This window comes from Emydura macquarii, unplaced genomic scaffold (assembly GCF_026122565.2).
Source record: "Emydura macquarii macquarii isolate MOO-44397 ecotype Brisbane River unplaced genomic scaffold, CSIRO-AGI_Emac_v2 contig_1477, whole genome shotgun sequence".
NCBI lineage: Eukaryota > Metazoa > Chordata > Testudines > Chelidae > Emydura > Emydura macquarii.
The window spans coordinates 24413737-25274873 of record NW_027131614.1 but is presented as its reverse complement, the minus strand read 5'-3'; the positions used below and the strand labels follow the sequence as shown (position 1 = coordinate 25274873).

The 861137-nt window shown below is 41.6% G+C and overlaps 7 protein-coding genes, 2 long non-coding RNA genes and 1 other non-coding gene across 26 annotated transcripts; 5 read left to right on the top strand and 5 right to left on the bottom strand.

Moving 5' to 3' along the window:
- The first annotated feature begins 41271 nt into the window (after positions 1 to 41271).
- LOC137156874 (uncharacterized) lies at positions 41272 to 49248 on the top strand. Its single transcript, XR_010920936.1, has 3 exons — positions 41272 to 41408; positions 48299 to 48354; positions 48994 to 49248. It is a non-coding gene; the product is annotated as an uncharacterized lncRNA (long non-coding RNA).
- Positions 49249 to 53662: 4414 nt separating this feature from the next.
- MAPRE2 (microtubule associated protein RP/EB family member 2) lies at positions 53663 to 181382 on the top strand. Of its 9 annotated transcripts, none has more exons than XM_067553813.1 (9): positions 53878 to 53938; positions 80516 to 80577; positions 97476 to 97937; positions 123315 to 123442; positions 140428 to 140573; positions 144497 to 144710; positions 159552 to 159691; positions 170200 to 170358; positions 178112 to 181382. In XM_067553813.1, exons 4-9 carry the CDS (start codon positions 123322 to 123324, stop codon positions 178181 to 178183), a joined length of 852 nt encoding a protein of 283 aa, XP_067409914.1. In that variant the 5' UTR covers positions 53878 to 53938; positions 80516 to 80577; positions 97476 to 97937; positions 123315 to 123321; the 3' UTR covers positions 178184 to 181382. The 9 variants fall into 9 exon arrangements, with proteins under 9 accessions (XP_067409917.1, XP_067409914.1, XP_067409910.1 ...); XM_067553809.1 differs by having other exon boundaries at positions 97476 to 98393; XM_067553811.1 differs by lacking the exon at positions 53878 to 53938 and adding an exon at positions 54417 to 54453 and having other exon boundaries at positions 97476 to 98393.
- A 3621-nt stretch (positions 181383 to 185003) lies between these two features.
- Positions 185004 to 253306, bottom strand: LOC137156873 (ethanolaminephosphotransferase 1-like). The gene is made up of 10 exons (XM_067553880.1): positions 253213 to 253306; positions 236432 to 236500; positions 231220 to 231328; positions 228469 to 228543; positions 223339 to 223607; positions 214613 to 214721; positions 195367 to 195415; positions 192334 to 192514; positions 186609 to 186791; positions 185004 to 185291 (listed from the first exon to the last, which is right to left on the bottom strand). Exons 1-10 carry the CDS (start codon positions 253267 to 253269, stop codon positions 185226 to 185228), a joined length of 1167 nt encoding a protein of 388 aa, XP_067409981.1. The 5' UTR covers positions 253270 to 253306; the 3' UTR covers positions 185004 to 185225.
- A 2226-nt stretch (positions 253307 to 255532) lies between these two features.
- Positions 255533 to 591086, top strand: SPIDR (scaffold protein involved in DNA repair). Of its 4 annotated transcripts, XM_067553802.1 has the most exons (22): positions 255762 to 255776; positions 275243 to 275518; positions 285860 to 286015; positions 287255 to 287333; positions 289971 to 290153; positions 298698 to 298864; positions 364122 to 364384; positions 378169 to 378269; positions 396048 to 396264; positions 475209 to 475419; positions 477429 to 477703; positions 477877 to 477981; positions 543893 to 544051; positions 564688 to 564775; positions 567145 to 567288; positions 567390 to 567449; positions 576499 to 576709; positions 577795 to 577947; positions 586403 to 586496; positions 587789 to 587903; positions 588473 to 588526; positions 590445 to 591086. In XM_067553802.1, exons 2-22 carry the CDS (start codon positions 275504 to 275506, stop codon positions 590571 to 590573), a joined length of 2979 nt encoding a protein of 992 aa, XP_067409903.1. In that variant the 5' UTR covers positions 255762 to 255776; positions 275243 to 275503; the 3' UTR covers positions 590574 to 591086. The 4 variants fall into 4 exon arrangements, with proteins under 4 accessions (XP_067409906.1, XP_067409905.1, XP_067409903.1 ...); XM_067553805.1 differs by lacking the exon at positions 275243 to 275518 and having other exon boundaries at positions 255533 to 255776; positions 285900 to 286015; XM_067553804.1 differs by lacking the exon at positions 275243 to 275518 and having other exon boundaries at positions 255533 to 255776.
- A 1660-nt stretch (positions 591087 to 592746) lies between these two features.
- On the bottom strand, positions 592747 to 594514 carry CEBPD (CCAAT enhancer binding protein delta). Its single transcript, XM_067553806.1, has one exon. The coding sequence runs from the start codon at positions 594209 to 594211 to the stop codon at positions 593267 to 593269; it is 945 nt and encodes a 314-aa protein (XP_067409907.1). The 5' UTR covers positions 594212 to 594514; the 3' UTR covers positions 592747 to 593266.
- Positions 594515 to 594782: 268 nt separating this feature from the next.
- Positions 594783 to 622828, top strand: LOC137156771 (uncharacterized). 3 transcript variants are annotated; one of them, XR_010920880.1, is made up of 5 exons: positions 594783 to 596243; positions 596366 to 596499; positions 599870 to 599922; positions 602312 to 603172; positions 622617 to 622828. It is a non-coding gene; the product is annotated as an uncharacterized lncRNA (long non-coding RNA). The 3 variants fall into 3 exon arrangements; XR_010920881.1 differs by lacking the exon at positions 622617 to 622828 and adding an exon at positions 614062 to 616301; XR_010920879.1 differs by lacking the exon at positions 622617 to 622828 and having other exon boundaries at positions 602312 to 602562; positions 603083 to 603219.
- PRKDC (protein kinase, DNA-activated, catalytic subunit) lies at positions 597452 to 770755 on the bottom strand. Of its 3 annotated transcripts, XM_067553799.1 has the most exons (87): positions 770480 to 770755; positions 760776 to 760852; positions 760569 to 760661; positions 759224 to 759298; positions 758105 to 758213; positions 757019 to 757131; positions 756429 to 756528; positions 755802 to 755857; positions 755678 to 755708; positions 752429 to 752586; positions 752044 to 752190; positions 750833 to 750997; positions 749461 to 749629; positions 748367 to 748416; positions 745967 to 746104; positions 745326 to 745475; positions 744765 to 744880; positions 743638 to 743797; positions 742044 to 742130; positions 740234 to 740353; positions 739643 to 739802; positions 738653 to 738756; positions 736730 to 736820; positions 735108 to 735271; positions 734126 to 734278; positions 732537 to 732644; positions 725277 to 725503; positions 724625 to 724719; positions 715642 to 715741; positions 714578 to 714711; positions 713797 to 714051; positions 712412 to 712638; positions 711230 to 711438; positions 710916 to 711048; positions 708419 to 708577; positions 707765 to 707968; positions 700571 to 700756; positions 699518 to 699622; positions 698362 to 698529; positions 697371 to 697498; positions 694816 to 695023; positions 693203 to 693381; positions 692196 to 692364; positions 690994 to 691059; positions 690367 to 690439; positions 689457 to 689605; positions 687921 to 688058; positions 687023 to 687142; positions 685799 to 685942; positions 683755 to 683906; positions 682920 to 683051; positions 682282 to 682393; positions 680972 to 681096; positions 680584 to 680733; positions 679918 to 680091; positions 663728 to 663826; positions 661696 to 661906; positions 661011 to 661200; positions 660354 to 660569; positions 657879 to 657991; positions 651438 to 651569; positions 650072 to 650251; positions 640941 to 641149; positions 640290 to 640428; positions 639368 to 639556; positions 638526 to 638750; positions 637985 to 638093; positions 637164 to 637275; positions 634791 to 634980; positions 632257 to 632431; positions 631952 to 632142; positions 629043 to 629223; positions 628174 to 628334; positions 625983 to 626194; positions 624387 to 624474; positions 623543 to 623686; positions 615337 to 615538; positions 614635 to 614702; positions 614005 to 614225; positions 613380 to 613472; positions 609082 to 609171; positions 607750 to 607821; positions 607462 to 607663; positions 606744 to 606932; positions 605673 to 605812; positions 604045 to 604369; positions 597452 to 597764 (listed from the first exon to the last, which is right to left on the bottom strand). In XM_067553799.1, exons 1-86 carry the CDS (start codon positions 770646 to 770648, stop codon positions 604165 to 604167), a joined length of 12432 nt encoding a protein of 4143 aa, XP_067409900.1. In that variant the 5' UTR covers positions 770649 to 770755; the 3' UTR covers positions 597452 to 597764; positions 604045 to 604164. The 3 variants fall into 3 exon arrangements, with proteins under 3 accessions (XP_067409900.1, XP_067409902.1, XP_067409901.1); XM_067553800.1 differs by lacking the exons at positions 597452 to 597764; positions 604045 to 604369; positions 605673 to 605812; ... (1 more) ...; positions 607462 to 607663; positions 607750 to 607821 and having other exon boundaries at positions 609113 to 609171; positions 613380 to 613467; XM_067553801.1 differs by lacking the exons at positions 597452 to 597764; positions 744765 to 744880; positions 745967 to 746104; ... (12 more) ...; positions 760776 to 760852; positions 770480 to 770755 and having other exon boundaries at positions 604134 to 604369; positions 745326 to 745469.
- Positions 770756 to 771366: 611 nt separating this feature from the next.
- MCM4 (minichromosome maintenance complex component 4) lies at positions 771367 to 792297 on the top strand. 2 transcript variants are annotated; one of them, XM_067553797.1, is made up of 17 exons: positions 771367 to 771431; positions 771758 to 771859; positions 773325 to 773489; positions 774807 to 774970; positions 775058 to 775156; positions 777349 to 777444; positions 777530 to 777625; positions 779396 to 779534; positions 780019 to 780239; positions 780898 to 781018; positions 782162 to 782421; positions 786333 to 786698; positions 787112 to 787239; positions 788788 to 788995; positions 790249 to 790477; positions 790903 to 791036; positions 791947 to 792297. In XM_067553797.1, exons 2-17 carry the CDS (start codon positions 771787 to 771789, stop codon positions 792037 to 792039), a joined length of 2592 nt encoding a protein of 863 aa, XP_067409898.1. In that variant the 5' UTR covers positions 771367 to 771431; positions 771758 to 771786; the 3' UTR covers positions 792040 to 792297. The 2 variants fall into 2 exon arrangements, with proteins under 2 accessions (XP_067409898.1, XP_067409899.1); XM_067553798.1 differs by lacking the exon at positions 771367 to 771431 and having other exon boundaries at positions 771511 to 771859.
- Positions 792298 to 811063: 18766 nt separating this feature from the next.
- Positions 811064 to 811136, bottom strand: TRNAA-AGC (transfer RNA alanine (anticodon AGC)). Its single transcript has one exon. It is a non-coding gene; the product is annotated as a tRNA-Ala (tRNA).
- Positions 811137 to 832175: 21039 nt separating this feature from the next.
- On the bottom strand, positions 832176 to 843895 carry LOC137156872 (uncharacterized). The gene is made up of 9 exons (XM_067553879.1): positions 843805 to 843895; positions 842901 to 842961; positions 841803 to 841911; positions 838174 to 838697; positions 837495 to 837580; positions 836844 to 836984; positions 836099 to 836170; positions 832979 to 833099; positions 832176 to 832599 (listed from the first exon to the last, which is right to left on the bottom strand). The coding sequence occupies exons 1-9, from the start codon at positions 843815 to 843817 to the stop codon at positions 832566 to 832568; spliced, it is 1161 nt and encodes a 386-aa protein (XP_067409980.1). The 5' UTR covers positions 843818 to 843895; the 3' UTR covers positions 832176 to 832565.
- Positions 843896 to 861137: the final 17242 nt, after the last annotated feature.

The following is an 861137-nucleotide window of genomic DNA, read 5'->3' as shown; positions in this document are numbered from 1 at the left end:
AGAATTTTATGTATTTTGGGATCCCTTTAGCCAAATGCCCAGCTAATCCATAGATTAAAGCCTTCCCTTGTCTTTTTATGAATAACTGCCGCGCATTGGTCATGTGGGGATTAGCATGGACAGTCTATTCTGCAACTGCCACATACCTGTTCATTCGGTTTGCAACAGAGAAAGCCACAGGCATTAGGATTCCTGCTTCCCATTTGTGTCATGAGAGAATCAGAAGCTAAAGGTACTCCTTTGAGAGTTGTCCAGATGGGGGTCCCGTTCTTGGATAAGCATGTTTTCTGGCCCATGAATTTGGAGCTTTATAGATAGCAGTGTCCATTGGGAGCTGCTGTCCCCTCACGCAGGGTTCCACGTGCCAGCCTCCCTTTATTTCCAGCTGACTCCCCAAGGTGTAGTGCAGTCTGTGCTTACTCCGTGTCCTCTCGGCTTCCCTCATGATTTGTTTTTCTGCTGTGGGTGTTACTTTTTGTATGCATTAGCTAGTCAGTCAGTTTTTCATTTAAAAACTGATTTATGTCACTCCAGTCTTGTTCCTTTGTGATGCAAATGGAGGGAGGAACCACAACTGAGCATAACATCTTGTGTACCAAGTGCACATATTAAGCATCATCCACTGCCTAACCCTCTAGAGCTGCTTCTCCTTTTGTTGGGCTGGTTTTTGTTTTTCCCTCCATAGGTGATGGAACTGCAGAGGAATATTGGCTAAAGTAGCTATTATGCAGCATATACAGCATAAAAGACTCTGATCAACAGAAAACAGTGCCTCCCTCTGGAGTCCCTCCTCCCAGCCACTGCCTCCCCACCAGCTGCCTGCCTTTTATTGCGCCTTCCTGCCCTTAACATTATCCTCTCATCCTCCTACACCTTTCCACTCACTACCCCTTGGAGTCCTCCCACTCACTGCTCCTTTCTGGTCACCTTTTTTGGTCACCCTTCCTGCTGATGAGAAGGCAGAAGGCTGATGTACTGGCAGGGACCAGGGGGCTCACCTCTTCCCCACCCCTCTACCTACCTCAGGGCCAAGCGGACAGTTGCAGTGGAGAGAGAGAGAAGCAGCTTCCTTATGACTATATCCTGCTATACCTCAGGAATTAAGGGCTGGGCTCTGACAAGGAGCTGAACCTCGCCTAGGAGGAGCTGAGTTCAGGCAGCCGTGAAGCAGTGAAGGAGAAGACTAGTCAGAGGTTTGAAGAGGCCAGAAATGAATTGTCACAGGAGACAGGAAGCCAAAAATGGCTGAATTGGTGAAGAACGGGGAAGGGTGCCTAAGAATTGCTAGAAGGGGACTGCGAATGGAACTGAAGAGGGTGGAGGGAGACTAATGAAATGTGCATGTGTGTGACTGAAATGATATTGAACTGGCACATGAATTGAGCTATAGAGGGTTGGAGGAGGGCATGAAATACCGAACTGATGAGTTGGGGGATTTTTTTATATGATATTGAATTGAAGGAAGGCTGAGAAATGAAGGGCTGGGGGCAAAACACTGACGTATATTAGAAAAGGGGGCAAGAACTGAATTGTCTGGGTGAGGAAGAACCTAGAATTGCTTAATTTGGGGTCAAGGAGTAAGAATTGGTGAATGAGGGGTTGAAAATTGATTGTCGGGGGTCAGAAGGGATGTAGAGGGCTAGGATGGAGGACCAGCGATTGGCATTTGGAAGGGGGAGCAGAACCAGGAAATGGCTTGCATGAAATAAGAAGTAAGGAAAGGAAATGAAGAAAGGATGGACTGGCTAGATAAATCAAATGGTCTCGAGAGGGAGGAGCATGAGTTTATACAATGAAAGCAGTGACTGGATTGTAGCTGTATGGTGTGTAAATTTGGAATCAAGGCGATAAAGCAAAGGAGCGAAAGAAAGACTGAAAAGCATAAATAGGGAGAGAAACTATTTGGTTTTCTGTAACTGGGAGAGAAATACATGCGGGCCTCTGTAGCCCTCTGCTTCTGGTGCTCAGTGTCAGTGTGCTGTTTGCCAATTTTATATAACATAATTTACTACTAGCAAATCATTCTGATGATAAAATTCCAGTCAAATTCCCAGTAGACTTGCTTTTTTTTTTCCCCCTCACAACATTTGACAATGGCTAGGCAGCTGGTATGTTGGGATAGCTGCACATTATGCTAATTGCTAATGGTCTCTGTTACCTTGTGTTTCCCTGTCCGTTTGTTGTATCTACTGTTTGTGGCTCATCATATACTTAAGACTGTAAGGTCTTTGAGGCAGGGACCATCTTGTCTTTATGTGTGTGTGTGTGTGTCCAGTGCTTGGCACAATGGTGCTTGTTGTCAAATTGGGACTTCTGGGTGCTACCACAAGACAAATAATTAATAACATCATATAAATATTTGGTTTTAAATGCTTTATAAGCTGAAAATGTGAGAAAGTGCATATGGAATTTTAACACTTTAATTTTTGGCTTTGCCTCCCACAATTATCCTAGAGCCTTCCCCGCTTCAGATTGGGGAGCTAAAGGCCTGACAATTCTGCTGCCTCCTTTGAGTTCGCACATTTCAAAATACTTATAGAAAGTTGTTTATTGGTTCCCCACACCTCCCCCTGACCTGCTGTTTGGTCAAACTACACCAATTTAATTTTTGTTCTCTGCACTCTCTCCAAATCTGCCTTGCAGTACAATGCTACTGTAGCTAGAGCCAAGGACGTGCTGAATTTCAGAAAAATCAGCTCATCACTGTGCACTTCTGTACTTAGAGTGGGTGCCATTACAGTTTGACAACCACACACACAGCGATGTGGGCTATACTTAGATACCAACCTACTGCAATCACTACAGAGCCCAAAATGTCATTTTTAAATAGCACTCACCATACACCTGCTATATCATTTTTAATTGTGCCACAAACAAGTGTGTGTTTGCGCTCTGCTAATTTGCTTTCAGAGCCCAAACCGTCATGCAGCTTGAAGTCCCTGAGCAGACAGAGGCTTTTAAAGTCCTCTTTGTTTTTGCTGAAAAGCCCATATTAGAGCTGGTGCATGGAATAATTAACACTCCAGAGGACCCTGCTTCTAGGGAATCAGCGCTTCACTACTTGCTGGCTGCATATGTTTGTTTGAAGCACACTAAGCAGAAATACAATTTTTTAAATTTACTTCAGGGCTAAGTTCTCACAAATGCACCAATTTCATTCATAAAAATAACAAAAGACAATGTAGAAATATTTTCTAGAGTCATTGTTATGAGACACAGATGCAGGCCAAATTTCTTTTTAGCACATTGCACAATGTTATTTTTGGTACACAAGAAGTTATACGCCATTGTGGATTTTTCCACATCTGCAATCCCAAAGGAAGCAAGACTCAAGTGGCTTGAAACAAAACACATAAGATCAATGTTAAACCAGATATTCATTGGCCAGTTACAACTTTCCTGGTGAGATCATTCACATCACATGGTAAGTAATGGATATCTATAATCTGCTATTCTAACACTGTCTCAACAGCCAGTGCTTTTCCTACAGAGATTAGGAATCAGGTTCATCCTTGGTATAATGCCATTGGCAGCAGCAGACTCACAGCAGGGAGGAGTTTTTCCTAGTACCTCTCTTGTCTTGATAGAGGAACTGCATTTATTCAACACTGTAATAAGAACTTGCCTAATAACTGCAGGGCACTTTCCCCCAAAGCTGATCTAATTAATGATTTTCATGTCTCAGTCACCTAACAGGTAGAATGGGAAATTAACTGCATATCGAGGAAAGCACAACTTAGATTAATTTTTAATTAATTAGATTAATTTTATCATGAAGTTATACATTGTATTGTAATGTTAAAAGCCAGCAAAATAAAAACAAAAACACCTTTTCTCCTTCACAGTTTCCCCTTCCTTAGACACAATTGTACCCACTAAGTAGCCTGGTAGTGATAACAAAATTCCCACTACAATTCCCACCATTACTGCAGCTACTTGATCTTTCCAATTATGTTATGATTCTGTGGAATCTAAAACTGATGCACTTCATCTAAAAAGTGCAGTTCCTACAGTGTTTTTAAAAACAAGACATTGAAGCCAAACCTCAGTGTTGAATTAAAAAAATCATTGCCACTGGATGTAAAACAGCCAAGGTAACTTAGGTTTCTTCCAAACCAGCTAGCTACAGTTTAACAGCGTGGGAAAGGCATTCACCTGCTTGACGTCAGTTTTTACACAGTTATGTCTTATTCTGTTACCATGTTAAAAGCTAAAGGTTTTTGTTTGTATAAGTTATGAGCTGTAGAAACAAACAAGCTCCTCTAAAGATCCAGAAGGGAGAAGAGAGAAAAATTTACTTGTTAGATTTAGACTGCTATGATTATTTAGATGTTTATATTCTAACAATGAGTTAGAAACTCAGGTGTACTCTGTTTACTCATGGGCACACATCTACTGATGAATTTATTCCCTGTTACGGTAAATAGGAGCTTGCGTTCCATCTTTATTTCACATGGTGTATGGCAAGACAGGATGGATCACCTGATGATCACCTGTTCTGTTCAGTCCCTCTGAAGCACCTGGCATTGGCCACTATCAGAAGCCTATCTACCGGGCTAGATGGACTATTGTCCTGACCCATTATGGTAATTCTTACGTTCTTACCTGCTTGTCAGATGCTATGACAATCCATCTTAGCCATTTGTATTAATCTGTCTGGTCTCAGGCCACTGATTTGCTTGTAAGTAAAGTTTAGTGCTTATGAAAGATGCTTGACTACTGGCATTGGAAACTGAAGTCTTCTGGTTACTAATAAAACAGATACAGCTGCAGTGCAAGTTTCCTCACATTAGCCCCCTATCATTATCCTCTAGAGACAATGGCCTGGTCTACACTGACGACTTAGGTCAACTTAAACGCCCTTAATTCGATTTAATTACACCCACATCCACACTGGCACCACTGTTAATTCGAATTAAGGTGCCTGTAAAATTGATTTAATAAGACCGCGTCTGCAAGTGGTGTAGTGCCTAATTCGAATTTGTTAAATTGATTTAGTGTTAGTGTAGACACAACGGGAATCTGTAGGTGAAAGAGTGGTCCAGTTTTCTTCACACTCACTCCTGAGTATTTATACTCAGCTCGCCGATTCACTGGGTTGCCAACTATGTTAGCAGCTTGCATGATGTGAATTGTGCCATTCCACTTGCCTGAGATACTAAACTTCTTTCACACAGACCAGCAAGTAAATTAGTTATTATGTCTTATTTGTATTCTAAAAGCATGCAGAGGCCACAATGGAGATCAAGGTCTCAGTGTGGTAGGCACACTGAAATCACAGAGTAAGAAGTGGTTACAGGGTACTGCTCCAAAATCTTACCATCTGAATTAAGACAGCACAACAAAAAGAATGTGGAAGAGGATAAAAGTGATAGGAACATATGATTATGTGAACAAGCAATGGGAACAATTAACGGGCCTTAAAAAACAAATTTGCTCAATATATAAATAAACAGGAGCTATTAATTGTATCAATAATCCCCGATGTCCACCTTCCTAGCCTGTATTAAAGAGTAGAGAAAGAGAAAGAGAAAGAAAGGGATCCTATAACCTTGTTGATGGAAATATTGCTCCCTGTCTCTTATACGTCATTTTGTTGTTTTTCTTACCAAAATAAGTTGTTACTCTACAAAAAAGATTTTATTAGAGCTGGGAGGACTTACTTGTGCATATGAAGCAGCAGTACTGCCACTAAATTCCCATTCCAGAATGTTGTAGGAGCAAGTCTAAAGCACAAAGAGTTCAGACTGATTTTTCAGGTTGTGGGTTGAGCCAGCAGTAATTAAAAGAAACTTGGTAAGGTTTACAAACCAAGGCACAGAGTTTTAAAGGTATTTAGGCACCGTTGCACTCAGCTTTGCAATGCCTAACTGATTTACAAGCTAAATCTGTTAAGCATTGCAACACTGAGCACAGCAACATCTATATACCTTTAAAAATCTGGGCCTGACTAAATTTGACTTGGAAGTCATTAGCAGAAAATGACACAGTATGACAGATGTCCTTTTTCAGAGATTCCCCTTTACTATAGCCCATTTGAAATGGGTGGAATTGACACAAATAAATTGCCTGTGCATGGGTTTTTAGTATAATGGGAAGGTTTATTAATCAAAAGTTTTCCATACCATATATCCTAAAAATAACTATCCAGGTGCCTCGTATTTTCTGTGATTCAACATTCATTGAAAATGTGGTGGTTTTCCCCTCCGGAGCTGCAGAATTATTTTTCTAGGAACATCTGTTTTCAAGGAAATGTTGGCAGCCTTCAAAAATGAAGTCAGATTACCAGAATTAAAGATAACAACCTTGTCTATTTTAATTCATACATTGCTTCCTCCATTTCTCTGACTGCCTAAAATCGTATGGTACATTAATGAGGTCTGAAACAAATTACAGTGCCTGAAGATCTAGCACTAAATGGGCAAGGTAAACATAGGAAACTACATTTGATCAGGAATCCCCAATATATTCGCTTCCTAAAGTCCTGCATATAGACATCAAAATTCTAAACAGCAAGTGAATCTCTTACAAAAAAAATTGGGAATAAGGAGAATGAATTAACAAAGAATTTAAGTTTAGTAATACGGTTTGTTGAGTTCATTAACTGATGAAGCTTTTCTGTCTCTCAGTTACACTTGCCCTTATTTATATCAGTGACCTAATACTATGATAGCATGTCAAAAATTAATATTAGAAAAGATGACTAACAAAGGCCATTTCCTATAGTGAAATATTGGTCTGATCCAGTTCCCATTGAAGTCAATGGCAAAACGCACATTCTTTTCAGCGGCACAGGATCAGGCCCTATATGATGCTCCAGAAGGTCTGTGCTAATTCTGTGCAGTATGGATGTCATACAACTGAAAAGCCAGAGGTTAGTGAACAATGAGCAAAAGGCAGATAAAACAGTCACACTTATAACACCTAATAGGTGATGGCCCTTCTTCAGCAGTGTACTCCCTGGCAAGAGAATGCACGATCAGGCAGCCATGTGTAATGGAGTAGAAAATTCCTGTTTAAGCACTGAACACTGTGACAGGGTGGGCTTACCCCGCACTGAAAGAGTTAAACCCTTGCTATGGCCAGCCGAAGTCCCACCCCCTAGCTGTGCTGGCATGCTTCAACTGCTGCCCCAATATAAAAGTGAGCAGCCCAGCTCATTCCAGGCAGACCATTGAGGAGAAAGGATGCTTGGTGGAGGCTCCAAACAGGGAGCCGCTTCAGCCCCCAGCTAAGGGAACCAGAGGCCCTGGAAACCCGAATGGAGATCCGCTGCCCACCGGCCGACTGCCCAGAGTCAGACATCCAGGGAGATACCAACACCAGGGAACCTGAAGGCCCCAGTGAGACCCGGATGACAGATGAGACCTGGTAGGAAGTAGCCCAGAGAGACGGTGTGAATGGTATTTCTCGCCCAAGCTAGGTCAGCATGTTGCGGTGGGATCCCCGCTGACCAGGGTGGTGACCACCTCCCATCATGGACAGGGCCCTGGGTTGAGATGTGGTGGAGTCGGGTGGGTCTGCATCCCCCTGCCCCCTCTGCAACTCTTCTTGGGGTGACAGCAACCCCCTACCTGAGCATCTGACTGCAGAGGTGTGTGAACCCCTGCCATAGCTACAGACTGCTTGCTTTCCCTGCCCTGCCTAAGGGTTGGGGCTATAAACCATTTGCCACCCTGCCCTGCTCGAGGGCCTGGGCTATACATTGACTCTGGCCATTGGTCCCTATTGCCTCACAGCCCCGCCTCAAGGGTGACTATTGACGTGGACCACTAGGCCTCACAGCCCCGCCCTGAGGGCAGTCACCGTGACTCAGACCCTTGAAACATATGGCCATAAGGGGACCAGTCTTGTAGACTGCGCCTGCAGAGATGCCCTACTCCTGCTTCACCCCCCCCCACAGGGGGTACAAGGTGGGCTTACCCCACAACAAACACTTTTTGCTCAGTATAGCAAAGCACTATAGCTGGTGTTTAACTTTATGCACACAGGTAGCACAATTAACTTTAAGTAGATGTTTAACTTCTTTGCTGGATCAGAACTTATAATTATTTGGATTTTTTTTTTAAATGTAGTGTCAAAACGTAGTAAAAAGGGCACATGAGTCCTGCTAAAAGGCAGGAATGACCTTGCAAGAAATCATTTCAGAAGAGCTACAAATCCATGGGCTCCTTAGCATAGACTATTCTTGCACAGATGGGTTGTATGGAGACTAGCTACTGGTCCCTGCTACAGCACATTATTCTTCGAAAAGGCTAGAGGGAGGTTGTAACCATTGCAGCCAGTCTCGCAGAGGGGAAAATCCAGCTTTTTTCTACTCCCTTGACAGTGAACTAGTGCAGTTCCACTATGTGAAGTATCGCTGGGGTGCAGACAGCTGCTCAGGACAAGTTCCTTTCATGACAGTATGCTTGGGACAGGGCAATCGCAGTTCCAAAGCATCTGTTGTGATATACGCTCTTTCTTCTCCCCCACATGCGGTACAGTGTAAGGGCCCACCAATGCTACTCCAGCCTTGAGATGGACTGAGCTCCACAGCCGGGGGCTGGGGTAATGATTCCTTCCTGCAACCCCCTCTAACTCTTCCCAGACTGGCCACTCTGAATGAGCCCTGAGCAGAGGCATTGCCTCACGGAGATCTGCTTTTCTAATATTGAAGACTGGAACCTCTTTGCACTGGTACTCCTGAGAGAGAAGCTTCTTCCACCTGATCGTCTTTGTTCAAAGTTGGTCATTCACCTGTCCTTGTCTAAAGGCACTTTGAAATCCTTTGATAAGAACATCTATATTAGAGCTGAGTGACGAATGTAAGTATTTTCTGTGAACATTTTTGAAAGAGAAAATGAGTGGGTGTACACACACAGCAATTTTGTGTTTTCATTGAAGTTTGCAAGAAACTAAGTAACATGTAACAAATGGGAAAAATGGTAAATAGATAACAATAGATATAAATTAGAACTTATGAAGTGGACTGGAAGGGAAACTGTTTTCCTGTCCTGCAAGAATTAAAGATAGGAATATAATTAATGCCAATCAGTATGGTTTTCCTGAAAATAAGTCTTGTCACACAAACCTGATTTCATTCATTGGGAAGATTACATGTTTTGTTGACAAAGGTAATGGTGTAGGTATAATATACTTAGGCTTTGTAAGAAATTCAATTTAGTACCACACAACATTTAATTAAAAAATTAGTACTATACAATATCAATAAAGCACACATTAAATGGGTTAAGAACTAGCTAAGTGACAGATCATGAAAAGTAATATTAATGGGGAACCTTCACTGAATGGGGAAGTTACCACTGGGGTTCTGCAAGTCTTGGCACTAGCCCCTGTGCTATTTAACATTTTCATTAAGGACTGGGAAGTAAATAAAACTCACTGCTGCTAATGTCTGCGGATGACACAAATATTGGTGGAGTAATAATAATAATAATGAGGACAGAATGATCTGAATCGCTTGGGTAAGGTGAGCCCATTCAAACAAAATGTATTTTAAGACAGCCAAATCAATGTAATAATCTAGGAACGAGGCATTCAGGCCATACCTATAGAATGGTGGACTGCATTCTGGAAAGCAGTGACTCGGAAGAGGATTTAGGGGTCATAGTGGACAAGCAACTTAACATGAGCTCCCAATGCAATGCTGTGGCAAAAAGGACTAATGCAATCTTTGGATGTATAAACAGGTGAGTAGGAGTAAGGAGGTGGTTTTACTCTGTACAGGGCATTGGTGAAACTGATACTGAAACATTGTATACAGTTCTGGTGTCCATGTTTTAAGAACTTTCTTTAAGAAGAAAAGCCACAAAAATGATTTGAGGGGTGAAGAAAATGCCTTGTAGTCAGAGACTTAATAAACTCAAGCTGTTTAGCTTATCAAAAAGAAAGTTGAGAGGCGGCTTGATTAGTGTAGAAAATAACAAGAACCAATGGCTGGAAACTGAAGCCAGAAAAATTCAAATTAGAAATAAGGCACAAAGTTTTAATAGGGAGGGTGATTTTTGGAACATACAACCAAAGGAAGTGGTAAATTCTCCATCTCTCAATATCTTCAAGACTGGGTGCCTTCCTAGAAGATACGCTTTTGTCAAACAACTTATTGGGCTCAACACATGGGTAACATGGTGAAATTTTCTGGCCTGTGATATTCTGGAGGTCTAATGGTCCCTTCTGGCCTTAAGTGTATGAATCTGTGACTATTTTATTAGTAAGCTCTTTGAGGCAGGGACTTCTCTTAGTTCGTTTCTGTATAGCATCCAGTGCAGTGAGGTCCTGACCTTGTCTGGGACCTTTGGATGCTATCGCTATGCAAATAAAAAATCTTATTTTCCTCCTTGCGGGTGGTCGTGAGATGGTAAATAGTTCTTTTGTCTTTTCACATCTCATCTGGTATACAAGCCTCATTAATCAGTAACTGCACTTGTCCCTTCTTTTTGGCTCACTTATTGTTAGGGAAATGTAGCTTTGACCTGTCCCCATAATGGGATAAAAGCCAGTGCTATTAACCTAACCTTCTCCTTCTGTGTGGACATTTCTGGTAGCACTGGTTTACCTTTAACTGTATCCCCTCAAACTTTTAGATCTATTTAGCCTGGCATGTAGCTATGGAAGAGGGTTAGCTGCTGCAAAAGCTGAAACTCTAGGTCTGCTCTAAGGGAATTGTCTCCCACTCCTGGTGAAGTTGGTTAGCCAGTATTCACAGCCTCCTGGGGTAAGAAAAATAAGCCAATTATTAGGAACTGATGATTGTTTATTAGCTGGAAGTCTCTCTCCACATGGTACCCAAGCTGCTGATGACTCAACACAGAGGTCTCTTTAATATCCTGGTAAGGTGAGGTGGGACGGAATCCTCAAAAGTAATAGAAAAGGACAGGAAAAAGAAGGTAACATACCATTCTCTCCTTTGTCTCGCAAGAATTATTGGGTTTTAGCTGTGTGTTTATTAGGTTGCAGCTGCTGGGGTTTTTTACCACTTTTATGCTAAACGTAATATGTCTCCTTGTGTGGCAATATATCCAACAACCAGTTTTCGTTTGGCAGGTTATTTCTACTCCAATAGCTGTGTACAAGGAATTCTGGCTATCTGAATAGCAATGCTCTCAGAAATATCGAGGGCAACTAGATCACACACGCACCACATCTTTACTTTTAACCCTAATCAATTACCCAGCACTTGAATCGTAGAACAAGAAAGCCAGTTGTCTGAATTAATGACAAGATGGTTGGAGTTTTCACGGTTAAAGTACTGCCTCCATACAGTGCATCTTCTAACCTTTAAAACATTACCAGCTAATGCAAACTGGTGCATCTTCACTGATGTCAGTGGAGTTATGGTAATCTACATCAGCTGAGGATCTGGTCCCCTATATTAAATGAGCTGCGGATAGGTAATCTGACCCTACAACCTCAACATCCACCATAGAGTCCACACAGTCATTCTCATTGAGGAGGCAGTGCAGGGTGCTGAGGGACAGTGGCAGCTTCCTTCAGACCTCAGGTTTTGGTTCACTAAATTCTACACAAGTCAGAAGAAGTCAAATGCATCTATGTTTGACAAAGAGGAGGATATATCCTAAAGGGTCTTAGTTTTTCCCCTGCTCAGAGAGCTGACAGCCCAGTGCAAAACTGCAACTATACAAGCTAGACAAAGGGAAAGGAAAATCTGTTCCAATAATAACAGAATGTGCACAAAAATGTAAATATGTATGTATTTCTTTTATGCACAAACATTAAGCAACCATTGGCAAATCTCTGATCTAGGGAAACCTGCCGCACTGTCACGCACTCTCTCCCAGCAGTGAGCAGCTACTAACACAAAGGCAGTTACATGACAGAGGCATAAAACTGGAGTATTTAAAGAAAAATATCCAAAAAAAAAATACAATAAACTGAAAACACTGGATCTTATTTACTGATGCTGAGGACTTTTCTGTAGCGATAAATAATTGCAGGACTGGAAAAGCAACAAAACATTTTAATGGCAAGTGCACAGAAAATGACAAGCACAGATTTTTGGCATTACAAGATTTTGGCATTTGGGGTTTTTGAACAGCCCTTTTTGTTACATGCAGAGACAATGGCCCTAGTGTCTTGTGAGCCAATTCATTAAAACTCTGTACAGTCCTCACACACACACTCCTCCCATTCTCCCAGCAGTTACAGCTAATGTATGATTTGGATCAGAAAGCTGACCTCTTTATTTGGTCCATGTTCCTTCTGGTTGTCAATAGATCTGCTGTAACTACAGAGCAGTGGTGAATGAGAATAGGAATTAACAAAAAGCACTTTGGGGCTATTTTGAATAAGAAGAATTTCCCTGTATTTTACTTGGATAAGCATAATTAGCTCATTAGGATGAATAACTTGCAACGTTGGACTGAAGGATATAGCAGAGTCCAGGATCCTTTTATACTCATGAGTCAGGGCAAGTTTTCCTAATCGTGATTTGGAATTTATACATTGCAGCCTTGATCCCATTGTTTTACTTCTCTTGTTTCTTCTCCCTTATCAGTCATGTTGCCAAATCTTACCCCTTTTTCCTCTATGATGTCTCCAACAACCAACCCATTCTTCTCCCTCCCCACTGTTTAGTATCCTTGTCTAGGCCTCAAATTCAAACCACCATCTCCCTGGGCTTCCTTGCATTTTACCTATCCTTCATGCATCTAAAACATTGCTGCAAAAATAAGCTACCTTGTTCAACACTCTGACCATATCTGCTGCTCTTCTGAATTACCATTCTTGCATCTTTCAACAAGCAGGCTTCCCATCCAACAAGGTCTCCAATCTATGTACTGCGCAGGCTTGACTTTAGCCTGACAAATGGTCAAATCACATCTCAGAATTTAGCCAGATTTGGAAGACATTAAATGTGACCTATGAGGAGGACCTATCTGAAGAAAAGCAATTTGGTTTGTGCACTTTTTGCTACTCCTTGTATATAACAAAGGCCTAGAGGTTTAGGGTTTTTTTCTCAAAAGTTTTCTTTCTTGTTTTCTACATTAGAAATGTAGGTCTTATCTAGCCTCAAAAGCGCTTTAGTGACTAGAGATCTAGACTCTCATGACTTCACAACAATCAATCAGTTTAAAAGTTTTAGAGCCTGATGTGATGGTGCACATAATTTATGACCAATTTAAGTTCCTTTTACACTGCCAGAGTGTTGTAAAGGAGACTGTGCGTAAATGAGAAACAGGCCCAAGATTTGTTTTTGGTTAATACCTATTTAGCTGCAATGACAAAAGAACATTTTGGAGAATGCCTTTGGTAAAGGTCAAACACCCAATCCCTACAATAAAAGCTGTGACAGCTGGGATTCCCAGGAGTTCGTTTCCTGCAAAAGCTAAGAAGACCGGACGTGGCATCTCTGATATTTCTAAAGTAACATAACAAGCAGATTTTTTTTTAACAAAACCTCTGAACCTTCTTAAATGGATCGAAGACATGATTAAAAAGCATGCAATGCATTTAACATGTATTTAAATGTATTTTAATGTCACATATTTTTACTCTAAATATGTATCGTTTTCATTACAGAGAGTTTTCACTCTCCTGACATTAATTAAGGGGCTTTTCCCTACCCTCCAAACACACAGGAGGAGTGTAAAGTTTTGTAAAATGTGGCATATAAATATATCATCTCTATTGCAGAAAATTACTTCAGCACAATGATCCAAATAACACTTATATAAAAAAGAACATCTCAGTCAATGAGCCACTACAACCATTTAAAGAAACCTAACAGAGAGAGAGAGAGAGAAACACCAGCTGGCTCTCGACCCTGTACTGGTCTCATTATTTTATAAATTACGCATCCGAATTGCAAATTGAAGTTTAATATAGAACATTTGCTCAAGATGCAAATATTCACATAATTACTTGCAAAATATTTTTTTAACTGTCCATTAAAAGAGGTCAATTCTCCACTGAAATGCTACAAGCCATGTTCTCCTCTTTGTAACAGCAGTGTAACTGCAATGGAGCTAACAGGTTATACATGCATAACTAAGGAGACTATGACCCTATACTTACAGTTACGTGCAGGCATGAACAGGTTATGCTTATTTGCCTTTCTTTACACCCTAATTAAAGTATAAAGAGTCTGCACATTCAGTAGATTTCCAGAGAGATGTCACTAAAATAAAGACACCTAAAAACCACACACAAAAAAAGCCATAAACAGTGTGCATAATAAAAAATAAAAATTATTTGTATAAATGGAGCTTGATCCTGTAGGCAAAATTTCCACTGAAGTCAAGATTGGGATTATTCTGTGATATTCACATTGAATTTACTCTAGGTTGCCTTTCAAGGCTCTGATTTACAAAACCAAGTTGCTCTAAGATTTAATCCTTTTGTCATTTTCTAATTGCAGGGCAAAAAGAGGGCATCTTAAAGAATGCATAATGCAGCAATGTAGAGCACTTTTTCATAGATTCCAAGGACTGAAGGGATCATTGTGATCATCCAGTCTAACCTCCTGTAAAATACAGGCCGCAGAACTTCCCCAAAAATAATTCCTAGAGCCATATCTTTTAGAAAAACATCCAATCTTCATTTAATTATTGTCAGTGATGGAGAATTCACCATGACCCTTGATAAATTGTTCCAATAGTTAATTATTCTCACTGTTAAAAATTTACACCTTATTCCCAATCTGAATTTGTCTAGCTTCAACTTCCAGCCATTGGATTGTGTTATACCAATCTCCGCTACATTATTAAATCCATTATTAAATATTTGTTCCCCATGTTGGTACCTACAGTTTGGAATCAAGTCACCCCTTAACCTTCTCTTTTGTTAAGCTAAATAGATTGAGCTCCCTGAGTCTATCATTATAAGGCATGTTTTCCAATCCTTTAATCATCCTTGTGGATCTTCTCTGAATCATCTCCAATTTATCAACAGCCTTCTTGAATTATGGACATCAGAATTGGATAGCAGCGGTTGCACCAGCACCAAACACAGAGGTTAAATAACCTCTCTATTCCTAGTAGGATGTAAAATATAGTTTAATTTTAAAATCTGTTTAAATGTTCTAAAAATAGTACATTTAAATGGTTAAATGCTAAGGGGGTGAGCGTGCTGGGCAGCTCTCACTCGCAGGGAGCTGAGCTGAACCAAGCCCAGCTGCGGCTCGCCCCCGCACTGGGCTCCGTACCATTCACGGGGATCCGAGCCCAGATGCAGTTTGCCCCTGCAGTGAGCAGGGATCCGAGCCGAGCTGCGGCTCCCCTCACCCCCTGTAACACACACACACCCCGGCCGCTCGCAGGGAGCTGAGCCCAGCTGTGGATCACCCCCGGCACTGGGCTCTGCACCTCCCCGCTGCTCAAAGGGAGCTGAGCCCAGCTGCAGCTACCCCCCACACTGCACTCTGCACCTCCCCGCCGCTCGCAGGGAGCTGAGCCCAGCTGTGGCTCAACCCCGGCACTGGGCTCTGCACCTCCCCGCCAAAGGGAGCTGAGCCCAGCTGCAGCTACCCCCTACACTGCGCTCTGCGCTTCCCCCACCAGTGAGAGCTGACCAGCTGCTCTGACTGGCAGGGAGCCAACCCAGCAGCTGCTCCCTTCTGCCCCCAGTTTAAATGGTAATCAGCTGTTTAAAACGTTTAAACAGCTGATTACCGTTTAAACATTTAAATGGTTAACCTTTTATATCCCTAATTCCTACTCGAGATTCTCCAGTTTATGCATCCAAGGATCTCATTAGCCTTTTTGGCCACACTATTGCACAGTGCGATCATGTTCAGCTGATTAGCCACACTGACCCAAAATTGTTTTCAGGGCCACTGCTTTCCAAGATACAGTCCCTCATCCTATTAGTATGACCTACAATCTTTGTTTGTACATTGTTCCTTCCTAGATGTATACATTTAGCTGTATTAAAATGCATATTGGTTGCTTGTGCCCAGTTTACCAGGTGATACAGGTTACTCTGAATTAGTGACCAGTCCTCTTTGATATTTACCACTCCCCCAATTTTTGTGTCATCTGTAAACTTTATCAGTGATAATTTTTATGTTTTCTTCTAGGTCCCTGATAAAGATGTTAAATAGGGTAAGGCTAAGAACCAATCCACACTGGACCACACATCTGCTCGATGATGATTCCCTGTTTACTGTTACACTTTGAGAGCTGTCAGTGAGCCAACTTTTAATTCATTTAATATGTGCCATGTTAATTTTATATCTTTCTAATTTTTTCATCAAATTGTCATGCATTATCAAGTCAAATGCCCTATAGAAGTCTAAGTATATTACATTAATTCTATCAACAAAATTTGTAATCTCATAAAAAAAATCAATTTAGTTTGACAGGATCTATTTTCCATAAATCCATGTTGATTGGCAATAATTATATTACCCTCCTTTAATACTTTATTAATCAAATCTTGTATCAGCTGTGACATATCTTGCCAGGGATTAATGTCAGACTGATGGCCCTATAATTAGTATAATAATAATAATATATAAAAAGCCATCCTATTACCCTTCTAAACTATTGGCACAACATTAGTTTTCTTCCAGTCTTCTGAAACTTACCTGGTGGTCTAAGACTTATTGAAACTCAGCATTAATAGGTCAGCAATCTCTCATCCAGCTATTTTAAAACTTTAGGATGCAAGTTATCTGGATCTGATGATTTTAAATGTCTGACTTTAGTAGCTGCTGTTTAACATCCTCCTGAGATACTAGTGCAATGGAAAAAGTGTTGTCTGTTTTTTTCCCAAATACAGAACAGAATTATTTATTGAATACTTCTACCTTTTCTGCATTATTATTTATAATTCTACCATTTCCATTTAGTAATGGGCCAATACACTGTTAGGATTCTTTTCGTTCCTAATACACTTAAAAGACTCCTTCTTATTGTCCTTAACTCTGCTGGGCATAGATTTCTCCTTGTGTCTCTGCTTCCCTTATCAATTTTTGACAATTCTTAGCTTCTGATTTATCCTAATTATTATCAACTTCCCTTTTCTTCCATTTGTTATATATATTGTTTTATAGCTACTGTCACTTCCCTGTTAAAACAGGCCACTTTTTTAAGCAATACAGCATTCTTTCTTGATTGTGGGATTGTGGCTTTTGGATCATCTAGTAAAGTGCTCTTAAACAATTCCCAATTGTCATTCACATTTTTCTGATTAAATTTTTCCTCCCAGCTGATCTGGCTTAATTGTTTTCAGCTTTGTGAAAATTGACCTTTTAAAGCACCAAATATATATATATCATGGGTCTGGACTTTATTTTGTTTGCACATTATAAATGTGATCAGGTCATGATCACTTAAGTTACCATTTATTTTTGGTTCTGTGATCAGTTTCTCTTCTTCTGTCAAGATGAAGTCCTACTATAGAATTTCCCTGTGTTGGATGCAGCAGTTTTTGAGTTAAGAAATTGTCATCTATAATGCTTAGAAATGCCAACATGTTTTAGTACTGGCCTCATGAGACCTCCAGTGTATGTCACTTAAATTGAAGTCCCCTGTGACTATGCAGCTTTTTTTCCTATGCATTATAGATAGGTGCATAAGGAGCCACTCATCTTGTTCCCTAGTGTGATCTGGTGGTCTGTAGAAGACCAATACCCCATCTTGTCCTCATCTTTTGGGACATTGATTTGTCAGCATTCAAGATCATTTGCTTTTGAGTTTTCTGTGACTCAGAAGCAGGTAATGCCATTTTTGACCTAGAGTGCTACTCTCCCTCCCATTGCGCCCACGCAATCTTTCCTAAATAGATTATAACCATTAATTATAACATTCCAATCATGGGAATTTTCCCACCAGGTTTCAATAATAGCAGCTAGATCAAATTTATGCTCAAATGAGCAATTCCAATTCCTCTTGTTTGTTACCCAGGCTTCTAGCATTGATGGATTAAAGATTAAAGAATTTCTTCTCTACATGTCCTTTGATTCCTTGATTAATTTCATTCTCAACATCTCAGTTTTTTGCTCATTGATTGCTCATATCTTCCCTCTTTTTATCCTCCATTTTGTTATTAATGTAATGCCGCCTTGACTATTCTAGCCAGTCTATCCCTGAAGATTGACTCCCCTTCTACTGAGATGGAAGCCATCCAAACTATACACCTCCCTCTCTCCATAGAAGGTGGACCATTGTTCCACAAAACCAAAATCTTACACTATTTATCTAGCCACTGGTTCACTTCCAGAAACTTCTGCCTGCCTCTTCCTTTGCTCATGGGACAGAAAGGATCTCAGAAGATCACATGAACATTCTTCTTCAGCATGCCCCGAATCCCCTGAAGCATCTATTATATGTGAGATATCCCAAGAATTAGTGTCGTTAGTGCCCATGAACCATCTCCAATGCATCCGTTCCTGCCAACTTCAAAAGTCTACCTAATCTTAGAGTGATATCTCATGTCTTGGCTCTGAGAAGGTAGCATACCATCATGTTCTCCATCTGTCCCTTGCAGAACATTCTTTCGATTCTTCTGAGTATACACAGAGAATATATATTTGGATACACAGAGAACTCTTTGTGGACAAGCTTGATTTTCTTACAGGTTGGACCAACCTGCCATTCCCAGGTGTGTCCCATACATTCCTCCATTTCCTTGGATCACTGGGTCTTGAGCAGTATCTTCCACAGTTTCTACTTTGAGGACCTGGTATTGATTAGAATCTTCTGGCTGCGTGGAGCTCCTCCTAGTCCTCTTCTTTCAGGTGACTACAGCTGCCCATCCTCATCTATCTGCAGCCATGTAGAACGCTGCTGTGACCTATTATCTCTGGTGGTTACGAACTGCAAGGCTGCCTCTCTGACATCCTTTCCCTCCCCCCAAGTCCTTGATGGAGAGCTCTTTTCTTGCTTGAACCTGTGATACTGATTTTTTTTAAATCTGGCTGTCTAGGAACAAATCAGCTTCTCTGATTGACTCATTGACTATTGATTCTCTGATTGACTCTACTCCAATCCAGGAATCTTCTGCTCCAGCACAGCAACCAACTTGCACTTCATGCAAGTCCCTTCTGGCTTTGGCAAAAAATAAAATATTGCACGTCCATTGCAGGTCACCACGACTGTTCCATTACTGGCCACCTTGAAATCACACACAGACCTGAACCTGGAACAAAAATCACAATCCTTCTCTAAACTGCCTCCAAAACTCTCCTGTTAGCTGCCTCTGTGAGAGACTTTCCTGCCAGGTTCAACTCTATGTGTGATTTCAAGACTGTTCACAATTGAACACTTTGCCTGGAAAGTGACTTTTTATTCCTAGTTTCCTTGCTTGGCTCAGATCAGCTCCACTCCCCATCACCAGGGAGAGATTCACCATATTGAGACTTCAAACAGCAGAGCTGATCAAAGCTCTAAGGGTTAGAGCCTTGCGGCCTGTACCAAAGCACTGATCAAAGCATAAGGGTTTTCTCCGCTGCTGTCTGTAGGAAAAGGCAATAAACGTATTCCAAAAATAACTAAATCAGACTGACAGACGTGGATTTTTGTGTCTTCCTTGCAAAAAAAAAAAAACCCAATCCTCACAAATATTTGCTTATGACTGTTGTAGCATCAGAGGTTTTCCTAATCCTTGATGATTTTTTTTTTAATAAACCAAAAATGTTTCCCACAAGGTTTTAAATCTCCCAATTCTGGGCTCCCTCTTGTAAATCATACTGTTGAATGTTTTTGCAAGTGGCAGCACAAGTATACAGTAATCCACAGTGCAGAGAAATCCCCCTGCAGAGATTTCCTAGGTCCAAAAGGCTATCCAGGCTGAGCAAAGCCCCAAACTGTATAGTTTGTTCTACAGAGTTTCTATTAATATAGTAAAAAGAGAATTAGCCATAGATCTGAGAAACCTCTCCCAGAGAGTACGGTCAGAACAGTATACTTCACTGCAACAATCCCTGCATTCCACTGCATTGTTAATTGAGACTATGGCCACCAAGTACTCTTCACCCCCTCCTCCACCCATACGCGGCACATAGTAGAAATAGACAACTAATAAAGACATATTATGTCAATGATTCGATAATTTTTTCTCCATGGAGCTCTCCAAGTGGCCTAGCCCCATTCCCAAGATCTCTTCCCAGGCTGTTGTCTAGAAAACCTTTCTCTGGAGACTCCTTCTCCTGAAGTGCATGCTAGGGGAGAGGGAGAAGCTTGTACTCAGCTTCTGCAGCTCACCATCCTAGCTCCTGAAGCCTTGACTACTGCACTGTCGTCCAAACAGTCTAGCTGCCTAGCCTTCACTTATGATTCCCCCCATTCCCTGTATGCAAACTGGTCTCTAAGTCTGGCTCCCCAGCTCAGTCCATAGAGCAGTGCAGGGAGCATGCACTTGAATTAACTTCCCTTTGTGGGGAAAGTTACAGAACAAGTGGCAGCTGCAAATAGGTCCCAGCAGGGGGCAGGAGACAGTGACCTGGCTGCAGCAAAATGCCACCAACCTGCCTCAACAGGTGGGGGGCAGGCAGTGTGTGGGGACAGTTCCAGCAGCAACAGAGGAGACACTTGCTGAGGCCCATAAGGTAGCTCCTCCCCATCCTGGGAGTCTCTGGCACTCACTGGCTAGATGGGAGGAAGAGGTGCCTATTGGCCAGCATTTCCCAGCTCCCAGGATTTAAATTAGAGTGGGACCCATGTGGATCCACTTTTGGTTTTGTCCCAGCAGCCCCACTCTACCCACCCCAAACCGGGAACAGGAACCTGGTCTGATAGATGCTGCAGGTGTAGCCGATTGCCCATTTGGGGGTCAGGAAGGAATTGTTTGTCCCTTAGGCCAATTGGCAGGGGACCAGGGAGTTTTTTCCTTCCTCATAGCACCTTCCAGCCACAGTGAGTCAGTACCCAACTGAGGTATTTGTGTTGAGTTGTTAATTCACTGCAACTCACAGCACTCTCCAGTCACAGTGGGTCAGTACTTAACTGAGGTATTTGTGTTGAGTTGTTAATTCACTGCAACTCACAGCACTCTCCAGTCACAGTGGGTCAGTACCTAACTGAGGTACATGGGTTGAGTTGTTAATTCACTGCAACTCACAGCACCCTCCAGTCACAGTGGGTCAGTACCTAACTGAGGTACATGGGTTGAGTTGTTAATTCACTGCAACTTGCAGCCAGTTTCCTGTGCAGTTACAAGGATAACATGAACAGTTCCCAGAAGTAAAAGGCATTTTGTGATGGGCCTTGGGCTCACTGGATAAGGGGTGAGACCTTGTGGTCTTCACGGGCTGCGGTCCCCATCCTTCTGTACCCTGTGTCCCTCTTGTGAGGGGGAAGATAGTAGGACTCAGAGAAAGCTGAGTCTTGGAATAGGCTGAAGAGACCCTACGCTGAGTTACGAGTTATATGGCAAGAAGCCCTGTAACCCTTGTACAAGTTATGGATTATGGGATAGGATACAGAGGGTAAAAAGCCCTATAACCTCACACTGGAATCAATTAAGTACCTGGTATAGAAGAGTAAGGGTGATGGGTGGGTAATGCCCCTCCCTCCTCTGTGCTAAAGTTTAATAAAAGCTGCAGCCTGCTACTTAATTCCATGCATGTGTCTGTTCTTTTGGTGCTATGTCTGCATCAAATAGCAAAATAATCCTTAAAAAATGCTGAATTCCATAGCATCTTGGAAAACTCTTTAAATCTACAGACTCTAGACTGAGATGCCCTGACTGTGTTGAATGGAGCAGCTAATACCACTCAGAGCTACTGTTTCAGCAAATTCCAGAGCTGCAGAATTGTGGACTACGCGGTACCCTGTCTACTGAGTGATTGAATGAGAGGTACAACTTTTCTGTATGCTGCACTCAAATATTCAAACTATAGCCTTCAACACAAGTGGAGATGAATTTGGAAAACCTACAAGGGCATGTCATGTTTGCTAACTACTGATTTTAGATTAGCATACCATAAATAGTTTGGGATTTTACACAGGGTACTTCACTGTCTCTGTGACATCCCTAAGGGTCACTTCCCCTCATTATACAGCTCCACTACACAACCTTTGTTTAGGCTTCCATCCTGTCAGAAAAGATCCTATAAACACTGCTCATTAAATGGCCAGAAAGTTTGTTCTGGGTGATGTGGGGCGCTGATTTTTTTTTTTTTCCCCTTGCTGTCTGATCTGTAATCAAGCTGTAATTGTGCTACTGCATTTCTATGTTCTGTGAACTTAATTGACGGACCAAAAGCATGATGAAAGAATTTGAATTTGAGGCTAACTGAGACGTTTATTGAATTCTCGCTCTCCCCACCCCCACCCTGCATCCTATTGTTCTCCACAATGTGCATGCTAGGTGCATTTCAATCTGAACTAAAGACAGATAATCGAGTAGTTAAAAAGGGATAATAGCCATATCTTCGGTAGCCTCAAACTGGCTTCTAACACAGTTCTAGAGAGAATTTTACCAGCTATTGACAACAAGGAGATGCCCCAATAGTTGTTGCAGGATCGTCTGTTACCTTTCCGCCTGTAGAAGTGAACAATGGATGCATCCTTGTACTCCTGGGGTATAGTTCCTTGAGTACACATTGACCAAAAAATTCAGTCAGTTTCAAAACCACATGCACGCCTCCAGCTTTATAGACTTTTGCCAGTATAGCATCTGCTCCAGGTGCTTTGCCATTTGCCAGCAGGTCAATTGCTTTCATAGTTTCAGTCAGCACAGGGGCGATCAGCAAGAGATATGTTGATATCAATCTGGGGCAGTCGATCAGTTGTCTCCTTGCTAATAGATGATTGTTGATTGAGGATGTTGTTAAAGTGTTCTGCCCACCTTTGCAGTATCTTGCAGTGTGGTGCCCTCAGCACTCAGCATTGGAGATGTTCCTGATGACTGTGGTCCATAGATTGTCCTCAGAGAATCATAGACATTCTTCATCTCATTCCTGTTTCTATGGGACTGAATCTCATCTACCTTGTTGCTTAGCCATGAGTTTTGCATCTCTCTAAGTTTGCTTTGGATAGTCCTCTTGATGTTGTTGAAGGCTGCCTTTTTAGATGTTGAAGTGCTGTCTCCTAAACAGGCCTTCTGGAGCCAATGTTTCTTGTTCAATAGTCTCCCTGTATCAGGGTCGTTTTCATCAAATCAATCTTGATGTTTACGTGTGATGAAGCTGTATTGGATGCAGCTGAGTACACAGTTTCTAAAGGATGCCCAGTCCTATTTTGGCCTAAAATATTAGTTCCCTCCAGTTTGAGGACAACATTTTCTCCCTGTATTATGAATTACAGTACATGTCACATTACCAAATTTAAAATCAAACAAACAAGCTCTGTGATGAAACTGAAATTTTAGTGCAGAACTGGTTCATTTTGCATCTTGGCTCTAGAGAAGTGTTAAGTAACTAAGATCTACAAGCTAAACTAGACTAAAGATAGGGTAGCACTAAGGAAATCTCCTATTCCTCTGGTTCTCTAGCAGCTCCAGAAATTGATATTAGTCAAATTGCTCAGGTATTATTAATTATTTGTATTACTGAAGTGCCTAGGCATGGCTGGATTTAGGGGCAGGCAACCCAGACAACTGTCTGAGGTGCTGGGCTTAGTGGGGCACCTGGCTCAGGGTGCTGTTTTTGTTGTTAGCGACAAAAGGGAAAATAGAATGTTTGAAGTAAAATGTTTCAGGTATTCCATATGTGGATTCATTTTTCACTAACCTTCTAGAATGTTCCCGACCTTTGTACAAGCTCATGGAACCTTCCAGACTTTCTGAAAACTGCATTTTCCTTGAACCTCCTAGAATGTTGTCAGCCATGCCCTAGTGAGAATATAAGGGGTGGGGTGTCGCCAGTCAGTCAGTGAGATATAATAATGAGGTGCAATAAAATGAAATCCCAGCTGCGATACTGTAAACCTTGTTTTACTGTGTAATTCTTAAAATTAAAAAGTTTCTATAAGCTAAGAGGAAATGAATTTTTTTAATTTGCTTACATATGGCATGAATAAATACAGATTTACAGATCCTAGCGTGCAAATTTATCGTCATATATGACAGAGTTAAATCATGTATGCGAATTTTGCATCCAAGTCATGAAATGGGCTACAAATGCAATAAAAAATAAGGTGTTCAATAGTTTAAGAAATGAAGAGTGGGGCACTGAAGATGCTCCTCGCCCATTTGGTCTAGGGCCGGCTCAATGCCAAGGAGCCTAAACATGGACCAGGGTCCCCTGTGCCAGAGTCTGTACAAACACAAAACAAAGAGACTGTCCCTACCCCAAGGAGGGTACCATCGCAATCAAATTCCTCTCTTTCCCTTATTCCCATTTAGGCCAGGTCTGCACTGAAAAATTCAGTTGACCCAGCTACATCACTCAGAGCTAGCTACTTCTTCTCAGGGAGGTAGATCGCTGTAGTGAGTGTTACGGTTGCACAGCTGCAGCATTTATAGTGAAGACATAGTGAAGACACTACAGCCTAAGTTGGCAAAATTTATGTCGCTCAGGGATGTGAATATTGCACCCCCCTGAGCAACTTAAGTTACATCGACATAAGTACTTGTGTGCACAGCGCTATGTTGGTGGGCAAGCTTCTGCTGCTTGCGGGGATGAGTTATTTTATGGTGATGGGAGAGCTCTCTCGCGTTGGCAGAGGGCATCTTCATCAGACGCGCTGCAGCAACGTAGCTGTAGCAGTACAGCTGCACTGCTGCAGTGCTGTATGCATAGAAGCGGCCTTAGTCAAAGAATAAGCCAGAGATAGCAAAACTACCATTGACATTGATTTCAGTGCCAGTAAGATCAGATCCCAGGATTACACCCACACTGGGACCTGATCTTATAAACCCACTCAGGCAAGCAGTCCTGTTAAAATCAATGGGTCTGATTCATCTTTGCCCTGCACCTCCTTTAGGCTTAATAGAAAGGGAGACATAAAGCTTCCATATCTGGTCACTGGGTAATTCCTTTAGTGTCATGCCTGACCACTAGCAGTGCCCTGCATAGGGAATTACTGGGGGCATGGCCAGAGAGAATGGCCTGTAAGTGGAGTTCTGCAGCACTCCAGCTCTTCTTGTCTTACCAGAATAGCCCCTTAGGAAACAATCAGACATAAGGGCAGCCTATCAGACTCCTTTAACTTCAGTGAAGGCCTGGAAGACCCCTGGCCTGGCCCAGTATGAAAAAGGCACATAGGTAGTAAAAAGCCACCTTCGCCCCATGACCTCTTCAGGTCTATCGTTGCGTGGAATTCAGTGAAAAGCTGAATCCGGCCCAATGTGACTTCAACGTGACAACTGCAGGCTTTGGCCTCTAGTTGCTGCTGTGCAATTTCCTACCAACATTCTATAGCCATATCACATTTCATCTGTCCAAGCTATGTAATAACCGGCAAAGGCCACCGTAAACAAGAATCATCATTAACAAATGTTGACTATTCATTGAAGCTGGCCGTCTTCAGTTTCCACAATTAATATATTAACTATTCAGTGTAACTGTTTCTTTAATTCCTGTAGCATTACAATAGAAGTCACTGGAAAGCTCATATGACATCAGCATTAACCATATCAAATGAGCTCACCATCTCACAGTATCAACAACAACAATTTCTGACTGGGACAATATTTTAAGGTCTCATCCAGCAGGTATTCTTCTTTGTATAACCAATTATTAATTGGAACAGGGGCTACAACCTGGGTCTCTCAGATGAGGGCCCTAAGTGTCAGACTAGGATGGCTCGATCTGACTGTCTCCAAAGAACAGGCTGACCTGCAGAGGCATGTTCTATGAGAAGTTGAGTTCCAAGTCCTTATTAGTAATGGAAATTACTTACACACACACACACACACACACACACGCATTTCTCCATAAATTCAACATCTGGTATCTTAGGTTCAATATGTATACAAGATTCTTTAATATAGATACTGTCTGGTAAAACTTTATTTATTTTAAGATGTACATTATATCAGCTCTCTAGTATGGTAATATGAGGTTCAGTTTTAATCTAGTTATTTGGCTTTTGTTTATACAGTATCTTAAGACACTTCTGAAGTGAAAATGCCTTTCAGCATTTTTTTTTTTTTTGTGATGTTAAGACTGCACCTGAGACTCAATGTTTTTAAATCGTTCCTTCAACATCTTTTTAAAAAATAAGCATTCCAGGCTCTGAAATAGTATAGGTCTGAAGTGTGAAACTTATTCCATCATCTTCTATTTTAAATTAAAAGGTATGATTGAGCTCAAACAAAAGTTGTGAGCCTGATCCAGGAATTACTGGGTGAAATTCTATGGCCTGTGCAGGTCAGACTGTTCTTTGGGGACACAAGAGTGAGCCCTCCTAATCTGACACTTAGGGCACTCATCTGAGATAGCCAGGTTGTAGCCCCTCTTCCACTTAATAATTGGTTATACAAAGAAGAACACCTTCAGCAAGAGAAATTAGGAGAACCACATCCCAGAATGCTCTATAATTCTCAGTTAGGGAATGCACCTATAACATAGGAGACTCAAGTTCAAATCTTTGCTCTGAATGAGGATTTGAACACAGGTCTCCTACTTTCCCCGTGAGTCCACTAGCCACAAGGCTATAGGGGGGATGCCACCACCCCTGCCTCCTGTGAATTTAGTGCCCCCTTGCTCTCCTCAGGTTTTGTGGGGGCACTGACACTAATTCATATCAAATTCATAAATAGTTTTGGTTGACCCAAAACTGCATTTTTTGACAAATGAACTATTCCTTTAAAAAGTTTCACCCAGATCTAACAGGAAGGAAGACGCAGAAGCCTCTTCCCTTGTGGAAGCAGCAGGAAAGGCCTCTCCATAACACTCAATGGGGCACTAGGAAAAAAGACTCACTAATGCACTGTGCTATACACCAAGGGGTATGTTTTTAGGGGGAAATGTTTGGACCCGGAGCCCATCACATTGTTTGCTGTGAATAGCAGCAAGGAGCAACAAAGGGCCATTTCCTCAGCTGAAGGTAATTGTCATAGCTCCATTAACTCCATATAGCCATGACAACTTACACAAGTTATGGCTCTGACCCCAAGTGTCTTATCTAGTGGTTAGGAATCCTCTCCTTGCCGGCAGGATTTGACATTGGCCAAACTGGGAAAAAATTAAAGTGATGGTTCTCCTTCAAGCTTAGCCCACAATTATAGGTCCACCCACTTAGGCCACAAAAAAGATGGTGCAAATCACTGAACTAAGATCATGCCTTGATCAGTAGTGAAACCCTTAATGATGTTGACCTTTACATTATCATCACTAGCACTGATACTGCATTGACATGAATGGGGCAGTTCACCATTGTTTCAGGTTATTGATTTGCATCCAGCTCAGATTTTAGATTTTTTCTTTTCATACACGTAAAGGAGAAAGGATTAATTTAATTTAAAAATAAATGCTTAGATTCTAGACTTAGATCTTAGATTGCAGAATATGTGGTATGTAATGCCAAATGGAATTTGTGCCAGCTAGAACCTTTGATAGCTCCCCATTATTAAATGACAAAAAAAATATAAAGCAGCTTATTTATAAAAGTATAAAGTATAATTCTCAAATAACTGTTCTGTTACACATACTCTGGTTTCTGATTGACTAAAGCACATAGTAAATCCGTTTTTTGCTAAATCAGTCAGAGTATAACAGGTCAGTAGCAAGCATAATGAGCAACTGTCAATCTATTGTAGGCAACAGCCATCAGACAAAATGATTACATCAGTTTAAATCATGGGCTTTAGAAAAGCACGAATCTGGTTGATTGATAAGGAATCTAAGTGTGGGTATTGGTATGACAGCATCTGTCAGGCCAAATTAGCCAGTTTGCCCTCTCAACGATCATTGCCCACCCCAGGGAAGAAAATTAGTAAGGAAACATCCCTTCCATCTCCTAGATCTAGTCTCCTAACATCGGTGTTTGATTTTTGTAAATTGCTGCTTTCTGTGCTCATCAATCATTGGAAAGAGCAGCACAATTATATATGCATGTATTTTACATGCACAGTCTACCACTCGTTTTCCCATTCCACCTTGGGACAAACCTGAGACGTTTTGATGTTAATAAAAGGTAGAGGCACCTCACCCAGGATAATCTGGTGGTTAGGGCACCCACCTCAGCTGTAGGAAATGCAGATTCTAGTCCATGTTCTGCATAACTGGGAGTAAAGCTTTGAACCACTGTCTCCTACATCTGATGTGAATGAGCTAGGCTATTGGAGGATTGTTTACTCTCTATTGCTCCTGTTGGAGCTGTTCCACTTTGTAAAAAAGTAAAGCTGTAAAAATGCTCAAAAAATCAGAACACATATTTAAAAAAACCAATTTATTAAAAAAACCTCATGGTTTTTAAACCAATCTCATGATTTTGAGGGGCCTGACTCATGATTGTCTGAACTGTGGGCATGGCAATACTGTTGCCCCCTTGAGCAGAGCAGAGCACACCCTACCCAACTCCTTCCAGCTGTCACAGTTCCTTTCTAATCTCCACCTTATTCCTACAAAGGGAGGACCCGGGTGACCTCCTGCACTTGCTAATGCCCCTTCTCTGGGGAGAAAGTCTCTTTCCCAACATTTCCAGTACACTGCCTCCCTTCCTAAACTACCAGCCACCCAAAAATAGAAGGGTGCCACGTTACTGTTTTCCATTATTTCACACCTACCACCTCCTAACCCATTAGGGAAGAGAGAACACTGTGCCAGTGCAACTGAGAGGGGAGTGGTCAGCACCTTGCCTTTGCCTCACACCTGTATAGTTTTCAGCAGTACAGGAGAGAAAGCCATGCTCCTGACTTGTTTTCCATCACCGCTGCCTCCCAGGCACAGCAACTCAGTGCATGTCTGCTGCAACCAAGCGTGATATAAGGCCTATGGCCGGAGGTAGATAGCTAATGCTATGATGGGTGAGTTAATAGCCATGGATGCTGCTGTGTTTCAGAAATCAATGGGCACTGCATATATGCAACTAATGGCCAATTTGGGATAGAGGTTGCAACTCACAAACTCTGTTAAACTGTGAATTCTGTGTTACAGTTTTGCTATCCTGTCAATAGCTTAATGTTCTGGGCTGATGCATGTTGAACATTACAGAAGAGGAATATACACAATGTTTCTAATTATCTGTCTTGTTCCCCTGTGGGCGCAAGGAAATGGTGGCAGCAATGTTATTTTCTCACTACTCTCATGTTACTACTTTCATGCTATTATCCTGTTTACATATTTGTACACTGACTCGGAAAGTTTGATAGTATTGTTATCCTAATCCCTCCTTTGCTGAAACCCACAAATGGGTGCTAATGTGCAAATCACTGTCCCAAATTGCTTTAAAAATGTTGAGGCCAAATCCTGCTCTAGCTGAGCAATGATGCTGCCTGCAACATCCTCTGCTATGAAATGTAGGGTTCTGTGGGGGAAGACATCACTCTGTGGTATTTGCTGTGCTTTTCCTCTGAGCAAGAGCACTCTGTGAGTCCATTTCTGTTAGTTAAAGGCTGACTATAATGCTGTCTTGGTGTCCGAGCATGTCCTCTAAGACAGTGGTTTTCTACCAGGGGTATGCAGAGGTCTTCAAGGGGACCTCTACATACTCTTCTTGATATTTGCTTACTTTTACTTCATATAAAGCACTAGTGAAGTACAAACTAAATACAGACAATGCCTTGTGTATGCTGCTTTCTGTAGTGTACACTGAAATGTAAGTACAATACTTATATTCCAATTGATTTATTTTATAATTTATATGGTAAAATGAGAAAGTAAGCAATTTTTCTGTAAATAGTGTGCTGTGGTACTTTTCTATTTTTATGTCTGATTTTTGTAAGTAAGTAGTTTTTTAAATGAGATGAAACCTGGGGTACACAAGACAAATCAGACTCCTGAAAGGGGTACCGTAATCTGGAAAGGTTGAGAGCCACTGCTCTAAGCCACACAGACCCCATACTCCTGAGGGAACGTAGTGAGGAGGCTGGTGCATTAGCCAACCTCCCATTGTATGTGTGTTTACATGGAGAAGAGGAGGAGAAAAGCTATCTATGCCCTTTGCACACTAGCCTAACATAGGGCAGGATGTTTGCTTCTAAGTATCTGCCTGACATCTCTTGTCATGTTGGTTAATTTCCTTAATAAAAATAACATGTTACTTTCAGATGCTGGGATGCTCATTTTACGCACGTGGCCTTGCCCTTACAGGGAAATCCACTTTTATGCGTTTGTAATATTCAGTGTGTGGGAAAGGTTTGAACAAAAGGGTCACACTTTAGGGGGTCTAGGCGGAAGAGTCTGTGCCCACTAGAACACATTCCCCTCCAGAGCTTGGAATAGAACCCAAGCTTCCTGAGTCTTGCCATTCCTCTGATGATAGCACATAGCTGTGATACCCTGGCACAGTGTCGTATCCCCTCCAATGCTGGTCCACAGAAGGTTTTAACTACTATTGCTACCAGGTACTCCATTAGCTCAAGCACCATCTGTGTGGTCGAGCTAAAGGTTCCAACCCTGCTGTGGACCCAGGTAGGTGTTAATATGGTGCCACATGCTGGACGATCTATGTTTTTCAGTTTGTTTCATTTAACATTTAGGAACACTTTAAAACTATGTTTTAAAAAAAACCATTAAGAGTGAAGAGTCAAGCACACAGAAGTTAGGACATGGCAGAATTACAGTTGCCAGTACACCCATCATTCAGCCTCTTTGTGCGTGTGCATTATGACTGTCTCGACATGCTCACATTCTGTTTTCTACAGGACCCCTGCCTCATTCGGTGCCCAGAATGAACCTGCTTGGAGGATAAGCGGGGGTTCTGTAGCATAGGAGACTGCTGTCTGAAGTTGGAAGGTAGGCAGGGTTGCAGGAAGAGAGAGGATAGCTTCATGGTTAAGTCAGTTGAATGTCACTCCGGACAACCGGATTTTATCTGTCTCTGCCACACAGTTCTTATGTCACTTAAACCGAACATTTTGCTGATCGTCACTCACTGCGTGCCTGACTGTTGAGAGCTGAGGTTTGATGTGCAAAAGTGCTAGGTGCTCTCAGCTGCAGCTGAGGTCAGTGGGAGCTATGCTTTGAACAGGTAAAGTGCTATATAATGCTAAGTACTCTGAAAAATCAGTTTCTAGTGTCTGAAATTAGGCACCGAAAACTAGTGGATATTTTTTACCTTCATCTCACTATGCTTCAGTTGCCCCTTTGTAAAATGGGGCTGATAATAGCCCTTCACCTCACAGGAGTGCTGTGAAGATACATTAATTCACATTTGTGAAGCAATCCATATAGCGATGAGCAGAGCTGTTGGGAATTTTCTGGTGACCCAAGTTTTCATCAGAAAATGCTGATTCGTTGACCCTGCCATGAGGACTACACTCGGACTAGGAACCTCAGAGCTTCTGGGTCTGCAGGTCCTTGGAAGCCCTGCTAATTAATGGCAGCAAGGAAATGGATGGCTCTCTTAGTTGGTCATTTCCAGACTTTTTTACCTTTTGGGTTTTTAAGAAGTGTAAAGTTTTTGGACAAAAGGTGCAATTCATTGGGAGTGTTAGCAGCATTCAGTTGAAACACCTCTTCCACCTTAAGTTTTTGTGGCTTCTGTAGCACATTTGTATCTTTTTGCTGAACGTGCTTCTTAATTTTTAAAAATAGGTAATATGTCAAGTTGTTTGGTGTCTGGAAAAGCTTCCTTTCTTTATAAAAGATTACACTAGCCTTTTAGCTGGTACTGCACCAGAGTAAAAATACAATCAAGCAATGAGACTCAGGCAGCACCTTTCCTGGCTGGTGATAGCATGATTCAGGTGGTTGGATAAGGTAAATAGATGAAGACTTTAAAGCTGTATTTGAAGAAGGGGGTGGGGGGAGAGAAGAGAGAGAGAAATTAGCTGAAACTTTGAAGTTCTAATCCCAAGTGTAAAGCATCAGGGTGCTGGTGTTGCAGTTAGAAGGAGCACATATTGAACCATGTAAAGTTCCCAGAAACATTCAGGCACTTAACTAAAGGTTCAGGGACCTGCCAAGTAGGAATTTTTCTACTGATGTCAGTAGAACCAGAATTTCACTCTCTGACCTCTGTATAGGATAATGGTCTTTGTAATGTTTTTAAATCACTCAGGAGTCAGGTTAATCAGCAGAGATGGTTCAGCACTTATTTGATTGCACAAGCACTCAGCTCCGTTTGAGTCTGCTCAGAATTCTGCAAACAGACTGGGCATGATCAGGGGCTTAGCATAGATATTAGCATAGTCACTCCTATATTAACATTACTTAATTTGCATAATCTCACCTTTACTAGCAACATACCTGTCTGACCAGCTATGCCAGGGCCAGTCACAAAGCTCTTCCATTGCCACCAGTAGGAGTTGGGGAAATAATAGTAATTTATAATAAATTTTTTTTTAAATGAAATGTAAAATAATCATGATGCTTTGTGGTTCAGGCACTGGACTGGGACTTCGAAGACCTAGGTTTAGTTCCTAGATCTGCCATGGACTTTGTCTGACCTGGGGAAAGCGACTTATCTCTCTGTCTCAGTTGCCCACCAATAAAATGAGGCAATAATAATTTCTTCTATCCTTTGCCTGCCTTGTCTATTTAGAAGGTAAGTCAAATTATTAATAAATAATAGACACACTCTCAAGTGTCTCTGCCTGTTATGTTTCCCCTCCCCTCACTCCTTTCCCCTTTAAATCTCTGTCCCTGCTCTTACTCCAGCTCTCCTCCACTTCAGTCTTGACTGTCCCCAACACCTTAAAACTACAAAGTTCTAAAAATAAACATGCAACTGGCATAATGTCTAGTTTTTACCCTGTAAAGGGAGTCATGCCAGAGAGTCCATGAAGTCCACTAGGGACTCTGCTGTTACTATTGATTTTTAGGTGGAAGGTGCTCAGACACTATGATGATGGGCAGCAATATAAAACCCTAAGATAGGTAAATGGTTGTACTGCACCTAGCACAATGGAATGCCAAACTTGACTGGGGCCTGCAGCAGTATCTCAATATAGATACATTTTTGCATTTGCTCACAGTTCTGTATCAGTACAGCTGCTACCAGAGTCTGAAGCAGTGGTTCCAAACGTTTTTCTGCCGTGGCACACCTTGATACCTTTAATTATTTTGAGGCACACCACTATATAGTCTCCAAATGAACTCCTGAATATTCATTAGCCCATTCAGAACTCTTCAAGTAGTTTTTCAAAAAATCCCATGGCACACCTGCTCAAGTCTGAGGGTTGGGAAACACTGGTCTGGAGTGTTGCTGCAGCTGTGTGGTTGCAATACCACTGAAATTTGATCCTCCAGCCCTTTGCCCAGACAGAGGGGCAGACGGGGCAAATGTCAGCCAGTGGAATTGCAACCTGGTGCACAGGGTAACACCACCACTCAAATTTGGCCTGGCAGGTGGAGGGGCAGCCAGGACAAATGGTGGTGTGACCTGGCTCATAGACAGTCTGTTCCCATAGAGGGGAGGGCAGTGGAGTCTGCTGAGAACTTGATTCATGGAGGCACTTGATCATGCACTAGGTGGGTAAGAGAGAAGGGAGACTCCCTGCCTGGGGGAGGCCCAGAGTCCCTGCTGGAGGATGGGGAATGAGCAGGGACTGGAATGGGGTCCCTGCCCCGGAGCAGGGACTGGAATTTGCACTGCCAAGAAATATCTGAATGGGTGCCACTGCACTGAGCCCCCCTCTTCCACAGTGAGTGAGTTGTGGAAGTAGCCCCTTGGGTGTCAGTGAGGAACGATTGCCTCTGAAAAAGCAGGGTTGTATCTTCATCCCAGGATATGCAACAAATCATGAATAAATGCAGCACTGCCCCTAGATACAGTGAGAACATGCAGGGAGGCTTCAGAGTGGAGAAATAATTTTCGGAATATGATGTCCCAATAGCTGAAGATTTGCCTTGGCCCAGCTCCTAAGTCTGTAAACAATATACTGTATTAACACGTTGGCACGCATTCAGCCAATCCAATACACAGCTTTATTTCAGCAGGGAGAGCTCTTTTACAACCTACCATATGTCAGGGACTTCCCAAGGCTAAGATACTGTGGAATACATTTTCAGCTCCTGCTGTCTGTTCTGGCCTGATCCATTGCGGTGAATGGAAGGGCTCCCATTGACTGCAGTGGACATTGGATCAGGAGCTATGATCATGTGCAAAAATATATAAACACCTGCTTGGCACTTTCAATTGTTTCGGTGGATTTTCAGGATACACATTTTTTCAGTTGTGTGTGTATAGGTGTTGGATGATTTCAAGTGTATGCACAGATGTTAGAAATATTTGCTCATGTGTGCTCGGGTTTGCGCCTGTAAAGTTTGGGGAATGTGTATGTGCGCACAATTTTGTGCATCCAAATATGGAGGCCTTTTTTGAAAACATAGTCCAATGGGTACCTTACCTGCCTGGTGGTGAATCTCCTGCACTGTGGTATTTTAGCACTTCTCCTTCTCCCCCCTACATTGTGCAATGCATCAAAAAGAGGAATTACCAGAGGAATTATCTGCCAAAAATGTAAATCAATTATTTTACATGTAAAATCAGCTTGTTTTAGTGGGCAAAATAGCTCCAAGACCATACAATGGGCTACTGTAGCATAAATGAAGATGCACACTAATACTGATAAAAACGTATTATTGGCAGAGCCTCCTGTTGTTCATAGATTGAAAAACAAACTACTACATGGAGGAGGTTGGTCACCCCAATTACTCCTTTGGTTGCTAGTTGGATTTCACTTTGACCGGCATGTCAATGTGAAAGAGAGGAATAGCCCAAGGGTTAGATCTCTGGATCAAATTCACATTGACATTAGCAGGGGCAGCTCCCATAGGGAGTTCCACCTGCTTACACGTAACTTAAATTCATTCCTCCACATCTAGATGTATGAGTGATCTGTTCCTCGTTGTATGTTTATGAACCAGGCAATAGCAAGGCCTCTGATCTCTATTGTATAAGGGAGTGAATGATCAGTAAAATCAGCCATATATAGCTGTAAATCACAGAAGGAAGTGGAGACAATGTGGCATGCATACCTTCTTTTCCTGAGGCCTAGCAGCCCCTCTGTATCACATCTCTAACATTAGAACACATCAGGTATGATCGGTGGTGAGCTGCACGGCACAGAGCCAAGGAGTAGCCCCACTACACAAAATGCTGGACTCCCCATACTGGCAGAAGTGCAAGCATCACACAGTGGTGATACTAAGCATGCCAAGATCATGCCTATTAAAGACACTCTTCCGTATCACATGTACAGTTCTTACTCACTGCATCAGCTTCTGACTTACAGCTTCTATGTCGTCAGATGGAAGTAGTGCATAGTTATGGATCAATGCCAGCACAGCCACAGAGCCATCTGTAGTACTATGGGGATAGCAGGGCAGGATATTGTATAGACAGACTGGCTCTCTGAAGGAATGTGATCCGTTCTGTGGGATTAGGGCTTGGATTTCCAATGGATCACTATGCTACATATGATTAGGAGGCCTTGTGAATCATAGATCACAGAAGCCATGAGGAGCAATACTGTAGTATTAGTAGATGACAGAACAAGGAGTAGTGGTCTCAAGTTGCAGTGGGGGAGGTCTAGGTTGGATATTAGGAAAAAAGTTTTTCACTGGTGAAGCACTGGAATGGGTTACCTAGGGAGATGGTGGAACCTCCATCTTTAGAGGTTTTTAAGCTGCGGTTTGACAAAGCCCTGGCTGGGATGATTTAGGTGAGGTTAGTCCTACTTTGACCAGGGGGTTGGACTAGATGACCTCCTGAGGTCCCTTCCAACTCTATGATTCCACTATGTGTACACACTTACGTGTGGGAGTCTGTTGGCGCCACTGTAAAATGTGGTAAACCATCTTTAGATGCATAGGAACAATTCTTGCCCCATTGACTCTATCACCAAACCTAACATTTTTCAACATTGCCACACAAAAAAATGCTTGGGTTGAGCACACAGTCAAGTGGAATTCAAGTAAATGGAGCTGGATAAACTATTTGCAGTGAACTATTTATTCTGCAGATTTAATCCTTTTTCTGTTTGTGAATTATCTGTGAACAGACTTCAGGATTTATGGTTTGCTATTCTAAATTATTTAATGAATGCTTTATATGAATACATTTCAGCCTAGGGATTGCTCTTGAATTTTGTGTAACTATTGCTGTGATTTGCTGTCTGTGCTATGATTGCTCACACACATCGAAATATACTGTTTTTGCTTTATAAGCTGTTTAAGACTTTATAAACAGGAGGAGGGTTGGAATAAGACAGTCGTGATGAGAACATTTGCATGAACACATAAGAGGCCTGTATCTCAGATGAGAAGAAATTAGAGGGAATTAACTTATTTAAAAATAGCAGTATTTGACATTTTTATAGCACCTGCTACCCAAGGAACTTAAAGCATTCCTTACACATGAATTAATTACCACAAATCTCTCCAAGGTAGGTGCTGTTATCCCCATTTTAGAGAAGAGGAAGCTCTGGCACAGAGAAGTTAAGGGACTTGCCCTTTGTGACAGGAAAAAAAATCTGTGATCCAGCTACAGAATTGAACTGAAGTCTCTCACCACCAAGCTTTGTTCCTTAACCACAGGACCATTCTTCATTTTTCAAAGTATTGCCATCTGACAAGCAACAAAAGCATGCGGAACTAAAGTGGTTTTATTTTATTTTTTCATTTTGCTTTTTTTATGACTCTTCACCTAAAAATTTAAGATTCAAATTTAGGTGTCACATGGAACTTTCTACCCAGTGATTATCTGTCCTGCACCTACCCATTCACTTTTCTGAAAACAAAAAATTGTATCAATAGACCATGTTAATTTTCATCTTCAGAAGTGATGTCTTTGCTCACATTTCTGTAATCAAGTATGTTCTATTAATGAAAATAGATTGTGTTGCATTTCTGCTTCACTGGCTAAGAGAAACAAGCCATGAACTGATCATATCTCATCCTGGCCAAGGGAGATAATGAAAGAGATGCTTAAATCTGCTTCCCATACAGTCTGATAATTTTGAACAATATCTTTTTTCCTCCTGTCTCCTGGGAGAATGACTTATTAATCAGAACTTCAAAAGAAAGGGGGGGTGGGGAATAAAGTTACATTTAATGCAATGTTGTGGGCCAAATCCACAAATTGATTTAGTTTTACTCCAACATTGCTCCATTGATTTCAATGAAGTCACCAGTGTGTAAATCTGTCTTTTTCTTGGAACATTTTGGTTTGATTCATATAAGACGACATTAAAAACATGTTTTAGTTCTTGTAAAATTCATGTATGAAAGTTAGGAGAGGAAACCCCAAGCCTATTTTAAAAATAAAATAAACTATCAAGGGGCTTCAAGCACTTTTAGCATTCTTGAGAGGGGAAAATAGATGGGGAAAAATATATTGTTCTGTAATGCTGCTAAAGACTTTTCCAAAAATCTGAGCTATTTTCTACCTAAAGTAACAAAGCAGCAGTCCAGTCTACTGTGCCTCCAGCGTCTCAAAAACTTTTTGTCAACAGAAGTAACTTGCTTATTTTCCCCATTTCCTATGTTCCATTTTGGATTTTCCTCTACATATCAGATGAGTATTTAATTAGCCAGTATTGCCAACCCCAATCACTAGTTAGGCCCTCCAAAATCATGAGATTTGGGGTTATTTTATTTGCACCTTCAAGGTTCACATTTTTAGTTTTCTGTACAACTATGAGGGCTAGAAATTTACTTTTTTTGGTGGTTGTGGTTATTGGGAGTTTGTTTTGTGTTTTTTAATGAAAGCTGAGATTCTTTGTAATCATTTTACTCCAGGAGATAGGGCTTTAAGCAAGACACCAAATATTGTGACACATGATAAAATCATGAGAGTTGGCAGCACTGATACACAGGGAACAATATATATAGATGAGTATTATTTACATATAATTTGCAGTCCCTTCTAACAGATTAATGGTTCTTGTGTAAGAATTTTTATGCATGGAGCCCTTGGAAATGAGTATAAGATGACATCACTGATAGACAAATGTAGCTACAACATTCATTTTTCTTAACTTTACCTACACAGTTACATTTTTTACTTTAAATTACGCAAGTGAGACAATCTTCATGGCATGATATCCCTGCCAAAGATTCTCACCGACAATATCACCTGATAAATCTTTTCTTGCTTGGCTTTTTTGTTTTTATCCCGTGTTCCCTGGATTGCAAACCACTCCATTATTTCTGTTTTATGCTGGACTCATTTCCTGCCCATACAGGGCTGTCGAACAGAAGAAATCTTTATTGGGTGAGCCCAAACGACATCACCCATCCCTTCTCACAGCACAGCAACAGATTGTGGTATTGTGATTTTGCATCATGATACAACATCATAACATAGAGGTAGTGCTTCTGTGTTGGCACAAAGAACAGCTTGTGGCAGTCACAGATGGAATTTGGAAACTTGATGGTGAGCCAATAAGCCTGTTAAAGTAGAGGGGATGCCCTTAGTTGGAGTAGTACTTTTGCATGCACGGGCTTTAATGGGATTGCATCAATGTATAAGTACCATACGGCTCAGTGTGAGTAAGTTGTAGAATCAGCTCCTGAAGTAGATGATTGCTTGTTCAGCTGCTGCACTGGGAAAGTGGCCTTAGTCCTTAGAGCTGTGCATGTTAAAACTTCTATTGCAGTAATGAGTACTTGGCAGGGCTACATTAGAAGCTGCCCTGCAGCTCATTATCTTTATTCAGATGCATGTTTATTTCCCTATTTTTTCTCTAGAAAGTATTCCTTGCAGTCGACCTTTAGCCTGAAAAACTACCAAGGGATCCCCACAGAATGTCCCATAGTCAGGGACCTACCAAATTCACTGCCATGAAAAACGCATCACAGGCCATGAAATCTAGTCTCCCCGTGCAATCTGATCTTTTGTGTACTTTTACCCCCAGATTTCACAGGGGAGACCCCAGTTTCTCAAACTGGGGGGCCGGACACAAAAGGGATTGCAAGGTTATTGTAGGGGGGGGGTAACCTTCAGAGCCAGGCAGCCAGAGAACAGCCACAGAGTAGTTCCTGCTGGCTGGGCACCTAGCTGCAGGCAGTGCTTCCACCAGCACAGTGCAGAAGTAAGGGTGACAATACCGCTATTCCCCTACAATAGCCTTGCGACCCCCCCCAAACTCCTTTTTAGGTTGGGACTCCCACAGTTACAACACTGAAATTTCAGATTTAAATATCTGAAACCATGAAATTTAAGTTTTGGGTTTGTTTGTTTGTTTGTTTTTTTAAATCCTATGACCATGACATTTACCAGAATGGTCCGTGAATTTGGTAGGGCCCTACCCAGAGCTCTGTGGTTAGCGTGCTCTCCTGAGAGGTAGGATTTGAACAGGTGTTTCCCTTTCCTCTTCTAGCAGAGGGGGGAATTGAACATGGGCCTTGCAAATCCCAGGTGAGTACTCTAAAGTTGTAAGGCCACTACCTCCTCCCCCGCAACCCTTGTTTTGTGTGGTGTAAGGCCTAACTCATTCCCACAAGAAGCAGATTAGGCACCTAAGTTGCCTGACCTTCCCGGTGACAGGTTCCTGTTTGTAGAGCACAAGCAGAGATAGGTGCCCCGGCTTAGGGGTGTGTGTGTGTGTGTGTGCGTAAGAGAGAGAGAGCAGCTAGTTGTCAGCATCTCCCATTAGCTAGCTTTGCTGTTTCTGCCCCCTGGCTTTTGTGGATTGCTTTCTAAGGCTTTTGCAGATTTCATTCTAAGGCACCAGTCTCGCCACTCTTCATTGTATGGGGAACCTAGGGGCCTAACTCAGCTTTGTGAATTAGTGTTGCCCTGGTGATGCTGTAGATACCCAAAAGTTAGGCGTCCTGATGCTCAGCATTGCAACAGTCCTTTCATGGATCCTGACCCAAGTTTCCGCTGGGCAAGAACGGGATGTCTGTGTGTATTTGTAGTCAGACTCTACGCCTGAGGTGGAGGCTTTAGTCTAGCTACAGTCAAACAGCCCAGTCCAACGTTTGATTTACTTCTTATGTTACTGGGAAGATATTCATACTGATGTTTATTTCAAATAGGTTCCCCAGCTTTTTAGGTTCAAAGGTCATTGTCTTTATTCAGGGGCATGTCATTTCCCTTTTATTGTTTTAGAAAGTGTTCCTTGCCTAACACTCTAACTGCAGGATGGAAAGTCCTGTGTGAAGCTGGGTATTGCTGATGTAAATTGTATTGTCCTATGAGAGAGGACTTAGTCATTTATTAGTTTCCTTATTGCTCCCTGTAATGAGTGAAAATACATATTCATGTCAATAACTTGAAGTTTAATAAAAACAAACTTTAATATCAACAGACTGGTTGTGATTTGAACTCCTTACACAAAATCTGCAATCTAATTGGAAAATATTATTTTTTATTCTCTTATTGTTACTCCTTCTGTTAGGAGATGAAGTCAAATGTGCATTCACGGTGCCGTACAGAATTAATTCTCTTAGAGAACAAAGAAACACATGGCAGCATGACAAACAATGTTAGTTTTTTGAGGGTTTTTTTTTTTTTTTTTCAAAAGCTCTATTGACTGGTGATATTCAGTCCTAATATCTAGACTCTTCCACCACTATTAGTTTTATTCCTTGTTGATTCATTTAGACAAGATCTGATGCAGCTTTCTAAACAGTTCATGTACTTTTCATGGCTTTCTTCTGAGATATTGAAACAGGAGTTCTTTCATTATCTGTACTTACTAATTCAGGGATTTTTATGTCAGATGCCATAGACTGAACCACATTAACCTGTGATGCTCATCATGTGAATTAATTTGTTTGAGAATGGAAGTGATCCCAGCTGGTATGAAAATCTGAAATGACTTCTGAATCACAACAGAGAGAAAAATTGACATTGTGTTTCAGATTAGACAATTGCTTGGTCTGTTCCTTTTGCCTTACCCCGTTATTTCATTGCTTCTATTACTGAGGGCTGTGGAAAAAAGAATATAGCTCTTTCCCACATTAGTGTCAGTGAGAAGTACAAATCATCTTAAAGAAAATTATTTTTTAAAGAATTTTAACCTCTGAGCCAGACTGTCCTGCATGAGAGGGAAAAACAAGGTAACGAGCAGTTATCTCCATGAGTTTCAACTCAGTTTCCTCCTCCTCATTCCATCACAGGCAGGCTTTGTCCCAGTTATAATGCAGGCCCCTTTGGCCCCTTGCGCAAGCAGATGTCCAATGATCTGCATGGCTCTTGGGACACTTGTGAAACATCAGGACTGTTTGCAAGGCTGCCCAAGCTAATGACTCTCTAAGGAGAACACGTTTCCTTTAAAAGACATTTAATCTGCCCATTGCTGCCTTCCCTGTGGCTGCTCAGCTGTAGCAGTTCCAAGCAAGGGTTACCAATGCTGGGACAGTATTTGCTCCTAATCAGATATCTACCAGGTCTTCAGAGGAGCATACCATGGAGAATGTCTGTTCTGTGCCTGCCCTGCCTCTGGATGAGTGAGCCTCTCCTTCCACATGTGCTCCCCATCATCACATCTGACAGGTACCATCATGATAGGCATCCACTCACATTCGTGGAGATGTCTACATGGCCTTAAAAAGATGTTTCTTTCTTTTTTTAAAATTGTAACCTCCATGAAAGCTTAAAATGCAGTTCTTTCCCTGCTTCACCTATTTCTGTTTTGACAAATATTTTTCTTCTGTTGCTAATGAAGCTGAAATAATCTGAGTGTTTTTTGGTTTTTTTTTGTTTGTTTCTTTCCTTGGTTATGCACCATCTGTATCATGAGGATCTGATCCAGAAATCTCATGGCTAGTGAGGCAGCAGCCAGAAGCCTGACAACGGGCCACTGGGGTTGACAAACCCTGATAGTTCAAGCCATGATAAGTGCCAATGGGAAGACAAACTCCAATAACCTGCACTAGCTACCCATAGTAAGAGTCTGCCCAAACCTTTCATCTTCACGACCTACAATGAACCAAAACAGATTATCCAAGATGTCTGCATCACTTTGGGAATAAGCTTAGTTAGGTCCTGATTCAAGAAAGCATTCCAATTCAGGAAAGTACCAGTACATGTGCTTCAGAGCTCACACAGTGTATATTATTTCAATATGGGTGCAGGAGAGGAGGGGTGTTTGTTTGGGGTGGGGGATGGGAATTAATCATATTTCTTGTCACCAATGTGATGAATATTTGAATCTGGAAAAGATTCTTCTCTAGAAAATCATTTTAAGATAAGTCATATTTCACCCCAGGTCACATTTGACCCTATTGATAGCATCCCTTTTTCAATGCATTCTTAAAAGTAATTGGTTCCTTCAGATGTTGAGCAGAAAGAGTGTACCAGTGTATCTAGGATAGCAGTAAAAACACAATATTGTATCCTAAAGAATATTCCTTCAGAATTGTTGCAGTTCAGCTTGCCTTGCTGCAGTAGAACATTTCCAATGATTAGCTACATACATCCTGAGCCAGCCTTAGGCAAAGGTGAATCTCTAACAATTTATACTTCAGTGCACAATACTAGGAGGTATACTATTGTCATTTTACATACTGTATCTCACATAGGGCATGTGATGGGAGGAGCTACACATCCACTAAAGGTGTTTATTATTTAATATATATATATATTATTGTAACTAATCTTGAATATTTCATATTCATTTGAACATAAAAACATTTAAAATTTTACAAAAAAATGATTAGAAGGGACTGCAGTTATGTGACCCTCTCCTGCTTGACTGCTTGTTACACTGAAACTCCATACAGCAAAACCTCAGAGTTACAATGTTTGCAACTCTGAACAAAACGTTATGGTAGTTCTTTCAAAAGTTTATAACTGAACACTGACTTAATACCGCTTTGAAACTTTACTATGCAGAAGAAAAATTCTGCTTTTAACCACCTTAATTTAAATGAAACAAGCACATAAATAGTTTCCTTACCTTGTCAAATCTTTTTTAAGCTACTAAAAAATAAAGGGAAAGTTTATGTTTAGCTGTAGTACTGTGCTGTACTGTATTTGCATGTCTGGTTTTGGGGGTTTTTTTTTGGTCTTTGCTGCTGCCTGATTGCATGCTTTTGGTTACAAATGAGGTGTGTGACCAGTCAGTTTGTAACTCTGGTATTCGTATCTCTGAAGTTCTACTATACTTGATATGTACTGGCTTAGAGCCTGATCTTTCTAGGAGCTGAGCACTCTCAACTCCCATTGACTTCAAATTGCCTGTAGAGCATGATGGAGCATGAAAGCAGTGATGTGCATGCCTCTGGGGTACTCCTGGAATCCAAAAAAGAAACAAGTTTTAAAGCCCCTAATATGTTGAATGCTAGGGTTGGTTGAAAACATTCTGTCAAAACTGTCTGATGGAAAAACAGGGATTTTTGACTAAATTCATTTTTGTGGAAACTGCTTTTTGTGCTTTATTGTAGTCTCAAAACATTTTGGTTTTAGAGCTTAATGAAGAATCAAAATTTCCCATGGACAAAAATAACATTTTCCAACCAGCTCTATTGAATGCTGCTTTTAATCAGACTATTGGTGGCATTTAGCAGGTATTGCTAAAGTCGAGGGAAATTTAATAATTCTTTATGCTGTTCACCTTTAATTAGGCATTATATATTTTGTGGAAAGTTTAGTTTTGCCACTATAGGTCCAGTTCAATACCTATTAAAGTCAATGGAAGGACTCAATGATTTTAATAGGAATTAGATCAGACATTCTGCACATAGCACATTTTTGGGCATGGTAAATGAATAACAATAATACTACATCCAACTCCTACAATTAATTAAGTAGTAGATGAAGGAGTAGAAAAACAAGAGCATATGGTTTTAGTCTGTATGCCTAAACTGAAATTGGATACCTTAGCAGAATGAACAAATAAAATATTACTCCAGGAAGGAAATCAAAGTGTGTGTTTCTGGATTCAGAAGGATTGCCTTGTGGTTAAGACAACTCATTGGAACAGAGCAGCTCTGCATTCTTGTTCTTGCTGTGCTACTGGCTTCCTGTGTGACCATGGGCAAGTCATACAGGCCTGACATTTCAAAAGCATCCTCTTTTGCTAAGAAACCTAGGTGTCTCAAATTGAAGCATCCAAAATGAGTAGACATTTTTGAAAACTTGGGCCTTTATCTCTCTGCGCCTCAGCTTCTCTTCTTCAAAATGAGGATAATCATAGAAAAGTAGGGCTGGAAAGGACCTTGAGAAGCCACCCCCCTTCACTGAGGCAGGACCATATATACCTAGACCATCCCTGACAGGCTTTTGTCTTATCTGTTCCTAAAAACTTCCATTGCAAGGATTCCTCAATCTCCTTCGGCAGCCTATTCTGGTACTTAACTATCCTTATAGTTTGGAAGTTTTTCCTAATCTTCTTCTCATCCCAAAGCAACTTTACAGACACGGGGAGCAGTACAGCATCACCATTCATTCTTGTCCAGCCTGGTCATGCCCCTGCATATAATGTCTTGCCATCTAGTCATTGGTCAGTCTAGGCTGAGCAGACCTTGTTTGTGTTTGAATTATCTTCTTTGGTTTTCCATCATCTGTTTGTCTTCTACAATGTCCCCACCACCATAAACTTTTTGATTGCACCCTGTAAAGTGTTCACTTGCTGCAGATGTACATTGTTGTGGCTGGGAATGGGAATTAGCTTTCCCCTGGTCCAGCACCCCCTTCTCTTGGTTGACCATGTAGTGGCCCCACTCCCTCTTCATGACTCAGCCCTCCAGCCAAGTCACTATATCAGTGTTTCTCAACCTGGGGGTTGTGACAGTTTTAAGAGGGGTCGCAAGTGCAGAGCTGGTATTGGGGGTGGCAAGAAAGGCAATTGCCTGGAGCCACAGGGGCGCCATGAAACTAAGTTACATGCCTCAGCCCCGTGGGGGTGGGACTCAGGCTTCAGGGGTACAGTAGTTTGGAAAGGTTAAGAACCACTGCACTATGTTACCCTGGAAGGAGGAGATAATAAAGTCCCACCAGACAAGCTGTCCATGTGCCATCTCAAGCAGTCTTCTGTTTCAACTCCAGATCCTGGGCCACTTTGCCTGTGGCTGGTAGGGGAACCCAGGCCTGCCAGTTACTTTGGGTTCCAGACCAGAGACCCTACGACTAGCAACCAAGGTCTGCTCAGTCTCAGATGATGATCCTGTTTCCCTGGGCTCCCTTCCTACCCTACCTCTGGGTTTACCCCTGGAGCATCCTCTGCTCCCTGTGGCTACTTCACCCCACTCAGGCTCTTGTCAAATTTCCTAGTCCAGGGCAGAACCCCAGGGCTTATTCTCCCCCTGGATCACCACCTTGTCCCTGACTAATTCCCTTTTCTTCTCAGAAGTCATGGCAGACCTCCTCCTTGCAGTCCCTTCCTAATCTCACTTATTGACTTTATAATCTTCTCATCTTGGCTTCACAATTAGGCCCTGCCAAACCCTGGTTCCCCTCCAGGTGCAGCATCTAAGGTTAATGAGCTCATCCTGATCCACATTAACCTGCTCAGGGTTTAGGCGGGGTGGACACTCATCACACAGTCAATCCCATACCCTGATTTCACATCCTGCTTGCCTTCTAACTTCTTCATTTGGCTTAAAATCATTCCACTTTACACCTGCCATTTTCCGAAAAACTCTCAATTTTACTGCTTCCAGCCTTCTGATGACTGTTTTGTTTAATGCAGCTGCTGCCAGACCATAGAGTAATATTCTTAGTACACTGGTTCGATAAATTTTCACTTTGGCACCAAACATATTTTCATCAGTCTGTAATTTCATCAATTTCTTTGCAGCACTTACAGCTAAAGCACATCTCCTTTTAGCCTTGTCCTTGGTGCACCCATCAGACCTGATCAAGCTTCCTAGGTACACATAAGATTTTATTTGTTCTACAACTTCACCGGTGCGGTATTTCAACACTTGATCTCTTGTCCCTTTTCCAAGAAGCAACCACTTTATCTTCTTGGCATTTCCATGTAAGTCCAAATCGACTACACCCATTTTCCAAGGTAGTGAAGAGTATTATCATTAATTCAAACATGTCTGCCAGTTGTTCTGTCATCTGCATAAACTAAGGTGCTTAACTCTAGGTCATCCAATGTCATGTCCTCCAACTCATCTAACTTTCTTAATGTCCATTTTAACAACCTGATGAAAAATTATGGTGATTCCTTGCCCCCTTCTCTTACACCAAACTTTGAATTGAACCAGTTGCTTAATTTCCCACCAATTCTTATGGCATAACAGGAGTCTTCCTACATAACTATTATAATTGCAGTTTTCTTATCTGCAACTCCTTATGATTTTACTACTTTCCAGATGTTTCCCTCCAAACTGAATCAAATGTCTTTATGAAGTTGATGAAAATAGCAAACATCTTTAATCCTCCATTCTCACTTTTCCCCCCCATTAATTGTTGGAGTGTGAATATCTGATCAGTACCTGGTCTGAAGCTGTTCTGGCCCTTGCCTACTACTTCCTCTAAACCTGGCCTTACTGTGTTAACCATTACTTTCAACATGATTTTTTCCCCCAGTACTGACAATAAGCTTATACTGTACCTCTATAAATATTCATATCAGCGGTATCTCCTTTCTTCAGGATTGGTACAACTATTGCCTTTATCCAGTCTGGTACCTCCAATTGCTCCCATACCTTCTTATGTATTCTTCCTAATGCTTTTGATAGTACTTGTCCTTCCGGTTTTCAGAAACTCAGCTGTTATGTTGTCTATTCCTGCAGCTTTCCCATTTTTAACTCCCTTCACTGCTCTTTCTTCTTCTGATGGTGGTTCAGTGTTGGTATCCATTCTGTCTTGCAAACTGACTTGTGCATCTAGCATGTGTGCATCCGGATGAACTGTAGAGTTCAGCACTTTATCAAAATCATTTCTCCATACTTCCAGCACTACTTCTGCATTTGTTGTCGGTTCACAGGTATCCTTTTTCACTGCTTGCATTGTTGGCCTGATTGTGTTTCCATATACAGCATATCATTTTCATACCTTTTTTTTTTCTTGATACCTCCTCTAGTTGAACCTGTTCTTTCCAGAACTTTTACTTGTCCAATCTTTGTGACTGCTTCATGGCTTTGCGCAGTGTTTTTACTTTATTCGCTTTCCCAGCAGTCTTGGCTTGTTTACACTCTTCCAGTAATGTTTTTGTTTGTTTCATTGTTTGTCCAGCTTTTCCTTGTTTACTTACATCTTCCAATAATTTCCTCAACTGTATTTTATACTGGTTCCTTGAATATTTGCCATTCAGTTTGTAGTGGGATGTCTTTATCATTGCATTTTAATGGCCTGAAATGCTCTCAACACATCACCTTGTATGTCTCCCTCACAGAGCTATCCTTTAACTTATCAAGATCAAATTTGGCTCCACTTGTACCCATCTTCTTTTTGGACTTCAATTTATTCTTAATCTTTCCCATTAGTAGTTCTTGCTACAGTGGGTGATTCTATAGACTCTAACATCCAAGAGTGACCATCTATAACTTTTACTGACAATAATGTGATCAATCTTGTTTCTATGGAACTCACCACATGGTCAAACCATAACCTCTTGCATATCTTTGTGGGGAAGCCAATTACCACTATTGATCACTTTGTGCATCTCACAGCAAGTTCTTAACCTTTCCCCATTATTGTTAGCTGTCCCATTCTGTGTGATCCAACACTATTCATTTGCTTATCATGTCCACTACCAACCTTTGCATCCATATCTCTCATTGTCAAAATCCTATCACGATCAGGAATTTTGTCTACAATGCTACCTAGCTGTTGATAAAAACTGTCCACTTCCTCTTCTGATTCTTCTATTGGTGTGTAACTGCAAATCACGGGTGTGCATAATTTACTGTAGGAAGTAGTGAACCTTGCTATGAGGTTCTGTTCAGACACCGGTTTTCACCTGGTCCATGAAGTACCTGTTCTCTTGTCCACTGCTAAAGCAATCGCATCTCTCTGATTTGTTTGTCCCCTGGAATGTCCAGAATACAGGAAAGTACATTTTTCAAATATGAGCTCTCCAGTACCCAGCTAATTGTCTCTTGTGTGGCAACAAAATAAATTTGTAACTTCCTTATCTCCGCTGCTACTAGCTCAGTCTGGCCTTGAGCGAACAGGGTTCTAACATTCCAGCTCACAATAAATGTAATATGTTTTGGCTGTTATCCAAAATATCCTAATATATAACCTAAAACTCCCTTGCTGCAAATTAAGATGATTACTTTTTGTCCTGACAACAGAGGACATAGAGAACAACTGATCACTATCCTCCTTATAACAGTCCGTATGTAGTTGAAGACTGGTATCAGGTCCCCCCCTCAGTCGTCTTGTCTCAAGACTAAACATGCCCGGTTTTTAACCTTTCCTCATAGGTCATGTTTTCTACACCATTTTATCATTTTTGTTCCTTTCCTCTGGACTCTCTCCAGGTTGTCCACATCTTTCTTGAAGTATGATGCCTAAAACTGAGACATCATCATCAGTGGTGAGTAGCGTGGAACAATTACCTCCCCTGTCTTACGTATGACCTTCATCTTAATACACCCCAGAATATTAGCCTCTTTTGCAACTGCATCACATTGATTCATATTCATTTTGTGATCTACTATAACCCCCAGATCCTTTTCTGCAGTACTACTGCCTAATCAGTTATTCCCCATTTTGATTTTTCCTTCATAAGTGTAGTACTTTGCCCTTGTCTTTTATTAAATTTAATCTTTAATTTAATTCAACAATTTGTCTAGGTCACCCTTGATGCCTCCCTATCTCACAGGCAAGCTGTGAGGATAAACTCACTGATGTAGCTGGGAAACTCAGATACCTCCATGATGAGTACCATAGAAAAACACATACATAAATATCACATGCTATAAGACTGAGATAAGACTCTTTTAGGAGGTGACATATAAGGAGAACATGATTATTGTCACTAGCATATGGGGAGACAAAGCATGAATAAATCTGGCAGTTTTTCATGGACTTTAAAAAAAATAAGAACCTGTGATCTCAAATATCAGTTTTGTTAAAGATTTATTTGGATGCTCCTTTTTTAACGTTGTACCTGGCATCTTGGTAATGTGTCCCTTTAGCTTTCTTTTATTTGTATTTCTTCTTTGATAACCAGAATGTTAAGTCATCATAAAAGAAAAAAAATAATCCATGAAGAGTAACAAGGAAGAGTAGCCCGCCGAAGACTGTATATACGTCTTATCCTGAATTGGGATTTGCTGTTGTTTCCTACTCCCCTGCTCCCCTCGCCTCTATTTACAAATTTAGATTTTGCTTTCTGCAAAACCTTCTGAACATTCTTACTAGTCAACTCATGGGCTAGTACATTCTTGGAAAGAATACAAAAGGGGAATGAGCACAGTTAAAATAAATTCACTACAAAATTCAAACTAATGTTCACTGAACCGTTATTTTGTGCCATATTTTCCCAGCTCTAGTTATAGTCTGTTCAATCCCCGGAATCAGGATGTGTGTGTGTGGTGTGTGTGTTTGTGTGTGTGTGTGTGTGTGTGTGTGTGTGTGTGTGTGTGTGTGTGTGTGTGTGTGTGTGTGTGTGTGTATAATCTGTTTGAGGACATGCTGGGCAGTTACAGACTTTTTCCTATTGCTGTACTGTTTGTTTTTGTTTTTGGGGGGTGGAGGGCGAAGACTAATGCCATCAGCCAAATCACACTAACATAGTTAACTAGCCATTTTCCTGCTCAGCAAGTTAGAGATTTGTTCATCAAAAGGGTGGAAGCTTCTCTCACTTGCTGAACAGAAACAGAGTAGCATTCTCTGAAACGCTTCCAGTTCCACGCCCAGGGCCAGTTAGACAGGCAGAACTGCAGGATCTGAATGTGTGGATGAGACGACAGCGTAAGGAGGGGAGGGGGTTAGGAACTGGGGAACCTTTTGAGAAAGAGGGAGCCTATACAGGAAGGAGGGGCTCCACCTAAACCAAAATGAAACCGGACTGGTGGCATGTAAAATTAAAAAGGTCATAGAGCAGATTTTTAACTAAGGCCTGGGGGAAAGCCGCCCAGTGCGGGGGAAGATATGGTTTGGACATCCCTTAGGGGAGGATCTATTAATGGAGATTCTCTATATCCCAATAAGGAGGAGAGGATGGAAGAAGCTAAAATAGGGGTAGGACCTGATGAGAAACAGTCAAATGAAAAAGAGTCCCATTCACTTGCATCACATAAGCGTAGACAGCTAAAAAGTGACAGTTTTTTAAAGTGCTTGTATACAAATGCTAGAAGTCTAAATACTACGATGGGTGAACTTGAGTGCCTCATATTAAAGGAGGATATTGATATAATAGTCATCACAGAAACTTGGTGGAATAAGGATAATCAATGGGCCACAGTAGTACCAGGGTACAAAATATATCAGGACAGAATAGGTCATACTGGTGAGGGGGTGGCACTATATGTGAAAGAAAGCATAGAGTCACATTAAATAAAAATCTTAAATGAACCAAACTGTGCCATAGCAGCTCTATGGATAGTAATTCCATGCTTGAATAATAAGAATATAGCAGTAAGGATATACTACCGACCACCTGCTCAGGATGGTGATAGTGACTGTGAAATACTCAAGGAGATTAGAGAGGCTATAAAAATAAAAAACTCGATAATAATGGGGGATTTCAGATGATACAAAACTACTAAGGATAGTTAAGTCCAAAGCAGATTATCAAGAGTTACAGAAGGGTCTCTCACAAAACTAGGTGAGTAGGCAACAAAATGGAATTCAGTGTTGATAAATGCAAAGTAATGCACATTGGAAAACATAATCCCAACTATACATATAAAATGATAGTCTAAATTAACTGTTACAACTCAAAAAGGAGATCTTGGTGGTGGCGTAGCTACTTCTCTGAAAACATCCACACAATGTGCAACAGTGGCAGTCAAAAAAACTAACCCACGGGTGGGAATCATTAGGAAAGGGAGAGATAATATGACAGAAAATATCGTATTGCCTCTTTATAAATCCATGGTATGCCCACATCTTGAATACGGAGTGCAGATCTGGTTGCCTCATCTCAAAAAAGATTTATTAGAATTGGAAAAGGTACTGAAAAGGGCAACAAAAATTATTAGGGGGTATGAAAAAGCTTCCATATGAGCAGAGATTAATAAGAGTGGGACTTTTCAGCTTGGAAAAGAGACAGCTAAGGAGGCAATATGATAGAGATCTATAAAATCATGACTGGTGTGGAGAAAGTAAATAAGGAAGTGTTATTTACTCCTTCTCATAACACAAAAATGAGGGATCACCAAATGAAATTAATAGGCAGGAGGTTTAAGACAAACAAAAGGAAGCATTTATTCACACAACACACAGTCAAACTATGGAACTCCTTGCCAGAGGATGTTGTGAAGGCCAAGACTATAACAGGGTTCAAAAAGAACTAGATAAATTCATGGTGGACAGGTCCATCAATGGCTATTAGCTAGGATCGGCAGGGATTGCTGTTTGCAAGAGACTGGGAATGACTGATGGGATGGATCACGTGAGGATTACCTATTCTGTTCATTCCCTCTGAAGCACCTGGCATTAGCCCCCGTTGGAAGACAGGATGCTGAGCTAGATGGACCATTGGTCTGAGCCAGTCTTGCCATTCTTATAGTTAATTGAGAGTGTTAATTACCCACAGAATTATATGGTTATTTATACTCATTACAATATCCATATCAAAACTGAAACAATGTCATACCCCCAAAGTAATACAAGTGTTGGACACCTGAGTTGGGCAGGCCATGTGGTCATTAGCACAGAATCACCTCATGGAACAAGTCAGCTGAAGAAGGAGATTTCAAGTATACGGGTGGTGTGACAGATATTGAAATCCCATGCATTTTCCTTGGTGACCATATTATATCAAGTTGATGTATCATTTTGGGCCAGGACTTGTATGGAACTCTAAGGGGGGAAGTTTATCACAGCTCCTCCAGGAACCAAAAACTGGTGGAGGTAAGGGAGAATTCAGGTGAATCACTTTGGTTGTAAACAGCTCCTGAAAAGTACCACATGTTGGGGAGACGTATATATAGTGGGTCAATCTTGGATTTCCACAGATCAACAGACAAAGAAAGGTTTTTGATCTAAAAGGCTGGGTTTAAACTGATTCAGGGCCTTCTCTGCTCCAGCAAAGGGACAGAACCTTCTGTCCAATGGGGGCTCCATTCTTGCAGAAGGAATCAGAGCTAGTGCAAGTATGTCTCCTCAAGTGGGAATTACACCCCCAGCTTCACATGTAAACATACCCTAAATTTGCAGTCAAATAACCTGAAAAAATAACCCTAAGATGTATGAACTGCCCTCATTCATTGCAATGGAGTATTAACTCTGATACCCAAGTATAACAATTTCAATGTCAACACTTGATTATTTCACTGTGGATCATGTCAGCAGAAAAAGGCAGCTAACATGCTTAACCAGTGTGACTGAATATTACAGATGTAGATATTGGCTGGATATTATATGACTAATTTGGTCAGACAGTCCATCCTCCAGTCTGTACAGGACGGTTCTATACCCTACTGTATTATTCTCTCTAATATTTCTAGTGCTTTATCCAGTCTTGTTTTAAATGAGTCAAGCAATAGGGCTACCCTAACTTCAGGATATAATTCCATATTCTTCTGGATCTCACTAGAAGGAAATTTTTAATCTAGCTATAACTCAGTGCACAAAGTGAACTTTGAGGGAAAAAGAGGTCAGCAATTATCAAAGAGAAGGCATCGAGGGGGAACCACCAGGTACTGGGACATAACTAATTTCATCACTATTTGTTCCTACTTCAAACCCTTGTTCATGGTGTTGTGTGTTGCCCTTACAAAGACAGGAAAACCAGGGGGAAAGGTACAGAAGAGATTACATATCCTCAATGTTTAATTTCGTTTATATAGACATGAAAGCTTAAACCAGCTTACATAAAATGCTAGAGCCTATGTGGGCAGAATTTCACTAATGGTCCATCTGTGAAGCAATTTATTAAAGACAGGGTGTTGACAGCTTCATAAGGGAACCTCATTTCTTGGGAACAGGCTGTTTGGGTTCTTATCTTGTGCCCATGGTACAACATGAACTACAGGTTACATCATGGGTTATTGTGGTGTGTGCAACTTCAGGGCAAAATAAGGCAAAGATAACACATCCTACAAACAGTCATGCCTAGAAGTACAGTGTAGTCACCACAGCACTTTGATACTATGGAGATAGGCCTGCTATAAAAATCATAAGATGAAGAGAATAACTTCCCTGACCTACGCAGGAACTAGATTTTTGTGCATCACTCTTCACAGGAACCTGTCCTTAGATTGTATTATCTTAGCTAGACTGAAAGACCCTTGGGTCATGGACCTTGTCTTCTCCCTGTAAAGCACTTAAGCTCAGGTTTAGTGCTATGTATCAATAATAATGAACAGGTGATACAGCAGCGCTGTGTAGAAGGGTGGGCAAGCGGTTTATTTAGGGCCGTTTTTCCTTTGATTATTGATAAAAATATATCAATCCACTGGCACGATATTATGCAGGTGGTAGGGGTGGGGGCATATTTTCCCTAGGTTTCTAGCTGCCAGCTACGGCTGAGAAGTTTTCGTGTAGCTGTCCTTCAGGACAGGCCCTGGAAACACAGCAACACAGGGGCAGCGCTAGAGAGAAGAAAACATCAGGCTGCCCGGGCTCCGCCGCCGCCGAGGATGGGCCTGGAGATAAGGAAGGGGGGGGGGGGGGAGAGGGCCGCTGCTCACAGCTGTGACAAAGCCATTCCTCCGCCACTGGCGGCCACGCACTGCACACTCCTCCTCTCCCCACTTCCTCTGCGGGCTGGGCGATTCTTCCCGCTCGCCTCCTCCCTGCCGCGGCGGGGCCGCCCATCCCCGGAGCGTTCCAGAGCCCAGCGGCCGCCGGGGGCTTGCCCGGCTGGTTCACGTGGCTCTCGGGGTGGAGCGGCTGGCGAGGCGCCGGGAGGTGGGAGGAGACAACAAAGCCCAGCTGTCAACAGCGACTGGGGGAGCGAGCCGGGCGAGGGAAAGCGGCAGCGGCGGCGGCCCGGGAGGAGGCAGGTGAGTCAAGTGCATTTAAAGCTGTACCGGCGCCTGGGTGGGGTGTGAGGGGCAAATGGCCAGCCGCGGTTGGGGGCGTCCGCGCGGCTGCGGCGGGAGCGGGGAGGCGGCTGACCGGTGCAAGAAGTTGCCAGTGCCCGGCGCCCGCTGTTCCTCGCAGCCACAGATGCCGTGTGGACTCCCGCCCAGCTTTAACCCCGTGTGGCTCGGGAGCAGCGCGCGCGCGCGGTCCCCTCCGCCCCCGCGGGCCGAGAGCGGCTGGGGTGGGAAGGGAAGAGGCGCTTGCCACGCTGGCAGAGAGCGAGCCGATCCCCGGCGCTCACCCCCCACACCGGGAAAGGAGGTGCGGAGGGCAAACGGCGGAGCAAGCCGTTCTCTGTACAGCGCCTTGCCCAGCAGGGTGTGGGCGGGCCGGCGCCGTTTGCAAAGCGCGCGCGCGTGCGCGGGGGGGGAGGGGAAACCGGAGTGCAAGGCACGTGTGTTGCACGGCGTGGAGCTGTCAAGAGCCGGCAGAGGTACAAAGAGCGCTGGGTTCGGCAGGCAGTGCCGCCGCTGCTGCCTGCCGCGGGAGTCACCATCCTCGCGCTGGGTGGCTCGCCCCTTTCGCAGCGTGCATTGCTTTGCTTGCTGGGCAGTCACTCAGAGGGCGGTGCGGGGGGGACGGGTGTCTTCCTCTGCTAGAGGAGGGTGAAGTGGCTGGAGTCTGAGCCTCCGTCCTCAACTAGACACATCAACCGGTCAAGCAGCTGCCTAACCTGCTCTGGACGGTTTATGGTTGCACTGGGCGCAGGGGTTGGTTTGTCACAGTGACCTATTTTAAGATGAGCGCTCAGTTTACAGAGCCAGGATAGCAAATATATCAATCGCCCACGTGCGGAGGGTTCAGCTTCATTTGGAGAAGGGTCTGGGAGGGAGGGAGGTTGTGTGTGTGAAAGGGTAATTTCAAACGTTCAGCAAAAGGTCACTACTTCAAACCGATCTGCTGGGGAAATCCACTTAGCCAGAGTCCGGTGGGAAATAGACCCCGTGTGTCAGATAAATGAGTACGTAAAAGAGCACTGACATAGTTTCCTGCTATACCTGCTTTGTATTCCAGTACTTAAGCTACTAGAGCCATGCTTTGAGTATCAAGGGCTCTGCTGGAGAGGGAAACAAAAATCTTTTCCTGTATTGAGTTAAGGTGCATCCCAGGAGTAGTTCTGATTATTTGAGTTTGAAGTCAGCTTCGTGCATCCGCTTTTATTTGTGGTAATCGTCCTGGCCAGCTTTTATCATTCAGAGAGAGAGAGAGAGAGAGAGAGAGAGAGACTAATAAAAGATTCAGTGGATAAAGTGCACAGCTGTTTGAACATTAACTGGTGTGACCTCACCAGCTAGTTAACATCCATGAGTCCCTTGTGTCCTGAAACAGCTGATGTGTTTTCTCCCCTGCTGCTCTCAGAACCTGTGTCTATCTGCTCTAGACTTCCTCAGGAAATATTCCACTGTGTCACTAATGCAGCCTAGCAATGATGACAGTGCTAGCTATCTAGCCTAGGCAGGGTGCTGACATTTTTACCACCCTGTTGCTGGAACATTGCTTTAGAGTAAGAAGGAGAGACCTAAAATAAACCAGCTACAGCACATGTTGCAGAGTATAGTAGACTTAAAAAGAAGGCTTACAATATGTTCATTGGCATGGGGTATACTTGTAAGAGCAACTTCTACTGATACAGGGATCAGAAGCACTCAGATTTGATTTACAGGTTTTACCATTACTACTGAGTGGCTTGAGATCCATGTCTGCCATTTATTGCTCCTGTTTTGCTTTTATAAAAAAAAAAGTGCTGTAGTCTTGTAAACAAACAAGCAGATTAATGTAATTGCCTACAATTGTTTAAAGAGCTCCCTTATTTTTTTCATGTCCTAAAAAAATTTGATGGAGACCTTGAACTTCTTGTCACAAGGTAATTTTAAATATAACAACCTAATCAGAGTTTTTCCATTGTGGTTTTCTGTCTTGTCTACATTATAACATTTAGGGAAACCTCCCACCTTTCCATTACAGCTGGTCCAGGTCCACTGATGCTAGCAATGATGGGAGTGCTGCTATAGACAGGACTCAAGTGGCCACTTGGTTTTTACCACTGTGGTATCTAGACCTACTCCAAGGAGGGCTAAATAGTACTGTGGTAAAAATGTTCCAGAGGGGTATATGCATATGATGATCCTATGTTTCCCATTTCTACCTCTGCATCTGATGAAGTGAGCTGAGCCTCACGAAAGCTTATGCCTGCTAAAATTAAATGTTAGTCTTTAAAGTGCCACAGAATTTTTTTTTTTTTTTTTGTGGTAAAAATGCTGCTAGTGCAATGATAGAAGATCTTTTTTTAAAAAAAAGTCTAGTAAAGACAAGCCTTTATCTGTAGATCTGAAAGGACTGTACAAAGGAGGGGCAAGTATTATTATATCTACATTACAATTGGGGAAACTGAGGCACAGAGAGATTAAATGATCCCCAGTGACACATGATAGGTCATTACCAGAGCCAATCCCCCTCCCCCTCCAGGTCTCTTGACTCCAAGTTCATGGCCCTATCCACCAACCTGTGTGCTTAATTAAGTGCTGCAATATTGTAGTGAAAGTTACATAAGTGTTGAGTTTCAGGGTGCATGGACATTCAGATAAGAGTTTAACATTTAAGAGAAGGTTGCCATCATTGCTATGATACAAACAAACTTTTGGGTGATTTTTGTCATTAGCTCCTTACTCGGCTCACAGGGTTTCACACTGCTGTATCATTAAAGAAGACTCATTCCTTCTGCATTAAACTAAAGCAGTATATACCATTTGCACATTGCTGCCAAGTCTATAATTACTGTTCAAGGCAGGTTTCTGTACTTCTGGTAAAAGAAGTGTAAAAGGAACAATTCAGAATGCTGATTAATAGTACAGATCAGGGAGCTGTAAAGCTAATTACAGGGAATGCACCTAAGAGAGACTGAATCAGCATGTTGTATTCAGTGATGGGGCGTAGCCATCTCAGTGCATAGAAAGTTGCAGTAATAACAGTAGGGATATTAACACCTATGGAAGCTGCATGCTGTACGTACAATAGTGTAGAGTATGTGATGTTCGTAAAACTGTTCCTCCCATTTGCAACTATTTTCTGCCATGGCTAATCTGTTTCATTCACAGATCTCCCCTTTTTAATAATGCAGAAAAAACCTCATTGTTTCTGTGGTGAATGGTGAAAATAAGAAAACTCATTCTCTGGACTGGTATTTCCTTTTACCTGCCTCTCTCCAAATTGTGGAGTGAAAAAACAGAAGATTTTCATAACGGTATAAACCTGTAATATAAACAATAAAATCCAAAGAAAGATTGTTACATGTTGCGGCTATTCTGCTTAATTTTAAGAAACGACAAAAAGTAAAAGAAAGCAGAGGTCACACTTCAATAATGTAATACAAGCAGATTTGAAACAAACCATTAACATTTTCCTGTTTAGAGGGCAGCATAATATTCAGCTAACATCACATCCATATTTAGTTTTGCTATCTTTTAAAAAAATAATTTATTTGTTAAAAATATGGCTTGTTCAAAACATCTAAATGAACACTAATGCATGATAGGAAAAAGTGTCAATATTTTGAGTGGTGTATACAGGGAGGTAATTGAAGGAGTATCCCTTCAGAATTCTTGTCAGGTCTTGGTCACTTTGTGGCAGAGGATGTCTAGCCTTAGAAAACAAAACATTGCAGAGAAAGCTGTCCATTTCAGTATTTTACACACTTTGTTTTTATTTTGTCTTAGTCTTGGAAACATTCTATCCTTTTTTATACACACAATTCCAGAGGTTAATTTATGAATGAGACAAGGTGGGTGAGGTAATATTTTTCATTGGACCAACTTCTGTTAGTGAGAGAGACAAACTTTCAAGCTTACACAGAGCTCTTCATTTGTGAATGATAGATTCATTTATCTCTGTAACCACAACTGTCATTGCAGCATGCCTAAGTCATGAGTCAAGTTCCTGGAAAAATTAGTGTAAATGCCTTTTTTTTTTTTTAAAAAACAAGACTGGTTACTTCTGCTACTGACTTCTCCTGTTTGTGAACACAGACCCACAAGCTTGGGATGGGCTTTTACTCAAGGAATGAAAAGGAAGGCAAATGGAGACTTTGCACCTTATGCTCCTCACAAAGGAGCTGGTAACAATCATGCCTGGATTCAAGGGTTGCTCCCTGGTAGTGCTACAGGATGTTGTAGTAACAGGTGAATTCCAGGAGGTATTGTACATTCATGAGGTAGGCCATGCTTTTTGGTGGTCTGGCTGGGGCAGTGCAGTTGCAATTTCACCTCACCCTAATACAGAAGTCTGATTGAGGGTGCATTTTGGCCCCTAGACAGACTGCCTACATTTTCAGAAGTGACCAGTGCTTTTGGGTGCTCAACTTGAGATACTTTCCAGGAGCCTGATTTTCTGATCACCCACTTTCTGTCACTTCTGAAAGTCAGACCCCTTTCAAGTGCCTCAAATTGGACATCTGACATTAATAGCCACTTCTGAAAACTTAGGTCTAACTGTATAAACAGACCAGGCTTGATCCTGCAAGTATAGTTGAAAGAAGCAAGCACTACAGGTGAGTAGATAGCACGCCATAGGATTGATTTTAACCTGATGAGGTGCCTGTTTATGACATACCTGCACATCTTGGGTGTGTTTCAACTTAAAGGAATGTAGATATTTTTCTATGATCTCACTTTACGGGAGGTGCCGTGACATAATTTGGCAAACAGCTCTAACTGGCTGCACCAGAACTTTCTGATGCTGAATATGGATAAAGCTGCATTTCTATTAGGTTTTGGCAATTGGTCATGTGTCTCGTGATTGTTCTCTCAAGGTTAATTCTTCCTGCATTATGTCTGTGTCAACGATAAGGAACAGGAGTCTTCTGTAATGCCTTTGCTTCTCAGTAGTGCTTGCCAGATGGTGTTCAGTTGCCACACAAACAAATAAAACCTAATATTTCAAATCTTAAATCTGACTCTATCGGGAGCTAAAACTGAGTCATGCTTTCATTTCTCATCTTGGTTGTTGCAACTCAAAATAATCTCTACTGCTTATCTCCATCTCTTTTGGCCAATGCTTCCAGTCCCTGAGTTCTACTGCAACTTTAATTGATCGCTGCTCCAGTCACTAGTTAAGCTTCTGGGCAAGAAACTGAGTTCATTGCTGCTGAAAATTCCAAATGTAACCTTTGTCAGTCACCTTTAAAGGGCCTTTAAACTCAACGTAATTTTAGCTACAAAATGTCATTCATATTTGTCTTTAAAGTAACCAGTGCCCCAAACTTCCCCCTCTTCTTAAACAGAGGCAATTACATGTTTGAAACTTCATCCCTTGGGACTCCTATACATTCAAATCTCAAAATCATTTCTAATTCTTTTAGAAAACTAAGTAACTTTTCAAGCTACTCAGTGGTACCTTGGGACACTATCATGTTAAACTTCCAGTTGTCTCAAGAAGAGTTGGGCTGGGTCACTATATATATAGATATATGAGACAGCTGAGAAAAATGCAGATGTTGCAGAAAGTAGTGTTGATGACTGTGTAGGTAGCACTGTTCCCCTCTGAATCATTAATGAACCAGTGCCCCACTATGGCATAGTGATACATGTGTTGTGATTGGGTAATGCTTACCTGACAGCTTGACTAGTAGCTTATTAAACGTTTCATGGCACTTTCCACAAGGATAGCTGTACACATCTGGGGCCTGGCCCAAGTATTCTGCCTACATGGATTCTTGTCACTTTAACTGGAGTTGATTTTTTTCCTTAAGCAATGGGGGTAGTGTGCACATGTCTACTTTCACTCCAGTGGGGTCATAAGTGGCTTCTGATTTAGGATTTTGCAATTTTAGAATTTAGAAGCAGATTCCGTCAGATTCAGTATTTCACGGGAAGTCAGCTCCTTCAGCTACTGCTGACCTGATGGGCAAACCCTAAAGTTTCTGCAGAAGCCAATATTTTTTTAAATAGCTAGTTTCGGGGTAAATGTTATACATTTTAGAGGGCTCAGAAGCCTGTAAATAATTAATGTTCAGTTAAGATTGTAAGGGGTGAAAAATGTCTTAGTCCTCAATAGCACAATACATATGAAATCACAAGCATTCAGTTTGTACCAGTTATCACCTTACCATTACCATGGAAAAAGCCACATAACACTGTGAAATAGGATTCCTTGCACAGATTGGAGGGGTGAGAAGAATCTGTTACACTTAAGGTGATCAGAGATGAGCCTTAGACATCTGAACTGTTCAAGCCAAGTAAACTCATTTATGGATTTAGCCATGAAACCCTTAAAAAAATCTTCAAAGAAAAATACCTGCCTTTGACCTCAGCATGTATTCCTAGAGTTGTGCAACACTTGGAAGCAGCAATATGAAATAGCAGAGCATACCATAATGGCTTGTAGGGCTACTCTTTCTTCCACTGGAATCTTATACAGAACATGCCTTCATGTAGTAGCCATCTTTCACTTAAATTGCACTCCAATTTATTTATGAGAGGAAGGATGGTTTTACAGATAGCATTGACCAGAAGTCAGAAAAATCTAGGATCTGTTCCTGGTTGTGCCAGAGACATTGTGACCCTTGAAAAGCACTGTCACATTTCACTGTACCTCAGCATCCCCGTCTGACAGGGATAATTCCACCCTTCCTCAGCCTTCAAGTCTAGGCAAACACCATCTTCCTACTTATACCTCTGCTCCTATTTCCTCCTCCCCCCCCCCATCTTGCTTTATTTACTCTGCATTAGGCTCCTAACTATTCTCTTTGCATGTTTTCTTATTCTAGTCTCCTTGCCTTCTTTGTTACCACTTCTTAATTTAGAAACCATCTGTGTCTTGTTAATTACCACCCTCTGATTCATGTCCCACCTTATACCTGCAAAGCCTTTGTTCTACCAGTTAATTATATACCATTAAAAGAATGAGTTCTATCCTTGTGGAGATTAGTGACTGTTTCATTAAAACTGACTTGTTTGCTCCTTGGCCTTCTGCAGTCTGTGCATTACTGTGTTCAGTTCTGCTACTAAATATATTCTCAGGACAATTTTAAATCAGACTGAGAAGGAAAATAGCATCCATTTTGGTCAGATCAGTAGCCTAAAAGTTCAGAGTACATACTAATACAGTGAGTAAACAAACAGCTTCACCGTGGTAGGCATTATGACGTTAGTGTTGGAAATATTGCAGAAAATTATTATTTATTACACCAGCAGTGCAACACCAATAAAAGATTTTAAATTGATTCCCATTGTGCTTCCACAACATTCACAATAGTAGCAAACTCTTCACATTTTAAGGAGAAAGCAGATAGATTTAAAACAGTTCTAATTTTCCACTGGATTCCTGAACGGTCAGTGACAGAGATGACATCCATTAACAAGATGGCAAATTTCAGCAATAGGCTCCAATACAAAATTTGTTTATGATGGCAAAAGTTTGATCTTGTGTATATCTGGGTGGCCCGATAAATTAATTTCCCCACTATCACCATCACCATTTGCACATAGGTTCCTTTGCTTTCTAAATAAATTGGAAACTTGGGCATACATAGCGACACCATTAATGTTAATGGGAGCTAAGTTAATACACCAAGAAGAGAACAAATAAGATGGTCTGTAAATAGATTAGGTACATAGGGGATATTTTTAATTCAGAGCTCCTACCTTATCAGGCTTACTGCTGAAACAGAAATCAAGTTACCAGACTGCTCCAACAAAACGAGAACTTCTCCTGGCACTCAGTCCTCTGAATAGCATCATGAGCATCAGAATCTTCCTAGATGGCTTACTGTCTAGGCAAAATGTCCAAATATTAATAGCCGCTTTCCTGATCAATAGATTAAAGTGGTAGGACTATATTAAAGATCATTGATATTTAAAGTATTTTTACAGATACAGATATAGAAGACATTGATGTCATTGAACATAAGATTTGTTTAATTAAGGTTTCACTTGTTTGAGAGGGTAGTATAACTTGAGCTTTTAATCCAACAATTGATTGTGGTGAGTCAGATCTTGGCCACTATGAATTTTGGTAACTTTTTAAAGTCAGTATAAGAAATTCAGATACTTTCCCCTCTGCAGCACCTCCAGTGCCCTACTTCACCAACCACAATCCTTCTGGGCTGCACTCATTGTTAGAAAGCAGTAAGTTTGGAAATACAGGAACACTAGTCAAAGTGTTCCAACACGTGATCATGAGTAGGACTGGCCAGAAAACACTATTCTGTGAATATTTTCAAGGTTTTGAAACTTGTTTTTGTTCCAGTGCAGAACAAAAATAAGGCCTTTCAAAATTTTTTATGAAAAAAAATCAGACACCCTCCCCCATCCCAGATAGTTCAGTATCCCAGTAGTTAGGGCACTGGCCTGTGATGCAGGAAATCCAAGTTCAAGTCCCTGCTTTAAAGCAGAGTTTTTCATCCCAGATCTCTCTGACTCAGGCACCAGGGTTTCCCATATCCCGAGCCAGTGCCTTAACCATCAGATTGTAGAGTCTTTTCTTTCTTCCATCCTCCCTTGCCAAAAAAAGAAATATCTTGGGCTGGAGAAACCTTCCCAAGGAAATGTTGCAACAGGTATATTTCCACAAAATATTTTGGTTTTGACAAACCAGCATTTTTCAAAAGAAAAATATGTTATCAGGTTTTTTTTTGGATGAGCTCCAGTCATGAGAATGGTGCCTAGACCTCAGGGATTCAGTAACAAACCCCATAAAAAGCACTAGAGATCAGCATTTCTGCAGCAGACACAATATTACATCTAACAGTGAGAGAGAAAGGGTGAAGAAAATACGTGAAAAGAAGACACCCATTTGCTAGATTTTGAATCCTAACTTTGGAATCCATTGTCTCCTGAGATATTTTTGAAAGGTGGCAACCTGAGATTCATGCCAACAAACACCACTTACCTCTTATTCTTGTTTTCCTAATTGAACGTCAGGTGATTTAGCCCTTCCCATGACTCCTGCTATTTCTGTTACTAAGTGTGCCCATCAGTCAGCATCCTCATCGGATAAACAGCAGTGCCTCTGCAGGACAGACTTTTCTCCATTTGCCTTCTGCCTGTACCTCAGTTGCTCATTCTTTCTGCATACCCTATTGGGAGTTTTCATCCTTCATCTGCTCTCCATTTCTTGCTCTAACTCTTTGCCTCTTTATTCCCTGACCTCACCACCTCACTTCCATTTACTCTGTGATCCCATCTCACCCCAGGGATCACTCTCTGTGGATCCCTCCAGTCTGCCCCCTCAATCTGTACCTTCCTTCTGTGGTTTCCTGCTTGTAATTCTGCCTTTGCTCAGACTTTTCAAAAGTGAGTGCTCCAGCATCTTCAGTTTTATCCTCAGTTTCTTCTATTTAGCACATAGTCCTGCACATACATTGGTTCTCTACTTGGTAATCAGCACTTGCCGCTTTGCCTGAACATGTTGCCAGGCAGGGAAGCAGAGACAGAAACAAAGGAGGACTTATGTTATAACATGGTTTTTCAATCTGGCCCCACTGTCTACAGAATCCAGCAATACTACTCCTTGGCCAAAGAAGTTACTCATATGGATGCTCCACTTTACGCAATTCAGGAGTTAACCACATTGCTGTCATATCACCACAGACCCTCTGTCCCATGGAGCAGAAGGTTGGAAATGGAAATTTAACCTAGATCTTCCACATGGCACTGGGAACTATTAGCACTAGGTTAGCTCTACAGTTTAATTATTAAACATTGCAATTTCAGTCCCTATTGGGACCCAGGTTCTGATGCTATTTAACATCTCTTACAATGTTAGTTGCTCATGGAAGTTTTGTACCTAATTCTCTAGACTCTGCATGGGATAGCTAGCAAAACTCAAATTGATTTCAATAGAACTCCATGCTGTATTTTACTGTAGTTCATTCTCAGGTCTAGTCTACACTAGAAAAGGTTTGTGCCATAGCTATACCAGCAAACCCTTCTAATATAGATGCAGCTTCTACTGATAAAAAAATGCTTTTGCTGGTGTAACTTATACCAAGTCCCTAAAGGAAATAAGCCATACTGACAAAGACTTTTTTGCTCATATAACTACATCTAAACTAGGGGTTTTGCTAGTATAAAAGTTACATTAAAAATCATCCTAATAAACAGTTATAAAAGTTTCTAGTGTACACCTGGCCTTAGCATCAAGATCAAGGATTGTAAAAGGCTCCAAAGATACTCACCTTCCATATTTAATACTTTTAGAACCTAGTATGGCTTTTAGCAACTGAAATAGTTGATCCTTTACAAATTAAAGTATAATTTGTTCTGAGATCTCCCCAACCTAATACTTCAAATTGAGTAGGGCCTCAATTAGATAGTGCACAATTTTACCCACTCAAAAGCAAAACAATTTGATATTTACACCTCATCTGATTTTTAACTTAGCTTGCCTCCCGCATCATTTCTCCCCTCAACCTTCTATACACCCCATTTGGTTCTCCCATTATCACTTGGGAAGAACAGCAACTACAAGTAAATGGGATTTCCACTGATTATACCAAAATTGACCTACATCAGTAATACCTGGGGGGAATATTATTGTTTGTACTATCATAGCACCAATCATGTATCAAGAATCCACTGTACAAACAGAACAAAAAAAAAAACAGTCTCTTCTCTAAAGAGCTATCGAGGGAAGAAGCTTACTCCAGGACTACAACTCCACTTTCAGAAAAACTTAAAGCCATGGCAAGAGAAGAACTTGTCTGTTTCTCACAGTGCACTAGTATTCTGTGGACATGTATCTAAAGTATTTATCTACATTAGGCATTTATATGGCCATCATCTTGGAGCTTCAATATTTTAATGCAGCTATCTTCATAACACCCCGTGAGGTAAGGAGGTACTATCATGCCCATGATGATACAGACTGGGGACTAAGCTACAGTGAGGGTAGGGCCCAGAGCCTCACGAGTATTTAGGAACCTAACTCCTATTGACTTCAATGGGAGTTAGATGCCAAAATACTTGTGAGGATCTGTGTTTAAATGACTTGCCCAAGTTCATAGACAAAGACTGTGGTGAAGCAGGGAATTGAACTAGAGTCTCAAAGGCTAGTGTTCTAACCACAAGATCAGCCTTCCTTTTATTAAATTTAATTCAAATTATTAGCACTAAGTTAGAGGAAATTACTTAAATAAGGTTTCATAATTGGCAGTTTACATAGCTCTACTGGGTAATCTGGGAAGCTGCCTTTGAATTTACAGATCTATTTCCTCCTCTTTCACTGTGCTCAGTTTCTGGCAAGGGACAGCTCAATAGGATGTGGTCTCCTTCCCCAAATTAGCATTCAGCAACAGGCAATCTCTAAACAAAGTGAACAACTTTTGTAGCTCAGATAAACTCTACTGAATTTTGTAATTCAGCCACCAAAGAAGGCCAAACTATGAACGTTCAGCCACAGATGGAGACATGGGTCATCTATGCTATAAGAAATTAGGGTTAAAGTCAAAAGTAGTATTTGATATCACTTTGTCTGCATTGTAGAAACCCAACAGTAGTGATAGTGAAAGTTCGTACAATAGCTCATTTAGCAGAGCTTCCTGTTATCATGAGGATTTCTTCTTTTTTTCAACTGACATTTCAAGTCAGTTTTCTTTGAGGGGAAGGAGGGTACTAATTTTAGTGCTCTGATTCTAAAAATGCATATTGGAGTTTTGATTAATTTGTAATGGCCAATTTAGCATTTACAGAGAAATGATCAATGTCACTTTTGTTGAGAAGTGATACATATTTTTCTTCCAATACCTAGTTTTATTTTAAAAATTTCTAAAGAGTATGGAGCAAGCTGACCAATCTAATTCGGAAACAAAACTCATTTCTTCACATAAAGAAGCAAAGATCAGAACTGTTGTCTCTCATAACAACCATTACTTGTGCAGATCCTGTTAATAAGTGCATAATCACCTATTCACTCCCTTGAAAGCACACCAGATGATAGTCAGAGACACTAGAAATGTGGCTGGAATCTTGCCAAGTAGCTCAAGAACTCAGATTTCACATCAGCTTTCATTACAGAATGGTCAGGATCACCTCACATATTTAATAGAAGCATAAAGTTAATAAGTCAAAATAAAGGGCTATGAATACTAAAGATAATTTAAGACCATTAAGGTAGTGACTATATGTCTTGAAAAGACATAAGCTGTTGCTTTTTTTTTTTTTCCCTTGAGGAAAGATAGTTAAACTAGACCAGAAAACTACTAAAATAACCATCTTGGTGAAATTTCTTGTAAGCTAGCTCAGTGCAATGATTCAATAGTATTTACCAGTGATTTTGCTCATATAACAGGCTATAGAGAGATAAGAGTTTATTAATAAGGCTCCCTTTCACACTGGGCTGAGGTTGACCATGGAGCACCACAAAGTGAACGGATACATTAAGTGATCAATAGAGTATGCCTCTTTAAAAGAATACACATCCTCATAAAAAGTTGACAATAAAACCTACTAGATATAGCCATATTTTAGCACTAACCTGCTTGATTTTTGCAAAACAGTTAAGCCTTAAAACAAGAACTACTCCCTACATTACCAACCTGAGTACATAAAGTAAAAGTAAGTATAAACTATACATTCATTCAACCTACTTCTCCCATTTCTAGGTAACTCAAAGGCATAGCAAGCTCATAGAATTCTAAATAGCTGCTCAAAAATCTTTTTATAGCAGCTCCCAAATTCTGGGTGGGATTAGGGGGGCGGAGCTAACCCCATAAGCAGGTTCATAAAAGGGGGTGCCTTTCCAGGGAAATCTACAAGTTAATAGTAATTTGAGTGTTTTGTAGTGAGGTCCCCCCCCCCCCTCTGGTTTTTCCTTCCCTGCTCTTATGCAAAAACACTGTAAATCTTCCCCCAGTGGGGATGATTCTTTAAATAGCTCTCTAAATACATCATACAGCCAACAATGTAAGGTAAGTCATGGAGATTGCTTTACCACATCTCATTCCCTTTTAATATAAAACAATTTTCCTGCCCTTAGCTATGGAGCTAAAAACAATGTGGCTTTCCTTCTACAGCATATTAAAGGATTTTTATTTTTACTGCCCTCTGATTTTGAGTTTTGTTCTCCATAGCCTGTTCTCCTATAAAGCTAACTTGGGGGAGCAAAACTTAAGCTTAACCCCTGCTTCTTAACTTAATAAAGTTGCAAGTTTCCCCTTTCTACAGGCTCTGCCTGAATTTTGAGGGCTAATTCACAACTTCCTACTGTACCAGTCATAGGTGCCTCCAACACCCCTCACCCCCTTATTTCTGTTCCTTTAAAGAATACCTCTTTAAAATGTATTGCTAAAGGATTTAATCTAATCACTGTATTCCCTTCCTATGGAGCACCTGCCCTGGACATCCACCCCACACTTACATAATTAGTTGCAACTTCATGGCCTAACCCCCATTTCATGTCCACCTCAACTAAGCTCCCAACCTTCTGTGGAGAATGTGGGAGGGAAAACCCCCTCTTTGCCTTAGCTAATCTGGCAAGAAAAGAAAACATTCTTTCCTAGCCCCCCTTGAGAGGAGCAACCTGGTATTTAACTCCTTCCCTGCTCTCCCTGGGCCAGGTGAAAGGATTTTTCCTGCACTAGCATGGACCTAAATAGTTTCCCCTCTCTTCCGGTCACTTAGGAGGTATTTGTGGGGGGGAGATGGGTCATCTCCATGCTGACCTGGTATAATACTGCCACAGCAAGTCACTCTCTAGCTCTTAAAGGGGAACACACCTTTTCCAACAAGCCAGACAACAGCCTCCACCACTTAATGTGCTGCGTTGTCCACCTTACTGATACTGCATTTTTTTCACTTATGCCATCACTAAACTTGTAGTGTGTTTAACTTGAATTATGTGGCCACACTTGTCCCCTATCATCAATATTAATCTATGTAGTGTATTCTGAGGGCTGATGCACAATATTGTAATAATAAAATGTCAATAGCTGAGAAGGTAGAGTATCAGTCTAATAGCATAACAATCCAGTGCAGATGAGATTTGTTGGCTTTGTTCTTATACAAGCTGTCTTGATACTCTTGGGCAATGCAGTTGGGTTGTTTGTGGGCATTTTTAATTGCATGATATTTGATTTCAGTCAGTGCTTAGATGCCTTCCAATACATGCTCTGAAATTGATATAGGACTAAATTTTCAATAGCTACAAGATAATTTTGGGTGTCTCTGTTTTTTGGATTTTCTGCTTGATCTTCAGAGGATGGAGTCCTCAGCACTTTCTGAAAACCAGGTCCCTTTAAGCTTTCTGAAATTAGGTACTCCAGTCACCACTTTTGAAAATGTAGGCCTAAATAATACACTAATTTGTAATATCTGCCATTAAAGAACGGATGTAGGAATTAAAATAAGTTATAAACTAGTTTTTTCCAATGTTAACATCTGAGGAATGTTGACAGAAAGAAAAACATTTATTTATTGCAGTTCAGAAAACCAACTGCAGTTCATCCCGGAGAGAATCTGGTTTATGACCCTTGACTTTGGACTGTCCAGCTGCCATTTTTACATGCTAGCAACATGGTCGCTGCTAAGAGAAGACTTAAAAGCAAATTTCAAATTAAAACATGTAAAATTATATTTAAGTTTATAATTCTATTTGATAAATTGTCTGTGAACTCCTTCGAATAATACGTTTGTGAAGTCTAATAATAGTCTAACGACAAACCCTTGTCTATCTTTTCAAAACCTTGAATGCCATTATTCCCTCCTGATTTATGGTTCATGTTTTGTGAATTTATACAGTATATATACATTTTCCCTATAAATATTCTTTTGAAAATATATTTATATAATATGTACACAGCTTTAATGTTTGAATGATTCTTCTCTTTGGCTTTCCTATAACTACCTTCGAGGCTTTTTAGCATCCTGCATGAGAACTGTTCTGTTGGTTTGCTAAGTAATAAATGTGGGGGGGAAAAGCCCATGAAAATTTAGATTACAGTAACTTATATTGCATGTACACTATCAAATATCAAGTATGAAATATGAAAGAATGACCCTCACTATAACAAATATGTTGGGATGCAAGCCATTTGTTCAGAATACTGTGCAGTAGTTATGATTTAGGGACCGGGTTCATTATTGCCATTCGTTATTATGAAGGGCATTATAGCGAGGGTGCTCTGTTCTTTGCTATCAGAAGATCCAAGCAAGAAAAACTGGCTTTCATGTTTTTGGGTGGACTCTCAAGCCAGTTTTTCTCTGCCTTTCTCCCAGATTTGATTGTAGGAATCTTCTGTCCATCATGATCACACTGCTGTGTTCAGGGCCAATCTGTAGACTTTTTAGAAAAGGTTATTGAAAATTTCTGGGGATGGTCCCAAAACGTACGATACATGTTTATGAAGTGTGTTAGTATTCCTCCCACCAAAGCTTAAAGCTGCAGGGAGCCCAGCTGCTTTTGCTGGAGTTGATGCATGGTTGACAATGGTTAAAACAATTCTGAGGGATAATTGCCTGGATAAACTGCAGGACTGGAGTATGCCAGGCTCTTAGCCACGTGAGGGCTTTGTGTGCATCCTGGTGAACTTCAGCACTGAAGTGTTTTACAAACAGAAACTGATTGTCACTGCCACCCATGAGGTAGCTATTATCCCTGTTTTTGAAGTAAGGAAATTGCAACAGTCGTTAAATGACTTGACTAAGCCCACAGTAGAAGCCTGTGTTAGAACTGAGCTTAAAACACAGGAGTACCATGCTCCATTTCTGCACTTATCCACTAGATCCCACTGCCTCTCGTACTGTATAGGTGCCTCTCCCTGTGGGCAAGGTCACTAACATTGACTATGTAGCATAGGAGCTGGCTCAGCTGCATGAAGCTTGCAGGAAGGGAGCTTGCATCAGCGCTAGTGTCTTGGGTGGAAGACTTGGTGGTTTTCCCATCTCTCCCACTGGCTGTGAGCTGATCTGCATTCCTCAAAGCAAACAAGAAACCTGTTGGCATCTGTTGCCGGATTCTTAATATATTGTGATCTTCTGTGGGAGGGCAGTAGTGATGAAATTCTAACCCTAGTGAATGTTTTACATTTGTTTTAAATTTTCAAAACTGTCTTCCTAAGGAAGACTAGAAATTTAGCTCAAAATTTTCCAACTACAGCCCAGTCTAAATCCACATTTCCACACCTAAATACAGTAGCCTTATATTCAGAAGTGCTGAGCTGACTTCAGTGGAAGATGTAAGTGTGCAGAGCCTCTGAAAATTCAGCTGCTTAGTTGGGTGCTTAAATGTAGGCACCCAAGCTGAAAAATAATGGCCCTCTTTTTAAATGAAATCTAAGAGCCTTTAAATTTCTAGGTCCCAAAATCAGGGATACTTCACAGATCCTAAAGCCAGCTCTGGATTCAAGCTTCAGCAAAACTTACTTCATATCATTGAAGTCTCATAAAATAACAGCTTTTCCACATGCTTCAAACCAGCTGTGTATGAAACATACAAGGATTCTAGAACTGTTATAGCACCCGTGACACTTTCATGAGAAGGGGGCTTTTGCATTTTCCTGATCACATCATTGGACCAATCATTCTGTTACAGAGGCTTTTACTTTATGGTGTGTTCTCACATCAGAATCCTGGATATCTAACCAAAGATACTTAGGAGTATCCCTCAAGGGGGCGGGGGGAAAAGCAACAGAAAAGCTAAGGAGAGGCTCTTATTCTCCCTAGAGAAGAAATGCCTGAGACTGTAATAAAAAATTAACATGTCAGCCAACCTCCCCGTCTCTTATGTTGCTGCAGACTGTCACTGGAATCAGGGTTTTTTTAAACTTTAATTCTGGTGGCAATATCTCTTTCCAATTTCTAACCATGCAAATAAGCCAATATTCCCATCACAATGCAGAAGCCTAAAGTTCAGCCTTGTAGCATCTTGTGGAGGTAGGAGTCAACACTGTTAAACAAGGCTATAAGAATATTTAGTACCACTGCAAATATCAATGAATAAAAATTGCTAAAAATGGATATGCCAGCCATCCAGCTGTCTTGTGAAATGTTGCTTAATCAGAGACACCTATGAAGAGTATTTGTCAAATATTTGAAGGCCACATAAGTGAAAGATGTGTTGTGACTAGTATAACACGAACAACCTGCATATTTAGAATAATGTATCAACTCTTCATTGTGGTGCAGAAGCTACAAGTGACACATGAACATGATCAGACAGAGAAATACTACAATGCGGTTCTCAAGTGACAGGGAACTTATTATGTGGGTCATGGAATTGAGGATTTGCTGGACAACAAGAAATGTTGGTCTGACTGATGATAGCATTATCATTTGTCTTTATTTGAAAGGAACTAGTAGCTACTGGTACCGCTTTTTGTCAGTCAAGACAATAAGTCACACAGAAGGGCTGGAAGGAATGCTGATCTCTTACAGTATTTCCTATGAATGAGTTAGAAAAACTCTAACCACCTCCTTGTGTGTTTGCCTGTTGCATTGCAGATCGTACTATGCTTCATTCTATTCAATGGAGGGAAAAAATGCAAATGTTCCTGACCTTATGATATATCCTCAAGAAATATCTCTTCTCACATTAATTTGTCCTCCCCCTACCCTGACTAGAAATTGAGAGTTTGGACAAGGAATTTTTTATTATAAGCAGTTTTCAACCTAAGGTGTTAATGTCTATTTGCAACTTCTGTCGCTTGAAGACTTGGTATAACTTGTCATGCAAGCTGGCTTACATGAGAAACAGACTGACCAGCGTATTTCATGAATGTAATGGTCATTTGAAACTGTTGCCTAGTGGATTTTGCTTTTAATTACCCCAGACTGCAGCAATCCTTTAAGGGACTCTCAGGGTATTTTAAACTCCTTTTAGCTTGTGGTGAGATTGTGATATCCTTGCTCACAGTGATTAGGACCTTACTGCTCATTTAGTACCATTGAAGTCAATGGAACTGTTTGAGGAGTAAGAACTTACTCCTTCTGACAGAGCGCATCAGAAAATGGCCCTTAATGTTTAATATCCCATTGAAGCTAGAATCTATTTACGAACATTTCTGTTTCACCACGGCGCTCACACTGACTGGTTTACTGTTGGGTGGCTCATGATCATGAATACTGGCTTGCAGCCTTTGTTTCAGAAAAGCAATTTTCTTGCACTGGCAGTGGGATAGACTTGATTTCCTAATAGTTCTAACTTTCCATGCAATGGCTTATTTGAGGATTTTGGAAGAGAAGGGCATGAGAAATCAAATGGACTGTACACACAGCTAAGAGAGAATCAAATAATATACCTAGAAACCTTAACACCTTTCAAGCATCTCTGTTGTCCCTTCTTTTTCACAGGTATGGTAGTACTACAGGTATAGTAGTACTTTTCTAATTCCCTGTAATTGTATTAATCTGTCACAAAGTATCAGTGATGAGAAGGGCAGTTGGTAGATCTAAAAGGGGATATGAACTAAGAAAAGTTTGGGAACCTCTGTTCTAGAGAGTCATGAAGACTTCAGTTGCCTGAACACAAATTTAAAGTCTTTTGGGCTTAGCCAGGTAACTTACAATTTCTGTCCCTAAGTGACTATTTCACCAAAACTGATCTGATCTAATTATGATAACTACAATATGCATTCATATTTAAGTTGCCTCTTCTAATGTTTTTGAACAGTGTTGAATTTCTTAGGGCATCATATTCAGTAGTAAATTGGACAATATGGAAGCACATGAAAAACTGTGTGTTTGTAATGTAGTGGTGGATTTTGTTGACCCACCTTGTTCACAGGGTTGAACAAACACTGCCTGGGAATGCTGACTGATTCTTCCTGACTCACTGTGGTGGGTGTGGCTCAGTATTTCCAGCAGAGAGATGAGGGAGATGAGTATGGCTCTTTGAGCAGAGTGAACTAGGGTCTATGGTGGAGAGGTCTCTTCAGGGAAATCCTAAAAACAGCTAGTCTGGGGTGGAAAGCATAGGTTGAGGCTTACAATGGAGTTAACAATAAAGCTAGTGGGAGGGATATTCAGACTAAATAGTGTGCACATTAACTCTGTTCAGAATAGAGTGGAAACTCCACTTGCTTATGTAGATGTTGTTGGGCCGTTTAAAGAAATGATTTGCACACTTAAGAATTGTAATACACCTCAGTTCTGAGCAGCAATATCTAGTAAAGGTACTTGCCATTGCAGACTAACAGTGCTAAAAGAAGTTTGTTATATGACTAAATGTATAAGAAGTAGGGGGTCTGATCCTGCAGCCCCTTATTTATGTTCAAACAGATGTGTGTTTAGTGAGTAAATGATTTGTTTATCTAGCACAGTTTACTATAATTGTTAGGCTGAAAAGTGCTATTGGCTGCCATCAAGGGAGTCTTGGTTCCAAAGACAGTCACAGACCTCACTGAAGCCAACAGGCATGCCACACTTCCAAGTTCAGCTGGAGCTGAACATTTCACTTAATAAAAATAGATGGAGACTGTGGGGCAACTGCCTGAGGCACGAGGCTGCACAGTGGGTCAGCTGTATGAACTGAATGGTTTACCTGGTTGCAATCGCAGGGGTTAGGATGTCTGTTGCTGCCTGTGTCTGTCAGAGACAAAGGGCCAGGAGAAGTTCTGAGTGTGACCCTAAGAGAAAGCAGGGGGGCAGGTCCTGGGGCACATAACCATAGATGGCACATACCTCTTCAATTTGGGGAGGCTGGTTCCCCCTCCCCCCTCTCCCGAGGTCCTGCCCATGCTTGGCCCCCTCCCACAAGGCCCCCTGCCTGTGCTGCTCACTCCCCTCTTTTGTGCCCCTTCTTCCCACCCCGCTCCACCTCCACCCCTGAGCCCACCCCCCCACTTGCTCCTGCGGGGAGTGTGGGGTGGGGAGCAGAGGTGAGAAAAGGTGAAGCACAGGCGGGACTTCGGGGGCAGAGGCCGAGCAGGAGCTTCTGGTGTTGGCTTAGCCTGCCTCCCCAAGCCTCTTATACCCGCCACGCATGCACATAACTTGTTGGAGTGGCACACTGGCAGATTTTTGAGCAAGGGAACTGCCTGCTACTGTTTGCTGTGTGCTGGGGAACAGGACTTTGTAAATAAACAAGAATACAGCACAAATAAACCTGACTCACATAATCAATTCCTCTTCTTAACAGTAACAACTCTGCAAGGCCCTGAGTTTTGGCTACTCATTTGGGCCAAAGGGGCAATGTTATTTTCTAGTTATAAAAAACTGGCACATTTAGAAATTCAGTGAACTCTAGGAGAAGCACATATGGGTGGTGGAAGGGCTACATTAGAAAGGCACAATGATGAAAGTTAGCCACCTTTCAGTTTTCTGGATTTTTCAGTTCTTACTTTATTGGCCCTATTTTGTTTCCATAAATCTTTCTGAATACTAAAAACTTTGTCTATAAATGAAAAGCTACTGTGGCCTGCTGAGTATTGTATATAAAACCCCTTAACAACTGATAAATACTGGGCGTGCATTAACACTAGGTCAGAGTCCAAAGGAGCTATTCCAGCCATTTAAGTGATGTCAGTGTTCTTACTTACAACCTGGCCAGCACACAGAAAACAGTATGAACGTATGGGAAAGGCAGAAGGGGGAATAACTGGGCAGCTGAACTCTGTACAATGCAGCAATGATTTTTTTGAACAGATTTAAATGAGGAGATTGTGGTGGTTCAGCAAACCAGGAGTGGGAGAGCTCTCCCTGGATAAGCAAATAAGAAATGGGCTGTTCTCTCTGATATCAGAACTCATGCAGGGATTTAAATTCAGCCTGAAACCATAGAATCTTTTTGGTTTTTCCCTTTATTTTCTTTACACTCTTTTCTACTGAATGGAAAAGAATTGTTGTTTTCAGTTAATACTCTGGGCTATGCATGTTATGATATATCTGGACACACATGAGTTAAGGTGACCCAAGAAATTGCTTAGACCAGGGATCATCAATAGGCAGACCACAGGCCGAAACCCGGACCACCAAATTATTTTGAATGGACCATTACATTTTTTTATTTACTTATTATTATTCCTATTTTATTTATTTATTGTTGTGTGAAAAATGTTTCTCTGGAGTCTGGACCTTGACCAAGAAATTTGGACCTTGACAAAAAATAGACTACCCCGGGCTTAGACTAAATACCTTAATAGCTACCTTTATGTCTACCAAACTGATTTGCTTCAATAAGGCCAGTAGTTCTAAAGGTAGGAACATTGTAAACTATCAAAATAATTTTGAAAGTTGCATACTCAGTTTGCTGTGAATTAATTTACTATGCCTCGCTAAGAGTATAGTACGTCTTTAAACAAAATTTTCCCATCATGCAATATTCAGTAATTTATAATCCTTCAGAAATAGCTTTGGTAATTCAAAAATCAATGATTGCTAATTCTCATCTGGCTCTCCATGTTAAGTTTCTAACTGTAGTAGTCTTTGCAGTAGCTGTGACTTAAAGAAATGTCAGTATAATTTCTTTAAATGGGAAAAACTGAGAGTTTTTTACCTCTGCCAAACTAAAAACCCAAAGAATTTTGCTTAAACTTCCTTATTTTTTTTTTTTTAAAAACCCTGCTTATGGCAGACATAAAGCTTGAGAAATTTCAGCCACAGAAATAAATGTACTGTAACACAAAGTATGTGCAAAGGGACATATAATGGAAATTTTATCTTTAGCTATAGCAGTTACTACCAGCCATCCTCTAATAAGAAGTGTAGGTTATTTCCTGGTTGCTGATGTGCCTCATGCTCTCAACCCCACCTTGTCACTAATATTCAAGTCCTGTCCTGTGCAATGGTCATGGTTACTTTTATAAACTGTAACACATCTAACAGTCTAACATGAAATGATTAAATCTAGTAAATTTTGTTTTTGAGTTTAAAATATAGCTTCAGTCCAGTCTCAAAGAAGTAGTTCAGTGCATTCCTAAATTGAAGACTTGGGTTCAGATCCCACTATTCTTGCCTCATTGTTAGACGCATGGAGTACCAACATGGTGTGATGACATGCACTTGGGTTCAGAAGTAATACCTTAAGTTGTTAAGCATCACTAATACATGACCCAGAACAGAAATCTTATCAATTCCATTCATACTCAAATTACTAACCCAACTCTCAAAGACAGAGTACAGTCTGCTGGTTTAAAAAAAAAAAAAAAAGATCAAAACACATGTTCCATTGGTATAACCTCTGTACAGGAGCACCAGACTAGTGAACTACAACAGACAGATGCGTAACATACTCATTCAGTGATTACACACAAGATGTAGAAGCCAGCAGACATCAGACACATTGAAACTACAAGTAGGAAAGACTTTAATCAGGGTGACAGGAGAAATTGAAATGTGGACATTTTCTACTTCTGGGTACCAAATAAGAAGAGAGACTTGTTCACATGATCAAAAAGTAGGACTGCCTGCTAAAAAAGTGGTGAAGGGAAGAAACCTCTGGGAAGAAATAGTTGCAGGAAGTGTGGCAGCCTGCAATCAAATTAGAAACTAACAATAATGCAAAATGGACACACTTTATAAATTTAATCTACCCAGTTACTACTGTTAGGCCTGTCAGTTAGATAGATACTTAGTGTACTGGCTTGGCAACACTTGTCATACTAATAGTAACAGAAATTACATTAACTGACTCTGAAGGGGGATCTATGGCACCTTTCCAGCTGGAAGATAGTTGTGGTGTCTTGAAGCTTCTACAGAAAAAGGTAGGAAGCCTATAAAATCTGGGAGAGGAATTAGACCTTTATGAGAACACAAGTGTGATCTTCATTCACAGTTGCCTAGATCCTGGATCCATATATTCTATTTACATGCATCTCCATTTTAGAAGAGCTCAACCTAAGAGAATTACACTCCAATGGATGGAGCTGGCTGGCTGCTCTGTGGGGAGGAAAACTAATGCTTTAGTGAGAAAGGCTAGGATATCCTATCCACTTGTTTGTCCTTGTTCTATGCCTATTGGGTTGTTTAGTAGGACAGACTGGATTTAAGAATGTAACACTTTTCTTTTTGATCACTCAGAAGATATATTGGTGATTTTATAAACAAGTGGAGGCAAATTTTTAGCAGCCTATAGACTTTTTCATGCCAATGTGCAAGTTGAAATTAGGGCACTGGAAGGGAATCAAAACAATCAGATAAAAATGTGTTTTAAATTACTAAGGCATAAAGAGGCATGAAAAATCTGTCACATGGGAGTTGGTAATTGTCAGATGTTTGTCAGTGTCTTTCCTAGGAATAGATCTGAGTCAAATGAGGATACCTTTGATTTTTTGGAGTTGAAGGGAACACTGAATTCAGCTCTATTCCTACAATTGCTGCTGCTATTTTACCTCCCATAATATTGGTAGTTTTTAGATAGTCCAGTTAATCTTTACCAGTTTGTCTTTCATTCAGCAAAATGATCTCCTACCTCTGTGTTTGCTAGTTCACACTTTATGGCTATGACTGAGAGTATGTCCACATTCCAGTCAAAAGTATGATTGCAGCGCACAAAGAAGTGCTCATGCCAGCTTTCCCCAAAGCTAACTTGAGCAAAAATAGCAATGAAGCCATGTTAGGACAGGTGGCGGCTGCTCAAGTTTGTAACCAGGGTTAGTTTTTTTCCTTTCTGCTGTTTGATTGTCTTCAAGTGTGTGGAATTTTGTTTCCTACCTACATCTCATAGTTGCCCTCTGGGATAGGGCCAGATCTGATGGCTACAGGAGAGTAGTCTATTTGAGTCCGGGGGGGGCAGCCCGCTAAAGGGCAAAAGTAGCCAATGCAACCACCTATGCTGCTGCAGCGTCACTGCTATTGTTACTTGAGCTAGCAAATTAGATCAAAACTAGCTCAGGTATGTTTACACATGCCACAATCTCACCTCTTTGTTGCAGTGAGATATATTCTGAATTTATCCATTTCTGCAACCTGTTGTGCCTAGGGTAGTCATTCATGGTGCAAACAGTTACTGCCAGGCACTTTTGGTCCCTTTAAAATTCCCTTCCAATTGCTAAAAATTGTTTTTATAACATGTTTTCTCTTTGCATAAAGAGGTGAAGACATTCAAAGCCAAAGGAGGAAACTTCTTAGCATGCAGAGCTCCTGTCTTTTTTGTATTACAATATGTTGTATGGATTGCATCATGTAGCATTAAATTCCCAGTGCTTGAAAAAAATCTGCTTAATAGGATGGGAAGCATCCAGTCCACTGAGACAAAGAAGGACCCTGGGATTGAAATTCGAAAGAAAATACCTATCCCTGAGTCATTAAGTTCTTAAAAATACACACCCAAATGTAAAGTCACCTGATTCAATCGGTAGAGTTGAAGGGAAGGGGGGGAGGGGGGAATTTTGGCAAATAGTTTTTTTTTTCCTGAAAAATGCAGTTTTGGTTGACTTGAAATTATTCATGAATTCATTGCCATTCGTAGTCATTCATGATGACAATGAATAGTGATTGGGCCAGGAAAGAGTGAGAGTGACTCTGTAGCCTAGTGGTTAGACAATTCACCTGGGAGAGCCAAGTTCAAGTCTCTGCTCCTATGACTCACCATTCATACAAAGTGGAATTGCTTCAAAAGGAGAGAGAGAGAGGCATCTTCCCTGCCCCCTCTCTCCTGTTTTGTGAATCTAGGGCTTTTCTATATGAACACTTGGTGTGTAGCAAGCGGCAGGGGTGTAAATTTACGTTACATTAGTCTGATGCACACTAGCAATCTGTGTGGACCCTAACAGTTTCCTAGTGCATTTTGATCTTTGAAACAGGAATAGATCAAAGCACACTAGGGAATTTATAGTGCACGGCAGCAGGGGCCACATGGACAGTTAATGTACAGCAGGCTAGTTTGAGGTTTCATGTCCCAGCTTGCCACGCACTATTTATGTAGACAAGCCCTAGTTCTCCTTTGCTTTTGTTAAAATGCCCAAAATTGAAACAAAATTGAGTTAGAGTCAACAAAATATTCTTTTTGGCCTTCTCAATAATTTATAACTTTTCAATTGGCTGAAAATTTTGAAAAATTAGTTTTGGTTCAACACAAAATTAAACATTTTTCATTTTTTAGAACTGCTCGCAAAACAAAAAATGTATTATCCACCCAGCTTTAGTTAACAGCATTCTGTAACCTCACCTCTCAGCCCCACATGAACAGCTGTGGAATACAGCAATATAAGGAAAAGTAGGCAATCTACAATGTTGTCTGCCTCTCTTCTCGGACTCTTGTTCTGTTTCCTTTTCTTGACTTTTCTTTTTCTCTCTCCTTATCCCTTCTTTCTATTCCTTTTTTTCTTTGAAAAATTATTGGATTTTTTTCAAGAAGACTTAAAATGTAATAAGTTCTTATAAAGCACAGTATGTGTATGCAGTACTTTTCAAAACATTGAATAAGACACACTACCTGCCTCAGAGTTTATAACCTGACCATTTTTCTTACATTCTTGATTCATTGCATATGCTTTTCTGAAAATCTTAAATTAACAAAATTAAACTTGAACTAGATAGAGAAACATCCATCTCATGTTGTGATCTCTCTCTTTCTCTTCCTCTTGATTATTTCCCTGCTTCCTCTCCACCTTACTGCCATTTTATTATTCTCCCCCACACCCTTACCAGAGTAGAAGGAGTTAATGTAGGTAGGTGCCTTAATAGGCAAATGATTTTCAAAGCAGGTCCCTGCACTGGGCTACTTAGTGGAAGTCTGAAGTCCTGAGAGCGAAAGTTTGGGATTGTTAATTTATACAATTATTTAAAGAACCTGTATAGAATGCACTCTTCATTTATACTGTTTAACATGCTGGTGTGATTCAACAGCATATTCCATTAAACAGGCAACAGTCATGCTCTTAGTTTATGAAAAGGAAACGAAAAACTTTTTTTTTTTTTTTTTTTTTTTGGAAGTCCTACGAGTGCAACTTAACCTTTCATGTAAGGCATTGACTACATGAAAAAATTCATCATATGATGGTTCCCTTCAAAAGCTGCTCAGTTTCCGTAGGTAATTAAGTAATGTTACCTCAGTATTTTCACTATACCATAGATATTGCCTTCTCTGTATATAGGGAAGTACAGTATAGGAAACATTACATAAACTGAGGTAAAGTTATGTAGCTGCATAAGGTAAAACTAGAAAGCTTTTAAGGGCAGCCACTGCACCATAATGTAGCATTAGCGAGAATATAGTTTCTGTCTGCAGCGCACACATTTCTCAATGGTAGATCTTTTTTTAAAGTGGGTCAGAACCAGGAAGACCACAGTTTGGTGGAATGCTCGTAAATTCACAGCAATTACGTTCTTGCTGAGAAAAAGCTGGCAAAATTGAGGAGCAGAAATATAAACTCTCAATGTGGCCCTGCATAAGACCTCATAGATTTACTACTATCTAGGAGGCACATATGATTGTTGTGCAGTTGTACCAGACACTGTGCTATTGTGTGAACTCAGCTGAATTAGGGTATTGTGAGGAAGTGTTTCTCCTCTTGTTTCATTTTTAGAATAGACATGGCTGTTTCATCACTGCATATCCCATATAGACAAAGACCATTCATTATTTTTTCCTATCTCCTTCCTGGGCTAATTGTCATGTTTTCCTTCTAGTACCAAATTGCTGCAAGGAATACTTCATTCCGGCAACCAGGAAAAGTGCTTGGATGCTCAAAGTAAGTAGTTTATTTCTCTTTCTGTGGTGTGATAAAAAGTACAATATATTGTGACTGATGTTAAAAAGTAATGAGGGATTGACTTAATTGACCTGCTGTTTAAAAATGTGAACAGAATCAAAGCAACAGTTGGGTGGCATTCAGTATACCGATAGTTAGTGAGATTTTTTAAAGCAAGAATAGATAGGTACAAGTCAGAATAAGGTGGTGCATCTAAGTGGTGGTATCCATGCAATGCAAATTAATTGCAGTGAATTCACAGCTAGCAGCACCAATGACAACTCCTTCCAGAAATGTTTTTTTAAAATATTACAAATGTGTGGGGAATAAAGGAGGCGGTGGTATCATCAATAAATAGAAGCCAAAGGTGAGAGAGCAATCTTTTCTCTCCCTATCTTCCCTTTTCTTTTTTCTCTCTCCTCTTCCTTGTTTCACCCTCTTTCCTGCATCAGGAGCTTTGGTGGCAAACTATCTTATGATCTCTCTCTAATACTAATTTTATTTCATTAAGATAGTAGCTAAGTTAAAAAATAATGCTGCCTTCCCAATTTTAAATGGAGAAAGAGAGAACTAGACCAAATGGTACTGCACATGGTTAATAATGCATATCCGATAAGGAGCAGCTCTTTGTAAATTTTTAATTAGTTGTGGATTGGACACTAGGTTAATCTATCCAGCAGCCTCCAATTTGTCATGTTTGTAATTTGCATAGTCATAATTTGACTCATGTAGGAACAGCTGAGAACAATGATACAATTAGAGGTAGCTCCACAAGATGGCAATGTTTCAAAAGTCTTGAAAAAGGATATGCCCTGAACAGGAGCTGCTGTTGATAAAAGAAACATTGTCACCTTAACTTTCTTTAGTATCATTGTTATCAAATGTCTGTCTTATTACACAGCCTGAATTCTAAACTTTCTCCAAAATGGAGTCTATAATACACTATTATATAGGGTTTTTTAATAAAAACACTTTCTGGCATGCAGTGTGATACTGTCAAAGTATGTGTACATATGTATTCTCTCTCGGTAAAGTACACAGAGTACAGTTCACTGTGTGGCATTATATCTTATGTCACATATCTTAAATAGCTAGCTCCAAATGTGCGCATGGCACTTAACATATATATAAAATGACATATGCCTGCTCAGACAAACTTTTAGTTTAGAACTCACCGACAGTGTAACACCTGCCAATGCTTGAAAGTCAGTCAATGTTACCATTTATAAAGTCTGACTTTGATGGGGGCATGAGGCATGTCTCACTTACTAGAATATTTTATTTATGTTTTATATTTAAGCAAAGATGAGCCATATTTTTCCTGTCCTCTATAAATGATATTAAAGCTTGTTTCACAATGGGACTAGGGAGCTGGGTCAACTGTTGACTAAGGGTTTTGAATATCTTGAAACAGCTCAGACCTGTTTGTAAACAGGTGCTACAAATGCACCGTTGATAGTTTTTTTAGCTCGAATCAACAGGAGGGGATACCTAAAAGGTAATCAGTGGCCCCCAGAAATGTTTGCAGAGGATTGGAGTATGTTGATATAAGAACGGCCATACTGGGTCAGACCATCTAGTTCAGTATCCTGTCTTCCAACAGTGGCCAATGCCGGGTGCTTCAGAGGGAATGAACAGAACAGGTAATCATCAAGTGATCCATCCTGTTGCCCATTCCCAGCTTCTGGCATAGGTTAGCGTTAGAACAGGTCCTGGGAAATGAAGAATTGGAGCCAAATCTTGTTTAATGGGGAGAGGGGAAGGGGGAACAGTTGAAGAGGAGAAGACTGAAATGGGGATAGGAAGAGCTGCAAAGGGATAACTGCAGACATTAGAAGCTGAGAATCTCAAGTGATAAGAGCTGAGAGAATTTCAGAGCAACTAGGAGATATATGCAGTATATTTAAATGGGGAGTTTTCATACTAAGAACAGTAGACAATTGCTATAGCACAAAAGGAGTTGAAAGAGGTCTGGAATGAGTAAGAGATGAAGCAAAGGATCTGGGCCACATGAAGAAGCTGAGAAACTCAAAGCTGTGGGAATTCTAATGGATTCTCCCCTCTGCACCTTGGTTCCTTGTTGCTACTAGAGATAGGCCTGCACCAGGGGGAGTGCCTAATGTAGACTGGCCATGGCATTTTAATCACCATATTTTCTATCCTTGCTCAGAAAATGTCTGGATGACTCTATTAAAACACTCACAGCTGCAATCAACCTGGTTATACTAGTATTCCCATGGGTGGTTGTGAAACAGTAGGAAATCTGAAGAAAGCTACTAGTGTAGAGACAGCAGGGATATAGTCTGCTTTACAAAAATCTGCTTGTGACTACACATTGCCTAATAAAATTTATCTGGGACACACAGATTTCCTGGAGTGAATAGTCCCACCCTCACACCAACAGGCGGCTTTCCAGAGTATTCCCTCTGGCTGCTGCCTACTATATAGCCTTTCCTCCCAAAATCCCTGGAACTCTGTAGCACAGTGAATATCAAAATAAAATCCCAGCTAGCAGCTTTTTAATACCAGAGGTTCATTACACTACTATAAAGGTAGCTGAGCTGTAACTGTACATGGTCCAAATCCAGGTTTTACATATCAAAATGCAATGGCATTTTGTTGCACTTTCATGTTTCATTTGCAGCTCTATGGTGATTTTTGGGTTGTGGGTTTTTTTGTTTTGTTTTGTTTAGTTGTTAAAGCTGTAGGGCTAGCCATATAGGGAAGGAAGTTCAAGTGTCCAAGCAGTTTTACAACTTTCATTTAGAATACTCCCCCAGGATATGTAGAAAATGCTTTCATTTGCAGTTAAACATACAATGCATTAAGCAGGAATTTTAAATGAACAGATTTAGAATGCATTCTAACATCACAAAACTATTCCTGTTACTATGGTGCTTTATATTACAAGTTTACTTGCAGTTATTCAGTATTTTCTTGCTAGCAGTACAGACAGTCAAAAGCATCTCAATGTGGATTAGAAAACAGAATTTGTTCAGGAAAGGAACACAATAAAACAACTTCAATATCCTGATAGATTTTCCTTGCTTCACTAAAGTGAAAACTTTCTAAATCTGTATCTGATAAGAGGCTTTCATTATTTGCTCTGCTTCTTGCATGTAAAAAACTTATGCTTGGTTACTTGAAAGCAGGAAGAGTAGAGGAACACTCTTTCCTTGGGAGGGTGGGGGGAAGGTTCCTCTGCTTCTCCCGCATCTTCATTATTAGCCAAAGGGGGGGGGTCACTAAAACCAGTCACTTTAATCCATTGGCTGAATGCATTGCTTTCACAGCATTTCCATCCTGTGGAAACTGACTTGGGGTCTCCCAAAAGTCAGTGCAGGGTAACATCCTATGATAGTCACACCTACATAAAGAAACAATTATTTCATGGTCAGTTTTGATTTAACATGAGAAGAGAGCTGTAGTTTGGATCTAAATTTTGTACCTAAAGGACAAAGTTATCTTAGCTAACCAGTACTCTTTCCCTGCTTAAGTTAGTAATTGAATAGCCTGAATATCCTTTTATGGTCTTGTCTGGAAATGTTCTGAACCATAGGGTGACATTTTTTTTCCCCCACTGTCCTAATACCAGGAATTATCCCACAGTAGTTCATCAATGCAACTGACTCATCCAAAAAAAAAAAAAAACCCCAAACATCAGTATTTCTTTTAAAAATGCAACATATATATGCTTCTATTCAAAGTTAATAATGACAGTCCATTCTAATGGCCAAGCTATCAATGTTAACTATAACTCATAACTATTAAATTTATGCGTTTTTTGGTACTTGCATTATATAAAATCACCACATAATTTTATAAAATCATGAGCAAAATATATTATCATAATGTCATTGCTACACTTTTGTGTTTATAATATTTAAAAGCCAGGCTTTTAACAGTAAAGCAACTTTAATTCATAGTAAGATAATCCATTTCAGCTTACTGAATTTTGTTAGTAGCTATTCAAAACTATGCATAAAATAAATGGACAATAAAGTAAGGATGGCATCATTATATGGGCTTTTGTTAAATTGATGCTAGATTCTGATTTGTATATAGTGTTTTGCATTTTGTCCATTTCAATGAAGCATTAGTGTATTCAGAGCAGAGAATCCTCAATTGCTCTGCTGCTGTGATTCAGCGGTTTGCGAGAGTTGGCTCATTGGAAATATTTGTGGCTCAATATAGCATGCGCAGATTCTGCAGGAACAAGTTTTCATTTAATAAAAAAGTTTCTACTCTTATCACTGTAAAGAAAACCTTTCTAGTGTGAGCATTGGTGCAAACCAGTGCAGTGTTGTCTTCCTCAGTCTGCAGGCAGTTTGAAACAACCACACAGGGGCATTAATTCCCCCCAGACTAGCTCCATTAATCTTACTGGAGTGTACAAGGATACTGGTGATGCTTTAAAAGTCATCATTTACTATTTAATTGTTGATCATTTTAGCAGATGGAATGAGGTGGGAGTAAAGTGATGGGTTATTATTGGGAATTGCTGCAGGGAAGGATAGGCAGAAGGAAGAAAAGAAGGGACACGGAAAAGGGAGAGAAATGAAAAGAACATGGGGAAGAAGGAAAAACAAATAGCTGAAATAGCAGTGGTCCTAAAGATGAGCATATTTCCCACTAAGTGATGCTGGTGAATATGACAAAATACTAGACATGTTTAACTAAGTCTTTATACAGTAGCTAAATTCTATCTTCTATTCCCTCCTTGCGCAAACTTCTCCTTGATGTCAGTGGGAAATTAGGTGTGGAATGAAGAAAGCACATAGTCTTAAATGTGTTCTCCAGCTACAGGGCCATATTAAAAATGGAATTCAGCTCTCTCTACAGAATGTTTGACAGCCTGTTTTAGTTATAATCTGTTTCTTACATGAATTCTTTAAGAAATGTAGTGGGAGCATCAGATGGAGGGTCCTCTTAAAATATAGTAGTTGCTCTTAACATTTCCAATTTTGCCTTGCAAGTAGGTAACATTACTGCAGTGTAACTGAAACTTGCTTATACTAAGAATGGGGAATGTCTAGGGAATAGCATGAATGCTGAGGGAGCAGTATTTAATTTCATCAGGCAACTGAATATCAAGACAAGGGTCAGGTAGATGTGACAAATTTCTCACCTAATGTTAACTCTAAATGTTGCCTTCATGTATAAAAAGTAAATGCTAATGGCCTGCTCAGCCTATACAGAGTTGTTCTGTCATAACTAATAGTGTGACTAAGCCACAATCACATGGGTTACAGTTTTGATTACAATAAAAGGCGGTATAAAGCAGTGTTTCTCAACAACCAGTCCATGGACTGGCACCGGTCCCTGAGAACTTCCTGACACAGTATAGGAAGCTGGTCCCTGGTATCAAAAAGGTTGAGAAACACTGGTATAAAGCAAAGATTAAGGAGTAGATATTAAAAGTCCCTTTTGTGTTTCAACAGGAACCAAGTACTCTTTGACTTTGAAAATCCCCCTCCAAAAGATGATATATCTTTGTATCATGGCTGTGCTTTGATTTCTAAACTGCCCAGAAAACATTTTATTTTTCTATAAACTTATTATAGCTGGCACCTACCAGTTAAGATTTCAAAAGGGCTTCCACTGGCATTCCATGCATTTATGTAAGTCTCAAATTTGGCTCATCCTCATTAATGGTCTAATCAGAGTGCATGGGGATATACATGTGCAACGTTCTAGAAAACACTACTGCATTATATTGTATGTAAAATGAGATTAATTAATGGCTATCATTGTGCATATGTACAAAGGAGCAGAGTTAAGGCAGTTTATTCAACCTTTACTTTCACATTTCCTGACCTTATTTCTTAACTAAGACCTTAGTATTTTATTTTATTTGTATTTAACATAAAAACAAGTTACCTGTAATTCTTCATAAGTCTAAACCCCGTGTTTCACAGGTGGGTCATTGGTTAATGAAAGGAAGTAAATTTATGTACTTTCAGTATGCTCCTGTCTACCCAAAATAGAGGCACCTGCATTTTTAATAGAGTTCTTTCTTTAAGAGGAGAGAAGTGAGCTTTATATTGGATTTCTTCTGCTCTGTGTAATTTTCTTTAACCATAGTTCTTTAGCAGACATCACACTTGACCTCTATATTCTTGTTCCTGGATGTGTGGAAGTGTTAATTGAATTCTGCTGTAGCCTTTTAAAACTTTTAATTTAGTCAAATTTTAATTCCATTTAATTCTATTTTAATTTATATTTATTTGTGCATTGCTAACATCTTTCTTTCTCCTTTATGCATCCTTCCCTTCATACTTGAGCATGACTTTCTCTTATCACAGACTTCTGAAAGTCACTTATCTCTATTATTCCATCAGTCTCCATCACGACCCATGTTTTCCTCTGGCTCCTGCTAAGTTTAAATTTCAGGGCTGCAGAAAACTGTATAGCAGCTCTGCTAAGTATAATTGTCTATAGCAGGTTAGTATATAAATGCATGTAAGCAGCAACACAGAGGAGAATGTACAGTTTTAGTAAATAGACTACTTATTTCCAGTAAGCTCTATTACGGTGTTTATTAAATCGTGTGTTTAATACAACTCATAACTCTCAAATGTCTTTTAGTAAATGTCCTGCAGTTTGGATGCAAATTTCTTGACATCTTCTGCAAACCACTCGTTGTATTGGTTTTGTTACTGCAGTGTGCTAACATAAACTACAGAGCTGAAGTTCTTCATGCATAAAGTTGTTTTCTGTTCATTTGAAACTTTTTTGTTAATAACACTTAGCATTTATTCAGCACTTTGTCATCTTAGTGTTGTTCAAACATTAATCTTCATCAGTCGTGCGAAAAGGAAAAGTACTACCTTCATTTTCTATAGATGATAGACAAACTAAGACATTGGTTGCATGACTTAACTGGTCAGTGGTGGAATTGTAGTTAGAATTCTTAATTTCTGTCTCCCAGACCAGTCTTCAGTGTGCTAAGCTATTCATTCTTGCTTTCTGTGCTATCTATTTTTGCAGTCTTCTCTAACCTTCCAAAGGGTGAACCCTATGTTTTAGAAATTTAGGGGGTTTTGAGGCTTATTCACTAGCTTGTGAAGTATTTTGAGATTCTCTAGTGGAAGGCTTTGTATAACGGAAGTACATGTTTACACTAGGGCTTGCAAATATTAATCACCTAGCATTCAGAGCTATAACAGATTGGCAAACACTAAGTAGCAAGGTAGGAAATACAGATTTTTAAAATTAACTGATAGCGAAAAACTAGACATGCAGCTCAGATTAGATGTAAGCAATAAGAAGCCTGAAATGCATTTTTTAAAAGTACCTAATAGTAAGAGAACCAAGATAATTTCCGCATTCTAGATTTAGCATGGTGAAATGATTCAGTCAAGTAGATTAACAATGTTCCACAGTTCCCAATAATCTAGTATTTTGTTATATTAGCAGATTGAAGTGTATTATTGATACTTACTTTTAATGAACATTTTATATCCTTTTTTGGTTCATGTGGCTATTACATGTTAGAAATGTTAAACTTGTGGCACAGAGCTGGGAATCAGAAGACCTGTGCCACAGCCAGGGATACTTTGTGACTATAAGCAAGCCATTATGACCTGATTTTTCAGAGGCATAAGGCTTTAATGGGAGCTGCAGTTGCTCAGCACCTCTGAGAACTAGGCCATTGATATCTCTTTGCCTCAGTTTTCACAGCTGTAAAATGAAGATAACTGCCAAAGGGGTATTGAGGTGAAGTTCATTCATCTTTGTAAAGTAGGTTAAGCACCTCAGATGAAAGCACTTAAAAAAAAAAAAAAAGAAAAGAAAGAAAGAAAAGAAAAAATACACAATATTGTTGTGTAATTTCTTGATAGTGTAATTCAGTGAGATATCCAGGGAGTGGAACACTTGCTATAAATTCCTTTTCTTTAGAGCGAATATGTAATACTGTGACAAAGTGGGTGTTTTCTGTAATATTTTTATGGATCCTAAGCATGCCTAGTTTGCCTTTGTACATTGCACAGCTACCCAGGAGATGTCAAAGGGTTAATACAGCTCCTGGAACAGTGCAGGAGACAGGAGGGGTGTGTGTCACCTCCCTGTCTGGATGGAATGAATAGTCATTAAAGAATTGGCTCATACCAAGCCAAATCAAGAGAGGGTCCAGCAAGACAAAGACGCCCCAATGACTAGACAATCAAAACCTAACAGCAGGAAACCCCAGCAGGTAGGACTTGTGAACTGAGCTGGAGAAAAAGGTGTCAAGTGACTGGAAGAAGGGCTGATCTTTTGGAGGGACTCAGGAACGCAGCCATGAGGCGATGGGGGGAGAGATCCAGAGATGGAGTCCATCACAGCTTGGCTGACCCATCATCACACTGGCTAGACAAGGATGGACTGTGGCTTAAATTCACCCCTCTGTGCTAACATAAGGACTTCCAGATTCTATGTGCCAGGTGACTAATAAATGGTTAACTTTTTTTTAAGACTGCCTGTGTCACTGTGAATCTCTCTTGAGAACATTGCGTCCTGAAGGGGGACAGCAACAGCCTCCTGAAGAACTCTCGCTTGGCTGGATTTGCTGCAGGAAGCCATGGAGAGACTGGGCCTTCGGCACCAGCAATCCCTATCTCCGAGTCTTGGAGGTTATGGGTTTGGCCCTGTGGAACTGTATGGGTCCTTTGGCCCAGCACACTAAAGGAGTCACTCCCAGGAGACTGCTTAGAGCCTGGGGTATAGACCAGACCTTGTGACTCTGACAAATACTCATTGTATTAACAACATAAGAGAACTGTTCATGGAATTCTTTGTTCACAGTAAGGAAGTAATCACTTCTTAAAGTGCCAGCCTTCTATCTTCATTTTTCTTAAGCACTGATGTTATAGCTTCTTGACAGGAGTTGGCAAATGTAATGCTCATTGTGTTAGGTTACAATTCCTATGCAACTGTAACTCACAAAAATCCTACCACTGATTCCAGATCTGTTAGCACTGAATGCTGGGTTAGCTTCTAATGATCAGATTTTACTCAGTGTGATGCTTTAAACAGTTTTACTGAACAGTTCCAAAGTTTTTATATTTCCTCTGCTCCATATGTAGAATTTGTACATATGCAACAGGTATTTGTGTGAGGGGTTAAATTTCTTCTACTGTGTGCATAAATGAAATGGCCATTAACTGCAAAACATTTCAGTCAGAATCTTGCAGTATACTATGAACAGAGAATTACCAATCCCAAGAGCCAGCATTCACTTCTTTGGAATCCATTGTGTAACATCAGGGCCAACTCATATTATTCAATTCGACAAGTGAGTTACAGCATTAAAATGATTGCTTGTTGTATGTTGCCTGCCAACAAGGTAAGTGTCATAGAGATATCAGACTCCCATTTTGGACAAGTGCTCCCTTCTTTCTTTTATGTTCTTTAGAATTGTCACAAAAGCTACTAATTTTTTTAAAACCATTCACTGGATGAAAGTGCCATTTGGCTGAAAAGGCTCTCAGAGAATGTATTATAATGATCTCGTAGGGAAGAACACAAGACATGACTTCTCCATGCAGCCTCTTAAATCACTTCTTACAGGTTCTGGCATTTTTTTTCTTTTGCACTTTTCCAGCTCCAACTTACGCCACTTCCGGTAAAACTGAGGGTTTGGGAAGTGGAGAGCAGCCCTAAAATTCCCTAACAGTTTGAAATCCATGAAGAGTCCTTCTGTTATACTTCTCCCCCACTCAGATATTCTCTGCTGTTCCCCCAGGCTTCCAGCCTGATACCACATTTATTTTATAGATTCATTTTGTTTCATGTACAGTGTGGATTTCTGTAGATCTGGGCACAATGTTAAAATGAATAAAATCTGTACAACGTAAAAATTGGACCAAAGCTCAAAACAAAAACCCCTCTCTAGAACATCTTCTCTGCCTTGCACCCAATCAAGCTCTTCTCATTCCCAAAACAAGCCTGGGAATCTAGATTACCTGAGTTATCCTCCCACCCCTAAAGGTGGTCTTCAGGTATGTCTACACTGCAATAAAACACCTGTGACTGGCCTGGATCAGTTGGCTTAGCCTGTGCACTTTAAATTGCAGCATAGATGTTTGGGATCAGTTTGGAGCTAGGGCTCTGAGACCTCACGTGCTGGGGAGAGGAAAAGGGTCCCAGAGCCCGGGCTCCAGCCTGATCCTGATGGTCTATGCTGCAATTTTACAGCCCCACAACCTGAGTCCTGTGAGCCTGAGCCAGCCAACCCACACCACCATGGGTGTCTTGTTGCAGTGTAGACATACCCTTCATGTTCAGTCCTGGCAAACCAAAGTGTGGAAGCTAGTTCCTTTGTTGAGGACTCCCTGCAAAAACATTGGGCTGGATTCCGCACTTTATTATGCCAGAATAAATGTGGAGCAACTCTGAATTTTGCACTGAAATAAAACTGATGTAAATGACATAGGAATCAGGGCTTTTGTCTCCAGCCCTTTTCCGTTTACAATGAGGGATGGAGGGAAAGGTACTGCAAGCACCTCAATTGATCTCAGCCCATTTATGGCTTTCTAGGTCAAATTCAGCACTTTTAAAATTGCACCTAGAACTCAATTGAAATCTAATGCATATCACTGAACATAGGTGTAATATGCCCCCATAAGAATTCCATTCATTGTTGCTTTGTCTAGAGGTAATGCAAGGAAGAGAATCTTTTCAATTTCTCAGACTGAGCTTTTCTTCATTGGGTGTTCTCTGCTGTGCTGTAGTGCTTTGGGCAGATGGCTTTGTAATGTTCCTAAGTAGCTGGTGAAGGGTTTAGTCAAAAGAACATGCTGGATATTTGGTGCATTTTTCTTTATAACTGGGAAATATGGAGAGGTTTAGTGTACACTGAAGGCTGCATCTTTCTAGGTACAGTATCTAAGGATGGATTTTAGCTTATGGACTTTCTGGCTTTAAGTCCAATGGTGCTCAATTTGGCTTGGGGAATGTCTAACTGGAACATAATCTTTTCTAAATTGTTTTCTTCCTGTGTGAATGGAGTATATCTTGTGATCCATTGTATAGTGATGCTGCAGCAGCAGCAAGTAAATACTAATATTCTGAGTTCAGGGGGAGTATCCCCAGAATGTAATAACTTTGTTTAAAATCGCTGTTAATGTTAACCGTTTTCTGTAAGTGTCTGTGACCAAAATGTTGGGATCTGTGAGTGATCCACTGATTATTGTGGTAATTAAAGGGTGGATGCTGCTAAAATGCATGTTACCACAGGTTGGGGGAGAGAACATTAGCATGTGTATGAATTCCCTACTATGGTTAATGGTAGATCTTCAGCTGAGCATTCTTGAAAAGCCAGCTGTAAGTGGCAGGCAGCAGTCTTTCCTGTTACTTTTCCTTACAGACACAGAACACATTTTAAAAATGACACCTGACCTCTGGAATTTCAATATGCCTCATCTTTTTAAAAAACAGACATGGATTCCCTCGTGCTAATGTTGTTTATGCACGTGGTGTCATTAGGATAGACTGCTTTCTGCAGAGCAAGCAAATAATCAAAGTCTATCCTGAAGAGGCAAATTAAAACGTTTTATTAGAGGAAATGTTTAAGCACAAAATAATAAAGCGATAGTCAAGGTTCAGAAAGTATAGTAATACAACATCCGGGGTTGATATTATTACACTCCCCATCCCTGGGGAGGCTCATTCCTTATCTACATGATAGCTGAAGGGATAAGGAATTGTTTAGTAGACCTCATGCTATGTTTCTTTCTCTGCATCATGCCAGAAATAGCATTTACCATGTTGGTAAGGTAGTGTTTAAACCTAATGTGACATAAATATTAAAGAATAGAGTAAGTACCCAAGGGATTTTATCAGGTACTATGCAAACTAATAAAGTTCAGAAAAGGTCTTGGATCTAAAGTTTCATTCCAAGCATCTTAACATCACCACTGGATCATCCCTTTGGGTTAATCAGAGGGATGCTGGTCAGGTTATGGAAAAATGAGAACTGAACTCTTCTGTCTGCATAACCTAGTTTAGCGTGAATTTAAGCCACACTGTATATCACATCTGATTTGGTGTGCCCAATGTGTTGCTAACACTACTGTCAGCTGCTATTAATTCCTTTAAAATAAGCATTTATGTAACACTTGCATTTATGTGTAATGTATGTCATTATTAAAGATTAGAATACTGTACTGACAATCTGGTACAATCACATTTGTCTGTTTCACACTTCTGTTAGATGACATCTTATTGTGAGCTCCCTAACACAATAACAATTTTAACTATTTAGTAAACAGAAAACATGAACAGAAATTTATGTTCTATGTGCAGGTTGTTTGGAAAGAAAATATACACTCTGATTCAGCCTACCTTTAAGTACATGAATAGTTCTACTTTGTTTAGTGGAACTACTCGTGCTTAAAATGCGATACATGCCTAACTAGTTCATAAGGGCCTAGCTGCACAGTCAGATGTGTCCATGTCTTACTGAGCAATCATGATTTTATTATTTTAACCTTGTCCTAATCTCTTCTCCCTTTCTCACTACTTCTCCCCCCCCCTCACCCCCCATTTAGACTTCTCTCTTTAGGTTTGAGAAATACCCAACACATTTTAGGGTGCTAAAAGATCATTTTAAAAATAATTATTTTCTGAACTGTCACTTTGATTTAAAATGTCTGTTGGTTTTTCTTTAGATAATTGTTCATTCCCTTGTAGTGAATTCAAAGTCAACAAGGAATAATGACTGTTGAATGAACTAAGTAAATTGCATTGATCAGAAGTTTAGTGCATTGTTGCTTTACAAGTGACTGAGATGTTACCATCTAACACTTCCTATGAAATGAGTTTGATCTCACTCCGCTTCCCAGTGGACAATTGTCCACATCACAAAAATGGTCATAAAAACTAGCACTAATTGGCATCTTTGTCTTAGCCTTGGCAGAGAGGCCAAAGATTGAATGCATATGGAGATGGAGTCACTCATCTCTAGTGGTTAGTGGTGAGTTCTGCTGGCTGGAGTTCAGGCACATAATAGGATGGTACAGAGGATCTCACACTCTGTCTCTAACGATCTGTAGACAAACAGACAGGCCAGGTCTACTCTAGGAAAGTTTTGTTGGTATAGCTAAACTGGCAAACCCTCCTAGTACACATGCAGCTTACATTGGCAAAAAAGGGCTGTTGCCGGCATAGTTTATGCTAGTTTCTCACTTGAGCTATATTGTCAAGAGTACTTTTTTGCCAATATAAGTGGATCTCACCAGGGATTATCCGGTACAGAAATGTTGCAAAAATCACCCTCTAACCAACACTGCTACACTGGCAAAAGTTTATTTTGTAGACCTGGCCTCAGTCTTCAGGGGTTGTCCATCAGGCACCTTTTACAAGCACTAAATTATCATAAAAAAGATGGTCTAAAGTTTTTATTAGAGTATGTTTGAGGTATTTCTAAAGCCAAAAATGTTTGTTTTTTAAAAGGGCTTATATCATGAGGTTTTTTACACATCCACACTGTGGGCTTTTTATAGTAGTAATGAGACACAGAGCACTAACTACAATGGAGGTGAAAGCTCTGAGGAGAAAGCAAATAGTGTTCTGAAAAATATTGTCTTAGTTGTGGTGCTCTTTGCTGCCAGGCAGGAGAGCTGGTTTCAGATACCAGTCACACATTATCCCCATGCTGGCAAAAGTGTAGAATGCTGCCAAAAGACTTGTATTGGCTTTAGTGACTTGCTGGCTGTTTAAAATATAGTATAGTTGATTCACATCCCAGTCTTTGCTCAGAAGTAATGTGGTCTCTTATGGGTGGAGTTGAGTGGGACAGGGTAGGAACTCCCCAAGGATGTAGTACATAGGGGTAGTGGTAGAAGGAAGAGCTTGAGCATTAATCAGGCTTTCCAGGTTCTTTTTGCGTTGTTTAATTAGTGTAAATAGCACCAGTGTTTGCATTTTAATGAAACGTGCCTTCTGATCTTCCTTTGGTGGTGCTAAAAAGAATGAATTTCTGACTTGACCTACATTCTTAAAGCTGCATTTCTGTTTGTGTGTGTGTTTACTGAATGTGAAAGCTATAAAATCAGCAAGGATATACAGCCATTTCATAACTTCTATGGCTTACTGGCTTTGTTCCATGTCACTGTGTCTTAGATCTAGGGAATTCTTTGCGGAGAACTATGAATGTGGGAGGAGGAAACCTACAGGATGATTTACTGTACTTGTAGTAGTTCGCTGTACCTACAAAATGAGTTATATTTGTAGCACATGCAGTGTTTCCAAATGGAGACTCTGCCAGCCAGGCAGAAAGACATGCATATGGGACCCAAATCGCTCCCCCCCATAATTCCTCGATTGCATTAGATAAGATGTAGAAACACTGTGTTCTGTAAACAAAGGGAAACTAGAACTCTCTAACCCATTGAGTTGAACTGGAATCCTAATGTGAACACACTTGAGATTGAAATAATGCTGTAATGTTGTCTTCATCTGTTCTTCCCCATGCTGTCGCTTTGCCAGTGCATGTTTTAAGCTATTTTGGTGACCTCAGTAAAGCAGCCTGCTTCTCTGTTCTTTGCTGTTGGTGAAGAAATAAAAATGCTTTTACAAGTTAGAGGTGGCTGAATGTTTTACTGCTTACTGGTTTGACGGATCAGATAGGAATGTCTGGCAGCCAAAGACCTGCTACAGATTATTTTTATGTTGTCTATTATTATATAGCAGCTTTTGCATCTGCATTATCTCATGTATTTTTAGGGCACCTGTGAGACTTGTTTAGCAGCACTTATTTGTAAAATGGCTTAAAAAAATGTTGAAATGCTAACAATGAATTTGTTGTCTTTCCCATGTTACTTCAAGAGCATTACCAATTTAATAATAGGGTATTCTCCCCCAACCCAGTGTGGGGACATAAGGTATTTGGATATAGCCTGGGATTGGTAATTGAAAAGTCTTCCACCTTTAGGTTTCCAGCTCAAATCCAACATGGATCAATAGTAAAAGTTCCCGTCTGTCTGTTCTATGGCTTGCAAGGAGTTGGTGGTCTGTCGACTTCCTCAGAGATAGATGCCCACATTACAAAATTCACCACCGTGACTTAGGTTTAAGTAGGCTTCTCTGCAGTACAATAGGTTGTTTTGTTCTGTGCTTGAGTTGCTGCCAAATTAGTTATACTTGAACTTGACGTTTTTAAAAATCCAGAGACTATACAGTAGGTGCAACTCTGTAAGCGAAGTTAACTTTTTCCTAAGCATCAAGTCAGTCTGAAAGGTCACAAAATGATTATTTTAATTAATGAGTGAATTTTACTTTCACAGAGAGGGGAGGGGAAGTTGCTAACCCTGTCAGAAAATATAAATCTGGTCAGTGTGTTTTTATGATAGCTGAGAAAGCCGTGAGGTTTTTATTAAATCTTCTGTCACTGAGATCTAGTCACTTACTTATTTATATAAAACTTGATTTCTACTTGATCAAACACTTGATTTTAAAAGGGTGAATTTTAAGTATTTTATTTTTTTTTATTTTGAGGCCAAAAATAGCATGGGACATCTGCCCAATTACTCATACTCTTTTCCAGCTCCCAGCCTTGAGTTCCCATACAACTAATTAAAAGAGACTGTCCTCCCACACAGTTGAATGCACAGTTTTGCTTATGTGTGGGTTTTAGAATAGACTGAGAGTCATTTTAAATGGCTTGATTTTGATAAACATATATCTTTGAACCAAGGTGGGTTAACATCTCATAATGGTGGATTCAAAACTTAATTGTGGCACCCATGTGTATAGAAACAATTAACATTACTTTCTTGTTAAAAATATAAATTATTTAAAGTTGAAGATCATTTTCCTTGCTACCTTAGTTAAAACTTTCCTGCATATTTTGCCACTTCTATCTGTGGATATGCAGAGTGATTTTAGGGATAAAAGAGCCTGGGGGATAGGGAACTGTTTCTAAACTGTGGGATTGGCGGACAGGGGAGGAAGAAGAATTTAACATGGCAATTTGCATAACTGCTAATAGAATTAGCAGTGCTAGTTATTCAGTAGTCTCTCACCATATATTGGCAGCATTTCCCCTTTTTACTCCTCCACTAACAAGATTTTGAAAGGGGGAATTTATCAAACGGCTTTAGTATGTATGCTGAAATTTGAGAGAAATTTGGAAACTTAAAAATCAAGCTTAAAATGTTCATTTAAACATAGTAGCAGATGAAGCTAGAGGGTACAAAACAGTGGATTAGAGTCTCAAACCTGTTACAGGTTTAGGGGGAAACCCAATCTGAGTAGTAGACAGAGGAAAAGGGAAAGCAACTTCAGATATGGGTAGGGGGCAGGCATTAAACTTAAACCTTTATAATACGTTACAGGAGAGGGCTCAATTCTTACTTCGGATATGCAGTTACATAATATTGTACATTTAAATTCAGGCACTTTCCAATAGGGGTCAGATCTACTTTGTTTAAAAAAAGAAAAAAACAAGCCTCAAGCTGCAGCATTTTAAATTAGGTGAAGGAAGAGGAAATATTTGCATTACTGGGGATCAAATTATAAAATGCACGTTAAAATGGAAAGAAAAACCCTGGGGAAAAATAGATGTATGGGCTCTTTTCATGTTTGGATGATATCACTGCGATCTGGGCATTGTATGTGAACACAATTGTTGATGCTTCCAGGCGACTGCCACAAACCTGCGACCAAAAATAATTTGGTATCGGGGGGAGAGATGATGGTGGATTATGATATTTCAGAAACACTGGTGGTTTCCCCCCGATAAAGGTAGGACGAACAATAAATGACTGCTAGTCACATGAGGCAGGCTGAAAAGACATGTTGCATCTCTGCATCGCCTCACCGCTCAGCGCCCTGAAAATGGCTTTTTGCCAAGGCCATGCCCCCTCCCCTCCCCTCCCCTCCCCGTCACTTGAAAATCATTTTTTCTTCTCCAGGAGTAAAGCTCAAGCTCTTGCAGAAAAGATCTTGGCTCGCGGTTGGACCTTTCCTTTCTCCATTCACGGCTGCTGCCTACGGTGCGTTTGCAATACGAGGGCTGGGTGCAGCCTCGTTGTAAAAATCTCCACGGACTAGCTAAAAAAACCAGAGGGACGCCAGCTCAGTGTCTCCTCCACCCGCCGGGGCTCGGGGTCGGTCCCGCTCCCAGCAGCCAGAGAACCAGCTGAAACGAAATAAGCTGGGGGTGGGAGGGGCAGTCGGGGGGCTCCAGCCCGGCGGCGGTGCACGGGCCGCCCGCCCCCCCGTGCCTGGCTCTTTGTGTACACAGCTGCACGCCGCCGCGCGGGGCACCGAAAGGAAACGGTTAGAGGAAGAAGAACGAGGGGCTCGCGCGGGCTGGCTCCGTTCTGAGGAGGACGGAGGCGCTGACTCAGGCCGGGGCGCGCGGCAAGCCCGAGGTAGGGCCGGCCCCCTTGCGCCACGCCGCCGCGCGGCGGAGCCCTGGGCGAACCCAAGCGACCCTCTGAGTTAGCTGGTTGCTATGGTGAGAGGAGGGGGGGGAAGAGAGAGAGAGAGCGAGAAGGGGCGGGTCACATGACCAGGGTGCTGCTGCCGCTGCTGCTGCTCCGGGCGGTTTGACGTCAGCAGGCAGGGGGAGCGAGCGAGCGAGGCAGCCGCGCCGCCGCTGAGGCAAAGCAGCAGAGCCGCCCGGCGCAGCCTCTCCGCCGCCGAGCTTCCGCGCGCGAGCCAGGCAGCCGCAGCCAGCCCGTGTGGGGGGTGGGAGCGCGCGCGCCAATGCCGGGACCTACCCAAGCGCTGTCCCCCAATGGCGAGAACAACAACGACATCCTGCAGGATAACGGCACCATCATCCCCTTCAGGAAGCACACGGTGCGCGGGGAGCGTTCCTACAGGTAACCCGGGCGGGCGGGGAGAGGAGAGGATCGCCCGGCGTGCGTGTTGGGGGGGGTCGGGGGCTGCGGGCATTGCAGCAGACCGAGTCGGGGGCAGGCGGGGGGGTGTAGGAGGGGAGCGTTGCACAACAAAACACCGTGTTCCCTCGCCGGCGCGTTAAAAATAAGCCCGGACCTATTAGCCAGGGTCCTGCCAAGCCTGCATGGAAGCCTGACTCTTGGAAATAGCGGTTGTATTGTCCAGATGGAAAACATTTTGGGAGTAGACTGGCTGCCTGCAGGGGCTCCCCCCCGCCCCACACCCACACACCCACCCACCCCGCCTTCCTTGCGTATCGATAAAAATTGCAAGCGGGAGAGGGATCTGCGGAGTTGCTCAGGGGGAGCCGGGCTGCAGCGCCGGATTCCGTGTGGTGACGGGGACGATGGACAGCTGCGCGTGAAAGCAAGGCGAAGGGATGGAAGCAAAACGGCTTGTGCCTGCCTTGGTGCGTCTGTGCGAGTGTCTGCAGGAAAAATGGAATCCTCTAGATTAAACTGCAAGCCTGCGATGATGATGTTAAAGCGCCAGATTGATGGAGCTTTGTAAGAATTCTGTTCCCTGATTGGTGGAAAGCTTGACAGCAGAGGTCACGGTGTCACGCATCCACTAAAATTTCTTCCTCGAAACCCAAGCTTTATTCGAGACAAGGTGGACTGCAGCCTTTTCGAGAAGACATGGCGTATCCCTGGGCATTTGCTTTGATTCCGGTTTGTTACAGGCAACTCAGACCTTCTTTCCAGTTGGGAGGCAGTGGCATTACGTTTTTGATTGTGTGGTTTGAGGATGGTGGCGATGTTCTTTGTCGCAGTTGTAAGCATTTTTGATTAATGGTTTGGCAGGGATTGTTGGCACCATTTTTACATTAACATATCTGACAATATGGTCCAGTAGATAAGCTAATTAAAATTGTTTGCATTTTTTGATAAGGATAACAATGTAGCCTTGAATGCAACTAGTTTTATGTGTTCTGAGCTGTAGACTTAAAGGGTGATAATATGGTCAGTCCTTTAAAATTAATATGTAGTTATTTTAAATGCTGCCTTGATGACAGCAAGCTGTGCCTTTTCAGAGTACAAACATCTTTTAAAGCTCATATACTCAAACCAGCAACAGGAAATGATACTGTCCTTAAAAAGTTAGCTAAATATTTAGCTAAATGTATACTATCTCATTGCACATAGAACTGGATGAAAATAAACCTGAGTCAATTGCTCAGTTAGCCACGGAAAATCAGAGTATTTCACTTTAATTTTGATAAGGAATAACCTGGCCCTAGTAACTCAGTTATGCCAATATTTAACCTTGTAAGTGAATCTTGGCTGAATCCATACAGTCCCCAAAAATCTTATGGCTTATCACTCAAATTAATGTGGAGAGGTGACATACTTGTGGAATCCAAGTGCTTACTCTGCCCTGAATGACACACAAAAATGTAGCTTGCACTTTCTTAGAATCTTATTGCTTCCCAGAGGCCTTCATGTCTGTACAGGCATTTCCTTTATCCTGAAAGCGTTCATTGGGCTTAGTTTTAAAGCAGCATTATTAAACTACCAATAGGTTTTTCACCTTTTGTAAAGAATCATTCCTACTGGCACTAAGATTGAAGCTCTCATTTCCTAGATTTAAATTCCTGCCATGTAGCATAGTTCTGTTTGAGAGAGAGGCTGGATTTTTACTTCATGGATAAATGGAAGCATTCTGCTGCATCTTCGCAGTTGGGCTGAATTCTGGTAACAAGTAAAATCTTTTTTGATAGAAACAAGTTTAATTTTAGTCACTCCTATTTGACTTAGCGCTGTCTTTAAAGTTTTGATTAAACCCTTTGTTCAGTAAGAGCCTTCTATTGCACTGTTGCAGCAGAGACAAATCACTGTTTACGTTTAGTACTTATTCATCTACCAACAAAATAATCAGTTCTATTGATGGACAATAATGCATGTTGGAATCAACAAGACTATCCCCAAAAATTGAATTTTTGAAAAATTGATATTATAAGACTATTTGACAAATTATAGTGGAAACAAATATATCAGTTGAACAATACCTTACATGAACATTCCTAACATTTAGCCTTTCACTCAGACTAGCCAGCCCTCAGGATGTTTTAAAGCCTCTTTATCAATTCACCCTGTGAGAATGGAATGTGGCACATTACCTGTTAACACTAACACTACATATCATTTTAGGATAGTAAATGAATAATCCAATTAAATGTAATCTAGAAAGACACCTTTGTTTAGTGAATAAGCACTGGACTGGGATTTGGGAGACCTGGATTCTCTTCTTGGCTCTGCTACCAACTTGCTGTGTGACCTGGGACAAGTCGTTTTACCTGTCTGTGCCAATTTCCCTATCTATTAAATGGGGGAAATGATACTTTCATAAAGTGTTCTGAGATCTACAGATGAAAAGTGCTGCATAAGTGAAAACTAATTAATTAATTGAAACTTACAGTAAATATTTAATTAAATAGCCAAGTTGGGATTTCATCATGACATGAGATCTCATCCTTTATTTTGTTGAAGCTGCCATGAAAACTTTAAAGACTCAGCTGGTTTAGCCTGCTGAAGGAACCTGAGTTGTAGTACAATGAAAGTCCTTCTACACAACCAAATTGTTTCATTTGAAAGGTAGCACCATACCCACTAAGATCATGCTGGACTATTAGTTCTGTACTGAATTTGAGAGGAGAAAATTGCCGCTTGTATAAAATTGTCTATACAATTTCTTGTAGCTTTCTGCATTTTCTTTGTAGCTTTCATATTCAAATACTGACCAGAACAAACATCTCATAAAATCGCATCCCCAGCTGGCATGACTTTGATCGTTAGTTGGTTCCATCTATATCTAGAAATATGGATTAATTATACTGTTAAAAAGCGCAAAATATGATGTAGAAGTCAATGGTTGCGCATATCTTGTAAAAAATATACTTTCTTCTTGCAATGTAGTTTGTACAGAACACCAAATTACACTGTGCCCACTATGCTTTCATGAGGACAAATACTCTCTCTTTCTCTCTCCTGCACCATCTCAAACGTAGCCCCCATAACATACCTTAGACACTTTTATATATACACATTTTATTTTAAACAAAGGAAACGGTTGTTGATCATAATAAACAAAAGTATATTTGTTAATCTAGTGAAAAATTAGTGCTTGTACAACATTTAATATTGCCAAATAATGCCTAACTCTTGTGTAGTGCTTTTCATGTGTAGATCTCAATGTGTTTTTCAAAGGAAGTAAGTATCATTATCTCCATGTTTCAGATGATGAAACTGAGACAAAGTGACTTGGCCAAGGCCATGCAGCATTCCATGAGCAGAGCAAGGACTAGAACCCAGGTTTTCTGAGTCCCAATCCAGTGCGTGATCCATTAGGCCATGTAACAGTTTGCAGCAGCTTTGTTAGGTAGATATTATCCCCGTTTTATAGATGGGGGGAACGTGTACAGACTGGCTTGCTCTCGGTTACCTAGAGAGTCATTAACAGAGCTACTATTCAAACTCTGAAGCAGTTCCTTGTGTCCTACTCTTTGCTCAGTCCATAAGTTCATGTTGCATCTTAGAGTAAATAATTGTAAACATTAAATTTATATTACTCTTATTGAAATGCCATTTCTGGGATGGAAAGGAAGGACAAAAGGGTGTTAGTTTGATACATCTCATTCAGGAGGTTTGGCTGTAACTTTGGGTTGGAACCAAGGTGTAATAAATTTTGATGGCCAAGAATAGATTTTAGCTCCCATGAGAGAATAGCCCCATATTTGTTCATGATCATAATTCTCTGCCCTGGGGAAATGTAAGTAATTCAGTAAAGCAGCAAATCAGGACTGACAGAGCTGGGTGGGGCCATTTTTAAACAAGCATCAGCCCACAATACCCTATGCCACAATCTAGGCAATTCAATCCGTTCAGCAGCCACACACCTTTTTTGAAAGCTAAACATACAAATATTTATAATGCTTGTTAAGTTTCATATTACAAATCTGAGGTGAAATCTTTAATTCATGGAGATAGTTGAGTCTTACACCCCCTTTCTCCGGATACCACTCCTAATTTGTTTTATCTACATGTATCGGTGAAATCAGATTTATTAATTGGCCTTTAGCCCACTAGCCATATCACTTACTCCCCTACCCAAAGCTCATAAGAATGATTGTTTGAAGTTTTCAGGACTCTTTCAGGCTTGTTTGTTTGTACATACATCTTAAGTACAGATTTTATCTATATTTGCTTACTTATGAATATTTGCCTATTGTAAGTGTCGGCTTAAAGAGAAACTGGTATTTACACTGTTGATGTGTAGTTTTTCTGTGCATTTGATTCACTGATACTTTGCTCTTGGAATAAGTCTATTCCTTGAGTAGGTCTAGAGCAGTGGAATTCACCTTTTGGTACAAAATAACTGTGTTCTTTACTTTAGTATTTAAGGAGGATTTATTGCATTATCATAGTTTGGTTAGACAGAGCACAAACTCCTGCTTGCTGCACTCTAGCAAATAGTTCATTTGACTTTAAATAAGACTACAGACATGGATGAAATGGGTAGGATAGGGTTCAAAGTCTTGTTTCAAGGAATAACGGGAGAAGATACTAAATAAATTAAACAAATACTCATCTTATGGGATCGGATAAGTAAGGCTGACAGACTGCAGTGCAGTACCACATCTTTCAGTCTCTGAAAATGTAAATGCTAGCTATGACAAATGCTATGAGAAATATATATATTATAAATTAGATATAAAGGTTAGACTTTCAAAAGTGCTCAGTGTTGATCTATCTGCTCCCATTGCAGTTGACAGGAGTCTTACCTTTGACTTCAGTGGGAACAGGTTTAGACCATTGCTGAGTGCTTTTGAAAATCATATCCTCTATATTTGGCTCTAGTCCTTCTAAATATGGACTCTTTTTGATGACCCCTCTTACCTTTCAAGCATCTGAATAAAATACTACCACCATGATAAGGTAATATCCACAGGACATTACTGTGCACGTTAAATGATGACTTAAAGGAAGCAATTAGTATCCAATGTAACTTGTATAAGTGATACAAGAATTTTTCCTTACCTCTTGTCTCCTGCCTGTCTGTTGGATAACAGATGTTCTTCTGTGTTTCTCTTTATTCTCTTACTGGTTGGATTCCCATCTCATCCCAGTTCCCTTTTTTCTTTTAAAGGCTATTTTCTCCTTAAAAGTTGGAGTGCGCAAGTTCTGGTTTTGGGGTTTGGGGACACTGTTTCAATGGATATAGCCCATCTGAGAGCTCTTGCTTATAAAAATGAGCTAGAGTGGCACACCACGGATCTCTACTTAAAAATAACTTGTTTCAGCAAAACAAATGTTCTGAGTATACTCAAACACTACAGCAGATCTGTAGGGCAAGGGGCTGAGCAAGTTGGTGCAATAGCATTGCACTGGCATTTCAAAGTATAAATACTCCTCAGCCTGAAATTGTTGTAGATCCTATTCTGATTATAACTTAAATAGGTTCTCTTCAGCAAGAATCTATGACATGCAAGATAATTGAGCATTAGGTCTTGTAAGGAAGTGAAACTAAAACTCTTTTTAACGTACCACCCTCTTCTCAGCCTGCAGTCCAGTTCTGTCTGACTAAAGTGCTCTGAGTGGAATTGAGGTACATGTAGCATTCGTGGGTTTATGAAGCATCCTATGGCTAGGTGGTTTTTATTTTAAAGGTACAGCTTGTTGAGTTGCTTATTAATACGGTCAGCACCAAAATATTGTGTGGGTTCTAGCAAAAGGAGAGTAGATCTAGGATATTGGAGAATTTAACCTGATGTATCCTTTAGGAATAAGCATTTTGTCTTTGCCCCAGCTTTGTCCCCTTGTGGGGAGACATTTTTTCTAGGTACGTTTCTGCTGGTGAGGTTAGTTTTTCCTGCTGCCACTGTAGCTGGCAGTGAAAAATGCCTTAACAGAACAGGGTTGGGTAGTTTGGGGGACATAGGAGTGGGGACCTGTATGGTTTTTGCCCACAAGAAGAAAGGTAATAAGTAAATTTAGATAGGAGCAAGGTAGAAACCTTAACTGGAACTTCATCCTTTGCTGTGTGGGTGGTTAGTGAGAGAGTGAGATCCAACTGCCTTGTCACATTTTGGCTAGACTCTTAGAATAGAACCCTCTGTTCTGGCCTAGGTTCTGTGAGGTGGGAAGGACCTATTGAGGCACCAGGGAAGAGTGGGTGTGAGCCTGGCCATTGCTAACCCTTCCTCCCCCAACATAAGGAGATGAGCCACCAAACCCAGGCATCAGCTAACTCTGGAGAACAGCAAATGAAAAAACAAGAGATGGGAGTGAAGGTCAAAGGGATAAATTCAGGGATTCAGAGGGGGACACCGAGCAGAGAACCCCGGACAGCACCCACTGCTCCTCGGAGACATCCAGGCAGTGGACGTCTCCCAGAAGAACTCTGCCTAGATATGTGACTTAGGGAGGGATTGGAAGTCAGCGCCAGGAGGAGGTTAACGAGTAGGTCTTGCAACTTCGTGGGCCCACATACAGCATGTGCGTGAATCAGGAGGTGTGGGGAAAAGTGCAGCAAGAGCCTTGGGAGGAGGTTCTGGAGGAGCCAGGAGACAGGTTGCTGTCTGGCACACCCTGCATAAATGTGCGCCAAGGTCTTCTTCCAGGTACACGCCTGTGGTCATGGTGAGATGTGAGGAGTAAATGAAGATAGATCAGCCAGGAGCCTTTCCCATGTATAGGATGAGTTGGAGGATAGGGAATGAAAACTAACACAGTGTAGAGCTCTATTTGAAGCACTTATTCACTCCAAAATGTGAGTGAATTTTTTAAATGTGTAACAATTGTTTGAGAGAAATTCCTGCACTCATCCTCACTTCTTCCTCCCACTCTAAGGCAGTCATAGCTCAGGCTTGGTGAAGAAGCAGATTAGCATGTGTCAGCTTTTTATTCATGCAGACTTTTGTACCAACCCTCTTGGTGGTTTCATAATAGAAAATGAGTGGTCTCATCACATATTGTCAATCGTATTAATTTGTGTAATGAATACAACATAGTTCAAAATGAAGATCTACTATTTGCATGTAATATTCTGGCTCTGAAGCCCTTTATCTGGCTTTGCTGAGGATTAAGTTTTGTGGAATAACACATAGCACACACCAAACCACAGAAAAGGCTAGGACCGTCTGGTGAAATCATATATGTATTATAAAAGTCTGGCTTGACCAATTTGATTTCATTTTCCTTTCATGTATGTCTGTAAACAAACTAACTGAATCCTAATTCAGTTAAATCTCTTTCTCTATCACACTGTCCAAAAAGGATTGGTTCATCAAGAGGAAATGTAAACATTAATCAGTGAGGGAAGGCGCAAGGATGTAGCTTTCATAGGAAATCCTACAACTGTGCCAAACTGTGCTGCTTGGAGAGGAATGTCCCATGCAGACTATGGGCCAGATCCTGCTCTTATTTATGCTAGTTTTACACCAGTTAACTCATTTGAAATCAATGGGGCCAATTCTCACCTACTGCCTTGTCAGAAAAGAATCTCAGGTTATGAATCTGGGTGATATATGGATAGCGAGGGAAGAGAAAGGTCATAAGAATGATCTTGTGTAAATTTAGAGGTTTTAAGAGTGCATTTGAATCATATTTTAAAAAGCAGTGGAATGACCAAGAAACTGTTTCTCAAATGAAAAAATGTAACCAAGGTTTTGTCTGCAAAACAAGGCTCCTGCATCAGTAGTACTGCAGTGTGCAGCTGAGGGAAGGAATAGCCCATCATCATGTTGCTTCATTGAGATGCAGAAAATCAATTAAGAATTTGTATGTGCTCTTTTTCTGGTTTTTCTTATAGTGGTGTGGGTATACTGTGTGTGTAATGTCAGCTACTTTGTAGATACTCATTTTTCAGTATTACATTTCTTGGAAAAGCTCTAGGAGATGGTCAGTCAAAAAGGCTGTGGACAAGTGACATTTCAGAGAAGATATATTATTAGAAGTATGTAAAATGAGGATTCCTCATACAGCAGGATTTCTCTTAGTACTGTGCAAATCTGTAATCTAAAAAGCTGCGATTAGTCAGAGATGCACTTGAATGCAAATTCTTGTTTGTCACTCTGGAATGCAGAGTGCAGATTCTCAGAAGGGCTGTTAGTACTGTGTTCTAAAAAATAAAAATTTGCCCCAGGTAGATGAATACATTATTATGAAGAGCAAAACCTTTTAAGGTTAATCCCTGTGGAATTGATGCAATAGCCTCCTGATTGAGACGCATTAAAACTATATATATCCCATTAAAATATTTCAGTTAGGGTATTCAATCACTTATAAAAGGTAGCTTATCATTAAAACCATTATAGAAATCCTGAGTAATAGCTTGCTATGTGGAGGTGGAGTATATATCTCCAGTGAGAGAGAAGCCCCTTGGGAAGTTTCATTTACAGAAAGAATGCCATTTGTGAGAGTCTTGGAAACATGGATGCAATGAAATTAAAATTGGTTAAATAAAAGAGATGTGTCATACTGAAACTACAGCATTATCTCACAAATAACAGAACTCTGTTGAAATCTTGTTGTAAACAGAGAGGGATATGAGATTAACTCACTAATTTCATTAAATTTGAATGGTTTGTGCTGGGCCCAGTTGTAACACATTTTCCCCCAGTTGTCAACATTAAAAATTGTGGATGTCCTACAAAATATTACACAAGATTCATGCAGATTCTGGTTCAGAATCTGAAAACAGTTTGTTCTCAGCTGTTATATTCCTTTGTCCCAGAAATAAAAATGGAGCAGTCATTAGACATCTTTGTGTATTACTGCCTGGCATCGTTAACTGTCCAGCACAAATTCTTAAATAAAGTCCCAAACACTCCTTTCAAATTAGTGTAATTTCTTGATGTGCTCATTCTATGGTCACTAGATCACATACCATGAATTAGTACCAATTTTAGCTAATACTCCTTTCTGTTGGGTAGGGTCTGTCTTTCCAGTACTACTTGCACTATTCCCTGCCAAAGAATTACTAAATGTTAGAATATGATAGAAATGAATTGGATTCCGAACAAGATATAGTCTATACTACAAAGGCTTTGCTGGTATAGCTAACTATAACTCCAACTCTAGTGGAGGTGCTGTTTTGCCAGTACAGTTAAACCATCTTCCTGAATTAAATTATCTATATTAGCAAAAGCACTTTTGCTAATATAAGCTGCATCTGCATGGGTTGGAGGTTTACCAAAATATCTAAGTCTGTTAGGGGTGTGATTTTTTTTTTTTTTTTTTTTTTTTTCCTTCACACACCAAATAAACATAGCTAGGCCAGCAAAACTTTGTTGTGTAGACATGGCCTAAGGGTCATGAAATGAGCAGAACATTAAAAAAGTTAGTCACAAACAACTCATTATTGTTACCAAAGTGAAAGCCATCCCTTCTTATTCAAGATAACTAATTAGAAAATAGATGTAGCTATAGGTACAGTCTGTCTTTCTGCTAGGAAAAAAATTGACCTGGAGAAGGATGGTGTTATTAGAAATAACTTCTTGTAAATGTGCCACAAGGTTTTGTTTTTTTGACATTTTGTTCTCTGCCAGAATGGTGTTTCTGTTCCTGAAATGTGTTGTCACCTAATTTCATCCAACAGGACGGCAGTGTGCAAATTATAGGGAACTACTACTTTTACAGTATCGCCATAGAAAAATGACCAAACATTTATAGAGCAATGGAAAGGGGAGGGGAGTATAGAGTTTCTGCATAATAATTAAATAGTAGATTTTGATGCCAACAGATGATCTGATGACATCAAACTTTGATGCTTTTCTTAATGGAAAACAAAATATAAAATTGGCTTAAAGTTAACTGAAAGTTTAAACTCTTATCCTTAAGGAAATTCAATAAAGATCATAGCCACATCTGTTAAATCTAAATGTCATGTGACCCATGCTGTCATCTTGCACACGGGTTAATGTTGGGGGAAAAAAAGCCTGATTAGCTAATCGGCCTGTGGAGTGAACATGTTTCGTCACACAATGCTGTAAGCAGATTGTTTGACTGTCCATGGGTTTAATAAATACATATTTACAATATGCAACTTAATTTACGTATCAGAGTGCACCTATAGGTTATTATGCATGTGTAACTGTATGTTGAGGTATTTGTTGCAAGATGCAGTTATCTTCAACTAAATTGCTTGTTTGTTGTTTACAATGTTTATGGTGGGGATTGAACTCACCAATGTCACCGTGTGTCTGCTGGAAGTGTACTTTAGGAATTGACCATAAGATATTCCATGAAAGGAGGCCAAATCCTATTAAACAGTACATCCACCCTTCTCTTATCTTAAGGTGATCTAGGACATAGCTTTGCTACCCAGTCCAGATAAAAGGGGTATATCTTAACTGCCACTGGTAATTCTGTTATTGAGTATTCAGTTGCATCAAGGCACCAAGCACAATCTAAAAGAGGGATCGTCTGACAAAACTACAGCTGGTTCTTTTTTGTTTGTGTGTTCCCTTACATGGTCTAATAATTTTAAAACTGCAGGAGCTCCAAAGACTAATGCGGTTGGAGGAAATGAGATTTGATGAAAAATATCTGAGTATATTGATAGTTCCAACCAGGATGGACAGATTTAAATCAAGGCAATATAAATCATTATTTAAATCACCAAGAGGAAAGCCTTGATTTATATAATTGATTTGAATCAACTTTTCCATTTCTACTTTAGTTACTTTCTGAAGAAAGTTGCCTTCTCATTGTTTTGATACAACCACTAAAACATGTTTTACAATTAAACAGTCTTTATACTAGATTTGGTACCTCTTTTTGCTCCGTTGGTGGGCACACTGTAATTACATATATTTATTTAAGCAATTGTATAGTTTATATTTTCAGATTCTTACTAATTGTACATTATTATGTTAGAAAATGGTGCATGACATTGCATATTTACTAGATAATTAATTATTGCTCATGACTTCTATCAAACTGCATTAGGATGGTCACTGGAATTTAAACACACACAACAGCATATAAAATTTATTTTTTTTAAACAAAACAAACCTTAGATGTTTTGGATACATAAACTTTTCATATCAAAACATGTTTCGCATTTATCAACTAAATTTGATTTATTGACTAAACAGAGGGATTAGCTGTAGTCAGTGAATTAAACTGATTATTTCAGGTCAGCCTGGAAAAATTTTCAAATATGCCCCAGTGAAAGTGACTGGAGCTTAAGCTTCCATTTGCCTAAATCTCTTGAAAATGAGACAGCAGTCTCTGAAGTTACTTAGGTTGTCCTTCAGACTTTTAAAGCTAGTTGATCTCATCCTCTCCCTTCTCATTTTTATTCATAGATTGGAAGAGAGAGAAAAGTTTTCCTGCTTTTTCAACTCCCAGTCAATTTCTCAGCTTTGAATGAATTTGTCCAAATTAAGAAAATATTTTTTTCTGTGCTGTAGAAAAGGTTACTGCTGTCAAAAGCTGATTTAGCACTTCAACAAATTCTAGTTCCAGGTGCTTAACTATTGACTTCCACCAGTTCAGTGGTTTGACGTCATCAGCAAACATGTAGTGCTTGAATGGTTCACTTCCAGTCCTGAAATTTATTATGGCTGGCATGATTGGTGGGTGATTATTAGATGCACATCTCATAGTAGCATCTTCTTCAGAAGTTAGACATCTGTCCTGATGTTTTGGGGGTTGAAAATATTGGCAGGAAAATGAGTAAGTGCTTGATCCATCTGCTCTTTACTGCCTGGAATTTAACTTTGGTTGGTATTTCTTCAATGTCTCTTGAAGTTCTTTCCAAATTCAGCAGCATCAACAATACAGCAGCAAACTTTCTGCAGTTTGTCCAAGGCTATGGAAATAGGTTTCAATATATTCAGCATATCTTGTATGTTTCTCTTCAGTCCAATACTGACTACTTTGATAGTTCCATCTGTTTTGTCATGTTTTTTTTCGCAAATTGTCATCAGAATAGGTCAGTTCTTAATAAATAGCTCAAAACAGTCAACAAGTGAATTGCATTGTACATCTTGTGAGAGAATTAGTTTCCTGCTCTTTTCAATGAAGCCAAAGCAAAGCAGTTGTTTCAGAGGTATTTTGCAATTTTCGACAGCATTTTCCTTTATTCCTGGAGTTGTACTTAAGTCTTTTGGCTAAAAGATGCATCAAGTGAGCACTACATCCCATGTTGTAAGTTTTAGGTTCCCTTCGTTATCTTCTAGATTTCTTCTAATCTTTGCTACTTTTTCAGCATTGTCTGTGACAAAGCTATGAATGTGATACTTCAGTATTTGTTTGCAGTTTGTTATACTGTAGATTTTACTGCTACTTCTCTTAAGCATTCTATTATATGAGCATTTCCTGATGTAAAGACAGAAACCTGATCTTCTGTTGTGACACAAGCACATAGTACTGGATCAATGTGTACATGCTCCACCCATCAACATTCAGATTGATGGAAAATTCGTTAATGTTTTTTCACAGTGTTCAAATTTCCTTTTCATGCACTGCATCCAGCAACCTTCCAGCAATGTCTGCTCTGCCCGGAGGAGTGTAGGCTGGTTGTAATGGTTGAAACATATAAATGAAATGTTTGTTCTGAACTAGATGAGAAAGAGAATTTGGTGCTTAAATGAACCAAGCAATCTTTTCATCTATGGAGTCTTGATGGAATTTACTGTTCCTGATTATGAAATCATCCATGTTTTACTGGATGATGAAGGAAGTTTTTGTTTTTGTTTTATTGGGTTTTTTTTGAAATAGGTAATTTATTATCTGATGTATGTTTAGTTGCAGCACTGTTGGTGGTACCAGCAGGAGTCTCTAATGTTGTAGACATTGCAGATGATGGACAATCATAACCCCTGATGTCTATTCTAAGATGGACCCTGGAAAAAAAAGGTGAAAAAAGTCACTGTCACTTGCTGAGTATCACTCAGTGCACTGCTTTAAAAAAATGAGATTGTAAATGAAAGATTCCTTCTACTGCAACTGCTTGTGCCACTGTTTCAATGATATATTTTATTCTAAACTTAGTTTTATAGGGAAAATAATTAATAAATCATAAGGATTATCTAATTTCTAGCAACATACCAAACAGCTTGAAAAAGAAACATTTTTTAAATGTTAAAATTCATAAATGCCTAATAAAACTTTATGTTTAAACAGGAAACTTCACCTACCAGGTTTGATTATATTGAATAATAAAGAAATCACTTCAGAAGTCCATCAGTAACAGTAAAAAAATTAATCGATATATTCTTACAACAAACTAACATACAAATTATATTTGAACATAAACATTTTGAAATTCATAAGTAATCCACTGAAAACAGAAATGTATTTCTCTAAGCTAACATTTATTAGCATAGTAGGCAGTCCATACAGATGATGCAAAAATAAGCTTACTAATTAGTCGATCTAGGTTGTTCAGACATATTTACATCATCATCAAAGTCATTGCCTACTGAGGAGCATTTTTCATAATGTTGTTGCATTCTGACAGCCAGCTCTTGCATCTCTTCGTTGCACTGTTTACATTTGGCGTGTTCCTTTTTCACTCAGAGGTACAGGAACTTCTGGAAAATACTCCCAAATAGAGTCTCTTTTACAGCTTGCAGCCATGGCAGGTTTTTTTTTGCCATGTTCCCTGGCGTTGAAATGAACACTAGAGGCTGCACTCTGAAGAATGTCCTGCCTTGACACCCAGTGTTGCTCCTTTTTTGTTGCACACACTGCTCCCTCTCCCTTCTTTCTTAACTCTCCTACTTCTACCCTTAACACTAGAAAAACAAAGTAACAACAGTTCAAGACTTCTGCTCATGTAACCCATGTGCCATTTGCACTTCAGTATTTTATTTGTTTAGGGACAGGGTGGCAGTTGAGAAATGTTTCTGTTTGTTTGTCTGTGTATATGTGCAAGGAGACTGAGCAAGGCCATTTACTTGAAGTGCCCATCCAGAAGCAAGGGCTGGTAGTTACTGGGCAGATCAGTGTTTTTCCATGAGCTGGAAACTAAAGTTTCCGTGGTGGGTGGAGTCATAAATATTCATAGTTTGAGAACTGAGTCAATCAGAGCTCAGGTAGGGAGAAGCTATAAAATAGGAGTATGAGACCACCCACGTAGGCTCAGTGGATGACTCTGATGAGATTCGTGAAACTGGAGTCAGAGGCCAGGACCCAATGCCTGTGATGACTTCGCCCCTGTCTCTTGCATCCGGTAGCACAGTTCTTGGGTCCCCTACAGAATCAAGCCCTTAATATATGACCTGTTGTGCCATATTTATAAAGCTTAACCTCAGAATTTAGATGTTTTTCTCCCCAGTTCTTCCTTTGACTAAACAAGCATCTTTTGACTCAGAGTTTTTGATGGAGGCTCATGGATTCAGCCTATTTATTTTTTACTTAAATGTTTTAAGAGATTGTAATGGGTTTTGGCCTTAACTTATTTTGTGTTAAATTCAGATTTAATTTTAAAGATGTTTAAATTATAGTAAATTTTTCTTTTTTTAAAATAAATAACAAAATCAAGACAATCCAATTTTAAATTTAAAAAAAAATACAAGGATTTAAATTTCTTTAAAATATTTTTTATTTTTGTTTTTATCCAGCCTGATCCCAATATTTAAATTGATTCATTGTGCAGCCACAGTAAAGTAGACTAATAGACTATTGATTGGCCTGTATCAAGAAGATGTTGAGCAAACAATTTTTATAAAGGGCAATTTATTCCACGAGTGTAAAGTCCAGTTTTAGCCATTCCATATGAAGTTCATTTGGAAGTTATACAGTGTGTACACTTGAAATGAAGAATACAGTTAGAACTAGTAATATCTCTAGATTAGGAATGAATTTTTAAGTATAGAGAACATACTAACAATATTTCTATAACCAGAATCAGCTTTCAGAGTGCACCCACTGTAACGAGAGAGTATAGCATAGGCGGGCAACAAAAATGTGAGGAGAGTGACAAAAGTGATTTAGTCTCACAAGAAAAGAACGAACAGTCACATGACTGAAGTATTAAAGCCAGATAAGTCTTTTTATTAACACTGATCTGTTTGAGATTGTACAAACCAAAAGTAGGAGTTATCAGGGCTAGATTAAGACCTTTGCTCCAACAATCACATTATGTCAGAATCCAGGCTTTCATTTAATCATATATTTAATTTCTAGCTCTTACTGATGCATGTGGGAGGGAAAGCTTGAAAACATAAACCTAATGGAAGACACATGGTGTGGGCTCAGTGCTGCCATCCCATCATAGCTCTGCTGAGCTGGTGTTGGTAGGAAGGAGGTTCCACACAGTCCTCCCTTTCCTTGTTTGCAGGTGGGCTGTGGGCTGGATGCCTGCCCAGAAATAGTTGTTCTGTGGGTAGCCCCTGCCTCTAGCACCCCAAGTGTCAGGGCCATGATGCAGAGGTAAGACATTCAGGTGGGGGCTCTGGATTGCTTTAATCTGGCCCTGGGTGACATAACTATAATTTGAGAGATTAGTCATGTAAGAAGAATTTAGAACAGTGATACTCACACTGAGGATCGTGAGCTGCAAGTGGCTTTTTAATGGTCTCCTGTGGCTCTTAGCAGCACATGATATTAAAACACTGTGAAATTTAATTATTAATCCATTTATCTAAGTTATTAATCAATTAGGATGCTTTTACTATATTATTAACCATTTGTAGTTGATAAAATAATACTTGGTCAGTCATTTTCTGTCAGAATAATTTATATATATATATATATGTATATATAAAACAACTAGATATTTTCCCTGTCATGCTCTTTAAATATGAATATATAGTATTATAGTAAATAAAACAATGAATTCAAAATACTGTGGTTCTTTTGGGTAATGTTGATTGCTAATTTGGCTCCTGAACCACTGAGGTCTGAGTATCACTGATTTAGAGATATATTAGATAATGGTGACTAGGTGGAATCAAATAGCATTAATGTATCTAAACAAATATATTGGAAGACTATTTGAAATTACAGTTAGATGTTAATTAAAGGTTAGTTTAATTAAAATGAGATTTCTAAAAGTTCCAGACGGGTAGTCGTGTTAGTCTGTATACAGCAAAAACAACGAGAGTCCTGAAGCACCTTAAAGACTAACAAATTTCTGCAGGCATAAGCTTTTGTGGGCAACCCACGAAAGCTTATGCCCATAGAAATTTGTTTTTAAGGTGCTACAGGACTCTTGTTTTTGCTAAAATTAGATTTGTCTTTGCTGTTCATGCCCCTGCATCCTCTGTAACCCCAGAGTGGCTTTGTATTGGAGCACTCTTGGTCTTCTTCAGGCACAAAACATATTTAAAGTTTAAAATAAGAATTTTAATCTTAGAAATATTTGTCTTTTGAAATATGTAGGCTAGGAGCTTCAAACAGTCCTAGACATGAAGGGTTGATTCTTGACCATCTCCTGGTTCTATATAACTAGAATCATAGGAGCTGAGAATAGAAAATATTTACTGGGCCCATCTCTCTGCCAATGCAATATTGTTCCCTATGGGACCCTTTCTAATGTTAATCTTGCTTTCAGATTTCTCAAGCAATGGGGCTTTCACAATTTCCCTGGGGAGACTATTCCATAGTCAGATAGATCGCACTGTTAGGAAGTCCTTCCTAACATTTAGCCTCCGTTTTTGTGAATTTCATCCTGTTCCTGCTAGTCATTCCCTTTGTACCACTCTAAGTAGTTTCCCTTCCTCCTTGATTCGTACACCCTCATTGAATCTTCATAAATTGTTCTGTTCCTCACTCCTGCTTTGTTGTTGCTTGAATGAGCTGTACATAGCTGTTAGCAAGTATGTGTGGAGTTTGGAAACTGCTTAGGCCCACAGTGAAGATGAGTATATAGTGTTACAATATCTTATCTTGAAGCCCACATACATTAAGAGTAAGTAGTTCAGTACGTCAGTGCTCTGAATATGCAGCTGAAAATCCTGAATAGGTCAAAAATGAAATTTAATTTAGTGATTTCATCCTGCTAACTAGTTGAGTCTTGTCTATCTAAAAACTACCTTGCAATTAAACACTATTGGCAGTCTCTGAACTGGAATAGCAGAGGTGAAGATTAAAGTTAGAACTGTGAGAAAGCTTGCACAGTCCCAGCCCTTTTAGAGTTGCTGTCTGCCCACAACACCAGTTAAAGCCAGTAACAGTGGCATTTGCTCAGCATCTCTGAAAATGTGGCCTTACACATCTCAAGCTTTTGGCACTTGTAATCAAAGGCCAATTTTGAAATTAAAGGCCTGTTTTCCCATCTGTTAAATGGGGATAAAATCTTTATCTCACTTTTGTTAAAGCTCTTTGAGATCTCCCATACTGATGAAAAGCATGATGTGTAATTGCTGATTATCCTCTGTTCAGAACAAAAGATAGCAGATCAATTCTTGAATAGATTATCTGTTGCATCCAACCCAAGAGTTTAATAAAGCTGCAATGTATTTATACCATGATACCTTTAGCCTTTTATAAATTGCTCCATAGACACAGTTGTATTGTCTTCATAAGTGTGTCTAGCAAGCCTTCACTTTCAATAGGAATTGAACAACTGTATCAAGAGAATCTAAAATCCAAAGTCTGTCTTAGGTGGGTTCAAGCTTTGTTTCATTGAGGACCAACCACAGGTTTATTAATCTTCTCTTTCAAAGCTTTGCAGATGATCAGAACTCATCCTCTGTGACCTTATCTACATGTTATGTAGATCTTTAAAATCTTTCAGCTCAGATTTAATATAGGGAATGAATAAAGTACAGATGTACAATGTGGAAAGTGCTGAAACAAGGGAATTAAGTGCCATTGCCAGTGCCTAACTCATTGAAGAATTTTATAGGTTTAATTTCCTCTTCCTGGAAGGAAGCATCAGAGGAGCAATCCAGGCAAAACTCTTTGGAGCTGAAGAAGGCCTCAGCAGTAATATTTTCAATAAAGGCTGGCCAGTTTTGAAAGAGTTACCTCATTGACACTTTAAGCTTTGCCACATTAAGTTCCTTAAGGGCAGTCCTGAAAGTGTTCTTGTGTATTGATCCAACCTTCATTGTAAGACACCATTTTGTATTGTATATCAAGAATTATTGGCTCCAAGCTGCTGAGATGCATAAAAACATATACATCTCTTATTGCTATCTTAGGCTTCCCTGTCCCTGCCTTAATGATGATGAGTCTGTTTGGTGCACTGCTGCTGCCTCATAACTTGTGTGAGCTCTAGTACATGAAGCTTGAGTGCTTCAAAAACCCAATCATGTTTGTGAGCACAAGAGTCATTGTGGGTTACATAACACAACTAGTCAGAGTATGGACACTATTTGGGTGGGGATGGATTATTATAAAGCTGATGCTTGTCTCTAAAGATTAGGACCCACATCCGTTCAGGGCAAATTGCTGATACCTGTCTTCCAGTACCGTTACCCAAGCCATGATTGATTGAGTGAAACTTAACTAAAACTTCATAAATGAAGGCTGATGTGGAAGGCTGTCTACACTGAACACATCTGCATTTGATCTATCCATGTTAATTTCAAAGACATGACCACATATTCATAGATTTCAAGGTCGGAAAGGAAAGGTGATCATTTAGTTTGACCTCCTGTATAACACAAGCCATAGAACTCTCCCAAAATAACTTCTTGTTGAACTAGAGCACACCTTTAAATGAATAAATAAAAATTCCAACCTTGATTTAAAAATTGCCAGTGATGGAGAATCCAGCACGATCCTTTGGTAAATTGTTCCAGTGGTTAATTACCCTTAGTGTTAAAAATGTACACCTTATTTCTGGTATTTATTTGTCTAACTTCAACTTCCAGCCATTGGATCTTTATACAGTTATCTGCTAACTACTTAACTACAAACAGTGCATACGTAAATACATAAACACTAAAAACAGCACACAGTTGGTAGTTATGCATAAGTTAGGTCTGATATAGATTTGTCACTACAGTTTTGAAGAGCTAACAAATTTTGTATGTACTGAATCGCAACAAAATACTTGTAGTGGCAAAAAGAGGGAGGAAGAGATATGAAGAAGGTAACCAGAAATGAAAAATTGTGTCAGTTATTTATGCAGAAGTCATATTGGCATCTCAAAATATATAAAATCTAAACAACCAATTGGTCATGGCCTGTATCCTTTGGGGTGCCCTAAAATGTTTAAGAACTACATCACTTGCATGAAATTTGTAACTCGGTGCTTTGCATTATTACCTATTAACTATATTTTCACAATTGACTCATCAAATAAATGTAAAGCAAAATAAGCTTGCAAGCAGTAAGCAATGGCAAAATAATATAATGGGGTGCTATTTATTGGGCTATTCTAGAGGTTTGGGTTCCTAACCCCCAGTGGTGTGTACTGTCTGAACATTTTTTGGTCATGCTTTTAGATTTTGGGACCTGGAAGACTTATCTGAATAAAGTGGTATGGCATTTTTCTATCTAGCAAACAGCTTGCTGCTGTTGTATAATTACTCAGACCATAAAACGCTACACTTTGTGTAATGCTTAATTAAATTTGGTCCCAAACCAATCACTGAGATCCAAACACCTTAAGTTCTTTCTGGGTCAGGACATCATAGCTCTGATACAAAAATTAACATGCTATTTCAGATCTGTTGGTAACACATGAGAGTAAAATGTATAGAGGTTGATCTTCACCATTTTTAAAGGTTTGATGTATTGGCTAAGATATTGAGAGAAATATACCAAAAAAGAGGTGGTTTTTTAATCTTTGCAGCTTTTATGGGTGACCGACTAAACTAGAGAATTTGTAATGCCCACTAGATAAATCATTTCAGTTACTGGTGCTGTGACCTACAAGAAAATTGTTATTTTTTGGCAGTTTTTGGTACAGGAATATGTTGTGGCTTGAAAATTGCAGAGTTTACACTGTATGCTGGCAGGATGTGTTGCAGCTTTTTGCACAAATGGTGTATAAAAATTGTTTTAATACAGCAAGCCCCAGGAGGAGTAATTGGCCTCTCTAATGATCAAAACTGAACATTGAATCTGTACATAGTCTGTGTTAAGACAGCAGCAAAGGTCTAACCTTAAAACAGCCCACTTATACACCCCCCCCCCTTGCAATTCAGGACATCAATCATTTTTCTCCCATGGAAAAATGGCCAGTTTGAATAATAAGTTTCCCCTTTTTTTCTGCTGCCTTGGGCTATTTATTCTTTTGCACAATCTATTCATTTTAAATGGATTTCCCATATGAACCTGGGCAGTCTCACTCAGCTACATCTTGGCCTATTTGTTCATATCTTTTGCTTCCACAGCTTTCCTTTTATTCAAAATGTCTATTTTGGGTACTGTCAGGAGAGAACTCCTGGAAGGATTTCCCCTGGCATTATCAGAACAAGATTTTCCCATCTTTTTATCCATTTGTCCCTATATTTCTCCTAATTCTAGCATATATGAAGAAAGTCTTGTGTTTTTGAAAAATGGTCGTTTCATATACATTGCATAAAATGGGAAGTAAACTAATTTGGAAGTATTCTTTATTTGTTTAATTCTTTATCTGACCACTGTTACTGCTTTTGGAAGAAATAACTTTTGCTACTAACAGTTGCTTACTTTTAGGGAAAAAAAATTGCTCAGTAAATGTTTCACATTCAAAAAATTCTCTCTAAATATAACTAGATGATGATTTATCTTATCAGCATAATTATCTGTAAACATTTCTGGAGCACTTTCGTCATACAATGTAGTGCATGTTATGCCACACACGAATGTCTAGTGTTGTTTTGGATCAGAGTATATACAGTATTATCAATGGATACGCTAAACTAGTAAGACTCCGATCCATCAGGTTATTGTAAGCATGTGCATAACTTCAAGCACCTGATTAATTCTGGTACACGTACTTTGGAATAAAAGTCCCGTGGCACAGCTGTGGCTAGCTTGGGTCAGCTGACTTGGGCTCAGACCGCGGAGCTAAAAATTGCTGTGTAGACATTCGGGTTTGGTCTGTAGCCTGGGCTCTGGGACCCTCCCACTTGTGTGGACCCAGAGCTTGGGCTCCAGCCTGAGCCCAAACATTTGCACAGCAATTTTCCAACCCCGCAGCCCGAGCCCCCCAAGCCCAAGTCAGCTGACCTGGGCCAGCCTCAGGTGTTTAATTGCTGTGTAGATGTACCCAAAGAGGTCAATGAGACTCTCAGGTGCTTAGTTACTCATGTGCATAAGTGTCTTGCTGAAACAGGACCTGAATTAATATAACGTGTAAACATTGATAAGCATTAATTAACAATTATATGGATTTCAATTTAAGGGTTTCATAACTGAAATTGGTGACTTTTTCTTACGACTAGAAAATTCTCTAATTCCTATCTGTCAAAGGTCTAAGCCTCAAATTTTTGCTCTGAACTTCTACAAAGTATGCAGTTTGTAAGTTCCAGATATCTCTAGGTGTTGCTGAACTTTGTTATTGTGGTTTTGCCTAAAGACTACAGTTAGGTTGGGTACAATTGTGGTAGGCAGTGTGCAAACACATAATGAATGATAGTCCCTGTCCCAAAGAGTATACATCCATAACAGATTGAAAATGCAAACCATTGGCATGGGTAGAGTTGGTGAGCCAGGGTAACAAATATAAGATCTGCAAGTTCTTAGTTGCTTGTTCAGTAGTTGTGATCACAGCTTTCTGCCTGCTAAGCCATTATGTTGCACTTTACTAAATGTATTTTAAATTTGGGTCAGACTTTCAAAAGAGCATAGCATGTTGGATACTGTGCTCTTTAGAAAATTTGGGCTGTTACTTATAGTTTATTATTTTTTCCTGCACAGTTGTTGATTTCTAGTGATACAGCCCGTGTGAGTGTCCAAACAGGTTATGAGCATCTGAGCACCAATTTAGAACGAACTTACTTTAAATGTGAACTTAAAACTAAGCTTTTCCTTTGTTTATTTAAAAAGCAAAAAAATCTTCTCCATTGGACTAAAACTCCAGAGTGGGGCACAAAGAATTTTGTGGTATGTTGTAACGTTTCAAATGAAGAAAGAAGGGAGGATTCAGGAATGCCATATAAGCCATTGAAAATAAAGGGCCTTATCATTGTGTTGACTAAGTGAAAGTCCCCCTATAGACTTCTTGGAAAATGTCCATTTTAAAATGGGTCATATTTAAAAATTGGCATGATATGGCCAAAAATACGCACCTACATTTGTAAATATAAAATTGCTATCTCTTTAGCATGAATTTTAAGAAATTGGTTTGACTCAGATTGTAATAAAATATTTTCTTACTATTATACCAACACTATGCAAATAGGGATATTACAGAACTACTTCAGGGTATCCTTTTAAACTTCTGGTTGTTCACTTCCTTCCACAGTTTTCCTTATGTGTAGTTCTGTTTTCTGTGTAGTATAGCATGTAGCTCACGTTGCCACTGTCACTGACGATAAGCTTTGTGGGGTTTTTTTGGTTTTTTTTGTTTTTAGCAGTATTAGTTTTTGGAAGAGTGTGATAGATTTATTACTTTTTTCCTTTTTGACAGATGTAGATTTGTCTAAATGCTTTTCTCATAGGTTATGTTTGCTGGCCTCAAACTGCTGGTAGTTGATGATTATTCAGGGTCTGTTTACCATAAGAAGCAAATTAAAATTTGGAAAAACAAATTACTTTATCTTTTTTTTAAAAAAAAAAGAGTAGATCAATTTGATATGTTATCATTCAAAATTTCTTTGACTTTTTTTTTTTTTAGAGCCAACAGGTCAACTATATTATTTAATAGTAAAACTGCATTGGTGAAAATCTATTGATATTTCTTAAGCTCATAAAGGAGAAAAGGAATCCCACATGTCTCAGGGTTGGTAAACATTAAGTTCAAATTTCAGATAAGGTTCAGTAAGAGACAGAAATTTATACCTATCCAACCTCTCATCAGTTCTGGCCCGGGGAGCTAAGTTTTTCTAACAGGCTGTAATAATGGGCCTTTAAAAGTAAAAAAGGCACTCCTTGTTGCTAAATCCTTGTCAGTACTCCTCAATTCAGTCCAGATGTTGAAAAATTTGTTTCTGCTTTGAAGTTTGCCAAGTGACTGCATCTGGTACTGAGGGTTATTCAACACAACAATGGCACTATACAGGTTTCACTGACGGCTTAATTTGGCTAATAGAATCCTTACTATGAGAGAGAGTACCCAGCTTTACTCTCAGATCCGAGGCTGAGTTGCAGGGTTGGCAGTTAAACTAGCAATTTGAGCATTTTCTATAAGGAATCACTGAGGCATAAACAGTGGTTCCCCCACAAACCATGTTATTACTTCTAAGACTAAAATTACACTTTTGCTGAAGATTTAGAGCAGTTCTGCAGTTTAAGTACATCTTCCAGTACTGAAAATTCTGCAGGTTCCCAGTAGCCTGTCAATTAATATGTTAATATTAATTAATATTAATTAATTAATTATTATTGTTAATAATATTAATTAATATATGTGGAGCACTGTACAATTACAAATATGGGGAAATCTCTAGTAAAGGTCCAGGGTGTATGGATATGTAGCAAGCTTTTCCAATTCTTTTGTGGTCTGTGATGAAGCCTATGCACCTCATTTACAAATGGCTCCTCCGTTCGGACATCCATGGAAATGTTTATATTTTACTACACTGTTACATGGATTTTTGCTGATGGCAAGTTACTGCTGCTTAGAGATTTTTTTTAACTTGCAGTCAGTTTTCTGTGACAAATTATTTTGATTTTTTGCAGGGTAACATACCATACATTGTATTTAGGCAAGGCTGTGACCTCCTTCCATATTACTCCTGACCACACACTCTTTCAGCAAATACTTTGTGTGACTATAGTGTAGGCATGTCAGCAGTATATCAAAGAAAAGAATAGAATTTGGAGTCAAACTTTATAGTGAGCTGATATGCTTTTCAGCACAAAAGCAGTGGTGGAAACATATTGCACTTAATTAAAAGAAATCTGATGGATGAGTCAAAAAAGAATTTGGCTCAGTCCCCTGTAGCTAAGCTAACTGTATTGGGTCTGGAAAACTAACTAAATTAGGAAAAGCATTTCTTTTTCAGTAAAGGAAACAGGTAGAGCTCCAAATATGCTTGAGGAAGATTTACATAGAGTAAGAAGGTGCTAATTTTAGTCACCTTTATAAACAAAACCCCACTTTACACTTACAACTTTTCTTTCTTTTCATGTTTTTTCAATTATTTTCTTTTCCATTACATTCCATAATATTCAAACTTTAAGTTTTATTTTACAATAATTTGTTCTGAGCTGATGTCATGCTCAATGATTATGACCTAGATAGTTTAGTATATTTATTAATACGTAGCACTTGTAGAACATCTTATATCTTCAAAGTACCGTATGAATATTATCTAATTAGAGCACCTAGGTAAAGAAACTTGTAGCTGGGGAAACTGATACAGAGATATTAAGTGATTGCAGAATCACACAGCAGTAAGTGGCAAACAGAACTAGAACTTGGGAGTCCCAGATCCCCTGTCCTTTCCAAATTCCTTTAGACCATGCTTTGTCTGAATTACCCTTCAGTTTTGCTCCTAATTGAAGCACACTAAAAAGAATTGAATACTACGAACTTCTGTATAATAGTCCCTTCTTTAAAGATTGCCCTATACCTGTCTGCTGTAGTTGGCATGGAGAGGACCTTTGGGAAATGACCCTTTGCCAACGTGTGTTATAAAATTTAAGCGGAGTTAGCCTCCTTTCTCCAGAAAAGAGAAAAGGTTGTGTGTTTTAATGCAGGCTTTTTCTTATAGGCCATTTAATTTGTTTCCTTCATGAGCCCTTATTGAAATTACATTAAGAAAGAGAAAGTTTCATGTATTTAACAAATTCATTCAAATGCCAAGCAGATTTATTTATTTAACTTTTATTTTCTAGTTGGGGAATGGCGGTCAACGTGTATTCTACCTCTATAACCCAAGAGACTATGAGCAGACATGACATCATTGCATGGGTTAATGACATAGTAGCTTTAAACTACACAAAAGTCGAACAACTATGTTCAGGTAAGATATTATTTTAAAATACTGTATATTCATAAAAAATTAAATACTTGTTGAATCTAAAAATCTGATTTGATGAAGATTTATACCTCTAATGCCTTCTGTGTCAGAGGATAGCTCTTTTGAGGGAAGTCAGCCTGGAGAATATATATATACAACCATGTGTTTATGTAGCCAAGTTAAAAATATGTTATGGAAGGATAAGGTTGTTTGAGAATGCAAAATGAATGCAGAACATGAAGAGTGTAGAGATAGCAGCAGATACAATCAAGTAATAAAAATGATGATTAAGCAGCAAAGGAAAGGAATACAAAGGAATAGAGAGTTTATGTATTAAAAGTACAATATAGTTAGTGAAGAATGTATCTTTAAAACATTGGTATGAGACCAGGCGTTAAATTACTTAGTGAAAGTAACATTATACACAAATGGAATGGTAGGTACCCAGTTGAATAAAATACTCCAAGAGTTATTCACCAATGGTAAGTGTCCTAAAATCCTTGTTGGGGGACAAAGAAAAATATCACAGAAATATGATGTGAAATGAAGTGGGACATAGTGGGTTCGAAGGAATCATCATTTAACTGCTGCAAGGTATTCCTAAAGTCTGCCAGGCACATCTGTTGTTTCCTCTTCAATGTGACAGGCCCTTGCTGAAAACAAGTGAGATGTAGAAATACAGGAGATGTTTTGAGGAACTTTGTGATTTAATAAAAGTGGAAGTTGCAAGCTGTATGTAAAATAGCAGGTTCTTTAACTAAGTGGCAGCTCAGAACATGGAAGTTATGGGTAGTGAGTGTTGTGGCTGTTTGTGACAACATGTGCCTCTAAGGAAGAATTGCATCCTGGCTTCTGTTTGTCTTTTTCAAAATGAAAAGTGTTTCTGTGAAGGAGCTCTAATAAGATCAGTTGTTCCAAGCTCTTTACCTGGCATGCTGTGAGTTCATGTCTGCCAAGACAGTTCTTTTGGGGTACAGGACAACTGAATCCATGTCACCATTCATCAAAAATTAGATCCATTGACCAAGTTGAAATTTTATTGCAAGGATGATGATTCATTTTAGATATTTGATGTTTACCTATCACTTCTTAGGTAGATGTCCATCTCAGTCAGACTTTCATGAAAGATACAATCATTACTAACAGCCGAAAAGCTAGCTTACTGGGTACTAGAACAAATTATTAAACAATCAGTTTGTAAGCACGTAGAGGATAATAGGGTTATAAATAATAACTAGTAGGGATTTGACAAGAACAAATCATACCAAACCAACCTAATTTCCTCCTCTGACAGGGTTACTGGCCCAGTGGATGAGGGGAAGCTCTAGGCATGATATATCTTGATTTTAGTAAGGTTTTGACACAGTCCCATGTGACACTCATAAGCAAACTAGGAAAATGTGGTGTAGATGAAATTTCTATAAAATGTTGCATAATTGGGTGAAAGACCATACTCAAAGAGTAATTATCAAGGGTTCACTGTCAAACTTGAGGGGATGTTATCTAGTGGGGTCCCTCAGAGGTCCATCTTGGGTCATGAACTAGTTAATATTTTTATTAATGAGTTGGATGATGGAGTGGAGGGTATAGTTATAAAATTTGCCAGTGACACCATGCTGAAAGGCGTTGCAAGCACTTTGGAGGATGGGATTAATCCTCCATTCAACAAGATGAAATTCAGTGAAGACAAGTGCAAAGAACTACACTTAGGAAGAAAACAAATCAAATCCCCAACTACAAAATGGGGAATAACTGGCTAGGCAGTAGTACCTTTGAAAATAATCTGGGGGTTACAGTAGATCACAAATTGAATGAGTCAACAATGTGATGCAGTTTTGAAAAAAGCTAATACAATTATGGAGTGTATTAAGAGCGGGGTTGTATGTAAGAAATAGGAGATAATTGTCCTACTTATCTTGGCAGTGGTGAAGCCTCAGCTGGAACACTGTGTCCAGTTCTAGGCACCACACTTTAAGAAAGATGTGGACAAACTGTAGAGAGTCCATAGGGGACAGTAGCAAAAATGATAAAAGGTTAAAAAACATGACCTACGAGGAAAGGGTTTTTTAAAAAAACAAACAAACAAAAAAAACCCCAGAAACTTAGGCCTGTTTAGTCCTGAGAAAAGAAGACTGAGGGGAGACCTGATAAGTCTTCAAATATGTTAAGGGCTTCTACAAAGAGGATGGTGATCAATTGTTCTTCATATATACTGAAAGTAGGACAAGAAGTAATTGGATTGATTTGCAGCAAGGGAGATTTAGGGGAGATACTAAGGAAAAATGTTCCATCTATAAGGATAGTTAAGCACTGGAATGGGCTTCCAAGAGATGTTGTGGAATCCCCATCATTGAAGGTTTTTAAGAACGGGTTATACAAATGCCTATGGTGCAGGTTTACTTGGTCCTTTCTCAGTGCAGCGGGGTGGACAAGATGATGTCTGAGCCCTACGTTTCTTTGATTCTAAATTATCTGAATAAAAGCCCCACAGAACAGTCAAAGCAATCCAAAACCAATAGGAAGGAACAACCCTCCCCTTTGCAGAAATCTGTCCACTTTTCATACATAAGCAAATTTCATTATAGTACTTCTCAAAGTTGTGTTAATACAGTACAGGTTAGAGTAACTAATATAGCTACTAAACATGAATAGTTAAAAATAGTGCGTAATAGGATGTTGTTTTTGCTGAACCCAGATCTTCTTGACTTCTTTAATGAGTGTTTAGTTGAAGCAAAAACACTACACCTAGCTGGTTTTTAATTAGGTTCCATAAATTAGTCTGAATATTTGTTTTGGCAAATTGTTTCATAGTATTGGCTTCTAAATCTATAATATGACACAATAAGGTATATGAGGATCTACGCCGTCTCCCAAAATTTCAGCATTTATCACTGTTTAAGACAGGAAGCATAATGGACAGGATGAACTATTGATTTATTTCTGTATGACCTTTCAAGTGCTTCTGAAATGCCTGAAGTTAAGCTTTGAAGCTAATACCCCATCACCTTGAATATCTGCAGACTTTAAAAAAAAAAAAAAAAAAAGCTTTTGTGATATAATTCCAAACCAAACAGGGAAAAAAGGAAACTTAAAGAACACTTAAATTTGGAGAATGCAGTGAAAGTTAGAGATCCTTAAACCTCTAAGTCTGGATTGTCCGTAGTTGAGGGAGGGAGGGAAGTGCCATGAATTGGTTGTCTCGTTTCATTACTCATAGCTTCTCATAGGAACTCTTTCTGTGTCTTCCAGCAAGGATTTTAGGATGTATCACAGGTGAAGAACTGGAACAAGGCTGCTTCATCAGAGTTCTCAACCCGACCTTTTCTGTACTTAATATTAAATGAAATCTTGGATTGTATTAATTTTCAGATTCCGTCTTTGTATACTTTTTCCATTCTCCCATGTTATTTTACTTTCAAACATTGATACACCAAATTGCTTTACATTTATTTACTAATTCGGTTAGAGATTTTAGCTTTTTTTTTTCTCCTCATGCATTCTTCTACTGCCTAAATGCTCATGTAAAAATCTAAGCATAGACTCAGTCATGCATTTTTTGGTGTGAGCGAGTGTCCTTTCTACAGTCCAAAAAGATCTCAATGTCTGAAATATTGACTCTAATTCAGGTTCTCGCAAACAATTTTCATAATGTGAACCTCAGCAGTCTCATAACATTTCCCTTACCATTTGTGATTGAACAGATCATCTCCCTTACCCCTTCTCCGCCCATGCTAGTAAAGAAAATTTCTGTGGCAGTTATAGTGATTGTTTATGTGGCAAAGGAATATTAAGGAAGCACTTGCTGTATGTTTTAGTTGTCCTTTATTGCAATTTAGCGGAAGAAAACAAGGCAAACTAGCACCACGTGATGAGCCAGCTGCCTGTGGACCAACAGCAAGGGCTGCATGAACCACAGTTTGAGAACTGCTGATCTAATTCATTCATTCTAGCATTCTTTTGGCCATCGTTCCTTAACGCATTTGCAGTCTTCATGCAGCTTAGTATTAGTTTCCGTAAAATATGAGCATTTCTAGAAGACTTCAAAGGGAAAAAGGAGTGGGAAGCTTTGTAACACTTGGAAGCATTTCACAGTATTATAGTGAGCTACAGAGCGACTAAGATAACTGGATTTTATCGCCTAATATAAAACTGTAAGGGCGTTTGCCTTTTTTTTTTTTTTTTTAAAACATTAAGATTTGTAATGCAGTCTTATGCATATTCAATTTGTGTTCATTTTTGGCAATAAGAAGCAATCCAAATGCCAGATAAAGCTAACTACGGGGCCAATAAAAAAGGAAAAATTTACTGTTTGATTGCAAAACACTAAGGTCCTGTTTTGTAGAATGATGAACATCCTTGGCTCCCACTGATGCCAGCTGAAATACTGGAACTCACGTCCTGCATGCACTGGAGTAAGGCATATACTCAAGAGACAGTTTTAAACATTTTGATTATAAAGAAAAAGCAATAGGATCTGACACTGTGCCTTTAGGTAAGCTTTTGAGTTCTAAATAAAATAAATTAATATTGCAGTGAAAAGCTTAAGGTGACTCTTTTTTTAATGGAAGGAAGTTGAGCTAAGGCCACTGGATTATTTCTTCATTTTTCATTGCTGTCAATTAGTGGCTTTAATAGTGTATGTATTATAGAGAGACCAGCTTGTTTTCCAGTAGCTGGTTAGATGAATGGAGGTAGGATGAGAAGCAGTAAGGGAAGAGGCTGCTTTTACAGTTACACAGTATTTGTATTCATCTTGAGTCTTGGATGTGTTTTTGTCCTTGCTAAGTAGGTCGAGTGCAGCATAGTGTCCCCTGTGCTTTCAGAATGCCTGCTGTAAGTGTGATGTGCCAAAATGACTGGATTATGGATGAATTCAGCCCTGGAGAATCTAAATTTAGTCTGCAGCTCTGCTAATTTAGCTTTGACAACATAAACAGGGAATACTCTCCAAACATATAAATGCCTTGGAATTCTCTTAACTTTTGGTGTGGGTGGTTTGTCATTCTTGGTCTCCAGTCAAAATGGTTGGATTGGTTTTGCATTTGATTGTTGAGCTGAATTTGAAAATGCGTATCTTCAACTACATGTGTCATTACAGCATGTCAATCCACTGTGATAATGTTCTTCTAAGGATCTAGGGCATTGTAGACTCATTCCTCTATACCAAACAAAAAAGCTAACCGGTGCTAATGAATTGGGATCACTAGATGTAGCAGCCTTTTTTGTAAGGGCTAGTCTACACTTAAAACTTACAGAGGCACAATTGTATCGGTATAGCTGTGCCACTGTAAGAGCGCTTGGGTAGCTGTGTTATGTCAGAGGGAGAGACCTCTCCCACCGACATCATAAAACCATCTAAACCAGAGGCAGTAGCTGAGTTAGCGGGAGAGTGTCTCCCACAAGCACTTAATGCCGGCAAAACTTATTTCACTCGTGGGTGGTTTTTTCCACATCCTTGAGTGACAAAATTTTGCTGACATAAGTGCTAGAGTAGACAAGGCCCAAGTTACATTGGTTCAAATTAAAGGCAAACTCCATTGTCACCCTTTTCACAAGGGTCAAGTTATTTTTGTAATGAGTAAAAATAGATTTTAAATAAGACTTATAATTAATCTGTCATGAGTAAGATTGTTTTTCCTCTATTGTAAATGAACAGTTGATTGCTTATTTTTGTTAAATGGTCACTTGTGAATGTGTGGCTGTTGGTATTGGAATGTTTGTTTTAAATGAGTCCTGCAAGAGAAGACTATGTGAAAATAGAGAGGACTTGTATATTAAGAGTGTGTGTGTGTGTGAGTCCACATTGTAAAATCAACACACTATTTGGCATTTTGAATTTTTATACCATGGCACTTGTCTTCACCATGATATCTGCAAAGTCTCAATCAGCAAACTTATTTCAAGCGATGAATAGCCTGGTTAATCTGCATTTTCTTTGCTTGATTGTTGATACAAGTCCCTTCCACGCTGAGGATACTTCTGGTCACATTACAGATAAAATTGCTGGTACTCGAACTGTTTTCTTTGTCCAAAGAGGCAGAGTAACATCTGAATAGGACAAAAAATAGGTCATTTCAGGCAGCCTCACATCTGAAGGTTTTGGATATGTTGGGAGAATTTCATGCTGCAGTCTGTGCTTTGGATCCTTGTCTGTGAGGAATTACTAGATTCTTTGCTGGTGAATCTTGTCACCTTCTCCTTTGAGGAGGGCAGAATGCCAGTTGTTTTAAAAGACACACATATTGGTCCTCTTTTCAAAGAAAATCTCTTGCCACCAACAATCCATCCAAGTATTCCCGAGTGTTTTCAGCATGATAACTCTTGACTATATTTCTCATGCAATCCAGAGGGTGCAGTTGAATGTTGTTCTCCCTGTGTCTGGAACCAACTTACTTGATACTGCTTCTCCCCCAGAGGTTATACTGCCACAATGGATATCAGTGGAGCTGGGTGGTTGAGCTAAAACTCCTTCAGTATTAACATAAAGGGAAGTGTCAGCAGGGCTCCTCTGTGGGGAAATCTCAACTTTAGAATCTACTCCCCTAATACTTCCTTCGGTTTGATATACACAAATGTGTGTGCCTTCAGAGCATGCGGTAAAGACCATCTTTTTGAGCAAGGCTGAGGATGGCTGGGGGTGAAGTTTACTTGGGGATTCCACAGGTGGGAAGAAGTGTGTTTTGCAGTCTTGTGATTGTATACAAGAGAGGAGGGATGTGCTTGTTTTGCTTTAACGTTTTTTCAATGTATTTTAATTGATGGAAAAGGGTACATAAGTACTTGGGTATACGTTGCGTATGTGTTTATTTTAATCCAAATAAATAAGATTTCTTATGTGCACACTATGCTGTGGGACCCCTGTTAGACCAGTGGTTCCCAAACAGTTTGGTATGGCAGTGCAGGCAGAACTGAAACTTATTTCAGCATTGTTCTTTAGTCACACTGCAGTCCTGCAAAGTCAAGGCTGTAGTGTGACTTGAAAACATGATTAAAACACAGTTTGATCCTGTCTGTACTGTGAAACTGAATTACATTTTCAGGCACTACCATGATGTAGAGTCTCAGTGTAAGTGACTCCATAATGTCTTCCATATGGATGTTTAGCATTAAAGGAACACAGTGGATGTTGATAATCAGGTTTTAAGACCATATGCAGAACTTCATGTGGAAGCTTGCAAAGCAGCTATTCACTAAACTCTAAACAGATACCAGTTATTTTCTTTTATGGACTTTAATAGTAATTCAGCAAAAACGCAGAAGGAATAACATTTTAAAAATTGGCAACTTGGCGTATTGCTGTTAAAACTTGTGTTTCTTTCTTCTCAAACTGTCACTTTTAAAGATAAATTGCCTTTTATCCATGTGAAGCTTTTTCATTACGTGTCCTTTATGTTTTGAGAACGAATATTTCTCTTTTTTTATTTTAGCTTAAAATTATGTAATGGAACCCATTATGTCTGAGCAAAATGCTTAAAATGAGGTTTTAGGCTGGAGAAGATTTAGGAAAAACAAATTAATATAATCAATTCAGAATAAGTATTCCTGATACTAAAGTATTGAATAAGCACAGAAGGATATTTTTTATTTTATTTTTTTTATTTTTACTGAAATCCTGAAGCTAACATACACAATTTAAGGAAAGAAGAGTTTGAGTTTTTATAATCCAGAATGCATTCTTTCATTCAAGTGTTTAGTGGATACCTGGATTGCATATCACAAACCCTTAGACATATGGGTGGAAGTTTCAAAAGCATGAGTCTCATTAACTTTCATGGGACTTGTCCTCTTAAGTCAATTAGGTGCTTTTGATGTGCATTCAGTAACTTCTCTTACTCCATGGGGAAAGTGTACATTATAATACATTCCTAAGCATATGGATACTTTTTAATATCACCTTTCCGTGCTACTATGTGCCAAAGATGTTTTAAAGTGCATCCTAAGCACAGCATGAAGGTGCATGGGAACAGAAGAAACATTCCATTAGGCTTCTTCAGAAAAAACTAAACAAAAACCACTTTTTTCCCCTCAAATTTCTTAGTTAACTAAATCTGATATAGACACTAAAAGCTAGTGCCTACTCTACTATGTAGCCATTGAAAATAGGAACATTAAAATCATTTTCAGGGAAGCAATTCTAGGAAGTCTAAAAATATTAAATTATTTAGCTCTAAAACAGTTATTGCTGTACTCTGCAATTTTTTATTCTCATCGAAACTATTATGTCATGCATGCTCATTACAAGATGCTTCTTTTTGACCCATCAGTGAACACACTGGGTGTATCTCTTTGCATCAGTGTTAACACCCTTAATTTTTATGCACTGATGTTTAATGACTAACATATACAGAATTAGTGCCAGGCTTTCATTTTTAATGTATTATGTTGTGTGTTCAGTGCCCATTTTCTTCCCACAATAAAGCATGAGGATTATCAGTCTTAAATTTTCTGTTTTACATGGTCAAATTGTCACAATTTCATTGTTGTTGTAACCTGGAGGGGTTTGCATCTAATTTTTTTTATTTTTTTTTTTTATTTTAAGAGGAGCTGAAAAATCTTTAAAGAAAATAACCTCTTAAGTTTCTAATTTCTTAGTAGAATATGTGGAGACACTTAGGCCCAGATTTTTAAAGCCATTTAGGCATTGCTGTGCTCAGTGTTGCACACCTAAGTGCAAACACCTAAGTCTTTTTAGCAAGAAGCGGGGTGGGGAGAGAAACTCCATCATAACTTTTAGTTAAGTGCTTAGGATACTCACCTGGGATATGGGAGTCCCTCTGTCCAAGTCCCCTCTGTCTGAGGTGGGGAAGGGATTTGAATTAGGATCTGCTACTTCTTAAATCAATGCTCTAATCCAGGAGTTCTCATCCTTTCTTTCTGAGGCCCTCCCCCCAATAAAAAACTCCAGGATCTTATGGGATGGGTACTTTGGGGCTTCAGCTGCCAGGTGGGTGGGGGCTCAGGGCTTTAATCTTGCAGGGCACCAGGGAGTGGGACTTCTGTCCCATGGGGCTCTGGGGCTCACAGACCCCCAGGTTGAGAACTGCTGCTCTAACTAGTGGCTATAGGAAATTCTGATGTGTGCATCCCTCAGTCTCTCCTGTTGAGGCTGAGAGATACCCACTGTGGATAAAAAATGATTGGAGCAGGGGGACTGGATCCTAGGTCTTCCAACTCCCATGTAAATGCTGTCATCACTAGGCTGCAGAGTCATTCGCATGTTTGCTTGTGCACCTGTGCTCATCTTAAATCCCCCCCCTGATTCTTTCATTATTAGTTCAATGTGAAACAAGCTCAACAGGAGAGATTGAGGAAGGCCCACATCAGAATATCTCATAGCCTAATGGTTAGGGCACAAATCCATGTTCAAATCTCTTCTCGACATCATGTAGAGGGGGGGACTTGAACCTGCAGTCTCCCATATCCCTGGTGAATACCCTCGTTCTCCCCCGGCTGGTTGGTGTAAGCTTGCCTGAGGGGCCCAATCCAGTAGGTGAAGTCAGAGCATGCTTACTTGTTTGGGCCCTGCAGGTGAGTTAGGTGGAAGAATGCCCATCTTTCCCTGATTCATGATTCAGTCTGAAGCTTAGGTGTCTGGATGCCTGGCCTGGGGCTGTGGTGTGCATGCTCAAAGGCAGAAACATAGGCACTTTGGGAACTTTTACTGCAAAAATTTAGGTACTTGGCGAGTTTAGGTACCTACAGGTTTTGAAGGCAAATGAGTGGAGGTTTTATGAATTTCAGTGGGGTCTGATTCTGGGAATTAGCTGTCTAAAATGGCATTTAGGTTTCTATGTCCTCTTGTGAATCTAGCCCTTAGAAGCCTATCTCTCACTATAAGTCAGTGGGACTTAGATGCTGAAGTCACTTAAACACGTTAAAAAATGTTGCCCTAAATTACACACCATTTTAGAACAAATGAGTTCTTTCTGAATTTGCCTAGTTACTAGTTCAGGATCAAGCTTCTGTTACCATAGTTCTGACATCAGTTAATAACTTTTTTGCATTCCCCTGCAATACTGTTGTAGTCTGAGAAGTGACACTGTAAAAAGGGTGCTGTGATTTCCTCAGTATACAAGTTAAAAGGTGTTTTCTCTCCCAAACCCACAGTCTAGAATGGGATCTGAAAGTAAAGCAGGGTTCTTCTATATTCTGCATCAACATCTGTAATAAAGATCATATCCTCAGTGACATCTGTGCACACCTATTGTCTTCAGTAGCTTTGCTTTGGAGTGACTAATATTTTTAACTTGGTGCTAAGGAGTTAATATATGAAAAGAGTTGCAAAACTGTTTTGTTTGCATTAACAAGTGACTTCATCAGCTCTTCCTTGCATACCTGCCCAAATTTACCTCTTCTTAAGACTATCCAGCAAGCCCCACTACCTTCAAGCCCATCACCAGCTATCTGACCCTATCATTTAAAATGTCTGGGTTTATTAAAAATAAATTTCTTCATGTGCACAATCTCATTAACAAAATCAATATTTTTTGCTTAATTTATCAAAACTCTCTCAAGTTTAGACTGAGTCCTATCTTCCATTATCTTCTCGGGCCTACTTTGTCTTTGAAATATCCTTTGCCTTTATCATAAGCATAATCGCATGTAATTTCTGATTTTAGGACACTGGCAGATTACCAGGCATTTCATGCCCAGGGGGTATCACAATCCCAAGGGTTTTATGAAAGGCTGTCAGTAGTGTTGTCAGGAGGAAAAGGAATTTTTGGCTGTCATGCCAGAACTCTGGGCAGCAGAGTCCCAGGCCCTGTTTAAACACTGTAACACAGGCTGGGAACTAGAAGAGGGAGGTGCAAGAGCATTGGGAGGACAGAACCACTGGGATAGCCAAGAACTGTCAGGGGTTCCATGCATGGAGGTGAGCTAGTATTATAAGGATATTGGGCTATTAAGAGAAGGGCAGAAGCTGTGAATATGCAACATGGAGTTTGGGGAATCTCAGTGGGGAGAGGAGTTGACCTGGCTCCTGCTGCAGGGGATGAAAAATGACAGACAAGAAGTGTTTAGCTTATATTAAAGGACAATGTGTATAAAAAAATAATTAGGTTGTATTTTTATCAATAAAATTATTGCCTCCAAATGGGCAAACATAATTAAAAAAATATTATCTGTATAATTGTCCAAGAGTCAGATGACTGATTTCCACTTCCAACTGGAATTATTTAGGGAAGCTAACAGAGCTGCATAAATTTTTGAACAATAAAGTTGCAGGGTGCCATTTAATTTAGGAAACTAATGACCAACTCTGTAAATTCCTTCCGGGATATGGTTCTCATTTTCAACCATTTCTCCACTGTTCTTGCTCCTTTAGCAATCAGTCTCTCAATGTTTCCATTGTGAACTTTGGATTTAAATTTATATTGACTATTTAAAATAATAATAATAATAATTAATAATTGCACCCAGGCTCTCATTCAGTGCTTAGATACCATAGTGATAACCGCATTAGAGAGGGAAGCACTAAACTGTATGTGAATCATATTAAGCAACAGCAGCTCACGTCCAGTTGTGTTAGTGGAAGTGATTGATGTATTCGTTGTCCCTTTGAAATGCCACAATTCTCAGAACACAAGATTCTGGGCCTTATTAAAAATCAGAAGGCTCCAGCCTCCAGGTGTTGACCAGAAAGAGTGCAGATTGTTTTTCGGGGGTGGGGAAAAGGTGGCAGGGGGAAGGGGATGTGTGACCTGTGTGCCCTGTGCTGAAGACAAAGAAAACTTGAGTTATCAAGAAAATATTTTTTTAATGTTGGGAATGGGGTGGGGGAGGGGAAGGAGGAAAAATGTAAAACCAAGCTACTGGGAAGCAGAACAAATTATAAAACAATGTGGACAAAGTGGAAGGGATACTGGTATAAAGAGGGAAAGGAGAACGTAGAAAAGAGGAGCAGAAGATTAAATGAATTCAATATAAGAAACTAAAAGAGAGTATTGAAGGAATGTATGTAACTGAAACATTTCTAAAAGCTTATCACTTAAATATATTAATTATGGATCTGATTTTAAAGAAATGTACAGTCAGCAGCAAATGTCAGCCTTAACATTGCATATGCTGAAACATTTTAATTAAAACTTTAATCATTTGACTCTTTTACTATCAGCAATTTCTTCTTCCATGCCTTTATTCTGCCGCAGAGTCCAGTTCCTTCCCCTACTACAGTTGTCATCCTGGTTAGCATTGTGGGTGTATTCTCGTCATTTACATCTGAGGCATGCTATGTAGTCATCTGTGTGTAGGAAACTGAGAAAAAGCCATCAGCGTAGAGGACTGGTTGGCAGAACAACTCAGACACACTTCCACACACAAGTTCTGAAGACTTAATGATGTTTGGCTTTTTAGATCTTAATCATAATGGAATTTTCTCTCTGGTAGGGAAGGAAAAAATTATTCATAAGCGTCCCATGGGTCAGAAGCAGTAATATTTTGGCTTGTTAGCCTGATTCAGGACTACAAAAACAATCAACTGTAACTTTACTGTATGGGGAACTAGTTATTTTCTTCTAAATATAAATACTTGAAACAAATCCAGCTTGTGTCTTTCTGCCAGCTGTATACAACAGCATAAGCAGGCAGTGCTGCTATGTATAAAAAGCAGTTTGTTGCTATGCCACTTAATTTTAAAATGGGTATAGAATTTCTACATACTAATTGGGTCAAAAGTAGCGACCACTCGTGTAATCAACACAACCACATTTGCAAGTACTCTGTAATCTAGCCTCAGAATATTTAAGAAGTCAGTGATACTAGATCAATATGCCAGAATAACTAAAATAAGATTTACATAGAAATTCTGAATTGATTTTAATAATTGTTAAAAACCCTTTTTTATTTTGTCCCAGCACTGGTGCATCTACAAAATTCAATAACCTCTCTATTGCTGTGCTGCTGACATGGGCTCCAGGTTTGTATAATTTTTGGTGGCGCCCAGAAGGGGTCCAAGTCCTGCTTCCCACACACCTGCTTTGTATGCCCCGGGGCGGGGGGATGCCAGCTGGGCCCATGTGGGAGAGAGGTGGGACTGGGAGGTGGGGGCAGCTGCCGCGCCTCTTGAGAGTGGGACCAGCACTGGAGCAGCTCCTGGCCAGCCACTTTGTGTGTGTCAGGGGGGAGGGAGCAGAACGGCTGGGCTGTCCTGGTGGCCTCTACACTCTGCCCCTGCATGGCTGAGCACCACTGAGGCTCCATGGTCGGCCCCCCCACAGCAGCACAGAGATATTGGTGGAGCCGGGCTCAAATGTTCCTGAATATTGGTGTAACACAGGCACCACAGGCTCACGTAACTCGCCGCCTTTAAAAATAAGTTTTAAAAAAATAAGTGGAGTCCCTGGTAATATTTTCAAAAAATAAGGTGTGGAGGGGAATATAGGGGGAAATGGAGGAGATTAACCATGAGTGACAACTGTTCCGATGTGGCTGGACAGAGACAGACTAACCATGAGAGGCAGTTCTGGTGTGATTGTGCCTGTGCTGTTTTCAGGATCCATTTTTACGCTTTATAAAATAGAGAAGAGTAGGTAAAGAAGGTTTAGTTTTATTAAAATAAAGCATAATAAGTGGTAAATCTGCTATAGACTCTTTGTTCATATAAATTACGCAAGAGAGATCTATAGAGCTGGAGAATTAGTAAAATAGCTATAATAGTCCTTTTAAAATACATTGTCATGATTAGAACTTTCAGCTGCATTAAAGGGGCACAACTTAAACTAGTGAATTTGAGAGTTAATACTTGACTACTTTTATCTGCTCCTGTGTCCCTTGCCACTTTTTGTGATTTTTTTTCCCCTCTCTTCTCTGTCTGTGCCAAAACTCTCAAACATTGGGGGAAAGTGACTAACCTGACTAGGCACAAGGAACCAAAAAATAATCTGTGGTACAACCCTATGCAGGGAAGTAAAGGAACATAGGACACATCCTTACTTCCTGTATTATCTGGCAGGACACCAGCATCCATAGTGTTCAGGATACAGGCCCTATCTATGTATGAAACGTTTTCTGGACACTTGTCTTGACACACATTTGAGCTCTAATATCACTCTCCTTTCTAGAGTTGCTAATGTACGACAGCTGGTGATTGTGACTTGATGTGAGTTAGTCTTTGACATCAAATTTGGCCCATTCCACTCCACTTTGGTATTTGTTACTGTAATGCAACTTACTGTAGGGAGTGGTCTGGCAGCAGAGTGTTGTTATCGGAGACCACAGTTCAGGTCAGTGCTGTAATGTGGATGTACTGAGGGTTTCTGGCATTTGGATATTGCACAGAACCAGAACCTCCTATTGCCTGACATGAAATACAAGAGAAACAACTACCAAAATGAGGGGAAGAAGAGAACACAGGGAAGCTTCATCACAAGAGTTTCAAACCTAGTAAGCCACTTCCTGGGCTGGATGCAAAGGAATTTGTGTTACCAGCGAAAACAACAAAAGATGACTTTGCAAACACATGTATTCTTATAAAATGACAGATGTAGATAAAATGGTGAGAACCCCTCAGCACTGTGAATATCTTAAACACAAGAGGTGGTGCAGTGAGTGTCCAAGGACTCCTGACTTGTATTTGGGGGTTCGCCAGGGGGTTGAGAGAGTTTGGAGCAAACACCCTTTATATCATGAATCAGTTACACAGTTGACCCCTTAGATTGAACAAAGCGATCGCTCTATATCTGTGACCCATGAATCCTCAACTTCAAAGGAAACCTGCACATCACTTTCAAAAGGCAAGCCGGGAAGCTTAAATTCTTAACTTTGCTAGACACTAAAAATCTTTATTGAGACCATGGTTTTTAATGTCTAGCAAAGTTATGAATTTAAGCTTTCCTCTCAACAACAGAAGTTGGTCCAATAAAAAGTATTATCTCACCCACCTTGTCTCTCTAATATCCCAGGACTGACATGGCTAGAACAACACTGAATATTAAATAACTCCACATAGTAATAAATAATATACTGTAATCTAGTCAAGGCAGCTGTACAATACTGTCTCTTTCTACTCATCTTACTTTTCAGCAGTAATATTTCACATACTTTCTATTAGTGGGCATTTATTTACTAGTTTCCATGCAATATAAATGTAAGCTCTGTGCAGTTAGTCTTCTTTATAAAGCTTTATGTATGATGATGCGACTGCGTTAGCTAAGGTTTTTAACTTGCCGCAAGATTTCTGTTCCTACAGGAATTCTTTATTTTATATCTTAAGCATACCATAGCTATTGCAAGCAGCTAAGTAAAAGGTGTCTGGAAATTCAGATCCTTCCTATAAACTCCACCCACAAAGCCAGGAAGTGCAAAAATATCTCTTAAGAAATGCTGGGCAAAGAGGATATTCAAAAATGACAGCAATTTTGAGCACTGAGTCTTGGCTGCTGTTACAGCCTTGACAATAAGTCACATGAAAGCTTCATTTTCCTCTTCCTCTATGTTTTTCTTCTTTGCTGGAAGGACACAGCCCTCTGCCTCTCTTCATATGATGGTTGACTGAGTATAGAGAATAATGGGCTCTCCAGAACATGTTTGAAGCATATTGATAGAGAAGTGTGGTGAAGTTCCAACTATTGCTATCTGTGCTGTATCTCTCCTGTGGACAAATAGAGGACAATGTAGGATCCAACACATCTAGCACCTTGCAAGACTACTAACAATTGCTAAAACTTTGATTAAAAAAGAATATTTGTGGGACACAGTCAAATTGTCAAATGCAGGCACCCAAGTTGTGCTTGCCAGAATTGCCCCATACATTGGTTGATTGCACAAAACGCCCCTTTTCATAACATAAAACTTATTGTGCAAATAGTAAATAATGTGCAGTTACCTGACTTGCAGGCACAGTATAAGAGGTTGAGCATATGCACATCTGAAAGTTGACTCTTAAATATGCCAATAGGGTGGAATACTCTCCCAGGATTGAGGACATTATTGTTCCACAAATAATCTGAGTTGGGAAGTTCATAGCCCACCTGACCCTAATTTCCCCTCCTCACATTTCTAACACTTGCCACCATAATTTCATGACATTTTCATGTCTTGATAATAAAGATATTTTCCCCCCAAATGATGGTGCTGCTTTTGACATAAGGACCTTTTAAGGGAAATGTCACTAGTGTTACCTACATATTCCTAGTCAGTTCACCTCTTTTAAAATGTCCCTGCGCATTTGTGTAGCTGCACATTTTTATCCCCTGTGGCTGGCATCTAAATTTACCAAACTCTCATGCTAAATTTATTAACCCTGTTATTGTGAAAGAATTAAAGCTGGCAGCACTAAGAGGAGCCCACTATCTAAAGGCGAGGGCAGTGAGCTGATTCTGCCATTGTCTCCTTTCCCAAATATTTCCTTTTTGAGCTTTAGAGATGAAAAATTGCAGGAGTTTATTTTGGGAAGGGTGAGGGGAGAGAGAAATGGCCTTAGATGCTATAATTCTGAAACTCTGATTTCCAGCCTGTATTCATGTCACTCTGGGTTTTTGCTCTTTCTCGTTTTAAGCCACTATTTGGTTGGGTTGGCTGAGAACTGAGCAAGTTACCCTATATCTCAATGCCATAGACTTCTTAGGTTCCAAGAAACAAAAATCTTATCACTTGCTCCAGCTTGGGTAGCTGTGGGGATCTGAGGACAGCTTAGGTGGCTTCCATTTAAACTCACAGCTAGGGACTTTATTACTTGCCTACTGTGTATAGGGGTTATACTTCAGTACAACACCAGTTATGAATGGAAGAATGATTTACTTTGCATCAGTCATGGTCATCCTTTTGATGTTACACAACAGTGCTTGGGGCATTCAGACTGAATGCAAATATAGATAACAGGCCACTTATGCTATTCAACATGTAGTGGACAGGTAGGCATTGGGTACATGGCACTAGAAATGAACTACAGGAGCAGGTATTAAGCATGGTTTCTTTCCTTTCTAACTATAATGCCTCTTAGTTACAGCTGAGTGCATCAAGATTAATGTCAATGTATTTTCTCGTTATAGGAGCAGCTTACTGCCAGTTCATGGACATGTTGTTCCCAGGATGCATTAGCTTGAAGAAAGTAAAATTTCAAGCAAAGCTGGAGCATGAGTACATTCACAATTTCAAACTTCTGCAAGCATCATTTAAAAGAATGAATGTGGATAAGGTAAGTGTTTTTTTATATTTAAATAATTTTTAATGTTTTACAAAACAATTTTCTATATTGGATAGTGTACAGTGAACACTGGGAACCAAAATAAAATATATCCAGACCCAACTTCTCGAACTTAAGAGCTTGAGTTGGAGTTCTCATTTCTGTGTTTGTATTCCCTCACTGGCATTTTGACATCTAAAATGGATATTTGGGTATAAAGGGAAAAAATGTGGAAACAGGCACCCTTAGTATCCAAGGTGAAAATCTGGGCCCATAATACTTAGTTGTCAAGGAATCACAAAGTACCACTCATTAGGTCCCCAAATTCTCTAGAGGGCCTCATGATAAAATGCTGTCCATTGGAAGATCTTTAAAATGAATATATACTGAGATCTCCATGGGGTCAGGGGAAAACTCAGGGTCATTGGTGGTGACCCCTAGAATTCCCAAAATAGGTAAACAAGCATTCTGTATCTATCGTACTGAATACTACTTACTAAAGGTAGGATATGAAAAGTTGTACATTTTTAACCATTGGAACAACTTTCTAAATGTTGCTTGGTAAGTCATTAAATCAAGATTGGATGTCTTTCTTTAAATAAATAAATAAATAAACAAAACCTAGCTCAACCATAAGATATGGGCTTGATGCAGGAATAATAGAGTGAAATTCTATGGCTTGTTATGCGTGAATTCAGAGTAGGTGATCATAATTGTCCCTTCTGGCCTTAAAACGTATGAAGTCATGCAATCTATCCAGAATTTACCCCTGAAAATTACCTGTGAACAAATCAAGCCATGTCCTGCATGTCTTAAATGTAGAAAACTTACAAAACATGTAATCAGCGTTTTGTCCAAGCAGGTAGACTTTCGTAGGAAAATACACATTGACATATGAAGCTTCTTAATCTTTGTTCTTTGCTTTGTTTAGTCTCTCACCTGTTCTGCATTATTTTGTTCTGTAATACAGCTAAATATGTCTCTGCTTTTCTCTCCCTGACTTTAATCAACCATGTTGACCCATCCCCTACATTCCCCAAGCTACTTCCCCTTGATACAATCAGTATCCTATTTGCACAAAGAATATACACCTATCACACATTTCACTCAGACTAAATTTGAAGTGGTATAAGATTTAACTGTTTCTCAAAACATGAATTTGCCCTGTTTGTGTCAGCAGTACCAAAATGAGAAAGTAAACTGAATAAAAGTGAGTAAGTTCAAAATGCCGTCATGCTTTCAGTTCTGCATGAATGAAATCTCTGTATTTGTAAAGATCTGTCTGGAAAAAGATTCTATTCCTGCTTTTAACCTCTTTATTCTGAATTGTAAACTGTTTTTAAAAAAGTACTTTATTATGAATGAATGAATGTTATAGGACTTTTTGATACTCAGGATTCATTACTACTACAATGCTTCAGGTGCTTCTATTTAAAATGAATTCTTTCAGCAAAGCGTTGAAAAGCCTAATAAAGTTGACTTGTCATTTCTTTTTCTATAGGGAATAAACTAATTGTTTGCCAGTGCATCATTAAAAATACAAGCACTACAAACTAATGGGACATTGTACAAAATGTTACATGATCTGTGGTGTACAGACTAGCTCTTAATTTTTTAAAACAACTATGCTGTTGATTTAGCCTTATAATTTCTATTCCCCCTAAGACTCTGGGCACCCCTTTTCAGATTGGAGTCTCTTCTGATCCACTCAACTTTCAGCAATCTGAATTGTTGCTAAGCAAGCCAAGGTGGCACTCCCAGCATTCCTACAGTAGTCCTTATCTGCTTACTGAGACTGGGAATGCCAGTTGAATCCTGGTCTTCCACAGAGCAGTGTAGAACCCTGTCATTATGCTGCAATATTAGCACCCTATCAGTTTCATTAGGTTCTTCACGCTGGTGAAGAATTCACAAGATATTGATACAAAAGAGACTTTCTCACAGTCTCTACTATAGCTCATGAAAACTTCATGGGCAATTTCCCAAACTCTTGCATATAGACAAACCATTCTATATACAGCATATGTGGAAGGGGGGAAATTGATGAGGTCAGTCTCTGTGTTTTGAATGAATGTGTATTTCAAAAATATAGGTGAGTTTGAACTCCATTATGGCTTTTAAATCCACCCCTTCAGTAAAGAGGCAGGGTGGAGGATGCCAGTGCATAACTGTATTGGTTGGTGACATTCTTCTTGCACAGGATACAGGTAGGCAGAGGATTTTGTAGGAGTGCACCAAGGAGCAGCTCCTTTATCTTTAGAAGACATACAGTATCATGGGCACCCCACTTTAAGAAAGATGTGGACAAATTGGACAAAAAAAAAAAATTCAGAAAATATGACCTATGAGGAAAGGTTGAAAGAATTAGGCATGTGTAGTTTAGAGAAGAGAGGCTTTAGAAAGGGGACATGAGTCTTCATATATAAAAAAGGTTATTGAAAGAGAATGGTGAGCAATGGTATTCATGGCCACCCAAGGTAGGATCAGAAGTAATTGAATTCATTTCCAGCAAGGGAGATTCAGGTGAGATATTGGGGAGAACTTTAACTGTAAGGATAGTTAAGTACTGGAATAGGTTATCGAGGGAAGCTGTGGAATCCTCATCACTGGAGGATTTTAATAACAGGTTAGAGAAACACCTACCAGGGATGGTCTAGGTATACTTAATCCTGACCCCAAGGACAAGGGGATCGTCTAGAAGATAACTTGAGATGTCTTCCAGCCCTACATTTTTATGATTCTGTGAGTCTTTTCCAAACACACCTGGCACTAACTGTGCTTACATAGGCTTGCCTAATGAGAACACTTGAGATTCTGGTTCCCCACCATGCACACACACAGTGGTGCCAGAGAGGGCTTCCTGAGTTCTCTGATAGCTCCTTGCTCACTTACTCAGGGTGAGCCAGAATCTGGCCCTGTGCTTTCTGAAGAAATTGTTCATTTTTAGGACATACAACTAATTGCATGAAATATGTTAATTAAAAAATAACTGACTCCCTATAATTTGTTGTTAAAGAGGACAATAGTTCCAGATGGCTACATGCAGCCCAGTTGTCACTGAAAGCTAAAAAGAGCATATCTGAGGAAGAACAGTTGTAACGGCTTACATACAGTGGCAGAGGTCTGCACAGGCCTTATTTTAAAGCCCATCCTGAACTTGATTAGCTCATGGCTGCCCAAACCCAAGCCAAGAGTGTCAAGTTGTTGTTTTCAAACCCGACTCAACCCAGACCTCATGCTCCTTTTCCCCCTTCTCCCCAACCTGTGTCAGTACAGCCACCACCCCATTCTTAGGGCTTGGCCTGGTAGTGACTTCCCACACCCAGTGTCCACAATCCATCTCCATCACTTCCTCGTGGGTTCGTCACAATGGTGTCTGCATGTCCCAGTGCAGCTGACTCTTCCCACCTCACTGCACTGTGTGTGCTACAGCATGACAGGCATCACAGTTCCTCAGCACGCTCACTCCACAGCACAGCAAGAGGATGGCCAGCCGGAGCAGGACACTCAGCAGCCTCCACCGCCTCACCTCACTGACCCCATGGGCAGGAGGAGGTGAGGAGAAACTACCCAAGTCAAGCCCAAATGTGATGGGTTGTTTTCAGATCCAAGCTAAACCCGACACTTGTAGATGGGTCTCGTGGGGTTTGGGTCAGGTTACAAGACTCTATATTATGGCATCATAGTACTGGTACTAACTTTTTGAAGAACATGTACCATTGATAGGTTAGCTTAATGTTGCTCATGGGGGGGGGAAGGTAGAAAATGAGCATTTAACATCAGGCTGAGGAGACCCTAACCATATAACTCTAAATCCAGAATGATGCAGGAGACACCATATTGGTAGTTAAATTCTTCTTACTTTTGATAAACTGAGAAATATGTGTATACTGGCAATGTAATGTACTGGAACTTTTTCTCATTGTATCTTACAGGTGATTCCAGTGGAGAAATTGGTGAAAGGACGCTTCCAAGACAATTTAGATTTTATCCAATGGTTTAAAAAGTTCTTTGATGCCAACTATGACGGTAAAGAGTATGATCCTGTGGAGGCTCGACAAGGCCAAGATGCTCTTCCCCCACCAGATCCCGGTGAACAGATCTTTAACTTACCAAAAAAGTCCCATCATGCAAATTCCCCCACTGCAGGTATTGTAAATCTTGGAGATTTCCATTCCCTTTTTACAGAGTATGGCATAGCAATGTCTTGATCTACTGTCAATAGCTTATATAAATATGGGGTCAAATTAGAAATGGTGTTTCAACATGCAGCAACCACCCTCTTTGCGTTTGCACTTTGTGCTATCTGGGGCTTGCCATCCTAGATTACATAAATAGACTTTTTCTGGGAGTTCGTTTTGTTGTACTGTTTTGACCTGCCACATTATTACTGAGGATTTCAGTCTGGGAGGTAAATCCCATGGACTCCAAAGGTACCTAATGGTGGAGACAAAGCCAGTCGACTGTCTTTCTGTTGAACGTGGGTGATATAAATTACTCAAGAATGTAACAAATAGTTCCCCCACACACACCCTCATGTTCACAGGAAATTGCTAACGTAGTCTGGTTTTATGGTGACTGGAATACTTCCAGATCCTAAGTGCTGGCCCAAAAGCAGAAAATTGATTGATTTTGTATTTTTAAATGTGCTCATCATTCAGACACAATAATCTTCTAACTGGGCCACATACCTTTGAAGATATAAGACATTACTGTATCATTGATTTTTTTTATTATTTTTATTATTATTACTCAGCATGTATCTGAAATGGGAATAAGTACCGAAGATTCATTTCACAGTTGTCCCTATATTATCCATAAATAGTGTGGTCACAAAACAGATGCTTTTTTTAATCACTTTGACTAAACCAGGGAACAAGAGGGCAGCAAAAACCATTTAAAAATAACCCCAAACATGTAGTGCAACCTGTTGCTTTAATCTTTTTTTCGTAGTTTTGGGGGGGACCAAATCCTTTCCCAACCTGCTCTCAGACAAAGTCCCCAGGTTGTGTAGAGTCAAATATTCACCCTTTCCTGGAATTTGCCTTTAACACGGAAATTAACAATAACATAAAGTTCAGCTCAAAACTTCACTCCAGACTTAGCTGCTTCTAAAGTTCCTTCCCCAGTTCAGATCAAGGCCTAAGTCCAAGAGATGGAACACTGAACATGCTGCTCCTTCCTCTCCGTTCTATCTGTGTGGGATTGTATCACCTACCTTCATGAATTAGCAACATCCACTTAACCTTTCCCAGCAAGGTTAACATCTGCTAGCAGATTGGGGTTTTCAGGCAAACACTGCCAGCCTCATGTGCCAGGTTGGTAACATATTTTGATACATTTTGTTTTTATACATCCTCTATTTTTAACCTTTCATTCTGAATTTCTGAGGATCTGGTGCCTTTTGTGTACTTAGGAATGGCCATAGGTGTGTTGTCACATAATGTGGAAAACGTTTTTGATGCCTCCTGAACAGCTAAGCAAAAAAAACCCCTGATTTGGTGCACCACCCCCACCCTGTCCTGAATGATGATTTGGCACTCAGGTCAATATCTCTGATCGCCAGCTTTGTGTGTACTTCCCTGAGTGGTAGTTCTCTGCCCCCTTTGAAAAAGGAAAATGAAGTGTTGTTCTATTGCTAATTTCAAAGTGAACAGTTTAAAAATACTTCTTATTAATAAAATGTAAACTTAATGTGGATGGCAAAACAGACCATCAGCAGAGAGAATTAGTGAATGTTGCCAATAGCTGGAAGATCCGGAGGAAATGGAATAGCTTTCAGTATTTGAACTGGGCAAGAGAGGTGTTAGTGGTAATGTTATATCCTCATGTCTTCATGCTGCTGTTAGTTTGGAAAAGAAAATACAGTAAAAGTGAGACTGGAGGAAAAACTGAGACACGCAACATTTCCCCACTTCAAGCACTGGGTGAGACAAATAAGAGGTCTTGTGACAATTTCTAGGCAGGATTTAAGGACTCTGGAAGTACGTTGACATCCTTTTCATTAATTTAAATATAGTCCAGAATTAGCGTTTATCTGCAAAGCTATTTTGATATTTTTTCTACAAGATGCCAAATGGAGAATTTTTGTATACTTCAACATCAGTTGTCCATTATATTTAGAACTAGATTCTATGTTTAGTCAAAAGTGTTGGTAGTTCATTGGAGAATGACTTTAATCCATTGAGTAAAATATATTTTAGTTTCACCAGTATGCCATTCCTTAAGTCACGAGGGGCATGTAAACTGCATTGTCTAGAGTCCCAAGAGGAATATATCCTGTATGTATATATGCGTTATGTGACTGATCTCTTTTGACCTATTATCTCAGTAAATAAGGAGGATTAGGAAGGAAGTTACATTGGTATGGACAATGACTCTTCACAACTGAAGATAGCTGTCATAAGAGATCAGGTATACGTATACATCTGAACAGTATGTGTATGTCTGTACACACATACTATATTAGTATACTATTTTAGATTAATCTTAGATGCAATGAAAATCAAGAAATCCAAAATTATGGTTCCTCTAGCAACTGTAAATTGGCAATACTACACAGCCAGGGCCAAATCCTACCTGTATTACTCATGCAAGTACTATACCCTGTTGACTTAAATGGGACTGCTCATGTGAGTAAGATTAGTAGGATTTAGTTAGTTATATTAAGTAACGTTATCTGCATGCTTGGTATATGTGGCAAAGTAACAGTTGCTATTGAAAATAAGTTTGAATTTCCTAATATTTGGTGTACTCTAAGTTCTTTTAGAAGTTTTTAAGGTGCGGCTTGACAACCTGGCTGGGATGATTTAGTTGCGATTGGTCCTGCTTTGAGCAGGGGTTGGACTAGATGAACTCCTTTCAACCCTAATCGTCTATGATTATTTGAATGCTAAAATATTAACTCTTTAAAAATCTCAAACTTAATGTCATATTGACATAGGTTTATATTTACTTTTTTTAACCAAACATAAAAAAATAAATGGAAAGTAAAATCAAGGTGCCAGCACATTTGTTTGAATGATTGATCATTAGATTGCTTGTTCATCTCAAATTTTGCATGCTTTAAGGTTATGAAACCTAGGATGAGAAACTTAAAATTGCAGATATTAGGGCCTGGCAAAGAAACTACAAGAGCTTCTTGGTCCCATTCTGATGCTCTCTTGATGTAGGTAGGCAGTGCATTGATGACTTGGATCATGTCAGTGCAGGGATTGCCCTGAGGATTTAGTTGTGTGAATGGATAGTGATTGCATGTGCCTATAAAGATAGCTGCATTCTGTCCACTGTAATCAAATCATTTTGTGGGATTTTTCAAATGCAGTCAGCATTGATCTAACTTCGTTACTGTTAGTCAGTGATAAAGTTCCCATTTACTTCAGTGGGAACAAAGCTAGGTCAATGCTGAGCACTTTTGAAAATTCTACCATTAATACTCTTTGCATGCATGGTGCATTGTATTCATTTCTTGAGAGCTCTTTCTTAACTTACAAGCTGCTTTTAAAAGCATTTAGAAATAAAGCAGATGACTTTTGGACTATTTAACATTAATTTGCTAACAAAATGCTAAATTATACGTGTTCTCCTATTCTTCAGCAGGACTAAATCTGCTCCAAATGTGTGTGTGAACTTCATTGGGCAGATTTTCAAAAATGCTCTCAAATTGTTCTGTAATATCTGCATCTGCAAAAACTGCACTTGTATGATTGTTTGCAAATGAAATTAACCATTACACATGCAAAATAAATTCATTTTATAGTATCTCTTTTTTGGCATTTCACAAAAATGAAGGTGACATCTGGTACAAAAAATGCTAATTAGACTCTATGCGGTGTGAGTGTGCAGGTAAGCACGTACAAAAACTTTTGTGGATAGAGTTCAGAAGGTCCCTTCTGGAAATTTGGATTATGTTGGATCAGGGAGAATTTCTGAGGATGCAGATCTGTGCTTGAATGCTGATATATATAGTGCTTGGAATGTCAAAAACAGGATAGATATGTGGATGCTAAATTTATTTGTTAAAATCGAAAAAGTATAGGTTTCCTTTTAATTCTTGTTCTTATCCTTTATAAATTAGTCAAATAATTCCAAGAAATCTGAGTAATATATTTAGACATCAATAAAGATATAGATATAGAGAAATTGAATTATTATCTATTCTATCCAATTGGCAGAGATACTAATATGGATCCGCTCCACAAAATAATATTTTCTGTTTAATCAGACGCTTGTCATTTAAATCTTTTAATTATTATTCCTAATGTTCTTTCTAATATTTTGGTCTGTTTTTTCAGAAGTACAAAGAGATTTAGCTGTGAATCTCCCACTAACAAAATTAAACCGCTACATCCCTAAAGGCTGCTTTGAAAGTTTACCCCTAAAAAGATAGCTGTAACAAGCTAGAATTATTTTCAGTGTGCCTTAATCTGATGCTAGGCCCCCAGAGCCAGATGGAGTTTGGCATCTGTTTACCATTTCTGTAAATGGGTGTTTATCCATATCTGTGCAAATGCTAGGTTTGGTCCTCAACTTGCATTTAGCAGCCTAAGTTTTTTTTTGTTTGTAAAAATTAAGAAGTAGGAGGAATGTGAAAAGAAATATTAAGTTCGTTTCAAGAGTAGTGTTCCCAGGAGCTTTCTCTGACACCTTTAAAGACCAGTCGCTCTTAAAAGTCAGGGCAGGTCAAGGATAATGCAGCTTGGAATTTGCAGCATAAATAGTTCCCTACAACTAATCTTCTGTACCACCCTCATGTTGCTTTCTCTTCCTTGAGGAGGCAGAGCCAATTTGTCAGGAGCTGATAGGTAGTATGAACTATGGATGGAACTGATAATTGTACCTTTCAGACTACATTAAGTGGCAGTACTCTGGAATAAGGAACCCCCCTTCACCACATACATACTTCACTGTACGAGGGGAATAGACATGTGTTTTTTATGAGGATTGGTACCAACGGTATGTATTCCATTACAGGCTTCCCGCCAACACCATAGCTTCCTTATATATAGTGCCATCTGTCAGCTCAATATTGCTCAGATCCTTTAACGATTCTCTTATAACCTGTTTTTTTTCTCTAATGCTTGAGTAAATAGTCAACAGATGCAAGCTCAAAATTGTTGTGAGGGATTAAAATACAACTTTTTTGTTGTTGGTTGTGCCAATTTTAATTCTGCGTGTAGAAAATAGCTGAAAGCTTCATCTGATCATACTGGAGACTCTGATCAGTTTGTTGGGATTTCAGCATCTTATGCAAGCATTCCCAAATGTAAGTCAAACCTGAATAGGCCACTGTATTTTCAGGGTGGGAAGTGTCAGAAATGTGTGAACAAAAGGCAACTTAGTATGTAAATAATCGTATTAAGTTCAAATTGTGGAATATTCTTCATTCTGAAGAATGATTTGCCTTTTACTTTGAAGTATCCTGTGAGAATAGGATGGCTAAAGTACTGCCTGGAAAATACTTTGGAGGGTCACATGATGGCTAAAAATAAGCACATCTGTGACAGGGAAAATAACCAGGGCAGAATTAACTGTTTGTCCACGAACCTTTACACAGAATGAAAAAGCCGTCTGAGACCTTCTGTGCACGGAGAACTGGTGTTCTTTATAATGCTTTCTTGAAAGAGAAATATGGCATCAAACAATGCTAGGTGTGTTTATAAATTTAATTTTTGGATACAATATTTTTTCTTTATTTTTAGTGTAATAAAACTTAAATGTAGCTCTTAGTAACATGTTGATAAGCATGGAGACTTGAGTTAGCAGGAATTACTCAAAGAATTCACTTTTCTCTCTCCTCTTTCCTTTCCCATCAAAATGGTCTTGGCACCCTCCCAGTAGGTCAAACGCTGGTAATCACTGTACAGTCACATCTGTTTTATTATGTAGTTCTTCAGCCTGTCTTCTATTGTATTGTTGCAGAAGATGTAGAGTGCTGTGGGGCATAGTCTGTACAGGAGATATGTATTCTTCAAAAATTTCAAGTTTGGTGTTCAGGTAAGGAGTTGGAATACCATGGGAGACTGAAGTGGTCTTTCCACAGAATAGGTACAGCACTGACAGTGCAGGCTTTCCTGTTCCAGCTTGACATATAGTAATCACCTGTAAGAGTGAGAAGGGAGTTCAGTTTCCATGCCCATTAAAATAGTAGCATCTCTGCTAAGAGGGCCAGCAAGATTGCTACAAGATGACATAGACTACTGTTCTAGAAACTGGACTGAAAAGCTTAAAAAATATGGCACTATCAAGATGCTATAAATTTTAAACTGTATGTTTAATATTGGTCTTGTTGGGTCTCTTACTTTTTCCCCATCTCTGGTATGTCAGTATAGTTCTAATTGAGGAAATTTGTTAATAAACTATCCCTCTCTGCAGTTTTTCTTTCAGACCTCTCTTTAATGATGCACAGTTTGCTATATTCTGAATATCTAAACAAAAAAATCCCACAGACACCGTTCACAAGACATATTGACCAATTAAAAATGGCTTCTTCTGCTGCTACAAAGTGATTGAACCCATTTTACCTAAGCCATTACCTGGTAATTATGGACGGTTGAAAATTTTCAATCAAAACTGTTTTCTGATGGAACATCGGATTTTCAGTTAACCAAATTTTTCATGCCATTCAAAAATGTCAAGTTTTCCTTGAAAAATCTAAACCAGAAAAGTTTATGATTGAATTTTTTTGTTTTAGGCTGAAAAGTCAAAATTTTCCACAGGGCAAAAATCCATTTTCCAGCCAGTTCTAGAGGTAATATCTTTCTAAATGGCTTTCCCAGTCAGTTTTCAAATTGTCGTCTTCAGAGCCATCACAAGGAGGAAGTAGAACTACACCAGTCACACCCCATCCCAGAAATCTTTAATTGTGCGTACACTGGTTCACAAGTAGAGATTCCACCATGTAGTCCTGCTGGATTACTGAAGTTGAACTGAAGTCTGTTTACAAAGACTTTCTTTGACAGCTGTATGGCAAGCACAGTCAGTTTGGGGTTATCATATTCAGAGGGCAGACTCAAACTGCAAAGAGGCCAAGGGCAGTGAGAGCTGAGGGCAAGGTGAAGAGATCTGTTACTAGTGTAAAGTCCTACACCCATGGAGAGGAAATAAATAGGACAGATAGTGCCAAGCAGCTGAAACTATTGCATTTTAAGGCAAGTTTATTTCTTATCTCTATAATAGTGTCCTAATATTTAATGTAACTGTAATTCAACCCCCACATGGAATGAAAGGTGTGGATCAGTGTTGGGAGTTCTCCAAGACCTCCCTGTCTTAAGTTCTGAACAATACAAAACTTTGAGAACCACAGCTGAATTCCGTTACTGATCTTCTGACTTTCATGTGATCCAGAGGAGAAAAGATCCTTAGTCTCTGCTAAATTACTGGAGTGTGCAACCATGATAGTTCAGCATATTACATATGTTGATAAGATTTATTACTTTGAACGGTAACATTTGTTTTTAGATCAGCTGCCTCCATTCATGCCTTCTACTTTGAATTATCAGTCAAAACTTTTACTGGAAACAGTATTTTTTTTCCAGCAAATCTCTCCACGATACCTTGCAATTTACATTCCTGATGGATTCAACTGCTTCAACAACAACAACAAAAACTGCCTGAAGTGGCAAGCAGAGCATATGTGCTCTTTGATTAATATCTAATGAAAGGAGTTGAAATTGCATTGCAAAAAAAATACGCGGTTTAATGTTTATTATGTTAGGTTCTAATTATACACATACTGAAGTGATTCATTATACAGAATATAGCTCTAGGCCACTTACATAGTGTTCTATAATATAGAACAGAAGTGAGTTATTCAGAGATACAGCCAACATTCAAGAGTCAAATGCTAAGCCTCCTTTATGATACAGTTTTAAGCTGAGTGCTCACACGTTGCCCAGCTAAAGCTGCTTTGGCTGCTTGCTATGAGACTAGGAGTACACCTAATATTTCTAACATTAAGCAAATTGTGGCCAACCTGATTTTTAATGCTAAGGTGGAAGTCAGACTGTCAGTCCACCTAGGCAGTGCTGCAATTTGATCGAAGCAACTTCCAGTGGACTATGTCTAGCCCAAAGGCTGCACTTTGGCCACCCTGATATAAAGGCTTTCAGAGCTGAGAATAGCAGTGCACACCAAAATGCTGCGCTGTAACTTTCTGAGGTGGATGCTGTGGGCATGAGATGTTCATGCCCACAGTGTTCACATGGGAGAGATACAGCAGGACACTTTGGTGCGCACTGCTATTCTCACCCCTTTAGGCCAAATTGCGGGGCAGTGAAGATGTGCCTTGAGTTACACAAGCTTATTTCCTTTAGGTATGTGGCAGATTTAAGAAACAAAATGTAAGATTTTAGCGATAACTGAGAAGTTTGGTCTGAGGAAGTCAGTGGATGGAAGAGGGGCCATAAACAATGCAGTGGGGTTACCGTTTCTTTGAAGACCGAGGATTAGATTTTTGTCTTGGGACACAAATGAAATGAGTTAATCTCTGATCCCATTCAACAGGGGAAGGTGTCCCTCCACACAAACCCTCCACACAATTGAGTCTATTGGCAGAGCTGTGAGGAGAAGCATGCATGAGCTCTTATTCCCTTGTCTTTAAAACAAATGTGTGGGAAAGAGGGAGGAGACTTTCAATAATGATTTAGTTAGTAGGGAAGCTGCTAATTCAAGTGACCTTTTCTAAAGCTTAATCTTTCTGAAAGATTATTTCTTCTCAGGAGATTGTCACCAGTGTAATTTCTTATTTTCGCCCTTTATTATGAATTTGGTGGAAGAAATACTGCAGTTAATGTGAGTGAGTTCCAAATTCCACTGAAGCAATTACTATGAATAGTGAAGCAGAGTACAATGTTTCAATGTGTCCCTTCCCACTGCATTCATGCAGTTGTCACATGAGCCGAACTTCATACCATTTTCCACAAATATTAAACAAGTTACTAATTACTAAAATAGCTTCAGAGATAATTTGCCCTTTAGGTAGTCAATAGGGGTATTTTGTCTGTAGGACTACAGTTAGATTCCAGAAGTCTCATGCAGACAGAATCCTGGACCCATTAATTTGAGTACATCTACTCAGAGTATTAAGTGACCGGGCATTCTAATCTCGCATCTTTTTGTAATCCGCAATGAAAGGTTTGGGATTGTAGCAGTTTATACAACATTTAAACATTTTTAATCTGCACATAACTCCTGTTTAGCAAAAAGGAAAGAAAATAGAAGTTATAGCGAGAAATACTTAGGCATAATGTGATTGATAGTAATTATGTTTTTAGGGCATAATAAACACTGCTTGAGAATTATAATGTTTTTGATAGCTGCTCTATCCAATTTATATTACACTGTCAAGACAAAAATAATTGCTGTCTTTACAAACAGTATATGAAATGATCTTACGCCGGTGTTAATATGAGATGTAATATGGCCAGGTACAAACTAAAATGAACTGAGTGTTAATTCAAGCAGCTGTGATGCTGCTAACAAACACAATATCATGGTGTATTTGAAAACTGGGCTGTGAGCTAACATAAAATCATAACACACTGCATCAGTTTTGAGCATCCAAAGTTAACCCTGTATGACTGGGAGTTGAGGCTGCCTGATAGCATTCCAGATGTTGATAATGAGATGCCTCATCTGCCAGTGATGATCGAAAGATGCTGCTTACATGACATGATATGTAGGGGATTCGTTTAATTGTTTGCATAAAACTTCCTATTGAAAGTACCATACAACTTCCTACTGAAAGCTGAAACTACCATTCACTGCTGCCAAGACAAGAATGTATAGTCAATATTGCAATTTATTTCCGTAGCCCTAGCAAAGTGCTAGGTACTTTAGCAGACCAATAACAAAATATCTATCCCTGCTACCCAAAAGAATGGATTTATAGTTAAGATGGACAACATGCTGTTGCAGAGCAGGCTGGGGATGGGAAGCAATCAAAACTGCATTAATGAACAAAGAAATACACAGAGCATGTATCTTGTTAAGCTGTTTGGCACAAGGACTGACAGTTGCCATGAGTCACAAGAGTCACAAAAACAGCACTGCTGCCCAAAACAAGCCCAACCCATATTACATACCACCCATATTACATACCACCATTACGTCCGCCATGCTATGACTACTGGCTAGGTTTGGGGGGGCATATCTGTCCAGAAAATAGGTAGTACAGTGTGGGCCTGATGTCTGATTGGTGCCCTTGGATTCCATGCTGTACAAATAAATAATAATCCAGTCACATTGGCTGGAGTAAGTGCACAGACAAAAATTAATAATGAAGGGAAAATATGCTTTTCTCAATAAAGGAACAAGCAGGAAGATCTTGTGAAGTCTGCTGCTATTCAGCTTGGAGGAGATATCCTATTTTCTGTGTCATTTATCTTTAAATGTAAGGACTCTGCCTGTCTGCTGGGAGAATGAACAGAGGTGGGGAGAATGCTGAGGGCAATTTGAGATGAAGGATCTTAGCGTGAGAGACTGTGCTTAGTACCATGGGATTCTGGCTTGGAATCCTCATTCTAAAATAATTCATCTATACTGGAAGAACGTTTGCTCTTTGTGTTAGGAAAACATAGTGCCCCTCCACAGAGAATTCATGGAGCTATTCCAGGTTTACAGTGGAATAAATAAGGGGAAAATTTGCACTCATAGTGTTCAGTTTTGCAGCTATTAGGGCTACCAAAGCTTCCCGTTGTGAGTTCCAATTTGCAGGTACTGAACTGATTAAAAATTCTTTGGACTGAAATATTGCATTTAATCATAGTTCTGGATTGCATCTGTTACATTTTTTTATAAAATTAAGGATGTGTTGGAAATCCATTTTCCCCAACGACTTTCCCTGATATTTTAAAATATTTTAGAGTAAACATGAAGGTAAAGCTTGCTTTAATGCGTAAGATTTTCAGTTAGAGATCACTGTGCATCCTCTGCTATTCAGATTTCATTTTCAACCATCTCTAGCTCGTGCCATCTGGAGCACTCAGATTATTTAGCTTATTTAAAAACTGTATTACTGATTATGGATATCAGAACATCCTGTTCATTCAGGGCCTGATCCTGAGCAGTAGGTAGCATACCCAAACTCCTGCTGACTTCATTGTGGTTTGAAATGCTTAGTGTCACTCAGGATGAGGAATTAAAAAATCCATACACTTAATATTTTAAAACATAGTCCTTTACGTAGTTCTTTTGCTTGTGAAAGATTCCTTATGAGCAGTGTCATCAAATAGTCTCTAACCACAGGCAGGGGACAGTGTGAGCTTTCCAAGAACACACCACTCCAGTGCCTCAAACTGGAATTGAGAAGGAAAATCTAGGGATAAGTAGATAGATGTCTGTGCCTATTCAGTCCATGCTCTTTGCACATATTCAGTATGTGTGACTTTATGATTAGCTGTTTTGTGAGGTGGATTCAGGCTATTGAACGTCAAATGGTAACTTCCAGTCACATCAACATATGCTCTGTCTAGTGATTTTCACATTTGATGCGCCATACCCTATTACTCATTCCTAAAGTTATACCATCATTTTTTTTAGTTGGTATTCTAAAGGTATTAGTCTTTGCCACTGTAGGTTGCTGTTGGAGATGATAAGCCTTGGTCTTGATTTGCATAAAAAGCTATATTCAGTTATTTTCTGGTAACAAGTGTGTGTGTGTTGTAACCTGAGACATTACTGGACAAAGTGTGTCCATATTGGACTATTTTGTCACTTCTGCTGTCTCCTGTTCATCTGTAAAATCCAATTGAAAATGCCCTCTTGGGTTAAATTTACATGAACTTACTCTTACTGCTTCTTAATTTCCCTACTAGCACTGCACTTTAATTATACTGTACATTGTACTGTACTATAGAAGTGAAAAAGGGACTCGTTTCTAGAACTCCTTCTTTCCAAGTATCCAAATGTTTTCAAAACCTCCGTTCACTTTAACCTGTGACTTTAAATCATAAACTCACCTTGCCCGTCTTCTCTCCAGTGATGCATCTTCACATGCAGCATTTCTGTCCTTTCATTCACTAGTCTGCAAGGATACACATCGTACTTGTTTTTACAACGTAGAATCTTCATCTTTCTTTTCTGTTACTTTTTCTCTGCTTTTACGTTTGTATAAGTCACTGCACTAAGTTTGAAGAAGCAGTGCCTGTTAATAAGGGGGTCAACTTCCATGCAAAGAGTCTAATATCTTTCCAGGGAAAATTAAGAAGAATATTTTTCTTGCATAATCCTTTCTGTAAGAAATATGCTCAGTATGTGCATTTGAAGACAGAGACGGAGATGGAGCTCCAGGTTCTGTGAAGGCTGCTTTTACTATCAGCTTCACAGTCGTCTTGTCAATCTGGGATGGTTTTATATACTGACTATCACTGGTCCCATCTAGCTAGGTTGCCTGCAATCCCACTGAGAACTGTGTGACAGGAAGAGTGAGATTGCATCTAGGTAAAGGTTTTTTTTACAGTGGTACTAACTTCTGTTCTACCCTCTAGCTTGGACTGTCTCCCAAGTGGTGGAATTGCAAGTCTTGTTTCCTTTAAATGGCCATTTCTTATGTTTTAAGATGTTGATTTTCAAGAAGCTTTTGCAGAACTCTGAGTGGAAACAAGCCAGGAAGGAAAAGAGACACGCTGCCTTTGCCCTAGCTTTTAAAATGTTCCCACCAGCCCCTTCAAAAGCTTACCATGTTTCTGAGTGGATTATTTATCTGGTTCTTTGGGAAGAATTAGATTTAGAAACCCTGATGAAAACATTCCTATTTTACCTGTGTAAAGTATATGGTGGTGATGTGTATATAAATGGTACTGTATGAAAAATGAAGTTTATTGTCATATGGGATGCACGCATCACTTAAATGTCAGAGTAGGATCCTGGATCCCAGTAGAAGATTTGTTTTAATGAGTTGTGATTTCAGCTGTAATTAAAGTATTGACCAAGTCCTTGGGGAAAATGTTAGTGAAGATTATACACAAAGATCTGCTGGTCTCTGACAAAGGAAAAAATGGCAATTAAAGATCTTACTGTATTTGTCAGAGTACTTTACCAAATTCGACGTACTGTTCTCTTTGTGTACGAGCAGTTTGGCATCTTTAGTGTGCATTGGTGGTAGCGTCATGAACCATATTTTATTGTTCAGGAAAAGAGCTGGATTGATGACACCTGTAGATACTAAGCACTCTTTCAAAAGAATAAATGTAATTTGAGGCATGAGAACAGTGCAAGTTTCATCACCTTGCTTTACCACCTCTGTGTATGTGCTTGAACCCTGTTATCAAGGGGTGATATGGTTCATGCATGTGACTTGTAAGAACTTCAGGGTAGAAGTTGCTATATTTTGGCCAGATTGTAGTTTTCATTTTTTGTTGGCAAGATACCTTTCTGGTGTATCAATAATTTTATTTGTAACAAATATAAAAAGGATGGTAGAATTCTAGCCAAAAATGGTGCCACTAAAAGCAGATGAATTGTATAGTTGTTTATGCTCTCTGGGCTGTCGCTAGAGAATATAAAATGATGAGAAAAGACAACTCCTGGTACAGAGGCCAGTGCAGTCTATGACTAAATCACAAGAACCTAACAAGCTTGACTGAATCACCTTTCATTGCAATTCATCCCAATCAGCTTTTGAGCTTCTTGACAGAGAAGCCTGAGGACATCTTGCAGTGCATGTGTGCTTGCACGTGAGGGAAGCGAGAGGAGGAGGGAGTCTTGCTGCATCAAAGCGTATTTGTGGATTATTTAAGTTCTTTAGGTTTTTACTGTTTACTCTGTTCTTTAAAGGAAAATAGGCAACCTAACAAGCCTAATCTTTTCCCCTCAAGCCTTAAATATAATTCAGGTTGCCAGAATTCATTTCTGTGTGTTTTAATTCTGCTATGTCATTTTTGTTTAAAAACTGGCAACCTCATCGATGTAATCACATCAAAATTATGGTTTTGTGAGTGAGTGAGAGAAGGGGGGGGGTCTGGCTTCAGGAGTATGTGGTGTAAGTGACCGTTTAGGATGGTAGACAAGGTAGAGGCCATAAAGTGAGTGGTCTCATCTGAAGAATAATTGGAGTGGGACCTCCTGTGCTTTGGGAGTTGATGCTGCTAATTACAGTACACGAAACTTGGACATCTTCCACGAATGGTAAATTTAGAGACTTTAGTAATCACTCAAACCCTAAAGGAGAGAGGGGGAAAGGGAATGACACCAATGTCATATCAGTTGTCAGCCCAAGAGTGTGTATAAAGATAGTACTGGTTCTTGTATATACATTTTCCTGTGTCAGTATTTAAGCATTTGTGCATGCTTGATGCTTGTGAAAGTAGAGTACCTATATGTGCTTGGTATGGGTGCCATTTTCCGCTGGCAAAGGTGTTGCTCTACATTTGGGTACATTATCAGCTTTGCTTTTCACGTGATGTAAAAAAACCTCCTAAGCTGATCAGAAACATGATCTTTTGGCTATTGCAGCAACCGATGCTCAAGTGATGGATTTAATGCTGTTTGCATTTGCTGAATTTGTGTGATTCATGTAATGGTGTTAGTTTCTTCTCCATTTTAAATCATAGAAGCAGATAGGCTTACAAATAAAATCACCATAAATTAAATCAACTTGCCTTTCTCCAATAGATTTTTAACCACTAAAGTAATGATTTAGTTGTTGCCAGTGTCTCTGTTAAAGCTGTAAAGTAGTAGTAATTAAGGGAACTGTGGTGTTTATTCACTTTTCTTTGAGTATCCGTGAGCTATTTTGTTCTTTTAAACTGAAAGTAACATTCTTGTTATGGTATTTACTTTCATTTTCAAAAGCGTGGCAGTAAAATGAGTATCTTTCTACTTACAGCCGTAAAGTAACAGCACTAATTGTCATATGCAAATTAAACACTTTTCTCTGTATTTGGAAGGGGTAAAAAGTCAAAATTTTTCAAAAAAAAATGCTGGGCATAAATATTTAAATCTGATTTTTAAAAAGGGGTTTTCAAAACAATTTTATTCTTGTGCTTTCAGGTGCTGCTAAATCTAGTCCGGCTTCTAAACCAGGGTCCACACCTTCTCGTCCATCATCAGCAAAAAAAGCCACACCGAGCAGCTCAGCATCCAAATTGGATAAAGATTTGGAAACACAAGTCATACAACTCAGTGAACAGGTAACTTTGCTTCAACCACAGAATTAGTTGTCAGAAGCACTATGAAAGATATAAAAAGGCATAAAACTGAAGATTACTCTATACTGGTAGTAAAAGTACTGAGACGGAGCAAGACATTGAACAATTGAAAAATGAACTTTCGATTCCAGTCTGAATTATATGCACTTCACAGTGCTGAAGGATCTAACAAATGGAATAGCTCACCTAAGAACAAAAAAAAGTGATGTCATTAAAAAAATGTAACTGTAGCAGATGACTGCAGGTTGGCCAGTGTTGTACTCATATTTTAAAAAGGTGCTAAGGATGATTTTGGGAATGAGACTGGTGAATCATACTGCAGTGTGAGAGCCTCCTTAAAGATAGTTGTACTTGAATCTGTACATTACAGTTTTACTGGAATACATAGCTGCATGGTTTATAAGAGAAATTCTTGCCCCTCTAACATGTTGCATGAGTATTTAGAAAGAAAGAAAGAGAGAGAGAATTGATGGATTTTATATATTTAGATATTTTGATAATTATTTTTGCCTTGTGATGAAGAATCCAGTACTATTTTGTGAGTTAAGTCTGTCCTCTTGGATTAAAATTTACGATAAGAGGAATAATAAAAAATTATTTATTCTCACCATGGAAAGAGATTTAATAACAGGTTGACAAGAATCTGTAGTTGAAATGGGACTTTGGTGATGGTCTATACACTTTGCTATTTGGAAGGAAGACAACCAAAAGGCAAACTATCTTTTTCAACTGAGAAAAGGATGTACCTTGATTATAGTGCTTCATTAACCTATAAAACTTTGTTGCAGGATGTTACTGAAGAGTAAACTAAAATTTTAAAAATTAGACTTTTGTATTAAGAAGAGAGAGCTTGATTTTCATTTCCACTAAAGATTCTTTATACCTATTTGGCCTTAAAAAGGCCTTAAATTAGGCATAAATTCCATTTACATCTGCTTTGAGGCTCTTTCACGCTTCCAGAATGGTGTACAGGACCCTTAGTGGTTATAAGAATCAGGCCTGAATCTGTAGTTATATTAACTAGGACAGAATTACAGAGGCTGTCAGCCCTCATGCTTCAGAGCAAAGACTGTGCACCCATTTGAACAGGGCTAAACACAACAGGGCCTGGATTCTGATTGAGTCCTTGGTAAATGTTTTTTAAAAGTCTATAATGAATAAATATATAAGATAAATAATCTCTACTAGATTACTGTATGTTGGGAAAATGAAAAATACAAAACAAAACTTGAACATTATAAACTATATCCACGAATAAAGGTTCTATCTTCGAGTGATTGCTCATATGCATTCCAATGTAGGTGTGCGCGCGCCCCGTGCACAGATTCCCGGAACTTTTTTCCCTAGCAAGCCCTGCATGGCCAGCTCAGCCGCCCCCTGGAGTGCCGCGCTCATATCGCAGTATAAAGGGCGCTGCTGGCTCCGCGGGTCCCCAGTTCCTTCTTTCCGCCTGTGATGGTTGCTGGAACTATTGCCTCTTGCTGCGTGCAAGTAGCTCATTCCCTAGTTGTTTGACTGTTTTTCAAAGTTTGTTGTTCTAATAGTTGTTATAGAGTTAGTTTAGTTTGTAGTTAAGCGTTCAGTTAGAACCCCGGACGGGATTCCTTCTACGGGAGTCATGCCGGGCTCCACTGGCTTTAAGAACTGTGTCTTGTGCACCAAAGCCTTTCCTATCAGTGACCCGCATGACCGCTGTCTCCGGTGCCTTGGAGAAGAACACCGTCGAGACAAGTGCAGAATCTGCAAGTCCTTTAAGCCTCGCACCCAAAAGGAGAGGGACGCGAGGCTAAAGGCAATCCTTATGGAGTTGGCGCTCCATCCAGCCTCTGAGCCGTCCCGGTCTCCGTCGGCACCGAGTGTGTCGTTGGTGCGGAGCGCCCCCCCACCGGCCCCGCTTTCGGCACCGCAGAGGGGCTCGAAGGGGCCCAAGAAGTCGGCACGGCCCTTGGCCGCACCGGAGATCTCCCCCCGGCCCTCGCAGGGCGGCGGGAGTACGGAGACGCCCCAGCCACGGGCCGTAGAGTCTACTCCGGCACTGGGGTCTCCGCGCGGGTTGCCTCCCCCGACTCCTGGGGGTGGGGGAGTGCACCCGCAAGGACCGTCGACGCCGGAGGCATTTACTGCGGCACGAGCCCTCATGGCCATGCCTATGCCTCCGTCCCCCCCCTCGGCCGAGGGAGAAGGGACCCGCGTCTCGAGGCAAACCCGCGCTGGGTGGTCTCGGTGGTTGGAGACGTTCCCAATCCAAGTCTCCTTCCAGACGGTCACGGAGGGTGGAGAGCGTCGGCTCCCCTCCGAGCTCCGACTCTAGGTCGTCGAGCGACTCGGCACCGTGGGCGGTCCCGAGTCCGTCGCCGGAGCCGTGGGTCCAGCTCCAATGCCAGCAGGGACCAGAATTCGGACCACTCTTCGGCGCGGAGCCCGTCCCGGCACCGCTCCAGGTCACAGTCGGTAGTCTCGAAAGGCCCGGAGACTCCGATGGCCCCGGCACCGAGGCCGGCCCCGGCACCGATGGGCCCGGCACCGATGATGGGCCCGGCACCGATTGGGCCGGCACCGACATCGGGGCGGCTGGACTCCCCTCAGCGTCGCCGTCATCGGCACCGCTCTCGGTCCCGGGCGGTGAAGCGGCACCGCAAGTCCTCCCGCCGCAGGGGCAAGTCGGCTACATCGTCATCATCCTCCCCGACCTCCTCGTATCGCCGGCACCGCCGACGTCGGCACCGGTCCACGTCGTCCTCGTCCGACCGCTCCACGCGTTGGCAACATAAGCGACGCACGGCGGGCTCCGGCGACAAGAAGGTGGTGCGGCTGCATCAGCCTTCCCTGCAGGCCCCCGGGTGGACCCAAGGGCCTTGGCAGTGGCCGTATTGGGGACCCTGGAATGCCCCTATGCCCCAGGGCTCGGTGTCACTACAATCGGTGGTGGCTCCCCCAGTACCCCCGGCCCCCAAGGCTCAAGAGCAGGGTTCGGAGGATTCGGACCCAGGGGAGGGACCCTCCACTGCGCCCCTACCCTTCTCTTCCTCATCATCGCCTGATGAGGCGGCAGCCAGGGACCGTAGGGGGCCCCTGTTTGACTTCAGGGCTCATCAAGACCTCCTAAAGAGGGCTGCTGAGAACTTGGGCATGGAGTTTAAGCTCATGTCTGAGGAGGAGGACCCCCTCTTTGGGCCCTCGAGCTCTGTGGGACCCTCACGGGCGACCTTGCCAGTACATGACAATGTCATGAAGATCGCAAGGAAACTTTGGCAGACCCCCTCCTCTCTGCCCTCCACATCCAAGGGGGTGGAACGGAAATATTATGTCCCCAAGGAACCATTTGAGTTCCTCTACAACCACCCTGCACCAAGCTCCCTGGTGGTCGATGCGGCCAACCAGAGGGACCGTCAGGGGAACCAGGGTAGCACGCCCAAAGATAAGGAGGGTCGTAAGCTGGATTTATTTGGGAGGAAGATCTACTCTACTGCGGCGCTGCAGTTTAGAGTAGCGAACCACCAGGCCCTCTTTGGGAAATACAATAAAAACCTGTGGGCCTCTATGCAGAGGTTTGCCTCCCAGCTGCCCCCTGACCAGGAGGCAGACTTTTCTACTATCCTCCAGGAGGGGGCCCGCGGTTGCTACCGCTGCGCTGCAATCGGCTAGCGACGCGGCGGACACCGCAAGCAGGGCAATGGCCTCGGCGGTCGTGATGCGCCGCTGTTCGTGGCTTCAGGCTTCTGGCCTCACACAAGAGGTGCAGCAGGCCATCCAGGACTTGCCGTTTGATGGCCTGGGTCTGTTTTCGGAGAAGACAGATGACAAGCTCCACGCACTCAAGGACTCTCGGGCCACCCTGAAGTCCCTTGGGTTGTATACCCCCCAGGCCTCCAGACAGCAGTCCAGACCTCAGGCCCAGAGGCAACCACCACCCCCGCCCAGGCTGGCTCCTCGACCCGCCCAGCAGAGGAGGGGTCGTGAGCGCTACCGCGGTCCCAGCAGAGGAGGCCGCCAAGGGTCCTCTACGGGAGGCCAGCAGGGGCCTGCAAAAGGGGGTAATTCTAATAAACGTTTTTGACCCAGAGCAGGAGGGTAGTACTCTTCCTTCTCTCTGGGATCTTGGCCGGCCGTTTGCGGATAGGCTTCGCCCCTTCCTTATAGAGTGGGAAGCCATTACTACAGACCGGTGGGTCCTGGAGGTGATTGCCAAGGGGTACACCCTCCAGCTCACAGCCTCCCCCCCCAACACCCCTCCGAGGCTGTCCCCCATCGGGGATCCGGCCTCGGCCCAACTCCTGGTGCAGGAGATCGAGTATCTCCTCGTGCTGGGGGTGGTGGAAGAAGTCCCAGTGCCAGAGGAGGACAGGGGCTTTTATTCTAAATATTTCTTAATCCCCAAGGCGAAGGGAGGCCTTAGGCCCATTCTGGACCTACGTCGCCTAAATAAGTATATTAGGCGTGTTAAGTTTCGTATGGTCTCCCTCGCCACAATTATTCCGGTCCTCGACCCAGGGGATTGGTATGCCGCCCTTGACTTGAAGGATGCATACTTCCACATCTCAATATTACCGGCCCATAGGCGGTTTTTGAGGTTTGTGGTAGCGGGACGCCATTATCAGTTTCGGTCCCTACCCTTTGGGCTCTCTTCAGCACCTAGGGTTTTTACTAAATGTATGGCCGTGGTGGTGGCCCACCTGCGCCGTAGAGGTGTTCAAATCTTCCCCTACCTGGATGACTGGTTAATCAGGGGGAAGTCGAGTTCACATGTGAGACATAGTCTGCTTCTCACACACGAATTGTGCACTAGACTGGGGTTGCTTATTAATGAGCAAAGGTCCACACTCACTCCGGTGCAATGTATAGAGTTTATTGGAGCCAGGCTAGATGCGGTACAAGCCAGAGCCTTCCTCCCTCAAGCAAGGTTTGAGGCGATGGCAGCCATTATATCTGATCTCCACTTGTCCCCCGTGACGACAGCCAGGCACTGCCTGCAGCTGTTGGGACATATGGCGGCTTCTACATATGTAGTAAGACTAGCACGATTGAGGCTTAGACCTCTCCAGACGTGGTTGGCTTCGGTGTATGTACCGCACAGGCATTCTCTAACTAGTATGGTCCTGGTTCCCCCACAGGTGCTGTCGTCCCTCGATTGGTGGAGGGACCCCAGGGAAGTGATGATGGGCGTCCCCTTCAGAGAGTTTACCCCATCTGTGACGCTCATCACAGACGCATCCGATCGGGGATGGGGAGCCCACATTTCTCACGACCAGGGCACCCAGGGGCTTTGGTCACCGGAGGAGAGAGCTCTGCACATCAATGTGCGCTAGCTCAGAGCGGTCCGATTGGCCTGCAAGGCCTTCCTCCAATTCCTGAGGGGCAGGATAGTCCAAGTCCTCACGGACAATACGGCAGCCATGTTCTATGTGAACAGGCAAGGAGGGGCACGCTCCTCGGCACTCTGCCAGGAAGCTATTCGCCTCTGGGACTTCGCGGTGAGACACGGGTTTCATTTATCTGCCTCTCACCTCCCGGGGGTACGAAACAGCGAGGCGGACCGCCTCAGCAGATCTTTTTCTCCCCGCCACGAATGGTCCTTACACCAGGACATAGTGGCTTTCATCTTCCAACGGTGGGGTACTCCACGTCTGGTCCTGTTCGCTACAGCAGAGAACAGGAAATGCCCGAGGTTTTGCTCGCTCAGGGGTCGCGAGCCGGGCTCTCTGTCCGATGCCTTTTTGGTTCCCTGGACAGGGGATTTAATGTATGCATTCCCCCCTGTCCCGCTCCTGCCCCAAGTCCTCCTCAAAGTCAAGAGGGACAGGGCAGACATTATCCTGATCGCCCCAGTGTGGCCGAGGCAGCACTGGTACAGCATGCTGCTCGACCTCTCCATCACCGAACCGATTCCGCTACCCAGACGGTGCGACCTGATCTCCCAGGACCATGGGAGATTGTTACACCCCGACCTGGACTCCCTCCACCTCACCGCCTGGAGACTTTGTGGCTGACGGAGGGAGAGAGAGCCTGTTCCATGCAGGTTCAACAGGTCCTCCTGGGCAGCAGGAAGCCGTCCACGCAAGTAACATATAAGGCTAAGTGGCGGAGGTTTTCGGGGTGGGCAGAAGCGAGGGGCTTACACCCAAGCATCTCGCCTATACAGGCTATCTTGGAGTACTTACTGCAGCTTAAACTGCAGGGCCTGGCTTTGGCCTCCCTCAAGGTACACTTAGCGGCCATCTCGGCCTTCCACCAGCCCATGGAGGGCCGCTCCCTATTTTCTCACCCCATGTCGGTGAGGTTCCTTAAGGGGGTGGAGAGGACTTTCCCTCAGGTGCGGGACCCGGTGCCCCTGGGACCTCAACCTGGTCCTCAACGGGCTGATGGGTCACCCATTCGAGCCCTTAGCTACATGCTCCCTTCTCCTTTTATCATGGAAGGTGGCCTTCCTGGTGGCTATCACCTCGGCCAGAAGGGTCTCCGAACTGAGGGTGTTAACCTCGGAGCCCCCCTACACGTTTTTTTATAAGGATAAGGTCCGGCTGAGGCCTCACCCGGCTTTTATGCCTAAGGTGGTGTCTCAGTTCCACTGTAACCAGGACATTTTCCTTCCTGTGTTCTTTCCAAAACCCCATGGGTCGGAGGAGGAAAGGAGAGGACATTCGCTGGATGTCAGGCGAGCCTTGGCCTTCTATCTCGAGAGGACCAAGCCTTTCCGGAAGTCGACACAGCTCTTCGTAGCTGTGGCGGATAGGATGAAGGGCTCACCTGTCTCCACCCAGCGCATCTCCAAGTGGATTACTGCCTGCATTAAAGCATGCTATGAGCAGACAGGGGTACCCCTCCCAGGTGCGGTAAGAGCACACTCCACTAGGGCCCAGGCCTCTTCCGCAGCCTTTCTGGAGCGGGTTCCCCTGCAGGACATCTGCAGGGCAGCGACCTGGTCGTCAGTCCATACGTTCACGTCGCATTACGCCATCGTGGAACAAGCGAGGGAGGATGCAGGGTTCGGCAGAGCCGTGCTGTCAAGAGCAGGTCACCGATAACTCCTACCCTCCTCCAAGGTACGGCTATGCAATCACCTACATTGGAATGCATATGAGCAATCACTCGAAGATAGAAAACGAGGTTACTTACCAGTAACTGTTGTTCTTCGAGATGTGTTGCTCATATCCATTCCAAACCCACCCCCCGTCCCCACTGTCGGAGTTGGCAGAAAGAAGGGACTGGGGACCCGCGGAGCCAGCAGCGCCCTTTATACCGCGATATGAGCGCGGCACTCCAGGGAGCGCCTGAGCTGGCCGTGCGGGGCTTGCTAGGGAAAAAAGTTCCGGGAATCTGTGCACGGGGCGCGCACACACCTACATTGGAATGGATATGAGCAACACATCTCGAAGAACAACAGTTACTGGTAAGTAACCTTGTTTTCTCTGAAGTTGGGTATCGAAGTCTGTGATTAGGAGCCTAAATAAGTGGCCTTGTTTTTCAAAAGTGCCCAATGCTCAGCAGTTCCTATTTACTTCAGTTAGAGTTAGCAGGTGCTCAACACATTTGAAATCTTAGTCTGTATTTACAGTCTTACATTTTTGTATTTATTACTGCTTAAGCCACAGTCATATCTACCACTGACACATTTTCAACAAGTGTCTATTGCTAAAAATCCTGAGGACTCTATGCAAATGACAAACGCTGAAAGAGTCAATATGGATGATTTAAGTGAAGCAAGCAATAGTTATTGAGGAGTTAGCAAGTTTGTGTGAAGTCTTACATTTTTAAAGAGGTTATTTGTTTTTGCTAACAAGACCTTTTTAATAGTGATTGCTTGGGTGGCATCACACTATTAAACTTATAGGACCTAGTGCATCCTGTCTGCATAGCCCTCAGCTCCAAGGCAGAGAAGCAATCCTTCTAGGAGCTATGAAGCGAATTTCATGCTGCTTCCAATCTGAGTGTTGTGTAGGGAGGTAGGGAGAAGCTCCCCCACACTATAGTAACAGGTTATCCACACCTAACAAGTCCTTCATCTGCAACAGTGATCCCAATCCCCTCACTTTTTTTGGTTCACAACTAACAAAATGGCCAGAAAATCATCCCATGACTGGAATACCACAATCCTTTGTAAAGCTGCAAAATACTGTGGATATGATGGGATCATGGGACAGTTTTTCCACCCTTTTATGGGTTTGGCCAGAAAACTATCCCATGACTGGAATACCACAATGTTTTGTGGCTGCAAAATATTGGGGATATGGTGGGTCATGAGGCAGTTTTTCCACCCTTCTATGGGTTGTAGGTCAAAAAAAAGATTAAGAACCACTGCCGTTACCTTAGGTATAGGTAAAATCAGAAGATCTCAACTACTGAGGCTGTCCATATACTTTTTGGATTTTTCCACCATAGCTTATTAACATAGAAAGCTTGCTATTCTTAATGTTTTGATGACAATTTCAGGTTGCCAGGAAGTGTCTCCTGAACTGTTCCAGGTTGTTACATACTGAGAACAGCAAACATCTTGGCTGCATATTTACAACCTAAAGATTCAGGACTGTAGCTAACGTGTATTTTGTTGTGCATGCCTACAAGTGTTCAGACTATTGATTAGTCACATCAGCAGAAAGTCCAGTAGAAATGAAACACTTTTGCCTATTGCTGAATTAATTGTGTATCTCAGAGGGGCTCTTCTGTCTGGCGAAATGAAGCACAGAAATTCACTTGAATTGTAGCATGCCTTACATTAATGAGTGTATGATGCTGGCATGTAGATGAGCTGAGAAATCACAGTTGGAACAAAGGGTTCAGTAGCCTCTCACCTGGTCTTAGAATAGGAGAATTGTGGGATTCCACAATGAGAAGGGTTCGGTTATGAGGCCTGATATCTGAATGGAGAGCGCACAGAGGCCAGAGAAGGGATCAGTGGTGCAGCCAGCCATGTAACTGTGATAACATGGAACCAAGAGAATTTGTTAGACTGTACAGCCATTGCTTCAGCTCTTTTATTTGGGGCATTGGGGGAAATAAACTACTTTGCATTCTAGTACAGTGGGCTATCAAAAGGGAACTTCTTGGTACATCATCACTCAATTTGTAGTAGCTGACTTCATAGAATCATAAAAGATAGGGTTGGAAGGGACCTCAAGAGGTCATCTAGTCCAGTCCCCTGCTTAAAGCAGGACCAACCCCAACTAAGCCATCCCAGCCAGGGCTTTGTCAAGCCACACCTTAAAAACTGTGTTTTCACTTGTTATCAAGTGATTGAAATGTCAGAGAAAATGTTAATTTAGCCTATTTCTTTATAGAGAGAACTTGAGCCTGTAGAACTGATGACTTAGATTTTTGAAGTTATCTCCATTTTGAGTTGGATATGACCAGGGATACCAGTGTATTTACCATTTGGCAATCCTATCCTTAATGGACCTCAACTGCCCCTGTTATGCTGTTGTTTTCCATTAATATCCCAATAAAACCAATGGAGCAGCTGCTGTATACATAACACATGTGCTACTAAGATATTTGTAGTTAACTGTTTTGTTCACATAAAGTTATTCTTTCAAAAAATATTTGAGAGCTGTGTTCTAGTTTGTGAAACCTATTATTTTAATACAGTCAGAATAAGTTATGTGCTCAGCAATTGCAACAGGTATAGTGGTGAATTAGAGCTAGCAAACTGTATCTTGGAACTAGATTCTCATATTCAGGTGTCAGTTAAGAGAGGTATTTTGAAACTGAAGCAGACTCTAGCAAGTGGAGTACCTTGATCAACCACGTGAAAGCTGGTATTTCAGAGTTACCCGATTACATTTTACTCCAGCATAAGAGAATTCTGAAACGCAGCAACAGACCAGTTAAAAAGTGAAGAAACGGATAAGCAGCCACACACAGTATTTGGACTCAGATTAAAAAGATTTATTAGGTCATCTAAACATTGCCCTGCCAAGGCAAGATTGATAAAAGACTAAAAAAAAATTACCATAGGGAGCAAAGATAAATATTCTTAAGGAGTAGATAAATTTTAGGATAAATTTAACCTATAACAAATGCACATTAATTCAGCCAAAGTAAAAATGCGCTCATTATGAATATTGTGTTAATTGCTATCACAAGTGGGACAGCTTGGCACTTATGGCAATCTCAGCAGGGGCCTGGTTCTAAAATCAGATCCTGAGCCACTCTGTCATTATAGCTTGCTCTTGCTATGTTTTATTACAGCACTGAAACATTCCGTAGAAATGGTCCCTCCAGGGTCAGGGTTGAGGTGCATTGATGGGGTATTATGGGGAAGCCTACATTGCTTTGCCAATATTGCTCTGTGGACAAGGATTTCAGTATTCAGACAATCTGACACCTTTAACAAGTACTAAATACATCTTAAGTTTAAAGAGTTGTAAAAAAGTATATATATTCAGATTAAACCTATTATTCACTGTCTTACACTGTAGACAAAACTCACTCAGTCTGTCTCACAGGTGCCATGTGCTGTGTTCCTGTTATTGGAACATGTATGTTTTATTTTACAGGTACATTCATTAAAACTTGCACTCGAAGGCGTGGAGAAGGAAAGGGATTTCTACTTTGGAAAATTAAGGGAGATTGAACTTCTCTGCCAAGAACATGGGCAAGAAAATAATGACCTTGTCCAAAGGCTAATGGAAGTCCTTTATGCTTCAGAAGAACATGTAAGTGCAAGATATTTCTTTATTCTTGTACATTTTCATAATGAAAACAAACAGGCTTAATTTCCTTTGAGGGAATCATTGGCACCATATTCCATCAAGTTCTCTAGGTAGATCAGCACAGACTGTTGCAACCTAGTCTTCTTAACAAATGGCAATTAAAAGAAAAACCACTTTGCATCTAGAAACTAGTCATTTTTTGCTATCAGTGGGGCTCAAAGGGCTGGTAGCTTTTTAGCACTGTTGTGTAAATTTTACATGCTCTAATTTTGTTGAGAAGTTAATCTGAAACAGAAGGGGACATCATAAGCATTTTGAAGTATTTTCATATGTTCTTGTTCCTGGCTCTACTTTGTTTCTGCTGCTGCCATTATACAGAAGTTTTTGTAATCCTGTATCTTGACATGTTCATGAAAATCAGATTGCATAAATATGCTGAAATATAGAGGTTTCTAAATATCTAAAAATATTAAATTGTTTAAGCCCATATAGACATGTTCACAGATTTGCACACTGTAGGATCAATTCTAGTACAAAGAACATATTTGCTTTTTTATTTAGCATTTTTATTCTGTTGCTATAAGCAGAATTCTTCCGTGCACAAATCCCAATAATCCTCTGTCCTTTTCGATCTACCAGTGTTTCAGAATTATTTTAACTGGAAAACTAGGTAAGAATCTCACTTGCATCAGACATAGACATAGTACTGTAGACATTTAATAGAGTGGGAAGAAGAGTGCTGACAGAGGATACTGACTAAAATTCCTTAGATATGTTCAGGGGTAATGACTCCATAAGAATTTAATTGTAACTACTCGCATTCATATTCGCTAAATTCCCATGTGCACTGCTCTGAAGATTGACCCCCACCTCCTGGTCGCCAATGGACAGTAGCTTTGGTTCCAGAATGTATTTGCATCAATGTAATCTCGCTAGAACTATGGTATTGCTGACACTTCCTTATTTAGCACCTATTCTCAGAAGATATCTTCAGTAGTAGTAGTTTGTTTGTTTGTTTTAATTGTGTTGAGATAAGATTATTGGATCATTAAAAGCAAGGCTAGAGTAATTTATCTTGTACAATTTTTAAAACACTATCATGAGCTTGAAAATTGTAATTATTATCTTGATGGCACACAAGGTTAAAACTGACTGGAAGTGGGGATGGATTTGTGGAGGTTTCCTGAGGGAACATACCAATATTTCAATACTGATAGGAGCAAACGTTTTTGTTTTTTTTTTAATCAACTTGACCAGACACATGAGCAAAGACACAAGAACTGCATATATATAGTTGTCAAAGGAAATGTCTGGATGCAAAAACAGTGATGTATTTGTTAAGGGAAGCCAGAGAAATCCCTTTTTCGCATATCCCTATCACATCTGTTTGTTCGTTGGCTCAAATTGTTAAGCAATCTCCCAGCTAAAGAACGTGTGTGTTGATTCTGTTTTCTTTAGCTTTTTTTCTTGGCAAAACACATCATAACATGCAACTTACCTCACCATAGTTCTGAGACCTTTATTTGGTTCCCTTCTACTCTCCCCACTAAGAATTCAAAAACTAATCACTGCACAAGAACATTTGCCATATACAATGCACCTGAAGTCTCTTATGCAGCAGAGTCCATGGGTTTCATCTTAATATTACAGCCCTGTTCTCCCACATCTGGATACAAATAACTTCCACTGAATTATTCATATTCTGCAGTGAGAAAATTGAGCTCCTTGCTTTCCTGAGTGTCTTTCTTCCTTAGCTCTTTTTTGCTCAGTGTTGGTTTACTGAGGCAAGACATCAGCACACTAGCACTTAGAGCCAGAGATCGAGGTGCTCTGTTGCTGACAGTGGAGAAAGGTAGCTGCATATCTTGCCTACTCTTTTCTTTTGCAATTTCTTTTCTTTTCTTAGCTTGCCTTGCTTTTGAGTTCTGTTTTCTGCCTGTGCAGTGAATCTGTTCCTCATCTCCAAGTTAAATTTTCTTTTTATCGCTGAGCATTTTGTAGCTAATCCCTTGGTAACAGCAGTTAGGATTTCCTGAGCCCAAATGAAAGATAGCCTCAACTCCCAAAGCTACAAGCAGCTCCAACATTTCTGGTTTCTTGCTAATGAGTTCTTGCTCAGTCCAGCTTTGGTTTAATCTCTGGTCCAGACAGTCCCAGACTGCTAATGAGAGAGCTGGAGTGTGGGGGCTGTCAGTGAAGTGAAAGGGTTAACTTAGTGTTGTGGATGCATGTTAGATATCAAGGGCTCTCCTCAGGAAAAAAGTTATACTTAGAACAAACTGTACAAATCATTCCTGGCAAAGGCCTCATGCTTGAAATATCATTGTTTACTTTAACTTGTTTTCAGTTCATATTTCCAGTAACCTTTTGGTAGCGCTCACATGCCCTAGTTCATTGTAACTGTAATTTGACAGACGTATATTGTATTCTTTCTTAGAGATCATGTCCTATTCATACATGCCAACTGTTCTTATTCAGAACAGACAAGCCCCTATTTTTAATATCTCTTTTTTTGTAAATTTAACTTAATCCTTGTGAAAAGTTCTGGATTGACAGCACTAGAGATTGGAGCTCACCTCTCCGAGGAGCTACCCCCTATGGAAATTCTTTATAGAATTGAATACAATTTTATATGCCTGTGATAGAATTCAATATCAATTAGTTTAAAACACCTGTAAAGAATGTTCCCTATTATATTTAATAGATTTGTACAAAATTTTTTAACCTTGTTACGTTTTTGTAGAATCCTATTGGTTTCATCTGTTAAATTAATAAATTATTCATAAGGCATAACATGGTCAGTGACTTTATCAGCTTCTCTATGTTGCCTCTCTCCTGAACTGGAGACATTTTTTTAAGGATATGAATAAAGCAGCTTCCATGCTTATTCAGTGTGCAGACTTTATCTGCTGAGATAGACAATCCAGGCACCAACTTGGATGAATTGTTTTGGGTTTGATTAAACCTTTGTTTATAAGAATTTTTACTCAGTAACAAATATATGAAGAGAATAAAAACAGATCAGCCAGAGAAACATTAAATAATATTAGCAAGTAATAATCATTGATGTGTGTCTGTAAGAACAAAGCTGGATATAAAGAGAGGTGAAGAGGAAGAGTGCTGGAGTGAGCAAAAGTCTGTAAAAACTTCAGCAAAATTGCAGGAGCATTTGAGAAAAAAGACAGATACTAGGTCATAATTTTTTTAGGAATTGTATTGCTTATGACATGGATCTGCTGAGAACAGAACTGGACAGAATTGATGCTTCAGGTAGCAAGTAAAACATTTGATAGTCTGTTTAGTCTAACAGCTTTTGGTCTCTTTTGAGCGGAACTCAGTCTTATGACCCAGAATTGAAAGGCTTCATATCCAGTTATGAATCCCTGAGCCATGCAATTCTGGCTTCTTGTGAAAAATTTGCTTCTTTTGTTCTCTCTCCTAAACAGTCTAATCTGTTGCAATTCAATGGAAACTAAAGGCTTGCCATTATTTAATTGTTTTAGTACATATCTGTCCCTGTCAGTCACTCAGCTCAAGATTTTCAAGCCGTTTGTCTAAACTTAGTAATTTTTAGCACGCTACTGCTCCAATCACTCAGAAAATAGACTCCATGGTCCCAAAGTGATTGTGAATAGTGACAGCCTGACTTTCCTATTTCATTTATATAGGTACAGACTATATAAATGGAGAAATGTATGTCCAAATTTCAGAACAACTTCTTTAGGAGTGGCAAGGGCATGAGGAGAATTTGCCATTTCCAGCCCAAGGTTACCATTCATCAAGCAGACAGAACACTACCAGTCTTGTTGAGAGTCAGAGTAGGATCCCAAGCCACTTCTTAGCTCATGGACAGAAGCTTTCCCTCGTACATGTAAAAATCAGTATGTACAAGTTTATATTATCGTGTATGTATTTTCTAACTGGTGCCTCTTATAAAATCTGCAAGTCAGGGTGGATTGATTTAAATCAAAATGATTTAAATCACTGCTTTTAATCATGATTTAAATCAGCAGCCATGAAACTTGATTTAAATAATTGATTTTAATCATGTTATGTATTCATACTTTTTCATTGCTTTCCTTAAAGAAAGGTTGATTCTTGTTGCTTCGTAATAATTACAACATGTTGATTTGCAGCTAAATATAGTTGTTACCTTAAATCTGGTGTTTCTTTTTGTTAATCAGGAGGATATCTATACACATTTATTTAAATAATTATATACCTTAGCTTTTTATTAGATTAGCTTTTTGCTTGTGATTTGTGTTAAGCTCTTTTTGGATGGAAATTCAAATGCAATTAAAATGCACAAACTAGCATTTTAATTTTTTGTTAAATTAAACTGCTTTAAATATGTTGGATACATAAAAAAAAGTTTATCAAAACATGTTTTTAATTTAAAACTGATTTATTAACCCGTGTTGTCTCTAATTAGTGAATTGAACTAATTGTTTCTGATCATTATGTCCTTCAGGATTTTGGAACTTAAAGATCTCATCCTCTCAAACCTAGCATTTATTCATAGATTGATAGAGGAAAACAAACTTTCCTGCTTTTTCAACTCCCAACTGGTTTCTTAATTTGAAATAAACTAGTAACTGAACTGCACTAGTAGAATAAACTGTAATGAAGAAAATATTTTCTCTTCACCGGCAGAAGAGGCTACTGTTGTCAAAAGCTGGTGTAGCACTTCAACAAACTCAAGTTCCAGGCTCTTTGCTAGTGACTTCTACCAGTTCAGTGGTTTTGACTGTCTTTTAAAACTTGGCAGCAAACATGTACTCCTTAATATTTTAATGTTTAAATTAAATAATTTTAAGTTTATAATAAGTATTGGCCTCAACATAGGTTGTCAATTTCAAATTTAATTTTAAATAGGTGTATTTTTAAAAAATAGGTGTATTTTAACTTAAATAAAATCCCTTTTAAATAATGAAAAACACTGATTTCTCCTATTTTTTTTTATCATTGATTTAATCCACCGTGGCACATGTAGATCTTATCCGGCAGATAAACACCCAGGGAGGTCACTTTAACACCTAAGATTAGGAGTATCAATGTTGATATTTTGGCTCTTGTGAATCATTCTGTTTTTCTTTTAACTTCCCATCTTAAAAGGACCATTCCTACATGAGATTGCTCATGTGTAACTGTAGATAGATGGAGAAGGTTGAGGTTGCTGTCACTATATTCTACTGGAACACATTTTCACAGCTGCCAGCTCGGGTTTACTTATGGGGGAAATGTAGTCCTAAAGGTTAATAAGTCTTGAACCCTTGAAATTTCATTTGTGGCAACGGGCTGGTTAATATTAATGTTAAAAGCCATTTTAGCCAGATATACCAATATTAGATGTAATAAGGCCACTTCTCCTAAGAAGTCCGAATTCTTAAGCTACAATTCTCCTGATCAACACCTGGTATCTGAAAACTGTTTTTCTTTTAGCTTCCTAAATGATGGATGATGCAGTTTGTTCAATTTGGAATTTGCCTACTCTTTCCATATTTGGAAATTAGCTCAGCATTTCCACTGTGACACCAAATGTAAAAACCCTTATTCTGCTTCCCCTATCCTCTAGAAAAATATAGTTACCTGCTAAAATGTTTATTGCATAACCTGCTCTGAATTAAACTGAGAACCCTCAAATTCTCTCCATCAGACTCTTCCCCTTCCCTCTCCTTTTTTTTCCAGCCTCTACATTTGAAAATTAGCAATATTAGTTTTGGAGAATTTGTTTACACCAAACATGTATAATAAAAATTATCAAGCGCCAGCAGGTCCTGCAGAGGTATTGCATTGTTGATGAACTTGAATGCAGCTAAGCCAAGTTCTGGGTTTTTTTCCCCTCAGTCATAGTCCACTGGCTATCACTAATGTAGGGCAGAGAGGAAGGATCTTTTCAGAAAAATCATTCTCCAGAATGATAAAATCTGCTGAGACAAAGCAAGAGTCAATGGGAACACAGAAATCATGATTTAAAATTTGGTTTTTGAGTTTTACAATATCACTAAAATATTTTACTAAAATTAGTATCTTGAAATAATAAACACTGCTGATCCTTTTAGATCAGAGATTTATTTTCCTTGTAGGAAGGTCATTCTGTGAAGCATCCCTGGAGAATGTTGTACATAACTAATTATAAATCCGTTTAAAAAAATAAAAGGGTATTAATGGTGGTCCTCAGACAACAAGAGATCAGATATAACATTACTAACAGTAGCCGCTGGAGCCAATAAATGCTGAACCTAGATTTAGTCAAAGAAAATAAATATATTTTGCTATTTAATTATTCTTATGGTACATTTTGTGGATTAAATAAAACTCCTGTAAAAGTTTAGGTATCCTTTTAAACTTTTGATTTAGATTAGCGGAATCATGAGTAAAACAGCTAGGGAGAGTAGTAATATGAAAACATCTGTTTCCTAAAGTGTATCCCACTTTTGAACATGAGACTGTATTTCATGCATATGTAAAGCATGCTGGACCTTGTGCATTTTGTAATGTAATGTAGCAGATCATGCTTATATGATAATGATTAGCACTTAGCTTTGCAGGGCTGGGTAAGGTAAAGAAAATCTACTCCCTAGTGCACCTCTGCAGGAGACAGTGATACTCTACTGTAGGGGAAAGGAGGAAGAAAAACTAGAGCTGCCATCGGCACTCACCAGCCCCAGAGGGGGGCCTGTCAGGGCTGCATTGTGGTCCTGCCCCCATCAGTCTAAGCCTGGGCGTTTGTGTAATGACATGATGGGGCTTTATGAAAAACAGCAAATATTGGGGCACTTGCACTAAAATCGTGAGTTGGCAACGCTGGACTCAGACTCTTAGGAGCTGTCACTGAATTTTAAGAGACTTGCCTAAGGTAGGTGAATGACAAATCAGGGAATATGTTTCAGGGGCTCTTCATCTAGCCACTCGGCCACCTCCCCTATAAACATTAGCTTACAGAGAAACGACCTATTCTTTAATGCTCATTCATGGGAACAGTATATCACTGAGTACTGTGAAAACCTACAGCATTTGGAGGGGAATAATCCCAGTTCCCATCAGGCACAAACTGGTTAAGATAAAATCTGTATATTAACTAGTAAATGGGTTAATCTATTATAATGTAATGCCGTGGTGGATTTGTGCTTTCCTCAGCTATTAGCTGCAGCCCACACTCCTTACTAGCTGCAAGTCAAAGGATACTTGAGAAATAGAAAACAGTTTGCTACCTCCCAGAAATAAATTAACATTGATTTGTCTAAATTATTTTCTACGTTGTATAGTTTTAACTTGTTTACCACAATCACTTTGCCACAGGCCACTGTAGCGGATTGTAGTAAACATGGTCTTCTCCCAGTTTTTAGAATCTTTACGTGAAAAAGGAGAGCTACCCCAGAGTGCTCTGAAACATATTTTTCCATAAAACCGTTATGAATCATGTTACCTAGTATGCAACATTTATTCCACTGAATGAGTCTCCTTTGTACTGGAAATGAAACGCTTCAACTTTTAACCCCTTAGTCCCAGAGGTTCATCCCGTTATATTAAACAGACACACTTGCAACATAGCATGGATATTGGCAAGAAAGAGGATTCAGGAGGGTCCAATGTATCGCCTTGGTAGGGTTGAACTTATGGCTACCTGTTGTCTTCACAGGTGAATGAAAATTAGGAGCCAAACCATAGACTAGGTTAAGAGCTATGGTAATATATCAATTCAAGAGTGTCATCTGTTTAAGTCTTTTTTTTTTTTTTTTTTTTTAACATGCAGGAGAGCCACACAGAAGAGCATGAGGGCGAGGAGCAGGTTCACGATCAGGCGCAGCAGCAGGAAGAGTACTGACCTGTCCAACATCTTTGACAATTTTCATTCTGTGTGGGAACTTTCTTCTGGCGAAAGGAACGTGTGGCCTCAAACTCAAAATCAGTCACTCCCAGTCTGCCGTTAACATTTATGTACCGTAGTGAGTGCCAGCAAACCACTTCATTCTGTACCCATATTTGCCAAGATGCATTTGCAGAAGTCTTCTTTCAGTGTGTCTACCTGAGAGATCATAGGGCTACAGCACCTACTGTACATCACTGCAACTTCACCACTTGGCTGCTTGAGATTTGTTCTGCTTTTTAAAAAATATATATATTTATTTTTTCCTTTTGTCTTAAGTATGATACATTTTGTAATTTGTTCAAAAATATTTATATTGGCATCTCTTGTGGCAAGAAGTACTGTACCACTAGATGTGTTTGTCACTTGGTGGTGCTTTGGTATTTTCAAATACATCTGCCTTGGGGCATAAATTTGGTCAAACAATTGGAGCTAAGGGATACATTAGAAGTGATACTCAAGCTATAATGATGAGGTGTGTGTTGTGGAGGGAAAAGGCTTATGTTACTCACATTGTTCCTTATCCTGTATTCACAAAACAGAAGGCAAAGCAACAGTTTCCCTAATAAAGATTTAAAAACCCTGAGTGTTTTACACTAAAGCATGTTAGAAAGCTGCACGATATGTTTTTGTTTCTGAAGGATACTTAACTGTTTGAAAGTCCTGTCAACTTCCTGACTTTTCAACAGAAGATTTCCTTGCTTCTTTCTTTTGAAGACTCTATATTAGAAATTCTGTGTCTGCCTCCAGCTCAGTGCTGATTCAAGAGACAACGGTCTCCTCTCTCCTGCAACTCCATCTGCAGAATGCCATCTCTGACTTTGTATTCTGCCTCCCACCCCTACAAATGAGGATCAAATGGCTCAGCCATTCCTCTTCCCTACTCTTGCCTCTTCTCCCCTCAGCCATTCACATGTGGAAGATGAAGACTTCCTTACTGAGGCTAGGCATGTTCAAGGTTGATTAGCAGCAAGCCAGCTGCAGAACCAGTCCTGAAACTCTTAAGAGAGTCTCCTTTTAAACATTCAATGATTTGAATACTGATTGAAGGCATATTTTCCCCATTAGTGCTTAGGCCAGTTTGTATGCTTAGTGAATCAGCCTGAAGTTCTGGTAAAGAACACGTTAGCAGGGGAATCAGCTGCAAAGGACAGAAACAATTCTGTAGGCTGATTGACCGTACTACTGGATAGGCTGGGCCCACTGCAGAACCAGATCTGACTTAGACTTCTGTGCCAAGGGTGTTTCTTTCTAGTCAGGTTTCTTGTTATCCTGTTGTAAAATATGGCATTTTACAGACAGAAATATAGTATATAATGCATTTAAAAGCATTCCCTTTTTTTAAATCTTAAAATTGCACATGTTTAGTCTTTCTGAATCTCAATTGCCTTTCTTTGGCACTTGGTGTTCCTGGCTTCTGTCACTTGATTCCTTAATTCTAGATTTATTACTTTGGTTATTTGATTCAGCAGACACAAGGAAAAGTATCATCCCATGCTACGATCACTGAAAAGCTCAGTAAAACCTTCTGAAAAGTGTATCTTTTAAAATCTTTATGCAGTTGCTTTACTGATTAAGCTCCGGTACTAAATTTATACTGAAGTAGGTTTTTAAATCTAAAAAAACCCAACTTCAGTTCTCAAATCTTTTGCAGCAAAGTGATTCTAAGTTAGTTAAATGTGACCAATCACTCCTACTGAGTTTCACACCACAACCAGTGTATAAAATACCTTTAAACGTTAGAACAGGTGTTTCCATTTCCTCAATTGCTCTCTTGGGTCAGCAGCATAGTATCCAGTCTCTGTGGGTTGAAAGTGTTTTCTGGCCCTGACCCCAGCATTGATCTCACTTCCTGCCCAATAATAGTGAAAATACTGGATCCTATAATCTAGCACTTTCATTTCTGTTTTTAGCTTAATTGATTTGCTTGGTTTCAATTAAAATCCTACACATAAAGCACATTTAAAAGTGATGAGTTTTTTATAAGTATGTAAAATATATTACCATGCTCCAGCACAGATAGAAGATCCAGGATATTTTCTGTCTAAAATGTCAGCATTTAATATAATAGGAGTTCTTTCTAGTTTAACTGAATTTTAGGGCCCAGTTCTTAATTCTTTCAGTCTCCAAAACTTTCATTAGCTTATGTGGGAGTTCTGGTGGTGTAAGGAATTCAGGATCAGACCCGACACTGTTACTGGCATCAGCACCACATTGTGATCACTGATACAATTCCATTATCTTCCATTTATACACAAGCAGACATTGGAGAGTGCTTCCTTAAAAAGTGCTTTTCCAAGGCTGCAAAATGGTTTGAGTTTTCTGCTTGTGAGGTGGTTCTCGACAAAGCCGCCCTGCCCTACCCCTTTCAGCTAAAAGTATAAAAAAGCCAACCTATCCTTTCCTGAAAATTCTCCTCCTTCCTTTTCTGTCTTGTAATTGGTCCGAGGAACATAACCCTTTCACTGCTTTGTAGCAGGCAGGAAGTGAATGATGTAGGGCTCAGGGATGGTAGTTAGTTACCCTCTCAAGCCAGAGAGGCTCAACTGTCCTGAGGAGTGATACTCTGGAAGGGAATAGAGTTGTCCTCCTGCCTGGGTGAGTAACCCCACTATTCCATTATGGTTTTAATATGCATTTGTAATTACTTTTACTAAATAGCACACCATAAAGCTTTGGTTCTATATTAAATGTAAACTGAAAGGAATGTAAACATGTATTGTTAATTATAAATAGATAAGTAATGACTTAATAGATGCAAAAAGTCTTATTCAGATGTATCAGTCATTTTACATTACCCACAAATTGTCGCATGGTAGAGTAGCGTTTTTTTTGTCTCTGAATATGTGAATAACTTGACTTGCGTTTATCTTTTTACATATTTAATAAAAAAAAAAGTATATGTTAAAATCTGTGTAGCTCTAGAGACTATTCAAACCAGTTTAAAATGGTAGTTTTCTATTTATATATTAAACTGTTTCGTTATTAATTGCAAATGGGACCAAGGGAAAAAAGAAAGCCAAAAGCTTTAAAAGGAGATGTGATTCATAATGTATGTAGAAATTTCTTTTCAGGAACCCAATAACTGTATCACCCTTTCACAAATCTCAGGACGAGATGAATGAAAATATAAAAAAATAAAATAAGGTGCAGATTATTCTTTTGGCAAACTCTTTCCAGTTTCAGAGTACTAAATCTCTTGCAGCTGTAGTTTAATTTGGATGTAGGTACAGCAAAAGTAAATTAAGAGGTGAAAAGAGAATATTCTAGTGAAGATCTACAGGGAATTCCAAATGGACCTTTGCTGCAGAGGTCTAATGGTAGAGATGCCATCTTAAGTGCAACTTCTAAAAGAGATTTAAATTGGGATCAGAAATACTTGTTCTGTGTGACAAAATAGCTGAAAGAATGCATTAAAGCCAACCCCATGGATCTGACTCAGTCTCCTGTGGGAAATTGTGCTTAGCTATTTGCTGCTAAGCCTTAGGGAATAGGACTGGGAGACGGGGAATGCTTTCCTTCCTAGAGGGGAGAAGGATCTAATCTAAATTGCTCTTGATCTCCATCTAGAGGTTTATTTCAGTGTTTCATAGCAGCTTCCAAGAAAGGTGTTTTGTCCATCCGTTCAGCAACATCTTTAGCATGTAAACGAGTACATTGTGGTAGGAAAGGAGAGCAGAAGGCCATAAAGGGGTGGGCAAAAATCTAGTGACCCCACTCAGTCCAACCAGATTATGAGTTCATTGTCCCAGGGAGAAGATTATTATGGTAAATGCCCTTCATCAGAATGGGTAAGCAAATCTATGTTCTGATGTCTAACATGCCACACCATAAAGGGTATACATTTCACTTTTGTTTGAAAATAATGGTAAAACTAACCATCTGCTGTACAGATGTACCAAGTAAAAGGAGGCATGGCCTCCAGTTTATCTTCTCTGGTCCTCAGCAGACTTTGTGAAAAGTCAATCAGTGCTCATATAGTTTTGCTGTGAACAAACCGCTCTTTATTCTATTTTGTTGAGTCAAAGTTAACGTACTTTCCAAGACATTCTCTAACAGTGTAACACACACTGTACAGTGCATCATCTGCATTTATACTTCAGTTTGCCTTAATGTGGCTTGTGGTGACAGTTAATTTAAAAAAAAATGGACATAATTTGCATATATTATATAGCTTCCACATTAAATAGTACAAGAAATTAATTTACACTAAAACTCTGTGCTATGCATTTAAAAAAAATCAATACAGAAACATGGACAGCATGGTAGCATTTCAAGTTTTGTCATTTAAGTTAGAAGTGGCTTAATTTGGTGCACTGTGTTTTAGTAACTTGAAATAGTTTACTATGTATACGTACATTTCCAACAGTTTACAAATAAATGAGGGAAGAAAACAATACAAAGATAATGATCCTGATATAACTACTCTAATTGAGGTTCTAATACACTAATACTCTAATACATATTGTACTTCAAGAATTATGATGTGCTTACATTCACACAAATATTTTCCTGATATTTTTGATGGATGGATTTAAAAAAACTTTGAAACTCCATAGGTATCAAAATAGGAGATAAAACCTATATGTTCTAATATATACGGTATTTGAATTAATATTTAATCCTATCAACGAATGAGACTTCAGAATCTTTGCCTCAAACTTCAGTTTCACAGCTACATGCACTCAGGGCTTCCCCTCTAGCATCTCATTAGATACACAAGCCTTAGACCTGGTTGGCCCAGGAAGTATTCCTTCATGCAGCACTGGAATTCTGCTCTGGAGACTTCACGCTCCCTATACCTCAGAAAAGGCCTGGGGCAACCAAACCGCTAACTTTCATCTCCATCTCCACTGTCCACATGGATTAGAGGGAAGGGGACTCATCATTTCAGGAGTAAAGGCAGCACTTTCCCCAAGTGGCTGACTCAACCATTGGCTTGAATTGTGATACAAGCATAATTGACAAATACATCACACACACTTGAACAGCTGGGACTAGAACTCTGGGTCTCCAAATCCAGGTTGCTGAGTCTAAATGATATCTGAGTTGGGAGGAGCAATAGGTCCCTTGTGTCCTCTTTGGGCAGGTCAATATATTGCACTCTGTCCTGAGCACTTGCTCACTCCAGTATGATAGATTCCTATGGGAGCTAGCATACAACATACGTGGAATTTAATCACATTAATCCATAGAGATGAGTGCTTTACAAAGGTAAAATAGTTGCCCTGTCTGTAAGATGGGGAAATGTGGCAAACCAACGCAAACTTGCTGAAGGTCATACATTACATTACTGAGCTGGGAGAGTGACCTCTACCAAGAATGACTCGAGATTTGAAAGGCAGGTCAGGCCATCCGCTGTAATATGTTACACAGACTGAAATTTGAGAACGGGCAAGCCATCAACCAGCACCCTCCCAACACTCTGCAGATGTCTGAATTAGTTAATGCTTCTCTTGAGAGCCTTTGACCGGAACTGAGGATGTGGGCTTGTGTGTTGGTGGGAGAAGAGTGAAAGGAGGACAAAGCTAGAAAAATGGGTAAAGCTAGAAACAGCAAATGGATGAAATGAAAACTCAAGGAACCCTCCAATGTCTTGACTGTTGTGTGATTAACCCGTGCCTTTGGGAAGTGAAATATCGAAGTATGCTACAAACTCATCAGCCAGTCCATCAGGTTCCCCTGTGAAGTAAGTAATGCTTATCTTGTGCATGTGGAAATTGATGTGAATTTTCCAAAGCCAGAAAGCCCTTTTGGCTAGGGCAGCATGAGAGAGCCTAAGTTCAGAAGCCTGTGTTTTTACCCCAGCCAGGAGAAAAAAGCACATCAATAAAGTAAAAACAACGGGAGTTCTGTAACATGGCTACCCCTCTGGAACTAATCAATAAAGTAAGCCGTTTTCAACTACACACAAACACTTTATTTTTTAAATGTCTGTAGCCCTCTTCCCACCCCATGCCAAAATACTCCTTTCCCATCTAACCTAATTAATGTATTTTTAAATAGCAACAGGAATTTGCAACTCAATTATATGGACCAGAAGACTTACTGGCCTAGTCAACTAATTGATTCGTATGTATTGCATACATAGCTGAGGCTAAAAAATACTATTTACAAAAGATCTTACTGGCCATTCACTTTGTGTCTGTTTGGTTTTGCAAGTTTGTGTGTCCAGTTACCCTAGCATTCAGGCCCTACCTTCACAACAAGGTTAACGAATCTTCAAAGCTTTGTCGTGGACAAGTTTTCTTTTCATAAATTAGCAGCTTAGAGTGGGGTTTGTTGTGTCTTGTTACTTAGTTAAGCACCAACAATGTGCTTTGTGCTGCATAAGGCACAAATGTAAGGGCAATCCCTGCCCTGCAGCACTTGCACTCTGACAGATCAGGCAAGGCTCACTGAGAGACCTGAGAGAGTATGGAATTTAAAGGGTCTCGTTTAGCTTGCAGTTTCTTGATTCCCCTCTTCACTGATTAACTTGGTAACTGCTGTATTTGGGGCCATGTGGGAGACATGAGACTTTAGGAGGGCAATGGAGTGTGGCCGGCATACTGGAAGTTCCACGCAAATATGGCATCACTGCAGGCACATATGAGACCCAGGGAAGGACGTGAAGGTGACATCAAAACTGGCTTCATTTATGGCTGGAAGGGATGGAGAGTGGGCACTATTAGAAAAGCTCAGTGATGTAGTATAGCGTAGGACTGATTTGTGCAGCGTTTCAAAGATAGGGACAAGAAGTTTATACTTAATATTCTAGCAAAATGAAGATAGGATAGGTGGGATAGGCAATATTAGCAGCAGAATGACTAGCAATCCTTTCGTTACCGGACTAGCATTCTCTTAACACTGCTGAGTAGCTCATTGTCTCAGCACTTTGAATATATAGCCCATTATACTCTGATTATTTTAATCAATAGAGTACCACTATTTTTAATCAGACAAAACACAGATGAGAAGCTCCATGGTAGTGTTTATGCTCTGGTCACAGCAAAGATGTTCATTCTTGAATGTGTTTCTTCAAGGAAAAGATGTAAATGTTGAAATGTTTACTCAGCTGTCTCCCCTAAAAATAAATGAAAGTGGTTTGAGTGTTTTGATTAGCAAACATTATTGTACCTGCATAAAAATTCAAGGTCTCTATACTCCTGCTCACAGACGGTTTAGGTTTGGAATTCTAAGCATTAAAGCTAGTGAGTTTTGATTTTTTTAATTCCCCATGCAGTGTATTGATGGGCGATTAAGCCATTGGGGACCAGATTCACATTTGGCATAAGAAGTGGACCCTCGTATGACAGCAGTGAATCTGGTCCATATAATTCAGTTCTAAACAGTGTTATTTTGGCCTGGATTGACGTGTCTTAAACTCTATTCTGGCACTAAAATCCACACACTGACAAGGTAACCTTTTTTTTCAAGGCAGGAGGCAAAGCTTCCGTATACAGCATAGCTGTAGGTCTTAAATAAAAGCATGTCAACCAGCTATCTTCTAAATGAAATCTCCGCTATTTGGGATGTTTGCTCTTAAAGCAAAGTCAAATTAAGGCATGTTTAAGGATTATTCTACAACAGTGGTAGGACAAAATCCCATTGACTGCAGAAGAATGAATCTGATCAGTAACTCAGATGGTGATAAATGGCAAAAATACATTCAAATGGTATCCAACTAATCTGAAAACTTTTGGGAGATATTCCTGGAACATACACACAATGACTCCATGGTACCTCTATCATAGGGAGACCAGATAGCAAGTGTGAAAAATTGGGACAGGGAGTGGGGGATAATAGATGCCTATATAAGACAAAGCCCTGAATATCGGGACTGTCCCTATAAAATCAGGATGTCTGGCCATCCTACTCTAACATGGAGCTGGGGAGGGGGCATGTTGAGTGGGGGAACATAGATTAAATGTTTGGAATGCTGCTTTGCACATGCAAAACAAAATTACCATTTTTTTATGATTATGTTTTGTATTTTACTCTGTTGTAACTTCATTGGATTAATCTCCTAGGGAAGAGGCTGGGGCTGTGCAGGACACATGTAAGCTGTTACATAAAAAAACAATCAACAAAGATTGACTATGATAGTCTTAGCTGATAGTAATCATTGTCCCTGTAGTATTTTGAGCCACTAAAGATTCTGTACTTGGAGGTAAGAGATGCAGTGCCCATAATGAATAAGATTGTTTTCCTTTGGACTAAGTAAGATAAATATACAGCAAAGAATGAATTTAAAAACAATTCAAAGTATAACACTGACATACTAGTATGTCATAGTAACCACACCAAATCTGACACATGTATCTTCTCCTTCCCCACGGCCTCAGTTATAACTTTTTCTACGTCTGCAATTATGAATAAAATTATAAAAGCATATATTTACCACACAAACTCCATAGTGTACATGAGCAGCTGTAGCTAACACGGTGAATATGGCAAGTACCAGTTCCTCATTCCTGCCCAGGAGCTCTGTTACCGCTGCGTACACCACAAGAGCTAATGGAAACAGGAGCCAGTGGAAAGCTTCAGATCTGGTGTCACTCATCTGGCAAATTATTACTCTGCACTGTTGGAATAATATAAGCAGCCAGGTAAGACATATTGGGGTAATTTATTTAAAGAAAGAATGTTAGTTTGTCTGCTAGAGTATTTTCTGTTAAAAAAAAGTATGGATTAGGAAACAGGACCAGTTCCAAAACTGAGATTTACCATAAATGATTATCTTTGCTCCTTTATTGGCTATGAGTCTTACAGCACTTTATTACATATAATTTAAAACATACATTTCTTTCACGGAGACAGTGTTTTGACATCTTACACTTTGAATTTAAGAACAACTTTGCATAAAGGGAAGCTTGTTTGACACTTGTTTTCACAGACATTCATAAAATTATAATACTAAATCAAACAATCATTGGAGCAATAGATTGCATTCATGGTGTGACTAAATTTACTCTCTCTGGTTCATTATAATTAAGGGGAGAAATTGTTGTATATGCATTTGAGCTTCTTTTAAACATTATTTACTATCTTTATTGCACGTTCATACATCCTATACTTGAAAACCGAGGATTTCCTAGCAAGGTTATGGAGTGATTGGTTCAAGTAAGATTTAGTTAGGCGTCAAGGTAGAGGAATCATGGTGAGAGTGATGGAATGAACATATAAACTGCTGTATAAATCAAAAGTATTAGTGTTTCATTGAGATCCTGAAACTCTAATAAGATTGGTCTCCTTTATATTTTCACTACATAAATTCTGCTTTTCATATCCTCAACCAAAGTTTCATTCCGCTTGAAATGACTAAATACCAAACCATGAATAAAATTTACAAAAGCACCTAAGTCCTATTTTCAAAGGTGACTTAGGCTTTTACAGGCCAGATTTTTAAAGGTATTTAGGCACCTAAAGATCCAGATAGACCCCTCGTAGACTTTTCAAAAGCACCTACTTCCATTAATTCAAATGGGAATTAGTAGGATTTTCAAAAGTACTTGGTTGCCTAATTTCCATTAAATCAATAGGCTTTAGGTGCCTAGTAAGATTTTCAAAAGCACTTAGGCACCTATCCACATCTTTAGGTACTTATATACTTTTAAGAATTTGGCCCCTAGACCTGATCTAGGCTTGTAAGTTAGATTGACCTAACTACATCTCTCAGGGCTGTGGGGGAAAAAATTGTGCCCTATGTGACGTAGGCCAACCTAACCCCACCGTAGGCACAGCTAGCTACTACCTCTCAGAGACGTGGATTCCCAACAGTGATGGAAACCCACCCCCCCCCGCCATCAATGTAGGAAGCAGCTACACCATGGCTCTACAGCAGCACAGTTGCAGTACCTTAGCTGGGCTGCTGTAGTGTAGACATGGCCTAAGTCTCATTGAAAGTCAATGGGATTTAAAAGTCTAATTTTTTTTAAATGAAACTGGCTCCTAAATCACTTATGCACTTTTGAAAATGTTGCTCCTTGTCAACTTAAGTTTGTCTCAGAATTTAAAGTGGTAAAAACTAGCTATTATTAATCCTAAAATCAATAGAAATATTTTCGCAAGTTTTTTAAAAAATCAAAAGTTCATTCCCCTGTAGTGTTTGAAGTCCAGCCACTCCAGCATTGAGATTCTGAAAGTAAAGGTGACACTGAGTTCACTGGTTCATTGTGGAAGCAAAAAGAAATGCAAAAAATAAAGTATGTGAATTTATTCACATTCAGTGATGTAGAGCAGGTAAACATATTAGCTTACAATGGGGTATTGAAATTGACTGCGTCCCTTTTACAATACAGTCAATTTTAGAATTCACATAGGGAACTGCCTCATGCTTTGCAGTAAATCAACAGGAGTATGTCACAGTAAGCTTCTTATTACGGTCATAGTATCTTTTTGCTGAGCAACTGCACATAGCCAGAAGATAGAATTTGTAATGTATTGTTAATTATGTTAAATATGATTTTCCATTAAAACTTATTTGTTAAATTCTCAGTGTGTGTTTGTAATGTCTACTCACATTCCCAGTTTCCATCACAATAAATTACTTCCATTAACATAAGGCATTACCAAAATATATTGTGCATAAAGAATTGTAATTTCAGTCATTTACTGAGATATGAATTATGAGATACATTGGCCAATAAATGATATACAGTACTATTTTAAACCAGAATTATTCTAGTCACTACAGATGACAATAGAAAAAAAAAGATTAGATTTGAGTTTTTCAGATAAAAATGCAAATGGGAGATTAAGACTCTTCTTCTGATCTAATCCATTTCCCTCAGAATAGTTTCCTACAGTCCACCCTCTAGCGCTTTGGTTCCATTTGAAGTAGCTTCAGAAAGGTAGGTTCCACTATTCCCATTTCACAAGCTAATTGTGTTAGAAGTATTTTTGATAGGTTAACATTTTCTTTAATTCCATCCTGTTAAACTCATTCCTATGTGGCAACCCAGCTAATATCTCTTCCCTTAATGTTTACGCCCTTCAAATCCTACAAGTCTTTATTATTTGACTTACATTCCCCACTTAGCCATCATTTGACTATACAGTACATTTTTTTGTCTTTATTAAATTATTCAGTAGCATCTCTTTTTCTAGTTGCTGTCATATTATTGTTTTGTTTTAGTATTTATTATTATGTTCAGAAAAAACTGGCAAAATTTAGACATGGCCTGGATGAGAGGCTCTAGAGAAAGTGCAGAGCTGAAGATGATGCCCAGGTTATGGGCCTGAGTGGTGAGGATGGTTGGATGATGATGTCCATTGTAAACGAAGGGAGAAGGAACGGCTTTTGGGGGCAGGGGAATGATTAAGAATTCTGTTTTAGGTTATGATGATCATAAATGTGTGTATTCCTGTTAAGTCTTATATTTCAGTCTAGGTCCTCAATCTTCTCCCACTTTGTATGCTGTGTTAACTCCCTTTTCTTCCTTGAGTCTCAGCCATTCTGCTTATCTCAGCTCTGTCCATTTATTAGCAGTGAATCTGAAATCCCTCAGGCAGTTGCAGTCTCCACACCCAGCTCCATGCAGAGGAGGTCCAAAAGGGCTCAAACTCTCCCATCCACCATACCAAATCCTCAATATGAAGTGTTCTATTATTCTGAATGCAAATCTCTGCCTGTCTTAGGGGAGTTTCTAAGTGTGCCTGTAGTTCAAACAGAAGTGTGACATTTGCCTTTTGTGACTGTGTGCTCAGACCAGCCAATGTTACCTGAACATTTCCCAGGATTCCTTTGAGAGCTCTCAGAGGAACAGTTTTGTGTTTCAAACCAGAAGAGAAGCTTCTTGAGGTGCATGGAGTGTCTCCTGAAGGCTACGATGCTGCCTCTGCCAAAGGGGACGATTGAGTGAGAGAGGAGAAGGCCAAGAGCAGCTGGAGATGAGCTGCTGCTAGAGACCTTACATTTTTTTGGACTTGTTTTTCCACAGGTAGATGCTAAAATATTGGGAATTGTTTGTCTCTTAGAGCCTCAAATTAGAGGCCTTTCTTTTTTTTTTCCCCCGAAGGCTCCTGCTTTACCTACTTAGTCTGACATTACATGGTTTTGAGGTCAAGAAAAGCAGGATTTAAGTCAAAAGTGTCTCCTGGGCAAATAAATATGTTGTCAAAGGAATGAGAAGTACAAGATACTGGCAGGTATAAAAATGTGGGCTGCAACTTGTGGTCTTTAGGGCAGATAATGAAAACCCAATGTGTCAGAATCTCAGGGTGAAAAGCTATTGCTATGACAACCATTGCTTAGTCTCTGAAGGGAATATGTATAAAAAGTACCAGCGGAGAGGAAAAGAAAAGATGGCTTTTTTTTGCTTTTGAAATGTTAATGATTTCAATTCTATTTACACATTTTAATGGATGTAACCCTCTAATTCAGCAGTAGTTATCTCAGTAAGACAGGATCTTGAAATACATATTACACTGATTAGCTGCAATAAATTGCAGCATAACAAGAAACTTTTGGTTCATTTTGTTGTTTTTTTCCCTATAAAGTATCCTGACACTATTGTTCTTGATTGGTTGAGATGTGTATGTAATATCTGCCTATTGCCTGTCAGATTTCCCTCAGTCGCAGGAAATGCGTATTTTTCACGTAAGAACATGCACAGTTCTCTTAGAAATGTAAATGGAATGACAAATTCATACAATGAACCTTCTACCCTTGAAAAATGAGGTGCCCCTTGCACTGCTGAGTGCAGTCTCCAAGACGGAGCTAATTCAGTTGTGACTATCAAAGGCATATTTTAAAAGGATATTTGAACATCAGCACTATACATGAATATCCATTTCTGATTTTACAGAACAAATGTTTAGAGCCCTCCAATGAGAGCTCCTGGCTTCCATCCTAAACTGCCAGAATTTCACATCTCCTGTAATGCAGGAAACCTCAGTTTCTGTACATGTTACATTTCATAGTACTTCATGCCAAACTAACAACCTCTTATATGCTGTAGTAAGAAAAATGTGCACTTTATTACAATGAGCATAGTACTGATTAATCTTCATTTTCATGTAGTGAAACTGTGTACTGGAATTTATACCAGAAGTATTCTTAAAAATATACCGTAAAATGTGCATCTTCCTGTAAAACAACTGAAATATATTTACCTGTGGAAGAACAAGATTATACTGAAAAGGTGTACATAGATTTAATGCTTGTCGAACATCTCAGTACATCTGCAGCTCGCTGTATAAAGCTAATTGTTCACTTCACATAATTCTCAAAAAATCTTTTTATCCTCGTGATCAGTTACATTATTTACGTAAGTAAACATATATATTTGAACTCATACAATATCTTTTGCAGAGTGGGGGTATCTGAATTTGGTATGTTCCCACAAGTCAGTTCCACGCATGAAGCCCAGTTTTTCAGGGTTTGTGCTGGGGCAGGCAAATTTTTCAGCATAAAGCCCTGATTTAACGAAGCACTTAAGGATGTACTTAAGTCCCATTGAAGTCAAGTGCTGTCTTAAATCAAGGCCTAACCCCTGATTTCAATGAGAGCTTGAGCATTAAGAATCATGTTGTTTTATTGCATGATGTTCCATATTGCTTTTTCACACAGATTTAGCTTCCATCTACATTAGATGAAGAAAGAGGGTGCTAGGGGATAATGCAGAAGTAACATACAAGAAATTCAGAGGGCCATATCAAGGCCTAGGCATCACTTATAGCCTCAAAATATTACATATAATATAGTCCTTGTGCTGGTCCTCTAAACTGGGCTAATAGGAAGTACCCTATTACACCTTCGTGTTTCATATGTTTCATGAAATAAAGACAGCATTGTTCATAAAACCCTGGAAAGCAGACCTGAGAAAAATTTTACACTATTCGGGAATAAATATCCGAAACCCTCTACTAACACTGCTGAAAGCTTCAGGCAATTAGTGTAGTATATTTTTATAAGTGAGGGTTTAATGTAGAAATTCCATTAGACCCTTCATTCCAGTAGCACAAGAGCAGTATAAGTGCTTCTGGCATTTGTTGTTGTTGTTGTTGTTTTTTAAATAAAGTTACTTTTTTCTTTCTTTTAGTTACATTAAGTAAAAGAACAATTTAATCCTACTCATAGGATAGTGACTCTAAATATACACCATAGTCACAAAAATACTTACAATAACATTTGAGAAAACAACACCAACCATCCATAAAAACAGTCTGGTTTGTTTTGCTAATATATCACACGGCGATAAAACCACCCAGATAGTAAGGAGAGCAAACAGCAGCACGGGAGATACCAGAGGTAGAAGTCCTTCATACAAAGAATCTTTCTTCAATGTTTTCTTTAAGTATGCTCTGCAAATAAAGAAAACTATCTATTTTATGGAGTGAGATGCATGTTTTCTAATCTACACCTCCCCAATAAATTCAAAACTCTAACTTGAACAAAGTCCATAAAGCTTAACAGTTCATCTCTCAAACATTATTACCATTGTGAATGTTTTAGATATGTAAATTTTAAGAGATCCTAGGATACCTATGTAACTCTTCTTACTTGGCTAAAATTAGATTGTTTTATTCATATTAGGTAGTCTCTGATCAGCTTCACCTATTCGTCACTGTCTAGCAATAAAATACTAACCTCACATCCAGTGATTTGCAGTAGCTGTGTTTTTTTCAATTGTCATTCCATTTCATAGCAACTCCATATGCTGTGCAACTTTAACTAGAGGCTGCTGAAATGTGTTCATCCATTATACCATACTTCTTTAATGATAGCACGTTGGAGTTTATGGCTGATAGTATTATTATTTGCTTAGTTTTAGATACATTTCTACTAAGTGATTTTTTGTGGCATCACCCAGATTCTGTTGTATGTGGAATCCATTTTTAAGTAGTAAAATATAACCAAATTTGTTATTTCTTGATTGTTGATATTTTACAGTGCTTTTAAAGGGGGTAAAGAACTGACTGTTGTCTGCCAGTTAGAGGAAAGGATAAATGTAAAATTAACAGGGATTATGTCTGTATCCAGTCCTCCTTACTAACACAAAACTCCCAAAGAATATATATTAAATCAATGGGAGTTCTGCATCACTAAGGATTATATGATTGGGTCATTGATTTATACTTATGATTAAAAAGAACAACTTTACATACAGTTTATACTGAAAGATGCCTGACTACTTGCATGCATATATAACATGAATGAATCAGGTCTACTGAATTTTTTGTTTTTAAAAACAGAAAAAACCTTGCTGACAAAATATCTGATGAAGTTCAGAGTAGCAGGGTGGGGAGGAAAGAGGGCAGGTTTATCAGAAAACTTGAATTCTTAATTACCAAAGTTTCTGAGCATGACCACTAGAATCCAATACATCAGACCTTGCTGTATGTTTAGAACTACCATACTTTTCTGTTCAGAGTAGTGATATAAACCAGCAGAAGGCTTGAGAGAAGCCCTGCCAAATGATTACGTAAGAGGGAAAATGCTAAGGAAAACAAAGTGCTAAGAATGAGAGGAAAGAAAATACAGAATATTCACTAATCAGAATGCATACTAATACTACCAGGTCTCTGGTACTTTTCAGGGCTAATAAGCCCACATTTTGAATTGGATAATGCCTTACTGGTGCAGGTTCATTTTTGGGATGACACAATTACCCTGACACAGGAGACATCTCTGGTGGGAATGTACTGCAGGAAGCACAGTCCCTCTCGGAGCATCCCAGCATGCAGGTGAAGTGCAAAAGCTGCCCCATTTCTTTGGAGGGTGTCACCTACTCCAGCAGCTCAGCAAGCTGGTATGCAAAGGGGTGGGAATATGCCCATGCCTCTTCCCTGCTCTCTTGGTCTGTGTCTTTGTAAAGCACTTTGAGATCCACAGTACAAAACACACTGTGTAAGGGCTACGTATTATTTTTATATTCTATCTAAATTTAAAACTCCATAGTATTTATATTGCACTAATGCGTAGAAGCCTCAGCCCAGTTGTACTTCGCATTATATATGCATATAGTAAATGACAATCCCTGCTCCTAGGAGTTTGGGGTGTGAAACACCAGATGTAGCAGGTAGGTGAAATAAACAAGGAAATATAGGGGAGAGGGAAGGACAGTGTAACAAAAATAGGCTATTTTAGCATAGACTAGCCATATGTACAATTTCACAGATGTAATACACCAAACATTAGCAATTTGCCACCTGCCTAGCCATTATTTCATGACAGTTATCTGTCTGCTTCATGGCAGAGGTGAGCTTTAAAGAGGGATTTGAAAAAGGTTAAGATGGTGTGTTGAATGTAAGTTAATAAACAATCATAATCTATTTGTAGTGGCCAATAATATTTAGAGAAAATCATGGAGCACATTTGACTGCAAATAAAACACAGTATTATTAACCAACAGTGTACATCTGTTTAATTTGCACATTGAAGAATCAGAGTTATAAAGAAGAACTGAGTTAGACTATGGGTTTGCCTACACTTAGGCCTGGTCTATACTTACCGGCAAATTCGGCAGCACTTGACGGGAGTTACATAAGCTACGTAAAGTAGCTTATGTAACTTACGTCAACTTCCTAAATTCTCTTCTGCGTGCCATCTCCAATACGTTGCACCGACAGGAAATGTGTACCCATCAATGCAGCGTCATGCTTTTTTTGGAGGTGGTTTTACTGAATCGACTTTTGAATCTATTGAGCGGGTCTTCACTTCCACTCAATCAATCCGGATAAATCAATCTGACAGCGGCGAATTTGCCGCCATCAGTGAAGACATACCCTTAGAGCACTGCATCTGTGCTGCTGTTGCGCTTAGTGAAGAAGCTATCTATGTCAATGGGAGACCTTCTCCCATCAACACAGTGCTGTCTACACTGGGGGTTAAGTTGGTGTATCTCTGTCGCTTCAGGGTATGGATTTTCCACACCCCTTTGTGACGTAGTTATACGGATATAAGTTTGCAGAGTAGACCAAGCCTCAGTGTCTGCAGGACTGAAAGTGAGAGGGAAAAAGGAAGAGTTATAAACATGGAAAAGAAACCAATGTTACCGATTGTTTTTCAACTTTTCACACAGTACATTCTTGGGCCTGCTGCTGGCTAAACGAAACGTAGCTTTTTCAAACATTGCATTTATTTCTCTTGTGAGAAAAGCATAAAATGCAATGATTTAAGTAGGATGGTATAACACTTATGTTAATGCACTTACATATAAATGTTGTACAGCGTCTGTGGAAGTGAAAGAAATATACTGCAGCCTGGAAAGAAACAAGAGTCATATATGGTGTTTTATGGTCATGCTGTATTGATGGCATCACATTTTTATTGACATGATAACTAAGCTATTCTGCCTTGTTATGAGATAATTCTGTACTGGGCATATAAAGTGAGGTCAAAGACTGATTCCAGCAGCATAAGAGAATGTTATTTACTGTAACTGGAGGTTCTTCAAGATGTGTGGTCCTTATTTGGATTCCAGATGTGGGTGCACATGCGTGCCATTCACCAGAGCTGTTTGTAGTCCCGTTCGTTGACCTGCATGTGTGTCGTGTGTTGACCACGTGGTGCATCTGAGGCTTTAAGAGGCTGTGTGGGTTGACACCACTCCAGGTCCCTCTTACCAGCAAGCAATGGAGCCCACAGCAGAGGAGATGAAGTGCGGGTATTGGAATCCAAATAGGGGACCACACATCTCGAAGAACCTCCAGTTACAGTAAGTAAGCTTCTTCTTCTTCTTCGAGTGATGGTCCCTATATGGATTCCGGATGTGGGTGCGTAGCAAGCAGGGCTCAGCATGGAGGTGGGTGCCAGGGCTCGCAGGAAGTAACACTCTGCAAGATGGTGCAGCTAACCGCCACATCTGCCTCTGCTGCTGGGACGATGGCATAGTGAGCGGTAAAGGTGTGGATGGAGGACCACATGGCCACCTTACAAATGTCCTGCCACAGAATATCCATGAAGAAGGCCAACGTGATGATGTGGAGTGCGCCATGAGGAGGCCTTTTGAGAACATAGAGGATCAGACTGAGGTTGCAAGACAGGGTGGGCTTCCGCACTGACTGGAAGGCGTTTGAGTAGTCCACGGAGGAAGTGGGCGGTGATCGGGTGACTAAAGGTGGAGAAACTGTCCACAGGAGGGAGGGATGCGCTGAGTGCCATTGGATGGAGGAGTGGGCGAGGCTTGACCATCTAAGGTGGAAAAGGTAGTCGAGAAAGACAAAAATGGAGATGGAATCCAGAGAATAGCGGTGGTGGTGTGCCCAAGTGGTGAAATGTCACCATTTCGCTTGATAGCAGGCTCTGGAAGATGGTTGTCTACTGTGTGTGAGGGCGTCATGCAGCAGCATGGAGCAAATACTGTCTACACACGAGCTCCATCCAAATACTAAGCCATCAGGTGGAGAGGTCGATAAACTAGTATTGGTGGGGCCAACAGGGGGCTACAAGGATGATCTGTGCTCAATCGCAGTGCACCTTGCACAGGACTTATGAGAGCAGGGGGATGGGCGGGAAAGCATAGGAGAGTTCGGTGGTCCAGGGCAGGAGAAGGATGTTGCCCTAGGAGGCTGGCCCAAGGGCTCCTCCTCTGGCACAGAAGCAGGAGAGCTTGTGGTTTGTGGTGGTTGTGAATTGGTCCCAGCGCAGCAAAAGACCGAGTAGAGCATGGGATTGTGTAGCTCCCATTCATGATTGGCATAGACGGGCCTGCTGAGGAGTTGCTGGTGGTCGGGAGATGCCCAGCATGGAGGGTTCCAGAGGTGAATAGCTTCCACGCAGAAGGAGGGGGACCGGGCACTGCCCTGCTCGTTGATATACACAACTGCTGTCATGTTGTCAGAGAGCAGTTGAATGTGCAGGGATCTAATGAGGGGCAGGAACACCTGACAGTCCAGGTGGGTAGCCCGCAATTCCAGGATGTTGATCTGCATCCAAGCCTCCCTGAGTGTCCAAAGGCCTTGAGCTGTATGGCCTTCCAAGTGAGCACACCACCTGACACGCGAGGTGTCTGGTCAGAGAAGTGTAGGAAGTGGGTGGAGTAAATGGGATGCCAGCTAGGACTTTGGAAGGGTTGGTCCACCACATGAGGGAAGCCAGGATGGAGGGGGGGAGCAAGAATGGCTTGCTAGGTGATCCGTCTGCGGTTTGTAGACCAACCAGAGCTACAGTTGGAGGCAGCACATATGCAGGGGTGCATATCGTGTCACAGAGGCCACCATGTGGCCAAGGAGGGAAAGGCACCAGCAGATACATGTGCATGGATTGCGACGCAGCTGCGCGATGAGGGAGGTGAGGGTGGAAAAATGGTCTTTTGGGAGAAAAGCTCAACCTGCAAGAGAGTCCAGGTGTGCCCCAATGAAGGTGAGTGCACGGGTAGGGACAAGAACTGACTTGCCCTCAATGCAGATGCCCAGGTCAGTGAGGAGATCATGAAGGGTCTGGATAGTGGAGAGGAGATGGCTGCGAGATAGCACAACAAGAGCCAGGTGTCCAGGTAAGGGAACAAGGAGTGGTGAAGACAATGCATGTGGGCTGCAAAGACCTTCATGAACACACGGGGGGCAGTGGTGATACCAAAGGGGAGGACCCAGAACTGATAGTGAGAGTATCCCACTGTGAAATGGAGGACCTTTCGATGAGCCGAGTGGATGTCTATGTGAAAGTATGGATCCTTCATACTGAGAACTGTGAAGGAGACCCCATGGGGGAGGGATGGGATAATAAGAGGGAGCATGACTATCTGGAATCGGAACTTGCATATGAATTTGTTCAGCAACCATAGATCCAGAATGGGGCGGCAGCCACCCCCCCTTTTTTGGCACAAGAAAATAAGGGGAGTTGAATCCACGGCCAGGGTAGTGGTGCAGGACACATTCTATGACAGTGGTTCTTAACCTTTCCAAACTACTGTACACCTGAAGCCTGAGTCCCACCCCCACGGGGCTGAGGCATGTAACTTAGTTTCATGGCGCCCCTGTGGCTCCAGGCAATTGCCTTTCTTGCCACCCCCAATACCAGCTCTGCACTTGTGACCCCCTCTAAAACCCCAGGTTAAGAAACACTGTTCTATGATGTCTTCCTGGAGGAAAGTGTCTACTTCCCCTTGGAGGAGATCATGGTGGGAGGGGTCCCCATGACCATCATGGGGTGAGCAACAAGGGGGGAAAGAGGAACTCTATCAGGTACCCCAAGTGAACTATGGCCAGCACCTATCAGTTGGTGGTCATCGTGTCGCAATTGCAGGCAAACATGGCAAGACAGCCCCCAAAGACGATCTGGAGTTCCATAGGAGAGGTGGGAGAACGTTCATCTGTCTCACGGAAAGAGTCAAAATCCCTGTTTGGAGGGACTTGTGGAAAGGTCGAAGCAGCAGAAGTGGCAGCGGTGCAGTAATGGGGCCATGGCATGAGCGGACGATGACACTGCTCCTGTGGGCATTATGAGTAGGGTTGGTAGGTGATATGGGATGCGACCCACTGCTGAATGTGGGTTGGAGCCAGGAGGTAAAGATCAAGCGACCAGAGAGTGACACAGGAATCCTTGAGGGAATGGAGGAATTTGTCCGTCTTGTCACTGAAAAGTTTGTGGTTGTCAAAGGGGAGGTTCTCTAAAGTGGTCTGGACCTCTTTAAGGAAACTGGAGGCTTGGGACCAGGAATCCCATCGAAGCACCACAACGGATGCAAGACAGAAAGATGCAGTGAGAGCAGCATCAACCGAGACTTGGAGGGCCTCCTTGGCAACCAGTTTGCCCTCGTCCAGAAGTACCTGGAATGCCTGATATTTCTCCACTGGTAGTAAGGCCTGGAACTTTGACAACTTGGAGTATGAAAGGAAGTCGTACTTTGGAGGTATGCAATACGGAACTGGAGGCCCAGGTAGAAGTGAACTTTGCACCCCAGATGGTCCAGTTTTTCAGCCACCTAGTTTGGAGGGATGGCCTTGGTGTGTTCTTGCCAGGCGTGTTCAGTTGCTGCTGGACCATGAGTGAGTCAGGGGGTGGGTGGGTAATCAGTAAGTCCATACCCTTAGAAAAATGAAGTAGTGGCATTTGGCACGTTTTGGGGTTGGGGTGCAAGAAGGCAGGACATGCCAGAATGATTGGGCTGGTAGGAGAATGGTGTCATGGATAGGAAGAGCAGCGCAGGAGAGCCCAGGCGGTTGCATGATATACGGGAACTGGTTCTGCAGGTCCCGGACATCCTCTACTGGAAGGTTGAGAGCCGCAGCCATGTGTCGAAGTAGGTCATGATACTGGCTGTGGTCATCTGGAGGGGAAAGGGAAGGTGGAACGAGCACTTCATCTGGAGCCGAGGAGGCTCTAGTGAGAACCGGCGATGTCCTGAGGCTCATCATGGATGGAAAGCGGGGCAGTGTGGGTGAGGGATGGCTCGTGCTGCAGTAGCGACTGCACTTCATGGTTCCAGTAGGGGTCCCAAGCGGGCCAATAGGGTCAGGCATATAGGTTTGCTGGGCAGCAGTGGGCTCTGGGGGTATCTATACCACGCCTCAGAGGGAGGGACATACATCAGAGGGTAGGGCAGGTGCATCAAGGATGTGGGCTGTAGAATCGCGCAGGAGAGAATGAGGGGTCTGGCTCAGAGGATCACTCAGACTCTGAGGATGGTTCCGGCAGGGGTGGGGCCATTGGTATGAGGCAGAATGGAGTGGAGCATTGCACGAGCAGGCAAGGCTCATCCATCGGAAATGAAAGCCCCAAGTTGACCGGGGAGCTGGGTTGACAAGGGGAGCCAGCGTACAGCAGCATCAGCTCAGTGCGGTGTTGCCAAAATATTTGGCAAAGGTGGGAAATAATCTTTATAAGGATCCCCTTCCCCAAGTTCTTTCCCTTGATACCAGTATCTAATCACCTGTGATGGCCACCTGACCAATAACACAATGGAGATAAGATATAAAACAAACAAAGGGTATATTAAAGTAACAACTTGGTAGTTAACCCCAAAGGCATGAAGCCCAGATCCCAACACATGGACTACGTGGGTTAAAAAAAAACAATGGTAAGTAAATATCTACTTCACCACTCCCCACGGAACTAGAGAAGCTGAAGCAGAGTCAAGGATCACACGATTGGATCAGGGATTTCCAAGAGACCAACAGTACAGGAACCACGATGGAAGCAACAATGAGGATGGTAATCATGGAAGCAGAGTAGGTAGGTATCAGATACAGAAATAGGTGCACTTCTTTCATTTTTCTCTAACGATGGGACCAACACACAAGCAGGGCTGCCACTGAGGCAGGAAGCCCTTTACGCAAGGCTCAGAGCCTTCTTATGATCTAAGGTTGCTATGCAGATTTCACTAGAGTCACATGACCCTTCCTGCTTAAGTTTCCCTCCTCTACCCAGTCGCTAGGCAGGTTTCAGGAAAAGGGTGCCCACAGATCAACAAGAAGAGGGGCCAATATGGAGGATGAACAACAACACATAAAAAACCAAAATGGCGAATTAAGCCATTTGGGCATCAGCAAAGACAGGTAGCCTGGCAACTGGGGGACCAGGAGTGAGAGTCCAGAGGGGCTGGGCAGTCTCAGCAGTGCTGGAGGCGAAGGTGGCTGGAGGCAGTGCCAGTGCTTGGATTTATACTCCGGGAGAGGCTTCTTAGGAGGTGGAGCAGCCAGGTCAATGTGTCACTTCTCACCCAACTTGGTGCAACAGGACTGAGGGAATGTTCACCGGTGGTGACGGGCACCACTCCTTTGGTGGATCCACCGGTTCCAGATCCAATTGCACACATGGGCATATAACCTCCTCCATCAGGTGATACGGAGGTGACGTTCCCTAGTTTCCCGATTCTGAGGCGGAAATGAGCAGCAAATGGCACAACGGGCAATGATGTGAGCCTCGCCAAGGTAATACACACAATGTTGGTGCTCATCGCTCACAGAGAAGTATGGGCACGAAGCACAGCTTTTGAAGCCAGCTTGCTGAGACATAATCCCGGGGAAAAGGAAGAAGTCCAACCAGGGGGGAGTCCTAACTAACAACTACTGGAACTATATACAACTAGAAGAAAAATTATGTACAAACGGCAAAAAAAATCCCTACAAATTGTCTCAGAAAACTAAGAGCACTAAGGGGAACAGAGGTTCCAACTCTGGCCATGAGGCAGCCAGAGGGAACTGGAGTAGCATCACCCCACACGGCCTCTTAAAATCACGTCAACGCAAGTGCAGGTCAACAGACACTACTACAAACAGTTCCAGCTCTGGTGCATGGGGCGCATGCGCACCCACATCTGAATCTATATAAGGACTACCACTCGAAGAAGAGCCATCACTATTAGCACATATTTTTTATTAACTGAGGCTGCTGCAAATGGTTGACCATATAAATTCCTGCCTTTCATATGACAAGCAGCTGATGCTTTTAAGACACGTTCTGAGCAGAGTGTGCTGTAATGGTGTCACTAAAAGATTTCATCACCATTCAATAATTATTTGTATTACAGTAGCACCTGTGGTCTCCCCGTTTTGCTAGGCACTGTACATTCACATAACAAGAGATGGACTTACCACAAACAGCTTGCAGCTGGAATAGACAATTAACCACAAACATAGAAGCCCAATTATTTATAGATCAATGTGATTATTAGGAAAACAGTAGGTTGACAATTTAATGTACAAAGATTGTTTATATTATAATTTTATATTCCACTGCTACAATGATTGATTTTCACTATTGTAATTATTTGAATTTATTGTCATTTTGGATATTCACTTTAAAAATACAGAGATGGCTTTTTTTAAAGCTTTTCTTTGTCTTTGAGTCTGACTTAACTGGCAAAGGAATGGGGATTTCCTTGTATAAATTATGCGAGCAGCTATCTGTTTTTATGTGTATTACTATAGTGCCTAGTCATTGATCAGTACCCAACTTTGTGAGGTGCTGTAAAAACACAGAACAAAAAGATTGCCCCTATGCAAAGAGTTTACAACCTAAGTATAAGACAAGAGACAACAGATGGAAATAGATGGATGAGGGTGTACAAGGAAACAGTGAGACAATACAGATCAGCATGATGGGCAGTGGATATATGCAGTACTCCTGCGATCTTCTGTGGAGTAAATTTTCCTTTGTGTTTGTCTAGGTAGTATTTTCCTTTCTGACCGGCTATCAAGTGTTTTCCACCTGATTTATTTGTTTCTTGATGCTTCCTCTGCATAAGATTTCTTACCTCAGTCTCTATTATATGACTGGACAATTGTCATAATGTCTGTGTTTTAAAATTGTGCCAGACTAATATTTTGTTCTGAGGTAGAATTTTACTCTCTGGTGCTATAAAATTTGAGTTTATAACTTAAAATTTCCTAAAATCTTAATTATAAAAAAATGTACTGTTCAACTGGTTTCATATCAACATTTTGTAACAATTTTTGTAAAACCAAGAAAACTCAGGATACAGTAAGAAAGAGGATGTGCAAAAACAAATTTAGGATAGTATATATTGGGGTTAACATAGCACAGCAGGGTCTCTTGTCTCCTCAAGAGATTTTGGCTTTCACCAGTCAGTCGTTCGTCCCCACTACCAAAGTCTCTGGCACAATTTGGGATGATTGGCAACTCAACAAAGGAAAGCTAGAATAGCAGGGACACTGGAGTCAAGATAAAGCTGTATTAAGGAAGATTGCACTAGATACACAGAGACTAGTCAATATAGCCTGCATGGTCTTTAATAAATACCAAACTTCAATCATCTTCTGAAAGGAAAAAAGGGAAAGAAAAGAAAAAGGAACAGTTCAGATTATAATTTTTTTCGGGTGTTATTTTCTTTGATTGTTTGTTAGTCCTCATCTACCTCTCTCCTTCCCTACTCTTCCAGAAAACATTCATCCTCTATATCAAACAGCTGGAGGACTTGCAGTTTGAAGAAACATCCCAAGTATTTTATAAATATACTTATATGCATTCTCAAGCTTACTTCTCTCAGAATTGTCTGTTTAATGTGCACTGCAGCTAGCTATGTTTTCTATTAAGCAGGGAGGGTTAGTTCAATACAATCTTGAGTTACGTACAGCACTTCTAACATCTGCATCACATTAGAGCAGACATGAGACAAAACACTGACTCTTGAGGTTAAATGTAAATTTCCTGCTGCAATCCTGAAGTTTGATTTGTTATAAGAAAAGAAACCAAGAAGAACAGAAATAGAGACCAGAGCTAGAAATAGAATTCAAAGACCATTAGTTTCCAGCAATTTGTTATTTTTATGAAGTGTCATTTTAGTCAGAAATAACACACTGACCACGAATGATAGTCTTGCTAGCTAAAATTCAGTCTCCAAGAGGGGACAGCTACACCAATCACTGCTTTATACCTTTCACTCAACTTAACTTTTACCCAATTTAATCTTTTATGAGGGTGGGGGTTTCAGTGTGTGGTGGAGAGGTAGTTTTTATGAAGTTTTGAAAACTGCCCAATTTCTTCAGCACATTGCCTCCATTGTCTTTTTAGCTGAGGAGGCTTGGCTAGAGGTTGCCGTTGGAACTCATCAAGACTGTTTTTGAATTAGTGTTAAGAATTTCTTTCTGCCCAGCGGCTGAATAGCCGCTTCTGCATCAGTCTCAGCCCCACTGATCCAGGGAGCAGAAGGCATGGAATGAGAATCTAATCTAACACAATCACTCGCCATTGAACAATCCTTACTCCTGCCAAGGGGTGATTTTGGATCTTGATTTCTGAAATTCCCTAAAATCACACATTCTGTTAATATTACCTGTATTGATTGAAATCTCAAACTTTGGACATTAGAAGAAATTCTCTCAGTAGAAATCATTCATTTTTTTAAAAAACATTAGGCAACCAATGAACAGAATTGGTTTTTGAATGTTCATAATTTTGCCTAAATGTTTACACAAAAATCCTTACCACTTTTCAACCTACTCTGTTCCTGAGTTACATCTCAAAACATCACTGTGAGAAATTACCCCTATTTTATAGATAGGGAAATTATGTCGCAGATACGTGACACAGAGTAATGTAAGAAAATGCAGTGGCAAGATGAGAAGAGAACCCCAAGTCCCATTCCTGTGTGTCAGCTAGAGGATCATCCAACCCTCTTTTAGATTAATAAAATAGGCAGTTAAAATGCATTTGGATCAGTAATCCTTTTGGTCATGTCACAAAATTCTAAAAATATCCACTAAATGTTTTAGGGACATGGGCACGTTAGACACAAAGCCACTTTCTGAATTTCCCAAGCTGTTTTTGAGATTTAAGTTTTCCACTATCACAGAAGCAGCTGCAGCAGCAATATTGACACCTCAAACTCTTCTTAAGGGCTTTTGAATTCAACCCTTATCCTAACACAATCAAATGTTAGTTACTTACGTGACTATTTCTACAACAGACATTGCCATAGAGCTTACAGAAAATTAAAAACAAATTTGTCATCCTAAAGGATGACAATAATATTACTGACCCATTTTGTGCCCTATAAAAGTCTCTTGCCCTAGTCTAATGGTAATTAATTAACACTTGTTTAAACAGCCTTAGGCCATGCCCAGAAGGTCACCAAATTAGAACAAGTCCAGCGATGAGACCCTGCCCGTCACAATGTAACATATTGCTGTCATTTTTAAGCCACTGTTGTACTTGAAACCAATGTCATTTTTGTGAGGGGAGGGGGAATGGGGGAGAGAGAGATAAGGAATAGGGCTGGGCAATCCTTCTTTGCATAGTGCAGAAGCTAAGAGTTAATTTTGACTGAACTGAGCCCTTAAATGCTTGACAGTTTAGTAGCATTTCAACCTTTCATCACTAATATTGTAGAAACTGATTCTCAGTGGCTCAAATGACAATGATCCTAAGGTTACATCTATACTGCAAAAAAACAAAAATAAAAACCACAGCAGCACAGCTCAACTGACTCTGGCTTAGGGGGTTTGTGCTATTGGGTTAAAAATAGCAATGTAGATGTTCCCACATGGACTAGAGCCCAGGCTCTGAAACCCAGAAAGGGGAGAGGATCCTGGACTCCAGGCTCCAGCTATTTTCAGCCGAGCAGCTTGAGTCCCTTGTGCCCAAGTCAGTTGTCCCAGGCTCTGAGGCTCACTGCTGTACTTCTATTATTTTTTGGGCGGTGTAGATGCCTAAGTGGCCCATCTCATCACCACACTATTTTCCCTTTTGATCTCTAGATTGATAACCGTATGTTCAATGACTGCTGAAGAGTCAATTTAAAAAATGGTTCATTTACACTTACTTAGCATCTGGAAAAGTTACTTAGCAATGTTTGGAGTCTCAGAGCCTAGAAAACCTTTCCCCATCACCACCACCATATTCCACATTTTAGGGCAGCTAAACTGCTGGAATTTTTTTTTTTTTTTTAACTGCATTGAATGTTTAATGTTCCCTTGTTAAACTTTCAACATTTAGAGGCACTCGTAGCTGGAAAAGTGGCTGTTTATAGAACAGGATTGATTCTCACTGTTATGCATTTCTGGAGAAAAGAACTTTTTTGTTTTCATTTAATTTCTACTGCCACTGAGTGACTGGGCAAAGAGATTATTAACTGCTTGATAACTATAGAATCAATATTTTATTTTAAATGTAAAAGTTTGCACCACTTATGAACTGAAAAGAATCAACTTAGAAAATAATTTTAGAATTTACAAACTTGGTGTGTCTAAAGTATACAAATATTAAGCATTTTAAGCAAACAAATATATATTCACGCATACCAGTACAGCATGAATTTGCACACACAAGACATCTGATTTTACATGGAGACAGGACAGTTGTGCAAACATGCACGCTATCTGCATGTATGAAGACTCAGCATTTGCGCACACGTTTGCCACCTACGCCTTTGTCTTGGTGAGCTATATGCTAACCCACTGTAGAAGTCTAGCATAGACTGGTCATGAGATAGCTCCATACAGTACAGTATACATTGCTATCCCTTTTGAACCAAGTGATGATCTTGTGGGTTGTTTGCATTAGGAGAAGTTAATGATGGAGCCTCATAGATTTTTGATGCAGTCCTCATTATTTATGAAGGATGTACACAAAAGCCTGTTTCCCTGAACACAGTAGGAATCAAACAGGCAGCAATTTCTTTACTAACAGTTCCAAGCCTCTTTCTAGCCAGCAATCTGCCTCAAAAGCTCTCCCTCTTGTATTTCTCTCAGAGTCATGTTGCTAGTGTTTCTCTTATTGGCTGCTTCCCTGGTATGTCTCCTTATGCACAGCTGTACCAAACATTACCCAGCCCCCCTGTATTTGCCCTAAGCCCACAGAGAAACTCTCTACCTTTATATCTCAGCTTCTGTCACGCCATGCATGTTCCCTGTGTTTTGGGCATTGCCTTCTATTGTTTCTCCAAAAAGGAGCCTACCTGTTTCTTACATTTACCCTGAATGAATAGCGGCTAGCATGCACATTAGCTTCGATGGGGCTTCACCCAGCCTCCAACATAACGATACTTTCACATGCACTAAGCTGGTGAATATATTAGCTAGCACATGCTAAGAACACACTTTTAAATCCTAATTGAGCTAAAGTCTAAAGTACAGGTTTGAAAGTATATCCTTTAATATTTAACATTCAGAGCTTCCTAACGACTATTAAGAATAATTAGCTGCTTTGCAATAGAAACCACAGGAAATCAGTATGAAATGAGTTACCAATATGTACTGAAAATATATATTGGTAGTATATGCAAATAAAAAAGCAATCTTTCTCTCCCACCAGTTATCATTAGAAATGCATTTACTTTGACTATGTAGTTAGCGCTCTGCATTACTATGCAAGAGACCTGCGTTCTCACTCCTGAGGTGGACAAGAGCTTGGAGTATTCTAGAGGCAGTGGTAGACAGAACAAGTTGCTTCATTCTACTGCAATCCCTCTGGCTGAATCAAGAGGAGAGTCTGGGGACTCTGATGGGAGGTATGTCCAAGTCTCTTTGGCCAAAGGAAATTTGAATGTTCACTATGATGCAGAACATTTAAGTGGGGTAGACTATGAGGAAGGAATGCTTTATAGACTACTCTCAGGAAAGGTCTTTGAAAAATATTTCAAAGGATTAAAGTTACAAGTCATTTACTTGTACTTTAAAGGTGATAAAGAGAAAAATATCTTTCCTAAACCAAGGAAAATACGAAACTCGAAATAAAATTGTTTTCCATGATATCAAGCTATGGCCACTCTCAGTCTGTTTTGCCACTGATGTCCTGAAATATGGATAAATTCTAATACTAACAGCAGTTCTGTCAATAAAACGTTGCACTTGACTCTGCTTATGACTGTCACCTTGAATAGGACACGAAAGCCAACATTTTCAAACCAGAATGTGCAGATAGCCAATACAGCAAGCCACGACTGGATTACCCAATGAGACCAGAGATTAATTTCAGTAACAAAGCCACTATGCCAGGTTTATTGCCGACAAAGCATGTTAAAAAACGCCCTATATGTGCTACAAGTATACTTAATACATGTATGCATGTGACAAAGGACCGGCAGGACTTTCCGTTCATCATTCAGCCTGACAAAGAAAATTCCTTTAAGTCCCTCTTTTATACACTAATACAAACAATTTTTATATTGGCTCTCTGACGTGTGTAGTTGCCCCCCCTCTGATGTAGCAAGATATCACCCTTTATGTTTTACAGAGCAGGGCGGCATGTCCTTGTTGTTTTCTGAGGAATGCATGTGTACCATTCCTGTTTTGTCATGTGCTTGCATGTTCTGTGCCTAGCATTTTTTTAGGAATGTATATTTTTGCAATACCAGCGCCATTTCTTTTGATTTCTGATTTCTGCTAACTTTGCTTCATAATAACAGGGCTTAACTGCTGCCTTAGTTCAGGCTTCAGGCTTAGGTTTTAGGCCCTGGCTCATTATACTAGGCCTTATGTCTGAGGTTTTTTTATTTTTTACTACAAGAACCTACACACTTACGTTAGATAGAATAATTTTTTAGAAGAGAGCTAAACCCCCATGCTTCTGGGCATAAACCAACCACTAACTGACAGAGGTTAGGAAGAAATTTTCTCTACAGATAGGTTATTGCATAATTGTCCACTTACAGGGATTTTTGCAGTTGCCTCTGAAGCATATGGTACAGACCACTGTTAAGAGACAAGACCTGGGCCTAGGTGTTCCACTGGGCTGATCAAGTATGACAGTTCCTGTTTGGTAAGGCTTAACTGTTATGCCTTGGGCTCATCTCTATTTATTAATTATTATTATTGTTCATGTATTCATTATCAAATCAACATACACCAGGGGATGAGTGCATACCCAGAAATGGAAACTTATCTTTGCAAAATCAATGTAAATTCCAGTATAACACACTACCAAAAAAATTAACATAATTATTTTCTAAAATCATTAACCCCGCTTACAGGAGAGAGTGCATGGACCAGACCTCAGCCAGCTTTTATTACTCATTTTTCATCTGGGACTTGATCCTGCATCATGAAAGCCAATGGACACTTTGCCATTGACATCAGTGGGCACAAGATCAGACAGTTAGTATGGGATTCACAACAGGACTTAAGAGCTGCAACACTGAGCATCATGGCACCTCACTTTCAGGCATCTAGAAAATCCGAGAACAACGTTGCGATCCAGAAAGCCGAGTTAGGTCCTCTATACAATGAATGGGGAGATGCAGCTGAGAGAGATGTGTGCTAAACCCTGCCCCTCTCTTGGTGATAGGCAAGTAAACTCTGGCAGAAGAAAGGTGCCTAGCTCTGCTTAGCAATCCATGGAAAACAATCTGCTGCCAAAAGGCACTTAAGGCATTTCTTGTGAGAATGAGTTAGGCACCCACCTTGCTTCACACAAAATGGTGTGGGGGAGGTGTCCACTTTATAATTATTAGCCCAGTGGTTAGAGCACCTGCTTAGGATATGAGAGCCAGGTTCAATTCTCTCTCTGCCAGGGAGTGAGGGGGAGTGAGAGAGGATTTGAACAGGGAGAGTACTACTGAGGTATAGGACATCCTGATGAGGGGCTGCCTCAGTCTCTCCTGTTGAAACTGTTCCATGGCAAATAAATAATAAGAGAGTTTGAAACAAGAAGATTGGACCTGGGGTGTTTCACTTCCCAGGTGGATGCCCTAACTACTGATAACAGAGTCATTCACTCTCTCTCTCTCTTTGGGCCAATTACTTCCACTGTGGTTAAATACTTGAATAGTCATTGGGCCAGAAAGAGGGAGTGAGTGCATAGGAATGATCCCGAGGTCCACTAATGAGGGCACCCACCTGGGAGGTGGCAGACCCTAGGTCCAGTCCCCTTGCTGCAGTCACTTTTTCATTATTTATCCACAGAGAACAGCTTCAACGGGAGAAACTGAGGGAACGTCTTCATCAGAATATCGATGATTAGTGAACTCTCCTGAGAGGTGGAAGACCCCTTTCTCCCCCTCTGGCAGAAAGGGGGACATTGAATCTGGGTCCCTGACAAGCCAGGTGAGTGCTCTAACCACAGGGATAAGTTATAAGGTGGGTACCTTCTCCTCTAGATGGATTTAGAATGGAGCTTGATACAGTAGACAGACTCTGAAGACTCCTTCCAGATTGGGCCCCACACACAATTTAAATGGCTGAATGCCTGTCCTCCTCTGATTCTCAAATTGTTTTGGGGCTTAGGTGGGAGATAGCTGTCCAGATGCCTAGCGGGAGGCAGCAGTGAGTGCACATGCCCAGAGACAGAAACTTAGATTCTGAGGAAACTTTTATTCTAAAAAGCTTGGGCACCGAGTGGGGTTAAATGCCTACCATGTTCAGTGGGAGTTTTGTGGTTTGCAATAGAGTCAAACAGGGACTTAGAAACCTAAGTCTGGGGTTAAGTGCTTAAGTTAATTTGTGGATCCCAACCTTACTGACCAATCCCGAAGGTTTGAAACCTGCAATGATGTCTGGATTATAGAACAGCCTTCCTGTTGTGTACTTAGAGCTGCACCAACGAAACACAATGAACCCATTGTAAGTTCTAATGGCACCGCAAGCACAAGAACAATTTTCTACCCCCCCAATTTTAATTAATATTGCGGGGTGTGGGGAAGGGGAAGCATTTCTTTCTGTGCATTCAAAAGTAATTTTTTGCTTGCAAGTGAGCACATATATATATAGAATTTATGGCATATTTTTGGGTTAATTTAAGGTTCCACATTCACTTGGGAAATAATTGTTTGAAAAGGCATGTTTTTCTAAAAATTTTCATATCAATATCTGCCCTATCGTACTATGCATTGGCCTTTTGGGGGGCCTGGAGCAGCAATGACAAAATCTGTCCCAGTGTGCCCTTATGGGAGACCCTACTGAGCCAGTGTTGAGGGTCAATTGTGGTTAATCCTCACAGGGCTTTCAGTATGTCATCTGAGAGGGCCTGGCTGAGCTGAGGTAATTAGGTACAGCTGAGTCTAGTTAGGGTCTGAACTTTTAGAAGAGGCTGGGCTTCTCTCACGCTGAGAGAGAAAAGGAGTTTGTTGTCTAGATGTCAGGACAGGGAGCTCTGTAGACAGAAGAGTTGCCCTGTTTATTTTGTTTGGTGTTTATCTGAGAGTTTGTTAGGGAGCTTAAAGATTTGAGCTTCAAGATGAAAATGTGGCCAGGAACCATGAAAGTTTTGTGGTCGTGTTCACTTAGTGGCAGAAGAAATATGTAAAATACTTTAAAGAGGTTTCTCTGCTTAACCTGGGACTCCAGTGAGGTTTCTGTCCAGTGTGTTTGACCCTGGCCTTCCTACGTGCACTCCCAGCATGCCAGGTGCTTCACTGTAAAGTAAGGAAGACAGTGCCCTTGCCTGCAGATCTAACAACCTGTATCGCTGTCATTTTTGTAAATCTTGTGCACTCTCAATCCTAGTAATAAGAATTCCATTTTTAGTGCGTGAGCCTCACTCAATAAAACCACAACGTCTATTGAGAATGTGTTTAGAGTGAAGTTCACCATTAGATTATAACTGAGGAACTCCAATTGTTGAAAATCCATTACATATATTTGCAAACCCTACTCTTGCTCTTCTGATTTTCTGAAAACCTGACAGCCCAGTAGCTGTGCTTCTGTACTGTGGGGGCTGCATAGGGGGAAAAGCATGAAACTTCATTCAGATACTTTGCCAAGTATTGATCAAGCAGATACAGGTTCATTGTAAAAATGCCACCAATGATTAGTAAATGCCCCCAAATGGGTAAGTGATGCCCCAATAAGATTTAATTGGGGTCCTTGGACACAAGCTCATAAAATGCCAGTGTCTTGTTGTTTGCCATTTATAATTGCTCATGAAAGGTACTGAATTGCAAGAGAGTGGATTCTCTGATATATATATATATATATATATATATATATATATATATAGAACCAGTTCCATAAAATGCATTTGCAGTACGGGCTTTCCCACACACTCTTGCTTATGTATCAACTAATCTGAGTGAAAAGGTAGGTTAGTCTCTCTGTCTGGTCAGCCCTTTAGTGTCTGAGATTGTCACCATTTTTAACAATCATGATACAGAACGATGTGGGTGTGTGTGATGGAGTGTACCAGCCCCTCCCACCAGAGAGGGAGCCCTTAGCTTTCTCAGGGGCTAGAAAGGCCCCTCCCTGTCACACACACCCTGGCAGGAGGTGGGGCTTAAAAGCCCATCAGAGGCCTCTGAGCAGGGCAGGACAGTAGAGGGAAAAGAGACAGACATTCCCAGAGCCTGCCAGAAGGGATGCAGCTCAGCCACAGTCAGAGGGGCTTCAGGACCGCAGTACTGCTCATCATTGCTGTTTGTTGAGCCCTGCCACGCCCAGAGGGGCTTGAGGACTGCTGTACTGCTCAGCACTGTTATTTGCTGAGCCCTGCAATGCACAGGGGGGTGCTTCAGGACTGCTGTACTGCTCACCCCAGGTAGGTTGTTGGGCCCCATCGCACCTGGGAAACTCTCGAACAGCGGCATTATAGGCAGCCAGAGGCCAAACATGACTTTTCGGGGCATTGTCTGTCACAGTATGTGATACGAATCTCAGACTACTACTAACTGAGCCGAACCTACTCATTGCTGATGAACAGCTATCAAACGGTAACCACTTCTGGTCTCTATTACTGAGCCCAGATTCAAACTTGTGAGACAAAGATTGAATGTTTTCTAGCCCACCATCAGTTCCAAGGACTCTCTCATCTGCCCTCTCTTGCTCTGTGAATGTAACTGAAGAGTGCCTAAAAACAAACTTGAAGATTGATTTCTATCATTACAAGGGGCTGTAAAAACAGTAATAACGGAGCCAATTATGATAGTTTATTTGGAGGTTTTCTCATAGTTAAAAATAACCATACATATCCCAGCCATGAAATCTGTCCTGCTAAGGGCATTGTAACTACTGTATGACAGATGACATTTTAAAGGCCTCTCTGGGTTCTCGGATATGTGTAAACTGCCCAAGACAATGATGGAAAGAACATTCAGTTCTCTTGCTTCATGAATCCATTCACATCACCCTTGCTTGACAAGCATGCAATATATAAACAGAGCTGAATAACTCTTAAGTGATATTATTAAGCTTTGCTTTGAGGTGGTTTACGGTTGAGTGCGAGTGAAGAGAGGCTGCTTGTTTCTTGGGATTTTAAAGCTTTAACAGGCCTCCCTTCCACAAATCTTACTATGTTGAACAGTGTGAACTAAAGTGTCATCCATGGCTTATCAAGCATAAGGAAGGCCGTTAACTTTTCTCATTAAACTGGTTGTCATATGCCGTAATGACAGGCACACAGGAAGACAGGTGCTTGGTAAAGGAAGACTGCACTCAATGGACTAGTTCAGGATAGCATATAACACCATCACATAGCCAACTTCTGGAGAAGCTGGCATCGATCTTCTCAAAGCAAGGTGCTCTGACTTGTGCACAAATCATTCCCTATCTCATTTTCCCATTCCAGCCACCAGATGGCATTTTACGAGCATTCCCACATAAAATGAGTTGACAAATTCATGGGATATTACTGTGGCATGTTCTATTTCATATTTTTTCTTCAAAGAGCTCAAAATGGACATATTGTGGACCTGAAATAAAAGGATTATACAATTCTGGCTGTCCTTAAAAGATGATACATTGAGGGTAAAGCAAGAGAGGAAACGAAAGCACATCCTTGTACACATCCCGTCTAAAAATTATACCTATGTACAGGATCACATGAATAACTCTACTTCTTTATATTCTGTGAATTCCTGGAAGGGACAATTGAAGCTGAAGATAGTTGCCTTTAATGGTTTGTAAATAGGGAGGGGAAGGAGGAGGGGAAGAGGAGGAGTGTGTGTAAATATAATAGGCACAATTAAATTATCTCCTCAAATACATTTGTACAGCTTCTAGGGATGTCCATGGGAGATGTACACACATACCCAGGAGCTTAATTTGGCTTAAAGAGTGCAAATGTTTCCTAAGGAGCATTTCCATACTGGATGTATTAAATAGTGCATTAGAACAACTCCTCCTTTTCTTGTCTTTTCTCTTCATACTTAAATTCATTACAAATAAAAATCTAATAAATCAGGATATACAAAATTTGCATGTTAATTTCTTAACATTCCAGCTAAACCTATACGTTATTTCAGACACATTCCTGATTGCATGTTATTGAAAGCTCATGTTTTTAATCTGTTAAAAGCTAAAACTACTCCTGTTCTCTTTCCAACTGTAATACTGTCTGTTTTCTGGCTTAGGAAATTTTCAGTGCTTATATCAGAATATAGAAATAAAAGTGATTTCATCAGATAAGAAGTAATGCTAAACGTTAAGTTAGTAGGAGGAAACGCAACATTTTAGCTTTTCTGTTCTACAAATACTTTCTAAACACAAGTTTAAAAACTGAATAGCCTGCTGGTCAGGTTTACAATTTTGTCTCCTAACATTATTTAAACAGCAAAAGCTTTCATCCTTTTCACCACATCACTTTTGTACCAATAGTATCTAAGGCCCAAATCCTCAAAGCTAGTGAGGATTCTAACATCAGTTGAAATCAATAGAATTTAGGAGCTTAAATACCTTTGAGGATCTTGGCCTAAGAACCATTATACTATTGACTAAAGGGTCAAGCTCATACTAATAAACACACATAGGACGCACCCATTCCATGGCAACGTGTCTATATATATGAGAGCAATCTTACTTGTGTGACGTTAACTACATTTGAATCTTTGGAAACCTGTCACCCAAGCAGCAAAAAAGCATCAGTCCCCTGATGGAACTAAGGTTCTTCTGTTGGTCAGCTGCGAGTGCGTGAGCATCAGAAAGTGTAAACATGAGGAGGAAACATTTCTCCAAAAATTTCCATTTTGCTGTGGTAGATTCTCTAAATCACTACACTATTGACCTTACTAAACTATTCTGTAAACACATCTCTTTCAGCAGCAGATAAGTATTGTAGGAAGAAAAACAATAATTATAAAGGAAAAGAAGCAAATATGAAAAACAATATAGGTTTTCACAGCTCTGGAGACTTACCTATCAGCAAGATTACTAATATATCTGTAATATAATAACCAAATAGGAAAGGCTTGTGCCAAACTTCTACCCCAACAGCAGCAGTCAGCAGATACATTGTTATTAATATCTATGGAAAAAGGATAAAGCTGTTTTAATCTTTCACTTATAAAGGCAAATTTAAATGCATAAAAATTCACTCAGTCTACTCTAGCATAAACACAAGGGTACAAATATGCTGTTTTCCACCTCCTCCCTCCCCACACAATAGGGTCTAATCTGCAACCCAACACAATACTTGGAGGTAGAGGAGCACGTTTCCAGTACAGCCAACAAACGACTTTCAGAATAAGCTGTACAAGATGCAAGTATTGCAGGCAGGGCTGGTAGCGCTGCCTATTATTAAGGTTGCCCACACTTCCTATTATAAGACTCTGTTTTCAGTTGCCAACCTGTAACAGTTCAGGCTGAAATTTTACATGCTGGGTGTCTGTCTGAGGCTGCATTATTCTGGAAATTTTCAGCCGAAACAGTTTAGTTCTTCTTAAGAATGAGTCTGGGGAAAATATGTTAATTTGCCCATGTAAAATTCTGGTGACCATTTCTTTGAAAAGCTCTAGCACCGCCATGCTTTGCAGCAAGGACTTGCAATTTAACAGTGGGTTGGCATTTGCCAGTGATGTGCCTTTTGCCATCTCTGTGTAAATCTGCCCACATTTGGCAGACTGCCACCAGGAGGGCTGCTGAGGAGTCAGGGAGGGAGACAGGCAGGCAGGAAACCAGGAAGGTTTTGTTGCAAACCAGCCAGGCTTCTGTCAGAAATGTGTTGAAATCGAGACGTTCCCCCAGAACGTTTCAATTTTGAAGCATCAGCCGTTTTCCAACAGAAAACTGTTCTGTCAGAAAAATTTCTGACCAACTGTACTGCACATGCACTGTTTCCACAGAGCAATTGAGCAGGCTCTTGCAAGGGCAACAGGGCAAAGCTGGACTTTCCTTGAAACAGATCCTGGGATGGGGTCAGGCAGAGGAACTGAAAGCAGGGGGCCTTTCTCTCCTATGCTGTCAATGACCCCTCTGTTGGAATGCAGGCATGGAGGAGGAAGTCATTGGAGCTGAATGCAGAGTGGGCAAAAGCTGACTAGGGGAGGGAGAAGGTGGGGAGAGAAATCAGTGACTGTTACTGGAGATTGGAAGCTGGGAAGTAGGGGAGGTTGGAATAGGTAGGACAAGGAGACTGGGACCATGAACCAGTGTGAGAAATGGGGGGAAGGGAATTTAGGGACCGGTTAGATGGGGGGAAACACTGAGATCAAATAAGGCAATTTTTTTTTTCAATTTGGGAGATTCATCAAATCCTAATCTGTTTCCCAGTGATTTTGGGGTTTTGACAAATCAGCAGTTTTCAGTGGAAAACATGGTTAGTCAAAATGTCCTGACCAGCTCTACTCACAGGATCAGGTTAATTGTTTGTTATTTGTTTGCTATTTATTTGTTGTTTGTTATTCACAAAAGTGTGCTTTTCAAACTTCTTGAGAGGCAGATTTTTTTAATTAAATAAAAAGGTGAGGTCCAGGATCCATTTAAATCCATTGCAAAAAATCCCACTGCCTTCAGTGGAATAGGATTTCACCCTAGAAGCCTATCACATTATAAAATTTGAAAGGTTAAATCAAAAGCAAGGCTTAGAAATCTTGAAATTGAACTGTGCAAAAGTAAAACTATTTGTTTTTTAAAAGTATGGATTGGAGTTCACTACATTCTTGCAAAATTGTGGGTTTTTTTTTTTGACAAATTCGTGCAACATATTTTGAACAATCCTGATGTCTGTGAACATTTTAAAAGTTGCTTTTAGTAAAAATAAATAAATATATAAAAATTGCACGGTAATATTCCCAAATACTACATTATCAACTAAATTAAAAAGGGGATTGAGAGACAAGAGTTCTACTTCCACATCTGGCAATGACTAGCCTTAATAATACTTTGCACATACATAGTACTTCACCAGTATTATCTCCTTTTAGGCAGATAAAGAAACTGAGAAAGCTGTGTTAAATGACATGTCTAAGCTAACACAGCACGTCAGTGTCAGAACCATAAATACAAGCCTGGTCTTCTAACTCCCGCTAAGCTACTAGAATGCAGTGCTTCACCAGGCAAATCATTTAGTCTCTGAGCTTCATTTGTAAAAGGGGACAATAATACTCATCACAGACAAAAATCAGAGCATATGCAGTGTTTAAGATGTCCATAACCACAAGTATGTAACATTGATTCTCATTTTGCGGATTTGAAAACTCAGGGCAAGAAAGGTTACTTGCTTTTGGACTCACTGTATAGTGAAGTAAGCAACAGCCTTGGATCCAGGATACCTGAGGTCTAATCTGAGTCTAAACATGGACTTCCTATATAATCATGGTTAAGGCAATTACAGTCATTTAGTCTCAATTTTTCCATCTGTAAAATGGGGGGTTATGATACTTAATATTTGTACAATTCTGTATAAATGCAACCTATTATTAAGGCTAGTAAGTGGCAAAGGCGGAATAAAAACTCCTGCTTTGTAATTAATCACCATGTGATTTTTGAGATTTACAAAAGGGAATTTTGTGACTGACGTTTTTTGAATGCTCATATGTGCAATATGTTGCTCAGAAATTGCCTTGCTTCTCCATGTATATATTTCATATACAAGCATGCCTATGAGACTGGATATGCTACATTACACACACAAAAAATTGGCAAACTGTCTTATAACTTTCCCCAGCTCTGCTTAAAACTATAGCTATGTGAAACTCCTGACCATTCATATAAAGTCTCTACAATGCACCAAAAATCACAGCATTAATTTTATTGCAAAAAGTGAAGTCAAACTTAGTTTTATACTTTCAGTTTCATTGGGAGAATAGAATAGCATTAAGTAAATCTGCATTATAAAATGTCAATTAATTTTATGCTCACTCTTCATACATGAAACTCTAGAGAATATGAGCAAATAAAAAATCATTTAAAATGGAAGATTAGTTTTCTGCTCCCAAAATAAACATTACTTTAGAAAATAAAAGTGAAGAGCCTAGCAATCTTCTGGGTCTGATCTGAACAGATGCCAAACTTAGCCTGGTGTGAATATTTTTTCAAACTTTAACATGATGACATTATGTGCAATAAATTGATACATACAGAAACAGATACAGAATTGGTGACAGTTAAGTAATATGTTAAAAAGATCTCAAAGCAGCTTGCTATGTGTTTAGATTTGATCAGATATTCTGTAATAGAGAAAACAAACAAAAAAGAAGTTTCACGGATAAATCAATTATAATTCCACTGAAGGGCTCCTTGATTAATTCATCTAATACAGAGTGAGAGTCAGTGCAGCAGAACACTGATTCTAATGGGCCTTCCACACTTATGTCCTGATCCTGCAAAGACACACATGTGCTTAACCTTATGCACTGGGAGTAACTCCACTGACTTCCATAGATCTATTCACAATATGTAAAGTTAAATATGTGCCTAAGGTTTGTCTTGATGGAGAATTAGTGTGCAGCAAGACGGGGTGTATCTCTCCCACTGGGAGTAGATCAAAGCGCACTAGGGAACTGTTAGGGTACAGTAGTAGAGTCCATACAGCCAGTTAGTGCGCTTCAGCGAAGTGCACTGTAGATTTACACCCTAACTTGCTGTGCACAAACTCTCCATCTAAACAAGCCCTTTGCAGAATAGGGGCTGCTGGGGTTTGCGTCTCAATGTAATAATTCAACTCTTAACACTCATTCTATTTTAATACCTAGTAGAAGTGAGAAAAATATTTGGAGAAAAATGTCTTTCCAACAAAATTTGACTGTTTACAGGTTTTCTTTTGAAGCCATTCTACAAAATATCAAAGTTTTCCATGAAATTGTACATAAATATTCTTGATGTACACATGAAATTGAAAATGTTATATTTACTTAGAGTTTAAGCCATGTTGGCTGATTGTAATTGGCCACATCCTGGTTCAGTAGGGCCTGTACAGATTTTTTTTTACTGGTATAACTATTTGGATTATAGGTGTGGTTTTTTTTTTTTTTAATCTGAAATAGCTATACCAGTTCAATTCCTGGTGTTGTACTAGTAATACCGCTACCATCTTTTCAATGAATACATACTATCTGGGCATTTCTGGTGATCCATTGCAAATACTGAGAGGGTTATATGCTCCCTCACAACTGCTGTTTATTTTTTTTTAATTTTTTTTAACCTTGTTTCATCTCTTCTACTAGCAATAGTGAGTGAGAAACAAGGACACAGTGTATCCATGTAAATCACTCGAGTTCTAGCACTGCTATTACCAAAATTTATAATCTATCTGGTGGGATTGAACCTACCATTTTATTTAATTAAAGAAAAATCTCCCATCATGCTTGAGATAAGCATAAAGTCTCCGGGACTACCTACACCTACGTCTATACTGACGGCGGCAAAATCGCTGCCGCCAGATCGATCTTTCAGGATCGACTGAGCGGTCAGTGAGACCCGCTCAATTGATCAGGAAGTCGACTGAGTAAGTCTACCCCCTCAAGTAGCATCCACGGGAACAGCGCAGTGTAAACAGCACGCAGAAGGGAAGCAGAGCAGTCCACGTCAGTTACACAAACTACTCTGCGTAGTTTACGTAACTCCCATCGACTGCCGCTGAATCGCGCGGTAAGTGTGAACCAGCCCAATAAGAAGCAATAAATTCTGTGCTCCCGCTTCGGAGCTGGCTTAGAGCAGCATCAGAGTCATGGCTAGAGCTGGTCCAAAACACTTTTTTTTTTAATTATAACTTTTTTTGACCAAAATAAACTTATTTTGATTGAAATTTCCCATTTTGTCATCCAAAAACCAGAAGCCAACCATTTTTCAGTATAAACTGATGGAGCAGATGTTCACTTTTTAAGTAACATTTTCCAATAACTTTTTAAATATATTTTTTGAAAATTTTTTTTTCTTTTATTCAAACATTCAAAAATTTCCACAAGAAATTACAAATAAAAGGAAAACTTTAAATCTATAGAAATTTCCTGTGAAAAGTAAGTGGCATTTTAAAACCAATTCTAACCACTGCCCTTCCTTCACCCCTCTCCTTACGGGGTTTCTAATACCACTGTTTACTTGAATCCTTGTGCACTGGGACTAAAACTGTGTCTTGCACCAGTGTAATGTAAGGAGGCCCCTCTTCTCGCTGTCTTTTTGAATCTGCAAAGGACTAGTTGCTTTTTTGTGTTTACTGGGGAAACAAACATCATTAAGGCAGCATCCTTCTTGATATCGGATTGTTTTCTTCAATTAACAAGAAAAAGGGGAGGGGAAATTGATTAAATGAAGGGTAGTTAGTGTCTGTAATAGGCTTCCAAGGGAGACTATAAAATCCTCATTGTAGGAGACTTTTAAATACAGGTTGGAAACATCTGTCAGGGATGGTCTAAGTTTACTTGGTCCTGCCTCAGAGCAGGGGGCTGGACTTGATGACTTATCAAAGTCCCTTCCAGCCCTACATTTCTAGGATTCTATAAATATAGATGTCTTTGATCACATGTCCTTCAGAAATGTTACACCTCATATTTTCAAGTTTATGTACCATGACTTCCTAGGAATGGCTAGCTGTAATCAAAGCTAATTGGAACACCAATTACAACCAAAACTCTATAATTATATTACTAATTCTGATGAGTCATGCAGTGGCAAATAAAAGTGATCTGCATAAATTACGATAATTTCTCTGTTTATAATGAGTTTTTTTCATGATGAATCACAGCTGTTTTATATTCCAATTAAGATAGAGGCAATTACAGAGGATAGTCTGCCACTGCATAGAATAAAGTTGGATTATCATCATTTTGTGAACTTCACAATGAGGGTTAAGTTTTCATTGATCTTACACAACTGTTGTTATACAATTCTATTTAATATATTCAGTACTGTATATACTTCCTGCACACTAGGTTGAAAATGTGGCCCTGAGTGATTGGCTACCATCAATTTAAAAAGCAGGCACATTGGTAAGGAGGACTGGATCATCTCAGGGCTTGGTGTAATGGTGTAACACTGCCACTGAATTAAATTAGAGTCCTCTTCTTCTGTGCTGTTGGTGGTAATAATGATGTGCTTGCTCTTATACAGAACCTTTCATCTAAGGTTCTCAAAGTGATTTACAAATATGGGTAAGTATTGCCTCCATTTTACAGATGGAAAAACTGAAGCACAGAGAGATTAAAAGCCTGGTTCTACTACTCTTATTTGCCTTGTGTAGCACCTTTATCTGTGAGAAATGCCTTTTGTTACAATGGTACTATGCTGACAAAAAGGTACTACTAAAGTACAGAGCACGGCTGGCAGAATTGGGACCTAAGTAATTTCATTAAATTTAATACAGTGAATTAATAGCAGAGCTAATAACAGGAACCGGATCAGACTCTCCATTCTCTAGCTTCAGTCAGTGCATAACGAGTTTTACCTCAGAGACAAGTAGTATTTTCTGGAGTAAGGACACCGAGGGTTTGATCCACAAAGATACTTAGGCACTTCAGTCCTGATTTTAGACACCACTATGATCCACAAAACTCTGCTCAGCTGCTGCCTAACCCTGTAGGCCCCTAAATTCACTAGTCGCCTATGCTTTTGGCTCTGGGTGTGCTCGAAGACTGCTTATGGGATAGGGCCCCTCAGGTGAGTTCACCCAAAACAGCTGTGGTGAGAGGGGATAGGGTTCTCATCAAAGATGTGGGACACCCCTGGTTCAAATCCTCCTTCCTCCTGACCATGAGAAGGGATTTGAACAGGGATCAGCCATCTCTCAGGTGAGTGAGTGATTGGGCTATGGAGTATTCTGATGTGGGGCTCAATCAGTCTTGCCTATTGAAGTTGTTCCTCTTTAATTAAATAACTGAATAATTAAATATGAATTGGGCCAGTGAAAGAGTTAGAATGACTCTCTAGCGTAGTGGTTAAGGCACTCACCTGAGAGGCGGCTGATCCCTGTTCAAAGGGGTGAGTACCCTATCCACCAGGCTAAAGGTTATAAGGAAGCGCCTCCGTCTTCTCTCTTTTGCTTCAGGCCCTTCACACAATTTAGGCCTATATTCCCCTAGATCACGGATTGCATGCAAAGACAGGTGCCTTCCTGCAGCCCATACATAGGTGCCTATCTCTGTAAGAGGGGCACAGCTTACCGCACACCCTTCTTGTCAACATCTCTCATTGGCTAGCTTTGTGGATCATACTCTAATACACCTCTCTCTCCCCATTCATTGTCTAGATGCCTAGGTGCCTAGTCAGGCTTTGTGGATCGTAGTGTTGCTCCTGTGATTTTTCTAGAGTCTCAAAAGTTAAGCACCACGACAGTCGGGGTCACAATGCTTAAGTACCTTCGCGTATCTGGGCCCTAATATATAGCATTTGCCTTAACACCCTTTGCATCTTTTCATGTAATTTACAGATCTTTAAGTTTATTTGCTTATTACTCTAACTGTGAGTGGGTCATTATAAAAGTTACTAGAAATGAGGCATAAAAGCAAATACAGTGCTTGGCGGATTAAGTCACGGGGAAATGGGAATAAGAGTGGTCTACATTTTGTTAGCACTTTCCACCTCAGTTCATCAAAGCGCTTTACAAACACTGTTGAATTAAGCCTCACAGCACAACTATGAATTAGGAAAGTTTTATCTTTATTTTACAGATGGGGAAACTGAGGCACAGTGCTGGTGACTTGCCCAAAGTCACATGGGAAGATGGTCGCACAGCCAGAAGTACCATCCAGATCAACTGGTTCCCAGTCCTGAGCTTTAACCAGTAATAAATGTTTCCTCTCTAATAAAGCCTGATGAATCGGGGACATCCCTCTGAATTTTCAACACTGGATCACTGATGACCAGCTTTCTGTAAGTATTATATCAATCAGTATATATTATTATTTATTATTAAGTATTAATAATCGGAGTTTTAATACTTGATAGTCTTCACCCAGCTGTACCTGTCATATAGAATGAACCTTTATGGGAAGCCCTAAAGCATGATGGCAATATGATTGGTCATCAAGAGCCTGACTAGCATCTGGTTTCTGAAAGAGCTCCACCTGGAGGCAGGGTTATTAAGATAACAGAAGAAGATAGCTGATCATTGGTTAGGATTAGGGAAATCAATCAAGGAGAATGAATTCTAAGTAAAGGTACATGACTTTGTATTTTTGCATGGGTAAAATCACTTGGGAACAGTGTATGATCATTGTGCAAACAAAGTGTCATTTATAACCCTGCATTTTATATAAGGTGTGATGGACCAGTGGAAGTGAAAGCACTGGGGGTTTTAGAGCAATGATTATGGCATTTTAATAAATGGCATATGTACTAATTCATACACACACCAAAGTCTTGTGCTGGTGAAGTAACTGCTATGCTTACAGTTTTAGATAACATAATAGTTTTAGTGCATGTCACAAATCAAATCTAGCTAAATGACATTCTCATTTATGGCATCTGATTTTTATACTTGCTGCAGGCATATTTTTCCAATAAGGCAATGAAACTACAATGGTGGTGATTTGTTTGAGCATGCCCCTGTCCTCCAAGTGCACAAATATTTCTGCAGTATTTCTAGAGTCATGCTATTTCTTATTCAAATTCTTGGCCAAGTTAATTTGCCCTGAGCAATATTTTTCTCTTTTCTTTAATGCTCTTAAAACAGTAACATAGTTTTAAAAACAAGAATCATAAATGCTTACCACTTGGCTTAGATCATATCCCCAAGGAAGAAAGAGAACTCCCGTGTTATATTTTTCCCAGTGTGAAAACATGAAGTTAAGTAAGACAATGCTTAAAGATATATACATTGTGTATACAGAAATCCCAGTCCTCCCATTGTCACGTGAGCAGACAGAAAAAAAAGAGAGGATGAAGAGGGAGGTAGTCCAGCTATCCAGGCCATGGTCAAATAACTCCCCCAAAGGGCTACTGGACTGAGTCCTTCGAGCATGCTTCCCATCTATAGAGTCTGGGGGGGAGAGAGGGGAGAAAAATGAAAATAATTTTTTTTTTTTCAGATAGATTTCATGCTACTGTATGTAATAACATGGGGAAAATGTAATCATGGACTCATACCAAGAACAAATGGAGTTCTGCTCCACCAAAACTTTAGTTCTACTCCTAAAGCATTTACTTCTCCCCTCATCTAAATATTTTTCTGTTACAATCCTTCTCCCTCACAAGCTTTGCAAATAGACACTTGCATTCATTCGCCTGTCTCCCAAAGGCCTCCCTGATCTTCTGTGAAAACATTGTAGACCCAAAACATTCCTAACAGAGGTGAACAAATAACCCTAAATAATTATGATCTACCTAATTTTACCAATCTAACCTGATTATTCATGGCCAACAACTAGGACTGGATACTAATTCATAGAAAGACTAATCTTTTTATTACTTTCTTTAATTCTGGTGGAAAGATTTTTGTTGTTGTTAAAGTCTCTGTGTTGGAGTTAAATACTCATGACAATATTTGGAGTGGGTGTGGGAGAATGTTATTTATTTATTTAACACTTGGGAGGGTTAAGATGCCTATTTGTTGGCTGTATTCTAGCAGAATCCTTTAAAAAGAATAAAGAATGTTTACCTCGATCATATATTGTCAACTCTAGTTGCAGATTTATACATAGCAATATCTTATGTTCATATCTATAGACATTTTCAGTTAATTTTTGGTGTTATTCAAGGGGGAACTTGATTCAGGACACTGGGAAGAGACTGTTTCCTTCAAATAGCTTCATGAGTTCTTAAATATCTTGAAGCCAACTGACCAGGCTTATGTGATCTGCTTTTTTGTCTCATGCAAAGAATGATTGTCATGAAATAAACACTGCTGACAGTGATGATGATTGATTGATTGGTAAGGATTATAAGCCAAAACTGAGTGATCATCAACTTCCAAAGATGACCAGGCCAATCCTGTATTGTGCTATAGAGCTACAGAAATCCTGGTCAGTATATAATCTTAGCATAAATTTCAGCAATACAGTAGAAATACCGAGGCATCCTAAACACAGAGACACACAAATCTAATCTGGTTTTAAAACTGTATATGAAACTGAAAGGTCAGAACACAGGATGAATGTTGCCATGAGCAGAAGTCAGCAAGAGGGACAATCCTAGATGAAACTGCATCACTAAAGGCACTTCAGACGAGACCTGTCATGCTCATATTGTCTTTCTGGTCAGACACTGAAGAATCAAGGGAGTTGCAGAATAGATTAATGCCTGCTAGGAGGACAAAACAAGAACCCTAAATTAATTTCCCCTTTTTTCCAGCTCTATGTCTTATTTCCTTAGTTTTGAAAGTTGTTTCTGTAGTTGTAGGTGCCTGGGAGCTTCTTGTAGAGTCAGTGGTTGAGCACCAAAGTTTTCCGTAAGAATCATCTCTAGTATGCAGGTGGACAGGATTGTCAGCTATTCATGGGCAATCTTCTTGGGGAAAGCCTGGCTAGAGGCATTCAACTAATAATAAACGCGTAAGATAAAAAGAGGGTAGATCTGAGCACTCAGTGCAAAACTGAGATGTTGAGAACAAAATTGATCAAGAACACAAAGGGCATGAAGAGAAGAAATTCTTTAGTTGCCTATATGCTAATGGTAGGAGCCTGGGTAATAAACGAGGAATTGGAATTGCTCATTTATGAGCATAAATTTGATGTAGTTGGTATTACAGAAACCTGGTAGGATGATTCACAGAACTGGAATGTTAAAATCAATGGTTATAACCTATTTAGGGAGGAATGAGCTGACAAAAGGGGAGGGGGAACAGCACTCTGTCAAAAATGGCATTACCTGTTTCCAATTCATTGATAACTCAGAAGAAAATGTTCTTGAATGCTTATGGATCAATTTCCTAACAGATAAATTACAAGATGGAGTATTAGTTGGTGTCTTCTGCAGACCACCAAATTACACTAGGGAACAGAATGATCACCTCCTTATGCACCTGTCTATAATGTGTAGGAAAAAAAGCTCTGTGATCATACAGGACTTCATTTTGAGTGATCTAAGTAGGTAGGATGTCTCATGCTCCCAGTACTAAAACATCCTTGGAATTTCTAAGTATTAAAAATGACAATATCCTAACTCAAAAAGTGTTGCATCCAACATGGGAGATTCTAAATTAGATGTTGGCTTCACAGATTTAAAAGGAACGGATCACAGAATTAAAAATTAATGGTAACTTAGGCTCAACTCAAGAGATCATGACTTGATAATATTTATAATGTGCAAGCAGAATAAAGTGCAAACCAGAGAGATAAATACTTGGCGTTTTAAAAGGGTCAATTTCACAAAGTTGAAAACAGTTATGAGCCAAATCAACTGGAAGAATCTAATCAGAAAAATGTGAATGATAATTGAGAATTGTTTAAGAACACTTTAGTAGGTGGCCAATAGGCTACAATCCTACAATTGAGGAAAAGAGTGGTACTGATTAAAAAAAAAACTGGTTTAGAGCAGAAGTAAAAGCACCTATATATATATATAAACAAATGGAAGAAAGGGGAAGTTGATAGTAATGAATATAAATCAGAAACTAGGAATTGTAGAAAATCGACAAGGGAAACAAAGGGGCAGAAAGAGAAATTTATGGCCAGCAGACCTAAGGCCAATAAGAAGTTTTTTAAGGATACAAGGAACAAAAAGAATCCTTACAATGGTATTAGTCCATTAGTAGCTGGAAATGCTATAATTATAAATTCTAATCCAGAAAAGGCAAAAGTGTTCAATAAATATTTCTTTTCTATATCTGGGAAAAAACAGATGATATAGTCATATCATAACACAATTTCCATTCCACTACTATCTCAGGAGGATGTTAAACAGCAACTACTAAAGTGAGACATTTTTAAATCAGCAGATCTTGAAAACTTGCATCCCAGAGTTGTAAAAGAGCTGGCTGAGAAGCTCACTGGACCATTAATACTGTTCTTCAAGAACTCTTGGAACATTGAGAAAATTCCAGAAGATTGCAACTAAGTTAATGTTATTTCAATATTTAAAAAGGATAAAGAAGATAACTAGGATATTTTTTGGCCTTTCATCAATCCTGGGCAAGATAATAAAGCAACTGATACAGGATTCAGTTAATAAAAAATTAAAGGAGGGCAATATAATTAATGCCTATCAACATGGGTTTATGGAAAATAGCTTCTGTCAAACTAAGTGGATATCTTTTTTGATGAGAATGCAATTTTGGATGATAAAGGTAATAATGTGGATGTAATATACTTCTGTAAGGTATCTGACTCGATAACTCACAACATTGTGATTAAAAACTTAGAACAATATAAAATTAATGGCACACATTAATTTAATTAAAAATTGGCTAACTGATAGATTTCAAAATATAATTCTAAATGAGGAATCATCATCAAGTGGGTATCTTTCTAGTGATGTCCCACAGAGGTCAGTTCTTGGCCTATGCTACATAATATATTAATGACCTGGAAGAAAACATAAATTCATCATTGGTAAGGCTTGCAAATAACATACAAATTGTGGGGAAGTTGGTGGTAAATAATGAAGAGGACTGGTCACTCATTCAAAGCAATCTAGATCACATGGTAAGCTGGGCAAATGCAAACAATATACATTTTAATATGGCTAAATGTAAATGTATACAGCTAGGAACAAAGAACTAGGCCAAATTTATAGGATGGGGGACTCTATCCTGGGAAGCAGTGACTCTGAAAAGGATTTGGGGGCTGTGGTGAATAATCCACTGAACATGAGCTCTCAGTGCAACACCGCAGACAAAAGGGCTACTGCAATTCTTGAATACACAAACAGAGGAATCTTGAGCAGGAATAGAGAGGATCTTTTATCTCTGTTTGGAACTGGTGCAACTGCTGTTGGAACATCGTGTATAGTTCTGGTGTCCACAAGTCAAGAAAGCTGTTGATAAATTGGAGGGGGTTCACAGAAGAGCCTTGAGAATGAATAAAGGATTAGAAAACGTGCCGTACAATGACAGACTCAAAGAGCTGAATCTATTTAACTTGGCAAAGAGATGGTTAAGAAGAGACTTGATTCCAGTCTGTAAGTACTTATGTGGAACAAATATTTAATAAGCGGCTCCTCAGTCTAGTGGAGAAGGCATAACACAATCCAGTGGCTGGAAATTGAGGCTAGACAAATTCAGACTGGTAATAAAGCATAATTTTTTAAGAGGGAAAGTAATTAATCATTGGAACAAAATTACCAAGGAATGTGATGGATTCCCCATACCCGGAAATTTTAAAATCAAGACTGGATATTTTTCTGCAAGATATTCTCTAGGAATTATTTTGGGGAAGTTCTATGGTGTGTCTTATACAGGAGGTCAGACTAGATTATCACAATGGTCCTCTTTGGCCTTGGAGTCTAGGAATCATTTTTAAGAAAGGGCAAATGTACAGGTAAGACAAAGCTGTCCCATTCTGAAACATCCTCCCCTGCCAAAAAATACACCCAATGGTAACAATGAAATTATTTTTTTTAAGAAAGCCAAGGACAGTAGCAAGTATCACCAACAGCAATATCAGCACTTAGTGACAACTTCCCAATAAAATGGTTGGTGTTGTCATACAAGTGCAAGCAGACATTTTTTTGCAGTAAGGGAGATGAGCTAGTTATTAAGGCTGATATGGAAAGTTGCAGAATTTTGGTTTAAAAATGCATCTTTTGGGCGTTAAACATTTTCATTACATTATCAAACACCTATATTTCAGTGCTTTCAGCATAGGCCAGTAATTTATTCACAACCTTTTACTGTTTTAATTACAACACAATGGACAAAACAATATGTAGATATCAGTTATACAAGTTCTCTTATCATACTTTACCTAAAGCATAAGCACAAAAGGTGGTACAAGCACCAAACAGCCATACCCATGTTGGAACAATTCCGGGACTGGCACCTGCAAGATATGGGGATGAGTGGACGGGTGGGGAGGAATAACAGTGGTTATAACTAATGAAATCTACCTGAAAGTGTTGTGTGCTCTAGCAGATGTACACATGTGTATGTGCATATCCTCATTATGTGAAAGAGAATTAAAGCAAGATATTTTTGTGAATTGGAAGCAAAGTGCCCCATCTGCAATCTACATCGATTGCACTTCATTGAATTCAGTGAGATAATGGAGGCGCAGGGTATTTACAAGTAGGTTTATATTGTAAAGGTGGAAAAAATACAATAGATTTTTGCAGCTGAAGTGATTACATCATTGTATGAAAGTAATAATAATAATAGGACAAAAATCTTTATTCAGGTTCCGTGCAGGCTGCCCATCAACTAATTAGTTAATGTTTGTGCGATGCACTGTGTGAATTTTAAGCATTATTGTTCTTAGTAACATAAATGAGATATCTGTGCAGCTTTAATGTACAGATATGAGAGGAAAACTTTTCCCATAGAGTAGAGGGGATATAGTAGACATAGTTTCTCTTGGTTTTTGGAAAGGTGCTTGACACAGTGGTTCTTGATAGTCTTACATTTGAACTGGAAAATATAAATTGGATAGAACTACAAGATGGCTACAGACATACTATTTTTTCATCCTTGTTTATTTAAAGCATTTAGGTCCTTGCCCCAAAGAGCATGCAATCTAAATTAGACATAACCCAGTGAGGGATGTCCCAACAATGAATGTTCATATATGCAAACCTTTTCAGTTTTCTTACAGTCTGGCTGGTATACAAAAGAATACCTGTAAGTAGTGGGGAAGGTATATCTTTGCTGGACTGAGAGATGCCCAAATCTAAAGGAATATTTCTAAAGTGCTTGTATTCAAGTCTCATGTTTGCTCTTTTGAAAGCAAAGATGGCACTTGCTCACTCTCAGTAGCAAATTTTCACACTGTGACATGGGAAACAGCTGTCCAGGAAATTAAGGCTACTCTAACTGATCCTATGTATGGAGCTGATACACTAAAAAGCAGTTACTTTGCAAGGCATTGTCTATCAATAAGGAAAAAGATGGAGACTGTTTCCAAGTGAAATTAGCAGTAAGCCTGCAGGTTACAGGTATAAATTCAAATTTTGCCATTATTTATCCATGTTCATCTCAAATATCTTCAAATTCAATGGGGTTCCACAGGGTGTCAGTCAAATTAAAATTTGGTCCACCAAAAATGCCTGAGTTGAATACTGTGTGCTGCTTTCAGCACTTATTAAAATTCAGATATCTAATACTTAATGTGGATAATCATAAGGATGAGGCTAAACAAATAAGTGACTTGCTCAGCCCAGATATTTAATGCCTCTTCGCCTTTTCCTTGCACAGAGATTCACAGCAGGTATGGTTCTCTTCAAAACTGTCTTGATACACATTTGAACCACTGATCATGAGAAATACCTTCCTGGAATCAACTAAGGACATGGAAAAAACTAATGTTTCCAGAATCAAGGTTGGGTCTTTTCTATATTATCCAGGTTAAAGAAGAAGAAAAGATTTAATAGTGTGAATCACCTGGGCGGGGCGTGGATACTTGTAGTTTTGTCCAAAGATGGGCCTGTGCCACAGAGTTCAGTTACAGTTCTGAACTTTCCCAGTGTTCGGCTCCAAGAGGTTTGTAATTCAGCCTATTGCAGTCATGTAATTCATACACCTGAGACTTGTCTAGCAAAGCAAATGTTATATTCCGAACTAAGTTCTGGAAACCATATGTGTGGAGGGCAGATGAAACGCTTCAAAGATTCTCTAAAACAAAATCTGCATAAAAGCTGATTTCACCTTCGAGCAACAGGTGACTGATCATGTTGCATGGTGCCATGTTGCAAGAATGGGTGTCCATGACTTTGAGAAGAACCTTATTGTGCAGCAGGAAGCACAGCGCCAGGCACAGAAAAAACTTGCAGCTCAGTTAACACAACCCAGGCAAATGGCTCTGTGGTCAGTGTGGTAACTGTTGTTCTTCCCAAATTGGTCTACGGACCCATGCGAAAAGTACAAATTGTGATTGTTGATGCCTTCCTTGAAATCAGGTTGAGTAGTAGTAGTAATTCAATCCGTTACAGAGAGAAATTTGGATTTGGACCTGAGAAAATGTAGCTCTAAATTCATCAGCTGAGAGCAGGGAGGTGTTTTGAAACCATTTCTATAGTTTTGTATTTGGCCAGAAAAAGACTTGAATTTGGAGGTGAAACTCACTTATTTTGACATCAGAAAAAAAAAGGGAAATGAATAGTGATCTGACACAGATCTTTGAAATTAGGGTATCTGAGGTAAATGAAAAAGATCTATGGAAGGCCTGGGTTTTTCTTCTTGGTTATCTTATTTAAGAACAGACTATGACATTTGAATCCTGCTACAGTGACTACTGCTGAACCACTGAAGTCAATGGGAGATTTATTATTGACTTTAGTGTGTGCAGGATCAAACCCATAGTGCAGAAGTTGAACTAAATGACCTTCTGTGGGCCTTTGCAACTCACAGCCCTGATCCTGTAATGAGATGTGGGCAGGCAGACCCCTACATCCACACGGATCCCCACTGAAGTCAATAGGGCTTTGCGTGGGAAGAGGAAGGCAGGTATCTGCAGGAACTGGGTTTGAGTTGCTCTACAGTTGTAAAAAAACAAATGGATAATTACCTGATGCAGTGTAGTCCCAGTCATAAAAAGATAATAGAAAATAATTAATTAAAATAATCAAAAATCCAGAGACGGTTAACAAGTTAGGAGCGATCCACAGAGGCACTATCTGTAAAAAATATTTAAAAGAAAAATCACATTTGACATTAAGAAACCATATTTTAACAAAACATGTTTCAACATTTGTAGAAGCTAAAGAGAAGCATGTGTTGTTCATAAATCAAGGGTTTCTAAAATCCAAAGTCAACAAATATTTCACTATTTAAAAGTTTTTTCAAATGTCTGGAAAATACGCAAGAAAATGTATTCTAAATATTGTCTTTTTGCCTAAGTCTTTTAGTGACATTTTTATAAATGATGTAATTTAGAAATGTTCTATATGAAACATTATAGATATTTAATTATAATTCTTGTTTTCCCAAGCACTACAGTGAAAGTTTATCATGCTTTTTATACACTGGAAATGCAAGAAGACTGCAGCACCATAGTGTTGTAACTCAGCACCCAGGCAGCATTGTAAAAATCTTCCAAAGAACTCCACTCCCACACTGTAATTCTGCAACCCCTTCTTTTTCATAAATATACATTTTCAGATATGATGTAACACCCCCCCCCCCAAACAGCAGGACTTTAAAAGAGGTATCCCCTATAATAAAACAAACTCCCTATAGCAAAAAGTTCTTTCTACTCCCCCAGGACATAAATGTTCTGCACAGAGTCCTCCCTCAAGGTATAAAGATGGCTTGCATGCACATGCTGCAGTTTGGCTCCTCTTTACATACTGTCTCATTATGGGAAGGTGCTGCAGTGGACACAGACATAACAGAACTGCTCCAAGCACATTGTAAAATCATGGCATGAAGCCAAAGTCTTCCTCCAACTTTGATTTTTTTTCAAGAGGATCAGTGGAAAGTGAATAGATGTCTAACCAAGAAGGTTTATGATATCCAAAAATTGTGTAATACATTAAAGTAACATACAGTGATACTATCAGACACGAATCCATGCCTAAGAAAAATGCACTGCCAAAAGGGAAGAGCATAACTCCACTCACCAGCTAGTAATGCTCAGAACTCCCAGTTGAACCTCCTATCTACATGGATATATTGGCTGCTCTGCTAATATTCAGATACATGCTTAAACCAGCTACAATCAGGTAGTTTTCTTTCTCTTTTGGGGGTCAGACTGCATCTTTCTTGCTCTCTCTCCTTCAGTGCTGGATTCTCTTCATGTCTCTCATAATGAAGTAAAAATATGTGCATTAATGTAGGGTGAGATGACAAGTGGATGCTTTTCTTTATGTTCTGGAATACACAGATACATGTGCCATAAATAGAGTTAAACTGACACATGAAAAGCTAGACCTAATTCCTAAGCATCCATAGTCATAAATTTTGTATAGAACACCACACTTTGTTCTTTACTTGACTGGTTCTGGATGGGTTTTTTTTTTTTTTTTAAACTGCTCTAGGGGATGAGGAAGAGAGGGAAATATAGTGAACAGGGTTTCTTTGGTTTCATGGATTCAAAAAACATACAGAAGTTATTCATACCTTGTGTATGTACATGTATGAAAGTATAGCAAATTGTATAGGATAGCTGAACCAAGAGGAAAAAGATTTCTCAGTCCTCCAGGGGCACATTTTTATTACCCAATTTTTAATGAACAAATTTCAAGCAATTTGTTTCATTTCTAATAACATTCCTAAACCTCTCATTCATCTCTCTACTGTGATGTACCTTTCTGGTCACATCAGAATCAAATGTCGTACTGTGAGATGTGGGTTCATTATTATTTGATAGATTATTGCTTCTAGCCCAGTTCTTGTATTTACTCTGGATACAAAACACAAAAATAAATAATCTGAATAAATAATGGTGGTTTGCAAAATTTACCAGCTAAGGATAATATTTATTCACCCATCCTTACCATTACAATATTATTTTACTTGCCATTGGGGGAATTACTCCCCATGGTGAGCAGATGAGTAAAATTTTTTAGGGATGAGTGAGAGGAGCTGAAGTCAAACCTATTCTCAGTACTCAGAGATGAACAGTCATGGTGCCCTACTGGAAATTCTAGTTTAAAATATTCATCTGGTTCTCACTAGTCCTAGTTGGCCAACTAAGTTTTTGAACAGAGCAGCATATCTATTGGTCTACTGGTTCTGGGGGTTAGCTCCAGTAGAGAGGCGACATAACAGTTTTCAAGTACATAAAGGGTTGTTACAAGGAGGAGGGAGAAAAACTGTTCTCCTTAACTTCTAAGGATAGGACAAGAAGCAATGGGCTTAAACTACCGCAAGGACAGTTTAGGTTGGACATTAGAAAAAACTTCCTAACTGTCAGGGTAGTTAAGCACTGGCATAAATTGCCTAGGGAGGTTGTGGAATCTCCATCACTGGAGATTTTTAAGAGCAGGTTAGACAAACACCTGTCAGGGATGGTCTAGATAATGGTTGGTCCTGCCTTGAATGCTGGGGACTAGACAAGATGACCTCTTGAGGTCCCTTCCAGTCCTACAATTCTATGATTTGTTCTTGTGCCAATAGTGGCCCTTAATTTAAATAACTATTCTCTGTCCCTGGTGTTTAGCCCTCTGATGTATTTATAGCAAGCAATCATATCTCCCCTCAGCCTTTCTTTTGTTAAGCTAAACAAGCCAAGCTTCTTAAGTCTGTTCTTGTAAGGCTCAGGTGAGACATATTTAACCTATCTCTTCTGGCAATACTTCACCTAATGTAACCTAAGATTACATTAGCCTTTTTAATGGCCACACCATTGCGGTTTATAGTCATCCTGAGATCAACCAATACATCCAGGTATTGTGATCCACTATGACCCCCTGATCCCTTTCAGCAGTACTCTTTCCTAGGCAGTCATTCCCATTTTGTATGTGTGCAGTTGATTGTTCCTTCCTAACTGGAGTACTTTGCATTTTGTCCTTATTGAATTTCATTCTATTTACTTCAGACCATTTCTCCAGTTTGTCCAGATCACTCTGAATTTTAATCCTATCCTCCAACCTCTCTCAGCTTGGTATTGTCCGCAAATTTTATAAGTGCACTCTCTCTGCCATTATCTAAATAATTGAAGATATTGAACAGAACCGGGCCCAGAACAGATCCCTGAGTATAAAGGGATATAAATGGATATAAACCAGCCATCAATAAGTTTAGGCTTGAAATTAGATGAAGGTTTCTAATCAATGGAGGAATGAAGTTCTGAAGCAGCCTTCCAAGGGGAGTATTGGGTGCAAAAACGTAACTGGCTTCAAGATTGACTTTGATAACTTTATAACTTTAAACTTTATGATGTGGTTGCCTTCAATGGCATATGGTCCATCTGCGTCTGCTACTAGCAAATACCTCTAACGGCCAGAGATGGGATATTATATGGGGAGGATTTTCAGTTACTACAGAGAATTCTTTCTCAGGTGTCTAGCTGGTGTGTCTCACTTGCACACTCAGGGTCTAACTAATCACCATACTGATCTCTGTCAGACTGGCAGAGACTCTGGGGTTTTGTTTTGTTTTTTGCCTTCATTTGCACAATGGGGCATGGGTCACTTGCTAGTCTGAACTAGAGTAAGTAGTGGATTCTCTGTAACTTGAAGTATTTAAATAATGATTTGAGAACTTCAGCAAGCCAGCAAGAGGTTATGGGCCTACTGCTGGAGGGGTGGGTGAAGTTCTGTGGCTTGTGTTGTGTAAAAGGTCAGAATAAATTATCATGATGGTCAGTATGGTCCCTTCCAGCCTTAAAATCTATGCAGTCTACAGTGAACAAAAAACAGGATCAGTCAAAAGTAGACAAAGTTTTGAAAATTCTAATACACTAAGGTGGTGTTAGAAAGACAGGCCAAGATATTTTAAATATATATATATTGATCTGATTTTTAACTTGACAAAGTCCCTTTATGCCCCATGTAACAGGCTGCAGAATGTAACCTTCTTTCTGTGGAGGCCATATAGTGAAGTTGTTCCTCAGTTCCCATTCTTTCCCTCCATCTTGGTGTGCCCCTGAATATCCATGGAGTCATAATCACATGCTGCCAGTACAAAGGAATTTCTTCAGGCTTTGGGGCATAGAAAACATGTGATGATGGCACTGCTCCTCTCCTTATGTTGGGTTTTTTTAGGGAGTAGCAGGGGGAGGAGGGGAGCTTTTCTATTCCATTGATTCCCTCCATAGCATGATAGGGGACAGAAGCATCTGGTCCTAAACTGCCAACTACCAGAGTTAATTATGTTAAAATTGCTTCTTTGCATACTATCTTCTCTTCTTATTTGATCCTGAGGTGAAGTCACAGAGCTGAATTGGTGACATCACAATCATTTTCATGACAAAACACTGAGGTCATAAATATGGGATTATGATTTCATTCCTGGATCAGGCATAAGTAGTGGCTGTGTTGTTAAACAAATATGGAACGAGCAGAAAAATTACCAGCCAAATACATTCATTTCTTTATCTATATACAATGTCTGCTTTCAAGTTTGCTCCACTATAAAAATTCCCCTTTTATATGCCTCAGGTGCCTACAGATGCCATTACTTCCCTGAAGATCAATACAGAAGTACAGAGTTATATGGGAGTTATTAGCTACACTTTTACCGCAGTAGCAGTAAATCTAATTGTGAGCAGCTGTATTAAAAAAAAGAAATCCGTTGATGCCATTGCATCCAAGTGATGGCACTTCCCAACCTTTTTAGTGATCATGGTAACTGCTCCCATTTTCAGCTTGTTAAAGAAATATCCATCTCCTTAGAGCAAGTACCCTTTGGGAGAATATTAGACAGTGTTTGTTTGTACTCAGATGCACAACAGAAAGATAAAGAGATGTTGGTGGTAGAAAACATATGCTGTAGGAAAAATAAATTGTACGAAGGATAACCTTCAGTGTCTCCAAAAATTCAATAATGAGGGACGTGATGGTAACTGATGTTTTCTGTTATAATGATGACAAACACTAGTTACAACACTGGTAACAGATACATAAAAATCTAAACATACCCATCTCAAATATGTCTATCCATTCAATAAGCGCTGGTGTGGTGGGGTTTTGGGTTTTTTTGTTTTTGTTTTTATAGACTTAATTTCAGCTTTTTAAAATCAGTATCTATTGTTTAAAATGTAATCTACCTTCTGCACATTAAAACAAACTAGTGAATTATGACTGGATAGTTCCTATAAACCATAAGATTCTTACCTTTACAATTCTGTTCCAGAGGGGCTGCATAACATAGATTGATAAAGGGTTTGTGTCCACAGCACTGTACTACAAGCAAACAAACAAACGTGTAAAAATGCAAGACACTGAAAACAGCATTTAGGAAAAATCAACCTAAATTTGACTGGCATAAGTGTATTTCACACTGATTGCCACTAATGAAGTTTTAATTTAATTCAGATGTGCTGACCTGGTTTATAGTACATTGACAATAACAAATGGATTTTGTTGAAGACAAATGGAAGAAAAATATCCTCAGACTTAGATTTAAACAACACACACACACACACAGTTTTCACTTTGACAAATAAGCAGAGATCAGTTCTATAACCACTCTATGCATGGAATTCCCATTGGCTTCATAAGCTTTCTTTTTTAAATACTGAATTTTGTTTTTATGCCTTTTTTAGTTAAATTGTCTTTAGCAGCACCCTTTGAAATGTGTATTCTCAGCAGCAGTATATTGCTAGCATGCATGTGGAATTTGAAGAAAACTACAGCATTATTCTCCTTTACATCTCTTTTAGAAAACAGCAATGCAGTCTTTCATATGCCAAAATGATTATTCATGACTTCACTATGCTCATTATTGTAAGGTAATTTTTCTGGAAATGTTTTCTTACAGCAGAGACTCGTGTTACTGAAATAAAATATTCCTAAAGGCAAGATTTTTAAAGGTATATAAGTGCCATAAATTGCAGATAGATGTCAACTGGGATTTTCAAAAGCATCTAACTCCCATTCATTTCAATGGGAAAATTCCACTAGGTGTGATTTAGGTGCCTAAAATACCTTTAGAATTTCTACTCTAAATTTCCTCTTTGGATTATTGTTATCTGTTCTTGAGTTAACATTATAAGTAATTTCTTCTTCACCAGTCAGTATCAAGACAATGTAACTTGTGTAGTATTCTTAGAACCAGATCCTGCATGGGGATTTCCTAGCATAGACCCCTGCACCTGTTCAGTATTCCTTTAACTTAACTGGGAGTCAGCACAAGTGCAAGGGTCTGCTCTACCAGATCCCAGTGTTAAGATCAAGTCTTTAGTTGCTAATACTATCTGTGTCTGTCAACTCTTTAAAAACTGTCCATTGTTGGCTCTGTGAAGATGTTAGTTTTCCTTTCGGTGGAACATACAATTGTCTTTGACTTAATATATATGAACAATGTTATCATTTTATGTCAAACATAAGAAATACTAACATGGATATATTGTTTTGTCCAGACATACTTATATGGGAATTTGGTTGAGAATTGTTATGTAGATGCTTACATGCAGACACCTTTTCAGACGTGCTCACTATAGTAGCCTCATCCTCCAATCACTCACATGCTTAATTTAAAGCACGAGAGTACTCTGTGATTGCAGTGCATAAAGCAGAGGTCTTCGAAGTGTGCGTGGAGGAACATTGTTGGGGGCGTGAGAGACCTCGCCACCCCAGGACTCCAAGCAGGGAAGCCCCCCTGTCCTGGGGCTCAAAGTGGGAGCCCCTGCTGCCATGGGGCTGAAAGCAGGGAAGTCCCGCCACTCTGCTGCAGTCCTCAGCCCCAACTGTGAGCCAGCTCCCAGCCCCAGCTGGGGGAGGGTGGCAGGGGGCATAGGCAGGAGTAAGGAGGGGCACAAGGTAAAAGGTTTGAGGACCACTGGCATAAATGCTGGCAGGACTGGAGCCTAATTCTGGTGTGCTTCAGATTTTGGGTGGTCAATCTGGGACCTATTGTCTGATTTTCAGAGGTGCTGAAGGCATGAGGCTACAGAATAGAACAATTCTGTGCCAAATTCCCTTGTATTCTTCTGTGTATAAAAGTTCTACTCTAACTCTTTGTAGGCCTACTGAAGTATGAAAATACTGTATTGAATACCTGTGCGTGCACTTCTGCATAATAATGCTACGCCCAGTATCTATGTCTTCTGTAGAACAATACTGCACCAAGTACTTGGTTCTTACTTGAACAAAACAGTAGTGTTCCTGAAAGCTGAATACTTATAAGTATATTATAGGCAGGGGTGGAAGCCTACCTATTACTACGGTTGCCCAACTCCTTCCATTATAAGATTCTGTTTTCAGTTGCTTGTAAGTTTGCCAAACTTTAAACTGTTTGGGTTGAAAATATTCAAACTTATCTGCCTCAGGCTTGTTTTCTTGTTTTTTGCTTTTGAACATTTCAGCCAAAATGGTTCAGCTATTTCCCAGATCAAGGCTGGGGGAAAATATATTGTTTTGCCCATGTTAAAAAATTCTGTTGACCTTGTCTTTTATTAAATGCTGTAGCGCCCTCATGGTTTGAAGAAGAAACTTGCTATTCGGCAGGAGTTGGCCTTTGCGTCAGGGATGTGCCTTTTGCCCTCCCTGTGAAATCTGTCTACATTATAAGTCTTTGAATAATTGCAATTTGCAAATGCTCAGTAGACCTCTTCAATTTTAACAACTAAAATCTCTGAAGATTCCTGAGTTTGCTCCATTCCCTCGCGGCTCCTATTCGTGAGCAGACTATGCATGTGCAATCCACACAGAATGATTGAGCATGCCCCATCCCCATGCTCTGGGGACAACTTGTATTGACTGTGCCCAGCTGCTGTGGGTCAGGGTGCGGCCAGCCACTGGAACTGACAGTAGGGAACCAAGAGCCTCTCTCTCCTCTGCTCTCAGTGTCCCCCCTGCCAGCACCCAGGCAGTGTGGAGGAGAAAACCATCTGACTTGAATGAAAAGGGGACAAAAGGTAGATTAGTCGTAAGGGAAAAGAATAGATTAGGCCAAGAAGTTTCGTGGGGATAGAACTGGATGGGGAGAGAAACTGTGACTCAAAGTTGGAGGAGAGAGACTGGAACTAGTTGGCCCAGGACACTAGGATCTGGAGAGAAGAGGGACTGGTTCGGCAAGTAGACTTGAAGCCCGAGGGAGAAGGGAGGCTGGGACTGGAAGCTGATGGGGGAGAGGAGAGGAGGCTAAGACAAGGAGCCATAGGGGGTGGAGAATGGGGGTGAGAAAAAAGGGGAGGGAGAAATGGGAGCCCATTGTCTTAGCGGTGTGGAGACACTGAGATCAGTGAGGAGCTGGGGGAAGGGAGGAGACTGGGACTGGCTAGCCAAGGAAACGGGGGACAAGGAGTTGCAACAGGAAGGGGATACAGGACTATCTGGGTAAGGAAACTGAGATTGGGTGTGGAGGAGCGGACAGCTGGGGGGAAACTGGGGCTTGAGCTCATTCGTTAGCCTGCATGTACAGTATTCCCAATTGTAGCCACAGTACATTCTTTATCAGTGCACGCCATCTCCACAAATATTAACTGCACTGATTGATTATTTTTGTTATGGTTCTGCTTACTACTAAATAACAGAAATTTGGGATAATGCACATTTGTGCTTATTCGGACTGATGTGTGCATCAAGCCATATATCCCCTATGGCAAATTATAGTCAATTATTATATACATGGGTAGGGTGGAGGGGCGTGGAGTGCATATATATAGTGTGGGTGGGTGTGGTGTGATATTCCCTATGGCAAATGGAATAATCAGTTAGTATGTATTTGAATTACTGAGACTTCATGTAAGCCTGAAGAGTCCTAAAGTTTCCCTTTGTCCCTCCTTCCACTCCCATTCCAAGCCTCGTTGATTTTCATTTTCACAGGAAGATTTCAATGGTGGTTAGGTGCCTAAATACTTCTGCACATCTGCCCCTTGTTGCTTTTGAAAATCCCACCCTTAGGATCTCAGTTATGAACTTAGGTGCCCAACTTCAGGCTCCTATTTTTTTTGAAAATGTTGGCCTGTGTATATAAAAATATTCACACTAATGTGAATGTATCCAAAGGGTAAACAACTTTGTTTTTAACCATGACACAATTTTGTTTTGAAGTGACCAAGCTTTTATGCTACTTAGAGATAAGTTTTTAATAAAAATAATTTTAGCCCTAGATGCTGCAAACACTTATGCACATGCTTAACTTTAGGCACCTAGTTAGTTCCACTGAAGTCAATGGTACTGTTTATGTGAGTAAAATTACCTGCTAAGTGTGTGCGGAATCTGGATCTTAATCTGCAATATTTTGGTTTTTGCCATGGCAGTTTTGTAAAATTCAAATAAGTCACCCAGCTAATAGTAGTATTTTTTTAAAATCACATTTATAATTTAGTTCACTGTAAATTTTAATCTGAAATTGCAATTGCCCAAATTTGCAAATTAGTTTTACACAGCCTCAACCTACTTTAAATCAATTATTCTTTATAAATCAAGTGACTGATCGTGATGTCAATTATTTAAATAACCTTGTTTTACACTGTTCCACCCTGATGTATTGTGATTATTTTTCTTTAGGGCAAAACCTACAGCTTTAAGAGATGTCTGATGTCATCACTAGGAAGCCCAAAATACTGTAGATTGCCAGCATAAGTAATGAGAAATCTCTAATATCGTATACAAGATATCTGATGATATGCTGGACAGCGAATTCAACAAATTTAGTCATATTAAAACAAGAACAGTTCTGGTAAAAAGCAGGTAAAACTACCTGACCTTCAATCTTGCTCTTTCCTCCTCATCCACCCTCTTTTTCCATTAAGGATACCCATAAATATTAAAATACTAAAATATATATTCAATAATAATAAAATCACAGCTTTGTTGCTAAAGTACTCAGAAACTCTCCAGCACGTCTGTCTGCTCCAAGGAGAAAGCCCACGCCTGCTCATTTTCTGGAAATGTTTATATTGCTCTTAAATATAAATATGGATCTATAATATATCTACAAACAGTGAAACAAAATCAACACTTGCCAGAGAATGTAAGCATTTAAACTGCTTGTGTAAGAAAGTAAGAAAGTTTTCTTTTGGTGATAGCATCAATCCCTAATGATAACTCCAGGCATGAGTGTCAGATCTGAAATATGGGACTTGTTAGTTATTTTAAGTAAAACATCGTGGACTGCAGCAATATTCTGCCACATCACATGCAGACTTTTCAAGAACAGTTCTCCATATATGACAGGGTCACTTACAATACACTGGAAGAAGGGAGATTGTTCTTGGATGAATTGTGGACTTTCGGAAGGTGGGAGAATGTTCAAGAAGATGTGAAGAACTGGAATGGAGACCTGCTCTTTTTTATTTGCTGATCTTGTTTTAGTTAAACTGAAGAAACACATATGTATAAGCTAGATAGTACTGGGAGAGGCATTCAGATATTCTTCTGTCAAGGGAAAAAGCAGCTGATTTAAATAAGATTTGGCACAGAGCTACGGCTCTGTTCCAAAGAAAATACCCACAGTTTCAAAACCATTCACTCCCCAGAAGTTTGTTGCTCCTGGCTCTTTAGGAGACCAAATTATTCAGTAAAACAGAGGTTCCTAAATTGTGGTCTCTGAACCATTCTTGATTGTTAAATTTATTTGTGTGAGAGAGGTAAGTATTATAACCCCCTATTTTTCAGAAGGAAAAATGAGTCAGAGGTAAAAGCCCACATTCTCAAGTGCAGTCTCTAACTTTGAGTGCCCAGCTTTAGAAATGTACATATTTTCAGAGGTACTGAGCATATATAGGGGCCAATGAAGTCAAAAGAAGTTGTTTGGTGCTTAAAATTATGCTTAGCTGTCTGAAGTTAAGCACCTAAATATTAAAGCACCAATGTTAGATGCAACTTTCTAGGAGGAAAAAACACTAGAGGTCACTTATGAAAATATGCCTTTTTCAAAGTCACAGACTCTGTGACTGAGTCCTTTTAGAATCCAGATCTTTTAGTTCCAAATCCCGTGGCTTCCTCTGTGTTTAAATCAGTTGTAAATGTGGTTCTAGCAATAACAGTTTTCTTATGGTGTAGACAAGGCTTTAGACAGAGCACTAGAATACCACAATAAGGAGAAAAATGAAGGTACTGAAGAAAGTGACTGGCTCACAGTTTAAACACCAAATCCTAATGACATCAATAATACTAATAATGACCTTTGTAAAAGCTGCTAAATACAGCAGGCCTGTGGGGCTGTACTGGGGCAGAACAGATTTTGGCCCATTTTCAGCTTCCAATAAATTTGTATTGTTACAAATATAAAATAGCAATAGAATGCTCCTTGCTCTAAACCAAAGACTAAAACAAAATGATATTGCCATTATATTTATTTTAATGGAAATACCAAAGACACAGCTATATGTCTTTTAGGAGAGCAGTAATGATGGCTTTGGGAACAAGCCTTAATGGATTGGAAAAGGATTCTTAGGTGTTCTTTTACTGACACCCAAAAGAGGTGTTTCGATATATCATTTATTATAAAACAATAACACTGTTATAAAGATTCCAGTCAGGTAGAGGGGATGGGGAAAACAGCATGAGCAGTTCCACGCTGCTCCCTACTCTAAACATATTTCTGTTTGTTTAAGACAACTGGCAGCTTCTTGAAAGCCTGCTCTAGGGAGGGCTCCTCATAGAGCTAAACATGGGAACAATTCACATATATATGACTGCAGACTCAGGAAAAAGCCTGTCAGTCCATGGTTTTCTTCTCTCTGCTCCTGCAGCTTAGCTGTGCATGACTTCAAAAAGGCTTCCCCTACCCAGCGTAGTATGAATTTTGCTGAATTGCAGGAATGAAGAGAAGGCTATCACCAGGCAAAAGCGAACAAAAAACCAAGTAAATATGGGGGGGAGGGGCCAAAAGCAGACCAATGAAGGGTCAGAGAACAGACAGAAGAAGAGAAAGAGAAAATGGACAGAAAACAACTTTACTGATAATTTGTAAGAAAACATAAAATCATCACTAATAAAATTAGCAGATGATAAAAATTGGGGGAGTGGTAAATAATGAAGAGGAAAGGTCTCTGATTCAGAGTGATCTAGATCACGTGGTAAACTAGGTGAAAGCAAACGTTTTTTTAATATGGCTAATTGTAGATATCCAGATACAAGGAATGTAGGCCATATTTACAGGATGGGGGAACTCTATCCTGGGAAGCAGTGACTGAAAAAGATTTGGAGTTGTGGCGGGTAATCATCTGAACTTGTGTTCCCAGTGTGACTCTGGCCAAAAGAGCTAATGCGATCCTGGGATGCATAAACAGGGAAATCTTAAGTAGAAGAAGAGAGGTTATTTTTACCTCTGTATTTGGCACTGATGTTACCACTGCTGGAATACTGTGTCCAGTTTGAGTGCCCACCATTCACGGATGGTGATAAATTGGAGGGTTCAGAGAAGAGCTTCAAGAATGATTAAAGGATTAGAAAACATGCCTTACAGTGATAGACTCCAGTATCTCAACCTATGTAGCTTAACAAAGAGAAGGTTAAGGGGTGATTTGATTTCAATCTGTAAGTATCTACATGGGGAACAAATATTTAATAATGAGCTCTTCAGTCTACCAGAGAAAGGTATAACACAGGCCAAAGGCTGGAAGTTGAAGCTAGACAAATTCATACTGGAAATATGGCATACATTTTTAATGGTGAGAGTCATTAACCATTGGAACAATTTACCACAGGATATGGTGGATTTGCCAAATCTGGCAATTTAAAATTAAGACTGGATGTTTTTCTACAAGACATGCTCTAGGAATTATTTTGGAAAACTTCTATGACCTGTGTTATGCAGGAGGTCAGACTAGATAATCACAATGGTCCCTTCTGCCCCTGGAATCTATTAATTGTGCTGGCCATTGCACAGGCAGACTAGAATGGAGCAGAAGAGCCCAACTGTTGTCTGACCCTAAATGGGCTCCACAAATTAAAATTTGGAACCATGGTTTCATAGGGGACAGCATATAGCATCATTGGATTTTAGAACAGTGTTATAAATCTTACAGTTTTGGATCTTAATATTATATTGGAAGGTGTTAATGGTTGCCATCAAGCGTGTCTTTGATATATAGATAAATTGCAGACCCGGAAAAAGTTGATGGGTGTATTAACCATCTTTTGTTCAGGTTAAATGGAAGGAGCAATTGAATACATTTTTGTGCAGTGATAGCTGAAACAACTAAAGCTGTCACCCAAGGCACTGGACAGCATGGCAAAGCCTGAGCAGACGTCAAGGCATGTGGACCAAGCGGTTTCTCTGGGGACCAATTGCAAATGCAGGGCCTGGGGCATGAACTGGTTATAACTGTGTGTGTCTGTGTGTGAGAGGATAAAAGCTAGCAGACAGTGAGAAAAGTAATGAATATGACCCTGGGAGAAAGCTGAAAGACCTTCTTTTGACACAGTACTCACTGGAAAGGCAAACTTGGATTTCTGAATAAGGCGGCAGACTCCTGTTGTTTATTCACAGTGTACTGAGTGAAACAGGGCTTTGTGAACATTCTTTGTAAATAAACAGGCTTGCACCAGTTTCTCCTTCTAACATAAATAACCCACTAAGGCCCCAAATATTGGCCAACTGCTCAGGCCAAAAAGGAGAAACAGCAACAAAGAAATAGATTTTGTAAAAATTTACGCATAAGCAGCTCTAAATCCTTAACAATACTTTGCATTTTGGCCTGGGAAATTAAAAAATAATTAATTAATTATCACAATAGCTCTGAGAGTTACATCAGCACTATTATTTCCTTTTTACATAAAAGAAGATGATGGCACAGACAGGCTGTGACTCACCCCAGGGTCAGAAAGCCAGCAGAGACAGAGGTGAGTGTGTTGTTTATCGAAATATTTCAAATGTATATATAGAATTTAAGCATAAGTAATACAAGATTGTTCAAATAAAGAATGAATGTTTCACCTCAACTTTGTACTTAAGAGTTCATTTTTATGAAAGGAAAGAAAAGGGATTATTAGGAATTTAATGGCTAGAAAGCCTATTTCTCAGAAAAAACTAATAGTTAAAGCAGCTATATATCAGGTGGTAATCATGGATTAGGCTGAAACACACAGAAGTCAGGGTTGCATGTACCCTCTGATATTTTATGTGGAATTAGAAGTATGGCATTGTAGTACATTATTGAAAACTATAACAGTTGTTCCAACACAGGAAGGGAAGGAGCCAACTAACAGCTACAGGGGGCCTTATATGAAGGTCATAAAACACTTGAAGGCTTTAATAAACTGAATAAAATTAATCCAAGGAAGACATAAATATAATCTACAGTATTTTATAAAACAAAATAAATTACAAGCAGGATACAACTATAGAGAGAGTGGGAAGAAAACCACCAGTTTTATCCATTTTAAATTGAGAAGATAGGATTATTAGATCTTAAACTCAAAGTTGGAACATTTCCACTTTAACCGTAGGGTGTAACATTCAGAAGTACTAGCTGTTATCATTGGCCAAATATTTTTCTTAAATGTGGTTTAAGAAAAACAGGTTTTCACAGCATGCATTGGATCCAGTGCATCAGAGCTAAGGCAAATAAGAATAACTGAATTATTAAAAATCTTGAGCCAGATTCTCAGGTACACCTAAACTATGTTCAGTGCACTTGATGAGGCAGTGGATGATATGTGGCTTTACTCAACCTCCTGCCCCCATCCTGGGAATAGTGGTTCAACCCCTGGGGCAAGATACAACAGCCTCTGTGCTTCTCTAACTTGTGCCAGTTAATGGAAGACCAGCCCTTCCCATCCCTGGCCTGCGCACAAACCCAGGCAAGCCAGGAACAGGTGACAGAGTTGGCTATGCCTGTTTTACACCACTGAGTGATTCTTCTATGTTAAGTGGAATTCTGAGCTTGCTGTTTAAGCCAGCTCTCTACCACATTTGTAATGCTCAGAAACAGTAAAGAGCTCAGATACTGACAAAACAGCAAATGTGGAAAAAGAGTCACAGGCTCTGGTTTAAAGTGTTACCAAATTTGATCCAAAGGTGTGGGTCTGGATGACAGAGTACTTTGTTCAGTATTTACATTTGGGCGAAGTGAGTGTAAAGTGTACATAAAATGCTACCAAATCATTTTGCACTCCCTCAGTTTGCTTTTCACAGATATAAATGACAGTAAAAGGTGCAAAACAGTGGAGACTCAGCCTTGTCAAAACACTATGTCTAAGTGATCAGGATGAAACCTATTGTGGGGGACGGATTATCCCATATCTGTCTACTGCAGGGTTCTTACATCTTCCTCTGACGCATCTGGTGTTGGCCACAGTCAGAGACAGGATACTAAACTAGATGGATTTTGGGTTTGATCTGGTATGGCAATTCCTATATTCCTATGTGTACCTTGAAGTTTAGTGGCTAAATGCCTACTTTGCTGGCCTCACAGTATGTCTTTGTACAACTTGAGTATGGTCATCACATTTTTTCAGCTGATTGCATTTTAATAGCAGAAAAGAACCCTAACTTCTAATTTCTGTAAAATATGTATTTATTTACATTGCCACAAAGAACACAAGCAATAAAAATCAAATTAAAAATAGCTCTATCTTAGGAAAATGGGAATAGTCATATTGGATCAGAATAGTGGTGTCCATCTAGTTTAGTATCCTGCCAACAAAGGGCAGGTACTACTTCACGTATGTGAGTGGTTTCCTTCACCAACCTCTGTGAATGGGTTCCACAGAAATATTAACAAATAATTCACTTCTGCTTCACATATTTATAGCTCTGTAACTATTTTACCATCAAAACATTGATGAATAAAAAACAAGTGAAATAACCAAAATGTACAAGCACATACTAGACCAAATAGCTGGTAATTAAATTTCATGCATATTCTACCAATAAATTCCAGGCAAACTTTTTGTAACATTATCATCTCATAGTGATGATATCTCTAAACCAGTGGTTCTCAACCTTTCCAGACTATTGTACCCCTTTCAGGAGTCTGATTTGTCTTGTGTACCTCTAAGTTTCACCTCACTTAAAAACTACTTGCTTACAAAATCAGACATAAAAATATAAAAGTGTCTCAGCATATTGTTACTGAAAAATGGCTTACTTTCTCATTTTTACCATATAATTATAAAATAAATCAATTGGAATATAAATATTGTATTTACATTTCAGTGGATAGTATATAAAGCAATATAAACAAATCATTGTCTGTATGAAATTTTAGGTTGTACTGACTTTCCTAGTGCTTTCTATGTACCCTGTTGTAAAATTAGGCAAATATCTGGATCAATTGATGTACCCTTAGAAGACCTCTGCATACCCTGCAAGATTACATGTACCCCTAGTTAAGAACCACTGTTCTAAATAAGTTCCAGAGGGGTAGCCGTGTTAGTCTGTTATCAGCAAAACAACAAGAGTTTTGTGGCACCTTAAAGACTAACAAATTTGTTAGTCTTTAAGGTGCCACAGAACTCTTATTGTTCTAAACAAAGGGACACAATCAAAATATGTTGTCACTGCATTTTTATGAGAACCAACAAAACAAAAAACTTCTTTTACACTCAAATTATTTGCCTCAGAAATGAATCAGCAAACAAGAATCCTCTGTCAATTCACAGATAGAACACTGCTGTTACTGAGCTCCCTTAGGATATATACAGTAGTGCCACCATTAGGAACAAATCCTGTGATCAGTGACATTGGCAGCAACTTATATCCCATATGATTTCACTATTTTGCTATCTCATATGATTTGGTGTCTGTAAGAAAAATAATGATTGAGGCTACTTGAATACTACATTACATCAACTACCAGTAGGGCAGGAATAAGGTATAAAGTGCAAATTCTGGCATATTGCTTTAAAAATATTGACTGCAGGGGGGAGTCAGGATTTCACCTCCTGATTTACTACAGCTCTACAAAAATAATCCCAAAAAATCCGCACAGCAATTAAGGTTACTGACTGTATTGTTTTGTTTGGAACATTATACACCAACAGAGTTCTAATTAGACTTTTAATTACATAATATATCAGAGTAATATGAAAAAAATGTGAGATTTCATTCCCAAAACAGTAGGTGGTTGAATCTCTGTCTCGTTTCTAAAAGATGGCATTTATTCTCTTACTGAAAAGTTAGTTCTGGGGAGTTTGACAATCTCAGGCTTCTGCACTGCTTAAGATCATTGAAGTTTTAATTAACCTGGTTCTGAGATGCTGTGCAAAAATAATCACAACAGGCTGATCTGATGTATAGATATATCATTTTATATATATATATATATATATATATATATATATATATATATATATATAAAATGTCAAGGCAAATGGAGAACAATTTTGTCTAGAGGCACCACACTAATTAACATTACTATCTGTGATTCAATGAATACTGTTCATTAAGAAATCATATCTGATGTAGATGGGCAGTATCAGGGCCCTGAGAATTGTACAAGTCCATGACAGGGTGACCAGATGTCTCGATTTTATAAGGAGAGTCCCAATATTCTGGGCTTTTTCTGTAATAGGCACCTATTACCCCCAATACCCTGTCCCAATTTTTCACACTTGCTATCTGGTCACCCTAGTCCATGGAAAAATATACATTTAAAACCTCTTGTGCTTTCTAAACTTCCATTTTAAAACCATGTGTGAAATCCTGGCTCTGTTGAAGTCAATGGCAAAACTCCCGTTGCTTCAATAGGACCATGCTTCTAGTTAGGTTTCTAGGCCTTGCAGTTATAAAGATAGCCTTGAAAATGTGAACTGAGTTTAAATAAAAACAACGAGAGTCCTGTAGCACTTTAAAGACTAACACATTTAATTTCTGCAGGCATAGGCTTTTGTGGGCTGTAACCCACTTCGTCAGATGTAAGGAATAGAAATCACATAGGAGATGTGTGTGTGTATGTGTGTATATATATATATATACACATATCCAAGAGTAAGAAACAACAATGGGGAAGGTAGATAAAAGCAAAGTCCATTCAGTTAGAGTAGTTGAGGCCTATTCACAACCATTGATTAGGAGGTGAGAATGTGTCAACAGTGACAATTACTTCTTGTAATGAGATAACCATTCCAAGTCCCGATTCAGTAATCACAAACTTGCAGAGAAATTACTAACTCAGTTGTAATTCACTTATTTTGGTGCAAATCTGAGAATAAGTGTCCTATTTCAATTTAGCTTAAGCAGGTAAAAAATGTATTTTAAAAGATGGGAACCAAAGCTGTTAGCCTTGGAAAGCAAACGGATTACTGAATTCAGTTGGAGCACATATGCCAGGGTGGAGAGGTCATGTGTGAAAAGATCAAACTTTAATGTGAAACAGCTGACATAGAAGGATGCTTTCAATCATGGTTTGGTAATGGCAAGGTCACACCTAGCCATGTCAGATAGCCAGAAGGATACAACTGACAGACGGTGGAGCTAAAACTCTTATACGTTGAAGTTGTGGAGGATCAGACCAGCACCTTGACTCCCTGAGCATAATATGCAACTCTAGAAATGTGAACACGGTATTTTCTGATGTTGTTTCTGTAACTTAAAGGGTTTAGACCTACCTGGTAAAACTAGAGATCCTTAGACTTTCATATATTTTTTGTAATATTTATCTTTGCTTTCCTGGTGAGCTTTCAATTTTGTAACGCTGGGATATTAGACTGGTCTTGAGATAGTTCACTACTGTCTGTTCATGGAGACAAGGAGAAAACTTCTGACCTTAAGAGGTGGAAAAGTGGTCAATGGTTCCTGACCTATGAAGATTTAGTCCAGTGTGATACCACAACAGGAATTACCAAAAGGCTGATTCAGGCTGGTAAATAACATGGGGAAAGCCAGGGGCCACAGTGATGAGAGTAGGGAACCAAAGGTAACATTACCATAACTATTAGAATTATTAGATTCTGGTGGGGAAAGAGCAGAATAAAAATAGAGCACCACATTTGGCTGTCCACTTCAATTTTGTGCTCACATGCTCGCTGGCCCATGAATGCTTGCATCCACCAATAATAGAAACAGGATTCCTAAGAAGGATTCATAAAGGCTGCAAGCAGATTGGCTGAAAAGGGAACATATTATCATGGACACTCCTCTACAGGTCAGCACATCAAAGGCCTGCAAAGAGTAGACTCTACAAATTTAGGAGCCAGGAATAGGAAACAATGTTTGAGTCCTAACAGTTTTATTTTCATTCTCCTTCTGTTCAAACCCTAGTTGGCTGCAGCTTTTTAGCTATATGCAGTATGGCCCAGATCCTAGAAAGCAGCATACAGCCCAAGCATCAGGCTGTGGTCTGTTCTGCTGTACTCCTACAGGGCAACTTTGATGGTGTAGTTGCCCTACACTGGTGTAAAGAGAAGACTGGAGGATCCCTCTAGCAGTGATCCTCCAGACAAGCAATGGCTCCCCCCTCCCTCTACATGTAGCAAGCCTAAGCCAGGGGTTCCCAACCTTTTACTCAGCCATGACCCCATTTAAACACTGAAAATTTCTGGCAACCCCAGCAGACAAGTCATGGCATTGCATTGCTTATGGTATTTATATTTTTCATTTAAAACATTTAAAATAATTTAACGTTTTTTAAATAAAAATACAACATTGAATTCAAAGCCTAAAATAGCCATTTAGTCCATTTATGACATTTTACTTTTGCTTTAACTGTGGATTATATTTACTGTACGGTCATACCGTTCAACCACCCTAGATTTCACGGTTGCTAAATTGAGACTTAGAAGTGTGGGAAGGGGGCGCACTGCAGAGATTCTGGCCATTACTGCTATGTATAGGTATCCAGCAACAGCCTGCTGTAATGTAGGCTGTTCCCCGATGCTGTCTCAGTTTTTCCATGGGTGGCTCTGGCTCCCAGACCAACCCAGACACCGGAGGATACAAAAGAACTTAAAGCCACCTTATCCCTTTTCCGCTGGGCTGCAAGTTTTGTTGTGCGGCACCTCTTTAGTGCCTTGCAGTAATTGTCCTCATTCATCTCACTTAGGCCCCATCTACAACATTGTGACCACACCCCCGCCCCCGCTCTCCTGCCACAGGCAGCCCCACACTGAGCACTGTAACACCTCCCATCTCTCCTGCCCCCCCCCACACACACACACTGTGCCTCCCTCCTGTCCCAGCCCCCAGCAGTGCCTCCCTCCATTCCAGGGCTGCTGACCCGAGTCAGGCTCTGCTGGGTGACGCAATGCACCTAGGACTCACTGAAGCGGGGATGGCACATGGGCGGGGAGGACACAAAGTGAAAGGGGAGTGAGGCCGCCTGCCCGTGACCCGACCGGGCCAGAGCACCGCCCCGCAATGCCCAGTGCTCCCGGCTGCAAGCTGTCGAGCGTTTTTGTGACCCCATTTTTTATCATTATGACTCCAAATGGGGTCACAACCGCAAGGTTGGGAACCGCTGGCCTACGCTCTGCATAGTGCAAGGGGTACAGACCTCTTTTCATCCTTGCCCTCCTCCTTGCACAAAAGAACTATGCTGGTTCTGCTACCCTACCATACCGGTGAAAAGGGAGTAGGATTTGAAACTAAATATATACATAAGACATTCATGCCAAAGAAACAAATTTTTCACAAGCATAAACATGATTATTTACAAAAACTGCTTTTCACATTACAAAATGGAATTAATTGCACAAATTTTCATTTTAAGCAATGTTACTTCATTATACCTTTATAAAAAATAGTGATTATTATAGTTGGTGTCAAATCAGATCTGATAGCTATTCCCCCATGGATCTTGGTTAACTCTGAGGCTTAGCAGAAATGTCTAAATTATCATCTGTTTGCCAACATTCCTGAGTGACTTTGGTTAAATAACACTGAAATTCTTACACTGTCACTCAAAGAAAATTCTATTAAGATTTTTTTTCCCCGTGTGCATCTTTTTGCAGCTAGTTTTATTCAAGTCAACGGAGTAATATCTAATCCAAATTTATGAAGTTTTGGGAAAGATTGAGAATATATTTCAGCAAAATTGCTTAAATTACATAGTGTGCGTTTGTGCTGAAAACACTATTTTAAAAAAATACATACTCTAATGGCCTCAGTGAAGATGACGCTAGGTACTGTACCAACACATAATACCTGTTCCAAAGAGTTCACAATCCAAAAAGCTAAGACAGACACAGTAACAAACATATAAGCCTAATTACTTTTTTCTCATTTAGATTTCTCAAAGCCAACTCTCTCTCTCGCTTCCTCTTTACAGGTGAGTCAGTAAACATGCTCTAACATTGCTGACATGATGCATCCTTCTACAGTACCACTCCATAAAAATGTTTAGTTTTAACCATTCCGCCTACTTCCTCCCACACTTTTTCTTCCATGTTTTTGATGTTTTTGTTTTAAAGCCTGTTAATAACATTCACCCCGGGGCCATTTGAATTCCTCATTAGTATTCAGTTCCTACCCCCCCCCCTTGCTGACCTTCACAGTTCAGTTCAGTCAACAATTCTGGGAACACTATTTTATTTTAAATAAAAGTTATAATATATTGATTTACACATCCAAACACTGTAAAATAGTTTTATCCAACAAATGTCAACTTTCTCAAACTCAAAAAAACCCAAAACATAAACGGATCCTTAAAATCCTTAAAACTTTGCAATAGCTAAATGATCACTGAAGTAAGCAAAAGAGGTCTGGTGTTTTACCAACGTGGAAAGGCATACCAGACTTCAACGTGCCCAGAACACGGGCGTGGGTCTCACTTCTGCGGGGCAGGGGAGGGGGTCTCCTCCTCCCCCCAGACCTCCAGCTGGGAGCCTCTGCCTTGGATCCCCTAGCCAACACCCTGCAACTTTTCGGCTCCGGTAGTTCCCCGTCCCTGGCCATTCTCAGGATCAATAAAACACCCAGAGGCTGAACTGAAGCAGCCTTGGCAATGGGTTTTCGGTTCCTTCACCCCCCCCGGAAATCCAAGGAGGAGAGAAGAAAACTCGGGAGGGACACGTGGGATTGCCTCGCCTGCCTTCTCCGGGCCGGCCAGCAGCGTTACCTGGTATCGGCAGAAGCCGGCCCGCTGCTGGGCGGTGACATACTGGGGCTGCCACATGGCGCCGCGTCCGTCCGCCAGTCGGCTGGGCGCAGCCCCGCTTGGGTACCGGCGGGCGCGGCAGCTCCAGGCAGAGCTTGAGGAAGGGAGGCGAGGCAGAGGCTGGAGCGCTCGGGGAAGCGGGAGGGAGGAGAGCTGCCCTCGGGGAGCGTGTGTCAGGCTCGGACCGGCCCACAGCTCACCGCGCCCCGGCAGCGCCAGTGCCCGGGGAAGAAAGGAGGCACGGGAGGCTCCGGCGCAGTGAGAAGAGGCGATGGGGCCACTAGTCCCTTGTTACAATGAAAGGATTCATGTAGACAGCAGTGCGGAGTAGAGCGCCGCGCTCTTGTGAGGCAGTCTGGATGCAAATGGGTGCTCTCTCTGTTAACACTGGGGAGGGGGTTTTCAGTGGGGTACACAGAGGGGGCTTCTAGCTCTGGGCTAGCCCAGGATAGAAACTGGGCCTGCCGGCTAAGACCTGCCTTATTATGTATGTAAGTTATCCAAGATGATTGTTAAGGATTTCTGTCATGTAGGAATTTTTAATGTTGTTCTCCCTTCAAGATCTGCACAGCTGAATTCAGAATAAAAACGAGGCCTTTTTTGCCTGACTACTGAGAGAGGACTATTAAAACCGTGCCATTAATATGTTTAAAAACCCTCCAAGTGCTTGATCTTGCAAACACTACTATGAATAGCCCTATTGTCTTCAACTGAACCCTGTGAGGGAAGTAAGCAATATACCCTGTAGTGTTTGCAGTATCAGGCCCTCAAACTAATTTTTGTTAAATGTGTGATACAGATTAATTAATATTTGTAACGTGCTCTGAGATCCTCACAAGAAATGGCTATACACAGAAAATTGGCTTCTATGTAATATATTGAGAATACATAATGATGTGGTATAAAGTTCTGATTGCCATTCCTTTAGATTAATCTCTGCATAATACAACTCCTGATTAAGGCAACCTCCCCAAACTGCTACAGAGAAAACCATCATATCACTCATTTTGGATGCATTCTATATCTTACTTCTGTAATACAGGACAGGGAGTGATGAAGGTATGGGTATATGGTAATAAGGAGTTAAAAGGCATCTACAAATATTCAGATACACATATGTGCATGCCACCCTGCATGTACACCACACACCATGTACTGCAGTGTCTCATAAACATGGGAACTCATCCACATCACCAGGGTCTGAGATCTTATTGACCAAATGGAGTTTAACCAGACAAGTAATTAAAATAAATGATTTATATTCTGTGAGATCCTTTATGCACTAAATGTAATGCAGACAGCCAATACAATTTATTTTCACAACCTGTATATGTTTTATAGAAAATATACAGATTAACAGTACCAAGTGTAAATCGTATAAAATGGTGCTAGCTCTAGATTAATAATTAAATATTAATTATCATCTATTATTATCTATGAGGCCTGAACCAAAACCCTGCCTCCTTCTATCACATCTCTATGCTGGGCACAACCAAAACCTTGGAGCCAAACTCTCCTAAATTATGGGTTTAAAATCCAAATCTAAACTTCCCTAAAATTAGGAGCACTTGGATTTGGCCTGATAGATAGAAAATTTTCAGTTGCCAACTCAAGTCTGAATGCAGTGTTCTAATGCTGGATGTTGGTTTGGGTCTATTGATCTATGATTATTGTTATTTTGGTTTTAATACTTGTTATATTTCAGGAGCCAGCAGAGAAGGAGATAGACAGAGGCTGAGGGAGCTGATGGAAGCACAGCTGTCTGTTGTGATGGCTTTATTGTTCTGGCTGCAAAACTGAAACTAACATGAAAATTAGGCTTTGCATTGAGTAGGCAAGGAGAAAGAGGGATTGACACAAGGACCAGGGCTGTCGTAGGCAGTACTGACACATCCAATCCACTGACACATCCAATCAAATCCACTGACCTTTGATTTTTTTATCCTGCCTAAGTGTAGTATTTTGCACTTATCTTTATTAAATTTCATCTTATTGATTTCAGACAATTTCTCCAATTTATCAAGATCATTCTCAGCTCTTATCTTGGCCCCCAAAGTGCTTGTAGCCCCACTGTGACAGAGTGCTGAGAGCCAGCAGCTGACCCTGCACTCTGGTCCCTTGGGCACTAACTAGTTCCCCCAGAGAAGCCCTGATTGAGGGTTGGAAGGCTTAATTACCTAATCAGACATGGCATGATGGGCTAAGGGTCTAATTATCCCATCATCTGAAAAGATAGTTAAAAAGTATAGAAAGGTAGTACAAAATAGCAGAGAGAGGGGTTAGTAGAGTCTAGGGGAAGCTAAGTCTCTAACTGGCAAGATTGTGTCTGCCTTCTTTCTGTGGAGAAAGGGCTGAGAACTGAAGGACACTGTGGGTAGAAGTGCTGTATGGGGATTGTGATGATGGCTTAGTAGTGGATACATTAATTAAAAACTCACAGAGGTGTTGATAATCAAGAGGCATCCAGGACTGTTTGTGAGGAGTTCTAAAGTAGGAGAGGAGCCTGCCCTGTTACATCCACCCAGGTTAGTGTAATTTGCAAACTTTATATGAACTAAATTCAAAGACAATGATCTGAAAACAGATAAAAGGCAATATCTTTAACATAGTGCTAAATGAGCTTGTAGAACTCATTGCCACATGAGCGTATCTTAAGCAAATAGTGTTAGTCTTGCTTCTTTGGAATCCTGCACATCACATCTCCATGGGAGTTCTTGCCATACTGCTGTATGGATGCACCATAAAAGTTGTTTTTACAAGAAAGCAAAATCAAGTAATATAGTTGAGTTGGCAGGTGCTAATCAGTATGGGTGGGACAAAAGGTTTTGATATGGTGGTTGTAAATAGCTCTTAAGCAGAAGTCTGCACAAGGGAGGCAAGCAGGTGCATGGGCCCCTCAATAATCAGTGGGAGCCCAGAGCTCCTCTGGACCCAGGACTCTGCGGGGGGAGGGAGGGAGAAATGAGCTAGTCCCAGGGCCAAGAGGTATGGGGGAGAGTGACCTCCGGCTGGCTGGGGTCAGGGGAAGGAAGAGTGAGTTCCTGATGGGGTAGGGGCAGGGAAGAACGAGCTACAGCCAGAGGGATGGTGGGGAGGAAAGAGCAAGCTCCTGTTGGGACTCGGGGAAGGGCACAGAACGTGCCACCCAAAAGGGGTCAAAGTTAAATTTCTGTGCACACGCCTGCTCTTAAGACTAGTTCATCGCGTTTAAAACAATATGATCCCTTCTGCTATGGACAGTTGCAGGTGTAAAAATAGTTTTCACCAATCTTTTCAACACATTTTGCCCCTGCTTGTACAATGTATTACCGTAAGTGGTTTTCAAGAACAGGTTTTGAAGTGTCTGGACAAAGCAAATTTCACAGTGTAAATGAGATCTAAATGATTATATTAAAGTGATATTAATGTTTCATTTAAACCTATTAAAACAAGGAATTTCACATTTAAGGCTGAAAACGATAAAGTGCACTGTTTGTCCCTAAGTATTACAGTAAATTCTAGAAGTTGCATGATCTAAACTATTAAAGGCCAGATCCTCTGCTGGTGTAAACTGATATAGCTCCATTGAAGTCAATTTACAACTGCGGATCTGGCCTTGTATCTTCTGCCATAGTTGTAGACAAAGCAGGATATTCCATAGATGGAGTTTCAGCTTCACCTTTGAACCTTCCTGTTCATTTACTGGTTCCTGCTCCTTGAACTCAATGGTCCACTAGTTTCTGCGTATGTGTGTACGTAGTGTTGGGTGTGTGGAATTACTCTGAGCCTGATGCTTCATACCTGCCATTTGGACTGTTGTTTTGTTCAGACTATTTCTGACTTAACAGGTTCATGATCATTACATGTTTTGATTGATCACCTACCTGCGTGTGTTGCTTTGATTTCCTTGTATTTTGGGATTACTCTTCTGGGGCACATGAGAGTGTAATGTGTTGTTTATCTTCTTGAACTCAACAAGACTACTTGCCTGAGTAAGGCAAATGTCACCTTCTATAGTTTTTTCTCATGCTTCTTTTGGCTAAGCTACAAGGTTTTACATTCAACTTGATGGCATTTCTTTGTATGGCTATATAAGAACTTTTGTACGACACATCCAATCCATTCCAAAATTTCAGGGAGTGCTTAAGGCACCAGTGGGCAGAACCCTATTGATTTTGGTGAAAATAGGAAAAACCAAAAGGAGAAAATGGGGGGGGAGGCACATGTAGCCCCTAGCATCTGTTTAGCAGAGCCACAGCTTCAGCCACCTCTGTAATTCTCTCTTGATCAAAGAATCAGTTGATGGTAGACATTCTAGAAAAGAAGCCATTCCAGCATACCAATATTCCTCATCTTAGCTCTGCCCCATGTCCCAGCTGATCTTAAAATTTTTTTTTTTTCTTCCAGTTACTGGATGAACTGTGCCTGTGTACCCTCTCCAGGTCTCAGGCCTTGAGCCCATCACAGGACTTTTGGATTGAAATCATGTGATTCTGCCACTTTGCCTGGGCCCTGGTTTGCAGCATCCTGTGTATCAACTAATTTAACTCATTAAGTCTGACTTATGTCCAGACCCTGAAATTCTGTTCCCTTTGTTGCAATGACAATGGTAATCTGTAATGAGATACATTGCTTTAAGAAGGCTCTCTCTTTTATTTAGAATAAAAGCATTTAAGAGAATCTATTGTGTGTTTAAAAAAAAAAATTCCTTAAGGCTTATTCCTTGGATCTGGGAAGGCCCTGCTGCTTAGACTCCCTCCATTGCCTTTCTCTCAGGATTGTAGGAGTGAGGCTGAGAGTGGGTGTGCTTTGCTGTTCTCTCTGTGTTTCTTTCTGTTAGAGAAATGGGCTTTTGTTCTTTTGTGCCTGTTTAGTTTTGTGGTGGTTGTGGAAATTTCTTCAGTTTTATTAGACTTTCATCTGTCCTTTGGGTGGCATGGCCAGCCCAGGAGGACAGAGAGTCAATTTGTTGTGGATTCTGAGGGTTTAAACAGTGGCAATGGGTTGCGGATTTTGCCTCCAGCCACTGCTTCTCTAGGGGAGTGGATTCTAGCTGTGGAAAAAGAGATTGGATTTAAAAATGTGTGGCATATCTCCTGCAAGAGCAATGCTGTTGTTGGTTGTTAACATGCATAGCCTTGTTCAGCAGGTGGCTGTGGAGAGGATTGTTGTGCGGGGTAGTATAGTGCTCCTCTCAACACCTGCTGTTAGTCACCATCTCTAATGGGTTGGTTTGTTTGTTTGTTTTTGTTTTTAAGGAAATAAGCCACTGTCCAAAGACCTGGTGAATTATGGCAAGATCACTAGCCCTTTTAGGAGGATTCCTTTGAGCTGTAAAGCCCCCGAGGTTCAGGATATCTTGTCTTTTCATAGGCAGGTTTATGTGATATTAAAGAATGCTTCCAAAGTTTTTTGAAATTTCCCTGAAGTATAGGATTGGGGAGTGTAACTACATTGTGTTTGTTGCCACTGAGGCCAGTTTTCTTTGGGAATCTGACACATCTGGTTAATCAGTGCCCTAAGAAGAGGCAGGCTGCCCCTGGGAATGGTGACCCTGTGTTGGGAAATATGGAGGGTTTCTGAGAGTAAAGCACAGGGTGAGGTGGCTGTGGCAGAGCCTGGGTCCCAACAGGCTTCGGATGTCTTGCGGGATGTTGGTTCTGAGGGATTAGTGCCCCCTTTACAAGCAGTGGGAGATGGCATTACTGGTTCTGTGGCTCCTGACTTAGGCTCAGGCCAAGAGGCCACTATCTGCAAAATGGAGGCTGAACCTGTTGCTATGGAATGCATGACCTTGGCTGAGGATTCTGGCTTGCTGGCAAAGCCTCAAAGTAAAAAAGGCCATTGAAGGTGGAGGAGGTGCCAGTTTCTGAGGGTGCTACAGTGTGGGCTAGTTTGGTCAGTGCAGTTGGGAAGCATGCTGTTGAGGATGCTGCTGAGGGTGGTTCATTGTTTTGGGGGCATGGAGAATTCTCTGGTATTAGTTTTTGTCCCCTTGGTCCTAGCAGTGTCCTTCCTCCCATTGCTCTGAGGTTCCCCCTATTGAGGTCAGTAGTGACTCTGAATCTAAGTGTGGGGGATGATGAACTCACAGATTCTTTGGGTCCTGGACATCCTGGGAGGTGGGGGAGGAATATCCAGGACACCACTGATAGGTTTCTGGGTGAGACTAAGGGGGAAATTTGGTTTCCTGGCCTTAATCTCTTTTTGTTGTCTGTTCACTAGACTATGAGATGTGTCTCTCTGAGTTTGACAGACAGAAGGGATACTGATTGAGAAAATTGATGATCGGTGTGTGTGTCTCTGACCAATGGAAATATTGGGAATTAATGGATACTTGATACTTTTTTTTTTTTTTTTTTTTTTTTTTTTTTTTTGGGGGGGGGGGAGGGGAGGGTGGTGTCTTTTTTTTTTTTTTTTTCTGATGAATAATTTTGTATTTGGCTCTCTGAATGGGTGCAGGCACATTCAGAAAAGTGTGGCTCTTTTTGAATACCTTTCCAGATAAAGGTCAACATTTCATTTTTTGCAAGAGACGTGCACAGATTCAGGCAACCAAACCAATTGGCTTGCTAATTGGAGAGGGGAGATTCTTATGAGTCATGGTTGTATTGGAAGCATAGGGGTTGCCATTCTTTTTGCTGACAGGGTGCAGATTGATTCAGTAGTTTTTGCAGGAAGTTCTTCCAGGATGGTTAAAGCTACTTTTGAGCAATATCGTCTTTGTTTGATTGTCTTTCCCTGTAGTAGGAGCACAGACAGGTTTGGGTTTTTTTTTTTTTTTTTGGGGGGGGGGGGGACTTGGGTGCTCTTTTGACAAATTGTTTTACAAGTGATATTTTAATTTTGTGGGCAATTTTAATTGTAGTCATGAGAAATTGGATAGGAATCATTTGGAACCACCTCCATGTCAGCAACTTGAGACTCATTTACAGGCTTTTGACTTGACTGATGTTTGGCAACATTTTCAACCTTATGACAGCAGTACACCTGACTGAGTGCTAGTGCCAGCTCTTTCTCTATGGCCCCTTTAGACTCGTGTGTGTGTGTGTGTGTGTGTGTGTGTTTTTACTCATTTGTCTCATTTGTTTTCTAGTTGTATTGTTCCTACTGGGATTTCAGATAATTGGTTTGGTCCTATTTGTGTTGTCTGTCTTCTATTCAAGACCATCATGCATACTAGCATTTTAACATTCACCTTTTACAAGATGTTCTCTTTGGAACACTTTTTCAATTATTTTGGGGGCACTCAGGTTACCTCAAAGGATGTTTTCTCCTCCTCCGGGGAGGTGGGCAATGATAATACTACATTTTTGTTAGCAATATACACAGCAGACAACCCTGGGCCTTTGTTGGAGAATGGAGGTGTTAGAGTTGGGAATTGTGGAACTTGAAAATGCCTTTGATGGCAATAATGATGCTGGGTTGCATGATAGCTTGAAATATTAAAAACAGCTCTTGTGGGACCTGTTGGATAGCAAAACTCAGTGAGCACTGGTTAGGCCCTGAAATCAGGGCCTTTCTCAAATGGAAGTGCCTACTGAGGTTTTTTTTCTTTGGCCTGTAAAAGAAACATGTGGAATGGAAGTCAATTGGCCACTTCAAGATGTCTGGCCAAGTGCTTTCAGATCCTATGGGGATTAGAAACTTTGCTGTGAATTTTTTCTCAGACCTATATGCCACAGAGCCTATATCCATTTGAGAATCAGTGGCTCCTGGAGGATCTTCTGAAGATCTCAACATTGAATGTGAACAGACTTGAACAGGATCTGACAACCTTAGAATTGACTTCTGCCCTAAATGGCTTTGCGTTAGGGAAGGCACCTGATATTGGTGGTTTGCCTATTGAGTTTTATAAGGCCTTTTGGACCATTCTTGGGCCTGACCTGCTCCAGGTTTTTCAGAAGAGCATCAAAGAGAAGATGCTGCCACTCAGCTGTCATTGAATGGCTTTTATCCTGTTGTCTAAAAAGGGGGACCTGTGTCCCCACTTTGCTCCAACTATAAACTTCTTTCAAAGGCCTTGGCAAATAGACTGAAAACTGAGATTGGTTTGGTTGTGAACCCTGATCAGACCTATTGCAGTCCCAAGAGGTCCATTTTTATAAATTTTTCCTATTGTAATTACAGGCTGAAATTGCTTTCCACATCAAGTAATGTTTGATTTGCACGTTGGGTTGACTTCCCTTGATCAAGCTAAGGCTTTTAATCATGCAGATCATGGATATTTGTTTTGTACCCTCTGTGCTTTTGGTTTTAGGCCCAGGCTTGTTGTCTGCATTGTTATTGTATAATGATATAGCTTATTTAGGGTGAATGGTGTTTTGAATGCCCCCTTTGCCCTCTGTAGGGTAATCAGACAGGGAACACCACATTCTGGGTTATTGTAAGCACTTTCTATCAAGCCTTTGTTATGCATGTTGCAAAAGTGACTTTCTGGCCTTTCTCTCCCTGTTCAAGTTTGTACATCAGTGAAAGTCTCCATGTGCCGACAATGTGACTGAGTTAATTACTCATGATTGTGATGTTCATGTTTTGACTGAATGTAGCACTCTTTTGAACAGTGCTTCTCTTGCTTGCCTTCAGTGGGTCTTCTGAATTTACTTTTCATACGAGGCCATGTGTCATTGTATATGCTTGTGGTAAAGATTCATCGTTTTTCAAACACTTGTTGATTATCCCATTATGGTACAGAGAAGACAGCTTGTGATGATTGGGCTCCATCCATCCAGCCTGGTGAACTGCATTCAGCCCTCTGACTGCAAAGAGGAGGGTGATCTCCCATGGAGAATTCTTCATGTCCCCACTTTACTGTTGGGAAAGGGCAGTTGTTTTTTAATTTTATTTTCTTGGTTTTATTATGTTTCAAGTACTGATTTAATTAAAAGTGTTTTAAAAGTTGGCCCTGCTCACTCGCGCACTCTCTCTCTCGCGCTCTCTCCCTCCCTCTTCCTCCTCCCCCACCCTGAGCCAGCCTGTCTCCCTAGGTAGCTGTTGACAAGTGACCCCTTTTTCTCCCTCTGAGAGAGGTTTTCTAACTCTTTAGTATTCTTTTGATCTCTAGCCTCCCAACTTTGGCAACATAAAGCTTGCAACTTATTAGAGAGCGGAGACAGGATTCTTGAAGTTAACAGCTTGACTCATTTTTCAAACGTGTGTTGGGAGAGCCTTAGCTATATCTCTTGGGTGTTTTTTTTGTTTTGTTTGTTCTTCCCAAGAACCCCTCTTTCGTAAGAACAACACAGTCATACAAGAAATTCTAATAACCCTACCATATTACCTTACTGCCTGGGTCACTTACAATATTCTTACCATAATACGTATCAGTATTCATAGATTAACACATAGCAAGTGCAAGTCTGTCACATCTCCCTCTTTCTGGAATGGGGACACAGCCAGGATATGTCTGGTACCCTATGAACATCCACACATGCCCCTGATAACCCAAATTCACTTTCAGTCTCCTTCCCATTGATCCCATGGGAGGGATACATCTGAACAGAGTTTGTGCCCCTTAAGTTCTTTTCACCCCAATATTTCTGAACATTTGGATTGCCCAAGAGCGGGTTGGATCCCTGCAGAGCATATCTTAACCCCACAATACCTCTTGTAGAGCAGGGATCCCCAACCACTGGTAGGCGTGAACCCTCAAACTACCCCCATAGCCAAGTTACTTTCCCTGCTCCTCTTGGGTTTGCACTCTGTGTGATGGCTGTGGAGTTCCTGTGTTCTCAACATGCTATGTATGTCGTTCACACAGGATGAAGCTGAATTCGGGTTAAGTTGAACAAGTGAAACTTAAACCCTTTGCACTGCTCTGTCCATGTGTCTGAGTTGCCTCCAGACTAATTGTGTGTTCCCTTTTCTCCTGTTGTCCCATCAATAACAGTGCTCCTAGGGAATGTTGGCCCTCTAAATCTAATTTCACTGCTTAGGATACACTGAGGAGAGCAGCACTTCCTCACCCATCTGCCTCAGAGACATTTACATTTTCAGAGATTATAATGCTGTTCGAGGGAGACTTCCCCCTACCTCCTCGCTGTTGCTTGCTTTGCATTCCCCTATACAGTGGCTTAACACTTTTGGCAGGCATTGTATGGTTGGCAGTATCCTTTATCAGCCTGAAGGTCCCATCTCCCAATGGAATTTGGATTCCTAGCATGTTCAACTGTGCTTCATTTTCCCCCATTTCCACATGGAGTTTTGGATATTGCCATGCATAGCATTGGCTCTGTGATCTTTTTGAAGGATGTCTGTGATCTAGGCCCCTTGGCCTGGCTCTAATGAGTTTACACTTGAGCTCTCTGGGCTCTACCGTGCAATAACACTTCCAAACACATCAAAAAGGAATCTCCTCCAGTATCCCACTGTCAGGCTCCCAGAACCTTCTTTGATGTCTCTAATGACTTGAGCCATGTACTGAGTAATGGGGTTCATGACGGACCTTCATAGTGTCCTGCCTGCCTGCCACCACCTGCTTTGGGTACAACATGCAGAGTCTAAGGTGTAAGCAGTGCTTGTGTCCCACCACCCTATAAATGTCTCCCCATTGAGTCTCGCCTCCAATTTCCATTGGGGATCTGGCTGTATTTGACTCTCAAGGATGCAGCAGGACATATAAATAGATGACTAGTGGTGTGAACTCCGTTGCATGCATAGTGAACAGCCCCAGAGGGGATATACTCCATTGGTTAGCCTACTGCATAGGTAGGCCAGGCTGCCATCAAGTTAACTCATGCTAACTCAGCACCAGGGCCTTAGTGCATTGATTTGGGGCTGCTATCTCTCCTCCTCCCCAGCTTGGAATTATCCAGTCCGCAGCTCTGGGGCATCCCACATATTCCCTCTCCTATGATCCATGCTTGGGCCAGTCAACCTTGGTGGTTTTCTCAGAACCATCCTAATTAACAACAAACTAATCAACCAGTCTGCTTGCAGTACACAATCATGTGAACACAAATTATAAAATTGCTCTAACCCAAACATTTCATACAACTGATCTATGGTGTCCTCTCTCTATCCTTTTCCCCATTTGCAGAGGTAATCTATCTGGGTTGTCATCTCCATGTAAATTACATGTTGCTGCTTTGGAATCCACCAGAAATTTTTTTCTGTAAGCCTCAGAAGTCACTTTAAACTTAAGGAGTTTAGCTGTCTTACATTTTTCATAGTTCACAATTTCTATTCCATCCATTTGGCTTTATGTATCAAGGCCCTTTGCATCACCAATGGAGTTGGAATCAGATCCTCTCTGTGATGGGGACCTGGTGCAAATCACAAGTTTTTCCAAAGATGGTTAGATAGTTGTCTCTCTCCCTCTTCCTAACAACTTAGCACTATGCCTCACACAGAGCTGGCTTGTGGTTTACCCCCACCTACTGATTCATCTGGCCCCTTATTCCCCCGCTGCACCAGTTCCAGTTCCTGCTAACTCTCCTTTTCTCTCTCATGCTGTTGCTTGTCCCCCTCCTGTTCAGGTTGGCAATATTTGTCCTGGTCAGCAAGTCATTTCACCTTCAACCCCAGCCTCCTTTTTTTCCAGTTCTCCCTCTTGCTCTCCTTCAGTTGACAGTTTATGTTGCTCTAAGCCTAGCTAAGGGATCCTGGATGAGGTGAAGCTCAGCCATTGCCCCCACTGCTACAACATACTTTGGTGGTCCTTGGCAGGGGGAGGGGAAGAATGGAGGACTGTGGCATAAGGGGTGAACAGAGACCCTATTGTAAGGAGGCGAATGGGGCCCCCTGGCATCGGGGTGGGGTGGGAGGCACTGAGGGAAGGGAGGCATGGGAGTGCACACAGAGCCCCTGTCATGGGAGGGCATAATGGCGGGCACAGATTTGCCTGGAAAGAGGGAGAATGGGGGCTCATGGTACAGAGGGAAATGGGGGAGGTGCACACAGGCTCTGGCATGAGGGTGAGGGGGGGGGGAGGGGCAGTTTGCAACGAGTCCCTGAAATAAAGAGGAATGGGAGAGTGGCCCACAGGGTGGGGAAGAATGGAGGAATGTAAGGGCCCATGATGCTCAATAAGCTCAGCCTAAAAAAATCAGCGAAGGGTGCGATTCCCTCCACTATTAGCTCTGAATGCAAATGTGAAAATGTCAGCCATCATAAAATTAATGTGCAGAGCCTGGCAACATTGTTGTGATTCTGAGATTGTACTAGTGCAGTATGCATTGGAAAGCCCTCTGCGCTGTACAAAACTTCCCTCTGCTGGCCAGAGCAGGAGCAGCACTGGGTTCTCTTGCACAAATAGTTAGTTGCCCTATGACTTAAACAGAGAAAGTGGAGCAGTTGCAAAGACACACAAACACAATTAATATGTAGCCTCCTTCAAATACTACCTATAGTTTAAAAAAGAAGAGCAGAAGTTAATTGTTCCTCTAATGAAGGTATAAACATTCATGCAACTTGCCTTACCAAACTCTAGCACTTTCTGTTTATTGCCCATGTCCACAACCAGTCTCATGTGGTAGCTGGCTCTGAACTACATATCTTCAAGCTTATTCCCTTAAATTTATTGTGGCAGTGGCATGACACTTGTGGTGTCAAACCTTCATAATTCTCATCCTTTGATCACCAAACATTGCATGTTACTCCCCCAGATACTCAGATACTAATCACCCAGGATGTAAAAAATGGTTAATAACCTGTTCCATAATTGTTGCTCTTTGAGATGTGTTCTACATGTGCATTCCACTCTTGGTGCACACTCACCCCAAGCACAGTTATAGGAAATTTCAGTGGTTTCTGGCGGGGGAGTTTGAGCACCCTCAGTTGCCATGTGCCTCCTGCGTGCAGGTGTAAGGGCAAAGCTGCCCCCAACTCTCCTCCATTCTTTTTTGCAGGAATACTCTGATGTACAGGGGTAGAAGGGTGGGTTGTGAAATGTACATGTGCAATACATCTTGGAAAACAACAGTTACGGAACAGGTTAGTAACCATTTTCTCTTTGAGTGACTGCATATGTGCATTCCAGTCTTGGTGATTCACAAGCCGTGAAATCAGGAGATGGGATTGGAGTCTGTCTGAACAAGGACTGAAGGCCAACTTGTTCAAATCTGTCATCCTTTCTATCATTCTGAAGAAGATGTTATGGGAAGCAAATGTGTGCACTGAAGACCAAGTTGCTGTCTACAAATGTCTAGGATAGGAACTTCAGACAGGAAAGTTGCAGAGGTTACTTGTGACCATGTCAAATGTGCTGTCACTCTGCTTGGTAGAGTAACATTAAATAAATCATAGCACAAGTGAATACAGGAGACTATCCAAGATGATGTTCTCTGAGAAGAAATTGGGCTGTCTGACCGCCAGGAACAGCTGAGAAGATAAACCGAACTGCTTATCAGTTCTACCGAACTAGAATATCAACGGTCTGCTGACATCCAGTGTGTGCAGCCTTTCCTCATCTTTATTCAAGTGTTGGCTTGGGAAAGAATGATGGTAGAGATATTGCTTGGTTGATATGGAAGTTAGATACTATTTTTGAGAAAACTTTGGATGAGGATGCAGGTAAATGGTGTCTTTAAAGAAAACCGTATAAGGGAGGCCAAACACCCACCCTTCTAGTAGAAGTGATGGCCACCAAAAATGCTATCTTAATTGAAAGAAGTAGTAGGTGCAGGTTACTAAAGGTTCAAAAGGAGGCCCCATAAGCTTTGTGAATACCAAATTTAGGTCCCATGGGGGAACAGGATCTTGTACCTGAGAGTGTCACCTTTCCAGGCCTTTCAAAGATCTTACTGACATCTTATTAGAGAAGACAACGATTATCAATCTGGAAGGCCAAAATAGCTGCTAGGTGGACTTTGACAACTTATGGTCAACATTTGTTGTTTCTGGTACAACAGATTGATCCAATATATTTTGGGCTAATAATGTATCGGCAAGACTCCAGAGTGTTCAGACCAGATATGGAAATGCTTCCATTTAGATAAATAGATCTAGTAGATGACCACCTTCTATTGAACAGTACATCCTGAATCTCTTTTGAAAAAGACTTCTCCTTAGTGTCTAACCATGGAGCAAAGCCTGCAGGTTTGGGTGGAGCAGGTGCAAAATTAGGTCTGGGTCCAATGGAAGTGATATTGGAAATGTCACTGAAAGGGACAGGAGAATGGAGAACCAGTGGTGCCAAGGCCAAGCTGGGGCTATGAGTATGACTTCGGCATGCTCCAGTCAGATTTTTAGCAGTACTTTGTGAAGGCGTAGGATTGCTGGGAAAGCATACAAGAGCTTCCCTGTCCAGAGAAACAGGAAAGCACCCGTGAAGGAACCCAGGCTGTGATCCTGTAGGGGACACTGCTGGCACTTTCTGTTGGACCTTTGTTGTGAACTGGGGAGTCCCCCAGAGGACTGGAAAATGAACATGGCTACATCTGGACAGTCAGACTACTCGCCTGCTTGGGTGATCTGCACCCTCAGAAAGTAAGAGGCTTTGAGAGAGATTGAATTGGCAATGCAAAAAATCCCAGAGTTGAATCTCATCTTGGCAGAGCAGGGACGAGTGGGCCCCTCCTTCTCTGTTGAAGTAGAACATTGTTGCTGCATTCTGTGACAGAGAGCAGGCTTTATCCCTTAATATGGGACAGGAAAGCCTGACACACCAATCAGATAGCGCTCAACTCCCTGACATTAATGTGAAGGGTTAGATCCCTTGCAGGAAATCCCAGATGAGTCTCCCTCCCACCCCAGCCAAGTGCAGATGTGCTCATTATTAAGATTAGTGATTGTTTAGGAAGGACAAAGGGAATACCCGCACATACATTTGCAGGGTTTGTCCACCAATTCAGAGTGGCTAAAATGTGAGAGGGCAATCTCACTACTGTGTTCAGAGGATGAAAACTCAGTGAGGACATGGGGGCTGGCCAACTTAGTAGGTTCCTGAGATGTAGTCTGGCAAACCAGACTATGTAGGTGCAAGAGGCCATATGCCCTAGAAGTCTCATACAATTTTGTGCTGTCATGATTGGGTGAGCCTTGAAATCTAAAACGATGGATCAAGCTGTTGGAAACTTTGTCTCTAGATAGAAAGCTTTGGCTTGAGTACAATCTATTACTGCCTCCATAAATTTTATCCTCTGAACTGGAGAGAGGATCAACTTCTTTGAGTTGACCAACAGTCCCAGTGTCTTGAAAGCTGATTGGGTAAGAGTTACACTGGACAGTACCTGAACCCTGAAATGGCCTCTCACAAGACAGTTTTCCAGATAGTGCTAGCCTATCCCTTTCTGGGGAAGGCAGCTACCACTGCCATAAATTTGGTAAAATCCTGTGGAGCTGCTGACAGGCCGAAAGGCAGTGCTGTGAACTGGTAATGAGAGCTTTTTCTTGTAGTGATTTATCAAGTATCTTTTTAAGTCAAAAGGTGCCATACCAGTCTCTAGGAAGGGTTCTGGAAATGGGAATGGCTTGGGGAATGGCTTCAGGAGGGTCTGGAAATGAGGGGGAATCCCCCTCTGGTTCCAGAAAGGGCATTAGACCCCGATGTCTTCCTGGCCACACTTCTATGCCAGCGTAGGCCGCAGGATCTTGCGAGTACTCTGGGTGGTAAGGTCTAGGAGGAACACTCTATGGTTGGGAGACATAAGAACCAACTTCTGATTCAGAAGAAGAATCACCTTTTCCTGACTACGGAGAGGCCATCCCTGTCAGTGCTGGAGACTGGTGCCAAGAGTCCCAAGACAATGAAGAGAAACCATCATTGATGGTTTTCCTCTGGATGGTACCGACCAATGAGAACTCTGGGACATGAGAGGTTGAAAAGGTACTGTAGGAGCAATCTCCAACACTGCTGGAGATGCTGGAACTAATAAACTCAACAAGTCCCTTGCCACTGCTGTCTCTGGAATAGTCTCTCACTGGTGTGTGAGAGATGAAGACGGTGTCGCAGATGATAAAGGTGCCATTTTGGGCTCCCAGACTTGAGTATGCCTGCCCCAGCACTGCAGTCAATTGTGTCATATTAGCTAATGAGTGAGCGGAGGAGTGCTTTGATTTTTTTTGCCTGCACTCTTCTAGACTCTTTGTCTTCTTGCTTGGCAAACTTAGGGGGCCAGTGATAGGCTTCTCCTGGAAGTATTGTTTGAAGCCTTGTTTCTTCTTGGGTTCTGGAGAGGAACAATGATGCTGGGAGTCGCCAACATCAGATACATCTTTCTCACAGAAGCCAAAGTGCTGGGCACCCTCCTGGAGTAGTCTAAGAGCAGCCTCCATCAAAGAAACTTCAACCTAGCCACTCTGGGTACGTCTACACTGCAGTTAAACACCTATGGCTGGCCCATGCCAGCTGACCTAGGCTCACAGGGCTAGAGCTGAGTGTCTACACTGCAGTTAAACAGCCATTGGGCTGAGCTGTAGGACCCTCCCACCTCAGAGTCCTAGAGCCCAGGTTCCCACCAAAGCCTGACTGTCTACACTCCAATTAAACAGCCCCTTAGCCTGAGCCCACATGCCCACAGGTTTTTAATTGCATTGTAGAGAGACCCTCACTTCCTTGGTCCTTGCTTGAAGTCCTTACAAATCTGGCATTGATCCATAATGGGAAACTCACCCAGACACTTTAAACAACTAGAGTGTGAGTCACTCACAGGCATTAGTTTAGAGCATGAAAGACAGGGCTTGAAACCCAGTGACTGAGGCATTCCTCAATATCAACGTACAGAACCCCAACATTGGGAAACCAAAAAACTAACTCTTACTAAACAAAAAACGTATCTATTATTAACTAGCATTAAACTACTCAAACAGGTAACTATACACAACTAGATGCAGAGAGAACTTACTGAAACAAGACAAACTGATTTCAACAACTATCAGTAAGAAGAAACTGAGGGGGATTGGGACAGCTTCACCCTTTATATCTGCACACAGTGGCGTATGGCAACAGAGAACACTTGAGCTGCCCCAACCAGTACCCAGGAGGGATAAATTTCTGACAACAGTGCTCGAGGCAGGCACAAAAGAAGAGTAGAATATACATGTGCAATCACTCAAAGAATAAAGTCTGCAACACAAATGAACTGCTTCAGGCATATAAATTGCAAGAAATATTCATAAACATCAAACTGTCACTGCTACTGAGGGACAAATTCTGAAGTCTAAATCATTATTTTTTTTCCCCTTGGGTACTGAACATCCTTCCACTGAAGTTACTTGGAGTTTTGCAACCCTTTAGTCTTTACTCAGGCAAAAATCCACTAGAAAATCCTTCACCAAATGTGCAGCTCTTTAAAAGTGATTCTAAAATATTTTGTATCTTGAATGGAATATACTCTACAAAATATATTTTTGTTGTAAAATAATCACAAGTTAACAATTCAATATAAATTATAACATTTACTCCATTTAGTAAAGGTTTGGCACTCAGTACAAAGTGCCAATTCTTAAATTTTGGAAACATGTAAGAGCTACAACTTTAGAAGCATGGGAAACAGAATCCCTGAACTACATTGAATCAGATAGTTTTTTTTTTTTTTTTTCCAGCCCATAGTAACAAACTCTGTCTGAGTAGCTTTATGCTTTCTTTACTAATTACTTTATATAAAAAATAGTTTCCTCACAAGCCACATACTATTTACATATGGGTTGCAAAGTATTATTCACTTAATCCGTGCATCACAGAAAATTGTTAGTTGCTATTCCCTGTGAACGCCACCAACAGACATGGCTCCTTTGCTATGAGGAATTTACATTTTAATTTGTGTATTTCCCTTAAATATCACAGTTAAAATACAACATGTGAAATATAGATCAGGGTGGCCAAACTGTGGCTTGGGAGCAGCATGTGGCTCTTTTACAGTTAAAGTGTGGCTGACAGAGCCTCAGCACCTCCACCCCCGTTCTCCGCCTACTCCAGATTGGGGAGCTTCTGTCATGCAATGGAGGGGTGAGGGCTACAGATTTCTGCACAGCAGGGAGGTGGTGTCTCAGGGCTTCAGCCCCACAGTGGGGTGATGGGGCTAGGAGCTTTTGCCTGATGGGAAGCACCTGCTGGGTCTCTGGTGGTGGGGCTTGGGGCTTCTGCCCCGTATGGTGTGTCTGCCATCCCCCGAGCCCTCCCACGGGGCTTAAGCCCGAAGACCTGGCAGGTGTGCCCCGGCTCTTGAACTTCTGAAAATTGTTGTATGTGGCTCTGAGGGTCAGTAAGTCTAGCCACCCTTGATATATATAATATTCATTGTGTAGTGGCAGGTGCCCTTTATTTTCTGTCTCATCTCTGATCTTGAATACATCCTGGTGAAGCTATTAATTCAGGTAAATCAGGCAAATAGCAGACAAGAAATGCCATCTAGACCAGTGTGTGCATGGAGAGTTGTATGTAATTAAATGTGGCATATTCTTTTTTCCTACAAAATATTGTGTCTAATCACGTTAATGATGGCCTTTCAAAATGAACCCAAGAATGTTTTTAATGAGCTTCCTAGTGAACTTGCAAAAAAAATTACAATATTAGGAACCTTTTAAAAAGTCCCGTGAGGCTGCCAGACATATACCACCATTCCTTCTCCATTCCTCTATCGCAACATTAATTTACTTTAAAAACAGCAAAGTCTGTTGTTTTGAACACGTGGGATTTTTTTTCTGATAAATTCCTCTATTGGTTTAATATACTCTCTCCTCTTGTTTTTGTTTTTAGTAGATTTTGTACATATGACATTACTTGGATTTTATTGTTTCTAATATTGTTTGTAACAAAATTAAGTACATAAAACAAACAAGGAGAAGCCATTGGCCTGGATTATTCCCCTCTTGCAGTAAAACTGCTACAGGGGGTGAAGTTGTAGGGGAGGAAAATTCCCTGTAGTTGTGGCTGCCCTGGGACCATGGGAGGAGGAGATCTGTTGCAAAGATAATTCAAACTAATTTCTTTTTGAAGACTCTCTGTAGCATAGGAGGTGGGACACAATGTGATGTTCTTTGCGCGCGCGCGCACACACACACACACACCCCGTCTTCTTCCACGGACCCTGTACTCAGATAGGCTCTTTGGATGTGTCTATTCTGCAAAGAAAACCCTGTGGCAATGAATCTGAGTCTGGGCCAATTGATTTGGGCTCCCAGGCTCAGCTGTGGGACTAAAAATAGCAGTGTTGGTGTTTGGGCTTGGGCTTGGAGCCCAGGCTCCAAGACCATCCCCGGTTGCTGGGCTTCTTCTGCACAGAAGGGGTATAAGACTTCCTCTATGTGTGGATCTAGAGGGATGACCTTTGCCATTATTTGAAGAAAAAAAAAATTTTCCCTGTAGTTTAGTTTCAGCTGGCATAGGCTACAGTTCTATAATGCAGTAACAATAATTTTTTGTGTATTAAAGCAGATCACTTTGATATACAACTGAGCATTTGTCAGTCTGCAGATTTACTGTATCAAAGAAGGAAAGTGCTGCTACAGAAATGTGAAAATGTTATTTTTATAATTCTGTTTTGAACACAGCAAGAGGGAATATGAGCTTTAAATGACTGTGTATTGCTTGCCTACAAAATCTGTTTTAATTAGTAACAGCTATTTAAGGGAATGTGGAAAGGATGCTGGCTGTCAGGTGATCTGTAGTAGCTAAAACAACTAGAAGGCAGGATGACTGGATGTCCTAATTTACCTGGGGCAGAGTCCCAAGACTAACTACAATCTCCAGTTAACATGAATATGGCTTATAGACTTTAATGCAATTTTCCACTTGAATAGTTCCTTCCATCAAAATGTCTCAAAGTGCTTTACAAACCTTACTGAATTAAGCCACTCATTCAAGGAAGGAATCCACTATCAGGGATTGTTTATAGTAAAGGCTTTACTGAGGAAGCCCATACACAATGGACCCTGCTTGACCAATGGGGAACAGCCCCGCATGTCACATGCCTAAATCTTTTTTATGCTGGGAGAAGCTATAAAATGAGTGACATCATTTGGCCTCCCTCCCCACACAACTGAACACCTGAAGGAACATTTGGAAGACAAAAGGACTTTGAAGGGGGGAAGGGTAGCCCCAGGCAGGGAAGGCTGCCTTTAAGGAACTGCTTGTACCAGCTAACGAGGGTGAGAATTTGCTAATTCAAACCTTGTTCAGTATTATAGAATTTAGACCGCAAACTTTATTTCTTTTTACACTTACCACTTAAAATCTGTTTTTTCTATAGTGAATCTGTTTTATAATTTGACCCTTAAACAGTGTCTTGAACTGAAGTGTTTAAGAAATCTTAGCTCAGTTAACAAAAGCTGGTATATGCCTTCCCCACATTGAGTGGGGAGCAGACTAAGTAATAAACTTATCCTGGTCAGGCTTCTGATTAGGGCAGGACAGGGTAACTTCAGGGTGCGAAGCAGGGAGCTACAGTGAACTGGCTACTGCCTATATCCATGGTTTGGTTCAGGAGTGGCTCAGGAAGAGCATTCCAGGTAACTCAGTTGGGTGTGTGGCTCCACCTGCTGCTGTGTTGGGTGAAAACAGGGTCCGAAGGGGCTTGCTGTTTGTTACCCACAGAGCATTGTTGGGAGCCCACCCTAGCAGGATAGTTAAGGGGGCGCAGAGAGGTTCTACAGCTTCCAGGCTGCACCCCGGAGATTGCATCATGTCACAATGGGGTCTAAATTAGCTGTTATCACTCAAAGATCTTGGCAGTCAAAAAAACTAATGTTGTGAACCATTAGGAAAGGGATAAATAATAAGACAGTAAATATCATAATGCCACTATATACTATCTACTTCTTGTTCAGCTACTGGCTAGGACAAACAAGTTTGTTTACATTTATAGGAGATAATGCTGCCTACTTATTTACAATGTTACTTGAAAGTGAGACCAGATGTTTACATTATTGTAGCCACCACTGCAAGTTATTTAGGTACCAGAAATGCTAAACATGCATATGCTCATTGATGCTTCAACTTGCAGCCTCTAAAGTTTTATATTGTTTTGTTTGAGTGCAGTTGTTACAAATGTAGAATTATTTTTTTAAATTGCAGTCACACTACAGCTTGCATTACAGTACTTGTATAAAGTGAATTGAAGTTTTTTACAGTACAAATATTTGTAATAAATAAAGTGAGCACTGTTTTGTATTGTGTTGTAATTGCATCCAAAAATAAATTTAAATTAATATTCTATTAACTGTGCTTAAAACTGCAATAGCACCTTTTTATTGCATGGCTTTTTAAATCACACCAGCCTTACTCTTTAATCATGATCTCAGCTTATGTTTATAATTTCACAGATAGCACTAACGAGAGTCCTGTAGCACTTTAAAGATTAACAAATTTAATAGTACTGCATTTTGCCACGATAGTATTGATCAGCATGTTATGAGATTTTTTTAAAAATGATACCTCCCAGGACATGCCCTATACAAAAATTACAATCACAGGGGCGATGCAAACCCAGGAGCGCAGTCCCTTACCATCGTGTAATCATTTTCTTTTATGAAAAGGGATTGTCCCCTTTTCCCAGAAAACTCAACCTAACCCTGTGCTCTTTTGACTGCTGGAACTGGTACAGGCCTCCCTGTACCACGGAGTAGCCCTAGGTTAGGCCTAGCCCGCAAACCCCAGATGCAACAAGAGGCGCCCAACAGCTGAACCCTGTATTTAAAAAAAAAAGGGGGGGGGAGGGGAGCGAGTTAAGAGCCCGCAAGGAACCAGAGAGCATGGCTCTGGCGCACGGCCCGACACCGGCGGCATGGAGGGGACGGCGCCCGCCTAAGGGCGTCAGCGGACCCAAGGCAGGCAGGCCGGCCCCGCGTCAGTCTCGCTCAGGTGCCGGCTCGTCCCACGGCGCTGTGCTGGGGGCTGGTCCAGGCTCCGGCCGGCTCCCCTCGTCACGCCCCTCCTGAGAACAGGGGAAACTGTCGCCCTCGAGGGATAAAAAAGCGAGCCCCTCCGGTCCGCAGACTGCCAGACTCTTCCCACTGCAGGCAACGGAGGCTGGCGCCCTAGGAGGCCCCGCTGGGCAGGGCTAGCGGACCCCTCCCCCACACGCAACGTGCGCGAGTCACAAAGCGGGTCGCTCATAGGGTCTGGTCTCCACAGATCGATAAACGGAAAACGAACGCAGCCCCCCCCGTTACGTCACGCCTAATCGGAACGCCTATCCAATCGTAAGCCGCTGCGCCGCCCGAGGCGCCAAACTGGAAAGGACGGGGGCGTGACGTGATAGGAAGGGCGCAGGCCGGCCCAGTCTTCAGCCCGGGGGATGGATTTGCGGGTTCCCCGCGCCCTGTTCCTGGGCTCCCCTGTCACGTGACGAGGGAGCGGCTCTGCGGCGGCCGTTGTCGCCTGCGGGAGAGAAGAATGTCCAATAGGAAGGTACCGGCGTGTGAGCGCGAATTGCGGCGGGGCGCAGAGGCCTTGGGGAAGGGGAGTGTGGGCGTGTGAGGGGCCTGACGCCTGTCTGGGGGAAGCTGGTCACGCAGTGTCTGTCGCCCGGGCTGTGTTAGCCTCCGGCTCCGTTTGTACAGCGCCTAACACCGTTGTTGGTATTAGTTTGTTTTACCGGGAGCCCCTAGGTATATGTGGGAGCCTCAGTGCGAAGGGCTCTGGGCCCTGGTGAAATACAATATCTTAAAGATACCGGGAGAGAGCTAAATTGCTGGGGTGGCTCAGCTTTACCCAAGTACTGGCTATTTGCTGCTGTGGGGACTGCAGCATATTTGCCTTTAAATAGGGCTAGTGGAAAAAGAGAAGAACCCTGGCTGTTGTAGTCATCTTGTAAGTATTTGCAGTGCCCACGCTTACTGTTTAACCCATGATCACTTGTAGAGGGGTCTGAGAGATTCTGGTGTCAGAGCCCCTTGAGTTCTGAGCGCAGCATTATCACTAACAGAAGCTTAACTTCTGCAAACATGAATGTGTTTAACTTTAACTTCATCTTCAAATGGTGTCTACTCAGGGGCTTAAAGTTAAGCACATTCAGAATTGGCATGACATTAAAAAAACAAACACCTGACCAGCTGTCCCTATATGCTGCTAAGGTCTTTGGCATAGGCAAAGTGTAATGAAATTTTGCCTGAACATGATGTATCTACTAACTATACGTTCCTTTCAAAGGTATTTAATTATTACTTCCAAATAGCAGACAGTCTCCCCCTTCCCTTTCCCCACCATGTAGGTGCACAGGTTAATGCTTTCTCCCATTATAATAAATAAGTCTGGTAAGATTTCCTTGACCCTTTGTGTGGAAGCTGACTGTGCCCATGTTTGGATCTGATAAACTGTGATGCTTGGATTGGATTGAACCTGATTGGGTTTTTTTGTGTGTGCATTCCAATAAAAGATTAATTCATACAGGACAGAGTATCATTCATCAAGAAGCTAAAACTCTTGCAAAAGAACTCCCCAGCTACCGGTCTGTCTTCTGAAATTTTAATCTAGTTCTTGATATTTCTGGCCTCTCTCTTTGGCTGTGGCCAAGAGGGCTAATGCAATTTTTGGATGTATTAACAGGATAATATTGAGTAGGCCTAGAAAGAGTATATTTTTCTCTGTATTTGGCACTGGTGTGACTTCTGCTGGGATGTCATGTCCAGTTCTAGTGTCAACAATTTAAGAAGAATGTTGGTAAATTGGAAAGGGTTCAGAGAAGAGCTATGAGAATGATTAAAGAATGGGAAACCATGTCTTACAGTGAACATGCTGTTTACAGTCTGTCTAGTTTAACAAAGGGAAGGTTAATGGGTGACTTGATCGGAAAATTAATAAGGTCTCTTCAACCTAACAGAGAAAGGTGTAACATGATCCAAAGGCTGGAAGTTAAAATTAGGCAAATTGACCTAGAAATAAGGTGCACGCTTTTAATAGTGAGGGTAATTAACCAAGGTCTGTGGTAGATTCTCCATCACTAGAAACTTTTAAATCAAGATTGGATGTTTTTCTGAAGGAGATGCTCTAGTTACAACCTGAATTAATTCAGATAAGTTCTATGGCCTATGTTAAGCAGGAGGTCAGACCATGATCATTGATGGAAAAACTGGGCAAAAAAATTGATTTTTAATTAAAGATTTGAGGAAGGGTGGATGACACACAGCGACAGGGAAGCTGTTCCAAGAGGAAGGGCAACAGTTTCATTCATCTGGTATGTAGTTGTAAACAAAATTTTCACTACTCTAGGGAAGGGTTTAAGATGAAACCTTGCAGTTGACTTTGAGGAAAAACAATTACTCTTATTATATGGTAGTTTTGATAACTTAATTCCTTTTCAGAAACTTATCAGTACTCTTATTATTTTTATCTTCATGCACTGTATTGTGTAGATGTGTGTATTTTGGGGACCAAGGGGAAAATATTTTGGTTTTGCTTCCCCCTCGGCTTCTCTCTCCTCCCCCTCCCCACCCGACATTCTCTCCTTTCCCCCTACCCTCTGCCCATACCAACATCAAAGATCTCGTCTAACTCTGAAGACATTCTTGTGATCTTAAATAAAGGTGTACTGTATATAGATTTTATAAAGTATTTGGTCCTTAATACAGACATTGCTGCTATGAATTTGGGCAGGACTTCTGTTTGAATTGGACTATTCCTAGTTAAGGATTGGGAGGGAGAGAGAAGATTTAGGCACTTAAAATTTCAGATAACTTAATTACATTTGAGGATACGTCACTACTATTTATAAAACAGTGACCTGGATATCCCATGTACAATATAAAACTGTAATTGTTCCAAACTCATAGTTTCATAGAGCTTGAGGCCAGAAAGGACCATTAGATCATCTAGCCTAAGCTCTTGTATATCACAAACCATTACATTGCACCCAGATACCTCAATATTAAAACCAAAGACTTTAGCTAGGCCTGCCAGGTCTACACCGTAAACATACATCAGTATAACTATGTCACTCGGGTGTGAAAAATCCACACCCTAAGCAACGTAGTTATACCCCCAGCATAGATAGCACTGTGTTGACAGAAGGGCATCTCCCGTCGACATAGCTATCACCTCTCATGGAGATGGATTACACCGACAGGAGACTCTCTCCTGACAGTGTAGTACCATATTCCTTGAAGTGCTACAGTGGTGTAGCTGCAACTGTGCCACTGCAGCATTTTAAGTGTAGACCGGCCCTAAGACTAAAGATCAGTCCTCAGGTAACTAAGCTGTGTGCTGCAGGCTGAAAACAGAAGCGACCAAGGCGATATCAGTGCCTGAGGTCCCTGCAATGGCAAGGAATTGATTAGGTGAGAAATACCCAGATGATCTCAGCAGGCAAGCCATGCTTCATGCTGCAGAGGAAGGCAAAAAAACCCCCAAGGTCCCTGCCAATCTGACCTGGAGAAAATTCCTCCTTGACCCCGGCTCTGACAATCTGTATGATCCTGGGCATGTGAGCAGTCAGGCATGTAGAAAGAGGATTCTCTGTACAACTTCAGAGTACTGGTCCACCCCGTCTGGTGTCTTCTCTCAAGCTGTGGCCACTCCTTGATGCTTCAGGGAAGACAAAAAAACCAACCTAGGGTTATCTACACTCATGGTTATGCTGGCAAAACTTTGTCGCTCAGGAGTGTGACACCCCCTCCACACCCCCTTGAGCAATATAAATTTTGCTGGCATAAGCGCGAGTGTAGCCATGTTATGAGAGCTCTCCCACTGATATAATAAAACTGCCTAAACAAGTGGTGACTGCTGTCCGCTGACATAGCATGCTGTCCACACATGTGGTTATGCTGGCAAAACATATATCACCTGAGGGCGTGTGTTTTTTTTTTTCACACCCCAGAGCGACACAGTTTTGCCGGCATAACTGAGTATAGATAACTTTTTAGTACATCTAGACAATTGTGCATTTGGGGAAAAAAAATTCTTTCTGACCCCTGCAGGTGACCAAATGAAGCATGAGATCTGATTATAATCATGATCTTAATTAAGAATGCAAGTTTTATGAGCATACCGAGGGCACTGCAGGCAGTTCTCTTCTCCTCATGGTGTGTTCCAGTTTAAGGCATTTTCTGTTTTAAAAATTGTTTCATTAATGCGCATCACATTATTTTAATTTACAATTTTATTTTAGTTACAATTTCAAGTTTTGATTACATAAGACTTATAACTTAATTTAGGGTTGTACAAATAAAGTAAAACCCATTGGGCATAATACTAATATGTATTTATAATCCCGATTATTGAAATGTATGTACGTTTTGATTGAGTATTTTCTCATGGAAGTTATACATGTAATGACTCGTTTCATTTTTCAATATTATATAAACAAACATTGAAAACATTTGATTATCTGAAAGTGACAATAATGCAGAGTTGTAGACTTGAAGCATTAAGCAATCAGAAGCATGCAGCGTTGCATACTACCTGCCCAGGTCCATTTGGCCATGCAGCATTCTGTAGCAGAAGACCAACTTTCATGTGGTGGATAGATTGACTCCGCTTCAGTTCTGAGAAGGTTTGTTCTATGCTTGCTGGACATTGATGCAATTATTTTTCCTGGTTCCCTGCCTTAAACTAGGTTTAACACAGTATTTACAATGCCCTGTCCTAAATTAGTTTTTCTTGAGAAATTGCCAGGCCTGTGCTGAGCCCATAGATCTTGATCAGGATTGGGGCCTTATTATGTTGGGAGCTGTACAAAAGCGGATAGGGACGATTCACGCCATAGTAAGTTGAGAATTTAAAAAATACGAAAAGATGGTTTTTGTGTGTCCCCACCTCTTCCTCCTCCCCTCCCCTCAAGCAACATGGCAAGAGAAGCATTTTTTTAGAAAAATGTGATTGTAAAACCTCGGACTGGTGGAAGAATAGGGACTCGAGTGCAAGAGCAGGTGTAGTACTTGTCATTACGTCTCACTTCTTAAAAATAGTGACTAAATTGAAACTTGATAATATTCCTTCTTGGTTGTAGTGGCTTAGATCACTATTGTTTATGTGAATAGCCCCGGGAAAGTGTATGTTTTTCCTTTCCAGAGGAGTGAGAGGCTAGCCTTGCATGGCTGCAGTCCTGCAACCCCTTACTTAGGCCATAATTTGAGCCAGAAAAGCTCAGCATGCAAAACTTCAGCTAGAATTTTGAAAAGCGCTTAACTGCCATTCAGACACCAAAATGAGCGGCCACAGTTTCAAAAGAGTTCAGCAAATTGGATACTAAGCTTTACTGAAAACCTGTTCCCAGCTGTGGGTACTGAGCACTTGAAGTCTGCCTCCGAGCTCTTTCAAAAATGTGGCCCTCAGGGATTGATACTACCACCCTTACTTCATGAGTAGTCCCTTCGAACACTGGTAATGTCAAGGTTGATAACAGAATATAGAGTTGCAAGATCAAAAAACTACATTTTTGAAAGAGCTCAGAGGCAGACTATCAAGTGCCCATCACCCATAGCTTAGGATACGTTTTCAGTGGAGCTGAACTCTTTTGAAACTGTGGCCACTTAGGATGACAGGATCACCAAAACTTCTGTGATTGACCGTGACTGTCAATATAAGCAATCCATCCATGCCATGGGAACTAGAACTGAAATTGTCATTACCTTACTTTTTCAGTAGGACACCTCACAGAGTTAAGTACTACTCAGAGTGAATATAGGTGGGAGAACTAGGTTTTCTGTGAATAATCCTTATGCAAATATTTCTACTGACTTCAGCGGGATTGCTTGCTAACAACTTACTTAGCACGAGTAAAGGTTTGCAGAATTGGGTTCTTGTTTTTTGACATTGACAGCATGGGAGCGTTATATTAAGGGCTATGCACCCATTCTGCCTCTTGCTTTACCCTAATTACATTCTGACTTGGCTGTAGTTTATCCATTATGTAGTTGTTGAATTTTCAGTTCTTGATCCTGTAGGTTGGCTGACCATTTACCTCCCCCTCGAAATGATCACAGTGGTTGCTGCAGTATTAGCTTCTAAATTGATTACAGAGGGAGACTGATTCTGCTTCCACTTAAATCAATGGCAATATCACCTTTGACTTCATCAGAAGGAATAATCCCAGAAAGGAAATCCAAGACCTTCATGAATGGAAGGCAGCAAATATTTTTCCCTCAAACATAAGCATTCTCTCTATTTTTTGTGTAAGACTTCATTCAGAGGCCAACTTTTGTCTTCAGAAATTCTGTGCAATGTACTGATTTTTTTTGCATAACTTTTTGAGCTGTAATAAAATTTTATTTTTATGAGGAACACATTATGAATCTTTTTAATTTAGCTCTCTTGAGCCTGATTCAGCGTCTTTTCATACCAGATGTTCTGTTTCTTCATGCATAACATTCACAGATTACGCAAGATGTTATTGATATGTCCAATTTTCATGCCAGAGAGCAAAATAACTAATTTTATTGCAATCTTGTGACTAAAGAATAAGAGAATTCACTGCTGCTGCTATATTTCTTATGGGGATTAACTTTGTTACAAATATTTAGAATATTTAGAAATATTTAGAATAGGGTGAAAACTGGGAGAAACTGGACTCTTAAAATAGTATTTAAATTCTCATTTGTTTTTCCGTGTCTTAAAATATGAATTAGACTGGGGTGGTGAGGAAAGAAACAAAATCCTTAAAATTTCCCAGTCCTATAGGCCTTCTTGTTATATCCTTGGGCTGAGTTCTTAGGGCCTAGGGACTAGATCTCTTTACATTAGTGATTGTTTTAGCTTCGCGGCCCATGGCACAATTACAAGTCTTGTGCCCACAAACAAAAATGCTTACAGCTATGCAAAAGCATTGCCAGCACCCTTGCTGTTGTACTAACTTGTAACAAGACACATGTTAAGACCCTAGTGTAGACAGGGCAATATGTATCTTAACCTACGTTAGCTAGTAAGGTTCAGCCCTACCATAGAGGACAGTATGTCTACACTGCAATAAAGGACCAGTGGCTGGCTTGGGTCAGCTGACTCGGGCTGCAGGGCTATAAAATTGCAGCATAGACATTTGGGCCTGGTTGCTGAGACGCTGCAAGGGGGTGGCTCCAGAGACTGGGCCCAGGCCTGAATGTCTACACTGCAGTTTTATAGCCCCACAGCTCCAGCCTGAGTTAGCTGACACAGGCCAGCTGTGGCTGTGTCTCAGGTCTTTTATTGGAGTGTAGACGTACCCTAAGATTTCTCTCAACCAGCTGACACACATTTTAACTACAACTTGCCTTCTCAGGCTATGTTCAGACTGATGGTGGCAAAATCGCCGCCGCCAAATCGAACTTTCTTGATCAATTGAGCGGTCAGTGAGACCTGCTCAATCGATCAGGAAGTCGACTGAGTAAGTCCACCCCCTCAAGTAGCATAGCGCTGAGCCGACGGGAACACTGTTCCCGTCGGCTCAGCACAGTGAGAACAGCGCGCAGAAGGGAAGCAGAGCAGTCGACGTCAGTTTGTGTACTTTGTGTAGTTTGTGTAACTCCTGTCAACTGCCGCCGAATCGCGCAGTAAGTGTGAACCAGCCCTCAGTCTTAGAGTATATGTTTTAAAAACACATCTTTTCTTCCTGGTGTAGACATGGTCTCTGCATGCACCCTAGCTGCCTGTCTGGGGGGAGGAGAGTATGCTTTATAAAGTAGCTGTTACCCTGCTTAGTCTCATTCTAGCATGCTACTCCCTTCTCAACCAGTACCAACTCCACTACCACTGGCCTATTCTGCTGCTCTTATCGCTTTCCTACTCCATTTTATTTTTATTTGCTTTCCCCTGTGCTACACAACAGACGAAAGCAGAGGGCTTCTGTGTGCCAGGATACTTAATTAGGAGTTCAAGGACAATATGACCAAGAAATTTAATAGCAAGCAGTATATTTTTCTCTAATTTTATAAGCCCAATAAACACAGTAATAGAAACAGATTAAGAATGCTATTTTACAAAACCCTTCTTGACTTGTTTTTAATCTGGCACCAGAAAAACAGTTGATTGCAATTTACTCACGACTTTACAATGTTCCTGCTGGGAGGATGATATGGGGACATAGTTTAATTAAAAAATAGAAATTTTCTTCTTAACCAACAGAAATTTTAGATTAACTGCATTTTGATTTCCCATGATTACCATTTTATTCCTAATTGCCAGATGCAATCAGGACTACAAAAAACAAACTTTCTTTTCCCCAGTAATACTTAATACCAATATATTCATATACACATTTAAAGGGTTGTGAAAATAACTAATCCTCTTTCCTATTAACTATGAAAGATTATTTTTAATATTGAAAGTAACAGTTAAATAGACTTATTTTAAAGCACATAAGACTGAGAGAAGCCTTAGTGTAGACAGGTGCTGGAGCTGGTTCTGTTTTTCACCATTATGGTAAAATGCTGGAAACTGCTAGTGCCTGCTTCCTTTATGCCAAGGCTCACAGTGCTGGTGGTGCATTTGTAAGATTCACTAGTACAAAGTCTTACAGCACATGGGAAATCAGAATGCAGTTAATCTAAAATTTCTGTTGCTAAAGATGAACATTTCCATTTGGTAATGAAAAAATATAAAAATGACTTTAGCTGTCTTTTTAAAAGTATTGTTACAAAGAGATGATTTCTAGCTATTTACTGGCCAACAGCAATATTGTGATGCTGCATAAAATCTGTTGTTTGGGGGGGCTTATGAATGGTGATATCTATTCTAGGTAATGGCACAAACTAAACTAAAATAACTAGTTTTATATCAATATAAGACAGTTCACAAACAAAGCTGCACCAGTTTAACTAAATTGATTTAAGGTAAACTGGTACAATTTCTGTGTGTACATGAGTCCCTTGTGTTGTGTTGTGCCTTGTTACTTTCTAGTTACATTAAAAGTGAAATTCTCATGTGAGTACTCTGGAGAGAGAGGTGTATCATGATTGAGGGAGCTGTGAGATGAATGGTTCAAGTCATCTTGATATGAGCTTCCGTCTTAGAACACAGTGGTCTGTGTGTCTGCTCAGTGTGTAACTTTTAGTGCTTTGCACTCTCTGATGGTCCCCTGTTCAGAACCAAGACAAAGTCAAAGTTTTGCTTCACATCTTCAAAATCTTCCATGGAATTACCTGGGGGTACATTATCTCTTGAACGTATAATGATCTTCTATGACCACTTTCCTCCAGTGTAAATAGCAACTTCAGGAGAGAACCTTATGGGTTGCTGTCTCAGCAAATCTGGAACTCACTCCTAGAAAGTGTCAGGATGATCATGAGCTTTGCTGTCATCAGGAAAAATTGCAAAGCCCATTTATTTCACCTAATCTTTCTACAGTACAGCAATTAAAAATAAAATTAAATTAAAATCCAGGCCCTGTTGTCTGTAGGAAAGAGAGAAATATATATTGTGCTCACTTCAGAATTTTGGAAAGCATTTAAATACATGATTATAGACACCAGGAGAGCTAGATAGATAAATAGAGTCAAAGGCTGCATATATACTGCTAATGACCTTTTTGGTATAGTGTATATACTGTAGGATTTATAACTTTTTCTCTGTAGTTTTGAAATTAAGAATGTTGTATGTCCGCTTTTAACTCTGAGAGTGCAGTAGGTTCCTACTGGAAACACATGTAACAATTTAGAGATTACCTGAGTAATTCTTAAAGATTCATAGACATATGAATTGCATAAAAATAAGCATGGTGTGTAAATTGGCATGAAATTCTAAGGACATCGGATGTGCCATTTATACGCTACTTATATCAGCAGTTCTCGAACTTCAACACTTGCTGTACCACATCTAGCATTGACCAGTAATGTGCATACTACCTTCATAACTTCAATTGGTGTCATCATCATGGATTCTTATTCTGATTGTAGTCCATGTGCCACTAGTGGTATGAGTACAACAGTCTGAGAAAGGGTTTATTATGTAGAGTAACAATTTTTTTTTAAAGCTAAAAGGCATCACAATGATGATCTAATATGTCCTTCTGTATAACAGAATTTCATTCAATTCCTGCAATGGCTGGAATTACTCAGTCATGAAATGCATTGTCCTGAGTCATTCCTGTTTAGAATTAGCAGTAAAGCAGAAAATGCTATCTAGCTGAAATGATAGGTGGCATTTAGACAGACAGAATATAATGTAGTTACTGGTGATGAAATTTCCTTGGGACATTACAATTACATCTCCTATTCTTGATAAATGTTTTTGGATCTGTAATGATTGCAAGTGTTCAGGGACTTCTGTTTTCGATTTCATAAATTCCAAGGCCAGAAGGGACTATTATGATCATCTGTGGCTTTCATTATACAGGTCTGGCTAGAACTTCTATAGTTCCTTTTTAATTATAGTATATCTCTTTTTAAAGTCAAATGGCCAGTGATGGAGAATTCATCATGACCCTTGGTAAATTGTTCCAATGGTTAATTACCCTCACTGTTAAAAATGTATGTCTTCTTTAAGTCTGAATGTGTCTAGCTTCAAATTCCATCCATTGGATCCTGATATACTTTGTCTGATAGACTGACTGAAAGTTAGTTACAGACTGATCAAGTTACCCCTTAAACTTTTCTTTGTTAAACTAAACAGATTGAGCTCCTTGAGTCTATCACACTTAAGGCATATTTTCTAATCTAATTTTCTATTTATTTGTTCTCCTTGCTCTTCTCTGAACCCCCTCCAATTTTGTCAAAAAGCAGAAATTACAATTCTTTGGTAAGTATTCAAATCAAAGTGGTTATCCAGATTAACTAGACTTTATTTCACTTACAATAAAAATAAATATGAATGCTCAATAGTTTAATGGGTTTACAATTTTCTTCATAGAGGAAACGAGCTTGGGATGCTGAATGTACGTCTTTTCCAGATGAGACACCTCTAGGGTTGAGAAAAGCAAATGTTGGGACAACAGTGGCTACGTCTTCCATTTCTAGTGCGTGGCTCAGATGTGGTGATGGATTTCAGAGCACTTCCATGTTTGAGGTAAAATCTTGGTTTACCTGTGTTGTAGGCTAGAGATGCAAACTGATGATCGTAAGGCTTTCCCCCTAAATTAGCCTTTTATGTGCAATTCAAAAATAACAAACCTACAGTTTATATCAAACGTACAACAGACCTTTCAGGCTTTCATGTGGTTTGTAGCTCCTCTCCCAAGATTTCCATCAGTTGAAATGTTGATGTATTAACTGTCTTCCATCTCTTCTCCCCATGTTCGCTTATTTTGTCAGTTGTAATCCTCCTTTTGGAACACCACACAAAAGTTCTGTTAACAGCATATTGTTTTCCTGTTTCTGCCTACCTGGTCAACACAACAAGATTGCACAGGAATTTATTTTTATTCCTAAGTGTAATTCTCTGCACATGATGGATGGTATTTTACTTTTATGCTGGATAGCACTTATCATCTGGGAAGAGTCCAAGCATTTTAAAATTATATATTTATAGTATACAAGAATAATTTCATCCATTCCTGGGGTGCAATACAGCAGCTGTTTAAAAGTGCACAGCAACACTTGACAGCAGTTCACAGCTGGATTTCAGTTGATATTCCTGTTTTATGTCTCATCCAAAATGGCATTTGCGGTACCTTTACCTCTTAATACCTCACACTGATGTTTGTTCAATTCTGGCTGAGACTGAAGGAACGCTATCTACTGAATACTCTGCATCTTCTAGCAGTTGGTTTTTCCCCTGGAGTCTCTTATCCAATTACTGGCCAAGCCCATTTATGCTTGGTTTGTGAGATTTTTGTAAGAGCAGAGGCAGTACAGCTGCATGTTTCTCTTCCTACTCCTTTGAATAGGATAAGGATTATATTTTCTATCCTTCAGCCTGACCTCCAATTTTGGAATTAGGGTGAAATTGTTGCGGGGCGGCCCCCGCCCCCCCCCCCCCCCCCCCCGGTAAAATATAACGTTAGTGCTTTCGGCAGGGAGAGTTGATGTTTTCCTGACCCAGAGCAGAGATTATGCAGTGTTGAAGTTGTTCCTTGGGAAGAGTATGAGGGAATTACTCAGAATCAGTAAATCTGCTTAATATATAATGATTTAATAGAAAATAATGCCCATTGACTTGAAAGTGAACTGCCATGTTCATGTGAATAAATAATAAAATAGTTTTAAGCTATATGTACAGCGTTATGTTACAGTGATTCTTACTTTATTCCTCTAGTCATTCAGTGTGTGTATATTATAAATAATGTATATATTTTTCGTCATACAGAGTTCAGAATCTTCTGAAAAGAAGTCTAGAGCTAATAAGCATCTTGGACCACTGCTTACCTCTGCTGAAGGCACGCTAGGTATACTATAGCCATTTCCCATTAATATTGTAAAAGAGACTACAGTTTGCATTGTCCACATAAGTTTTCTCCGTTCTTACCTGTGACATTAGCTGCTTCTTGCTGCTGTCAAAGTCTGTGCATACAGAGGATGATCTCTGTAGAAGAAATAGTACTGATCCAATCTGACTTTCACCTGCATTCCTGCTATTCCTCTCACCCAACCTCCAGCTAGAGATTCTGAAGGGAAGTGGGAACCTCAGTGATTGCTCTTGCACCTGCAGAAGGAGCTCTACTAATGCTGCATATGTTGTACAGTCATATCCTGCCAGGGACTCTTTAACTTTTCACTCTTTAAAAAAAGAAGACCGTTAAAGTGTATAGATGGAAGGTGAGGCAATTGTGTACTCACTCCACTTGGAGACAGTTTAGTAAGGAGTCCAAAGGCAGAGCTGGAGGGAAAAGAAAATGGAATTCACCAGCTGGATTGATAGCAGCAGCAGTGTGCTGCTTTTGTAGCCTTTTCCCTTTGTGTGAGGACACCCATGATAATAGCATAGAGGAACTACTATCATGATAGGAATTGCGAAAATAGATGCAGCCATAACAGTGAATTTTAAGGGATGATTTAACTTTACAGTTCAAAAGTACCTAGTTAAAATGTAAAATGAATTCTAATTTGTGTTTATATATGGTAATACACTTTATCCCAAAAAAGCCCAAAATATCTTATAGACTTAATTTAGGAATGTAATCAGCTTTTGTTGAAATGCATCTATCTTGGGTGAAACATGTCAGCGTTACTATGCATTATTAGAAGAATTACATTTTGGTTTAGGACAAAAAGTGAAAAATAATGCTGTATCCAGGTGAAACTTCAGGAAGAACTTAAGTTATAATTACTTGAGATGAAGTTTGATCATTTGGCCAGGGATAGCACTCTATCCGTGTACAAAATGCTTTGGGATCATTAGTGACTACAAGTGGTAGGAGTTTCATTGCTCAGAAGGTAACACTCTAGCAGCATTGTGTTACTTATCACCTTTCTGGGGTCTTATTTTGAGGGTAAAGCGTCACCAGTGGAATCGCTAACATCATTTCCTGGACCACCCCTTGTTCCTTGGTAGTTTCCTATCTAATTACTGACATGCCGCAACCCATATCGCTTGTGAGATCTGACAGGGCCCTGTCACATTTTAGTATGTCAGAATCTGCTCTTAAATGCTGTTTTAAATTCTTCAGTCAAAATCGCTCATATTGGTCTTCTAGCTTCCCTAACCTTCCAGCCTCCCTTGCTGATCAGTCGCCTCCCCCTTGGAGAAGCAGCAGCTGCCCTACCTTGCTGCAGACTCTTTCCACATTTCCTCACAGGAGTTTGAAATCCACAACAGGTTTTACAGTCTCTCTTCCGGTGTGTCACTCCTACCGCTTTGCCTCCAGTCCTGGGAGCAGAAGGTAGCTAGTACCTCTATTACGCCATATGCCCCGGAGGCTCTGCTGCCTCTGTTAGGTTCCCTGAGTTAAAAATAAGTAAGATAAAGGGCATCTCTTTTACATGCTGTCTAGCAGTTCAAAATTATGCTTTTCCAGATTTTTGAAAGAAATCTGTGTTGAGGGTGGGAGGAGATAATTATTGCGCCCTCCCCCCCATCCTCCCGTACCTGATGCCCAACAACTGGATTTTTCAAAATGTGACATCAGACTTCATAGTGGAAGGAAATAGGAGATCTCATTTGCTTGTGCCTGCCTGGTCCATAACTGAAATTCATTGCGCTGCTAAGCCATAATCCTCCTCCTTTATATGCATTGATAGCAATGGGGGAAAGTTCCAGAGGGGTAGCCGTGTTAGTGTGTATACAGGAAAAAAACCGAGAGTCCTGTAGTACTTTAAAGACTAACCAATTTAATTTCTGCAGGCATAAGCTTTCATGGGCTGTAACCCACTTCGTCAGATGTCTGCAGAAATTAAATTGGTTAGTCATTAAAGTGCTGCAGGACTTGTTTTACCCATTTAAAAAAAAAAAAAAAAGATATTTTGGAATAGCCATCAGTTGTCTTTACGTTATCTCTACTTTACCTTGGTTTCACCAGTTGTCTGTGAATAAATAGCTGTTCTTAGTTACTCCTGAACAGCTTAATTGCCTTTTCTAATTTATGACAGTAAAAGGTGCTAAATTCTGTATCTTAACTTTTTTGTTATGATTAATGGTGAAAAATTGTTAGTTTTCTGTGTAGAAACAAAAAAATAATCCAAGAACTGATTTTAGTTGAGGCTTTAAATATTTAAAGTGTCTGTGCAGAGGTGGAATCTGGGCATGACATTGTGATCTAGAGGAATGAGCAGGAGAGTGTTTCAAGATTTCTAGTCCTGGTTCTGCTACTGACTTGCTCTGTGGCCTGTAAATGGAGATGTTAATTCTTATCTCACAGAGTTGTAATGAAGATGTATAATGCTTTATATTTTAAAAGTGTAAGTGGTAAATGCTGTAATATTTTAATATTAAGCATGGATACTCAAATAGTTGCCCTTGATGTGGGGACAGGACTTAGAATTTATTTCAGCTCAAAAAGAATGCAAGTTTAATTTTAAATTCACTAGTTTAGAAACTCATTTTGATTTGATGTTGTATACTAACACTGTCTCATGCTCTCTGATAGGAGTTTCTACAGCTGAGAACTCAGAGTTTGCTGACATAATATGGAGCTCTAGTGGCAGTGACTTGTCAGATGATGAAAATAAAATACTGATTTCAAGGTTCTATAACCAAAAGAGTCATGGTTCCAAAGCACAGAAATCTTATAGCAAGCATAACTTATTGTCAGAGGACAGGAGTAATGAAGGTAAGTTCAAATGTTTTGCAAGTGCTTTTTGGAAAGAAATCCTGTGTTTGTTGAATTTTAAATATTATACAGGAAATAATTTGAAATTATGGCAAAATGTTAAAGCTCTGATCCTGCTCCAGTTGAAATTGGTGGAAAAATTCCCCCTAACTTCGTTGGGAGCAGGAATGGGCCCTAAACAGTATTAGCAAAAATGGACCATACACAAAAAAGTATAAAATATGAGATGAAAATTGGAAAGAATGACATAGGAATAAGTTATTCAATATAGATAAAAAACTATTCACAGTATATTGAAATAGTATGACTAGCTCTTTATAGGATGGTACATTAACTCCTTTGTCCATGCTGTTAGTGGAGTTGTGAGCCTCCAGACCTTCAGTCCCCACACAACCAGTGATATTGCTTCCTGCTTTTACCCGATCTTGATTTCTCCTCTCCCTTCTACCAATGACAGTGGTGTCCCTGCAGATACAGGTGGGTGTAAATTGCACTTCCTGTGCCTATCTGATGAATCAAGCCTAGACTTCTGTGTATAGTATTTTTTTCCTGCAATTCTCTACGTCTGGTATTTTTGATCAACTTTTCTTGCTCAGCTGTGTACACAGCTCATATATAGTACAGCATGATACTTTGAGTTTCTGTCTAATAAAAGGTTTTCTCCCTGACTTAATAACAATAAATTTTCTGTTGGGTTGTTTGTTCTCTGCCCCCAGTGTCTAAAGAAAGACAAAACTGTAATTCAAGAAGAAAAATATTTGTTTTGTGCACAAATTTGTAACCATTCACCTAAATATTAACAACCAGAGCAGCATTAATCTGCATGAACCCATGTACTATTGCACATTCTTCTCTGATCTACATTAACTGATTATAGAGGGAGAACCAAAAGTAATAAAATAAACATCTAATCATTTCCTTTGTTAATACTCTCATTTAAAATATCCGGTAATTACAATAAGTATACATAGTGAACAATGAAAAGTGTGCTACAAATCTAGCCTTCCCAACTGTGGAACAAAATTCATACTTTTAATGAATGAGGTTTCTCTTCCTTGAATGTAAACCAGGGTTTAGTGGATTGCGGAAGCAGGGAGGGTGGGGAGAGGGGAGAGATGCTTTAATTTGACTTCTAATGTGTGGGGGTGTGAGAGAGAGAGATAGTGAAATAAGTTTTAACTAATATTTTTTTTTTCCTAATCTGAACAGCTTCTGAACTTCTGACTTTTCTCTGAGTAGTTAATAAACAGCAACTGGATTTCTAAATAGTTGACATTTTGTTTCTTGCATATGTCAGTTTTTCCACCCCACAGTGTCACATTTTCTCCCCTCAAAATAGTACTCCGTGCTTGAGGCAGCTATACCCTACTACAGCGTTCATGGAATCTTAGAATATTAGGGTTGGAAGGGACCTCAGGAGGTCGTCTAGTCCAACCCTCCATTCAGAGCAGGACCAACCCCAACTAAATCATCCAAGCCAGGACTTTGTCAAGTAACACCTTAAAAACCTCTATGGATGGAGATCCACCACCTCCCTAGGTAACCCATTCTAGTGCTTCACCACCCTCCTAGTGAAAAAGTTTTTCTAATATCCAGTCTAGATCTCCAATGCTACAACTTAAGACCATTGCTCCTTGTTCTGTCATCTCCCACCACTGAGAACAGCCTAGCTCCGTCCTCCCTGAAACTCCCCCTTCAGGTAGTTGAAGGCCGTTATCAAATCCCCACCCATCACTCTTCTCTTCTGCAGACTAAACAAGCCCAGTTCCTTCAGTCTCTCCTCATAAATCATTTGTTCCAGCCCCCTAATCATTTTCATTGCCCTCTGCTGGACTCTCCAATTTGTCCATATCCTTTCTGTAGTCAGGGGCCCAAAACTGGACACACAACTCCAGATGTGACCTCACCAGTGCTGAATAGAGGGGAATAATCACTTCCCTCAATATGCTGGCAATGCTCCTACTAATATAGGCCAATATGCTGTTAGCCTTCTTGGCAACAACGGCACACTGTTGACTCATATCCAGCTTCTTGTCTACTGTAAATCCCCAGGTCCTTTTCTGCAGAACTGCTGCTTAGCTAGTCAGTCCCCAGTCTGTAGCAGTGCAGCAGCATCTCTACAAGCATATGCTGTCTGAACGCCCCCTGTTCAAAATCCACCCAGATAGTTAAAGGTGCCACATATATCAGGGGATTCAGGGACGCCCGGCCCCACCCCTATGTCTCTGAGGGCTTCCACTCAGGAGGTGGAGTCGGCCTTTAACCCTCATCAACACATTTCTCCGGAGTGCGAGACTCCCTTTCCTTCTGACAAATCAGCTCAGCCAGCTGATTGTTTGATTTGCCATCAATTAGAGCTTTAGGGGCATATTGGAGAGCTCGATTCCACAGTAACCAGTGCAGGGGATTGATCCTCCCATAGCTTCGCCCTCAGCCGTGCCCTCTATTAACTCCCTCAGGGACTAAATCACCTTTCTTTGCTCCTTTGATTCTGAAAGGTGATCTGAGAAGCCAATTTTTCTGTCTGTGCAGCAGCTTTCACTTTGTGCTTATCAGGGAAGGCTTGGCTCACTAGTAAATGAGCTTGCCGAACTCTCTGTAACGGTGCCTCCCACATCATAGCTATTAAATTCAGAGTACCCAAAGCAACTTTTACTTGTGGATGTAGCCCTTCTATGAAACGAGTTGGAAAGTCTGTGTTCATAAGGTCTTGACTTTCCTCCTCATGCCCAATAGCTTGCCATAGGATCTTTTTACGTTACAAATAAGCATCAGGGCGTTCCCCTTGGGCTTGCCGATCCAAATGAAAATGTACCTCAATGTGCTTGCCAGGATCTACTACATCAAAAACATCCCTCATAAGGGTACCCCTCTGTGCTCTTTCTCATTTCTGTATATCCACGGGAAGTCCGACCTGGCTGAGACAAGCTTGGTATCCCTATCTGCTTCACCTGTGTGTCCAACTGGTGCTCAAGCTTCTGACAGTCTCTTTTGTCTCTCAGAGCCTGGGCCATGTGCTTCACCCAAACCTAGGGGTTTTTAGTCTTCAAGCATGATTCCGAGGTGGTTTGTGGGATTAGAATCCATCTACTCGACGGGAGATATTATTAAGCAATTGCAGGGAATCAACTCAAATTATTTACCTTCAGAAATGGAAGAGTTTCAACCACTGAAGTTAGTCACTGCCTTCTGCCTGAATATTCTCTGCTCTCAGCTATCTTCAATTATTTGCTGGATTTAAACTTGATTCTTCCTTTTTAATCAGTTAGCTCTATTAAGATTCATCTCACTGCAGTATCACCTTTTCGTTCCCCATGAGGGGTTTTCTATTTTTGTGCACCCTATGCCCTCAATATTTATTAAGGGTCTGGGGTATCTTTGCCACCATGTTAAGGATCCTACTCCAACTTGGGATCTCAACCTGGTACTTACAAATCTTTTATGGCAGTGGTTCTCAACCTTTCCAAACTACTGTACCCATTTCAGGTGTCTGATTTGTCTTGCGTACCCCAAGTTTCACCTCCCTTAACTACTTGCTTACAAAATCAGACAAAAATACAGAAGTGTCACAACACCCTGTTACTGACAAATTTCTTACTTTCTCATTTTTACCATATAATTATAAAATAAATCAATTGGAATATAAATATTGTACTTACATTTCACTGTATAGTGTGTATATAGAGCAGTATAAACAAGTCATTGTATGAAATTTTAGTTTGTACTGACTTCGCTAGTGCTTCTTTTACAACAGCCTACATAAGTAGGCAAATATCTAGATGAATTGAAGTACCCATTGGAAGATTTCTGTGTACCCCCAGTGGTACACATACCCCTGGTTGAGAACCACTGTTTATGGGACTTCCATTTGAACCTATGGTGATCTGCTCCTTGCTTCACTTATCTATGAAGATGGCCTTTCTAGTAACTATCACGTCAGCCCATAGGGTGCGAGAAATTGGAACCTTGATGGCAGACCCTCCATTTATATTTTTCCGAAGACAAGGTCTTCCTACAGTTGCACCCAAAGTTCTTACCTAAGATGCTGTCAGATTTCTGTCTTAAACAGTCTATTCATCTACTGGTATTTTTTTCCTTAAACCACATAAATCTGTGGGAGACTTCCCTTCATATGTTAGATGTACATCGGACATTGGCCTTTTATCTGGATAAGACCAATCAATTTTGAAATTACCTAGACTCTGCCTCCATCGCTGAACAATCAAAGGGGACCATGATCTCTTCATAGAGACCGTCGAGATGGATTTCTGGGTATATCACTACTTGCTGTGATGCAGCTGGTGCTTTGCCTCCCCTAAAGATTATAGCTCACACTACCAGATTTCAAGCAACTGCCACAGCATTACTCAAAAACATTCCAGTGTCTGAGATGTGCAGAGCTGCTACATGGGCTTCAGTGCATACCTTTTTTAAACACTGTGCCTTGGTCTATGTTGTTAGGTCTGATGCGGCAGTTGGTTCAGCTGTACTATCTTCAGTCTTGGACTTGATTCTGCAGCTGCTTCCTCCCTGTGAGAATACTGCTTGAGAGCCATCTGAAATGAAACACCGATAAGGTGTTTCTACTTGAAGAAGAAAAGGTTACTCACCGTGTGCAGTAACTGTAGTTCTTTGAAAAGTGTGTCCCTATGAGTGCTCCACTACCTGCCCTCCTTTCCCTCTGCTTTGGAATGTTCGACATACCAAGAAGAAACTCTAGGAAATTTGTCTGTGCAGCTCTGTGTGTGCTTGGAGCATGGCAGGAGGTTGGATAGAGCACATATGGGGACAAATGGATATTGCACTACTAATGGAAAATCTCCGATCAAGGGCTTGAGAGGCACATGCTCATCTCAGATGGAGCACCTGTTTGGGGGGGCACTTCTCAAAAAACCACAGTTACTGCACAAAATGAGAACTTTTTTTCCCAAAACAATGCAATAAATAAAAGAAAAAGGTAATCTGCAATCAAGATCACTAGAAGACCTCCTTTCATCTACGCCCTCTACTAGTTCACCTACTAGTTCACTAATTTTGTAGTAACTTTCTTTGGTTTTCACTGAAATAGTCCATTTTCCAGATTGTTGTCTAAAGCTGATCAGAAATCTCTTCAGCCTATCATTTCTCTCACATTATCATAAAATTGTATTGTTCCTGTCTCCCCACCCTCCTGCAGCAATTCAGTAGCAAATTTTGGAGTCTGGAGATCCTCCCCTTAGATTTTAGTTTTTAAAGACAAAATGTCCATAATTTTGTATTGTTCCTACCAAAACAACCCAAAAAACCCCCTGCTGCTATTTCCACAAGACAATATAGGCTGTTTTGTCCATACCACAATAAAAAAAAAAAAAAAAAAAGAATATTATGAAATATGTATTTTGGTGGAAATAGTCCATCAAATACATAAGTCATCAATTGAAAATCAAGAAATTACAGAAAATCCAGACCCTCTCACTCTCCCCCCAACTCTCTCTCACTGTTTTAAAAACAAAAATGTAGTGGATTCCCCCTCTGACTTTCCTGAGGCACAATACCCTACACCAGTGGTTCTCAAACTTTCCAAACTACTGTATCCCTTTCAGGAGTCTGGTTTGTCTTGCGTACCCCAAGTTTCATCAACTTGCACTACTTGCAGATGGTATAGTGCTTACAAAAGCTTTTTTCATTTTAAGCAGGGAAGTCTGGGACTTAGAAAGCTTTCTTTAAAAGAATTCTACTGGCTTACCCACATGCACAGGGTGCTTTGTCTTCAAATGTCATTGCAAATGAGCTGGCTTCATTCTGTTGTTTAATAACTTCTCTACAAAGGAACAAAGCTTGAAGTGGATTGCTATTTGTAGCTATGAATCCAAAAGCAATATATTTTTCGTAGAACTGACCATGGGATTTTTTTCAGTCATTTTCCATTTCTTACAATTTTCATTGTCACCACTACTGTCACTTTGAGCTCCTCCTTTTAAGTCTATCCATTTTTACATCATAACTGCATACACCCCATGACAACTTGAACCTCATTAACATGCTTGCATGCATCAGTACATGACATAAAAAGCACGTCTAATAAAGTGCATATATGCATGTTATGTTACCATATAATATATAGAGCAGTATAAATAAGATATTGTCTGTATGATATTTGTTTGTACTGACTTTGCTAGTGCTTTTTATGTAGCCTGTTATAAAACTAGGCCAATATCTAGATGAGTTGATGTACCCCCTGGAAGACCTCTGCTCACCCCTCTTTGAGAACCACTGCTCTACACCTTCTAAAGAAGCCATCAAATAAGTAAAGTATGTTGAATGTGGGGAAGGCAGTTTTAACCCCTTACAAATTTTTTAGAAATGAGAATTATGACAATTTTTGCAAGTGCAAAAGACAATTTTAGTGTACAGTGACTTAGTTACAGTAACTTTTATTCATTTTATCTTGTAAAGATTTTAATAAAGTATTTTCATTTACAAATACTTGCTAGCATGTAATTAGTTTTAAAAAGAACCCTTCCCATTGACAAACCACTAATTTCTATTAATATAGCCATAAATCTAGTGCTTTAGACATGATGCTGTACAGTAATTTTATCTAAATGTTCAATTAAACATTCGTGTTCCTCTCCAAGCCCCATGTCTCCAGACACCTGCATGAACAGAATGCTGCTGCCTCAGACTGCTTTCTCTCTCAAAACAAAAAAGTGTACTATCCTTTTCAATTTGACCAATTCTGCAACTCCTTATTTGTTCTAACCATCCTTCTCCCGTTTGTCCCTCCCCCAGATTTAAAACGTCCCATGGACTTGCTTCAACTTTGCTCACAAGCAATGGTCTCTCTACTTTCACTCTCCATTCTGTCTACACTTGCATGAATGGAGCTAGAAGTTTGTTACATGCTTTACAAGCAAGACAAATCCCTTCCCCTCAGGAGTTTACAGTCTCAGGGCTGATCTGCACCTAAAACATAGGTCAATTTATCTGTGTCCCTCAGGGGTATGAAATATTCACACTCCTGAGCATCATAGTTAAGTGGAACTAAGCCCCCGTGTAGACGCCACGAGGTCAACAGACAAATTCTTCCATTGACCTACCTACCACCCCTCGGAGGGGTAGATTAACCACAGCGACGGAAAAGTTCCTCCCATTGCTATAGCAAGTGTCTACAACATAGTGGCATAGCTGCAGCCGTGCAGCTGTAGAACTTGCCCTTAGATTCTGATTCTGCAATTTACTGCATGGGGTAGGGAAGACTGCTGCACCAACACAGAATTCCCCTGACTTCAAAAGATTTTGAAATGGGATCCATGTGAGGAGGCCCTTATGTCTGATGCAGTTCCATTAAAGTAAATTAGATTCCATGGGGTCATAAAGATAATCTTTGTGCAGGATAAGGACTTAAATATCCAATATTACAGCTGAAGAATGGGGACTGGGCTGTGATAAAAAGCATGTGATTGGTGGTAATTAACATGCAACTGGCTAGTTCCATGTTCATATATTCAGTTGTATATTTGTCATCTGTCTTGTTAATGCTTCTTTGAAACTGAGCTGGGTTCCATAAGTGGAGAGAAGAGGCATATTTTTGGGGGAAATTGGAGGGAAGAAGGGGTGAGTTGGAGGCATGATTGGACCAGGTATTAGCCTGTCTGGTCTGTGTCTACCTTGCAGCTGGGAGTGTGCTTCCTGGCTCAGGTAGACAGATGAGCATTAATTCTGTTTGAGCTACTGTGCTAAAAATAGCATTGTAGCCAGGGATAGAATGAGTGATGGTTTGGGCTAGCCCCCTGACTACAAATTGACCCGTATCCCCTGCATACATACCCAGGTGGCTATCTCGAGCAGCTGAGTAGCCTGTGCTACAGCAAGCTATGCTTCCATTTTTAGCGTGCTAACTCAAGGAGAGCTATCGTCTGCCTGCCTGCCTGCACTAGAAGTGCGCTGCCAGCTGCATAATCTTGTCACCTGTAGTCTATACGATTTTTTTCCTTTGGAATAGTCGTCATGTATCTTTCTGTCATCAACTCTCTATTTTGTTTTACATTTCTGATGAAGATGTAGATTTTTCTCCCTTATCTCTTACTTCTCTTACCCTCTGTTTGATTTACTCAGCCAAACATGAGCTAGGGCTTTTGGAAAATGTAACCAGATTAATAATAATAATAATAATTTAAAAAAACCACTACCTTCTCAGAGACAATACTATTGCAGTCTGGAAGAGTTGTTAACCAATCAGATTGCATATGGATATATTCACTCTGCAATCTTCAGATTCGCCTCCATAAAAGTTAGTATTTACTTGCTAGTCTATAATTGTACTATTTTTAGCTCTGCAAAGTATACATCTTTTTATAGAAGATGCTATCAGAGTTGTTTTGTGTGTTATGGGAAGAGTAAGAAAAATATCAATTGAATATACCTAAATAACATCACTTACATTTCTGAATTAGAGGTGATTTAACAGCATGTTTACTATCAGTATTGATGAATTCATAGTTCGGAATGACACACATTGGGCTAATTAAGAAATATGTCTTTAATTTTAACAAATACTTTAAGGTGAACCACAATTCATTGATTGGGAGAAGGACAGTAATGCTGGGGATGGTGTTGATGAATGTAATGGATCAGGAAAAGATGACAGTGCATTGGACATATCGGACTCTGATTCTTATGCAAGCAGTAATTCTTTGCCTGTTGAAGAGAAGGAAAATGAACTTCGAAAGGTGAGAAAATGTTTCAGCTTCAAAAAAACAAAACCTAACTGTACAGCATATTAAGGTTTGGAAGAACTGATTTGGGTTGGACATGAGGCCTTTTTTGTTTTGTTTGTTTGTTTTTACCTCTTCTCTCTAAAACAGAGTTTCATAAACAAGAATATTTCAAATTCTCACTTTTCCCCAAACCTACAAAAGGGAAGCGGTGTGGCCGGTGAATAGAGCAATAGACTTTGTGTCTTATAGTTCTTAAGTTGTCACACGAGATCTGATTTAGGAAATAAAATTAATTCATATGGAAGTTATATAGTGTAACGTGCAGTTTAAATGGCATGGGCTTTTTGCCTTAAGGTAAGAGTGCTGTGCCAAAACAGACTGTTTCAGTATCAGACCTTGAGGCAGCTTTCCTGTGCTACGATAACCTCTGAGGTGCACACTGTTACTCACTAACTGAGTAATAAATGTAGAGTAGAGGGAAGATCCTCTCATGGTTAAAAGACATGAAACAAAGGGTAGGAATAAATGACAGTTTTCAGAATGGAGAGAGGGAAATAGCAGTGTCCCCCGGAGACCTGTACTGGAACTGGTGCTATTCAATGTATTCATAAATGAGTAGGAAAAAGGTGTAAACGGTGAGGTGGCAAAATTTGCAGATGATACAAAACTACGCAAAATGGTTAAGTCCAAAACAGACTGAGAAGAGTTACAAAGGGATCTCACAAAAGGTAACTGGGCAACAAAATGGCAGATGAAATTCAATGTTGATAAATGCAAAGTAATGCACATTGGAAAACACAATCCCAACTATACATACAAAATGATGGGGTTTAAATTAGCTGCTACTACTCAAGAAAGAGATTTTGGAGTCATCGTGTATAATTCTCTGACAACACCTGCTCAGTGTGTAGCAGCAGTCAAAAAGGCTAACAAGGTTAGGAACCATGAGGAAAGGGATGGATAACAAAACATAATGGCACTACGTAAATCCATGGTAAACCCACAGTTTGAATATTGCAGGCAGTTCTGGTTGCCCCATCTCAAAAAAGATGTATTAAAATTAGAAAAAGTATAGACAAGGGCAACAAAAGTGATTTAAGGGTATGGAGCAGCTTCCCTTTGAGGAGAGGTTAAAAAAGCCTGTTCAGCTTAGAAAACTAATGACTAAGGGGGTGGAGGGGGATATGATACAAGTCTGTAAAATCATGAATGGTGTGGAGAATGTGAATAAGGAAGTGTTGTTTACCTCTTTACATAACACAAGAACCAGGGATCATCCAATGAAATTAATAGGCAAAAGGTTTAAAACAAACAAAATGAAGTATTTTTTCATATAATGAGCAGTCAACCCGTGGAACTCGTTGCCAGGGGATGTTGTGAAGGCCAAAAGTATAATTGGGTTCAAAAAAGAATTAAGTTCCTGGAGGGTAGGTCTATCAATGGCTATTAGCCAAGATGATCAAGGTCGCAACCCCATGCTCTGGTTGTTCCTAAGCCTCTGACTGGCAGATGCTGGGACTGGATGAATCACTTGATAATTTCCTTGTTCTGTTCATTCTCTCAGAAGCCACTGGCATTGGCCACTGTCGGAAGACAGGATACTGGGCTAGATGGACCATTAGTCAGACCTATTATGGCCATTCTTATGTTTTTAATAAAGTGATTACCTGTTTCCTCCTGCAGAAGATCCATTATCCTTATGCACCCATTTTTCAAATGTTGTCTTAAAACTTAGGCATGCAAATTTAAGGTGCCTGCATTTTTTTTGGGTTGCCCCATATCTTGGATTGGTGTATGCCAACTTGATTTTTGTGCTTCAACTGGGATATTAGATGACAGTTACTGTTCACAAATGCCATTAGCATGCAGAAAACTTGATGTTCAAAATTGCACTCATAAAAACAAAATACAAATTTATGGGGCTGGTGGAAGTGATTTCTGATATAAACCTTGCATTTAAAAGTTAATAGTATTATACAAGTATGTTCCCAGACTTTCCAGTAGAGGGTGCCATAAACTAACAATTTGGTTTTTTACTTTTCAGTAACAAATTACCCATGAATTCTAGAGAAAATTGGATTTAGAACAGTAATTGAATTGAATAGGGAATTGAATTGAATAGGTAATTGAATACACTTAATGCACTGTAGAGGCAATTAAACATTGTGCAGGTTAAATTGCCCAGAAGGGGTGCAGGTAGGTGTGTGTAGTTTTTGTTTTGTGTTTGTGTGATGAATACACACGTCCACATCAAATCTGACATATGAGATAAGTGTCAGACTTAAGGTGTGACGTGCTATTCTAGACAAAAGGAAAACAAGCAGTATATCAGTTGTTAAAGATAACTGGAGTGTGAAAACAATGGGCCAAACTGAATTTTGATGCAAGTAGATGCAACTTCAGTGAAATCAATGGAATAGCACTACTTTCACAGGGCTGAATCTGGCCAAGATTATGAAAAAAGAATCTGTCTGAGAATAAGAGTTCTGTTTCCAGTCTACTAAACAAGAGTGGAGTAGAATCACTGCCAAGTAGCAATATTTGAATAATTCGTCAGACACGTTCTAGTGGTTAACATCTACTTCTGACTGGTAGGTTAAAGACAAGGGTGGAGAGGGCTCCATTTCCAATGTCTTGGGGAAAAGCCTAGCCCTTGTGACACCCTGTGTTATAAAGGGAAAGGTGCAGGTTTTTTCTACAGAGCTCTGTCCCTGAAAGCTGCTTATGGTGCTCTGTATTTCTTTCTGTTTTCCTCTGACTGGTAAGATGACTTATAAACTTGATGCTTCATCCCTTCTAGATCCTGTAAATAGGAAGGAGCATTTCCCCCTGCAAGGTGGGAGGGTCCCAGAGCTCAGGCTGCAGCCAAACCCAAACATCTACATCACAATTAAACAGACTCTGAGCCTGAGTCCCATGAGCCTGAGTCTGCTGACAAGGGCCAGCTGCAGGTTTTTAATTGCAGTGTAGCCATGCCCCATACCTCTACTCTTTCTTCCACCCTCCAATTATTAGGTTTTTCACCCCTTTTCAGTTTCTTCAGTGCCTGAATTTGTTGTAGCTTTCCCAGGCAATAGCAGCAGTGAGACATTAATGTGATTCCTGATAATTTCATTGCTGCTCACAGGTGTGAATAGCAGCTGTGAAACTGATAGGCTTTGTTTTCATTTTTACTGCTGTTTGACAAAGGTAGGCATTGAAGCTGCTTATCTGTAGACTCAGGAAGACTGTATTGCATTGGTTTGTTTCCTTTTCCTTAGCCCTTCGGAAGGCTATTTTCACAATCAGAAAGGCTAGAAGTGGTTGTGGTTTTTTGGGGTTGTTTTTTGTTTTTTTTTTTAATGGAAGCTTAAATTCTATAGAACTTGATGGCTTGGACCTCTGTATTATCTAAGAATAGCTCGTCACTCTCCCCATCAACTTAATTTTTCATGCTCTGCCAACTGTTGTGGTAGAGCCCTAGAAATCATATGAAAACTGAGAGTCTGACAAGATTACATACATCTGTAAACAAGAATAGTTGCGTTAGATGATTTAATATTAATGACAATTTACTTATGCATATAGGCTCTCATCAGCTCTCAAGTCATTACCCCAATCTGACCAGCACAAAGGGAGAAAGGCTTTCCCCTTCCAAAATACGTCAGGAGTCAATGAGTGATATGTAGATAAATATAGCTTCTTCCCTTCACTCTCTGCAAAGCCCCATGAGGAATTCAGGGCAGTATTGATACAGAATGAAATCAAATTAACTCTCTGCACATTGAAATCCACATTTAAGGAGATTTAAGGGAGCTTGGGAGTCTTAGACAACAGAGCTGGAATGGAGTGCCCCAACCCCACCTCATACAATCCCAGGAGAATACACTTGGGGTTTGTCTATACATGAAAGTTGTGCCACATTCATACCGGTATAGTTTAAAGTAGTACAACCCCCTCCACCGCAGTGTGGATGCCCTTATGTCAGTATAGCTTATTCCATTCAGGAAAGGGGAATCAGCTATACCAGTGTAAAGGACCTTTATACTGGTATAACTGCATCCATGCTAGCAGTTGTACCAATATAACTATGTTGCAATAAATAATCACACCCCTGAGCAAAATAGTTCACACTGATACAAAAATTGTGTGTAGACCAGGACTCAGAGGATTCCTTTACAGTTTTCCTTCTGACAGAGCTCCCTTCTATGGGAATTTCCATGGGAGTGGTCAATCCTGGGCCAATAAACTTTAACTCTTGGAGCTGGCTCATACAAGAGAGTAAATCCCCAGTGTAAATTACTGGCTCTTTACATTTTTGGTACACTTCACCATGCTATGCAACACTTTCAACTTGCACCCTTGTAGGAATAAATCAGGGCAAACTATATGAGAAAAAACACAACAGGAAAGCATTTTCTAGAAGATTAATCTTTTTAAAAAAGCCTATTAATTTAGTGGCCTAACACTGTAAAAAGGGGATGCATTTGAGATACAATATTTTTGTGGTATTTACTAAATCTCTGAAACGTAATACAATGTCTGCATAATTAGAAGAATTGTGTGACATTTATTTTCTACTACTCAGAAATATGCTACACTCGGTTAGGTTCTGAAGGCTTAGCAATTCTGTCAAAATATTTTTACTGCAATATTTATCCATTTTTACAGTGTGCTAGATCTCTAATTTCATGGGCTATTTTTAAAGATGAATAAGTTTGTGACTGACGCCTTCCATGACATCTCAATAGGTTTGATCTGAAAATTACTTTTCTCTAGTGTTAATTAAAAATCATTTTTAAAAAAAGGAAAAACAGAAATGTATAAGCGGGGTGTATTACACCAGAATGCGCGCACACAGCTTTTACTTACGTGTAGGCCCTGCACTTAAAAAAGAGGAAGGGATTTTCAAAGTTGCTTAACAGTGGCCTAACTTAGCTCAGTCTTATTGACTTCAATGGGAACAGAGTTAGGTCAATATGCACAGTTTTGAAAATCCCACCCAGAGTTGGGTGGAGTGTGTGTATGTTTTCTCTCCTTTTTGGGGCTGGGGAAGGGACAGGAATGGAGAAAAATGTGTTTGCTTTTTTGCTCAGATGGGGAAAAAAAACCCTTTGAGCTATAATGGGCTTCATTTTCTTAACCAAAAAATCAGGGACAGACAATACTGGTGAGGCTTGGCCTTGGAGTGGTCCTCCTCAAGAATTTCCAAAGAGGTGGGGCGGCACTACCAACCTTTTCCTTGGAGATTCTGATGCTAAATGATGGTATCCTCTTTTCCAGTATACTTATGTAACGCTTTCTAGAAGGGCTCTGTTCCCCTCAGCACTAATCTCTGAGCACATTTCACTGCATTACAAATAGTAATTTGAATGACCCAACCAGAATGTGGCTTTTGCTGATGGCCTCCTCTCAGAGATGAAAGGTCCCTATTGTAATAAAAAAATAATAATCTCTTAAAAACTGTAAATTTTAAATATTTTCATTCCAGGGGATTAAACAGAATCTAATGTTGTTCAGATGAGATTTCATGCCTCCTCTCATGCTGCCTCCTACACTAGGAACTGCCTCTCTCCATCCATGCCAAATGGCCTCTTTTTCTTCCTTCAGAACACTTCTAAAACACTTTACTGTGAAGTCTTCAACATTAATCCCCCTAAAGGAGGTTAACTCTGTTTTATTAAAATATATAATATCTGCCTCTTTTGGAGCCTGGATACTCTTCTGATGCCCTGTATGTTTAGGTTGTATATTGTCTGTGGCTGGTGTGTGGCCAGATCTCCTCACCTTTTGTGACTAATACCATTTAGGCCAGAGGAATTTAATGATATGAATGGAGTGAGGAGAATTCGGCCTCTAAAGTGTGTACTTCTTGGAACAGGGATCATATCTTCCCTGGTATGTTCTAGGCAGAATAAATAAGGCTTAATAATTATTTTAAGGCAGATCCTTTGCTGCAGAACTTACTTAATAAACCTGCCTGCAATTTATCTTTAATAATATCTAACCTCAGTGCAAAAGAACTCGGTAAAAAAGTTACATTTATAATTTCGATAAAAGCTGTTTTCCTCAAAGAAATAAATAGAGAATGCTAACAAGTTTCCAAGTGGGGATCTTGTTCTCGAAGGGTATTCCTTAAACTAGACCATTGGCAGATTTTAAATGTTTCAGACTTCACTGAAATGGATCATTTCTTGTGTTCTAAAAGCTCTGCTGCTTTTTGGCATTGCATTGGCAATGGGGGGCTTTAAGTGATTTATGTAGAATAGAAAATATTCTTCAGTGCAATTGTCTTCCCTTAGTGAAAAATGTTATGAAGTTCTTCCAGATACAAACCTGTGTGGTTGCATCTGAGGGTTTCTGATCTGCCAGAATTGGGGCCATGTGTAAATCAGTAATTGCTATACTCGTTTATTGCTGCCTCAATAACTTAGCTCCAAAATGATGAGATAGGAAAGGGTAGCGAGTGATTAGCCTCTTTCTCTCTCTCTCTCTCTCTCTCTCTCTCCCTGCCCTAGTCTTTTGTGAAGTAAATTTTACGTCTTCCATGTCATCCCAAAAATATCCCTCAAAGGGTGAGCAGTCTCTTGAGCAGCCAGCCAGACAAGTATTGTGCATATGTGTGGGCCTTTCTTTTTTGTCGTCTTCCTCTTGTAGCACTAGACTTTTTCTACCTGTAAAATGAAAGTTGAGTCTAGCACTTGTCTTGTGTAATAGAGATTTTAAAATAGGTTATTTTAGGGCATTGGATCATAACATGAAATGTAATCTGTCATCCAGTCAGATTGATGACTTAATATTGATAAAAGATTACTACATTTATGTGTTGCTGCAAGTATTTATTTTGGTATCCATGCCTCTGGTATCTGGGCACCTTCCAAAGCATAAATTGAGATATATTAATGATCATAATGAGAGAGACACAAAACACCACATTTCCCTGCTGCCTGCAGCTTTGCTTGTCAGGATGCCAGGATTTAATCAGTTAGGAAGGCCTGGACAAAGAGGTACATCTTGCAGCTGTTCCTGAAAGTATATTTCTGCAAGGAGCAAATTTCAGAGATATGGACCCACTATGAAGAAAGCTCTGTATCCAGAACAAACAAATACAAAAATATCAATAAGCTTATTAGACACCCTTATAGCATACTTCTAAAGAAAATCTTTACTTTTCTGTGGATAAACTGGTCTTAGGCTGTAGCACACACTAACTGGGCCTGTTCTCAAAACGAGTTGCTCAAAATGCATCACATCAGTAATGGTTTACTGTCACTTCCCACTTGTATCAGTCAGGTAAAATGATTAACTGTACATTAGCCACTTGATATAACAGAAATAATATCCTAATAATGGAGCACTGTAATGGAATCAGCCTTTCTGTAGCCACAGGAGACTGGTATCTTGTGACAACTGGCTTCCACTGACTTGATCACTTTAATAAAGTGAAATAGTCTATTTTTAATTTTTCAGTGTAGAATATAGTGTGCTCCTGGATGAGTTGTGGTAGCCTGCATTATAACTGGTTTTCTTTAGGGTTCCACATTCATATTAATTGGGCCAGAGTTTGAGTGTAACCATCACCCAGTTATCTAACTTAGGAGGATAAAGGGCCAAGTCGGCTATGTTGAGATTTGAACTTGTGGTTCCAGGAATTATAGGCCTTTCTAAACTAAAATATTTTAAACCACTAAGACATCAATGCTTAGACCAATGTTGACCTAATGATCCAACTTATATCTTCAAATCCATGTTACTCTTTGTGAGAGTAGACGTTTCTTTGACCAAAATTCCCTCTTTCCTACACATACATATGCTCTTGTTCTATAAATTGGGTGGCTCAGAACTGGCCACATTTCAGTTTAAATATTCTGGGATGTTTTTCTATATAAATCTAAAATATTATTGTGTGCGTTAGGCTATTCACATACAACCTGATGAATAGCAGAAGTTACTGTAATGAAGTGGAGCTTAGGCCTTGATGGCGCATGTTGTTCTTGCTAGGCTGATCTATTTGCACTGATTCAAACGGGCAAACACTAGGCTCTGTGGGTCTACTAATCTACCAGCTCTGCTCTGTTTAACTTAAGGATTCAGTTAAGCCTCATCTTCTTTCTCACATAGCTCTGGAGAGCCACAACTTAAATGCAGCTGACAGCATAGCTATCTCTGCTTGTGTGTACCAAATACTTCCTTCCCACCACATGTTTTAAAATAACATTAAAATGGACCTCTTTGGTTTTCCAGAGGTAGCATTCCATGGGAGGGATTTGGCGTTTTTAAGGTTTGGATCCTATAGGCAACAATGACTCTGTTCGTAACACTGCAGAAGGGACTTTCTTAATACTGGAGAGAGGCAAGAGAGATTCATGCTGCTATGCCAGGTTGCCCCCTTCCTTGCCCCCCTGACAGCTATACTAAATTATAAGTATAGATCAGGTGTTAGCAAGAATTGAAAACTGTGGAGCGAAGTGATGGGAAAGGACGCTCATTGGCATGAATAGGGTCAGTCTTAACCTCTGGATATTCTGATATACGTGCATGATGTGTGTCTGCTATGAATTTAGTGGTTTTGTTAAGCCTTATTTCTAACAGTTTGATTAATGATTTTAATTCCATTCTCAACACTAGAAAGAAGTTTGGGCACATCAGATTGTAAGAAATGCCTGTCTTGAGTAGATTGGGATTTGATCACCAAACTGTTGACAGTGCTCTAATTTACACAGCCTTTGTGTCTAACTTCCTAGCTAATTTTTAATTTAAAAACCCAGATTATTTTACAGATATTTACAAAAACAGTTTATCCTCAAGACTTTATGTGGCTATTTCTCCATTAAATATACACCTTCACAATTGGCTGTCTCAGCAAAAAGGTGGAAGATTGAATGGGTCCATGAGTGTGAAATACCATCTCACCACTAGAATGCTTGCTGCAGCACAGGGGAGAGGCAGAGGGGCCGGGTAATTTAAGGAATCTTGTACTGCTGCTGCTCATGCTGTACCAGTTCTCAAATCAAATTGTATTGTTTGAAGGTTTTGGCCATGTCAAAAACAGAAAACACATACAAAGGGCCACTAAAATATGCAGCAATAAACAAAATACATGTAAAAGTCTGTACTTGAAGTTTAAAAAAAAACCCCACAAAAACAAACCCCACAAAAAAACAAGCAGTAAGTATACAAATATCCTTGCTCCCAAATCTCCAGATTCATTGTTTTAAACATTTAGGGCCTGCTTCGGTTTGAATTTAGGGGTTTTTTTGCCCTGAACTTGGGAGTAGAATTATGCCCTTTGTGAAAAGTGTTATGCATATAGGTTCCATGTCCATCTTAATTTATAAAACAAAATAGTTCTGTTTCTTGCGCTTATCAGAATTTACTGAATATGATAAGAGGGAACAAAACTTTTTTAATTTTTCTGGCTGTTAGAGGATTTAGGAAGGCTCAGATTCCAGAAACTTGGTCACTTCGGGCCCATGTGTCTGTTTTCTCTTTTAGACAAATGAGCTTCTTTTCCTCAGATGTGTATCTGTATAACTTTGCACCTGTTTTATTTCATGTGGCAGAGGCCAGCTATGTATTTGCATTTATTTTCATGCTGCTGTTGGCCTCTGCTTGGAGGGTTTACTGCCAGGTGGTGTGGGGATGATAGGGTGTAAGAAGTGCTGCAGCCGCCACTGACTGCCATTGCAGAGCAAGAACATAGAAACATAGGCTCAGCAGGGACCACAAGTGTCCTCTAGCCTAACTCCCTGCCAATATGCAGGATTTGTTGTCTCTAAACCATCCAAGACAGATAGCTATCTAGCCTCTTTTTGAAAACCTCTAGTGAAGGAGCTTCCATAGGCAATTTGTTCCATGGTCCTACTGTTCTTACAATTAGGAAGTTTTTCCCAAGATTTAATCTAAATCTTCTATGCTGTAGATTGAACCCATTGCCTCTTGTCCTGCCCTCTTTGGCAAGAGAGAGAATTTTTTTTCCATCTTTTTTATGGCAGCCTTTTAAGTATTTGAAGACTGCTGTCATGTTCCCCCCTCAATCTCCTCTTTTATAAACTAAACATACCCAGCTCTTTCAGCCTTTGCTCATATGGCTTGCATTCCGTTCCTTTGATCATCTTTTGTCGCTCACCTTTGGATCCTTTCCAGTTTCTCTACATCCTTTCAATACAGCAGTGAACAAAATTGGACAACGTACTCCAGGTAAGGCTTAACCAGCACCAAGTAGAGCGGTACTATCACCTCCTGTGACTTGCATGCTATCCCTCTGTTAATACAACTCAAAATTGCATTGGCTTTTTTTTGCAACAGCATTGTATTGTTGACTCATGGTGAGATTGTAATCCATCACAACTCCTAGATGCTTTTCAGTAGTGCTGCTGCCAAGCCAGTTATCCCTCATTCTGTATTTGTTTTTTCTTCCCTAAGTGTAGCACCTTACATTTTGTCTTTTTTTGCATTTCATTTTGTTGTCTGTAGCCCAGTTCTCCAATTTGTCAAGATCCCTTTGAATTTTACCTCTATCCTGCAAAGTGTTTGCAAACACCCCCCTCCCCCCCCAAGCTGTGTGTCATCTGCAAATTTGATCAGTATACTCTCTATTCCTAGATCCGGGTCATCAATAAAGATGTTTTTTAAAATGCCAGACCTGGAACAGATCTCTATGGAACTTCACTTGAGACCTCCTTCCAATCTGACATCATTCTATTAATAGTTACTTTCTGTTTGCGGTTGTTTAACCAAATGAATGGTAGTTCTACTGAGTCCCCATTTCTCCAGATTACTTATGAGAATGTCATATGGGACTGTGTCAAAAGTCCAGGTATATTATGTCCACTGCATTCCCCCTATCCATCAAACCAGTTACCTTGTCAAAGACCGAAATCAAACTGATTTGGCGTGATTTGTTCTTAGTAAATCCATGCTGACTGCTAGTGATCAACTCTTCATTCTCCAGGTATTTGCAAATTGGATATTTTATAGAATGCCCTAGTAGCTTCCCAGGTATCAAGGTCAGGCTGACTGGTCTATGGTTCCAGGGCTCCACCTTTTTCCTCTTCTCCAGTCTTCCGGGATCTTTCCTGTCATGGAAGAGTTTGCAAATACAATATCTTTATTGCTGTTGGTTTTGCACAGAGATTTGGTTCACCTGTAGATGACAATTCATATTTACAACTCTTCCGTTATCAGGATAATCAATCACATTCCAGGCTAATAACCTGTGTGACTATTTAGCCCTTTCTGTGGAGAGCTAACCCCTCCCCTTTTTTTCCAATCTTTCCTCATAGGTCATGTTTTCTAGACCTTTTAATCATTTTTGTTACCCTCCTCAGGACTTGCTCCTGTTTGTTTATATCTTTTCCCAAAGTGTGTTGCCCAGAACTGGACACAGTACTCCAGTTGAGGCCATAAAAATGCTGAGTAGAAGGAAGAATTACTTCTCCTGCTAATACATCCCAGAATATTTGCTTTTTTTGCAACAGTATTACATTGTTGACTCCTGTTTAGCTTGTGTGATCCATTATAACCCCCAGATCCTATTTGGCAGTACTTCTTCCTAGGCAGTAATTTCCCATTTTGTATTAGTGCAATTGATTATTCCTTTCTGAGTGTAGTACTTTGCATTTGTCTTAAATTAATTTCATCCTGTTTACTTCAGACCACTTCTCCAGTTTGTCAAGATAATTTTGAATTCTAATCCTGTCCTCCAAAGTGCTTGCAGCCCCTCCCAGCATGGTCTCGTCCACACACTGTTAAATGTACTCTCTATGCCAGTGGTTCTCAACATGTTTACTATATGTGGTTATTTATGTGTTATGTGGGTCGCATCCATGTAATATATATAACACCGTGTGTGCTGTGGCAGCCCAGTCAGGCACATGTCCTTCGACGCCTGCTCCCAGACAGTCAAGGGCAGGGGTGATCCCAGCCACTGAGCCATAGACCCTAGATGGGAAGCCTTACACAGGATATGAGCTTTGGGACCAGACATGGCCAGCGGAGGACAGGCAGGCAGTTGCTGTCTGCTGCAGGCAACCCTGGGCGTGCTGCAGCCTGGAGCATGCTCATGCCCCTCCTATTTCTCGCAGACGCTCACAAGCGAGGAGGCAGCACTCCCCCTCCCAGCAGTACTCGGAATCATCACTTTCTCTTCCTCTTGCCCCATTTCTTCCATCCCCTTTTCTTCCGACTGCTCTATCCTATCCCTCTTCCTTTCTCTTGTCCTGCTTCCCCCCGCACTCCTCCGACACTGTTGTACAGAAACAGGACCTAGCACATGTAAAAGAGGATGCTGATGGGCACTAGGACCCAGGAGACTGTCCCAGAGCTGCTAGCCTCAGTCTGGTAGAAGAGCCAAGGGAGCTGGGAAGGGCTGAACCTCCCTTTCTCCTCCAGGCAGAGCAGAGCAAGCTCTTGCAGTTGCAGAATGGTTGTTGAATGTGTGTTTGGGCGTTTAAAGGCCAGATAGAGAAGCCTCCTCATTAGGCCGGACATGAGCAAAAAGAACATCCCATCAGTGATATCTGCGTGCTGTGTTCTTCATAATGTGTGTAAAGCGAAAGGGGAAAGGTTCCTCCAGGTTGGGCTGTGGAGGCAGAAAGACTGGCCGCCAATTATGAGCAGCCAGATGCCAGCAATACTCTGAGCGCTAACCACGTAGCGCTTTGCATTAGGGAAGCATTGAAAATCAGGTTCTGCAATGAGATGCAGGAGTGTTTCTGTTCCTGTATGTTATGTGCCTTTGCTTAAAATCCCCCCTACCATGGACGTCTGTACCCTCCAAATCCCTCCCAAGCAAGATATGATTTAATAAAGAAACGTGTTGAAATGATGCAAACTTTTATTTATGAACATTCAAGTGGGTGAGCGCGGAGGGCTAGTGTTCATTCACAGTCTCAAATGGTATCATGGTTGCTTGCAGGCCAGCTGTTAGTGGAGCTGCCTCTACTTTCTGCTTGCCTCCACCAGGGTGTAGTGCACCACATACTGCAGCCTGGCCATTCTCTTCCAAGACTGCTTGGGGGTGGGGGAAGGGGAGGGCAGCAAAGCCATAGGCTGAGGAGCGTTATGGAGGGGCTGCAGCAGGACTTTGTCCGGCCACCGCTCCTCCTGAAGTTTCACAAGCCGCCAGAGCATGTCTGCCTGGTCACACATGATTCGCAGCATCTCATGCATGGTACTGCGATCATGCTCCTGCATTGCTCTTTGACTCTCCCTGTCCATGTCCATGTTCTGGGACAAGGTCAGCCGCCATGCTCGGAGCTCTGTCTCTGCAGCCGCGGAGGCGTTCATGAGCTCGCCAAACATGTCGTCTCTTGTTTTTTCCTCTTCCTAATCTGCAGTTTAAGTGGGCTGGGCCAAGGCGGAGGTGTCTACAGAATGAAAAGAAATGCACAATGTTGCCATTGTTAGCATACCCAGGGAAATGAAAGAAATGCAACAATGTATAGAAAACTGCCCTTGCTGTGCACAAGGGTAAGACAGACCCTCATTCCATTCCGCACATCCCAGAAGGGTCGGCTCTCTGTGCTGTTGCAGAGATGGTAAGCTAGGGGCACTTTACTCTGCTTTAGAGAGGATTAAAAAGCTCATTTCAAATGCCCTGTATGAGAGGGCTGTCTGGGCACCACGATTTAATTAAGATAACCATCTTGTCACAAGGTGGCCACAGGGGATCTGGGGACAGCGTGGAGGGTTGATAGTGTCCTCTGAAACCATAGACAAATAATTAAAGTGACTTTATTGGGACAATACAATGGGGAATAAACATGTGCCATCTTCCCTAGGTGACCATGAGTGATATCAGTCTCCTGAGGGTAATGCATGAGAAAAGGGAAGATGTGCTGCATGCAGCAGGGTACCGGCCTGGCCCTTATGCCGCTATGCTGTGTTCTGCCATGTTTCCGGCTCCCTTAATTGCAGCGTGGCGCGGCAAAGTATCCTACCGGAGAGGCAGGAACAAGGCTGCCCTGCCCAGAAACTTTTTGCAAAGGATAACAGATTACCTACGTGAAAGTTTCCTTGAGATATCAACTGATGATTCTCGGAGCATATCTCTGCACATAAATAATTTGTTCCGGGGGTAGCCACCCAAGACAGTATGCTATACCCCTGTAATACCCTTTCCTCCTCCTCCCCTCCCCCCCCCTTAAAAAAGAACACAACTGCTAAAAAGAAGAAAAAAAACTCACCAGATGTGCATTCCCCAGGATCATTAGTGCTATCCTGCGTGCTGCTGGACTGCTCTGGGGTCAGAAATAGGTCCTGACCATCTGGGAGAAAAGACACCCCGCTGTCTTGTACCCTGCTCTCCTCATCCTCCTTGTCCACCGCGTGGCGGCACCGTGTTGGGGTCCTGCCAAGAATGGCATGCAGCTCCTCGTAGAAGCGCCATTTTTTGGGTGAGGAGCCAGAACGGCTGTTAGCTTCCCTGGCCTTTTGATATGCCTGCCATAGCTCCTTGATCTTCACGCGATACTGCTTCACATGCCTGTTGTGCTCCTTCTCCAACATGCTTTGGGATATCTCCCGTAAATGTCCAAATTTCTTTTGCTGGCTCTGAGCTGAGCCATAACGGACTCCTCGCCCCAAAGACCGATGAGATCTAAGACTTCTGGTCGACTCCATGCTGGAGCGCATTTGGGCCTTGTAGTAGCCATGAGGAGTTCGGCTACAAGCTCCCTCCATGCTGGCCAGACAGGAAATGAAAATTGAAATTTTCCTGGGGCAAGAGGGGAGGGGCCATTTCCGGTGCACATGACCACATAACAGCAGAGTGCGAATGTCCTGAGCGGTCACAATGGTGCATTGTGGGATACATCCCAGAGGCCATGAACGTCAAATTATGCTCTGTGTACACCAGGGGTGGGGAACGTCCGGCTGTATAAGGCAAAATCATTTGGTCCGGCCCGCGGGCCCATTCGGCGGCGGGGGGGGGGAAGTTCGGCTGCAGGGGGGAATTTGGCGGCGATGCGGTTCCGTGGGGGGGGGGCAGTGCCCGCCGCCGAAACCCTGCCGCCGTTTGCCCCTTTTTGGCGGCGGGGGGGAATTCGGCGGCGGACACTCATCAGGCCTTTGGCACAAAAAAGGTTCCCCACCCCTGGTCTACACTGATGCAAAATCGAACCAATAAAATCAATTTAGGCATTATGCCACTTGCGTAGGTGGTTTTATTATGTTGACTTTTGCCTCGTGTTAAGTCGACGGGACTGTCGTGCCATTGTAGATGCAGGCTTTCAGAGATCGATGTAAGTGACGTTACTCTGTCACCAGTGTAGACCAGGCCTTAATCTCCTTTGCTGCAATTTAAGCCCATTGCTTCTTGTCCTATCAGAGCTTCAGGAGAAAATTTTTTCTCCCTTCTCCTTGTACTTGAAAACTGTTATCCTGTCCCCCCTCATTCTACTCCAGACTAAACAAACCCAATTTTTTTCAATATTTCCTCATAGTTCATGTTTCCTAGACACTTCATCATTTTTTTTTTTTTTTTTTGCTCTTCTCTGGATTTTCTCCAATTTCGCCACATCTTTCCTGAAATATGGCGTCCTGAACTGGACGCAATACTCCAGTTGAGGCCTTATCCGTGCAGAGTAGAGCGGAAGAATTACATCTAATGTCTTGCCTACAACACTCCTGCTAATACATCCCAGAATGAGATTCTTTTTTTTTTTTTTTTTTTTTTTGGCAACACTATTGACTCATATTTAGCTTGTGATCTACTATAAACCACAGATCCCTTTCCGTAGTACTCCTTCCTAGGCAGTCATTTCCCATTTTGTGTTTGTGCAATTGATTTTTCCTTTCTAAGTGGAGTACTTTGCATTTTGTCCTTATTGAATTTCATTCTATTTTACTTCGGACCATTTCTCCAGATCATTTTGAATTTTAATCCTATACTCCAAACACTTGCAACCCCGCCCAGCTTGGTGTCCACAAACTTTAAAAGTGTACTCTCTATGCTGTTATCTAAATAATTTTTGAAGATATGGAACAGAACCGGACCCAGGACCTATTTCTGTGGGACCCAACTCAATGTGCCCTTCCAGCTTAATTGTGAATCACTGATAACTACTCTCTGAGAACCGTTTTCCAACCTGTTATGCACCCACGTTATAGTAGCTCCTTCTAGGTTGTCATGCAAGACTGTATCAAAAGCCATATTAAAGTCAAGATATATCACATCTACTGCTTCCCTACCAAATCCACAAGGCTTCTTAGTTGTCAAAGAAAGATATTAGGTTGGTTTGACATTTGTTCTTGACAAATCCAGGCTGACTCTTACTTACCACCTTATTATCTTCTAGGTATTTGCAAATTGATTGCCTGATTATTTGCTCCATATCTTTCCAGGTGCTGAAGTTAAGTTCACTGATCTGTAATTCCCTGGGTTGTCCTTATTTTCCTTTTTATAGATTGGCACTATATTTGCCCTTTTCCAGTCCTCTGGAATCTCCTGTCTTCCATTAGTTTTCAAAGATCATCGTTAATGGCTCAGATATCTCCTTCGTCAGCTCCTTGAGTATTGTAAGATGACGTCTGCCTTCTTGAAGCCCACGGTCTTGATTCTGCTGTTTCCCTCCTACCATTATATAAAATAATATTAAAAATAAATATAAATAAACTAAATGCATTGTAGTTAGTCTCCATTCTTCAAAGATTTATAATGCAGCTGTCTTGAGTGGAAGAGGAGAGTAGAGAGATTGGGAGGGTGGGGGTGCCAGGAAAGTATATGAAACCCTGTTTTTCAGAAAGCAGTGAGAAAGGGTTATATTTATGCCAGGTTTATGCTGTATGAGGCATACTCAGCATGTGGTTTGCTAGGTCTGAGTACAAGAATAACAGTGGATTTGAAATCAAACAACATAATTGAAAGATAAAGTTTTGGGTACAATGCTTTCTGTGTATTGTTTTTTTAATATATTTCAGTTTCCTGTTCCAAGCATTCAAAATTTGGCACTTCGTACTGTATATTCAAGCCATTTTAAAAAAAAACAACAACCTTGTGTTCCAGAAGGGACTGTCAACCAATGCAGCACAATCTGCTAAAAGCAATGCTAATGCTTTATATATCATACGACTAAAGGCCAGACTACACCCTGCCTTATGAAAACCTATAGGTAGGTGTAGGACAGAAAACTGAAGTTCCGTTTGCAAAGATTCCCCACTCTGTCTAGGACTGGGATAAAGAGAAGACTGTTTGTTTGTTCCCCTGTAGAAGAAACAGAGCCTATTCCAAAATCTTGTGAATTTCTGGGATCAACGGGCATAGGGCAATGCTTAAATGAAACGGGTCAGAAGGGGAAAAATATTGTATCAAACCCTGATTTCCATTGCTGTTTAAGGAAGAGTTTTATGTCAAGGTTGCTGACATATAGCGTGAGTGGAGTTAAAATACCACAGTTTTCCGTATCAGCTGCAGTCTGCAAACCTTCCTTTTTAGAAGGTGTTCCTTGACACAAATGGAACTAAGCAGGAAAGTTAGCACAGTTCATATTATCTGGCCTGCAGGTTGCCATAAGGAACAATGCATGTCCAACCTAATTTAACTCTGGGCCTCCCAGGCCTGCCTCTTCACTATTTGCAGATTCTCAGAGCAAGGATTATTCCTTCCTGGGACAGAAAAGCTACAGTGCTGTGAACACAGCTGACCTATCTGTTCTCTTCAGCCAGGCAAAAAGCTATACAAGGAAGATCCTTTTTGCATACTGGCTTGTGGGGCACAATCTGGTCTTTAGTGAGGTTTCCCCCATTTTAAAAAAAATGAATAAATTAAAATGCAATATGTAGCTTTAACTTTGTGTAGTTCTTTGTTTCTCAGGTATGATGTAATCTTGTTTATCCAAAACATGTCCAGGTACCCCTGAAGTCTGTTCATGACATTGAAAAGTCTCATGATTATCCTAAACCTTGATTGTTCAGGTGTCGTGAATGTTGTGTTGGACAAAATACAGTACAGATATTTATAAAGAACATTTTGGCATTAGATATATATAGGTTTGTTTTTTTTACTAAGTGTCATGATATTATACTTAATACAGAGAAATAGGTATTTGTAAGTCATAGTATTTAGAGGGATGAGCTCCATATAGTGGCTTGTGGGTATGACTGAATTGATTTGCATCTGCTTAAATGTTTGTATTGCATTTTTCTAGAGGGACTGCAAGGAGCGTATATCAGTAAATATAGATTCCAGTTTCTTGCATGAATCACAAACAACTTATAAAATAAAATGGATCATAACTTTTAAAATTCCTTTTACAGGAATAAAAATGGGAATATTCCTGTATGAGTCACATGCTCATTTAGTGCTGTCTCATCTGGCATTCGTGACTGAATTTGCTTATAAGCATTGTGGAAAGTGTCATTTCCCATATTCTATCTAGCGTGTGTTGAGCGTGCTCCAAAGATGCTGAATAGCCAGTGGTTGGGTGACTACTGCCTTTATCATTGCTCTGAGGCAAATTTCATTATTGTCATCCTCTTCTTCATCATCATAGGTCAGAAAAGTAAGACTGCTGCTGATTATGCGTGCCAGTTCACTAATTCTTGTGAGGGCGGGACTTCACAGATAATTAACTGCTACTTTTATGTTGCTTTGTAATTATGCTCATTTTAAACAGGAGGAGAGAAAAAGGACTTAATTTTTAATATAGGTTTGTGTAACCAGTTGATCATAAAAGCATACTCTCACCAGTTTTAAAAGGGCCAGATATTGATAATACTGCACATGAATTTGCCTGAGTTTTGAACTAGAGTGATGATCCAATAGGTGAATGCTCTGGAAAAGCGCACCAGATGCTAGCACTCTACCCAAGTCTACTCATAAGAAAAGTATCTTCCACAATTTTCCAGACTGAGGGCTCTTTTCCCCTGTCTGTCTCTTTCTGTTGTCTGGTCTTTTTAGATTGCAATCTCTCTGGGGTGGGGACTGTCACTTTTGTTTTGTAGAGAATCTAACACAATGGGCCCGTGACCTGAATGAGACCTCTAGGTGATACCACAATAAAATGTTTAATAATTAAGTCACTGAAAAATGTGGCCACTGATGAAACATAAGAAATCCATGATGCTTCAACGGTGCTCATTTTGTTTACTTTTTAATACTTGAAATAATAAATAATGAGAGATGTACAATAATGGCTGATTTAGGAGTAGCTGAAGCAGTAATGTTGTCTTTGCTGTTGTACCCATGCAGACTGTGTGGGATATTTATCAAAAGATTTGGAAAATGCATTTTGTATTTATAGTGATTCAGTATCATCTGTGAAATAACTTTACGGACACCAAGCTAATATAAAGTTACAAACTTTTGTAGTTTGAGATGTATGCCATTTGTTAGCTGGTGCTGTACAATACATGGAAAACTTAAATCATTAAAAGTTTAAACTTCTTTTCTAAAACAGTCAGCAACTTTGTCAATAATGCTGCCGAACTTGATAACTGATTACTGGTATTTTTATATTATGTGCTCTATAATTAACCTTCAAATTAGTAAATTGACATAACAGAGCTGGTTTATGTTACTCTTCTTGTTGGATATCAGCTTTGTTTTAATTTTGTATTAGTTTCCTTTAAGGAAGCTGCATTATATCATCTGGCCTCCTTTTAACTTCAATATGGGATTTACCTGTAAAAACATTCTCTCTTACATAGTGCCACCCCCTGAAATGTGTTACTCGAGGTATGGTTTTGTGCTGTTTTAGTCAGGTTCATATATGCTTGGGTGGTGGTGGTGGGAGACACACTGGTGGGTTGGAGCTCAGATGAGAATAATATGAAAAATGTCCAGAAAATGGGGCTTTAATATTGTTAGGGATGTAGGTGGGTTGGGGTTTTTTCTCGTGTGTTTCAAGCTTTAATTTTTAAAATAAAATGCCCCAACTGAAAAGCTTTGTCAAGCAGTGTACACAGAAGTCAGGGAAATATGTTACTCTCTTTGTTTCTGGCACAACTAACAGAGTACAATATCAAATCACCTGAGATTCTCTAACCTGCAATGGAAAATATTTCAGAATTCAGCAACTTCAGAATTCAGCAACAATAATCCTTCAGGGAGACTGACTGATTTTGGAAAAGGGTAATGGAATATAGATCTTCGTTTTAGTTAGAAAATAAGACTGAAAAGTTGAATTGACAGAGAACCTTCTCAAGAGACTGAACAATTTCTTCTAACGTAGATGAGAATGTGAAATTAAAGAGAGTACACAGAAAAGAGAATGCATAACCCATTCAATATGTAATTTTACAGTACATTGAAAAATGTAATCGCATCCTTTTCTGAGCTAATGTCTCATACATTTGTTCAAAGATTACTTATAGATTGTGTATTATTACTAAAACAAGTAGCCTACATGATTGTGGGACATGTCACATCCTCCTTTCAACTTTGCCCTTCTTAGAGATTGTGCCAGTCTCCAGTGGGTTGCCCACTAACAGACAGGGAGTGGCTTTAGAAAACCTCACTAACCTGTGGATCTGGTTCTCAAGCAAACTTTCAGACTTAATTGAACTTGGCATGGAATGCCAGCATACTGTTAGGTGAGAGTCAAGGATATTGGGCAGAGTTTCAGAGACTAGTAGAACTGATCCATATTTTTGTGATTAATAAAATCTTATGTATTCTAAAGATCTTTTTTTCCCTTAACAGCCCAGAATCTTTCATTGTAAATGCTGAAATTGTTGCATGGTCTCCCTTAACTTGTGCACACCTTCTCCCCCACACCCTTTTTTATCCATATTACAGAGCAGTGTATTTTATTCATATTTTTGTTTTGGGTGGTCTAATTACATCAATGCTTATAGCATACAGTTTGTTGTCTAAGATTTATCATCAAAAGTGGTCTTGAACTCTTTTTAAAATCCTAATGGAGAGAATATGAACATGATAGTCTATCATTTTAAAATTAGAAAATTCAAATCCCAACCCATATTCTGTTGTTGTCAGCAGCAGCAGCTTGCCTACTCCATAGTTTTAGCTCCTGCATTCTCTTCCACCCCCAAATCTATTTGCTCTCTTGAATTAACTGCATTTCTGCTGCTTATTTAGGCCTTTTGTTCCATAGTCTGACCACCATAGAAACCCAGAGAGAGAAGACCGAAGTGCTGAGTTCCACCAATGTCCTATGCTTACAGGAAGCAGATTTTGTGAAAATGCCCCCTTGATCCCATCTGATTCCTGTTTATATGATTGCAAAGAGATTTTGAATTTAATAATGTATAGATTAGTCCCATCCTTGACCTTATGATCAGTAGTGTTGTTTGTTTTTTAAGTCTGATTTAAGTTTTCAGTAGGCATTCTCCTTTTCCTCTGCATGGGAACTAACATTTGTACCTCTTTATCCCCGTCATGTTTTTTTAGGATGTAATTATGCGGAGAAGGGCAAACCAAAAAAAAAAAAATCTACAAAAACTCAAGGAGGTTGCTCCCTCCTCTCTCCACTCTGACCCCATATTTAGGACCTCGAAACAGACTTATTTGTCTAACTATTAATATGCTACTGTAAACATATTATATTTTGTCAACAGATGGAAGGCACAGGGAGAGTTTATTCTATATACATGTTAGAAGAGGATTGAAAGCTTACTTTGGGATGCTGAATGGAGATGTAATTCATATGCCATGCAAGTTACTTCACTTCCTAGTTCATTTGCAGGGGTGTTTAATTTTGTTAATGTGAAACTTTTTAGTGTTTGTGGAGGGTCCCCCAGAAGCAAAACCTGCAGGTGCTGGATGTGAGGAGGACAGGTCGGTGTAAGCTGCCCCAAAGTGTGTGTGTGTGGTTGGAGGATCCATTGCTGTTCAGATCTCCAATCTTCTTTCAGTAGGGGTTGAGGGTGATTTAGAGTGGCATGGGTCTATTTCAGTCATTGAACTGAAGTAGCTTCTGCAGGACAGCTTCACAGTTATTCTGCGGGCTTCAAGGGTTGTGGGAAGCATACCTATCTTGCTTCTGCCCAATTCCTAGCACCTCAGACTATGGACTGATCTAACAATTTATGTCCGGCATGTTATGAGAATGAACCTGGATCACTTTGCTTGTAATTGTTGCTCACTACGGCCTGTTTTGCTAGTTGGAGGATATTGCTGTGATCTGAGACTTGCATTTGAGGGTCAGTGATGGAGTTGTGTAGGACCGGAATGCTCCCTAGTTAATGGAATGAAAAATGGGTGTTGGAAGTGACAACGCTGTGTGATTGACTCCAGGAAAGGCCCCCCGCCCTTTAGCAGTTGCTGCTTCTGATGATGGTGGTGGAATAATACAATCCTTCGCTGGAGGGGAAAATGGAATACTGGAGACAATAGAAGGAGTAGAACAAAAGAAGGGAAAATAGGACATGCAACTGGGCTGGGAAAGAAAATAAGAGGGAATCCTAGTGTGGAAATAGGAAAGGATGCAATACCCATATATTTACATGGAGGAAGTGCGTTGAGTGCATAGTAAGTTTATTTAGTCTCTTCTCCCTCTTGTTTGCTCTTCATTTCATGATAGAGAATTAACATAATCCATTTATGAATGACATAATTTTACAACAAATTATCCTATACAAAAGCATTGCGTGAGGTGCCTGCAGTGTCGCCTTTGTTTCAAGGTTTTGAGCGGAAGTGAGTCATAAATTGTTTCTGGCATTACAGGCTGTCACTCCCTTTGCTTGCTTAAAGGTGTATTGGAATTTTCCAGGTACAGCATTGTGGGAGGTGAGAAGGGGAAGGAAAGGGGAGAGTCTGTGGGTTGAGATTTGGAGAAGGAAGGAAGAGCATATCTCCGAGAATTAAGTCCCTTAATATAACTTTTTTGGTTAATGAAGGAACAGTAGAAAGCTAAAAAAATTTCCTGCAACAAATCTATATTCAAATGACTGCTGCTGTCTGTGTGTTTACTACCTTTTTACTACCACTTCTTTTTATTAATTTGAAATGCAAACTGATTTTCTCTCCAACATGGATTTCAACACATATTTGTGCTCATGCCAAGAACACTGTGTTCTGTTAAGTCATTCAGTGACGTTGAATACTGGCCTGAAGCCAAGCTGGGTCAAGTTCATTCAAATAAGTTTCAGCGTAGGCTCACACTGGGTGAGGAATGTCAGTCTTGTCTTCAAATGATAGGTTGCTCTGTCGTGTCAGTTTTTCTAAATAAGTTAAGAGGTTTTCTTTTAAAATGTGATTTTTAAAAAAAAAATTGGTAAACACAAACAAATCAGTTTCATGCATGTGAATGAGGTGGTAGAATGTATCTAGAATATAAAACAAAACCTGTATATTGTGACTTTCCTTCCCTTCATCAGATTTTTTTTAAAATTTTTGATCGCTCCATGCATGAGTCTTGACATTATCATGTATCTTTTCTGTTCAGCTGTGCAAGTACTACTGTAATCCCAGTGGCAGTGCCCTGGTTGTGACAGAAATAGATACAGTACTGTGAACTGCATTAATACTGTAATGTCCAGTCTAGGGCATTAGTTCATAGGTTCTTCCCCCTCCTCCACTCCCCCCTCTTCCCCCGTCTGAGATTCTTTCACTCTCTTATCTTCAGTGTATTTAGGGCTGTTCTTTAAAATACATCAACACCTAAAATTACACTTCTATTCCAATGTAAACATACACCTTAAAGAAATCTACTCTGTTCTGAATCCATGTCCCTCCCAAAGGATTGTACTATGTTATGGTGGTGAAAAATCTGTCTTCATTTTGTTGCTCTCTGGTTCCAACTTCCCTTTCAGGGGACGGACCATATTACTGCTACTTTGCATAATAGCATACTTTTCCTTCCTGTAACCCTACCACAAATCACGCTCCCGTCCCTCCCTTTCCCCTCACTTCCAGTAACTCTGCTCTGTGAGCAATAATTTTGGAACCACTGGCAAAATAAGAGCCTGTTTGACAAGTTCATAAAACTCTTACAACAGGACACTAGTTAAGATGTATAAAGTTAGGGACGTCATTAAGCTGTCTGAGACAACTTTCAATGTTTCAAGCTCAGAAGTAAAATCCATTTTTTCCACCATATCTCTTAACTTCTTTATTATGAATAAAACATCTGGGACAATTCCAGGATTAAAAGGGGTCTGGGAGGGAAGGAAAGGAAAGGAAAGGTGTAAGTATAAAAGAACAGAGAAGTGAATTAGAGGTGATAATTCACAGATCCCAGGTGGAATTTCTGTGTCCTTTGGCTGTATTAACATCTTATTTTTGGGAGTCATGTATTGTGTTTCTGAGTCTTGGCTCACTTGTTTGGTCTTTAAGGGAGAGAAACATAGCAGTACCAGGTTCTCATGGTTCAACACCCACTCTTCAGCTACCTGTCAGAGCTTGTTGGCTTATCTTGACTGTGTGGGAGAGTAGAGGTTGATCAACTTTGTGCTTATCGCTAGGTGTCACTCATTTGCAATTATTTGAAATATCATTTGGGTTGAATTTTTTAAAAAAATCATTCTGCTTTCTCGCCTCCTCACCCAAAGGAAAAAAAAATGAAAGAAATTACAAGGAATTCTAATGATCTGCTCCATCCTATCACCTACCACTCCATAAAATTGTCCTATTTTGGTACTTACTAGCTTTGATTGTTTTATATGGCATTTTCTTTTCTCTTTGTTTCTTCTTTGTCATTTTTATATAGTTCTGCTGCTGTGAAATTGCATTTATTTTTCTTGCTTGTATATTTCCATTGATTCTTTTTTCATTAGTTCACTAGTATGTGAGAGAGGCGGTAATAACAGCTTATCTTTTCAAAAGTGATTTTAAAAATATAAATTAAGGGAGACAAAGTGATAGACGTTGGATCACAAAAGGAATACTTTTAAAACAAACAGAACTAATATGTATGAAGTGGAAAAGGGGAACTCCCAAAACAAAAAACTACTTTGGGGTTAACCACTGATGCCTTTTGATGTGCTAGGTAGTGAATGATGATACAAAAAAGAGAGAGGAACAAGGAGTTTTTTTTGCGTGTGCACGTGCATGCTCGTGCACCGAGATGATTTTGCTATTGTTGTCTGGTACATTCTGTGGAATATGGTGCCTCTCTTGGCTTTTGGTCTGTTTTTCCAGCATTTTTTTTATTAGTTTGGTGTTTATACTGGCTCTGCAGTGTAAAATATCCTAAAGTTTTACTCGTGTTAACTATTTTTAAAGGGGTGATGGTGGAGGGACTAGCCAGTGATGATTTAGCTACATGACTTAGTATTGCTGAATGCCTAGATAACCATGAGCATGTTTACTCCAAAAGTGGAATTTCCAGGGAGAGAAGTAAGTCTACCAAATGTAACATGTAAACAGGTATATTACTGGAAGTGCTTCTCTCCTTCCTTCCTTCCCCCCCCCCCTCGACCACCACTATTGAAATGTGACTTTGAGAGTGACTTCTTGGTTCTAGTTCACTTTATAGTACACAGGCACCTCTTCTGAGGCCATGCTGCTTTATAGGTTGTGTGGCGCGGGCGGCTAGTTTAGCCCTCTCGTGGGTACAGTGCCCTCTTCGGCCACGACCACGGCGCACCCCGGGGGGGGGGGGGGGCACAAGGGGGGCCCGGTCCCGCCCTCTGCCCCCGGGCCCCGACCCAGGGACCCTGTGTGGAGTAGTCTTCAAACGTCCGTGACTTACTCCTTCCCTGGGTCACCTCTCCTTGGCCCCACTGCTCACCGTCTGCTTCCTGGAACTGGGTGGGGAGGGGTTCTCCCTCAGGCCTGTGTCTTGGGTCCCCGGCCGCAGCCAGACAGGTACCCCCCCGATCATCTCTGCTACCTTTGGGGCCGTACTATGTGGCAGTGGTTGCTCCAAGTCCTGTAGCAGAGCCGCTCCGCTCCGCTCCCTCTCCTAACTCCCTTCCAGCTGCCCCTGTCTGCCTGACAGGGAGGCTTTTAACTACTGGGGGCAAGCTCCTTGATTGGCCTCAGCTGGCTTAATTGGCCTAATTGCCCCAGAGTAGCCCCAGCTGGATCACCCAGGGAATAGGGATTTGCTCATTCTGGGGCTAATATAGACCCCCCTCTACTACCCTCCTGTAGCCATCAGGTCTAACCCTGTCACAGTTGGCAGGCAGGGACAGTTCTGCTGAGTCAGGTTATTGCATAGTGGGTCCCTTCTCCCTCCTCCCCCACTCCTTTCCTCTCATAGGGTTCAAATGGGTCAGTTCTGTGCCATGTCTGATCTTATATATCCAGGCAAACTAGATGTCCTCAGGCATCTTCAGAATTCATTTAATAATAATTGTTTAACAATACTTCTATAGCACCTTCTATCTGAGGGTAGCCGTGTTCTTCAAATGTTAACAAATTAAGACACTCAATGCTTTTTGTGAAGTAGAGGAGGAAATCTTCTCTTTCCCATTTTACAGGTGAAGAAACTAAGGCCTTGTCTACACAGAAATTCTTTTTCTAGATAACTGAATTTAAAATAGTTATGTTGGTATAACTAGGGCGCTACCAAATTCACGGTCCATTTTGGTAAATTTCATGGTCATAGGATTTTTAAAATCTTAAATTTCATGGTTTCAGATATTTAAATCTGAAACTTCACGGCGTTGTAACTGTAGGGATCCTGACCCAAAAGGGGGTTACAGGAGGGTCGCAAGGCTATTATGGCAGTATTGCCACCCTTATTTCTGCGCTGTTGCTGGCCGGGTGCCCAGCTCTGAAGGCAGACCCATTGCAAACAGCAATGCAGAAGTGAGGGGGCGGCATGGTATGGTATTGCTACCCTTACTTCTGTGTCGCTGCCAGAGGTGGGTCGGACTTGGCTGTGGAAGTGGTCCATGTAGGGAAAGAGGAAGTCTCATCCCTCTTCAGCGCAACTGGGGCTAGCAGCAGGAGCTCCCAAATGGGGTGCCCCCAGCCCTGCTCCTTCCCAGTGCTTGGGGGTTAAAGGGGCCATGGGCTGGCTGTGTGTGAGGGGCGGGGTGACCACAACGCCCCCCTCCCCACAACCACGTCGCCCACCCGTAAGGCTGGCCTTCCCCCACCCCTAAAAAGTCACAACATCCCTCCTCCCCATACCATGCCATGCTCACTTCTGTGCTGCTCCTGGTATCGGTGCTGCCTTCAGATCTGCGTTCCCGGCCAGCAGCCACCACTCTTCAGCCACTCAGTTCTGAAAGCAGTGCAGAAGTAAGGGTGGCAATACTGGGCTTGTCTTCACTTACCTTGGAGATTCGGCGGCAGTCAACTTGAGTTATGCAAGCTACGCAAAAAACAGCGCTACGCCACTTGAGAAGGTGGTCTTAATACGTCTATTTCTGGATCGCCTGAGTGAGTCTTCACTGACCGCTCAGTCGATCCAGAGAAGTCGATCTGACGGTGGCGAATTTGCCGCCGTCAGTGAAGACATAGCCACTGTGACCCTCATACAATAGCCAGATTTCATGGGGGAGACCAGATTTCACGGTCCGTGATATGTTTTTCTTGGCCATGAATTTGGTAAATATAACCCTCCACTTGGACACTCTCATATGAGTGGCCTTTTTCAGTTTAATTTGTCTTTTGGGAAGGAGTTTAAGCTAAACTGTAAAAAAAAAACTACTCTTGTACCGGAATAAGAATTCTCATGTGTGGGGGGTTGGGAAGGTATATTAATGTAACTATATTGATATAATTGATAAAAAGATTCCCATGTAGACAAGCCCTAAGATCTAGAGAGCATGACTTGCTCAAAAATACACAGGAAATCTATAGCACTGCTCAGAAAATGTGAGAAGGACTGTTAGGCTAGTCATGAACAGGATTTAGGGCCATATTCTACCTGCTCTGTACAAAACACCCACTGATGTCAGTGGGAGTTCATGCCTGGACTGAGTGCTGAACATAGTCCATAAAAAAAAGCAGATAAATCCATTCAGATATTTTAAATCTTATCTTCTGGCATTTTTGTTTATAGGTTTCAGTTTTTTGTACAGTTCAGTGATATTTTAAGACCATTTAACTTCTTTACATGGCATAGTAGGGAAAAACAGATACTGCCTCTGCTGATACTTGTATGGGTTATGACAAATGCTTAATCATAAGCCTCCAGTTTCTCTGTACTACGATTACAGGGTAAAGGTCTCCGTCTTTTTTTTTTTCTATCTTTGATTAATAAGTGTTTGTGGAAGTGTGTCATTGTATTTGTCTAATAAACTGTTAGCATTATACTTATTTAAATTTGAGAGAGTGCTTTGATGAATAAAGCCAGTATCATTTCTCCCCCTTCCCCATTCCCCTGCAGGGGAGGTGGGTTTCTCTGAAGTATGGCAGGTATTAGAATACTTTTCATGACCAACTACATAATTACACCTTTAATCATAGTAAAATACTGTAGAGCCTTCATTTTTTATTACGGCTGTCAAATGATTTTTAAAAATCTCAATTAATTGCAAGATTAAAAAAAGTTGTGATTAATCGCAGTATTAGACTATAATAGAATACCAATTTAAATGTATTATAAATATTTTGGATGTTTTTCTATGTTTTCAAATATATTGATTTCAATTACAACATAGAATACAAAGTGTACAGTGCTCAGTTTATATTATTTTTAGTACAAATATTTGCATTGTAAAAAGATAAAACAAAAGAAATAGTATTTTTCAATTTACCTCATACAAGTACTGCAGTGCAAGCTCTTTATCCTTAAAATGCAACTTACAAATGTAGAATTACTATTTATTATTTTACATAACTGCACTCAAAAACAGTGTAAAACTTATAGCCTACATGTTAAGGCATGAAGGGGCATATGAATGTTTAGCATATCTGGCACGTAAATATCTTGAAATGTAAGCTACAACAGTGCCATGCGAATGCCTGTTCTTACTTTCAGATGACATTGTAAATAAATAGGCAGCATTAATATCCAGTAAAAGTAAACAAACTCGTTTGTCTTAGCAATTGGCTGAACAAGAAGTAGGACTGAGTGGACTTGTATCTTCCAGTCATCTAGTACAGAGGCTGATTTAAATGATATGTTACAGGCAATCTAGTCCTGGTGACTTGTTAATCAATCAGTGTTGCCAAACCTCCTCTATTAACACCTCAACCTGGGACAGTTCCTGAGATCTGTCACCTAAAAAGGATAGCTCGGGTGTAAGAATCTCCTTCACGTCTTCTGCAGTGAAGACCGATGCAAATTAATTTAACTACTCCGCAATGGCCTTGTCTTCCCGTGAGTGCTCTTTTAGCACCTTGATCATCCAGTGGCCTCACTGATTGTTTGGCAGGCTTCCTGCTTCTGATGCACTTAAAAATGTTGCTGTTAGTTTGAGTCTTTGGCCAGTTGCTTTTCACATTTTTTTTTGGCCTGCATAATTACACTTTCATACTTGACTTGCCAGAGTTAATGCTCCAGTCTATTTTCCTCAGTAGGATTTGACTTTCAGTTTTTCAAAGATGTCTGCTTTCTTCCTTTAACAACCCATTCACGCTCACTCATGGGATTCCATCTGACATTATTAAAGGACAAAAAAGTGTATACTCCTACTTCGCCAAGTCCCCAGAAAGAAAATGTGTGCAATTTAAAAACCACACCATGACTTCAGTAGGACAGAGTAGGAGTCAGCTGTACAGCGTCGGTGACTGCCAGTCCTGTCAGCTCTTCTCTCAGTTCTCCTTTTTGAGCCTTAGGTAATAAGAGAGGCAACTGTGGACAGGCAGAGTAGAGAATGTCATAGCACATAGGGCAACAAAGGGAGGCTTGCAGGAGGATGTGACTCTTAGTTTATGGGGAGCATATTTTATCATGTAATTCAATGCATCTGTGTTGCAGCTGTGTTTTTTGGGGGATACATGGTACGGGTCATAGAGACCACAGATTCCAGTAAACAAGGATCTGTCTTGATCTTGGTGAGCTATACATCTATATAAACAAGGGCAGCTGTTATCTGCTCTGTTTTATGCAAACTAGATGCAGCTTCTGGCAAGTTAAGAATTCAGTCCTTAAGTGGGGTGGCTGGGTGCTACTAACTAAAGTGGGTTCCACTAACAAAATGAGTGTAGTAGTTTTAACTTTCCCACTAATTCAGATAAAATCTATGCTTTTTGTTTTTCAAAGTTTATCTTCTAATTGTAATGAAACCCTCTTGACTTCAATTCTCTTAAGTTAGATCATGAGCTGGCTAGCACTCATTTAGTGGTTTGGGTTTTTTTTAATCTCTAGCCTCAAATACCATAGTTCTTGATTTCTTGTTTATCTTCTCTATTTGTTTTATATCTCTGGTATGTTTTCTTTTTTGGTACAAAACAAAAAAATGACTTCTGTTGAAGCTGGAGGGAAGGAAGACAGATATCACTCAGTGAAGGAGTGATACTATCAAAACGTTTATTGGCAGGAAGGGCTAGGTACGTGCAGACAGTCAAGGGGCACACATGTTGTCTTTCCTGTTTTCATCTCCTGAAAAGGTGGAGATTAATTTTACGCTAAAAGATTGGATATAATTATGGAAGATGGCTAATAACGCTGGTAGGTAGGTTTTGTAGCAGAGACTACTGCATCTGAAAGTCAGAGGCCAGAGGTCCTGAAATGGGCACACCTATGTTCCAAAGACATGTGTGCTGCTCATCAGACAAAGTAAGCGTTCTATGTTCAGTTATTTATTGTTTGTTATAGGATCCTGCCCCAGAGTGAGCCCCACATGCACTCAAGCAGCTTGTTGGCCAGTGCCTCTTTGTAGCTGGATGCATGGGTTGCTGGGCCTTCCCCTTAGTCTCCTCCTCTGCAGCCAGGCCATTTAAAAGTTCATTCTCTTTCTAGGGTACTCCAAAGTCCCAAAATTAACACCACCTTTGACAATAGTCCCAAGTTAATATAAACAAGTTCTTCTGTTCCCTCCTAAGCTCAACTCACAGATCTTCTCACCCTTATGAGAGTTCTCACTCCTCAAGCTTTTCCCTTGTGGGAATCCAGGTACAGTGTAAATCACAATGGTCTTCCTCCTCTCCTGGGCTTCTCTTCAGTTCTCTGTTTCTCTCTGGTATAGAGCCCTGGGTCCCTAGGCTACTTGCTTTGGAACACCTGGCCTCCTGCAGACTATGGCCCAGGGCCTCCTAAAGGAGCCTTACTGTGGTTCCAACTCCAGACTGATCTGACTCTTTTTTTTTTTTTTTTTTTTAAAGTCTGGGTGTCCATTAAGCTGTCACCTCACTCTTGTTAGTCCCAACCTCTCACGCTTGGAAGGAGCTAATCATGCCACAGGTGTGGCTGGCATCTCCCCTTTAAAGGGCCAGTCATCCTATGACATCACCCTTTTATTTAATCAGGAAAGAATCTCAGGAGTAATTTTTAAGAGCTGTCCTAACCAGTACTTCTACTGAATGTCTTCTCAGAGTTTACCAGGTGTACAAATACTTCACAGCCATGTTGTAAGAGCATTAAGATAAGGGCAATAAATTAAAATAAGCATATTATATGACAAAGCCTCTGTAAAGTGCACAAAGCTATGTTTAGCACAATTGGATGCTGGCATGGCCTTCAGATCACCCAGTGGGGCTACTTCCTGCTGACTTCCACCCATGTCACATTTTCACAAATTGTCTAACTTTTGTCTGCAAAATGCGCGTACTCAAATCAATGCTTGGACACACCAAATGGGTAGCTGGAAAGTTTTTGCATTTATTCTGAGTGTATAGTTATATGTGCACATATTTTGTGGGTTCAGTTTAGATGCTATTGTTTGAAAACTTGTCCTAGTCCTGTGATTGAGCAGGGATGGAGTTCTGCTAACTGGTTAATACTGCTCTGGTATCTAGATAACAGTTAGCAGATAACGTTTAGGTAACAATTTTTTTACTTTATCTAAAAAATAAATAACAATCCAGCATGCACTTAGTCCCCATCCACCTGGGCCAGGAACAGTTTTTGGGAACAATTTCTAGAAACAGTTGCTTTTAAACAAGCAGATAAGAAAGTTTGGCTGGTCACTCTGACGTGCCCACTGTGAACTGGAATAGGTCTTGATCTTCCATTCAGATGCTATATTACTAAGGATGGTCTAAAAGCCTAAACAGAATAGAATAGAAAGAAGCGCTCTGATTTTAAGTACCTTCAGTACCATATCTCATATCTTAAGATATGAGAAAAAAGAATTATTGTTTTCTTCTTGTTTTGGACAGCCAGCTTTTAGGGCATCTGCACTGATGTAGCCTATACTATTGGTAAGTGGATCCCAATGTGACAGAGATTACAATTTGAGATCACATTCCTTTTCTTGTCCTTTTAAAAATAAATGTAAGTTTGGGGGAGACACATTGTAATTTTTTTTTAAATCTGAGATCTACTAATAAGCAGATATATTTTCTCATATCCTAGTTTGTACGTTCAGCTCACATCTGTGGTCACAGATGTTATCTTCACATATAGCCCTCCCCCCTTTCTAATTTCTGAAGTTTATGGAGCAGAGTTAACTGTTCCAAAGTCTTCCTTTTTTACTTGAATTTGCAATTTCCGTTGGAGGAACAACTTCCTATTGAGTACTACCCAATCTGACCATTTCTATCTCATATTGAGGGCCTTTTCTTAAGTTCTAAACGCATTGCAACACCAAACAGTGTAAACTTCGCTGCCTGAATTTCGTCACTAGCTGAATTGAGGAAGTGTACAAAGAAATAGGAACTTGTTGTGCTAAAAAATGAATACTGGATCAAGTTGTGCTTGGTCATGGTATGTCAAAGTAAAATGCCTAAATTATCCTAATTTCACTGTTAAATATTGGACTGCTCAGAAGAACTGAATTATAGGAAACTTGTTTTGAACAGTGATAATTTTGGCAAAACTTGCTTGCGGGAGTGGACTCTGGAATTTTAATTGATTGGTTCTTATAGTATTTTTCACTGAAAACAATTTACAGACAGGATCATTCTGAAATACGTACATATTACCAATATCCTCATTTTATGATCAGGGAAAATAAAACCAAAGCAATTAAGGCCACAGTCTTCAATTGTCCATCAAATTTGAGTGCCTAAGTTTTTTTCGCTTCCCAGCCTGAGAAGCCTAAGACTTGATTTTCAGAGGTGCTGAGCAATCTCAATTTATATTGAAGTGAGTGGGAGTTACACATGTTCAGCATCTCTGTAAAACAGACACTAGGTTCTCAGGTTGCCAACCAAAATAAAAGACCACTTTTGAAAACTTTTTTCTTAAACGACGTGCCCAAAACTACATAGAGAGTTGGGGTCAAATGTGGTATTAGATGCCAGGATATCCTGACTCATAGTCCTATGCTCACACCATTAGCTCGTTTTTTTTCCCTAAGGGTTCACATGTTCAAGCAGTATTATTTTGTTAAAACAGTTAAGCTTGAGATACGTTTCTTGGCTCTTGAGGGTACAGCAGTAGTTTCCACTTTTGTACCCGAATTGGGGAATTCCCCTGAATCATGTTCCTTCCTAATAGTGAGTGGTTTTGTATGTTTTAGTAAAAGATGATTTAGAACATTTAGACTGGGAAGCCTTTTGATTGTTTCTAGTTCTGCAACAGTCATCAGAAAAACCTTTTCTGTCTGCCATCCACTGCGGACAAGTCATTATTCTTTCATCTGTGTTTTCACCAAACCAGTTTTGCATGGCAAGTCTGCCATGTGGTTTTGGCCATCTGCCATGCTTCTGTTAGCTGCCAGGTTTTGATGCACACTTATTTATTTTTATTTATACTTTTCATTTTTCTGGTTTCCACTCAAGTTCTTCTAAGCGCCTCCTAATTTCGAAAGGGTTATCTATACTTGAAACACTACAGCGCCACAGGTGCTGCACAGTAGCTGTAGCACTTTAGTGTGGATGCTCACTAGAGCAACAGGAGAAGTTCTTCCTGTTGGCATAGTTTCATTTATCTTCCCAAGAGGCGGCAGCTAGATCTATGGAAGAATTCTTCTATAAATCTAGTACTGTCTGCTCTGGGGGTGAGGTCAGTTGACCTATGTCACTTGCATGTGGATTTTTCACACCCCTGAGCAACATAGCAGGGTCAACTTAACTTTTGAGCGTGGACCAGGCCTAAGCCAAACCATTCTTAAATCTGAAACATACAGTATTTCAAATTATCACAGTTATAGTTACTAATTTATAGTTTAAAGGACTTCCATAAAACCTAACACACTCCATCCAACCATAAGATAACAAAGACCGTACCTAAAATCAATTCTTAATTTCCAGCCACCCTACTCTTTAACCACTAACCTTGACAAATGCCTGAGAAAACACGTGAGGCAATGGCCAAGCAATAGTTGCTAAAATTGTGCACAACCTCAATAGTATTTTATACATAGATGTGGCTGCAAAGGATAGTCACTTTCTCTCAGTAACTGGCTACTTGCATAAAGAGTTTAATTCAGAAATGAACTGACTTGTCACTCTCATTCTGTATCCAGTAAAGAAGGCTGCAGAAGGAAATTGTGTGTTAGTCAGTTAGAGAGAGTTTTACAAAAGGACTTAGGTGCCTAACTACTCCTTTTGGTACCTAAATCCCAGAATCTGGCCCCACTGGGATTCACTCTGTTGCCTCCAAATCGTGTAGGCCTCTAAAATCGCTCAGTGCCTAAATTTTCATGGTTAAAGTTCCTTAGTCGCCTATGGTTCTGGCTACTGATTTAGGTGGATTTAAGCTCCTAACTTCATGTATCCACTTTTGAAAATCTTGTCCATAGTGTGTATAGCAGTATGTAGTGCATCTGCATTTAGATATGATGCTATTCATATAATAATTTGCATTTATCATGCACCTTTTTGAGCATCTCACCTGCACTTTTGGTCTTTAAACCATCTCCACCTGGAGTACTTCTCACATTCCACATCTCTGAGAAGCTCAGAAAGCTGTCTTTATTTCTTCCAAACCTGTCTAGGAAATGTTTTCTCCTTTGCTTACAAGTGTGAAAATTTCTCCACCAAATATATACAGGCCTCAGGACAGGGAATACTTGGTCCTGTATCAGTGACAAGTTTAAGATCCACAGTTCACTTTTCAAGACTAATAATGAGAGCTTTATACCATTGGATAGGGAGAGACCTAGCTTTCTAATAACATAGCATTTGCATTGAGCACTTGAACTTCCTGGGGAACTTCCTTGGCCTTAAATTTTTGTATATTTATATACAGAAAAAGCTATTTTATGTTACTTGTTTTAATAGTATTTTAATTTTATTCCTCCTTTGAGACTTGTCCAGTGAGTGACATGGTAACTAAGTCATCTAGTTGAGGGATGCAAAAAAGACCTCGAAATGTTATAAAATCTTTATTACATTGTAAAAATATTTAAACATTCCTAAATACTTTTTCTGTCGCAGGTGGCATACACACAGTGGTGATAGGATAATATGGTATGAAACTTTTATTCTGCGTGTTTATATATCTGTTGAGTCCAAACATAAATTTTAATCTAAGCAGACAAATATAATCTTCAAATAATATAGCCCGTTAGTGTGTAGAAGAAGAGTCAGTAAAGCTAACTAAGTTCTTCACACTCCAGGAGGTGAATCAAAAGCAGATTGAATTCTGAACCCTTGTGGCCTAATCCTCTTTTTAAAACAAAACAGTCTAGTCAGTTCAGTACAATCTTGTTCACCAGCAGTATCAAATATGTATATAATAATTCATTAAGATAAAAATAAAACTAAAACGGGCATTATATGTTGCCCTAAAGGCAGAATGATACATTGTTGTTTAAAATCTCATTAATTGATTCAGTTGAATTTTAATTGAAAAATGTTAGAGGAAATAAACATTTTTATTAAATGTGGAATTTTTTGTTAACTCTTTTCTTTAGCTGATTTTAAATCTCTTGGAGCAATTATTTCCTAAAAAAAATGTTGCCTTGACATAGAGTAATTCTTTAAAGTATGTAATGTATTATAAAATTCCATAGTTTTACTTACACTAGACCATGCATTTCACTGGTGTGCTTTGCACTTTCATTACAATTAATGTTATTCCATGAGTTGTTTGTTTAGCTGTATGGGAGCGTTTTTCTAACAACTAAAATTGCCAATTTTTTTGTGAATAGTAAAATGAAAGAAAAAAAGATCACTTATGTTTGATGCATTTCCCTCAGTTTATTCAAATAGTCGGTTTTATTTACAACACAATAAAACTGTTTTCTTCTCAGTGATCAGTACGTACCAAAATCTGGTTGCTTTTGGCAATTTGGATGGAAAATGCGTTTAAAATGGCTGAGATTTCCAAGTTTAAAATTTGGTTGTAGTAGATGTCAATAAACAAGCCAGGAGGATTTTTATCCTGAAGTCTTAGCATGTGTTGTAGCCAAATTGATACAGTAGATTGCAGTGGCTCCAAAGAAAATCTCAGGTCACCAGTTTGGAAATGAAGAAGAATTTAAACGATGGACCTACAATGATTGTAGTTTAAAAAGAAAAAAAAAAAAAAACCCAAAAAACACAAAGCAAAACAAAATACCTGTCAAAATTATATTAATGCTGTGAAACAGGCTTATCCAAGAAAATTCAGAATCATGTCTGAGATTGACTCTTGACCCACTAGTGAAATACACTGGGTGGACTTGCCTATTGCTAGGGCTCCCAATATCTAGACATAAGTATGTAGTTTTGTTTTTTATTTCTGAATTTCCTTAATTGGCTGAATCTGTTACATAGTTTAACGTTTAAATGTGTTTGTTCTTATAATTCCTTTGTGGTCATTTTGTGTAATTAGCCTGTTATATTTTTATTGCCATGGTAGAATAAATTGGTAGCATGAGAGATTAATCCTGTTAAGATTCTTGTAGAAAAGCTGATATACTACTGCCCTGGTCTAAACACAAATAGTAGTAGGCATCCTCCAGTTATGAGAAACCCTGCGAGGTAAACAATTTGCACAGTTGATTTTATGGCAGCCGCAAGTGTGGCTGAAGAGATCCACTTGAGAGAGAGAATCTCCGGGGAATTTGTCATATGATCATCTAGTCCAGTGGTTCTCAAACGGGGAGGTGGGCCCCCCAAGGGGGCATAAGATATATTATGGGGGGGGCAATGCCTCCCTAAACTTATGATAATGATGATGGAGCCATCTCCCCCTGCTTGGTGAGGAGCGCTGGGCTGAAAGCGGGGCCAGGCAATGGTGGGGACCCTGGCATCTCACACAGGCAGCCCTGGGCAGGTGTTGGGGATGGAGGACCTCTAGGAGGGGAGCGGAGGCAGCAGGCCTGGCATTGCTGGCAGAGCAGGGGACAGAGCTGATCCAGCTCCACACTCTGTATTTTGCGCAGCTGCTTCCATCTCCAGTCAGGGCGCTGCTCCCGGCAGCCGCCTCCCGCAGCAGCAGCAGCTTCCCCCCCACACTGCCGGGCACGCTTCCCATGCCGCTGCTGCTCTGCAGGCTCCCGGAGGCAGTGGCTGCGTCTGTGCTGCTGCCCGAGGATAATCCCGACAACGAGGTACAATTCCCCGCCGCCACCATTTTCTCTGGTGGGTGACATTGGGCTCTGGAGCTGCATGGGAGCTGCTGCTATCTCTTGTCCCTCCAAATTAAGCAGTCAAACTCCACCTACGATATGTAGGCCCTGTTTTTTTTTTCTTCCTGAAAGTGGGGGGGGGTGGGTCAGGGAAAGAGGGGAGCGCAATTGTTACACAAAAGTCCACAGGAGGGTTCCATTTAAAAAGTTTGAGAACCGCGGATCTAGTCTGACCTCCTGCACAACGCAGGCCATAAAATCTCACCCAGCCATTCATACAACAGATCCCTAACCTATGACTAAGTTACTGAAGTCCTCAAATAATGATTTAAAGACTTCAGGGTACAGAGAATCCACCAGCAAATGACCCATGCCCCATGTTACAGAGGAAGGAAAAAAAAAAAACCCCAGGGCCTCTGCCAATCTGCTCTGGGAGAAAATTTCTTCTTGACCCCAAATATGGTGATCAGCTAAACCCTGAACATGTGGGCAAAACTCACCAGCCAGACACTGGGCAAGAATTCTCCATAGTAACTCAAAACCCACCCCATCTAAAACATTCTATCACAGACCATTGGGCATATTTACCGCTAGTAATCAAAGATCTGTTAATTGCCAGATTAGGCTGTCCCATCATACCTTCCCCTCCATAAACATATCAAGGTCAGTCTTGAAGCCAGCTAGGGTTTTTGCCCCCACTGCTCTCCTTGGAAGGCTGTTCCAGAACTTCACTTCTCTGATGGTCACATTTAAAGGTGGTGTTTTGACCCTTTGGGCTCTACCTTCTGCGAGCTCTTTTCTCCTCTGCTAATCTGGACTGCTTCCGCTCGTAGCTTTGGAGACCTTTATTGAGTTCTTGTTTCCAAAGGCTGCAGTCCTGAATGTGATCTTCCCAGTTATCCATGTCCATTTCTTTGAGTTCTCGTTTGCACGCATCCTTGAAACACAATTTTAGGCATCCTTTAGGTCTTTTTCCAAATGCCAATTCACTGTAGAGGATGTCCTTTGGGATGCACTCATCATTCATTCGGCACACATGCCTAATCTAGCAGAGACGTCTCTGTTAAGGAGTGTTTGCATGCTGGCCCACTTGAGCACCTCAGTGTTGGTAACTCTGTCCCTCCAGGAGATTCCAAAAATTCAACAAAGACAACACACATGAAAAATGCTGAGCTTTTTTTCCTGATGAGAGCATAAGGTCCATGTCTTGTTTCCATACAAAAGGGTATGGATAACACATGCACAATACACACAGATCTTTGTGTGTTATCAGTTTATTGTTTTGCCATTCCCTCTTGCTCAGTCTAGATATTGTTGTGGCAGCTTGTCTATGTGGATGTTCAGTTCCGTTTTAAGTGAAAGGTGGTCTACAGTAGTGGATCCCAGATACGTGAACTCATTCAGCACTTCAAGTTCATAATTATTGATGTTGATGGAGGGTGCTTCTTCGGCCTCTTGGCACTTTATGTTCATCTTTTTTAAGCTTATAGGAAGATCGAAGTTTTGGCTGGGTTTGGAAAAACTGTCCATGAGATTTGGGAGATGGGCTTCTCTGTGGGTTGTCACTGCTGCATCATCAGTGAAGAGGAGGGTTGGATAAAGACCTCCCGAGTCTTGGTTTTAGATCAAAGTCTTGGAAGATTGAACAGCTTTCCAACAGATCTTGTGTGCAAGAAGATACCCTCAGTTGAGGAACCAAAAGCTTGTTTTAGTAGCAAGGAAAAGAAGATCCCAAACAGAGTGGGGGCAAGTACGCAGCCTTGCTTGACCCCACTGTGAATCTGGAAAGCCCCAGAGACTGAGCTGTCATATTGGACTGTGCCATACATGTTTTCATGGCACTGATATAACTCTCCTTAGTTTGGTGGAAGCAGGCATGTTTCCATATACGTCTCCCATTGACGGAGTTCTGTAGTTAAGTCAATTAATTGTCCTACGTTTTAACTACGGAATTCTGTACTGGTTATAGAGGTAATTTAGATGCTTTCTGCTTCCTAGATAGCTAAATCAATGGAAGTTGTCCTACTGCTACACCCACACTGCATTGCTCATTGAAGAATTGACCTGTGTGTTAATCTTTTTGCACTCCACTGCTCAGGAGTCAGCATAACTGGAAGTCACCTATGGCTTTGAGTTCTTCAGACCTACACAGGACCCATTTGCGAGCCACCAACTTAACAAGCAGGTGTTAAACATTTGATTAATTTTTAAAACTTGCCGAAGCTGCTGTAATGCTTTGTGCATCTTCCTGAACCCAAAAGGATGTTCTTGCCTTTATGAGCCTGAGAAGCAAAAGGTAGTTGGGAGCACCCAGGGTAATAATTGGGACAGCAAACTGTTTGTTGGACAGTTTGGGAGGAAATTTTCCTCACTGCAGTTTTTTAAGCAGTTCTGAACGTCAGACTATTATGGCATCATGGCCCTTTTCCAGACTGTCCAGTGTTAATGTTGGTAAATCTGACCCATTGATCCACCAAAGCCTGCAGAACCCTTGAGAGGTAGTCCTTCCAGTTGACATAATTAGGGGTTAGGTGTTTGGGGTACAAGGGTCCTGTCCATTGAACTGCAATAGTTAAGTAACACAACTGCTCAGCTCCATTTGTCTCATCAGCCAGCCTCATAACTGTGCTGCAGAGGACGCACTGAATTGCCTTGCACATCTCCATCAAAACTGTCCCCAGTGTGGATTTCCCCTCTTTAACTGCATTTTAACGGACTGTTAGGAATCTGGGCTGGCATGATTTGTTTGCCATTCACTTCTCCATGGTCAGCATAGCTCCAGGAATGTAGCTTTTCGTATCCTGGTGTCTTGGAGTTACTACCAGTTATCCCAGGCCTCCATAACAACCTGGTCTGCTGGTGCTTGCTGGCTGGACCTGAAACCCTTGACTGTAACTACTCTGAGATAGATGAAACAGGAATGCCTGAGTGGCATGTAAGCATGTGTTCTCTCCTGGAACTCCCTTTGCCAATGGATTTGTCTAGCAGGCACCTCAGGTACAGTGCTGCAGTCCAATATAACAGAAGGAATCTGCTTTCTTGTTATAACAACAGACTGGAGCACTGCATTCCACTGGACTTCATCCATGTTGGTGGGAGCATCTAAGAATTGGTGAAGGCAAGAGGTTTGTTGTGGGATATGGCTGAGGAGATGTTGGGAAATTGGCCCCTACTTCCACAATATGTAATGGAAATTGGCCAGAATGCAGTGAGTTTAGAGGCAGTAAAAGTTACTCTGAGATACCTACTCCCCCATACGTTTACATTGATGCAGCATGGCACTGTGTAGATACAAGCAATGTTGCTTGTGCCAATGCAAGCACAACAGTGTAAATGCAGTCAGGTGAAAGACTTGTAATGATTCAACTAAACTAGTATCAGTTAAACTGGCACAACTTCTGCATGTAGACAAGGATAGGGATGAATTGTTTAATGACGTGGTTATGTTGGGAGTTTAATTTTATATTTGTTTTAAAAGGGACAAGGGGAGGGAAACCTTTTCTCTAGACTTTCACCAATTTTTTTTTTTTAAGAAGTGATGAATTCATCTCATCTAAGAAGACTTGTGATTCCAGTCCCCCCACCTCCGCTGTTTTTCAGTATAGTTTCACAGCTCAGTGTTAAGGGTGCCAAATTCCATCAGTAAGATTATAGAGACTCTCAAAGAAGAATAAGGTTTTCAACCAACCGCTAAATATCCCCCCCCAAATGTCACAATGCATAATACTAATATTATGTTTCAGAGAGGATAGTTCAGCCAAACAACAAAGCTACAAAAATAGCCAGGAAGTGGCGTGACCTTTCCTCTGTTTCTGTGGTGGAAAGAGGGGAGAGGAGGGCAGTCCCAAACACTTTAGGGGAAGAATTATGTTTGAATTTCTTATAGCTAGGGTGACCAGATGTCCTGATTCTATAGGGACAGTCCCAGTATTCGGTGCCTATTATCCCCCACCCCTTGTCCTGATTTTTCACACTTATCTGGTCACCCTACTTATAATTGGGCAGTCAAAATAAACTATAATACAGGCCCCACCCTAAGTTAAAGCCATTTGATTCCATATTTTCACTTTTCTCTTCCCACTTTTCCCTTAATCTAAATTATTTTATTTGGTTCATGCCTCCATTCCTGGGAAATGTTTTGGTTTTGGTCCCCTTTTGTATGCCCTCTGCTCTCCCTCCCTTTGTTCTTTTTTCTCTCTGCTGTTTCCTGCTCCTGCCTCTTCCCTCTCTGTGTTGTCCCTTTTTGGTTACTAGCTTTCCTACTGCATCTTCATGTGTGTCCTTTCTTCCCTCACTTTTTGCAGCCATACTATAAATGCCAGAGTGACTTTGCAATCAACAGTGCTGGGCAGGTTGTAGGATAACGCTGTATAACACCGTATCTGAGAGGATATGCGATCATGTAAAGTCACTTTTTTTTTTGTAATGCATGCACACACAGGGCCAGAATTAAGGTTGTATAATAATCAGTCTTAACTTTGGTATTTCTTGACCTTTGACTGTTTAACCGTGTAACTTTAATATTACTCTTAATGCTTGGCTGATATATATGAGCACAAATACATATAACATTCCCAATTACTTAGAAATACTGCATTGTTGTATGAGTTGCAGCAGCTTGACTGCCATCAGAAATGTATTATTGTGAGACTTAATATCTAATAACTTTAAAACCATCTCAGAAATAGAGGAAAGGTCACAACACTTCTGGCTATTTTTGTTGTTTGACTGAACTCTCTTCTCTGAAACGTAGTATTAGTTTTAGGCATTGTGACATTTGGGGGAAGTTTAGTGGTTGGTTGAAAACCTTATTCTTCTTTGAAGGTATCTGTAATCCCACTGTGGAATTTGACACCCCTGTAGAGCTGTGGAACTATATTGAAAAGCAGTGGAGGTTGGAGTGTGGAATCACAAATCATCTCGGACAAGATAAACTCATCACCCTTTCTCTTTATAAGGTAGTGCAACCTCCAGCCACCTCAGTTCTTGTCTGCCACCATGGAGAGCAAACCAAACTTGTCTTTGTGTCCCCAGATTTAACCTTTTCTTAGCCTATGTTATACATTAGTATAAATAGTTAGTATAGAGTAGTACAGAATTGTTATAGTTGGTTTAGCGTAAGTAGTCCTGTAAGGCCTCAAGGGAAAGACTGTGTTTGGGCCCTGAGACCCGTAAAGACTTCAAAAAGAGCATCTCTTGCCTGAGGAGTATACCAGAGACAACACCCATGTTTGATGCCTTCTGTGTGTGGATGAGACCCACTTAGTAACCCAGTGTGTGGTTTGGTGTGCCTTCACTCCCCACACCAAATGGGAGACTGTTGAGGGTCCAGACTCATCTGGCTTCTCAATCTGGCTTTTCTAAATTGGGTTAGAAAATTAAGCCAGTACTGTCTCATAAAGCTTTGACCTATGTGCCATCGCATGAGGTGCTCACCTCTGCACTGACTTTTCACCTGGCACTGTTGCATGCTGCGCTGGCTCTGATGCCTATTCTGGATCTGTCCTCCAGCATAGTTACTTTCTCTTGGCACCTCTCCTCAACTCCACTCTGATGGCCATCTGGGCAAAATGAGGAGGAGGAAGGACATCTCCCCACAAGAGGGACATAAACAGAAAGAGAAGAGGATGTGCCCTCCATCCCATCTTGCTTACACTCTGACTCAGGAGTGTTTTTGGAAACCTCTCAAACAGCACTATTGTCACTTTTTCTCCACACTCCAATGCTGGACGTCTCACTACTGATACATTTGGACTCCTCCATGGATCAGATCCCAATAACACCTTGGATCTCTGTGTGAGAGTTTGCCGTTGAGACCAACGAGCCACTCTGCTGCATGCTTTTTCTGCTACCTGACTCTGTGCCTGAGCCAACTTTTCCAGTTCTGATTCAGAACTGTCTGAGAGACTTTGCCTCCTTTGAAATGGACTTGGAGGGTTCCCCAAATTGACCTTGGAATGCTGGACCTTTCCTTCACCACAGGTCCAGACATCATAGAAAGGTGGTATACAGAGGGCCCACTTCAGTTGCTTATGTGGACCTACATGTAGGACACTCTGAAGACACTTTTGGAAGTTGCAAGACCGGTTCTGGCACTGACTGCACTGATGCCCTCTACTCCAACCGATGACTGCACAGGTACCAATGCTATATCCAGTACTGATTGCAGGCACCAATACCAGCACTGGATTCTGAAGGTATGTAGGAAGATCATCCTTTCTGTAGTGGATGGGATGGGATGGGTCTCCTTCTGAGGACCTGTATAAGTCCCTGTTGGGAGAACACATTCATGACCCTTGACACTTCACCAGAAGATAAAATTAGTACTTCATCTGTCTTCCCTCCTGAGAAACAGAGACAATTCAAGAGGTATCAGGGAGAATGGTCTATACTTTTCATCTGAAACAGGGGTCACTGCACCGGAGAGATCTGATCCCCTGTTTGATATTTTGCAGATGCAGCCCCAGGAGAAACACTTTCATCAAGTTCCAGAAATTCTGTGTGGAAACAAGATACTACCAGTTCAGAGTCCTTCATTTCAGCTTGTCCACAGGTCAGCCAGTCTTCACAAAGTGCTTTGTCGTGGTTGCTGCTCACCTCAGATACCGAGAAATATTTGTTTACCCGTACATGGACAACTGGCTCCTAACGGCCACCTCTCAACAGGACCTCTACTTAGTGATCTGGTGCATGTGGAGCCTCTTCCAGTGACAGGGACTATTTATCAGCTGGGAGAAATCCACACTTCAACCTTCATTGGAGCAGTCCCAGACAGTCCTAGGCCTTTCTCCCAGAAGAGACATTTTTCAAGATGTGATTCCTGAAAACTCTGAGAGAACAAGTTGTACAGACCACATAGTTTTCCCTAAACTGCTCGTCCTGGTGGCCTTATTGACCTGTGTTCACACACTTTGCTTGCCTTAACATGGAACCCTTGAGCTCTGAGTGACAGGTCATTTACACACTGGATATACACAACAGTTAGAGGAGACTGACCATTTCTTGTCAAGTGGTCCAAAAGCTTCACTGGTGGGAGAACCCTGACAGTCTCGAGGAGGTAACCTTTGCTCCCTTCTTCACTACTACTGCTTCCAATGCCTCCAGTCTTGGCATAGGTGTGCATTGCCAAGACTCAAGTATGTGGCCTTTGGAACATCTGAGAGTCCAGACTCCGTATCAACATACTGGATCTCGGAGCATTCTGGTGGGCCCTCATGGCCTTCTGTCCAGTCTGTAAGCACCTGTACTACACAATGCTGAAAGACAACATCCACAGCCACGTACTACAACAACCAGGGAGGAATGTGTTCTTGTTTCTTATCTGTGGAGACAAGAAAACTAAGGGTGTGGTGCATCAAAAATCAAGTGCATCCCACTGATCTTCACCCTGTAGGAGAGAAAAATGTGGAGATGGACTCAATCAGCAGGAGGCCTCAGGGGAGGTCCTTGGAACCAGCAGTGTCCAGAGGAGTCTTTTACAGATGGGGCCACCCAGTAATAGACCTCCTTCTGGCCAAACAAGACTGCTAATGCCATATGTATTTCCCAAAAGTGCACAGAAACACAATTGATCTCCTGGATGCATTTCTGCTGGATTAGAGCCAACATATTCTGTGCCTTCCCTCCCAGGGTCATGATGAAGATCAGTTGGCCAGAATAAATATTGTATTAATAGCCCCAAATTGGCCTTCTTGACATGGATGTCAGTATCTTCTGAGAACCACCATATCTGCTGCCTCTGTGTTCAGACATCCTGTCTCAACAGCAGTGGAACATTCTGCATCCCAACCCGGATGCACTCCATATCACAGAATAGAGAGTAACCCTGTGCATCACTTCTGCTCTGAGTGTCCAAGCCATCCTACTGCAATCCAGGAAAGGTTCCACCCTGAAATGGTATGAACTGAAATGAAAACCGTTTTCTGTCTGTGCCACTAGGAAAGGACTAATTCCATCTGTCTTTATTTGTGTAGACCCCATCACCATAATATCTGAGTGCCTGACAGACTTTAAAGTATTTATCCACGCAACACCCCTTTTGAGGAAAGGAAGTATTATTATCCCCATTTAACAGACGGGGAACTGAGGTACTGTGACTTGCCCAATGGTCACACAGGAAGTATTTGGCAGAGAAGGGAACTGAACCCAGGTGTGCACCCTCACCATTTGGCCATTCTTCCTCTCTCCCGTCCCAGTCCCACCTTATTCCACAAATGTGAATACACAGAGCTGACGCTCAAAGAACAACACTGACTGGTGGTAACCTCTTTTTGTTTTCTCTTCAGGATAACTGTAGCTTTAATCATATATCCTGTAGATAAAAGAGAGACACAGAACCTTCTGTTACAAAAAAGTGGGGGTAGGGGAAGTATTTTATTAAAAGAAAAGTGTAGGAGTTGGTGGCCCAGAATAGCAGACAATGACCTAAATTGGCACCTTCCTCAAAGCATATTCTTGACAGTTATATACTTCCACATAGTTTAAAGTCCTGCTTTTTGACAAGAAAAATATTTTATTTTTGTACACACCCATGCTCTCTCCTTCTTAAAACTACAATAGTTTTGGATTAAGAGAGAGAATATTAGAAGACATGATAAAGGGTGTAGATACTTCACATATATAATGTTCTCCACCAAAAGTCACCAAAACAAATTTTGATTTAGAAGCATATGTATATATTATCATTTGATATTCTATTTATTTATTTATTTATTTATTTATTAGTTTCAAACTCATTTTAAATGTCACAACTTTTCAGGACTGTTTTTCCTTGGCTTGAGGTTTCAAAGTATAAATGCAAATTGACATACCCTATACTTAATGGAAAAGAAAATGAGAGGTCTGGATTAAAGTTTTTTTCACTTGCAACCAACTTCTCAATTTTTTACAGGGAATTGGTAGAGTAGTTGATACATTGCCAATCTCTAGGTCTTTTTTGAGGTAACGGGGGCATGAGGCGAAAAGATCTTGGTGAACAACTATTCATCTGAGGCTTACTAGTGTGCAGGCACATCTCCAGGTTTTTTTCTTCTTAAACTACCAACATGACAGTGCTTTTCATTTATCATTTTTTAATATTTTGTTATTATTCCATGCAAGTTATATAATGCTTATAAACAATTACATAGCATATATATTACTGATGTATACTGTGTAGCAAGAGTCTCACCTTTGTCTCTTCTCTGTAAGGTATCTTATCAGCCAGTTCTGAAGGACTTGTATTAGATTTTTAAGGACTTTAGGCCACGTCTTGGGAAATGAATTCTTATCCAAACCCTGACAATGATATGACATTTGACATACTCCTACAATAATGTGCTTATATCACAACTCTAGTCAAGTGTTCCCTCATGGCCACTCACCAGACTGTTTTGAGGGAACCCAGCTGCTGTCTCCTGTGTCTCAAGTCTCTGGAGTCTGAACAAAACTATATCCCTCTCTTTGAGTGTACATTCTTCAGAGTATAAGCCATGCAGCCTGGTGCCCAGTCCTTGGAGCCAATGCTGGCCCCTGAGGCTCTCCCTGTAGCTTAAGCACATCACCTCACAGAACTCCACCTGAGCCTTCTGGTTTACCTCTTCAAGGGGCATGTGATAGGTATAGCATATAACACACTAAACACTTTGCACAGGATTCTAATGCACTATTGTTTTTTCTTTAATAACATGAAATACACAGATATACACAAAAATAATAAATCACGTGCTCATGTCCCGCCTCAGTTTCCTCCTGACTCCAGTGCATTCTTTGGGTTAAGGTCATGGTTATCTAGGACTGTCCAGGGTCCTTCTATTTCAGTGCATGAGTTGGGTTCTGAAACATGAAGTTTTCTCTGCCAACTCACCTACTCTGACTCTGGCTGGTCCATCCCGTTCTTTTCTCCTGCACAAACTTCCTGTGTGTGTGTCTCCAAGTCCCTCCTGCTTTTGTCAAGTCTCTCTTTGTCCTGCTGGGAAAATTTCCACACTCTAACCCTCCAGCTTTCTGTTTGAGGGAAGTCAGAGAGAACTGTTGCCCCTGGATGCAGTTACTCTCCCCAGGTAGGGCTTATTCAGGTGTTTGCCTTTTGGCTGTTTTCCCTGATTTGGGAGACACATGCTTAAAGGTTGTCAGCAATTTTCAAAACAACAACTTAATATTAATCAGAATTTGTAAGTTATACATAGTTCCCCAAATCATCAGAGCTTACTCACAGAAAAAGTTAAAAATCTTAAAACTAATGACATAATGAAATGATTATGGCCTATATGTGCTTTTTCTTGTGGTTTAACTTTTAAATGAGTTTTTGTGCCTTGCATTTTAAAACATACTAGATTCAAATATGCATAAGCAAAATAACCTAATACAGAAACTTGTATTTGGGGAGAAAACAGATAATGTAGTAATATCATATGAGAACACTCTTTCCATTCCCCTAGTATCCAGCAGGAGGATGTTAAATAGCTGCTGTTAAGTTAGACATTTTTAAATCAGCAGGTCTGGATAACTTGCATCTAAGAGTTTTAAAAAAGCTGGCCGAGGAGCTTGCTGTTAATGTTGATTTTTCAATAAGTCTTGGAACACCAGGGAAGTTCCAGAAGACTGAAGGAAGCTTATGTTGTACCAATATATAAAAAGTATAAACGGGATGACCCAGGTAGTTGTAGGTCTGTCAGTCTGATGTTGATCCTGGGTAATATAATTGAGTGGCTGATAGTGGACTCAGTTACTAAAGAATTAAAGGAGGGTAACATAATGAATGTCAATCAACATGGGTCTATGGAAAATAAATCCAATCAATCTAACTTGATAGCTTTATTTTGATGAGATTACAAGCTTGGTTGATGAGGTAATAATATTGATGTAATAGATTTCTGTAAGGTGTTTTGGCATTTTGATTAAAAACTAGAAAGATATTAATATTAACATGGCTTGCATTAAATGGATTAAAAGATGACAACTCATGGGTCTCAAAGTGTAATTGTAAATGGGGAATCATCATTGAACCAGTGTGTTTCTATTGGAGTCTGCAGGGATTGATTCTTGGCCCTCTACTATCACATTTTTTATCAATGACCTGGAAATGAAAACATAAAATAATCTCTGATAGCATTTGCAGATGACACAAAAATCAAGGGAGTAGTAAATAATGAAGAGAAAGGTCACTGATACAGCGTGATCTTGATTGATTGGTAAGCAAGGCCCAAGAAAATATGCATTTTAATATGGCTAAATATAAATGTATAATCCAGGAACAAAGAATGTAGGCCATACTTGCAGGAACGGGGACTCTGACCTGGGAAGCAGTGACTGTGAAAAAGAATTGGGATTGTAGTGGATAATAAGCTGAACATGAGCTCCCATGTGGCCAAAAGGACTACTGTGATCCTTGACTACATAAAAAGGGGACTCTCAAGTAGACATAGAGAGGTTATGTTACCTCTGTTTTTGGCACTAGTGCAACTGCTGCTGGAATACTGTGTCCAGTTCTGGTGTCCACAGTTCAAGATGGATGCTGATAAATTGGAGAGGGTTCAGAGAAGAGCCACGAGAATGACTACAGAATTAGAAAACATTCAGTGATAGATTAAATTAATGGGCTCTTCAATCTAGTAGAGAAAGTTATAACATGACCCAATGGCTGGAAGTTCAAGATAGCCAAAGTTCAGACTGGAAATAAGGTGTAAATTTTTAACAGTGAGCGTGATTGACCACTGGAACAATTTACCAAGGATTGTGAGGATTCTCTATCACTGACAATTTTAAGATCAAGACTGGATTTTCTTTCTAAAAGATATACTCTAGGAATTATTTTGGGGCAGTTGCATGGCCTGTGATGCATAGGAGGTCATACTAGATTATCACAATTGTCCTTTCTGGCCTTGAAATCTATGAAAACATAAGATATCTTTGCAATTGCTGGCACTTCTGAAGTCCTCTAGAGCTCTTAAATTTTAAGTAAGCTTATATAATTTTCACAAGTCTTATCAGTTTCCTTAATAAACTTGTAGCCATTCCAGATTATTTAGGGGTTTTTTTTGTTGCTTTTGAGAGCATCAGTCTGTCATGTGCTGACAATTGTCTCCCCCCCCCCCTTTTTTTTTTGCATATCCATAAATATTGACTTCTAGATCAGCAGTTCCCAAACTTCATTGGTTTTACCACCACCTTAGATTGATGCTTAAAGTACCACGTGCAGATTCCATCTTTTTGTACATTTATTTTAGACCTTATCAGGCTTCACTTAGGTATTTTCAGACTCTTTTTAGGATTATAAATGCCCCCCCTAACCTAAAATGTTTGATTATAACATCCATTTTAAACATCTCAGATTTTTAGACTGCAGCAAAAAGGAATGAAATAAAGCAGCCATTATTATTTAGTCCTTTCTGTTATTCAAATTACAAGAAACAAATGTCACAAATGAAGTCCTGATTTATTTTGGTATAGGCCTGAACTACTTTCAGGGGCTTTACTTTTTTAACTTGTATAATCTGAGTTTGACGTTCCTGTTGTTTATCTGGATTATTGCTGAATGTGTGCTAAAGCGCTTTACTTCCATTTTTAAAAAGTGTACACAGAGAAAAAGACAAAATATTTTGAGTCACTCTTGCTTAAAATGAAAAGTGCCATTAATGAGAAGTGTGGGGGGCTAGGGGATGGAGAGGGTGCAGAAAGTCTTGGATTTGAGTGGGGGTCTTTATCTGGGCATCAGGTAGCTTCTGCTCCAGGAGCCCTCTTACTCCTCAGCGGCTACATCACCCTCCCAAGCAGGGCCACTGGATGCCTGCAGTGCTGGGCAAGCTGCAGAGGGACACCTCTTTGCAGGGAGGAGGCTCAAATTGCAGCCAGCTACTCTGCCGCTGAAGAGCCAGGTGATTCTCTTCAGTTCTGTAGCCAGGCTTTTATCCACTGGACCTGACTGGCCCCGTCCCATCCGCCTGCCCAATTTTCCTGTGGAGACAGGAGGGAATTCCCCATGCACCCTCTGCCATCCAGGATTGCAGGGGCTAAACTATGGCCTCTGCAGGGCTAAGAATATAGAGGAAGCCTTTGCTCTGCTACAGCATTGTGGTGATGTTGGGTGTCTCTTTGATCTGAGGGCGCTCTGCAACTGCAGCTTTTGCAGTTGCTCTGAATCAGCCCTATATGCCTGCATCTTTTCGAATGAAAGCAGCTCTGGTAGTGAGATATGGAACTTTGTAGTTTTGCCTCAGTAGCTTCAACCGTATAACTCAGCACATATACATAGGCTTAGCAGAAAGCCAGCCAGATGTGCACCAGATGAGAGTACAACGCCCATCTGCACACAACACACCACTAAATAAAATTATTAAGCTGGCATGGTCAGTGAGTCTTTCACCATTATGGCTGGGAGTGGGCAAGAGAATGCTTCTTGGGCTCTTTCTAGTCCACTGCAGTGAATGTGACAACTTTTCATTTGAAATGGAAAGATTTAAAAAAAAAAAAAAATTGGTATATCACTTCCAATGATCTCACATGCCACCACTAGTACACATTTTACAGTGTGGAACCCTTTGTTCTTGATGCTATGGTGATGGACACATTAGAAGTACCTGAAGGAGAGCGTGAATTCAGATGACTGCTTATCCCCATATTTTGTTTCTTGTTCCTCTGTGGTTTGGGTGGTTTAATACAGCCCATGTTAAACATTATCCTCAACTTGTTGAAAAGATTATCAAAGAAAACATTAAATCTAGTAACCTGAATTTCCTCACAGGGCTATAGCTCTGTGATGTCAGCACATTCCACAGAATCTAGCAGGCCTGGCATTTCAATATCTACTCGTTAGAGGCTTGTGTAGTTATAAAAATCTGAGTTTTAAAATTTGGTAAACTTCTTTTTATTTTTTGCAATAACACATGTACTGGATTTTCAGTGAACTCAGTCTCCTGCCTTCCACCTAGCCATTGTCCTTCTCAGGTGCTTGGAGAATGGTCAATCAGAATTACTGACTCTGCTAATAGGGTGCAAGCAGATGAGCAATGTTGACAGCATATTTTTTGTCTATATAATGCATGCGATTCTGCTAAATGTTATGCATTTCCAAAAAAACTTCCCAGGGACAGCACACCTGGCCCAGTTTCTCATGACTTAATTTCTCTCCTGTCCCCACCTCTCTGCAGATTAACACATGCTCTGTGATATAATAGCAGTCAATTTAGTGCATTTTTCCCCCAAAAAGAAATTCTAGTAGAGTGTACCTAATGTAAATTTATTTTGCTCACTTGGCTTGGGTATAGTTAGGAGATGCTGTTTGATTTAACTGGGAAAACAAATTATACTTTCCCCAGTCTGTTGTTGAAGTCCTCAGTATGCATGTATTGTCGTCGTCGTCATTATTAACAATCACTTAAATTGACATGAGGCTTCAGACATGTAGTAAAGACACATTTCCTACAGCAAAGAGTTTATAACAGACAGCACATAAAAAATAGTTGTCTATAAAATAGACAACATTGATAAAAATAAAACTTGGCATGATATTCTAGGAAAAGTTAGGTGCAGGAGAGATTTTGTGGGGATGTGAGAAGATAGGGGAAAAGTAAAAATTTTACGGAGGGGAGGGATTTGAAGGAGATGGGAGAGACTGTTCCAGACATCAGGGACAGAGCCATATGAGTTGTAAAGCAGTAAATGGGGCAAAGGGGAAGGGCAGTCAAGCAAGAAGTTTGAGAGGAATGCAGTGGGAGTGTGAGAAAATGAGTGCAATGTGATGTTCCTTTAGTGCTGTAACTTAAATTCACCAGCACAGCAGGAGCTGTTAGTGTGGAGCAGTCTGTTGAAGCTCTGAAATAAAGAGCATTAACCCTGTATTTTTGTGTGCACCTGGATTTATTCCCATAAAATGGTATAGAGAGCAGAGAGATGTAAATAGAAGCAAGATTGTGTCTATCAATAAACTTTGCTCCAATTTACCCTTGAAAGCTGCAGAAGTAGTACTGAAAAAGGAAATTTTTTCCCCTCCTCCAGCTCCAGCTGACAAGTGAATGTTACTTCTGAAGCCTCTGACAAAGTTTCATACTGATTGTGAACAAATCTGTGTACATAGCCCCTTTCATCTGGGATGGCCAAGGACTGAAATGATGTTTAGGTAGTCCAGTTTAGTTCGAAGTACAGGTTGATGGTGGTTGCTCTTTGGCAGATCTGAACTACCTGAAGTTGCTGGAAGAGGAGGAAATGATCTCCGTATGGATTAGTTTGTTGGAGTTCTGGCTGCTGGCACAAGTAAATCTGAAGTGGAATGCCAGTTCAGAATTCAGCATTATAGCATAAGTGGCACTTGTGCTTATACCAAACTGTTATGATCCCTTTTTAGTTAAGAGATCGAAATATGCCAAAGATTTTATTTTTAGTACATAGGATTTATTCCTGAATAAAATTCTCTCATCTCAAAATCAAAATGTTAGCAGTTCTGGCCTATTTCCTAGACAATGATATGGCCTTAAAACCTAGTTCTAATGTAGTTTTCCCCTGTTCAATCTAGGCAATCAAATTGTTAGAAACCAGTTTTGCCAGATCTGTATTTATACTGATTTTACTCATAGTTCTCAAATTGTAAAAGGGACCAAAGAAGTGCTTCAAGTTAGAAGCTTCATTCCTTTCTTAAGAACAGTTTTTTCTGAATTCAGTAGGAGTTTAGTCTGAATAAGTATCTTGGGATTTACCTATAAATAATATTTGACTCTTCTGTAGTGCCTTTCTGTCATCTTGTATTATGTCCGGGCTTTAACCCAGAGAGCTACCATTCACATTAGGATATATAATAAAACTGAGATTTTATAGCCTATATCCACTTAAATGAAACGGAATAAATAACTAATTAAAGCAAAGCAATATTGAATAGATTTAACAGTTGATGTGGTGATAGCTCTCATACAATTACTGATAGAAAGATAGTAAGAGTAAATGACCTTTATGTCAGAAATAGTCTTTGTGTAAGTGACAGCAAGGATGAAGAGACTTTAGTATTATCATTATTGGCCAAAGTTTTCAAATTTAGGTGCCTAGAGATGGACATAAACATGAATGTAAAAGTACCTGCATAAAAGTGGCCTGATTTTCAGAAGTGCTAACCATCTACAACTCCCATTTAAATTAACATTAGGTACCTACGTTTGAAAATTGGCACCTATTTATATTACAATAGTGTCCAGCAGACTCCAATCAGATCAGGACTCAATTGTGCTGGATGTTATATGGTCACATGAAAGACATGGTACTTGTCCCGAGGAGCTTGCAAATCTAATTAAGGACAAGATACAAGTGAGTGTAAGAATGAGAGCAAATAGAGGACAAGAGTAACTGTAATACAGTGACAGTTACATAGGCTAGTTATGTGCATAGGTTGATCCAAATCATTTTAACAGTTTTTTGAAAAATACGTTAATGTCCATAAACTTCATTCTCTCTCAACCTGACATCACTGGAAGAAACTGAAGATATTCTTGTGTGATGAAGAATCAGAGATTAGACAAGGCAACAAAACCACTTTTGGAGTTTCAGCATTGAGAATTAAACAGTCGTCGGGTTCATGGAAAACACAGGTTCTCTTCACCTGTGCTATAAGCTGATGGATGGAGCAGTAGCGCTATTTAAGGTAGAAGAATCAAATCACAAAATCCCTGATTCTAAGGCCCTACTTACATTACAAAGACAGTGGTGTAAAGGGGCTCAGTTACAGTATCCCTAAAACTGCATCTAGGTAAATTGTCACTTAGCCAATCATTTCCTTCTTTTAATCTGGGTCCCCTCCCTCAATAGATAGCACTTTTGTCTTACGGTGATTGTTAGTCTGATCCATTTATACATTCAGAACTTTAATTTAATATTATATCTGGCAAATGCTTTTGGAAATAAAAATGAAATGGGGGGAAGGGGGCACTCTTTTGTGTGTAAGAGTTTATCTGGACTGAGCAAGTGGCCTCTACTGTTTCTGTTAGGAGGAGCCATGTCTTACACCAACCTATTCTGAAAGAGGCAGGCTGAAACAGCTTGCAGACATCTTCAGGACTGTAACCTGCTAAACCTGTTTGCCTCTAAAGGTGGTGTTTCTGCTCATAGTTGGAGAATAAAGGAAGGCTGTAGCTTCTATTTGTTCCTCCCTGCCACTGGCTCCCCACACTCCCTTTTACCTGGCTAAAGCCTCTCTAAACTGGAATTTTCCCACTAGATCAGTGGAAAACTCTGTTTTGTTACAAGTGAAAACTGTCCTCTTGAGGTTTTACAAAAATGCATTTTTGGAGGAACAAAACCATATTTCAGCCTCTTCTTTCATTTGTTTTCTAAAACAACTGGTTCTGCATGCATTATGTTGGTAAATGAGTTTCATGTTTATTGGAAGAAGATAGGAGTGTGTGTGTGATGGCATGTGTATGGTATTTTTTTTCTCTGAAAAGTCAGTGCCAGTTGTGCTTTTTCTGAGCTGAGACAGTATCAGAGGAATCAGAATCACTCTGTAGCAATTCAGATAATTTGTTTTCCATTTCTGCTACCCTTTTTTGAGGCAGTGGATGTTGGTTGCTTGTAATAGAAGCCACAGTGTAATGGAAGCCACAAAATTTCCTCATTCAAATTGAACTCTTTCCCACTGCTCTTGAACAGTATTCTAGGCAAGATCTCAGTTGTCCCTCATCTTAGTTATTGAGGTTACTGCTTCCTCTAACATATAGTTACTATCACCATAATTATTGTCCGCCTGAAGAGGGTGAACAGCTTCCTGAAACAAATGACACCGTGTAAAATTGCCTGATAATTTCTAGAGGAGAAATTTCTAGAACAAACATCAAAGTTTTGTGCAGAAATTTGAGCAAGAGTATACTATTTTGGTGACTTTTGTGTATTGATCTTTGATCTCTAGCCATTTTGGGCAGCATTCTATTTTTAATTTTTTTTTAATTTTTTTCGTTTTAGTATTCATATAGGTAGCTTGCCAATAGGTGAGATGACACTACAGTAGGTTTCCATAGAAGGCATGTTGTCCATGAATGTCTTCAGGGTTTAGACCAAAATCCCTTCCAGTTCTTTCACCCTATGGACATTTTTCAAAAAGTGTCCAATAGGCTTTCAGTGACAAATACCTGTTAGAATTAATTATTTGAATTTGATCACATCTATACTTGGGGTAACCTGCTGCTAATAAAGTAACTAATGCAAATGCAGCCTCTGGTATTGTGATCTTGACAGAATTTTCAACTTTAGCAGTGTCAGAACTGATCAATATTTCAACGAGGGACCTCTAAAGAAAAGTCAATATGTTGCAGGAAGTGGGGTTGACAATTTAGAAGCTGACCCTTTTCCCTTAAAGACAGTAATGAACCCAAACCCTTGCATAATGAGCGGAGCTGTGCTGCTAGAATTGACATCTTTCTGCTGAGTCATTGAAAATGAGATGCTAACCGCTTGTTAAAGATCTCGTAGCACTGTTCAGAAGAGAGATGAAGTGTTGGTTCTGATCACATTCTAATTTGAGAAACTACAACTTGTCTAAACAATTTTCTGCAGATTCAAGTGGATGAAGCTAGCATTCTTTCTCACTATTTGTCCTAAATGATTGGGTAATGTTTCTGTGCACAGGTAAACCGCTACAGCATTCCATTGCAGAGGATGTTTCCATTTAATTGTGTCAATGTAGTGGGTTATGTTGTGGTTTTTGTTGAAGTTGGCAGCAGTGGTTGGTGGAGACAGCAATGTATGTGAGTGGAGTGTGACTGGGTCAGCGTGCACAGGAGAGGCAACTCTGACTTTCTTGAATAGTGTGCAGTTGCACTCCCTGTAATGGCCGCCTCAAAGTAATAATGGGTTCAGAAATGGATGTGGGGCATGGAGCAGACCCAGGTCACTTCCCTTTCTGCCTATTCAATGCCTCCTTTAATGATAGGGAGCAGATCTGACTGTGATAGTGCATGTGCAAAAGGAACAGCAAGGAAGCTTCCTGCACTTTCTCCTTCCCTTGTGCACCCAAACAAGCGGCCACAATTTGATCTGTACTTTGTAAAGTAATTTGATGTCCTTTAGGATGAAAGGCCTTGCATAAATATAAGCTGTTGTTGTTATAAGCACATTGCATTATTGCTCCAGATAGGACGTTTCAATTAATCTCCTCTATCAGTTTGGACTTGCAGCTCCAAAAAACAAAGAACTAGAGATTTATTTATTTTATTAATCCTTTTTGTCATCCTGGTTAACTCTGCCCACACATTACATTTTAATCTCACAAATTCTGTCTGCTGTCTCTGTGGTTATGCTGTCAGAAGAAAACTGGTGTCTCTTGTAGTACTGCCCACACACAAGCTTAGACCCAAGAATTTAGGCTTTTATGCAAAGGTGTGTAGCTGAATTTGACCCTTAAGACTGAAAATAAATACTTAACTGAATTATCTACCTGGGTCTTAGTAAAATGGGTGGGGGGGGGGGGGAGGGAGGGTGAAGCTTTAAAGAAAAAAAAAGATATATAGCTTTAAACTTTTTATTTTTAATATCGATCTTGGATTAATTTTAGAGGTGTTGAATGCTACCCGTCATCATCCCCATGCACAAAACTTGATGAGGAAATCCCTCATCCTCTACCAACCCCCTCTCCCTCTCACCTGCCAGCTTTGTGTGGAGCAGAAAATGGGGCATGGCTTGGGCTTGGTTCTGTGAATATCCATGTTGGCAAATTCACTGGCTACCTCTGCTAGCTTATTTCCTTGGAGCAGTGCACAGGGATGTTGAATCTCTTCACAACATAGCACTGGGTATTGTCTGCACAGCAATGTAAGTCTAGAGTTAGTGGGACTTGAGTCAGCTGATCTGTGTCAGGGAACCCTGGGCTTGAGCATCTACACTGCATTTTAACCCTAGGTTATGGATTTTCTGACCTGTGCTCGAACCTAGGACTCTGGCATCCACACCGCAATGCACAGACTCGAGTCAAAGTGACCCTATCCCAGAGCGTCTGTCACCTCCCCTCCCTCCCAGTGTTGACACTCATAGAGCTAGAGTGTCTTGCACTGTGGAAAAACTCTACTGCCCACCTTGTTTCCTGACTGTCATGGTGTTGTTAATGGGACTTAGTTGCCCATAAGGAGCACGTGAGTTCATAAACTGCATAATTAGTTCCTTTGGTGGCTGTTTCAGTAGAATGACTGCAGTTTGAGAAGACTTTGTACTGAATGACCATTTAATATGAGAATTGGGCTCTCTCCACCTCTAGGCTGCGTCCAATTGGAAGGAAAATGCCCATGTGCACCAGTTCTGAGGATAAGTAGGACATCTGTCTCCAGGGTTGTCAAACTATTGAAATTAAACTGTCAAATTCTTAAAATAAAGCTTTACAATTCTTAATGTTTAAAATGGGATGTTCAGTGAAGGTGTTTTTGTTTGGTTGGTTATTTATTTATTTGTGTCTGTTTTGAAGTGACACAAAATGTAGGTTTCAGAGGAAAAATACACCATCCCCTCCCCCAGTGTGTTTGCTGCTGGCTATAGAGTGGAGAAGTGCATCCCCAGGGCCTGGGGTGCAGCATGCTCCAGCACCCCCTGCGGATTCCTTCTCTCTGCCCATGCTGGGATCAGGGATCCCCCCAGCAGGCTGTGAGGTAGTTTTGGGCGTGGTTCCCTCTTACCACCCTCAGCGTGTGCTGCCCAGTTGGCTCTGCACATGCAACCTCGAGGGCGGGGGGAATGGGTCTGGGAGCAAGGGACAGAGAGCAGAGCAGGGACTAAGTGGACACTCTGCAGGGAGAGGGAGTGCTAGAGCTCTTGGCTCAGAACGGCTGTGGGAGAGATGACCCCCCAACTTCCTGCCTGTTGGCTTTCCTCCCTGCTCCTGGCAAGGTCTGCACAGCAGCAAGGAGGAGCTGGAGCCGGAGCCAGCAGGGAGGTTTTGTAGCTGGCTCCCACTCACTGCTCTTACAACAGACACCTCCTGGATATCTTTGCACAGGCAGTTGCGGGGGGAGGGGAGGACAGACAGAGAGCAGAGCGGGGACCAAGTGGCTGCCCTTCAAGGGGGTGGTGGCCAGTCATCTTCCCCTAGCATGCTGAGCTGGGAGCTCCACTGTTCCCTAGGGTTGTCAACTGTCCAGGATTGTCCTGGAGTCTCCAGGAATTAAAGATTAATCTTAATTAAAGATTGTCATGTGCTAAAACCTCCAGGAATACGTCCAACCAAAATTGGCAAACCCCACTGCTCCCCCTCCCTGCAAGGCAGCAACTCAGTCCTCATTCTGCTTTCTGTTCCTTGCTCCTGAGCCCTCTCTGCCTTCTGTGGGGCAGTGTGTGCTGGGGCACCCAGGCAGTGTGCACTAAAATCTGGCTGTGTTCTTGTGACCAGGAAGCAGGCAGCTCTCTTTTCAAAAAGCTGCTTCTGCTCAGTCTCTGTTGAAAACCTTGCAGGCTCTCTGATAGTGTGCTTGCAGACCCGTGGTCAGCAGACAATGGGTTAATGCTGACCTGAACTGCTGCCCTTTGCAAAGGGAGGTGTGGCCTTCCTTTGCAATGGAGACTATCTGCAACTGCAACACAGATTGTCAGGGTAGAGAGGACTAAGGAAGTTACCCTAAGGAGCTCTGGGATGCATATAGCGGTCCGGAACCCAAGTCAAGCCGGGGCTGTGTGCACACAGGAAAGCAATAGGGTTCAGACCCTAGGATCCAGCTTAACATGGGCTTGGACCCTTCAGCCCTGCAGAGTCCTGGGGCCCTAGTTTCAAGCACAGTTGGTGTGTGGACACAAATGCGTTTACATTGCTGTGTAGACATACCCACTATTTCTTTGCAACAGCATCAATGTAAATCCTCTTCATTTAAGGCTTCTTTATCCATGAATGGGGAGCAGAATTTAGACCCAGCGTAGGATCTCCTATTGAAAAAGGAAATGCATGTGAAGCCTGAGTGTGAAGGAACTTGCACAATTTGGGTTTTTTAGAGAAAACAAACCCGTCAGATGTCACTCATTTGGAGTGACAAGGTTGGTGAGGTAATATCTTTTCTTGGACCAGTTTCTGCTGGTGTGAAAGACAAGTTTTTGAGTTTATGTAGAGCTCTTCTTCAGGTCTGGGAAACCAACTCAAAGTCCAAGTGTCACTCACTGCTTGAGATTTGAACAGGTTGTTTAGCATAAGTAATTATCACATATTTCAAGGGACCATTTAAGGTGAAGTGCCCTGTTAACACACCTCCAATCATAGGGAGGAAAGGAAGGGTGTGGGATTGGTAGTGGGTTACAGATGGTTGTAATAAAGCCATAAATCAAGTGTATCTATTCAGTCTATGATTTTTAGTGTTTAGTAAAGTTATGAATTTAAGCTTCCAGACTCATGTTTTGAAAGTGTTGTGCAGGTTTCCTTGGAGGAGGAGAACTTATAGGTCAGATGTAGAGTGATCGCTTTGTGAAAAATGTTCACCCACAGGTGATAGTGTTTTTGTCTATTATCATTTTCCTGTGTGAATTCATTTGAGAGTGTAGTGATTATCTGGTTCAACTCATATAGTTACTATTGTGGCATTTAGTGCAGTAGAGGAGATACACCACGTTGTGATGGGCACGTGTAGGACCTTTGGATCTTGAAAGGTGTGTTGTGAGGGATGTTGATCATTGTACCAGTGGAGAAAATCTGCAGGTTTTGCATCTCTTTTGCCAGGGTCTTGTGCCGGCTTGAGTTGGTGTGTCCTAATATCCTGGGATCAATACTGCATACAAGTCATTTGGATTGACAGTCACACATTTTTCCTTGTTGTCACACTTTCACTCATGCCAGCTGAAATGGTGCTTATATGGAGGGCTGCAGGCAGTGATCAAGGTTTCACTCTCAGTTCCTCTTCCTGAGCACTAGAAGCTACTTATGGGGCTTCTGAGCAAACATCTAAGGCTTCTCACCTTCTTGCTGCCCCCATTGTAACTGCCAATCCTGTACAGGGGGGATGCAAAAACAGTTCAGAGGAAAAAGGGGTAGCGGTAGGGAGGGGAATGACTGTTGTGGGAAGAGAGCCAGCAGAAAAGGCGTGGTGGTGAGGAAGGGCCAAAGTGGAGGGAAAAGAAAGACAATAATAAAATAAATGGAGGACGGAATGGGATCGTGAGGGTGTGGGGGGACTGAGACACATAGGGGAAAGATGGTCTGTGTGGCTAATGCACAACCCTGGAACTGGACTCCTGGGTTTCGTTCACAGCTCTGACTGACACTTACTTACTGAGTGAGGTTGCGAAAGTCAGGTGACCTCCTTGTGTTTCGGTTGTCTGTCTATAATGGGGGGATAATAATACTGATCTTTTTCCAGATAAATTAAGGCACTTTAAGCTATTGGGATGAAAGTAATGACATTAATTTGTTGTTATGAGGACAGAAGGACAGGCTGAATCTGGAAAAAAACTTGCCCACTTCACATGCTTCATTTGCAAATTGTCCTTCAAGGACCTCCTTGGAATTTGGCTGCTTGTTGGTATTGTTAAAAATTGACTTATAAGAATCTAAACAAAGCTTTAATGTTCCATATTCAGTGTGGTGAATCATCCACTTTATTTATGCTGATGGGCACAGTATAAGAACATAGATAACACAAGCATATGTGCAGAATATCTTCTCATTAACTTTACATTCACTTTTCTGAATGTGCTGTAATGGAATATATTAAATTATTTTGCAAACACAGTGTGTGCCAAATATTTGTAATTCTGGGGAGAAGGTGCAGTAAGTACTGTACCTTAGTAGCTGACCCAAAGGATGCAAGAGACAACCTCACCCTAGTACTGATTCTGCTGCTCCTAGTTGCAGTTTACATTATACTTTATTTTGCAAATATGAAGAAATTTATTAAAGTTGTATTTTATTCATATCTTGTAAACAGAATTGTGCTTGCCAAGGTAAAAACCTTCTGTGCTGTTTGGGTCAGGGTGCTGGAACAATTTGTATAGTGGAGGCACTGAGAGCCATTGAACCAAACTATAAACCCTGTATCTGATGGAAACCACTTCAAGCCGGGGGAGCAGCAGCACCCCCCTTCCTCTCTAGTTTCAGTACCTGTGGTTTGGGTCACATCTTATGTCCTACATCACAGGTGTCTTATGTTGTATGTTACTCATTTTAGATTCAAATATACTTCACTTACACACATCTGGAATTATCCCATTGCATGTTAATATGAAATACTTTTCTCTTGAAAGTGATCAAACAATATGAACATCAAAGTAATTATTTCCTCTTCCATTATTTATATGTTTGTATTTTAGAAGTGAATTGGGCCCAGACCTTATTGTGTAGCTGCTGTATAAAAGACAGTTCCTGCCTCACATAACTTACATCTTGCCTTGAACTACAACTGTAGCAGATGGGTGAAGCAAACGGCGGGGGGGGGGGAGACAGGATTGGGTAATAGTTAATACCAGCTTTTTCTTATAAACAGCCTGGGTACACAGTTTGTAGGTATATAGGGCACAATGCTCACCCCATTGAAGTCAGTAGGAGTTTTGCCATTGACATCAATTGGGCGTGGATTTCATCCATAGTATTTTGTTTTGTTGTTTTTTGTTATTGGAGTCAGATAAACAGATTAGTTACAGTTATTTCAGTTTATCAACTGCCTGGCTGTTTCAGGCTTCCTCTTTTGCTGTCTTCCATGGTGTGTTATGGAGTAGAATGCAGGTCAGACAGCCAAAGATTCATGGTAAATTAATTTATCAAAGACTCTTTCTATTTATTTTGATTTCGATAGTAACTTTTAAAAGGCTTTAGGCACTGCATTGCGTAAACAGTATTACTGCAGACCGCCAGCAGCATTAAAGGAATAATTCAGATAGGAACCCTGCTAGCAAGCCTCTTAAAAAATGCTCCTTTCTGCTCCTTCATTGTTGTATGAAGCATACTCTCAGCCCTCTTCAAATAAAAAAATAAATCTCTCAAACAGGTATCTCTTGCAGCATGCTTAGAAGATCACCAAATTTAGGCTATTTTGGAGCAAGTAGGGAGCGAACTGCAGAGCCATCTTTTCCTCTTCAGCTATCTTTTATACCTTTAATCCTCCCTTTCAGTTACCTTTTATATCAAGAGGGATCTAGCTCAATCACTTCTGCTCACCAGAGCTGTGGCACTACAGCTTGCGGGGAGCGGCGATTTCCTTAGGTAGGCCAGCCCATGGAATTTCACAGGTCATACACAACCTTTCAAACTCAACCTGGAGACCAAGGAGCAGGCTGGTGTCGTGTTATCCCAGGGAGAGGCCCTGCTCAGTAAGCAAGCTGCTCCACTATATTCTGCACCAACTTCAACTTCAGAATGGATTACACGGAGTTACACCTTGAATAGAACATTGGCCTATCACAATCTTGAGGTAATAAAAGCATGGATGATGACGGCAAGGTTTGCATCTGAAAGGAAAGGTTATAATCACCTAACCAGATGCAGGTGGTTAAAAAGCTAATTGGGTCTGGGTTACTGCTGTACTGTGGCCATCCAACAGTGCCTGGGGATCTAGAATTGTCCCTAAAGTTTGGACTGTAGTAACTAATGTTCTTGCTTAGCCGAAGGGACTTCCAGCTGCTCCCCCAAACCCACTATCACCACCTCAGTCTCATCTGGGGAGAGTGGAAAAAAAGAACAAATGTGAGTTGGAATAATCTAGGCTATTTTCTGGGAATGTTATTCCAAATTGAAATTAAAAGAAAGCCATATGTTGTGAATGATTCACTGTTTTAACACTATTTGTATTAGAAGAAGAGAGTCAAACTGGAAAATAAAAAATGTACCTTTCATTTTATTTCTGTTCCCTTACAGGAAAATAGTAGACTTTAGTTTGCCATATTAGTTTAATCAAACCAATAAACTATATAGAAATCTTATGTATCATTTTTCATTTGTGTGAAGAGTAGAAAATGTTTGGATAACTTAAGACTTTTAATGAATGCTACTTTATCTGGTTCTGTACCAAAGGGCTTTTGTAAGATGTTTCCATGTAAATAATTTTTAAAAGTTTTTAAAGAGTGTCATTTGGGATCATCACAGAGTAGCTTGAATTATTTAAATGAACTAGTTCCATCATACTCAAGTCAAGAGTATTTATAAGCCATAATTCATGCTAGAGACACATGATGGGTAAGGTAATATCTTCTATTATACCAACTTCTGTAGGTGAGACAGACAAGCTTTCAAGCCACACAGAGCTCTAATTCATGCTAGACAATTATTCGTTGGTTAGTAATAATTTAGAAATAAACATAAGAAATGAGATGAGACTTAACTGTATCAAAAGCATAAACGTGCCGATAGGAATGCTAGTTCATAAGATGGGCATGTGAAACCATGACAGGTAAAAATCATGTTTGCAAAACTTGTAAAAAGTAATTTTCTTATCAGTTTGTATCTCCCGTGACTGACAAAGACAAAGAAAACTACAGTACACAAATGCAAAGTGATCTTTTGGAGGATTCTCCACTCCCACAACTTACTCTCCAAAAAAAAAAAAAATCACAAGATGGGATTTCTGGGGGAAATTAATAGTCTTAATATGTGTACGGTAATAAATTCCAACAAAAATATTGCCTTGATTCATTGAGAAAATACTTAAGCATGTGTTTAGCGCCCATTATATTCAGTGGGACTTAAGCACATGCTTAGAGTTAAGCACATTTACTTGCTTTCCTCAGTTGGGAATTTGTGTGCACAAACTACTTGGTTTACAGCCTTTTTTTTTGTTTTTGATGCCATAGGTATTTCAGCCATTTATTCCAGTAAACTCAAATGTCTTCAAAAGCAAACGAATATATCAAAGAATTATCTAAAAATGAAGAGCTGGGGTACTCATTTATTACCGTTTGAAATCTTTTTATTTCTGGTTGCATTTCCAGGAGGGAAGCATTGTTCTCAAAAGAAATAGTGTTAGCTAAAATACAATGTTGATAGCCATTGTGTTTAATATTAGCTTGCATTTTTTTGTGGTGGGGAGGGGGTTAATTATATTTTTTCGCCATTCTTTTTTTCTCTGAGTAATTTTTAAGTCCTTACACCTCTTATTTTTCAAAGCATATGGGTGTTCTTTACACACTAACCGTGCACCTCATACTTTACACTAATGTTGTGCTACAGAAAAACCTACAGAACTTTTTAAAAAATACACAGTTAAACACGATGTTTTGTTCCAAATAACTATTAGGTTGATTATTGACAGGTGACACTGTTAGCTTCTTAAGAGGCACTAACTTCAGTTATCATGATGGCACCAATGATTTGAAGTCTTTTATCAGAGACTTTGTCTGCTTAGCTGGCTCAATAGGGAAAAATACTCTGTGGTGAAGGGCACTGTTAACTGATGAAAATTTGACCTTGAGCAAGTCACTTAATCTCTCTGTTTCTCAGTTTCCCTTCTGTAAAGTGAGGATAATACTTTCAAAGAGCCAAACACACTGATAATTGGAAAGATAATTCTGAGTCATGTATCTTCTCTACTGAGGAGTTCTTTTGTCACACTGTCCCATTGTTGCAATAGCACTATTATGGCTCCATTGGCACTGGAGGGATTACAGTGTAGATCAGACCACAGCATTTTTGCTATGGTTGTCTAACCTACCATGTAGAGAGGGCCCATGACTGACTTTAGTAGAAAGGTACAGGCCTTAATGTTCCACAACATTCTCTGCCACAAGATTTGTATAGCAATTTATAAAAAAAACATTACTTAAAAAAAGGAATCGTGCCCATTTTCTGAGCTGGAAGTGAAGAGTACTAAGAGGAATTCTCAACGGCCTTTTTAGGTCAGCTTTAAGTCCCTTTAGCACAAAGCTGACTTAACCCAGTATTTCAATAAAGTCAGATAGTCAGTAAAAAGACAATTGATCTTTGGATTGTTGGAGTCAACTATTTTTCCTACCTTGACAAACCTACACCCAAAAAATAAATCAGATGTAGTCTCCTGTCAGTGTATGTTCAGACTTGATACTCTGTGTTTGCTCTTGTTTCCAGACAGTTTCTACAGAAATTTCTGAATATTCATCTGACAGTGAAAACCCAAAAGAAGGCCAGGTGGACACAGAGTCTTCTAATTTCAAGTTTACTAAAAAGCAACAATCAAGTTCTGAAGCAGATTTGCCACAGGCTACAGGCAGATCTGCAAGTGACTGGCTGAAATCTGCACAAGCCCTTCTGCAGACACCCAAGAAACAATCAGATAAGACCAAGACCTCAAGGACTCCAGAAGATTCTGCAAAGAAAAGGAAATTACTGAGGTAAATTACAATTTTTTTTAAAGGAAAAACTTCAGTTGTCAAAATCAGAATTAATCAACATTTATCAAAACCAATAGAATCAACTATAAGATTAATTTCTTTTTAGAATTAAAATTTTAAAGAAGAAAAACTTTCTCAGATGCTCTTTCATGTCATAACCCCCAAACAAAAAAAAAAAAAAAAAAAAAAAAAAGAAGAAGAAAGAAAAGCATTTTCTGTCTTGAAATCACTGAGAAAAGCACTGGATCTTGAACTCCAGTTCGCTGTAAGTTTCAGTATACCTTAGCACTTTTAATAGTGATTTAAAATGCCTTACAAGTCATTAATTCTGTCCCCCTTCCCTGCTTCTCCCTAAAGGCTAGACTGTTGAAGTACTGCAGGGGGATAGGTAAGCTTTGGTGTTGAAGTCAAAACAGAATTACTTCCTTGGCAGGGAAGTACAAGATATCTTTCTTCTTCTGAAATTCCTGGATACCATCTGATAATGAAATACATTTAAAAGTATTCACATGAGTAGGGGTGGGGAAGAAATTTAAATCTAAATAGTGAAAATTTTACATGTTAATTTCAGTGCTTTCTCCATTAATTTCAGAACAGAATGATGTGCTTCCTAGCCTGATTTCAGGAAAGTAGTAACTTATATGGAATACATTCAGATACATTCACAATTTCAAGAGAGATTAAATGATTATATTTTAAAAATATGTTCATTTCTCATTTTTGTTTATAGTTGATTTCCTTTATAATGATCAATAGAAAACATTGATATTTTCTTTAAACTCTTCACTTCACATTAACTACACAACATTATTTTTCTTATTTCTTATTTATTTTTGGCTGCTCAGAAGAACTGCTTGTGGGTTGGGCTTATAATATTGATTTAATTAATGAGGGTGCAGATACTGAAAATGCTTAATTTGTGCACCCAACTTCACTCTCATTATTTTGGTATTGACCAGCTAATGTTGGCACTTTGTTTTCCCCCATGTTTATAACCATTGTAATTTGTGTGGATAGGAAGGGTGCTACTAAAACTACAATTTACACCAAAAGATACTGATGTGGAAGGGAATATGGAGAATGTACTGAATGGTCACAAGCAAAGCAATAACACCTACGGTGGTACAATTTACCTCCTACATCTGCCCAAAACTTATAGAAGGGGAACTTCCTTGTAAAAACAAATCAGCCTGTTAGACTTTACTGTGGCCTTGTCTCTCCTAGTATATTTGTTAATCTCTCACCACTGCACTACAATTCACTGCACTATAATTCCTTTGGTGATGGGCAAATGGACAGAAATCAGGAGATCCCACAGATGTGGAATTTCATTTAGGCAACTATTGTGTGTTTTGGTATTTTCTGAGGTTTCATCTCTGGAGCCAGGGCATTAACTCTCATCATCTCTATTCTTCAGTCAGTATTGTTCAAATAAAATATCTGTATACTGAAAAAACTTCTCCATTATGAAAACATGGATAGAAGAGCCTGGATTTTATATATGTAACTGTAGTTAGCTGAACTCTCTCCAGACTGATACTCAGTGCTGCATGAGTAGAGAGGTCAGACAGGTGGTGTAGTGGTGTCTTGTGTATATGAATTCAAATGCAGTAAATATCCAAATTCAAAAACAGATTAATTTCTGTGTGCATCTTGTCTGAGAGTCCTGAGCTAAGTGTGCTGTATTAGGAAGTAATTCCTTTTGCACCGTTCTACTTCCCCTCCAGATGAATTTTTTTTTTCTTGTCTGGAGTTGTCAGGCATAATGTCCTCCGTGATCCTCAAAATACATGTAGATAATTACTCTCAGGGTTAGCTCATGTTGTCATGGCAATTATGTGTACCCTTGGCCTACCCCAACCAATACACTTAAGAACTGGAGTCTGCATTTTTGTTTGCATTTCTCCATTGCAATGCTACTCCTCTCCCCTCAATTTACATTTGATTGGCTGGCATTCTGATTCACACCCAGCCCCAGGAGGAATTGAAATGTGCTCACTTCTTGCTGGGCTCTGTGCCTGGAATGCTTTTGCTGCTGCAGATACGTTTCCCGAGGCAGCATGGGAAATAGTTCCTGAGCCCTGATTGGAGGAAAGAAGAGTGCTGTCTTCAAATTGCAGGAGGTGTATAGTCTGACCATGTCCTTGGATTAATCTTCATCCCCTACCAAAAAAAACAAGATAGCGTTTACACAGCAGAAATTTTAGATCCAGGAATAGCCTAAGATTAAATGACAGGTTATTGATGGAAAAATGTTACTATATTTAAAAAAAAATCCAACATTCTTAATATTGTAGATGAGTGTGTGAACACATTTCTTTGGAAAGAAAGGCAGTGAAGACCAAGTCTGCTGGCAAGTCCACAAAAGGGACAAAAATAACTTAATTTCACTTATGATGAGTGGAAATTAAAGTAGATATCTTCGGTTTAGTACACTGGGAGTAGCTTTTTTTAATATAAAGTAGAGATTGGGAAGTTACTAGAGCCTGTGGAGAAAGTTAAGGCCAGATAGAAGCTGCTGAACTTTCCCAGTCACTAGTTACTGGCCTACTCACTACCCCGCCTGCTGGGTCTTAACCTCTCTCCATGTTATCCCCATTACTATCAACTTTTTCACTCAAGGAGTTCTGAGCAAAGAAAGATGACTCTACTCTCTGCTGCATTCTGTAGTGTGACCCGCCATCAGGGATTGATAGACTCCATCAGATTTCAGAATTCTCTAAAGAACAAGACTGTAAATAGTGGCCCATTCTGTTGCTGTTCTGGTAGCACATCGTTATCATCTTTAGTCCTCAACTGTTATACTGTAGCTCCTGAGCATCCTCTGCTTATACATCAGTCTTCTATGTCACCTTGTGCAGTCCTCTTCCTTAGCTGAAATAAACAAAAACAAATCCATACAAAATTTTCCCATATTAATAACATTAGCTGGGATAAATAAAGAGGGAAGGAATGCAAGCCAAAATAGGAAAAGTTAAAGTTAAAGAACATGTAGATAAGTTAAATGCATTCAGGTTGGTAAGGCCTGATGAAACTCATCATACGGTAATTAAGGAACTAGCTGAAGCAATCTTGGAACCATTAGCAATTATCTTTGAGAACTCATAGAGGACAGGCGAGGCCCTGAGGACTAGAGAAGGACAAACATTAGCACCCATCTTTAAAAGGGAACAAAGAGGACCTCAGATTATAGACCAGTTATCCTAACTTTGATACCTGAAAAGATATTAGAATGAATTATTAAACAACCCTCTAAACACATAGAGGATAATGGTATTATAAGGAATAGCCAGCATAGATTTGTCAAGAACAAATCATGCCAAACCCACCTAATTTCTCCTCCTTTGACAGGGTAACTGGCCTAATGGATAGGGACAAGTAGAAGATAAGATATATCTTGATTTTAGAAAGTCTTTTCACACATTCCCACATGACATTCTTATAAGCAAACTAAAGAAAATGCGATCTAGATGAATTTACTATGAGGTGGGTGCACAACTGGTTGAAAGATCGGTTTCAAAGTCTAGTTATAGGTAGTTCATTGTCAAATTGGGAGGGCATATCTAGTGGGGTCCCGCAAGTGTCAACCCTGGATCTGATCCTATTCAATATTTTCATTAATGACTTGGACAATGAAGTGGAGAGCATGCTTATAAAGTTTGCAGATGTTACCAAGCAGGAAGGGGTTGCAGGCACTTTGGAGGACAGGATTAGCATTCAAAATGACCTTGACAAATTGGAGAATTGATCTGAATTCAATAAAATGAAATTCAATACAGTTGCAAAGAACTTCAAATCAAATGCACAACTACAAAATGTGGAACAACTGACTAGTTGACTACTGAAAAGGATCTGGTGGCTATCGTGGATCACAAATTGAACAGGAGTCATCAATGTGATGCGGTTGAGAAAAAGGCTAATACCGTGTGTTAACAGGAATATTGTATGTAAGACATGGAAAGTAGTAATTGTTCTGCTCTACTTGGCACTGATGAGGCCTCAGCTGGAGTACGGTGTCCAATTCTGGGTGTTGTACTTAGGAAAGATGTGAACAAATTGGAGAGTCCAGAGGAGAGCAGTAAAAAAGAATAAAAGATTTAGAAAACCTGACCTATGAGGAAAGTTTAAAAAGAGTGGTCATGTTTAGTCTTGAGAAAAAAAGACTGAGATAGGAAACCTGATATAAAGAGAACGGTGATCAATTGTTTTCCATGTCCATTGAAGGTACGATAAGAAGTTATAGACTTAATCCGCAGCAAGAGAGCATTCATTTAGATATTAGGAAAAACTTTCTAACTGTAAGGGTAATTAAGCTCTGGAATAGACTTCCAAGGGAGGTGGTGGAATCCCAATCACTGGAAGTTTTTTAGGAACATGTTAGACAAACACCCGTTAGGGATGGTTAAGTTTACTTTGTCCTGTCTCAGGCCAGGAGGCTGGAGTTGTTGACTTCTCGAGGTCCCTTCCAGCCCAATATGATTCTTGATTTTGTGTTATTGCACTGCGTAGTAACTGGCTTCCAAGGGGTTTTCTTATTAAGGAAGCAGTGTACTCATAACTAATGAGAGATGAATCAGCTTGGTGTTCAGGTGGTGAAGTGTTGTTCCCATGCTTTCCAACAAAGAGAGATTTTGAGTCAGAGACCTTGTCTATACTAAAAAATTGTGCATGTTTTTAACATCAGACAGGGCCAAAGGGAACGTGTAGCAGCCACCATCCTTTAGGAAGCTTATTTCTGCAGTCTGTTCACTCACACTCGTGCCTTATGAGGAAATTGTGTGTCTGTGTAAGTTCTTTCACTCTTTGAGTTCCATTATGAAGGGTAGAAGGAAGAAAAATATGCAAGGTTTTATAGAGCTTGTTGCATGGATTATACCAATAATTGTTTATGCATAATACTGGTAAACAAGGAAGCTTAAAGACAAAGTGTAGATAAAATGGAATGAGCAGTTGCTATAAAACTAAGCTTTTTGTGGCTGAAAATAAATCTCTCTTGTGAAAGTTTTATGGGTTTCTAGCTTTTTCAAGTAAGATTTTATTTTCATCAGCAAAACTGACCATTTATTCTAGGCCTGGAGGTCAGTTCAGGAAATGCTGACTTTGTAGAATGTTAACTGTTCTATTTCCAGATCTATCACTTTGTAATTATTTTTCCAACTATCATGAATCTTTCCTGTATTGGTACAATTCCTTTTATATTAGATTAACATTCTTAGCTTGGATTGTTTTGAGCGGCTAACGAAGTTTTAGCTAGTTATTTGATATGTATTTGTACTAAAGAACAGTGGGGCATTCAGAGGTTTGACCTGCTAGAATGCACTTATCCTTTTCAAAGGTCCAGAAAATACAGAATGTCCAGATATTCCACACAGTAAAACACAACCAATTTCCATCATAGAAGGCCAGCAGAGGCCTTGAATATAAAATAAAATGCCAAGGGAAAAAGGAGCTGGCTTATACTATCTAATTGGGATCTTTTCCCTTAAATATATATATACAAATAGTATGAACACTTTGCATCTAGAGCCTAATTCCTCTGAACAGGTTGATCTGATAAAATACTGGAATTATAAACAAATAAAATTTCACTTGATAATTAATTTATTCCTGGATTAAGAGGACATAGTTGAAGTACATCACAGCTACAGCCTGGATGCATCATTTGCAAAAACTGTTTTGTTTGCTGATGTCTTGGCTGGCAGCTCTCACTGATGCATGATCCTTGCACTTGTCAAAGATTGAAGACAGTTTATAAACAGAAAACGAGGCTGATTCTCCTGCCTGGTTAATCCTGTCCCTGTTTCGTCTGCCAGATGATGTGTATTAATGGAGGAACAGACAGCTTTTCAAGCAATAATACTTTTTTCTTAAACCAAAAAATTTTTAGCTGTTTGGGATTGTCTAACAGGACATAGCTGTGCCTTACCAGAGAGGAGTCAGTTTGTTGCCTTTTCTTAGTTTGGCTCGGGAGTTGTAGTCTTGTGTTACGTGCAAGCCTGTGGGAGGTAAAATGGCAGACAAGCCTCTCAAAGTCAAAGAGAATGTGCCTCAGTCTATAGTGCAAGGGCGGGGAATCCTTATGGATACTTTGCGCTGCCTGGCCCCAGTTAAAGCTGCTGCTGCAGTCCCTTCTTCTGTGGAGCCTTCTCTTCCTTAGCCTTCTGCCATTTTGTTTACCCAGCAGCTATATGAACAAGTCACCTACAGGCAAAATTCAAACCAGGAATAAAATCAAGGAAATCATTTATCACTGTGAACAAGGACATTGATTTGGATGGAGTTTCCGTAGTTTTGGTAAAAGTTTCCATATGTGATTGGAGAGGTGGGTAATCTGTCCTTGAACTGTAGTCTCTCTTCTGTCTCCCTCGCCTTCTCAGGTTAGGTGCAAGAGACAGGCTTGTCATATTTAGGCTCTCAGGAGATCTAAAAAATCCATATGTAGGCATCCATGCCAGCTCCTGTTGTTTAGAGCAGTTCTCAACCTGTGGTCCGCAGACCCCTAGGGATCCACAGACTATATCTAAGATTGTCAAAGGGGTCTGCACTGCCATTCCAAATTTTTTAGAGGTCCGCAAATAAAAAAAAGTTTGAGAACCACTGGTTTAGAGGAAGGAGAGCTCTCTTTGTTTTGGAGAGGGAGAAGATGGACTAAGAAATTCCTGCTAAACTTTTCAGCTTGAATTTTTGAAGTATGTGGTTAAAAAGGAATTGATACCCTGAATACTGAGGAGGAACAAATAGACCCTACTAGACCTCCCCAGAAGTTTCTTCCTTCTTGTTTCAAACAGGGTCCTTAAATTCCTCTGATAAAGTCAGTGGAGGTTATTGTCCTACTTAGCAGAACAGGAACAAAAACTCTCCACCAAATTTTACCATATGCAAAAAGACAAATTATGCAGGTTTGTAAATTTAAAAAATGCTATTTCATCCCTGGAAAAAATACTATTATCCCTTTTTGTGGTTCCCTCCTCAAGAAAACTGGGGAATTGAAAAACTGAAATCTCATTTCATAGGAACCTTGACTTTTCAGTCTCTATTGCAAACATATATTTGTTTTCGTGTTTTGCAAGAGTTGTGGTAGCATAGTGTTCAGGCACATCTTGCCCAACTTAAGATAAAAAAGGTAAAATTGGTGATTAAGGTGGTTGGTGTATCTAGCAACAGCCTTTGTGGTGGATACAGCTCTGGATGGTATACAATTTTCTGGAAGGTCACTTACCTTCAGTACAGTTGCTAACAGCCATCTTTGGCTCCTACTGTCATGGTAACTCATGCAAATTAAGTATTTGGTCCTTGCAAGTTTTGCTGAGGCTAACTCTCATGTGAGACAATTGAAAAGGTGGTAACAGAGCACACAGAAGGAACAGTTGGTTCTTCTTTTTCCTGCAGATTCCAGGAAAGATTTGAAATCCATAAATTCACAAGGGATTCTAGGAGAGACTTCAGAATTATCTTTCTTTTACCATCTTAGACAGTCAAAAAAGACCTCTCAGCATTGATAAAATAGTTTTAATTCATTGATAAAATAGTTTTAATTATTTTATTCAAATAATTTGAATAGAAATAGCAGGGGTAAGAGAGGAAAACCGGCACCCAATGCCACTTCCCTAGCTTCATCACCATTTGTATCCATGTGACTCTCTGTGCCTAGGGTAGCCCACCTGAAAATGCCAAGGTCAGGGCAGGCTGCAAAAGGAGAGCAGAGTCTCCCAGAACTGGTGGGTAACACTGATTCTCTGACCAGTCACAAACAGTGCTTCTGATTTCCTACACTAGTTATCAAGAAGCTACAACAAGAAATACACAGTCCCCTTTATTGCATTTCAGTCTCTAGCTCCCAATCAACAACTAGGTCCAGTAAAGCGATAAATTATTTAAAACTCTATTCCCTTTACCAAAATGTTCTCCTGATCCCCAAAAGGTCAACCAATTTACCAGATCAATATAAATTTGGATCTTAACCCAAAATATCACGCTGCCACCCAATCTTTTAGTAACTAAAAACAAAGGTTTATTATAAAGGGAAAGAAATAAGATGACAGGTGTTAAATGGTCAGAGCAATCAGATACCTACAAATGACTTCAAAGTCCATATATTTCAGATTCTTAGCAGTATTGGAATTTGCAGGTTTGTACAGTTCCTCTGATGTACATCCAGTACTTGTTTGGTCTCAGTCCTTTGTTTTACAGCTTCAAATATAGAGTAGTTGATCCAGAGGTAAGTAGGAAGCAGGAATGAAGACAAGATGGAGACGGTGCAGTTGCATGTTATAGTTTTTGCCATAAGGCTTGTACTTCATTTGTCTCAAACACAGCACATGGTATGGAAAAGCTTCTGAGTCCCCTGTCCATAGGCATGTTTTTATATGTCCTGGTGACTCATAAGGTGTAGCCCCTGGGTTCTTTCACTGCATTGATTGTACATTTGAGTTCCCTTGATGGGCTGTTAAGCAGGCTTAGTGCTACTGCCATCCTGTCTGGGGGTGCCACCCAGAAACTCAGCACAACTTTGAAATACAAATATACTATACATATTTAGAACTCCAAATACAAAACTGATGCATACATATAAACATGCTTATCAGTCTTAGCAAATCATAACTTTTCCATCAATACTTTGCATGGCATATCCTATATGATATTTATTGCAATTCTGTAATATTGGTATCAGTAATATTATAAATGATCATTCATATTCCACACAGCATCATAGCCAGCATCACAGCCCCTCCTCAAACACAGGTCACACATGTTCCCCCCCGGCATTTCTGTACTGCAGATACAGCTCACCATTGATCACTGTGTATTATAAATGATTGTTTGAGCCACTGAGAGAGTTGTTCTTGTTCTCAGTGAAAATCTGTATCTTAGATACCATTAGGATGACCAGGAAAATATGTGAGTTGGCTGAACTGTTGATGGAGAAACACTGCACTCCCCACCGGGCAAAGTTGATGTATGAATGTCTCCAGAATTTGTACCCAATTGCAATTACATAACAAGTAAAAGGAGGCATGTTTGCTCTTGTCTCCTCCTCTGCCGACTCATCTTAACACAAAGAAAAATTGAGGCATGCCTTAGGTGCTAGAAGGGTGGTCCAAATTTAACAGAACTAAATCAGTGACAAAATGTACTGCACTGATTGTAATGTATCATTTGAGACACAGAGGGAGCAATCTGTGATTATGAATTGTATCAAAACCTGTGTAGTGCAGGGCTCTAAAACTGGGGCTATATCTGCACTACAGGCGCTACAGCAGAAAGCTACAGTGCAGTAGCTAGGCTGCTGTAATGGCACATGGACGCTGCCTATGGTGATTGAAGACTTTTTCTGTTGCTGCAGGTAATCCATCTCCCTGAGTAGCAGTAGCTAGATCGACGGAAGCATTCTTCCATTGACCTAGCCTTGCCTTTACTGGGGGGGGAGGTGTTAATTTGGCATAACTATGGTGTACATTTTTCACATCCCTGAGCAATGTAGCTAGGTTGATCACAATTTTAAGCATGGATCTGGCCTAGGTTTACACCTTCTGAAGATTTTGTTACTCATTCCACTAGGTCAAGACTGGTCTACATTGAAATTTTATATCAGCAATGTAGCTGTTGATAAGGGATGTGAAAAAAAATGATGAAATAGAGGGTTTCTATTAATATAACTAACTTCTGTCAGGGAGGTGGTGTTCCTAGACTGATAGAAATACACCCTTCTGTCAGAGTAGGCTTCATCTACGCTACAGAGTTATGCCAGCATACCTATGCCAGTATAGCCTCTGTAGTGTAGACATACCCATAGCAACTCTCTCCACATTTTGGAAATGCTATATTCTTGTAACTGTTTATTACTCTTAAATTCAAGTGAATTGGAAAACAGTAAACTTCGATACCCCATATTTAATGGGGTTTTTGGTAATTTAAATAATGAAACATAGATTCCTGGGATATGTATTCTGCTTCTTAAATTGGAGTCTTCCCCAAGGGATTTCACTGGATAAAATAGTAATAACAGAAAAAATATGGGAAAATTTTGGGCAATGTGGAATGTATGATGGGCAGTTCAGCTTGATTGGTCACCTTTATATAACAGGTCGCTAATGAATGCACATGTTAAACTGTTTCACAAAAAAGTGTTCTTTCTTGGGGAAGGTTGAAGTGTCAAGCAATATGATATAAATCTCAGAGTATGTTGTTTGTTATATAAAAACGTACTGCCCACCTCCTTCACAGAAAAAATCATATTTTATTCTTCAAAATGATATTTGCCATCTGTAAAATTATATATACCAAAATGTAAGTCAGTCATGTAGGGCCTATAGGCCAATTAAGTACATCAGAGTGGCAGGATCTGCCAAAAGAGAAAATTGGACATTAGAAAAGAGCACGCCCTCCCCCCAGCTCCAGGGACATAGCTGCACAAAGAAACAGGACCATAGTTAAGTTCAAGAACTGGTACAATAAGCCCTGCTTTCCAGCACTGATGCCAATGTCTGGCAAAATGAAGTAAGACCACAGCAAATACCAGCATCAACAAAGGTCTGCGTCACAGATGCCAGCAAAAGTGAGGGAATCTTCAGAAGCGATAACATGACAACACTTGAAGTTGATGCAGAGTAAATATTGTATACCTTGAAATCTTGCCAAAATAAGAAGAAAAAAATCACTGGCATCTGGCAGAACCCATACTGGAAAATAGCCACTGGCACAAGCAAACCCAGCTAACTAGCTTCTCTGTCAGGAATTGAGGATACATTTACACAGCAAAACAAACAAACAAAAAAAGACATCCAGTCTGACAGCCAAGGCTGACTGACTCAGGCTTGTGGGGTTTGTGCTGTGGGGCTAAAAATAACAATGTAAATGTTCAGGCTTGGGCAGGAACCTGGGTTCCATGGCCCTCCCTCCTCGTTGGGTATCAAAGCCCGGGTTTTAGCCAAGCTCAGACATCTACGCTGGTCTTTTCAGTCCTGCAGCGTGAGTCCAAGTAATTTGTCCTAGGCTCTGAGACTTGCTGCCGAGGGTCTTTTTTATTTGCTGTGTAGTTGTACCTTAAGTGTGATTGCTCAGTGGGCATAGATGAATTCTTGCACACCAGCTTGTATGAGCAAAAGTGTTTTTTTTTAAATAATTAAAAGTAATTTAAACAAATATTTATATCTCCCTCTAAACATGGAAAAGAGATTAGATTCTGTGCTGTTTCCAATACCAACTTTGCACCATGATCCATCTTTAATTAAACTAACTATAAGTATATTTTCCTTTATGTCCTCTCATCTGTGCAGGCATGATATTGTTTACATATTCCATATTAGCATATTACTTGTATAACATATCCCCACCAGTGGTCTTAATAAAGTATGCAACTGTATTATATATAAAATACCACTTAGTGTTCATCAATTTTCAATATTGTAAACTCTGTTGTAATGTGTGTGTATGTATATTTTTAAGAAGTTTTTAAGTGTGAACCAAAAGAAGTAGTTAATTTCTCGTTTTGTGTTTAAAAAAACAAAACAAAAATGCCCCCAAACAAATCCTAGCTTCAAACTACCCAGCCCCTTCGTTTACCATGGAAATTCCTCTTGTGCATGGTGTATCTTTTTATTGTATTTTCCAATTTCACAATATACCAATGTTAGGACAGCATTTAAGGTAAGGGAAATGTCCTAGCCTAGGTAGTGAAAGGATACAGGGTGAACAAAGGTTGAACTTAGCCACAACTCTGTGTAAATCATACTTAAATAAGATGGTTAAGCTTAATTGTGAGTCCCATGAAGATCCGGAATGATTTCTCAAATATGTGTCCTTCAACTTCCTTCTGAACATCATTGAGAAGTTAAGTCATTTTTCCTTTTTGCTTGTGAAAGATGCCAGATTCACACCACTGGACTTGTCCCTCACGCTTCCCCTTCCAACCACTTCACAGATTAGGTACAGCAAAGGCAGAAGCAATTAAATCTTTCAAACACTGATTTACCAATGTGCCTCAACCATCAGTCCTTGGGCCTTTTTACTCTGGGTGTTCACTCTCCATTGTTCATTCCTTGGTCTTTCTGATGAGACTTTCAACAGTGGCACCCATTCCATTTATGGTAGTGCTTTTGTGATGTGGATAGTTGTCCAGTGGGAACTGCACTGAGACCCACAATTCATTTTATACAAACTACTGACCAGCCATAAGATGGTAGCAACTTTTAGTGATTACTAACTTGGGATAGATTTTAACTGACTACCATTCAGTCGCCATAGTCCATTACCGATTCCTTTAGCCTCAAGTCCCTCCAATTTCATATGTGCTATGTTAGATCTCCCAGGCTACTTAGTCTTCCTCACTTAGGCAATAAAAAACTCATGTCTATATACATAGAGAATCAGATTAGTCTTCCTACATTGTATGTTTGACTTGCAGAATAATTTAACAAAAGAACAGGTTTCTTTTTAACAGCAGAGTTTAAGTCGTCTTTATAAGTGGATACTTCTAGGTTATGGAAATGATCATAGTGTAGGGAAATGGGGACAAGAACAAGGGGAAGGGTTTCTAGTTGGGGCTGCAAGTACCTAGGACATGTGTTTCTCTTACTTACGTGGCAGCAAAGTGAAAATTGTTTTGATGCCTAGCAAGTAGTTTTGTGTGTTGAATTCTGAATGACAGGATTAAATTATGTTTGGAGATATGATCAATATAAAGCTCAGTGCTTAGCCACTGGGGAGCTGTAATAATCTGTTCAGAGTTCAGAGTTTGGTAAGAGGTTATTTGCTGATGGTAGAAAGTGGAGAAGTCTACGAGGAGGGGAACTTCTGTCACTTTGGTTGCCTCTCTCTCTCTTACCAGAATCTTCAGAAAGTTTTTGTTAGATAATGAATTAAGAGATATCTGGCAACTACTTAATGTTCTGCACTCCTTGTTTGGCCTCTTATTTCTGCTAAACCACCCTGCTGAGGGACACAAATACAACTTTTTATTACAGAGCAGCCCTGCATAAATGACTTTTTCAGAAGATCATATTCTCAGATGGATAGATGTGAAAATACCTAATCCCACAATAGTTCAAACCAACAGTCCAAGGGCAGCTTCAAAAACACTAGTATGTTTGTTCTTAAAGTAGAAAACTGACCCTGTTGGGATCTGAATCAAAGGTATAGGAATTGCTTTGAAATTACCTTAAGTGTGTATGTTTCAGATGCCACTCCTCTTCCTCTCCCCTCAAGAATGTTGAACTAATTCCAGTATGGAGAGTTTTCAGGAAACTGAAATGCACACTTGATCCAGCTTGTGAAATGAATCATAGGGTAAAGTGTGGGTAAAAGAATATTTTTGCAATAACTTGTTGCCAGTGGAGAGGCAACTTTGAAAAAAGTGGCTGTAAAGTGAACCCCAGGTGAAAGTTATGAATAAGGTGACATTCTAGGTAGGGTGTTGCTCTTGCTAGATGTGGCCCTTTTTAAAATTGTCCTCTAATTGTTTTTTTTTTTTTCCTAATAAAAAAAAAGTAGAAGTACAGAGGGAGGATGGAAACAGTTCCTTAAATTTATGTTGGTGGGGGACTAATGAAATTGAAATTTAGAATACCAGGATGATGAAATTTTCTGTGTGTTGTACTGAGCTCACATTATATTGGGTTTTTATAGCCCAATCTGAATTGTCTGAGCATATCTGTAGAATTGTAATTTTACAGTATGTTTTTGTCTCTGAGGGTCATAGAATAAATATTCTCTCTCTCCTATGGTTTGTCACTTGGCAAAACTTGAATACTAATTGGCTTAATTGAGCTTTCTTTTATCCTCTGCAGGGGAGGGCTAGCAGAAAGGTTAAACCGACTGCAGAACAGAGAGAGGTCTGCCATTAGCTTTTGGAAACATCAGTGTGTTTCACATCATAAAACATCTTCAGGTAAGAACCACATCTGTAGGCGTGTTATATGAAAGTGCATATTTGTTACTATCACATCAATTTATTATAAATACGTTGTTACCGTTCATATAGTAATATGGTGCAAGTTTATCTTCTATACAGCAATGGCTCTGAACTGTGGTATGTGGACCATTGATATTCTGCAGAGCTGCATCTCTTATCTGGCTCACTAGGTATTTATAATGTCTCTGTCACTGAAGTACTTGAGTTCAAAAGATGAAAAAATTCTGTCTATATAGGGGCTTAAATATTAGGAAATGCCAGAATTAAGATTGCATGGGAAACTTTAATTCATCCCCCTTGCGTGGATGCAGTCTTGTGATACAGTCTCCAATTACATGATTACATGCCTCTGAATCTTCAGAGAATGTAGCTGTAGTTGGCCTGTACATGCACAGTTGTTCACCTGATGCTCCAGGCTGAAGGCATAAGAAGCAGTGTGGGCTGACACCTCTTTAGTTCCTTCTTTCCACTGCATGGCCTGATTTGGAATGTGTCTGCAGATTTCTCTTGCTTTTACTAAACGTGCCAGTTCAGGCCCCTGCTTCAGACACAGTTTTGTGAAGTGCAGTACTTCAAGCATCTTTCCTTCTAGCATCCTCACACCTACCTCCAGTCTGAATACTGCTTGTCAATCACCCACGTGTGGAATACCCAGAGGCTATGTCTACATAGCAATGTAAGACTTTGGGGACTTGACTCAGCTGACACGTGTCACGGAACCCTGGGCTTGTGTGTCTATACTGCATTTTTAACCATAGGTTAAGGATTTTCTGACGTGTTCGAATCTAGGACTCTGGCATCCACACTGCAGTGCACAGACGCGAGTCAAAGTAACCCTATCCCAGAGTGCCTATCACCTTCCCTCCCTCCCAGTGTTGACACTCTAGCTCTATGAGTGTGTTGCACTAGGTAAAACTCTACTGCTCACCTGTTTCCTGACTGTGATGGTGCTATTGATGGGACTCAGGGGCCCATTAGGAGCACGTGAGTTCATAAACTGCATAATTAGTTCCTTTGGTGACTGTCTCAGTAGAATGACTGCAGTTTGAGAAGGCTTTGTATTGAACGACCATCTAATCTGGGAATTGGGCTCTCAACCTCTAGGCTGCGTCCAGTTGGAAGGAAAATGCCCATGTACACCTGTTCTGAGGATAAGTAGGACATCTGCGAAACTATTGAAATGAAACTTTACAATTCTTAATGTTTAAAATGGGATGTTCAGTGAAAGTGTTTTTGTGTTTGTTTGTTTGTTTATTTATTTATTTGTTCTTGTCTATTTTGAAGTGACACATTAAATGTAGGGTTCAAAGGAAACCCCCACACACCCCCAGCCTGGCTGCTCCGGCTGCAGAGCAGTGAAGTGCATTCCCAGTGCCTGAGGTGCAGTATGCTCCAGGACCCCATGGGGATCCCTTATCCATGCCACTGCCACACCCTGGGAGGCTGGGATAACGGATCCCAGGGAGGCTGTGGGGAAGTTTTGGGCCTGGCTCCCACTCTGCCCTCACAGTACACACTGCTGAGGCACTCTGCACACGCAGCTCCAAGGAGGTCAGGGAAAGCTCGGGAGCAAGGGACAGAGAATGGATGGGACTGAGCACCACCCCACATGGAGAGAGAGTGGCAGAGCTCCCAGTCAGGGGAGGGATGACCTGCAACATCCTGGTGGCCAGCACCGCCTCCCGCCTGTCAATTTTGTCGTCCCGGCAAGTTCTGCGCAGCAGTGAGGAAGAGCCAGAGCTGCTGCCTTAAGAAAAGCAGGACGAAGAAGTGCACTCAGCCAGGCAGTAATGGCACTTCCGGCCACTGCACTGGCTGCCTGTAGAGCTGCACCTTTGCTGCCAGGAGCTCTGGGGTACATCCAAAGTTCTTCTGGGACCCAAGTCAAGCTGGGACTGCATACACAGAGGAAACCTATAGGCCTTGGACTGTAAGTACCAGCTTAACACTGTCTCGGACCTTCCAGCCTTGCAGGGTCCTGGGCTCAGTCGTGAGCTTAAATTGATGTGTGGACATACCCCAGAGGGACCAACACTCTGGAGGTTACTTACCGTATCTCTCTGGACTGCATTTGCAGTCAGAGGAGGAACCAGAGAGATGTTGGCCTTCACTCCCTCTTATGCCCTCAGTCATGGTCAAGAGCAAGTGAGGGCCAACAGACACTGCTTGTTAGAATTTCTGGAATCAGGCGCACAGCCTGCCTACCCATGAGTGGAATACAGATGAGGAAGACACATATCGAAGAACTTCCAGTTATAGGTATGTAACTTCTATTTATGTATAGCCACTTGGAACCCATCACAGAAAAAAGCAGACCTTTTGCAAGCTCCTTAAGCACTGAGCAATCACTGAATCCCTACAGTGTTCTCCATATTGGCAAAACTTCATCTTATGAAGTTGGAATATTTATGCATAGGGCATTGCAGAGCTGTTAGAGCTGCACTCATAATTTCTGTTGTTGCAAAGGCTTATTTATAAAGACTGGTGAATAGTGGCAGAGTTCCATAGTATCTGATAAGCAGTCCCGTCGTATATCATTTTGTTGTTGTTTTGATGTCAAATTGTCTTTCTTCCTCACTTCAGCCAAATATTAAATGAAGTTGGCCAGGATGTTGTTAAAATAAACATATTTCTTGTTTTTATAAAAGGTTTTAATTTGGAAGTTGTAATTTACATTGGTTTGAAACTTGTTGGGATGTTTTCTCCATGCCATTTAAAAAGAAAAAGAGGGTGGGGAGGGGGTTATTCTGTTAAACTGTTATTTAAGAGAGAACAGTGAATAACAAAATATTCTCCACTACCTTTGGATTGAATAAGCACTTTTATAATTTGAAGGGAAAAAAACATCAGGGAAAAACCTCTTCATATCATATCAAATCTGTGTTTCTTCCAAAGAAAATGGGACACATCTATCCCTGATGTAGACCTACTGAAGTCAATAGAGTTTACACAGTGGATTAATTTGACTAAATATGTTCTGAACTGAATATCCTTTGTTATCACGATGTGTTACCATATTTATGACTAGTAGTAATAGTAAAAGTAAAACATGCTTAGTAATTTTTTATCAAACTTACAATAGGGTACTCATGTTTTTTGTTTTTAATAAAATCACAATTTAAAGTGTTAGACCCAGGACTTTAGATGATCCTTTTAAGCTCGGCACAAAAAGTAATGAACGGTAGATATGCTCTGAATAGTATAAGATTCACTTCTATAACTTCTATAATAAATTATTCCATAACATCAGCTTTATGATTCAGCATTTCAGACTTCATTAGTTAGAAAATAGGATTCAACAGGACTGTGGATGTGGACAGAAGTACGTAAAGGCTAAAATAAGCATCTTTTGTCATAATGAACTACAGCTGTGGCCTGTAAAGGAAAACTGGCAGAATTTCATTTTCTAAAATAAAGTTATTTTTTAACAGGTGAAAATAGCATCTGAAAATACCAAAAAGCAGTTTAAATCAAACTTCTATTTTTAAAATGAGTTTATTTGCATATTTATTTTATTTATAGCATCAATCAGAAGCAAAGGAAACTGAATAAGAAAATAGGATGTTAAAATAAGGTTGAGGTTTGACTTATATCAACAAGTAAAGAAAGTCGTGGCAAAGGCTGCCACTTCATTCTTAAGTCACGTTGGTATAGTTGGGACACGCGGTACGTAAGATCATCTACTATTTTGAGATGCCTGTGATGTGATGCAGAATGGGATGAGTTAAGAGAGGACAGCTTCAATTGATGTAAGTTAATCCTATAAGGCAAAATTTTCAAATATGTTCTTGAAATTACCCTTCAGAGTTTTGCACTACATCTTTGTGCACATGGGTGGATCAACTGAGCATTTGAATAAGATCGTTAGACACACAAGTGCTGATTTGTGCATGCACAAAATTTAGATGCACAATTTAGGAGTCTGTGTTTAAACACTTGACTCTTCATATTATCTGCAGTTTCAGAGGATGAGTTTGTATGTGCATATTTGTTGAGCACAAATAATAGCTTGACAAAAAGAGAAAAATATTGCATAAGCAAATGGGTCCTGCAGATAATATGCATGCATGTTTTTGGAAGCAGTGTTTGGAAATTGGTCCCTAAGCATTTTTACATACAGAATCCTGTTTTACTGTAACTTTAAGACAAATACTAATTTAGTTCTATGACAAATATTATTCCTTATTCACATGAACAGTCTTTACATGAGCAGACCTACTGACTCAAAGGAACTTCCTGTATGAAAGAGAATTTGTGAGATCAGGCTCTACTTGTTCTATATATTGGATCCGTTTTCTTCAGCTAGCTAATATTTCATACATTGTATTAAACTTAAAATATGTGTTTACAATCCTCACTGAAGGGGATTTATTTTGGTGAGAATTATCACCATCTGCAGGGAAACAAATAATTAAAAGGTAGATGTGATTGGTCTTTGTTCCCTTGGCACTGCTCAAGCAGAGAGAAGGAAGGGAAGAGGATCACAGAATCTAGTCCACTGCTAATAATGAAAATTTAAACAAATACTTACTAGAATTATTCAAACCTGTTTTTGAGCGTGAGGTATTTTTAATGGCTAGACTGACAAAACGATTAAATATTTTTTCAATTTTTGTCATGATTTTTATCCAAGTTGCATGAGATGTTCTCAGCCAAAAGGTAGAAGGTGACTGTCTCAAGGCAAAGACTCCAGAGTTCTACTGCCTCTTGGTCATTTTATTCCTTTTACAGATGGGTAAGCTGTAGCCATATAGTATAAAACTTACCTACCTCACCAAGGGTGGTAAGAATTGATATTTCAAAACATCTTCTGAAACTCAGCTGAAAAGTACATTACTAAATAGTAGTGTTAATGAAAACCGGAGTGCATTTATCATCTGGCAGTGGGCACCGAGAGCAGTGTGGACGAAACTCTTCAGCCATCCCTCTCACTTGCTATCAAACATGCCCTTCAGAACATTTGAACACTGTGTGCTTTAAATTTTTCTATTTGTAGAATACAGAGAATGATACTTACCCATCTGTGAAACATGTCTTCAGTATCTAAATGGAAAGTGTTTAATGTGGGCCAGATTTGCCTCTCACTTAAACTGATGTTATATCAATGTAGTGCCAATGACTTGAATTGAGATTACGTCTGAAATAGCCGCTATTAGTGAGAAGAGAGTTAGGCGCAAAGTATAAAGTTTTATTATATATAATATATATAACTGCAATTAACATCTCTTTGCTGTTTGGACTCTAACAAGGGCTGGAGCTAAGAAACAAAAAGGAGAGCTCCTCAGGGTTGACCTGGGTTAAACCCTAAAAAGGCATTCAGTGCTGACGGATTACAAGAGCTGTTCTCTGTCACTTTTGGAATCACAGACTGAAACTCATTTATGTATATATGCTTGCCTACTTTAACCTGTAAATAACTCTCTCATTTCTTTTTCTTAGTTAAACCTTTATTGAGTTCATTACAGGATTGGCTTCAGGCATTGTTTTTGGTATGAGATCTAAAATACAAACTGATTTGGTCTCTTGAGATTGGAAGCAGCCTGAATATTTTGTGATTTTTTTGATGTAAGTGATCATTTATCACTAAGTCCAGTTTTCCTGGGTAGATATACTGGAAAGCCCCGGGTGACTGTCTGTGACTCCGTGGTAAGACTGGTACAGTGATCTGGGAATTCACATTTGTTACTGGGTTGGTGTAATCAAATTATAGAACATACCACCAGTTTGGTGTGTCTGCCCTGCTTTTGATAGTCTGCCTTAAAATTGTTTTGTGAGCTTGGTTGTGAGCTGCCCCAGACAGTGTGACACTCAGCCTTCTGAGTATTCTTTGTTCTGATAATATTTCTGAAATGCAGGATTGTTTCTGACTCTCATGTAACTTGTCTGTGCTTCTGTTGTTAAAGGCTGACACAGGAGACAGATGAGCACAGTGATCAGTGTGAAGAGATTGGAGCAACTTAGTTGTTGAAGACCTGTAGAGTCATTTTGGATGCTCTGTATTATGTGTTCATGTAAACCAGATATTCAGTGATAAGGAAGGAGGGAGGAATTCCCAATGAAATTAATCAAGACTTTTGGTTTCATCTGTGATTTTAGGAGAAATATTTCCAGAAGGGTCCAGCTGACCCTCTCATGGCATTTCATGTTGCAAAAGCCAAAGCTTTTATTTTGCTGTTACCTTGCGTGTTGTGTCAACCTCCATGTAATCCAATGAAATCTTTCTTTTTGGCTTTATTCTTTAAAAATTCCTTTCTTTTGCTCTCCTGACCTGCTTTCTGTTGCAGAGTTTAATTGTACGTATCCACTGTGGTTCAGCTGCCTCTCTGTAGCAGAGCTGAGTTACTGCTTCAGAAAACTGTGGCCCCTTGCAGCATGTATTTGCTGTCTTTCGTACAGTGAATTGAGAGGATTATTCATTAAGGGTCCTGCTTTTGTCTGAATCAGACTCCCCACCAGCTTGGAAAGTCAGAGTTTTCTGGGCTCTGCCACAAGAGTGCTTACACCTTATTCTGTAGAGAGAAGTATCTCCGTTTTAGCCCCTGTGGAATAGCGCATTATGTACTCCATTGTTGCCCCTTCTTGGGATAGAGACTAACTATGACTGTTCTACATCTGATTGCTGTATATGGCTGTTGATCTCTTGGAAATTGTTTCCAAGAATAGGGGGAGTAGGGAAGAGGGAGAGTGCATACCTAATGAGCCCCTGGTTGCCCTAACATGGGGATGTGAATATCAGTTGTGAAGAATTTTAAAGGGAGGTTGTATACAAAACTTCACTGGATTTTTCTTGGCTGATAACTCCATTTCAGTCAGAGAGACAGAACCAAGCTAAGATAAAAGGTGTAATGAGAGGGAAGAGACAGAGACACTCCAACATATCTCCACAATGGTGGCTTGACAGGCTTCTTGCCCCCAAATATAATGGAGGCTGGGGTGAGGAGTTTTTTTTTTTTCCACCAACACAGTACCAGTGTTTTAGGTGAGAGGGATACATGAAGACACCCTAGCGATTGGGGGACGGCAATAACCACTCCTAACATCACAGTCCAACATATTTATTTTGATCTTGGGTTTGTGTTTATATAGCCATCTGGCCCATCTATGTATATGTGGTTGTGAAGATTTCAGTAATCTCTTGGACTACTTTTCTCTTGGTGGGTGGAACAGGTAGTCCCAAGAAACTGTAGTCATTGAGTGCATGAGGCTGTGAGGTCATTTGTACACATCTTTTTCCTTCTCCTTCAGATCTGTATTTTCAAACAGGAAATGTCACTGGAGCAAAGGGGAGTCTTTGACAGCTGAACTTTATACTGACTAGGTCTGCCTGTTGCAGAGGAAGCATCTGCAATTTCTAAGAGGCAACTGCTATGTTGTGCAGGATTATGTTGTGAAAAATCTGCTCTTTATAGCAGGGGATACATATGGTATTAGGGGCAAACGGAGATTTTGTGCTGTAGATTTTAAAAATGAAAACTCTGAAGTTTTGTGCAGTATACATTTTATTTATGTGAGGGTTGTTTTTATTTTCTTTTTCTACAATCATTACAAGAACTGTTCTTAATACTCAGCTATGTTGCATATTTAGCATTTCTAATGCAGTGAAAGGACTGGATAGTCATAACTATTTATGTAGGCTCCCTGGCTTTGAGACAGAGGACTGAAATAACAAGGACTTCAGGATGTGTGTTTTGGGGTTGTGGGGAAACTCCCAATTGCATGGGTTTATTAATGAGAAACTACTTTTACTCTGGAGTTATAATCCAAACTTTTTTTGAGAGAGCAGGTCTGTGGGGGGACAGGAATTCAATATCGGACAGGAATTCAGTATCACACAGGAACAGAAAAACTAGTGGAAGGGCAGAGTTGTGAAAGTCCTTAAAATGAAGACGAAGTATAAACTTATGCACTGGACGGGGTAGTGCAATTCTGGAGGGACTACACATTGTTGTAGTCCTGGTACTACATCAGCGTGCACTAGGGAACTTGTAGTCCACACTACTAGGATCCACATGGACAGTTAGTGTGTGGCACTCTGGTCCATACTAGAATTACACCCTAGCTAGCGTGCACTAATGCACTGTGCAGACAAGCCCTAAGAGTGTGAAAATCTATATGAATTTGAGCTTCACTTTCAAATTCATTCAATCCTACTCTAAATTTCTTTTACTTAGTGTTAACTCTTAAGTAACTATTATCAATTATTATCTTAGGCTTATAGAGGAATGGCAAAGGGCCACATTTGTGTTTGTATCCTCTTTTGCTAGCCAAATGTCTGAATTTATTGAAGTTGTTCTAGTGTTGAAAACAAAACCAAATGCAAATTTACTACTTCTTTGAGTGCCGGTCCCTATGTGTATTCCAGTGTGGGTATGCATGCACTCTCTGTGCCCAGAGCCAGAGAATTTTGAAAGCAGTGTCTGTTGCTCCACACACATGCCCTGGCTCACCTCTTGCCTCTGATCGAGTTGATAAAGAGCAGGAAAGACCGACCACCTCACCAGTTCTGAATCATCACTTTGTGATTTAGGTCAGAACCTCCAGTGTTCAAAACTTCAGCTTTCTTCTTATCTGTAAAAATATATTTACATGTCTGTATTTTGCTCTGCTATCAGTTGTCTAATTATCCCCCTCCTCATGGAGTAAGAACTCATTCCACAAGAGCACAAGTAACATCTATGGCATTGCTTCAAGAGGTGCCTCTACTTGGTATTTGTAAGGCAGCTACCTGGAGCTCAGTTCACATGTTTTCTAGAGTAGACACTATGCCTTGATACTTGATTCCTCTACTGATGCATTTTTTGGAGCAGCAGTCCTTTGTTTGGCACTACTGTTTATGACCTTGGACCCTCCTCCTATTTGAGTACTGTTGTCAGTCACCCACGGTGGAATACACATAGGGACCAGCAATGGAAGAAGAGAAAGTTACTTACAATAACTGGAGGTTCTTTGAGATGTGTGGTCCACATCTGTATTCCACTACCTGCCCTCCTTCTCCTCTGCTTTGGATCTTCTCTGATTTGCAGTGGAGAAGAAATCAGAGAGGCCTTTGGTCTTCCTCGCCTTTTATCTCCCCAGTTGGAGGCATGTGGAGAGCCAGGACACATGTGCAGAACAACAGACAAGCTTTGAAAATTCTCTGGGTGCATGTACCCAGAGTGGAATACAAATAGGGATCACACATCTCGAAGGACCTCTAGTTTCTATAAAGTAAGTAATTTTCTCTTTTGTACTTGTTTTTTTCAATCAAGTATTATTTGTATTGTGTTTGGCTTTCTTATGAGAGAGAAAAATGCCATATTCAGTCACTCAAAACACCCTATATAATTTCTTAAAGAGCACAGAACATTTCAAATAGGGCCAAATTCAGGGAGCCTCTTCCATATGTTTATAGGTGGGGCAAAGAGGCAGTCATGCATCTGTAGTCGTCTTCTTCCTCAAAAATAGTATTTATGAATGGCTTCAGAAATTATCACCACATGAAGAAATATAATCTCTTTAGAGCTGACTAATGTCAAGACATGTTTGCAGTGCTGTGAAGCCCCCTGAAGCCCCACTCTGCCTCCTTGTTTTAAAACATTGGCTTTTGGATTGGCATACCCCTGCTGGCCGAGTCTGAAGTACCCATTCTTGGAGACTTCTATCACAGGAAGGAGGAAGAGCAAAGGAAGGGAAGGCAAGTTGAAAAACTACTGATGTAGAAAAGAAATATTTAGGACATTTTTTTAACTTGAGAAGAAAATAGAAATATGTGGCTTGAGTCTGGGAAATACAGAATTGGCCATTGTGCCAGTGAAGATAATGGAAGTTGAAGGCATTCAGCACCTTCCAAGACCTGCTCAGTACCATGTAGAATCAGGCCCAAATTAGACAAGTAGAAGTTAAACAGTGTGGATTTAAAATATTGTCCCGTTTTATTGGCTAGCACTACATATGCTATCCACAATATTATATTTATGGGATTGTTTGCATTTCTGTTAAAAGATTTTAGTCTGTGAAGGATTACAGGCAGGATCAGTAGAAATCCAACAGAATATATATCTCGTTTTCTTGGGAGACAAAATGGCAAACTCCTAGGAAATTCAGACTTCAATTATTAATTTTCATTATTTTGATTTATAAAGTATTTTACAACTACTTGTAATCTGTAAATCATATATTTTGATTCTGTAGTTTTTGCTATTCTATTTGATTATAAGTGACTGTCCGTAATTGCTTTCCCTAAAGTATCTGTCCTCAGAAGCTGAGCTGTCACCCCACTCAGATGACGTCAGTTCAATAGACATAAGCATGGCTGCTCACATGATAAAAACCAAACATATGCTGTCCAGACTAGCTTTGCATAAAACAGGAACAAAAATATTTGATTAATTTTGCTTTAAATTATTATTTAATTTGGAAAACAGCTTTCCCCATTTTCTGTGGTTTTGTGTTAAGATTTCTTGGTCTTGATTTTTGTGGGAATTCTGTGCCCATGGATTTCTCCTGGCATTGATTATAGTTTGACCTTATTATGCATTATTTTGGCTGTTTAAATCTTAGGAGTGAAAAAGTGTGTGTGTGTGTGTGTGTGTGTGTGTGTGTGTGTGTAATATGAGCATATACATTTCAATTTTTAGTGACTAAGTATTTCATATCTTCCCTTCCTCTCCCTTCTTACAGGGGTGCTGGAACAATTTTTATAGTGGGGGTGCTGAGAGCTATTGAACCAAACCATAAACCTTGTATATAATGGAAACTACTTCCAGCCAGGTGTGTGGTAGCACCCTAGTTCCAGCACCTATGCCCTCTTACTCTTTTACTTTAAATTCCCTCCTCACCACAATTTTCACACTGGTGTATCTCTTCTGGTTATATATGCTGTTTTGGCCTGAGAAACTTACCTTGCCCCATCTTTCCTAGGACTGAATGAGCTGCAGTATAATTTAGGGCACCTACAGCTTCTCTTAACCTCAGGAGTGATGGGGAGCAAATAGTATCCAGGGTTTTCACTTTCACCCTCCAAGCCTTCTTTGCAGCCCAATTAAATAGCTTTTTAAAATTTAATCTTTGCAAGTAATTATCATATCATTTGAACTGTTGTTTACGTTCTACATAATTTATAACTTGTCTGTTTACAGTTTTATGGGAAACTACCTATTTCATGTAACAAGTCTGTTTCTTAGTACTTCCATTGACCTCAGTGGGCTTTGAGTCAGGACCTAATACTTGAAGAATAAATAAGTTGCATTTTTAAAGAATCAGTTTTAAGGAGCTATTGAATAAATATTTAGTCTATTGAATAAATATTATACACTTTAATAGTTCACCACTGAAGATATTGTATCATTCTTATTTTCATTGAATTGCAGCTTTTCTGACAGACCGTATCTAACAGTTACATAGATTATAGAGACAGATGTTAAATATAAACTGGATAGATAATTTTACTAAGTAGCCCTCTTGCATCAGCTGAGACAAGCTTGCAATTTCAAGAATTTCACAAACAATTTTTCAAAAATTATATTCCTAGAACTGTATTCAGTAACCTGTATGACACAGACAATCTGGAAAAACGCATTTCTGTTTTCAAGAAGATTCTGCAGATGGCAGAATCAAAGTTTTAATTGAGTAGCTAAAATAGTGTCTGTTTAATTAGCTCTATTCACATTTTATCTACATACATATTTAATAATGGATGAATTAGCATAGCATCTATTTTCCCCTCAGTATAATCCCTCTATATTATACAGTTTCCTAGCTATTCCTTCAGCCTTCTCAGTCAGTAGTAGTCAGGATTCCTGCATAGCATTAAATTATTTTTCTTATTATTTAACATAAATGGTTGGTGAGTTCTAAGAAACCTGCCTCCTTGCTTTGCAGAATTGCTACCAACACACCTCTAAGCTTGATTTCCCTAGTTCTGCACCACTGAATGCAAAAACACAATTCTGCCTTGGCAGTGGACTAAAGTAGAATGAGGTCTTTAGCAGGTTGACAAGAATTTCCATAGATTATCCAGAGTGGAAAGGAAAACACTGCAAGTAACATCCTCGTGCAAATAAACCAAACAACCAAGCCCGTAGCTACAGAAATTGCAGCTGTCCAGTCTGCCTCCTCACCCGCGCACACACACACACCCTCTATGCGCTAGCACACGTTTGATGATTTATTTTTTAATTGGCATAAAAATCCAAGAGCCAAATGAATTAAACATTAAAGCTGCATTCATTCTGTACTTTCCCATTTCATCATTTGCCAGCAATCCAAACTGCTTCTCCTGGTGTTTTAGAGCATTCTAGCAACAGCAGTAAGAGCACAGGTTCTGAGTAATTAAATTTAACTATCTGGAAGCATATAAATAAACAAATAGATTGTGGTTCTATATACTTTGTATTTCTGCCATGTGCAAGAATCTGTATTGGAATTGTATTGTGTATTGGAATCTTGAAGTAGCTGGTTACACATTTCTTATGGTGAGGAAATATTCTTCATCTCTGTACAGTATTAAATCTGTCTTGTGTACATTTTCAGACTGAAGAACAATCAGAAAGAATCCTGGGAGTGAGTTTCTGTTGTCTTTTCTAGAGTTTCAAATAAATTTAAAAACATTTTGTATTTTCACATCTGGCTCACTTTCATGTATATTACTGAAAAACAGAACCCAATGTGTTTCACCGTGTCAGATCATCATCCTGTCCTACAGCAATTTTCCAAAGTAGTATTACTGTAGTGCTGGATCAGCTGATCTAACTATATGATGTATAATCAAAATGGCAAAACTTCATTTATTAGAGCTGGATATTTCAAATGCTAGATCAACCTCATTAATTATTTTTTCTTTTTTTTTTTAATTTAAAAAAAGCTTGATTATAAATTCGTTTTTTATGTTTGAAGTTAATTTGATTGATCCAGTTGGTTTTTGGAATACATGAAAATCAAAATTCTGGGGTAAATCTAGAGAAGTAAAGATCCAATTACTTTAAAGACAGGGAATTTTTGTGGTTAGGAGAATCTATGTATGAATGCCAGATGATTTAGCGTTAACTGAGCACCATAACAAGTATAATTCTCGAGAGTGTGAATAGTCTCAGGTTAGTTCATGAGAGCGTGACTATTCTAAAGTTTGTTTTTAGGCACTGAAAACCTGCCCAGACTTTGGCTTCATAGGTTTATAAGAAGCTTGTTCATAAGCGGAATTTAAGTGTTTTAGATAACTCTTGGGATGTGCCCCAGTCTCCAGGTTTTAAATTCTGCGCTTCTTGCGAGAAGCCTATGCCATTGAATAACCCGCACCAGAGCTGATTGAAGTGCTTAGGAGAAGCTCACTTGTAGGAGAAGTGTAAGATCTACAGGAGTTTCTGACTCAGGATTAAAAAGGATTGGAACTTAGACAGAGCCTTTCTAATGGAATCAGCTGTCAGACCTGTATTGCAACCGCGGTCGGACTCGGCGCTGAGCACTTCGGTTTCAACGTGTCTTGCAAGCACTGATCAACATCTCCGGTGCTGAAGAAGAGACCAAAGAAAGCCAAATGGGGATGTTTGTCGACACTGGAGATGGACAGGAAAGGTGCGGGAATTGAAATGAGACCTGCGTTGGGCCATTCATGCTTGCAGGCCCTGAGGGGATCGATGGAAGTCTGGACTTCAAGCCCGGTCCCAAGCCCGCTGCTAACTCCTGGGAGTGGCAAAGGACCCTCAGCACTTAATGGTGCCCACTACGCCTGAAGCTTTCCAGGCAATGAAGGACTTTCTGGTGCTCTCTGTGCCGCCAGCACCCAGGGCAGGAAGGCCTCTGTACTGGGAACCGGCACCCATGCCCTTGGCAACCTCTTTGAGGGGAAAACCCCCACTGGGCAATTGCAATGATCCCTGTCCCCAAGGCACCACTCTCCATTGTGCCAGTGGTCACTGGGCCTACAGCACCAGTCCCTGGAGCCTCACTATGAGAAGTCGGGATTCCATTTTTGATCTCCGAGCACTCTGTGCTGGTCTCCAGACCAACAATGCCAATCCCCAGAGCCTCGGCACCAATCCACGGACCTCTTTCACGGATCTCCGGAATCCTGGCTCCACTCGCTGAGTCCTTGTAGGAAGCCAAAGGACAAAAACCGATCGTGGGACATTTGGCATCCAGGCTCCCAGTACTGGAGCACTGGCATGCACGGCACAGTGCAGAGGGGCAATCAGCATAGATGCCTCCATGGTCACCCAGTGGCTCCTTGGACTTGGAGGGAGATGAGGTGACCTTACCAACAGGACAGTCCTCAAACCCGGCAGCAGGTTTCCTCATTATACCACCAAGTTTAGTGGCTGGCACTGTGGCAATTCTGGAACCCATGATGGTTCCCCCAAACCCTAGCCCCACAAGCACTTTGTCAGGAGGCCTTGTGCTTGAGGAACTTCTGTGTGAACCACAGCATTCACTGGGAAGCAGTGCACCTGCCTGGGATCAGGAATACATTAGCAGACTGACTCAGCAGATCCTTTTGCTTTTCCCATGAGTAGTCCTTATGCATAGAGGTGAGCCGGGGCATCTTCCAGAGGTGGGGCACTCCCTAAGTGGACCTTTTCATCACCAGGTGGAACAGGAATTGCAACCATTTCTCTTCCCTGCAAGGACTTGACACAGGCTTTCTGGCCGATGCCTTTCTCCTGTCCTGGATGAGCAGTCTCATGTATGCCTTTCCGCCAATCCCTCTGATTCACAAGAGCCTCATAAAAAGCATGGATCATCAAGCATGGCTGTATCAACACTGGTTCAGGATGCTGCTCGATCTGTCTGAAGCCCGCCCTTGGATGCTACCATCTCAATCAGACCTTTTCTCACAGGACCATGGTTTGCTCCATGTGGATCTGGCCTCCCTGCACCTCACAGCTTGGTTGCTGAGTCTGGAAGAACAGTCCTGCTCAGTACAGATCCAGCAGACTCTGTTGCCTTCCCCAGAGTGTCTTTCTTGGCCAAATGGAAATGCTTCACCTGCTGGGCAATTCACCGCAGTGTTTCTCCAACAAAACCTATCCAGGTAATCTATCTGCTTCAAGAGGAGTTTGGCCTTCTCGTCAGTCAAGGTGCTCTGGCAGCCATTTCAGCTTTTCACAAGGGAAAATGGGCTTCTCACACAAAATACTGGCTAGTTTCCTTAGAGGCATGGAAAAACTCTTTCCACCACTATGGGACCCAATTCCCTAATGGGATCTGAACCTTGTTCTCTCCAAGCTTACTGGGCCACCCTTTGAGCCGTTGGTTTCCTGTTCACTGATGCACCTATCCTGGAAGGTTGTGTTCCTGATGGCAATCAGGTCAGCAAGATGAGTCTCAGAGATTAAAGCTTTGACTTTTGAATCCCCTTATATGACCTTCTATGAGGACAAGGTCCAGTTGCGACCACACCCAGCTTTTCTGCCAAAAGTGGTTTCCATCTTCCACATCAACCAGGATATTTGTAGCAATTGCCAACCAAATGAAGGGGTGGTCAGTCTCATCACAACGGATCTCGAATTGGATTACAACTTGTATTTGAGCTTGCTATGCGCAGGCGGGAGTTGCGCCCTAACATCTATGATGGCCCACTCTACCAGGGCCCAGGCGTCTTCAGCAGCCTTCCTGCTGCACATCTCCATTACAAGACATCTGTAGAGCCGCTACTTGGTGCTCCGTGCATAACTTTATGTCCCATTATGCTATCACGCAGCAAGCCTGGGGTGACGCTGGTTTTGGCATGGTGGTGTTGCAGAGGGCACGTCTGTAAACTCCTACCGACCTCCGGGGATACAGCTGGTAAGTCACCTAATTGGGAAGGGACATGAGCAAGCTCTCGAAGAAGAAAGAATGGTTACTTACCTTGTAACTGTTGTTCTTTGAGATGTGTTGCTCATGACCATTCCACAACCCACCCTCCTTCGCCTCAGTTGGAATTCTGGTAAGAAGGAACTGAGAGTGAGGGAGGCCGGCAGCACTCTATATATGGGTACATTTGCGCACCACTGCAGAGGGCACTAGAGCCGGCCCTAAGGGTACCAGTAGGGGAAAAACGTCTTGCACCGGTGCATGTGGCACACATACACCTACTTGGGAATGAACATTAGTAACACATTTTGAAGAACAACAATTACGAGGTAAGTAACCAATCTTTATAGTGGATTGCAGACTGAATATGAGTTGTCAATGTGATGCAGCTGCAAAAAAAGCTAATATGATTCTGTGGTGTATTAACAGAAGTGTTGTATGTAAGACGCAGGAAATAACTGTCCCGCTCTACTTAGTACTGGTGAGGCCCCACCTGGAGTAATATGTCCAATTCTGGCCACCACATTTTAGGAAAGATGTGGACAAATTGGAAAGAGTCCAGAGGAGAGCAACAAAAATGATAAAACAGGACATGTTTAATCTTGAGAAAAGAAGACTGAGGGATGACCTAATAATAGTCTTCCAGTATCTTAATTACTATTTATAAAGAGGACAGTGATCAATTGTTATCCGTGTCTACTGAAGGTAGGACAAGAAATAATGGGCTAACCTGCAGTAAGGGAGATTTAGGTTAGTTATCAGGAAAACTTTCTAACTATAAGGGTTTTTAAGCTATGGAATAGGCTTCCAAGGGAGGTCGTGGACTCTCCATTATTGGAAGCATGTAAAAAAAAGTTGGACAAACACCTGTCAGGGATGGTTTAGGTTTACTTGGTCTTGCCACAATGCAGAGGTCTGGACTTGATGACTTCTTGAGATCCCTTTCAGCTGTACATTTCTATGATCCATTAATATAAAATAAAAAAACTGAAACAAAAAGCTGAAATCAGAACAAAACATTACAGTTGCCCTGAAACAAGAAAAATTATAGTCTTATCCCTTTAATTTACTTTTATCCAAAATCATAACCAGTCAATTTCACAGTGACATTGTCTTGAATATATAAACAATAATGCTATATGTCATCAGCAGCTTCATGGGTGTCAAATGGGCATTTCCGTAGCTTAAGAGTTGTGTGGTGAAGGAAAGTATCTGCCTAATGGGGCTTTTGAACTGGCACACCCTTGGTGGAATGCTGGCACACACTCTGTGGATGCAGAAGACCCTAAACACTGTTGCTGCAAGGGACTCTGCAGTGCTTCTCTCCACTACAGTGCAGGAAGATGGGAGGTGTCAAAAAGTATCCAGTGGGTGCTCCTTTGTTTGTATTGATTGGCCTTGTGTCCATGTGTATGAGGTATGTGGAAGTCCCAGTTGCTATTAAGGGCTATAGGCTGTAGTACTGGCAGGAGATTGTGTGTCCAATAACTATGCCTAGCTGCTTCTTTGCAGGGGAAGATTCCTATCCTCTGTACAATTCTTCTTTATTCTCACTGCACAGACATGACAATATTTGGCCATAAAAAAGGGCAAAAGAAGTGAAGAATTGAAAATTAGATAACATTAAAAGATAGTTTAGTAAAAACAAAGAGGTGGTATGTTGACAGCTTCAAAAATAGTGGTTTTTTTTTTTTTTTTTTTTGGTTTTGTTTTAAAGGTGTTTGGTACTGCCATCAGTATTTGGAGGAGATTGAGACAGACATCTGTATAGAATATATTTTGTAACCATGTGATTTTTAACATAGCAGGTTCATAGCCTTGTGTTGTATTATTTCACTTCATTTGTTTGACAAATCCAGACTGTTTTGCCTAAAAAAAAAGAGGAGTCTGGAAGTGGGATGGGAATTTGTGTGCAACTACTCTGGTCTGTAGGACGTGTCTTCCTGACATTTTATTTTTTTGGGTGTCACTTTGCTTACTTTCCAGGTGGCAAATCTGTATTAATTGTGAAGATCTTAGAGGTGCATGAGGAGTGTGCAATGCAGGTTGTTCTCTGCCAGCAGTTGGAACAGTTTTCTGCTGACAGCTCCTCTGAAGATGTTGTCGTCGATACTGAGCCCAGACTCAAAGTTCTCTTTACAAAGGAAACAGCAGCTCGCCTCAAGGGAGGCCCACAGGATATTGTCCACGTCTATCCTCCCTGGTAAGTACAACACATTGGTTGCACCAGCTGTAGTGTTAAAAGATAAGGTATTTTTATCAGACCATTCATCACATTATTGTAGAAAAGGCTCTATGGGTAGAGAGTCAGGCCCTGTTGTGAAATGTGGCTTGTGAGAATTTTTGACAGACATGTTAATGCTAGTTTAGGTAACAAGAAACTGTAATACCTACTAGTGCTGCTATGCACCTTGATTTTGTTTTTTGTTTAATATTTTCATGTTTAGAATTCTTGAAATTATGAAGAACATTTTACAATGATAAAGCCAATAAAACATATTTTATGGTGGTAAAGTGGGTCAGGAATGCTCCTCTGTTGTCTTTAGTCTGAGTATATCCATGTCAGTGGAAAAGTCTATTCTAACTGTGCAGTATTCAGCAGATACTCTGTGGAAATATAATGTGGATGCAAAAATAAAATAAATGAGCTCAGTACTTATCAGTAAGCACCACTACAGTGAATGGTTGATTATCATTTCCACTGCTAAGTCTATTTGACTCCATGAACTCATCTGCAGCATACGTTATTAACTTTCTCTGGAATTTGTCAAAATATGTCTTTGGCTGGACTGTGTTGCTTTTGTGGACTGAGGGCAGCATAAGGTGACTATATTTTTTAAGTGAAGGATTGATTGTAGTGTGTACGCATATGGTAGGGTTGTGGTATTGGGTCAGTAGTTTGGAGACTTTGGGGGTGGGGTAAAGCTGTTGTTCCTCTCCCCAGCACCCAAAGTGAAAAATAGAGAACTCTTTTTTCTGCTACTATTTTTCACTTACAGTCCCCTTAAGCATTATCAGACAGCAGTAGGTAAAAAGTATCTTCAGACAGAAATATGACTTTTAATTTTACTGTGTCCCTCTTTAAAATATTTGTTTTTCTGATTCTAGGTTTCAAATTATTGACTAGCACAGAGAGCTGTACCTCCATTTTTACTTAGTTACATGTGTAAATCTCTTCTTTACTCCCTATTCCAGTCTCACACTGTGTAATTGGAGTCAACATTTTGGGAGGGGATTAAAAAATTTTAGGGGAAAGACATTAGTTATGAATTTATTATGGCTGTGGATGCAATCATTGATGACTTGTATGTGATTCGATCAGTAGCTAAAAGAAACTCAAATACAATTACAAATACAAATACAAAAATAAATAATTTACTAATTTTTGTTGTTCATTTTCTTTCCTTCTTCTCTCTCCCTGTAGTTCCATAGCTCTGTTTGCTTGCCCTCGCCCAACCCTCTTGATTCTCATTTGTAGATCCTCTGCCCCGCCTACTCATTCCATGTCTCATGCTTGGCCCCTTCTTTCTCTCTGTTTTTTTTGTTCCTCCTGCCACTAACTTGGATTCCTGTTCCCTATCTCTTCTTTGATTTCCCCTGCTACTTGCATTTCCTCCCCTCTTGCTAGGCCACTAAACTGCCATTGGGTTTACACTGCTATAGCTTTCTAAGACCTGGTCCACACACAGATTTTGTACTGGTTTAACTGTTTCAATTAGGGATGTGATTTTTTTTTAAATGAAACATTTATACCAGTATAACACCTAGTAGGGATGAAGATATTCTGGTATAAAAGTGGCTTATGCTGATGTAGCTTATTTCTTTTTTGCATGGGAGTAAGCTATACTGGTAGAAGCATTGTTATATTAGTATACTCATTTTCACACTAGAGGGGTGGGAGCTAATTTTTTGTGTGTGTAATGAAAGTCTCGAAGGAGGTGGTTCCCAACCTAGCCCTGTTCAGGCTTGGCCAATGAGTCCATCACTAAGACTTCAAGGCCAGCGAGCATATAAGAAATAAACTGCTTAATGTCCCCAAAACTCCCTCTGGTAGATTATTATTGGCCAAAGATCCGAATAAGGAGAGAGTCAAAGTTTCCTACTCAGCAGGCCCTGTTGCACGGTGGAATCAAATCGCAGGGCCAGATGTAAGGTGGCACAGTTGCCAGAATCATGCAGCCAATATAAAGCTCAGCAGACCTGCTGCAAAAATTAAAACTTTGTTTGAAGAGAAGAAGGAAAACATGAAGTTCAGCAATCCTGTTACAGCTGTATCTGCTCCCAGAAAAGGCACATTAATATATTTTTTAAATACTTCATGTGCATGGGATGTGTTTATGGAGCTGGGGACTGTGCCTTTAAGGACCTGAGCTTCCCAGACAGAGTCTGGGTGAAGTGCTCAGAAGCTCTTGTTCTTCAAGTGCTGATCCCTGTGTGTATTCCACATGTGGTGCACATGTGTGCCATGCGCCTGAGTCTGGAAGTTCTAACAAGCAGTATCCGTTGGCCCGTACATGCACAGTTGTTCACCTGGTGCTCCAGGCTGAACGCATAAGAGGCAGTGTGGGCAGACACCTCTTTAGTTCCTCCTTTCCACTGCATGGCCCGATTTCTCTCGCTTTTACTAAACATTATGTGCTAGTTCAAGCCTCTGCTTCAGATACAGCTTTGCGAAGTGCAGTACTTCAAGCATCTTTCTTGCCAGCATCCTCATGCCTACCTCCAGTCTGAATATTGCTTGTCAATCACCCACGTGTGGAATACACAGAGGCTATGTCCACACAGCAATGTAAGCCTAGGGTTAGTGGGACTTGACTGAAGTGACACGTGTCACGGAACCCTGGGCTTGTGTGTCTATACTGCATTTTTAACCATAGGTTAAGGATTTTCTGACCCGTGTTCAAATCTAGGACTCTGGCATCCACTCTGCAATGCACAGACTCAAGTCAAAGTAACCCTATCCCAGAGCGCCTATCACCTTTCCTCCCTGCTACTGTTGACACTTTAGCTCAATAAGTCTGTTGCACTGGGTAAAACTCTACTGCCCACCTGTTTCCTGACTGTGACGGTGCTATTGATGGGAATCAGATCTCCATTTAGGAGCACATGAGTTCATAAACTGCAAAATTAGTTCCTTTGGTGGCTATCTCAGTAGAATGACTGCAGTTTGAGAAGGCTTTGTACTGAACGACCATCTAATCTGAGAATTGGGCTCTCCATCTCTAGGCTGCGTCCAGTTGGAAGGAAAATGCCCATGTGCACCTGTTCTGAGGATAAGTAGGACATCTGCGAAACTATTGAAATGAAACTTTACAATTCTTAATGTTTAAAATGGGATGTTCAGTGAAAGTGTTTTTGTGTTTGTTTATTTATTTATTTGTTCTTGTCTGTTTTGAAGTGACACATTAAATGTAGGGTTCAAAGGAAACCCCCATACACCCCCAGCCTGCCTGCTCCGGCTGCAGAGCAGTGAAGTGCATTCCCAGTGCCTGAGGTGCAGTATGCTCCAGGACCCCATGGGGATCCCTTATCCATGCCCCGGCCACACCCTGGGAGGCTGGGATAAGGGATCCCAGGGAGGCTGTGGGGAAGTTTTGGGCCTGGCTCCCACTCTGCCCTCACAGTACACACTGCTGAGGCACTCTGCACACGCAGCTCCAAGGAGGTCAGGGGAAGCTCGGGAGCAAGGGACAGAGAGTGGATGGGACTGAGCACCACCCCACATGGAGAGAGAGTGGCAGAGCTCCCAGTCAGGGGAGGGATGACCTGCAACATCCTGGTGGCCAGCACCGCCTCCCGCCTGTCAATTTTGTCGTCCCGGCAAGTTCTGCGCAGCAGTGAGGAAGAGCCAGAGCTGCTGCCTCAAGAAAAGCAGGACGAAGAAGCGCACTCAGCCAGGCAGTAATGGCACTTCCGGCCACTGCACTGGCTGCCTGTAGAGCTGCACCTTTGCTGCCAGGAGCTCTGGGGTACATCCAAAGGTCTTCTGGGACCCAAGTCAAGCTGGGACTGCGTGTACACAGGAAACCAATAGGCCTTCAACCTTAAGTCCCAGCTTAACACTGTCTCGTACCCTTCAGCCCTGCAGGGTCCTGGGCTCAGTCCTGCGCTTAAATTGATGTGTAGACATACCCCTCTGCTTCGTATCTCTCTGGACTGTGGTCAGAGGAAGAACCAGAGAGATGTTGGCCTTCACTCCCTCTTATGCCCTCAGTCATGATCATGAGGAAATCTAAAGAGCATGTGAGGGCCAACAGACACTGCTTGTTAGAATTTCTGGAATCAGGCGCACAGCCTACCCATGAGTGGAATACAGATGAGGATCACACATATCGAAGAACTTCCAGTTATAGGAGTGTAACTTCTATTTATGTATAGCCACTTGGAACCCAATACAGAAAAAAGCAGACCTTTTGCAAGCTCCTTAAGCACTGAGCAATCACTGAATCCCTACAGTGTTCTCCATATTGGCAAAACTTCATCTTATGAAGTTGAAATATTTATGCATAGGGCATTGCAGAGCTGTTAGAGCTGCACTCATAATTTCTGTTGTTGCAAAGGCTTATTTATAAAGACTGGTGAATAGTGGCAGAGTTCCATAGTATCTGATAAGCAGTCCCGTCTTATATCATTTTGTTGTTGTTTTGATGCCAAATTGTCTTTCTTCCCCACTTCAGCCAAATATTAAATGAAGTTGGCCAGGATGTTGTTAAAATAAACATATTTCTTGTTTTTATAAAAGGTTTTAATTTGGAAGTTGTAATTTACATTGGTTTGAAACTTGTTGGGATGTTTTCTCCATGCCATTTAAAAAGAAAAAGAGGGTGGGGAGGGGGTTATTCTGTTAAACTGTTATTTAAGAGAGAACAGTGAATAACAAAATATTCTCCACTACCTTTGGATTGAATAAGCACTTTTATAATTTGAAGGGAAAAAAACATCAGGGAAAAACCTCTTCATATCATATCAAATCTGTGTTTCTTCCAAAGAAAATGGGACACATCTATCCCTGATGTAGACCTACTGAAGTCAATAGAGTTTACACAGTGGATTAATTTGACTAAATATGTTCTGAACTGAATATCCTTTGTTATCACGATGTGTTACCATATTTATGACTAGTAGTAATAGTAAAAGTAAAACATGCTTAGTAATTTTTTATCAAACTTACAATAGGGTACTCATGTTTTTTGTTTTTAATAAAATCACAATTTAAAGTGTTGGACCCAGGACTTTACATGATCCTTTTAAGCTTGGCACAAAAAATAATGAACGGTAGATATGCTCTGAATAGTATAAGATTCACTTCTATAACATTAATACATTATTCCATAACATCAGCTTTATGATTCAGCATTTCAGACTTCACTAGTTAGAAAATAGGATTCAACAGGACTGTGGATGTGGACAGAAGTACGTAAAGGCTAAAATAAGCATCTTTTGTCATAATGAACTACAGCTGTGGCCTGTAAAGGAAAACTGGCAGAATTTCATTTTCTAAAATAAAGTTATTTTTTAACACGTGAATAGGTGAAAATAGCATCTGAAAATACCAAAAAGCAGTTTAAATCAAACTTCTATTTTTAAAATGAGTTTATTTGCATATTTATTTTATTTATAGCATCAATCAGAAGCAAAGGAAACTGAATAAGAAAATAGGATGTTAAAATAAGGTTGAGGTTTGACTTATATCAACAAGTAAAGAAAGTCGTGGCAAAGGCTGCCACTTCATTCTTAAGTCACGTTGGTATAGTTGGGACACGCGGTACGTAAGATCATCTACTATTTTGAGATGCTTGCGATGCGATGCAGAATGGGGTGAGTTAAGAGAGGCAAAATTTTCAAATACGTTCTTGAAATTACCCTTCAGAGTTTTGCACTACATCTTAGTGCACACGGATTGATCAACTGAGCATTTGAATAAGATCATTAGACACACGAGTGCTGATTTGTGCATGCACAAAATTTAGATGCACAATTTAGGAGCCAGTGTTTAAACAATTGACTTTTCATATTATCTGCAGTTTCAGAGGATGAGTTTGTATGTGTATGTTTTTTGAGCACAAATAATAGCTTGACAAAAAGAGAAAAATATTGCATAAGCAAATGGGTCCTGCAGATAATATGTATGCGTGTTTTTGGAAGCAGTGTTTGGAAATTGGTCCCTAAGCATTTTTACATACAGAATTTGTGGGATCAGGCCCTACTTGCTCTATATATTGAATCCGTTTCTTCAGCTAGCTAATATTTCATACATTGTATTAAACTTAAAATATGTGTTTACAATCCTCACTGAAGGGGATTTATTTTGGTGAGAATTATCACCATCTGCAGGGAAACAAATAATTAAAAGGTAGATGTGATTGGTCTTTGTTCCCTTGGCACTGCTCAAGCAGAGAGAAGGAAGGGAAGAGGATCACAGAATCTAGTTCACTGCTAATAATGAAAATTTAAACAAATACTTACTAGAATTATTCAAACCTGTTTTTGAGCGTGAGGTATTTTTAATGGCTAGACTGACAAAACGATTAAATATTTTTTCAATTTTTGTCATGATTTTTATCCAACTTGCATGAGACGTTCTCAGCCAAAAGGTAGAAGGTGACTGTCTCAAGGCAAAGACTCCAGAGTTCTACTGCCTCTTGGTCATTTTATTCCTTTTACAGATGGGTAAGCTGTAGCCATATAGTATAAAACTTACCTACCTCACCAAGGGTGGCAAGAATTGATATTTCAAAACATCTTCTGAAACTCAGCTGAAAAGTACATTACTAAATAGTAGTGTTAATGAAAACCGGAGTGCATTTATCATCTGGCAGTGGGCACGGAGAGCAGTGTGGACGAAACTCTTCAGCCATCCCTCTCACTTGCTATCAAATGTGCCCTTTAGAACATTTGAACACTATGTGCTTCAGATTTTTCTATTTGTAAAATACAGAGAATGATACTTACCCATCTGTGAAACATGTCTTCAGTATCTAAATGGAAAGTGTTTAATGTGGGCCAGATTTGCCCCTAATTTAAACTGATGTTATAGCAATGTAGTGCCAATGACTTGAATTGAGATTACGTCTGAAATAGCCGGTATTAGTGAGAAGAGAGTTAGGTGCAAAGTGTAAAGTTTTATTATATATATATATATATATATATATATATATATATATATATATATATATATATATATAACTGCAATTAACATAATGCATAAATTCAAAATTGGACACACCTTCTGCAATCAGAGAGTGTGAAGTTAGTGTATTGCTAGACACTTTAGCCCTGGGTCTTTGGGTCAGGTTGAGCTGCCTTTGGCATAGATTCTGAAGATCAGGATAGACAAAGGTGGCTTTTATACCACCTCTTCACGTCTCTGATTTCCCAGGGTTACTCGCGCCAGATTGGCCCTAATGTATGTGAGAGCATTGGAAAATAGCCTTACCAGGGCTGAGGTTCTGGCCCTTTGAGTCATTACTCTGTATATGTATGAGGATAGTGTTGCAGCAAAAAGAAATCCTAAGCCCCATGCTACTATCCTAGTGTAAATTTCAAGCTGTTGTCAATCCTCCTAGGTTCAGTAATGGTTAAGTACATCATTCGGTAGATGTGAACATTAATGCAAATGAAGCATAGGTCCAGAACAGCATTACTTAAGATTCAAATCAAATAATAGAATAGGAAACCCCTTCTTACAGTATCTCCATCACAGCTGGGTTCCCCTTTTCTTGATGTCTAATGGAGCAGTTCTGATTTTTTTTGTCATTAAGCCCTGGACTATAAGCCATGCCTTCTTCAGCTCCCTGCTAAAAGTTTGCCTGCAATGGTAAAAACTACTTTTGCCTAGTCAGATAGAAGTTTTTGGAGGAGGTAATTAAGAGTCTCATTGAACATTAGTTGTTAGTTCGTCCTTTATATTATGAATTTTTGAAGTTCCAATCATAAACAAAAAAGGGTTTTCTCTGGAGATGACTCATGGGAAATGTCTCCTTTACCTGAAGTGTCATGGCTGGCTTGTTCTAAACAGGCTGAAAAACCAGAAATTGTCTAAATTGTAAAATGTCTCAATCCTGGGATTAAAGGAGATTTTTGTCAGTCCAAAAACCCTTGCATGTTCAGAGTACAGGATGTGGATGGTATGTGGCAGGGAGACACTAACCAATGTTTGTTTGCTGAGCTATGCAGCATGCAGGGAAGGTATCCATCTAATAAAACTTAGCAAGAAGAGTGTACCCAGAGCGTTTCCCCAACTTGGACTTAGTAAGTAAATTCAAATATACCTGTTGCGTCAGGGCAAAGATGGTTCTAACTTCACTTTTCCTGTTCAAGTGGGTGCACTCTTGGTGGAAAAAGAGGCAGGCGATTTTTAAAAGATGAGGCTTTTTAAAAAAAATGCTATCACAAAATACCTCAGCCTGTTTGATGATGGTCTTTTTAGTGATAAAGTAGCAGCTTGAGCTTGCTACTAATAAAACACAGGAACAATGTGTTCCCCAGTCTGGTGCCCTTTAACAGGAAGATAACTCTATCCTTTACATTCTCCTGTTCATCATAAAATTTAAAAAAAAAAAAAAAAGTAAGGAAGAAATATCTTTTGCAAAACTTCAATTCCTTTACGTGCTCCACTGATAAAGGCAAGTTCTCTGAATCAGAGGTTGATCAGTCAGAGCAGGATCAACAAGAGAGATTGTTTTCCTACAGAGCCTTTTGATACAATGTGTACATTTAAAAGAATTATCAACACAATAGACTTTCAATCACCCAGGGAGGAGGAAAAGAAATCAACAGGCAAATCCCCACTATCAAAAAGGAGTGAGCACTGTCTTTACATTCTTCCTTTGAAGATGTTATAATAGCAGAGTGGGAGAACTCTGATAAGGGAAAGGAGGCTCAGCCAGCAGACAAAATTCTACAAAAGTTCCAAAGCCAGTGTGATCACTATTTCTAATGTAGATACAACAGTGGCCTCAGAGCCAAAGATAGGATCTTACCATCTGTAGGTGATTACTTTCTCTAAGATCATGCAGTTGGGAACTTTGAAGCTATCTTAAGGAGAAACTGAAGCAGCTGAAGTCTTCTGAAAAGCATTTTTAAAATGACTTAAAAAGAAACCAGTCCTTAAAATCAGAATGATTTTTTCCATTTATTCTCAGGCCTCGTCTACATTATAAAGTTAGGTCAAAATAAGCCACTTCATATCGACTTAGTTCTGCATGTGTCTACACTTACATTTGTCTCCCATCAATGTAAGCTCTTCATTGTGTCGACATAGTAATGTCACCTCCCCAAATGGCACTGAGCCATGGTCAATATATTGAGGTTGACACAGCACAAATGTAGATTCTGTTACCTATGTTGACACTTACAATCCTCCAGCAGCTGTCCCACAATATCTGACACTGACCTCTCTGTTCACAATCGTGATCTCCACTTTCCAGGGGTTACAGAGATCAAAAGACGTTCCCACTTTAAAGCCCAGCGAACTTTTGAAATGCCTTTTCCTGATCGTCCAGCTTGACAAACACATTTAGCAGCTCTCCAAAGTTATGTGCAACTGTCCAGCTGACCATGCTGGCAACATAATCCAAATGCACTCCAGCTTGGAGTAGACAGGAGATATTGCATCTCCATGGCCTATGGGGAGAAGAGCACAGCTACAGACCAGCCATAGAAATGTGGATATCTATGAGCAGATTGCATGGGGATTGCAGGAGAAGGGCTACAACAGGGATTAGCAGCAATGCTGCATGAAAGTGAAGAATTTGTGACAGGCATACACGAAGGCTGGGGAGGCCAACAGTTGATCCAGTGCTGAGCCATAGACCTGCTCCTTTTCCTAAGAGCTGCATGCCATACTTGGCAGAGACCATAACATCACCCTGTACACCACCATGGATACCTCTGAGGAGCCTGAGTCTCAGACCCCCTGGTGTGAACAGCAAGGACGAGGAAGAGGAGGAGGATGGGGGACATGCAATTCGGGGGGGGGGGGGGGTCCAGTTATGCTGTGAGCTAGGACTTGTTTGAGATTCCACCACAATCAAGTCGGTCCCAGCAGTCGAGCATGGGCGAGTTCAATGCAGGCAAAGGAACCCTGGGTAAATATGTTTATTTCCCATTACACTGATGGCACCCCAAACTTAGCTGGAGACAGCTATCGAGTTTTCATTAACTTACTCATACTAAAAGAGGAAGTGGTAGAACAAAAGGAGGGAGAGTCATTATTTGCTTTTTGTTCCCCCGTACAGTTAGGCCGGGGCACCATGTGGAACAGCTTGTTTATTTACACAGAGATGTCCCTAGAATCTTCTTGAGAGGTCTTGATGAAACTTTCATAGAGGTACTCTGCAATCCTCTCTTGAAGATTTCTAGGGATGGCAGTCTTATTCCTTCCGCTGCAGTAGGACACTCTTCCAACTCCAGTTGGTGATCACTTTGGCAGACACCGTTGCAGTACGCAGGCTAGCAGCATCTGGGCCCAGGCAGCTTTGGGACACCAGCTGTGCTCTTTGTGCATCAGGAGTGAGATATCAGCTAAAATCACCTCAACCTGTGAAAAATGGAGGCAGTATTCAGTACCCTTGCTCTGTATTCATAGTTCCTGCAACTGAGCAATTCCCTCCTCATTTCTCTCACCCCTAGCTGGCCATGGCTTGTGCTGTGAGTGGTGCTGTGCACAAGCACTCAGAAGCAGAAGTGTCTAAGTATGTTTGTTTAACACTTTAGGGGAGCAAGGGAAGGGAGTTCTGAATCTTAACTTCCACTTTCTGTTGTGTCTATACTGACAACGGTACCTCTGTGTGTTTTATCTGTAGCTGCTTTCGTTGCGGCCTTGAGGGGTTCCCCCTCCACACCCATGCAATGCCTGAGCCAGTGAAACAAGAGAAAAAAAGAGGACTTGGGATGACATTTTCAATGAGACTCCTGCAAGTCAATGCTGCATCAGACTATGAACAGAGGGCCTGGAGGATGACTATTGCAGACCTTATGAAGAAGGACAGATTGGAGAGGAGAGAGGCCTAGAAGTCAGAGAGGGAAATGCACCAGGATATAATGGGGTTTCTGCAGCAGCAAATACAGAAGCTGTAGACTCTTGTGGACCTATCAATAATTCTGGGGTCACCTCCCTTTCCAATCCCTGGAGAACCGCAGCATAGCATCTTCCTGCACTGCCCGGCCAACGTTCCACATGGCATCAGGGACTGCATTCTTACCCTTACCACTCCACACTACGGGATATGAAGGAGAACCACAGCTTCACATACACTGACCCATGAGAGCCACAGTTGATATATGTGTACTGAAAATGCACATGAATGTGCCTTCCCCTTCTTTAAGCTTTGTTCCATACATTTAAGGTTTTAATGTATTTGCTTTTAATTTGCACAGAATTTTTTTTGAAGTCTTTGTGTTACCCAGCAAAACCCTATTGTCTGAAAAATAATTAATCTTTATTAGTTCCCAGTGTGTGCAGCAGAATGGCTGGTTGTGTTGAAAGCACCCACTTACTTATGATTGTACACTTTGACACAATTCAGGATCAGTGACAAACATAGTGTAATAATCAAAAATGTGCAACAAGCACCACAAAAGTAGTAAGTGCATTGTCAGTGTTCCATTCATACCTTTGCACCAAGCACCACACTATTCCTAACAGTCCTCCAAACTGCATGACCAGGTCCAACACAGTACACCACAACACATTACTGTGGCTCGCTGTTAGTGCTCTTTCAAAGCCTCCCTGAGATGTATACCTCCATATGGAGCTCTTCTGACAGTGCTTGTATCTGGCTGTTAAAACTCAGCAGACAGCATCTCCACCTCTGCCCTCCATCCTGGTGGCAACTTTTCCTTCATTGCCTTACAGATATTATGCAGGACATAGCAGGCGGCTGTAACCATTGGGATGTTTTTCTCACTGAGATCCAGTCTTGTGAGTAAACAACACCAGCGCCCCTTAGTCTACCACAAGCACATTCAACTGTCATTCTGCACCTGCCGAGCTGGGAGCTGAGTCTTTCCTTGGTGCTTTGGAGGTGGCTAGTATATGGCTTCATGAGCCAGGAGAGCAAGAGGAAAGCTGGGTCCTCCAGGATCACTGTTGGCATTTTAACATCACCAATGGTAATCCACTAGTCGGGAAAGAAACTCTTTGCTTCTAGTTTTCTGAACAGTTCTGTGTTCTTAAAGATGCAGGCATCCTATACCTTCCCTGATCAGGCCATATTGATATTGGTGAAGCATCCTTAGTGATCTACCAACTCTTGCATAGCAATAGAAAAGGAGTCCTTTCTGTTGATGTACTCTGTGGCAACATGGTCTGGTGCCAAAATAAGGATGTGTGTGCCATCTATCATTCCACCGCAGTTTGAGAACCCCATTGCTGCAAATCCATCTATTATGTCCTGCACACTGCCCAGAGTCTCAGACCTGTGTAGCAGGAGACAATTAATGGCCTTGCACACTTGCATGACAATGGCCCCACAGTAGATTTTCCAAAATGATTTCCCACTGACCAGGAGTAATCCGGTGTTGCAGGTTTCCACAGTATGATCAGCACTGGCTTCTTCACTGTCAGTTCAGCTCTCTTTTGGTATCCCTGCTTTGGAGGGCTGGGTTGAGCTTGGCATACAGATCCAGGAATGTGGTCTTTCATATCCAAAAGTTCTGCAGCCCATGCTTGTCATGCCAAACCTGAATTGCCATGCAATCTCACCAGTGAGTATTCATTTCTCACCCAGAAAAACAAGCACTCCCCGATTTGCAGCTGCTCCATGAGTGCTACCAATAATCTTAAATTGGTTCTCACTAAATCCCATTGCAATTTGACCACCAGAAACTGTCATGTTCCCCAGAGCTGCACTTGTGGCTCTGCAAATACTGGAGGACCATGCGTCCTGTGCTTGCAATGCTCATGGCAATCATGCAGAGCAGTGCAGGCTCCAAGCTTCTGTCACAGATGTTAGACAGCCACAAGTCCCATGCAGGTATTTGGGGTTTTCAAAATAGATGTGAAAATTATGGGATAGAGAATGTATTGCGGAGTGTAGAAAGTTGCAAGATGGGACCTTGTTTCTGCCCTTCCGTGTACTGCCAAAATTTCCCAAAAGACAGTTTGCTGGATGGTGGTGAGCTACACACTGGGATACCTACCAGTGGTGCACTGCACTGTGCATTGACACAAGCACTTCTGCTGAGAATGTGTAGAGCTGATGCAAGGCACCAAGTATGCATGCGCACAAGCGATACATTAACTGCAGTGCCTTCATGCCAACATAACTTGCGTAAGCAAGGGTCTGTAGTTTGGACATAACCTCAGAAAGCTATTGCAAGTGCAGCATCACTTATAGCCAGTATATTCATACCCATGTTGACAGAGTAATACTAAGGATTTACCCATTTTAAAAAAATCAAGAGAAATTCTATTGTCATACCTGACAGGAGGTTCTTAGCATGTTTTGGTTTAAATCCCATTGATGAAAAAGAAAAACTATGACATAAACCTGCTATCTGTACAGCCATTCACATGTATATTAAAAGACCTAAACAGATAGTAATCTGTATTATTTGTGTCCTTTCATCCAACATGCAAAAGATCAAAATAATCCAAATCCTTTTTAGCCAGACTGATAAATAATATATTTATATGATGCTTTTGCATGCATAGGTTATGGCAGCAGCACAATCATTTTTGATTGTGAATGTGCAGTAGAGCATTCCTTCCTTCCGCTAGCTTGCAGGTGGCCCTTGGGCAAGGCTTAGTACCTGTCAGCCTTCCTGCCTGGGTTACGGTGAAAATGTTGGCAGCAGGACATTCAATGAGTTCCTCAGAAGATGATCTGATTTCAGACAATGGCGGGGATCTTGCGCTGGTGAGCGGATGAACTCTTGGAGTCAATGGATGACAGCAACAAGGCCAGTTAATGGCTGCTGAAGGGCGGCTTCTGTCTTCCCCAGTTGTTGTATCAAGGTGTGCCACTGGATCAGGATTCCAAAGTCCAGAGAGATCAGCAACTGGGGGTACGACAGTAGCTGTTCTTGCTTACCGTGCAAAGCGTGGAGGATATGTGTATCAACAGCACTGTCTTCAAAGGCATAATATCAAGCAGCTCTCCAGTTTCTCCTGCGCAAACTGTCACAAAGGCTTTATTTCAAATGCTGGACTCGCTGCTCATCGCCGAGCTAATAAGTGCTAAATTTCCGTCTTCCACAGTCATTGTCGAGATGGACAGTCAAAGATGCATAGGTAGGCCTAGTGCAGATGATATCAGGACAGACTTGAGAAGGACTTGTGGGTGAAAAAGCTTCTGTAGGTTTTACCTGTTCATCAATGCATATGATTGTCACAGCCAATTCATATGATTATCACAACCAGTTGAAGCAATAGACTTCTGCAAATGCCAATTTCAGATGAAAGATCCCTTTATAGCAGTCAGTCATTTGATCCAGTAATTTTCAAGGGAATGAACAAAATCAGTTGTTTCTTAACCACCAAACTAATGTATCATAGAAAATAAAGCAGAAAATAAGGGACATTCTGTAAATTACAGGACAAGTAGTCAGCCTATGTGGAAATATTACATATTCAAGAGAAGAGAGCAGTTGGGTGTGTGAGGAGAGATTGAGGACTGGGGTGGGTGGTGAGAATCCTGAGACAGCCATGTTTATTGTGGGCATATGGAATGAGGAGTTCAGAGGTCTGTAGAAAATCAAAATACAAGGTTTTGTATAATATGAGTTTTGAGACATAACCATCCAGTTGTGGGACAGTAACTGTACAGTACTTGAGAGCGATGATTAGCCAAGATATTTCACTTCATTCTAGCAGTGCTTATAGATATATAGGAGGTTAAAATGATATGATTTTTGTTACAAAATTCTCTAGTTATCAGTCCAGCTTTCAGGTGAGTTGGAGGGGTCGGGGATGTCCCAGTAAAGGATCTCTCTGAGAGGCAACAGCCTGGTACTTTGGTCGTGTTTTATTTTTAAATTACTTTCATGTGAAAGGGTGGTCTCCAGCAACCACTGTTTATATTTACCTGGTTGGAACCAGTTATGTGCCAGCTTAGTGATCTAGTGGCATTATATAATCTCTTCCAAACTGGGAGTCTCAAACTTGATTCTACATTCCCAGGTTAGCAGAAGCTATGAGTACTGTGGAAGTAGCCTGCTAAGACCCTAGCTGGAGGAAACACCCTGTATTGGTCTTAAGTTCTATTGCTGAGTTCTAGAGGGAATCTCAAGCAGAAGGATGAGTCAGTTCAACATGGGGCATTTCAATGTTAATAATAAAGGAAGGGTATACAAGAGGAGAACCCCAATACATATAAAGGGCATTAATTTATATTGTTATTCAACACCAGTTCTAGCTTCAGTTCTCTCTTTTTGCTTCTATGTTTGTGGACACAGTTAATTTCAGTTAGATAGCTAAATAATTGTGATATTTAAATGTTCAAGGTATAGCAATTGAATTTGTATGTAATTGTGCCCACAGTCTGAGGTGCAAAAAGAAAGATCAGCTTTTAAATATCTGTCCTAAATTGTCAAAAAAGCAGTGTTAATTTGTCGTCTTCAGTTCTTGGGGTAAGAGGAAGAAGGTAGTTAAAATTGTGGACATAACTAATATGTCTCATTAAAATGTGGTCTCATAGCACTATGCAAATGTTACTCACTCTTGAATATACAGTACAGTTTAAATTTGTTGTTGTTGAGGGAGAGAAATGTTTAGTCAGAATGAAAATTTCTTGTTTAATAGTCCTGCAGAAAAGATGTTTTAAATTTTAAAATTTAATAATGTGTACCATTTTATTAAAATAAAAGGTCTGTACTTGAAACTTTCCAGCACGTACAAGTGAGGAAATTCCAAGCATTCTGCAGTGACAGATACTGTTAGTGGGTAGTTGTCCACTGACGTCAAAACAGAGAATGGCAAACAGCTTTGTTCATGTCATATAAAAATGCATAGTGTTGGATAAACTCTGTGTTAGCAACAGAGCTATCAATGATATATGGGCAGCTACACATGCATTCCCATGTGCATTCAATTCAATTCTACATTCCAGATTTTATTTAATGAGCAACTGATGGAGCCAAGACCTGGCACTGTACAAAATACCATAGCCTGTTTTATCCAGTCATGAAGGAAAAACAAGATGAACAAGTTCAGAATTAACACAGGGTTATTACAAAGTTGTGATTTTTATACCTCCATGAATGATTCTGAATGACATGTTTGGGATGTGTAAAATGATGCTTAATTTGTACAAAGGGCTTGTACCAAAATTCCTGGAATAGTTTAACCACTAAAAAGCCAGTTTTGATTAATGAGTGGTAGGTATGTAAAAGATGCAGAATTATCAGGATTCAATTCATCTTTTTTATTTACATTTTTGAATATGGTTATTTCCTCTAGTTGCATTGTCTGAACAGCATTCCTATATCAACTTTTTGTGATACAATACATTTCTTCAGGTTCATTGTGGAGATACAGTTTTAGGGTTAAGTCATATCCTTGATGGAGTGGATAGGGAGTGGAGTAGTGTGGTGCTGTACAGTTAAGTGTACATTTGTGCAAAGAGATTTGTGCATGCTATAAGATGTGCAATTATTCATGTTCCTAGACTTATCAGGCTCTTCATATAAATGGGAGTTTTGCAGGTAAAATGAGTGCAGGTTATGTCCCTTTGTTTGTGCAATTCTGTACTAGCAAGGAGATGGATTAATTTAGGGTTTCCCAATTTCCCTTCCAAACAAAGACATGTTTTCTTGGACTCCTCCCTGAAAAATAACTGTAGCCATAACAGAAATAACAGACTATTTAAAAAAAATTCAAAGAGTGAACTTGCTGGACTCTGATGCCCAAGATGAATCGTCAGTAATCTCCCTTTGTTGATGCCTTTAATGTCTCAGGAAAATGTGCATTTCTGCTCTTTATTTAAAAGTCTACTCACTTCTACTTTAACAGCTTCATGTAAATCATGCCACAGTTTTTAAGGCATTTTAGCAACAGGAGTTTGGTGGTATATAAGGGAGTGAAGTTGTGAGGCATTAGGTACAGTGTTTGGCATCTGATCATGCATATATTCTTACCAGCCATTGACTTGGCATCATCTATGCAGATGGCAATACACAACTCCCACTGAATGTGGAAGTCTTTGCCAACTTCCTGAAATATCTTGGACATTCTCCTATTGTCTGTGTGGCAAAGCTTTACAAATTAACAAGTCTTTTTCAACCAAACAATTAGAAACAATACCCATAAATACTAGAAGAGGTGCAACCCCAGAAATATTGATTGAATCATAAAGCTGAGTTGTGAAGTAGTCATTTACCCTAAGTTTGGAAAGCAATTGGCCTTGGACTCCCTCCTCCATGCCACTAATGTGGCATAAAAGAGTGTTGTTTAACAAAGACACTATTTACAGTTTGCTTTAAAACCCTATAATTTCTGAAACTATATTTTTCAAGGCTTCAACTTTTCTCTTCTAAAAATAGCCCTCAGGTTTATCTGTAAGTAATAGATGCTTTTTCTAAGTGTTACATGACCTTGAAGAGCCAGATCTTAAGAATGCACTGTAGTATAGAAGCACTGTAAAGTTAGTACACCATATATGTTGTATTTTTGTGTTCTCATTTATCTTCCCGAACCATCATCAGCATATCTTCCAATGTCCTCACACATGGACCCAGCTTTCTGAATTGGTTCTCAGAGCTAACTGAGCTGCAACATTGAATGAATGACACCTGCAGTGAGGTTCTGAGAGTCTTGGCAAGGTCCACAGGCCTTCGTGATTATAGCAGACATTTCTGGTAAACCTGTTTCATGACACTGTCATAAATGTCATAATAGGATTTGCACATTTTTATAGGAGCATCTGCACGGGCACAGGCTTAATACCATTTTATTAGCAGAAGCTGTCGCAGCCTGCTATGCCCACACACTGTACCAATCTGTGCTGGATCACTAGTTGGGCTTCACAGGTTACAAAAATGTGGGGGCTTAAAGAGGCATGCTTTTACTGGGCTTATGTTTTATATTCATTTTTTAATTAACAAGAATTAGAATGTTTAAAAATATTACCTTATTTGTACAATCTCTGGGGCAGCCCCTCACCCCCACATACCTTGCCCCTTTGCACTAATGAAAGTTCACCCTCAGGAAGTTGGTTTACATGAGTATCTAAAGGTATGGGTATTAATCTGGAATGCTCATGTGGAAACCCATGAGAACAGGCCCTCCGAAGTGAGTAAGCAATACAGTTGGATTAACGTCTTTTGTTGCATTTCAACAATTCCACTTTTCATTCCAGCCAGCAATAGAAAATGGAAAATGAAAAATACTCATTGGGGGTCTTTGAACGGCAAGGAAGGTTAAGGATGGGTTTGGGTCATTTGGGGAAGAGTTGCTAGGAAATACACATTCTTAGCACCAAAATTCAGAAACCACAATAGTGGCTTGATATTGCAAGATGCTGAGCGTTGCAGCCTCCATCCAGCAAAGCACTTAAACCATGTGAACAGGACACGAGGGTGATGCCAGTGATGTCCCCATGCTAGTCCCAACCTAGCCATCCACACCGGATGTTTAAAAATATAAACTCTTTAAAATTGTTCCATAATTAAATCTTAGTAGTGTGGTGCTTTCATATAATTTGTATGTTTGTATTTGACGCTGTGAAGAAAACGAGGAATAGTTTGTCTCACCCAAAAAGTGAGAGAATTCTAAAAAACCCAAAAGAAAGCCCTGGCATACATATCTTATTATAAGGAAAGGGATATGGTTGTGATACTAAACAAAAATTATACCAACTACAAAGAGGGGGAAATAACTGATTTGGTTCTCTCATTAATTATCTACGTATACATTTCAGCAGCTACAAACCTTCTTAGACAGCGTTCAGCATCCCTCAATTTTTTCCTCTCTTTCTTTACCTGTTAGCGCTGAATTTGGGCCTGTTCAATGAGGCCTAAATCATTTTATTCTATTACTTCAATTTTAGCTCAGGCAGTAGAATCAGAATCAGTGTTGTTTGTATTTTCTCCTGTTTCTGTACCTTCAGTATAGTTACTCCTGATATTTGTACTGGCATAAGTGAGAACAGAATCAGACTCCTTGTCATTTGGGTAGATCATGAATACCCCCTTTGATGCATTGTACATTTACTAAGTGAGGTTGCTGAATAACCTTTTTTGCTGGCTTCTCCCATCCAGGAATGGTGTCTGTATTATAGATATCTTCACAAAAAGGTCTTCCTTGTCGAACAAATTACTGTTGATGCTTGATATGCATATGTTTGTCATTTCTAGGTTGAGAAACTAGTGGTTATTTGTTTGTTTTCCTTTTACAGGTCCTATTTAAGTGTTATAACAAAATCAGTTGGTGGATATTTTTGGTTTGTAATAAAGCTCTTAACCATTTGCTTTAACATTAAAGAAGTTTTCCTACTAAACCATTCTGCTTGAATGTTCGTGATCTGTAGAGACCAAAAGTGGTTTTGATTTTTCGAGCTAGCTAGCGCAACCAAAATGTCATGCAAATTTCTGACCAGGCAAGCAGTTCGTTTACTTTCTGCAATTCCCATGGGAATGGGTTTCTTTAGTAAAGTCATAGATGGCATGGAAGGAGCATTCCACACATGGACATTTTTATTAATTACCGTGATCCTATTTCCTTCCATTGATGAGAACAAATGTAAATTTTTCATAATTATCATGAGTTGAAATTAACAGTTATTACATCAGCATTGAGGAGGTGATAATCTGAATGCAAAATGACCGGACATATAGGATCCTCGCTGCACAGGATTGATTTAATTATACCTTGTCATACACACTTTAAAATTTGGAATTGCTTATTTGTCTTTCATAGTAAAGAAAGTACTTAGAGAATAGTGATTTTTCTCAATATAGTCAGTCAAGGTTGATAAATTATTGTTTAATATATAAATATATGGACGAAAGAGATATACTGGAAGGGTTCATAACAACCAGTCCTCCTCCTCCTTGTCTATTCAAAATGGGGTTTTGACTTTTTTTGTTTTCCCTGGAAAATGTTTAGTGATTAAACCAAGAGAAGTAGGTCCCAATTTAAGATTTTTTTGTTTTTGGAGAGAAGTGGTATATTTCAAATTTTTTTTTATGTGAAGGGAACACTTGAAATGTAAACATGTATTTGGAGAACTTTTTTTTTTCCTTTTCATATCCTCTTAGTCCTTCATTGATCGCCCTTCATGCTCCCAGTGATGAGATAATATCAGTGGGCCATTTGGCTTAATCCAGATTAAGTAACTACTTCAAAATCTTATTTCAAAGTTTAGAGTTCTCAGAGATGTCACTATACTACTCTTATTTCAGTAAAATTAATTAAAAATCCTCTTTGCAGTTGGACTTTTTAGTAGAATAAAAGATTTCCAGGAAAAGTCAGGCTAAATCCTGCTTGCTTGCACCTGAGTAATCCCAATGACTGCAATGGGACTGTGTGTGAATAAAGCCAGCAGGATTTGGACCATTCAGTCTAAACAGGCGTATGTATCCCTTGTGTAACTTTTAGTTGAATCTGTCTTTGAGAGTAGGGCAGAGGGAATTATTATTTATTGTTGTTTGAACATATAATTTTGATTTTAAACCCACAAAACCAAGGAAATTCATAGCTGAAATTTTATTCCTAGTCATCCCATTTTCCAGACATCGCAAATTGAATATTATAGTCAATACAGGAAACATTGGAAGTGTGTAAATTCCAAGTGCGTATGTTGTTTTCCAAAGGCCTTCTCCCACCTTCCCTTCAAAAACAGCATATTCACTAACAATTTAAAAGGGCTTAGTTAGTGTATAGATGTCCTTCACCCAAAGTTTATTGTTGATGGGGAAAGCCCCCCCACCCAGAGTGCAGTAGAGTTTGTCTGTACCCATTCCCTATTTGCAAATCTTTAATGTTTTTACTACATGTAACATCCTGTCCTACCTTTAAACAAGACAAAACAGGACAGCTCTGTTATCTGTTATCTAGATGTGTTTTTGTCACTACTTGATCTATCAGGGATTCCTGTAGGGAAACTGTTTTTCATGTTTCTATCATGCCTCTTCATCAGCACCTTCAGACCCGGAAACGAAAAGTAAAATCAAAGAATCATAAAAGCTAGAGTCCAGGCTGGTCCTCTCAGGGTCTGACTTAAACCTACTAAAAAAACAATATTTGTTTGAGGTGGAAACTTCTACTTTAAGGCAAGATACTGTCCTGCATGCTGGATGGTGGGGTTGTGGAATGGCTGTGAAGTGGCTGGAGCCCCTATAAGGAATTCTGGCTGACTCATAGTTACCTTCTGTAATCTTAAATAAGATTTTGGCTTTCGTCCTCGCTTCCCCCATGAAACATTCAGAAATGGTACATGGTCCTTTTAATAAATCCCTAAGCACATCACCTTATACCTCCACTTTAATGGGTCTTGTATTATTACTGTACAGTGTCAAAAAAGTATTATCCCAATAAGCACTATAATCACAGTTACAGTAAATATAGCTTCAGAGCAAGCAGTTCAGGTCTGTCCCTGTTGTTTAAGTAGATAATATCACAGTCTATTGCTTTAACATGAAGGAGTTTTTAATGTGCTTCAGTGCAGGCTACAGCTGTTATCACATTAAATTAGTTCTGCTGGAGACTGGAATTTCCAGACAGTCTTGACCACTGGGAGGTGGAATGTTGCACTGACGTCAGGAGCAGCTCCTGGGAATGTTTTGCATTCCTCTTCCTGGCAATGGTCAGGTGGCTTCCAGCAAGAAGGAAGGAACGGCCGCTTCCAAAAAGCAGGAGGAAAAAAAAAAAGAGGCGGAAAAGAACAGTTTATAATAAAAGTATTGTGGAGGAGGAACTCGTATTATAAGCCAGATTTTGAAATTAGAACCAGATGGTTTGCATTTGAAAGCTGCACGAATGTTAAATGCATCTATTAATGACTATGATGGCTGAAGTATTTGGCTATCTGTCACACTTTAATCTCATTGCTCTGTATTTAAAAACAGTTGAGAAAAACAGATTTTTGTTGCTGGGATTTAAACAGTTTTTTTAATAGAATGTTATAAAAAATGACCCTTCTAGGAAAAGGAGACATACACACCCACAAAAAAGCAACAATGTGTGTTTGTCTTATGCTTTTATTACTGTTTTTATTCTTCAGAAATAAAATTTAGTTTAATTATGAAGAATAAATTTTTAAAGCCAATGAATTTCTTACTTTGTGCTAGCTGGAAAAATGTACATTGTGTAAGTTGGAAGGCTTGGACCATGAAACTGCTGTTTGCAAAACGTTTCTCTTGTCACTAACCCTGTCTTAAACATCACTGTCAAGTTATATATTTAAAGCAAAACAATAGCAGATTCTTAATGTGACATCAGTAAAGTAGGAATTATACTAACCATGGGAAGTGCTTTTGAAATGACTACATGTGGAATAAGAGAGGTATCATAAATTCAAGGTTTTTCAGGAATATTTTTGCCACTTGTTGATGTGTACCCATTGCTTGGATGCAAATAGGTAATGTAGTAAATTGTTAGGAGACAAGTCCTGCCCTCATTTTCAGTGGGTGCATTGGGTCACATTTGTAGCAGAACTGATCAGGTTCTAGTGTGTGCAGGAGTAGGTAGATTTTGGATACTCTTTCTGGCAAAAGCTTGCCCATCATTGAATCCTGCTTTGCATGGTTTTTAAACTGATGTGGAGCAGGAGGACTTTTCAGGAGCTGTTGGTTTGGAGCCACCTCTAAAGCCTCTGCAGTAGTGACTCTACAGCTGCTTTCTGGCATTGTGTGGGGAAGGATTCTTTTCCCTTGACTCCTGTGGAGAACCCTATAACCTGCCTGTTAGGGCTGGAGACTGATTTTGAGGATTAAGACTTTCACATTCATGGGCCAAATCCTAACCGGATGGCAAAACCGTGGATATGGGTGTGAAAAAAACTTGGATGGGAATGTTCAGAGCCTTACCGGGATCACTGTGTCAAGGGACATGTGGCATGTTGTTATGCTTCATGCCACATGGCAAGGGGCATGGCTAGGGTTACAGGATCCATTGCTGTACTGATCCACTGGGATGAAGGCACACAAAGGGTTACTTCAGCTAATCATAGAATCATAGGGTTAGAAGGGACCACAAGAGTCATCTAGTTTAACTCTCAGTAATGATGTAGAAACTGCAGAGCAGCTGCTCAGACTGTTTCATGTCCTGAGGAGGATTCTTTCTCTTAGCTCCCCATTCTTCTGCTCAGTGCCCAGCCCAGCTATTTGAGCTGGGTGCTGGGATGGGATTTGGCTTTATATGCATTCCTCTTGCTTTCCTGCCTTAGGTCCTCTGTGTAATTCAATTAAATGACATATAATGTGTGAATGTGTTTAGAGTTCTAGTTATAAAAGGAGTAAATATAATAAATTTGATATTTCTATGAAGAATGTGCAGTAATTCAAGCATAAAGTAATGCATTTTAGATAATCTGATTTATGATAATCATTGTTCAGAATGTTATTTACCTGCAGATGAGAGAATTACTGAGCTTATTATGGTAAAAAGGAACATATTTGATAGCCTCGGTACATTGCAGTACATGATATTTTTTACAGTTCAGGTGAAGCCTGTGAATGTGTGTGAGCTTCCTGTTGTACACTGGAATGGATAGGCTGTTTCCTGTTGCAGAGGTGGATTCTATTCTGAGGAATTTCCAGAAATGCTGACTCACAGTGTACAACCAAATGAACCAGCTCAGGCAGGGTTTAGGGAGGCTTTTGAGTTCTTGGCTGAAGCAAGCAAAAAATGTTGCTGTAATGTACTGTTTTATTTTTAGCAAGGGGGCAAGGCCTGTTGCTTAGATTGAGATGCTTGCAAGTGGTTTCAAAATGACAGACACTTTTGAGGTTTGATTTTTTTTCCCTAATCTATTTTCAGAATTTGGAAAACAGGTGGTTTTGTTAAAATTAACTTTTTTATTTTTCCACTAATTTGGATTTTTGTAAAGGTGTCTTAAAGAGTTGTGCAAGAAAGACTTTTTACCACTCTCATAGATCAAGGTGCCTTTCTAGGTATAAAATTACAGTAACTATTTATTTGTTACTGAATCTCACTTAGTATCTACATTTACTTACTCCTTGGGTGAAAGGCAATACATGTGAGATTACTGCTAAATTAAGATATGATTGAGCTTAATTTAAAAGCTTTTGTATCCCCATCTCATGCTTTTTTGTACTTCAGAAGTAATTGCCAATACAGATTTCTATCTTTCTTTCCGAACAAAAAATGCTACCTGTTGTTTTATGCTTGTGCAGGCCAAAGACAGGAAGCAAACTTTTAGCTGCGCTGTCCCTCAAAAAATTCAGTTTGCTGATGCTCCTGGAACGTTTAAAGACTAATGTCAGAATCCATTTTTGTAGTCTTTTCTTTCCTCTTGTTCTGCTGAGCCAAGCATATTTAATGTTTTAGAAAGGTCTCTGATGTGTACATTGTTCCACAGAGTCCTGTATAAACCACATGTTTATTTGGAAAAGACACCATATATTGACTAATTATTTCTAAAATCTGCTGTCAGCTTTTCTGTGAGACTGTGTGTGTGAAATAGAGCCATCATTTTGTCTGTTGTTTAGTAAATTGTGGTGTTGACTGATGTATACTTAATATTGTGCTAATAACTCTGCAAAGTTCCTCTAACCACTTTGCCTATCATTCAACCTGTAGCATTCCAACAATCTTTCAGATTTGTGTCTTGTGGTGTTCAACATTAATCATGTAATTTTGGCCACAAACATAGGTTTATTTGTCTTCAGCAGGAACACCATAGAAAGTAAGTGTCATCAGGGTACTCTATAATTGCCCCTCTGTATGTTTAAATAGAACAATGTTCAGTAATCAGAATATGGGTACTTTAGTAGTGCCAGTTATTAAACTGATATCTGCCTTGTGTTTCAAACTTACTTTGTGACTCTATTGCTGACATCTAAACAGAATGCTAGCAAATGCTGCAGAAATGTCCTGGGCTAAATCTTTAGAAAATTGCAGATCAAGCCCCAAATTAAGGTTTTGTTTAATTTAAATAACAAATTGATCAGACTATCTTCATTACCAAGCTGAGCAAAAAGTAGTAAGTAAAAACAGCAATAAATGTCAAGAAGTAAATTGGATTTTTAAAAGGTTTCACCAATAACAGAAGTAAATATTTAGTTTTAAAATATTGGTATGTGCTTTTTAACTCTCCACCTCACTCTGTAAGAAGAATATTTATCAGATATATATTTGCAAAACTAGAGATAACTGAACTTTCAGTAATGAGAGCCTGTGTGGCTTTGTGGATAGAGCACTGGAAACAGACTCAGGAGACATGAGTTCTGTTCTGTATCCTTGGCCTGCTGGATGATCTTCAGCAAGTCACTTCACTTGTCTGTCCCTCAGTTTTCAAATCTGGGGTTAATACTGACCTTGTAAAGTGCTCTGAGAGCTACTGATAAGAGCTAGGTATTATTAATGCCTGAATAACAAGTATCCTAAACTTTCATGCAGTTGTTTATCTAAAGCAGCATATAGCAGCAAAATGGGAGACAAAGATACTATGTGGCTTTCACTCAAGCTCATTACAAAGGTTTCTGCTGCTGAGCTAGTGATAAGGGACAGATCTTACTAAGATCACAGGATCGTAGAACGATTTATTTAACAGTAATTAAACAAGGGAGTATATGTGACTATCCTTCAGACTTGAGATAAGTTTGACTCATCTGCTGTGGGTCTGTAAACTATGCCCTACTTATCAGCTGCAGTATTGTCAAGTCTAAGCATTCAAATTCATGAATAAGGCTCCCCAAATTTATGAAACTGACTTAAAGTTCATCAGGTTCTTTATTTGTTTTCTCGTTTTTTTAAATCCTTTTGCATTCACGATTTAAAGCTTTTCTCTGCAGTTGTGTGGATAGAAAAAAATTTTTTTTAAATGAAAGCTGATATTCTCACATAATCATGTGACTCCAGAAGTTTGGAGCTTTAAGAAAATGGCTAAATGTTGTGAGAGTCATGGTAAAATTGCAAGAGTTGGTAACATTACAATTGTTGCCAGTTAATAAAAGCTTTCAATGTCTCATGGTCTGGAACAGACCTCCCAGGACCTCTGTGTGTGTAAGGGGTGGGAAGGGGCTTGAAATGCATAGGACATAGAATTATTGAAAACAGAACTGCTCAGTTCCAGAGTTATTCAACAAAATGTTAAATAAGAAGATATTTAAAGGACAGCCTTCTTTCATCTCATGTTGGATTTTCCTTCCTCTACATAGTACACCCTACTGTCGCCCTAAGAGTAACTTCATATTTCCTCTGCTATGAGTGTCTCATCAAAACCTTTCTGGAACTGGTCTTTAATACCATTCTTCTTGTAGTAGGTGGGTTCTGTATAGCAGTGTGAATGCCACTAATTGCATCAAGCTACATAATTATTGCTTACTAGAATTTAGCTCTCTTCAGAGGATAACTTTGTCCTCTTACATTATACTGTAGGGAAAGCATTGCCTTTCCCCATTTTTACTGAAATATTTTCTGAGATATGGGCCTATGATGAGCTTCCTACAAAATTGCCCTAGACCACCCATATCCCAAAATCCCATCCCCTCCCCCAATCAAAACGTAATGGTCTGTGTAACCTTATCTCCCATCTTCAGGAGGTAGCTCGTCTCCTCTCATACTATTTATTAGTATTCATGGGAGATACTATGGCAGCTGCACAACTTTTACTTCACGGTGCATTCTCTCTTCACTCTTGCACAGATACCTTATTTTGGTTCTCTCCTGCCATTTACCACTAAAGTTTGACAAGCAGAAAAAATCCTACTTTATTCCTAGACACCTGTTGGTAAACACCAGGCTAAAAGCAAAGACCTAATAGCCATCTAGTGTCCACTTAGATTGATATGTCACCTGACTTGAGTAAACATGCATCTGCTGACTTGACTCCGGTCACTTCTGGTACACTCTGTTGCTGCTTGGTCCTTTTCAACTTTGGAGAGGCACTGCATGTTCCCTGAATGTATAAAATGCATGAGAGTGGTCCAGCTTTCCAGGAAAAATCGGTACAACATGTATCAATTTCACAAGAACATCTACTCATTTTACAGTCAGCTTTTGTAACCTGAGCCATCCCTTCAGATCCCAGGGGTTCTTTCTAGTAACATCAGACTTTGCAATCCTATTCCTCTGGTAACGGTATCCTATCCTTAATACAAACCTGTCCACCACAGAGTCTGTTTCTTTGAAGTGCTGTTATTTTTGTGTCTTATGATGGAGAATTCTCAGGTATTTTGTCTTTCCTTTGACACTATTTTTGTGTCTGGCTTCCCTCTCTCTCCAAATTGCATTATTTGATTTGCTGTTCTGTTAGCTGTGTTAGTATTTTCATCTTCCCGAGAAATCACAGTGAAACATATTGCCCATTCCAAATAACAGTTCTGCTTTATGCCACTTCACCTTCTTTTGTGGGAAATCTTTCATCTTTGATCTTCTTGAACAACTTGCAGCCACTCCTCTCAAAATCTTCTCAGCACTTCCTGACAACATGATGTGCTGGGGCATTCACTGTAGTCACAAAAAACAGGTCTGTAGAATACTAGATGGTCCTGCTGCTATCATCACTGCCACAACTACTTGGCTGATGATGCTGGCAGCAATCTCTGTTGCTAAAATAATGCTCACTATTTCTTTATAATCCTTCCATATCAGAGTCTTCAGGGGCAGCACATTCCTAGAGGTTCTCACATATCACCATGTCATTTTGGAGGAGGGAAGCTGAGGTCAGTGAAAGCTCTGTGTGAAGGGAGGGGAAAGGAGATGTTATGTCAATTTCGAAAAAGGAGAGGAGATGGAGGAAATTAAAAATAATATATATCAAGAATTAATAATCAGAGAAATCCCAGCACCCTATGTAGCATGATTAGAAAATCCTACTTTACTTACAAGTAGTTTGAGTAATCAATGACAATTTATCACTAATTAGTTCAAAACAAATCTTATCCCGTTGTTCTGAAAATAATCTAGAACCATGTTTCATTTTTAAAAAATGGTGGGGCAGGGCGAAGAAGAAAATAATTGTTCACCAAACCTCCCATAAACTCTCCACCTTTTAAAGCCCTGTCTTAACTCCTTTCTTAGGGCTGTGGAAACGGAGAGAAAAACTGTCAGATAGGTTCGGTTTGGGATACGGGGGGTTGGTGAGACAGTGATGATTCTAGGGGTTTGCTTAATCAATAAACCCTTTATTTTGTAATAAACAATTCTATTTCTATAATAAACAGTTCCACAGCAAGCAATTGCACAGCAAACAGTGATAGCAAAGGGCAGGAGAACTCCGTGCGTGAAAGGACAAAATGTGCCACCCAAGACTTTAGCGTTTTGTGATCTCTCCGGATCAACGCATGGCTGCCAGCGTGTGACACTACGGTGCCCGGTTTTGGAGTTCCCCAAAGAAGTTACAAGACAAACACAACAAAGAACAGTTAATCCATACTCACAAACATTATGTACAGGTATACCATGTTGGTCAAATGCAGTTGCCATTTGCTTTAGATACTGCAGATGGGAGAGAGTCGCTTTGAGTGATTAGTTCGCAGCGAAGTGGGCTGGGGAAGATGCGTTAGCTCGCCGAACCGACACGACCAGGAGATATGCGGGGTGCCGAGTAGATTCAATTCCTCTCTGCTACCTGGGTTTGAACTTTTACAGTTTCCTGCGGTCAGCAGAGGCTAAGCCCCATTGGTTGCTATTTGCTGCATGACCTTTTAAGGTCATGGCTTGGACTTTAGCCAACCAGGTGCTCATGATTTCCCGGGCAGGTATGGACCAGCCAACCAGGTGATTACAATTTTCCCGGGCAGTTGCTGACCATGCACCAGCAGGTGAGGTCGCTTCATCCCCTTATAAGGAGACAGGTACGTGCGGCTCGTGCTGCTGAGTCAACCGTTCCTAGGCTGCTTCTTTATCCGCATGGGGGGGGAAGGGGAGCGGTGCACGTGGCGCTGCAGACGCCACTATGCGATTTTGTCTCCACAAGGGCTTGTCTACACTTGAAATGCTACAGTGACATAGCTGCACCTCTGCAGCTGCGCCACTGTAGAACTTCAGTGTTAGATACTACCTATGCTGATGGGAGGGGTTCTCCCACCAGCAGTCCACCTCCCTGAGAGGCAATAGCTAGGTTGACGAATGAATTCTTCCATCAACTTAGCACTGTCTATGCTGTGGGCTAGGTTGGCTTAACTATGTCACTCGGGTGTGTGGATTTTTCACACCCCTGAATAATGTAGCTAAGCTGACTTACGTTTCTAGTATAGATGAGGCCTGAATCTTTTATTTGAGCCTGCTCTTCTTAGATTTCTTTTGCTCTCTCTTCTGTCAGTTGGCACAATCTCCTGGCTTTCTCAGCACTCGGCTCAAGAGCAGCCATCTTAAGCTGAATCCAGACTAAAGTGATGATCTTAAAAAAAGACAAGCACCGTTAAGGTAATCTCTCCTCAAATTTTATTCACTTACTTAGTGGACTCCTCAATGTCTGTTGGATCCTCAATAGCTATAGTAGCAAAAAACAGCCAGAAGATTGTGCTCATCCTCTTGGACACAGACCTGATCAAGGTGATGCACACATGCATGACCTACAAGCTTGATTATTAAAACTCATATCTAGAAATGAAGCCTCTCACTCTGAAAAAGCTCCAACTTGTGCAAGACCTAGCCATCCATCTGCTTACCACCCCTGATTATAGTGAATGCATCACTCCAGTGCTCCATTCTCTGTGCCATTCACAACAGGGTCCAATTCAAAATTTCTGTCCTGTTATGTGAAGCCCTCTGTGGGACTGACTCAGACTGCCTGAGAGTTTGCTACCCTGTTCATGCCCATGACCTCCCACAGTAGCTATGTCTTACTGGAATAGTGAATTTGTCTAAAAAGATAGCTAGGGTCCCAAATTTATTTCATTCTTTCTCTATGCATTGTACTTATATGGCCCCCATCGCAGTAGTATCTGAGCACCTCACAATGTAGTAATGTGTTTATCCTCACAACACCCCTTTGAGGTAGGTAAGTAATATATTCACCATCATAACTAACCTGTGCTATTAACATGATTCCACTTCATCCTGAGCACATCAACACCAAGGAAACAAGTTGCAATTCTAAGATTGGGCATAGGAAACATTAAAAGCTTGTGCTGCACCAAAAGAAGAAAAGTACTGGGGAAAGACATAGTCCTAAATGTTAGTCCCTCTACTTCTGAAAAGCAATAAGCAGAGGTTTGCGTTTTGTGGAATATATCAGAATGATAGATGTTAGTGAGGAACAGTCGTATGGTACATTTCCGTCAGTGTAAATACAGTAAATTATGGCCCTTCAAGACTGAATTTTGGCTAAGTAGATGCACAGCAAAGAGACTGATGCCTAATCATGGTGTCTCTTTACACATGTTTGACTTTTATCTGTATAATAGTATAAATACAACTTATGAAACTGAATAAAGACTCTAAATTAGAGCAAATAATGCTGTAAGAAATAATCATTCTATAAGTAAACCTTGAGTTATCTGCTATGGGCAGAGTTCTAGTTGCCTTAGGTAATAAAAAGACATTTGGGGGCAACAATAAGTGTACAATATAGAAAACATCTTTGCTTCATAGGTTTTTCCTGTCATGTGTCAGACATTCTATACAAGAATGTATACTATACTGAAGACAAAAAGAACATGCTGTATTGGAATTTGTGCTGCTGTTCTAAGAGGAGGGGCATAACTCACAAAGAGGATGTCAGATATGATGTTTCTTCTTCACATGATGATAGTCTGTAGTTAAAAACATCTCAGCTTTAATTTACGTACAAGTCACATAACATTTTTATTGGTATAGTGAAGAGCTTCAGTGTTTTATTCATGATATCTGGGGCTGTGCTCTCAGACAGTTTAGAAATGCATTACATTCCTTTTATGTTTAGAAGTGAAAAGTGAGCCAGGATGAGCAGGAAGGGCATTCCACTGCTAAGCAAGTCTTTTATTTTAGCAGTTTTTCATTGTCATGTTTGTTTTGCAAAAGGAGCTTCTGGTTATTGCAGCATTCCTAGCAAATAATGTGAGTTGCCTCATATTAAAATAAAGAACACAATGGAAATCTGCTAATTTGCTATAAGAAGTCATTGTTGAGTCAGTTTAGATAGATAGATAAAACTTCTCTCCTTCCTTTCTTTCCTCCAATTTAAAAAAATATAACGTCTTCAAATAACCCTACAAATGCTATTTACCTTCCTTTCTTCCTTCCTCTTTTCTCCACCCTGTAAAATGCTAGTAACCTACTTTTAAATTTGTGTTTTGTGTTTTTGGTTCTTCCAGTTATAATGTGTCTACCATAATGCTGATAACAAGCAAACTACTTCCTACTTCCACGGACTTCCCTTTTTCTGACTTTATATTTTGTTTATTTAAGAACTCAAATTACATGAAATCATTATTAATTGCAACAATTGCTTGCTTTTCCGTTTCAGAACAAGGGATGGTAGCTCTGGTGGAGAAACTGCAAATTCACATCTGTACCTGTCTTCATTTTTACTTTCTCTTTGCATCTAACTGTCTTTGAAGTAATTATAGAGTCTGAACCATATCCTGACAATGTAACCACTACTTCTTCCTCTCCTTCTCTATGACCTGATAGAGACTGTGGCCCAATCCACAGATTTTAGACAATAACTCAAAATTTAGGAGAGATATTGTTTCTGGATTGTGTATATACCTTCCACTGATCTGAGGAAAGTCAGTTTATAAGATTTCCACAAAAAAACCCTCCTTGACAAATGATGCTTTGGTTAAATGATAAAACTTTCTATTTCCCAGTACTTCATTGTCAATATGCACGTTGCATATATAAATAGAATGAAAATTTCACTGGACTAGCAGATATCTTAAGAGTCCATAAGCTACATTCATCCATAGTACAGTGGAGTGGAATTTCTGTTTTCATGGGCACTGGTAATGGATTGTGGAATGTGATCTGTGAAGGAGCTGTGCATGGAAAGAGACATGCCTTCAGAGCAATTTGGCCTCCTTACTTTGTTTTCAGTATTCACTGATTTTTAACAAAAAATTCCCAAGTTTTACAAAAGCTATTATTTGATTTTTACCAACTTTCACACAGACTTTGGACCATTTAGGTACTTGAAAATATTGATTATGTTAAGAAAATCCAATACATTACATTAGGTAGATGTTTGTTAATAATAAATTAATCTAATAATTAATATAATCTAATTAATACTAGGCTGTGTTAAAGTAAGGCAATATTGTGGAATATAAACACGCACACATGTGCATGGATATATGAACATACTGTTAATGTACAGTTTATTAAATGAACCACAGAATTAAACTGTTTTTACTTTCAATAGTCTTACTTTTCTCTAGTTGTTGCTTTTTTCTGTCTTCCCATCCCCAAATATTAACCGCAGTATGTACCCAGAAACTTGTGAAATTAATGTTGCACTGATTTTTTCATCTGTTTTTTAATTTTTGTAATAAACAAGGATAAATTCCTGGGACATTAAAAAAATTAAAACCAAAAATGAAGGACCTTGCATATGATATATAAGGGTGTGTTATCACACTGATGACACATTTCACAGTATAGAGCATGTAATGCTCTAAATCAGAGTTGAAAATGGCAGATTTGTTTTTTAAACTTATAGGAAATTCCATACTTAGGGAAAAAAAAATGTGAAAAGAACATTACAATGCAGTCAAAGTTCAGGAACTGACAAAGTTACAGTTATATATGCAACCTAAATTCTGCCTCCTTGAGCATGAGCATTGCAATACAGTCTTAAATTATCACATACTATTTTTCCTCAGGACTCTATTCTAATTCTTTATTCACATTAGACAGACTGAGGCAGGGTTGTATGGCACCTTGGTCAGATGATCAGAACACCACTTCTTTATTTAACTCAGGAACTATCAAATTAATTTAGTGTACTAAATGGCCATTCGTCTATTGAAAGGGGAAGCATGTTCATAAGTACATAAGAACAGCCATACTGGGTCAGACAAATGGTCCATCTAGCCCAGTATCCTGTCTTCTGACAGTGGTCAATGCAAGGTGCTTCAGAGGGAATGAATGGTAATCATCAAGTGATCCATCCCGTGGGCCATTCCCAGCCTCTGGCAAACAGCAATTCTTGCCTATTCTGGCTAATAGGTCCATCTGTGGCTATCTTCCATGAACTTATCTAGTTCTTTTTTGAACCCTGTTATAGTCTCTGGCCTTCACAACATCCTCTGGCAAGGAGTTCCACAGGTTGACTGAGTTGTATGAAGAAATACTTGTTTGTTTTAAACCTGCTGCCTATTAATTTAATTTGGTGACCCCTAGTTCTTGTGTTACGAGGAGTAAATAACACTTCCTTATTTACTTTCTCCATACCAGTCGTGATTTTATAGACCTCTATCATATCCCTCCTTAGTCGTCTCTTTTCCAAACTGAAAACTCCCAGTCTTATTAATCTTTCCTCATATGGAAGCTTTTCCATACCCCTAATCATTTTAGTTGCCCTTTTCTGTATCTTTTCCAATTCCAATATCTTTTTTTTTGATGAGGTGACCAGATCTGCATTCCGTATTCAAGATGTGGGCATACCATGGATTTATAAAGCGCCAATGTGATATTTTCTGTCTTATCTATCCTTTTCCTAATGATTCCCCACATTCTGTTAGCTTTTTTGATTGCCGCTGCAAATCGAGTGGATGTTTTCAGAGAACCATCCACAGTGACTCCAAGATCTCTTTCTTGAGTGCTAACAGCTAATTTAAACTCCATCATTTATATGTATAGTTGGGATTATGTTTTCTAATGGGCATTATTTTGCATTTATCAATGCTGAATTTCATTTGCCATTTTGTTTCCTAGTGACTCAGTTTTGTGAGATCCTTCTGTAATTCTTTGCAGTCTGCTTTGGACTTAGCTATCTTGAGTAGTTTTGTATCTGCAAATTTTGCCACCTGACTGTTTTACCCCTCTTTCCAGATCATTTATGAATATGTTGAACAGTACTGGTCTCAGTACAGACCCCTGGGGAACACCACTATTTACCTCTCTCCATTCTGAAAACTGACCATTTATTCCAACCGTTTGTTTCCGATCTTATTAATCAGTTACAGATCCAGGAGAGGACCTTCCCTCTTATCCCATGACCGCTTACTTTGCTTAAGAGCCTTTGGTGAGGAACCTTGTCAGAGGCTTTCTGAAAATCTAATTACACTATATTCACTGGATCAACCTTATCCACATGCTTGTTGACCCCCCCCCTCTCAAAGAATTCTAGTAGATTGATGAGGCATGATTTCCCTTTACAAAAACCATGTTGACTCTTCCCCAACAAATCATATTTATCTATGTGTCTGATAATTCTGTTCTTTACTATCGTTTCAACCAATTTCTCTGATACTGAAGTTAGACTTACCAGTCTGTAATTGCCGGGATCACCTCAGGAGCCTTTTTAAAAAATTGGCATCACATTAGCTATCCTCCAGTCATCTGGTACAGAAGCTGATTTAAATGATAGGTTACATACCACAGTTAATAGTTCTGCAATTTCACCTTTGAGTTCCTTCAGAACTCTTGGGTGGATACCATCTGGTTCTGGTGACTTATTACTGTTTAATGTATCAATTTGTTCCAAAACCTTCTTTGACAGCTCAATCTGGGACAGTTCCTCAGATTTGTCACCTAAAAAGAATAAGTCCGGTTTGGGAATCTCCCTCACATCGTCAGCCGTTAAGACCGATGCAAAGATTTCATTTAGTTTCTCTGCAATGGCCTTATCTTCCTTGAGTGCTCCTTTAGCCTTTCTGTCATCCAGTGACTTTCCGATTCTGATGTACTTAATTTTTTTGATGTTACTTTGAGTCTTTGGCTAGCTGTTCTTAAAATTCTTCTTTGGCATTCTTAATTATATTTTTACACGTCACTTGCCAGAGTTTATGCTCCTTTCTATTTTCCTCAATAGGATTGAATTTCCACTTCTTAAAGGATGCCTTTTTGTCTCTAACTGCTTCTTTTACTTTGTTGTTTAGCCACGTTGGCACTTTTTGGTCCACTTACTGTGTTCTTTAATTTGGGGGTATACATTTAAATTGAGTCTCTATTATGGTGTCTTTAAAAAGTTTCCATGCAGCTTGCAGGGATTTCACTTTTGGCACTGTACCTTTTAATTTCTTTGTAACTAACTTCCTCGTTTTTGTGTAGTTCCCCTTTCTGAAAGTAAATGCTACTGTGGTAGACTGCTTTGGTGTTTCTCTCCCTTCCTCCCCACCAGTATGACCTATTCTGTCCTGATATGTTTTGTACCCTAGTATTGAGACCCAGTCCAACTGGCCCTGCGCATGGAACTGAAAGCATTTCGGAGAGTTTTACCATGGAGGTCCTGGACTTCAATCTCTTACCTAGCAACTTAAATTTGGCCTCTAGGACCTCTCTCCTATCCTTTCCTATGTCATGTACCACAGCCACCAGCTCTTTCCCAACACTACACATAAGTCTAGATGTGTCAGGAGACTCGCAACCTTCACACCCGGCAAGCAAGTGACCATGCGGTTCTCCCGGTCATCACAAACCCAGCTATCTATGTTACTAATGATCGAGTCCCCCATTACTATTACCTGTCTTTTTCTGATAACTGGAATTGCCTTCCCTGGAGAGGTATCCTCAGTGGAAGAGAATACCATGACATCATCTGGAAGGAGGGTCCCAGCTATGCAATCATTACCTTCCACTCCAGTTTGATGTTCTCCTTCCCTGAGACTTTCATTCTCCTTCACGGTACAGAAGATGTCATACCAGGGGTGGAACCATACTACTGTGTCCTGGAAAGACTCATCTGTGTACCTCTCTATATCCCTTAGCTCCTCTAGTGCAGCCACCATGGTCTCCAAAGCATGTATGCAACCTCTAAGGGCAAGGAGGTCCTTGCACCAAATGCACACGTACGCCACCCACCCATAGGGCAGTTAATCATACATGTTGCATTCAGTACAATAAACTGGATAGCCTGAACTAGGTTGCTGGACTTCTGCCTGCATTCTCTTTTTACTCCTGCAGCACTTCCTTTTATTATTGTTTGTTTTTTATGGAGCGGTAGGTGGGGGGGGAGGGAGGAGTTATTGTTTTTAGTTTACATGTTAATGAAGTGCGTCTATCCCCACCACTCTTCCCCTCAACTTTATTGAAAAACTCCCCTTTAGCTGCCCCTGGTCGCTAGCTCTTCTGGTTGCTGTGGAATGGGCTTTTTATACCCTGGTTCTTCTGGAGTAGCCCTGCTCCCTGGTTAAGGGTGCTAAAGGGCTTGGGGATCAAAGCCTTGTTAAGAAGCTATCAGCCTTGCCTAGCAGGCTGCTAGGATCAGCACATGGTCCCCCAAACAAATAGACCACAGGATATTCTTTAATCAAGGAGCAAGCACACTGCAAACACAAACACACTACAGACGACAAGCTCACCCCAGGGGTCACGTAGTTGCTCCTCCTTCATCTGGAGATCTCCCTCGCAAAACTCCCCTGTTAGCTATCTGCCTCTGGTTGCTGAGAAATGGGCTTTTTAAACCCTGGTTCTCCCTAAGTAGCCCTTCTTCCTGGTTAAGGGTTGATAGGTTCAAAAAGGTTTGGGGATCAAAGCCGCATTAAGAAGCTCTCAGGATCCTTGTGTTTTAGGCATTGAACTGGAACTCAGAAGATTGGGGTTGTGCTACAGAGTTCCTGTATGGCCTACAGCAAGTAATTTATCTGTGCCTCAATTATGCATATGTCAAATGGGGATGATAGTATTTCCCAGCTTTACAGGGAATTTGTAAAAATAAATTAATGTTAGTTAGGCATTCACATACTACAATGAAGAATGCCATAGAAAAGCCAATATAGAAATAAATAATTCCCTATTGAGTGCAGAGTTTGGTTAAATTACACCATGGAGCCACCTCAGTCCCTGAAGCAGCCCAAAACTGGGATAGCGTACATGTGATTTAAAACCGCCTTAGTCCACCTTCCCTGTGGCCAGCGAGTTCTGTGCTTCGCCTCTTACAGGCGCAGTATGGATTCTCATCCATTGTATATATATGAAACCAAAATATAGAATATGCCTGAACTGATTTATGTAACCTGTCCAAAGAAATTCACCTCTGGTAAATTCAGCCCATAGGAAATTAAGTTGATAAAATTGAGCATCTAAAGGTGTGGAGGGGAAAGGAAGAGAACAGAATGGAAATGGAATTTAGCATGTGCAACCTATGTCTTATGTAGTATATTTTAAAAACAGAAAACACGTTATAATTTTAAAAGAATTTTTAAAGTGAATATTTGTTTTACAGATTGACAATAAGCCCATTTATTAGTATGTTTAATAGGATTTTATAAATTTGTAAATGTTATTCATGTGTATAGGTTTCTTAATGAATTAATAATGCAAAAAGCAGAAAAGTCAAGACTATGCTACATACTGTGCAGAAAATGCATTCTGTGAAAATCATCGTGCTGAAAAAGGCCCGTAAGTAAATAGGTTTTTGAAAGTGAAATTTCTGTAACAGGAAACTTTCATTACAAGAGAGCAGCATTAAAATCCAGGTGTAAAGTCTCCATAGTGAATGAGGAGATGACCCATTTTTGCTTTGGTCTAGATTTCCTGTTAAAGTTGTGATCGAAAGCATTCTTCCCATATGAGGTGTTTACTTAAAAACTGAATCCAGTCATTGTGCTTGCATTTTGGCATCCTGCCCACTCCGAGAGCAAACTTTAGCCTGCTGCTCCTGAGCATGATATCCTCATTAAAGATCAGGGAAAAGAAAGGGGAAAACCCAAGGAGGTGAAAGAGTTCATTTACATACTTTGTCAGAGGTCAGTACATAGGTCATCACATGATAGAACTTTCAAGCTGTTCTTACCAAAGCCACTGAGCAGCTCTTCAGATTGCTTTGAAATAAGGTTTAAATTCCCTGTGCGTCACCCAGCATGATAATGCTTCTTTGTAACATTAAAACTATCATTTTTACATCCAGTTTTCAAACACTGCTGTGAGTATTTGTAAAGCAACATAAGTGGCAGTGACAATGCTTGCTGTTTAAAGTCTTACCAGGGGTATTTCCAATATGAAGCAAACACTATTTACCAAATGCCTGCAGTGTGCTAGATTTTTATATTCATATTTGTCTGTAAAGATCCCTCTTCCCAGATGGCTTACAATCCAGCTAGAGAATTTATCAACACAGGAACGAGAAGCAACTTGTGTCAACTTAAAAAATAAATCGACCTCAGATAGGTCGACTTACAACCATCACTGTAATTACAGCGGTGGCTGATGTCCACATTGCCCTTCTCGGGTCAGTGGAGTGCATCCTCACCAGCAGCACTTCCCTGACCTAAGAAGGGCAGTGTGGGGAGCTGAGAGCCCCGTCTCTAAGCTCCCTGCCAGGAACCCACGGGCTCCTGGGTTCCCTATGGGCTACCTCCACAGACCTTAGTCCCAGATGGACGCTGCCGGGGACCTCCCCTCCCCTTTCCCTGCTAGGAGCCAGGGGAAGCCACGTGGGGCTTCTCCGTTCCTCGCTCTCCTCCAAAACAGGAAGCTGTGGCAATTTTAGGACTCAGCATGTAATTGACAAGGCTGTAGGTGGAGAAGCACCTTTCTGGCCTTGGCTCCCAGCCAAGAGCAGAGACCACCAGCACTCCCAGCTGAGCTGTGAAATAGATATGGCTGCCCCTTCGGGAGGAGAGCAGGAACCAAGACGCTCTGTGCGGCTTCTCCCGGCTGGTGGGAGAAGGGTGAGAAGCCCAGGCTGCTGGTCTCTGCTCTTGGCTGGGAGCTGGAACCGGCATGGGCTTTGTGCAGTAGCTCAGCTTTCCAGTGGTGCAGTGAAATTGACAAGAATGACAGCCCCCCACAGCCAATGTAAGAGGACAGTGTCTGCATGGACACTGTCACTCTATCGACAAAAGCCCTACGCCTCTTGTTGAGGTGGCTTTATTTTGTTGAAAAAACAGGACAGTTTTGTCGGTGGAGGGTAGATTGCAGTATGTATACCACCTCTGTTTTGTCAAGCAAAGCTGACTGTGGTCAAAAAACTCTGTAGTGTAGAGCAGGCCTAAAGCTAGTCAAGTTAGCCATAATTTTGTTCCATTCTATCGGTTTGGATTTTTTTAAAGGCTAAAAATTTTCAGCTGCCTTGTTTTGTTAATACTTTTTCAGAGGAAAAGACTAAGATAAAAAATTCTTCTGCCAAAAAGCCTTTCTAAGGGGGACTAGAAGGAAGGAGAGGGTGGAAACATGATGGACTGGGTCAAGAAGGTGTTTCTGTAGTTAGGAAGTAGCATGGAAGAGGGGCCCACAGCCAAGAGGGGGAGGACACACAGGCTTTTTGGATACTCCTGTTTTTTCTGAAAAATTTCCTGCCACTGCTGCCATTTGGTTCAGTTCCACTGGTGGTAGCAACAGTAGAGGTACAAGTGCAAACACAGAACTGGGAACGTCTGGCATTATAAGCACCATGTTTGAAGACCTGCTCTGAGCAGGGTTAGATAATTTAGTATTCTAAAACATTGGTGGCTGTAGGAAACTTGTCTACCCCACCACTCCCAACATAACTGATACTGGTGAAAAGTATTGTAGGCCTCGTCTATATGCAAATTTTGACCAGTATAACTATTTTGGTTAGGGGTATAATTTAAAAAAAAAAAACTGAAATAGTTGTAAAGTTAAAACCACTAGTGTGGATGCAGTTATACTACGGTAGCTTATTACCCACCCTGATCAAGTATACCAGTATGAGCTATACCAGTATAAGCACTTTTAAACTGCTATATCTTTGTTTGTAGTGCGGGATTGTACTGTTGTAACTATACAGGTACCAGTGTAGTTAAAGCAGTAAAACTTTTTTGTGTTTAAACAAGACTGACAAATTATGGTGTACAAAAGGCCAAGGCACATACATGTAATCAGCTCATTCAATAAGAGTACAAGGGCCATAATGGTTGGGGGAGGGAGAGCAAGTGGATTATTGGAGAAATATTTAAAAATCATCCTCAAATGAGGGGACGAGCTTTGTTTGTGTTGTGATGCTTGAGGAAAGGTCAAGGTGTGAGTAAAAATAATTGTTGTGCTACTTATGGAAAAATGTTTCCACATGACAGTTTTGCATGTTGAAGTGATGAACTTAACTCTGTGGCCTTTTATTATTTCTGTTAGTTTGAAGTTACTTTTAAAAAACAATTAGAATTCTTTAACATTATTTACCTTTAATTCTTTAACATTATTCGAGGTAAGAAATCTCTGTAGTATCTTCATTAAAATCAGAAATTCCATGTCACACGTTATTATATACAAGTACTATGCAGTATGGTCTATGCTGAGCTTGTCTGAAATATCTTAGTATATCTATCAATATGTCAGTATCAGTGGGATAGTTTTCAGCCTCTGCTTTTTTATTTTCTAGTTTGGACTATTAATTTTTAGGAAAATCTAAATGTTAATAGAGGTTACATGTGCTTTATGAGACTATACTTTTCAGAGATTTCATGAAGCACTGTGGGACTTCTGTCTGATGGGCCTAAACTGAAAACATGAGACATGTTTATTATGATCTCAGTTGTTAAATTCTCTTCAAGTTCAGAGGGCTAGTTTAATTTATGACTTTACACTCTAGTAACTAGATCTTAGTTAAAGTGGAGCCAGTGACTGATTTCCCCCCTAAGTTTTTTTTATTGGGGAGAGCTGAGATGCCCCCTTTTCCCACATATAGAAATGTTTATTTTGTCTCCTAACTTATTATTAGTTATTTTATTTTAATTAGAGAAAATATGGGTGCTTTCCACTTAGAAACTCCTAAGTGAGGAAGAATAGAAATGTTGTTAGGATTTAATCATTAATGATTTGAAAATATATAACCCCAGTGATTTAGTTTGTATTCTGGAAGCAATACATAGTTTATTCATGTCTGAAAGTGCTCATGTGTAGAGGATAATCTGGTGTTTTCTAGGCTTGGGAAGCCTTATTTTAGTTTAGGTTGAGCTAAAAAAATCACATCATGAAGAGCAAGGTATAAAAAAAACTCATCTTAATCATGACATAGTAAAATAAGTTCCAAACCTGTGGGATTGGGCTGTTGATCATATTAAATTTTAAATTTTGTAGTCTTTACTCAGGCAAAAATCCCACTGACATAACTAGGAATTGTGCTTGAATAAGGGCTCCAGGATTGGATCAGTGTTCATCTTAAATTATGCTGATAACACTTGTAAGTGAACACTTCACTTTTGTATTAAATCCTTATATAATTAACATTACTGTTCCAATTATTAGCAACCAAGTTATTCTCCCACAGAATTTCGGACTATTTGGGCACAGTGATTGCAAACGTACTGTTACCCTACATCATTGTTTTGAAATAAGAATTTCAACTGTAACGTTTGAGTGGTGATTTAAGATAGTATTTCTTTTAGTGTAATCTTTGCAATTGACATAGTCAGAAGCAAAGGCCAACCTTTCTTTAGTTCCACTTGATTAACAGAGTACTTCATTCTACTTACGTCTGGAGTCTTAAGAGTTTACTTAAGAAAATGAAATGTGGAGTGCATGCCCAGTTTGAATGTAAGCTTTGTTTTGCTGCTTTGCTTACAAAAGGCTCTACCTCTCCTTTTCACACCTGGGAAAGTACAAAAGCTCAAAAAGTAAAATGAGAGAGAGAAAAGAAGTGCCCATCCACTTCAAAAAGGTCAACTGTGCCTTTAAACTTTAAAAAAAAAAAATCAAACACTGTAAAACTGCGGCGTCTGGTCCGGCCTGGGCGTTGCAGCCCTTCCTCGGGCCCAGGCTCTGAGGAAGGCCACTGCACCTTCCAACAAGGGGAATGTTAGTGTCTCGCACGAGCCTTAGTCCTGGCCCTCCAGTAGGGCAGGCGAGCCAGCAGTCTAGCACCCCGGCCCTCCGGCAGGGCGGGCGAGCACATTTTTCCGGGGTGGCTAGGGAAGGGGGACGCAGGCCCACCCATCTCCACTGCGTCCCAGCCCAGGGCCTTAGCAGAGTTGGTGGGGCTCCCGCCGCAACACACCGACAGGGCTTGCCCCTGTCTCAGCCACTGGTTATGGCTGTCCCTGGGCCACTTCCTCCCCATATCCCCAGGTACCTGTATCTGCCAGATCCTCGGGGTCGCTGGGGTACACGGCCCGTTGCAGGCTCGCCAGTCCTTCCTTGTCGACTGGAGGCAAGGCGGGGAGCACCTCTGCAGAGGGCAACTCCTCCATGTCACAGGGCTCCGGGGTTTCAGCATCAGGCCGCTCCTCCAGGTCAGGGCTGGTCTCTGAGGGTATCCCCCATCCCTTTAGCTCAGGGGGCTCAGTCCAGTCGTTGGGACCCAGAGGCCCTGTCCAGTCCTTGGGGCCTGGTTGCTTGGGCCGTTCCCGGCACCTCTGCTCCAGGAGGCTCTCGCTCAGGGCAGCAGCCCAGCTGGAGTCAGGCCTACACGGCAGCCGGCAGCCGACAGGACAGGACAGGACATCTGCCCCCATCAGCAGTCTGATTCTCACTGACCTGCGGGGCCTGTCTTTTATACCTCCTGTCCCGGCGGAAGCTCCGCCCCTCTGCTGCTGGATAGGCCGGTCAGGGGAACCTATCCTGGTCCAACTCCCCGGTTGCCAGGCAGACTGGTCTACCGGCCCTTTCACTGTCTGTTCTGGGCATTGCGGCCCTTCCTCGGGCCCAGGCTCTGAGGAAGGCCACTGCACCTTCCTACGAACACTAATAAAAAAGTTTCTGCATTAGAAACTTGTAATCCTGTATTCTAGCAACTTCTAGAAATGGTGCAGCTGCAGTAATGTTGAGCACTAGAGCTGGATAGAAAATGATTTTCCATCAGGTGAGAATTTTTGAGATTTCAAAAGAAAGTTCCTGTCCCAAATCTGGACAAAAAGTCAAACTCTATTTTTGCAAACTAAAAATCTTAAAAATCAGTTTGGATTCAGACAATCAAAGCAGTTCATTTCAGTGATTTTTAAAAATGTTTTGTTTCACTTTTGACCTTTTAAAACTATTTTTGCTATAAATGTACTTAATTTTGAAACAGAAAAACATTTCAATCCCCAAACTGGAACCTTTTTGTTTCAAAGTGTCAAAATGTCCTGTTTCTTAATATTGGAATCTTCAGCATGAATTTACTGTGGTTGTAATTGCCTAGGGTTTAAACACAATCTTAAATAAGTTTATGGCTTTGTATATATACAAAAGACACACGGTATAATTTGTTTTATGTTGGTGAGAATTCACATAATCAGTGGAGCTACACTGATTAATCCTATATTTCTGAAACTCAGACCACTCCTATTTGTCTTGCTCCCTTTACTCCCCAGCTTCCCACCATTCAGAGAAATTTGCCTTTAAATTAATTATTTGAATTTTGTGTATACTCAGATTGTTAGTTTGATGAGGTGCGAACTGACTGTTGCATTGTTTCCTTTACAACATTGTAGCTGGGCTATGATATCCCCATGTGCTTTTTTATTGTCTTCTTGTTTGATTAGATTAAGGATGGCATTAATGGATCCAGTTCTCTTACCAAAAAGTAATTGTGGTTTAAAAATCTGAAACCAAGTTTTAATTGCTTTTCAGTTCTTTACATTACAATAAAATATAACAAAGGAAGCTTCAAACTGATGGATCTTACACCATATTGGAAATGGATTGGAAGACAGTTTGCTAGCTCAAAAAGTTCTTAATGAGGTAAAGCATATGGTACCAGTTAGACCCCCTTTCCCATAAACCTCAGGGGTTTGGTTGATATGAGAAACTGTTTGTGGCAGCTTTGATCTCCTTCTGCTCTATAAAATCATTTACCAGGTCAGGCTTTCCACAGATTTCTGGTGCATCTTGTCTAAATTAGGAAAATTAGGACCTATAATTAATTCATCACCAGTGCAGCTCCACCAGTGTTAGCAATAGTGGAGGTTGTACCATGGATAGGAGTCAGGTGTTTGAGTAGGATTAAACAATACAGTGGCTTAAAAACTCCAGAGTCCTGTCCACACTACCTTTGTTTACACCAACAGAGCTGCATGGTTGGTGAACTCTGGGTTTTAGGCAATGTCTACATGGTAAAATTATGCTGACCTAAATTATGTTGGCATACAGCCACCACAGTTATTATATTACTTCTGTGTGTGCACATTCCGCTCCTTGTGTCAGTGGTACACATCTTTACCAAGAGCGCTTGTATTGACGCAGAGTGCAGTGAACCATCATGGGTAGGCATCCCACTGTGCAACTTGCCACCATCCAACATAGAGTATTTTGAGAAGTTTTTGCGATGCCTGATGGGGCCAAAACAAGTCCTACAGGGGTGACTGGGAGCATGGGGTCAACTTCCATAATGCAGTGTTTTCCATTCCATAATTTCATCTGTATCTCATATTATTTCATGCCTTCTTTTCAAAATCCCCACAAACCAGCGTGTCCCTCCTCACCGGCCACCATCTCTGACAGAAATATGGAGCCTGTGTAGCTTTGCACGATTGTCATGAGCATTGGAAGCACAGCATGCATGATCCTGCAGTATTTACAGAGCCACAAAAGGAGCTGTGAGGAATATGATGATTCTCAGGAGGCTAGATTATGCTGGAACATAGAAAGAAACAGTTAAAGATGGTTGGTGGCATTCACAGAACAGCTGGAGATAGAATGTCAGTTCTCGGCTGAGAACAAGCACTGGGTGGTGGGATCTCATCGTCATGCAGTGGCTGCATATCTTTTGGATGCATAAGGCCACATTTCTGGATCTGTGTGCCAAACTTGCTACACAGTACATCGACTTGAAAGAGCTACTTTTTTATGGTAATGCAAGTGCTGGTGGATCACCGGGAATGCTTTACTGACATCGATGTGGGCTGGTCCAGGAAGGTGCATGGTGCATACATCTTTAAGAACACAGGACTGTTCAGAAAGTTGCAAGCAGGGACTTACTTTCTTGACCAGTGGATTACTAATGGGAATGTTGAAATAGTGATCCTGGGAGACCCAGCTTATCCCTTACTCCCATGGCTCATGAAGCCGTATACCAATTATCATGACAGCACCAAAGAGTGCTTCAGGTACAAGCTCAGCAGGTGCAGAATGGGGCAGCTGAATGTGCCTTTGGTCATTTGAATGGTTGCTGGCATTGTTTACTTACAAGACTGGACAAAAGTGAGAAAAATATCCCAATAGTTATAGCTTCCTGCAATTTCTGGTGCAATATATGTGAAGTAAAAGGGGAAAAGTTTCCACTGGGGTGGAGGTGGAGCAGCTGTCTGCTGAATTTTAGCAGCCAAATACAAGGGCTATTAGAAGAGCTCAACACAGACCTATGCATTCATGGAGACTTTGAAAGACTATTATAACGGGGACTCTTCCTGGAGGCCATTAACAGTCGATGTAAGTAATGCATTGTCTACGCTAACGCTGCATCGACCTAACTACCCTTGACTCTATGCTGCTTGTGAAGCTGGAGTTATTACTTTGGTGTAGCATGGCAGTTACGTCAGCGGGAATGAAATTTACGTGTAGACACTTGCATAGTTAGGTCAACATAACTGTGTCAACCTAACTCTGTAGTGTAGACCAGACCTAAGTGAAGATACATCCATAACTAGGTTGACGTAAGCTGCCTAACAGTGTCATGTAGACCAAGGCGAAGACTCAGATTAGGGAAATTAAAAAAACCCCACAAAAACATTTTAATTGGTTTTAAAATGGATTAGAGCTTCAGTGTTGACTGATTTCATGCTGGTCTATACTATGGCTCCGAACAGCTTTAAAACTGATTAGAATTTGGGGAGAATTTCCCCAGAGTGGTCAGGCTCTTAGGCCCCAGTATTTCTCCCTTTTAAGTCACAAGATGGAGTCAGACCTTAAACTATATAGTTTTCCTCAAAATATAAACCGACCTGTACTACTTTATGATAGCAAGAGGATTCTATAATCACATTTACTTATATTTTTAAAGGAAGTTTGTTTCTATTTGAGATTCTTATTTGAGAAATGCCAACACATCTGCCTGTCCTTTTTATTGCATCAGTGTGGTATATAATTCAATGACTGTTTGTTTTAAATGGAGGTTTTAAAGGGGCCCACAGAATCCCTTGTTACACAAGTACTAAAATAATTCTTTATTATTTGAAAATTCTTATTTTTGATTTCTGTATTACCCATAAACTTCTGCTTCTGTTTTTGTTTCTTGTAGAACAGAAGATCAGAAAATCAGGTTTGTCCTGAAATTTTCTGAACAGGGGAACCCTTTTGTATTTTTTCAATGAGTTTGTAACATTTTTTCCCCACCATGATGAATAAATTTTGTTAACTTTTAATCCAGGATGGTTCTGAAAGTGAACAGTGTTTTTATGTTTTATTTTTGTTTTCCCTTTCCCTCTCCCTCTTTCTTATTACACTCTCTATACTTTTTATGTTGAATAGGACTGCCTAGCATTAGTATCTCAAATAGATCTGTAACTGGCTAATTTTTAACCAGATACCTGTGGAAGGACTTAGAGGTCTACCAGAACGAATTCCAAGGTAGCTGGTATTGATTGCATGTGCCTCTATGACAACCAGTGTCCGTCATCCATATATCAGAAATGACATCAGCAGTCTGTGTTCAAGGCTTTTGTTTGTTTGTTTGTTTGTTTTAAAAGTCCTTGAATATAATCAGCTCAGAGGTGGTAAAGTTTTTTAAATAAACAGAAGTTTCAATGGGACAAGTGTACATAGCTTTTCTGCTTGCCTCATGGCATTCAAGGCAATTGTCCAAAGCATTCTATTGAATGTAATAAAGAATGTCTTTTACAGCTCTTTTTGTTGAAGAGATTAGTAATTTGAGAGAAGTGAAAAGATTATAATGTGTACTATGACAGATGGCAACACATGTAAAGCAATGAATTATTAGTATGGTATATAATGAACTCAAATCAAATAGGGACGTCTTATATATAAGTATCTAGGATTCATTTTAACAATTCCTTGGTTTATGTTATTTTACCTTTTTGTAACATATGTCTCAGATTAGTCATCAAGTGAATGTTTGGATCATTGGTTGGCATCTTCAGTTTTAGTATGACCTACATGACACTCAGAATTCTGCATTGCATTAAGGGGGCACTTGTGAAAAACACCTTTAACTATACATGCTCACATGGATGAGTGCCTGCTGGATATCTACCACCTTTCAGAACTAGTTTTATTTAGTTTCATTAATGAACAAATCATTTCTCCCAGAAACTACACCAGTATCCTCCCATTCTGTGGTCCACCTCAGGAGTTCCCAGACAGGTCTCAGGTCTATTGCTGACATTTTTCTCTGGGTAGGAACCCTTGTCCCACTCCCTTCTGATTGGGAGATTTTAAGGCTGCACAGCTTCCTGCCTTACTCACTGTGATACACCCAGCAAGCCTGTTTGCCTAAAGCTAGTACCTGTGCTTTTCTTTCTGTCCATGGGTTATAAACAGTGTATTGCTGCCTACACAACTCTTTCTAAGCAAGCAGATTTATTTTTAAGATAAAAGCAAGACAGATAAAACGTATAAATAAAATGCATTTAAACACACACTAAATATACTAGGAGTCACCTATCAGTCTTATGGGTCCTTAATAGGCCAACATTTTCCTAGTCCTCCCCAAGAGTTGGGGCCTCCATTAAACAGAAGATCCTGTCCATTTGCTGAATCAGAAAGAAGACCCCAAGTCAGTTCAAGCTCATCCTTTTATACCAAAAGCCCTTTTTTGTCTCCTATTCTCTGGAAAACGCAACTTAAAGTAATCTATGCAAACCATTCCAGGGGGTGGTACCTCTCTAGAGTTCTTTAGTCTCAGCAATTCACTTTAATCACCTCCTACTGTTCTTAGTTCCTATAGGAACTGTGGTTACCCTCTCCCATGGAGAAGAACTCAATCCTACATAAACGACTCATAGATTTAATACAATATAATCTCTGAAGATATTGCATGTGATTATCATGCATTAGTCAGCCAGTAGTCATTTCCTCCTTCCCTCCCCCCCCCCCCACTTCTTTAAAGGAAGTAGAAAGACTAGGAGGTGGTGCAGTCTACTAATTTGAGCACTTCAGTGGGAATTGGGAGCTCTGAAACTGACTTTCTGGGTGACATTTGGCAAGTTAATTAACATCTTTGTCTCCATTTCACACTTGGTAAAATTGTGGGGTGGGGTGGAAATCCCTAAGTGAAAATTAAATTAAATATAAAAACAAATTTTAATTTAAAAAAATCTAATTAAATCTTGGCAGGCTTTAACTCATATTTTTAAAGGTATTTATGCATTGCTGTGCTTAGCCTTGCAATGCCTAACTGATTTAAGAAGCCTAAATCTCATTGTCAAAAGGAATTTAGGCACCTAGCAGCCTAAATCCTATCAACTGTCAATGAGATTTTGGTTCCTAAATGCCTGAATCCCTTTTGAAAATGAGATTTAGGCTTAAATTAGTTAGGTGTTGTAATGCCTAAATAACTTTAAAAATCTGGGCCTTAATTAATGTTTGTGAAGTACTCTGAGATCTTCAGATGGAAAATACTATTTTCTTTCTTTCTTTCTAATATTTAAAAAATTGTCTGCATATTTGGATGCTCTTCCGATAACAATATAATATCTTAATAAAGATTCTGTCTCAATGAAGATTGCATCTTACCAGACTCCACCATATCAGACACAGACCTGGTCATGGTAAACCATATGTCATGACCTTCAGTCTTTATTATTGCAACTCTTTATTGTTCCAGGAATGAAGCCACATGCTTTGAAAAAGCTCCGTCTGGTACAAAATGCAGCAACTCTTCTGCTTAGTAGAGGTCTCTGTGAACACGTCACCCAATGCTCTAATTTCTATTCAATGGGGAATCAGAGCAGAATTTATCTCAAGATCTCTGTCATAATAATCAAACCTTTCTATGGGATTGGCCCTCAATGACCTCTCTGTCCATGACCTTTCATAGCATCTGTGTTTTTCACTGGAAGACTGAAGCTGTTGACCAATAGCGGAGGCTCATAAGCTTTGGATACAGAACTTTTTGGACCTAAACTATGGATCACTCTCCCCAGGAGATGAGTGATCATGGAGCTAAGCATCTTTAGTCCTAAATGCAAAAATAACTTTTTAAGTTTTGCTTTTCCTCAATAATTTCCTCATGCTCTTTGTCTGAGAAAGGCCAGACATAAATAAGCAAATAAACAATCTATAAACTAATCAAGCTCTCTCTCTTGCAGGCTTGAAAGGAAGAGGAGTGGTGGTTGTCTTTATTTCTATTTTTAAATATTTCAAGACACTTGGAGATGAACACAGTAATGGAAGCCATATAAGCACCTAGTTAGATAGTGAATCTCAGAAGTTTGCTTTTAACATTTGGCAAGTAGCATATGATTGTGGTATGACTTACAGTAGATTTTTTTTGTTTTGTTGAAAGTAATAGGCCTTTTTAGAAAGATTTGTGTGTTGTGTTTCGGCCCTGGAGGGTTTCTAAGTGATTAAGCCTTTCCTCTTGCCATACAAGAAAATATATAACAGAGATAATGACTGGTTAGGGTTCTCATCAGGCTATACTCTGATCCTTCAAATACTGGGATAGTACTTTGATTTTTTAAATTAGAATTTCTCAATTTTTTAAAAAAATCTTCAACATGTAAAATATTTGTTCTCTTCATGGCAAATTTCCCATTGCTCATGATTTTTACATGTCTGGTTTAAGGTTGGAAACTTAAACACTCCTTGTAACTTATCTATTTCATAGATCCAAACTAAGTATAAGAAAGGATCCCTATAAAGGCATAAGGGAGGCAATAGGTTAGGGGTGTGGATTTTTCATATCCCTGACCGACGTAATTAAACTGACCTAATTTTCTAATATAGACCAGGGCTAGGGGTGTGACTGACTGTGGTTTTAAACAAAGTGGAGCACTAATTGAAGCTGAGTTAACTTGTAGTGATGTACATCTACACAAGTGCAGTTACTCACACTGGGGGAAAAGTCCCTAAATGTAGACAAACAGCATATATTTAGATTTTGTTCTTTTAATTAATACTTAATTGTTATAAATAAATTAAAAAAAAGATAAAACCTAGTATGAGTAGCAATATTTTCACGAATGTTTTACATTTTGGTTATAATAAATGCTTTTGATTTTTGGCAAATAAGAAATATTTAATTATTAAATATAAAGCATAAATAGTATTACAGATTAACCTTGTAATAAGGTCTGAGTGGTATTAACGTTCACGGTGCCATATCTTGTGCTTTATCTGACCTTTATCTGTTGACTTTAATATCCTTTGTGGTTGCTGGTGACGTGGTTTGTTTTAGACAGTGAGAGATTTGGGCTTCTGTTTATTTCACTGGTTTATCCCTGTTTGCTGTATTCTTTCCTTTTAAAGAATTAACTACGTAAAGTACAAGAAAACAAAACAACAAACTGCATACCATGGGGTACGTCTTGAGACGTGTCTGAAGTATGTGGTCTAAATTGCAGAAAGCATGTTGCATGGTTATGTAGCATTAAAATGTGTCAGAACCTAAGGGAAAAGTTGTTTGTGGTGGTAATAGTGGGAAAAGCTGATGCATGAAGTGCTATATTGTGGCTCCTGGAGTAGGTGCAGGAGAGAGCCTTTTCTTCTTCCAGCACAGTGTTCCATGACTTAGGCTGAATATGGACACAAGCACTTTCTGAGCACTCTGAGATGGCAGGGGGTATACACACTGGTTTATTAGAGTCCCAGGTAGATGGCTAGGACTACAGCCTATGCATCTGGAAATAGATATTCAAGAGCATGCAACCTTCAGCTTTCAACAGCAGATACATTGCTACACAGTGCATTTCCTCCAGCAGTACACAGGCATTCTACATGCACCTTCCCCGAGCAGAATTCCCTGATCTCCTCCCATGTGCCTTACAGTTTCCCAGGGAATATGTCAATTTTAAGAAAACGTTTAGGGCCAAATTCTGTACTTAGATGCACACAGGGAGTTCCTGTTAATTTCAACAGTATATCCATATTCACATTTGGAGGCAAATTTGGCTCTAAATATACTTAGCTAGATGTTGTCCCCACTTACTTCAGTGGGATTGGACATGTGTAAATGAGTGTAGAATATAGTCTTTTGTGTGGTGGTGATGGTGTTAATTAGAGATTCAAAATAGTTTTTCTACTGCATGACATTTAAAGATGTTAGTTTAAAAATGATGTGAGACCAGCTCTTCCCTCCCTCCCCCAGCCTATAGAAGACAGAAATGAGGGTAGACCTGCCTCCTAGGAGATAGGAAGGGTCTTGAAGGGAAGAGCTCCCCCTTTCTCCAGACTGGCAGGAGACAGAGAGGTATTCAGGGGAGAGAGACACCCTGATTCCACACATGCTAGCCAAGCCTGACACAGTAGAAATAAAGGAGCGTGCCCAGCAGACACCAGGGTCAGCACCCTGGAGGGGAAACTCAGAATAGTCACCTTTCTCAGCAGTGGAGAAGGGATTGCTGCTTCCTCACCAGAGCACTGTCTCTGTATCCTGCTGGCATGACCCACTGTCTTGCCCATCAACCTCTGGTTAGTAGGTATTTGATACATTTTTCAAGCTTGGAATAATAATTTTCTTCCTATAGGATAATAGCCATCGGGGTGGTGTATTTGAAAGGTTTCATCTGCATGAGTGTACTGTGACTGAAGTGAATAATCTTGAGTGAATAAAACATATTTACTCTCCCTGCTGTATTTTATTTGAGTCACAGGAGTAAATTATTATCATTTTTATAAGCTATGGCTTTCTCGCTTGACTTCAGAAAGACTGAGTTTGGAAATTGTTTCTGTTTGAAAGGATGATGTCATTGATTTATTTAGGATTACATCCCTGCCTCTTTCCTTCCCACCTCACAAGCACAGAGGGACCTGGATGGAGGAGAAGTATATCAGTTGTTGTGCACAACTTGTACATGGAGAGTTTGTTTGGGGTGGCAGAGGTCAGTCAGGGAAAAGAAGGGGCTAATGGATCTGTTACTGTGTAGTTCATCTCCTGTTCCCCACCCATACCCTTTGGAAGGGTGGTAGCCAGGAGTTCAGAATGTTGCAGCCCTGAGGATGAAATAGTGACTGTGGAGTAGCTCTACTTATACTGTATGATACAAGGGTGACTTCAGATCCCCAAAGGGATAGTTTGCTTAAGCACACAGCCTGATGGCCTGGATCACATGCTGGTGTCAGGATTTTCCTCATAAGGAATGCATTTTTAATTAGCTAGAACTGGTGTATTACTACTGGAGAAATATGCTCACAGTTTCCTCCATCCTGCTCCAACAGAGCCCTCAGCCGTTGCAGCTGGTAAAAATTGACCCTCTTCCTGGGATTTGGCTTTATAGACAAAAGAAACTGAAAATCTGAACAACATAAAACTCGCTCAAACTTAGCTTCTGTCAAGGTTCCTTCCCAGGGACTGCTTAGCCCACATCTAAGGCTCTCTGTAGAGCCACATCCGCTTCCCTTATAGCCAGGTGGTGTAATGAGCCACCTATGATACTGAGTCAGCAGAACCCACTTTAGATCTTCAAGCAGGATTTTTACCTGCTAACAAGGATGTGCTTTCAGGAAACACTGCAAGCCTGCTGTAACTCTTACAATTTGTTGAAGGGGCACTGTCAAGTAAAATTTGACCCAAATGTAAATTTTGTATCAACAAGTTTCTACAAAAACTAAGGACCATAGAAATATTCCCATGACACTAAATATATATGAGTATATCCAATGAATAGAGTCATATGAAAACAAATAAACCATACCCTATAACGTTTGCAACCTAAACATTGGGCGTGGAGTACCTGAAAGTGAAATTGGTTTAATTGATTTTTCATTATGCAAGATAAGGAAACAGGAAAAGGCAAACCAGCATAGAAAGTGAATAGTAAATTTGATATTTTTTTCTTTAATTCTTTCAATTTTACTATTCTAAAGTGGTGCTAGTTTCATAGACATCAGATAAAAAATCCACATGCTGATGGGAAGCTTTCCACAGTGAGTTTGAGTCTACACATCATCCCACCCATAGAACCTGGATGTAGTCCTGAGACTACACACTGGATCAGTTGACGCTTGACCGCCTGCTGGTGATGGATGAAGATGAAGATCAGATGCTTATGCTGATATTATTATTTGATATCATGGATCACAGAATGGTGTTTAGAGCTGTGCAAATGAAAAAGAAATGTTTTTTGGTTCAGTGGCCAAACTGAAAAATCTGTGGGAGTAGGGGAGAGGAGGTGGGAGGGAAATTCAATTAGTTTTGAACCAAAACTGAATTTCTTTGTTTTTTCTCCATAAAACAAAAACAAAAATTCTTTGGATTGGAATGAAATGTCATTGCCAACTCGAATCGAAATGACTTTTTGCAAATAAAATGTTGAATAGATTTGATTTGATTAAAATTTTTTTAACCTTACCAAAATTATTCCCAGGGGTTTTTTTCAGCCAAAACTAATTGTCAAATTTTCACTGAATTTGCAAATAGTTTTGGTGCCCTGAAGAATGAATTCTTCAGGAAATTGATTACTCACTTAAAAAAGTCATCTATTTGTGATGGTGGTAGTTTACCGATGGACCCTGTTGGGGTGGTCAGATCTACTGTCAAATGACTTTGTTCCTTTCTTTCTGAATCTGTCCATAGGGTAGCATAGGATCAGTCTGTCCAGAGGGTTATGTCTTGCCATCCCTTTTGCTTATCATATATATGAGTCTGTTAGGAGGTTAGTGAAGAGACATGAGGTTATGATCCCTTCAATATGCTGACCCATCCCCAATGCTATGTTTCCATTTTGTCTACCACAGATAGTGTGATCCCAGTGTCTAGTTGAGAATGAAGTGTGTATAAGAACTAGCTGGCTGGGTGTCAGCCACAGTAGGACAACAATGATGTTGGTGCGATGGGGAAGCAACCAGGAAAGATGAAGATTTTATCAGCTCCTAAATTGTTAGTATAAATCTTCTAATTTTTATGCAAATTTGCTATTTAGGGGGCTTGTAAGATCCTCATTTGCTTTCAGATGGGTTAGGATGGCTCTTTCCAATTTGTATCTGCCCAGAAAGTTGCAACTCTTTTTTTTCTGATGCAGATCTTTGTATCTATTCTCTATGTCTTTGTCACATTGAGATTAAACTACAGCAGTGATCTCTATGTAGGGCTATGCCAACCACTTGGAAATGTAGTCTAATATAGAATGCACCTGCATCTTGCCGTAAGCACGTAACACCAGCACTTTGAAAGTTGCATTAGTTGCCTCTTCGTGTTGTTTTTAACCTTTTGAGATTCTAAATAGCTTGGGACCTGCCTACTTAAAAGCTGCCTTTCTTTTCATTATAATCTTGCTACAGTTGAATTCAGCATGGGCCCTTGAACCTTCTCTGCTTACATGGGAGGAAAGCTGGCTCGGTGACATTAAAGATGGGCCCTCAATATGGACATTTGTTCTCTTGGTCAGAAATAGCCAGAGTCTAATGATCTTCAGGGCACACAAATAAAACTCATATTTTCTGAAGTATTTAGGGATGGCTGAAAGACTTGGCTTTAAAGAGGATGGCATATTTATTTGTATTTGGGGATGTCATGTTTGGTTGGTTGATTTGGTATGTGGACTGAAGATCCCTTAAACTGAGTTTTTGTTTTAACTTTGGGTTTGAATTGTCTTTTCAATAATATGCTTAAGAGCCTACAGATTAGAATAGGTAATTTTATATAAAATTTCCAATAAATAAATAAGTCCCAGAACTACCTTTCATGTTCCTGTGGCAGTTTATAAAATGATGAGTTACATACTGGTATCCATAGCTGTATATGCAAATATTTATTACAGTCATTATGTGCTCAGTCAGTCTCTAGTTGAATCTGACACTGTATTGAATACCACCAAATTCAGGGCTGACTTTGAAATGTATTAAAAACCATGTAATGTTCCTTAATCTTCCTCTCTCTTTTCAAACTTTCTAATTTTCCCTTCATTTTTGCTTCTGCCATAGCGTCAATCTCTACTAGGCTGTAGTTCCAATGGCTTTGAAATAGAGTGTGGCAGCCATGTATGAACTTGGTTCAAACATAGTTTCTCTGAAAATTGTTTCTTGCACACTTATGCTGGCTAGTGTAGATGGGGACAAACCAAATTAGAACCAGATTTTTAAAAGTGTTCTCTTAGTTAGATGTGACTTTTAATTGAGGCTCTTTCTAACACGTACACCCCGACTGATTAGATTGTGTTAAAAACTGTATGAAGTGAGGCATGTTTGAATAAGGTTCCTTAACTGGGTTTCAGTGGGTGTGGGCCTTAGTTCAGAAGTGCATGCTAACATGTTAGCAAACATCATTAAAAGAAAAAAAATTACTAGATCACAGCAAGGAGGAAGAAATGGATAGAAAAATGGGGAAAGATGGAGATGGGGATTTAATTAACAAAACAAAACATAATCTCCCCCACTCTCTCTCCAGAAACATAGGGACACATGGACATTTTCTCTGATATTATTGTTTATTTATTTGGCACTTTTACAAAATTAAAGTAAAGTTTTGTAAGTCTTTGGTTTCATTTCTTAATTCTGGGTTTACTTCGTTCTAGAATCCCATCTATCTTTCCAATACCTCAGTCTCTATAGAATATTGCAGTGTTAGCCTAAGGCAGAATGAGCCGACAGTCTCCTCTGAGAATATAATCCTGCTGTTTGGCTGGCGTCCCAGGGGTGCTGGAAAGTGATGTGGTCTGCACAATCTCTCTGCCACTTGACCAGAAACTGTCAGGGTCAGAGATGAATATTATGTTTGTGATGCTTCGAGCAAGCAAACAGATAATATTTTTTAAAAGAATGTTGTATGTAGTCAGTTGAATGTAAAAGCACAAGATCTTTGAAGAGCCGTTCCCTGCAGGGAATCTTCTAATTGCTCATCTGCCTCCTTGGTAGAGCACAGAGCGAGAGAGTGAGTGCTGTAATTATGGAATTGCCTCTGGTCCCTTGATGAATCCCTTGTGTTCTTCTTTCTGACATTAACTAGGCAAGGGAACTTCTCTCCTGTACTGTATTATGGTCTGGAAATCTTGCCCAGTGCATTTTTCAGTTGAACATATTTACATACAGGAAATCAATTTTAAATCTCCTCTTTTAAAATCATTTATACTAGATAGTTATGCTTGTGTGGCTTCAGGTATGCATTTTGTTTTTATAAATGCTAAGTTAGAGTATGCAGTCTGTGCTGGGAGACCAAAAAGTGGTTACATTAAACATATGTTTATAAATATGTTTTAAAAATTATTTCCTAAAAATATTTAGGACAACTTTAAGCAAGAATGTGCTGTGATTTTCAGTTCCTCCTCAGTGTGAGGGTTGAGTAAGCTTGAATTCAGATTTAGTTTTGGGGTCACTTCTGTTGTCCAATGCATGTGAATGCAGAATCTGCACATGAAGCTATCATCTCCGCCACTCCACTGTTCACTCCCAAATCCTTAAATTGCCATGTAGCATGTAGTAATATCTACTGTCTTTTCAGTTAAGTTATATACAACAGTATGAAGTATATCAGTGATTATTGTTTTTCAGGACAAATGAAATATAATTTCAGGACAATTCTTCTCTAGTTAAGTCTTTCCGCATTCCCATTACAGCCCTTATTTCTAAGAAATTTAAAATTTGGCCATAAAAATCTTCTTTGTTCTGGAACTTGGCATACAGGGTCTTGGCCTGGGAGCAGTTTTTTTGTTTTGTATTTTTAATAACAAAAAAGTACATTAAGCTATTGTTAAGGATTTCTCAAAACCACAAAAATGGGGGAATCTTCAATAAAGGGTGAAACCCACTTATTTTTCATAAACATTGCAGGGTTCTCCACCTACTGCCTGATCTTACTCTTGTTAAAAACGTGCCTAGCCAAGTGGGGTTACGTAGGGACAGAATTTCAGCCTTAGCTCTAAAGCTTCTCCTTTTTTTTGAGTTTGCCAGGATTTTAAATTTACTTCAACTTAATAGTTTACCTTCCTGTGTCTCGCTGCCTCATTGACCCTCTACCTCATTCCAAAGTGTATCTGTCCTCCCTTGCTTATGCCTCTTAATTTCACTCTCTCTATTATTTTACATTATTTTATTAGATTAAAGCATTTGGAGATACAGTTTGAAGGAACGATGTTACAAACAAAATACAGTTGGTCTCTTAATGTGGTTAGACAGTGTTAACTTTGGCTACAGAGTTTTTCAGGCAGTAGCAGTCTTGAAAACAAGCTAATTAATCTGAAGATGTGAATTTGATCTTAGTAAGCAGGCTTTTGCAGGAGTAAGCCCTACATATATTTCGAACACTTTTCCTTCTAAATTTGGATTTATGTACTATGTTCTCATTATGGCAAAAAAAAAAAAATCTTTTTAAAAAAAATAAAATAAATCATTAAAAACTTTGTTGGAGAATCATAGTTTAGCCTAGATATCTATAAGGGCTGCCTTAAACACCTTAGAAAGGCAGGATTCAGAGCTGTAACTTCCCCACCATTTGGATTGGTTAATATTCTGATGGAGAACGGAATTATGAAGGTCCAATTTGGCTCAACCTCTAGCCAGAATCACTGAGGCATGGTGCTGTGATCACTGTTCTGTAGTCCGCAGGGTAGGAGGATCATGCATATTCTATATTTTAGAATCCCTGTCAAGTCATTCAGACTCAAAGAACCCAAATGTGTTTCCTCCCTTTAAAGACCCTGTGTCCATTCTTCTCTCCAGCAGAGGGGGGCTGAATACAGTTCCCTCTAGAGCTTGCCAGTGCTGATCCATGGATCATTTAGAGAAGCTGTTAAGACACCTAAAATGCTCCCTTCCCTTGGAAACATGCCATCTCTACAGAAATCTTAGCTAGAACTGAACAAATTATTTTGTCTGAAATTTTTGGTTTTTTGTTAAAAATACATTCAGGTCGACTGAAACTTTTAGTGAATTCATGTTGATTGAAGTGAATTGATTTGGTCAAAATGGGAAAAAAATTGGAAATGTCAAAATGGGTTCGTTTCAACATTATCAAAATGAAATGTTTTTATTTTTCAGGCTAGGTTCACAAGGAGATTTTTGGTGCCATTCCAAAACCAAAAGGCTGAGTCAGAGGAGTTGTTGCCCCCTTATACCCAATGGCCACATGGTTAAGGCACTCATCTCCTGGGAGAGAAATCCAGGTTTGAATCCTTGCTCTGGAGCAAAGCAGTGACTTGAACTCAGGTTTTTCCCTCCTGGGCAAGTGCCCTAACCACCAGGTTATAGATTAACGTGGGACAGGTCTTTCTCAATCTCTCCTGGTGGAGTTGTTCCACTTTGTATAAATTACTAAATGTTCGTTGGAGCAGGGACTGGACCTTAGGTGTTCCCTAGTGGATGTTCTAACCACCAAGCTATCAAATCATTCTCATTTTTTTTCACCCTCTTTCTGGTCCAGTGACTCTAACTGTTTATACAGGCTATTGGGTATGAGAGGGGTGGCACCATTACCATGTCTTCCATTTTGTGAATCTAGCCCTTTATTTCCTTTTATTTTTAAAAAGGTTAAAAATGTCCAAAATCAAAATGAACTTAAATTTTTCCAACTTCAATTCACCAACAATTGTGAAAAATTTTGATTTCAGTTTGACTCTCAAACTGATTTAAAAAAAAAATTTCAGACCTGAAAATGAACCAAAAAATCAGTTATTTGCACAGCTCTGCTCTCAGCCTGGATGTGGGGTAGCTGAGAATAGATCCTTCATATGTCAGCACAACACAGTACCACTATATTACCAGGGCAGCTTCCAATTTGTTTTTGACCCTTAGTTGGCTTACTGTTGTTGTTGTCAGACGTGAATATAGTTTATTTCTAGTTTAGTGAAGTTTGTTATTTTATTCAGAATATCCTGGTAATGTCCAGAGGCCCCGATCAGGATGAGACCCCATTGTGCTTGATGCTGTAGAAACACAAAGCTAGATATGTTCTCTGCCTTCAAGAGGTTATTCATCTCTTTCTGTGGAGCTTTTCCTAGAATGTTCCTCTGCCCCTCAAGCCCGGTTTTCAGTTACAGTTTCAAAGGAGTACTCATTGCATGCACCATGACAGAATTATGTTTCCTATTCACTTGCTCATTTCGTTGGTAATGTTTGTTCTTTTATTTATCCTTTTCTTATGGAGAGCTCTGTGCGTGTGCGTGTGTGTGTGTGTGTAAAATTATATATGTATAACGTGTGGTAGGTCCTGTGTTTCTTTCTTCCTCTCCTTTACCTACAATAGCAAAGTCCATTTCCTTCTTAGAGTAGATGTCAAACAGAAGAGCTAATGCAGGAAATACTCTATCTCTATGGCCTCTATGGACTAATAGGGTTGTCAAAGCAGCCATGCTCTGCTACTACGGCAGGCATCCCCAAACTGCAACCCTCATTCGGCCCGCAGACACATTTTGACCAGACCACTGAGTCCAGTGGTATTACAATTACATGCGGCCCTTCATAACATAACGCAGAGGTCGGCAACCTTTCACAAGTGATGTGCCAAGTCTTCATTCCCCCTCTTGGCCCTTGCTCCTTTTCCCAGCCCCACCCCTCTCCCAAGTGACGTGGGCCTAGTGCCCTGGCCAAGAGGAGCCGCTCTGGCCCACCATAAGAGCAAGACTGAGTGGTGTGGCCCTGACAGCTGAAAGTTTGGAGACTCCTATACTAGGGGAAGCATGAATCTCATGTCATTACACTAATGAGTCTTACCAGCCAGTTTAGAAGCACCATTGAATGAGTCCAAAAAGTGATATTAATCAGATGTAGAAATATAGCGTGTTGTGGGATGACAGTTATGTGGGTTTGTGGTGAACTGATGACTTATTGTAATGACAGGCACTTAGTGAAATGAAACAAAACACAACAAAAGGCTTATCAACAAAATTATAACAATAACCTAATGGTCAACTATGCCATTTGGTGGTGGTAGTGGTGAGACCCAGGGCTCATCTAGTACATATAAAGAAAATAAGCAACATTGTCTTTGAAGCAACATTACTTTCAATTCCAGCATGGAAAATGAAGGCCTGACTATTGAGGGTTCAGAACCTAAAATGTTATAATTTCTCAGCAAGTTTTTTTTTTTTCACATCTGCAGTGAGGAAAATATTCCACAAATTCTATCTATTGTAATTAATGAAAGAGATGCAATATTCCCCAGAAGTAAAAAGTTCTGAAAATAATTCTTTAGTATGTCTCAAAACAAAACAAAAAATTCTACTGTGAGTTGTAAGTGAAAATCCTTAAAGTATATTTACTGAGTTCTGCTTTTTACTCCAAAAATACAACCCAGAAGACTGGTATTTGTTTATTGTGGAACTGGAGTGTTTCAGTGATAGCCGTATTCTACCTTCCCTTATATGCATGTGCACTGTGGTGGTGTTTATGCCAGGATATTTCTTAGGCCATGTCTATTCTGACGGTGGCAAATTCACCGCCGCCAGATTGATCTTTCTGGATCGATTGAGTGGTCAGTGTAGACCTGCTCAATCGATCAGGAAGTCGACGCTGGTAAACCACCCCCTCAAGTAGCGTAGTGCAGTGTAGACAGCGTGCAGAAGGGAAGCAGAGCAGTCGACATGAGTTACACAAGGTACTCTGCGTAGTTTGCGTAACTCCCGTCGACTGCCACCGAATCTCCAGGTAAGTGTAGACCAGGGCTTAGAAAATTTCCTGCTATTTCCACTGTCATTTCAGTGCCTCTGCTGGTTATGATGATGATGGTGATTACAATGACGGGTGCATTACTCTAGGTAGAATTCCAAGTAGTCACTGGCATTTTAAACACTGTTTATTCTAACGTTGCTCAGAGAAGAGATCTATGTGACACAGTGCTTAAAATGCTGCTAGTGTCTTGTCTGCACTAGTACTGTCATTATTGCTACCACTGGTGGATCTGCACTGGTTAGCACCAAATGTGGAGAAATTGTTGAAAATTCTTGGTGTAAACAATGCTTTAGAATCTTTGAAGACTGCTGATCTCAAGTATCTCTCTTCAAAGGCAAGTTTCTCTCCTGACTCAGGACTGAACAAGAAAAAGAAGGTGAAAGATATGCTTAAGTGTAGGTTATGTTAGGTACATAATCAATAGTATGGGTTGATTGCACAATATAATGGAATAAGTTACTCAGCATCCTGTGGACAGTTCACATTCTGCATTTTTCGGGTTTCAAAAACATTTATGATGTGGAATGTGCCGTTGACCCCAGTGTCCAAAAAAGCAAAATTTACCAACTGAAAACCCCAGTGAAACAAGAAACACTATCATTACACTAGTTTTTGCCATGATGTTTTTAGTATAGTTCAAAGCATTTCCCTCTCCTCTGTATGTATTTTAAATTATAGTATGTTCACATGTCAGGTTTGTGTGTTGCAAACATAATTGAGAACCAGTGTGGAAAACTACTCTGCATATTTTCAGTTTGTTACTGACTTTTAGGGTCATACTTTAGCTAGGCTAAACAGAACAGAAGGCAGACTGTATTTGACGTCTTTCACTTTCTGTGTGAAAACTGAAAATACAGAGAGCACTAATATGAATCCAAAAAGTTTAATGTGATGTTTCAATATAGAGTTCCTATCACCTTCCTATTCTACTTCATTAAGTAGTTTCTCACACAGGAAGGATTTTTTTAAGTAGCAAAATTAGCAGTATTTATTTGTTAAGGGTGTTGGTTTTGAAACTGAGACCTTGACCTGACAAGTTCTGTAATAAAGATTTTTTTTTTTTTGCAAACTAAAGAGGGGTACAATATATGTAGTAGATTCTCTGCAGTGTTTCTTAATGGAAAAATTTGTCTGTCTAGTTTCTGTCAGAGTACTTCTCACCATGGGATCTGCCTGCCTGCCAATATTATAAAATAAAGCATTCTCTCTATCTCTCACGTCTTTAGAAATTAGACATTCTGCAGATCCATTACAATGGATCTTCTGTCTGCTGGCATCCGAGGGCAAAACCAGATATCATTGACCAGCAGAAACAAGTGTCTCTCTCTCCTTGAAGAGGGAACACTAATTTTGTTCTGCCTCCATAGTTTCAGGCAGGGTGTGCTCTACCTCCCTGCTACAGAGGCTAAAACAAAAAGGGAAATTGGAAATTTGTAAGCAAGTATTTGAGGAAAAAGGGATAGTCATGTGATATAGTCAGTATGCTTTTGGTATTTAGGAAAAGGCAAACAAATAGAGCATACTGTCAAACCTAATACAGATTCAAATACTGGGTACAAACACCATGGTGTGTTTTCCATATTAGCAGAAACGAAACATGTCTTAGAATTTCTAGAAGAAGGCCTCATTAGACATTGGACATTAGAGCTACTATATTTAAGAGGCAAAGTATTCTGAATATGTCTCAAAGAAGAAAAGTTTTCCAACATCTAGACAAAAGGCTCTTCCTCAGGACAACCTGAATGATACTCTCTCCACAGATTCAGGAGCTCAGTCTTGCATTCTGTTTTGCACTAAGTGCTCACTCATTAGAATATCAGTATTGTGCATTCTGTTCAGGCAATGTGGTCCTTAGACCCAACTCCAGTATTCAACCCAAAGTAAATTCCAGTTTCCTTATACTGTAAGAAATAGTCTGATGTCCTCTGATGCCCCAGAAGTAGTTCTACCACATGCTAGTTGTTTGCTGCTAATCCTGCATGAAATACAAGGCCCAAGAAGTCTTCCAAGTCATTTCAGAGAATTTCAGAGGCATACAAATCAAACCTCCTTTGAATCTTAGGGCTCATTCCTTACAGCAGTGATGACAGCATGAACAATATAATCATGAAAATTTCTTTACTTGAAATCCACACATTTGGCCCATGCTGAGCAAAGAATCTTCACGATGAGTCAGGGATATACATTTTTTTTACAAGAATTTCTTCCTGAGTTTATTAATAATTGATACTTTGTCATAGTCATGAAAGTTGTCTCAGCTGGTGGGCCGTTGAGAGAGAGGACCATTCTTTTCAAGCTGGTGATGGACATGTTTGGTTGTGCCATTAAGCTGCAAGCAGGCTTGAAAACCAAACATAATGGATCTGTGGACCTTATTACTCAAAGAAAGTAGATTTTTCTGATAAGTTTAAATACATTTTTCTTTTTTAAATCATGTGTTGTGGTTGTTGTTTGGTTCGTTGATATTGTTGAAAGCATTGGCTTTATATATTGCACTGAAGATGCTGAGATTAGTGGTGGTTGTACCTGCTGGTTTGGTAGCCACTGTAAGCAAAATAATGAAACCCTGGAGCCTACACAGATACTTGAACATTTTAATTATCTTAATTGTTAGTTTAATATTATTTATTGTGTGTTGCATTGTGCAGAGTTACATACACCTGATATAAGTATGCCATGCTGTAGATTTATGTCCTTGTTTGCTTTCATGCATAGAATCATAGAATCATAGAATCATAGAATATTAGAGTTGGAAGGGACCTCAGGAGGTCATCTAGTCCAACCCCCTGCTCAAAGCAGGACTAACCTCAGCTATATCATCCCAACCAGGGCTTTGTCAAGCCTCAGCTTAAAAACCTGTAAGGATGGAGATTCCACCACCTCCCTAGGTAACCCATTCCAATGCTTCACCACCCTCCTAGTAAAAAACTTTTTCCTAATGTCCAACCTAGACCTCCCCCTGCAACTTGAGACCGTTGCTCCTTGTTCTGTCATCTGCCACCACCGAGAACAGCCTAGCCCCATCCTCCCTAGAACCCCCTTTCAGGTAGTTAAAAGCCGCTATCAAATCCCCCCTCACTCTTCTCTTTTGCAGACTAAACAAGCCCAGTTCCCTCAGCCTCTCCTCATAAGTCCTGTGCTCCAGCCCCCTAAACATATGCATGAGGCATATGTTTTGCCAAGAATACTCTAATAGTTACAGGGAAAAAAGTTTTATCTACAAGTGCAGAAAAAACAGAAGTTATTTTCAATACCTCTGCAGAAAGTCTTCTTGAGACTTTCCAAGTAAATCTTGTCAGCACTGCATCTACTTGTGAGTATAGATGCACCTAAAGTGTTCCTAAGGTTTTTCATAAATGTAAGAAAACTGGCTTAGTGCTGTAGCAGAGAAGAACAGCTTTCATTATCTAAGAAATAAGGAAGTATGAGAGCCTATTTATGTTGGCTTGGGTTTCTGGGCATTATATTTTGATTGTCACGATGAGAAGGGCTTACTCATCAGTTTGTGCAAAATGTTAACTTTTATTTAAAAGAAAAATCTCTCCCTTTTAGTTGTCAAGATAATCTTCCAAACTGGAACCAATTTAAAAAGTCTTTATCTTTCTGATTCTCCAGACAGACATCTTGGAACAATAGAGAGGTGATCTCCCTAAGCCCCAGATTGTGGCTCTAATGCACATCCCCAAGCAACCAGGCTGTACAGTGGATAGCTCCTGTGGGGCTGAGGGAAAGCCCCTCATGTTCCCTTTCTGATAGTGACACTCCTGCATGGTTGTCATTGCAGCAATATCATAGCTGCCATTCTGCTTGTGTTTCCATCACAACAATAGGAATGACTGGTGGATCCATATAGTTTCTTGTCCTGTTGCCACTCCTCAAATCTTCATTGCAGAGCTGGGCTCCTTGGTGTGCAGAAGGCATGATTTGGGTAGCTCAGTCTCTGATTTGTAGTGGAACCAGGTGGATTCTGCTACAATAGGTCTCTCCTGAGCTGTGGAGGAGGGGCCATCATTTGTTCATTAAAGAGATCCACTGTCTCCATCTTAATCATAGATTCATAGAATCATAGGACTGCAGGTCATCTAATCCAGTCTCCTACACTTATGGTAGACCAAGAATTATCTAGACCATCCCTGACAGGTGTCTGTCAAACCTGCTCTTAAAATCTCCAGTGATGGAGATTCCACAACCTCCCTAGGCAATTTATTCCAGTACTTCACTATCCTGACAAAAAGTTTTTCGTAAAGTCCAACCTAAACCACCCTTGCTGCCCATTTAAGTCCATTACTTCTTGTCTCATCCTCAGAAGTTGAGAACAATTTTTCTCCCTCGTAACAAACTTTCATGTACTTGAAAACTGTTACTGTGATGATTTGAAGACATCTAACTTGTCTAAATAATTTTTAACTTGGTCTTTCCCTGTTTCAGCCTTATATCCTACCTCATTTTCACTGGAATTCACTATGTTAGACGTCCAATCACTACTAACCTTTTCAGTTAAAACTGAAACAAATAAGTCATTTAGCACTTCTCTCATTTCCACCTTTTCTGTTATTGTTTCCCCCCCTCAATGAGTAATGGGCTTACCCTGTCCTTGGTCTTCCTCTTGCTTCTAATGGATTTATAGAATGTTTTCTTATTACCCTTTATGGCTCTAGCTAGTTTAATCTCATTTTGTGCCTTGGCGTTTTTAATTTTGTCCCTATGTTACATACTTGTGTTATTTGTTTATATTAATCTTTTGTCATTTGACCTAGTTTTCACTTTTTATGGGACTCTTTGAGTTTCAGATAATTGAAGATCTCCTGGTTAAGACAGGGTGGTCTCTTGCCATATTTCCTATCTTTCCTAAGCAGTGGGATAGTTTGCTCTTGTGCCCTTAATAAAGTCTCTTTGAAAAACTGCCAACTCTCTTAAGGGGAAAAACAGTTCAAGACTTGCTTCCCATGGGATCTTATCTACTAACTCCCTGAGTTTGCCAAAGTCTGCCTTCCTGAAATCCATTTTCTTCATTGTGCTGTTTTCCCTCCTACCATTCCTTAGAATAATTAATTTTACCATTTCATGATCACTTTCACCCAAGTTGCCTTCCACTTTCAAATTATCAACCTTCCTATTTGTCAAAATCAAATCTAGAACAACCTTTCCCCAATAACTTTCCTCACCTTCTGAAATAAAAAATTGTTTCCAATACAGTCTGTGATGGACTGTCTGCCACTTACCACCTGACGGGCACCTCCTGCTGGTGTTCTGGGAATTAACTTGTGGAGACATCCCTGACAGCAGCCTGTGCTCCGTCACTTTTCCCTTCCTGCCATTGTAAGGACTTTCCGCTGTCTTTGAGGCTCAGCCCTCCGACCAAGCCACAGTCTGTGTTTCCCCCCGCTTTTTGGAGGGGGATTCTGCAGTCCTGTTCCCACCATTTATTTCAGTGACCCCTATAGTCTGCCACAGCTCCACTGGTGACCTAGGGGAGATGGGGTGTGGCCCGGCAGCCTTCCCCTGCCTCTCCTCCATCTCCTCTATAGCCTGCCCTGGGCTGCTTCCCCGCAGCCCGAGTACCTCCTACCTTGTATCAGGGCCTTCTGCTCTCACTGAGATGTGGCCATCAGCCACTTCCCTGCTCAGGCTGCTGCTCTCCCTCAACCTACCAGGCAGCCAGCCTTCCCTCCCTGAGCTCCCGGGAGTGACTCCCTGCTCTCTTTATACTGGCTCCTGGTCCTGATTAGCTGCCGCACCGCTCCTGCCCATTGGATGCTCCTTGCCCAGCCCTCCTTAACTCCCTCTTTTCCAGTGCGGGGTGGGCGCCCTGCCACATATTCCAAGAACATTGTTGGATAATCTGTGCTGTGCTGTGTTGTTTTCTCAACAAATGTCTGGGTAGTTGAAGTCTCTCATCACCACCAAGTCCTGTGCTTTGGATGATTTTGTTAGTTGTTTAAAAAAAGCCTAATCCATATCTTCTTCCTGGTGAGATGGTCTTTATTAGACCCCTACCATGACATCATCCTGGTTTTTTACCTCTTTTATTCTTACCGAGAGACTTTAAACAAGCCTGTCTCCTATTTCCATCTCAACCTCAGGCCAAGTATATACATTTTTAATATATATGATATGGCAACACCTCCTCACTTTTTCCCTGCCTGTCCTTCCTGAACAAACTGTACTCTTCTATACTAATATTCCAATCATGCATATTATCATCCCAAGAAATTCTGTGATGCCAGCTGTGCACAGTTGTGTTTATTAACTAGCATTTCAAGTTCTTCCTGCTTATTCCCCATACTTCTTGCCTTTGTATACAACCACCGAAGATGCTGATTTGATTTCCCCTGTATGTTCTCTCTTGTCTCTCCCTTATCCCTGCCATAACAGGCTATGCTTCCCCCAGATTCAAACCCTTCTCCAAGGTCTCCATGTTTTTGACTTACCTATGGGCTTTTTTCACCTGCCCAGGTTGAACCTACTTTAAAGCCCTCCTCATTAGGTAAGCCAGTCTATATACAAATATGCTCTTCCCCTTACTCGATAGGTGGACCCCGTCTCTCATCAGTAGTCCTTCTTCCAGGAACAGCATCCCACAGTCAAGGAAGCTGAAACCTTCCTGGAGACACCATCCTTGCAGCCAGGCATTCATCCCTAGGATGCATCTGTCTCTGCCTGGGCCTCACCCTTGATCGGAAGGATCGAAGCGAACATTTCAGGACATTACTTCCAAAGTCTCTCTCCTTGTATCCATATTTTATCCCTCAAAACTACTGCTGAATTTCTTTGAACTGCTGGGTGGCTTTAATCATCTTTCCCCAGCCTACTCCATACCCTACATGCACTTCAGCACTGGCAGCATGTAAGATAAGTCTTCTGGATAATGATCTAGTGGGTAATTTGTCAGAGATTGTTGTACGGTATAAACACAGACTGGAATTCTCTCACAATAAAATCCTGATTATTAAAGATAAGGACTGGTAATATTTATAACCCCCCCAAATTGCTTGTAATGCCTTCATAGTTGCTCTTTCCCCCCTTATAATGTTGTCCTTTTCTTTTTTTGGCATTTTCCTCCACAGTGTTTCTAATACAATTTAAAGCTGACATGACTTTCTTGTATTCCATTTGACTTGTGTACTAGGTGCACAAATGATGTCAACAAAGGATCAGAATAGTTTTTTCTTAGTTAACTGCTTCAGAAGCATTAACACAGTAGCACAAGAGACTGTTTTTTGTGTAGATCTTAGGAAAGCACAGGCTGCTGCTGTGATGGTTTTTTTTATATTTTTCATTTCTTGGTGCTGGAAGGCTTGAGTTTTATTGTAATAAATGGATCTTTAGAATCTTGAGGAACTTCCTAACCACATTATACAAGTTTTAAGGTCATTCAGATTTTATCCCTAAACTATTAAATGGTATTCATTCTTTGAAGGTCAGTCAGCGGTCTCTGTGTGCCTTAAGACCTACTTTCTCCTCCTCTTTACATCTGCCACCTCAAGGCCTTGCACTGTGACAACCTTCTTTGCATTGGATAGATTCACTTTGGAATCTGCCCATGGTGTTCCTAAATGAACCAGAAGGTTCATCAAAGAACAACACAGTGTTCTGTCTCACTGCAAGGAATGAAGCCTGGCAACTAGGCCAGGTGTCTGATGTGTAATAGTGCATCATGCTAACCTCAGGCTCATCATATTAGTGCCTTTTGGAAACAACTTTAAAATATCTGAAAATTAGTTTAATGGAAAGTCACATTTCAAAGGGCAACAGAGTGGCAAGCCTGTATATGTGCTACACATTTACTATAAAATTAATAAAACAATACATACATTTGCCATGTTTGTGTAGAGCATCTTCTTTCTGGAATGTTTCCTCAGGTTCTTAAATAATCGTGTTTAGAAGGGCAAGGTTATTTCCTTTCTGAAAAGAAGTTGCTGTATACAAAGAAGGTATATTTCTTGTACCATTTTACTCTTCATATGGGGCTGAGGAGGAACAAATGATGACGGCTTGTGTTAAAACACCAGTTAATAATAGCTGTAGATTCTTTATGTTTATGTTGGATGGAATCAAGACTTTGAAAAAAGAATGTTTTATCAGAAAATATAACTGCCATTGTATGTTTACATAAAACACACAATGTTCTGCAAGTATATTGGAACACACAACATCAAAACAACCAATGCAAGTTCAGCACCTATAATACATTTGTACAGAGGATGTGAAAATGAGTGGAATATTATCTGAGAGAACCTTTGACTGGCATGTAGTATGCTGAGCCAGCTAATCAGAAATAATTCAGTTTGATTTCTTTGGTGGCTGGTTGTATGAAGAACTGCAAGTTTAGTGTACATGATTTTGAGCATTAGTCTAAATTGGTATTTTATTCCTTTACAAAAAGTCTTTACAGCATAAGTGCTGGAAAATATAGAAGTAGTGTAAGAGTTGTACACTTGAGTAATTAGTCATTTTGTGAGAGTTGGATAATGTTAGTGTTTAAAAATTTCTTGCTATTACTCTTTTTCAGTTGCTTGTATTCCTGTCTCAGATGTTTGAAAATGTTTTTTCCTAGTGATTTTTGGATATGATCTTGCAAACACTTATATGGCAGAGTGCTTTACTTGAGTGAGAAGTCCAAATGAGAGGCTGACATGAATGCAGTAAGTAAGAAAGTAGTCAGAGGATGGAAGGCATAGATGTTGCAAAACAACACCATTCAAGTAACGTAATAAAAAGCTGATCAGATTTCTGTGCTGTAGGAAAATAAAAACAAAACCATAAACCTCAGCCTTCCTGAGAATGGTTTGCAACCCACGTCAGTGTTTTTAGATAATGAGGTGGCTAGATCAAGCAAGTGTTCTTCTGACATTAGTGACGTAACAAAGACCTCTGTTTAAAATGTTTCCTGTTTACTTATGTGTTCAAAACACATCACTGTCAGAAAGCAAATGCTAAAATCCTCTTCTAGGGTGTGTTCAAGTATAGTGGAATGAATCTGAGGTTCTTGACTAATTATGGATTTTTTTTTCTTGCAGAAAGTAAATAGGTAATGCATTTTTACTCCCATAGGCCTATGAATCTGATCAGATTAGAGTTGTCCTATGAAACAGAGGTAGGGATAAGATTACTATGCATCATTAGCATGTTCATTTAAAAATATATGTTGTATATAATATATTTGAAACCGTATATGCTAGAAATTTATGGTGCAATAACCATTTGTATGTATAAAATCTGGGAGCTAGATGGCTCATCAAATTTGTGATCGAAAACAGTCATTCATATGTAGGTCACCAATCTGAACACAGACCAGATCAGTAATGCTAAAAGTTGTTACCTACCAGCAGGCAACTATTTGGTGGCTATGAGTACATAACATGAGTTTTTCTTCGAGTGCTTGCTCATGTTGATTCCATTCTAGGTGTTTGTGCGGGTGTCCCCATGCATGGTAGCCAGAATTTTTTTCCCCTTAGCAGTATCCGTAGGGCCAGCTCTGGCACCCTGTGGGGCCCTGTGCTCATGTCATGGTATATGAGGCGCTACTGGCCCTGCACCCCCTCAGTTCCTTCTTTCTGCCCGTGACGGTTGCTGGGACCCATATTGCTCTTGCTATCGCAAGTACTCTATTAATCTTTAGCAATTTTAAGTTTTAAGTTAGAGTAGTCTAGTTAATAGTTCATAGTTAGCTTAGTGTCCTGCTGAGGACTTACCCCAAAGCAGGGTATGCCCCGCTCCCTGGGGTCTAAGCTCTGTGAGACTTGCTCCAAGCCCTTTCCTCTCAGTGACCCCTATGACAGCTGCCTGAAGTGTTTGAGGGAAGATCACAGAAAGGAAAAGTGTAAAATCTGTAAGGGCTTCAGACTTCGAACAAGAAAGGACAGGAAGATCTGGCTACAAGCCCCGCTTATAGAGGCAGCGCTGAGACTGGCCTCCGAACCCTCTTGTGCCAGTTTGGTACCATGTACGTCAGCCTTGATACAGAGCCCCGTGGGCACCAAGCTATTCGCGGCACTGCTCCTCTTTTTTCCATCACCAAAGAGGAGTCAGAAGAAGCAGTGCGCGGAGAGGGGCCGTTCCCTGGCACCGAAGAGACAGCAGGGAGGCACCTACAGCTCCTCTGTGGTACCCTCAGGAGTCCTGCTCTTTGGATTCCAAAGTGGATTACCCTAGAGACAGCTGCCATCAGCAACAGGGGACTCAAGCAACGGGGACAACCCTCCCTCCCACGGGATGGCCTCAAGGGCAGTGGTTGGTACAATGGCCTTATTGGAGCCCATGAGCATTCCCCATGATGCCAAGACCCCAATCGTTCTGCTTATCAGGCAAGGTTTCCGTGGTATTGGTGGCACAGGAGGAAGTTCAGGACTTGGCACTGAGCCCCAGCCACCTGCGTCGGTCCAGGTGCAGGAAGAAGTGGTAAACCCCCACCCCCCGCCAGTTCTGCCATCCTCCTCCTCATCTCCAGATGAGGCGGTCACCAATGCAGAGCCCTCAGCCCCGCTAGATGATTTCAGGGCTCATCAAGACCTCCTGAAGAGGGTTGCTTCCAACTTGGGGCTAGAGGCAGAGGGTGTCTGAAGTGTCTTTGAGTTTCTCTTTGATGTATTGGCAGCCTCAGCGCCGACCCAGGTCACCCTGCCCGTACATGAGGGGGTGCTCAAGGTGGTTAGGGCCCTGTGGCAGACATCTTTGCTGCCACCAACATCTAAGAGGGTCGAAAAGAAATACTATGTCCTGGCTAAGGGATTTGAGTACCATTTTACACACCTCCACCAGGGTCACTGGTTGTGGCAGCGGCCAATGAGAGAGACAGGCAGGGCCAGCCAAGCTCTACTCCTAGGAACGAAGACTCAAGGAAGCCAACCAACAGGCTCTGCTGGGAAGGTACAACTTTAATCTCTGGAACTCCAGGTTCGCTAAGGCATTGCCGCAGGAGCACTCCCAGGATTTTACCACCATCTGGGAGGAGGGCGAGACAGTGGCCAGAGCGGCGTTGCAGTTGGTGCTGGATGCAGGTGATTCAGCAACAAGATTTATGGCCTCAGCTATGTCCATGTGCCACTGTTCATGGCTACAATCATCTGAACTGTCCCAGGAAGGGCAGCAGTCCATTCAGGATCTCCCCTTTGCTGGCTTGGCACTTTTCTCAGACCAAATGGATGCCAGGCTGCATGGCTTAAAAGATTTGAGAGCCATTCTGTGCTCGTTGAGCCATTACATACCACAGACCATAAGGCAGTTCCGCCCGCCGCAACAGCAGCCAAGATCCCAAGCCCCTCACTGCTCCTCCTACAGGAGAAGAGATGGAGACTGGGGTTTCAAACGCTGACATTCTACCTTAACCTCTGCTTCATTCCACCCAGAGACCTCATGACACCTCAGCGGCCAATGACAGCCTGAGGACGACACTCCAGTCTCCATTCCATTCTTTCCTGAAACGCCTTTCCCCCTTCTTCCCAGCGTGGGCCCATATTACGTCGGACCAATGGGTCCTCAAGGTCATCACAGATGGCTAGCCTCCTCCCCACCACCCCCCTTTCCCGTCCCTCTTCAGGGACTCCTCTCACGAGCAACTTCTTGTTCAGGAGGTGGAAACTCTTCTGAGGGTTGCAGCCATGGAGAAGCGCCTGCAGACAAGCTAAGGAAGGGTTTTTATTCCTGCTACTTCCTTATCTCCAAGGCAAAAGGAGGTCTCAGGCCTATCCTAGATTTATGACATCTCAAAAAGCATCTCAAGAGACTGAAGTTTCTCGTGGTCTCTCTAGCCTCTATCATTCCCGCTTTGGATCCCGGAGACTGGTATGCCACCCTCGACCGAAAGGACTCGTACTTCCATATCTCAATTTTTCCCAGCCACAGACGATTCCTCAAATTTGTGGTGGGCCATCTCCATTATCAGTTCACGGTGCTACCCTTCAGCCTCTCCGAGGATATTTACAAAGTGCATGTTGGTGGTAGCCACGCACCTAAAGACATCCCAAGGGGTGCAGATTTATCCCTACCTGGATGATTGGCTGATCAGAGGAAGGTCCCAGTTGCAAGTACGCCACAACATACGCCTTGGAAGGTCTATCTGTCATCGATTGGGCCTGTTGATAAATGAGCAGAAGTCGATTCTCGTGCCAGTTCAGCAGATTCAGTTCATAGAAGTGGTTCTCGACTCCACTCGAGTCAGAGCCTTCCTATCAGAGTCTTGTTTCCAGGCCAAGTCCAGCCTCATCAGTAGCATTCGTACTGTTCCCCTTACAACAGCCCGCACTTGTCTGCAGCTGCTAGGTCACATGGCAGGGTGCACTTACGTGGTGCGGCATGCCCCCCTAAAGTTCAGATGGTTATGATCTTGGCTGGCCTCAGTACTCCCCAAGCAGGCATGACTTGGACTGAGTGGTTATGATGCCCCTGCACATATTGGCTTCCCTGAACTGGTGGGCAGACCCTCAATCAGTCATGCAGGGCATGCTATGCCCTTCGAAAACCTCAGCCCTCGGTTACCCTCATGTCTGTTGTCTTGGACTTTGGATGGGGTGCTCACATCAACAGCAACCTTAGCACACAGGGGATATGGTCCCCGGCAGACTGCCATTTCAGTATAAACATCAAAGAGCTCAAGACGATATGCCTAGCCTGCCACATATTCCTCCCCTACATGGAGGGATGAGTGGTCCAGCTTCTAACAGACAATGCCACCGCAGTGTTCTATATCAACAAGCAGGGAGAGGTGCATTCGTTGAACCTTTGTCAGGAAGCTATGTTTCTGTGGGATCTTGCCATTCAGAACAACTTCCACATGATCGCATCCCAGCCTCCTGGGGTCAGGAACGCTGTGGAGATTGGCTCAACACATCCTTCTTACCTTGCCACGAGTGGTCGCTCCATTCTCAGGTGGCCGATATGATCTTCCAGAGATGGGGAACTCCCGAAGTGGACTTCTTTGCTTCCAGGTGGAACAAGAAATACAATCTGTTCTGCTCAATTGAGAGGACCGATGAAGGGGCATTGTCCGATGCTTTCCTCCTCTCATGGACAGGGTCGTTCATGTACGCCTTCGCACCAACACCTCTAATCCAAAGAGTCCTGTTGAAAATCAAGAAGGACAAGGCAGATGTGATTTTAATAGCTCCCGCTTGGCTGAGACAACATTGATTCAGCATATTGCTGGAACTCTCAATGGCCTCCCCCCCAACTGGAACTGCCCCGTGGACCAGATCTATTGTTGCAGAACAACGGCTAGCTCATACACCCCGATTTGGTATCCCTATACCTGAGAGCATGGAGGCTGAATGGTTGAATACAGACAAGTGGGCATGCTCATCTCAGGTCCAGCAGGTTCTCATGGGCAGCAGGAAACTTTCTATCAGAATGTCCTACCTAGCCAAATGGAAGAGAGTCTCCTGCTGGGCAGCAGATCAGAATATCCCATGCCCTCAGGCCTTGATACAATCTATTCTGGACTACTTATTGTGCCTCAAGGGACAGGGCCTAGAGCTCTCGTCAATAAGGGTTTACCTCGCAGCCATTTCGGCTTTTCACCCACCAAGTCAAGAAAAGTCAGTGTTCTCCCACCATATGACAGCCAGATTCCTTAAGGGTCTGGAAAGACTTTACCCCCAGTTCCAGGACCTGGTACCTCTATGGGACATAAACCTAGTTTTGCCAAAGCTAATGGGGTCCCCCTTTGAGCCCCTAGAGACTTGCTCCTTATCACTCCTTTCAAGGAAAGTGGCTTTCCTGGTGGTTCTTACGTCAGCACATAGTCTCTGAGCTAAGACACTCACCGCGGGTCCACCATACACAATATTCTACAAGGATAAGGTGCAGCAGCAGCCTCATCCAGCTTTCCTGCCTAAGATAGTATCTCAATTTCACAAAAACCAGGATATATTCCTGCCGGTGTTCTATCCTAAACCGCATAATTCCAGCGAGGAGCACAGATGGCATACCCTAGACCAGTGTTTCTTAATTAAATTTGGCCATGGAACCCTTTTGAACTTCATAAATAATTGCGGAACCCCCCCAAACTCTTTAACAGTCTTCAAATGTCGAAATAAGCAAAGGTCAGCATTTCTCAATTAAATTACACTTAAATTACACTTACACTAGATACCCTCCGCTGGAAAATCCGGGACATCTTCCCTTTTTCGGCGGCGCGGAGAACAGCTGCTCTTGGAACCCTAACAGTGTTCCCGCGGAACACCAATTGAGAAACACTGCCCTAGACGTTAGGCAGACGCTAGCCTTCTACATTGAGGACCAAACCCTTTTGCAGGACCCCACAACTCTTCATTGTGATGGCGGAAAGGATGAGGGGGTTTACCTGTCTTCTCTCAGAGGATCTCCTCGCGGATATCTTCCTGCATCAGGCTCTGCTATGCGTAGGTGAATTTATCTCCACTGGAGAGTATCACAGCCCACTCCACCAGGGCTCAAGCCTCGTCAGCAGCTTTCCTGGCACAGGTCCCAATACAGGACTTTTGTTAAGATGCTACCTAGGTCTCGGTTGATACCTTTATGTCCCATTAAGCCATCGTTCAGCAGGCTCGGGATGATGCCAGCTTCGGGAGGGCAGCGCTTCAGATGGCACACTCATGAACTCTGAGCTCTCCTCAAAGGGTACTGCTGGTAAGTCAGCTAGAATGGAATCGACATGAGCAAGCACTCAAAGAAGACAGTTACTAACCTTCTGTAACTGTTGTTCTTCAAGATGTGTTGCTCATGTCCACTCTAGGACCCGTCCTCCGTCCCCACCATTGGAGTTGACGACAAGAAGGAACTGAGGTGGCACAGAGCCAGCAGTGCTTCATATATCGCAACATGAGTGCAGGGCTCCAGAGGCCGCCAGAGCTGGCCCTACAGATACTGCTAAGGAAAAACTTCTGGCTACCATGCACATGGGCGCGCGCACACCTAGAATGCAATGGACATGAGCAACACATCTCGAAGAACAACAGTTTCAGAAGGTTAGTAACCGTCTTTTATCATCATAATCTCATTGATTGTCATCCTTGTTAGCAATCTCAGTAGAGAGTTTAAGGACTGAATGTCTGTGGAGACTCAACTATTCCACTTCTACTAGGCATCCTTCTAGGAGTTCAGGCATGGTAGCAGGGCATTGTGATGAAACTTGCAGTTGATTTCCGTGCTTGTAACTCTATGTTGATAAATAGAGGAATTCAGTCTCTAATGTTGTCAATTTAGCACCTTTTGTGAGTGCTCACATTCATATTTTTTTAAAATGCATCCTATTCATAATTAATTTTAAAAATGAAAGATTATTTTAAATGCATACTTTTTAAAAATTCAGTCTTTTTGCAATGGGTGGATGCTACATTATTTTACTAGTTATAAACAAAATGGGGAAATTCTTAAATAAAGCAAATGTTACTACTATGTTAAAAATTGTATGGTTGAGTTTTTACATGTACAGAAGTCAAGAAATACTATACCTAATGTAATTTAGCCTTGTGCATGTGCAATATTTTGTATGACTTTATTTACCGCACATGCTAAGTTTAATGCCTTTCTGAGTATGTTCAGTGCGGCTAATTATTTTCTTTATGCAGTAACCATAATTGAATGCTAAAAAGCAAAACGAAAAAATTTAAAAAAGGTAAAAAAGATAGCTAACTGGACTTTACAACTGGACAAAGTAGTTTTGTGAATTGAGCAAGAGACTTTGAGTTCGGGATTATTGAGTTCTAATTCTAGTTCTGGTTCGGACTCTATGGCCTTGTCTATACTAGTAGGACAAAGGGTGTGTTTTTTAAAAATGAGCTATCATGTTTTAAAGTCCATCGCATGTTAGCTATTACATTTTAAAGATACACCTTTTTTATCCTACTGTAAATTTTTTCTATGTGGTATTTCTGCAATTCATCCGACCTCTCGGTGTTTCAGCTGTAAAATGGGGGTAATAATGCAATTCAGTTTGCAGAGGTGTTGCAAAGATGTATTAATATTTGTGCAATGCTTTGGAAATGTAATCTATAATCTGTTATTTTTCTTCAGCTTTAGCCTAATCACAGGCATGAGAAATATTACCCCGAAGTGGAGCTAGTTTCAAAAAGTTAAAAAACTTGAAACACATTTTAATGATTGTGCCCTTTGGTCCATATCTACAATATTCTATTCATAATACAGCAGAGCAGTATAAATAACTCAGGAGAAGTAAAAGTGACTGACAAAATAAGACGTTTTTTAAAGTATGTGCATTTATGTGTGTGTATGTATGTATGTATAAGTAACTCCATTTAAAAAGCCTCTGTAAAGTTATGCGGTTAAGGCCAGAATCAGGGCATGCCGAAGAGAAGGTTGAATGTGATACCTTTAACTTCGCCCCTTTCTGTGAGTGCTTTATGAACTAATCTTTAATTATGTGATCACATATTATTTGTCACAATATGACATCATCCATGTTTTTCTACAGCTATCTGTTCATCTTAACTACAACAAACTACATTGATTGTGCTGGATGCAGAGTCCATGAAAGTCATTTTTGTACAATTCACACAGTGAATGACACAAAAATAATGCCCTGTCCCACGTGAGATGCATAATGAATTTGGTAAAAGCCTCTGATCACCCCCACTTTACTCAATGTACACCTTGTTCCATCAGACACTTCTTGTGAAATGCTGTCTCCTTGATCTTGTACTTTGAACTGTTGACATCTTCATGTGTCGGGTCTATCAGCTTTTCAGCATTATGGATTATTAAAACTAGGGCATCTGAATGAGGCAAGTTCTGACAGCACACATTAGAATGTCTTATGAAGACGTCTCTGATTCAGTGAACACGCACATCACAGATTATCTTCTCTCCAACTGCTGATTTTAAAAGTGCTGAAAAAGTGGGTCATTTGCAATGCGTATGCATTAAGTGGTAGTAGTATCAAAGACTCTCAACCTGGACAAATCAAAACTTTAATTGGAACACCAGAAAGCACATTTATCTGATTTCTATATGTCGTTCTACCCAAAGTAACTGTGCTCTTTCTAAACACTCTCATGGATTTATCTTCACAACACCCCTGTCAGTTAGGTACTTTCCCCTTTTTACAGAATACTTGCATGACTTGCTGAAGGTCATGCAAAGCTGGGAATTGAATCTAGATTTCCTGAATTCTAGCCCAATACCTTAGCCACAAGACTGATCTCTTGCCCTTTGTTCTGAGGACTGTTTCCCTGATAAATTTTAACTTTCTACCCCTAGTCATAAAAAGGAGGATGCATAAGTACAAACATTATTAAAAATAAGAGTTATTTTATTTGATAGTGCACTATTTTTTATACTATAATTTACTATGTTTTATTGCATGCCAGTGTAGTTTTCTATTTATTTCTGAATTGTTTTCCTAATACTGAATGCAAGCGACCCTACTGGAGAATTGCTGTTTTCCCATTCCAACTGCAAAGGAAATCTAGTGAACCGTATCAGTATGCACCCTGTAGATGCCATTTACCCAAGCTGCTGGCAGTGCTTAAAAAGAAAGCATGCCCTGTTACATCAAAGAGTGAATGTAGAGTGATGATCCCATCACCGTCTAATTTATCATGGCAATTCAGTTTCTGTATGAGTGAGCTGTAGGTTTTCTCACCCTGGGTAATGAATAGAAAGACCAAATTAAGAAGTCTGATAAGGTGGAATGAAGCAGTATCTATGACAATATGAAATAAATATTTTTGGGGAATTTTTCACCTTGTTTTATTTTTGCTATAATGTTGCAGTACTTAGTCCCAGATGTGAAGATGAGGACATGAAGCAAACAAAACACAACTGTTCTCTAGCAGCCTGGGGAACTGGAGTCCTGAGGTTGCTTGTGAACCCGGGTCAGCTGCCTCTTTGCTGCCAAGGCAGGAGACCTTGTTTTACTCCCAAGTGATACTAATCTAATTGGAAAAAAACATAGTTTTCAATAAACTCACTAAATGGATTTTTTTTTTTGACAAGCGCTAGAAAATTAGATTAGTGATTGTTTTTGTTAACTGGCTTCAATAGACTTGCATTCTTTGAATATAAAAATACTCATCTCAAAACATAAGACTGTGATATGTGCATATTAGAGCAAATATCAGAACGTTTTGGTATTGAATTACTCTGGGGTTACAGAGTGTTCCAATTGTTACCTCAATCAACTAGCAGAAAAATTGTTATATGTGAAACTGTTTGGGGATCTACTATAGCAAAAGGAGTTTAAAAACTAGTGATCAAGCGTAGGGTTGGGAAGGAACAATAACATCAATCAGGAAGAAAATAAATTTGAGTCAAGATAATATGCAGTATATCTCAATAAAGGCACAAGAGAAACACACACAAACAAAAAGAAAGAAAGAAAGACAAATGGAAGAAGTTTTAAAAATAGGTTAATGACGACATAATTTTTCAAAATAATTTAACATCTGACTCTTACACCTTTTTTTCAGGCAAAAGCTCCTTCTCCATAATGAAAATGTCCCTGTTATCATGAATACTTATTTTAGTCAGAAGGTTCTCCTTAAAGAACACATAGAAGTGAAAGATAAGACACATTGTCCAGAGAAGTTGCATATTAGAAGAAACATTATATCTTTGGCACAGATATTCAGATTAAATGATTTCAGAGATAATCTACCCCAGGAATCTGCAGTTAATCAGGTAAGGTTCATTTTGTTTGAAATTTAGCACTTTGTACCAACTTGGTGACCAGATGTTTGGAAATCATAACAAAAACAGAAATATTGAAGTACTGATGTGCTCTCTTGTCTTCTTATTTAGCCAAGCTGAATAATATGTGCTGTTTGTTTTAATAATATTTTACAGGAGGAGGCTTTCGGACAGCCAAATGCTGAACTGCTGTGAGATTATTTTGTTGGAGCCTCACTACTGTGCTGAATAGACTTTGTTTTTCATTGATTCCTTCTTACTCTTTGTAGCTCAGTACCCAGTCTCATTTTAAATAATTACTATTTTCTTAATAAACTTAAGTGTTTCCTCTCTATACTCCAATGTTTGTCGTCTTCTCCTTTCTATTGTGTCCTTTCTTTAAAATACTAACGATTGCCTTTAATAAGGTCAAGATTTTAAAAAACGACTAGTAGTTGTGGGTACCTCAACTTTGGATGCCCAATTTAAGACACTTTAAAGGGGCCTAGTTGATAGAGAGTGAATGTCTAGCACTTTCTGAAAATCAGGCCCCTTTAAAGTATTTTGTTGGATGCCCAAAATTGAGGCACTCAAAATAACTAGTTATTTTTTAAAATCTTGGCCACAGTTTCAGATGACTGCCTTGCAAATCCTTCACCCCTTGTATCTGATCCCTCTTTTTAGGCGTGGGAATGAAAATGTTGGATATATCAAATCAAACCCTAATCTGACTTCCCATTTTTAACCAATTTCCACTAGCAATGTGCCAAAACCAGAATAATTTACTCTCCCTCCTGCAGTTTGGAGGATTCAGAAAAAATGGGGCCTGTATCCAAACCATCCTGGGTTTTGGTTTTGCAAAACCAAACCCAGCAAACAAACGTCTAAAAAACCAAAAACACTTCATTTGAAATTTCAACTAAAAAGCTCATTGCTAAGACCTTATCTACATGTGGTATTTTTGCACCGGTGTAACTTCTCAGCAGATGCGCAAATCTCTTTCTACACTGATTCATTTTCTCTACAGTGGAGTTTGTATTGGTTGCAATTACGTTGATTTAGCTACATCAGTACAAAAAATTCAGAGTGAGCAAGGACTAAGTGGCCCTGAGCTTTCTTTGATAACTAATGCCCTTTGAACTGCACTCTGTCCTTGGAGATAATCCTGGTTCTACTGATGTCAAAGGGAGTTCTGCATTAATTTGAATAGTATCAGGACAAATCCTTTCATGCTAGGGAGTGATAGTTAATAGGGATTAATTTTATGCAGTGTTTTCCTAAAAGAGTACTGAAAATGGGATTTAGAATAAGGATGGCAGAGGAGGGATCGGAGGAAACTACAATTTTGCTATAAGAGATAGTGGATGGGGGATGAATGAGGTTACTGATATGGGATGAAGCAGCAGACAACATGGTTTTTATTCCAAAATAAAGTTAGTTTTTTTCAGTTGTAGTGAAAGAATGGAAATAGATGGGGAAATAAATTAGCGTTCCCTGTTTTCCTCATCAGTAATCTGGTTCCTTTGACACTGTGGTTCATCAATTTGAGATTTGAATTATTAATTCATAAAACTACTCAATCTTTTATTTTCCCTTAATTTAGAAGTTGTAGAGTCTATTTTGAATGCTAATGCTACAATTTAAAATGAAGTAATAGTTAGAACTACCAAAAATTAAGTAAAACATAAAACAGGGTGATAAATACTAATGCTAATCATCATCATCATCCCCCCTCCCCCCCGTCACCCTTGTCTCACATGGACTGAATTAGTTTAATCCAGGGCAGCAGTTATACACAGGAAAGCTCTGTGTGCTGAACTGTAGGGCCTCTTGTGCATTTATTTAAAATCCAAGATAAAAGGTGGCCATAAGTGTGTAAGTTATAGTTTATATTTACTAAATACTTTGAAAATAATCTTGTGATGCTTTTGTATAATGAATCTTTGTTGAATTTTACTTTGCATCACTACGCAGTTTTATAGTCCATAAAGTAATTTAGTTTATGGCTTTGTCTTTACCAGGTTATTTGTACCAGTACGATTATGCCAAAAACTGTACAGACTTGCAGCAACCCTGAGTCCATGTTACATCCCTTTGCACTCAGTGCCCCGAATGACTCTCTTCTTGAAGTGGTGGAAAGCCAGGGAGCAGCAGGGTGGAAGGAAATGCAGGTACAAGTGGTTGTGCAAAGGGCGTACTGTCTGCCTGCAAGAGAGGGTTTCAGGTGTCAGCCTCCGGGAAACAATCCAATTCATTATGCAACACCAATCTTAAATTCGGATCATCCAAATATTAGGTGAGTAATAAAGCACTTGCAAACTGGTCTCGTGGGGTTATAATATCAGGGACACAAAACAAGGAGGAGAAGCTGGGTCTGGCATTCTGATGCCCTCAGCCAACGCTGGCTAAATATATAAAGCAAGGCATAGTGTTCTAGTGAGTTGTAATAATACTACACCTCCCTAATAGGCACAGGTGCAGAGCACCACTGATGTTACCTAAAGGAGGGGATGACCTGACCTCTTGCCTGGAGTTCATGTGCTGCACCAAGAACTATTGGCAAAAGGTGGAAAAGTGAGTGACTGGATGATAATTTAAAATAGGTGATGAATATGTGCTTGTCTTTTATTATTACATGAGTTGCACTGTACAGCTACTATTTCAGTCTTCAAAGCACTTGACAAATAATTAATTGATCTTCCCATAACATCTGAAATAGGAAAGAAGAATTAGCTTTATTTTAAAGGTGGAGAAACTGAGGGCTTGTCTAAAAGGGGAATTTTACACTCATGTAGCTGCACCAGTATAGCTGGCCTCACTGAAGTCTGGCCCCACTGAAGTCAATAGCAAAAGTCCCACTGACTTCAGTGAGGACAGCATTTCACTCCTGGTGCACCAGTGTGAAAAGTGATGATTTGTACCACAGAGTTACATCAGCATCCATGCAAAAATCTCCAGTATACACAGGGTCTGCAACACCTAGAGGCATACACTAGCATTTTCAACTTTGTCTGTTTCTTCCTTTGCCTCCTGCAAATGGAATATTGTTAATATCTATAATGTAGGAGAGTCACAATGAGATTTCACTTTTCCAGTACAGAAGACATGCCAGATGCAGTTCCCTCTTGATGTCAACAATACTGGCTACTGTTACAACTTTTGGTTCTCATTGGTTTGACCCTAAAGGTGTAAAGCAAAATTGCAAAACAATTAAATAAAATGAAAGCGTTACTCATCACCTCCATAATTATGACCACCATGATTTTTATTAAATCATTATTAATCTTTATTATTTATTTTAAAATTTATAAAATTTATTATTAAACAAAATTAAACTTTTGGGGGGGTTCATATCTTAGCACTTTGAAGTCACATTGAGTTGAAACTTTACACAGCAAATGAATTCAATTTTGTTCTCCTACAAAAAGCTTTATTAAGTTTAAGCTAAGGTTGCAGGCATGTATCAGAGTTTTGAGTGTACAGTACAGTACAATGTACAGTAGAACCTCACGCACACACTTCATGCAACCACGCACTTCATTTGCAACCGGAATTATGCAATCAGGCAGCAGCAGAGACCCCCCGCCAAAAAAAAAGGAAATTCAGTACAGTAGTATGTTAAACATAAACTGTTTAAAAAAAAAATAAAGGGAAATCAGCATTTTTCTTCTGCATAGCAAAGTTTCAAAGCTGCAATAAGTCAATGTTCAGTTGTAAACTTTTGAAAGAACAGTTATAATGTTTTGTTCAGAGTTATGAACATTTCAGAGTTATGAAAACCTCCATTCCCGAGGTGTTTGTAACTCTAAGATTCTACTGTATATGGCCTTTCAAGACCTCAGGAAGTACCTGCAGAATTTTGGAGGTGCATAAGAGTAAGACTATATGTGGATAAGTGCCTCAGATCCTCCGAGGAGCCTAAGGAGGCTCATTAAGAACCCTTCAAGCCCTAGGGCCCTTACTGGAGATCCCTCCAGCCACACCCCTGTAGGTGATAGAAGACTCATGAGTGCTCCTATGAGTTTTTGAGGCTAGTGAAGTTCCTCAAACCTCACTTCCCTGTGAGCCTTTGGATGCTCCGCAGAGGCCAGTCAATCCCTAATCTTTCTCCACAAGCCTTAAGAGGCTTATTCTTTCCCACAGAACTAAAACTGGATCATCAGCCACTCAACAAACCTAAACAGGATCATCAGTCTTCCAGTGTTCTTAGGGCTCATCCACACTGTCAAGTTTCACAGGTTCAACTTAAGTCAGTTTAAAAACTGTGTTGAATGAGTGCAACTTTGTGTGTGGCTGCTATAAATTTAACTTGCATCCAGAGTTACAGAAAAATAGTTTAAAAAAAAATCTGTATTGGCACGAAACCAGCCTGTTAATTTTGAGGCTGATGTTTCTCTCTTTATAGATTTTAAAGAAAGGGCAGAAATTGGGCTTTTGATGGAAAATCATTTGCAATTTTAACTATGGAGCGGCTATTCTCACTCCATAATTTAACTCCGTTGTGGTATAAAATCCTAATTCCCTCTCCTCCTTTTCAGTTTCAATGTTTAAACAAATAAACAAAAAAATTGCACCCAGGCACACAATTCCAGATATTCTTTGGTCTACACCTTTCACAGCAAGGGAGTGAAACCAAACAGAATTCTCAGATTGAATATTTTACATCAAACTTGAAATAAAAATAGATTCTTTCAACTTTGGACACTAAACCCTTTAGTTCAGAGCTGGATGAATGGTCATACAAGTAGATAAAGTAGGGATCTGGGCTTCTTCATACTCGCTACATCTGTAGCTGAGTTGTCTCATGTATAGTAGTTAAACTAAGCCATTGATGGTGCCCCAGAATTTTTTAAAGCATTTCAGCTCAGAAATGAGCCTGACTGCTGCCAGTATCAGCCATAAGACTGTGTTTTGTGACCCCCATTGCCAGGAGAAAAAATTAACCAGCTGCTGGGAAGAAGCTGGTGAAGAAGCAACACTCTTTTACAGCACAGGAGCAGTGGAAAACATGTATCAGGAGAATATCCCAATTCCCACCTCTGTGATGAAAAAAAAAACCCAGAATAGACTTTCCTCCTACATCAGAAATGTTCATGCTCATCATCTCAAAAATGACCTTGTTGGATCACTTCCTTACCCAGCTAATGAGCTCCTTCAATTCCTGTCACAAGTGATTATCCCCTATGACAATCCCTTAAATCAGCTGCCAATTCTTTCCCTTGCAAAAAATGTTTGTCATGAAAACAAGATGTGCATCTTATGAGACAATATGAGTGAGCAGAAGTCTTTAACTTGTATACAAAAGTTTGAACTAAATATCAGGGCAGACCAACAGTTTATTGATTTAAGCTGTGTCTTTCTGACAGGCTGTTTTACAGTTTTCTTATTGTTACAACATCTAAATGTCACTGCAATTGAGAAACATTAAGAAAAAAGGCAGTAAAACAAAAAGAGGCAGAAAACTAAAATACCGAGCAAGGAGATGTTAGTCCCTGTCCACCTGGTTGTGGTTTGCATCTGGAATATAATGTTTAGTTCTGGGCACCTACATTCTACAAAGATATTTACAAATTGTGAAGAGGATTTTGGAATATTCTCTTAAGGAAAGTTTCAAAACCTATTGCTTGTGTACTCTGAATGGACAAAGTACTAGAACCTATAATATCTAGCTTTATACAGCTATTCCATATTTGTTTTTTTGTATTATTGTGAGACAGCAGGGCCAGACAGCAGCAGGAGGGTCATCGAAGGGAGATATATAAGCCCCAGAATGGTCAGAGCCTTTTTCCCTGTAGACTGAGCAGGTGTTACTACAGGTTAACTAGGAGCACCTGAGGCCAATTAAGGCCCAGCTAGAGTCCTGATAAAACCCCCTGCTCCAGCCAGGTATGGGGGGAGGGGGGAAATAAGGAGAGCTGGCAGTAGTGTGGGAGGAGTGTTGCAATCGACCAGTGGAACCAGAGAAGAGCCATGAGAAAGGTACAAGAGATCAGAGACGGGCAACAGGCAATGCCCTGACCCACCACACAAGAGAAAAGCTTGGGACCCACCATAGTGGAACTGGCAATTTGCCACATTATATAGTTTGTACCTACAGTAAGGTGCCATCCTTTACTGATAGGCAAATGGACTAGATAACCTAAATAGGTCTTTTTCATCTCTAACATCTTTAAAATTTGGGCGTCTGGGCATTTTCCAGGACACACAAAAAACATATTTACCATTCTCTTCAGTAATGAACTGCTTTTGTAAATGTACTATTCATGGTTAGGGTATGGGGAAAGAAAGAAATGTGCCTTGTCATGATTTTTTCCTTCCCAATATTGCCTGGCATGCATATTACTGCTGTTTGCCCCTCTTGGAGAGAGAGTAGCTTTTACAAATCATGTAAAGTTGATTCTCAAGTGAAATGGCTTTACCTTTGCTTAAAGGTGTCTGACTGGAGAATTCTGGGGTGGTTTGCCTGAATGGATCCAGCCCACCCCTAGAAAGAGCACAGGTGTCAGCCAAAAACTTCCCCATCTAACCTGTCTCTTTTTGAGTCTATTGGAGAAAGCCTAATTGGTAAGAAAATACAAAAAAAGGATCCCATGGTGTTAAGGAGCCTTCTTCTGATGAGATGCCTGACTTGCTGAGTCAGCCTTGTATTTTGTGTTTGTGGTATCAAGCAGTGTATAATTTGGATTTTGTTCTTGCCAGTATCTGCTTGTTATGAGTGGGCTACTTGAGTTCAGGAAAATGTAGTTAGTCAGTTTTATCCCTTCAGGATGGGAATCCTTGTGTAGCGGTTAGTGTAACCAATACTCAAAGTTTGAAGGGTTACTGGATAATTAACCAATCCAAGAGCTCACAAGATTTGGGGTTGGAAAGCGAGGCAAAAGGGGGTGTTGCCTATTGAGGCAAAGCTTAGCAACTTTTAAAAGAAAACTGTGCTAGCCTACGATAACATTCTGTTCTCAGAATGTACCATTTAAAAAAAAAAAAAAGGTATATAACTCTCTTTTTCTTCTGTTATGAACAGTCCTTTCGTTTTTTCTCTCTATTTTTTATTTTCTAGTCACTTTTCTTGTCTGGGCCTCAAGAAACAGCTAAGGCTGACTCCATCATGCAAGCAGAACCCCAGCGAAGCAAAATATTAGGGAAAAGCCAAGTGTTTGTATATAAATAGGGGAATGGGGAAAATGTACATTTCCATTTTGACTAGGGCAGCAAAAAAACTACAGTCATATCTGCTGGGATTGTTTATTTTCTAGCAGGGTGTTGTGAGTTTCTACACAGTGTATGCCTACCTAATGCCAGATAGAAAGGATCTAGTGACCTGTGCCAGTCCTCTGAAACTGATTAGTAAACTCTTATCAGAATAATCTTTCTTCTTTCCCTTTTTCCCTCTTGCACTCTTAGGACATTTTAGTTCCAATTTGTCTTAGTGCAAACACAATTGCATTATGGATCAAATGCTACAGCTAACACTTCTAGCAGCTCAATCGGTGTTAACTTTAAGTCATGGTGTTTACCTTAAGGCAAATCTCATCTTGAGGTATAAGAGGATCTTTAAAAATGAGTGGGTTTTTAATATAAAAAAGGTCTGAGATGGAAAGGAGAGTCATTTGAAGATCCATGCTCACAGATGTTAGCATCTGTCAAAACGTTTTTTTGTTTTTTTTTTGTGGCCGACTTTATTCTGTTTACAGCATTCCACTCATTTTTTCAACAAAACATTTCTCAACAGTGTGTTCTAAAATGTTTGATTGATTTTTAATTGCATTAGATTTCTGGGGTACATTTTTAAGTGGGAAATAAACAGGAAATAAGTAACTGAAAGCTCTTCACTGCAGTTCATAAACTAGAATTTTTTCCCTGATTTCCTCTTTTCAACTGCTTCTTGTGAGAAAATATATGTGCTTATAAAGTTGGCTAATTGCTACCTGAAAGACTTTTAGTAGTTTCCTTAGCAGTTTGAGAAAACACATCCACTGAAGTTCAAGGACTAATAATTTGCTTCTGCTTTTTTTTCTTTCTCTATATAGAGTTATGTCTGTACTACAAATACTACAGCTGCAATGCTGGATCTATACCACTATAGTGTGATAATGAAGATGCTGCCTACATCAATGGAAGGGTTTTTTCTGTCACTGTAGTTAATCCCCCTCTCTGAGAGGCGGTAACTAAGTCAACAGAAGAATTCTTCCACCAACCTAGCCACATCTACACTGGGGAATAGGTCGACCTAGTTACAGTACTCAGGGCACAAAATTTTTCACAGCCCGGAGTGACCCAACTATGTCAATCTAATTTTTAAGTGTAGACTAGGTCTTCGTGTCCTTTACAGTAGGATTATTCACTTTTTTCCTCGTTCTTTGCTCCTTCTATAAGGAGACCATAGCCCTGATCATAGCAACTCACTAACCAATGGGAATGGTTTTGAAATGGAGAGGAAAGAGACAGTTGGCATTTTGGGAATCCAGCTTTGGCATCTCGCTGTCTGTCTGAGACATTAAATTATAATGCATTTCGTGCCATTGATTCCATGTGCATCCCTCCCCAAACTCATTCTTGAAAGGCTGCCTCCCAGTTGCTGATTATGAAGTTTGGTGGATGGAACTTCAACTCCTTCCAGTGCCACTCCACCACAACACTGTGGCATCATTTACGCTACAAAATCAGGTTGGTATAACTGTCGCTCAAAGGTGTGAAAAATCCATATCCCGAGTGACACAGTTAAACCCGCTTAATTTCCTAATGTAGACAGTGCTAGATTTAACAGAATTCTCCCATCACTTAGCTACCGCCTCTTGGGAAGGTGGAGTATCTACGCTGATGCAGGAACCCCTCCCACTGGTGTAGGTAGTGTCTTCACTACAGCAGAGCAGCTGCCGAGGTTTATGTGTAGACAAGCTGTGTCTTTGTTAATTTTACATTACAGTTTATTTTTCAATGCTAAACACTTACAGAATCTTATTTTACTATGTTAGGTAAACAGTGGAGGGGAGGGTAAAAGTGGTATTATCTTATAAATATATTGCACAAAAACAAAAACTTGCCACTCTTTTTAAATCAAGCATTAGGTATAACAACTAATACAATGTGAAATGTTTTGTTAAGAAGTTATCTTCGTTGCTATATTGTGGTCAGGTGGTGGTCAGTAAAGAGCACAAGTGTGAAGGGTACTGGTCCTTCTGGCAGGGAAATGGCCAAAATGACAATTACTAGCTGTCCAAGTGTGTGTGGGTATGTGTGATCTCACAGATCCTATGGTTCTCCAAAAGTTCTCTTCACCAGTTATCCAAAAGAATTACACTCCATTTCAGCATGTTCAGATACTACAGTGATAGCAGCAATATAAGTTCACAGGTAGAAAGTAGCCTCCTCTGAAGATTCCTACTCTGTTCAAGAAACAGTAGAATTTTTGTTAATCTGTGGTTTTCCCATTATCATATACATGCACACTTGCTAGCTCCCTTGCTGTTTCTCATGGAACTATCATTATGCACACTTCTGTATTCTTCACCACCTACATTGTAATCACTCCCTTCTCCCCCCATCCCCCAATGCTAAGGACTTGCCTATCCTTAAAATGATACTATGGCACAACTGTACTGCCGTAGCACTTCAGTGTAGACACTAATGTCAACAGGAGGGATTCTCCTGTCAGTGAACGTAAAGCAGCTGGGTAGACAGAAGAATTCTTCCTTTGACCAAGTTGTGCTGTCTACATGTTGACTTAAATAAGCTTAGCACTACCACTCGGGTGTGGATTTTTCACACCACCAACGTAATAAAACCCTCCTAATTTTCAAATGTAGATCAGGCCTAAAGTGAATTGCAACCTGTAGTTAAGGAAACTTTGCAGCATATGATCATTTTGTCATTCCCCCTGACTTTTCTCCTCACTCTACAATTTTATGTCTGTGCACCAAGTATGAAAAACCTAATGATTCTGGAAAGAATATGGAAGAAATATAAAAGTAGTAATGTTATTCCTCACGTGTTATGTAGTGGTAGAAAACCAGTTTAGGGAGTAGAAAGCTGGCAATTTGCAAAGGTAATTTTCCAGCCCTAGAGCAACGATCAAGGTATGTGCAGTTGCTGTTCTCAGATTATAATTTAAATTACGGATAGTAATTTTCCAGCATCTGTTTTTTGTCAAAAATTATTCCAAGATGGTTTATGTAAAAGGTAAGGAATTTTTCCTCTTGTTTTTGACCTTTCTTCCTCTTGAATTTTGTGTCTTTGGAAGTTGTGTGGATGACAATGCTGAATGCAGAAATCCTCAGTGTGTGGGGTTTTTTATCTCTACCCCTCACCCGAATACATGACTTGAGGCTGACCTGGAGGCAGTGTTTTAGTCATGCTGGAGCAGCTCTCCAAAATTTATATAAAAGCCAATTTGTGTGTCTGGAATTTGTTATCCTTCTACCATGGTGGAGAAGGCAAGAGTCTCAAGTGATCCGATACCATGGTGATAAATTCATTATAAATATCTCAATACAGAGTTAATAATTGGGTAAGAATCTAAATGGTCCCAAATGTGTTGCATGGAATTTGTACATGCAAACATATATTTTTGCTTGACTCATGTAAACACTGCTTGTATGTGCAAATTAAAATATTTGCATGTACAAATGATTGTACGTGCAAAACTGGAGGGCCTTTGTAAGATGATTTATAATGAGAGGCTTGCCTGAGTGAGGACTACCAATTCTAACTTTTAAAATTCATCATCACAGCCTCAGAGAAGCCATAATTTGAAAATAATAGAGGCACATTGGAGAGAAAATAGGAACATAGCTTTATCCCCCTTAATCTTACTCCATTGGACCCAGTTCATTTTATTTCTTTTTAGGCACAGAGTTAAAAATTTAGGATCATTCATTAGAATCTACATTCAGAGAGTTTTGATATAATCAGGCGGGACTGGAGTGTCTGACATGGCAGAGCTTTACACACACAATTCTACTTTCCTCTCTTTAGTCTTTGATATCACAATGAAGAAGAAAAATCACATTAATTGATTGAATAAGAATAAGCATATTTTAGGTTACAGAATGTAATGACTTTACACTTATCCATATTCATAGTGGAACTTTTGTGGCCACATTTGAAATACTCATTCTTTTGTGCACCCAACAAGATCCCAGCCCTGTATAACCTGGTATCTTTTTCTACTCTCATCCCACTCTTTCCACTTCCCCTTCCTCTGCCATATTGTACTGCTTAACTTATATATTTATCTAATTTAGGTTCCAACTACCAACTTTTATTGTGTTGAATAGTGTCCTTCGTATAATTGGGAATACTTTTGTGAGTAAGATATTACTGAGTGGAAAGAGGGTCTCTAGATTCTAAACACTGTGTCTTTTTGTGTGTTTGTAAATAGTCATGCACACGGTAGCACTATATAAATGATAATATAGAGGCTAATATTTTTCAGCTTCTGAAAGGTGGAATATCCTGTAAACTAGGCTCCAATGAACAGATGTATAAGATAAGGGGCATTGGGAAGATACAAGAATAGAAAAGAATGGTCCTTCATAAGGTCCATCTTAGTTCTTATCTTACTCCCTTTCTTATGGGTTATGGGGGAATACTAGGCTGTAATTTGTGAATTTTAGTGATAATTAAGATTTCCTCTACACCTCTGCCAATTCACATAAGTCCTGATTTGTTACCATTCCTGCTGTTCTACATCTGTTTCTCTCCTGAACAGAAACTGCCAACCTTCCCAAACTTTTTCATTGTTCAGTGGTATGGCCATACGTCCAATATGGACCAAATTCATTTCAATCACTGTCCTCATTTCTTTTCTTTTCCTGAATACAATCATAATTGCAGTTTAGTGTGTATAGAAGAGCACATACCTGAAAATGATGTAAGCTATGCATGAGCAAATTACCGCAGTAAATAAATATGAATTTACTATTTATAAAACTTTGTAATGTAAGGAATATATACCTGAATACATTTTAAAGAGGGATTCTTTGTTGCAGTTGTTGTTACTTTCTTCTGCAGCAAGAAAAAGAAAGTGATTTGCACTTCTCTGACAAACTGGCAAAGATTTTAAATGTTTTTATAACTCTGAGTTTAGATGTTTGATTTGAGGCCTAGGTTTGGCTGCAGTACAAGCTCCTCTGGATGACCTATATTAGAAGCACTTGAGGTTAAGATTGAGTGCAAATAATTCAGTGAGTTTTTTCTTTTAAACTGACAGAGTGATGTCATCAAACTGTACAGAATATAAGTGGAGTGGGCTTGATTCCTCTTAAATATTTTTCTACTGCATGATGACAGGACTTTTGACATTTTAGTTCTGAGGGGGTCTCGGTATAGTTAAAAGACAAATAACACTGTTCTTTGGTCAGAGTTCACCAGTTTACAGTATCAGTACATACTCCAGAATTTACTAGAGCCATTGGTTTCTTCGCAGTCCAACAGGGTGAACTAGGAATGAATTAATGCTGTTTAGTGTGATATACCTTTAATTTTTTGTGTGTCTGTCCATTAATGTCCTTTGAATCCATGTAGTTCCTTCACTGGATTACATTTGTGAGTGAGCAGGGCACTTACCAACACCAGGGTTCCCCATTGAATTCAAATATGATTCACTCCTGACTATAGAAAATATTTTTCCTTTTTAGACCAATACTCGTATTGTGGGGCTTTTTTCCTGCTCCCAAACAGATGCCCAGATTTTTAAACACTCCATCCAACGTGAGGAAAGAAAAGTGCCAGGATGTGAATATGGTCATTAGGAACAAAACACTTTTATGTCATCTCTTATATATGGCACCATAGCTTAATCAACCATGTTAAAATAACCTAAATAAAAAATATAAGAGCTTGTTAACTAGAGAATTCAGGACCTCATTTCTTGACAAAAGTCATTTCCATTTCTCCCTGACGTCTATTTAATACTAAATACTTGTTTCCTTGGCACAGTGGCTGAACCAACAAAGGCTGCTTTCAGCAGTCATGCTCAGTACTAAATGTCTAAATATATCAGCAATTGGAGACTTGCTCCCATATGTAGTGTGACTGACAAGGCTGGGGAACCCAGTTGGTAGTGTTTAAATTTTGAGATGAGAAATTTTAAGTAAATGCCCTCAAAATCAGGGAAATCAATGGGACTGATTCTGATCTCATTTACAACAGTGTACAAGACATTCCATTCAGACCAGTGGAGTGTTGTGGTTATAAAAAAAAAAAACAGTGTAAATGAGAGGAGAATCAAAATGTGTGCATGAGAGTGGGGGGAGGAGGTTGGGAAGAGTGATAAGCAAAAGAGATGGAAAAACATTTTGGTGGGGAAGGGCTGGATAGCATAACTATAGTGAGTCAATTTAATTGCTCAGCTACACACATGTAAATGTTGACATCAGCAGGGTTGTATTCATGTAATGGAGTGCAGAACTTGCCTCAGTGATTTTTAAAACTGTCCTGAGTTAGACTCCTATTGAGTGTTTGTTGCTTAGGGCTTGTCCTCATGGAAACTTGGTGTGTGGCAAGCTGGGGTGTAAATATATAGTTCACTAGCCTGGCATGCGCTAACTGGCCAAATGGACCCTGTTACCTCACACCAAAAGTTCCCTAATGTACTTTAATAGAACCATAGAAATGTAGGGCTGAAAGGGACTTCAAGACATCAAGTCTGCCCCTCATGCACTGTGGCAGGAACAAGTAAGCCTAGACCATTCCTGACAGGTGTTTGTCCAACCTGTTTTTAAAAACTTCCAATGATGGGGATTCCACAACCTCCCTTGGAAGCCTATTCCATAGCTTGACTACCCGTATTATAAGAGAGGTTTCTCTAATACCTAATTACATCTCTCTTACTGCAGATTAAACACATTACTTCTTCTTTGAGTGCTGGTCCCTAAGTGAATTCCAGATGTGGGTGTGCATGCGCGCCATGCGCCGAAGCCAGAACTGTTTGTAGTAATGTCCATCGAGCCATGTGTGCATCATGCGTTGGCCACATAGTGCGTTCGAAGTCTTATGATGCTGTGCGAGTCAACGTCCCTGCAGTTCCCTCTTACTGCCACATGGCCAGTCTCAAAACACCCTCTTCCTCCTTGTTCTTCCTTGCTATGTAGCCAGCTTTATCTAGATAAGATTGTTTAATTGTTTGTATATAGTTCTTAATAGTTTTGTGGTAGTAATTAGTTAGCTTCCCCTGCAGGGTGTCCCACCAGTCACAGGGGACTATGCCGCAACAAGCTGGCTTTAAAAGCTGCGCTTCTTGCCCGCACTCCTTCTCCATGAGCGACAAACACCAACACTGCCTTTATTGTCTTGGTGAAGCCCATATTATCGCCCGATGTTCCATTCTTTTCCACTCTTTTTTCCTCCCCACTCCCAGGAGGCTCCTGAACTCTGTCTCCGAAAACATCTCATGGAGGAGGCAAGGTGCCCACATGTGCACTCAAGTATGGCACTGGCGGACCCATTGGAGCACTCAGCCTCACAGTCCATGAGCACTCCCGCAGCCTCTCCTAGAGCACCAGTGGCACTGATGCCACTGACGGCACTGGCAGCACCAAAGAAGCCCCACCGTGCTTATAAGAAGCACACTCGTGGGCACAAAGGTGGCTCCCTGAGAGAGACTGCCTCTAACTGCAGCGTTACCTCCCCGAGCCGCACCAGGTTGGGTGAGAAGTTGCGTGTTTATCTGGCTGCTTCCACTCCCAAGAAGCCTCAGATGGAGCAGAAGATGAAACATCACTGAGACCAGTTGGCGTCATCTTCAGCCTTGGCGATCAGGCTGCCGCCTTCGCCCCTGGCCTCATCCACACTGCCAAGACTGGCGTACTTTGCGCACCCAGTTCCATGTATGCCTGGCCGATTATCTGCCCTTATGCCCATGGCCAAATTGCTTCTCCTATATGCGGGCTCCCCACTGCATCCTGGATCGCCGAAGATGGTACAGCATCCGTCATCAGTGGATGAACTGTTACTGCTAGGTCAGCGTCATGCTTATCTCACGTGCACTGTTGGTACCACAGGCAGGAACCTCATCTCAAAGCTGCCATGCGCCGTCAACTCCACCATTCTGATGGCACTAGCCTTCCCAGACTAGCCCTCTGATTCTGAATGGACATCAGAGCAGGATCCCGTCTTTTCTCCAGCACGTTCCTACAGCCCAAAGCCATGACAACTGCTGTACGCACTGACATATGGACCCATGGCTAAAGCATGGTTCTGATAACCCCACGGACCACCAGTACCAGCAGATCTGTACGTATGATCCTACTGGCATTGTTGGGACCCCTACTGTCGCCATGCAGTACCACCGCCATTTCCTTGCTGACCTTCTCCTGGCTACCCTGCTATGAAGAACCCAGCAATACTACATCTCCTACACTACTGGTACCATTGGCACCACTGGACCCACTGATTCCAACGAGAACTTCCTTGTCCCCAGATGAGGCGCTCATCCTGCCTTCCCTTTCACCTGCAGATGACCCTGGGCAATATCAGATCCTTCTCCACTGTATGGGGAGGTACCTCAGCCTTACAGCTGAGGACATCAAGGACCTCCAGGATGAGTTCCTGGACATTTTACAACCAGCCAGCCCATCACATACTACCCTCCCCATCCATAGCATGCTATTTCAACCAGCTCAAGCCATCTGGCATGCCCCAGCATCCTGTGCTTCTATGCCTCAGTAGGAAGAGCGAGGATATTTCGTCCTGGCCAAGGACACAGACTTTTTATTTACACATCCACTACTGAATTCTCTCATGCTTCAAGTGGCAACTGTGCATGCCCAACAAAAACCTTTAAGACCACCCTCTGGATTGAGCGGCCAAGAAGCTCAATCCCATTGGTTGGAAAGTCTATTCATCAGTCAGACTGTAGTTCTGCATTGCCAGTTACCAGGCCATACTGGCGAAGTACTGTTTCCTATCGTATTCAAAACTGGTGGACTTCCAGGTCTCCTTTCCAGAAGACAAACAGGCCAAATTCAAGATCCTCATAAATGAGGGTAAGCTTGTGGCCAAGGTGACCCTCCAAGCTGTGGTTGACACAGTGGACACTGGATTCTGTTCCCTGTCAGACATGGCACACTGTAAAGACTCCTGGTTCCAGGCTTCTGGTTTCCCTAGGGAGGTCCAGACCACCATTGAGGACCTCCCATTTGATAACCAGAAGCTCTTTAGTGATAAGACTGATGAATCTCCATTCTCTCAAAGACTCTTGCACTACACTCAGGTCCCTGGACGTTTACACTCTGGCCCCAACTCAACGCCAACATTGAGCCTCTTTCAGACCACGCTACCCTACTTGCCCTGCCCTACCAGCCTAACCCTCTGCGCCAACAGAACCAATCCTGCTGCTGCCAATGATCCCAAAGGCTCCAATACCCCACTGCTGCCACCTCCTCTGCCTCCACTTTCCTGAAGCATCCTTCCAAACACCCATTTTGATTCCTTCCTCGAGACCTGCAAACATCACTCTATTCCTTCTCCTGTTGTCTTCAGGAGCTGTTTTACTCATTTTGCTCCCAGCTGAGGCAAGATTACCACCGACTGCTGGGTGTTAGACATCATACACCGAGGGTACCTTATAGAGTTCCTCTCCTTCCCACTTTGTTGCCCTCTCCATGGTGGCTCTGGGGATCTGTCCCAACATGATCTCCTCAGCTCTTGTATACCCCACTGCTTCACTCGTGGGACAGGGTGGGTACCCATCTGGAGGGCCATATGTTCCAGAGCATTTGGTCCCCACAGAGAAGCAAGAATGCACATCAACATCCTAGAGCGCTGAGCCATTCACCCCACATGTCATGCATTTTCTGCCCATCATTCACTCCTGGCATGTACAACTCCTCTCTGACAACATGACAGCAGTTTTCTACATAAACAAACAAGGCGGAGCCAAATCGCTGACCCTTCGCGTGGAGGTGATTCACCTCTGGAACTGGTGCCTCAGGCACGGGATCATGCTTCATGTAGTCCACCTTCCGGGCACCAACAACGCCCTTGCAGACACTCTCATCTACTCCTTTGACAAAAACCATGAGTGGGCACTCCACAACCCCACTCTTCACTATATCTTCCACCAGTGAAGAACCACCTGTTGGGACCTCTTCGCAACTCCAGACAATCACAAGCTTCCCCTCTTCTGCTCCAGGGGTACTCTTGGCCAGGAATTTTAAGGTGACATGCTTCTTCTCCCATAGACACCCAAACTCCGTTATGCCTTCCCACCCCTACCACTCCTCCCACAGGTTCTTCGCAAGGTGAGGCAAGACTGGGAAGTCCTCATCCTCGTTGCCCCCTTTTGGTCTCACAAATACTGGTTCACAGACCTCTTTCTCCTCTGTTCATCCTCCAATCTGTCTCTCCTCCCCACCTTCCAAATTTCCTCACGCAGGCACAAGGTCAGATCCAACACCACAGGCCAGAACCACTTCACCTCCCGGCATAGTATTTGGATGGGGTTCTCATGTAGACAATGCATGTGCCACACCTCTATGTGATGTCCTCTCATATAGCGGATGACCATTCACCAGAACATGCTATAAGGCTAAATGGAAACACTTCACAGCATGGGCAGCCCACCAACACCTTCCATTGGGCTCTTTTTCCATTCCTACTGTCCTCGATTACCTTCTCCACCTGCGACTCTTGGGCCTAGCCCATTCCTTCATTTGAGTCCACCTGGTAGCACTCTGTGTTTTCCTCCCTCCTGTTGATGGCTTCTCGGCCTTTAGCCATCCGACCACCGTACGCTTCCTTCATGGCCTTCTCAACACCTTTCCCTTGGTCTGTAAACGTACCCCTCCTTGGGACCTTAACCTCGTCCTCTTGACTCTCACCAAACTGCCCTTCTGCCCCTGGCCACTTGCTCACTCTCTCACCTCTCCATGAAGGTAATCTTTTTGGTGGCCATTACTTCTGTCAGACTGGTTAGCAAACTGGTGACCATGTGGAGTGGGCCACTCAACACAGGCACAAGTCACCATGTCTGCCTTTTTTGCGGACATCCTGCGGCAGGACATTTGTAGGGTGGCCAGATGATTCTTTATCTCTCTATCCATACTTTCACTGCTAACTATGCCATCGTACCGTCCGCAGCAGCGGATACGGCACTAGGCTGTGCTGTCCTACAGACTATCACTTCTAACAAGTCCTCGATCCCACCTCTATGCTGAGTACTGCGTGCTACACCACCCATGTCTGGAATCCACATAGGGACTAGCACTTGCAGAAGAAATGGAGGTTACTTACTGTAACTGGAGTTTCTTCGAGATGTGTGGTCACTATCTGGATTCCATTCCCACTCCTCATCCCCTCTGCTATGGGCTCTGCGCCTGTCGGTAACAGAAACCTAGAGGTTGTCGACCCATGCAGCCTCATAAGACCTCTGGATACACCACGTGGCCGACGCACACATGGGTCAATGGACACTATTACAAACAGTTCCAGCTCAGGCACATGGCGTGCATGTGCACCCACATCTGGAATCCAGATAGGGACCACACATCTCGAAGAACCTCCAGTTACAGTAACTAACTCCATTTCTTGTCCTACCTCCAGTGGACATGGAGAACAATTGATCACTGTCCTTTTTATAGCAGCCCTTAACATATTTGAAGACTATTATCAGGTCCTCACTCAGTCTTCTTTTCTCAAGAGTAAGCATACTATGTTTTTAATCTTTCCTCATAGATCAGACTTTCTAAACCTTTTATAATTTTGTTGCTTTCTTCTGGACTGTCTCCAGTTTGTCCACATGTTTTGTAAAGTTTGGCAGCCAGAATTGAACCCAGCACTCCAGCTGGGGCCTCACCTGTGTTGAGTAGAGCGGGACAGTTACCTCCCATGTCTTACATGTGAAACTTCTGTTAATAGACCCCCAGAATATTATCCTTTTTCATAATGGCATCAGATTTTTGACTCTTAGTCAATTTGTGATCCACTTTGACCTTCAGATCCTGTTCCGTAGTAATACAAACTAGCAGTTATTCCCCATATTGTTGTTGTCCATTTGATTTTTCTCTTCTTAAATGAAATATTTTGCACTAGTCTTTAGTGAATTTCATCTTGTTGAATTCAGACCACTTCTCCAATTTATCAAAGTCCTTTTGAATTTTAATTCTGTTCTCCAGAGTGCTTGCAACCTCTCCCAACTTGATGTCATCTGCAAATTTTATAAGCATTCTTTTCCCTCCATTATCTAAGTCATTAATGAAAATATTGAATAGTACTGGATCTGTGACTGATCCCTCTAGGACCCCACTATATAGGTCCTCCCGGTTTGACAGCAAACCTTTGAAAACTATTTTTTGTATGGATTTTTCAACCAGTTGTGCACCCACCTTATGTCATTTCATCTAGACCACATTTCCTTAGTTTGCTTATAAGAATGTCATGTGGGACTGTGTCAAAAACCTTACTAAATTCAAGATATATCACATCTACTGCTTTCCCTCATCCATTAGGCCAGAAACCTGTCAAAAAAGGAAATTAGGTTGATTTGGAATGATTTGTTTTTGACAAATCCATTCTGGCTATTCCTTATAACTTTATTGTTCTCCAGGTGCTTGCAAATTGATTGCTTAATAATTTGTTTCAATATCTTTCTAGGTGTTGAAGTTAGCCTGACTAGTCTATAATTCCTCTCGTCCTCTTTGTTCCCCTTTTTAAAGATACATACTTCATTTGTCTTTCTCCAGTCTTCTGGGACATCACACATTCCCCATGAGCTCTCAAAGATAATTGCTAACAGTTCTGAGATTCCCCAGCTAGTTCCTTAAGTATCCTGGAATGAATTTCATCAGGCCCTGCTGACTTGAATACATCTAATTTATTTAAATATTCTTGTCCCCCCCCATTTTGGCTTGCATTCCTTCCCCCTTGTTATTAATATTAAATGTGTTAAGTATCTAGTCACCATTTTTAGTGACAACTGAAGCAAAATAAGCATTAAACATTTCAGCTTTCTTGATGTCATCAGTTATTAGCTCTCCTTCCCCGCTAAGTAGAGGATATACACTATCCTTTGTCTTGCTCTTGCTTCCAATGAATTTAAAGACCCTCTTCTTACTGCTTTTTATGTCCCTTGCTAGATGTAACTCATTTTGTCCCTTAGCCTTTCTAATTTTGTTCCTGAATGCATGTTCTATTCTTTTTTACTCCACATTGGCCCGTTACTGTTCTTCCTTATCCTTCCTTCTCATTGTGATAGTTGGCAGTTATGCCTTTAATATTGTCTCCTTGAGAAACTGCCATCTCTCCTGAACTCTTTTTTCCCTTAGATTTTTTTCACTTGGGACCTTACCTGTCAGTTCTCTGAGTTTGTTAAAATTTGCTTTTTTGATGTCCATTATCCTTAGTCTGCTGCTCTCACTCCTTCCTTTCCCTAGAATCAGGAAATCTGTCATTTCATGATCACAGTCATCCAAATTGCCTTCCACATTCAGATTCGCTACCAATTCCTCCCTGTTGGTCAGAATCAAGTGTAAAATGACCATCCCCCTGATTACTTCCTTCACTTTCTGGATCAAAAAGTCCCCAATACATTCCAAGTACTTACTGAAAATGTTGTGTTTGCTGTATTACTTCTCTTAACAGATACCTGGGTACCTCTATTACTACTAAGTCTTGTGTTTTGGATATTTGCGTTATTTGTTCTAGAAATGCCTCATCTACCTCTTTCTGATTTGGTGGTCTATAATAGACCTCTACCATGATGTGTCACCCCTATTTTTTTTTTACCCCTTTCATGTTTTCCCAGAGACAGGCTGCAGACCAGCTGAAAATCTCCTTCTGGGCCTCAGAACACATGTATATATTCTTAATATGTAATTCAACATCTCCTCCCCTTTTACCCTACCTGTCCTTCCTGAACAAGCTATACCAATATTCCTGTCATGAGACTTATCCCACCAACTGTCTGTAATGCCAATTAAGTCATAATTTAGCTTAGGTACCAATATTTCCAGTTCTTCCTGTTTATTCCCTATTCTCCTTTCGTTTGTGTATAGACTTCTAAGATGTTGGGCAGATTTCTCCCACTGATTTCCCTATGGACCTACGCTCCTATGACCCGATGGTAATTTTCCATATCCCTTCCAACATCTGTTAAGGTTGCCTTTTTTTATACTTACCTGTGGGCTTTTGTCACCTGCCCCATTTAAAGCTCTCCTTACTAGGCAAGTCAGTGCGTGAAGATGGTCTTTCCCTTCTTGGTCAAGTGGACCCCATCTACTCCTGTTTTTTATGGAACTTTTAGTGTGTAGTCCATATAGTCCATATGACAATTTAAGTGTGCGACAGCTTAGTGCGCTATACCTTCAGAGTAATTTCAGACCCTAAGCCTTCATGTGGATAAGCCCTTAGATATAGAATTGTGTTAGGGCTTCTCTAAGAGAAAATGCATTGTTAGAAATCATGTTAACTAACATGATGTTAAATGGTATGTCTTTAGTGTGGAGAAGGACAGTTATGTTGAAAAATCCTAGCTAACCCTAACTAATACATTTTAAAAAATAACTGCCGTTGTCCAGTGCATTACCCCAGTATAGATATACCTGTACTGTTTTAACTTGAGAGTCCCAACTAGCTTCTAAAGTTACATCTTGATGGAATAAAGCCGATGAGTTGAAACATTGGTTGCTGCTGTTTGAGATGGTTTTCTGCAAGGCAGTTTCAGTATAGCCAGCCCCATGTACTCAAAAATAAAGAGCTAGGACCTCAAAATCATGAGATTGACTTTAAAAAATGAGATATTTTAAAATAAGATTACATTTTGGATTCCTTTTATTTACTTTCTGGGTTTTGAACCTTTAGGTTACGCTTGGGTCACATTCCCAAACTTTTCTCTGCAACCTTGTAGGAAGAAGATTACTTTTTTAAAAGATCTGAAAACTGAGCTGTCTCACATTTTTACATGACTTCAGAAGCTGAGATTTTAAGAAATTTAGTATATCAAATATCTCGAAACTCATAAAATTGCAAGATCTGGCAACACTTTTTTCAAATGGAATATTTCAAAGAAATAAACAAGGAAATTGAAATCAAAACCTATGTTATTGTAACTTTAAGAGTAAACTGTGTAAAGGGGTATAGGTGTTGCCTTACCCAAGCAGGAGCTCTCTGGGGCAGACATTACTGCTTTTGGAAGAATTGGGGGAGCTCAGGTTGGATTAGTTCCTGATGAACCCTTTGAAAGGGTGGCTGACACAGCAGATAAGTCTCCCTCCTTGCATGCTCATGGAGAGCTTATCACAATCTAGCAATACACACTGAAACACACAAGTTTGGCAATGAAAAGGTCACAATTCTCAGACCAACATTAACTTACTTTTAAATTAAATTTAATTCCCCATACCGTAAACAGGTGCAGTCCAAATAATAATCAAGAATTCTAATATATATGCAGCGTGCTTAAGTTAACATTGCTATCAGCAGCACCGTAACATTTTAATTTCCTGACTTGGTTATGTCTAGGTTTGCAACCTTAATGTTGCACGAATTGCACCTTTTTTTGCATTAAATGTGGTTTTCTTTTCTATGTATGTACATGCTAAATTTGAGTGTGTTCCTTTGTCATGTTTTAAAACATAAAGCTCAATACAATAATAACGATAATGTCAGCACAATAAAAAATTAAGTGCTGATTTAAAAAAAAATTAGTTTGAGAGAGCAAAGAGGTAAACCTGTAATGGGAACCCTTCTCTTTAATCTTTCTGAATTCTCATTGCATGCACTGAATCTAGACATTTTACCACATGGTAAAGCATATCCTAGTATTAATACATTTCAAAATATCATATAGTATTCAGCACAGGGAAAGCTGATCACTTTTTTGTTTATAAACCCTCGCTCCTGTCCCCCTTATTCTATTCGTTATTGGAAACCACATCTTTCAAGACTGTCAGTAATACTGGCTGTCTGAGCCCAGCTGATCATGTGATGGGTGCCCCCCCCCCATCTCCCATGATCAGCGTGTCTCTGCACACGCTGTTCAGTAAACAAACTTCAGAGAACCAGCCCAAGCTGGTTCAAAGCAGCCAGTTCATTCACACAGAGCACTTGGAAAGTGATGCCTTTGCGCAGCCTTGACGTACTGCCTCAGGAGGGCGGAGACGTTAGTATTTATGTTTTCATTAATGCTTTTTATAGCTAAGAGCCAGCTGTAGCTGGTTAACGTTAGCCTGGGACATCTATTAGCTGCAGACTTCTTACGCAGGAAAAAGGGCTTCTGATGGAAAAAGAGTTGTTGCTCATGGTGTTCATGGTTGTGTTTACATGAAAACTGCTGTCATAGACTATATATCAGAACAGTATGCCTCTCTTTAATGAACTACAACTCTCCAGCATCCAAGGGGACTTTGTATAAAACTTTAGCATAGCAAAACACAAGGCTTTTAAATTACATTTTTAAAACAATGCACCTAATTATTTTAAACAAGGCTCTGCTAATGTGCAGCTGCATAAAGTAATTTGTATTTAGCATTTAAAATAAGTGAGGAATAAGTTATATTTCTGCAAGTCTTCAATACATCAGTCTGGACTGCTGATCTAGTTGCTGAGCATTGATGCAAGTGACTGGCAAGTGGACCAAAGATTTTGGATAACAGATGAATTATTCTTTCCAGTTTATCTCAGTTTTTAACTTTCCCTTACTCCTCCTCCTCAAAGAGAACTAATCAGAAAGCTACTTAAAGGGGGAGGGGGGGGGAGAGAATAAGGGAAGGGAAGGGGCAAGACATGCTAGTCCTTGGAAACTCAGCTGAAGTGGTCTCTAACAATCCTATCAAACCAACATCTCTTCTTTTTATAATTCACGGTCTCCTACCAACTCTGACAAGTCTTCACAACTAGACTACAGCACAGACAGCCAAAGAGGAAGTAGGAAATTTTGTTTCTGCTCTGGCTACTGTTTCTGTAAGAGATGTTGAATTAATACCATCCCTTTTTAACAACTAACCTAATTGTCCTAAGAAATCTTCTGAACTGAAAGTCCCAGGAGTGCCTCCACTCCCCAACATCTCCCTCCCAAGGAAGGCAGACCTACTGCTGCTCTGAAGGCCATAGTTCAGAGGTGTCAAACATATGGCCCATGGGCTGCATTGGCCCGTGCACTGTAAGCGCCACCGGCTTGAGTATTCTCAGCCATTGGCCTGTGCGGCGCCTGAGCGCTGCCCCGCCGCGCCCCCGGGCTGGCCAGACCACCCCAGCTCCCAGAGCGCCGCCAGCCGAAGAGCTCCGAGCCCCCAGAGTGCTGCTGGCCTGTGTCCTGCCCCGCCCCACCCCCACACTGGCCCAGCCTGCCCCAGCTCCCAGAGCGCTGCCGGCCAGAGTGCTCCACTCCTAGCCCCTGGAGTGCCACCAGCCCACTCTGGCGCGAGAGAAGAATTGTCAGGTTTCCAGGCAGAAACCTCTGCCCACCCTGATGCGAGAGAAGTGTCAGGTTTCCGGGCACAAATCATAAAAAGTAAATTTAATTTGCATTTTCATCCAATATAACTTAGTTGAAATGTGTTAATGCACTATGTACTTGGAAATCTGTTTTACAGTAGATATTTCAACTGAAAATAAAATACTTACTTTTTTTTCATTTTATTATCAATAATAAAATACACTATTAAGCGGGTATGGAAAGTGAGTAAGTGAAAGCTGCCCATTTATAAAAAAAATTTTTTTACAGTGAGGCCCACCAAGTGAACAGTTTTGTCTTAAATGGCCCTTGTGGCCAGATAATTTTGACACCACTGCCATAGCTGCTGTTCTTCCACTTCTTTTCAGTCACTCTGCCTCCATCACAGAAAATCTGAAGGTGTCTTTAAGGGAGAATACAGAAAACTGCTAGGCTATGATGAAAGGGTCTTAGCATGACTTCCTATTCCTCTCACCTCCATTACAGTGGTAAGAATTTCCTCAGATGCTAGTGGTGAGAAATAGAATTTTCAGAGTCAGGCGGCTGCAGAAAGTGCACTGTAATAGCTTTTTATTTATCTGTACAAAAACATACCAATTGTCTCAGAATACATCTGACTACATCAGCTATCATCACGTAGAGCTACACTTCACTGTGGAACAGAAGCCTGATAATGCTATTCCTTTTCACACTCTTTATTAAAAGCTATTGGGCAGCTCCTGTGGCCTAATGTACACTGTCTGTTCCTAAAGCTGAAATATACTTTCTCCAACCAAAGCAAAAATCTGGCTATCTCCTAAAATTGATTCGTTGGTAATCTCCTGTTGGGATAAATGTCCTCGTTCATTAAAGACCATCCTTTCAAAAATATGTGAACTGTATTTGTTCCTTGCATACAGCCTGTGCCAGGAAGGTATAGTTGGGAAAGCATCCTGATTTTTCCTACAGAATATCCCAGTGTGATCTGGCCTCCTGTTACACCTATGCTGTGGCTCAAAACTCATTCACTTCTCATCTTGTAAAATGGCTAGCCTTATGGTGGCTAGAAGATTTTTTTGATTATGTTCTTGGGCAAAAGGGGCATTGATATAGTCATTCTCTGGGCTATTTTACATATTTTTTACATTATATATTTACATAATTTTACATTGTTGATGTTCTCACTCAAGAAGATCTGGGACATCAGCGGCATATTACTGGATTTGGAAAAGTTTTTTTTCTTTTTCTTTTGAAATTTGTGCAAGTTCTGTTAGATCTGCCACTTGTTCCCTAGATCACATCACTGATTTAGGCAGACACACTGAGTCAGTACCCTCAGAGTTCACACGTCAGTGAAATCAGAGAGTCTAACGTAACAGTCAGATCTTGACCCCCTAGTAATGTTTTCTCCAGGCATTTACCAGGCATTTTTAGACTTCTCATGAGACATATTGATCAATCTTGAGGTTGAATCTAGTGCTGTTGAGTGTATCATCTCTCTTGAGCTGCTGGAACCATGAGACCTTGATCTTTAATGGGCCTTTTCTTATGTGTTTTTCAGCTAGAAGAGTCACAGCTGACAGTCACTTCATTCAGATCCCTACATCTGGGATTTCACTGAAATAAGGTGGCTCTTTGAGCCCGTCTGCACTTCTGTACTACAGATGCAACCATATCAGGGCACCTGGTTACACCCTGGGTCTCCCCTGTCCTGGTTGCAACACTGTGCTAATTGGTAGAATAGCATGTAACTGTGTTCTGCATCAAGCTAAAGCTTTATATGTGACCCAAGTTGAGAAGAACTGTCCCCATTTTTACAATGGGTAATCTGGGGCATTCCATGTGTGCTGTGTCCACACCCTGACCAGAGAGAGGGAGATGCATAATACCTGCATAATCTGATGTTTCAATGGACCTTTGCTATCTTGACACCTTGTATTTTATTTAATTGTGGCATTTTTACCATATTCCTCACTCTGCTGAGTGATTGAATAAAATCACCCTCAGTCTGCAAAACAGCTAGATACCATCCATAAATACTGATCTATTTGAGATTCAACAATAATAATGTTTATAGGTAAATGGTAATTATTTATTGTAAACCACTGACAAAATGCTTGATGCTCCACAAGACACAAAAATAAAGATAATCTCTTACCCTAAGGTTCTTACAGTCAAACGGACATGGGGGACATAGGACAAACTGGGAAACCAAGAGGAGGGAGCTAACTGTTATTAACTCACTTCTTGTGATGGGCACTGCAGAAGAGTGAGCTATTGTGGCAAATTTGAATGAGAGGTTGGAGTCTTGGTGGGCTGGGTTTGGGAGATCATTCCATGTACAACTACAAGACCGAAAAATTTAAGGAGATGTCAGAAGAAAATAAACATACTTAATACCTGCAAATTGTGCATATGGTGAGACTTTAATAAGTGTTCATATTACTATTACTTCTGGGCCCCCTGCCCATTATGTTTATTTTACTCATCTCTTACATTTTGTGTTTAAACCTAAGATTGTACGCTATTTAGGATAGGGGCTGTCTTTTGCTGTAATCTTATAGTGCTTAGTACAATGGGGCCTGGACCTGGTTGGGGTCTCTAGGCATAACCATCATAGAAATAAATAGGATGAACAGGCTTGCAGAACAGAGGAGCTGAATGGAGGATGCAATAACAGACAAAGGTCCAAGATGTAGACCCCAGCATCATAGAGCAGGGCCTTGAAGGCAAAGACAGAAGTTTAAACTTGGTATGATAAGAAAAATAATCCAGCAGCAGGATCTGAATAGAGGGTTGATAATCCTGCATCTCGAACATGTGCCCACTTGAATTCTATATTCTTCATTATATTTAGCTACTCAGTATCAAGTTGCTACTTATATTTGACTTAATCCTGCTTCTGAGTTTAGCAAAACATTAATTAACTTCAGGGGGACTAGGATATTGCCCTGTGTGTGTTTGGCCTAAGTGTGTACATTATCTTAGTGGGTATCAGTTATTTCTGTGCTTATGGTTCCACTCTTCAACATATATTTTAGTTTGAGTTTGTGGAAGCTTCCTGTGGCAAAAACTATTTAAACAAGGTAGGATTATGGTTCATTGGGGACAAAATATTTAATGCAGTTGAGTAGGTTCTGTTGCCTAATACTCTATCACATTTGTGGTTCATAAGATGTATCTTTCCATCCAGATTTCTGTATTCAGGATTTATAAAAATCATTTATAAATGCATACATTTTATCTCTAGTGCAACAGAGAATCTTCAAGTTTGGGGCTGGGAGCCAGGTTACAGTCTTTCCTTTACTACTATTTTGCTGTATGCAAAATACCTGATTTTTATAAAAAATATTTAAAAAAAAAAGTATAAAGTTGCGTAAAAATAGAGTACAGCAAAAAAAAAAAAAAAAAAGTAAATTATTATGGCAGAAGATATACATGAAACACACCTTGAGTAAACAGATCTTAGTTTGTTTTTGGATTAAAGGATAAAAAATTCTCAGTAAGCACGGAGTTTATGAGAACTCCTTCTTGGAAAATTCCTGTCAGCATTCTGAAAAATGTTTTCTCCTTTTTGTGGTTATAAAAGTGAAAAGTGTGCAACAGCAATGCTGGGAACTGACGTCCTCTCTCTATACCAGGGGTTGGCAATTTATGGCATGCCTGCTAAACGTAGCACTCAGGATGATTTTGAGCAGCACGCATCATAGTTGTATAATTTTGGTGGTGCTGGGCCCACATCGTGGGGGAAGGGTCGGGCGGAAGGGACAGGGCTGGGAAGGGGGAGCAGCTACCATGCGGCGCAGTTTGGGGCCGGGACCGGCTGTTGGCCGGGGCACTGGGCCCATGTCACGTGAGAGAGGGGTAGGGGGAAGACTTGGCATGACACTTTTCAAAGGTTGCTGACCAATGCTCTATACCATAGGTACAGCACAGGGCAACCTTCCCCAGAGTGCCCATTGGTGTGTCTCTCCCTTCCTACAGAAGCGGAAAGGTAGAGTAAAACATTTGTCTTTTGTTAAGCAGAGACATTTTCCCTTTTCTGAGGCAAGTGATTACCCTAAGAATGCAGAACGTGTCGCTTTGTATTTTCATTGGTTCAGCAAAGGGTGCTCAAATGAAGAGCCCAGGAGAATACAGAGAGCATTGGAACTCTCTCCCTGCCTCAGTTACCTCCCCTCTCTTTCTAAAATGCCTGATTTCTATCTGTCCAGGGATGAGAGTTCTCAATTCACCAGCATTATTTTAGAGCACTCAGGAGTGTACTTGGCACCTTACAGTACAAATAAAATATGGTTCCTTCCCCCAAAAATCTGATTTTTAGATCTGATGCAATGAAGGAAGTTACAGAATAGCAGGTAGAAGGTGGATGATAGATAAGAAAGAGTTACTTCAGTGAGATTGTGTTGTGACTCTGCAAAGGCTAAAGTAGATTGTAACAACACATTTGTGAGTGTATGTGTATTATATGGGGAGCAAGGCCTCTATTTAGGCAGTCTAACATTTTCCATTATAAAGGATTTTTGTGACCTTTTATTTGAAAACCTCTCACATTTCCATTGTTTGCCTCAGACCTTTGATATTCAGCAAGGGGAATGCCCTCAAGGTAGTTTAGTGCCTTGTTTTCTTTGGCAGCTGCAGCTGCCACTGTGCAAAGAATATCTGGAAGCTACCAGGATGGAATGGGGGAGAGTCTGGCTGGACTTCCCGCTTTCAGATCAAGCATATGGCCCAGTGTCTAATGTCCCCCAGTGAGGGCATCACATGGGTCAGGAACTCCTCCAACTCCCAGGACGTGAGAAAGAGAGCTGGACCAGGCTCTCCCCCACCGTACCCCCAAGATCCAGCATGTGAGTCCTAGTAGCCATCTCTCTCTCAGGGAGCACTACATGGGTAGGAGCTACCCAAGTCCTGGGTGGGGAGGGGGAAGAATAGAGAGAGAGATGGGCTGGGGCTGGATTATTACACTGATTTCCTGGACCCAGCCGTCCATCACCAGCCCCTCTGGGATAACAGCCTTTTCCTGCTGCCAGCTAATGTAGTTAAACCAGTAGTGCAAGTGGAAGTAGCCTGTGCTACAATGCTGAAGGCTCAGGGCGCAAACCCTGCTGATGATTCATGGTGGGTGGTAAGGGACGAGTTTGCTACAGCCATGCTTGATGGAGTTTGTTTTTACCTTTTTATTTTTTAAAAACCAGAGAAATTACGTATTTTAAAAGTTACATTAAAAGAATATTAATTTGGTTGCACACTTAAACAACCTATCTCAAAAGTTAGGAAATGTCAGATTTCCTAGGAGGCAGAATTAAGGGTGCACCGCAACCACAAATCTGGCATTTCCTAATTTTTGAATGCTTGACCTGGCAACCTAATTAACGGTATTTTAACACAAGGTGTTTTAGAATGTTTTATTTATTATTTATATATACAAAATATGTATATGTTTGATTCATTTCCAGACACAATCTCCCACATAACCTGCTGTTGTTCTGCTTTTGGGCTTGCCTACTGTTTCTTTTTTCCTTTGTCTTATAAATCTTTTATTTCTTTTGTACTTACAACATAAATTGAGACATCAGTTGCACTAATTTTATTAGCTTTTAGTCAACATGCCACATAACAGTGAAAGATAAAATTGCCCCCCCAAATTCAATACTGTAAATATAGGAATACAGGGATGTATATTGCCAAATTATCAGAACTCAGTGCTTAAAGATGTACCTGCAGGTATAATTATCAAAATCCACATATGCACATGTAAAAAAAAAAAAAGATTGTACATACAAACAGGTAATTGTGCACATAGCTACTTCTTTTGCACATGTAAATGAGGAATTTGCACACTTAATGGGATATGTTTTGCTAACTCAGGTTACCTTCTTGAACTTTATATCCTCTTAGTCTTGGTATTCTCATCAGGTTTTGGGAGGAGCAGACAATATAAAGGTTGTATGAAAAGCACTTCTGATGGTGTTAAATATTACTTGGGGAATATCATTTTATGCAGCAATCTACATTTACTCTCACTGTTCAATATTTAAAGCAGGATTTGAAAAACTTGCATCTCCAGATTGAGTAGAAATTTTGCTGGGCAAATGAACTGATTAGGGCTGAGGAGCTGCTGGTTCTTCGAGTGCTGGTCTCTCTAGCTGTTCACTGTGGGTGCACATGTGCTCTGTGCACCTGAGACCAGAGAGTTTTCAATAGCAACGTCTGTTGGTTTGCACCTGTGCCCTTCCCCTCCTTTTGCTCTCAACTGAGGGCGTAAGAGGTGGTGTAGACCGAACACCTCTCCTGTTTGTTTCTAATGCTCGCAATCTGGGATAGAACCCTTCTGTATCTGTAACCTTTTAGCATTCCTTTCAAACGTCAGTTCTGCAAATTATTTGTAAATAGTTTACATTAGATAGCTTAGCTTAGCTTAGCTTAGCTTAGTTTTAGTTAGTTTAGGGATCGGGGTTTCCCCCTTTTGTTCCTTCACTATTTGAGACACCTAGTATGCCCAGGAATCCAGGCTTCAAACCTTGGCTGCCTTTCCCTCAGGTCTTCCCAGCTAGCAGTCCATAAAGAGTTGCCTTTATTGCCTTGGGGAATCCATATACCTTTGAAGCATGATGTCTGCTGCTCCATTTCCACTTGTATTAGGCAGTCTCGAGAGGTCAGGCTCTGCAGGCATATAATGGAGTTCTCCATGAGACCCCTGGGACCCTCTTGCTGTCCATTTCATCAACCTGGGCCTCCAACCAGTACTTTTCCAGAACTGATACTTTCCCCCTGGGAATCTTCCATTAAACCCAAACACTTCTCTAAATGGATACATGAGAAAGGTAAAAGAGAGACAAATAGCTACATAAGCCCTCTAAGAGGAGGGCTGCCTCTCCTCTCCCTTTGGTACTGAGTGTAAATCCTCAGAATGGGGGCATCTGGAGCACATAGGGGTATGGACTGCGACCAATGGTATTGGGAGCATCCAGTGCTTCAAAACGGTCCATGAAGGAGGTGGGACCAGCCCCCTGCATCAAGCAAGGATAGAGCATTCACCTTCCACACAGGCAGTACCGCACTGCACCAAATGTGCTGCATCTAAGCTTGCACTGGCGGGCCAGTCTATATAAAAGATTCCAACTAGCTTGTTACATTCTTGTTGAAGACCTGTTGATTTACAGTGATCCTGAGTTGCTGATCCTCTCTGATCCTTTCAGACTGTTGAAGAACCAGTTCTGTTGAAAGACATCACATCACATTCACTGGTCCTGAGTATTAGCTTTTACTTGGACTTTACCAGTACCATTTAGACACTTGTTTTCCAGTGTGTGAGTCTGCTGCTATAAGATAGACAAATACAGTCAACTCCGCCTATGGGTTCTTACTCCTTGGACGAACAGAAGATAGTACCGATTGTTTCCTTGACAGCACAAGCATGACATATTAGTCTAGACAGGGCTTCCAGAGCCTCCCAGAGGCCTCTGCATCCCTGTGACCTGTACCAGGGGTCTAGAAACCCACAGTAACCCCTTCCTGCTTCCATACTCTTATGAACCTAGCTGCTGCCTGTACTGGGATCCATATTTTCAGGCCCCAGACAATGAGGACCCTGGGCACCCTTTCCACAGAGATTTCCTCCAAGAGAAGAGCAGGAACAGCCAATACTGACAGAATCACCAACAGCATTTCCTTCATCTTCGGACAAGGCAGTGGTACCAGCCACACTATCTCCCCGAAGATGATTATAGACAGACAATACCAGGATTTCCTAGGAGGATCGCAGGAACCCTGCAGATTGCACTGGGGGAAGTTCAGGATTCCACCCATAAACTTTTGGACAAGCTCAACTCTATGGCTCCTTCAAAGATGGTGCTCCCTACCAGTAAGGCCATCTTGGAGTCTGCTAATTCTGTTTAGCACACCTGTGCTTTGAACCTGAAGAAGGCTGAGGAGTACTTTGTTTGTGTCCTCCAAAAGGGCAGATTACTTATTCTTCCTCCCTAGCCTAAACTCTCTAATCATCCATGTGGTCATCAAGCAAAACAGGCTCCACCAGCCCAGGTCCACTCCCTTTAACAAAGAAGCCAAGAGACTAGATCCCTTCAGCAGAAATAATTTCTCATCAGCCAGCCATCTATGCCATATTGTGAAATACTAGGCAGTCATGTCAAAATACAACTTTATCAATTACAACAAGCTGTCAGAGTTTGCCATGAAACAACTGCAGGAATGCAGACCCCAATCCCAGATCATTCCTCCAGGCGTCACTCGAAGTAGTGTACATGGCTTCCTGCTCCATGGCGTCTTCTTGGTTATGTAGTGGGCCTCTTGGTTGCAGTCATTGGGTTTCCCTAGGGAGGTCCAGGTGAAGATCTCCTTTCAAGAGTAACAATCTATTTAGTGAAAAGACTGATGAGTCACTTAACTCCCTCCAGGACTCTCCTGCCACTATCCTTGGGAATATATAACCCAGCATTTTGTAGGAAATTTTGTAAACCGCCACCTCATAGGTACTGATAAGCCCCTCAGCCCTTCCATCTTCAGAGGGCCTGTGAGCCCACAATGAAATGCCAGCATTCCAGACACCCCGCACCACCACCATCCCTACTTCAGACAAAGCTGTCTACCAAGAAGACATTTTGACAGGATGCTCGAGAGCCATCAGCCAGCCCGCTCACAATCAGTTTCCCCACTGCCCTTCGACGGCCACCAGGTCCATTTTGTTCTGGTGTGGCAGTTTTGATGTCAGACGAATGGATCTAGGACATTATTTCAGTTGGCTACATTATCAAATTCCTGTCTACCCCTTCTCCAAAATCTCTCTTCCCAAGAGAATTCTCAAACAGGAAGGGCAATAGAGCCTGTAGCTCATCAACACAGGAGGGCTTTTGCGCCAAATAGTATCTATTGCCCAAAAGGAAGCGGGGCTGGAGAGCCATCCAGGACCTAAAACAGTTGTGTGGCTTCATCCACCACTCATAATTCAGGATGACTACTCTGGCTGCTATAATCCCCTCTCTGAAGAAAGGCGACTGGTTTGCAAGTCTCCATTTGAAAGACTCCTATTTCCCTATCACCCAGCTCATAGGCAATTCCTTCTGTTTATGGTAGGCCTAGAGGACTTCCAATATAGAGTGCTCCCCTTCAGCTTATCGATGGCCTCAAGAGTCTTTACAAAGGTTCAGGCTGTGGCAGTGACACACTTGTACCAATGAGGCAACCCAGTATTTCCCTCTCTAAACAATTAGCTGCTCACAGGATGGTCATATCAGGAGGTGCAGATAGCAGTCTTCTCCTTACTTGATGTGTTTCACTTCTTGGGACTTCAGGTAAATGCAGAAAAGTCCACTTTAACCCTCCACACCTTGAAGATGTAAACAGTATACATATGCATTTATTTGTAATTAGATTTGTGCCAAAACATTTGCAACCTGATTGTTGGTTCTTCCTGATGTGTCATGTGAGAAATTGAATCTTTCCAGTTTGACGTATCAGAGATCATGAAACTCAATTAATACCAAAACCTTGAATTGTTTCCTAGGACGATTATTTTTAAATTGTTGCCAAAATTAGATATTTTAAAATATGAACATCTCATACATTGGAAAAATGTGAAATACTCTGTGTATGTGACTTCCTGTGCTTCTGGGACACTAATAAGGGACTCCAACCCCACCTAAGAATGCAGCTAGATTTTCTATGATGGAGTCTGCAGTATCCTCCTCTTTGATGACTGCACATTTTTAGTTGTGTATATAAGACGTAGACACCAGAGTGATAGGCACATTACATAATACATCAGAATGCTAAATAATCACATGTATCTAAATAAATTAGCATCTGTTAAAGGTTACCTTTTTTTAAAAAGCATCTGTAAAAAGTGAAATCACTAATTAGTTCAAATATTTTAATAATAATGTTTCCTCAGATCATTACTGATTACCTGAATTACTGATTCTACTGAATATTCAAGCTCAGACTATGCTTATGTCCGTAAACAAGCTAATGTTAAATTGAAAAATGTCTTTTACAACCAGGGCTGATGAAGCCCTAGCTGGCAGTACATTCAGTTCCATGTTCAGAAACCTCACAAGACCAGTTTAAAATACTATTAGAAGTGTTTATGATGATCATCATTAAGGTAATTTAAAGCTAGAAGCTAGCTATAATTCTTTATGGCTGGACAGACTGAGGAGACAGTCTTTTTTATTTTTTTATTTTTGCTTCCTTAGCGAATTACAAGATGCTTCATTTTCTATGATTATATTAACAGTGTGAAGGACTACTAACACAACTACACGAGGTAAAAATTGAGAGTTCAGAGATCAGCACCATGGTTTTAAAGATCATTTTGATATATTTTTATTTTTTGTAATGCAGTGTGTCAGGCTATGTCTACACTGAAAACACTACAGCAGCACAGCTGGAGCGCTTCATTGTAGATACTCACTACAGTGATGGGAAGGGTTCTCTCATCACCATAGTTAATCCACCTCCCTGAGAGAAGGGTGTAGCTAGGTGGGGGGAAGAATTCCTCTGTCGACCTAGCACTGTCTATACTGGGGGTTAGGTCGGCTTAACTACGTATCTCAGGGGTGTGGATTTTTCATATCCCTGAGAGACAGCTATGCTGATGTAAGTTTTCAGCATAGACCACCTCTCAGTTAAGCTTAGCATGGGGTCACTATGTCTCCCCCTTCAATAAATCCTTAAAAGCTTAAAAATAAAATCTTATTCTTCTTTGAGTGCTTGCTCATGTAAATTCCAAGTAGGTCTGTGTGCGCCGCATGCATAGTTCACCGGAAAATTTTCACTCAGAAGTACCTGTAGGGTCGGCTCTGTTGCTCCCTGGAGTTGCGCCTTCATGGTGCTCTATACAGGGCCCTGCCGACCCTCTGCCTTTTCAGTTCCTTCTTACCACCCATGAGGGTCGCTGGAATGCTGTTCTCATGCATAACAAGTGCTTCCCTCTCGTTTTTGACTCAAGTACCTGTAAATAGTTTGTTTAGTTAGTTTTTGTTTTTTCTGTAGTATAGTTAAGTACTCCTGCTTATCGGATTGTTAACCTCTCCTTCCCTCCGGGGACGGGGTATGCCTGGTTTCAAGCCCTGTGAGTCCTTCCTGAGCCCTACCTATGCTGAGGGACGACCCACACTCTATCTGCCTTAGGTGCCCAGGGGAATCTCATCAACATGAGAAGTGCAAAATTTGCAGAGGATTCAAGCCCAGGACGCAGAAGGAGTGCAGTCAAAGAGTGAAGTTCCTCTTAATGGAGGCTGCCTTTCATCCCACAGAACAGAGGTCCTCTGCATTGATGCGCAGTGCCCTGGCCTCCGTCAAAGAGCTGGCGAGGAAGGACTCTGCACTGAAAGACTCTCGGCACCGGCATGCTTCCCTGGTACCGAAGGACCCAGTGCGCGGAGGGCATTGGCACTGATTCCACTTCCTGGTGCCGCAGAAGAAGACAAAAGCAAGCAGGGGGTGTTCTCCAACACTTAAATCGTTGTTGATGGAGGCTAGTAAAGTGCGACCTGCAACAGCCCACTTAAGCACTGAGCTGGCTACATCAGTTCCATTGACTCTGGGGCAGAGAAGGGTCTTGTTGAGTCCAGAACCAGTTGACTCTCTGTGTAGAGAGAGAGACAGGAGGAGGACATACAGTTTCCCTCCACCCCTGAAACTTTTGAGGTGGCTAGAGACCTTATTGAAGAGATGGCTCCACTGCTGGCCTCTGGCCACACTCAGGATCTGGAACTGAAGAGATCGGCAGTACCGTCCAGGGGTAAGCCAGCCATGATGGCTAGGTCACAGTCCCCGGTACCGCCACCCCATGGTCACCAAAGAGCAAGCATTTTTCATCGGACTCAGAGATGTCTCATGGGGGAGCTGGCACCATGGCAGACAGCGAAGTCGGGAGATGCAACCCTTTGTGGTACCTTGGGCCCCGCAGTGGCAGATGCCCTCTCAGTGGCCCTTCTGGACACCATGGGCGTTCCAGCAAGGCTAAGGGTCCCTGTCAGCGAGATCCCACTCACTCTCATCAGAGGTGAGGAATCGGCCCCCCCACTCAGTGGCAAGTGCTCTGCATGGCACTGTGGAAAGCTCGGATCCTGGCACTGGCGCTGATGTCCTACAGGATCCCGGCACCAAGGATGAGGAGTGGGCACCAGGGTCTTCTTTGGGAGTGCAGGACCCAGGGATCAGGGCGTTATCTTCCTCGTTGCCGGATGAAGCAGTGGTGGGGGCCTCGTCTGTTTCGATACTGGATGACAGCAGGGCCCATCAGGAGCTACTCTGGCAGCGTTGCGCAAAACATGGGCCTTCAGGCGGAGGGGATTGTGGAGGGAGCGGATCCCATGGTGGACATATTGACTCCCAAAGGTCCTTCTAGGGTGGCTCTCCCTCTAATAAAAATGATACGTGACAACACCACAGCCTTATGGCAGACACCTGCCTCTCTGGCCCCTATGGCCAAAAGGATAGAGAGAAAGTATTTTGTCCCCTCAAAGGGCCACAAACACTTCTACACTTGCCTGCCTCCTGGTTCACTGGTGTTAGCGGCCGCTAACGAGAGAGATTGCCAGGGTTAACAGCCTCACCCCGAAGGCGAAAGAGACTAAGAAGTTGGACCTTTTCGGGAGGAAAGTGTATTCCACCAGCGGGCTCCAACTTTGGATAGCAAACCACCAGGCTATCCTCAGTAGATATGCCTTTAATTTATGTCTATTTATGGAGAAGTTTGCAGAGTCGTTGCTTCCTGACTCTAAAGCGGAGTTTGCTGGCCATGTTGAGGGGAAGGAGGTGTCAAAGACCCTTCTGCAGGCTGCACTGGACAGCGCTGATGCAGCTGCTCAGACAATGTCATTGGGGTGACAATGAGATGAAGCTCCTGACTCCAAGTTTTGGGAATCCCACATGAGGTCCAGACCACCATTCAGGACCTCCCATTTGAGGGGCCAGCCCTTTTTTCTCTCTGACTGACGAGAAACTGCACAGTCTGTAAGATTCCCAAGCCACGCTTAAGTCTTTGGGGTTCCATACCCGGCTCCTCAAAGGAGACCTTTTACACCATCTCCCATGCCTCATTTCTATCGGAGCTCTTCTAGACAGGACACTAATCGCAGGAGGTGTAGAAGCAACAACAGGCAGAGACCCCAAAATCCCTCATCCAGCAGAGACTCCGGCCATGCGAGGCAGTCCTCGGGGACAAGCAGAACTTTTGAAGATGTGCCCGAGGATGGCATAGCACTCAGTCCCCTAGATTCATCCTCTTTATTTTTGCACCCTTTATCCCATTTTCACACTGCGTGGTCCCAGATCACCTCGGACCAGTGGGTTCTTCGCACTGTAAAACTGGGATACTTTCTCCAGTTCTCCTCATGCCCACTCTTCCAGCCCCCTTCCCTCTCTCTGTCCCTCTTCAGGGATCCCTCTCACGAGCAACTCCTTCAGCAAGAGGTGCAGACACTCTTAGAAGTGGGAGCAGTAGAGGAAGTTTCTCGGGCTCCCCAAAGAAAGGGTTTTTATTCCCGTTACTTCCTAATCCCGAAGTCAAAAGGGGGGCTTTGCCCTGTCTTCGACCTGCAAAATCTCAACAGATACATGGAGAAGTTGAAGTTTCACATGATCACCTTGGCCTCAATTTTCCCGTCTCTGTATCCGGGTGATTGGTACGCCGCCCTCCATTTGAAAGACACATATTTCCACGTGGCTCTCTTAGCAGCCCATATGAGATTTCTCTGTTTTATTGTCAACCAAGTACATTACCAATTCACGGTCCTGCCTTTCAGCAGCTCCCCACATTTTCACCACGTGTATGGTGGTGATAGCAGTATTCCTGAGGAGGAAAGGAGTCCAAGTGTTTCCCTACCTCGATGACTGGCCGGTCACAGGTCGTACCAGCGATCAAGTGGAGCGGGACGTAAGGTTTATAAGGGCCTCATTCGACAGGTTGGGCCTTATCCTCAATGTGCAGAAGTCGACCATTACCCCCACTAGGCAAATAGAATTAATTGGAGCCATACTGGATGCAGATCAAGACAGTACATACCTTACGGAGGCTCGCTTCCACACCATTTGGGACATCATAGAGAACCTGCGTCTCTAGCCACACACTACTGCCCGGAACTACCTAAGGCTACTGAGGCATATGGCGTCGTGCACATATGTGGTGCAACATGCAAGACTGCACCTCAGGCCCCTTCAAGCTTGGTTAGCTTCAGTGTACCGCCTAGTGTGCCACAGCATAGACAGGATAGTTCGCCACCCCACCCCACCCCTCAGTGCTCAAATCCCTGAGTTGGTGGTGCAACCCAGACAATTTATGCATAGTAGTTCCCATCTTGGCCTCCCAGCCATCTGTATGTCTAGTGACAGATGCCTCAGCAATGGGGTGGGGCACACACTTGGGGGACATAAGGACACAGGGGCTTTGGTCCAGCTTGGAACTCTTGCTTCATATCAATGTGAGAGAGCTGAGAGCAGTGTCTCTAGCCTGTCAGGCTGGTATGGGTTCTAACAGACAATATGACAGTGATGTTTTATATAAACAGACAGGGTGGAGCTCACACCTGTACTCTGTCAAAAAACCCTCAGGCTTTGGGTCTTCTGCATTGCTTGATAGATACACCTGGAGGCATCATACCCAGGGCTCAGAACATGCTGGCAGGCAGCCTCATAAGATCTTTTCTCACTTGCAAATAGTCCATCTGTCTGGACACGTTGAACGCTGTCTTTCAGAGGTGGGGCATTTCCCAAGTGGATTTATTCGCCACACAGTCCAACAGGAAGTGCCTTCAATTTTGCTCCTTTCAGAAGCACAGCCCTGGGTCGATTGCGGATGCCTTTCTCGTTCCGTGGATGGGGCAGCTGTTTTACGCTTTCCCACCTACCCCACTCATTCACAGAGTATTGCAAAAGATCAAGCAGGACAGGGCATCAGTGATTCTAATAGCCCCAGCTTGGCCTCAATAGCACTGGTTCACCACACTGCTCAACCTTTCGGTAGACTCCCCAGTTACCCTCCAACTGCCACCGGACCTCATTACCCAGGATCACAGGGTTCTACTCCACCCCAACCTAGGATCTCTTCATCTCACAGCATGGAAACTCCATGGCTGAACCCTCTGGAGCTGACATGCTCTGAACCAGTGAGAGAGGTACTGTTAGGTGGAAGGAAACCCCCCACAAGGGCTACCTACCTGGCCAAGTGGAAAAGATTCTCATCTTGGGCCAGCCAAAGAGGTTTTCGCGCTGAGTTGATTTCAGTCCCTGTGATCCTGGACTACCTGTTGAACTTGAAGCAGGGCCTAGCACGGTCCTCGATTAGGGTATACTTGGTGGCAATCTCAGCCTTCCACCCTGGGGAAGCAGGGTGCTTGGCGTTTGCCAATTCCTTGGTGTCATGGTTCCTGAAGGACCAAGACAAGCTGTACCCTCCCACTCATCGACCATTTCCCCAGTGGGATCTCAACCTTGTCCTCTCGTGACTGACAGGCCCCTGTTTGAGCTTTTAGCGACATGCTCCTTATTATACTTATCTTGGAAGGTGGTGTTTCTAGTGGCTATCACTTCAACCAGAAGAGTTTTTGAACTCAGGGCGCTGACATCAGAGCCTCCAATACACTGTTTTCTTTACCGATAAGCTTCAATTCCGTCCTCACCCTGCGTTCCTACCTAAGGATGTTGTCCCAATGCCACGTGAACCAGGATTCCTCCCGGTTTTCTACCCAAAACCGCATGCTAACAGTCGAGAGTGCAGGCTGCATTTGCTGGATGTTAGATGGGCCTTAGCTTTCTATATAGAAAGAACCAAGCCATTCAGGAAGACTTTTCAGCTCTTCGTAGCATTGGCAGAGAGGATGAAAGGTCTTCCAGTTTCTTCTCAAAAGATTTCTACATGGATCACCTTGTGCATTAGGACCTACTATGTCTTGGTGGAAGTGCTAGCTCCAAAGCTTACGACAGCCTATTTGACTAGAGCTCAGGCCTCTTCCGCTGCCTATCTGGCCCAGATACCGATTCAAGACATCTGTATAGCGGTGATCCATCATCCATTGTTTCGCTGCTCACTATTCTATTACCCAGCAGGCCAGAGACAATGCTGCATTTGGCAGAGCAGTGCTCCAGTCCATAGTTCTCTAAGCTCTGACCCTACCTCTGTCATTTTGGCTGGGGAGTCACCTACTTGGAATCAACATGAGCAAGCACTCAAAGAAGAAAAAATGGTTACCTTCCGTAACTATTGTGCTTCGAGATGCTGCTCATGTCCATTCCAGGACCCACGCGCCTTCCCCTCTGTTGGAGTCAGCCGGCAAGAAGGAATTGAAGAGGTGGAGGGTTGGCAGGGCCCTTTATACAGCACTATGAACGCGCGACTCCAAGGGGCAACAGAACCGACCTGATGGGTACTACTGAGGGAAAATTTTCTGGCGAACTCTGCACACGGAATGGACATGAGCAACACTGTCACGCTGGCTAGATTGTGGGGGGGGGGGGCATTTATTATATTATTTAACATCAATATGTCAAAATCATAATAATTTATATGAGATTTGCCATGTCAGGTACTGTTAGAAAGGCTATAATGTGCTAAGTAAGATGATGATGTTTATGTTCATCTGTTATATGTGTAATGGAAGTTATGGATATGTTTGATATATCTGTATTTCAAATTGTGCTGTGTCTGGGCGACACCCCAGACAGGATGGCTGCAGCAGCAGCCTGCTTAATGGCCCATTAAGGAAATTCACAGGTACAGGGGGCTCAGGGGGAGAAGCCAGGGATTTACCTGATGAGTCACCAGTCACTCATGTGACCCTGGACTCCATCTTATTCCTGTAAATTTCCACAAGCAGCATGGCAAAGGCCAAAGGACATAAAAGGCAGCTGCACGACATCCATTTGGTCTTTAGACTCCAGCCTACCTCTGGATCAATTCATCTAGAGCTGAACTGAATTTAAGCTGTGAAACAAAGGACTGAGACCCATGCAAGTACTGGATGTATACCAGAGGGACTATACAAGCCTGTGAACTCCACAGTTCTACTAGAAACCTGATATATATGGACTTTCCAAGCATTTGTATGTGTCTGATTGCTTTAATTCTTTAACATTTCTCTTATAGTTTGTTTCTTTCTTTTTATAATAAACCTTTAGTTTTATTTACTAAAGGATTGGCTGGCAGTGTGGTATTTTGGATAAGATCTAAACTTATACTGATCTGGTACTGTAGCTGACCCTTTGGGGTCAGGAGAAACCTTTTTGGTAAAGAGCATAGAGTTTTAAATAACTGGTCTCTTTACTGGACCTAGTGGCTGATTGGGAGCCAGAGACTGAAATGCAGTAAAGGGGGCTGTGTATATTTTTATTTTGGCTTCTTGATAACCAGTGTGGGGAATCAGAAGCATTGTTTGTGACTGGTTGGGAAGTCTGATTTCAGTGTCACCCACCAGTGCTGGGAGAATCTACTCTCCTTTTACAGCCTGCCCTGACTTTGGCATTTTCAGGTGGCTACCATAGGGATGGATGGGTCACAAACACATCTCAAAGAACAACAGTTACGGAAGGTAGGTAACCGTTTTATCACACATGTAGATTGGTTTGTTGTTTTAGGATTGCTCATAAATGCTGGTCAGTGTTTTGAACTAAAGAAATAACATTGGAGATTTGTGTTTGAAGAGGGAAAAACCATCACCACACACACTTAAGCAATTATAGAGCAAACAGCTGCTGTACAAAGGGATGAGGGAAGATAAATGAAGCAGGGTCAAATATTGAGTTTGTCCACTAAGAGAGCCTTTTAAATCGGGGCTTGATAAATTCATTGACACACAACAATGAAAAAAGTAGTGTAATGGCCCAAAGCCATGACTATGTATATTGCCACAACTTCAGTCCCCTCTCTGTAGTTCAACTCTGTCCCCTGACACCAATTAATCGATTTTTATTTCCACAAATGAAGTCAGTTCTGTCACTCGTTTTCCACATAACCCAATCCTAGTCAATCAATTCTGAGCATTCCCTTCAACCCCACAAGAAGTCAGATATTTCATTTATTAGAAAGAACTTTCAGACATGCTTAATTTTTAAGCCTTTTATATTTTGTAGAATACTGTAACCATCAAATGTTATAAAATGTATTTCTGGAAACATCTCAAAGACTGTTGAAGTTCATAGAGTGGTTTGGGAAACACCCCTGATATATTACTTGTTGTAGTTTATTCTTGCACATATTTTTCCTTCCTCCCATACTGTTAAATCTAACTGCGCATATACATAGGCCAAAAATAACTGCTCTTCTTTCAGTTCATTCAAAATGCATACCCTGTGGTAATCAGATCCATGTTAACACTATCTTTAGCTGCAAATCATGAAATGGTAATATTGTATTGGAGGTGAAAAAACATAGTTTCCTAATAACTGTCAAATTTTTAGTCTTTGTCAGGTGGGGAGGAGTGAAGATACAGACTATATCTGCCTTTTTGAAGTTTAATGTTATAAGTATGTGTCTCTAGCATTTTGTTTTTACTGGCTACCTGTATGGAGGGAAATATTTTACAATTTATTTTTCCATAAATATTTACCTGAGGCACTCTCTGACTGAAAATTTCTCATTCTGCAGGAATCTGTACTAAAATCAAATAAAGCTTATAGATTTCATAACATAGACAGCCCTGCCAGCACTCTGGACTGAATTTGGCACTGTCTCCGCTGTCTGAAGACTTGTGTCCAATGGGCAGTTCCCTTTTTTGTTTTTGTTTTGTTTTATCTATCTCTTATTGATAGGTAAGATGATACTGGTTCTAGCAGTAATTCCTCATTGTAAGTATACAAAAGATACTTGTATTATCTTACCTACCAGTAAATGGTAAAGACAACTTTTAACTGCATCTGCTGGACTTTCTCATGAATACAAAATGATATAATATTACTTGAAAATAGCTTCTATTCTTTCTTTTTCTTCACTACTAAATAGTTGTCTATGTGAGAAGAGAAACTGTACAGCTGTTTTACTGAATACTATAGCTTGTCATTGTGATATATGTCAAAATGCCAGCCCTCAACAGTTCGGTGTGACTATAAACTACTATTTTTGGTAAAACGTCCCTACAGGAATACAATTGAGAAGCAGTGAAATAGAACGTTGAAAAGTACCTAGATATTTTAGCCAAGGAGTTATACAAATTCAGCAAATCATCCTGAAAATATAAATAAATAAAATGGGATGGAATATTGTGGATGAGGCTTAGAGACAAATTTTAAGAGAAGCTGCAGTTTGACCTTCATTTGTGAATGTCTTTCAAGAGGGGAAGCTAGGCTGTATATTTGTGGGCTCAGGCACAAATTCCTGTCCATATATTGTATGCTGAGAAAACTAAATTGACTTCACAACAGCTTAAAACCAGTTAACTTTTACATGATTTTATATCAGAGATGGGATTTTGTGAGTTTTGGTGAATTTTTGCCATTTATTTAGATATAAAGATAGTTTGGTTTGTTTTTTAAACTGGCCCACTCCCTAAATGTCTGGGAAACATTGTATATTATACTGCAGGCCATCAGCTGTATAAAAGGATATTCCCCCAAAATTTACAACTCACAATAAAGAACATTAAGTGCCAAACCAACATTCCCAACCAAAAAACAAAGTTAAATTTCAGGATATAACAAAGCCTGGGTATGCTTGCAGCATTTGAAGGTTTCTGTGACCTGTGAAAGAAGGTCTGTTTCCCGCCTCATCACTAATATAATATTAAGGTTTGGTTTCTCTGGCTTTGAACTATGAAGTGTAAAAGGTCAATATAAGGTCCCATTTGTACCATGGACTATCACTGGTGCTTTTGAGCTGATGCAGTTAATCTTGCCAACACTCACTAAAATTTCTCTGTGGCTCGTGGATCCTAAAGGTCGTTATGGCCCATAAACAAGTATGTTATGGTCTATAAGGTTAATGTGGGTTATAAATCTACATGTTTAAAAAAAGTTTGATAAGAAGCACTCAGTGCAAAATATCATTGCTCACGCAGAGCATCTCAGTTTTTGTTTTTTTTAAAGATGAAATATGAAATTTTATGATTTAATATAAAAATGTGTATTTTATATTTGTATTACCATAGGACCAAGGAGCACTAGTCATGGAACAGGACCCCTTGTGCTAGGTGCTGTACAGACACAGAGCTAAAAAACAGTCCCTGCCTCCAAAGAGCTTACAAACTAAATTATGTCATCATATGTTAATTTAGCTTAGTTATATACGTAAACTAACTTCTGTTATTGAAAACCAAAATTATTTTGAAATTTACACCAACATAAAAATGCATCTCACCAGAAGGAGAGCAATTTTTAAAGTTGAATCTGGTCCTTACATTTATTTTGTGAGGAATAGGGGAGGTTAATTTTTTTTTTCATGACTCAACCAGAATTTTATAAAGAATATCAAATGTTTTGTTGTGTGCTGAGATTTTTTGTTAAGTTTCAGCCCAGAGCATTTTTTAACAGCATACAAATAGTAATTTATAAAGGAAAAATTGATTCAGAAAGCATACCAAACCTTCTAGCTTCTGAAAACTAGACAGCCTAAGATTTCTGTGCATAAGCTTTTGCCAGTCTTGCCTCTGACAATACGTGGCTGTATAAAACCAGTAAGAATGACTTAGCACATTTCTTTTCATGTTATACTTTTCTGCATGTTATTGCATAGTGTACTTTGCCCTCATCAAAATCATTCTATGTCTTGATTTGATTTTTAAAGGTATGATATAAAGCACTTGCAAGGACAGGTTGGTGAGACCACCTCTGGCTGCTGTAGTGGTACTATCATACCTCTGAAAAAATTATTGGCTAAAATCTGCAGAAGGAGTAAAGCCTGTGTAGAAGCCATATGCTCTATGCTAAAATGTTGCAGGATTAAGGGCAGTGCTTTATTTGTGCCGGGCTAAGTCCTGGTGCCTCTAGGCTTGGCAATTCATAGCCCTGGCACCTCTGGCCTTGCTGCATCAGTTATGAATATAAAAAAATTGCTTGAGCTGTGGCACCTGAGTTCTTGAACCCCGGCACCTCTTTCATTACCAATTAAGCACTGGGAGGGGTAGAATCATAGTTTGTGTGAAGCTGGTCTGTGGTTACTACTATATAGTATGGGTGAAGTATCAGATATTTACTGCTACCTCTTCTCCCATGTGAGGTTTTGGCTAAGTTGACTTGTGCCGTGTGTCTATACGCTGGTTGAGTACCTGATGCATCCTGCACAATCCTGGATACCAGGGTGAAACCCTCTTGCATTAAGTCTCTGCTACTTCCTGTGCAGTCACCCTGAATTTTTTTAAGCTGCTTTTGCGCCTTCTGTAAACACACATGGTATTCCAGGACTTTGCAGAATACACCAGGCACAGATAAAGTGTTTACCACGTGTGAAATTCATCTGATGCAGGTTAAATAAGTGATGGAATATAAAACCTTGGGATTTAATTCATACATTTTCAAACAGCAGCCTTTGCTTTCCCTTCCAAGTATCATGTGCAGAGTTAAGGAAAGTTGTGTTATTGTCTGAAGTAAAATGATCTAATTGAAGTGCCCAAGTTTGTAGGAGGCTCAATAACCTTTTGTGAATAATCTGGGTACACCATCAGTTTATCACATCTAAGTTCTGTGGCTGGGTCATGGCATTGTAAGTGTGCATTCTCAAGGACTTGAAAAATTTGTTGAGGTTGCCTTGTGGTATCTGTCAACATATCTAGTTACTCTCTCATACATAGTGAACAGGACAAGTGACCTTGCTTTCCAGTTCTTACTTTTTGACTGGTTTGTCTCAGTTTGGTTAGGCCAGCCTTGAGGGATGAAAATTAGAGAAGGCTAAAGAGAAATCAAATTCTCCCACTGTGGTGAGATTGTGCAACATATTCTGTGCCTCTTATGCCAAAAAGCTCAGCCACCGTAGATGGTGCTGTTTGAGACAGTGGACAGTCCCAGCCTGTACTTTCATCAACTTCAGTTAGTGAGGCACAGATCTCCTCAGCTGAGGAGCCTCTGAAATAGGAAGATATCTACTTACTGTACTTTTCATGATGATAATACTTTCCAATTATAATAGTACCTTCCATCTGGAGATCTCCCAAGGCTTTTACAAACATGAAATTTTAAGTCTCACAAAGCCCCAGGATGTTAGGCAAGTTGTTGGTGGTGGTGGTATTTTATAGATAGAGAAAATGAAGACTGGAGGTGAGGGGCAACAATTTTCAAATGTGGGTATCTGCAATTAGGCACCAATACTCTATCTAGGCACTTAAATAAGTGGCCTGATTTTTGGAGATGCTGAGCATATGCAGCTCCCATTGACATCATTATGATATAATTCCAACCAGATATCTCTCACCTCCTGTTAATTATTGTTTTTTATACTAAGGGAAATAGCTTACACACTAGGAAAGCTAACAGGAACCTCAAGAAAACCTTTGTTGGTGCTTAAAAATTTCTGATACTCCATTCGTAACTCTTGCCTGTAAAAGTGACATCAGTAAAAACTTGTGTTCTGTTCTGTTTAGGTTATTATACTACCCTCCTCACCATACTATCTGACTAACTCATGTATTGTGGCAGAAAATTAACTCATCAGTTAGAGAAATATCATTTACTTGTACAAAAAATTCTTATGATTACTCATTAGACCATTCAATAATGATAAAGGATAAGTATTATTGATAACGCCACAAAAGGGAGTTTAATACATAAAATCCAGGCTGTAAATTTGAAACTAACTAGTGCCCAAACTGTAGAGTGAAGAGACAAGAAATACCAGGAAGCTTTCATTGACAATAAATATTGAAATTTCGGAACAGAATGTACAAAGTGTTCAGTATGTAGCCTGGAGCCATGGGGTGGAGTGTTGAAAAATGCATGTCGTGTAGTGGTTATGAGGGGGAGGGATTATAGATCCCAACTAGCATAGTACTGTATAAAATGCTCCTTCAGTGTCTAATTTTGATTAACAATCAGCTGCTCTCAGTTACATTTGCTTGCCTCAAAAAAAATCATAATTGGCTGTATTCCTATTGACAACTCTTAGGAATACAAGCAAATTAATTCTTTGGAAACAGTGGGCATACAGTATATACTTCTCCTCAGTATTGATTTGGCTGACAAGCTGGAAAATATTAGTGTTTCTAAGCCATTTTTTCTCCTGCAGTGTTCCCACTACCCCTCAGCCTCTGTCTTAAACTCCAGTTCTTTTCCTGGGGTCTTCTTTCTCCAGTCAGATCAGGGCAAACTAAGAGAAAAATATTACCCTTAACTTTGCAATCCCTTGCTTTCCAGTTGGCGTGCAACCCATCTCCTTTCATTGAAACAGAAGGCTTTTGTGAGTTAATAGTTCCCTACTTGCTTTAAGAAATTAAGTCTAAATGATAATAAGTAAACTACAACTGGCTGTGTGCTTAAAATATAAATGCTTTGTGGGTTGGAAAGGAAGGTTTGTGGAGAATTAAATTTTGATATGAAAGAATACAGTTCTTTGTTTGGGACATTTTCGTCATATTTCATGGGATTGCCTAGAAGACCACATATTTGGATAACTGGTTTTAAAAAAGAACAAAAACCTCTACTAAACGCCTGTGATCTTTTCAAATGGAAAACAAGGGTGATGCTACAGATTCCAAAGAAGACTGAATCCAGGTTGAAGTTATTACCCTCTTCTCACCTCTCCCCACATGGGAAATTCTCTCTCTCTCTCTCTTTTTTTTTTTTTTTTTAAATGAAAACTCATACAAACCACCATTGAACCATATATTCAAATAACTTAATAAAGTAAGTCATGCATCTGGCGAAATGGGTTTCTGCCCATGAAAGCTTATGCCCAAATAAATGTGTTCGTCTTTAAGGTGCCACAGGACTCTCGTTGTTTTAATAAAGTAAACAATCCTTAAATAAAATTGTGATAATCTGCTCTGATCCTGCAGCTCTTGTTCAAAACCAGGACTTTTTCTTCCCTCACAGACATGTTAGATGGTGTGAGGGAGAAGAGGAGGGAGGCTACCATTGAAATCTCTTTCATATTCTGGTTCATTATTCCTACTATGGGGTTTTCCTTCTGCTGTACAAAGTTGGATCCTGATCTTAGAGTTGACAGCATTCAGGAAGGCAGCTGCTCCCCATTGACTTCAGTGGATGTACACAGCAGTCTGCCCATGTGCTATCATTTACAGACCAGTGGCCTTGGATCACACTTGTCAGATACTGAGACATATGAGAACACAGCCACTTATGTTATGCCTCCAGTCATGCTCTCATGTAGTCTTCTGACTGCCTGGTTTTTCCATAGACCATAAGCCTTTTTCCCCCCCTCTGACTTTAAATGTTAACTTTGTACATATCTGGGTTTTGCCTTTTCTGTGCTTTAATATGATTTTTTTTGGAAGCCGGGAAGAGACATTATTTCAGAAATGCACCTTTCATTCATATAATTCTCTCACATGGTTTTTTAAAATTAAAATCCTTAGTAGTAATAATCCTGGATACGGGGGACAGAAAGAAGGAGACATTTTTTTGCCTATTAAGTTCTCTTCTCTTAATAGCTGGCTTGCTGTTTTTTACCAACACACTCTCACTCTGGATAGTTAGGTATTTTGCTTTTAATTAGTCTTGACCATGTTGGCCACCAACGTGCGCAAAAAAAAATCTATATACTTGCATGTTAATGAGTTTATTAATATAGCACAGTACTGGCAGAGCTGGTTAGGAATTTGTTTGATTAAAACATATTTCCATCAAAAAAACCTGATTTAACTTTCTGCAGGAGAGGGTCAGTTTTGGTGAATTTCCCTTTTCAATTTTTGTTTTTGAAAAAACAAGTTTTGAAAATGTCAAAATATCCTGTTTTGACACTTTCAAGTTTTTGGTTCAAAACCACTTTTTGATTTGATAGCTGTATGGTAGTAATTAAAAAAAGAAAAAAAGTAAAAAGGTCAAAATCAAAACAAACATTTAAAATTGATCACAACAAAACATTTGATTGATGTGAACTGAAACATTCTTTGGATTTTTGGTTCACAAACATTTTTGAGATTTTGACTTTTGATCCTGATTCAAGATGGAGTATTTTTAAAAATCTTGAAAATGTTCCTGGGACAGGAAAATTGTTTTCCACCCAGGTCTAATTGCTGGCTAAGTTCTGAGGTGACGGAGTCAAGTCATTACAGTGACCGACAGGCTCAGTCCTTCAAGTCTGCAAACCAGGAGGAAATTCACACTTTGTGAACCTGGGCATTCAGAGGAGATACATTTGGGCTTATCTTCTAATGTATTTATTTTCTCCCATTACCTTTTGCAATGTACTGTGCTTAGGTACAGGTGGTACAGGCATCATATATGATGATGATGAGGTGACTAGCATCATCATCAATTTTGAGGATGATGTCAACATTCATAGTTTGTACTAATGGGTCTTCAAGTGACTCTCTAGACCAATTTGGGAAAAACAATGTTTACCACACTCACCACAGAGCCATATGGCTAATTGCATTGATTGAGTTGCATATTGCTTCCATTCCTGGCGCTGTGCTTCCAACTGCTTAACGTGATTCTTCTGGAAGTCATGGACACCCACCCTTACAACATGGTGCCAGGAAATATGATCAATCACCAGTTTATGAGCAGGAAATTGAACCTTTAAAGGCAAAATATATCTTGACTTTGATGTTGTCAGATCTCATGTTGGACACCTCCAGGCCTGGTCAGTATGTGGATGGGGAGGCATCCAACAAAAACTCAAGTGCTACAGGAAATGGTGCTGGTGATTCTCTTCCCTCTGAATGAAGGCCGAGTCAAGCCAGAGCCAGGAATACCAGCATGGTGTTAGAACGATATCCAGTTGTAGGTACTCTTTTGGATAAGGCACAAAATCGAAGTCTTAATCATTTGTGCCATGAAATAAGTGCCCTACTCCAGGTCTAATTTGCATGATTACCTTCTGTCTATCTAAATTGGTCCTGTGGTTTTGATTATACATAGTTATCTTTTTCTTTTAAACTGTCCTGAAGTATTAAACAGATGCTGTGTTTCAGTGGTAGTAGATAAAGGAATTCTCACTGCTTTCAATGGAATTCTGTTTATGTAGGGAGAGCAGAAAATCTGAATGAATATCCATCATGCAATTAGTTTCTCAAGTGCTTTGAGATTTTTTTTGGTGATGAAAGGCACTGTAGCATTATTATTGATTAAAATGGGACAAATGGTTATTACCATTCTGCATGGTAATGCAGGTAGAACTTCCAACAGGGTGACATTTTGGAACTTATCCGTCATGTGCCTTGTTCTCTAGACTGAAAGCATATTCTTATTTGTTGATTTAACTGCATAAACTATATGTAGTAAACTGTATCCTCCTATACTGACAGATGATATTTTAAACTTATTAACAATTATGAGTAATAGTACAGTGTCCCCCGTACACAAGAAATAACATTAAAAAGACCATTTATAAAGAAAATTTCAGATAATAAAACTGCTGTAGTACAGATTCACTTTTTTAGTCAGTTTGCACTAGCTCTCACATGGTTTCAGAATATGTATGGGCAACAAAATAGACTTTAAAGTAATGCAGGGCATGAGTGTTCCCCTGTTAGATGTGTAGCAATAGTAAACAATGAGAAAATATTTTGTCCAGTGCTATGATTATGAATACACAAAAATCAGAATATGGCAAAGTAATGATTCTCATTTGTGTTGTTGGTGCATAGCAGTCTCTGCTAGACCATCATCCACTTGCCATTGTTACAGAGATGTATTTTCAGGATTTATGGGAAATTGCAAATATGATTCTCTCTTCGAGAGTTGCTCATATGCATTCCAATATAGGTGAGTGCGCGCCCCGTGCACGAGTCTGCGGAAGCTTTTTTGCCCTAGCAACCCCAGCGGTCGGTCCCGGCGCCCCCTGGAGTGGCGCGCGTATAGCGCGGCATATAGGGTGCTGCCGACCGCGCGGGCCCCCAGTTCCTTCTTTCCGCCCGTGACGGTCAGTGGAACGCCTGCCCCTTGCCTTCTTGCAAGTAGCAACCTCTAATCGTGTAGATAAGTTTTTCTTGTTTTTCTTAGTTTAGTAATAGTCATTAGTGTTGTTAGATAAGGTAGTGTAAATAGTTAGCCCTTAGGGGCTCGTCCTTAGGAGCCATGCCCGGCTCCACGGGGTCTAAGCCATGTGTGGCCTGCTCCAAGGTGTTCTCCGCTAGCGACCCGCATGATCGCTGCCTTAGATGCCTCGGGGAACAACACCGAAAGGATAAGTGCCGCATTTGCAAATCATTCAAACCCCGCACTCAAAAGGACAGAGATGCTCGCCTCCGGGCGATCCTGATAGAGTCGGCACTGCGCCCCGACTCGGAGCCCTCCAGATCACCAGCGGCACCGAGCATCTCGTCGGTGTGCAGCGCTCCTTCGGCACCGACATCGACACCATCGGTACCGCACAAGACGGCACTGAAGAAGAAGAAACGGCCGGTGGCCGTAACTATGGACTCCCCCCTGCGACCGGTACAGCAGGGGGTGATACAGGAGATGCCCCAGCCACGTGCCGTTGAGACTGTCCCGGCACCGGCATCTCCTCGTAGGGAGCCTCCCCCGACCCCGGGGGGTGGGGGAGCGCCCCTACAAGGGCCGTCGACGCCGGAGGCGTTTGCAGCGGCATGAGCCCTCATGGCCTTGCCTACGCCTCCGTCCTCCCCTCGACCGAGGGTCTCGGGGACAGCGTCTCGGGGTAAGGTCGGGGAGAGGGAGAGCAACATCCTCCCTTCCCAGCTCCGACCATGAGTCGTCGAGTTTCTCCAAGTCACGGCACCGGGCGTGCTCTGGAGGTTCCCGGGAGAGCTCCGTATCCAAAATAAGATCTTCGGAGCCCCGGCACCGGTCAACGCTGCGGGGAAAGACCCGGCCGAAAGAGTCACGGCACCGCTCCCGCTCATCTTCTGGCTCCCGGCACCAACCTTCGCCGGTGCCAGGCGACTCGGTGCCGGCAAGAGATCGTCGCTCCCGATCTTTGGAGCACAGTCCGGTGCGGATCCCGGTGCCCCAGATACAGACCCGGCGTCGGTCTAGATCCCCGGCCGCGCGCAGAGGCAGGCGCCAATCCCGCTCGGTCAGTGGGCGGCGGGACACTCCGACAGGCCGGGCTCGATCACAATCTCGGACTCCCAGCCCGTCCCGCCCTTCGACACGGGATGCTCCTACATCGAGCCAGCATCACTCTCCGGCACCGAGGGCACGAGACCGGTACCGACATACGCGATCTAGATCAGCTAGTCCGGTACAGTCGGGGGCACCAGAGAAGACACCGGGACACTACCGACGCTCTCGGTCCCCGGTACCCAGGGACAGCCCGCGGTACCGATGTAGATCGCGGTCGCCAATGTGTTCTCCGACGCGACGTACGGTACCGAGGGAGGACACAGCACCGCGTCGGCGTTCCGGAGCCTCGGTACCGAGGGAGGGGCATTACCGCCGACGCTCGAGGTCTCTCTCAGGCAGCCCAGTGCAGCATTATCGGCACCGAAGGGGCTCTCAACCCCGTTCCCGCAGCCCGACACGAGCCCCGGCACCGGGCGTCTCGGCACCGGGGGTCTCTCCGGTACCGCATGTTAGCCCAGAGAGACGGCGTTCGCGGAGTCCCAGGGGCCATACCGGGAAACATTGCCGCAAGACTCAGAGGTACTCATCTTCCTCCAGCGGCTCTCCATCACGCCGGCACAGCAAGCGCCACCATCGCTCCCCCCGCGTCGCGCAGCCCCTCTTCAGCTAAAGGGCAGCGCAAAAGGAGCCGGAGATCTCCAAGCCCGGCTCACACAACCATGGCGCCATACCCGGCACCGGGCCCGGTACCGACATGGGGGCAAGGCCCATGGCAATGGCCTTACTGGGGACCCTGGCCGCCACAGACAGTACAGGGGACAGGGTCACTCCCCTCATCCTCAAAGCCTCAACCTTCCCCTCCACCTAAGAGCCCACAAGGGGATGACCAGTCGTCGGAGTATGAGTCCGACCCTATGGAGGGGCCATCCACGGGTCCCCTACTGCAGTCCTCCTCCTCTTCTCCCCCTGATACAACATCCAGGGACCAGAGGACCCCGCTGCCTGATTTTAAGGCGCACCAAGAGCTCCTGAAAAGGCTGGCAGAAAACCTAAAAATAGACCTTAAGGAGCTCTCGGGCCCTTCCAGAGTAGCGCTTCCAGTACATGACCGGGTGCTGAAACTGGTCAAGCCTATTTGGGAGACTCCCGCCTCGGTAGCCCCCACATCGAAAACTGCGGAGCGCAAATACTACGTGCCGCAGCAAGAGTTCGAGTACTTGTATAACCACCCAGCCCCGGGCACGCTGGTAGTGGACGCCGTTAATCAGAGAGAACGGCAAGGTGCCCAGGCTAATACTCCCAAAAACAAAGAGTATAAAAAATTAGACCTTTTTGGGAGGAAGGTGTACTCGACCGCTGCTCTCCAGCTCCACATAGCTAACCACCAGGCTCTTTTGGGGCGCTATAATCTAAACCTATGGTCATCTCTCCAGAGATTTACATCGGCCCTACCTCAAGACCTCGCACTGGATTTTACCACCCTGCTCCAGGAGGGGTCAACTGTCGGGGGAGCTACGCTGCAGTCTGCCAGCGACGCTACGGATGTGGCGGGTCGAGCCATGGCTTCCGGCATAGTCATGCGCCGATCATCCTGGCTACAATCCTCAGGCCTCTCAACTGAGGTACAGCAGGCAATTCAAGATCTGCCCTTTGACGGCACAGGCCTGTTCTGAGACAAAACGGACAATAAACTACATGCTCTGAAGGACTCGAGGGCTACCCTGAGATCATTGGGCCTGTATGTACCTCAAGCCACGAGACGCCAGGGCAAACAACAGCCTCAGAGACAGCAGCAGACCGCTCCTAGGCTACCCCCCCGTCCGTCACAACCCAGGAGAGGTCGGGACCGGTTCAGGCAAACCAACCGCCGAGGCTCACAATCAGGGCCGCGTAAAAACAATAAGTGCCTTTTTGATGGGACGCTCGAGAGCGGTACCTCTGCCATTCCCACGGCCCTCATAGCCGATCAGGATCACACCCTACCCTTCAGAGACAGGCTTCGGCCTTTCCTCCGAGAGTGGCAGGGCATAACCTCAGACCGCTGGGTGCTAAGTGTTGTGCGGAGAGGTTACGCCTTGCAGCTTTCGGCTTTCCCACCGGATTCCCCCCCTACCCCGTCCCTCTTCAGGGACCCCTCTCACGAGCAACTCCTCCTCCAGGAGGTCCGCTCCCTGCTCCGCCTAGGGGCAGTAGAGGAAGTCCCACCTACGGAAAGGGGCAGGGGGTTTTATTCCCGGTATTTCCTTATCCCCAAGGCAAAGGGAGGCCTCCGGCCTATTCTGGACCTTCGCCGTCTCAACAAGTTCATCAGGCGGCTCAAGTTCCACATGGTCTCCCTAGCCTCCATCATTCCCACACTAGATCCAGGGGATTGGTATGCTGCTCTCGACTTAAAAGACGCATATTTTCATGTCTCTATCCTCCCTGGTCACAGACGTTTTCTACGGTTCATGGTAGCTGGTGGCCACTACCAATTTTCAGCCCTCCCCTTTGGCCTTTCCTCAGGCCCCAGGGTTTTCACCAAGTGCATAGCGGTGGTAGCAGCCTACCTGCGGCGCAGAGGGGTTCAAATCTTCCCCTACTTAGACGATTGATTACTTCGGGGGAAGTCCAGAAATCACGTGGCAAACAGCTTAGCACTGATGTGCACAACATGCAACAGACTGGGGCTGCTCATAAACGAGCAGAAATCCACGCTGACCCCAGTACAGCGCATAGAATTTATTGGAGCCACCCTAGACGCAGTGCAGGCCAGGGCCTTCCTCCCACAACCTCGATTTCAAACCATGACTGCCATCATTTCCGAGTTACAGAGATCCCCCACGATGACAGCCAGGCACTGCCTCCAACTGTTGGGGCACATGGCGGCATGTACATTTGTGGTGAGGCTATCTCGCCTCAGACTCAGGCCCCTTCAGGGGTGCTTAGCCTCAGTTTATGCCCCAGCCAGACACTCTCTGAGCAAGGTAGTCACTGTCCCGCCCCAGGCCCTAGTGTCCCTGAACTGGTGGACAGATCCGAGACAGATAATGGAAGGAGTTCCATTTGCAGACATTGTTCCCTCTGTAACACTGATTACAGATGCTTCCGACATTGGTTGGGGGGCCCACATGACCCACGCCCTCAGTACACAAGGTCGATGGTCAACACAGGAAAGAATGCTCCACATAAACATTCGAGAGCTCCGTGCAGTACTTCTAGCCCGCAAGGTTTTTCTCCGTTTTCTGAGGGGACGGGTGGTGCAAGTCCTCACAGACAACACCGCAACGATGTTTTACATCAGCAGACAAGGGGGAGCACGCTCTTCGGCCTTGTGCCACGAGGCGATGCGGTTATGGGACCTGGCAGTGAGGTACGACTTTCATTTGGTTGCCTCTCACCTCCCAGGGGTGAGGAACGACGAGGCGGACCGCCTCAGCAGGTCGTTCTTACCCCGCCACGAATGGTCACTCCATGGGGAGGTTATAGCGTTTCTCTTCCACAAGTGGGGAGTTCCCCATCTGGACCTCTTTGCCACGTTACAGAACAAGAAATGCCCACTATTCTGCTCCCTGCGCGGGCGCGAGCGGAACTCCATTTCGGACGCGTTCCTGATACATTGGTCGGGGCCACTACTGTATGCTTTTCCCCCGATCCCACTGCTTCCCAAGGTCCTCTTGAAAATCAAGAGAGACAGAGCGGATATCATACTGATCGCACCGGCATGGCCGAGGCAGCACTGGTACAGTATGCTGCTCGATCTCTCCATCGCCACACCGATCCCGCTCCCGAGGCGCTACGATCTCCTCTCCCAGGACCAGGGTCGCCTGCTCCATCCAGACCTGGACTCCCTCCACCTGACGGCATGGAGGCTCCATGGTTAGCAGAGGGAGAAAGAGCTTGTTCGGAGCAAGTCCAGCGCATCCTGTTGGGAAGCAGGAAACCTTCCACCCAGGTTGTATACCGCGCAAAGTGGAAACGTTTCAGTTGCTTGGCGCAGTCACGTGGCATCTTGCCGCTGGACTCCACTATCCAGGCCAATCTAGACTACCTATTACACCTAAAAACGCAGGGCTTACCCCTGGCCTCCCTGAGGGTACATCTGGCGGCCATCTCGGCCTTCCATTGCCCAGTGGAGGGGAGGTCTATCTTCTCTCACCCAATGTCCATCAGGTTTCTCAAGGGCATAGAGAGGCTGTTCCCACAGGTTCGTGAACCATTACCTCTCTGGGACTTAAATTTAGTCCTCACTATTCTCACAGGTTTCCCCTTCGAGCCCATGGCTACTTGCCCACTCCTGGTCCTCTCATGGAAGGTAGCCTTCCTGGTAGCCATTACATCGGCTAGGAGGGTCTCCGAGTTAAGAGCTTTGACATCAGACCCTCCTTACACAGTCTTCTATAAGGATAAAGTACGACTGAGACCGCACCCGGCCTTCTTGCCTAAGGTGGTGTCCCAGTTTCATTATAACCAGGATATCTTCCTCCCCGTGTTTTTTCCAAAACCACACGGATCGGAGGAGGAGCGGAGATGGCACTCATTGGACGTCAGGAGAGCCTTAGCTTTCTACATAGACCGGACCAGGCCGTTCCGGAAGTCCACGCAACTCTTTGTCGCAGTCGCGGACCGCATGAAGGGCTCAGCTATCTCCACACAGTGCATCTCCTCCTGGATCACCACCTGCATCCGCACCTGTTATGAGATGGCAAAGGTACCACTCCCGGGACCGGTTACGGCGCACTCAACCAGAGCCCAAGCCACCTCGGCGGCCTTCCTGGAGCGAGTGCCCCTGCAAGATATCTGCAGAGCAGCGACCTGGTCATCGGTCCATACCTTCACCTCCCATTACGCCATCGTACAACAGGCAAGAGAGGACGCAGCAGTAGGCAGAGCTGTACTGAGAAGGGCTTCTCACAACTGACTCCTTCCCACCACCAAAGGTATGGCTATATAATCACCTATATTGGAATGCATATGAGCAACTCTCGAAGAGAGAAAACAGGGTTACTTACCAGTAACTGTTGTTCTTCGAGATGTGTTGCTCATATCCATTCCAAACCCACCCTCCGTCCCCACTGTCGGCAGAAAGAAGGGACTGGGGGCCCGCGCGGTCGGCAGCGCCCTATATGCCGCGCTATACGCGCGCCACTCCAGGGGGCGCCGGGACCGACCGCTGGGGTTGCTAGGGCAAAAAAGCTTCCGCAGACTCGTGCACGGGGCGCGCACTCACCTCTATTGGAATGGATATGAGCAACACATCTCGAAGAACAACAGTTACTGGTAAGTAACCCTGTTTTTTTATAAAGTTATTTTTCAAAAAAGTGTAAGTGTGTAGTTTGTGAAGCTCCTTCATCAATGTTGAGTTTAGTTACACTTAATAGAGGTAAAATGGCCTTTCATTAAAGGATTACATGAAGGCAAGGTGAAAGGGTTATTGAAAATGCTGCCCCATTACCTAGTTTGGGGGTATTTTGTTCAATTGTCTCCTATAGGGTCTAAAGCAAAACCCATTGAAATCAGTGGGAAAACTCCCATTAATATCAGTGAGTTTTGCATCAGTCCTATAATTTAGTTCGTTTTAAAGCTTTAACCCTTTGAAAAGTAGTTTATTGGCATTGGTGGTGCCCCTTGTAACTATTAATGTCAGAAAGAGGGGAACACTTTACCTCTTCTCCCTTTCTGGAATGTTCAGAAATAATATCCCACCCTTGCTAATGCTGGAGCAGCTCTTCTGCATTTGCTTTCTCTCCTGATAAATTCCCTTTTAACTCCATCCTGACCCTTTTTGTCCTCTTCCTAGTGTGTTCTTTTCTGATACAGGGACAGATTGTGACCAGTCTATACAGGATCACAATGTAGGGAGGGAGGAAGGAAGGGAACCTTCCTTAGTGAAGGGCAAACACATCCACGGGCCTATCACTCTTGAAAGTGTTCAGATTTAGTTCTTACTCATAAATTAGAACCTCTCTGAAAACTAAGGGAGTGGTAGAGCCATGACTGCCCCTGCACATACTCCCCTGGCTTCCTAAGGGTGGGGTGGGGCAGTGTTTGTGTATGTTTCAGAGAAGCTTTGGGAGACATTGTGCTCCATGCTTCTCTCAGGAGGTTTAAAAAATAAACTAAATACACAACTATTTAAGAGCTCAAATCAGTAACAAAATGATTGTGTAAATTTAACTTATAAATACATTTAAACATAAAATATATGAAAATCAGCGTACCATATACTTATTTTCCAAGACCCAAATTCAGAGTTCTCTTTTTTTCCCCCCTTTAACCACTGATGATGTCCATTCAATTGCATAGGAAACCCAAAATCTTAAATGAAAGACTAGTCAGCTAAATAAAAAAAGAACTTTTTTCAAATCACATGTATTTATAATTATAAGAGGCTAAACAAATACTCTGTCATTGATTTAAGATGTTAAACACTTTTTAAATCTTGACTTTTTCAGTGCAGTTTTAATTCCTTCGTACCTGAAGTTGGGATTTCCTGCTGAAAAGCTCGTACCCTGCAGAAGGCCCACTGGGACTCACCAGTAATAACTAGTTAATAGGTGTAACGTGGTGGTTTCATAAAAACAAGATAATCAATTCCATCTGCTTTTCTGTTTAGTCATCCTTAAGATGTAAAGTCAGGAACATGATGACTTTATACAGTTAGCACGTATTATGAAAAAGAGGAAAAGCAGACAACTTATCAGTTCATGGTAAGAAAACTACACGCAAAACTTCCCTCCCCTTTCCTCCTTTTCTTGCAAAGAGCTGACTAAATCAAAGTTCGGGAAGGAAGGAATCTCATATACACAGTATAACATTTACTCAGCCCGCAAATATACTGTGTGTAGTAGTTTTACCAGTTTTGCTTGTTCATGACAGAAAAGCAGTAGTTAAATGAGAAAAATAACACACTGTATTTGGGATTCCAAAAATAAAATATGCAAGAGAGGGAAAGGTCTCATTCAGTTTTTGGCATCATTGTGTTAAGTCAGTTTAAGCCAAGAAAGGGTGGTGTTCCACACTGCCTGCCGATAGTAGAAAGTTTACATATTTGATTGATTTTCTTTGTTCCTTAGAGGAAAAAAATTAGTATGAATTTCAGGGGAAAAATCTTCCATTTGCTTTGCAGAATAGCTTGTTCTGTTAACAACTCACCAAGAAAAAAAGATAAACAGGATTAACTGTTTACTTTAAGTGAGGAGAAGTCTGGTTGTTTTTCCGAAGAAGAACACAATGTACTGTTGTATCTGGTTTCCAGAGTGGTGTTTATCATAATTCCTTGTGCTGTGGTTGGTAGAGTGCTGGGAAGGCACTCCGCCCACTCACAGCTCGCTGGCTTTCTCTCTCCCATTGAGGCCTCACTACAGGATTGTGAGATTGAGTGAGCTGTCCTGTGTGATCTTTACTGCCTGTCATGAGCTGACATTGACCTAGAATAAAATAACAGGGACTATTTCCTGGAACTCTCAATGGACTGCTGAGAATTGCTACCATAACTCTTGTAAACAGTCTATACACACACACACACACTCCCTCACTCATACACACACCTATGAAACTGAGCCAATGAATGAGAGCAAAGAGAAAAACAACAGGGGTGAAAAGAAACATCAGAAACCTCGAGGAGGAATTGAGTTGTATTTTTGCCAAACAAGGGTCCCCAGAAAGCCTTCACTTGTGTTTTTCTTCTTTTTGGTTTTTTTCTGCTGCTTATTTTGGTGAATAACAGATACAGATTTTAGTATTGATTCAATAGGATGATGTTACACTAAAACAGTAGAAAGACTTTTTTCCTGAATGCAGATTCTGCTCCATAAAAAACCTTATGGTGTTATATTTCACTCATAATACATGTTCACTGAAGCAATTAATGTTTTATTTATCTCTTGCTTTATGTTACCAGGAGTGTATTCTTACTTTTATTTCAGTGGCTACAATATTTGAAAAGTGTTTGCCATGGGTATTGTTAAAGGTACATAAGAGTTCTCTCGAAGATGCTGCTGCATCTCAGAAAGAATGGTCTTGACACTGCAAAACTTTCACATACAAAACTCACCTTAATTTAAATGCAAGTTTAATATATGGAAGGGCTTGCAGGATGTATGGCCCCCATCCTCACCGTATCTGTGCTCTTCCCAAGCATTTGTTCTCTCAACACTCCTGAGAGGGAAACATTTCTATTCCCATGTTGTAAACGAGGTACTGAGACAAAGAGGAAATGTGAGTTGCCAAATGCTGAACAAAAAATCTGTGTCAGAGCCAGGAGTTGAACTCTCATTTCTTTGGAATTGCAGGCACCCACCAATTTGCAGAACAAGATCCACTGTTAGCTCCTCATTAAACTATGCAATTGAACATTTAAAAAAATAACAACCACCCTTAATATCAGTCTTATGTTTGTGTGAGCCTATTGGGATTAATCGATAAAAGTGCTATTTAAGCATGATGATGATGATTGTGTATTAAATTTGGAATGTGATCTTCTCTTACAGATCACATATTACCCTAGACGGGTGGTATTCATCTGATTGTGTAGCTTTCTTGATCATAAAGTTTTCCTGTTGTTTAGTAAATGATTTTCTGTAGAAAAATTGTATTCTGTTATAAACTAATCCATATCAAAGAAATCAAGTAATTGTAATGAGACTCCATATGGAAGCTATCCATAATCTAACATTGATGTATATGAGGGGAATCTCTATTTACCTTTTTAAATTTTTTTAAAACTATATTCTTCCTATAGTTTAATTACTGCTAGAGAGTACTTACAGTAGCAATTCTGAAATAAGGTTAAATGGTCTGGTGTTTTTTTATTTATTGGTACCCAGAATGCTCTTGTTCTTAGTTATTTCATAGCAATGTAGATGCCAGCACTCTGGAAACAAATGGAAAGGATTGAGATGCTTATGGACGTACAGTTTTTTTTCTGGCTGTATAACTAAAGCTTGTCTACACTTACCTCCGAGATTCGGCGGCAATTGACCAGAGTTACGCAAGCTACTCAAAAAACGTGCGTAACTCCCATCGACTTCTCTGCTTCTCTTCTGCGCACCATCTTCACTGCACTGCCACTTGAGAAAGTGGTCTTAATACGTCGATTTCTGGATTGACTGAGCGGCTCTTCACTGACCGCTCAGTCAATCCAGAGAAATTGATCTGACAGTGGCGAATTTGCTGCCGTCAGTGAAGACGTAGCCTAAGACTTTACTCCAGTGAGGTATTCAGAATGGATCCAGGCAAATTACAGAAAGCTATACGATTATCATGTCGTCTTCTTTTTTTTTTGGTCCCACTGGACTGCTTCCCTTGAATCTTCATCCAAGTTGAGATAAACATGTGAACAAATAACTATTTTCTTTACCCCTGCTAGCCCCAAAACCAGCTTGCTGGGAATATTTGTTTCTATTTGCTGTAATTTTTCTGGCTGCAACTATTAATAGAATGATTTCAGTATTCAGGAGTCCAAGATAGCCAAAACAAGCAGAAAAACGTAGAAAATATTTGCCAAATGCATCTCTGTAAGGGTTTGGAACTGTAACTTAAGTTGATGAGCTTGTGTAGATGACAGGAATGTCTTTTTATCATTGTAAATGTTTGTTTATTTTTTAAATAAAAAGGATCTCATAAAACTGGGTTACTGGGTGACTGGGCAATAAACTGGCAGATGAAATTCATTGTTGATAAACACAAAGTAAAGCACATTGGAAAACATCACCCCAACTATACATACAAAATGATGGGGTCTAAATTAGCTGTTACCACTCAAGAAAGAGATGTTGGCGATATTATGGGTTGTTCTCTGAAAAATCCACTCAATGTGGAGCAACAGTCAAAAAAGCTAATAGAATGTTAGGAATAATTAGGAAGGGGATAGATAATAAGACATAAAATATCATAATGCCTCTAGATAAATTCATGATACACCCACATCTTTACTACTGTGTGTGGTTCTGGTCGCCCCATTTCAAAAAAAGATGTATTGGAATTGGAAAAGGTACAGAGAAGGGTAACAAAAATTATTAGAGATATGGAACAGCTTCCATATGAAGAGTGATTAAAAAGACTTTTCAGCTTGGAAAAGAGACGACTAAGGAGGGATATGATAGAGGTCTATTAAAATCTTGACTCGTGGAGAAGATGAATAAGGAAGTGTTATTTATTACTTCACATAACAACCAGGGATCGCCCAATGAAATTAATAGACAGCAGTTTTAAAACAAACAAAATGAAGCATTTCTTCACACAATGCACAGATGACCTGTGGAACTCACTGAAAGGGGAGGCTGTGAAGGCCAAAACCATAATGGGGTTTAAGAACTAGATAAGTTCATGGAGGATAGGTCAGTGGGTGTTAACGAAGATGGTCAGGGATGCAATTCCATCTTCTGAATGTCCCTAACTTCTGATTGCCAGAAGCTGGGGAGTGGACGACGGGATGGATCACTCAACAATTGCCTATTCTGTTCATTCCTTTGGAAGCACCAGGCACTGGTCACTGTCTGACAGGATACTGGGCTAGATGGACCACTGGTCTGACCCAGTATGGCTGTTCTTATCTTTATACATATAAAAAAGAAACAAATGTCAGCAATTCAAGAATTACAGGAAAATGAATTACAGTGAGTGATGTTCTGTGAATTCAAAACAGTGTATTGGTGCTGTATAAAAAACTACATAGGAAAAATGCATTCTGTTGAAAATAATGATCATCCAGTTCAAATTCTGGAACCAGTGCTCTTGTCATTCCAAATATAAATAGCCCTCAGTTTCTGTGCTGCAAGCTACTTCCATGGCCTATTGCTTATATACAGCTCTCACCAGATATTTAAAGTGTTCCACATTGACTGGGAAAATCTAAATTGCTATGCAGCTCCAGTCATGTGTATGTTCTGCGTTAACAACATAGTCGGGCCCATCACGTGGCTCCTGCAGGCCTGTTCCTTTATCGGCTCCTCTTCCTCAGGGCATAAAAGCAGCAAAGGTGGCAGTGGAAGAATAACCTGGGTGGAAAAATGGAGGTGAGCAACGAGGCAGGGAAAGGTTACAAAAGCATAGTAGAAGGTACATTTAATTTCCCAGGTTTGAGCCACACTTATTGATTCTTTGAGGAAGTGGAAAAAATCTGTTTTTGTTTTTTGTTTTTAAATTGCCATTAAGGGTATGTCTACACTGCTGGGGCTGCGTTGGGTTGCAGGGATCGATGCAGTGGAATCAATTGAGCAGGCAGTGGAACCCGCCCAATTGATCCCGGAAGTGCTCTCCAGCTGAGACAGTAATTCAACCCCTCACTCTGAAAAGAGTAACGCTGCGTTGACCAGAGGGCGTTTCCTGTCGACGTAGCGCAGAGGAGACGCCATGGTAAGGAAATATTAGTATGTTGATGGGAGATGCACAAGTTTCCAGTACGTAGCTTGCGTATCTTCCGTCGATGCCACCAACAGTGTAGACCAGGCCTTAGACACAAATGCCTAGATAAATCCAAAATTACAGGTTCTGTACACTTATTGCAATATAAACGCTGCAAAATGCATCATTTACTTTGTATAAACTTTCTGGTATATGTATGTAAGAATATTTTACTAAAAATTTTGGAGGTCTCTGCTACCTATTTTTATTTAAGATGTTGAGAGATAAGACTCACTTATTTCCCTGTCTATATTTGGGGTAGTGCTGGGGTGCTGGATTCTGTTCTCAGCTCAGCCACTACAAGTTGATCATGGTCCCTCAGTGTGTTCAGATCTGTGTCTCCAGCTCTGATTTTTCCAGAGTTGACATGTACAATGAGAAAAAGGACTGCTTCATTTGCACGAGGTTGGATGACTTTTTGTGTGCATATGTGAGGTTCAGATAAATTAAATCCAGCTTGGGTGGTATCCTGAAGGTTACAGTTTGAATCTAATCTATGCTTACAGGAGTTTAGGAGCTCCACCTTGAGACTTGACTAGACAAGTTGCTGAATTGGAATTGTGTAGGCAGAGTGTTGTGCCTGTGGTGATTGAGGGAGAGGGGAGTGTTTATAGGTGTGCTTTATGTCTCTGCTAGGAGCACACAAAAATAGATAAGAAATCCTCTCCATCAAAGAAGAATAATCAACAATACCCTACCTTGATGCTTCAGATAAAGGATGAGCAAACATTTAAGTTAATATACGGCATGTATGCGCTTTCCCCTTCCCTCCACCCTCTCCCTGACTCTCCTGACAGTCCCTTCCTTTTCTTTCTAAAGAAACAACAACTAACTGTGTCCCTTTCGCAGACTGTAGAAGATTTGTGCGGGACTCGTATGCACAGATTTCTGCCTGCCTTTCTTTCCCACCACAATCAGAAGTGTGGTCCTTAAAATGTGAATAAACAAAAAATCTGTGTGGTCCTTCTACCTATGATAAAACACAATTACTTTTAGTTCTATTTTTGACAAATCTGCTGCTTGTTTCTACAAGATGTGGACAAGGGCAATTGCTGCATCTTCATTCAGTGCCAGCCTTTTTGCTTCCTGCCCTCAGCTGTTCTCTCTTCTCTTCAGGCACTAGGCATCATTTTTGATACACTGTACCACTCAATGGCAGAGATAGTGGAGGTGATTATCAGCTGTGGAATGATTAAGTGCAAGGGGGTTCTACTCACTCCCACCAGGAGACTAAGTGCAAAATACAAGGCAGCGCCATAGATGTATGGTGTGTTTCATGTATAATCAAAAAGAAGAAAATGGAGCTTTACTCCTTCACTGTAAATGATATCTAATTAGGAGGGGCACAGCAATGCAATCCTGTAATCATCTCCACATTTCAAGTGGGAAATGTTAGTCCTTAATATGACTTTAGTCATAAAAATAATGCAAAATAAACAGCCTCTCCTGCTCCCTCCCCCATCCCCCAGGCCTTTTAGGAAATTAACAAAATCTTCCCAAGGTTTAAAATAAGACTCTGTGTCACTACATGTTTAAAAAAAAAAAAAAAAAAGGTAACTGACTAATCTCTGCCTCATTTCTTATCTTTCCCTGCCCTTGCCCCCTTTGCTCTTACCATTGAGTTACACCTCAATTCTTCCTTAGTCATCTTCCCACACTCTCATCTTCATGCTGTCTCTCATGTCACCCTCAGGCCTGGAACTAAGTCTCTGACCCACCTCAACAGGAGTTTCTTTTTCCACATCCCTCTTTTAAACTCAATACTTCTGTAGGGCCACAAATGCTAAGCCTTCCAGACCATTATCTTGAAAAAAGAAGGGATAGGCCCCATCCCCACAGCGCACACACAGACACCATTGATTAATAGTAATGTTTGTTCTTTTATAGTATTTCAAGGAATATATGTATAACAAAAAACAAGTGTTAAAACATTTATGTAGAAAATGTACAATATTATTTAAGCTATTAATGCATGTTGCACTTTATGGAGAGATGGATTTGTGGTAAATGCATTGCTGAATTTTCATAGACAAATAATGTAGTCCTGAACAATTAATTTTGGATTACATGATTGGTCTATTGTAATTTAGGTTTCAGTTTTTTTCCGTGGGATAAATTGTTCTCTAATTTTTTATATATATATTTTTTATTGAGAACTAAATTTTGAGAGTATTTGATGAAACATGGAACCAACACTATGACATGAGAAAATAATGCAAATTCATTTCAGAAAACTAAAGTAATTATATATAACAGAATCCTCTTTAAAGCATCTCTGCCATGCATGAGCTGCCTCGAGCTGTAGGCAGTTCACAGTCGTGACAGTAATAGTGTATGAATGGATCTGTAAGAACTGAGCTAGCTGCACCTAAGATGACATCAAGAGTTCTATGAAAACATTTGTGGATCCTGTTGTGCTGTTAGGTTGTTTTTGTTGTAGGAATGAAGAGGAAAATTGATTGTCATTAATTAGATACTCAGCATTAGACTGATTTTTTTTTCTTTCCTTGCACAGTGAGAGATGCCGGGTCTATGATCAGTACAACTAATTCTCAGTTTTTTTCATTATTTCACTTGTACTTCCAAAAAAGTCTTTAGGAGGTGAATATTTTTTGTGATGTACCTGTCATGTTGTTAATCTGTGATATTCCTAATCTCATTTTAGTGCTCATGTGCTAATCTCATTTTAGACGTGTGTATACTGGAGTAATACTAACCACTGTTTGGTGTCCTCCTTCCTCCCCCCACACATTTGTGATAACCCACATGTCCATTCACACACATTTTCCCAGTAATTTAAAAGCAATCACACAGGCATTTGGATTAGACTTGTGGTGAATGAAGATACTGTTGTGTGCTTCTCTACTGTATTGGTAATCACTGTTGCAGTACCATTGTGGATTGGATTGTTTGTGTTATAGCACCAACCATACAGTTCTCCCACTGCCATTCCACAGTGTGTCCATCACAACTCATGAGGCCTGTCTGGTGTACTTTATGCATTTGACTATGAATGGGTCAAGTTTGCTGGAAGCCGCTTGTCTGTACAAATAGCCTCAAATTGTGTGCAGTGTTCATTTGTGCACTGTATTCTAATGATCAGTTTCTTCAGCAGCTACTGAGTTCATTTTTCTTCAGCCATGAGACTGAGTGGCCTTAATATGAGTATGCTGCCATCTGGTCTGTTGCTGACTTTCAGGTACTGAAGTCAGTCTCAAGAAATGAGAGGATCCAGTGCTTTTTAAAAGAACACTGGCATAACCAAGTGTCTGAGATAATAGCTGAGATGGACCTCACTTGGAGCGGCAAGCAAGTTCTGTGAAAAGAGTGAGGGTCGATAATAGTGGGTCCAGTGTAGGGCAGAAAATGTATCATTTTTTTGTTAGGCTAGACTGAGTCCTTGGTATACAGCCCAATGTGCTTCTGGATAGCGTGGAAGCTCCATGTAAAGTATGGGTGAGGAAAGGAGAAAGCTGATTCTGTGGGTCCAGAGGAATGAGGAGCTGAACTAAGGTATCTGACTCTAAGAGATACCTGACTTTCTCTCTATCATTCAGTTTCTCTGGGATAGTATCTTTTTAAAATGGGTTTGTGCTCTACAAGAGGACAGTCTTCAAGAATGGTGCACACATACTGGGACTGGCCTATGAGATTTCTCAGGAAGCCCCCCTAAAACGTGTAGAAGCAGTGCCTTGCTCGACTCTTTCTCGGTCAGGCAATGAAGATAGTTGTGTACCCAGCAGCCTTCTTCTCCCACTCTTCTATGACTCAAACGATTTTAGCTTCTAATCTCTGGTGTGGAACCTCGTGATGAAATACCTTTTTGAAAATCTAAATATACGTCATCCATTGACTTTTCCTTATCTACCATGACAGCGACGATATCTTCAAAGAACTGCAACAGGCTAGTTAAGCATGATTTCCCAATCTTGATTCCATGTGGGCTGTCCTTAATCCCACGGCTAGTCTAGGGGTTCTCTTATCACATCCCTGAAGATAGTTTCCAAGTGCTTTTATACAATCAGTGTTAAACTAACTGATCTGTAGTTCCCTGCTTTGTTTGTTTCGTTTTAATTAATGTATTTAATAATTGGGTTGTGTTTGCCAATTTCTAGTCCTCTCGGTCACTCTGATTTCATTTAAATTAAAACAAATATATTCATCAGTTTCCTTTTTCTTGACTCTTGTTCATCTCATCAAATCCAGTGTTTTATTTAAGTGGATCAAAGATTTTTATAACCAATTGTGTTATCTGTGTATACCGTCTATCAGTTCTAGAAGATTCATCCCCACCTTCAGACAGATCTCTGCTCTCTTCCTTTATAGACACTGGAACAAAGTATTACTTAACTCCTGTTTCCTAATCCCCGTGTAAATCTTTTAATTCCATTTTCACTTGTTTGCCATAGTTTTTGTTATCCTCTGTCTTTTGCAAATATATTTGAAAAAATCCTTAGTGCTATTGCTGTTTTCATTTATTTATTTGTCCCAGAGCCCATTATATGCAAAGTGTTTTCAAGACATTTCAAACTAATCCCTCCTCTGAGGAACTCACAATCAAATTTTCTGCAATTTGTTATCTATTGTTTCATAATTGTGAGCAATTTGCTAACAGAAACATTAAACATTGTTTTGCAGATTATGCCTCCTTGTTCAGGATGCCTATGGAATGTTCAGTGAAGTGCAGTTGCAGACCCCATGTTCTGCAGAGAACATTGAACAGCATAGCAGGAGATGGGAAGGAAAATCCTGCATTTTAATGGGAATGAGAATTTTGCAGAGAACCACAAGAGGAAGGTGAGAACAGTCCCTGAAAAAATAGGCTGTGTACTGTGGCAGAGGTGTTATATTGTTTTATTTAGTTAAGGATCAAGATATTTTGGAACTCAAGGCAGACTTTGCTTGATCTGGTAATATAATCACCATTTATAGAGCACAATGCAGGTAGCACAGCAATAAAGAAAAAAATATAATATTAGAACAACTATACTTCTCAATCAGCATAAGCAAGTTTAGATAATGGTATGTTTTTCCTAGGAAAAGGGATGGAGAAGGAGAAGCAAGCTGATACTGCTCGTTATTGTTTACATTATAAATAATTTTCCTCACTTCTAATGAGATTCAAAGGCTCAGAAACATGGATAAGACCTAGTAGGTAATTTATTCCATTTCCTTCCCATTACAGGATTGGTTTCTACAGTACATTTTTTACAACTTTGTCCAGTTTGATTTAGAGTGTCTCAAACACTGAAGTTTTCTCTAGTATAAAAGGGCCTTTTTAGTTTTCCTTATGTCGCTTTGAAAAGGGTTTAAACAAAACCAAAAAAAAAACCCTCCAACCCATTTCCAGTTCAGTTCCGTGTCCAGACTGGGAGTTATTCCAGTATAACTGTATTGGTTTAACTATACCAGTATAATTATACCAATATAACTATATTGATTTAACTATTCTGGTAAAAGTATACCTGTATAACTGATAAAACTTTCCTGGGTAGACAAGATCTAAGAAAATACTGTAGCAAGCAATCTGGAATACAAAATTAAACTATGATACCTAGCTTAGTTTTGCTAATTGTGTTCAATTTCTTTTATTTTTCAATCTAAATATGTCTGTAATCGTCACAGAAAACTTACTACACAAAATAATAAATCTCATTAAAATAACTTCCCAAAGGAAGTGGTATAAGAAGTCCACAAAGTAACATATAACAGTATAATTATATCATTTTAAATTCACTCTCCATCTTATACTGATAAAACTTTCTCATGTAAACAAGCCCTTAACACTAGAGCTGGTAAAAATATTTTGATTAAACTTTTTTCTGTTGAAAAATGACGTTTAACTGAAACTGATATGTTTCATGGAAACATTGGTTTCTGCAACAGTTTTGTTGGGAAGATGTCTCAGATCCAGCACATGAGAGAGAGAAAGAGAGACACTTGTTTCTCAAAAGCTTTCAAAAGGTCTCATTTTCATTCCACATCAAAACGTAAACAAATTTTGAAACATTAAAATGTTTCGTGAAATGGAATTGTTGTTTGCTGGCCTGACTACTTAATATAGTTTTCTTCACATGTGCCAGAAGCACCTTTTGCCCCGTTTTATTACTTTGTACCTGTTAGTGCAGTATTAATTTTCAGATCATCTACTTGGATTATTAATGTATCTTTAAGAACAAATACTTCTAATTCTTTCATAGTTCATTATTTTTATCTTTTTTAGAAGTTTCATTTTTTCCAAAGAAATAATGGCTTTGGAATACTGGGTACAAATGCAGTATTATAACTGGCTGCTAGTGAGTCTTAGCACTGCCTATTAAATATGAGACAGACTTTTTAAAAATTTAAATTCTATTTCAGAACAACAAAGACTTACTTCTGACTGCCCTGAGGCGGGTTGGACTGTACAGTAGAGCTGGGAAAAATTTTCACAGACACCTTTTTTTCACTGAAAAATGCAGATTTGGGTCAATGAAAACGGTTAGGAAATTTGGATCAAGTTCAGCAAATTGTTTGAGTCAGGAAAGAAAAAAAAACAACCCCAAAATGTTTAAACAGTTTGTGTCATCATTTCAGAAATGACATGTTAAGACATTTTGTTTTAGAAAAGTGTCTTCTTCTAGTGCTTGCTCATGTCGATTCCAAGTAGGTGTGTGTGTACCGCATGCGCAGTTGCTGGAAGGTTTTCCCCTATTGGTATCCGTAGAATTAGTTCTGGAGCTCCCTGGATTCACACCATCATGGTGCCCTATAAAGGGCCTGCCAACCCCCCCGCCTCTTCAATTCCTTCTTACACCTGTGATGGTCAACTGGAACGCTGGTTACTCTGGCTTCGCAAGTGTTCCCATTCTTAGTGGTTATCCGCACTGCTATCTGTAATAAGTTTTAAATTAGTATTAAGTATTTAGTTAGAAAGTAGTTCACTAGATAGGTCCCCTTAAGTGGTCACCCCCTTCCCCCTTTTTTCCCAGGGCTGGGGCATATCTCGGTCCCACAGGTTTAAACCGTGCGGGGCTTGCAATAAACCCATGCCCAGAAGTGAGCCACACACTACCTGCTTCGTGCTTTGGAGAGACTCACCAGAGAGACTGCTGCAAGGTTTGCAGAGTCTTTTGCCCAAGGACCAAGAAGAAGAGGAGCCAGAGGTTAAAGTTTATCCTCATAGAGGCGGCCCGCCAACTGTCTCCGAGCTCGTGCAAACCAGTGCCCAGCACATCAACTTTGATTCAGAGTGCACTGGTGTTCATATGAGACTCAATGCTGAGGAAGGACTCTGGTTCAAGAGACCCTCGGCACTGTCATGGGTCACCGGCACCGAGGGACATCTTAAGAGCATGGCACCTCTCTCACTTTCCTGTCTCGCACAAGAAACAAAAGAAAATGGAAAGGGAATGCTTGCCAAGGCCCAAACTATCTGGGCGTAAGGGCTCAAGTGGGGTGCAACATATGCTGGACCACTCAGGTACAGCTGCTGCTGCCACAGTACCGTCGAGTCTGGTACCTATTAACTCCCCTCCCAGAGAGTTTGAGAAGGAGGACTTACAGCTTCCCTCCATGCCAGAGACCTTTGAGGTGGCCAGGGAGCTCATTGAAAGCACGGTGCCACCTCCACAGGCACGGAAAAGACACCAGAGGCAGAGTCTTGACGCTCAGGAAGTATGCAATGCCTTCTAAAGGGGAAACCTTTATGATGTGCCACTAACTATCTTCCTGGCATCCATTGCCAGTACCGAGGGGCATCGCACCACTCTGGTCTCTGAGGAATGAGTGATCAGGATCCGGCTCCGAGGCAGAGTCCTACACCTCCAATGGAGTCGGCACCGGGAGAGAGGGAGATATTAGAGTTTACAAACTGCTCACCCCTTCTTTATCCTGTGGCCACCCCAGTGGCAGATCCCAGTGCAATGCCCCTTCTGGACCCCTTGGGCATTTCACCAAGCCCAAGGATCCCATTCAGGATGCTCACCCTCACTAGCCTCCAGGAGCAGATACCAGCCACCCCAGTTGGAGGTCATTCCTCGGCTCGATACTGACCCTGGCGCTGAATACGATGCCGCTCCTTGAACTGAGCCCGGCATAGTTGACCCTGACACCAAGCTTGAACTCCTGGTACCACAGGACCCCCAGGGAGCAGAGGGTCAAGAGACCACCCCAATCAGGGAATCATCCTCCTCATCCCATGACAAGGCACTTGCTGGATCCTCGCTGGCACCGGTCACAGAGGACAACAGCGCCCACCAGGAATTCCTTTGTAGAGTTGCCCAAAACCTGGGGCTGCAGGTTGAGGAGGTTTCCGAAGGGGGGATAGACTGACTGACATTTTGGCCCCATCAGGCCCAGCCAGGATAGCGAAGGAAGCAAAAAAGATGGATTTATTTGCCAGAAAGGTGTATTCCACCAACGGTGGGCTCCACCTCCGTGTGACGAACCAGCAAGAGGTGTTGAGCAGATACAACTTCAATACCTGGGGGTCCATGCTGAATTTTGCAGAGTTCATCCCACCTGACTCCAAGTCAGAATTCACAGCCCTGGAGGAGGGCAGAGCAGTCTCGAAAGCATTGCTTCAAGAGGCTCTGGATGCAGCAAATGCAGTGGCCCACTCAGTGGCCTCAGGGGTGGTGATGCACCGCAGTTCTTGGCTGCAGGCCTCCCTCACAAGGTCCAGAAAACTATTCAGGACCTCCCTTTTGAGGGTCAGTCTCTGTTCTCAGAACAAATTGACTCGAAGTTATATAGTCTCAAAGACTTTTGGGCCACCCTCAAATCTCTGGACCTACACATCCCAGCACCCCAGAGAAGACACTTTAAGCCCCAGGTCCTTCCTTACTTCTATCAGCCCCAACAAATATAGGACTTCGGCCGCAGAAGAGGCAGGAATTATAGAAGGAAACCTCCTCAGGCCTCCTCTGGCCACAGGACAAGCCCAATGAAGCAACACCCTGTGCCCAAACATAACTTTTGAGGGTGTGCCTGAGGACAGCTTACTAATCCAAAACTTGGATCCTCCACATTGCTTATATTCAAACCTCTTATCCCACTTCTACTGATGAACCCGGGAAGCTGAGTAGCAGATACCGCCTCCTTAACTGCCAAGAAACTCCCTGGTGCGTAATAAATAAGCTTGGCTCGGGAGCGGTGGAGAGTGTGAGCGGCCGAGGCCTTGGGGGAAGAGGGGTATGGAGGAGAGGAGGATATGTATCTATCCTCCCATCCACCCAGGCCCTTTTAAATCACTGGGCACCTGGGCAGTTGTTCCTCCCTCTCTTCCTCCCTCCCCCGGGTCGGCAGGCCTGCTCCTGGTGCATCCATTGCTTTGGAGAATCTCATATTTCTTCTTTGAGTGGTGGCTTCTCCACTGTAGGTGTGTCTGTGTCCCTACACTGCTGATCGGAGAATTTTGGTAGCAGTGTCCTTTAGGCTCACTCATGCGCTGTCTCTCTTTGTGCTGCGCCCTGAGGCTAGCCAGCAGACACGGGCTAACCATCCTCAGTTCCTTCTCAACCGCCCCTGGCTAGAGACAGAGCTTTAGTTGTCTGTTTGCAGATCATTAATCCTTTTACAATCGCTAATTTTTAGCTTCCTTTGAAGCCTCTTGTTTCTGTTCTTCGTTCTATTGTTGATTTGGCCATTGCATTAAAAAAAAAAAAGACTTCATTTTTTGGTCAGCCCTGTGTGGGGGGAACTCCGGACAAGGGTATGCCCAGCTCTCTGGGTTTCAAGAAGTGCTGCACTTGAAGTGAGGCGATCCCGGTCACACACAAGCACTCGCAGTGCATACGCTGCCTTGGCGAGGGCCACATCCAACAAAAGTGTTCCTTCTGCGAGCAGCTCTGGTCGAGATCTCGCAAGGACAGAGAGTGTTGTCAAAAACTCATCTTCATGCAGGTAGCTCTCTGACCCCAACCTTCCAGCGGGTGTGAATCTTCTCCTCAACCTTCAACTTCAAATAATAGAGGGTTGAAGAAATGTATCGGGGACTCCTCTCACAAGTCAAAAAAGAGAGCAGGGAGTCCCCTTGGAGAGCCTAGGGATATCTGTAAATGATTGCCATCTTGCTTGGTATCCTTGGAACCGCTGGCACCAAGACCACAATCTGGCACCTACGCCTCATGGCGACTGTTGGTATTCAGTTCCGCTAAAAGGCCCACGTACCCTTTGGGCACGGGCACAGAATCTTTGGTACTGAGAGATGAGGGCAACATCCTAAGAAGGTGTTCCTTGTACGCGAGTCAACACTGGTATCGCCAGTGACTGTAGCCCACCCAGCACTGGAGAGATTGGCACACACAAAGTCTCCATCTCCCCTGGCACTGTCATTGACACTGGGACAGTTGGTACAGGCAGAATTACACCATGCTGGCGACCTAGGCATGACGGAGGCACAAGCCTCTCCATCCCTCAATACCAAGGTCCTGGCAAGGAACCTTTGCTACGCATGGGGCATATCTCCACAATCATGCCATGCCCCTCCACTGTCAACAGAGGAATTGAATAGGGAGCCAGAGGAGGTCTCTCAATACTCCTCCCAGGCTTCATATGGGATCCACTATCAACAGGGTCCGAGAATGTACCTGCAGATGGCGCCACCGCCATCTTGTTACTGCCACCCATGGGTACTCCTATGAGGTCCTGTGCCACCACAATGGCCATACTGGAACCTTTGGGCGGCACACAGACAGCCTGCTTCACGAGTCTCAAGCATTGCCTGACAGCCCTCCATGAACGCTCTGTCAGCCACAGCATTGACAGACTTAGAGCCTCGAGAAGTGGAGGAGCAAGGGGGAGATTCAGAGGAGAAGGCAGCACCTAGAGCCATATCCTCCTCTTCCCCAGACGAAGTGGTCATGCCTTCACCACCGTCCATGGCACATGACATCCTCCTCTGTGTCAGGAGCTGGAAAAAACCATTGCAAACACCTTGCACATACCACTGGAGGAAGTCAAAGACACACACTACCAGCTCATCGATACCCTCCACTCTTCATTGGCCTCGAAGATTGCCCTCCAAATCAATGAAGCCATCATTGACTCCGCTAAAACAGTATGGGAAACCCCAGCATTGGTAGCCCCGATGTGCAAGCATGCGAACAAAAACATTGTCTCCACAAAGGAATCAGAGTTCCTTTTCTCCCAGCAGCCACCCAATTCCGTCATGGTGGATGCCATAAACGCTTGTGGCTGACAACATCACTCCAGGGCAATGCCCTATGACAGAGACTGGAAGTGCCTTGACCTCCTTGGCAGGAAGGCGTATTCCTCAGTCACCTTACAATTTTTGTATTGCCAATTACCAGATTCTCATGGCAAAATACGATTACACAAACTAGTGATTCAGTGAGAATCTTTCAAGGCAGTGGTCCTCAACCCTTTTTTTCCCCGAGTACCACTCGGGGCAGGTACAGTCAGGTCAAGTACCACTTGACCTGCCTTTACCTGACCCGAGTACCACTCGGGGAAAAAAAGGGGGGAACTTGCGGGGGCGGCGGCGCAATTTCGCGGCGGGCCGGGACTTGCGGCGGCTGCACGGTTTTGCGGCGGCAGTGGGCCGGGACTTGCGGCGGGATTTCGCAGCGGGCTCCATGGCGGGAACACTGCCCTCTTCTGAAACCCTTCCGCCATTTCCCCTTTTCAGAGGCAGACTTTTGCAATGGTGGGTGGGAGGGAGGGCCCTTCCGGCTGCGTCGGATTCGGCGGCACGGTACGACTCGCGAACCACCCAGCCTTCTTCTCGTACCACCGGTTGAGAACCGCTGGTTCAAGGCCATCATTCAGAAGGGACAACTGGTGGCAAAAACATTGTTGCAGTCAACCTTCAACACTATGGACATGGCAGCCAGATCCATCTCCACGGCTGTGCTGATGAGGAGAGCATCATGGCTCCACCTTTCGGGATTCCCAAAAGAGGTGCAGACCACAGTGGAGGACCTCCCTTTAGAGAGTGTGAAACTCTTTGCTGAGAAGACCGACGCTTCCCTCCACACCTAGGAAGATTCCAGGATCACCGGGAATCTATACACTGGGACAAAAGAAACATTTTAGCCCCCAGTCCCAACACAGATCTTATTCATCTCAATTCCCATTACAGTATCATTACAAGGAACAAAAGAAAAGGGGGAAAGTCCTGAAATGTAAGCATTCCAGGCCACAATCTTAGACCCAGCCACCAGCCTCCAAGCACCACTTTTGACTGTCAGGTTGAGGCGCAGCAAAACAACTTCCTACTATCTGTGACCATGCATTCCTTTGGCCATCATTTGGCAGCATTACGCAGGGCCTGGGAATGCATACGTTGGACAGATGGATCCTAGAGATCAGCTGATCTGGGTACTCTATCCACTTCACCTCCCTACCCCCTCCACAACACAAGAGTCTTCTACAGCAGGAGATAGATCGGCTCCTCCAGCTAGGACATACAGAACCAGTTCCTCAGTGTCTACAAGGCAAGGGGTTCTACTCTCTTCTTAATACCAAAAAAGAAGGGAGGTTGGAGACCCATACTGGACCTCAGAGCACTCAACAAATTTGTCAAAGCTCAGAAGTTCAAGGTGGTCACCTTATCGATGATCATTCCATCATTGGAACAGGGAGACTAGTTTTCAGCCTTCAAACTATAGGATGCCTACTTTAATATTTCCATATTACTGATTCACAGATGTTTTCTCAGATTTACTCTGGGACATGACCATTATCAATACAGGGTCTTCCCATTTGTACTCTCATCGGCCCTGAGAGTATTCTCCAAAGTTCTCTCCCATCTACGCTGTCAAGGGATAATGATATGGCTTACCTGGACAATTGTCTCCACAGAGCCCGATCGCTCCAGAAGGCTCTTTGAGCCACCAACATCACTATTCACTTGATTACAGAACTGGGCTTTCAGATCAACGCCCAGAAGTCGATACTCATGCCAGTGTAATGCTTGGAATTCATAGGAGCTGACCGGGATGCTCTACAAGGCCAGAACCTTCCTACTTCAACACAGGTTCCTATCCCTTGTCTTAGTCATAGACATGACTCCATGTAGTCCTCAGATATCAGCCAGACTTTGCTGCCAATTGTTGGGGTATATGGTGGCAGGCATAGTTGTGGTACCACATGCCAGACTCCACAGATGATGCCTCCAGCTATGGTTTAGTTTGGTTTACAGACTGAACAGAGACAGTCTGAACAAGCCTTTGTCACTGCCTTCCAGGGTCAAAAATTCTGGTAGAGGCTGGTAGAAGAATACGGCCAATATATGCAAAGGGATCCCCTTCATGCAAAAGTCACAATCATCAATCCTTACCACAGATGCATCTCTCATATGATGGGGCATGCATTTAAACAGCCTCACTACACAAGTCGCCTGTGGAGATACCTCTACATATCAAGCTTCTCGAGCTGAGGGTGCTCAAGATTGCCTGCGCCCACTTCCTCCCACTAATAGCAGGATCATTGTAGGAAGGCGCTGTGGCCTCCCCCGGAGCGAGGACCCGAGGAAGGACCGCAGCAACCAGGCTGGACAGGAGGAGACCCGACGGACCAGTCTGTCCGGCACCCAAACAGCCGGGCTGTGATAGGGCCGGCAAGCCAGTCTGCCCGGCAACGCAAGGGCCGGGCAGGGATAGGACCGCATGAGCTGCCCAATCAGCCACAGCAGGGCGGAGCCTCTCAAGAAAGGGGCAGTATAAGAGACAGGCCCCAGAGCTCAGTCTGGGAAAGACTGCCGCCGGAGGCAGACGCGCTGCCCCGCCAGCTGAGGCCTAGGCCAGAGCCGAGACTCCGACCATCCCCGGACCAACCCAGGCCTGGGGACTGGATAGGGTCTTCTCGTAGCTGGACCAGGCAACCCGGCCAGAGAGACTGGGCTGAGATACCCGAACCACGGGACTGGACACCGTCCCCTGAACCCCAGGACTGGGCTGAGCCCCCTGAACAACCCGAGTGGATGATACCCCCTGAGGCCAGCGGGACTTGGAGGAGCTGCCGGCCGCCGAGCCCCAAGAGTCGGGGCAGGACTTGGATGAGCTGCCTGAAGCCGCGCTCTCCCCTGAACCCTGTGACCTAGAGGAGGTGCCCCTCGCCGAGGAGCTCCCCACGTTGCCGCCGGTGGACGAGGAGGGACTGGCGGGCCTACCCCGGATGGAGTGCCCCAGCGACCCTGAGGAGTCAGGTACACGGGAATATGGGGAGGAAGTAGCCCAGGGACAGCCGTAGACAGTGGCTGAGTCTGGGGCAACCCAGTCGGCGTGTTGTGGCAGGAGCCCCGCCGACTCAGTGGCAACGCCTTTGCCATTACTAGGGCCCTGGGCTGGGACACAGTGGAGATGGGTGGGCCTGCGTCCCCCTCCCTCCTTCCCTAGCCACCCCCAGGGAGAGCCTCATCCTCACTACCGCACCAAAGGGCGGGAGCACTGCCTGCCGGCCCTGTCTAAGGGCCGGAGCAATTAACTATTTGCTTGCTCGCCCTGCCTAAGGCCTGGAGCAGTTAACTGTGTGCCTGCTTGCCCTGCCTGAGGGCCCGGGGCGATAGACTGCTTGCTCGCCTGCCCTGCCTGAGGGCCCGGGGCAATAGACTGCTTGCTCGCCTGCCCTGCCTGAGGGCCCGGGGCGATAGACTGCTGAGGGCCGGGCCAAGACCCACAAGAGAGCGAACTGTTCCCCCTTTAGGAAGTTGCTGTGGCCTCCCCTGGAGCGAGGACCCGAGGAAGGGCCGCAGCGACTGGGCCAGAGCAAACGGCCTTCCAACAATCACACATAATGATCCTACATAGCCTGAATGAATTGTCGGGGGAGGGGCATGTCGGTTCTCTCCTTCACCCCATGTGCAGAAGCAATGAGACTATGGAACTGGGACATCTCTCATGTCACCTTGTCTGTGGCTTACCTCCCGGGGACACAAAACTCGATAATGGACAAACTCAGTTGCAAATTCCTGCAAGATCACAAGTGGGTGATGCACCCGTCAATACCCCATTACTTCTTCACACTAGGGATTTAAAATATTGTTTAACAAAACAACTGTTTAAATGATTAACTGATATGATGTTTTACATTCCTAGAGAGGTTGTGGGAGGTGGCCGGGAGCTGGATGTGGGCAACCCAGCGTGCCTCAGCCCTGCCACTGCGTGGGGCCCTGACCCCTCCAATTGCCCCAGAGCAGGCCCTTCAGAGTCAGGGCACCACTGCCCCTGCAGCCCTTATTGCCCCCTCTGTGCCCTACCCACCCCCTGAGCCCATCTGCCCCCTGCCACTGGCCCCAGAACCCGCTAATCTCCCTACAGTGGGCCCTCCAGAGCTGGGGTGCCGCTGCCCCCAGAGCCTGCCAATTGCCCCAGAGTGGACTCCTGGAGCCAGATCCCCACTCCCTATGCAGCAAACAGTTAAATGGTTAATGCAGTTTGTAAACGGTAAGACTAATACTTACCAGTTAATCATTTGATATTTTACATCCCTAGTTCATACTCTGGGGAACACCATCTACAGACCTGTTCGCCACTTATCAGAACAGAAGAGTCCACACTACTGTACCAGGGCAGGGATAGGACAGCATTCTCTGCGTGATGCTTTTCTCCCCTGGACAAGGACTTTCTTTACTCCTTTTCCCCGTTTCTTCTACTGCTGAAGGTCCTGCTTAAAATGAAAAAGAATGGAGCTCACATCATCCTGATTGCTCCTACTTCATCGAGACAAAGCTGGTACCCTTACCTGATGCAGCTTGTGATCTTGCCCGCTGGTCGCCCTTCCAGCCACTCTGCATCTTCTCTCACAGGACAAAGGACGTACCCTGCATCCCAACTTGGGGATTCTTCACCTCAAAGCATGGCTCCCGCATGGTCCAAACACCTAGAAAATTCATGCTCAAAGGAAGTACGGGGGTTCTATTATACAGTAGAAAGTCATCCACGTGCTGTACTTACCTACAGAAGAGTCCAGATTTCAGATTTGGTGCACATCACAACAAATCTCTCCAACATCAGTAAATCTTCCACATATTCTGGAGTATACTCTGATCTTTAAAAAAAAAAAAAAAAAAAAAAAAGGGGGGGGAAAGGGGAGGGGAGTTATCCCTAAGCTCTCTCAAGGTCCATCTAGCAGCTATCACAGCCTTTCACCAACCCACAGAGGGTAACTCAGTACTATCACACCCAACCACTAAAAGGTTCCTTAAGGGTATAATGAACCTCTTCCCTCAACCTCAACTCCCTACTCCCTCATGGGATGTACATCTGGTACTGAAAGGCTTACCAGGCCCCCCTTCAAACCCATGGTCACTTGTTCGCTAATGTACTTATCAATGAAAACAGCTTTTCTGATGGCAATTGCCTTGCCTAAAAGAATAGGGGAGATAGCAGCTATGATGGCACATCCCCCATCCACAGTATTCTTTCCAGACACGGTTACACTCAGGCTGTACCCAAAATTCTTCCCTAAGGTAACCTCCCCCTTCACATGAATCAGTCAGTCCACCTTTCTGTCTTTTGCACCAAGACAATAGGCAGGCTATACAACATAACTTAGATCTTAGGAGAGCCCTAGAATTCTACCTCGATAGGACAAAGGCTTTCAAAAAGTCCTTTAGACTTTTCCTCTCCTCTCTGTGACTGAAAGATACACAGGCTCAGCAATCTCAGCCCCAAAATTCTCTAAGTGGGTCTTGAATTGCATCAGACAGTGCTACCAAATTTGCAACATGATCCCTCCAGACTCAATCCATACATGTTGCACAAGATTGATTTCCGCATCTGTCGCCTTCTTCAAAGCTGTCCCTATTTCAGAGATCTGAAGAATGGGGATATGGGCATCAGTCCACGCATTTTCACACAACACTGTGATCACTGAGGACTCTGTCTCCAATGCCATCTTTAGCTCCACAGTACTGTCATCTGTAACTGACCCGACTGAAGTCCCTGCCCTTCAATAGGGATACTGCTCAGGAGTCACCTACAGTGGAGCACCCATAGGGACACTACTCAAAGAAGATGTTATTCACCTTGTGCAGTAATGATGTTTCCTCGAGATGTGTACCTGTGGGTGCTCCCCAGCCCACCCTGTTTTCCTCTACTTTGGAGTTCTGTTTATGACTCTGGCAGAGAAGGAACTGAGGACAGTTAGCCCCCACGCTCTGGCTAGCCTCATGGCACAGCATGAGGAGACTGAGCATGTGCGAGCCTAACGGACACTACTACCGAAGTTCTCCGATCAGCAGTGCAGAGACACAGACACACCTACAGTGAAGCACCCATAGGAGGACACATCTTGAAGAAACATCGTTACTGCACAAGGTGAGTAACTTCTTCTTCCCCAAAGTGCAACTTCTGCCTGGCATTAAAATCATGAGCCAGAAAAAATAGGGAGATCAAACTTCGTCTCCTCATGATGAAGAGCTTGCTGCCCCTGTCTTCTCACTGAGGCCCGGGGACCCTCCTGTACGCCAGTTTCTGAGTAAGCCCACTGCCTCCACTGTCTCTTAGCTGCATTTGTCGAGAGCATCTAAGAGGAATACCCAAGATTCCTCCCATAAGACTGTCCCTCAAGTTCTCAAGGTAGGGAATCTCAAGGTAGGGAATCGAGTGGGCTCGACTCCCCGCAAGTGGCGGGGAGGCTTGGATTTTGATTCAAAATGTCTAATATGATTAAATGTTTCATGGACTGGCAAAGGAAGTTGTCACAGACCAGTGCCGGTCCATGGATCGGCGGTTGAGAAACACTGTTCTATAGTAAACCTCACCTAGGCAAAAGAAGGCACTTGATGTCAGGAGAGCCCCGGCCTTCCATCTTGACCTTTCAGATAGGCTCCCAAATTATTTGTCTCGATTTGCAGACAAATCAAAAGGGTCTGCAGTCTCTAAACAAAGACTTTTCAAATAAATATTTGACTGTATTAGTTTTTGTTATCAATCTTGCAATATCCAACCACCTCTGGGAATATGAACTCACTCTACAAGGTCTATTTCCACCTGTATAGCCTTTCTTAAAAATGTTCCCATCATTGAAATATGTAGAGCTGTGATTTGGGCCTCAATACATACATTGGCTGAGTATCATGCATTAACTCACAACTCTACTTTGGATGCTGTATTCGTATGCTGTAACTGTGGTTCTTTGAGATGTCGTTCCCCTCTCCTCCCCCAATGGGTGCTCCGCTACTGGAGCACTAATGGAACTGATGGTGGTTCGCCTGCATAGTGCTATATAACAATAGCAGGAAGCATGAGACTTGAGTAATACGCATACATGGTCTGAATGGACACTGCTATGAGAAATCTCCAATAAAAGGAGCAGGGTGCGCAAGCGCACCTAGAATGCAGCAACCATAGGGACACGCATCTTGAAGTACCACAGTGACTGCACAGGGTGAGTAACCATTTATTCTATTTAGTCTTTCTCAGAATATAAAAGCATAGTCAACAAAACAAAGACAACAGATTTTAGTGGTAAAAATAAATATTTCAACATGATCCCTAATTAGCCTTGGAACTCACTTTAAAAGATATAATTGAAGCTAAAAGCTTAGCAGGATTCAAAAAAGGATTAGACATTCATATAGATAATGCAGACCTCCACAGTTACATTAATTGATGGGGTTTTGGAAGACACTTTTTATATGGCAGCTTGTTCCATAATAGTTCACTCCAGGGTTTCTTGCATCTTCGTCTGAAGCATCTAGTCCTTCCGTCTCTGTCAGAGGCTGGATGCTGAACTAGCTGGTCCCCAGGTCTGTTCCATTATGACAATTCCTATGTTCTAAAGTTGTTGTAAAGCTTATCTCATTGATGGGTGAAATCCTGGCTCCCCTAAAGTTAACGGGGTTTTAGCCATTGACTTCAGTGGGGATTTTACCCGGTGTTTCTCAATAGAGTTGTGCAAATAACTGATTTTGTTATTCACTGTATGTTTTGAGGGAAAAAATCTTTTTCAGGTGACCCAAAACAAAAATCTAAATATTCAGTGAGCCAAAAAGTTAGGGAAAAAATAATTTTGGATTGAACAAAACGTTTGACCTAAAATAAAGTGTTTTGGTTTAGTTTTTGAGCTTTTATAAACATTTTTTATTTTTAAATAAAATTGAATAACTTTTTGTTTTGAATCCAAACATCTAAATGTTTTATTCTGAAAATGTCAAAACAAAACATTTAGATTTTTTTGGATTTTTTTTTTACTGAAATAACTTGGTGAATGCAACATAAATTCAGAATGTTTCAGTCAACCTGAATCTGCATTTTTTGGCAAACATTTTTTTTGGCAGAACTGTATTTCAAAATCACTGAGATCCTCTGATGTGAAGTACTATAGAAACACAACTTATTTGATTATGCCTGACCCTCTGTGATGAGCAATTTATGGTTTGAAGCATGAGGTTTTATTATTCCTATCTGAATTTTTGTTTAAATTAGCTACTACAAATGTGAGTATTGGTCAGTATATCATCTAGCCCTTATTTAAATCCTGTGTGTCTCTCTCTTCTCCCTTTTCGCCCACCCTTTGCTCTGTGGTTTACTTTCTCCTATTTTCTTTTTCACATGCTGCCTTTGTATAAAGACGTGGTTGGTTATGCAGGACAGAATAACTGACTGCTAACTGCCATCAAAGAGGGTTCTTCAACTGCTGGAAACACGTAATGGCCACAGAGCAAGGAAGTAGTAATTTCCTTCCTTTTGGTTTTCCCTTCTCCAAAGAGTGCCATCTAAAGGAACCACCCACTTCCCTGGGGTTTTGAGGTCCTTGAAATCATTTAGTAGTTGCTGTGGTTAGTGCCTCAGTTTAAAGCATAACTTAAATAATTTAAAGTTTTTAAGATATATTTATGCTTTATTGTTTTTAATAACTGCATTGATATTCAAATCTAATTTATTTTTGTTGAGTGTATTGTTTTTCCTTTAGCTAACTTTGATGATAGCTTATGTTTTCAGTAGCCCATAAAACTGATGAGGATCTATTTAGTATCTATCACCATAATATATATATATAAAATGGTGTTGAATTATATAAGAGAGCATTTCAGTCTCTCCGTGATGTGATATGGATTTTGTTTTTTGTTAGCACTATCCAGATTATTCCATGCAATATGTGTAATTTCTAATGTCTCATAAAGGAATGTAAATATCCTACCTAAAGTTAACAAAAATAGGGAGGAAAAAATCCCCAATTTGACTAAAATACTGAGTTATTAATTCCAGGTTTTGACTCTTCCCTTCCCGCGCCATGGCCTCACTGGTACATGTAGAGCTGAAGTCTTAGAGTGTATGTTATTTCATATCATACATGCTGCAATGACTGTACCCCACAGGGGAAGTTGAGGAAGGAGTGCTGGCCGTCAATTACAGATTTACATTTGTATTTCCTGTCTTTTGATTGTTCAAATGTCTGTAATGTGGGGTGGTGGTTACTGGATTTGTTTTTAGTGTTGAACAAATTGAACACTTTTTCATGGAAGGTAAGTAATTGTTTTCCTTCCCCTTAATATTATTTGTGTGTTGTAATATTTGCCTGATGCAAGCTGAAAGAAAACTGTATTTTAAAAATGTCTCTTTCTGTAATATTTTCAGATTAAAGTGTGGGGGGTCAGAGAGGTGAAATAAAGTATTTTTTTGTGATTTTTATAATATTGAGGAGAGCTTTAGTGTTCTGTTATTGCAAAAAGTTTCAAAGACAGTGGAAGACCATTGCTTTCTAATAGCAGTTTGGCATCTCTCTAGTGTAGGCTGGTGATTGCAGGGCCTGTATGTATATATTGCTGGAAATAAGACTTTACACTTGTTACAAGAGGCCCAGTTAAGCAATAATTAGCCTTCTCAGCAGCTAGATGCAGAAGCTCTGCAGGCCCCATGGACTGGTAGGGGTACTGATGCCAGTTCTTACAAGGAATTGTGTAATCTCTGCACTTTCTAGCAGCCACGTTTAGATGTTTTGTGCTGTACTCCCCCGGTATCCCTAACACTGCCAAACCCGGGTACCATATTCTGTTTCATTAAGTGTACTCCACTGAACATGTTTGAGGTAGTATGTGTTCTAAGATAGGGATGTTTTTTTCCCTGGAAAACTGACAGGGCCATTTGCCAATGTTAGCCAAAAAGAAAGATGTATGTGCCATATATTTGGTACTGTGTTCTCTAGTATTGATGAGTAAGCCGAAAGATTGAAGATTCAATTTGAATAAATATAGCTTAATGTCTTTGGCCTGTAGACGGGGCTGGAAATCTCATGAGCTCAGGTTTTCTCACAAGATGTGCAGTTTTCTTACTGGAAATGAAAGAAGAATATTCTCTCCACATATGATTTCTCTTCCAATCCCAGCTGTGGTCAGGACGTGTAGTTCTATTGCAGCTTTCATCTACGGATCCTGAAGCATTCTAAATGTATTAATTTCAACACCACGGTGATGTAGGTCTGTATTATGCCCATTACAGTGGAGTTTATTGAGAAATAAAGAGGTATAAGTAACAAGTCCACATCGCAAGTTTATGGCATACCTTGGAATGTAACCCAGGATTCCTGTTTCCTGTCCCCTTCTGCAACCATTACACTACATTACCTACCTTCTTGCCTTTTACTAGCACACAGTTCATACTCTCCCTTCTTTCTTCTTTGTCCTTTTTCTTTTTTTGTCTCTCTGTCTTTATCCTTTCTCTTTATCCTTTCTCATTTTCTCCTGAATTTGCTGTGTAATGATTTTTAAGTAAAAGTATTTATAAATTGCATTTTGCTGAAGAAAAACTAATATAGATCTAATCTAGAAACAGAATCAATTGCTTTGAGTGTGGTTAGTGTTCTTGGACCAGAACCTGGAGTTCTTACTCTAGAACCCTTGCATTAACAAAACAAAGCTTAATAACTAAATTGTCCTAAATAAGTTGCCAGAACAGATAACTGCTTTCTGCTCTAATATTTTAGTATAATTTAAACAGCCATGCATATAGTGAGATACACTGATTTTAAAAAGCTAGGCAATGTTGTATATAATGGTTAGAGTAGAAGACTGAGAGTTAGAATTCTTGGGTTCTGTTCTGAGATCAGCCACTGACTGACTCACTGTGTAGCTTTAACCTATTTAACCTTGTGTAACCTTGAAAACCCTAGAAGCCCTTATATAGACAGCACACCAAAGACCAACACCTTTTTCAGTACAGCATCAGTTGACTTTCTCTGCAGGGTTAGGTGACATAGTGCCAAAAGGTCATCAGCAACTGAACACCTGTCTGGTTTAGGGCTTTGAATGTTGCTGTTGTTCACAATGTTGGGAAATTTCTCAAAATTGTCCCTAGTGTCAACAAGGTCTTAGCTCACCCTTCTGTTAAACAGGTGTTAATAATATCTACCTTCTTTATCAAATATCAAAGATTACACCACACACACACATGCTAAAGGACACTGCAAAAGGTAAGAAACAAGACGGTTTCTGTTTCCTGATTACACTGCTGAACTGTGAAACTGGGGAGGAGGGAGGTGGTTAGGCGTACAAATAAAGCAGCCTCAGAGCGGGGCGGCACACTCTTTACTCCAAAGGGCTGGGGGTGGAAGATACTTGTATCTGTTATTGTTCATATCAACATCTATCTTCTAGTAATTGTTCCATTCAGTGGTTTAAGATGATTTATTAAATAGGTCATGAGTTGTTTCTGCACATGCAGGAGGTGGTGGTTTGGTTTGGTTTTTTTCTCTCTCTCAACCATGTGTTCAACTTGTTTAACATTATAGATTATTAAAAACCTCAGCCAGCACTGAGGATTCCGACAGGACAGTTTGAGTTTATGGATGTACAGAAAAAGAGGCAGCAAGTTCAGTTTTTTACAGCAAAGTTGTAAATAATGATTTTCAAATATAATGGATGCTAGAAACAAACCTGAATAATTCCTAGTGTCACGGTGTGAACAGAGCTGGAAAGATTGGGGGCTAGAGAAGGGGAGAGCCTTTGATATGGAGAGGGGTTCTGTGTCATAAGACCACTTATTCCCTGCAATCTTGTACATTATGGTTACCAATAGACAACATATTTCTGCATTTAGTGTGCGATGGAAAGATTTTTTTTCTACATATGTATTTTAGTTTGTTATGGAGATGCTGTTCATGACTCCATTAATTAATTACTTTTTTGTTTGTTTTTTGTTTTTAATTTACAATTAGGGATTCAACCTCCTTGTTTTATAGGAATAATACAGAGTATTAGATTATTTTTTTTCTCTTTTAGCTCAGAAGAACATTATTTAAAATACTTTATATGTTTTTATCCTTGTACCTGTTGCTTCTTTTCATTTTGTCCATGTTTCCTTTGTCATGAAAATATTCAAAAACATTTGGCATGACAGTGTTTTTAAAAATATTGCCATTATTCCCCCTCCACTACCTTGAACACACACATCAAAATCACAGGGAGTTTCCCTTTCTCACAGAGAGTTCACCTTACTCGCTGTGGGCCAACCCTGAGCCTTCACTGTAGTACAGAGACAGCTGAAGTTGTGCACTTTAGTCTGGTTCCATAGAGAGTGCTACAAATATTGGGTGAAATACAGCCTTTTTCAGAGGACCTGCACACGCGCACACACACAACTTATGCACTTGAAAGTTGGGCTCAAGTGGGACTCGAGTGTTGCATAGGCTTTGTACTAGCTTGTTTTGCAGGCAGAATTTCACTCATTCTGAGGGGGAGCCATTTTCCGGAGATGAGGATATAGTCTGTATGTGTTTTCCAACCCCTTCCCCCCATCTACCTAGGAAGCAAAATCCATGACTGTTAGGTGTGTAGATATGCAGTGCCTTCTGGACTTTATGGGGGGCAGGGTGGGCAGGACCCTTGGAAGAGGCATTGACTAATACATCCCCAGCACTCACAAATAACAACTCCAAAATTCTTGTCACTAGACTGAATAATAACATCAAAGGAAAGGATTTAGTAGATAGACAGTTGTTAAGTAATTTTGTTTCCCTGAATGGATTTGTAAACAAATAGTGTGAATTATTGTGCAATTAGTTGCTTCTAGTTCAACCTAGATAGGCTGCTTCCCATTGTATGCTTCCTTACAGAAAAGTCAGTTACCCTTCCTGGATGAAACTGCGAATGGGAAGGCAAGTAAGGAACTAGAGGGCAAACTTCACACCTCCTGTGCAAGCCTGAGAACATAGATTATGTGTGAGAGACCAACATAGGGTTTGGGAGGAGACAGAATCCTCCCTTGGGCATTGGAGGCAGGGCATGGGTCATCTGTGAAGCTGAGCTGCAACAACTTACTGCCTGTGGTAACTACTCCACTCCCACTTTGTGACCTCCACATGCATGCATTAAACCCTTGTGTGAAGGCTCTTATACAGAAGTAAGATTGTCTTGGTACTCTGTAGCTTAATTTGCAAGTGCAGCTCCCTGTACTAGCCTTGAGACTGTGCTGCGTCCCACAAACATTAAGGCCACTTTACTTATAAATGAGTGACCACACCTGGGTTTAATGCACTGTAACTAATGTGCTTTAACTTTACATCTCTATACATTTCTGATTTCTCTTAACTTTCCTGAGTGTCCCCATGTAGACAAGTCCTTAGATTCTCCTGACTCTTGCGTACAGACGTACTCAACTTTGCTGTGCCACAGTTTTCCCATAATAAAAACAGGGCTAATAATAGTAGAAATATTAAAGGTGTACAAAACTCTGTAAAATTAGCTTTGTGAGTGCAGATAATCCACTTTGACGTTTGAAGGCATTAAAGAAGAGCAAAGTATTATTTTCTTTTTTTTATCCATCCTTATTTCTCCTCCGTCTCTTATTTCTCTTTCCCTAAACTTGTCTTATCCCAATCCATTTATCCAGGGTGTCCATTTTGTATGTAGGTTTCTAAATGCAAAATAGAGTACTTGTTAAAAAAATGGATAAAGCATGAACTGCAAAGAAAAATAAAATGAGACTATGCCCATTTATGCTTCTTTATGATGTATAATGAAGGCCTGAAGTTATTTTAAAAAATAAATGAAAATAAACCAAATCCTGTTAGTTTATTACATTAGAATTTCAATTTTTGTCTACCCTGGCTTTCTTGAAAGTCTCTATGACCAGCTGCAGAAGAAAAGCAAGAAAGTAAAACCTTTTTAGTTTAGAGGCAAATTGAGTTTTATTCTGCTTTATTGCAAATATTCTAAATTGAAAATTCTTTTTAAATAAGGAACTGTATTGATATGTCTTGTATAATATCAACGTTTAACAATAATCATACTGTATCCTTTTATAGGCAAAGAATTAAATGAAACTTTGATATTCAGCAATTAATTATCTTCCTTTATTTCTCTTTCTGCATCAGAAAACATGAGGATTAAATTAGGCCAGCCAAAAACCAACATCTGATGAACAAAGATGACTTAGATTTGTTTTCAAAATCATATGAAGATTCAAATTATATTTCTTTAAAGTCATCTTTATGGAACATGTTAAACTGAAAACATTTTGAACCAAGTTGTATTTTTTTTTTTTTAGGGCACTGGGACTTTTCAGTCTGATAGACAGTTTGTGGCCTCCATTAGTGCCTCTAAAAGTTCCTGGTCAAAGTCAAGACTGTGAAGCGGTAAGGTGTATAGTTACTGAGCAGTGTTTCTTTCACCCAGAATTAAAGTTCTTGTATGTATAGTGTACAATGTTTACTTGGGATGTCAGAATCTCCCAATCCCTTTAGCTATTTAGCTATGCTTCTCCCTTCATTCTAGACTAACTGCCTACCACCGTCCCCCGGACAAACACCTTGATCTCATCCACCGCTCTAGGTGGTGACTCATAATTAGTTCTCTGTACACATCATGGTGCAATACACCATTGATCAGCTACTGTGGGACTCTTCTCCTCCTCCAGGAAATGCAAATTAGATCTGATATTATGAAGGCAAATCAGAAAATATGACAGTAGAACTCAGCAAGGACAGGACTGTTTTACAGGTCAAACTCAGGGCTCTTTTAACTTCCTTTGCATGCTGGAGTGATTCTGACTGTGATACTCACCCTGCATGAAGATTATCATCTGGAGGTTTACCTGAGCACTAAAACAATCTTTCCATAATAGAAATAGTGTGAGCATTTCTCTGAATTTGAAACTAAAATCTGATGCTAATGTGCACTGCAAAACTAGGATTTCATCTGTAAATTTCCTTTAGTTAATATTGTATTCAGAAAAGAAACATTGCCTATTGTGTGTTGCTTGATAGTATTACTCTGATGGGAAAGTTTTGAGAAGTTTTGTTGTTTTAATCATTGAGAATCAGGTACCTATGCTGTTCTGCTATTTCTGTATAACTGTTCTTTTGGAGAGAAGTTTGGTATTATTTAATTATTTTCATTACATTAGAACCCAGATGTCTCATCCAGGTCAGAGCCCCATCGTGCTAGGTGCTGTAAAGATTTACAAATGGGGTATGCATGATTTAAAAATAAACAAACTTACACTTTGGGGTGGGGGGAGGAAGTAACCAACACAAAGGAAATGGAAAAGTTAGTCATTACTGTCTAAGAAAAAAGTCTCATGAATGTCCTTGGTACAATGTACTTTTTACATTGCTAAGAGGTTTACATTGGAGAATAAAGTTAAAACTCTTATATTTTAAAATAATACCATTAATGTTCTGATTTACCCTGAAAAAGCAAGACCAGCTCTGAATAAAACTACTACTCTGTCCTTAATTCACCCCCTCATCTACAGTCTAGGTATGTCACAAGTCTTGAAAAAAATTGATTGCTTACATGTTGCAGCACATATATCAGCTGTGGAAACATTTATGGATGGAGCAGCACTCCTAAATGTTGTGTAATATTGTTATAACTTTCATTTGCTTTTAAATTCTTTTACTTTCATAATAATAATCAATAAAGAGAGGAAACTTTCCATTGCCATACACTTAAGGCGTATTTCACAAACAATTATCCTAATGCTTGAAGATGCCATAGTGAAGTCTTTTATTGCTACCAGTTTTTGGCAGTATATAATTTAATTTTGATACATTTGTTACTGATACAAATGTGCCTAGAAAGCACATTCTTATATATATAAACAAAAATATTAATAATAAAATAATGTTGATGTTACTGTATGAAGAGGTCTCTGGAATAGATTTCTCTTGAGCCGTATCTACACCAAGCTATCTTTTTTGATATATTCAAAAGGAAACATTTTGGTCTGACATTTTTTCTTAGGTGGAAGTTCTTTTTAATGGCTGAACAGCTGTTTTCATTAATCCAGCTTTCCTTCATTATATAAAGAGCTTCATTAACTTCCAAACAACATCCCCAGAGTAGAACTAAAGAAACCGATAAGTAAAAATAAAAGTATAGGGCTGACTCTGCACCCTGAGAAGCTATTCTAGTTTGAGGTCTCTTCAAATGGGGATTGCTAGTGTGATCATTCCATCACATAACTGTTTAAGGGAAATAAGGGCTGGTCCTAGCACAGAGAAAAATTCATGTTGTTGAATTGCTGTTCTCCATTTTCTCCCTGTGCTGCCTAGGATTTAACTTGGCAGCTTTCAGGGTTCTCAGTGAAGCTACTTCAGCTGTTTACTTTCACCCACCTATGTACAAAAATTACCCAAATCTCAAAAGTCACATTTTTTTTGAAAACATGAAAATCATAGAATTCATAAGTCTCACAACTGCCGTGTCACAAAGAGACATAGTAGTTATCCATTGTGCCAAATTGTGTGATTTTGTGATATGGATCAGTGTCAAATTAGGAAAAAGTATGACACTTCCAAACTGATTTCACTTGTGACATGGAAACATTAAATTTTCATCTGTTCCAACTTCACAGGGGTGTTGTGAGTATCAGTTTGTTTTCATAGTATTTTGAAAATGTAGAGAATGATGTAAGTCCTAAGTATTATTACTTATCATTATTGGTCCTATTGAAATGCTTTTAATTGGGTCCCATATTTCTTATATTTATTTTAAACAGATTAAAACTAATCTTCCTCCTCCCAGCTTCTGTTACATTCTTACGGCTCCGCCTGATCCAAGACATATCAATGTAGATGAGGAAGGACAGATTTCCAATTTGTACCTGCCCCCAGCTGTGAGTGGCCTAAAGGAAATTCTTCAGGTAACTTTTTAAAAAGTGCAATAAACAGGTATTTTGTACTACTGGTTTAATAGTTTTATAAAACCACATTTGCCTAATTTCTGTTTTAAATTGTATGGCAGGTTGGTGATTGTAATCAACGTTGTAGCTTTTGGGCACAAGTTATTTATCGAAGACTGCAGGTAATTTTACTTTTTAGCAATGAAATGTACTAAAACCAATGTAAAGTGTGTGAAGAAGCAGGTATTTGCTGTGTTTAGACAAAACATTTACTTTTCAGATGCTCTTTAAGAGCTGTCTGAGTGGAATTATCAGTAGGTAGAATATCTCTGAATGAACAAGAGCACTTCTACTTGGTCTCACTTCTGTTTGTTTTAGAAGATTAATTTCTTCTGAATCAAATGCTGTGTATTATAGGACAAATTTTCACGTTCTATATGCCCAGAGAGCTCCCATTGAAACCAGTTGGGATCTGCAATGACAACCAAATAGAGAGTGTTTTACAGTTAAATTCTGCCCTCAGATGCACCTGAGAAGCTCCCATTCAGTGGTATATGTGAGGGAGACTTTGGTAGATGATAGGTGTGTAGAGTGATTCTGTTATTGCATGCAACTAGGCAGATCCTCCTGGCTTCAATGGAAGCCATCCAGGCACACCTAAGAGCAAAATTTGGCTTCTTTAATCTATCAGTAAAAAGCAGGAGCTCTTAAGTAAATCTGTCTGCTATCCACATGGGATTTTCTACTTCTGGATTTTTTTCAAAGTGATGCTCACCCCTCTGCATCAGTAGTTCAAAGGATTTTGCGTTACTGATTTTCTGCAGACTCTACTGGGTATGCAGTACAGCCAACACTGAATTCGGATGGAGGATGCCCTTGACCCTTTTCTTGACAAGAAAAATAGCATCAAACAAATACAATGAAATTTGAAGGGATTTAATTCTAACAGGACCAGCTAAGAAGCTGGAAGTTGTAACCTGATTTTGGGTGTTTTAGTATTTGAATGGGGTTATAGGCTCACCAGTTGATCGGATCAGAAGATAATGAGGTTCTTGTCCCGGAATCAGGCTCCAGAAGGGTTTTATAAGGACCCCAGGGTGCATGACAGGAAGGTTCACAGTGATAGCCAAATTTGTATAATTTTATAAGCTTTTATTAAGATAACATAAAATGATAGACAAATGACTGATTAAAAGAAAATGAATAATCACATGGATAATGGGTAGGAGTACAGTCTTATTTTAGAGACTTGTGATATCTCTCTCTATATCTATCTATCTATCTATCTATCTATCTATATCTACGGTATGCTTTGGATTAATATACTCATACCCTTCCCTGATGACCTGGTTGAGAGAGATGTCTGGTTCCTCAACGCTTGAGTAAGAGGGATGGAGAGCTAGGCAATGCTCGAGGCTATAAGAGCTATAAGGCTAAGACTAACACTACAAATAATACTAAGTATAAACAAAGAGCAAAATTTTAACACTAACTAAAAGAAGCTTCAAGGAGTAGCTGACGATTGCCCCAATTAACGCAATTGCCCCGTCTTATACCCTGAGCAATAGGGGTCCTTCTTCTAAGTACAAATTTAGATTCTTCACCCCCAAATTATTAGGGTACACTTACCCTATAGGCTGGTAGGTTCGTCCATATTAATGACACATCCACATCCTTTCCAGACGGTTCGTTTCTCTCACCTTTGTTATTTCTGGCCCTTTTTGTGGGTTCTGTGGTGTATCTGTGAAGTTTACTCGGGGTATAACCTGTGACAGCCCCTCCAGTTTTGATGCCTCCTGATTTATCTGGGGTAAAGGTTATAACCATGTATGTCTTAATCCTTTAACTCATCATTACTTATCTGGGCCAAAGGTCCCAACATATGTATGCTAACTGCCTTAGCTTTCATACAGGATGTGGTCTGTAAGGTACCTTGCGTTACAGCTATAATACTTTAATATGAATCTATGACTATTATAATAAATCAGCAATACTTGAATCTATAAGGAAAGATATATATATATATGTGCAAGCAAGCAGGCTAGTCCTATAGGCTATAAAGTGCTCCCCACCACCATGATATAGACCTGAATTCAGTTTCAGGTCAAAAGTCTCTTGCGTCCAGTGCTCATGCGTAATGATCCGATACTTAGTCCTGGTCTACACTGGAGACTTTTGTCGACCAAAGTCAGCTTTTTGTGCCAAAATAGTGGTGGTGTACACACTGCAATTACCCTTCCGCCCGTCGACCCAACTCTCCAGATTTTGCAACAAAATCAAACCACCTCAACAAGAAGTGTAGAGCTTTTTGTACCAAACTTTTAATGACAAAGTGTCAATGTAGACACTGTGCTTCGTTATGTTGTGGTAAATGGCCTCCAGGAAGTGTCCCAAAATGCCCATCCTGACCTGTTCTGGCCATCAGTTTGACTCTGCTGCTCTGCAGCCATCTGTCCCTCCTCATTTAAAGTCCTGGGAATTTTTGAAATTCCACTTCCTGCTTGATCGGTGTGGAGAGCTCACATCTCATCTTCTCAGCTCACCATAGTGGCTTCATACACCAAACTCTCTCCCACTTGGAGCACACCGTGGCTTCTTGATCTGATCAGCATTTGGAGAGAGGCGGCTGTGCAGTCCGAGCTCTGCTCTAGGTGAAGGAACTTTGATATGTATGGTCAAATTTCTCACTTAATGGCAGGGAAGGGCTATGAACAGGACTCACTTCAGTGCTGTACGGAAAATCAAGGAGCTGCGGCAGAAGTACCAAAAGACTAGGGAGTCAAACCATCGTTCTGGTGCAGCGCCAGAGGCTTAGCCTACACTGATGGCGAAATTTGGCAGCAGTCGACAGGAGATACGCAAGCTACATAGAGTAGCTTGCCTATCTCCCATTGACTTCCTAACTTATATCTACCGCAGCCTTACTCTTTTTGTGGGGGTGGATTAATGGCGTCGACTTCCGGATCAATTGAGTGGGTCTCCACTGCCGCTTAATCGATCCTACAGAATTGATCCGGCAGCACTGACACTGCTGCCATCAATATAGACATACCCAAAGACTTGCTGCTTCTATAAGGAGCTGGAAGCCATCCTCAGCAGTGACTCCACCTCCATCTCCAAGAGACCCGTGGATACTTCCGGAGGCAGCAAACACTGGACTCAACCCTGATGAAGAAGTCGTGGACAAGGAGATTGAGTGGGAGGATGATGCGGAGCAGGCGACTGGGTTGTTTGGTGATGTGCAGGGTCAGGACTTCTTCTCGAACCTGGAGGGTTCAAGCCAGTTCCAGCCCTCCAGCTCTGGCATGCAGGATGCAGGAGAGGAGAGCTTGTGTAAGTGATTTTTTGAGCTGATGTTACTCAGTTACATGAGTTACAGCTGTCCTTTGCTTTGTTGCATTATACAGCTGGTTGAAGGGATAGAAATGCAGAAGAGTAGCTGTTTGCACGTGCTTCCCATTCCCCTGTTCAGCTAGGCAGTGCTTTGGAAAAGTGTGTTAATGCACACCAAGATTTCACAGGAATCCCTTAAAGAGATGTCTAGGAAACTTTCCTGGAGGTACTTGCCAATCTTGTGTCAGAGATTCCTTGGCAGAGCTGTTTTGTGTCTTCCCCCATTGTAGGAAACTTTCCTGTGCCAAACAGCAATCACTTGTGCGGGGACCAAAGTGGCACACAGGTGAGCAGGATAGAGACCCGTTTGAAGCTGCTCACATGGAGGAGATGCACCCTAGCATCCCTGCTTACTCTCAGGAGTGAAATGCAGATTCTATGGCCCCTGCCTGTGGAAAATGATGGCAGAATTTGAAATTTTGTCCCTATCTACCTGCATCAGTATCCCAAACAACCATCGAGAACCTTTTTCCCAGATGGAATGTTCCCTCCCCCTGGACACACCTCACCATGCCCTGGTTGATCATCGAGCTGTGCACCTGCCAGGGGACAGTGAGAAAGAGGTGTATTTCACAGTAATGCATCAATGTTGTTATTGCACTCAGTCGTGCTTCTGTTCCTTGTTTGTTGTGCTTCTATAGATGTGCCCTTGACGGAAAAATCCCTCCACAGCTGCCGAGCGCTTGCAGCTGATAAGAAAACAACCACTGAGGAGCAAAGAAATGTTCCAAGAACTCGTCCAGTCCTCTAAGGTGGGGGAAAAAAGGGCATGACGAAACGCTGTGTCCAAAAATAAAAAAACTGATCGACAGGAGAGGAGAGAGAACCAGGAGCGAATGATAGCAGGTCACGAGTGCATGATAAAAGCCATGAAGGAGCAAGTGGGGCTGCTAAAGTCACTAATAACGCTGCAGACTGAATTCATGCATGCTTGGCCTCCCTTGCAGCCAGTACAGAACTGCTTTCCATGCCCTCCTCAAACTCCACCCACACATTTCTACCAAACTCACGGCCCATCTTGGTACCCCGTTCACTCCACCCCTTCAGACTGCTTCCAGAATGATAGCTGGACTTACACTCAGCTGTCATAGCTCACACTGCCCTCATTGCTTTCTCCCTTCCAACCCAGCTTTTTATGTGTGTTGTGAATAATTGTGATTTAATAAAGATGTACTGTGTGAAGAATAAGCAATCTTTATTTGTCTCTTGCACCTGGTGGTTGCACTTCACTTTGATACACAGTGCAAGCTGGGTAACAGTCATAGCATGGTACAGTGCTCTTTACAAAGACACCTTATTGGTGCTCATTGTCAAAATAGTTTCTCAAGGCCTCTCTGATTCGAATGCCCCGCTGTTGTTCCCCTTTAATAGCCCTGACATCTGATTGTTCATATTCAGCCGCAAAGCGATCCGCCTCTGTGCTCCACACAGGGGGAAACTTTTCATCCTTAGTTTCACAAACATTATGGAGCTCACAGCAGGCATCTATAACCATCGGAATATTTTCCTCATTTAGGTCTAACTGGCCATAAAGGCATCGCCAACGAGCTTTTAATCTGCCAAACACACATTCAAAGGTCATTTGGCACCAGCTCAACCTGTTATTGAAGCTCTCCTTGCTATTATCCACGTTGCCCATATAAGGCTTCATGAGCCATGGCAGTAAGAGGTAGGCTGGTTCTCCCAGGATCACTATGGGCATTTCAACACCACCCATTGGACTCTTTTGGTCTGGAAAGAAAGTCTATACTTGCAGCTTTCTATACATGGCAGAGTTCCTGAAGGTGTGTGCATCATGCACCTTTCCTGACCAACGCGTGTTGAAGTCAGTGAAATGGCCACAGTGATTTACAAGCACCTGCAGTACCGTAGAGAAGTACCCCTTTCTATTAATGTACTCTGTCGCAAGATGGTCCGGGGCCAAAATTGGGATATGCATACCATCTATTGCCCTGCCACAGTTAGGGAATCCCATTGCTGCGAAGCAATCCACTATTTCACGCACATTTCCAAGACTCAGAGTCTGTAGCAAAATGCGATTAATGGCCCTGCACACTTGCAATAACACAGCTCCAATGGTGGACTTCTTGGCTCCAAACTGATTACTGATTGGTAGCAGTCTGGAATTCCCAGCTTCCACACAGCAATCACCACACGCTTCCCCACCAAGGGGCAGCTCTCATTCTAGTATCCTTGCACCACAGGGCAGGGGCGAGCTTCACACAGACGTCTATAAAGTGAAAATTTGAAAATTCTGAGCCACTGCTCGTCATCCCAGACTTGCATAACGATGCAATCTCACTGCTCAGTGCTTGTTTCCCACTCCCAAAAGCAGCTATGCACTGTGTGCAGATGTTCCGTGAATGCAAACAGTAATCTGGCATTGTTTGTTTGCCTGGCACACAGCAGATCAGGCGCCTTGGATTCCAGTTCCGATTGGGAGCTCATGATATACTGCATGATCAGCTGTGATGTGTTCAGAACGCTGACAGCAACAGTTGAGAGCCATGCAGGTTCCATCCTTTAGAGATGGCAGGAGCTCAGGAAACTGGAGCCATTGAAAAATGCCACAAAACACAGTCAGAAACCCATGGAATGACAGGATGGAAATCACTGCATCATGGGACTTTGAGCCTACATCCATGATGCACTGCGATCCTCTCTGCCTTCCCACAATGCCTAGCAGCACAGGGTGGCAAGTTGCACAGTGGGATAGCTGCCCACAGTGCACTGCTCTCACTGACGATGCTAGAGCACCAAGTGTGGACGCACTTCGGTGACACAATGAGTATTGTGTGGATAGGCACAATTGTAATTTCAGCACTTTTTGATCATCGCTGTAACTTGCGTCAACAAACTTCCTAATGTAGACAAGGCCTTAGGCAAGCAGCACAATTGACTCGTGAGAAAGGAGTGCCTTTCATCGCTCAATGATGATTCCCCCAAACTAAGCGGCATGGGCATTTCTATGGGTTTTAAAGCAAAGTGAAATGATGAGGTATTTAAGGCATTAGTATGGACATTAGATACTCAGACATGTCTCCCTGCCCTATTTAAAAACAAAAAATCCAACAACAACAAAAGAAACATTCCTACAAAAAATTGTTTTTGTCACAGAAAGTAGATTGTGTTTGTAACTGGCTGGTTGGTTAGGAGATGACGGTTTCAGATGCGCCCATACCTGAATCAATATTGTGTAGCAGCATCTTATTCTAGAAGTTCCTGGTCACTTAGAAAAGAGATTGAATATGCTGGGATGTACATTGCTTTGAAAAATATTCATATGCCTAATAGGAAAGATGTATCTATACTTCCATATTGTTAAAATGTTTGATTAGCCAGTTTCTGTAAGTGATCATTCTCTATTGAACTATATGCACTAGACTTATGTAAGTTAACAAGATAACGACACATTCGTTATTGGAAAGCTGTACTAAAAAGGCAGTGGAAATGTTTCACTTTTGGATAACTACTCTCGGGATGTAAATGCACTTGCCTGCTGTTTGTGTGTCACTCACCTAATCCTTCCAGAAATAAAATGTCATATGTAGCAACTTGTTGATTGCCTCAGCCTTTGCCAAGAGGATTTGTCTTTCACATGCAAGATCATTGTGCAATAAAATGTGAAGGGCTTTGATTCAGCTTTAATTTCTTCTGCAGACTCATTATTCATAACTGATAAAATACCTTGTATGAATTGTGTGCATTTTGTAGTTAATTTGTATTATTGTACTTTAAAAAGCAGCAGTGTTTCTGCATTCTGCAGTGTCTTCTTTGGGTGAAGGAGGAATGGAAATATGCCTTTTATTATTTATTTATTTATTCAGAATAAATACTGTGGTACAAAAGGAAAATGAGGAAATGTATTCCATCTGTGCTTTGAGGAGCTGTCCTTTTTTATAACTGAATCCTGCTGCTGTTTGTTGTTTCCTTTCTGTTCAGAACAAATTGTCACACACATAAAGATGATTTTACAATGACTTGTGACTATTACTATTATTATTTACTTTTTGGCTGATTCTTCTGTTATGTACATCTAAAGACCAGCTTTTAAAAGGTCTGGTGTTACTCTCATGTGACAGCTGTAAAAGTCAGTCTTGTAAGACTGTTTTAAAACTGTGCAAATTCGGAAGATGATGAGATGCATATAGTTGTTACAGAAGGAACATGGGATAAGTACAATAAAGAACATATACTCAGGAACCAGAGTAAATTGATGCATCTGTGTTAGGAATTCTGCCAATCACTCTTTCTAATTAGTATATTTTTTCTGAGAGCTACTAGTGTGAACAAATAGCTAGTTTTAAAGGGTCTGATTTTTAGAGGTTTGAATTTGCTATTGGAAACAAGCTGAGGTTCTCATTGCTTCATAACTTGTAATAAATGAATGTGGCTTTAAGAGTTCATATATCTTTATTTTTAGAAATGCACACATTCTCTTGGGGGGGAGGGGCGGGGCAGTGTGAGGTGAAGGAAGTTAGAGTTAAACTCCAATAAATAATTGCGATGACAAAGATTCTGGAATTTGCAGAGTATCTAATAGCTATATACTTCAATAAAATTGTAATGTATTCTTGCAAATAAAAGGAAATATTTGTATGCAAGGTGTTCTGGTAGCACCCATCACCATATTATCTAAGTTCTGTTGAAGTACTGTTTTTAAAAAATCATAAATCTTTCAGAAAAAAGTGTTACACAATGTTCATAAAATTTCCTCGAATACTTGAATCTAAAATAAGTTTATTTATCTAAAATTATTTTTTCTCTGTCATGCAACACACTACTTCATTATTATAGAGCTGTCATGAATACTAGCTTTGCATTAATTGTAGATGTAAAATAGAACACTGAAGCATTTAAGGGGGGTTGGGAAGACATACAGAATTACAAAAGCTCTGCAAACAGACACAAGAAAACACATATTGCCAAACTTTAGCCCAGCTAATCTTGGTAGAGCCCTTTTAATAAATGTAATATCCGTCTAATCTATCTTGTTAATCAAAGTAATGGGAATCATTTTAAAACACTACTGAGATAATGTTAATGAATTTTTCAGATATGTAGTCTAACACAAAGTGTAGGTACTTTGGCTGTGACATCATGTGTTTTCATATTGCTGATTTTAGCCATACCAGAATATATTTTTCCTGTCCTAAACAGGCAAAAGACTTGTGTAGTCAGGGTGGGTTTCTTCATTTCTCTCATAAACTAAATGACTCATAAAATGTTCTATTTATGTGTATCCCTCAAAAGTTTTCAGATGCTATTTGTTCACCAAAAACATCCAATTTTGTAACCTATAACAGCTATTGCCCAGGGAGTGGTGCATATGAGAGTCTGATGACAATATTTGCTGAATTTGCTTATGGAGGAATAATGTCAGTGAGAGACTTTTTTTAATGACAAAGCTCATATAAGACCTTGTCCAGACTAGCATAAAAGGTGTATTTTAAGATGTTGCTAGCTAATACATTTGAACTAATGTATTTGAAAACCCTTGTGTAGATGGAGCAAGTTGTATTATAATATTAGCTTGTTGAGGTAACCCCAGACTCCCAACTCAGGTCAACCTCGACCAGCTAAATTAAGATAAAAAGATGTTAATCTGCATCTATGCCAGGAAAAGGGTTAACACGCGTTAAAGGTTAACACATGTTAACTAGCCCTGATCTAATCTTGACTTCTCTTCCTGTCCAAACCCTAAGTGTCATGGTCTAAGTGAGGTTTGTTTGTTTGTTATGAGATGGCGCTCTTTTAGTCTTCAGCTCTGCCATTAGTTTAATCAGTCTGCATCACAATTAAATGTAAGTGTTTTGCCCTTTCTTCCTGAAACTTTAGATAAAATGTAGTGCTCCTATGGGTCAAAGGGAGTTGTGGCTCTTTGTGACTGACTTCACACTGCAGGACGGGGCTAAAGGCAACTGTGGAACTCCAAAGACTGTACCTGTATATTTTACTTCATCATGTGTTCTCGAGAAAGAAGTTATGGAGGCACTCACTACTGCTTCCCATTGTGTTATCTTCTTCAAGGATGCTTTACGAGGAAATGGTAAGCTTGTTATTCAGGGTACTGGGGCAATTGGAGCCAAACTAAATTCAGTGTGGCCCATGGGCATTCAGATCTTTAATATAGACATGCAACTTTCTGAGACTGTAAGACACTCAGAACAAGATGAAGCAGTGCAAGCTGGGACCTAATATTGGAGGAAGGGGAATTGTAACTGTTGTTTTCAGTAATTTTAGTTTTATTTTACATTTCTAACTGAATTTACTACCCCTGGAAGGTGTAGAGTTAATGACACAGATCTGACACCTTTATTTCCCTACAGGGAGAGGCATTGCAAGCTGCCCCTCACTACCTTTTCAGTGTGTCTCTTCAATGACCAGGTGGTCATCTGTGCATGGGAAAGTAGTTCCATCTCTATGCCCATTCATTTTTTGGTCTCTCTCTGCCAAGACACCCAACTAGAGTGCCAGTTAGTGCCAGTGGTGGAGACAATCTTAGGATGTGCATATTTGTCCACCAGGAAATAGAGTGAGACCACTAAAATTTAATTCACATAGGATGTCAGATATTAGTGACTTTCAGTCACCGTCAATCCAGCCCGGGTATAAGCCATTGACTACTTATGAAAGGCTCCATGTCCTGTTACCAAATCCATTGAACAATCTGTTTATCTCTAGGAACTGAAATCTGGTCCATATTATGCAAATTAGATGTGGCACTTAGGTGCAGGTGAGCAAAAGTTTGGCCAATCCCTTCTTTGGAGAAGTACTGCATGTGCCTAGCCTTTGGATAGATTTAAAACAAATAAAAGTACCTCTAAGAGAAATACAAACTTATATGATTAAACAGACAAAAACCACACGCTTCCACTGAATGTTTGAATTGAATTTGAATCTCTCTTTTAAAAAAATCTGATATAGCAAAATCTTTTTGCCCAGAAGCCACTGAGCTCAACAAGAGCGGGATGTGTGTTTCATTCAAAAACCAAATATGTTGGTGTGGAGTAAACCAGAAATAACTCATCTCTGTGTTTAGTAACTGGTAGAGAGCATTGTCTTTATTGGGCATGATAATATGCTCACCTTTTTCCTTGTTACTGTAATAAATTGAAATGTCTGTGTTGGCAGGTAGGATTATTTGTGTTGAACGTACCGTTCTCTCATTACAAAAGCCCCTTTTGTACACGGCTGCCGAGGCTGACTTCTGTGAGCTGACTGGCCCTGTCAAACTAGATGAACTGGATTTTACCACAGCAGCCAATTCCATTTGTACCATAAGAGGTTAGTACAGCCTTTTCTGAAATGAATGTTGCTAACTATTTATGTTCATTTTAAACATTTGGGTCCCAGTACTGCTCTCTTGAATTAAACAGTATATTGAAGAAAAAAGGGGGAAATGAAAAGAGGTGGGGGAGGTTGCTGTGTGTCGTTAGGACAGTCAGGTTTACACCTCTTCCTGGGCTTTGCTTCCCTTTTCACGTGCAGATGTTGCTGTGGAAAAGTATTTTCCCTTGCACACCATTGCCCATTTGAGCTCTGCATGGTCAGTGTTTCCACTCATTAATAGGTATGCGCGCACACACGTATGCATACACAAATATTTACCGTAAAATGTTTTATTCTTTTGCTTCATATGTCAGCATTCCTTCCGATAGCATCCGGTGCACCAATCTTTTATATCTTAACAATTGCGTATAACATTAACTGCTGTAAAATTATTTTTCTATAGAAAGATTAGGTGTGCAAGCAAGGACTTACGCATGAGAGGGGGCTTTGCCTCCTTCCCTTGGGGATATGCTGAAGCAGGGCAGTTTTATGTTCTACTGAGGGCTCCTTAGCACAACTGGGCCACACTTGCTCTCCAGCTAGAGCTCCTTGCTTTTGGACATTGCTTTGTTTAATAATTTAGTCCACCCACTACTAGTGCAGGAATATTCTCTACCGTGTGTTTTCTAGTGCTTTGTCTCGTCTGCTTCTAAAGGTTTCAAGTTCTGGTACTTCCTTTGGGACATTACTTCACAGCCTAGTAGCTCACACTTCTGTTAAAAAAAAAATCCTTTCTTATTTTCATTCCATCATTGCTAGTTATGTGACTAGACAACTCTTTACCTTCCTTGGGATTTGCACCCTCAAATGCTTGCTAAAACATTTCAAGTGATTTCTAGAGTATTAGCAGTGTTGACAAGGAGTATTATAGAATCTTTGCAAACATAGATTCAAAAAACTCAGTGTCGTTATCAAAAATATCCATTCCATTGCTGTGATAAAACCCTATGGGGCTAGAATCTCTGCCATTAGTGTGAGTATATTGCGTTGAAAAATCTTGACTTCTGGCACCGCATGATGAAGAACAAATATAACTCTAGAGGGTTCATTCTGAGCCTGATGAGCACTAATGTCTCAAATCAATATTGGCAATTATTTTAATAGTATTTTAATCGACATGTTTGAAATACTGCTTTTTTTCAACCACACTAAAATTTATGCTAAGAATATTCACTCCTATGCTGTTACATTTAAACACACCAAGTATGAGATGCTCTTTCTTCTCTACTTTAGTCTGCATCACTCTTTATTCAGTAGGATCAATGCAAGATACCCTTTTTTTTTTTTTAACCTCCCTCAATATCTAGAGGAGAAAAAAAATCCACCTTCATGTTTCTATGCAAGCTAAAGCGCATAATACTAAAAGCGAAGAGCTATTTTTAAAAATAAAGGTATACAAAAACCCTCAACCCCTGCTCTTCCTTAGTTGTGGAGGAGGGGTTAAGGAAGAAATTAGAGAGGGAGTTGTGCTGCTGGCAATCTAGGCGGATGTGTTTGTGGAACTTCCTCTGGCATTCACCCCGTTTGATTATACAGTTGCTTTCAGTTAGGTTAACTGTTATTTTATTAATATTCTCCTGGGTTCTTTTGTACTAATAGAGAATGTAAATTCTCCTATTATAATCGGAGATAGCTCTGCCTGTAGATAAGCTCTCTTCTTTGTATTTTCACATAGTAACTAAAATAGTTTACAGTGTTTAAAATGGATTTTTATTGCTTTGTAGTTTGTTTGGCTACTTCCTCTTTGAATCTTTCTAGTGAAAGAATAGGAGATGATTGTGTAGCACAGCCTGTTCTTATAGTAACACATTTATTTGGTGAAATGATTAACAAAGGAGATGTTTCTTTCTTGAAATGCTTGCAGCTTCTCCATTTGCATTTGGGTAACAGCATAAGATTATTAATATTTCTTATTAGATCTAACTGTTCATATGAAAGAGTTCTAATAGTTCATACCATATGCTTTGTGGGAGGATGAGCTGATTAACAGTATTTTTTGTCAGTGAATGATTCAGATGTGATGTTCGGATTTTGACACTTGATGTCTTCATATGACCCTCTCCAAGTGGCACTGTTTCCAGACGTACTGATAAGAAGTTGTCCAAATGGCGATAATCACCACCCTGCCCCATTCCTAAATATTACCAATTGCCCAAACAATCCACCCACTCACTAACCAGTGTGATAAGTTGAAGAAAAAACAGGGTTACTTACCAGTAACTGTTGTTCTTTGAGATGTTGCTCATATCCATTCCAATATAGGTGAGTGCACGCCACTGTGCACTGGTTCCCGGAACTTTTTTCCCCCTAGCAGACCCTGTAGGGTTGGCTTAGGTGCCCCCTGGAAAACCACGCTCATGCCGTGGTATATGAGGTACTGCCGACCCTGCGGGCCCTCAGTCCCTCCTTTCTGCCGACTCTGACAGCAGGGACGGCCGGTGGGTATGGAATGGATATGAGCAGCACATCTCGAAGAGCAACAGTTACTGGTAAGTAATCCTGTTTTCTACTTCGAGTGATTACTCATATCCATTCCAATATAGGTGATTAAAAAGCCATACCTTGGATGGGGTAGGAGTCACTGGTGAGCTGCTCTCATCAGCACGGCTCTGCCGAACCCTGCGTACTTTCTCACCTGCTGCATGATGGCGTTGTCAGACGTAAAGGTGTGCACCGACAACCAGGTACCTGTTCTTCAGATGTCCTGCAGGACTCTCTCCAGGAAGGCCGCCGACGAGGCCTGGGCTTTGGTTGAGTGCGCCAAAATAGCCCCTGGAAGCGGTACATTCGCCTGCTTGTAACAGCACCTGATGCAGGTGGTGATCCACGCGGAGATGCGTTGGGTGGAGACAGGTGATCCCTTGATCTGGTCCACCACTGTCACGAACAACTGTGTCAACTTCCGGAACAGCCATGTCCTCTTGATGTAGTAGGCCAAGGCTAGTCTCTCATCCAGCGAGTGCCATCTCTGCTCTTCCTCCGACCCATGTGGTTTTGGAAAAAACACAGGGAGGAAGATATCCTGATTATAATGGAACTGGGAGACCACCTTAGGCAAGAAGGCTAGATGGGGTCTCAACCACACCTTGTCTTGTAAAACACGGTGTAGAGGGGCTCCGAGGTCAAAGCTCTTATCTTGGAAACCCTCCTAGTCGAGGTAATGGCCACCAGGAAGGCTACCTTCCAAGAGAGGACGAGCAGCGGGCATGTAGCCATGAGCTCAAAGGGGGGCCCCGTTAGTCTAGCGGGGACCAGGTTCAGATCCCATGGAGGCACCGGGTCATGGACCTGCGGGTACAGCCTCTCCACCCCTTTGAGGAACCTGACTGACATGGGGTGGGAAAATAAGGACCTCCCTTCTAGTGGCTGGTGGAAGGCTGAGATAGCCGCCAGGTGTACTTTCAGGGAGGCCAGCGCCAGCCCCTGGAATTTAAAGTGGAGCAGATACTCCAGGATTGCCTGTATAGGCGAGCAGCTTGGCGGGATGCCCCGAGACTCCGCCCAACAGGTAAACCGTCTCCACTTGGCCTGGTACATGACCTGAGTGGAAGGTTTTCTGCTGCCCACCAGAATCTGTTGGACCTGCGCCAAGCAGGCTCTCTCTCCCTCCGTCAGCCACAGAGCTTCCAGGCTGTCAGGTGGAGGGAGTCCAGGTCCGGGTGCAGCAGGCGACCTTGGTCCTGGGAGAGCAGGTCGTAATGCCTCGGGAGCTCCACGGGTGGGGCGATTGACAGGTCCAGCAGCATACTGAACCAATGTTGTCTTGGCCAGCCTGAGGCGATCAGTATCACGTCTACTTTGTCCCTCTTGATTTTCAAGAGGATCTTGGGCAGGAGTGGAATGGGGGGAAATGCATACACGAGGGTCCCCTTCCAGTCTATGAGGAACGCATCGGAGATGGAGCCCGGCTCGCAACCCCGGAGCGAGCAGAAGCTCAGGCACTTCCTGTTCCAGGACGATGCGAACAGGTCCAGTTGGGGAACACCCCACTTGTGGAAGATAAAAGTTACCACCCCCAGGTGTAGTGAGTGACCAGTCGTGGCGGGGTAGAAACAACATGCTGAGTCCGTCTGCCTCATCGTTCCTGGCCCCTGGGAGGCACATAAATGAAAGTCGTGCCTCACCACAAAGTCCCAAAGTCGAATGGCCTCCTGGCAAAGGGCCAAGGAGCATGCCTCCCCCCTGCCTGTTCATAGAGAACGTGGTTGCTGTATTGACCGTGAGAACCTGAACCATTCTGCCCCTCAAGAATCTGAGGAACACCTTGCAGGCCAACCGTACTGCCCTGAGCTCCCATACATTGATGTGGAGGCTCTTCTCCTCCTCCGACCACAGCCCCTGGGTGCTCGGGTCGGTGCTGATGTGGGGCCCCCCACCCCACGTCCGAAGCGTCCGTGATCAGGGTGACTGATGGGGCCAGATCCTGGAAAGGAACGCCTCTCAACACCTCCCCGGGAGTCCTCCACCAGTTCAGGGAGGCCAGGACCCTTGGGAGAACTGTGACCGCTCTGTTCAAGAGGTGCCTGACCGGTGCATACACCGAGGCTAACCACGCCTGGAGAGGCCTGAGTTTGAGGTGAGCCAGCCTCACCACATACGCCATGGCCCAAACAGCTGCAGGCAGTGCCTGGCTGTTGTCATGGGGCACCTGTGTAGTTGGGCAACTATCGCAGCCATCGCCTCAAACCGAGGCTGTGGGAGGAAGGTTCTGGCCCGGATAGCATCCAGGGTGGCCCCAATGAAGTCTATGCGCGGCACCGGGGTAAGAGTGGACTTCTGCTCGTTTATGCCTGTCATCAGCCAGTCATCTAGGTAGGGGAAGATCTGCACCCCTCTGCGGTGCAAGTGGGCCGCCACTACCACCATGCACTTGGTGAAGACCCTGGGGTGGACGAGAGGCCAAATGGCAGGGCCGAGAATTGGTAATGGCAGCCAGCTACCATAAACCTGAGGAAGCGCCTATGGCTGGGAAGGATGGAAATGTGAAAGTACGCATCCTTCAAATCGAGGGCGGCATACTAATCTTCTGGATCCAGAGCAGGGATAATGGAAACTAGGGAGACCATGCGAAACCTGAGACGCCTGATAAATTTGTTCAGTCGGCGTAGATCTAATATGGGTCTCAGGCCCCCTTTTGTTTTGGGGATGAGAAAATACCTGGAGTAGAACCCCCTCCCTATTTCTTGCGGAGGAACCGCCTCCACCGCTCCCAGGAGGAGGAGGGAGTACACCTCCTGCAAAAGGAGTTGTTCGTGAGAGGGGTCCCTGAAGAGGGACGGGGTGGGGAGGAAGTCCGGGGGAAAGCCATGAACTGAAGGGCATATCCCCTGAGAACTACGCTGAGGACCCAACGATCTGAGGTGGTATTCTGCCACTCAGAGTAGTAGGGTCTTAGCCTTTCCGCAAATGGGAAGAGTGGATCCAGGAGATAGGTATTGGTGCCACTCGGGTGAACCATCAAAACTGCTTTTTGTTGTTAGCCCCCCTTAGAGGGCCCTTGCTGGGAAGTCACAGACAAGCAGGAGCCGTCCGAACCCCCTGCTCCTGTCTCAGCCCCTATGGGGCTGAGAGGGTCTGGGCAATGGCCTAGAGGGTGGTTGGGGCTGCGGCCAAGACTGATGCCTCAAGGCCTGGGGGGTGTAAAGTCCCAAGGACCGGAGCGTAGCCCGCGAGTCCTTCAGAGCATGCAACTTCTCATCAGTTTTTTCCAAGAATAGGCCTGCCCCGTCGAAGGGCAGGTCCTGAATAGATTGCTGCACCTCCTGGGACAGCCCGGATGACTGCAGCCACAAACACCGCTGCGTGGCTATTGCAGAGGCCATGGCTCTGCTGCCGGAGTCCGCAGAGTCACTGGCGGTTTTCAGCGCCGCTCCTGCCACTGTGATGCCTTCCTCCAGGACTGTGGCAAAGTCCGCTGCCTGGTCCTGGGGCAACCCCTCTGCGAACCGCCTCACAGTGTTCCAGCAGTTCAGATTGTACCGCCCTAGGAAGGCCTGGTGGTTCGCAATCCTAAATTGTAGGGCCCCGGTGGAGTAAACTTTACGGCTGAACAAGTCAAGTTTTTTGTTGTCCTCGTTCTTAGGCGTCGTGCCCGGGCCACCTTGCCTGTCTCTCTCAGCGTCCCCGGGACTGGGTGGGTATATTAAAAACTCAAACCCCTCTGCTGGAACATAGTATTTTTTATCGAGGCAGGGGTTTGCCATAAGCCTTAGCCAGTTTAAGGACCCTATCGTGCACGGGTAGGGCCACTCTCAATGATCCCGACAACCCCGAAGAGGGGATCCTCCTCCTCAGAGAGCTCCTTGAGTTCAATGTTCAAATTACTGGCCACCCTTTTAAGTAGCTCCTGGTGGGCCCTGAAGTCTGGGAGGGGTGCTCTGTGGTCTCTGGCGGCCACCTCATCGGGGAAGAGGAGGAGGACTGTGGAAGGGGCCCCGTGGAGGGTCCCTCCTCTGAGGAATGGCCCTTAGCCTGCTGGCTTGGTGGGGGGGGGGACACCGGCTGTGCCACGGGCCACTGTCTGAAGACAGGATACTGGGCTAGATGGACCATTGGTCTGACCCCGTATGGCCCTTCTTATGTTCACATATAGTGCCACTCCCACACCAGCATGACATACTCTGTCATTCTTCGATACTTTGTACCCTGGTATTACCATGTTCCATTGATTATCATCAAGCCACCATGTTTCTGAGATGTCTGTTGTATCAATATCCGCATTTAATATCAGGTACTCAATTTCACCCGAGTAGTTAGACTTCTAGCATTCGTATACAACCACTTTTAAAATTTGTGGCTTTTTAGCTGTCTGCCATTATGTGATGTAATTGAATGAGACTTTTTTTCATTTGTCTTCATTTTCTACATCTACTTTATCAACTTCAGTCTTCTCCTCCTTAATAGGATATGAGAATCCCTATTAATAGGTCCTTCGCTAAAGGATGTCTCAGTCTGAACCGTGTGCTCCTCTCCACCTGTCAGCTTTTCCTCAGCCCTTAGTTTAAAAACTGGTCTACCACCTTTTTAATTTTACATGCCAGCCAACTGGTACTGTTTTTGTTTAGGTGGAGCCCATCCTTCCTGTATAGGCTGCTCCTTCTCCAAAAGGTTCCCCATTTCCTAATAAATCTACACCCCTCCTTTCTACACCACTGTCTCATCCATGCCCATTGAGACACTGCAGTTCTGCTTATCTAACTGGTCCTGTGTATGGAACTGGAAGCATTTCAGAGAATGTTACCATAGAGGTCCTGGACTTCAATCTCTTACCTAGTAGGAGCCTGAATCTGGCCTCCAGGACTTGTCTCCTAACTTTCTCTATGTCACTGGTACCTACAACATTCACGGACTCCTTCCCAGCATTGCACATAAGCCTTTCTAGATGTCTCAAGAGATCCACAATCTTCGCACCCAGCAGGCAATTCACCATGTGGTTTTCCTGGTCATCACAAACCCAGCTATCTGTATTTCTAATGATCAAATCCCCCATTTCTATTATCTGTCTCTTCTTAATAACTGGAGTTCCCTCCCTTGGAGAGAGATCCTCAGTGAGAGAGGATACTATGACATCATCTGGAGAAAGGGTCTCAACTATGGAATCATTTCCCTCTGCTCTACTTTGATGTTCTCCTTCCCTGAGACTTTCATCCTCCTCTTCAGCATAGAGGCTGTCAGACTCAAAGTGGGACCTTTCTACTGTGTCCCAGAAAGTCTCATCTGTCTGCCTTTTTGTCTCCCTTAGCTCCTGCAGTTCAGCCACTCTGGTATCCAGAGCCTGTACTCGGTCTCTGAGGACCAGGAACTACTTGCACCAAATTCATACATACACCACCTGTGCCCCCAAGGGCATATATGCTACATTCAGAGTAATAAAGTGGATAGCCCCCACTCTGCTGCTGGATTTGCCTGAATTGTTTTTACTCCTGCAGCTTTTTTTTTGTTCGGTTTTCTTTGTCTTTTTTTGGAGGGGGAGGCAGGAGGGCACTACTTATGTTCTCAGTTTAAGAGAATGTTAATCAGGTGTATCTCACTCTCCCATTCCCTTGCAAAATTTTTATTAGCTACTTGTTTGCTTGCTCCTCTGGTCACTTAGGAGCTGGCTTTTTAAGCCCCCTTTCTCTCTGAGTAGCCCTGCCCCTTGGCTAAGGGTTAATGGGTGTTTAAAGGGCTTAGGTATCAAAGCATTGTTAAGAAGCTCTCAGCCTAGCCTAGTGAGCTGCTAGGCTCAAGCACATGATGCCGGAAACAAACAGACCACAATTATATGCTGCAGTCAAGCAGCAAGTACACAAACAAAGACAACAAACCCACCCAAAGGGTCGGGTCTTCCTTCACCTGGGAAACTCCCTCCCTGAGTGGTTTTATTCACCAACATATATTATACCTTCGTAAGAATTTCATTTTTGTTTAGGCACTGTCTCTGGAGTTAACGAGAGCACTGCCTTTTCCTGGCCCACATGTAACAGATGCAGCAATGGAAAACTGGAGCAATATCCACAGGATAGGTAAGAATCAGTGTGGTGCTTAATGTACCAAGGTTTTTTTAAGTACAGATGCAGCCTTAAGAGCCATATGTTGTGCACACATTCCTACAATGTGTCTGTATTCTCCTCAACAGTTACATGGGGAGAACAAAAGTGCGGGATTTTTTTATTGCTGATGAATGACACAACCAGTAAGGGTAAGATTCACCTATTAAGGAAGACACAAGTAGAGGCAAAATGGTATGAGTTTGCAGTGATAGATTTTTGTAGGTTATCTCAAACTATTACTGATATAGTCTGAACAAACATGCCACATACTTTACAAACAATGGTTTTAGCTGTAAGAAACTTTTATTATTTCTTGTATCCTTCTACTTGTAAAGCCAGGTGCTTTCATTAACAGGAGTCCCACTTGTTCTTCTCTCACTTTCTACTGGTATGTTTTAGTTAACTTCTGTGTCATTTCTCCTATTACATTAATGTAAATGAGAGGCAAATCAGGTCTATGAAGTTTATAACCCTTATGGAAAAATGACCTAATATACCCTTTTCTATAGATAGAAAGGTCAGTTATAAAGTCTGATTTCTCACAACCTTTCAGGGCTCAAAGCAAGTGATATGTGTTCAATTGAAAGGGGCATGGGGACAACTACATCCTGGGACATTGGTTCAGTACGAATTCTACCAATTGAATTACAAATGCTACCGCCCACCACGAATTCTACCAGCTGAATTACCAATGTTGTTTTCCACCAGGTTATTCTTAGGAATTTTCCCATCTAAGTGCTTACCTAGTCTCATCTTGTATAGTTTGAGGGACCTTGGTGGGATGACAGGAATGTGGTAGGCATAGTGTAAAGGAAAGAAATGAAGATATAATTCTTCCAGTGACACAAGATACATACAGAGCAATAGAGTGATTTTGATTCCAGAATCTGGTAATTTGCAAACAGTCAAAGGGATAAATCAAAAATACAAAGATTGCCCTAAATTTTGTTAGTTTTCTTTAGTATATGTAATTAATAGTGCCTCTGTGTGGATCAGACCCTCTATTTTGAAAGAGATTTTTGCTGTTTTTTAACTAATAACTTAATGTAAAATTTATTCCATAAAACCCCAATTCAGCAAAGCATTTAATCATGTGGTTAATATTGTTTATGTGATAAGACCCACTGAAGTCCAACTTAAGCATGTATTGAAAGTTAAGCATCTGCTTATGCGCTTTGCTTAATCGAGGCCAGAATCAGTACATCATTGTTTTGCCTTGTCTTTCATGTGTCTCTTCCATCATTATTTGTTCATATATGTTTCAGGGGATCATATTACTGCAGCCTATGTTCCCAAACTGTAATTTTACCAGTTCTCAAAATGCATCTGGAAGTCTTTCTGCACTGTCCATCCCGACCTCAATGTACAGTAAAAGTAAAGGTGAGTTTAGATAATAAAAGTGCTAACTGTATCCAAGATATTGAGGATAGGTATGTCGATGTACAGATGCTCTGAGACACAAATTTCTATGCAGACATGGTTGAAGAAAAATGATAACTTTATTAATACAAGAAAAAGAGAAATCCTAAAAATAATGTGGCATTGAACTGGAGATTAAGGGTCTAATCCTGAAGTCCTTACTCGGGTAAAATGCCCCTTGAGCTCACAAAACACTGAGCACTTCCTACAAGTTGCTGAGCATCATCAACTCCCATTGAAGAACTTGGCTGGATTGGTCCTTAGAAAGTAATGAGCCATGGACATGTTTCTGTGTTAAGCCACCTGGTTGGACTTAGCTTTAAGGAAATATGGGTGTTTTGACTCGCATCCTAAAGTCCTTTTTCGGTATTACTCTTAGGTATTTTGGTTTTGTCAGTCAGCTAGCTGTGTTGTAAAATATAGGACAGACAGTTCTAGACTCAAGATATAAACTTTCATTTTTAACATGGAAAGTCAATTACACATAAATATGATTTTTGTCTTGTCGTCCTTTCACTGTTTTACTGCAGCTGTTACAAAAAACAATTTCTTCTCTCCTGATGTCATCATCCACTGAAGATGGGGTAGGTATACATAAAATTAAGATAAAGAAACTCCTTGAGGTTTAGTTTAGAGGTAATGTGGACAGTAGATATTCTGAGCTGTATATGAAGACATTGGAACAAAATATGCTAAGAATATTTTGTTCTTATATAACATCTTTCATTTGGGAATCTGGGAATGCTTAGGAAAAAATTGAGCATCTCACTACATCCTGACAGAAAAGTATTAGTATACCCATTTACAGATGGGGATATCGTGCACGTCAGGGTCAAAACCAACAAGAGTCCTGGCCCCTTAGTCCTATTCCCTAACTCTTAGATACAATTGCTTTCCAAAATAACTGCCACTGAAGTTTCATCATAGGAAGTAGCACTAAAGAAACCTGCAGAATATATAATAAATTGTTTTATTGGAACTTGAATAAATCAAACCCAGGTAAATGAAACACAAGCAACCGTACACATAATCAAGTAGTTACTCTCTTGGTCTGAGATATCATCAGAATCCTGAGATAAGTGTATAATCCTATTTGCTTGTCTTGTGTTTTATGCAGTCTGTTTAGTTTTCACTTATACAATACACTGTATTAATTTGATCTATAAGGAATATTTTAAGTGGAAAGTTTTTTTAAAAATTATTCTTGCAGTGAATTGTTTCCTGCTATTTTATATTGTAGATAATACATGTAAGCTAATAGACTTCTAGTTTATAGAAGACTGTTTTTAAAAATGATTGATGATCTTCCTGCAACTCTTGAAATACAAAGCTGGTGTTTGATGCAGTACTTGTACACTCTATTCTCAAGTCTATTCAAATGTCATTTGACACAAGTTTCTTTCCATTAACTAAGTTTGACAAAATAATTTAGCTCTTTTTTCAGTTATTGGAGTGCAACAAATAAACAAAAACCAAATAATCTTATTTTCATGCTTTAAGTCTTATTAGCCAGTTATCCAGAAAGATGACACCTGAAAACTTGCTGTTTTGAGATTTTTGTTTTTTTTTCTGGTTGAAATCCAGTGATAACTCCTCCTCTCTCTCTCTCCCCCCCCCCCCCCCCCATTAACTCATACACTGCAACATTATTTTTAAAAGAGAGCACATTTAGGGAAAGACTTAAGCATGAGAAATAACATCACAAATTGTAATTTTTGACAAAGTTAGTATGGGCTTCAAATAAAAATGTCTTTTCAAGCAGGGTTCAAAGAGACAGTGTTCCTGTTTTCTATTCCTAATTATACCATCTTTCTGTGTCACCTTGGACAAATCACCTAACCTTTATACCTCAGTTTACCACACTGAATGTAAATAGTACTTACTGCGAATGAATATAATAGTACTTACCTTAAAATGAACATAATAATACTTACCTTACAGCCATCTGAGGTACAGTTAGTATTAAGCTATCTTGTGATCCTTAAACAAAAAAGGCTGTATAAATGCAAATTATTATAACTATATGTAGAGCAGTACAGGAACTGATGTAAAGTGGGTTTTTTTGTTTTTTAAAGGCTTAGTTTTCTAATGGGAATTTTTTCTTTCATAAACCTCTTACAGACCATACACACTCACTTCCTTATCACATGCAAAATGCTTGGTGTCCAAGAAAACTGTATAAAGAAGCAATTGTAGGTTATACTTTGGTGGATTGGAGTGCTAGATTGCAGTAGCCATTATACCCACTGCAGTTTAAGAGCCTAACTAGGACTGACTGCTGGGAGATGTTTTATTTCTAAAATTATTGAAAATCTAATTTGTTTATGAGACTAGGTATGTTCTTTGTAGCAGCATTTCACAGTCTTATTGTGTTTAGCTTCCTTTCTGAGCAGTAAAAAAAGTTGTACACTGGAAGAGGACCTTACACTCTTTGAGTTGTGTGCTGCCTAGAACAGAATGTACAGTACTGTTTGTTTAATCAACATGCCTTTATCACTACAGAGTTATGAGGTGAAGAATGTGCTGGGAAAGGAGGTGGGGCTATTAAACTGCTATGTCCAGTCTGTAACCAACCATCCTAGCTGTGTTGGATTGGAGGAAATTGTCCTTCTGGAAGCAGGAAGAAACTAAACTGAATGCTGTCAGCTACTATAATATCTATGGACTTTGTAATGTGGTTATTTGTTAACTATGCCCACAGATAATGTATAATGCAAAGCATGATAAGTAGTGAAGTAGTTTATTAAAACTGATTTAGAAATATATTGCTAAACTTTAAAAAAGCTAAATATATTAAAAAACCATTCTTCTTAACGTTTATATTCTTTGTGTGATCAGTCCAGAATTTCGTTCTTTAAAGTATTTTCTTGGAGTAAACATTCATGAATGTAAAACGTGTTCTGGAGGTTTGAATGTTTGTAAAGAACTTTTTCTGATGTTAATTTTATAATGGATGTTATATTTTACTTGTGTGTGTCAAAAGAATAACTTTTAAAATGTTTTTGCAATAAGGTTTTAGCATGAATAGTGGACCTTAATTAAGCAGCATATTTTAGTAATGATTTCCAGAAGCATAATGCACTGCACACCATTGATACTAAACTGTAACATTACCACTACACTGCAATAAATATTACAAATAGATTTCAGTGAGCCCCATTATCTTTCAGATGTGATAAATGGTGTCAAAGGTATATTCAACTTATGTTTTATAGTTAGTCATTGTCTAAATATAGAAATACTATGGCATCTAACTTCCCATGAAGTAGATGTTTCATTATATATAGTATAATGTGTATGAAGAGTAAAGAACAAAGCACTTCAGGAGTGGCATAACTATACTGATAGCTGCCTGTAGATATGGAAATAGATTAAGGTAATAACCATACCTGAGAGGTTCTTATCTCAATCTTTCTTTCTGTTCATCGACTGAACTTTAATGTAAGACTAGACTTTAAGATTATCAGGGCACTGCCTGAATTTTTTCTTTGCCCTGTACAGCCCAGAGCACATTGTCTGCACTTAGTGAAATAAGGATAGACCAGAGTTGCACAGTAACTGGTTTTGCATGTGGAAAAGATTCTGCTGCCTGATTTGTGACTACTGAATAGACAAATAACTGTAAATCTGTCTCCTACTAGCAATTTCTGGAGTCGTGGTAGATAATGAATGCCTTTTATGCAGTTTTGAGCATTAATAAATAACCAAGCCGTTGAGTCAAAAAAACCCTTTCTTCCTTATCCATTTTAGCTTAAGAAAAAGCTATAAACAATGGGCCTAGGTCCTTCAGATACTACCAGTGTAATACTTACTGCTGTTAATAGTTCAATGGGTTTCAGTGGGACTATTTTCTGCAGATAAGCACTACACCATGGTAATGTTTGCAGCACCAGGCCTGGTTTCTGCAAGCCACTGCCCCCCCTTCCCCCCACCCCACTGTGCTGTTAACAATACTTCAAATTATGAACAAATTTTGGTGACTTCATTGACAAATATATGCTGTTACTTTCAATGGCAGTTCTACCTCTTGGACCCCTCACTGTCAGTAAAACTGCACAGTAAAAATGGTCAGTTTGTTTATCGAGTATTGTTCAGAATACTAAAATGTATCCTACAAAAACTAAAAATGTACCTGCAGCAAAAAAGCTGTTTCTTCCACAAGGTATGCATTTTTCCTGTGAGATTTCATATCTTTACTAAGAGGTTTTAAGGCTAACAGTATCCATGGCTTAACCCTATTTTGGGGTATTTTACAGCTGGAACTCTTAACTGTTGTCTTGAGGTTTTACAGTTTAATAGCAAAACTTAGCTTGTCTTAAGGTTTTTTTTATTATGCTGTGTGAGAACCATGCTAGGAAATGACCTACTTGTTATTAACAGTTCAGCCACTGGAGGATACAGTTAGCTTGAATTGTTATTAATAGTAGTTACTGACTCAACATTTGTATAGCAGAATGTAGTGTGTGGAGGAAGGTATATTTCATAACCATTATGAAAACGTGAATTTTAATCCTACTAATTAATACCAAGTGTTCCCTCCATTTTGCTTTTGAGATGTTTTAAAGGTTTAGTGCACTAAATAAACCTATTAATTTTTCCTGATTTAATAATAGTATAATGGAAAATTAAGCTTTTTGAAAAATTGTACTTAAAGTACACCCTCACTGTGGGTCTAACTAGTGAGGATTCACATTTCCATATTTACACTATGCAAGTTTGTAACTCCGGAGAAGCACAGCTCCACCTGTTGCATTTACTCTCAACCCCTGGCTCCAAAGCATAGGGTGAACACATGAAGCAGAAGTGATTTAAAATGTTTTATTCTTAGAAACGCTGTAAAAATGGATATAAAAGGTTGAGCATGCTCAGTCGTTTTCCTCCGACTATTTACCATATAGAGTTTTTGAATCATTTTTACAAATGTACCATAGCTGCATCAATATGAATAAAATGTAGAAAAAGAACAAAAGTTACCATTACAAAAATAATTTAAGGGGAAAAACAGAGAAGTTTAGCTTTTTTTTCCCTCTTTTTTTTTTTTTTTTTTTTTTTCACGTTTGGAAGTTAAAGACCCAGGCCTAGCCCAATCTTGCTACAACATTCAAAAGAAACTGAAACCCAGCACAATTTCACTGGTGTCTTCCTCTCTCTCCCCCCCTCCCTTAATGCCGCTTAGGGAGCCGACGGGAGCTGAGCAGCAGCAGCAGCGGCCCCTCCGCAGGCCTGAGACACAGTCCCCGTCTCTGCAGCGCCGGCTGCTCCGTGCAGGTCTCTGAGGTATTGGTAGGATAAGGCAAGTCAGTCCCTCGCTTGCGCGCCCCAGGTTACCGGCAGTCGGTGCCCGCGCCGGGCTGCAGGAAGGAGGCGCCGGGCAGCTGCTTGAAGAAGTGCCTGAGGCTAGTCAAGTCCCGGCTGAGCTGCTCGATCTTCTTGTGCAGCTTCTCGTTCTCGGCCGACAGCTCCAGCAGCTTCTGCTGCATCTCCTGGTTGCGGCGCTTGGCCTTGTCGCGGCTCTTACGCACGGCGATGTTGTTGCGCTCCCGGCGCTGCCGGTACTCGGGGCTGAACCTGTCCACCCATTTCTTGCCGCTCCGCTCCTTGCCCGCCGCGGCCGCCGGCTGCCCCTGCCCGCAGGAGGAGGACGACGAGGGGGAGCGGGTGCCGCAGCTGGAGGGCGAGCTGCTGCCCGCGGGCTCGGGCGAGGTGGGCGGCGTGGGCTGCCCGCTCAGGTTCACCACGGTCTGGGCGCAGGTGGCCACCTGAGAGGGCAGCAGCGAGGACGAGAGGTCGCTGTCGCTCCAGTCCGGCTCCCGCTTCACGGCGGCCCGGGGGCCGGAGGAGGCGCCGGGCCGGGACTCGCCGCCCAGCAGGCTGGGCAAGGCGCCGCCGAAGTCCTTGGCGGGCTCGCGGCCCGCCGCCGGCAGGTAGTCGCCGTAGTCGCCGCCCCGCTCCGCCTTGTGGTTGCTGTTGAAGAGGTCGGCGAAGAGCTCGTCGTTGCACAGCTCCAGGTTGGGCACCGCCGACATGGAGTCGATGTAGGAGCTGAAGTCGATGGCGCTCTCGTCCTCGTACATGGCCGGGGCGGCGGCGCTCAGCTCGGCCAGGCTGCTGCCGCTGCCGCCCGCCTGCTCCTCGGCGCTCATGCCAGGCTTGCAGGAGGGGCTGAGCCCGCCGCCGCCCGCCTTAGCGTCGTAGAAGTTGGCCGGCTCCAGGGCCCAGTGTCTGTAGCATGCCGGGGAGTCCAGGCTGTACAGCGCGGCGGCGCTCATGGGCTCGGCGCTGCGCGCACCGGCTGCCGTGCCGCTCGGCTCCGCGGGCTGGTAGAGCCGCAGCAGGTGAGGGGCCCCCGCTGTCAGGCTGGGCTGGAGGCGGCTGCTGCGGCTGGAGTCCGGAGCCTGTTTCCCCGTGGAGCGAGCGGCGGAAGGTGCCGCTGGGTCCCGCCAGGCAGGGGCGCCCCGGACTCGTCTCGCTGAGCTCGCACCGACGCGGGGGGACGGGACCGGCGAGGGCAGCACGGCTTGTGCCTCTGAACCTGCGAGCAGCGAGTCCTGGAACTGCCGGGCCGTGTGTGCCCCGCCTTTATATAGCCCCGGCCCCGCCTCAGTGACGGGCGCAGCGTGTTACTGGAATCCCTCGGCCCGGGGGGCGGTGCCGCGGGAGGGGAGAGACGGGGAGGGTCGGCGCCGCTGCCAGGGGGCACAACGCGGCGGAGCGCGGGAGCCGCTTAACGTGGAGCTCGGGCTGCGCCTCGTAAATCAGCGCTGCGGGGGCGGGGAGGCTGCTTCCTTGCCCCCAGCCAGAGCGAGCCGGTGGCTAGAGCAGGCCGCGGCACTGGGGGTGTGAGCTGCGGGGGGCGAGAAGTCCCCGCCGACGATGCACGTGGGCTGGCGGCGGGCCCGCGGGGCAGGAGCCGCCGCACGGGGAGGGCGCGAGCAGCGCCAAGGAGCGAGCGGCTGATTGCGCGGAGTCAGCGCGGCGCGGCAGCGTGTGTCCGCGGGCGCCGAGGACTCCCGTGGTGGTGGCCCGGGTTGGGGCAGGGCTGCAGCCTGCCGAGATGTCGCCCCTTCACCGGGGCCGAGCCGTGCGTGCTGCGCCCGAGGCTGTGCTTACCTCGCAGTTTGTGTGTCGGGCTTACCGGCACCAGCGCGGCGTGAGCGGAAACTCCGCCTGGCCGCGGCATTCACACATCTCCCCCCAGTCCCCGGAGCAAGGCTGCGCGCCGGGGTTTGTGTTCCTGTGCGGCCGAGCCTAGCGTCTACACACCGTGTCACACGCCTCCGAGCCGGTGCCCGGGGGAGCCTGGCCAGGTGCAGCGGCACGTCCCGCATGCCTGGAGCAGCCCCAGTGTGCAGGGGGCGTTGGGCTGGTTGTTTGCCCATGTGCCAGATGGGATCCCACCACGGAAAGCAGCTTCTTTCGCTGCCTCCTTGGGCCACAGTAACTAGCGAAACGTTGCCCTCTGGCGGCTGCATGGCGCCTCTTTTGGCGCGGTCCGGTCAGCGTCCAATGTGGGTCACTTGGGGCAGGGTGTTAAGAGCGCGCGCTAATTGTCCACTTCCCTAGTTGCGGGCTTTAATCCGTCACATTGTAAGCTAGTCAGGCGTGTGTTCCTAGAGGTAAGTCGTGCATAATACAACGTAAAGCTCGTGCTTTAGCAATACAGGCATTTCTCGGTTTCGTTTTGAGGCGTTGGAGTATGTGGGGCGACTGTAGCCTTGCATCAATGATTTGCACGGTTTGGCTGGCAACCCTTATGGTTTGTACAGGCTTGGGCCGGTTGCAGCTGATGACACTAGTTAGTTTGGGTTTCCTAGGCAATAAGGAATGACAAAAGTTGTTTTTCCTTTTTTTTTTTTTAGTGAAATTGACATGAAAACTGAATTTTATGTTCTGTAGCCAAGCATTTATGGGCAATGATGATGTTCCTATCCTGTTCCAATCTAGTAATACATCTTCTAGTATTGCTAGTCCTCATGACAAAGGCTTTAGGCCATACTAGATGTGCCACTTCACAATCACTAACACATGGGGGGGTCTGATACCATAGACCTCAGGTGCAAAATCCAATCTACTGTCATGAGAGTTTTGCTTGAGCAATCACTGCAGGATTAGACACACACAGAACAGCTTGTCCTCCTAAATACCTCCCTCTAAAAGTGGATATTATCACCACACAGCTTTATAGAACTCTTGCTGTATGCTTTTAAACTGCTACCGCCTCCCAAACAGAGAATTTTGATGGCAGTAGTGAACAAACCTCCTCCTGTGAAACAAACATTTGGAGACTCTCCAGGGTGAAAGGTACTGTAAAAATATTATCATTAGAAGTTATATATGTAATTATTAGGCTCAATTTTTTTGGCGTGGGGGAACTAATAAAAGACGACTATTAGAGTTCATGAAATCTTCTCCTTGGTTTGCAGTCTGGTCTTGTTAAATGAAAACCACCTTCGTCATTCGTCGTGGCTGAAGGGTTGCATACCTGTGCTTGCTTGACATTTTGATGGATAAACTCTTCACCTTTTGACCTGGCACACTGCCAAAGTCACTCTGAAAGGTAAATATGTTTGAAAAAGTTGTGATTTCTACAGGGAAACTTTGTTTTATAAAAATACTGATTCCTCTTTAAACATACATGCACCTGAATATTTTACTTTGTAAATGTCACTCTGGTGCCCTCCTGAGATTGGGTTAGTTTAGGAGAAACTTGTGTGGTTACTAAAAAGGCAGGAGAGTATGGTTTAAGTGACTATATATTTGCATGTACATTGCATTACAAGATGTTCTTTTACCGCAATAAGGTTGTAAATGTAGTTTTATGGTGCTAGATGCAGTGAAATTAAAGTGTCTCAGTTTTACTCTCTAAACTCTCTCTCCTCCCCACTCCTTTCAGTTGCCTATTAAAAGTTTTGATGATTATGCCCAATCATAATCTGGTAAATGAACAAGTGTCCCTAAACCAAAATTATTTGAATAAAAATTAAAGATTCAGTGTGTAATATGAAGTCCTCCCATCACCTAAACATTTAAAAAGAATAATCCATTGATTATTTACAAAAGGGAAAACAAAATTGTGTGACAAACAAGGTTTTTTTTAAAAGAGAACTAGCTAATGCAGTTAGAGTTGCCTAGTTTCTCTCTTCATAGCTAGACTTTAAAAGGACATTGCCAAGGTCTGGGCTACTGGTATAACTATTACAATTAGTGGTGTGCATTTTGTTTGTTTCAATCAAAATAGTTACAAGCAGTACACCCCCCCTATTGTGGATGCAGTTATACAGCTATAGCTTATTCTTCTTCCTTATGGGAATAAGCTCTGCTGACTCGAGCACCTTTATACCAGTATAACTATCCACGCTAGGGCGGGGTAATGCTTCAACTATACAAGTGTAGCTAGACAGCCTGCAGGCATACCTTTAGTTTGCTCTCTCTGGACCTGACCATGCAACCCTTAGTTACATCAGTAGTCCCCACTGAGTTTAACTTTGACATGAATAAGGATTGCATGATTGAGCTATGTTAACATAATTGTATTTAACACATAAAATATATCTTTATAAAGCAATATTCAGATTTAGGTGACCCAAACGCATACCTTAACTACAGTACAACCTATTTACAAATGGAACGATATACAATTAAAGATCCACAGTGGACTCTGTCTCATGTCTCTAGCTGATCTCTGCGTTCATGATGTGCATTCTAATCTCATGTATGCATACATACCTATACTCTATCTGGACGCTGAAGAAGACTCCTTTCTATGTGCATTCTCATTATTCATGATTTTGACACTCCATACTCTTCCCATAAATTCTTTGTCTATTTAATATAAATTTTAAATTGTTTAAACATTTGATTATCGATAAAATGAACACATGCAGCAATGCTTGCATATGCAACATGTGGCTGTTTACACTATCCATATTGCCACAACAGCTAGAAATGGTATGGCTGCACTGAGGTTTAGAAAGGGCTGTAGCATTTTTAGTACTGTCATAACAGTTTGCTCTGTGTTACCTCTAGCTCAGCTGCACCATTGTTGGTAGTTGCAGTAATACAGGGACTAGTTTTCCTAATGTCCATAAGGCCTACTTTCTAAACAAAGCTTTCCATTTTTCTGTATTTCCAAATCATAGGCATAAACTCCCCAGCCTCTGTTTTACATTCAGAATGATGTTCTGACCTGGAATTATCCATCCTAATCATTTGTTTTGGAGTGATATGTATGTGTGCCAAAAATTAAATAATGTCAGCCCCATGCATAGTAGTTGCTGATGCAAAATTTAAACTCATGTTGCCTGGCATAATCTATGAGGCCACATTCCATTTCTACTGACCTGTGAAAAATCTCTCATGCCTATTTAAAAAAAAAAAAAAAAGTTTATAGCTAAAAATTTCTAATTTAACTTTGGGGTGGTAATCTTGAAATGGGGATAGCTTTTGTTCAGTTCAGTACTTGTTGGCTCTGCAAGACTTAGTTAGCAAAAGCTGTTCTTAGGGCTATGCTGGCTGGTGCTGATGCCCACAACAGGAAAGCGAGGTGCCATAAAACAAAAAAAGAATCTTTGAAACTGTGTGAGGCATCCTTTCCATCCAACTGTACCGTTAACAAAGGTCAGAGGTTGGACCCAAATAATTTGATAGTTTCTGGTACGACAGAGGTGGAGGTCCATTTGGTATGCCAGAGTTCTCTTTCCTTGAGGTAAGTTTTGCTGTATCAACAGGGGAGGGTACTGCCACTTTTGTCTGTTGTGTATAGATATGTGTGCATGCTGTACTTCTCTGTGCCAGACAGAATGCCCTTCTTCTATAGAAGACTTCGTACCTACGTAAATGTGCTACAATCTAATTTTGTGAGTTTTTTCCCCTCCCCCCAACGTAATTGCTCTTGGCGCTATAGTGTCTATTTATAGTGTGACCACATGCTCTATAAACTTTGGCCTGGCTGCCTGGAAGTCAGCTAATGGTGTCACTTAGTTGCTCTTGTTCTTTTCACTGCAGATGCACTAAAAGGTCATTAGTTTACATCATAGTTTCTCAACCTGTGGGTATACCAGACACGGGCAGGGGGTACTCGGAGAAAAATAGAGTGAAGGGGAGGTGGGCAGGCGGCAGCCCAGGGCTTCTGGGGAGGTGGGCGGCAGCCCCCACTTCCCACCCAGTCACAGATCCCAGCTGGGAGGCGGGCAGCAGCTGCCCACTTTTAGGGAAGAAGTGGTAGCCTCCCTCCCTAGCTCAAAGCCCAGTGCCCAGAAAACGTGTCAATTTCACTGCTCTAGCTGAGCAGTGAAATTGACAACTATGACAGTCCCAGATTTTACCACTTACCCTCCTTCCCTGTCTCTCTCTCAAATCTATGGCAAAAAATTTGGCGTGGCACTTTATGTTCCCCAGCATTTGCATGCCGCTCAAAGCCGCCTTAGCTTTAGCCAACATCACCTCTAGCCAGGTACATACTTGAGTTGCGCACCTCTGGTGTAAAGGCAGTAACCCTACCCACACTAGATCTGACATCTGTCAGATCATGGCCTTATATACTCAGCCCTCCTTCCAACATGTAGCTCACAGTCTGTAAACATAAAATCCCGTGGAAAATTGAGTGTTGGGGTACTTAAAATTTTCAGAAGTTAGGGGGTATTTGATACTTAAAAGGTTGAGAAACACTGGCTTACATAGCTAGATGTATAGGGGAGAGTACTTTATTACAACACTTGTGAACTAAACTTGCTCCCAGGGAGCTTGTTGCTCTCTCTCACACACACTTTATGGGGTGGTCCATAAGTCAGCTGGAAGGCTGGGTAGTGTTTCAGGCATGTGATAAATTATATTAGAAACCACATTGTTCTACAGAAAGCACATCCATAATTGCCTGTACTTAGTACTGTGTTGCTATTCAGCTGGTTAAAGTATGTTCTCTTCCCCAGAGCAGAATCAGTCATGAAGTGACCCTGATGGAGTGGAACCAGGTCAGCAAAAGGTATTTTAATATTGACTAGATTTTAACAAAAAGCTTAGGCTGCCACTTTTGAGTCTTAAGGAAAATACCAGTGTCACAGCAGGAAGAGAACTCTGCTGTTGTGTAATGAAGTATCAAACCTAGACTTTGTGAATCTGATCTGTTCCTTCTGAAGTCAGTTTTACCATCGATGTCAATAGGAAGGAGCAGGATATCAGGCTTAGAACAAATGGGAAAATGCTTTCCATGACTGAAATCTTAAGTGTTTAATAAATGCAAAAATCAGTTCTGCCATCTGCTTGAAAGTGAGGTAGTAAATCCTATAAAAAGCAGCACCTTGCAAGAGGAAGAATATTTAAGTAAAATGGAAAAAGCAGTTAAAATGTTGCTCTAAAATCAAACACTAGTACTTCCAGCCACCTTATCTTTCTATTGAAATAAGAACAGATAAACAACATTAATCTGATACAACAAATGCCACTGAGTTCTATGGATACTGACCCCCTCCTCCATGCCAGAAGATCAGTGCATTGTTGCTTTATTTGTTTTTTAAAATACTGTCAGTTTCTTTTTAAAAAGCTTCTGTATACATTTCATATGCAAGTCTTTTCATAGCCAGCTACACTAGTAGCAACAGACTGACTCAGATGATAGTCCCACACTCATGGTCAGAGGTCAGTCACAACAACTCTGAATGAGGTTTAGAGCAATAACGTTTAGGGCAACACTCCTTAGCATATTCAAGATTTTGTGTAAAGTAAGTTTGTGGACAGGGTTCTCTAAGAATATCATTCTTTCACTACAATTACTTTATTTAATTGTGTAGAGCTTCTGACCACACCTTTCAGCATGAGGGCAGAACAGGTGTTGAAGTGGCTTTCATCCTACAAGAGACAAACTGTTCTCTGGAGCACTTTGCTTTCCTCTGATATCCCAAGGAACCTGCCAACAATATCTGTGGCCTGGCCTACACATAAAACTTAGGTGGACCTAGCTATGTCACGGGGGTGTGAAAAAATTCATACCGGAGAGTCATAGTTAAGTTGAGCTTCATCAGTAACCTCTAAGAAAAGAGGCTGGAGCTGGTCTTTGAGTGGTGGGCTTTTAAAAAAAATGTGGAGGTGAGGTGAGACAGTATTCCACACTGCAAACCAGCAGAACAATGCTGAGAGAAAGATGATTGCTGGGTCTTTTTCCTCCAAAGAATGAGTGATCAGGAGCATTGACATACTCTAAACCATTTATTTTTATTAGTTGTTCAGTGGAGTATTATATCTGTTTGTATAATTTCCTGCATGCAATTAATGTATTTTTCTTTGGTTAATCTAGTGTATCTGCTTATTTTAATCAACAGCTCGATGTAAAAATTAGTAATATTTTTATCTTTGTTCACCCCAACTTTGTGGCTGATTATTCAGTTACTCTATTTGTCACCTTCTTTTAAGCTACTTGAAACAGTCTGCCACTTCCTGTGTGCCAAATACATTCTAGTTACCTTCTTCTGAAAACACACACTATGAAAAATGTTTCTTTTTGAGGTTGTCATTGTGTCAGCACTTTCCCATACCTTGGCTGTTGCTCCATGTATTTGTCCGTTAGACTAAATGCTAGACCAGGGGCTTTGTTTTTTTGATATTTATGTATTTAGATAAAGAGCTGCAACTCAATATAGCACAAGAGTTGAAAGGAATAAATGATAGGGTTGGTTTAACAGACTTTTACAACTAGATAGTGAAGGCTCAGAGGTTTACTCCTCTGCTTCAGTAACATGCAAATAGTAGTGGTGTCAGTGAAAATATAAATAACCTTCTTATTAAAATCTTCAGCTTGGAGGAGTTAGTTCCTGCCTGGAGGAAATGGCTGTGATAGTGAGAGAGATTAATATCACATCACTCATAGGACTGAGTGGTCTGTTGCTTTAAACCATACATCACTTTTATATCTAAAAATCATCCTTGAGGTAGAAAGATCCTTTTCCCTTCCTAACTATTCAAATTGGTGTTTTTTGACATTTAATAAGTTTCTCAGCAGCTGGGGTTCCTTTCACACATATCAAAGGCTTCCCTTGCTGATTCTAGATCTCGTACAGTATTCAGAACTGGTATAAAAGTTTTTAGGTGCTCTATTTTTCCCATTCCTGATCCACTAGTAGTCAGCATTCATCACAACTCTCTTCCCCATGAAGAACTGTGGTTGCTGGCTGACTGGAACAACGGCTATTGTCTCTCAATTAACAAGCCCTTCAGATTCCTTTACACCAACCCCTGCTGAAAATGTTGGGGCAATTTAAAAGTGTCCAGTCAGAACAACTAATTTGTAAAAATTGCCACTTCCTTGTGAAAGCTTCAAAAACTCAACTCCTATATGAAAAACCTTGTTAAACTGTAAGCCTAAACTATCCATCTTACAGGTCAAAGTACTCAGCAAGTATAAGAGGAATGTGCAAAAAGGGCAATTTAACACCTCACTGGAGTCAGCCACCCAATTTCTGAATGTGATGTCAAAGCACCGTAAAGAGTCACGTCAAAAACTGACTTTAGAATGAGGTGGCCTTGGCAAGACACACAATCCATCCATAAAGACAGCCTTAAGTCCTGATGTCTCCTTTATTGATATCAAAGATTAAAAAAGAGCAAAATGCATTCAGAAGAATTATACAAGGTGAGTATATAAAAAATACATTACTACGTTGTCCATGTTGCAGTAGACAAAAAAAGCCCCACACCTTCCCTCCCCAACCTTTGCATGTATAGGGCCCTGCAACTTTCAATGTAAGAGGGAAAAAGAGCAGTTTAGCTTCTTTAGTGCGTAAGTGTCCTAAAACTATTAATTTAGAAAACTTACTGATTCTACATGCTATGTTTTTATTTTTAAATAGATAAACTTCCACTACAGCACCCAGGAGTGTTTGTGCAACTGATTTTCCCAATAAAGATTTGGCTATATACTCATTCAAAATACTGTTGACCGAGAATTCAGAGATGTTGATTTACAATGCTAGAACTGAATCAAAGTGAACAAAACAAAATGCATTTAGTTTAGTAAGGACGTTAAAACATTTTTAGAAGGGGAAAAAAACTTTTCATTTTTGCTTCTTTTCCAATCAGTTTCCAACTCCAAAATTCTCTTTATGCTCATTAGCTTCAGTTTATACATTTCCCCACTCTTATTTGTCTTATAGGTTCTCATCCAGCAAAGAGACTGATGGTCCTCCTGCTCTCAGGTTGAAACTGATGCCAGGGAAAGGAAGTCAGTGTAGAAGCAGCCCTGAGTAAGTCTGAGATGGACCTATAACAACAACTAGAAAGGAAAGCCTGCAGAGATGGCAAGGGTGTTTGCTTTTTATTTTTTAAAATTATTTTATCCTTGTTTGTTGCTACACAATAAGCACACATTAAAATGTCAGTGGGAAAAGGCTTATTAACATGAATTCATTTAAGACATTTCCCACTAACTAGCCATAATATTTTGAAAGACAATAGTTCATCCTCATATAATCCCTGCTGCACTTTGCTTTGCACAGAGATGACCTGTAAAATTGCTTTACAGTAGAGGCTCATGCTGCAAGCTCTTGGTGTGGCTCAAATCAGAATTTTTTAGTTTTAAATCTTCTCATAAGCAAGTACTAGAGAACAACAGACTATGTTGTCCTGTGCTATCAGCTCATTCACAACTCAGGGGAGATGCCACACTCTGCTGTCAGCTCTGGACTCACTTTTGTTAAATATGATTCTTAAAACACAAAAACTTTTCAGTTTAAATTAATGCAAAACAGTAAGAAATTTCTCTATAATATACTTACCAAAACATCTCCTATAATTGTTAAAATAGGCTGTGCTGTGGTTATAATTGGTGTTATAGCAACTGATTGATACACATTGAAATCACACATTTTAAAAAGTAGTATTCAGTAGACTGTATGTGTTGACTTTTATCTTATAGACCTTTGTGTGGATTAAACCATAGAGCATGTAAACAATCCCGAGAAGGGCATTCAAAAAGAGAGTGATTATTTTGCCTCTGAATCTTGTCACATAGTTACCATATTCCTTTCAAGCTTCCAGTGCAGAGACTTGGTTCATAATTGTCATCTTTGAGTAAGTTCTAGCACATTATCACAACCCTTATTCAATTTGGACTTACCACTGTGGAAAATAAATTAATTGGTTTTCTATCCATGCTCCTCCCCACCAGACAATAACTTGACTGTGTTGCTTCATTTTAGAGAACACTCCATTTGATTATTTCCTAATGCCCTTGGTTTCACATCCAGGGATCCCATCCTTCCCAAACTCTGCCAAGGAGGTTGGGGTCTGTTGCTTGATCTATAAGGCACTTCACTTGGGTCTCTTCCGAAAGTCCATCGTCTGGTTCTCTGGCTCGGATATTGTGATCTCTGCTTCCTCGAGCTACAGCTACGTATTCCTTGTAGGCAGGTGATTTCTCATGGCCCAGTCGTAGTTCATCACTGAAAAAAGAAATAACCCTGAAAATCCAGACCTTGGATTTTTTTTTTTTTTAAATGAGAGCTTTAAGGCCTAACCCTAGGAGGTATTGAGCATTCTTGACTCAACAGGTGTATGAAGTGCTCAGCAATTCAGAAGATCAAGTTCTCAACTGAGTGATCTTGGGCTCTTCCCTCATCCGTGAACATTTACTATGAACATGTTCATCTTGAGCTCAAGTCTTTGAAAATCTCACCGGGGCTGTCTACAGCACATCTGGGAGCAAGCCTCCCAGACTGAGTTCACAGACTTGTGTTAATGGTAGCACTAGTGTGCTAAACATAGCAGCGTAGACAGTGCTTTGAAATTGCAGCTTAGGCTCTGAAAACTTCCCCGGCCGCAGCTTCTGAGCCTCCACATTAAAGCACTGTCTACACATCTATTTTTAGCAAGCGTTGCTAGTGGTCTGTGGATGAAGGCTGGGAGGCTTGCTCCCAGATGCAGTATAGACACACCCAGAATGTCTATAAGCCTCTCAATCAAACTACTACTTGTATTGTGCTGTTTTTCTCCCATCCCTTTCTTCATCTCCCTCCCTCACCTGTCCCATGCTCATCTGAAAAAAGGGAGCCAGGTGCTTTCTGCAAAGTCTGCCTCAGCGATGGAGGCTAGAGCAGAAAACAGCTCACTCATTCTATCACACTCAGCAACCTAAAGGCAATCAAACCTGTTGCTGCCACAGGTCTCCAGGGTGATACCAATTGCACCTTCCTATTCAGCCATTTTTAAAGTATTTGTATAATTTTAAGCAGGCTTTTCATTCATTGCACCAACCCAAAATGATTTTTAAAAGGAAGGGGTGAATTGAACTTAAATACCGTGATAACTAGCTAGTTTACTTGAATGCCTCCCATACAATTGCCTCACCACTCTTGCAGACCACTGTTTAGAAAAGAGTCCATTCAAATTCCACCCCTACCCCCAAAGCTTTATATGAGGAACAGCAGCTTGTGAGGGGTGGGAAATAATTAGGCTTACATAGTGTGCCCACCCATGCTGCTAAGAACAGTATAAATGCTTAGGAGCACAGAGGAGGACTAAGCTGGAACAAGAACACTCTGGAGGAGATATGGGGTAGTATTGGCTGACAGGATGATCAGACAGATTTTGTGCACCAAAACGATTCACTCTGCCAAGAAGTTTGTTGAAATATTCCCGTCTTGTCTGCCTTTTCAGCCATTAAGTCTGAAGGGAACAAATCTCTGACTCTTAACTGTAAAGTTCCTTATTAAAGGATTTGGAAATCCAAGGTAGAGACGGTCTTACCAGGTGATTACTGCTGGATTGGAACCTGCCAGCTTTCTTTTGGCACAGTTCACTTTCTGCAAGGGATACCAGTTTATTTCAGCTGTGTTTATGTCCTTAGACCACGTGCCACCCTTTTTCAACTGCTTCAATTCAAAATTCTAACAAGAGAAAATAATTGTCTTCATTTATCGTAAATTGGACACAACCATACTCCTAAACCTCCCCTACATTCTCAGTCACACATGTCCTCAGGAACAAGTCTTAGTAAGTCAGCAAATAATCTGTACTTCAAAGAAAGTGGGGGGGCAGGATATTTAGAGGAAATTTTCTTCTGCCTGTGGCTTAAGTTACTTTACAACTGGAAATATGATAAACATTTGTACTTCTGCAGATTCAGCAGAGTAAACGAACAATGCCAACCTGAATACAGCAAAACACTCCTCCTTAAGCTCTACCTTGACCTGCTTGAGTGAAATCTCAAAATTTTGGTGACTCTAAAACTAAGGAATAATTTACTCTACAGAATTACATTGATTTAGCACATTCTGTGCCTACTGTATGTTCACAGGTAGTCTGAAAATATGCTCAAACTTTTAATTCAGTAACTAGTATCAGAAGAATTTTCATAAACAGAACTTTGTATGAAAGACAGTGTTATGTTGTACATGAAACTAAGGTTGCTCTGTCTATAATGCGACAAATTGAAAATATGTATATTACATAGGGTGATAGTATGAAATCACCATAAAGTGTTAGAGATCTCAAGATCACTCGTTCAGTACAGAAATGAAAGTAAATAACACAAATTAGAAATGGATAAAAGCTATCACTATTGAGTCCATCTCTCACCCTTACAAGATACTGGCATCTTGATTTACATGTTTCAAGAACTTGGCTTCTGCCAGTTTCTTTGAAGGATTACCCCCCAGCTCAATAAAGCTGTCGGTCAGCCTACATTTTCATTTTATCGTTATTATCAGGAAAGACTTTTGTTCCATCATGAAAAATGATCAAATAACAAAGAAAACTAATCAGCTTTAGGCTTTGTATGTGAATAGAAAGGCAAAAAGGAAAGAACAAAAAATATACCTGCCAGTCTAAGGAAGGTTCTTTTACAAACACGTCCATAGTGCTGATCAGGAGGTCTGGGTCTGTGCGGTAGGCTCTTAGTGAATGTACCATCACACTGTACATGAGACCTGATTCTTTCATTGGCAACATCAGATTAATGAACTGGCGACTTAGACGAAAAGGCATCAACTCTGGCACTGGCAGAAACTACACAAAAACAAGGAAAAAGTGAAACTCATGAATAAAGAAACCATGAAACGGAAGGATTACAAACATACGTCTTCTGTCTGAGCCTTAAAACATAGTTGGCTACTGAACTGAAAATAGTGTGGAGCCCACTGAAACCAGAGTGCACTTGCATTGAAGTTATGACTAGGAATATTTGTCAGTAACTACAGTTAGAAAGCATGGATGAGCAAGGCCTCTCATTTTCAAAATACTGATATCAATATTCAAAACGTATTTTGCTATCTGCATGGAGCTGTAGAATTTATCAACCTAGTAAGTTGATGCTATTTGGAAAAAGATTCTGTTCTAATGATAACTAGAATCATTTGCTTAGCTTATCTTGCTTAATTTATTGTGTCAGGTATGAGAAACCATCAAATTCAGCACAAGTAAAATACTTTAAATTCCATACGAAAGATGAAGTAATTGATTGATCACCAGCCACTTAAGATACTGCCAGCCCCCAAAACATCCAGTAGGCAACAGAAAAGAATCAGAGGAAAAATACCTGCGTAGCTGAACCAAAAGCATGTCCAAAGTCTATTCCCACCATGCCACCTGTCTCCATATTAATCATGAAATTGGACAGATGTCTGTCTCCAATACCAAGAATCCAATGGCTGATGCACATTAGTGCATGAGAGCTGGCAAAATGGGATCGCAGAGACAGAAAGGCCTCAGGAGCTGTACTCATCTTAACAAAGGCTCTCCTTAACAAAAGCAAAAGTCAGATGTTGTGAAACAAACATGGATATAATTTTCATAAACAACACACAGTAACTGACAGTGTACTTACCTTAAAAGGTCTCCTGGAACACTGCTTTCCCTGTTTCTGAAAGACATGACTGTTTCCGTACGATTGGCTCTACTGCAAGTCAACAACAGAATGAACTAGTTATTGAAACTGCCCAATGAGAAGATACAAGACATAAGAGACCCTTGGTCCTTACATCAAGGCACTAACATTCTGTCTAACTCTGGAACTGTACCCATCAGATGGAGCGTGTCAGGGGAGAAAAGATGGCAAAATTTTGTTTGTTCATAGGAAGTTAGGTCTTTTCTATTTTCCAGGCAGCTGTTCCCAGAGTGAAATCTCCTAATTTATCAACCCAAAAGAACAGAATTCAATACAGTGGAAACCAGGGACAAGATAAAATAGATGGGATAAGAGTCAATGTTAATGCAGAAATAAAATCGAAATCTTAAAAATCCAATTGGACAATCCCGTCTGGGGGTCTCATTAGCATCTCTGCAATTTAAACCCCTCAGCAAGCACACAAAGAAAATAGATGAAATATCTATTAAAAAGCAATAGATGGAGGGAACATTCAAACAGCATGTCAATTTCAACAGTTTATAATCTGTCAAAAATGGGTAACTCAGAACCTAACTTTCATCACCCACAAAGATCAGTATTACAGCAGGCCAGGCCTATTCCATTTTGCAGAGGATTTTGAGATTTAAAAACTTGAGTTAGCTCCAGTTTGAAATAAAAGTTCAAAATTTTGAAATTCTCGGAGAGACAGAGGGTATGTCTACACAGCCAGGGCTGCAGGGGTCGATGCAGTGGGATCGATTGAGTGGGCTGTGAAGACCTGCTCAATTGATCCCAGAAGTGCTTTAGAGTTGACATGATTAATCCACCTCCTGAAACGAGTGAAGCTGCGTCGACTGAAGGGTGTCTCCTGTCAACGGAGCACAGTGTAGAGACGCTACAGTACAACAACGTAAGTTAGGAGATGCATATTGTGGCTTGCATATCTTCTATTGACCACAGGTGGCAGTGTAGACCAGGTCAGAATTACCATTCTCCACCCAGCTCCGCTGAAAGCCCTAGCTCTGGGGCAGACAATATGGTGCGATTTCCTGGAATTGGGGATCCTGGGCTTCCAGGCTTTCTGCTCCTATCAGTCCACTAGGAGGGCTGCCAAAGAGGCAGGTGGACAAGCTGGCAGAAAACAAGGCAGGCTTTTGCTGGAACCCTATCTGGTTGCTGGTGGAATTTCATCAAAATCGACAGTCTCATTGAATATTTTGGTTTAGATGATTCAGCAAATTCCACCAAAAATGTTTTGTCAATGTTTCTGACCAACTTTTTTCCTGAAAATTACATAATCATGAGACTTACTTGTACATAACCTTATAACGTGCAATGCCTTTCTCCTTCCCAGCCATCTTGGACAGCCAATCACGGTAGGTGATACAAGGTCCTTTTCGGCTGTGGACAAACAAATGGACTAGTGATTTATCTACATTTTTGTGTGTGCAAATTGCAAAAAAAAAAAAAAAAAAAAAAGTAACAAAATACAAAAAACCAATCAATCAAGTTAATTCAAAACAAATACTAGAGCCAGGCTTTCACCAATCACAGGGTTCTTTCATTCTTGAGCACTAGGTCATGATGCATAATCCCCCAAAGGGTTCAGAGAAGGCCCCGTACAGGGCTACTATATACACTAACTAACTTATTTACAGGGTACAAAGAAGGAAGCAAAACTATTATCTACAATGGACTATTGTTCTCAGAGGCCACAAATGCGAAGAGAGGTTTCCAACTTCAACCATGTGGCAAGAGGGAACTGAGGACGTGTCACCCCGCATGGCCTCTGATTACTTCACATGGAGCATGTGGTGACATAAGATGACCATGTGGGTCAACAGACACTGCTTCTGAAAAACTTCCAGCTCTGGTACATGTGCACTCGCATTTGGAATACATATAGGGACCATCACTCAAGGAAGAACTTATGTTGTGGTTCAGTAGATGGCATTTTCTCGGTACTGGGAGGAAGAAAAAACTGTGGTCAAAGGCCTACCACAGGGCTTCCTATTTGACCTTGGGCAAGTTGGGTCACTTCAGTGCATCAGTTTTCCCCCCATGTGTAAATCGGAGGTTAAGACTAATACTTCCTTATATTCTAGGGGAGTTTAGATGCCTAGTTTAATATTTGTAAGGGCCTGGAGGTCCTCTGATGGAAGAGGTGACAAGTATCACCATTACTGAGCCTATTACCCACACTGGTCCCTGAGGGGCAATGTGCTGTTGAAGATTCTGTCTTGTAAAGGGAATATGTAAAGCTGAAGTCCTGACATCTTGTAGTTAATGCAAATCTCAATCCTTTTTCATAGGGGAGAAGGGTGCTACCTTAGCTACCCTGGCCAAATTCTGTTCACATAATTGCATTTTGCCTGCTTAAATTGCTCCTGCAATTTTTTTTTTCTTCCTGTAATATCAGGTAATATTGCTGTAGCTGTTTAACAGCACATATGTTCCACCAAAGATATGACTTTAGTAGTGGGTGAAGTGATCCATACACATAACCTCCTCCCTTTCCTAGCATACAGGGGATATTCTGAGGTTAATTCATTAATGGTTTTGGAGGCTTTTGTTATGCTCAGATGGAATCTACTAGTAAAACGTGAAGTATTAGTATCCAGACTGATCTCACCAATGTCGTTAGTTGTCTTATCATGGGTCTTTGCCAGTCTATATATTTCTTTCTCACCCTCCTTCATTTCCAAGAAGAAAGTGTTTATCAGTGAGAACTAGATTAAGAGACAGTGAAAAAATTCCTTTGAAAAGCTTATGAATGGAGAGAATCCAAGAGAACCAAGGCATATGATAAAACCAACCCATGGCCTGGTGCCATCAGCCCTAGAAGATACAGAAGCAAAAGAAAGCTCTCTGCCTCAACAACATACCAGCAGAAGCATGTGGGAAAAAGTGGCACGAACATATTGATAACTGTTTAATTTCATCATGAGGACTGAGATGATGCCTGGTGCCTAAAAAAGAGCACATTAGTACCAATATTTAAGAGAAAAGGAGACATACAAGACTGTGGTAACTACCACAGCATTAAACTCATGATGCACACAATGAAAATCTGGGAGAAAATCAGGACAAGAGACTATGAAGAGAAGTAAAAGTCAGTGACCATCAGGTTAGTGTCGTGCTAGACAAATCAACAGTGGATACTACTTTTGCATTAAAACCGCCTGGAAAAATATAGAGAAAGAGGAAGACCCTGCACTTAGTATTCATCAATCTTGAGAAGGCTTAAGACCATGTTCTGAGAGCAGTCCTCTGGTGCTATATGAGAAATAGATACCTGAAGACTACTGTAGACTTGTTCAGGACATATACAAGGGTGCTGTTGCCAAAAAGCCCTGTAGAGAAACTGAACAGATTCTAGTAAAAGTTGGAATACAACAAGGTTTGGCATTAAGTCCCTTTTTGTTCACATTGGTGCTTGATGGACTTACAAAAAACATTCAGAGTGTAGCATCCTGGTATATTTGTGCAGATTATGTAGTGTTGTGGGAGAGAGCAAAGAAGATTTAAAGAAATGGAGTTGTGCATACTTAAAATAAATGGCATGAAAAAAATCAGCAGAAATCTGGTCTGTACATTTAATGACACCTTGCAGGAAGGCAATGAGACCAGGTCTAAAGGGCCAGCCACTACCAAAGGTACGGAAGTTCAAGTACCTAGATTCAATAGAACAGGATAAAAAGTGAACTCAGTGATGAGCTTATAAGTAATACAGGAAAGGGATAGACTAAATGGAGAGACGTGGGCAGAGTGATCTGTAATAGGAGAATGCCTATCAAATTGAAAAATAAGATCTGTACAACAGTAATTATGGCTGCACTTTTGTATGGCTCCAAACTCTGGGCGCTGAGGAAGAGACCTGGAATATGGTGGAAATTAAAACATTAAGATGAATGCTTGAAGTTGCAAAGATGGACCACGTATAGAATGAACAAAGTAGGGGAAGTGTGAAGATGGTACCATGTATAGAAAAGCTGAGGAAATCCAAGCTTGTATGGTGTGGATGTGTGCAAATATGATCAGAAGAATATATAGGAAACAAGGTGTTAAATTTAGAAGTGGAAGATAACATAAGGGTTGCAAGACCCAAAACTAGTTGAATGGATATCATGCAAGAGAATTTGATTAGCTGTTGAGTTTCCAAGAAATTGTTGCAAGACAGACTGGAATGGGAAAACAGTACTCGAAGAGTTAACTCATATAGTTGGGACTAAGGTTAGAAGAAGATTAGTATCCAGGCTGCATAATTGCTTTGCTTTCTGTAAAGCAGAGACAAGAAATTCCAAAGCCTCATATAATTATTTTAATTTTTTCCCCTTCCCTTAAACTGAAGTTTAGTCAGTGGGAATTCTCATTGGTATTTCCTTTGGGAATGCTGCTGTTCACCTCACCGAAGTATAGAAATAATTAATAAATAGTATTTACAACAATAAGCTTACATTTTAAATTAAACAGTTTTCACAAAGACATTAACATACATTTGTATGTATTTACCCTCCATGTTAAAATTCTTTCCTGCACGTTGTGATCCCTCCCCTGCAACTTTCCCATCACCCAGAATGGGATTTACATGACCCTTTTCTCATTTAAGGTACAAGCCCATCACAAAGCAATGAGCTAGGTGTTGGTAATGCACAGACTGTATAGGCGAACAGCAATTCTTACATGCTCAGTGATTACTCAACCACCCACTTGGGAAATGGAGAAAAATCCTTCATAGCTATAACTTCTATTGGAAAAGTCCCAAAGGATTGTTAACTTCATCTTGCACAAAACAGAAGACAAGCAGACGGGAGCACAGTTTAGTGTCTCAACTGAAGGACAACACCAGTAATTCAACTGATGTGTCAAGCTGGATGCGAGCCTTGGTATTGGACTTGATCCCACAGCCCTGGCTCAAAAAAAAGAGAGCTTGCAAATGCATCATGCCAATATTTAGACAGATCTAAACAAAACTGCGTATAGGGACAAAGCAGGTTAGTCAAAGTTATTCCTGAATTCCTAAAGCCTCACAAAGATAATAGAAATTGAAAAATTAGAGTTAATCTATGATTCTACAAACATTCATGCTTTGAAAACCAACAGCCAGGAGATAGAAAACTAGAACTTCTAAAATCCACTGTTCATACACAGGCAAAGTTTTTTTTAAACTCAAATAGACTTGTATTTCATGTAGTTAAAGGCAATATCCTCAATTACTGACTCACTGCTGAACACACAGTTTTCTACGTAGCTCTCTCTCCTTGCTGACCTAAGTCCACTTCCTGCTTGTTTAGAGTAAGAGATCAAAATCCTTCGCTTGTTAAATCATATTCTGTTGAAAAGGAAATGGTAATGATAATGTCACAGATCATTAAAAACTCTGTTTAAACAAGCTGGGTGGAGGATATGGATGACAGGTACAATGGTTATCATTAAACAGCTGCCAATTACTAATTTGGGTCAGGAAGTACTAAAGAGATTTTCAGTTTACAAATACTTTTTTTTATTTTACACAATTAAGCCTAAATTTTTCATCTGACAACCATTACTGGACTCTTTCTGACATTCTGTTTATTTCTGTTCACGTGGACAGTTAAACCCAGCGTTACCTGTGATAGTCATCTTTTTCCTCTTCAGACATGCTTTCCATAAGGAAATCCTTTAAGGTACAGGTATTTTCCAACCATTCAATCAACCCTAATCTGAGACAAAAAAAATCATGTGTGGGAACAAAACCTTCAGATTTTAACTGAAGAAGAGGAGCAATCTAAATAAAAAACAGCATGGTCTTGTTGATAGGACACAAGACTGGAACAAGACTGTGGGTTTTGTTCCCCACTCTGGCAAAAATCATTGGCTCGGGCAAGTCTCAAATTCTGTGCCTCATTTTCGTTTATCCTTAAAACAGGATAATTGTGTTTACCCACCTTTGGGACATGCTGTGAGGTCTAAATGCAGAAATTTTTTTACATAACTTCCAAGTTATAATTATAAACCCAAATATACTCCAAAAAATGAACTGCCAGACATGGCACTTTCAACTGATCTAAAAATATACTGTAAATGGTCTAAAATTTTCCTTTTTCATGTGATATCATATAAAAATTGCCAGAGCCAAAAAATTCCACACCAGCATTTGGCACAAAGAAATCCCACCTGCTAGCACAAAGCAGCTGTATGACTTTTGATGTGAGAATTTTTATCCCTAAATGACAGGAGTAAGAAGTGCCTTACCTGGTTGTCATGGGTATGACTTTGTAAGTTTTTATCTGCATGTTCCTTTGGCTACAGGCAGCATCCTGGGAAAGGATAATATTCATGACATCAAAGAGCTGCTCAATGCGCTGGTCTTGCCGGAGATCTTCACCGCCTTTGACTAGAAAAGGATGTTCCCGCTCATCACTGCCTCGGATGTTTATACGTTTTGGTTTCCTGATGGACTCCATTACTTTTATCTTGAAGGAGGAAAACAGCAAAACATTTTTGGCATAGATGAGAGCCTACATTACTGTGACCATCGGGGTTATCACTTAAACTCATGGGTCTCTTGCATTCTATGCACTATGATCATGTTGTTCTTGCACCACTAGCCTGATTTAATTTTACCAATTTAGAAAAGTGTAGACAATTCTATGGCCTGTGCAGAAAACACCCAACTGTCCATACAGAAAACACCTCAAACTAATATCAATATGTATCTAATGATGATATTATAATGGCCATCTAATGGATAAGATTAATCCTTTGTGCACAATTAGATATCTGCTCATGCACTGCTTCCCTCTCCCAAAAAAACAGTATACTGAAGCCATGTTTTTATATTAAAAGCCAAAAGGGATGTTGTCTTTAAAGTTGTTAACATACCCGTTCATCAAATCCAGAGATTTTTGCATGATATTCTGGCAATGGTTTACTTTTACCATCATACTGACCTGAAGAAAAAATAAAACAAAGAGGCATACAGTCTTCATTTAAATAGGGTTTCTCAAAAATCTTAGTTAATGAAGGCGTATTCAGCCTAATACTGCATCTTATTAAACTAGTAGATAACTAAGATTTAAAAAGTGAATATTTAAACAAATTTACAGTACAGTAACAAATTGTACAGTATTTCATTTTGTCATTCAGTGACAAGTATTTTTTTTTCACCTATGCCATTAGATTTTGGAACTCTTACTGCTTTCAGAGAGCAGACCTTATTCAAACTAGAATGCAAAGTGCATTAGATCTTAGTTCAAAACCTGTTGGGATCAAGGAGTTAGAAGCGACAGCATAAAAGTTCAATGATAATTTCTCAAAAGCAAAGACATTTTAAAATATAGCAGTAAGTACAGCTAAATTTAGTCTAAAGAAGAACCAAATCATGGTAGTTTGAGACAAGAAAGATTCCTCTGATCACAAAGTGCATCCTCCTGCAAGGGCAAGATACAGTGCCCACGGGGAGGATGTACCAGGGATAAAAATGAGAGGATTCTTGTACTTAGATAAAGAAGGGTGGAACTCAAGGGTAACTACTACTCTCACAAGAGTTCACCATCCATCAGCATTTCTGAAAGGGTAGCATACCAGGGATCTCCAGTTCGTTCCTCATGAATTCAGCTTTGAATTCACTCATCCAAGGTGAGCATTCTTTGAGATTTCCAGGTTCTTTCTGGTCTTTCATTTTTGACAGGAGAGAGAGTTCAATTCTGCTGAAGTCGACAGCCTTCATATCTAAAAGCTTTGAGCCGTCTTTTCCAAAATGACTGTTAAACTCCTTCCCAAAGGTCTGAAGTTGAAATTAATTTACAGTAAAGGAATTAAAAGTTCACTTCATACATAGAGGCACAGCACTGCATTTTTAGAGAATCGGTTTCATTTTAGTGGAGATTTGTTTTTGGAATCCTTGGACATAGCAATTAATTATTAAGCCAAGTCCTCTCTAACTTAAATTTTATTTATATAAATAGTTATTTAGGCTGTAAGCAACTGAGAAGTATGACCTATCATTTTATTTGTCTATAAAGTACCATGAAGATCTAGGACGCTAGTGGTTACTTACTCTAACTGAAGGTTCTTCGAGATGTGTGTTCCCTATCTGGATTCCAAACTTGGGTGCGCATGCGTGACATACACCAGATCTGTTCGTAGCAATGTTCATCAACCCATGCTGGTGTGTCGGCCTTGTGGTGCATCTGAGGTCTTATGAGGCTGCGTGGGTCAATGCGTCTCCAGGTTCTTCTTACTGACAGAGGGGAAGGAAGGTGGGATTGGAATCCAAATAGGGACCACACATCTTGAAGAACTTCCTGTTACAGTAAGTAAACTCCATTTCTTCTTCGAGTGCTGGTCCCTATGTGGATGCCAAACATGGGTACCGTAGAAGAAGTACTCAGCATGAAGGTGGGAGCGAGGGCTTGCCAGAAGTGAGAGTCTGTAGGACTGTGCAGCCAACTGCCGCATCCGCTGCTGCTGCTGGGTTTATGGCATAGTGAGTGGTGAAAGTGTGGGTAGAGGATCATGTGGCTGCTTTACAAATGTCCTGCCATAGAACATCCATGAGGAGGGCAGATGTGGTCCCTTGCGCCCGTGTGGAATGAGCAGTGACATTTGGCGGTGGAAATTGAAAATATTCCTTGATGCAACACAAGATCCACTTGAAGAGACAATGAAAGGAAAGGACACGGCCTCTGCAACATTCTGCAATGGTGAAGAAAAGCTTGGGCAGGCAAGATATGAAAATCACACATGCGCTGGAGGTAGAAAGCCAATGTTTGATGGACATTGAGGAAGTAAAGAGTCTGCTCCTTCTGTGCGGCTTGTGGTTTTGGATAGAAGGTTGGAAGGTGAATGGATTGGTTGAGATGAAATGGAGAGATTACCTTAGGTAGGAACTTGGGTGGAGTCGAAAGGACACCTTGTCCTTATGGAAGGCTATGAAGGGTGGGTCAGCCATCACAGCCGCCCGCTCACTAACCTGTTGGGCAGATGTGATTGCCACCAAGAAAATTACCTTTATGGAGAGGTGAGAGAGGGAGCAACTAGCCAGTGGTTCTAAGGACAGCTTGGTAAGTGCCAAGAGGATGAAGATCGGGTTACAGGGGCGGGTGGGTTTTTGGACCAAGGGAAAGGTGTTGAGGACACCATGGAGGAAACTGATTGAGGTAGGGTGGCTACAAGATGGAAAAACCCATGAACTCAAGAGGAAGGCACTAAAGCACCATTAGGTGGACCTGGATGGACGAGTGGGCAAGGTCTGACTGTCTAAGGTGGAGAAGGTAGTCAAGGATAGTGGGGATAGAGACTGGGTTGAGGGAATGACGGTGACAGGTCGCACACAGCATGAAGTGTTTCCACTTCACCTGGTAACATTCTCTAATGGATGGCTGCCTGCTATGCGAAAGCACAGTGTGTACTGGTGTTCAGCACATTATCTACTCATGAGCCCCTTCCAAATGCCAGGCCATGAGGTGAAGCAGTTCTGGGTTGGGCTGCCAGAGTCAGCCATGTTGCTGCGTGAGGAGATTTGAGAGAGGAGTAAGGCGAAATGGCAAGTAAACTGAGAGATGAAGAAGGTCAGTGAACCAATACAGGTGAGACCAGAAGGGAGCAGTGAGAATGAGGACTGCACAGGTGGGAGAGTGTTCTGGAGGTCGGGTGACCAAGAGAGGAGAAGCGCATCCCTGAGAGCCTTGTCTGGGAGCACCCCTGGAGCAAAAAAAGGGGAAGTTTGCAGTTGGTAGCAGTCACAAAGGTTAGGTCACAGCATGGCATGCCCCACTGATGAAAGATAGATCTGAGAGTGGGGTTGTAGAGCTCCCATTCATGGTTGTTGCAGAAGGAGCTATTGAGAGTGTCAGCAAGGGTATTATCGGTGCCCGAAAGATGGACTGCATGGAGCATTATGTCGTGCCTGAGGTATCAGTTCCAAAGATGAATGGCTTCCGTGCAAAGGGTAGGAGAGCGGGGTCCACTCTATTTATATAGATGACGTTCGTTATGTTGTTTGAGAGGAGCTACATATGACAGGATCGAAGGAAGGATAGGAACGCCTGATGTGAGACAGACTGCACGTAATTCCAGGATGTTTATGTGCATCCAGGCCTCTCTGAGGGACCATAGTCCTTGGGCATTGTGGCCCTCCAGATGAGCACCACATCCTATAACTGAAGCATCTATCGTGAGGGTGGTACTGGGCATGGGGGGATTGAAGAGGGTGCTGGCCATGACCTTGGCCGAGTCACACCACCAAGTGAAGGAAGTTAAAACTAAGGGGGAGAAGAAATACCCATTTGTGGAGGTGGTCCAATTGTGGGTTGCAGATGGCACACAGCCATAATTGAAAACCTCGCATGTGGAAGCATGCATGCAGGGTGACAGAGGTGCAAGGCCATCCTATGGCCTAGGAGGGGAGAGGCACTGTTGGAGATGCATGTGAGGGTTGTTTTGGAGTTGCACAATCAGGGAAGTGAGGGCTGTGAAGCGATCTGTCAGCAAAAAGGCCCATGCTAAAAGGAAGTTCAGTCAAGCTCCTATGAAAGAAAGTTTGCAGGTAAGTAGAAGACTTGACTTGTCCTTGCTGATGCAGATCCCTAGGCTTGCGAGGAGGGATCGTACAGTACGGATGGTGATCAAGAGGCATTCCCAGGATGACGCAATAGGAGCCAGTTGACTAGATATGGAAATGAGTGGACGAGACGTTTCATATAGGCTGTCACTTCTGCAAAGACTTTCATGAAGACATGTGGAGCGGTGGCTATTCTGAATGGGAGAATTCCAAACTGATAGTGTGAGTGGCCTACTGTGTAGCGAAAGAATTTGTGATGGGAGGGATGTATGTGCACATGAAAATAGGCGTCTTTCATATTGAGAGCCATGAACCAAGCTCTAGGGGAAAGACAGAGGAGAATCTGGGAAAGTGTAACAATGTGGAATTGGAACTTGCAGATTAATTGGTTTAGAGCCCAGAGGTCTAAAATGGGGTGAAGACTGCCCCCTTTCTTTGATATGAGGAAGTAGAGGGAGTAAAATCCATGGCCATGATATTAGCGTGGAACATTGCACCCTTCCAGAGGAGAGTGTGTTGTGATGTGTCTCCCGTTGTTGCACAGGTGAGAGTGATGAGGGAGAAAGGAAAGAATCTTTATGAGGTAACCCCAGTGTGAGGTCTAACAACCAGTGATCGGTAGTAATCTTGGTCCAATTGTAGGCAAATTGGGCAAGACGGCCCCCAAAGATGACTGGAGGGACCACAGGAAATGGGAAGGGTGATTTGTGGGTCTCAAGGTAGGAGTCAAAATTGATGTTTGGATTGGCATTGCGGGAAGGAAGAAGAAACAGACAAGGTAGTAGCAGCAGGGTATCGAGGCCATTGCGGGCGTTGATGGCGGCGTGGTTGATCCTGCTGACATGAGGGTAAGGTTGGTAGGCAGGGTGAGGAGCATACTGGGGTCGGAAAGAGGACCGGTACTGGCAGCAGGTTGGGGCTGGTGTATAAAGACCCAAGAACCGCAGAGTAGTGCAAGAGTCCTTGAGTGAGTGCAGACTCTCGTCAATTTTATCACTGAAAAGTTTTTGATTATCGAAGGGGAGGTCCTCCACTGTGGTCTGTGCCTTCCTCAGGAACAGCTTCCCAGGGTCTGTAGCTGCTGAGTACCACATCTGAGACCAGTGAGCGGGATACTATGTTTGCTGTATCCACCATGGCCTGAAGGGTGACCTTAGCCACCAACTCACCTTTCTCAATCAAAGACTGGAACTCAGACTGTTTGTCTTCCGGAAGAGAGACCTGAAAGTCTGCCAGTTTGGTGTATGTGCAGAAGTTGTACTTCGCCAGTATAGCCTGGTAACTGGCTATGCGAAATTGAAGGCCCACCGAAGTTTAGACCTTGCGACCCATTAGGTCAAGTTCTTGGCCACTCAATCCAACGGGGTTGACTTGAAGTGTTGTTGTCTAGTACACTCTGATACCTGGACCACCAACAAATTGGGTGGTGGGTGTGTGAACAGAAAAACTATCTTTTGCCAGGATAAAGTATCCACGTTCTGCTCTTTTAGGTGTTGGCACACAGGACACAGGGGCATGGCAGACCGCTTGAGGTGATTGGAGAAGCACATTGTGTATATGGAGAGTGGTGGGCAAGGGTCACGCCAGTTGCAGGATGTCAGGAACTCGTGCTGGGGGTTTTCTATGTGCTCTGCCAGTAAATTAAGGTCCCTTGCTATATGTTGGAGCAGGTCCTGGTATTGGCCATGATCATCCAGGGAAGAAAGAGAGGGCAGAATGAATGCCTCGTTCGGCGAGGAAATCACTGCTGTGCAGATCAGTAGTTCCGTTAGTAGTAATTCCAGATTGGTAGTTCCAGTGGTACTGATGGTGCCAGCAATGCAGTATCTCAGGGTTCCTCAAACCGAGAAAGGATCAGTATAGACTGGTGAAGGGTGGTGGTGAGGCAACAATGGTGCCCTATGGCCACTGTATGGGTTCCAGTGAGGCCAAGTGTATGGCTCTGCCAGAGCCAGTGGGCCGCAATGGTACCAGAACCATGCATTGAGGGTGGGTCCATATGCTGGTGCATGGGACAGGCGTCACTGCTCCAGGCTGTAGAAGCATGCCAGTGAAAGGGCAGTGTCCTGCTCCAAAGACCACTCCAAATCAGAGGATTGGTCCAGAAATGGTTGTGCTGTTGGAACGGCTGGGGCCAGTGTGGAGCAGCTCTTGCAAGGACGTGCTTGCTTGTTGTTCTGATGCAAAGAGGAGCAACTCGAGGCACTGACTTAGTAAAAGCGGCTCAACCACCAGTGATGGAGGGTATACGGTATTTGACAGTCCGGGACATGGTGGGGAACTGGCGTATGGTACAAGAAGTTCATCCGTAGGGGTCAGCGGAGACAGGCAGCCAGGAGTGCGGGATTTCTGATGGTGCCAGCGGTGTAGGCAGTAGTCAAGGATGACATTGCTTGGTCTCAACAGTGCTGCGACTTGTGCTCCGTCTGACACTTCTTGGGTGGAGGAGCAGTTGAGTCGTTGCTTGACTTCTCACCTGACATGGCATGACTCAGGGAGGCAATGCTGCATTTCGAGGCAGTCACTCTCGGAGAGCTGCCCTTATGCCCAGGAACTGTGCTCTTATGAATGTGGTGCCAGAGCAGAGGATGCTGCACTGGACGGAGTCAGTGAAGCATTCACCAACAGTGAGGCTGAACGCTCTGGTGGATCCGCCAGCATGCCAGTGGAGTGCACATGTGGGCACATTGCTTCCTCCATGAGGTGTTTTTGGAGTTAGAGATATCGAGCTGCATGAGCCCATGGTGGGAAGGATTGACAGAGAGAGCAGCAGGTGACGACGTGGGCTTCACCCAAAACAACAGAGACAATACTGGTGCTCATCGCTCCAAGAGAAGAAGCGTGGACAAGACGCACAGCTTTTAAAAGCCGACTTCTCAGGGCATAGTCCCTGTAAGCGGGTGGGATGCCTTGCATGGGGTAAAAGGACGATTGCTACTAAATTCTAAACAATTGCCAACTTCCAACTACTAAAAAATAGTTAAAACTGTTTTAAATTATATACAAGAATGCTAAAAGTCTATCAATACGTAGATAGGAAGAAGATTCCGACTCTAGGCATGTGGCGGTAAGAGGGAACTGGAGAAGTATCGACCCGCGCAGTCTCATAAAACCTCAGATGTACCACATGGCTGATGCCTGATATGCACGTGGGTCAGGGAACGCTGCTATAAACAGTTCCGGCTCTGGCGCATGGCACACATACGCACTCATGTTTGGAATCCACATAGAGACCAGCACTCAAAGAAGAATAAAGAAATAAAATGAACTTTCAAGGGCAATTACATTCTTATTCCCATGGAGACTGTGAAATGAGGATTAACAGAAAAGTTCACACTATGGCATCTGATTAATATTCTAAAGTGGCTCAGACAACTTTTCAAGTATTTTTTCCTATCATTTTAGTTTTAGTTGAAAGGTTTTTTGGCTTTAATTTTAGTTCTCTTTCCTGTTGGCTAATAGATTCATATACTCTAAAGCCAGAAGGGACCATTGCAGTTGTCTAGTCTAACCTTCTGTATAGCATAGGCCATAGACCTTCCCCAAAATAATTGCTAGAGCATATCTTTTAGAAAAACGTCCAATCTTGATTTTAAAATTCAGTGATGGAGAATCCATCACAACTCTTGGTAAATTATTCCAGGGATTAATTACTTGGTAAAAAATGTACACCCTGTTTCCATTCTAAACTTCTAGCTTCAACTTCCAGCCATTGGAACATGTTATATCTTTTTCTGCTAGACTGAAGAGTCCATTATTAAATATTTGTTCCCCACTGCAATCAAGTCACCCCTTAACCTTCTCTTTGTTAAGCTAAATAGATTGAGCTCCTTGAGTTGTATCACTACAATATCCTTCTTGAATTGTGGGCACCACAACTGGACACAGTATTCCAGCAGCAGTCACATCAATGCCAAAAACAGAGGTAAAATAACCTCTCTGCTCCTCCTTGAGATTCCCTTATTTATCTATCTATCACAGGATCCCATTAATTCACATTAATTCTTTCAGCCACAGCATCACACAGGGGGCTCATGTTCAGCTGATTATCCATGCCCACCCTCAAATCTTTTTTCAGAGTCAGAGTTCACCATTCTGCGATTATGGCCTACATTCTTTGTTCCCAGATGTACACATTTACATTTAGCCATATTAAAATGCATATTGTTTTGCTTGCACCCAGTTAACTAAGTGATTTAGATTTCTCTGTATCGGTGACCTGTCCTCTTCATTATTTACAACTCTCCCATTTTTTGTTTCATCTGCAAACTTTATCAAGTGATTTTATGTTTTCTTCCAGGTCATTTAAATATCACTCACAATGGCTGCACTGAATAGAAGATACTGTATGATGAGTGGCCCACTTTAAAGATCTGAACACAGCTATTTTATTATACACAGTCACTTGGTAAAAAATAGGCTGGGCTGCACACAAGTAAAACAAGTTCCATTGAAGACAAGATCAATGTTGAGTATGTGTTGTGCTGCACGTTTAGTAAAATTTATGATTAAAAAGCCCCCTTGGTTTTGTGTGTTCTTGAAATAAATCAGAATACTTTTAATTTTGAAAGAAATTAGTTAAACTAGAGAGGACTTGGCTTAATTAATTGCAATGTCCAATGATTCCAAAACCAAATCCACTAATCCCATTAGAATGAAACTGCTTCTCTAAAAATGGAAATCATCAGCATGTTTAACATTAAAAAACAAAAGCCGCCGCCACCCCCCCCCCCCCACACACTACATACACCCACACCAACTTTTCCTCCTCCATTCGTTTGTCATTGAGTGCTCAGATATTTCAGGATCCCCTGCAGAGCCACAGCCATCAAAAAGGTGAATGAATGAAACTGTCCACTTGGTGCTCTAAGGATGCCAGAGTACCACACAAGTATATAGGCAGAAAGTTTTGGGTAGGGACAGAGGCAAATGCATTGGTGTGTAAGCTGGGGGAATGGGTGAACAAGTATAAACATTCTACGTTGCAGAGAAGTCAGGAAGTGTAAACTGAACTGTAACAAAACGAAATCATCACAACTTAACTGATTAACAAGTATTAAAAGGCCCAGTCCTGCAGCCCTAATTAATTCATGTAAATGAGGACTGCAGGATGGGCCAGAACCTCCTATCTGATTGATACTGTCCTTTTAACTTTCCAGTATACCCTTCCCATCCCACTACATACCAACAGTGTTCTGTATCATTGAGATGAGATTTCATACACACCTGAATAAATCTCCTTCTGAACAACCCAAGACCTGGAGCCTGTAAATCTCCTAAGTTTCTGTACATTCCTTCATACATTTTCTTAAGGTTATTTTTATTTCTCTGAGTTTTTCCCAACTCATTTTTGACATCCTCAATCCAGTCCTGTAAATACAGAGAGAAGGGTTTGAGTACTGAGGAAAATAATTAACACACTCTCTTTTGTAACCCAGTCAGATGGTATTAGGTTTACTAATGATGTGAACTAGAATTAAAAAGTCTGCTACAATCATTTTAGAGCAAGCTGAAAACTACAGCAGTGCTATATAAAATGCAGTTTCTTATAGTTTACTATTTATTATGTTTGTTACAGTAGTGCCAGGAGGCCAACTTGAGTACAGTGCCCCATTGTGCTAGGCACTTTACAAATACAGAATAAGACAGTCCCTAACCTAAAGAGTTTACACTCTAAATATGTAAGACAGACATTAGTAGGGATAAAGAGCATATCAGACAAGCAGAATGAACAATGTGATGATTGTAAACATTATGTCCTACCATATCATCTGCTTTTGTTTTGTTATTTAAATCCTTTCAGTGGGGTTATATCAGGAGGGGATTAGCTAAATGAAGAGTGAAAGGGAGGGAGCAGGAAGGGTTAGATATAGCGAGGAAGGGGAGAACAGCTGACAAGAGGGAGAGAACATTAGAGTGAAAACTGCAGAAAGCACTCTGATGACATCATCTGTGTCGATCAATCCCTGTCCAAACTTCTTTCTGCAACTGCTCTGCCAGTATCACTCTGGCTGGCTCCTCTCTGCATTCTCTCTCTCAAAGGCCACATAGGTGAGGAGTTCCTACTTACCTTAAAGAGCATCACAGGGTTGGAAAGCTGTTCGAGGGCATGCACAAAATCTTGAATCACTCCTCCTCTGTCTAACTTACTCTTTATCCTGTGAAAGAATAGATCATCAGAACTGGGCAACAAAAGCTGCCATCAGCATATTCTTGTCTGGTCTGCACATGAATACTTTCTATGTCACGGGTGGGCAAAATACCATCCGCGGCCTGGATCCGGTCTGTCAAACATTTTGGTTCAGCCCGCCATGACTCCGGGCAATCAGGGCCATCCCTAGGGGTGCGTGGGCTCTCGCCAGGTCCCGGTGCAAAGCCAGGGTGCAGCCACCCGCTTCATGCCCGGTCCCAGTGGGAAGCCCACGATGACTTATCCGGCCCGCGACTCACCAATTCATAGAGTGACCCGTCTGCAAAAATTATTGCCCACCCCTGTTCTATGTGCAAAACTTGTACAAATAGAATTCTATAGGACTCAGGCAAGAGGGACTTGAGGATGGGAATTCTCAGGCTACACAGAAACAACAGTGGAACCACTTCATGGCCTCTAATGTATTTTGTCTGTCTGTCTGTCTCTCTGTGCAACTTATCTTTTAGTAGTTGCTAAGAATCTCTTGTGAAAACAACAATATTTTGAACTGGGTACAGCAGTTGGCACTAACAAGACTGTATACATCCAGCACATGCCACTGAAGCTATGTGCAGGTTATTTATTCTGAGAAGTGTGGACCTTTGCCTTCTTGTCTCAAACTAAGAAATAATGCAAAAATCATGAGAAATTAAAAAAAAACCCAAAGGGAGACATACAGTAATATTAATTTTATAATTACAATTAATATTAATAATATCACACAAGGGCTGTGTGATAACCCATTGGAGAAGGTTAGGCATCACAATGATATTGTGGTCAACTCCTAAAACAGCTCCTGCCCCACCAACAGATGGTGGTGGAAAGTGATGCTAGGGAGACAGATAGCTCAGGATCCTAGAATAAGAGAACTGCGCTTGTTAAACAATAGGAGCAACATTCCCAAAGGGAAGTCCGGGCACTCACCTCACTGCTTTTTTTGATGTACAAGGATAGCTTTTAAAATTTGTTGCATTATTTTCTAATTAACAAGTGTTTTTGCTTGTTTTTTTACATATGAAAGATCAGAAACATCAGGGCCTCACTTTCCTCTCTTTGCTGAAGGATCTTGGTAAACATTAACAGACATAAATAGTGATGTAACTGGAGACTGAGTTGTGGATTTCCCTCAACTCCAACCCAGCAGACAAGGAAGAATGACAGAAATATCTACTAAATCTCACTATGATTTTGCACCTGAAACTTTATATTTCAAAGGAGTAGGAAAAGGCAATTTTTTCTGGCGCTTTATAGGTCAGCACCTCTAAAAATAATCTAGCCACTTACTTAAGTACCTAAACATGGATGTAAGTGCCTAATTTTAGGCACCCATTTTAAAAAAGTTAGCCTATGTATCTGTTTTTCCATGCCTTTTAACCAAACACAGTATACACCAGAATCTAATATTTTCTATGATTTTCACCAACTATCATTTCCATTAAAATCTTATAGATTTGTAAGCAACATTTCAAATACCACCTTGCTACAAACTCCTTGTTCTTGTGGCCAGTTGCAGTGTCTTTGAAGGAATAGCTTTCACTGCTGATCATGAAGGGATAGATGATTGCCTGTGGATAGTTATTTGCAATCTCTTCTACAGTATGTTGCACAGCTATTGCTTCTTCTTTGTCAAGCACTGCCATCAACTGGCTAATCCAACCAATGAACTGCCAACAGGGAACTGATGAAATCTGCAAAACACAGCCAGTGTTTTCACCTTCTATAAATATAAAATCCTGAATATGAGCAAAAGCAAACAAAACTACTCTGTGTTCCAAGTCAGCAGGCAGAAACACATGGAAAAATAGAGAATGTTAATTAGATTTCACAGATCATCCCCTACTAAAACAATCATTTTCAGTCCTTGGTAAGTGTTCATCTGCAAACATTTGTCTCACTGGCTGAGCCAAGTGAGGCCCTACACTCAACTTGATGGCATTTCTGTGTCTGTTTGGATGTAACACAATAACATTTGCATGATGCATATGATCAATTCTAAACTTTCAGGGAATGTTCCAGGCCATCAATGGACAGAATCCTATTGATTTTGGGGAAATCTGGAAAACAAGAGGGAGGAAATGGGGGACAAAGAGGTCCTGGCACCTGGTTAGCCCACACAGCAGCTTTAACCAGGTCTGTGCTTGATGGCAGCCCATTAACACCTTCCGGCATCACAACATGCCCTCATCTTAGCTCTACCCTTCACCCCAATGGAATTTAAAATGTTGGCATCCTAAATGACTTATCCAGACAGAAAAGAAATAATAATAATGGGCCCCTAAGGAGTGGCTTTTATTTTTGTGGAGTCTGTTAGCTAGAACATTAGACCATTAGAACATTGTGGGTGGAGTCTGTTAGCTAGAACAGACTTCACCCACAATGTTCTAATGGGTAGAGCCCTGCAAATTCATGGATATCTGCTTTATATGTTTGCGGATCCAAATTTTTTTTATCTAGAGCCCAGCAAATGTGGAGATCCACAGACCATGTTTGCAGCTCAGATGCAGATAGAAATTTTGTATCCACGGGACTCTACTAATGGGGAATTCATTACCATCACAATTCTTAGGTTGTGTCTACACCAACTGGCTACAGCAGCACAACTATGGTGCTGCAATAGCCATGGTATCATTGACGGAAGGGTGTTTGCTGTCAATGTAGTTAATCCATCTCTCTCAGAATTCTTCCATCAATATACTTGAGTCTACAGTGGGGGTTAGGCTGAGCTAACTGTGTTGCACTGGGTGCAAAATTTTTCAGACCCTTGAGCGATGAAGCTAGGTTGACCTATGTTTTAGGTGTAGACCAAGTCTTAGTCTTCCAGTCTTAGTTTCCACAGCTACATTCTTAGCTCAGCGGGACAGCCAAGCTGCAATTCTGTCCCCATGATGCCTTCTCAGAAGGACCTTGTGTCAATACACTGCCCCCCAATCTGTAAGCACTAGCATCTGAATTCAGTTAAAAAAGGGTTTTGAAACGTGTTAACACTGCAGAAACTATACCGGCATAGCTATGCCAGAATAAACTATAGCAGACATAGCCTACACTGATGGAAGAGGTTTTTCTCATTGGTGTAGGAACACCAACTCCCCGAACAAAGTCTGCTTCTGTCAACAGAAACATTCTTCCATCAAACAGCTATATCAACGCTGGGGGACTAGGTCAGCATAGCTATGTGTATATGGGGTGTTTTTTCCACACCCCTGATGGACTCAACGATGTTGATAGAACTTTTTCAGTGTAGACCAAGATAGGAGCAGTCACAAGAGAAGGTGCGGAAGGGGCGTCAAACAGAGTTCCTGGCACAGGAGAGAAAGGGGATTGTCATACAGAGCACCTGGCATGGGGGAAAAAGGGGTTATAAGGAGTCCTTGAAAGGAGGAGGATAGAAAGCTTATGGCGGAAAAGGATGCAAGGAGCCCCTGTGTGCGCAAAGCACTTGGCTGACAGAAATAAAAAGTATAGCTCCCTAGTCTTACATCTTCATTAACCAACTCAGCTGTTGACTCAGTAAAAAGTGCACTGAAACAAGTTCCCAACATTCCATTAAACTAACATACAGATTTACACAATAATCCAAAATTCAATTTTAAGTAAAGGGATTCTGTTTGGTTCAACAATAATTTGGTTTACAATCAACTTTGCTGTCCAAGGAATGGAAGTAACTAACCTCTCGTGCCATTAGGCCTAGTGTCTCTGCTGGATATCTTTCTATTATTTGCAGCAGCCTGGGAAATTTTAGCCTGGCATCTTTGGAATTCAGTTTTAAAGCTTTTATCATTTTCTCCACTACTATGGCTGGGAATGTCTGCAGATCCTGAGCACTGATATCTGCCAAGAAACATTAAACAAAAATTATCAGAAACACCATCTTTTTTTCATCCCTTTGATCATCTAAAACATTCATCTTTATTTTTAATTGTATTAAATGCTTTCTGGGTCCTCTGTAGGCAATATTAATTTTTTAAAATTTGTTGTTTCCCATTTGAAGACTTGTTTGAACTGCACGCACCACTAATATGTGTATTTTTGGACTGCAAGGATTAGCTTTTACAAGAGGCTGCATCACCACCAGTATCTTGCCCATTAGCACTGTTATGATCTGTGAAGGAACAAGAGGAGCATCTGCTGGATAGGACGCATATCCCACCAGTAAGATGGAGCCCTCATGACTCACTAATGATGAAGCCAGAAGCAGCTGTCAGACAGAATAAAAATGATGTAAACAACATCAAAGTTGAGGACAATTTGTTTGCATTTAAATTCAAGCCATATAATCTTCTGGGATTTCAGGAACAGGATGAAACCCTGATGTATTTTAGGTAAATTCACAACAGGAATTACTCCCTTGGAATTAAACACCACTTGTTATAACCATTTGACCCAATTAATTCTTCTTCCATGTACAAGAGTATTTTCTTTTTAAATGGCCATCCCTTGCCTTTGCATTTTGACTGTTCTCTATTGGCACTCTCCAATCTGAAATTTGGATAACAGCAGGATGGGAAGTCCTGGCAAATATTTTGATTTCTGACTCACCAGATGAACCTTCTTCCTCTTTATGGAGATGCTTGTCACAGAAATCAACCAAAGTCATGTAAGCATCTATGATTCCAGTCAGGTCTACGTGCTCCATAGAGTGAGACTGCACCTCTTCTTCAGCCTTCCTCACTGCAGTGCTGAAGTACTGGAAAGCCCTCTTGTTAAGACCTGCTAGCACCTGAAATTCAACCATAAGTGGAAACCATAACAACAAACAGATTTCAGCAACTAGTTCATGGTGAATAGTTTATTCAACAAATTTAGCCTCTTTTTCTATTTGCAAATGAACTGTAAGCACGTATTTGTCAAATACTTTGTGAACAGTTCTTGATCTGTAGATCATTCTTGTTTGCAAGTATTCAATATTTGAAATTTGAGCTGCATTAAATGCACAGATCACGTGGTATTATTTCTGTTCCCTTATTGGATAGACAAAAATATTAGAATGGGGTTCCAATGCAATCACATTTACTGGTTTAAAATTCACTTTCTGTGAACATTCTCTACAATTTGCTGTTTCCAAGCCTGTAAACTAATTCGATAGATTATTTGCAAAAAGTTAGTATGAAAGAGCCACAAACAGTAGAAAAAAATTAATTTTTTTAGTTTGAATAAACATTCATGAGAAAAAGTGGGGGATTTTTGTTTGGTTGGTTAAAAAGCTCTTCGCCCAGTTCTAGTTTTAACCTTTATTTATATACCTTTTGCATTTTTTCTGTTATGAGAATTAAGGCACAATGTGGTCATCCCAGATTTTGCTAGTACAATGGAAGTACTGAAAAAAAAACATTTTACAAAGATATGTAAATCCTGCATACAGATTCTGTCATCTACCAATGCTGTCACCCTTCTTGTCTGAAATATGCCAGCTGTTGCAATATTCAGCAATACCAACCAATAGTTTAGGAACAGCTAGTGAAAAATACTGTATCCAATTACAAACTACACTGTGTATTTTTTGGACAGTCCCAGGATACAATCCTTTTGGCTAGAAGCAGGCAGGAGAATTAATATGATCATGGATCCCGCATTAAAAATTACTTCCTAGAACTGTATTTTGTGATATAGCCCATCGTCTTGGAAACATTGCAACTCATGAAAAGCTTGGTTCTCTAGAGCAGTGCTTGTAGCAAAATGATTCATATTGCTTAGAGAGAAGAGCAAACTGCCTCCAGGGACTGAAGCTTGGCTGAGCGACTTGGCTGACCTGGCAGCTAAAGAGCGGATAACATTTTGGAGAACAAGGACCTCAAATTTGAAAAGGCTTTAACTTTTTAGAAAAGATTGATTAATCCCTAGTGGATGGAAACTAAGATGTCTCTCTCCTTCCTCCTCCCTACCCCCCTTTCTTTCTTCCTTTTCCCTCCCTTCCTGTTCTTTTGTCTTTTCTGTTCTTCCATTATTAGTTTGGGGGGGGGGGAAGAGGGAAGGGAAGGAGAGGGAATCAATATAAACAAAAAACCTCTATGTTGTGAATTTTATATAGGCAGACAGAAATTATTGGAGTTGGAATTTGATCAGGACACAAGTGTTAACACCCTTAGTCTTGCAGAAGGCACCATGTTATCTCAGTTTGATGTCTCATCCAGAAGGTAGCACAGTGCCTTCTAGCACATGCTGGGACACTGGTTAAATATGGATTCAGAGAAAACAGAGTCATCCACAAAATCATGGACATGATTTCCTGCAGTATCTCTCTGAGTGGCTCTCAAATAAGTCTTCTTTTTCTTAGTTTTTAAGGATCACAGCACAAGATGGTATGGAAGAGATTTCATGCTCACTTTTCAACTATTCATCATGAAGAATATTGTCATTCGTTTTAGTAGAATAACTAAGGCAATCATTTTTAAACTTCATTTATGATATATTTATACTCTAGAAATTCAAGTGTTATTCTCAGGAGCCTTTCATTTCTATACCTTACCTTTGCTCTCCTTTGACATCTATTACATACAAAACATTACAAATAATTTGTGTCCTTGTATTGACACTGTTCATTTACAGATTGTACTAGCTCCTAGAGAGACAAGTAATAGTGTTTGTTCAGTCTGATTGTAGTTATTCCCCAAGGCTCTTGACAAAGGGTAGTTCTCAAGAGTAGCAGACATAGGTTGATAATTGCAATTTAACTCTCCATTTGAAACGCAAGTTCAGCTCCAGGGCATCTTGAACAACTCACAATACATACATTTCAAGACCTGGTAGGATCTGCCATTGTGTGCTTTTTATATTGTACTCCTGCTTAATCAAGGCAAAGAGCAATGGGACAAATTTTACTTTTTTGCACTCTCCTAGCTTTGGTTGATCATTAAAATAATTAATCAATCATTATAATAAATAGAAAATTAGCTATATTAAAATTAGGAAGTGACTATCTTCATGGGATACCCATGGTAACAGCACTGCCTGATGATAGCATGGATATCCAAGAGCACCACCCATCCAACTATCAGGCTGGCCTGTGCTCCCAGACCCTTCTTGCCCTTGTGCATGCACATGCTTTCAAAGAAACTTCCTTCCTCCATGTAAGATACTGGTAGGGACAAACACTAGTTCAATCATGAAGGCTGTGGACACAGCAGATTCAAAACCTGCTTGCACAAGTTTTACTTTGCCATCCTGGTGGGAGTTTGGGGTATGGAAGCTCCTCTCTAGCCGTGAGTGGGAGGGGATGGACCTTTGCACAGATATGGAGACTTAGTCATGGGCTCCTGCCCCTGGATATAGGGATCCAAGTCAGATTAACAGCAGCTGCAGCACTTCTCTCACAGCTGCAGCTCACTGAGAAAATCAATGCTAGCAGCAAAAAGTACTAGCATAGGTCTACTGTAGTAACATGGATTTAAGTACATAAAATTAGCCATCCATAGCAATGAATAAGGGAGCGCCTTTCCCTTCTCATTTACCTTCTCAGCAGTTTCAGGCCTCTCTCCAGAAAGCATCACGATTTTTCTAGCTTTTTCTTCTTCAATCTTCTCAAGACATCCTGAATCCTTGCTAAGGGCACTGGCCAGAATATGGTATGTGGTACCCAGCAGAAGGTTTTGGTTGCGGAAGGCCACTATGTTCTTACTCAGGTAGTCAGATTTGCTCTCCTCTGTTGGAATTCAGAAACAAAGTTAATAATTTGGCAGTAAAATTGATTCCCATAACAAATAGGGAGAGAATCCATAGCATGCATCAGTGGAGTCTGAATAGATAACATTATTACCCAGTAAAGAGATGGTTTTCAACACAGTGAGCATTTGTTCAGGACTATTCTGGCTCTGACTGCGACTATGACTAAAGCGGCAATAGCTGTGATTCCATCTCAAGAGCCAGTCTTCTCTGGTTTTAGACTCTCTGTGTAGATCCTTCAGAAGCTTCATGGCAACTGAGAAGCTGTTCTACAGTAAAAGATCAAAATGGAAATTTTCAATAATGGATTAGGAGAAGGGGAAATAAAACTACTGTTTGCAACAAATTACGAGATGAAGGGATTTTGAAAGAGCCATTACAGTATTCACAAAGTAGAAAAAGGAAGATGGTTGGAATTCAGGCAAAGTGGGAGTGGATCCACTGCCAGTTGGGTTGTATGTGAAAACAGGCGTGCATTAATGGAGGTATCTGATAAAAAACACACAAACAAGTAATCTAGCTCCATTCATTTTAACTCATATCCTACTTAAAATACAAAGGTCAATATTTTCCAACTTGATATCTAAATCTATATTCAGACCCATTAATAAGTGGTCTGACTTTCAGAGGTGCTGGGTACCCATAGCTCCCAATGAGGTCGAGCGGGCTTTGGATATTCAGCATCTCTGAGAAACAGGTCACTTAGGGCTTGATTCAGAAAGGGATTTAGGTGTCTAACTTCCACATTTGTTGCCCAAATCCCAGGATCAGATACCACTAGTATTAACAAAACTCCCATAGCTCAGCTGTCGCTAAATCCTGTAGATGCCTAACTCACTTGGTGCCTACATTTTTTACAGTAAAAATTCCCTAGGCACTTATGTTTTTGACTGTGTGTGTATGTGAACCTCTGCTCCACTGAGACATCTGGACACCTAAGCCCTAGTGTGATGCACAACCCAGGGAAAGACAAGTGTTTCTCCACCTAACTAGCACACAGGGCCTGAACTGGTAAACATGCTCAGAGCTTACCTGCCAGATTGGGCCCCACAGGTAAGCTCACATAAAACAGCCAATGGGACAGGGAACCTCCCTCTGAACTTTTAGCTCAGTCCTTATGTTACTCATGTGGGATGTGGAAAACCCCCAGTTCAAATCCCCCCTCTGCCTGGAAAGGAGAAGGGATTTGAACAGGGATCTTCTGCCACCTCTCAGATAAGAGCCTTAATCACTGGGCTACAGAATATTCTGATGTGGACCTCCCTCAGTCTCTCCTGTAGAAGCAGTTCCATTGTGAATAAATAATGAAAAAGAAAGAGAGAGAGCCTGGTGTTTAGAGCACTCACCCAGGATGTGGGAGACCCAGGATCCAGTCTCTCTGCCCTAATTACTCTAATTATTTTTCCACAGAGGAGAAGCTTCAAAAGGCACACCTGAGGTAGCCCCACATAAGAATATCCCATAGCCCAATGGCTAGGGCACTTGGCTGAGAGGTGGTGGCAGATTCCGGTTCAGATCTCTTCTCCCCCTTAAGTGTGTGTGTGGAGGAGGGCTTGAGCCAAGGTTTCCCACATCCCTGGTGAGTGCTCTAACCACTGGGCTAAAAGTTATGAGATAGCTCCTCCTCTTCTCCCCACATGTGGCTTCTTGCAAAAAATGGCATGTCTACTCCAAGAGTTAGGGTTTGCAGCTGAGACTCACAAGCAGAGGGAGTCACCTTCTTGCAAACCAGATTTAGATGCCCAACTCCTGAGAGAGGCGGGGTTTAGGACACACCCTTTAGCGTAGTATCTCCCATTGACTAGTTTAGATAGAGTACATCCTAGCATGCTGGCTTTTGTGAATCCTATTTTTAGGTGCCTATCTCACTCCATTCATTGTATAGGAAGTCTGAGCATCTAACTCAGGCTTTGTGAGTCTAGAGGGATAGCCTTGTTTTCTGTATACAGCAAAAACAACAAGAGTCCTGTAGCTAATTTTCTAGGTGCCTAAAAGTTAGGCATGGTGACACTGAGCATCACAAAACCTCAAGTCCCTTTGTCAATCTAGCCCCTCGTTGCTAACTTTAGACAAACGTTGGCCACAACATCTATTAATGTTATATAAGAGAAAACAAAGAGCACTACAGTGTGGGTGAGTGGGGTGAGGTAAGTGATATTGGTTCAGTCTCAGTTTGTATTGTTTTATACAGAACATTGATTTGTAAATACACCTAGAACACTAGATAAAAGTATGTTGTTAGAAATATAAATACATTAAATTAAAAAGCTTAAATATACAACACAATATGCTACTTTTATTTGTACACATGCCCTTCCTCCCCACGTCTACACCAAATTATTAACTGTATAATTTCCGATGCTTTATTTATTTGTTCTGGAAAGTAGCAGGAACCATCTGGTTAACAAAATGGGCCTTTGGGCACATTTCTAGAAATTTCACAGTTTTGTAAAGTTGTTAATTAGCAATAGTCATCTGCAGTTCTGTAGAAAAAGAACCAAGCCTCCCCTGGCATTCAAGAATGTACTGCGAGGGAAAATCCTGCATTGGTGACCTAACCTGTCTTTTCCAGTTCTAACTGCTACGGCTTTCTGATGAATCAAGCACTACCAGATAGTGTAGAGTCACCTGTTTCCTAGCACTCTCGATCATCTTCATTTTCATGTTAAATATGCAGCTTCTAATCATTGAATGAATGTCTTCTTCCTGCATATTTACTTCCATTTTGTCACCAGCATCTCCCCTTACATCCATCTCCATACTGTCATCCGCCTGGATATTAGGAAGTTTTTCCCGAATTTTTCCAAGAAAGAAACACCTGCACAATGGAGAAAGGGAATACAAGACATTAACATACAGTGGGAAGCAGGTAATTTTAATTTTTTCTCCCCCTGATCTATATTCAATGCTGCCATCTTTCCCACTGGTAAATAACGCTAAGCAACTTCAACCACTGACTGATGTCACTATTACTTGTGACTGATCGTCTTCAATAAGGAGTAGGCATATTCAACTAATAGAATGAATAATCACAGCCAGAGTAGTGAGTACAAATAGGTCTTCAAATGAGGTTTTTTGTTCTTAACCTTGGCTATGGGGCTAGGATTTTTGTTGGAGACTATGGAGATGATGTGCTAGAAAATGTGCACAACTACATTTTTATTAGAATACTACCCCAAATGTACCAAGACACACCTACAGCCCTAGCCCTAATGCCAGCATAATTGAAAGGAGTATGTAGACTAACTTATAAAATATAAATGCCATCTAAAGCTAGCTGCAACTTGGGATTTCTACTGGAAATTTCAATATTTCAAATAGCAGTGATGAAACTGACAAGAATCATGTCAATTTCAGTCAGCAACAGAGTTCCCAGCCTCTGCTGGTCCAGGGCAGTCCCACAATATGAGCAGCCCTGGGACTGGGGACCACAGAGCTTCCACACACTTGGGCCAGCTGGCTCCCAGTCTTTCAAGTGGGTAGACCCTGAGAGCCAGCTGGACTGGGAGCAGTCTGCATGGTGGGCCTGCCCAGAGACCCGGACCCTAGAAGCCCAGGGTTTCATTGGAAACCTGCCTGTGATTCAGTGAAAGTTTGTCAGACCAGAGATGCTTCTGTGAAACACTTCAGGTTAAAAAAAAAAGGCATTTTCCAATGAAATGGTTTCACTGGAAAAATCCTGACCAGTTCTAGTGCTAGCCTAAATCTCATGTCAAACTCTGACCCAACTGTAAACTGTGTTTAGGTTTGCATAAGTGCCCTTTAAGATCTGTATTACAGTAGTGCCTTGAGACTCAAGTCAATATCAGGGCCCCACTGAGATATCCTTACACACACGAAGTATTACCTTACACTCCACAAGTAGGGCTATCAACTTCAAGGGGACTGCTTACCATGTAAACTGTTATTCAACCTGAGTATGGATATCACAGTCTGGCTCTGTGCTAGGTGCTGTATAAACACCACAGAAATACAGTCCCTGTCCTGAGTCTAAGTCTTAGCCCTATAGTCTAATTTAAGACAAGACACAAGTGGGTATCTTAATAGTCCACAGCAAGCTTTCAGCAGTCTGGCAACTCTCCAGAACTTGTAAGTTTTGGGGCTTTACCAAGGGATAAAGAATGAAATGTATTTTGGTTCACCTCTAACCTAAGTAAACGCCTTTGCAAAGGAGGTTTTGGCTCCTCGCTGAACAAACACTGCCAAGCCTGTGGAGACTCCGTAATAAGCTCCTTAAAATTTGCTGATTTCAGCTGGGGAAAGGAGAATGATCTGAAGTTGCATTGAGAGAAAGGAGGGGATTGTAGAGAGATATTATGGGGAGGAAAGAGAAATCTGAGCCTCTTAAGAGCTTGTCTAAAGAAAGTCTTTCAAGAGTCAGCCATTTCAGGTAACTGTTGCACAGCAGAACTTTCTAGTTACAGTAACAGTTAAAGACAGTCACATAAATACATGAAGAACATGGTGATGACTGGGGTTAGGCTCTTCGTATAAAACCTTGTTAAAACCTCTATTGTTTAAAGACATCCAGTAATTGAGAGCCCCCAGTTTTGTGACTTTTACTCCTGTTGAGGGGCACTTAGTGAATGTAGATGAATGTGACTATTCACCCACAGTCCTCAATATATGCAAGGGTGGCAAAATTGGTCCAAGAATGGCTGGTAGGCAAAAGCTTAATTTATAAACCTTATTTCCTTACAGTGTACCTAGCTACTGATGTATGACAAACAATGTTAGGCTTTAGGCTATTGGTCCAATCTGCTAACTACACTATTTATATGAAAACATCCTCTTATCCACCTACCCCGTCTGCCCTTTGCTCCTCTCCATAGGTTAGTAATATGAAAACAATTCATTCCACCTGAATGGCAAGACACAATAGTACTTAGAAATCACCAGCTGCTGGATTCCAACCACATATTTTCTACAAGCAGCATCAGAAATACAACAAGCTTAACTAACATGTAAAATCATAGTTAACAGATAAGTGTTTCATCTCACCGGTTTGTAATGATGTCATCCCAGATGTTCATGGGGTCCATTTTAGCATCTGGATATCTGCTTGTCCAAATCCTGATAAGTCTCTTAAGGGAGGCTTGAGAAGTTAAGTTGCCTAAAATCAATTAAAAATACTTTAAGAGGAGGCTGCATGCAGGCAATGTGAAAATGTAAGGGTGAAAGAATGAAGTTTAGAACCCAGTGAGAGAAGCACAGATTGACAGTGGCAGCCAGCAGTTACTATAATGAAAGTCACTCAAATTTCCTGGCGTCTATTAAATGAATCATTCAGTCTAGTGTTTATTATACTATTTTCCAGTTACTGCTGTATCTCAACTACTAGAGAGTAAAGAAATAAAAAGTAGCAGTAATCACCGGAAAAGAATGACGGTTATTACCAGTATTCCCCATAGGAATAAAGTGAATACATGGGTACAACTGTTAACTAGAGATTTGTACTAAGTTGATAAGCTGTAGGTAATTTTATATTTCATGCCTAAAATGGTAGTTATTAATGGAACACATGATCTATTCTCTGCTGTTCACTACTAGCTATCAAACTAGTCTAAAATTAATCGTGTAATTTTACAGAGATTATTGCTATTTTAAACCATCGTGCTGTTGATTTTATTACAAGGGCTAGAAAGATAAAACATAACAGTGAATTACCCTTTATAAAAGTATCCTCACTGTATCCGCTATAGATGCAAAGTCTCTTGACATGTGAAAATAACTACACTTGCTCTTTTCAAAAACAAAAAGGTGAATGCCACAATGTATATACAGAATATAAGAGGAAACACTGTGGGGAAAAAATATCTTACTTGGTTTGCTCATAAAATTGATGAAGTCCTGAATTTCTGTTAAAGCTTGGACAGCCTGAAGTTTGGTTAGTCGACTTTGGTATAACAAAGTATCAATACTGGAATAGCTCTAGGAGAGGGAAAATGATTTTAAATCGTAATCACTTATCATGCTTTTATTTAAAGCACTGTAAAACAGAAAGCTGATTCTTCTATGTGCTATACTCTACTAGATTGTGAGTCATGCCATCCTTAGAAATGATGCATAAAACCAACCAGTATCAACTTGCACTAGTTAGAAGTTTTCAAAATGCCACATAATGAACTAAAAGGAGGTAGTAAGACACCCCCACAATAGGGCAGGCATGTTGCATTGGATGGCTGTTCCCGTTTCTTAAGTTCCTGGGGTGAAATCCTGACCCCTGGGAAGACAATGGGAGTTTTGCCATTCACTTCAATGGAGTCAAGATTTCACCCTTTATACTTTTATCTTGAAGGGAAGGTTGCACTTGACATGACTTCCTACAGAGAATCACAGCAGAGATGCCAACAGCTTTATTACCTGCATGAAGACTTGCATGCCACTACTGATGTAATATCTGGCTCTATCAAAATCATCCTGCAAGATGTAGAGAAGACTCAGCTCTTGGCTGTAATGCATTTCTATCAGGGCCTTCCTCTGTTCTATCTTCATTGCCTCATCAATGAAGGTCAGCAAGGACTGGTCATTGCTCCCATGGAGCAGTAACTTCAACTTACTCCGTATTATATATGGCAGATAGGTTTCCTACAGGGGAAGAAAGTAAAGTCTCTTTACTCGTAGGGCAGGATACTAAATAATCACTTCTGCCATCTGTTGCTGGTGATGTACAACCATATGTAAGACATATAGGGGACTGGTTCCATCTGCTACGAGCCTAAAGATTTTCAAATTAGAAAAAGACATTTCATCAAATGTAATTATACTTTTCAGTGTATCTTAACCTTTTTCAAACTGACTACCATCACCCAACAAATCACACAGTACCCTCTTCTGGTGGGCTCATGCAGTTGCACCGGTACTGGTGCTTAGCGTTTCTTGTCAGCTTCAAGGTAAATACTGTGTCATCCTCCAAATATAGGAGGAGAAAAATAATTGACAACAGCATGAAGAGTGAAAAAGAGGACAAGGTGACCAGGCTGGAGCCATTTGCTCAGCCATGGGAATAAAGAGCAACTTGAGACTCTAGAGAATACCAGAATCCTGTTAACTGTAATTTTTATAAGAAAACTCACTAAATTGTCCAAGTACCTTTGTGATCAAGTCATTTTACCTTTATCCCTAATCATGGCATGGCAGTAATGGCCCTTGTACAAATGCAATCAGTGTGATATCAAATCTAATCTAGCAATGATTTCACAGACCTGATAAAATGGATCACTCCATGTTTTGTTTAGGTCTGGAGGTTGACTGCTATCAATATTAACAGTGGAACAATACTCCAGTGACTTCCACTCTGTCAGATGGTTGTAGCATTCAAGAGATGCAAGTTCCCAGAAATCCTTTTCTGCTTCAGTAGGCTCACCATCCGACCAATCTTGTTTAGAGAAAGCCTAGAAAAGGAAGGTCAGATGAGAAAAACCAAGTAGATTCTTAGCTGCAATATGACTTTTGTTTACTATTCTAGCTGAACACCTTCAATAAAGCTTATGTTTACATTGTTTCATGACAATATTTTATTCCTTTATCAGAAAAGGATAGCAGCACTTGTGTTCAACCCGCAAATAAGACCCAAGATGTATGAAAGAAAATGTTCCAAAGAATTCTTCAAAATTTAAGCCAGTTACACCCTTGAAATATAAAACTCAGTTTTGATATCAGCTTCAGTCCACCTTTTTTGCAAAGAGTTGCATTTTTCCACCTTCCATTTAGACAAATGAACATTGTAGAAATGATTTACCAACACAAACAATTTTTATGCATGATCAACTTATGTACACAAATAGAACTAACATGTGCAGACCATAGGTATTTAATTTCCACTCTCCATTAAGCTTGTGTGTATTGGAATTATATTATTGATTATGCCTGTAGAGTTGTGTGACACTAATGGAGATAATTTAAAAATTTGGTCCAAAAAATACTGTCTGTTATGAACTGTTATTTATATAGCATTTGATCAAGTACCTTTCATGGATCTTGAATCATATAATGAAGTGAATTAAATAAATGAACATTTTAAGCAACACACTGCCTCAGAATTTTTATTTTGATGGAAGCAAAACAAGGAGTCTTAAAAAAAAATCTAGGAAAGGAAATAAAATATTTGTCAGGTAGTCTTTTTACCTCATCGTATTGTTTAGCTGCTTCAGCATAATCACCTTTTGCCTCTGCTAACAGTGCATTCTGGGTAATTTCCTTCGTTCCAATCTTTTCACTGAAAATACCATGAAGAACATCATAATCTCCAACAGATCGATAGAGCCTAATAAAGTTAAAAGACAAAAAAGGTTTTATTTGAAAAAGAACAGCTTTCTAGTCAAGTGCAAAGTATCCAAGTACAAAGTACTTCAGTATTACAGTTGATGCCATATTAGACAGTCTATGCAGACTGACTGCTCTATAGCTGGCTGCATAGAATGTATTACTGATATATGGATATTCTTCTATCAGATTATAGATTTATATTGGATTATGTAAACTCCACTCTGGCCAAGAAATGCTTACATAACACTGCACACACTATTCCAAAAATCACCTGCAAGAGTGTAGTGTTTAACTGGACTGAAAATCAAGCTGTCAAAGCTCTTTCAGAAAATGTGTTGGAACAGATTTATGACAAGGGGAGTAGCCCTGACGGAAAGGTCAATAATTAGCTCAGAAGTATTAAAAATATACCTAGTTTGAAAATTAAGCCTTATATATGATTAAAACTCTTGGCTAGGTTAGTTAGAACATAAACTATCCCTATTAATTTCTCCCCAAACAAGCACTCACTTAGCAAGTTCAATCCATCTGATCACATCTGGAGAGAGCTCTGTCCTTCCACGCATTCGTTTGGATAGTGGTTCTTCCTCAGAAGACAGATGAGTTAGAGCCTGCTCAAGAAGCAGGATGCCCAATGGTTGCTGTAAACTCGCTAAGCAGCTAGTGCTCACAATGGCCGAGTCAAGGTCTAGCAGCTCTCTGTGCTGGTAACTCATTTCCTGTAAAACAAAGACCAGGGCAGTTATTGGGCCTGTAAGTATTGGAAATAGGTTTTACAGAGAAAATCTTTTGGTTTACGTTTCCTAAAGTGAAAGAAAGCTTGGATGGAGGCCATTGCATCATGAAAAGAGTTCCCAGCTGTGGTGCAGTTTGCCTTAAGTAGCCAACAGTGTGGCTGACAAGAATAACCAATCCACTTCTCTCCCAGTCACGCAGCATCAGACTGAATTAAATTCTGCAGCATGAAAAGTAATGGAAATGAATGGAGAATGAGTAATTTCTTACCTGATAATTTTCTTTACATTAGCAACTTCTCTCTGAGTTCATTATTCATGGACCAATGCCCCCTACCTGTGGAATTCAGATGCAGTCCATTGCTCTTGCTAGATACTCCGGAATTAAGCTCCGCCCTTGAGCCAGACCACCAGAGTAGTTCTTTCACAGCCGTAGACACATTACAGCAACCAATTATTAGCATTAAGACAATTTGATGTACCCTTTAGAGAAAATTTTCAATGTATATTCTGGTCATTTACCAGACTCCCAGGGTGGTTCGAAATCAGAGAGAAGCTGCTAACAGAAAGAAAACTATCATCAGGGAAGAAATTTCTCTTTCTGTTGCACAGCTTCTCCATTGATTATTCATTGGAAGTAGCAAGCAGTGAATCCCAGAAGTAGGGAGGGAAACGAAAAGCAGAGTTTAAATATTATAGCAGACTAATAGGCAGGAATGGAAATCCCCCTCCCTCTATATAAAACAAGATCTTTATAAACTAAGGAGCTATGTGGGAACCAATCCAGTAGTACCTTCCTACCAAAGAATGTCTTTGCAGAGAAATGGAAACTTACTTTGCAAATCTTCCTCAAATGAGGTTCCTATACTTGTCCCCAGTGCATCTAGTGTTTTTTGTGAAGTGTTTCCCAGATGCATAACATGCCAGCTGGTACAGGATTTTTACATCTTGCCTGCAGCAACCTCGATGCCCTAAGGCCTTGGCACTTTGGATAGAATGAAATGAAAAGGCTACAATTCGTGTATATATGCCATATGGCTTGAGACATATTTTTAGAACTCTGGAAATGCCCATTTATGCCACAATTTTCCAAGGATTAGATCAAAATGATGGGAGAACTATTTCCCAGGAACTGTGGAAAGAGGTATTTACCTTGGACAGAAAGATTTCTGAAGCTAAGAATAACCTTTTCCTCATGACATGTGGTTCTAGTATGGATATGGGAACTAATTCCACAACCTGCCTTTTGGAGGTAATGGTGACTAGAAACGTTGGGCAGAGGCTTGTCTAATACATTATTCTGATTAAACATGGCATTGATACTCAAATAGAGAATCCAGTGTGCCTGTCTACAAAACACTGCTATGGTTAGTATCCACACTTCTAAGGTGCTTGGTTGTAGGACTCTAGCTAAACCTCCCGAAGAAACTCTAGTGTATCTGAGATCACCAGAAGTTTGGGATTATTATAATATTTGTATCTAGAGGTCAGACTTCTTGGTGCTGGGCACTGCGCAAACAAAGAAGCAGTCCCTGCCCCAAAGAGCACCAGAAATGTAAATCTGATGGGACCAGTGAATGAAATATCATAGAATCACAGAATATCAGAGTTGGAAGGGACCTCAGGAGGTCATCTAGTCCAACCCCCTGCTCAAAGCAGGACTAACCTCAGCTAAATCATCCCATTCAGGGCTTTGTCAAGTTGCAGCTTAAAAACCTCTAAAGATGGAGATTCCACCACCTCCCTAGGTAACCCATTCCAGTGCTTCACCACCCTCCTAGTGAAAAGCGTTTTCCTAATGTCCAACCTAGACCTCCCCCACTGCAACTTGAGATCATTGCTCCTTGTTCTGTCATCTACTACCACTGAGAACAGCCTAGCTCTATCCTCCCAGGAACCCTCTTTCAGGTAGTTAAAGGCTGCTATCAAATCCCCCCTCATTCTTCTCTTTTGCAGATTAAACAAGCCTAGTTCCTTCCGTCTCTCCTCATAAATCCTGTGCTCCAGCCCTCTAATCATTTTTGTTGCCCTCTGCTGGACTCTCTCCAACTTCTCCACATTCTTTTTGTAGTGGAGGGCCCAAAACTGAACACAATACCAAATGCGGTCTCACCAATGCCGAATAGAGGGGAATAATTACTTCCTTTGATCTGCTGACAATGTTACTACTAATGCAGCCCAATATAGTATTAGCCTTCTTGGCAACCAGGGCACACTGCTGACTCATATCCAGCTTCTTATCCATTGTCACCCCCAGGTCCTTTATGCAGAACTGCTGCCTAGCTCATCGGTCCCCAGTCTGTAGCAGTGCATGGGATTTTTCTATCCTAAGTGCAGGACTCTGCACTTGTCCTTGGTGAACCTCATCATATTTCTTTTGGCCCAATCCTCCAATTTGTCTAGGTCACTCTGTATCCTATTCTTATCTTCCAGAATATCTACCACTCCCCCTAGCTTAGTGTCTTCTGCAAACTTGCTGAGGGTGCAATCTACCCCATCCTCCAGATCATTAATGAAGATGTTGAACAAAACCGGACCCAGGACCAACCCTTGGGGCACTCTGCTTGTTATCGGCTGCCAGCTAGACATCGAGCCATTGATCACTACCCGTGGAGCCCGATGATCTAGACAGCTCTCTATCCATTTTATAGTCCATTCATCCAACCCATACTTCTTTAACTTGCTGATAAGAATACTGTGGGAGACTGTATCAAAAGCTTTGCTAAAATCAAGGCATATCACGTTCACCGCTTTCCCCACATCCACAGAGCCAGTCACCTCATCATAGAAGGCAATCATGTAGGTCTCACATGACTTAGCCCTTGGTGAATCCATGTTGACTGTTCCTGATCACCTTCCTCTCTTCCAAGTGCCTTAAAATGGATTTCTTGAGGACCTGCTCCATGATTTTTCCAGGGATTGAGGTGAAGCTGACCGGGACATAGCTCCCTGGATCCTCTTTCTTCCCTTTCTTGAAGATGGGCATTATATGTGCCTTTTTCCAATCATCAGGGACCTCCCCCAATTGCCACGAGCTTTCAAAGATAATAGTCAATGGCTCTGAACTCACATCAGCCAACTCCCTCAGCACCCTCAGATGCATTGCATCTGGCCTCATGGACTTGTGTATGTCCAATCTTTCCAAATAGTCCTGAACCTGTTCCTTCAGCACTGAGGGATGTTCACCTCCTCCCCATTCTGTGCTGCCCAGTGCAGTAGTCTGGGAGCTGACCTTGACTGAGTTTTGTCTGGAAACCAAACCATAACAGAGGTTAATGAAGAATTCATGCTGAGCTACACTTCTCTTTTGACATCCAGGATGTTAACTGTAGGTGTTCCCGTTGGAGTCCCTGTTTCAAAAGATCTCATATCTTCTGCATGTACAAGGTGAGATCTTTGGCTATCTAGCAGTTCAACGTATCTTCTGGGCCAGTGGAGGACTAGCAAGAGAACCGCAACTCTCCTTTTTCTTCTTTTCTGTATCCTTTATATGAACTGTCTTGAAAGGCAGCAGATTCTTCTCTATCCAGGATGTTATTTCCATTGCCAAGGAGACGCTTTTACTCTGGTTACTCCCTGGTTTTGGAAGGGTTCTAAACATGCCTGCCTCAATCACAAGCCAACCTCCAACAGGAGTTAGCAGGAGACTTCCTCTGCAAATACCACAATTTCCCACTAAATAGTTTATTGCGCCTTTCACTGATGCAGTCAGTATTGACTACTATCATAAAAAGGATATTGGACTGCATGGACAACTGGATGACTCCCTTAAGGTCCATATTTGCATGTTTTGCTTTTAAAAAAAAAAAATGTAAATAAAAGACATGCCCTAACAGAGATGTCGAAATGAACTGAAATGTTGCATATTTTGAGATTCTGCAAATTTGTCTTCCAAGTATCGTTGCTTCCATAGTGAATATGCAAGGGTCTAGAGTGAAATCTAGGCTGGCTTTCAGCATGTTGTTTGCATTTACCTGTCCACAAATGGTCATTTGGATTTGATCCGAGAATGACGCCTAATTTTGCACTGCATCAAGTGCATGGCTCTATATCTTCAGAAGAAGTTTCAGCAGGTGCGTTATGAGAAACCCACTCACGGGATGAAGGTGGTGCATAGCACCAGCAATCCTAGCCATTGGAAATAGCTGGTTAATTGATGACCCCTTAGGAAATGACTGATGCACCGAAGTTTTGGATTTTTGCAAATCTTTACTATTATGGTAAAATTACAGCAAGAGCCATATCTACTTTAACCTCTGCATAGAAACTGTTTGCACTGGAATCCAAAACTCCTCTTGATTACGAAGAGCTAGTGGCTATGAATCCTTTCCAGAAGCTGTTAACTTAGGAATGGGTCTATTTCTCTGGACAAGGAGTGTTTTTGTTTTGTTTTGTGATGCATGTGTGGTACTTCTTCCCCTGGCTGTTTACACTATTTATCCTAGCATGGGAACCCCACAACAGAGGAGGGGTTCTGGTATACATATCTCAATTGTGGAAGTGGCTTGCTAGATATTCCAGGAAGCCTGAAGGCTGCCTGCCTGCTCCCCCAGACTGACTGGCACCCTAGTAAGTGCTAGAAGAGCAACCTACTACCTCTTGGGGCTTTACTCAGTAAATCAGGATAATTTTGAACATGGGAAGGGATTTACTTTTCTGTAATCCCATGAAGGTGCACCTTTGTGGGGAGTGAAATCATCATGTGCCTCTGTTTGGGTCATAGACCGCCTGAAGTGCTCCTAAGGCTTTAGTGTGAAGCCAGCCCATGGAGCAGGGTAGGAGTGGAGAGTGAGACCCTTTCCCACCTTTCAGAGTCTCAGCCCCTTTTCCCTGGCAGAGCGAGGGTCGTTGGGCTAAAAGCCAGACAGCCACAGTTTCCACTGGGCTGCAGCCTGGGGCAAAGCTACACAGGAGGAACAGGCTTCTCTGACGGTGCCGACATGCTGTAAGGCGAAGGAGGGGCAGTAATCATGATACAGAGCACTGCTATGAGAGAGTCTCAGTGAAGGATAGAAACCCCAGCAAACATTTCCTTAGGGGGAGAAGACAAAGGAGAATGGGCTTAACCCCTAATTTTCACCTCACTTGTTCATAACAATATTAATTACTGCCCAGGAAGGCACTGTTGCCTTTTTGGAAGTCACTTGGTTTTGCAGGACTTACTCCCTGAGTATAATGATAATCCTCCAATTCACAGAGGGAGGAAGGGGAACTGTGTAGGAGCACTGCCCTTTTTTCCCAGGGAGCAGGGAACCCACTTTGTTATTTGGGTGAGGGGACTCTGGATCCTCTCAGGGTTTTTTTTTCTCCTCCAGCCTCAGTTTGTTTTGAAATTTACCCCCCGAGCTGGCCAGACAGCTTATTCCTCCTCATTAGATGCTCTCCCCAAAACCTCAGAAGCTCTTGATCAGGCTTTTCTGTGATAGAGTCATGGCTCCTTGGGGCAAGATGGGTACCTGACATGCTGGTCTGACTCTGAACTCCATGCCCTAGCAGTGCAAGGATCAGCTGGCTGGTCACAGGCAGGGCATAATTCACCCTCTGTAGAGCTCATTAGTGATGTCTTACATAGGGAACATCACTTAGATGTAAGTCAGGTATTTGCAGGACAGCTTTGCCATGCTTGAATGGGGGCACAGGACTCTGGCAGAGAGGCGCTGTGCCTGCAGAGGCAGATCCAGGTGACAGAAACCACCATGTTGCTATTTACCGGATCCAGTGAAGGCGGAGGAAGAGGAGGAGGAAGATAAATCACAACTGCACAAAAACTAATAAAAATAAAGGTTTTAAAACAAAATGGCCAGGAGAAATTGAACCAAGTTGTTCCACTGCCGGAGGCAGAAAATCTGTGCCTTGAGCTGAAGACTGGAGCTTAGTCCTGGAGTCTCCAGCAACAATATTGGACCACCTCCAAATTCCACAGGTAGGGGCATTAGCCCATGAGGAGAGAAGCTGTGCAACATAAATAGGTCATTACTCCATGTGCTTATGTCAACTGCTGTACCTGGTCTGCCACATGGATGTTGAGAATTATATAAAAATAAACAGAAATGAAAGAGACAAGTGGCTGGAACTACAATGATATCTAATGTTCTCTTCATAAGTCAGAATAACTACTGATATTTATGATAGTTTCCCTCTCGTTCGGGGCACATCCTTCCTCCTATTCATTTAATGTTCATGCACTCTTTGAATAACAACAATAGTTTATTGAATCTATTAAGTGGTGCATTTCGATTGTAAACTCAGGGATGGATTAACTATGAAGACTTGGATCTTTCAGGTGCCAGCCCTGAGCCGAAACACCTGTCCAGCTTTAGGAGACCAGAGTCTGCAGCTAAACACATTTATCTGTGCTTGTCCAGCTTTGCCTTGTTTTAAGGACAGAGCTCCATGATTCTGATGGATCTTTGCCCCATTTAATCCACAGCAATACAAACCCTGATTTTTCAGGGCATAGCATTACTGGTTGCTTCAAATTACATCCAGCTGAAGCACAATATTCAGGTTTTTGTCCATTTCCAATAAACATTAAAAATAAAAACAAAACAGCTAGTCAATAAAGCCATTTTTAGCTTACGATTTTAAAAGAAAAATGAAATGCCTTTACCAAACTTCAACAACATACAAACAATCTTACAAACACTGATTTTTCAGTTATGGTCAATAGCACTGGATTTTAAAGTGGTGATTCATGCAACACTGAAGACCCACAAACTTCTAAACAAAATACACTATTGGAAACTGAAACAAAAATGTATTTGTGAAGGCAACTAATGTGATTCTTTATGTAAGCCATCTAGAGATTGTATAATATGATTTCAAGTTAATGGATTGACTATAGAATGCTGTTCAGCATCACATGTCAATTAAATTCATCCTTTATAGAGAAGAAAATGTTTCCTACCCATTTTTTGGCAAGAAGAGGCCTTGGGATGGGAGATAAAGCTAAGGCCAGGGTTGGAACCTGTAGATGTCAGGAAATGTAACTATTTCAAACCAGACATTTAAAAAAAATTAAGCCATTCTCATGAATGATTTAAAATAGTTTTCACTTCCAATCTTCATTTATGCAGCAGCTGGTGAGAACCAGAGGACTTCTCTGAGCTCTAATCCTGTGCTTTTGATTAAGTTCAAAGGGGAAAGAGTAACGGCAGAAGCAGAATCTCAATTTAATTGATGTGTCTCTTCATTTTACTTCCATTTTCCCATAATTTTCTGTAGTTTCATACCATAAGCAGCCAAAATACAACAATGATATTGATAGGGAGCTAATAGGCAGGGAACACAGTTCAATGCAAGTAACAAAGTACTGAGCTTGGAAATCAGAATAAAATAAAACAAAAAGAGTCAAGAGGGAATACATGATGAATAGAAAGCCTTAGTGAGATGCTGGCCAGGAAAGCACAGAATAATCCTCAAAGCATTCAACTTTATGTGCAGCTGCAGAGAGGAAAGTAAACAGGAAGCTGTAATTTTTCATATGTGCAAATATTAAGTGCTAGGAAGTGAGGTTATCACAGTTTAGAAAACTGATTTGACACTAGACATGATTTACAGAACAGCAGTGTTTCACCATAATAAGAATGACACCTGCTGCCACAAATTAGATTATTTAAATGTCCATGCTAGAAAGGGGAAGTTAAACTCATTCCCGTTCCAAAGGAAGGTTATTTTGTAGTGATTTCAGAGATTTGTGTGTTACAAACAGAATGATCAAAATTAATTCAAATGAGAAGAGACTAACTATAGCAAGGTTTGTATATGAAAAGTGTTTGTTTATTACTGAGATTACTTGGATAACTCCAAATTTTACTAGAATATTTGAAAATTAAGGTAAAACTGGAGCTCACATGCTATTAAAACTACGGATTGGTGATACGTAAACACACCAAAGAGGAAGCAGAGGAGAAAGGCTTGAGGATCATTATCAATGTGAACAGTTTTCCTGGGCATGCACTTTCCCTTTAGCAAGTCGCTGTCTTCATCACTAGTGAAAGTACACTAGCAATTACTGTAAGGGAATAAACTGAAGACATTGCCACGCAATGAATGTGAGCCTAATACCTCAAAGTATTTCTTAAAACAGCATTTCCAAAAATGTGAAGTGCATACTCCTGGTCGAATATGAAGGATTAGCTGTGGTGCCCAGACTTCACAATTATTCTCTCAGCTTTTATTTAAAAACAAGTATCTATCTGTTACGGTTGCAGAGAAAACCTTCAAAATGCAGCCCTTGTGTAACAGATCTAGCAATGTGTGCTTGAATTTGCAGAGAGCCTGAAACAGTAACTGAGCTGTGAACCACCCTATTTACCTCAGTAAGTGCTACTTCAACTTGCCCAGTGATGATACTTTAATGCCAACATCATTAATTATTTTCAACTGCTCATCAAATTATGTAAGAAAGGAAAGGAAATATTATATTATGAAGATCAATATCAGCACTTCTCAATGTGTCCCCTCTGGTGTACATGTCAGAGACTAGCCAGGCAGGACGCAGAAGATGTTTAAATTAAAATGGATAGACCTTTAACATGTGCTGGGACTGTATAGCAATTGGTTTCATCTTTCTGAAAGGGGACACAGCTTTCAACAGTTTGAGAAATGCTGCCTTAAGGCATTCTGGCCAAAGTCACATAGCTCTGATTCTTCCTACAGTTTTGTGTTCCATCTGACGTTTAGTACAGATAGAACACAAAACCGTAGGAAGAATTTGCTACGTCACATCGTTCTCACTTTTACAGAAGAGTTATTTTACGATCTTCATTCACCGTTTGCCTCCATTTAAACCCTATCCCCTTCTTTGGCTTACCCCTCTAACAGGGTTAAAATGCACTTACTGGAACTAGCTGGAACACCATGATTCATCAATGTCGAGACAACACACCACATAGAAAGTTTTACCTGGATGCAGGCTATGAATGGCGGGAAGTAAGACACTGTCGTGCTCAGACAGTGGTTGAAGTTCTGCAACAGCTCCTGGATGATGCAGTTTCTCTCAGAAGGACTCTTAAATTTGTCCATTTCTTTCAAAATTCCAGTAAATAAACTGCTGAAGAGCTGCTTGGCCAATGTTGGATCTCTCTGTAAAATACAAGGTAACCAATAAGTCCATAGTACAAGTGATTAAGGCAATGTAACTGTATTCAGCTCAGAGTGCTAGAAAGAAGGTAACCATGCTGTAATCCCAGGGTCCTCATTGCATACTAAATATGGTATATTCTAGAAAGAGTTGACAAAAATTGCCAAGCCTTTTGAAAGGATTTCGGGGGCGGGGAGGAGGGGGGACAGAGGGAGGAGCCACTAGTTTTCTTCACTGAATTACAGACATCATATTAGACATTTTGAAGAAGATCTACCTAATATAGCATCTTTTTAAAAGTCTTGCTCAAAAAAATTTGTGAAGTGTGACCCTGTACTTTTATGGTATGGAAATAAGGAGTTTTCTATGAAACCCGTTCAGTGAGTGTGTACACCAGGGGCCATAGGAGGAATTGGGGCTGGGGACTCAGATTTTATCCTATTCTTTACATCCCACCCAGCAAGACCATTTGAAAGGGATAGGAGAGGTAGTAGGCCCTTCCAGGTGTCCTTCCCAATCTTTGCTGAAAACCTCGCTGCTTGGGAGCAGACACCCATCACCTTCCCAAAGACGTAAGAGACAGAAGGAAGGATTAGCTGGCTCAGACACAGAATAGGAAGCCATCAATGTGTGAGGAAGGAACAAAGAGATATAGATGAACAGCATCAGTCCAGGTTCACACACATTTCTTGAACAGGGATAGATGGGTGCAAGTGTGATAGAGTCTAAACCCACCCTGAGCTTTAATGGGACTGGAGTTTAGGCAAACTATTCCTGAAACCTGGCTTATGCACCCTTTTTCCTCCTTACTATGATGGGGAGGAAGAGGGCTAGGGTATGAAAGATGCTGTGAGAGCCTGACCATCATAAGTGATGAGGAGTTCAGTCCATAACTGCTGCTATTTGCTATTTCCAACTGGGAAACAGAGTAAAAGGCCAGCTACACCCTTTTCTTCATTTTGGTTCCCCAAATTAAGACACTTTAAAGGGACTTGATTTTCAGAAAGTGCTGAACACTCACCATTTGCAAACCTGGCTCCTTGAAGGTGCTTCAAGTTGGTTACCCCACAGTTGAGGCATCCCAACTCACTAATCTTTTTGAAAAAGCTTGGCTGTCACAAACTCAATTTGCTTTGCAGAGAACAGTTTCAGAATATTTGACTAATGACTTATGAACAGAAGACAGACCTGTGCCACACCCTGCAGAGGAGTGATTAGGCTGCTGTATTCAATCTGGATATCAGGAAGGTCTCCTTGTCGGTAACTTCTGTACAGCATGACCTGAGCATCATGCTTCATCTTCAGCTCAGTTTTTATCTCCTACAACAATTGCCAGCAAAAAAGCAGCCTTGATTATGTGTAGAGACAAAAGATCACATAATACCTACTGAGTTAAATCTGTTTCTGGCTTAATGGAGGAGATAGAATAAATGTAATCAAGTTTAACAATTCCTTTAAAAACTACCATAAAAGTGTTAATGGCTAAAAGCTATTACAGAAATCATAATAAGGAGTTAAACCAAAACTATCTTGTTCTGTAAAAACAAAACAAAAAACCAAAGCCTCTTTTTCTAAAGCTACTTTCACTCTTCCTTAGTACCACTGCATCTTAGGCCTTGTCTCCATACAGAAGTGGCACTAGTTTACCTTAAATCAACTTTTTAACCTGTTTACCTAAACCAGTGCAAACCTGTGTAGATTCACTCTGTTTTAACAATGGCTTGTTTCTGTTTATCTTAAGGTAGTTAGAAATAAATTTAAACTAAAATGAAACAAGCCTGCTTTAAATTGAAATATGACTATCCAAACAGCCTTTTGCACCAGTTTAACTAAATCAGTTTTAAATTACATCTTAAACTAAACAGGTGCAATTCTCATGTACACAAGCCTTTACTTTTCTCTCCTGATTCCCCTGCCTTTTTCCTTTTATATAAGTGAAAATACTGAAGGGGATGGGGAGAGGATTAACAGTAAAAAAAGGACTGGGGTTTGCACCTCTTCCCCTTCTCCTGTTTAAAAAAAAAAAAAAAAAAAAAAAAAATTGGATCGATCCATGGATTGCTACTGCTATCCAGACCAGCCAGAATTGCATTTCTACATCTTGGAAGAGTGTGCACACTGATGTGGGAGAGAACCGCAATTTATTTTCTTCTGCTCAAAATCTTCCTCTTCCTCCCCCTGCTCTTTTGGGCCTCCCAGTTCTCACCTCCGTTCTCCTACGCCCCATTTTTTTCCTAAATGGATCACTCTCTCAAAAGATTACAAGTGGTATGTCATGGGAGAACTAGAGCTTTGCTGAAGCTCTCAGAGCACTAGAAATTTTTCTCGGCCAGCATCTATTTTCTCCTGCTGCCCCATCAGACATGACAATATCGATGTGAGGCGTTGCCCTCCATGTGTACACTCTTGTTCAGCTGTATCAGTTTCCAGGCAACAGTGCTTGCTATTCTTAGTAACATGACCCTCATTAAACCCATCACAATTCTCAGATACTATAATTCACCTCTCTCACATTTTTAATATGAATGGGTTAAATAAACAGCTGCTACAAAAGATTGAGAGAATTTTGTCCATGTCTGACACACACCAATCTGCAATCCATAAACCTTGAAGGAAATCCAGTATCACACTTTGCACAGGCTAAAATATTATTATTTGTATAATTATAGAGCCTAGGAGTCTATCATGGACCAGGTCCTCATTGTGTAGGCACTGTACAAACACATACTACCTATGTGACATTTCAGGTTATTCCATCAGTCATTTCATATTCTGTACCTGAGGGTGAACTTTGTCAGAGATGCATTACAGAACAAAGCTCACCTGACATGTTATCATTTTGAATGCACCTGCAGATCTTGAACAGAGATACAGAAACTGTGGCCATAGTTTTCCAATGTAAGTATCTAAAATTAGTCAACTTAAATAACAAGGCTACTTACCAATAACTGTTGTTCTCCGAGATGTGTTGCTCATGTCTATTCCACTATAGGTGAGTGCACGCCACTGTGCACTGTACCCAGAACTTTTTTTCCCTTAGCAGATCCCGTAGGGCTGGCTCTGATGCCCCCTGGAGCCCTGCGCATATGCTGCAGTATATGAGGTACCGCCGGCCCTACGCCCCCTCAGTCCCTTCTTTCTGCCAACTCCGACAGCGGGGACGGGGAGTGGGTTGTAGAATGGACATGAGCAACACATCTCGAAGAACATCAGTTACTGGTAAGTAACCTTGTTTTCTTCTTCGAGCGATTGCTCATATCCATTCCACTATAGGTGATTAACAAGCCATACCTTGGAGGTTGGTAGGAGTTACCAGTGAGCTGCCCTCAGCACAGCTCTGCCGAATCCCGCGTCCTCTCTCACCTGCTGAACAATGGCATAGTGGGACGTGAAGGTATGCACCGACGACCAGGTGGCGGCTTTGCAGATGTCCTGCAGGGGTACTCTCTCTAGAAAGGCTGCAGAGGAGGCCTGAGCTCTGGTTGAGTGTGCTGTGATGACACCCGGAAGCGGCACCTTCGCCTGCTTGTAGCAGAACTTGATGCAGGATGTGATCCACGCGAAGATGCGCTGGGTGGAGATAGGTGATCCTTTCATCCGGTCCGCCACTGCAATGAAGAGCTGCGTTGATTTCCAGAACGGCTTTGTCCTCTCGATGTAGTAGGCCAGGGCTCGTCTCACGTCCAGCGAATGCCATCTTCGATCCTCCTCCGAGCCATGTGGTTTGGGAAAAAACACAGGGAGAAAAATATCTTGAGCAGGAAGGCTGGATGTGGCCTCAACTGCACCTTATCCTTATAGAATACAGTATAAGGGGGCTCCGAGGTTAAGGCCCTAATCTCAGAGACCATCCTAGCTGAGGTAATGGGCACCAGGAAGGCTACCTTCCATGAAAGGATAAGCAGGGGGCATGAAGCCATGGGCTCAAAGGGGGACCCTGTGAGTCTCGACAGGACCAGGCTCAGATCCCAGGGAGGCACCGGGTTACGGACCTGCAGATAAAGTCTCTCCACCCTCTTGAGGAACCTGACCAACATAGGATGGGAGAACAAGGATCTCCCCGCTAGTGGCTGATGGAAGGCTGAAATGGCCGCCAGGTGAACCCTCAGGGAGGCCAATGCCAGACCCTGGAGCTTTAGCTGGAGCAGGTACTCCAGGATCACTTGAATAGGAGAGAGGCTTGGCAGAATACCCTCGGACTCCGCCCAGGAGGTAAACCGCTTCCACTTAGCCTGATACATGACCTGTGTTGAAGATTTTCTGCTGCCCAGCAGAATTTGTTGGACCTGTGCCGAGCAGGTTCTTTCTCCCTCCATCAGCCACAGAGCCTCCAGGCTGTGAGGTGCAGGGAGTCCAGGTCTGGGTGTATCAGGCGGCCGTGGTCCTGGGAGAGAAGGTCGTGCTATCTCGGGAGCTTCACAGGCGGGGCGATCAACAGGTCCATCAGCATACTGAACCAAGGCTGGGTTGGCCAGGTCGGGGCGATGCGTACCATATCCGCTCTGTCCCTCTTGATTTTCAAGAGAACTTTGGGCAGGAGTGGAATGGGTGGAAACGCATACATGAGGGTCCCCGTCCATTTGATGAGGAACGTGTCAGATATCTATCCCGGCTCGCGACCCCGGAGCAAGCAGAACCTCAGGCACTTCTTGTTCCAGGACGATGTGAACAAGTCCAGTTGGGGAACACCCCACTTGTGGAAGATCGAAGACACGACCTCCAGGTGCAACAACCAGCTGTGGCAGGGTAGAAAGGACCTGCTGAGATGATCTGCCTCGTTGTTCCTCACCCCCGGGAGCTAAGAGGCAGACAAGTGGAAGTTGTGCCTCACAGCAAAGTCCCACAGGCAGATGGCTTCCTGGAAAAGGGCCGAGGAGTGCGCTCCCCCCTGCCTGTTTATATAAAACATGGCTGCGGTGTTGTCCGTCAGCACCTGCGCCACCCTGCTCTTCAGGAATCGGAGGAACACCCTGCACGCTAGGCAAATAGCCCTCAGCTCCTTCACGTTGATGTGCAGGTGCCTCTCCTCCCATAACCAAATCTTTCAGCAGCGCCATGTGATCCCTGGAGGCTGCCTCGTCTGGGGAGGAAGAGGAGGAGGACTGCCAAGGCGCGACCTGTGGCTGTTCCCCCCCTCCCCCGACAACGGGGTGCACCCTTGGAGGGTCCCTCCCCTGGGTCCAATTCCTCATCTGAGGAATGGTCCTCACGTCCCTTTTCCAGTGCAGGGGGCACAGGCTGAACCCCCAATGACAGCACAGACTGTGGCTCCGGTCCCATCTGGAAGTCCCATGGGCCCCAATAAGGCCATTGCTGTGGCCATTGCCCCTGTGGCCAACCAGGGGCTGGCTGCGGCACCGGCTGAGGTGTGCCATGGGGGCATTGGCTGCCCTTACGGGTGTCCCAATGGTTGCCCCCCTTGCGGGACCCTGAGCCGCTGGAGTGGTGGTTCCAAGCCCCTTTCCAGCCCTTGGTGCCATTCCGTGCCGGAGACCGCCCTCTCGACGTCCCTGATGCGGAGGATGACGAAGACCACTTCCGTCTCCGCAACCGGTGTCCTTGGGTAGAGGAGTGCTCTGAAGAGCTCAACGTGGACAAACGCCGTCTTGGCACCACCGACTTCCAGTGCCGCTTGCCTTTTGGGGAACGGGAGTGGTGCTGCTGGGAGCTTCATGGTACCGAACCCAACTCCGGTGACCGGGCATTGGGTCCCCTTGAGGGTGACCGGGTTCTATGCTGCGCCCATGCGGGCGAACTCCTTGGTGCCGGGCTCCTTGACAACGACCATGTTCTGCGCCACTTCGCTGCGGGCAACCTCCTCGGTACCAGGGATTGAGAACTTGAACTATCCCCATGCCCAAGTGGTGCCGCCTTGCTTGCACTGCCTCCAGCGTTGGGGACCGGCTTCGGTACCAAGAGGAGGGTCAGCTCAACGAGATAGACTCGGAGCAACTGTTGCCGGAGCGTCCACGCTCTACCCCTGATGGCTATCCGGCAGGAGACTTTTCCACCCCTGCCGGTGGTCTCCACCGCCCTTCAGGGGGACTCAACGTGGGCTTGCCCCAGGACACCAACCCTCTCTCCCTCGGTGGAGGGGGGGCGGAGGTGGCATATGCAAGGGCATCAGGGCACTTGCCGCCTGAAAAGCCTCTGGTGTCGACGGCGTCGGCAGGGGCACTGCCCCACTCCCAGGAGTCAGGGGAGGCTGCCTGTTCAGAGATGCAGGCATCGGAGGGGACTCGACAGGCCGTGGCTGGTGTATCTCCGTACTCGACCCTGCCCTTACCAGCGGTGCAAGGGAATTTCCGCACTCTGTGCACTGCCGCTTCTTCTTCTTCGGCACTGGGGATGCCTCTCTATGCCAAATCGATGTCGGCGCCAGGGGTGCGCTCTGCACTGAGGAGACGCTCAGCACCGAGGTGGATTGGGGTGGCTCGGAGGCTGGGCAGAGCGCTGCCTCCATTAATATGGCTTTTAACCTAATGCCCCGGTCTTTTTGGGTCCTTGGTTTAAAAGCCTTACATATTTTGCATTTTTCTCTCCTGTGCTGTTCCTCCAAGCACTTAAGGCAGCATTCGTGGGGGTCGCTGAGTGGAAAAGCCTTCCCGCAGGAGGCACATGGCTTAAAGCCAGATGACCTGGGTATGGCCCAGCCACCCTAAGCCTCTCCGGGCTTCTAATCTATCTTCTAAACTAACACTACTTAACAGTACTTAACAACTGTTTAACTATACTAAGATAATAACAACAAAGGCAAACAAAAGGGAATGGTAATTGCTAAGAGCAAGAGTCGTTCCAGCAACCATCACAGGCGGAAAGAGGAAACTGAGGGGGCGTAGGGCCGGCGGTGCCTCATATACCGCGGCATGTGTGCGAGACTCCAGGGGGCACCAGAGCCGACCCTACGGGATCTGCTAAGGGGAAAAAAGTTCTGGGAACCGTGCACAGTGGCATGCACTCACCGATAGTGTAATAGACATGAGCAATCACTTGAAGAACCATATTTAGGCACCTAAGAAAAAAGGGGGTTGATTTTCAGAGGAGATGAGTACCCTCAACTCTCACTGAAGATATTGGGACTTGTTGGTGGCCATCATCCCTGATTATCAGGGCACATCAAAGCTATGCACCTAAATAAGACATCTACATTGGAAAACTCTGCTTTATCTATACAAGAAACATTTAAGTAATATCAGAGTTTCACAGTACACCATAACAGTTGAGGAATTTAGAGTTAAGAATAGCCCTTTCCTTTTTAACTTGCACCATCCCTCCCAGGAATTATGATACAAGTGGTGCACAAAATCACATAGTCCAATACCCACACATAATATGTGTAACTGGAGTAGATACCTCCAGCACTTCCCCTATTGGGAAAGTTTACATCACACTCAGCTTTACACACACAAATAATGTATTATAAAACTTGTGATACACAATCGCATGTACCATCTCTGTAACAGGAGCTATCTAGGTTCTTCCAATGGCACCCAAATACCATAATTTTCCAACAATATGATGCTTCTATAGTTAAAATACCTAGAATTAAAAAGACTTCTCAAAAACAGTTAACACATCGTATCAGTCCTTAAAGATTGTAACCACTAAATTATTAAGAAGCAAACAAACCTTTTCTCGTTTCTGTTCAGCAACACCTTTCCTTGCATAAATCAAACTGAGTTTCTCTTGGTCCTTTAAGAAACGCCTCCGCAATCTTAGAATTTCTGCCCGTTCATCTATACCTAATGCATAATGAGTAAGCATCAACAATTTACACTCTAGTTTTGGTGAATACACATCCACTCTTATAACTACCCTCTTTAAAGAGGGACTTAATTTAGGGTAATTTCAATCAATCAATTTTCATCATCACTTCCTCATCTACATTCTACACCTGACCGGTATGTAAAGATTTGTGAATGGATTGTACTGTCTAAGTGGAATATAGATTGTAAGATCCTCAGGCCAGGTATTGTATTTTATCAAAGTTCTGAAAAGCATTCATCATGTGTTCAGCTCTCTATAAACATCAGAGTTGGACAGGTCAAGAGATTTGGTAATAGATTATACAGATTTCCACCTCAAGCCTCACAGGTTCAAATCCCACCCAGGACAGTTAGGGACAAGTGTTATTCCAATGCCTGTTCAGTGAGGCCTTATATGAAATAATTCTGTGATTTCAGTCCAACTTAGTAAAGAGATGCCCATAAACAACTTACTCCATCACAACAGACACCCTTGTTAGCAATGATAACAGAAAGGCCATTGACTGACTGGCATGGGAGCTGGACTATCTCTTCTTACTTTGGGTATGTTCCTTTCAAGACAGGGCTGAAGTACCTTGACCCAGCAGTGGGAGGTAAGTTGCATTGTCCGTGTTGAAGGAGTCAGTCTCCAGAGCTATCTGCATCACACATTATTTTTAATTGAGTGTAAAGAAAACCCCTAAGCAATTCCAGAACAGTGCTAGCGTTTTTCAAATGTGGAGTGGATAAATTAAGGCTCATTTTCAGAGACTGCTTTATATGAACAATGGATAAGTCAGACCTGGTCTACACCAGAGAGTTTTGTCAACAAAACAGTGCTGATGTACACACTACAGTCACCTCCTCACCAACAAAACTGCCTTGTTTTCTCGACAAAATAAAACCAGCTTGACGAGAGGAGTAGGGCATTTATCCACAGAGCTAGGGTGAAGCAGTATCAGTGTAGACACTGCATCCCCTTATAGGGATGGAGGGGCTGTCATACTTGTCAATTTCACTACTCTGCTAGAGCAGTGAAATTGACAAAGTAAGCGGAGCCAGCTTGTTGGCAAGCCAGAACCAGGCAAGCCACTGGCTGTTGCAAGCCCGCTCCCAGCTGCGAGTCGGAGTCAGGCAAGCCACAGGCGGCTGGAGCCTGACTCCTGACTGCAAGCCGGACTGGACAAGGGTGCGGGTGGCTGCCCCCTGGTGCCAGCTGCGAGCCTGGGATGTGGGCAAACCCAGGATGCAGGCAGCTGCCCCCTGGTGCTGGCTGCGAGCCCGGGATGCGGGCAAGCTTAGGATGTAGGCAGCTGCCCGCCTCCCCCCCCCCATGCTGCAAGCCCAGGACTTGGGCAAGCTGTGGGTGGCTGCCACCCAGTGCCGGCTGTGAACTCAGGATGTGGGCAGCTGCAGCCCGGCTGCGAGCCAGGGCGTGGGAGGCTGCCACTCAGCTGTGAGCCCAGAAGCGGGCTGCTGCAGCCCGCTCTTGGCTCACAGCCAGGACCAGGCAGGACACTGGGGGCTGCAGCTGGCTGCCGGCTGCAACCGGGGAGCAGAGTGGGGTTGGGGAGGGAAGCCCGCAGGAAGCCAAGAGATGGGTCTCTCAGCTCCCCACACACTACCCCTTAGGTCAGTGGAAGTGCTCCTGGTGAGGACGCACTCCACTGACCCAGGGAGAGCAGTGTGGACATCAGCTACCGCTATATTAATTTTATACATATATGCATGCATGCATGTATGTATATCGGTGGCTGAAAGTCAACGTAAGTATGTCAACTTATTTTTCTAGTGTAGACAAGGTGTAAAATTGGAATCCATTTGAAAAATGTCTATGAGGCTACTCAGATTATTTGAAAAAGAAATAACTGTTTACTACTAGTTAGGTTTATTTACAGAGATAGTCAGAGAAATCTAAAGACAAAAGGAAATATAGATTCTCCTGACATTTACTTTCTGATCATCTAAGAAAGAACAAGAAACATGAGTAAGGAATGCTGATGTTAGACAATGGAGGTTTTGTTACCCACCCTATCATTTTAGCCTGTAACATCCCATTTTGCAGACACCCGAATAATCCCACTACTCACTTGACACCTATAATATGAACAGCCACATTCGATATATTTATGTTGGGAAAATGAATGAAAGACATATTAAGTGGGGTACAGTAGCCCACTCAAACTGAAGGACTCACATCTGACATGCTCCTTGCATCAGATATACCAGGAAGTAGAATTTCTTAGGTTGTCCCTTCATTAAACAACATCCCAAGGATGATGTCCTGCCACCCCTAAGTCACTTGCACATAGTCAGTTTTTCTTTAACAAAAAATAACATATTGCATTGGTATTGATACCTTTTGTTTTGCTGTCCACCTCATCTCCTGGCAAACCCAACCTTTTCTTCCCAAAATTGGGCCCCAATGGTTTTAAGGCTGACCTCTGTGATTTCTCAGTCCGCTTGTTAACAAACAGCATGGAAGAGGACAAGGATTCAGGGGATGAAGGAACTGTATACTCTGCCAGTGTGTCAATGCTGCTTCCCGTTAGCCAGTTAAAAGAGCTTCTCCCACCTGTCAAAAGCAGAAAAATGACATATCAGTATGTGACTTCATTTAAGTGAAAATATGCACAAAATTGGTCACTTTCCTTCCAAAAAGTTATAGTCCAATTGTTACCTAATGCAGGCTGCATTTTTGTATCTAAGTTGATTAAATAGAAAGTAAATGTTCAGCTGAGAGGCCAATCTTTTTAATTGGACATGACTCTTAAAAAATAGGATCAATCAAAGAAAAGTAAGTGTGCAGGACTCATCTTGGAATTGGAACAAATTAGCAACATACTTCAATTTACAGCTGGCCAGAGTGTTTAGGTTTTTTCATAAAACAGATAAGTAAATATAATATTGTGTGTATCTTTGTCTTAGCAAAAAGGCATACACAAAAGAAATAAGGAAAGTAGAATTGTTCCTTTGGGGAACAGGAGGGCTCCAGATCATGCTGATCTGTACTTACTGACATTTTGTGTAGGTGTAAATTCATACTGCTGTTGGGTAGCCCTCACTTGACCACCTAGTGACCCATGAGTTGAAAAGGATCCTTCTTGTGACCGATTCCTGTTGGCACTTTGGGAAGCTTGAGTCTCCACAAACATTGGCGTGAGAACAGTACTTCGGTAACGCCAGTTAGAATCAATCGTGAAGTCCTATGCATGCAAAAAGATCTTAAGAGCACAGTAAACTGAAACTTTTTCCACCGCTGAGATAAAATGGCTAATATGTAATATATCACTTTAAATTTAGTTTTGGTCTCAACCTACAGGAACATACGACAACTGTTCATATTTCGGTAACGTGGCATGATCCTGATTCAAATATGGAGTAATCATTTAGCATCAATTCTGCTATGATAACACTTGAACCCCCTTATCTTGATTTTTTAGTTATGCATGGTTATCTTTCCAAGCTATAGGTGCCTTTTTATGTATTTAATTTTATTATTTAAGGCACACAATGCATAGCCTACCACAAAGACCTCTGACAATTTGCACACATCATATAATTATCACTTCAGTTATAATTAAGTTCTTATGTCTCCTTCATGACTTCAGCTCTTTTTAACGCTTGCTAAGGTGATAGCTATATTAATAACTGGACACTGCTGCATAGTTCTATAGGATGATACAAATATTATAATTCACCTGAAATCTGCATTCTGAAAGTGGATGCTCGAACATTTTTCTGGAATAATCTGGGCTCTTGCTGGTCATTTCAAGCAGAAAATTCGTTGCTAAACTCAAATATTGTGTTTCTATCTTGGTAGAGTATAAGGAATTTAACAAAACCAACATACGATCAAGGGTATTTGTAGGTAACCTAGTTTCATCACTCCAAAAATTCCTAATAATTAATCTGTAAAGAGAGAGGAGAAACATATTTGGAAAGTTACAAATGGGACACTATAGACTTAAACAACACTTGACTCAAAGACTTCCTTTTTTTTTAAAACGAGTGAATAGTAAAAATACATAAAATGGATTAGTATTAGGAATATCTTACTCCACTAATTCCTCTACCCCAATAGTCCCACACTGGTTTATGTTAATCATCTCATTTCCCACCCTCCACACCCCCAATCTGTATTTCATCTAAATGGTATTAAAAACTTTAGTTAGGTCACAAGGATTTTTTTATACTTTATCAATTTAAATTTTACTTATGATCATGAAATCATTTTCATCCAAACAAGAGAGAGATTGTGGGCACAGACCTATAAACACACCTTTTTTCCTATCATGCTTCATTATAAAAGTTAACAACAAAACTTTCCTCCAACACTGGACCTAATTACATATGTCAATTTATAGATCAGAAGTTTAGGTACTGGCATAGGGACTATGTTATACTATTAACGTAAGTCTAATATAAACTAAAGAGACTTACTGATTTAGGGCTCCCACTGACTTAATAGGCTTTGGACCAAGCACTTAACGTTTTTTCAAATTCTCACTATTTCAGCTAAATGCAGTGCAACAGAATAGGATACACACACTTTTTAAAATGTTGACCTTTTGTTAATATTATACAGTAGACTCCATTAATCCAACCCTCCATTAACTGGCTCTCCGCATTCAATGAATAACCAGGACTCCAGAGCCAAAAACAGGAGCTCTCTCCAGTGGCAGCTAGATGGCGCCTCAGCATTGCATTTTCCCATTTTCCAGTTTATCTGGTGTTTTGATTATTTAATCTGGCCTTGGTCTCAATTAAACCAGATAAACCCAGTTCTACTGTACTTTAAAAAGTTTATACTATTGTATGTACTTGCTGAATTGGTCAGTGTTAGTGACATTGCATCAGAAGGTAGGACAAGAAACAGCCAAAGCCATGACAGCATGCTATGGTCTCAGGACAGTGTCGTGGAGACCCTGCCCAGTCTGGGGGTGCTAGAACCCAGATGGTGCCTCCCCGCCCTCCCACCATTTAGCTTTGGGAGAGAGCTGCAGAGAGAAACCAGCCAGAGGCTCTACCTGGTAGGTGCAGAAACAGGCAAAGCAGGGATTTCTGGACATTCCAGTCAAAACTGTTGCATGTATTCAGACTTCCTCTGCCCTGTATGGATTTGTTCCAACCACTCCCTGTCCCTGCAGCCTCACAACCTCTTCGCCTCAGCTTCACTCCACACCTGACTATCTTTTATTTTCTTTCGATTTAGAGTATCCCCTCCTAACTAAACCTAACCCCCCAAAAAATAATTGTGGACCTAACAGGACTTTTGCCACCATCACGTGGTTCACACTGCTTGTGTGTTCTATCCCTTCCCCCACTGTGTCTCTTGTCTATTTGGACTGTAAGCTCTTCAGGGCAGGGACTATCTCCTACTCTGTGTTTGTACAATGCTTAGCACAATGGGGCACCACTCTTGATTGGCTATTAATCATGTTTATTATTATAGTGCCTAATAGTTATAATATTGCTCTGTCCTCTTTATGAAATGTAAACAGAAATTTTGAAATAGGGAAAGCTGTCTCTTCCAATTAAAGAAAAAAATTAAGAAGGAAAAATAACCCTCTCCAGAAACAAATAAAGTTTTGATTGAGGTGTCACTACTATATTTACTGCTTAATGTATATTTATTGCCTAAAAACCCTTAAAGAAAAACAGAACAAAAACCAATATTTAAGATTTTATCATCTCAGCTGGCCCATCATAACACTCAGTGTGCTGACTCACTGTAGTCCAGAGTTCTTATCCATCAGTCCCTGCAGAAGCATTCCTTTTGTCAGTTTAAACACTTCATGAGACTCCTCATCTGCTTGGCTTTCTGGATCCCTGATGTAAAATGAAAAAGAAATAAAGAATGTCTTATTGACTTCTCTCTCAAACAACTTGCAATAAAAGAAACAAATGAGGGAAAATAAACCACACCCCTAAAAGGTCTCAACTTGGCCTGATGGCAGTGCACTTGGCTCATACATGGTATGACTTCACTGCTCAAAAATGTGTGTGGGGGAAGAGGTGGGGGGGGTTGTTTTGTTTTTTAAACAAAGAGATAACTAAAGCATTCTGGCCACCTCACTGCAAAACCCTAGTAGAGACAACGGTCTATAGCTTTTTCTGCAATGTTGCTAGGAGACACCAAACCCAAATGAGAGGTATAGTGTTGATTTTGCGTAGCTACATTGCAGTGAAGACACAACAACAAAGCTTATAGTAAGTGGTCAGGAGACATGTGATCCCAAGACTGGTGAAGAAGAGTTGTCAGCTAGACAAGTTATATTTCAGATTTTTGGTTTCTGAAACAAGAGGTAAAAAGAAAACTAAGCGATGCTAGTTGTCAGAAGCCTCTGCTGGTCAATTCAGGAAATAATACTATTGGAAATCTCAGAGGAGACATGCAACTTCTGGCCAGAAACAGCATTTTTTTTACCCAGTCCTGCAAGATGCCATGTATCCACAACTCTCATTACAGTGTCTTGCCAGAACAGATTGTTAGCAGCAAGAATGTTAGACTGTTGGGGGGTTTGGTTGGATTTTTTTTTTCAAACAGAAGGCAAACATTTGTGAAAATGTAACAGAACTTTAAAAAGGTCGAAAAATAACACAATAATTCAATAATATGGTGAAAGAAGAACACTCTTCTATAATAAATCAAAGTTTGCACTTATCCTCAAAGTGCTTTACAAACATTAAATAATCAGAGAATTGTAGGACTGGAAGGGACCTCAAGAAATCTTCTAATCCAGTCCCCTGCACTCAAGGCAGGATTAAGTATTATCTAGACCAGAGGTTGGCAACTTTTGGGAAGTGGCATGCCAAGTCTCCCCCTGCCTCTCTCCCATGTACTGTGGGCCCAGTGCCCTGGCCAGTGGCGTACCTTGAATGTCCAGCGCCTGGGGGCCACTATTTATATTTGTGACACTCCCCGCTGGTGGGGCAGGGTGTGTCTCTGCAGGCTCATTTCCCACTCTCCCACTTTACCCCATCCCCCACTGTGGGAGGGGGGTGCGGTGGCAGTGACTGAGGGGCGCGCCAGCCTCGGAGGGGATGCCAGCTGGGCCCCCCCCTCTGAAGAGCCACCCCCCGCTGACATCCCCAGCGACCGCACCAACCTGGCCCCTCCAGCGGGGAGTGGGAATGAGAGAGGCAGATGACCCTGGGCCATGCGACTGGCAGTGGGAGGGAGAAGGGAGGGCAGAGGCTGCCTGGCCCCTGTGTGGTCGGGATCCCCGCGGCTCCCTCGATGCGCCCAGCGGGGATGGAGTGGGGGCTGGGAGGCTGAAGGGCTGGGTCGGCGCAGCCACTGGGGATGTCAGCGGGAGTAGCTCCTCCGCCAAGGGCCCGGCCAGCGCCACCCCCACAGACAGCCCCAAGCAGAACTATTCCGTGGCCGCTCTTCCTCTCCCCTCCCAGCCCCGCCCTTTCCCATGTGACATGGGCCCAGCGCCACCAAAATTATACAACCCTGATGTGTGCCACTTAAAATCATCTCGTGTGCCAAACGTGGCCATAGGATGCCAACTCCTGACCTAAACCATTCCTGACAGGTGTTTGTCTACCCTGCTCTTAAAAATCTCCAATGATGGAGATTCCACAACTTCCCTAGGCAATTTATTCCAGTGCTTAACTATCTTGACAGTTAGGAAGTTTTTCCTAATGTCCAACTTAAACTGGCTTTGCTGCAATTTAAGCCCATTGTTTCTTGTCCTATCCTCAGAGGTTAAAGAGAACACTTTTTCTCCCTCCTCCTTGCAACAACCTTTTATGAACTTGAAAATTGTTATGTCCCTCCTCAGTCTTCTCTTCTCCAGACTAAACAAATCCAGTTTGGGGTTTCCCCCCCCCCGATCTTCCCTCATAGGTCATGTTTTCTAGACCTTTAGTCATTTTTATTGCTCTTCTCTACACTTTCTCCAGTTTGTCCATATCTTTCCTGAAATGTGGTGCCCAGAACTGGACACAATACTCCAGTTGAGGCCTAATCAGTGTGAAACAGAATGGAAGAATTACTTCTTGTGTCTTGCTTACAACAGTCCTGCTAATACATCCCTGAATGTTTGCTTGTTTTGCAACAGTGTTACACTGTTAACTCATATTTAGCTTGTGATCCACTGTGACCCTCAGATCCCTTTCCACAGTACTCCTTCCTAGGGAGTCATTTCCCATTTTGTATGTGTGCAACTGATTGTTCCTTCCTGAATGGAGTACTTTGCATTTTTCCATATTGAATTTCATCCTATTTACTTCAGACCAATTCTCCAGATCATTTTGAATTTCAATACTATCCTCCAAAGCACTTGCAACCCTTCTCAGCTTGGTATCAACTGCAAACTTTAAAAGTGTATTGTCTATACCATTATCTAAATCACTGATGAAGATATTGAATAGAACTGGACCCAGAACTGATCCCTGTGGGACCCTACTTGACATGCTCTCCAGCTTGACTGTGAACTAATAACTGCTCTCTGGGAATGGCTTTCCAACTAGTTATGCACCCACCTTATAGTAGTTCTATCTAGATTTTTCTAGTAAGTTTATGAGAAAGTCATGCGACAAAGTATCAAAAAGTCAAGATAAACCACATCTACCATTTCCTCCCTATCCAACAAGGCTTGTTACCTGGTCAAAGAAAACTATTAGGTTGATTTGACAGGATTTGTTTTTGACAAATCCATGCTGTCACTTATTACCCTATTATCTTCTAAGTGTTTGCAAACTGATTGCTTTTTTATTTGCTCCATTATCTTTCCTGCTACTGAAGCTAAGCTGACTGTCTGTAATTCCCCGGGTTGTCCTTATTCCCCTTTTTATAGATTGGCACTATATTTGCCTCTTCCAGTCCTCTGGAATCTCTCCAGTCTTCCATGACTTTTTGAAGATAATCGCTTATGGCTCAGATATCTCTTCAGTCAGCTCGAGTATTCTAGGATGTGTTTCATCAGGCCTTGGTGACTTGAAGACATCTAACTTGTCTAAGTAATTTTTAACTTGTTCTTTTCCTATATTAGCCCGAACTGACCTCCTTCTCTCTGGCATTCATTAAGAAAGATATCCAATTGCTACCAAACTTTTTGGTGAAAAAACAAGAAAGTCATTTAGCACCCCTGCCATTTCCACATTTTCTCTTATTGGTTTTCCTCCTTCATTGAGTAATGGGTCTACCTTGTCCTTGGTCTTCCTCTTGCTTCTAATATATTTGTAGAATGTTTTCTTGTTATCCTTTTTGTCTCTAGCTAGTTTAATCTTGTTTTGTGCCTTGGCATTTCTAATTTTGTTCTACATACTGGAGTTATTTGTTTATATTCACCCTTTGTAATTTGACCTAGTTTCCACTTTTTGTAGGGCTTTTTTTCAGATTCAGATAATTGAAGATCTCCTGGTTAAGCCAGGGTGGTCTCTTGCCATATTTCCTATCTTTCCTACCCACTGGGATAGTTTGCTTTTATGCCCTTAATAATGTCTTTTTGAAAACTGCCAATTTTCTTGAACTGTTTTTCCCCTCAAACTTCCCATGGGATCTTATCTACCAACTCACTGAGTTTCTAAAACCTGCCTTCTTGAAATCCATTATCTATATTGTGCTGTTTTCCCCCCTACCGTTCCTTAGAATCATGAACTCTTATTTCATGATCACTTTCACCCAAGCTGCCTTCCACTTTCAAATGCTCAACCAGTTCCTTCCTATTGTCAAAATCAAATCTAGAACAGCCTCTCCCCAGCAGCCTTCCCCACCTTCTAAAATAAATAATTGTCTCCAATACATTCCAAAAACTTGCTGGTTAATCTGTGCCTTGCTGTGTTATTTTTCCACCAGATGTTTGGGTAGTTGAAGTTTAAGTTGGAGGAGGGTATGAAGATGTGGACAGTATAGCTGAGAGAGGATCACTATTCAAAGGAAGCATCAGCAGAGAAGTCCTGCACCAGGGCATAATGGAGAGGCACCTCTTAAACTGATGCTGTAGTTGTGGCTTGTGTTCTTGTGGAATGAGGCCTTATCCCATGGCGGGGTTCTATAGTTGATAGAGCAGAAGGCAGCCAGAGATCCATTTGGAGATTCTCTGGGTGGAGATAGCAGGCTCCCTGATTCTTTCTACTATAGCAACAAATAGTATCAGGACTTCCTGATTATTTTTGTTCTTTGCCAAGGTCCACCAAACATTGAGGGAGTGGAGTCTTCATTCCTCTGCAGATACATGTGGTTTTGGAAAGAACAGAGGTGAGTCAATTGATTGGTCAAGATGAAATTCTGAAACTACTTTGGGGTTAATTTGGGGTGTAGATGCAAAGAAACCTTATCTTTATGGAATATAGTGTAAGAAGGATCTGCCATCATCGCTAGAGCCCTGCAAATCTGCACATATCTGCGGATCGTTTTTTACGGATGGTGGATCGAATACAGATCTCAAAAGTGGGGAAACAGCTGTCTGCAGCTCATAGGCTTTGAGGCTGCTTTTCTGCTTTTGAGATGAGGATGGGAGCTGGCTGCAGAGCAGCTGTTTCGCAGGGCTCCCCTGCAGGCTTATCATCAACTGGATAGGTGGGGCTCCCCTGCCTGCCACCAATCAGCCTTTGGGCCCCAGAGCTGCCAGTGCGGGTGACCTAAGCTGATCGTGGTCAGATATAAGTTGATTGGGGCAGATGCGGATCGAATGAAGATCCATATTTGTGTATCCGCACACGGCTTTAATCATCACTCCAAGCTCACCAACCCTTCTAGATGAGATGATGGCTATCAGGAAAGCAACCTTCATAGAAAGGAGACATGGAGCAAGAAGCAAAAGGTTCAAAGGGAGGGCCTTGAGAGTCTTGTAAGAACAAGGCTCAGGTCCCACCCTGGAGTAGGCTTCTGAATAGATGAGAAAGTTCTGATTAGGCCTTTCCAGAATCTGGTGGTCAGTGGTATGTAAAGACTAAGTAGCCCTGAGAAAGTGGCCAGTATGCAGATTGCTGCCAAGTGGACCTGCAAGGAGCTGATGGACATGCCTGATGCCTTCAGAGAAAGGACATAGTCCAAGATGAGAGAAATATCTGCAGTTTCTGGGCAAATGCTCTTTTGATGTGCCCAAGAAGAAAAGCACCTCCATTTAGCTAGGTAACATCTTCTAGTTGAGTCCTTCCTACTATTAGAAGGGATGTCTCATACGGCTGCAGAGCATGAACATTCTAAGGATAATAGCCTTTCGAATAACAATCCTAAGGTATAGCGCACGTGGTTCTGTGCTTGATCTTGCCATTCCACTGGGTCAGGAGTTCAGGAAAAATTGGGAGAATGATTGGTAGTCGGGAAGACACGCATAGGAGGTTGGGAAACCAAAACTGTCTGAGCCAGTAAAGAGCAATCAGAGTGACCCATGTGCTGTCCTGTTGGATTCTGTGTAGAACTCTTGGAAAGAACAGTAGCGGAGCAAAGACATAGCTTAACTGGTCCAAACAAGGAAGAAGTAGAGCGTCACCCTGGGATTTGAAACCTAAGAATCCTCTGGAGCAATACATGATGCATTTCCTATTAATTTGAGAGGCAAACAGATCTCTTGCTGAGGTTCCCCATAGAGCAAAAATATTATGCAGTACCAAGTTGTGGAGTTCCACTTGTGCTCAACTGCAAAAGGTCTGCTGAGGAAGTCTGCAAGCACATTTTGCTTCAACAGAAGGTAGGCTGCCAATAGGGTGATTTGACTGCTGACATACCAGTTCCACAGGCTGACCACTTTTGCACTCAAGGGGATGGATCTTGTTCCTCTGTGGTTGTTGACATTTATAAGACAGTTATAACACTGTCTGACATTATAAAGACATGGTCAATGTGGATGAACAGAAGAAAGGCCTTACATGCCTTCCAGACTGATTGCAACTCCAAGAGACTGATGTGCATCCTGGACTCTTGAGACATCCAGGTACCCTGTGCTGTGTGGTTGTTCACGTGGGCTCTCCAACCGATTAGGGTTACATCTCTAATAATAGTTCTGTCTGGTGAGGAAGGGAGAAAGGAGACACCCAAGCATACCTGATGAGGATTTGTCCACCAAGCAGGGAAGACAATATTTTGGTGGGAACTGTTACCATGAGTTCATGGGATGGCAGTTTGGAGAGTATACCAATCGCAGCCACGTTTGAAGGCAATGAAGGTGAAGTCTTGCAAACAGGATGATGTAGGTCCACGAGGCCATATGATCTAAGACAGACAAACATGTCTTGACTGGTACTCAAGCGTTTTCTGTGATCTACGATATTGTTCATGGTCTGGAACCTGTCCTTAGGTAAGTACACTCTTGCGATGATAGAATGCAAGGTGGCCCCAATGAAGTCCAGAGACTGTGCAAGGATGAGAACAGATTTTTCAGAATTTATGCTGACTCCCAGTGAGGAGAGGAGATGCAGCATTATAGAAGTTGACGCATAGGCTTTCTGGTGGGACATGGCTACAAGGATCCAGTCATTGAGGTAGATGAAGACAAAGAGACCACGACACCTGATGTGAGCTGCTACCACCAAAAAATACCTTGTTAAAGACTCTGGGGCAGTCACTAGGCCAAAAGGAAGTACTCTGTACTGAAAATGATCAGAGCCACCATGAATTTGAGGAAGCATCTGTGAATGGGATGAATGGCTACATGAAATAGGCATCCTTCATGTCAACAGCCATAAACCACATGCCTTTTCTAAAGATGGGATTATAGATGTCAACTTGACCATGTGAAAAACAAGGTTACTTACGAGTAACTGATGTTCTTCGAGAGGTGTTGCTCATGTCCATTCCACTATAGGTGAGTGCGCTCCTCCGTGCATGGTTCCCGGAACTTTTTTCCCCTTAGCAGATCCCGTACGGCCGGCTCCGGTGCCCCCTGGAGCCCCGCGCACATGCCACGGTATATGAGGCACTGCCGGCCCTATGCCCCCTCAGTCCCTTCTTTCTGCCAACTCCGGCAGCAGGGACGGGAGGTGGGTTGTGGAATGGACATGAGCAACATCTCGAAGAACATCAGTTACTAGAAAGTAACCTTGTTTTCTTCCTCGAATGCTTGCTCATGTCCATCCCACTATAGGTGACTAACAAGCAATACTTCAGAGGTGGGTAAGAGTTACCAATGAGTTGCCCTCAGCACCGCTCTGCTGAATCCCGCGTCCTCTCTTGCCTGCTGAATAATGGCGTAGTGGGACGTGAAGGTATTCGACGACCAGATGGCGGCTTTGCAGATGTCCTGCAGGGACACACTCCAGGAAGGCTGTAGACAGGCTTGAGCTCTGGTTGAGTGCGCTGTGATGGTTCCCAGAAACGGCACCCTCGCCTGCTCGTAGCAGAACTTGATGCAAGATGTAATCCACGAGGCGATGCACTGGGTGGAGACAGGTGAGCCTTTCATCCGGTCCGTCACTGCAACGAAGAGCTGCGACGACTTCCGGAACGGCTTTGTATGCTCGATGTAGTAGGCCAAGGCTCATCTCATGTCCAGCGAATACCATCTCCTCTCCTTCTCCGAGCCGTGCAGTTTGGGAAAAAACACGGGGAGAAAAATATCTTGATTACAATGAAATTGGGAAACCACCTTGGGCAGGAAAGCTGGATGCGGCCTCAACTGCACCTTATCCTTATACAATATTGTATAAGGGGGCTCCAAGGTCAAGGCCCTAATTTTGGAGAACCTCCTAGCTAAGATAATGACCACCAGGAAGGCTACCTTCCATGAAAGCATGAGCAGAAGGCATGAAGCCATAGGTTCAAAAGGGGGGGCCCCGTGAGTCTCGAGAGGACCAGGTTGAGATCCCAGGGAGGCACCGGGTTACGGATCTGCAGATAAAGCCTCTCCACCCCCTTGGGGAACCTAACCGACATGGGATGGGGAACAAGGATCTGCCCTCTAGCGGCTGATGGAAGGCTGAAATGGCCACCAGGTGAACTTTCAGCGAGGCCAGCGCCAGACCCCCTGGAGCTTTCGCTGGAGCAGGTACTCCAGGATTGCCTGTACAGGCGAGGGGCTGGGCAGAATGCCCCGGGACTCCGCCCCAGAGATAAACCATTTCCATTTAGCCCAATACACGACCACTGTGGAAGGTTTCCTGCTGCCAAGCAGGACTTGTTGGGCCTGCACCAAGCAGGCTCTCTCTCCGTCTATCAGCACAGAGCCTCCAGGCTGTGAGGTGCAGGGAGACCAGGTACGGATACAACAGGCGACCATGGTCCTGGGAGAGAATATCGTGTCGCCTCGGGAGCTCCAGGCTTGGGGGGAATCGAGAGGTTCAGTATGTCTCGGCCAGGCTGGAGCGATGAATGTAACCTTTGCCCTGTCCCAATGTATTTTCAGCAGGACCTTGGGCAGGAGTGGAATGGGTGGGAATGAGTATATGAGGGTCCCTGTCCAGTCAATGAGGAACGGATCGGAAATTGACCGAGTCTCGCAACCCCAAAGCGAGCAGAACCTCAGGCACTTCATGTTCCAGGCCAACGCAAACAGGTCCAGTTGGGGAACGCCCCACTTCTCGAAGATCATAGCCAACACCTCTGGGTGCAACGACCAGCTGTGGTGGGGTAGAAACGACCAGCTGAGGTGATCCGCCTTGTTATTCCTCACTCCTGGAAGGTGAGAGGCAGTCAAGAGGAAATTGTGCCTCATGGCAAAATCCCACAGGCGGATAGCTTCCTCGCAGAGGACCGAGGAGCGCGCTCTGCCTGCCTGTTTATGCAAAACATGGCTGCAGTGTTGTCTATGAGCACCTGTACCACTCTGCCTGTCACGAAACGGAGGAACACCTTGCACGCTAAGTGAATGGCCCCCAGCTCCTTCACGTTGATGTGCAGGCACCTCACTTGCCCCAACCAGGGACCCTGAGTCGGCATGATATGGGCTCCCCATCCTACATCCGAAGCGTCGGAAATTAGGGTGACTGACGGGATCAGTTCCCTGAACGGAACGCCCTTCATCACCGCCCTGGGAGTCCGCCACCAGTTTAGGGAGGCTAAGATGGGTGGGGGAACTCTGGCCACCCGGTCCAATAGGTGTCTGCTCGGCACATATACCGAGGCCAACACCCCTGAAGCGGTCTGAGCCTCAGGCGAGCTAGTCTCACTACGTACGTGCAGGCCGCCATGTGGCCTAACAGCTGTAGGCAGTGCCTGGCTGTTGTCATGGACCATTGGTGCAGCTGGGAGATGATAGAGACCATCGCCTCAAAATGTGGATGAGGCAGGAAGGCTTTGGCCTGGGAAGCGTCCAGGGTGGCCCCAATGAATTCTGTGTGTTGCACTGGGGTTAGTGTGGACTTTTGCTCGTTTATGAGCAGTCCCAGCACGCTGCACATGGAGCAAGTGAGGGTCACACTCTCCTGCACTTGGGGCCTGGTCCTGCCCCTGATCAGCCAATCGTCTAGGTAAGGAAAAATTTGCACACCCTTTCGTCTCAGCTGGGCAGCCACTACCACCATGCACTTGGTGAACACCCTTGGAGCCGAAGATAGGCCAAAGGGCAGGGCTGTGAACTGGTAGTGGGAGCCAGCCACACTGAAATGGAGGAAACGCCTGTGGCTGGGGAGTATAGACACATGAATGTATGCATCCTTGAGATTGAGGGCAGCACACCAGTCTCCTGAATCCAGGGAAGGGATTATGGAAGCTAGGGAGACAATGCAAAACCTGAGTCATTTGACATATTTGTGGAGATGACGTAGATCTAATATGGGTCTCAAACCCCCCTTCACCTTGGGGATAAGGAAATACCTCGAATAGAACCCCTTCCCCCTTCTGCCTTGGGGGACCATTTCCACCGCTCCTATGTTGAGGAGAGTGATCACCTCCTGCAAGAGGAGTTGCTCATGAGAGGGGTCCATGAAGAGGGACGGGGGGGGGGTTGTTTTGGGAGAAGGGTAGATGTAGGGCATAGCCCTGAGACTATCCGAAGGACCCAATGGTCCTAAGTGATCTTTGCCCATTCGGGATAGAAGGGTCTTAACCTGTTTAGGAAGGGGAGGGGCGGATCCAGGATAGCAGTCGGGGTGCCACCCTGAGGTGCACCATCAAATTGTCTGCTCTGGTTGTCCGACCTCGTGGGGGGCCCCTGCTGGGAAGCTGAGGACAAGCTTGGGCGCTGATTTCTCCTTCTAAACCCTCTAGTTCTATTCCTATTCATATAGGGTCGAAAAGGCCTGGGCGGAGGCCTTGGCTGCTGCTGTGCCTGGGGCTGTGATTGATGCCTGGAAGCCTGGGCGTGTACAAGCCCAGGGAGTGAAACGTGGCCCTGGAGTCCTTCAGACCGTGCAGCTTCACATCGGTCTGGTCGGAGAATAGGGCCGACCCATCAAAGGGGAGGTCCTGAATTGACTGCTGCACCTCCTGGGACAGGCCCGAAGATTGCAGCCACGAGCACCTTCTCATGGAGATGGCATAGGCTATGGCCCTGCCCGCCGAGTCTGCAGTGTCACAGGACGCCTGGAGCGCTGCCCTAGCCACCATTGTTCCTTCCTCCACGATGGTGTTAAAGTCTGCAGCCTGGTCCTGGGGCAGGGCCTCAGTGAACCGCCTGAGGGAGTGCCACAAATTGAAATTATATCTACCCAGGAGGACCTGATCATTGGCAATCCTGAACTGCAGGCTTGCCGTGGAATATACCTTTCTCCCAAACAAATCCAGCTTTTTGTTGTCTTTGTTCTTGGGAGTGGACCCTGGCTGACCTTGCCTGTCACGCTGGTTAGCCGCATCTACCATCAGGCTTCCCAGGGCAGGGTGAGTGAACACATACTCAAACCCTTCAGTCGGGATGCAATACTTTATCTCGGCCGCCTTTGACATAGGGGCGACCGAGGAAGGGGTTTGCCACAGGGCCTTTACAATTTTAAGGACCATTCCATGGACTGGGAGGGCTACTCTCGCTGGGGCAGTTGCTGCCAGCACATTAAAGAAGCTATCTTCGGCCTCTTCTAATTCTTTCACCTTCAGCCCCAAGTTGGAGGCCATTTTCTTAAGCAGCTCCTGGTGCGCCCTGAAATCCTCCAGTGGTGCCGAGTGGTCCCAGGAGACTGCCTCATCCGGTGAGGAGGAAGAGGACTGCCGAGGCGTGTCCTGCGGGTGCGCCCCCTCCTGGGGAAGGGTTGCACCCGCTGAGGATCCCTCCATGGGGTCTGACTCCTCATCCGAGGAGTGGTGTCTCTGGGTCCTCTCCCGTACCGGAGGCACGGACTGCACCTCTAATGACAGGATGGAGTGGGACCCAGCCCCATCTGGATACCCCATGAGGTCCAATAAGCCCATTGTTGGGGCCATTGTTCCTGGGGCCAACTCAGGGCTGACTGCGCCACGGGTTGTGATGCTTTGTGGGGGGCATCGGCTCTCCCGACAGCTTCCCCCTCCTCGGGAGACCCAGAGTCACTGGACCGGCGGTGCCACGCATGTCCTTCAGTCCCAGATGTCCTTCCGTGCCGGGGTCTGCCCTCTCGACGCCTCTGACCTGGAGGACGATGAGGACCGCCTCCGTTGCCGCAAACGGTGCCGATGAACGGAGGTGCGCTCCGAAGAGCTAGAGGTACCGGAGCATCAACTCAGTACCAATGACTTCCTGTGCCATTTGCTGTGCAGACCTGCAGACCCTTTCGGTGACCGAGGTCGGCGCTGCTCCGAGCTCCTTGGTGCCGAGCCGGACTCTGGCGACCAGGTTCTGCGTGGTGGACTCTGCGGTGGTGGGTCCTCCGATGGCAACCGGGGTCTGTACCACCTCGGTGTGGGCGAACTCCTCCGTGCCGGGTCCTCCGATGGCGACCAGGTTCTGTGCCATGTGCGCACGGGCGAACTCCTTAGTGCCGGGGAACTTGGACAGGAGCTGTCCAAGTACCGCCTGGCAGACCTCAACCGGTGCCACCTCCTGGCCTGCACTGCCTCCAGTGCCAAGGATCGCCGTCCGCACCAAGAGGGAGACTCCACGTCCTGAGTCGAAGCAGGTCAGCTTGACAACGCCAACCTGGAGCAAATGCTGGGGGAGCGTCTCTTCTCTACCCTTGGTGGCCGTCCGGCAGGAGATCTTCCTCCCCATACCGGGGATCTCCACCGCCCTTCAGGGGGACCCAACGTGGTTTTTCCTCATGACACCGGCCTCTTCTCCCTTGGCAGGCGGGGGCGGAGGTGGCATAGGCAAGGCCAACAAGGCTCTTGCCGCCTGAAAAGCCTCCGGTGTCGATGGCGTCGGCAGGGGCACTCTCCCACTCCCAGGAGTCGGGCAAGACTCCCTGATGGGAGATGCAGGCACTGGAGAAGACTCAACGTGCTGGGTCCAGTGCATCTCTGTACTCGACCCTGCCTGTACCAACGGCGCAGGGGAGTGTCCGCACTCCACACGCTGCTTCTTCCTCTTTCGGTATCGGTGATGTTGTTCAGTGCCGAGTCGAGGCTGGTGCTGGCGATGTTGCACGGTGCCGAGTCGAGGCCAGTGCCAGCAGTGTGCTCTGCACCATGGTCCCGCTCTGTGCCGAGGTGGAGCGGGCTGGCTTGGACGCCGGGCGGAGCGCTGCCTCCATCAGCAGGGTTTTTAACCGGATCTCTCGGTCCTTCTGAGTCCTCGGTTTAAAAGCCCTGCAAATCTTGCACTTTTCTTTTCTGTGTGCCGGCAGTGCCTCATATACCGGGGCATGTGCATGGGACTCCGGGGGGCGCCGGAGCTGGCCCTACGGGATCTGCTAAGGGGAAAAAAGTTCTGGGAACCGTGCACAGAGGCGCGCACTCACCTATAGTGGAATGGACATGAGCAAGCACTCGAAGAAGAACCTGAGTTTGCAAATGAAGTGGTTGAGATGGTGGAGGTAGAGGGTTAGTCTCCAATCTTCATTCCTTTGGGGTATCAGGAAGTAAATTGAGTAAAACCCGCTTCCTTGGTATTGAGGAGGGATGGGTTCTATCACTCCTTGGTCTAAGAGAGAGCTCTTGTTTGAGAATACTCTCATGAGAGTGGCCCGCAAATGGGAATGGAGTGGGGATTTTGGAGGAGGTAGGGGCAAACTATCGTATAGCCAGAGTGGATGACATTCACCACCCACTTGTCTGTTGTTATGGCACTCCAGGTGTTGAAAAAGAGTACTAAATAACCCTCAAATGGGCTTTGAACTGTTGGGCTTAGTGGTTTGCAAATTGCCATAAAAATAATGTCGAGCCAGGGGCTGAGACTGAGAGGCAGAACCTGTTGCACAGGGTGTGAGGAAGTGAGTCTTTTGAACCCTCTGTCTCTTGTGTGAAGGTTCATAGGGTCTTTGGTGGAAAAAATGTTGAGCAATACATATAAGTCTAAATGATTGGCAGTGAAACTTCTTGGGGGGTGGCAGGCATGTATATCCTCAGAGAATAGAGGGTAGCCCCAGAGTCCTTCAGGGTATGGAGAGACTTGTCCATCTTGTGGTGGAAGAGCTACTATTCATCGAAGGGGTATTCAGGACCTCCCTTGGAAACCCTGACATGGAGCCATGACTCCCTGTGCATAACAGTGGCAATAGCCGCTGATACCTCCTTTAGAGCTATGGCATCAACTGCGGACTGGAGATTAGTCTTGGCTATCAGTTTGTCTTTATCTATCAAAGCTTGGAAACAAGCCCCCTCCTGTTGTGGAAGGCTGTCACTAAACTCCACAAAGTTGGAGTATTTCAGAAAGTCATATCTAGCCATTAGTGCTTAGTAATTGGCTATCCTGAATTGGAGGTTAGATGACAAAAAACCCTTTCCACCTAACAGGTCCAGGCGTTTGCCCTCTTTATCAGTAGGAGCAAACCAGGGATGTTGCTGTCTAGCCCTTTCAGAAGCAGCCTCGACCACCAGTGAATTGGGAGTGGGGTCAGAAAACAAATATTCTGCTCCTTTGGCTGACACATTACACTTCTCCACTCTCTTGGGAGTGGGAGCACAGGTGTCAGGCATGTGCCAAACTGTACTAGCTGGCTCCAGTATGGTTTCATTAACAGGTAGCGTTATTCTGTTGGCTCAAGATGAGCAGAGGATGTCTAGGAGTCTGTGCTGAGTGTCCTGGACCTCTTCAAAAGGAATCTGCAGTTCTCCAGCAACTCTGCGAAGGTGGTAGTGGTAATGATCTCAAGTCATTTGGGGGAGGAGGAGATACAGGAGTCACCGTTTTCTCCAGACATGAAGGTGGCCATCTTACTGGTTCCGGTGGAACGGTTGGATCCGGTGCACAATGCTTCTCCTCCTCTGTAGGATCCAGGGGAAGATCTAAGCATTCCCTTAAAGTAGAGGCAAAGAATGACTAACTAGCAGATCCTAGAAGACTAGAAGACCCTGCAGGGAAGTAATGATACTAAGAGCTCCAACATGACCAGTAGGAAGGATTAGTAGGGGCTCACAAAGGCCCCTGTGGCATGGGGTACCAAAGGCTATGAATTAGATGAGATGGAGGTTGGTCCCAAACTGGTGCAGGTCTTTTGGGTGGCGGAGGATATGTAGGATGGGGGAAAAAAGAGATTCATAGGTGGGTCAGAATCTCCTGATGAAGAGAAGGCCAACTCTGGTTTCAGCAGTGGTACCATCGGTGCCACTGGAGGAGAGTTGTAGTCCATGTATTGGACAGGTGACAAACTCTTTCCAGCGGTTGACTCCCTTGGTGGTATTATCTCTTTAGAGACAGATGGACCCGATAGAGTGGGGGATTCTGGATCCAGGACAGTGAAAATGTCCTTTGGAGTGGCAATGGATTCAGATCTCACCAGTGTAAGAGGAATTCTACTTGTCCAAACCGCTGGAGCCAGATGAGATAGTGTAACTGCTGAGGAAGATGGTGCCTTGGATAGATTTAGTTGCCAATGATCAGTGTTCGTTGATGCCAGTGGATCCCGGTGTGTGAGAGGTGCAAGAATGATAGTACTGACAGATGGCAGTCCAGTACTGGTATAGCCCAATGTTTATGTGCTTTCTTGTTGTGCCTCTGGATTTTGTTCATACTAAGTCCTCAGGCCGAACTGATAGGCTTGCTCAGAACAGAATCAGACTTCTCTGAAGTGGATTTAGAGGAAGACAATCTCATGCTTCCAGGAGTCCCAACAAGATTCCACCAGGAGGATAGAAGCTTCCACAATGGAGTTGGACATCACAACAGGAGGTGCACTCTTGCTGAATCAGGCCAATGTACAGGTAGGTTCCCTGGCTTGGGTCCGACTGAGGCCTTATGGCCTTCTCCAGGAGGTGTTTCTGGAGATGAAATTCCCACCCTTCTCGGGTACAGCTGGGGAATGACTGGCAGATACTGCACCTCACTGTGATGTGGGCTTCCCCAAGGCACAAAGGCAGTGCTGGTGGTTGTCACTGACTGAGATGGATTCACAGCTGGCAGGATGTGCATAATTTGAAGACTGGAATCCTGGACATAGGGTGGTGCCAGCTTGGGGGGTATGGGAGGGTTCCCCAAAAGAGACTAAATCTAAACACTAAGATATAAAACACTACACTGTAAACTGTAAAAACTGCACAAGCTGTTAAAACTATTTACAAAGCTAAATCTACATCTTATCTCGTAGGATAAAGCCAAAGCTAGGGACACTAGGTGGTTCTGACTCGGACCATGCAGCAGTGAAAAGAAACTGGAGACTGTCAATCCACCCACCCTTTATTCCTCCATCAGAGGCATGAGGTGAGCCAGGGTGCATGCGCAGACCCACAGACACTACCTTCAAATTCTCCGGCTCCAGGAGAATGCATAAACTCACAGTGGAATACAATAGGGACAATCACGCAAAGAAGTACACAATTATCATTCTCATTTTACAGATGAGGAAATGGAAGAAGACAGGTTTAAGTCATTTTTCCAAGTCTGTATTAGGGAAGAAATTAGAACTCAGAGGTTTGCTGTGATAAAACCACCTCTTCACTTTCTACATGGGGAAAATAACTATTCAGATCACTTTCATATAATTGCTCTTATCCAATTGGAAGACAGTACTTGCAACCGAATTCATACCTGTAGTTATCATAAATCCACATCAGGATGTCATACATGCGTTCCCGACATACTGGAGAAAGGTGAGATATGAACCCTGTTACTGTCGGAAGAAGTTCTCTTAGTTCTTGTGGTTTCAGCTTAGGCAATATCTTGTATATGATATCCAAACACACCCTCTGCCTTTCATCATCTCTAAAGGAGACAAAGAGCAACTGCATTGGTTTCATTAGTCTGTTTGCTGCTACACATACAGCAGAACATTCAAGTAATATTTAGCAATTTCGTGTTGCATAAAAAGTGTTTTTAGTTACTATTTCTGTGTTTAACTGAAAAAATCAGTATAACCAAACTAAATATATATTAAGGTTGACATCCTGGCCCCAATAAAATTAATGGAAGTTTTGTCATTGATTTCAGTGGGGCAAAAATTTCACCTTATGATTAAGGAGAAAATCTACAGTAAGCATAGTTTTAAACTTTAATAGGAAGAGTGGAAAAAACCTGCCAGGTTTTCTAATTTATGTTTACTCACAGAGGAGAACCAGGCTCTCAAGAAAAAAACTGCAACTGTAAATGCATGTGGGACATAGAACATGCATCATTTCTAGAAAAAGACTGGTGAAAAATTCAGACCATGTGCCCAGATTGCTAAAATGATCATGCACTGGTCATGTGCCCACTTACCTGTGATTCATGATCTGGATGAAATCTTTACTCTTTAATTGTAAGTAGAGATCAGTTATCTCCTCTGCACGGTACATCACCACCTCCAGACAGTTTGTTTTCAGAACACCATGAAGTTTTGGTATCAAGAAGAATACTGCATTCATAAACCTTTACATGACCAAGAGTCAATAAAGCAAAAAATAAGAAGTTAAAATCATTATTTAATAGAATGTTCTACCTACAGCAGTGGTTTTCAACTTTTTCATTTGCAGACCCCTACAAAATTTCAAGTGGAGGTTTCCCTTTGGAAAACTTAGTCTGTGGACCCTCAGGGGTGGAGTCCACAGACCACAGGTTGAAAACCACTGATCTACAGTGTATCATATGATCCATGATTTAACTATACCTGTCAGCAAGAGGAGGAAAGTTCTTGACCACTTTATTTAAGCACACAATAAACTTGTCTTCTTTGGTGTTTTGATGCTGTTTTAACTGTTTTATGACACAGTCATAAACCGGACCCTCAAATATCTGAAAGACCAGAAACACTATCATTAAACAAAAGCCAACTCAAGAACACTCTAATTATGTAATAGTACTATTACAGTGGGGATATTTTTAGTAACTTCACTGGCTTAATCTTCACGTTTATGACAATTCACATCCACATCATGCCTGGATGAAATACTGCTTGCTTGCTTGCACAAAGTTGCTGTCTAACAATTTGTAAGTTTCCATTGACTGTGTAGAGACCAACAGCTTAAATACAGAAAGAACAAAAATTACATGATATTCTTATTTCAAATGCGAAGTAATTCCTAATTTGGTGTGGCAGGCTTCCAGTAAAATGTCATACAAGGAAAGATACTATACAAAGCCATTTTCTATTAAACTAACCTTATTTACAAAGAAATACAAAATACACAGAGGATATTAAATGCCACCACCCCTGCTTACTCATTCAAAATTAAAGGGGGAGAGGAGTTGGGATTTTTTTTAAGGAAAGGAGGAATGAATAAAGCTGAGAATGAGAAGAGGGCAATATTTCAACAATAATTCACAATGCACTCTATACAATGAAAAAGGATAAACAAAATGGAATATACTAGAAAAGACAGCTACATTCCTGCTTTATAGGAGTGCTGCAATAACAGCCCAAGAGCAGAAGCTAAGGAAGCATTTTCATTTTAAGTCCCAGTTCCTAGAGATCTTTTAACAAACAGAGCCCTGAGAATCCCTAACTTTCACATTTTATTCACCTTCCCTCATATTTAAAACATTTTTGTCTTCTGTGTCAGTCCTATTGGCAGAAAAGAAGTGAGTACCACTCCCTGAGAGCCCATTCACTGCCACTGTGAAGACAGAAGTTTGGTAAGAATTGAGGCAAGGTGTTCCCAGCCTGTGCTGAATTAGTCTTGAATTCTGATCCTTATGCGGTAAAATTTTCTGCTACCACCTAAGTTCTGGAGAAGCTTCATTAGATTTAATATTCTCTAATTTTGAAGCTGGAATTGGGTATTCCGTTTAGATTTATAGATGCAGATAAATTTTGTATCCACACAGGGCTCTGATCTGCAAAAATGGTCCATGAATATCCATATCGGCGGATATCAGTAGATATAAAGCAGATATTTGTGGATTTGCAAGGCTCTATTTTTAAATAAAACAAATATTCAATACAATAACGATGAAAGATACACATTGTAACACACTCACATTTTCCTTCTCAGCATTGTATCGAAGAATAAGTCCCAGCACTTCTGCTGCAGCTGCATAAACTTCCTTATACCTTATTAAGGACATGTTATTGGCCAAAGCCTGAAAGTACCTAGCATACAAAGGAAATCAGCTATGATCCACTCACCACAGTATTTGATTGTCCATTAAAATCACACAACTAAAACTCTTGCAATATTTTCTGCCCCTCCCTTCTTACATTCACATTCATAGTCTTGATTGTAGTCTTTGTGGAGCTATTACGCAAACACTCCATAACTATGAAGTTCTCAGAGGGCAAACAGCACTTCCCTTTTGGGATCTAGAATACCTCAAATACCTTTGATGTCCACTCCTAACTTCACTGTGTGCCAGAGAGCTCAATAATTATAAGAGCAGGGGTCACAAGAGGGCCCAGTGCAGATATAGCTACACCCCCACCAGTTCACCTTCTAAAGAAAAGGATAATTTTAGAGTTTGCTGTACCAACCGGCTAGACAGATGTTCAGGGGTGACAGTGGGGACATAAAGAGAGGTGAGCATTCCAAACCTCACCCTCCATGCTGCCAATGTCCTTGGTCAGCTTATTGTAAGGTTTATAATAATAAATTAACTCCCTAAATAGACATGTTTCTCACCTCACACTGTTGATTTCGCACTTTGGGTCATAGGCAGACAAGTTGTTAGCAAGAACAATCCCTAACAACTGAATTCCTACCGAGTTGTCCTTTGTATTGGGGTCTCCACCAGAAAACCGTTCAAATATTAATCTGCAGCACAAGAATGTAAAGAAGATACATGTGACACAGTACATGTATGGTGAAAGTGACTGTGGCAACATGAACAATACTTTATTGGGAGTGCATATAGTGTAAAATGTTTGCAAACTTCTACAAATTCTCCCCCACAACAAAATTTCATTCTTTGATTTCTGTGTTCTACCGTCAGTAACTAAACATCACCAGCTACTAACTCAATAGGGCAAAAACAGACCAAAAAATCCTCTCAGTAGTTTCTCCTGCTTTGGGCTCTCTTATTGCTTACAGCCCATTGTACATCTCAGCTCTCAAGATACTTTGCAGCATGATTTCAGTGTGTCTGCTGCTTTACAATTTTGGTGTTGACAGCAGTCAGAAATGCAGCATTGCAAGTGAATTTACCACAAAAAGACAGAGCAGCTGGCCAGAGTAATGAGAGGACTGGTTTTTAAAAATTGATTATTTGGTCAAAAAGCCTCTGATATAGGAACCTGGAGTGAGCTGCAGTTAGCAGGAAGCACTACCACTTGAAGAATGACAGATGTTCACTACTGCCTGTGAAAGGAGCAGATCCTCAGACCACCTGCAAGGTGTTTTGATCACAGTTTGAAAAATCAGTGGGTTAACCCTTTCACCTCTGCAAAGCTCAGTTCGCATTTTCCCTACATTCTCTTTTCATACAGAGAAGGGAAATATATATTCACTAGGTTACTACCTGTAAGGTATGGCAAGACAATCCTTCCAGCACTCCACCACTGTCTTTATAATTTCCAAGTTGTGCCTGAACACTGCTCTTTTCTGGTGAAACACATTCTTCATTAAGAATTCAAGCAATCTGTTAGCCAGTATCTCATCTTTAATATTCCCCTAGAATGAAGGAGAGCAAAAAGCAACATGGTAATTCTACAAACAACCATATTTTTGTTCTTAATCTGAAAGCATAGAACGTTTTGACTCTCCACCAGTTTAATGTTTAGAATATGACAGAAGACTCAAGTTAGCTAACACAATGTTGACTATGATTTTGTGATCAGGATACACTAGGGAAAGTCATGTTCAACAATATAAGTTTGTAGGGAAGTCAAGCTCAGAATTCACCAGAATTTTAGTAGCTTTATCTAGGGATCTAATAACCAGTGACAGGGTGAGTCAACAGGAGTGTCATGCCATCTTGTTATGAAAACATTAGATGAAAGTCTGTACTCTAAGAACTATGGTAGTTGGGCCACGTAATCCACTACCTGTGCAATCTCCCTCTTACAGCCAATGAAACTGTTCCATTCAATTTAGCTATAGAGTAATGGTGGTGATGGCTGATTTCACAATGGTCTAGGACTCTCGGCATGGCAAAGATACCATCCAATTTTTAAGTTTTCAATGTAACAGACCCCAAATCCCAGTGATGACTGAACCTGGTGATATTCTGAACAGAAAGGAGCTCTGAACAGTAAATGTTTCACACTGACTCCAGAGATTCAAGACTTCAAAGTGACAGAGTGTGACAATACAAGCATCTGATTACAGTTAGCAAACAGTGTCCAAAAGGCACTAATAAGTTATACCAGTACTGATAATTCTTTTGCAGCAGGGAAGTATGGTGGAACACTAACTTTCCAGTTCTGAAGACTTACCATCGATCCAAATAAAACAAGTCACATGACAAGGTATAGATTTTTTGAGTTCATTAATACATTTCTATGTATATTATAGCCTTGCGCATTAAACCACTTGAGGTGTCCATTAGTAAACCAATAAGAAAAAACACTGAGGATCCCATTCGTGTTGCCAGAGAGATTAATTTAATTCATCCTTCCTTCCTCATTGCTGCTTATTAATAGTGTTCATTAACCACTGTAAATAACTAGGTCAGTTTAAGAAGAAGCAAGTTTAGTTCATTAATTAAATCAATCAAGCATATTATTCCATTATACACACAGCATTTAAAGAACTCATTACAAAACTATCACCAGAGTAATAGTTGCTTAATAGCAACCCAGATAATTAACAACTTCTAGTTAGCAGCAACATTTTGCTGGGAACCAATCCCATCCCACTGACTTTAATGTTAATGGCATTCAGATATTGGCAATGGCATGCCACTTATTAAACATTTTTTTGGAAGAAAGGCCCCACCTGCAGGCATCTATGCAGGAAAGATGCACTGTGATGTCCGTTGCCTAGCCACAGACCTGCAAACCTGCCTCAGGCCAGTGCTCAACCCATCTCAGGGCTTCCTTCTGGAGCAGCAGCACCAGAAACCTGCATGTGCACAGGCACCGGCCACACAGGAGGTAAGAGCTGCAGGCTGGCAGAGGGAGGGAGGTTGTGGGCAGGACAGTAGTGGGGAGTGGAGGCTGCAACCTGGAGCTTCATGGTATCTCTCCCTGCACTCCCCAGACTGCTTCCTGCTGTAGGATTGCATGCAGAGAAGGAAACACTAGGACATGCCTAGTACTGATCCCTGGAGAATGCAGGGAGAGGTGCATTGCAGCTCTATGGGCCCCCAGCACCCCTGCTCCCATAGAAAACCCCAGCATAGGAAAACCCCCAGAAAACCCCCCTCCTCACTGCTGCCCTGTCCACAGGCAAGTTGCAGGGCTACAGCCAGGGAAGGCATGTCCCAGCTCTTCTTTCCCTGGTTGCTGCCTTACAAACCTGCCTTCTACTTATTAGCAACTGCTGGATAATAGCAACTTTTTACCGATGGGTTGCTAACAAGCAAAGTCTACTGTAAGTAAACATGTTCCACATTTCCTTACTTTGGGAGTAGCTATACTAGTCCAGGAAAGCAGAGTAACTACTATCTCCACCACCATGTAATGAATTCCTTCTCCTCCATTATCCTCAGAAACAACAAGCTGCAGTAAGGGACCAAGCCACTGCCTTGCATAAGGTCGGAAAACCTAGGAGAAATAAAGAACAGCCATCTATACAAACCTACTATGCAAGGAGCATGAATGCATCACATTGTTACAGATATAGCTACTTTTTATGTAAGACCATACGAAGGGCCATATTGGGTAAGACAGTGGCCAGTGCTGAATGCTTCAGAGGGAATGAACAGAACAGGGCATTTATCGAATAATCCATTCCCTGTTGTCCAGTCCTAACTTCTAGCAGTCAGATATAGAGACGCCCTTCTCCGTATAGCTTTTGCCTAGGATTGCACACAGCCCTAGTAGCAGCAATTTCAAAAGCTCCTAAAGAAAATTTCCCTATTGATAAATTAGTTACATATCCCATTTGTATTTCTGTGTGCAAGGCCTCAAAAGTTAAGTTCACTAGTACTGGCATAGCAAATGGTTTGTTTCACTGGAGCCCATCTACTAGCTTTCCATACACTAAGTCTCACCCATGGAAGTCAGAAGACTTAACTCACCCATCCAGCACACACCAGCAAGTGAATGCACGCGCACACGCACACACTTATCCTTTAGCTTTTAATGTCAAAAACTGCTCCAACAGACTGGTGCTAAACTATTTTGAAAACAGAGCTATGTGATAAATCACTGAATTGCAACAATTTCACACTTAGGATACAGTGTAATGGGACAGTATGATTCAATTGTCTAATGCGGTCAAGAACACTTTGTTTTAAAGAAACTGGCTGAAGTAGGATGGAAACATTTTACACCTGAAATAGAGGAAGGAAGAACATTTCCACCCAGTCACTACCGACCCTGTACAGAGACAATGAAGATTTATATTTTGTTGCAATTCGAGCTAAACAAAACTCAGGAGTTTTGGTTCATAGGAGTTCCTAAAACTCATTTGAACCCCCTAATATCACATGGTTTTCGACTGAAGCATAATCTAGGAACGCCCTCCCTTCAATACACCAAGTAACCAAAGTTGAATCCAAGAGAGATTTAGTTGGTGTGGGGTTTTGTTCTGAAAAGGTTACATAGCTGATATTGTAATCAATTTAAGATATTTTACTAAAGATACAGAAATAATACAATTTTAAAAAAAAAATCACTCACTTCCTCAGTATTAACAATGAGTTTTGCTAAGAAGAGGCGAATGTTTAGTGGCACTGATGGATTCCCCAATTTGCCATATATAAACTTCATCCATGGAGGAAGGTCTGGTGGAACTATTCCCTGAAATCAAAATTAAATAGGTCAATCGAAATGCATATAACTCAAAGTACCACAGGTTTTATTCTATTATAGTACAGACTGTTAGCAACAAAGGTTATAAAACAAGGTTTCCATTGTAACCCGTCATCTTGACGTTAAAAAGTCAGAAATATAGGACTAGAAGGGACTTTGGGAGGTCATCCAGTCCAGTGGCTCTCAACCTTTCCAGACTACAGTACCCCTTTCAGGAATCTGATTTGTCTTGTGTACCTTCAAGTTTCACCTTTCTTTAAAGCTACTTGATTACAAAATCAAACAAATACAAAAGTGTCACAACACACTATTACTGACAAATTGCTTACTTTCTCATTTTTACCATATAATTATAAAATAAATCAATTGGAATATAAATATTGTACTTACACTTCAGTGTATAGTATATAGATCAGTATAAACAAGTCATTGTCTGTATGAAATTTTAGTTTGTACTGACTTTGCTAGTGCTTTTTATGTAGCCTGTTGTAAAACCATGCAAATATCTAGATGAGTTGATGTACCACTGGAAGACTTTTCGTACCCCCCAAGGGTATGTGTACCCCTCGTTGAGAAGTACTAATCTAGTCCATCCCCCTGTGTTGAGTCACAACCAAGTGTACCTAGACCATCCCTGACAGACATGTCTAATCTGTTGTTATAAACCTCCCATGATGGGTATTCCACAACCTCCCTCAGCAACCTACTCCACTGTTTAACTATCCTCTTAAAACTAGAGAGGTGCTAAGCATGAATCAATACTGACCTCATCTACTTTGGGTGTGATCTGATTTCTCTGCATATGTTTAATCAGGGTTGTCATAGAGGCCATACATTCATGCTGATTCAGCTCATCCATCTCCAGTTCCATCAGATCATCTGGATCCATGGATTCTATGGGTTCCTGTCAAAAAAAAAGGACAGCCAGTTAATCATGAGGACCTCTACGCACCATTTGAAAAAAGTCATAATTATACTAGCTAGCTGCATGTCATTCGAACTCATATGTAAAAGGGTATGGTGGCAACAGTCAGAAATTTGAAAATTAACTGGCATCCATAGAAGCTATAATTCTACTCCACAGCTCAGAGTGCCACCACCATAAACCTCACTCAATACTTTATGCATTTTCCCTAAATTTCACTCCCAGGCAAGCTACTGTAAAGTAATTAATGACTGGTGAATTCAGAGGCTGTTTCCCAGTGAGGACAGCCATAGCCATTATAATGCCCAGAAGAGACCCCATTTGACAGTAAAGAACAAATGAAAAATTAGCTTCATCATTAGAAAGAAGTAGACATCCGAATTTGTTGAAGTTGCTTATGGCAAGTTCTATAATTACAATAATTTTTTTTTTAAATTTAAGTCAAGTCAACTGTTAAAATAACCTCCTCACTCCAAAATATGACAAGAGGTGATTATCTGCTATTAGATAAAATAATCATAATTTTATCGATCTTTCTTTAAAACACCTATTATACCTGGATGTGAAATGTTTTTAAACGATGAAGGTGACTCTTTCAATCTTACTTTCAACATGGCAACCTCCTGCCTGCCTAAGTGTTAAAAAGTCCTGTCAACGTCAAGTCATGCTTATGTCGAAATATACTGTGACAAGCAACACATAAGACACTATATAACCACAAGAGAGTAGTGCTCTCTTTTGCTCAATTTTTTGTGTGCATTTGATACTATTTGGCCAGTCTCAGTGTTTCCCCTCCATAGTCAGTCAGTCAGTCATTTTCCTGTGCTGGTTCTGTGGATCTTTCACATAGTAACAGTAGAGCAGGAGGTGGGAAATAAGAAACTGATTGTTAAACAAAAAATGGCAGGGGAACTCAGGTGCAGATGTAAAACATAAAACCAATTTAAATTTAGTCAAATTCAGAAAAGTAAAGTTGACAGTCACCCTTTACCCTATATTATATTTAAGATACCTCTAAAAATACTTTAGTGACCGACACTTTGTAATTCAATTCAATGATTAGTAACTCTGTTACTATAGTTGAGGTTCCACTAAGACAGAGACCTAAAAGTATCCCCCTTCAAATTAAAAGAAGATTAAGTTTGGAAACAGAGAAGAGGGACCCGTATTGACGGCAAAAACACTTACTTCAAGCCTCCCCTTAAAAAAAGGACTGACCTACAGAGACAACCCGTATCCAATGTTTACTCCCATTGAACCTTTTACCTTTCCCAGTACAACATGTAGATGAAACTTGCTCTTCTAGTTAACGTGTAAGTTTACTGAAAGGTTTAAAATACACTCTTGTTCCTCCACACAGTATAAACCTCTAATCACCTTTCTCCTGAAGCGTATACCGGTAGCTGTAGGGTCTTGTGAGCTGTAAGAAAAACTTTGGACTCCAGTTGAGAAATCAAATTGGCTCATTTCCTCACTCAGACTGCTGTCTACCATATATGATGCAGAAGGCAAATATTGAGGCTCATCTAAACAAGAAAAATAATATATTGTTAATCACAACACTAATTAGACTGGAAGCTGTCTTCAGTGACTACTCAAGAAAATTACAAAAATTGGTTGCTTGATCAAGGTGGTATTCTAAAGGAAGTTAGACCAAGTACAGTTTATGTCTTTATTTGCATCTGGCCCAGTATTGAGCACATCAGTGGCATTTTTATAAAAGTGGTCTCTTGTCCAGGTTGCACTGTAAGTAAAGGCACAGGTCTATTAGTATAGATGATAAATTGGTTTCTTCCTCTGTATAATTTCTCCACAGATGTAATGAATTTTCTGCACATTAATATCTATTAGCAATTCACAGTTTCTTGCACTTCAATGTCATTAGACAGGCATGGAATAGATCACTTGCCCAGAAAAATGAAATACACTGGATTGGAAAATTTTTGGAAACCATTTAGCAAACATGTCAAAATGCAAAAATACAGTGTGAGTTAGCAATTCTTATACAGTTGTTTGTCTGCTTGGGGCTGCTGAGAAAATGGAAGAAAATTATACTTTATATGGTCCCATTCTAATTACTGAAGAAAATAGCTTCAGGACTTCATGCACCCAGAAGTTGCACAGGCATTGCCACCTGCAGAGTCAGCTGCAATTTAGACAGGGTTATCAGCTTTTCTAGATGCATCTCTACTAATATCAGCACATTCTATGCAAGTGCAATGGTGAACTGTATGTTTAAGTAAAAAAAAGAGTGAAACTTTTTAATCATTACAAATTAATGTCATACCTGAGTCCCCATTTATTGCTTCTCGGGCTTCCTTCCTAATAGTAATATACCTTTTCTTCCTTTCCATAGGCACCTAGAACACCAACAAATATATGAACTTTGAAAGTAAATTTGCAACACCTAGGTGATAAAAATAAGAGTTCTATTTTGAGTATCTTTTACAAAAAGATATGTTTAGAGAATTATATTTATTATGTAGCAAATTCTATAGAACTTTTATTTATAACGTAACTTTTTCACCAATGTGGTGGTGGGGGGAGGTATTCAAGCTATTTAAAATTAACAGGAGCTCCAACTTATAAATGCTAATAGACAGTGTTACAGAACAGATACATCAGATCAGCTGAACTAATGACATCAGCGATGACTGATCTTTGGAATAAGTTTGCCAAAACAATACATTAAATTTATAAATCACAGTTTTTCGTTCCTTGCATTTGTAATTTTACTATGCAAACTACATGATGATCTAAAGGGTCAGAGGTCTTCACTTGTATTTGATATGCTTTCAGACAACATCATTTCTCTCTATGCATATGTAACACATAATACAATGATTATGTAGTGTTAAAAGCAATGAACATTTTCACTGTATTACAATAAAGCACAGAACTAACTACTCCTCACCTCAACTTCAACAGGAAATGAATACTGGTGCTTCAGATCTAGCAAGTTTTCAAAAATAAACAAGTTCTGTGAACAAAAGAAGATTTGGAAATTAAAGAATTAATATTTGTAAACAATAGCTGGGGCACTAGCAATGTTTTATTTTTATTCAAAATACAAAAGTCTATTTCAAGTTACCATACAAAATGATAAGGAACAGTCTGTTCCAATACACTAATTTATGAGAAATTACCATTATGCACACATCTTAGAACGAGTTAAGCAACTAGTTACTTGAAAAGCATACAATCTCTTATTCAAGTGCATTTCAAACGGTTGGAAGGCTTTTGTAATATTTAAGCACTTTCCACAAATAATTAGTGATTATTTGAGATAGAATAGAGAGGTCAAATATATTGTTACTGCACTCTGACCCAACTATATGACAAAACTTCCATCAGTGATTAATTGCGATGCAGGATCAAATGAAGACATCTACATAGAATCATAGGACCAGAAGAGACCTTGAGAGGTCTGCTTGTCCAGTCCCCCGCACTCAAGGCAGGATTAAGTTTTACCTAGACCATCCCTGACAGGTGTTTGTCTAACCTGCTCTTAAATGTCTCTAATAATGGAGATTGTAGAATCTTCCTAGGCAATTTATTCCAGTGCTTAACCACCAACAGTTAGGTTGGACATTAGGAAAGCTTCCTAAACTGCCCTTGCTGCAATTTAAGTCCATTGCTTCTTGTCCTATTCTCAGAGGTTAATTTTTTCTCCCTCCTCCTTGTAACAAGCTTTTATGTACTTGAAAACTGATATGTGCTTGAAAACTCATATGTCGTTTCCCCTCTCCTCCCAAGTCTAATCTTCTCCAGACTAAACAAACCCAATTTTTTTCAGTCTTCTCTCATAAGTCATGTTTTCTAGACCTTTCTTCATGTTTGTTGCTCTTCTCTGGACTTTCTCCAATTTGTCCACATCTTTCCTGAAATGTGGTGCCCAGAACTGGACACAATACCCCAGCTGACGCCTAATCAGCGCAGAGTAGAGTGGAAGAATTACATCTCTGCTTGTTTCCTCTAGTCAGTTTCTTACATAGCAATTTGTGTTATATAGGTTCAATTCTTAGGTTCAAACTACAAACTTTCAGCTAGCATCCAATATTTTGTACGGACCCTTCAGACCTTTGATATGAAAGTAGCTTCCACATTAAATCTCACCTTTTCTGGTTTTTCTGTGAAGAGAAAACCTTGGTAAAATTTACTTTCGCTGAAGACACAACTGATGACAGCAATGGCACAATTATATGCAGCGCAATGGTATTGTCTCCTCTTCTCTAACAGCTGACTCTCACCTGCCATGTTTTCTGTAAATGCATCATAGCATGACCTTAAAACAAAACAGAGCAGAAAACATTGCCAAAATCTTTTTTAGAAGGTCATATATAGCCCAATCTAAAGGGCAATGAAATCAACAGAAAGTCTCCCATAGGCTTTGCATTGGGACCATAGCACAGGCTAGTCATATCTGCAATGCACCATCTCAAATATTAATTTGCATTTAAGTGTTGTCACAGGAATATTTTATTAAAATAGAATCAGCAGCATTACTGAAGCCAAATATGAGCTGGTATTTCCACAGTGATCCCCAGAGCTAGGGATCTAAAACTATGACAAATTGAAATTAGAGTGAGAGGACATTTTAGAGACAAGTTTTCAACTCCTTCAGGAAACTTTCACATGTTTTCTCTAGGAAACTATGTGCAAACAGGCCAGGTTGGCTGCATTATAGATCAGCAAAATTATACAAAAGACCTACTACCTCTCAGTGATAAGCCAGAGTAAAAGAAAAGGGAAATCCACTGAGTCATTTTAAAACATGCTAAGTCTCACATTTTTCATAAGAAACAAAATAAAAAAAACCCAAAAACCAAAACAAATCAAAACCAAAAAAAAACCCAGCCACCACCACACACACCCAGGGAAAAAGTGGTACCTACTCTGACAGAAAGTACTTCAGTTTCTATATTCATATGTCTTCATATCCAGGTATGAATTCTGTTCAACACCTTGTGCTATGGTTTAAACCACAACTTAGTTTTCAACTTACATTTTTCCCTGGATGTGATGAACTTTTGGTTTTAACTGCATACTTTTTTTTTTAAATGTCTGCAACTCAGACTAATTGGTGGCCAACAAGTTTGTGGAACAAATGAGAAAAGCCTTACTTTATTAGCGTCTTGGTAAGTTCATTTCCTTCTATATTTGTGGAGCCCTGGTAAGCCTGGTTAATTCTAGAGTCCTTGGAGTAAACATCCTCTTTTGAGAGACGGGAGTACATCACTTCCAGAATCTTATAATACCCCATTTTCTTGGTGATTTGTGTATCAAAAGCAGATTCATTTGACTAAAAACAAAACATGCAGAAAGAAAAAGATCACTTAGCTTTTGTCCTTGCAATGTATCTTGCAGTTTACTCTAGTTTCTACTGAGTAGCTTTCGAATTCTTTCCACATAGTAAAACTAAAATTTCATATCAAAAGTCTACTCACTGTATAATGTTAAAAATAAACATCTAGCTGCTAACTAGCTTTCATGAGAATACAATAAAATGTCAATTGTAAGTTAAAATTTAATGAATGCATATTAAAGAAATATTTCTTTGAAGATTTTGCAAGCATATTTATAGAGTGCATGCAATATTTAACAGTTATCAAAAACATTTTGAAAAACGTAGTGCAGGAACAATATAAGTGCAGAAATATAAGATTGGGAAACAGAAGAACTAGGTTCTATTTTTAACCGTACTACAGATTCCTCAGAACCCTGGACAAGTCACAACCTCTGTGCCCATATCCCCTTCTGTAAAATGGGGAGAACAGTACTTCCCTACCTCATACTGGTGTTGAGAGTCTTATTTAAAAGTCTGTAAAGTACTCAGCTTTGGTTGAGATGTATTATAGAAGTACAAACAGTATTTAAAATATTTATCAGACAAGATATCTAGGACATTAGCCATCATTAGTGTTCCAAAGGCCTACAGCTTTAGAATTTAAGGCAATCCCACTGCAGCCAACAGAAAAGCTTGAAACATAACATTCATCTCTAACTTTTTATATCAGAGAGAAATACAGACTTAGAATTTTATTTTTTTCTATTTAATAAGCCTTCATATTTATGTATTTAATTTTTTAAAATAGGATCTTGATAATATAATATAAGGCACAGGGGTGAAATCCTGGCTGCAAAGAAATCACTGGGAATTTCACCCTAGGATGGTCGGCATTTTGGTATTGTGAAATAAACACAGCAAGGATTTTTAATTGTAAAAAGAAGTAAATATTACCTACCACATGAAGTACTAACATTTTTCAATAGTCAAAATAAGACTTAGAGCCATCACCATCATTTCACGTTAATATACAGGTTGAAACCACTTAGAGAACAGTAACACAACGTATCTTACAGACATAGATAATACATGCATCCCAGTTAAGGTTAGGGCAAGATTTTGCCTTTGACAGGACCTTAAACCATTCTAGATATTCACAGATGATATTTCTTCTCTCTTTTCATAAGCAACATGTAAGTTTACTGTATATTAACTTCACAGTAATAACATGTTCAAGGCCAGATCCAACACACAATAAAGTCAGTGGAAAGATTCCCAGTGATTTTAATGTGTTAATTTGTGCTCTATAATGTACTCAGAAATGGAAAAAAATATCTTTACTTGACTGTTGTATTTAGAATTAAGAAAAATATAGTCTATAACATATCACAGACCAATACAGGCATTTTAGAGGATTTTTTCCAACATTAAAGAATAAAAGAAGCTCACCTTTGTAAATCTGGTCTTCAGTGTATCCATGGCTTCCACAACAATCTTGCTAAAGAATTCTTTCAATGCATCCAGGCTGCAGTGCAATAAGAGGGTAAGGAAAGAGCGATCCACAAAGGCTTGGCGGGTAGCATTTGAAAGAAGGGCTTCACTCTGGAACATTTTGTGCACGGTGTCTAACAGCACCACTTGTTTTTTGCAGCCACTCCTAAGCAGAATGAGAATTTTAGGTGAAGAAATCCTTACCAAATTTCTGTTTACATTTTAAACTCCACAACATTTACTTTTTGATCCTCCTCAGCAGTCATATCAACGTGGGTTGTGATCTAAGCAGATCTCACATGGTAAGCAAAGTTGTTAGCACTTGGGTGGGATACCTAAGTGGAAAACCCAAGTGTTGCTGGAAGTGGTTTTTGTCATTCAGTAAGTGGCATTCTACTCTTTGGCTACATCTACACTGCACCCCATTGTCGGCAGCATGTAGGGAACATGCCTCATTGAAAAGCAGGCTGTTTCCAAACTGCCACGTGTAGTTACACATGTCAATGAAAGGCTTTGGCAGGGAGGCAACAGAAAAGGCTTCATCACCTCCATGTTGCTTCCCTTTGTGTCACAGTCTCTCCCAGGGGTGGAGAAAGGCTGGTACATACCCATAGACTCCAAGCGGGTCTTTACTTGCCTAAGCAGTGCCTCCTCCACCTACACTGCTATTTATACTCACGTTGGGTGGGGATGGGGGCAGCTGTGTATGTACTCTACACAAGACCATAAGAAATGTGTCCTGCAAACATACCTTTTGAGTCACTGTTAATCCAACACCACAGCATGCCATTAAAAGGCACTGGGTTAGTGGAGGTGCTATCTGATGGTTTGTAAATGAGAGATCTAGACCATTTGAGGTCATGAAAGAGTCTATGGTATTTTACAGAAAAGTATTAGTCCTAGCATCTTAATTCCAGATTGGATAATTACATTCTGTTTACATGACCTCCCCCTGCATTGTCAACATATGCCACGCTTTTCTTCATTTACTATCAAGCAATAGTGTAGTGCATTGTTAAACAGCCATATTTCTCTCCTAAAACAGCTGCATTTCAGCATCTCTAATATATGTATGTATGTATGTTATTTTTCAAGAGTTTTGGGATCGTTCAGGATAAAGATCATTATATAAATTCAAAATAGTATTGGTAGACATGGCCACTTGAAACTCCAAACCATTAAAACCCTACCTATAGGAAACCAATATCCAGTAGCCTAGATATAAGAAGCTGCTTGTATACAATTCTTTGAAATATTTAACAGGGTTGATATTCTCCTGTCCAGTTTTACTGAATTTTCAGAAGCAGCCTACAAGTAAACAATGGCATTAGCATCAATGAGAAGCATAGAGAGAGCTCAAATACGGCAGTCTGATCCCTAGAAATGAGGGGTTTGCTGCCCAAATGTACTTCGGTGACCTAATTATGTAAAAGCAGTATCAGATTTTTCAAGATACGCATAGCTATCAGTATTGAACATCTAGGCATTTAGAATCTGGTCCTCTATGTATATTAAAAACTCAGTTATATCTTTTAATAATGTATACAGAACTTCACCTAGAAATGTGATAAGCAGATGGCAAGAAAAAAAAAATCGAGCCCATTCATGCACCCACCGAAGACGAATGGAATTTTGCTATTTATTTCAGTGAAAGCAGTATCATTCACAAAGAGAGAAAACTAGAATTCTTTGAAAAAGACAGCTTTTCAAGAATCAGCTGGGCTGCAGTTGTGCTTCATTTAGTCTCTTGCTTTCTGGACAAGTGAAGAGATATATTTGATCTCCAAAGAGAAAGGAAAGGGGGACTGATTATTTTCCAGCATCTATTTGCAAGACAAATTTTGGCCTGTCAGTGATGTTGTTTTGCCATATACTGGCTATTATCCTGGATAATTACATAAAACTAAACATACAAAACTGAAATCTGGATATAAATGAAGACTTCAAGTGAGGAAACCTTAACACTCTCAATGAGATATAAACTTAATCACACTCTTTTCTGAATATCACATTTTTCGCAAACAATTCTGTCTTACTGTCCTGGTAATACTCTCACCCCCATAAATTTGCATACTATGTTTTCAAAGGGTTGCACAAAGTATTTATTAGTTATCTTCACGATAGTTACTTATGGAAAATATTAACAGTTAAATATACAATCATAAGATCAATTGAACATCCCCAGGTGAATGTTTTCTAAGATTACTATGTTGATTTGAATTGTATTGGAAGACACCCAGCTGTGAAGATTTTGCAAAACTTGTCCAGATATGTTAGTGTCATCTGGAAATCAGAACCACATTTACTTGTATTTTACAGGAAATATTGACTAAAATACTTTTGGGGAATTTCAGGAGGAGATGTTATTGCTCAAGATAGATCAGGAAGAAAAAGAGATAAGTTATCTTCTGACAAGTGCAGCTGAAATTTAATGCTCATCACCATAATGGTCTGCATAACAAAAGCTTCAGCAAAGCTTTACAGAAAAACAAGAAGTGACAGCCAAAGCTTACCTTCTGGAAATTCTTTTGAAACTAATTTGAAACAAGTCTTCCATAAAGTGTCTGTGGTCCCTACAGAGGATTTCTGTCATCAATTGTAACAACATAGGACTCTGGGATAATTCTAGTGCATCTAGAAACTGGACAAAAAAAGCAGAAAAAAAGGAATACAAGAGTTGCCCATACTGGATCAAACCAATGGTCGATTTGATCTGGTATCCTGTTTCTAACAATGGTCAGCAACAGATGCGGCCGGACCATGCTCAAGAGAGTATTTTTATTTCATATACTTTCATTTGTCAGGAAAGAGAATTTTCCAAAAAAGTCACCAGTGATAAAGAAACCCTTTTCCTGTGGGGATCCATCTTTTTCCTGCACTTTGGGGGTGGGGCCACAGATGGAACTATTACTCTAAGGACAGCAATTGCTCAACTTTATGGATGGACAGAACAAAATGCTCATTGACATGTATGGAAGGAGCAGCCCAAGAAGAGATTGTGCCTCTCCATTGTTCTTTTCTGCACTTCACCTCCGCTACAGAGGGATATGGTTCAATAGCCATAGTCTACTCTAGCCCATGGAGAATAGAATTTAGTTCTGCCCTAATACAGACACAACATATTCTCAAAGACAGTAATCTCATAACTGCATTATCTTAAATATGGCATATTACTTTTCTTCAGATTGAATTACCATGGGTCCTATCCTTTAAACCTTATTTCTGTGAGTCATCCCACACAGGTCAATAGGACTACTTGTATCAATAAGGATTGTTCAGAAGGATAAACGTTCACAAAAATTGTTCACAAGGATAAACTGGACCTTGTATTTATATTCCTAATTTCTGATGTTTGGAATCATCAGCTGCCAGGAATAAATTAAGACAAACTGGTGAACAATTCTGTCATCTCAGAGGACAAACACACTGATAAACTGCATTGTTTCTGCATACAAATTCACTCATGTTTTTAATTAGACAGCTTAAATACACTCCAGTACTGACCTTTTTAGTGCAGTCCACATAGTTATTGTATCTCAGGGTTCCCTTGGGAAACTCATCAGACTTCATAGGGAAATTGAAAGCCACAAGCTGGTCAAGAGCATTCTTAAGCTCATTAAGCCTTTCTCCAGTCAAATTAGTGAAGAATGGAAGAATAATCACTGCTTGACTCTGAAGTAAACAGAGGTTATTTCAAATTAGAAAAACCTTTTCACTCTCCAACTATGGATCACATTGAAAAAAACTACAAGTTACTCCTCAGTAGCAGTGATGAGCGAGTGGATAGCTCATGTGGTTGGTAAGGAGTTAATACACAGACTTCCATATTTTAAGATGCTGGTCCAAAATTGAGCCCTGGTCTGTAAAGACCAAAAATTACCCTCCAATGGGTATTTCATGGGTGACGTACATAATGAATAAGTCTCAGTAAACATGTATTTACTAGAAAATGGACTATCACAGAAAACCACCACTACTAATGAATTAACGGATTCCCTTCTTGGTAGTCACAGCAGAAAGTTCAAGTTCAATTGAATATGAACATACGGGCAATCACCAGAGTAATCTGTCTAATTCAGGGTAGACACACATTGGCAGGGCATAACAATACCGTACTTGTTTGGTAGGCAGAGAACTTTAGTCACCAGGGCTCTCAGTCCAGCACCTTCTGTACACCACGCTAACACAGTGTCTAGACTACATATAGAGGTTTATGAGTTTGGTATTAGCTCAAACAGTAGGAAGCTAATGCCTCTATACAGAGAGGTCCCAGGTTTAATCCTTATAGATAGCTTGATCAGGGACACCATTTCACTTTTGAGCACTATATTCCTCTTACATTTTCAAGAAAGTTTATAACTACATCTATATCTCCTTATTATTGACTTTTCCTAAAACTACATGATCAAGAAGAGAAGGAAAAACAAATAAGACTGAGAATAATGTACCATCTAAAAATGATTAACATATTAATTTGTGATTTTTAGCTGGCTGATCTGTGCACATTTATGGGAAAGTAAGGGAGAAAAGGAAATATATGTTATTATGAAAAGCAAGAGAAAAGTACCCTTAGAAATGTAATCCAGTAAAACTGGTTTTTATCTATGAATAGTGCTAGCATTCAAACTTGGAAAAAAAAAGTTTAAAAACAACATCTTACCTTTAGATTTAGACCTAAATTCTGATCAATAAGTAGGCTGGTGTAAGTGTTAAAAACAGCAGAGAACGCCTCATGATTTGTATTAAAAGACACCGAGGAATCAATCTGTAAAGAAAAAACATAATTAAAACTTTAAAACATTTAATATATAAAAAGGATCTCTGTGTTAATACAGTTTCCATTATTTTTGTTCATAGTTTCACAAGAATCATCCTTTCTAGAATGTATTTCATTAGGCAGCAGATGTACGTATTAGGAGGTTTTGGTTTACACGTGTTATTAAGTGAGAATCTAGAAACACATGTCGCGACCCTTCTAGGCCAATGAAAAAGAATATTAATCCCCCCTCCCAAAACCTGGTCTCCTATGATCATTGCACTATCATCAGCTAAGCCATTAGGACAACCCATTTTATACATTTTCAAACACACACTCCAGTAATAAACCTCAACTGTACCGGATGAAAATAAAGAAAAGAAAAGATGAATAGGGAGATCATTCTGATTCTTTTCCTAGCTATTTTGTATGGGTTTGTAAGCTGTCAAAAAAGCAAGTAGCTCTGTCTTCAAGATGTGAGTTGAGGAAAAAAAGTCTCAAATAGGTGAGGGAATTGAGAGGCAAAAAAGTTAAAGTTCTTCCAAACACAATAGTTTTCTGAAATGGTTTGATTTGGAGACAGCCCCTCCAAAAAAAAATTGTCCAGCTGCCAATGAAACAGGCAGTATGTGATCAGGGGCTGCTTGCTTCTAAGGATTACTCCTTCCATTGGCACCTCTTCTTATGAAGGAGAAGGGAAGCTAAAACATCAGACACAGGAGTAAAAATGGAAAGGTGAAATCAAGAGCTCTGCCTGCCAAAATCTGTTTGTTTCTTAAATATTTAGTATTGATTATTCACAAAACACTGAAATTCTCCAACTAGCAATAAAAGTTTTTAAAAAAAAAAAAGTTCTCTAAAGTATATCTTCAAAAATTAACACTGCTACTCTTCCGAGATGGGGCGTGCTCTTACAGAGTGCTGTGAAAGTTTGACTTTACCAAACACAATATATACCTGCAGAACTTTAGCCAACAGGGTCAAAACAGCCATTTTGCTCTCTGGAGCAGAATCTTTGGCCCACCAGCTGTCAAGTCGCATCCAGTTTCTCAAAACTGCAGTGACCAGCTTCATTCCCTGCTGCTTGCATACAGCACGCTCTCTAAAGCTTTGATCTAACATACCATTCAAGATGGTACCCACCTGAAATGAAGACAAAATAAAAATTCCATGTATTCCATATGCTACATTGAATTTGATGTAATCATAAAATCTAATCATTGGGATTGATGATTACAAACAATAAGCATCACAAATTTGGGAGACTTGGACAGCCAATCTCCACTATTTTTAATAGGAACTGGGTGTCCAAATCCTCTAGGTAATTTTGAAAATCTGAGCCTAAATATTAACCAAGTGAGGATTAGTTTCATGCATTAAGTAGTAATGCTAACTTTAATTTTCCATGAGGACATACAAACATTAACCTGCATGGGTTCAAAAGCAAACACTTCAAATTGCTCTCATATTCATTCCTGTTCTATTCTATGTATGGTGCAGCCATTCTGTCTCTTGTTAAAGTTTGTGTGAACATGGGAAAAGAGTATATTTGAGTGAGACAGAAAAACGAGGTTACTTACCAGTAACTGTTGTTCTTCGAGATGTGTTGCTCATATCCATTCCAATATAGGTGTGTGCACGCCACAGTGCACGGTTCCCGGAACTTTTTTCCCCTTAGCAGACCCCGTAGGGCCGGCTCTGGTGCCCCCTGGAGTGCCGCGCTCATGCCGCAGCACATGAGGCACTGCCGGCCCTACGCACCCTCAGTCCCTTCTTTCTGCCAACTCCGACAGCGGGGACGGGGGGGTGGGTGTGGAATGGATATGAGCAACACATCTCGAAGAACAACAGTTACTGGTAAGTAACCTTGTTTTCTATCTTCGAGTGATTGCTCATATCCATTCCAATATAGGTGATTAAATAGCCATACCCCAGAGGTGGGTAGGAGTCAACGGTGAGTTGCTCTCAGCACGGCTCTGCCGAATCCTACGTCCTCTCTCGCCTGCTGAACGATGGCGTAGTGGGACGTGAAGGTGTGGACCAATAACCAGGCGGCTGCTTTGCAGATGTCCTGCAGGGGCACTCTCTCCAGAAAAGCTGCAGATGAGGCCTTAGCTCTGGGTGAATGCGCTGTGATGACACCCGGTAGCGGCCCATTCGCCTGCTCCTAGCAGCACTTGATGCAGGATGTGATCCACTGGGAGATGTGCTGGGTGGATACCGGTGACCCTTTCATCCAGTCCCCCGCCCACGGCGAGGGGCTGCGCCACTTTCTGGAACGTGTATTTGATGTAACAGGTCAGGACTCGACTCGCGTCTAGCGAATGCCATCTCCAAACCCAGGCCGCTCGGTTTGGGAAACACAGGGGGAGATCAATAGTGGTTACAACGAGGTTCGGAAACCAACCCAGGCTAGGAGGCCGGGCATGGCCTCCACTGCAGTTTATCCATATAGAATAGTGTATAAGGGGGCTCCGAGGTCAAGGCCTTATGTTTGGAGACCCCCCCCATGCTGAGGTAATGGCCGCCCGGACGGCTACCATCCACGAAACGCGGCAGAGGGCGTGAAGCCCTGGGTTCCAAGGGGGAGGGCCCTATGAATCTCGAGAGGACCAGGCTGATATCCACGGGAGGCACCGGGTTGTGGACCTGGGGATACCGCCTCTCCACCCACTTGAGCACCCTGACCAACATGGGATGGGAGAACGGGGATCTCCCCGCTAGCGGGTAGTGGAAGGCCAAAATAGCTGCCAAGTGGACCGTAAAGTAGGCCAGCACCAGACCCCGGAGTACTCCAGGGTCGCCTGTGGAGGTAAGAGGCTGGTGGAATGCCCCGGGACTCCGCCCAAGAGGTAAACCATGACCACTTAGTTTGATACACGACCTGTGTAGAAGGGTCCCTGCTGTCCAGCAGGAGTTGTGGGACCTGCACCGAGCAGGCTCCCCTTACCTCCGTCAGCCACAGAGCATCCAGGCCGTGAGCTGCAGAGAATCCAGGACCGGGTGCAACAGGTGACTGTGGTCCTGGGAGAGATGGTCATGCCACCTCGGGAGCCCCATGGGCGGGGCGAACGAAAGGTCCAGCAGCATGCTGAGCCAGCGCTGGCTCGGTCAGGCCTGAGCAGTGAATATGACATCCACCCTGCCCCTGTTTATGTTCAGTAAGACCTTTGGCAGGAGTGGAGAAGGCGGGAACGCATACCTGAGGGTCCCCGTCCCATTACTGAGGAACGTATCTGAAAGCAACGCAGTCTCATGACCCTGGCGCAAGCTGAGCCTTGGCACTGCGCATTCCCAACCGACACGAACAGATTCGGTTGGGGGACACCCCACTTCTGGAGGATCGCAGTCACTATTCCTGAGGGCAGCGACCAGTCGTGGTGGGGTAGAAACGACCTGTTCGGGCGATCCGCCTCGTCGCTCTTCACCCCCATGAGGTGAGATGCAGTCCAGCAGAGTCGTGCCTCATGGCAAAGCCCCACGGACGGGTAGTTCCCTCGCAGAGAGGCCGGGAGGGCGCCCCTCCCTGCCTCTTCATGTGAAATGGCTGCAGTGTTGTCCGGCAGTGCCTGCACCACTCTGCCTGTCAGGGATCAGAGGAACAGCCTGCACGCTAGGCGAATGACTCTCAACTCCCCCACGGAGACCTGCAAGCACTTTTCCTCCACCGACCAGAGCCCCCGAGTGCTCAGGTTGGCACCCATGTGGGTTCCCATCCCACATATGAGCCGTCGGAACTTAAGGTGACCGACGGGATCAGTTCCATGAAAGGAATACCCCTCCCTACTGCCCTGGGGGATTTCCACCAGTCCAGGGAGGCTAGGGCGGGTGGGGAACTGGACCACCCAGTTCATTGGGTATACCGAGGCCAACCATGCCTGAAGCAGCCTGTGCCTCAGGCGAGCTAGCCTCACTATGTATGTGCAGGCCGGCATGTGGCCTAACAGCAGTAGGCAGTGCCTGGCTGTTGTCGTGGAGTATCGGTGCAGCTGGGAGATGATAGAGAACAGCACCTGAAAACATAGCTGACGCTGGAAGGTTCTGGCGTGGGGAGCGTCCAGGGTGGCCCCAAGGAACTCTATACGTTTCACTGGGGTCAGAGGACATCTGTTCGTTATGAGCAGACCCAGCCTGCTGCACGTGGAGCAGCGTAAGATGCGCTGACCAGAACTGGGAACCTGGACCTACCCCCTAACAACCAATCGTCCAGGAGGAGAAAGATTTGCACACCCTTTCGCCTGAGGTGGGCTGCCATTACTGCCACGCAAGTTGTGAACACCCTTGGAGCCGAAGATAGGCCAAGGGGCAGGCTGTAAATTGGTAGTAGGAGCCAGCCTCTGTTGGCTCCGGAGAATGGACCCATGAAAGTATGTGTCCTTGTAGGGCGAGGGCGGCATACTAGTCTCCTGGATCCAGGCATTCTGGATAGATTGCTGCACCTCCTGGACAGGCCTGATGGTAGCAGCCATGAGCACGTCCTCATTGAACTTGCGGGGGCTATGGCCCTACCCGCCGTGGCAGCAGCGTCGTTTGACGTTTGGAGCGCTGCCTTAGCCAGCGTGATTCCTCCATACAGGATGGCGGAAGCCAACCTCAAGGTAGGGGCCCGCTATTGGGCAACTCCTGGTGCGCCCTGAAATCTTTCAGTGGCGCCATGTGGCTCCCGGAGACTGCCTCGTCCAGTAAGGGGTAATAGGACTACCGAGGCAAGTCTTGCGGGTGCTCCCCTTGCCGAAGGGGTGCACCCGTAGGAGGGTGTCTCCATGGGGTCCGACTCCTCATCCGAGGAGTGGTGTTCATGGGCCTCAGACTGTGCCTACTAGCACTTCTGCCGCCTGCTTGGACACCTTGAGGGGGCGTCGGCTGTTCCGACGACTGCCCCCACCCCGTGGAACCTGAGCTGCCACACAGGCGGTTGTCCTAGGTCCCGGGTGCCTTGCCCACGCTGGGGACCGTGCTTCTGCTGCCTACCGCTGAGGGGAGCTCCAAAGAGCCCCTCAGCCTTGTGGAGAGCTACAGCACGGCGTGGAGTCCAGTGCCGTGTGGACCCCGGTGCCACTGGGAGCTGCAGCACCGTTGCAAGCTCTGGCCCCTCTTGGGGCTGCGGTGCCGGTAGAGCCCCACTGCCCGCGGGAGCCCCGATCCCTTCGGGAGCTCCAGCCCGGCCTTTTGTGTGTGTGTGTGTGTGTGTGTGTGTGTGTGTGGGTGGGTGGCTGCGGTACCGCGGGAGCCCCGCTGCCGCCTGGAGCCCCAGCCCCGCTTGGGACTGCGGGGCGGGCGAGAGCCCCGCTGCCGCTGGGAGCTCCTGCCCCGTTTGGGGGTGCAGAGCCCAGCTGCCGTCCGGTGCCGGGGGAGCCCCACTGCCTCCAGAAGCTCCGGTACCGCCACTGGGGGTCCGGTTCCGGGGGAGCCCATCTGCCGCCGGGAGCTCCGGCACTGCCGCTGGAGGTCCGGTGCCGGGAGAGCCCCCGCACCGCCACTGAGGGTCCGGTGCCGGGGGAGCCCTGTTGCTACCAGGAGCTCCGGCACCGCCCCTGGGGGTCTGGTGCCGGGGAGCCCCGCTGCCTCCGGAAGCTCCGGTACCGCCACGGGGGGTCCAGTGCCGGGAGAGCCCCGCTGCCGCCGGGAGCTCCGGTGCCGACCTGCTGGGGGAGCGTCCTCGCTCTACCCCTGGTGGGCGCCTGGCGGGAGATCTTCCTCCCCGTACCGGGGATCTCCACCGCCCTTCGGGGGGACCCACGCGGGCTTGCCCCGGGACCCCAGCCCCTTCTTCCTCGGCCGGGGGGGGGGGGGCGGCCCGCGGAGGTGGCATAAGCCAGCCAACAAGACTCATGCCGCCAGCCTCCGCGTTGGCAGGGGCACTCTCCCACTCCGAAGATGCAGACCCGGAGGGGACTCGACGGGTTGTGGCTGGTGCATCTCTGTCCTCGACCCTGCCCGTACCCACGGCGCAGGGGAGTGTCCGCGCTCCATACGCTGTCCTCGTCCTCAGCACCGGGGATGCCGACGGTGCCGACAGTGCGCTCCGCACCGAGGGGGAGCAGGACGACCCGGACACAGAGCGGAGCGCTGCAATAGGATCAAGGCTTTAAACCTGATCTCTCTGCCTCTGGCTCACTGTTTAAAAGCCTTGCATATCTTACTCTTGTCTGCTCTCGCCCCAGGCACTTAAGGCACCGAGTGGGGGGGGGGAGAGGGGGGGGTTAAACCCAGGCAGCCGGGACATAGCCCGGCCACCTTAAGTCCGTCAGGGACTTCTTCCTAAGCTACAACACTTAACAACTACTTAAACTAACTAGGTACTTTGTTTAACAAAGAGTTTCAAAGAAGGGGAATCGCACTTGCAGAGAGCAAGTGCTAGTTCCATCCGACCGTCACGGGCGGAAAGAAGAGACTGAGGGTGCGTAGGGCCGGCAGTGCCTCATGTGCTGCGGCATGAGCGCGGCACTCCAGGGGGCACCAGAGCCGGCCCTACGGGGTCTGCTAAGGGGAAAAAAGTTCCAGAACCGTGCACTGTGGCGTGCACTCACCTATAGTGGAATGGATATGAGCAATCACTCGAAGATAGAACTACAATTCTTATTTTAAAATAGTATCTAAAATGGACCTAAGATACAAATGAAGTAACATTTAAAAATAAAATCAAAACATATCTCCACTGGCAAGTACACAAAGAAGCCAAGATTAAAGGTGTGTCATGCATGGTAACAGTCAAGCATTTCTCACTTTTCCCTCTCAACGCTGCAATCCAAGACACAGTGTGTAAATGGATGGGATCACAGTTTTCATAAACAGAGAACTCTTCTAAATGAGGTAACCAGAAAATAACACAAAAATCACTAAGTACTATACCTGAACTTTGCATCCTACTCTGCAAGGATTACTTGCACATTTGACTACATAACCATTATACTTGGATTCCACCTCATTTAGAATATGATAGCTTATAAACCATGGGTATTTTTCTTCCCAAATCCTTAAAAGTGAGGACATAACACTGTAAAAGAAAATTTCCACCAACAAAACATCTCCAAGTTCCAACAAAGGAAGAGGAGGGAATGTGGTTTTGGAAAACAATTGAAGTGATCATGCCTGCCTGACCTCCAGCACATGAAACTAGCTTCAAAAAGTTTGCACAAATAAATGGAGGTGGAAAATTAAAAAAGCAGGTATTGTACAGAGCCTCAGCTGCCAGTTACAACTGTGTGAGTGTGAATATTTAGGAATCTATTAGATATAAGAGATTCAGTTTTCAATTAGCAGCTGTTGTGGCTCTGTACACACAGCACATTGGAGAATCATCAACATGCAAGTGCCAGCCTTTAAAAAAAAAAAAAAAAAAAAAAAAAACCCCACCACATCAGGTTTAATGACAGTGGAAACTATTTAAAGTGAGGCCATCAGCCTGATTATTTTTAAACTGTCAGAGATTGAACACCTTTTAAATGGCATGTCCAGACAATTTATTAAAATACCTTTTATTAATTTTCAAGTGGGGTATCTAACTCCTTGCTGAATTTTTCTGCAAGGGAGAGCATGAGCAACACTAACAGACATGCGTGGCCCCTCTCCTCTGGTCTCTTTAACAGCAATGTTGAAATAAGGCCTCCAAACTTCTAAATTCCTCCAGGGACCTGTAGAGGAGTCTGAACAAAGAACCACTTCTCCCCTGGATCCCATGCAGAGGCCTCAGCTCTTCAGGTTTCAGTTGCTGCATTTCCTGGACCCCTATCCGGGCCAAGAAAGCAGATCCCAATCTCCCATGGGCTCCTGCTGTCTCTAGGCCTGGGCAGGCATCTGAGGAAGACATCCTCTTTGACCCCAGTGTTAGAAACATCAGCTCTGCTGCTGTATTACAGTAAACTCCCTTTAACCAGTAGACACCCTTTAACAGAGCCTGGGGAAGAGCATTCATGAGAGAGTACACTGCATGGGAATTATGCCATCTTGCTATAGTCCATGAGGTAGGCAGTACCAATGAGTATCAACAAAACAGATCAACTGACTTCACAACAAAGTGAAACACTGAAAAAAGAAAATTTAACATCCTCAACCCCTAATCTTTCATTTATAGTCATCTTAGGTATTTCTTGTAATTAGAGATGGTAAGACATTTTCAACTGTGTCCTTTTAAAGAAAAAGGTTCAGTACCATTTTAGGGCTGTCCACAGATGATTTCATAAGTTGAAGTATGGCCACATCCAGGTCTTTCAGCAGTTCTCGATTAATGGTTTCTGAGAACAAACTGTAGAAATACTCTCCATGAGAGAAGCTGATCAGATTCCTCTGTGATGTTCCTGATAGCGGCACAGATAGTACCACTGTGTTCAACAGGAGACTTACCAGCTCCTCACACTGTGGGAATTGACACAAGAAGAGAAGGTCAGTTCAAGGGTACTGAAATCATTAAGTGAAACTAGTCTCCTACAAAAATCAAGAACACCGTTTTTAAAGCTGCCTTCTCAAATAATTGTATGTATATTTACAACCCCAGAATAGTGTCGGGATATTTCCCCTACTAAAGAATCTATGATTTGCCTTTGCCACTAGCACTCAGCACTGGCCAAACTTTGGCTTCTAGAATGCAAGTGTTGAGGGAAGTTTATAAATACAGTACTCTGAACACACACAACTTTCTGTCCCAAAAACACATATTACAGAAAAAGTGGACCAGGTTCCTCTACAACATTCCTGAAAACAGGACAGATAAGTAACTATCAGAACAGAAAATGTGCCAGAATCCAACACTACAGAAATGGACTTGGAGACAGCACATCACCACACCATGAGAGATGATCTTCCTACCTGCCCACCAAAAGCAAAGGCCAATTGCAGGAGTCCATCAGCCAGTCGCTTACTGCTGATGTCCAATGATGGAAGAGATTTCCTTTCATCTCCTGGTGCAATGCTTTTATAAACAACTGAAAGAAGCTTAGAGCCAACTGTGAAATGGAGCCTCGAACCCTAGAGGATGTAGAGGAGGAAAAAAAAAAACCCTTCTACTACAAGTCTCCATGAATGCATGAGAAAAATACAATTTAAACTGAAAACAGAGACCCTTAAAACTGCTCGTCTAGCTGCCAAAAATAAATAAATAAAACCACTAAAAGACTGTTCTGTGACAGGAGCACCAGAGAGGTTCTGGGGCAGGATCTCTGTTTTTTCAAGCCTGTTGACCTAACAAAAGTCTCTGGCACACAGACTGCCATGCAGACTATTCATGCTCCTGGACACCACACTTGAATGAACATTTGGTTTCAGAATAAGCTGATGCCCATTTGAGGATCATTACTCACTAAGCCAAAATTTGAACTCAGGTATTTAAGGGATTCTGAACTTCTTCCTGGTTAAGGTGACGAGCAGCTGATGAGCAACACTAGTATGGACATTCAGAAAACCTTATGAGAATGTAGGTGCCCTAGAGGAGGCACTATGCAATCCATGGGTACCACTGACATTAGTCAACATACTGTCCTACTATGGCAGGCCTACAGATTTTTATCTGAATACATAGGGCGAAATCCTGGCTCCAGAGAATTTAACAGCAAAAATTCCATAAAATTTAACATTTATATTGTTACATTATAAATGTGGCTTCCTTCACCAATAGCAGTGTCTTTGTCAATCCTGAATTGCTACTCAGAGACTCTAAGGTCAGAAGGGATTGATATAATCATCTAGTCTGACCTCCTGCACAATGCAGGCCACAGAACCTCACCCATCCACTCCTGTAATAAACCTCTAATCTATGACTGAGTTATTAAAGTCCTCAAATCATGGTTTAAAGACTAAGATCCACCAGCAAGTGAGCTGTGTCCAGTGCTACAGAGGAAGACAAAAAAACCTCAGAGCCTTTGCCAATCTGCCCTGGGGGAAAATTCCTTCCCAACCCCAAATATGGCTGCTACCTAACTAGCTTCTCACTTTCTTTAGCTACAGTGATGTAGAGATGGGCTAAGGTATGAATTCCAGAACCTTGGTAACAAGGACCCCAGGGAATACCTAGGAGGCTCCATAAAAACCTACTTTTGATCTGTACAACTTTCCTCTATCCTATTTTCCTGTGATTCAAAAGGCGAAACAAGGCTCATCATGCTGTATCTCTTGAGCCAATGGAGGCTCCCACTGTGAGAAAAGAGGCTCCCCCTCTATTCCAGATGCTGAATACCCCACCTCTTCACAACGTGAACTCTGGTCTCTTGCAAAATAACACTTGTGGTACTAACAGGGCGACCTTTTATTTTTTTGGATGATGCATCAAGCTTGTCAACGTTCATGGATTAAGGAAACTGATCTTTATTAGCCAACATGTCCAAAACTTCATTTAAACATCAATACATTCAAATAACACAGCTGCTATTATTTACAACTATATCAAAACTTCTCAGTGCTTCTCTGACACCTTTTCCCATTTGTCATTGTATTTTTCTCAGACAATAACCCTATTGTATATTTCTTTTCTGAACACTGTGCTCCATTAGAAGGGTTGATGCTCTTCTGTCTCATTCTGATAGCATTTCAATCCTTTTCCTTCTACTACCAACTACATCACAACTGGATCATAACTAATGATGTATTCTTATCCGTAATTTTGCAAATTTACAGGCTAATTTTCAAAATGTAAAAAAAGTTTGTTTACATTGTCAAAACCACAAAAATCACTGTTATATTTATTCCCCTGGACTTCTTTTAAAAATAAATCAACAGTTTTTCTACTTTTGTGAAAACCTAAGCACATCCACCTCCTCTTTTCTTTTTATTGTTACTGTCTGCAATCTAATCTTCTCTTTGGAATTAAATGTCTGCCACTCCATTTGAAGTGCAGATATTTTCTTGAAATAATCTCCATTCTGAACAATAAGGTGCACACGTGGCCAGATTTTTAGTTATACTATCAAATTTACCTAATTGTACAGAATCATACATAAGGGATTTCTCACTGTCCTCTTCTATTGCTTTAGTACTCCAGTGTTTGATATTTATTGAGTGCAACATACAGCATTTATTTTGGAGAGGTATGGCCTGAGCACCAGTAACTCCAGAGTTCAGATCCGAGTTTCAATACCAACTCCCTAGTGTTACCTTGGACAAGTTAGTTAACCTCTCTGCCAGAGTATTCTCATCTATAAAAGGATGATATTATTTATTGACCTACTTCACTGGGAAACAGTGAGAATTAATTAAGGCCTATTCTGCCATTGGCTATTGCACAAACAACTCCCCATGACATCATGGCCTTTCACATTTGAAAACATTTTTCATATTCAAGAGTTTAACTGTTATTTTCTGCATAAATGTTTACCTCAGATTGTAGTGTGGAATGAAGAAGGCCAGCCTTGTGGAGCTGCCTGAATGCAGACAAGATGGAGCTAAGTCTAACATGATCAAAACGAGCATCTGGATTATACAGCTCAACAGAGCAAAGCTCCTCAATGCTGACAAGAGAAAGGAAAAACAAACAAGAACACTGATTGCCTGTGTCTTTATGGGTATATCAATATAACATAAAAAATACATCATCCTACAACTGTACAATGGAAGCTTCATTTACTTTGCATCTTTCACTATTAGTTCTGATTTGAAATTAGCCATTTATAACTATCAGAGAGCTCTTACCTTTCTGATGTTATTCTTTTCTTAATGCTTAGCTCCAAGGATTCTTTATAGGGAGATCTCATCAAAGCTTTTATGAGTCTCACAGAAACATCTGGGAGATTTTTCATGACTTGTACATCAGCTGTGTTAAAGCCTATGTTTGATGGATCACACACTGTTCTCACAAGAAGTTCTATCAAATTTTCATTAAGTAATTCCTTCTCAAGTAGCTAGAAAGAATAAAACATTAAAATGACACTGGAGACATTTTATTCTTCATCCTTTTTAATTTGTTGACCTAGTCTGCTTTCCATGATTTTTCCTGTCTCTGAAATAAGCAAAATATGGCTATTTAATTGTTCTTTTTAATCTTAACTTCTTTCTCTCTGAAATGGCTCATTTTCAATATATTATTACTCTTTTTAGAAATGAAATGCCCATTTTTAAAGATACAGGTGTACAACACTACACTTTATTTGTACATAAATCTATGGCTGTGTGCAAATAAGTTATTTGTACTCACACATGCTCATTTTAGTGTTTAAATAATGTGTCAATACTATAGACTTTTACACACATGAAGCCTGTCAGTTACGCATCTAATTAAATTATGCAATGGTCAATTATGCATTTGTAGTCTTATCAGTGCCCTTTTTAAAAAACTCATAAGAAACTGTGGATACTAAAACTCCAATTTCCATTAGGTTAAATACACAGACAGACAGAGACTTGCATGTTCATTCTTGAAAAAGGAATTTAACAGGATAAAAGGCAAAACACCGCCATTTTTATAGCCATTGTCTCTCTCACTCTATCTGTACTATGGTCACTTACATAAATTTCCAAATTCAAGACATCAAATACCCATTGTGATGATGTTCCAGGCAGTATATCATGCTGAGGGTGATTCAAGTAACCTGACTGGCACATATGCATGGTATTAATGTCTCCTAATTAGAACTGCATCACTCGTTGCAAAATAATCCATGAATTGAGGGTTTTCTTCAGTTTACTGCAGCAATGTTCAAAAGAGCAGAATACTTCCTAGGGCTTAATGACCAGCTAGGATTAATGGCCTGAGGTATTGCTAGTCATGAGTACCCCGTTCCTCCACAGATCACCAATGCTTAAACAACAACTCTGCATAACAATTGCAAAAACTGCAGAGATCAGCTTCTATAGACTGATCGGTTCAACACCCACCTTCCAGAAATCCTGTTGACAGGTCTCCAGGATCATGCTGACAAACACCATGATTCGGACTACGATTGTGCATTTGCTGTAATTATAGTCTTCTCTTTCTTGTGGGCTAAACATGTTGCCTTTTGGCCCAGTGTCAAAGCACTGCTCTGCTGCAGATATATCATGCAAGACAATAGTTTCAAGAAAGAACTCCACAGCTCTCAGGAATGAAGACTTAGTATTTGTACCTAGAAAGAGTTACACCGATGTGAATGTATAGTGAACCCCATTAATCTAAAAATACATTTATTCTCAGCACAAAGAGAAAGACATAATGCAATGACAATGAAAATATGGAAAACAAAAATGTCAAATCTTTCCCCCACTAGTGAAAGAATGAGCTTTTTTCCCCCTCAAGCCATACATCAATTACACATTGTTAGTATTAAGTTTTGGGCATTGAGGGATAGCTTTTCATAAAACTATGCATTCTTAATGGGTGTGAATACTACATATCTGCACACGAGTCAGGCATATGTAATTATATAGATGTAAATCTAAATCCACATCTTTTAAAATCTGGTCCTCTAATAACTGCATTTAGTGAGAATCTTATTGTACAGCTTTAATGAAGCTAGGCATCTTGCCCTGACACACACACACCAGTATTTAAATAAACACAGTAGATTTTACAAATGGGTGTCTAATTCCACCATTATGGAAACATGCAGTTCAGAAATGCATGAATAATTAAAAAAAAAAAAAAAAAACTTTTACTGGATGCGGACCCAATGGCCTAATGGCTACACAAGGTGTTGGTATCCATGTCATCAGAATACATGAACTGAGTACCCTAGGTTGGGTGGGGCTGAAGCAGGAGAAAAGTCACACACTCAATCACTGGGCTGGCAATGGGGAAGGGAGGAAGCACCTCACATTACTTATGGGTAACCTGTTTTAATTAAGAGAAGGAGAACGGGTGATGTGCTTTTGGAAGGAATCATGCCCATGAGCAACATGTCCAGTGTGGATGTCTGGGCATGATTTCTTCCAAAAGCCCATTACCCACTCTCCATAACTTGGAGTCTTTGAAGAGGAGAGTGAGTTGGCTGTTGAAGGTGGGACAAAGTTAAACAAGTTGAGGGGGGAAGAAATCCATGAAGGAAAGAACTTTAAATTAGTGCTTTTATAATTGCAATGAAACATTTCTATAACACAAGTAAATAAGGTATCACACTAGCACACTGTTACAGAAAATCCACAAACTAATTGTTGCTGAAACTGGTTGCGAACCCGTAAATCAAAGCTATTCTTGAAACACGTGTTGTAAGCCCAAGCCAGGAACTGTTGAGAGGGAGTTTATATAACAGATAATACTGACCCAGTTGCAGCCAGGATTTACCTACCTAGTATTTCATTTGGTTTGATCATTCCCAGCTCAATGAATGTATTGTAGCAGTCCAGAGCTGCTAAAAACATATCCATCCACTGCACAACAGCTCGCAAACTAAAGGGTTCCTGCAGGTCACAGAGTGTTGGCTGAGAAAGGATTCCAGAGAGACTGTTACCATCGTTGCCTCCCCCTTCAAATTTATTGATAAGGAAAGAGATTCCTTGTTTTTTTAGAACATCATCTAGCCACAAAGATGGGGACTTGTTTCCTGATAAAGAAGTACAAAGAAATCAATGTTCTCTAAGCAAATACACAGCTGGCATCAAGCAAGGTATTCTAGACATGGATCAACACACAAAAACTTATTCCATTAGTTGTTCTTATTTTCTGGAAGAGGAGACAGCCAATTCAGCAGTCAGAGAGAGATTCCCTGGCCACGTTGCCTATGTCAGCTGCAAGAAAGAGGATGGTTTAGGAACCACTCCTCTGATTCTGCATCAGCTGAGGGTCCCCTCACAGCTGGTTACAATAGCTGTCTTGCACCTAAAGGTGGTCCCTCCAGGTCAGAGTAGAGGCATACTGGCTCGAGGAAACCTGCATGGTAAGAAATGTGACTGTTTTTATACTAAATGAAATACTAGAAGCTACTCAGCACTTATTTAATACCAATAGGTGCCTTTCAAAAAGTGTTTCTTCCAATAAATGAAAACCGACACACTGCACAGAAAATGAGAGCAGAAATGTACAGTTATGTGAACCAGGAAACGAGAGGTACATGTGATGATCCACAGTACCTGGTAATAAAGGAACAAACTCATAGAAGAGTTCCATAGATTTATGCCGGCACTCTGTCTGGGGTCGCCCACACTGCACCAACAGCCACATGACAAGGTCCAACAGACACACTGACTTAGCATGTGGAAATCCTCTGTACAAAAATAATGAATATAGATCAACAATCCTTACCGATACTTGCCAAAGGGCTTTTCTTTGTTTCTTCAAAAAGCCACAACATCCATCATGTTAATAAGATTATACTGCTCCATTTGCTAATCTAAAGAATTTTGGATGCTCTTTCCATTATCTTACTAAAAAAGTGGGGACACGGGTGGGTCGGGGTGTTGGATGGGTCAAATCATTAACATTACAAATACAAGGTCTTATACAGGTGTAGACTGGATTTATTTCCCTGATCTGAGCTCTAATTTGATTAGTAGTAGAGACTGAAAAATAAAAGTGTCAAAACTAAAAATAAAAAAAATGTCAAAACTCAATGATCTTTCCTCCTGCTTTCAACTCCAGACAAACAAAGATGAGATTTTACCTCAGTCAAAGATCTTCTCCCTCCCTCCAACCTCCTTCTCCTTTGAAGGAGAGAAATCTTCCAAGACTATTTAATAGCCCTGAGGATCCAGCTTCATTTTTTCCTGCTCTTTCCCATCAGACATAATATTTTTGCCTAAAAAGGGTTGGATGCAGCTCCCCCTAGAGGCTACTCAACACTGCCCCGAAGACAGTCACAGAGTTTTCTGGGCAGAAATGTATGCCATTCTTTTCCTCATCTCCCCATGGAGCTGAATGAGCAGTTTCTCCAGCACACTGAATTCAGGAATCAAAGATAAACCTTGAGTCTCAAATGTCAATCCACCATCTAGTATTATATGCTGCTATTCTAGTCAGCAGTTCAAGAGACATTTCAGGAGAAAGTTTTCAGCACAGCATGTGGGGATGCAGTTGTGCGTTAATGGGAGTCGTATGGCTAAATCCTCACCCACCACCTTAAATTTTTACAAGAGCCATATGTAACAAACTAAGATGTAGTATTTGGAAAAGCAAAAACTCAAACAAAATTACTGACCGTGGTATCCGCCGTTTTTCTGCCTTGTTTAAGGAAGATGCTTTGTGCTTAATTATGCGCTTTAGATGATCAATGGCATCACAACACTGTTGAACTGTACCTGTTATCAAAGAGAAGGGAAGTGCTTGTCTATGAATAAATGCCAATAGTTGGGCCCAGTTAACACAGAATGGAAAATTCCTCACTCAATTTCCTTTCTGCTAGCTGCATCTCTCACAATTCCATTATGTCTGGGATGCTTTCCTCCACTCTGCAGTTTCTGGAGGCAGTTTAAAGTTGCAGCACTACTCATGCTGGCCATGCTTCCTTCTCCCATGTGCTGCCAGATAAGTCATTTCAAAGCTGCATAAAACTCATGGAAAGCTATTAGTAACAATAACCTCAATGCCAACTCGATAACTATTTGGCCTACAAATGAATCCAAATGAAAAGCTGACCATTGGCAGTAAAGCCATCCAGGGTGGGTAGAATTGTGGGAGATACTGGTAACAGAAACAAAATCATTGTATAATAAATTTTCCATTCTGCGGCCCAGCATCTCCCACAATTCTGTTATGTCTGGGGGAGCAGCAAGCAGTGAACACAAGTAGGGAGGAGAAAGATTAAACAGAATGAGATAGGAAAGGAATCCCCCCCACTGAAAGTTGCTCAACAGGCAATACTATTACTGGGCCACCACCTGCTGCACTTTTCTGCAGAAGGAGGCCTCTGCAGACAAAAGAAAGTCCACCTTACATAGTGTCTGATAAGGTGTTGACCAAAGACCAGATAGCAGCTCTCCATATCTCTGAGGTGGAAGGCCTCGCCCATTTGGCCCATGAGATTGCCCTGAATCCCATAGAGCATGCCTTGATTCTTAAGAGATGCCAGATGCCTTGTAGGCCTCAACAACGCACAGTCTGATCCATCTGGCAATATATATAGCTTGGAGACTTTGGCCACTTGGGATGGATTCTGTACTCTTGATTTAAATCTTCAGTGCTTTTCTGATGTCTAAGGTGTGCCATGGTTTCTCAGGAGGGTTCTGTGGCCTTGGACAGAATAAATGATGGATAATCTACTGTGGGGAGAAATGATTCCAGAGTTGTCAGTACTACTTTGTCATCATGGAACATGCAGTAAGGTTCCTGCCTAGATAGCACTGCCAGCTCTGATACTCACCAAGCAGACGTAATGGCGACCAGAAAACAAGTTTTGATTGAGTGGTAGAATGCTGATATTGAAGTCAGAGGTTCAAATGGTTCAAAAGCTATGGATGTTCACCCCAATGGTAGATCCCATTTTGGGAAGATTGGTCTGACCACTGGGCCTGGCCAGTTTGATTGATCTGAGAAATCTGGATACCTGGGGGTTGTCTGCCCAAGGAGATCGAAGACCCTGAGTATAGAACACAACAAATGGGTGATACCTGGCATGCTATGGTACTGGATTGAAGACCTTTAACAACATCCTCTTGGAGGAAGTCCAAAATAGATAGAATCCTTGGATTTTTTTGGGTCGAACACTGTACTCCTGGCATTATATGTTGAATATGGTCCAGATACAGGAGTAAGCCTTTAAACACAGAGACTCTCCTAGATAAGAGCAATGTCTTGAGGACTTCAGAGGACAGACTCAGTGTTGTTAGCAGTCCACTTTCAATAGCCAGACTGTTAGTTGCAGCCGATTTGGGTCTGGTTGGAGAAAATGATCTGGCTGGTTGTGAGCATCTCAGGCTGGAAGCTACTGCAGTGAAGCAATGTGAGGCATCCAAGATTGTAGGGCAAGTGGTAGCACAACCACTCATTGGTCTGGACTGCTCCCAAACCCCATCACATCTTCCTCTGATACTTCTGAGAGGAGCAGGAACAAAAGGAGCGTCTCTGCCTGAAAGCAGGTTTGTATCACTTCTGAGAGCACTCAGTGGAGGGGGAAGGGATTGCTTGGATATTGCAGAAATTTCTGCCACTATCTTATCTAACTTTTCTCCAAAGAGGAGAGATCTTGTGAGATTTGATGAGCACAGGGCTTGTGTGGAGTGGGCATCTACCTTTCAGGTCATAGCCATATGTGCCTCCTGGCTGCTGAGCTGGGTACCACGGCTGTGGCAGAAAATCTCACTGCATCCATTAATGCATCAGCCACAAATGCTGTTGGCCAAGGAAATTTTGTTATGCGGGAATCAACGTGGTCTCTGTCCTTCAGAGACCTAAGTCCTCCAACCAGGACACAGTAGCTCTTACAAAGCATGTTGCTGTGAGGATGTTCTGAAGATGGCCTAGGAACTTTAAAAAACCCTTCAGAGGGTGACTTCCACTTTCCTGTCTGTTGGATCCTCAGAGAAGAATTTGGCTTCTGAAGGGATAAGAACAGTCATGCTGGGTCAGATCAATGGTCTATATAGCCCAGTATCCGGTCTCCTGACAGTGGCCAATGCCAGGTGCTTCAGAGGAAATGAACAGAAAGAACGGTTACTTACCTCATAACTGTTGTTCTTCGAGATGTGTTGCTCATGTCCATTCAGAATTAGGTGTGTGCATGCCGCATGCACTGGTGCTGGAAATTTTTCCCCTAGAGGTAACTGTAGGGCCAGCTCTAGCTCCCTTTGCAGCAGCGTGTGTATGCGTTCCTATACAGGGCGCTGCCAGCCCCCCTCCCTCTCAGTTCCTTCTTGCCGGAACGCCAACAGAAGGTGGGTCGTGGAATGGACATGAGCAAACACATCTGAAAGAGCAACAGTTACGAGGTAAATAACTGTTCTTTCTTCTTCGAGTGCTTGCTCATGTCCATTCAGAATTAGGTGACTTACCAGTAGTGCCTCCGGGATTTAGTCAGCGAGACATTTTGATTTGTCATCCAGCAAGTGAAGCATTTTCATTTGGCTAAATAGGATGCCCTCGTAGAAGGCTTCCTGCTCTCCAACAGGATCCTCTGAACTTGGGTCAAGCAGTGGTATTCGTCCCTACTCAACCATGAAGTATCCATGCCATCAGATGCAGAGTGCCCAGATCCAGGAGGAGCCCTGGTCCTGAGAGAGAAGGTCTGGCCTCCATGGGAGCGACCATGGCCGGGCCATCGAGAGCTCTGACAGCATCCCAAACCAATGCTGCCTGTGCCATGCTGGGGCTATCAGGATGAGGTGGGCTCTGTCCCTCTTGATCTTCACGAGGACTGTGTGTGGGTATCGGGGGAAAAGTGTACAAGAGACCCCTTGCCCATGACAGGAGAAAGGCGTCCATCAGGGAGGCATCCTCCGACCTCAGGAGGGAGCAGTATTGAGCGCACTTCTTGTTTTCCCTGGTAGCAAAGAGGTCTACTTGGAGACTTCCCCACCTTTGGAAAATGCTGTCGGCTATCTCCTGGTTGAGAGACCACTCGTGGTGAGAGCAAAAGATCCTGCTCAGTCAATCCACCAGTATATTTTTTAATCCCAGAAGATGAACTGCCTCCAGATGGACACTGTGGCTTACGCAGAGCTCTCACAGATGCTAGGTTTCATGAAAGAGGGCTGAAGACCTGGCTCCCCCTTGTCTGCTGATGTAGTACATGTGAGCTGTGTTGTCCATCAGGACTCTTACCACTTTGTTGGAGAGGTGTGGTAGGAATACCTAGCAGACCAGGCGAATTGCCCTGAGCTCCTTGACACTGATGTGGAGAGATGACTCTTCCATGGACCATAGACCCTGAATCCTTAGGGCATCGAGGTGGGCACCCCAGCCCACATCCAAAGCATCTGATACTAATGACAGAGTCAGTCTGGAGGCCACAAAAGAAGGATGAGGAGGCAGGAATATGAGGGGGAGCTGGATCTTCCTCCCTGGTCAGGGTGGTAACCGAGGGGCTACCCGAAAGAGAGTCCTATTGATCCGACTCAATATCTATGTCCGGTGCTGTGGCTGGACCCTTAGATGATTGCGTTACCGAGGCACTCACAGACAACTGAGTGCACAGCATCATGGCCTGAGTGAACACCCACACATTCCAAAATTGCCAGGGACCTGGCCATTGTCCTTGCGGCCACCTTCTCATCTGCGGCAGCATGGGGAACCCAGTAGGCTGCCTGAAGGCTTGCCCTTTCGGGAGGACGACTACTTCCTATTCCGAGTCTGAGGAGCTAAGTGCTGGTGACCATGGGGACGTCGACACCGCGTGCTTCTCTGAGCCGCTTCTTAAACATCTGGGCTCCAGTGATGAGAACCTGAGCAGTTTATGCCTTGACCGCATCTTGTCCTTAGGCTTCTCATATGGATCTTTGCGGTGCCAGGGCTCCGGAGATTCGCTACAGGGGCTCACGGAGTGGTGCTGTGACCTTAGGGAGTGCCGGCATTCCGAGGATCAACACCAGCGTTCTTCAGACTGGTATTGATGTTCTGGTGACCAGTGTCCGAAGATTTGACCCCGACCTATGCAGATACGGTATTGGCGAGCGATGCCGGGACACTGGTGACCGCTGTGAAACCGGTGTGGAAGGGAGGGGCTGTGGTGGAACCAGCATTGGTTCCTTTGAGTTGGCCCCCAGTCTGGGCACCTGATTCTCGGTGCCCTGCTCTACCCTTCTAAGGTGTAGGTGGCACTGGCTAGGGCCACGGGTCCTTCATTGCCTGGAACACCTCAGGAGTAGAAGGGACTAATAAACGGTGTAGGCCTCTGCCACTCCCCGGAGTTGGCAATGGCACCAGAGTCTGGCTCAACATCCTTGCAGGCAGAGGCGTTCTCGGGGCCGAATCAGCTTTTCCCACAGTGCCAGAGCTCTTCTTAGCTGACTTTGGGTCTTTCTTGGCGTGCATCTCTCTCTTTTTGGTGCCAGCCATGTCAAGCATTGCTGTGCAGGCACCGATGCCGGGGCAGCACTCCTGGTCGATGCGGTCGTACTGGATGCCCAATCCAATAGCAGCCCCAACACTGGTTTGAGTGCCGAGTCCATGAAAAGGGCCTTAAGTCTAATGTCCCAGTCCTTCTTGGTTTGAAGGTGAAACTCTTTGCAGATCTTACACTTTTCACAAAGGTGAGCTTCCCCCAGGCACTTCAAACAGCTCTGGTGTGGGTCATTCAATGGCATAGGCTTCTTGCACGAAGCACAGGGTTAAAACCCGTGGACCGGGGCATGCCCCGACCCTGGGTAAACAACTAACTAATCAACTACTAACTACCGGATAATAAACTCTTAAACAACAACAACTATATACACTAGATAATACAAACAACCACTAAGAATACTGTAGCTTGCAGGAGCAAGAGAGTGTTCTAGCACTGTCATGGGTGGTAAGAAGGAACTGAGAGGGAGGGAGGCCGGCCGTGCCCTATATAGGAGCGCATACGCGCGCCGCTGCAGAGGGAGCTAGAGCTGGCCCTACAGTTACCTCTAAGGGAAAAATTTTCAGCACCAGTGCATGCGGCATGCACACACCTAATTCTGAATGGACATGAGCAACACATCTCGAAGAACAACAGTTATGAGGTAAGTAACCGTTCTTTCTGTTCATTCCCTCTGAAGCACCTGGCATTGGTCACTGTCAGGAGACAGGATACTGGGCTATATAGACCATTGACCTGACCCAGCATGACTGTTCTTCCACATAAGCATGTCCTTTGGTAAGGATGCTACATCAACCTCTGAGACTTCAGTTCTAGCATTGTTTGGTTCTTGTAGCTTCTAGAATCTAATGTCATGCCAGTTAACATGTTTACCTGTAAGGCTTTTCCCCATTCCAACCTATTCACATCCTTAAAGAAGGAATGCAGGGAAATTGCTGCTGCAGGGGAGGATTTTGACAGAAGGTATTTGGCTTTGAGACTTATCCTCAGGAGCCTGCTCAGGCTAGATCTGGATTGTGGGCACAACCTTTTTGCACATTGCCTCAAATTTCACAGATGGAAACAATTTTTGTTGAATTTTTTCCAAGTTCAGCTCAGATTCAGTGTCCAAAAACTCATGCTTCTTCAGCAGAGGACAAGAGATCTGAGTCAAAGGCCAAATACCTTCTAGATTTTTTTTTGTACTTTGTTTCCTTTCTGTTCTCCTTAGGTTTTTTTAGCTTTTCAATGTGTTTTGTGGGTGACCATGACTGTGGTCAGGGCAAGTCATTTTTCAGCTTGCCTTACACAAAGCCCAGAGTCCTTTAGAAATTTCTACCTCACAGTCCTCCTCTTTGAGATCCCATTTCCCCTAGGTAGGGCATGGAGTCTCATTACCAGAATAGTCTGACTTGAACTGGGAAAGAGGGGGACTGGATATGAACCCTGCTTCTTTTCCCAAGATATTTAAGATGCATTTTAAGACTTCTGAGGGAACAGATAACCCTGCAAGAGTCTTATCTTTACAGTCCAGTGTTGCCCCAGGACTTACCCTTGGACCAGCTGGATGAAGTCCTGTTCATCCTTAGAGTTTCTCCCTGTTCTGCTCTATCTTCTGGTCAGGTTTTTCTGTGGTGGAGCTGCAGCTACTTGGAGCAGCTAGAAACCCAACATGCCTGTCTGTCTTACAGCCCCATCCCCTATAAGAAATGAGTTCAGCAGGCTAGGGACAATTCATCTTCGGCTGAGCCTGGGAAAGCTGCCTTATATTGGATCATTTTGGATTTAGACAGGTGCTTACACAGTTGCTCTGCCTGAAAAGGGGGCAGAGGAGCTCAGACTGGAGACACTGCAGTGGAGGCTTCATGTGGTTGTGACCGTGACATTGCTCAGACCCTGTACTAGGAAGGAAAAGAGGAGAAAACTGCTCACCATTGCCCAAAATGGGTGAATAACTAATAAATTGAAAGGATAGAAGTAAAAATGAACCACCATTTGACTGCTGCTGCAGAGGCAGAAGATCTGGCAGCAAGCAGAAGGGGGCATGGCCAGCACAAGCAGTGCTGTAACTTCAAACCACCTACAGAAACTGCAGAGTGAAGGAGGGCAGTCCAGACATAAAAGAATTCTAGGAGACTGTGGATTGCAGAAATGTGTATTTCTATCCCAGGATTTCCACAAAAATTACATGCAGGATCATGCCTAGTAATAATCAGGCTTTGCATTTCTATGATAGGCTTGCTCTGTGATCTTGAGCAAGTTGTGAAACAGCTGGGAGTCATAGTAATCATAAAAATGTAGGGCTGGAAGGGATCGCAAGAGGTCATTTAGTCCACCCCCCCCATGCTGTGGTAGGATTAAGTATACCTAGACCAGCCTCTTCAGGTAACTGCTCCAGTGCTCAACTATCCTTACAGTTTGAAAGTCTTCCCTAATATCCAGCATAAATCTCCCTTGCTACAACTAAGCTGATCAGTTCTTGTCCTGTGTATAATAAACATTTACATAAGTGAAGAATTATGCCCCCCTTCTCTTCTCTAGAGTAAACACATAAAATTCTTGTAAAAACAAGTAAAAATTCTTTCAACTTTTCCTTATAGATCATATTTTCTAAAGTCTTATTTTTGTTGCTCCTCTCTGGACTATCTCCAATTTGTTAACTTCTTTCTCAAAGCATGATGCCCAAAACTGGACACAGCACTCCAGCGGAGGCCTCACCAATGCCAAATACAGTGGAACAATTACCTCCTATGTCTCACATACAACATTCCTGTTAATATATCCCACAATGACATTTACCTTTTTCACACCACCACCACACTGCTGGCTCATATTCCATTTGTGATGCACTATAATCCCCATTGATTTTCCGTAGTACAGCCACCTAGCTTGTTATTCTCCATTTTGTATTTGTACATTTGATATTTCCTCCCTAAATTTAGTACTTTGTACTTGTTTTTATTGAATTTCATTTTTTTTATTTAGGCCAATTCTCCAATTTGTCAAGGTTGGTGTGAATTCCAATCCTGTCTTCCAGAGTGGTTGCAACCCTTCCCAGCTTGGTGTCATCCATGAATTTGATAAACAAACTCTCTACTTCATAATCCATTAATTAAAATGTCAAATAGTACCAAATCCAAGACATAACCCTGCAGGACTCCACTTCATAGGTCCTCCCAGTCTGACAGTAAATCATTGATAACTACTCTCAGTATGTTCTCTCAACCAGTTATGCAACCACCTTAAGGTTATTTCATCTAGGTCACATTTCCTTAGTTTGCCTATGAAAATGTCATACAGGACAGTGTAAAAAGCTTTGCTGAAGTCCAAATATATTATATCTATTATAACCCACAGTTACTGCATATCCTGACCCCCAGCCCTCTGCCACAAAATCATCTTTCCTACCTCCTGTATACAATCATTTAGAGAGAATTTCTTTGGCATCTCTGACCCAACTCACACAACAAAGGTCACTCTTTTTTCATCTGAATACTCTCCTGTGGCCACTCCCACTAACAATATCACACCCCAAAACTGTTTCTTTCAAAGAAAGAAAAAGATTTTTGGTTTTGGTTTTACATTTTAACCCTTATTAGTTGACAAAGGGCAACTGGAAATAAAGGCAAGTAAATATAATAATAAAAGTTATTATTTAATATTGGGGAAGAGATCATGAATTCTTCACACAACTCCCATTCCCACAGCCAAATGAAAGAGCACCACAGGACTAGGGACTGAGGGTGCTGCTAAGGAGCTGGAGCCCTCTCCAACAATGCAGAAGAATATGGTTTTGTGAGCTCCAAATTTGTTACAAATAGACTTTCAACTCTAAAAACCATGGACTCCATTTTTACTTTGTGTAACCTTTGGGACTAGGATGCATAGATCAGAAGCATCACTCATCTTTTTGAAGTTTTGTTGTAAAACATCTGTAAAACTCAAATTTATTTCATATACAGATATAAAAATCCCACACATTTATGGAACTGGCAGAGATGCCAGTAAATCAGAAACCCAATTTAATGAGGAGCAATGAGAATGGAAAATAATTGATCCTCTCATACAAAGGGAACTGCACTGTATTTTACCTACAACTTCAATGTCACAGTTTCGTTTACTTAAGATTGTTTCATTATACAATCTAAAAGGATATCAGGGACATGATGGCTTATTCATTCCATTTCACAAGAAATCAGTTTCAACTCACCTAGTGATTTTTCATCTGTATGGGTCAAGGCCAGACTTTCCAAATATACAACCAATGCTTCAAACACAAACTGCTCTACCAGAGAATTTTCTTCCCTATAAAATGAAGAAGAGAGTAAATATGCCAAGAAGCATGAATAAGAGTAGCAATAGGCAAGTGAATATGGAACTCAAATATGAAATTTAGAAAGAAGTTAAACAAATTAGTGCCACATTTCAAACTAATATCAAAGAAATGTTCTATGCTTCTTAACACAAACTACAAAAAATCTTTTAGATATTATCAGCAAAAGAGAAAATTACCTAGTCATCATTAAAAGTGCTACTTTTTTAAAAAAAAACCTGAACTATTAACAACTTGTCATTCTTATCCAAACTTGGAATAGAATTTCGCCACCTCAGCCTCACTGCTCTCCACCCACATAGAACCCAAATATTTAGGCTCTGTGATGAGTGAACTGAATTTCACTCATAGTATATAGTCTTAACAGGTCCACTGGTACAGCTTCTTTAAATATTAGTGGTCAGCATCAACCAACATCAAGGTCAGTGGATGAAAACCTGGATTCTCTTCTCAAAATGTCTCTCTCCTTTAGTACATTAACATTATTTATTTGAGTCTGGCTTAGCCACTGTTCATGTTTTCGGCTCACCTAAATTCTCTATAGATGTTGTTAAAAGCAAGAGCTGCTCCCAGCCTCTTCAAAGCATTGGGGTGAAGAGCAAGGCTGTATAGTCGCTTGAAGAGTGACTTGGTGTTCACAGGACTTTTCTCCTGCTGTTGCGGCGTTGTCTGCTTAATGGACCATTTCATAAATTCTCTAACACACTGGCCACAGAAGTCTCTCAAAGAGCTGTCAACAGGATCCACTATCCCATCCTGAAATTAAGGGCAGATTGAAACTTATACTTCTTGTAATGAAACAAACTAGAGTTGCCATAGTTTATCATTTCATCCAAAAGCAGGTTTCTCCCACCCTTTACAGGTCTACTTTCACTTCAGTGCCAACATGAAAGAAGTCAACACCTGCAGTATGTGGGAGAAAGAATAATATAACGTACAAAGCAAAGAACTGGACAGAACAAATGGCTGGACAAAAAAAACCTCAAACAATCTTTCAGAGAGGAGGAATAAATCTATGCCACTTGTTAAGCTCTCTCTTGCGTTAAGGTTTATTAATTTTTTTAAGAAGTGCTCAGATACTATGGTGACAGGCATCGGATAAAAACCTTGAAAACTTAGATTAGACAGTCAGAACAAGGTTCTGAACTTGGTGCTGTCACAAGCTTGCTGTATGATCTTGGGCAAGTTAACTTCTGAGCCTTGGTCTTCCCATCTTTAAGATAGGAACAATATTTAACATAGCCATCTTGCAGGGGAGATGAAATATATTCAATTAATGTTTGTGAAGAGCTTTGAGAACCTCAGATATAAGTGCTAAATATAATGTATTATTCCAATGGACATAAATATAAGAATAAGAATTAAAAAATAATTCACAGTATAAATGGCTCAATTAAAAAAGGCATGTGTTTGTATGTGGAGGGGAGAAAACTGCATGTGAGTAACCTTTCAGATGAAAAAGTAAAATTCCTTACTCAAATCATCCAGACATAATACCCTTCGCCCAGTCAAACAACAGACTTCCTGCATTAAGACAGTACTTTGCAGATCATCTACAAAGGAAAAGGAGGTTGGTGCCCTTTTTCTCTTTATGAAATATAAAGGCAGCTGGAATTTTGTTTGCTTGTTTGGGGGGGGGGAAAAATAACTAAGATTTGTTCTTCTGCTTGTAGTTTCCATTGGAAATTCAGGTCTTGTCTACCAATTTTTCCTCTGGAAGTTTATGGATGACTGGCAAACTAGTACTATGACATTACAATATTAATGAAGTGTATACTAAGAGCCGAAAGGGAAAAGGATATTTAACAAGATTATTTCTCTCTCTCGTGTTTGTTTGTTTCACACCTGTACCAGCTAAATACCCAGCTAACAGGAGAAAAAACAAGGCTACTTACCAGTAACTGATGTTCTTCAAGATATGTTGCTCATGTCCATTCCACTATAGGTGTGTGCACACCTCCGTGCACGGTTACCTGGAACTTTTTTCCCCTTAGCAGATCCCTTAGGGCTGGCTCTGGCACCCTCTGGGGCCCCGCGCACATGCCACGGTACCTGAGGCGCTGCCGGCCCTACGCCCCCTCAGTCCCTTCTTTCTGCCAACTCCGGCAGCTGGGACAGGCGTGGGTTGTGGAAAGGACATGAGCAACACATCTCAAAGAACATCAGTTACCGCTAAGTAACCTTGTTTTCTTCTTCAAGTGCTTGCTCGAAATGGCCGAAATGCTTGCCAAAATGGCCACCAGGTGAACCTTCAGTGAGGCCAGCGCCAGACCTTGGAGCTTTAGCTGGAGCAGGTACTCCAGGATCGCCTGTACAGGTGAGAGGATGGGTGGAATACCCCGGGACTCCGCCCAACAGGTAAACCGTCTCCACTTAGCCTATCTGTGTAGAAGGCTTCCTGCTGCCAAGCTGGACTTGTTGGACCTGCACCAAGCAGGCTCTCCTTCCCTTCGTCAGCCACAGAGCCTCCAGGCCACGAGGTGCAGGGAGTCCAGGTCCAGGTGCAACAGGCTACCATGGTCCTGGGATAGAAGGTCATGCCGCCTCGGGAGCTCCAGGGGTGGGGCGATCAAAAGGTCCAGCAGCATGCTGAACCAGTGCTGTCTCGGCCAGCTGGAGCGATGAGTACAACATCCGCTCTGTCCCTCTTTATTTTCAGCAGGACCTTGAGCAGGAGCGGAATGGGTGGGAATGCGTACATGAGGGTCCACATCCAGTCGATGAGGAATGCGTCGGAGATCGACCCAGTCTCGCGACCCCGGAGCGAGCAGAACCTCTGACACTTCGTGTTCCAGGCCAACGCGAACAGGTCCAGTTGGGGAATTCCCCACTTCTGGAAGATCATGACCGCCACCTCTGGGTGTAGTGACCAGTCGTGGCAAGGTAGAAAGGACCTGCTGAGGCAATCCGCCTCGTCGTTTCTCACCCCCGGGAGGTGACAGGCCATCAGGTGGAAATTGTGCCTCACGGTAAAGTCCCACAGATGGATAACTTCCTTGCAGAGGGCTGAGGAGCGCCCCCCCGCCTGTTTATGTAAAACATGGCTGCGGTGTTGTACGTCAGCACCTGCACTACTCTGCCTGTCAGGAATCGGAGGAACACCTTGCACACTAGGCTAATAGCCCTCAGCTCCTTCACGTTGATGTGCAGGTGCCTCTCCTCCCCTGACCAGAGCCCGAGTGCCTAGGTTGGGGCTGATGTGGGCTCCCAATCCCATGTCCGAAGCGTCGGAAATTAGGGTGACTGACGGGATCAGTTCCCTGAATGGAACGCCCTTTATCACTGCCATGGGAGTCCGCCACCAGTTTAGGGAGGCTAAGACAGGCGGCAGAACTGCGACCACCCGGTCCAATGGGAGTCTGCTTGGAACATACTGAGGCCAACCACGCCTGAAGCGGTCTGAGCCTTAGGCGAGCTAGTCTCACTACATACGTGCAGGCCGCCATGTGGCCTAACAGCTGTAGGCAGTGCCTGGCTGTTGTCATGGGGCATTGGTGCAGCTGGGAGATGATAGAGACCATCGCCTCGAAATGTAGCTGAGGCAGGAAGACTCTGGCCTGGGAAGCGTCCAGGGTGGCCCCAATGAATTCTGTGCATTGCACTGAGGTCAATGTGGACTTCTGTTCGTTTACGAGTAGCCCCAACCTGCAGCACAGAAAGCAAGTGAGGGTCCTGCACTTGGGATCTGGACCTGCCTCTGATCAGCCAATCGTCCAGGTAAGGAAAAATTTGCACACCTTTTCATTTCAGGTGGGCAGCCACTACCACTTCTTAAACACCCTGGGAGCTGAAGATAGGCCAAAGGGCAGGTCTGTAAACTGGTAGTGGGAGCCAGCCACCGTGAAGCGAAGGAAACGCCTGTGGCTGGGGAGGATAAACATATGAAAGTATGCATCCTTGAGATCGAGGGTGGCATACCAGTCTCCTGGATCCAGGGAAGGGATTATGAAGGCTACGGAGACCATGTGAAATCTGAGCCGTTTGACATATTTTTTTAGACAACGCAGGTCTACTATGGGTCTCAGACCCCCTTTGCCTTGGGGATGAGGAAGTACCTCGAATAGAACCCTTTCCCCTTTTGCCTTGAGGGACCATTTCCACTGCTCCCAGACTGAGGAGGTTGTCCACCTCCTGTAAGAGGAGTTGCTCATGAGAAAGGTCCCTGAAGAGGGAGGGAGGGGGAGTGTTGTTGGGGGAGGGGGCGGTAGATGTAAACTGCAGGGTATAGCTCCCTGAGACTATCCCAAGGACTCTATGGTCCGAAGTGATCTTTGCCCATTTGAGCTAGAATGGCCTTAACCTGTTTAGGAAGGGGCGGGGTAAATCCAGGAAAGCAGTCGGGGCACCACTCTCAGGCGCCCAGTCAAAACTGTCTCCCTTGATTGCCCTACCTCATGGGGGGCCCTTGCTAGGGAGCTGAGGAAGAGCTAGGGGGCTGATTTCTTCTTCTCTAAGGTTGGAAAGGCCTGGGCTGAGCCCTTGGTTGCTGCTGTGCCTAGGGTCGTGACTGACGCCTGGAAAACTGGGGCGTATACATGCCCAGGGAGCGAAGCGTGGCCCTGGAGTCCTTCAGACTGTGCAGCTTTGCATCGGTCTGATCTGAGAATAGGGCCGACCTATCAAAGTGGAGGTCCTGGATAGACTGATGCACCTCCTAGGACAGGCCTGAGGATTGCAGCCATGAGCACCTTTGCATACAGATGGCGGAGGCTATGGCCCTGCCCACCGAGTCAGAAGCGTCACAGGATGTCTGGAGCACTGCTCTAGCTACCGCGGTTCCCTCCTCCATGATAGTATTAAAGTCTGCAGCCTGGTCCTGGGGCAGGGCCTCAGCGAAACGCTTGAGGGAGTTCCACAGATTGAAGTTATATCTGCCCAGGAGGGCCTGATGGTTGGCAATCCTAAACAGAGATTTATTCCACAGCAAACCTTTTCTCCCAAACAAGTCCAGCTTCTTATTGTCCTTGTTCTTGGGAGTTGACCCTGGCTGACCTTGCCTGTCTCACTGGTTAGCCGCATCTACTACCAGGGTTCCCAGGCGGGGTGTGTGAACAAATACTCAAACCCCTAGGTTGCGACGTAATATTTCTTCTCGGCCACCTTTGACGTAGGGGCGACCGAGGAAGGGGTTTGCCACAGGGCCTTCACAATCTTAAGGACCTCTTTGTGGACTGGGAGGGCCACTCTCGCTGGGGCAGCTGCCGCCAGCATATTAAAGAGGCTATCTGCGGCCTCTTTTAGCTCCTCCATCTCCAATCCCAGGCTGGAGGCCACCCTCTTGAGCAGCTCCTGGTGCGCCCTGAAATCCTCCAGTGGTGCAGAGTGATTCTGGGAGACTGCCTCATCAAGTGAGGAGGAAGAGGACTGCAGAGGTGCAGCCTATGGGTGTGCCCCCTCCTGGCAAAGGGTTGCACCTGCTGAGGTTCCCTCCAGGGGATCGGGCTCCTTGTCCGAGAAGTGGTGCCGATGGGCCTTGTCCTGTGCCAGAAGCACGGACTGCACCCCCAACGATTTAATGGATTGGGGCCCCACTCCCACCTGGATACCCAATGGGGTCCAATAAGGCCATTGTTGCAGCCATTGTCCCTGGGGCCAACCCAGAGTTGACTGCGCCACAGGCTGTGACGCTTTTTGGGGGCATCGGCTTGCCCGACGACTGTCCCCCTGGGAGACCCTGAGTCATCCTCATAGTCAGAGGCCCTGGACCAGCAGTGCTGTGTACGTCCTCACTCCCAGACACCCTTCTGTGCCAGGAACTGCCCTCCCGACGCCTCCGACTTGGAGGATGATGAGGACTGCCTCCATTGCTGCGAGCAGTGCCGACAAACGGGGGTGCGCTCTGAAGAGCTAGAGGTACCGAAGTGTCTCAGTACCCATGATTTCCGCTACCGCTTGCCTTGCGGCCCTGCAGACACCATTGGTGACTGAGGTCAGCGCCGCTCCGAACTCCTCAGTGCCGAGCAGGACTCCAGTGACCTGGTTCCGCGTCGCCGACTGTGCAGTGCCGGGACTTCCTCCGGTGACCAGGTTCCACACCATCTTGGTGTGGGCGAACTCCTCGGTGCTGGGTCCTCCGACGGCGACTGGGTTCTGCGCCGTCTAGGTACGGGTGAACTTCTCGGTGCTGGGGATTTGGATCGGGAGCTGTCAGAGCACCACCTGGCAGACTTTGACCGATGCTGCCTCCTGGCATGCGCTGCCTCCGGTGCTGGGGATCGATGTCGGCGCCAAGAAGGAGACTCCACATCCTGTGCCTGAGCAGGTTGGCTCAACGACGCCAACTTGGAGTGACTACAGGGGGAGCGGCTCTGCTCTACCCTCAGAGACTGTCCGGCAGGAGATCTTCCTCTCCATACCAGGGGACTCAACACGGGTTTCCCCCATGACATTGGCCCCTTCTCCCTCGGCGGAGGGGGGCGGAGATGGAGTAGGCAGGGCCAACAAGGCTCTTGCCACCTGAAAAGCCTCCAGTGTTGACGGCATTGGCAGGGGCACTCTTCCACTCCCAGGAGTTGGGAGAGGCTCCCTGACCGAACATGCAGGCACCAGAGAAGTCTCGACAGGCCGGGTCTGGTGCATCTCTGCACTTGACTCTGCCTGTACCGACAGCGCAGGGGAGTGTCCATGCTCCACACGCTGCTTCTTCCTCTTTGGTGCCAGGGATGTTGCGCGGTGCCAAGTCAAGGGCGGTGCTGATGGTGCACTCTGTACCGAGGTCATGCTCGGTACCGAGATGGAGTGGGTCAGCTCGGATGCCGGGTGGAGCGCTGCCTCCATCAACAGGGCTTTCAACCAAATTTCTTGGTCCTTTTCAGTCCTCAGTTTGAAAGCCCTGCAGATCTTGCACTTCTCCTTTTGGTGGGCTTCCCCCAAGCACTTAAGGCAGCAGTCGTGGGGGCCGCTGAGTGGGAAGGCCTTCCCGCAGGAGGCACACGGCTTGAAGCCTGGTGACCGGGACATGGCCCGGCCGCTTGAAGTCCCCGCAGGGACTTGCCTTAACTCTAACTACTCTTAACAACACTTAACTACTTAACTAACTAAAACTAACTTAGAATATCAAACAAGTCCAAACAAGGGGAATAGTACTTGCTGAGAGCAAGGCTCGTTCCAGTAACCGTCATGGGTGGAAAGAAGGAACTGAGGGGGCGTAGGGCCGGCAGCGCCTCATATACCATGGCATGTGCGCGTGGCTCCAGGAGGTGCCAGAGCCGGCCCTACAGGATCTGCTAAGGGGAAAAAAGTTCTGGGTAACCATGCACGAAGACGTGCACACACCTATAGTGGAATGGACACGAGCAAGCACTTGAAGAAGTTCTTTTTGTTAAAAATTCTATTCACCTGACCACTGTGGTAACTTTAATTGATCAGTAGCGTGCAAAAACAAGTTAAATTTTTACCTTAGTAACAGCTGCAGAAAACTTTCAAAGAAATATTTTTGTACTTTCTTGTACACACTGATCACAGAAAGGATAGCTAGGATCCTTCCAAGATTAACAATATGCTTGCAAAATTTGTAAGATACTTGTTTAGAGATTTTCAAGGGGAAAAAAAGATGAATGATTCACAGGAGTATAAAGGCCAACATAAAAGTAAGTAATAATGAATAAAGGTGACCTGTGAAGGAAAATAAAATTGGATTTCTTCTTTATATAAAAGGAAGGTCTGTAAAACGTGTGTGTGTGTGTTGTTTATGATTTCCTAAAGGAACTCTTACTTTATTTTTGTAAAGACATTACACAAGAAACACACACAATTAAAAAATAAAGAGAAAGAGGAACCAACTACCTACCAGAATAGCTTCCAGTAATGCTACTGTGTCCTGACTTTCAAATTTTTTGTTGTTGGTGAACCAGTGAATCAGTTCCATGACTAGAAGCTCATACAACTGCCTCGTTACCTGAAGGGATAAAACCACCACCCACTAGATTAAAAGATATATTTATATTAGTTTGTTTTTCCCTTGAAAATGTAAAAACAGCATTTAAAAAGAGGGGTCTGTAAAGTGAATGAGTGAAAAAAGTCAACAACTTCATAATTAATAACAGGTCCACATATCCAACACCAAGGATAAAAGCAGCATGTGACTTGGAATTACCTAGCCTCTGTTTTCTGTTCTCAGGTCCCCAAAGCCAAAAGATCCCCAAACTCACTCTAACTCGCATAGTGATACAATCATGGTGACATCACACACCACAACCACTGGTGCATCCAGCCAGCCTTCAAAAGGAAGGCAAGTAGGTATGGCAGTTTATTTGGTTTTTAAACCATACTCCATTTTGTATTTTATAGCATCTTTTTTTACCCTTAATATTTAACATGTTGCATTTTAACGTTCTTACTTGCAGGTCAACTTTACCAAATATACATGCCAAATTCAACCTTGATGTAATTAATAGATTTCCTTCAAGGTTCAGTTTAGCCCAGCATATGCAAAGAGGGTTTTACCTCAATTGATATAGTCAATTCCTACATATTTTTCAAAATGCAGTCTATTTGATCTTAAAATAAACAAAATATCACACAGAAGGCCACATGAGACCCCTGGACACTAAGTTCAAACTTACACTGCTGTAATTGGGCACACTACCACTGAGCTGCACCCACATTTACATCAGCGATTAGTTAGGCCTGATATCTAATCTTTTTATTTTGGTGCACTTGGAGAAAAACTAAGCTGATGGGTTTGAAGGTATCATTCCTTTCACGTTAAACAGCTTTTTTTCATGAGAGGAAACATTTCAGAATCTGAAATATCTTATATGTTCAGTTATTTTAATCTCTCTCTGATTCAGCTTCCCTATCTGTAAAATGAGGGTGATCATAATAACTTCCAGCCAAAGATCTCAAAGCATTTTAAGCCTCGCTTTCCTTGCAGGAAGGTATTATGGAAGCACACAAAATTATGTACATCATCATCTTCAGCTACCAAATATCACAAAATTGTCCCTCGTATATTTTTCTCTGGAGCGTGGCAACTGTACATTAACTGTGTATTTGGAATCATCAATTCTTCATTCCCAAAAATGTATTTATTTTACTACAGAAATCAAGAACTTAGACTTTGGAAAACTCTTAGAAAGAATCATAGAAGACCGTTCCTTTAATGACAGTCTTGTGATTTAATCTGGATTGTAGTACATCACTGTACTTGTCTAGCAGGCTTCTGTCTTCCACTCTGGAAGTTTTGGAGATAAGGATCTCAGTACACAAAAGTACTTAATTTAAAAAATAAACTAGCGGTATGTGCTATAATATTTTGTATCATGTAATAAATGTATTCCAAAGTTCAGATGCTTTTAACCAAGCTAAAAAGGAATTTTTTAAAGTGTACAGTACAAAGTGTAAGTTTTAGTAGGAGGCACAAACAAATGTATTTACCTGGTCTACATCGCAGGCAAGCCGAAGCAGTACAGGAAACATTCGTTTATACAGCTGATACATGGGTGGGGAACCTGGATGTCCATCTGGCATTTGAGATGCTTTCCCCAACATGTACATAACTATGCTATGTAAGAGCTCACATGCTGCAACCTGCAATAAAGGTTTGACCATGTTTTTTTGTTATGTACCACTTACCAAGAAAGGGATGGGGACAGGGGAAATTCTTGTCCCTAATAAATGCTAATGAACTGGTTTTGTTCCATACTGCAGCCTCATACAAGCAACAAATATTGCACTAATAAGTACTTCAATACTGTGCTCAAGAAATAACTAATTCAGATACTAAAGCAAATTATTGCCTCTCATTTCATTGTGTACAATTGGTTTTGGGGGTTTTGGGTTTTTGTTCTTGTTTTTAATGTTTTTGTAAAAAATACGCTCTAGGAATTATTATGGGGAAGTTCTATGGCCTGTGTTATACAGGAGATCAAGCTAGATTATCACAACGATCCTTTCTGACCTTGGAATCTATGAACTGGAAAAAACACATTACTAAAACCCATCCATAGCCATGCACTGCAGGACCCCATTGGCCTGGTTTTTCTTTGGACACCATGATCCCAACCCAGCAAAGAATTTAAGCATGTGCTTAATTATTTTCCTATACTGGGGCCAATGGAGAGGGAAAATACAAGCACGCATATTTTGCAAGGGAAGAAGGCCAGATAACACAAAAAGAAAGCCATCTCCAAAGCCTCATTTACACTATAAGTCTAACCATGGAAGCACATGGATGTGCAGTACAGTTCAAAGGATTTATGTTCTATAATTTTTTAGTTTGCAGTGTAGAGAGCAACATGATTATAGAGCTGAATTAGGAAACATGTTACAGTCTAAGATTTAATCAAAAAGAGAACTTTCTTCACCAGGGAAGTAGACCTTTTATAAGCATTAGTTGAAAACAGAAACACAAAAATACTTTAGTCTTCCTGTCACTAGCAGATAGAGCCAATTCAGTCACACGAGGCAAGAACAAATCTAGGTAGATGACTGGTTTCATGTCTGCAAAGGGTACAGCAAAACTCAGGTGCTTCTCAGTGTCCCAGGACACACATTTCTTCATCATCTCTTCTGCAGAAGCAGCTATTATATTAGGAAGAGAGCAAAACAAAAATAAGCTTTATGCTAAGCAGCTAACCCAATAATAAAAATCAAAGTCATAAAGCACTGAGATTTGACTAATCCCGCCAACTTCAACAAGGTATGCATCACAGTACCTAGCAAATCAAGGTACTTGTCAGAATAATGGTAGTCTCGCTTTCGTAGCAAAACAGTTCCATTGCCACTTGGAGAAAGGGTAATTGCTATCAATTTTTCACAAAACAGCAGTACTACCCAATTCCAACAGAGGTAACTTCAGAGTAGTTTATAATCTTGGAACATACTGGAGCATGCTAATTTCAAAAAACTTTTCTCGAAACTCCAATATGGATTTTTTTGGTCTGCTACTGTTACAAGTAACGCTTAGAGATGGGATTCTACACAGACCCTTGTAGATGCACAGGGGCTAACTGATTTCAAAAGGGCTCAATGTGTGTATACAGGGTCTAAAAATGTGGATCCAGTTCCAAAATATGGCCCTAAAAATTCTACAACTAAAAGAGAAAATGATAGTTTCTGCCCCCTCCCATTTCCCCCTTCTACTCTTCAGGTTAGTTAACCAAGTCTGAGTGCACTTTGTACAGTCATTTTCACTGTTTTCCATTAATAGTTATCATAGGGCCATCTCAGGTGTGAAGTTAAGTATATGTGTAAGATTTTGAACGATTGGGGCTTAAGTGATCTTTTTGGGTACATCTACACTGCAGCTGAGGTGTAATTCCCAGCTTAGGTAGATGTAGATGCACTAGCTCTGCTCAAGCTAATGTGTTAAAAACAGCAACATGGCCATAGTGGCTCGAGCTGGCTGCCCAAGTACAACCCTGTCTGAGGTCCTAGATACATACTTGGGTGGCTAGCCCAAGCCCCCATCTTTACTACTGTAACCACAGTGCTATTTTAGCATGCTAGCTCAAACAGAGATTGTGCACGTACTTCTACTCAAGCTGAGAATTGCACCTCTCAGCTGCAGTGCAGACACACATTTAGGGTATGTCTATACTGATGGCGGCAAAGTCGCCACTGTCAGATCGATCTTTCTGGATCAATTGAGTTGTCAGTGTAGACCCACTCAATCGAGCAGGAAGTCGACACAGTAAATCCACCCCCTCAAGTAGCACAGTGCAGTAAAGACAGCGCGCAGAAGGGAAGCACAGCAATCGACGGGAGTTATGCAAACTACTCTGCGTAGCTTGCTCAACTCCCGTTGACTGCTGCCGAATTTCCAGGTAAGTGTAGACTGGGACTGAGTGTTCCACAGTAGTTTTGTTTTGTTCTTGTGAACTGGAAAGCTTAACAAAATGGAACCAGCCTACTAAAAATAGCTTTTTATTTAGTAAGGTCACCGTATTTCATAAAAGGAGAACATTTATGAACCTGCACTTCAAGTCAGCTGAAAATGACAGAGAGCATAAAAGTGTTGTATGTTCTTTGAACACTCACCTGTAACTAAATTTCGATTGATCTGCCCTCCCAAAGATCCAAGAATCCGTACTACTCTAGTTCTTACAGCTTCCAAGGATAGATCTTCCTCCTAGATCATTCAGGATATCATTACAAAAGTGAAGACAGTGGGGCTACTCATGCATGTAACTTTACACATACAAGTGGATGTAGGACTGGGTTCTTAATTAGTAGATTCCTGTCTACAAAGTTAAAGCAGTGGGGTGAAAAAATAAAATTCCTTACTCAATGAGAGACACAGGGGCACAGGAATACCATAAATTATATAGTATTCCTATGTACTATATATACACTAAATATATATGTTTATCTGGCTCCATATGCAGGTCCCTCTCCCTAGTTAGATTTATTCTGAAGGCATCAAAACTGGCACCATATTTTGTGACACTTCCATGTCAATTTCTGCAGAAAGGGTAAAATAATTTTGTAACACATTCGGCTCCATTCTGCACAGGAATATCACATGCCTACAGAATACATTGTTGGGTGCAGAATTTCACAAAATCAAAAAAGATCTAAAGTCAAGATGTTTTAAAAATAGGGGCTTAAAGTTAGGCTCCTAAATCCATATTTAGGCACGTGCTTGATTTTCAGAAGTGCTGAGCACCAAGCAGCCAACATTGGCGTAAATTCATGTAATGTGTAAACTAGCTGACTTTGTTCATATATGACTAGGTTTGAGAAAAATAACTGTATGCACAAATAGGGAGACAAAGTGGGTGAGGTAATATCTTTTATTGGACCAGCTTCTTTTGGTGAGAGAGAGAAGCTTTCGAGCTACACAGAGAACAACAGATATTACCTCACACACCTTGACTCTCTAATACCCTGGGACTGACGTGGCTACAACACCACTGCATACACAAATAGGTAAGCTATTGTTTATATGCTTAAAACTATCTCCTTCCAGGTAGTTTATACATTACACAAAATTAAATCACACCATGCCACTGTTTTCTAAAGTGAGAGAAGAACCCCTGGGTTGAATGAGTGATATGCTTTACTTGCATGAGTTCTAATTAAGTTTTGGATGGGATACAAAATGAATATCTCCACAAAGTACCATTCAGAAACACTGTAAAACCAGATTCTGATTTTAAGTGTGGCTTTAGTACCAGCCAGGAAAATCAGATACTTCTTATGATCAAGACCCCACATACTCTGCAGCAAACTGGATATAAATTTCCAGCACAGTCTGGCAGATAGTCTGGAAATAAAAATGTGTCTAAAACTACTTCAGAATTGCATAGAGCTTTTTTTGCTGAAATAAATATAAAGTTGAATACCAAAATCAATTAATTAACCCCTTTATTCATGTGATATTCAATTCCAATTATTTCACACTTTTGCACATTTTCAATATGCTACAGATTATCATGTTTATGGTACAGAGTGGGACTGAGATCAGTGGGACAGTTCACACCTCTCAGTGCTACTGGTTGTCTGCAGATTTAGGAAGACAACACTGCATCAATTTGTAAACAAGATTTACTCTGCAATCGTATGGGCCAGAAACATATTTTAAAAAATAAAAGCTTAAATTTTTTAGCACAATTCTGTCAAGAACTGACTTCTACAATCAGGGGATCCACAGGGCCCTGTTTAAAAGCCTACATGTGTAGCGTCTGATTTTGGAAGGCATATGACAAACATCAGTTTATTCAATGTGTCAATCAGGCCCCATATTATATACAAGAAAAATATACATGAAACACCACTGAGAAAAATGAGAGAATTAATGGTTACATGCAGTAGCTGTCAGCAAATAATTATTACTCTGATTTGTGATAACACAGTGTATTTTGACGTCTACTTTTGAAAAAGTATGTTCTTTGGTTTTGAAAGCTGAGCAGAACCAAAGTGTTAATGTCTTATAGTTTCAATAGAGAAAGAAGGATTTACCAGTGAAAGAGTCTTTGCTTTTTTCAGACGTATCACAACTTTGTTAAATCCTTTCTGGGCTGCACGAGAAAGCTTCATCACTTCCCAGTTATTCTGGGACTCATCTGACCAACAAGAAATAGCTTATTAATGCCCACATACTGTACTCACCCACCCTCAAAGCTTCCTGAATTTATTCTCTTAAAAGTGATTTTGCAAAAATTAAGTTTCCTTTTCAGATATAAGACATGAAAAAATTCTTCGTTACAGAAACAACTTTAAGCTGACTCAAAGAAAATGTAACATCAGACAGGAGACAACGGAACTATTGTCATCAAGCACTAGGAGTGTAAATGAGCTGAAGACAGGACTTGCTTGAACTTATGAGGTGCAGAGAGAAGGGCAATAGACACACTCTCTAGTAGGAACCCCCATCAAGCAATGTACAGGGTGGCAAAAAATTGGCCATGAAAAAACATGCGAATTTTACAGAAATAATTATTAAACAATAGTTAATTGGGGTGTCAGAGGTAAAATTCCACCATCCAATCCAGGGTTTTTACTTGGGCTATGAGCACTGAAAAATCCATTCATTATAGCTGGAAGTGAAGAGCAGATAACTGGGGTTATGGCCCACTCAGGTGCATAGAATTTCCACTAATGTCATGATACTTACCACAATATACTAGGGGTAATACAAGTTATTTTCCTGTTAGCTACTGCTGAAAACAATCTGAAGAATGGCCCATATAAATTGATACCATTTGTTATTGTTAGGTTTCTACTTGCAGCAGTCACCAATAGCTCTCAGTTTAAAAAAAAAAAAAAAAAAAAAAAGGCACAATTCTTGATTGTAGAAGAATCTCTTAATATTCCACACATTAGTTTCTACAATATGCTGCAAGTATTTTACATTCACACCCAAGGTTCTACTGATACTTGCATATCTGAAAGCTAGCAAATGCCCCCCAACCCCATATTCGTATACAAACTATTTTTTCTACTACATACCTGCTGATGTAGTGGTTTTCAAATAGCTATCAAAAAGAGACAAGACATCCTTGTAGTAAGGTTGCATTATATATTTGGGAATGTGAGCTGACCAGTCTTCCAGGGCATCCAGCCCTACGTCAGCCATTGGGATATAGCTGAGGCCCAGCTTAAATGCATTCTACAAATTAAACAACAAAGCTCTTAAATATTTTGGGAATCAATACTAAGATTTAAAGAAAAAACATCTTTGTGAGTAAATTACAACACTATGATAAAAGATAATGTCCTTTTATATATTTAGTTCCCTAACAGCTGACATGCTAATGTACCAAACATTCAATTTACCATACAACACTGGAACTCCATTGCATGATTAGGGCCTTCAGGTGGAGCCGCAAACATCACGTTGTAGCCATGCAAATTTACCAGTTCACACAAAAAAGTTGACTCATTCACCCTTTTATCAATGTTGATGTTAGTGCAAAAGCAAAAGGTTTCTTACCCACCCTTCAAAATAAAACAATCCTCCTATATAATTACAAAGGTTTGCAAAAGTGATTTTAAAAACAAAAGCCAACAAAATGTTAACTGTACTTCACTGTGACCCACCTGCAATGCAGGAATGTAAGCCTTGATATCAAGCATGATGATGTCATGTGGTAAGGAGAGTACAAAGGTCAGACATGATGCTAACAACTCATCTTTGTACAGTTTCATTTTTGCTGTTACCTAAAATTCAGAAATGTAACAAACAATAATAATTGAGCAGATCATTCGTTTAGTTGGTAAATAAAAATGTAAAGGATCTTGAAAGTATTGGCTGTATCACTATATGTTGCTACCTAATTCACAGAACACAGGAATCTTGTCCAGTGACTAGAACACATAAAGGATAGGGTTACAGAAATTCATAGCAGCTGAAAAAATATCTTTAGGGTAAAACTTGTACTTAGAGTTGGTATTTTAGGTGGAATTCAGTCAAGACCTTTAAATCACACTAGAAGAGAGGGTTTTGTGAGGTTTCATGGTTTTGGTATGATTTCAGTTCAGAGAGTAAATGAAGATTCTAGTTTTATTGTGATGTTCTAAGATACAATCCTGTGAACAGAACAGTGTCTCACAATGCTTATGGAGTTGCCAAGATTTCCCAGTGTCCCCTAATTTTATATTAATTGCAATGAGGGGTTGTATTGACACACATGTTTAAGTGTTTTTCTTTTTAAATACTTCACTCACATCCCATATTACAAAAAAGTCATCATCATGATGTCATATCAATACTATGACTGCATAGCATATCAATATTAATAGGATGATTTGTCAGAACTTGAACTTATCTCATGACTACATACAGTTTAATGACAGTGCTTGCTCTTAATATTGTGAAACCTGTCTCTTGAACAAAAAAAAAAAAAAAAAAATCAATCTAATCTTTGGCCCTAGAGTTAACTATGGAATTTGCTTCCTCCCTTGGTCCAACAAAAGCCTAATTTAGTTGGTCTTGTAAGCATACCGCAAACCCTATGTATTCACACAGTTTTTTCTCAGATGGTGAATGGAGCCTCAATTTTTGAACACTAGAGTATGTTTTAACTTACATTATGTCAATTTAAATTTGTTTTGTAATATGCATTTTTAAATACAGATTGTGACGTGATATGGTTATTTTCATTTATGTTGCTATTTATTTTATAGCAAGCAGCATTTCCTTCCCTGAAGTTCATTCTTGGCACTAATAATTTACTACTATGGGAGATGGACTAAAAGACGTGATAATAGTTCTATTTGTTTAATGAGTCAACTTTACATTTTTTTTTTTGAGTAAGGGATATATGTGTGTTTCTCCAAAGTCAGAAACACTTCTAGTCATTTTGGAACTTTAAAGTAAGAAAGGAGCATACAGTACAGTTTTATACTGTATTATTGGGTTATCTGACACGATAACTTCAGCTTGTTCTGTCTGAAACACACCAGCCCAGGAGCAAGTGTTGATCCTACGTGAGACTCTTAAGTGGGCTTTTGGTGACTCACTGAGGCAGGTGGCTCATTTCTCCACCCAAATATAAGATATTATTAACTAGAGAGGATTTAGGGTATGGGCTGAGCAGCCAAATTGGGAGAAGGCTTGGGAGGAATTCGATCATGTTCATTTTTATGTTAATGAACCAAACCTCAGAAAGCCAGTGAGTGTGGACTCTACAGAGTATTTGGACTGTGCTTGCGAGTAGGCAGGGAAAGCACCTGCTCATGGTCATATTTATTTAAAGTAAGCATCTCTTATAACCCAAAATGCTGGGATAAGCTGTGCTATGATGGAGATAAACATTTTAAAAAGATACTATTATTAAAAATAGTGTACTAGATATAATGCTGTTTAAATTCACACAGTAATAAAAGCCTAACTAGGAAAATGGTTTACCTCTTTTCCAAATTTTGCAAATAGTGCAAAGCAAGAGCTCTTCTCAGGGTCATCAGGACATTTTCGGTGACTCTTTGGACTTACACCCTACCAAACAGAAACTATCATCAATGCTATGAATAAAAAAGATACACAAAAGGTATGTGTTCTGACAGACATCAAGACCTGTTGCACAAGTTAGGCTCAGAACAAAAAACTGCAGGATAATAGAATTGCCTGAATACTAATAGATCTTCTAAAGTGAAAGCTTATAATGTACGTTCATTCTCTTTTCTCAGCAAAAGTCACCATTATATACTACCAATAAGCACTGAAGGCTAAGGCTACGTCTTCACTGACTGCCGCCGTCAGATCAATTTCTCTGAATCGACTGAGCGGTCACTGAAGACCTGCTCAGTCGATCAAGAAATCGACCTATTAAGACCACCTCCACAAGTAGTGTAGCGCTGCGTCGACAGGAACTGCAGTGCAGTGAAGACGGCGCGCAGAACAGAAGCAGAGAAGTCGATGGGAGTTACGCAAGTTTTTTGTGTAGCTTGTGTAACTCTGGTCGACTGCTGCCGAATCTCGGAGGTAAGTGAAGACAAGCCCTAAGTCATCCTCTCTGATTTGATGTACATCAGCAACTAAATGTATGCAAATACTAGCGAAATTGATCAATATGCACCTGGAAGGTGGAGTTTAAGCAGCAGCATCACTTCCTTTCCACACCCCTAAACCAAGGCCAAAGAGAACACAAACAAGATTCTCTCCAGGAGTAGTGTGCATATGTGACTCTGCAGGGTTATAAAGGTTTGTCTCGAAAGGGATTAGAGAAGAAAACAGTTCACCATAGCATCATCCCCCTCATGCTAACCTGCATAAACGTCTACACAATTTCTGTGGAAATTAACAGCAATCTTGTTAGTTTAAACTTTCGTAAAGAACTAATCCTTCCCTTCTACAGACCTTGGAGAGGTCCAGGTTCTTTGTATGAACCATGCTCTCAACTGGGGGAGGGAGAAGGAAGGTAGTGCAGAAGAACAATGTAGGTGTTCTCTATGTAGGTGGCTCAACATCTGTGATTTTCCCTCCCCACAACTCTAAGGATAGCCATTGAATCGAAGGACCTCCTTTGACCACAAACTTCCTTGCCCACATGAATTGTCTGCCCACAACAGGATACAAACTCAGAAAGTGAAAGAGTAACTTATTTATTTAGTAATTCTGCTTCTCTGAAGATATCGGACCATTTTCCTAGCTAGTATAAACCAGTCTCCTTCCATTGGAGCCAATGGATCTATGTTAGTTTACATCAGCTGAGAATCTGGCCAGTCATCTTAAAAGTCAAACATCCTGAAGTGGTAGGTGAGTTCTACTAGTCTCACACTAAGAAGCTAAAATCCAGCAGAAAGGAATCCTGCATTGATGATACATTTAAAAAAGCTGAATTTTCAGCCTAATTTCAGCATTCCAATAGGTTTCTATGCAACAAGACAATTTGGACCAAAAAGTTAAGGAACAATAACAATTAAATATTTTCAGTTGTGTACAAGTATACCTCAACTAACAGTCATTAATACAACACGAAATGCCTCATGTGAGGAGTACTCACCTCAAAATATTTTATTTTCTTGGCAATTTTCATTGCAACAGAGAGCAATTTGTAGAATCCACTAATAAGAGGTAATCGTGTTGACTGTGTAATAAGCTCGTAACCAAAGGAATACAGCCATGGTTCAAAAAATTCCACATGATTCTCTGGCAAAATTTCTCTGTAAAACAAATGCAAAGGAAACATTCAAACAAAATAAATTGAAATAAGTTTTTCTAATACCAGCTTGAAAGGTAACAACATGAGAACTGCCATAATGGAACAGATCAACAATAAACTTGAATCAAAATCAGTTATAGGATACTAAAGAGGAAGGAGTAAAATCCCCAGACTGCCCCTAATTACACAACATTATATAGACCACACAGGGAATTTCTTCCTGATCCCATTCAATGATCACCCTTATAAAGAATATACTATAATTTTTCTAGAGTAATGATCCTAAACACCTACAGATTACAAGAACGCCATTGTAGAATTTGGGGCCTTCACAGTAAAATACTGCAGTATATTTTAAAGGGAATCTCATTCTCTAAAGCACAAGAGATTAAAGCCCTCATTATTTTTATAGCCTGCAATACTGTAATTATAGATGCTATTTTTAAACACATGCTGCAGGTATTACAAGCAAGTATGTCTTAGAATAAAATGAAGGTGAATGACTAACTTATCAAGCATATTATAAGAATACTAGAATGGTGGCAAAAACCTCTAATATTGAATTTTAAGTTTTTACATTTGTGTGCCATTCAGCTTCTTCAAAAATGCATCTGAAACTACTCACTCAGAATATATGGATAACGTAGCACTAAAGTGCAGCATTTACACAGTTAATTCCTCATTCAATTTTAAGGGCAACATGTATCCTGGAGTTTGCTGCAAATCTTCTATACAGTTTCAGTATATAGTAATATACTGAATTTATATCAATATTTTCACCTGCAAACAGATGTTCAAAACATGCTTACTGGCTTCCAACTAGTGTTCTGGACATTGTGCATTTTAAACAGACTTCACATATGGCCAGAAGTCAGGAAATAACCACACTCAGTACTAATACTTCACATTTTTATAGCACCTTAGCCAGCACCTATTCCATAATTCCCAAATTACAGAACATGCAATACCTGCAGAATTCTACTAGGTTAACGAATGCTATAAAATCTTTAGGTTTAGTTGGCTGAAGGTTTGAAGCTGGATCAGAAGTAGGAATGACCAAAGGACTGCCAGCTTCATTTTCATCCTGGGGGGGGGGAAGAAAAAAAAAAAGTTGTGCACAGAAGTAACATGTGCTTCAACAGAGAGGGCATTACAGACTGGGACAACACTTACCCATTGTTTTCATCAGCAGCGGCGCAGAAAGAAGAATGTGCCCACTAGTTTGCTACACCTTAATCTGTCTTTTTAAAAGCTGACATACATAATTCATTGGATTCACAATAACTGAAAATATTCACTCACAAAGAAAAACAAGACTCAAAAATGAGATCACAGGATGCCAAGCATTTTATCTGTCTTGAAGACAACCATCATGGCAGTTTGGAAATAGCTTCCAGAAATAAAATGTAATACATTTTTGATTTATGAATTTTAACTCAAGGAGACTTCAAAGGCTACATTGTATGGAAAGAAAGGCTGATATTTGGGGTTTTCAAGACAATAATTATTGCAAAAGTATCAGGCCTCACCTTTTCACTAACATTCAATTTCTGAACTGTCAAGTCCAATTTCTCAATAATCTTCAATATCGATTTTGTAAGTTCATCATACACCAAACGGTTCAGAGACTGCAGTGGTGAATTTGCAATCAGAAAGCTTTCATCTGACAAAACGGAATCCTTTGTGCAAGAGAAAGAGAGAAACTTCAAAACAATGGTAAAAGCTATTCATGAATTTACAGTCTCTGTTATTTGTAAACGTAAAGTTTTGGGAGATTGGGGTGCAGTGGGTTAGTGCGATAGCCTTTCACCCAAGGAGGTCAATTTAATCTTTGTTAAATTCATTTGATAGTCACACACTCAGCCCACATCTCGAGTCCATATCGCTAAATTACTACATGGCAGAATGATTGACTGCCCGCCTGGAAGAAATCTAGAATTGAAATAGCAGGGATAAGGATTAGGATTCTTTGGCAGAACAAAGCAAGGCAACCTACACAACATAGGACTGTACAAGGCCAGGTGTCAGCCAGTGACAACAGTTACTTGCTTTCAAGAGCAATAAACTTTACTCAAACAAACAATCTTGGATTAACAGAATAAATGTAATTAAAAAAACACAAGGAGTCCAACTTTTTCTTGTTGGGTCTCAGCATTAAATGGATTTTTACCTTCATTGTGTCACAGTTCAATAGACTTCTAAAAAGACCCAGATAGTCCTTATATGTAGGTACTTTCCATTTTCCTGTTCTGACCTCTCCAACTGCTGTGGGCTCTTCAAATTCAGAAACTTCTTTTCCAAAAGTCTCCTACAGGGCAGTGCAATAGATCAATAAGTTAATGTTTTTAAATATCTTTACAACATATTGCATGTGAAATTACCTACAACAGCCTCGGCTACGTATTTCCCTTAGAAAGAGAAGTCTCAAAATAGAGGCTAAGATAAGTAACTGGACATAATTTTTATATCAGAGGGGTAGCCGTAGTCTGTATATAGCAAAAACAATGAGAGCCCTGTAAATAGACACAAATTAGACAAAAAATGGTAACATCCATAAACCAGTAGGAGAGCTCTTCAATCTCCCAGAACACTCTGTAGCTGACTTGCAAGTTGCCATACTTCTGCAAAAAAAATTTCAAAAACAGACTTCAGGGAGAAACTGTAGAGCTGGAACTCATCTGCAAACTTGACACAATCAAACTGGGGCTGAATAGGGACTTGGAATGATTATCTCATTGCAAGAAGTAATTGTCCCTGTTCACACATTCTCACCTTCTAAGCAATGGTTGTGAATAGGCCTCATCTACTCTAACTGAATGGACTTTGTTTACACCTACCCTCCCCATTGTTGTTTCTTACCTTTGGATGGAGATGAGATTAGGATGGATAGATCTCACTCTCTCACACACTCTCTCTCACACACCCCCTCTCTCTCCTATCTGATTTCTATTTCATGCATCTGACAAAGTGGGTTGCAGCCCACGAAAGCGTATGCCTGCAGAAATGTGTTAGTCTTTAAAGTGATACAAGACTCTCTTTTTTATTTATTTTTTAAATTTTTATATCAGAAGACTGAAACAGACAATTTCCTGGTTTCACCATGCTGGAGATAGGTGAGTACAACTAGCTGATTTTTAAAATTCACCTGTGGATGTGCCGGATCTTCATTTCACATTTTCCTCAGGTGAGCTGTTATTTTAGAAAGATTCTTATTCAATGCAATGTAAGAGATTAACTGTTAATCTTTAAATTCATTTATAAGGGCAATAGTTCTATCACAGTATGATTGACCCACCCCTTTAAGGAGAAATGGGGCCTCAGCTCCACCTGTGAGAAGATCAGCTCACCTCCCCAGGTGGGTATAATGAATGAGATCATGAGGTCATGTGATTAATTTAGGCCAGACCTACGGAGATAAGGAAGGAAAGTACAGATTCCTGAGGTAGCGCCTGGAGAAGGGAGCTCAAGTGGGAACTTAACACTTCAGCTAGGCCCAGACTGGAAGTGCTAGGCATAAGAGAAACCTAGAAAGTTGCAAGTGGCCTGAGAAAGCAGGAGGACAGTGTTGCAGGAAGTAAAAAAAGGTCTATTTTTTATTACAACCCAGCTCTGGAAAGAAGGTCTAGGGGCTCCTGACAGAAGAAGAGAGGAGAGTATTAGAACTCTGAAGGGAAGACAGACCTAGGAAAGAGGGCCTATGCCCCACTTGGGATTGGGGCAAAGACTCTGGCCTTGTCTACACAAATACGTAGTTGGCAGCAAGCTGGGGTGTAACTCTACCTTGCATTAGCCTTCCACTCACTACCTCTCTATGAGGACACCTACTGCCACACACTAGAAGTGCGCTAGAGAACTTTAGTCTACCCTATTTTGAAACAGGAGTAGATAGTTAGTACACAGCAGGCTAGTAAGCACCAGCTTGGCATGAAATAAGTGTTCGTATAGACAAGCCCTCTGTGGTTTGAGTTTGGTTTTGCAAGACACTGTGCAGGTTTTAATAAATTCAACTCCAGAAAGGTAATGCTTTGAATATTTTGACTTTGTGAACTTTAAAAAAGCCCAAGAGCAGAAGGGGAAATGGAGGCAGGGTGCTACAGAGACACTCAAACCACAAGGGGCACCTGAAAGGTGGCTGGCCCTGTTACATGCTCAGTAAAATTGTCCCTTGGAGTTTGTGTGACATTTTCTAACATGGACCAAAGTCTCGCTGATTAGTTACAATCTACTTTGAGATGGCCAATCTAAGCAACAAAGAGTTTAAGAGGTACAGGGCACCCTTTTTTGCTATCTTTTGCAGTGCTATCATTATATGAAATAATAGCTTACAGGGCTTTTCATTCATTAAGTACTACGCAAAACTGTCATACAAGTTCATGTATTTATTTTTAAAGCTACCAGTTTATTTGCATCTTCTTTGTAACAAACACAATAGACGGCCAAAGAACAACCAGCTGAGTCCCAAAAGATTATTCCTACTTTACAGATCTGATAACTATATACAGTAGACTCTGCCTTTTGCATTGTTTAAATCAAAAACTCTTCCAGTGACAATTCGAAACAATTAGCTTACCTGTGAGAAGGTGAGTGGCTTGGAGCAGACTCTGACTAACCCCTGATGCACTGAAAGAAAACATTATCTGAACAGATTTCCAAAAGGCACATCATCCAAATGATTCACTAAAAGAAAGCTGTGCATTTCCCAATGCATTACGATGAACTTTTTATTTCTGGCATTCTGATGGAATTTGGGTTTTAAAAATAGAGTGGGCAAGGAAGTTTGTCAACTGGCAAGCAACAGCCAGAAATAGACTCTAATTTTAGGATCTCCCACAGGAAAACATTTTAAAACTTCCTCCACATCACATTTTGTCAGCACTGCCTCACCCCTTTTCAGGTCTGATGCTGGTCATACTGAGGATTGAGCGCCTGATCTAACACCCACTGCAGTAGACAAGAAAAACTACCAATGAATTTCAATAGGCATGGAATCAGGACTTGATTTAGAGCATGATTCTTTGGTTACTCAACACATCACGGGATCAGTTACTAAACAGAAAATTAAAAATAAACAAAAAAACATAATATGGAAAAAGCATTAAAATTAATATAAAATTAGGGGCTGCTGGGAAATCTTGGCAACTCTATAAGCATTGTGGGACACTGTTCTGTTCACAGGACTGTATCTCAACATCACACATTTAGAACTTTAATTTACACCATTAATATGTTCCATAAAGGAAAGAGTTCATCAATATACAATACCATCAGCCACCAGCATGCTCCCAGGCCTAAACAGGTGTACATATTTCTTCTAATTTTGCAAATGGGAAACAGGGACTTGTTGGTAGAGCAATTCAGTGCATCTGAACAAGACCAGTACCAGGTACCTCTGCATTTTTAAAGCCCTATTGTTTTGTTTATCTTTTTGCTGTAAATCATCATATTCTCACACAAGGTTGCTTCTAACTTTGCTTCTTTAGTGAACTGGCAGATGATGTTCAAGTGTTGTGAAATCAGCACCCCAAACCCTCTACTGCCCTGGAGAGTGGGAGTTCTCAGGTTGTTCCCAAAATGGCCATCTCAGATAAATACTTCACAAACTTATCTTACAACTGGTTTATCATTGTAGGATGAAAAAACCAGGAGTCAGTACCACATACTCACCCACTGTGCTGATGAAACTCCAGAGAACTGGTCCCTTTCCTGCCAGGGCTAAAAAAACCTTTACTATGGATTTGCAACAGGCAGACTGCATTTTTACACTGAACTGTGGAAAACTATCTATCTGCACCACGATTAGACGTTCAAGAACCGGAGTATACACTTCAGGAACCTAGACAAAATAAGAGGGGAAAAAAAAAAAAAAAAGCATCCCGTTAAAGCATTGACAATTTCACTAACACTCAGGAAATCATGCAAGTCTTCCCAAATAAGATGATTCCCAACAAAAGGTGAAAGGAGAGAAATGTTACACAATTATCTACTGTCTGAGGATGGTAAAAGACTTAGCGAGCCACTGTATGTGGACAGTTTAAAACATCAAGAAAGACAGACAAGAATTACTGATGGCCACATTATGTCCCAGGGAACAGAAAGGCAAGTGTTAACAGAAACAATTGTATTCATTTCTTATTATTATGAATGTAAAGTGTGAGCTTCTTTCACACTAAATCAACCACAAACTAGAAGTCTAATCTGTTTTTATGCATCTGAAGTCAGGGCATTCAAGTACAGGTTCCATTTGCTCATCTTACTCCCAACATATGGCCAATGACTAGGAAGCAATCATTCAAAACACAAACTCCAGAATGACAAAAGAGTCCATATAGACTCATTTACCCTTCTCAATGTGGCAATTTAAGTATCAGACTTATCAATGTGGGAGCATTGTAAAGACAGTAGGCTGATACAGCACAGCTCAGCTGTGTTCTTATTGCTGGAGAAACATGTCTTTTTCCACTGTTGTGTGAAAGACCAATTGAAACAAGACAAAGTGATTGGGTATACAGGGGAAAAGATTAAACTGATTGTATACAAAGTGCTGTCAAATGCACAAAAACAAACTGGAAAAAAAAAACCCAGCCAAAATAACCTTAAAAAATCCTTTAAAAAAAAATGTAGAAGTGTGGCTATTTAGTTGTTTATGTCCCTGTAACAGTATCACCATGATTCCTATTTCAAGTGACCCAACAGAAAGGCTGCTTCACATCCAGGAACTTTTTTTAAAAAAAAGTCACTCTTGACTACTGTGTTTGTCCTATATTGCACGAATTGCCATAGTATTTATGGTTTTACTAAGTCTGTGTGTTATCCTTCCCTTTATTCAATAGACCTCTCATTAAGATTCTCTTGATACAGCACTACTCATCCCATCGTCTAGGAGCCAAAAGTCACTATGTACTTGTTGAGAAGCAAGAGTCACCATGCACTTCCAAATTGGAATTTCTTCTGTTGTAGTTCAATGCATCCTTTACAGATCTATATATGGCTCTAAAGGTACAAAATCATTGACTGATGCTTTAAATATTCCACTTACTGTATCTATGTGGAATATAACACTTGCAATGGACTGAAGGAAACTGGGTAGCTGATACACGTGGTCATCTGCTGTCTCCGCCTCAGTTAGATACATTTGTTTACAGCGCTGAAGAAGCTCAATGTACATGAAGTCAACATCCTTAGAATGTATAGCTTTACAAGGCTTTAATGAGAGAAAGTAAAGTATGACTTCAATAATTAATATTAACGGTAAGCAGAAGAATTCTGCAGTACTAAAAAAAATCAGTTGGGTACAGATAAAAACTATTTTTTGACACTTTACAGGAACCTGATTATACCCTTGCATACATTTTTTCTTGTTGTTCAACAGTTAAGTGCTAGTAAACAAAGTGACCTTGCTTTATAATTCATTGCAACTGTATTAATAATCTGATCTTGAGCTTTCAGTTACAATACTTTTCCAACCCAACCTGAGGAGCTAAGAATTTAGTTGTAGTCTTATAGGAATGGAAATGTGGACAAAACATATCCTCTTCTTGCATTCTGATCCAACTGCCTTAAAAAGATAAATTGGGGACATTAAAGGGCACTCCAGTTATTACTGCCAAAGTAATGACAGGCTGAGAATGTTGAAGAGCAAGGAGCTCTTAGCCCTACGAAGGGAGATGGTAGTAACATGTTACTCAATTGCAACCCATGCTGGCCAGTCAGAAGAAGCATTGTTGGGACTTCCAAGTAAACCCTGTCCAGCACTCCCAGTTGAGAGAGAGGAAGGAAAAAGGAGAATTATGTGGTGTTAAAAAAAAATCTTATTTTCAGCCCACAGATGGAACAGCTCCACCTTCTGATAGCTGCCAATGCTATAGATTTCACATCCTATCAGAACCAGGTAAGTCTAAGTTGAATTAATGTAACCAAAATTCTGACACAGTAGAAAGGGTTTCTAACTTTTAAAGTCATGTATTAAGGAGAAAAAGCTACAATGCTTTAGTGCCCAATCCTGCAAGTCTTCCAAGTGAACTCAATGGGAGTTCACTGAGCCTTTAGTGATTATTTTAAGCCAAAATACAGAAGTCTGACTATATAGTTAATTTATTTTATAACACTTAATTCAGAAACAACTGGAGAGGAAGGCATTGCAGCGTAACAGACTCTGCCAATCAAAGCAAACATGTAAAATGAATGGTTTCCTAATCCTAACATAAAACCCATCCAATATGCTGTTTTCCCAGAGTAAGCTTGCCATACCGCAGCAAAAAGCCCATATCCACGAATAGCAATGGACAACTCCTTGTTGCTCGAATCCATTTTTCTGATGATACCATAGAATTGCTCCATGAAGAACTGCAGCTTGCTCTTGTGCAGTTCTACATCTTTAGCCACCATTAGAGAAATCTGCAGATTTACACAAACAATTATGGATTTGCAGAAACTAGAAAACCACCAAAGTGAAATTAAAGTAAAAGTCAATCTTCAGAAAAATCTATACCACCCAATCAGATAAGAAATCATCACTATTTATGTAGCATCATCGTGCATGAACATCTATACATGAACAGTCCCCGCACTCTAGTGTTTTGAGAAATCTAATTCCTTGATGAGGTCTTGGAGTTCTTAAGTAAATTTGCAGTACCTGTCTAAGGAATGAATCCAGGGCTGAATGACCAGCTTTCTTCAGCTCTGCATTTGTATGGCCACACCACTTGGACAGTACTTCAAATAGTGAGATGTAGTTGTCCAGAAGAAGGGTGCCAAACTGAGCAGCATGCACGCTGAACAAGTGTAAACCAGCTGCAATTCAAAATCAGTAAAACTCAGATTTGTTTGTTCCAGTTTCTGACAACTGACCATGCTCCAGAAGTTTACATTAGATCAACTTTAGACTTCCATTAGGAAGTCGCAGATATCTCCAGACTAAATTGTATTTCTAATTATCAAAACATATTTACACACTTGTTTAACTCTACATATGAGCTCACAACTGAAAGCCCCCCTCCTGTTTTATCCTAGTATAGGTACAGATATGGGCAGCAGCAGTCCATTTCAGAGATTTGTATTTTACTGCTGGTGGAGGGAGGGGCTTTAGATATTACAAATGAGAACTTTACTTCATCTAGGCCAGTGATTCTCAGGTCTTTTCATTGCCAGGAGACATACCAAAGTTCCCTTTTCCATTTAGCCAGGACGTAGGCAGGAATAATGCCACCCTCTCAACTCCCTCGCATTTAGCAATGCAGGTAATAAAAGGTGGTCACAACCCCAGGGAATGCTGGGGATTTTGACCTCTGGAAGTTGCCAGAGAATGCTGTGAAGGCAAACACCACAAGGGGGTTCAAAAAAGAACTAGGTAAGTTCATGGAGGATAGGTCCATGAATAGCTATTAGCCAGGATGGGCAGGGATTGCTGTTTGCCAGGAGCTGGGAAGGTGCAACGGGATGTATTACTCAAATGATTGCCTGTTCTGTTCATGCCCTCTGAAGCACCTGGCATTGACCACTGTCAGAAGACAGGATACTGGGCTAGATGGATCATTGGCCTGACCCAGTATGGCTGTTCTTATGCCACAAAACATCCTCTAATGACTCCTCAATCTGGGACAGTTCCTCAGATTTTTCACCTAAAAACAATGGTTCAGGTTTGGGAATCTCCCTCACATCCTCAGCCATGAAGACGGATACAAAGAATTCATTTAGTTTCTCCACAATGGCTTTGAGCGATCTTTTAGCACCTCAATCGTCCAGTGGCCATACTGGTTGTTTAGCTGACTTCCTGATTCTGATGTACTTAAATTTTTTGCTGTTACATTTTGAGTATTTGGCGAGTAGTTCTTCAAATCCTTTTTTGCCCTTCCTAATTATATTTTTACACCTCACTTGCCAGAGTTTATGCTCCTTTCTATTTTCCTCAATAGGATTGAACTTCCACTTTTTAAAAGGATGCCTTTTTGCCTCTAACTGTTTCTCTTAAAGTTTGTTGTTTAGACATGATGGCATGTTTTTGGTCCTCTTACTATGTTTTTTAATTTGGGATATACTTTTAAAATTGAGCCTCTATTATGGTTTCTTTAAGAAGTTTCAATGCACCTTGTAGGGATTTCACTTTTGGCACTGTACCTTTTAATTTCTGTTTAACTAACTTCCTGTTTAACTAACTAATGTTTGTGTAGTTCCTCTTTCTGAAATTAAATGCTACTGTGGTGGGCTGCTTTGGGATCCCTCCAGCAATGTTGAAAATTATGTTATGGTGCTATGGTCACTATTACCAAGAGGTTCAGCAATATTCACCTCTTGGACCAGATCCTGTGCTCCACTTAGGACTAAATCAAGAATTGCATCTCCTTCTGTGGGTTCCAGGACTAGCTGCTCTAAGAGTCATTTAAGTGTCAAGAAACTTTATCTCTGCATCCCGTCCTGAGGTGACATGTACCCAGTCAATATGAGGATAGCTGAAATCCCCCATTATTATTAAATTTTTTATTTTTATGGCCTCTCTAATCTTCCTGAGCACTTCACAGTCACTTTCACCATCCTGGTCAGGTGGTTGATAACATATCCCTACTGCTATATTCTTACTATTCAAGCATGGAATTACTATCCATAGAGATTATATGGTACAGTTTGATTCATTTAAGGTTTTTACTTCATTTTGACTCTGCGCATTCTTTCACATATAGTGCCACTCCCCCAACAGTACGACCTATTCTGTCCTTAGATATATTTTTACCCTGGTGTAAGGCTTGAGGTTGTTTTCAGCTAACAAGTTGTAGGTTGAAACTCATTTAAATGGCTAACAAGCATACCTGAGCCTCAAGGACAATTGCTAGTGTAAACATCTGATGGCTCAGGAAGCCAGATGCCCTCTCAGTGATTCTAATTCCAATGAGAACAGCACGTTTGCTTTTAGAATTTCCGTCTCATCTGCCACTTATCTGTAAGGACCCTCCCCTTCTTCCTCCACCCTACCCCCACCCCGAGTGTAGCCCTAGCATCCTTGATGTAAGTAGAGTGATTAAAGTGTCTCTGCATGTATGTAACGACCATTATCACTGTTGTTCTCTCCGGATAGGACAATGTCTGTATTTGTAAGTGAACAGATCAGGAATTTAAAATGTACTATGTAATCGATAAGAAAGTGTATATAATTGACCACTGTAACACCATAAAGTTGAAGCTGATTTATCAGACTTCCCGGTATCGTGAATAAACCTCTTCAGTATTGTCTGTGCTGCCTGATTCTTAGATAAAGAATCCTTCGTTCTTTACACTGGTATTACTGTGTTCCATTAATTATCCTCATTCCACCAAGTTTCTGTAATGCCTATTATATCAATATCCTCATTAAATCTATCTCTGTAGTTAATAAGCATGTTTCGTTGTTTAATCTAATCCAATGTGTTTAAACTGAAGTGTCTGGGAAACTATTTGGGGTGCCAAATTATAGGCATGCTGGAGATGGTTTGTGAGCAATCTAAAAGGGAGGCTACAGCAGCAAAACATTGTAAAGGATACCCCAGGTTAGAGGGTAGGCATTACACAGCTACTCGTTAGTCTAGATTGTATCGTGGATATGTCACAGATGCCTAGAACATTCTCTGAAATTTTGGAATTGATTGGATGTGGCACTGAAAAGTTATCGCATTACAGATAGAAAAATGCCATTAAGTGTTGTATGCAGTGCCGTTGCTGGGTGTTAGAACTTGCTTTGCTCAGCTAATTACTCATTTTTAACTCCTTAGATCACAAACACACACTCCATTCTTCTAGTCTGGAATGCAGAATATGCTGTGTTCTTTGAATGGACCAAGTAGAAGAGGAAATATGTCTCCTCCAAGATATGCTTGGTATCCATAGCACTGCGAACAGTTATGAGGTAAGATCTTACCGAGAGGTACTGCATATCGCTTTAGGTCAACCTGTAAAAACAAAAGTTTCACCCATAAATGGCTTGCTCTTCAGAACTAATGTATATAGAAGAATGCATACTTGGAAGACATGCATCAATGTACCTGTGGATTGATCGCCTTCACTGCAAAATCAAAAATCTCCTTTGAAGTGTGAGGATCTGTAAAATAACAATAATAATGAAATATTTCACTAAGGGCACCCCGAGACAGAGTCAAAACAGCAAGTAATTTTATCTTGTTATGGATGTAAAGAGACAATATTTAAAGTTCTTCAAAATATCACACTCTTAAAGGAAGGGAAACTCTCCCAGAGGATGATGCTAAGATTTTTTTTTTTTTAAATTTACTTCTTTTTGACTTGCTGAATAACCACTCTTTAAAACAATATGGGTATGCTAGTCTAAGTGTGCCTGTATATAATTATGAATGAAAATGTTCAAACTTTTACTTGAGGTTGTACAGCTGCCCAGTCCCTGCCGGATAAATAGCACTTCAGCTTCCCATACTAGGAAACCACTCTGACCATACTCTCCTATGTGCTGGGGTACCCAGGGATGCTGAGGCATGAAGAGCCTTGCATTGGCAGGCTTTCTGACAATGGGGGGAATTTCACTCAGGATGCACAACTGCTTGCATCCATTCTCAACAGTGAATCTGGACACAAGATGAACGGATGCTCCCTTCACGTATACAACGGTCAAAATTTCTTTATATAAAAAAGTACTGCACCTTCATCTATGGATTTAGTAAAGTTATACATAAGCGCAGTCAGTCCTTTCAGACACCCTGCTACTACTGGTAGTTTGGGCTCTCTTGTTGCTGAGGTCATCTGAAAATAAAAGTTTTAAAGAAAATATTATCCCTAATTTAGAGAAGTAAGATATGAGACAAGCAAGTGAAGACCTTGCTAAGATATAGCTGTGATGTCAACTTCTGAACCAAGCCATGCAATGAAGTTCTGCAGCTTACTACAGACCAAATAAGAAACTGGTCTCTAATGGCCATCAGATCCCCTACCTAGGGCACTATGATTGATGATGATCATGCTCTTCCCTCTCTCCTCCCCACATTACTCAGCTAATGCAGTAGCAGCTAATGGTCACTAGTTCCCCCCTTAACCTATACAAGACCCTGTATCCAAAGAAAATAACACTCCACAGCTATTAATAATCATTAAAATTGTTCAACTATGTTTTATAATCATCTGGTTAAATGAAGTATCCAACAATCACAATCTTAGCATGAATGGTAATTCAACATACATAATACACACCAGAAAAAACTAATTGATAAACTCCTCCTAGAGGTTCCAATCATACCTGTGTTTTGAGCTCGCTCAAGAAAGCTCGGAATAGTTTTTCAGAGTTGTCAACCATGTCACTAGGTTGGACTTCTCCCAAGACTCCAAGAAGCTCATATAATTTTTCCAGTACTAAAAAATAACATCAATATGGGCACCGCTTACTTTGAGATCTCTGTTGCACATGAGATAGTAGTCAGTCACCATTATTATAAAGTCAATGTGTCTGTCCACCCACCTTTCTAGGCAGTTAAGGCTAGTGGTATCTCAGCATGATGACTGGTAAACAAAAGAGTAAAACAGTGCTTTCATACTTACATTCTTCCATGCTTTGATTTGAAATTAATCACCAGCTAATGTAGTGAAGATTAATTTATTCAAGTTTCTCAAACAATTGGTTTTAAATACTAAATGATAGAACTCAATCCTGCCACATACTCTCTACTCAAACTAAAAATCAATGGGAATTGAGAAAGCAGGATGCCCAGCACCTTAACATTCTGAGTCCTTAATCAAGGAATTGAGCACAGCAGTGAAAGTTTAAAAACAATGCAACATTAATATAAATACAGCCTAAGAGTCCTGTCACGAGCTCAGTGTAGGCACAGCCTCACTGAGTTCAGTGGGATGCTGCTACCATGGTGCTGGACTATACACGTGTAGAACTCATTGCAGGATTGGGGCCTAAGGGAGCTGAAAATCCATACCGAGTTCCATCATATGTGATAGTCGATATTTTTGAGGACACTTACTTGTTCTAGAGATGAGTACGATGATATTGTTTTATTAGTTGTCCATAAGACTGACTAGTATTTAGAGCCAGTATACTAAATAGTAACATTTCATGATATCCATGGTTTCCCTATTCACTAATGTCAAATGCACTTAAAAATAATTTCCCAAGTCCCAGCAGAACAGTCTTACTACTAGTACATAACTTATGTTTATTCATTACAGATTATTTTTGAAGTTTTGCTTTTATTTTGCATGTCCTAGCTTCTCCCATCTTACCTATGTTACTGTAGGAGAAAATCCATCATGATATTAATAATAAAAGATAGTAAATAAAATAAGTAATAACGTTACTAGAAAAGCTAAGGCTCACCTGTGTCAGGCACTTTACTTCTTGCAGCAAGTTCTGCATAAAATTTGTTAAAGATCTCTCCAACTTTAAATTCTTCCATCAGATAAGAGGACTGTAAATTTTGAAGCAACTGGAAATATATACAAGATACCCACAAATTAAAATTTACTTATTTTTTTCCAGTTGGACCAAGCTAAAGTATCTTTCTGACTTCGGGGCCCTATTGAGTTACCTAACTTTAAGTACAAATTTAGAGGATTAAGTTAAAGGTGGTTGATACATCTTCTGATAGTAAAGATGTAGGTAAAGACAAGCTACCACTTCTATACAATAAATACTGGTTTTGTTGTATTTTCCTTATGCAAATAGTGTGCTCATCCTATTGTGTATATAGTTCACACTTATTTTTCTACTTCCTATGGTCCTTGTACATATTTTGGCTGTAATTTTAAATTTAAAAAGGGCACCATCAATTTAGAATATAATCAGTTTTAAAATGAGATAAGTAGTTTTAGGATATTACACCTGTCAATGTTTGCAGTTTCACAAGCATATTTACCTAGTTTTAAAATGTCTCTCTCCCTGTTGCTGTAAGGCCCACTCAAACCACAGAAGAATTGACTTCAAAAGGACTACTCCCATATATAAAGTTAAGCACATGCATAAGTGTTTGCAGGATCAGGGCCCAATGCACTATACAGGGGAAACAGTGAAACTGATTATATATAAAATGCTGTCACTGCACTAAGGAAACTAAAATAAGCAAAAAAACAAAAAAAGTTTGTCCCTAAATATCTTTCAGGTGTAGTACCTAAGTTATCTGTAACAGATAAAAATTAAACTTCTGTTTGAAAGTATTTAAGTTGACAGTGTTGCTTTAAAGAACAGCAATTAAATTGAGAATAATTTGCGACTGCCTTCAAAATCCATGATCATGTCTTCCAACATGAATTAAGCAACCTAGTCAAAGAAGACTAGGACTAATTTGAGGGCAGAGCAATAACTTTTAATACTCCTACAGAATGAAACCACCAAACTGTTAGTCCCTTGTTAGGTGGACTATTAGGTTTGCTGCATTCAATAGCAGCCAAGGCATAACTCAAAAGTCTCTAGGCTTAGAAACAATGAAGAATGTTTTACCTTAATAAGAAGCTCCAAAGCTGGGATTTTGCATTTTGCAGCCTTTTCTTTTGTGTAAACACTAATACAAGTTAGCTAGGTTGGAAAAATAGATCATAACAAACATTAGAAGGATGGAAGATTTAAAGATATTTAAATAATTTAAGATATTTCTTTAAAGCACCTTTCCCCAATAACTTGAGATATTTTAGAACATTTAAAATATACAAAACCCAAGAATAAAAATACAGAGCTTCTCATACCAAGCCAATGCAGACTAGAATAGTCACCCAGAAAACAATATTAACCCTCCACATTTGACTGCCACATATCCCTCAACCAAGCCCAACAGAAAAGATCAGCTTTGCAGTGTGTCCTAAATTACCAAATCCAAGTTATAACAAACCTCAGGGGAGCAAATTCTAAAGTAAAGGACCCCACGAAGCAAGTCATCTGCCACTAGTCCCCTTTCCATTTAGGTAGGCAGCTATTACCTTGAGCACAAAAAGTACAGCGGCACTAACATGCATGCCCAGTTAAACGGATACTACTGAGCAGTTTAGACTCTTCGGATATGTCCACTGCAATTAGACATGCACAGCTGGCCCATGCCAGTTGATCAGGCTCATGGGGCTCAGACTAAGGGGCTGTTTAACTGTGGTGTAGACATTCAGGTTCAGGCTGCAGCTCAGGCTCTGGGACCCTCCCACCTCATAGGATCCTAGAGCCTGGGCTCCAGCCCAAGCCCAAATGTCTATACCAATATTAAACAGACCCTTAGCCTGAGCCCTGCGAGTGTGAGTCACCTGACACGAGCCAGCCATGGGTTTTTAACTGTACTGTAGATATACCCTAAAGGACTGATTTTCAGAAGTGAAGAGCACCCACAGTTCCGACGGACTTCCAATAGCATTACAGGTACTCAACTCCTCTGATAAAACAGGCCTTTAAAAAAATCACTTCAAAGGTTACAAACTGAAGCAGAAGGATTCAAAGTATTGTATTCTTTTAAATCAAATATTTCATTGGTGCAACATTACAAAAAAACCATGAAACCCACTAACTACTATTTTTTGTGGGAGAGAAAAATATATTCTAACCCTGCTGGCTCCCTTGAACAAATATTACCAAACTATACTAACATTTTTAATGACACTAATATGTAAACCAAAAACTGCTCTTCTATTTCAGCTCTATTAGAAACATTGGGCAGGCAAGGGATGGATTGCCTAAAGGAAAGCCATGAAGCTGATGATAAATCATATTTTTATGTATCTTTCAAGCTTTCATGATTAAATTAAAAACACAGGAGAACTGTCGAAAGTATTTGACAGAGATTTTTAAAAATATGTTTTTCTTCATTTACCTTAATATCATGGGCATAAGGATGAACTTTCTGACCAATCTTTTCCAGAAAGGCACAGAGAAATTTTAAAGCTTCTTCCCTGCACTCTCGAAACTGAAAAACAAAGTTGCTTTTTAGAAATAAGAAAGTGAATATATTCTTACTTAGCAGATGAAAAATATTGCCAGTTCTTAAAAAAAATAATCACAACTAAGTTTATCAACTTACTTCCTCAATGCTGAGAGATTTGCGGACAAACACAAGTAATCCATTATCTTTGGAAAACACCAGTGAAGTTTGCAAGGCTGTAGGAAGAGCAAGCAAAGCATCAGACTGTACATAACAAAGCAAATAGTTTCTTTCCAAACATGTGGCTCTTAGAACCTGATTATTTAGATAATAGCGTGCATTATTCAGGATGTCCATTTTAAAGACTGCCCTTATATCAAAATGAAACTAATTATTTTCAGAGCCAAATAAGGACATGATTTTGCAGCCCTTACTCACATAAATATTCCCATTGAAGCCAAAGGAGTCAGTCATGTGAATTAGGGCTGCAGGACTGAACCCTAAATTGTTTGTAACATTTTCAGTTCCCATATGCTCAATCCTCAGGTTCAGTCCAACTGTGCTCGACACAGAACCTGGGATGAGAGAAAGGTGGCTTTAAACCATCCTTTGTACCCCCCCAATCCAGGGGTGGGAACCATGTGGAGAAGCATCAGGTCTGCAATGACCCTGAAGGGTAACCTGTCAATTATGTTTTATCAATGAATGTTCATCTTGGATTAGGACACCCTATCAATACTAACATTTGAAGCCATGTTAGCACCTATCCAGAGACACGTTTAAATAAACTTCTTGCCAAAAAAGCAGTAACATGATTTCAAATTCCAGGACCAAAAGAGTCATGTCAACAAGTTTTGATTTCTGTCTAGTAAAACTATGAGGAGTCTGGCTAGGAACACAGTATTTTACATGCCAGATCAGACCTATGGTCCAGCAAAGTCCACTATCCCACTTCTAATGGTGGACAAAACTCAATGTTTCAGAAAAACATCTTCCACAGCCACACCTCTTTGAGAGAGAATTAGGCTGCCAAGTGTTATTAATCCCAAAATTATCCTGCCCTTTTAAAAATCAAAATACAGCTTTTAACCCCATAGTCCCTTGTGGCAGTGAATTTCATGTAATAAATACATGCTGGGTGAAATGATATTTCATTTTATTTCTTCTAAATACACCTGCCACTAACAAATTTCTTGAAAGAGAACTTCATGTAGTTCGAAAGCTTGTCTCTTGCACCAACAGAAGTTGGTTCAATATAAGACATTACCTCACCCACCTTGTGACTCTCATATTCTGGGACCAGAATGACTACAACAATACTGCAAACAAATAATTAGTTTCATTTCTAAACCTAACAGCTGTTATTTTAAAAAATCCACCAATTAGCTAAATCAGACTGCTTAAAACTTCCTCTTAACAGTTCAGGAGGTAATAAATATGATCCTCAGTTAAGAGTAGGGTGAACCAAGAAGCACAAATACACAGCAGAGGAAATGAAGCTGCAAGTTTCCAACAGCTGCAGCAACACTGCCAGTTGTAGATGCGGCAGTTGAGGCACACTATTCAGGGCCATCCTGTCACATGAATAGTACTTTTCTCCACGGCTACTCTCAGAGAACCCAAACTGCCACATAAGGTATTCCACAATGTAAGGATGACATAAGTTGGCCTTTTTACTGAGTCTTAATGCAAGTTGCATGTAACAGAACTGGTGATCTACGCTCCTACCCCCATCTTAATTATAAGGTCCTTTTTGCTGGTCCCTAGTGCACTGATGCTGCCTGCCTTTCATTCCACTGCTCCAGACCGATGTCTTACTGCAGGGAAAACAGCTGCAGGCAGTGGAAGCATGCTCACAGTTGAATGCAAAATGACAGGAACTACTGCCCTGATTTCGATTGCTTTGCACCTTGCATATTCATTTGCACCTGTGCAAAGGAAGTACTAAGTGAAAGATGAAATGCTATGAACTCAGAATGGCAGCATTCTGTGCTCATTTTGCACCAATGTAAATGACTACAGAAGGTGCAAAATAGTGGAAAAAATCAGGCTTCTCTGAAGTGTCATTGCTGAACTTTAAACACAGGAACAAAGCACATAAGACTACAAGGGACCTCCTGGGTCACTGAGTCCAGCTGTCTGCTTTTTAAGGTAACCTCTTCACATAATCATGTTCACAAACATAGCAAGCTCCATCTTAAAGTTAGGTTGTTTGCCTCAACGTTCTTATTGGTAGGTTATTCCAGAACCTTACTCCTCTGAAGGTTAAAATTCATTTGTTATTCCAATACTGTCCTTTAGCTTACCTAGCTCTTCTCCCACCCCAGTGTTAACCTCCAACCAATGTATTTGTAGAGAGCAAGCACATTCCCCACACAGCCTTTGTTTTGCTAGGCTTAAAAGAGCTTGGCTTGTTTGTCTCCTCTCATAAAATAGGCTCTCCATTCACCTGATACAACTAATAGCTTGTCTCCACCTGTTCCAGTTTAAATTCATCCTCATAAAACATGGGACCAGAATTGTACACAGTATTCCAGTTGAGGTCTAAACAGTACCTTGTACAATGGTATTAATAATTCTCCAGTTCTACTGGAAATACCTCACCTGATACATCTCAGGATCCCATTAGCTTTTTTCACAGCCATATTACATTAGTCATCCTGTGCTCGACTAATACACCCTGATCTTTCTCCTCTGTCATTTCCAGCAGATGAGCCCCCAAGTTAGACAAAAAATTCAAGTCTTCCAGGCCATTCTATTCTTTAGTATAATATTTTAATCCTCCTCTGTATTGAGGATGCCTCCTGACTTTGTATCCTCAGCAAATCTCTTCAGTACACTCTTATGTTTTGTGCCATGGTCATTAATGAAAATACTAAATAAAATCAGACCCAAGACAGACCCTTGAGAAACTTCACTAGTAGACTTCCTTCCTTCGGTAACTCTACTACCTTCAACACAACAAGCTGCTGTCTCCGCTTTAGCCAGCTCTTTACACATTTTACAGTTCCTGTACTAATGCCCATCTTCTCTAATAATTTCCCATGTGGTATCATGTCAAATGGTTTACTGAAGCCTAGATAAATTAGGTCTATGGCATTTCCCTGGTCTGAAAGAATCAGTTATCAGTTTAAATTTGATATTCCAAGCAGATGAATGGTGTTCACCCCCGAGTCAGTTTCAAGCTGTCTGCATACTAAGGCAGACATCACTGCTTTGATTACACTCAGATCACATTTGGAAGGTTTTCTATATAGAGAATTAGAAACTTACTTGTTTAAAATGAAAGCTTACAGTCTGGAGACTCTGAATATACAACACAAGCCACAGAAATATATGATGTGAGCCAGATTTTAGTCCATAGGCTGTATATCTGACATCTGTGCTCTAAACATTTACTTTGGATGATTTCATCCGCTTACACAGCTTTCACTGCCATCTTTCCTGATGATTTGTTAATCTACCTCTCCAATCCCATTTTCTTTTATCCAATCCCACATTTCATGATGTGTATCTTACCACTCCTGGTCACACCATCAATTTCAAGAATTTCATCCACCTTGAGTTTACCTTTCCTATCTGAGAGTCCCCACTCCCTCCATTCTCACTCACTGCTAACATCATCATCCTCCACGTCACTCGGACGTATAACCTGGGTGTCATCTTTAACTCCTTTGTCTTGTTCCAAATATCCAGATTATGACCAAATCCTGCCACTATTCCTTCATAACATCTCACAGATATACCCTTTACTTCCTGTCCACACAGCTAGAACTTTCATCCAAGATTCATACTCTCCCACCCTCACTATCAACGTTTCCTCCTCTCAAGCTCCCTTTCATGTACAAAATGCATCTCCTGGAGTCAGGATTGGGTATCACTAAGGTAGGGCTCCCAGGACTAGAGTTATGGTTCCTAAGATACTGTTATGGTTCAGTAGAATACATCTCTTTAGACTAAAATTAGGATTCAGTTGGGTTGAGATCTCCGGTGTGGTGTTTGGGTTTAATAGGGTGGGGATCGCAGGCTATGGTTAGCATACAATAAGATTTGGTTTCCTGGTCCAGGTTTAGGGTTTAATAGGGTAGAGGTCCCCAAGCTAGGGTTTAATGCACTAGAACCATAACCCTAGTTGGGGAATTCAATAGGCCTGTTAGGGTTCAGTAGGCTAGAGCTCCCCGGGCTATGGTTAGGGTTACCAAGGGTAAAGATAGGGTTAATTTTAGGCCTTTGGACAGTAGTGCTCTCCAGGCAAGAGTCAATCAGGTTACCTGGGCGAGAGTTAGACCTGGGCCCAGTAAGGCTCCTCTTGCCTGGCTTACAAAAGGTAGGGTACCCTGGATTCAGCTATGCCAGGGACCAGAAGGAGTCCCTGTGCTAGGATTAGGATTACCAAAGGGTACGTCTCCCTATGGTCAGATAGCCCTATGAACAGTAGAACAACCAGAGTAGGGTTGGGGTTAGTAAATGTAGGCTACTCCAGGCTTAGGTGAGGATTACCAAGGGAAGGGGTCCCTAGTCTATGTTAAGGGCTAGGGCCAGTATGGCTCCAGTTGCTAGGGTTAGGCTTGGGTATGGTAGGGATCCATGGATGAAGGTCAGGCCTGGGGCCCACAGGGCCTCCTGGGGTAGGTTTAGGCTTGGAGTCTGTAGGGCTCCACTTGCTAGGGTTAGGCCCAAGCCAGGTAAGGCTACCCTTGTTAGGGTTAGGCCTATTTGGTACTGGGATGTGGGTGGGCACAGGCCCGCCCACGGCAAAAAGCCTCTCCCACAGCCTAAGGGGAGGAGCTATTAAGCCTGGGACTCAACTGGATTCGGGGGATAATAAATGAGAAAACAGGAACAGGCGTGAAGGTTAAACGGAGGGAACCCGAAGGGGACACCGAGCAGAGAATCCCAGATAGTGCCCACTGCTCCTCAAAGGTATCCAAGGAACGAGTGGACGCAGCCAAGAGGAACTCTGCCTGGATGCGTGATTGGACAGAGGAACGGAAATAGGTCCCACAGTTGCAGAGCACCTGCTCAGCCAACATCCTCTCCCTTGTGTTGTAAATGGCCACCTTGGCCAATGCGAGGAGGAGGTTGACAAGGAGGTCCCTCTACTTTGTGGGGCTGAGGATGGGGTGTACATACAGGAACAGGAGTGGAAAGAACTGCAGCCAGCACCTCAGAAGAAAGTTCTGGAGGAGCCGGAACAAGGGCTGCAGCCTGACACACTCCAGATATATGTGTACCAGGGTCTTCCTCACGCCACAGAAGAGGCAAGTGTTGGGATGGGGGATGAACCACCCCAGATATATGTCTGTACTCGAGGCTCCATGAAGGAGCTGCCCACCAATATCCCCCGTGGGCCATGGAACTAAGGTGGAATACAGACTGGCCCACTGATGTTCCTCATCATCGACAGGTGGCAGAAGGTCCCGCCATTTAGTATCAGGGCAGACATTGTTGGATTATCCCAGGTCAGGTAAGGCTACCCTTGCTAGGGTGAGGGTTACAAAGTGTAGGTCCCTCTGGAATAGGGTTAAGGTCACTAATGGTAGGACTCTCCTGGCAAGGTTTAGGTCTGGTGTCAGTAGGGATCCCCAGATCCCCTAAGGTTAGGGTTCCCCAGGGTCAGGTTAGGCATAGGGCTGGTAGGGCTCCCCAGTTTAGGGTCAGGGTTAGTAAGGGTAAGGCTCTGTGGACTAGGGTTAGGCCTGCAGCTGGTAGGGCTCCCAGGATTAGTAGTGGGCTTACTACAAGTAGGACTCCCCAGACTAAGATTACAGTTTCTAAGGATAGGCCTCTCCAGGCTAGTTTTATGGCTTTTATCAGACCCAAGTAGGGTTAGGCCTGGGGGAGGTAGGATTCTCCAGGCAAGGGGTAGGCCTTGGGCTGGTAGGACTTTCTGGACTAGGGTTAAGGGTTAGTGGCCAGTTAGGCCTGGGGCCAATAAGAGTCCCTGGGCTAGAGTTTTCAAGGGTACTGCTCCCTGTAAGGCCTAGGCAATTGTGACTCCCCAAATAGGGTTAGGGTTAGTAAGGATAGGTCCCTCTGGCTATAGTTAGGCCTATGGTTGGTAGGGCTCTGATTACTACAGATAGGACTCCTAGACCAGGGTTAGATTTGATATTGGTAGGGCTCTCCAGGCTAAGGTCCTGGGTCTTACAAGGCTTCTCAGGCTAAGGTTAGGCCTGGGGCCAGTAGGGCTAGCCAGGCTAGGGTTAGGATTACCAAGGGTAGGGCTTCCCTGACGTCAGGTTAGGGCTGGACACAGTAGGACTCCCCAGGTAGGGTTTGTGTTAGTAGGAATAGGATTCATCAGACTAGGGTTATGCCTACAATAAGATTCCCCAGACTGGTATCAGGGTTACTAAAAGTAGGCCTCACCGGGGCTAACGTTAGGTCTTGGGGCCAGTAGGTATCCCTGGGGTTAGGGAGAGAGTTTCAAAGGGTAGGCATCTTCTGGGCTAGCTTTAGGCCTGGAGTCAGTAGGATTCCCTAGGCTAGATTTAGGCCTGGGACCATTAGGACTCCCTAGGCTAGGGATAGTAAGACTCCCATGATAAGGTTAGGGGACCCCAGGTAACCATATCCTTGGTACAAGTAGGCCTAGGGATAGTAGGATGCCCCAGCAAGGGTTTGTGTTAATAAGGATAGGCTTTGTTGGATTATGGTTAGGCCTGTGGCTATTAGGCCTCCTTGGGCTAGTGTCAGGGTTACTAAGGGTATGGCTTCCCAGATGGGGCAACGGTTCATATGGGTAGATTTCTCTAGGCTACATTTTGGCCCGGGGCCAGCAGGGCTCACCAAACTAAGATTAGGATTATGAAGGCTATGCTTCTCTGGGCTAGTTTTAGGCCTTAGGTCAGTAGGGATCCTTAGGCTAGAGTGCCCAAGTATAGGGCTCCCTGTTATCAGGTTATTCATAGAGCAGGTAGAGCCCCCTGGTCTAAGGTTAGGGTTACTAAGGGTAGGACTCCGTAGACTAGGATTAAGCCCTGAGGCTGGTGGGTCTTCCCTCCATGATTAGGGTTACTACAATTTGGGTTTACCAGGCTAGGGTTAGGCCTAGGGTCAGCAGGGCTCCCAGGTAGGGTTTGTGCTAGTAAGGGTAGGCTTAATCAGATCAGGGTTAAACCTGCAGCTAGTAGGCCTCCCCAATTTAGTGTCAGGGTTAGTAATGGTTGGGCTTCCCAGACTAGGATGAGGATTCATATGGGTAGATTTCTCTGGGTTAGGTTTTGGCCTGTGGTGAGTAGCGCTCCCCAGGTTAAGGTTAGGCCTGAGGCTGGTAAGGTGCTCCAATCTAAGGTGAGGGTTACTAAGGTATGCTTCGGCCTGGGGTCAGCAGGCTTTCCCAGACCTAGGGATAGGCCTTGGGCCGGTAGGCCTCTCCGGTCTAGGGATAGGGTTACAAAGGATACCTGTTCCCAGGACAGATTTAGACCTTTGGGCCAGTATAACTCAGTAAAGTACACCACTCAGGGCTACGGTTTAATAAAGCAGAGATCCCTAAGATTGTTACAGTTCAAAGAGCTATGGCTCTCTAGGCTAGCATTAGTGTTCAATTACTTAAGGCTTTCCAGCCACAGGTAGGAAAAAGGTTGCTGCAAGGGCTCCCTAGTCTAGAGTTAAGGTTCAATAGGCTAGGACTCCACAGGGTAGGGTTAGCGTTCAATAGGGTACAGTTCTCAGGCATAGGGTTAGGGTTCAATAGGCTAGAGTTCCCTGAGCTAGGTTTAGGGTTCAATAGGGTGGGGCTATCTGGGCTAGCATTAGGGTTCCAAAGGTAATGGGGTTAGGGTTTAACAGGCTAGAATTAGTACTCAATACACTTGAGCTTCTGGGGCTTTGGTTAGGCTTCAGTAGAGTATGCCTCCCAGGACTAGAGTTACTGTTTAATAGGGTAGAAATCCCTGAGATCAGGTTAGAGTTCAATAGGCTATGGCTCCTCAAGATAAGGTTAGGGTTCAATAGGTTAGAGTTCCCCAGGTTAGGATTCAATAAACTACGGCTCCATGGGCTAGTGTTAGGGCTCAATTGCTTAGGGCTCCCCAGGGCAGGGCTAGAGCTAGTGCTGCAAAGGCTCCCAGACTAGAGTTAAGATTCCGTAAATCAGAGCTCCTGGGGTTAAGGTTCAATGTATTTCAGCTTCCAGGGCTAGATGGATGTTTCAGTAGGGTAGAGCTCATTGAGCTAGGGTTCAGGTTCAATAGGGTAAAGCACCCCATGAGAAGGTTAGGGTTCAACAGGCTTGGGCTAGAGGGCCTTGGGTTAATGTTCAGTAGAGCACAACTCCCCAGGCTAGGCTCAGGGATCAAAGGCTAGAGATGCCTAAGATATTGTTAGGGTTCAATAGGGAGGGCTAAGAGAGAAGTTGCAAAGGTTCCCAGGATAGGGTTCGAATTCAATAGGCTAGGGATCTGCAGGGCAAAGACAGGGTTTAATAGACTAAGAATCCCCAGTGTAGAAATACATCTTGAGCTGCAGGGCCTTCACAGGCTAGGGTTAGGATTTAAGAGGGAGGAGCTCTATAGGGTAGATACATGACTGGGGCTGCCAATGCACCATGGTCCAGGGTTAGGGATCAGTAGGGTTAAAGGGTTAAACCAGGGCTAAAGTTAGGGTTCAGCAGGGGTACAGCTCCCAACGGTAGAGTTAGGATTGTAAAGAGTAGGATTCACAAGGCCAGGAGTTAATAGGGTAGGACCGCAAGCATCCCCTGAGCTCTTGCTAGGGTTCAATAGGATATGGGGTCCCCAGGCTAGGATTAGGGTTCAAGAAGGTAGAGCTCCTTGGTCTAGGATTAAATAGCATAGAGCTCCCAGGGCTAAAGTTAGGGTTCAATAGGCTAGAGATCCCCTGGCTAGGGTTCAGTAAGGTAGGGCTCTCCAGGCTATGGTTAGCATTCAATAGGGTAGTGCTTCCCTGACTAGGGTTAGAATTGTGGCTGGTAGAGCTGCCCAGAATAATTTTAAATGGTTTTATACAGCACATTGTCAAGACAAGGAAGGCAAGGTTTATCAAACAAACAAAACAAACAAATCACACAGGACAATGACCTCTGTGTGGTCAGTGTCACTTTGCAAAGATGTCTGGGGAGCTCAAGAAGAAGAGAGCAACCATACAGCAAGCAGGCATGCAGCATGCTCCACAGCACCAGAGATGCCCTGTGGGCTGAAATGGATACCCAGGCATGATCGGTCTCGGCTTGACACACCACACCACACTTGAACCTGCTGAGCTGGTTCCAGAGGCGGCATGGTAGCCCAAAACCCTCGTCAGCTGGCCCGATGATGGGGGAGTTCCTGGTACCCGCAGCGGATCTTTCCTATTCTGTGTCCCCCAGTGAGCTGGCGGAGCAGCGGGATGCGGAGCGTGCGGCACTGTGCAGCCAGGACTGAAAAGCCTGTCTCTCCCCCGGCCCCCCGATAAGAGACATCGCCTCGCCCACTGGTAAACCAGGTTTACCACAGGCGGCTACACGAGGGGCGGCTCCCCCGGGGGCTGCTGACAGTGGGAGGTCAGGTTCGGGGCCGCTGGGGTCCCGGCGCTCTGGAGAGCGTTTCGGGCGCTGCTAACAGGGCGAGGCCGACCCAAGGACGGGGGTTGCTGCCCCCAGGCGCACCCGAGCACCCCAAAACCCCTCCTCAGGGCCGCGGCAGTCACGGGGCCCAGTAACTAGGGGCTCAGTGCGCGGTCACTGGCATGAAGCCCCGCCCCGAGAGGGCAGCCGTAGGCCGGGCTCGCCTGGCACCGCCGGCCGGGCGGGCACCTAACGGTCCTTCCCGGCAACGGGCTGAGCGCGCGCCCCCGTGCCTGCCCCAGGGCCCGGCCCGGCCCGGCCCGTTCCCGCCGCTCAGGCCACAGCCACGCACCGTAGACGCCGTCCTCGGTGCTGGTCACACACGCCTCCCCCACGCTGCGGATGAGGTGGTAGCCGCGCAGGGCGGCAGAGCCGGGGTCCGGGTCTTGCAGCGCGCAGAGTAGCTGATGCAGGGAGCCCTGAATCCCGCCGCCGGCGCCCACGGGCAGAGCCGCAGCCATGGCGCTCGCGGCCCAACCAACCCTGGCTGGGCAGAACTGCCTGGCGGGCAGCCGTTTCGTTGGGCGGCACTAATCGCACACGGCTGGGGAGGGGAAAACCACGGCAAGACCCTCGCGCTTGCCGGGCCAGTGCGAAGCCAAATAGGCCCGCACCTGCGGGGGGGGGGTGTTGATTGGTTCGTTCTGATTCGGAGGGAGGAGGAAAGAGAGAGGTTGGACTAAACCATTGCGGCTAGAGGGGTACCCGTTGCCTCGGGCCCCGGCTGCACAGAGACGCTAATGAAGATGTAAAACTCCGTTTCGTGCAAAACAGAGAGACAGGCGTTAATACAAGCTTCCCTGCGAGCTGGGAATGGATGGTCCCAGAATCCCATTCTCTAACCGTAATCGAGCTGACAGCCCGCTTTCAATAGCTGTGCTGGGAAACTTGGTCGGGTGTGGACGATACCATTGTCACCATGGAGAGAGGGGGAACCCTACTTGTGAATCCGAGGTAGGATCTACGTGGATGAATTCGCTGTCTTGTGGGAGAATTGGGCTCCCGTCACCCTTTACTCTGTGTCCCTGTAGAGAGACTCAGATCCCCGGGGCCGCGATCATCCGTACCCGGAACATAGAGGGGCGATTCCGTCCCCCCTTGTGGGCCGAGTTGGGATTTCCCGCGCGGCTATTGGTAGGAAAACCCGCGAGAGTCCGCCCACGTGACCCGTTTTGGCGCGGAATTTTCTCAGGGTTCTTGACACACTCGGGCCGGCTGAAGGAAGCGGGGAAAGTAAATTGGGGGTAAGAGCGCGAGCCTCCCGCAGCTCCCCATATCCGCGCGCGGAGAGGGTCGAGCGGCGGGTGTGTCTCTCTGGGAGGCGCAGGGGGATCGCGGCGCTGAAGGGGGGAGGGGCGGCGGCGGCTCCGTGTTGTTCCTTAATTCCTTGCACTTTGTGGGTGTCGGGGCCCGCCCGGCTTGGAGCGGGTGCCGGGGGGCAGCGCAGAGCGGGGCTGCCTGCGCGCGGCATAGGGGAGCGGGCGGGGCCGGCGGGAGTGGAGGCTACTCGGGCGCGGGGGGTTCGCTTCGCCCTGGCTCAGTTTCTCTCTCTTACTCCCTCTCCGGGCAGGCAGCAGCGGCAGCCGGCAAAGCAGCCTCATGTCCTCGCCGGCCTCCACACCGAGCCGCCGCGGCAGCAAGCGCGGGCGGGGCAGCAGCAACCCCTCGACTCGTAAGTGCAGCCTTTCCCCGCCGGGTGGGAGCCTGCCTGCGGCCCCAGCCATGCAATCTCCCCCCTCGCCCTCCGTGGCCGGGCAGGCCAAGCAATGGCCTGGGGTGGGGGATGTGGGTAGCTCCCTTCCTTTCGCTGTTTGGCGCTTCTTAGTAGGGGAATGTAAAGGGGATGGTCACGGGGCGGGCGCGGAGAGGAGACCACCCTCCTGAGGTAGCTCATTGCCGCTGTAATATAGCCGTAGCCTAGGCACCGCCTACTACGCTGGGGGAAGGGAGTTTTCTGGGGCTGGAGGAACTCCCATCTCCCCACGTGACAGTAGCGGTCTACTAGAGTCTTTTTTGCTAGTATGTCTGGGCTGGCAAAGCCTTGTAGAAAAAAACAAGTTTAGCTCCGAGACTAACAAAGATCAATGCTGCTTAAATTGTCGTGCTCCTCTGAAAAGGGTCTGAACCAAGAACTTCGTGCTTCCTGCGTGTCCATGGGCTTTTAAATGCTTGCTTTAGTGACAAAAAGCTGCTTTTACTGCTTTTAAGGCATTAGCCCTGTGAGCAAACATAGGTGAGAGTGAGCTAGACTTCATCTGTTCTTGGGCATCGGTCGCTTAGGCTAAGCTTAAACTGTACGTGGACTTAGTTACTCCAGTCAGGGTTGTGACAATAGCCACATCTTGAGTGTAAAAAGTATGTGAGGACTCAGCCCTGGGTATAAATGCTTCTCTCAGTGTAGGTAATGTCATTTGTAAGCTCCGCTCACTGTGGAACAACAACCTTTCTCATTTCTGTGATGCTCTTCTGTCTTCATAGCTGTGTCTACAGTGGTGAGTTTTTGCTGGCATAGCTGTGTCAGCTAGGGAGTATGTTTTTTTCACATCCAGGACTGGCATAGCTATGTTGACAAAACTTTGTAGTATAGACATGGCCTTAGTCTTCAACCATGCATTGATGCAAGAGGATGCTTTTAAAAAGTGAAACAGAGGCAAGTTTATAAATGTTACAGATATGATACAAGAAACTTACCACTGCATTTGAAAAGCTTTGATACTCATAAGTATGCAGGTTGCTTCCTCTTCTTTGCCTCAATTTCCACAGCTGTAAAATGGGGTAATGCTACTACTCTCAAAGCACTTTACAAAGAAGCTCTACTGACGAAAAGCACTATATGAGCTACGTTTTCATAGCACTAGTAGTAGCAGCTCTGATTTCTTAGGCATTTTGGAAGATAATTGCAGTACTAATTATATTTTAAATTGTCTTAAGCTATTTTCTACTTTTGGAATCTCACAAATACTCTATTTTCATTGCAGCAAAATATTGCACTTTGCTTTTTAATTTTATATCAATCAATTTCTTTTTTATTCTATCATATGATCTATTTTGTGATTTGGTCTTTTAACATTGATCTGTGTAGAACATTGCAGCTAACATCAGAAAATGGCTACTTACCAGCTTTCATCTTATTGCAGCACGCACTGAAGATGCTCAGTCTCCCCCCACACAAAAACGTCGAACAGATGACTCCACATCTACAGGAGATTTACAGCCAATGCCAACGTCTCCAGCAGTTGACATGCAAAACCCAAATGCTCAAGATGTTCTGTTTTCCAGCCCACCACAATTTCGTCATTCAGGTACACTTGTCTGTACTAGGAGCAAAATGCTGATATCTTTGTATTGTTGGCTATTAAATGGCCTATACTGAAAGGTTAAGGTTAGGATTTTGTCATGGTTATTTTAGTAAAAGTCACAGACAGGTCACAGGCAATACACAGAAATTCACAGAAGCCAGTGACGTGTCCATGACTTCTACTAAAAATGAGGGGGGGGAGGAGTTGACCAAATGCCAGAGGGGAGGATGAGAGCCCTAGCCCCACTGCAGGAGGGGAAGGGTCCAGCAATTGCAGCAAGCATCTCCAGGTCCCCCCCACTGAGCACTGCAGCTCCTGGGTCCATCGTGGTGGCTTGGGGCTTTGGGGTCCACCACCACCCGCAGCTGACGGCTGTAGGGTTCACTTGCTGAGGGTGGAGGCTGTGGGGTCGCCTGCAGGGGCTGATGACTGTGGGGTATCCCTGCCGCCCATGGGGCTTGAGGCTCTGGGGGGGTCCCCGCCAGACAGCAACAGGGTCTCTGCTGCTGGCAGTGGCTTGGAGCTGCAGGATCCCTGCTGCCTGCATTGGTTTGGGACTCCAGGGACTGACAGCGGCTGGAGTTGCGGGGCTCTGCAGCCGCCAATGGCAGCTCAAAGCTGCAGGGTTCTTGCTGCCATCGCTGGCAGCTCACAGCCATGGGCCCCCTGCAGCAGCTGAGAGCTGCCGTTCTCCCCACCCTGAAGTGAGAGCTCCAGGACCAGTCGTGCCTGAGAGCTCCGGGGTCCCTGAAGCTGCTAGAAGCTGAAGAAGATAATTTCACGGAGATCTCTGGAAGTCATGGAATCTTTGACCTCTGACAAAATTTGATCCTTCGGTTTAATGTAGGCTTTTACATATCTTTCAATTTAAAAACAAAAAAAGGGCCTTTTTGAAAGAAAAGAATTGTTTTCAGTTACAGGTTAGTTGGTGGCTCACTTTCAATTCCGTAAACTATTGATTTTAGCACATAAAACATACACCCAGTAACAATGTATTCATTCTAAAACATCCCTTTTTGACCTTAGTGTGAGCTTGTTGTTAAGCTCTACGGTGTTTTAATATATTGTTGGTGTTTAAAATAAACTATTTTGGCAAAGTGTGTTCGTTGGCTTGGAAAAATATACATTTTAATCCATATTGTTCATTCTATGGCTAGCCAGCCTTGTAAAATACAGTTATAAAATTAACAAGACTTACAAACTTTGCTAGCCTGCCTTTTATCATAATGACTGATGACAAACACTAACTTATTTACTTCATTAGGGCAAAGTATAGCCATTAATATTTTGAAGTATAATTAAACTTTTTTTTTTTGGTAGCAATTCCACTCGACTTTGATATTAGTTCACCTCTGACCTATGGCACTCCCAGCTCTAGAGTGGAGGGCACACCAAGGAGTGGTGTGCGAGGAACTCCAGTTAGGCAGAGGCCAGATCTTGGATCCGCCTGCAAAGCCAGACAGGTGGACTTGCATTCTGATGGGGTAGGTAGACGTTTCAGATTTTACTGGTCATTTTTCTTCTAAAATGTATCTATATTATCCATGCTAATGGCTTTTTCTTTCCCACAGCCAGCAGAAGATGCTTTGGCAAATGAACAATCTCTTGGACAAAAGCTTGTGATCTGGGGAACAGATGTTAACATAGCTTCATGCAAAGAAAAGTTCCAGGTAGGTGAACAAGTGTAGATACCTCCATTTCTTTCATGAAAAGCTTATTTGTATCTTCTGTATGAGCAGTAGTTGATTCTGGTAAATATCAGAATTGAGTTATGTTTAGAATCAATGAAGAACACTGACATTTTCATAAAGTGCTCTTAAGAAGAGCAAAAGCAAAATTGTTGTCTGAAGTTCCTTTCCTCTAATTCCATCATAGATATCTACCTGGCTTCCACCCCTTGTGCTCCACTGAAACTGCTCTTGTCAGAGTCTCTGATGACCATTTTACTAGCTAAAGCTCAGAACCAGTACTCTATGCTCATTCTCCTTGACCTGTCAGCTGCCATCAACTCAGTCAACCATGTTCTTCTTGAAGTCTCGTCCTCCTTTGGCTTCCATGACTCTATCCTCTGCTGGTTCTCCTCTTATCACTTTAAGTCACTCCCTCAGCATGTCCTTTAGAGGATCGTTCTCATCCACCTTCCAACATTCTGTGGGAGTTCTGTCCTGGGTTCCTTTCTCTTCTCTCTCTACACCTTATCTCTGGGTAATCTCATCTGCAAACAAAAATTCAACTATCCTCTCTATGCAGACAACTCAGCTCTACCTTTCTACTTCAGATCTGTCTTTGTGTTGAAACTAAAATTTCAGCCTGTCTTTATGACATCTCCTTATAGACGTTTAGCTGTGAGTTCAAACTCAACATATCTATAATAGCTCTTAATCTTCCCCTCAAATTCTCCAAGCTACTTTGTTTCTTGATCATTGTAGACAACATAATCTGCATAATCTCTCAGCTACACCTTTCCGTGTCCATCCATCTAAGGGAAAGTCTACACTTAAAATGCTACATGAGCACTCCTACACCAATGGGAGAGCTTCTCCTGTCAGCATAGTTAATCCACCTTCCTGAGAAGTAGTAGCAATGTCAGTGGGGGAAGTTCTCCTTTCAACATAAGGACTACGCAGGGGATTAGATCAGTATAACTGCGTTGCTCAGGGGTGTGGGTTTTTCACACCTCTGGGCAATGTAGTTATACCAATATAGGTCTGTAGTGTAGACCTGGCCTAAAACTCTTCTCTTGTGTCTTGATTATTGCAACACCCTTTTCTCTGGCCTTAACAAATAAAACCTTGGCCCGCTCAGGTCAATTCAGAATATTGACACAAATATCTTCCTAGTTATGTTGCTTTGAGCATACATCACCCATCTCTTTCCATTCCTTCACTGGCTTCCCTTCTCACTTGCATTAAACATAAGCTGCTTGGTCTTCATTTTCAAGGTCTGTCATGGCCTTATCCCCCACCCTACCCATCAATTCTCATTAACTATTGAGAAGTCTACTTTCTCTTCCAGTTGGCCCACTTCTATCTCTCATTCATTTAAATTTTCAAGTAAGCACCTTTATGCTTTTTCCCTTGCTTCCCCTTACATTTAGGAGGAACTCCCAGTAAATATCCATAAAGTTATCTCATTATCCTCCTCTAAAGCTCTTTTTAAGGCTCTCCTTTTCTGTGATGTCTACAAACACCTTTACAACATTTAGGCTGCTGGTGTGCTGAGACCACTGCACATCATGCTGACCAATACTGTTTCATTGTTTCTTTGTATGTCCATGTCTGTGTCTCTGTATATGTTGTCTCGTCTTATATTTGGATGGTAAGCTTTTTTGGGAAGCTCTGTTTGTTCTGTTTGTATGGAGCCTACCTACTATATTGGGATTTTGGTCCATGAGTATGATTTGTAGGCATTAGTGTGTAATAGAGGTAAAAATCCTCAGAGTAAAATTTCATATACTTTTTTTTTTAGTAGTAATATGTTTAGCATGTTAATCTGTTCCCAAAGTCTTCTTTGAACTTTGTATTTATAAAATTATAAAAAATTAATTCACTAAAAAGGGATAATAGCTTGATAAGGCTTTTTCAAAGTAATTGGTATGCTGTACTGTGTGAAATTCAAAAGATATTGTTGGAATTAAGTAACTTGTAGTGTGCATGAGAGAAATATCCTGTAGGAAGATGCCTTAAAGGTATCTCTACCCTGTAGGAGTTCTTGAATACCTGCAATATAGAATTTTGAAGGTAATTTAAGCCAGGAAAATGTCATCATCCAGTGTAGGAATGGTGTAGCAGTGAAATCACAGCTCTGCCCCTTTGGGCATTATTAAATATAACTTTATTTTTATTTTATTCTCAATATTCAGAGATTTCTTCGGCGTTTTATTGATCCACTGGCTAAAGGGGAAGAGGACATTGGCTTGGATGTTAATGAGCCACTCTATATGCAGCGACTTGAGGAGGTACTACAATAATACAGCTAAAATTAACTTGTTTTTTAGACCTAAATGCTGGTGATTTAATGTGGTGTTTTTAAACATTTTACAGATTAATATGGTTGGGGAACCATTTCTGAATGTAAACTGTGACCATCTGAGATCATTTGACACAAATCTATACAGACAGCTGATCTGCTATCCACAGGTAACATCAGGCCTTTTTTGAAGGTTTTCTTCTAGTTGAGTTTTGGGGGTTTTTTTGGACTGCATTACTTAAGACTAAATTAGAATGTTTGATTATCACTGAATAAGGGAGCAGTACTAAAAGCTACATACAACAGCGCTTAAGCACTTCTGTAAATACCTAGATAGATAACATAACATTTGTGTGTACAAACTTCTGCATAAAATATATTTTATTACAGAAAGGGCTTAAAATATTTACCAGACACTTCATAGCCACCGACAGATACCAAAGAACTTGGGGAGGGAGTTGTTGCTGCTCTCCAAAGGCACATTCATTTGAGAAGCTCAGGAAACCTCCTCATTCCACTCACCAAATTTGTTTGGCAGGAATTCCAACACTATTTCCCCTGCCGTTTGTAGTCTGTGGATCTGCTCAGTGCTCCAGCTTATTTCTCTCTGCCATGTAGGTGTGTAGAGGAAGCAGGCTGTTTCAAAAGACAATTGTCTACACTACCACTTATTCCGGCAAACTTTTTGTCACTCAGGTGTGTGAAAAAACCCTGAGCGCCATAAATTTTGCCTGCATAAGAGCTTGTGTAGACAGCGCTATGTTGGCGGGAGACGCTCTCCTGCTGACACAGCTACCACTTCTCATTTAGGTGAGTTTTTTATGTTGGCAGGAGAGCTCTCCCATCATCATAAGGCAGCTACATAAGCGCTTATGTCAGCAAAACTTCTGTTGCTTCACACCCCTAAGCAACAAAAGTTTTGCCAGCATAAGTGCTAGTGTAGACAAGGCCTAAGTTCAAGTCTGAATCCCAAAATACCAAAGTAATGGTCACTGCATCTTTTTCAATATTTCTGTGCCTGTCTTAAATCTGTTACTTGCCTAGCTACAGCTGCAGCCATGGGGATGCTTTTGCAATTCTTTTGCTTGCCTTTCTTTTGAGTCCCTCCTTTCACAGTGAATAGCTCCAGTGTCTGATTCTGCTGCTGCTGGTAGCTTTCCTATGTAGCAATAGAATGAAACTGTAACTCAGTTTTACTGATGCCCACGATTCTGAAGAGAAGACTGCTGCCAGTTTTTACTCTGCTATAGATTAAGAACGTTACTACTTTAAGTTACAGAACAATGGAGCTGCCTGCACATTCAGACATATCATCGTATCCTTGTCTTTGCAACCATAAGAGCTAGCAACCTACTTCTTCAGAGGAAGGCTTAGATTCTAATCTTTGTTGAATAAGGAGCCTTACTCTCCAAAGGCTAGTGGGGCTTTTTAGCCTAGTGTGTGCATTGTATATTAATACTAAATATTAAGGAAGGTGATTAAACTGTATTCAGTGAAATTGTCACATGGTCACGCAATACATATGATTTATAATAATGTTTGTATATTTGGCATACTCTTCATGGCCCCTTTTTTGCTGTCCTTTTACGAATATATGTTACACATTTTATTATGTATTTGTAACTTTACTTTAAAAATCAACAGGGAGTCATGTAGGGTGTCATAACTGATGCCTTCTAAACACAAAAAGGTAAGGCAAATGCACTATAGTTAAGAATCAAAGACCAGATTAGATGTGCACTGTTCCTGCAGTACAAAAGGGACAAAAAGATGGTTTGAACAGCCAACTAGCAATTCCTCCTATGTAGGGGAATGCCCCTCTGGTCATTCCTGTCTCCTAGCACCAAATGGAGTCCCAAAGTTGAATATTTTTGGGGTAAAATAGTGTTAACTACTTAATGCCAAACTTTCTTACAAATGCAACTGTTCCTTTTAAACAGGAAGTTATCCCAACATTTGATATGGCAGCTAATGAGATCTTTTTTGATCGTTACCCTGACTCAATACTAGAACACCAGATTCAAGTAAGACCATATAATGCACTGAAGACCAGGAATATGAGGAGTCTGAATCCTGAAGGTAAGATGTTTTCATTGCAGTGTAAAAAATAAACTTGAGGATGTATGAAATTTGTTCAACAACTAGGCAAATATAGATTAAAAAAGATAAAAGATCAGATTTGGGGTCCATTTAGATCATTATTTTCAGACTCACATAGTACATATGTTGCAGAGAAAGGACAAAAACACAATAATGGACAACTGTTGAATAACTTGCCTACAAAGGAAATTTCTTCCTAACCTCTGTTGGTAAATAACTAGCTTGTACATGGAAACATAAGTGTTTATATCCCTTTTGTCAAAATTCTGATGTAACTATGACTTTTAATTATTCATATAGATTTTATTTTCTTCCTGTCTTGGACAAAATATTTTCTACTGCATTTGTGGGGATGTAAATATCCATTTTGCTCTAAAAATAAAGTCTATGGTGGACTTTGGAGACGGGCAAATGAAAAATTAAAGGTGTGACCTGATCCCATGCATCCCTTTCTACATTGTAGACATTGACCAACTTATCACTATCAGTGGTATGGTGATCAGAAGCTCCCAGCTGATTCCTGAAATGCAGGAAGCATTCTTCAAGTGCCAAGTTTGTGCCTTCACCATGAGAGTAGAAATTGACCGTGGCCGGATTGCTGAACCATCAACGTGCAAAAACTGTAACACAACACACAGCATGGCACTGATTCACAATCGGTCCATGTTTTCAGACAAACAGATGGTATGTTGCTTCATTTTGGTGTTGTAAAATGGAAAAGTTTTGCTTGCTTAATATTTGTCTTTCTTTAAAAAGTACCTTGACAATATTAAAATATGCATGTTTCTTAGGACTAATTATTTTGAACTTCAGAATGATTCACAGCTTTTTAAATAAGCATATGAAGCAATATAGGGTTGCAAGAATCCTTTCTATTGAGAGGGGGTGAGGGAAAGTCCAAGGATTATCCATCATCCATTTGGAGGGGGTTGAGTGCTCTTTAGTGCGAAAAGTTAGTCAAGCCAATTCACTTGTGGAATAAATGTTATCACATTGCATTCTAATGTCTAGACTTATATGGGCTAGGTTAGCCCTGTCTGTAAATCTTGCTTGTTACATTTCTGCCCATGTCAGATAGTAATCACTAGATGCACTGTCTCATTTCTACAACTACACTGCATAATTCTGATTGGGTATTCTAATTGGGGAATTCTAATTCAGTAGCGTTTTCCCATCATGTGAAATCTTTGAAAGTTTTGTGTATTTGTCTATTCTAACATGTAACTGTGTTCATTTGAAAATGCTCAACTTGTTTAGTTGTAAGATCCTTTCTTACAAGGGAATTACATTTGTTACTAGTTTCTACTACTTAGAAATAACTTTCAAATATCTGTTTTGTCAGATCAAACTGCAGGAGTCTCCTGAAGATATGCCAGCTGGCCAGACGCCTCATACTGTTGTGTTATTTGCTCACAACGACCTTGTTGATAAGGTTCAGCCAGGTGACAGAGTTAATGTTACAGGTAAAATGCGGTTTCTTTACTTCATCTGGCTAATACATAGCCTTTCTTTTCATTGGACCAAGTGGTCCAGTTTGGAATAGTGTCTGTTGAACATTAATTGAACACATCATAATTGGTGGCAGAAAACTGTATCAGACAAGCAAATGTTCATGTATGAAGTGGAAATATCATCTGATTTATATAGAGGTATCTTTGTTTTGGTGTAAAATACCTTTAGAGTTCTCAATATTTCCCCATTTCTTAGATGAGCATTAGTTGTAACTACAGCTGCCTGTAGTTACTATCTGTGTAGACAGAAGGTTGTATGTGTTTTTGCCATATGTTTGTGTTACACGATTCCTAAAAATTAATGATTGCAGCTTTTAACCTACACTTCAAAGGGAAGGAAGCATTTTTATCATGGAACATCTTGTGAAAAGATTACATGTACTTAGTTTTTGGTTTCATGAACAGATGAGGAAGTATGTTGAAATGATTTAAATTAACTCAATTTAAATTAGGTTCAGGCTTTCTGAAACTAATTTCACAAATTGTACTTCTGAAACTTTTTAGATTAAAATTTATAATGAATTAACTATAAATGGTCTCTTTTGAGGCCTGAAAAGTATCAGGCTAAAATTGTTTTTAATAAAAACCTTTTACTAGCATAAAATTATTGCTGCTTCAAAACAAGACTGCTTCACTGTTAACACTAAAAAGTTATTTAGACTTTCAGTGCACTAACAAAATTATTTTCAATTTTTTTATATTTGCATGAGGCTAAGGATAGGCTCTAAGGATAGGAATTTCCACTGCTCTTTAGGCTATGGTCTTGCAAACACTTAAAGGCATAACTTTACTATCATGAGTAGCCCTTCTGAAATTATGAGACATCATAGCAAAGGTAAACATATGCTTAAGTGTTTTCAGGATTAGGAGCACAGTCCCATGGATATCAGGAGGAGCATAGCCTGGAAAGCATTTTAACTTATGGAAAGCTTTCCGGACGGTTTCTCCTTCATGATGTGGCTAATTCTGTAGAATCAATCTGAAAATTGAAATGAAAAATAGAAATGTAGATAAGTCCATTAAATGCCCATTAAATTGAGTTGAGCTTATTTTTTAATTTATATCTACATTGTAATTGTGTGTTGCTTTTTTTAGGTATCTACAGAGCAGTTCCTATTCGAGTTAATCCAAGGGTGAGCAATGTAAAATCTGTCTATAAAACCCACATTGATGTCATTCATTACCGTAAAACTGATTCAAAACGTTTGCATGGTGTTGATGAAGAAACTGAACAGAAAATGTTTGCGGAGGAACGTGTGGAAATGCTGAAAGAGCTCTCCAGAAAACCAGACATTTATGAAAGACTTTCTTTGGCTCTGGCTCCAAGCATTTATGAACATGAAGATATCAAAAAGGTAAACAAAATTTTACAAGTGTACAGGAACACTTGACTAAGCAATGTAGATGCATTTGTCCATTTAATAGATACACTCTTTGGAAATGACATTCTATACAGAGTCTTTCAAATACACAACAGCCTGTTGTTTTTCTGTATTTGAACTTGGGTTTGGTACATCTCTAATAGAACTTTGCTTGAGTTTTATTTACAGTAAGCTTCAGTTATCAGAGGTGCTCGGTAATCAGAAACCTTTAGATTATGGGGGAGTTTCAGGTAATCAGGAAGGAAGTCTGTATCTTCACTCTCTTCTATTATTGGCTGGCTTTAAGGAGACTGACCAGCCAGTAATTCTGCTTTCCTCTTTGCCCATCTCTTTGCTCTGCTTCAGGATCCAGACACAACTAACAAACACTGGGAAACATTATAGACCTTCAGTTAAGTGGGGCTCTAAATGTTTCGTGATTATAGTGTGGGGAGTAACACCACTATAGTTCAGAGTTGAGACTGACTTACTGTTTTGTATATGCACTTGTGACCTGGGGTTGCCAAAGAAATGTTTGTGTAGGTAGCCTATCATTGGATGTCCCAAATATGTCCATCTATAGTAATACTTGTATTTGTTGTAGGTAATTGTGCCCATTCAAGAATTTCTTCATTACATAGTCTGTCAATCCATTTTACTTTGAATATTCTATACAGATATCTGCACTGAAAGCTATTCAATTTGCATTAAATGGACTTATTTTTCCAGTTCTCTGCTCCAGACAGGAGAATACTTAGGACATTATTTCTAAAATTTTTAAGTTTGGTGTTTTTGCTAATGGCTAAAACATACTTGACGTTGATCTCCACTAGTGTCTGGTACACACTGCCCCTTTGGAGAAAAAAAATTAAGTTATTCAGGGTAAAAATTGAGTCTTTAATGTGGCTTGAACCCATGTTGACAAGCCAAAGAGAGGTCGTGTGTATGTGCAGCGGGACTGGAGCTGTTACAAGCCAGAGTGTTTTGCAGCTGCCCTGATGTCGGAGTAACTGGATGGCTCAGGTGACATGCTGGGGCCATTGAATCCGAGCAGCACCCATGTCTATGATGCATTCAGTTACTATCCTCAGTGGCTTTCTGAGAGCATATGTTTTGCTCTTTAATTACTCTCTGCCTGCATTCTGCATGAGCTCCTTTTTGGAAGGCTTGTTCTCAGGGCAAAGCTTCTGGTTTGAGTCAGTATCTCAGAGTGCTCTAAAATCCATCTGCATACTCTGATTATGCTGAAAATTAATGTCTTGTCAGGACCAGAGCTACAGTTAGTAGTGCAAGCTTGGAGTCATTTGGTCCAGGGGTTCCTTGGATACAGCTCTCCATTAAGGAGTTGCTTTTACTTTTTCCATTGCTCTAAAACCCATGTGCATGAACATAGATATGTTGCAAGAGAGACTGAGGGTAAGATTTTTGTAGTGGAAATTTAAGAGGAATTTGGTCAAAAGCTTCGTGAGATACAGGTCCACCTAAAATAGAGCAGGCTGTAACAATTTTTTTCAGATGTGTACAACTTTTTTGATGCAAAAGTAGAGTGAATCTAAGGCTCTGACCTTCATGAAATAGCCCCTGAGATCAGCTGTTGAATGGTACCAAGGACAAGTTTAGAAATATTTCAGAAGTTATTGCACTCAAGTTTTAGCACCTCCTGGTTACAGAAAGTTTATACCTGAGAGCAATTGTTTCCTCAAACACATTGGTGAATGATACTGAGAGTAAAGTACTGCCATGATGGTTTAAGGTGATACCCAGCTATGCCTCTTGAACAAAAGGGTCATGAGTTCAAATCCTTTCCATGGAATTTTGCATTTTGTGCACTTTAGTGCTGTCAACTTGCCTTTTGCTCAATATATGGGGCCTCAATGGGAATCACAGTGCAATACTTTATATACTAACTATATGTAATGGGAGACCTGAAATACTGAAGCTGTAACTGTATGAAAATTTTATTCTGTTAGTGAGGAGGGGATGGAATTCTATTCTGACTTGTGCATCGTCAACCAAAGTAACTTCCAACTGTCACACTATCTGGTTTGGGTCACAGCTGAGAGTACCAAATTCAGGACAGACTATAGGAAACAGGGCAGAGATACCACAAACTGGTGGTTTATTCTATCATCAGAGGTCATCAAGCTATTAACAAAAGTGAGCTCTTGTATTCCTACACGAATTCACAGAAAGCCACACAACAGATCCCTAGGTACTCCAGCCACAAGTTGCTACCCAGACAACTGGACTTAGTGATTAAATGTTGTTAAAACCAAAAAACCACATGTAAGATTTTTCCAGTTCCAGAGAACCAGACACACACCAGGTCAGTATATATAGTTCAGCTCTTACCCAAAAATCACATTTGTAGATAATCTTTTAGTAACTAAAAACTAAAGGCTTATTAATTTATAAAAAAAGGAACAATTATTCAGAGGTTAAAATTACTTACATGCATTAGTTGATTTCAGAATTTGTAGATCAGGATAATAGTAGTGATGTTAAATCTGCTAGCTTGCAATAAGTGTCTCTGGATCACCCAAAAGGACTGCAGGTCATCAGTCCTTTGTTCAAAGCTTCCCTTTGTTAGAAATCATAGCTCAGAGATGTGGAGCAGGAATGAAGATCAAGAGTGATATACGAATCTGCAATTTATACGCACAGCACATGTGCATGGAAAGTTACTGGCACAAACATGGAATCCTGGGTCACAATAAGTAGGGTTACCATACATCCTGGTTTTCCAGAACGTTGCCTCTTTTTTTTGAGCCTCCATCCTCTGTTCTGGCAGATTTTTCAAATAACAGGAAATGTCCTGGATTTTTGCAGAGCAGATGCTGTAGCTCAGAAAGAGTCTCAGTTGGTCCCTCCCCTGCATCCACAGCTGATTGGTCCATTTCCCTGCAGCCACAGCTGCTGGATCCTATCCACCCAGGCCCTGGCTCCCAGCCCTGGGGACGGGGTCCCACAGGGAGACGCTGACTGATGGCTGTCACTGTGACCTGGGCTTGCACCAGCTGCCCTTCCACTGTGACAGGGAGTAATGACACCACCACCTCCAATGAGTACCCCCACCACAGGCACCTCCTCCCAACTCGCCCTTCGCATTCCCCCTCCAGCTTCCCCCTTTCTCTGCCCTGCTGTGTCCTGTTTTTGGGAACCTGAAATACGGTAAACCTACATATGCATGGAAAATGACTGGCACAAACAAGGAGTCCTGGGTCATGTGCCTTGCTGAGTCATGAGGCATTCATTGCCTAGGTAGGTGCTGCCTGAAGAGACCTCAGGAGGGGTCCCTGGAAGAGCTGATTGTCCATCAAGCAGGCTGGATAGCCTTGATGTAAATCTGTCTTGGGGGTGTTACCCAGAAACACAACAGGTTTGAGATACAAATACATAGCAGTTTCATAACTTCATATACAGTGATGATACAATGAGGATAATCATACTTAGCAGACTATAACTTTTCCAATAATACCTTACATGACATATACTTTGTACAAAATTTAGCACAATGGTGGTGATACATCAGTGATGATACATTAGTGTAAACATGGTCATCTTTCTTTTATACAGCATCACACCAACCATAGAGTCTTTGTTCATAAGCAATCCAGAAAGAACCTAGCTCAATGTTTAAATTCAAAGTAAAAAGTTGACTTTGCGGAGCTGGCATTTTAATTTAAAAAGTTATCAAAGCAGGAAATCACTGAAGCCATAGATGAAATTCCACTACCTTTTTAGTGATACTTGACAGAAAAAAATGGTACTTCAGGTTTATGCATGTTCTGTTAATTTCAGACAATTTTCACTTGACATTTCAGTGCACCTGTTCATCAGAGATTGATTCATATAATTATCAGGAATTTTGGTGTCTGAGTTGAAAAAATATTTTATTTTTATAGGGCATTCTGCTTCAGCTCTTTGGGGGATCAAGAAAAGATTTCAGTCATACCGGAAGAGGCAATTTTCGTGCTGAGATCAACATTCTTCTGTGTGGTGATCCTGGCACTAGTAAATCACAGCTGCTTCAATATGTCTATAACCTGGTTCCTAGAGGACAATACACATCTGGGAAGGGTTCTAGTGCAGTTGGTCTTACTGCATATGTAATGAAGGACCCAGAGACAAGGCAGTTGGTTCTGCAGACAGGTGCTCTGGTTCTCAGTGACAATGGCATTTGCTGCATTGATGAATTTGATAAAATGAATGAAAATACAAGATCAGTACTGCATGAAGTAATGGAACAACAGACTCTTTCTATTGCCAAGGTAAGACATTAGCTCAACATCATACCACACTAATCATCTAGCAGATATTATCCTAGGTAAATGAGATAATTGAAAAAGAAATGTAGGAACTGGAGATGCGATTGACCGAACTGGGTCACTTAAAACACTTAAGCTGAGTAGAGTACGGACGTTGGAGCTGTATTTCAGTGATAGCATTCAGCATGTTGCAGACTTAGGATATATGACTGCACATGGCATATAATACTCCTTCCCGATAACCTTGTTCCATTTTATACCCAAGCTTTTGTAATGAGGTTGTTTATCTTTTGATCTCGAGAACCCTTTTTTATAAAGGTGAACCCAGCAAGAGTGAGTCTTGGGACTCAACATAGCTGCTGGGAACTTCCTTCCACTGGGAAAGGTTGTTTCTCTCAAATGTTTCCTTTTGACAGGCTGGAATTATTTGTCAACTGAATGCTCGCACCTCTATCCTAGCAGCTGCTAACCCAATAGAGTCACAGTGGAATCCAAAGAAAACTACTATTGAAAACATCCAACTTCCCCATACGTTGTTATCCAGGTATTATAGTTAGATTTATGTTTACATGTCGCATCTTTTGTTTTTACAAAACAACTTTCTGCCTCTTCCTGTATAAATTGTTTACATATAGTGTACTGGAATGTATTGACTGGGGGTGGCATTTGCAGTGTAGAAAGTTGAAGTGTTTTGGTTTTTGTTTTGTTTTTTAATTTACCTTAAAAATAATGTTCTTAACAAATACTCTAGCAGAAGTTTGTAAATAGCTGACCAGTTTCTAGTATGTAGTGTGTGATTATTGAATAAGGAGATTTGGCAGTGTTTCTAAGCTTTTGTTGTATCCATTGTTCTGCTTGCTTCAAGATTTTGTCACTGCAGAAACACTGGGATTTTAAAATCTCAAGTATCTTAAATTTAGTTCTAAGGGTATGTCTACTCTGGAGCTGGAGTGTAATTTCCAGCTCAAGCAGATATACCTGCTGCAGCGGTCATCAAGCCACAGTGCTAAAAATAGAAGTGTAGCCCAGCAGTGCAAATGATGGGACAGGATAGGTGCTCCCAGCATGATCCCATCTGAAACCCCAAGTACATACTCATGTAGCTAGCCACTTCTGCCAGTCATGCTATAGCAGCAACACTTCTATTTTTAGAGCACTAACTCAGAGCTAGGGTGGGTGTGTCTATCCAAGCTGGAAATTACACCTGAGATCCAGTGTAGACATACCCTGAGCTGCCTTTATTTCCTGAGAAGCTGTGTTAGTAGCAGGAGTAATTGTTTATTAGACAATGAAAGAGGCATCACATCTTATGAAGAGTATAAAAATTAGTCTTTCAGCCATTGCATGCTTTACAAATTAGGAAGCCAAATATAATAGTATACAAGTGTATGGTTTGTATTATGTCAAGTGTCACCCTACTTTCTGTTTTTCGTAGGCCTGAGCCTATTGATGACAAATTAGATTTTTAATCTCTCAAGGTACCATATCCCGTACCATGAGATACCTAGTGTTCTTTTAGGAAGTGTAGAAAATAAGTAACTGTGGATGATTGAGCATATAATTCCATTCATTTAACAAGTTGCAGATAGTTGTCATCTTCTGAAATCTGACTCTAAAATTATGTCCATCACATCCCTTTCAGAATACAGTTGCACACATGAATTATTCAATAAATTTGTAGACAAACTTCTATTCTGTGTAAATAGATTCCCGCTCAGGATCAAGATGGAAGTATATGTTGATTCCATCATCACCTCATCAGGCAGAAGATTGAATAAATGAGGTTTACACTATGCCTTGAAAGTTACAGCTTTCAGATGTTAAATGAAAGATGGAAGAAAATTCCATAGTTGAAAGCCCTCTGAAAACAGCCTGCTTTCAAATACTCAACTCTGTAGACTGAAAGCAAGATCACATTTTTACTCTCTTTTTCTATTTCCTGATAGTATTCTGTACTCCTGATGTAATGAAGAAAATGTCATATTTTAGATTTCAGACAACTTCCACTTGGTTGATCAAAGACAACAAGACCAAGAAGTGTAAATGGTGGAAAAGGTTTATGCACTAACTATTGGATCTTTATTACATTCAGATTTGATTTGATCTTTCTAATGTTGGACCCACGTGACGAAGCCTACGACAGACGTCTTGCTCACCACTTGGTTGCTCTGTACTACCAAAGTGAAGAACAGATGGAAGAAGAGTACATGGATATGGCGGTACTGAGGGATTACATTGCATATGCTCATAGCTATGTTAATCCCAGACTAAGTGAAGAAGCAAGTCAGGCCCTTATTGAGGTAAACAGTTGCAGATGTGAAATTTAAAGTACAAGATTAAAAAGAGAATATCTTCCCATGGGATGAGATGTACCAGATCTTTGTATACCATTTCCTTTATTATTAGGCTCTTGAAATCTTTTTAAAATCTATGTAATATACTGACTATCCTCCTCCTCTATAATCCTGCACAGAAGTCATCCTGTGTTAACCAGTCTGTCCTTGAACAGGTTAATGTCTGAGCTGGTTCCCATACTCTTACAGGGCCACCATATAATTTTGGTAGAACTTGACCTTATGCTTGTGTGTAGATATTCCTGTACAGCTAGTAGTGATAGGGTTTTAGCATTCTACATATTCTTTTGTGGTTCAGGACCATATTTAGCATTAATGAGATCTGTCAGTTTCAGGGTAACTGCACATGTATTTACCCTCTGTTTGGTTCCCTTTGGGAATGCCACATCAGGTCTCCAGCCATCACCTGTCTCTGGGCAGGATCCTTCTCCCACTTCCTTCTGACAGGATATTAAGGCTGCACAGCCTCTTGCCATTCACTGTAATATCCCCCGCAAGTCAATCTACCTAAAGGCCAGCCCCTGTTCATTGCTTTCTCTGAGGACAATAACAGTGATTTTTACCAGTCGCCTCAGAGTTCTTCCAAGCAAGCATGTTTATCCATAGGGCAAATCATTACAGAGAAAACAGACCAGAAAACAGTTTTAAACCCCCCACTAAGCATCACTCATTTTCCACCTGGGGAGTTTGATGGGCCGACATCCCTTCCGTGATGGCACCTCCCCTTGGACAGCAAGTTATGTCCATTTGCTGAATTAAAACGAAGGTCACAAGTCGTGCTCTCATTTTATACCAAAGCCTTTTTTTTGTTTTTGTTTTTTTGTTTCTTAGTCTCTGGGAAATCCACCCTGAACCAATATTTGCAAACCACCACAGGAGGTGGAACTTCTCTGGAAGAATTTAGCATTCATAAATTTAATACAAAGACACTACACAGGGTTGCAATATCTGTCACAATAGTGTCTGCCCAACTTATCATTATGACTTTTTAGAGGATTAAGCATGAGGAGGGACATGCTGTGGTAGATGACAGTCCATGTTAAGGAAAATTGTGAAGATGTATTGGGGGGGGATACACAATATTTGGAATTGTTTCCAGGCTGATAATCGTTTTTGTTAGAGTCTGGATACATCCTACATAATTCATATGTGAATTACACATATATGTAATAAACATTGCCCCCTTCCTTCTCCTTCAGGCTTATGTGGACATGAGAAAGATTGGCAGTGGTAGAGGAATGGTTTCTGCATATCCCCGACAGCTTGAGTCTTTGATCCGTCTGGCAGAAGCTCATGCTAAAGTCCGTTTTTCCGACAAGGTTGAAACAATTGATGTTGAAGAAGCAAAACGCCTCCATCGGGAAGCTCTGAAACAGTCTGCTACTGATCCAAGGACTGGCATTGTGGACATATCCATTCTCACTACAGGTTTGTGTTCACATAAGGATAATCTGGTATTTAGTGGTTCTGTCTTGAGCAAAATATGTGCTATTTCAGTTTGGTAATACTGTCTTCTCAGTGATTGGTCTGTGGATTTGTAAATGCGTCAGATTAGATGTTGAGCAATCCAGGTAATAAATGTCAGTCTTGGATGTAATGTCAAAGTCAATATATTCATTTTACAATGAAATACGATCTTTAATTAATTGAAACAATTTTTGTTTGGCATCTGCAATATTTTCCCCAAGTATGTCTAAAACCTAAAGTGAATAGTTGATGGATCATCCTATATTGGTAGCCCTCTTTTGGCTATAAAGAATTCAGTTTCTAATGGTGACTTTCTCATATTTAAAGGAGAAATTTGACAGTCAATTTTATATTCTTTTGTAACTTACATGTACTTTTTTTCCAAGGGATAAGTGCCACTGCTCGTAAGCGTAAGGAGGAGCTGGCTCAAGCCTTGAAGAAGCTTATTAAGTCAAAGGGTAAAACGCCAGCTCTAAAATATCAACAGCTTTTTGATGATCTCCGTGCACAGTCTGATGCCGTAAGTTTCTGCTTTCTTGGTCTACTTTTTTTTTTTTTTTTTTTTTTAATTCCATCGTATGGGGGGGATCTTGTGTGTACTCAGTAAGGCCTCAGTACAGATTATAGCTGTATTTCAATTGAATAGGAAAACTAAAAGGGAATCTTGAGTAGCAGTAGAGACATTTTTACCTCTGTATTTGGCACTGGTGTGACTTATGCTGGAATACTATGCCCAGTTCTGGTGCCCAGAATTCAAAAAGGATATTGATAATTGGAGGGGGTTCAGAGAAGAGCCATGAGAATGATTAAAGGATTAGAAAATGTGCCTTAAAGTGATAGATTCAGAGCTTAGTCTGTTTAGCTTAACAAAGAGAAAGTTGTGCTCTAGGAATTGTATCTATGCTGTGTGTTAAACAGGTGGTCAGATGATTACAGTGGTCCCTTTTGGCTTTGGACTTTATGAATCTATTTACTTGCTGACACATCAATAAGTATAAAATTAGCCTCCTAGTCAGTTGATTATCAGGAGTTCCATGTAACTAAGTTAATTCTGGTTTTAATTAGTGTTGCTTTCATACACATAAGTTCCACCTGTGGAGTAGGAAAGATCTTGATTACTTACATGCTTATCTTGCTGACAAAAATAAGCTAATTATTCCTGTCAGCTATGTGTTTCTATTCTAGTTCGCATGTCAACAAAATTGTTAGCTATGATTGCAGAATCTTATTACCATTTAGGATGTGCAAGCCAGAAAGAACCCAGTTTAACTGTTGCATTTCAGGATTCATTTCACAGCTTAAAAAGACCTTTTACCTAAAACCTGGCAAACTTGATATGGACGTTGGTGAGACAAGCAAAATCACAGGTTTTTATTTAGAGGCTATGTAGCCTGTTGTATATGTTCTCAAACTTTTCTCTTTCTTCTAAGGCTGTCACTAAAGAAATGTTCGAAGAAGCGCTTCGTGCCTTGGCTGATGATGATTTCTTGACTGTGACTGGAAAGACTGTTAGATTGCTGTAATGAAATGCTAACTTAACAGTAGAGTTTTACTGTTTTTCCAAGTACTTGCCTTGAGACCTTTTCTTCACAATTAAGAATATCATTCACGATTCATGATGGTGATCTGTTGGTGAATACTACTGCCAGTGCTGTAAATAACTAGATTCTGAAGGACTGCAAAAATCCTAAACTAAACACAGCAATGTATTTGTTTGAACAAAATCGGTTACTATCATTTTAGTGCAATGTGTATTTTCAATAAAGTGCTTTGTAGAACAAGCTAACAATTTTTATGCATTTTAAAGCCCAAATGTCAAAATTCATCTTGAACCACTGCTATTTGACATAAATGCAGCTTAAATCATAGCATTTTATGCTTTAATATTTTTACTAGAGAGAGAATACAGTGCTTGTGACTTTAATTTCTAGAATAAAGTCCACTGGACTTATAATAAGCTTTTTGCCTTTCTATGCATTTCAAAAAGTAAAACTAAATGGTAGTGAATACTTCTCAACTTCCCAGTATTCAGCAACTGCAAACAGATTTCTATTTTGTTTTCTAGCAGTTTGAAAGAATGAAATAACCATTTTTTCCTCAGAGTACTGCTCTTTGTTTCTCTTCTTCCCATCAATGTTTATAATTGTTGTTGTTCAAAGGTGTCTTTCTGCTTTGAACTAACTTTTACCATAGCAAGTTAAAATTAAGTCTAAATTTCATGTTAGGTAATTTTCCTACAGTAAACACCTATTGCTGTAAGATTTATAATTCATAAGACAGCTCAAGATGTCTTTCCAGTTATTTTCTCTCTTCTGTTGGGGTGGGAAGTAAGTCAGAGGATGCAGCACGTAGGCGTAACACTAATACTACAGACATTTTATAAATGTGGCCCTTATTTAATTATGCTCCTCATCTGCACTCAGAGCACAAGGCCAGTTCTCACACTGTTTCAGAATATGCACAGATTCCGTACATGTAAATGAGGTCAAAAGTGTTTTTGAACACGACAAAAGAAAGTTTCTCTGGAAAACTGAAAACAAGCTAAAGATGAATAAAGTTCAATACATTAGAAACTGATCATTTAATCCTACTGTTTTGAGTTTATCAACATCTAGCACAGTAAAAAATTAAGCAGGTGTTCCAATGTAGTACTACGTTATTGCAAAGGAGGTGAATAGCAAGGAGGACAGAGCTTGCAAATGACAATTGTTAGTCAAAAGTAGCACTTAAGCTAGGCGAACAAAAAATTACATTTGCATGCATATCAGCATTATGTTGAAAGCAATAATTTGAACTATTTATACATGCTGTTGGATTCTAAATTAACCACTGTGAAGAAAGTTGTGGGTGTCTTTATGGCTAGTTAATGAAAAGTTCTGGTCTCTGTGGAGCAGCAGTTAAACAAAACAACAGGGAGTAGGATGCATAAGGAATGGGATAGAAAATAATACCAAAAATGTCAAGTACAAAGTCCTGGTATCCCACGTTTGGAACACTGAATTTGATTATGATTCACAGTATCTCAAACAATACAGCATACCTAGAGAGGGTTCAGAAATGGTTGTCACTAACTTGTAGAATTTATTGCTATGATGGAGGCCAAGAGCTTACTAGGATAAGACATTAATATGAATGAAAGATGACTTTAAAAAAAAAAAAGAAAGAAAAAAGGCAGGGGGATGAAGATGTTCAATGTTATTCTTCAGACCACAAACTAACCTCTGAATCATAAGTGTTAGGAAGAACTTCTCTGATTATTTCAAGTTGTCCACTGCATGTTTTCTTGCACTTTTCATTTAAGCATCTGGTGCTGGTCTTGATCGGAGAGAGTAAACTAAACTGATGACTGTTAAATTAAAACACAAAACACACCCAGTTACCCCTTTAGGGGGAGAAAACCCTAAAGTAAAGATCAGTCTTCAAGGACTGAAAGGATTGTCATCATCCAGAAATTGCAGGCTGCATCTGCTTACTACCTAAGGCTAAATTTACCTACAACAAATTTAAAATGTATGTTGAAACTTGCCTCTAAAAACACTGTCAAGTTTCTTTCCTGTGAAATAAACATAAAGACTAATCATGTGGTGTTTTCCAACTCTTGAACTTCAGCTCCCTTTCATTTGCTGCTCTGTTTCAAAAACAGTAAATAAGGCTTTTATAGTACTTCCTTTGGGAAATTATGCTGGTGCATAACCAAGCTGTCAGAAACCTTTTCCTGATATTCAGCCTAAGTTTTCATCTTCCCAGCATTCGTAATCCATGTACTATCCTAATAATAATTCCTCTCTAATCCTTGCTGCAGAGAATATCTTTAGAAGAAAGAAGTAGCAAATTCTATTAAAAATAGCAAGTACTCATTCCTCAGTGTTAGAATTTGTTTGTCAGTTGCATTTTAGTGTAAAACTTAACTTTTGAATCACAGGAATTTTCTTCATAAACCATTAGCTCCCTGTTGGTTCAACTATAAGTTTTTGCTCAAATGATGCTATTCTGTGAAGAAAGTGAATTGGTAATTCTCTGGAACAGGGGAATAAAAATTTATATATGATCTTAAACGTAAGTACCAGCTGGGTTTGAAGAACTTATTTTTGGTACATAATTAGTAGCATCTTCTTACAGATGAATGCAAACAGATGGGTGAGAACCTCTCAAATCCCACATTAGTAACTAGGTCAATAAAATTATGGAAACAAGAATTATATTTGAAAACTATTCTTGACTGAAGGTTCTGATAATAGGATTTGGTTCTTCCCTTTATGAACTAATGCTTTCCTGTTACAAACATCAATCCTAAAATGTACAGTAGGAAAAAAATAAACTGAGAAGAAAAGGTCATCAGTATTTCCCCCAAATGCTTGCTCAAACTGATTGAGAATTTCTGTTCATGTTAAGCCTCATAAAGGAATAGTGTTATGTTTTCAATTAATCCAATGTTCACTCCAATTTATTAAGATGTGTTTATGCTGTCCTTTCATATGGGTGATTCTAATTAAACCTAGCTGTAAAGGGGGAATGGAATGCACAGCATGAGTAGGGAAACCTGTTGGACCTGTAAGGAGCAGGCTCTCTCTTCCTCCATCAGCCACAGAGTCTCCATGCCATCAGGTGGAGGGAGTCCAGGTATGGGTGCAGCAGGCGCCCCTGGTCCTGGGAGAGCAAGTCGTAGCACCTGGGTAGCGGAATCGGCGTGGTGATGGAGAGGTCGAGCAGTATGCTGTACCAATGCTGCCTCAGCCACGCTGGGGTGATCAGAATGATGTCTGCTCTCTCCCTCTTGATTTTGAGGAGGACTTGGGGCAGGAGCGGGATGGGGGGGAATCATAGAATATTAGAGTTGGAAGGGACCTCAGGAGGTCATCTAGTCCAACCCCCTGCTCAAAGCAGGACTAACCTCAGCTATATCATCCCAGCCAGGGCTTTGTCAAGCCTCAGCTTAAAAACCTCTAAAGATGGAGATTCCATCACCTCCCTAGGTAACCCAATCCAGTGCTTCACCACCCTCCTAGTGAAAAACGTTTTCCTAATGTCCAACCTAGACCTCCCCAACTGCAACTTGAGACCGTTTCTCCTTGTTCTGTCATCTGCCACCACCGAAAACAGCCTAGCCCCATCCTCCCTGGAACCCCCTTTCAGGTGCTTAAAGGCTGCTATCAAATCCCCCCTCATTCTTCTCTTTTGCAGACTAAATGCATACATCAGGCCCCCCGTCCAGTCTATAAGGAACGCATCGGACAGGGAGCCCGGCTCGCGACCCCGGAGAGAACAAAATCTCGGGCATTTCCTGTTCCAGGCCGAGGCGAACAGGTCTAGTTGGGGAACCCCCCTCCCTTGGAAAATTGAAGTCACTATATCCTGGTGCAGTGACCAGTCATGGCGGGGTGAGAATGACCTGCTGAGGCGGTTCGCCTCGTCGTTCCTGACCCTGGGGAGGTGAGAGGCTGATAAATGAAATTGTGCCTCACTATAAAGTCCCAGAGTCGGATAGCCTCCTGGCAAATGGCCGAGGAGCGCGCTCCCCGCTGCCTGTTCACATAAAACATGGCCACCGTATTGTCCATGAGGACATGGACCACCCTGCCCTCAGGAATTTGAGGAAGGCCTTGCAGGCCAACCGGACTGCTCTGACCTCGCGTATGTTGATGTGCAGAGCTCTCTCCTCGGGTGACCAAAGCCCTTGGGTGCCCAGGTCGCGACTGATGTGGGCTCCCCATCCCACATTGGATGTGTCTGTGATGAGAGTCACTGATGGGGCCAAGTCTCTGAACGGGACTCCCTTCATCACTTCCCTTGGGTCCCTCCACCAATTGAGGGATGACAGCACCTGTGGGGGAACCATGACCACTCTAGTCAGTGAATGTCTGTTTGGCACATACACTGAGGCGAACCACGCCTGGAGAGGGCTAAGCCTGAGGCGAGCTAGCCTCACCACATACATAGAGGCTGCCATGTGTCCCAACAGCTGCAGACAGTGTCTGGCCGTAGTCGTGGGGGACCTGTAGAGATCGGCTATTATGTCTGCCATTGCCTCAAATCGAGGCTGTTGGAGGAAGGCTCTGGCCTGTATAGCGTCTAGTGTGGCCCCAATAAAATCTATACGCTGCACCGGGGTAAGCGTGGACTTCTGCTCGTTGATGAGCAGCCCCAGTCTGGTGCATGTTGCGTAAGTAAGCCCCAGGCTGTTCCTCACATGGGCCCTGGACTTGCCCCGGATCAGCCAGTCGTCCAGGTAGGGGAAAATTTGTACCCCTCTGCGGCGCAGGTGGGCCGCTGCCACCACCGCCATGCATTTTGTAAAGACCCTGGGTGCTGAGGAAAGACCAAAGGGCAGGGCCCCAAACTGGTAGTGGCGCCCTGCTACCATGAACCTTAGGAACCTCCTATGGGTAGGTAAAATAGAGATATGAAAATACGCATCTTTTAGATCGAGGGCAGTGTACCAGTCCCCTGGATCTAGGACAGGAATGATGGAGAAGAGGGAGACCATGCGGAACCTGATGCATCTGATATACTTGTTCAGACGACGTAGGTCTAAGATGGATCTAAGTCCCCCCTTGGCCTTGGGAATCAGGAAATACCTGGAATAGAATCCACTCCCCCTCTCAGTCACTGGAACTTCTTCCACCGCCCCGAGTGCTAGGAGGGAATTAACCTCCTGTACGAGGAGTTGCTCGTGAGCAGGGTCCCCGAGGGAGAATAACCTGCGGGGAGAGCCTGGGGGAAAGGCCGTGAGTTGAAGGGCATAACCTTTGAGAACCACCTCCAGGACCCAACAGTCCGTAGTAATGGCTTCCCACTCTGCATAGAATGGTCGAAGCCTTTCCGCAAATGGTCCAGGGGAAAAGGAAGAGTGCCACCCTCGTGCACACTATCAAAACTGTTTATTGGTATTACCCCCTTTAGGAGGTCCTTGCTGGGCCCCAGCAAACGACCCTTGCTGGCCTCCTCTGTTTGGCCTCTCCTTGGCTGGGTGGGTTGGGGAGCCGGTCTCGACGGGGGGGCGGTTGCCTCGAGGCCTGGGGGGTATAGAGCCCTAGGGACTTCAGGGTAGCTCGGGAGTCTTTCAAGGCATGCAATTTCTCATCTGTCTTTTCAGAGAATAGCCCGGTGCATCGAAAGGGAGGTCCTCTATGGCCTACTGGACATCTTGTGACAGGCCTGACGCCTGGAGCCAAGAGCAACGACCCATGACGACAGCCGATGCCATGGCCCTGCTAGCTGTATCCGCTGCGTCACTGGCGGACTGCAGGGCCGCATTCGCCACAGCTTCTCCCTCTTGGGTCACCGTGGCAAAATCAGCCACTTAGTCAGGTGGCAACACCGATGCAAATCTCTGTAGCGATGACCAGAGGTTGAGATTATATTTCCCCAATAGAGCCTTGTGATTCGCTACTCTGAACTGCAACGCTGCAGTAGAGTAGATCTTTCTCCCAAAGAGGTCTAGTTTCCTCCCATCCTTATCTTTGGGGGTATTCCCTTGGTTCCCCTGGCAGTCTCTCTGATTGGCTGCGTCAACCACTAGCGACCCGGGCGTCGGATAATTATAGAGGAATTCAAAGGGCTCCTTAGGGACGTAGTATTTCCTTTCTTCCCCCTTGGACGTAGGAGGTACAGAGGACGGGGTTTGCCAGAGGTTTTTGGCAATTTTCATAACCCTGTCGTGTACAGGGAGGGCCGCTTTTGAAGGGCCCACCGACCCTGATGACCCAAAGAGGGGGTCCTCTTCCTCGGACATGATCTTTAGTTCTATGTCCAAGTTCTCAGTGGCACTTTTTAGGAGGTCCTGATGGGCCCGGAAGTCAAATAGGGGAGCCCTGTGATCCCTGGCCACTACATCATCCAGAGACGAGGAGGATTGAGGAAGGGGCCCTGTAGGGGGGCCTTCCTCAGGGTCTGAATCTTCCTCCGTATCATGCACCTGGGTTGGTTTAAGCGGCAGGAGTGCTGGCGGGGCCGCCGAGGAGTGTAGTGACGCAGTGCCCTGGGCCACTTGTACGCTCCATGGGCCCCAGTAAGGCCATTGCCACGGCCCTTGGCCCCATCCCGGTACCGGTATGGGGTGTGGCTGGTGCGCTGTAGCGTGCCGGCCACCTGAGCCACCAGAGTGTCGCTTGCCACCACGGTACGGTGAACATCTCCACGAAGACGAAGATGTCGACCAGCGCCGATGCCTTCGGTGCCGGCGGGAATACGAAGCCGAAGAAGAGGTTGAGGACCTGCCCCTGCGCCGAGATGTCTTGTGGCCTAACAGCTGTAGGCAATGTCTGGCTGTTGTCGTGGGGCATCGGTGCAGCTGGGAGATGATAGAGACCATCGCCTCAAAATGTGGCTGAGGCAGGAAGGCTCTGGCCTGGGAAGCGTCCAGGATGGCCCCAATGAATTCTGTGCATTGCACTGGGGTACATGTGGACTTCTGCTCATTTATGAGCAGTCTCAGCCTGCTGCACGTGGAGCAAGTGAGGGTCACACTCTCCTGCACCTGAGACCTGGACCTGCCCCTGATCAGCCAATCGTCCAAGTAAGGAAAGATTTGCACACCCTTTCGTCTCAGGTGGGCCGCCACTACTGCCATGCATTTGGTGAACACCCTTGGAGCCGAAGATAGGCCAAAGGGCAGGGCTGTAAATTGGTAGTGGGAGCCAGCCACCGTGAAGCAGAAGAAGCACCTGTGGCTGGGGTGGATGGACACATGAAAGTATGTGTCCTTGAGGTCAAGGGTGGCATACCAGTCTCCTGGATCCAGGGAAGAGATTATGGAGGCTAGGGAAACCATGTGAAACCTGAGTCGTTTGACATACTTGTTTAGACGACACAGGTCTAATATGGGTCTCAGACCCCCTTTGCCTTGGGGATGAGAAAGTACCTCGAATAGAACCCCTTCCCCCTTGTGCCTTAAGGAACCATAACCACCGCTCCTATGTTGAGAGGAGTTGGTCGTGAGAGGGGTCCCTGAAAAGGGACGGAGGGGAGGGGGGGTAGAGGTAAAATGCATGGCGTAGCTCCCAGAGACTAGCCCGAGGACCCAACGATCCAATGTAATCTTTGCCCATTTGGGATAGAAGGGCCTTAACCTGTTCAGGAAGGGGCGGGGCGGATCCAGGAGAGCAGTAGGGGTGCCACCCTCGAGCGCAGCATCAAAACTGCCTCCTGTTATTGCCCGACCCCCTAGGGGGCCCTTGCTGGGGGGCTGAGGACAAGCTGGGGGGCTGATTCCGTCTTCTAAACCCCATATTTCTGTCACTATTTCTGTAGGGTTGAAAGGGCCTAGGTGGAGGCCTTGGTTGCTGCTGCGCCTGGGGCCGTGACTGCCTCCTGGAAGCCTGGGGTGTGTACAGACCCACGGAACGAAGCGTGGCCCTGGAGTCCTTCAGACCGTGCAGCTTTGCATTGGTCTGATCGGAGAAGAGGGCTGACCCATTGAAGGGGTGGTCCTGAATAGACTGCTGCACCTCCTGGGACAGGCCTGAGGATTGCAGCCACAAGCACCTTCTCATGGAAATGACAGAGACTGTGGCCTTACCCGCCGAGTCAGCAGCGTCACTGGACGTTTGGAGCGCTGCCCTAGCCACCGTGATTCCTTCATCCAGGATGGTGGTGAAGTCTGCGACCTGGTCCTGGGGAAGGGCCTCAGCAAACTGCCTGACAGCGTCCCACAAATTAAAATTATATCTCCCCAGGAGGGCCTGATGGTTGGCAGTCCTGAACTGCAGGGCTGCCGTGGAATAAATTTTTCTCCCAAACAAATCCCACTTTTTGTTGTCTTTGTTCTTGGGAGTGGAACCATGCTGACCTTGCCTATCCCGCTGGTTGGCTGCATCTACCACCAGGGTTCCCGGGGCTGGGTGAGTGAACAGATACTCAAACCCTTCGGCTGGCACGTAATACTTTTTCTCAGCCACCTTCAATGTAGGGGCCACCGAGGAAGGGGTTTGCCACATGGCCTTAACAATTTTGAGGACCCTATCGTGGACTGGCAGGGCCACTCTCTCTGGGGCAGCTGTCGCCAGCACACTGAAGAGGGTATCATCAGCCTTCACTAGCTCCTTGATCTCCATCCCCAAGTTAGAGGCCACCCTTAAGCAGCTTCTGGTGTGCCCTGAAATCCTCCAGTGGTGCCATGTGGTCCCAGGAGACTGCTTCATCCGGGGAGGAGGAAGAGGACTGCCGAGGCGCGTCCTTTGGGTGCTCCCCCACCTGACGAAAGGATGCACCCATAGAGGGTCCCTCCATGGGGTCCGACTCCTCATCCGAGGAGCAGTGTTTATGGGCCTTCTCCTGTGCCAGGGGCACGGACCCCACTGACCCAGTCCCATATGGATGCCCCATGGGACCCAATAAGGCCATTGCGGCCATTGTCCTTGGGGCCAAACTGTGGCTGACTCCGCCACCTGCTGTGATGCTGTGTGAGGGCATCGGCTGTCCCGACGACTCTACCCCTGTGGGACCCCGAGCCACTAGACCGGCGGTGCCGTGCACATCCTCGACCCCGGGTGCCATACTTGGGACCGTCCTCTCGATGCCTCCGACATGGAGGACGATGAGGACTGCCTCTGTTGCCGCGAGCGGTGCCGACAGACGGAGCAGCGCTCCAAAGAGCTCTCGGTACTGAGGACTTGTGGCGCTGCTTGCCCCTTGTTGATCAAGACCGGTGCCACTCCGAACTCTGCGGTGCTGAGCTGGACTCTGGCGACCGAGTTCCGCATCTGGGACTGCGCGGTGTGGGGTCCTCGTATGGCAACTGGGTTCCGCGCCGCCTCAGTGCAGGCGAACCCCTCGGGGCTGAGTCCTCCGATGGTGACCGGGTTCTGCGCTGCCTCGGTGTGGGCGAACTCCTCGGTGCCAGGGATCTGGAGCAGGAGTTTTCTGAGCACCACCTGGCGGACCTCGATCGGTGCTGCCTCTTGGCCTGCGCTGCCTCTGGTGCCGGGGACTGACGTTGGTGCTGAGAGGGAGATTCAGCATCCTGAGTCGAAGCAGGCTGGCTCGACAACGCCGACCAGGAGCGACTGCTGGAGGAGCGTCCTCGCTCTACCGCCGGTGGCCGTCTGGCGGGAGAACTTCCTCCCTGTACCGGGGATCTCCACCACCCTTCAGGGTGACCCAATGCGGCCTTGCCCCGGGACACCGGCCCCTTCTCCCTCAGCAGAGGGGGAGGTGGAGATGGCGTAGGCAAAGCCAACAAGGCTCTTGCCGTCTGAAAAGCCTCCACTGTTGACGGCGTTGACAGGGGCATTCTCCCACTTCCAGGAGTCAGGGGAGGCTCCCTGCTCGGAGATACAGGCACCGGAGAAGACTCGACAGGGTCACGGCCAGTGCATCTCCATACTCGACCCTGCCTGTACCGATGGCACAGGGGAGTGTCCGTGCTCCGCGTGCTGTCTCTTCTTCTTCGGCACCGAGGATGTTGCTCGGTGCTGAGTCGGGCTCGGTGCCGGCGGTGCACTCTGCACTGAGGTGATGCTTGGTGCCGAGGTGGAGCTGAACAGCTCGGATGCCGTGCGGAGTGCTGCCTCCATGAGCAGGGCTTTTAACCGGATCTCTCGGTCCTTCTGAGTCCACATTTTAAAAGTCCTGCAGATCTTACATTTATCTTTCCTGTGCTTTTCCCCCAGGCACTTAAGGCACCCCAGGCACTGATCGTGGCGGTCGGTGAGTGGGAAAGCCTTCTCGCAGGAGGCAACTACTTAAAACTAACTAAAATACTTTGAATAACAAAGAGTTCAAAGAAGGGGAATTGTACTTGCAGAGAACAAGGCTAGTTCCAGCAACCGTCACGGGCGGAAAGAAGGAACTGAGGGGGTGTAGGACCGGCAGTGCCTCATGTACCGTGGCATGCACGTGGGACTCCAGGGGGCACCAGAGCCGGCCCTATGGGGTCTGCTAAGGAGAAAAAAGTTCTGGGAACCGTGCACGGTGGCATGCACTCATTTATAGTGGAATGGACATGAGCAATCACTCAAAGAAGAACCTACGCTATACCTAAGACTGTAGAGCTGTGGAAATTATAATAAAATAGTAGGAAAATTAATAGGTTTTTTTATGAAGGAAGAGAGAAAAAACAAAGAACTATCTAAGGAGAAGATGAAAAATGGACTTTGCTAAGGGTTCCATTCCAGACCACAGGTGATAGAAAAAGAACTGAAAGCAGTTGGACCACACAGTGCTATATATACATCCATGCACTGCACGAGGGAGGGGAGGTGTGCATGTGAGGTCCAACTGGCACTGATATTGAAGATCACCAACTTCAGACACAAAGGCACTGCTGCACCTACAGTGAAGCACACATGGGGACATCATTCGAAGAAGTACTAATGGAAATAAGCATCATGTCACAAGACTACTTCAGAAAAGCCAGAAGGGATGGAACAATAATGTAGTCTAGGCAGAAAAAAATGTCACTTCAGTTCATCATTACTGTCACTAATTTTGATGCCTGTACTATTAGTTTCACTGTGCAACTATATTAGATCTACAGTGGTTACTGAGTTGCTCCTGCACTACTGAAGTCAATAGCAGTTTTGTTACTGACTTCACTAGGAACAGGATTAGATCCTAAGTTAGACCAGGTGTCTGACTCCCCGTATCCCCCCATTACAAAACTAACATACACATTAAGATCCCAGGGAAGCCAGCTTCATGAAGCCCCCCAGATGCATGGTTGTAGAGGTCATGCAGGGTTCCATATTAACTTCTCAGAAGGCCCTGTGACGCTTGATTAGTGCTGAAAAGAGGCACTGCATATAAAATAACTGCAGGGAGGAGATTTGATCAGATGTTCTGTTACATTTTTTGCTGTCTTATCTTTTCAGGTAGTCAGTCAAATCAGGTGTTTTCATAAAGCCACAGCTGTCATGGTGACTGGTAATTCAAGGGGTTTGCCACCTGTATATGCAGCATGGATTAAAAAAGCATTTTGCAGATGTTTCTAACTTTGCAAGAGTAAAGACCAGACAGATAAATCATCCTAAAATAGAACTGGTTCATAAATGGTTTGTTTATGATTAAAGAAATAATGTATTCATCCATGAAATACAAACAGGTGTAAATATGGAGATGCTCACCTGCTCTCATTTTGGATTATCACTTTACAGAAATGTATGGAGTCAGATATAACTACACCACAGCCCGTTGCTAGCTTGTTTCACCTAACACACAAAAGGAATGGTTAACTGTACATGAATTGTAAGATTGCCAGAGCAGGGTCTTCATTTTCCTATAGTATGTTTGTATGGCCAGCACAATGTAGCCCCCTACCCTGTTTGGGGTCTCTGGGTACTACAACACCACAAATTAGTAATAGGGGGTTATTTCTGGCACCATGCAAAGTGTTTCAGGAAAAGTTAGGCAACTACTAAAATTTGTGATAGGATCACATTTGTTTAATGATGCTGCCCTGATGTTTGCTGAGCTAATATTTTCCTAAAAGTACTCTCTGGCAGACTGTACTTCCCCAAATACTATTCCAATAGTACTAACACTGTTCATATGGACCTGAGATGTGCTACATCAGTGTCTGCTGTGATCTGGCCATATCTCACAAACTGCCCATGGTTATTCCATGGTTCATGCCCATGCCCATGGTTCAGAAATTTCCAAAGAAAAAATATATGCTGTGTAGTACAGAGAAACATTCCTAACATAAGGCATTGGGGAATTTTACAACCATTTTAAACCTTTGCTGTCTAGGCATGGTCACACTTGTGGACATCTTAATACATGTATAACCTGATTTGTGAACAATATCATATCGTCAGAGTAAATTCCTTGATGAATCACCAGTGTGTAGCAGAACTTAGCTCAAGTCTACTAGAGAAATTTGTGTCAGTGTAACTACATCAATCTAGTTACAATGCAAAACTCCTGAACACACACATACCATACAGCTATAAAACAGAGTTTATACTGGTGCAATTTACTCATAGGAATTACTGAATCAGAGCTGTGGTCTATCTAATCAAGTATCTTGTCAGTAGTCATGACCAACAGCAGATGCTTCAAAGGCAGTACATGAAAACCTGCAATAGGGAGTTAATCTGTGCACAAAGAAAGTTTCTCCTAGCGCCCCACCCCCTTAGATACTGGCTAGCATTGAAGCAGAAGGGTTTATATCCTTTCCAAACGTCTTGTTTTGTAACTATTTACTATTATAACATGGGTATTCTTGTTTATGTAAATATCTAATCTCTCCCAGCTTTCCTGGGGTAGGTTGCAAGTAGGTAGATTACCAAAGAATATGCAATTGATTATCAGACTGAGTTACATGTTGGACATATCCACCTTAATTGGAAATTATATGGAATACATTTCCCTACCTATTTTGCGTGCTGTAAAGCTAAATGTTTGAGGTGCTGAGAAGCTACTGTCACAAGCACCAAAAGAAAGCCTATAAATAAATGAAATGCCTCATTCTCATGGTTTTCTATCTTAGTGTTTTATTCTGCTTCTCACCACCATAGTATCCAAGTGTCTTCCACATAAAATCAATAGCAAAGGCCCTCAGGGACTGTTAGAAAACTGTGTAATCAAGGGTGTTAGTCAGATATATATACTAAATAATGTTAGAGGAATGAGTATTATATATAATTTTATAAGAAAATATAATGGAATTTTTATTCTCTCTGCTGATGCGGTATTTCAGAAATTAGCTGGAACAGTTTTATGGTAGTGTAAACCACGAAACCAGGTTTGTGTGTCTTAGCTATAAATCCTTGGTCTGTGCAAACAGTAGGGAGAAGCAAAGTGTCATTAGGAAACTGTTCACTCCAGGAGCTCACACCCCTGCTACCAAGACAAGCTAACAAGTAAAAAACCAAGACCACAAAAACAGACTAGTAAGAAAAGAAAAAAACTCAATGGAGCAAATATGGTTGACAGAACAGACTGTATGACACAAGGAGACAGATACAAATAAGTTTTAGCAGGATAAACAAAAATATATTAGTTTAGGTTAGTTATTGTGATTTATGCATGGGAATGATTTAATTAAGGGTTTAGAATGGAATAGGAACACAGATGAGATAATTTAGTAAACTCAGTCTGCAAAGTAATGGAATAGGGAATAAAAGATAGGTGATTGACAACAGAGTAAAGAAGACACGGGCCAAATAGAGAGATGAGATTTAAAAAAATACCTGGCCCCAAAAGAGGTAACTTGATCAATTATCTTTCTTGCCATATCAGTTTGCGTGTATATATAATTCAGAGGTGGTAACAGCATTGTCTTAAAATGTACAAAATAAATGCTAAAAGAAACGGTTTAAGTATACATTGAAGTGGAACTCCTTTTTTCACCCACCAGGACTTAATGGAGTCTCTGGCATATCTTTCTTTTCAGGTAACAACTCTGGTTGGGCTGAAGTTTTTGTCTGACTATTTAGATTGTGTTAATTTGTGGTTTTTGGGTTTTTTTGGTTTTTGTGGGAGTTTTGTTTACTTTGCAGCATTCCTAAATATGGTCAGGCTCTGGATTTTGCCTGATCTCCTTTAAAAGATTGATGAGTGAATTCAGAATATTTTTGGTGACATTGGCATTCTAACTTTCTCCCTGTGAGATTCATCTGTTCTTCTGCAAACTCTGGAGAACATCTTGTTCAATGTGGGGAGGAAGGAAGTGAGCAACTTGTGGCCAACACACTGATAGTTATGGACATCAGATGGCTGGCAGTTTGGTCTTGTATTTGGGTGGCTTATTGTCCTTGGACAAGCTGAAAATGTAATATCTTTGGGAGTGGACCAGCGTTGGTTGTTCATTACCCTGGTGGAAGGAAGAGAAAGCTCTGATCTTTGTCCAGAGGAGGTGCTAGTCAGACCAGGAGAGCAATACGTTAGTGGTCTCCAGTATCCAGTCCTAGACATAAAATAGGATCCAATGTATGTCCAGCTGCATGTGTGAGTCTAGATTATCTTGGAGACCCCATGGTTTCCACATAGGCCAGAACATCAAATACATTTGTATTGTCTACTTGAAGACTGAGCTCACAGAGGACAAGGAATCTGTGGAATTGTAGTAGTGGGCACTCCCAGAAGATGACTGGGTTTCCATCTAGAGGTCTTTATACCAACAAGAGTCATTAGTTTCACTTGTCTGTCTCCTCCTAGATTATATGGATATACTCAATCATCTTTTTTTCTCTACTGCATGCTGGAGTGTATCTTGGCTTGTGACATACAGAGTATCCTGTGGAGACTCTCTGTGCTCAGATAGGGTTGGAGGTGGTACTGAACCATATCTTAGTGATGCAAGTAAAGTCAGGTGCTTAAGGGATCATGAATGGTTCTATTTTTATCACTGTCTGATTTTGCATTTAAATTTGTGTGTGTTAAATTAACACTGAAAAGTCATTCCTAGAATATACAATCTTAACAAAAATTCTTTATAGTTTTATACAATGTATAGGGATGAAACAAGTATGTAAATGAAAGCATTCCTGAAATTGCCACTTTTCAAAAGGTAACACTGCTGAGAATTAGGGAACTATGAAGCATATTTAAACAGGAGCAGATTATAAAGACAAAGACTATAGGGGATTAGTAATCCCAAATTGTTTGGTGAAATTGTGGAGTTTATAGGCCAAATAAAAACTCAAAAGTTAACTATTTAGTTTAGCAGAATTTAACTGAAATGATGGGCTGTTTAATCACTAATATTGTCTATATATATACACACATTAATTTTTTTGTGCTGGCAGTAGAACACAATTTTACAGGAGCATGTTACTACATGTATAAAAAGCAAACACAGTTCTAAAGAGAAATCAAAGGTACACTGTAAATATAAATCCTTCACATCACTACTGAAACAAATTCAAAATAGCTTTTCATTGCTCCTGTTAATGATTTAGTCTTAATATAGGGTATATACCAAATATGTGTATTTGTTCCTCTTTTATAGTTATATTTGTGTCTCCACTCTCTCCTCCCCTCCCCCCACCAATATAAAGGAAGAAATATTTAAATTCTGCTTGTTGAATCTGACTGTCATTATCAGAAAAGGAAGTTTTTGCTTTGAACAAAGCTAATAGTAGAAGCGTTTTTTTTGTTTTACTGATTTTCAGTTTTAGAACAAATAATCCAGTCAAAATGCATACTGGAGAATGCGGGCATCGATCCCGCTACCTCTCACATGCTAAGCGAGCGCTCTACCATTTGAGCTAATTCCCCTTTTCTCACAATTCTTCTAAAGAAGTTTGTAACCAGAAAAATGTGTGCTTAGCCAGTATATGAAAGTCTCTCACGACATATTTCAACAGTATGTAACTTCAGTGTTGTTGCTGCTACATTGGGCTGTCTACTCACAACTGAAAAAATGTAGCTTTTATCCATTGACAGTAAAAGCTTTTAATATTATTCATTTATTCCTTTACAATAGCAGAGTTGAGTATTTCATTTTGGAAGTAAGCCAATGGAAAAAGGTGAGAACAGCAGAAAAGAAGGTTTTCAGGATATGTGTGATCATTTAAAGAATTCTGATTGTTTTATTTTTATTAAATAATTAACAGGACAAATAATTTGTATTAATTGATTTTCCAATAACAAAAAATCATGTAATTAATTTTAAATACTTTTGTGTATAAGCCTTCTTAAGCTAAATGAAAAATAATTGCATTTTCTTCTGTTGGTTGCACATACTAGTGTCTGAGAAACAAGAAATGCAAATTAAAACAAACATCATTGCTTAAAAGAACAAAGAAAACGTTTTATAATTAATTGCTATTAGCTCCCTTTTCCTTACCTGCCCCCAAAAAAGTCTCTAGTGGAGAATGCGGGCATCGATCCCGCTACCTCTCACATGCTAAGCGAGCGCTCTACCATTTGAGCTAATTCCCCTTTCTACACCATGTTTCAAAGCAGTTTGTAACTAGAAAACTGTGTGCTTAGTAAGTATATGAAATTCTATTTTAATAACAGTTTGTAGTCCAACTGTATATAACTTGTGTTGCTGTTGTGTTGGTCTTTCTACACACAACTGAAAAATGTAGCCTTTATCTAGCTTCCACCAGTACACAGTAAAAGCTTTTAATATTATTCATTTATTCCTTTACAATAGCGGAGTTATTATTTCATTCTGGAATTAAGCCAACGGGAAAATGTGAGAACAGCAGAAAAGAAGGTGTTCAGGATATTTGTAATCATTTAAAGAGTTCTGATTAAGTTTTATTTTAATTAAATAGTCAATGGGACAAATTCTGTATTAATTGATTTTCAAATAACAAAAATCACGTAATTAATTTTATTTTGTAAATAGCTTTGTGCATGAGCTTTCTTAAGCTAAATGAAAAGTAATTGCATTTTCTTCTGTTTGTTGCACATACAAGTGTCTGAGAAACAAGAAATGCAAATTAAAACCAAAATCATCACTTAAAATAATTCAAAAGAGCAAAGAAAACGTTTTGTAATTAATTTCTATGTGCTCTCTTCCCCCTCCCCCCCCCCCAAAAAACCCTTCACTGGAGAACATGGGCATTGATCTCACTACCGCTCACATACTAAGCAAACACTCTACCATTTAAGCTAATTCTATGTCCCTGGGAACAGGTTATTAGCTGAAAGTGTTTGCGCATTTATCCTGACACTGCAAGTTTTCTGATCACAGAACAAGGTGATTTTTGCTGACTCATTCTATTATTTAGCACTAGCAAGGACACACAGATAGCTGCTTAGCCTACTCAGGCAGTACAATTATTTCAAATTAGTAAAAAATTTCAAATTTCTTCACCTCTGAGAGGTTATGTGATCAATCTGACCAGCTGTGATCATCAACTGCTCTCATCTTTTTGTGTGTTCACTTAGTTTTCATATTAAAACCTTAGTGTCCTGTTCTTTAAAAGCAAGCAGATATGATCACTCTCACTGCAGGCTATATTTTGCACCTAGAAATCTTGACAGCATTGTTTTAACCTGCCTTTTGACACAGGTTTACCAACATACATCATATTGTCAAAATAAAACACAATGCCACTGAGTTAATATTATTTGATCAGTAAGAGATAAATTTGCATCGGCAGTGAATCTTCCCTGCCACTATATCACAGGACAACAGGTCAATTAACATGTCAATTATAGTGGCTGCTCATGAAAGGTTTCATGCCAGTTTGAAAGAGATTCTATATATTTAAGATAGAGAATACTATGAGCACACATCTGATGGATTAAGGATTTGCTAACCGATAGATTTCAAAGTGTAATTGTAAATGGGATAACATCACTTAGCAGGTATGTTTCCAGTGGACTCCTGCAAGGATTAGTTCTTGGCCCTACATTATTTTAAAATTTTTATCAATGACATGAAACAAAACAAAATCATCATTGATAAAGTCTGCAGATGATACAAAAATTGGGGAAATAATAAATAATGAAGAGGACAATTCACTGATTCTGAGCAATCTGGACTGATTGGTAAACTGGGCACAAACAAACAAACATGCTTTAATATGGCTAAATGTAAATGTATGGATCTAGGAACAAAGAATGTAAGCCATACTTACAGGATGGGAGACTATCCTGGGAAGCAGTGACTCTGAAAAAGATAAGGGATTGTGGTGGATAATCAGTGAATCATGAGCTCCCAGTATTAAATATGAACATGCTCATATTCCATGACAATTGAACACACAGTTTATAGAAGAGTAATATAATGTTATATAGTGTTAATTTGTTCCACCTTATATTCAGCTGTTACACTCTGACTACCTTTACCAGATCTGAAGAACAGCTCTATGTAAGCTCGAAAGCTTGTCTCTTTCAGCAAAAGAAGTTGGTACAGTAAGAGATATTACCTCACTCACTTTGCCTCTTTAATATAATGTTAAAAGTATTTTTAATGGGCATCAATTTCTCTTGGAATTGCCACATGCCTCCTGGTCACCTTGTTTTTCCATGCCATAAAAACAGACACACAACACAACCCTCTGCCCTAACCATATTTGCAAAAGCGATGAACTGATGAAAAAATCATCCCTGACAGTTTTTATAAAAACAATATTTATACTTACTATAACTCAATCAATTCTGCCTCAAATCTGCTGCATTGCCTTATCTTTTATATTTCACACTTTCTTTCAATACTCATGAAAATAATTTGTACTGTCAAAATTATGTTTAGCTTCAATAAACAGTAACAAAATATCACTCATGCATATTATACACAACTCTTCTTAAAAAGCCATAGGTTAATTTAATATGTACATTTATTTTGATTCCTTGCAAAAATGTTAAAAGGAGGATGCATCTAGATTTTAAAAAGAAAATAAGAAGTGTTTAGAGGGGTGCAACATAAAATCACAAGAAACAGTGGGTACTCGTGGAGTCCTTTTGTTTCATTTTTTCAGCTGTCAACTACCTTTCTTTCTCTTCTGTTCATGCAGCTGTGATAATCTTAAAGAAAACAAAACATTACAAAATGGACCTTCCCACAAAACCCTAAGAAAATAACTTTTTAAAATTAGAAAGCCTGGAGAGGTAACTTAAAATATGCATATTCTTCACAATAGAAAAAAGTGGTCCTTTTGAAATAAATGTTCTGTGCTTTTAAAAAAAAAAAACACTTATTGGAGAATGCGGGCATCGATCCCGCTACCTCTCGCATGCTAAGCGAGCGCTCTACCATTTGAGCTAATTCCCCTTTCCAGACAAAACCCTCTGCTATCTATTGGTCACTGTTTTCTAGCTCTTCATGCCCACCACAACACACTGAAAATGGTATTGCAAGTTGCTCATTCGCTATAAATCCGAACTTTCAAGCACAAGTTATTTCAGAATAACACAGCCTGCTTAAATTCTACTTTGCAGCCAAGCATAAAATACATAGCTCAAATTATCTGATTGGTAGCGGGACTAAAATCCATATTCTTTAGCACAACAGACTCCAACAAGACTGCAGAAACTGTTTATTTTAGGACAATTCCTGAAATCTTTACAAGCAAGCAAAAGCAAATTACTTTTGATTTTATTAATCCGAGTTTTGCTTGAGTAAAATATGAGTCAAGATTAAGCATTTGACTGTTTACAAATTATCCAACTGAGCTGCAACTGGATCACAGACCTTTTCAAAGAGGTCTGAATATCCACTAGTTATAGACTGATCTGTACAACTGAACAGTTATGACAGTTAAGGTATATCATGTTTCTCTTAAAAAACCTATGCAAGTATCTCAACAGATTTGAAATAAAAGTTATTAAATGGCTACGCAGAAACTTCCCAGTATAACAGTATCCCTGGATGGCAGGAAGCTAGCCAAATCACTCTAACAGTCTTTCCCACAGACACCAATATAGTAAGTATAGCTGGGGACTGCATTGCCCCTGAAGTCTGGCTACTCCTGCCCACTGCAATGGCCCTTTGGGGTTGTGGACAGTCAGGTGTAAATTACACAAAGGGTAAAATTAGCTCCCAGACAGTCCCAAAGCCTTTGTTTTCCCCTGTAGTCCTGCACTCACCAGAGCATGGTTGGACCTAAGAATTGGGGCCACTGTGATTATTGGAGAATCTTCTAAGAATATATTCCCACTCATCTCTGCTTCTATTTTTCTGTACTTTTTCATGCTCCCCTTCTTAAAATACTTTTTTAAATTAATTTTTAAATGAAAAATATTCCATGCAATGCAGAGAGAAAAGGAATTATGACTACTTAACAAACAAGGGAAGTAGTTATTAGTCAATACACACTTTCCAAATATATCAACCTGGTCAGCAATGAAAAACCCCACTCACAGGTATAATAAATAAATTTTCTCACTATAACAATTGTGTAAAGTGCATTAACATGAAATGGTGAATACAAGAAATAAGTCCCTATCTTCCACATCATGGACAGTGCATGTGTCTTCATGTTGTCCCACCAATCAACTTTAACCCTGAGACTACCTCTGGGATGAAAGGGTAGGTAAATCTCCCAACCCCATTCAGTCCTTAGCCTCCCTGATGAGATTGTCAGCAAAGGTGTCATTAATAAAGACGCGTACTCACCTTGTAACTGTTGTTCTTCTTGATGTGTTGCTCATGTTTATTCCATTGCAGGTGTGGGTGTGGCCCTGTGCACAGTTACCGGAATTTCTTTCCCCTTAGCAGTTCCCGTAGGGCGGGCTTCAGCGCCCCCTGCAGTCTCGTGCACATGCCACAGTATATTAGGCACCGCCGGCTCTACGCCCCCTTAGTTCCTTTTTGCCATCAACTCCGACAGCGAGGAAGGAGGGTGGGTCATGGAACAGACACAAGCAACGCATCTCGAAGAACAACAGTTACAAGGTGAGCAACCGTCTTGTCTTCTTCAAGTGCTTGCTCATGTTGATTCTATTGCAGGTGACCCACAGGCAGTACCTTGGAGGCAGGTTCGGAGTTCACAGATTGGTTGATTGCAGCACCGCTCTGCCAAAGCTGGCATCATCCATTGCCTGCTGGATGATGGATGCAGTGGGATGTAAAGGTGTGCACCAACAACCATGTAGCAGCTTTGCATATGTCCTGAATAGGCACTCGCACCAGGAATGCCGCGGAAGAGGCCTGCACTCTAGTAGACTAGGCCATGACATTTCCCGGAAGAGAAACTTTCGTCTGCTCATAGCAGAACCTTATATAAGAGGTTATCCAAGAGGAGATCTGCTTCAACGAGACAAGGAAGCCCTTCATCCTGTCCACCACTGCTACAAACAGCTGCATGGACTTAAAAAACAGTTTTGTCCTTTCTATGTAAAAAGCCAGGGCTCTACGTACATCCAATGTGCGCCACTTCCGTTCCTCCTCTGAAGCATGTGGCTTCGGGAAGAATACCGGCAAGAAGGTGTCCTGGCTGGCACAGGATTTTGACACCACCTTAGGCAAGAAGGCCAGGTGAGGCCTCAGCTGTACCTCATCCTTATAAAAGACCGTGTATGGCAGCTCCGAGGTAAGTGCCCTGATCTCAGATACCCTCCAAGCCGAGATGATAGAATCAGAAGATTAGAGTTGGAAGAGACCTCAGGAGTTCATCTAGTCCAACCCCCTGCTCAAAGCAGGACTAACCTCAGCTAAATCATCCCAGGCAGGGCTTTGTCAAGCCGCAGCTTAAAAACCTCTAACGATGGAGAGTCCACCACCTCTCTAAGTAACCCATTCCAGTGCTTCATAGACCTCCCATACTGCAACTTGAGACCATTGCTCCTTGTTTTGTCATCTACCACCATTGAAAACAGTCTAGTTCCATCCTCCCTGGAACCCCCTTTCAGGTAGTTAAAGACTGCTATCAAATCCACTCCTCCCCCCCCCCATTCTTCTCTTTTGCTGACTAAACAAGCCTAGTTCCCTCAGCCTCTCCTCATAAGTCTTGTGCTCCCTAATCATTTTTGTTGCCCTCCGCTGGACTCTCTCCAACTTGTCCACATCCTTTTTGTAGTGGGGGGGCCCAAAACTGAACACAATACTCCAACTGTGGCCTCACCAATGCCAAATAGAGGGGATGATAACCACTTCCCTTGATCTGCTGGCAATGCTCCTACTAATACAGCCCAATATGCTAATAGCCTTCTTGGCAACCAGGGCACACTGCTGACTCATATCCAGCTTCTTATCCACTGTAACCCCCAAGTCCTTTTCTGCAGAACTGCTGCTTAGCCCGTCGGTCCCCAGTCTGTAACAGTGCATGGGATTCTTCTGTCCTAAGTGGAGGACTCTGCGCTTGTCCTTGGTGAACCTCATCAGATTTCTTTTGGCCCAATCCTCCAATTTGTCTAGGTCACTCTGTATCCTATCCCTGCCTTCCAGAGTCTCTACCACTCCCCCTAGCTTTGTATCCTCTGCAAACTTGCTGAGGGTGCAATCTACCCCATCCTCCAGATCATTAATGAAGATGTTGAACAAAACCAGCCCCAGGACTGACCCCAAGGGCACTCCGCTTGTTGCCGGCTGCTAGCTAGACATGGGGCCACTGATCACTACCTGTTGAGCCCAATGATCTAGCCATCTCTCTATCCATTTTACAGTCCATTCATTCAACCCATACTTTAACTTGCTGATAAGAATACTGTGGGAGACTGCATCAAAAGCTCTGCTAAAGTTAAGGTATATCACGTCCACCGCTTTCCCCATATCCACAGAGCCAGTCACCTCTTCATAGAAGGCAATCAAGTTGGTCAGGCATGACTTGCCCTTGGGTGAATCCATGTTGACTGTTCCTGATCACCTTCCTCTCTTCCAAGTGCCTTAAATGGATTCCTTGAGGACCTGCTCCATGATTTTTCCAGGGATTGAGGTGAGGTTGAGTGGTCTGTAGGTTCCTGGATCCTCTTTCTTCCCCTTCTTGAAGATGGGCACTATATTTACCTTTTTCCAATCATCAGGTACTTCCCCCAGTTGCCATGAGCTTTCAAAGATAATAGCAAATGGCTCTGAAATCACATCAGCCAACTCCCTCAGCACCCTCGGATGCATTGCATCTGGTCCCATGGACTTGTGTATTTCCAATCTTTCTAAATAGTCCTGAACCTGTTCCTTCAGCACTGAGGGATGTTCACCTCCTCCCCATTCTGTGCCACCCAGTGCAGTAGTCTGGGAGCTGACCTTGTCTGTGAAGACAGAGGCAAAAAAGGCATTAGTACCTCAGCTTTCTCCACATCCTCTGTCACTAGGTTGCCTCCCCCATTCTGTAAAGGGCCCACACTTTCCCTAATCTTCCTCTTGTTGGTAACATACCTGTAGAAACCCTCCTTATTCCCCTTCACATCCCATACTAGCTTCAACTCCAATTGCACTTTGGCTTTCCTGATTTCATTCCTGCATGTTTGAGCAATACTTTTATTACCCTCCCTAGTCATCTGACCAAGCTTCCACTTCTTGTAAGCTTTCTTTTGTGTTTAAGCTCACTGAAGATTTATTTGTTAAGCCAAGCTGGACGCCTACCATATTTGCTATTCTTTCTGCACATCGGGATGGTTTGTTCCTGAGTCCTCAATAAGGTTTCTTTAAAATACAGTCAGCTCTCTTGGATTCCTTTCTCCCTCATATTAGCCTCCCAGGGGATCCTGCCCATCAGCTCCCTCAGGGAGTCAAAGTCTGCTTTTCTGAAGTCCATGGTCCACTCTCCAAAAATTTTGTGCTCTGCTGTATTGCTCTTCTAGCAGATGTCAGGGTGATTGAAGTCCCCCATGAGAACCAGGTCCTGTGTACTGGAAACTTTCCCTACTTGACTGAAGAAAGTCTCATCTACCTCATCCGCCTGGTCTGGTGATCTATAACAGACACCCACCACGACATCAGCCTTATTGTTCTTGCTTCTAAGCTTAACCCAGAGACTCTCAACTGGCTTATCTCCAGGTTCATACTGGAGCTCAGAACAATCATAGTGCTCTCTTACATACAGTGAAACTCCTCCACCCTTTCACCCCTGCCTGTCCTTCCTGAACAGTTTATACCCATCTATGATAGTGCTCCAGTTGTGTGAGTTAACCCAAGTCTAGGTTATTCCAATCATATCACAGTTCCTTGACTGTGCCAGGACTTCCAGTTCCTCCTGCTTGTTTCCCAGGCTTCTTGCGTTTGTGTATAGGCACTTGAGATAACTGGCCGATTGCCCTACTTTCTCAGTGCAATTCAGGAGGCCTTCCCTGTTGTACCCTCCTCCTTCTGCTTTCTCCTGGTGTCCCACTTCCCCACTTATCTCCGGGCTTAGGTCCCTGTCCCACATCGAACCTAGTTTAAAGCCCTCCTCACTAGGTTAACCAGCCTGTCTGCGAAGATACTCTTCCCTCTCTTCGTTAGGGTGAATCCCATCTCTTCCTAGTAATCCTTCTTCCTGGAACAACATTCCATGATAGCAACTAGAAAGGCTACCTTCCATGACATCAGCAAAAGGGGGCAGGTAGCTAATGGCTCGAACGGTGCCCCCGTGAGCCTGGAGAGGACTAGGTTTAGGTCACAGGGGGTACCGGATCTCTGACCTGGGGGTAAAGCCCCTCTATGCCCTTCAGGAAACTAACTGCCATGGCATGAGAGAAGACTGGCCTCCCTTGAATCGTAGGATGGAATGCTGAAATGGCAGCCAGGTCCACTTTCAATGAGGTAGTGGCTAGGCCCTGCTGCAGGGCAATCTAACACCGTCTGGATCGATGTCTGGTGGGGCGTGACTGTCTGGGCCATGCCCAGCATTAAACCTCTTCCACTTGGCTAGATATGATGCCCTAGTGGAAGGTTTCCTGCTACCCATTAATATACCCTGCACCTGAGACAAGCAAGATCGTTCCTCCAGGCTCAGTCACTCAGCCTCCACGCCATCAGGTGCAGGGACTCCAAGTCCAGGTGCAGAAATCGCCCCAGATTCTGAGAAAGCAGGTTGTGCCAGCGTGGCAGCTCCAAGGGGGGAGCAATGGACAGTGAACCAGTAGTGAACCAGTGCCTGGGCCACGCAGGTGCTATAAAATAACATTTGCCTTGTCTCTCTTGACTTTCAACAGGACCCTGTGAATCAACAGAATGGGAGAAAAGGCATACAGAAGTCTCCCCGACCAGGAGAGTAGGAAGGTGTCCGACAGAGACCCTTTATAGACCCTGGGAACGGAGCAGAACTGACTGCACTTCTTGTTGATCTTGGAGGCAAAGAAGTCCACTTGGGGAAACCCCCACCTGAGGAAAATCATGTCGGCTACCGATGGGTGGAGAGACCACTTGTGGCAAGGTAAGAAGGTCCTGCTGAGTCAGTCCACTGTAGTGTTCTTGATACCAGGGAGGTGTGAAGCCCCCAGGAGAATATCATTGCCTATTACTAGCTTCCACAGACTCACCACCTTCTGACACAGGTCTGGGGAGCAGGCCCCACCCTGCCTGTTGATATAATACATTGCAGTGGTGTTGTCCATCTGGACCTGGACCATCTTGCCTCTAAAGAAGGGAAGGAACACCCCACCCGCGTCGAGTCAAGAACAGCCCCAATACATTCTATTCTCTGCACTGGTGTCAAAGTGGATTTTTGTTCATTCACCAGCAGGCCCAGATGGTGGCAGGTGGCCTGAACTAAGCCCAGACTGGTTTGAACCTGGGCCCGCGACTTGTCTCTGATTAGCCAGTCGTCAAGATATGGGTAAATCTGCACCCCTTGGCGCCTGAAGTACGTGGCCACCACCGCCATGCACTCTGTAAATATCCTTGGGGCAGACGACAGGCCAAAGGGGAGGGCCATAAATTGGTAGTGGGAGCCTCCCACCATGAACTGGATGAAATGCCTGTGTCCCAAGAATATCGAGATATAAAAATATGCATCCTTCAGATCTAAGGCGACATACCAGTCTCCTGGATCCAATGAGGGAATGATGGAGTCTAGGGAAACCATGCGGAACTTCAGCCTTTTGATGTATCTGTTTAGGGCCTGAGTCCCTCTTTCACCTTGGAAAGGAGGAAACAACAGGAATAGAAACCTTGTTCCCTCATGTTCAGTGGAACCTCCTCCACAGGTCCCAGTGTAATGAGGTTCTTCACCTCCTGCATGAGGAGTTGCTTGTGAGAGGGGTTGCTGAAGAGGGACGGGAAAGTATGTGGAGAGGGGGGAAGAGAATTGCAAGGTATAACCTGCTGCAATAGTCCCCAGGACCCAACAATCTGATGTTACGTGGGTCCATGTGGGGAGGAAGGGGGCAAGTCAGTTTAGGAATAACAGGGACGTAGGATGCTGACGCAAGACTGGAAGGCCGTCCTCAGACGCACCATCAAAACAATTGGCGCTGTCAGCCCAAGCGTCGGGAGGGGCCTGCCGGTTAGCTGAGAAAGAAGGAGGGGCTGACCAGTGCCGCTTAAAGCTTCTGTCTCTATCCCTCCTTCTGTAGGTCCCAAAACGCTGAGACTGGAACCTAGGCTGTTGTTGCCGCTGCTGAGGGTAGAACTGCCTTCTCGTGGCCTGGGGCATGTAAAGGCCCAACGAGCGCAATATGGCTCGAGTCTTTCAGCTCGTAGCGCTTGGTGTCAGTCTGCTCCGAGAAGAGTGCACCGCCTGGGAAAGACTGCAGTCACAAGCACCGGCACATGGAGATCGCTGAAGCCATGAATATTTTAGCTGAGTCAGCCGCATCTGAGGCTGTCTGTAGGGTGGCCCTGGCCACCATCATGCCTTCCTCTAAAATGGTGGAGAAGTCCAGTGCCTAATCATAATCTCTGAAATGCTTGAGGGAGTCCCAGATGTTATAGTTATACCTCCCTAACAGCACTTGCTGGTTAGCAATATGGAATTTCAGGCTGGCAGTAGAATAAATATTCCTGCCAAACAGACCCAGTTTTTTATTGCCTCTATTTTTGGGAGTTGTGCCAGGCTGCCCCTGCCTGTCCTGTTAATTGGCAGCCACCACTACCAAGGAGCCCAGAGCAGGGTGTGTAAATAAGTATTCAAACCCCTTTGCAGAGACATAATACTTCTTCTCCACTCTTAGAGGCAGAGAGGATGGTGTATGCCATAGTGCCTTAACCAACTTAAGGACCCCTTCATGGACCGGCAGGTGACCCGGGTCGGTGCTGCCGCTGCCATCATGTTGAAAAGGTTGTCCGAAGGTTCCTGCAGTTATTCCGCTTCCAACCTCAAGTTCGAGGTTCTTAAGGAGTTCTTGGTGGGCTCAAAAGTCATCTAAGGGAGCTGATGGTCCCGATGCAACTGCCTCATCTGGGGAGGAGAAAAATGACTGTCCCAGTGCTGAGGGTGGCGGCACTTCCCCTGGTTGCCGGGGGGACCACTGCAGAAGTTCCTTCCAGCGTGTCCCATTCCGCTTCCAAAGGGAGCTGCAGATCTCCACGGGGGGTACAGGGGCTGTGGATGGTTTCCTGACGACAAAAGTGAATAGGGCTCTGTGGTCACAGAGAACCCCAAGGGTTCCAGTACGGCCATTGAACCGGCCACTAGCCCTGAGGCCAACCTGGGGTGGTCGGACAGGGGCTCTGCTCCTGACCCCCAGGTTGATGGGACTGACCAATGTGGGCTGCTGGGGTTCTGTCTTCTCCAGAGTAGCAGGACTCTCTCCCTGGCAACCAATGGTGACATGTGCTTGACCCCTTTCCCGCTGGGCAGTGCCGTGGAGAATGGGAGCAGTATCTGCACCCCGATCCTGCTGGTGTCCCAACAATCGCCACCTTGGAGATGGGGACCATGATGCTGGTGACCAGCGGTACCATTCCCTAGACCAGCACCTCTCCACGGGGAGGGCCTCTTGTGACAGGAGGAGCAGGAACCGTGCCGAGCCGCAAGGGAGTATCTCGGTGCCAAGGATCGATGATAGTGCTGATCCTCCCTGGGCAAGTACCCTGATGCCAGCAACCGGATTCTGCGCCGTGAACGCACTGGCGAACTTGTCGGTGCCGGGGATAAGGATCAGCGCCAGCTCCCCGATGGTGAGTGCCTGTTCGATCTGGAGTGCAACTGGTGCCATACTACTGGGACCAAGATCTTCAGTGCCAGCGACCGAGAGCAGTGTTTTGCCGCCACCGCAAACTCTTCCAGTACCAGCGTTCTGCCTGCGATGACCTTCTTGGTGACGGGAAGCGTGCCCTCGGGATCGATGCCTCAAGGGTGGTGACCTTCTCCGCGGAGACCTGGCCCATGGAGAGGCATTTCGGGGCTACAGAGGGGGTGCCGCCACTGGGGGTCCCATAGGGGGCTTTCCTTCAATGCTGGCGCCCTGCCCTTCGCCTGTTCCGTCTGGGGCATAGGCATTGGAGGAAAGGGCAGGGCCATCAAGTCACTTGCAACTTGAAATGCCGCTGGCATCAAGGCACCATAAGCTGCAGAGGCCCTCTTCCACTCCCCGGAGTCAGAAGAGGCTCTCTGGGGTGGCTCAGAGCCCTCAGGACAAGGCCTGCTCCTGCAGGGACTGCTCAGCCCGTTGGGTCTGTGCTGCTCTAACACTCGACCCTGTGTCCTAGGTCTTCTTCTGACATATGTGAGGCTGATGTCCACAAAAATCAAATCTCAGGCTCCTTCTCTGCTTGACTCTTCCACCTCCTTGATGCCAGTGCCATCTTATCCTCAATGTTTTGACATTTGGGATTGTTCAAGCTAAACCTAACGCATCTGGACAGGTATTTGCTAATTCAAAGTGTCTATTATTAATTATTTATATAAAAACTGTGGCCAACAGTGTGTTCAATTAACATGTACAAGGAGAAAGAAGTAGCAGTCAGTAGCTGGAGAGCCAAATAGCTGTGAGTTGTTTAACCTTCTCCCCCACATTCCCCAAAAAAGGGAACTTGGGAGTTTTGTTTCTGTCCTGAATAAAGAAGGGATGGAGACTTGTTTGTTTATTTGTTTAAACCCTTGGGAAAGAGTTTAGGGAGATTTGGGTTGTTTGCTTTGACCCTGAAGAAAGACAGAATCCAGCAGTTTTGCTTCATCCTGAGACAAAAAGAATCAGTGAACTCCACTCTTTCTCTGACACTGGAGAGAGGAAAGTTTGGGACTATATTTATTACATGCCCGAAAGGAAACGCTTCTGGTTTCGTTTCAGTTTCCTTTCTTGATTTGACTGGGATTCTTTATGGCAGAAGGACCACTCACAGGCAGGGATTTTCCATATATCCCCCCTCTTTCCTACTGCCTCTCTAATATTCAGAATGGTACCTGTGAGCACATTGTCTTTGCAGGACAGCTGGGTTAGAGCCCAAATAAATTTCCCACATTATATTATCTTTGGGATTATCTTTGTTCTACTGTAATACTCTGAAATTACCTATAGGACATTGATTTAAAACAGAATTTGTAGAACCAAATATATAACAAACAAAACTCAACTCATCCATTTTTCACAATACATAAAATTCATGGCAATGACACAGTAGATTTTAACTCTTTTCTGTATGGGGGATCAGGGGCCTTACATACTGTAACTCATATCTTTGCCATGATCAAAGAAACAGACATTAAAGATAGAAGCCTATAAAACAACACCTAATCCATCAACCTCCAGGAGTGCAGGGTTGTACCCTCCAGGCAGTACATTCTTCAGTGATTTGACCAGTTTAGTTTTACTATCAAGACAGCTGTGAAGTTTTACAGTAGTTTCCCCATAATGAAGCTCCCTATTCTCACCTGTCTGTCCTTAGAATTAGGGTTGGGGGACTCTTTACTGCTCTGTTCCTGTACCACAGGTCTATGTCTCAGAGGTTTCAACCTCACTCTCCTGTCCTGGCAAGTTCGCAATGAGCGTGGTATTGTGGCATAAGGGCTATCAGACACTAGCAAAGGGAAAAAATAGGAAAGGAATTAACAAAGGACAAAGATTTGACTGGAAATCTGAAATGCACGTGCAATATATGGGTGCGTGTCCCCCCACATGAGATGGCTATGAACATTACCATCCACAACAAGGGAAATTTAGGTTAGACATTAAGAAAAACTTATTACCGTAAGGGTAATTAAGCACTGAAACAAATTACCTAGATTTCAGAATCCCTGTTATTGGAGGTTTTTAAGAACAGGTTAGACAAACTTCTGTCAGGGATGGTCTAGATAATACTTAGTCCTGCCTTAGTACAGGGGATTGGATTAGATACCCTACTGAACGGTACCCTACTGAGTACCCTTCCAGTCCTACATTTCTATGATACTAATGTGGAAATTGAATTGGAGGGGTCAGAACAAGTCTGCAAACATATTTCTGGTCCTCCAATAAGAGGACCCCATCCCTCAACGGTTTCTCTGTAACATGCTTTGTAGTAACAGAGGTCCTTTGTTCCAGTGCAGTTCCATCTAAATCACTGCTCTTTTTGTCAGACAATCAGGGGCTACAGCTTTAGCACTATAAATCCCTCCCTTTTTCTTCTTCATCCCATATCCACAGCTACAAGCACTGCACCCAACTCTTTCTTTATTAAATTTTTCTACACTCTGTCATGCAGTGGAATCTGGGAACCTCAGAATCTTGGTGCCAGACAATCTCGCACAATTCAGAGTCTGAAGTACATATAAAACACCGAATGATTTGATTGAGAGGGGTCAAGCAGAGACAAAACTAGGCCCAAATTTATACTTAAGATAATAAATACAATGATAATAGTTTCAGATTTAAAGCATAGCCACCTTCCTCCCTGACAACAAGGCAGTCAGAGAATTGTACAATAACAAAATGAATATAAATCAAGAGAAATCAGCTTAGGAAAAACGTTAGGAGAAAGAAGGAGGGGAAGGAAATCTCTGGAGGTGGCATGGGATCCCAAAAGTGAGGAGGAAGAAGATGGAAGACTACTGGATAGTCAGGAAACAAGAAAAAAAGCAGGCACCCTCATAGTGATAAGTACTCTAAATTTGACCTCACTTTTCCATCTGTCAAATCCAGTATTGCCAACTTCAAGAGATCAAAAATCATGAGTCAGACCCCCCCGCCCCCAAATCATGAGATTTTAAAAAAGGATTATATTGTGTTTTTAGGCCAATCACTTGATTTTTTAACTCCCCCTGCCAATCCCCAGAATGTGTACAAGTGACAATTAGTGTTACCCACCTCTCCCATATACTGGATAAAATGATTTTGGCTCCTGCTGTAGGAGCTCTCACCCCCACACGTGCCCATCTCCTGCCCAGCAATTAATCCTGTCCTCCAGTCCCCCATCAGTTCTGTCCCACCCAACTCCCATCAATTCAGTCCCCAAGATCAGTCCCACAGCACTCATCATCACCACCCCATCAATTCAGTCCCCGTACCCCATCGACCACCACCGCCCTCAATTCACCCTCCCAGAACTTTCCCCATCTGCTCAAAACCCACGATCACTACAGTCCCTTCACCCTCCTCACTTCAGCCCCCCTGCAGCCTACAGCCTCACCTGTGCTCCACTTCCCAGGCCTAGGGGGGTTGCAGTTGGGTCCCTTCCCAGGGGATCCATTTACCAGGCTGATAGCTGGATCCCCGCAATGCAAAATACTGGGATTTGAGAGTTCTATCATGAGTGAGGCTTAATTTTACATGGAAATGGTGTGTCTTGCAATAAGTTAATGAGTTGGCATGCCTGCAAATCCTACTGCAGTGTCAAGCACTTCTAAATCCCCTTTCCCTTGCAGCCAGCACTGACAAGTACTCCATCCCCAACTCCCAAACCTTACATAATTCTTCCTCCCATTAGCAAGCTGCATTCTCAATCTGACCTACTTTTTCCACACCCTGCACCAATGACAATATCTGTCCCTAGAAGAAGGGTGTTGTGATTTTCCATATCAATACATGGGTCAGCTAAAGAGAGAAGCAAATTAAAGTGATTATGCACAGAGAGAAAATAACAGTTCTTACAGCTGGCAGTATCACTCAGTCTGTGTAGAGATTTCAATAGTTGGCTGGTGGGGAGCCCTATTAGCCGAGAAGCCTGGCAAAAATAAGTAAGACCATTGCGTCTTCTATTGTGGGAGGTCTTCAGGTAGCCAGTGGGACTCTTCCGCTGAAAGCTCCTCCAGAAGTTTCTTTGCTTAATCTCATAATAACTAGGAAAACAAAACTCAGTTACTATACCCTCAGGATAAGACTATCAACACTCCAGGGACCTAGGGTAACTTTTTCAAAAGTGCTAAAATGACTTGGACTGATGAGTCCCATTTCCAAAAGCCACTTAGGCTCCTTAGGCTATTGGTACCCAACTAAATAAATGGGAAACATCTAGATCTGCATTGACTGAGTGCAAATTTTCTTTCAAATGTGTATATAAAATACTGAATCTTGTATTAACTATTTAATAGCAATTAACTTTCCCTTACTGAATCTTAAATATTTCTGTATACCCTTCATGAATTGTAACCATTACTAAGAAGCAGTGGTATATAAATTTGAACAGATTTTTTCCCCTTAATTTTCCCCTCTTGATTTGTTTCAGCTGTTTTTTGTATGAAAACAATAGCAACATATTAAAAATACCTGTGTTGGAGAGAGACCAGCAGGGAGCCAGAATAACATGTCTGTCAAAAGCCTGAATTTTGAAGGAATCGCAAAGGAATCTGCCTCCACTGACTCCCAAAACCTACTAAACTCCATAAAAAAAGAGCAGAGAATTGCAAAGGATGGATTCTCAAAAAATTTAAAAAGAGTGTTTCTGGCTCACAGCATGGAGAAATCTCTCAGACTCCACTTGAAGGCTTGGCAGCCAAATCAGACAGAAATGCTAGGGCTGAGGAAACTCAAATGGCAACCAAAGCAGACATTCGGGACATGATCTCTGAGTTTAAGGCCATAAGAAATTATCCGATGACCAAATTTCTCACAGTAAAGTTGCGGACTTGGAAGAAAAAGTCACTGTGCTAGAGACTGGCCTAAGAGAAGCAAGTAAAATTGAAACAGAGCTGCAGAGCCACAGGGTACTGATGGAACAGAGAGAAAGATGCAGTTTAAATTAGTTGATGTAGAAAACAGATCAAGAAACAGCAACATCAAAATTAAGAGGCTGCCTGAAAACACTGAAGGAGGACACCCAGTCTGGTATGTAAAAATCTATAACTGTGAAGTTGTTACATCTGAGCTCTCTGGAAGAGGTAAAAGTGAAGAGAGCACATATGGCACTGCTTCTCCCACCTGGGTCTCATAGAGTGAGCAAGTGGCCAGAGACTCAAAGGGTGATTTGGTGAGGGTTAAGAGGACAAAATTAAGGTCCCACGGGGAAGTAAGCTTCTTTATTGAGGGGAAGGAATTCAGGAGGTCGCAGAGGAAGCGGGACATAGTTGGATGGCTGAAGACTGGGACGCTGTCCACAGGTGGGAGGAAAGCACTGATCACCACCTGGAGTACTCAAATAGAGGAGTGACCAAGGCCCAAACAGCAAAGGGTGAGTAGATAGTCGAGGACTGTCAGTATGAGTACTGTGTACTCCCCACTCTGTGAAGCGTCACCACTTGGCTTGGTAACATGCCCTCGTGGAGAAGCGCTGATGGTGGGGAAGCACATCCCTTACTGGTATGAAGTACGCATTTTCTATTCACGAGCCCCATCCAACCCCAGGCTGTGAGGTGTAGAGGAGTTGGATCGGGATGGCAGATTTGGCCCTGTTGTTGAGTGAGGATATTCAGGAGAGGTGGAAGATGTATTGGTGGTCAGTTTGAAAGGTGAAGAAGTTCTGTGAACCTGTACTGGTGGGGCCAGAAAGGGGCTATGAGTATGAGGGTTTCCCGGTCTTACTTCATCTTGCGGTAGAAGTGGTATGGTAGGGAAAGCATAACACAGCTCCACTGTCCAGGGGATAAGGAAAGCGTCCCCTTGTGAGCCCTGTCCGATGGCACCCCTAGAGGAGAAGAGAGGGAGTTTGTAGTCGGTGGTCATTGCAAATAGATCCCATCGTGGTGTGCCTCAAAGCCGGAAGATGTATCTGAGAGGGGGGTCGTGGGGTTTGCATTGAAAGGAGTGGCTGAGGGTGTCTGCCAGGTCGTTGTCTGCTCCTAGTAAAGGTGTCGCATGAAATATGACATGATGCCATAGGCACCAATTCCACAGTCACACAGCCTCTCGAGAGAGTGTGGGTGATCTGGTGCCTCCCTATTTGTTGATGTAAATGACCACAGTCATGTTTGTCTGAAAGCAGTTGTGTGTGTCTGGATTTTACGAAGGGCAGAAGAGCCTGGGAAGCAGATTGGACTGCACGCAGTTCTAGGAGGTTGATGTGCATTCGTGCCTCTCTGGGGAACCAGAGACCCTGTGCTACATGCCCTTGTATGTGGGCACCCCAATCTACAAGAGAGGCATCCATGGTCAAAGTATGATGCGGGGTGGGGAGTTGAAGAGGGTGCCTGCCATGACCTTGGACAGGTCGCATCATCAGGACAGCGATGCTAGTAGCATGGGCGGAAGGAGGACCCATTTGTTGAGGTGGTCCCTCTGAGGGTCATATGAGCGAAGCTATAATTGCAGGCACCTCATGTGTAGGCACGCATGTGGCATGACTGCAGTGCACACTGTCATATGTCCCAGAAGTGATAGGCGGTGAGGGAGGTGCATGCAGGGATGGCTTCAGAGACTTGTGATGAGGGCTGTGAGTGTGGTGAATTGGTCTTTTGGAAGGAACACCCTGGCTACATGGGAGTCCAGGTAGGCTTCAATAAAGGTGTGGCTTTGGGTCGGTATCAGGGTGGACTTTTCTTCATTGACGCATATGCCCAGATTGGCAAGGAGTTTCCTCAGTGTGTGGATAGTGGTAAGAAGGCAGTCATGCAACATCGCCACCAGGAGCCAGACGTCCAGATAAGGAAAACGTGAACGTCCCCAGCATTTCACCTGTGCTGCCACCATGGTGAAGACCTTTGCAAACACGCAAGGGGCAGTAGCAATTCCAAAGGGGAGTACCCGGAATTGGTAATGGGAGCATCCCACCGTAAAGCAAAGATAATTGCAGTGGGCCGGATGGATGTCCATGTGGAAGTATGCATCCTTCATATTGAGAGCCATGAACCATGCTCCGGGGAAGAGGGAGGGAATAATTTGGGGAAGAGTAATCATGCGGAATCAGACTTTCCAGATAAATTAGTTCAATGCTCACCAATCCAGAATGGGGCGAAGGCCTCCTCCTTTTTTTGGTATGAGGAAATAGGGTGAGTAGAAGCCATGGCCCTGATATTGGTGTGGGACCCACTCTATAGCTCCTTTGTCTAGGAGCGTGTGGGCCTCCTGTTGGAGGAGGTCCAGTTGCATCAGGTGTACCTGTTGGTGTGGGGGGGAGTGTGGAATTCTATCCGATATCCACTGTGTATAATGTCTAGTACCCATCGATTGGTGGTAATCTTACTCTAGTTGTGGGCAAAGAGAGCAAGACAGCCCCCCGAAGACAATCAAAGAAGCCAGGGAAGAGGTGGGACTGGCTGAGTGGTTCTCTATGTAGGAGTCAAAAGGGATGTCTGGAGGGGCGCTGCTGAGGTGGACAGTGGAGGTAAAGGCAGTGGAAATTCCAGGCCATTGGGATCATTGACGGCGACGTATCTAGTCTTGCAGGAGCATTGGGTAAGGCTGTTAGCTAGGTCAGGTGGGGTCACGTGGCCTGAAAGATAGCCTGTTTTAATAGCACACAGGGGCTGGAGTGTAGAGGCCCAGGGATCGCAGTGTAGCCCAGGAGTCCTTAAGGGAGTGCAGACTCTCATCAGTCTTGTCACTGAAGAACTTTTCATCACTGAATGGGAGGTCTTCCAGGGTGGTTTGGACCTCCATGGGGAATCCCAAGGTTTGGAAAATTCATGGTTGGTTAAGTATTACTCTCCTGTTAATGTGTGTGTATCATCATTGTATATGGAGTTATGAGATTTTGCTATATGTTTGTTACTGAAACATATTGAGAGTCTGGGGAATGCCTACAGACTAGCTCTTTAGAAATAACAAAATAACTATAAACAAAGGACTGGCATGTCATCCCCAGAGACATTTCAAGCTGCATGTATACAGAAAGTACAAGCAAGAACTTGCAATTGATATGAAGGATTGAGTGCAGAACACATAGGCAATAGGGCTACCTGACCCTATAGGTCTTTTCCAATAAAAAGAGTCAAAATATAACTAGGGGGAACAAAGGCCCTTGGCCACTTCTCTCCTCTCCCATCTCTACTAAAACAAGATTGCTTGAAAGACTTGGGGAAGATTGGTCTCAGGCTGGGAAGGGATCCCAGGCTATATATTAAGAACTGTGAACTGCCTGCAACATTCAGAGGGGTGAGAAAAGCTGTTAGCTTCAAATTTAGCCTTGGTATAGTTCAGGAAACAGCATGCAATTTTTATCTTTTATTTCTTTTTGTAACCAATTCTGATCTTCTATGCCTATACCACTTATAATCACTTAAAATCTATCTTTCTGTAGTTAATAAACTTACAGTATTTTAGTGTTTTATCTAAACCAGTGTGTTTTCAGCTGAAGGGCTTGGGGAATCATCTCAGGTTAACAAGGGCTGGTGCATATTCATCTTCTTTAATAAAATGACAGACTTATGAGCTTGCACTGTTCAAGGGGGTCTTGAGCAGTGTAAGATGCACATTTCTGGGATGCAAGGTTGGGACTGGGGGATATATGGGAGTTGCTGTATCTGTTCATGAGCAGCTGTGAAAACAATCATGTGATTTTGGGTGGTGCCCTTTACATGTTGATGGCTGTGTGACAGCAAAGGCCTGGAGATGCAAAACAGTTGTAAGAGATGCTCTGGTCTGGAGAATTAAGGGGACATCACAATTAAAAAGTCCAGCTTGTATCCTGGGGGTTGTCACACAGGAATAACAGCCCTGCATGTAGCACATTGTTTAAAACTTGGGGATTTCTTCATAATGAATCCTCCAGGTACTAAAACAACTATCAACAAGAATACTATACTAAATATTAACTTGCTATAACTTTACAAAAAAGTTTGCTTACAACAGCTAAAGCTACAGGGAGCTCCTACACTCACCATGAGTGGTAAGAAGAAACTAAAGGGGAAGGCAAGGCGGCAGATACAGATACATGAGGAGAGCAAGGGTGCATGCACCGCCTAGTGGTACTGTTGGCTAAAATCTCAAGACCTGAGTCTACTGGGCGCCCAGACATCTGCAGTGGAAGGTATATGTTCACATTGACTTGAAGGAAAAAATAACGTATTATATTTTATCTAAACCAAATATTTCCCTAAAATTAGTTGCTAAAGAAATCCAGGACTTTGGGAAAGCATCTGGATTTAAAGTATTTTATGCAAATCTGAAATGCTGGCTATAAATTTGCCAGATTCTTGAAAAGTCATTCCTCCAAAAATCATTTGGATTGAAAGGGGCAACAAATTCTTTTAAATACCTGGAAATTCAAATCACAAACAATCTAGAAGATCTCTATGATTTAAATGTCAAACCACTCCTACAACAAATGAAAAAAGATGTGCAATGCTGGGGGGTAGGGAGTATGCAATTTCTTGGTTGGAAAGAATAACCACAGACAAAATGAACATTCTGCCAAGGATATCTTTCCTGTTTCAAAATCCTTTTGTGATTATCCTAGCTAAAAACCAAGTAGGAATACAGAGGATGTTGTTAGTATTAAATGACAGAAGACCATAAGTGCTCATACTTTGTACAGACCCACAGAACAGGATGGACTAGCTATTCCAAATATTTCTATGGTACTATGAAACCAGTCAGTTCAAAGCAGTAGTGGGGTGGAGGAGCTGTAACCCAGCCAAAACAATGGGTCTCTAACAAACAAGAAATTGAGGCAGTGTAAATATCACTAGGCTATCATGGATTAATTACAATTTTTTAAAAAATAATCAGATCCTGCAGAAATTTACACATATCCTTTAGCAAAGGCTACTTCTGGGTTTGGGATAGAACTCCCAAAGTTTTGTTTCTCATGTCACCAATGACAGCCATTGCAAATAATCCAGATCTTAACCCAAATTGCAACCCAGAAAGTATCAAAGATTGGGAGAGCCATGGAATACACACAGTTGGCCAGCTGTTCAGCAAAGAAACTTTTCTAACTTATTTAGAGATCAAAACTAGCTTTAATTGGCCCACTCTCCCCTGAACCAGTACTTTCAGGTCAGGCATTATGTTTCTCAGCTTTTTAGAAAAACTGAAAAATAAAGAAAAAAATATAGAAAAACATGGAATACAAAAAGCTAACTTTAAACCGAAGTGATGGCATCAATCAGGAAACAAAAGAAATATAACTAATTTACATCAATCTTTGCAGACAGCTTTCCTAACAAAAAAGTATCCACCAAGGACACACTCAGAAAAGGATGTGGGTAGACAAATTACCCTAGAAGAAAGGGGCTTGATGTGGAAAAGAGGATTAGCATCTTCAGCTGGTAGCAAAATACAAGAAAATTTCTTTAAGATACTGTTTCAATGGTACCTCACACCACTCAGTTTAAAAAAATAAATATAGATATAGACATAGAGTGAATGGTGATAAATTTTGTAGAAATTGTGGTGAAAGGGAGATTTTGTGCATAAATGATGGATATGTCCAGTCATTAGAGTGTAGTGGAAGGAAATCCATAACCAAATATCACAAGTTGTTGAATATTTATTACCAAATGATCCCTTGGTAATCTCCTCTTAGGGCTTCTTGAGGAAATGGTCACATGAGGAAATGCAGAATTAATTTCTCATCAGCCAGTAGCTGCTCAGTTATTGGTAGCCACTCATTGGAAAAAAAAATAGTCCAGTCATAAAGGAATGGTTAAAAAAAAAGGAACAGTCTGGTTTTTGAAATTTTAACACACCAATTACATACCCAGCAAAATAGACAGAGGACAGATAGACATTTATTTATCTTTTATTCAATACTCAAAGTACATTCACCTTCAAAATAAAACACCACACCTGACTTTTTTTTTTAAATACTAACATCCGATAGACATGCCTCATCTGTTAAATGTGTATACTGAGATTTCACTCAACCTAATAAAATCACTAAAAATGACATATTGTAGGTGCTGTATTGATGTTTACTCTGTAATATGGTAACACCCCATATTATTTATTCAGATGCCGGGGGGAGGTGGTAAATAACAAAGAGCACAGATCACTGATACAGAGATTCGGGTCACTTGGTAAGTTGGGCAGAAGCAAACGATATGCATTTTAATACAGCCAAATGTAAAGTTATACATCTAGAAACAAAGAATATAGACCACACTTACAGGATGGGTGACTATGAAAAAAGATTTGGGGGTTATGGTGGACAATCAACTGAACATGAGCTCCTAGTGTGTTTGCAATCCTGGGATGTATAAGCAAGGGAACACAAAGTAGAAACACTACCTCTTTAATTGGCACTGGTGTGATTGCTACTGGAATCCTGCGTCTAACTGTGGTGTCCACACTTCAAGAAAGATGATGATAAGTTGGAGAGGGTTGAGAGAAGAGCGACAAGAATGATTAACAGATTGGCTGCGTTAGAGTGATGACTTCAGGTTCTCAATATATGTAGCTTACCAAACAGAAGGTTAAGGGCTCACTTGATCACTGTCTTTAAGTACTTACATGGGGAACAATAATTTGATACTAGACTCTTCAACCCAGTAGACAATGGTATGACCAGATCCAGTGGCTGGAAGTTGAAGCTACATGAATTCAGTCTAAAAATAAGGTGCAATTTTTTTTTAAAAAGTGAGGGTAATTAATAATTGAAACAACTGCTGAACGGTTCTGGTGAATTCTCCGTCACCAGCAATTTTTAAATCAAAACAGGATGTTTTTCTAGAAGATATGCTCTCTTTGAAACAGGAATTAATTCAGAGAAGTCCTATGGTCTGTGTTATACAGAAGGTCAGAGTAGATGATCACAATGGTCCCTTCTGGTTCTATAATCTATGAATGTTTGTGAAGCACTCAGATACTGTACTGATGAGTGCCCCAGAAAAGCCTATGAGAAAATTAATAATTCTGTCTTCAGAGCAGGGTTTGAATAGTGTGCAATAAAGTAAGGCAAAGGCCACACATTGAACAGCTATGAGAAAATAATATCGAATAGCTACTCATGAAAGGAGCATCTTCCATTCTGTGCACTGAATGAGGCAGGAGTCCTCTGGAAAATATAGTATGTGATAATATAATTTAAAACTATGATAACGCATAATCATAACACAGCAGAGCCAACTTAAGGTCACACAGGTAACCTTAATTTTGGCATTTCCTAACTTTTGAGTGCTTGACTTGAAACTTAATAACGTTCTTGTAACATAGTTTGTTGCATGTAATATTTGCATAAAATGCTGACTATGTTGAACAAAGAATTATAAGTGTTAAACGCAGATTGGTTTTATTTTGTGTCCTTCTTCCCAAATAATTGTACATAATATTAAATCAGTCACTTGACTCTCAGTATTCAAGTAAGACAAGGATGCCCATATTTCATGACAAATGTCACAATGGCAACTTGAAACAGCCTGAAGGCTGCACCTAAAATATTTTTTATTAAATAATGCACACAACTATGTTTCTTTGTATTATAGTTATATCACTTTTGATACATAAATAAGATTTGCTTTTTCTTTGACAAATTTGCAGTTAATTAGCTTTATTCTCACTTTACAGTTATAGGGAGTGTGTGGCTATGAGCTCTATTTAGGAAATTGTGGGCTATATCTATCTTTTTTTAGGTTACACTTTGGGCCACCTCTGGAGCAGGCAAAAACAACAGTCATTACGTTCTCAGCCAGCAATAACGCATACACAGCCTGGGATTTAAAATGAAAGAGGAAATGGTGAGTTGTCATTCTCTTTCTCCAACAGTACCACTGGATCTAGATTTTCTACCTGGAGAATTACCAGAGACACACAAAAGTGACCTACGATCAATTCTAACCTAAACAGGTACTTTAATAGTATAATCTCAATGCTGCCTCAATGTTAGCACATCTCGATGCCCAAATCGTGGTTTGAAACCCAAAACTTGGGACAGAAGCAAGCTTGTACTGTTACCAATTGAGCAATCCCCACACTAATACAAGAAAATACATGACAGTGCACAGCACAGCATAATCAGAATGTTGTAACTTAATACTAACTCTATATTTTTGTACCATTTATTAAGAATGGGTTGGCACTGCCACTCACCTTACAACTTCTCTCTCTGATTTCATTGGCAGAGCTGACATCTCCACCAGCTTTGTAAGGACTTCAAAGAAGAGTGTCTCTACACTATAAGGGTCATGTATTATGCTCTCTTTGGGCCGAACTGAGGAGAAAATATAAAAAATAAGTTTAAAGGGCATTCCACAGACTAACTCCACCATAAACATTTCAACCAAAGAGGTATATTAAAACAAAATTTAATGTCACCCGGAAGTTTAATGGGCATAAACCAACAAATGTTACATTGTCTGGATGTCAACTGCCAAAGAAACTTGCAAGGTGAAAATTCTAGAACTTTTCCGGAAAGGAAAAAGAAAAATTACTTGGGCAGTCTGGTTGGATTATTTGCTTGGAAGTTTTAGGCTTGTCTTATGTTTACAGTATTTAAGTTTTCCCTACCAAGATATGAAGAGACGGTCAGGACCAGGCTCTAACTGCTGAAGTCACAACACGACAGAACCCCATTTCAGAACACATTATCAGGATTAAGAAAAACTCATTTTTGTTACGAAAAAGGCTATTGTGTTTACAATTCTGTATAATTTATGTGTTACGAAAAAGGCTATTGTTTACAATTCTGTATAATTTATGTGCAGCATTCCTGTATAAATATAAATTCCATTATAGTAATTTCTCTTTTTGTTGTTATTTCTTGAAGCCTGGTTCAATTTCCCTTTCTTATTTTTGTAAGTTTGTATGTAGTCCATTATAAGTATTAGACTTTTGTGATTGGGCGTTGGCCCCACACTGGCCTCTAAGGGGTTAGAGCCCTAGGGAGACAGTGCAGGAGGCAGCCAGTTAGAAAGGAGCTGAGAGGAACAACCAATCAGGGCGCAGAAGGCTCATATAAGAATTGCTGTGGGGCCAGTTAAACTCCCTGGAGCTCATGGGGGGAGGACTGAGTGCCTGGTAGGCTGGAGGAAGATAGCAAAATGGACAGAGCAATGCTGCTAGAAGGGACCGGGGGAAATAGAGAGAGCTCTTGGCTGGCTGCTGAGGTTTGCAGGTTGAGGCCCTGAGGTAAGGGCAAAGAAGGTGCTAGGGCTGCAGGGAAGGGGCCCAGGGAAGGGTACTGAGGAAGTGGAGAGGACACAGCATGTGGTTGGCTGGGACCTGGAGTAGTGGGCGGGTCCGGGTCTCCCCCAACCCAATCGCCACTGGGGAAGTGGCGAGACAGTACTGCAACTCGACCCTGGAAGGGGGGGGGGCACAGATTGTGACACAGCCAGAGGGCTGTGTGATGAAGAGGACACCACAGTCCTTGGAGTGATATTGGTCTGAGAGCAAAAGTGACGGCGGGCGAGGCACCACCAGGAGAGGGCATACCGACCTGCAGAGCTAATCCCCAAGACATCGAGCAGGAAGCACCATCATGGTGATTGAGTCCTGTTACAACTCTAAATAAATGTTATCTTCTTCCTGCCTCGTGGAGGCTGCTTTATTTTAAATCTCAGTAAAGATATACTGAGAAGGGAAAGAGTACAGCATAACTACCTTTGAAGCATGCTACTCGATATTCAAAGAAGAATCCAGGGAGAATACCATCCTTGGTTAAATTAAACACTTAAAATAAGGGTTAATTTGGTGGCAGCAAAATCCTAGGCAGTATGAAGGTGGAAAGAGATGCACAAGTTTTTCCCCTTAACTACTTATTTTCATTCTTTTAAGGTTTTGGTGGATGAAGCGTGTCCTGCCACAATCTTAACAGACCCTAAATGTAGTCATTTGCTAACCTCCTAGGTTTTTTTATACAGCTTTAATGTTCCTCAAAGTATAGCCTCCCAGTGTCAGGGAGAAGAGGAGCTGCCCTTGCCTGGGAATCAGGCAGAAACGTCACAGCTGAAGATGCTCCTGACTATGTTGACTCTCCTGAAGAGTGTGGGAGGCTGTGACATGCCTCAAAATCTTCTCCATAGCATTTTATCCTCGTTTTAAAAAGTTAATGAAAGTACACTGAGAGCAACTCTCCATGTTTAGCAGTGGTGACAAACTGTTGTCTGGAAGGAACTTCCATGAAGTAGTGTGTATCACCACTCACTTCCCCAAACACTCAGCTTCCCATGGACTTCTGGAAATTGGATACAGTCAGGAGCTACTGCAGCAGCCTACATCACATCAGTAGGTCTGTGTGTTGTGCTCCCTCTTCCTCTGGTCCCCCTCATCCCATAATATTAAAGATACATCTCAACCTACAAATATGTCAATCTGTGGGACATCTGCAAGTTTAATAAATACCATCTGGGTTAATACTGGGGGACCGAAACAATGAACTCTCAGCTAAAAGAGTCTTTACAGCATGTGCTAAAGAGCCAGGCTCTCAAGATGAGAGCTGTCACACACTCGCATCCTATGTGGACTGAGCACAAAGGAGGACACTTAACACACCCTAATAGGTGAGTTACACAAACAAATGTGTGACGAATGACTGAAATGTGAAACTATTTTGGAAATTCACACCAGAATTTTACAGATTGTCACAGTTTTTAAGTACAAAACCTGTTTTAAAGAGGTCTTTTCACTGTGGGAATCAACGTAACATATCCCCACATAGATTAGTAACAGGGTATGAATCCCTTGACCTCCTGACATTAGCTGTTCATAAGTTTTCTCCTTGATATAAGAGTCTCTCACTGTGTCTTGTCTCAGAGGGGCACTCGCCCTTTCAAACTCTGGGGTTGGAGCTAATAGAACCACCTGGTCTAGCTGCCAAGAATTTGACACCAAGATGAGACAACAGAATAGTTCTCTATGTGCAGGGTCCTAGAACTCAACATTCTGTCAAACTTACCTTACAACAATTTAAAGTTTTCTAGTTATGAGCTCTATTTTCTGAATCCTACTCTATATTATTGGGTTGTCAAGATGCCAGTTTCCTGTTTAATTGCTAACTAAAATTTTATATTGTATTTAAGTTATTTTAGATGACTGACTAATTAGCATTTAGAATGTTCTTTGTTACTCTGAAGATTTCCTTTTATATCTATATCTGTTTCTCTAATCCAGAATCTCAATTCTTCTCCCATTATCAAGGAGAGTTTTGCTAGTGGGAAAAAAGGAACAAAGGATCAGATTTTTTTCTTTCTTTCACTGTAAAGTTCTTACCCATAGATTGAGCAAAGCGCTGGTCATCTGTCAGAACAGTTACAAAGTCTGTGAAATTCACTTGCCCATCACCTGGCAAGGTAAAGGATAGTTCAGCCATGGAAAAAAATAAAAGACACTGACAGACTATATAAAGTAATAAAGCCATCAATTAGAAAATAATTCCATCCATATTAATATGAATTTATTTTAGTTTTATTTCATGGTTACACTGGATTTTAGCACCTCTAATTTGAGTTGCCATTTGAATAAAAATCAAATTATTTAACCAGGTGCCTTGTTATAGAAACAAAACCAACCTGATATTCTATAAACAGAGAAAATCAGCAGACGCTCCAGAAGGAGGAGGAAAAAAGAGCCAAATAGATATAGAATGGGTTCTACTCAGTTTGGGATTCAGTTTTAGTATCACATATGCAGACACTGGGCCTGATCCTCACAAGTGCTCAGCACCTCTCAGAATCAGTCCTATTATTATAATTTATTTGAATTATTGTAGTGCCTAGAAGCCCTAGTCATGGACCAGGACCTCATTGTGCTAGGCTTGTACAAACACACAACAAAAAGACAGTCCCTGCCCTCAAGGGGCTTACAATCTACAAATTGTATTCTCACATGCACATACCCATGCCATTCCAAGTATCTCACATTGACTCATACACATGTTTTGCCATGTTTTCCACAATACCACCCATGCATACACATGCTCCACCAAGAAATACGTATCGTTATTCTGAAAACATACCATCAATATCAGCGCGATTCAGAGCCTCATGGATTTCTTGATGGGTCACATTAATGCCCACACTGTGCAAAATCAGCTTCAGGCCACGCATATTAATGTTACCCTCTGTGCTTCTGAAGACCTTGAAGACATCTTTGAATGCTGAAAACGTATGTAAGGCACAGCAAGTTAGTCAGGTTTTTCATGCACGTCCACTGCAATGACATAACAAGTTTGTGTACTGTACTTCCTGAAACAAATGGCTACTATTAATGTTGTCTCTAATTACTCCCTTCAGCCAATATATCAGCAGTTACCTTTTTGTTCCTTCCCAAAAATCTAATTATTTTGGGGGCAAGAGCCTTCTCCAGTGTAGTCCATGTAACCTGGGCCGGTCTTTCTGCATCCATCTGCATCACTGATTCTCCTCACTTTAAACTAAAACTTCTTTCCTTTCTTAACTATATCTCAATTCCTTTCTTACTCTATTTTTTATTTTAAAAGCCTTTTATTTTGCTTTGTGAAGAAATTTGTGAAACCCCTGCTTATTTTCATTCCATTACTATTAATGACAGCCCCTTTAAATCACCAATGCAAAACAATTTTTAAAACCACTAATTCACATGACTGAAAACTGAATTGAAGAAGTGAGTCAAGGAGATTTTACATTACCTGCTATTTGCTTTTGAGTCAAGGGTTCCTCATATTCTCCTGGAATATCCAGAAGATGGAAGAGACCAGATAGATTTCTGCTCCTGCTGCAAGGGCACACATTTAACAACATGATTTCTCCTCATTGTCTTCCCATCCATGGACAGACTTAGCCCTACACAGCTTATGAGATCTAATAAGATCACAGTCCAACGTAACAATATTAATTTAGTACGTTAGTAAGAATATATCTAATTTGGTATAATTATTTTTAATGCTGCCTCCTTGGCACAGAGCTTTCAGGACTTCCATAGGCTACACTGGCTCTACAGCCATGAAAGAGACATGGAGTCTTGTGGGGTAACCACATATCCTAGCATTAGCCACAATGAATATGTGTGGCTGCCCACTCCTGTTCCCTCTCCAAAAGGAAAAGGACTCTGCTCCACGTCCTGGTGCATATATATATCAGGATTGGTCCTAAATAATTTAATACAGAACAAATATATAGTTAATAAATATTTTCCTAAATAGCTGGGTAAATGGTAAAATTATGTCACAATTCTACTTCAACCAGAAACATCAAAACTGGCCAAAGATGTATTAAACTCTAAATATCTGATAAAAAAGAAAAAAATATACACAGGAAGCTCATCTGCCAAACAAGAAACCTATAGTGGGTCAGGCTTTTTCTACTCACTACTTTGTTGGTACGTTTAACCCAGTATCTGTTGAGAGTAGAGTTTTCTCTGCATCTCTTATGTCCACATCTGAGATGTGAACCTCAGGTTCAGGATCCAATATGGCTGGAAGCTTCTGTTCCTCTAGTATTTCAAGATTTGAGGATTGCAGCACTAGTGCCACACTTTTTAAGAATGACAGAGGTTCCTCCACTGATGTCTCAAGATGTGAAAATTGCTCCTGAATCTCAAAATGTAATAGAGAGAGAAATTCTAGTTCCCCTCCTTCCACCAGCTCTTTCTTCTCTGCTTCCTTTTCCTCCTCCTCCTCCTCCAGTATGTCAAGATTTGAGCTTTGTACATGGGCTGCGGTTTTTAATGAGGACAAAGGCTCCTCTTCTGCTAGTATTTCAAGATTTGAGGTTTGCACCTGGTCCTTAGTCTGTACTGGAAATTTATGATCGTCCTCCTGAAGAGACAGCAGAGCAACAGACACTTGAATCTCCACGTCTTCCTTCACTTGCTTATCTGCTTCTTCATAATGCTGTAATAAAGAACAAAACCCACCCTAATTATGGCCATCTAGTTTCCAAAATTAAAATTATACTCCTCAGCCAAGAAAACTGCTGTCTCAACATGGCACCCAGTGTGAACCTCCATCACGAGCCAAGCAACACGCTTGCTCACTCAGTTGCTGCTACTTTATGTGAGTAACAACTTTCCACTGGTGAATGCCTACTCTATAAAAAGAGAAACCAGAGAATATCCCAGAGGCAAAGTTGTGGTCATGACCTAACGACACAGGTTGGTGCAGAACATCTGCTAACTAATCTAAATATAGCAGACACAGAATAAACTACCTATTGCTCTACTTGCAAAAAGATACAGAACAATGATGGAAACAGGACTAGATGCAAGCAGTATACTTCGTGCATACATTCCACTTCCATACAGTGACTACAGCACATAATTGTTGAATTGCACTCCTGCAATCTAAAAGGACATTTGGAAATATAGTAGTCCTATAGTAGTAGGATTGAGACTCATAGCCAAGGCATGATATACACAGAAATTATACAGATATGTATAATTTTAAAATGTCAAATTGACTGTGATACATTATTAATTATGCAACATGTGTGCATGGTTCTTTTACACCAAGCAAGATAGGGTCCCTGCCCTGAGAAGTTTTACAACAGCCATAACAAATGCATCATCAGTATCTTTATGATAAATTAAGTTCATTAATTCAATTAAAAGGACAGTCACCTAAAAAAATAATCTTGTTTGTCTGAACTGTTTCTCAAATTAATACCAAAGATGACTATACCTAAATGAGGTTAGAAAAAAATTACTTTCTTTATTTTTCAGTCTGTTCACTTTGTGAACTTGACAGCTCTGTGTGTGAGGTCAGTAGGTTTCCCTTGTTTGTTCCCTTTCAAATAGCGGCAGAGGAGAGAGAGGCATTTCTAAGCATAGGAATGCATGACTGTAAAATCATAGGAGGATTCAAGAGCAGGTGTAGTACATGGAACATGTTTTAACTAATTTCTTTGTAATTACTTGATTTCTTTTAATAATGAAATATTATAGCAAATAATGATGATATAACCTAATGCAGCATTGTCTTCCAGTTTTAACAAACAATACAGAACCATAAAAAGCTTTGATAATCCAGACCACCCCTTCCAATTAGTAAATTGTCTCTCCTTCAAGGCCTTCTACAGCTCTGCCCCTTATCATTCCCCCAAACCCTTTTACTCTGCTAATGAAGCCCACCTCACTGTTCCTCTAGTACAGCAGTTCTCAACCTTTTTTTCCTGAGTACCACTCAGGAAAAAAAGGGGGGGGGACTTGCGGCGGGGTTTCGCCACGGCGGCAGGAGGGGACTTTCGGCAGCGGCGGGTTACATGGGGGGAACAATGCCCTCCGACGAAACCCTTCCGCCGTTTGCCTCTTTTCGGCGACAGGCTTTGCCGTGGGTGGGTGGCGGGCACTTCCGGCAGTGGGTTCGGCGGCGCGGTACGGCTCTCGTACCACCCAGCCTTCTGCGAAGTACCACCAGTGGCATGTGTACCACCGGTTGAGAACCGCTGCTCTAGTATATTTCCCACACTATCATTGTGTTGTACTCTCCCGCCTCTCAATTCCTTCCTCAGAAATCCCACTTCTCATAGCTCTTAACTGATTATTGATGTCAACAATATTGTCACCAACCCATTCCCTATTTTTGTTTTAAAAAGATACTTTAAAAAAAAACTTTTGCCTGATATGCCCCAGTGTACTTTGTAATATCAGTCTATTATTCTATAAGCTGTGTCACAGGGTAAGCTTAGCTTTTCAGAGGGATAAGGAACAGCCTAACATGTTCCAGGTTTAGCACACCCTCCCACTGTGAAAGATGCCATTAGGGTGCACAAGATAGGAGCATGTGATTAGAAACCAGGCCTGTTGGAAAATATACGGGCTGCCTGAATTCAATACAACAGATGTTTGGGAAGAATGCAGGTGACAGCCCAGGTGACCAGGCCCTAGGTAGAAGCTTTGTGCCAGAAACCTTCAGGAAGCTGAGCTTGTTAGATGAGAATCCACAGCTAAGAGGACTGCAAAGAAAATGAAATTCTGATAAAGGACTGGGAAAACTTTTGAGACAAGAGAGAAGATTGTTTGCTGAAGCCCATTATAAACTAAAAGCTGAGTCGAGGAAAGAGAGCTGGAAGGTTTTGTGATCATTTTACAGTATTAAACTACATCAAGAAGGGGAGCTGTATTATGAAAACAGCAAATGTGTTATCCTTGTACATGAATTTTAAGAAGTTCTTTAAAATGTCCCTTCACATTTTAAAAGCATCTATTTTTCTGTAGCATAATATATACATTTAAAACAAAAAAGGACAAATTCAGAGATCTGAATTAGCAGACGCTCAGCAGCCTCCATAGCATAATTTCCTCTTCTCAGTCCTCACAGTCCTCCACTCCTGTACCCAGCAGAGTTTACCTGGAGACGGTAATACAAACTGGAGCTCTATTACTTTTCTTGGAAATTCCACTCTATGTCAGGAACCCCTTCCAGGGAAATCCCTAGGACAGCTGTGGCCAGGGAGAGTCCTTGGAAATGCAGTTCTAGTGCAGTTCTGCAGATTTCTGGATGGGCCCTGTGGCCAAGTCTGCTGCCTGGGGGAGGAAGATTCAACAGAAGGAGCAACTATGAAGGAATCCTCATGGAGATTTCCTCCCCATGAGCTCATTCCTGCATGTTTTACTACAGGACAGAATGATCCAGTCCTTAGTCTATGGGAATTTTTCCTAAGTAAAGAACTAGTTAAAAAACCTCAGATTCTGGCTCTAGGAAATGATCTGAAAAGTATCTTTTGCTGAATTTTCAAAGGAGTTTAAGGAACCAGGCACCCAAATCCCATTGAAATTCAGTGTGAGTTTGACACTTAAATCTATTAGACTTATTTGAAAATCCCAGCATTTGTTTACACTGGCTCTCTACACTAGCACATGATGGGACATATAATCCAGAGAAGGCACTTCAGATTTTTTATGTTGTCACCATGGTCACATTCAGTGGACAGGCTAAAGGCACAAGGCTACCTAAGTACAGAGCACTCAACTCATGATTATGGCACAGTAACACACACACCATGTCATAGCTCAACTGGCTTTCTTGCCATGTGATTTCCTGGTTTGATTCTTCAACTTCCTTCTGAGATTCACCAGCCCACTCTGGATAAACTTTGTTTGAACAACATCTGCACATGAGATATAAGAAAGAGATCAGCAATGTTAAACTTTTAACAGGTAAGTCTGATGTCTTAATAACGCTTGGAAAACACCACATTTAGGAGCTGAGTGCGAGGAGTTGAGATATCCAACTACAGAACCCTAACAAAGAGCTCTTTGAGCTTTTCGTGTGGGTTGATAGAAAAATACTGCATCATAAGTATTAACCAGAAAAGAGTAATATGGAGTAATCTGACTCCTTAGCATCTTCACTTGATGTTACTGTGAGCTAGCACTTAGGTCTCCAATATAAAGATCCCCATCCACACAGTGAGATTTTCAACCTCCAAAAGACAATCATTTCTAAATTTCCTTCTTTAATAACCCAGTGTTAAAGTATGCATTTCATGGTTTGGATAATCGGAAAGGCAGTTTTTAAAAAAAATCAGACAATTGTATCACCTACTAGTCCTGCCTATAATAAAATAACAATTAGCACTTTTATAAACTTTTAATCTTCAAAACACTTTACAAACTGACAAATTACATAAAAATATTCACTACCAAGCAGAAGAAAAAGTCATACAGTATTTAACTTTGGCAGTCTTGGTTTTAGGATTTTCAGGGTGCAGCGAATTCCTTCAGGTGCACAGTCAGGCTTGCAGGATTCCACCCCCTCCATGTTACATACCTTTCCAAAGTTCTCATCCTCACTTTCAAAATTCCCCACAACTCCATACCAGCTTATATATCCTCTTATATCCATTCTTACGTTTCTCTTATCTCTACCTAAGCATGCTTTTTTTTTCACCTGTCCCCTATGCTTGGAACCTATTCCAGCTATAATGACCATATAACATCATGTATGTTTATATTTTGTATTGAGCTGTATTTTATCACCTCAGGGCTTTACACTACCAACTCCCCATCCTCATTACTGGATCCTGTCTGTCTGCCACGCACATACTGTCTTATATACTGAAGAAGCAAATTCTTTAAAAGCAGAAATATGGCTTACCTTAGAACAGATTCATTGTCTGATGGAGGACCAACACAACAGAAGAATAATCTCCATTTTCCTGTAAATGGAATAGCACAAGTCTAAGTGATAGCCAAAATGTATACAAGATGACTGCCAGCACATAATGTTTTGGCTCTGTCTGTGTGTGACTGGGCAATAGATGGCTTCGAGAGATGCCAAGAAACCCACACTAATATTGCCAACTAGGGCATGACTTTTTTAGGTCAACAGGTAGAGGCCTTTGGTTTTAGTGCTGAAGGACCAGGGATCTGATCCTAGCTATCAAGAGTTATGGATGCGTGTGGTTTATACCCTAATGGTATTTGTTGTCTGTGGAGTATGTCTACTTTACAAGGGTTTTTTTGCCTTTAACTTTATTCATCTCAGGGAAAGGGTGTCAGGAGGACAGAATGTAGGGACAAGGGTCTGTGAGGGGATGTGACTGAAGATAAGGTGGGGGGCAGAGGTTGAGAGAACTGAGGTGACTGAGGACAACGTTTGGGGGTTGATGAAAACAGTAATTGAGACAATGGGGGGGAGGGGAGACAGGGGACTGAGCACAGGATAGGAACAGGGGTCTGGGGGAGGGGGAGCAGCCACTGAGAAGCACAAGGTGTGGGTGCAGGGATTACTGACCAGCACAGGGCAGGGTCTGTGTGAGGGCAGGAGTGAGCGTGGGGCACAGCAGCCCAGAGGTGACTGAAGGGCACAGGATGGTGGGACGGAAGGCGGCGAGGGGGACGGGAGGGCTCAGGGTGGGGCGCTGTGAGGGGTGCCAGAAAGGCACAGGATGGCGGCGGCGGGTGGCTGGGGGTGGGGAGGGGTATGAGAAGGACGGGCGCATCCCGCCCATTTGCGCTGCGCGCCCCCTCACTCTTTAGCGCCCTTGGCGAGGCCCCACCTTTGCTCCCCATGGCGCCTCCGCTCCCAGCCGGCCCCGCACGCGCAGCGGCTCCCTCCCTCCCCGCACGCGCTACCGCATCCCGCAGCCGGACCCCGCCCTAACACCTTGCCGACCGCCCACTGCGTCAAACGGCGGCCAGACTGTGACAGAGTTTCGGAAAGCGCTGACGTTACAAAAACCTGCCACGTGCCGGGGGGAAGGGGCGGGTATTTCTGCGCGTGCGCTGCCAGCCCCTGCCTTCAGGCCGCCAGAGCGCGCCCTCCCGCCGGCGAGACTAGCCGGGGGGTTTGTGGGGCAGGAGCAGCAGGCGCGAGCCGCACGGCGGTTGCCGGCTTTAGACTTCAGGAAGGAAGGAAGTGCCCGTCACAAACAGCAGCGGCGCGTGCAAAGATCAGCAAAAGTCCCGAATAAAGCGAAGACCCCCGCCTTTGTTGGCGGTTAAGGCGGCTCACTGGGGCGTCCCTTACATAAGTACGGTAGCGTGCTTTGTAAAAGGTGTCACCGTTTGGAAACCATCGGGAAGGAGCGTGGCTAATGCTACAGCAATTGGCAATGCCTGGTTCACACGGTTTTTTTAAAAAAAAGTCACCAAGCATTTGAAGGTGCCTGCTCCGAACGTGTTTTTACCAGTTTCCGTCCATTCTAAATAAAAGAATGGATCCAGACGTTCCGAAGTCTACAGCACGCTATTTATTTTCTGCTAAGTTAGCTGAGATACTGGAGATGAACTCCAGCTAGTAAATAGTATATGTGCTGTTCTGCCGTTTATTTCAGCTTTCCATAAACTAGTGTTTTCAGATTCTTGAAAGACCTGTCTGCAGTATTGGATTTAAAGAAGGTGTCTTTGAGGGGTAGTCTGGACAGGAAAGTGCAAGTTTGTATGTTTGATGTATGCAGTGTGTGTTGAAATGCAGCTGCCTGTGACAGGGTGTGTATATGCTGTGCTCAGCCAGGCAAGGATTTGCTATTGGAAAAGGGAAAATGTAGATGTTCATTTCTGCTGTCCAGTAATTAATGTTCTAAGGCTCCTAAAAGCGGTATTCATAACAGGATGCATTTGAAGAATTAATGGAGGGGGGAAGAAAGGTACAGTTGCCAGACAGTGAGGGTGGGCCCCCCAGCCACAAGTTGTTAGGAACTAGTGTTAAAAGAGGTAATGTGGTTTTAGAGCAGTGAAGAACTGTAGAGAAAAAATCTGCATGAGAGGGAAAGCTGGTTTGTGAGGCTTGTGAGCCTCTCAGAAAGGGGGAGGATTAAGGCTCTAGTATAACCAATTTTATTCTAAAGTGAAATGGGTTCCCTTGGATTTTTTTCCCCCTGAATTAAAGGAGCAGGAAAAAGGTTTATAACCCTAGAATCAAAGGTCTTGCTATTCTTATGTTTTATGAGAAGAAAAAAAATACTCTTCAGATGTTCCTTTTGGCAAGGATTAGTTGTTCAAGAGCATGCTCTGAAAACTGGAAGGAACACTGGTTTCCTTGTTATTAAATTTGGAGTGGCTTGCATAATAAAGATTGGGGGGGGGGGAACTCCCCTCCCCATATCTTTTGCTTCTTTTCAGTAACTACTGATATTTTGGAAAACTTATTATAAAATCTGCAAACAAGTAAATAATAAAGTTACACTACAAATATAGCCTCTTTGTATCTGCTGTATTTATCACAAGATGCCAGCTGTGAGTTGCTGTTCTGCTGGGGGGTGAGTGAAAAATATGGTTCAGCAGGAAACAAAGCAAATGAACTATTATAAGAAGCATTTACACAGTAGTTTAGCACAAATAAGGTCAGTATAAAACTATCTGGTTTGCAATTCCTCAGCAAGGGGACTTAGCTCAAATGGTAGAATTTAGGTCTGGTCTACACTAGAGACTCTTGTCAACCAAAGTCAGACTTTTGCATCAAAACAATGGTGGTGAACACACTGCAATCCCTCCTCTCCCCTCCCCTCCCCTCCCCCCCGACCTAACTCCCCTGATTTTGGGACAAAATAAAATCACCTCAACAAGAGGCATAGGGCTTTTAGCGACAAAGCGTCAGTGTAGATACCATGCTTGGTTATGTCACAGTAAATGGCCTCCAGGAAGTGTCCCACAATGCCCATCCTAACCGCTTTGGATATCAGTTTGAACTCTGATGCCCTGTAGCCATCCGCCCTCCTCCTCCTCCTCCTCTAAAGTCCCGGAAATTTTTGAAATTCTACTTTTGCTTGGTCAGCATGGAGAGCTCACATCACATCTTCCCAGCTGACAATAGTGACTCCCTGCACCAAACGCTCTCCCAATGAGATCACACTGGAACTCCTGGATCTGATCAGCATTTAGAGAGAGGAGGCTGTACAGTCCCAGCTCTACTCCAGCCAAAGGAACTTTGATACGTATGATCTAATTTCTTGTTTAATGGTGGAGAAGGGCTATGAACAGGACGTGCTGCAGTGCTGTACAAAAATCAAGGAGCTGCAGCAGGGGTACCAAAAGGCTAGGGAGTCAAACAATTGCTCTGCTGCAGAGCTAAAGGCCTGCTGCTTCTATAAGGATCTGGAAGCCATCCTCAGCAGTAACCCCACCTCCAGCACCAAAAGACCCGTGGATACCTCTGTGAGCCCACAACCAATGGCCACTGGACTCAACCCCGATGAAGAAGTTGTGGATGAGGAGGTCCAGTGGGAGGACGATTGGGATTGGGTCATTTGCTAATATGGGGAGCCAGGACCTCTTTTCAACCCAGGAGGGTTGGAGCCAGTCCCAGCCCTCCAGCTCTGGCATGCAGGAGAGGGGAACTTGGGTAAGTGATTTTTTTGAGGTGATGCTGCTTGGTTACGTGAGGTACAACTGTCCTTTACTTTGTTGTATTATACAGCTGGTTGTAGGGATAGAAATGCAAAAGAGTAGCTGTGTTTGCATGTGCTTCCCATGCCCACATTCAGCTAGGCAGTGCTGTGGAAAAGTGTGTTAATGCACACTGAGATTTCACAGGAATTCCCCAAAGAGATCTCTAGGAAACTTCCCTGGAGGTACTCACCTGTCCTCTGCCAGAGATTCCTCAGCAGAGCTCCCCTGTTGTAGGAAACTTTCCCACACCAACTGGCAGTCACTTGTGCAGGAACCAAAGCAGCACACAGGGGAGCAGCATAGGAACCTGATTTGAAACTGTTTGCTTGGAGAAGATGCTCCCTGTCATCCCTGCTTACTCTCAGGAGTGAGATATCAGCTTCTTTGGCCCCTGCCTGCAGAAAATGGTGGTATAATTTGAAATTTTATCCCTATCTACCTGCATCAATACCCCCAAACAATCACCCAGAACCTTTTCCCCAGCTTGAATGCCCACTCCACCAGACACAACTCACCTGGCCCTGGTTGATCATTGAGTTGTGTGCTTACCAGGGGACAGTGAGAGATGCATTTTACAGTAATTCATCAATGTTGTTGTTGCACTTGCAATAACGCTTTTGTTTATTGTGCTTTTACAGATGTGCTCTTGATGTGAAAACCCTCCGTATTTGCTAAGCACCTGCAGATGATAAGAAAATAACCACGGAGGAGCAAAGAGGAGATGTTCCAAGCACTCCTTCAGGACTCTAACGTGGGGGAGGGGGAAAGAAAAAAGGGCATAGACACACACTGTGTCCAAAAATCAGAAAATTGATAAGCAGGAGAGGAGGGAAAACCAAGAACTAGTGATAGCAGGTCATGAGCACCTGATAAAAGCCCTAGAGGCACAAACAGAGTTGCTAAAGTCATTAATAACACTGCAGACTGAATTCATGCATGCTTAGCCTCCCCTTGGAGTCAATACAGAACGCCTTTCCATGTCCTCCCCAAACTCCACCCATACATTCCTACCAAACTCCCTGCCCGTCTCAGTACCCCATTCACTCCACCCCTACAGACAGCTTCCAGAACAATAGCTGGATTTACACCCAGCTGTTATAGCTCACAATGCCCTTCACTGCTTTTTCCCCTCCAGCCCAGCTTTCCATGTGTGTGGTGATTAATTGCTATTTAATAAAGACATACTCTGTGAAGAATAAGCAGTCTTCATTTGTCTCTTGCACACGGTGGTTGCACCTCACTTTGATACACAGTACAAGCTGGATAGCAGTCATAGTATGGCACAGTGCTGTTTACAAAGACATCTTAGTGGTGCTTATTGTCTAAATAGTTCCACAAGGCCTCCCCAATTTGAATGGCCCCTCAGTGTGCTCCTTTAATAGCCCTGACATCTGGTTGTTCATGTTCAGCCACAAGGCGATCTGCCTCTGTACTCCCCTCAGGGAACTTCTGACCCTTAGATTCATAAATATTGTGGAGAACACAGCAGGTGGCTATAACCAGGAGCATATTTCCTCATTTAGGTTTAACCTGCCATAAAGGCATTGCCAGCAAGCTTTTAATCTGCCAAACACATATTCAATGGTCATTTGGCATCTGCTCAACTTGTTATTGAAGCGCTCTTTGTTGCTATCCAGGTTGCCTGTATAAGGCTTCATGAGCCATGGCAGTAGGGTAGGCTGGTTCTCCCAGAATCTCTATGGGCATTTCAACATCCACCATTGGAATCTTTTGGTCTGGAAAGAAAGTCCCTGCTTGCAGCTTTCTGTTCAGGCCAGTATTCTTGAAGATGCATACGTCATACACCTCTGCACAACCCGCGTTGATGTCAGTGAAAAGCCCATGATGATCCATAAGCATCTGCAGTACCATAAAGAAGTACCCCTTTCTTGATGTACTTTGTTGCAAGATGGTCTGGTGCCAAAATTGGAATGTGCATGCCATCTATTGCCCCACCACGGTTGTATCACTGCAAAGCCATCCACATTTCACACATTTTTAAGACTCAGGGTCCTTCATAACAGAATGCGATTAATGGCCCTGCACACTTGCGATAACACAATTCCAATGGTGGACTTCCTGACTCCAAACTGATTAGCAACTGACCCATAGCAGTCTAGAGTTACCAGCTTCCACACAGCTGTTGTGTATCTTGTGTCTTGCCTAGTCGCCATAGCAATAGAGTTAGACTATTAGGGGATAGCTCAGCCAGTCCTGGTTGGTTTTTAGTGTTATTTCAATAAAGACACTCCCTATGTTGCACCTCTGTGATCCTATGCTGATTTCTCTCTCTAAATACAAGCAATAAAAAGGAATTCAACATAACAACGGTGATTGCCACATGATTCTCCACCGAAAGGGCAGCTCTCATTCAGGTGTCCTTGTGCAACAGGACAGGTGCAAGCTCCACACAGAGTTCCATGAAGGTGGCTTTGCACATTTGAAAGTTCTGCAACTGCTGCTAGTCATCCCAGATCTGCATAATGATGCAACCTACCACTCAGTTCATGTTTCATGCACCCCAAAGTGGCGGTGCGCCGTGTGCAGATGCTCCATGAATGCAAACAGTGATCCAGCATTGTGTGTTTGCATGGCACACAGCAGGTCAGGTGCCTCAGATTCCTGTTCCAATTGGGAGCTCATGAAATATACTGCATGACCAGCCACAATGTGTTCAGAACACTGACAACAACAGTGGGGAGCAGTGCGGGATCCTTCCATTCAGATAGAGATGGCAAGCGCTCAGGAAGCTGGGGCCATTGAAGAATGCCACGAAACACAGAAACCCATGGAATGACTAGATGGAAATCACTGCATCATGGGACTTTGAGCCCACACCAGTGATGCACTGCAATCCTCTCCGCCTTCTCACAACCCCTTGCGACACAAGGTGGTGAGCTGCACAGTGGGATAACTGCCTACAATGCACTGCTCTCATGGTCGATGCTAGAGCATGAACTGTGGACGTTCTTCGGCAATACGAGTGCTGTGTGGACAGGCACAAGCATTGTAGTTACAGCACTTTTAGATCATTACTGTAACTTTCATTGACAACACTTTCTAGTGTAGACAAGGTCTTAACCTGTGAGAGGTAGCAGGATCAACGTACACAGTCTCCAGAAAATTTTTGTGGTGGTTAAAGTGAAATTCACAATTGAAAAGCAATAATACCACATGGTTAACTTTATATATTAAAATATTTTAAATCTTATTCTGTAGTTCTATGTAAAAATAAAAAAGCCATGTTGTATGTTATAAAAAACGCAACACTTTCATTGTTTTTTTAGCTTTTGGTAAACAGAATGATTGTGTTTATTGAGTTCCAATGATGTCTTTGGTATTTTATGTAAGAAGACAAGATTCTTGCCCTGAATAGCTTACAATTTGACAACCTATACATAAAATCAAAGGAAACAAAGATTTAAAGAAAAACTACATTTTAAAAATGTGGGATATACATATTGACTGAAACCTGTAACCTAAAATTTAGCATAGCTAAATGGATAGACTTGATATTATTTACTTAGTAGGTAACAACTGAACAATTTTTTTTACCTTTCTGGGGTGCGTACCCATGGTCTCTTGAGACTGAAGGATGCCTACTATTACTAATAGGTAATATACTACATACATAAGAACTAATTCCACTTCACATTTTTCACACATCAAGGGTTAGGCACACATTTGTGCTTGTTTCGTCACATATTACTCATTGAAGGCAATGGGACTCCTTACATGAGTCATGTTACTCCTGTTTGCAAGATCAGGCACTTAGGTTGTAACAATCTGGGGAACATGCTATATGTCGTGGGTTGGTACACCCTGTCACAGTTATTGGGTCACTTGAGCTGGGAAAGTGGGGAAAAGCCATCGAGTCGGGGTCAACAAAGCAGAATTCCCATTCAGGGCAGTGTGACCTAGTGGCCAAAGTCAATAAAGCAGCCCTCTAGTCAGAACAGCATGGCCTAATAGCCAGAGCCAGTAAAGTGGCCCTCTAGTTGGGCAGCGTGGCCTAATGGCTCTTTGGGGTAGTAGTGCGGTGCTGCCTACAGAGGTGCAGCACCCAGGGTATGGGAGCTCGGGCCCTCCCTGCTCCTCCGACACCCAGCCCAAGCCCTGTCGGTGGGAGGAGGTCATACACCACAACTCAGCAGGAATCCTCCCAAAACACGCTGAGTGGTACTCCAATTAGCCTACCATAACATCATTCAAGTCCCTCGGGCTACTTCCTACCCTGTCTTTGGTGATGAATAGCCATGATTTCCCAGGGCTTCTAGGGTCCCCAGCCGGTGCGGTTCCTAGCAGCTTAGTCCCTCCATGGGGTTCATCTGGCAATCCAGGATCTGCCCGGGGCTCAGGCGGATCTAAGCTCTGGGGCTGGAGTCTGCAGCCACTCCCTGGAGAGAGCTGACGGTCTGCATCCTTCCCCTTCATCAGCCAGCCCAGGCTGAGCTAGATTGCTTGAAGCTTCCTTTTATACCTGTCTTCCAGGCTGAGCATACCCAGCAAAGGTGGAGGGGCACGGCCTCAGCCTGCAGTGCATCTTTAACCCTCTCTAGGCCAGAACGAGGCCGGCATGCCCCATCATACTATACAGTTGGAAATGTTTACTATAAGTTTATATTTAATGCAAATTTAAAATCTGTGAACACTTTCAGTGTTAGTTAGGTTTCCCCTCTGCCTCTTCTGGGATTGGAGTGCTCGTTCCCCTCACTTAGCAGTTTTTGAGAGGCAGACAAACAGTGTGTCCAAGCATGTACAAGCCCTGCTGCCTGGGAAAACTTAAAATGAAATTATTTCTACAGTATATTGTGTATTACATAATGAGTAAATGTCAGGATCTGGGCAGGGCACACTGAATTAAATGGAAGAGGAAGCAAAAGGCAATCAGTTAGGAGGAGAGACTGTGGGGACAAATGAGGACAGTAGCATTTATTCTGTCTTCATATGGCTGATGTAAATGTAGAGCAACAACTATCATTTTACATTAAGATGGCTAAGGCAGATAATTGCATCTGGAACAGCAGAGCGTAGTGCTGTGTTGCCTCCTTTGTATTTGTGAATCAGACAGAGTTGTTATATATTCCATGATCTGTTCTAGGTGACAACAGTCGCACACTGGAGAGTCTTTAATTTTCCATTTGTGCAGCAAGAATCCGCATGCCATAGTTTGTGCAGATGTGGTTTAAGGTTGTCCATAAGTTTTGTGGGAGATTGAAGCCAGGGATCTTCTGTGTCGGGTCTTTTACAAGGTGTTTATTTGTAATTTCTAGTAAACTCAAATTGGCTTTCCAAGCTTCATCAAGGTTGAAGTTGCATTGTTAAAAGTTAAACGCGTGGGTCTAAAAGGGCTTACATGACTTCAAGGGTTGGTAATGGATGTTGTTAAGATCCTAGTGGATGGGAAGACTTCATTTTCCACGATTCTCTGGAATTCCCAAAGGGTTGCAGCATCATGGCGAATGGATGGGGGAGCAATGCACCGGCAGCCAAGGTGTTGGGGTTGACTTGAGGGTTCCAGTGATGCACCGCATTACACTGTTCAGTTGGACATAAACAGATCAACTATGGCTTCATCTGGTCCATGCTGGTGCAAAGAACTTGGATACGGAGTACGCAAGGGCCATCGCTGATGTCTGTTACACTGATGTTAATGCCCCCCAGCTTGTGCTTGCTAGTTTCTGAAGACAAGGTTGACCCTTGTCTTCGTCTTGGCAGCTACCTTCTTCAGATGGTCGTGAAAAGTTAATGTGTGATCCAGCTTCACTCCAAGATAGGTCGGAGTGGGTTCATGTCACACAGTGTTGCTGCTGAAGGTCACTTTCAGGGTGTGCTTATTGTTCCTGTTATCAAGATGTAATGCAGTGACTGTTGTTTTGTGGGGATTTGGCATGAGGCTCCATTTCCAGAAATATTCCTCCATGGTGTTTAGGTCCCCGTTCAAGGTGGGCTCAATGTCACTGAAGGTGGCTGCTTGCATTGCCAGGGCAAGATCATCTGCATAAGCAAAGTTGCACGACTTTGTTGGAGGCATGTCACTCGTGTAAACATTGAAAAGCATCGGAGTACTGAGCCTTGTGGCAGTCCATTGTTGAGGAACTGGGGCAAACTGACTTCATTGCCCAAGTGGACAAGTACCTGCCCATTGCTCAGCATTGTCCATAGCAAATGTAGTGTTTTGTGGTAGGGGATGATCCTTATGAGCTTCAGTTTCAAGCCTTTAATCCAGACTGTGTTGAAGGCTGATGACAAGTCTACAAAGGCTGCACCAGTCTTAGACTTCCTCTGGAATCTAGCCTCGACGTGTAATTATAGAGTAAATTAGAGAGACAAGGGACCTCTGCCCCACTGAAGGTTAAAAATGGGGAGATACCCCTGTAGTTGCAAGAATGAGTGGAAATTGGCTGGCTTTCTTCCCCTGAATGTATTGGGCAGCGGTACTAGACCTCCTCCAAGAAGACAACTAGACAACTACAGGAAAAAGGGAGCCTACTGTGGAGAAGGGTTATGTAAAGATGAACAATGGTGTGGTCTTGTGAAGTCTTCCATTGGTTCAAATAAGGATGCAAATATCTGGATACTTGTGTGGTTAAAGTTCTGACCTGTAACTCAAGACTCTTGAGTTCAGTGCCCAGCTTAACCACAGACTTCTTGTGTGATCTTGGGTAAACTAGTTCATATTTCTATGCCTCAGTTCTCCATCTGTAAAATGGAGACAATAATGCTTCATTTCTTCCACCCTTATATCTCTCTAGGCACTGGTCCTATATGTGACTTCATTGGGGTTGTGCACAGGTGCAGCAGTGCATCTGCATGTGGTCACTAACAGGACTTGAGTCTTTGACTGTAAACTCTCCAGGGCAGAATCTGACAGAATGGGACCCTGATCTCTCTTAGGGCCTTTGGGCACTACTGTATTACAAATAACATTATAATGCTTTTTCATCTTTTCTGAGGCTTTCACTAGTTTTTGTGAATTTTTACAATATCACATGGGGCAGGAGTCGGGAAGAGAGAAGGGTAATACAGTTTTGATTCCTTAATAAGAATCTTAAATAACATATAACCTTAAATTCTCAAGAACATTCATGCAATCTTCTGGTAGACAGAGACCTAAATGGCTCCCAGAGTCCTGTCTTATTTAGTAAATTGCCTAGGGGGAAGAGGGAAGTGGATGTTAGATGCTGATAGTTATGGACAGTATTTTTCAGCGAGATAGCTGCCTGCAAAGCTATGCTCAGAAATGTCAACTATAAATTGCCCTTTTCATTTTAAGTAGTCTCCTACAGCATATGTGAGCCCCTAATGCTTAACAATGTTCCACCTTGCATTTTGCTTAGATTATCTGATTACCTTCTCCAGGCCTGCGGAGAAACTCTGTGAAGCGTGAAAGCTTGTCCTGTTCACCAACAGAAGTTGGTTCAATAAAAGACATTACCTCACCTTCCTTGTCTCTCTGGTATCCTGGGACCAACACAGCTACAACAACACTGCAAACAACTATAATGAAAAAACTTATAAAATAAATCTGTTTCACAGCAGTACCCTCCTACATACTGGTTTGAACACATTGGCAGTTTTAGAAAACGTTTCTTGGTTTGTTTGTTTTTAAAGAAATCAATAAATTGTAAAATATTTAGTAGCCTTCCTAATGTTTATTTTAGTTTGAACTCTAAGGGCATTGATATGGGATTTGTTTTCTTGTTAGAAAAAGTATCTTCTTTAGCCATTTTTTGGTTTTGTTGAAAGCTGAATCTGAGGCCTTGTCTACACTACAAAGATAAGTCAACCTGTGTTAGGTCAACTTACAGCCACCACATTAATTACTGTGGTGGCTGATGTCCAGAACTACCCTCAGGCTGGTGGAGTGCATCCACACCAGGAGCACTTCCACTGACCTAAGAGGGGAAGTGTGGGGAGCTGAAAGCCTGGTTTCTCCGCTCTGCTGGCAGTTCCCTGCCCCATAGGCTCCCCGGCTCCCGGTGGGCTGCCCTCTCCCACCCCGCACTGCCTGCTCTCTGCTGGGGGAAGCCACTCAGGGCTTCTCCGCTGCCTGCTGCCCGCCAGGAACTGGGGAAAGCTGCTCAGGGCTTCTCCAGAAGGGTCCAGCTGTTCAGCTCTCCAGAGGAGTGGGGGGCAGCTGGGCTCCAGCAGAGCTGTGAAATTGCCAAGAATGACAGCCAAAAGCCAATGTAAGGAACGCAGTGCCTACATTATGACACTGCGTCGCCCTAACTACACCGACATAAGCCTCTCATTGAGGTGGTTTTATTATATCGGCATAGCAGGGGAGTTACATCGGTGGGAGGAGCATTTCAGTGTGTACACCCCCACTGTTTTGTTGACAAAAGCAGACTTCTGTTGACAAAACTGTAGCGTAGACCAGTCCTCAGGCTGAAGATGCTTAGTTTGCCTGAAGCTCCTCCTACTGGCATTCAGCATTACTGCAAAAAGGAAGCAAACAAGCAAAAGAGAGTTTGTGTTGCTTGGATTATTTTGTGGGGTCTATACTCTCCATTTATCAAGAATTTAGAGAAAAAAGAAGCAAGTGATACATAGGAGGGATTAGGTTTCTTTATATAAAAATATACTAAACTTTTTCTATACTAGTCCAAAACCACTACATTTTACAATTGTAATACTATGTTTAGGGAAATAATGTAAAGTTGTTATGAGCATTATTTCAAAGTGAAAAGATTCTATCCTTATGGTAATACCAAATATAATTACATGAAGTGAGCTATACAAGTTAGAATCCCTTTGTAACTAATTCCTGTCATAATTCAAAAGATCCATGAATTACTAAAATAAGTTTCGCAGAAACAATCTAAACCATCACATTTTATACAACACATTTGAAGGGCTTACTGATGTGAAAGGCTAAAGTCCCATTGGTTTAAAAAAGAAACTGGGTTCTTAACAGAAATCTGATTAGCTAGTAGCTGCATTATTTGAAGACAGCAGAAATCAGTGGAGGAACTAAAGCAAAAATCACATAAGCTGCTGTATAGATCCATCAACAGATTTGTAAATGACTCCAGTCTTGGGCACAAAAACTAACCAACATAAAGGAAATATGAAGACTGTGTTTCTGGCTCCAGCAGCACTCTCACCTGACAAATGAATTTCAAAATCATCAAATCTGTTTTGACATTCAGCGTTAAGCTTGAATCTTTAAAAATAATGGAATAAATGGTAACATGCATGACCTGTGGATACCACCATTTGTCTTAAAAACTGCAAGACATGATTCTGAAGCATTGGTTCTGGTTTCTCAAATGCTGCTTTTTTCAGGATAGATACAGAAGAGCTGTTAAAAAGCTGTTGGAAGACTATGCCATAAAATCAACACCAGTAGAACATTTTATCTTATTACCATCAGGGCGTGTTGCAATGCTCATATTTTTTTCCAGGTCTATGAAACTGGTGGGGAATTATTTGAGGGGCGAGGGATTTGAGTTTTTAAATTGCTTACTGGTTGTTCATTATCTTAAATCGCACCTCTATATTTAAGATGTATTATAAAATTATATCAAGGGCACGTAGAACATTTCTTTGCCATTTCTATAAATCTAAATAATACTCTTTAATTTCACAGGTATACTTTTAAGAGTGAAAAGAGGGTGCGAGTTTAAGAGCCAGGTTTCTTCTAAAAGTTGAGGTATCCTCAGAATAAAATTTTAGTCCAAGATTTTCATAAGTGACTAGTGATTTGGCTTACCTGACTCAAGACAATTTAAAGGGGGTCTGATTTTCAGAGGATGTATGTTCAGCACTTTCTGAAAATCAGGAAAGTCAAGCCAGGCATCTGAAAACACAAATTAAACCTTTGCCTGAGCCCTCTCTCTTATCCAGGCAATGTCTAAATTATGCCAATTCTTTCTGCATAGTATCTCTAAGGGTATGTCTACACTGCGGAGTGAAGTCGATTTATTTTAAATCGATTTTCACCTGCTGAATTTTAGAAGTTCCAGGAATGTGATCACACATGCTCTTTGTGTCAAGGTATTGCATCCCCCCTAGCGGTGCTTGGGTCGACAGTCAAAACAGTGCACCGTGAGTAGCTATCCCACAGTGCAACTAGCTGCAGAGGCTTTTGGGAAGGTTGTTGTCCTCGCATGATGCAACGTGCTCCCTCCCTTGTCCCAAACAAATGGACAAACACTTTTTCGTGCCATTTTTCTAAACCCTTCAGTCTCTGCCATGCATACGCCGTTGCCAGAGAGGCATGGAGCCCGCTCAGCTCTTCACTATCATTGTGAGGGTCAAAAACACCTCTTGACTTATTCTGCAGTATTTTCAAGGCCAAGGCAGGAGCCGCAGCATGGAAAATTGCGATGTTACTGAGGCCGCCCTGCTACAAGCTATAAAGCGAAACAATCCCTGTTTGCTGCAAGCTGTCATGCAGCATCTTCAGTTGGTGGAGCACCGGTTTTGGTTCCGAGAAACAAGCACAGACTGGTGGGATCACATCGTTATGAAGGTGTGGGATGATGAGCTGTGGCTGCAGAACTTTCATATGCAAAAGGCCACTTTTCTTGAACTTTTCGCAGAGCTATCCCCGGCCCTGAAACGCATGAATACTCACTTGAGACCTGCTCTGACAGTGGAGAAGTGAGTGGCCATCACTCTGTGGAAGCTAGCAACCGCAGACTGCTACCCGTCAGTTTGGAATCAATTTGGAGTCAGTAAATCCACCGTGGGAGCTGCTGTGATGCAAGTGTGCCGGGTCATTAATAGACTTCTGCTCAGAAGGATAGTGACTTTGGGAAACATGCAGGACATAGTGGACAGGTTCGCTGCAATGGGGTTCCTAAAATGTGTGGGGGCAATAGATGACACAGATATCCCTATCTTAGCACCAGACCACCTTGCCACAGAGTACGTAAATCGGAAGGGATACTTTTCAACGGTGTTGCAGGCACCGGTGGATCACAGGGGATGTTTCACCGACATCAGTGTGGGGTGGTTTGGAAAGGTACATGATGCGTGCATCTTTAGGAACTCAGGTCTGTTAAAAAAAGATGTGGGCGGGAACTTTCTTCCCTGACCAAAAAATAAATATTGGCTATGTTGAAATGCAAATAGTGATCCTGCAGGATTCTGCCTACCCCTTGCTCCCCTAGCTAATGAAGCCATACACCGGGCACCTGGACAGCGAGAAGGAGCGTTTCAATAATAGGCTCAGCAAGTGCAGAATGGTGGTGGAATGTGCATTTGGCCATTTAAAGGCAAGATGGCGCAGCTTGCTCACTAGGTTAGACCTCAGAAAATGCAATATCCCAACTGTTATCTCTGCCTGTTGTGTGCTCCATAATGTTTGTGAAACAAAGAGGGAAAGTTCCCTCAGGGCTGGGTTGTTGCCGCTAATTTTGAGCAACCAGATTCTAGCACTACGCTAAGAGCCAACCATGGAGTGCCGCACCACAGGGAAGCATTGAAAACCTGCTTTTGGAAAGAATCGCAGTAATGTACGTCTCTGTTGGTGCTGTGCCCACCCCTCTGATCCCCCACCCTCACACTATTGGCCCCCTCCTCTTCTTTCCCCCCTGACAATCCCCAAGCTCTCAATGAATAAAAACAATTGTTTTTTAAAGCAGTATAGTTTTATTCGTGACCCGTTTCACTGGTGGGGAAAGGAAGATAATTTAACATTCTCATCAGGCTGCTTGGCCATCCAGAGCAAAGTGTGACTGTGCAAACAGCAAATCACGCACATTCCCAGTTCTTAAAGGGGCCATTGCCTCTTTCTGCTCCCCTCCACCAGCGTGGAGTGGAGCACATACTGCATCCTGCTCAACTTCCTCCTAGAGCACTTGGGGGTGGGAGCTGGTAAGAAAGTGCTTGTTGGCTGAGCGTTTTGGAGGGGCTGCAGAGGGAGTCTGTCCTGCCGCTGCTCTTCCTGGAGCTTTACCAGATACCTCAGCATGTCAGACTGATCCCTCATAATACGCAACGTCTCCTGTTGCATTGTGTGCTCCTGCGCTGATTTTCTGTGTTCCATGTCCACATTTAGTTTTCCTGACAAGGACATCCTCCAGGTTCTGAGCTCTGTATCAGCAGCTGCAGAGGTGTTCATTAGTTCGTTGAACACGTCATCCCGAGTTTTTTTCCCGGCTTCCTAATCTGGGAAAGGCGTTCTCCAGGAGTACAAGATGGGGTGAAGGCTGAGGTGTCCACTGTAAGGCAAAGTTGCCATTGTTAGCTGACCCCAACGGAGTAAAAAAAATGTTGCAATGTAAAAAGAACTCCCTTTCATATTCACAAGGCAAAGCCAGACCCACATACCAAGCTATATCTATCGCAAGGGTCAGAGTGGCATTCCAGACATGGTAAGTAAGGGGCCCTTGCAGCCATTTAGGGAAGTCTGTATAGCACTAAATTCCCCAATCCACACATAACCAAGGAGAAGGATCATGGGCTCCCCTTTACCATTCCCAAGACTGGTTTGGGAGGAAGTGGTAAAAAGGGATTAGAGGAGGGAGTGGGGGAAGTGTCACTGGAGAGAAAAAAAAAGTGGCACCAGTTCCCAGACCCATAACGCCCATGCCAACAATATCATGGCTAGGAATTGTCTGTGTAAGGGCTCAGGGACATTGTTCATAACAGGGGAATAACACGCAATTATATATTGGTCGGGTACTGTAAACTTGTGCCATCTTCCTTAAGTGACCACGTGTGATAGCAGTCTCCTGAGGGTAACGCAGGTGGAAAAGGAAGATTTCCTGCAAGCATCAGGGTACAGGCCTGGCCTTTATGCTGCTATGCTATGTTACGCAATGATGCCTGCTCATTTAATAGCAGAATGGCAGGCAAAAGTGTCCTACTGTGGCAGAAGAAATAAGGCTGCCCTCCTCAGAAACCTTCTGCAAAGGATTGCAGAGTACCTACATGAAAGTTTCCTGGAGAAATCCATGGAGGATCCTCGGAGCATCCATGGGCACATAAATAGTCTGTTCAGGGGGTAATCCTCTGCTGAAGTTTACCAACCCCCAGGAAGCCCATCCCCAGAAAAACACAAACTCCTTTTTTCCCAAAAATAAGAAGCTGGACTGGGGACATAACCACAGAAATGTGATTTGCTTTACACACTCACCAGATGTGACTTCCTTGGCATCTCGGTCTGTAACGCTGTCCTGTACCTGGCTGGGCTGCTCTGAGGTAACGAACAGGTCCTGGCTTTCTGGGAGAATGGCTACCCTGCTCTCCTGCCCCCTGTTCTTGTCCACAGAGTTCTCCTCATTCATCCTGGACTCGGATTCTTCAGAGGCATTAATGTTGCGTAGTGGCACGGTGGTGGGGTCACTGCTGAGAATCGCATGCAGCTCCTCATAAAAGCGGCACGTCTTTGGTGATGAGCCAGAATGATTGTTCACCTCCCTAGTTTTCTGATATGCCTACCTCAGCTCTTTGATTTTAATGCAGCACTGCTGAGCATCCCTTCACCATACCACATGATATCTTCTTGTAGATATCTACATTTCTTTTGCTGGCTCAGAGCTAAGCCAGAACAGACTCTTCGCCCCATGGGCTGATGATATCCAAGACCTCAGATCAACTCCAGGTTGGAGCACATTTGGGGTGTGCAGTCACTATGAGCAGTTCAGCTACAAAGCTCTCTCCACACTGAACAAACAGGAAATGGGAATTCAAAATTTCCCGGAGCTTGAGGGGAGGAGCTATTTTCTGTTTACATGGCCACAGTGCAGCAGAGTGCAAATGTCCAGAGTGGTCACAACAGAGCACTATGGGATACCTCTTGGAGACCAATGACATTGATTTATGTTGTGCTCTGCCTACACTGACGCTTGTTCGACCCATAGAATTTGACTTCAGCCACTTGAGGACGTGGTTTTATTAAGTCAAATTTTACTGCAATTTAGGTCGGCGGAACTGACATGCCAGTGGAGACACATACTTTAGGTGGTCGATGTCAGCTGCGTTATGTCAACCTCCATTGTCAGTGTAGACCAGGCCTAAGATATGACTTTTCCTCTGACCACACAGATAAAATGATCATCCAATCTTTCATCATCTTGATTACTACAACATTCTTTTTTCTGACCTTTACAGATGCAATCTTGTCCCACTTATTAACATTCAGAATGTTGCTACAAAAATCATTTTCACAGCCTGTCTCTTTGTCATCTTTCCTCTAGCTCCTGTTTCTGTATTACATCAAACTATTACAACTACAACAAACTACTTGTCTTCACTGTCAAGGCCTTTCACAGCCTATGACCCCCTCACCTATCTGCTCTCATTCACTACTAAGATGTCGACTTCTGCCTTTGACCAGCCCATAATGCCAGTCTCTTTTTAAATTTTCAAACAAGCACCTCTGTGCTTTCTTCCATGCTGCCCTCACACTTGGGATTAGCCCCTCATAAACATTAGTAAAGCTAAACCTTATCCTTATTGTTTATCCTCCTTAAAACTCTTCTCTTCAATACAAAAAATTTGATGATCACATCACTGGTGTGCTGAAGCCACTATCTACAGT

What these genes read in the sequence shown, in the direction of transcription:
- LOC137156873 (XM_067553880.1), bottom strand. Translation starts at nt 253,269, where the DNA reads ATGTGGCAGCCCCAGTATGTCACCGCCCAGCAGCGGGCCGGCTTCTGC. An exon ending in CTGGGACTACACTGCATCAG is followed by an intron (nt 228,544 to 231,219) that starts GTAATTATCCAT and finishes CATATCTTGCAG; the next exon opens with GTGCCAGTCCCGGAATTGTT. An exon ending in GATATGATCTAAGCCAAGTG is followed by an intron (nt 214,722 to 223,338) that starts GTAAGCATTTAT and finishes CTTTTTCCATAG; the next exon opens with ATATTAATAACAATGTATCT.
- MCM4 (XM_067553797.1), top strand. Translation starts at nt 771,787, where the DNA reads ATGTCCTCGCCGGCCTCCACACCGAGCCGCCGCGGCAGCAAGCGCGGG. An exon ending in ACCACAATTTCGTCATTCAG is followed by an intron (nt 773,490 to 774,806) that starts GTACACTTGTCT and finishes TTTTTTTGGTAG; the next exon opens with CAATTCCACTCGACTTTGAT. An exon ending in TGACAGAGTTAATGTTACAG is followed by an intron (nt 781,019 to 782,161) that starts GTAAAATGCGGT and finishes TGCTTTTTTTAG; the next exon opens with GTATCTACAGAGCAGTTCCT.
- MAPRE2 (XM_067553807.1), top strand. Translation starts at nt 66,838, where the DNA reads ATGCAAAAACACTGTAAATCTTCCCCCAGTGGGGATGATTCTTTAAAT. An exon ending in AAAGAATGAATGTGGATAAG is followed by an intron (nt 140,574 to 144,496) that starts GTAAGTGTTTTT and finishes TGTATCTTACAG; the next exon opens with GTGATTCCAGTGGAGAAATT. An exon ending in TTTATGCTTCAGAAGAACAT is followed by an intron (nt 170,359 to 178,111) that starts GTAAGTGCAAGA and finishes TTTAACATGCAG; the next exon opens with GAGAGCCACACAGAAGAGCA.
- LOC137156872 (XM_067553879.1), bottom strand. An exon ending in GACAATGAATCTGTTCTAAG is followed by an intron (nt 841,912 to 842,900) that starts GTAAGCCATATT and finishes TCTCATGTGCAG; the next exon opens with ATGTTGTTCAAACAAAGTTT. An exon ending in GACTCAAAAGCAAATAGCAG is followed by an intron (nt 836,985 to 837,494) that starts GTAATGTAAAAT and finishes ATACGTTTTCAG; the next exon opens with CATTCAAAGATGTCTTCAAG.
- PRKDC (XM_067553799.1), bottom strand. Translation starts at nt 770,648, where the DNA reads ATGGCTGCGGCTCTGCCCGTGGGCGCCGGCGGCGGGATTCAGGGCTCC. An exon ending in CACCGAGGACGGCGTCTACG is followed by an intron (nt 760,853 to 770,479) that starts GTGCGTGGCTGT and finishes CTCTTCCTACAG; the next exon opens with CCTTGCAAACTTCACTGGTG. An exon ending in GCGATATGCAGTACCTCTCG is followed by an intron (nt 752,587 to 755,677) that starts GTAAGATCTTAC and finishes TTTGAATTGCAG; the next exon opens with CTGGTTTACACTTGTTCAGC.
- SPIDR (XM_067553802.1), top strand. An exon ending in TCGGATCATCCAAATATTAG is followed by an intron (nt 477,704 to 477,876) that starts GTGAGTAATAAA and finishes CCTCCCTAATAG; the next exon opens with GCACAGGTGCAGAGCACCAC. An exon ending in TTATTTATCGAAGACTGCAG is followed by an intron (nt 567,450 to 576,498) that starts GTAATTTTACTT and finishes CTGAAACTTTAG; the next exon opens with ATAAAATGTAGTGCTCCTAT.
- CEBPD (XM_067553806.1), bottom strand. Translation starts at nt 594,211, where the DNA reads ATGAGCGCCGCCGCGCTGTACAGCCTGGACTCCCCGGCATGCTACAGA.